The sequence below is a fragment of the Sciurus vulgaris genome (assembly GCF_902686455.1).
Source record: "Sciurus vulgaris genome assembly, chromosome: 9".
NCBI classification, from domain to species: domain Eukaryota; kingdom Metazoa; phylum Chordata; class Mammalia; order Rodentia; family Sciuridae; genus Sciurus; species Sciurus vulgaris.
This window is the reverse complement of record NC_136469.1, coordinates 46574460-47701910: the sequence shown is the minus strand read 5'-3', so window position 1 is coordinate 47701910 and position 1127451 is coordinate 46574460. Positions and strand designations below refer to the sequence as shown.

At 37.1% G+C, this 1127451-nt stretch overlaps 6 protein-coding genes, 2 long non-coding RNA genes and 1 pseudogene across 49 annotated transcripts; 4 read left to right on the top strand and 5 right to left on the bottom strand.

Moving 5' to 3' along the window:
• Positions 1-9653: 9653 nt before the first annotated feature.
• On the top strand, positions 9654-160794 carry ALPK1 (alpha kinase 1). 10 transcript variants are annotated; one of them, XM_079154629.1, is made up of 16 exons: positions 9654-9812; positions 41798-41925; positions 48092-48153; positions 95637-95815; positions 100753-100907; positions 131372-131570; positions 139168-139227; positions 140495-140581; positions 141481-141557; positions 142411-142506; positions 143863-143967; positions 145101-147228; positions 151756-151909; positions 155801-155963; positions 157537-157723; positions 158920-160794. In XM_079154629.1, the coding sequence occupies exons 4-16, from the start codon at positions 95695-95697 to the stop codon at positions 159117-159119; spliced, it is 3732 nt and encodes a 1243-aa protein (XP_079010755.1). In that variant the 5' UTR covers positions 9654-9812; positions 41798-41925; positions 48092-48153; positions 95637-95694; the 3' UTR covers positions 159120-160794. The 10 variants fall into 10 exon arrangements, with proteins under 10 accessions (XP_079010755.1, XP_079010751.1, XP_079010757.1 ...); XM_079154625.1 differs by having other exon boundaries at positions 95585-95815; XM_079154628.1 differs by lacking the exon at positions 9654-9812 and adding an exon at positions 10051-10071 and having other exon boundaries at positions 95585-95815.
• A 45729-nt stretch (positions 160795-206523) lies between these two features.
• On the bottom strand, positions 206524-207342 carry NEUROG2 (neurogenin 2; the record flags this gene model as incomplete). The annotated part of the gene is made up of 1 exon (XM_079152674.1): positions 206524-207342. The coding sequence occupies one exon, from the start codon at positions 207340-207342 to the stop codon at positions 206524-206526; it is 819 nt and encodes a 272-aa protein (XP_079008800.1).
• Positions 207343-228204: 20862 nt separating this feature from the next.
• ZGRF1 (zinc finger GRF-type containing 1) lies at positions 228205-312175 on the bottom strand. Of its 2 annotated transcripts, XM_079154624.1 has the most exons (28): positions 312129-312175; positions 306558-306641; positions 304431-304511; positions 299296-299355; positions 296355-296540; positions 293801-296051; positions 289808-289881; positions 288109-288159; positions 285431-285514; positions 283138-283323; positions 276372-276519; positions 273753-274396; positions 272476-272614; positions 271643-271827; positions 269694-269890; positions 268539-268678; positions 261667-261810; positions 260241-260355; positions 258337-258599; positions 255916-256075; positions 252058-252135; positions 251537-251684; positions 247830-247957; positions 246294-246417; positions 229816-229992; positions 229552-229686; positions 228608-228869; positions 228205-228429 (listed from the first exon to the last, which is right to left on the bottom strand). In XM_079154624.1, exons 2-28 carry the CDS (start codon positions 306576-306578, stop codon positions 228287-228289), a joined length of 6324 nt encoding a protein of 2107 aa, XP_079010750.1. In that variant the 5' UTR covers positions 306579-306641; positions 312129-312175; the 3' UTR covers positions 228205-228286. The 2 variants fall into 2 exon arrangements, with proteins under 2 accessions (XP_079010750.1, XP_079010749.1); XM_079154623.1 differs by lacking the exon at positions 285431-285514 and having other exon boundaries at positions 274344-274396; positions 276399-276519.
• Positions 312176-312363: 188 nt separating this feature from the next.
• LARP7 (La ribonucleoprotein 7, transcriptional regulator) lies at positions 312364-334347 on the top strand. Its single transcript, XM_079154029.1, has 13 exons — positions 312364-312518; positions 320373-320570; positions 320856-320956; positions 321034-321117; positions 321238-321402; positions 321480-321573; positions 321662-322009; positions 322121-322265; positions 323947-324098; positions 324558-324676; positions 327559-327718; positions 327885-327976; positions 333671-334347. Exons 2-13 carry the CDS (start codon positions 320375-320377, stop codon positions 333749-333751), a joined length of 1737 nt encoding a protein of 578 aa, XP_079010155.1. The 5' UTR covers positions 312364-312518; positions 320373-320374; the 3' UTR covers positions 333752-334347.
• Positions 334348-378273: 43926 nt separating this feature from the next.
• Positions 378274-1072461, top strand: ANK2 (ankyrin 2). 31 transcript variants are annotated; one of them, XM_079154617.1, is made up of 51 exons: positions 471176-471440; positions 556250-556310; positions 879719-879820; positions 907420-907518; positions 909623-909721; positions 935451-935549; positions 939667-939852; positions 940290-940313; positions 943440-943538; positions 944949-945047; positions 951631-951729; positions 957014-957211; positions 959290-959388; positions 959551-959649; positions 964540-964638; positions 971142-971339; positions 974333-974431; positions 974939-975037; positions 978001-978198; positions 981438-981536; positions 982256-982354; positions 986376-986474; positions 987405-987503; positions 996663-996735; positions 997985-998038; positions 1003539-1003683; positions 1010255-1010357; positions 1010892-1010995; positions 1015771-1015806; positions 1021808-1022032; positions 1024618-1024772; positions 1026877-1027088; positions 1027390-1027594; positions 1030537-1030633; positions 1034081-1034309; positions 1035182-1035307; positions 1037874-1037996; positions 1040121-1040153; positions 1042438-1042459; positions 1045241-1051477; positions 1053019-1053093; positions 1055214-1055345; positions 1056266-1056409; positions 1058737-1059007; positions 1060603-1060894; positions 1063648-1063740; positions 1064231-1064314; positions 1064426-1064590; positions 1065525-1065707; positions 1067061-1067152; positions 1070181-1072461. In XM_079154617.1, exons 2-51 carry the CDS (start codon positions 556290-556292, stop codon positions 1070362-1070364), a joined length of 12306 nt encoding a protein of 4101 aa, XP_079010743.1. In that variant the 5' UTR covers positions 471176-471440; positions 556250-556289; the 3' UTR covers positions 1070365-1072461. The 31 variants fall into 31 exon arrangements, with proteins under 31 accessions (XP_079010740.1, XP_079010714.1, XP_079010716.1 ...); XM_079154610.1 differs by lacking the exons at positions 471176-471440; positions 556250-556310 and adding exons at positions 850751-851401; positions 1023535-1023633; XM_079154614.1 differs by lacking the exons at positions 471176-471440; positions 556250-556310 and adding an exon at positions 378274-378858.
• Positions 432023-435434, bottom strand: LOC306670129 (ubiquitin-conjugating enzyme E2 E3-like; annotated as a pseudogene). The gene has a single exon. The product of its transcript is annotated as a ubiquitin-conjugating enzyme E2 E3-like (transcript).
• Positions 448663-449629, bottom strand: LOC306670128 (GTP cyclohydrolase 1-like). Its single transcript, XM_079154661.1, is given in 2 exon segments — positions 448663-449480; positions 449482-449629. Coding segments are annotated over 2 exon segments (759 nt in total). The 5' UTR covers positions 449577-449629; the 3' UTR covers positions 448663-448816.
• LOC306670132 lies at positions 517324-934952 on the bottom strand. Its single transcript, XR_013766328.1, has 2 exons — positions 934871-934952; positions 517324-517463 (listed from the first exon to the last, which is right to left on the bottom strand). It is a non-coding gene; the product is annotated as an uncharacterized lncRNA (long non-coding RNA).
• Positions 655371-658914, top strand: LOC306669642. Its single transcript, XR_013766190.1, has 2 exons — positions 655371-656578; positions 656613-658914. It is a non-coding gene; the product is annotated as an uncharacterized lncRNA (long non-coding RNA).
• Positions 1072462-1127451: the final 54990 nt, after the last annotated feature.

Here is a 1127451-nt window from a genome sequence, read left to right as displayed (position 1 = left end):
ACAGTGGGTATGGTCATTCCATCTTGGTTTTTGCAGACTTCTTGAAAACTGAGAAAAGACCTAGAAAGCTCCTAAAAACTGGAATAGGGGCAGAGACAAAAAGAAATGGACCTATTTCTAGAATTTTAATTTACTGAACTTTCTGAAGTTCCCCAGAAGTATTTACAAAAGAAGCCATTCTAAATCATTCATATCTAAATTCATTTGTGTTTCATTGCTATTTGTTTGTGTAAGACCATTAAGAACAGTTATTTTTAAATGAAGAGATCATTTTACAGATTTAGTATATTTTGTCTTATTTTTATTCAATGTTAAAGCTTAAACAGTAAAGCCAGTTTTTAATAGAAAAACCTGAACATCATTCTTTGATAATGAAAAGGTCTTTGCTGTTAAAAGAACACCAGTGGGACTTTATGCAATGAAAAATTACTAAGCAAATGACTGAAATGTGAAGGTCCTCCAGAACTCACATCAGACTGAAGAAATGTAAAGCTCCCAGCAAGTGCTGCCTTTACAAATCTGCTGATGAGAAAACGTCTGCTGGACTGCAGTTCGGAGGCCTTCTTATTTGAAGTTTCCTTTTTTAAAGAGAACAGAAAATTGTTTTCTTGTTTGTTTGGTTGATTTTGTTTGTTTGTTTGTTCGATTCAATTTGGCTGTGTCATTTTAACAAACTTGTCCTGTGGCCTCAAAGAATAAAACTTCCTCTTGTACTCATGGGCTGCTAACACCTTGTAAATTAGAGGTTAAACTCCTTTCCTGTGAATTTAATGAAGACCTTAGCTGACTTTAAAGTTAGTTAACTTCACTGGACACAGGCAAATGCTCTGAGTGGTGATGGGGTCATAGAAAGTGCAGTAAATGCTCTCAGGAAGAGATTAAAAAGAACTCTAGGAAAATGGATACCCCCAAAGTTGAACTTGAACTGTTTACCAAATCAAGACAGAAGAAAATAGACATAAATGTTCTTGATACAAAAAGGAGGGGTTTACTCTTTGAACTATTAGTAACTAATCATTTAATTAGAAAATAACATATAATGTCTACAATCCAACATATTTCTATCCAACTTTGAACATTTTGAAATTTAAAGATTGCATTGATACTAAAAGTAAATTTTTTCCTCAACTCTCCTATTCAACTGAGGTATCCCATAAGCAACCCCCCCCCCACCTCTGCCATCACCCCCATCCCCATGATGTGGGTTCCACATAATATATAATTGGTACTTGGTTGTTTCAGACTACAAAAATATTTTTCCATGGAAAGAAATCTCAGAATTGTTTTTAGATACTATCTCAAAACCCATAATTAAGGCCACTTTATTTCATTTATAATCAGAAATGGAGGAAGTTGATTTCTGGTAATACAATCACATCCTATAGGAAAAATAAGACAGAGTTGCATGTCTGTGCTCCTTGCTGGTAACTGGGTTATATGATACCTGCTCTCTGCTCAGGATGCTCTTTGCAACTAAGGTAAACCCTCATCTGACTCCCTTGTCCAACTCAGACCCTCAGATTCTGTGTAACTCCTGTTCCAGATGCTTTCTGCCAGTGCCAGTGTGTGAAAACATTTGGAATTGTCTGGGATAACCTCACATAACTCCTTTTCCATTAATTCCAAAATGAGTGACAGGAAGAAGCCCCAATTGCATGGGAACTGAGAAGGCGTAATATGGACCACTCTTCCTCCTGCAGTCAAGTAGCTGAAATTAAAATGAATGATTTAGATTTATGTGGAAAGAACTTGAAGATGCACTACTAAAGAAAAAAAACACGTACAGAACAAAAATGCTACCATTTGTGGAAAAACGAATCTTCAATGCATGAACTATCTGCAAAGAAACCCAAGAAATGGAACTGATAATACTGGTTAATCTGACAAAAGCATGGTGGAGAGAGAGGTGGGAGGTGAGAGTGGGGGAGAGATTTCTCATTGTGTGCTTTTTCAGTCTGTTTGAATTTTATGATTACACACACACACACACACACACAAACAACTTTATAAAAAGAGCCAAATAAGAGAATCGTTCAAGAGACAAATCCCAAAGCTTCAGTGCCTCCATATTTTTCATGTGATGAAAGACTGATAAAATTCAGGATCTCATGGGAGTAGAGATAAGGAGAAAATTGGATCCCCTTGAGACAAACAAGGCCTCTGACAGGTATAGGGAGGGGAAGGAGTCAGCCTGTCAGGCCCTCGGTTCTGCCCACCTGTGGGCAGTGTGGGAGAGTTGCTGTGGGAGGCAGAGTTCTAAGGGCCCCCAAGGCTCCTGGCCACTGGTGAATGAGTCTGTATCAGCTCCTCCTCTCTAGTCGGACAGAACCTATAGATATCATGGGAGGCCACCACTGTGATGAGAGTTCTAATCAGTGGTCTTTGTGTTTCCAAAGGAAGGTGATCCAGTTGGGCTGGACCTGAGCAGCTGAGGGTATTTTTAATTGGTGCATTCTGGTATGTAATAGTGGGCTTCCTTCCATGTACATCACATAATTTGGTCCATTTCATCCCCCGGTACTTCCCTTTTCCCTTCCCTCCTCACTACTCTGGTCCTTGTACTCTACTGATCTCCCTTCTATCTTCATTCATTTCCCACGCTGCCATTTTTTGGTCCACTTTTTTCTCTCTAGTTTCCACTTGTTTTCGAGAAGCAGGTAAGTTCTTAAAAGGACTGACCTTTCAATGAAGTCAGAGACACATGCTCCTTCTGACCTGGAAGCAGGCAAACGTTTCACCAGAACTCCCTGCAAAGGCCACATGGCAGGGAACTTTGGATTTCATCTAAGAGAGGAGAGTGGTCCAACCAACAACTAACAAAAAAACAGGGACCTCAGTCCTACACCCACAGATCTGTCGACAACCTGAATGGGCCTGAAAAGGGACCTGGAAACTCAAGTGAGAACTGAGTGCTCTCAGCAGTAATGTGCCCAGATTTCTGACAGAATCTTGAAATAAGAATAGGTACTGTGTTTCTTGTTTGTTTGTTTTGTGTATCATAGAAGCTCTATTGTTCCTCTAAATTCTTAAAAACAATATAAAAGGTCCTTGCTCTAGCTATGGTATCATTTATAGACATTTAAAATGCATCTGCATTTATAAATAGTTTGCAGGTAATTTAATGGTTACAGTTTTAAACTGCAAATTTTATGGTAACTGGTTACACAACAAACAAAACTAACATAGTTGCTTCCGTTACAGGGTCACAGTCTTTTATGAGGTTTGCCGATGGATCCTGGTCCTGGGGGCCCCAGTCACCCACTATCAGAACCAGAGGCAAGGAAAGAAGATTTGAGGGGTACACTATTTTGCCTGTCACATGTCCCCTAAACCAAGTAGCAATTTTCCTTGATGAATCTAAATTTCCTCAAATAGTACTCCTTGTCAGCAAAAAAATGTTTTAGTACAAAAAGAAACTTCCCCTTCTTAAATATTATATTTAAGTATTTACATTTTGTTTGTTAATGCTTCTCTACTAACTTTTAAAATCTATAAATCACTAGCATCCTGATAAATAATGACATTTTGTATTACTAATGAAAGAATCATAAAATAAACATTATTTAATCTGCCACACAATAAGTTCATTTTCTCCTAAAATAAAATAGAAAATACTGGCTTATAGAACTGCCTGACCTGAACTGAGTTTTCCATCTATCATTCATCTCTGTTTCTCTTTCAATTGTTCACTATCATTGTGCTGTTAAATAAGTATATAATTCTGAAAAGAAAGTTCCAGAATGGCATTCTGGCCATTCCCCCTCCCCGCCCCCTGCCACACACATACACACACACACACACACACCACTACCAGAACTAACACTATTCATTGCTATTTCTGTCTTCAAAAATTTATGACATGGCTGTGGGCTTCCAGGATTATCCAAGATGGCTGCTCTGGCTTCCAAATGTGTTGGCCAATGGGGAGCTACAGCTCAGGGGTGGACATGGTCAGCTGGAGGTCCTGGAGACAGGATGCAGTTGGTCCGGCAGTGGACCTGGAGGTCGGGTGTGTTTGGTGTGGTTGTGGGATCCAGGAGGCCGGGTGCAATCAGTTTTTCTGGGGGCCCGGTGATAGGGCACAGTCAGTTGGTGTGGGGGTCCTGGTGGCAGGGAGCAGTCAGTTTATGTGAGGGCCCCAGAGGCAGGGAGTGATCAGTCGGGCTGAGGGATCCTGGAGACGGGACTCAGTCAGTCCGGCCAGGGGTCCTACAGGGGCTGGCTGTTGTCTCAAAATGGCGGCAGCCACTTGTAATCAAAGCTGCAGGTACTGTAACAGTGAACTTCCAGGCAGCAGTAGGCAGCTGGTTCTCCACTGGCCATCTGGGGTCAGTCTGCTGGCAGCTGTTGGACGATCAGGAGGTGAACCTCGAGTGTTGGGTGATGGATGGGGTAAGGCAGGCGATGGACAGGCGAGAGGCAGGCAAATAGTGGATGATAGACGCCTGACAGTGAGCAATCTGCTCTCAAAAAAGGCGTCGATAAGCTGGCAGATTGCAGGTGATCACAGCAGACAAATGGGGTAAAGAGCAGGAGATCGTTAAGCAGCAAAAACTGCCTCACCGAGAAACAGATATCCTCTGCTAGAATCCAGCATTGCGGAGCGACAAGGAACGCAGCTTCCTTCTAGACCGCCATCTTGGATCCTCCTTATTGAGCTTTAAAGAAGAATGAAATTATGGCATTTACAGGCATACTTCCGACAGGGTGTTGCCCTCCAGTACCTCGGACGTCATGCCGATGCCCTGGCAGCCTTCGCATCTGGACTGGCTCAAGACCCCAAGAGTCTCCAGCTTCTGGTGGGGATGGTAGAAGCCGCCATGAAATCTCCCATGAGAGACTCCCTGGAACCCACTTATCAGCAGCTTCAGAAAATGAAACTGGACAAGAGTCCCTTTGTGGTCGTGTCTGTGGTTGGGCAGGAACTCCTGACGGCTGGCCATCATGGGGCCTCTGTGGTTGTCTTAGAAGCTGCTCTGAAGATTGGCACCTGCAGCCTCAAACTGAGGGGCTCTGTTTTCTCTGCCCTGAGCAGTGCTTACTGGTCTCTCGGGAACACAGAGAAGAGCACTGGATACATGCAACAGGACTTGGACGTAGCCAAGACCTTAGGTGACCAGACAGCAGAATGCCGAGCTCATGGGAATCTGGGCTCTGCATTCTTCTCCAAAGGAAACTACCGGGAGGCTCTCACCAACCATCGGCATCAGTTGGTGCTCGCCATGAAGCTCAAGGACCGGGAGGCAGCTTCATCAACCCTGAGCAGCCTGGGCCACGTGTACACCGCCATGGGAGACTATTCCAATGCACTGGCCAGTCACAAACAGTGTGTTCTCCTCGCCAAGCAATCCAAAGACGAGCTTTCCGAAGCCTGAGAACTTGGCAACATGGGAGCTGTGCACATTGCCATGGGTGACTTTGAGAATGCCGTGCAGTGCCACGAGCAGCACCTGAAGATAGCCAAGGAACTGGGGAACAAGTGAGAAGAAGCGCGGGCCTACAGCAACCTGGGCAGCGCCTACCATTACCGGAGGAACTTTGACAAGGCCATGTCTTACCACAACTATGTGCTGGAGCTGGCACAGGAGCTGATGGAGAAAGCCATCGAGATGCGGGCCTACGCCGGCCTGGGCAACGCCGCCAGGTGCATGCAGGATCTGGAAAGAGTAAAACAGTACCATGAGCAGCAGCTGGGCATAGCTGAGGACCTCAAGGATCGGGCTGCGGAGGGGCGTGCGTCCTCTAACCTAGGCCACAGGATCCCTCTGCACTCTGCACATTTATTGTGTCATTAATTCTGCTTGAGAAGCATGGACGGGACCACACAGATTGTCCAAGTCTAATAATGCCCCTGATCTGGGAAGCCAAATCACACACCTCTGATTTTCATCCAAAGCATGGAAAGGAAAAAATGTAAATATAAAAAATTAATATGTTCCAGACCCTAAAACAGATTTTCTAGACATCTGAAAGAATGGAACAAAAATGTCCTTTCCCTGTTAAAAAGGAGATATGAGAAATGGAGAGCGTCCACAGAGCAGGAGATTTTTCTGATCAAGCACCAGAGGACTCACAGAAAATGATTCAGACCCTCATTAAGGTTATGACATGCACATCCTGTGCTGGGCCTCACACCTATCAGTGCCTAATAAATATTAATAATATTTACTCAAAAAAAATTTATGACATAATTAATTATATTATAAAACATGTAAGGTGATCTTGAGGTCATCTTGCTCCAACACTGAAGGACCTTCAGGAAAAGTACAACTCTGTCCCAAAGTATGTTGCCCCTGAATACTTTATTTAGCCTAAGCTTAGGTTGGAATGTTCTCTTCCTGCTCTGCTTATTCATCTTCTTCAGATTTAACCGTAGTCCATCATTGCTTTCTTCTGCCCCTCCACTGACTTGTTCCTGTTAAGTCATCCTTGACCTTCTTCCCACACCCATGAACGCTTTCCTGCCCTCATCCGACTTCACTTCTCCGCATTGTTAGTGCTGTTGGCCACTTCCACTGCATTGAAACTGTGGCCCAAAAACCTGCATCACTCCTGCCTGCTTGGCTTTTGGTTGGGGCTGGCTTCATGGGTGTGCAACCTATCTGCTGGCTCTGCTGCCACCTTCTTGAAATTCTTAATTATTTTTGAATAAGAGGCCCAGCAAATTATGTTACTGGTCCTGTTGACGGGGCGTAATTTTGTTTCTTCTACACCATTCTAGGCATCCTCTCCCCAGCTCTTTTGAGGACTCCTCTTTTTTTCTGCATAACTCCTAATTATTACCGAGGTTTTTTTTCTCAAAGACCTCTTTTCACCATCTGTTCTCCCTCACTAATCTCTAACGAGTTAGTTTTTTTGACTTCCCTAAGTCATTTACCCAAATTCCTCTCTCTCACCTGGGACTGTTAATCTGTCTCCTAAATAGTTCTTACCCATCCCTTTTATTTCCACTATTAGTGTCATTTGTTAATTAAACCCAGTCATCACCCGTCTAGAACATTGCCATCGTCCTGTAACTCTTTTCCCTGACTGGTATCTTCCCTTCTAATTCATCCATCTACCGGTGGAAACCCTGCCTCATAATTCAGTATTCCCACTACAACAAGCGTTCTTTCTTCCTTCCTCCTCTTTTTTTTCTTTTTGCACACTCCATCCCCAGCCCTCACGTGTTCCTTCTAAAAAACTTACATGCTTTGGTAACCATACACCTTTAATGTCTTGTGAACCTAAATGTCCACACTTCCTAAAACCAAACACGTTGCTCTTACATTATGAGCTAACTGCAGCCTATTTTCCTAGCTGATTTCTGGGCCTGTTTCCACTGATCCGTCTATCACTGTGATTGCCTTACGGGTATTGATTATGTGCTCAGTCTGAATCCGTGGCACCAACAGAGCCCTTGGCACAAAGCAGATACTTCAAACGTGTTATTTATATTCAAAATGATAGAACCTAGAACATGAAGATGACTGTGACCCTGCAACCCGCTCTTCTCAGTGCGTCATAATGTATTTCTTCCTCTGTGTCCATGCCAAGCACGTACCGTGGCTGAAGCTCGTGCTATTAAATTTCCACCTCAGGAACCATTCTCTCTGCAAACTTGCTGTTAACTCAACGTTGTGATTACAAATGAGACATTATATGTGTGTTTCTGCAGTTTTGGGGCTTCTACCAGGAAATCTTATTAAAGACAGTCTTGACTTCTCTCTAAGAATCTGGAAGATAGATGACTCATCAGGTCCCTCCTCTTCTGTCCATACCCGTTTCTCTTTTCCAAGTGTCCACTGCCCTCTTCTAGGCTCTCGAATGCCCAGTCCTTCTCCCTAAACATGTACTTTCTAACGCTCTTACTCACTTACCTCACAAACAATTCAGCAAAACCAGGAAGTCCCTCACATGTGTTTAAGCTGATATTCATCTTTTATCATAATTTTAAGTAGTTGTAGAAGATCTAAGTGTGGCCTTTAATAAACAAAACTCTTACTTTAATAAACAATACTCTTTTAAATGTGCTCAATGAAAATTACATATCCTAGTGATGTGAGGCTTCTTATCATCCATTTAAAAACACCTGTGCAAGTTCTTCAACAATTGGAAATTTTACTTTATTCTTTTATCTCCTTAAAATTCTGTTTTCTTTTTTACTTGCTCCATAAAGTTTTCTTCTAATATAAAATAGTTTATTTGCCTCAAAGTTTTGATTGCTTTTTTTTTTTTTTCTTTTTTTTTTAGTACCAGAGATTGAACTGAGGGGGCACTTGATCTCTGAGCCACGTCCCCAACCATATTTTTATTTTATTTAGAGACAGGGTCTCACTGAATTGCTTAGCACCTCGTTTTTGCTGAGGTTGGTTTTGAACTCTAAGTCCTCCTGCCTCAGCCTCCCGAGGCACTGGGATTGCAGGCATGTGCCACCGCACCTGGCTTGATTGACTCTTTATATAATGAAAACATGTATATGTTGAAACTATGTTTACTTCCTTTGACAATACACAATAAATATTAAACTTTTTAAGATTATACAAGTATTATTCATTTGGAATAATTATTCATTCAGAAAGAAATAAAATTATATAGTTTGATTAGTATTAAACAGAATAAAGTTTTATTTAAAATGCACTTCTCAATGAGATTTATGGGACTTTCAAATATTTGTTCAAGGATGAATGTTATTTATACTTAGAATAAAACAGTATACAACAAAAATAGAACCAAGTTTAGAGATAAAAAGAGTTTTGTTATGAAAATGCTATTTAGTTATATGAACTTTTTCTATGGGCATATATTAAGAATTACGTAATCATCTATCATAAAAACTGTTTTGTAAAGTGATCTAGTTTCTGACTACTCAATTCTTTCATTCTGTTTTGTTGGGAGGCAGAGTTGGAAACCATGTAGCTTGCCTGAGGCTTTCTTACCCAGTTATTAGAGTCCTTCACTCAGTTTCTGGGAAGTACATCAAAGGCTTTACCAAAACATTTCAAACTACTATTAAAGAACTCTGTTACTCTTTCACTTGCATAAACTTCTTCAACCCCAAAGACTCAGAAAGAATTTGGAAAGTTAAAATATCATTGCTTTGAAAATTTTTCCTAATAAAATGTATTTTGATAAATATTTTAAAATCTCTCGTGTACTTTTGATTTTTTTGGGGGGAGGGGAGGTCAAAACTTGAACTTCAGGTTGTTTCACTGAAGGAAAGTGCCCACCAAAATATATCTCAGTTAAATCATCCTCACTATCAAACCAGTTGACTAACTTCACCAGATTTTCTATCGGAAAAATTCTAACTTCATTTTTGCTGCAAATAAACCAGGTAATGCATGTGTCTCTGTGACATCCAGCTCACTTCTGCACTCTGATTCTGAGATACAGCACAGAAATGGAGCCTTAATAAGAACTTGTCTTTGCATAATACATTAAAATAGTGTCACATTCATTATTTCTTACTGATCTTCTCTTTTCTTGTATCTCAAAGGACTCTCCATTCTGATTTAGTCCAAATAAGCTTTCTTGCCCTTTGATTAAGAGAAGGAACTTTCTGTAGTAATACAACTCCCAGCATACCTCTCCACAGAGTGATTCCTAAAGGGGTGTGTCTTGTGGCAAAACTGCCGAAAGTCCGGGTGTTGAATTACACAATCATGTTCTGAGATGGTGACAGCATTTGTTTTCTTTCAGATTCCTACTTCCTGAAACCAAGGCTGTTTATGAGAAACAGTATATTTCAGCTAGGTTGTACCGGAATCCATTCTTTCCCCGAGTCAGATTTGCTGGGTCTTAAAGTGTTTTTCCTCTTCTTCGAGATAAAAGTGAGTATCAGCCTTCAAAAGAATAATTATAGTAGATGTGTTTATAAAAGATGGAATTCTGTATATGGAAGTACTTCCTCAAATTGTAAGTTTCAGTATATGTGTTGATCCTTTTATTAAAATATCTTGTCTACATTTAAATTACTCTAAGAACATCTACACTTCTGGAAATTCCTAACACATGGGAAAGTAGAGGGATGGGATGGGGGGAGGGCAACCTACAACGATAAACTTCAGTATTGTGAAGAGGAGAAAATGAGTAAGTTTTTTTAAACAAGGCTTTAATAACAAGGTTCTTAACTCACAGAGCTTGTTAGACCTGCTAACGAACATCTGACCTTCTTGGTTGCTGAATCAAGATGTTTGATTAAAGCTTTAAAGGATTACTTAGTTTAAAAACTGATCTTGCGAATTTTGCTTACGTACATAACAAGCAATCATTGAAAGGACTACTTTTTTGATGAAATCAATAACTTTGCGGGGAAGCAGGTAGATGAACATTACTCTTCACACATGGGAAGAACTGACAGGGATCCTGGGTGTGGGCAAGTACTGGATAGTGAGAAAGTGAAAATTTAAATTCCTTCCTGTGTCTAGTTAGTTAGAAGAGTCCTTTCATTTAAAAATTTTAGCATTTGAACTGAGGGCTCTAGCTTACTCTGGAAAGCCACAAATTAAAAACCTTTAATATTATTGGAGATTTGCAGGTGACTTATGGCACAGGCAGGACCAGAAAAGAGAGGACTTTATGACATAACATATTAGTCTCTCTATTTCTAATATTTGCTTTTATCTCCCTGGTAGTTTTTGTTTTTTTGGGGGGGGGGGTGTTGTTTGTTTGTTTGTTTACTTACTGTCTCTAACATTCTTATATATCCACCTTGGGTTGGGTGACACCTCATCTTTAAGCACATTTTAAATTCCTCCAATGTATTTGCTGTCACTGTCCAAGCAAACACGTGAGCTCTAGCATCTTGCTTCTCCTCTCCCCAAAAATGACTGTGAGTAGTGTAACTGTCCCACAGACTCCGGAAGTCTCCGAGTCCAGTGGTGTGCCGTGGATTCCGTGTCTGTAAGGTGTGTATGATTTCTCATAGGGATGGATGTCAGCAAAATCACCTCTTTGGAAACACTCCAGGAATGAACACAATGCCAAGTCAAGTCTTCATGTCTGCTGAACCAACAATTAACTTCTCCCATCTCCCCGCCAACTCTGTCAACCTCCTGCTTGGAGAGGAGGAAAATACTTGAAATTTTACTAAAAATAACTTCCTCCCCACTTCAAAGATTCTCTGAACCTCAGATGAATCTTTTGAAATTCTTCCCCCTATAAGACACCAAAATCTTACAGCATCCCTACCTGCACAAGAAGGAAATCAATAATAAATTTATACTTTAAAAAATATATTTTAAATTATTTTTTTAAAAACACATGTGAATCAAATGACAGTTATTTAAAAATCTTATATACAACAATACTGAGTGGTGAGCATGGCTGGTCTGTTAACGGAACAGTACTTCCCTCACCCCCCAAATCCCGCCCCAGGAAGTGCCATAGGATCTAGGTTTGGGTTTCAAACCTGGAGTTTTCCTTAAGAATAAATGTGTGTGTGTGTCAAGATATTTCTGAATTCCATGATTTCTACCATTCCAAAGAATTTTATAGATTCCTTTCCCCTGAATACTCACATGTCCTGCCTTTTCTTTCCCTTAAACTTTGTGATGGAATGATGGTTTGGGGAATAAGCTGTTCTTTGTAAATAGTGTTCCTTCTTGAAATTTTAAGCACTAGAGGCTGCATAACTTACAGGAACTTCCATTCACACTTCTGTACAAACACAGTTGTATGTTTGTTATTGCCGTTGAAACCTCTCTGTATGGGGGAGTCTTTGTTTCTTGAAATGAACAGTAACATCTTGGATGTTGTTATTTGCTTTATTTATAGGGTGCTATTGATAAACAAAAGTAAGAATATTAACGGGAGCTATCATTCTGTGTCTGGAAAACAGAAAGATGATTATAGCTTAGGTAGCAGACAGATACAAATACAATTTCTCAAGTATGGTACGCATACTCCTGACTTTAGGTGACATTTTTACCAATAAAAATTTGAGTTACACATTTAGTTTGATGTGAGCTAAAATTATAATTACTCATGAAAACTTTGATTTTATAGATATTATTGTTTAGGAAGACACTAAGTAAAAAGAAATTGAGCTGGCTTACTATGGATTTTAAGAAACAAATCATACTATAGGTAATGTGCAGATATAGCAAAAGTTGTGATGGTAGCACCCAAGAGGTTAAGCTGTGTCTATATGGCACTAATGCATTTGGGACGGGGATGTTTTCTAAACCAGAGCAGTGTCTCTGAATTTCACTGGTCTTGGGTTACAGAAACCCATCAGTGATACCATCTGTTGAATTTTTGAGTTACAAAAATATTTGATGAATAAAGAAGAGCTACACACTTCCTTTTGAATTGTTATAAAACTAAAGGAATGCAGAAAGTGGCCAATATTTTTTGAAATACAATCACAGAAAGAGTGAATTGTCCCATAATGAGAGATATGACTCCCTTCTGTTTATCTTAAGACACACAAAGACCTCTGCATTGAGGGGTGGGGACCTCCAGCATCATCTGGGTCACGCACCATGGATGCCAAAGGTCATTTAGAAAATGTTCATGTCCAGTAATTCCATTTCTGGGAATCCATTCTAGGAAGGAAATAATTCTAAGTAGGGGAAAAAATTCACGCTGATGTTCATCACAAAGGTATTTATAATAACCAAGAAGTTTAAGTATTCTAACAAAGGGGAAAGGTTAAACAAATTATAGTCTACCTATAAAACATGCTAGAAGGAATGGTAGTAGTACCAGCACAGGAAATGCTAAGTGAAAAATAGACTAAGTATCAATTAACTATTATAATCAAAACATTTAAATACATGCATAAAATGGTATAGATAAAAATTCAGAAATTTATTATAAGAGCATTGTTATCTTACACTGACAGATAATTGTTTCTCTTCCTGTCTCTATTTCCCTTAATATAATATGATTTAAAACTTATACTGGTTTTAAAATTTAAAAAAATATATTCGTTTTAAAATATAATGCATTTTATCTTCTATGTTAGACTATTAGGCATATCTAATTTTTAAACATTTTTATTTGTTCTTTTTATTTATACTTGACAGTAGAATGTATTGTGGCACACTATACATACATGGAGTATAACTTCCTCTTCTTGTGGTTGTACATGATGTGGAGTTACACTGGTTTTGTATTCATATACGAACATAGGAAAGTTGCATCCAATTTATTCTACTATCTTTTCTATTCCCATTCCTCTCCCTTCCCTTCATTCCCTGTTGTCTAAGCCAATGAACTAATTCCTTCCCCCACCCCCTTATGTGTATTAGCATCCACATATCAGAGAAAATATTTAGCCTTTGGTTTTTTGGGGATTGGCTAATTTCACCTAGCATGATAGTCTCTAGTTCCATCCATTTGCCAGCAAATACCATAATTTCATTCTTCTTTAAGGCTGAATAATATTCCATTGCATACATGTACCACATTTTCGTTTTTTTAATTTTTAATTTTTTATTTTTTTTATTGTAAACAAGTGGGATACATGTTGTTTCTCGGTTTCTACATGGAGTAAAGGCATACCATTTGTGTAATCATAAATTTATATAGGGTAATGTTGTTTGAGTCATTCTGTTATTTTGTCCCTTCCCCCTCACCCCTCCCACCCCTCTTTTCCCTCTATACAGTCCTTCCTTCCTACATTCTTTCCCCCCTCACTAACCCTAACCCTAACCCTAACACTAACCCCTCCCGCCCCCATTATATGTCATCATCCACTTATCAGCGAGATCATTCGTCCTTTGGTTTTTTGAGATTGGCTTATCTCACTTAGCATGATATTCTTCAATTTCATCCCTTTGCCTGCAAATGCCATAATTTTATCATTCTTTATGGCTGAGTAATATTCCATTGTATATATAAACCACAGTTTCTTTATCCATTCATCAACTGAAGGACATCTAGGTTCGTTCCACAATCTGGCTATTGTGAATTGAGCAGCTATGAACATTGATGTGGCTGCATCTCCATAGTATGCTGATTTTAAGTCCTTTGGGTATAGGCCAAGGAGTGGGATAGCTGGGTCAAATGGTGGTTCCATTCCAAGCTTTCTGAAGAATCTCCATACTGCTTTCCATAGCGGCTGCACTAATTTGCAGCCCCACCAGCAGTGTATGAGTGTACCTTTCTCCCCACATCCTCGCCAACACCTGTTGTTGCTCGTATTCTTGATAATCGCCATTCTAATTGGGGTGAGATGGAACCTTAGGGTGGTTTTGATTTGCATTTCTCTTATTACTAGAGATGTTGAACATTTTTCCATATGTTTGTTGATTGCTTGTAGATCTTCTTCTGTGAAGTGTCTATTCATTTCCTTAGCCCATTTGTTGACTGGACTGTTTGAATTCTTGGAGTAGAGTTTTTTGAGTTCTTTATAGATTCTGGAGATTAGTGCTCTATCTGAAGTATGATTGGCAAAGATATTCTCCCACTCTGTAGGCTCTTTCTTCGCATTGCTGATAGTTTCCTTTGCTGAGAGAAAGCTTTTTAGTTTGAATCTATCCCAGTGGTTGATTCTAGCTTTTATTTCTTGTGCTATGGGAGTCCTGTTAAGGAAGTCTGGTCCTAGACCAACAAGATGAAGATTTGGACCTACTTTTTCTTCTATAATCTGCAGGGTCTCTGGTCTGATTCCGAGGTCCTTAATCCATTTTGAGTTTAGTTTCGTGCATGGTGAGAGATATGGGTTTAGTTTCATTCTGTTGCATATGGATTTCCAATTCTCCCAGCACCATTTGTTGAAGAGGCTATCTTTTCTCCATTGCATATTTTTGGCCCCTTTGTCTAGTATGAGAAAATTGTATTTATTTGGGTTTGTGTCCGTGTCCTCTATTCTGTACCATTGATCTACCTTTCTATTTTGGTACCAATACCATGCCGTTTTTGTTACTATTGCTTTGTAGTAGAGTTGAAGATCTGGTATTGCAATACCCCCTGTTTCACTCTTCCTGCTAAGGATTGCTTTAGCTATTCTGGGTTTCTTATTCTTCCAGATGAATTTCATAATTGCCTACTCTATTTCTGTAAGGTACGTCATTGGGATTTTAATTGGAATTGCATTGAATTTGTATAGCACTTTAGGTAGTATGGCCATTTTGACAATATTAATTCTTCCTATCCAAGAACATGGAAGATCTTTCCATCTTCTAAGGTGTTCTTTAATTTCTTTCTTTAGTGTTGTATAGTTCTCATTGTAGAGGTCTTTCACCTCTTTTGTGAGATTGATTCCCAAGTATTTTATTTTTTTCGAGGCTATTGTGAATGGGGTAGTTTTCCTAATTTCTCTTTCTGAAGATTCATCACTTATGTATAAAAATGCGTTGGATTTATGGGCATTGATCTTGTAACCTGCTACTTTACTGAAATCACTTATGAGTTCTAAGAGTTTTCTGGTGGAATTTCCAGGTTCCTCTAAATATATAATCATGTCATCAGCGAACAGGGATAGTTTGAGTTCTTCTTTTCCAATTCGTATCCCTTTAATTTCTTTGGTTTGTCTAATTGCTCTGGCCAGAGTCTCAAGAACGATGTTGAATAGAAGTGGTGAAAGAGGGCATCCCTGCCTTGTTCCAGTTTTGAGGGGGAATGCTTTCAGTTTTTCACCATTTAGAATGATATTAGCCATGGGCTTAGCATAAATGGCCTTTACAATATTAAGGAATGTTCCCACTATCCCTATTTTTTCTAGTGTTTTGAGCATGAAGGGGTGCTGTATTTAATCAAGTGCTTTTTCTGCATCTATTGAAATAATCATGTGATTCTTGACTTTAAGTCTATTAATATGGTGAATTACGTTTATTGATTTCCTGATGTTGAACCAACCTTGCATCCCTGGGATGAAACCCACTTGATCATGGTGCACTATCTTTTTAATATGTTTTTGTATGCGATTTGCTAAAATTTTGTTGAGAATTTTTGCGTCGATGTTCATTAAGGATATTGGTCTGAAATTTTCTTTCCTTGATGAGTCTCTGTCTGGTTTAGGTATCAGTGTGATATTGGCTTCATAGAATGAGTTTGGGAGGGTTCCCTCCTCTTCTATTTTATGGAATACTTTGAGAAGTATTGGAATGAGCTCTTCCTTAAAGGTTTTGTAGAACTCGGCTGAGAACCCATCTGGTCCCGGACTTTTCTTTGTTGGTAGGCTTTTGATGACTTCTTCTATTTCAGTACTTGAAATTGGTCTATTTAAATTGTTTATGTCCTCCTCATTCACTTTAGGCAATTCATATGTCTCTAGAAACCTGTTGATGTCTTCGAAATTTTCTATTTTGTTGGAGTATAGATTTTCAAAATAGCTTCTAATTATGTTTTGTATTTCCATCCTGTCTGTAGTGATATTTCCTTGTTCATTCCGAATTTTAGTGATTTGGGTTTTCTCTCGTCTTCTCTTTGTTAGTGTGGCTAAAGGTTTATCAATTTTGTTTATTTTTTCGAAGAACCAACTATTTATTTTGTCAATTTTTTGTATTGTTTCTTTTGTTTCAATTTCATTGATTTCAGCTCTGAGTTTAACAATTTCCTGTCTTCTACTACTTTTGGTGCTGTTCTGTTCTTCTTTTTCTAAGGCTTTGAGCTGTAGTGTTAGGTTGTTTATTTGTTGAGTTTTACTTCTTTTATTAAATGCGCTCCATGAAATAAATTTCCCTCTAAGTACTGCTTTCATAGTGTCCCAGAGGTTTTGATATGATGTTTCTTTGTTCTCATTTACCTCTAAGAATTTTTTAATTTCCTTCCTAATATCTTCTGTTATCCATTCATCATATAATAGCATATTGTTTAATCTCCAGATGTTGGAATAGTTTCTGTGTTTTACTCTTTCATTTATTTCCAACTTCAATCCATTATGATCTGATAGAATACATGCTAGTGTCTCTATCTTCTTGTATTTGCTAACATTAGCTTTGTGGCATAATATATGGTCTATTTTCGAGAAGGATCCATGTGCTGCTGAGAAGAAAGTGTATTCACTCTTGGTTGGATGGAATATTCTATAAATGTCCGTTAAGTCTAAATTATTGATTGTGTTGTTGAGATCTATGGTTTCTTTGCTCAATTTTTGTCTGGAAGATCTGTCCAGTGGTGAGAGCGGCGTGTTAAAATCACCTAGTATTATTGTGTTGTGGTCTATTTGGTTTCTGAAATTGAGAAGGATTTGTTTGACATACATAGATGAGCCACTGTTTGGGGCATAGATGTTTATGATTGTTATATCTTGCTGATTTATGCTTCCCTTAAGCAGTATGAAATGACCTTCTTTATCCCTTCTGACTAACTTTGGCTTGAAGTCCACATTATCGGAAATGAGGATGGATACTCCAGCTTTTTTGCTGAGTCCATGTGCATGGTATGTTTTTCCCCATCCTTTCACCTTTAATCTATGGGTATCTTTTTCTATGAGGTGAGTCTCTTGCAGGCAACATATTGTTGGATCTTTCTTTTTAATCCAGTCTGCCAGTCTATGTCTTTTGATTGATGAATTCAGGCCATTAACGTTCAGGGTTATTATAGAGAAATGATTTGGTTTCCCGGTCATTTGGTTCATTTTTAAAATTTTGTTTATTTATTTGTTTGACACAACTTGTTTCCTCCTTTATTTGACAATTCCTTTAGGATAATTCCTCCCTTTGCTGATTTGCTTCTTTGTTTTTCATCTCTTCCTCATGGAATATTTTGTTGAGAATGTTCTGTAATGCTGGCTTTCTTTTTGTAAATTCTTTTAGCTTTTGTTTATCATGGAAGGATTTTATTTCATCGTCAAATTTGAAGGTAAGTTTTGCTGGGTATAAGATTCTTGGTTGGCATCCATTTTCTTTCAGGGCTTGAAAAATGTTGTTCCAGGACCTTCTAGCTTTTAGGGTCTGGATTGAAAAATCTGCTGATATGCGTATTAGGTTTCCCCCTGAATGTAATTTGGTTCTTTTCTCTCACAGCCTTTAAAATTCTGTCTTTATTTTGTATGTTAGGTATTTTCATTATAATGTGCCTTGGTGTGGGTCTGTTGTAATTTTGTGTATTTGGAGTCCTGTAAGCCTCTTGAACTTGATTTTCCATTTCATTCTTCAGATTTGGGAAATTTTCTGATATTATTTCATTGAATAGGTTGTTCATTCCTTTGGCTTGTTTCTCTAGGCCTTCCTCAATCCCAATAATTCTTAAATTTGGCCTTTTCATGATATCCCATAGTTCTTGTAGATTCTGTTCATGATTTCTTACCATCTTCTCTGTTTGTTCAGCTTTGTTTTCAAGGTTAAATATTTTGTCTTCAATGTCTGAGGTTCTGTCTTCCAGGTGTTCTATCCTATTGGATATGCTTTCTATGGAGTTCTTAATTTGGTTTATTGTTTCCTTCATGTCAAGGATTTCTGTTTGGTTTTTTTTCAATATCTCTAACTCTTTATTGAAATGATCTTTTGCTTCCTGTATTTGCTCTTTTAACTGTCGATTGGTGCGATCAATCAATGCTTGCATTTGCTCTTTCATCTCATCATTCAATGCTTGCATTTGCTCTTTCATCTCCTCGTTTGCTTCTCTGATCATTTTAATTATGTACATTCTGAACTCCTTTTCTGTCATTTCTTCTGCCATGCTGTCATTGGGTTTTATTGATGTAACATCTAGATTTGTTTGCAGCATTTTCTTTCCTTGTTTTCTCATGTTGTTCAGATATCAGTGGACCGCTGAGATATTGCAGATTTCCTCTGTTGATTTACAATGACCCTGAAGATTTCTATATATATCCCCTCTTAGCCTTCAGTAGGCTGAAGTCTTGGAGGAGGTTGATAATGCGGTGCTCCACAAGGAAGCTGCCTCTCTAGGAGTGGTGGCCTTCAGGTGGGGTATATTCCCTGCTAGTGGGCAGAGGTGCCTCCACTTGTTGACCAATGGTCATCCAAAGGGGACCTAGGCTGTGGGCTGAGGCAAGGCCTGTTTGGGCCTGAGCCTCTGGTTTTACCGTCCTTGTGGGAAACCTCACCCAGCAGGGAAGACTCACCCGGTGGGGAGGTCTCGCTGGTCAGTTTCCTCCTAGAGGTTCCCCTCAATTTACAGCTACTGCCTGGGCTGGGCTGCCTTCCTCTGCAAAGTTTCCAGGGGCCCGGCCCTACCTCCTGGGCCTGGGAGCCTCACCCTTCGCAGATGAATCTCCTTAGGCTGCCCCTCCTCAGAGAATTTGCCCATAGGCCTGGAACCTTCGCTCCGCCCTAAGCCTGTCTCTGTGCGGCTCTTCCACCCAGAAGCCTCCTAGATCCTGGGACCCTGTTCTGCACCTAATCGCCTGGCTGCGTGGCCCCTCCTCTGAGCAGCCACCTGTGGCCCCGAACAATCGCTCTGAGTCCCAGAGACCCGCCACAGGCCTCTTCCTCCAGACAGCCGCCCAGTATGCCGGTGCGGTCACTAGGAGTCCAAGAAACTCACTTCGTGCCTCCTCCTCCCACCAACCACCCGTAGCTCGGGGCAATCAATCACTCCAAGTCGAAGTGACCCTGCCCGTTCCTCCTCCTTCTCCAGATAACCCCCCGGGTGTTCAGGAGCAGTCCCTCTGAGTGGCTCTGAATCCACGTGACCCGCTGCACGGGTCCTCTGGGCAACCGCCCGGAACTCTGGTGTGGTCCCTCAAGACCAAGCGTCCCACCACGCTTCTCCTCCAGGCAGCCCCCCTGTGTTCAGGAGCTGTCACTTTAAGACCAAACAACTCACCACTCGCCTTCTCCTCTGAGCAGCCGCCTGGAGCGCTAATGCAGTCACTGCGAGTCCAAAGGACCCGCCGCGCTCCTTCTCCTCCTTCTCCTACTCCTCCGGGCAGGCCCCGGGGTTCAGAAGTGGTCAGGGTCCAAACAGCTCGCCACGCAGCCCCTTCTCTGGCAACCGCCTGTAGTTCCCGTATAGTCACCCGAATCCAAGCGGCTGCTCCTCTTCCTCCTTGTCCTCAGGGCAGGCCCCGGTGTTCAGAAGCCTCGTTCTGATTCCAAACAGCTCGCCGCGCGGCTTCTCCTCTGGCAACCGCCTGCAGCTCTGGCGCAGTCTCTCCGAATCCAAGTGGCCACGCTCCTCTCCTCCTCCTCAGGGCAGGCCCCGGTGTCCTGAGTCCACACAGTTCTCCCCGCCACTCCTCCCCCGGGCAGCCGCCGGAGCCCCAGTGGCTGCTCCGAGTCCCAGCGCTGTGCCGAGCGGCCTCCTCTATGGCGCTCCAGCGGGGGGAGGGGCGTCTCGCCGGCAGTTCTACTTCACAAAGTTTCCTGCGTTCCGGGACCCCCGTCCCATCCGGGATGCCCCCCCAGGGGGTGAGAGTCACCCGGCTACTTTGAGTTGGTCCCAAGCGTCTCAATATCTCCTCTCTTGAATCCTGAGTTCTGGAGCAACACGTAATGCAGCCACCCTCTAGGCCGCCATCTTGAAAACCCTCCTTTGTATTCTTGGTGTAGACTTTTTTGAGTTCTTTATATATTCTGGAAATTCGTGCTCTATCTGAAGTATGAGTGGCAAAGATTTTCTCCCCCTCTGTAGGCTCTCTCTTCACATTACTGATAGTTTCCTTTGCTGAAAGCTATTTAGTTTGAATCTATCCCAGTTGTTGATTCTTGCTTTTATTTCTTGTGCTATGGGAGTCCTGTTAAGGAAGTCTGATCCTAAGCCAACATGTTGGAGATTTGGACCTACTTTTTCTTCTATAAGATGCAGGGTCTCTGGTCAGATTCCAAGGTCCTTGATCCATTTTGAGTTGAGTTTTGTGCAGGGTGAGAGATAGGGGTTTAGTTTCATTCTGTTGCATATGGATTTCCAGTTTTCCTAGCACCGTTTGTTGAAAAGGCCATCTTTTCTCCATTGCACATTTTTGGCACCTTTGTCTAATATGAGAAAATTGTATTTATTTGGGTTTGTGTCCATGTCCTCATTCTGTACCATTGATCTACCTGTCTATTTTTGGTACCAATACCATGCCATTTTTGTTACTATTGCTTCGTAGTATAGTTGAAGATCTGGTATTGCGATACCCCCTGCTTCGCTCTTCCTGCTAAGGATTGCTTTAGCTATTCTGGGTTTCTTACTTTTCCAGATGAATTTCATGATTGCTGGCTCAATTTCTGTTAGGTACGTCATTGGGATTTTAATTGGAATTGCATTGAATCTGTATAGCACTTTTGGTAGTATGGCCATTTTGACAATATTAATTCTGCCTATCCAAGAACATGGGAGATCTTTCCATCTTCTAAGATTTTCTTTAATTTCTTTCTTTAGCGTTCTGTAGTTCTCATTCTAGAAGTCTTTCACCTCTTTTGTGAGATTGATTACCAAGTATTTTATTTTATTTTTTGATGCTATTGTGAATGGGGTAGTTTTCCTAACTTATCTTTCTGAAGATTCATCACTTATGTATAAAAATGCATTGGATTTATGAGCATTGATCTTGTAACCTGTTACTTTACTGAATTCACTTACGGGTTCTAAAAGTTTTCTGGTGGAATTTCCCAGTTCCTCTAAATATATAATTATGTCATCAGCAAACAGGGATAGTTTGAGTTCTTCTTTTCCTATTTGTATCCTTTTAATTTCTTTGGTTTGTCTAATTGCTCTGGCTAGAGTTTCAAGAATGATGTTGAATAGAAGTGGTGAAAGAGGGCATCCCTGCCTTGTTCCAGTTTTTAGGGGGAATGCTTTCAGTTTTTCACCATTGAGAATGATATTGGCCATGGGCTTAGAGTAGATGGCCTTTAAAATGTTAAGGAATGTTCCCACTATCCCTATTTTTTCTAGTGTTTTGAGCATGAAGGGATGCTGTATTTTATCGAATGCTTTTTCTGCATCTATTGAAATAATCATGTGATTCTTAACTTTTAGTCTGTTGATATGGTGAATGACATTTATTGATTTCCGGATGTTGAACCAACCTTGCATCCCTGGGATAAAACCCACTTGATCGTGGTGCACTATCTTTTCAATATATTTTTGTATGCGATTTGCTAAAATTTTGTTGAGAATTTTTGCGTCGATATTTATTAAGGATATTGGTCTGAAATTTTCTTTCCTCGATGTGTCTCTGTCTGGTTTAGGTATCAGGGTGATATTGGCTTCATAGAATGAGTTTGGGAGGGTTCCCTCCTCTTCTACTTCATGGAATACTTTGAGGAGTATTGGAATGAGCTCTTCTTTAAAGGTTTTGTAGAACTCGGCTGAGAACCCATCTGGTCCCGAACTTTTCTTTGTTGGTAGGCTCTTCCATTTCATTGCTTGAAATTGATTTATTTAAGTTGCATATGTCCTCCTGGTTCAGTTTAGGTAATTCATATGTCTCTAGAAACTTGTTGATGTCTTCAAGGTTTTCTGTTTTGTTGAAATATAGATTTTCAAAATAGCTTCTAATTATGTTTTGTATTTCACTCGTGTCTGTTGTGATTTTTCCTCATTCACTCTGATTTTTAGTAATTTGAGTTTTCTCCCTCTTTCTCTTTGTTTAGTGTGGCTAAGGGTTTATCAGTTATGTTTATTTTTTCAAAGAACCAACTCTTTATTTTGTTAATTTTTTCAATTGTTTCTTTTGTTTCATTTTCATTGATTTCAGCTCTGATTTTAACTATTTCCTGTCTTCTACTACTTTTGGTGTTGGTCTGCTCTTCTTTTTCTAGGGCTTTGAACTGTAGTTTTAAGTCATTTATTTGTTGATTTTTTCTTCTTTTGTTGAATGCGCTCCATGAAATAAATCTTCCTCTAACTACTGCTTTCATAGTGTCCCAGAGATTTTGATATGATGTGTCTTTGTTCTAGTTTACTTCTAAGAATTTTTTTATTTCCCTCCTGATGTCTTCTGTTATCCATTCATCATATAATAGCATATTATTTAATCTCCAGGTATTGGAGAAGTTTCTGTTTTTTATTCTGCCATTTATTTCTAATTTCAATCCATTATGATCTGATAGAATACAAGGTAGTATCTCTATCTTCTTGTATTCGCTAACAGTAGCTATGTGGCATAAAGTATGGTCTATTTTAGAGAAGGATCCTTGTGCTGCTGAGAAGAAAGTGTATTCGTTCTTTGTTGGATGGTATATTCTATATATGTCTGTTGAGTCTAGATTGTTGATTGCGTTATTGAGATCTGTGGTTTCTTTATTCAATTTTTGTTTGAAAGATCTATCCAGTGGTGAGAGAGGTGTGTTAAAATCGCCTAGTATTATTGTGTTGTGGTCTATTTATTTCTGGAATTGAGAAGGATTTGTTTGATGTACATGGAAGAGCCAATGTTCAGGGCATAGATATTTATGATTGTTATGTCTTGCTGATTTATGCTTCCCTTAAGCAGTATGTAATGTCCTTCTTTATCCCTTCTGACTCGTTTTGGCTTGAAGTCCATATTATCTGAAATGAGGATGGATACTCCAGCTTTTTTGCTGTGTCTGTGTGCATGGTATGTTTTTCCCATCCTTTCACCTTTAGTCTGTGGTTATCTATTTCTATGAGATGAGTCTCTTGCAGGCAGCATATTGTTGGATCTTTCTTTTTAATCCATTCTGCCAGTCTATGTCTTTTGATTGATGAGTTCAGGCCATTAACATTCAGGGTTATTATTGTGATATGATTTGTATTCCCAGTCATTTGACTCATTTTTTTTTTTTTTTGACATGATTTGGTTTCTCCTTTATTTGGCTATTCCTTTAGGCTAGTTCCTCCCATTGCTGATTTGCATCGTTGTTTTTCATCTCTTCCTCATGGAATATTTTGCTGAGAATGTTCTGTAATGCCGGCTTTCTTTTTGTAAATTCCTTCAGCTTTTGTTTATCATGGAAGGATCTTATTTCATTATCAAATCTGAAAGTAAGTTTTGCTCGGTATAAGATTCTTGGTTGGCATCCGTTTTCTTTCAGAGCTTGGTAAATGTTGTCCCAGGCCCTTCTAGCTTTTAGGGTCCAGATTGAAAAATCTGCTGATATTCTTATTGGTTTCCCCCTGAATGTAATTTGATTCTTTTCTCGCGCAGCCTTTAAAATTCTGTCTTTATTTTGTATGTTAGGTATTTTCATTATAATGTGCCTTGGTGTGGATCTGTTGTAATTTTGTATATTTGGAGTCCTATAAGCCTCTTGTACCTGGTTTTCCATTTCATTCTTCAGATTTGGGAAATTTTCTGATATTATTTCATTGAATCGGTTGTTCATTCTTTTGGTTTGTTTCTCTGTGCATTCCTCAATCCCAATAATTCTTAAATTTGGCCTTTTCATGATATCCCATAATTCTTGTATATTCTGTTCATGATTTCTTACCATCTTCTCTGTTTTGTCAATTTTGTTTTCAAGATTAAATATTTTGTCTTCAACGTCTGAGGTTCTGTCTTCCAGGTGTTCTATCCTATTTGTTTTGCTTTCTATGGAGTTTTTAACTTGGTTTATTGTTTGCTTCATTTAAAGGATTTCTGTTTGTTTGTTTGTTTGTTTGTTTGTTTGTTTGTTTTCAGTATCTCTAACTCTTTATTGAAATGATCTTTTGCTTCTCATATTTGCTCTTTTAACTGTTGATTGATGCAATCATTTAATGCCTGCATTTGCTCTTTCATCTCTCCTTCAATGCCTGCATTTGCTCTTTCATCTCATCGTTTGCTTCCCTGATTGTTTTAATTATGTACATTCTGAACTCCATTTCTGACATTTCTTCTGCTGTGCTGTCATTGGGTTTTATTGATATAGTATCTAGGTTTGTTTGGGACATTTTCTTCCCTTGTTTTTTCATATTGGTCAGATATCAGTGGGACTCTGAGATATTGCAGTTTTCCTCTATTAGCTTATAGTGTCCCTGTAGATTTCCAGTATATCACCTCAGCCTTCAGTAGCCTGAAGTCTTGGAGGAACTTGACAATGCAGTGCTTCCAAAGAAAGCTGCCCCTAGCCCACTACTGGGTCCAGGGCTGGGGGCTGGTTCTGTGTGGAAATCCTCTCACTTGGCAGGCCTGCTCCTAGAAACTGGCTGTGGACAGGCCTGCCATGGCCGGAGGGAGCTGGGCTGCTCGGGAAAGCCTCTTGCTGTTCTGCCCTGGTCCAAGAAGCCGACTGCGGGCCAGGGCCCACCTCTGGGTTCAGGGCTTGGAGTTGGCTCTGTGCAGAAAAGTTCTCACTGGGCGGGCCTGCTCCGAGAAGCTGGCTGTGGATCACACCTGCCACCAGAGGGAGCAGGGCTGCTCGCTGCCCTGCCCTGCTCCAAGAAGCTGCCCACTGTCCGGGCCTGCCGCCCGGGCCGAGCTTCACCCGGTGGGAGAGACTCACCCCACGGCTCTATGTTGGTCCAAGTATCTCAATACCTCCCCTTCTTGAATCCTGAGTTCTGGAGTGACGGGAGATGCAGTCATCCTCTAGTCTGCCATCTTGGATCTCCCCCACATTTTCTTTATCCATTAATCTATTGAGGGGCACCTACATTGGTTCCATATCTTAGCTATTGTGAATGGAGCTGTTATAAACATTGATGTGGCCACATCACTGTAGTATGCTGATTTTCAGTCCTTTGGTTTATGCCTAGGAGTGGGATAACTGGTTCAAATGGTGGTTCCATTCCAAGTTTTCTAAGGAATCTCTACTGTTTTCCATAGTGGTTGCACCAATTTGCAGTCCCCACCAACAAAGTGTGAGTGTACCTTTTTCCCTACATCCTTGCCAACTTTTATTGTTAACTTGTATTTTTGATAATTATCATTCTAATTGGAGTGAGGTAAAATCTTTGTGTAATTTATATTTGCATTGCTCAAATTGCTATAGATGTTGAACATTTTTAATATTTTGTTGATTGATTGTATTTCTTCTTCTGTAAGGTATCTATTCTGTTCCTTACCCCATTTATTGATTGGGTGATTTGGGGGTTTGGTGTTAAGTTTTTTAGTTCTTTATATATCCTGGAGATTAAAACTTTACCTAAGGTGCAGGTAGTCAAGATTTTCTCCCATTCTGTAGGCTCTCTGTTCATGTTCTTGATTGTTTCCTTTGCAGTGAAGAAGCTTTTTAATTTGATATCATTCCATTTATTGATTCTTGATTTTACTTCTTGCACTTTAGAAGTCTTTTTGAGGAATTTGGTCCCTAAACTTACAATATGGAGATTTGGTCCTACTTTTTGTTCTAGTAGGCACAGGGTCTCTGATCTAACACCTAGGTCCTTAATACACTTTGAGTTGAGTTTTGTGCAGCTGAGAAATAGGGGTCTGATTTCATTTGGGTACCTATGGATTTCCAGTTTTCCCAACACCATTTGTTGAAGAGAATTTCTTTTCTCCAATGCCACCTTTGTCTACTATGAGATAATTGCAACAATGTGGGTTTGTCTCTGTGTATTCTATTCTGTACCTTTGGTCTTCGTGTCTGCTTTATTGCCAATGCCATGTGGTTTTTGTTACTATAGCTCTGTAGTATAATTTAAGTTCTGATATTGTGATGCTTTCTGCTTCACTTTTCTCACTGAGGATTGCTTTGGCTATTCTGGGTCTCTTATTTTTCCAAATGAATTTTATGATTGCTTTTTCTAGTTCTATAGAGAACATTATTAGAATGTTAATAGAAATTGCATTAAATTTGTATAGCACTTTTGGTAGTATGACCATTTTGACAATATTAATTCTGCCTATCTAAGAACATGGGAGATCTTTTCATCTTCTAAACTCTTCTTCAATTTCTTTCTTTAGTTTTCTGTAGCTTTCATTTTAAAGGGCTTTTACCTCTTTTGTTAGATGGATTCTCAAAATTTTTTTTGAGGCTATTGTGAATGGGATAGTTTTCCTAATTTCCCTTTCAGTTGATTCATCACTGAAGTATAGGAACACTATTGACTTATGGGTTTTTAATTTTATATCCTGCTATTTTACTGAATTCATTTATGAGTTCTAGAAGTTTTCTGGTGAAGTTTTTTGGTCTTCTAAACACAGAATCATGTCATCAGCAAATAGGGATAATTTGAGTTCCTTTCTTCCTATTGGTATTTCTTTAATTTCTTTCATCTGTCAAATTACTCTGGCTAAAGTTTCAAGGATGATGTTGAATAGGAGTGGTGAAAGAGGGCATCCCTATCTTGCTCCAATTTTTAAGGGAATGCTTTCAATTTTTCTCCATTTAGAATGATGTTGGCCTTGAGCATAGATAGTTTTTACAATGTCGAGGTATGTTCCTACTATCCCTAGTTTTTCTAGTGTTTTGAATAGGAAAAGGTGTGTATTTTGTCAAATGCTTTTTCCACATCGATTGAGATAATCATGTGATTCTTGTCTTTTAAGTCTATTAATGTGATTAATTATGTTTATGGATTTCCATATGTTGAACCAACCTTGCATCCGTTGGATGAACCCCACTTGATCATGGTGCATAGGGTTTCTTCCACATCCAGTGCAGGTAAGGGAAATGGTTTCTGTTGGAAAAGTGAGCAGGCTGTAGATTAATCACTAAGAAACTTGCTTAATAAAATAACCACAGGAGACAATTTTCTTTTTAGATCGAAGGGAGTGTGATAGATTGCACATGCTAAGATCTGGCTTCTGACAATGATGGAGGAGCCCACCTTCCCTTTATTTACAGTTATACAGGTAAAGGGGGACCAGGAGGAGCTTCTTATGTGAGGAATAGGATGGGGTGGAGTTAAGGAAGCCATTTGCTTTTGTGGGTCATCACAGTAAAACCAGCAAATTCCCAGGGGAGAGCCACTGCACAGGGACATCACATACTTCAGGCCATCTGGAGCAATTGCTCAATGATTGCCAGTTCCTGAAAACCAGATTTCCATGTCTGACAGCTCACCAAGCTCAGTTTTAATTGCTGGTCATAAATTACTCCCCACAGTGCATTATCTTTTTAATATGTTTTTGTTTGCAATTTGCCAGAATTTTATTGAGAATTTTTGCATCTATATTCATCAGGGATCTTGGTCTGAAGTTTTCTTTCCTTGATTTGTCTTTGTCAGGCTTCGGTATCAATAGTGTGACAATAACTTCAAAGAATGAGTTTGAAAGGGTTCTCTCCTTTTCTATTTCATGGAATAATTTCTGGAGTATTGGGTTAGTTCTTTTTTGAAGGTCTGGTAGAACTCAGCTGAGAATTCATCTGGTCCTGAGATTTTCTTTCTTGGTAGGTTTGTGATGTTGTCTTCTATTTCATTGTTTGAAATTGATCTGTTTAAATTATGTATGTCCTCCTGATTCCATTTGGTCATATGTCTCTAGAAATCTGTTGATATCTTCAAGATTTTCTATTTTATTAAAGTATAAATTTTCAAAATAGTTTCTGATAATTATATGCATTTCAGTAGTGTCCATCATGATATTTCCTTTTTCATTACAAATTTTAATAATTTGCATTTTCTCTTTTCTTCATTAACTTGGCTAAGGGCATATCAATTTTATTGTTTTTTTCAAAAAAAACAACTTTTTTTGTTGATTCTTTGGATTGTTTACTTGTTTCAATTTCATTGATTTCAGCTCTTAATTTAATTATTTCCTATCTTCTTATGCTTTGGGTGTTCATTTGTGCTTCTTTTTCTAGGGCTTTGAGATGTAATGTTAGGTTATTTATTTGGTGACTTTCCATCCTTTTAATAAATGATCTCAATGCAATGAACTTTCCTCCTAGATCTGTCTTCATGGTGTCCCAGAGCTTTTGATACATTGTACCATTGTATCACTATTCTCATTTACCTCTAAGTATTTTTTTATTTCATCCTTGATTTCTTCTGCTATTGGTCATTCAATAGCATATTATTTAATCTCCGGTGTTAGAGTAGCTTCTATTTTTATTTTCTTGTTGATTTCTAATTTCATTTTATTATGATCTGATAGAATGCAAGGTATTATCTCGACTTTTGTATTTGCTATGAGTTGCTTTGTGGCCTAAGATATACTCTATTTTAGAAAAGGATCCATATGCCTCTGAGAAGAAAGTGTATTTATTCTATAAATGTCTGTTAAGTCAAAATTATTAATTGTATTTTTTAGTTCTATAGCTTCTTTAATTTTTGTTTGGAGAATCTCTCCAGTGCTCAGAGAGGTATTGAAGTCACCCAGTATTATTCTGTTGTGGTCTATTTGATTCTCGAAATTAAGAAGGGTTTATTTGATTTACATAGATGCTTCATTTGGGGAGGCATAAATATTTACGATTGTTATGTCTTGTTGATATATAATTTCCTTAAGCTCTATAAAATGTTCTTCTTTGTCCTTTCTGGTTAAGTTTGTCTTGAAGTCCACTTTATCTGATATGAGGATAGAGATTTCTGCTTGTTTATGCACTCCACGTGAATAAGTTTTTTCTAATCTTTTTACCTTCAGTCTGTGGATATTTGCCTATGAGGTGAGTCTCTTGGAGACAGCATATTGTTGGGTCTTGTTTTTTTAGTCTAATCTGCCAGCCTACATCTTTTGATTGATGAGCTTAGGCCATTAACATTCAGGGATATTATTGAGATATGACTTTTTTTCCCTGGCATTTTGATTTATTTCTGGTTTTTAATTTGAATTCGTCTTTTGACTGACTATTCTTCTAGTGTAGTTCCTCCCTTTGCTGGTTTTCACTTTTATTTTTCATTTCTTCTTCATAAAATATCTTATTAAGTATGTTTTGTAGTGGAGGCTTTCTAGTTGTGAATTCTTTTAACTTTTGTTTATTTTGTAAGGTTTTCATTTCATCATCAATTCAGTAGCTTTATTTTGCTATGTATATAGTATTCTTGGATGGCATCTATTTTCTTTCAGAGCTTAGTATTATGTTATTCCAAGACCTCCTAGCTTTGAGGGTCTGGGTTGAGAAATCATCTGGTATCTGAATTGATTTCACTTTCTGACTTGTCCTTTTGCTCTGGCAGTCTTTAAAATTCTGTCTTTATTGTGTATGTTAGGCATCTTCACAATAATGTGACTTGGTGTGGGTCTGTTGTAATTTTGTATGTTTAGGGTCCTGTAAGCCTCATGTATTTGGTTTTTCATTTCATTCTTTAGGTTTGGGAAATTTTCTGATAGTATTTCATTGAAAAGATTGTAAATTCCTTTGGTTTGCATCTCTGAGCCCTCCTCTATCCCAATAAATCTTAAATTTGGTCTTTTCAGGTTATCCTATATTTCTTGGAAGTTCTGTTCATTGTCTCTTAACATCTTTTCTCCACAGTCAACTTTATTTTCAAGGTTATATATTCTGTTTTCATTCATGAAACTCTATCTTCCAAGTGGTCTAGTCCATTGGTGATACTTTTGATTGAACTTTTAATTTGGTTTATTGAGTCCTTCATTTTGAGGATTTCTGCTTGATTTTTTTTCAAAATCTCTATCTCTTTATTGAAGTAATTTTTCATTTCTTGTGTTTTTTCTCTGATTTCACTCCTTACATCATCTTTTACCATGCAGATCAGTTTAACTATGTACATTCTAAACTCCTTCTCTGACATTTCTTCCACTCTTGATGAATTCTGTTATTGACATATCTTGGATTGTTTGTTCTCTCACTTTATCATATTGTTTGTGTGTCTACTCATCTAACAGTATGGACCTGAGGCAGTAGTTTCTATCCTGTAGAATTAGTGTCTGTAAGGTTTCCAGTACCTTACCATTTAGGTGGAGACAAATAATAAGAACAACCAATGCAAAGAATATACAACATTAAACCAAATATTTTCTGCTAATAATGATTACAAAGTTGTCACAATAAACAGAAATTATATGATCAATTATTGCCTATGATAAAAACAGTAAGTTTGCAAAAAAATCTACAATATTCAAATGGTGGTCAGGGAGAGATTAGAAGTGATGTAAGATGCGATGATTATGAGGAAGGAGGAGAGAAGTTGGAAGTAAAAAATTAAAGTGTGAAAGAACAACAGAGATTGTTAGCAAAAGAAAAAAGAGAAAGAAAATAAAGGGAAGCAAATGAGAGATAAAATATCTATACAGTAAAAATTTTAAAAATTAAAAATAAAAGAATGCAAAACAAATCTGAAATATACTAATCAAACATCCTATTCCTCAAAAAACTGATCCATAATATAATAACTGGTTTGAAAATGCTAGGATTGAGATAAAAACCAAATGTGCATATATATATAAAAATGTCCATGAACCATATGAACCATGAAGGTCACAATTAAACAGAAAAAAGAAAAAAGGGGAAAAATATGAATGAAAAGTTAAAGAATTTTTTCTGTTGGATTTCAAAAGATTCTCAGCTTCCTTTCTAGCAGTGTTAGATGGGGTCATTGAGAGTGTGATGCTTGCTCCACCCTCAGGGTAAGGTTGCTGGGGTGAGAGAGGTAATCCTGTAGGCAAAACTCCTGGAGGCAGGTTTATTGTGAGGTAGGCTCCAGGCTCTTTGCTAAATGCCAATTGGCCTGGAGATTTTAAATCAGCACACCTCCAGGGCCCAGCAATTGCCCATTCATGCTGGAAAATTGTTCCCAAGGGATCTCCCCTGGGTTCCACTCATGTGGTGTAGGACTCAATTCTTAGTCTACTATGTCACCTTTGAACCCCAAGTTTCCCAGTCTCTGATTCAATCTCCAAAATCAGTCTCTCCCATCACCACCCTCTTGAATTTCCAGCCTGGCGTGTCTCTTCCAGCTGGTCCTGCCAGCAACTGGGTTAGTGGGGGAGGGGGAGAGCCAGGTGGATCTCCAAGACCACTTGTCCCCATCGTCTCCACATTTGATTTTCTCCTGGTCACTTCTGCGAATTCTATGTTGTGCAGTGTGGGTTTGCCAGGCCTATATTTCAGGTCAAACTCAGGCTTTCCAGGAATTGGCTCCCTCAGCTGCTAGCCTCTGCACTGTGGCTGCAAAATGATTCCTTCCTCTCTCCTCTGTATGCAGTTGGGATAGATGGAGCTTCTTTCCTGCACAAGGATTTTGTGTAGCATGCCTTGCAGTTTAGTCAGGAAGTGTCGTTGATCTCTTAACTCTCTGTACCCAGACATACCTCAGGTCTCCTAAAACTGTGGGTTCCTTTAATTCCCTCATCCTTCCACTTTGCTCATGCAGGGACCACTCTGGCTGGTGCCTCCAACTGTAACAGTGGAGGTGCTGGAGATTTCTTATTTTATTACATCCAACCTCCTGAGTCCCCAATCTGCTTTGAAAGTCCAGTATTAAATTCCAGTAACATCCCCCCACTCCCACACTTCTTTTTTGTTCACCTACCTTGCTGAGAAGCTGCCTGCTTTCTTGGTTTCATGTCATGGAACAGCCAGGAAAGTGACCTTCTCTATTCACCATCTTGAAAATCCTCAGCATATCTCCTTTCATTGGATTTTTATATTTGTATTTAATATACATATATTACTTTTTTGAGAAAGCTAGTAGAATGCCTTAAGTAAAACTATAGTATTAATAGTAGTAAAACTTTTCAGACTTTGGAAGATAAATTTTCTTTATTTGGCATACAACTATGTAGCTATGTGAAAGAGGAGGGAATTCAGTCTCAGTGTTGTGAAGTGTACAGCAGTCAGAACACGCAAGGAAATGCCACCTGAACATTTACCACTTCAGACTGAGTATCCTTCCCTTGAAACTCTTGGAAATAGAGTATTTCTAATTTTGCATTTTTCATGAAATATCTTGGAGAAGAGACCCAGGTCTAAACAGAGAATTCATTTACATTTCATACAGACCTTATACAGACAGCTTAAAGATGATTTTCTGCAATATTTCTGGTACACCTACATTTTGACTGTGACTCACCATGTGAGGTCACCTATGGAATTTTTCCACTGGTGACATCATGTCAACACTCAGAAAGTTTCAAGGTTTGGAGTATTTTGAATTTCAGATTTGAAACACTCAACCTGTAGTTTATTTTACCTGTGTTGATTGCTGCCACAGCTTTTACTGTATAAATTTTATTATAGTCTCTTTATTATTTTTGTTTGAAAAAAAGATAAAAGAGAGGAAGGAGGAATGGAAACTTTACCTGATGTGTGTGCTAATAACTTCCTAACCAGTTTCTTATCCTTATGGATTCACATAACCTGGATTCATTAATTTCTACCAGCACTTGTTGTTCCTATATTTGATTTTGTCATTCCTTTGTCGTTGTTATTGTTGTTATTTGTTCTAATTAGTTATACAGGACAGTAGAATGCACTTTGATACATCATATATAAATGGAGTATAACTTCTCATCTTCTGGTTGTGCATGACTTAGGATCACACCTGTTGTGTAGTCAAATATGCACATAGGGTCATAGTGTCAAATTCATTCTACTATCCTTCCTACCCCTTTACCCCTTAACCTCCCTTCACTCCCTTCTGCCTAATCCAAAGTAACTCTATTCTTCCCTAGCCCCACCCCATTGTGAATTAGCATCTGCATATCAGAGGAAACTTTCAGCCTTTGTTTTTTGGGGATTGGCTTATTTCGCTTAGCATGATATTCTCTAGCTCCATTACTGGCAAATGCCATCATGTCATACCTTTGCGAACACTCCTCTTGTACCTGAGTGTGTCACTGGCTTACCTAGGGAGCACATTCCCTGATGATGCAAAACTCCACTTCCCTGCTGGGCATGAGGAAGTAGGTCTAGGTACCAAGGGCACTGCTTGCAGCTCAACAGCTATTGGAAATACCCTTACCAGGTTAAAATCCTGCTCCATCTGAGCTCCAGCATTTTTATGCAGAGAATGTTAGGCATCCCATCTTTCCAGGTCTCCTTGGAGCCTTCTTGGAGTACATTCTTTAAATGAATTCCCATTCAGTAAAATAAACTCTCATCATATGATGCCCAAGTACAACATGAGATGCAGCTATGTGACATTTTCACAGGAACTTCGTCAAAGAGTTAGCTATTGATTTGCAGATACATATTCACCCCAAGGGCTCCATCATTCATTTTGAGAGTCATTGTGGAGAACATAAACTTCACTTCTTGACCTCTTCAACATCAGTATGCTTCTCCTCTCCCCATCTGCTCCCCGATTCAGTTCAGATTTCTGGAGCTTTTAATCAATGAGACATGTTCTATCTCTTAAATTTTATTCTCCCATATCTACCTTCTAAAACAACCTTGAGTTCTTCACCTCTACTCTTGGGGTCCCATCTGTTAAACCTATATGTACTAGCCAATGTCACAATTATAAGAGCTTAAAAACTGTTGTTAATATTACAAAAACCATCACCACTAATCATCACCACTACTACTGTTTTTTGACTACTGTTTCTATTAATACTACATTTTAAAATATTTATTCCTTGGTTTTCTACCCTTCTCTCCTGCTCTGGATAAATGCAACTACTCCCTTCTCATCTTTCACACCTCGACTTCTAGATGGCTCTGCAGAAAGCCCTACAACTCTAATGCTACTAAATTTCTTGGTGGCACTCAGCCAGACCCTTGGTGTCTCCAGGAGATTCTTCCACGTGTCTGTGGTCTGTTTCCTGGGCAACTCCTCTCAGAGAGACATTTATTATTCCCCCCAGGTTCCAGTTGCCCCTCCTCACTTCTCACTCACAGCAGAACAGCAGGTAACTTCATTAACTTCCTCTGTTCTCTTCCTTCCATGCTCCTGCCCTCTGCTTAAATACCTAGCTATCTATGGAGCATTCTGAACTCTTGCTGTCTGTCTTGATAAAAAGGGTGCCCTGTCTTTCCTAGTCAAAGAGAATGGATCCTCATACCTGGAATCTGTCCCTGTCCTCATTTTCCTCTTTCAGGCAGTCCCTGCTTCCTCAGCCCCTCCTAACTCCTCCACTTATTTTCAGCCAGTAAATGTGCGTAAGTGTGAATATCTTAAACAAGAAAATCCCTCCCCAGGGCTGGATCCCACCCAGCCTTTGCCTGGGTCTACTCCTATTTTCCATTTCTCCTATTTACTTTCTACCCCCTGCAGTCTGGCATTTGTCTGGTGACACTGGTGACAGTGCCCTTCAGAAACTTACAGTCACATACTGGGGACTTCCCAGTCACCAAATCTTTTTAGATTCCCTCTCTTCTCTCCTCATGTCTGTCTGTCTGTTCTATCTGTCTGTTTCTCTCTCCCTCTCTCTCTCTCTCTCTCTCATCTTGACCCTGTTATCTCTGTTTTTCCAGATTTTCTCCTTTGGTTTCCATATCACCTTGTACTTCTGATCGTCCTCCACGTCTTTGGCTGTCCTCCCTTTTTTATTTGCTTTCTCAGCCCACACTTCATATTTGCCAAGTCTGCTCTCGCCACTTTTCTCTCTTGCTGTATGATTACCTCATATATAACCATCGGACCAAAATCCACCCACATGCTCAAACTGAACACACAGAAATCACCCTGGATCTCTTATTTCTTAACCAATACTACCTAATGGATTTTGAAGTCACTTTGATTCAGTTCTCTAGGTATCTTTTGACTCTATTTATACATGTCAATTCTCACTTGCCTCTGATCTCAGCCCCTACTCTGCAGTTCATATCATATTGTGCTATTTAGATGCTTCTTGTTTCTTCTGCACTTCTGTTAGTAGGCTTCATGATCTGCCAGTTGTGTTTTCTCCAGCCACACCAAACCCCAGATGAACCTGAACACCAGGATGCTTATTCTTTTCCAGACACATCATACTCTTTATCACTAGATGGAAGACAATTTCATTCTTGTGTGACCTACTTTTTTTTTTTTTTTTTTTTAAGACCCAGTTGATTACTTCTTTGGGGAAGACTTCATTTACATTACTGCTCTCTACAAAGTAGATGGCCACTTCGTCCTGTTGGGCTACCATTTCTTGGGAACCACAGTTTTCTTTTACCCCAGAACTTAGTGAAGTGATTTGTGATAATTTCTTCTTTGTTCTGTACACATTTAGTTCTCTTTGAAGATCAGATTATATCTTTTATCTCAGAATCCCCAATTCATGACACATTGTAAATGACCAATATGGATTCTTAAATAAAATGTCATCAATCTCTACTGATCTGCCCATTTTTTCTTTAAATGAGAGTTAGCCTTGCTGAAGCTCTCTAGCTCACAAAGACATTTCCACCAAGGATTAAGTAAAGAGAGAAACTCATAAATTCATCACTTAAAGAGCCACATGGAGGTCTAGCAGGGAAAGGTGACTTGCACAAGTTCATAGAACTGATGTGACAGAGTCAAGATTAGAATCCAGGTCACCTAGTACTGTGGTGATCGGAAAGAACCTGGGAGCAAGAGACCCATGTTTGTTTGGGATCCAACAAGAAGTGAATAGTCACAGAACAGAGGGAATTCATGAGCAGGCAGTATCTATCTAATGGTAAAAAGGCAAGGAAGCAGCCCCCCTACTATGACACTCCATCTGTTCACCAGTGCTGAATAATGACAGTTAATATTGCTATCCCACCTTCTTCATAGAGGATATGATAAAATACCCCCAGTGGATACCTGAAATTGTGAATAATACCAAACTCTAAGTATAGAAGCTTTTTCCTATACATATATATATATACCTATGATAAAACTTAATTTAATAAGTTAGACACAATAAGGGATAACAATAATGACAAAAAGTACAGCAATTATAAAACTATTCTTTTTTGTGTGTGGTACTAGGGATGGAATTCAGGGCCTCCTGCATGCTAGGCAAGTACCCTACCACTGAGCTACCTCCCCAGCCCTTTTTATTTTAATTTTAGCCAAGGTCTCACTAAGTTACTCAGGATGGCCTTGAACTTGCAATCCTCTTGTCTCAGCTTCCAGAGTAACTGGAATTATAGGTATGCACCATGATGCCCAGCTTACAATATACTTTTATAAAAGTTATGTAAATGTGATCTCTCTTAAAATGTCTTATCTTATTGTACTCACCCTTCTTCTAACAATGATGTGAGATTGTAGAATGCCTGTGTGGTGAGATGAAGTGAGATGAATGATATAGGCATTGAGATGTAGTATTAGACTACTTCATAAGGGTTATTTAAACACTAGCACTGATGTCCTGACATTTGATCTGATGTCTAGTAAGTGACTAGCAAGTGGGTAGCATATACAGCATGGATATGCTGGACAAAGGGATAATTTGATATCCCAGGCAGTACAGAGTAGAACAGATGAGATTTCATTACACTACTCAAAGTGGCATGCAATTTAAAACTCTGAACTCTTTATTTCTGGAATTTACCATTTAATATTTTTGAACCATAGTTGACTGTGGGTAACTGATGCTGTATAAAGTGAAAACTGTGGATAAGGGGGGACTACTGCAATAGTAAATAGCTTTTATTACTCATTAATAAATGTTAGTTGAGCATGTCCTATGGGTCAGTCTTCCTGCTACAAGTCATACCTATCTCATCTTGCTTAGTACTCACTACTGTTCTATGAGGCAGGTAATACATTGAGTAGCATTTAGTCAATACAGGAAAAACATTATTATTTATTCCTCCTTGCTCTGCTACGCCATTGGTATAGCTCCAGTATTCTTCTTCATGTTGCACACTTTCTCCTTCTCTAATCCCAGCCACTTAGCAGAACTATGTGATTGTCTGTTGGCCTCTCCTTTGAGATGGCCTGCTAGCCAGACCACAATTTCCCTAGTACCTGCAGATTGTCTGCCCTTCAAAGTGCCTTACTGACTTGAGCAGCTAGCTCCAGACCTGGTCCCAGCCGTATCTACTCTCCTCCATCCTGCCATCCCTCACACCCTACTGCACTATACCTAGATATGAGAGATTGTTTCCTGACTTTGATAAAGGCCAGCACTCACTGATGCTGGTTTGCTATTGAAATCTACTTGCTATTTGCTATTTGTGTTAGGTACAAGGTGGGGGACAGGCAGGATGCAGAGCTGTCTCGATCTTTTTTTTCAAATTCAATTTTTTTATTTAATTGTACACAAATGGGGTACAACTTTTCATTTCTCTGGTTGTACACAATGTAGAATCACACTGTTTGTATAATCATACATGTACATAGAGTAATGCTGTTTGTCTCATTCCATTATCTTTCCTTCCCCCCTGCTCCCTTCCCACCCCTCAATTCCCTCTAAATAATCCAATGTTCCTCCATTCTTCCCTTTCCCCATCCCCCCATGTTATGAATCATCATTCACTTACCAGAGAAATCATTTGGCTTTTGGTTTTGGGGGATTGGCTTATTTCACTTAGCATATTCTCTAACTCCATCCATTTACCTAAAAATGCCATAATTTTATTCTTCTTTATGACTGAATAATATCCCATTGTGTATATATACCACAGTTTCTTTATCCATTCATCTGTTGAAGGGTATCTAGGTTTGTTCCACAATCTAGCTATTGTGAATTGAGCAGCTATAAACATTGATGTCGCTGCATTACTGCAGTATGCTGATTTTAGGTCCTTTGGATAGTCCAAGGAGTGGAATAGCTGGATCAAATTGTGGTTCCGTTCCAAGTTTCCTAAGGAAACTCCATACTGCTTTCCAGAATGGCTTCAACAATTTGCAACTTCACCAACAATGTATGAGTACGCCTTTTCCCCCACATCCGCGCCAACACCTATTGTTGCTTGTATTCTTGATAATGGCCATTCTAATTGGAATGAGAAGATTAGGGTGGTTTTGATTTGCATTTCTCTAATTACTAGAGACATTGAACAGTTTTTCATATATTTGTTGATCATTTGTGTATCTTCTGTGAAGTGTCTGCCCAGTTCCTTGGCACATTTATTAATTGGTTTCTTTGTACCTTTGGGGTAAAGTTTTTTAAGTTCTTTATAAATTTTGGAGATTAGTGCTGTATCTGAAGTGTGTGGGAGAAAGATTTTCTCTGTAGGTTCTCTTTTCACATTATTGATTGTTTTCTTTGCTGAGGAAAAGCTTTTTAGTTTTAATCTATCCCATTTATTGATTCTTGCTTTCATTTCTTGCACTCTAGGAGTCTTGTTAAGGAAGTCTGGTCCTAAGCCAAAATGATGAAGATTTGGGCCTACTTTTTCTTCTGTTTGGTGCAGGGTCTCTAGTCTCATTCCTAGGTCCTTGATCCATTTTGAGTTGAGTTTTGTTCAGGGTGAGAGATAGGGGTTTAATTTCATTTTCTTGCTTATGGATTTCCAGTTATCCCAGCACCATTTATTGAAGAGGCCATATTTTCTCCATTGTATGTTTTTGGCCCCTTTATCTAGTATGAGATAACTATATTTATGTGTGTTTTTCTCTGTGTCTTCTATTCTGTACCATTGGTCTACCTATTTTGGTTCCAATACTATGCTGTTTTTGTTACTATTGCTCTGTAGTATAGTTTAAGGTCTGGTATTGTGATACCTCCTGCTTCGCTTTTCTTGCTAAGGATTGTTTTGGCTATTCTGGGTCTCTTATTCTTCTGAATGAATTTCATGATTGCTTTCTCTATTTCTACGAAGTACATCATTGGCTTTTTAATTGGAAATGTGTAGAATCTGTATAGTTCTTTTGGTAATATGGTCATTTTGACAATATTAATTCTGCCTATCTAAGAACATGGAAGACTTTTCCATCTTCTAAAGTTTTCTTTAATTTATTTCTTTAGTGTTCTGTAGTTTTCACTGTTTAGGTCTTTTACCTCTTTTGATAGATTGATTTCCAAGTATTTTTCTTTTTTGAGGCTATTATGAATGGAGTAGTTTCCCCAATTTCTCTTTCAGAGGATTCATCACTTATGAATAGACATACATTTGATTTATGAGTGTTGATTTATGAGTTATATCCTGCTACTTTGCTGAATTTATTTATTAGTTCTAGAGGTTTTCAGGTGGATTTTTTGGATCCTCTAAATATAGAATCATGTCACCAGCAAATAATGATAGCTTGAGTTCTTCCTTTCCTATTTGTATCCCCTTAATTTCTTTGGTCTGTCTAATTACTCTGGCTAATGTTTCAAGGATGATGTTGAATAGAAGTGGTGGAAGAGGGCATCCCTGTCTTCTTCCAGTTTTTAAAAGGAATGCTTTCAGTTTTTCTCCATTTAGGATGATGTTGACCATGAGCTTAGCATAGATAGCCTTTACAATGTTGATATATGTTCCCACTATTCCTTTTTTTTTTTTTTTTTTTTTTTTTTTTTTGGTGTTTTGAGCATGAAGGGGTACTGTAATTTATCAAATGCTTTTTCTGCATCTACTGAAATAATCATATGATTCTCAACTTTAAGTCTGTTGATGTGATGAATTACATTTATTGATTTTCGGATGTTGAACCAACCTTACATTCCTGGGATGAACCCCACTTGATCATGGTACACTACCTTTTTAATATTTTTGTAAGCAGATTGCCAGAATTTTGTTAAGAATTTTTGCATGTATGTTCAACAGGGATATTGGCCTAAAGTTTTCTTTCCTTGATGTGTCTTTGTCTGATTTTGGTATCAAGGTGACATTGGCTTCATAGAATGAGTTTGGAAGGGTTCCCTCCTTTTCTATTTCATGGAATACTTTAAGGAGTATTTGTATTAGTTCTTCTTTGAAGGTCTTGTAGAACTTGACTGAGCATCTGTCTGGTCCCAGACTTTTCTTGGTTGGTAGGCTTTTTATGCCTTCTTCTGTTTCACTGCTTGAAATTGATCTGTGTAAATTGTGTATGTTCTCCTGAGAAATCTGTCAATTTCTTTGAGATTTTTTATTTTGTTGGAGTATAGATTTTCAAAATATCTTCTAATTATGTTTTTTATTTCAATGGTGTCTGTCATGATATTTCCTTTTTCATCACGAATTTTAGTAATTTGAGTTTTCTCTCTCCTCTTCATTAGTGTGGCTAAGGACTTATCAATTTTGTTTACTTTTTCAAAGAACCAACTTTTTGTTTTGTCAATTTTTTGAATTGTTCTTTTGTTTCAATTTCAATGATTTCAGCTCTGATTATAATTATTTCCTGTCTTCTACTACTTTTGGTGTTGATCTGTTCTTTTTCTAGGGCTTTGAGACATAATATTAGGTCATTTATTTGTTGACTTTTTATTTTTTTATTGAATGCACTCCATACAATGAATTTTCCTCTTAGGACTGCTTTCATAGTGTCTCAGAGATTTTGATATGTTCTATCATTGTTCTCGTTTATCTCTAAGAATTTTTTTTTAATCTCCTCCCTGATGTCTTCTGCTATTCATGCATCATTCAATAGCATATTATTTAGTCTCCAGGTGTTGGAGTAGTTTCTGTTTTTTATTTTATCATTGATTTCTAATTCCATTCTATTATGAACTGATAGAATAAAAGGTAGTAGCTCTATTTCTTTGTTTACTAAGAATTGCTTTGTGGTATAACATGATCTATTTTAGAGAAGGATCTATGTGCTGCTGAGAAAAAAAATGTATTTGCTTGTTGATGGATGGAATATTCTCTATATGTCTGTTAAGTCTAAATTATTGATTGTATTATTGAGTTTTCTATGGTTTCTTTGTTCAGTTTTTGTTTGGAAGATCTATCCAGTGGTGAGACAGGTGTGCTAAAGTCACCCAGTATTATTGTGTTGTGGTCTATTTGGTTCCTAGAATTGAGAAGGATTTGTTTGATGTATATGGATGTGCCATTGTTTGGGGCATAAATATTTACAATCATTATGTCTTATTGATTTATGATTCCCTTAAGCAGTATGAGATGTCCTTCCTTATCCCTCATGACTAACTTTGGTTTGAAGTCCTCTTTATCTGATATGAGGATAGAAACCCCTGTTTTTTGACAGAGCCCATGTGCATGATATGTTTTTCCCCATCCTTTCACCTTTAGTCTGTGCATGTCTTTTTCTATGAGATGAGTCTCTTGGAGGCAGCATATTGTTGGGTCTTTTTTTTTTTTTTTTTTTTATCCAATCTGCCAGTCTATGTCTTTTGATTAATGAGTTTAGGCCATTAACATTCAGGGTTATTATTGAGATATGATTTGCATTCCTGGTCATTTTAGTTTATTTTGGGGTTTTAACTTTACTTGGTTTCTCTTTTGATTGGCTTTTTTTTTAGGATCATCCTTCCCTTTGCTGATGAGATGTTCAGTTCTAAAACAAGGCTGAAAGAAAAGCAGAATTAGTATGTGCAGAAGTCATCTTTGAGTCAACCATAGGACACAAGTAAGAGGATGCACCACCAAAGTGAGTTCAATACCACCAGTCTTGCTAAATCATTTTTGGATGTACCTAGGCATCTCAATCTAAGGGCAAAAACCAGACTGCTCAATTATTATCAGACAAAGAATATTTCATTAAGCTTTAAAAACTTTCACTTTTATAAAACTTCATTATGAGCTGGGGTTGTGACTCATTGGCAGAGTGCTTGTCCAGCATGTGTGAGGCACTGGGTTGGATCCTAAGCACCACATAAAAATAAATAAATAAAATAAAGGTATTGTGTCCATCTACAACTAAAAAAATTAGTTTTGGAGAAAAACAAAGATATCAAAAATATTTGTGGTACTTATTTCTTAGTGGACCATAGGTAGTTCTTAGTTTCTTTTTTATATTATTTTTTGTCTCCAAATTTTCTATGATAATATTCTTATGAATATAATAATGTGATGTTTTAAAAATCTAGATTTAAAATATATATGCATGTGCATGTACGTATGTGAGTGTGTGTGTGTGTGTGTGTAAATATATGTGGGTGTGTGTGTGTGCATACACACACCCACATATATTTACACACACACACACAATATATAACTTCATAATTTTTTTTTTTTTGGTACCAAGGATTGAACCCAGGAACACTTAACCACTGAGACATATCCCCAGCCCTTTTTATTTTTTATTTCGGGACAAGGTCTCGCCTAATTGCTAAGTTGCTGAATCTAGCTTTGAACTTTTAATCCTCTTGCCTCAGTCTCTCTAGCCCTGAGAGACTTTTATGATTGAAATTCTTCTTTTCTAACCCTTCTCAGGAGTCTGGCAGCATTCAGTTGGCTAGCAAAGCCTCTCTCTTGCAAACCAGTAGCCAGAGTATATAAAAAAGGAAATTGCATTAATAAAAAAAAAGAAACGTTAGTTATTGTGCAACAGACAGCAGAAGTTCCACAGTTTCTCAACAGAGTCATTCCCCAAGTCATAGTTGACAGAGGAAATGTCTTTCTGGTTCCCAAGGGCATGTGCACAAAGTGAAAGTCAAGTGCATAAGGCACCCCAGGCCACATTCCTTCCACAAAGCACATCCCCTCGGGTCATTCCATCTGCTCATTCTCAGTATATACGCAGCTCATTCATGACTGGCCTTTTATTGCACCATGCAGGTAAAGTGGAGTCATTAACTGAGACCAATCAGTTTTTCAATAAGGGTGTATTGAGAATGTAATACTTATTTGAAGACCCAAGTGCAGATACAAAGTTAGGGTTGAAGCCATGCCTCTGAAGTTCAGGAGACTTTGGGCTGGAAATGGGAATTTGTGATGGTCAATGAATATGTGGTATTTAAAACGATTAATTGAATGAAACCACCCACCAGTGGGTATAGATAGAGTAGGAAAGAGAACTCGAGACTGAGCCTTTGCATATTCTAACAGTAAGGAGTGGAGAAGAGAAGGAAGAGCTAAAAAGGTTAAGAAGGCGTGATCTGTGATAGAGAAACCAAAAGAGTATGGTATCCTGGGATAGAAGAGAGGAGGAAGGGCTATGTCCCTTGCTGTGGGGAGGTCCTCCAGGATGAGCACTGTCTGCTGGGTTTGTAAGGATGGGGTTCCTCTTTGGTAAGGCCAATCTCGGTGGAGAAATGGGGCAAAACTCTGAAGCTTGTTAAGAGAATGAGAAGAGAAAGTTGAAAGTTTAAGTAAGCAGAAACTATTTTCTCAAGGAATTTTGCTTAACAAGAGCAATAACAGCTGATGACAGTGAATTCAAGAGAATTTTCTTCTAAGATGGAAGAAAGAATGTCATGATTATAAATAGGAATGAGCCAAAGGAGAGCAAAAATTTGATGAAGGAAGAGATTCGAGAGAGGAGAGAGAAATGCTGAAGCAATATCCTCACGTAGACAGAGGTGGGATTACTGCATGAACAAAGTGCTTGGTTTTAGATGGCAGTGTGTGAAGTTCAGTTCTGATAGCAGATGAGAAGGCACAGCATGGGGTGCAGCTGCTGTTAGATTGAGAGTAGTGAGAATGTGGGGGAGTCCTCTTCCAATTGCTGAGAATGAGGGTACAGGAGGAAGGGAGAGAAATGCAAATACTTCATCCTAGTGGGAGGTGAATGGACCATCATGGAAGTGAGACATGATTGCCTGGAAGCACTAACGGCACATGAATGTTGAAGGTTCATGTTCAGGAATTTAAAGTGAAGTCCGGGGAGTATGGTTATTTTCCCCCAGTAGTTTCATCTGTGCCGAAGCTAGATTTAACCAGAGTAGTGATTCTGCTAAACAAGTACCACAAATGAAAGAGGGACAGAGAGTCAAAGGTGCATGCACTGACTATGAAACTGGGTAAGGAGAGGAGATGGTCCTCGGGGGGCAGGGGTCTGTGAAACGGGAGTAGGAGCAATAGATTAGAAGTGCCAGTGGGATTTGGGGATTGTTGGCTCTTGGAGATTACAGGAGGATAAGATGAAAGGTAGTAAACAGAGAACAGAACATGTGAACTTGAGAATATGGAGGAGTGAAGATTGTTGATGGTAACACAGCTCAGTGTGTATAACCAAGGGCATGAATGGGGTGCAGTGAAAAATGGCATCTTTGGAAGAAAGAATTTTTAAAGACAGAGTTTTGTATCACTGCATGGTTATTGGAATCTCCAAGCATAGGGTGGGACGTGAATGAGAGAGAGAGAGTTAACAGTTACCTAGGAGTTAAAATGCCCTGGGAGTTGGCACTTGATAATAACCATGAGGGGCAGCAAGTGACATAATCTGGTGATATGAGTTTCAAAGGTGAGGAGGGGTTTGTGGAGTGGCCATGAAGAACCGGAGGCTGCTCACCCAGGGGCTGGAGGAGACTAAGCTGCCTCTTGTAAGGGTCACAGAGTGGCTGTAATATATCCACTGTGAAAATAGTATGATCAAGTAAACTCACTTAGTGAAAATAATTTTTTGTATAAATAGTTCAGGGATTTCCTCTATCTGGTGGGCCCCAAGAAGAATAAATAGATTTTTTTTAATTCAGTGAATATAAGTCATAACATCAAGACTCTTCATTCTCTGCATAACAAAATGATCAAATATTATCACCACTGATACTTTAGATTTCTAGTGGTGAGATTTCTTTCCTACATGATTGAACTGTTTCAAAAGTCTGAAGAGAATTTTGGACCCCCTTCCTACTTAATGGAGGGGTAAGGCCAAAGAGATATTAAGCACTTTGAAGGGGATGTGGTGTCCTTTGATGTGACATTTCTCCTCCTTATATATCCGATATGATGAATAGTGATGATACCAATAGCAACTTCACTCCTATTTGGGCTCAGGAACAGGATCTTTCTGTTCCCTTATCCAGTGTTTAAAAACATCAAGCATGCAACATGCTTATGACCCAATGTGGGAAACAGAGAATAGAAATCATTCCTTGTCCTCTTCATTCTTTTTTTACAAGAAGTCCTCTGTATTTAATGGCTTTTTCTTAACTAGGAACTTCTAAATCAGTTATGAATTGAAATCTAATGGACACAAATTTTGATAAGTTTTCCTATAAGAATTTTGAATTGAGTTTTTTCCTAATTATATAGCAATACATAGTCATTATGAGAAATATGAAAAGAAGGGGAACTATTTTAAATACCTTTTAGAGGAAAACACTGTTAGCATTTCATTGTATTTCCTTCTGGTTCTTCTTGAGTGATATTGTAAAATTATAGAAAGATAATATTTTAGTCAGCTTTTTTGCTGCTGTGGATAAATGATCTGACCAGCACAATTATAGAGGAGGAAAGGTTTATCTGAGGGTCACATTTTCAGAGGTCTTAGTCCATAGAGGGCCGGCTCCATTCCTCAGGGCTTGAGGTGAAGCTGAACATCATGGCAGGAAAGTGTGGCAGAGGGAAGCAGCTCACATCAGGAAGCAGAGCGTCTCCACTCTCTAGATACAAAAAATATACCCAAAACCACACCCCAATTCCAACCTCCTCCAGCCACACCCTACCACTTCAATTACTACTCAGTTAATCCCATCAGGGGATTAAATCACTGATTGAGTTAAGACTCTTACAACACAGTCATTTCTCCTCTGAACCTTCCTGCATTATCTCACACGTGAGATTTTGGGGGACACCTCACATCCAAACCATAACATTCCACCTCCAGCCCACAAAAGCTCACACTCATCTGATAATACAAAATATATTTAGTCCATTTCCAAGAGTCCCTATAGTCTCAATAGTTCTGAGATCACTCAAAGTTCAAGTCCACAGTCTTCTCTGAGGTGCAAGCTATCTTGCATTGCAAGTTTCTGTAAAATTAAAAGCAATTTACAAATATCCAACATATAAAGGTACTGAGTAAACATTTCTATTTACAAAAGTAGGGGCATAGAAAGAAGGGATAGGACTAAAGCAAGACCAAAATCCAGCTGTAGCTCCATGTCCGGCGATTCAGGCGCCTGGCATCATATTCTCTCAAAATGGCAAGTGTAGCTCCGCCCCTGTGGCCTTGTTTGTTGCAGCCCAAGTGGCTCTTCTGTTGACTTGGCTTGGCTCATTTCCTGCAGCTTTCCTAGGACAATTTCCCATGTTACTGGCATTTCTTAATCTCGGGGGTCTCCACTGCAGCTTCGGCTTCCTCCTCACATCTCCACACTTTGCCTTCCCAGGGGCTGCCCACAGGGACTCCAACCCTGCTGCACCTTGCCTGGCCTATAAGGCCTTCCTTTGAAACCTTGGTGGAAGTCCCCATAATCCCCCAACTCCAGCATCCTGCATTCCTGCAGAACCAGCACCACGTGGTTGATGCCGAAGTCTGCTGCCATCTTGAACAGTAGCCAAGCCTGAAGGGGCCCTTGCTGCAGCAGCCTCTGAGGGTTTGGGTGGCTGAGCACATTGAAAAAATTTCCCAGGTCCCCTTGTGCAAGAAGGGTGACTCACTGGTCTCTTCTCAAGAGAATTTTCACCTTTACTCCCTTGAGCTTGAGATGGGTGTGGTCTTGCCAGCTCCTGAGAGGCCCTCAAGCCATCCTTCTCATTGTCTCTAGGCATAGTCTTTCGTATTCCTTTAGTGACTGTAATGTCTTTAACAACTGAAACTTCCTTAGCCCTAGTCTTACTCCTGCCTTTCAAGTCCACCGTTTTAAAATCTTTTTGCTCTGCTTTCTGCTTCTGATTATCACAATAAATTTGGCTAAAAGCCGCCAGCAATTCCTGAATGCTATGCTGCCTAGACATTTCTTCCACCAGATTAGGAAGTCCATTGCTTCTAAAATCAACCTCATAGAAAGTCTCTGGACATGGGCAAAATGCAGACAACTTCTTAGACAGAACATAACACAAATGGCCTCTACTCCAAATTCCAATAGAGTCCTCCTCTTCTGAACCCTCTTCAGTCAGGCCTTCACTGATCATGGCCCTATCACCCTTCTGGTCTTCTGAGCTCCCACCAGAATCAGCCTTTAATCTCCAATTACAACAATCTAAGGCATTTCCAGATTGCACTGCTATACAACTCAAAATTCCTATACCAATTCCAAAATGCTCCAAAATCTTCTGAAACACATGGTCAGGTTAGTCACAGCAATGACCCTGCTTCTCAGTACCAATTTCTGTCTTAGTCTGCTATTTTGCTGCTGTGACTAAATGATCTGACCAGAGCAATTGTGGAGGAGGAAAAGTTTATTTGAGGACTCACCGTTTCAGAGGTCCTAGCTCATAGAAGACCAGTTCCATTCCTCAGGGCTCCAGGTGAGGCTGAACATCGTGGTGGAAGAGTGTGGCAGAGGGAAGCAGCTCACATCATCAGGAAACAGAGTCTCCATTCTCCAGATACAAAATATACACCCCAAAGCCATGCCCCAATTCCCACCTCCCCCAGTTACATCATACCACTTCAATTAATCCCATCTGGGATTACTTCACTGATTGGGTTAAGACTTTTACCACCCAAAATCAGTTCTCCTCTAAATCTTCCTGCATTGTCTCACATGTGAGATTTTGGGGGACATCTCACATCCAAACCATAATAGATAAATATAACATCAAATACATCATCTTAACCATATTCAGTGTACAATTTGGTGGTGTTAAGTACATTCATATTTTTAAACTACTATCACTACCATCTATCCACAGAACTCTTTGTAACTAGCAAAATTGAAACTCTGTACCCATTAAACCATAACTTCCTATTTCTTTCTTCCCAGAGCCCCTGGGAATCACCATTCTACTTTCTGTGCCTATGAATTGACTACTCTGGGTCCCTCATGTAAATAGAATCATATAGTATTTTTCCTCTTGTGACTAGTTTCTTTCACTCACCACAATGTCTCTATATTAATCTATGTTATATAGAATGTGTCAGAATTTACTTCTTTTTCAAGGCTGAATAATAGTTCATTGTATGTATGTACCAATTTTGTTGATCTGTTCATCCATCAATGAACCCTGAGTTACTTCCACCTTTTGGCTATTGCAATTAATACTGCTGTGGACATGGTTATACAAATATCTCTTTGAGACCCTGCTTTCATTTCTTCAGGATATATACTCAGAATTGATGGATGAAATAATAATTTTGTTTTTATTTTTTAAAGGAAATTCTACACTGTTTTCCATAGCAGCTGCACCATTTTATATTCATGCCAATAGCACACAAGTGTTTCAATTTTTCCGTATCCTCTCCAACACTTGTTATTCTCTCTTCATAATGGATGTGAGGTGGTATCTCTTGTTGGTTTTGATTTGTATTCCTGTAATGATTAATGACACAGAGGATCTTTCATGTTCTTTTTAAAAAATTTTTTATTTGTTCTAATTTGTTGTACATAACAGTAGAATGCATTTGTACATTTTGATAGATCATACATAAAAGGAGTGTAATCTCTCATTTTTCTGATTATACTTGTGAACTATTTTTATATCTTCTTTGGAGACATGTCTATTCAAGTCTTTTTTAAACTGGGTTGTTTTTGTGTTGTTGAATAGTAGGTGTTCTTCATGTATTCTGGATATTAACTTCTTATTAGATATGTGATTTTCAATTTCCCCCATTCTACAGGTTTCCTTTTCACTCTGTTGATAGTATAGTTTGATGCACAGAGGGTTTTAATTTTGATGTGGTCTAATTTTTTTCTTTTGTTATGCTTTTGGTGTTGTATCCATGAAATCATTGCCACATGTAGCATCAAAGAGTATTAAAGTTTTAGCTCCTACACTTGGGCCTTTGATCCCTTTGAGTTAGTTTTTGTGTATGATTTGAGGTAAGGGTTCAACTCCATTCTTTTGCATATGGATATCCAGTTTTGCCAATGCCACTTGTTGAAAAACTGTCCTTATTAAATGGTTTTGGAAATCTTGTCGAAAATCATTTGAACATATATTTGCTGGTTTATATCTAGGCTCTCTGTTTTATTTCTTTGCTCTATGCTCTCTTTCTAATAGTGCCACTTTTTTGATTACTGTAGCTTTGTGGTAAGTTTTGAAATTAGGAAGTGAGAGTTCTCCAACTTTGTTCTTCTTTTTAAAAATTGTTTTAGATATTCAGAGTCCCTTGAGACTCCATACGAATCTTGTGATGGATTTTTCTAGTTCTGGAAAAAATGTCAGCGGTTTCCCATTTTTTTTTTAAAATAGTTGCTATTACATTGTATGAATAATTTTATATTCTGCTTTTTCTTACTTAACATTATATATTTACACCATTAAAAATAAACATTATTCCTTTTTATTCAAACACATCATAAACATACTTTACAATGACTCTAGACAGAGAAATGAGCAAATGGAAGTATAACGAAAGGTTTGCAAATATTCTACCTCAAATCACATGATCTTTGAGTACTTTACATGCTATCATTACAAACATGAGAAAAATCTGATTCAAGCCATCTTAGAATATTAGAATACAATATTTATAAGTAGAAAGGAATAACAAACAGTGGGATTATTTTAAAAGTTTTTGTTAAAGTTTATACTAATGTTACTTTTAACTAATTATAACTCTAGAATCTATAGATTAACTGAATCTATAGATTTTGAAGTCCTGGGAATCTATATAAAAATTATATAGGGTCTTCACCTTCAGGGTAAGTGAATAAATATTAACATGTAACAAAAGTCTAAATGTGTCATGAACTTTTACTTTCTTATTTAGTCTTTGCATCAGTCCTATGAGGAAGTGGTGTCAGCCACAGTTAGAGATGAGGAAATTAAAGTTCACTTCAGAAAAGCTGACCAAGTCATTAAAGGTGACACAGATAGTGAGTGGCAGGGCTGGGATATAAATCCAGGTCTGTCTGACTCCAAAGCTCAGGCCATGTTCACTCTTCCAGTTTGTTTTTGTCACTTGCAATCTAACACAAGAGACAGAAGCATATACAGCTCTCTGTAATGCTGTAATGTGAACAAAATACTCTAATAGGTATTGATTCTTCCATATTAGGGGGAAAAAGGCTTTAGACAATGTCTTAGCTTTTTTTGTCACTGTGACCAAAAGACGTGACAGAAACAATTAAAGGAGGAAAAGTTTATTTGGGGCTCATGATTTCAGAGTTCTCAGTCCATTCATGGCCAACTCCATAGCTCTGGACCCACAGTGAGGCAGAACAACATGGCAGAAGGACATGGCAAAGGAAAGTCACTCAGAACATGGCAGCAGGAAACAGGGAGAGCTTTGTTCACCAGGGACAAATATAAACCCCGAAGTCATGCCCCCAATGACCTGCCTCCTCCAGCCCCACCTTGCCTGCAGTTACCACCGTTAATCCATATCAGTGGATCAATCCATTGATTAGTTTAGGTTCTCATCACCCAATCATTTCACCTCTGAAAATTCTTTCTTTGTCTAACACATGAGCTTTTGGGGAAAACCTGTATCTAAACCATAATAGAGAAACAGCATTATAACCTAAGACTTGAAAACTGAGGATTTCATTAGATAAAAATTATAGAGAAGAGCATTCATGCATTCATTCACTGTCCATTCATAAACCTGCATTGAGTTTCTGCAGTGTGCTAGACCCACCCTTAGATGCCAAAATACAGAAAAGAATGTTCAAGACTCTGTGGTCACCAGTAGGAGTCACAGTCTACTTGGATACAGTTAAGTACCTGACTTATGGCAGAAGCTGGTATCAAACTCTGACACAGAGTTGAAAACTACGTGCTGGGAACTCTCTTCCGGGGTGCTAAGAGCAAGTTCACAGTGGCAGAAGCTCCTTGGTGGCAGGTGGTGCTGAGCAGGACTGATTAGACCCTCCATGTTGAGTTCAGGAGTTTGTATTTCAGCCTCTGGACAATCAGCAAGCAGGAGTAAGTAGGGAAGTGACTGTCAGTTCTGGTATCTTAAGAAGCTATCAGGCAGCAAGTGAAGGATAGAGTACGGGACCTGGAAAGAGACAGGTGACAGGAAGTTAACAATCCAAACTGAAGATAGACCTGGGCATTGTGGCACATGCCTGTAATCCCAGCAGTTTAGGAGGCAGAGGCAGGAGGATAGCAAAGTTCCAAGCCAGCCTCAGCAACTTAGTGAGGCCCTAAGCTACTTAGCAAAACCCTTTCTCAAAATATTTTTTTTTTTTTTAAAAAGGCTGGGGATGTGACTCAGGGGTTGAATGCCCCAGGGTTCAATTCCTGGTACTGGAACAAACTAGAGATAGAATATGGAAGAATCAGCAAGAAGAGGGACTGAGAGAGCAAAACCATATTTGCGAGGTAAAGTTGACCAGTTTTGTCATCTGTAGGATATTGCTGAGAACAATAGAAACAAGAGAACAACATGAACAAGGCTTTGGATCTGCCACGTCCAAAAGCACTCCATTATTTTTTTTGCAAGTGAAAGGTCCTGGAGCTTTAAGTAAAGTATGTCTATTTTACTTATCATTATTTGTCTAATATATTAGCTTTACTCTTAACAGTTTAACTGCCCCCCCCCCTCACACAGACACATAAGTTTAAACAGGTCCTGCAATGTCATTGACACTACCCATTTGGTTAACAAGCTCTTTTTCCATAGAAAGTACAGTTATAGCTGGGTATGATGGCACACTCCTATAATTCCAGGGACTTGGGAGGCTGAGTTCAAGGTCATTCTAGAGAGACCTTCGACAATTTGGCAAGACCCTATCTCGAAAAATAAAAAGGACTGGGAATATAGCTCAGTGGTAAAGCACCCCCAGTTCAATTCCCAGTAACAACAACAACATCATTGCTGCATTAAAACATAGGTTTTGAGACAGTGGATTAGTGAATTTTTTCTAAGGTGAAATTCAAAAAGATTACTCTATTTTTATTGAAATAAAGCCCCAAAAAGCTTATTGGTCAGGTGAAAAATATGTATTGCTATTTTAATGCTTCATGAAGATTTCCATTTTCACAAGTCATTACTAAGTCTTGTAAATTATTGGCCTCAATATGGGGCTTTGTAGTGTGCCCCATTTGTTTTCATTAATAAGTAAAAACATACATCTAGTTCAAGAAGGCATTGCTTATATTGGTGCTAATGTGTGCCACCAGAAGAGGGCAGCAGTGAGGTGCCAGGAAGAAGAACTAATTTATTGACTCTGAAATTGCACAACACTTGGAGACCAAGAATGATGTGAGTGACAACTTTTGGTGCTGACATCCTAATTAACATCCAGAATTGACTTATTTTCTGGGTCAGAAACTATGACATAATTCATCCTATATCTGCTTTTATATTTAACATATATATTTACATTTAACAACAATAAATATTTTCCGAGCACTAGTATATGCTAGAACTTATTCCAGGTACTAAGGCTATAGAAAGGAATAAGACAGCTTATTCCCTGCCTTCTTAGAGTTTATATTATAGTGGGGAAGATAGATGTTAAATCAAACTGTGTGAATATTGTACAGGTATAATCAAGAAAAACAAACAAAAAAGGAAAACAACTACCATAGAGACCCAAATCATGGAGTTAGGGATTGAAAATAGGACTCAAATAGTGAAATTGAAAATAGGATTCAAGAAAAACTCAAGTTCCTGCTGGGGATGTAGTTCAGTGTGCATAAGGGTCTGGGTCCATCCCAGCACCATAACACACCCACACCCGCATGCACACTAAACGAAACACACTCAGATATTTTTTTAGTTATATGTGGACACAATACCTTTGTTCTTTTTAAAATTTATTTTTATGGAGTGCTGAGGAACAAACCCAGTGCCTCACACATGTCAGGCAAGTTCTCTACCACTGAGCCACAACCCCAGCCCCACACTTAAGTTCTTAATGCCCATTTGTTGTGTTTATTTCCTCCAGTAATAAATAAAGTGGATAAAGTAAAATGTACAGATTCATAAAAATAGCATTTCCAAAGACTATTCAGATAGTTACTGCACAGCATAAAAACGCTTTGCCACAACTTCAAGTGATATAAAATGCCCCATGCCTCCTGAACTGGACTAAACTGCAAGTCAGACATCGCCCAGCAACAACTTCAACTGAGAAGTTGTCTAAATGCTGATGCCAAACCTGAGAAACACCTGTGTAAATAAAATTCCCTGCCACTTCTTGTTCACCCACCTTCACGGGCATCTTCAGTGGGAACCATCCCTGATTCCCACTCGGCCCATTCTGTGAGATCAGATCCATCCTCAGTTGCCTCCCAAGTCTAGACTCCTTAGCTAAATAGGTTGCCTATAATTTTGATGAGAATTTTAGACTTTTGTTTGTCTCTTTTTCTTCAATCACATGCACTTCCTGGAACTGGGTTGATTGAGCAATCCCAGCCAAAGCTTAGACATTTCCCAGCTGACTATGATCAAATGAACCGTAGTGGAGCCCTCAGGATGTCCATCAATTCTTTTGTTAATGCTCCATTGGTTGTCTTTCCAGTTCTCCTGAGTACCTGTTTCAATCCAGGATCCTTCTTTTTAAACGTCACTCCTGCTGCCCTAACTCCCAGATTTCCATTTATTTGATTTAGGATGCTGGCTTATCTATGGAGAACTCTCAGATTTTCTCGAAATCCCTGGCCATTCTTTTCCCCTTTCTTCCTACCTCCATGTTCTGCCTTATCCAATCCTACCTTTCCTGTTTTCTTAAGCCTACCCTTTTCACCTCTTTTATGACTTTTTTCCATTCTCCATAATTCCTTTCTTCTTTCTTTTTTCTGTCTTCTGACATATCCTTAGTCTACAGAAATTTTCAAATCTAATAATTCTTATGAACTATTCATTTCCCTTGAGATTGTTATGCCATCTTTTTTCTTAGCAACAGAGTTTCTAAAAAATAGTATGTGTATTTATTCTTTTCACTTACTTGTTTAGGGAACAACTTCTTCTGGTCTGTCCTCTCATGACTACATATAAGATCAGCAAGAGCCTTCCAATCCCCTGATCTGGTTGCCTCTTCCTAGTCTTTTCCTTTTGTGTCCTGTAGAACTTGTTGCTGTTCACAGTACAAGTCTCTGCAATGTTAAGATTCTCACATTTCTAGCAGATTTCTTTGGAGATTACTTCCCTATTCTCTGGGCTTTGTGAAGAGGAATTCTCAAAAATTTTCATCTCTTTTTCATATCCCATATTTGCCTCCTTTGATCTCAGATATTGACCCGTGGGGATGAATCCTAACTTCATCTCCAGTTCTACTCTTTCCTGAGCTTAACTCACATTTCCCACCTCTTGCAAAGAGCTCCATTTCTCTACATGGCTGTTCCCATGGGGACCTCCAACAGCCCAACTGAACTCTTCATCTCCAGGTGGGGACTCCAGGTACCCTGGGCTGCAGTCATGATTTGCAAAACCATGCATCTGCTCTTGCTGTGGCCCTACCCATCCCATCTGTCTGAATTACATATCTTTACACAACCATCCCTGTTCCCCAGACCTGGTTTCCCCCAGGTTTACTCTTTCCAAAGAGTGTTTAGCTTCTATCTGGTCTTCTGAACAAGGTCTAACTTTATTAAATCTCCTCTTCCCTGAACAACTAGTCATTCTTTATATATTCTTGTCTTGGAATTCAATTGTTTCTGATCATATTCCATCTTATATTTGAGATACACATGTGTCTGTGATCTCTGTTAAACCTGAGCACTAAACATTCTGGTACTCTCATTCATTCTTATAGCCCTTAGGGGCCTTGTACCCATGGTGCAAGTGCCCTGGAAGATTTGGTTAATTTATATTGTTGGAATAAAATTGCCACAAACCTTAATTTTTAAGAATCTGTAGTTTTGAACAGCCTTGGAATTTATCATATGTAGGCTACAAACTTGGGAGACTATAGAAAGTTAAAAAAAAAAAAAAAAAAAAGAAAGGAAAATAAATTTATGTCAATAAAGTTGACATTTTTATTTTGTCCTATTTCTCTTAAGATGGATATTTGGGGAATTTCTGAAGTTTTTGTTCTGTATGGTACCTATTAAGGGTGATGAAATTCTTGAAAATTAAGGGTAAATTTGTCAGGGTGTGGTGTTTGATTTTTTACTCTCCTTACAAGCTAGCCTTTTACCGTTTCATGAATTCTGGCAGGAGACACAGACTCCTTAGTCAGATAAAGGACTTTACTACTCATAACACAGGAAGCAGCACAGGATACCATGTCATTATTGGCTTTTCTTGTCTTCTTATGCCTACAGGAGTGGCCCAGTGGATGCTGTGCATGCAGTAAGTGGGTTTGTGTTGCAAAAAAGGAACATTTAGCTTTGGGAACCTGCTGCTTTTTTTTTTAGCAAGCTTGTTATTTTCCCAGAGAGGGGTGTTACCTCATCCCAAAATACTGCTGCAAATATAATCCTAATAAACGACTCAGAGACCAGGGCAAGAAACTGGGTCTGGCATTCCTGACACATCCTACAATTTTCAGGGATATTCAGGGTTCATCATGAATTTCCTAGCCCAAAAACTTTCTGTGAGTGTAAGGATCATGGTTTCCTGACACACTGGAAGAACTCAATAAATTAATGAAAAAGGGAACACCCTCCAAATAAGGGCAAATAGAGTGGCTTCCTTAAGGGCAGAATTCCAGACTTCAGACCTGATTAAGAGGAAATATCAGAAGAGCAATAAGAACTACCTGCTTTTATAACAAAGTGTTATAAGTACCTGACTTCATGGCTAATTTGTCTAGATCTTACTACAAGAAGTACTTAGTGATTAAGTCCAAGTAACCTTAGGTAGTGCCTGTATCTCACTAAATTAATACTACAGTTCTTTATATTCTCAGCTATTTGCCACATCATGAATTTCACTGAAAGCTCTTAAAAACCTTAAACACTGTGCCCATTCAGGAACTTTTGTGAATCACATTTTTTCCTCTCAAAAATGGTAGATTGAGCTACAAACCAAAATAGATCACACTAATAAATTGTGGTCAAAATTAAGCACTTCCTTAGAAATTTATAGTTAAATGAAAAATCATACCCTCTCAAGTTTCCCTTGAAAGGAAGGAATTAGCCTGACCTATCTCATCAAAGTTCTAGAAGTGAGATACCTGAGGCACTTTTAGAATCTTCAAGCAGGAAGTCCAAACTTCTGAGTAGAGTTGGCGATTTCATTGACCATTCTAACTCCTGCTTCCCTAGCCCAAATTATTCCTAGTAACTATATGTAATACTTGGGCTACAGGGCTGGGAAGGTAGCTCAGTGGAAGAGCACCTGAAAAACACACTTGGGGTACAGCCACACAGAATGTTCTTACTGCGAACCCTCCTTTTCTGGATGCCTTCCAGTCTTCTTGATCTGCTACTGCAGTGGTACTTTTTCTCCATCGGTTGGTCTCAAAGTTGGAGATTTTGCCTCCACGGTTCAAAAATATTTCAGGCAACCTTAGATAATTGGAGCTTTTAAGCAACTACAAGTTTTTCAGACTCTCGAAGGAAAGCCTTGATTTTAAGATCTAAATGCCCTTCTCTCCCCTCTCCCTCCCAAACCTTCCCTAAGGCTGGGTTAGAGGGCATTTAAGTGAGCAGTGCCATCCTCAGTACCTAGGCCACATATTCCCAAGCCCTTCTCTACTCAAGGCAAGTTTTTTGCCATCCTGAAACTCCTTCTCCTTTATTTTTTTCAAATTTATGGAAACCTTCATCATTCTTTTTCTTTGGAAGCCTTGGCAGCAGAGCTGGCTAGTATTTCTTTCACCAGTCATTTCCTCCTTACCATTATCCCATTTTCACACAATTTACTCTGTGCTTCCTTGATTACCAAGATTGTTCCATGCACCACCACCACCTGCCAGCTCCTTTGTTGCTATACCTGATTGGACCCAGGATGGGCAGATGATGCCAGAATTGATAGGCCATATGGCAAGCTGAGCTTTTATCTCTGAACTGAGAATGCTGCAACTGTGTTAGTTTTTGTTGAGGGCTTGAATGGGAAGGTCATGCAAAGCCACGGCAAGTAGATCAGATCAGAAATATGATTACAGAGAGGAATAAAGCAGAGCTTGCCTGTTTTTTTTTTTACCCTGTATCCTTACTACCTAGCATTGTGCCAGGCACACAGGAGCCACTTGGGTCCTCGCAGAATGAATAAAATAAAATATGGGGAGAGAGAGAGAGAGAGAGAGAGAGAGAGAGAGAGAGAGAGAGAGAGAGAGAGAGAGAGAGAAACGTGAGTTCCAACAGCTTTCCATTTCCCGATCCCTTGATCCCTCACTAAGACTTTATTTCCTTCCCTGTGTCCATGACATATGCCTGTGTCCATCCAATAAATTCCCCTTCATGCTAAAGCTAATTTGAATGTATTCTATTCCTTACAACCAAATTAAACCTAAGAATTTCTTCACTTGGTGGCGCCAATCATCATTCCTTAAAGTCTTCTTGTCCCCAGGGATGGCGGGGTCTTCTTGTAAACCAGAAATCTCAGTGATTTGTCCACAGACTCTGAATTCCAGAAGTGGCATTCCTCTACCATGCTTAAGTGAGTCTTACCCTTTTGGGCCAGGGGAAAGAGTATAAATTGAGATTTAACAAAAAATGAAAGAATTATCCCCCAAAGTAAAATTTGATGGACTTATTTCTGAAGAAAAATATGACAGAACCCCTAATTTAAGGATTCTTTTGCACAAAGAACCTTAACCCTTCTGTGTACATAGATCCAGGCATTGTTGATTGAACACGGCTTCATTTAATGTTCACCTGGAGGACTGGGTCTGATCTGGTGGCATTTGCCAACTTCAGCCCCAGGAAGAGGATAAGTTTCACCTAGGACTTCTGAAATACTGATGGACTAAGGAGGTACAAGAGACTTTTTTGCAGTGTCTGGTTGTATTGTGGGTTATTGAGCAACAGATGGAAGAAAAGGGTTATCTTTCCTGCTTTCAAAAGCAATAGGGAAATAGCCCATGTTTTCACATAAATGTCGAACTGAGGAGGGTGGACAGTGGAAAAAGCCACAGGTAATCATTTTATAGAAAAAATACTTGAAGCCAGTAAAGTGAATTTGCCCAGAGCATAGTTGTGAAGTGAGACCCATCTAGCTTCCAAAACTAACTCTGCAACTTTCTAGCTAGCTCTGTATCCTGGTTAAACTGCCCAACCTCTGGTAGCCTCAGATTTCTCATCTGCAAAATAAGAATACAAATACTTCATAAGTTTGCTGTAAGTACTAAATCAGATAATGTCTGTAAATTTTTAGTTCAGTGGTAGCAAGTTAAGTACTCAGGAAATGGTAGGTATTATCAGGATTGTTAGTGCTTTTGTAATGCAAACATTAATGAAAAGTGGGATTTTTATGTTAATCAGAAGGAAAAGTGATTTTTTTTAAATTTGAGAAACATGACACTAAAATATATATTTCATAATTCTTTACTATTACTATTTAAAAAATATTTTAGTTGTAGATTGACACAATACCTTTATTTATTTATTTATTTATTTATTTATTTATTTATTTATTTATTTATTTATTTATTTATTTTTATGTGGTGTTGAGGCTCGAACCCAGTACCTCACAAGCGCTAGGCACGTGTGAGCTGCAACCCCAGCCCTACTATTACCTTCTTAAAATAACTCCATGAGTGGTAGAAAAATGTGAGTCCAGTAAATATCTAACAAGACAGTAGGTATGCAGTAAACAGCCATCGATCATGGCGTCAATCAGCAGCAGTGTAAACGCTGCAAGCAGGAGGCACACGTGAATGAATCCTCTCACTCAATCTGCAGAGGACCTTAAATACAATTTGTAAGCTGAATGACCTGTAGATGGCGAACTTGGATAGGGAGAATACTAAGCACTGACTACCTAGAGAAGAAAGCGGGTTTTGATTTGTCAAAGAAAGGACGAATACAGACACGTAATAAGACGGTCAAGACACCAACGGTGTGGAGGCGATGCAGGAGGTTCCTTCTCTGATGGGGACAATCTGTCTGTTGAAGTGAGTCCTCCCTCAGTCCTGCACGCTGTCGAGGCAGACAGACAGCACCGGCTTCTAGTCACTGACGCAAGAGAAAGGAGTATGGAGTGTGGATTGTAAACAGCTTTCACCAGAAGTCTCTCGAAAGATACAAAAGCTCTACCTTCTCAAAATGTGCATATGCAGTACCACTTCATCATCTGACCCCAATCTACATGTCCAAAGTATCTACGCCTTTTTATCTACATAAATAATCACATCTCTCCTTGCTCGCTTATTGCCACCATTGCATATTCGTTCTTCACACTCCCCAAGCAACCCTTTAGGGACCAATTACCATCCTTCATTGACATCATTTTATGGCCTGATAGAGATTTCTAGAGTGCCATGTTGGACGTTTGGGAGTCCTAAGGGAGCTCTTTAGTACATTTGTATAATCTATGCGCCCTACTTGAAATATGACGATTATTTTCCCCCTTAAAATTCTACTTTGGTGTACTAGTTTTACCATTCCGGGTCACAACTACATATATGTGGATTTGTAGGAAAATTAGAGCAGCTTTCCAAAACTCTGCCTGCTCATGCAGTGTCTTCAGAGATTTTGTTGGTTCTTTCAGCTGTGAAAGAGCCCATCAACTCACCCAACATGATAAATTAATGACCTTTTGCTGCATTATAAAGGGAGGTCACTGTCCCCAAAGAGCCTCTCAGCTTGTGGGTCAGGTGAAGGGACATCTCTAGCCTTCCACAGTGCCTCTGCCCTGTCATTTATCACTAAGCCGTAATTATTATCCACACATTTGGCTCCCATGAATGTGTGCTTCTAGAATCCAGAACCAGTCACATTCATTTATTTATTTTCAGCATGGTGTCTGACATTTAGAAGGAACTTTAAAAATGCTGAATAAATGAAAAACTAAATACACATGCCAAAGAAGAAAAAGAATGCAGGAATGGGAAAAGCTCAGTTCAGGAACAGAAGAGGGGACTAAGAGCTAACAGCTTATGGGGAACTGTACTTACACAATTTGGGAGATTGCAATGTTTGTGTTCACTTTCAGTTCTGCCCTTGTCCAAATATGAATATTTCATGCCTTCATTTCAAAACAAAAGAAGTTCTTTGCTCTCAGGATAAGGTAATTTGGGTTTTCAGATAGCTTCTGAAAGTCATGAGTTACAGTTAACTGACGATATGACGGACATAGAAGTTATCGGAAAATATGGAAATTATAAGATGTTATCTAAGAGTGAATTTGGATTTAAAGACATCCTTAGTGAAAGGCAATCCCAGGGGATGGGAGAAGAAAACAATTGGAATTCGACTCTGAAGAACAATCCAAATAAAAGCAACAATGTAGACCCTCAAAATGTTTCCCTGGAGTTGACAGTGAGCCATGTGACATGAAATGATCACGATGGTCAAGGACACAGGACATACACAGCGATGGGGCACAGGACTGTCATGTCTGCTGGTGGTAAGCACTCAATAAATGCTGGTTGAACAGACAGGCTATTGTGTGGCCCAGCTGCTAGCAGAGCCATGAACTGCCTCACTAAAGGCAGGGTTTATTTACTTGAGTATTTACTTATGTACTGATAAAAAGATATTGAAGTGACCTTCATTACCAAAATGTCCATAAACCAGTGTAGGAAAAGTTAAAATGAAAAACTGATAGTAAATCATTTAAAAGAAAAGAAAGCAATGTCCTAAACCTGACATGAGTGAATCAATATCACAGGACTCTGAGCTCCCTGACAACCAAGCCAGAAGAGAAATGTGCTAGATTGTACAGTCCAAAATTCATCCATAAATGCACACTTATTCTTGGAACTTAATTTGAGAAAGAATTTACAGCATGGACACTTAAGAGAAAGAAGACATTTGGTAACAGTTTGGTAAAAGGTATCATTTACACATCATTTATGAAATAAACTATAAAGGTGACCAGCACCCATATAAACATAGCCTATATAAAATAATTGGTGATGGGGGGTGAAGAACTGAAATAATATATGAATAATATATGCACTACTGCACAAGTAAGGAAAATATGAACACTGGCAACAGTCCCTGTTTTTGCAGTTGATTATGAGGCTAGATTTATAGTGTGCTAAATCTAGTACTTTCAGTACGGAGCAGGAAGGCAGAGTGAGAGGTTCCATTCCTACTTCCTCCTTGGTTCCTGGACCCATGTGATCTGTTCTTTAGTAAAACAATACCATGTATGGATTACTGATTCAGAACATATACCATTTTCTATAACCAGTACCCTTGCCTCATAAAATGTCCTCCAGCTGGCTCTAAAACTGAATCTTCAGTAGACTATTGGATGGCTCTATAAAGCCAGCTGCTCCTGGATTATGGTAAGACCAATGAATCCTGTGGGAAATGGCCTATAGCATCAGTGGCCAGAAGCAATGCTATATGATTATTGTGGGTGAATTAAACCTTCAATAAGTCCCCAGAAGGTATTGTTAATGGAAGCTTAGCAGGGAAGTCAAATATAGATCCAGAACAAACATCCATTTTAGGGAGAAAAATTGCTAAGTGCACAATTTGAGAAGGGTTCAATAGAATTGGTCAATAGGAGGTTGACCATACTGCCCCATTCCCCAGATTTAGAGCTGGGTGGGAGGTTCAGCATGGATCTCTGCTGCTGTTATCCTAAATGTCCGACAGATATGGTAGCCATACCTGTTTTGGTAAAGGAAGTTTGTGTGGTGGAGTCTATGCATTGTCTCCATCATTGTTACCATGGTTACTTGGTTCTTAAATCCACCGAGGAACTCTAGTGAGACTGAGGAAAGAAGAAAACTCACGTTTGCAGTACTGACTCCTCACCCATCCTCTGAGCCCTTGGTGAATTTGCACATGGGGCACAAATTTCCTCACACCATGGGTCTTTTCTGAGAAGTCCAGGCTTGACTTCTTTGCCATCAATCTTTTTATTTTTTCATTTGTTCTTTTTAGATGTACATGACAATAGAGTATATTTTGACATATTATACATACATGAATTATAACTTATTTAAATTAGGATCCCATTCTTGTGGTTGTACATGATGTGGAGTTTCACTGGTGGTATATTCATATATGAACATAGGAAAGTTATGTCTGATTCAGTCCACTATCTTTCCTATTTCTATTTGCCATCAATCTTTCAGTCTTGTTCCTTCCAGCTACCTCATCATCTTACCAAATCTTTAGGCTCTATATATGAGTCAGAATTATGGGCATCTTTCCTTATAGGCAAAATATACAATTTGATGAACTCAAAGTTCTGCTTATTGTGAAAACATCTTTCACTTCTTCTTCATGGTCAGTAAAAAAGTTCTATCCTATATCTGTTTACTTATGAATGATACTGTGCATCATCAATAAATCAGTTTTGAATCTTTTCTTCCCTGATTAGAGAGAAACCTCCATTAGGCTACAGATAGGTGCCATGAGAATCTGAACTTTTTCTTTTAAAACTATCTTGTGCCTTTAGAACTTGCTCCATCTGATCTTTCATATGCTGCTACAGTGGGATGATGGAGATCTGTTGGCACATCCAAATTTAAAAGCCAGTCAACCAAATATCATCTAATTCAGATGGGCAGCTCAGGTATCAGGTAAAACCAGTTTATTTCCTGTTTGCCAGATACTCATTCTCTACCAGAACCCAATAACAAACCCCAGGAAATTATTCTTCAGAAAACTAGTTATTTTCTAAAGAGATATGGCTTTACTCTCAATTCTAGGCTTTGTACTATGATTATTTTATTAGGGAATTCTATCAGCTCAATACAATATTCCAGTCTGCCACAAACACTGTGTGCACATTAGATTTTCTTGGTCACAAGATCTAAGTGGCAAGAGTGACTTATTCTTTAAACTGAACTGGCTGAAAAATATTCTTTTGTTTGGGACCTTCCTTAAATATAGAATCCTTACGGCTTATTCAATAAGTAGGAAGGAACAATACCTATGTAATATTATTTTACCTGTAATATTTTATTAAAAGTCTACCAAATGTTTGTGCCTCTTTCTACCTGAAACTGGATACAAGGTGCAGCTAGTTTTTTGTTGTTGTTGTTGTTTTTGTTTTTTTCACTCTGGAGAGATATCACAATATATCCCAGATCTCTGGATTCCTGTAAACATCAGTAAATTAATAGACCTCTGAACTTTCATGGAATTCTCCCTTTTCTTTACTCACACATGTCTTACCAAGGCATTCTTTTTTATTTGTTACTTCTTTCTAGCAGATCAATTGACATATTCATCAATAACGTGGCAGTTGGTGTCCCGTGAAATGGCAAAATGATCAAGGTCCCTGAATACTAAATTATGACATAGACCTGTCAGGGAACCAATGAAGAACTCTGCCAGTTGCTGAGTAGGTCTTCCCTAATTCTACACACAGAGACTTGGAAAATAAGCACAGGATGAATGTTGGGATCTAGAATGACCATTTTGAGATGGATTTGGGCGCAAACTCCATTTACCAACCAACTCCCTAAAGTATTTATTGTGATTGTTGGGTTATAATGATGCTGTATGTTCCTAGAGCTAACTATAGCTTAGAGACAACTGAAATAATCTCTAATGTTTAGAGAGGTTTTCCTTAGACTATTATCACAGACAACTTTTGGGGATCCTAGAAGGAAACCTCACTATGATTTTCAGGGAACTTCCTCAAGGGAGTCCAACCTCCCCTTCACTGAGGGGACTCTGGATCTGTGAACCAAGCCAGTTCTTGGAAATGTGAGACAGTGATCCTCACTGTGCTGGTACAAGTTATACTTCTATTTACCAGAACAAGGATTTTCAATTATATAGGTCAAATGAGAATATTATATAGTCAAGTGTTCCTGGAACATAGGAGTGACATGGTTAAGTATAGAGTGAGCAGATTATCCCCCAAATACCATTCCCATATTCTACCTTCAAGTGTCTGTATTTCTTCTTCTACATTATATTAATTTTCTAGCATCTTGACCTCATTTGCTATAGGCTGCCACAGAGTCCAGGCATCAACCAATCAAATGAGCAAATTATCATAACCAATCCCACCTACTAGAACCAGCACAATGAATCCAGAATCTCTGGCAAATGAACCAGTCTGACCAAAAGGAGCAATGTCCCTTTCTTCCTCCTTAGTCTAACACTGTAGAATTCATTTTCACAAATATTTTTAACTGATTTATGCTAACATAAATTAGAAAAAATATTCTACTATTCTTTCACGTGTAAGTACCTTCTCCTCTGGGGGATTGGCCAGACTCTTCTGATATTCAGATAGCCCCACAGTTACAAGAGGGAACCTCTTTGAATCTCATTCTTTCTCTCTCTTTCTTTCTTTTCTTTTTCTCTCTTCTCCTTTCCTTTTCTTTCTTTTTTTTTGGGGGGGGGTGGGTACTGGTAAGCAATATTTAATGGCCTATTTTATTTTTAAACTTAACATGCAGTAAAATTGATCTTTTGTTTAGTCTTTATTTTATAAAATTTATATCTATATAATTTATAGACCTTTGTAACAAACACCCCAATCGGTATACAGAACAAATTTTCCTCCAAGCACTATTTTAGCTGACAAATGTCCTGAAGAGAGAAACAGAGTTGCCTGTTCAAACTGCCAACAGGTGAAACTTTGTGAGGGTCAGGTATTAACTTTGTTAGTCATGATAAGTGTCTAAGCAATACTGATTAGGATAGTATAGACCTTTAGGGTATAAATTCTTAGTTTTGAAAAGTGGTATGCTTGGTTCTCGGTAGGGGATATATATCCCATCATGGAAAGTCATGGAAAGGAGGAATATTTCTTATCTTCACCAGGTTACCCAGAGGTCTTTTATAGACTAAATCCATGTGCTAAAGGCTTCTTTAGAGTATGAAATCTGGATGAAAAAAAAAAAATCCTGGGATAATTTGTTTTAAAAAGTCCCAGTTGCTATTTGAGCCAGGGATAAAGATTGGATGATAAGGATCTCATGTTTGCTTTTGCCACCCTGTCCCCTTCTGGGGTGACTTCACAGTAGTTATACAAAGATTCTTTTTCAGTCAGAGGAGTATAGATATTTGTCTTTGGAGATTTATTCTTGAAATGCTAATCACCGAGATGTAGTCTTGTCTGAAGGAAAAGATAACCCCAAATGATTAAGATTCTTTTCCTTTTGCAAAATGGATAATATTGATGCCTTTGAAGTGAAGTGCTTGAGTCCCTGGGTCCCTGTAACACTGTGTGCTCACAGCAGGAAGTGCAACTTGGAGCCATCTTGAGAAAGAAGAGAACTCAGTGGAATCCTATTTGAGAGAATGGGACAGGGCAGGGATAATGTCAGTGTGCCATGGGGTTCTGAGTCCCAGCTTTGAGAAACCTACATAGTGGATATAATAATTGTCCGGAGGCAAACATATAGCTCTTTTTAGTTTTCAATGGCTTAGTATAATCTCTTGCACAGTATGCCAGTTCACTTAGAAAAAGATAAGTTTGACCTAAGTTTGAGCAAATTCCTGTAATACAGGCTTTTCTCTGTTAATTCTGGGGTTTTATTGGACTTCTTCTAAAGAGGACAGATACGGGGCCTTCTCAGAGGGATCACAGTCCAACATCCCTCCTTCATCTTGGGAGCTCTTGGGATCTTTAATCTGAATGGATAGGGGAAGTACTTATTGCTTATTGCATAAGTTCTCTGCCATAAGTCTTTCACGGAGCTTTGCATCTTGGAAAAATTAGTAAACAAACATAAAACCAAACAACAAATCCATGCCTTTGTGTTGACTTTCACAAAACTATTTAATCTACTTTGCTTAGTGCTATATCCCTAATGCCTGCAATAGCATTTGGCATGTATTAGGTGCGCAGTAAGTATATGTTGAATATCTAAATGAATGTACAAGTAAACAGATGAATAAATCAAAAGTCTGGATTTTCCCTTGTTCTTTTTAGACACAGCAACCCCAAGTAAAAAGCAATCAAATGAGCAACCACACAAAGTGAAAACGAATAAGGAAGTCCTCTGGACAATGGGAAGTCAATTCACTTTAGAATGAATAAAGAAGTGAGATTCACATATGTGTTATTTAGTATTGAATCATGGGAGGGCAGGCAGGCCGAAACTGCATTCGGAGTATGAATTCTAATGCTTTTGTTCTTAAGCTTTAACCATAAGCAAGGTACTCAATCTCCTTGAGTCTCCTTTGCATCTTTTATAATATGGATGAACAAAATTAATGAATGAAACGACTGAATATAATTTTGACAATTTTATTAAAATATAATTTACATACAATGAAACTTACTCATATTAAATATGCAATTAAATCTTTTTCAGTAAATATATGGAGTTGTGTGACTATCACCAAAATCTACTTTTAGAATATTTTTGTCACCCAAATAAGATTGCTTATTCTTTTTAAAAAAATTTGTTCTAATTAGTTATACATGACAGTAAAATGCATTTATGCATTTTGATAAATAATATATAAATGGGAGTATAATTTCTCATTTTTCTGATTGTACATATTGCAGGATCACATCAGTCGTGTCGTCATATATGCACATGAGGTGTTAATGTTTGTTTCACTCTACTATCCTTCCTACCCCCCATACCTCTTCCCCTCCCTTCGCTCCCCCTCTAATTAATCTAAAGTAACTATTCTTCCCTAGTGCCCCCAACTCTTATTGTGAATTAGCATCCAAATATCAGAGAAATTTGGCCTTTGAAGCAGGGCTGGGATGGAAACAAGGATTAATTGTAGGTTAGAATAAGCAATCAAACCCAAGATTCTTTCCACCCCATTCATTTACTTTCTCTATTTCTTTGCCTTTTCCTTTTTTTTTTTTTTTTTTTTTTTTCCGGGGATTGAACCCAGGGGCACTTAACCACAGGGCAACATTCCCAGCCCTTTTAAAATTTTTATGCTTTAAATTTTGAAATAGGATATCACTAAATTGGTTAGGGTCTCTCTAAGTTGCTGAGGCTGGCTTTGAACTCACAATCCTCCTGCCTCAGTTTCCAGAGTCATTGGGATTACAGGCATGTGAACATCCGCAACTCAGGAGGCTGAGGCAGGAGGATTGCAAGTTCAAACCCAACCTCAGTAAAAACGAGGTGCTAATCAACTCAGTGAGACTCTGTCTCTAAATAAAATACAAAATAGGACTGAAATGTAGCTCAGTAGTCAAGTGCCCCTGAGTTCAATACCTGTACCACCTGCCCCCACCCCATCCTCCCCTCCACCCCAAAACAAAAATGAAATCACAAAATACATGGTCTTCTGTGTCTGGCTTCTTTCACTTATCATATTCTTGAGGTTCATCCATTATGTAGAAAGCTCTTTTTGTTGCTGAATAATATTCATTTTATGTTCATATCATGTTTTGTTTATCCATTTGTCAGCTGGTAAACGATTTGAGTTGTTTCTACTTTTTGGCTATTATGTATAATGCTGTTATGAACATTCATGGAGAAGTCTTTGTGTGGATGTATGTATTTATGTCTCTTGGATAAATTCACAGGAATGGAATTTTTATAGTAAATTTACATGTAACTTTTTAAGAAACTGTCAAATTATTCTTCAAAGCGACTGAACTATTTCATATTTCCACCAGCAGAAAATAAGAGCTCTGATTCTCCACATCCTTGCCAACATTTGTCATTTTCTGTCTTTTTTACTTTAGTGAATGTAATTTTATAATTGAAAAAAGCACATATTTATGCCAGTTTTATCAATAATAAAATGATGAAAACTAAGATATGATTGGGTTTATTTAAAATTTCGTAACCAAATTTATAAAACTTTAGTAGGTTCTATTAAGTTTACCAAAGATGTCTCTAATTTTTATGAAGTTCACTAAAGTTTGTTAAAAATAATAGCATCTTTAAAATATTAAGGCTTTAAATCCAAGAATATTATATGGATAGTGGTTCTTCTATGCACCTCAGTGAAGCCATTTTTTATTACAAGTGTAGTTGGCAGTTTATGTTTTGGAGATGGGTGGACTCTGTATTTATTTTTTCACTGTTGGGTCAGATCACATATTAATAGTAGTACTATATTAGCATCATGAAATGAATTATGAGGTCTTTCATATTTTTCTAATCTCTGTAATAATCTAGAAGATTTGGTGGAAATGAACCATGACAGAATCCAAACCTTTCTTGGAATAATGGACAAATTTTTCCATATAGTTTTAATTATATCTTGGTTTTCTTTCTTTAACCTGGTTTAGTAGTCTGTCAAAATTATTCTAGAAAAATATCCTTTCTGCAAGTTTTCACACTTTTCACATGGGGGTTGTACATAATACTCTATTATACTTCAAAATTCTTAACCATAATGGTGTTTATACCTCAGTTCCCATTCCTTTTGTCCATTAGGTTTTTCCCAAACTACCTTACTGGACTTTTAAAACAACTAGCTTTCTAATTTGTCTATTTTATAAATCATTACTTAAAATAATAAGTTTATTCATTCCCCCTCACTTTTTAAGGCTTAGTTTTTTGCTCTTTCTAATTCTTTGAGATGAAAGCACAGTTCATACTTCTTCATTTTTACCATGAAAGATTATAAAGCTATGAATATTCATCTGACCATAGTTTTGGTTGCATCTCTTAAGTTTGGAAATGTATCAGAAAATGACAAAGAGACGATTTCCGAGTGCAAATTGAAATATCCAAGTGACTTGATTACAAAATTTTTATTTTTATTAATAATTCAGGGTTTTGCATGCACTGTGGTCAAATTCTTTTGGGGATTTATAAAGTTTCTTTTGGGCTTGTCATATTATTAATTTGCACAAATGTTCAGTAGTAGCATGCATTTAAATATATGTAAGAGCTGAATGGTGGGCATTTTTAAATCATTTTGATTAATAAGTTATTTAAAATATTTTTATTTTTAATATATTCATATTCAGTGTTTTTTTTCTAGGAAGACCATTTGTTTTAGCAAGATATCTTAAATAATTGTAAATATATTCAACTCCTTACTTCTTTTCCTACCTTGTTTAAATTAGTGTGGAAGGAAGATAGTACCAAGGGAAAAGTGTGAGCGGGAACAGGAAAATCCTACAGAAGAGATGAATAAATCACTTTTAAAGTGGCACAGCCATAGAAAGAGGCATAGCACCTGAGAAAGCTATTTTCTAATGTCTGAACGCCTGCAGTCAAGAGCTCTTTCACAGTACATATATTTTACTTTGGAAGGAAGTAAAATATGAGAGCAAGCAGAGAACTACATTAATTATAAGTGAGACTTCAGCCTAAATTTAGATATTGCCAGCATTAAAGAGGGGATGGCATAAAAACTGACAGTAAAATTTCTGTTTCATTGCTGGAAATGCCAAAGTGGCCCAGAGGAGCAGAAATACAGTCACTTGCTGTATGGTCACCTCAGGAGAGCAGGTGAAAACTGCCTGCCTCATAGCCAGCAAATCTACCTCACTCCCAACCCTGTGAGTTTTCCACTGTGCTATAAACTTTCTCTAGCATATATTCATGAAGAAAATGACCAAATTAAATAAATAGCATTATTGGGAAGTGTACTGCAACTTGCATGCCCTTTCAAAAATATTTGAAATTGCCCACAAAGAGAGGCGCAGATGTGTTTAGAATCATTAAAGGGTAAAGATGTGGACCAAGTAAATAAGGATCGGGATAACAGTTTGTACAATGGCATCTAAATGACAGATACCCTTGGAGCCAAGCACAAAATCTAATTCTGAGTTTCCTGGGAGTAAAGGCAAAAAGGGACAATATGAGATTTAGGTGTTCATAATTGAATAAAAAGAAATACATCCATTTGGCATGAAAATCAAAGAATCTCTTGCTTGGAAATCACAGGAGAATTTACTATGTAGGGCTTTAAGTAAAATAACATAAACCATACAATGGACACCTTTAGTAGCAACTTTTATGCAATAATTATTTTCAAAATTATAAACAAATCATTTATAAACCAATTATTTATTCATAAACTAGTTACCATAAAATAAGAAAAACAAAATCAGTCTTGTTTATAATATAATGCCTATGTTTTGAAAACACTCTCAGCATTATTAAGGGAGTGTTATCAGAATAATAATGGACTTTTATTTTTAACTTAAAAAATTACATAATTTTCTGCAGCATTGTACAACTTCTAGTTCACTTTATTTGGTTGAAATGACATCCTTGTGTTATTTATGTGCCCCTTAGTTGGATGACATCAGCTGAATTTTCTTTGTGGAAAATGAGCTACCTAACAAATTACTGCATCAAATGTTTAATGCAATCTTGTAAAAATGAAGGAATAGGAAAAAAGACCTGTGACATCACTGGGTCTCATTCCCTGGTTACCCCGGCTCAGGTTCCCTAGACAGAAGATGTGGTTAGCACTTGATCCTAATCAAAGGACCAAAAATACTTGGATCTAGTTCATTTTAATCTTAGTTGAAAAGGTTGTGGATAGACACTTAGAAAGAAGTGAAATCAGCATAATATCTCCCCTTCGAGGGCAGCCCAGCCTTCAGCGTGCTCACGTGGACTTCAGCCTCCCGGTAATTCTCCTTGATGCAAACAGAAGGATTTCACAGCACAGAAAGCAGCGGTTTATGAGGCTGGGTCCAGACAGCCGCACAAGAGAACTCTGTTCATCGTCTTCAAAGTGCTCAGCGATGGCACGGCTGCTGCTGTGGCCACATGTAATATAGCCTGTAGCTCTTTAAAGAGGATTAGCTTTAGCGCGCTGGGAGCATTCAACGCTGGATTTCACGTAGAGCGAATATGCTAATGAAATGTTAATGTCTATGGCAAACATTGCGTAATATCGAAACCCCTCAAAACTCAGCTTTGTCTCTTGCACAGTGGGAATCCGAACTTTACCACAGCAGAAGAACAAGTAAAAATGAAACAACCTTACACTTTTTTTTTTTTTGCCTTATGTGTCTACTTTGATAAAAATGAAGTTAAATATGTTTATATACATACATATATACATACACACATTTAAACTCAATTAAATTTCAAAATATTTTTAAAAATACATTTACTAGATCTGTGTCCGGGGTGGATGTGAAATAATACATCTTCGTAGAAAATAATAAACACATAATATGAATTAAAAAAAAAAAAACACTTGTTAGGATTACAAAGGATTGTAGAGTTGGGTTTTCCTCCCATTTCAACCTCAGAGTCTTTATTTGCAACTTGCACTTTTTGCCTGCACAATATTGAAAAATGCTCTATCTTCCTGATAATTTTCCAGATAGTATTTTTACTACCTCACAGGAAAGCCAATATGAGATTTGATCAGTTTCTTAAAACTGCACGAGCACTTGGTTAATATGAAAGTTCTTTTCACTTTAAAACTAGAATTGCATAGCACAGTTGACATTAGGAAGGTGAATTCATTCTGAGTCCTGTGATTTGCAATCCATGTAACGATTTGTAGCATCTTTAAATACACATCTACATATGAGGTTCCCAAAGATTGAAAGCCCCCTAAAGATTTCATCTCAATTGCTGGGAAATAAAGATCCCAGCAAATACACAGAACCCAGTTCCTCTGGCTTGATTTCCAACGCGTGATCTCTCATTAGTTACTAGCATTTCACCACACTCAACTGAGTAGCTTAGGCTCTCTTGGTTTTTGTTGGCCGGTGGTGTGTGTATGTGTGTATGTGTGTTTTATATCTCAGTTTTGAAGGGTTTGTCTCTGTAGACACGGAGGGGTGGTGATACATATTCATGAAAGAGTGCTCTTTCCCGTCCCTGTTAGCAGTGACAAAGCCTTAGCTGTTTCACACAGCAAGCTGACTGAGATTGTGTGTGGGGGCTGCATGGCCAGATTAGTGCAAACAGCAAGCCCACTCCTCTGCTCGTTAGGCCTTGCCTTCCTCACAATTTCCCCAATTGTGGCTTGTGACAAGGCTGTCATTAGGTGATGGCTTCTTTTGGCCATTTTCAGATAAAGATAATTTCCTTAACTTCCATTTTATTTGACAACAAGCAGTTTGGAAGAGAAAGGAAGTGCCTCGGTAGTTTATGGATTAGGGTTTTGTCACTTCAAAGGCATCTTTGATCTAAAAATATGTGCTGTACCAAATTCATTATGTCTTTCCTTAAAGAGCTTTTAAATTTATTGATCTTCTCCTCAATTATTCTCCTTTTACGTCCAATAGTGATGTGTGAGATGGCAGTGTTGGGAAAAGCCTAAGGAGGAGTGTGGGGGAAATGCAGTCAACTGGTCACTTCTAAGGTCATTACAAGAACGAAACAACAGGTGCTTTTGTTTAGCGTAGATTCTCCTCTGAGTCCCAGTGCCACAAAGACCTCTCTGCACTTTATTGCTCAGCAGTGTGATATTGGTACCTACAGAATAAGACAAGGGTATGTTTGGCACTGCAGCTCGATAAAGGGAAAAAGTTCACCATTTGTACAAAAATTGTTCTCACAATTGTTTTCACCCTCACCCTTGTGTCTGAGAGTTTCTGACTTCAGCACGAGTAGAAACCGCAAGGGACTTTTAGTTGACCAACAACGTGGCCTCTCTAGAAGCAAATGTACTTGTTCTTCTAAAAGGATCATTACAAGACCTTAGGGAGCAGAAAACAAGAGGATAAAAATCTATATGAGAAAATTTGTTTTAAAAACCTCAAGATGAACATTTACAACATGGACAGTAGCTTCTCTTAATAGAAGGTCTACTTTGCCCTCCTTTTGTTGGTGGCGTTTTGAACAATGTTTATATGGAATTACTGTGTTCTAAACACCTGGGACAAAGCAAATGGTTTACATTCAAACTATCACAACCAACCACCATCTTCTAAAGCTTCACATATAAATTTAGGACTAAACAACCCACCCACTTCCATCCTGGCAATTAAGAAATGGGTTAAAACAAACAGCTTGATTTTATTTTATTTTATTTTTCTTCATCTGAATGTAATATTTTATTTATTTGTTTATTTATTTATTTGGTGGTGTTGGTGGTAGTACTGGGGATTTAACCCAGAGACTCTTTACCACTGAGTTACACCCTAGCCCTTTTTTATTTCATTTTGAGATAGGTTCTTGCTAAGTTACTGAAGCCATCCTCCTGTCTCAGCCTGTCTCAGTCACTGGGATTGTAGGCATGTGCCACAGTGCCCAGCTTTTACTTGCTTCTTGACAGTCTTAGAATTTAGAAATATCCAGATAATGGATATTTTTTGCTTTGTTCGTCTTAGCAAACCAGAATTTCAAGATCTAATACATTAAAGGAAATATGTCATTTAAAAAAAATTTTGGCAGTGCTGTGGATCAAACACAGGGCCTCACACATGCTAGGCCAGCACTCTACCACTGAACTGCCCCCACAACCCTGTTCAGAAATGTCATTTTTAAAGCATGACCTTAGGCTCCTGAAAACAATGACAAAAAAAAAAAAAAAAAAAAAAAAAAAAAAAAAAAAAGTTTTCTGAATTTCCAAAAACATAGTGTAGGGTAACATTGTGCCTTTCATTTTGCAAAACTAGCTTAGAGCTTCCCAACTCTGCTTCCATACCCATCATCATAAAGTCAGGATAAAAATGCTCTCAAGGTCACGTCGAAAGTGATTTCCATATGTTATGTCAATTGATCCTAAGAGATGCTATCTTTAGCCTAGTTTTACAGATGAGCAAAGTAAGGCACAAAGAACTGAAGCGACTTGCCCATTGTCTCAGTTCAGTAAGTGATAGAGCAAAATTCAGATCAGGGTCCTTTGGAATCAAGGTCTCTTCTTAATATGAGACCCCAGAGAGGAGGAAGGACCTGGAATACCTAAGCAGGCATCTCCTGATTCCTGCAGAACAAACAAATGTTGGTTCCCTATTTCCCCTCCCAGCCCTTCAGTTCCCCATTCCTGGTCCAGGCAAATCGGCTGAGAGCACAGAAAACGAGAGATGGTGAAGAGGAATCCGATCCTCCGCCTCAGTTTCTCTAGTTTCCTTTCTCCTTGCATGTTAAACACAGGGGAATTGACACCCTGAAATCTGGCAAGTACAGACCACAGGTTTTATGATTCACAGTGCTGCATCTTTTAAAGGAACCCTCACCAATCACTCCATTAAAGATAGCTGATATAATTTGAGTTTATTTTAACAAGGAAATCTCGATTTTGATCTTGATTTTAATTTCCTTGTGAAACCAGCACACGCCACTTTGGAGGAGGAAAGAGATGATTTTAAGAAAGAATGTTTTGGGGAAAGATCTGTTTCGTCTTAGAAGTCACCTGCTTTGTGCCATGTGAAAGCACTACAGAAACTGGCAGACAGCAGCACCCTCCGCCTGCCGCGGAGGAGACAAAAGTAAACACTCGTCTCAAAGAGATTGAGCTGAAATATGATATCAGCTGCAAGAGAGGACCATCTCCTCCGGTCAAATGAGAAAAATCATATTATCCTCACTGTGGTATACAAATGGCTTGTAAGCCACATTCCCCATTTGAATGATGACAATAAAGTGGTAACCTCCCGGCTGCAGGCCAGCCTGATCCCATCTCCAAACACAAACACTTCTGCCTGGGTTTTGGCTGGGGGCTGTGCTGTGGCCTCCCAACCCCCACCTTTCCCCCCCTGTTAATTGGCTGAGACCACCAGAATTTGGAGGACACAGATGTCACTGATAGTTTTCCTAGGGAACACATTCATGCCCATCTGTTGCAGCCTAGAAGGCTGTTCATATATCCACAAGGCCTTCATTTAATTCTTGTCAGAAAGTAATGTAAATCCAGTTTACCTCAGAGGTCGCAGCCGAGATTTATGCCAATGAGCCCCCTGCAATTTACACACACTGTAGTTGTATAGGATGAAAAGAAAGCCTTTCATGTTGGTGCATATTAACAAGAAAGCCTGCCTTCCGAGAGAGGCTTTTTGATTGAGCTTTCTCCTGATTTTAATACAGCCCATGCCAGTTGGTATACCCAGCTTTAGAAAAAAAAGAAAAAAAATCTAATCTTTAAACTAAAGTTTCTTCTTTTATAAGAGGTGAAAGAGAAAGAGAGAAATCCTAGCAAGTGGCACTGCCATGTCTTTAATTATCTGTTAGGAGGCAGAACTCCTCTGCACTTGGAGAAGCTAGAGTGCAACAGAGAGAGTGTTCCAGCCTGAATTACTGCTAGCCCAAGTCTAGGGGGAATGCTGTTGAAAGCAATTATCTTTCAGTGTGAAAATAGTAGGATTGACCAGTTGAATTAGTCTTCTGACTTCTCAGCTGTCTCTTTCTAGCATAGTTAGAGGAAACGATGGAATATGATTAATTTTATTAAGACCAGCCTAAGTAGAAATTAATCAGTAAAGTGAAAGAGTATATATAGAATTATTTTATTGAACATCTAAGACCATCAAAAAGGACTTCTGTTGATCCTCCTTTTCTATGCATTGATACATTTTGAAATATTCAGGACCTACCAGTAGACCAGAAGGCAAATAGTTCTGAAAACACCCATGGGGTCCAAATCTTTTTGAGACTCTGAACACACCTTTTTTTAAGTATGTGACCTTGAACAAGTTACTTAACCTCCATGACCTTCAATTTTCTCATCTCTAAAGTGGGGGAAAAGGCTACATCCTAAGATATTGCATCTGAGGTGCCCAGTACAGTACCTAAAATTAGGTGTTTAGCCGGTGACAATTGTCCTTCTTCACCTAGCCTTTTGGTGGTGCCTATGACAGACAACTGAGAGTGAAAAGAATTAACTCAGTTCACATACTCCAAGCATTCCAGTCACCAGACCACTTTTTCCTATTTGAAAAAAAAAAAAAAAAATGTTTTTAAAGAGACTAAGTTAGAGATTCTCTTTCTCATGATTCAGAGTTTTTGTGTTCAGTTGTTTTAGCTTTTTCAGTCTGTCAAAAGTGGGGTAATAGAAGCGAGTACATTTTGGTAAGAGCAGGCCTGGTTGCTTGGCTCATTCACAGTTGCAGCCTCTAATTTCCCAAGACGGTATTAATAGGGGGCGTGCTTCTGGGGGTTTTGTGGACAGAGCTCATTTATCTGTGCTAATGGCTTTGAAGTATATGGTATGATTATTTTTGCACCACATTTAACTTTTTGTTTGTGGTTTGCTTAAGATAATATTAAAATTCAATTGTGATTTCTAAACACATACTAACAGAACAAGGCAGCAGAGTAGCCTAGAAGTGTTATATGATGGGGTGGGACTATAGGCAGAATGGGGCCCTGATTAAAAATACAATGTGTTATTGGTGATGTAGGAAGCAGCTACTCCAAAAGTGCATAGTTTCTGGGCTTAATTACAGAATTGGAGGAAGCTGTAGCTGTGTTTTGCAGAGTGCTAGTCATGTTAGGGAGGCTATGATTTTGTTGGCTACCAAAAGCAGTAGCTGGTAACACAATTTCAGAATGGTCTCTTCCTACTGTCAGAGGTCACCAAAAGCATTCCTTTTTCACTTCCAGTCCTCCAAGTATTTTTTTAAAATTGTATTATCATTATTATATGTACAAAAACAGAGGTAAAATAAGAATCCTCACATATTTTTATTTAGGCTCAACATTTAAAGATCCCTAGCCAATCTGTCTAATTTTTTTATCTTTCTCTCCACCTCTTTATGCCCCAAAAGCAAATCTCAGGCTTTATATAATTCCATCTGTAAATAATTTAGAGTGTAATCCTGAAAGATATGAACTCCTTTTAAACATAGCTGTAGTACTATTACCAATCTTAAAAATCAACACTTATTCTTTTTTTGGTACCGGGAATTGAACTCAGGGGCATTCAACCACTGAGTCACATCCCCAGCCGTATTTTGTATTTTATTTAGAGACAGAATCTCACTGAGTTACTTAGCACCTTGTTGTTTCTGAGGCTGGCTTTGAACTCATGATCCTTCTATCTCAGCCTCCAGAGCCGCTGGGATTACAGGCATGCGTCACTGTCCCTGGCTAACACTTATTCTTAATATAATTTATCATGACTTATTATCATCACAAAACAGGAATTTTTTTTAAAAAAAAGGAATTTACTATTTTACCCTCCTGTTACAAATTAGTTATTTTACTTCCATGACACAGCAGTTTTACAAAGATTCTTTAGTAACCACTTTCATAGTGGATGTATGTGGTTGGCATGTTTTATGATAGATAGTAGTGTCTTATAAAATGAGAATTTATTATCTTATTGAAAAATAAAAGTCACATCATTATTACTCCTTCCCTGACTGCATTGACTCATTTGAATAAGTATCTTATGACTTCTTGGCTTCAAATGAAATTATATTTAGAAGGCCACTGTATAAAGCAGATGGAAATGAGACTGCTCAGGGGACCATGCTGCCCACCACTCATTTAGCTCATCCATTCATTCCCCACATGTGGTATTGCAGGTTTGGGTATGTGAAATGCTTTTTTTAAGTGTACACCATCTTCCTAGTATCATTTTGGGGCAATACAGGTTGCTATATGAAGCATCATAGAGAATTGGACAGAACTGCATACCAAACCAACATGGAAAGAAATAACCATACTATACTTACTCATTAAGCTTCCTGCTAATAAAAAAAAAAAATGTTTCACTTAAAGGTATTAAAGTGTACATTACAATGGGAAAAATCCGCTCTACTCATAAATTATGACCCCATTCCTTCGCTGACTATATTGAGGACTCCTGAGAGTAGTTACATTTGCCTCCTGTCAGGATCAATCTATAAACGCAATCACTACTTAGACCCCATCAGTCATTGATGCCCCTTCATTGGTCCCTCTGGAATCATATTGTAGCTTGAATTAGGTCAAAATTAGGATGTCTTTACCCAAGAAAAATATAGCAGTAGTTATTTCAGTGCTTAAAAATTTGAGATGCTTGAATCTCAAATAATAATTTCAATAATTATTTTTTCAGATAATAGATTAAGTAAAGCTAATGTGTATTTGTCTATTTTTATTTATTTATTTTTTAAATTTCTGTTCTTGAGGAAACTGCTGCTCAATCACAGAGCAAATGTGCCCAGAGTGTCAATCCCTGATTTGGGGAATAATTGTATTGTTTTTGAGCCACTCCACTTATTTTTTTTGGCAGCTCCTCAAGTGGAAGAATTCTCATTTTTCCCTTTCTCTGATAAGGAGTATGGTGATCTGAGACTTAGGATTAATTTTAGTTCTTGTTTTTAGTTGATTAAGGAATAATTGCCAGGAGTAGAATTAGTACCAAGTCTCAGATCACCATCTTCCTTATCAGAGAAGGAACAGAACTCTCAGAGAAAGTATAGAATCCTTCAGTTCTAAAGCTGTACTCTTTTTCCAGATCAAACACAAAGCTAGAGATTATGGAGACAGCAGGATTAGGTCTGGTTTTCCAATCAAGTCTTTAGCTCTTAAGATGAGCTGTTTTCATACTATCATGATATAGGTACCCCAGTACAAGTCACAATAGCCAAGTTATGGAACCAGCCCAAGTGCACATCAACAGATGAATGGATTAAGAAAATGTGACACACACACACACATATGTGCACATACATATATATATGTATATATTCTTATATATCATAAAGTTTTACTCAACCATAAAGAGAATGAAATTTCAGCATTTGCCAGTAAAAAGATGAAACTGGAGAACATCATTTTAAATGAAATAAGCCAGAAAGTCAAAGGTCAAATGTTTTCACTAATGTATGGAAGTTAGAGCAGAATAAAGGGAAAAAAGGAGTGTGGATCTCAGGAAAACAGAGGAAAGATTAATGGAGTAGAAGAGGTAGATTAACGGGGAGGAAGGAGGGATGGGAAAAGGGAGGAAATGCAGGAATTAATTGTACAAAATTAGGCCATATACATATATGAATACACCACAGTGAATTCCACCTTTATGTATATCTATAAAGTGCCAATTTTTAAAAATGGTAAATAAATAGAAAAAAGACCAGTAGAGTAAAGGAAGGAAAATGGGGGCCAGAAAAGCAGCACTGGGGATAGAAATGGAGCAAAATAAATTCAGTTCATGTATGAGTATCTCAAAACGAACTCTACCATTATGTAAAACTATAATGCATTAATAAAAGCATTTTAAAAAAGATGAGCTGTGTTAAGGACTCTACCTTTGTCTACCATGGGATGCTTAGGATTCATAATAAGAGGTATGTTATCTTTTCTTTGTAGACACTTTTTTCTTTAGTTTGTTTTTCATACATCACCCAGGAGTAGTAAAATCCTGCTACAAATTCCTCGTCCAAGAGAGTCCCTTGCCACTGGACTGTACTTGGTTGTCATCAAGTTGAAGTAGTTTGGTGAGTTGACACTGACCCCACAGAAAAGTCCTTGTACCTATGTGACAAAAGGTGTGGAGATGCACATGGTCCTCCACCTCAGTCCACTGCTACTCTGTACATGTAAGTCCATTTTTGTTCCCAAGCCAGTAGGAGGCTTCTTGCCAAGATCCATTCTTTATGGTGGCGTGCACATGCTGTGTGAATCACACAGCCACATGGAGGATTTTGTTATGTCAGCCCGAGTGTGAACTGCCAGTCCCCAGTCCAGAGGCCCATGCCTAGGCGCCTTTGACACTTTAAGTATAAAATAAACAAAGAGCTTTGTGTGTCAGAGAGTAGAAGATGAGGGGTTGGGGAGTTTCTGTCTAATCTGTAATCTATCAGATGTCCTTCTTTCCTCTCGGCCACTTCAGCCCTCATTTTCTGACACCTCAGACAGAGGCCTGATGATCTGCAGGCAAATAGCTGATTAAACCAAGTTAGCTGGACTGGGAGTTTTTTATTTAAGCAAATAAACTTCATATCTCTCTTTTGAAATTATCTAACAGGACATAATATTTCAATTCTCTAACAAAAGTTTCTATTCATTAATTGAATGTGGATATGAAGAATCATTTAGTGGATAATTTTATTATTATCTAGCTTTATACTGGAAAAAGAATCAAGAAGATTTTGCATAGCCAAACAATTTTTTTTCCCTGAAACATTAATGGTAATGAAACCAACAAGGAAACCAAATCCAACTAGGGTAAAGTAAGGAGAAACTGGGTAACCCTTGAAAATAAGTCTTACTCCTTAGAGATTTTATTGATAGCAATAATGAATATTTGGGACGCTCTTATTACATGCTAGGCAATATTTGGTGTTTTACATATATTAATTCAATCAACTTTTATAAAACTCTGTGAGATTGATCCTGTTATGACTCCTTTTTGCAGATGAGGAGACTGACATGATTTGCCTAAAGCTACCAGCTAACAATTTCAGGGCTGAACTTTAAACCTAGGAATCTTCACTGAAAAGGGCAGGTGCTTAACTCAGCTATCTATTGATGATAAAAACAATGAAAGCACAATTTTTCATTTCTACATCTTTATTTTTCTGTTTCTATAATTTCAGAGGCCCCTTGCCCCTTTCCTACTTAGACTACTCCTTTATGGGCTATCTGTAACCTTCAAAAATCTGCGTGGTTCTATGTAACATAGATTAACTGACTGTGAAAAATATAATTATAGGCTTGGAAATCCTCTGTTGCAAAATTAACCTTAATCCTCACATTTGACGGCTTTGTCAAAAATATTTCAGTGCCAGTCAGGTGCAGAGGCACAAGCCTATAATCCCAGTGACTCAGGAGGCTAAGGTAGGAGGATTGCAAGTGCAAGGCCAACCTAGGCAACTTAGCGAGACCCCCAGCAAGTGAAAGAGATCTTATCTCAAAATAAAAAATAGAAGTTCTGGGGATATAGGTAAAGCACCCCTGGGTTTAGTACACAGTACCAAAAAAAAAAAAAAATACAGTGCTTCACAGCTCTGGCAATTTTATATCAGAGTATGCTTCATGCCATTTCCATGTGTGTACTACACCGTCACCAGGCTTTCCTCCTATTCCATCCCTGGAGGTATGCAGGTTTTTACCATTCTGATTCTGTTGATATAGAACATTCCCTTTGCCTCCCCTTTGCAGTAAAGACTAACGAGTCCATTTCTTCCTCTGAAGATGAACTGTTCTTCCAACAAAATTACTCTTGCTGGGTTTTTCTCCAGAACTTTGATACTGTGTAATAGGAAGCAAAGTGGCCACGAGTCTTGAGGATAATTCAGAACCCTTAACTCTTACTGCTTGATGGCTTTGGGAAGTCACTCAACGCCCTCCTCACCTCTTTGCCTCCATAGTTCAATTTCTCTCTCTCTCTCTCTTTCTCTCTCTCTCTCTCCCCCCCCCCCCCACCTTCCTTCCTTCCTTTCTTTATTTCTTTTCTTTTGTTTTCCTTGTGATTCTAGGGATCAGATCCCAGGCCTCACACACGCTAGGCAAGTGCTCCACCACTAAGCCACACCCCCAGCTCATCAAATTCTTCACCTAGAGTTTGGGTGGACAATATCTGCCTCTCAGAGAATATACATCAAATTAAAGGCCCTTCAAAGTTTGCCAAATCTTTTTTTCTTTCTCTATGAATGCCTTCTTAGCATGATAGAAGCTCTGGATGTGGGGACATGTGGAGTGAGTTTATGTGAATGCTCTTCTCTCATGTGGGATGCCAAAATGCAAAGAAAATGCTCCTGGAAATACCATTTTGAAGCCATCAGTGCAGGAGCCTGGAGACAGATCCAGATGGCAGGCTTGGCTTACCTTGACCTGAGATGTCACTCTTCTATCCATGGGGGCCAGGCTAATAGTCCGTCAGATGTCACCATGGCTGATGGAGTGGGTAACTGTAGCCGGAGAACAGCAGCAACTCCCCTGCAACCATGGCCTTTTCTTTTTCCTCTTGTTTCTTCCTGAGGCAAGCAGGTAACCCATTCATGACCCGGAACACTCTTATTGCAGTTTCTGGCACAGTCAAGTTTGGTAAACACACTCAGCTGCAGGGAACTAGAGAAGGTGGGGCACAGGTAAGCAGAGAGAAGGGACAGCTTTGGAATCCAGTTTCTTGTTGTAATAAGGTATGGTCCTCGGGCTGGACATCTCGATTTCAAAGAGAGAGCAAAGAATTATATTTTATTTACAGAATTTCCTAAAATATGTGTGACTGTTTTTTTAGATCAAAACATACTTCTTCATTTTCTATGTAAATGGAATAAAAATATGAATTAAATTTCCTAGTAACCTAGAGTTTGTTAAACTAATGATTCAAACTAGTTCATCAATGATCTCAGTAGCCTATGCTTATTCACACAATCCCCAATACGAGATGAGAATCTCCACCTCAATCTCTGTTCATGTCTTTCCCTGTTTCAGAATTGTTCCTCACTTCTCCCTCCAGCTATTTCAAATCCTACCCCCTCGAGAATTCCCAAAGGAAGTGCTACTCTTTGCTCTGCAAGGCTGTATCTCTTACCGTCTTTCAATGGAGTTGCTGGTTCCAACCCTAAGGGCAGTAATAGATAATCTCTCCAATACTCCTGGCTTGAGTTCCAATCTTATTTCTTTTGATTTTTAAATTAAATGTCAAATAAATATCAAAAATGTATGCTAAAAAATATATGCTAGATGTAATATATGTGGAACATAAAGACCACCCATAAATCAATCAGTTTAAGTAAAAGAATGAAGTTAATGCACATCTCCTTCCCATCTTCTTCCTCCTCCTTTCCAAAAAATCCATGGTTCTGAATTTCTAGTTTATCATTCCTTTACCTTTCTTTCTTAAAAAATTTTTATTATTTTTAGTTATACAAATGTATGTGATAATTCTATACATGCATGCAATGATTCCTTTCCTTTGTTAGTTTACCATATATATTTGGACCCTGTAACAAGGCACTGTTTAACTGTCAGTTTGCGAATTTCATGCATTATAATTCATCTGTGACTTTTTATTATCTCTAAGATCACCCATGCTGTTATGTGTAACTGTAATTCATTCATTCATTTGCTTATGCTATTCCAGTGGACGAATTTTCTAATCCACTCTGTCGCCTGTAGACATTTGAGTTGTTTCCTTTTGTTGCTTGCAATTACAAATGGTGTCCATATGAACATACATATATAAATATTCCCTTGGAAAATATCTGAGAGTTCCTCAAAACTGGAGTATACCCCTAAAACTGGACCCTGGGTCATAGTGTGCATATTTGATTGTACTGAATAATTCCAAAATGTGGGTATCAATAGTGGTGGATGAGAATAAGCAACATCAACTATTCTTTGACAGTTGTTATTATGCAATTAATTTTTTTTCCAATCAAGTAGGTGTAAGTTGATTTTTCACTGTGGTAGTAACTTTTATTTCTGGATTATGAATGAAGTTGGACACTTGTCCTATTCTATTAGTCATTCCTGTTTCCTCTTTTGTTAAGTGTCTATTCAAGTCTTTTGCACATTTTTTTTCCTACCATGTGGTTGGTCTTTTTCTTATTGACTTACAAGAATTCTCTACATATTCTGGACAGAAATTGTCAGTTACCAAAGTTAAAAATACTTTTTTCCATTTTGTGATTTGTCTTTTCAAATGCTTTATGGTATTGTACAAATCAAAAGTTAGTCTATTTTAATTAATTAAATATATCAGTTGTTTCCCTTACAATTTACCCTTTTCTGCTAAAGTTTTAAACAATTATACCAAATTTAAGGAATTCTGACCAAAGAAGATAATAATATTATTTTTTTAGTGATCTCTTTGAGAAGTTGTACCATTTTATCTTTCATCTTTAAGTCTTGAGAACTTATTTTTTAAAACTAACCAATTAGCTCAATGCCATATATTGAGTGCTATTTAAAAAAATCAAGTTTCCATGTACATGTGGGTCTCTTGTTGGACTCATGATCTTATTCATAAGGTTGATCATGTCAGTGCCAATGACTTTTGTATAATTTAATATAATTTATATTAACTATTTTCTCTTAGTGTAACATTCTTGTGTTAGTGAGCTTTTCATCACAGTGACTAAAATACCTAACACAACTTAAAGGAGGAAAGATTTATTTTGGCTTATGGTTTCAGAGGTTTCAGTCCATAGTCTGGCTTACTTCCTTGCTTTGGACCTGAGGTAAGGCAGACTATCATGGCAGAAGGGCATGGCAGAGGAAGCTGCTCAGTTCATGACAGTCAAGAAGCAAAGGGAAATAGGAGAGAGGAAGGGACCAGAGAGAATATTTAGTCCCCAGGGGAATGAACCCAGTTACCTAAATCCTGTAACCATGAACCACCTGTCCATTCAGAAATCAGTGGATTAATCCTCTTATGAGATAAGACCCTCAGAATTCAATTACTTCCCTAAAGCCCCATATCTGAACTTTGCTGCCTTAGGAACCAAGCCTTCAACATACAAGTCTTTGGAGGACATTTCTGATCCAAAACATAACAAATCTCCTTTCCTTCTGTTACTTTTTGTATGATGTGCTTGTATTACTGTTGAACTTTATTTTTCCATATGAATTTTTGAACCAGCTTGCTAGGTTACACATGAACACACACACACACACACATGCACACACACCAATTGAAATTTTGATTAGAGTTGTATTAAAGTTTCAGATTAATTTGGAAAAAATTAATATCATAATAATACTGTGTTTTCAGGCCAAAAACATGAAATATATCCTCATATATTTAGGTTATCTTAAATGTCCTTAAAGCCTGGGAACAGAGCTCAGTGATAGAGCAACATTTACCCACGGTATGTACAAGGCCCAGGGTTCAATTTCCAGCACAGAAAAAATTTTTTTAAAAATTAACATCTTTTAATTGTTTTATAATTTTCTCCCTAAAAGTCTTACACACTTATTATTAAATTTAATTATTAGGTACTCTCTCTCCCTAGGTGTGTGTGTGTGTGTGAATATATGTATATATATATATATATATATAATGATTTTATTATACCTTACATATTTTATGCCATTGCAAATGGTTTATTTTTACTATATTACATTCCTAGCCATTTGCTGCCTAACATTTTGTCTAAAATTAGAGTTTTGGCTTATTGAATGATTGATAAAAATTTGTTGCTCAAGCAAAAAAAAACATATATTTTTTTTCTTTTAAAAAATACTTTTAGTTGTGGATGGACACAATACCTTTATTTTATTTATTTATTTATTTATTTATTTATTTATTTATTTATTTATTTATTTTTATGTGGTGCTGGACATCAAACCCAGTGCTTCACACAGGTTAGGCAAGCATTCTGCCACTGAACTACTACCCCAGCCCTTGATTAAATTTCTTTAAGATTATAGAACCAGATGAGTTTCCTATTTCTTTCTGATTTCTTTTATGTTATATTTTATAGAATTTGCTTATTTTATTGAAGTTTTCAAGTTTATGGATATCCAGTGTTTCTAATATCCTCTCATTGAATTACAAAAAATCTCTGTAATGTCCTGTTCCCAAATTTTCACTCCTATTTATTTGTTCTCTATCTCTAGATCAAGTTTGCCAGCAGTTTACTGAGTTCATTGCTATTTTGAAAGAGTTAATATTTTGTTGATCATCTTATTAAGTATTGGGCTTTTATTTCAGTCATTTCTGCTCTATTTCTTTTCTTCTACTTTGTTTTAGTTTATTCTTCTTTCATTTTCTTACTTTTGTCATGTGAACTTATCTTACCATCATTCTTGATTTCTATTGCTAGAATTTATGCTGTAAACTTCCTACATTTCACTTTAACTGATTCTATACATTTGATGGTAGTCCATATCATTATGATATAATATTTTCTAATTTCCATTGATTACTCCTTGGTCCACAAGTTATTTTGGAATATATTTCTAAATTTCCATGTATATGGAGGGGATTTTTCAGTCGCTTTTTTGTTATTATCAACTTAATGGTTTTTTGGTCATTCAGTGCCACCTGTATGAGACCAATTCTTTGGAATTTGTTGAGATTTGCTTTATATTAAAGAAGACATTAAACTTATAAATCTCCCAGGTATGCTTGAAAATAATGTATATTCTTCAATTGTTGGGAATATTATTTTATAAACACCTATTAGGATCAAGTTTGTTACTTGTGATGATCAAATCAATTAAGTCATTACTGAACTTTTTTTTGGTCTGTTTTGTATATTAGTTTCTAAGAGAAATGTATTTTATCTCCCACTATGATTATATATTTGTGTATTTTTATATGACTGGTTTTTGAGGTGGGATTCTCATTATGTTGTCCAGCTGCCCTGAACTCCTGGGCTCAAGTGACCCTCCCACCTCCGTCTGGCTTGTGTTTTTGTTTTGTTTTTTGCTGTTTTGCAGTACTGTTGATCAGGGCTTTGTGCATGCTAGGCAAACACTCTTAACTGAACCACATACCCAGCTCATGATTTTTCAATTTTTGCCTCCCATAAATTGAAGTTATACTACCAGATGTATACTAGGTTAGAAATGCTGTACCTTCCTGTGAAACTGAATCTTGTATCATGATGATCTTTTTATCTCTAGTAAAACTTTTTGCCTTAAAGCCTATTTTGTCTAATAGTAATATAGCTACATTCTCTTTCTTTTAACTGTTATTTTCTAATGTCTCTTTTATGTATTCTTTCTGAATCCTTTCTATATTCTTATATGCTGGCAAACTTTATGTAGTTTTTTTATCTTTTAAGTGTATAATTTATTTTGTTTAAAATTTATTGGAAATATTGATATATTTAAAGTTAGTCCCACCATTTTATTTTTCTCTTTATATCCTGACTCTTCCTTGTCTATTATTTTTTCTTTTTTATATTGCTCTCTTTTGGAATATTTGTTTCTTTTCATTTTTTTCTTTTACTAGTTTCAAAGTTACATGCTTTATCTCAATTTTAAAGGATGATCTTAAAAATCTAATCATACTGTAAATTAATATCTCCCCTCTACCTGATCAACTTAAAGATCTTTGAGGACACTTTAACTTCAATCACTTTCCTCATGACTTATTTGCACTTTGCGGTTGTATGTGCATTTTTTTGTTTTTTGGTTTATTAGTTATTTTTAAAATTGCAAATAAAAATTGCATATATTTGCAGTGTACAACATGGCTATTTTTGTGGCTTCCAACCCCCCAAGATATATTTATTTGAGATTAATTTTTAAAGATTCATTTATTTATTATTATAAAATTTGAGACTGCAAATTATATTTCCAGTGATATTATGCTCAAATAACAAAATTAAATGTAAACTAAGACATAAAATTAATTAATTTTTCATATGCTATTTATTCAGAAATAATTTCCTGTGGGCTTGGACTCAATTTGCAACATACCCTTAGAAGCACAAATCCAATCTGGCACACAGTTTACATAGCCACCTCTCCTTTCAATCTTGCTCAGTCCTCCAGTCACACAATACATGCATATGGAGAACTCATCCAGGGGACAGAAAAACAATTTGGCCACCATCAATGAATTCTAACCAGAATTTTTTTGCTTGGAGAACAGGTTGTGGACGTTGTCTCCATGACTACTGCTGTGTGTCTTTGGGACTTACTTTGCCTCTGTCCCTACACAGAGAGTCTCACTAGCTCTGGCTTCCAAAAACATTTCTGGGATGAGGTAACATAATGTGTACTGGATCACTCTAACAGGTTGATAGTGTCATTAACATTCATGTTATGATTTTGATTTGCTTCTAGCTTCTAGGGTTCCTGTTCCTTATTCTTGTATTTCACAGTCAAAACACCTTTTATGCCAATACATTAAAACGGAACAGAAAATTCATCCACAGTTTTTCCTTGCTGTTATTCAGTTTTCCCACCATTTTTGTTGTTGTTGATGTTGTTTTGTTTGTTTCTGACCAGAATAACTTAGGGGAAGAAAAGTTTTTTGGGGGATCACAGTTTCAAAAGTCTCAGTCTGTGATCACCAACTCCACTGCTCTGGGCCTGAGGTACAACATGAAGTTTTGAAATATGTATACATTGGCTAAGTCAAGATAATTAACACACACATTACCTTACATACCTATTTTTCTGTGGTGAGAACACTTAAAATTTCCTTAGCAATTTTTGAGTTTAAAACACAATGTTACGAACTATAGTCACCATGTTGTACAGTAGATCTCTTGAGTTCATTCCTTCCACCCAAATAAAATTATGTAACCTTTGGCCAACATCTGCTCAAACTCCGCTCACCCACCAACCCCTGGTACCCACCATTCTTCTCACTGCTTCTATGAGTTCCACATTGATTAGCTTTCACATACAAGGGAAATCACGCACTATTTGTCTCTCTGCATCTGGATAATTTCATTTAATGTAATGTCCTCAAACTTCATCTGTATTGTCATAAATGATGGAATTTCCTTCTTTGTTTCAAAGCTAAATATGATCCCATTGTGTCTGTGTTTTTATATGTAGAAGTGTTTTTTTTTTTTTTTTTTTTTTGGGTACTGGGAATCAAACCCAGGGCCTTGTGCTTACAAGGCAAGCACTCTACCGACTGAGCTATCTCCCCAGCCCCTTATATGTATATACATATACCATATTTTCTTTAGCCATTCATCCGTGGAACTGTAGGTTGATTGCATATTTTGGTTGTTGTGAATGCTACAATGTACATAGTAGTGCAGATATATCTTCAATATATTGCTCTAGTAGCTTTATATACTCTATATTTGTTTAGATTTAACCAATCTACTATTTCTATTGCTTTTTATTTTTCCTTGAATTCCAAGACCTCTATGATCATTTTCCTTCTATCTATCTAAAGTACATATTTTAGAGATTTATTTAATGAGGATCAGTTGATATTTCTTTCAAAGTATTCTTTTGTTTCAGGGTATTTTCCCCCAGTGTTATTGAAGATACTCTTCTACTGTTTTTGTTGGTGTTGATGTTGTTTGTTTGTTTCTGGTTTTTTTGTTTTGTTTTGTTTTGTTTTGTTTTTGGGGTTTTTTTTGTTGATTTGTTTTGTTTTTGTTTTTGTTTTTGTTTTTGCTTCTGCTGCTCCTTTTAGGTCATCAGTTACAAACTCATTGCATTTCTTTGATGCTAATCCTTTTTATCCAGCTGCTTTCAAGGTCTTCTCCATGTCTTGTATTTCCTAGTTTCAATGTATTTCTAGGTAGGGATTTTCATTTATTTATTGTCCTGTTTAAGAGACATACATGGCCTTTTCCATTATTTCATTCTCCGATTGTGAAAGCTCTTTGTCACTATTTATCCAAATATTTCTTATATCTTCCCCTCTTATTCCCATCTGGGACTCTGAGTCCTATGTTAGATCTTTTATAAAAATAATTTCCTGTTTTTTAATCTTCATTTTATATTTTTGGTGCCTTTGTCTTTTTCTGTTAAATTCTATGTGATATGTTCTAATATATCATACAGTTCAAAAAGTCTATCTTTAAAGTGAGAGTTAATATTTTATCAAATCTATCCACTGATTGAATTTAATTTTTCAATTATTGCATTTTCATTTCTATAAATTCTGATTCTCATTCAGTTTACTATGCTTTCTTTATAGTTTGTAACTCTTTGCTCATATTTTCAACACAATTGTTTAGTTCTTTAAGAATATTAAACACACCTGTTTTGTAGTCTGTATCTGCTGATTATCTAAAGTTTTTAAATTTTTTTAAATTTGTTCTTTTTAGTTATACATGATAGTAGAACCGGTAGAATCTATTTTAATATATTTATACAAGCATGGAATATATCTTATTCCAATTAGGATCCCAGTCTTGTGGATGTACACAATGTTGAGATTCACTGTGGTATATTCATATATATATATATATATATATATGTATGCATAGGAAAGTTATGTCAGATTCATTCCACTGTCTTTCCTATTCCTGTCCCCCTCTCCCTTCCCTTCATTCCCTTTTGTCTAATCCACTGAACTTCTATTCTTCTCCCTGCCCCTTGTTGTGGTTTAGCTTCCACATATCAGAGAGAACATTCAACTTTGTTTTGGGGGGAATTGACTTATTTTACTTAGCACAATAGTCTACAAATCCTTTCATTTACCAGCAAATGTCATAAAGTCATTCTTTACAGCTGAGATCATCTGAAGTTTTTGTGGGTCTGATTTTACTATCTATGGTTTCTCCTTTTACTCATCTTTTTTTTTTTTTTTACCATATGTATTTTGTGAGATTTGACCAAGAACTCATATTTCTTGATGTTATTTTATTGGTATTCTTTGAACCTTGGATTATAGTCAGATTCCTTTAGAAATTATGATGTTTAAATCTATAAGTTGCCTGAGAACACTACTAAGCCAGGATCATTTTTAAATAATTTATTTTAAATTAATTGTCATCAAAGGTTTCTGTAAACTTTGTGGCTTTGGAGACCTGAATTTATTTCTTCATAGAAAAAAATTTAATAAGTGATTTTGAATGTAGATGAAAAAGTAGTTTTAAAATACTTATTCATAATACGTATGAATTACATAGGTTCTGTGTACTTACTTGAGAATTTAACCAACATTTAATTGAATTCTAACACAGACAATTTAAATTGAGCCTTTGGAATATAATCATGTGTGATATGCCTTATGTAGTTAATTTTTAAATACATTTGTGTCTTACCCCTCTGCTATAGTTTGGACCCTGAATGTTCCCTAAAGGCCCAGGTGTTAAAGGCTTGGTCCTCAAGGTGGTGTTATTGGAAGGCACTGGAAACTTTAAGGTGGGGTCTAATGGGAGGTTTTTAGGTCATTTGGGGTGTGCTTGTGACAGGGACTGTGGGACTGCCTCCTCTTTCCTCTCTTTCTCTTGCTTCCTGGCAATGAGGTGAGCATTTTTGCTCTGCATGTACCCTGCCATGATGGGCTGCCTGACCACAGGCCCAAAGCACGGGGGTCAACCTGTTATGACCTGGAACCTGAAAAATTGTGAATCCAAATAAATCCTTTCTCTGTACAAGTTAATTAACCAAAACATTTTATTATAGTTATAAAAAAACTAACATACCCTCAAATTATAAACTCCTTGACAGGACAGTCCATATCTTATGCTTCTTTATGCTTGCTTACTACTTTGCTTCTTTTTCATGATGGCTCATTTGTCAGCTATCCTATACTCAGCCACTCAACTAAACTCTAAGTCACCAATGGAACTGAAGAATGCATAGGTCAAAACTAACCACAGAATGTAGGAACACATGAATATTCAGCAATGCATCTGCACATATGCCTTAGAGTGTATGATAACTTTCTTGAGTATTTTGTGTTTTTCTAGAGTTATTGGACTGCTTGATTGCTTTCTCTGGCCCGTTTCTGTGTGACTTTTATGAAAAACATATACAGGGATGTGTTAAAATAGAAAAAAATAATCCATAGTTTACAAAAATTACTGGGAAACTTTGATTTTATTATTTGATTTTAGGAACAATGAACAGCTCACAAAAATGCCACAGTTCAGAGGAGCAAAAATTGTTTTGTGTTGAAATTGAAAATGATTCTTTTATAAATGAAATTGATCAAAATTTCCAGCAGGACCATTGCCTGAAGGAAAGTGTCCTGGGCTCCAGCCTGTTATGCCTAACAATGAACCATACAAGTCTGGACAGATGGTCAGATTCCAAAGTGTTTCTCATGTTACACTATTTTCTTCCTATTAACTCCCCTGAATTCTATGGGGAAAAGGGAGAAAGCTATAATTTTTGAAAAGTATAAGGAATATCTTCAGTACATTTTGGAAAGTCATAAATACTAAACATTATCTTAGTAAGTTCTTCTTCCTTTTTTAGAAATGTATTCTTGGTTAAAATATGTTTGCTTACTGTGGATATTGTGATTTATCTTCCTCACTACCTAAAAATATAGAAATTTAAAATAGAAAATGGATTTCTGTCTTTTACCAGACTATCTCTTCTCTGTTCCCCTCTCTCAACATTAACATTATCCATTTGCTTTTGAACTCCAGTGAGGCAGAAAACCTAAGACTCATTTTTAACGTCTCATGCAGCATCCAACATCGATACTTCCCTTGCTCCCTAAACAGCTATTAGAAAAGTTCATTTTTTCTCCATTTCTAATACTATCAGTCTGGTCCAAAGTCCTCACAGCTCTCACCTGGATTATTATAATAACTACCCATCTGATCTGCCTGCAGTTACCTTCTCCTACTCACCCGTCCACCAATACACACTGCAGCCAAGACAAAGTGATCTTTTCCAAATGCAAATCTGGTCACAGTCTTACCACTACCAGAAATTAACTATCATTCTTAGTGTCAAGACAAAATTCCTTACCTGGTGCACACGTGCCTGCATGCCCCTTACATACCTCTCCAGGCCCAGACTCCAATCAACTTCCTCCTTTTAACTCTAGTCTAACCAACACATTCCTTTTCTATTCCCTCTATTTTGCCTTCTCTGTAAGGGTCATTCCCCACTGTTTTTAACTTCATTAAGCCCTATTCCTCTTTCAGAATGTAACTCAGGCATTACATCCTCAGGGAAGCCTCCCCTGACCTGCCCTAGCTTTATTCAAATAATTAGGTCAAGTCCTGTGGTTTGCCCTATGGAACCACATATCTTTATCCCTCTTTCACAGCACTTGGACAAAAGGAAGAGATTTATGATGCTATGCTTCAAGAGTGGGGGTTTCAAGTGAGGAAACAGGAGCAAAGGAGTATATTTATTTAATAATCAGTCTCTAAAATTCAAGTCAGTGTTTCTAAACCACAGAGAAAAATATACATAAAGATACTGTATTTAAGAGTTCTCAAAAGAACTAGAATGGATTGGGTTGGGGACATAACTCAGTGGTAGAACATTTGCCTAGCACACATAAGGCCCTGGATTCATCCCTTGTATAGCAAATGAATAAATACATAAAGTGAAGTAGAACTCTTCAAAAAAGCTAGGGATTTTCAATAAATAGCTGAAATTCTTCAGCAATCAATAATCTATCTGTATTGTGACTGAGTATATGAAGAGCAAGAAGCATCTTAAAAATTGCTCAAACCATCTCCCCGTGGGAAAAACAGATGAGAAAAGTAAATCTCAGAATTGACTTTCATGGGACTTGCAGTTTAATGGTAGAGTATGAAGTGGAATTACTCAACAAACTGTTGAGCACCATTGTTACCATTGGTTTCCTTTTTCTAGGTCCTCTTTTCATTACTATATACTGTCCCTACTTAAACCATTTATACAAACACAACAATTAAAATGTAATCTGTCCATATAATTATAGTTAATTTTGTTTTTGGACTGATTTTTTTTTTTTCTTTCAGTACTGGGGATTGAACTCAGGGCCTTGTGCTTGCAAGGCAAGCACTCTACCAGCTGAGCTATCTCCCCAGCCCTAATTTTGTTTTTAATTGACAAATTAAAATCATGTTTCCTGTGTTCAACATTATGCTTGTTTGTATATATACACATACATTATTTTTGTGGTCAAAACACTTAAAATATCTTCTTAGTTTTCAAGTATACAATATATTGTCATTAACTATCATCACCATGCTGTATTATATCGATCTTTTGAACTTATTTCTCCTACCTAATGAAAATGTGTATCCTTTGGCCAACATCTCCCCAATCCCACCATCCCTCAACCCTCAGGAGGCCCCTCTCTGTTCCCTGCTTCCGTGGGTCTGACAAAAGACTGCTTTCTACTCTAAGAAAATGATACAGGACGAGTAAAACTTTACTGTAAGCCTTTAGACAAAGGGATGATGTGCTGCTGAAATTATATTATAATGCAGTTTTATTTTTTGATACACAAACCAGCCCTTCATATTCCTTTATTTCATCTCTCTTTGTATATGAAGTCCTAAAAAAGAGTCCTCTTCTTGTTTTAAGACTTGAAGAAAAGTAAGTGCACAACTCACCTGCAGCACATGCCAAGAAAGTTTGTTCTTAACTTTCTCAACCGTATGCAATTCTCAGTCTCCATAGTGACTTCTCATTTAGCCAGTCTCTATCCTCTCCAAGGAATGGTGAGAATGGAACATTATTATTACATGGCCGCTTGCCCACTCTAGACCACTAATAAACTCTCTTCTTGGTAACTGTAGTACTCAGAAGGAATGGACATGATCTCCTGTATTCTTTGCAACAGTAGTAAAAGGATAAAATTCTGACCTGCTCGTTCTGCTTGGTTCTTCTTATAACTAGGCAGGCTAATGACCAGATTACAGCACAAAACATTGTGACTTACAGACATTTAAGTTAAAAGGGTCATTGGAAACCATTCGGTCCAACAACTCAATTCATGCAAGAATACTTTCCAAAACACCCTATACAGAAGAGAGATAAAATTTATACTTATGCTTAAATCCTTTCAGTAACTAGTTCCTCACAACCTTACTTGTGTGAAAGCTCTTTAAGGTAACAAGAATTTTATATTCAAGAACTCTGCTTGTGTTCATCAACAAATACATGATTATTTTTAATAAGGCAAGACTGTGATAACCTAAAGCTTTACTTTAGCAGTAAAGTGTTTATAAATGCTTTAAAACTGAGGCCATTGGGTAATAGAGCACTTTTAACCCCAACTCCAACACAACAATTCAAGGCCTGTATATTTTCAATTTTTACTTCAGTACAAGAGTCAACTCAGAAACAGAGGGACTGAAACCATCCAGGTATCTATGACTGTTTTCTTTTTCAGATTCTCTTACTTTGATAATTCCATTATATGTGCACTATAAGAGTATCTAAACCAGACAGAAGCTCCACTACCAATTCTAGGAAAGTCAGGGAGAGAATCATTTCCTTTGTTCTGTTTACAAGGTACTACTTTAATGAAAATGAAAAAGATTTATTAATCAAATAATTTTTTTCTATTTTTTGCCAAGAATTTTTGTATGTTTGATAAGTTATTTTGGTCTCAAAATTACTGTGACTGCAATAGTGAACTGCACTACACTCGTATTTACATGAGAAATCTCTCAAATGTTAATATGTTACATGACAACATAAGTAGATTCTTCCATCTATATGATAGATCTACTTCTGTATGATAGTTCTAGGAAACTGGGATTTCTGGGATATCACTTTTTTTATTTCACTTGGCAGTGTGCCTGACAGTAAAGAGCTTTAAATTTGACATTTGTCATTGCCTATGTCGGTGCCAATTATATCATGCTAGCTTAAAGAAGGCTGCACAGAGAAAGTAAGTAGTGGGTTATGGGTGGTAAACTTCATATTACCACATGCTTGGGTGTGAATATAAGAACTGTTATCCAGGTGCTTCCTGTAGACTTCCAGAAAGGCAGAAAGTGTAGTGCCACTGGGATCCAGAGGCACTGACACACATGAAGAAAGCAGAAGATACATAAATCATGGCATACATTCATTTCATTTGGCCCCCATGTGATTCCACTGACATCACTGTGGGTAACCGGGGTCTGCACCAGGACTCTCTCCCTTCTGCACTCGATGCCTCTGAGGTGCTGCCAATCTAGACTAGACCCTGCAGTCATTTCACACACTTCCCTAATAACGTCCTCAGGGGCTGCCATGTATTTTCATGCATTTGCCCTATTATCCCTCCCTGCTTGAGTCTTACAGATAATTGATGATACTTCAGTTAATCATCTTTCTCTCTCTTTTGTTCACCAGGTACCTCAGCCTTCAAGGGGCTCCTTTATTGAGAATCGATGTCTTCTCCTAGGTAATTGATCACCATAGACCCAGGGACACTCAATTCATCGTCCAGGAGGGTAATCATCATGAATAATCAAAAAGCTGTAGCTGCACTACTGCAAGAGTGCAAGCAAGTGCTGGACCAGCTCTTGTTGGAGGCGCCAGATGTGTCAGAGGAGGACAAGAGGGAGGACCAGCGGTGCAGAGGTGAGGTTCTGATGGGAGGCACCAGGGGTGAGCCAGCAGGTTCACTCCCCTCTCCCCTGCCTGAATGACACGTTCTCATCTCTGCCCTATTTTTCTTCTCTTGGCAGATGACCACCGAGAGATGAGTGGATTTCTAGGGCATGAATGGGATGTGGGCTACAGGCGGACAGGCAGGGGAGGAAGCCCACTTTGTCCCAGTGAATTGCTGTCAGTTCTAATTTTAGGCTTCAGTAAACACGAGGCTACAAGAAACAGTTTAGTTCAAGAAGAACAAAGGGTCCAAGTTGGCTGGTGCACGTAAATTTCAATTATTAAAAAATTGAAGCAACTTCTGAATGGTGGCACATACTTTTTTTCAAACAAGGATTTTGTGCTTCATCAATTTCCATAGACTTCTGCAGTTTCCATAAATATGTCATCTCACCAGCCCAATCTCTCTTTTCTTGGTCACCAATACATTGTGAAATAAACCCACTCATCTCAAGAAATACCAATTGCATTATATCATGCTCAGGATTTAAGATTTTGACTTTGGGCTCATTTTGTAGTTTGTTTCTTCATCTTTGTAGATAAGTCATCATTTGGGAAGTTTCAATCACGAAGTCTAGAAAGTTAAAACAATTCTTATTTCTTCTTTGACCCACTGTGGAACAGCAACCCTCCGTATTTAGGTTTCTATTTTATCATTTGAATAAATTTCCCTCCATTTCTATAATTATGTTATGATGAACTTTTAATGTTTTTGTGTTTTTTAGTGTTTTGCTATTTCACAGAAAAATAAGATTCCCAAGTGAAATGCAATGCTCCCGGTCTCTTTTGTTGTTCATTACATAATGGAGAAAGGTTCCGAGAGCTTTATTTCATCACTTTCTTGTGTACCACCACATTTTACAGGGACACTTTAAGGAGACTATGGAACAGTTTATGGATTTTCTTTTTTTCTTTCTTTTTTTTTTTTTTTTTTTTTTTTTTTTAATAGCCAGGCGCTCCAACATGTGATCTGCTTGCTGGTTGCCTGTGCTTAGCTTGAGATCACCGATGTTTTTGGATGTCAGCCCCTTGTCAGGAATAGTAGGTTCCCGGGCATCTACTGAACATGCTCTGTCGCTGGTCCTAGTTCTCCCCGAGGGCAGTGCGTTGTGTCCAGGGGCTTCTACTCAGGTTTTCCTCTTGACCGCTTACTACATCTCACTCTGTGTTCTCAACCCAAATTCCTTTAAGCTTTGTGTTTTCCCTAGTAAAGACTGTGAGCCCCCCGATCGGGTAGCATTTTCTTCCCAAGTGTCACAGAATGGGAGAAATAATCAGTTTAGTTCCAGATAAGGCAAATCACGGCTGTAAAATCACTAAATTAGACACGGCCCTTCAGGTAAGCTGCGTGGGGAGGTAAGCGATCGCAGAGGTAGAGGCGGCGATGCTGGCTCTGGAGCTGACAGTCTGGTGATGGCTGGATCCGGTGAAGCGATGGGGAGGAATCCTCCCAGGCAAAGCCACCAAGGATCGCCGCCCGCCCCACCCCATCCCACCCCACCCGGGCGGCAGAGCTGCGCGCTCCACCGCAGAGCAGGCGGTTGATCACACGCGGACAGAAAGCGGCGCCCTTCGCCTGGCAGGTGGTTTCGGAGTATCTCCAGCAGGCGGGTCCTGCCACCACCGATGTCGTCAGCGCCTGTGCCCCCGAGAGAAAGGCATTAGTACAGGGTCACTTATGGCGGCAGGGCGAGCCGCTGGACTATGAAACACAAACAGTGGTTTTTGTGCTTTTCCCTTCCACCTCTCAACCACATCCGTCTCCCTCAGATGGAGCAGAAACTGAAGTCCAAAGAGATATCTTTTTAAAATGTATTTGAGAGGCATCTTTTCTTTCAGTGTGTTCCACTGGGCTGCTCATGGTCTGGCATGACCTGTAGGGAAGAGACGGAGAGAAGGAGGCAAACGTGAGAAAAAGCCTTCTCCATTTTGATGAAGAAATTTGAAAAGATTAAACTACTCAGTCCAGAGTATGATGAAGATTTGTGAACCCAGAACTTGCATTGCTGCTGTTACATGGCAACTTATGTTCATCACAGTGTCTAATATTTAAATATTAACTGGGACACTTTGGAGACCAAACGGGGCACTATTGATAAGTACCCTAGGACCACACAGGACCCTTCTAAGCAAACAAGACTGAACTGTCATCTTAATACCCTTGAAGAAGTTTGCTCTACACATATATTGGAAACATTTTCAGAAGTTGCGCTTCTGTCAGTGTCAGTAAGAGTCAGCTTTGCCAGCAGACTGTAACCACATAGGTCCCAGATCCTAGGGTTCCACTTTCATTATGGGAGTTGCTGTTACACAGTATTGCAGAGTAGATGCTCAGGAGTCCTGGACTGCTGAATTAGGGGTGGTGGGGAGGTTTTAGAGTGATACTTATAAGTCATTCCTGGAAATCAGTGCAGGTCATTCACTGGTGTGGCCTATATGATATTCCTTCAATGCCAAGCAGTCCTTTCCTGACAGGAGACTTCCTTACCTTTGCCTCCATTGCAAGTTCACAAAAAAGGCATCAAGAATGAAGGCAGAGTTAGATTTTCTTCCTTCTCTTCTTTGGGTTTTTGTTCTCTCTGTCATATCTCTTTTGCTCTATTCAGCGTGTCTCATGTAGACACAAGAGTAACCATATCTTTTAACCGTGATGGTCTTTGACCCATCATGGTGTGATTTACAAAAGGGATGAGACATAAGACATGATATCTATTTGCAGGAAGCTCCCAGCCCAGTGAGACAGACAGATGTAGGTACAGAGGAGGAGGAAGTCTGAAAGGAGCAAGCACCTGTGAATCTAAAAGCTCAGAGGTATCCTTTTAAGTTCTCTGTGAGGTCATGCAGGCTGAGAAGTGGCAACTTTTGCATTGAAGACTGAAGGTGGTGGGTTTGAATTTGATCATCAAGACATTGAGTGAGGGGAATACAGTCAGAACAGGATGTACAAAACTCAAGAATTAAAGAATTTTATACAGGACGATGGCCTGATCCATCTTGCTTTTAGGATAAAAAGAGGAAATCAACAATAAAGAAGATGGACCAGAGAGGATGTGGAGAAAAGGGAATATTTTTACACTCTTGGTGGCATTGAAAATTAGTACAACCATTATGGACATCAGTATGCAAGTTCCTCAAAAGACAAGAAATGGAACAACCATATGATCAAGCTATACCACTCCTTGGTATTTATTCTAAAGAATTAAAGTCATTCTACTATAGTGACACATGCATACCCATGCTTATAGCAGCACAATTCACAATAGACAAACTATGAAACCAACCTAGGTGTTCATCAGTGGAAGAATGAATAAGAAAATGTGGTGTATATATACACAGTGGTATTTTAGTCAGACATAAAGAAGAATGAGATTATTTCATTTGCAGGAAAATGGATGGAACTTGGAAACATTATGTTAAGTGAAATAAGTCAAACTCAGAGAAGTTAGGGTCATGTATTTTCTCTTTTATGTGGAAGCTAGAGAGGAAAATGGAAATGAAAAGTAGCAGGTGGGAAGTAATCTCATGAAACTCCAAGGAAGATCAATAGAGAAGAAGAAAATAATCAGTAGGAGGGAAGAGGGGAGAGAAAGGGGAAATACTGGAGAGTGATATTGTTATATCATATGCATATATGAATATGTGGCAACAAATCCCACCATTATGTATAATTATAATGCACCAATAAAAATACAGAAAAATAAGGAATTTGGAATGAAATTAGAAACAGTAATTCAAGCAAAAGTTATTGAAAAGGAAGAGGAGAAAATGAGTTTTAGAAATGACAAGATTTGACAACCAATTAGATTCAGGGAGACAGAGAAAGCAAAATGTCTAGACTGACTCCTGGATTTCAGACTTGGGTGATTCTGTGCATGGTGGTCCCATTCATCAAAAAAGAGAATATTGGGGGAAATAAGTTCAGAAAAGAGCTGATAAGCTCAGTTTAGGATGTTTTCATCTCAGTATGAGATGCCTACAAGACAAATACCAAGAGATTTATAGCTGGCAATCATGTATACAGGACCATAGTCCCTTATCCAGAACCCTGGAGGTCACAGGTACTTCAAAATTCAGACTTTTCCCAGCTGTAGGAGGGTCTTCTGGTACATGCATCATATGTTTCTATTCATGTTAAAACAGAAGGCCGGGTGGCAGCTAAGACAAACATCAACTTTTTCTTTTTCAGCAAAACTTGTAAGTAATCTCACTAAGTAGGATAATTGAGACTATAAATTGACCTAGTCAATTCAAGTCTAGTTTGGGTTGTAAACATAAGGAAAATTTTCTAATTTCCAGAGCTTTTGGGGTTTCTGAATTTTGGAGAGGAGACTGTGAACCAGTAGAAATAGATTTGGTGCCTACTGAGAGATTTAACATAGCCACTAATGTGAAATTCCGGCTGTTTCACATTTAATCGATCTCTTCAAATCTCATTTGTGTTTTTCATATTTATTGTCTGGACTCAGGTATTGTCCATGGTGAAGGAATGAGATGGGGTCTTAGAAAAGCAAAAAGACATTGAACAAATTGTCTACATTACCCAGCTGCCACAAGTTCACAATACCATTCCATTCCAGTCCCTTTCTCATTTTACAGGGAAAATAATATTTCCTCCATTCCTTTCTCTGATTCTTCATGCAGAGATAGTCACTGAAGTGCTTTACTTCCTGCTAAAAACCTTTCTTAATGCCTGACTACCCCAATTTACCTGTAGGGCAAAGTAGAGCAGGGCCACCCCTGACAGATAGCTCCTTGCTATTATTCTTTGAGTCAGAACCAACAGCTTAGACCAGCCACAAGAGGTAGGGAAAAGTGTTTTTGCTACTGAGGTGCTTCATCATAACACGGGGAGTTCAACAGCCTTTTCTTTGACTGCAATTTCCTTACCTGAACTCTGACCTTTGCAGCTTCACTCCCCAGCGAGTTAAGGACCCTGATCCAGGAGGCAAAGGAAATGAAGTGGCCCTTCGTGCCTGAAAAGTGGCAGTACAAACAAGCCATGAGCCCAGAGGACAAAACAAACCTGCAGGATGTGATTGGCGCCGGGTTGCAGCAGTTACTGGTAGGAAGAGCTCCACCACCTGTCCCTCTGACATCCCCAGGTGAGGCATTTAGTCTCTAAGTGGTCTAATAGATTAAATTTCTTTGAAGAAAAAGGCAGTCCCTATCTTTATGGTCAGCTCTGCCAGATTGACTAATGTGGGGGAAATTACTGTTTGAAAAGCATCACTTGCCTGTAAGATCTTATGTTGGAAAGGCATACCTAGTAAAAGTGAACAAGGGTGGTGGGTGGGTCCAATATGAAACCTGTGATCCTGAAATATTTAGGTATCCTTGGTGAACCAGAGTAGTTTTGATCACAATGCCTCATAGCATTCTTATTTTGAAATGCCACTTTCTAAAAGTTGTGTAGCTTAAAAAAATTATCCACTGCTTCATCAATGTGACTTGCCATCTAAACTATTGAAGTTTAATAGAGGGTAATTGAAAACATATAATTCAAGTTATCCTGTTAGGATTATTTTTTCAACACTTCTTCAAGCCTCAGTATATTTCAGAACATCATCTGCTATCTCTGATGGTATTTATGGCTCAACATTCTTTATAGCATGGGGCTGGGGAGATAGTTCTGCTGGTAGAGTGCTTGTCTTGCAAGCACAAGGCCCTGAGTTCGATACCCAGTACCGCCAAAAAAAAAAAAAAAGGAATTTCATGGCTTATATGTAGTTGTTGGCTCTATTTTCATAACACTATTTTTCTTACACCAACTGAATTTTTATTTTTCATCTAATCACCACTTTGGTTTTGAAGTCTCTGCTTGGTATTGACACTTGGTTGATGTAGTATGATTATTCCTATATGTTTTCAACTATTGATGAGGGTCAGATTCTCTTAATGTTAAATGGTACAGTTGACTGAAACTGGATGTTTCAGTAAAATCTGAAAGAGAATAATAAATTTAATAGTAACTGTTGATTAATATTTTATTATCTATTCTCTTTGTCTCTGTCATATTTTGACTCCCACACCTAAATATATATACTGAAAAAAATGGGCCCCTACGAATGTAGATTAGTTTATGTCCTTTCCCTGTATCCGACCTGGGGTTTTGTTTGTTTCCTTAGCTCCTCATGTTGAAAGCTGTTTGGGAAACATCAGGTCAAAGTCATTGGCACACTTATCCTCAACTCATCTATCAGAAATGAACTGAGTTGATGCCTCCATCCCAGATAGGAGAGAGCTGCAGGAACAGCATAGGAACCCAGGAACCCAGTTTAGAGCTAAGGATTCAGACTTAGATTCTGGGAATTTTTTTTTTTTTTTTTTTTTTTTTTTTTTTTAATGGCACTGAGAATCAAGCCCAGGGCCTCACTAATTGTTTTATTTTATTTTTTAACTTTTTTTCCTTTGCAGTACTGTAGATTGAATCCAGGGGCACTTTACCACTGAGCTACATTCCCCAGTCCTTTTGACACAGGGCCTCACGAAGTGGCCCAGACTGGCCGCAAACTTGAGATCCTCCTGCCTCAACCTCCAGAGTAGCTGGGATTATGGGCATGCACCACCACACTCAGCCCATTTTCTTTCATGAGTGCCATTAGTTTTGTACCTACATGCTTTCAGGAGGTTGTCAAGGAAGCCTACTAGCTTATAGGTATTTTTTATCACATAAATTTTTTTTGTTTGGAAATCAGGCATTAGAACCATGACAACATCCTGAAATTTTTACATGGGATTGTGTTTTGGATCATCCCAAAATAAATGTACAGACATTGTCCTTAACTGTAGAAGCAAAAATCTAGAAAAGATTCCTTGATCTATGGACCTTCAACAGCACATTTAGGGACTTAACAGAAATAGTGGAATCTCCACCTCTCTCATAGCCAGCCTCCCACAAAAATAAACAAAATAGGTTAAGCAGACTAGGGGATAGGCCAAGGAAAGTGAGTACTTGGAAAGACTTCAGTGTTGAGCCAGTGTTGAGCCAACAAATGTGGTTGCTTTTAGTAGAGAAGTGGAATGAAATAAGTATAATTTTTATATCACTATGGAGTCTGCAAAGTATTTGCACGTGCATCATCTCATTTAACTTATCAAAATAGCCCTATGGTGGTAATTACCATTATTATCTTCATTTTACAAAGGAGAAAACTAAGGTGCAGAAAGACAAATTTGTCCAAGGGAACATAGGAGTAAAGGGTAGAACTGTGACTTTTAGCCTCCTCCTCTGTCCAACCCCATCAGGAAACCCTGAGACTTGTTCAAGGAGTCTGTCCAAGAGAACTCTCTGCATTACTAGAAGAAGTCTGTCCAACAAGACAGCCACTAGTTGCATGGTGCTCTCAAGTACTTCATGGAGTCAGGCAATATATGATTAAATGGAAAATAAAAAGATTCCCCCTCTTTTTCCCACAGTACAACAGCATTGGAATATAAACGACCAATGAAGAGGAAATAACACTTCAAACCCTACAGGGAAGGGAAATGCAGTGTTCACAAAGTATTTTCCATGTCACAATGAGACATTAGAGTTGATGGTCATCTACCATTTGTAGTTTTATTGACTTTTTATTAATTTCTATGAAAACAGCCACATGTGGCCAGGGCTACCATTCTTTTGGACAGTACATCTCTAATGCGGTGTTCTTTCCAGTGAGACCTCCCAAGCACAATGTCAGAATCACATAGGAACTTAGAAATACTAAATCTTGGGTCCCCATCCAAACTCTTCATTGAATCAAAACTCCTGGGGGTGGGGGCCCAGCACTCAGTATTACTCAGTATTAGACAAGGACTCCAAATGATTCTGATGCAGTCTGAAGTTTGAGAACTGCTGTCCTGAAGAGAACAAAAGGGAGAGTGAGCGAAAGGCAGAGCCTTAATGGAGAGGTGAGGACCAAAAGGGCAAGGTGAAGAGAAAAGGAGAATCCAGAGTGAAAACCGAGACCAGCCAGGAAAGAAATCTTTTCTCCGTCAGTTTTGGGAGCTGTGGCCTAGTAGGGAGCTGCTCTGGAAGAGCCCATCATGGCTTCCCTTGCTCAGGGAGCCCATGTGTGATTAGGCTGGTGGCACAGAGAACACTGCAAGCCTTCCTGGGAAGGTGAGAGCAGAGTGGCTGGAAGCAGCCCCTGCTTTGACGGTTGGGCTAAGAAAGTTTCTCGGACTTTGGAACCTAGGGTGAGACATCATCGGGAGGTAGCACATCACTGTTACCAGACTTTTACTTCTCTGGTTCCATCCTGCAATCACCAGGTTCTCCTTCTTGCATCCAAAGTTTGTAGAAACATCAGTTGAAAACCTAAAGCTGTTTTTAGACGTTCAAGTCTCAGTGCATTTGGGAGTTAATGTGAACTGGGAGACAAGCTGCTCACAGTTATTGGACTGTTCTGAGAGCACATTTATCACTCCTCTCACTATGCCTCTATATAGCGCATGGATTTCACAACTGTGGAAACAGAGGCACAGAGAATTTAAGAAGTCTGTGTCCTGTTCACAAGGTCACTTGGTGGCAGCTCTAAGACTCAGTCCATTAGGCCTCCTTTAGTCCCTGAGTTATTTAATCTGGGAGCTTTTTGAACTCTGAGCATCATTTTCTTTAGCTTACCCAGCAAGCTATAAATTAAGCAACCACACCTCCTAAGACTTTTAGGGCACTTTCCTATTGTGCCAGACCCCAAGTGCACAATTGCTAAACCACTCTGTTTGTAAATACTGAGAACTATAGCGCCCTGTGGGCCAGGCTTCCTCCAACTCTCACTGCTTTTACTATCTTAGCTGGTTAAAAATAGCTTGAATAAATCCCATGGCTTGTTTTTGTTCCAGGACGCCATCAGTTTCAACATCACAGCTTACTGAAGCCACATTTTAATAACGAACACATTGTGAGATTCCATTCTTACATAAGAAATAAAGGGCCCCGAGTTTGTCTCTTCAGTCCTTATCTTTTTCTTACAGTTTGTTTATGACTTTATGGTTTTGTGTTTTGTTTTGTTTTTTTTAAACTTGACACGGAATCTTTCCTATAAAAATTCCCTCCTCCATTTAAAAAATTAACATTACACTTAGAAGATAAAACACGGTGTCATTCAGTTAATTGCACATATAATGGTAACAGGCTAAACATAAAATAGATTAAAAAAAAAAAAGGTAAATCATAACTGTTTTCCACAGTTCCCAAGCTGGTGAAATTCACGGTCATTTCCAATGTTCTCTCTCAGCCTGAACTTTATCAAGAAAAAAATATTATGTGTTGTGTGCTTTGCTTTCTTCTCAACACCCATTTCCAAGCCCTCTCTACCACCCCGCTCGACTCCCTCCCTCCTCCCCCACCCTCCAATCTTTTTCCCTTTGGTGTGTGGCCACAGACAGAAATTTATGGCAGGGGTCAACCTCCTTTACACTGCACACAAAGCTTGCTGACTTGAGAGAGTTTGTCCCCCTCTCCCAGAAAAAACACCTGCAGTACGCTCCCCAAGAAACCTGGAGAGATGGGAGATTAATGTGGCTGTAATAGCCGGGCAGTGTTCTCGGTATTATGCCCTCTCCCCAGGTAGATGGGTCTTTTCCGAGATGATACCAATTATTTATTGCTGAAACATCTGTTGATAACTGCAGCTGCCCTTGTAAAACAAAGCATATCGTGGGGTCACAGGCTACAGGGACCTAAAATCCTGCCTCATGCTAGCTTCAGTCTATTCAGCGACACCCTCGAGTCCATGGGTTACCATCCTCTCTAATGTCTCATCGTGCCATGGAAAATACTTTGTAAACACTGCACTGCCCTTCCCTATAGGCTTTGAAGTATTATTTCATCTTCATCGGTAATTTATATTCCAGTGCCATTGTACTGTGGGAAAAAGAGGGGGAACCTTTTTGTTTTCCATTTAATTGTATATCGCCTGACACTTTGACCTGTATTATTAGTATTAGTCAGAAAAAGGATTTTCTCCCTCTCTTATTTAAAAATAAAATTTCAAGGGAAAGTAAGCACTCCTTCAGCTCTTTTCACTCAAAACAATGTTTACACTCTGAGAGGGAAAGATGAAAAGCGTGAGCAACTTTTTTCAAGTGCTGGAGAAGGGCATTTCAGATTTTGAAAGAGAACAGTAAGGCCCTTATAAATATCATTCAGCAAAACCTTTGATGGATTTTTCAAAAAGTACTGAAGGCAGTTAGCATTGGCTTCTAAGCCGGGCTTTGGGCTGCAGCGGTGCAGGGCTAAGTAGTAAAGCCCATCCTACCTCTGAGGTGCCAGGGAAAGAGGGCACCAGTCTCCAGGTGGATGCCACCTCCAGATTGTTTTTCTGTAACTTTCACTCTTCCCGAAGGACCGGCTCCTTACACAGTCAAAAGGAAATCTGAAAATAAAGCTTTTCAAAGGGCAAGAAAGGGTGCATTTGGGTTTGTATGTTTTTGGCAATTGAGAGCAGAATAGTTTGATAGACCCCAATTTTGAAATTCCTGTGCAGAGTTAGGGGTCCTGGTGTTTCCCTCCAACCTGTTTCTTCCAGGAAGAGGCCTGTTCTGAGGCAGCCCTGATTTTCCTGTGGCGCCTCCTCAAGGAGAAACAGGTTAATATCTATGATCTAACACAAAAGTTCATCTGAGGAGAGAAAGCAGACCCTCAGACTGAGGGTCCTTCTTTCCATTTTCTTTTCTACTTCTGAAAATAAGTAATCTACTAACCTAGGTGCCACAGATACTTTTGAAAAGTTTTTTTTTTTTTTTTTTTCTACCTAAAAGGGATTTGAAGAGAGAATTCCCCACCTCACACACAAATTAAAATGTTTAGTAATTTTCTTATGCTACTTTGGGTGGAAAACCTATGTAGACAAATAAACTTTGATAAGTTCAGCTTTTAGAATATTTTTCTAAGATGCCTCTTCAGATAACCATGGCCCCTCTAACTTGATATTTTTGTTTTTGAATGACTTAAGATCTGAAAGGAGCAAGTATTAAAGCATAAATAAATGTGAATAAATATACAAGTTGGCCATTTCAAGACTGCAGGAAAATGCTTCCAAAATATCTGGTGTGACTAACCTGGGAGCTGAGAAGATGAAGGAAGATCTTTAGCAAAAGAAGCAGAAGTAGGAACTTATTAGAAAATGAAATATCAAACTGAAGAAAGGTGGTTACATGGTTGTGGGGACTAGGTAAGAAGGGGTGCGTGGCCTGTAATCCCAGCAGATCAGGAGGCTGAGGCAGGAGGATGGCGAGTTCAAAGCCAGCCTCAGCCACAGCAACATGCTAAGCAATTCAGCAAGACCCTGCCTCTAAGTAAAATGCACAATAGTGCTGGGAATGTGGCTCAGTGGTCAAGTGCCCATGAGTTCAATCCCTGGTACCAGCCCCCACAAAAAAAGAAAAAAAGAGAGATACTGTCAATGGGAACATTAAAATCTTTTCTATGAATAAACTCTTGGTTAAAAGATGTTCTTAAAACCAATATACCTCATTTATCCCCAGTGCCAGTCTTCAGGCTAGTAATAAAGAGTTCAAAAGCAGTTGTGGGCACCATTTGGGTTATGACTCATTCAGTAACTCATTCTTTCAAATGTGTTTCTCATTTTCAACGGAGTGATTTGGGACCATAATAGCTAAAATTTTTTCACCTATATGTAAAAGAAAACTGATACTAACCACATATTTACTTATTCATTCAGAAGAACTTCATTAAGTGCCACCATGTGCTAGACATTTGATATAGAGTATTAAGATAAATGTAAAATAAATGGAAGATCCCAGTCATGTCATGGAAAAAATTCTACAAAAATGAAGAGAGAGGGCAATCCTTACCATAACCTGCTTATTAAAATAATTATTTCCAGCATTTATTCAACATTGAAACAGAGGGTTAATTATCCCTAAATGCCATTTTAGTTGGGCTGGTGACCACACACCAAGAGATAATATGCCCAGTATCACTTGCAACAAGGTGTAGTCGTGAGACTAAGTTTATCAGAATAAAATGTGAGTGAAAGCGATATGGGCAACTTACAATTTTCTTACTCTATAGGAAATTGCTGACCCTACACTTTAGCTGCATCCCTCTTCCTAAGAATTGGAATAAGACTGTGGAGGTGATACAGTTTCAACCACATAGACAAGACCTAGGGAATGTTAGAGTAGTGGTACAATGAAAGAAACTCAGATTTTAAAAGATCTCATGGGGCAGTACAGTGGCACACACCTGTAATTCCAGCAATTCAGGAGGCTGAGGCAGGAAGATGACAAGTTAAGGGGGCCAGCATCGGCTACTTAATGAAGCCTTAAGCAACTTAATGAGACCCTGCCTCAAAATAGAAAATAAAAAGAGGTGGGGATGTAGTTCAATGAGAAAGTGCCCCAGTACCCCCTCAAATAAAAACTAAAAAAAAAACTATTCCCATTTATTGACTACCTAATATATGAAAAGTACACAATATATGTTCTTCTAATTTTCACAATCCTTAAAGTGTTACTATTCCCTTTATATATAAAAAGCACGAATAAAAAATTCAAAAAAGTATTACTATTCCCTTTTCACAGTTAAGAAAATTAATGTTCAGAAAAGTTAAATAACTTGTTCCAGGTCATGACTTGAACTCTCCATCTCTCTATGGACATCTCTGTTCTTCCCACTAAGGGACACACCCGTAGGGCTATACTGACTTTTAAAGGGTTGAGACACCAGAAGTTGAGATAGAGGATACAGGAGGAGGACCAGGTATATGCCTGCTTGATTTCTCTCTCTATGGGACACATTCAAGCCACGGTATTATCCCTGACCAAGCTGCAATTACATTCACCTGGCCTCCTGTAATTGCTTCCTGAGTAGTCTCCATGTCCACACTACTTAAGTCTTCAACATCCATCTCCAGACATGAAATGGTTTGTGGAAACTAAAAACATAGTCATGTCCCCCCAGTATGCCTAGAAATAGCTGAATGCCAGATTCAGTCCACCCTTCTGCTGTGCCTGCCCTGTCCTCCCTAACCACATCCATCCTTTCAGTCCACATTCTTACTGTGACATTTCCTGGCACATAGCTTTTCTCTGCTCCTAAGACTCTCCTCTCTCCTCTTTGATTAATTTTTCTGTATCTTTCCTATCTCAGCTTAGGTTTCTGATCTTCAGAGACTCCTTTTCTGCCCTGTGTGACTACATTAAGTCACCTATCATATGCCACATTCTGGTGTATCGCCTTTGTAGAACTTTTCAAGTTGCTGTTTACATTTGTGTGTGGTGCTTTATTTATTCCTGTCTCTTTCCCCAATTGACTATAAGATCCATGAAGACAGGGACTTTTTCTGTGCTAACCTTTATGTTCCTCATACCTAAAATAATGAATCTTCAATTAACACTCTTAAATGAAATAATGAACATGGTGTTTGATATGCAGGCATAATGGCATAGAAATGAGGCTGTTCTGTGTGTGGCCCCACAGACAATTGGTTGGGCAGTGGTCAGGGTGATCACGGCCACACAGTTCTCAAAAATAGAAAGCATTTAAATACATGTCTTAAATTTTTCCTTGTAAAAAGAAATAACTGAAGAAAATAACTTTATTCATTGTGCATATTATGAATTAGACTGGGGAGATCCTGAACTTATTAGGAGAGAATGGCCATGTGGGAACACGTATGTCAGGATTGAGAAGAGAGAGGAAGCATATGTGAAAGAAAAACAGCTCGAGGAATATGATTATGAATGGGATGAACTAGGTGGTGTTATTGTTGCCACGTTTTCATTGCTGACATGAGATTTGCATTCCTTCCTCAGAAAGAGATACACCTTCCCATGCTGTTATCAGGCTTAGCCAGATGACCTGTGTCAGCCAATGAAATGTGATTAGAAGTGACATCCACCAGTACCAAGCAGGAGATTTTTAAGCAGTTGTGTGGTTCAGCAATTGGAAATTTTCTTTCATTTAATGAACAAGATAGGGCTGTTCCCTCTGTCTGGATCCTGGAAAGGGCAAGACACATAGAGCAGACTCAGGGTTGTAGCTATACTGCAGCCAAAAAGATATATGGACGACCATCAAAACTATTTGTCATTAGAGCCAATAAAATGTTGGGTTCTCACAATTTTACCAATTGTTTCAGGTCATGATGTGTAACCACCTGTTTACCCAAATCAAGACGTGGAAGTCGTCTTTGACTTATCTTCCCCTACACTCTACCTCATTCAGTTGCCAAGCCCTACTTATTTTCCTCTTAAATATCTCTCAAATGTATTTTCTTTTCCTCAGTCATAACTATACTGGTTCAGACCACATCATGTCTTTCCAAGATTTTATCCAATTCCTGTCTCTCTTTCTGGTCAGATTCCCTGTAAGTATAATAAGGTTGTGCTGCTGAAAAAACAGAAAAATAAAAACTTCAAAACTTAGGGGTTTATAGCAGAGATGCAGACTGATGGAACACATGCCATCCAGAATATCACTGGTTGCTGTCAGAGAGAAGCAGCAGAAATGAGGAACTGCACATCAGATTGTAAGATACTTCCATACAAGTGTGACCACTGATCAAGAGAAGGCACATGATCACACCTTTCTCCCAATGAAATACAATTCTACCGTGTATCCAGAAGAAGAAAACCAGAAAATATGTTGGCAGTGCCCATGAGCATTGTGGCCTGCCAACTTTTCTCCACAATACAATTAATGCATCAAATAGCAATTTGTCATTTTTTCCTGCACCAAATTCCAAAAGAGGTTATCAACTAATTTTTGAAAAGCAAAGTGAAAAACCATATAGATCTTATAAAAGCATCTACTAGTAATTCTGAACAAGAAAACCTTCTAAACAAATTTGGGTGAACATTTTCATTAAGATGATGAGATTACCAGTTACTTAAACTTCTTGGATTCTTCACAATAAACATCTGTTACCATTGTAATAAGGGAAAGGGAGATAAAGAAGAAATGGCAAGGAGACAACTGCCAAACAGTTGTCTGTCAACCTAGACAGGGTCTCACCACTTTTCTAAGTAAAAATACTGAAGTGCACATTATCTTAACCATGGAGATGCTAAAGTCATTAATTGACTCAGGCTATACATCTTTTCCCCAACTAAAGTAAGGATTCTTCTACATGCAATGTTCTTTTTTTCTGATTCTTTATTCTTCCCATTTGGTAACCTACTATAAGTATCATTATATCCCACTAACTTTTCAGAGATCATTTTAGCATGCATGTGAGCACACGCATACCCATGTGTAAATGTATATATAATTGGTGCAGGACACAAATCTTTTCTCTATCAAATAATAGAACATCAAAGCTGGAGGGGAATTTAGAGATTCTCTCCTTCAAGTTCATTGTTGGATACGTGGGGAAACTGAAACCTAGAGAGAATAAGAAGTGGCTCACCTCACCATGAAGCCAGTTGGTAGAAATGACAGGACAATGACACTCAGGTTTCTTAATCCTAAAGTTGGAGTTTCCTCCTCCCTGAATCTGACAATCCCATGATTAAGTGAGTCTTTATGCAGAGCTGTTGTAGATCCGGCAGCCTTTGTTTTGTTGGGCTCCTGTTCTATCTGCTGCCCCATAACCTACCCCTCTGTCCCTTCTGTTAATATAATTTGACTTTATTCAGGGCAGAATTAATTAAAATGGAAGTTTTAGAATTTCTAATCATCAACATTTAAAACTTTCATTTCTTCTACTAAATATTGTAGTTCTTGTTTTGAATAGAAGTCAGATGAAAGGTTCAGCTTTTTCAAAAATAAATTTCATTTAATAAATGAAAAGTAGGTGCCAAGAGAATGGAGCCTTGGGAGGATAAATATTAGCCCCAAGGCTATGTACTTTCAGACTTTAAGATAAGAGTATGATTAAAATCACCACGGATTTAAACCCTGCTCTAAAACTCTGCCAAAAACTGTCCTTTTAATACGGTACTTTCAAGTTTCAATGGAAGATAAATTAAAATGGTGGCTTGTCCTTAAAATTCTACCAACAAAACTCTGGTTGCCCCAGGATCAGGCATGCGAGTTATCCCTTTGATGAGGGCTAACCCTATGGCATGAATTTCATGTCTTCCCATAATGAGGCCTGAAGGCTGAGCCAAGTCCTGGAGGAGTTGATTTGACTAAGACCTGTGGGCAGAGCAACTAACAGAAAATGAACAAGTTGAAGTGTCAGGCAGACAAAAGAAGCATGACCTTCAGAAAATACGTAATCCTAAGGATGTGTTCACTCATGCTTGCCAGCAAGGAAGAATAATGTCACCCTCAAATTTTTATGTATTAACTAAATAAGGAGCTTAAATATATATATCTGATACTGTTTATATTGGGTTGAACCATAGAACGTTTACCTGTGTTTGTCAACAGACATCCAATACTGGCAGCTTCATATGATTTTATCTGACAGATTCTTCACAATATAATCTGAATGACAATACTGCAAAATAGAATGAATTCATTACACCCATTTTGCTAAGGAAGCGATTGGCTCCAAGAACTTGAGAGACATTTCCAAGGCACACCACAAAGTGTAGTTAAGCTGGGATCCAATCTCAGTTCTCCCCTCCGAGACCCCCACCCCTGCCATTTTTTGTCACCCATTTATACCTTTATTCACCTGCCTCATGAAACAGATCGGCCTCACTCACAAGGGTAGAAACCAAATATTTTAAACCCAGGCTGGTTTTGAACTCCTGAGCTCAAGTGAACTTCCCACCTCTACCTCCTGAGTGCTGGGATTATGAACCTGCACTAGCACATCCAGCTTCCATCAGGAATAACTTTTATGCAAACAATACATATAGACATACATACATATGTCTCACTCAGGTCCCGAGTGGGTGAGAGAAAGGGTTCCTGTCGGAGGGGTGTGCAGAATGAAAGCTATGAAATTTCCATATCAGTAATAAGACAAAAGGCAAGAATATTTTAGGAGAACGGGCATGATCAGTTGAGCCATCCAAAAGGGTCTGGCTCTAACAAAGGAAGAACCCCGAGCTTGCTTTATTTATAGCAATACAGATTAAAAGGGACAAGTAGAAGCTTCTTTAAGAAAAGCAAGATAGGGGTGGGGGTAAGCAGGGCATTTGGCTCTAGCAGGCCACTCTCATCTCTGGTGCTTGTACTTGAACCTGAGCAGTGAGCTAACACAGGATACTAAATGACTCAGGCATTCTGGAACAGTGGATATTGGTCTGTGAGTTCCTGAGGCCAGGCATTCCTGGTTAATGGCTAGAACTTCACCCAGTTCTCATACCAGTCATGGATGGCTTCCCACACATATGTATAACACACATGCATTCACATGTATACATATATACACATATTACTCACATATATATAGTTTGCTACTTGCCTATTTTATTATATGCATGTACCGTGCATTGTTATTTAGAATTCTATAGAATCAAAATTTTAAATTAATGACATGAAGATTAAATGAATATTTTTAAAATAATTTTTATGGAAGCACTACTGGCAAGAGAACCTTTTGTTTTCATCAACATTATGATTGAATATGTTTAATTGGTTTATAAAATCTTGGCTTGGTACTCTGTTATGAAGATGTAGCTAGTGCAATTTATTTCAATATGTATTTCTGGGTTTTTTTGTTTTGTTTTGTTTTGTTTTGTTTTGTTTTGTTTTGTTTTTGGTATCAGGAATTGAACCCAGGGGTGCTTAACCACTGAGCCATATCCCCAGTCTTTTTCATATTTTATTTTAAGACAGGGTCTCACTGAGTTGCTTGGCCTTGCTAAGTTGCTGAGGTTGGCTTTGAACTTTGAATCCTCCTATCTCAGCCTCCTGCACAGCTGGGATTACAGGTGTGAGCCACTTTGCCTGTACTTGGTTTTAAAGACTGTTCTCACTGAAAAAAATCATGTGCCAAAAATATGTAGATTCAAATAGAAATGATCAGCTGTTGTTACTCATTTGTCTACTTATATTTCAACCCATTCACTAATTATTAGAAATCATTTGTTGAAATGCAGCTAGCTAGTCTGCACTTTTCACGCCTATTATCTCAGCTACTTGGGAGGCTGAGGCAGGAGGATGGAAAGTTTGAGGTCATCCTGGGCAACTTAAAGAGACCCTGTCTCATAATAAAATTTTTTAAAAGGATTGGGAGTGTGGCTCAGGGGTAGAGTGCTTGTGCAAGGTCCTGGGTTTAATCCCCATCATGGGGGTGGGAGGAAGAAGAAAAAAAAGAAGGAAGGAAAGAAATAAGGAAAGAAAATTTTACCTTCCTTAATGAAACTTGCATGTGCTGCAATAGAGGATATTACTTTTTTAACAAAAAGTATCAAAAATCTGAACTCTTCATTGGAAAGATTTTTAAACAAGTAAAATATTTCCCATTTTCATGTCTTTTTTTTTCTATGCAATACATTATTTTTAGTACCAAAATCACAATGATGTAAGCACATCCAGTCCTCATTATTTGAAAGACATTTTTCAAAATATTTGTTGGGTGACACATTGTTGTTTTTTACTTATCATCACAGAAAAGACAGGCAGATTTGGAGCACTTGTCTTTTTACCAAAGAAAAATGTCTAACTTCCTACATTTGAACATTTTTGAAAGTTCTTGCCTTGATTTTTGTCATCTTTCCTCCTCTCATTATAAATTATACTAAAGTATCTATAATTTGTGGGAATATAATTTTTAAACCTATGTAACCAATTACTACAAACTACAATGAAAACAGTCTAATAAAAGTTCTCAAGGTCAGTGCCTCCAAGATGGGGCCCTCTCTTGTGCTATGGGTAACATCAAACAGCCAGACACTGGTCAATCCACTTTCTAAAATGTTAGCAAAGCTTCATTTCTTTCTCACTGGTAAATTTCAATTGAAACTTTTTGATTTTCTTTCCATTTTGAGACTGATTCCACAATCAGAGACTAATTCCGCAGATTCATCCTCAATCCACTCAAAATATGAGCATTATAATATATTGAGCAGCTAGTAAGTACCAGGCACTTTTTGTGTATTTTTCTTTAATCTTCTCAGTAATTGATGTGATATTTTTAATCTTCCTTTGGTAGATGAGAACACTGTAATCTAAAAGTTGCTAAAAAATCACATAGTGCTTCTATGTAGCTAAAACCCCTTTTCTTTGTACTTTCCCACAATTATGTCTCTGTGCTGATTTGACTGGCTTCCTCATGAAAGTTGTCTCAATGGATTGCTTCTTCTCCATATATATGACCAATCTATCATGTTTTGAAAATACTATCAACTCATTTCTGGACTTTTTATATTTATTCATCATGTGAAGACTAAAAGCAATAGAGGTTCATGACTGTTGAAAACCTCCTATTGCATGAGGCATGAATTACTTTTGGCCTTGAACATGAAATTGAGATCTCTGGGCCTTCTGGAGTCATTGCCAGGTGGAATTGTAAAAGGGCTTCAGGGGTCAGACTCCCAATTTTCTCTCTCAGTAGTTCTCCCATTTTATTACCTAAGAACTGTGACAATTATCCTTCACTCTTTGTATAAAGCCATTCCTTTACCTAATAGGTTTAAAGTGCATATAATTTAGATCTGTTTATGACTAAAATGACTTAACACCAGAGACTCCCAATACTGGCCAAGGGGCTGATTGAACCAGAATTACCCAAGATGAATGTATGTTAGCAGGAGGGTAGAGGAGGCCACTTCTAAAAATATATATTCTCAAGTCTTATTATCTAGAAACTCTGATTTGGTAGACCTTTATCAAGATTGAAGAATCTGTATTAAAGGAATGTCACTGTTGATTCTAATGTATAACTTGTTCGAAGTAGCACTGTTTTATTCTCCCCTTTAATTTCTTGTCATTGAAAATACACAATCAAATCATATTATAAACAAATTATTGATTCTCTTTATTTATGAATCTTATATTGAGTCTCTCCACCAAATGAAACATTTTGGAACATAAATAGCCATTCTATCAAGTGACACTTCCTACTTCAGTAGTTCTAGGATTATTTTTAATTTGAGGTCTTATTAAAGCAAAGTGTTCCCTCATTGATTAAAAATATGTATTTCCTCTGTGCTTATGTGAATGTGACTCTTGGACTATGAGATTCTAAAGTGAGAAGTCAGTTCCATGTGTTTCTCTAAGCATGCTTAACTGTTAAAATGACAAGAGGCACAATTCAGCTTTTGCCATCCTTTCAGTGACAATTATTACTTTAAGAACAAATAAAGATCCTTAGGGACAATAGGGCACAAAGAGTTCTGTTGTATTTTATATCTGCCACTATTCCAGCATATGCTTTTTGCACCAATGACAATCTGGATAAATTTAAGGCAGTATAGATAGAGATTAAGTAAGTCACCTTGGAAATGAGACTGCTAGATTTTAAATCCTAGTGCTGCCCTCCTAGCTGTTGGCTTCCATTTTCCTATCCCTCAAGGAGAGTAATAACAGTATTTACCTTATAGATTGTTTGGAGGATTAAATGAGTGGGGTGGGGAGTAGCAAGGAATACTTTGAATAACACTCTTAACTATTATTACTATATAAGTTAATTGACAAAAGGACATGGTTTAGAGCCAGATAGGATTGTTATAGTCATGAAGTAAGACAGACAGAAGTTAAGATCAAATAGAATAATCAAGCCTCTAACAGAATATAGCTATTAATAGTCAAAAATGACTGATATATTCTCAAAATTATTAACATGTATAGGCAACCTTTCAAAGAATGCAATCAAACATTTCATATAGTATGTCTGTGAATTTGTTCAAATTATGAGTCCCTTCCCTATAAAAGAAAAAAGATGGGAATTACTCATCACTAATGTATATGTAGGAGAACCCCAGACTGCAGGATTCTGATTGTCAGAGTCACTGAGACATTTGGTGGTGATCCAGTGGTCTGGGTTGTTTCCTGGAATGCCTTGGGGGCAAAGACCTAGTCTTGACCCTGACAGCCCCCACTGGTTAGTACAGGAATACTATTTGTGTAGGGTGGACTTAGTTCCCAAAGAAATAGAAAGACCATCATCCCACCATCGGTTGCAAAGTTCTTCTGATTCCATATTAGATTGAAAAAGGATTTTAGCCTTGTGATCTGACTTGGTATTCTTTGAAAGGAAAGTAATCTTCCCAGGAGTCCAGATGCTTGGGGCTATGTGCTACATCATCCTCATCAGAAAACGCTTCCTCTGGGGAGCTATCTTTTCAGAACAATAGCTAACAGCTTAACTCAGATTAAAATCTAAAACCTGAGGTCCAAATATTATCTTCTTTTTTCCAACTCTGACACTAGTTTATTTTGTAATTTCTATACTCCCAATTCATTTAGGCAGGAACTTTCATCTTCAAAATATTTACAGATTAGGTAAAATACCACATGTCTTGATTATTAATTTATATCATGTTTTTCATATGTATCCAGAAGATGCCTAATATTTTGTTGAATGAATGAATTCTCATTAAATTGTATGCCTAGCATCAGTAGCTACATTATGAAGTTTCAAGTGCAAAGTTTTCCACTGTTAATGGTATATATTGCAACAATGAATTTTCCCCTCGTTGAGAGTAGAGCTCATGGCTCCAAATGAGTTAGTTCTGCCCTCAGCAAAGTGTTGCAATGAACCAATACAGACCTTTGATTTTTTTTTTTTTTTTTTTTTTTTTTTTGCATTAGGGATTGAACCCAGGAGTGCTTAACCATTGAACCACATCCTCAGCCCTTTCTTGTATTTTATTTAGAGACGGGGTCTGACTGAGTTGCTTAGGGCCTCACTAAGTTGCTGAGGCTGACTTTGAACTTATGATTCTCCTGCCTCATCCTCCCAAGCTGCTGGGATTACAGGTATGCGCCACAGCACTAGGCTGATTTTGCTTTCTATTTGATAGTTACTTTCAATGAAGAAGCCCTTGAAGATATTATAGTTTTAACAGGCATTTTCATAGGTAGAAGACTTTTTTTTTTTTTTTTTTTGTGGTGCTGGGGATTGAACCCAGGGCCTTCTGCTTGCAAGGCAAGCACTCTACCAACTGAGCTACATCTCCAGCCCCAGAAGACTTCTTTAAATTTTCTTTGTATGATGCATGTAATCATAAAATTGCCATAACTAATAAGTACTTTGAGATTCCCTACTCAATGATAAAGGTCTAAGCTTTTAGAGCAAGCTACCTGGGAAGACAAAATTCTTTCTGTCTTCCTTACTGTTTGCTTTGATCTTCTTTAGCTATTTGGTGTTTTACTCCCAGGATGGGGGAAGTTTGGTCTATCAGTATTTTCATTTATGCTTCATATAATAAATAAATCATGATTTAGAGACTAAAGTATCACTGGGACAGCTATACATACATGTGTGAAAATAAATGAATCAGCAAAAGAACTAGAGAGTCATGAACTAATTCATTTTTTCACAACCACTTGCAACTTAAAACCTTATCTTGAAGGCATAGTGGAGAACAAGCCAGAGTACTCAGGCATTGAAACAATGTAAATGAAAAGCTTTCAGTGGGAAAACAGGAAATGAACAGATGGAACACTCAGTATATTGAATGCATACTGTATATTATATATATTATATATACATATATAATTTTAATAATACATATGACATTAATAATTATATATAATTAAATGTTGGAGAGCAATAAGGGCTATGAAGACAAAAAGAAGCAGAGTCACAGGATAGCAAGTGCTTGTGGGTATTATTTTGGAGGAATGGTTACAGAAGGCTTATTGTAAAGGGTGATTAGACCCCAGATCTGAATGGAGAAGCATGAAGATAGCAATGGAGGAGCATTGCAGATGGAGGAGCAGCACATACCACAGTTCAAGGACACATGTTTGACTTGCTGAAGGCTGAGAAAGGAGGCTGGGGAAGAGTAAGAAATAATGAGAATGGGAAGGAATAAACAGTCAGAGGCAATATCATGTAAGATTTGGTTGGCCATGATAACAGATTTAAATTGCATTTCAAATGGGATGGGAAGCCATGCTCAAGTTGAGAGCAGGGAATCAACAATATTTAACTTACATTTTAAAGGGATCACTCTGGGTGCTGTGTGAGGAATGGACCAGAGGAAGAGGGACACAGGAGGCAAGGGCAGGGATTCTAGTTAGGAGGCTGCTGCTCACACCCATCCATGAAAGATCATAGTGACTTGGACTGAAGTTGCTGCTCTGGAGGAGATGAAAAATGGTCAGCTCTTGGACATATTTTAAATGTTTTGCTATGGTTTGACTGTAGAGGATGAGAGTATAAGAGGCACAAACATGGAGTCAAAAAACTAAGATTTTGTCTTAAATGGGTAGATGGCATGTTATTACTGAGCTGGAGAAGCAAGTATTGGGGAGAAAGTAAAGAATTCTACTTTAAACATGTTAAATTTGACATCCTAGTTAGGATATCATGGGCAATTCCACATACAAATCTGCATTTCAAGGATCTGAGCTGCAGATTTCAAATCTGCATTTCAACCAAGTGTTTCTGGGGTTTGGATAAGTTAAGGATTAATAGTTGGTCATTGGATTTGGAGGTTGTTGGTGACTTTGAAAAGAATGTGTTCAGTGGAGCATGGGGAGGTGTTGAAATTAAGAGAGTGGAGGCAAGGAAGTGAAGACAGGAAGTTTAGATGACTCTTTTGAGCGTGGCTGTAAAGGAAGACAGAGAAATGGGACAGGAGCTAGAGAGAGACATGTGGCCAAGACAGAATTTTTTTAGAGATGCAAGATATCATGTTTATATGCTGATAAGCTTAATCCAGGAGAGCTGAGGAAATCAATGATGCTGAAGAGAGAGGTACCTACAGGCATAATGGAAGGAAGGGATAATACTGGCTGGTATCTTTACCAATAGGAAGATGAGGGACACATGGGTTCTGACACAAAAATGTCAATAAATTTAAGTGGAAGAATAAGGACAATCTCTTCTCACTGACTCTTTTATCTCAGTGAAATAAGAAACAGGGCCATTAATGGATAGTGAGGAAGTGAGAGGGGTTTTGGCAGCTTGAGAGGAGAGCAGAAGATGGAACTGTAACTGAGATGGCCAACCTGTGCTGGTGTCATGATCATAAGTCGACAGTGTCATGCTTGTGTGTTTTTCTCCAGCCAAAATCGCTTGCTTAGGTAGAAGCTCAGGTTATGCAGATATTATGCTATAATATTGGAATTGTAAGTGTCAATGAATAACACTCATCTTACCCTCTTGTATTCAGAACCAATTGAGAAATTGAGGCAAAAGAGTAACCTTTATTATAATAAAATGGATAGCATGTAACTTCTGTTATTCGGCCAACTGAGGTGGAAAAATTTCCACTCTGGACTCTTTCTGACATTGGCAGGCTCCTTCCTTCATGCAGAAGAGAACTGCCTCACTCATCAGAAAACTCATTTTATCTCAGGAAGACTGAAAGTCAGGAGAGTTCAGGGTTCTCACCTCTGGCTACACATTGGAATTATCTGGGAATCATTAAAAGAAACTGATGCCTAGGTACACTGCCAAAGGTTGTGGTATAACTGGTCTGGGGTGCCATCTGAGCATCTGAGTTTTTTTTTTTTTAAAGTCCCACTAGGTGATTCTAATGCGAGGCCAGGGTTTTCTCCAAATAACAAACATGGTTGGAATTTTCCAGATAAATATGACACAGGCAGAAAGGGGCAAAGGAACAAAGGATGCTTTTTCAAAAGCCATTACACTGAGGCATCATGGAATTTAAAGAGACATGAGGAAATGAGAGAATTGGTAGAATAGTAAAAGAAAGTAGGGTGAAGGGATTGGTGGATGTTCTGGAAGCATTCTGGAATTGTGGAGTTGGGCAGAGGAAGGGCATTGGAAGGACAAGTGATAAATACCAGAGAAACAAATGACTGAATTGAAATTCTGAGATTCTGTTAAAATGATGAGTTCTAAGGTATGATGTTACCTTAGTCCATTTCCTGTTGTTATAACTAAATAACACAGACCAAGTAATTTATAAATAACAATGGTTTAGAACCATGTATGGTGATACAACTCCTATAACCCCCAAAAACTCCAAAGGTTGAGGCAGGAGGATCACAAGTTCAAAACCACAAGTTCAAGTCTTAGTAACTTAGAGAGACTCTGAACAACTTAACAAGACATTGTCTCAAAAGAAAACATGATAAAGACTGGGGATATAGCTCAGTGGTAAAGCACCCCTGGGTTCACTCCCCAGTACCAAATAATAAATAAATAAAAAGGTTTCTTCACCTCACATGGTTTTGCAAGTCCAAAATACCACATCTCACAAGTGTCATCTTGCTGGAGGGGACTCTTCAGAGTCCCAAATTGGTGCAAGGCATCACATGGCAAGACAGAAAATCCCAGCTCAGATCTCTCCTCTTATAAAGCCACAAGCCCATTAGATTAGGACCCCACCCTTACACCCTCATGTAACCTCAACTACTGCCAACCTCCAAATACTAGGGTTCACACCTCCAAATACTAGGGTTGAATTGTTTCTACCCTTCTGAGACCTGACAATGGGGATCAAATTTCAAAATAAGGTTTGGTGGGGGACATTCAAGCCATAGCAAATGTAGAATGAGATCACTAGAGATAAAGAAGTCATGGGCAGAGACCAGTGTGCTGGGTAAATCACCAATGTGAATGTTAAAATCACCAAAAGCAATGACGGGAACCAGGATGGCGATAGCACCTACAGTCCAGAGGAGAAAGGTGAGCAGGTCATGGTTTACAGCAGCCTTGAGATTCACCAGCATCCTGGTTAGGTGGTCTATTTTGGTACAGCTTTCTATGTCCTTTAACAAACAACCAATTCCATCAACCATAGATCTGAGAGAGAGAGAGGGAGAGAAAGCAGGGAGAGATGACCCAAAATATTATTTTTAGGTATAAAGAAAAAGCTTACAAGTGTTTTCCAAATGTGCTTGAATTTTCATTTTCCATCGGTCAAATGAAGGAAAGACCAGTGGAATGTTTATAAGTCTTGGGCATAAACCTTAAGAAAGTTCTGTTCCCCCACCCTTTCTTCTCCCATTTGGTGGATGGACAAACATGGAGCATGCCTTTTGTGGTCTTCCTTTGATCTTGAGCATTCCAATTTGGTGGGTTCTATTCTTACTTATTTACTATTGATGCATAACTATGCCGGAGTCAACCACTTTCATTTGTTTATTTTGCTGATTCCTCATCTCAGGACCTGCCCCGCTTCTTCCAACTTTCCCTTCTGCAACCTTCCAATTTGCTATGCAGCAATAATTTCCCTTTTTTACGCTGCTCCTGCCAATTGCAGTGCCAGATGGCTTTGGTTCTGAGCTCCCTCACCCAGCCCCCCTTGAGAACAGCTGCCATTGTCATTGCTGTGAACACATCGTGGCTTTGAACCCATAGCGGGGACCCAAACTTGATGCTCAGCATTGGGAGGGGCTGGCACTAATGCAAGGAATCATGAAAACAGCACACGCTTTTTCTTGCTGCTGTTCAGCAAAAGCCCTTAGAAAAGGCTCTTTAGCATTTTTTCAATCATCTGTGTATCGAAATCTTATTGTGGGTTTTAATTCCTTTATCACCTGACTCAGCTTCCTAGCCATGAAGTTCCCTTTGTGCCTTAAACTCAATTAGAATCCCATATTTCTTCTGAAAACAGATGTGAAAACACAACTGTGGGGTGTGTGTGGTGTGTGTCTGTGTGTGTGGGTGTGTGTGGGGGGAGTGTGTGAGTGTGTGCATGCGCACAGGTGGACGCCTGCCTGGGTGTTGGTGTGTATGCATTTGTGAACCCATCTCTTTAGAAATCCAGCAGATTCTCTTATCCACATCCAAATATTTGTATTTAAAATTGGTCACTCAACAAGAAAAAGAGTTTGGCAACTTTTTGGACAATCTTCCCCTTAAGTCAGCCTCTGAGGAAAGATAAAGGAATAGAAATTCATGTTCATTTTTAATCATGAGATAGACTATGTTCATCCCAACACTAAAATTCTGCTACTATGACACAACTTAAAAAGATCATAATTTTGAGTCCTCTGAAATGGCAGGTCAGTTGTGGGCCTAAAGACCCAAACAAAAAAACTTGAATCGAATTCTGTGTGGACCAATATGCATTTCAAAGACACTGCCCATGTAGTCTGTGGGTTGGGGTTTTTGTGTTGTTTTCTTTTTCTTTCTCTTTTGGGGCTGGGGGAGGGGGAAGAACTCCCTTTCATGTTAATCTAATTGTGCACAACCCAGGCACATTTTGCCATGTAGGGAGACTTTCTTTTTAGTGTCCCTTCCCTACCACACACCCTGGCCTCTTTCATTTCTCCCCTTCTGAGGTCAGAGTGCTCCCCGGGCCTACATTTCGGGGAGATTCCCAGAATGGTGATGTATTCTGCTTTGCTGCCGAGGAATTTACTATCCCCTCACTTGGCAGCAAATGAAAGTGGGTATTAATTTCTCAGAGTGCTGGTGGAAACACGGGCGAGAGGCCGCAAGAATGATGCTCACCTAAATCTGTATGTAGCACACAGCACGCCGCCATTTCAAAAGAGGGAGAGCAAAGAGAATGAAAGGAAAGAAAAGATTCTCCTGAGTTGACTTCTCTGCATTTTGCATCGTTAGGTTTTGGAGAGAGATACGAGAGGTTTGGGCCCTGAACGGAGTTAAATTATGCAGCTGCGGGGATGCCAGGTCCTCCAGAATAGGATGCTTCGTTTAGATTTTCCACAATGCTATTGAAGTGCTTATTTTCCTCCTGAAGAGACACAAACAGATGCAAACTTCTGTAAACACTTTAGAAATGAATTCAGTGAGTTTGGCCTCTCAGCAGTGCTCAATAGCTGACAGAAAAATGTCTAATTAGTGCAAGTGGAAATAATAGGGCCACTTGGATTCCTTCCATCCTCCTCCAAGTCTACTTTTCCAAGGAACTCAAAGGCCCTTTTGTCTGGCGGGTCACCCTCTCTCAGGCTTTTGTGCTCCAATCTATTAAGAGTAGAGGAGGGAAAAATAGATTAGGCAATGTTCTGTGCTCAAATATATGGCGTGTTCGTGCGGGATGCAGAATAGCGTGTTTGCAGCCTCAGTTTACAGGTGCCTGGGGAGGGATTCCTGCGTAGGCAACAGCCAAAAGCAGCGCACACGTGCGCGCCGAGAGGGCTGGTTCCCTTTGAAGAGCCAGCCTCCCGTCACCAAGTGCCATGGAGCATGCTCGCTTCCCTTTTTCTTTCTCAGTTTCCAGGAACATCAATCCTCAGAGTTGGTGAAGGGAAGAAAGAGATTAAAAGAAGTTAGAGGTTCTTCTTATAAGGCTATAAGATAAGCCTTATAGATGTGACACGCATTATTATGTCTGTTTTCCTCAACTGAAAATTCCACTGAGACTTTTTTGGGGGAGACTGGCTTTGCCTATAGATGTTTCTTTTTTTTTTTTTTTTTTTTTTTTTTTCCTGTGATGCTGGGATTGAACCCAGGGCCTTGTGCCTGCGGGGCAAGCACTCTACCAGCTGAGCTATATCCCCAGCCCTATAGATGTTTTTGTCCTACAAGAAAGTGGGAATGAGTGACTGATTTCTTTTTTCTATTTTTTTCCCCTCATCATATTCCATGTCATTTTTTAAACATTGTATCTGCTAAACTCTGTGCTGAGCACTGGACCCAAATTTCCTCTAATCTTGAAACAGCACCACAAATAAATATTAGCCACATTTCACAGATGTGGTCACCAAGACTAGAGAGGTCAAGTGACCTGGCATGGGAAGGAACTAGTGAAGCTAGAAAACAAACCCAGATATCTACAGTGTTACCTCAGACCTTATATATCTTTTCAATCTCTGGAAGTTTTATGTATCTTCCATGTCTATACTTCATATACCTAATTTCTATTTTACCTTGTAGAACATGTACAGTAAAGTTATAGCTGTCATTTGGGATCATTTTCCATAGATTATTTATGTGTACAATATGTACTTCTTTCCTTATTGGGTTTTGGGGGTTGGTGGGATTGTTTGTTTGTTTTTCTTTTTGTTTTGTTTTGTACCAGGGATTGAACCTAGGAGTGCTTCACCACTGTGTCACATTCCCAGCCCTTTTAAAATATTTTATCTACAGACAGGGTTGCTTAGTGCCTCACAGAGGCTGGCTTTGAACTTTCGAGCCTCCTGCCTCATCCTCCTAAGCCCCTGGCATTATAAGCATGCACCACCACACCCAACTCTGACTGGTAGTTTTTGACTCCATGACAGATATTGTAGATTTCGTCTTATTGGATAGTAGATCATTTGTGTGCCTCTGAAGATTCTTGAGTTTTTTCTGGGACTCAGTCAAATTAGGAAATAAGTTGACCTCTTTGAAGCTTCCTTCTAAACTTACAAAGTTGGATGAATCTTACTCTGAGGCTAATTTTGAGTTTCTGCTGAAGCAATTTTTTTCTTAGCACTTGACTGACAAGATTTTCTGTTGTGGCTTGTGGAAACACAAGCTACCTGAGGCCTAAGGACTATTTCCCCTGAACCTTTCAGATGATTCTTTCCCCAGCCTTGTGTGTTTCTTTCCATGCATGGGCTCATCTGTTTTTGGCTAAAGATTCACAGGGGACCCTCTGCAGAGCTCTGAACTTCTTGCTTTGTGCAGATCTTTACCTCTGATACTCTGCTGGGTGAGCTCCACCTTGATCTCTCCATTCCTCAATTTAGGGATACCACTTCACAGAGGGTACCCTGGACTAACAATCCTTCCTTGCAACTCCATGGAGGAAAGACCAACTAGAAGAATCCCCAGATAATCACCAAATCATCATTTGCTCTTATGGCACTAACTTTTACTAGAGAATTTCAAAGCACTGGAATTAAGGCCTTCTCCTGGGAAATTTTCTTTCCTTTCTCTTAGTTTTAAATGTATAACAAAAACATTCTTTTCACTGGAAGTTATTTTTCTATTTCTTCTTTTTATTTCTTAGAATTTTCTCATCATAGTGAAGGATATGGGGTCTTGTTTAGACTCAGTAGTGAATTAAATCCTAGCTCCAATGACCCACTGTGCTCCAATTAGGCACTGCTCCAAATTACCTTGATCAGACCACAGAGGAGAAGCCGAAGATGAAGTGACCCTCAAGAGACTTGTATTCCTTAAAGTTCTGGCAAAGATGTGGAAAAATGGAACTGTTGGTGGGATTGTAAAATGATGCAACCTCTATGGAGAACAGTATGGAGGTCCTCCCAAAATTAAAAGTAAAGTTCACATAACCCAGAAATCCCACTTCTGGGTATATATCCAAAAGAACTGAAAGCATCTCAAAGAGGTATTTTCATCTATTTTCATGGAAGCACATTCACAAGAGCTGATGGACACTCAAGTGTCCTCCAATAGATGAATAGATAAACCACCTGTGGTATACATAAACAACAGACTAATATTCCACCTCGATAGGGAGGGTATTCTATCACCTCCTACAGTATGGATGAACCCTGAAGACCTCATGCTAAATGAAGTAACACAGTCACAAACAGACCAGTGCTATATGATTCCACTTATATGAGGTATCTAAAGTAATTAAACTCATAAGACAGAAAGTAAAATTGTAGTTGTCAGGATTTGGGGTTAGAGGAGCTGTTTAATGGAAATAGTTTTAAATTGGCAAGCTAAAAAGTTCGGGAGGTCTCCTTCACAGCAATGTAAATATATTTAATGCTACTGAGATGTACACTTTAAAATTATTAAGACAATAAATTTTATGTTATTAAGACTTATAAAATTATTAAGACAATAATATATATTTACTTATATGTACATGCATATAAGAGAGAGAAGAACTTTAATGCCTGCCTGATTCTGATCCTTTTAATTTTGTATCTTTGAAAAGTCAGTTAGCCTCTTAGCCTCAGTTTCCTTATTTAGACTTTAGTATTTCAGTAAGATTCAAACAAGTTCATGTGTGTGAATATTTTTCATAAATTAGGTGATGCTACAAAGATGGAAACCATTATAATGAGGTCACTTCTGGAGAATACCCTGCCTCCAAACATCGCATCCTCAAGCGGAAGTGAGGCCTCAGTGAGGAGAACAGGTCAAGCACAGAAGTGCAACATCAAAGAGAAGGTCCTCATTGGCTCGCTGAGTGCCCTCCAAGGTACACAGCCATGAGCAGGGTGACAGGAATGGAGCTTCTCTTTCTAAGCAGAAGAATAAGAGGGGCTGGCAGTGGAAGACACTTCAAGTTCTGTAGATAGTAAGCCTACGTTGCTTACTTCAAGTCCTGTAGATTGTTTGCCTAAGTTGCAAACCAAATAAACATATTTATGTAGTGCCCCAGAGGTAGGACTTTTGCTCAGAGACTGGCCTTATTAGACGGAACGGTGCACATGCAGGACCATCAGTTTGCTTTGCCATTTCTGAGTTCACATTTTGTGAATGTCAAATGACTGACTGATATTCATCATGAGACTGTATTTTTAGATTAATGGTTTATTTGATAAAACTCAATAGAAGTTTGAAGCATTTTAATTTTAGTTAGGCTGTTTGGTTGGTTGGAAGAGAAGTTCAATCAAGTAGACTCATAAAAGGGATGTGCATTATAATGAAAGTAAATATTGGACAGTGCAGAGGACATATGACTCCAAGAATGCACTCAGGAAAGGTGAAGTTGGCTGCAGAGCCATTGTTTTTGTATTTTCCTTCAGGTTTTCCATAAATGTGGCTCAGCTAATCTCCACTTTCTATTTCTTTCTATCTGCAAGAACAGGCAAATTCTTCCTACATGTGTTAGTCAGCTTTTTGTTGTTGAGACCAAAATACCTGACAATAACAACTTAGAGAAGGAAAAGCTTATTTGGACTTACAATTTCAGAAGTTCAGTTCATGGTCAGTCAGATCCATTACTCATGGCAGAAGAGTGTGATGGAGAAAAGCTGCCTGGCTCATGACAGACCAGAAACGGAGAGAGTGGGAGGAGCTGGGGACAAAATATATGATCCCATAGGCTCCCCCACAGGAACCCCCTTCTCCAGCCACGTCCTACCTGCTTGCAGTTACCACACAATAATTCATTCAAATTATCCACAAAATGGATTAAACCATTGATTAAGTTGCATCTCTCATGATAAATCATTTCACCTCCTGAATATTAACACAAAAGCTTTTGGGAGACACCTCATACCCAAACCATAACCACGTCTTAGTTCAGATTGATAGGTTCCTTTTTTTCAGGCCAAGCCACAGTCATGGGACCAGGTATAAGGAGACAAGGGGTGGAGAGGAGGTGTCAAGGTCAAGTGGCAATATACATGGCTGCTTCAAAGACAGGAACTGTGGGTTACTATGTGCAATGGTCTTGGGAGGAGTCCAATGAACAAAACCTCTTTATTTCCTCTATTCTGAGCAGATTGGGAAATAAAACAGATAGGCAGACAAGAGATCAAATATTATCTTTAACTCCGATAAAGAGTAAGTTGGATGATAAACCTTCGTATCAGAACACAGCTGACCCCGGAAGTACACAGACTTCCACATTCAGTTACAGCAATTTCTGGGCCAAACAGAACAACTCATATAAGATAGCTTTCTAGATAAGACTTAAACAGAAGCAGAAAAGAATCCCTGTTTTCTTAACACAGTGTGTTCCCAAAAGAAAAAAGGGAGGAGTGAAGCCATGCGAGATTAGTCACTCCACCTCCTGTACAGCAGAATGAATAGAATAGAGAAGAGTGGGGTGCTACAGTAACCAAGTCCCCTTCAAATGGAAGCGAGCATCAAGATGAGAGAAGGGATATCCTCCTTAATTGGCATTTCTAGCACAATAAGAACAAATATTGGTTTAGAAACATAAGACAGATTCAATGGAAAATTATTATTTTCCATGCCTAATAAACACATTGATGGTTTAAAAGTCTAAAAAAAAGTTAAGAAATCATCTTGTTGAAATGAGAAGGGTTATTGTGCTGGTTGTGGGTAGGCATTACCTGATTAATGAATGCCACAAATATGAATGTTACATTCTACATGCAGTGTGTAGATTACTAGATAGAAAAATAAAAACCAGAAATCAAATTTAGGAACAAATACCATAGGCATAATACCAAAATGGGCCAGATGTGAAAGTTGAGGCCAGTTTTACTTAGCGATAAGCTAATCTTAGTCAGCTTTCTAACACTGTAATGAAATACTGGAGATAATTAGCTTATAAAGAGAAAAAGCTTATTTTGGCTTACAATTTTGAAGGTTCCAGTTCAAAATCAGGCAGGTCCATTGCTTTGGGCCTCTGGTGGATGGCAAAGGTACAGAGCACATGGAGGAGCACAACCGTTCACTTTATGACTGAAGCAAAAAGAGGAAGACAAGTTTCGGGTTCTACAATCCCCTTCAACAGTACTTCCCCAATGACCTGAGTACCTCCCACAAAGTGCCACCTCCTAAAAGTTTCCCCACCTCCCAAATGTACCACCCTGGGGATCAAGCCTTTAACATACATGCCTTTCAGATCATTCAACATCCAAACTAGAGTATGAGTGTTAAATTAAAACTCTGAAAGAACTGTTCCCAGTATATTTCAAGAAGAAGAGACTACTCTCTCCCAATGGGAATGCATCTTTTCTTATTTTAATAAGAGAAATATTCTAAGATGTCCTAAATTTAATTATGAGGGCTAGAGGACAGAAGGGAAGAGAGATGGAGGAGGTTGATCAGTCAACAGCTACAGGCTGAAAAGAACAAAAGACCATCTTGAGGTCCTCAATGAATGTTAAAACCTTAAATCAAATCTCATCACAACCCTCTACATGCCACAGTGGCTTGTTCACAACCCCAACCAACCCAGAACAGCAAATACTTCTCCTTAGAGACAGCATTCCTATCCCGGAACTTTCCCCAGTTTGCTTTGTCCCATCCTTCTTATCAGTGTGGGCTCAGTGGAAACAGCTCATGTCTCTCTTCCTCAGATTTTCATTATAAATGGACTTAGCACTGGTCCAACAAACATTTTCCAACTGCTACCTAGGCTTGCTGCTAGAAGTGGCAGGAGCTTGTCCCAGGACCAGGCCTTTTAGTGCGTATAATGGCTCAGTAAACCCTTCTATTTCAGAGGTTCCCTCCTTCTCAAGAGTTTGTGTACAACTCCAGTTTGTTAATTAAACCATGCTTAGACTAGCAATTGCAACATTGACTGCACTTGCCATATTTACTAACATCACTGAGTGTCAGACAATGGATATCTGACTCCTGCAACTTTCCTAATGCTGAGTGGGAACAGCAAGGCTTGTGAGCATGGCGGATCTGGACCTGTTTGCACCTATCTCCTGTCATACATAGATCATGTGACCTTGGGCATGTTTCCTAACCTCTGAGTCTTTGCAGATGGAGTTAATAATAGATCCTGCCTCAGGAGTGCTATGAGAACTGGGTGAATTAATGAATATAAAGTACTTGCTGTGCTGGGTACCTAGTTCTGTCAGACAGTTCAGTGTCTGTGATTACAGGTGAAGTAAGCAGGGACTAGTGAAGAAGTGCTATAGTAAGAAAACGCTTACAAGGCAGATCAGGCTTCATCTGTGGACAAACACAGCTAGAAAACACTCAGCAGCTTGACTTAGTTTAGCAGATGAAGGAAATCATATTGGATGACAGGCTCATTTATGCAGTTAGTTAGGCATTTAGTAATTATGATAATTCATAATCTATATGCCCACTGAATCAAAGGCTAGAGCCCAAAACCCCAACAGATGATGTTTTTCCCATAGAAGTTTGCCTCAGTTATTCTTATTTCCTATTCACTTATACTTTCATTTCATGCCTGTTTTCTTCTTTTTCTTATTGTATTTATTAACTATATATAATATTAATATAAATCAAAATACAAATGTTACCCAAAGTTCTGTTTCTTCTGAATGAAAATGTATGCAGTAAATTAAGCGGGGTGTTATGAACTGATGTGGAAAGTTCTCCCAAATGTAATGATGACTGAAAGAAGAAAATGCAGAGCAACATGTTGTGATCTCATTTATGAGAGACAGACAGGGAGGAAGAAAGGGAGGGAGAAGTTCAGGGGAAACAAAGACTCAATTAATGCCTAAGAATACATCAAAGGGTATAAGAAATTTGGAAGAATCTCTCACAAACGCTTATCAGGGAAAGTTGAGAACAAGATCAAGGGAAGGATGGGATAAGGTGCAGGGAAATTATGGGCTACTTTTAATTTTTACCCTAGATACATTTGTGTGTGTGTGTGTGTGTGTGTGTGTGTGTGTGTGTGTGTGTGTGGTACTGGGGACTGAACCCAGAGCCTTGTACATGGGAGACAAGCACTCTACCAACTGAGCTAGATCCTCAGCCCTATGCTAGGTATATTTCTATTGTTTGAATTTTTAACAACGGGAAATATGCATTCAGCACTTGGAACAGTTTGAGAAATGAATGGGGGGAAATGGAATGAAGAAAATATTTTAGCTCAAGTAAATTGGATTTTTCCTTATTATTTTTTTCTTCTGCGATTTAGTTATCTAATAGAATGTGCTTCTCCTAGCTATCCGTTTGGTGGTGGTCGTTTTAATGAAAATATCCCAAAGGTCGAGTCGGGGGCTAAGCCTGCCATCTTCCTCCACGTGCTGCTGTTTGATCCCGTCCATTCCGTTCCCTGGCTGTTCCTCAGGCATCCTTGCGAGCCTCCATCGTGGCTCAGGACTGTGCAGCCGCCGCCGCCATCGTCTTCTTGATGGACCGCTTCCTGTACGGGCTCGACGTCTCTGGAAAGCTCCTGCAGGTGGCCAAAGGTCTCCACAAATTGCAGCCAGCCACGCCCATCGCCCCGCAGGTGGTTATTCGTCAAGCCCGGATCTCGGTCAACTCAGGTAGGCTCCCGCCCGCCCGCGGGCCTGGCTGCTGCTCCGGGCGTCGTCTGGTCGTCAGCTCCACTTCGCGGCGACGCTCCGCGAGCCCCGCGGGCAGCCGGCGGGCATCGGGCCCTGCGTGCCACCTCTCCGCGCCGCCCCGCCCCGCGCCTGCCCTTGCCCCCGCCTCTCTGCCAGCACAAAAGCCCTGGCATAAAGGGTTTCAGAGCCAAAAGCAGTAGAGAAAATTGTGAAAGGGTGTGGAAAATACTAATTGGAGCTTTTGTCTTCTAACAAATCTGTCCTGCTGCTTTCAAACAGGGGTATCTGAATTGCTATACTTCTGACCAAGAGCCTTTAAAAAGCAGATTAGAATTCTACTATTTTCTCTTAGCGCTCCTGTCTCCTTTCTGTAGGGCCACTTGACTAAGCTGACAATGGACCTGACAAACCCACTGAAGCAATTTGAGGGTTTTTTTCATCATTCAGAACACCGGTACAGTACCTGATTAGGTCTGAAAGTATCTTTTTTCCCCCTGTCACTTTGAATGAAATGAAAAAATGAGGCTGACAGTCCAACTTAAGATGTAGAGCGGAGGCGGGGAGAGGGGGGTGCGGCCTGCTCTCTGTTACAGCATAGTCCATTTCCACGGAATTCTTGAATTATTTAAATTACTGATAACCATTCCATTTAGGAATGAGTAGCCTGCTATTCTCAGTTACAAGAATGGAAGACTGAAGAATGAAAAGAAGACAGGTTGCCCCTCCCAGAACAGGACTGGCTCCTTTTTTGATTGCTTTTACAATTGCCATTATTTTTAAAAACTCTAGTCTGTTGGAGGTTAAAATCTCCTTAACTACTTCACTTCCTTTGAAAAGGAACTGTAGGACAATCACTGAATGTAGAAGGACAGATAAAAGAACTTGGGAGAAATGGGATTGTAGAGGTTACCTTTTCAAAAGCCCAAATTCACTCACTTTCAGGTTCTTGCAACTGTGCATTAATTGAACTCCCTCCTCCCCATCTTATTACTGACTTTTCTAGAATAGCTGCAGGGATAGAGTTGAACTTGGGAACAAAATGTCTTCTTTTAAATGGCCCTAATAAAATTTTTAATGTTTGGAGCAGGAAGGAAATCTAACAATTAGTGTTCCTTCTGGTTGTGTCAAATGACAGTGACATAAACAGAGCATTCTGTGGGGGACAGAATGATGGGGGCTGACATGTGCCACCAGGCTTCCAAGGTAGGTCCCCTCCAAAAGAACTTGAAACAGAATTATATCACATATTTTGCTATATACAGAGCTGCTATGATGTGGCATGGAAATGTAGAACAAATGGTAAGTAAGTATGTTGACAGTTTTGCTTTCACACAGCTACACTGAGCTGGCAAGTTTTCTTTTGATTGTTTTTTTGTTATTTCTTTCATATCTCTAACCAAGATGGTACAGTGGTTTTCTCCTGATAAGCCTTGATAGCATCATGAACTTTCCACTCACATTATCATGTGATACAATGATATATCTTAGAGATAAAGGTCCTGGATCTTATTCCCCAATAGCTGGAGTTGGCTTTTTCTCAAAGACACTTCCAGAAGTGCCACAAGAAGACAAACTCAGCCTCAGAGTTAAGTTTTCCCTCTGTAAACTTCTTCCCCAAAACATCACTGTAGCTCCACCTCACTGAGTGTATGTGTGTGTGTTGCAGGGAGCTGGAGTAGGGCAGAAGTATTTTAGGTGTAAGGGAGTATATGGGTAAGGGAAGAAGGTAAAGTGAAGGTGGTAGAGGATGTTCAATTCCAGCCTTTGGAAATCCTGGAGTAGATAAGCGAGAAGGATTATATTGCATTACAAACAGTAAGAAGAGCAATAAAGGTGATAGGAAAGGACAGCAGTCTTCCTATGAGTCACTCTGATCCAGCCCTTCCTGATATCACCCAAAACATATTGCAAATAACCAAGATAGCAACATAATGGGAGGTCAGAGGCAAGAGAAGACTCCCTGGACGTGCCTGGGAAGAAGGTAAAGTGAAGGTGGTAGAGGATGTTCAATTCCAGCCTTTGGAAATCCTGGAGTAGATAAGCGAAAAGGATTATATTGCATTACAAGGAGACAACCCTTTTAAACCACAGTGAGAGATACAGGATCAGACTTCTGATTCCATGAACATGGAAAAATGAGCAGTTGCAGAGGCTTCTCCCACTTCAAATACATAAATAAGATGAATTGAAGATACATATCTTTTTGTACCACCCCTAGTCTTTTTAATTTTTTTCAGTTTGAGACAGACCTTGCTAAGTTGCTGAGACTGTCCTCAAATTTGCAATCCTTCTGCCTTGGTCTCCTGAGTCGCTAGGATTACAGACACGCACTACCACACCCCAATGAAGATATCTTTTAAGTGCCTGAAACAAGGTGTTCAAAGTCGGGGCAGTAGATACTGCACATGACGCTTATGGCCAAAGGGGTTTGCAATTGGATATAGTCCTAGGGGAAGAGATTGTCATCGTAATCCCTGTGCAGAGACAAGAGGCAGGGCCTTGGGCCCACATTAGGAGTGAAATATTTGAATAAAGCTGGAATTCCTAAAGGATTGCATAGGCCATGACAGGGGGCCCAGAGAGGAAGCAAAACAAAACAAAAAAGCCTCCTGAAATAAAGAAAAATTCCAAGTCTATGCCAAATGTCAATGTGGAGTCTGAACTTACCCTCAACGCAAGGCAAGGAATCCCCCACCAAGTAATTAAGAAAGAAAAAAAAAAAAAAAAAGGTTTAAGACTAAAATTTCTGGAGCTTACGGGAAAATCAAGTATAAACTATGCTCTGGAGAAACAGCCTCACTCTCAGGTGTGGGAATCCCGCAGGAAAATATGCTTGGCCAAAGATGACTTTATATTAAAATTTAATATTTTAATAAGAAAAAAAGGAAATGAAACATGAGAACAGCATCTTATTCAACACACAAGGAAAGTGGGCTGCAAAATGAAGGAAGGCACATATAGAACAACTTAACAGACTCATGCAGCTTTAAAAAATAGCTTATTTAAAAGACTAGAACACAACAGAAAAAGAAAATGAATCTATTAATGTGAAAAAGAACTTTCAGAATTTTCAGAAATTAAAAATACAATTGAAATCGCAAATTGAATTTATAATTGAAATTACAAATCAATGTGATTGTCAGAAAATAATGGTCATTGACAAGGAATTTGTCCATATAACTGACAAAGCATATGTGTTTATTATTATTTATTATTAGAAGATACAGAATAAAATAATTTATCTATAAAACTATGAATAGAGAGAGCTAGAAAACCCAGCATTCCCATTGGTGCAAAAAGCTTCCAGCATTTCTGGTACTGAGAAAATAAACTGCTTTGTAGGGTGGATATAATAAAATAACTCTTTAGAAAAATGAAGTTAAAAAGATATTTAAAATGCTGCTTTTAAGTATTTATTAGTAGCTTTAAATATTAGTAAATTATCTTGACAAATAATTATAAACATTTCCAAAATGCACACTATCTTTTTCATTTAATCTCATCTCAGGCCAGTAACAAAAAGGCACATGGAAGAGCTCTCTGGAGTGGTGCTTCCCGAACTCCCATGGGTCTGTGAATCCTATGGAGATGTACTGAAAGTCAGATTCTGAATCCTAGGTGTTGGGGAGGGACTGAGATTCTGCATTTCTAGCCAGCTCAAAGAGTCCAGCTATGTGCCTGCCTGCCCACTTGGTACACATGACTGGCAACAACCCTAAGATCAGCACAAGTTTCCTAGGGCCAGACTCACAGGTGTTTCAGACTCCAACTGACCTACCTGAGAAGTTGCTGCAACAGGTTTAATAGCAGGCGAGAATGTCACAGGACTGGAAATTGTATTTAAAGACAATACCGAGGTCAGGTACCATGGTGCCCACCTGTAATCCCAGCTACTCAGGAAGCTGAGGCAGCAGGATGCAAGTTCAAGGCCAGCCTCAGCAACTTAGCAAGACCCTGTCTCAAAATTTAAATATTTTTAAAAGTCCAGGAATGCAGCTCAGTGGCAGAGCACCTCTGGGTTCAATCCCCAATAACACAAAAAGTAAATAAACAAATACCTGAGACTGAAGCCCTGAGTTAAGCAAATGAGTATATAAAAGAGAAGTTAAAAAGCTCAAAGAGAATGAAAAAACTCCTAAGACTTCTAGAAGGACCAACTAGATTCAGGACTGTAGATAAACATAAATCTTTACATTAAGGGGAAAAAACTCACATTTAGAAAAAATCTACCTAAACACTGTGGTAAAACTACAGAAAATCAAACAATAAGAAAATCTTAAAGGAAACAGAAAAAAAATTATTAACATAGGAAATATATTTACACTGACAAAAAGCATTTTGTCAATAACAATCAGAAAGTAATAGAATCTACATAAAATTAAGAGGAAATGACTTTTGATCCAGAATTTTTTTGAGAATCTCTATCTCTTTGTTGAAATGATCTTTTGCTTCCTGCAGGTGCTCTTTCAGCTTATTGGTATTACCATTCATTGCCTGCATTTGCTCTCTTATCTCATCCTTTGCTTCACGAATCATCTTAATCATGTATAATCTGAAGTCCTTTTCTGACATTTCTTCTAACATACTGTCATTGGATTCTATTACTATAGAATCTAGATTTGTTTGGATCATTATCTTACCTTGTTTTTTCATGTTGTTCATGTATCTTCCCCTCTAGCAGTGCAGATCTGGGTATTGCAGATTTCCCCCTATAGGTTTATGGTGGCCCTATAGGTTTCCAAAACCCTTTCTTTAAGGGGAGATCAATATTAGCAGTGCCCAAATCAGACACTATGCAATCCTAGACCAAATATCCCCTATGGGGACAATAACAAAATTGTCATAGTAAACAAAATGAGTTCAAATGTTATCTTCGGTAAAACAAACAGGTTTGAAATAAGGTCTGCAGTTTCTAATGGAGGACAAAGAGGATGCAGAGGGATGTAGAATGTGGCTGTTATGGGATAAGAAAAGAATATACAGAAGTTCTAGAAAATAGAAAAGGTGAGAGTGTAATCAAAAGAAATCGGATGTTAGCATGCCAAAAAGGGAGAAAGAGACTCTGAGGGAACAGGTAAACAAAAGGAAAAGAAAGCAAGAAAAGTAAAGAAATAAAAACTTAATTTTTTTAAAAAAGGAGAAAAAAGAAAATCTACTGTATAACAGTCATATACTAATGAAACCTCCCAGTGTTCAGTAGCCTGATGCATGAGAGGTACCTGACAATGAGCTTCAAGCCTCCAGCAGGCGTCGCAGGATGGGATTTGCCCCACCCAAAGATCGGAGCTCCTGCTTCCAGGATTATCCAAGATGGCCGCTCTGGCTTTGAAATGTGTTGGCAAATGGGGAGCTGCAGCTCAGGGGTGGATGTGGTCAGCTGGAGGTCCTGTAGATGGGGTGCAGTTGGTCCGGCAGGGGTCCTGGAGGTCCGGTGTGTTTGGTGTAGTTGTGGGATCCTGGAGGCCAGGTGTAATCAGTCGGTCTGGGTTCCCAGTGATAGGGTGCAGTCAGTTGGTCTGGGGGTCCTGGCAGCAGGGAGCAGTCAGTTGATGTGAGGGCCCCAGAGGTAGGGAGTGATCCGTCGGGCTGAGGGATCCTGGAGACAGGGCTCAGTCAGTCCGGCCAGGGGTCCTACGGGGCCTGGCTGTTGTCTCAAAATGGTGGCAGCCACGTGTAATCAAACCTGCAGGTATTGTAACAGTGAACTTCCAGGCCACAGCAGGCAGCTGGTTCTTCACTGGCGGTCTGTGGTGAATCTCGAATTTTTTAACATATATATTTTTTGTTGTTGATGGACTTTTACTTTATCTATTTAAATGCGGTGCTGAGAATCGAACCCAGTGCCTCACACATGCTAGGCAAGAGCTCTGCCAGTGAACCACAACCCCAGGCCTCAATGTAGAATTTTATACCCAGCAAAAACATCAATCAAAAGTGAACATAATGGGGCTGGAGATATATCTCAGTTGGTAGAGTGCTTGCCTCACATGCACAAGGCCCTGGGTTTAATCCCCAGCACTGCCGAGAAAAAAAAAAAAAAAAGTGAAGATAAAATAGACTTTTTCATACACATTAGGCATGTTTTAGGTACTCATTACTAATACAGCAAAAAAAAAAAAAAAAAATAGACTTTTTCAGAAAATCACTGAAAATATTTATTACTCTCAGAGACCTTGTGCTCTCTCTTGCTCTCTGACAGACACACACACACACGCACACACACACACAAATAAAGGATGCATTTTCCTAAATTAAACCCAGAAGATGGACCTAAATGCACAGATTAAACAAAACATATGTGTCTCTTCTGCCATATGCATTGATTAAGAAAGGTCACAGGGCCTGTTCATGTTTAAGCACAGAGGAAGTAAAGTCTAGATTCCATTTCTTTTTTTTTTTTTTTTTTTTTTTTGATGTTTACCCAAATTTTTACTTACTCTGACTATAATTCTCCCTCACATGCTATGTAGGTTACAGGACAAAAAGTAAACTCAGCAATTTATTGAATCTAGTTTTCTAGACCTATTTAGATTCCATTTCTTAACAGAGGAATGGCAAGGTCAAGTTGCAAAAGAGCTTGTGGATACAGGCTATTGTTGTGACCTTTGGAAATACAATCTGCTCCAGCCAGGATGTATGTCTGTGTGTGCAACTTGAAGTAGTGTGGTCAGGAACAACCCTAGGAAACAGTGACATTTGTTCAAAGACCTAAAGAAGGAACACCTTGGAAATATTTGGGATAATGGCATTCCAGGCCAAAACAATTTTAAGTATGAAGACGTGATGAGAAGACAAGCCCGGCTGGTTCCAGGGACAGTAAGGAGTAGTACTAAAGTAGAGGGAATGAGAGGCAGGGAAAGAAGCCACAGGGGCCAGATCACGTGGGGTTTAGAGCCACTGGGAAGAAAGGAGGGTTTCCTACCTATGGAAAACAGTTGTTCATAGACAAGGCCCTCTCTATGTGGTGGCAACCAAAATAAGTCAAAAGTTTTTAAAATTCCCAGACCTCCCCACTCCTGCTCCAAAGTCCCTTTGTGATAATTCTGTAAATAATCCTGTTCACAAGCAATTCTATCACATCTCTTCAGACACAGCTTTCACAGAGAGAAGGCACACACTTTTACAAAGGTTTGCTTCTACTACTTAAGCCCTGCTCTATAAGAATGTATATATATGTCTACATATACATATATATGTACATATATATGTATATATATGAACTATTCCATATATGTAACAACATCTCTCTATATGTGTGCATCAATATGTAGTGTATATGAAATGACAGTTAAATTTTTACATATGTATACTCATAACATACGTACATACATAATACATACATTCACTGTATATATATATGATCTAATTACCATTTTACATAGTCTACAATCTCCTATCTTACCAACCTCTGAAAACTTCAGTTTTCTTTTTCAGTTTTATATATGATACAGTCATTATTTTTAAATTTTAAAATATAATATTTTGCAGAAAGGTGATGGTCCCTGTTACAATGTATTTGTAGTATTTAAGTACATGTTCAAAACTAACTATGTGGCATTTGGTTGCTTCTTTTCAGGGAAACTTTTAAAAGCAGAGTACATCCTGAGCAGTCTAATAAGCAACAATGGAGCAACAGGTACGTACTGTCACATTCCACAATGACTCTTACCATCAGACCCTAATAGAGTTCTAGTTTAATAACAACTTAATGATCTTACTGATTGAGTCCAGGGGAGCTTAACCACTGAGCCACATTCCTGATCTTTTTTTGTTTTTTATTTTGAGACAGGGTCTTGCCAAGTTGTTAGGGCCTTGCTAAGTTAGTGAGACTGTCTTTAAACTTGGGATTCTCCGGCCTCAGACTCCCTAGTTGCTGGGATTACAGGCATGCATCATGGTGCCTGGTCTGACTATTTTTGACAATGGACAGCTTTCAGACCCCATCCATCTCCACCCCCTTTTGCCCCAAACTGGAGAAGCTGATTTTTTTTTTTTTAAAGGGCTACTCATCCACATACCATAGTCCAACTTGTCCAAACCTTAGCTGTGTCCCCACACCATGATCACAGTAAAAACCAAAGCCACTACCACTCCCTCTGCTCAAGCCAAATGGACCAGCTTGAGGGCCATCCCTGCGATCCCTTGAAAGTCACATTATATGAGTCATAAATCTTTTTGTATCCTCTCGGTGTGTGTGTGAAGTCTTCAGTCTCAATATCCAACCCAATTTGGGGCTACTAGAATTGGACCCTGCCCTCTGGGAGACAGCCACAAGACTGTGGGTTAATAGTGTGGGTAAATTAACCTGGGGAGTGCTTTGAGGTGATTGCATTGAAGGTTAGACCTGAAGGAGGAGGAGAAGCAGGACTCTTAAGGTGCCAGAGAATAAAGGATCCCAGTCAGGGGTACAGTAAGTGCAGAGGCTGCGAAGCAAGAGACCACCACCATTGTAAGGAGCACAGATGACACCATCAGAGGGAGCACAGTTATTAAGAGGGACAGTTGGAGACCAGACAGAAGCCAGTTCCTGCGAAGCCTTGCAGTTTGGACTTATTCTAGAGACAACACTCTCTCAAATCTGTATCACAAGTGCCCATGAAGGCTTCTGGGAACATATGTTTATTTAGCCAAGCACTATAACGCATGCCTGTAATCCCAGCAATTTGGGAGGCTGAGGTGGGAGGATCATAAATTCAAGACCAGCCTCAACAACTTAGGAAAACTCTAAGCAACTTAGTGAAATCCTGTCTCAAAATAAAAAAATAAAAAGGGCTAGGGATGTGGCTCAATGGCAAAGTGCTCTTGGGTTCAATTCCCAGTACCAAAAAGAAAGAAAATAGGTTTATTTGAGCAGGTCATTTTCTTAACAAACCCAGGAAATTTTTTTCCTTCTTTTATTTTAGGTACCTGGATGTACAGAAATGAAAGTGATAAGATCCTGGTGCAGTCAGTCTGTATACAGATCAGAGGACAAATTCTGCAAAAGCTAGGTACTGGCACTCCTCTCAAGGCTAATTTACAAAATCTGGCTACAAGATTTTTCTGAGGAATTTTCCTATTGGATATGGCTAAAATTGTTGATTCCTACTTCCTAGTGTCTTCACTGAAAAAAGAATGACATTTAAGATCTCCGGAGCTGAGCTGGTTGTGGTGGTGCGTGCCTGTAGTCCCAGTTACTTTAGCTGAGGCCGGAGGGTTGTTTGAACCTAAGAATTCTAGACCAGCCTGGACAGTATAGCAAGACTCCCATCTGAAAAATAAATAAATAAAAACAACAACAACAAAAGAACTCACAAAGATCCTGAAAGTATTAGAAATATTAATAAAATAAAATATTTTTTATTGATTTTGTTAGAGAAATTTACAGTTGTATATTATGGCTGTTAATGACCAACTTCTCAGTGTTATTCCTAGCCTCTGACTCATTTCAGCAGGACTTTGTATGCTGTATGTCATCTCATACCAGCTATAACACCTAATTTGTTTAGTCGTTCGGGTATTCATGAATTTTTTCAAGCAAAGTTTATGGACCCTAATTATATTTTAAAAGTGCAATTTTAAAGTTAAAAATTTGAAAAAAATTTAACAGAAGATAGTAATTATTATTCTTGTAAGTAATGGAAATAACTATATGTAATATATTATGAATATTAATGTTATATTCAAAATATATAATAATTCTTGCTTTTCCTAAGTAAGAAAATGGGAAAAATTTTCTATATTAAACCAACTAGAAAAAACAAATTGTTGTGTCAATCTCATCTAGCCCTGAATTTTCCCAACAGAACCTAAGGAATCTTCTTTCTGTATTGGTTTTCAAAGGTATCTTCTAATACCAGAGCACAGGTATGAACCATTTCTCCCCTGTTCTGCCCTTTTTCTTTTTCAGGCATGTGGTATGAAGCAGCAGAGCTAATTTGGGCCTCCATCGTAGGATATGTGACACTTCCTCAGCCAGATAAGAAGGTCATTTGTCTCATGCTTCTTTTTCTTCCTTCCCTTATTTGTCTTTGGATGATTATCTCCTTGTGATGCAATTAGCATCCATTTAGCAGTTCCATCTGCTATTTGTATATATTCTGTTTGAGCACAGGACCAGAAAATATAGTAACTTCCATCTGTGTCTTGCTCCATCCTTGCTCACAGTGAGCTCTTGGCATATATTTAGTGTCTCTATAATAATTTGTAACTGTCTATTTATTTATTTCTCTCTGCTGGTCCATTCATCTGTTATTGTGTATTTAGCCTTTACCTGATTCCATAGCAAAGTTCACATGCCCAAGTTGCTTATATGTAGAATCATTTTCTTTGAGTTGAGAGGGCACAGACCTCAATGAATTGTTTATATAGCATCTTTAAGAAGTTGAGAAACAATTCTCCTATTTGACCTTTTCATTCTCTGTAATTTTGGGGGAATATTCTCATTATCTGAAGCCTCAGGTTATTTATTGCATTTCTCTGAGCTGGGTCAGTAGTGTTGTTGCCTATGCTTTTACAACACGGCTAGGCTGTGAAGTAAGATCTCTTTCTTGGGCCAATTATTCAGGCCAGCAGTATACAAGTATGAATAATCTAGCGAAACCCAGCTAAAAGTAATTGTATTTACAATCAGTTCCTGTGCCTCAAGAGGTGATGATCTTTCAAACCTGGTGACATTCAGTTCAAAAGTGTCTCCAAGGGCATAGTAATAATAATGATTATTATTAAAATAAATAGACAGAGGTTCATGTGGAGGGATAATCATGGTCTATAGACCTTGAGATAAGAGCAGTAATCCGCCCTGAATTCTTAGCCTGATTTGTTTGTGATTTCCTTACAGGGCATTTCCACATCACTTGGAATACTGGCAGACATCTTTGTTTCCATGAGCAGAAAAGATTATGAAAGGTTTAAAAACAATCCACAGATTAATTTGGTAATTATTAGTTGCCAAAAACATAGTTCAGACTGGCACTGCCTAGGCACTGTCAATGTTATTCTTGATGTTGTTTAGTCAAGCACTTTCTGAGGAGAATGAGGGTCAGGGAGCAGAGAATCTTCTCTTACGTTAGTGGGAGAAGTCCTGGGGACAGGTCTGATGGTGTCCTGCTCAGCTTTATTATCCCAGCACCTAGCACAGAATCAGAAAACACAAGGTACTAAACATGCTTTAGTGAATGAATAGAATGAATATCACCAAGTGATTTTTGAGTCCTATTTATTTCCTTTCAAATTATCACAAAATTCAGTTTCTAAACTTGGGTCATCTTAATGATAAAGGTGTAATAATTTTAAAACCCATCATTATCCGTTCAAATCAGATCACCCACCTGTCATTTATTCCAGGCTCTTATCATTAATAATAATGATTACTAATATTTACATATCACCTTGCAACTCAAAAAAATGTGTATAGCCACATAAACCCTATGAAGTAAATAGAGCACAGTGTATCATTCCCATTTTTAAAGAAAAATACACAGGTTCTGAAAGTCTAAGTAACATCTACAGTTTACACAACCCGTAAGAAAACTGAGAGCAGAGTTCAGGTCTCTGTCATCTGGGGCATTGGTGTTGACATTGAACTTCTCTCTGGGCAGCACTGAAATGAAGATTTTTATAATTCTTATCTATATTGCCATTTGTATTAAACACCCAAAATGACTATTTAAAACTGCAAGTTCCCTTCCCAATCCAGACCTCCGTAACCCCTTCTCTACTTGGTTTTCCTTTAGAACTCTTACCATCGTCTCAGATACTAGGTATTTTATTTGCTTTTTGTGTTGACCAATCCCTCCTCTCAGTAGAAAGTAAACTTACAGCAGGCTCACTGTTCTATGCTTCCCTGAGTCTAGAACAATATCTGGCCCATGCAGTTATTCAATACAAGTTTCTAGAATGAATGAATGAATCCTCATTGCTGAGAGGACTCATTACCAAGAACAATGCAAAAGACCTCAATTAACCTGGTTGCAAAATAGAAAGAGTCCCTGCAAATGAAGAACTGCCACCAATTTAAGGGCATTTGATTCACTTGCATAGACAGGCATTATAACTTTTTTCACATACTAGGCCCTCTCTGGAGTGTGGGTGGAGGATGGAGAGTGTGTGGTCCTGGGGGAAAGGATAATCAACACCCTGGAGTCTTTAAACCCACTTACTCTTTCTTGGCACTGTTCTAAAAGGTTTGTCATGAGAAGCAAGGGGCCCTCAGAATCCTAAAAGAAAAAGGAATTTCATCACCTGCTTTTGCTGATGGATAAAGCTCACTTTGCCTCCTGTGTTCTTGCAGGGCTTGCTCAAGGAGTTTGACCACCATTTGTTGTCAGCTGCAGAAGCCTGCAAACTAGCAGCTGCCTTCAGTGCCTACACACCCTTGTTTGTGCTCACAGCTGTGGTAAATAAGTGCAGTCCCTCCTGGTTCCATTCCCTTGGCTGCTCCCCTCTGCAACCCATGGGAGGGAAAGGGGTAGGCTTAAAGTAGGCAGTCTGCCTCATTGTTGGCAACTGTGATGAGACTTGCCATGGGAAAAAGTGCTCAGGCAGAATGGCCACATCCTGGTGGAGGCTAAATTATTCCAGCCCAAGCATATAATGTTTTCTGTTCTCAATAGCAGTTCCCAAGCATGACAGCACATGAGACTCACCCAAGGAGGCTTTTCTCAAAATACATACTCCTGGGCTCTATCTTAGGTCCATTAAATACAAATCTCTGGGATTGGTGTCCAGAAATCTTTCACTTTGAAGTACAATTGGTCTTCCATGTCTGTAGCTTCCAAATCTGCAGATTCAATCTTGGATCAAAAGTATTTAGCGGGGTAAAAAGTTGAATCCATACTGAACACATACAAACTTTTGTGTTCTTGCCATTATTCCCTAAACAATGCAGCATAGCAACTATTTATGTAGCATTTACCCTATATTAGGAAGTCTAAATGACCTAGAGATGATTTAAAGTATTTGGGAGGATGTACACAGACTATACAAATAGTATGTCATTTTATGTAAGGGACTTGAGAATACACAGATTTTGGTCTCCATATGGGGTCCTGAAACCAATGCCACACTGATACTGAGGGATGACTTTATTGCAAAAGTAATTCTAATGCACAAATGGATTTGAAAACCTCTATTGTTTGGGCTATTATTAAGTGAATGATGTGTTAAAACAATCTTATTGTGTAGAGAAACTGTATATCTATATTCCATGTATAAACTGCTAAAACAACAGCAATGGCCATACTTCTGCCATCTTTAATCAAAAAGTATCAGGGCTACAGTAGGATAGCCTTTAAAGCTAATTTCGTATGCTTTCATACCAGCTAATCCCTTACCCCCCAGTTCCTTCTTCTGATTCACCAAAAAGACCTCAGTCTTTAACTCAAGGTGTGCATTTCCCTTAGAAGATGCATGGCATCTATTTATTGTCCCATAATATTTCAAATTATTTTCTTCTAGGAGAGAAAGTTTGTCCTGATTCTCTTCCAGTTTCTAATTCAATACCTGATTCTGTGTTTGTATTTTCCTCAGAATATCCGTGGCACATGCTTATTGTCATATAGTAGTTCTAATGACTGTCCTCCAGGAATGAAAAGCTTGTATCTGTGTGAAGCCAAAGAGGCCTTTGAGATTGGCCTTCTCACCAAAAGAGATGATCAGGTAGTTACTGGAAAACAGGAACTTCACAGCCTCATCAAAGCTGCTTTCGGTCTCACCACAGTGCACCGAAGACTCCAAGGGGAGACAGACGCAGTCTGTGCAGCGAGTCAGCTCTGTAATGAAGCTATGGAGAAGCTGTACACTTTCAGTACTTCTTCCAGAAGTCAGAACAGAGAATCTCTGTCTCGAGAAATCATGTCTGTTATCACCCAGGTGAAAGATCATTTACAGATTCAGAGCTTCTCTAATTTAGATGACAGATCTTATGTCCCAGAGAGTTTCCAGTACAGATTGGGTAAACCTATCTTGCATGGACAAGTGGATTTCCATAAAGTCCTTGAAACCTATTCACAGCACCATACCTCCGTGTGTGAGGTTTTTGAGAACATTTGTGGAAACAACAAAAATAAGCAAAAAGACATAAAAACGGGAATCTGTATCACTGCTTTAAAAACAGAAACAAAAACCACAGATACTATGACCACTACTCAGGACAAACCATGCTCTCAAAAAGGCAGGGGAATATCTTCCAGTCAATTAGTTAAGAACAGTCAGGGGAAACTCAGAAGGAGAAACTGGACCCATTCCAAGGCATTCCGAGTCTCCCTGGATCAAGATGTGGAGACTGAGACTGAGCCACCTGACCACAGCAATGTGGGGGGAGATGTCTGCAACAAGTCTCTGAGTGACAGCCAGAGCTCCAGTAGTTGGAGCAAGTTCTCAGGGCTTAGTTCTTCCTCAAGCTGGGAGGAAGTGAACTATCCTATTGATGCCAGATCAGCTAGAAAAGAATCTAGCAAAGAACATCTTGTGGACACCCAGTGTTCCACTGCCCTGTCTGAGGAGCTGGAGAACAATAGGGATCACAAAGCTCTGCAATCATTTTCTTCAGAGCTTCACAGTCTCTCTCCCCAGATATCCCAGGACAACAGTTCAGAGCCTTCTCAAAGTCAACCACACAAACACATGCCCTTAACAACCTTCTGTCCTCATAACACAACCAACACTTGCTTGGTCTTTGATGCAGGGCTCTGTGAAGGAGCTCCAGAAGGTATCCAGGAAATACAAAATGTAAGACCTGAAAATACTTCTGCTCACTTCCAACCCTCATGTAGTTCTGCTTCTTGGTCTTCTTGTTCTGGAAGGTTCAAGGACATGACCACATGTCCTTCAATCCAAGAAGAAGATGACTTTGAGATCATTGATGATTTTCCAGAAACCAACTGTGACATCAATGACAGACCGGGGGAAAAGAAGGGAAAAGAACTCAATGAAAACTATGCAGGCCATGTATTTCAAGAGAGCTTCTTCTGGGTGGACCCAGAAGGAGAAACAGAGGAAAGCATGAACGATGTGCCTTTAGACTCTCATGTAGTCACGGGCAGTTCTCAGAGCAACAGTTCCATGTTGGCATGTAACTCTTTCACTCATCAGCCTGTTCAACATCCTGACTCAGGAAAGACCAGCGGTGGCTCAGTCAGAAAGCAGGGCATTGACCCTGATGCCCCTACAGAGGATGAGGAGAGCCACCTCTTTGACAGCACAGATGTCGGTTCATCAAGTGGATGTGGCTCTCCTAGACCGTGGATCCTGGGGCAGCCACCTGGTCAGAGAATGGAGACCCCCAAACCATCTGTTAGCAGTAACATTCCCTTCCCTGTCCTCAGTGAGGATTGTGCCACCACAGAAGAAGGAAATGAACCTGAACACTTGTTAAACTGCAGCCAGAGCTCCAGCTCGTCACTTGCATGGTGGTTGAAGTCACCTGCATTTTCCAGTGGTTCTTCTGAGGGGGAAAACTTACAGTCTTCTCTGAATTCCAGCGGAAGTTTTTCTTCTGTCTCATCACCAGGAAAGATGAGGAAAGAAGTCCTTGAGGCTCGCACACTGCAACCCGATGACTTCGACAAACTCTTGGCAGGAGTGAGGCATGATTGGCTGTTTCAGAGACTGGAGAATACAGGTGTTTTTAAGCCCAGTCAACTCCAACGAGCTCATAGTAAGTGCTGCCCTTTCAGTCTGTACAGATGCCAGAACCATCTACTTCTGGGGTCCTCTGAAAACTTTGCTCATGACAAATGTGTTATTCTTTATTGTATTTTGTGAGTTCACAGAGAAATGTAAATTGCAGTGGCCTCCTTCACCCTTTGTGTGATGGACCTTAATGGTGACCAATAGAGATTCACTCAAGCCTATCTCACATATGGGAGATTTGCTATAAGGACATTCGGGACAGAAAGGGAGACAGACAGGATTTTCAGAGGATTTACATAGCTATCATTCGGGATTTAAAACAGCTCCGGATAACTGATTATTCACTCAGCCTCTATCTGCTCCTTCACTTCTCTTTACCAACCAGCTGATTTCTCTCCAATTTTCCTCATTCAAATTCAAGGAGAAGGAGGCTGAGTCAGAAGTATCAGAAGTTCAAAGCTAGCCTCAGCAACTTAGTGAGGCCCTAAGAAACTTAGCGAGACCCCTTCTCAAAATAAAAAGGACTGGAAATGTGACTTAATGGTTAATCACCCCTGGGTTCAATCCTGATACTAAAAAAAAAAAAAAAAAAACCTAAAAAAATATATCAAGGAGAAGAGTCTGACTTAGTTAAATATCATCTTTCATCTTTCTTATGGACACAGATTTTCACACCTGTCTATCTAAGCATGTTTTTGCCAGCCAAAAGATTAATTAGGTGCCCTTTCTCTCAGTCTGTTTGGGCTGCTATAACAAAATCCGTAAACAAAGGAGCTTATAAACAACAGAATTTTATTTCTCATAATTCTGGATGCTTGGGAATTCACAATGTCCTCACAGGGTAGGAGGGTCAAGGAGCCTCATTTACAAGTTCACAACCCCCTGGCTTAATCACATCCCAAAGCATGAAGTTTCTTCTTTCAAACAAGAGAAATGTACTGTATAATGATGTTCCAATATACAAAAGAATCGTTTGAATGAGGATTTTCCCTACTACTGTGAGATGCTGCAATTTCAGAATCACATTTCTTCAAGTTAGGTAATTGCCTTATTGTTATTTTATTTCCTCATTTCACTTTGCCTTTATATTTTACAATATACTTAATACATGGATTCAATATAGCATATTTCAGATGTACAGAACTGACAGTTATAAAGCAAAATTGTATGTAGCATACACCCAGGCCCTCCCACCCAAATACTAGAATGTTGTTAAGGTCAATTCATTTGACCTTAACCTGCCTGTGTTTCTGTCTGTCCCCATTTATTGATCCTCCTGTGGAAATATATGAGCTGAATTTTGGATTGTCACTGTTACCTTTTTTAACAGTACAGTTTTATATGCCTGCTCAGGCAATATACTCTGGTTTTGCTTACCTTTGAGCTCAATGATATCAGTACCATACTTCAAGTAATGTCATAAAAATTGTTTTTTCCATTAACATTTTGAGATTCATTCTTACTGCAAGGTATAGCTGTAGATTATTCACTTTCGTTACAGAATATCACTTAGAGTAAATATACCTGATTTATGAATCCATTCTCCATAGACAGGTGTTTCACTTTTTCTAATTACAAACTATTAAAATGTTACTATGAATGTTCTTGCACATTCCTGCATACACCAAGGCACAAGACATTGTTGAACATGACAAGGAGTTGAAAGCTAGATCACAAGGTCTGCAAACATTTATGTCAACGAGGTGCAACTGTTTTCTACAAGAGTGGTGACTTGCACAATGTGTGAGTTCCACAGATCTTCTCTAACCCCTCCTATGATCAGGCCCAATTTTTGCAAATCATATGGATATACAATGGAATTAAGACTGTGTTCTTAATTCATACATGCCTAGTCAGTAATGCCAGGAACATCTTCCAATTTGTTTATAATCCCCATGCAAAATGCTTTTTTAAGTTTCTTCTGTGTTTTCAAAATAAAAACTGTATAACTAATCTTTTGGCAGTTATTTGTCTTCTCAAGTTCTGGCCGGTCTCTTCACTTAACTTACTTGCTTAACGTAAGTCCTCAGTTTGGTTGAGTTGATTTAATCATCTTTTAGGATTAGTGCTTTCTGTCTCAAGAGATTTGTTCCTGCTTTATGAGATTTTTCAACTTCTGCTGTCTGTACTTTTTTATTATTTTTGTGTGTCAATTTATGGGCAAAAATCACCATGGAGGAAAGAAGACCCAAAGTTGCAAAAACATAAGTTGTACATGCCCTCCTTTCTTCTTCCCTCAATTGATCACCCTCCACCAGCGTGGACAAGCATGTCACCCTCTGTTTCCATCCCAGCTTCTCACTGGGTCCCAAACCCTGCACACCATCTCCACTAGCCCAGAGGCATGCCCTGCCAGATCTGTTGGTTCATCTTAAATATCTTCTCTCCCAAGTTTTCCATTCTTTTCTGCCCTATCACAACATAGACACACAGGAGATCTTCGTTACTGAATTTTATTTAAAATTTTTTTATTTTTATAGACTGCATTTTGATTCATTATACACAAATGGGGTACATCTTTTCATTTCTATGGTTGTGCATGATGTAGATTCATACCATTCGTGTAATCATACATGTATATAGGGTAATGATGTCTGTCTCAGTTCACCATTTTTCATACCCATGCCCCCTCCTCCCTCTCATTTCCCTCTACATAATCTAAAGTTCCTCCATTCTTCTCTCACCCTCCATCTCCCCACCTCCATTATATATCATCATCCACTTATCAGGGAAATCATTTGGCCTTTTGTTTTTTGGGATTAGCGTGATATTCTCCAATTCCATCCATTTAACTGAAAATGCTATAATGTTAGTATTCTTTATGGCTGAATAATATTCCATTGTGTATATATACTACAGTTTCTTTTTCCATTCATCTGTTGAAGGGCATCTAGGTTGGTTCCACAATCTAGCTATTGTGAATTGAGCTGCTATAAATATTGATGTGACTGTGTTACTGTAGTATGTGAATTTTAAGTCCTTTGGGTATAAACGGAGGAGTGGGATAACTGGGTCAAAAGGTGGTTCCATTCCAAGTTTTCTGAGGAATCTCCACACTGCTTTCCAGAATGGCTATACCAATTTGCAACTCTACCAGCAATGTAGAAGTGGGCCTTTTTCTCCACATTTGTGCCCACATCTATTATTGTCTGTGTTCTTGATAATCGCCATTCTAATTGGAGTAAGATGAAATCTTAGAGTTGTTTTCACTTGCATTTCTCTAATTACTAGAGATGTTGAACACTTTTTCATAGATTTATTAATTGCCTGTATGTCTTCTGTTCATTTGTTACTGAATTTTAACTTGAATACCAAGATGTTGCATTTCTTTCTTAGGGTTCACGTTGGTCTTTACCCTAGAAAAGACACTTTCTTGCCTCGCACTCTTCTTCCTGTCTTTGTTCTTGTCTTGCCTTATTTTTCAGAAGGGTCTTACTAAGTCGCCCAGGCTGGCTTACACTCACCATCCTCCTTCTTCAGTGTCCAAGTAGCTGGGAATACAAACAACCCTGGCTTTTCACTCTGATCTCTTTTTTGGTTGATTTTGCATCTTTGTGTGGTGGCTACAATTTCTCAATTAATTCCTGAACTTTCCTGACTTAAAACAAGAGAAAATTAGGATGCCCTTTATATGTAATCTAGGATCTCTGGAGTTTCTAGGAGCCTATCAGGTAAAATGATTTAGTTATTTCTGTTTGTTCTGACAAAGAAAGTAAGCTCTTTTAAGTGGGATTCCCAGATTGGAAGAAGTTGCAAATATATCTCTTATCCCAGGATGCTCTCTGGGTTCTAGCTGTTTAAAAATCCCCTATATTTTCCATCTTTTCCATACGGAAACTCTGATCTTATCTTAATCCTTTGCTTTCCCAAGCAAGAGATTTTGTGAATCAAAAGCTATCCATTCTGGAATATCCTGATCCCAGCATACGAGAACTGGACCCAACGTGCCATGAGACCAAAGAAAGAGGCAGACAGATCCAGGATTTCCCAGAATCCAAATTATCAGGGGCTTACTTACAAAAGTATGGTTCTGGGCAGCAGGAGAACCAGTGGATCCCCACAATTTGGAAGTAGGTGTGTTTGTAAAGTGGTCAGGACAAGAAAACTTCATCCAACCTGGTTTTTCTCAAGCAAATATCAAAAATTCCTGAGACTGAGGACGCTGAGGCCCTGTCATAAAGCTCCATGCAGCACTGTAATGACAGTTTCACTTATTTATAGTGTGCTGGGAAACCATGCGTGAAAAACCTCCCAGGGTTACTCAGGAGCAGACTTGACAATTACCAACCACAAGTGCCTGCAGCCTGGTCAAGCTGAATGCCTACATAATTCTTTACTGCAAAATGTAAAGTGTTACTCTTTTAGTGCGCTTCACTAACTTTTTAACAGTAAACATAATTTGAAAAAAAAAGGCAAAAATTTGAAAAAAATGTTTAAAAAAATGGAAGATTTCAGATGGGCTGGTGTAGGACCTTTTTCACTACAACTTTATTCATGCTTTGTAACATTCTTTTGAAACTAAGCCCTACTTTCATCTTATCTTTTTTTCCAGATGCTCTTTTGTTAAAATATTCCAAGAAATCTGAACTGTGGACAGCCCAGGAAACTGCTGTGTATTTGGGGGATTACCTAAATGTACAGAAGAAAGGCAAGCAAAGAAATGCCTTCTGGGTTCATCATCTCCATCAAGAAGAAACTCTGGGAAGGTATTACTGAAAAATATCCATGTCAACAAAGTAAAATGGGATCATCTTCCCATGCTGTCAAGTACTCATTCATGAGATTTTTGAAAGAGCTGAAAAAAATGGCCAAAATATATGTTTTCAGATTTCTACCCTATGCCCTCTTCAACATTAGTTAGTTAACAACAGCCACCATGTATTGAAGACCCATATTATATCAGCCATTTGCTGGATGTCCTATCATAATCTCAAACTCATTGGGAAACATCCTTAGCCCCTTGTGTAGATAAGAAATATGGAGTTCCTACTCATATGGTAAGGCCAGAGAGCCTTACTAAAAATGCTGACAAAGAGGTCAAACTATAAAACCACACTTTTAAATAAATGGGTGAGCCTACAGAAAAAAAAAAAATTAAGCAAGAAGATCCTCTGGTCAGGTATGAAGCATGTCCAGGGATCTAAGTGTTCGCTGCACTGTTTAGATGTTCTCCATAGAATCTGGGGCAGGGTGGTGTGGGGTACAGTTAGAGGCATAAGGTGTACACAAAGAATAGTGAGTTCAGAGACCACTCATGGAAAGCAGGGATTCAGTGATGATACATTCTCAATGGGATGATTATATTTTTTTATTTTTTATTTTTCCATTTTCAGTTCTGGGGATTGAACCCAAGGGTACTTCACCATAGGGCTATACCCCTAGTCCTTTTTATTTTTTATTTTGGCACAGGGCCTCACTAAATTATTGAGGCTGACCTCAAACTTGTAATCTTCCTGCCTCAGCTTCCCAAGCTACTGGGATTATAGGCGTGTGCCACCACTAACAACTTTCGGAAAGATCATCTTTTTAAAGCCCCACTCCTGCTGGATGCAGGGGCACACACCTGTAATCCCAGTGACTCCAGAGGCTAACGCACACAAGCTGATGAGAATCACAAGTTCGAGGCCAGCCTCAGCAACTTAGCAAGACCCAAAACAACTTAGTGAGATTTTATCTCAAAATAAAAAATAAAAAGGGCTGTGACCGTGGCTCAGTGGTTAAGTGCCCTTGGATTCAATCCCCAGTACTGGAAAACAAAAAATAAACAAACAAAAAACAACAGCATTAAAAAACAAAGCAAAACAAACAACAAACAAAAAAGACCACCCGACTCCACTGAGGAAAGCATCTATAAAATTTTCTATTTGGCCTTAGTTTTTGATGAAAACTTCAAACAAAATCTCACCTGAAAAATTAGTGATGCCCTCATTGGGTTTAAGACCTAGTTTGATACCATTTGTATATAAACAAAAACTTTTATAGTTAATCTTGTTCTTTATTTATCTAAATCCAAATAATGTAAGAAATAAAAGGGGAAAGAGAAGAGGGAAAGTGAGGGAGAGAAATCAGAAGCTTTTTTTTTTTTTTTTTTTTTTTTGGTACTGGGAATTGAATTGAACTCGGAGGCACTGGACCACTGAATCCCATCCCCAGCCCTATTTTGTATTTTATTTAGAGACAGAGTGCCACTGAGTTGCTTAGCACCTCGTTTTTGCTGAGGCTGGTTTTGAACTCTCTATCCTCCTGCCTCAGTCTCCCAAGCTGCTAGATTATAGGTATGCACCACTGTGCCCAGTCCTGAAGCCTCTTTAAACAATAAAAAGTTGAAAATTCTTAAAAAGTTGACAATAAACATGCAAATGCATTTTCTGGGTGCCAGGGCCTTTTTGAAGTGATTTATGACTGATTCAGTTAATCCTCCTAAATCCTGATGAGGTAGATGTTATTATTGTCCCCATTTTATAGATGAGGTAACTGAGGCACAAAGATATTTTTAAAACGTCGTAAGTCACATGTGTAAGTGGTATATTAAGGCATTTTGAGCTGAATTGTGTCTCCCCCAGCCCCCCAAGATTCAAATGTTGAGGTTCCCAGTATTCAGACTGAAAATTGAGTCATTTCAGAGCCAGTTAAGATGAGGCCATACTAATGGAGGGTGAGCCCAGTGTTAACTGATATCTTTACAAAAGGAAGAAATCTGAAGACAGGGACACACACAGAGAATGCCATGTGAAAATTATAGTTAGGCTGCCACAAGGCAAGGAACTTCCAGAAACTAGGAGAGAGGCCTGGAACGGATCTTTCCTTATTGCCTTCAGAGGGATCATGATCCTACTGGCACTTTGACTTTGGACTCCTAGGCTCTAGAACTGTGAGAAAAATCAATTTCTGTTGTTTAAGCCACTTAGTTTGTGTACTTTGTTGCCTCATTCCTAGGAAACTAATATACTGGGATATATCCTAGGAGGATCTAAGATGAGAAATAAATTGAGACTAAGAGACATGGAGAATGGAATAAGAAGGTTTAATATACATCTGATCCAGAAGGAGATAACAGAGCAAATAGAACAGAAGCAATGTTTGATTAGAAATTTTCTGGTAATTTTCCAGAATTGTAAAAGATACTAATCTTCAAATACAAGAATCACAATAAATCCCAAAGGAGTATGGAAATGGAAACAAGGAAGAAACTGGAAGGCAGGCAATCATAAATCTACTCCTGCATAATAGTCCAACTTCAGAATACCAAGGACAAAAAAAGGCTCTTAAAGGCAGTATGTACTGGGGGCGGGGGGACAGATTACATACAAAGAAATGTCAGACACACATCTGATTTCTCAGCAGCAACAACAGAAGTCATAAACTATGGAAGTCATATACTTGAAATCATCTTTCATGGAAGACAAAATAAAGACATTTGCAAATTAAAAGAAAAATAACTGTAAGAGTCTACCACTAACAAATTCTCACCAAAGAAAAACGATCCCAATACAATGGTGTAGAGTCCAAATGGGAGGAAGGAATGGTTTTTGCTCCCAGACTGATGATCCCACACCTAGAGTTGGAGGTCTTCTGGCAGGATATTCAGGAAATGCTTCCGTACTGGCATCCATAGGCTTTACTCCTTTTGTACATACCTCTGGCTTCAGTCACAAAGCAAAATTCTGAATTTGTCCTAAATTCTGCCCATCTTGAGTTCTGTCTAGAACAGAACTGCCTGAAGTACTGGGCTACTGCTGCTATGACCACTGTTCCTCTATGGGCTGCTCTCTTAGATCATGTAGGCTGCTCCTCTGCAGCCTCCTGTCAAATTTCCTTTCTGATTCCCTGGAATTTGAATGGCCCAAACTGTTGCCTCCATGATTCCATTACATATTGGATTCAGAAATGTCTGGAGAGAGTTGACTCTCATTGAGGTCTATGATTCAGACAGTTTCCTTTGATTTTTTGAGGTCATTGCAGGCATATGTGAAATTACTCATAACTTCATATCAGCTGATATCATATATAAGCCACAGTAGAATGTAGTGCTGACTGTGTTGCTTAATCATTTACTGAATTGTGTCTTTTTTTCTTTGACTGTAAGATAAGCCCTTGAAATCTACAAACCATGTCTCACATTTTCAAAGCACTTAGGACTAGCACATTGTTGTGCATGTAATAGGTGTTGATAACAAGTAAGTGTTCGTAGGGATGAAATTCTCATACAAGGAAGGGACAGAGGAAGGCTTTGGATTGAATAATTGGTGTGTATAAGGCCACACTGCAGCTTGGGAAAGATCTGGCTCCGGAGTCCAGGCACTTCCCAGCACACCATGTTGAACCCCTTGGCTTATGAAAGAGGTCAGAAGAAGTGCCCCATTAAGTAGACACTTCCCTTGATACTTGGTATTATTCTGGGGTCAGCTAACATTGCTCAGGTGGTTCTGACAAAAGCATTTAAATCACAAAGTAAGCCAATTAATTAATGTTGACCAGATAAGGCAGAGAAAATAATATCTTGCAAGCATTTTTGATATCTCCTTTTAATCTTCTTAATTTTATTCTACAGAAAAAGTATCACTTTACTACATTATGTGAATTTTCTCTATTTATAGATATGTAGGGAAAGAATATAAAGAGCAAAAGGGACTCTGGCACCATTTCATTGATGTGGAGCGGCAGATGACTGCACAGTACTACGTGACAGAGTTTAACAAGAGACTCTATGAACAAAAGATCCCAACACAGATATTCTACATACCCTCCACAATATTACTGGTAAGGTTTTTAAGAGCAAGAGTTTTGTTAAGCAGACCTATAAGTATATATTATAGGCACAGCATATATATATCAGTGGCAGAGCATTTGCCTAGCATGTGTGTAAGCCCTGGGTTCAATCTCCGGTAACACAAAAAACAACAACAATAATCATTAAGTTCTGTTTCTATTGCCAACCTATCTACCTCAATCATTGTTCTGGTAAAAATTCAATAAATTCAGATTCTAGGATCCTTCATCTGCTTCATCAACTTTATCTTCTTAGCAGATATGTAAGAAATATGACCCTCCATCCCCATCAATACATCATTTAGATCTTCCAAGTCATATTTGAATATCTGTTGATCCTGGCATCCGATCCCATATGGTCGAGGTAGCATTTTCAGTAGGCTGTCTTGTTGTATTGTCTCTGTACTTTCACAGAAAGAAAGGATGCTAGAGATCATGTCTAATGAGCTATCCCCTCAACACTACTCATAAATTCCATTTTACATCTGTTTGTCCCCACCTCCTGCAATCAACTGACACTAAGCTGTAGCTTAAACAAGCACCTTTATTTAAAAAATAATTATCACCCTTTTTAATATAATTTAAATAATTATAATTGTTAGGAAGTTATTAGTTGGGCCTAAGTCTATCCTCCCTCTGTTTTCTGCCCATGGATCTGCTTTCTGGAGTCATTGAGATGAGTCTCTTTTCACTAAATATTCCTTGAAATAGATAAAGGTGCCCAGTGTGATGGTGCAAGCTTTAACCCCAGCTATTCGGGATGTTGAGGCAGGAAGATCACAAGTTCAAGACCAACCTGGACAGCTTAGCAAGACCCTGTCTCAAAATAAATTTTAAGAAAGCTGGGGATGTAGCTCAGAGGCAGAGCACTTGCCTAGAATGGGCAACGTCCTGTGCTCAATACCCAGCACTGCAAAAATTAATTCATTAATTAATTAGTAAAGGCAAATGTCCCTACTGAGTTTTCTCTTCTTTGAATCCAGAATATCCTGCTTCCCCAAATATCTTAGATCCTCAGTGCATTCATACTTACAGTGATTTTTTTTTCCCATTGGCCAGAGATATTTTTAACCCATCTTTTATTGATATTAATAATAATAGCCATCATCCAGTTTTCGCCTTCTTTATGTCACGTGCTGTACCAGGCATTTTGCAAACATTAACCTTTAAAACAACTCTGCAGAGTAGATCACATCACTCAGAGATGACTGAATTGTTATTCCAACCCAGAATCACAGAGCATGATCTGTTCTTATAACCAGGGCAAGCTAGCCCCAAGGGTAGGTCACTTCATGGCCTAATTTTTAAGTGAGCACTTTACTATATGAACAATAATAACTTTAGGTTCTATTATATGCCACATACAATGCTGAGCACTTAACATGCTTTTTTTTTCCTTTTAACAAAACTAAAAGGTGGTTATTGTTAATATTATACACTTTAGAGGTGAGGAGATTGAAGTCTAGAGAAGGGTCAAAAAATCCAAACTGAGAGCTATCCACCTCTAGAAGCCATGGCCTTATTAACCATCTTACTATATACTGCCTCCATTTCTATCTTTCAGATTTTAGAAGGCAGGACAATAAAGGGATGTATCAGTGTGGAACCTTACATTCTGGGAGAATTTGTGAAATTATCAAATAATGCCAAAGTGGTGAAAACAGAATACAAAGCCACAGAATATGGCTTGGCTTATGGCCATTTTTCTTATGAGTTTTCTAATCATAAAGATGTTGTGGTCGATTTACAAGGTATGTGGAACTGGGACTAATGTTTTATTCCAAATATTACTTATAATATTTATAAGTTAACATAATATCTATTACTTATATGTGAATGTAAGTATTTGAAAGTTTTCCTTAATCATTTTTAATAGATCATTCAGTGTATAGGCCATTATTTGGAATTAATTCATTTTACTATGTGTAGCAAATGATTCTAGAAAGAACATAATGTCTGATACTTCTTTAAGTGTCTACAGGGTCACATAATCAATGAGGAGGTCTGGCTCATATTTAGTGGACTTACTTCCAAAGCAAAATCCAGAACAGTGTTTTTTACTTCACTCAAGCAGATTTGCACAATCTGCTTGATTTCTTATTGATTTTTTTCTACTTGTCAGAATCTTCTTTCCAGTTTTTATTTTCTCCAGCTTTTTACCCTTACTAAGAGGGGAAGGTGGAGATTCATAGTTGGGACCATTATGGACAGAAAACTATGTGTACTTAAATCTGACTCCTTTTAAAATCTGCATTAATATATTTATTTTGTTTCCATCTGTCTGATATTTCACTCATCAGAGGTCTTACTAATGAATATTCTACACTTTGTGTAAATGATAAATGAGATTTATTGTAATTATTTTAGTAATGCCCACATGACCACCCCAAGACCCTTTCTATTCCCCCTCCAAAAGATTTCTTACTCTATTGTATTAGGTGTTTTAATTATTTGTTGCTTATTGATCTCTCCTCCTTCATGAGAATGCTGGCTCAATAAATACAAAGACTGTCAGCTCGTTCTCTGCCATAAAAGCAGTGCCTAAAAACAGTGCTGCACCCAGTGAATATCTGTGGCCTGGACAGATGACTACATGAATAAATGACCAAGGCACTAAAGAAACTTTCAAGTCATCAAAGGAATATGCAATATTGTGATTTTCATAATTATTCTAAGTGTTTTATATTGCTCTCTAATACCTTTAAAATTGGTGATCTTGTGTCAAATTTAACAAAAATAATTATGCAATATTCAATTCTTCTTAAACCAATCATTGGAATATGCAGCCCAGATTTCTTAGCAAAAACTTACTAAATATAAACCATAAGATAACCAAGTTTTAAAAGCACCTCCTCAAGCATTTATGTGTGTATATGTCTTTCCCCTAAAATGCTTGATTGACATTTGTAGGGGACTTAATACTCAGATGCATCTACTTCTCTTTTAGGTTGGGTGACTGGTAATGGAAAAGGACTCATCTACCTTACAGATCCCCAGATTCACTCTGTTGATCGGAAAAATGTCACTACCAATTTTGGAAAGAGAGGAATTTTTTACTTCTTTAATGACCAGCATGTGAAATGTAATGAAATATGCCACCGTCTTTCTTTGACTAGACCTTCAATGGGGAAACTAAACAAGTCATAGACTGTGGATCAGCAAAGAGACAGACCTCTGCGCTCACCAACATCAATTTCTCCTCTCCTTCCAGGCACCAGAACATGGCACAGCCCTGGTCCTTGAAGCTGGTCGTGGCCAGTGGTTTGTGAAAGGAACTGATGAGTATCACTTTCAGGCCTGGATTTAATTGCCAGTACAATATCCTGCAGGGTCTCTTTCCTCTGCCCATTTACCAAGTATGTGTCAGAAGGTAGCTGCCTATGAGCACAGGACTCACAGTGATGGCAATGTGGGAAAAAGCCCAACTAATCTGCAGGGATACAAAGTACTGCTGAGAAATAACTATGGTGTTTAAACCATTGAGATTTTGGAGCTTGCTGTCACTATCTGTTCAGATTGATACTATTGGTGTTTTTTCTATTGATTTAGGCTTGCTTTATAAAAATATGCAGAGCCTTGTGATATGAATTCCAATATTTTCTGTTTGTCTTCTGACATTTGACTTTGCATGAAACATTTATCTATGCAAATTTTTGTTCATAGTTGAATTTATCAACCTTTTCTTTCATGACTTCTTGGCTAAATGTGATACTTAGACCTTTCTTACACTCTGAGCTTCTTTCCTTTAAATTCTCCCATGTCTTCTTCTCTTGTATTTATATCTGTGAAGGTATGACAGAAGAATGGTAGATTTTCATGGCCACCACACAGATCTTGCCCTACACAGATCTGCGTCTTTACTTAGGTCTAGGCTGCAGATCTTCTGTGGTCTCACTGAAAGAAATATACAGAAGGGACACTAGTAGGATAAAGCGATTCCATTGCACTTACTCTGTGGGACCTCGGCTGTTTCTCACTCTCTCCCTCCTCCACTATTCAGTCTAAATTTCCCTCAGCCTTTTTTTTTTTTACTACTATCTCAGGAAGTCTGGATACCTTATCTTATGGTGGGACTCTGCTTCCATAAATGGAGGGGCTGGGTACTTATCTTCTTAGTTTGGGGTTGCTGCCTCTCTTCACAATTGCAGTTGGAACAAGGCAGATCTGATCTACTACTGGAAGCACAGTGACTGGCACTCCCAGCTTCACCATGGGATCCACCATGTTCCTGGGGAAGCTATGTTTTCCCCTCGTGTTCTCAGCCCACAACCACGCACAGCAAGGATCTTAGTCTCAGAATTAGTCTAACAGGTGACTGTGGCACAGAACCTTCCTGTTGATTAATAAAACTTTCTTATTACTGCTGTGGTACAAGATTTCCCTTGCCCTGCCCTCCTTTCTTTGTCCTCTCTTTTCATAAGTATTGAGCTGTGCTCCAGTCTTTCTGCCAACTCTATGCTCTTGATTCTTTGTGATCATTTCCCCCAACAAATCAGGAAAGTCTAATCTTTCCTGGCACATACTTCTTGGGACACCAAAACTAACACAAGTTTATTTTTAAAACGTTTTATAGAGTCCTTGAATATTGGCTAAGTACACAGATCACCTGGTCATCTCCGTGCAGCATGAAAGTTGCTTTCATGCTTGGTTTTTTTTTTCTTTCTTTTTTTGATACTGGCATTTGAATCCAAGGTGCTTTACCACTACTGATCTACATCTCAAACCCTTTTTATTTTTTATTTCGAGAAGTGAACTTTTGGACTCTTCAGGCTCCTAAGTCTGATACCTGGTGCACCAGTGTTGGCAACCTGTTGTCCCTGGGAGGTGCCTGTCATGTCAGCTCTCTGGTGGGATCAGGATAAAGGAGCCACTGTATTCATCTTTCTTAGCATTGGCAGCCTAGAATTAGCACCAACCCAGGATTCAGGATTCAAGAAGAGGAGGTATTGAGAGACTCGGAACCAACTCAGAGCCGCTGGGTGAGACTCTCCCATTGGAGAGGCACCCTGGACGGGGCGGTACTCCTGGAATGCAGGGAACTTTGTAAAGTAGAGATGCCCAATGACACCCCCCTGCTGGAGCAGTGAACTCGACAACTGAGAGCATTGTAGAGGAGGGCTGCCCAGCAAGATGCTTGGGCACAGAGCAAAGGTCCCAGGACCGTGGGGAGCTTTTTGAAGGAGGGGCCGCCCAGTGAATGCTTCAGCACAGGGTGAGGCTCCCTGGCCCAAGAGGTAAGTCTGGGCCCTTGGGAACGTTGCAGAAGAGGGCTGCCCAGCCCAGGCGGTAGTTCTGGGTCAAGAGGAACGTCTAGGAGGGGAGCTGACCAGCAAGACATCCCCACCAAGTGAGTCTTCTCCGCTGGGTGAGGCTTTACCAACAGGGCAATAGAACCAGAGACACATGCCCAAACCAGCCAAGTCTCAGCCCACGGTCTAGTCCCCCTTTGGCTGACCATCAGTCAACAAGTGGACATGCCTCTGCCCACCAGCAGGGAATATACCCCACCTGAAAGCCACCACCCCTAGAGGGACAGCTTTCTTGTGGAGCACTGCATTATCAAGTTCCTCCAAGACTTCAGGATACTGAAGGCTAGGAGTTGATACATTGGAAATCTACAGGGACAATATAAGTCAATAGAGGAAATCTGTAATATCTCAGCGTTCCACTGATACTTGACCAATATGAGAAAACAAGGGAAGAAAATGTCCCAAACAAAGCTAGATGCTACATTAATAAAATCCAATGACAGCACAGCAGAAGAAATGTCAGAAAGGGATTTCAGAATGTACATAATTAAAATGATCAGGGAAGCAAACAATGAGATGAAAGAGCAAATGCAGGCATTGAGTGATGTCACCAATCAACAGTTAAAAGAGCAAATACAAGAAGCAAAAGATCATTTCAATAAAGAGTTAGAGATACTGGGGAAAAAAAAAACAGAAATACTTGAAATGAAGGAAACAATAAGCCAAATTAAAAACTCCATAGAAAGCATAACCAATAGGATAGAACATCTAGAAGACAGAACCTCAGACATTGAAGACAAAATATTTAATCTTGAAAATGAAGTTCAACAAACAGAGAAGATGGTAAGAAATCATGAACAGAATCTACAAGAATTATGCGATATCATGAAAAGGCCAAATTTAAGAATTATTGGGATTGAGGAAGACACAGAGAAACAAACCAAAGGAATGAACAATCTATTCAATGAAATAATATCAGAAAAATTCCCAAATCTGAAGAATGAAATGGAAAATCAAGTACAAGAGGCTTATAGGACTCCAAATATACAAAATTACAACAGACCCACACCAAGGCACATTATAATGAAAATACCTAACACACAAAATAAAGACAGAATTTTAAAGGCTGCGAGAGAAAAAAATCAAATTACATTCAGGGGGAAACCAATACGGATATCAGCAGATTTTTCAGTCCAGACCCTAAAAGCTAGAAGGACCTGGAACAACATTTACCAAGCCCTGAAAGAAAACAATGCCAACCAAGAATCTTATACCCAGCAAAACTTACCTTCAAATTTGATGATGAAATAAAATCCTTCCATGATAAACAAAAGCTAAAAGAATTTACAAAAAGAAAGCCAGCATTACAGAACATTCTCAGCAAAATATTCCATAAGGAAGAGATGAAAAACAATGATGCAAATCAGCAAAGGGGGGAATTATCCTAAAGGAATAGCCAAATAGAGGAGAAAACAAGTTGTATCAAAAAAAAAAAAAAAAAAAAAAAGAGGCAAATGACCAGGAATACAAATCATATCTCAATAATAATCCTGAATGTTAATGGCCTGAACTCATCAATCAAAAGACATAGACTGGTAGATTGGATTAAAAAGAAAGATCCAACAAAATGCTGCCTGCAAGAGACTCATCTCATAGAAAGAGATACCCACAGAATAAGGTGAAATGATGGGAAAAAATATACCATGCACATGGAAAGTTAGAAGAGATAAAGAAAGACATTTCATACTGCTTAAGGGAAGCATAAATCAGCAAGACATAACAATCATAAATACCTATGCCCCAAACATTGGGTCATCCATGTATTTCAAACAAATCCTTCTCAATTCCAGAAATCAAATAGACCACAACACAATAATACTAGGTGATTTTAACACACCTCTCTCACCACTGGACAGATCTTCCAAACAAAAATGGAACAAAGAAACCATAGATCTCAATAACACAATCAATAATTTAGACCTAATGGACATATATATAATATACCATCCAACAAAGAGTGAATACACTTTCTTCTCAGCAGCACATGGATCCTTCTCTAACATAGACCATGTATTATGCCACAAAGCCACTGTTAGCAAACACAAGAAGAAAGAGATACTACCTTGTATTCTATCAGATCATAATGAATGCATTGAAATTGGAAATAAATGACAGAATAAAAAATAGAAACTACTCCAACACCTGGAGATTGAATGATACACTATTGTATGATGAATGGATAACAGAAAATATCAGGAGGGAAATAAAAAAAAATTCTTAGAGGTAAACGAGAACAAAGATACATCATATCGAAATCTCTGGGACACTATGGAAGCAGTACTTAGCGGAAAATTTATTTCATGGAGCGCATTCAATAAAAGAAGAAAAAATCAACAAATAAACAACCTAACACTAGAGCTCAAAGTCCTAGAAAAAGAAGAAGAGAGCAACACCAAAACTAGCAGAAGACAGGAAATAGTTAAACTCAGAGCTGAAATCAATGAAATTGGAACAAAAGAAACAATCAAAATATGACAAAATAAATAGTTGGTTCTTTGAAAAAATAAACAAAATTGATAAACCCTTAGCCACACTAACAAAGAGAAGCAGAGGGAAAACTCAAATTACTGAAATTTGGAATTAATAAGGAAATATCACGACAGACATGAATGAAATACAAAACACAATTAGAAGTTATTTTGAAAATCTATACTCTGACAAAATAGAAAATATCAAAGACATCAACAGGTTTCTAGAGACATATGAATTACCTAAACTGAATCAGGAGGACATACACAATTTAAATAGATTAATTTCAAGTAATGAAATAGAAGAAGTCATCAAAAGCCTACCAACAAAGAAAAGTCCAGGACTAGAGGGGTTCTCAGCCGAGTTCTACAAAACCTTTAAAGAAGAGCTCATTCCAATACTTCTCAAAGTATTCCATGAAATAGAAGAGGAGGGAATCCTCCCAAACTCATTCTATGAAGCCAATATTACCCTGATACCAAACCAGACAAAGACACATCGAGGAAAGAAAATTTCAGACCAATATCCCTAATGAACATCAACGCAAAAATTCTGAACAAAATTTTAGCAAATTGCATACAAAAATATATTAAAAAGATAGTGCACCACAATCAAGTGGGTTTCATCCCAGGGATGCAAGGTTGGTTCAACATCCAGAAATCAATAAATGTCATTCACCATATCAACAGACTAAAAGTTAAGAATCACATGATTATTTCGCTAGATGCAGAACAAGCTTTTGATAAAATACAGCATCCCTTCATGCTCAAAACACTAGAAAAAATAGGGATAGTGGGAACATTCCTTAACATTGTAAAAGCCATCTACCCTAAGCCCTTGGTCAATATCATTCTAAATGGTGAAAAACTGAAAGCATTCCCCCTAAAAACTGGAACAAGGCAGGGATGCCCTCTTTCACCACTTCTATTCAACATCATCCTTGAAACTCTAGCCAGAGCAATTAGACAGACCAAAGAAATTAAAGGAATATGAATAGGAAAAGAAGAACTCAAACTATCCCTATTTGCAGATGACATGATTATATATTTAGAAGAACTGGAAAATTCCACCAGAAAACTTTTAGAACTCATAAGTGAATTCAGCAAAGTAACAGGATATAAGATCAATGCTCATAAATCTAATGCATTTTTATACATAAGTGATGAATCTTCGGAAAGAGAAATTAGGAAAACTACCCCATTCTCAATAGCCTCGAAAAAAATAAAATACTTGGGAATCAATCTCACAAAAGAGGTGAAAGACCTCTACAAAGAGAACTAAAGAATACTAAAGAAAGAAATTTTAAAAAACCCTAGAAGATGGAAAGATCTCCCATGTTCTTGGACAGGTAGAATTAATATTGTCAAAATGGCCATACTACCAAAAGTACTATACAGATTCAATGCAATTCCAATTAACATCCCAATAACGTATCTTACAGAAATAGAGCAAGCAATCATGAAATTCATCTGGAAGAATAAGAAATCCAGAATAGCTAAAGCAATCCTTAGCAGGAAGAGTGAAGCAGGGGATATTGCAATATCAGAACTTCAACTCTACTACAAAGCAATAGTAACAAAAACGGCATGGTATTGGTACCAAAATAGGTAGATCAATGGTACAGAATAGAGGACATGGACGCAAACCCAAATAAATACAATTTTCTCATACTAGACAAAGGGGACAAAAATATGCAATGGAGAAAAGATGGCCTTTTCAACAAACGGTGCTAGGAAAACTGGAAATCCATATGCAACAGAATGAAACTAAACCCCTATCTCTCACCCTGCACAAAACTCAACTCAAAATGGATCAAGGACCTCGGAATCTGACCAGAGACCCTGCATCTTATAGAAGAAAAAGTAGGTCCAAATCTCCAACATGTTGGCTTAGGATCAGACTTCCTTAACAGGACTCCCATAGCACAAGAAATAAAAGCAAGAATCAACAACTGGGATAGATTCAAACTAAATAGCATTCTCTCAGCAAAGAAAACTATCAGTAATGTGAAGAGAGAGCCTACAGAGTGGGAGAATATCTTTGCCACTCATACTTCAGATAGAGCACTAATTTCCAGAACATATAAAGAACTCAAAAAACTACACCAAGAATACAAATAACCCAATCAAAAAATGGGCTAAGGAAATGAACAGACACTTCACAAAAGAAGATCTACAAGCAACCAACAGATATATGAAAAAATGTTCAACGTCTCTAGTAATAAGAGAAATGCGAATCAAAACTACCCTAAGATTCCATCTCACCCCAATTAGAATGGCGATTATCAAGAATACAAGCAACAGTAGGTGTTGGCGAGGATGTGGGGAAAAAGGTACACTCATACATTGCTGGTGGGGTTGCAAATTAGTGCAGCCATTCTGGAAAGCAGTGTGGAGATTCCTTAGAAAACTTGGAATGGATCCACCATTTGACCCAGCTATCCCACTCCTTGGCCTATACCCAAAGGACTTAAAATCAGCATACTATGGAGATGCAGCCACATCAATTTTCATAGCTGCTCAATTCACAATAGCCAGATTGTGGAACCAACCTAGATGACCTTCAGTTGATGAATGGACAAAGAAACTGTGGTGTATATATATATATACAATGGAATATTACTCAGCCATAAAGAATAATAAAATTATGGCATTTGCAGGCAAATGGATGAAATTGGAGAATATCATGCTAAGTGAGATAAGCCAATCTCAAAAAACCAAAGAGCGAATGATCTCGCTGATAAGCAGATAATGACACATAGTGGGTGGTGGAAGGGGGGCAAGATTGGAAGAAGGAGGGAGTATATAGAGGGAAAAGAGGGGTGGGAGGGGTGGGGGGAAGGAAAAAATGACAGAATGAATTAAAAACTATTACCCTATATAAATATATGATTACACAAATGGTATGTCTCTACTTCATGTACAAACAGAATATGTATCCCATTTGTTTACAATAAAAATTTTTAAAAATACTATTTTCATAAAATCACAAAAAAGTTTTATATTTGTGTGTATGTATGAGTATGTATATATAAATATATACATACATATATATAAATATATTCATTTATCCTATTAACAAAAAAAGGGAGGAAATAATAATCCCAGCAGATGCAGAGAAGTTATTTAGTAAAATTCAAGATCAACTCATAGTTTAAAAAAGATAACAGAAAACTAGGCATAAAGGAAAACTTTTTGGATCTGATAAAGGTTTTTTTAAAGCCTTAAAATAAAAATAGCAATATTATATAAATTATAGTGAAGCAATTAAAGCTTTTTATTTGAGAAGGGGAACATAATTTTCCCACTATCCCAACTCTATTCAACATTATAGAGGAATTCCAACTAATAAACATGATAGAAGGAATGATAAAAGTAGAAAATCACTTTAATGAAATAATTGATCTGGGAAAAACACTTAAATAACTGCTAAAACTATTGGGAGAAAGGTTGAAGGGGAACTTTGTAATGGAGGTGTCAAGCTAACACTGCTTACATCTCAGTCAATCTTTTTTTTTTTTTCAAAGAAGGAAAATATCTCTGAACACTATTCTTATATTTATTCTATTTTATTAGAACATGTTTGTGTGTCTTAATGGGGTTTGGTGTGATCATTCCACACCTGCATATATTATGCTCAGATCAAATCCACCCACCCTTTTTCCATTGTCTCACACACATACACACACACACACACACACACACACACACACACCCTTCCTAATCTCTGGTAATCACCAGTCTATTTTCAGATTGACATTCTTTCAGCTTCCACATAGGAGAGAGAATATATGGTACTTGTCTTCCTGTGTCTGCTTTTGCCATTAACATAATGTCCTCTAGTTCCATCCATTTTGCTGCAAATGACAGTATTTCATTCTTCTTTATGGCTAAATAATACTCCATTGTGTATATCATCAGTCTGATCACTAAATGTGGTACAAAGAGTCAGTGATAAATTAACATTGGGGGGGGAAATTATAGATTTTTAATATGGGCTTGGTATTAGATAAAATTAGTAAAACAATATCTTTAAAATACTCAAACCAGAGCTAGGATGTATTTCAATGTGTACCAGCCCTTGCCTGGTACACAAAGTCCTGGGTTTAGTACTCCAAAAACAAAATAAAAGAAAATACTCATGCCAAAGGAAAACAAAAAGTAGGGAAAGAATTCAAAGAATCTTGTGTTCTTTTTATGATGATGTTGAACCAGCGTTATGGTTTGGATGTGAGGGGTCCCCTCAAAGTTCATATGTGAGACAATGAAGAAGGTTCAGAGGAGAAATGATTGGGTTGTGAGATTCTCAACCCAATCAGTGAATGAATCACCTGGTGGGATTACTGAATGGTAATTGAAGGCAGGTGGTGTGTGGCTGGAGGAGGTAGGGCATTGAGAGTGTGACTTTGGGGTATGTATTTGTATCTGGCAAATAGAGACCTCTCTCTGCTTCCCTCTGCCACACTCTTCTTCCATGATTCTCAGGCTCACCCTGAGCCCCAAGGAATGGAGTCGTCTGTCTATGGACTGAGACTCTGAAATGGTGAGCCCCCAAATAAACTTTTCCTCCTCCAGAATTGTTCTGGTTGGATCTTTTAGTCATAGAGGTGAAGAAGCTGACTAAAACAACCAAGAAAGTGCACACTTGAGAATTCATTATACATGTCTTTTTACATCTATACGTATTTCTAAATTTTCATTAATTTTTTTCTTAAATATAAGGTAATAGAAAAAAATAGCAAGTAACTCTGAAGAATGAATAAAGATGATGAAAATCAAGATTAGTATCAAACAAATTTGTCAGGAAAGAATGTAAGGAGAAGGGGTCAACAATGTAAAATTCTATAGAAAAGTTATTTTTCTAACAAGACTCGGAAGACAGTGAAAGGAGATTGCTGGCAGCAGGTAGAGGCCATTAACTGACAGAGTGATGTTTCAGATGCTAAAGAACAGAAGTCAACAAACTTTTTTTTTTCTTTTTATTTATTTACTTATTTGGTACCTACGGAACAGTTGCAACTTCTGTTTTTTCGTGCTTGAAAACTCTACTGAGTCAACACTTCCTTCGAGATATATTTCCTGATAACCTTTACTCTCTTTTTTCCTGCCCTAACCCCCTCTTTAAGTGATTTAGTGAGACCCTGTGTCAAAATTAAAAAACAAAAAGGGCTAGGGATGTGACACAGCGCTCTGGGTCAATCTCCAATACAAAAAAAAAAAAAAAAAAAAATCACTCTCATAGTTTAAATTTGGAATGTCCACCAAAGGCTCATGTGTTAAAGGCTTAGTCCTTAATAGAGCTATATCTAGAGGTGGAGCTTTTAGGAAAAAAATTGGATTATGGGGATTTTAACCTTATCAGTGGATTAATCTACTTAATGGATTAGTAATTTGAATCGACTACAGGAATATAGTGGAAACTGCAAACAGGTGGAACTTGATTGAAGGAAATGGGTCACTGGAGGCATGCCCTTGGGAACTATATCTTGTCCCTGGCCCCCTCCTCTCTCTCTTCTTTCTGGCTGCCATGAGTTGATCTGCTCTTCTCCACCACATCACTGTGCTGTGATTCTCTGCCTAGCATCAGGCTCACAGCAATGGAACCAACCAACCAAAGACTGAAAACCATGAGCCCTCTGAAACCATGAGCCCAAATAAACCTTTCCCCCTTTAAATAATCCCTGTCAGGTATTGTGGACATAGCAACAAAAAGTTGACTACATACTTGTTAATCGTCTTGTAGTTTCTGCAGATCCAAAATTCTTGGAAGGTGATTTAGTTGGGCATTTCTTCTTTTTTTAAATTCCTTTATGGGGGAGGGGGTTCTTTTTAGTTATACATAATATTAGGATTCATTCTGCCATAATTATAAAAGCATGAATTCTAATTTGCTCTAATTCAATCCCTAGTATGTTCCCTTTCCCTCCCTCCCTCACTCCCTATGTTCTCTTCCCTCTACTGATCTTTCTGCTATTTACTTATAGGGTTTTTTTTTTTTTTTTTTTTAATTAGAGTCTTGCAGATGTACATATGGTGAGATTCACTGTGGTATATCCATATATGTACATAGGAAAGTTAGGTCAGATTCATTTCATGGCACAGGGGACTAGCTTCCACATATTAGAGAAAACATTCAACCTTTGACTTTCTGGGTCTGACTTACTTCACTTAGCATGGTGGTCTCCTGTTTCAATCACTTAGCTGGGTATTTCTAACTCAGAATTTCTATTATGGTTGCTGTCAGAATGTCAGCCAGGGTTTTAGTCATCTGAAGGGTTGGCTGGGCCTGGGGGATCTGCTTCTATGCTCTCTTGTGTGGCTGTGGATCAAAGGCCTCGGTTTCTTATCACGTGGCCTGTCCAGAGAACTACATGACAGCTGTCTCCAACCAGAGTGAGAAATCCAAGGGAGAGAGACAGAGGCCACAGTGTCTTTGATGACCTAGCCTCTCAAGCAACATGCCACCACTTTTATATCCTGTTGTTCACACAGCCCACCCTTGGTCCAGTGTGAGAGGAGAACAAAAGGACATGAGGGGCAGCAGGTGGGGGGTTTTGCAGGCCTCTTGGAGATGACTCTGTCTATCTCACCAGCCTGAACTGGGCCTTGTGGTTCTTCATGTCCGTCAAAGCATAGTATATTTTTGTTCAAGTGAATGAATGATTAAATGAATAAGGGAGACACCAGGGATAGTTCTATGCATTTTAGATGTTCAGTAAGTACTTATTAACTCCCTAATTCTTGCTCCATAAGGTGAGAGGCAAGAAGGAAAGAATGCCTGAGCTCCCCAGGCTTCAGAAAACCATCTGCAGCCAGGTGGGATATGGGTAGATCTGTAGATGAACAGAAGGATGGAGAGTTAGAAGGAAAAAAAAAGAATAGAATGGCCTCAGTCCCACCCTGCCTTATAAAGAAATTTATTTTCTTCCTTATGTTTAAACTTTTTAATTTTCTCCCTCCATTCTTTAATAGATATTTCTCACAGCAAAATGAATATTGAGAATTTTTCAGGGAATTGTTAGGAAAACTACATTATCATTTTTCTAATTTGAATGAAATAATCCATTTGTATTTTCATCTTTCACTTTGTGGAGTGTGTAGAGTTGTGAAATGACAACATTTAAAATGCTAAGTTTCAGACGTTGAATTCAAGTGAAGGAGCTTTAATCTGTGTCCCTTCAGAGATCAGAAATGCCAAGCTTTTGTTACTGTCTTTTAGCAATGCTATTGTTTTGAAGATGATGTTTGTTCTATGCAGTTTGGATATACAGATGTCCTCTGTCTCAACAGTTCAGTAGAAACAAGGTGTAAAGTGTAAGAAGAGAGAGTGAGAGGAAAAAGTAAATCTCTTTATTATGGTGCATAAACCTTCAGTGTGAGGGAGCTTTGCAGCTGCACAAGGAGAAAATGCATTCAAAAATATAATGCTACTGTGAATAATCCTTTCTCAAATGCTGCTTGCAGACTGCTCCAGCTTTGTCAGGTGAACTTGAACCGGGCCATCAGATTTGCCCCCATTCCCATTGCACACTCTGTCTATCACCCCGGGGCATTCACCATCTTGACTGTTGTTTAAAGAGAACGAGCAATCCATCATTGAGCCAGGGAGTCACTTTCTCATAGAAAAGTAAAATCAGCATGTGACACTACTCAGCCTAGTGTTTTGCAGATTAAAATGATACATGGCGACTCACGTGTTACTAGGAAGATTAAGTCGGTTATCTTGTTCCGCTGCCCAGACAAAAGAATTCCCCTCAAGCAGTTAAGTGGGAGTTTTACAGAAATTGAAAACGTTGGGCTCAACTACACTGTGGTAAGACAGAGAATTTAACATGAGAAGAGAAAAAGAGTGTGATTTTACATCTAAACATAATTTTTTTTCTCTGCATGAGATGGTACAAAGAAGAATTCATCCCAAAACTGAAGCTATTAAATTTTTACTCAAATCTCTGCCAACTTTATTACCAGAGATGAACACAATTTATTGTCTGACTGCCTCCACAATTGATTTAAATATGGTAAAATAAATGAGCAGCCGTTGGCCCTGGGGCAGTTAGCTTCATCAGAGTAGGTTGCAAATCCTGCAGCTACAGTATCAACTTATTAACACTGTTATTCCACCGTGTGATCTACACAGTAATAAAATTTTAAATAAATCTCATATAGAAATGAGTTCATAAGAAATGGCTAGGTAGGATATACCCTCTCATGAAGCTGAGACAAATATTTATCATTATGGAAAATGTTGTTTTCTGTATAATTGAATGTGTAATTGTGTTGTATTTGTTTTTAAAAGCAATTTCCAAAAGGAAGAAGATAAAAATAAGTATAAAAGTGTTTCAATTTATATTTAAGTACACCAGTTAAAATTAACCTAAGTTCATTTCTCTCTAGTTAATTTTTTAACTCTCTAGGTATTTTTTAATTGAAAAGAATTTTAATTCATGCTTAACTTGTGTTTTGCATTTAAACATTACCAAGAAATAATACAAGTTAAAAGAAAAGGATTCTGTGTTTTCTTAGATTCCCATTCATTTTAAGCAACACTGTTAGAAATTTCTTCTTTATTTATATTTCCATGCCAAGTTCTTCTTAAAAGTACAAACGCAATTTTTCTAGTTAGATGTTTCAAATCAAAGAGTGCTCTATTTTGTTACTTTTGCCTATATTTGAAAATATTCCTTCTCTTAACTAGTTATATGTTCTAAAAGTGTACTATAAGAATAAGGAACGAAAGTGGAATACGTACATTTTCTTTGCTAAGGACAAACACCAGATTTAACTTTTCCTACACAAATCATCAAAAAGGAGATGGAGTGTTTAAACACTTTTGTTAGACATTTGACATGGTCTTTTCCAAATAACAGAAGGACCCACAGCGACTGGCTTTGAAGGGCCATGTTCCCAACATGATTTCAATAGGGAACATTCTCTCTGGACTGAGCACCTGGATCATGTGCCGTGTTCCCTAGGGCTGGACAGCCACCTGCATCAGAGAGGATGGAAGATGAGGGACGGGAGCCTCTGGCCAGCTGTATTCTTCCCCAGCCTCCAGGGCATGTTCATGCAGAGGAGCCAGGCCAGGACAGCACACAGGCATCATCCAAGTGGCCATCCCCTTGCTCCACCATTGACAAGTTAGAGAGATCCTTCAGTGGGTATCAATAAAGGTAAAGAGCAGGGGAATCAAAGACCAAAGTCTGAATGTTCTCTCTGCTATGCGATACTACCACTCAAGGAGGGATGTGGATAGTTCAGTGGGTTAGACAAAGGGGAAGGAAGGGAAGGGAGGGGGACAGGAATAGGAAAAACAGTGCAGTGAATCTGACACAACTTTCCTTTGTTCATATATGAATGTACCACAGTGAATCTCAACATCTACTACAACCACAAGAATGGGATCGAATTAAAATAAGTTATGCTCCACATATGTATAATATGTCAAAATATATTCTGTCATATATATATAAAAAGAAAAAGTAAAATTTTTTTAAAAAGAGCAGGGGAGTCAAGGAGTCCCTGAGACACTCCATGTGCAAAGGCTCTTAAGTTATGAACTGTTTTGACAAAGGCAATTGAAAATGCCTAAGACTTTCAGATGAGCTTGAAAGAAGATAGTCTGAGACTGAACTGGATCTTAGAGAGAGCTCCACAATTCAGCACAACCTCAACAACCTTCTGCAAAATCTACCTGAGTTCTTCCCCTGCTGCCCTTTCTTTTCCCACCATCCTGCCATGCAGCCTCTGCTCTGTCTGAGCTGAGTGGAACACACACTCAATAATCAAAACATTTTTCCTAAGCATCTTTAGACATGATCACATACAAAGGTGAATTATACTTGACTTCTCTAGAACTTTGACTTTCCAAGTATCAGCTTTTATTATAGTCAATTCTTGGTTACCAGAGAGAAGAGGGATATGGAAATAATCAAATAGGAGATTATTGTGTACCCCAGCCTATTGGTCACTAGGTACCTGATAATAACTTTTGTTGTTGTTTAGTGACTGCAAAGCAGCCAATAACTGGGAGACAGCTCCAATTTGCCCTAGATGAATTAAGTATATTAGTCAGTTATATATATGGACTATTTTACTTCCTAGACGGTTTTTGTAGATATTTGAAAATTGCAACCCTTAGAACTTTTTCCAATCAGTATGCATATCAAATGCTAAAAAGATGAACTGAACAATGTACTTGAGGCAAGTTAGCATCTTATAAATGTTAACAATCATTCCAGTTACCAAGAAAAGAATGTTTTCGGCTAGACATGGTGGCACATGCCTATAATCCCAGTGCTTGGGAGGCCAAGGCAGGAGGACCCCCAAGTTCAAAGCCAGCCTCAGCAATTTAGCCAGGCCCTAACCAACTTATTGAGACCCTGTAAAAAGGACTGGGATGTGGCTCAGTGGTTAAGGGCCCCTGGGTTTAATCCCTGGTGCAAAAAGAAAAGAAAAAGACAAAAATGTTTTCAGGAAGCATTTAATAGTTTGGTACAACCAAGACAGGCAATTGCTAGAAGGAGGAGACCTGGATAAGTGTCTATTTGTTTACTATAATGTTTTCTGTTGGAAAGATTACACATATATTCCATTCTGCTGAAAATCACTTCCCTTTTGCCCAAGCAAAATAATTCCACCAGTGATTTTTTTCTTTCAGATCCTAACAAAATTATGTTTCTTATGAAAAGAGTTAAGACTCAGAGAGTTGCAGGCACTTCTGTGTCAATCCAAAGTGTGATATCTGTTGAAAAATACAGGCTGAATGGTTGCTTCTCAGTTGGAAAGGTCACTCTGAGTGCACTGTCCCCAACATTAACTAGAAATGACCCTTGTCATCACTCTCAGCATGTGGGACTGAAGAAACAAATGAAAAGGCACACCCGAAAGATGGTTTCTAGAATAGGCCACTTGGATAATAGATGAGATGCTGTGCTCGGGGATCACACGGGGAGTACTGAGACATTGTTCCCCTGGGGATTGTAGTGTGCTGGGTGGCTTCTAGATTACAAAACCACAGGGAGCTACAGAGTCTTAACTGGACCACCGCCCCAAAGTGATAACGTCTTCTAACTGCAAAGTTTAAGAACACTCCCTTAGTAACGTGTTTCAAATTTTCATCTTGTACTTTCTTTTGTACATGTTCATTCCTTCCGGTGCATATTGGATAGGGGAATTAATTGAGGAAATTCTGCTTTCATTCTTTGATGACCACAGTTTTTTCCCCTGCTATGTAATAGTAGTTGGGAGGAACTTCACAAGCAGAATGTGCTTTGTTCTTGCCACAATAAACAAAGGGTTAAATTAGAGAGCCAGCTGGTTCTTTTGCACTGGAGGGAGCCTGCCCTGCCTTCACTTTTCATCCCAAGTTAGGAAACTGTTTCTTATATTCCAACCCCCATCTTCGGCACCTTGTTCTCTTTTTCCCTTCCCAAAGCCAAACAATAAATACATGCATAAATAAATAAATACATGCATAAATAAATAAATAAATAAAACTGAAAAGCAAGGACTTCCACAACTCTGAATTAATTTTTGGAGCTACATCCACTTTTTGGTCCTTCCTGTTCTGTACAATAGCTGTTCAACTTTAGTTGGGTGGCCCTGTCTAGTTCTTGCAGTCACTCTCAGGGGGTCCTCTTGGAGGGGAACATACAGAATATTAGACAGAAAGGGGCCCTAGTTCTACCTCTGAGTAGCACAATGGCACGGAGCAAATCACCTGGCTTCCTGGAACCTAAGAGTCCCATGTGTAAAAGAGTATATAGAAAGACCCACCTTGGGTTGTTGAGAGGATTTCAGATAACATCTGTGAAGAACTTAAGGGAGCAGCTGGAATATTTGCTGTTCAATAAAAGAGTGATTTGGTTTTGGTGTTGGGGATGGAACCTAGCACGTTGCACATGCTAAGCAAATGTTCTACCACTGAGCCAAACTACCACCCCAAGTTTAGGGTATTATCATCAATATTACCCCAGCTCCTACCCCACCTAGTTTTACTGAATTCACTTTCCCAATCCCACTCTCACTAACTGTAGCAGGCAAGATTGCTTAAGTGAATGTCAACTTAGAATCTGGCCCAGACACAGAGAACAAACTTGGTCCTAGGGAGAAGCCATTTCTGATGGGGTAGGAAGTGGTAAATACAAATAATAGTCACAGTGACCATGACAATAACAACAGATTCTGTGCGTGGAGTGATAATGATGTCCATTCATTATTATCACATCACCTTGACATATTACTTAAATTCCTGTGTTTTTTAAGAAAATAGTCTAATAACAGCAAGTCCATCTGGATCTACTTAAATGATTCTGAGACAAGATTCTTCTTTCCATATTGCTGAAGTCTCATCTCCAGGGAGTTCCACATCTTCCAAGTGACACATGACTACAGTTGCCAAGATCTGGACTATCTTCTGCTCCCTCCCCTGGGAAACTCATATTTGTCCTTCGAGAGTCAACTCATTTGACATCTCCTCAAGGAGACTTTCCCTGGTTCTCCTACTACCAATCCCCTCTACTCAGTCTCTTTCTCTGTCTCTCTGTCTCTGTCTCTTTCTCAGTCTCTCTCTCTCTCTCTCTCTCTCTCTCTCTCTCACACACACACACGCGCACACACACACACACACACACACAACACGCTCCATTACGCCATTGCAGACCTTTATGGTGGGACCTCAATTGCACAATAATTACTTGTTTATGTCTCTGCCTCCCCCCATTAGATTGTGAGCACGTGAAAGCAGAGATTGTGAGTTCATTTTGGCAGCCCCAGTGCCTAGCCTGGCACTTCGTTGTTAATAAGGCCTTGTTGAATGAAAGAATTAAATCATTAAAAATTGCAAGATTAATTAAGAGTGTGGTTTTATGATTGGCCCATTGTGGTATGACTCTTAGTGTAATACAGTATTTAACATTGTGCCTTGAACATAGCACGTGCTCCATAAATGGTTGTGAACTGAATGAATGAAGGATGGCAGGTGAAAAATCTCTTAATTAGATCCAGAGGGTCCTCTGTATTTGTACAATCCAAATAAGAAAGGCGTTCTCAGACCCTGAAAAAAACCATGCCGACTTCTTTGTTTTACAAAAGGCTCATCTGAATGATAATGAGTGTGGAAAATGGATTAGCTCCTGGGTGGACAGGTTTTTTTTGTTTGTTTGTTTGTTATTTGTTTTTGTTTTTTGTCTGGATAAAAATGCAAAAACGCTTGAGTGCTCCATTGCTTAGGAAGATCCTTCCTCCATGATTTTAATTTTAGTTCTTATTTAATTAAAATTTAGTCATTGTGGTACATGAATTAAAATTGTGGTAATAAAGGTTACTATTATTGTAGAATTTTGTCATTCAATCTGCAAGCCAGAGAATTCTGAAGAAATTGATTACCATCTGTTCTTAGACTTTAGTGACATGGCACTATTATCTCTAAAAGATTCTACTATTGTGTGGCCATAGTACACTAAAATCCAATTTTTTGAGATGATTAGTAAACGTTGCCTACATTATATGTATTATTACATGCTGTACTTCAGATAAAGTGTGAATTATTTTTAAATAAATGATAAAGAAGACCTAATTTATTAGTTCTGGCTCAGAAACCAAGTGTTTTAAGTGCATTAAGACAAGTTTAATTCAAATTTCATGAATTAAAGAGTATAGTTCCTCCTTTATATACAACGGTTAGGGATTGAAACTCTTAGATTAAGGGAACATTATAGGGCTGGGGGTAAAGCTCAGTGGTACTGTACTTGCCTAGCATGGGCCCTGGGTTTGATCCCCGCCCCCCAAAAAAGGCACATTATGAAACTAGAATAGGCATATAAGGCACTCGCCACCACACCTGACTTTTTGTAAGGATTAGAAAAAGTATATTCAAAGTTGCTAAAATAGTGCCTGGCGCATAGTAAAAGTTTGAAATTAATAATACAGGCTCTTGGATTCTCAGAAAGTGAAGTTGAACTTTGTGCTTTAGGAGATAATCTATCAGTGCCTGTTTCTATACTAGTAAAGCAGGAAAGAATATCACTTAACACAAATGACTATTTTGAAGCTTAAATAAGATGATCCATAGAAATACTAGGAAGAATGTAACTACAGTCAGCATGTACCACCATGACTGACATGAGCGACTTGGGAGGTTGAGGCAGGAGGATCACAAGTTCAAGGCCAGCCTCAGCAACTTGGTGAGACCCTGTCTCAAAAAATAAAAGGGCTGGGGATGTGACTCAGAGGTTAATTGAAACCTGGGTTCAATTCCCAATACCAAATGAATAAATAAATAAATAAAAAGAGTTGAGGCACTTAAGTGTTCCTGGGTTCAAACCTCAGTACCTAATAATAATAATAATAATAATAATAATGATGTACTGATAAATAATGTAATCATATATCATCATTGAAAATGAAAAACATTTATAAAAGGAACTGTTGCTTCCTATTTTTCTTTTAAAGTTTGTGCTTATTGCTTATTGGACTTTCTTTTTTGTTGTAATTCTAATTTTATAAATTTCAAGGCCTATCTTTGAGAAAATATAAATTTTTAAAACAACCACAGTTAAAAAAAAAAAAGAAAAGAAAAGAAAAGCTTTTCAGACAGGTAAGGAGTAAATGTTCCTTTCCTCACTCTTCAGCAGATACAAAGAGAATGGAAAACACTGTTTAGTTTTGTATATATATTCAAAGAACATGGTTTAATAAACTGCTAAATATTAACAAGAAAAAAAAAGAAATTCCACTATTCATGGTAGTGGCTGTTGTCATCATTATTATTATTTGTCCACCATATTTTCATCCTCTATACCAAAACAGAGCTATAGTTATCAGCCTCAGGTTTGTTATCCACTTGAACTAAGGTAAGTTTCTATATGAATGCAATTTCTCTCTATTATGGTTTGGATATCAGGAGTCCCCCCAGAATCTCCTATGTTAATACAGGAATATTCTGAGGTGAAATGATTAGATTGTGAGAGCTGTAACCTAATAGTCCATCCTAGTTTGAGTGAATTAACTAGGTGGTAACTATAGGCAGGTGCGGAGTGACTGCAGGAGGTGGGTCATTGGAGGCATGCTCAGAGGGTTCATCTTTCCTATGGCCCCCTTCTCTCTCTCTCTCTCTCTCTCTCTCCCTCTCTCTCTCTGCCTCTCTTTCCTGGTCACCATGAATGGAGCAGTGCTACTCTACCACATGTTTCTACCATGTGTTCTACTTCACCTTGGGCCCAAAGCAATGGAGCTGACCCACAATGCACTCTGAAACCATGAACCAAAATAAGCTTTTCCTTTTCTATATTTTCTATGACTCAATCTTTATAATAAGCCCATTCAACATCAAGAATTTCCCATGCTGATTATGAAAACATGGTTTTCCAAAAGCATCTGATTCTGAGTATCATAGGAACACAAAATTATTTACCATCAGGGCTGTAGCACCATATAATTCCAGAAGGTTCCACTTGCTTAGTTATCTATTGCTACATAACAAATTGCCACATATTTAAAAGTTTAAAACAACACCTGTTTGTTATCTCACAGTTCTGTAGGTCAGACATCTGGAATGGTATGGCTGGGACCTCAGCTCAGGGTCCCACAAGGCTAAAATCAACATGGCAGCTAGCCTTGTTCTCATCTAGAACTTGGGGTTCTCTTTCAGTCTCATGAAGGTGCTTGTGGTTATGGAACTGAGATGACCATTTCATTACTGGCTGTTAGCAGGGGTTGATCTCAGCATCTGTGGTTCTTGTCTCAAGCCCCTTCACTTCAAAGACAACAGCAGCATGCTGAATCCTCCTCATGCTTCAACTTTCTGACTTCTCCTGCTTCTAGCAATAGAAAACTTTTGCTTTCAAAGGGATCAACTGTTCAAGTCAGGCCCACCAGATAATATCCAGAACTTAAGGTCAACTGACTTGGGACTTTAATCACATCTTCAAAATTCCTTTAGAGCAATGCCTGTATTACTGTGTGAATAACCAAAAGGTGAGAATTTTGGAGTCATCTTTAGAATTTTGCCTACCATGCAAAGTAAATGCAGTTCTCCTGATTCTGGAACACTAGGTTTCATGCATGTCTTAAGGTTTTTAGTCACAAGAAACACAAGTAAGGAGAGTTAATTAAGATACATGTGAAATAATAAGGGAAGTGGTCACATATGAAAATTCAAGATCAGGAACACACATGGGACCCCATGGTAGGAGTAGTGAAACTTAGCCATGGTGATTTGCCATTAACAAACCTTACCCACTCTCCCTGATTTTATTCATTCTGTCTTCTGTTTTACATTTCTAGAGTTACTTAAAATGTAGAATGTCACTAGAGAAACACGACTCCCACCTTAGCAACCAAAATTGCTAGAAAATCAACCAACTTTCTTGAGCCCATTGGAGAGCTGAGAATACAAGACAACCAAATAAACTAAATTCACAGAAGCACAAGTCCCTTCAAAGAGAGGTAGGACATACAAACTCTCACTATCTGCAGAGCAGAAAAGAGAGGATCAGATAGAGGCCAGTGAGAAGAAGTTAGCTAAAAGAATGGATTCTTAAAGACCCAAGTGTAGGCTAAAGTTGCAGTTTGGAATAGCTGAGAGTCCAAGATACAGAGGAATTTTGCCCTAATTCTCAATCTCTTTTCCACTGGCCTTCCATGGGAACTCATGGAAAGGAAAAACAAGCAAAAACAAAAACAAAAACTAGGGGTAGAATAGGCAGGTGGTCACAGGTACAGGCACAGAGGAAATTGGCAGTTGTCACGGTGGAAGAGAAAATGAAACTCCACTCTCCTATTTGGATTCTCCTCTCATAGAAAGCAAAAAGCCAAACCAACTAGTGGGAAGTCAAATTCTCTAGGTGCTCATCACCTTTTAACTTGTTTTAGAAATGTGCTGTTAATTTACAAGTATTTTATGATTTTCCATAAGTATTTTCAGAAACATCTTTTCTGTTGTTGACTTCTACTATAATTTTGTTGTAGTGAAAGAAAATGCTTTGAATTCTTTCAGTTTTTTTAATTTATTGAGACTTGTTTTAGAAACCAAAATATGACCAATTTTGGTAAATGGATCAAGAATTCTTGAGAAGAATGTGTATTCAGCTTTTATTGGTTGGAATATTCTGCAAATGTTCAGAAAAATTGATTGGTAGTATTTTTCAACTATTTTATATCATTGTTGATTTTATTCTACTTTTTCTATTAATTATTAGAATAAAGGTATAGAAATTTCCAACTTTAGTTGAGGATGTGTCTACTCCTGTCAATTCTATCAGTTATTGCTTTGAAACTCTAAATATGTATATTTATTTATTTATTTATTTATTTATTATATTTAGAATCTTACATAAATATGTTTAGAATGTCAGTGCCTAGAGGTGACAAACACACATTCAAGAGTGTGTTCTGCAAATGAAAAACCATCAGTTTATATCCCCCAACCATTCCCTTTACTGGGCTTCACGTGGAATCTGTTCAGTATCTTTAAGGATTGCTTATGAGCTTTGTTGAGCCAGGTCCAGAGCCGCCTTTAGCTTAGAGTTAATTTGCCCTCTATTTTGGACACTCTACTCAATGTTCTATTTTTAGGATGTTTTCTTACTTTGACAAATGTGAACACAGACTTCTCCCAGCCCTGTGTAAACTCTGGAAAGTTTTCTGGTGGTATTTCCCCTTGTCTGGTAGTTCCCTCATATGTGTGTCTGGACTAGTCCTCAGCTGAAAACTTCAGTGAAGCCCTCTGCAGAGCTCACTCTGCCTGAGCAGCTCCCTCCTCTCCAGCAATGTGCCTCACTAACTTTGATCACCCTGGCTTCCCCAGACTCTATATTCTGTCTCTTCATTTTAGCTAGACCTCCAGGCTCTGCTCATGTTTCTCCCTCTGTGCTGGGACATGCACAGAGTACCTACCTTGGTTTTTCTTCTCCTAGGGATTGCTGTCCTGTGCTGCCTACCACCCAAAGACTGAAAACTGTATACTTTAGATAACTTTCTATCTGCTTATAGTCAGAGGGTAAGTCTGTTCCTGTTTTAGTTAGATTTTCGTTACTGACCAAAAGACCTGACAAAAACAATTTAGAGGAGGAAAGTTTATTTTGGCTTACAGTTTCAGAGGTTCAGTTCGTGGTTGGCTGCCCCTTCCATCATGGTGGAAGAGCACAGCAGAGGAAAGCAGCTCAGGACATGGAAACTGGCCTGCTTTCTCCAGCCATACTCTCCCTGCCTGCAGTTACTATCCAGATAATCTACCAGTGAATTAATCCAATGGTTAGGTTAAGGTTCTCATAATTTAATCATTTCACTACTGAACCTTCTAGCATTATCTCACATATGAGCTTTTGGGGGATACCTCATATTCAAACCATAACAGGTCCCTATTCTTCCATCGAAGCCAGGAGCAGAATGTCTATGCTTTGGCTTTTAAAAGCTTCTTCCTGAAAATGAGACAAGTCCATTTCACACACAATTTTGATCAAAGCAAACCATGTGGCCAAAATAATTTTAAAGGGAAGGAGGTAAACGCTACTGTTTCCCTAAAAGAAGAGAAAAACTGAGGTGTTTGTGAAAAGAACTAACTTCCTCTAGTGTAAGCTTTACTATAGGAGAAAACACCTTCTAGCTCAGCTCTCTGAAATTCAGCCCCATGCACTATCCAGCTATTATTATAGTATTTCTTTTGGAAATCACACTAGCATTTATCACAGTGATTACAGCTAAAACTTAAAAGCATTTCAAGCCAGGGTGCAAATCTCCCCATATTAGTACCTGTCTGTGTGACCTGTGTACCTGTCTATGTCACCTGCAGTGATTCCCTTAAGTTCAGTTTCTTCCTGTGGGAAATGGAAATAAGACATCCCACTTACCCAGTTTTTCCAAGGACAAAATAAGTACCACGGTTAAAGGCCTTAGACTAATGACTTATATAAGGAAAATGCATAATAAATAGCAGTTTGCTGTGGTTGTTTTTGTTGGTATTGTGATTATTGACTATGAGCTGTGAACTGCTGAGCAGACAACATATCATCCATAACTATAGTGGTGGCAGGTTCTCAGCTGCTTCTCCTGCATTTGACAGGACTTCCACTAAGGTCAAGGTATTTGTTACATGGTAAGACCCTAAGAGCTCATAGTTTATAATTAGAAAAAGTTGTTTATCTGGGAATGTGAAGTCTAAATCAAATATGCCCGTGTGCCCATGTGTGCCTGATCCCCACAATTATTTGAAGTTCTCATATGTTTCTACAAAGGTGGAAAAGGAAAGGATGATCCACAATTCTTTTAGGCACTAAGCTAGTTCCTAGTTAGTGGTAAAAATTGGCAAGATCCTTCCAGCTCAAACCTGACAAAAAAATTGACAAAAAAAATTAATAAAAGTTTTGAGAAATATACAATGTATCACAAAGCTAATATGCAATACTGTTCATCTTGAAATTTTGACATGCACACTCAACTCCCATGGACACCACTGCCTGTCTCTGAACCTTGGACAAGTTATTTTACCTTCTTTAGCTCTAGTTTCTTTCTGTGTAAAATAAGAATGGAAATAAAAATAATAATACATCCTAAGACTTTTCCAAGGATTAAATAAGTAGTGCTGGTAAACCATGTCATCTTATCTCAGGTATATTATCAAATGTGCTGCCATTGCCTGAAGAAACTGATGAAAATTTGGCGGAGCTCTTATTGCTCTTGAAAAAAAAAATTAAGAAGCCTTAGAACTGACAAAATACTTTTTGAGTCTCTGGTGCAACTCAGTCAGTCTCACTAGCACAAGCTGGCATTTGTTGGCATTAGAATCCCCTGCCATTCTACAAATGGGAGCTCCTGGTGACAGCTACAAGCAAGTATGAGTTGATGGTTTGTTAAACAGAGAGGAGGAAATGGGGCACCACTGGAAGGAACTGGCTTTTCTGGCTCAAACTTTGCCTCAGTAGAGTTGATTTTGCAGCATCTAAGACATAACAGAGACCTAGCGGGAACAGTAGCCTTTTCCAGGGAAACTTTCAAAGAATAACATGTAGTATGCAAATGTAGTCCTGGTTTCTCTGTTAATAGCTTGGATTTTCCATTTTTAATTTTTTTTTCTTTTAAAGAGGAAATCAGAATAACTGGAGTTCATGGTAAATGAATAAACCCCTAAAGGTATTTCTCACCAATCTTAATTTCTTGGCAACTCAGAATATTCTACTATACCAAATGAGCACATCTGAGAGAAATTTAATCTCACTCTTAACTCACATTATCATTTGAAAGACAACAAATATATTTTTGGAATTTTCCCCAAGTAATGTCACAAAGGTATAGACCCTAAAAAGGTTTAAGAAAAAGTAATATTTTAAAATTCTATTTAAAACCTTATAATGCTAGGAATAATCAGTTTGAAAACTGAGGTTTAAAGGGAATATTAATTTATAAAGTACACTACAAAGAAAAACAGAAAACATCTTAATTTTAAAATATTTTTAAATGTTCATATTTTATTAATAGAACTGAGCAACTGAAAAACCATATCATAGTACCAGATGAGAATATTGTATATGGTAACATGTTATCCTCCTTGTAGGGGACATTTAGTTGGTAGCATCCTTGGAGTTACTCCTCCCTATCCTAACCCAGGTCGATAGTACCTAGAGTCTCCTTTAAGATACCCCTCTTCCAATTTCTACCGCGTGTTGGAGGTAGATGGACTGCCATGTTGGATTGGATTTCCAAGGTACAAATTCTGAAACAAAGAATTGCATGCAGAAGATTTATTGAAGAGTGTTCTCAGGAGATACACCCTTAAGGACTTAAGAGGGGCAGGATTGTGGAGAAACCAACTGATGAAGCAGCAATGCGACTCCACTAGAGGGCTCAGCTGATTCTATGGAGAACTGAGGTGCTGCATGATCCTTCAGAGTCCACTCAACATGGGGCAAAGGAACAGGCCTTTGTGTCCCCACATGTCAGTACTTACTCCAGGCCATCCTCTGCGAGGCAGGTGAAACTTTGGGTTAGTAGTTCTCCTTCACAGGGGGCAATTCTCAGAGATCCCAGCAGTGATCGACCCGCAGCCAACACTCCTAGAAGCTGGGGGATGATAAGCAGCCCTGAAGAGAACGTCAGGAGGGCCCACTACAATATCCACTTTCGTTAGATTTTTGTCCCAATAATCAAAATACCTAACACAAAAAACCTCAAGGAAGAAAAGTTTATTTTGGCTCACAGTTTCAGAAGTTTCAGGCCATGATCAGCTGGCTCCATTACTTTGGGCCTGAAGTGAGGCAAAACATCATAGCTGAAGGGTGTAGCAGAAGGCTGCTCAGATAGTTTATGGTATCCAGGAAACAGAAAGAAAGGAAAAGAAGACAGATATAATCCCCAAGGGCATGCCCCCAGTGACCTATTTCCTACAACCAGGTCCTACCTGCCTACTTAGACCTCCCATGACCTCCCAATAGTCCATTCAGCTGTTAATAGATGATGAGGTCAGAGCTCTCCTGATCTAATCCCTTTCCCAAAGCCTCACCTGTGAACCTTGCTTCAACCCATGGTGAAGTAATAGTTCATTGTGTGTGTGTGTGTGTGTGTGTGTGTGTGTGTGTGTGTGAATCACATTTTCCTTATCCATTCATCTATTGAAGGACACCTATGGTTCCATACTTTAGCTATTGTGACTTGAACTGCTATAAACATTGATGTGGCCACATCACTATAATATGGTGATTTTAAGTCCTTTGGGTATATGCCTAGGAGTGGGATAACTGGGTCAAATATGGCTTCCATTCAAAGTTTTGTTAAGAACAGTTTTAAGGAGCAAAAGTTTATTTGGGGGGCTCAGGGTTTCAGAGATCTCAGTCCATAGACAACTGGCTCCACTTGTTGGCTTGAGGTGAGACAGAACATCTTGGTGGAGGTGTTGTGTGATGAAGGAAACCAGCTCAAGACAGCACAACAGGAAGCAGAGAGAGAGCCAGATACAAAACATATACCCCAAAAGCATGCCGCCAAGACCCACCCCTTCTAGCCACACCCTACCTGCCTTCAGTTACCACTCACCAGAGACAAAATATATGCCTCAAAGGCGCACCCCAGTGACCATCCTTTTCCAATTGCACCCTACCTGCCTCCAGTTACCACCCAGTAAATCCATTTAACTGAATTAATGTAGTGATTAGGTTTAGGCTCTCATAACCCAATCATTTCACCTCTGAACTTTTGTGTATTGTCTAACACATGAATTTGGAGGATACCTAAAATCTAAACCATAACAGTATTTTGTATACTAGGAAAAAAAACTGAAAACAATCTAAATGTCCTGTGATAAGAGATGTAGCTTACAAGTGTAGAATAAAGAGCTCAGAAAGGTTACATGAAGAAAACCAAAACTCAAATTCAACCTTTTCATTGTAGAATTTCTACAATGTTCTTTCTCTGTGTGGTCCTTCTGATTATCAAGTCATTAACTACCAGCATAGTATAGACAAGAGGATCTTCAGTTGGACACTGAGTTTTTTGGGAGATAGAACTTTTTCAACTGGAAGGAATCTAACTCTCCCTTCTACCAGTTATCCCAGCAAAAGACTATCAGTAGCCTGTCACCCCAACACATGTACCTGCTTTACTCTCAAACCATCACATCAGGTCAGGAGACTTATTAACAACAGATGTTTTGAACAAGTGGCGACCCTTTGCTAGGAAACCTTTGATCAAATTATCTTTCATAGGCCTTAAGTTCCCTTACTACTCAAAAAATATATAACAAACTTTTCCCTCTCTTCATAAAAAGATTAAATACCACATTACAACAACAGTCATGCATTCCTTTAATGATAGATATATGTATGGGGAAGGACATCATCAGACAGTTTCACTGTGAGGATATCAGAGTGTACTTACACTAACCAAAGGGTGTAGCCTACTACATACCAAGCCTGGTATGGTAGAGGCTATTGCTCCTAGACAACAAAAATGGATACATCATTGTACTAAACACTGTAGATGACTGTAACTCAAAATGGTAAGTATATGTGTATCTAAACATATCTAAACCTCAAAAAGGTAGAGTAAAAATATAGTATAAAAAACAAAAATCAGTACACCTCTCTAGGGCACTTACCATGAATGGACCTTACAGGAATGGAAGTTACTCTAGGTGAGTCAGGGTTTGAGTGCTGAGCCAATGTGACAGCCTAGGACATAACAGTCCACTATGGAAGACTTTATCAACACTGTATGTGGGGGTTTCTCAGCCACATCCCATGTGGATGAGGAAAGGGTTAACAGCCAGAGGACGAGGTTAGCTATAAATCGATCAATTACCCATGAACGTATCTAATCCATAAACACACAAGCGCCGACACTCTTTTTAAATGAGAGGGGGCGTGACAGGCTGGGCCATACCAGATCTGGCCTCTAAAAACATGGAGTAGCCCAACTCTCTTTTTATTTACAGTCACACAGGTAAAGGGGCCCAGAACAGGAGGGACTTTTTCTGTGATGAACAGGATGAGGTGGAGTTAGGGGAGCCATTTTCTTAGGGAAACTGTAGAACCAGACAGGGAACCACTCCCCCAGTGCCACAAACCCCACCCACCCACCGGCAACCTGGGGCAGACCTCCTGTGTCTGCCAGTTCTGAGAAGTCAGGCCTCTGCGTCATGAAGATCAACTTTGTCAGATTCTACTAGCTTGTTAACTTTTTAACTTTTGACTCTTTTGTAGTAACAGCTTAAAACAACAGCGTTCTACTACTGTACAAAAATGTTGTCTTTCTTTTTATCCATAGTCTATAAGGGTTTTTTTTTTTTTATTTTTAACATTTTTATTTTCGTTTTTTTTTTTTTTACCCTTTAAACTTTGTTGTTGTTGTTATTAAAAATTAAAGCACAAATGCTTACATTAACCTCTGCCTGTAGAGGGTAAGGATCATTGATATCACTGTCTTCCACCTGCACATCTTATCCCTCTGGAAGGTCTCTACAGGTGATAACAGGCATAGAGCTGTCAGCACCTATAATGTCAGGACCTTCTTCTGAAATTCTCCTGAAGAACAAGCCCGAAGTTCTTCTTGAGGTAGTATCACTCTTTTGAGAAATATATCTATGGGTGGCTTGCTGTTCATTTTCTTATCATAGATTTGATTGTAGGCAATATGTCACGAACATATCTGTCTACTAAAGACAATCTTTCGGTCTTGGATCCATTTTTTCCAACTTTTTTAAGAAGCTTTTTGAGGTCCTCACAAGGTTCTGAGAAATGCTTCCTTGTGAATTTTCTTAGAGGCTTCTCTTTTTCTCTTGCATTTTTCTTTACTCTTGGCTCTTTAGCTATGGGTCCTATTCCAGCCTCAACACCTCCTCATTAGTTAATTCCTCAGGAACCACATCTAGGTGCTCCTCAGTGTCATCCTTACCCACACCCAGGTTTAAGTTGTTTGCCATCTCAACCAGTCTTGCTGATCTTTGCAATTTCCTCATCCTTAGCCAACCCTTTGAAGACATGAGTGTCTTCTTCCAAATGTCATTCCATACACTCCTTGATGACATTGTTCCAAGTCCAAGCAAGGTTCTTTGTGTAGCCATAGATGTTATGACCCTGCCAGAGTTGCTCCAGTATCTTCTTAGTATATTCCTCAGTGGCAGTAGTAGACTGGGCAAATGTCCTCCTGAGGTATTAGGTGTTAAAAGTTGCTGTATCTCCTTAATCCATTGGTTGGGTCACAGGGATAATGTTTGGAAGGAACATAGTAGGAGGACAAAAGGGAGCATTTTGAACAACAAGCAAAATCATGGAAAATCATGAAAGCTATTATTCTCCAATCAATACTTCTCCATTTCTCTGACACAGCAGTCCAGAGGGCATCCTGGAAGAAGAGCTGGGTCATCCATGACTTCTTAATGCTCCTGTAGGTCACAGGCTGTGTGTGTTTATTGATATGCTTGAAGGCCCTAGGTTCTCTCACTGCAAGATCACAAATGGTTTCAGTTTGTAGACTACCACACTGCTCCCAAGTCCATTGTCTTCTCCATAAAAGCCTTGAAACTTGACATTCATTGACTTGACTTCCTAATAGATGAAAATCTTTCCAGGCATCTGTTTTCAAAATAGGTAGGTTTCATCCACAGTGAAGATTTACTCTGGCAAGTAAGTTTTCTCCATGATAGTTTATCTAGAATTTTCAAAAATTCTTCAGCTGCCTCATCAGTCATTCCTTTCACATTATATAATGAATAAAGATTCTGGAATCACTGAAACCACCCATGGGCTGGGTTGGTAGTTCAAGGGTAGAGCACTTGTCTAGCATGTCCAAGACCCTGGATTTGATCCCCAGCACTGCAAATTAAATGAATAAATATACAAACCACCACGGCTTGCCATAAATTCAATGTCATACATAGGTTCAGATTTTTCTTTCAGCACCTTCTGCTTTGGCTGTGATCACCATGTTGCCAAGAGGGATATGTTTCTGTGACTGGTCTTCAACATAAGTCATTAGAAGATTTTCCATATCTGACATAGACTCTTCTCAAATGTTCATAAGTTACATGGCCTTCAATGAAGCAGAACCTTTAAGGCTTCCATTACTTTGTTCTTGGTCACCAAGATCATATCCATAGTAGAGTAGGACATGCCTGACTGACCAGCAATAACCATTACTGATTTTCTACCTTCATAGTCCTTAATCATTTTCAATTTCATTTCTAGGTCAATCACTCAACATGGCCTCTTACTGAAAGCATTAGCAATGAATTTTGTATACTTATGGGCCATGATGAACAAAACAACATGAGATTAAAGTATGAAAAATGATGTGATCAAGAGACAATAAACATTCCTCAGAAAACTTGGAATGGAACCACCATTTGACCCAGCTATCCCACTCCTCGGTTTATACCGAAAGGACTTAAAATCAGCATATAGTAAATGCAACCACATCAATGTTTACAGCAGCTCAATTCACAATAACTAAACTATGGAACCAACCTAGGTGCCCTTCAACAGATGAATGGATAAAGAAAATGTGATACACACACACATACACACACACACACACACACACACAATGAAATATTACTCAGCTTTTAAAGAGGAAGGAAATTATGGCATTTGCTGGTAAATGGATGGAGTTGAAGAATATTATACTAAGTCAAATAAGCCAAACCCAAAAAGCCAAAGGCTGAATGTTTTCACTAATATGTGGATGCTTATTCACAATAGAGGGGAGGTGCTAGGGAAGACTATAGTTACTTTAGATTAAGTCGAGGGCCGTGAAGGGAGGGGAAGGGGTAGGGGGGTATGAAGGATAGTAGAATGAAACAGACATTATTATCTCATGTACACATATGAATGCATGACCAATGTGATCCTACAATGTGTATAATCAGAAAAATGAGGAATTATATCCCATTTATATATGATCTATCAAAATGTATAAGTGTATTCATGTACAACTAATTAGAACAAATTTTTAAAAATTAAAAAAGAGACAATAAACATGAGCTGTCTAAGGTGACTGCTGGCATAACATGGTATATTGTTTTATAGTAAATCTTAGAAGTAGCAGGAGTGTGCTTTAAAATAATAATGAAAAGCATAGTAAATTCATAAACAGTAACATGGTCAATTTTATCATTATCAAGTGTTATGTACTGTTCATAATTGTATGTTACACTGTTATATGACTGGCAGAGCAGTCAGTTTGTTTACACCAGCACTACCACAAACATGAACAATGCCTCATACTATGACTTTGTGACAGCTACAAATTCTTTGATCAAAATGTCTATATGGTGTATTCATAAGTGAATACCACCATGATCACAATTCATCATTCTCAGAGAGAAATAAAAATCACAACACAGCAGCAAACGAAATACAAAGCTTACAAAATTATTTTGAGTGATCTTTGTTCAAAACTTATACCAGCTTATTGCTTATTCCACCAAAGAAGAGTTGTGTGCTGGTGATTTAGCTCAGTAATAAAGCTCTTACCTAGCATGTGCGAGGCCCTGGGTTCCATACCCAGCAGCACACACACACACACACACACACACACACACACACACACATATGCACACGCACACACACACCCTTCAACTTGATTCAAAATAGGTAATGAATCTGAAATTGAATGTTATCATTGCCCATTCTATTTGACCAAATGGAAGGAGTGAGGTTGGTTATAGCTCAGCTGTAGAGTCCTTGCCTAATGTGTACAAGGCCTGGGTTTAATCTCCAGAACCACAAAAATAAAACAGAATCTATTTGCCCAAGTGAGAACTTAAAAGTGATTTTGAAGCAGATGTCAGGTTGAGGCAAAATCTCACTAGGGAGTCTGAATTTGTTTAGATGAGTACACAGGGAGAAACTCCCAAGCAAAGGAATGAAGCTGGAGCAAGCTGAAGGTGGACAAGCAGGGAATAAAGAGTAGGCCAGAAAGCTCCTCAGCTAATCTTCAGGTCTCATGATGTCCTGAAGTTTCTACTTCTATTTTGTTAAAGAAAAAAGAAGCTCAGTTTAGAGAAAGGAGTTATCTCTCAATCAGGCAAGTGCCAAATACACACTTTATTGGAAGTGTTTGAAAATCATATAGTATTTAATTTTTTGATGATTCTTATTAATTCCCTGGGTAATGCAGACTTCTAAAATTTCATACTCAGGGTATTGCAATACCAGATCTTCAACTCTACTACAAAGCAATAGTAACAAAAACAGCATGGTATTGGTACCAAAATAGAAAGGTAGATCAATGGTACAGAATAGAGGACACGGACACAAACCCAAATAAATACAATTTTCTCATACTAGACAAAGGGGACAAAAATATGCAATGGAGAAAAGATAGCCTCTTCAACAAATGGTGCTGGGAGAATTGGAAATCCATATGCAACAGAATGAAACTAAACCATGCACGAAACTAAACTCAAAATGAATTAAGGACCTCGGAATCAGACCAGAGACCCTGCAGATTATAGAAGAAAAAGTAGGTCCAGATCTTCAACATGTCGGCTTAGGACCAGACTTCCTTAACAGGACTCCCATAGCACAAGAAATAAAAGCAAGAATCAATAACTGGGATAGATTCAAACTAAAAAGCTTTCTCTCAGCAAAGGAAACTATCACCAATGCGAAGAAAGAGCCTACAGAGTGGGAGAATATCTTTGCCAATCATACTTCAGATAGAGCACTAATCTCCAGAATCTATAAAGAACTCAAAAAACTCTACTCCAAGAATTCAAATAATCCAGTCGACAAATGGGCTAAGGAAATGAATAGACACTTCACAGAAGAAGATCTACAAGCAATCAACAAACACATGGAAAAATGTTCAACATCTCTAGTAATAAGAGAAATGCAAATCAAAACCACCCTAAGATTCCATCTCACCCCAATTAGAATGGCGATTATCAAGAATACGAGCAACAACAGGTGTTGGCGAGGATGTGGGGAGAAAGGTACACTCATACATTGCTGGTGGGGCTGCAAATTAGTGCAGCCACTCTGGAAAGCAGTGTGGAGATTCCTTAGAAAACTTGGAATGGACCCTCCATTTGACCCAGCTATCCCACTCCTTGGTCTATACCCAAAGGACTTAAAATCAGCATACTACAGAGATACAGCCACATCAATGTTCATAGCTGCTCATTTCACAATAGCCAGATTGTGGAACCAACCTAGATGCCCTTCAATTGATGAATGGATAAAGAAACTGTGGTATATATACACAAAGGAATATTACGCAGCCATAAAGAATGATAAAATTATGGTATTTGCAGGCAAATGGATGAAATTGGAGAATATCATGCTAAGTGAGATAAGCCAATCTCAAAAAGCCAAAGGACGAATGATATCGCTAATAAGTGGATGATGACACATAATGGGGGGAGGGAAGGGTTAGTGTTAGGGTTAGAGTTAGGGTTAGGGAGGGGGGCAAGTATGGAGGAAGGAAGCTCTGAATAGAAGGAAAAGAGGGGTGGGAGGGGTGGGGGGAAGGGAAAAAATAACAGAATGAATCAAACAACATTACTCTATGTAAATTTATGATTACACAAATGGAATGCCTTTACGCCATGTACAAACAGAGAAACAACATGTATCCCATTTGTTTACAATAAAATAAAAAATATATATATGGAGAAGAGGTTTATGGGAATTAAGGAAGAGGTTCAGTAGAAGAAAATGAGTGTGTTGACAAAAGTACAACAGCAGATGTAGAAATGTAAGTACCTTGGTTGTGGTACTTTGCTGCAGTTTTGAAAGATGTTCTCTTTAGGGCAAACTGATAAAGGGTAAGGGGCATACTATGTATCATTTCTCATATCTGCATGAGCATCTATAATTATCTGAAAATAAAAAAGGTAAATAGAAACAAAAAAATTTTCATATTCAATCATATTGTTAATAATTTGAAAGAATCAAATCTCTCAAATCAATCTTATTCCCCAGTGGCTACAGTTACCATTTGGTATGTACCTTTTCTTATGTTTTTCTCTATTTGCATGAACATGTAGATATGTTTTTTAAATGGTAATATTCTTTAATAAAATTGGATGGTGCATAATATATAATATTCTACAAGTTGGTATTTTCACTTACTGAAATGTTGTGAACAATTTGCTTCTACCCAATTTTGCTCCAGACAGATTTTTTTCTAGGACTCAAGTAAATAGAAGCATGACCACAACTAATACAAATTGTATATATATATGTATATATGAATATATACACATATATAAAATACATATTTTATATACATATACACATATATATATACTATTTTAAGCAAAGTCAACTGTCAGTAATTCCTCATATTTGTCTTTATCATCTAACCCCAGTTTCTGAATACTGAGCCTAGAGCTGGCACTATGGTGGCAGCATCAGCACCATCTTCATTAGCATCATCTGAACTCATGAGTCAATTGTCTTGAGTTCAAATCCCACTTCTAAGATTGATTAGCTATGTGGTCTGAAGCACCTCGATTTTGCCTTAGTTCCTTATTTATAAATAGAGATAAATAAACTAAAACAGATTCTGGGGCTCTAGCCCCAGAATCCATAGATTTAGGGATGGGTCCAAGAACCTATTAGATCTAACACAGTGATTCAGATGATCCACTGTGTTTGAAGACAACAGAGTTATCATAATGGTCAGTACTACAGTAACAGCAGCAGCTGAGGAGGACGAGTTCATGGCCACCCTAGCGAGTCAGTTCACTTAGCACTGCTCCTTTCTTCTATGACAGGGTATAGTAGTACACATCAATGAGCTATGTATTATTTTAACTTATTTCCTATTGGAGAATATTTAGATTAATAACTCTTTATTTTACAAGGTCATGTGTGTGCACATGTCTGTGTGAGTGCATAAAAACAGAGAAAGACTTTCTGTAGAATAGCTTCCTAAAAACCAAATTTCTTGCTAGGCACCATGGTGCATGCCAGCTACACCAGGCTGAGACAGAAGGATCCCAAGTTCAAGGCCAGTGTGAGCAACTTTGTGAGACTCTGTCTCAAAATAAAAAAATAAAAAAGGGCTGGGGATGTAGCTTGATGGTAGAGTATCCAAGGGTTCAATACCTAGTACCAGAAAAAGAATTTATGGTTTGAAGAATATATATTTTCTTAAATTTTTGAAACATGCCCTCTAACACCTCTCTCACATCATAATATATCATCAAAAACTGAAGTATTTTAGGCTGTGGTTGTAGCTCAGTGGTAGAGTGCTTGCCTAGAATGTGTGAGGCACTAGGTTCAATCCTCAGCACCACATAAAAAAATAAACAAAATAAAATGTATTATGTTCATCTACAAGTAAAAAATATTTTTAAATGAAATATGTTTCACTTCTTCAAGGAATTATATTAATTATAGGTAATTCTACTTTGAAGTCTATAGTAGTAATAAATATTCTAGATTTCCTAATTAACCTAGACTTTTTCTAGGTTACTTCAAGAAAATTGACACTATTTTCAAAATAACTAAAAATCTAAAGACTGTATAATATTTACACTTAAAATTCTATGTAGATATGATACTTATCTATCTCATACAAATTATAACAAAAGCAACCATTTATGAGGGTTTGCTTCACTCAGCTACTTTGTTCTTGTCATAGAAAAAATAGGTCACTGAAAAGTGTCTTTTTTAAAAAAATTTTTATTTTTAGATGGACATAATACCTTTATTTTATTTATTTTTATGTGGTGCTGAGGATCTAACCCAGTGCCTCACATTGCTAGGCAAGCACTTTACAACTGGACTACAACCACAGCCCTGAAAAGTGTCTTAAATGAGTATGCTTGTAAGTAGGATTTTAAAATTGATTGATCTATGTCTAGAAAACATATTTTCACTTATCTACATTTACTCAAACATTTATTGAGCTCCTACCATGTAGGAGTATATTACAGATGCTGGAGTTAGCAGCATTTGACAAAGCCCAGGGACATACTTGTCCTCCTGGAGTTTACATTCTAATGCAGGGAAACCATGTAAACAGAATAAATTAGTAACATAGTATGCTTCTTGGTGACAGTTTGAGAAAAACAAAGATGATTGGGCATCTTCAAAATATTGCACATCATACCTGGAAAAAGAAAGAAAAATTGTGTTAAGTCCAATGTCCTACCAAATTAATATCTTCTTAAAAGGATATAAGCTTAAAAAGGAAAAAAAAAAATCTTTTGTTGACTGAGATTTCTCAAAGTCTACATATCATGGAGAAAATCAAACTTCTTTACAGAGAGATCCATGTGTCTACAACTTTTTATGAAGTTTAGTGACAGAGTAGAACACTTCATTGGGTCTTTAGAGGAAAAACAAAGCAAAATTCTAAGTTGGCATTAAGGGAACACTGGCATAGGAGTGAAGTAAAAAATCCGAAATGCCATGCTTGGTATTGGTCCTTCCATATTTTACTACCTCTCTGCTCTACAACTCTGCTCGGAGGCCACCCTCTTCCCTCTTCAGCACACCAGACCATCATGTTAATAAGAGCTGATTTGTAAATAGCGTCTCCCTCAACCCATCTCCACCCCCCTTTGGCCTAGCTCCTACTTTTCTGCTCAATGGCACAGATGCGGCTTTGAGCTGACTGGAACCAGGCAGCTATTAGCAGCAAATCCAGTGAGGGAAATTAATGAAGGGGACAACTAATAAAAGACAGCTCAGGACAGCCAGACTAACTTGCTCCAAGCAGTAATTAACTTTTTTTTTTTTTTTGGTAGCTCATGAAGGTAAATATGCCATCGGCACTGGTCCAGTCTAACTCTTCTTTATTAAAAAAGAGCAGAGCTATTCATGGGGATCTGAGACTTAATCTATTTTTCCCCCAAGAAGAACAATTTTAAATCACTGTGTGATATGCTTATAGGTCCATGATACCCAAATCCAGAGACACCTTCAAAAATCAGAAAGAAAGGAGGTAGATGAAGAAATATGAGTCTCCGAATAAAAGAAACCATCCTCCCCTTCTTGGAAGCAGAATAAAAGAAAGAAATCAAATTTATTTATTTATTTATTTATTTATTTATTTATTTATCTATTTATTTATTTATTTATTTATTTTTACATTTTTTTTAGAAATCAATTTTAAAGATTTGCATTTCCTTGGCACCTAAAATGATTGACCTCTATTTAGTGTATATGCTGAATAGAAAACAAGACTGAATTCAAAGCACATGGCAGGGTTAAACATTAGCCAAGTTTGAGGAACATTTCAGTTGCCTTCCTCAAGCTTCCAGGTTTTGTTTTTAAAGACATAATTGTAAAGGCAACTTAAAATTGGTTTCTCATGATTTTGTTTTTGTTTTGCTTTGTTTATTGGTACTGGGAACTTGCACATGCTAGGCGAGTGCTCTACTACTGAGCTACCTCCCCAGATCTTTTTATTTCATTTTATCTTGACACAGGGTCTAGCTAAATTGCTCAGGCTTGCCTTAAACTTGCAATCTTCCTGCCTCGGCCTCTCAAGTAGCCAGGATAACAGGCATGAGCCACTGCACCTGGATTCTCCATGTATTTTTGAAAATCAATATGGACCCTTGGAAAATAAAGTTGTTTTGAAAATAGGGTTGGGATGTAGCTTAGTGATGCACCACATGCTTAGCCTGCCAAGGCCCTGGGTTCCATCTCTGATACCACCACCACTACCACCACCAGAAATCTTTCTGAAATAATATCAAGATGAAACTGTTAGACTTTGTCCAAAAGTGTTTCTAGAACCAAAACTATTGTTCTTTATAAAAACATTGAAAATCAGAGAAGAAACTTTGGAAGTATCTGGTCTAACCATGAATATTTGGTCTAACCTTAGGCCCACTGGGCTGAGACTTACTCATGACCATAAAACCACTCAGAACCCAGAAGGATTCTAACAATGAATTTAACCTCTTGACTCAGTCCAGGGGTCTGGTTTCCCCAAAAGGCAAAATCAAAAAACAGACAAACAACAAACAAACCTTGGACTGTAAGTTAATAAGCTAATTATATAGTACTTTGGTTTAATGTGAAGTTTATTCAGAATGTCCCTTTGTGGGCTTGTGTACTAGAGGATTTAAGTAACATTATCACAGTGAATTCTATCCATGCCATCCCAAAACTCGATCTCTTCAAATTGGCCTCCAGACCTATTGTACTACCTCAGACCCATTCTTTCGGCCAAAAACATAATTAGCTGTAGGGCTTTCTCAGGAGGAAGTGGCTTCATTTAGGAGGGGCAGGGAAATAGATTTTGAGTGCCCTCTTGCAAAACTTCCCTAAATGAGTCAATTATACTCTGAAAGAGAATACACTCCATACTGTCAATTATTTCCCAAAGATAGAAGAAGAGCTAGATGTAAGTAGAATTTCATACATGTTTACTTCTGTATTAGTAGTATGGAAAATTGAAGTTTATTAAAATGAAATGGGAGAAAAATGGAAACAGGAACCCTACCATTTGTGGAAAATAAAAATGATTTCTATTACATGAAGTATCTGAAGTAATCAAATTCACAGAAATCAAAGATAGAATAGTCAGGAAGAGCAGGAAGTGGATAGGATACAGAATTGTTGTTAAATAGGTATAGAATTTCAGTTTTGCAAGATAAAAAAGTTCTGGAAATCTATGATATATGGTACATATGAATATAACTTTGCACTACTGAATTGCACTGTACCCTTAGAATAGTTAAGATGATTTTTAACAATAAACAAGTTTTTTTTTCTTATTTTTAAATACAAAATAAAAGCAAAGCATACACATACTTTAAAAAAGATCAGGGGGCTGGGGTTGTAACTCAGTGATAGTATATTTGCCTAGCACATGTGAAGCACTGAGTTTGATCCCCACCACCACATAAAACTAAATAAACCAAATAAGGGTACTGTGTCCATCTGAACTAAATATATATATATATATATGTGTGTGTGTGTGTGTGTGTGTGTGTGTGTGTGTGTGCATAAATATAAATATGTAAATATATATATATACATATATATATATATAAATATCAAGGATAAAAAGAATGCCTACATGGTAAAATGGCTCTTAAAATCACTCTTATTATTGCTACAGATTTCAAGGTATTAAAGGCTTTTTACGTGGTCCAAAATTAAAATAAAAATCTTCAGAGGTAGGCCACCAAGTTTTGGCCAATATAAAAGACCTTCTTTTCTTTTCCTTTTCCTTTTGTTCTTTTCTTTTTTGCTATAAATAAATTATACACTCCTGAAGTAACTATATATTACATTAATCAAGACAAAGTAATTATGCCAATATTCCTGAATCAAATTCTTTTTCTCCCTCACACAACATCCACCGTAAGTTTAGGTGACACATGAAGACAAGACTCTTTATGTGGTCACTCAGTCCAACCAACTTTGCAATTTTGACCTCACTGTCTTAAGACAAGAGGGAGACAGAGGTCAGAAATGGGGCCTCAGCAGTTGTAGGGGGTCTGAGCATGCCCAGAAGGATTAAAAATCAGATATTGGTAAAGACTAAAATATCTTCCACAATATCCAACGGTAGTGTTTTGTCAAAAGGAATGTAACTGATCATCATGGAATGAAGTGAAATGGCAAGCTTGAGAGACAAAAGACACTGCCAAAGGAATTGTGTTGCCTAGAACATGCAAGGACCTCACCAAGTGTGTCTGGGAGAACACTGTTAGGACATTGATATGGTGCTAAAGGACAACTAAGTAAATGGTCTGGTAGCTGTAGATCCTGTAGACACAGACACCATATGGTGTGATCATTGCTACTTAGTTTAGTGTTGTTATGAGACTCCTGACCCCTCAAATTTGCTGAAAACTCTTCTAGAATTTGAAAGTGCATCATGAATACAAAAAGGTTGAGAAGATCCATGTTTATGAATGCTCTCCTCTAACCCCTCATCAAAAAGATCTGGTAATATCAGGGTCAGGAGTCCCCTGGGGCAGGGTTTTAATACTTTTGCCGAGATAAAAAAAGGAAGCTATTAAAGAAAATGGAGCTTTGGTTTCTACCTTATAGAAAGATAAATAAGCGTATTTACCTGGAAAACTATGACCAGTAATCACCACAGAAATTTGCTCCAAACTCCTTTGAAATGTATTATGATCCTTATGCTCCCATACATTTTGTTTTGGAAGTGTCAACAAGATTCAGAGCAATGTAAAAGAGAGGTACCACTGGTCAGTGCCTTTGCCAGGCCAACTTCACTGGCTGTAGTGGGGAACTCTAGAACATCTAGAAAACTCTAGATGTTGGAAAGCAGGACAGTTTAAGATAGCAGAACAGCTCCACTCCAGAAAATCTGAAACCTTTTAATATTATTTGCTCACAAATGATAAAACACATTTTTCACCATACACTTTCTGATACTTCCCAGACTGAAGATGTCAGATGGAGTCACCTAAATATATTGAAAAATGACAGAGGTTAACAAGAGCCTCACTGGAAATGTTTGCCTGTGCATATGCCAATTGTCATGCAGATATGGTCCAAAATCATCCCTTCATAGTTCAAGAGATACTCTGGCTTTAAACCCAGAATCTTCAAGCCATTTTACTGCTGTATCAGCAAAATCATGCTTCTTCCTTATCTGCTTCTGAGTTACTGCCGTGTTAATTTTGAGAGTTAAGAAAAATATTATTAACTTGGTAAGGTTTTATTTTTAAAATATTTTAATCCTTTCTAGGCATTGTGACATGAAAGAAATATGAATGCACTCATATAATACTTATCTAAAGTTTATGGTTAACTATTTTCCCAGTTTGATGTTTCACCTCACTTCTTTTCCAGAATTATCTGAAAAGTAAGGCAAGAAAATAGACACATCCTCACATAGAATCAATCTTCTTGTATTTGCATATGATTTCAGTAGATGTAAAAGGCTGAAAAAACAAAATCGAAATTAAGTTATCCCAGAATTCTTCATTTTTAATTACTTTAATGTATAACAAGATTTATGTATTGCGGGGGAGGGGAGAGGGGAAGCAATGGCAAGCCTGTGGAGTTACTCTTTTGTCATACTGGCACTAGTTTGGCTTCTTTTGGCTATTCTTATGCCAAGGAGGCAATAAACCCCCTTGAGAGTCATAGAGCTGCACGTGGAGCCCTGACAGTGCAAAGAAGCTTTTATGCCAAAATACAACACACAAAGGGATCATAAACACGTTTGAAAAGGAAGATGACCTCTTTGTCACTTGGAATTAGGCTTTATTGCAAGTTGCTGCCATGGAAACCAGCCCCCAGTTCTCTCTCTGTTTTAAAGGTTCCTGTGTCCATTTTTCCATGAACTTTAGCATTTTTATTTGTATCTATACTAAAAAAAAAAAAAAAAAAAAAAAAAAAAAAAAAAAAAAAAAAAAAAAAAAACAAGTGAAAGGGTTGATTCTTTACTCCATTTTTTAATGTCTTCCAGGTATGCCTCCAGCTACAGAGCCAAAGGGAATGAAAGTGTGCAAATGTGGATGCAAATGGACAAAATGAAGAAAAATAAATAGGAGATGATGGAGTTATTAGAAAAGGGGAAATATAGGAAAGCACTCATGATAAAATCTGCTATACAATCTTATCAGAGGATGGATGCACTCCTTATTGCATCTTTTAAAGGCCAGCTACAATGCAAACAGCCTTCTCTTGGAGATGTGTCTTGGGAAATAACTTTTTGCCTCTTGATTTCTTACATCTTTGGAATTCAACGTGAAGTAAGTAGAGTGCCAAGTAACATGAGTCTAAAGAGCTGTTTCCAGAGTCAAACCCTTAAAGTATGCCTACATTGTGAATCCAAGGTCCTTTTATTTCTTAAAACACCTGAAGAATTCCCGCCTCCACCCCCGCCCCCCCCGCCCCGCCCCACACACACATCCCGCTCCGCCAAGTTGGCGAGCCGCCGGCTGCAAAAGGAAAGGAAGGGTTATAGAAGTATTTCGAGGATCTTCCTCCTTTCCTACTTCCAGTTCCTATTCCCGAAAGGCCAAGGGCCGCTCACGTAGGTGACAGCTACCTAGTGTGAAGTGCCTGTGCAGGTGCTCAGGAAGGTCCAACGTTTTCACCGGGTGTCACTAGTCAGTAATCCAAGCTGGCATTTTCCCCCTTCGAGCTCTGAGCAGCTGGAGGAGATGAGAATGCGTGCGAAAGCAGACAGAAACACCCCCATCTCCCCTCTCCCGTCCTTGGCACCAAGGGGTGGGGGCAGTCGTTTGTTGTAGGGCACACGCCATCAGGATCCTTTCCCACTCGGTCCTCGCGACTCACGCCACCTTGCAGAAAAATAATAGCTCCGGCCTCACTGGCTTTGGCGTTCTGCTTTCCGGATGACTGAATTTCTTTGCTAGCTTCTCCTATCGGGGACCCTCTTGAACTGTCCCCAAGCCGCGCTCCCAGAGAACTCCCCACCCTCGGGTTCCACTGTGGGACTAAAGAGCGACTCACTTCAGCGTTCTCTGTAAAAGGAACTCCATCCATCCTAGATGGATAAACCAAACTGGGAAAAGAGAACTGGAAGAGGGAATTGGGGCGCGGAGAATCGCTCCTGCAGACCTCGCCCCTCCTTGGCCTTGGGGGGACCCCTGTCGGTACCCACTCCGAACCACGTGGGCGGACCGAGGGAGGTGCACCCCACCCCCACCTCAAGAGCTTTGGAAAATAAACTGCAGAGAACAATGAACTCTGAAGGACAGGGAGAAGTGGAGGGGGATGAGAACACTTGTCTTTCACCGCCACCCCCTTTTGGACATTCCTTAAGTTTAATCATTAAAGTGGATCCTTTTAAAAGGAGGCAGCGGCTTAACGCTGCCGTTCCTGACAATCTGCCCCACACACTGTCAGCGAAGTGAAAGACCTGGATCTAGCTTTGTTGCTTCGCTACCAATAGCAGACTTGGGGAGACCAAACCTCTGATTTCTGCCACATCAAAGCACTGATTATGCAAATACCCATTTTTTTAAGAATAAAAGAAAATGGAGGGGGAATTATTTATCACACAATGAACCCCCTGCTGGGGCGGGAAACAATAGATCAGACCAGATAGCCCTTGTAGCCCCAGGCTTGGGGAGGGAGTGGGAAGGGGCGGGTGATGGAGCCCTCACGTTTTATTGGTCTAACCTAATTTCACTAATTCTCTTTTCACACATTTCTTTTGCTGATTCGGAGGCCCGGACCTTCACGCTCCCAGCAGCACCCTGCACTGGCGCGATTCAAGGGCTGCCCGCTTTATTTAATTAATACATTCAAAGCTCGTCTGGGAGCCCGAGGGGGTGGGGAGAGACCCTGGCGGAGCGTGAGGAGAAGGCGCTTTTAACCGGTTCCAGGTGTCGGTGCCCAGAAGTCACAACCTGCCCAAGGCGGTGCAATACAGAAGGTGTGTAGTCGCCGCAGTTCCCAATCTTGCCTGCTGGCCTGGTCCGTTAGCAGCCCAGAGACCCTGCAACGCCAACCCGCTAGTGAGCACCGACGAAGCCTGCTTAGGGCCTAGCGCCTTTCCTTGGACACGGGAGTAGACTCTGGGGAGGACTGACTGGGCTCTTGCTACCACGCGTCTGTGTCTTCTGGTGACCTCGCCTCCGCCGGTGCACTCGGGACAGCAGGAGTCTCAGTCATTTTTTTCGCCTCCGATGGGGTCTGGGTCCCGCTCCCAAGGCCGGCCTAGAGGTTGGCAATCGTTCTGTCTACACTCCGCGCCCTTCTTGGCCTGAACTGACTGTATTTAAAATGTGGTGAAGGAAGAACGAGCGGTAACAAAGCCTGGGCACTTAGAACAAACCAATATAACCAACGCCGAACCCCTGGCGACGCTGAATCTACGCTCCAATGAACACAAGACCAGCCCTCGCGCCCCTAGGCGCTTAGCCAAACGCGCCCTAGTGCACCCACTGGCGCTGGAAAGATCTAACAACCCTGGTGGTGTAAACTATCACCAGAAGAAAATCTCTCATCCAAGAGCCACCAGAGACAGAATGGTGTGCTCAGAGGCCGCGTGGTCGAATGGGGAGGGAAATGTATAAAGTAGAAATGTGAACTTGTTCCCTACTGCAGAAGCTGTGGTTTCTATCCTGTAATTGTACTCGTTGCCAAAGGGCTGAAAGGACCACTGGACCTCAGTCCTTAGGTTGTGGAGTTTGCAGTGGGTTGGGGAGAACTCCCAGGGCTAAGTGAGCAGTAGTTTCATTCTTAGCTGCTGAAGATGATTAGACACCATAAAAAATAATTACACTAATTTAGTGTAAAATGAAGTGTTCCTAGATGAACAAGGGAAAACCTGCGTATCAATCTCAGACGTAGACAGAACCTCTGGCATGCATAACATGCTACTGGTGCCTATGGGGACCTGCAAACTCTGGCTTTGAGAAGGTCGACAATTCTCTGGGCCTGGAGAAACTGAGTAGAGATGTCTACCAGATTCTGCTAAGCTAGGGGTTGAGGCATTAGCTGTATTACACTTAGTCAGAGCTAAGATTATTGGGTCATCTACCCATCCCTATCTCTCCAACTAAGTCCTTAGAATCACCTGTTTAAAGGATGGCCTCTCTAACTGGAGAGTATTTCCATGGTTGGAAAACTAACTGTCCCCCAGGTTCTGCCCCCACAGACTTGTGCCACCAACTGTTTCATGAGCAAGTTTCCAAAGGAGGTACAATATTTCATCATAAGTATACAAGTGGGGTGGTGGAGATGGAAAAGTATGGTAGAATGAGACAGACATTATTACTCTATATACATGTACGATTACACTACTGATGTGACTCAGCACCATGTACAGTCAGAGAAATGAGAAATTATGCTCCATTTGGGTACAGTGTGTCGAAATGCATTCTTCTGTCATGTATAACCAATTAGAACAAATAAAAACATTTTAAAAAGAAAAAATTAAGTATACCTATGGAACAGGCATTGCTTGGCATCAAACTATGATGTTTTCAAACTTTCATAAGTCCTTTGCTTGCTTGACTTGGCTGTCAAATACAAAAATGTGAATAACAGAAATATTATTTTCTCCCCATAACAGATGACTTATTGTTAGCTAAGAATAATACGATCTTTAAATTAGGATTTTCTAACAGGTCCCTCTTATGTTCAATAAGAAAGCTAAACAAAAGCCTTGAGTTGTTTCTTCCTTTGATAAAAATGGAATCATTAAAATGTTAAACCCTGAATATTTTCCTGTGGATAGAAAGGAGGAGCAATCCCAGACAGACATCTCAGGAAAAATTACAATTGCTGTATACAAAGGAGTGGAAGATTTAGCTCAAAGCAGTAGACATTCATGGGTGGTTGGGTACCTTGAGCAACCACCATATATATATATACACATATACACCATATATATATATAAATATATATATACACATATACTATATATATATTTAAAACTAACATGATTTTGCTTTGTTTTGTTTTGTTTTTTAAGCTGGTGGTTTCATAGACACCCTCCCCAAGCAGCTTAATCCTAGAATGTGGTCCACTTCATCTTGGGTCATTTTAAAACCAAGGTCAACCAAAGGTCATTCATGTCTGCATTGAAGATTGAAATGCAAGTTACATCATTTTTGCTTCCTCTTTTAAGAAGTTTTAGGTATGTAATTATTTGAACAAATGTTAGAGAGCAGAGCTATTTCTTCCAGGTATATTCTTTTTATTCTAGCTCACTCTGATTCTCTTCCCTCCACCCAGGAGTTTGTTTCTCAAACCAACTAGCTTGTTAAAATAGCTAATACAAAACCAACTTTCAATAATGAATTTATCTGTTACATCATAGGTGTTAGAGCTGGACGTGGGATGCTCAGGGATCATTTTCCAATCCCTACAGTTTACAGATGAAAATTGAAGCCAAAAAGATATGTAAAAAACAAATTTCTACATCCTCCACCAAGAAATTTCAACTTATATTTTAAAGCCAAGGCTTTCAACTGTGGAGCTTATTGCAATTTAATTATCATTCAAGTTCCTCTCTGATCTTTTTTGCTCACTTTGTTCAAAAATTGATTTCTCATTTGTGTTTGTATTGGGAAACACTGTTATTTCAGCTTCTCATAATTTCTTAATGAAACATCACACCAAACATTGCCACCAAATACAAGTGCTATATTCAATTTGACACGGGGGGGGGGGGGCGGATTTTAGAAAAAAAACACAACTTATTCTGTGTCTAAAAGTCACATAAGTCAGAGAAAGTTAGAATACAACACACAAAACTTATGAAAATTAGATACTTTATTTATAGCTTAATCACAAGAACAATGTTCTTGTTCTTAAAGATGTAAATACATACTAGAATAAACTCTCTGGAATATACAAAAAATACATACTTTTCCCATGAAATTTTTCTTTATAATAAATAAAGAGAACACGTGTGTGGCTGATTCAGATAATGCTCCGTGTCTGCTTAGGTTTTCAGACTGTTGATTTATTTTTAATCTCTTGAAAGAATGGAGGAGTTCCTTCTCCCCTAAAAGGTCGAGATAAATAATGCATGAAGCAATCCTCCCTCCCGATTTTTCCCTTTTCCTCCACATTTTTCCTTTTGATAGAGAGTTCAGCCTAAATTTCCACGCTTGCATTCAATCATTACAAAGCCTACAAATTATACAATGACTTCTAACCTGGCCCTCTAACAAAACAAGTTTTTCCCCCCTTATAAATCATAAGAGACAGATGGCAAAATGGGGAAGAAAAAGGAAAGAGAAGGACGGAACAATAGGCATTGTGACGAATCTGGGAAAAAGAACAAAGTGCACATCAGAAAGGGAAAGTTTGGTTTGACAGGTGAAATTCCCACAGCCTGCAGACAGCAATGGGAATAAAGCAGATGCCAGCCATTGCAAATCTGTGGATAATATTATTACCGATAAAATCATTCAGATGCTAAGATCCATTTCTTTCTACTCGACATTAACATCTCTATGTAGAAGCAAAGGTGAAAAGATCACAGGAACCAGTTGCATTCCCCCTGGGAGATTCACACGAACTGCACGGAGTTGCTCCTCTGGGGTTTCCGAGAGAGGGAGGGGAGGAGCGTCATTCCGCTCTGCAAGTTCGGTAAGTATGCCGCCCTCTCTCTTCACAGCGTCCTTTTAGTCTCAAGAAGCGCCCCCCCCACCCCAACGCCACTATCCTTTTTGACTCATCACACCTTCAATAAATCAGACGAACGAAGTTAACCCCAAAGCCTAGGAATGCAACAACAAACCGAAAAACTTACAACGGCTACATCTGCTCTATGAAGTGAAGTGGTTTCCACGGAGTGGAAAGTGGGGGCAGGGGAGAAGTGGGAGGAGAGTTTGATTGGGACCAGGAAAGAGAACCCACTATGGCCCTGGCTTGGGTAGCAGAGATGGCAGCTCTACATACAATCCCTGGCTATGGGGAGGTGAGGTGCATAGCGGTGCTTTTCGGGAGGTGGGGGCTGCCAGTAGTCCATGTCTGACCCTGTGGGGCTGGCGGGAGATAAAGTGCAGCTGTAAGGAGAGGTGGAGTTGGAGGACGAAGAGGAGGACGGCGCGGGGCTGTTGGTGCAACTCCACGTGGAGGCGGGCGATGGGCTGTCTCCGCTGCTGCTCAGCGCGGCGCTAGCGCCTCCCGGACTCAGCAGCACCGCCTCGGAGAAGAGCGCCCCCGACAGGCCCCCGCCCCCTCCCCCGCAGTGGTCCGCCAGACGTAGGGTCTCGGTGAGCGCCCAGATATAGTTGTGAGCGAAGCGCAGCGTCTCAATCTTGGTGAGCTTGGCGTCCTCGGGGAACGTGGGGAGCACCTCGCGCAACGCGTCTAGCGCCGCGTTGAGGTTGTGCATGCGGTTGCGCTCACGGTTGTTGGCCTTCAGTCTGCGGGTCTTCTTGATTCGCTGTACAGTCTCGGCAGTTTTGGCGCCGCGGGAGACTGCCCGCGCTCGGGAGGGGCGCCGCTTGCACTCGTGTACCAAACCCAGAAGCCGTGCGGGCCTGCAGCCCTCGGCACCCGCAGCTGAATTGCCCCGCGCCCCCTGCACGGCCTCGGCCCCACGCTGCAGACGCGCCCCTCCCGATACGCCCAGCTCCTCCTCCTCCTCCTCCTCAGCGCTGGACGACAGCGGGGTCAGGGACGCTGAGGCTGGGGAAGCCGAGCCGAGCAGCACCAGCACGTCCTCCTCCTCCTTCAACTCCAAGGTCTCGGATTTGACGAACATCCTACAGAAGAGAGCAGGAAAGGAGAAAAAGGCAAATGAGATGTACCTACACAAACAGACACTTTCCGTCACTGGTGCGTGCCCCGTGTGTGCACCCGCAGTGACAGGCTCCGAAGGGCACGAAGGAGGAACACAGTTGGGGGAGGAAACCTAGTTAGTAGTCTTCGGCGGCCTTAGCAACAGAAATACTGCGGGGAGTAGAGGGCGTGCAGGCGTGGTTCGACTAAGTGCAGGAAACAGGCTGCGAGGTTGAAAGCCACGGCGTGGATACTTACCTAGTTGGCTCTAAATGTGCGGCAGCCTAACTATTGCTTTGGCGTGTGCCTGGAATCTCCCCGCAGCCGGGAGCAACGCCGTGTCCTTCTCTCCTCTGGAAAGCGCAGCCCTGGCGCTACTGTGGCGCGGCTCTGCAGGGGACCTCTCTGACCGGCGAGTTTGCCAAGAGCCCCGGCGGCGGCCGCAGCCCGCCCGGGTCTCGTGTGTTGTGGTGGTGGTGCGTGTCTGTCTGTCAGTCAGTCCCTGGCCGTGCGGCTCTTGGCACGCGACTTCCAGGCACTCCAGTTAAAGCGAAGCTGCTTGTGGTTCAGTGGCTGCGTGTCTGGCACACGACTCTCCTTAAAACCCCTTATATACCACCAAGAAAACAATCAGATCTGCCCCCGGGCCCCCACCTCACCGCACCCTCCCCCCCTTCGCCGTCTCCTCCTCCCTCCTGTCCTGACCCCCCTTATCCCCCGCTTTTCCCTCCCCGGCTTATTCTTTTCATTGCATTATCATCATTCATTTCTTTCTCTTTCTTTAGCCCCTTCCCCTCCTCCCGCGGACCTGCCATCCATCCTCCTCCTCCCACCACCCCCACCTCTCCTTCCCCCTTTATCTAATCAGCATAAAATGGTTCTAAAGCTCCTGTTGGAGCTCCAGGCTGCATCCCGAGCTGCCCAAGCCGCGGCGGCGGCGGCGGCAGCGGCTCAAGCTGCGGCTGTTGTAGCGGCCGCTGTCCATTGTGATTGGTGGCTCGCGCTCGGCTGGAGCGTGCCGCTAATTTATTAATGAATGGAAGTCGCGAGGCGCAGCTGGCCAATCAGGGCGCCCCGGACTCCGGGAGGCCTTCGAGCCACGCGCACTGGAGCCCGCTCCCTTTCAGCAGCTCATTAGGGGCCCGAGCTCTGGGGGCCGATGGGGGACCCGGGGTACCACCCCCACCCCTGTCCTCGTGGCCGCCACCGCTACCCCCCGCCCCAACGCGCTCACACGCATCCCACCCAGCGCTGCCCGGCCTTCTAGCTCGCGGGCGATGGGAGCCGAGGAATTAGTTAATGGGGGTCAGAATCCCGGTGAAAGCAGTTAGCCTTGTGGTGCTGCCGGGAGTCTCTTGGCAAAGCCTCTTAGGGGCTGTATCAAATGGTCGACGATTTTTAAAACACATTCATTTCGTTAGGGAAGGAAAGGGATATGGGTGGCAAGCTGTGGGCACTTTGTGGGCAATGAGTTTGGGATCCAGGGACACTGGCGTGGGAGGGTGACGGGAGAGGACATTGGGAATTCACAGAGGTGTCTTCTAGATCTAGTTGGAGCAATAGATGAGCGTTTAGAGGATGCGAGAATCAAAAGAACTCATGTTAGAACTGAAAGTGACTTTTTACCTGCGGCTCACTGAGGCTCCTGTCATTGACACAGCTTTTTGGTTTTTTAATTTAATTTTATTTATTTATTTTTTCTTCCTTAAGTGTGGAAAAGGTTAACCTCTGTTTAGAGCGGGGTGGGTCAGTAAGGAGGCTTCCTGCGTGGGTGGCAACCCTCAGAACAGGAGGAGTGGCGGAGCTGCTGCTCCTGCGAGCAAATGGGCTGCGCTGACATTTCTGTGACCTCTGGTCCGCGCTGGGGGACGTTGTAGGGACATGGGGCCCGTCCTCCCAATTCTCCCGCTTTTCAATGAGAAAAAAGAGCTGAAGGGCTTCTGGACTTAGGAGGAAACTTGTTCTGAATTACACTTAGCCCACCCTGTTCCCCCTAGCTCAGGCCCACCCTCTCGTCATCGTGGCTGATTTTTCTTAGAGACAGAACCAGAGGCCCCCTGAGTGTGTGCTGGAGCCGGTTTTACTTAGCAGGTACACGAGTTGGGGGATGAATCTAGACTCCAATAAACTGGAGAGGCCATCCCTTGAGATCCCTTTTGCAAATTGTTTAAGGAGGAGAAGCTGGAGTGTTAGGATTTTAAGAAAGGCAAGAGAAGAATACTATTTTCAGGTATTTATCTCTGTGGGCTTGTGGAGCTTGAAAATAAGTTGTATTTCAGAGATGAAAGTGGGTTGTAAGTGTTTTGATATGGTCTCTTGTTAATGTTTCTGCAAGGAAGTAATGAACAGAATTGGAAGGCACAAAGTACAGAACATGAAAATTAGAATCTTGTGAAAGAGACATAGACTTCCGTCTTGAAATTATTTGAAAACTATTATGATTTTCAATTTGCTCTTGATATTGGTGTTTTCAGTTCCTTCTCTTTTAAAACAAATTCCCTAAATTGAAAAGCATTATTTTCCCAGTCCTTCCTAAATCCTTTCTGAACAGCTTGATTTCATTTGTTACAAGTGCTGAAATGAAAATGAAAAGGAAGACACATTTAGTCTCTTTGGCACACAACATCTGCCTCTCTCTCAGGAACCTACAGAATCAGAACTTCAAAAAGAAATTTGATTAAGCAAAAGATAGGTCAGTAGCGAAATATGCCATCATTGCTCAACTTAGCTGCATGTACACATGAGCATTATATCATAAGCAATGACCACTGGTCCTAAACGAATAAATACTCTTCTCAAAGTCCCCCTAAAAGAAAATTGGCCAAGGGCGTGGTCTTGGTTAGCCAAATAAAAATTGAAGGAACTTGTGGAGTGGAGGCAGGGTTTTTGTTTGTAAAATTGAATGAAATAAAGGATGAGAAAACTAGTTTCTGAGGAAATGATCAAAGACTGCTAAAAATAAATACTGGAATGAAGGGAGAAACCGTGGTATGACAGTCTTTGGATATCTACATCTTTCCACAGGGGCTGCCTACAAGGAAAGACAAGCCAATAGATTAATGTAATAGAAAACAAAGAAGGTTTTCTTTAGTATCAGTAGAAACATATCTCTTTGGACAGGTTGCTTTCAAATTTTGATTTATCTAGGAAGTGCTAGCTTGATTTAATGACAAAATATTAAGAACAGAAAGAGCAGCATTGGAACCCAGTTAAGTAGAGGCTTTAAAGGGAAACCTGGTGAGACTTGTGTAACGCCAAATAACAATCAGATCAAACTGGTTCTAATGCTTAGTGCTAGTGAAACATCCAGTGGATTTCTTTAGTTGATTGTTAACAGTATTTGGGTGTCTGACTCCTCAGTTTATGTATTCTCCTAAGATTTTATGTCTTCATGATTCACTAAAATGGTACATGCTTTCCTTTGACAAAGTTCACCTTCCCTGCCATCTGTGAGAAGTTAATAATGCATACATGAACGTATGTTGTGCATATGTTTAGAAATGGGAAAATAGTATTAAGATAAACGGTACATCCTATTCTGGAAGTTTCCTTTAAAAGGAAACAGCATTCCAACACTGTAAAAAAAAAAAAAAAAAAAAACCTTAGGGCTTTGTATGTATTCAAACACCGATATAAACCAATCTCTAATTCATTTAAATACCAAAATATTATATTTCATACAATTTTTTAAATAATGGCTTCTTTGGATATGTGCACTGGCATATTTTAGATTACTGTGCAAAGTACAGGTGTATAAAAGTCAACTTCTATATCATCTTGGAACTCTTCTGTGTTTGTGCTGCCGCTTTCAAGAGAGTTGCCCCCCCCCTCCCCTTGATACTGGAACACTTAGGGAAATATGTCCCACTATGCAAAATACCCTTTAAGAAAAGAAGCACAAGGACAAGCTAACGTAGTTCATGCAATCCAGAGCCCAACCGTCCATACTCAGTTAGTTGCCTAGATAGCGGAATTCTATTTGTTCAGCATTTTGCTCGGTTTTACTAGGGATGTCGGGGGAGCAATTTCGATTTGTACTCAGCTTTGCGAAGACGTGACCAACGCCAAATATCCTTAGCTGGACTCTTCTAGCACTCTTTTAACTTAAATAAATTCAAGAGGCACTTGTGTGGTCTAAAAGATTGTCCAGATGAAACGAGGCTGAAATGTTATGTGAAGGGGGAGGGGAGAGCGTGAATAGCATCAGCGAGGATGGTGACCGAGGGCCGCTCCTGTCCATTGCGTGAACTGTCCAAAAGGGTCAAACTGTTCATCTTCAGCCCCTCTTTTCAGTATGCAATCCTACTTTAAGAGAACAAAAGCTCAAAGCAGGCGGTTATCAAGAAATGGGAGCACAATGATTTAAACTCATCCTCTTGCCTTAGAAAGAAAGGGGAGGCGAGTTCGTGTATGGAGAGAAAAGTGAAGCAAGAGGAGGGGTGAGGGGTGGAGATCTTTAGAAAGTCTTTGTTGCTTCTAAGAAGCTTGAACTTTGAGACGACCCAAAAGCCCTAAAGTTTAGGGTAGGTGTTACTGTGGGGCCATAGGCTACATCCCATCCACACTTCGACCTCACAAGTCGCAAAAACAGGCCAACTGGTCCCAGGGCCAGACTCTCGTTGTTGCAGGTGAAAATCCCAGAGCATGAAAGAGGGCGCCCTTCCTCTGAAGGACAATAGCAAAGTTTTGGCTGTCTCGTGAGGATACAAGAAAAGGGTATGTCTACGTTCTGTTTAAAGAAAGACTGACTGACGTTCCTGTAAAGTTGGGGTTAGTAACCTAAATCCTTATCCTCCCTGTGATCTTTCAGAAAGGAGGAAATATGGGAGAAAGTAACATCTTTCACATCCACGGTCTCTAGTTCTCCCTTACCCACTAGAAACTCAGTTTCCAGAGCAGGGAAGACTGGGTGGAAACAGCCTCCCCTGCTTTATCCTTAGAGAACTCCTTGCGATATTGGGGTTTCTTATTGGTGGTGGTAGAACTGGAAGCAAACGTGATTTCGGATTTTGGGGAAGTCCCCAAAGAGCCAAGGAAACTAATGTAAACTAATGCCTTGCTTTGGTCTTAGTCCCCAGAGGTCGCTACTGCTTGGAACTCTTCTTATCCTCACCCTCGCTTTTACCCTGGGATCCTGTCCGGGGAGGATTCGACTTGGACTGAATCCTGGAGAGGTCCCGGGTTAGGGTCCTCGGCTAGCCCCTTGCGCTTCTTGATATTTCCAGCTAGGGAATACTGCGGGCAGCCAAGATCATCTCACAGGCCGGAGCCACTTTCTGGAGACAATTGACTCAAGCCGCACACGTTCTGGCGCCCCAAGCCAAACATGCTTGACGCCCAAGGTCAGCTTGATGGCAGTGATCTGCCCCGCAGATGCTGGAAGGCTCCTAGCCTTCTTCATTGACTTACTTTCTCTCAGTGGCTAGGGGAAGACAGAGTCCGGAAGACTTCTCCTTGCCCCTACTACGACCCGCTACGAAAGCGCCCTTCATTCCCTCTAAGGAGAGAAATCACTGTAGATTATGCCAGCCCGGGCTTGATTTCTCATTGTTTTCCTCAGGTGAGGGGAAAAGAACAGCCGGTGGGTGAATGGGAAGCTGGGGGCCCACTAGGGAGGGAACCTCCTCTCCAAGCCTCTGTGCCTGCAAAAAGGGACATTGGCTATCCAGGGGAAAGTGCAAGAAAGAGAGCACTAATCGCTGAACCAGGAGACAAACACGATTACCAGCTCCGAGCCTTGAGTCAGAAAGTCTCATAGACTTTAAGATGTTAATCCCCAGCATAATCCTTCCTTTGGCGTGTAGGAATAGTGCAACCACAAGAGTTGTTTTGTTATTTATATTGGCGTTTAATAAAACTCAGCCAGTGGTGAATGGGCAGCCCACTCTCCAATGGTAATTAATTCCCTATTTCAGTGACCCAATTGTCCTGGGACAGAGCGGTGGGCCCGTCCCGGTGCCCCGATCCCCCTTTGTGCGGATACACTGCCCTCGTGCTTCAACAGCTATGGAAACTCATTCTTTTGATGTCATTCAAGGAGTTTTCCTTGGGCATCTTCTAAACTTCAAGGACCCTTTTCTTTCTCCGTTTCATGAAAAGCAGTGCGGGCTTGACCACCTCTGTAGAATTTAATGATTTGGTGAAAGGGCCCTTTGGGGTTTGTGTAAGGAGTTAGAGAAAGAAAATTTGGCAGCCTGCTCCCTCCCAGGGTCTGTCCCGAACCCGGAAAACACAAACCTTATTCAGAGAAATGGAAAATGATCTTGAAAGTTGATTTTTCCCTCTCCCCACCAAAAACAAAAACAAAAACCCACACAATTCTTTTCTGGAAATAAATGAATTGTTATTTCTTACTGATATGTTAAAGGGCTGAGATTGAGGTAAATTCGAATCTTTTAACGCAGAAACTTTCTTAGTGTATACCTTTCGGGAATGAAATATCAGTTTGTTACTTTAATTTGTTCTTTGACTCATCCCTCCTTCCTGCCCTTAAAGGAGCACCCAGTGCGTGCCAAGCACTGTACCCCCGGAAACATTGCACACAACACAGACAGGATTACTACCCGCATACAGCTTACGTTCAAGTAAGTCAACCGGAAAAAAAAAAAAAAAGTTATGTACGTAAGAAAACGAAGAATTACGTGGGCAATAAAAAGAGTGTAATGCAATACAGTGAGACAGGAGAGAGGGAGGATGCAGTTTATTTTCAGGGATCCAGAGATCCTTTAGAACGCAAAGCATTCAAGTTCGATCCTAGTAGCGGAGTTATTCTTTCTTTAATCCCCCTCCACCCCGCCCAGTGTTTCTCGAGCGCCTACTATGTGCGATGGGCCTTGCCATGCTCGGAGTCCACGCTTGGTGCTGTGCCCTGCTGGGCTGTCCGTCATAACACTGTGATAATGAGATTGCTGATATTACCCTTGGCGGAGGGGCTAGGGCTGGGTCTCCCGGCCGGGAGGGGGCGGCCGCGGCGCGTCGGGCAGCGCTCCCTGCACAAGTAGCTCTTCTATGTCTTTATACGCACTTCCAAAAAAACTTCGCAAGTCACAGAAACAATTCAGAATTCAACTAAGAAAATACAGAGTGAACCATATGGCCTGGGTGGCTCGAGTCGGCTGCATTTTCCTCCAGACAAAGAAGGGATTGAGAGTTGAAGGAAAGGAGAAAAAAAAACCAACTTTCCGGCTGATGAAGCTGTTGTCTGGAGGCAATGATCCCAAATCTGAAGGCTTTATTCCGGCTCCGACGGAGACGTGATATGTCATATGATTAGCATCTTTCATATTTACAAGAGTGGTATGGGCTGCCAGTCTTGAGAGAAAGGCGAGAGAAAGAAGGGGGCATATGCTGAAATGGATTTAGCATTTGAAAGAGAGAAAGGAGATCGGATAAATACACTTAAACGAGGATTTAGTTTTACTCCTGTTGAGTTCTAATGGATTGTTGATTGAGATTTTAGGGGCCTGGAACCGAGGTGTCAGCAGTAATTTAAAGAAGGTATTCAGGCCCCGGGCGCCTCTTTTCTGCATTTCCCCCTCCCGCCCCTCCCACCCCTCACTCATTTACGCCTAGGAACAGTACGAGGGCGGAGAAAGCTTTTAAAACAAAACACAAAACACCGTCTTACGCGAGGGCGCGAGGGCGGTGACCAGGAGAGCCAGAGCGCAAGGGCTTTGGAAGAGACACCCCTCGCAGCCGGGTGCGCCTCTAGGGTCGCGCTCCCTTCCTGCCACACCTGAGCGTTTACTGGACGTGAGGCGGGTGCGGGACAGGGAGCGCCAGAGGGCACCCGCCTTCTGCGGAGGTGAGGTCCTGGCGCCCCCTGGCGGGGTGCGGCGAGACCACGGACCCACCCGGAAACTCCTTGGCCCGCGGTCAGCAAACACCGCGGTGGGCTTGGCTGCGCTTCGCAGACCCTCCCTCCCGGAGCCTTCACCTGTGGCTCCAGTTACAAACGCGCAGTACCCAGCTGCTCTCCCTCACTTGCAGACTCAAAAGCGTCGATTGTGGGCGCCTCCGAGCCGAAATAAACACACAAAACATCTCAAGTGGTTCTGATTGCGGCCAAGTTTGAGAACAACTGGATTCAGTCCTCAAGACTTTTTTTTTTTTTTTTTTTTTTTTTTTTGAGAATTTCGCAGTTCTACTAGAATTGACGCCAGGAACCAATCAGCTGGGAAGAAGATGGGCTCCAGGCCGTGAACAGGGGCTATATAACGTACCTGTATAGTATATGATATGTGTACGTACCCTGAACCTCTTCCAGATTCATCTTCCATACTGCTTGTCCCTCCCCTGGTCCATTTTTATTCTCTTCCGAATTGCATTTGATGTTTATTTCTACCTAAGTGCCACGTGTATAAAATGTTGGGGTCGATGAAGCACACAACTCAATTACTTTAGGCCTCACTTCCTGGATCCAGGCACCCAAATTCCTATTTCTGCTCCCCATTGTCATCTCTTTTCCAAATTTACTTGTCCTTCACTTTGTGAGACAAATTATTGTGCTTTCCCAATGACCAAAGATAGTACAAGGACTTACTTTAGCATTTTACCTGTGAGAATGAATTCAAGTTGTCCACTTTAATCGATAGAGACAAATAAATAATATTTTAGTAAATATTGTAGTCAGTGTACTTCAGTGCCATTGATACACAACAAAATGTCATGACTTTAAAATCACATTTTGACATTTAATTTTTTAAAATTTCTAATGCTTAGTCTGAAATTTGTTAGATAATATTAATGACTGAATGATTACACAGACATATAAGCACATACATCCTGGAGACAAAATTATTTATAATGGTTATCATTTTGGCATTGGAAATTTAAATTTTTAATCAGACATTGTCTTTAAAATGCTGGCCTTAAGTGCTTCTTTTTCTTCTTCCTTTCTTCCTTCCTTCAGATCTTTCTTAAAGATTGGAAGGAAATTACAGATCAAAGGTGTCTGAACTGTGAGTTGTATCTTCAACTCATCCCCTGTTAAAATTAAAGCTCCAGGATTTGGATTATTTATTTTCACAGAGGATACTGTAATTTTTTTTTTTTTTTTTTTTTTTTTTGTAGTACTGGAGATTTGAACACAGAGCCTTAGTGCTTGTGAGGCAAGCACTCTACCAACTGAGCTATATCCCCAGCCCCATATTGTAACTTTAAAACAACTATTTAAAATTTGGCCTTGAACTATCAATGTAAACATTGTTTACAGAAACAATACAGAGTAGAATACAGTGCTGATTTCAGTACTTTATTAAATCAAAATTCATAGGGCTGAACAGAGAAAGGGAAGTTCCTTGATGCTATTATTTTCTGTATTCTGGATAGATCCCATCTCATTTTCAAAGCTGAGCCCACATCACAGGATTTGGGTGGATTTCTGAAGAAAAGATTTTTACCAATATCTCAGAGTAATACATTTTCTTATTTAATAACACTTGCTAACAGGAAATCCCTAGCAATGATTTAAAAAAAAAAAAAAAAAAAAAAAACTTTGTTCTTTTGCTCTTCTTTCATTCTGTGCTTGAAAAGATAGCACTTATAGCTGCTATTTTTTAAATAATCAGGATCCAGAAAAAAAATAATTCTGAGTTTGACTTTCTTATGCTTTCAGACTTTCTCTACAACAGGAGCCATTTTTACCCTAGTGGAGGCCACTGTGGGTTTCTTAGGTGCTTTTTTTTTTTTTTTTGCAGTGCTGGGGATTGAACCCAGGGCCTTCTAAGGTGCATTTTTATAGCACCAATCACCACACTGAAAGTTTGTTGTGTTATTGTCCATGCATGAGACAGCAGGACTGAGAATCAGAGAAAGGAAAAGATTTGCAAGAGGATAAAGGCATTTTTCTCAGTAAATTCTCTTTTTCTCTGTGGTTTTTATCTTTTGAGGATTCAAGGGTTCATTTTCTCTTGAAGGAAGAAAAAACACTAACCTCATAATGCAAGATTGTACTGAAAAATCAAAAAATGTGTTTTAAAGTTTTTCATGATAAAATTCTGCTAAAAGTTTTCTGAAAAAATAATAGGCTAGAAATAAAAATAAATGAAAAAAACTCTGTCAATATTAACCCAACTCCAAACTCCTATTAATGTCCTAACTAGAACACAGCTCTTTCCCACACCCAGGTGGAAAGAATCTAATGTGCCACTAAAAATTGGAGAAAAATGGAGCTTTGTTATTTGTTATTTGCATGAATCTGAATCCTCATAACTCCTCAAATCCTTCAAAGTATTTAAAAATCTTATCTTAGATTTAAGATCAATGAGATTTCTCAGGAAATGAGTGATCCAATTTTAAGGCAGTTGCTTTAGGGTTAAGGACAAGTTTCTTGAGATAAATTGCTGGCTATTCTCAAAGAATCACATGGTATTTTGGTTTCTCCTCTGTATCTTCCTTTGTGTCTCAATGTATCATGAAGCTGGCATCAACAATGCATATTTTTTCCATACTAATTCTTGGAAGAAATTCATTTGTTCATAATATGCTAATTAAAAAGTGTCTCATTGAGATAACAACCTTCACCATCCCTCTCATCCCAAAAGCTCAAAGTGCTTTTTTTCCTCATAGACATGAAATAAAACAAGTCCCATGGAATTTTAAAATAATAAAAACTAAAAACATATGGATGCATTCTCATTAAAGTCAGTAGTGTATTTCTTGGCTTCCTGCATCTAGCCAAGAAAGAATATCTAAATAATGATTTCAATCACAATTTGCTAGCAATTGGGATTTCTCGCTAATTTGATACAGAAGAAATAAATCTGTAACCACAAAACACGGTGACTTGATTTTCTTTTAATCCTCCAAGTAATTTGTTCAGTGGTAAGAACTCAACCAAATTTTAGGACAGTGTGGCATTTATGGAGATGAGAACTGTCACTTTTTTCTTGTCCTCTGCTTCATCAGTGAATATTGATAGGACAGTGCATTGTTTACAGCTGTGCTATGGTTGTGTCACATCAACATCATTGTCCTTTAAAGGGATTATTTGAAATTTTTCTCCATTTAGGCTTTCCCTACATTTGAGATTGCATAGAGTAGCTTATTTTGTCTTCACATAAATCCCAGGGGCCACATTATTGTCATTACCATTTTCACAAATAAGGAAATTTTTCCCCAAGATCACCCCAAGGGCCAAGACAGCAATTGCAGTCTGGGCTTGTCATGCTGTGTACCCAGGATTGACCATTTCAACCTCGTGTCCTTCCCTGGAGTAATGTGTTTACTCATTTGAAAATGGAGACCCTTTGTGACCCCATCAGTGTAGACTGTGGCTATCCTTATGCTGTTATATAAAGATGTATAAACAGATCCTCACAAACTAAACATAAAGACAACAATAAAGGCAATTCCATCCAAATTAGTATCAACTTGATGTGATAGATAATATTGTTTTCTAATGACCTAAAGATACAACATAAGTTTCATACAATTTGTTGCTGTGAAGTTCAATTTTAGGTACCTTTAGTATAACAAGTATTATGTGATATGTCCACCAATTTTCTCTTTTGAATATATCAAGGAATCTTTGTACAGTGTTGGTTGGCTGTCATTGTGTTGACAAATTATGTATACATTGAGTTTCTTTCTTTTTCTTTTTTTTCCTTATTGGTGATTAAGCACTCCTTGAAGCCAACACAATCAGAAACATAAATGTAAGCAGGGTGCTTTACTTCATGTTTCCAGTGACTAAAGAGAACCCCTGTACTACCATTGACAACTGTCCTTAGATCCATAAGCTCCACATTGGAACCTGGGCCCACCCCATTAACTAATGGTTATTCTACACCTTGAATCCTTCAAGACATTCAAGGGGAAATTAATTAAATACATGTATATATAATCTCCATGCAGAATGAATGCAGTTGAATACAGATGTCTGTAAAGTGAACTAGTATGAAAGTGTTTGCCAATGGCCCTTTACTAGGCATTTTCTCCTGCTATGGTAACAGGACCTTTCACTTTTAGCTGGGCACACAGCTGCCTAAGAATAAAGACATTTCTTACTTTCTTTGTAGGGAGGGGAGGTCAGTGCAACTCAATGAGATGCAAATAGAACTTTTGTCCTTCAGTGGAGGGCTATAACGCCCCACTTCCTTTCCCTCCACCCTGCTGCTTGGAACATGGATATGAAATCTCCATCTCCATCTTGGGTCATGAGGAAGAGTAGCACAACCTGGAGATAGTGGAGATGATGGTGTCAGTTCTCCGTTGCTTACTTCCAAACAAGTATGCTCAAAACAAAGAAATGTTACTTGCTTAAGCCACTTCACAATGGAATTGAACACCCACATTCATGAAATATAACAAAGAGAAGGAGATCTCTTTGCCTCTGTCTCAGTCTCATTTTGATTCCTAGTCAAAGGTGGCGATCTTGGTAATAACAGAAGGTAAAGTAAGAACATCTTAAGTAGTCCCTCATAATTATGGGTTGGACATCCAGTATACCTTGCAGACTATATAACCAGAAAGGAGCTAAATCAATTTAATGACCACGAACAACAACCTTTCTACCTTTTCATCATGTGAGATAAAATTTAAATGGTTAGCTGATTGGATATGGTATCAAAAGGAGGCAAAGATAATATTTCCTAGTGGAAACAGAAAATTAGAAGTACAATCTTAGAAATTAATATAATGGAATCTTAGAAGAATAATGATATGGTGAACATTCTGTTTTGTCTTTTTAGCTGAGACATAATTCTTGTAAAATAAAGTACCAATTTTTACAGTTCTGGGATTTTGGGCGATTGCCTGCAGACCTACAACCACTATCACAATCAAGATATAGAACAGTTTTATCACCCCAAAATGCTCCCCCATGCTCCTTTGTCATCAGACCCCCTAGTCCCTGGCCACCACTGATCAGCTTTCTATACTTATATAATTTTGCTTTATTCAAACTGTCATGCAAATACATACAGTATATAACCCTTCATTTTACTGGCATTTTTGTCATGAGTGAACTTTGATAGTTGCGGTTTCCAGAGAATGCGCCAAATCAACTAAATGACTGGACTCAGGTATAATGTTCTGTGTAATATTTTTTTAATTGTTAGTATTGTTGTTTTGTCTCAATCTATCCCCACTCTTCCCCTGCCAACAATTGTCCAGACTCCTTGCTTTGGCTAGTTGGAAATGATGAAGGGAAACAAAGGTAAGAGGTCAGTAGACACCAGGTTTGAGCTTTGGAGCAGTGTTTCTTGTAATGGCTGAATCTTCTTCATTGTTCCAGCTCCAGCTGTACAGCTAATCCACCCTTCTTTCATGCCAGATTGCTTCCAATGGCTCCCACTGAACAAACCCAACACTGGAACTCTGGGTCCTCCTTTTCCTTTGCTTTTATTAATCTCTGTGTTGCTTCATTGTTCTGCTTGGCTTTCCAGTTCTCACAGTATCTTTGTAATTAGTTCCCCTTTAAATTCTTCTATCAAATTTCCTGGTTTGGACTATATGTTTCACACTGAACCTTGACTGATGGATTTGATTTTACTTAAATTTAAAAATTAGAATTTTGCCTGATTGTTTAAATTGCTCACTGAGTTCAACCTTAACAGTACATACTACTTAATAAATTAGAAAGGGCCTCTGACTGTATGAATGAATACAATAATGTGGCATTTCTCATTCAGGCCTGTACTTACAAAATAAAGGCAATTTGCTATTTCCAAAAGATATTCTTTCATTCAAATCATCATGTAGAAGAGTGAGACTTCTAGTCCCACCCTGGGAGTCTCCCCACATACATATTCCTGGACAGCAATAGGACAACTGAGTAGTCCTAGAGGAAGCACCTCCTGATATAGACCTATGAGAGCTCCCAGTGAAGATCTCACTTCAATTGAAGCATGTGGTTGACCAAATCCTCCCCACCAACACTCCCACTCCCCTACAAGAGTGTCAATCAATATTTTAGTATCTTTTCCTCCAGAATATGACTGTAAGGTTGAGAATCATTATACAGTTGGGCATGATGGTGCATGCCTGTAATCCCAGAGACTCAGCAGGTTGAGGAAGGAGGATGACAAGTTAGAGGCCATCCCCAGCAAACCCAGCAACTTATCAAGACACTCAGGAACTTAGCAAGACCCTATCTCAAAAAATAAAAAAATAAAAAAAATAAAAAGGGCCAGGATGTAGCTCAGTGGTAAATTACCTTGGGGTTCAATCCCCGGTACAAAACAAAAAAAAAAAAAAGACAAAAACTAAAAACTAATCCACTATGGTGAGAGTGAATTAGTAACTACCTTAGGAGGAGGGGTTGGTTCCAAAGGAGCACAGTGAACTTTAGGGGGCATGAAAACATTCTATATCTCAATTATAGTGGTGTCTATATAGACGTACATACAATATTCAAAATTCATCAAAATATGCACTTGGCATATTTACTATTGCTACCTCTATAAAAGTAGCTTTTAAAAACAGATAAATTTCTTAGGATAAATGACTTTGAACTTAGTGGTTCTGTTACAGGTGGACCAATGATCACATGTTGAGAAACAATATTATAGATGATGAGGTGCCATCAAATATAAATTCTAGTGTGATCCCATTTGCATGTTGGAAAAAAATCATTTTGGTGGGAAGAATGACTGGAAACAGTAAGTGGAAGAGCTTATTAGAAACATGTAACTTCTGGGCATATGGGACATGTGAGATCAGTTATCGTAAATGTGTTGTGGCACCCATCTGCACATTAGTATAATTTTCTCTATAGCACCCAGCATCCCAGGTGGAAAAAAATGGAAAAAGATATTTAGCCTAATCCATGGTTAGCTTTATCAGCTAGGAAAAAAAAAAAAAAAAAAACTGCAGCAAAGCAGCAATATGCTAACATAGTTGAGAATGGCTAAACAGGGTGGTTATGGTGTCCAGACAGATAGGAAAATTTAAGCAAGCAGATAGACTGGCAGAATAGTAATGAGTCGGAGTATGAGAGATGAAGCCAGAAAACACATGTAGGAGAAATGAGGGAGAGGCTGTGGTCAGTGGCATGTTGAGATATTAATGATGATGACAAATCTTAGATAACTTTACAAAACTAAATCAAGAATCAATAAATGGAATGGACTCAAACTAAAAAGCTTCTTCTCAGCAAAACAATCAATAATGTGAAAAGAGAGCCTACAGATTGGGAGACAATGTTTACCACATGCACCTCAGATAAAGCATTAAACTCTAGGATATATAAAGAACTCAAAAAACTTAACACCAAAAAAACAAATAACCCAATCAATAAATGGGCTAAGGAACTGAACAGACATTTCACAGAATATATACAATTGATCAACAAATATATGAAAAAAATTTTCAACATCTCTGCACAAATCAAATCGTCTCACTCCAATCAGAATGGCAATTATGAAGAATACAAGCAACAATAAATGTTGGCGAGGATGTGGGGGAAAAGGTACAATCATGCATTGCTGGTAGGAATGCATATTGGTGCAACCATTATGGAAAGCAATATGGAGATTCCTCAGAAAACTTGGAATGGAACCACCATTTGACCCAGTCATCCCACTCCTCAGTTTATATCCAAAGACTTAAAATCAACATACTACAGTGACAGCCACATCAATGTTTATAGGAGCTCAATTCACAATAGCTAAACTATGGAACCTAGATGCCCTTCAACAGATGGATTGATAAAGAAAATGTGATATATATATATCACAAGTGTATGTGATATGTATATACATATATATATATACATGTATATATATAATGAATATTACTCAGCTTTAAAGAACAAATATCTGGCATTTGCTGGTAAATGGATGGAGTTAGAGAATATCATGCTAAGTAAAATAAGCCAAACCCAAAGGTCAAATGTTTTCTCTGATATGTGGAAGTTAATTCATAATAAGCAGGGGGAGAGAGAAGAATAGTGTTACTTTATATTAGGTAGAGTGGAGTGAAGGGAAGGAAAGGGGTATGGGGGAAGGAATGATAGTAGAGTGAAACAGACATTATTACCTCTTGTACATGTATGACCGCATGACCGATGTGATCCTGCAATATGTATAATCAGAAAAATGGGAGATTACACCCTATGTATCATCTACCAGAACATATAAATGCATTCTACTGTCATATACAACTAATTAGAACAAGCAAAATAAAAAATTAAAAAAAAAAAAACTGAAGACAACATGACCAGGCACAGTGGTGCACACCTATTATGCCAGCAACGTGAATCTGAGGCCAGCCTCGACAATTTAGTGAGACCCTGTCTCAAAATAAAAAAAACAAAAAGGGCTGGGGATGTACCTCAGTGGTAAAGTGGTCCTGGGTTCTATCCCCAGTATCCCTCCAAGAAAGTAGACAACATTGAAGTGTGTTCTAGGAAATACTGTTTAGTGTAAATACAAGGTACAAAAACTATGCACAATAGGTTACCTTGTTAAAGTTATTTATATGCATTTACCTGTGTTAGTAAAATATTTCTGAAAAAAATTAAGAACTTTATAACATTGGTTGTGTCTGGAAAGAAAACTGGAAGACTGAAGGGTACAAGAGGGCAGGAGAGTTTTACTGTATTCCTTTGTGTCACTTTTGATTATTGAATCATGTGAAAGTTATTACTTATTCAAAAATATATAGATAATATTAAATAAAAATAAGGAAAAATATATGTAATAATAACAATAATGAGGCATTTATGCTTAAAATATATAAATTAGGCATGTATATATGAACAAATATTAGAATAAAAATAGCCCCAGTATGATTTGCTTAAAAATGTCTAGAAGAAAATGTAAGAAAATAGACGATGATTTTAAAAAGGGAAAACAGATCGTCTGGACATTCCAAATTTTTATATCATTCAATGGACAAACACAGCACCTCCTTTGCTGGTTCCAATCTCAAAATATAAATGCAAAACATGATTCTGAAGAACCACTGGCACTAAAGTAATAAATGCAGTTCCTTTTCTAATACATTGTCTTCTTGTGCTTGGTCCCTAATATTTAGTTAGCTTGCCTAGGCAGCATGCATGGCACTTTATAAAAGCAAGTCTCATATGACAATGTCTAGGCTCAACAAATCTCCCTGGACTGCTTGCTGTTCATTAGACTTTGCTCTCTGATCCTGTATGCATGTGATGTTACCTTGTTGTTCAGGGAGATCATCATTATCCATTCCAAATAATGGATGAGTCCGTGATACTTCAAAAGGAGTCACAGACCAGTGGGAGATGTCATCTGTATCTGGTTACACTAACACACACACTGGTGCTGAGAGACCTGGGATCTTTTCACACCTCAGGATTTGCCAATCAAAAGGCTTCCCCACCAGTTACACCCCTCTGTACACATCCACCCTTCTACCTCTCACGCCCTTACCTGGTCTTAAAAAATCTAGCTTTTACTTCATACTCATAACTTGGCATTGATTCTAGAGTTAAGGAACCTGAGGCTATAGAGACAAAATTATCTAAGTTCCTGATGACATTACGGTATGTTAGTTCCGGGTTTATTAGAATTGCAAATTTTAAAAAGAGTAGGCAAAGGAATCCAGTTTTCTTACTTTAAGCATATCCCCAAGTTTCTCCATCACGGAGTGTTCTATCTTGCCCCACGTCAGGGTAGGGTGGTGCACAACTAGCCCTGCTCTCCATACCTAGACAGACACATAAAACAAGCTGCACTTGTTATAGAGGATTGAATCAGGCTGCTCTCTAGCTAACAAAGGACTAGACAGAGAATAGATGCTCAATAAATGCACTGACTTTAAATGCATCAAAGAAAAAAATGGTTCTATTTCAAGAAGTCATAAATTATCATGATTCAGTCAACAAAATGTACTCATTATGTCTTAAAAAAAAGGCTGGGTACTGTTCACTTAGGAGGGCTTCTCTATCTGTTCTTTAGCCTGCAAGCTGACTGCTTCCCGTTCTCTCTCTCTCTCTCTCTCTCTCTCTCTCTCTCTCTCTCTCACACACACACACACACACACACATACACACCCTTGTTTGGATTTGCCTAATTAGAAAGTAAAGTAGTAAGGAAAAGCAATAATTTAGTGACTTAACAGAAAAGTTTTTTAAAACATCAATTAACTAGTGTTTCAGGACAAAAAGAACTCAGGTTTGCAGAGGTATTTGGTCTGTATTTTTCCTCTACTTTATAATCAAGTCATATTAATGTAAACCAAAAGCACAACTCAAACTAAATACACATTTCACTCATAAGTAATTACAAAGCAGGCATTTCAAATCAGTGCTGATCTAATGTTCTTAGAACAATTATTTAATTTTCAAGGTCCAATATCTGCCAAGTAAATCACCAATTTCCAGTTCATTCTTATTTAATATAAAAAATCTTATTAGTATAAAGCTATTTCACAGCTGTCTTTAAACATAGTCAAGGACATGAAGCATTTGGGGTTTGTTTTGGTGTCTCCAAATCAAATATTCCTTTTTGTTCAAGTATAAAAGAGCAAAGCCTAAAGTCATGTTTTATTTTGAAGTTTTAAGCTGAGCTTCATAACCTCAGACTTTATTATTTTCCAAAAGTAACTCTAATTTTGAAATAATGTCCCTAGCACTGTAAAATAAAAAAATTAAAATTAATAATGAAAGTAAAAATAAAATTTTAAAATAATAATTTTTTGCATTAAGTAGCATACCATATCTAGTAGCAAATGTAGATCTTCAAAGGTCTTCAAAGAGCATATTCTTTAATAAAAATATTTGTTATATGCATTTTTCAAACAAATTGTTAATCGATTATTAAATCCTAAATTAAATGAGGTAAATTATCAAAACATGAGTCTAGTTAGGTCAAAGAGGATTGTCAGATTTTTGGTTTCTGTGTCTTTCACCCTTGATAAGTAAAGGGAATTAGAATGCAGGCGGTGAATTGTAGCTTCACCTCCAAGTTGGATTAGCTTGAGTTCCAGCCTTGCCTCATACTGGTTGTGGAAGATCAGGAAGATCACTTCAATTTCTCTGATCTTTTTTATTAATCATTATGAATTGGGGGAAATACCTGTCCCCTCACCAGGCATCAGCGTGATGTTTGTGAACAAATCTTGAAAAAACCCAAAACCCAAAACATATACTATATAAAGGCAACTGAAGAAATTTTATTGTTTCCATATGTGATTCATAAATAGACTTTTTCTACAACAGCTTCAGAACATTCTTATATAATCCTATCATGTATTGAACACAAGATGTAGTGTTTCAAGATTTTTATTTATAGCTATTTAATGGCTATCATTGTAAAACTGGCTTACTACTTTGAGTATTTTGTAAAAATCGTTAGAAACTTTACATTTTGATTGTTTATTGAATAGTATACTTCTTAAAGTTCAATTTGTGTCTATCCAACCTTGAAATTTAGGGTGAAAGACACAAAAAATGTGTTAGTGTGGGTTTGGGGACATTTTTATGTCAAATGTGAAAGTCTTTCTTCTTAAAAAATATAAATAAAGGACATACTAATATTCAGGGCTCAGTATGTTTTCACTCAAAATATATGATAAATTAAAGACCTCTGGAACAGTCAACACTATCCAGTCAGAACAATGTTTTGATTTATTAATCTCTAAGAAGAAAAAGTAGATGAGCCTGTAGATCCTTTGCTTCTTACTGGATGTTTAAAGGATATAAGAAAATGAGCACTCTTATCCTTCACCCCACTTTTGTTGTAACAGTCCCAGGTAAAAGGAATGAGTGAAAGTTTTGGCTCTGATGGACAGGGAATGAGACAACATCACTGTGTATGCTCTGACCCCTACGTATCAACAGGCCTGCTGCTGTAGACCTTACATCTTGGGATAACACTCTGTAACCAAATTCTAATAGTCTCTTTTCCAGGATGGAAGAGAGGAAAACTGGAGACAAAACCACCAATATCATATCCAGAATGAGACAGGTCTACCCAGAGAGGAAGGAAGCCTGAAGATGCAAATCTCCACCATGAGCTAAGGGAATGGAGAAGGCAAAGGAACAGGGCCTAAGCAATTTTCATTTTTCCCTGGTTCCCCTCATATTGCCATTACTTCTTTTTTCTTCTAAAGTGCATGATGCAAAAGAGGGCTTATTACAGTGACTATGCAAAAGTGAACTAGAAAGAATGGAAAGGTTTATCCCAGAAGCAATTCTGAAAGACCTGTTGTAATTATACTACGAATTAGAAAAAGGAAAAAAGAAAAAAGCCGGGCACAGTGGCACATGCCTATAATCCCAGTGGCTCGGGAGGCTGAGGCAGGAGGATCAAGAGTTCAAGATCAATCTCAGAAAAAGCGAGGCAGTAAGCAACTCAGTGAGACTATCTTTAAATAAAATAAAAAATAGTGCTGGAGATGTGGCTCAATGGTCAAGCATCCCTGAGTTCAATCCCTAGGAACCAAAAAAAAAACCAAAGTATAATTGTGAATGTCTTTATTTTTAAAATGGTGGTTGGTGTATTTCTAAATTATAAGGATACAGAATTCAGAAAGGGGGTGTGTTGGTATATTTGATTGTGCAGATGTGTGCAACAAATGAACTTCTGAGATATTTACATATTTCTGAAGTGTGCTGGCATTCCCCAGGAAGGCTTTCCCCCTACTCCTTCCAAAATTCCTTTTTTTTTTTTTTTTTTTTTTGGGTACCAGGGATTAAACACAGGGGTGGCTTAACTACTGAGCCACATCCCCAGCCCTTTGAATATTTTATTTTAAGACAGGGTCTTGCTAAGTTGCTTAGGGCCTCACTAAATTGCTGAGGCTGGCCTTGAACTCATGATCCTCCTGCCTCAACCTCCCAAGGCCCTGGAATTACAGGTATGCATCACCACACCTTGTCAAAATTTATTTCTTTTATAAACAAAACATCTGCCTATTTTAGATATGATAAAATTTTTATATAACAAAAGTTTTGAAAATGAATCTGAATTTACGTAAATACAAAATTCCTAAACTATGTCTTTTTATGAATGAGATTTATCTTTAGATTTTTCTTTTTCAGTCTTCTTCCTCTCTTTTTCTTCTGCTTGTTTTTCAAAATAATCTTTAAGGAGCTGGTTCAGGTGTGGTTCATACTGGCTTGCATGCTGCAATCCATTTTTGCTTCCTTAAAAAGATACAAAACATGAGACAATATTCTTTATCTTATAGTGGTCTCCATATTATGCCAGTCCTCTCCCACAATGACAAATCCAGAGCTATTCCTGCCCACACCACCCCAAGCATTAACCCAAAACAGTCAATTTTAATTCAAAATGCTTAAAAGAAATACACTTCTATTTTACCTTCACAATGTTGGATCACATGCCCCCATAGTCGATTTTTCCTCAAACAGCCTAAATTTCCCACAATCAACAAATGTCTCCTTCCTCTGGTCAATGCAACATTCATTCTTTTTTCTGAATCAATGAATCCTACTTGTTTTGTCCTTACACAGGAAAGAATAATGATCTCCTTTTCGGCTCCCTGAAAAGCATCTACTGTGGACACCTGCACACTTTTAATATTAGGATGGTCAAAGTCCACAGCACTGAGTAAATGACAGAGCTGTGGAGAAAAGAAGACAGAACTCATGTAATGCAGAGACAATAAAAAAGGTAAACCTTCAGACCTACTCACAGCCACCACCTTAATTAAACTAACATTTCTCTTTTGTGACTTACATAGACTTGGCTAGATAGTTTCTAAAATGATAGATAAATGACAATGTTAATAATGAAACAAAAGAGAGAAATGACTTCAATTGTTAGGAAACTCATTTGGATATGCTAATTTAGAGCTCATAAATAAGCAAACAATGAAAAAAAATACGAAAATAAAATTCTCCTTAGAAGTAATTGGCTCGGGTGTACATTAATATCTAGTATCTTCCCTTGATTTACTGATAAATACAGTAATCATGAGAGAACATTTTGGAAAACAGAGATTCAATCCCATCTGTCTCAAAACACAAAGCATACGCCATATTTTCTTCCCTCTAATTTGTTTATTTGCATTTTTGCCCCAACAGCTGTAAACTGAATTTAATTAAACCTTGTTAGGTTTACATTTAATCATGCAGAAAAAATACCAGGCCAGAAAAAAAATCAGAATGTTTCTTTTTAGTACATAAATTACAGTCACAAAAATTTTTTAAGCACCAAACCAAACTACTACAAATGTAATATTAAATACTGTAATATATAACTATAATATTTAACATGTGACAAATAAAATATGTAACACAAACCTTGTGCATCTGGGATTTGTATAATGTTATCACTCCAATCATTGAGCTGGCAATTCCACTTGCTATCAATGATTGAATCAACTTGAGGGTAAAAGCAGCTTCTGCCACATTATGAAAGCTGTTATCTCTTTCAATCTAGAATAAGAAAGAGCCTAAATTATATTTCCCAGAAAGGCTATGGAAAGACCAAGTAAACCTACAAACAACAAAATTAAACCAAAAGACTAAATTGTGTTGACTCTCATCAACACTAATATCATTTACCTGTTCCAGTCCTTTAACATTATAGAAACATAGCGTGGGTAGCCACTCCAATAAAGGGCTCCTCTCTGTTTCTGAAATGCCATTCAAGAGGTTTCCTTCATAAAATAGATCATTGGCAATAGCACTGATTGCAGGATGACAACGGTATTGGGTTCTCAACAGAATTGGCTTGTGACCCTACAAAGTTTAAATGCAGAAAAATAAATCAAAATAGAGCATTTTTTCTCTCAAAACTTCTAATGTTTAAACATTTTTAAGTATCACTATATTATAGTCTTAGAGGATGAATTACAACATGATACAATATACCACAGATAAAAATATTTTTAAAGAAGTTATTAGGAGATCTAGTTTGGTGGTAAAGGGCTTGTCTAGCAATGTGTGTGGCTCAGGTTTAATCCTAGCACTAAAGAAAAATAAAAAATAAATTCATGGTAAACTATTATACCATAAAATTATAAAACATCAAACACATCAAATCTTCAACTTATCTAAAAGTTTGCCATCTAACATGCTGGAATAAACCTAATAGTAAAATTTTAAAAGATCTTTTTAAAAATTAAAAAATGTTATTGATAATTTATTTATTGACTTTCCTCTTTGAATAGAGCCATTTTTTTCATTCAGAATCTTCAAAAATGTTTCAAATTTCATTAATTCATCATAATATTCAAATCTCACCCATTTTAGCAATCTTCTGGATCATGTCCTTTAACTGCAAAAAGTTCTGCAGAGTTGTTAGAATATACTGAACATTTACATGGAACTCTAATAATATTTGTATAATTAAAACAATATTGATGACTGCATGGACAAAATATCTTCCAGGGTGAAAAACACATAAGATATCAATCTTCACTACTCTGTGGGGCATAGATATGTCTACGTTTATAAGTCCAAGTCAGTAGGCATGTGAAACCTGTGACAAAAATCATTACATATAAAAATGCTCAAAGGATCATTATTTGTAATAGGAATAACCAAATGTTCAATGTTAGAGAAGAGACTGAATAATGGTATATCTGCACCATATAATATTTAGTGATCCTATGACAACAGAAATGATTACAAAACTAGTAATGACAAGGGAGAATGATTTAGTATAATAGAAAATTTAAAAAGGCAGAATAGAAATTATATTTATTTTGTATGGTTTCAACTGCGTTAAAATGCATACATTTGATATTCACATATAGCCCTAGGGTAAAAGAGAAAAGAGAAAAATACTAAAATATTACAAAGGTTTTTGTTTTCAAGTGGCAAGGTGCATTATTTTTATCTTTACTTTTTTGTAGTTTAACACTTTCTATAATGAGTAGTAGATATTGCTTATTTCTTTACTTTTAATTAATTCTGAACTAGCTTACATATACAGAAAAGTAAATAAAGTAATATGACATCCATGTGCCCAGCAACCAAATTTGATAATAGCATTTGGTCATGTTTGTTTCACAACTCTCTTTGGTTTAGAAATAAAGTATGACATATACAGCTAAGTCTCCCCCACATTATTTCTTCTACCACTTCCCCAGAAATGATCCCAGTCCTGAATTTATTTTGTAGCATTCCCATGCACTTTTATATGTTGTGTATTACATGTGTCTATAAACAATATATATATGTGTGTGTGTGTGTATATATATATAATCTGATGTGCTTTTGAAATTCACATAAATGGCATTTTCAATAAGTATCCCTTTGCACCTTGCTTCTTTCAACATCCACTATATTTTTGAGAACTATCTATATGGATCTAGTTCATTCATCTTAACCTTTTAATATTATTTTACTTGGTGACTAAATCATTTTTTCAGTCTATATTTTATTTGCCTTTTTAAAATTTCCCCAAATAAAAATATACTTCACATTTAAAAAGGCATTAGTAGATTAGCGGAAAAGCAAACAGAAGAACATGCATAGTATGTTACCTTTTTTTAAAACAAAGGGGAATTCATTTATGTATTTGCTTCTACTGTTATAAAATATCACTGGAAAGCTATAAGGGACAGAAGTGGAAGTTCTCACAATCTCCATACTTTGAGGTTCTTATTGAATACTGAACCATGTGACTAGTGCCTATGCCCAAAATGCTTTTAGAATTTGAAAATTATTTTTAAATTGATTTTTTTTAAAAAAGGTTTTTAGGGCTAGGAAGATAGCTCAGTTGGTAGAGAGCTTGCCTTGCGAGCACAAGGCCCTGGGTTCAATCCCCAGCACCGCAAAAATAAATAAATAAGTAAGTAAATAAAAAATAAAAAAGGTTTTTAAAAGTCTGATTCAAAAGAAGCTGGATACTGACTTATGGAAGGGGCAGAAATCTTATTCAATTATAATTAAAAGCTCAAGACGACTGAAAGCTTGGTTCTTTACAAAACTGATTACAACGCAACTAAAAATTCAATGCAGCCAAGTGTGGTGGCACACATACCAATAGCTTGAGAGGTTGAGGCAGGAGAACAGCAAGTTCAAGGCCAAACTGGGCAATCTGACAAGATCTTGTCTCAAAATAAAAAATAAAAAGGGAAGGGGATATAGCTCAGTGGTAAAGCCCACTCTGGGTTCAATTCCCAGTAACGGGAAAAAAAAATCCTCAATGCAACATAAAACACAAAAATAAAGGAGAATTCTGAATTAAGAAAGTAGAATAAAACTGCCTTGCAGAATCTATTCCCTAATATTTAAAGGAATAATAACCAAAATAGTAATAATAATAATAAAAACAAAACTAATAACAGCAATAAAGAACCAAATTTAGCAGTTATACAACACAAAAAAGGTGTGTGGCTAATCCAATGCCATAAACTTTTTAAAAAGTGCTGTCATCAGGAAATAAACAAGATTCTGGGGTAAAGGGAGAAATGCAGCACCATGAGATTATTAACCTCTCCTGAAGTCATATAATGGAAATGGCTCCTAATAATGATAATAATATAAGGGAAGTGAACTGGGCAGTTTTTAGTGGAAGTGAGGCGCTAAGGATCACACAATGAATTGATGAGCCATTTGGAGCCTGAGTATCCCCCATGTGGGAAAGAGATACCAACATCCAACCACATGGAGTGAATTCTAGTAGTGTATTTAACAAAACTTTAGATATGACAGTGCCCATATAAACTAATAACGACAGATGGGCGCAGTGGTGCACATCTGCAGTGGCTTGGGAGGCTGAGGCTGGAGGATCACAAGTTCAAAGCCAGCCTCAGCAACTTAGTGAGACCCTGTCTCTAAATAAAATATTAAAAAGGGCTCAGGATGTGAATCAGTGATTAAGTGTCCCTGGGTTGATTCAATCCCTGCTACCAAAAAATAATTTAATTAATTAAAAAAAAAAAATTAATAAAGACATCACATACGGCTAGCTGTGGTGATGCATGCCTGTAATCCCAGTGACTGGGAAGGCTGAGATAGGAGGGTCATAAGTTCAAGGTTAGCCTCAGAAAATTAGCGAGAGACTAAGCAACTTAGTGAGACCAAGTCTCAAAATAAAATACATTACTGGTGGGACTGCAAATTGGTGCAGCCACTCTGGAAAGCAGTATGGAGATTCCTCAGAAAAATGAGAATGGAACCACCATTTGACCCAGTTGTCCCACTCCTTGGTATCAAAGGACTTAAAATCAGCATACTACAGTGACGTAGTTAATTGATGTGTATATATTACATTGATATGTAAATGTTTATAGAAGCTCAATTCACAATAGCTAAGCTATGGAACCAACCTAGGTGCCCTTCAGATGAACAGATAAAGAATGTGGTGTATAAAAACAATGGAATATTACTCACCCATAAAAAAGAACGACTTTATGACTTTTGCCAGAAAATGGATGGATCTGGAGATTATTATGCTAAGTGAAATAAGCTAATCTAAAAACTAAAGGTTGAATGTTCTCTCTGATATGCGGATGCTAACACACAACGAGGGGGGTAGGGAGAATTTAAGTTCACTGGATTAGACAAAGGAGAATAAAGAAAAGGGAGGGTGGAATAGGAAAGACAGTAGAACGAATCAGACATAACTTTCCTATGTTCATATATGACTATATCACCAGTGTAACTCCACATCATGTACAACCACAAGAATGAAATCCTAATTAGAATAAGTTATACTCCACATATGTATAATATGTCCAAATATACTCTACTGTCATGTATATATACAAGGAATTTAAAAAATAAAAATTAAAAAGAAGAGGGCTCAGGATGTAGCTCAGTGGAAAATGCCCTGGAGTTAAATTCCTAGTACCAAAAAAAAAAAAAAAAAAGAGATAACACACATTCTTAATCTAGTTCTATTCCAATTCAACTTCTAAACCCTGGGCGGGAAGGGCTTATCCAGGCTAGCTTCTCGGAGCAGACCACCCAGTGAGAGCCTTTCCACACAGAGCCAGCCACAAGTCCCCAAGCCAGCGGTGACCTCCGGCCCGCAAGCAGCCTCTGGGACCAGGACAAGGCAGCCAGAGACCTCTGCAGGTGGACATGCCCCCCCCCCCCCCCCCCCCCCCCCCCCCGCCGCAGGCTTTTTCCACGGGGCTATCCAAGATGGCGGACTAGAGGGTGACTGCATCTCCAGTTGCTCCAGAACCCAGGATTCAAGAAGGGGAGGCACTGAGAGACTCAGACTAAAATAGAGCCTCAGGGTGAGTATCCCCCACCCGGTGAAGCGGTAAAGAGCTGCCCGGGCGGCAGGCCCGGATTCAGTGGCTTATTAGAGTAAGGCAAAGCAGCTAGAGTCCTCCCCAGGCGGCCCTGCGCACTCCGGCAGTGGGCTCCTCCCACAAGGCAAATTCTCCAGCATCTCAGAGCAGGCCCCCCAGTGAGAGCCTTTCTGCACAGAACCAAGCTTCAAGTCCCTGAACCAGGACAGCGAGTTCCTGCCCCCAGGTTGCTTCAGGGACCAGGACAGGGCAGCCAGGGATTTCCCCAAGCAGCCCGCAGCCCGGCCCTCTCGGGCGGGAAGCGCCTTTCCAGGCTAGCTTCTCGGAGCAGACCGCCCAATGAGAGCCTTTCCGCACAGAGCCAGCTCCAATCCTGGAACCAGTAGAGGACTAGGGGCAGCTTTCCTTGGAAGCACTGCATTATCAAGTTACTCCAAGATTTCAGGCTACTGAAGGCAGGAAGGTGATACACTGGAAATCTACAGGGACAATATAAGCCAATGGAAAAATTCTGAAATATCACAAAGACCCACTGACATCTGACCAATATGAGAAAACAAGGGAAGAAAATGTTCCAAACAAAGCTAGATCCTGTATCAATAAAACCCAATGACAGCACAGCAGAAGAAATGTCAGAAAGGGAGTTCAGAATGTACATAATTAAAACAATCAGGGAAGCAAACGAGGAGATGAAAGAGCAAATGTAGGCATTAAATGATCGCGCCAATCAACAGTTAAAGGAGCAAATATGGGAAGCAAGAGATCATTTCAATAAAGAGTTAGAGATACTGAAAAAAAACCAAACAGAAATCCTTGAAATGAAGGAAACAATAAACCAAGTTAAAAACTCCACAGAAAGCATAACCAATAGGATAGAACACCTGGAAGACAGAACCTCAGATACTGAAGACAAAATATTTAATCTTGAAAACAAAGTTGACCAAACAGAAAAGATGGTAAGAAATCATGAACAGAATATACAAGAATTATGGAATATCATTAAAAGGCCAAATTTAAGAATTATTGGGATTGAGGAAGGCTTAGAGAAACAAACCAAAGGAATGAACAATCTATTCAATGAAATAGTATCAGAAAATTTCCCAAATCTGAAGAATGAAATGGAAAACCAAGTACAAGAGGCTTATAGGACTCCAAATATACAAAATTACAACAGACAGACACCAAGGCACATTATAATGAAAATACCTAATATACAAAATAAAGACAGAATTTTAAAGGCTGCGCGAGAAAAGAATCAAATTACATTCAGGGGGAAACCAATAAGAATACCAGCAGATTTTCCAATCCAGACCCAAAAGCAAGAAGGGCCTGGAACAACATTTACCAAGCCATGAAAGAAAATGGATGCCAACCAAGAATCTTATACCCAGCAAAACTTACTTTCAGATTTGACGATGAAATAAGATCCTTACATGATAAACAAAAGCTAAAGGAATTTACAAAAAGAAAGCCGGCATTGGAGAACATTCTCAGCAAAATATTCCATGAAGAAGAGATGAAAAACAATGATGCAAATCAGCAACGGGAGGAACTAGCCTAAAGGAATAGCCAAATAAAGGAGAAACCAAATCATGTCAAAAAACAAAACTGAGTCAAATGACTGGGAATACAAATCATATCACAATAATAACCCTGCATGTCAATGGCCTGAACTCATCAATCAAAAGACATAGACTGGCAGAATGGATTAAAAAGAAAAATCCAACTATTTGCTGCTTGCAAGAGACTCATCTCATAGAAAGAGATACCCATAGACTAAAGGTGAAAGGATGGGAAAAAACATACCATGCACACGGACACAGCAAAAAAGCTGGAGTATCCATCCTCATTTCAGATAATGTGGACTTCAAGCCAAAACTAGTCAGAAGGGATAAAGAAGGACATTACATACTGCTTAAGGGAAGCATAAATCAGCAAGACATAATAATCATAAACATCTATGCCCCGAACACTGGCTCATCCATGTACGTCAAACAAATCCTTCTCAATTCCAGAAATCAAATAGACCACACACAATAATACTAGGCGATTTTAACACACCTCTCTCACCGCTGGATAGATCATCCAAACAAAAATTGAATAAAGAAACCATAGATCTCAATAACACAATCAACAATTTAGACTTAACCGACTTATATAGAATATACCATCCAACAAAGAACGAATATACTTTCTTCTCAGCAGCACATGGATCCTTCTCTAAAATAGACCATGTCTTATACCACAAAGCTACTGTTAGCAAATACAAGAAGATAGAGATGCTACCTTGTATTCTATCAGATCATAATGGATTGAAACGAGAAATAAATGACAGAATAAAAAACAGAAACTTCTCCAATACCTGGAGATTAAATAATACACTATTATATGATGAATGGATAACAGAAGACATCAGGAGGGAAATAAAAAAATTCTTAGAAGTAAATGAGAACATAGACACATCATATCAAAATCTCTGGGACACTATGAAAGCAGTACTTAGAGGAAGATTTATTTCATGGGGTGCACTCAACAAAAGAAGTAGAAATCAACAAATAAATGACTTAACACTACAGCTCAAAGCCCTAGAAAAAGAAGAGCAGACCAACACCAAAAGTAGTAGAAGACAGGAAATAGTTAAAATCAGAGCCAAAATCAACGAAATTGAAACAAAAGAAACAATCGGAAAAATTAACAAAATAAATAGTTGGTTCTTTGAAAAAATAAACAAAGTTGATAGACCCTTAGCCACACTAACAAAGAGAAAGAGGGAGAAAACTCAAATTACTAAAATTTGGAATGAACAAGGAAATATCACAACAGACACAAGTGAAATACAAAACATAATTAGAAGCTATTTTGAAAATCTATACTCCAACAAAACAGAAAACCTCGAAGACATCAACAAGTTTCTAGACACATATGAATTACCTAAACTGAACGAGGAGGACATACACAACTTAAATAAATCAATTTCAAGCAATGAAATAGAAGAGGTCATCAAAAGCCTACCAACAAAGAAAAGTCCGGGACCAGATGGGTTCTCAGCCGAGTTCTACAAAACCTTTAAAGAAGAGCTCATTCCAATACTTCTCAAAGTATTACATAAAATAGAAGAGGAGGGAACCCTCCCAAACTCATTCTATGTAGCCAATATCACACTGATACCTAAACCAGACAGAGATATAGAGGAAAGAAAATTTCAGACCAATATCCTTAATGAACATGGACGCAAAAATTCTCAACAAAATTTTAGCAAATCGCATACAAAAATATATGAAAAAGATAGTGCACCACGATCAAGTGAGTTTTATCCCAGGTATGCAAGGTTGGTTCAACATCCGGAAATCGATAAATGTAATTCACCATATCAACAGACTAAAAGTTAAGAATCACATGATTATTCAATAGATGCAGAAAAAGCATTTGATAAAATACAGCATCCCTTCATGCTCAAAACACTAGAGAAAACTGGGGTAGTGGGATCATTCCTTAACATTGTAAAGGCCATCTACGCTAAGCCCATGGCCAGTATCATTCTAAATGGTGAAAAACTGAAAGCATTCCCCCTAAAAACTGGAACAAGACAGGGATGCCCTCTTTCACCACTTCTATTCAATATCGTTCTTGAGACGCTAGCCAGAGCAATTAGACAAACCAAAGAAATTAAAGGGATACGAATTGGAAAAGAGGAACTCAAACTATCCCTGTTAGCTGATGACATGATTATATATTTAGAGGAACCTGGAAATTCCACCAGAAAACTCTTAGAACTCATAAGTGAATTTAGTAAAGTAACAGGTTACAAGATCAATGCTCATAAATCCAACGCATTTTTATACATAAGTGATGAATCTTCAGAAAGAGAAATTAGGAAAACTACCCCATTCACAATAGCATCGAAAAAAATAAAATACTTGGGAATCAATCTCACAAAAGAGGTGAAAGACCTCTACAATGAGAACTGCAGAACACTAAAGAAAGAAATTAAAGAAAACCTTAGAAGATGGAAATATCTCCCATGTTCTTGGATAGGCAGAATTAATATTGTCCCAAAATGGCCATACTACCAAAAGTGCTATACAGATTCAGTGCAATTCCAATTAAAATCCCAATGATGTACCTTACAGAAATAGAGCAAGCAATTATGAAATTCATCTAGAAGAATAAGAAACCCAGAATAGCTAAAGTAATCATCAGTAGAAAGAGCAAAGCAGGGGGTATCACAATACCAGGTCTTCAACTCTATTACAAAGCAATAGTAACAAAACGGCATGGTATTGGTACCAAAATAGACAGGTAGATCAATGGTACAGAACAGAGGACATGGACACAAACCCAAATAAATACAATTTTCTCATACTAGACAAAGGTGCCAAAAATATGCAATGGAGAAAAGATAGCCTCTTCAACAAATGGTGCTGGGAAAACTGAAAATCCATATGCAACAGAATGAAACTAAACCCCTATCTCTCACCCTGCACAAAACTCAACTCAAAATGGATCAAGGACCTCGGAATCAGACCAGAGACCCTGCAGATTATAGAAGAAAAAGTAGGTACAAACCTTCAACTTGTTGGCTTAGGATCAGACTTCCTTAACAGGACTCCCATAGCACAAGAAATAAAAGCAAGAATCAACCACTGGGATAGATTCAAACTAAAAAGCTTTCTCTCAGCAAAGGAAACTATCAGTAATGTGAGGAGAGAACCTACAGAGTGGGAGAATATCTTTGCCACTCATACTTCAGATAGAGCACTAATTTCCAGAATCTATAAAGAACTCAAAAAACTCTACACCAAGAATACAAATAACCCAGTCAACAAATGGGCTAAGGAAATGAACAGACACTTCACAGAAGAAGATGTACAAGCAATCAACAGATATATGAAAAAATGTTCAACATCTCTAGGTATAAGAGAAATGCAAATCAAAACTACCCTAAGATTTCATCTCACCCCAATTAGAATGGCGATTATCAAGAACACAAGCAACAATAGGTGTTGGCAAGGATGTGGGGAAAAAGGTACACTCATACATTGCTGGTGGGGTTGCAAACTAGTGCAGCCACTCTGGAAAGCAGTATGGAGATTCCTCCAAAAGTTTGGAATGGAATCACCATTTGACACAGCTATCCCACTCCTCGGCCTATACCCAAAGGACTTAAAATCAGCATACTTCAGAGATACAGCCATATCAATGTTCATAGCTGCTCAATTCACTATAGCCAGATTGTGGAACCAACCTAGAAGCCCTTCAATTGATGAATGGATAAAGAAACTGTGGCATATATATACAATGGAATATTACTCCACCATGAAGAATGATAAAATTATGGCATTTGCAGGCAAATGGATGAAATTGGAGGATATCATGCTAAGTGAGATAAGCCAATCTCAAAAAACTAAAGGACGAATGATCTCGCTGATAAGTGGATGAGGACATATAAGGGGGTGTAGGAGGGGTTAAGGTTAGGTTTAGGGTTAGAGATAAGGAGGGTGGTAAGAATGGAGGAAGGAAGGACTGTATAGAGGGAAAAGAGGGGTGGGAGGGGTGGGGGGGAAGGGGAAAAAATAACAGAATGAATCAAACATTTTCCTATGTAAATTTATGATTTTTAATTAAAATAAATTTTAAAAATGTGGTTAAAAAAAAAAAATCTTCTAAACAGAATACAAATCTAAAAAAGCTTCCCAAACAGGAACATCAGGAAATGAAAGAAAATTGACAACTATGTAAACATGACAGCTCCTCCCCCAAAACTAATAAAGTAAAGGAAAATGATGCAAAAAAATAACTGTCTTCATTGGCTTTATGCTGCTATAACAGACTATCTGAGACTGAGTATTTTATAATGAATGGAAATTTATTTCCCATAGTTCTAGTATCCAGTGAGCAACTTCTTTTTTTATTATTCTGGTACCAGGGACTGAACACTAAGCCACATCCCTAGCCCTTTTCATTTTTTATTTTGAGACAGAGTCTGGTTAAGAGACCTCAATAATTAGCTGAGGATGGTTTTGAACTTTGATCCTCCTGCCTCAGCCTCCTGAGCCGCTGGGTTTCCAGTGAGCAACTTCTTGATGCATTTTCCCATGGTAGAAGGCCAGAGACTGAGGGGATCAGGGTGCGAAAGGCAGCCAAATCCCTTATATAAGTAATCCAATCCTGTGGTAATAGCATTAATTCATTAATTCAGACACAGCCCTCATGACCTAACACCTCCACAAGGTCCCACCTCCTAAACACTTCCACATTGCAAATCAAATGTCCAGCACATGAATTTTGGGGTACACATTCGAATCATAGCTGATACATATGGAATTCAGTCTAGATAAAAGTGTAACCAAAGAACAGAAGAAAAATGTCCACAAGAGATTAAACAATAGTATCAAATCAAAATACAATCTAGTAAAACAATCTCAGAAGATAATAAAATTAAAAGGGAAATGGAAATTTCAACTCTAAAGAAATAAATCGATTTTCAAGACAATATCATTAAAGAACTAATTAATGAAAGGAAGCCAAGAACAAAATGGAATTTCTTCACAAAACTCGCTACAACTCAACTCAAAACTCAATGATGAAGTCTCATACTTCTGTGCCTTAGGCATGTAAATTTTATTTTGTTCCTTTTCCTATTAAAAAGGAAAAAAGAAAACTCAATGCAATTTGAAATTCAAATGTAAGGGAAACAGAAATGAAATTCCTGATATAAAAGAGAGATTTCACAGATAATACAGATGAAATTAAATATAAAAGACAGTTAAAGACATCCAATATGACAATAATGAGGTTCCTTTACATGTATACACTGAATGTGTGCTTCCAAATTCATATATTGAAATCTCACCACCAATGTGATAGTTTTGGAGTTGGGCCATTGGGCAGTAATTAGGTTTAAACAAGGCCATGAGGGTAGGGCCCCCATGGGGGGATTAGTGAATTAAGGAAGAGAAACTAGCTCTCTCTCTTTGCCACAGGAGGATATCATAGTAGGTAAAAAGGGGGCTTACTATGGTTCAGAGAATTGTCTTCCAAAGGCACATGTGTTAAAGGTTTGATCCCCAGAGTGGTATTTTGAAAGTTGGTAAGATCTTCAGCAAGTGGGACCTAGGGCAAGGTCTGTGTCATTAGGGGCATGCCCTGGAAGGGGACCCTGAGATCATGGTCTCTTCCTCTTCCTGACTCCCTTGCTTCTTGGCTCAGGTGAGTGGTTTGTTCCATCATGTGCTCCCTCCATGATGTGCTGGTCTTACCAGAGGCCTAAAGCAGTGAGACTGTTTAATCTGGGACTGGAAACTCTATAATCATGAGCCCAAATAAATATTTTCTCTTTATAAGTTAATTGTCTCAGGTATTGAATTATAGTAACAGCCTGTTGCTATAGTATCAAGAAAGGAGCCCTCACCAGAAACCAAATCGGCCTGCACCCAGATCTTGGACAGTGTGGTCCCTAGAACTGTAAGAAATAAACATCTGTTGTTTAAGTCACTCAGTCTGTGGTATTTTGCTAAAGCAGTCTGAGGTGACTAAAACACTCTGATAGAAAATAAATAGAACTAAAAACTTCCCTGAAATGAAGAAATGTCCAATTTGAAAAAAATTGTATCATATCATAGCACTGAATTATACTCCAATAGATTTATAAATTATTAAGGTTACAGAATAAGCTCCTGCATCTAGGTAAAAAAAAAAATCATTACAAGGGGAAAATACTCAGGCTGGCCCTACACATCATAATAATACTCTATGATTAAGAGATATTTAGAAATGGAGCTAGTAGATTGACCTTTCAAGTAATCCAAAAATTGCTCTGAGATCTAATATGCATGTTGAGATATTTAAATATTTATGTTTTTAGACTCTTATTCTACTGTTGTTTGACTTAATTATTAAAAATAAAATCATTATCCCACAAAAAAAGTTTTTAAAAATACAGAAAATATTGTTGGGATATGACACAAGAATATACCACCACGCCAAGATGCCATTCACATTTATAGGCAACAGACATTTTCAAACATAAAGAGAACTCAGGATATTTAATCAGTTTGATTTACTCATTTTAAGATTTTATATATACTATTATCATTTGTTAATTAAAAATTCTAAAGTCAAAAAAGAAAAAAATTCAGAAAAGTAGGCATCTATGAGCCACTTTTGAAAAACATAGAAGGAACTCAGATGAATGAAGCTAAATACTGAGTCTACTTAAATACAATTCTAAATGTACAAGTTAGGATTATAGAACAATAGGTAAAGGTAAATGTAATATGCCCAGAGAACACAAAAATAGTAACTAGCAAAATAGAAACACTGGAGGGAATAGAAAGGTGGAAAAGAAACATTAAGCATCAATATCTCTAAAACTTTTTTGGGTGGTGAAGATACTGGGGTTTGAACTCAGAGGCACTTGACCACTGAGCTACATCCCCAGCTCTATTTTGTATTTTATTTAGCATCAGGATCTCTCTGAGTTGCTTAGCACCTCACTCTTGCTGAGGCTGGCTTTGAATTTGTGATCCTCCTGCCTCAGCCTCCCAAACAACTGGGATTACAGGTATACGCCACAGCACCCAGCTTTTTATTTTTTATTTTTTGGTATTGGGGATTGAACCCAGGATGCTCTACCACTGAGCTACATCCCCAGTCATTTTCCATTTTTCATTTTGAGACAGGGTCTCACTAAATTGGTAAGACTGTCCTCAAATTTGCAATTCTGAAGCCTCAGCTTCCTGCATTGCTGGGATTATAGGGTCTGCATACCACACCCAACTAATATCTCTATCTTTCAAAGCGGAGAAATCAAACTATTCAATTTACAATTTCTTCTTAGAGAAATAATTTAGGAAATAATCTTCTGGGAAGAGATATTATATCTGAAGAATTACTTGTAACCTAACAATTCTTTTCATTTCAATTGGGCTCTTCTTCCGTTAAGTTCAAACAGTAAGATAACGTATTAGATGCAATTTCAACCAGCAAAAAATTTTTAAAAATTCCCTTATCAAAAGTTGTCTTTTGAGGGGCTGGGGGAAGGAAAGATAGTAGAATGAGACAGACAGTATTACTCTATGTATGATTATATGAATGGTGTGAATCTACATTGTGTACAACCATAGAAATGAAAAGTTGTACCCCATTTGTGTACAAAGAATCAAAATGCAATCTGTAAAAATAAAAAAAAAATTAAATAAAAAAAAGTTCTTTTTTTTTTAACAGTTCTTTTGGTTGGAATATTTAAATCTTTTGTTTATAAAAATGGTTTGATTTGGATGTGGTGACAGATGCCTGTAATCCCAGCAACTCAGGAGGCTGAGGTAGAAGGATCTCAAGGTCAAGGCCAGCCTTAAAAAAAAAAAAGAAAGAAAAAAATAGGGGCTGAATATATAGTTCAGTGGTAAAAGGCCCCTAGGTTCAATCCCCAGTACCCCCCAAAAAAAATTGATTTACAGTATTGCATATTAACAATAGCAATTATGGATGAGTAAATTGTGGTATATGTGTATAGCACAGGATATCATTCAGCAATAAATAGGGAAGAAGTCATATAGAGAATGGAGAATTCAGAAATAACCCTCAAGTACATAGTTAATTGATATTTGACAAAGGCGCCAAGAAAATTCAATAGGAAAAGGAGAGACTTTTTAACACATAGGATTAGAAAGACCAGATACCTACCTGTAAAAGAATGAGAATGGATTCTTAATCTACATCATATAAAAAAAATAAATTCACAAGAGAACCAAGAACTACATATAAAAGCTAAAATTACAAAACTCTTAGAAGAAAACATTGGGGAAATCTTAATTAATGATATTGGATTTGGCAACAGTTTTGTGGATATGTCATCAAAAGCACAAGCAACATAAAATACAAATAAATTGGACTTTATCAAAATTAAGAACTGTGTGCATCAAAGGACACTATGAAAAAAGTGAAGGACTGGGAATATAGCTCAGTTGGTAGAGTGCTTGCCTTACAAGCCCAAGGCCCTGAGTTCACTCCCCAGTACTGCAAAAAAAAAGTGAAAAGACTATCGTTAGAATGAGAGAAACTATTTGCAAATCATGTATTTAATGAGGAATTAATATCCAAAATGTAGAAAGAAGTCCTACAATTTGACAAGAAAAACAAAGCCAATTAAAACATGGGCAAAGGACTTGAATAAGCATTTCTTCAAGAAGATAGAAATATGGCCAGTAAATACATGGAAGATGTTAGGATGTTAGTCATTAGGATGGCTACTGTGAAATTGAAAATAAAATAGAAAATAACGAGTGTTGCTGAGGATGTGGAGAAAGTGGAACCTTTGTACATTAGTACTGAGAATGTAAAATGGATGTAGCTGGTATAAAAAACTGTTTGGCAATCCCTCAAAAAGTGAAACATTTGAGGCTAGGGGTGTGGCTCAGTGGTAGAGCACTCCCCTAGCACGTGAGAGGCCCTGGGTTCAATCCTCAGCACCACATAAAAATATAATAATGCCCATCTGTTTAAAAAGTGAAACAGAATTACCATATGACCCAGGAATTACACTTCCAGGCATAGACTGAAGAAACTAAAGCAGGGATTCAAATAGATATTTGTACACCAAGGTTCACAGTGGCATTATTTACAATAGTCAAAGAGTGGAAACCCAACCCAAATATCTATTGGTAGAAATGTAAAATATTCATACAAAGGAATATTATTTAGTTTTAAAAAGGAATGAAATTCTAACATATGCCACAACATGGATGAATCTTGAAAACATTACGTTAAGTAAATAAGACAAAGACAAAAGGACATATATTGTATAGTTCCACTTACTTACAGGAGGCATCTAGATTAAGCAAAGTCAGAGACAGAAAGTACACTAGAGGTTACCAGTTAGAGAGATGGAGAGGAAAGAATAGAGAATTATTACTTAAAAACTACAAAGTTTCTGTTTGAGATGATAATCAAGTTGTGGAAATGGATAGGTGATGCTTATACAAAAACACAAATGTACTGTAGGGGAAAAAAAGTAAGGTAGTACTGATCTGTAGCATGGTAAACCTTGAAGACATCATGCTGAGTCACAAATTACATATTCCATTTATGTGAAAAAATTCAGCATAAATTCATACAGACTGAAAGCAAAATGGTGATCACCACGGGTCAGGAGAGGAGGGTATGGGAAATAACTGCTAAATCTGGGCAAGGAAAAAGTTCTGGAACTAGAAAGAGGTAGTGATTGTACAGCATTGTGTATGAACTAAATGCCACTGGATTATTCACTGTAAAATGGTTAATTTTATATTATTTGAATTTCACTTTCATTTTAAAATATACTAATTATTTTTTAAATGCCTAAAACTGTGAGGTAGAGCTCCACATGGATAACAGAAGCCTTAAAGTTTCTTAGGTTTTGGGGCTGGGGTTGTAGCTCATAGCTCAGTGGTAGAGCGCTTGACTAGCATGTGTGATTGACTGGGTTCAATTCTCAGCACCACATATAAATAAATAAAAATAAAAATAAAGGTCCATGGATAACTAAAAAAGTATTAACAAAAGAAAGACTTTATCATGAATAAAAATCATGCATTTTTTTTTAAAGCTTCTTACATTTTAAAGCAAGAACAATGTACTTATTACACACTACTGAAGTATAGGGATAAGATTCTTTCTATAAAGTCATGCTAAAATCACGGATTCTAGTTATATTTAAGAAGACTACTTCTAAGCAACTCCTATTATAAACTAATAGGAACAAGGACTAGGTCTTCTAATATTTCCATTCTCCTGCATCGTGTATAGTCATGTGTGATAACGCTGAAAGTATCTGGTAATATTTACCATTAAGCAAAGTCGGTCAAAAAGAGTTTGTTCCAATCCATTTTCATGAGCTGCATCAGAACCTTGAATAGTAGGAGGCAGCTGTTTGGGGTCTCCAACAAGAATCAGCTTTTCACATTTAAACCTTAAAAACAGAATTTCAAAAATTAAGCAATTAAAAAGGAGTATATTGACAACATTTATTGGATTTTCCAAGAATTTTTCAAGAATTAAAATCCCAAGATGTGTACTGAGAATTGACAAGGCTAATATTGCTAAAAAGTATATTAAAGGCTTTGAAATGTTATCCATTAAAGAATCTTTTGCATAACTTAATACTTTCCACATAAACCCTATGAAGTATCTCTTGCCTCTGCATGAATTTAGTATTTCAAAGAACACACTTAGAAAACACTGATTTTTAGAATCCCTAAACTCTTGGAATTAGAACCTTCCTTAGAATTGAGTTGGCTTATTTTAGAGGTGAGGTAAATTAGGCTCTCATAAGCTGTTTTTTTAAATAGGAGTTAAGATATAATAGGAAAGAGTCCAAGCTTTGTAGACAAAGCTATTATTCAAATCTCAACTGTATAATATTCTATGAACATAGTGGTTTATTTACTCTCTCCACCTTCAGTATTCTTAACAGTTATCTTATCAGTAATAACATCTTACATGGCTGCTATAAGATTAAATAAAGTAATAATATTTAGTATATAGAAGGTGCTGCATTACTCCTCTGCATTCACCCAGGACCTCACTACTCCTGGTTCCTGGGTAGAGTGATCAACTCATTCTGGTTTGCCAAGGACTATCATGGTTTGAAAACCAAAAACCCCATAATTCAGGAACATCCCAAGTCCTGGGCAAACTCCAACAGCTGGTACCCTACTCCCTCATTGATTGGGGACTGAGCAAGGCCTATTGAGTCCTAGTCTGGTACTCTTTTCACTACCTGTATGACTCCTCAAGAAGGAACACTTGGTTTTATTTTCTTTTTATTTGTGGTTTGAACTATACCATCTGCCCCTAAAGATGCTTTAAAAGCACAATGTTTTCGTTGGCTAGGATAGCTTAGAAAATTTCAAAGTCTTCTAAATTTTAGAAACAAATTTTCATTTTCAACTTGTTCTTCTTTATATACTTTAATACTCTTTCATAATCTAAAAAATTTTTTGAGAATCTAAACACTTTAATTATATCTAAGTAAGGGAACTAAAAGACATTCTTCAGTGGAGTTGGTTTCACACTATGACTAAAGAGGAACTTCTAATCTGGTTGAGAAATCTGTAACATCCTAGGAGAATCCTAGCACTAGGGTTCTCCAGGTTTTAAGGGTTATGTGATTCAAATGTCTAAACTACAAACTAACAAAATTTTGATTTTGATTTGAAGTAAATTTAATTTACTTCAAAAAGTTTGCCTGTCTTTTAAAATATGTCTACCACTTGAACTGCTAGGAATTTTGACAAAATTTTGGTAAGAGTTTGAACTCAGAAAATGTTTGAAATAATTTTGATATGTGAGTATTCTTGGGAAAATAATTTTTTAGGTTACCTTGCAATGGGAAGGAGAGAGGCTGGTTCTGTTATTTGACTACACTCATCCAGCACAACTACAGGAAACTGAAGGTCATTCATGCATGGGAATGGGCAGGCTGCACAGGTAACTCCAACTACTCGAACCTTTATTAAAATAAAAATGTTATTAATTGACAACTGTTAAAATAAAATAAGAGAATATATTACCAAAGAACTTGTAGGCTAAAATCAAAAGTCAAAAATCACATTATTTCTACACTTTTCATTATTTCCCCATACAAAATGAAAATCACAGAATATAGGCTTCTCAACCTAGAAGCCCATTAATACAAACAAATAAAAGGTACAGTTTGATATCCAGAAGGAAGGTATTATAAAATCAATGATTTAAAAAATATCAGGATAACATGTATTTTACCTTCTAGATGAGTTTGAACTAATAAAACATGCATTATGACAAAAGAGGTCAAAGTTTTTCAAAAGAGCAATGAACATGCTAGTGAAATGTCCTCTGCTTAACTTCAAGCACACTAGGTACTTGTAGCCTTTAGTATATTTGAATCTTACAAATCTTAAATATTATGGCAGAATGTCATTATTCTCAAGCAAAAAGCCTGAAATGCTAATATTTAATTTCTATAGCTAAATATAAATAATAGAAAAATTGTTGAATTATTTAAATGATGTTAAATGATGTGGCTATTGGCCTTGTAGTTTATTAGCTATACACATGCACACACACACACACACACAAGTACACAAATTTGTGCGTACATGAATAAATATGTGTATATACACCATAAGCATATTCCCTTCTAATGATCTCAAGTACAATTATACTTCCTCATAGCATCTCTTCTTTCAACAAATGTGATTTACAAAAATATGCTTTATGAATTACACATTGCCTCCACAGAGCCTATGAAACAAGAAAATATTATAAACACTTGATTTTCTTAATAATAAATAATAGTACACATAATAGCCCTGTATCAGTTAGGTTTACCTTCTTTTGTCGAAAACAGAAACAAGGGATGTAGCTTAATGGTAGCGACCTGCCTAACATGTGCAAGACACTGGGACTACAAAAAAACCAAAACCAAAACCAAAACCAAACAAAAAAAACCCAAAACAAAAATCTTAAAGTCATATTCATATAAGAAATTCCTCAGAATTTATTCAGTTCTTTTAAAATGTTCAATCCTTGAAGCTCATACACTGCTTTTGGTGCCACTTTGTTGTCTAACTCTTGGTAACTATATCTAACAAAAACAACTTTAAAATGAAGATCTTAAATTTATAAATCAAGAAGCATGTTTTTAATGCTTTAATTTAAGGAAATATCTATGATTGGGAATGTGCTTAATGGTAGACCCCTTGCATAGCAAGGTCCTGGGTTTAATTCCTGGCACTGGGGGGAAAAAAAAAATATATATATATATATATATTTATATATATATACACATATATGCACATGAAATATACATACAAATATATATTACATTCATAACATACTATATATTACATATATAAATACAAAAGCCTGAAGAACTGATTTATTTTTCTTTAAAAAAAATCATTATTTTTACCTTTTCATTTATTGTTGCACCACTGAGAATCTAACAAGAGATTTTGTTATTGACCCAGGGTTAGTAATTAACTATGAAACATTTTTATAAATTAGTTTTATTATAAAGACATGTCACTTTAGGAACATGTCAGGTCTGACTGCTTTATTAGATTGGAATTTGTTAATAAAAGATTTTTAGGGGCTGGGAGATAGCGCAGTCGGTAGAGTGCTTGCCTTGCAAGCACAAAGCCCTGGGTTCGATCCCCAGCACCGCAAAAAAAAAAAAAAAAAAAAAAGATTTTTAAAAAATATTTCTGCTAAAATAGTTTTCATTGTGCATAAGTAATAGCAATGAGAATGGATTATTATAACTGGACTTTTATTTTGAAAATTATCAAAGAAATCATTAGCAGTTATTGAGTTATTGTTATATATCATTATTATGTTGGATGAGTACAATGGTAAGAAGTTTACATAAATGGCTAATCTGTATTCACAGAACACAGCAAAACTAAGCCCCTTTGGAGTTGGTTGAGAAAGCAGTCCAGAGTCAACCCTAAAATTCACATCATAGAAAGTTAGTCTCAAGTCCTCTGAGAACTTTCAGACCCAAAACTTGTTGTATACTGGTTATGACTTTCAAGATTTCCCTCCCTTCCCATGAGATTAGTCTTATACATCTACACCCTTTGCTATGTGACCTCGAAGTATTTCCCACTAGAGAAGTAGGTATTTCCCTACTTCACTGATGTTGAACTTGATTATATGACCTGGTATAAGAAACAGAATGTTAGCAGACATGATGTGAATACAAGGTTTAAATGTGCTAACCTACCCTCTTTCACTACTGTCATTTGTCAAGAGAACATCTATCATGCTGTAGGGCAAGCCCAGGAAAGCTACAGTTAGGATCCCTTGTGGAGGCTTCCAGTGGGTTGTTTTCAGCATGTAGCCAAGGTTATGAACACCTTGATTCGGGATATGTACTAAAGGTCATAACATCTGCCTATGAGCATGAGCTCACTTATGTAACCTGTTGGCAATGTGCTTTCTTTGTCTGGCTGCACATTTAAAAAGGCCTTGAGGCTAGGGACTGCTGGTGCCTCTGAACAAAGCATGCCATGGGCAGTTTTTCTAAGAATGAGAAACTAAAGCTGAGGTAACACCAGTTGACCTGCAGAGTCTTAAGTTGTTGTCTTAATTTGGCAGGGCACATTGGTATAGTTCTGTAACCCCAGCTACTCAGGAAGCTGTGTGGGAAAATTAGTGAGTCACTGCCTTGAAATTAAAAAAAAAAAAAAAAAAAGGGGTCTGTGGGTAGAGCATCCCTGGGCTCAATCCCTAGTACTACCAAGAAGAAAAGAAAGTATTGGTATTCTATTTATTAAGTAGTATTATTTCAGCAACAACTGTCTAACTGTCTAATAATACAAGGTCTCAAAAGCAGGATGGTTTCACAAATGTCTTGCAGAAAATGACCAATGTCTGTATGGTCCAAGAAACTAGCAGTTTTCTTTTTCTCCAGTTTCCTTTCTTTTCCCCTATGCTCTCCTTTCACAGGAGAAAGCTATTAACCTCTTTCTCTCCTAACAGCTGATGCCCAGGCTACACTGACGAGAACTTAAGAGGATGATGCTCCTTGTTAAAGCTTGGAATTCTATGTGGCCAGTCCTCGTTCCCTATGCCTGGAAGTAAGTGTCTGTGCCTCCTGGATTCTTGGATATAGACAGACCCTGGAAAGCCTTGGTTTTCTAGGAGAGCAAAGACAAATTTCACTTTGATAATTCATCCACAGTTCGAACTTCACCTCTCCTAGAACAACTAATTTCATTGAACATGCCAGAAATCTATTCCAAAACTCTTCTATTTCCTGTTCAAGTTTATAAAAAGATATGCAAATAGGGAGAAGAAGAAAGAATGACTCAGGCATGGTATATAGAATCTGTTCACAAATTTGAAGAATGCTTTGTGGGCAAACATAAAACATGCACTGGTTCAACTGCATCCAAGGATACACATGTACAAATCTAGTTGAATCTAAGTTACCACATCAGTTTGTTTCATTAAAGAAAATATTCTTCCATTAACAGAAAATAGGAGAATCTGAGTAGTATATATAAACTAAGAAGCAAACTGAAGCTATTTCCCCTTACCTGTTTTAGCAGGGTTTTGTTGGTCCCCAGTTTATGCTGCTCAATACTTTTTCTCACATAGATTCTTTCCACAGGGGTCAGATCTTCTTTCATTAGAGCATGCAGTTCTTTTAATTGTTCATTCTCATTTTCTGAACCAGCATGCAAGCTGAAAAAAGAATTACATAAAAAAATATTTTTCACTATTTTTTTTCTTTTTGGAAACAAGTCTCAGTAAGTTGTTGAGGCTGGCTTTGAACTTGCAATCCTGCCTCAGCCTCTAGAGCTGCTGGGATTACAGGCGTGCACAGCACCCAGCAAAAAAGAGTACTTCTCTTTATTTCATTTTTCATATATCACAAAAGAGCAAAATATAGATTCAATGTTCTAAGTTAGATTTTCTAATTAGGCTTTCTAAGTTAACCAAGAAAAAGATAAGTCTTTTTCCATTCTTATTCAACAATCAAATGTAAGGTAAGAACTATTTAAAGTTATCATAAATCTCTAAATATTTTGTTACTTTCAGAATTTAGCCTCCTTACCTATAAGGTAAAATTGGCTTGGCAATCTTCCTTACACTCCCAACTCTGATAAACTTTTCAAATCCAAGACTGAGAAGGCTTTAAAGAAACAAGATAAAATAGACATTATTATTTACAAGATGGACTATAAAGCAAGGTTTCATATAATATTTATATTAAAACTAATTTGTATAATAGTATATTTTAGAGTTATGTAATTTAATGTAAAACTACTAAAGTCAAATCAAGTAAATGCAATATAGTTAAAAGAATTCCAAGAATTCCTTTATAAACACATTTTATAGAGATTTCTGTTCTTTTTTTTTTTTTTTTTTTTTTTCCCCTTCTGCAGTGATTGAGATAAAATCCAGGGCTTTGTGCATGCTGGGAAAGTGCTTTACCACTGAGCTACATCTCTAGTGCCATTTTATAGAGATTTTTAAAATATTCATTATTTTTTGTTGAGGGTTCATTCAATATTTATAAAATACCAATGTTAGTATTTATCACAAATAAAATTACTCCTGAAGATAATAATATGGAAAGTAATGAATATCATATATTTAGCATCAAGATTTAATAAGAAGAGCCTCTTTACATACATTATCTCAGTTAACACTCACTACTGCTCTATACATTATCTCATGATGAGGACAATGGCTGGGCACAGTGGTGCATGCCTGTAATCCTAGTGGCTCCAGAGGCTGAGGTAGGAGGATCATGAGTTTAAACCCAGCCTCAGCAATTTAGCCAGGCCCTCAGCGCCTCAGTGAGACCCTATCTCTAAATAAAATATAAAAAAGGGCGGGGGATGTGGCTCAGTGGTTAAGCGCCTATGGGTTCAATCCCTGTTACCAAAAAAAAAAAAGATAAGGACAATGAAGCTCAAAGGTAAAGTAACTTTAATGAGGCTACATCACTAAAAAGTGAAGTCAGTCATGACTCAAACCAGGCTGGCCTGTGTATGTCCAGCAGCTATGTTCTTCCTCTATATACATTACCCCTGACTAGCACTTTGGGCAGAAGGTGACCTCCTCTACCCTACCCTCTTACATATATTACACCTGTAGCTGTATGCTAAGAACAGAGTTGGAGCTCAGTGAATACCATGTTCTCCAAGACATTTCTACCACCTCAAAGTGGGGATTTAAGGAGCTGGAGAACAAAAGCAACCATAGCCCTCCAAAATAATTATGAAGAAATTTATTTAGTGTCAATACATGAATAGATTTCATTTTTTGCATTTTTCATAGTCCTCATTATAAAGAAGTCAGCTACTTTTCAGTCTGAAATACAAATCTACATTGCTTTCAACATGTTTGTATTCAATCTGAAACAATAAAGGGCACAGTATCCTTAAAGTACTGCTACCATAGGGTAAAATGTATGTATATTTACCCATGCTCCTTCATTTCTTCTTAAGAAACTTTGTCCTATCCTGTCCATTACAATAGGAATACACTGTTCAAATGTACAAAAAAATGTTATTTTACTCTGAAGAAATATGTAGGTCTAGCCTATACATGGTTGAGGCAACAATTCTGATTACATATTCACATTTCTCAGGTCCCTTTAAAAAATTCACACATTAAGGAATCTCTTTTAAATGTTTCCTATTGCTTTTTAGTACTCATTACTTACCCACTACCTTCATTCTAACTTCTTGATTTTTTGTTTTTTTTAACAGTCTACTGTTAATATTTTCATTGCAGGTTTAGCAATCTAAAGTTTTTTCCTGTTTAGTCCCCAGATAACTCCTCAGTATCTTAGACCAAACAATGTCATACTCAACTACTCTTAGATTTCTCATAAGAGTTCACAATGGTAGAACCTTTCTGAAGGGCAATTTTGCAAAATATATTAACAAATTTTAATATGTTCCCATCTTTTATTCTTGGCTTAGGCTTGTTTCCTAAGGAAAGAATCAGAGGTGGGGAAAAGATTTATATTGAAAGATCATTGCCACAATGTAATTTATAATGGTAAAAATTTGGAAAAAACTTACTGATCAAAAATTAATGTACGATACAAGCAAATCGTTGAAAATAACAGAATTATTAAAAATTGTTTTCTAGGATGTAATGCCATAGAGAAACAACCTTTAAGTAAAAAAAAGCAAGACACAGAATAATGCATATTGTTGGATTCCACATTTAGAAAGTAAAGTGAACATGTATAAAAAAAATTTGTGAAGAAATATAATAAAATATAACCTGTAAAATCTGCATATTTTCTACCATAGCATTAATTTATGTTATTATAAAAGCTACATTTTTAGGCCTTAGGATATAGCTCAGTGGAAGAGCACTTGTCTAACAGCATGCTTGAAGCTCTGGGTTCAATCCTAGTACCACAAAAAAAGAGAAAACAAAGTTCATTTTTAAGAAGCCTAGATTTATATAAATAGATTATTAAGAATTTAATATTTATTAAATTATTTAATTTTACTCCTATTAAAATTCTGTCATAAAAAGTGACAAAGTTTTTTGGTGAAAAATTAAAAACTGAGATGTGAAGTATTCTGTATAATTTTCTTTGCATTTTTAATAAAATCTTATGCAATCACAAAAATTTGGTATTTGCAGAATAGACTGCTATTGCCTTCTTTGGATCCCTCTTACTGAAATTAAAAACATAATTTATATAAGCAGTTCAATTTTGTTAATATTATATGTTTATAAGGCAGATAAACAAGAGATTGTTGAATCCCAATTAGTGGTTCTGGGATTTTAGTCTACTGCTAAGGTAACAGACCCAAGATTCCTGGATCAGAAAGGACTTTTACCCATGGCACAGAAAGCAACATGGACCTTGAGAGCTTGTTTGGAGGTTCCAGCAGGGGAGCGCAGCTACTCGTATACCCTTGACCGAAGAACGGTCCTCCTCTATCAGGGAAGGTCGTTCTCTTCCACGGAGCGCACAGCTTCGGGAGGGACGCACATGGAGCGGTGAGGGAGGAAGGGGACACCCACCTAGCCAGCCAGATCAGCCGAATCAACCCTGGCGATCAATGGGGTGACAGATGTCGCAGCCAGATCGCCCTCACATCCGCAACATGGAAACTTGATTCTGAAATTTCACAGGAAGATGCAGAGTATCCCCATGGATACCTGAGCCTACAGTGGATTGACTTAGAGGACAGGAACACTGAGGTGGGAGATTCACTATTTTTAAAAACGAGTAGTAAGGAAGCTCTTAGTCCTGAAGGGAGATTTTTTTTTTTTTTTTTTTAGTTGTCAAGGACCTTTATTTCTAAATTTGTTTATTTATATGTGGTGCTAAGAATCAAACCCAGTGCCTCACACATGCTAGGCAAGTGCTACAAACACAATCCTGAGAAGTGACTTGCAGAGATGCTCAGGGCCTTGGTGGATTACCTCCCTCAGCAATACACTGTAGCACTGCATGTTCTTGACTGAACCTGAATTTTTATATGAATATCCCATCTTTTTAAAAAATTTTTTGCAGTGCTGGGAATTGAACCCAGGGCCTTGTGCATTCAAGGCAAGCACTCTACCAACTGAGCTATATCCCCAGCCCAATACCTTTATTGTATTTATTTTTATGTGATGCTAAGGATGGAACCCAGTGTCTCACACATGGTGGGCAAGTGCTCTACCACTAAGCTACACACCCAGCCCCATGAATATCCCATCTCGATGCCAAAATTATCAGGTTTGGAATTTGATTTTATCCTACTTATTAATTAATAGTTTAACCTGTTACTTAGCACAGATGCTAGCTCCTGGGTCAAAGACAATAGACTTGAGTTCTTGGCATACCCACCAAGAATGCACATGGAAACTCAGGATCCATGGTGGATTGCCTCTCAACAGTAACCTAAAACATCAGCTACTCAAATATACTTGTTATACCTACCCAAGAAGTACTCTGTCAACAGCTACATTAGTGGAAGAAGAAATCAGAAGTTTCCATGGCCTTGCATTTGCAACTGTAAGAGCTTCAGTCTTTTCAAATAGTTGTACAAAGAACAAAATCACCACTGCCAGCAAATAACTCTTCCCTGCTCCAAAAACACCTAATTATTTTAAAGGAAAGAGAAAAAAATTAAGGCAATACAATAAAAAATTTTCCAAAAGTACAAGAAATATTTTGTCTGTCTCATTCATCTTTTTTCTTTCTTTTTTTTTTTTTTTTTTTTTGGGGGGCACTGGGGTTTGAACCCAGGACCTTGTACGTGCAAAGAAAGTACTCTACCAACTGAGCTATATCCTCAGCCCTTCATTCTTCTTTATTTAATTATTCGAAACACAGTGACTGCCCACTATGTGCTAAGCACGGGAATGACAAATTAACAAAATTCTTCTACCTTTAATGAGACCATAGTCAACCTAATAAGATAAGCAAATAAAGGAATATGGTGAGTAACATTGTTATGGGATCAAGAGAAGGAAGAACATCCCTGGTTTGATGGAGATGGGTATACTACAACAAAGTTTGTAGTTGTTAAAAGAATTCTGAAAGAACTTTAAGAATTTCTATGTGTAGCAAATAAGCAAGAGATGAGGCAAGGGACAAATCACAAGAGGATAAAGTATAAGTTTGCTAAGACTAAAAAAAATCTGAATTTTATCTTAAAGATTAGTGGAAGTCACCGAAGGATTTTAAGCAATAGGACTGACTTTTCAAATTGTGTGTATGTGTGTGTTTTGTTTATTTTTCAGTGCTGTGAATCTAACCCAGGGCCTTGCACAAGCTAGCCAAGTGCCCTGCCACTGAGCTATATCCCCAGCCCTTAGATTGTTTTTGAAAAATTACTTGGAGCCAGACCTGATGGTGCATTGCCAGTAATCCCGGCTACTCAGGAAGCTGAGGCGGGAGCATTGCAAGTTCAAGGTTAGCCTTGGCAACTTAGCCAGACCCTGTCTCAATATAAAAACAAAAAGGGTTGTGAATGTAGCTCAGTGGTAGTATTAGAGAAAAAAAAAAAAAAAAAAAAAAAACACAAATACAGAGAAAGGTAAAACTGAAGGTAGATCAATTAGAAAATTGTGTGAGATAATCCCAACAATAATAAATACTAACTTTACTATGTGTCTCCCATTGTGCCAAATACTGTTCTAAACATTTAATTTATATTGAGTTACTTAAACCCCAACCCCTCTGAGGTAGATGCTGTTATCATTTCCATTTTACAGAGCAAGAAATTGAAGCTAAGAGATAAGTAACATGTCCAAGATCAGACAGCTAATTAATGAAAAAGCCAAAGGCAGAATTCTAGCTCTAGAGCCTACACGCCACCCAGTAGGCCACATGAAGATCTAATGATGGACTGGGTTGTATGGATTCAAGTAAAGTGGAAGGAGAAAATCATTATGAAAGATGGATAGCGGGGCTGGGGATATAGCTCAGTTGGTAGAGTGCTTGCCTTGCAAGGACAAGGCCCTGGGTTCAAATCCCTAGCACAAAAAAAAAAAAAAAAAAGATGGATAGCAATCAGATGGGACCCATTTCAGTGATTGTTCTGATATGGGAAGATAAACAGTAAGAAAGTAGAAGGATTAAGAGATGACTAATCATACAAGCAGAGAAACAAGTTGTACCCTATTTGTTTACAATGAATCAAAATAAATAAATTAAAAAAAAAGAGAGGGGCTGGGGAGATAGCTCAGTTGGTAGAGTGCTTGCCTTGCAAGCACAAGGACCTGGGTTCGATCCCCAGCACCACACACACACCAAAAAAAAAAAAAAAAAAAGAGAGAGAGAGAGAGAGAGATGACTAATAGGTGAAGAAATGAGCCACACAGAAGCCAAAATCCAGAGAAAGGTATTAGCTCTGATTAGAAAAAAAAAAAAAAAAAAAGCTCCTTCACTTGGACAGAGTCAAAAATACAAAAGGTAGGAGTGAGTCTAAACTTATGTAAATAAAAGAAGTTCTGTTACAAATTTAATTTCCTATTTTAGAGGCAAGATCCAGGTTTGGAATAGCTGCTGTGGAAGATGAAAGAGAAAACTGACTAGGAATATAAGCTTGCTGATCAGGGTCAAAGTCCTGTCTAACAGAGCAATACACAGACATCTAGACCAAATCTGGACACTTTGGTAATGGCTGTATAATGATACTCATTCATCAGATATGCTGCTGATTTTTCCTTTTAAGGTGGTGAGATCTGCTCTAATCTAATCTAATAATTTATTCAAGTGGGTTCTGGGTTCAAGTTTAAAAGTAATTACTTAACCTCTGAAAACTTGTTTGACTATGATATTACAAAGAAGCAGACTAACTTATATAAGTTTATATAAAAATATATTTAGTAGGACTGTTTTCTTGCTTCTTACCATGTATGACTGTGATAGGGAGGGTATGGGTGTGCAGTTCCTTCCCTGCTTCAACACTGTCATGGGATGCCATCATTTGAGCTATCTGAATTAGAGCTGTAGCTTGGTCCTCGTTTAACTTGTGAGTCTGAATCAATTCACTAGCTAACTGCAATGTTGCTTCCAGGCTAAGTAGTTCAAATTTTGTATTGATATTTGCAAAAGCTGGTGGGATAAATTTTCTCTTATTTTCTCTCTTGTTGCTAACTGTAGTTGACGGAGTCCTAGTGAAAAGGCAACAAATCATAGACTTATTCACAACTGGTCTCATTTCATAAACATCACAGAAAACATTTTCGGAGGAAGGTGGGGAGGACAAATGGATACCAGTCTCAATGTAGAGGAGTGCGCAAGAAGACTAAACTTCGTTCAATATATACTATCTGCAGCATGAGTCTACATATTTTACACATTATTTTATGTACTCTTCAACAACATAATGAAGTCAATTATTTCAAATACAAATATTAAAGTGTGTTCCCAAAACTCAGCACTGGTAAGACTTGGATAGTTAACACTGTTTATTTCAGGTAAAACTGAAAATATATAAATTCTTTTATTCCTTTTTGTTGTTGTTTTTGGGGGGTGGTACAGAGGATTGAACTGAGGGGCACTCGACTACTGAGTCACATCCCCAGTCCTAGTTTGTATTTTATTTAGAAACAGGGTCTCACTGAAGGTCTTGCTTTTGCTGTGGCTGGCTTTGAACACGTGATCCTTCTGCCTCAGCCTCCCAAGCCATTGGAAATCAGGCGTGGGCCACTGTGCCTGGCAGATGCTTTCTCTTTCTATAAGAGAAATATTCCTCACCCGTTTCCCCTTATGTTAACTTTTTACAGTGCCAAGATATATTTGTCAATACCAAAAGACCAACATTTATTCATTAGTATACAGCCTTCATTCACATTTTATGTTTTCTAACTTCAATACATCTCATTCTACTCTAAGATCCAAGTCAGAATATCATACTACGTATAGTAAACCATAAGGATATTTTTTAGCAAGAATTTCATTGGGGCGAGAAAAACAAAACACTCCAAGATGTTTAATAACAATCCAAATTGGAAAAGTGGGCTTTTTCTATTATTTTAATGAATTTAGTATAATATAACTTCCCACTTTTTAAAAAGTATCTTGGTGTTTGAGAAATTAAAAATGAGATACATGTAATGTTAAGAATAAAATCAAGCCATGGGTGGGGTACGCCTATAATCTCAATGGCTGAGGAGGCTGAGGAAGGAGGATTGCAAGTTCAAAGCCAGCATTAGAAACTTAGCAAGGCCCTAGGTAACTCAGTGAGACTCTCTCAAATTAAAAAAATTAAAAGGGTTAACTGCCCCTGAGTTCAATTCCTGGTACCACCCCCCCAAAAAAAAATAGAATAAAATCAGTACTAATACACCCACTAGATTCAAGCTATAATTCTCATAAATGCAAATAATATATAGTACAAAAAATATATGAATTATAAATCATCACTCCAATGATTCTTAAAATATTATCCCTTGATAGAGAAAAAAAAATCATAGCACTTATTTATTAGCCCAAATCACAATAAACAAATAAATAAATAAATGGTAAATTATACATATTTCCTTTTCTTTTTTTATTTTATTTTATTTTATTTGTGAGTCAGGGGGTTATTGGAGATTGAACTCAGGGACCTGAGCATGCTAAGAAAGTGCTCTACCACTGAGCTGTGTCCCCTGCCCCACTCTCTCTTCTAACTAATGACAGATAATAATCTCATACTCTAAAAGATAAACTTTTATTTGTAAAATTTAAATAATGTACTTTTATTGTGTTTTCATAATCACTTTCAGTAAATTTTCATACCAATGACCCAAAGATAAATGATGACTTACATTGTTAACAAGTATGGCATCAGAGGTAGAACAGCTGGATTAAAGTAGTCCTGAATATTTTTCAAAGTTGTTAGTTCTGTGCTGGCATTACAAACCAATAATGCATGGACCACTGCTATCAAGAAGACGCAGAAAATGAACACTCGATGAATATAAAATGACCCATTAAAAACTGGATTAAATGTCTTTATAACTCAGAGTTCAGTTACTAAATTAATCATGACATAAAATAAATCTTTAAGTACATGCAGAGGTCCTTGAACTTCTATCCATTGAATTACTACACTATCTACTCATTCCTTTCTATATGAGTATCCATAAATTGCATAACTTAAATCAAATTTAGAGTTCTGCATATCAGTAAATGAATAAGAACACCTGTTTTGAGTTAGTGCACTGAGGCACGGCTTGACGGCCAGCAGTTATCTTTAATCAGCATACCACTTGTATCCTACAGAAGTATTTGTGTAATTTTAAAACATTCTCTTGCATTTCTTCCCCACTTATTTTATTAAAATATATGGAAAACAGGAAATTAGCATGCTGGTACTGGTAAGGAAACAACTGCAACAAATATGAGAATCTCCATATGAAAAGGGATAAACATTTACTTAATGAGCCTCAGATTCATGCTGGTTGAACTAGGTTTATTCCGTTAAAAAAAGAAAAATCAAAAACTAAAAGCATATATGAAATAATAGGCATGTGTCATTAAATGCCTTGTCTGAATTAGTTATGAACCAAATTCAACTATTAGAAATCATTAGAGATCAAAACGTACAGAGAAGTTTACAGGCTCATAGAACTAAATAGGAATTCAACATACTAAATGCTTCTTTATTACAAGAAAAATTTGATGGGTAGCCAGTTCTATTAATAATGTTTCAAGACCAGATAATAAGATAGTCTCAAAGCAAAAATCATACTATTCTGGCTCAACTCAACCCCAAAACTTCAAGACCTTCCCAAGGTAAAACTAAATTGTTTACTAAATATATATTCAGATAAACCAAGAAGATTAGAACTTGATGCAAGAAATTATTTGAAAAAATTCTCATTTACATGCCTGTTATTTATACTTTTAAAAAGTCAGAAAAAAACTTGTAAAACTCAACTTTAACCTAATGCTTCAGTGAAGATTCAAGATTTCATTATATTGCTTGTCCTTATGGGGACTGAACTGCAGAAATACAGATGTATCAAATTTTCATACACATTTTTCAGGAACACATTGCATAGAATGGGAGAAGACAGAGGTAGCTTTAAACACCATGGTTTTGCTGGCTTTAAGCAAACAATCCCATGCACAGTTAGCATTAGTGCTCACAGTTCATTACATATCTATCATTCTTTTAAAATATAAATCAAGACAGACATGGTAATACTTACTGTTAGTAAGCCAATTAGAAGACATGGTAATACTTACTGTTAGTAAGCCAATTAGAAGGGAAATAACCTTTCAAAGGCAGTAGCTCCACCTCATTGATAGATGATGGTCCAAAGAAAACACTGCATGCAATGAAAGTATCCAGTTCAAAGTCTAGGGTTTTTGAAATCACCCAAAGATCATCTGAAAAAACAAACGTTTTTTCCCTCAGCTTTACTGAAGTATGAGTGACAAATAAAAAACTGTACATAGTTAGGGCATATGACGTGGTATTTTTGAGGTGAGGAGGCTGCTGGGGATGATCCCTGGGCATCACAAATGCCAAGCATGTGCTCTGTCACTGAAATATGACACCAGAAACAACGTGATATTTCCACATAAGTATACCTTGTGAAATGATTTCCACAATCTAGCTAATTAACATATCCATCACCTGACATAGTTACCTTTTTTGTGTATGTATACTGAGAACCCTTAAGAGCTACTCCCTTTGCAAATTTCAAGTACACAATACATTATTATTAACTATAGTTATCATACTGAATATAATAAGATCTCTAGAATTTACTCATAACTAAAGTTAGTACTCTTTGATTATCATCTCCCCATTTTCTATATCCCTCAGTTCTTAGAAACCACCATTTTGCTATTTCTCTAAATTCAACTGTTTTAGATTCACATGTATGTGATAACATTGCCAAACTTGTGTCTGACCTTTTTTACTTAGCATAAAATCCTCCAAGTCTGTACACACTGTTACAGATGATGGAATTTCCTTCTTTTCATGGCTGAATAATATTCCATGACATAGACATATATTTGTTTCCTTACTGAGTTGCTCAAGTTCCTTATATATTTTTGGATATTAATTCCTTATCAGATACATGGTTTGCAAATATTTTATCACATTCTATAGGTTGTCTTTTCATTCTTTTGATTGTTTAATTTGCTATACAGAAGCTTCTAATTTGACGTAATACCATTTGTCTACTTTTTTGGGTGTGGGGGGGATACCAGGGATTGAACTCAGAGGCACTCGACCACTGAGCTACATCCCCAGCCCTATTTTGTATTTTATTTAGAGACAGGATCTCTCTAAGTTGCTTAGCACCTCACTTTTGCTGAGGCTGGCTTTGAACTCATGATCCTCCTGCTTCAGCCTCCTGAGTTGCTGGGATTACAAGTGTGCACCACTATGCATGGCTATTTTTTTTTTTTTAATTTTATGCCCGTGCTTTTGAGTTCTTACCCAAAAATCTTTGCCCATAAGACCATTTGCTCTGTTCGGATAATATAATAAAATACCTTAGCTGATTGCTCTTTGCTTCATAGATATGCTTCTTGCTGGATCCTCATATGGCAGAAGGAGCAAAAGGGACCAAAGAGGCTTTCAACCTCTTTTACAAGGCTACTAATCCCATTCAGGATTTGATGCATTCATGACATAATCACTTTCTAAAGGTGCTGTGTTTTTTGTTTGTTTGTTTGTTCTGTTTGTTTGTTTGTTTAACCTAGGGGGTGGCATATATTAGGCAAGTGCTCTGCCACTGAGCTCTACCCCCAGCCCTAGGCTCTCCTTCTTAATACAGGTTGAGTATTCCTTATCTAAAATACTTTAGACCAGAACGGTTTCAGATATAGGACTTTTTTCAGTCCTATATCTGACTTTTTTATATATGGGGCCCATTTGCATATAACTAATGAGATATCTTAGGGATGGGTCCTAAGTCTAAGCATAAAATTCATTTATATTTCATATATACCTTTACACACAGACAGAAAGCAATTTTATTTATTTTTTTATTTTTATTTTTTTCTGGTGCCGGGGATTGAACACAAGGCCTTGTGCATGCAAGGAAAGTACCAACTGAGCTACATCCTCAGCCCCAGAAGGCAATTTTACATATTTTTAATAATATTTTGCATCAAACAAAGTTTCATGGTGTAGAATTTTCTACTTCTGCACTCAAAAAATTTGGGTCTTTGGAGAACTTTGGATTTGGGTTTTTCAGATTAGGGATGCTCAAATTTTTCATGGGACTTAAGTTCCATTCGGATCATAGAAACCACCTCATATGCTACCAAAAAAAAAAAAGTAGTCCTGGGCTTAATTCAGGCTGACAAAACCATCTGCCAGGGCATCAACAATTGGAACAGTGCCAAAGATCAAATCAGTAAGGTTATTAGCAGTTCCAGGGAGCCTAAAAACAACCACAAAATAGCTTTCAATATCCCATCCCATTTCCACCGATAAGCCTCTTTCAGGACAGCTGAACTTCCTCATCTCCTGCAACTATCTAGCAATCACTAAGTGAATCTTGCCAGGCTCAGGCAAGAACAGGGGCTTAAAGGAGGAGAAAGGTATGGAAGTCTTGAATGGTGTACTTTAAATTGAACAATGACTACATTTTACTTCCAAAACTAGTTTGAAAATTACTGAAAAAAATCTACCAGATTAATTTATTTTAAAATTTCCCTGTTCAACCAGGCACAGTGGTGTATGCCAGTAAACCCAGCAACTCAGGAGGCTGAGAAAGGATGATCAAGGACAGCCTCAGCAACACTGAGACTCTGTTTCAAAATAAAAAACAAAAGGGGCTGAGGATGTAGCTCAATGGTAAAGAGCCCTTGGGTTCAATGCCCAGTACCCCCACCACCACCAAAAAAAAGGTTCCTATTGTAAATAGGAAGGGAGAATTAAAATGAAGAACAGTATAGTATAGTATAGTAAAGAAAAGCTTGAGACTTCATATATCTAAATAGTAATTAATTTATTTAATCACATGCATTTTCAAAGGGAAGAGAAAAAGGCAGGTATTAATTATAGAAAGACTTTTACTTTTAATCATATATATTTCTTTACACCTTGTTTTTTTTTTTTTTTTTCATTGTACAGGTTTATGTACTAGCTTAATATTTTTGGAAAACAATTTCAAATGTTCAGTTTCTAAAAAACCCAACCACTTCATCATGTATAATATACATTTAAAAAATAAAAACATGTTTCTGCACAAAAGTTTCCTAATGTGAACACATTACAAATTCTTTTGCTTATTGAATTAGTAACACAATTCAAAACATGTAAAAAATGTCCAATAAAAAATCTTGAACAAAAACCAAATTTTAAAGACTTAGGGAATTCCTGATTCTGTTTCTAATCAAGAGGCTGAACTAACCACAAAATGGGATCCTAATTAGAATAAGTTATACTCCATGTATGTATGTCAAAATACACTCTACTATCATGTATATCTTAAAAGAACAAAATTTTTTAAATGGGGGAAAAAAGGAGGCTGAACTAGTATGATTGCTGGCTCTCTTCCTGCAGGGAATAGAGACAGAAGTGGAGAAACCCTCTACAGCTGGAATGCTGTTTTGAATTAGAATACCTAGAGTGTATCATTCAGGATTTTGTTCCTCTCCTCTTTCTCTTCTTCTTATCCTTTTTTTGTGGTGCTGAGATAAAACCCAAGGTCTTGTGCATGCTAAGTAGGTAATCTAATCTACCACTGAGTTACATCTTCTGCCTACGATTCTGTTCTTACTTCTCTTGGCCCTCTCCCCAGACCCAACTGCACTGAGAAATAAGACCGAACTATCCATAAATTAATTCACATTTCTGATCCAGAAATTCTCCATGCTACAGTTTGGATACTGAATGTTCTCCAAAGGTCTATGTGTTAAAGGCTTAGTTGCCAGGGTGGTACTATTGGGAGGCAGTGGAAGCTTTGAGAGGCAGGACCTAGGGGAAAGTCTTTACATCATTGGAGGAATGTCCCTAAAGGAGATTTTGACAACAGGGCTCATCTATTCTTTTTGTTCTCTGGTTCATGAGGTCAGTGGTTTATTTTGCTGTGTGCTCCTGCCATGATATGCTGCCTTGTTAGAGGCCCAAAACAATGGAGTCAATTGATCATGAACTGGAACTGCCAAAACAATGAGACAAAATAAATCATTTCTCTTTCTAAGTTAATTATCTCAGGTATTTCATTACAGTGATGGAAAGTTGACTAATATACTCTGGAAAAAATATCAGGACAGCAATAAAAGTCCTGCACTCTAATGAACAGACAAAAAATGGTGGTAAATAACTGATCACAGGGCGGTCTCTATCCCACCTCAATTCTTCCAAATTCTGAGGGCTAAAAATTTTGCAATCTAAAAAAATTATTCTACTTAATGTTGTTTTTCCTTTGAACCAAAAGGTTTAGACTTGACCTCATGGGTTGCTTTACGGGTGATAGTGGTTTTCTGGTGCCTAGGGCTCTCCCCGCTATAGCTCAGCTACACCCCTGATTTCTGGAACTCACTGAAGCTGACAAGACTGGGGTGGGTCTTCCCTCATATGCATTTCCAGAAAGAAGAGCAGTATGAAAAAATAAAATAGCATGAAATAGCTCGTAATGTTTACATTAATTACACATTGAAATGATATAGCTTTGGATATATTTGGGTTAAAGTATATTATTAAATTTTTTTTAAAGAAGGTCTTGTTGAATATTCTTCCGGAAGAAGAAAAAACTAAAACCCAGAATATATAAAAGTTAAGAGAGTTGGAGGATAAATTCAGAAGTGTTAACATCTGAATAAAAGATATACAAAGAAGGAAGATTATGTGAAGAAATAATGAAGATCAATTTTCCAGAATTACAAAATAAAAAGGACTTCAGATTTAAAAGTCTTATAGTGTGGCCAAAAGGGGAAAATATGAAAAATCCACAGTTAAACACAATTATCAGGAAATAAAGACAAAAATCATAGATAAAATTTTAAAGCTTCCAGCCCAAAAGAACAAATAACAGAAAGAGAGTGCCCTCAGAGTTTTTAACAGTAACAATGGATACAAGTATAATTACTAAGTAAAAAGGTATGAAATTGTAGTTTCTGTAGGTCACAAGTATAAAGGGAAAACTCAGAGGCCAAATTTTATTTCATTATTTTATTTTTTGCAGTGCTGGAGTTAAAACTCAGGAATTTGTCAGTGCTAGGCAAGTGCTCTGACACTGAGCTACAATCTCAGTCAAAAATCAGAACTTTATAAAAAGCAGTCACAGAAAGACAGCAAATAAATTCATACTAACCCAAAAGTTACATTAGTACTACTTAAAGTAACCTGACCTGAATGATTTGTAATTGCCAGAAGTAACTTCTGCTAGAATGTAATTCAACAAATCAACATAATGTTCCTTCACTGATAAAGTCTCCAATAAACAAGACAAAATAACTAAACAAGTCTGCCTAATGACATAAGTGATTTAAACTCTGCTGTAACTGTTTCCTTCTTTTGAAAACTAGTAAGTCTGCGGACTGGAACCAGCTGCAAATGATACTCTGAATATCACTAGTCTAAATAATGTCAACTGGGGGAGAAGGAAGATAGACAGTGAAGGAGAGGGTCTAGGGAAGAACCAAGGGTTATGAACGTTTTCTGAGAAGTTGTTTTACTGGAGGTAAGATTTAACTATCACTTTTTAAAAAGGCAAGAAAGGAGTTAAAAGAGCAAAGAAAGAGTGGGATAAACAAATAATTTAAGATTGTAGGAACATATACAAATGTATCATGATTATAATAAATCTAGCTATTTGGGCTTGTTTATAGGTCAAATTTTTATAATTGAGACATGGTGTTTATAAGGAACACACCTATGAGAACACACAAAAGTGGAAAGAAAGGATTCAAAAAAGATTTATCAAATAAATATTAGCAAAAACACACCTGGCATGTCTACATTAAGAAATACATTTTAAGAAAAAAGTATTAAATTTTTGGATAGGATCTCTATGTAATGATAAAAGTTTCAATTTGTCAAGACTATATATAACAGTAACTTAAAACATACATGCACTTAATAAAATAAGCTCAATATATAAAATGCAAAATGAAAGAAAATAGCAAGGAGAAAGCATACCATAGAATATTTCAACTGTCTCCCTGAATTGCTGATACATGACTAACCAAAAATTGGCAAGACTAGAGAAGATCTGGAGAAAGCAATTACTAAACTTGATCTGATTGTTAAAGAGCTCTGCATCTAATAATATGCCATTAAGAACCTAGATGAACTTTAAGGAACAGGATTATGAAAATCATAATCTCTGCTAACTAGTAAGTTTGTAGACTGAAACCAGCCTGCAGATGATACTCTACAGGTTAAGTCAAAAGATAATAATAATAATAATAAATAGAAATTTCCTTAAAGACATGCTTATTAACTTGTAAGCTAAAGATGAAATCATAAAGGAAAATTTAAATGAAATAATTTAAATGAAAAAAGTACTTCAGCAAAAGTAGAATGGTACTTTGAGGGAAATTTACAGTCCTGATTTTATAGAAAATAGAAAAGCCTCAAAATTAACAAGCTACCCATCTGACATAGAATGTGCAAAAAAGATTACACTAAATCCAAACAAAAAAATAAAATAAAGGTATTGTGTCCACCTACAATCAAAATATATACATGCATATATTGTATATGTACATATATATATATTTAAAGGAAAAAAGAAGAAGAATGGAATTCAAAAACAAACCAAAACTAGGTTGGGATATATCTCAGCTGGTAGAGTGCTTACCTTGCATGTACAAGGCCCTGGGTTCAATCCCCAGCACCACAAAACAAAACAAAACAAAAGATACTTGCAATCTTTGATCAACATAGGCAAAAGACTGTTCTTTGAAAAAACTAACCAAATAGGCAAACCACAGGCATATATAATTATATCACAATGAATCCTATTATTATATATAATCATTATGTACCAATATAAACTTTGTAACAAAAATTTTTAGGAAAATAAATAAATAAATAAGCACTTTGAATACAGCTCAGTGGTAGAGGACCTCCAGCCAGGACTGGAAAAAAAAGTTCAGTTATTTGTAAATAAATCATCAACATGAGCAGACCAACTTACCTTTGCTATAAATTGAAGAACTTTCCTTCCGACTCAATTTAAGATAAAGTTTGCTTTTCTGCTCACTATAAAATTCAGGATTTACAGCAGTAAACTTTTTAAGTTTGCCATACTGTTTTCTCTGAAAATCAAACCCTTTCCTGAAAAAAGAATATAAATAAAAATGAATTTGAATATTAATTTTTTTAAAATCTTCATTTTTTTTAATGACTTTCTAAAAATCTTTAAGATAAAACATGAAAAGGACTGGAGTTCTGTGCATTTATATACTTTCATACATGCATACAATATATAAATATTCCATCAAATGAAGAAAATAGTAATCATCACAGAATCATCATCAATTGATTGATTGACTGACTGCAGTGCTAGGGATCAAACCCAGAACCCTGTGCATGCTAGGCAAAGCACCCTATCACTGAACTATATCACCAAACCCTGCCATCAGTTTTAAAAGAGATGAAGGTAGGAAAAGTATCTAAAAGATAAAGAATATCAATTTCTATGACAGTAAAATGAGAATAATACTTGTCTCCACTATCTCCATATCTTATAGGTTACTGTGATAATTAAATAAGACAGAGTGCTTATAAGACAGCCTAGCATCTAAAAGCTCCCAACAGATTATTATTAAATAATCATGCAAATGATCATACTTTTTTAGTAATCACACTTCTATAAAAAACATGTTTCTTAAAAGTACCATTCTATCATCCCGTAGGCTATATAGTTCAGACTTGTGAATGATCACCCACCTATCATACAGAACAGATAAAAATTATTCCTATGGTTTGTTCAACAGTTTCTCTTGAGAATGTGAACGAGAGCCTGGACTACACATAAAAATGGTTAGAAAAATAGTCTCCTTCCAGTTATTCTGATATGAAACTGCTTGATATTTAGACAGAGTTAAAATAACCTTAAAGATTCACTTTCATTTTAAACTTACAGCAACTAAGGTATTCTCTCTGTTAGATACTTTTCCTATCTCAATCTCTTTCTAAGCTGTTGATAATTCTGTGAGGGTTGCTATTTTCTGATTTATATTATATTATTATTTCATTATTATATTAATATATATTTATATATAACATTTTTAATGTATATTATTTTCTGATAGTAATTACAGTAATTATTTAGTAACTTGAAACATACCTCACCAAAAGATGGCATTCCTCATAGAGTGGTATCTTTTGACTTCTTAAATACAAACCAATACTCTTAATATCACTTAAAACCATGCTAGGTTGAGACTCTTCCTGTGTTAACCATACAGGAGTCACTTCCTCAAGCCACTTAAAAAATTTACATTGATCAGCTTTGGGTCTGTCACATGTATAAAACAGACGGCCCTAAGGAAGAAAAAATACATTACAATTTAGGACTTGGGGTGTAACTTAGTGGTAGAGTGCTTGCCTAAATGCATGAGGTCCTAGATTCAAAACCCAACACTAAAAAAAAAAAAAGAAGAAGATATTAATTTGGTAAGAAAAATGTTTTTTTTCTCTTTTTTTTTTTTTAATTATGTTTGTCAACACTTATAAAGATTACTTGGCATTATTAATGTACCCTACAAAGTCACTATACAACTTAATTTTATTATTAATTTAAATGTTACAATAAAACTTAAAAACCACCTATTTTCCATCTGCTTTCTCTTTATCAAAGGGAGAAAAAGAGCTGGGCATGGTGGCACATGCCTGTAATCTCAGTGGCTTGGGAGGCTGAGGCAGGAGGATCATGAGTTCAAAGCCTGCCTCAGCAACTGCAAGGTGCTAAGCAACTTGGTGAGACCCTGTCTCTAAATAAAATACAAAACAGGGCTGGGGATGAGGGTCAGTGGTCAAGTGCCCCTGAGTTCAATCCCCGGCACCAAAAAAAAAAGAAAGATATTATTCTGAGAATAAAATTATTTGAAATCAACAATAAATTAAAATTTATGATTTCTCTGATTGTATTCATCATAAACAACTTGAAATCTATCCAGAAACAATTAGAAGCAATATCTCTACATTTCTTTTCCAGCTGTTTTCCTCATACAAGTATGTATGTGCACACATATACATACATGTACAGTGATCTTTTTGAAAACAAAATTTCAGATGATACATTTTCTCTACTGTAACCTAACCATTACACCCAACAATATAGTATAAGCATGTAACCATGTCATCGAACAATCATAAAAAAAAAAAGATTTTATTAGCTCTACTTCATTCTTCATGGCTATGATATTAGTTATGAATTCTTGCTTTTGGTAACTAAATTTAAAATCAAACTTACATAATTAAAGAAATAGGATATGCAAATAGGTTAAGAAAACTATTAGGAATGAAAGCACAATCTTACAAATGCATACAAGCTATCAACCAATACACATTTTACTAACCTGCCTTCCTCCATGGTATGTTATCAGCAATACAAATTAGCTCAGTCTGATTTTTTATTCCTCTGGTGTTGTTGGGATTACAAAGTAGACTAGTTACAACCTTCATTTCTTTCTTTCTTCCTTTCCTCCTTTCTCTCTTTCTCTTTTTTTAATTTTGAGGGCAGGAATACTGTGAATTGAACCCAGAGGCATCTACCACTGAACTATATGCCCCAGCCCTATTTATTTGGATTTTTTGGTTTGTTTATTTTGAGGCAGAGTTTTGCTAAGTTGAAGAAGCTGGCCATGAACTTTTGATCCTCCAGCCCAGCCTCCTGAGGATTACAGGCATGTACCACTATGCCCATTTCTTTCAGGCTCATTTCTGCATGTTTCTAAATCCTCAGGTGGAACATATTCTCCTCAGTGGTCTCACTATATCTTGGGCATATCTTCCAGTTTATCTATTACAGTAATATATAAAATTTTCTTTCATGTATCTCTCTTTGTTCATTACTGTGCAGTAAGTTCCTAAGCAACTTGAAGGTTGATCTTAACTCATATTTTTGCATCCTAGAACACAGCTCATTCTTTTCATAAAAACAATTTTACTCTATTAGTTCCTAATGCTCAATCAGAAGACTCCGAAATCAAGTCTCATTCTTCAAGCTTTCCATAAAGCAACAGTTACCTAATTATGCATAAGACAAGTATTAGGTGTGTGTGGGAACAATACCTTATTTGGACCTTCCTTTTTAACCATAACAAGTTTTGCAGGTTGATCATGATGACAGGATGGCAAATTATTTTCTACAGTTTTCAGTTTCTCTCCTTTTGATGATGTGTAAAATGATATGTCAACTTTTGAAAGAGCTTTGTGCAACCTTTGTGCCAACTCAAACAGCAATAAATTTAGATGTTCTAGAAAAAAGTAGATATAGCTGAAATTTAAATACAAAGTAATTTTGTGTTTCTATCACACGTGCTCTTTGTTAGCGAAAATTGATAATAGCCTTTAAATAGAATCAAATAAAACATAATACAAATATCCTTTGTTGTGGTAGTGGTAGTGGTAGTAGTAGAAGTACTTGGAACTGAACCAAAAAGGATTCTTCCCCTGAGTTACATCCCCGATCCGTTATGCTTTTTACTTTGAGGCAGGGTCTTGCTAAGTGGCTCAGGCCACTTGTGATCCTCCTGTCTCAGTCAAGTGGCTGGATATATAGACATGAGCCAGTACAGTTTTTTTAAAGGTGGAGTTGCCCTTGTATCTCAAAACATTCAGAACTGATCCTACATCATACTTAAAATTTTCCACTTAATTTAACAAGGTCATGAAACAGTTCTATCTTGAAAATGTAAAGTATAATTTTAAAAAGATAATACTGTCATTTTCTATTTTCCAAACTCTATTTTGATCTTAAGTAGAATAATGGTTACTGTCAAAAACAATTAAACAAATGGAAAATAAATCTCAAGTGGAGAACTATGAAAATTCATAATACACTTTCCCATAGTTCTATTACACTAAGCAGCCATCAAAATGAAATAAAAATATAACAGTCATACCTATGATACAAGATGTAAAGGTCTGCTTATAATGAGCTGGAGACTGAAAAACAGTTGGTATATGAATCTGCCTTTTGGGAAGATAAGCACATTTTACTTTCTGTCCACTTGGGAAGCATAGCTCAGAGTCATTTATCTCCTGAAATGGAATGATTCAAGTAAACTCCAAAACACCAGTTTATCATTGAGTAAACTGTTTTTCATAGATATGTTTAATATACTAAACTTACTTTTGATTTCTTGAGTCCATGAAAATTGTTTTCTAATTTTAAATGAGAATACTGATAGAGCCAGAATAACAATGCATGGCACTTTTAGTTTTAAATAACATTTTTGGCTATCTCTTAATAAGTTTTTGAAATTTTTTTTCCTTTTTTTTGTTATATATAACATTATGGTTCATTCTGACATAACTATAAAGACATAGAATATAATTTGCTATAAGTCAGTCCCTAGTATTTATCTTTCTCTCCCCTGCTCTCGCCCCTTGTTCCCTTCCCTCTACTCTACTGATCTTTCTGCTATTTACTTAGAGTTGTTGTTTTTACTAATTAGTGCCTTGTGTATATACACAATCATGAGATTCACTGTGGTACATTCATATATGTACATAGTAAAGTTAGGTCAGATTCACTCCACTGTTCCTCCTTTCTCTTGTCCCTCTTCCTTTCCCCTCAATCCCCTTCTACTCTAATGATCTTTTCTATTTTGATGAAATCCACCTCCCTCTTATCCCGCCCCCACCCCCTTATTTTTGGGTTAGCTTCCACGTATCAGATAAAACATTCAATTTTTTACTTTCTGGGTCTGGCTCATTAGTTTTTGAATATATTATGCCAGGAAAAAAAATGTAACTGAATGAATCATTATGTATCTCTATTTCTTGTTATGACTATGATAATTATAACCAATGTATAATAAATGTACCTTTATCCTAATAATAATCCATTTGAAAAATTGACTTGATAGTCATAAATAAAAACAAGAACAGTAATATTTATATTGGAAGTACCAAAACAGAAATAAGAGCTATAATTTATCAAATACCTATTATATGGCAGACAGCACCAGATACTTTCAAATATATAATTTCATTTAATGTTCACAACTACTTTAAATCAAAGGAGATGATGTAACTATAGCTAGAGCTCTAGACAAAAAAATCCATATATTCCAAAAGTAAAACTGCACCTATGCAATTTTTTTCATTCTTTTGTTGAAATTCAGGCGGCAACTATTGGAAAAAAAATCACCAAGAGACTGGTGCATTTCCTCACCTGTAAATCCTTTGTACTGTAGTTGTAGCAGACAGACTTTCCTAACACATTTTGAACTTCCTCAGATTTGGAAGTCTGCTTTATACTCAAAGAAAGTGCTTTCTTTCTGGAAACCAAATCTTGACTGCTAAAACCCTGCTGCTGTTGATAGAGCACGCTTTTTATCATTTGCAATCGCACAGAGTCTAAAGAACTTTCATTCATAGCCTCACTCTGTCTTTCACAGGAGTCACTAAAAAGCATCCCAGAAACAGTCTCAGTGAAGAAGCCATCTGTTCCTATATCGACTCTGTTTGAAGGAGTCAGGTTACATTGGGATGTATTTTCATATTTCAGCCACTTGCTTTGAGATTTAGTATTAGGCAATGAAACATCCCTTGGAGATATTTTCATAGCTTCTTCAGAGAAAGTTTCACTTTGGTCCTCAGGCCCAATGCTAAAGGGAAGAGCTGCTGACTCTTCACACAAGTTGAACGCGGGGGAACCAGAAGACTCTGGTATGTCACAGTTGATCACAAATGAATAAGAGTCTAAGTTAGGCAGCCCAGGAGAATGTGGCAAGGCGATAAATGGAACTTGGGCTCTACTTACTAATGGGAGCATCTGAAGGTTCTTATTCTTCAAAGAACTAAATTTTTTCATTCCTGAAAAAAACCAGAATGCTGATGCTGATTAAATAGAAAATGTACTATAAGTCATTACCAAGACTAATGTACCAACTTGTCCTGTAAAAAAAAAAATATATATATATATATGCATATATACACACACACATATATATACACATATGCATATCTATTTTTATTCCCTTTTAAAAATCAATGGTTTTAATCTCAAAAATAAAATTTCAAAGATAATTTACAGATTTTGAAACTTTATTTCAATACTGATAAACTTGAAGTACTCTATCTTTTCCTTCTTATCTAAGGATTTTTCCCTAAAAATTATGATATTATATAGTACTAATGGTTTCAAAGCATTTCAAAGCCAAGAAAGAATCTATCATTCTCAATTTATAGATGAGACCACAGGAGACCAGAAGTAACTTGTCTGCCAAGTGGCAGGGTCAGGGCAAGAACCCAGAACTAAGTTTTAATATTTATTTTGTATTCATTCTCTAAATACTGAATTTCATGGCTCACTTATTACTATGTGACTGTAACTTTCTTCATATACTCATTATATTCACGAATTATTATGTTACTCTTCAGCATAAAGATTTTCACTTTATTTTGATCTACTGGTATATGATAAGAATATAATTCTGTTAAACTCATGGTAGACTTTTGCCTGAATGACTTTTATAATTCCTTCTATCATCAGCTTTAGTATAGAGATACTACTGGAAATGTAAAAAGCAATAAATATTTGTTGAATACCTAGAAATATAAATAATACTGCATGGAAACTTTGCAAGCTAAAGTTTTCGTCTGACAATGCTATAGATTCCTGTCTTATAGTAATGTACCTTTCAGACAACATTTCTATTTTGTGGGAAATAAATTCTGGAGATCATTTGGGAAGTAGTAAAGCAGTAGGTAAGTCAATGAATATTCTTTTATAAACTGCTATGTTTTAATTCTAACAAGTTGGTCAAGCAACGCTGAAAGGAAAGTTAAAAACTCCATTAAGGAAGTAAAAGATTCATGGTATAACTGTAAAAATCTCATTAGTCCCTTGCCACTACATGTGTTGTAAAATACCTACTCCTTCCATTCTGACTCCAAGCCACCTACCCATTCACATAAAACTTTTTTCCTTTTATAGCATCCACTTTTAACCAAAAAATTTAAATACAACATCATCCTCACCCAAAACTTCAAAATTAAGGGAAGATATATTGATGAGATTATAAGAAAAGAGAGAGGAAGCACAGCACAGTGGCACATGCCTATAATCCCAGCTACTCTAAAGGGCTGAAGCAAGAGGATGCAAAGTTTGGGTCACTCTGGGCAACTTACGCCCTGTCTAAAAAAAATAAAAAGGCCTGGGGATTCAGCTAAGTTTTCCACTTAGTCCCTGAGTTCAATTCCCAGTATCATTGAAAAAAAAAAAAAAAAAAAAAAAAAGGATATAAGTTAGTGGAAGGCCTATAGAATAATATTGTACTTATTAAGAAGCAGAGTTCACAAGAATCAAAATGTATAAAAACACCCAGGCCTGAGAATACAATGGTGACAGCAGAAGTTGAAGAGTTTCCTGATACTGCCAGAATCTCAAAGCAAAAACTAAAACTCAGGTTATGCTAAGGTCACCCAGTAGTGCTGAGGAGAGATCCACAATGAGTCATTCCCCTGGAAGAAAAAGCGTCCATAGAGGGGTCACACTGCGGAGTTACAACTGTGAGAAATGTCAGTGGTATGAGACACTTTTCAGTGGCATGTGATAAGAAAGCTGAAGTGAGAAGTAAGAAGAAACTAGAAAACCAGAACGGAGTATTGTACTTGGGACAACTATCTAAAATAGGAAAAATCCAAAGGAAGAAAAGATATGGGAAGGCCTCAAGGGATATGATACCAAATCCAGTTCCAAGGAATTTTGGGGTTATTAACAATCTCCTAAATAAAAAAACTTCACTACATGGACTAAGAGTTATTTGAGTAATATAGTAACAACCACCCTCCAAGAAGAGAAAGTCATGGTCACCAGGTAAAGTTCTTGCTTTCAGGGATTCTTCAGAGAATTCTAGCACATCTTCATTTTTTGAGTTCAAAGAAAAAGTAGAAATAGGACTCAATGTAGAGAACTTTTGTTCTGATGACTTCACCTATAAAGAAAGAAGAAACAAAATCACAGACCAAAATCTTACTGCATTTTTTCCTTATAGTTTGAATAACTTGGTAATCTATATTATAAAAATAATGATATAGAGCTATGGTGAGGACAAAGAACCACAAAACTTCTTTCCAAAAGGACAGGATAATTCATTAAAATCAACAAGAATAACAGAAGTAAAATACAAAACCTAAAGTCTTTGAATTTTGAAATGGGTCTGATTCTCATAAGGACTGAACTGGGTTATGAGAATTTGGTTCTAAAGATCAATTTCCATACTGAGAGACTCAGGTCTCATGTTTGGACTTGTGAAAATTTAAAGTCCTACACACAGTTTTCTCTTATGTCCTCCAATGTGGAGTTTATCTACAGTTGATCTAAACTTCAACATATTGCTCCTCAATGAAGTGACTTTTTAAATATATCTCAGATGCACTATTATTCTCATTAGATTGGCATTTAATTTTGCTGCTGCTGCTGCTGCTTTCAGAAATAAACCATCTTAAAATCTAATATGATATCACCTTTAATATATGCTTGTATAAACAATAAAAAATAAACATTTAGAAACTGTTAAGAGTGGTTTCTGCCTCTGGGAGGGTGGAAAAGAACAGGGCAGGAAAGCAACTGGAGCAGGTAGACACCAGGCGATCCAGGCCACCGCCAGTCCCATAGCACTCTGAGACACAACGTGCACCTCCCAGAGGGTTGTGGGTCCTTTCTTGCAACCAACACCCCGCCCAGCAGGACAGCCACTCGCCCTGCTCACCAAGCTCTACCGCATGCTTGGTGGAGACCCCAGTTCCCTGCTCAGCCAGCCTGGATGAGCTTGCAGGCTGCTGTTCCTTCCAGCCCCTGGGCTGGCCTTCTCTGGAGGATTTTGATTCTTCACAAATTACAGAGCAGAGAAGAAAGAGAGGTGAGGTGGGAGCGCAGGATAGTGGGTCCAACACCCCCTGCCTCTGCCTAAGATGCACCTCTCCTCTCCCACCTAAGGCAGTCTGACTGAAGGGAGATGCCCCAAAGGCCCCCTGCTTGAGGGCCAGGCTTCATGCTGGACCCAGGGAGAGCACGTATCCCCACAGGGAAGCAACAGAGGACCTGGTTCCTCCTCGGGGCCAGTATGCCACTGCACAGGGATGAACCTCGCCTGCTTGCCCTGGTCTGGAGGACTACTCTGTGTGGGTGGGGTGGGCAAGAATCAAAGGAGAAAGCCATGTTCCATAAAAAGGAGGAATTTCAGACTTTTTAAAACTAGGGCATTTTTTATATTTTTTCTTTTCCTGAAAGAAGTGAAAGGGATTAGAGATTCAAGGACTGCGAATCTCTAGGCACTAGGATGCTCTTTGACCAGAACCTAGTCCCGAGGCCCTGCCCCTCAGCTGCTGCCCCGGCACCTGGATGGCCTCTGTCCTTGAGGACTGGCTTGCCGAGTGACTTGTAAGGCCAGCTCCACTCACTGTGGCAAGGAGCCTGAATTCCACATTCAACTCATCCCTGGCCCTGCACTTTGTTCAGATCGATCATGGTGGTGTGTGTGCGTGTGCACAGCCTTGCCCCCTTGCTGCTGGCCCAGGCACAATGGCCTCCACCCACCACCCACGCACCAGCCCAGCCAGTTCCTTTCTCTGTGCCCACCAGGTCGGCAACCCTGCTGGCCCCTTGGCTCACTCTGGACCTGCTCCTGAGCCTCATCCCCTCTGCAGAGGTTGAGCCGATGTAACGCATTCATGGGAACACAAAGAAGAAGCAGTATTTTCAAGTTTTTCTAAGGCACATAAAGCATTTCAAACAGAAAAAAATTTCATACTCTTCTGAATGGTTTGAACTTATAAAACTAAATATGCTTGTGTATGTGTTTTCATTTTGTCATTGTTTTTTAGTAAATGACAATAAAAATTAAGTTTTTATACATTAGGGCTAAAGTGTATTTTAGTGGTAAAGTGTTTGCCTGGCAGGTGCAAAGCCTTGGGTTTAATCCCCAGCATGCCACCACCGCCCAAAAAAACCCCATATACACACACACACAAACACGTATATATATATATATATATATATATATATATATATATATATATATACACATATACCTACATTTTATTTTTTTTTTATTGTAAACAAATGGGATACATGTTGTTTCTCTGTTTGTACATGGCATAAAGGCATACCATTTGTGTAATCATAAATTTACATAGAGTAATGTTGTTTGATTCATTCTGTTATTTTTTCCCTTCCCCCCACCCCGCCCACCCCTCTTTACCCTCTATACAGTACTTCCTTCCTCCATACTTGCCCCCCTCCCTAACCCTAACTCTAACCCTAACACTAACCCTTCCCTCCCCCCCATTATGTGTCATCCTCCACTTTATACCTACATTTTATAAAGAACATTTTCTTGATTGGCTACTGAGTTTGGGGTGTTGTGCTAAGAACTAAGGATGAGAAAATGAATATTCATAGTCTCTCCACTCAAGGAGATTAGTCTAATGAAAGATGTAGACAAATGGGGAATTATAACTTGATCAACATGATAATAATAGTTTTCCTACATTAACAAGTTCTTACGTGCCAAGGATTGTTCTGAGCACTTGGGATTATTAACTTTAATCCTTACCACAGCCATATAAGGAATAAACTCTTATTTTCCTTACTTTGCAACTGATGGAACTGAGGAAAAGAGCATTAAGCAGTAGACTTGTTTAAATTCATCCAGTTTATAAGCTACAGAATTGGAAATTCAAACCTGGGCAGTTTAGACTGCATTTCCAGTTCAATAAAAATTACAGAAAGAGGAAATCCTGAATATTCTACCCTGGTCCCCTACTACCTTCTCCACAAACTTGCCAGAGTTCTTTCTAAAATTTAAGTATTTCACCTCTATGATCAACTCTCCAATGGCTTTCAGTGTCTCTCAAAGTAAAAGGCATCTCTTCAAGTGTCCTACGTGGCCCCATCTGACCAGGTTCCTTCTTTTCTTTGACCTCACTTCTATCATTCTCCCTCCCAGTCACTCCTCACTCACTCCATAGTAGCCTTGCTGTTCTACAAACTGACAAGCCTTCTCCTGCATCAGACCTTTTACATTTGTTATTCCCTCAGCCTGGAATAATTTCCCTTCCTTCACCTAAATCTCTAGTCCAATGTTATCTTATTGAAAAGGCCTCACCTTACCTATATAAATAGAACTCTATCCCCACCTGCACTATCTAACTCCCTTACATAGCTATCTGATTCTCCACAGCATTCAAAACCCTCTGTATATTTTCATTGTCTGTCTCCCTTTACTAAAATATAAATTCTATGAGGACAAAATTTTGTCTGTTTTATTCACATGCTTATCTTGATATGTAACAAAAAATAGTTGCTCAAGAAATATCTGCTGAATGAATGAATGACTAAATATGTCAGTCTTTGTCAGGAGTTTGCCATGGTCTTCATTTCTTACCTCTCATTCAATATTTAATTCTCTCTAAACTATTTTCTAGAAAACCTTCCCATTTAAATGACACTGCTCTTGCTAAGGTCACCAATGACCTCCAAGTTGCTAGATGAAATAGGACATCTTTCTGTCCTTATTTTATTGGATATTTCAACAATAACTTATCATCTCCAATCTGATTCTTGAGAATGGGAGATAACCCAGTCTCCTCACTCTGCACTTTTTAAATGGATCCATCCATTCCTATTGCTTTAAACTTTTCTTTGAGCAAGTGAATGCATAAAAATCTTCTGTGAATCAAATCCATGTAATCCAACATCTCTGCTTGTCTGTTTCATAGGCATTCCTTATCCCTGTCTATATACTCAACAAACTGCTGCTTCCTACTAGAGACTGAATTAGGTGCTCCCCAAATTCACATGTTGAAGCCCTACTTCTCAATGTGATTGTTCTTAGTGACAGGGTCTTTAGGAGAAAACTGAGTTAAATGAGGTCATAAGTATAAGGCTGTGATCTGGTATCAGCAGAGACACCAAAGATCACTTACTTTCTTGCCTATATATGTTTGCACACATGCTCTCTCTCTCTCTCTCTCTCTCTCTCTCTCTCTCTCTCTCTCTCTCTCTCGCTCCCTCCCATTTTCCCTCCCTCTCAACCCTACCCAAGGCACACAAAAAAGGAAAGGACATGTGAGAACATTGCAAGAAGGCAGTCACAAAAAAGGAAAGGCCATGTGAGAACATAGCAAGAAGACAGTCATCTGTAAGCCATGAAGAGGTCCTCACCAGAAACTGAGTCAGTTGGAACCCTGATCTCAATCTCAGGAAAGTTTCTTCAAAAAATGATGCAGAAAAATTGGATATCCATATGAAGAAGAAAAAAACTAGAAACTATGCAACCAGTAGAAGAAAATGGAAAACATTGTGGAACACTGGTCTGGGGAAAATTTTTTTGGATACGTCTCCAAAAACACAGGTAACAAAAACAAAAATAAACTAATGGGGTTACATCAAATTAAAAAGCCTCTACACAGCAAAGGAAACAATCAACAGAGTGAAGAGGCAACCTACAGAATGGAAGAAAATACAAACAGACTATTCATCCAATAAGGGATTAATATCAAGAATATAAGAGGAACTTAAATAATTCAACAGTAAAAAAAAAAATCTGATTTTAAAATGGGTAAATAATCTAAATAGACATTTCTTAAAACAGAATTATCAAAATGGCCAACAAGTATATGAAAACATTCTCAACATTATTAATCATCAGGAAAATGCAAATCAAACCACAATGAGATACCATCTTTACCCCAGTTAGAAGGGCCATTACAGAAAACACAAACACACACAAAATGCTGGGAGGATGCAGACAAAGGGGAACTCGTAAACACTGTTAGTGGGAATGCCAATTAGCAAAAATATTATGGAAAACATTTAGAGTAGAACGAGATGACCCAGAGACCCCACTACTAGGTGTACAGCAAAAGGAACTGAAATCATTTTATGAAAGAAACATTTGTACTCCCATAAGTCCTGCAGCACTATTCACAATAGCCAAGATAGGTACACAGTGATGATGGATAAGGAAACTCTGGTGTACGCACACAATGGGATATTTTTCAGTCACAATAAATGATGAAATTCCATCATTTGCAGTAACAAGGATAGAAGTAGAGGACATTATGTTAAGTGAAATAAGTCGGGTACCGAAAGAAAAACACCACATATCCTCACTTATATATAGAAGCTTAAAAAGTTTTTATCTTACAGAAACAGAGAACACAATAGTGGTTACCAGAGCTTAGGATGGGTATGGGGGAGAAGGGGAGATGGTGAGAAGATGGTTATTGGGTAGAGAAGTACAGCTAGACAAGAGGAATAGTTTTCAATTTTCTATAGCACAGTCAGATAATGATAGAAATCAAATTAATTGACTATTTCAAATAGCTAGTAGAGAGGATTTTGAATGCTTCCAACAAAGAAATGATAAATGTTTGAGGTAATAGACATGCCAGTTACTCTAATCTGATCATTATATAATGTATACATGTAATGAAATATGACACTAAACCCCACATATATGTGCAATTATATGTCAATTATAAATAAAAATGCACTTTTAAAAATGCATTAAAAATAAGTCTGGGGCTGGGGATATAGCTCAGTTGGTAGAGTACTTGCCTTGCAAGCATAAGGCCCTGGGTTCAATCCCCAGCACCGCAAAAAAAAAAAAAGTCTAAGTGAAGATGAAAAAGTTTTAGATATTTAATACAATGCAAGTATGATTAATGCCATTGAACTTTATACTTACAAATGATTAATATGGCCAGATGTAAAGGTATAGGCATGCAATCCCAGTTACTTAGGAGGCTGAGGCAGGAGAATAAGGAGTTTAAAGCCAGCATGGGCAACTCAATGGCACCCTATCTGAAAATAAAAGAAAAAGAGCTAGGGATGTAGCTCAGTGGTAGAGCACTTGCCTACCACACATGAAGGCCCTAGGTTTAATCCTAGTACTACCAGAAAAAATAAAAAGAAGAAGAAAGGCATAGCAAATAATTATGTAAAATGAAACAAAGAAAAAATCTAAAAAAGGAAAAAGATGGTTAGTATGGTAAATTTTATGTTTTGCCACAATAAAAAAATTGTTTAAATGTTCTTAAAAGTCTAAGTAATAAGCCATTGTGTAATGTTTAATTGACTATCTTCTTCTGAGTGCTATACAATGAAACAGTATTTCTTAAATGATAGTATCTTAGAATTTGATGAAATACAGAATATTTTTTAAAGTCCAGAGACTGCTATATGTAAGCAATATGTCACACATATTTTAAAAGGCACTTATCTCTCTTGGATTAGTTATTTTGCTCAAAAAAAATTTTTTGTAGATTTAGAATATATAACATATAACCATAACTGATATATATGAAAGTAGTAAGAAGTAAAACAAATGGGCATAAGTTTCTTTTTCAATGTAGAATACTCTAATTTATTCACCTTTCAAAAAACACAGGGATTGAGAAACAGAAACTCCATCTCTGATAGTATGGTTCCTGTCAATTTACTCCTGTACTTCTTTTGTACAAAGATTTAAAGATAATCTTTTTATAAAATAATATTGACATTAAAAAAAATAATTTGCCAAATGCAACCATAAAAATATCTTTACCTGCAAGAAGTCAGTCTGCATACAAGTGCTAGGCAACTCTGGTGTCAAAAAACAAGTATCTGTCATGAAGTTTTGATATTCCATGCTATCTGGAAACTGACTATATCCTAGCTGCGAGTTGTGTCTTCTGACCATTATACCACTAGTAGCTGATCCTTTCACATGGTGTCCTTGAAACTCAACAGGCTATAGGAAAATTATTAAAAATAAGTATACATCAACATATATAGTCACAATGTATCTACATATAACTCAGATTTTTATTTACTATTACTTAATGCAAATAATTACTAGAGAAGATTAATACTGAAAATTAGGAAATGTTCCTATTATCCTAAAACGAATGTTAAGAACTAATTTAAAGCACACTGATTTAAAACTATATTCCAAAAATTATGGCATTTGCAGGCAAATGGATGAAATTGGAGAATATCATGCTAAGTGAGATAAGCCAATCTCAAAAAACTAAAGGACGAATGATCTCACTGATAAGCAGATGATGACACATAATAGGGGAGTGGGAGGGGGGCAAGAATGGAAGAAGGAAGGACTGTATAGAGGGATAAGAGGGGTGGGAGGAATGGGGGGAAATAACAGAATGAATCAAAAACTATTATCCTAGGTAAATGTATGATTACAAAAATGGTATGCCTCTACTTCATGTACAAACAGAGAAACAAGATGTATCCCATTTGTTTACAATAAAAATAAGAAAAACAACTATATTCAAGTTCAGCATCAATATATATGAATTTTTTATTATTATAAATATGAGTATAATGGTTAAGTAAGCCAGGGAGACTTAGTTGTTTCTTCCTCTATGTTTCACTATACATAACTCTACATTATATATAACACTATGCATTATAGACTTACACTTCATACAATGAAGTTTCTCAGCATCCGTACATTAATGTACTCCATTGAGGGCAAAGATCTTTTTGCTTCATCTAGGTATCACCTGCATTTAATAGAATGCTTGGCATACAGGGAGCAATCAAACATGTAATAATAGGAAGGGAAGAAAGAGGAGTGCAGAAGTATTTTCCTTTGCTTGATGGTTTTGTAGACTATAAGGCTTCACTACAAGATGAAAAGTGTGCACTCTACATTCCAGCAGAAGATCCAGTCTTACTGCTCTCAGAACAAAAGCTTAGAGTATTTGATCCTCAGATTCTTTCTTCTCTTCAGTTGTGTGTATCAAAGCTTCAAATGACTCTCTGCTGCCCTCTTGAGGGTGTTAGCATTTTTACTTCAAACAGTAACAAAACCCACCCGGAATGTAAAGAAAGATTGCTAATGGAGTCAAAAGAATGTCCATGAAGGATTCAGTTATTTCTAACAATGAATTAACAAAAAAACAATAATATATAATCTAAATATACTCTTACTCAAAAATGAATATTCTAATCATATTTAAAAGGAAAATCAAAGCTAAATGCCCTTTTATATAGGAGTTTTGGTGAAAACATTCTTCTGAATTTAAAAACATACGTTTCAATAAAAACAAGTCTCCACTGTTAAAAATCCCAAATATTTCTGCTTTGTTTGATGGGGAATATTCATATCCCACAAGGAAACAGTTGCTTTGTCTTCTATGTCACCATGTAGATCTCTTTCAAGAGGTATACTGGGTTTTAGAAAGTATCACTATTTAGAAACCCAACCATTTACATGCTGTTGTTTCTGCATTTTGTTTTTCCCCACTACTGGGGATTGTACCAAGGACACTTCACCATTGAACTACAGCCCTAACCCTTTTATTTTTTACTTTGAGATAGGGTCTTGCTAAATTGCTGAAGCTGGCCTTGAACTTTCAGTTCTGCCTCCAGTCTCCAGAGTAGCCTAGATTACCAGTGTGTGTCATCATGCCTGGCCTGTTTCTGCCTATTTTTGATGTGGAGATGGTAGCACTACTTTTAGAGTTTGGGCTACATATATCTATATATCCAGTCAGAAGTAGAAGTGGAGGAGTGGACTATATGTTAAAGATTCTTGTTTTATTTGTCAAAGAATATTCCTTAATGTACTGTACGTAGCTTTAATATATATTAAGTATGTATGAGTACTGCATACACTACCTTATTAGCTCATTAATATTACAGAGAAGGTTCAAGACAAAAAAGGCAGTCAAGGGATTATTAGTTTCTTTTATTCTTAAAACCAGGTTAATTTATTATGCTCACTAATCTGCCTATAAAAACTAATACCTGCTTAACACACATACACAACACACACACACAGAGCAGGAAGAGAGAGGGTTACACGGATCAGTGCTCTTCACAAATTTAATCATAGGGTCACAAGTTTTTCTTTCTATTTGTTTAGGAATAACAGCTAGAAATGCAGCCTTTTCTTCACTTCCCAAGGAAAAGAACTAGGATAAAATATCAGTAAGTTATCTAATTATTTATCTAGCTTAGTAGACTAGTTCTGCAGATTGTTCATAATTTTCATGATAAAATACTCACATAAATTAATGTTAAGTTTTTTCTTTGAAAATACAAACTATCCCTGCCCCCCCAAAAAAGTATTCTAACAGATAAGATACTATGCTAATTAATTTTGAAACTCAGCATGTTAGAAAATTCTGATCCTAAATTTTTAATTGAATCTATTAATCCTATAAAGAATTATTGAGCCCAAAGGCACCTATCAAACCTACTACTCTGGTAATATGGATCATTTAATTTCAAAATTAGTATGATCCTGCCAGGCACTGTGGTGCATATCTGTCATCTCAGTTACTCAGAAGTAGCATTGCAAATTCCCGGTCAGCTTGTCTCATACTAAAAATTGAAAAGGCTGGCGATGGTGGTAGAGCACTCCTGGGTTCAATTCCTAGTACCACACAAACAAATAGAGAAAACATTTTGTCAATAGAATAAGTAATGTGTTTTTTTCGAATAATGGTCACTCTCCTTTAATAACACAACAGGTAAGAACAACTGCCAAAAGAGTAGTTCTTAAAAATATTCAATTACATTATAGAATTAGAATTTTCTGACAATGAATTCTATTTTTTTATTTTATTTTTTCCATATTTTTAATTGGTGCATTATAAATATACATGATGGGATTTATTGTAACATATTCATACATGCACACAATGTAACAATATAATTTAGCCAATATCATTCCCTAGTATTTCCCCTTTCCTTCCCTTCCTCTTTCCCCCTGGTTCTTTTCCTCTTCTCTACTGATCTCTCTTCAATTTTCATGAGATTTTCTTTTCTCTTCACCCTCTCCAGGTTCCACATGTAAGAGAAAATATACCACCCTTGATTTTGAGTTTGGTTTATGTGACTTAACATAATGTTCTCAAGTTCCATCCATTTTCCTACAAATGACATAATTTCATTCTTCTTTATGGCTAAATCAACTAACAGTGAATTTTAGAAATTAACATAATATTCTCTGTGCTGAAACAGCTCCTTTGCTATGCGCAGTCAATTATACAGAGATAAAGAGGTGGCAATAAGCATTCAAGGTTTAAAAGTTCTTTCTATACATGAAAAGGTTGTTTTCAGAGAGCTGTAATAAGAGCCACGAAAAAAATACAAATAAAATTCTATTTAGGTTCTAAAAACAGATTAAAAATACATATATATATATATATATATAAGCTGTAAAAGACTATAAGATCTTTTTCATTATTATTAGATTACCACAGATTTTGAAAATGTGATATATTTATTTTAAATGTAAACTCATTCTGGGGGAAAATAGTGATAGTGTTTATGTGATGGGCTGACAGATCTGACTCCATGAGAATGTTATAGGCAAGACTCTAAGGGAAATGACTAAACGGACTCCATTTTGCTCTGAGACTCCATGTTATGTAGGAAATAAGCTTCTCCCATGGGAACACCCCACCTCTGTGCCCATCATCAGTTACTTGGTGTGACATGTTTAATAATATACAATGGCAATTCCTATGTAGTAAAGAATTGCTCTTTTTGATTCCTATTGCTCCTAAACAATGTACCATGTGAACAGTGATTATGTGGATGTCAGTAACCATTCTTTAGTTTGTACCTAATAAGGGTCATTTTGACCCACTTCCCCCTCTGTCGATGATCTCATGATGTTAATGTGTAATTTTGAATCACAGCAACAGACACTTATGATTAATGTGATTTTTGGTATAAGAACCCCTACAACCCTGTAGTCGGGGCTGTTCTCCCAATAGCCATTTTTTGGGGCATTACGTGAGACAGTCAGCCGGCCGGCTTAATAAAGACTCTCAAATTTGGACTTCTCAGTGGTAACCGGTCTGTTATTAAGTTGCGCCCCATAACGTTTATATACAGTTTATACTTCGTTAAACTTAAAAAGATTTAAAATATTTTTTCAGGGGAAAAATACGAATGTTATTGTTGGCTAAATTACTAGTTGCTAGTTGTTCAAGATTTTATACATTTATCTTGTTACGTAAAGGTGAACAACGGCAAGTCACCAAAACACAAATGTTTTTGTTTTATTTTGTTCTGCTTAGGCAACTGGGCTGCAGGTACAATATTAACAAAATTTGCAATGCTTGCAAAATTAACTTTGTGATAAAGGATTTATTATTTAACCAAATATATTGATGATGTGAGACCTTTATAAAAAGGCAGCAGGTTTTATCTAAAAAGTAAAGGGTAATTAACTACAAATGAGTTTGAACACTGAAAACACATAATGCGACTTAAAATTATATGCCATACCTATAATACAAATATAATTTCTGGGGTTGGGGGATGTAGCTCAGTGGCAGAGCACTTGCCTAGCCAACATGAAGTCCTGGATTCAATCCCCAATATCACAGGGGGAAAAATACGCACACTTGTGTGCATGTGTGTGGGAGGCCCTGAGTACAATCCCCAGCACCCACAGAAAAAAAAATAAAAATACATATAAATAAATAAATATATATATATATATACACACATGTGTATAATGTGCTTTACATTACAAAAGATAACTCACCTGCAGAGACCGAAATGGTTCATGTGGTTCAACTTCATCTTCTTTTAGTATCTTAGAAATAGAATATTAATGTAAGACAAATTAAAGGCAATAATAATATACAAAACAAAAATATAATTTTATGAGATATAAGAAATGCAAAATAACATCAACAATAAATAAAAACCAAAATGGTAGCAAACAGTATTTTCACTTAGCAAAAAATTTTAAAGTCCTTCATAGTAAATGAAGTAAAACAAATATTTTAATTATAAAACATTCAAGATTTTCATATCTGATAATATTAAGAACATAAGAAAGGGGCTAGGGATATAGCTCAGTTGGTAGAGTATTTGCCTCCCAAGCACAAGGCCCTGGTTCAATCCCCAGCACTGCAAAAAAAAAAAAAAAAAGAACCTAGGAAAGTTGTTTCCAGCCTTCTAAGTACGTAATTCCATTTCTAGGACTAAATCCAAGGAAAGAACTTAAAGTGCATACCATGATTTATGTACCAGAAATGTTTTGTGAAGTATAATTTATAATAGCGAAATGCTGGAAATAATCTAAAGGTCCAAAACAGTCAACTGTCTGTTTAAAGCATAGGAAATCCATACAGTGGAATGATTAGTAACCTTTAAAAGGTACGTTTAAGAAGATTTGTTAGAAATGTAAGATGTTACAATATGACATCAGGGGAAAGGATATAAAACTATATTCATTAATCTATTTATTAATAGACAAAATCTATTAATGGACACAAAAAAGCTGAAAATGGTAATAATCATCTCTGAGAAGTAGTACAAATTTTGTTTTTTCTCCACAGTTTTCTATATTTAAAAAAGAAAAATATGAAGATTTTTAAATAGGGAAAAAATGGATCAGTAACATGGAAAATAAAGTGAAATACAAAATGAGGGCAAATGAAACATTTCACTTTTCTTCCAAAAATGTCTGCCATATAAAGAAAGAATTGTCCCTCCAAAAATGCCAACAGCATCCCCATTGAGAAACACTTTATTTTATTCTAAAACATTTATTTTACAGTTTTGATTTACACTACCTAGTACTATTATTTCTGGAACTGCTTCCATGGTTCCCAAGCTATGCAACAAGGTATTTTAGAAAACCACAGCGAACTCACAAGAACTCCATGAGATTTTTTTTTTTTTTTTTTCCTGCATGTGCATGGTGCTGAGGATAAAACCCAGGGCCTCAGTGTGCTCAGCAAGCACTCTACCACTGAGCCACATCCATAGGCCATAAGTTGTTTTAAATTTAAGTAAATACAGCATCACTGGACCTCTGTCAGACATGAAAAGAACTATCTCAAGGTAGTTCAATTTCAACATCAGATCTCTGTGATGCTGTTTCAGAAATTGCTATGATAAAAAGCAATTATGAGAAAAAATTCGTCATCTAATCGATTCCAAAGTTTGAGAAACTGTGTAGTGCCCAACAGCAGCAAACATTCCATTTATTTAAAAATAAAATGCTTACTAAATTACTAGAACATAAATACTTAGTTTTTAATGATACTAACTACTTTATATGCACCTGTTAGGTGTTTCTTTTGACTGAGGAATGCAATGAAAAAATTACTGAGATACAAAGTGGATTACAAACCAAGATAGCTTGGTTTGTAACCAAGATACAATTCTATTACAAGTTACAGAATATTCATATCAAAAGAAAATATAGTTAGAAAAAAATACCTGAGTACCTTTTGAGAATCCTGCTTCAAATCAGGAGACTTTGGTATCATGTGTGAAACTACTGTAGTAAATAGTTTCCCAGCTGTAATGGAGAAAATAAAACAATCTTAAGCATGACATGCATTAGTACTGCTCTAAAAATATTTAAACTTATTTCTAAGACTTAAATAAAGAACATAAAAAATTCTAAGATGAAGTAAAGTTTTGATAATTGTTTAATCCAGATTTGTGGATTTCATGTACTGTTTGGGTGTAGTTAGAACATTTTCATGATAAAAATTTAAAAATACTTAGAATGACAGCCTTTTCTGTTGCTAAGTCAATGGTAAGAACGTCTCCTTGTGCTTGTCTTTTTTCAAACTAATTAAAAAATACTAAGCTAAAAGCTAATCACCTACATTAAAAGTGTGAAAAATAAAGAAAGTCAAGAAAACTATCATATGGTTCCTATGTATTATCATAGTGAAGGAACAAAGCACCTAATGCTGTTTCTATCTTAAATCCATTCTACTATGACCTGGAAAAAATAATCTATTCATTCGTTTTTGTTTTTTGGTACTAGGTACTGAATCCAGAGGTGCTTTACCACTGAGCCACATCCCTAGGCCTTTTTATTTTTATTTTGAGACAGGGTCTCACTAAGTTGCTTAGGGCTTCCCTAAGTAGCTGAGGCTGATCTTGAAATCATGATCCTCATGCCTCAGTCTCTGAGTCACTGGGATTACAAGCATGCACCACCATACCTAGATGCTCAATGATTATTTTCCAAGAGCAATGTGCCAACACTGGGGAAACAGCAGTGGATAAGACAGACGAAATCCCTTGAAGCCATGCTAGTGTCATACACCTGTATTCTCAGCTACTTGAGACTAGGGTAGAATTGCAAATTCAAGGCAGCCTGCGCAACTTAGTAAGACTGTCTCAAAATTAAAAATAAAAAGGGCTAGGGATGTAGCTCAATGATAGAACACCTCTGGTTCAATCACCATTACTGGGCGGGGGGGGGGAGTCACAAGAAGCCCAGTGTACCAAATTCACCTACCTCAGGAAGCTGAGGCAAGAGGACCACAAGTTCGAGCTACCTTAGGCAACTTAGTAAGATACTGTCTATAAACTAAAAAAGGGTTGAGATATATTTCAGTGGTAGAGTGCCCTTGGGTTAAATTCACAGTACAAAAAAAAAAAAAAAAATTTTTTTTACATGTACCAAATTAGTGATAAAATTGATTCTTCTCTTCATTTTGTATTAAGTTTCATGATATTGTTAAATTCCAATAGACTTCATTTTCTCAAGTTATCTGAAGAAAACCAACTTAATCCTCATTATTTGTACATAAATATTTTTGTACAAATTTGATAAATATATTTGTACAAAGACACTAATAAAAAAAAAAAGATAAAGGTGGGCGCAGTGGTACACACCTGTAATCCCAGCAGCTCAGAGGCTAAAGTAGGAGGATTTTGCATTCAAAGCCAGCCTCAGCAAAGGAATGCACTAAGCAACTCAGTAAGACCCTGACTCTAAATAAAATACAAAAAAAATAGGGCCAGGGATGTGACTCAGTGGTCGAATGCCCCTGAGTTCAATCCCCAGTATCCATAAAGATAAATAAATAAAAAGATAAATACAGTCAATCCTCATTACTCCTGGATTCTGCCAACTCCCTAAAGTTTACTTGTAATCCTAAAATCAATACTTGTAATGCTTTCCTAGTCATTTAGACAAGTACTGAGTAGCAAAAACTGAGCTGCTTAATGGGCACATTCCCAAAAGGCAACACTGAAGTTTGTCTTAGCTCATACTGAAAACAAGTATCCCTTTGGTAGTCTATTTAGTGCCATATTCTTACATTTTTCTACTTTTTATTGTAACTTAAATAAAATGTCCCCTAAGAAGAGTGCTGACTATAGTTAGAAGGATATGATGGCTGTTATAGAGAAAATAAAAGTGTTGGATTGTTTTGTTCAGACATGAATTAGCGCTACTTGAGAGTTTGGTGTCAATGAATCAACAATATATATTAGATAAGGTGTCTTTAAACAGAAACATGCATAAAATAAGGTTATGTGTTGGTGAGTTCATGAAAATGTTTTGACCAGAGACTTGCATTTCCCATAGGAGCAAAATCACTAATTTGGGATTTGCAGTGACTTCACAAAACAACTACTGCAGACAATGAGAATTAATTAAAATCCTCTTTCAACTTGATGAGATTTTTCACAACTGAATTTTATAATTTCTAAATCTTATTAAAAATGTACATTCTTATATGCATTATATATCTAACGATATTTATTTTTCATTAAAGATTTTTCCTTATTTTTAGAAAATAAACTGTGCTGGATGTGGTAATGTACACCTATAATCCCAGTGACTCAGAGGTTGAAGCAAGAGGATCACAAGTTCAAGGTCAGCCTCAACAACTTAGAGAGGCCGAAAGCAACTTAGTGATACCTTATCTCAAAAAAGAAAAAAAAAAGGAGTGGGGATATGGCTTAGTGGTAAAAGTACCCCTGGAATCAATCAATTCCCAGTACCAAAAATATATAAACTATAACATTATCAAACTTAACTATATTTGAAAGAGTCACTTTAGTGAATACAATAATTTATTTATACTTTTCTCAGGAATCACTTGGGATATTCAAATAAGGGTTCAATTTAACTTTGAGAATATCATAAAATGCATTGCTCATTTACATTCACATGTATACATTATTTACCATTACATTCTTAAAAAGACAAGGCTATTGACAACATATCATAAGCAAAGGTAAAAGACCAATGACATAATGCAAAAAACATTTACAATAAACATCATAAATGGTTAATACATCTAATATACAAAGAACTTTCAGCCAGGCATGGTGGTACACACCTGTAACCCCAACTAATCGGGAAGCTAAGGATTTAAATAAAATTCTTAGAAAGGGCTGGGGATGTAGCTCAGTAGTAGAAAGCATGCCAAAATGTGCAAGTCCCTGGGTTCAACCCCCAATACCACCAAAAAAATAAAATTAAAATAAATTAATTTTAAAAATAAACAAAATAAAATAGATTGTGAAGAGAACAAAATAATGCTTAAATATAAGAAAAGATGCTCAATATCTACATTCAAAAGTGATTCAGAGAGGATTTGTGAACTTTACAGATTTGTAAAGGCTCTTACTAGAAGTGATATAGGTATGCTGATATGGACTATCGGGTGTGTACTGGAAAACTGAGGAAGTAAATATAGATGTCTTGAGAGAGGGTTTTTTTCATAGTATGGGAGTAAAGAAACAAATTACACAATGGAGAAAAAGAAGAACCCTGTGGTATAGAACCAGGAATAAAGATATAAGGATATATTTATGTATTTAAGCACAACATTTTCAAATTAAGAATGCTGGATGCAGTGGCATATACCCATAATCCCAACTACTCAGCAGGCAGGAGGATGGCAACTTTGAAGCCAATCCATGCAACTTAGAAACTCTGTCTCAAAATATTTTAAAAAGGGCTAGGGAGATAGCTCAGTCGGTAGAGTGCTTGCCTTGCAAGCACAAGGCCATGGGATCGATCCCCAGCACCAAAAAAAAAAAAAAAAAAAATTTAAAAAGAGCTAGGGATAAAACTCAGTTGTAGAGCACTTCCCTACCATGTATAACACCCTGGATTCAATCCCAAGTACCCCTCCTCAAAACACAGAAAGCCTAACCTGTATATACATTCATCTACATATGTCAAAATACATATATACCATATATGTATACACACAGAGTATTTCTCCAAGTATAGCCTAAGAGACTGTGGCTAATTCTGAGGAATGAACTGAAGTATGGTGACAGGAAGGAAACTTAATTTCCACTGTATTATTCTCTATTAGAATTGGTTTTATCAAGTACATGTATTATCTATTTAAAGACTATGTAGTTCTTTAAAGTAGCAGTCAGAGCAAATATCTTCTCATCCTTTTAGCTACAAAGAGAAAGATCCAAAACAGATACATCATTCTAACCTTCAGGGCTGCTATCTGGCTCATATGTCTGCTGAATTCCTTGTTGTTGAAAGGCAATATTTCTCTTTTTCAGTATTTCCAAGCTTTCTAAAGCTGTACTGTGTTCAGATAGTGACTTTAAAAGGGAAATGTTATTTATCACTCCAGAAAGTGAAGAATTTCTAGAATTATTCCAGTATTGTTTGCTTTTTCTGGCAGTTGCGACTTCAATATGGTCATGGGGTAACTTTCTAATTCTTCCCGAGTCTTCAGATTTAGGAATGTATACTTCGGAGTCTTTGGAAATAGGATGCTTTTTTCCCAGAGGATAAAAGAAAGAATTGGAATCTTGAGTATCGAACCTATCACATGCAACATATTCCTGATTGGTAGTTAATAGTTGGGTACTCTTGTCACTGCTGGAAATTGGTGGTAAAATCTGTTCATCACTTTTGTCTAAGTCACTTCCCAAAATAAAAGTCTGAGGTTGAACATCTTCTGAGAATAGGGCATCATTTTTAGGACTCTGATTAGTGACTGTGTCTAAAAATTGAGGAAAATGTAAATTCATGTTTATACCTTTTGATTTATACGAAACTGAAGCAAAATCACAGTTAATTTCAAGTTTTTTGATAGAATTATTAGCATCTTCTTTGTTATCTACATATACATCATCATTCCAATCTAAGGATGAGTCAAAATTGCTTAATGTGTTGATATATTCCTCCTCTATTTCTTTTCCAGTGTTTCCATCCTTATAAGGTCCCATGTCAAAACCCACACAAGTTTTATCACAAAACTGTGATATAGACTCTTTAATAGGAAATATGTCTGTAGGTCTGCTATCAATAGATGTTAAGAGTGGCAAACACTCACTGCCAATTTCTTGACAGCTTGTATCCTCACTTCTCTTTTGAACACATAAATTGCCATCATGAGCCAAAATTTCCTTTACCCATCTCTCTGAATCTTGGGAAATTTTATTGTCTTCCTGTGATTCCGTTTCTGTGTCACTAGTCTCAAAATTACTCAGATTAAAATTTATCTCTAAAAATGGTTCTGTTACATTACTTAGAGATCCATGAACACTATTCAGACTTTCACTATCAATGCTATTTTTAGAAAACACATCTGGAACACCATCAGAGATCCTAGACTTGTTACTTAGAAAAGATTCAATCTGAAGATGTTCTGATTCCAGCAGAGATGACACTGGTTGTTTATGCTCCTGTTGTGTTGTACATGCATTTACCACCTGAGCACTTTCTCCAATGCAAACTGACCCTTCCATGCACACTTTGTCATTTTGATTAGAAGGTATTTCATTGTTTCCTTGAATGTTAGATTCTGATAATAAACCATTATTGTCTGCACTGCTGCAACTGCCCAGTAAACTGCTACTTTCACAGAATGAAAGTATTTCCACTTTTTCTTCCTGATTCCAGGATTGGTCAGTATTATCTACTGGCTGGTCTTCATTATCCTTTTCCTTTTCATCACATGTTTCAAAGTCCTGCATCCTTTCTTGTACCAAAAGGTCTTTCAAATTCAAATTTATATCATCTTCCTGGGCTTCAGGTTTCCATTCTATATTGCTCCCTTCTATAGTAGAGGAATGTACAGGAGGACTCTGTGAGGATAAATACATGGCCCATCGGCTTTTATTTCTCATGGTATTTTCTGATTGATGCTGGTCTGTGCTCTTCATCTCAGCACATGCTTCCAGCTGGATTAAGTACTTTGGGTTAGCAGGAATGTTTGAACTTCTTTGTGGCTGTACCTGAGGTAAAAGTCTTGTCATCTCAGAATTTAGGTCCTTATGCATATTTGTTGACTTGGATTTCAGAAGAGCTAATATCTGCGCTTTACTTCTAATGTTTTGTGAAACTCCTGGATAGTGTAATGCCAAATTATCTCTTCTCAAGGGCTCATTGGCCAGTGAAGAGTCTGAATGCTGACTTTCAGTACTGATAGGAGAACAAAAGTAATTTTCTTCAGCTAGCATTTCTGGGTTAATCATGAAGGATGAAGCAGAGACAACTGAAGACGATGTCATGTCATTTCTCTCTCCAATATTGTAAGTGACAATATTTTCAGAGTTTCTTGGTATATTATTTATATCTTTCTTGCCAACAGTAGAAAACAAAGGAGGTATGTTGTAGAATGGAGAAAAAAAAGTAGGACCAGGTTCTTTATACTCAAGTGATGCAGCCGATTCACCATTTTCTCTAAGAACCATTTTCTTTGGAACCTGACGTGGTGCTTGAAAACCCTACAAATATTAAAACAATTGTTAGTTCTACCATTATCTATAAATAAAATGTGAAATAAACTGGTTGAAAAATAAAAAGGAATGTGTGTGCTTTGCCTAAGGTAAAATAATTAATATTTAAAGTGTACTTAATTAAAATACAAACATTCATTTGTTAGTAAGATTTTTCTAAGTAGGATTTATTTCCTTTCTACATAAGTAAATTATGAAGTACCACAGGGTACAATAATTTTAAAATTCATTATTTTTGAAAATGATTTTATAAATATATGTTGACATATTATTTTGCATAAAGAAACTTACAGGAAACTTTCTTTTTAAACCAGCAGGCTGACATCCTAGAGACCGGCCACAGGATATGAACCTTCTTGAATCTGACTGTGGTGTTTCTTTAATGACATTCTGTTTAATAGTTATGCTTCCAGACATTTTAACCTCCTCAACTGTGATTAAGTATCGATCACTTTCTAAGTCATCTCCAGGTTTCACCTAAATATTAAAAAATAAATGTTAATGGGCTGGGGGTATAGCTCAGTGGTAGAGTGCTTGCCTCGCATATGAAAGGCTCTGCACTTGCTCCCAAACACCACAAAAAGAAATAAATGTTAAAATCTCATACATCTAATTATTTGATTCTATATATTTACAGTGAACTCGCTAGCACCGAACAACACAAACATATATTCAATAAATGTTAACTGAATTAATCAGTAACTAAATTCTTCAATTATTTATTATTATGCACTAGTTAACTATCAACAAGCACAAAAGAGGATAATACAATAAAACAATTCCACTAATTTGTTCATTCAACAATACACATTGGAGTCCTATAGAATGTCCTTTGTTACATTCTAGGAATACAAAGACAATAAAAAGAAAAAGCCTCCTCTCAAGGAATTAACTTAGATTCATACAACTAAATATAGTATTTTAATTGGAGCTATTAATTATCAATTATATATTTTTATAAATAAATGTGAATTAGCCTGGCATGGTGGCTCACACCTGTAATACCAGCTACTCAGGAGGGTGAGACAGTATATCACAAGTTTGAGGCCAGCCTGGGCAACACATTGAGACCCTGTCTCAAAATAAAAAATAAAAGGGCTAGGTATGGGGTTCAGTGGTAGAGTGCCCCTGGGTTTAACACCAGTGCTGCAAAAAAGAAGTTTTAATTAAGTTAAAAATTAAATAAATGGTATAATTAAGTACTCAAAATTATCACAAATTAAACACAATTATAAATTATTAGTGGTTTAAATAATCATATTCCAAAAAAGTATTTTTAATCCCTTTAATGAACAAGTGTAGCTCTTGCTACCTCTTCTAACTGAAACATAAGATTATGAATCTAGTTTAAAAATATACAAATCTATATCAGATTAATCTTTTACTAAATGATGTAAAATGATATAATAATGGTAGCTACCAGCAATCAAGCACCTATTAAAATAGTGCTTTTCAGCTCACATGGTGCCACATGCCTACAATTTTAAGTGACTCAGGAGGCTGAGGCAGGAGTATCACAAGTTTGAGGCCTGCCTCAGCAATTTAGTAACACACTCAGGAATTTAGCAAGACCTTGTCTCAAAAACAAACAAAAAATGTTGAAAAGGGGTGGGTTGTAGTGGGATGTAGCTCAGTGGTGAAGTGCCCCTCCTTTCTATCCCCAGTACCACACACACAAAAAAAGAACCTACTCCTCTGCCCTGCCTGGTGGCGCCACCTATAATTTGGTGAGGAGCAATTTGGTGAGCAATTTGGGAGGCTGAGGCAGAAGGACAAGGCCTGCCTGGACAAGTTAGTGAGATCCTGCCTTAAAATTTAAAAAATAATAATCCAAAAGGGGGCTAGGGATGTAATTCAGTGGTAGAGTACCTCTGTGTTCAATTCCCAGTATCACCAAGAAAAAAGTACAACCACTATTAAGGTAATATAAAATCTCAAAACGAATTAAATATCATTGCCAAATATCAATATAATGATAATAAAAATATATATTTTAATATTAGGTACTTTAAGTTATTTCTAATCTTTAAATCAATCCCATAAAGTCTATGATCTAGATTTCACTGTTGAGAAGTTAGACACAGGTTAGGTTAGCTAGAAGGGGTCTGAAAGCAGGCAATGAATCCAGAACAACCAATTCTGATATCCTTACTCTTTATGATAAAATTTGCCTTTAGTTCTTTTCCTTTCCTTTTTCCAATAGGGTAAAAAACAAAATTAATACCCGAGAAAATACTTACGTGGAAATAATCTCAAAATATTTATTATGGTTATAGATGTCCACCAAAAGCTCTTGTGTGAGACAATGCAAGAACATTTAGAGGTGAAATAATTGGGTTATGAGAGCCTTAATCGAGTTGGTGAATTAATTAACCCTAGGCTGGTAAGGTGTGGCTGGAGGAGGTAGACACTGGGGGCATCCCTTTGGGGTATATATTTGGTGAGTTGAGCTTAGTCTCTCTTTGGTTCCTAATCTTCATGTGAGCAGCTCTCCTCTGCCACACTCTTATGCCATGATGTTCCGCCTTACCTTGAGCCCCAAGGAATGGAGCCAGCTGTCTATGAACGAAGACCTCTGAAACCGTGAGCCCCCAAATAAACTTTCCTTCCCTAAAATTGTTCTTGTCAGGTCTTTCAGTCACAACAGTGAAAACACTGACTATAACAATATTTCCCAGTGGAAATCACAGCCTATCAAAAATTCATGTAGCTGGGTGGTGGTGTAGGGTGCCTTATAGTCCCCGCTACTTAGGAGGCTGAGGCAGGAGAATCAATTAAGCCCAGGAGTTCAGAGCCAGCCTGGACAACATAATGAGAACCTATTCTTAGAAAAGTAAAAGAATTAAACTCTAGAGTCATTTCTTGGGTTTGAATCTCAGCCCTCCACCATAATACGAACGTGGGCAACTCATTAAACATTTGTGTTGCATTCTTAGTTGTAATAAATGTTCAAAGAGGTCTGGTGTTGTGGCTCAGTGGTAGCGCACTCACCTGGCGCACATGGGGCTCTGGGTTCGATCCTCAGCACATTAAAAAATAAATAAATAACGGTATTGTGTCCACCTACAACTAAAATATATATGATATATAAAAAATTTTTTTAAAAATGTTCAATGAATACCATCTATCATTATTAGTATTGGTACCATGATTCTACTATTAATAACATTAATAAAGGAAATATTTAAAGAGATTTTTAAATAACGTAAAAATAATATAAACATTCAAATACCTCAAGACATTTAAGAAATAGACTTTCCAAACATGCTCCTTTGTCATCATATAAAATTGCCTGTGTAAAAATAAAATAAGAGTTAAAAAGGAATAGAATATCTGCTTCTCCTAAACATCTTTAATAATAAAAACCATCATAACTCTACATCTTGTACAACCAGAAGAATGAGAAGTTATATTCCATTTTTGTATGATGTGTCAAAATGTATTTTATTGTCATGTATAACTAGTTAGAACAAGTTAAAATATACATATAAACACATAGGCAAAAAATCATTTTCTCATTTATAAGAACAAATTTCAAAAATATATCAAATGGAGAATACTGTGAAAAAATGCTATATAAGTAAACCATGTAATGAAATGATTATATCATTTTATTTTATTTGGATTTGAAATGAATCTATTTAAAATGTTTATTATGCATGTCTGTATAAGCGAATGAAGGTATCCACATAGAAATTCAAAACTTGGGCTAGGGTTGTGATAGAACGCTTGCCTGGATCTTAGTTTAACCCCCATACCACAGGAAAAAAGAGGGAGAGAGACACAGACAGATAGTCAAAGACAGAAAGACTGAAAGAGAATGAAATTCAAGAACTTAATTCCTACCAGTAGGATCTTGGAGTTGAATTGGGAAAGAAAACAAAATTGGAACACCTTAGAGGGAGCAATCGGAAGGCAAGATCAATTACAGGATTATTGTAACAGTATGCTATGAAGAACTGAAAAGATTGGTGCTTAAAATAAGATACTGGCATAGGGGACAGAATTCTTTATGAGGTACAATGAATTAAATCTGCTGACTATGAGGGTTAAGGAAGACAAAAGAAGCTAAGGTGACTGTCATCTTCTAGCTCCCTTTCTGTCCCTAGCCATTTCTCATAGTAATTTCTCTAGTAGCCCTTTTAATATTAGTGGTTCTATCACTTTGAAAACAGTTGTTTGGCAGTTCCTTAAAAGATTAAACATAAAGTTACCATATGACCTAGCAACTCTACTTGTAGGTATATACCCGAAAAGATATAAACACAAAAACTCCCACTCAATGTTCAAAGCAGCATTATTGATAATAGTCAAACAATTGAAATAACCCAAACGTATACCAACTAATAAATGGATAAAGCACAATACAGTATGTATATGCAAGGAATACTATTCAGCAATAAAAAGGAAAAAAGTACATGCTTCGACATAAATTAACCTTGAAAATATTAGGCTAAATGAAAGTCATTCACAAAAGATTATATCATATAATTTCATTCTTGTGAAATGTCCAGAATAGGCAAATTCATAAAGACCATGATTAGATCCATGTATGTTTAGGGGTGCAGGCTCACTACTTAGGTCATGAACAGTAACTGTTCCTGGATATGAGATTTCTTTTAGGGGCAAAAAAAATGTAATAAATTTAGATTGTGCTAATGGTTGCAAAACTGTAAATATACTAAAAATCACAGAATGGGTGAATTTTAAAATATGTGAGTTATATGTCTAAAACTGCTTAAAATTTTGGTATTTCCAATGGCTCTATTCTTCTTCCTCTGTTCTTTTCATTCTACATTTCCTCCCTGAGCAATATATTCCATACAGATTACATATTATATTTCTGCTCAAATCATTTCATGGGGACTGGGGTTGTAACTCAGTGGTTGAGTGCTTGCCTAGTATGTGTGAGGCACTGGGTTCGATTCTTAGTCCATCTGAAACCAAAAAAAAAATTTTATAAATCATTCTAATGTCTCCACAGCTTCCTATGGAAAAGAATGTGTGTCCCTATAATAGCAAATAAGGCTTACACAATCCTTCCTTATCTCCATTCTCGCCCTTGTTCACTCTACTCCAACAGTTATGATCTCCCTATTTGTCTTACTCAGTAGACATACATCAGTAGACATACATATTCATCTGATTTACTAGTCTATCTCCTCCATGTTGTTTCCACAAAGTCAGTGATTTATCTGTTTTGTTCCCTGCTACATCACCCAGAACAGGCATTGAGAAGCCAAATAACCTGCCCAAGATTACAAATCTACTAAATGAAGGGCCAGGATTGAAACTAGGTTGTATTTGATATTTGATGTTAACAGCTCTTCTACTCTGCTTCTATATATCAGTTTTTACTTTTCCCACTGGCTTCAAGAAATATACAATTATTGATTGATGCCTCAATTAATAGAGAAGAAATACCTGACAGAATTTCAATAGGTAGAGAAAAGGCAATATTAGCAAGAAAAAAGTACCAGCAATAGGTTGGAATGGTGCTATTTAGGATACAAGATTAACTTTCCTGGATCACAGAAAATTTCTGGGACTAATTTTAACTAACCTATTTTCCAGTAAACTACCTGTGTGAGGTTTATAATGGGTACTTAACAAATATATGCTACAGTTAAAGTTCAATAATATTAGTAGGGCTGGAGATATAGCTCAGTTGGTAGAGTGCTTGCCTCGCATGCACAAGGCCCTGGGTTTAATCCCCAGTACCACTAAATAAATAAATAAATAAATAAATAAATTTACTAATATGACCATAACATTATGATTTAGAACCAGAAGAAGTTCAGAAGAGCCAGATGCTATGGTGCACATCTTATCTGTAATCCCAGCAACTCAATAGGCTGAAGCAGGAGGATCATAAATTCAAAGGCAGCCTTAGCAACTTAGTGAGGCCCTGTCTCAAAAATAAAAAGGGCTGGGGATATGGCTTACTGGTATAGTACTCCTGGGTTCAATCCCCAGTACCAAAAAAAAAAAAAAAAGAAAAGTTATAAGGATATGCAGAATCCAATCAGATAACTTTTCTTCTTGAGGGATGGGGGACAGGGATTAAACCCAAGGGCACTTCACTAATGAGTCACATCCCCACCCCTACTTATTTATTTTTGAAACAGGGTCTTACTAAATGTTTAAGATCTCACTAAATGACTGAGGCTGGCTTAGAACCAAAGATTCTCCTGCTTCAGCCTCCCAAACCACCGGAATTACAGGCATGTGCCACCACACCTGGCTTCAGTCAGATATCGTTTAAATATCTCTAAGATTTTGAAGGTTTTAACTCTAAACAAATAAAAATATAAGCAAAAAAAAAAAAAAAATTATGCAGAATATTATCAGACAATGATGCTAATAATCTGACAATGAATGATCAGAAGGATTAACTGTGTAAGACAAGTGATTAAAAAAATATAAATTCAGACAGGACCATATACTCATCTATTCAAAGAGGAAAAATTAGATAATGTTATGACTTGAGCACAGAAATTAACCAACTCTGAAATCAAACCACTTTAAAGGGCACAGACTGAAATCCTATTGTTACTGCAACTGAACACAAGGTTCAGTGTGTCCCTTGATGATGGTAGAGTTACCCTGATTATCAATAGCTCAAGGTCTCAAGTTCTAGCCCAAAATGTTAGCAATCTCAGGGTTCTCTGATAATGATAACCCAATTGATTGGGACAGTGACATTTTCTTTATTCAATGGGAAAGTACCTTTAAAATCCTGAAAACTTTGAACTAGATATAGTAATAGTGAAGTAATTCGAACCAAGAATAGGATCATAAATAGTTTCAACAACAAGATAATCTGATATTGGGTATTATAATCTGATATTTAAATATCTGTTGTTTTAATTTTAAAAAGTTTTTATTTTGCAATGGAATTGTCATATCTTAGGCAGTTTACACTTTAAATACATCTAACAGATTAGCTTTATGATTTCAATTTAAAATGTGTAAATGAGAAGTTGATTTTGAATATCTGACTTTTTATTTAGTTTTGTTTTTCTGTTTTTGTTTTTGGTACTGGGGATTGAACTCAAGGGTACTTAACCACTAAGCCATAACCCCAACCCATTTTTTACTTTTTATTTTGAGACAGTGCCTCAAAACAGCCTCTCTAAGTTGCTAAGTCTGGCTCTGAACTTGCAATCCTCCTGCCTCAGCCTCTCTGGAATTACAGACATACATTACTGAGCCCAGCTTATGTAATTATCTATTTACTTATTTTGAAGTGCTGGTGGTTAAACCCAGGGCCTTGAAGATGGTAAGCAACTTTCTCACTGAAAGGAAGAGGTAAGTGAATTTTACCAGGATAACAATATCAAACCACAGTGGTGAGGCACTCCTATAATCCCAGAAACTCACAAGACTGAGATAGGAGTATTGCAAATTCAAGGTCATTCTCAGCAACTTAGCCAGACCCTATCTTAAAATAAAATAAAAATTTAAAAAAGCTCTGGGAGAGAACTATACTATATAGTACCATCAATTCAACTATAACAAAGTTCTTTTATTAAGTTAATAATACTAACAGAGACATGGTTAGGACATGGGCTTTGAGTGAAAAAGCCTAAGTTTATATGACTTCTCCATTCTCAAGCTGTGAGACCCTTGGGCAAGCTGTTTCACCATTCTTTGCCTCAATTTATTGTTGTTGTTTTGTTTTGTTTTTTTAAGTTGTATATGGACACAATGTCTTTATTTTTATGTGGTGCTGAAGATCGAACCCAGTGCCTCACACTTGCTAGGCAAGTGCTCTACTACTGAGCAACAACTCCAGCCCCTTTGCCTCAGTTTTATCATCAGTAAAATAAAGATAAAAATAGTAACTCTTAGGAGAATTAGGCAGACTAAGTGAGTTGATATATTTAAAGCATTGAGTGCCTGACACAGAAGCACTCAATGAATTTTTTAGTCAAAAAAAAAATTAAATACTACTTGTTATTTTTATATATTTATATATTTTATAATGCACAAATTACATACTGCAATATGGAAATTATTTGAAAATTTCTGTTTTCATATTGTTAATATATGCACATACCTAACATTTCATCATCTACGAAGTTTTCCCCTTTTTTTGGAACCGGGGATTGAACTCAGGGGCCCTTAACCACTGAGCCACATCCCCAGACCTTTTTTGTATTTTATTTAGAGATAGGGTCTCACTGAGTTGCTTAGTGCCTTGCTTTTGCTAAGGCTGGCTTTGAACTTGCAATCCTCCTGAATTAGCCTTCTTAGCCACTGGGATAAAGGCATGTGCCACCCATCTACAAAGTTTTCTTAATAGTTAATCAAAAACCATGAACCTAGCTCATTAGACTCTGTAGTCAAATGCTTTGCACTTACTTTGTTTCCTAAGGGAGTGATCTTCAAAATTCCATCTTGCCACACTTTTGATTTCTTCATCTTTTGATGAGTATATAGGACCTATTTCCAAAGTACAAAAGAAACAGGTTCTATTTATATATTCAATGCCAAGTATTTTATATACACATAAAAAGTATTTAAGACATCTTTTCATATTAGCACAGGTATCATAACAACAACATTAATGAAAGAGACTGGGGTGTAACTCAATCGTACAGTATGTGCTTAGCATGTATGAGGCCTTGAGTTTTGGTTTTTGGTTTTTTGAGTTAAAAAAGACAGAGGGATTGGGGGTGTTGTCTGGGTAATATAGTTCAGTGGTAGATTGCTTGCCTCGCATGAGTAAGGCCCTGGTTTCAATCCCCAGTGCCATAATTATTAAAAAAAAAAAAAAAAAAAAAAAAAGTTAGCCAGCTGGAAGGATAATCAAAAGTAGAAGAAAGAACAGGTAAAAATCTAAGGGAGAAGCTGAAAAGTTAACAGCACCAAAAATAATTTTGAGCAAGGAGTGGTGGCGCACTCCTGTAATCCCAGTGGCCCGGGAGGCTGAGACAGGAGGACTTCGAGTTCAAAGCCAGCCTCAGCAATGGTGAGGTGCTAAGCAACTTAGCAACCCTGTCTCTAAAAAACATACAAAATAGGACCGGGGATATGGTTCAGCGGTAAAGTGCCCCTGAGTTGAATACCCAGTACCAAAAAACTAAAAAAATTATTAAAAAATAATAATAATTTTGAGCTTTCAAGTAATCAGTTGGAAGGGAAAAAACTGTTGGGTACTCAAGATTCATGCAGGCAGGCACAAAGGTACATGCCTATAATCCCAGGTGACTTGGAAGGCTGAGATAGAAGAATTGCCAAGTTTGAGATCAGCTTTAGCAACTTAGTGAGACCCTGTCTCAAAATAAAAAATGTTTGAAAAAGGGCCTGGATAATAGCTCAGTGATTTAAAAAAAAACAAAAAACAAAAAACCCTGAGAAAAACAAAACAAAAACAAAAACCTTCATGCAGTTGTTCAAGTGAGGTTCAGAGACTCCTAGGGGTCTCTAGGACTTTTACAAGCATCTGTTAGGTCAAAACTATTGTGATGATTTTTTGTCTTTACATTTTCATCCTGGCAGGGTGCAAAATGGATTTCTCAAGGTTATATATATGCAATGCTGCCAGATTTAAATTGTAAATTTAATGCAGAAAAAGACATGAGAATCCAATTGTTTTCTTCTAAATTAAATGTTAAAAAAATTTGCAAAAATACATAACAATGCTACTCTTCTCAATTTTTTTTCCTATTATTGTTTTTGTTCTGGAAAAATTAACTATTTTTCATTTAAAATGTTATTTATGTTAACATGTAAAGAGTTTACTATTATTACCTTTTAATGAATTTAAAAAAAGCATTTGGTTTACAGTCCATTTGTGTATGATCTATCAAAATGCATTCTACTGTTATATACAACTAATTAGAACAAATACAATTAAAAATTAAAAACAAACAAACAAACAAAAAAAAAAAAACAAAAGTATTTTGTTTCTGTTTTAACTTCTTTCTTCATTTCTCTCTTTTTTTTTCCCCCAATACTGGCACTGAATCTAGGGATGCTTTACCACTGAGCTACAACTGAAATTTTCTTATAGCTGTGACCGGCAGGTGCCCCCATGCCTGGCTTGTTTTAATTTCTAATATTAAAAAAAAAAAAAAAATCGACATACGATAGCTCTACATACAAAAGTTCTTTGGGATCTGAATTATTTTCTTAGAGTATAAAAAGGTTCAAACACCAAACAATGTGAGTGAGAACCACTATCTAGACATAAGAGGCATACCAGGTCATGAAGAGAAACAATTTATTTCCTGGTCCCAAGCTTCCAACAAATTTGTTACAAAGGGCTTTGTATAATCAAATTAGTGCAATATTTTAAACATACTAGAAAACTATTTATTATTTATCTGAATACAAACGTAACTGGGTATCCTGCTTTTTGATTTTTGTTTGCTAAAACTGGCAACTCTATCAAGACATTTAAGAAATGTCAGGAAGGGAGGAGGGAAGAAAGCAAGGGAAGGAGAAGGAAAAAAAGAAAGAAATGTAAAAATTAGTAAGACTTACAATAAATTCTTGGTTTTCCATTTTTCCTCCTGAAGTTATAAACTAGTTAGATCCAGAAAATAAGTACTTATTCATTTATACCACCTAAAATAAAAAATGAAATAGAATATTAAAGCTTGGTGAAAAGAATAAGTAGTAAATAAAACCTTCCCAATATTTCTCCTAAAGTGGTTCCAAAAGGTATGATTCCAGAGACAGGAATTAAAGAGTCCCAAGACTATCTAACTACCAAGGGAAACAGAGGTTCAATCAAATTATCTGTAACTGAGGACACACTGAAACCATGCTGTAAAAAAGAACTTGCCAAAGAGAAAACTAAGTAAAATATATAAACATTAGTTTATATCTTAATTACAAGAGTCTACAGACATTATTCTTGATACCTGATGTGTATCAAGAAATGGATTTTCCTTTCCACATTTGGTTCCTCATAGCCCAATTCCATTTTTGAAGTTTTCTCAATTGCTATAGTCACCACAAGATGGCCCCCTTGTGTTTTAAATTTTTCCTTTTACACTTGCCCTCCGTATCCAGTTGCCACCAATGACTGATTGCAGGACTCCACCCCAGATACCAAAATATGTAAGTGCTTAAATCCCTTATATAAAATGTTATAGATTTTACATATAACCTATACACATCCTCTCAACTCTAGATTACTATAATACTTAAAACAATATAAATGACATGCAAATAGTTGTTAAATTGTATTGCTTAGAAAAACAGTCCATACATGTTCAATACAAATGTTTTTTCTGAATATTTTCTCTGTGATTTAACTTGGTTGAATTCAGAGATAGAACCATGAAAATGGAGGGCTGACTGCACATTTTAAAGTCAATATAACTCAGTATGCTTGGACCAAATATACATTATAACACCTCCACAAGGAAAAATCTTTAATATTGCTGCAGAAGGTACTGTAGCTATTCTCTTTTACTGGAGAAAATAATGTAGGCAAATCTGGAAATCTAAATCACTGATGGAGTTGGATACAGTAGTGCACACTTGTAATTCCAACTACTCCAAGGGCTAAGGCAGGAGAATTAAAAGTTCAAGGCTGGTCTCAGCAATTTAGCAGGATCCTACCTCAAAATAAAATTTTATGAGCTGGGCCTGGTGGTACATGCCTGTAATCCCAGCAGTTTGGGAAACTGAGGCTGGAAGACCACAAGTTCAAAGTCAGCCTCAGCAACTTAGGGAGATTCTATCTCAAAATTTTATAAAAAATAAAATAAAAAGGGCTGGGGATGTGGCTCAGTGGTAAAGCATCCCTGGGTTCAATCCCTACTACTACTACTACTAATAATAATAATAATAACGGAATTTTATGAAAGAGCTGGGACACAGTTAAGTGATAGAGTGCTTGCATAACATGCAAGGCCCTGGGTTCAATCCCCAGTACTGCAAAAATAATAAATAAAATAACTAATAGTGAATTGAAGAAATAGAGATGCCAAAGACATAATATATTTCTCCTAAAGTGGTTCCAAAAGGTACAATCTCTGGACCAATAACATTACCCGGGAATTAGTTAGAAATGAATATTCTCAGTTCTCACTTTTTTTTTTGTACTAAAGTTTGAACTAAGGGATGCTCTATTACTGAGCTACATTCCCAGCCCTTTTTATTTCTCATTTTGAGACAGGGTCTCACTAAATTGCCCAGGCTGGCCTAGAACTTGTGACGCTTCTGTCTCAGCCTAAGAAGCAGCTGGGATTACAGACATGCTCCACTGCATTTGCATTCAGCTCCCACTCTTGACCCATTAAATCAGAAAGTCTAGGGTGCAGAGTCCAACAGTCTGCACTTTAACAAGCCCTCTAAGTGGTGGTAATGCATGCTCAAGTTTGAGAACATGGCCCTAAAAGACACAGAGGGATTCAGTAAAACTAATTTGTGATTCAGTTCTTCCCTTCCACACATAAACATATGCCACCTACGTATTCTTTGTAAATTGGATATATTTATTCAAAGTTTACTAAGCGCCATAGATTATCTAGATCAATATTAATGAATGAAATGCTATCCCTGATCTCCAGAAATTTTCAGTACAAAGCAGGGAGATAAACAACAATTACAATAAAATGTAATAGGAATTAGGACAGAAAGGGTGTGCAACTTGGTTTAAAATATTAAACATTTTCCTGAAGGAAGTAATGTCTAAGCTGTAAGCTGAAATAACCATTAGCCAAGGAAAGATACCAGTGAAGATTTTCCCAACAAGAAACAAGATGCATAAAAGCCTGATCAGAAAACTCTAGATAGTATAAGGGGTGAAGTGCTAGAGTGGTGAAAGAACCGGCTGGATTCAGAGAAACTTTTATATTATGTTAAGGAATTTGGATTTTCACTGAAGACAGCAAAAGACACAGAAGTTTTTAAAGAATAAAACGACATAATCTAACTTATATTTTACAAAGATGACTTTAGTTGCTGTGTAGAGAAAGGATGGCATAAGAGGTAGGCAAATGGGATATGCATACTTGCCTCAGGTCACAGGACAGGACCCACATCTACAAAGTTATTAACTTTCAGAAATGTAATTGTTAAGGGAGAACTTGACTTGGGCAATGCCATTTTGAAGCATATCCTCCCTTAGAACAATGGTCACCCCACAGTAACTCTGACCCAGCCTGATCCAAAATCCAAAGAATACGCCATCATTACACATGAAAGGGAATTGTTATCTGGGACTGAAATCTTTTTTTTTTTTTTTTTTTTGGGGGGGGATGGGGTGATGGGGATTGAACCCAGGGCCTTATGCATGCGAGGTCAAGCACTCTACCAACTGAGATATATCCCCAGCTGGGACTTAATCTTAAGAAACACCTTTCAGACGTGGAACAGGGTCTACCACAAAGAATGAAGGTAATGACCACAAGGACCCTTCCCTGACAACCCCCAAGCAATGGCCTAGCCACAAAACTCCCCTAGGCTATAAGAGAAAGATGGGTTCAGTCCTCTCCTAGGACCCCCTTAGGCAAGTCTGTCCTGAATAAACCCAAGTTAATGTTGAGCTGCCTCTCCTAACACCCTCTTTATTTCCTTTGGTTCTTTCCTTACAGTAACTCCTTTTATATCCCTCTCCTTTAGCCCACAGGAATTGTTAGATGTGTGAGTATGCCAACAAAATGAAAAAGGTCCAGAGAAACATATCCCTGGTGCTATTGGAGCAACCTGCTCCCACCACAATGAGTTGGATATTACATGTATACAAATGATAAAATACACAGTGTAGATACAGTGGTTGGTATATAATAGTTATTAATATTGAATTATTTAATAATAGCTATTATTTATTCAGTATTATTATATGCTAGACTGTTAAAATGCTTTAAATGTCTATAACCTTATGATATAAATACTATTTTTATATCCTTTTAACAAAAGAAATTGAAAGACATAATTGAGTAACTTGCCCAAGGTTATAAAGTAAATAAATGGCAGATGTAGAAATCAAAACCAAATTGTATAAACACTAAATTCATAAATACTAACTTACATGACCATTTAGTAACTATCCACATGTTTAAGGCCAGAATTGGACTAGACTTTACATAAATTTATCAATCTCATAATCCCAAAGGGTAGGTATTAAGGCTAGGGCAATAACTAATTTAGCATTCATGAAATCCTCCATGCAACAAAAAAAGGAAGTATTATCATCAATATTTACAAATTAGGAATCTAGTAGTCACTCATTTAGGATTACTTTTATGCTATTTAGGAACTGCAAGATAAATTCACCACTACTTTCTTAAGATATTACTTTTGGAATCTACCTTCCCTGCACCCCAATACTAGAGACTGAATCCAGGGGTACTCTACCACTGAACTACATTCCCAGTCTTTTTTAATTTTAATTTCTTAATTATTATTATTTTTTTTTGTGTGTGTGTGGTGCTAAGGATTGAACTCAGGGCCTTGTTCTTGCAGGCAAGCACTCTACCAACTGAGCTATATCCCCAGCCCCTTTAATTCTTATTTTGATTTTGCTGAGCTGCTTAGGGCCTCACTAAGTTACTGAGACAGGCCTAGAATATGGGATCCTTCTGCCCCAACCTCCCAAGTCACTGGGATTATAGGTGTGCACCACAAAGCCCAGGTGGAATTTACAATTTAAATTACAATAAGATGTTCTCCATGTTTGCATAAATATGTCAAAATACATCTACTGTCATGTATAACTACAAAGAACAAATTTTTAAAAGAATAAAAAAATTGTAAAGATTCAAACTCTCTGACAAGGTAAATTAGATTATGGGATTAAACCTAAAAGAAAAGCTAACTGGATTTTTTAAAAAATATTTAGAAGAGTCCTTACACTTATATTCAATGAGTTAACAACCTCACCTTGCTCTTTTTTTTTCTTTTTTGCAGTGCTAAAGATATAACTCAGAAACCCTATTATGCTGTATAATTATTATGCACAAATGAAGTTTTGAAAAATGGAAAAAAGAAAAAAAGATATAACCCAGAATCTTGAGCATGCTAGGCAAGTGTTCCACCACTGAACTACATTCTCAGGCCCTCCTTTCTTATCTTACCATCAAACTGGAAAAAAAAAAAAAAAAGGACAAGAACAAAAAAACATGGTTTTAGCCAACAGCATCATATATTCAAGTGAGGTGCAAGGATAAAATATTTTCTAAAAGTGTTAATCTGTCCAAATTTTTCAGACAACTCAAGTGTTGACCATCCTCTAGTAGGTGAAAGATTAGTCTGCAAAGTTTTTAAAGTCCTGGGGAAACTACAGATGTTCTGTGATAATTAAATATGCTTTACACATACATATACATTATTGTGCTTCTATATACACATATTACATATCCATGTTCTCAGTAAAATATGAACCATTCTTCCTATTATGACGAGATGTTTTGGGTTCTTTTGTTTATGAACATGCAGAATTTTCCAAACCTAAATGTGAACCTCTAAGTGGTTCAGGCTTAAAAGTTTCTGAACATGTTTTCTCAACAGAAACAGCTGGGCGCTGTGGTACAGGCCTTGCAATCCCAGAGACTCAGGAAACTGAGGCAGAAGGATCATTCCAAATTCGAGGCCAGTCTGGGTAAGTTGGTGAAACCCTATTACAATATAAAATAAAAATGGATGGGGATGTAGCCCAGGGGTAGATTGCCCCGGTTCAATCCCCCAATACCTAAATAAATAAGGAAGAAAATTAACATTCCAAATAACAACAAAAGTTCCTACATTTCATTAGCCAAGATTGCAATAACAAAGATCCTGTGTCGGCAAATGACAATGGAAACTTGATCACTAGATCTTTTGTCAGTCCTAAAATCAAAGAGCAAAACTCTCTGGTTCTCATACAGAGTACCAGAATTGCAAAACAGGGCCTAGCAAAGAGACGAAGATGAGGCACGAATAATTACAGATAGTTCAAACAAGCTGTGACTGCTATCACCTCAATTTTCGTTTACAAACAACATCCTTCCCGGTCTGCTCCCGTGGAACAGATTTTCTTCCCTTCCCTCCAAATCACTCAAATTTACCTGCCTGTCCACCCTTCCTTTCCCGGAAAACCCAAGAAACACTTCATTTCACCTGTCCCATTGCACAAAATCCACTTTCGAATTTCTCCCGCGAACGAGCGTGACGTCACTAACCTGAGACCGCACCAGATGAGGACCCGGTTCTTAGCCCGCCCACTACCGTCTCAGCCTGAACCGCCGTTTTCAATCCGCCAATCAAGTTCTTCATGGGCTTTGCGCTTCCTCAGCTGGCAGCGCTCCCTGAAGCCCCGCCCCCTCGGAGGCAGCCCTCACCCGTGACGTGTGTGGCGAACGCACGGCCTCAGGGCCTGCTCTCTCACGGCGGGAGGGGAGAGTGGTGTCGCTCGTCATATGACGCGAAATAACCACGACTTTAAGGCTCGGGAGACGGGAAGGACTGAAGGACGCAGTCTCTGACCCTGTATTTTGGGAATTGATCCGAGTAAGTGACAAGTGGCGTTTAAGGCGCTCAGGTTGGGTGAAGTCTAATTTCCTCTCAGTCCTTTTTCATGCAGTCCGTTCTATTATCTGTTGTCCCTCCTACCCCGCCCCCTCCCACAAACCCATCAGTTCTCTTGGCCTAGTGCCCTCTGCGCATGCGCATAAGTCCTCTTGTGGCCCCTGTAGTTCCCGTTTTCGGGCCGTGGGGGCGTGTAGCGACTGGCGTTGGAAGGTTAGGGCACGCCCCACGTTTGGCGGCGTTTCTGCGGAAGTACGGGTGGCTAGAGGAGCAATAGGGAAAAGAGAGTTATTTACATGTGGGAGTTGACTGCCAAGGGATAGCGAACATGAGGACTTGGGAACATGAGATTTGTTTTCGAAAAATCTTTAATCCTTGTCCTCAGGTAGATAAAAGTCCAGCTGTGGAAAAGAGCTAACAAGTAATATGTGATACAGTGGACCGAATGCTTTGATAGAGGCACTTAGGGAAAACAAATGAGGAGGTAGGAAAGACGTGGTGGGCCTGAAGAGTAAGGTGGCATTTAGACTGAGCTTTGGAAATTGACTAGGGATTTATTTATAAAACAACTTAAACGAGAAGCCTCGTTTAAGGCAAAGACACGAGCCACTGAAGTGTTTTTGTAACCATTGCATAGTCAGCTTTGACTGGAACGGTGATTCGGGACCCTTTTTGGCACAAGTGTTGTTTTAAAAACCAGAAAAAAAAAGTTATGGATGAATGAGCTTCCCAGGAAAGTGTGTCTCTGAAAAAACTTTTTGTGAATAATTTCATAAAGAAAAATGTGGCTGAAAATGGCAAAAAGAAAAAAGCGTATCTACTTCACTGGTCCAAGTACTACAACTGTGTAAATTGTAGAGAACCATAAAAATGGAAATTGCGTTTATCCACGGAGATATAATTAGTTATTGCCCGGCTTATATATATTAACATTTGTTTTAATGTACCTAATTATTTGTAAGGCTGTCTGGGTTTTTTTGTTGTTTTGGTGGGTTTTTGTTTTTGTTTTTTGGCGAAGCGGTGTGTTTTTCATAAGCAATAAAAGGTTCTTGTTTCCTCTATATTTTTCATTAGTGCATTATAATTATACATATGGGGAGATTCATCGTTACCGTATTCATACGTGCACACAACATAGCAATTTAATTTAGCCTTTATTGATCACCAGTATATCCCCATTTTCTCCCCTTTTCCCTTCCTCTGGTTCTTTTACTCTTTAATATTCATGAGATAAACACACACACACACACACACACACTTTACCTTTTTCCACTCTAACTTCCACATAGAAGAGAAAACATGATCCTTGACCTTTTGAGTTTGACTAGTTCCACTTAACATAATGTTCTCAAGTTCCATCCATTTTCTGCAAATGACATAATTTCGTTATTATTTATGTCTGAATAAAATGCCAATGTGTATATAAACCACATTTTCTTTATCCAGTCATCCTTTTCTGGACATGTAGGCTGGTTCCATAGTTTGGCTAATGTGAATTGTCCCGTTACAAGTATGCATGTGCATGTCACTATAATATTCTGACTAATTCTTCAGGATAAATATCCATGAATGGTATAGCTGGGTATATGGTGGTTTCATTTCTAGGTTTTTGAGGAATCTCCATACTGATTTCCACAGTGGTGGTCTAATTTACATTCTACCAACAGTTTAAAGTGTTACTTATTCTTCACATCTGTCTAGCATTATTATTGTTTATATTGTTGATGACTGCCATTCTGACTGGAGTGAAATGAAATATCAGAGTAGTTTTTGATTTGCATTTCCCTAATTGTTAAAGTTGTTGAACGTTTTTTCACATATTTCTAGGCCATTCATATTTCTTCTTTTGAGAAGTGTCTGTTTAGTTCATTGCCCACTTGTTAATTGGGTTACTTTTTTTGGTGGAGGGGTGCTTAGTTTTTTGAATTTTCTTATATATTCTGAATATTAACTCCCAGTCAGAGTAGCTAGCAAAATTTTCTCCCATTCTGTAGATTCTCTGTTCACATTCCTAATTGCTTTTTAAATTCTTCATTGAGTTGGTTTGTAGTATATGTTTCCCTCATTTATTTTCTTGGCTTGTAGTATATAAGTTTCCCTCATTAACTATCCAAGTAAAATCTTTACCAGGGGGCTGGGGAGATAGCTCAGTAGGTAAGGCCCTGGGTTCGAGCCCCAGCATTGCAAAAAAAAAAAAAAATCTTTACCAGGTATTCACGTTATATTTGTACAAGTATCATGATTTACTTTTTCTTTTTAAATTTATCTTTTAGCAATTTCATGGATTTTTCAAGAAGTCTTGAAACCCACCTGAAGTTACATAGACTTAAGAATTCGTAGGTCAAAAAATAGTGTGTATGGTGCCAAATTTGAGGTTTTACTAAAAAGTAGGCAATGTGAGAATCAAATATATGAGGATTCATTAACATACCTATCTTTGAAAAGCCAAGTTACTTAACCTTTGAACCCCTGTTAAAAGAAGGTGGAAGAAACTACTTGGTAGGATTGTGAGGATTTAGAACAATATATTTAAAGTAACTGGCATTGTTGCACAGTAACTTATATTCTTTGTTCAAAGTTCATATTTAAAAGCCAGTTAGACATTACTGGTTTACTTAGTAGTTTTTAAATGCACATTATGTTACTGAAAAGTGCTAAGGAATTTCTGAAGTTGCGAGTTTTGACATCAGCATCACAGAACCCTATCTGTGTTTTAGACAAGTTACACATAGTTTTCTATGAAGGATGAATGGTGTCTAGCTGGTTATAAGCTGTTGCCATATTCTAGTGACAGTAGTTGTAGAAAACACTGAAAATAGAGGAATCTTTCAAAGATATATTTGAAAGTGATAGATTGGTAAATAATAATGTGGTTATATATTATTGAGTGTGTATTCTACAGAACCAATTTGGAGTGGTTTATTTTGACTAACCCTTATAGCCTTATTTAGGTCTGTTTTTTTTTGTTTTTTTTTTTTTTTTTAATCCACATTTTGTGGACTGTAGAAAAATAACTTGCTCAAAATCCATAGAACTAGTCAGTGGCTTGCTTGGTTAACTTGGTGGAATATGGCATCCTTAAGTAATATGAAGGTGGTAGAATATACCTGGATAGGAAAGTTAATGAGTTTGATTTGGAATGCAGGAAATGAAAAGACATATCATAGAACCTTGAGAAAGTGCAAATTTCTCAATACTGTAAAAAAAAGTATTACCATGTAGCTTCCTGATTTTCTGCAGTCATTGTGTAGGGAAGCCAAATTATTCTATATCTTACTTTGCTTTCTGTTTAATTCATATCTTCCTTTAAATCAAAGGTATATTTCACCATCTGAACGTAGATCATCCAAGCCACAAAAGTAATCCCTGGAAGAATGGAGAGTCTCTGGTCTATGATACAAGAAACATGAGGAGACTCTGGTTTCTGGGAGAATTGTTACTTTCCGTGCTTTTGCAGTTCTGTTCACTATTCCTTAGATGGTAGGCTCCCATCAGGAAAGGAAATAGAGAACAGGCAGCTAGCCCTTTGTAATGTACAGTCAGCAGTGGAGCTTCCCACAGTGGTAATCATAGTCTTTTGTGTTGTATTTATATACTAGCACCTTACAAAAGAATTTGAAATACTTCACTTTACGAGTACTTTTAAATATATTTATTTATTCAACAAATACTTAGATAGTGATCAAGATAAAGTCCCTGCCCTTATATTGCCTACATTCTAGTGGGGTAGAATATATAGACAATAAAATAATTCCAGATAAGATGAAAGAATATATAGAAAAGAGTGACCGGTAGATAGGGTTCAGGGTGACGGGGAGTTTGTTCTTTTCTTCCACATTTTTTATTGGTGCATTATAGTTGTACATAATGATGAGATTTGTTATATATTCATACATGCACACAATATACAATATGACAATATAATTTGGCCAGTATCACTTCCCAGGATGTCCCTGTCCTTTCCTATCTTCTATCCCTTTGAATTTTTTAGGAGATTCCCCTCTCCTCCCCCACCTTTCTTTTCCTTTTTCCTCTCCACCGACCACATATAAGAGAAAACATATAATGCTTGACCTTCTGAGTTTGACTTGTTTCACTTAATATAATGGTCTTTAGTCCCATCCATTGTCCTTCAGATGACATTATTTCAATTTTCTTTATGACTGAATAAAACTCCATTATGTATATATACCACATTTTCTTTATCCATTCATCCTTTGATGAACACCGCATCTGGTTCCATAGTTTGACTTGTGATTTGTGCTGGAACACAATTTTTAGATTGGATAAAAAAGAAAGTCTCTCTTGAGATAGTGACATTCTGAGACATCTGAATGAAAAAGGAAGTAATCCATACAGATGTGTCAGGGAAGGTAGAGAGCAGACAGAGGAAAGCCCTTTAAGTAGGAATGGCCGTAGTGTGTTTAAGACACGTAGAGGTGGTGTTATAATCAGAGTGATCTTGCTGAAAGGAATTGTGGAAAATAAGTTAGAGATCCTCAGGTGGGATCACACAGGGTCTTATAAACAGTAAGGTCTTTTGAACTTTGAACTTTGAATGCGACAAGCAGATCTTTGGAGGAGTTTGTACAAACTGATCTGATTTGTATTCTTAAATTACTCTTCTCTCTGGAGAATTGGTTATAAGGAAAGAAGAGTAAAAGCAGGAAGACCAGTAAAGAAGATCTTGAGTTCAGACCAGATGGTTGTGAAGGAGGAAATGTTCAGGATATATTTTAAAGGTGGAGCTAACAGAAGTGCTGATGAATTGACTGTGGAGTATAAGATAAAGTGGAATTAAGAATCATTGTCCTGTTTTTGCCCTCAACAATTTCGTAGTTGGTGTTTCTGAGATAGGAAAAACTAGGACAAGAATGAGTTTGTGTAAAATTCTAGATTTTTTTTTTTCTCTTATTAAGTTTGAGATATTCTCTGGATAAGCCATTGGAAATCATAAGTGGATAGTACAAGATTGGAATGTGGAGCTAATTAGAGAATATATAGCTTGTGAAACATAACCCAAAGAGCTTAAAACCTCAAAGAATAATGTGTAGATAATAAGGGAGCCCAAGACTTAGTCCAGTCATAGTAACATATAAAGGTAGAGCACAGTAGGAGGGTCCAGTAAAAGGAAACTTTCTTGGAAGCCATGTGAATAAAGTATCTTCAAAGAAGGAGTTACTAGCTCCAAATGCTGCTGAAAAATCAAATAGACAATGGAACTCACTGATATCTATAGTTTCACCAGGATGGAAGGAAGAAAAGCCTGATAAGAGGGATTGAAGTGAGAATATGAGATGAAGCTTGAGGTTATGCAGTACTAAATGGCAGCTGATATTTTTTCTAATTATTAATTTTGATGTATAGCTGTGTTTTATGTCTTAAACTAGCATCAACTTAAATGTTTCATTACTTGTATCTTTTCAAGATTGATACTTGGTTGGTCAGCTGAAGCCTACTCTGAAAATGCCAAAATTCTCTTATGGTAAGAATGTACCTTTAGTTGGAGATTTGAGGTGAAATGCATCAAGGACTTTGTATCCCCTTACTGAATATCAATTTAAAATACATTATTTCTATTATTGTTGGCAACATCACTGTAGCTGTTACTGATTCTAGAAGGCAGACTCAGGAGACACAAGTCAGCTTTAATCTAATACCTTGTTTACTTAGCTTTAAAGAGGATACATTGCAAAAGATACAGTAGGTACAACAGCTTCATCTCATCTAGGGGCTCAGACCTATCATTTACCCAAATAAAGCAGTTACACAAACCTACTGCATTTTGTTGCCTCTCCCCAACAGGTATGCATGGCTTCCCTAGGTAAGGGTTAAGGAGTACTTAGGCTACCTTCCCAGGTAATAGCTTTAGCCCATTTTGCCCATGTTGCCTAACAATCTTTTATGGCATTCTGTTCACCTAGACCCAAGGCCTGCTTGCTATAGGTTCTCCAACCCAGGTATAACAGAGCAGATGTTTACAACTTTCTGCATTTGTTTTAACTCTGCTGAGACTGAGGTTATTCTCAGGCAGGCCTGCATCTTCCCAGACTTGATTGTTACTCTTTTGCTTATGCACTCACTTTTTTGTATGTACCTCTGGTGATTCAATTCGTTCAACAAATTTTATATACAATTCATTCAATTCATTTTGAGTAAATAGCCAGGGATGGAGATGGCTCAGTAAACAAAACAGTCACAGCTGTGGGTTTGCTCAGTGGTGGAGCTCTTGCCTAGCACAAACAAGGCCCTAGTCAGTCCCCAAAAATCTAAACAAAAAAGACAGAAATCTCTGATTTCATTAATCTTACATTCTAGAAAGGATAAGAAAACTAAAAGCAGGGCACAGTGATACATGCCTGTAATCCCAGTGACTCGGTAGTGGACACTGTGGCAGTAGAACTACAAGTTCCTGGCAGCGTCTGCAATTTAGTGAGACCCTGTCTCACTTTATTTAAAGAAGAGCTTGGGATATAGCTTGGTGGTAGAGTGCCCCCAGGGTTCAATCCCTAATAATAAAGAAAAAAAGTAGGATAAAAAATAAAGAAAAATTACATAGTGATGTTAGAAATTGATAAGGACTAGAGAGAAAAATACAGCAGAGGAAATATCAAAGATCTATCCAGAAACTTGGGTTTTTAAATATGGTTGTCAGAGGAGACCTCAGAGAGGTGACATTTGAATAAAGACAAGGAAGAAAGTAAACTCACTAAGTTATTTCAGAAGATATATTTCACAGAAAACAGCAAGTTCAATAGACCTTCAGTAGAAAGTTTACTGGGTGAGTTTTACATTTCTTTGGGATGGGGGTTTGATACCAGGGATTGAACTGGGGGGGGGGGGGGGGCACTTGACCACTGAGCCACATCCTCAGCAACGCATTGAGTGTTTAGCACCTCACTTTTCCTGAGATGGGCTTTGAACTCAGGATCCTCCTGCCAAGGCCTCCCCGACCCACAGGAATTACAGGCGTGTGCCACCATGCTTGGCTACTGGGTAAGTGTTAGCATAGCTAGAAGCCAGGTGAAATGGTGCACACCTGTAATCCTAGCAGCTGAGGCTGAGTCAGGAGGATCCCAAGTTCAAAGCCAGCCTCAACAATTTAGAAAGACCCTAAGCAACTTAGCAAGACCCCTTCTCTAAATAAAAGGGCTGAGGATGTGACTCAGTGGTTAAAAAAAAACCCTGGGTTTCATCCTCAGAACAATAAGCCGAGGAAAAAAAGGAAAAGAAGCATGTAAAGTAACTTGAGGGAATAGCCTCCCACGAAATAAATACTGGGAAGGCCAATTCCACAGCTTGGCAGTTGAATTCTGCTTCCAGAAAGTAGAAATGAACATGTTAAAAGTCATAATCAGGAATCAAATTTGCAGGGCTGGGGATATAGCTCAAAGTGCTTGCCTTTCAATCACAGGGCCCTGGGTTTGATCCCCAGCACTGCAAAAAAAAAAAAAAAATCAAATTTGCATTTTATCCATTGGAAATTGAATTGTTTTTAAATGTGAATAAAACTTTTTTGAAGTTTCTGAGATGGAGTGTCTTATTGAGGTAGAAGTAAATTTTACATATGCTAATATAACTTGGTTCTGCAGTTTAAAAGGCACAAAAGGCTATGATAACCTGATACAGGAGGTCAATTATGCTTAAAATAAACTCAAGATCAATGAGAAAAGCTAAAAAGGACATGCAAACACACAATTCACTGTTGAAAATGCCTGGAAACTTTCAGGAAAGTTTCTTCCTAGCTGCCAAATGTGAAGTCCATTCTCTTAAGATGACATGTTTTCCTATTTTAACTATACCTGATGTAACTATTTACTTCTTTGTCTAACTCAGGAATGGAAACCGACAGTGGAAAGCAAAAGATAATGGAAGAAAGCACTGAGAAAAAAAAAGATGTAGAGAAAAAGAAACGGTCTCGGGTTAAACAGGTGCTTGCAGATATTGCTAAGCAAGTGGACTTCTGGTTTGGGGATGCTAATCTGCACAAAGACAGATTTCTACGAGAGCAAATAGAAAAATCTAGAGATGGATGTAAGTCTGATCATGTACATTTTCAAAAAGTTTAAGGGTTATTTCGGATATATTACATATAAATAAATCTAGGATTATAAATTCCAGCTCAGGTTGGAATTTAAATAGGGAATATTGACCTCTGATGTTAAGTGGGTACTTCCTACAAAACCATACATAACTTCTAAACACCTCAATGTTACTTAATATTAACATACATTGATTTTGTTATAATTGTGTAGCTGAAGTTTTACTTTATTGAAAATTGTTGTGATTAGTCATTCACCTTATTCCATCTGTAATTAGATGTCGATATTTCACTTCTGGTGTCTTTTAATAAAATGAAGAAGTTGACTACGGATGGCAAGTTAATTGCCAGAGCACTGAAAAGTTCAGCTGTTGTAGAGGTAAACTTTCATTTAAAAAATTTTTATTGAAGTCCCACAGCTATTTTGCGTTTATTAAATGTTCTACTTCTTTAAAGCTGGACTTAGAAGGCACCAGAATCAGGAGAAAAAAGCCTCTGGGTGAAAGACCAAAGGATGAGGATGAGCGTACAGTGTATGTGGTAAGAATTTTATAAAAAGTACACAGAAGTTTTTAATGTTAAAATTTATTAACAGGAATAAGGCATACATTGTGAAAACTTTAGGTTTGCATACTTATTGCTGCCTCTAATTTATCACAGGAGTTACTTCCCAAAAATGTTAATCACAGCTGGATTGAAAGAGTATTTGGGAAATGTGGCAATGTGGTTTACATAAGTATTCCACATTATAAATCTACTGGAGATCCAAAGGGATTTGCCTTTGTGGAATTTGAAACAAAAGAGCAAGCAGCAAAAGCTATTGAGGTAGGTCCAGATCCTAAAGGGGGGGGGGGAGCAAAAAAAAAGATTAATCATTTCATAGAAAATTAATGAAATTTTAGTTTCTTAACAACCCACCGGAAGAAGCACCAAGAAAACCAGGCATATTTCCCAAGACAGTGAAAAATAAGCCTATTCCAGGATTAGGAGCAGCTGGTGAGTAATATTGATACAGATGTAAAATACATAAATTACTTATACATTAAAAATAAAAAATTTTTACATTAAAAATAAAAATTTACAGAGGAAAAGAAAAAGAAAAAGAAGAAGAAAGGCCGGATTAAGAAGGAAGACAATGTGCAAGCAAAAGAATTAAATATGGACACAAGCAACGAGAGCATCTGTAAAATGAAAAGGTCAAGGACAGCATCTGAGGGCTCCGAAACAGAAACAACACCTGAACCTCAAAAGCAGCCCACAAAGAAAAAGAAAAAACGGGAAAGAGAAGTGTCCAGCTTACCTGAAGGAAAAACAGGGAAAAGAAAGCGAAGCAGTTCCGAAGATGCAGAGTGCTTAGCTCCCAGATCTAAAAAGAAAATGGCTCAAAAAGACATTAAAAAGGAAGCATCCGAAGTTTCAAAAGAAAACAGAGGTATAATGTTAAATGTTATGATTGGATATCAAAAATCCTTCTTTGCATTTAGATACCGTTGAAATCTGTTTCAAACTCATTGCAGTTACAAATATCTTTATATTGCTCTAGACTTAGAATTCTCTACAGAAGAGGAAAAGGATGGTGGAGATATAAAAGATGGTTCTCTACTAAAAACAAAGAGAAAGCATAAGAAAAAACATAAAGAGAGACATAAAATGGGAGAAGAAGTTATACCGTTGAGAGTACTGTCTAAGTAAGTAAATGTTCTAGTGCGAGAACAGACCAGCACTCCATCACCATTGCTAAAGTGCAATTCCAATTTATACTCAACAGAGTTGCATGTTAGCAACAGTGACGGCCTGTAGTCCCATACCCTACTCAAGGTGGTTTAAATATGTGCAGATTACATAGGAACCACCACACTCAAACATGGAAGCACTTATTTTACCAGGTCACAGCAAGTGCCTCCATGTTAAAGTAAAGGTGACCCCTGAACAAATCTTGAAATATACTTCAAATATGCTAAAAATGACAGTCAAACATACTCTTAAAACAGATTGCTGAAACGTAAAAGGAAGACTTACCATCACTAAAACATGGAAGCACTTACTTTTCCAGTTCCAAAGCAAGTACATCCACGTTTAAGTGGTGGGAAGCCCAGTCTTGTAATCCTCCTAACCTGTAATAAAAAGTGAAATCAATAGCAGCATTCTAAGATACAAAAAATTACAAGTTGTGCTGTTTTGGAGACACCTCCACTGAAACATGGAAGCACTTACTTTTGTTTCACACAGCAGGTACCCCCATGTTAAAGCAAAGGGGACCCCTGCAAACTTTTAAGGCTAAAAAAGTCCATTCTGGCGAAGTAAGTTGAATTCACTTCTACTAAAACATGGAAGCACTTACTCTGTTTTTTAAAAGGCACAGAAAGCACCTCCATGTTAAAGTTGAAGGGAGTCCACTCATACAAGACTTCTTTGAACCCAAACTGCAGAAAGAAAAAAAATCTGTTAGAAGTTTCTCCCTAAAGCTGGAAAAAAAAAAAAAAGTTTAGAGACTTTTTTTCTTTACCTTCCTACCTTCCTGCACCAGTTTCCAAAGAGTTCTGTCCTCATCTCCAGAAGTAAAGGCAAGGACTTTGGCACTTCTATTTATACTATTCTTACCTCCTGAATTCCTTTTGCTTTTTTATCTGAGAATCATTACAACAGCCTTTTGTTATTTTAATGTGTAAGCTCGAAGGGAAAGTATGATCCTGGGTGGGTCTGGATACTTTTTTTTTTGAAGTATACAGATGTCAATGTTAACAGCTAAAACCATTACCACAAGATATCCTCCTCTTGGAAAAAAAAAATCCCCTATCTGCTTGTTTGATGGCACAGATTAGGGTAACAATGAGTGCTCCCACAGAGTCAGGAGATGCATTGTGTTTTTATCTGGAGGAGCTCTAGTTGTTTGAAGAAACATCTACATGTTAAATGTATGTAAATAAATTGCTTCCATGGGGTGTTTTTTTCTTCTCAGAAATACCTCTTGATTCAAGTAAGTACTGAAAGAATGTTATCTCCCAAATTGGAAGAAGTTTAGCAACCTTTAAATTTTAATCCCTCACAATTGCCCCAAAATAACTGATCTAGTAAATGTTACTAATTAAGGAATTAACTCTAAAATTTGACATTCGTAAATTAAAATGTTCAAAACAGTGATCTAATTTGGAAACTTGAAACATCTAATCTGAATGCTGGGGAAAGATGAACTCACTTGTTTGCTAGATGGATTTAGGAACTAAGAAATAATTTGACACTAGTGCATTTAGACAAAGAGAAAAGTTGGGAGGAGTCATTGTGAATGTACATATTTACGTTAATTTACATGTTTAATGTTTTATTTAGTCACCTGTGGTCACTTTTCCTACTTCATTTTTTGCCTTACAGGAGCGAATGGATGGATTTAAAAAAAGAGTATTTGGCACTACAAAAAGCCAGCATGGCTTCTTTAAAAAAAACTATATCCCAAATAAAATCAGAATCAGGAATGGAGACAGACCAAGGAGTTCCTAATAACTCTGGAATGAGAAATGAAAAAGGTAAAGATCACTATGATTCTGTGGATTATAATATATCTAATTTTGTTGTTTATTTTAACAAATATTTGAGCTGCGAATTTAGCTGAGGTAACAAACAGTACAGTAAATTTTCACATTTAAATATATATGTAAAATATTCTTATGTAATACCTATGTCTATTTATTTGTTAAGTATAGTTATTTTGTTCCTTCAACTCGGGGGAAGAGGGACATGTTTAAAGTTTTTACAATTGCTCTTCTAACCCTTTGCATTAAGAGTAGTGTAACTTATGTGCTTATCTGAAATAAGCAGTATGACACAATATAGCTTCCTTAATTATTTAATTCATTACTTGTTTGAAAATTAAGTGAATTTTAAATCGATTATTGAAATCAACCTAAGAAATCTTGTTCTAAGAGTGGTCTTCCTAAGTGTTAAATTGTTAAGAGTTGAGAGTGTTTTCCTTTTCAAATCAACAGCCTGCAGTCAAGAGAATCACCCTCAGGAGAAGGTTAATGCTCAAGGACCACAGTTTGTGAGTGGAGTGATTGTGAAGATCATTAGCACAGAACCTCTACCTGGCAGAAAACAAGTTCGGGTAATAACTTTTAATTCCCTAGACTATAGTCCCTTTCTCTTTTTATTAACTTGTCTCTGTGAAAATGTTTTTAATATGGAAAACAAAACAAATTCAGTTACCTTATGTAAAGAGTTTTGTTCTCTGCTAACTCTTAAGTATAATTTGAAGCAAAATCTAAAGATAGATTCCTCACTGAATCAGATTTGCAGTGATCACAGTTTAAGCATCTTTCTTTTATAGGAAAATTAAAAGTTGTGCTTACTTTTGTTTGTGTCACTAATGGTTGACTAAATATATGGTTGAAAGAGGACATATAGACATTCTAACTACAGAAGTTTTTTCTGTTTTGTTTTCTGTGAAAACGTGATTTAGACAAATACTTTATTACTTGACACCATAATGTTTGCTTTTGAAGTTAATCAACTTTAGAGTGTCTAAATTTTTCTGAGAATTGTAGTCATCTGATTGGTTTTGAAGCAGGCTAAAGAATTTTTGAATTTGTATTTATTTGTACTCGAAGAATTTCTGACTGTATTTATTTGTATTCGTAGTTCTCAATAGATACCTGAATTATTGTTACCTTTAAAAAAAAAAAAAAAAAAAGCCCAGATGGATGTTATGGAATAGAAAGAAAAATATGAATATTTTTCACTTTGCCTGCATTTACTTTATGTTTTCTTTCTCTTGATGAATCATTCTTAGAAATTGAACTTTTTTCCTGAAAGAAATATAGGAGTTTTGGTGGAAATAGTCTTTTAATTTTTGAAGAAATTTTCAGTAAAGGTATTTTCAATCTGTGTTAATTAGTTTTAAACAATTACATAAAAGTATGACCTGTTTTTGAAGAGCTACAAAATGAACATGTGCAAATCAATCCCATCATTGTATATAATTTATACTATCAATTTGTATGCATGCTGGTGTACAATCTTTTTCCTTCTTACAGTTTATCTTGTACAACTTTTTATACAAAGATAGCATTACTACTTATTAATGAGAGCCTATTCCTTAATGTAGGACTACCTTATTTACCCTTACCCGCCACTCATTTCAATAAGAAGCTTTGTTTTTAACTGTATACAATGTTCTGTGATGCAGCAAATATTTTTGAAATTCTCTCATAATGATTTTCAGTACCATGAGGTATTCTGTTGGGTTTTTCCATTTACTGATGCCAGTCAAGTTTTTTAACTTGAAAAACCCTGTAAGGATCTCTAAGCACTCCTTATCTAAATCTTTATTCTTAAAATCCTGTAGCCAGCACTTAAGATATTGATTTAGTTTCTCTTTCCAATGTTGATGAGGAATTTGGCCAATCCCAAAGGCTTTATTTCCACTTTACATTTAGATTGTAGTAGCAATGTAGAATTTAGACTGATAGGCAAAAAAAGTTGGGGGAATATAAATGAATGCTTAGCATGTAAAAGGGACTGGGTTCAATTCCCATCACCAAAAATAATTTTTTAATTAAGGAACTTTTATTATCAAAATGGTATTTATATTAATTTCAAATTTTTTATTTGCACTCAAAATCATAAGACAACTACATTAATGAAGGTAGGAGTTACTTATGTTTTGCTGGAGCAAAAACTGAGCTATGATGGTAGTTACTGCAGTCTGTGACTTGCCCATGTGATTACCTGGCTAATTTGTCATAATAAGGGTTTTAAATTCTAAGGGTTTTAAATCAGGAGATTAACCTGACATTATAATGGACATTTAATAAATATCTTTTGAAGTTTACTAATATAACCTCTGAAAAATCAAGTATAAAGTGAATACATTCAAATTACATCAACTGAATAATGATTGTATTTCATGCTTTCTGTGTAAATTTAATACCAGTCACTAGATAAAGAAATAGAAAGGATTGTATTTTTGTCTACAGTTATCTTTTTTTTAAATGATTCAGCAAATATTTACTAAGGGGCTTGTTTTGTGATAGTATGCTACGTGCTGGGATGAATGAAGACCCAGTCCTTGGCTTCTAGAGACTCATGAATTTTTACTTATCTATTCTTTATTATTCATTAATAATGTTTGTCTTGTTCTACAATGAAATAATTGCAAAATAGTCTAAATTCTTTATATAATTTAAATATCTAGAAATTCGCCATTTAAAACTAGTCTTAATTTATTTATGTCTTGAAAATTTTGATCAAAACTAAAGGAAAGCAATATAAATAAGACTTGTTTTCCAGTTTCAAATCTCCATTTATTTCCTTAGCTTTATGTAAGGAAGTTGACGAATTAAGAATTAGTGTAACATTCCTGCATAAATGCATTTATATACTCTCTACAACCTGCTGTGAAAAAAACTTGTTTTAAGAATGCAGGAATCTCCTTAATTTGCCCTCACAGCAGGCATTATAGGTAAAACTTTTCTCTTGCTGGTGACCACAACCTTTTTAGTAGAGCTTATTTAGATACTTTTTCAAAAAGTAAGAGCTGGTGAGCTATGTTCCAGTACAACTACTGAAGAACTACCGGATTTTTTTAGTTTCAATAAAACTTTTTTTGTGAATGTTATAAAAAGTTGAACAATTGTTACATGTATTTGAAGTCATGAATGATGTTGTACTGGTGAGTGAAAATAAACTTAACACCAAATACTTTTTCTTTTCCTTTAGTCTAATTTCTCATTCTTTGTAATGACTGTTCCCAGACTGTTGTGGGGGTGGGAAAACCATTTATACATTCTACTCTATAAATATATATTGCTGAATATAAGATGATAAAGTAATGTATTTTATAATAACATCTTTGTTTTAGAAGAAATGTTGGACATAGGATACTTCGTCTGTGTAATGGCATTTTCATACAATACATTCTGATCACCATTGTAATACTTTGATTTACTATGAAACATCTTAAATTATTGATTTTAAATTCCAATGCAGGACACTTTGGCCGCAATCTCAGAAGTTGTTTATGTTGATTTGCTAGAAGGAGATACAGAATGCCATGTCAGATTTAAAACTCCTGAGGATGCTCAAGCAGTAATGAATGCATATACTGAAATTAAAAAAAAGCACTGCTGGAAACTCGAGGTCCTTTCTGGTAAAACTTAATAGAATTTTTAACAATAATTACTATGGGTAATTCTTTTATATTTTCTTAGTTTTTCTAATGGAACTAGTATTTGTTTCCCAACTACTTTAGTTCTGCTCATGTTTTTTCATATATGTTCTTATATTCAGTGCTCAGTCACTGTTTTGTTTTTAAGGTGATCACGAACAGAGGTATTGGCAGAAGATTTTGGTAGATAGACAGGCCAAACTTAATCAGCCTCGGGAAAAGAAAAGAGGCACTGAGAAGGTAATCAATTCTTTTTTTTGTCTTATATGCTAAACTTTTTTGGGAGGCTGAATATCTTTTGAAAGTCACTAATAGATGATCATAAAATAACTTTTGCTTTGCTGTTAAATAGCAAAGATTTTGCCTAGTGTTGTGTCTGAAAGCAATAGGGAAATACTCATTTTTCTTTGAAAATATAGGAAGTTAGAATTGGTTAGCCTACAAGTGTGTATATAACTTAAGAGCTTTCCTTTTTTTGTTGGTATTGAATTTACATAGGCTTGATTCGGGGCTGCTGTGGTTTGTAGCTTGGCGGTAAACGATTGTAAAAAGATTGTCTTAATGGTCAAAACCACAGTGTATTTAGAGTGTAATTTATAAAGACACTTGATTCACAGATAAGATTGAGAGACATTGTATATGCTCTCTAACAATGATAAGTTTTATTCCTTTTTCTCTAGGATAATCAGCAAGTATGCTAGCAAGGTTAAATTTTATTTTATTTTTTTTTTGTGGTGCTGGGGATTGAACCCAGGGCCTTGTGCTTGCAAGGCAAGCACTCTACGGACTGAGCTATCTCCCCAGCCCAAGGTTAAATATTTTAAAGCAAGGTTTTGCTCAGAAATTTTGTTTTGATGACAATTAAACAGATATTGATAATGTATAAAATAATTTGCTCCAGCAGTCTATGAGGCTTATGCTTTGAAAACAAATAATAATAAAATTTTTAGGAAAACCTAAAAAGATGTACATCTTTTAGTTTGGTGAACACTTTAAAAGTCATACTTAACATATTCTCGGCTTGTTGATTTGGTGTCATTTATATATATTATTTGTTTTTACTTAAAAATCAAGTGTTTTTCATCAGCCTTTCCATTGCCTGGCATTTCTTAGAATTTATGATGATTTAGGGGGAGGTTCCCTACTGGGTCTTTCTTTGTTTCCTTGAATGTTGACTGAACTTGCTGAAATGGGGAGGCCTGCTCCTTATCCTAAAGATGCCTTCAGATCTCAGGTGTTAATTTCAAAACCCATTCGCCATTGTTTAAATGTTAAAATCATTTATTCTAGAACCCATACACTTTACTATATTAACTAATACTTACCCTTATAATTGGTGCAAAATATAAAACTAGGAAGTAACACTCATTTCTTCTTAGTTTTAGATACCTAGATTTTTTTTCCCTTTAGGAATTTAGTTTAAGGCAAGGAGATAAATGTTGCCTTCTTGTAACTGGAGTTACAGGTGTGAGTAACAAATTCCCCTACTTTCATGAACCTTACAGATATACAGTATAGGTGGATAATAACCAGATCTATGTAAAATCAAGTAACTTTACATCAAATGGGGTTCCCCAGGTAGTTCTCTCTGCAAAGTTGACTTACATCACAGACCTTAGGAAAGTGGGACAGCAAGTCAGGAACATTTAGCAGTGTATCTTTTGAAGCAGAAATAGTGAGAATTAAGTGTTTAGAAAAAATCAGGTGAATGTCAGTGATTCTGCCAAAAGTATGACAGAAATATACCTTACTAACATGACAGCCCAGTGTTCCCATATAGTATTTGCTCCATCCTTAAGTAATTGGAAAAAAAAAAAAATTCTGGTTCTTAGTTTTTATGCTGTGGTGTAGAACCAATACTGGGAACAATCTCCTGTGCCCTGTTCAGTTTATACACAATTAAAAAGAGAGAAAATAAGTTTTATTTTCTAAATGTAGTTTTACATACAAAAATCAGACACTAGTAAGTTAAATTAATGACCTATCTGAAATCTTTTTTCCTGTTATTCTGGGAATTGAACCCAGAGGCTCTGTCATACTAGACAAGTACTCTACCACTGAGAAACATTCCACCCTTTTTTTCTTTTTGTTTTTTGAGACAGGGTCTTGCTGAGTTGCTGAGTCTGGCCTCAAACTTGCAATCCCCTGCCTCACCCTCTCTAGTAGCTGGGATTACAGTTGCACACCACCACTCCTGGGTCTAGCCTAGATCTTTGTAACATATGATCACTTTTTGACCCCTTCAGATGTTTGGATCAAACCCAGGATTTCATGCATACTAAGCATGCATGTCACTTTGAGCACATTGGTAGAAACACTTAAGTTTCTAGAGACAAAATAAAACTATTCTTATTTTCCTTTAGTTTTGAAAATATTTGAATTCTGTGCAGGGTTGTGGGAGTATAGAGGATTGAACCCACAAGTGCTTAGCCTCTCATCTACTTCCCCAGACCATTTTATTTTGAGACAAGTTATCTTTGAGTTGCTGAGGCTCTCACTAAATTGCCCAGACTGACCTCAGATTTGTGATTCTCCTCCTGAGTTGCTGAGATTACAGTCATATGCCACTGCTCCTAGCTGAATTTTTTGTTTTATCAGTATAGTCTTTCTTTACAAATTACTAATGTCTGAAATTCAGCAAGTGAAAACAGAATTCATAAAATCAGTGAACTGACCATAGATATTATAGCGTTCTGAACATCTGTGATTTTAACTTACCTCGTTTAGGAAGAATCTTAATCAAATAATGACTTTGTGAGTCGTCCATGGTATCAAACTTTACACTATTTTAGCAGGGTTGGGGGGATGCTGGGGTTGTGGCTCAGGGATAGAGTGCTTGCCTAGCATGTGTGAGGCACTGGGATCCATCCTCAGAACCACATAAAAATTAATTAATTAATTAATTAAAGGTTCTGTGTCCATTGACAACTAAAAATATTTTTTAAACATAAACTATGGACTGGGGAGATAGCTCAGTTGGTAGAGTGCAAGGCCCTGGGTTCAATCCCCAGCACCGCAAAAAAATGAATAAATAAATAAACTATTTCAGTGAATATTCATTAGGATTGAATTTTTAGAGAAAAAGATTTTTCATTTACATCAAAATTATTGAGGTATTTTAAATTTACTCCAACATTTTAATCAGTTTTCTTTTGCTTTCCACATAATTTCACTTGCCTTCTTTTTTTGTTGTTTTTTTCTTTTTTTTTTTTTTTTTTTATCATTGCTACTTAAGACCTTTATTTATTAACAGGTTGGTTCCATAGTCTGGCTATTGTGAATTGAGCCGCTATGAACATTGATGTGGCTGTATCTCTGTAGTATGCTGATTTTAAGTCCTTTGGGTATAGGCCGAGGAGTGGGATAGCTGGGTCAAATGGTAGGTCCATTCCAAGTTTTCTAAGGAATCTCCACACTGCTTTCGAGAGTGGCTGCACTAATTTGCAACTGCACCAGCAACGTATGAGTGTACCTTTTTCCCCACATCCTCTCCAACACCTGTTGTTGCTTGTATTCTTGATAATCGCCATTCTAATTGGAGTGAGATGGAATCTTAGTGTAGTTTTGATTTGCATTTCTCTTATTACTAAAGATGGTGAACATTTTTTCATATGTTTGTTGATTGCTTGTAGATCTTCTTCGGTGAAGTGTCTGTTCGTTTCCTTAGCCCATTTGTTGATTGGATTATTTGAATTCTTGGAGTAGAGTTTTTTGAGTTCTTTATAGATTCTGGAGATTAGTGCTCTATCTGAATTATGAGTGGCAAAGATTTTCTCCCACTCTGTAGGCTTTCTCTTCACATTGCTGATAGTTTCCTTTGCTGAGAGAAAACTATTTAGTTTGAATCTATCCCAGTTATTGATTCTTGCTTTTATTTCTTGTGCTATGGGAGTCCTGTTAAGGAAGTCTAATCCTAAGCCAACAAGTTGAAGGTTTGGACCTACTTTTTCTTCTATAAGATGAAGGGTCTCTGGTCTGATTCCGAGTTCCTTGATCCATTGTGAGTTGAGTTTTGTGCAGGGTGAGAGATAGGGGTTTAGTTTCATTCTGTTGCATATGGATTTCCAGTTTTCCCAGCACCATTTGTTGAAGAGGCTATCCCTTCTCCACTTCATATTCCTGGCACCCTCGTCCAGTATGAGAAAATTGTATTTATTTGGGTTTGTGTCTGTGTCCTCCATTCTGTACCATTGATCTACCTGTCTATTTTGGTGCCAATACCATGCTGTTTTTGTTACTATTGCCCTGTAGTACAGTTGAAGTTCTGGTATTGCGATACCCCCTGTTTCATTCTTCCTGCTAAGGATTGCTTTAGCTGTTCTGGGTTTCTTATTCTTCCAGATGAATTTCATGATTGCTTGCTCTATTTCTGTAAGGTACGTCATTGGGATTTTAATTGGAATTGCATTGAATCTGTATAGCACTTTTGGTAGTATGGCCATTTTGACAATATTAATTCTGCCTATCCAAGAACATGGGAGATCTTTCCATCTTCTAAGGTCTTCCTTAATTTCTTTCTTCAATGTTTTGTAGTTTTCATCGTAGGGATCTTTTACCTCTTTGGTTAGATGGATGCCCAAGTATTTTTTTTTTTTTTTTTTTTTTTTTTTGAGGCTATTGCCAAATGGAGTTGTTTTCCTCATTTCCCTTTCAGCTGTTTCGTCGCTTGCATATAAAAATGCTTTAGATTTATGCATGTTGATTTTATAGCCTATTTTGCTGAATTCATTGATGAGGTCTAGAAGTTTTTTGGAGGAGGTTTTTGGATCCTCTAAATATATGCCGCATTGATAATGCAGATAGTTCTAGTTATCTGGTCAGTGGGCAAAAAGTTAGTACTTCAGGTCTTCAGCTCTAATATTTTATTCATTTTTTATTGCTGCTGAAATTTTGGTTTCATTTCTTGTTGGATATCTAAACTGGATTATGGTAGATATGATAAGCCTGCATTTCACTTGCCTTCCTTTTTTTTAATCTTTTTTTTTTTTATTGTGCTGGGAATCAAACCCAGGGCTTCACGCATGCTAATCAAGCAGCAAAGCAAGATGGATCTACACCCCTGGCCTTCTTGTCTTCTTTAAAAAATATGCAAGAATGTAACTTATTGATAGAGCATTTAGGTAGAGTACATTGTTACCTGAAATACAGCAATTGAGTTAAACAATTTCTTCATGTTAGGAAACTGAACTGTTCTAATTCTTTATAAAATATATAATGTTATTATGCTGTAGACTCTCTATTGTGCTGTAATTGAACACTAGAACTTATTCCTCCTATAAGGAGTTTGTAAGAAAACTTGTGTAGCACTTAGCCCAGAAAATCGTGTCTCATTCAGGTAAGCATAGTAAATTAAGGACTATTATTAGGTAGTGTCTTAGTAATTAATATCCAAGTCTAAAGGGATATGAAACAACAATTATAGGTCCTGAATCTTCCTAAGAATGGTTAAAAATTTACTAATGTGTGGGGTGGGGATTTAGCTCAGTGGCAGAACACTTGCCTAGCATTCACAAGGCCCTGAGTTTGGTCCTTGCCCCTGAAAAAAATTACCAGTATGCAGTAGCTGTCCTTTAAAATTGTTTTAGTTATCAATGGACCTTTATTTTATTGATTTATACATGGTGCTGAGAATCAAACCCGGTGCCTCATACATGTTCAGCACGTGCTCTACCACTGAGCTATAATCCCAGCCCCTGGAGTAGCTGTCTTAATTAAAGGATTTTAAGCAATGCATAGCTTTAGTGGGGGGAGGTAGTATTTCAAAGATTTAATAACTGTTATACTTAATAAACCATAATTTCAGCAGTTTTCTAAGCATAATTACCTCATTTTTCTCCCACTCCCCTTTCGTAAAAAAATTGTAAACTTATGGTTGTTAAATTTGTGTTTTGGGGTATCAAATACATCCTGATTTTTTTATTTCTTTCTCCATAGCTAATCACCAAAGCTGAAAAGATCAGACTGGCAAAGACTCAACAAGCAAGTAAACATATTAGATTTTCTGAATATGATTGAAAAAAATCAAAGTTCACCTCTTAATTTCACTGAATTCTTAAACCATTCTTGGAAAATCCATTTTTATTATGGGAATATTACCTAATGAATGTATTTCTAAAATCTACATTTAATTAAAAAGAACCTTTGTTCCTTAACTTGTAAATAAAAGACTTTTTTTCTAGAGAGAAGTGCGTTGTATACCACAATGTATCATTAAATACTTTATTTGTTGAAGTTACATAAGTCAGTCTCAAGTGGATTCTTCAATAATTGTTTTGAACATTATCATTGATTGCTTTTATTTACAAAACAAATACATACTTGCAAAAATAGATGTACCTGAATTTAAAGTTTAGAAAACTGTAGTAGATGCTCACTGTACTTATTTTGAAGTTTCTTTTTTATTTCAAATACCTTGCATGTTTTTTTTATGTTGATGCATGCAGACATGTATGTGTAATATGTGAGTATATTTACTGTTCTTTATCTTTGTGAGCTTCCATTGATCAAAAGGTCATATGAACTGTTTCTAAAAAATTGTTCAAGTATTGAGTTTGTTTTTCATAGATATATGCTAAATTTGATAAGCAAAATAAAATATACCAGGCTTTTCATTTTGATTCAACAAAGTAAAATATACCAGGTGATGTGGGATAAGATCTAGGAATCAACCTTAGACACAACTGAAGTCTGTGGCTTTATTCAGGAAAATCATAGCTCTGACCAGAACCAGTCAGTGGTACAGGTCTGTAACCCCAGCTACTCAGGCTGAGGAAGAAGAATGGCAAGTTCCAGGTCAATTTAGCTTTTTTAAAAAACTACTCAGAGTACAATTTCTGAATTTTTACTTAGTAACATTTCACTTGTCACCTTAAGACCTTACTCTGAGATAACTTGAGGGAAAATTTTTTTTGTTATTTTGGGTTTTTTTGTTTTATTACAGTGCTTGGAACTGAACCCAGGACCTCACATATGCTAGGCAAGTGCTCTACCACTGAGCCATACCTCTACCCCAAGAAATACTGCCTTGTGTATGTGTGTTTGTGTGGTATTGGGAATTGAACTCAGGAGTGTTCTAACACTGAGCTACTTCCCCAGGTTTTTTTTTTTTTTCCGAGATGTAGTTTAGTGGTAGAGTGCCCCTGGGTTCAATCCCACAATCCCCATTATTGCAAAAAGAGAAAGAAATACAACTTTTTTTTTTTTTTTCTTGCAGTGCTGGGCAATGAGCCCAGGGCCAACTGAGCTGTATCCCCAGCCCCACACTTTATTTTCTATAATTCAACTCAGACTATTCCACGAAGTCTCTTAATCTCAGTCAGTTTAGGATTCTCTCATTTTCTCTTCAGGTAGAATCATATTTGGATTGATGAGGTAGCTCAGTGGTAGAGTGCTCACTAACATACAGGAGGCCACTCCAAGTTTGATCCCCAGGACCAAAAAATTTAGTCAAAATTCTGGGGGCTTATGCAATACTAACTCGAGGAATCCATTGGTTTTAAGTCACTGAGAAGCCCACCATTCAAAATGGCCCCGAGGGCTGGGGATACAGCTCAGTTGGTAGAGTATCTGCCTGGAAGGCACAAGGCCCGGGGTTCAATCCCCAGCACCACAAAAAAAAAAAAAAAAAAAAAAAAAAAAGTCTCAAATCATGAGTTCACTTCAGGTGTATACATATCCCTTGTGCTGGGCACAGTGGTGTACACCAGTAATCCCAGCACTTGGAAAGCTGAGGCAGAAGGATTGTTGAGTAATTCAATGAGGCCCCAGGCAACTTATTGAGACCCTGTTCCTAAATAAAATCCTAGGGAATATGGCTAAGTGGTTAAATGCCCCAGGGTTCAATCCCTACTTTTTTTTTTTTTTTTTTTTTTGTATAAAACTGCATCTTTATTTTGCATACTTTAATTTTGGAACAAAATAAAACAACAAAAAACACAATCCCTACTATTTAAAAAAAAAAAAAAAAACTAGATATACCTTGTTCCTGCATAGTTGGCTTTTTTTTTTTTTTTAATTGGGTTTGAGCCCAGGGTGCTTTGTGACTGAGCTACATTCTCAACCCTTTCTTTCTTTCTTTATTTTTGATTTTTTTTTTTTTTTCAATGTTGAGACATGGTCTCACTAAGTTGCTGAGACTGTCCTCAAACCTAAGAATTTCCTGCTGCAGCTTCCTAAATTACTGGATTACAGATGTGAACCATCACACCTGGCTCTCATGCCATCTTTCTTTTTTTATTTTTTTGGTACTGAGGATTGAACTTAGAGGTGCTTCACCAATGAGTTACATCCTCAGTTCTTTTTGTTTTTTGTTTAAGACAGAGTCTTAAGTTTCTGAGAGCCTCACTAAGTTGTAGAAGCTGACTTCGCTATCCTTTCGCCTCAGCCTTTCCATTTGCTGTGATTACAGGCGTTCACCACTACACCTGACCCTCGTACCACTTCTGGGCCATGCTCAGGATGCAAGAATAACTTGGGACCTTTTGTGATGTGTTATTGGGCTCATGGTGCTTATTGGTTCACTTATTTTTACCTGTCATTAAGAGTAGGAATGGCTTTATACAGGACCCAGCAACATATTTAAAGAAAGAAATATGTAAGAGCAAGTGAAAAAAAATTGTATTATGAATCTTTTTGTTGCAAGAAGTAGAAACAAAAAAAAAAAAAGTAGAAACCAAAACTAGATGAAGCAAAGGTAAAAAAAAAAAATTATCCTGAGAATAGAGAGTCTTATAAAATATAAGGAAGAATGAGATCAATAATAAACCTCTATTTCAAACTATTCCATAAAGAGAGCAACCTCTTTTAAGGAGAGCAAAGGTCACCTCAGCATCTACCCTACTAATGCTTTTATATATATAAAGATAAGAAAATAGTTCAGGAGCTTGTGCTGCTCTAGACCTCTGAATAGTAAGAGTTGCTAGAGCGGTCACCTTGAGTTTCTGAGCAGATGAGTTTAAAATTCCTAATTTCCAGACAGGCACGATGGCGCATACCTGTAATCCCAGCAACCTGAGAGGCTGAGGCAGAAGGATTGCAAATTCAAAGCCAGCTTGAGCAAGTTAGCAAGGTCCTAAGCAATTTAGCAAGACCCTGTCTCAAAATAAAAAGGGCTGGGAATGTACCTGTCTGGTTAAGGGCCACTGGGTTCAATCCCCAGTACCAAAAAAAAAAAAAAAAAAAAAAAAAAAAATCCTAAGTCCCAGGGACAGAATCTGAAGGATCAGTCCTGGGGCCAGGAGCATAATTGGTGCAGCAAGAAGAGCAGGCAGGGTCTCTGAGTACCCTCAACAGGACTACAGGTTTATGAGTAATTTTTTAAGGAGATCAAAAGTTAACTCAGCATCTACCCCACTAATACTTTTATACATGTAGAGATAAGAAAATGGCCTGTGTTGAACCCCAGCACTGCAAAAAAAGAAAAGAATGTTAAAGGGGAAAATAGGTCATTTTCAGAACACCACGGAGCATCTTAGCAGCTAAAGAAGGCTTGTTTTAAAAATAAAAGGAGTAGGGAAGATAGCTCATTGGTAAAGAGTACTTGCCTTGCAAGCACAAGGCCCTGGGTTCTATCCCCAGTATGGGGGGGGGGGGGGGGGATTAATTAAAAAGAGTAAAAAAGACAATAGGAGAGATTGAAGAATCTATAGAAACTATCACGTGACACCCAGGAGTTTATCCCTAGGCCATTGAAGACCTTACCCAGGGAACAATATCAGAAAATTTCAGTCTAATAAAACCAACATTAAAATATCAGTATTCAAATCTAAGGAAGAGGGACTGGGGTTGTGGCTCAGTAGTAGAGCACTTACCCAGCATGTGTAAGGCCCTGAGTTCAATCCCCAGCACCACATATAAATAAATAAAATAAAGCTCCATTGACAATTAAAAAAATATTTTAAAAAATAAGTAAAAGGAAGAAATGGGTATCAGTGAAGCAAGATTAGAAAGCCGCTGGTGGTCTGGGGATACAGGTATATGGTAGAACACCTGCTTAGCATGTGTGAGGTCTCTAGCACAGCAAAAAAAAACCCACTTGGATAATTCAGTCATGAAGTAGTTTTCTAGTAAATATACCAATTCATAAGAATTTACCTTAATGAATTATTCTCACTCCAGTGTGTATCTAGATACAACATAGCTCACAAACAGTGAGTCAGTGAGTCTGGGTCCCACTGTTTTTTTCAGAACCCAAAGTAAGAAATAAGGGTTAAAGCTGGCCTTAGTAGGGTACTGTCTGTAGTTCCGGCTACAGGTTGAGACAGGAGGAATCCTTAAACTCAGAAATAGGAGTTCAGTCTAGGCAACATAGTGAGACTGGGTGGAGGCGGGTAAAAGGGGATTGGAGGGTTATATATGTGTGTTCATATGTTTATGTGAGATTTTACATTTATAAAATAAGAATGTACAATGAGACTAGCGATGTAGCTCAGTGGTAGAGTGCTTGCCCAGAATGTGCAAGGTCCTGGGTTAAATCCCCAGCACTGCAAAAATAAATAAAATTATATGCATTATTCCATTGCACCTGAGTTGTATATAAAAGTATGTATTATGTGTTTGTATATGTACAAACATGAGTGTCACAAAACATTGATTTTATATATACCGTGCACTGTGATACTATGATATTTTCCTTTCCTTTTTGTTTTGTTTTTGATTGGGGATTGATGGAACTCGGCCTTGCACACGCTAGCAAGTGTTCAACCACTGAACTGCACCACGACCTTCTGTGATTTTTTTTTTTCTATTCAGTTTTTAAAATATTGATTATAGTCCATGTTTTGGAAAATACTGTCTCATATCAACTTTCACCCCATGCAAATAATGGCATTGCCAGAAATAACAGTCACATTCAACAAATTGATAATTTCCAACAAAAAAGAGAAAAGAAATAAAGTTCCAATGAAAATGAAAAGGATGTTGGGAATGCAAAGACCCGAGTCAGAGGAAGAGTAAGCCTTGATGACTGATCAGATCAAATGCTGATGGAAATGGAAGAGTAGAAGCTGAGATTTTTGGCTAGATGGTAGAAAGTGGCCTTTGATTAAAAAACGGAAGGAAGAAAAATTGCTGGAGGAGTGCTGACTTTCAGGAGGTGAACAGCTGGTGGGCTTGGGGTGTGATGTAAGCTCTTTAATGGGTATAGTTTGGGAAGGGAGTTTTAAGTGAAATTGTTCTACAGGTTATTAGGCCTATAGAGAATTCAATCAGATAATGTTGAGAGGCCAAGTACAAAGACAGGTTTTCCCCAAAAATCTGCATTTTTGAAACAGTTCTCTGGAGAAGGGAGTATATAAGATTATATGTGTCACTTATCTATTTGTAACAGTTTTATATATGTAGTTATGTAAATATGCAAAAGTACAGAACTAAAATTCAAAAGTATCCTTACTGGTCACTCTATATTAAATAAAGTACTTAAAAACTACAAAAAATTAATTGCAGTAGCAACTACATCTTTCATTTTGTTACTGAAATAGAACATATACAGAAAACTACTCATAAAAATTTAGTAACAATCTATCAAACTTTAATTAAGGAGCATACCTGGGTAATTAGCTCTCAAATCAGAGAACAGAACATTGTCTGCAATTCCCCTAGGAAACCCTGCTCTCTCCTGCAAGGAAGGACCATCAAAATAGACTAGTTGCATCTCATTTGGGCTTTATATAAATAGAATTGTACATTTAGATGTTCTTGTGTGTCACTGATTTGCTCATCCCTGGATTGTTTCTAAAAGAAAAAAATCATTTAAAAAAAACCCTAACTACTTATATTATGGTTCATTAATTCAACAGAATTATCTGTAGTGGTTAAGATCCAAGTGAAGAAAAGATGTTATAAGTCAGTGGACATAGTATCAGCACATACGGTAAACATGTTAGAAGGACTACATACAACCACCCTTAGGTCTGGAGGTGTAGCTCAGTGGAATGTGTGTTTAGCATGCACAAGATCCTAGATTCAATCCCGAGCACAGGAAAAAAAAAAAAAAAATCTCCCTTAAAGAATATAAATGTATATGTTCTGGTATATACATTAAATACATTTCAATATAATGTACAGGAAATTGTTAACAGTTTTTTCCCTTTGGCAAAAAAGGACAGAGGCTTTGTATTTTCTCAGTGTCCTGCTTATATGTTTTAAGAAATATGCATTACTATTATTCAATTAAATTTCAAAAATGAAAAAGGTTGGGAAATTCTTCAAGTACAGTCTTTATGTTTAATATGAAAGCTCACATTCATAGCTGTGCAGAAAGACATTGGTCCTTGAACCTAGTGTTGAAAATTGCTTGAAAATTCTGGGAGGAACTGGTGACCCACTAAAATTGTTTTAAGCTTTGAATCGGGCTATTTTCACAGTTTCAAGCTCCTACAATAAAACTGGACTGATAATTAGTATGCATATCTATTACTCAGGAAATCCAAATTGTTTTTTAAAAAAAGAATGAAAAAAACAATGTTTGGGAGCTTTAGCTGCAATTACTAAGGAAACCAATTCTATTTGCCCAGTTACTGGATTTTAGAAAAAGAAAAAAACAAAACAAAACTTTTTTTTTTTTTTTTTTGGGTGCTGGGGATCGAACCCAGAGCCTTGTGCTTACAAGGCAAGCACTCTACCGACTGAGCTATCTCCCCAGCCCCAAACTTTTTTAATAAATACAAAGAAACAAAGATTTAATAAAAGAATAAAGGTGTATGTTAAAGATCTCAAAATCTACAGGGTGAGGTGGCAAACGCCTATAATCCAGTGGCTCCTGAGGCTGAGGCAAGAAGATTGTGAGTTCAAAGCCAGCCTCAGCAAAAGCGAGGTGCTAAGCAACTCAGTGAGAACCTGCTTCTAAATAAAAATAGAAAATAGGGCTGGTGATGTGGCTTAGTGCCCCTGAGTTCAATCCCTGTTACCTGAAAAAAAAAAAAAATTTTTTTTTAATGGTATCTGGGATTGAACCCAGGGGCTCTTAACCATTAAGTCACATGCCCAGCCCTATTTTGTGTTTTTATTTAGAGACAGAGTCTCACTGAGTTGCTTCTGGCCTTGCTAAATTGCTGAGGCTGGCTTTGAACTCTCGATCTTCCTGCCTCAGCCTCCCAAGCCATCAGAGTTACAGGCATGTGCCACCACACCCAGCTAAAATTATCTCAAGTTGTAATAAAAGCATACAGATAAAATAACCCTAAGTTTTAGTTAAAAATTATAGTCGCCCTTATTATATTTCACTTACATAAATAACAAATTCATTGTGGGGGTCTGGGGTTGTGGCTCAGCGGTAGAGCACTTGCCTGGCATGTATGAGGCACTGGGTTCAATTCTCAGCACCACATATAAATAAATGAATAAAATAAAGGTTCAACAACTAGAAAAAATTTTTTAAAACAATTAATTGTGGGGAAAATAATCAGAAAATAAAAGGAACGAAAACAAAGTTAATAAAAATTTTATGCATGCTATTTATTAAACTGTTTTATAACTTCCTTTGTTTTCTGCATAGTATTATACTATAAAGATTTTTCTTTCAGCCTGGGTACAGTGTCACATGCCTATAATCTCAGTGGCTTGGGAGGCTGAGGCTAAAGTTTGAGGCCATCCTCAGGAATTTAGCAAGGCCCTAAGGACTTATTCAGCGAGAACCTGTCAAAATAAAACATAAAAAAAGGGCTGGGGACCTGGGGAGATAGCTCAGCTGGTAGAGTGCTTGCCTCGCAAGCACAAGGCCCTGAGTTGGATCCCCAGTACCGCAAAAGTAAAAAAAAAAAAAGGGGCTGGAATGTAGCTCAGTAGTTATATAGCCCTGGCTTCAATCTGTGGTACCAAAACAAACAGACAAACAACCTGATTTTTCTTTTGAACAGTATTATACCCAAATCAGGTTTTTAATTTATAGAATAGTGATAATAATATCTACCATATTGCACACATTTGGCAGATGGCAATCATTCATCAACTGTTCATCTGTCTCTTTCAAAAATAGCACTGGTATTTTTAATAACCATTTAGTATGCGATCATACTTACTTATTTTTGTGGTGCTGGGGATTGAATCCATGGACTAGAACGTGCTAGGCAAGCACTCTCCCACTAAGCTATACCCCCAGGCCCAGAATTTTTTTTTTTTTTTTTTCTTTTTCTGAGAATTGAACCCAGGGGTTCTTTACCACTGAGTTACATCCCAAGTCCTTTTTATTTTTTTATGTGGAGACAGAGTCTCAACAAGTTGCTGAGGGTAACTTCAGACTTACGATCCTCCTGCCTCAGCCTCCCAAATTGCTGGAATTACAGGCATGCAGCACCATGCCTGGCCAGTCTTATGATTTTTAATTAATCCATTATTGCTTGACATTTTATTTTCTATTTATTATTGTTTTTAATGTGATATTTCACTTCTTTTGTTTTTGTTTTTATTCAGTAATGAGAATTGAAGTGACGTATGCTGTACTACTGAGCTCATCCCCAGTTCTTTTTATTTTTTGTTTTGAGGCAGGGTTTTGCTAAGTTGCCCAGTCTGGACTCCATCTTGCAATCTTCCTGCCTTAGCCTCCTAAGTTTCTGGGATTACAGTTGTGCACTGCTGCACCTGGTTTATTTTATTTTATTTAGGTACTGAGGATTGAACTGAGGAGCACTTTACAACCAAGGTGCATCCCCAGTTTTTTTATTTTTTATTTTGAACTCTTGCCCTGATCTTTCAAGAGGACTGCTTTCCTTGCAGGCTTGACTGAGTGACTAATGAGATGACATCTGTGTTATACAATGAAGTAATCTGATCATGTCTTTCTCCTTCCACTTTAAAAAACTAAATTTCCACCTTCAAAATGAAATTGGAGTAACTGGAAGAAACACCTTATTAGTCATTTCTAAAGGCTCTGTCCTTTTCCCTGGCTTTGAATATGCCCACCACGCTTCTGAGCACCAGCTCAACTGTGCTCTGTATTGACATGGACACTCAGACATGCTATTTCTCCCAATTGTGTGTTCAGTGTTTCAGTGATCTCATTAAAAACACTGCCATTCTAAGAATTAGTAGTATACTTCGGTTCATGTCCTACCATTCAGTTCCATTCCCCATTAATCCTTACCCAGTATTCTAGTCCTCAGATCTGTTTTCTGCTTCTATGGACATCTTTGGATGGACCTGACTTTAGTTTCTATTTTTATCTGTTTGTTTATTACAAACAGTCCCTGTTCTTTCATTGGATACCAATGTACATAAAAATCATGTGGAAAATGAAGGAACAGAGAAAGCATATTTCTATTTCCCAAGTAAGTACTCTTTCTCATACCAAATAAATTATCACACTTCTCTTTCCCTCCATCTCCTTCCTTTTCCTTTTCTTCTCCATCTCTTTTTGAAACGTATAAGTTTTGCTATTTAAAGTAGATTTAACCAGATGTAGTGGCAAAATGCCTGTAATTCCAACAATTCCGGAAGCTGAGACAGGAGGATTGCAAGTTGGAGGCCAGCCTCAGCAACTTGTCAAGACCCCACACAACTTTGTGAGACTGTCACAGAATAAAAAATTAAAAAGGGGTTGGAGATGTGGCTTAGTGGTAAAGTGCCCCTGGGTTCAATCACTGATACCAAAAAAAAAAAAAGTTAAAGTAAATGTGCACATTTTATGGCTCTACCATAGTTGATGAGCCTACAGGACCACAAGAAGAATTGAAATAATTGGACCAGAAAAGAAAATGTAAGACCCACACAGCCCTAGGAAGTTAGCTATCTAGTGACTTTCTTTGGTTTTTATCAAGTATGAAATCTTCACACTTCTTTTATCACCATTCCAATTACTCCCCCAAACCTCAGTCTTCATTTCTCAATACTTAATAGTTTTGGCCCAAAAGTTATTGCTGACCCTTAAACATCCTGAGACAAATCCATGGATTCTGTTTTTCAATACTTCACTCTCCCTAGCTCTTAGAACCTTTGGCAGGTTTGGAAAGGTTTTACTTTGAAATTACTTCCTTGGCTCTCAAACCTTGGAAAAATTCCTGCACTGATTAACTATCCATCAGGTCTGCTCTTGATTTAACTTCACCATAGTATCCCTGAGTTATGTGGACCCAGAATGAATAATATAGCTAATTACAGATGGCTTCGTATGAATGTCAAATACAAAAATTGAAAAGAAAAAACAGAGCTCAGAGTTACTTGTGGATAGTATACTATCACATTTCCTCTTTTATTTGATATCTTTGGCATATTTAAAATCTCAGGATTTTTTTTAGATCTATTTCAGCTTTGTTACTACTTCAGTTAAAGATGATGCAATGTAAATGTAAACATTATCATCTTAATAAAACTGATAGCATCTGTCAAAACACATAACAAGCAAGGATTTCACTAATGTGACTGGGGTTGAGTGATACATGCTTTACAGCCCAGAGCAAGTGGAGTGGGTTTAGAAATGTAGTTCAGAACTTGGCTTTACATGAAGTTAGGATTTGTCTGAGAAAACCTAAACTGTAGTAGTGCACAGTGACGTGCTTGTAATCCCAGCAACTTGGAAGGCCGAGACAGGATAATTGCAAGTACCTGGCCAGCCTCTGCAAATTGGCAAGACCCTGTCTCAAAATAAAAATTAAAAAATAAATAAATAACCTAAACCACTACTTTTGTATGATAGAACTTGGAGTGTCAGGGGCTATTTTCTAGCAAAAATAATTAATTTACACTGGAATTCTTTCACACTATGATGTTGACACAAATAAGTCAGAGTTGTGAAAGCATTTTAAGAATACGAACAGCAGCCCAACGGTAGCACAGGCCTGTAACCCCAGCTACTGCAGAGGCAGTTCAGAGAATGACAAGTTCCAGGCCAGCCTGGGCAACTTAGCAAGACCCTGTCTCAAAATTTTAAGAAAGGATTGGGAGGTAGCTCAGTGGTAAAACACCCCTTTACCAGTAGAGAGGGATTCACAGTAGAGAGGGAGGGAAAAAAAAAAAAAAATATATATATATATATATATGTATATATATACACATATATGTTAAACAATAGAAGAAAGATGTATTAGTGCAAATAATTATTATATATCTTGTTTAAAAAAATATCTGATTTAAGGGAGACTTATAGAGTACAGGAAGGGAGCAGGAGAAGAGAGGAGAGGAGAGAAAGGGGAAGTACTAGTGAATGAAGTTATGTAATGTGCATTTATGAATATGTTGCAACGAATCCCAATAACATGTATAATTATAATTCACTGATAAATATTTTTAAAAATTTGACTTTAAATGCCATATTTTACCATCAAAATAAACTTTTGGGTTTATTCACTGAAGTGTCAACTAGTTTTCTATAGAATACCTATTTTTTATGGCATCACATTTGTGACTATATTAAAATTCCATTTACTGGTTACCATATCTCTCAGGTTAGCAATCCAGCTCACTGTCAACTCTCCAAGCTCATTTTTGGTATTCCCTAACATGACCTTCTTCTTGAGCCAAGTTAGTTGGCAAATAGCACCCAGCACATGACTTGCCAGTTCCTCTTTTTCAGTCCTTGGTGAGGCCATTCTCTTAAACCTGGAATGGCTTGCCCACTCCCTGCCAATTTGTATCCATCCTTTCTTCTCAGTGTTGATCCAAACTTAATTTTCTTTAGGGCTCTACCCACTCTGATCACTTCTTTACTTCACATTCCCTAATCACTTCAGTTTTATAGGGCTTCCTTACCGTGATCCTTGTTAATTTACTTAAATTATTTTCAAGGAATAATGTCTACAGAATAGCAACTAATCATTTGTTTCTTTGTTGTTTGAGCTGAATTTAGTTCAGGGCATCACACAAAGCTGTTCTCAAAAGGAGAGTTAAAAGTTAATACCACTGCTTGTCATTAAAAATCAGAATTTAGCCAGGTACAATGGTACATACCTGTAATTCCAGAGATTTGGGAGGCTGAGCCAGGAGTACTGTAATTTAAGGCCAGCCTCAAATTACTTAGTGAGAGCCTAGCTCAAATTAGCAAGTATAAAGGGCTAGGGATTTAGCTCAGTGGTAGAAACAGCCTTGGGTTTAATCCTCAGTACTGCAAAAACACAAAAACCAAACATAGTTTTAAAAAGAGAACAGGCTGGGCACAGTGGCACATGGCCTGTATCCCAGGGGCTCAAGAGACTGAGGCAACTGAGGAAGGAGGATCACAAGTTTAAAGGCAACCTCAGCAATTTATCAAGGCCCTAAGTAGTGTAGTAAGACCCTGCCTCTAAATAAAATACTAAAAAGGGCTGGGGCTGAGGCTCAGTAGTCCAGAGCCTCTGGGTTCAACCCCTGGTACCAAAAAAAAAAAAAAAAAAAAAAAAAAAAAATTATAATATATATATATATATATAAAAAATTTATATATATATAAAAATTTATATATATATATATTATATATGGCAGCCTGGCAGTGATATGGTTGTGTGGTGTGTGTGTGGTGTGTGTGTGTGTGTGTGTGTGTGTGTTTTAATTTGTGTTGCTGGTTGAGGATGACTTTGAACTCCAGATCCTCCTGCCTCAGACTCCCAAGCCACTGGGATTACAGGCGTGTGCCACTGCACCTGGCTGCTGTTTGTATTCTTAATATGCTTTAACAATCTGACTTATTTGTGCTGGCATCAGAGTGTGAAAGAATTCCAGTTTAAATTATTTTTGCTAGAAAATAACCCTTGACATACCAAGTTCTATCATAAAACAATACTGGTTAGGGTTTGGGGGTTTTTTGGTTTGTTTTTGTTTTTGGATTGAATCCAGAGGTGCTCTCCCACTGAGGTACAGCCTAGTTCTTTTTTGAGACAGAGTATTCACTAAATGGCAGAGACTGGCCTGGTATTTGCAATCTTTCTGCCTCAACCTCCCAAGTTGCTGGGATTTATTTCAGTCCAGTAAAATATCTATTACTTGGTACAATGTAAATGGTTTATTTATTTATTCATTCATCTATTTTTTTGTACCATATATTGAACTCAGGGACACTCAACCATGAATCCACATCTGTAGTCCTTTTTTATATTTTATTAGAGGCAGGGTCTCACTAAATCGGTAGAGCCTTGATAAATTGCTGAGACTGGCTTTGAACTTGTGATCTATGATTATGATTATGTATTCCCATGCCCAGCTGTAAATGATTAATTTAATGATTTATTTTTTCTTTTCTATAAATTTGTTGCACTATAATTAAAGAAAAAATACATTGGAGATGAATGACAAAGGTCTAGTGTTCTGGTTCTTGGGTATATGGTATAGGAATGTGCTTCGCGCAAGTCCACAAGAATTGAAGAAGCACCTACTTAGCACAGGGCAGTGGAGGTGGTACTCCATCACCAGATAATGATTCTAATGTGCATGAGATTTGGAGAACCACTGTACTACAGCACAGGATCCCTTAGTTCCGTGGTTTTCAGTTCTGGTGAGCATCAAATGACCTGGAGGGCTTGTTAAGCTCGCTGGTTTCTACCCGCAGAGTTTTGGATTTAATAGGTCTGGAGTGGACTTGAGAATTTCCCTCTTCTGGTAGCACTGTGAACATGTAACCCCATAACTTAGAAGGCTGAGTCAGCAGAATCACCAATTGGAGGCCAACCTAGGCAACTTGGCAAGACCCTGTCTCAAAAGAAAAAATAAAAAGGGCTGGGGAGGTAGAACTGTGGCAAAGTGCCCCCCAGGTTCAATCCTTAGAACTGAAGAAAAAGAAGAAAAAAAAAAAAAGTAAGAAAAGTTTTTCAATAAATTCCCATGCGATGTTAATGTACTTCAAGTTTCACTGTTTTAGTGTTGCCCTGATGCTGTGTGGAACAAATTATTGCACATTATTTAACCTCTTCTATTTGTGCAAGCCCCACATCATATTCTCTTGTGTGCTAACCTATTGTATCCTTTCAAAGTATACCTCCCATTTGCACTTGATTTTCCTTCCTTTACAGCCTCCATGTTAAAAAAAGAATCTCTATCACTGCTTACTGCCTAACTTACCTACACCAAGAGAGAAAGCTGTAATTAAAAGTTTTCCAGAGCAAGTTTTTGATGCTGATGTTTTACTTGGCTTGCAAAGTTGATGCTTAATCCATTGTGAGACCCTGGACAGGCCTAAAGAAGTATTTGCTTTCAATATGTCTCTGGCCCCCAACTGTATATTATGGACACAAAATCTCTACTGATTCTGTTCTTAACTTTGAAATGGTCTGCAAAAGTAGGAGGAGACTTCAGTTTCTTTAATGTTGTTCTGCTCTCAAAAGGTGTTGGAAAATTGACTTCAAAAAGAGAGCCATAGCAGAGGACTGGGATTCTGGTTTGAGAGTGTGCCTGCTATCAGAAGTGAGAGGTATGCTATTACCACATGACAAATGTTTTTGCAGCAGCTGGGAAGGCATACACAGCTTCCAGCATGATACAGTATATTTTTGTCTGGAGTCACACAGCCTGCCTTTAAATATCCAGGTTGCTCTTTGAAAGGACAGTCCAACACCAGATCAAAATGGAATGGTGTCGCACGTCTGTAGTCCCAGCTACCCAGGAGACTGAAGCAGAAGGATCAAATGAATCCACAAGTTGGAGCCCAGCCTGGGCATCATAGCAACATGCTGTCTCAAAAAAATAATAATAAATAAATAAATAAATAAATAAAAAATTTTGACTTTTACATAAAACAGAGAATTGTGATTGTTAATTCTTAAAACTTTCATATCTCAAGGTTGAAACTTGGAACAATATAATATGTCCATGTTGAGGGATTCTTATTTTAGGCAGACTTACGTCGTCTTTTTTTCTTACAGTAACATGTGGCTATATTTAGCTAGTTGTTCCCTTCTAGGCCCTTGAAGTAATTTCTTTTGGCTCTATTGCCCTTAGAGAAAAGGAGAGATCTATTGACATGAAATGCCATAAAAGGGTTTTAATAAAGCAATGGAATATCTGAGATGGAGTTTAGGTTTTCCTCAATTGCCAGGGTTAATTCAGTGTTGTTGATAACCCACTGAAGAGGGTCAGCCTTCTACAAAATCAAGTAGACAAGTTTGTGTTCAGGACCTCTAAGATGTCCTACAACCTTCACTTCTTTGCATGGTATTCTGTTTCTCATCTTCCCACCCCACATGATTCTTAAAATATTTTCTTAAACCTTCCATCAGAAAATAGGGGCATATATCGTTCATTCATCTAGCAAATATTTAATGTGCAACTATTAAGGGTCAAGCATCAATAACATAAAAATCTATCTACCCTCATTGACCTTAACTGTGGTGTAAAGAGATAGCAACAAGTATATAAATGTTTGCACATATACTATCAGGTGATGATACATTCTATGGAGAAAAGACCGGAAGAACAATAGGGACTCCAAGGATGATATTTAAGCTGATGTTGCAATTTTTTTTCTTTTTTTCTTTTTCTTTTTTTGAGATAAAGTAACCATGTTGCCCAGGTTGGTCTTGAACTCCTCCTGCCTCAGCTTCCTGAGTACCTGGGAATAGAAGTATGTGCCACCATGTCTGGCTCGGATTTTACAATTTTAAATGGGGTGTTCAAGTTTGGGCTCCTTTAATAATTAACATTTCAGCAAAAAACTTTAAGGATGAGACAGCTATCTGGGATGGGGTGGGGGAGGAAGACTTTCAGGCCCAAGGACAGGCAAATATGATGGTCCTGAGGTAGGAGTATTTCTCTGACATTGAAGCACAATAATGAGGCCAGCACAGCAGGTGTGACATGAACAAAGGAGCAAGTGGTGGGAGATGAGACCAAACAGAAAGCTGGAGAGCAAATGATATAGGTACTTGTGGGTCATGGTAAAATTCTCTAATTTTGGTCCTGAGGGAGAGAAAGCCATTGGAAGGTTTAAAACACTATGGAATGGCCCTAAAACACCTTAAAGTCCCTTCAAGGACTACAAAATGATAGAGACGACATAAACAATGAACATGGGACATTTTGTATAATATAATGGAAATTAAAAAGTCATTATGTTAAATTAAAAAGTGAACAATTAATATGTGTATACCCTGTGATAAGACTTTTGTGTGTGTGTGTGATGAGGTTGGAATTCTGGGACTCATGGATGCACAGACATTGCTCTGGCAACTGAGCTACACCCCAAGACCTGGGATAAGCACTTATAAAGAGATTTGAGACAGAATTTCAGGGAGATGAATGACATCTCTAGGGATGGGGGTGTCTTCTTTTCGGAACTTACCTACTTACTAATTCTCCTTCTCATGTCTGCAAACAAGACCAGTCATGCAGTGCCCGGAATTTCGCTGGTGATTCAAGAATGAAACTATTTCATTTAATGACACGTAAAATAAGAATACAGAGAAAAGTTTCAGATTACATTGTTTTCAGAAATATTATCTTACTGTAAACTTCTGCGTAGCTCATAATAAAATGCTGACCAGTTCTTAGTATTCCAAATTCCCGTTCAGTGCTATGTATGTGACTCTCTCTCCTGGATCCTGAGTTCCTTCCAGGGATAATGCAGTATATTTTTCCTCTTCTCTTTCCTGTCTAAGTTCTCTGTTTGCAACCAGATTTATAATGATACTCTCTGCAAGTGGTGGTAATTCCCATACAAGTTGAATATTCCTTACCTAAAATACTTGAGATAAGAAATGTTTCAGGTTTTATAATATTTGCATATATATAATGAACTATCTTAGGGATGGGACCCAAGTTTTTTTGTTTTGTTTTGTTTTTTGTTTTTTGGTCCTGGGAATTGTGCTTAACTCAAGCCACATCCCCAGCCCTTTTTATATTTTATTTTGAGACAGAGTTCGACAATGTTGCTGAAGCTGTCTTTGAACTCAAGATCCTCCTGCCTCAGCTGAGATCACAGGTATGTGCAAGTGTGCCCAGCTTTTTGATTTTTGAGACAGGGTCTCACTAAGTTACCTAAGAGCCCTGATAGTTTCTGAGGCTGACTTTGAATTTGTGATCCTCCTGCTTCAGGCTCCCTAGCAACTGGGATTACAAGCGCGTACCTAGCAGGACTCAAGTCTTAACACGAAATTTATTTGTGTTTTGTATACACCTTATGCACATAGCCTGAATGTAAATTTGTTTGTTTATGGCACTAGATTTTGAACCCAGGAGTATATCCCTAGACCATTTATTAAACTTTTGTTTTGAGACAGAGTCTCTCAAAGTTGCCCAGGCTGGCCTGGAATTTGTGATCCTCCTGCCTCAGCATCCTGAATAGCTGGAATTACAGGCATGTAACATCTTGCCTGGACTGAAGGTACTTTTATATACTATTTTTTAGTGTCCCCGTGTTTTAATTATCACTTCTCACAAGAAGTGAAGTGTGGAATTTTCCACTTGTGGCATCATGTGGGTGCTCAAAAATTTTGGAATATTTTGGACTTCAAATGTTTGGATTAAGAATGCTCAACCTGTATAACTTTGCCATCATTTCCATAGTGCCAGCTCTGAGGCAGCATGCTGGAAATCTCCAGCCTCTGTGTACTAATGGCCATTTAGAATTCTCAGTCCCTGAGCTAGAGATGTAGTTCAGTGGTAGAGAGCTTACCTAGTATCCGTGAAGCTCTGGGTTCCATCCCCAGCACTGGAAAAAATAAAAATAAAAGAATTCTCAGTCTCTTTGACATTCACTGATGTAAACTCCATAACCTGAGATATGTGTTAGTGAATGGCAGTGCTGAGTACACCTTTGCTGCATTGTATCTCTCCCTTGCCAAAATTCTCGGATACCTAAGGTAGCAAAGACTGGACTCGTGTTTAATATGTGCTCATTCCTTTCATTCATTTGCAACAAGTACACAGTAAACATCTTTCTATGTCTGATAAGAAGTACAGATTTTAAGCTGGGTATGGTGGCCAAGGGCTCAGGAGGCTGTGTCAGGAAGATCCCAAATTCAAAGCCAGCCTCAGCAACTTGGTGAGGCCCTGTTTCCAAAATTTAAAAAAATTTAAAAGGCTATGGATGCGGCCCAGTAGATAAGCACCCCTGGGTTCAATTCCAGGTACAAAAAAAGAAAGGTTTTAATGTGGGAAACAAATAAATAAAAATTTAAAAGATTTGACTGGCACTGGGAGGAAAGAGGTTTTTGTTCTCTTTATTTTATTCTTATGGTGCTGGAAATCAAACCCAGGCCTTGCGCATGCTAGCCAAGCTCTCTATCACAGCACCCCTCCCCCTGCACAGTATCATTCTTTGGGATAGATTAAGTCACTTAACACTTACATTTGCCATTACCCCTAAGGAAACTGAAGCTTAGAGAAGTTTTTTTTTAGTGGTTCTGAGGATTGAACCAGAGCCTCATGTTTGCAAGGCAAGCACTCTGCCACCTGAGCTAAATCCCCAACCCTAGAGAAGTTCTTAATGAAGTTCTTAACAACCTGTAAGAGGCAAAATCAGGAATTAAGAGTTCAAGGTTATCTGACAATAAAGTACATGTTTTATCAACCAGAATGGTAACATTTTCTAAAATAGAATATAAATATCAAAAACATAGTCTACACATAGCTTTATTATTCTGCTTAACATTAAATATAAACTATTTACATTGCGTATTCCTGTGGCAAGCGTTGTCTGATCTTTTTTTGAGGTAAGAATGTTGCCCAAGCACAAGGAATCTCCCTGAGGCAATGCTGGCCACTAGAATCCCTAAGAAATTACTCTATACTAGCTGGTATGTCATGGGCACTTGCATTGTAGGGTGAGCATAGAAGGGTGAGAGTTTAGGCTTATGTGTCTTAATTTGTGTCTCAGAGCAGGAAGGAGGAGGAAGGTAAAGGGCAGGCTCTGGGTGTTGGGCAGGAGGCCAGGTGCAAAATGAGAAGCAACAGCAGCTGAGGACCCAGTAAAAAGATCCACAGGGCCTCCCAATCCTGTCCTTCCTCTTTGACCTTGACTCATTTTTTCCACTTTCTTTTACATCCAACCAACCTTTCTCTCTCTGTTTTCTCTTCCCTGATCTGAATAGGTAAGGCCCCCTAAAACCCTGGAAGGAAGAAGTCACAGGATATGGAATATCAGTTCAAGGATGCAACTTTTGGATTTCTTTTTTTTTTTTCCTTAAGAAGAAAAGTTAGGTTTTTCTCCATTGTAGATGATGAACAACATAAACAAATGCAGGTGAAGTTCAAGTTTATTAATTTTAATTTTAATTTTAACTTTAGAGACAGGTCTCATAATGTAGCCCAGGTTGGCCTTGAATTCCTTGGCTTAAGTAGTCCTCCTGCTTCAGCTTCCAAGTGAAGGCACATACCACAGAGCCTAACTCCAAAAAATAATTTAATGCTTAAATTATTTTTATTATTAAAAAATTTACCTATGGGCTAGGGATGTAGCTCAGGCAGTGGTACAGCTTGCCTAGCACATGAAGGGGAAGGCCCTGAGTTCAATTCCTGGTAGTGTGTGAAAAATTTTTTTTTCTTGTATACCTACTATAAATACAATGTAATCATGTATAGTATGCATAGTATATAGTTTGAGTAAACTGTTTTTATAGTTTTATTTTTCTATATTTCTTAGTTTTTTTTAAAAGAATTATATCACTTTTCAAAACGCATTCTACCATCCTGTATAACTAATTAGAACAAATTTAAAAAAATTGTGTCAGTTTTGAAGTAAAATTATGGTAATAAAAAACTAAAGCTGGGCTTGGTGGTACACACCTGTAATGCTAGGGACTCTGGAGGCTGAGGAAGGAAGATCACATGTTCAAAGCCAGTCTCAGCAATTTAGGGAGACCCTCAATTTAGCAAAACTCCTATCTCAAATTAAAAAATAGAGTGGTGGTGCATGCCTGTAATCCCAGTGGCTAGCAAGGCTGAGGCAGAAGAATTGCAAGTTCAAAGTCAGATTCAGCAACTTAGTGAGGCACTTAGTGACCCTCTCTCTAGATAAAATATTTAAAAAGGCTGGGGATGTGGCTCAGTGGTAAACCGCCGCTGGGTTCAATCTCCAGTGTCCCCCCCCAAAAAAAATCTAATAAGTAAGAAATAGAATGGCTGGGGATGTGACTCAGTGATTGAGCACACTAGGTTCAATCTCAGGTACAAAAAAAAAAAAAACCTTAAACAGTTACCTTTTCATATATCAATCAAGTAAATTGAGAAAGAGTGTTCTCACGGATTTTTGATTGATGATTTAAAAGCTTAGACTTCCACAGAACTTTTACGTCCACCAAGTCACAGGTTAATTTTTATCTTAGTTATGCAGACTTTGAATAGAGCTATATAACTAAATTTCAAGATATTAGATTAAAACATTCATTACTTTCAATGCACCGATCCAAACATGACATTTTGACCTAATATTATAATCCAGAAGATGGAACATTTCTTCAGTGTTGTTTATTTATTATAAGCATAAGCTTATCAACTAAGCTATACCCGAGTCCTTATTTATTTATTTTAAAATTTATTTTAGAAATTATTATTTCATTTTTACATTACTATTTATACTAAGAAATAACTGGGAGAAACTGCAAGGGGAATAGTTATTTAAATTGTGATGCATATACTCTGAGCCACTGTAATTATTAATTTTGAGAACCATGTAGACAAAAGGCAAAACTGAATATATAATATGGAAAATAGGCCATTCTCAATACTTCATTATGTAAAACTTTGTATACATCTTGCAAAGTACTAGAAAAGGAATATACAAAACTTAATATTAGGCTTAAGGGGGTAATTATGGATGATTTCCCTCCAGTTTTCTAAACTTCATTAAAAACAGTTTTTATAAGCGTAGGGTTTTGTTTGTTTATTCTGTTTTGTTTTCTGTATGCTGGAAATTGAACCCAGGGCCTTGCACACGCTGAGCAAGAGCTCTACTGCCAAGTTACATCCCCAGCTGTAAACAGGGTCTCACTAAGTTACCCAGGCTGGACTCAAAACTTGCTCTCCTCCTACCTCAGCCTCCAGAGTAACTGGGATTGTATCCCGCAACGTAGTTTGATTTCAAAAGAGAAAAATTATCTAAAATACACCACTCAAAAAATAACCCCAAAGCAAGGAAGGTTACCTTATATGAAAACAAAGTTGGATTTGGGGGGTACAGTAGCAAGTGACAGCACTCAGAGTCCAGTTGCTCCCTGTGCAAATTTGGACAAACCTTTCCCAGCTTCAGTTTCCTCATCTGTACAAATGATGATAGTATGATAAAAGCACATTTAGTTTAGGGGTTAACCATGGAGTGCTTAGCACAGTAACTGACACATACCATGTACAAGCAGAGAGAGACAATTTTTTGGGAGGGGAGGGGGATTGAACTCAGGGCCTTGTGCTTGTAAGTCAAGCACTCTACCAACTGAACTATATCCCCAGTCCTTGCTCCCAAGAGAGACATTTTTATTAATTCTCTTACCAAATTTTTTTTAATTTGGTAATTTATTTGTCAAACTTTCTTTAACCAAGCACTTTTTATTTATTTATTTACTTACTTATTTATTGGTACCAGGAATTGGATTGAACCCAGGGGCACTGAACTACATCCCTTTTTATTTTATATTTTGAGACAGGAATACTTTTCAGTCTAGTGAGTTTTAGATACACATTTTTTTAAGAAAAAAACCTGGTCTTTTGCTAAACCTGGTCTTGAAACCTCTTGCCTTAGCTTCCAAAGTAGCTGGGATTAGAGGCATGCACCCAGCTATTATTATTATTATCATTATCATCATCCACATCATCATTATTTTGGGTACTTTTTACCAGTGAGCTACATCCCCAGCCCTTTTATTTTATATTTTGAGGCAGAATCTTGCTAAATTGCTGAGGCTGACCTCAAACTTGTAATCCTGCCTCAGCCTCCTGAGTCACTGGGCTTATAGCTGGGTGCCACTGTGCCTGGTAATAATTACTATTTTTAAGAAAATAATTTCTTAGCTGGACGTGGTGGCATATGCCTGTAATCTCAATGGCACAGAAGGCTGAGGCAGGAGTATCGAGGGTTCAAAGCCAGCCTCTTGGGGATGTAGTTCAGTGGCAAAGCATCCCTGGGTTCAATTCCCATGCCAAAAAAAAAAAGGAAAGAAGAAAAAGAAAATAATTTCTTGAAGAGCCTTCAATAAATTTCAATTTTGTCCTAGTAACTCAATTTCTAAGATGTTTTTCCCCCAAAAGTAACTAAATCAAATATGTGGGTATATCAAGAAAAGTATAAAATATTTTTACCAAATAAAATATCACATAGCCAATGAAGTTGGTATTTTTAAAAAACTGTAAATGATCTGCTAAGGTAAGTGTGTTGAATGAATAAACATAGTGGATGCAAAACTATATAATATGTTGTAATACATATATATTGTGTTATAATACATATATATTAGAAAAGATATTATAAATTAGAAATAAATTAATAGAAAGAAGACCTGTCAAAGATATTAACAATATGAAGGAGTAATATCTGTTAAAATTTAAAGATTTTAATATCCAGTTTTAATTTTTTTTTTATATTTTATGTTTCCCTTCAAAATATTTTCGGTGAACATAAGTTTTATAATCAAAATTATTATTTTACTGAACTGGAGATGTACCACTGAGCTCTACCACTTAATTACATCTCTGGTTCTTTTCTTATTTTTTATTTTGAGATAGGGTCTTGCTAAGTTGCTGAAGCTTGCCTCAAACTTGCAATCCTCCTCCTTCAGCCTCCCACGTAACTTGGATCATAGGCTTGTGCCACTGTACCTGGAAGAAAAAAATGTTTTTTCTTAAAAAGTATGTATCTAAAACTCACTAGACTGAAAAGTATTCCTGCCTTTGTGTTTCTAGCATCCAGCATATCTGCTGGTATTCCGCCACTATGCAGATACTCCAGAGTGTCAATAAACATACTGAAGGATCTAATGAATGAACAAATGAAATGAGGTAAAGTCATACATATATATATATATTTTTTTTTTTTTTTTTAATTTTTCATTTTTTTGGTACTGGGGATTGAACCACTGAACCACAAACTCAGCCCTTTTTAATATTTAATGTAGAGACAGGGTTTCAATAAATAGCTTAGGGCCTTGCTAGGTTGCTGAAGCTGGCTTTGAACTTGTGATCCTTTTGACTCAGCCTCCCAAGTTTCTGGGATTACAGGCGTGTGCCAAGTACCTGGTTCGTAAAGCTGTATTATTTAGGCTGTGTTCACTGCTACCTTTTCCCCTTGTCTCCTTTCCAATCCATCCTCAGATTTTGTTAGCCTTACAATCATAAATACAACAAATCTGACTTTCTCATGTCACACACAGAAATCATGATTGTTCAAAGCTACCATGCTTGTGCAACTGGACCATTACAACAGCATATTAACTGATCCCTCCTACTTTTGTTCTTGCCCCCTACAACCTATTCTCCATAAAGCAGGCAGAGCATGACTCAGAACTTAATCACTCCTCTTCTTTAAAATTTCCAATGACTCAATGTCGATCAAAATGAAATCTTAAGTCCCTTCAGTAGATTATCTGTCCTTATTCACACACCTCTACCCCACATCCCTCTAACCTCATCTTCTACTCTTGTTCACTCCATTCACACTAGCTTTTTGCTCCTGCCCAAGGTCCTTTGCACCTGCTTGTCCTCTGCCTGGAATGTTCTTCCTCAAAATAACTGCAAACCTGGCCCCATCACTTCTTTTAGGTCGGTGTGCAAATGTCAGCATAGCAGAGAGGGCCTCCTAGATCCTATTATTAAAAATAGCACCATTCCCTTTCACCACTCCCCTGTCATACTCTGTCCTCTTATTACTGTGCCCCCTTTTATTTTAAATAGAAAAAATATATAACTACTAGATTTAATATACATTTATTTGTTCAACATCTATCTCCTCTTCCACCCTGTGACTGGAGTGTAAGCTCCATTAAAGCAAAGGCCTGCCTTTCTTTTTTCCCTCCCTACCTCCCTTCCTGCCATTCTTTGCTTCCTTTCTTTTATTTCAATGACATATGCAAAATTAATTTCTCACTAAAATCAATTTAAAAAAATTAAAACACAAAAATGATAAAACTATTATGAATATATTCTGTCCTCCAAATTATCTCAAATCTTTATAATAAGGATACCCTGAATGTATTTCTTTTTTTTTTTTTTCTCCATACTGGGGATTGAAGCCAGACCTTCACACATGCAAGGCAAGTATTCCACCATTTAGCTACATCTCCTTTTTAACCTCCACTCTGAAAGCTATAAAGCTCTACAGTTTTCAAGTGTTTACAAAATAATGTGTTAAACCGAACTGTACCATAAGGATTACTAGACATCTGGTATACAAGATACCATAACCTACCTTGCAAACCAAATCGTGAATTTTTTGATTAATTGCATTTTGATCAATTGCATTATTAAAATATTTCAATGTGGTGATTTGTATTGATTTATAATGTACATATTCCAAGACTACTTAGTTCCAATCCTATCTCAGACACTAGCAGATTGAACTTAAGCAACTTGTATAAACCAGCTCTATCCCATAGGAACATAAGGTAGGACACATCTGGAGTCTTAACTTTTCTAGTGGCCAGGTTAAGGAAAGTTAAAAGAAACAGGTGAGGGCTGGGGTTGTCACTCGGGTATAGTGCATGCACAGCATGTGCAAAGCCCTGGGTATGATCCCCAGCATGTTCAAAAAAAAGGAAACAGGTGAAATTAATTTTAATGATGTATTTACAAATAGCTACAAAATATATCAACATGTAACTAACATAAAACAATATTAATGAGATAGTTTACATTCTTTTTCTTTGTACCAAGTCTTTGAAATATGTTGTGTGCTTTAGACTTAGATTTCAGTGCAAACAATGCACATTTTAAGCCCTCATTGCCATATGTGCTAGTGACTATTGGATGGTGCATGCTTAGATTCCTGCCTCAGTTTTTTATTTGCAAAATGTGTGTAATAAAGGTATCTGTCTTGTCTAATTAAATTTGTTAGTACAGACTCAAAGCTTAAAGAACAAAATTCACTTAATGGCAACTGGGTGCAATGGTGCATGCCTATAATCCCAGCAACTCTGGAAACTGAGGCAGGAGGATCACAAGTTCAAAGCCAACCTCAGCAACTCATCGAGCGAGATCCTGTATCTAAATAAAATACAAAAAAGGGCCGGGGATGTTGCTCAGAGGTTAAACACCCTCAGGTATATTTATTTATTTATTTATCTATCTATCTTTAATATTTTTTACATGTTGATAGGCCTTTACTTTTTATTCATTTATTTGTATGTGGTGCTCAGAATCAAACCCAGTGCCTCACACATGATAGGCAAGCACTTTATCATTTTGCCACAACTCCAGCCCCACTCCCAGGTTTAATCCCCAGTACCAAAAAAAATTTTTTTTTGGTTAATAGCATTACAAGAAAAGATAGACTGGGGACCACGACTAATGACTTCCTTAGTACATCACAATTACAGCTTTGCTGTGTGCTGGAAGGCAACTCAGGACCCTCTACAAGAGTGGCCTAGTGATCTACACAGAAACAGCAGATCAAACAGAGCAGAAGAGGTAAGATCTCTTGAAAGGAGCATCAGCAAAGCTGAAATCAGTCACTGTTACCTAGTATCTGATAATATACATTTGAAAGAAATCATCAAATTTGCCCAGTAAAACATTAATGGTTTTGTTAAGATGTTAGCATTCATCTTGTAATTAGTCATACCTATGGCCTTATCTTTTTTTGGAGGAGCTCATTTCTGCAATAGAAAATGCCAAATCAGCAACTGCTCTTAATTTATTACCTTAATCTACTTGTAAACAACTCAGTAAGAGGAATGTTTTTATCTTCATTTTTCAGGCTGGGAATTTTATAGATGAAATCAAGGGAGAATAAATAAATTACCCAAAGGTCACCCAGAAGAACAGAGCAAAACTTTCGACCTGGTTCATCTGTTTTGAAACCTCATGTTCTTTTCATTTTATCATCTACTGAACAGTTCAATAGATTGTGCCAGATATTTAAATCAGATAGGTTTGTGTGTGTGTGTGTGTGTGTGTGCGTGGTGATGGGATTGAATTTAGAGCCTTGTGAAGGCTAAGCACATATTCTACCACTAAACTATATCCCCAGGTCACAAATAGATTTTTAAAATGTGTCTTTTTTTTTTTTTTTTTTTTTTTTTCTTTTATCAGGGATTGAGGCCAGGGGCACTTAACCACTGAGCCACATCCCCAACACTCTATTTTTACGGGGTTTTTTTTCTTCTCATTTGAGCGGTCTGGGATTCGAACCGCGGTCCTTCCGCATGCTAGGCGAACACTCTCCAATTGGAGCTATTTCTTCAGCTCCCCAACACTCTATTTTTTAATTTTTTTTTTTTTTTTTTTTTTTTTTTTTTTTTTTTTTTTTTTTTTTTTTTGTGTGGTGGTGCTGGGGATTTGAACCCAGGGCCTTGTGCTTGAGAGGCAAGCACTCTACCAACTGAGCTATATCCCCAACCCTATTTTTTATTTTGAGACAGGGTCTTGCTAAATTATCCAGGCTGTCCTTGAACTCCATCTTTCTGCCTCACTTTCCCCAGTCTCTGGGATTACAGACATTTTTGCACATTGATACCACATTTGTCTGGAGCCCAAAGAATCAGAAAGGAAGGAAAGTGTTCTCAGTAGGAAAAATAGTTGTCCAGTGCCACAGATTCTGTAACTGCTACCAAAAAATAATCTCACCAGGCATGGTAGTGTATGCTTGTAATCCCAGCAACTCAAATGTCTAAGGCAGAAGGATCACAAATTTGAGGCCAGCCTCAGCAATTTAGTGAGGGCCTAAACAACTTAGTGAGAACTTGTATCAAAACAAAAAAATTTAAAAAGGCAGGGGATGTGGCTCAGTGATTAAGTACCCCTGGGTTCAGTCCATGGTGCCAAAAAAAAAAAAAAAAAGAGATGATTTTCAGTACCTCAATTTGAATCTATTTGTATTTTGCACATAATTACAGCTATTTCCATAATATGGCTTCCAAACTTCAAACAGATCAGCATGGCATTAAAGGAAAAACAACTGCTTCAGGTGGCAGATTGAATAAACAAATAAGTGATTTGTTTAACAAATAAAAACAAACGGTAAACAAGGAGTAATTTCCTGAGAAGGAAGGAAACAGGAAAAAAATTTTTTTTTTTTTTTTTTTTTGGTGCTGGGGATCGAACCCAGGGCCTTATGCTTGCAAGGCAAACACTCTACCGACTGAGCTATCTCCCCAGCCCAGGAAAATATTTTTAAAAAAGAAAAATCAAGCACCCGAAGGAATAATAATAAAGAGGAAAGAAGGCTGAGTGTAATTCAGTGACAAAGGGCTTGCTTAGCATGTTCCATCCTCAGTGTGCCAAAAAAAGTAATAGACCTTTAGTAGGATCACATAGTCCTAATCATTTATTTATTTATTCATTTGGGTAGGGATTGAACTTGGGGTCACTTGGCCACTGAGTCTCACTGAGTTGCTTAGCGCCTCGCTTTTGCTGAGACTGGCTTTAAACTTGTGATTCTCTTGCCTCAGCCGCCCAAGCCACTGGGTTTACAGGTGTGTGACACCTGCCCAACTCCTAGTCATTTTTAGAAGGCAGAGAAGTTATAACATCTTAGATGTGTTTCTGCAAATGTTGATTAATAGAAACATATTTTGAGCCAGGGCAGTGGTGCACGCCTATAATCACAGCAGCTAGGAAGGCTGAGGCAGGAAGATCTTAAATCAAAGCCAGCCTCAGCAACTGAGCAAGGCCCTTAGCAACTTAGTTGCTTTGTCTCTAAATAAAATATAAAAAGGGCTGGGGATGTAGCTCAGTGGTTAAGAGCCCCTGGGTTCAATCCCTGGTACCAAAAAGAAAAGAAAAGAAAAAAAAAGTCTACATCCATCCATCTGTACAGCCATTCCTCCATCTATATGTCGATCCATCCAATTACCCACTAGATAATATATTAGAAGTGAGTTCAGTACCTAGGGAGTTTGTGTTCTGATAGGGAGGAGGTACACATAAATCCTCACAGTACAGTGACAGTATAAGACCTGGCATACAATAGGCACTCGATAAACATTTGGTGGGCTGGGATGCTCCTTAGTGGGAGAGTGCTTGCCTAGCATGTTAAAGGCCCTGAGTTTAATCCTCAATACAGAAAACAAACAAAAGGAATGAATGAATGAATGAATGCATAATGAATTACATAGGTAAAATGAGAGTATAAAACACAAAAATGCATTCAGGGTACTGGGGAATGAACTCGGGGCCTCACAAATGCTCAGCTTGTACTTTCCACTGAGCTACATCTCAGACTCTATGAAGAACTTGGGAAAACATGCTGTAATTATTGCTACTCAGGAGGCTGAGGCAGGAGGATCTCGAGGGTAAGGCCAACCTGGATGATTTAGTGAGAACTAATCTCAAAGTAAAATTAAGGGGAAACAGGGGGAGGATGGGATGCTGGGGATGTAGCTAAGTGGTAAAGCATTTACCTAGCATGTGTGAAGTCCTGGGTTCAATTCCAACTATGGCACAAAGAACCTATAAGGGGTGGAAGCAGAGGTGCCACCTGGTCAGATTTGTTTTAGAAAGATCATTGTAGGACCCTTCACAGGATCAGAGTCAGGGAACCAGTCAGGAGGCCCTTTAAGTAAAAGAAGGAGAAAACAGGGAGGAGAGCCTGAAATGAATAACTGACAAAAGAAAGAGACTACCATAAAAGAGTTGGTAAGGGGAGCATTTAATTAGTGAGGTGGGGAGGAAGAGTGGGGAAGCAATAGGAGATTAGCATAATCCCCAAATTTCTGGTTTTGTGAGGATGCAGAGAAACAGCTGAAGTTAGGTTTGGATATGCTGAGTCTGAGATGCTTAGTGGACCCGAAGAACTGACCTACTCATGATGCTTTTTCCTCATTCTGCTTCCTCAGCATTACTGTTTTCCAAATTCTCATTTGTATTGTTTTAAAAAATGATTCAGGACTGGGGATGCACTTAGTGGTCGAACACCTGTCTAGCATGTGGGAGGCCCTGGGTTTGATCCCCACCACCACCACACACACACACACACACACACACACACAGAGAGATAAAATTAAGAAGAGGCAGAGAAGAAATTCAAAACCATAAAACTAAAAGTGTATTTGCATATCAAAGTTAAAAAAAAGGAGTTAATTATCTTAAAAACTAGCTTTTAAGGCATTTTTAGAAAAAAAATAGAACACTAATTGTTTTACTTTTGCAGTCTAGACTTTTTTCTTCCTCATTGCGATAAATTGCTCTCCATTTCTCTCCTGTTCTCTCTGATCTATTTTTGCAAAGTTACATTTATGTACCATCTGCAAACCAATGAAATTTGCTATTCAAATTTTCCTAGTTGCTCCCATTTACAAATTCTTAAATCATATTTTAAGTGATTAAAAAAAAGTGCATCAAGGGTCAATTGTATGTTTTCCCATCTATAAACCTATGTCTAACTTTATTTCTTTTGTATTTTTCCCCCAATCTCACCCAGAATTAACATCTTAAAGGAAAAAAATTCTATCATATGGCAGATTTCATATATATATATATATGTATATTTGTGTAGTTGTTTTAGGTTGTAGTTTCCACTTTTAGAAGAGTGCCTCTTTACAAAATACTATTTCACATTTTCTGGAACATTTTTATATAGCTGTTTCAAGGATTGTGAGGTTCAGTGTGTCCTAAATTGGCAGTATTCCTTAATCTTCCTCCTTTCTTCTTCCAACTTCCTAGCTGCTCTGAATGGACAATATTATCTTAATACACTAGGATAATCTTGTCCTACAAGAGGAAGTTGTCCCCAGCACTAGAGCAAGCTCATAAAAGAATATTTCACCCTTTTGACCTACTCAGGTAACTGGTTTGAACACTGGTCTGCATGTACTAGGCATGCTGCCCAGGAGGAACTGGATGTTATCCCAGTGGAGAAGAAGGTCACCAGACTCTTCTGGGGGATTAATCCTGTCTAAGTTTACTGTTCTTGTCCTTTAAGGTCAAAGTAAATCATGTTGACCGAATGGTTAAGTGTACACATAAGTGCAGTGGTGTTTTCTAACTTTATTCATTTCCTGGGCTTTACCTAGGGGCACATTCAGAAAGTTAGCATTATGCTCCCCAATGCAAAGCTTGGCCTATATTAATTTCAATGTTATCCTTTTTAATATTTTTTTTATTTTTTAATTTGTCCTAATTAGTTCTACATGATAGTAGAATGCATTTTGAAACATTGTACACAAATGGAGCACAACTTCACCTTCCTCTGGCTGAACATGGTGCAGAGTCACACTGGTAGTGTGCTCATACAAGTTTAGAGGGTAATAATGTCTGTCTCCTTCCACTGCTCTTCCCATCTCCCCTTCCCTCTCCTTACTCTACACAATCCAACGTTCCTTCAGTTCCTTCATTTTTCCCTACCACCCTCCTCAGTGTCATCTTTGACTCTCAGAATCACTCATATTTAGTTTCTTAAAATAGATTGTGATAGAAGTTGCTGTGGTGTGTTAGGATTGTAACTTACAGTACTCCACAGTGAAAAGGAATGAGCCATTAATGCATGCAACAACTTGGATGACTCTCGAGGGAATTTCCCTGAGCAAAAAGAGCTAGTCTCAAAAGGCTACATACTCTGATTCTAGTTATGTAACATTTTTGGAATGAAAACATCTTAGAAATAGAGGACAAATTAGTACTTGCCAGAGGTTAAGGAGGGGATATTTATTAAAAGGTAGCACAAGTGATATAAGAACTGTTTATTATCTTGTCTTTGAATACATGAATTTACACAGGTGATAAAACTGTATAGGATTTAACACACACACATACACACACACAAATACAGTCACAAGCAGGAACAAATGAATATAAGTAACACTGGGAATTCTGAATAAAATTGGTGAATTGTATGAATGTCTGTATTATGTTTATGATAGTATACTGTACCTTTTTCTGTTATCATGGGGATACCTGGGCAAAGCATGCAAGGGATTTTGCTGTATTATTTTTTACAACTGCATGTGAATCTGCAATTATTTCAATAAAAATTTTAATAATAAAGTTATATCTAGAACTTGTAGTATCATATTCATATAAGCTTATCATATAATGTCTTAATTATTACATATTTGTTACAAAAGCTTTTTGTAGGTATCAAATGTTATATTTTAAAAAAATGAAACTGGGCATGCATGGTGGTGCACACCTGTAATCCTAGCAACTTGGGAGGCTGAAGCAGGAGGATTACAAATTTGAGGCCAGCCTTGATAACTTAGCAAGACCCTGTCTCAAAATAAAATTTTTGAAAAAGGGCTGGAAGCTGGGGATTCTTCTCAGTGGTAGAGCACTTGTCTAAGATGTAGAAGTCCTTGGTTTGACCCCCAGACTCACACCACACAAAAGATTTATATGTAATGATATGGACACATACACACATGCACATGCACACACACACACAAACACACACAAAACAACTTTATCCAAAAGCATATAAATATTATCCTCCATATATACTTATTTTGTGTGCTAAGTGATCTGGAAGAACAAGTAAGAAAGAGTTCACAGTATTTACTTCTGGGAATGGGTCTAGGGGAATGAGGAACTGAGGTTTCTTATTTTTCATTTTACATAATTCTATAATGTTTCTGTGCTGTTTACCATGAGCATGTACTACCTTTATATATTTTAGATTTTTACCAGATTCCAGATTAAAAATAATTTTAGAATGTTCAGTGAAACAATGAAATGTACTTGTAAATACCAGGTTAGAAAACATCTGGAATAACTTCAAACAATTAGTTATCAAATAGTTGTAAACTAAAGGCCAGTGTGTTCTTCAAAACTTGTCTTCCTACAACTCTATTATTTTGAAGAAGCCAAAAGTGACTGGAAAGGAGAAAAAACAAAAACCATTCTTTAAAAGTGCTTATGTAAGCCAGGTGTGGTGGCACATACTTATAATTTAGTCACACAGGAGGCTGAGGTAGGAGGATTCCAAGGTCAAGACCAGCTTCAGCAACTTAGCAAGACCCTCTCTCAAAGTAAAAAGTAAAAATAAAAAGGGCTGTGTATGTAGCTCAGTGCTAAAACACTCCTGGGTTCAATCCCCAGTATTGCAAAGGAAGGAAGGAAGGGAGGGAGGGAGGAACTAAAGAGATTTTTTCCAATTCTGGTTGAGTTCCTCAAGTTACCAACAATAACCATTCATTTCCTGCCTACTATTGTAGAACATGTTCTGGGGTAGTAAGCAGGCATGTGATATGGTCCCTCACTTCAAAATGCTAATAACATAGGTACTGGAAATAAGGCATGTACACAAAAGATAAGTGACTATCTGTTACAGCATAAATATTACATATATTGTAGAAATAAAAAATAAGATGAGATGTGTTACATGATGTAATGAGACAAGGAAATAGTAGGAATTGATATAGTTGTGTATTATGTAGTAATAATAAGCTGTATTTGGTATTTGCCTGGACTTGTAAAACTAAAATAAAGGCGCCTGGTGACAAACTTGCTGTGTGGCCAGATGACACTCCTGAACAATGCCAATGTGAACCTTTATCTATGATCTGAGTGGTGGCTCCTAGTATAGTCGTGTTCTTGTCTTTATCAATGAAGACCAGAGCATGTCTGGGCTGAAAATCACTACTTAAACCCCTGGACTTTTGGAACAAACTATCAGCAGCACCATGACCAGAGGACTCCACATCGCTCTGTCTCTTGACTGCCCTGGCTGCTGTCCACTCCATCACTGATTGCTGATAGACCGTTGTCACTGAGGCCAGATGACTGACCACCTATCCTGCGGCAACAACTGCCACCCAGCCTTCAGCTTATTGGACACTCGAGGACATCCAAAGACATCCCAGGAGCTGAAAGAGGCGACAGCTGAGAAGAATCCCCTCAGTCTTGCTGATTGACTTCTTGATTAAAAGACGTTGCATTGAGTAAGTCCAAGGGGATTGGACTCTAGGTGAATAAGGGAGTGAACCTTCAATGTATTTGTGACTTGCTATTATTAGGAATGTTAGGTTGAGTGTGCATTGCATGAATAAAATCCACTTGTTGGAACCAAACTTGATTCCTCTCTTACTCACTGCTTACAACATGATTACTGTAGACAGTAAATTCTAATAAATCATCAGAGGATGAGGTAATAGCAAAAGTCCAGGGAAATTCAATAATGCTTTTTCTGGAGACAACATAAATTTGGTGTTTTATTTAAGATTGAGTAGATTGATTCAGGTTTATGTGGAGAAAAGATAGGAAATAAAATTGGAGAGGAGGGCAAGTGTCTTATGTGAAGAGTCTTGAATGTTCATCTTCCGACATTCAGTCTATATTTAATATGAATCGAACTTGGATCAAGAACCCTGTAAACTAGAATATCTGCATTTCAATCTATTGATTTGTTTTGTGTAGCTAAAACTCCTGCCCTTTTAGTTGATTAGATTTAAGATTGTTTTGGACCTTGTATATATATATATATATATATAGGTTTAAGATGGTTATTTGGAAGTAAGCCCAATTGTCTTTAGAGATTTATTACCCCTCTCCATTTTGTCTGGAAGTTGTAGAGAGACTTTTTAAACCTTAGGATATAGGGTAAAAAGCAAGGTTTAAGGCTTTTAGACTACAAATTCCACCTAAAATGTCAAATACATACACACACACACACACACACACACACATACACACATACACACACTTTCTCTCCTCCTCCTCCTCCTCCTCTTCCTCCTCCTCCTCCTCCTCCTCCTCCTCCTCCTCCTCCTCCTTCTTTTTTCTTTTGCAGTGCTACAGATTGAACTCAGGGCCTTACACATACCTCCCAGTTATCTTCTATTGAAACTCTTGTCCTTATAACTAAGGAGAGTCTTTAGCTTCTTTTTGGGTTATATGTGGACACAGAGGAGGAGAAACCCCCTATGAGCTAAGTGCAAATAACTACAGCCAGGTGGTATGCCAGGGATAACGGAGCTTGACATTTGTATGCTATGGCCATTTATCATTTACTGTGTGCCAAGTCACAAATACTAGATACTCTGGAATGCAGTCCTTGATAAACATCAAAAGAGACGGGTAATGGCTTTAGTGGTAGACCCACAGCTTCCTGGGGGGTCTACCTGCCTTTTTTTTTTTTTTTTAACATGATCTAGTATGGTAACAAATTAAAGCATTCATTTCATTTTCTTCATGGTCTTCGGTTGATTTTAGTAATCAGGGGAAGCATGCAGAGAAAAATTAAACCTCAGAGTTTGAAAAAAGAAAGAGGAAAGAAAATGAATGTTTTCTAATCAGAGTCTGAAAATACATGTGAGGTTTTGTGTTGTTTTTGTTTTGTTTTGTTTTGGGGTACAGGGGTACCCTATTGTTGAGCTACATTCCTTTTTATTTTTTATTTTGAGACAGGGTGTTACTAGGTTGCTAAGACTGCCCTCCAATATGTGATCCTCCTGCTTCAGCCTCCCAAGTAGATTTATGAGTTTTAATAAAGCTGCAAAGGGTTAGATAATTCATCAGGACGTGCTTGGCAAGGGCTCAGACTAGCACTTACTAGCTATGTGACTGTGTCATAGATCTAAATTTTTTGGGTCTTATTTTCCTTTTCTATAACATCAGTAACACTGTTCTGCTACTTCATATAGTAGTTGTGAGGCTCAAATGTGAGTGGTAGGTATAGAAGGCTATAAATGAAAAAGTAACTATAAACCAGGTGTGGTGGCACATTCCTGTAATCCCAGTGACTCTGGAAGCTTAGGCAGGAGGATCTTGAGTTCAAAAGTAATTATAAAAGTGGAAATTTAAGATTAAGGAGAAAAATAATATCCAACATGTCTTTGTGTTTTTTTGAGTTCCCAGAGAAAATAATAATCTCATTTATAACTTGTCATATACATAAACACACACAAGAACCATTAAAATTTAGAAAAGTAATTTGCCCAACATCCCAGACTATGAGATATAATCTGAACTCAAAGCCACACTTGTCACACAAAATATGTAACTTGAATGTTTAGACCTCCACAGATAGCTAGAGATTTTAATAATGATGGTAATGAGTCTCTTTAATGAAATAGAGACCAGTAACTAAGTGGAGAAAATAAGGCTCTGCATTTTTTGGGGGGTGGGGGTGGGGGTGTACCAGGGATTGAACTAAGGGGCACTCAATCACTGAGGCACATCCCCAGCCCTGTTTTGTATTTTATTTAGAGGCAGGGTCTCACTGAACTGTTTAGCACCTCACTTTTGCTGAGGCTGGCTTTGCACTCTCAATCCTCCTGCCTCAGCCTCCTGAGCTGCTTGGATTATAGGCATGTGCCACCAAGCTGGGCTAAGTGCATTTTTTTTTAAACATTTTTTTTTTTTTTTTTTTGTATTCTTTTTAGTTGTCAATGGACCTTTATTTTATTTATATGTGGTGCTGAGAATCAAACCCCAGTGCATCAATTTGTTAGGCCAGCACTCTACCACTGAGCTACAACCCCAGCCCAGCATTTTTTAAAGCTTGATTGAAATGCCACTCAATGCATATATTGGAACATATTTATTAACATTGATACAACATGATGTATATTAAATATCCTTTGGAGGACTGGGGTTGTAGGCAGAGGAAAAGCACTTGCCTGGAATGCCTGAGGCCCTTGGTTAGATTTCCAACACCACAAAAATCAAATGAACAAACAATTCTTTAGAAAGTTTATGCCAATTTATATTCCTTTTAACAATGCCATAATATAAACCCCCAAACCTTTTTCTGAACATCTTTGGGAATGTTAATTTTCATATCTTAAAATTTCTTCTCTGAAACTGGAGTTGTGGCTCAGTGGTAGAATGCTTGCCTAGCACTTGTGAGGCCCTGAGTTTGATCCTCAGCACCACATAAAAATAAACAGATAAAATAAAGGTATTGTGTCCATCTACAACTAAAAATATATATATATTTAAAAAAAATTTTCTTCTCTGGAGCTGGATGTAGTTTTGCATGCCTATAATCCTAGCAGCTTAAGAGGCTGAAGCAGGAGGATCACAAGTTCAAGAGCAGTCTCAGCAATTTAGCGAGGCTCCAAGCAACTCATTAAATCCTATCTCAAAATTAAAAAAAAAAAAAAAAAAAGTGAGGGGGCTGCTCAGGATGTGACTCAGTAAATAATTGCCCCTGGGTTCAATCCCCGGTACAAAAAAAAAAAAAAAAAAAAAAAAAAAAATCTCTTCTCTGCCAATTTTATAGGTGAAAATAGTATTCTGTCATTTGAATTTGTATTTTTTTTTTTTTGGGGGGGGGTACCAGGAACTGAACCCAGAAGCACTTAACCATTGAGCCACATCCCTAGGCCTTTTTATGTTTATTTAGAGACGGGGCCTGGTCTTGCTTAGCTGCTTAGGGTCTCACTAAGTTACTGAGGCTGGCTTTGAACTTGCAATCCTCCTACCTCAGCCTCTGAGCCACTGGGATTATGAGCATTTCTTTTATTTCTGATGAAATTGAACAATTTTTCATCTGCTCATTGGAAATCACTATTCAATCTTTCGAGTTCTCTTGATTCCTCCTACCCTTCTTTTATGGTACTTGTTTTATCTCTATATTAGGAATATTAATTTCCTCTGTGCATAAATATTGTAAACACTTTTTCTTTGAGTCACTTATTTTTTCTCCTCATACATGCAAATATATGTGCACATATACATGTATTTTACTTTTTCAGACCCAAATGATGAGTAATTTGTTTGTTTCTTTGGTATTGGGGATTAAACTCAGGGACATTTAACCACTGCGCCACATCCCCAAACCTCTTTTGTATTTTATTTAGAGACAGGATTTCATTTAATTGGTTAGGGTCTTGCTAAGTTGCTGAGGCAGGCCTTGAACAAGAGTAAATTTTTATTTAAAGAAATTTTACATTTTTTTATATAGGATGATCTTTCAATCTTTTCCTTTTAAAATTCTTTCATAGGTATTAATCTTAAGAATATCCTGATACAAAAAGTATATAAATATTTGGAAAGGGGATTTTACTTCAAAGCAAAGGATGGTAGATTTTATCCTCAAGGCCATGAAAAGCCACCAGGGCTTTGTAAATGGAAAGTTTTTTTTTTTTTTTTTGGAAGATATTCTTGCTGAATTATGCAGGATGTTTCAGGTTAGAAAGAGCTCTGCAGGACCATTATTAAGAAACTACAATACAATGTAGCTGAAAGCCTGGACTAAAGCCATGGATATGGAGGACAAAAATGAATCAGGACATTAGAATAGACAAGTTTGGGGGAGTAACTCAGTAGTAGAGTATGCACTTAGCATGCATGAGGCCCTGGGTGTGACCCAGAGCACCCTCGCCCCCACCAAAAAATAAAAAAATAAAACTGATAGGATTTGGTGGGTTATTAGAGTATGAGAGATGATATAGTGTAGAGTGGTCCAGAATGACACTACAGTCACTTGAGTGTCTCAGTTGATGGTGAGAAGCTCCATCCACATCGGGAATGAAGACGATGCAGGAGGTTTGAGCACAGTCACACATTACATAATGACAGTTTGGTCAATGATGGACCACATATATGAAGGTGGTCCCTTAAGATTGTATTGCCTAGTGACATTATAGCTGCCTTAGTTTGGGCTATGTAAACTCCATGAGGTTTCCACAAATATGAAATTGCCTAACAGTGGTTTCTCAGAATGTATTTACCCATGAGTATATTTGGGTATATGTATTGATTGTGGGGATAGATGAGAAAGAAGCGAGGAGGACTGGGGTGAGGCTCGGTGGGCAGCACTTGGCCAGCACGCCCAAGGCCTTGGATTTGAATCCCAGCACCACGCACACTCAAAAAGATGTATTTCATTTTATTTATTTTATTTTTGAGTCTTGATAAATTGCCCAGGCTGGCCTCAAACTTGTGATCCTCCTACCTCAGTGTCTATAGGAGTGTTTACAGGACAATGCACAGTTGCATTGTCTTTTAAATATCTCATATTTTATTTTAATTTATTTTTTTTGGGATACTGAGGATTGAACTCAAGGGCACTAGACCACTGAGCCACATCCCCAGCCCTATTTTGTATTTTATTTAGAAACAGGGTCTCACTGAGTTGATTAGCACCTAGTTTTGCTGAGGCTGGCTTTGAACTCTATCCTCCTGCCTCAGCATCCCAAGCCACTAGGATTGCAGGTGTGTGCCACTGCACCTGGCCAATATCTCATATTTTAGAGACTGAATAATGCCTTTACTTAATCCACTTAGAAGGAGTTAATCTTCTAACCCTCTGAGCACTTACCACGTGCCAGATTGTATTTCAAGTGTTTTGCATATATAAAATCATTTGCTCTTCTCTCAGGCCTATGAGTGGGAGGGAGAGGAGTAAGAAATGAGGTCAGGAAGTCAATAAGGTTGGGGGAGGGGTAAGAGATGGTAGATGCTTCTGGTATTTTGAGTTTTATTTTAAGTGAAATGAAAGATTATTAGAGAGCATTAGGAAGATGAATCGTATGGTTGGATTTACATTTTATTTTATTTTTTGTGGTACTAGGGATTGAACCCAAAGACACTCTACCACTGAGCTACACCTCCAGTCCTTTTTATTTTTTATTTTGAGACAGGGTCTCTCTAAATTGCTGAGGTGACCTTAAACTTGCGATCCTCCTGCCTCAGCCTCCCTGGGACTATCGATGTGTGCCACCACTCCCAGTTTGTGTTTAGATTTTAGAGGTAACATTCAATGCTCTGTTAAGAATAGAGGCTAGGACTATAGGTAGTTATTACAATAATCCAAGAGAAAGGGGACTGGTGGCTTGGACTATTGTGGTAGCAGTGGAGGAATTGGGAAATAGGTTCAGGTTATATTTTAAAATGGGGCCAGTCAAGGATGAATGCAAAGTTTTTTTGCATGAGGTTTTGGAAGGATAGAGTTGCCATTTATTGGGATAGTGAAGGCTGGTGGTGGAGTAGTACATGGTTAATTTTGTGCATGTTTAGTCTGAAACATCTACTAGATATCTAAGGGGACATGGAGAGATAGTCAGTTGGCAAAGTACAGGCTGGAGGACCAGGCATGTGATTTGGGAGTTGTCAGTATATAGATGTATTTAAATAATGGAAATGCATGAGATCAACTATAGACTGAACAGAGGGAGAGAAATGAGGACCCAGGACTGAAGTTATGGATCGAAAAGGAGCATCCCATGAAGAAGAAGGAAAACCAAGACAAATTTTGGAGTCCTGGAAGTCAAGTGAAGAAATAGATGTCAAACGCTGTCAAGAGAGAAATCAGATGACAAGAGACCAAAACTGGCAGAAGTATATGACAACACAGAGGTGACTGGCAACCTTGACACCAGTTTTAAGTGAAAGGGTGAGGAGAAAACGCGAATGGGGTAAATTTAAGGGAGTTTTTAAGGAGAGAGGAAGTGGAGATAGCAAGGACTGGATAGACATTTTTCGGAGGCAGTTTTTTCAGTAGTGGAGGAGAAGAAACAGAGAATCAGTGAGATGGGGAATGACTTAGTAGGTGGGGGAACAAGAACCAGAGTGGGGAACTTGCAAGAAAGACGTCCACAGTGAATTTGAGTGAGAGATCAAAAGCCCGCATGGAGGGCATGATCTTGCATAAGAACATGCATAATTTATCTATGGTAAGAGGATAAAAGATATTGTCAGCACATGGGCAGATTTATAGGAATGGTGGTAGAAATATATTTTGGTTGCTTCTGTTTTCTCTGTGAAATAACAAGGTCATCAGTTGAGAATGAAGAAACTGCAGTGCAAGGAAAAAATTGTTAATGATTTTCTTGGAGAGTAGGAGAATGAATTGATTAGAGAAATATGGTAGGATTGCCACACAGCATCAAGAGTCTGCCTGAAATTAGCAGCCATCCATATTGAGAACTCTCAGCATTTTTCTCCAGCCTGCATAGTTGAAGCTTATAGTAGATGGAAAACTAGATTTAACTAAGATTTATTTTTGCCAGATGAGTATGGCACAGGGAGAGAGGGACAAGTTGAAATTTATATAAGATAGTTGTTATAATAATTAAATATAATGCTTGGAGATGGAATAGGGACAGCAAGAAAGTAGTAGGGTTGATAGGAGGTTTAAGTGGAATTGAAGAGTTATTGGAGATGGGTAATAGATTGAGTCAGTTGGAAAGTCCTAGAACATGGAAGTGGATAGTGGATAAATGAGGCAGAGAGGAAGTGAATTCATTGGAAATTAGCAGACATGTTGTCCATATGAATTTTTTTTTTTTTCTTGTGCTGGAGGTCAAACCCAGGGCCTCACAGATGAATCCAATATGCAGAAATTATGGGTAGTCTAGGGTGATTTTAAAAGGACGTGGGTTGCTTGGCACAGTGGTGCAAGCCTGTAATCCCAGTGACCCAAGAGGCTGAGGCAGGAGGATCAAAAGTATGAGGCCAGTCTTGGCAATTTAGTGATATCTTCAGCAACTTAGTAACACCCTATCTTAATTTTTTAAAAAATGGACAAATAAAAGGACTGGGGAAATAGCTCAGTGGTGAAGCACCTGTAGGTTCAATCCCCAGTACCAAAACAAAACAAAGGACTTGAATTTTCCATGGGAAGGAGAGACAAATATGGGGTGGGGGATAGCAGTTATGAATAAAGGATGACCTGAGACAGGAGGAGGGCTGTTAGAAGATAGATAGTCACCACTCAAGGGGGCTTGAGAGACTTGTAGTAATCTTGATTTTACAGTTTCCTGGTAAATGCAAGGATACCTTTCCTGGAGTACTCTTTATTGTTTTTGCAAGTGACAAGTGATACCAAGATTTATAAAAGTAAGAACAAGAATATTCTTCTACTTACAATATTACCTTATATATAGTTCTATTCATATCTATAAATCTCAACATCTATTTCCATTTAACTACCTGATATTTGCCTATTTAAAATCAGAATGGAATTTATTCATGTCTCTGTTTTTTGTTAATTTGAATTAAGTACCCCAAGCCATTAGAGATTTAAGATGCTGAATTTGGATTTCTATGTGCCCAGTTATGACACAGAGCATCAGTGAGCCATAACAATATTACTTGCCCTATTAAGTTTCCTTTGATTCTCTAGGACCAAACTCAAGGGGTTCTTTTAAAAACACATTTACTGCTGGGTGTGGTAGCACATGTCTGTAATCCCAGGGATGTAGGAGGCTGAAGCAGGAAGAACCAAAGTTTGAGGACAGGCTCTGTAATTTAGCAAGACCCTAAGCAAATTAGCGAGACCATGTCTCAAAACAAAACAAAACAAAACAAAATAAAATAAAAATAAAAAGGTCTTGGGATGTGGCTCAATGGTAAGCACCCCTGAGTTCAGTCCCTGGTAGAAAAAAAATTCCATGTTTGAGCATTGATATAACTCTTATTCTTACTTATGAATATAATTACTCAGGATATTTATTTATTTATTTTAGTGCTAGCAGTTCAAACCTAAGTCCTCATGCATACTTGGCAATTGCTCTACTAATGAGTAATATCCCCAGTCCAAATATGTATGTGTTTTTATGCACATTCAGAAATTAGCAGAGTGGAGTTTGGCTTTCAAGATAAGGGACTAGAGTTCAAATTGTGGCTCTCCAACCTTTTAAATAACTTTGGCAAAGATCATTCAACAAATACTAGATCATTCAACAAATATTTATTGGGATAGGAATGTTCAAGGTGCTGAATGTTCTAGGTATTTGAAATAGTGAACAAACCATACTCCTGTATGGATCTTCCTACTTCATGGATCTTACCTTCAAGTGGTAGGTGGCTTCAATAAACAAACCAGTAAATACAAGTTTTATCAGATGATGAAAAGTATACAGAAGTGATATATAGCAAAGAGGAACAAGTATAGTGGGTATTATTATCTTCTAGAAGGTATTAGTTTTCTAGGGCTGCTGCTATAACAGAGCACCCCAAACAGGTGGCTCATACAACAAACAGAAATCTCTTGTAGAGGCTGGAGGTCCAAGATGGAGGTGTGAACATGGCTGGTTCCTTCTATGGTCTGTGAGGGAGAATCTTTCCTGTCTTTCCTCAACTTCCGGTGGTATGCTGGTGTGCTTTGATGTTCCTTGGCTTCCTGAGATATTACCCTAATTTCCACCTTCATGTTCACATGGCATTCTCCCTGTGTGCATGTCTATGTGTCCAATTTTTTTCTATTGATGAGAATGCCAATCATGTTAGATTAGGGACCCACTCAACTCCTGTGTGCCCTCATCTTAACTAATTTTATATGCAACAGTCCAAGGTCAATTCTGAGTTGTTGGGAATTAAGATTTCAACATATAATTGGAGAAGGGGCTGGACACTAGTCACTCCAAAACACAGGTAATCAAATGTGAGATTGGCATAGAGACCTGAAGGAAGTAAGGGAATGATCCATGCAGCTACCTGGAGGAGGAGTGGTCCAGGTACAAAGGACCTGAGACCAGATTGGGCCTGGAATACTCAGGAAATAGAAACAAGGCTATTGTGGCTACAGAAAGTGAGCTAACGAGATTGCTAGAAATAAGACCAGGTGAGCAGAAATGAAGGATTGATTTTGGACCTTATAAATGACTTGGCTCTTACTCTGAGTGAGAAAAGAAAACACAGGAGTGCTTTGAGTGCTGGCTGGCTGCTCTGTTGCAAGTTGACCGGTGAAGAGCAAGGGTGGAAAAAGGCAGACTTGTTAGAGACTTTAGCTAACAGGCAGGTGAAAGATGACGACTTTGACTGGAGGGATGTAGTGGAAGTACAGAAGTGGCTGGGCTCTGTAGAATGGATAAGATTTACTGATGGATGAAATATGGGGCGTGAGAGCAAGCAAGGAACAAATGTATTTCTGACAATATTAATGTTCCTGAGCAGTCCAAAGATAGAAAAAACTATATTCTAGCAGTTGATTTGGCAGAGGATCATTTGAAGTTGCTCGCCTTTGGACATGGTTGTTTGAACTCTAGCTATCCAGGTGGAGGTAGAGGCAGTTGGCAATAAGAATTAGAACTTAAGGGGATGGAGACATATATTTGGGACTTATCACAATATAAATTCCATTTAAAGCTATGGGACTATATGAGAGTAACAGTGTAGTGAGCAGAGAGAATAAAACAGGGACCAAGACACATTCCAAAGTTTAAAGGTCTTGAAAATGATGAAGAGGCAGTAAAGGAGACTGAGACAAAGAAACCAGTGAGATAAAAAGACCAGTCAGCAAGACTGGTGTCCTAGAAACCAATGAAGACATTTCCAGAAAGGAAGGAGTCATTTTTTTTTTTTTTTCTTTTAAATAATGTTTAAAAGCCAAGATATATGAGGATGGAGAGTTGATATTTAGATTTAGCAACATGGAGGACCTTTTCTGGAGAAAATTTTGTAAAATAGATGAAGGAAAGCCTGAATGGAATGGGTTCAATGGAGAATGTAAGGATAGGATTTGGAGATATTGAAATTCTGCAGAGGATCCTGCTGAAAACAGGTGTAGAGAACCGAACAGTAGCTGGTGGGAAATGGGGGATGTCTATGGTATGTTTTGTTCTGGTTTTGATACAATCTTGCTATGTCCTTCAGGCTGGTCTGTCTCAGCCTCCTGAGTAGCTGGGACTAAAGGCATGAACTACCATCAGGGGTTCTGTTTTTTTCTTTTTCTTTTCTTTCTTTCTTTCTTTTTTTTTTTTTTTTTGCTGGGAGGGCGCAGGGGGCAGGTATTGAACTCAGGTGCACTGGACCACATCCCCTATTTTGTACTTTATTTAGAGACAGGGTCTCACTGAGTTGCTCAGCATCTCACTTTTGCTGAAGCTAGCTTTGAACTTGAGATCCTCCGCCTCAGCCTCCTGAGCCACGGGGATTACAGGCATGCACTACTGCACCAGGCTGTTTGGTTTGTTTCTATGTGTATGTTTGTATGGAGATCCATAGGAAAGAGAAAATTGATGATGTGTAAGACCTCGTGAAGGTCATCTTACTATCCGTAAAAAGTCATAATTCCTATCTCAATGGGGCAGTTGAGTCAATGAAAGGAGATAATGATCAGGTCTTGCACAGTGGTTTGCTCTAAATCAATCATAGTTCCAGCTATATCACTGGGAATCAGTAATAAAATCTAGGTCAACCCCTGTGTGGCCTTCACGGTTCCTGCCATCAGCCCTTGCCCTGAAAGGGGACTACTAAACCTTGTCTTGTCTTTTTAGCACTTCTCAAAGCTACAGAAGAGGAACACTCCACCTTAGTGATGATGGGGCCAAGTCACCACCCTGGATAGTAGCTGGAAGGTGCTTTCTCACAGTGATGAAGGTGGGAATGAGAAGCTGTCTTGGGGTAAAGAGGAAATGCCCAAAGCAAAAAAGGCACATCACTTTATCCACCAGCCCACATCTGACAGGAGTTGAAGTTACAGTGGCATTTCACACCATGTTCTCTCGGTAAAATAATTCCTCTTTACCAATAGGGAGTGGTTGGCAGAACAAAGAATGTGTGAGTGTGGAGGCTAGAGGTGGGTGGGTGCCTAACAGAACGCGAAGGGAGAATGAGTGTGCATAGGGAATGTGTGTATGGTATGAATGGAGAGCTGAGAGTGAGTGTGGAGATGGGCAGGGAGGAGCTGGACGTGCCCCATCAGCCAGGGGCCTCCCGAGGGAACGTCTGCCTGTGATGCGGGAGCGCCCGCCGAGGAGCCTCCTTATCCCCACCCACCTCCCGAACTCCGGCAGTCAGTGGTGCATATAGACATATTTCTGGGAGCTGTCCATGAGCTCATCGCTCTCCTGGCGATAGCGGCAGCAGCGAGGGAAGGAGCCTTCTTTCTCCCTGAGCCGCTGCTAGAATAAGCCCGGCCGTTCGCACATTCAGACACGCGCGGAGCGCGGCGCCTTCGGGAAAGGGCAGCCGCCCGTGCAGCCCCGCGGCCAAGGTCGCACGCGACCCCGGCCCGCCATGGACTCGAATCTCCCGACCGGGAGGTAGGTGGGCACAGGCAGGGGCGCGGGGATCCGGCCAGGACTCCACGCGGGCGAGCAAAGGGGACAGCCGCCCTTTCCACTCCTGCGGCGAAGTAGCCGCGGCGCGTCCTCGGGGCGCGGCGGCTGCTGACGGGCCGCAGGCCCGGCGCTAAGGAGACTAAGGAGACGCGGGAGACCCGGGAGTGACAGGAGGAAGAGACCCGGAGCAGCAGGAAGATGGCTTCTCCCACCTCCCCGGCCCCGGAAGGCGGGGCCTCTACCCCGCTGAACCCGCCGCGGATTCGTCAGGTGGGTGCACAAAGTGCGGGGAGGGGCGCCTGCACCCCATTGTCCTCATGTCCCCCTAAGGACCGGGACCTTGCCCCCAATGCAGAGGATGACCAAGGAGTGGCACTGGCACAGGCATGCTTGGCCACATCGCCTGACCAAGACCATTCTCTAAATTTCTTTTTCTCAGTCTCACTTCACCCACATTCAGACACACTCACGCCCCAGAAAAACACACGTCTTCCAAAACCAAACGTGTAACTTCTGCAGGCACACACTCACACACGCCCCGCAAACTCATCCCCCCCACCGCGCACCGAGGCACACACCCAGCTGTCACATGACCCACTGCAGAGCTATACCGTTAGAAGAAACTGAGGGGACTTTCTGGGGAAATGTACCGTAGACCCAAATCCCCCGAGGACCTCGAGAGAGGTTGCTGGAAGCATTCACTTGCAACCCAAAGGAGAGAACGAGCCTGGTCTAGAGGTTTCTTACCAGATCTCAACTTTGAACAGAGATACGCCCAAAAACTGCAGCCCTGTATTAGACAGAACTAGAAGACATGTGTTCCTGTTCTCCCCATTTCTGTAGACTCAAACAGCTTGCCCCAACCAACACTGCTAAGGGAGAATGCACATTTCTTTGACTGTTTGGATAAACCCTGTTTTCTGTTTGTATGGTAATATTAAAGCAAGGGAGTACTCCATCTGGTTGTGATCTGTGATTTGGTATCTAGGGTTTTTTCTTCTGCTACCATTGCCGGGAACTCCAGCATTAGCATTTTAGGTTGTTACAGTAGTAGCAGTTGACCACTTGCTCTGTTCAGGGTAGTGTATGAGTGTGAGTCATGATTCACTAACTGCAAGTAGGGAACTTCTTTACCAAAGAGAATTGGGTTCCTGTTTAGAAATAGAATGACATTGTTTGATACTATTTGGTAGGAAGTATCTGGCAGTATGAAAAATTTGATGAATACCAAGGACACCAAAATTAATGAAAAAATGCTAGGAAAATTTGGATTCCACTTAACAAGCTTTTGTCCTTGTTACAAAAACACTATGTAGTGTAGTAATGTTACATTAGGGTAAACCTTTGTTTATGGGCATTTTTTAATGCAATGACTAAAAATATACATGTGTACATTTTTTTAAGGCAATCTTCTTCCAAAGAAATTGTTAGGGTTTTAAATCCTTATAAGATCCAGAATTCTAATTTTATGACAATGCATTTTTAATTGCACTCGAAACGATTTTTTCCCCTGAAGAATTGTGATAGCAAGTGATATCAAATCTGTACTTGTGATAGATATGCATCTAGGAATGAAGGTGAGAGTATTGCTATTTACAATATAAGAGAAATCACATCCTAAACAAAAAATCATTTTTATACCTGGCTAAATATATATGTATGTCTCTGTATGTATGTGTGTATATATATGTACATATATGAATATTGAGGAAGTAAAATACATTAACTAGAATATAAGCACTCATAAAATGGCTGGAAATCTCATTCTATATTTAGAACATTTTTATTGACCTAAGAAATACTATGTTTGAAAATAGTTACTAGAAAAATTTGCATTAAAGGTCATTGCTATTTTGCAATTTGCAGAGTAGGCATTCTACTTAGAGGAACTCATAATTAAAAGCTGTGTAAAATGACATAATGCTGCAACAGAAAGTTACTGACTGGTGTCCTCTGTTCAGGCTTTCATTTATTTGACCTTACAGAAATACTCTTTTAGTGATTGGTGCATTAATTTGCATAGGATGTAGAAATAGGTTGCTCGAATTATTGGTCATTCCAGTCTACCTGATTCATCCAGTCAGGTGGGTCACAAGTACTGACAACCTCTGGCTGCAGAATCACCATTAGCTTGCAACTGATTTTGAGCAAATAGAAATAGAAAAACAGAAAGAATAACTGGGCTGTCCTGCTAAGCGGTGAAATATTTTAGGTCCTAGTCATATTGTATTTTTAACTGTGTCACTGTTTCCTGGGCATATTTCTCCATGTGCTTTAACAATTCTTTTTCAAATCAGTTCTGGATTGAACTGAAATTAATTTAAAATCTGAATTGTCTTCCTTTTACCAAACCATCTAGGGAGAAAAAGTATAGTTGAAAAAGTATTTTCCAAAGACTTTAATTAAACATTACTGGATTTTAGCAATAAGTTCATCAATCATAATTTTCATTATATAATAGAAATTCAGAAAAAAAATGGTTTAGGAAGGCTTTTAGTGCATACAGATCCATATTTGGATCTATTTGCTATATTGCTATTCTTGTATAATTATTTAATATACTATTAAAATTACATATCAAACTGTACATTATTTTTATATCTTGATCATTTGGACTAAGTTTTTTTTTTTTTTTTTTTTTTTTTTTTTTTTTTTTTAGAACTTTTGGAAAAATGCTTATGTAGTGTGAAATATTTAAAGTGGTCCAGTATCTTCACTTAGTATAGTTAAAAATCGAAGTTTCCAAAAATGGGAAGGTCAAGGAAAATGACCTTCAACTTCATTCTGTTAAGGAGAGAATAAATTTATCAACAAATTTTCTTCTTGTGAGCCTAAGAAATTAGATATTTCCTTCCTTCTCTCCCTTTTTAAAAAAATGGTATCTTTATTTTATATCTTGGATAATTAAGATGCAGAAGTTTTACCTATTTTTCCCCAAACATGGAAGTTAATTTAGTTACCAAACTAGCAAGATTTGCTGGACATCAAACCATGTTTATTCTTTATTTGTTTTCTGTGTGAAAGAAAAAATTAAGAAATGATAGTTTTGCAATTGAGTTTTTAATGTGCATGTCATATATATTGAGACCCATATAATTTCTGTGCCATTACCAAGTAAATTAATTTATTATGTGAGTATGTACTGAGATCTCCCAATGCAAGACGTTTTTACTGTTTCTGGCCCTTACTGTTACTGTTTCTTGTCTTTCTGATGAACTCTACTGGGAGTTTCCATGACATTGATTATTGTAAGACTTGGAGGAGCTGTAAGACATCCTCTGTCATTATGCCAATAAAATATTAGTGTCTTTCTCTTGTTTCCCTAAAATCTCTGGATAATGTCATTTCATTTATAGCAGAAGAATTTTTTCCTGGTTTGCTATGGAAATTTAGAGATCTCCCATATGATAATAATGAAATATTTACAATGAGGCAGGCATGGTACTGAACTAGGCACAATAATCCTGTGAAGGAGATACTGTAATTCCTATTTTCCAGATGATACAACTGTGGGTTTACAGAAACTAGCTGCATGTTCAAGTTCAGAGCTATTGAATTGCAGTTCACGGATTTCAATATTGGTCTTAATGATGCTCTACTTCACAACCACCATTGTTTACTGTCTTCTTCTTCTAATTTTCAGGCATTGTTGACTATTAAGGGAGCTCCTCTTTGCCCTCCTCTTACTCCCTGCTCTCTATAACTATTCTCATGGAGCTCTCTTTTGGGTTGCCTTGATTTAAATATAGGATTTACATTAAAGTAGATTTTATTATTCAACTCCATCAAATGAAAATAACTAAGTTCCATTTCATGTCTGAGTTCTCCAAGAGAGCATTGCTCCAGTATCATGGTGGCAGAGTGCAGAGACCAAGCCCTCTGTTAGCTTTTGCTTCTCCTGGGAGCTACTCAAAGATTCTGGCTGTTTTCACGATAGTTCTGAAGAAAATCATTCTGAGAATAATCTGGGTTAATGGAGACTCTTGTTGAACAAGCCAAAAAAAAAAAAAAGGCTTACATTTTCAAGCTTTTCACTTTCTTCCATTATTAATCCCATTCTTTGTTTATGCTTGTCAAGATGTTATATTTTGAATTTTCATGTTCTGCAAAGCATTTGAGTTACAAGAGAGGATAATTTAGTTTAGACTGAAGGGTTGGGAGAGAGACAATAAGTGAATATAGTGATGTATGAACATCATCAGATTTTTGAAATTTGTTTTACGTTTAAATATAGCAGAATTCACTTTTTATGTAGTTAAATAAGTTTTGACAAATACGAAGACTTGTATAAGTATCATTGCAATCTTGGTACAGAATAAATAGCTCCGTATACCTATCATGTTCATTTACTGAATTTACTGTAGTCAAATAGTTCTCCCACCTTTAACCCCTAGAAGCCACTGATCTGACCCTACATTTTGCCTTTCCCAGAATGTTACATGAATAGAATTATCCAGAATATAACCATTTGAAATTGACTTTCTTCATTTGTCTTAATACCTATAAGTTCCATCTAAGTTCTTACCTGTATTAACATTGATTCCTTTTCAATATTAAGTAGTATTCCATTGTATGGATGTACCACTGTGAGCCACTCACCAGATGGACATTTGGGTTGTTTACAAGTTAGAACAATTATGAATAAAGTTGCTGTTAAACATGTGTGTGCAAGTTTATTGTGCAAACTTGTTTTTACTTTTCTCGGGTGTACACTAGGAATGAGATTGCTGGATCTTATGGTAAATGTGTTTTAATAAGAAACTACCAGCTGGGCTCAGTGGAGCATACCTATAATCCCAGCAGTTTGGGAGGGTGAAGCAGGAGGAACCCAAGTTCAAACTGAGCTTCATCTTCAACCCTTTTTATTTTTATTTTTGAATTTTTTTGTGGCCCTGGTGATCATACCCAGAGTCACATGCATGCTACATAGGCATTCTACCACTAAACCATATCCCTAGCCCCTTAATCTGCATTCTTGTCAGCTTTTGATATTGTCTTTTTTTGTTTCAGTCATTATAATAGGTGTGTAGTAGTGTTTCATTGTAGTTTTAATTTGCATTTCCCTAATAACTAATGGTGATGAACACTTTACATGTGTTTATTTGCCATTCTTATATTTTCTGTGAAGGATCTGTTCAAATAATTTATCTGTTTTTCTCTTTGTACTGGGAATGGAACCTAGGGGTGCTTTACCACTGAGCTACACCCCCACTCTCTATATTTTTTTTTTATTTTGGGAAATAGGGTCTCTCTAAGTTGCTTAGAGCCTGCCTAAATTTCTAAAACTTGTCTCAAACTTGAGATCCTTCCGCCTCAGCCTCCTAAGTCTCTGGGTTTACAGGTGTAGGTCGATGTGTCCATCCCTTAAATTGTGTTTTTGTTTTCTTATTGTTGAGTTTAGAGAGTTATTTGTATGTTCTGGATACAAGTTCTTTGTCAGATATTTGATTTGAAAATATTTTCTGTCTTTTCATTCTCTGTAGTATCTTTCTGAGAGCAAAAATTTTTAATTTTAAGCCCAATTGTTTTTTTTTAATGGTTTGTGCTTTGCTGTATCTAAGAACTCTTTCCTTAACTCCAAATCACACAGTTTCATATTTTTTTATAACAGATAGATATAAGTTTAATAAGTAGCACTGTATTTTCCCCTTGATCTGTGGATTTAGAACCACACAATGTATATTAGTAGGATTATAAAATCATTCAAATATTTGCTTGTTATTTAGTTGTTCAGTGGGGTTTTTTGTTTTGTTTTGTTTTTGGTACAGGGGATGAAACCTAGGTGTGTTTAACCATGGAGCCACATTCCCAGCCCTTTTATTTTTTATTTTGAAACAGGGTCTTACTAAATTGTTTAGGTCCTCACTAAATAGCTGAGACTGGCTTTGAACTTGGTATCCTCCTGCCTCAGCCTCTGAGCTGCTAAGATTATAGGCATGTGCCACCAAATTCTGCTGAGTTTTTTTAATTAATTCTACTTTTTTTTTTTGTGGTACTGGGGATTGAACTCAGAGGCACTTGACCATTGAGTTCCTATTCTGTATTTTATTTAGAGACAGTGTCTCACTGGGTTACTTAGCACCTCGCTGTTGCTGAGGCTGGGTTTGAACTCTCGATTCTCTTGCCTCAGCCTCCCAAGCGGCTGGGATTACAGGCATGTGCCACTGTGCCTGGCTAATTCCACATTTTTTTATTGATGCATTATAGTTGTACATATGGATGGGGTTTGGTGTTACATGTTCATACATGCACACACACAATATACGATATCACAATATATTTTGGTCAATAAAACTCCCCAGCACTTCCCCTCCCCTCCCTGCTCCCACCCTTTGGTCTCTTTCCACTACTGATCTCCCTTTGATTTTCATGAGATCCACATTCACCTTTCTTTTCCTTTTTCCTCTCTAGCTTCTGCATATGAGAAAAAGCACAGGACCCGATATTTTTCATTTAAAAAGTTTATAACTTTTAACATTTTACATTTAAGTCAGTCATCCATTTTAAGTTGATTTTGTATTTTTGTGACTTATAAATCGAGTTTCCTTTTTATTCTACATGTATGTTGAGTTGTTTCAGAACTATCTGTGGAAAAGATTATGCTTTATCTATTAAACTACTTTTCATCTTCATCCAAAATCGATTGATATATTAGCATGAGTCCACTTCTAGATGCTCTCTTCTGGGTTTTGTATTTTGAGTTTTTTAGATTTTAGGAAAAAGTAGATTATAAAGTAGAAAATCTTAATGGCATTAATATGCTTTCGGCTTTTAAAAAATGTTATTTGCATAATCTAAACATCACATAAAGGTACAAAACAAATACTCATGTCTGGGAGGGAGCTGTTTATGAAGGTGAAATGCAAACAAAAGAACTATATCAAAAAACAAATGGAGCCAGGCATGTTTTTGCACACCTGTAATCCCAGTCACTTGGGAGGCTAAGAGGATCACAAGTTCAAAGCCAGCCTCGGCAACTTAGTGACTCTGTCTCAAAATAAATAAAAAAGGAATGGGGATACAGCCTAGTGGTGAAGTACCCCTGGGTTCAACTCCTAGTACCAAAACCAAAAAAAGCCAAACCAATGGACAAATGGTGGGGCTGAGGATATAGCTCAGTAGCGAAGTGTGCTTCCCATGCTCAAAGTCCTGGGTCTGATGTCCATCACGGGGGTGGAGGGGAGAAAACAAGTAATGTCACATTGCATGTGTTATGTGATGAATACATATTGTTCCCAGAGGCTTTAGGAAAACAATTTCCAAATCAGTTACATGGAATATTAGCAATAAGAAAAAGAAATAGTGCTTTAAGCTTCATTCTCTCCAAATTTTGGAGAAGATTAGCATTCTATGTTTTTATAAAGAGTTACATGGGCATATTATGGTATATTCAGGAGCTAATTACCTATTTCTATTATACATATGGCCTTGAGTTCAAGTGAGCTTTTATTTCAAGGATATATAAACAGAGTTTCCATTTATCTCTTGCTGCATAATAAACCACCTCAAACATAGTGGCTTCAAACAACAATAATCATGGGTTTTACTCATGAGTTTCCACTTTGGGCTCTGCTTGGGCTATGAGAAGTCAGCTGCAGTGACTGGAAGGCTGGGGGTGCCTCAAGGGCTGGGGCAAGAGTCATCTAAGGTTTTATCACTCACTTTCCATATCTGTGGCTGAAGCTCTTGGGGATGTAGGGACACCTTTAGGTGTAGGACTTTTCCATGTGAATGCTTGACTTCTTCAGAGCATGGTGACTAGGTTCCAAGAGTCCTAAGAAATCTTTGCAGAAATGAAAGGCACCTTTATAACCTAGCCTTGGAAATCAACATAAGATTCCTTTCACCATACTCTGCTGGTCAAAGCAATCTCAGAGTTTCATCCAGATTCAAAGAGAGGGGACATAGAGCCCACCACTCAATGGATGGGACAGATATTAACATCACATTGAAAGAAGACACAGGAGATGGGATCTGGGACACCTTTGAAAATGTGATCTACCACAGGGTGAGAAACAAGTTAATATGGAGTAAGCTGGTATCAAACAAGATTCGGCATGTTATTTTTATCATTAGATCATTTTTATCATCACATCATTGCAGATATGATGAGAACGAGTTTAAAAACCATTTCAGGGCCGGCCACGTTGGGCACACCTGTAATCCCAGCTACTCAAGAGGCTGAGGCAGGAAGATCACAAGTTGGAAGTCAGTCTGGGCAATTTAGTAAGACCCCATCTCAAAGTTAAAAAAAAGACTTGGGGGTATAGCTCAGTGGTAAAGCACACCTGAGCTCAATACTCAGTACCACCAGAAAAACAACAACAAAAACAACTTAATTTTATTGTACTTTTACTTAAATTGAAGAAGTTATAGAAGAATGTAGTAATAACTTCACATATTTATAGATGAATAGATGGGAAAAGTAATCTCTCAATAACTAATATCTGTAACAACTCAAAAAGCAGGTAGTACATATTTTAGATTTCAGATTAGTTGAGTAGATAAAGTTTATTAAGTAACTTGCTCAAAATTGCCAAGCAAACAAGTGTCAGTCCAAATAAGGCCCTAATCTGTAATCATTTGCTTTTTAATTTTTTGCTATTGGCTTGAACCCAAGGGCACTTTACCACTGAGAAACATCTCAGCCCCTTATATATATACATATATATATATATATATATATTTTTTTTTTTTTTTTTTTTTTTTTCCTGCTGTGCCGGGGATTTTGGGTGCAGGGCCTTGTGGTTGACAGGCAAGCACTCTATGAACCGGGCTATATCCCCAACCCTATTGTATTGTTTTTGAAACAGGTTCTCACTAAGTTGCTGAGGGTCTCACTACGATTCTGAGGCTGGCCTCTAATTTGTCATCCTCCTGCCTCAGCCTCCTGAGTCACTGAGATTACAGGCATGTATCACCCCCTGTAGTGCCTCCTTCTTTTTAATCTGTAGAACTTTACAGCATTTCAAACAAGATAGCAATCAACAATCACATTTTCAGATTTAGCTATCATTTAATAGAAGACTTGTTAATAATGTAACTCACTCTTACATTTTCATTTTGACACTGCAGAAGGTAGCTAAAGGTAGTTAAAATGAGGAACCAAATTTAAAATTTCAGGTGTTGCCTGGAATATACTCCTTGGAGGTTATTTTGGATGATACATCCCTCAGATTTGTCTCAAGATAAATTGTGCTTATGTATGATGTTATGGTCCTTTTGAAATAACCCAGAATATTTAAAAATTTTTATCAAAAAAGACATTTAGCTTGACTGAGTTGGGTAGCTCAGTGGTAGAGTGCTTGCCTGGTATGTGTGAGGCCCTGTTCAGTCCTGAGCAATACAATAAAAAGAAAAAGAAGGAGAGGAGGAGAAGAAGGAAGAAAAGAAAATTCAGAAAGAAGAAAGGACATTAGCTGTATTCCTGCTGTCAAGGATCTTAAAATTGTATATGAGGTTAAATCAATCATTATACACAGCTTACTAGAGTGCAGATAGAAAGAATTTGGCAGGGCGATCAATAATAGTGTACAAAATACTGTGAGAGGACGGTTTTTTTTTTTTTTTTTTGGTTGGAGGAAATCAAATTAGGTTTAGTGAAGAACTTGAAATTTGAGATGAATGTAGGAGAATGAATTTAATTTTGATAGGCAGAAATCGAATGTAGTACATTTCAGATCCAGGATGAATGCTTTAAAGAGTCAGATGGAGATGGGGAGCATGGGAGGGTAGGTAGAATGGTTAGTAATCAATCCCAGTTGGCTGCAGAGTGGGGGACAATTTTTTTAGCAAAAAATAAAACTGGAAAAATAAACGAATGACATCACAAAGAGCCATCAATTTACTGGAGTTTGGTCTTTGTTCTGTAGAAAGTGAATAGTGCAGCAAGGGCTTGGCTCCATTAGCCATCCTCCTCCCAGGTGCTGATAAAAGCCAAACCGGGCGTGGTGGTGCAGAAGCACTGCAAGTTCAAAGTCAGCCTCAGCAAGTTAGTGAGGCCCTGTCTCAAAATAAAAAAGAAAAAGGGCTGGGGAGGTGGCTCAGTGGTTAAGCACCCCTGTGTTCAGTCCCTGGCATTAAAAAAAAAAGTGCCATACCCAAATAGAATCATCATTATCATCACCACCACCATCTAATCCTGGATATTATATTTTTACAATGTTATTCAAAATTCAAATAACACTTTAGAAAATGTTTCTATTTTCATCAATTCTGTAACATGCAATTCAATAAAAACAATGTTTACTCTGCACAAATAACTTCATTCCATGTCCCCTTAGCATCTCCGTCTTCCAATCAGATTGCTTCCATTAAATCCCTCCTAAGTAGGAATTTGGGAACTGCTACTGAATGTGGAGTTTTTAGTTTTTAGTTTTATTTATTTATTTTTTGGTGCTGGGGATTGAGGGGGCTTCACAGGTGCTGTGCTGGGCAAGCGCTCTACCACTGAGCTATATCCCCAACCCCTGCATGTGGGATTTTTTTGACGGAGGAAGAATCTGCCTCGAAACCTGAGCAATAATAGATCTAAGAGTTTTTGCTAAGATTCTTTTGTGCAAATGTAATTTGTAGAATATGTGGGGAAAAAAAAGAACATTATAATGGCTTTGCTAAACTGGTTTTGGCTCATTTGAGTACCAGAATCTTGACTCGTGTACAGGTTTTGGATTGTATCTCTCTCTCTCTCTCTCTCTCTCTCTCTCTCTCTCTCTCTCTCTCTCTTTCTGGTACTGGGAATTGAAATCAGGAACCCAGAAGTACTTTACCACTAAGCTATACCCCCAGTTCTTTATATTTTTTGTTTTGAGCAAGGTCTCAGTTGCTGAGGCTGGCCTCAAATTTTGATTCTTCAGCCTCAGCCTCCCAAATCACTAGGATTACAGGCATGTACCACCGCTCCTGGAAAGATCAGGTATCCTTTTATAACAATACATGGAAAAGTTCTTCAATCAGGACATGCACTCAAAGATCGCAATAAAGGCTGGGGAGATAGCTCAGTTGATAAATTGCAAGCACAGAGCCCTGGGTTCGATCCCCAGCATGGGGGTGGGAGGGGGGGGGGGAGATTGCAATAATTTAAGTATATATCTGTAATTATTAATAGTATACAATGGAGTTGTTGGTTTTTTTTTGTTGTTGTTGTTGTTGTTTGTTTCTTTCTTTCTTTGTTTTTGTTTCTGCGAGTTGTACCCAGGGGCACTTAACCACTGAGTCACATTCCCAGCCCTTCTTAATTTTTATTTTGAGACAGAGTGGCCAAATTGCTCAGGGCCTTACTAAATTGCTAAAGCTGGCCTTGAACTTGAGATCCTCCTATTTCAGCCTCCCGAATCTCTAGGATTACAGATGTGTGCCACTGCGCCCTAGCTCCAGTGGAGTTTTAATAAAAAATTATCTGTGTTTCCTAGTAATTCTCAGTCCTGTCCTGATTTCCTTTCTTCAGTATACAACCTGGTTACATTCTGAATTTCAAATTGTTCTTTCCTACCAATATTTGTATTGATGTTTGTAACTTTCTTGTTTTAGAGCCATTATGGTTATTTGTACTTTAATCTTATCTGCTATTCATATAACTAAATTTAGTTTAAATTACTAAGATTTATCATCTGATATCTGGGCTATTTTGCTTCTGTCAATTTACTATGCCAAACTTACCTATTAACTTGACAATAATGTCTCTCTGAGCAACATCTTCTATCTTGAAAACATGTACTTGGCCATGACCACTGGTGAGCTGAGGCTGATAAGAGGGATATTTAAGTTAAAACTTCATAAGTCATTTCTGGATTCACATTCAGTCCGAAAACACAACCATTTCAGACAAAACTCACACTGGTGGCACTTCCTGTCAAGCCTAACCAGAGGCAGTTTTTCTGGGGATGTGTTTGAGTTTAGGGGCTGGGATACAGATGAGCAGCCCAGTAAGAAGTCAAAGGAGATTTGGTCATGTTCTGTGAGAGTGGCATCTCTCTGCCTGCAAAAATTAGAGGAAACATCCAGATCTGGGTTATTGTCAATTTTTTTTTACCTAGAAATTATTTTAATTTAAACAGAATTAAGCATTCTTATGTTTTATTTGAGTAGGACTGAAAGCAGTTGATTCTTTTAAATGATTTATTTCACCAGACTGAAGTATTGATGCATCTCCTTGGATCTTCCAATTGTCTTATATACAAGTTATTTATTACAACAGTTTTCCTTTGTAACGGATGCTCTCTTGCCAGGCACCTGGTATTAAGTCCAGACTCTTGGAGATGCAGCTTTTCAAGTTCATTAACCTTTATTCAACTCCTATGGCAATAAATGTAGAAGAATCACGTCATTTTTCTGTAGCGTATGACCTAATATGAATTGAGTTTGTGTGACTGTTGTTTCCTGATTATCTTTAAAGGATGGGCTTGTAAAACTGAAATATTTCTACAGGTTTACGAATACTGAGATTCTCTTCTGCTTGTCTGTTTTTGCTTTAATATAGTGTTATTTCAGTTGGTTGTGGTGGTGCTTGCCTGTAATTCTAGCAGCTCAGGAAGCTGAGGCAGGAGGATCAAAAGTTCAAAGTCAGCTTCAGCAATTTAGCGTGGCCCTAAGCAACTTAGGGAAACTCTGTCTCTAAATAAAACATAAAAAGGGCTAGGATGTAGCTCAGTGATTAAATGTCCCTAGGTTCAATTCCTGGTACCTAATAACAATAATAATAATGATGATGATGATGATGATGATGATAACATTATTTCACCCTACTTCATTTTGGGATTGAGCAAGTTAAACCCTTTCTGGAACTGGGTGTTGGTTGTCTGGTTGAACAAATTTGCTGCCCCATGTCATGGCTGTAATCACAAACATGAACAATGTTAGATGCAGTGTATTATAATATTGCTCAAATTGTGTGAGCTTGTAAATTTTATAATAATATATATATTTAATATCAACCATGTGAACTAGTCACATTAAGAATTCTACTTTATAAAGGAAAATATCTTGTGGGTTTGCACCATTGAGGTAAAATTAATATCCAATAAATCAATATATTTAATGTTTCTACCTATCCAAGATCATTACCAAATATTTGCACAGATTCATTATGGGGTAGGGGATGTGACTCAGTTGTAGAGTACTTGCCTAGCATGTGCAAAACCCTGGGTTCCATCCCAAGCATGGAAAAAAAGAAAAAAAGGTTTTAGATACCAATGAATATTTACTCTGGGAAAACAAATTTATTTATTTATTTATTTTTTGCAGTACTTGGAACTGAACCCAGGGCCTTGTGCTTGCAAGGCAAGCCCTCTACCAACTGAGCAATATCCCCAACAAATTTAACTTAAAAAACTAAAATGTACAAGTATATCAAACCAAAGCTGTTGACTAAATAACACTTCTAATTGGATAAGAGACCTCATATGCCAACTTAGAAAAATCTTATCTTTCTGATAAAACCTTGGATTGTTGTGCAGCAAACTTAATTCTTTCATCTGAGAGTACAAAATATTTTATTCATGAATGCCTTTCTTATCGCCACCTTCTTTGGTTATGAAAGAAAACCAGGAACATAGATCCACTTCTAAATATCCCTAGTTTTACATATTCCTGCCTTCTTTCTTTCTGTTCCAGAAAAATAATTATCCTGATATTGATCCCATCTCCTCCTGCCTATTCTAGGACTTTGCTCTGCCTGGAAGTTGTTTTCTTTTTTTCCCTAATTCTTTTGTCTTCTTTGGTTGTAGAGCCTGGGGCAAGGCTGAACCTGACCATGAGGTTAAAGCAGCTTAATTGTTGGGAAAGAAGGATGCTTAGGATGAGAACTTTGCCAAGGGACAGCCCTTATCCTTCTGGCCTTCTCAGCAGTTTTTGATTCTGTGGATCATTCTTTTCTTCCTGAAGTTCTTCACGCTGGGATGAGAGAGCACTATTCAGACATTCAGCAATTATACTGCACTCCTTCTGAAATTAATATGCTAGACTGGAGTGTGTCAAACTCTAAGTTCTTTATATGCATTATCTCATTTCATTCTCCACCCATTCTGTGAGATAGGCACAGTAGTATCCCAATTTAAAGATAAAAAAATGGACTTAATAGTTTGCTTAAGATCACACAGACAAAAGCAGGGCATGGTGGCACACCCCTGTAATCCCAGAGACTTGAGAGGCTGAAGCAAGGAGGATTGCAAGTTCGAGGCCAGCCTCAGCAATTTAGTGAGGTCTTTAAGCAACTTAGTGAAACCCAGTTGCAAAATAAAAAAAATAAATAAAAAGGGCTGTGAATGTGGCTCAGTGTTAAGCACCCTGTGTTCAATCCCCACCTCCTCCATGAAGGGTTATGGAAAATAATATTCCAATAAGACAGCTCCCGGAGAAAATGGAGGGACAGTGTGGCTCAGAAGGTGGGAGGGGAAACTGGCCAAATATTAAACCTCTCCCAGTGCATTCCTGATAACAATGAGCCCTAAAGGAAAGGGGCAAATGCGGAATACCAAGTCCTAAATCTTGACCTTCCCCCTTTTCAAATTAGTCCTGAATGACATTGGGCAAGATTTGAGTACTCATTCCTGGGGTCTGGTTTTAACCTGTACAAGTAGCCCCTGATGGTCAAAACTGCACGTGCACGGTTTCCAATGATTACATCATCCTCATTGTACCCTATAAAAACCAAAATCCCCTCTATAATCGCCAGATGGCCATTTTTCCCATCTGGAAAATGGGCCTCAACGGCAGTGAGTCCATAAATGAGTAAAGGCTTCTCTGAATCCTTCCAGGTCTGCTTCCCATCTTTTTGTGCTTACACTCCCTGCCCCCACCCCCCCAAAAAATTAAGCCAGGTACAGTGACACATGCCTGTAATCTGAGCAGCTTTGGAGCCTGAGGCAGGATGATCACAAGTTCAAAGCCAACCTCAGCAATGGTGAGATGCTAAGCAACTCAGTGAGACCCTGTCTCTAAATAAAATACAAAATAGGGCTGGGGCTAAGGCTCAGTGGTTAAGTGCCCCTGAACTCAATTCCCAGTACCAAAAAAAAAAAAAAAAGAAAGAAAAGAAAAGAAGAAGAAGAAGAAGAAGAAAGAAAAGATTAAGGTCTCACAGGCAAGTGAATGGCAGAGTAAGAAATTCATACCCAATTGTGTTAGACACAATTGTCTGTATCCTTAAAGTGCATATAAAACTACCATCTATGCCAGGTGTCATGTTGGGACCTGGAAATCCAGAGGTGAAAACACTCAGTAGACATGAAACATAGTGGAAAAACAGACTAGACAGATAGAATGTGATGATTTTTTTTTTTTTATTGGTATGAGTGATTGAACTCAGTGACACTTAATCACTCAGCCACATCCCCAGCACCGCCCCCCACCCCCCACCGCTTTTTTGTATTTTATTTAGAGACAGGTCTCGCTGAATTGCTTAGGGCCTCACTCAATTGCTGAGGCTGGCTTTGAACTCAGGATCCTTCTGCCTTTGCCTCCTGCACTCCTGGGATTAAGGCGTGCACCACTGTGCCCAGCTAAAATCTGTATTTACTATAGTGATTAATTCATGGTTTTCCCTCCAGTGTTTCATACTAGTGTTCTTTATCATTTTCCCCCACCATTTCCTCATCCTTCAGTTTTTAGTTAGATATAAGTATCTTTCAGGGTTGTATTTCATCCCGTATATTTATTTCTTCCCAGTTCAATCATCCATTCCTATAGCTTCCATTATCACTATAAGTTGGTGTGTCCTCAGTATCTTTAGTTCTGACTCCCTTCTCTTTTTCTTTTTTTGAAGTATTGGAAATTGAACCCAGGGCCTTGCACAAGGTAGGTTACTGCCCTCCTATTGAGCTACAGCCCCAGCCTTTTTGTATTGTTTTGAAACAGGGTTTTTCTAAGTTTCCCAGCCTGGACTTGAGTTTATGATCCTATTGCCGCAGTCTCCCGAGTGGCTGGGATTATAGGTGTGTGACACTGTACCTAGAGCCAGCCTTTCTCTTCACTTAATACTTTGATTTGACTTCTGTTAACCTCCTGTTTTGTATCCATGAGCTCTTTCAGACTTACCATGTCTAGAAGGATCTCACTTGTTTGGTCTCCTCCCTAAATGCTGTCCTCTTTGTTCCCTATCTTGGCTGATACCCTCACCACTGGTCTGTCACTGGATCAGGAAAACTTGAACAGTTTTTGGCTCCATTTCCTGTCTTGTTCTTTCCTCTAACTTTCACTGTTCAAGTTCAGAATTATCTTGTGTCTTATCCAGACTCTGTTATGATATTTTTCTAATTGAATTCACTCTTGGTAATCTCTCAGTCTTACAAACTTACTTTTGTACAACCAATATATAAGATCATGACATAATGAATTAGTTGTGTCAAATAGAAAACATCTTGCACACACAGTACCTAATATGTTACTTAATAACTGGTTCTCAAAGAGCGTTGCAGCTGGGCACAGTGGCACATGCCTGTAATCCCAGTGCCTAGGGAAACTGAAGCAGGAGGATTGCAAGTTCAAAGCTAGCCTCAGCAACTTAGTGAGACCCTAAGCAATTTAGGGAAACATTGTCTCTAAATAAAATATATTTTAAAAGGAGGTGGGGTTGGGGGCTGGGGAATGTAGCTCAGTTGGCAGAGTGCTTTCCTTTTATGCAAAAGACCCTGGGTTCAATCCCCAGCATCACAAAAACAAACTGAACAAACAAAAAACTGCTGAACTATGTTGCCAACCCAGAAGTCTAATCTTTTAAAACTAAAATTAGAGTTTCATGTATGCAGATCAGAAAGAAGGAAACAGTAGAGTTTGATTTTATAATGTATTTTTTAAAATATTTTTTCTTGTAGATGAACATGATACCTTTATTTTATTTCTTTTTATGTGGTGCTGAGGATGGAAACCAGTACCATACACATGCTAGGCAAGCATGCTACCACTGAACCATGGCCACAGCCCTGCATTTTTAATAATGAATATATTTCAAAGCACTTTACTATAATGCATAACTCAAGCATTTGATGCCTCAAGATTGAGTTGGCAAATAGAAAAGCCATTCTGCACGGAAGAACTTACCTTTGGCTAAGACTATTAGAGGAGGAGCAAGGATATCATGGTACCATGAATCAACTGGAAGTTTTGCCTAGCTGGATTGCTTTTGTTTTTGTTTTTGTTTGGTATCAGGAATTGAACTCATGAGCACTTAACCACTGAGCCACATCCCCAGTCCTTTTTATTATTATTATTTTTTGAGACAGGGTCTTACTAGGTTGCTTACATCTTACAAAGTTGCTGAGGCTGGCTTGGAGCCTGCTATCCTGCCTCAGCCTCTGGAGCTGCTGGGATTATGGATATGAGTTTATGATCCTATTGCCGCAGTCAATGCCCTGCGTTTTTGTTTTGTTTTGTTTTTTTTTTGTTTTTTCCTTTTGTTTTGTAAGTCCTAAAAATGTTTCTCCTGTTTGGGAAAATCTACCACTCCACTCCACCAGCATCCATTGGCTCCCTTTATTCTTTTCTTGCTGCAAAGCAAATAGAATTCCTGAATCTCATAAAGCCTACTTCAGGCCCCTTTCAGGGTTGTGTACAGGAAAAGTAAGAGGGAGGAAGGATGCTGAGGAAAAGTGGGACAGAGGATCAGAGGATGGAGAATTCCTTCCTACTTCTGCAGGGGGTGGGGGCTGCCATTGTGCTGAAGATAATCAATTCTCTTATTATCCGGGAGCTATCTAGGGTAGTGTCCTCGTAAACATGAAAAAAGGCTGTCAGCTTCCAAATTGGAGTGTGGGAGAAGTGGAAAGCAGGGGAAAGGATTCTAAAGCAGCATTTCTTTTTCAATTTGTGAATCTTGAAATGAAAGTGTCAGGGTTTATTGTGTCTAGCTAGCAACTCATAGGCAGGTGTGTGGTGAGAATTAATAGAAAAGATACCAACAAGCAAGTCATTGTTTGAGCAAGTGAGTCACCTGGGAGCATGCTAATCCAAACTCACGGCATTTAGCATGAACTCTGAAAGCGAGCTTCTCCTAGAAGAGAAATTAAAGTGTCAGAAAGGCAATTTACATATCTTGCTTTTATTATTATTATTATTATTATTATTATTATTATTATTATTATTATGGGGGCTACCAGGGACTGAACTCAGGGCACTCAACCACTGAGCCACATCCCCAGCCCTATTTTGTATTTTATTTGGAGGCAGGGCTTGAACTTGTGATCCTCCTGCTTCAGCCCCTGAGCGGCTGGGATTACAGGTGTGTGCCACCACGCCCAGCTCATGCATTATTATTGAACTTCATCTGTTATCTTTTTCAAATTTAATACAAGAAAAAGTAATCTGATAAAGAATTTTATTTTGTTAAGTTTCTTGGCTCTGCAGCACATTGTTTGAGCCATTTCTAAAGAGCTATAGCACTTGGTATATTCTAAACTGCTTCATAGGGCCAGGTACAGTGGTGTTTGCTTGTAATCCCAGCAGCTCAGGAGGCTGAGGCAGGAGGATTACAAATTGAATTTAGTGAGACCTTAAGCAACTTAGTGAGACCTTGTTTCTAAATAAAATGTAAAAGGGACTAGGGATGTGGCTCAGTGGTTAATCACCCCTGGGTTAAATTCCTGATACCAAAAACATTAAAAATTTAAACTGCTTCATGGCTGCAGGGACAGCTCCAGCAAGATTTTAATATAGCTCAATTTTTCTTATGTTTGTGCTTTCAATTCTCTTTTAATTCGTCCATACTTCCATCCCCCAAAGCAAATGAATTAAGACCACCAATAGTACTTCTTTGTTAATTTCACCTGAAACACAGGCAGACACACAGGCTGAAGCAGAGTAAGCAAGTAGGAGAGTGACAGAATGAAGTTCATAGCAGTGGGGGGTGGACAGATCATGTTCTAGGTTATGACAGTATGTGTGTGTGCATCCTGGTAGGAACAAATTATGGATATTGTATTTCTCTGTAATTGTGGACAATCCTGTCTCTTTGTTTGAAAGCAGGTGCTTATATTCACTCAAGTCACCTATATTTTCAGACTCTACAGCTCTAAGTAATTAATGGGTGAATGTTTGTATGGGACCACACTACTAAAAACATTAAAAAAAGAAAACAAAAAAAAGAAGAGGGAAAAACAAGGAAAAGAATGAATGAATGAAAATGGGCAAAGAATATTGATGGACAATGCAAAAAGTTAAAAAAAGAAAACGTTTAGTGTGAAGAGACCACATTTTATGTTATTTACTAGATGTATAATCTTTGGGAAGTTATAAATCCTTCTGAACCTTGGTTTCATCACTTGAAAATCATATCACATACTATGGTTGCTGTAAGGACTAAGTTCTTGTAAATGTAGCACATAGTATACATTCAATTAATTGTCATGAAGTCATTAAACGGATAAATAACCTAATGTTACATACACCTCAGCAACTAGCAAAAGAACAAATTCAGCCTAAACTAAGTAGAAGGACATAAATATAATGAAAGAACTCAATGAGACTCCAAAAGCAATTGAAAAGATCCATGAAGCTTACAGTTGTCTTTTTGAGAAGATTAGGAAAAAAAGAGAAGACTCAAATGAAAGAGAAGATATCACAACTGATAACAAAGAAATCCAAAGGATCATTAAGAAACTATTATGACAAACAGAGAGACAACATGTATCCCATTTATTTACAATAAAAAAAAAAAAAAAAAAAAAAAGAAACTATTATGAGCTGGGCGTGGTGTTGCACTCCTATAATCCCAGCAGCTTGGGAGACTGAGGCAGCATGATCATTTGGTCAAAGCCAGCCTCAGCAATTTAGCAAGACCCTATTTCTAAATAAAATACAAAAAAAAAAAAAAAAAGGCTGAGAATGTGGCTCAGTGGTTAAAGGCCCCTGAGTTCAATCCCTGGTACCGGAAAAAAAAAAAAAAAAAAAAAAAAAAAAGTTTGAGAACAGCCTCAGCAACTTAGTGAAACTCTGTCTCAAAATAGAAAATAAACAAAAGGGCTGTGAATGTAGCTCAGTGGTAGAGCACCTGTGGTTCAATCCTCCGTACCAAAGAGTGCTATTATGAGCAGTTTTATACCAACTAATTGGAAAGCCTAAAAGAAATGAAAAAATTCCAAGACACATATAACCTACTAAGACAAATCATGAAGAAATAGAAAATCTGAAAAGGTTAACAAGTAAGGAGATTGAGTAACAAATCTCCCACTGAAAAAAAGCATAGGTTATGATGGCCAAATTTTACTAAATGTTTAATTTATTACTATTGTTGTTATTATTATTATTATTATTATTGATTGAACCACTGAACCACATCCCCAGCACTTTTTCTTTTTTATTTTGAGACAGGGTCTTGCTAAGTTATGTAGGGCTCACTAAGTTGCTGAGACTGACTTTGAACTCAAAATACTCTTGCCTCAGGCTCCTGTGTTGCTGGGATTACCCAACTAGTAAACATTTTGAAAAAGAACTAACAGTAATTTTTCTCTAACTCTTCCAAAAAAATGAAGGGGAGGGAATACTTCAAACTCATGAGGTCAGTATTACTCCAATGTTCAAAGCCAAACAAAGACATGCCAAGAAAAGAAAATTACAGGTTAATATCCCTATTGGATATAGATGTAAATATTAGCAAACTGAATTCAACAGAACATTAAAAGGGACATTCACTGTGATCAAGTGGGATTTATCCCTGGGATATAAGGATGAATCAACATATGTAAATCAATAAATGTGACACACCACAGTAACAAAATAAAGGACAAAAACCATATGATGACTTCAATGGATGCAGAAAAAGCATTTGATAAAATTTAGTATCCTTTCATAATAAAAACTGTCTACAAAATAGATATAGAAGGAATGTACCTCCACACAGTAAAGGACATACATGGTTAGCCAACAGCTAACATCATACTCAGTAGTGAAAAGTTAAAAAACGTTTCCTCTAAGATCAGGGACAAAAGAAGGATGCCCACTCTCACCACTTCATTCAATAGAGCACTGGAAGTCCTAGCCAGAGCAATTAGATAAGAGAAAGAGATAAAAGACTCCAAATTGGAAAGGAAGACGTTAAACTATTTGCAGACAATATGATCCTATATGTAGAACTCTAGATACTTCACACACACACATACACACACGTGATGAACACAAAAAAAAAAACAGATTGAACTAATAAATACACTGCAAAATACAAAATCAACATCTGAAAATCAGTAGCAGGGCTGGGGGTGTAATTTAATAGTAGAGCAGAGGCTTAACATGAATAAGGTCCTGGGGTCAATCCAAGCCCCCGTTCACCTGTAGCATTAGTATTTCTATACACTAACAGTGAAGTATTTGAAAAAGAAATTAAGAAATTACAATGGAATTGAGAAGGGTAAAATAGCCAGGCACAGTGGCACATGCCTGTAATCCCAGCAACTCCAGAGAGTGAGGCAGAAGGATCTTGAGTTCAAGACCAACCTCAGCAACTTAGGGAAGCCCTAAGCAACTTGGTGAGACCCTGTCTCAAAATAGAAAATAAAAGGACTGGTGATGTGGCTCAGAGGTAAAGTACCCCCTGGGTTCAATCTCTAGTACCAAAAAATATATATAATAATAACAATAATAATAATAGTTTAAGTTTATCAGTACTTTTCCTCTAGTTACTTCCTGTGTGTACATATTTTTATAGAAATTAGGCAGACTAATAAATTGTCATGATTTTTGCAATTAGACTTTTAACTGTCAGAAAGCCCTTTGTTATTTTCCACTGATACAGATCAAGGATCCAGCTCAAATTAAACATTTTTAAATAAATAAACAAAATTTTTGTCAATTCAACAATTCATCAACATTTCAAATCAATGTAGCAGGGCTGGGGGTGTGGCTCCTTTACAGTGGTGTGATAGGAGGTGAGGTAACATACATACCTGCATGTGTAGCACAGAATATTAAACAGAAGAAACTGGTAACGTTACTTTCCTTTATGGATGTAGAGTATGAATTCAATTTTAAGTCTACTCAGTCTCTCCTAAGAGAAGATGCTGTCTTTAATCTTTGGGGGAAGTTACTAAGCAACCCTAATTGGCTCACTGCTTGGCTTGAGCAGTTAGAACAGCCTCTTTAGCAAAGTGAGTAGTAGAAGCATTCCTGAATTTTTACTTCTAGTAATGTTCAATACCAAAACGCATCCCCAGGATGGCTAGGAGCCATTCCTTCTTCCATTTCAGAGTCATTAATAGTCAAGAGCTACTTACTGAGAAGATATACTGTGAAGAACACAGTGAGGGGCATGTAAAATCAATTAAACACAAGCTCACTGCCACTGCGAAGCTGGAACCCCCACTTTAAAAAACAGAAATAAAAAAGTAATAGAGAAGAAAAACAAAAGGTCTGTCTTGGTTTTACTATTCCCAAATGCTTCACCATTAGACACTGGTTTCCATTTTTACTTTTACAGTACTTTGTTGGTATGTGTAGGAAGTAATCTGGGCATTTTGCCCAGTTTGGTTTAATTTTTGTTTATTTGTGAAGTGCTGTAGATTGCATTACCCTTATTAGATTATTACTGTTATTAGCTGTTACTAATGTTGTAATGTTTTCTTATGAGTCCAAAACAGAAGCAATGAAGAACTCATTCCCCAGGACCATCTCATATGTTGCCTCAATTATGAAGAAATGATGCACAGTGGAAATATAACACTAATTATAGTGAATTTAAAATCCCCTGGATTGTGGTTCTTTAAGCATTTCTTGTCCTTTCATGTCACTTAAGTGTAAAAATCAGGTTGTGTTTCTTCCTATCTCCCAGCATGCTGTCACCTTTTCCATGGTGTACCTTTTCTGCTTCCAGTTAGCTGATTTTTTTCAACTTCCCATCCCTTCCTATCGAAACTCAAGTCATCTTAAAGGTCTGCCACCAATCTTACTTCCTACAGACTTTCCTTGTCACGCTGACCTCATTCACTCCAAAGAGAACTGAACCACTGAAGTCTTACTGTCAACACCATGTATATGGTATTTATGTTCTATTTCTCTCTCTCTCTCTCTCTCTCGCTCTCTCTCTCTCTTTTTAATATGTTACACAACACAACACATATGATAAAATTTGCCAACTTAATTTTTTTTTGGTACTGGGGATTGAACCTAGGGGCACTTAAACACTGAGTCATCCTCCAGCCTGTTTTACTTTTTATTTTGAGATGAAGTCTTAGTGAGTTGCTTAAGGCCTTGCTAAATTGCTCAATCTGGTTTTGAAGTCTCCATCCTCCTGCCTAAGTCTCCCGAGTTACTGGATTACAGGTGTGCACCACCATGCCTGGCCCAACTCCATTAATTTCTAAGTGTGTCGTTTGGTAGTGTTAAGTATAATCACCTTGTTGAGCATCCTTTTCCTGAACTTTTTCATCTTGCAAAACTGAAACTCTACACTCATTAACAATGCTCTATTTTCCCCCTCCCCAGCTCATGGTAGCATATTCTTTCTGTTTCTACGAATTTGACAACTTAGATTCCTCAGATGTGTAATCATATGCCATTTATCTTATTGTGACTGGCTTATTTTATATACTAATTTCCTTTATTATAATTATTCACCTACCTTTTTTTCCCAATTACCTTCAGCTCAGAATAATCAATTTCTTTTGGAATGACATTCTGGTCTCTTACACTTTCCTACTAGATTTTAAGCTACTAGAAACTCATCATGTTCATTTTCTGATCGTTCATACTGCTTACTACAGAAAATTATTTCAATAATCATGATATATAAATTCGAGGTGACTGAGTAATGCCAGATTTTGAAATAGGACCTATACACTGAATTACTTTATCTATATGCAAACCCTCCTTGAGGAGGCCGGGGGAGGGGGGGGTTATGTAATATTTCTTATTCTGTGTTTTATCCCCCCACAGCTACTTTTAACTTTGTTGGCAGATTTAATGTGGGTAATTTGTCTGGATGTTATTTCTACTAAATGTTCCCAGAATCCTATCTTTTCTTTTAGGTTTCAGAAAAGAAACAAAACTCACGTATTACCAGTACCTTTCAGGATATTTAATGAACCTTTACCTGATTTAATGACGTAATAGCTGCTAAATTTATCTTAAACTTAAATAAAAGCTGGAACTATAAAATTATAGAGAGTTTAAAAAAGATCAATTCTCTACTTTCACAGATAAGGAAGTTGGACCAGAAAATCAGGTATACATAAGAATATGACAGATCACTTGTCATTCCCCCACCCTTTGCATGATGGCAAATTTTAGACATCCATCAGTTGGGGAAGAGATTTCTGATTAGAGAGAAATTTCCTTATAATCATACCATCTTAGTAGGTGTTGCAAGTAGGTAAGGCTAACACTCTGAATCTTTTCAGAGGTTATTGGATTATCCTATTGCTAGGTATTGTTTGGGAACTGTCCTGCAGTGAGATTGCTGACTGCAGTAGACCACCAAGTTTGCTGAAACTGGATAGAAAACAAAATAGAGAACAGTGACAGCTATTCTTTTTTTTTTTTTTTTTTTTTTTTTTTTGGCGGGGGGAGGGAGTACCAGGGATTGAACTCAGGGGCACTCAACCACTGAGCCCCATCCCCAACCCTATTTTATATTTTATTTAGGGACAGGGTCTTACTGAGTTGCTTAGCGCCTTGCTGTTGCTGAGGCTGGCTTTGAATTTGTGATCTTCCTATCTCAGCCTCCAGAGCTGCTGGGATTACAGGCATGTGCCACTTACTTTGCAGGCAACTATTCTTTTAAGAAGCACAATTAAATGGTTCTGATGATTACACTAACAGTGGTAGTGGTGGTGGTAGAAAGATTGGTGTTATTAAGATCTCAGGCCCTGAAGCTGGTCATGGTAGTGCATGTATGTAATCCCAGCAACTGGGGAGGCTGAGAGAGGAGGAGGACCAGCTCCAGTAATTTAGCAATACCTGTCTCAACATAAAAATAAAAAGGCCTGGGGATGTGGCATAGTGGTAAAATTCCCCTGGGGTCAATGTCTATTAAACAAAAAACAAAAAACAAAAAAAAAAAAAAAAAAAAGAAAAAAGTGGGGCTCTGAAGATGCATGGTCTGAATTTAAATCCTAGCTCTGAATTTTAATCAATGTGACCTTGGATGGGTTACTTTGTCCCTCTAGCTAGCCCTCAGTCTCTGTATCTGTAAATTGATGAAAATGTGTATTACACCAAGCTGTCATGAGAATTTAATGATGTATACAGAGTACCTTCACATAGTAGGTACATATTAACATGAATTGTTTTTATTTTATTGTTTTTTGGGGGGGTGCTGGAATTGAACCAAGGGCTTTACTAATGATAAGTACATGCCCTACCACTGGGCTACATTCCCAGCCAACACAAGTGATCTTCATGACTAAGAAAAAAGTACTAACACTTCTTGATGCTTGTTTTAATAACACATTAGTGGATGTTCATAGAACATAGGAGTTTTCGCTGTAAATTTGCTGCTTCTTCTTGTGGCAAATTTTCCAGAATACAATTGGCCCTCTGTGTCCATGGGTTCTGAATTAAATCAGCCAAGGATCAAAAATATTTTTGGAGCCTGGCGTGATGGTGCATGTCTGTACTGCCAGCTACTCTGAAGGAAGAGGCAGATCACAAATTCCAGGTCAGCATGGGCAATTTGTCAAGACACTGTCTGAGAATAAAAAAATAAAAAGGGATGGAGTTGTAACTTAGTGGGAAAGTATCCATGGGTTCTATCCCCATTACCTCAAAACAAAACAAAACCCAACAAAACTTTAGGACTGGAGGTATAGATCAGTGATAGGGCATGTGTCTGCACCTTTAAGGCCCTAGGTTCAATTCCCAGCACCAAAAAGGAGAAGTTACTAATTTATTTAATTTATTTATGATTAAATTGGTTGAGGGTACACTTCACTGCTATAGTGCTTGTCTAGTATGGACTGGCTTCCATTCCTAGTAGTGTGAGCATACACCTGCACAGAGAGAGAGAGAGAGAGAGAGAGGAGGCTGAGGCAGGAGGATCACAAGTTCAGAGTCAGCCTCAGCAAAAGTGAGGTGCTAAGCAATCAGTGAGACCCTGTCTCTAAATAAAATACAAAATAGGACTAAGGATATGGCTCAGTGGTTGAGTGCCCCTGAGCTCAATCCCTGATACAGCCCCCCCCCCACCGCCCCCGCAAATGAGCCGTGTGTGGTGGCACATGCCTGCAATTCCAACAATAGGAGAGGCTGAGGGAGGATGATTGCAAATTTGAGGTCAGCCTTGGCAATTTAGCAAGGCCCTAAGCAAATTAGCAAGATCCTGTTTCAAAAAAAAAAAAAAAAAAAATTGGGCAGAGGATGTGGCTCAGTGATTGAGCACCCCTGAGTTCGATCTCTAGTACCAAAAAAAAAAAAAGTGTATTAAATACATACAAACTACTTTTTTGTTCCTAAATAATATTCTGCATTCTACTATATAGTATAATTAATTAATTTATAGAGGATTTGAAGAATATGGGAGAATATGTGTATGTTCTATGCGAAATATTATGCCATTTCTTTTTTCACCCTTGTACTGGGGATTGAACCCAGGGGCACTTACCACTGAGCCACATCCTCAGCTCCTTTTAGTTTTTTATTTTGAGACAGGATCTCACTAAGTTGCTGAGGGCCTTGAAATATGTATTGTTGAGGCTAACTTCAAACTTGTGATCCTCCTGCTTCAATCTCCCAAATCACTGGGATTACAGACATGAGCCACTATACCCAGTGATACTATCACTTAAATAAGCATCCTCAGTTTTGGTGTGATGGGGGGAGATACTGGAACTAATTTCCCAGGGATACCAAAGGACAACTGTATATTCAAAGTGTTGAGGCAGTGAAGACAGCAGATTTTTAAAATTTAAATATCTATTTACTAGTTATCTGTCACAGTTATCAATTGTTGCATAACAAACCATTCTAACATTTAGTGGCTTAAAATATCAATCATGTGCCCTTCTATATATATATATATATATACACACAATGGAATATTACTCAGCCATAAAGAAGAATAAAATTATGGCATTTGCTGGTAAATGGATGAAGTTTGAAAGTATCATACTAAGTGAAATAGACCAAGCCCAAAAAACCAAAGGCCAAATGTTTTCTCTGATAAGTGGATGACGATATATAAAGAGGGGCGGAGTTGGGGGAGAGAAGAATGAAGGAACTTTGGATTATGTAGAGGAAAATGGGGTGGGAGGGGGTGCAGGACAGAAAGATAGTAGAATGAAACAGACATATTACCCTATGTATATATTACATGAATGGTGTGAATCTACATTGTGTACAGCCATAGAAATGAAACGTTGTACCCCATTTGGGTACAATGAATCAAAATGCAGTCTGTAAAACTAAAAAAGATTTTAATAAAAAAAATATTGATCATGTATTGGTCCATGATTCTGCTATGCATACAGAACTTGGTCTCTGTTCCACATGGCATTTGCTGGGGCAGTTTCACTGGGGGTTGGGTGATTTACTTCCAAAATGACCCATTCACATGACTGACAAGTTCATGCTAGTTGCTACCTGAGAGTTTGAGGAAGGGTTTCAGTCCTTGCTCAACTGATTTCCCTAGTTTTTGCTAGTATATGGATTCTCAGTTACCTTCCATGTGGCCTCCCTAGATAACTTGGGCTTCTTTTTAACCTTGTGGTCTCAGAGTTGTTGGATAATGTACATGAGGATAAGCTTCCAACTGTGAAAAAAGAGGAATCTGCAGAGCTTTCTTGAGGCTTAACCCTGGAGCTTCTGCTGCATTCTATTGGTTAAACATGTCACATTCAAGAAGGGGTGTAAATAGCATAAGGTGTGGTTCCTTGGTGTCCACAAATAAAACTGACTGCTACACCATTCATTTAATATAAATATTTAGCTACTGTTGCTATGTAAGAGAATATTCACTTACTAATTCCACAGTTAGTTATCAAGCATCTGTCTTGTGCCATGGCCTGTAGTAGGCACTGGGAAGACACAAAAAGATACAAGATCCTTGCCCAGATGGAGTATACACAGGGCACTTTAGTGATTTCAGTAACGTGTGACTTGATGGGTGTTATGAGAAGGGCTGTATGGGGCAGTACTTAGCAGGATATTCAAGGAAGGATTGTGGGATAAAAACAGTACATTCTAGGCAGGCACTGTGGCACACACCTGTGATCCCAGGGACCTAGGGAGACTGAAGCATGAGGATTGCAAGTTCTAGGCCAGGCTGGCAATTTAGTGAGGATTTGTTTCAAAATAAAAATTAAAAAAGGACTTAGGGAACTAGACACAATGCATGCCTGTAATCCCAGTGACTCCAGGGAGCCTGAGGCAGGAGGATTGGAATTTCCAGGCTAGCCTCAATAATTTAGGGAGGACCTAAGCATCCCAGTAAGACCCTGTCTCGAAATAAAAAGGGAAAAGAACTGGGGATGTAGTTCAGTGGTAGAGTGTCCCCGGGTTCAACCCCTAGCACCTGCCCCAGAAGTGCATTCTATAAGAGGTTAATGAAGGGAGAAAAGTGGAGTGAAAGTAGCCAAGGAAAAATCTGTTTTGTCTGGCTATGAAATGATACGAAGTACTCAAAATGGTAAATTGTAGCGGAGGAAGCCTTGAGGTGAAAGAGCCTGGTATTGAGTGTAGAAGCGCGTGCGGTGAGAGTGAGGTGCTGGGCCTCTGCCGCTTCTTTCCTGCTTTCCAACAGGGCCACTGGCCGGAGCTGTAGATAGCAAAGGAGGCAGCATGCACTTGATACCGAGAAGCTAGGGATTGACCTTCATTCCTGAGGTTATCAGCAAAATATGCAAGAGATTCCAGAGAGCGACAGGCAAATGAGCCCTGCAGGGATACTTTTCAAACCTATCTTTGCTTACCCCGATTGGGCGGAATTACCAAATTCCTGAGGACCCTTGGTGGGCTGGGGAGCAATTTCCTCCCTTTTCCACTCCAGCCACTCTTTCTGATAAATCTGTGTTGTGCTCCCAGCTTTGATAATGAAGAGCTAACTTTAAGTATCTTTTAACTAATTAAGTGGATATTTTGTCAGGGGAAGAAAATAGTAAAAGAACCAGTGATTTCATTCAAATATGTGAAGAAGTTCTCAGAAAAATATTTTGTTGAATATACCCATTATCTCAATTCTTATTCAAAGTAGAAATTTCCGTTTATGGAATGTTTTTGCTGTAAAGAAGTGATAAGCGAAGCTGGGTTTGGTGACACGGAACTGTGATCTCGGCAACTCAGGAGACTGAGGCAGGAGGATCACAAGTTCAAGGCCAGTCTCAGCAACTTGGTGAGACCCTCGGCAATTTAGGGAGATCCTGTTTCAAAATAAAAATGAAAAAGAACTGGGGATGCAGTTCAGTGGTAGAGTGCCCCTGAGTTCGATCTCTAATGCCCAACAATAAATAAACAAATAATTCAAAAATTCACTTTGGCTACTGTGTGGAGATTAGATGGAATGAGAACAAGGTAAGTGAGACTAGGTAAGATAGTACAGTATTCTGTAGAGATAATGGTGACTTGGATTAGTGTCCTACCAAAGGAAGCAGAAAAAAAGTGGGAGTTACACAGTAAGTTTAGGAGATTGGGTGGACAGATTTCCTCATGCCTTGTGGGTGAGGAAGGAAGGAAACTAGAAATCACAAGTTTTGTCATTAATAAGAGTTTGGATGAATATTCTATTTTCCTCTTTATGCTTTCTGCATTTCCCAAAGGTAATTTTGCCTTAATAATGAAATAGAATGGGCTGGGGAGATAGCTTAGTTAGCAGAGTGCTTGCCCTGCAAGCACAAGGTCCTGGGATCAATACCCAGCACCACAAATAAAAAAAAAAAAAAAAAGTAACCAGTGTCATTTAGAATGTCACCGAAGGAATACTGCTCTAAATTGTTTACAAAGGAAAAGAAGTGCTGGGGATATACTTGAATGTAGAAAGCTTGCCTAGCTTGTATTTAAAAAAAAAAAGAAAAGAAAAGAAAACAAGAAAAAACTAGGAGAGACGAGTTTGAAGGTTGCCAACAGATAGAGATGATAAAGATTTACATATTTTTGGAAAAATATGTAAATCTTTTCATCATTTCTCATTACACATTGTATACATGTATCAAATTATCACACCATAACTCAAAATATATACAATAATTGTGTACAAATTTTAAAAAAGCCACAAGTGTCCATTGTGTGATTTCAAAATAAAAAGAAAAACAATACATTTGCCTTTTAGAATCCTATGACATGATATTTTATATTCTGAAAATAAGAGAATGTACTTAAACTTTTATGGTCCAATCATAAATTTCATGAGGGCAGGAATTGTTTCATTTTTTACTGCTTATTTTCTCTGGTTGCTGATTGCAACTAAATAAATATTAGCAAATATACTTATTTTTACACATACATTTTTAAAGTTCACATCTAAAATATTTTATTTACAATGAACAGTTTTGACAGATTTGCTGAATAGTATCTTCTCTAGGAGGACAGTCTTCAGTCCCTTTGACATGAGCTTGTGTTACTACATTTTCTTCTTTCAGAAGGATGTGGGAATTAGGCATGCTCTGAATGGATTATATCACTGTTAATCCTAGGGGATTCTTTCTAGCTCTTAGAAGCCCAGGTGAATGCCAGGTTGATTTTCATAATTAATGGCTTCCGTACTAACTTCTTTCCCCAAAGTTAAAAGTTTGCCCTGGGGGGAGGGAGGGGTTAGTGTTAGGGTTAGGGAGGGGGGCAAGAATGGAGGAAGGAAGGATTGCATAGAGGGAAAAGAGGGGTGGGAGGGGTGGGAGGAAGGGAAAAAATAACAGAATGAATCAAACAACATTACCCTATGTAAATTTATGATTGCACAAATGGTATGCTTTTACGCCAAGTACAAACAGAGAAACAACATGTATCCCATTTGTTTACAATAAAAAATAATAAAATAAAATAAAATTATCCAATCAAAAAAAAAAAAGTTTGCCCTGAGTTAGAAAAATGGTCCACTTTAGATTAAGGTACGTTGTTAGCATGAACGCTCATGCAAGGCTGGGAAACATTAATATGCTTTCTTATGAATTTATCAGCGAAGTATGAATGGAGTTTGGTAGAGCCATAAAATATATCATTTTTACACCAAAGTAATAGATTAAAGTTTAAGCCTTACAGTATTATTTTTTTTCCTCCTCAGTGAGAATCATCATGCACTATCTCTTCTGTGGCCTCTCCTTTTGGATTTCCCCCCTCTTGTCTCTTGCAGGCTGAGAGATCTTTTTCTCCTCTTGTCTCCTGCTGACAGAGATAGATCTTCAGGCACAGGTTTGATCCTGTTGTTTTGTTGCCTGAGACTATCAATGATTCTTCAATATCTTAAAGATAACGTCCATTCTGTTTTGGGTACTAGAAATTGAACCCAGGGGCCCTCCACCACTGGGCCACATCCCTAGCCCTTTTAAATTTTTTATGTTGAGGCAGGGCCTTTCTAAGTTGCTTAGAGCCTTGCTAAGTTTCTGAGGCTGGTTTTGAATTTGTGGTCTTTCTGCCTCAGGCTCCTGAGCCGCTAGGATTGCAGGGGTGCACCAGCGTGCCTGGCATCCCATTTCTATTTCTTTTTCTTTTTCTTTTGAGTTAGGGTCTTGCTAAATTGCTGAGGTTGGCCTCCATCCTGAGATCCTCCTGCCCCAGCCTCCTGAGTTGCTAGGATTATAAGCATACGCCAACAGAGTGGGCAAAATCCCTATTCTTTTTTGGTACTGGAGATTGAACCCAGGGTCATTTAAATACTGAGCCACATCTCCTGCCCTTTTTAAATATTTTATTTAGAGACAGGGTCTTGCTGAGTTGCTCAGGGCCTTGCTAAATTGCTGAGGCTGATTTTGAACTCGAATCTTCCTGCCTTAACCTCCTGAGCCTCTGGGATTATAGGTGTGGGTGCCACCATGCCCAGTTCAAAATTCCCACTCTTAACAAGGCTTCTAAGACTCTCTTCTATCTGGCTGGTCCCTCCAAAGCAAGTTTCCCTTACCCTGTTCCCTTTGTTTAGATTCCAAGCCTTCCTCATCCTTGTCAACTTGGGAGCATCTACTTCTCTTGAGGCTCAAGATCACACTTCTGTGGAGCCTTTCCTGAGTCTCCCAGGCTGCATTGATAGTCTTTTGTGCTGTCTCTACCTGTGCAGAATTTCATTGCTGCCACTGATGACAGTTTAACTCACTTCAGGGCTTTAACATCTGTGCCAGGTTTGGAGGCATGATCAGTGTCTTATTCTTCTTACCCATTGTGTGTAGTATAGTGAATGATGCATAGAAGGCATGCGTTTTCTGAATTGCTAAATGAGTAATTTTTTTGGTGGATAGGGGAACGCTTCTTAACAAATAGCAGTCTTGGTTGCAGGCTGGCTCTTCTTATTTCATTTTCCAAGTTCTCCCCACCAGCCTCTTCTTGTAAATGCGGTTAGCTGTCAGTATCTGTAGTCAAGGCTCTGTTCTGATGGAAAGGGGGTGGGGAATCAAAGCAGAGACAAACAGCTATTATCAAAGAAGAGAAAGCATTATTCTCTTAAGGGTTATTATCACATATGACAACCATTTACTCCCTAGCAACAACCATTTATCCTGTGCTTCTGTATCCAACGATCCAGCTTTGCTTTCTCATGCAGGCACAAACACTCAGGAGAAAGAGATTAACTGTACTCTTATTCAGTGAGCTAACTTTTCCCACTAGGCTTCTCTCTAATCAAGAGGCTTTCTTCTTTCCCACAATTCCAGTGTCCACTCACTTGGTGGCAGTCAGAGAGCTTCCTTTTCCTCACATGGTTGTCTTGACCAAGCAAAGCATGCCCTTCACACTGTCTCTCAGGGCTGGAACTGGGCAGTGTGACCAGTATATACAGGGCCCACTTTAGACCTAGGGTGATGACAGAGCCGTCAGTCTGTCACACACCACGGCTGGTTCTGTTAGGTCTGGACAACTAGTGTAAGCATTCAGTGAGGTGTTGTTTTATAACCTAATAACTATAAGTAATAATAATAACAACAACAACAATAATTATTATTATTGGTACTGGGGATTGAATCCAGGGGCTCTTAACCACTAAAACACATCCCCAGCCTATTTTATTTTTTGAGACAGGGTCTTGTAAATTCTTAGGGGCCTTGATAAATTGAGGAGGCTGGCTATGAACTTGCCATCCTCCTGCCTCATCCTCCTGAGTTGCTGGGATTATAGGCAGGCACACCATGCCCAGCACTATAACTTTTTTTTATTTTCAATTCCACTTGGATTTTTTGTACTTCTTTTGAAATAGGGTTGTCAACCTTTAAAATTGGCATTGGATTCAAAACACTTCTCAGGACATTTTCCTGAGTTATGAATATAAACCATTATGATATAATAATGTTCCAGTTAGTAAATATTAAATACTTAGACATTTTATTCAAATAGGTTGCTGTTTAGTGGAGAAAATAAGCACTTGAAATAAAATGAGATGTGATAAATGGTTTATAAACTTGGGGGAAGCTTCACTGTGGAGATGAAATTCAGTCTGTTGGCATGACATCCTCATCAGACTGGTCCCTGAACTGTGTGTGTGTGTGTGTGTGTGTGAGTGTGTGTGTGTTTGGGTGGGGTATGGAGGTGGGTGAATGAAGGCCCTAGATAAGGCTGTTTAAGTCTGTTGAGGCCAGAATGTTAAGACCCAGTGTTTGCCTTGATAAGGAGGAGCTGAGCATTATTCTTTGACAATGGTTACCACAGCAGTTTTCAATAGAAAGGTAACATTATCAGATCCATGTTGTTTCTTCCTATAACCATGGAAAAAAAGTAAAGTCTCCCAAAATGGAATGTCAGGTGATTCAAAATTCCATTACATCAGTCAGGAGTGATGGTGCACGCTATAATCCCAGCAGCTCAGGAGGCTGAGGCAGCAGGATCACAAGTTCAAAATCAGTCTTGGCAACTTAGGGAGGCCCCAAGCAATTTAGTGAGACCCTGTCTCAAAGTAAAATATAAAAAAGGCTGGGCATGTAGCCCAGTGTTTAAGCACCCTGGGTTCAATCCCCAGAAGTAAAAGAAAAAAGAAATTTCACTGTATCAATCCAGGAATGGTCTTTGGAGAGTTACTTTCCTCATTCCATGTCTCCTCCCGAAAGCGACCAGGGCTACTGAGTCAGGTCCATGCCCAATGTTGACTCTCATAACTTTGCATGAAAAGAATGTGGAATTTAAATCTTCCTCAGGCTGTGAAAGCAAATCTTTACCCTTATCAGCTCACCACATCCCTTGGTTGCTGACACATACTGTTGTTTGAGAATCAGCCTCTTCCCCAGTCTCACCATTTTAATGGTGCTTTATAACCTTTAATTTTCATTTGAGACAGAAATATGAAAATGCAGGCAGTTCCCTTTGGCTGATAGCTGACAAATTCCTTATGGTGGAATCCTGTATGAAATTTTATTCATTAAATTACTATTTATATATTTTCTTTCAGTTCTGCATATTGTTATTTTTATTTGTGTGTGGTGTTGGGGATCAAACCCAGGGCCTCTACTTCTTTTTTTTTTGGCGGGGGGCTCTACTTCTGAGTAACCCCCCACCAACACTTATATATTGATTTTTATTTTAAAATATGCATTTTCTTCATATGTGAGTTCTTGGGTTTAATCCTCACTTCCAGCGCCACCAAAAAAAAAAAAAAGAAGTATTTTCTGAACCCTCCACAGCTAACTTCCTTAGCATAGTCTTCCAGATTTTTTTTTTTTTTTTTGTGGTGCTGGGGTTTGAACCCCAGGCCTTGTGCTTGCAAGGAAATCACTCTACCAACTGAGCTATCTCCCCAGCCCTTTCCTTTTTTAAATGATCTTTTATTAGCCGGGCTTAGTGATCCCAGCTACTCAGGAGGCCATTGTGGGAGGATTATAAATTTGAGGCCTGCCTGGGCAACTTTTAGTGAGACCTTGTCTCAAAATAAAATTTTAAAAGTATTTGGAAGTATAGTTCAGTGGTAGAGCACCCTTAGGATCAGTTCCTAGTAATGGAGGAAAAAAATGTCTATTGCTTAAACTAACAGAAGTAGATGTATGGATAGTATTCTATCTTTGTATGTATGAAACTCTTATCTTATACCACTCACTGAACATCTTTTTTTTTAACTTTTTTTTTTTTCTTACAGTACCAGAGTTTGAACCCAGGCAAGCTGTACTGCTGAGCTACATCCTCAGCCCTTTAAATTTTATTTATTTATTTATTTTTAAATTTTGAGATAAGTTCTCCCGAAATTGCCCAGGCTGGACTTGAACCTGTGATTCTCCTGCCTCAGCCTCCCGGCTGGGATAACAAGTGTGAACCACTGCAACCATCTTGTGTTTTGCTCTCTTAATGACTTGTATGGCTTTTTTTTTTCCTCTTTGTGTCATATGTGATCAAGTAATTTTTTTCCCAACTGAAATCCTTGGGTTCCATTTATCATATTTTTTCATTTGTATATTTGTATGAAGGTAACTAATTCATTAGTCCTTTTCTTTACTATTTACTTCTTTCCTGATTCTTTAGAAATGTATACTATACATTCACTTATTGTACATGTCACAGCATACATAAATCAAATATAAATTCATACTTAGAAGTTCTAATTTTGGGGGAACACGATTATTAATCCTGTCCTCTCATCCATCTTCGTATCTACCCTTCATATCTACCTTAAAGAAATTCACTAGATAGTGGCCCTAAAAGTGATTTTGGAATTTGTAGAATTATACATTCTTGCAATGACAGGTTAGCATCTGTGGCCAACTTTTACTGATCATTAAAATGAACAAGAATTGGCAGTGGCACGCACCTGTAATGCTAGTGATCCTGGAGGCTGAGGCAGGAGCATCGCAAGTTTAAAGCCAGCTTCTGCAATATAGCAGGACCTGTCTCAAAATAAATGTAAAGGGCTGAGGGTGTAGGTCAGTCAGTGATAAAGCACTCTTGAGTTCAATGCCCAATATATTTAAAAAAAGAACAAGAATTTAAACAATTGAAAAATTATATTACACCTAAGAGTAGGGCTGAGGGTGTGGCTCAGTGGTGGAGTGCTTGCTTAGCATGTGTGAGGCCCTGGGTTTGATTCCCCGCACTTAAAGAAAACAGAAAAAGAGAATTAAGTTTCAAAATATATTTAAAGAGACCACTATTTATGTTTACTTTACTTCAATGAATACTGTTTTGTTTTTTTTGAGGGGGGTGCCGGGGTGTTCAGTGGTGGAGAGAGCACTTAACCTAGCATGTACCTAAGCTACTAGATTTGACTCCTAGCACTGGAAAAAAATAAACAAAAAGCTGCCTTTTATTTTATCTTTTTTTGGTACTGCTGAGCTATACCCTATGCTCTATGAAACATGCATTTTGAGCATCATGGATCATCTATTCTCAAAACATATCCAGGACAAAATTAAATTTAGTTTGTGAAAAACATTAGGCTAAGCCTAATCTGCCCAGGAAGGGGAATAAGGTCAAACAGGAATGTGTTATCTGTGCATAATAACGTAATCCTCTAGGTTAACCATAAGATAAAAGATAAAGCAACAACAACAAGAAGAAAAGATTTTAGTAGAGAGGAATTTATCCTCTTCAGGAATTAAGGATGCCAGGTCATATATTCCTGAAAGAAATACTTTGTATTTCAGCTTGATATTAAGGTTTTCTCTACATTTCTTGACAGGCTCAAGTCTAGCAAGTCTGAATTAGATCCACCACTCCTTGGCAGCCTTGAATTTGATTTCTGAGTCTTGCCACATTTACTCTACAAAAAAATCACAATGATATTTGAATTTGCTGTGTAACAACTGTCACAATTATAAGCATGTTTGTCTACATAGGCAAATATGGCATTGTTCCATTTCACAGGAAAACTGGGTTTTACCTAGCGTATCTTGTAAGTTGGAATAGAAACTCAGGAAAAGAACAGACTTCAAGAAGATCTCTTAGGGATACTGGGGATGTTGCTTAGTGGCAGAATATTTGGTTACCATCACAAGGCCTCTGGTTTGAACCCCAACACAGCACCCCTCAACACACGCACACAAAGTCCTTTTTTAAAAAAATGTATATATATATATATATATATATATGTGTGTGTATGTATATATACACACATACATTTTAGTTGTCAGTGGATCTTTTATTTCATTTATGCATTTATATGTGGTGCTGAGGATCCAACCCAGGCCTCACATATGCCAGGCAAGTGCTCTACCACTGAGCCACAGCTCCATCCCACAAAGTTTTTTTTAATTGAAAGTCAGCCCTTGACAAGAGGGCTTGAAAAAATAAAAGGAACTGAAAAAAATAAAGAAGAGTCCTTGTTGTCCTACATCATACAATTTTAATCACATTTTCCCTATGTACTGAAGATATTGAATCAGTTAATGGATGCCTTACAAAAAATAAATGTATGAAAACATTTTTTCCTACATCTCAACAACTAATGAAAACTGGAGACATCTTATCAATAAAAAATGAGTAAGTATCCATAAGATGGCATTTCAGGGAATGCCCTAAGATATAGAACTATTTACCCCTTGGGCCAGGAATATATTGATAACAGCAGCAGGTATCAGGTATTCAGAAATTCTCATCGGCCTCTGTCTTTTATTTCGCCATATTTCTCCTTTCTAACCCTGGGATTCTGGAGGGTTAAAGCCTATGATTTAACCTCTTCTATTTTTTGCCCCTTCACTTCACCTTCAAATTCTCACCAGTAAGAAGACTGCTGGATTCCAGTAAGCAGAACTAGAAATTAGAGAACCACCATTAAAATCAATCACCTCAGATCAGAATCAATTTGCTTAATTGACAGCACTTAGTCTTTAACTTCAATTTGAAAATAAATCCACTCTTAAATTTAATCCTTTGTGTAAAGCGTTGCTTCCTCCCCCAAACCTGAAATATTTCCTAGTAAAACCCCATTCCACCCGAGAATAAGGTATTCAGCTAACCAATTATGTACCTAAACCACTCATTTTCACATGCAAATGCCTTGCCGGTTATCCTTTTGTTTTTGCAATGCTGGGGATCCAACTCAGGGCCTCCCACGTGCTACCCAAGTACTCTGCCACTGAGCTACATCCTCATCCCCACATTGTTCTTTGCACATTTGAATGTGATTTTTACATTTAAAGTCCAGTGGCTTGGCTTTACAGATCCCAGTCAGTGGGGTATGGATTAAGATTTCTGTTCTAATTATCATTTCCTTTTGGTGCTAATGTGTTTGTTCCTTATTAGTGCCACTCACTAGTCCGGACCTAAGCCAGATTAAAAGAAATTCCTTTCATTTGCCTATTTTCAAAGATACAAAAGAATTTCTCACTTTGCAAATCCCCAGAGAGTTTTGGTGAAGAATGGATCACCTCGGGATGTTGATATTCTTCACTATAACTGAGCCTGTTAGGAATTCCTCAATCATAAAAGATTGGTGTTGCTCCCTGGTTTTTAGGCAATGAAAAGTCATATCTGCTGCTGTGAGTCTGATACTATTGTTAATTGTTCTCCATACTTGAAATAATGTAATACAAGTTGAAATTTGTTTTGGGAAATTTGTAAAAGTATAACAACACTTTTATTATAGCCCTTTGGACTGCTGAAAATTAGATATATGAAGCATTTGCAGAAAAAAAAAAAAAAAAAAACAAAGGCACGTCATAGTTTTAGTCACTAGAAAAGCAAATTAATTTTAATTTGTTATTTAAGTTCAAGTAGGGTTGGGGATGTAGATCGGTAGTAGAGTTCTTGCCTAGCAAGCCAGAGGACACAGCATTTGATTCCTAGCAGGCTTCTCCCCCTAAAAAAGTTTAATGGTCTCCTGAAGTAAGGTCACTGAAAACTTTTTCCTTGGAAGACATGTTGAGGCACATACTTGCTTTTTAAATGCTTTATAAGAATCACACATAATTGATTTAGTCAATAGTAGTTAAAGGTAGAGATGGTCTTTTAAAAAGTCATTGGAGGTAGGAGGTTAGTTAACTCAGTGGCAGGGCAGTTGCTTAATATGAAGGTAGGTCCTGGATTCAATTCCAGCACAGTCAAAAAAAAAAAAAAAAAAAAAACTTAAAGAAAATCTTACTCTAGGTAACTTCTAATAGGACTTATTTTATTTGTTCATTTTTTGAGGTGCTGGGGATGAACCAGGGCCTTCTGCATGCTAGACAAGTGCTCTACCACTCAACCACATCCCCACAGTATTCTAATTTACAATTTTCTTTTTTTTCTTTTCTTGCGGTGCTGGGGATCGAACCCAGGGCCTTGTGCTTGCAAGGCAAACACTCTACCGACTAAGCTATCTCCCCAGCCCTAACTTACATATTTTTAAACTTAGAAATTCAGGACAGATGTCTTCAAATTCAGCTTTATTTACTTGTTTTAATTTTTGAGTGGGATCACGCCATGTAGTTCAGGCTGGTATTGAACTTCAGTGATTCTTCTGCTCCTCCGGAATGCTGGGATTACAGTTTTAAAACGCAACTTTCTTAATGACCCTTAGAGAAAGATTCAACTAGATCAGTAGTTAAAAAAGCAGCTATTTGTTTTCTTGAAGTAGAGCTTGGATGTTACTCGGATTTATTTTATCTATAAGAATATTTTCTTTCTGTTAAAGGATGCAGATGTTGAGGGGGTAAATCTCAGGTAAACTGGAGAGTAATTACCAGAGCTGGTCTTTGTCCAAAGGCCCCAGGAAACCCTGCCTCGCTCTATTGTTTTTGTGATTGAGCACATTAAGGAAAGACAAAGAAAATTGGAAAACCATGGACAAAAGCTCTCTAAGTAGGAAATGCCCACTGCTTTGTTTAGGAAAACCACCCTCCAGGCCATTATTTGCCTATATCTGGATGAATTAACATAGCTGTGGGCTGGAATTCTAGCACACACTGCCCTTTAACCAGATTTATTGCTTACTTCTATATGTATGACTTAAGTATACATCTATGTAACTAACTATGTCATCTGCCCAACTCTGATTGGGGTTTTCTCCAAAGCTGTATCTGCACAGTCCTTCAAATGTCAGCAAATGAAGCAAGGCTCACTCTGTGCCTGGGAGAACACCTTGATGAAACTTTGGGAGGGTCTGAGGAGGTGGTCTGAGAGGAGAGGGCCTGAGGCAAGACCTAAGGATATTAAGGGGCCATGCTTACTGTAAGACTGGGTAGAGTAGCACTGGTGTTACATGAAGGGCAGCGAGGGAGAAGAGTTAGCCATAGTGGGATAGGGAGAGAAAGGTCCCATATGTACCCCAGGGCAGGGACTCCAATCAAGAGGCCGTGTTTTTAGTATTTAAGCAAGAGTTCTCACTCATCTTGTCCCATCCACATTCCTGGGTGAGTGTAGCATCCACCTACATCTCTCAAGGAGGATTGGTAGGTTGGACACCGTGGTGAAGGGACAGTGATGTTAGTAAGCTCAAGAGGACAGAAAACGCCAGTGGAAATTCCTGACAGTGTTGCGCATAGAAAAAAAAGAATCTGAAGGGCTGTTGACTGAATAAAGGTTAACTTTCCCTTTGTATTTTGTCTTCTAACAATAACAAAAAATCACAACAACCAAAATCTCTAGTTCTTTGGGAATGGGGATCATATTGTGCCTTATGTATATCAGGTCCTGAGTTCAAAGCCGACCATGGCCGTGTGTAGGGGAGTCCTGGCTAGGGGGGGTCATTTACCTTCAGGCAATAAGTACTAAGAATGTAGCAAAAACACCAGAGCGCCTCGTAAACTACTGTCTCCTACTCTTTGGACTGACATTCAAAACGATTCACTAAAAACTCATTGACTACCCCAGGCAGGCCTCTCAGTCCAGCTGCTACAACTCTAGTTGAGACTCCAGCATATTCTCCACATCTCCGCTAAGGCAAGGTCCCCAAACTTCCCCCACTCCTCAGTCCTTAGCACCTCCTTTGGGAGTCCATATGCAGATGGCCTCACTTCCCACCTTAGGGATAAGATCCTGCCATCCGGTGTGAACTCCCTCCATACCTTAGCATATCTCCTTGGGTGCATTGTTTACTATAAATATTTTGCTTAAGCTGTTTCCTCTTGCCTTTCCCCTCGGACTCCAACCCTTCCCCCATTCCTTAATCCTTCTCATCTTTTAGGGCCTAATCTAATCCCTAGCTCCTCCACAGTTTTTTTCTGACATTTCCTGCACACAATGATATCTTCCTTCTTTGAACTTAAGTAAAATCTGTCATAAAAAGTCCTAGAATCACCAAACTGGCAGAGCCTTATGTCTCCTTCCAGTCTAATCTCGTCTGGTTACATATTTACTTACTCCTTTAACTGGTTAATGGCTGAACCAGGACTATGTCTCAGCTTTTGCTCCCAGTGCTGTTAGCTTTGCCACATGATCTAACAATCAAGGGCCAAGTGTCCTTCCCTTTCATGAAACTGGGATATGGCATTTTAAATACTGGCTGTTTTCTTCTTAATTGCAGCACTGTCATGTTTTACATGGCCACATTTCTTTGAAGGGAAGGGCTGAGGTTGGTTTTAGGAACCAGGAACCAGTATAGTATAGCAGTGGAAATTTGGATTGGAGAAGCAGGAGGCCTGGGTTTGTATGAGAGGCATTAAATGGCTATCAGAGTCAACTACTTCCTTCCTTGTTCTGTTTCTGCACCTATCCAATCCTCTATTATCGGATGGTATGAATAAACTGCCTTCCAACTGTTCTTAAGTTATCTCCTCCACTGGAGGATGAGCAGCTTGAGGACAGGGCCATGCATGACCTCTGCTGACCACAGTATTTTGTTCTCAGCATTAGTATAGCTGCACAAAGCCAAAGCCCCTCTTTAGGTCCCAATTTTCCTTTATAAAATAAAGTATCGGCACATGATGATTTCTAAAATCCTTTCTGGTTGTAACTTTCTACAGTCAATCTAAAGCTTCTTGTAATTCAAAAGCAGAGGCAACTAATTTCTACTCTGTGGGCTGACTTGGGTCCACATTATGGTCTTTGGGGGGTGGATTTTGGAGGGTCTGCTTTCATTTTATTTAAAAGTATGAGTTTCCAGCTTCTGTTAAAAATAAAACTAAACAAAGAAACAAAACTCTCCACCGCACTCTGAGCCTGCTTTCCCTCAGGCAATCATTGCCTGGAGGACTCTGTTTTCTGCCCCTGTGAACGGTTAAATTTACCAGATCCCTGGTCTCCAGACCCGTGTCACCTAGCCACTGTGTTCTGAGTTTGTAATTCCTGCCCTAAAGCTACCCAAGAACACTTGCAAGAAAGGGAAAACGTAGAAATAAGGGTGAAATGGTTGGTGAAGAAAATCCAGGAGTGGTTATTGGGAGGATGAAATCCTGGAATGACAGATTCTAACATGACCAACTGTGGATACTCATGGAAAGAGAGACAAGGAAGGAGGAAGGAAGAAGAAGACTTTTGCTTTTTTACCTTAAACTCTTGTGTTCTGACAATCCGCAAGTGGAGAAAACACAAGATGCAAATAACTTGAAAGTAGCTAATATGTAGACCATTGTACATGCCTGGACTTGAGGCAGAACAACTTCCTGTCCTGGATCTCCCATCTCATTCCTACTTCATGCGCATCATTAATTTCTTAGGAAAATGAAATGAATTGTCTTGTAGAGAGTTGGATGTGTCCAGTGGCTCTGTTAGTTGTTTCATTTAGTTCACGCTCCCATTACGCCAGTTTTTAAGCTGAATTACTTCCCTCGTCTCATACAACTCTGAGGATATCAAAGAGGATGTGATGTGGATACCAAATTTAGGTCAAATTTAGAGGATATCAAATTGGGTGTGAAATGCCTGGCTCTTGGGGATAATGCAAGGTCAAACTATCTCAATGGCTCTATCTTCCAGTCTAGTATGTTTTTGGATTCTATCTACTATGCACTGTGTACTCCCATAATTTATTTGATTTCTTCTCTGTGATGTAGGTGGAAAAGTTTAGCATAGTACTGACTTGCTGTTGAATGTGTAGAATTCTTATATTAACTCCATGTGCCGTAATTAGTTCTTCTTTTTTTCTTTCTTTCTTTTTTTTTTTTTTTAAGGTGCTGGGGATCGAACCCAGGGCCTTGTGCTTGTAAGGCAAGCACTCTACCGACTGAGCTATATCCCCAGCCTTGTAATTAGGTCTAATTGCTTTGTAATTCAACAAGTGGATATTGATGGCTTGCTATCTGCTATTGACATGCACAAAATAGTATTTATTCTTTATTAAGTCCCTTGACAAATATATAATTGAGCAATATTGCATGCCAGGCACTGTGTGAATGTTGGAGTTACTCCTCTTCTCACAGTTTTTCAGACTGAAGCTCTTGACTCGGGGTAGAATAGAAAAGGTGGATTTTTGTGGGAGAATTTGGGTGTCATCACCATAAATAGTTAGTTCATTCCTATTATTGGGGAAATAATGGGAATAAAGTAACTGCTAACTACTACCATTTATGATTACTTTTATATTTTATATTTCTGTATATATGTGACTTTTAATCTCCATAATAATTTTGTAAGTGTAGGGAAGAAAAAGTAACATCTTTTCTTCAATCCAGTGGCTGACACCTGTATAATTAAAAACCAGATTGACAACAGAGAAATATTACAAATTTATTTAACCAAAGTTTTGCATGATGTGGGAGACTTCAGCAATGAAAACTCAAAACCCAGAGAAAACTATTTTTACTAGGAATTGAACCTAGGGGCACTCTACCACTGAGCTCCATCCCCAGCCCTTTTTATTTTTTATTTCAGGACTGGGTCTTGCTAAATTGCCCAAGGTGACCTCAGACTTGCTATACTCCTGCTGCAGCTTCCTTAGTTGCTGGGATTACAGGCAAGCACCACCACGCTTGACTCAGGAGAAAAAGATTTTCATGCTTAGGTTCAGTAAAGAATGGACAGTCCTGTAGAAATATGATTGAACAAAAGGGATATGACTTAATGCAAAATAACAAGACCAGTCCACATTTTCTTGGCCTCCCTGGGTGATATTCCTTACCTATAGGGCAGGATACCTGTGACATGAGTTTTTGAAAGAGTAGGGGCTAAAGAAGATCAGAAAGACCTTTCCGTTCTGTGGCTTTCTCAATTTCCTTTAGCTACCTTCCTAGACTACTCTTTCTTGTACTGAGGGTGGAACTTAGGGTCTTGCACTTGCTAGGCAAGTACTACTTAGCTACACCGCCAACCTCCCCATTTTTTCCCCTAAATTTTAATTTGAGTCAGGATCTCATTAAGTTGCACAGGCTGGCCTCAAACTTCGTGATGTTCCTTCCTTAACCTTCTGGGAAGCTGGGATAAACAGGAGTGTTTCCTCAGCTTGAAAACTCAGAATGCCAAGTGCTGCATTTTGGGGTAATACTTCCTGTACTCCATTACGAGTTAGCAAAAATAGCCAACATTTATTGTTCTATATAACTAGAAGATACTGTGCACACAGTTTAGGTAGATTTCCTAGGCTTTTTTTTTTTTTTTTTTTTTTACTGTTTTTTGGTGCTGGGGTGGCACCAAGGGCCTTGTGCATGGTAGTTAAATGCTCTACTACTGATCTACATATCCCTAGCCAATTTTTTTTTTTTTCATTTAATCCTCAATACAACCCTATGTAAGAGATAGAATTATCTCCATTTCACATATAGGAAAACTGAGGCATAAGGAGGTTAAATAATTTGATGACAGCCATATAGTTAAAAAGATTTAGTGATGTGTATCTGAGCAGTCTGACTCCAAAGCCTGTCCTTTTAACCTGTTAACCCACTTTTTGAGAGGAGACACTGAGGCTTAGGATGAGAACTGACTTATTCACTGTTAGCACTAGTCATTACTGCTGTAGGAGTCACACTAGCCCTTCCCAGTTGTAAAGCCCACTGTTCTTTATTTTTTTCTATCCCAAGCTGAATTTTCTAGATGCCCTTTGTACACATCATAAAGAGTAAGAATTAAACTTTCTCTTTTATTTCACAACTGTAGTGAAATACATTAAATTTAATTTTTGTATTTTCTTGCAATGAAGAAGAGTGTAGTGAATGAAGCCTTCGTGTGGAGGTCAGCCTCAGAACCCTCCTGTGGGATTGACTGTCACCAGATAAGCTTTGGAGATTTATCCTTTCCTTGTTTCTGCTTGACAGAATGTGAAGGATGGGACACCTGGCTGTCTCAGGATGCACATTACAGGGTATAGAGTCTTGCTGCCTAGTTCAGTACTGATTTGGTCCTCATTTCACAAAGAATTAATCAGGCTTTGAAAAAAAAAAAAGATTCTTTAAAATTTCTAAGAAATTGATCAGTAAACCAAAACGCAGTCTGTTTATGGTATGGATTGTGTCTTTCCAGTGCCTAGAATAACGATATTTATCTGGTATCAGTTTGGTTTGGAAAATAAATTAGTCACTCAAATATTACTTGGGAGAACTGATTATGTCTGTGGTGAAATCTGAGGAACTATGAGTGCTCCCTTATTATTAACATTCTAGTCAGAGATTCTTTGAGGTAGGCTGAAAAAATTCTGAAAAGTTAGAATCTGAGCAATTTTCTAGGATTCATGCATGTCACTGTGTTTTTCTTTTTTCTTCCATTTGTGTTTACATCATCTTATAGTCCTCAAATTATCATTCCATTGCTGACAGTTTACATTGGTGCTTTCCTGGGATCTTTTAATGACAGCAGTGACATTTCTTATCAGTAACTAACAGCATTAATGACATCTACATTGATGGAGCACCATGTTCCAGGCACCAGTTTACATATTTTAATTTATTTAATCCTCACAGAGGTACTGTGAGGTAGGAGTATCATCTCTGGTTTTGTAGATGAGGGCATAAACAGTGGGTTTAGGCTAGATTACTCCTGGGCAGGTAATCAATTAATAAATAACCCTTGGCTTATGTGTTATGGATTCTTAGAAAGTGTGGTCATGGAGCCTCTCGCTCTTGAATATCTTACACTTTTCTACACTGTGCCTGCTAGATTTAAGGATGAATCTTATATATATTTATATATACATATATATATATATATATATATATTTTTTTTTTTTTTGTGCTGGGGATTGAACCCAGGGCCTTGTGCTTGCAAGGCAAGCGCTCTACCTACTTAGCTATCTCCCCAGCCCTGAATCTTATTTTTGTGTTTATAACTCTCTCATCATAAAACAGCGGTAAAGTCTGTGGACTGAAAAGTGGCATAAATAAAGGAAAAATGACAAATGTAAAAGGCTTTATATTTTCTGTTGTAATCCTTCCAAAGCTTTATCAAGTGTGTGGTTCTGAGTTACAAGAGTTAACGTTAAATTCGAAACACATGATTTAGTTTTTACTTGTCTATTTTAAAATTTTCTTTTTCATTTTACTTTCATTAAGCACTTCATAATATACTTCAAGCTACATAATAAATTGCATAACCTTCCCGCAGAGTTCATGAGCATAATTGAGTCATTTTTTTCATCCATCAGGAAAACGCTTCCTTAATCAGTGTTCTTAAAATCCTTTGATACTTAATAACAACTCCAGAAGTGTGCCTGTCTCTTTTCATCAAACCCTGCTTGATGGGCATTTATGAAAATGGTCAATCCTTTCCTCTTTGCTCCAGTTGATGAATCTGTGGATCTGTGCAGTGGCCATTCTAGGGGTAAACAAGCAGGCACCCATGAGGGTAAATCCAGGAATCTCTAACCACATGATGGTATAGGGGCCTAAGCTATAAACCTCTCAATCCCCTTAAAGTTGACCAGCTTCTTACAATTTATTTTGGATTTGAAGTACAAGTCTAAATATATTCACTGTCTGATCATATTTTAATGTAATTTCTTCCTAATTAGTCTTTCTGTTTTTAATTTTCAGAAAACAATATTATGGAGAATAGCCTTTACAAGATAGTAAATCTTTGTAATTGCCAAATTTGAATAGCTGTTTTTTTGTTTTTGTTTTTTTGGATAAGGAACTGGACCTTCAGCTTGCTAGGCAAGTGCTCTACCCCAGCCTTTGAGTAGCTAATTTCTTTAGCTTCCTAGGAAATGTTTTCAGACTAAAAGAATGAACATGGAAATTGCATGAAAATAAGAGAATTCACTCTGGTTCCTTCCTCGGTGGTAAATTGCATCTCAATAATCTGTAGAGGTGGGGGGTAGTGAATTAGCATGTGAAAGAAAAGTCCACTTTCTGTCCAACTCTTAGTTTTTCTGGTTTTGGTTTATTTCTGTAACATCATTGGGAACTCTTCTGTTATCCAGACTTTTGTAACTAGATTTGATGGATAATGATTTTCATGACTCCATTCCATACATTGTAGAGGAGTTTGTGCTTTTTCAAAGAGCTTCAACATACATGAATTATTTTTTTCCCTTTCTTCCCTTCATCTTCTGCATATCCAGTTTGCTAGCAAGCTCCTATTGATTCCCTGACGATAATGTCTGTTATATTCAACCACTCCATTTCAGTAGCTGGCACCATAAAAATCACAGCATAAACCAGATGTGTTGGTGCACACCTATAAAATCAGCTACTCTGGAGGATCAGGCAGGAGGATTTCAAGTTTGAGGACTGCCTGGGCAATTTAGTGACACACTATCTCAAAATGAAAAATAGAAAGGGCTGGGATGGGACTCAGTGGTAGAGTTCCAGGGTGGGAGTGGGTGGGGGTGGGGACAGCATAGTGGAGCTGGAGAGATCCTTAGAGACCACTTAACATGAGAATCTCATTTTATAAATGAAGAAACTGAGATTTGATGAGGTTAATAACTGGCAAGATTATAGATTTCCCCCCACGTCCTGTGACTACTGCTTTTAAGGCTATGTATCAATGTCTGAGAGCTTAGTTCCTCACCTCCTCACCCCTATTCTATTCTGTGCAGAATTGAGAGGAAGAAGCTTTTCATATTCCATTTTCTTAAAGCCGGGTTCTCTCCTCTAGACGTAATGGGACTTATTATTTCTTACACATGAAATAAAAAATGCTTTAGGTGGGTTTATCATGGGTTCCTTTTTCTCCCTTTTTTGTAGCACTGGGGATCAAATCTAGACCTTTGTGCACGGTAGGCAAGTATTGTACTACACTGAGCCACATCCCTTGTCCTATGTGTACCTTCTTTATAAACTACATGCATATGTATTTTTAATTACACTCGAATGTAATGTTGCTTTTTTTTTTTTTTTCCTTTTTTAATTTTTGCGGCACTGGGGATTGAACCCAGGCCTTGTGCTTGCAAGGCGAGCACTCTACCGACTGAGCTATCTCCCCAGCTCTGTAATGTTGCTTTTGAAATGTTCCAAAGTAGTGACTGTATGTATACATTTTACTTACCCAGAATGCTCAACTCTGAGTCTAAAACCATGCCATTTACTCCTTTTGTACACCTCCTCATGGTGTCTTTTTTTTCATATAGTTACTGGTGTATTATAATCATACATATTAGTGGAATTTGTTGTTACATATTTGTACGTGCACATGATATAATAATATAATTTGCTCAATCTCATTCCCAGTTTCCCCCCTTTTCCTCCCCTGTTCCCTCCCCCTGGTCCTTTTCCTCTACTCTACTGGTCTCATCAGTTTCCATGGGTCTCCCTCCCCTGCAACAAGCTTTTTCCCATTTATTTTCTCTAGCTTCCCCATACCTCATGGTATCTTATACAGTGTTGTAAGTTGGTTCTCAATAAGTAAAAATGAAATTCTCTTCCAAATTGAGTGAAAAGTAGTGCTTGGAAATATTTCTTTTAATAATAAATGTCATATATTGTTCCTGATCTTCCTCCTCCATACCTTTTCCTTTATTATTCTCCTGTTTTTGCACATAATGCATTAAAAAAATGTTACTCTATTATCTTATCAACTCTTTGAGGGAGGGAACTCAGACTGGTAGGTTTTTAGGCACATAAGATTTTTAAGAAACATTTCCTTTATTTATGTACATTGGGTACACCGAGTGGTAAATTATAGAGAAACCCAGAGGAAAAAATGATTAATTTTTCTGCGTAGGTGATGTGATATTAGAGAGAACTGGACCAACATTTGGTTTGGGTCTTGAATTTGCTGGACTTGAGGGAAAGACATTTCAGGTAAATAACCACAGTAGGGTGTGAATCTACCCAAGGTGCCCCAGTCAATTAGTGCTTTTAAGATTAGAAACATAGACCTCTAGCCTTTTTCTTTGGCATTCAATTCGTTGCTTAAGTAAAAATATTTGACTTTCTTTCTTTTCTTTGTTAGTGGGTATTCAACCCAGTTCTTCATGTATGCAGAGTACCACTGAGATACACCCCCAGAGTAAAAAATATTTTCTTTATGTTTAAATAAATAATTGAAACATAAAATGCATGCTAAGAAATATTTTGCATACTTTCTTAAGAGTTTAAAACATTTAGTTGCAATGTTTAAAAACCAGTTTGAAAATGTTTAGTGGAAAAAATAAAATTAAGCAACATGAATGTTATCCTAAGTATTTTTGACACTGTAACTTGTATATTTAAAAAAAAATAAAAAAAATTTTTTTTTTTAAATTGCTTTGTGAAAAGGCTTTGTGAAAAGTTGTTTTTTTTGGGGGGGGTTTATGCTTCCAAATTTCTAGTGCCCTCTTGTGGCAGGAACTTACTGTTCCAGTAAAGTTTTTAAAAATCCAGTTAGTTGATATTGAATATGCATAGAATTAAATTATTTCTTTAGGAAGAAATTAAATTTTCAAACGACAGGAGGGAAGTGCTCATTGGATTAAAGTAATAACTCCTGCAAGCAATTTTGGAAAGCTTGATGATGAGTCGGACTGGTCAGTTCATTTAAACAGAAAAGAGTTGCTGGGCTCAATGGTAGAGTACACTTTAGGATGTGCCTGGCCTAGAATTGTATTTCCAGCACAAAAAATAAAAATAAAAGTAAGAATTGGACTATAGATCTCAGAAGGTATAGAAGACATTAAGGAACATACTTTGGAGCTGAATTCCTTGAAAATTTTATCTAGAAAGCTGAGTATCAAACAAAATATAAAACTGGAGTGATAATTTACAACGTTTTTTCATCTATAGATTTTATTTTATTTTTATTATTTTGGCACTGGCGATTGAAGCCAGAGATGCTTTACCACTTAGCTACATCCCCACCCCCCACTCCCCTGTTTTTGAGACATGGTTCTTGCTAAATTGCTGAGGGTCTTGCTAAGTTCCTTTACCTGGCCTTAAAACTTCCTCCTTAGCCTCCATAGTTGCTGAGATTACAAGCATGTGCCACCATGCCTTGCTTGGTCTATAGATTTTAGATAATAATATTCAAAAGATAAGTACAGTGGAATTTGCCCTGACCTAGAAATCAGATTATAGAAGTATAAAGTATAAGATAAATGGAAAACTTTTTAGTTTTCTTTTGGAAAACTTTCAGCAGAATCATCCAGTTGAACGTGTTAAGGGACCCAGTTCAAGGTCAGTGTGTCCAGCCGTCACTAGTGGGAGGGAAGTACCTACAAATATTTGAAATGTCCTTGTTAACACTCCAAGAAGGAGGCTGTTTGTTGCTGTATGTCCTTTCTGAGCTTCAGTCTTTTCATCTCTAAACTGGGGATGCTAATTCTTTGCCATTTATTACTTTTATTTTATATATTAAGTGGTGCTTAAGAATTTTATTTTATGTATTGCTGAGGATTGAACCCAGGGCCTCACTCATGCTGGGTGAGTAGCTACCACTGAGACACAACCCCAGTCCACTTGTTAACTTTAATACATCCTTCAAATTAGGTTATTTTGGGGACTCAGGAATATAGCTTAGCACTAGAGCACTTGCCTAGCATGCGTGAGGCCCTGAGTTCAATCCCCAAAATTGGGTTATTATTGTTGCTTACACAGTGCGAAGAGTGTTGAGGGCTATGCCATGCTGACTCGCCAAGATGGCGCCTGGCAGCCAGCCAGAAGTTGTTTTGGTCACATCGGCAGTGAGGAGGTTGATTAACATAAGCACACCCAGGTGATTTATCCTTGGCCTTATTCAATTAAGTTCACCACGCACACAAAGTGTGCACAAGTGTTCCCAAGTGCTCCTGATTGTGCCTGCTCGTTTTTTTTAACCTTTGCCATGATTGGGCAGCTACCTCCTCGCCTAATCTTTGCATAATTGGCGTCAGCCCTACCCTTCACCTCCTGGAGGGGATATAAGCCGGCTCTCCTCCAGGGCCGTGGATTGGAGTTTGAGGTTGAAGGTTCCAAGTTCCAGGTTCCAGAGCCAGGGTTCCTGGGGGTTCCCCGGAATCAAGAGCCTCGCCACCCTGCGCCAAATCCATGCCTCTGGACGGCATCAAGGAGATAGAGAGGCTGAGAGCCATTTGAAATTGCTTTTGGCAATTGCTAAGAGATTTCACAGGTTTTGCCAATCCATGACAATGCAAGTCTGTATTGCAAAAAAAGAGGGTAGGCCTAACAGGTAAATAGAGGCATGTAGTATTCCTATGCTAAAGAAAAGGGGGCTGACCTGTCTGTGAACAGTGGTTATTTTATACTCTTTTATCTTTTCACTATTAGGCCTTCATTTGGGTCTTTATTGGGGGACCACGGGATATTTTTACTCACCTTTGCAAATTGTTCATGAAACTTTACCAAACACATTTTGTATGAATTTTCACTTTATATCATTTTAGATAGGGTCTAGCCATGGAGATTCAAGTTTTGCTTACATGGGTCTGCCTGTGGGAGTTATGGGAGTTAGGACTCAGATCCCGAGGCAGCTTCTAACCTGAGAGTTAAGCTTCAATTAGATTTTCTCAAATTATTCCCTTAACTCAGAAACTTGTCTTTAATTTTTTGTGTATGCATATTTTTTTCCTTGTGGTACTAGGAATTGAACCCAGGGGTGCGCTGCCTCTGAGTGACATTTTCAGCCTTTTTGTTTTTTATTTTGAGACAGGTTCTTGCTAAGTCACCCAGGCTTGCCTAGAACTTGTGATCCTCCTTCCTGTACTTGTAGGCCTGGACCATTCAGCTTTTCTTGAAAGGTTTTCCTGGAATCTTATAAGTAGTTTGACTCTACTCTCAATTTCCTCTAATTTAGCAGTTCCTGTTTCCACTAATGGAAAAACCCATACACAACTGTAGAAGTTAATTTCCGGAGTTCTGTCAGCCATGGAAACTTTACTTGTGTTATATTATTTTTATTTATTGATTTATTTTTTGAGAAAGCATCTATAGTTGCCCAGCTTGGTCTCAGACTCACAGGCTCAAGTGATTCTCCTGTCTCAGTCTCCCTAGTAGCTGGGTGCTACCACCTGCAGCACTTGTGTTACATTATTAAAATGACTTGTCTCATTTACTTAAAACAACAGCAACTGTAAACATTTCCAGGCAGAGCTCTCCTTAGATACTTTGTTGCATTTTCTTTCACTGGAAATTACCTTTCTTCTGCCCCCTTTGCACTGGCTTCTTCCTCTCTGGGCCAGGGTCCCCATTTCAGCTCTAAACTGAAAACATGGTGAACAGGCAGTACTCCCAGGACTGCATCTCTTGAATTGCAGTACAAGCCTTGGTCGCTGAGGCTCTTGTCAGTGATAGACAGTCTCCCTCTAGTGTCAATACTGAGCTGTTTCCACCTGGTCCTGGTGTAAGCGCACCACCTCACCTCCACGCTTTACCCCGCTCCACCACAGTACTAGGAATTGAATCCAGGACACTCTACTTTTTTATTTTTTGGTTCTACTTTTGAGCAATATCCAACCCTTTCTAAAGCTTTATTTTTAAGATAGGATATCACCAAATTTTCCAGTCTGGCCTTGAACTTCTGGGTCCTCCTGCTTCAGCCTTCTGAGTAGCTGGGATTATAGGTGTGGACCCTCTTGTTCTGTATTTACCTATTTTTTTTTTTTTTTTTTTTTTTTGCAGGATTGGACTTGGGAGCACTTTATCACTGAGCCACATCCCAAGTCCTTTATTTATTTATTTTTGAGACAGGGTCTTGCTAAATGGCTCATGCTGGTCTTGAACTTGCTATCTTATTGCCTCAGACTCCAAAATCACTGTGATTACTGGCATGCACCACCACACCCAGCTCATTTATCTGTATTCTTAACCATACATCGTCTCATTTTATCAGACAACATCCTTATGGGATAGGATATGGTGATCCCATTTTACAGCCACAGTCCAGAAACACTTAATTTACTGGCAAATGGGAGAACCCAGTTAAGACTCCACCTCTGTGATCTTCCTCCAGTATTCTCTCCACATAATTACTGTGTTTCTTTTATCTTCTGTGTCTCTTCACTCTTCTTTTCCATATTCCTATTTGCCTACAGAGATTTTCAAGGAAAAAGTGTTTAGTGTTTATATTTTATATGCAGTCCTCTACTTAATCCTCACAACTTTATGAGGAGCGCAGCAGCCATTGTGGCACGTGCTTGTGGTCCCAGCTACTCAGGTAGAAAGTCCTGGAATGGAAGGTCAGCCTGGGCAGCATAGTGACACCCTGTCATCAAGGGGGAAAAAAAAAAGGGGAGGAGGTATCACTATGAGCTTTATGAGCTTTATGAGCTTTGTTGCAGAGAAGGAACTGAATGAAACACAGAGAAAGAAAGAATTTGTTCAAAGACACACACCTGGTATTTGGCAGTGTGCAGATTTCAACCTGAGAGGTGCACCTCTCAGTTCTTGATGTTACCTGCAGTGCCATAGAAGCTTCTTTTGGTCCTGTCAACGTGCACTTCACCTTTCATCACCAACACACACACACTGTATTCACTCTCTACTCCCTTACTGACTACTTACTCTTCCATCCCCTGCATTCTGGTTTTCTATGGAGAAGCTTCTTTTGAAGTTCAGCAACCACTAGTTGTCTAATGCAAGTTCTCCTTCTCTTTCTGCCTTTTAAATTTTTTTTGAGATGCTTGGGGTTGAACTCAGGAACTTTCACGTGCTTGGCAACTGATAGACCTTCAGCTCTCTCCCTTTTTTAAAGCCTTCCTATACCCTTTGTCAGCCTTTGAGTGTTCCCTCTTTTTTTGAAGCTCTTTTCTTTATTTTGTCGACACATCAATCTCTTGATGCACTGCTATCCTCTGATAGTTTCATTTTCCTCTTCCTCCTCCTCCTCTTCCTTCCTTTTCCAGTAGTAGAGATTGAAACTGGGGGTGCTCTACTACTGAGCTACACCCGCAGCCCTTTTTATTTCTTGAGACAAGATCTTGCTAAATGGCCCAGGCTGGATTTGAGTGTGTGATCCTCCTGCCTCTGGAATTGCTGGGATTAGAGTTGGCTGGGATTACAGGTGGGCACCACCACTCTGAAGTGCACTGTCTCCATTTTGAATTTGAAGGATTGAAGCTGTATTTTACCATTATCTTGGTTTAAGTTGCTCCTGACTACAGGTGACTTTAGACTTTTTTTTTTCCTGTTAGTCTTTAATCATTTGCTATCTTGTGACATTTTTTCTACTCACTCAGTCTGCTCTTTTAAGTTCACTGAAACCCATATTTACTTTACTGTTTTAATATTAGGCGCCACTGTTTTACCCTCAGGAACCATCTCCTTGCCTGTCCTTCGCACTCCTATCAGGACTTCTGACGTGAGTTGGGGCTCAGAATATGATGCCTTGGCATGCTGAACACTTTGACCTGAAGGAAAGGGTCTCCAAAGCAGGATCTTTCTGTTCTCCTCCTCTTCTTCTTTCTCCTGCTTCCCCTTGCCCCCCAAGGATGGCCATAGAAACTAGAATTCCTCTTTCCAAGCAAGACCATAGGAACTAGAACCCCACTCCCCTAAGCCAATTATAAAACCTAGAAATATTACTCTAACCTTTCCTCATCTTTCTGTGTAAGAGCTGGCCATAAAAAGATCCTCTGATCTAATTTGTCTGACAGTAAGTCAATCTTAAGACCTGGCTGCAAAAGGGGTCCTGCCCAATACTGAGAAGGAAGGATTCTGAGCAGGGTCCAAGAAGAATCTGAGCACACAGGCCTTGCTGAGCTTCCCAGCTCTTCAGTCTTTTACCATTAGATAGCACCCATTTTTCCAATCACATCTCTATATGGCTGTCTATTCTTCATCCAACCTAAGCATAAAGAAGTAGTTTTCCCTGGGTCCCTGGGTCTTTATTTATGAAGGCCCATGTCACATGAAACATTTTTATTTATACCTGCAGAAGCATGTTTATTATGTTCGAGATGATACATCAGTGCCCTTTGAGCTACAAAAAAAAAAGAATAAAAGGAAGTTCTTTCATCACAAACTGACAAAGGTAAAAGGTAAAGCATTTTCACAACAGTGTGAACCACACACTGGTTCAGAAATAGATCTGGGTTTAATACAAATGACAAAATTCTTAGTCATTTGCAGTTGCTTTTATAACCTCATAGAGATAGTGAATTAGGTGAAAATGCCCTATAATACCTTGATAGACTTAAGGCCCGGTACCCTTAGTACATGACAAAATACATTTTGATATGTCAAGGAAGCAAGACTTGTAAGTAGGCATTTAATTAATTAATTTATTTATGGTACTGAGGATCGAACTCAGGGGCACTTTACCACTGGGCTACATATCCAGCCCTTTTTATTTTGAGAAAGGGTTTTGCTAAGTTGCTGAGGCTGGTCTTGAGCTTGCAATCTTCCCATTTCAGTCTCCCAAAATGCTGGGATCACAGGTGTGCACCACCTGACCCAAGCATTTTAAACATAACTAATCTACAGCTATGAAGTTCTGCTCTTGATGGCATTTACCCTTTTTGCGAAGTCTCCCAGTTTCCAGTGAACAAAAGTAGAGAGTAGAATCAGTATTACATATGCGCAGAAGTCCATATTGTAAAGCCTGTAAAGATTTGTCACACAGGGGAAGGATGGATGCCTTCTGCTCTCTCACACTGCATACAAATCATGTGAATTATGTTGTGCATTTCTTGGTCCACTGTCTGGCTATCCTGTCATGTTCTGCTCTGTTGGTCAAATACTGAGTGACTGTGCTTCCAACCAGAGGATCCACAGGGCTGCAGTCTGTCGAAAGGCAACGAATAGCTAGCAAATCCTTTGAAACAGTCAGAGCAGGACTCCAGTTATCTTTAAAGATGTCTACACAGATAACTCCCAGACTGTTGATGTTGCAATGATAGATTCTGGCATCTGTAACCTTTGGTGGTTTAAACAAATTATCTGATAAAAATTTCTAGAAAAAAAACACACCACCTTCACAGACAGAACCTGTTGCACCAGGTGCTGTGGATTTCCATTCACAAATGTTTTCTCCTTTAGGCCCGGCCGTTAGGAGGGGCAAGGGTTATTTTGGCTGGTTCTGAGCACTAGTGGATGACTTGGCAGTGGTTTTGCTACAGAGTTTGTTGTTTTTCTTCTGCGGGTGTCAGACATTTTTCTTTTTTGTTCTTCAGGCTCTGTAGCAGCTGGGTCTTGCTGGTCCCCATCTGAAATGCCACTGCTGTTGCTGGGCTTCATCATGAAACTTTTTTGCCTGTCATTGGACTTATTGGTGAAGTTCTCTCTTGGAAAATGTTCACAAAATTCCCATTGCCACTAAGGTTCTTCCCTCAAAAAAAAAAAAAATTTTTTTTTTTTTTTTTTTGTACTGGGAATTGAACCTAGAGGCACTTTACCATTAAACTATATTCCCAGTTCTTTTTTATTTTTTATTTGATTTTTTATTTTGAGACAGGGTCTTACTAAGGTGCTTTAGGGCCTTGCAGTTGCTGAGACTGGCCTCAAATTTGTGATCCTCCTGGCTCCGCCTCCCAAGTGACTGGGATTACAGTGTCTGGCCTCCTCATGGACCAACTTTTGTATTTTCATTACTAGGGGTTGAACCTTAGGCCTCTTGCATGCTAGGCAAGTGCATGAACTAACATTTTAGCCAAAAATATAAAGGGGTGGCTGAGAAAAAAACAGAGTCCCGAGATGTGCAAATAATTTTCATGCCAGTGGAGGTGAACCTGTGTTCTGCTTTTCTCTTGTAAACTTTTTTTTTTCTTTCTTTCTTTTAACTATAGGGGTCAGTGTGTGAGGAAAGGTGTCACACTTTTCTGCCCCTACCGTTGTCTTTTAAAGTGACAGTTTTAAAACCTTAGTTTTTGAATGTCACCGTCTAAGACCCCCAACTAAGTGATTCCCAAGCAGGAGTAATATTGCCCCCTAGGGGAACTTGCTGAAATATGTGACCCTTTCAGCCGCCATAGTGACTGGGAATAGTACTGGTATCCAAGTCTTTGAATTTAGACTAGAATTTACACCACTGCCTTTCCTGGGTCTCTACCTTACCGATTGCAAATTTTGGGACTTAATCACTCAAACCGATTTCTCCTAACCTGTGTATGCGCGTGCTCATGCGTGTGGCTGGATAGGTGGATGTATATACTACCGATTCTGTTCCTCTGGATAGCCCTGCATACTACAGTTTTCCTGGATTAGACAATAGTCTTTGCACTAGTATGTTCTTTTCTTTTCCCATCAAATTCTACATCAAATAACAACAAAACCAGTTTCTCTAGGTGCCTGCAGATTCTCATCTGTTGATTTCTCCCTTCTCTGGTGATCCTGACCTTCACCTTCAGAGATGTTTCAGCCCTCCCAGTCCTGTGCCCCTGTCAGGAGTCCAGCGAGTGTGGATGTAGTGTGACTGAACCTTCTGTAGGTTTTCTGTTTGTTCAGCCAGCAATAGGCAGGGCATCCGAAAGCATCCCATGACCCAGGCTCCGTTTTCCATAACTCTAGTTAGGTGGGAGGGGAGCAGTTTTCACTGTAGCCGGTGCTGGGGAGGGTTCCAGTTTCCCTTGGAACAGAGATGTGGAGGCACCAGCATCGGGAGCGAATGTGGAGGGCCGGAACACCGGGGCCACTGGAGGTCATTGGAACACTTGGTTGGGATGGCATTCTCTGTGGTATCTTCTCTTGTGAAAACCTCTGTTGATGCCTCAGAGAGCCTTATAGCTTCACATTTCCTGTAAGAACAAGAGTTTCTAACACCTACATAAAATTTCTAAAAGAAAATCTACAGGGGGCCTCTTTTGAACAAGATGCTGGGTGGGATATTGGCATATTTCCATCTTGATGTTGTGAGACAGGCTTTCGGACCGTCAGAGTGGGAATGAACAAGTCCTCATTCAGCACCAGAGTCTTTTTGTCTATGGTCTGGGTCACAGGAAATGAATGTCAGTGTGGTCTCCGAGACAGGACAGGACAGAATCATCAGGATTCTGGCCTAGAAGAGGGTGAGGTTGGGTGATTTGAGGGGAACTTATTTTTTATTTGTTCTTTTCAGGTATACATGACAGTAGAGTGTATTTGAACATATTATACATAATGGAGTGTAACTCATTCCAATTAGGATCCCATTCTTGCAGTTGTACATGATGGGGAGTTTAACTGGTTGTATATTCATATATGAGGGGAACTTATTGGAGGGAACTGTACTGAAGGCTCTTTGGGGTCTGGGCAGAGACTAACTTATTGGTTTTCTGTCAAAGCAGGACATAAATAGCCACAATGTGCCTGGTACTCAATACTTAATAGATACAGCAAAAATGTTGATTTCCTTTTGTTCTCCTGGATTCAGTTTATATCATTTGAACTATCTCTGAAACACAGATCTGATACATCATTTTTTAAATTTAAACCACTACTCACTACCTTTTAGTCATAGTTTTCAAAATTATGCACTAGACTCACCCTGTTAAAACAAATTTTCTGATTTAGTGGGTTAAGAGTGGGACCAAGCCAGGCACAGTGGCACATGCCTATAATCTCAGTGACTTGGGAGACTGAGGCAGGAGGATCATAAATTCCAGGCCAGCCTTGGCAACTTGGTTTGACCCTAAGCAAATTAGTGGGACCCTTTGTAAAAAATAAAAAATAAATAAATAAAAACCGACAGGGATGTAGGGAATGTAGCTCAGTAGTAGAGCACCCCTGAGTTCAAACCCCACTACCAAAAAAAAAAAAAAAAAAGAGTGAATCCAAAGAATTGCATTACTCATAATTTCCAAGCATGATGCTGATGCTGATGGTCTGGTGACTGCATTTTGAAAGCTCCTTTTTTACAAAATACAGTCTAACCACTTTAGCACAGGAGACAAAGACCTCCAAAATTTGACCTTGGATAGGAAAAACAGGAGATTCTGCCAGGAAGAAGTGGCAGTGCAGGCAGCTCAGAAGGGAATGCAAATATCCTTTTCCCTTCACCTTCTGATTTCTTGGCCAGGACCCTTTTAACAAAAGATAGATTAGCAAGAGAAAAATATACAAATTTATTTAACATAGGTTTTGCACAACATGGGAGCCTTCCTAATGAAATGAAGTCCTGAGGAAGCGATTAAACGTGAGTGTTTTTATGCTAGGTTTGATGAAGAGTGGAAAGTCATGAAGAAGTATGGTAGAACAAAAGTAGTATAAGATAATGGCTATAAACTGGGGGAAGGACGGTGTCTTCAGAGATAAGGAAGATCCTTGGGCATAAAGAAGGCGTCTCATGGTGGGTGCAGTGGTGCATGCCTATAATCCCAGCCTCAGCAATTTAGGAAAGGCCCCAATTTAGAAAGACCCTGTCTCAAAATCAATAGAGGGTTGGGGATGTGACTTAGTGGTTAAGCACCCCGGGTTCAATCTCCAGTACCCAAAAAAAAAAAAAAAAAAAAAAGGGTGCATCTCTTATAGGAGAGCTTTATGACCTGCTTCAGGGGAAGGTCAGAATGTCACGTCTCAGATTTCTTCGTCTTATAATTTTCAATACGCCCACATGCCATAGTTTGTCCTCAATGTCATTAGTTACAAACAGGAGAAAAGTCCTGTTCATGGCACTGAGACCTCGAAGAGCAATTCAGATTGGCTGTTACTAACTCTTCTCTTTTCTTTTTTTTTTCTTTTTTTTTTTTTTTAGTTTTGACATATCACTTACTAAAGTGATAACAAAACATTTATTATGATTTCCATTATCTGTTAGCTGTCCCACATTATTTAGTACCTAGCTTGTGTTACTGAAGGACTAAGTAACACTTCTCTTTTCTATTGGTTGAATTTTTTGTTTGTTTGTTTGTTAAGGTGCTGGGAATAAGATAAGTACTTGATGGCTGAACTATATCTCCAGTCCACATTGCTGGAATTTGATAATACACACATGGAATGGAGGAAAGGTCACGAGATGTGATATTCCACAGCTTGAGGCTCATATTTGCTGCCATCTTGGTATCTTCAGAAAAGTTCCCTATAATATTGGTCAGTCAGGATAACTTTTGTAAGTCAGGATAACTCTTCTAGATCCCTCTCAAGCTTGTGGAAAGAAATCAGCAAAGCATATAATGAAAGTGCTTTCAAAAGGAAAGCACAAATATACATTATCCTATCAATATACATTAAGTGCACTACGAATATACATTATTTAAATTTTGTTAGCATCCAGTTACTGCAGTGACTGGCTAAATCCAAATCCTGAAATGTGCCATCCAGTTAACTGTAATGTGAACAGATATTTGCAGAGGACACAAGATTCATGTATGCTAAGGTACTGGGAGACTGAAATAGAACAAACTGTCCCTCTTCTTCCAGGGTTTGTCATGTCTATTTCTTCTGGAGTAGGTAGGCATTTATGGGTGCCTCACTTGTCTCTTGGAATAACTGTGTGGAACCGGTTTTTGAGAAAGGACACCAGCCTGCAACAGCATCTTTAGCTAGATTATTCTTGGTTTTGTCTGGTGGGGAAGGGGAGTGGCTTGATGCTGGAGTGGCAGTCAGGTAACCACACAGCACAACATTGCCTGGAATGGCATTTGTTTAGTTAACTTTTGGCATAGAGGAAATTGAATGTATAATAACTTCTTGCTTCTCAACACCACCACTACTGGCAGCCCCAGTAGTTACCACTGATTTCTGACCTGCCAACTAGGCTTAAATTACCTGTTCTTTACAGCAATTTGAACCTCTAGGGAAATCTAATTTGTACCAAAGTGGTTAGAAATTGAAGTCAGCCCCTGTGCAAGTTCACTATATCATCATTCAGTGTGGGTGATCTGCAGTCCTCACTTAGCAAAACTGTTTTCAAGGCCCGTGGAGCTACACTCTTGGAAAGATCCTGGTATATTCTCTATAGATATGTTCAGCTTTTGACATAAATGTGGAATAAATAATTTTGGGGATAATTCTGCTTTTTAAAAAATCAGAGACCAATTCTTATTGACAGCCAAGTATAATAGTCTGGAGAGTTTTCATTTTCTTTCATTTTCTTACATAATCATCTCAATTGTGTCACTATATGAGAGTAATCCTCAGGTTATTACTACTGGATTTAGCATTTTCTCCAAATTCTTGGAGTATGGAATATTCTAACTGCCTTATGTTAGACATTTATATTTTAATTTCAGACCTTTTCACAGTTATTTTATCAAACTTATACTAACTCTGGCCTTCACCTGAACATATTCCTCAAGTAGGAGGAAAATAAAAAAAATATGGTAGAGTCTGACATTCTATTTTCCCAGAGCCAGGGGTTTATTGCAAGGCATCTTTCACGGCTTTTTTCTCCCAGGAACTCTGCCAGAAGATGGCATCATGCTCTCAGAGCCCTCTCTGCACGGCCCCAGTCATCAGCCTCAGTGAAAACTGCAGTTGGAAAGCTCCTTAGTTTCCGTGAGGCTGACAGGAAATGAATTTGCTTGTGCATCCCCAGTCAAGGACAATGCCATTAAGTTTTGCTAAACTACAATATTCCAGACTAAAGATTTCAAAATTCTCTTGCTGGTGCACCAAGGATACTCATTTCAATTTAGACCCAAGGCTGGGAGTCTAATTCACAGAGGCACAATAGTTTAGGAAGAAAAGAATTATAATTACAAAAGAAGTGAATTCCAAAGGAATCTACATATTGAGGTAGCTGTACTATAGCTAACTGTATGTAGCATAATCATTGTATTAAAATGTAGTTCATAGAGTAATAATTCATAAGAAATAATAATATGTAATTGTAAAACTGCTATAATTTAGTGGAAGTGAGTTTAATTTTTTAGTTTTCGATAGTATTTCTTTTTTTAAAAATGCCATTTGATGGTAATGCCACAAAAGATTGCATTGGTAAATTTGGTTTGTTCCTTTATTTTTATATTAATCTGTTTATTTCTATATTAGCATATGTAATATGTGCAAATGGTAATAAGGTAAACACCAAAGAGTAAAAAATGAAAAGTAAAAATCTTGCCATCCTTGACTTCCCCTTATGCCTATAGTGGTAACTAATAGTGTTTTTTCAAAAATTCTCCTTCAGTGTTGGGGATTGTGCATGTTAGGCAATTTCTCTACCACTGACCTACATCCCCAGGCCACTAAGAGTGTTTTATTTTTTATTTTTTTTTTCTTTTTTCTTTTGGGTTCTAGGGAAATTTTACCAATGAGCTATATCACCAGTCACTCTATATTTATCTTATTTTAAAATTTTGAAGTAGGATCTCATTAACTTGCTGTTATGGTTTGGACATCGGGTATCCTCCAAAAGCTCACATGTGAGACAATGCAAGAAGGTTTGGAGGAGTAATGATTGGGTCATAGCATTATCCTAATCAGTGAATTAATCCCTGATGGGATTAACTGAGTGGTAACTGGAGGTAGGTGGGGTGTGGCTGGAAGAAGTGCTTCATTAGGGTCGTGGCTATGGGATATATATTTTGTATCTGGACAGTGGAGGCTCTCTCTGCTTACTGATCATCATGTGTGCTGCTTCCCTCTGCCATACTCTTCAGCCATGATGTTCTGCCTCACTTCCAGCCCTGAGGAGTGGAGCCAGTCTTGTATGGACTAAGACCTCTGAAAACATAAACCCTCAACTAAACTTCCTTTTCTACAATTGTTCTGGTCAGATCCTTTAGTCATAGCAGTGAAATAACTGACTAAAATACTTGCTGAGGATGTCTTTGAACTTGGAATCCTCTATATCAGTCTCCTGAGACACTGGGATTACAAGTGTGTGCCACCACACCCAGTTCCACCAATAGTGTTTATATCTTGTTTCATAAAAAAAAAAAAAAAAACCCACCCCTCCCCAACAAAAAAACTCAAAGCCCAAACTGTCCAAAAACCAAAAAATGGACCGATTCTTTATCATTTTGATGTTAATTGTAAAAGTTGTTTTAATGATTACTAGGAAAATGGTTGTTGAGCAATTGTAAAATAAAGCATGATCCTATCTGGATTCTGTTTTTTTTGGTAGTGCTGGGAATAAATACTCAGTACTTCACATATGCTAGGCAAGTACTGTACCACTGAGCTACACCCCAAGCCTTGGATCCCAATGTAAAAAAATTGCCAAAAAAAAAAAAAAAAGCAAAAAAAAAAAAAAAAAAGCCAGGCCTATAATCCCAGTGACTAGAGCAGGTAAAGCAGAAGAATCACAAGTTCAAGTTCAAGGCCAATCTAGGCAATTTAGCAAGATCTTGTCTCAAAAAAAAAAAAAAAAAAAAAAAAAATCGTCACTGTGCCTGTGTGGGATATATATCATTGCTCCCATTTTTTCAGGTAAAAAAACTAGGTCGAATAACTTGTCTAGGGTCAAAGAGCTAAATAGTTGATGAATTCTCATGGGTTCATGTGAATACATGTATATAAATCTCTCGGTTTAATAATAAAACCCAGTAGCTGGGTATAGTGGCACAGGCCTGTAATCCTAGTGACTCTGGAGGCTGAGGTAGGAGGATTGCAAGTTGAAAGCCAGCCTCAGCAATTTAGTGAGGCCCTAGGTAGCTTAGTGAAATCCTGACTCAAAATAAAAAATAAAAGGGGCTAGGATGTGGCTCAGTGGTAAAGCATCCTTGGGTTAAATCCTAGTATAACCCTGTCTTCCGCTCTACCAAAAAAAAAAAAAAAAAAAAAGAATAAAACTTGTTAACATAATTGCAGATGGTTTATATGGTATGTTGAATCATATGAGATTATTGTTTTGTGGGTCAAAAATGATAAAAATGTTGACACAAATGGTATGCCTTTATGCCATGTACAAACAGAGAAACAACATGTATCCCATTTGTTTACAATAAAAAAAAAAAGTTTGGACATTGGTAATGTCACATGGTCTAACCAAGTATTCTCATTCCTATTCCTGGGTAATAACCATATCATTCCTATGCGTCACTTTGTACTTTTACTTCATATGGTGTGTACTTAACAGTAGACAGAGTTGATTCTTGTATTTTTAACTTTCAGAGTAGAATTCTCTTAGCATTTTGGCAATTTGATTTTTGTCTTCAATTTATTTATGAGATCTAGTTATGTTAATTTTTTTTTTTTTTTTTTTTTTTTTGCGGTGCTGGGGATTGAACCCAGGGCTTTGTGCTTGAGAGGCAGGCACTCTACCAACTGAGCTATATCCCTAGCCTCATGTTAATATGTTTTTAAAACATATTGTGATATAATCACACCACATACTATATAATAGTGAAAATACATGAACTTAATTAAGTTAAACTATCTGTATAGTATCCGCTCATTATATAAAAAAAGTAATATATTAATCAGCTTCCTACTGACGGACATTTGGGCTCTTTCCAGTCTTTTGTTATGACAAGCAATTCTCCTGTGAACACATAAAGCATACTCATAAGTAAAAACATGAACTTCTATCAGGATGACAAAATTAGTGGATAAAAAATGTGAAATTAATATCTTATTTTCCTTCTAGGACATATTTGATTGGATTTTATTTGATTCTCCTTGAAAATATTCCAGAAACTAATTCTTATGACAGACTACATTTTATGTGGTTTTACGGAAAAGTATAGCACCCCTTAAGGGCAATTGGAACGGCACATAGATAAAGTAGACAATGCAGATAATGTGGTTGAATTGAAAAATGTTTACTGAGTTTGACTATGTGACTAATAAAATAAAACAAGAGGAGAATAACCAGAAGAGTATGGAAAGAGAGTGAGTCTTATATTTATAATAAATTATCTTATAGCAAATGACTTCTAAGTATCTTTGGTGAAAGAGCTGCTTGCTCTAGGGAGAAATAAATCTGGAAAGTTCTGTAGGTTTTGGATGTGAATGATGCAAGAGTTTGTACATATGGATGGTTTGTAGCAAGTTTATCCTTTCTTACTGCACACTGTCCCATGCTTCTTCAGCTCTCTCTTTTGGATTTTTTTCTTTTTTGAGATGGGGTCTTGCTATGTTGCAGAGGCTGATCTTCCTGCCTCAGCCTCCTGACTACCTGGACTGTAGATACTGCAACATCATGCCTGATTTTTAAAAATTCTTAGCCTGTTTTTATTCAGTTTGGATTACTAACACCTTTTTTCCTGTGATCCTTGGTTGTTGAGGCAGTAGTGACTTTTTTTTTTGGTGGGGTTGTACCTGGGATTGAACTCAGGGGCACTGAGCCACTGAGCCACATCTCCAGCCCTATTTTCTATTTTATTTAGAGACTGAGTTGTTAGCGCCTCACTGTTGCTGAGGCTGGCTTTGAATTTGCCATCCTCCTGCTTCAGCCTCCCGAGGGTAGTGACTTTTTCTTATATAAGCTCCAAAAAGGTAAAATAAAGCCTGATATCTGGGGTGAATAAACGTAGAAGCCACCCATAACACAAATGTCCCCTGCCAAGCCACAGTGGCTCCGGTGCTATTGGTATACACGATTGTAGAACTAGACACTGGGTGCTTTCTTTGGAATAGAAATCATACCAATTAGTATTTTTTTTCCCCCAGTGATTAACATTTCTAAATGATAGGTAGATTGTTAATTGAGACTTTCTTGGAAAACTGAATGTTCATTTCTTTCTTTCTTTTTTTTTTTTTCTTGCTGAATTTAAACTTGTTTTGCAAAAGGTTTCAACTTTAACATATCCCTCTCTTCAGGGAAAGTCTAGGAATATATTTCAGATAAAGACTTTTGGTTTAGAACTTTAAAAAGATATTCTACTAGGCACAGCAAATCATATTTTAGTATCTGATTTCTTCAAATCTTTTTGCTACTTATTTCTTTGTAAATCCTTATAAAGCTGACCCACTTATTCTATGTTACCAGTTGGAACCATAGAGTCTTTAATATTTAAATTCTGCTATAAGAAAGCCAATTTTAGGGGCTGGGGAGATAGCTCAGTCGGTGGAGTGCTTGCTTTGCAAGCACAAGTCCCTGAGTTCTATCCCCAGCACCACAAAAAAAGAAAAAAATAAAAGAAAGAAAGCCAATTTTATTTTGGGATATTCTATAAACTTTTTATAATGTTGATCAAACCATTATGGCTTACAAAATTATTCTTCGTGTGTCTAAAAATAATGGCAATATGATGTGCAGGTGTAGATCCGCCCCCCTTTGTGTGTGATTGTGTGTGTGTGTGTGACACTGGAGACTGATCCTATGCTAGGCAAGTGTATTCTCTACCACTGAACTACACTGAACTATACACACAGCTCTAATTTCCATCTTTTTGGAAATGATTGGTTATTACCCAGGGATTGTGTGAAAAAAAAGATTTAGGAGGCTTCTGTTTGTGTCAGCTTGCCACTAGAATTTGTAATGCTTTTGGTCATCTGTGACAATTAAGTATAAAAGCAAACATTTTTATTCATGTTATTCAAGTCACATGTATCTCTTAAATCTCTTGCAAATCAGTTTAATTTATTTTGGTCTACAAGTGCTCTTTTGAGTTTTTTTAAAAAATGCAATGTCAAAATTAAAGCCAAGTAGATAAAAAAGAAGTAAAAGTATGTAAATGACCTTCTGCTCCTCCCCAAAATAAACTCTCTATTCAGGATAGACTTGTATAAAGATAGCTCACTTTTTAATTTTTGGGTCACAAGTCAAGAGATCTACTCCTATTTTTTTTTTTTTTTTTTTTTACCAACTGAGCTATATCCCCAACCCTCAGAGATCTACTCCTATAATCTTTACGTGGAGGAGTTTACTGTATTAACCAGGACCTGGACTTTGTCTTCTGGTATCTTTCTGGGTGGCTGCTCTCTTCCTCTTCCCTTCCATTCAATCATCCGTATGTTCTCTACGGCAAGTTCTGGAAGGGGACAGACAGTCTGAGTGGACTAATTTTGACCACTCCATTGGTCAAGGCCCATGCTGAGGAGGCACTGCCTTTGGGTTACTCTGTACTATGTAGACTTATATAGTATCTGAATATTCTTTCTAAGCTCCCACATTTTAAAACGGGTTTTGACAAATTGGAACATTTCTAAGGGAGGGCTTGAAGGATATGGGAGGAATAGTTAAGGTACCTGCAATTATTTATTTATTTAACATTTACTTGCATCATTTATTTATTTAACATTTATTTATTTAATGTCTATTTGTTTGTTTGTTTGTTTGACACTGGGGATTGAACCCCGGGGGGATATTCAACCACTGAGCTACATCTTCAGTCCTTTTTATTTTTATTTATTTTGAGACAGGGTCTTGTTAAGTTGCCCAGGCTGGCCTCCTGAAAAGCTGGGATCACAGGCATGCGCCATCATGCCTGGCCATACAACTCTTTATTTGAAGAAATATTTGAGAAGAGGGGTTAAATTTATTCCCTGTGGCTTCAGAAGGTACATTATTAGGTGGAGACTACAGGAAACAGATTTCTGCTTAAAATGAGATTGTTCTCATAGGTGGAGGTGTTTGAGAGTGGTATTAGACAACTTGTGAGGCAGGGAGGACCTATGCTTGGAGCGTTCAAACAGAGGCTGGGTGCCATTTGTCAGGGATGTTGTAGAGGGCACCCTCACTCTAGCAAGGCTTTCCCTTGAATCTGAAGGAACAGGTGAGACTGGATTTCTGAAGATTGACATCTATGAGGGTATACATTCATAAAAATGGTTTGGCATTATTCTGGGAGCTTCTTAGGAAACAAGAACATAAGTGTTCGAAAATCAAGTTCAAGTACAGAAACCCCCTAGAGCTGCCTATACTTGTTTAAATATGAGAATTAAAAATATCTACTTAAGCTGGGCGGGGGTGTATGCCTATAATCCTAGCAGTTCGGGAGGCTGAGGCAGGAGGATGGAGAGGTCAAAGCCAGCCTCAGCAAAAGTGAGGCACTAAGCAACTCAGTGAGACCCTGTCTCTAAAGAAAATGAAAAATAGGGCTGGGGATGTGGCTCAGTGGTCGAGTGCCCCTGAGTTAAATCCACGGTACCAACAAAACAAAACAAAACAAAACAAAACAAACAAAAAACAACTACTTAGGTGGGTTTCCAAATACATTTTATCTTTATAAGTAACAGAAATAAAGGGCATACTTATGTTTGTCATATGGTTATTTCTTTAATAATGTTAAAATATGTTGTGTAATTTTATTTTATTTTATTTTATTTTTTACAAAGTTATAACACTTTAATAATTTAAATAGAACCAATGTCAGGAATATACATACATAAAATTCAAACAATGTAACTGAACAGTATATTTAAATGCATCAAATTCTTAAAGATCCCCCCAAATAGATTCAGTATCATGAATATGAAAAAGTAATTTTGAAGTACTACAGTCCAGAGTAAAACAGACAAGATCATTACTTTGCATTTACCAATGAGACAATTTACCTATGGATACAACACAATTTCTAAGAACACTTCTAGGGAATGTCAGGACAAAGTAACTCCAAAGGAATAAAAATGATCTCCAAAAACGATTATTGATTTATTTATTTGCAGTGTTGGGGATTGAACCCAGGACCTTGCACATGGTAGGCAAGTGCTCTCCCACTGAGCTATATCCCTAGCCCTACAAAGATGAATTTATAGCTAACAATTTCTTTGGTCCTTCAAGTCATACTTGATTTTACTTTAAAATACCAAACATGAGTTGGAATTCTATCCAGGAATATCTAAATATTAAGCAGGTTAATGTTGATTCCAAATTAGATTTAACATGGAACTCAAAAATCAACCGCCATTGTACTCCAAATACAATAAAAGACCAGGGGAAAGTAGTAGAGATTTTTAAAAAAGAAGAAAAAGAAAAGAAAGAAACCTCTTCCATCTTGCTCCATTATAAGCTAAATGGCATCTAAGTGGCAGAGATAGGATGATCACAGTTCAAGTAAGCAACATAGTTAATTTTTTTTTTTCAGGTATGGGATTAATCTGAAGAGCACTATGCTGACCAAATAAGAGACTTCTTTGTAGAGTAACTGTGCTGTTTTTGTGGGGGAGTTTGGAGTTTTTGTTTAAATTTGGCCCACACTGCCCCAGTGGAATAAAATTTAATATAAACGGTAATAAGGCAACAGCTTTCTGGACTGAAAGACCTACACCACCTGAACAGAGTCACACTGAGGACAAGACCCAGACCCACGTGGACTGAAAGGAATACAAGACCAGAGCACTCAGCGCATTTTCACAAACACAGCACAGCTTTGTGAGGATAGTGGCGCAGCTCCCAGGGGCCACGCTCAGTTCATCTGCACTCTTTCGGGCTTGTGGAAGCTAGGGTTCTTCAGACCTGACAAAGATGAGCACTCTGAAAAGTTTCTAGAAATCTTTAGAAAAATATTTCATAAGATCAAAATAAAAATGTTTGGAGGCATCTACATGGAACATACGAAGTAAACTCCCAAGAAACTTCTAAAGAGACAGCTGTGGGACTAGTTATTTGCAGTGTCAGTACTAAGACTTATAAAATAATGGCTTTTAAAAAAAAGGTAAAAGTATCTACACTCTAAACTGGTGTGATATTCTCATCAAGGCACAGAGAGTTAAATGTCTAAATCCCTGTATGTTGACATGAGAATAACTCGTAAACAACTCCAGGAACCGATTCCCTGTACTTGAATTAAGAAAGAAGGTAAAATGTGCCTTTTTAACTCACAGTAAAATTAAAAAACAGATATTCCCTTGGTGACAAATGTTAAAAATGGATAGTTGATAAATACGTAAAAAAAAAAAAAAATGTCACGAGTGAATAAACATGATCAAAATGGAGCTGCTGGACTTTGAATTCACAGAGCAATGCTACACACTGTTCATAAATTATTAGAGCACGTTCAGCATTATACCATTTCTGTGGCAGAGGAAAAAGGAACATATTGGCCATAGGTTTCTCCCATGCCCGATTCTCCCATGCTGATGAGACAGATCACGGTAGGATTTCAACTCCACACACACACTCTCCTCCTCCCCTGCACCCTTGGGTTATCTGAATGGCAGTGGTTTGTGCATGTGACTTAGGCTACTGGCAGTTCACCTCAGACACTGCCCCTCAAAGGTGGCAGGAAGAAAGCGCGGGGCTTGCCCCTGTGTGAATCATCTTTAATTTGACTTTATAAATAATTTTAAATACAATTAGTGACAAGGAATAAAGTTAACATCTGTAACAATTGAAAAGGGGAGGTACAATGAAGACAACGCCACTGATGGCAGAACCTGGGCCGGGCCTTGCTCGCTCAAGTTCAGCTCCGAATGAGAGTGAGAAACTCCTCCCGCGTCTTGGGGTCTTCCCGGAACACACCCAGCATTGTACTGGTCACAGTTTTGCTGTTCATTTTCTGCACCCCTCGCATTACCATACACATGTGTGTTGCTTCAACCACTACCCCAAGTCCTGCAGGTTGCAAGGCCTCTGTGATTGCCACTGCAATTTGTTTTGTGAGACGTTCTTGAACTTGCAGTCTTCTACTATAGATTTCTACAATCCTGGCAAGTTTGCTGAGGCCAAGGACTTGCTTGTTAGGAAGATAAGCGATATGGACCTTTCCAACAAATGGAACTAGATGATGTTCACACATGGAAAACATATCTATGTCCTTCACAATCACCATCTCATCATGATCTTCATCAAATATAGCATCATTCAGGACATCTGAGATGGTCTCTTGGTAGCCCTTGGTGAAGAACTGCATGGCTGTGGCCGCCCTCAAAGGCGTCTTGAGCAGCCCCTGCCGCTGGGGGTCCTCGCCCAGCGAGCGCAGGATGGACGAGTAGGCGGCCGCCAGGTTGGGGAGGTTCAGCTCGTTATCCTCCACGCCGCTAGGTCCTTCGCCCTTCCAGCCGTCCGCGGGCTGGGGGCTTTTGGCCTCGGGCCGCGGGGACTTCTCCGCCGGCAGGCTTGGCCCGGGCCGCGACGGTTCCCGGTTCCCGCTCGGGAAATCCATTGGTGCACCTGGCTCCCCGCGGCTTCTCCGCCGGTGCCCGAACCGGGCCCTTCTCCATGGTCCCGCTGCTACCGCTCGGAGAGACCCCGGGGCGCCTCACGGGACTGCAGCTAAACCTCGCAGGTGGCCGCCGGCAATGACCTGGGGCCCGAGTCACCTGAGGAAGGTAGGCGACCTGGCAGAGTCACGCTCGAGTCCACGGTCGCCGCCCTGTTGTGTAATTTTAGAGAACATAAAACACATTTTATTTTGTTTTTCAAAACATCCTAACATATAGCACTGTTTTCAGTGGGCAATACTATAAATTTTGTATCAGGCACGGTATCAGAATTGGGCATAACAGCAATAAAACATTTGAAGAATGTGAAAGTATCCTCATCCTCAGTAAACAGGTAGGGTTGCTATGGCATTTGAGTTTGTTAATATCAGTAAGGATCCAGCTGGGTGTGGTGGTGCATAGTAATCCCAGCAACTCAGGAGGCAGAGGTAGGAGAATATCAAATTTGAGGTGAGCCTTAGCAATTTAGCTAAATCCTGCCTCAAAATAAAAAACAGAAAGGTCTGGAAATGTGACTCAGTAGTAGAACGCCCTTGGATCCAATCCCAGTACTGCAAAAAACAAAAAGGATCCACAACCTACAATGATCAGCATTGTTGATAACTATAAAATGGCTACTAGCAGAGGCGATTGTCATTTTAGGTGTTTGGTATTTAATTCTGAGTCTCACGAAAGTGAGACTGGATGTGTAGCTCAGTGGTAGAGAGCTCTGGGTTCAATGCCCCGCACCACACACACAACAATAAATTAATACTTTAAGCTAACTATAGCAGAAAAAAATGTTTGTCTGATGATACAAGGTATGTATCAGACACGAATTTGGTCTAATATGTGTACGTTGAAACTAATTTGGTCTGATATGTGTAAGAAACAGAAATGCTACGCTTTATATAACTTTCCACCTTCCAGCTTAGTTGATTTGCAACTATTAGAAACATGGAAAAATGTGGAGCCGAATGAAGTAGAAAAATAGAGAAGTTTTGCCCTGATATAAAGGATGTGAATTTCGTTTGCATAGTTTTCTATTTCTTTTATTGTTGTTCTATTGTAAAACTGATACATGCTTATTATAGAATGTTTTGAAAAGAAGTACATTATTTTTAAGCCTTGCATCTGTTACCCCTTAACTAGATTTCTTTTTTCTTTTTGGAATAATAGGAACTCACAATTTCTTTTGATCCAAAATTTTAGAATAAAAGCATAAGAATGTGGTTCACTTTAAGGATAACTTCAGTTTATGCTGTTAAGAACTTGGATGTGTTAAGGGTCTCGTGTGGTACACATCTGTAATCCAGCTGCTCTGGAGGCTGAGGCAGGAGGTTCTAAAGTTTGAGGCCAACCTGGGCAACTTAGTGAGACCCTGTTTCAAAATAAATAAATAATAATAATTAAAAAATATGACTGGGATGTAGCCCAGGGGTAAAATACTCCTAGATTTGGTCTCCTTTAACCCCTGTTATGGTTTAGATGTGGTGTCCCTGAAAAGCTCACATGTGAGACAATGCAAGGTTTGGAGGAGAAATGATTGGGCTACAGCCTTAACCAAGTCATTGAATTAATCCCTGATGGGGTTAACTGTATGGTAACTGGAGACAGGTGGAGTGTGTCTGGAGGAAGTGGTTAATTGGGGGTGTGGCTATGGGGTATATATTTTGTACCTGGAAAGTGGAGTCTCTCTCTCTCTCTGCTTTCTGATGATCATATGAGCTGTTTCCCTCTGTCACACTCTTCTGCCATGATGTCCTGCCACACCTCATGTCCTGAGGAATGGAGCCTCTGTCTATGGATTGCAACCTCTGAAACCATGAACCCTTAAATAAATCTTTCCTCCTCTACAGTTGATCTGGTCAGGTCTTTCAGTCACAGCAGTGAGAAAGCTGACTAAACCCCCCCCCCCCAAAAAAAAAAAAAAAAAAGAATAAAGAATTTGGTATATTTAATACACTAGTTTGGTAGATAATTCTCCTTGTTGTCTGGAAAAAGAATTAGGTCATTGGCTGGAAGATATTTCATTGATTACATGCTTAATAGAGGCAAAGTATATGGTTATCTTGTTTTTTGCTATCTATTTGTAGCCAATAAAGTAAAATCAATCCCATAACAAGTACTCCTGGAAAAGCACTATAATTACATCTGCTTGTAGGGAAGTATGGTATCCAAGTCTGAATTTATACTTTGTGATTTTCAGGCATCAAGTTTTATTTCTTTAATTTATACACATTGGTAGCTCTGTTCCTCTCTGAGCCAAGGGAAGTGCTGAATGAGAGGTAAGAAGCACTTTCTTTTCCCACTCCCCATCCACATTCTAGCTGGGATCTTAAGTGCTTTCATCAAAGAACAAACTTCTTGCCAGTAGTACCATTTGTCTGCCAACAAGAGAGTTTGGCTATAGATTTTTGATTTTAGGGTAATACAACTCTTTCTAAGGAGGAGGGAGAGAGAGAAATCCACTCTACAGGCAACTGTGAGACATAATGGAACAACAGTTTGAGTCTGGGCTATCAAGTCAGAAAATAAGTAGATTTGAATCCTCGTGCTAGCACTTGCAAGCAATATGAACTTGGCAAACACTAATTGCTCTGAGCCTTAGTTTGGCCATCTATGAAATGAAGATAATAACATGTTTATTATGAGAATCAAATGAGGTCATGAATGTCAAGCACCAATGGCAGTAACAGGTACATTCTGTATAGTTCCTAATTCCCTCTGCCCCCTACAGATCAAAATATTTTTTCGGGAACTAAATTGCATAATAACAGAGGTAGGGCAGAGAGCCTTGGGCGGCTCTGAAGCCATCTGATGTGTGGACATTAGTTTCCAATGAATGAAAGAGAAGAATTGAGATCACATTCTCTACTGTGTCCCTTCCTCACCTCAGCTGTAATTGCTGTTGGGGCTCAGAACATGATACCCCAAGGTATGTTGTTTTGGAATGCTGAGTACTTTAAAGGGCATTGAGAGACTCAGGTGCAAGGCTTCTCTGATCTCTTCCTGCCTGCTTGTCTCCCTGCCATCCTCTCATCTATCCCTTTTTCTCATACAAAGCAAGTTGTAGAAACTACAATCTCTTTCCCCAAACCAAGCCATAAAAGATTGAAAGGTTACTCTCTCTCTTCTCTTCTTTCTTGAAGACCCTCTTTCAGGAGGGTCCTACCCCATATCTAGGAGGAAGGAGCACTTCATAGACAGGCCAAGAGGAATCTTAACAGAGAGAACTTGTTGGGTTCCCCTTCAGTCTATTATCATTAGATTTTTAAAAAATCTAATTTGTCCAATCACATTTTTCCATAGTTGTTCATTCTCCATCAAACCTAAGCATAAATGTAGAGAGAACTGTCTGGGTCTTTGGATCTTCCTTTCTTTCTTTTATTTATTTTTGGTACCAGGGATTGAACTCAGGGGTTAACTACTGAGCCATAACCCCATCTCTTTTTTTGTATTTTATTTTGAGACAGGGTCTCGTTAAGTTGCTTAGGGCCTCATTAAGTTGCTGAGGCTGGCTTTGAACTCGCTATCCTGACTCAGCCCTGTTGAGCCACTAGAATTACAGGTGTGCACCACCATGCCCACCTGGGTCTTCATTTCCTGTGTCATGTAAACTTTGGTTAAATAAATTTGTTAGGCTTCTCTTGTTAACCTGTCTTTTGATAAAGATGGTGAGGAAAGGTTTCACACCTATCTGCCCCAGCATTGCAAACAGTGTGAATCCAATTCCTAGGAGCCTCATCTTTGGGCATATCACTCAGAGCCCTGGCATGATGACAACCAGCTCTGCATTCAGGTAAGGCAACTCAAGAGTGGCCTCAGCTGCTCCTAGAGTCCTGGTTCTCTGGGAGAGTGGGTAAATCTTTTTCTCTGCAAATGTCGAGCAAGACCTACAGACCCTAACGTTAGATCTTACCATTCAGGGACAGGATCAGAAAGAATAACTAGATTGAATTTTAAAATTGTGATAAAATATGCATAACATAAAATTTACCATTTTAGCCATTTTTGAATATACCATTCAGTGGCGACATTCACATTGCTGTTGCAACCATCATGACTCTCCATCACCAAAAGCTTTTCATCTTCCAAGACTGAAATTTTTCTCATTAAACAATGAATCTCTATCTCCCAGTCCTTGGAAACCATCCTTCTCCTCCCTCTGTCCCTCTCTGCCTTTTTCCTTTTTCCTTCCTTGGTGCTGGGGATGAATTCAGGACCTAAAGGAAGTCCAGGCAAGTGCTGTACCACTGAGCGACACCCTCAGCCCTGCTGTTCTAATTTGCAGCTCTGTGAATTTCGCTGCTCTAGTTACTTCACATAAGTGGAACCACGTAGTATTGTCCTTCAGTGACTAGCTTCTTTTGTTTAGCATATATTCTTAAGGTTCATTCATGTTAGAGCATGTGTCAGTATTTCTTTTCTTTTAAAGATTGAGTATATTTTAGTATACATATCTACTCAACCCTTTTAGCTTATCCAAAATTCCTATTTTTCAAGCCACATCATGGTGAATAATAATGCTTTACTGTAGTTTTTTTTTTTTTTTTTTTTTTTTTTTCAGGGATCAAACCTAGGGGTGCTTAACCACTGAGCCATCTCCCCAGCCCTTTTTAACATTTTTTTTATTTATTATTTTTTTACTTTATTTATTTATTTATTTTTTTGTGGTACTGGGGATCGAACTCAGGGCCTTGTGCTTGCAAGGCAAGCACTCTACCAGCTAAGCTATCTCCCCAGCCCTATATGTTTTTAGAGACAGGTTTTGCCAAATTGCTTAGGGCCTCACTAAGTTGCTGAGGCTGGCTTTGAACTTGTGATCTTCCTGCCTTATCCTTCTGAACTGCTAGGATTACGGATGTGCGCCACTGCACTGGCTTTACTATAATTTTGATGCCATGTATTTTCTTTTTCAAATTGCTATATGTAGTGTGTGTGTCTTATAGGAGTTTATTTCATATGAATTAGTCCCTCTGGGTTTCTCAGAGTGAAATAAGCCCTAATGGCCAACTATAAAGCATCCATTGTATGTAGTGAATTAGTTACTCTTTGCTTCTAGAATGGCATTAGTTATTTATTATTCTTGGGAGAATTGAGAAATAGTTACTCTAATAATTTTTTTTACTCTTGTGTTCATATGACGAACTCTTTCATTAAGAAAGTCAGTTCTGAGGACTTTTTACTTTTGCTTTGTTTATTTGTGTGGGTGCTGGGGATTGAACCCAGGGTTTTGTACATGCCAGGCAAACACTCTGCCACTGAGCTACAACTCCAGCCCTACCTTTTCACTTTTAAGTAAATAAAAAGAGTTTTTGATCCTGCAAAGCTGAGGCTATTCATTAGACCTTGATAATGACAGAAACATGTAGGACATCAAATTAATTCTACTGGATCTTCATAGTAACATTATTGCTTGTTTTCTGTGTAAATTTGGAACGAGAACTTACCTGATTTCCTTCTTGCAGAACTAATGGACTTTATTTATTTGTTTATTTTATTTTTTTAAGGATTGATGTGTCTTAAATGAAAGTTACTCCTGAATAGTCAACAAAATGCAGGAAATAGTCATCCTACCATGTTGTTCATTACCCCTAAGGCATATATTGAACTGCCTCCCTGAACATAAATGTATGTATCATGCTGCTGGGGATCTGTCTGCATTAAGTCATACTTACGTAACAATTATCTATCGACATCTTATTGTGTTCCCAGTACTCTCCTGGGTTCAAATAGTAGAAGAACTAACTGATCTTATGGTCTAGTAATTGTGAAGAGGTAATTATAATTGCTAAATACTAATTAATGACAGAGAAAGGACAGGATGCTGTGATAGTACAGAAAAGAAACTCTTTCTTTGGACTTAGAGGATTAGAGGGAAACTGCCTGAAGGAACTGATATCTAAGTAAAGACCTATGAATCAAAGAGGAGTTAACTAAGCAAAGGGAAAACCCTTTCTTGGAAGAAATAGCACATGCCAATCCTGGCATGGGTATTTAGGAAAACGAAAAAGGCCAGTGTAGTCTGAAGCCAGATTGTGAGGGTGGGAGCGTGAGAGAGAGGGAAAGAGCAGGAACTCTCTTAACTAGACCCTCTTCAGGATTCTATGGTGAGAACAATGAGACCCACTAAAGAGAGTGAAGACAGGGTGTATCATAATGAAATCTGCGTTCTGGCAAGATAACTCTAGTTGCCGCCTGGAGAGTGGTTAAGGGGAATCTGGGAGACTATTCACATTTTTTTTTTTTTTTTTCCTGCAATCCAGGAATGGACATAAGTTTATAAATTTGAGTGCTCTTTTTGAGGATTTGGTTACTTTAAAAAAAAATACGGTGTGGGGGTAAAGGGTGGCTTTTGTTTCTGGCTTGGACTATTGGGTAAGATGGAAAAAGAGGAAGATGATGAGATCAGTTTTGGATAATTTCAGATTGAGGTACCTGTGTGACAACCAAGGAGACTTTGGGGGGTGAAAGTTTATGGAAAGATTGGAGGAAGTTGTTGATGTTTTAATTATTGCTCTTATTTCCAATTCTCTTTTAGGATGCCACTATGGAATTAATAATTTATGGATTAGAGATATTTCCTGTGGGATTGGATCCAAAGAGTATAACAGGAAAGGACATATAACTTGCTGCTTCTCGAGAGGATAACAGGCCAAGAGCCTTTCTACTGATAGCTAACCAAATGCTCCTTCCCATTTATTTAAACTTCGTATTTATATATACATTGAAAAAGCCTTAGATATGTCTGCTGATACAATTATCTTTGGGAATTAGGATTACTTAGAGGAGAAAGGAAATATTTATATAATCTTATAAAAATTCTTTTTTTTGCACAAAGTATTTTATTTTATGAAAAATAATTACACCACAATTATTATGTAAGTAATTCAGTAAAAATTTTGAGTAAATTGGGATGATAAATAATTAAAGCACTAGGGAAAATTTTCAGGAAATGTAGATAACACAGAAAAAAAGAAGGGATATTTTCCAAACCTCCTTCTTGCCTCCCCAGGTAGAATATTAGGAATTATCTGTAAATATTTTTTGTTATCCAGTTGCTTTCTCTTACCCTCCTGTAGCTTGTCTCTAACTTTACATTTGTTATGAAGACCAATGCTCAGCTGGATCTGTTTGGTAGGCAGAAATGTTTATTTTTAGCTGGTGTTTGTTCAGATTGGTCTGTTTACTGGTTGTTGCTGTCACTATTGCTTTGACAATTTAAGTTCCCCCACACCACTGATTTGGGTGTCCTTTATTACCATCTGTCTCTTCCTGCATCTCTTATCAAGTTGAACAATCAGCCTCTTTCTCTGTTTCTCCAATATTCCCTAGCAGGTGTCTATCATAGTAGCACTGGAGTGGGCTTAATAATGGCCAATAAAGATAACAGGCCCTAGTTTCTGGAAATCTTAAATGTTACCCGTTGGTAAAACAGTCTTTGCAGATGTGATTGAAGATCTTTCTTTCTTTTTTTTTAATATTTTTTATTTTTACAGACACATTTTGATTCACTGTACACAATTGGGGTACAACTTTTCATTTCTATGGTTGTACACAATGTGTATTCACACCATTCATGTAATCATACGTATATAAAGGGTAATACTGTAGAAAATCTTGAGATAGGGAGATTATATTGGATTACAAAGTTCACCTTACAAGAGACAGACAAGTGTCCTTATAAGAAAAGGCAGAGGGAAATGACCCAGGCACAGAAGAGTGGCAATGTAAATGAGAAACAGATGGAGACTAGAAGATGCTGATCTTGAAGACTGGAGAGATATGGCTACAAGTCAAGGAATGCTGGCTGTGACCAGAAGCTGGAGGAGGTGAGGAACAGATTCTCCCTAGAGCCTCTGGAAGGAACGCAGCCACATTGACACTTTGATTTCAACCCACTGAAACTGATTTTGGACTTTTGACTTGCAGGAATGTGAGAGAATAAAAATCTTGAATATTGCATGGAATATACTTATACTAAAAACATTACTTGTTGTTTCTCTGAAATTCAAATCTAATGGGCGGCCTCCTGTATTTTATTTGGTAACCATAGACAGACATCATGTCTTAATCATCTCTGAATTGTATAGCATAATGCATCTTTATTCAATTTATTTGATTGATGACTAAATACTGAAATTTCCAAATGTATCCACAATAGAGAGAAGAGTATTACAAAGCCCCTTATATTCATCATATAGTTTCTACAATTGTCAACACATGACCAATCTCAAATTTTTTTTTTTCATTGTTGGGATTGATCCCAGGTCCTCCAACATGTTAGACAAGCACTCCACCAATGAGTTACATATCTTTCTTAAAATTTTTATTTTGAGACAGGATCTTACTAAGTTGCCCAGGCTGATCTTAAGCTTGTGATCCTCCTGCCTTAGCCTCCCAAGTAATTGTGATTAAAAATATGTGACTCTATGCCTAGCTCTCACAGTTTTTAAAACAGTACTTTGACCAGGGGCAGTGGCAAACACCTATAACCCCTGGCTCAGGAAGCTGAAGCAGGAGTATCTCAAGTTCAAAGCTAGCTTGAGTAACTTAGGCCCTAAGCAACTCAGGGAGACCTTGTATCCAAATGAATAGTAATAATTTAAAAAAGGGCTGGGGATGTGGCTCAGTGGTTAAGCATCCTAGATTCATTCCCTTTTACCAAAGTACAAACAAGCAAAAAGAAGCAGCTCTGTGGTATTATGAGTGCATATATGAATGCATGGAGGTCAATAGCATTGCATTTGAAGATGCTACATCCTTCCATAAGAATGGAGGAACTGGAGAGTGATGAGCATTTATATATAGGTAACAGGAGAGCAAAACAAAATGTTTAAAATTGAGAGAACTTGTTCTAGACTGCCCAGTGTGATAGAGAACACGGATGATACTTTTCAAATTTGTAGTTTTTCAATATAAATTGCAACAAAGGCACAGAGATTGGTAAATGTAACCTATGATAGTCTTGTTATGTGCAAAGCAAAAAGATTTGATGAACTTTTACTAGGTGGGATGCCAGTGCCGCCTGTGGGAATGATGAAGCTGTAATAAAGAGAGTGACTGTTGCAAAGGTTTCTTTGAGCACCAAGGAGGAACAGTTTGGAGAAGTGGAAGTGACTGTCACTGAAGAGGGTGGTGTGACTGTAACATTTCTGAATGTGAAGTGATCAACGAAGAGGTGTTGGGCCTATTCAGATGACAATTTGTAAGACAAATAGCCTTCCAAAATTCAAAGAAAAAGACGGGTATAATTGTATTATGAGGAGGTTGAATGACAGGTGCCAGAGAAACAGGAAATTCTTTTTTCATTGTTTTGGTCTTGAGGATTGAACTCGAGACCCTGTGTATAGTAAACACATGCTTTGCCATGATTGGAGTCCCAGCTCAGGAAATTCTTTAATATGTTGAATTTTACAATTAAGCTTCCTATATTTTTGTAGGGAAGGAAAAAGCAAGAAGTCCTCTGTAGCAGCTGTAGTTGGTTGTCTATCTTTGTATCAGGTAACATGATCCAATGAAATGGAACAGATCAACTAGTTGGTCTACAGATTCTTTTTGATGCACCAGGCACGGACCTAAGCACTGGAAAGACCTTTGTAAGACTATTATAAAAGAACCTGACAAAGGCTCAGTGCTTCAGGAGCTAATATTCTGGCAAGATAATGGGATTGTAACAAAACAGATTTTTATATTTTTTAAATATGTATTTTTATTTTTTTGGTGTGTTTTAATTTTTAATTGACACTTGGGAATTGTACATATCTATGGGGTACAGTGTAACATTTTAATACCTACATACAGTGCGCAATGATCAGATCAGGGTAATTGACCTTTCACCTGAGATATACATCATTCCTCTGTGTTGAGAATATTCGACAATTGCTAGTTATTTTGAAGTATTCAACTGTTGCCAATCATAGTTGTCTGCTGTGCTACAGAATATTTTTTTTCTTTTTATTTTTTTTAAAATTTTATTGTAAACAAATGGGATACATGTTGCTTCTCTGTTTGTACATGGCGTAAAGGCATACCATCTGCGTAATCATAAATTTACATAGAGGAATGTTGTTTGATTCATTCTGTTATTTTTCCCCTTCCCCCCACCCCTCCCACCCCTCTTTTCCCTCTATACAGTGCTTCCTTCCTCCATACTTGCCCCCCTCCCTAACCCTAACTCTAACCCTAACACTAACCCTTCCCTCCCCCCATTATGTGTCATCATCCACTTATTATGTGCTACAGAATATTTGACAAGACTCCTCCTATCCAACTGCAGCCTATACCATACCCATCCCAGGCTCTGGTGACTATTATTCTATTATCTAATTCTATAAAATAAACTTTTTAGTTTCCACATGTAAGTATAGGTATTTGTCCTTCCATGTCTAAATTATTTCATTTAATATAATGACCTCAAATTTCATCCATGATACTACAAATGATAGAATTTTATTTTTTTGGTGGGATGATATTCTGTTGTGTATATATACTGTTATTTTCTTTATCTTTTTATCTGTTGATGGACATGTAGACTGATTCCATGCATTTGCTATTGTGAATAGTGCTGCAAATAGACTTATACTTACTGACTTCAATTCCTTTGAATATTTAAGTAGCAGTGAGATTGCTGGATCATATGGTAGTTTGTTTTTAGTTTTTTAAGGAAGCTCCATACTGTTTTCAATTATGACTGTGCTAATTTGCCTTCTCACCAACAATGTATTAAGAATTCCCTTTAGCCTGGCATGGTGGCACACTTCTGTAATCCCAGCAGCTCAGTAGATTGAGGCAAGAGGATCACAAATTCAAAGGCAGCCCAAGCAATTTAGCCAGGCCCTGTGTCAAAATAAAACATAAAAAGGGCTGAAGATGTGGCTTAATGGTTAAGTGTCCCGAGGTTCAATCCTCAGTGCCAAAAAAACCCCCCAAAAAACCAAAAAAACAAAACCCCCCAAAACAAAAAAGTTCCCCTTTATCCACATCCTTGCAAGCATTTTTTATTTATTTATTTATCTTTTTGGTAATTTTAACTGGAGTAAGACTATATTTCACTGTGGTTGTGATTACCATTTCCCTGATAACTGTTCATATTGAGCATTTTTTTCATATACTTATTGGTCATATATATTTCCTCTTTTGACAAATGGCTGAGTCATTTGTCAAAAAAACCAGGTCATTTGCTTTCTTGCTTTTGAGCTCTTTAAGTACCTTGTATAGTCTGGATATTAACCTCTTGTTAGATGAATAGTTTGCAAACATTTTCTCACGTTCTGTTGTCTTTTCACTCTATTGATTGTATTTTTTGCTGTGCAGAAGGTTTTTAGTTTGAGGCAATCTCATTTGTCAATTTTTGCTTTTGTTGCCTTTACTTTTGGAGTTATAGCAGCCGCCACCCCCCTAGTAATTTCACAGTTTTGGGTCATGTGTTTAACTCTTTGATCCATTTTAAGTTGATTTTTGTAAGTGGTGAGAGATAGGGTCTAATTTCTTTCTTCTGCATTTGGGTGTCCAGTTTTCTCAGTACCATTTTTTTTTCTGCATTTTTTATTGGTGCATTTTAGTTGTACATACTGGTGGAATTTGTTTGTATATATTCATGTATGTACACAAATGTAACAATATAATTTGATTGATATCATTCCACAGTATTTCCCTTTTCACTTCCCTCCTCCCTTACCCTGACCCCATTCCTCTCTCTCTCTCTCTCTCTCTCTCTCCATATATATATATATATATATATATATATATATATACTTTTTTTTTTTTTTTTACCAGGAATTGAACCCAGAGGTGCTTAACCACTGAGCCACATCCCCAGCCCTTTTTTATAGAGATGGGGTCTCACTAAGTTGCTTAGGGCCTTGCTAAATTGATAAGGCTGGTTTTGAACTTGTGATCCTCCTGCCTCAGCATCCTGAGCCATTGGGATCACAGGTGTGCGCCACTGCGCCCAGTTCCCTTTGATTTTTATGAAATCCCCTCCATTTTCTTTTCCTTTTTCTTCTCTAGCTTCCAGAGAAACTGTTTGATCCTTGATCTGCTGAGTCTGGCTTATTTCACTTAACATAATGTTCCAATGTTCCATTCATTTTTCTGCAAATAATGTAATTTCATTCTTCTTTATGACTGAATAAAATTCCATTGTGTATACATACCACATTTTCTTTTTGCATTCATTCATTGATGGCTCAACACCATTTCTTGGAGGGACTTTCCTGTCTCCAATGTGTGTTCTTGCTGCTTTTGTTGAAAATCAGTTAGCTCTAAATACATGGAATTCTTTCTGGGTTTTCTGTTCTGTTTTCTGTCAGTTTTTATGCTAGTACCATGCTGTTTTGGTGTTTATTGCTTTATACTATTTTGAAGTCAGGGATTGTGGTGTCTCCAACTTAGATCTTTTTGCTCAACATTGCTTTGTCCATTTATAATCTTTTGTGGTTCCATATAAATTGTAGAAGTGGTTTTCCCCACCAACTCGTATTTGAAGAGTGACATTATTGATTAGATTTGCACTGAACCTAGATTTTTATATCTTTGTGTGTGTGTGTGTCCTGGGCAAACAAAATGAGTCTGCGTGAAATCTGGCTCTGAAGTGACCTGTTTGCAATTCTCTCCTAAGAGATAAAGGTGAATTTTGTTAGCAGGACTTCCAGGGCCTCATTGATGAAGCTCTTTTCACGACCTCCATTTTCATTTCCTGCCCAGCAGTGTTGAACTGCATACTCTGTGCTGTGCTGCCCCTCTGCTCCTGTGTTCTCTAGCAGCTTTCCTGTCTCCTATCACCTGACATTCAGTATGTGTTGGTTGAATTGAACAGAATATGATGCACTACTGTCCTTCAAGAACCTAAAATCCAGTGGAGGAGACAAGCATTTCCACAAACCCCTTCACAGAGTGCATTTAGGTTCCACAGTGAGCTCATGGTTCTAGGCTATTAGGAATGATAAACAAGAGCAATGAAAATGCACATATGCAAGTCACAGCCATTCCTCTCTGAGGAGATGGGAGAATGGCAGAGGTTTTGCATGATCATGAGTTTTAGCCCTGTTTTTAGAAAGAAGGTAAACTTTGTATTTTTATTTATAATTGTGCCTGACATTGGTCTTCAACCATATTTGGAATGAATTTAAAAAGAGGTGGTTTAAGGCTTAGGAGGCTGAGGCATGAGGGTCGCAGGTTCAAAGCCAGCCTCAACAATTTAGAGAGACTGTAAGCAACCTAGGGAGACCCTATCTCAAAATAAAAAAATAAAAAGTGCTGGGGATGCAGCTCAGTGGTTAAGGCCCCTGGGTTCAATCCCTGGTACAAAAAAAAAAAAAAAAAAAAAAAAAGGTGGTTTGTGAGCACTCAGTTTGGGGAGAAATAATCATTAGGAATCAGTTTGAGTGTAGAAAGAGCAAGTGAGATCAGATTAACCTTTTTTTTTTTTCTTTTTCAGAAGACTCCTATTTGGTCAGGCAATGATTCATCATCTGGATCTTCAGATCCAGAATTTCAAACTTGTCTTGAGCAGTGCCGCAGAAGACCACATTTGGTTGTTTTGTCACAGGGTTTGTTCCTTTGCTCTTTGTACAACTTTGTACAAAAAAAAAAAAAAAAAAAAAAAAGAAAGAAAAAGGAAAAGAAAAGACATGTTTATTAAATTTGCAGATGACTAAGTTTTAATGCCTTGGAAAGTAGAATGAGGATTTATAGTTAGGCTGAAATGATAGACCAATATTGAAAAGAAAAGATTTCACAGGGATACATATTACCAGATATACATACAAATAGATTCAGCATTCATGTGCTTATGTTCAGGAAAATGAAGGTCTATTTTAAGAACAAGTCAGTGAAAAAGTTCTAGTGATTTTAGTTGACTGCAAGTTCATTATGAGCCAACAGCAAGAGGACTGCCAAGATAAGTGGCTACAAATCTAGACTACATTAGTAACAGCTGAGTGTCCAGAGTCAGGGAAACAATAATTCCACTTCTTTGTGATTCTCAGACCACACACATTTGCAGTCCTAAGTCCTTAGATCCGGGTTCTCCAGAGAGAAAGCACTGTCACGGTGGGGCTCTTCCGGAAGTAGTGAACCCTACAATGAAGACAGTGAAAATCAAGTCAAATAGGAAATGACTGAAGAAACTGGAGCATAATTGCTCTCTTCAATTATGCAGAAGAACTAGCACACAAACTTTATGTCACCCCAGGGAGCAGAAATAAAACCAGTGGGGCTGGAGAACTAGAAGAAAGCAAATTATAACTCAATATAAGGAAGAAATAAAAACTAGGGGGTCACAATTTGAATGAGATTATGCAAGCGGAAGGGACCAGGGACAAGATAAACCCTTTCAGTGCAGTCCCCCATGACCTACTTTCTCCAACTAGGTCTTACCTCCCAATAATCCATAAAAGTATTAATCTATCAAGTGGATTAATCCATTGATAAGGTCAGAGCTCTCCTGGTCCAATCACTTCCTTAAAGCTTCACCTCTGGGTATTGCCGCTCTGGGGAACAAGCCTTGAAGTGTATGAGTCTTTGGGGATATTCTAGATTCAATCATAACAATCAGTAAATGAGAAAATTACCAGATCTACTACAAAGTTTTTTTTTTTTTTTTTTTTTTTTGCGGTGCTGGGGATCGAACCCAGGGCCTTGTGCTTGCAAGGCAAGCACTCTACCTACTGAGTTATCTCCCCAGCCCTACTACAAAGTTATAAAGTAAACATTCTGCATGTTAATTCAGCAGAGGATTAATATCCGGTTCCTTGTCAACCCTATGCTCTGTTTTTAGCATCTCTTGCTGATCCTTGACTGAACCAATTATTCTATTACAAGTTGCAAAATGGTGATTGTTTCCAATTCTGCCAGTCCTGTTGCTTTTATTAACTAAAATTCTCCAGTGGCGTTCCCATCATTAACTGGAGTTATTTGTTACTTTGAAACAGTTCTGTGTGGAGAAGAAAGAATTCATAGTCATCTCTACTAAATGTTTTTTGGATGATACTGGGGATTAAACCCAGGACCTTTCACACTTTAGGCAAGCCCTGAGCTATATCCCTAGCCCTTTTTAAAATTTAATTTTGATACAAGGTCTTGCTATGTTGCCCAGGCTGGCCTGAATTTGTAATCATCCTTTCTCAGCCCCTTGAGTAGCTGGGATTACTGGTATATGCCAGTATGCCTCTTTACCAGTTTTTTTTTTTTTTTTTTTCAGTGCTGGGGCTCGAATTCAGGACCTTATGCTTGCAAGGCAAGCACTCTACCTACTGAGCTATCTCCCCAGCCCTGTTTACCAGTTTTTAAGTAAGGAATTGGTATAATAGTCATGTCAATTAGTGGAAAATGTGTTGTTTTTCTTTTCCGTGTTAAGTGTCTTTCAATTTTTTATTTAAGTATGTCAATCAATTGTAGTATTCTTTATGATGCTGTGACAGATTGTATTTACCAAAGTAGGCTACACCAATATATATGGACCCATATGTTCTTCTTAAAATGTGACGTTGACACTTCTTGATTACTTCTGCCTGGCACACTAGGGACACATGCTTTTAGTGAAATTCACCCACCCTGAATCTATCCCATTGGAGAGAGGATATGGAAGGACAGTATAGAGATATAGAGATATAGAGAGATGGCTATAGATCCATACAGTCTAGACACCAGATGCATGAAGGAATGAATATTCAAAAAATTTAAGGGACTGGGTTTTGAGGCACTTAATTGATGCTGAGCAGATTAGGAGCCAGCTCACCTACTGAGTCTTGCCAAGACTATAGATTTGTGAGAAAAATAAATGTTTCTCTAAGATTCATGTGACTTTTCCTAGTAACTACAACAGATGTTGGATGTAATTGGCCTTTGGGAACCTCTCCTCATTGGTTCTTGGGAGTGTGTGTGTGTGTGTGTGTTTTGTTGCTTGGGACTGAAACCAGACACTGGCATAGGCTAGGTAAATGCTGTACTGCTGGACTACAATCCCAGTCCCACATAGATTCTTGTGTGTTTTTACATAACCCAGTGCTCCTAGATAATTTCCTTACTTTTTGGCATCAATGTTCTAAGCTCACCTTATATATTTTTTGTCTTAGATCTGAAATCTGCCTTTTCTCTAAAGAACCCTGATTCTTTTTAGTGGAGACTGATACTTCAGTTCAAAGTCTGGGCATTATGAGTTCTTTCTTTCTTTTTACTCACCCACCCCTCTTCTCCTCCTCCTTTTCCTTCTTCTGCTTCTGGATTAAACCCAGGGGCATTCTACCACTTAGCTAAATCTCCAGCCCTTTTTATTTTTTATTTTGAGACAGTGTCTTGCTAGATTGCCCAGGCTGGTCTTAAACTTGTGAGCCTCCAGTTTCAGCTTCCTGAGTCTCTGGGATTACAGGTGCGTGCCAATGGGCCTGGCAATGGAATCTCTTAGTGGAACAAATTACAATGGAAATGTTACAAATGATGATAGTAAAGCACGTTTCTTAAGAGTAGAATTGAAAGGCAAACAATGAAGCTCAACAGAAGGATCAAGACAAACATTAAAAATCCAATAAAAATAAAAACATAAACAGTTATCAAAAAGCGGTATACCAGGGCTGGGCTGTCACTCAGCAGTAGTGGGCTTGGGATGGATGCGGCCCTCAGTTCCATCCCCAGCAATGCTGCTCCCCTGCCGCCCCAGAAGCAGCATCCAATGAATGATAATTACTGAATCACATTCAACTTCATCATGATAAAAAAGAGAATGTAACTATTTTCCTTTGCCAAATTAGTAAATTTTCTTTGAAAGGAATAAGCTTCAGTGCTGAAAAGAAAGCAGTAAAAGTAATGTCATATGCACTGGTAGAAATGTCACCTGATTATTGGCTCTACTCCTAGTTATTTGGCAGTATAAATTAGGAGTCAAAAAGTTCAAGGCATTTGTAATAGTTGGGATAGAGCATAAGATACAAAAATAATAAAGAGGTACCAAAATGAAGTGCCTTAAAAAATTTTTACATTTTTCTTATGCAACAGATAGGCGTAAGTGGTTCAAGCCAGAAGGGCAACTCTACTTTCTGTTGTCATGGAGTGGCCCAGTTTTCTTCCATTCATTAGCTCTACCATTCCCTAAGTGTTAAAACTGTGGATAAAACTAGGTTTCAGATAAGTCTGTCTTCCAGCTGGCATGAAGAAAAAGAAAGAAGTTGAGTATAATTTTCCATTCAGCAAAAGACAGAATTCTGTACTCAAGGACACACCTATGTTTAAGGCAGGTTGGGAGCGGCAGCATTAATTACTCAATGAGCCAGGCCTGGTGGTGCACACCTGTAATCTCAGCATCTTGGGAAGCTAAGGCAGGAGAATTGCAAGTTCAAAGCCAGTCTCAGTAAGTTAGCAAGGCCCTAAGCAAATTAGTGAGACCCTAATCAAATTAAAAAAAAAAAAAAAAAAGGCTGGGGGCGGCATGGGGATGTGGCTCAGTGGTTAAGTACTCCTGGGTTCAATCCTGGGTACCAAAAAAAAAAAAAATTTACTCAACGAATAATAATTCAGCCAAGGAGAGTAATGTTAACACCTTGCTTACTGCAAGAGACGTACTTGAAAAACATCCAGACAGTATTATTGAAGGGTTTTAAGAGCCATGTTAAGGAATTAAATGAAACTATGGGAGGGTTTTAGGAAAAAGAGAAATTGAATTTGATTAAGGACCCTCTACTTCCTGCGGAGGACAGGGCAAGCAGTGGCCATCGACCAGGCAGTGCGTGATGGTGGTGGAATGAACCAGCAGGAGCAGTGTGGCTTCAGCAGCAGCAGCAGCAGCAGCAGCAGCAGTGATGGTCTTTGAATGTTAAATTTTTGTTAGCTGTATTGATTTTGGAGGAGCATTTAATCTGTGAGACCTAATTTCCCATTGCTTAGCTCATAAAATAAGGGATAGTATCAAAAGAGCATGGTGTGCATTGTTGGTACACAAGTTGGAAAAGTGTTATTTTTAAATGGTCCAAGTTAATTATATCTATAAAGTCAAACTTCAGTGAGATCTCAAGATATTTAAAGCAAAAAGACACTTTTTTTTTTTTGAGTTGGGGGTCTTATTATGTTGCCCTGCCTGTTCTTGAACTCCTGGGCTCAAGTGATCCTACTGCCTCAGTATTCCAGGTAGCTGGGACTACAGGCATTCACCTGGCTAAAATGACACCTTTTAAGTAGAAAAATGTTATTTTAATTTTGTAATTTTAGCTTCATGATTAGTTCTTTCTGTAGTAGAATCATAAAACATCCAGACTCTTAGTTATTATGTTGTCTTTGTTTCTTACATTTAAAGTGAACTGGGACTGAGCATGATGACTTACACCTGTAATATCAGCGATCTGGGAGGCTGGGGCATGAGGATCACAAGTTTGAGGCCAATCTGGACAAGTTAGCATGACCTTGTCTCAAAATAAAAAGGACTGGATGTAGTTCAGTGGTGAAATTCCCATGGGTTTAATCCCTAGTACCATATACACACACAAAAAAAGTGAATTTGGGGCAAGGGTGTAGCTCAGTTGTAGAGTATTTGCCAGCATGCTCATGGTCCTGGGTTTAAGTCCCAGCACCACAAAAACAAAAAAAAACAGAGTGAATTGTGCTATTTTCTTATGTGTTTAGTAAAGTTACAAGTATTTAAATAGTACTTACCTAACCTCTTAGTTGTGGAGATAATCTAATAATTTATGTAATTATTAATCTAATATTTGATATGTCATTTTGCATGTAATATTTCTCATCAAGCATGTGATATTTTCCCCTGAGAGGAAGATCAGGATACTTTGAACTGTGGAATTTATAATGAGGTTCCATGGGGCACCTAATTGTCTTCTGATTCCTAATGGAAATAAACCACATGAAGAATAAAACTCTTCAAGCCTCTTAGTACTATGACCTATTTCTACCCACAAAGAACCTCTGACACCAAACGTGTGGGTTTTTCACACAAAGATATTCTCCAATTCTCTGTAGACACCAAGTACCCTAAAGTTTAATACAGTTCTGACACTAACTACCCAGAGTTAATCCAGGTCAAGAGGTCATAGGTTAAGAGGTCATTCCCATAAGACTGGCCCCAACTTCAAATTCCAGTTGCAAATAATGGGTCCCCAGACTACCTGTACTTCTATGCAATTTAGCTGCAAATTGAGCCTCTGCCCTAGGTTTGATAATTTGCTCTCAGAGTTCACAGAAATCAGATGAAGGGGTCTGGAAGGCTCCTCATGCAGGAACTTCTGTCCTCATGGAATTTGGGGTGTGCTGCCCTCCTGGAAAGTGAATGCATTCATCAATTTGGAAGCTCTTTGCATCCTGTTTTTATGGAGGTTCTATTACACAGCATGATTAATTATATTATTGGTTTTCCCTGCCCCCCACCGTGGGCAGTACTGGGGATTGAACCCAGGGGTGCTACATTCCCAGCCCTTTTTACTTCATTTTGATATGGGGTCTCACTGAGTTGCTCAAGCTGGCCTTGAACTTGTAATCCTCCTGACTCAGTTTCCTGAGTTGCTGGAATTTCAGGCAACTCTGCTGAGTCTGGCATATTATTGGTTATTGATGATTAACTCAATCTCCGGCCCCTCTTCCCTTCCTGGAGGTGAGAAAATTCCAGACCTCTATCATATCACAATGAGCACCCATCCTAAAGGCATCCAGAGCTGCTCTGTCTTCCCCAACCAAGAATTGCCTCATTAGCATAAACTCAGTTATGCTTGAAAGGGGTTTTTATGAATAGCAAAATATACTTATTTCATCACCCAGGAAATTAGAAAGATCTATGACAGAAACCAGAAATGAAGATCAAAGAAAAGATTTTTTTCTTTTTTTTTTTGAGATGCTGTCTCACTTTGCTGGCTTCAAACTTCTGGACTCAAATGATCCTTTTGCTTCAGCCTCTGCAGTAGCTGGGAAAACAGTGTACACTGCCAACACTGTATTATTTCCTTTTCTTTTTCCCCCTTGGGACTGGGAATTGAATCCAGGGCCTCAAGCATGCTATGCAAAAGCTTTATCACTGAGCTATATCCCCAGACCCCTTATTTCTTTTCTTTTCTTTTTCTTTTTTAAAAATTTTTCCCAGCACCGAAAAAAAAAAAAAATTTTGTAGTTGTAGATGGACAGCATGTCTTTATTTTATTTGTTTATTTTTATGTGGTGCTAAGGATTGAACTCAGTGCCTCACACATGCTAGGCAAGCACTCTACCACTGAGCCACAACCCCAGCACCCCCTTATTTCTTATATCACAATATCAGAGTCAATTCCATTATTTTCACTATGTATTTAACACCTATTATATTTAAGTCACTAAAAATGATACCAAAGTACATAATATTAAATGAGTTTATAGGTTGGTTAGAGATATTCTCTTTTTACACAAATATCTGAAATATAGTTAATACATCAAATTCACAGAAGTAATGCAGTTAAGACGAAGAAAGTGAATTCTCTCCGCTAGGAACGAATGATGTTTTTGGCCATGGCTGTCTAACTTTCTTATGATTTTGCTTCACACAGTTTCGATAGTTTGGTTATTGTTTTAAAGTTTACATTTATTTCCATTTACCATAAAGAAAGTAAGATAAACATGGTTTTGTTAATATCTTTCAAATTCAGCATTAAGCATAGAACATTTTGTAAAAGACTTGATAAAGATATTGCTTTCTTTTCCTATCACAGTAATAGAATTAGAAACCCTGTGACAAATATTCAACCTCTCTTTCCCCCAACCCGCACTTCCATACTCTGATATTCTTTTTTGGTACTGGGTAAATAGTAGGTGATCAATAAATGGTTACTGAATGAATCATTTGAATTTGCACCATTACTGAATTTGAGTGTGATTAGCTGATTCTTTCTTCCTGCTTATCTATCTGTCTGTCTAGGTCTATAAGTCTATGTCTTTTATTTATTTATTTAGCTGTTGATGGACCTTTATTTATTTATTTTTAAATATTTTGTTTTAGTTGTAGGCAGACACAACACCTTTATTTTATTTTTATGTGGTGCTGAGGATCGAACCCAGGGCCTCACACGTGCTAGTTGAGTGCTCTACCACTGAGCCATAACCCTGGTGGTCCCTGTAAGTCTATTTCTGATTGAGTGTATTTGAGTCCCCTCACAATGGAATCATTGTATGTTGTATTGTGTCTAGTGGTTAAGATTGTCCATGAACCAAACTTAATGATGACTAGCTTAACACACACACACACACCCATCTGCCAGTATTTTATGACTTAAACCATACATATATATATATATATATTTTTTTATATATGTGTATATTTATCAACAAACTTAAATATAAAAGGTGACTTATTGAAAGGTGGTGGGGTAGTGGTGGCAGTGATTGGCAGATGAAATCGCTCCCATGGCATTGGCATCCTGGCGGTAGCTTGTTTCTCAGCTTCCTTGAACCAAGCTTGGAACTCTAATTACTTCCCATACATAGGATAAATTCAGGCTGCAAACAAATCCAAGTGCTTTTTGTGCTTATTTTTTCCTTCTGTTCCTAACAGAAGGAACCAAACCAAAAAAATATTTTGTGAGAAAACAACAGTCCTTACTCTGTACCACTTGCTTAGATGCAAGCCCAGGCACCCGATGATGCAACCCGCGAGTGTGGAAGAGGCTGGCGGATGGGCTGTCACGTCTGGCTGATCTGATGTCAGAGCAGATCATGTGGTGCTCTGTGGGCAGCTGGGACTGGCCCGTGGAAAGCACATGGATTACAGTCTGAGGCTGTAATGGGAAAGTCGGTTCCTGGGCTGCTGTCTCATAGACGTCAGCCTGCAGGGAAGCTGGGGGCTCTCCGACTTGCCCTGCTCTGGGGCCCCTCCTGCGGCGTGACTCACAGGCAATTGCAGAGAGAAGCTGCTTGCTGCTCCCAGTAAGTGCTTAAAGACCGTCTTTGTTCAGAGCGTTTTGGAAGCGGGGAGGAAGTGTTGGTGTTGATGAGGGATGTTGGAAGTCCTTTGTAAATCTCCCTCGTAGGAGCTGGGCTGGGCAGCATTGCTTTACATGCCATCCTGGAGTTCAAAGGCAGTGCCTGATGTGCAAATACCCACAGCCCTGGTTTTGGTTTGTTCTCCACGTGATGTGTTTTTCTGCTTTGCGATTTCTATTTTTGTAATTGTAGGGAAGATTTTTTAGGTCTGGTTAGAGTGAAGTGATTTCAGATTCCCACACCCCGAGTGGACGTGGTGTTCTCTGTATGGTAAGCAGTAAGGGTAGAGGGTGGTGTCTCTCAGTTAGAAACACCGCTTTTGTATTAAGACATTTGCTGTGTTTGTGCCAGGCAAATATTTAGTGATAACCACTCTTTCTGTGCTTTGGGTGAGTAGGTGATGAGAGAGAAAGCAGGATGATCAGTGGTAAAGAGATATGACTCCTTTTTGGTAAATAACAGTCCTATTAGTAAATTACCTCTTTTCATGGTTAAAATTTCTATTAGGTAGTGTCAGTTGGCAGAACAGGTGCTGGCAGTAGAAGAATGATGGGGTTCTTACTCCTTTTCCCAGCAAACACATCATCTTGCCTGCCTTAAAAGCCCAATTCAGGAGTGGCGAGAAGTGTGAGATGTACAGCTTTCTATGCACTATTTTTTGGTTTTTGTTTTTTGCATTTTTTGCTGGTATCAAGTATATGCCCATATTCATGCATCAGGAATGATTCTCATCTCTATGGTGTTTTAGGTGTGGCCTTTTTGGAGAGCATGAGAGTAAGTCCAAAAACATATTACTCTTCCTTCTGGGCATGTAACACTAAATCTACTTTTAGAATGAAAATAAATGTGAGTGGATAGAAGATAGAAGAGGAATTTAGAAGAACAGATTGTTTATTTGCCCTGGCACTTCTCTATGAACACCTGACAGAGTTTTAGGTCAAGGCATATGGTGTCCCCTAGAAAGACAATAGGCAAATAGTTTGGCTATGCCTTTAAGCATTGGAAAATCTTTCTTTTGCTTCATCTTCTTTTTTCTTTTCTTTTTAAAGGGATAATCCCTTTTCCTGAATCACTGCACAAACTGTACACTTTGGAGCTAAAGACTGATTCTAGAAATATTTAGGTATTGAAGAAACTTTTGGGTGGGAAAGGTGATGGGATAGAAAAAAGAAGTTATGCTCAGATGAGGTTCCTTCTTTCTTATAGCCTTTTGCAATCAATGGTTTAAGTCACAGAATACTGAACAACAGACAAGAGCTTGCCCCACCCATAGTGTGGTGAACATGATCATTTACTTGCTATTATATTTCACTGAACTGTGTAAGTGCTAGTGCATAATAGGCTCTCTGAGCCCTGTGTGTTACAGGTATGAGCCAAAGAACATGAAGAATCCCTCCATCCACCTTGTTCTCCTTCCATAGCGTTGAGTGAAGCTAGATGTGTCCTGGAAAGGGCCTCTACTGCTGCATGCCTTGTTTTTTTTTTTTTTTTTTTATTAAAAATCACAAATTTACATAGAGCTATGTTGCTTGATTCATTCTGTTATTTTTTTTCCCTTCCCCCCCACCCCTCCCACCCCTCTTTTCCCTCTATACAGTCCTTCCTTCCTCCATTCTTATCACCCTCCTTATCCCTAACCCTAAACCTAACCCTAACCCTAATGCTAACCCCTCCTGCATGCCTTGTTAATCATTGCATTTAGGTGAGCGTGGTATGAGGAATGTTTTCTGACCCAGTTCTCTCTCTGCCTTTTCTGACCAGCCCAAGACCACACCCCCTTTTTTGGCTACAAGCCAAAGACTCTCTGAGTGGGGGAGTCTGATAAAATGCTGCCCATACTTGGACACAGTGATTCCTTGGTCATAAAACTCAGGAGCCCTCGTTTGTCAGTAGACGTATGCCATCTGCTTCTCAGGGGGAAATTCTCATTTATGGGGGTTTTAGATATTCTTTTATTAAATTTAATATATTTCCAGCTGCTCAGGAAGCTGAGGCAGGAGGATAGTAAGTTCTAGGCCAGCCTCAGCAACTTAGACTCTGTCTCTAAAACAAACGAACAAACAAACAAGAATGGGACTTGGGATGTAGCTCAGTGGTAGAGTGTCCTTGGATTCAATCTCCAGTACCCCCCCCCCACAAATTAATATGAGTAGAAATGGAAGCAAGTCATCCATTTTGCTGTCTCACACAAGCTGGTTAACATGTCTGTCTCACTCCTCAAGCTAAGCAGGCTACATTCAATACACATGGGCTGCCTGTACCCACATTTCTGTTTTTCAGGGAAGGCACTGCAGTTAGGGACTTAGAGCTGGAGTAGATTTAAGAACTGACAAACAGTTAATCCATATACTTCATAGGCAGGAGAACTGGCCAGAGCTATCTGTCTAATGAGTGACAAATCAGGACTAGCACTCAGATCACCTGACTCTGGCCCAGTACTACTTCTGCATAATACACCCCAAGGGGCCAACTTGTCCTTGTCCCAAAAAAATTGGCATTTTTTTTCAATTTCAGATCATTTTGCAACTTATTTAAAATTCTGTGGTATTATTAAATTAAGATAGAAAAATCGCTGTAATTTCATATCCCTTCCCCCAAAATGTCTAGGACTATATTGGAAGTCCATTAAGATGAAAAACAAGTTCTGTTTCTTGAGGAGAGAGTTGCAAGAATATATTCTTTGTGGGTCATGTGATCAGAGTTTTCCAATCTTGGCTTAATGGGAATATGACCACCCTAATTAATGAGGAGGATTATTATTTGGCATGGCAAATCACATACCACGAGAGCATTCAGAATTATCCTATTGATATATTTCTTTGAGTCGTGTCCTCCACTACCCCTCACTCTCCTTGAATGCTGATAATTGAATTCAGAGTCTCATGCATTCGAGGCAAGTGATCTATCACTAAGCCACATCCTTAGCTCTTAATTTTTTTTTAATGCAGATCTATTCATGCTGATATATTTAAAATTATCTAAAAGATGTTTAATTTAAAATAAAGTTTCAGATAATGTGTTTCTCTTAAAATTAATGCTAGGCCCATAAGAGATTTTAAATATGTATTTGTTGATTGAATATATCCAAAATATAAAACATTAAACAATACCTGTGGATATTTATTTGTTGGTTTGTTTTCGATGCTGGAGATTGATCTCAGGACTTTGTGCATGATAACTAGACATCTACCACAGAGCTACACCCCTAACCTCTAATGATATTTAAAAGGTAATTCAATGTAAAGTCTGTTCCATAATGTTATTAGAATGTCCATTTGTTAATTATTCAGTCTAATTTTTGTCAGGGTGAAATTCACATATTTGCTTGTAATCAATATAAAAACAAATTAATGTCATATGCAATGCATCTATGTTAATGAGTTTGTAAAAGCAATAAACACAAAATTATATTGGGTGTTGTTTAATTACATTTTTTTAAAAGCCTTAACTACAATATAGAAACCCTCTGATATATCCTTGAAGTGTACTAATCAGTTTCTTCTGGTCCAGTGAGGGCATCTTTTCATTCTAGACATTAAACTATAGTGATATATTGAGAGAAATTAGTTCTAGTAGCTTTGAGAGGTTGCAAAAGGAATAATTATAACAGTGATCTAAACAACCTTCACTCTGTAACTCAGAAACAAATGGCTGCATATGTGACCTTTCTGAATGGTGAAGATCTTCAAGGAAGTCTCCAATTACCTATTTATATTAAGCTTCAGTTATGGAGGGGGAAAAATCAAAGAAAAAGAAATAAGGTGTTAATGTTCTTAATTGGGACAGATAGAAGCTCCCAATAAAGATATCATTTAGTTTAAAAAGATCTAAGTAAGAGGAAATGCAAAAACTAAGGCAAAAACGTTCAGTGGAGGCTCAATACAGTGAATAGCTGCTGTACTCATTGTAAATTTTACTTTTAAGGTCTTGGGTCCTTTAACTGATTGCATTTGGGCAGAAAGCACAAGCAAATATCTCTTGTTGTAAACAAAGAAACAGATTTAAGTTAATGCTAATGTGTTCACAGCCAGAGCCAAAAGCTTTTCAGGGTTATTATAACACACTGGGCTCCTAGCCCATCCATCTAAGTGTCTAAAGTAGACTAAAGTTATGGATCAGCCCATTGTATACACCATTCCACATGAGAGCCAGATGCTACTGTTTACTGTGCTAGTAACTTAGCCAGAATCAATGTGAAATCTGAGCTTACTATTTGGGGTCAATGAAAGTTATATATGAAAAAAAAATTTCCATATATTTCCTATAGTCCAATATGTGTTGATATTGATAGTCCAATATGTGTAGTGCTATTTAAAAATTTTTTTTGCAACAATTTCTTAAACCTAATATACACCCTACTACTGTCTAGACTGCTGAGATGGAGAGCTTCCTTGTAAAACTGTGTGCTTATTGTCTTCTGGACCTTGGGTGAGATGTGTGTCTTTAATATATTTTCGTCCTTTGTCTTGAGCATAGAAAAGAAACTATGAAAATCTATCTGCGTAACAACCACATTTGAATATGTAGATACCACATGCCTTGGAGATGATTTGCTAGAAAACCAGTTCTGTGTCTATTGATTTAGAGAAAGACTATCTTGCTGTCCTCAGTGGGAAAGAAAATTCCACTATTTAGGACCCGGAACTGAGGGCTGGGGATGTAGCTCAGTGGTAGAGCACTGGCTTCCCATGTGCCAGGCCTTGGACTCAATCCCTAGCATGGCAACAAAAAGAAAAAAAGACCTAGTGTTGGGTTTCTTGACATTGTTAGATCCTTTATTCCTTTATTCCTTCACCCTGCCCATTTGACTTGAGCCCTTTTGGAGTAGATTTATTTATTTTAAATTTTGGATTAGATTTAATTATGTTCATCAGTTATGGTGTAAGATGGTTAAAATTATGGGAAATGCTTAAAAATAATATATGCTTGTCACTTCTCCTGTAGGTATCTAGAAGACAGTCCCTGCAGCAAGTTTTTTTTTTTTCCTTTTACCTGCCCCCCCCCACAGCAAGTTTTTTTTTTTTTGCGGTGTTGGGGATTAAACCCAGGGCCCTGTGCTTGCAAGGCAAGCATTTTACCAACTGAGCTATCTCCCCAGCCCCACAAAGTTCTTAATGCAAATATCGGATTTTTCCAAAATTATAGGATCTTATTTATTTATTTTTTCCTCTTTATAGTGCTGAGGATCAAAAGGGTATCCCTTGTGAGCTATATCCTCAGCCTGAGGACCTTCTTCTTCTTTTTTTAGACTTTCCTACATCAATTATATTAAAAACACAAAGAAGTAGTTTTCTTTTTGTAATGGCAAATGGTTCAAATAATGCTGAATGAAAATCATTGACTAATACAGACCTTTAAAAATTATTATTATTATTATTTTTTGGCAGTTTTGAACCCAGGGCCTTGTGCTTGCAAGGCAAGCACTCTAACAACTGAGTTAGTTAGTGAATTTTGTTAGCCCACAAAATTATTAAAAAAAAAAAAAAAAGAATAAAAGTTATATACAAAAGGGACCAGGAATCTATAAGCTGATTCCAAAAATGCAAAGAGTTCATAAAAATCTGTGGTTACTAGTACCACCACTGCTTTGAAGAAGGGCTATCATACAGTATTCAGTCAGCTGAAGATGGATTGGTAGACATTTGTCTGTATATAAATTTCAAGTCACTTTTACTTGTGTGGAATCATCCAGATCTTCCTAAGACTGAATGGGCAGTACTATGACTTTGTTCCTTTTCCATATTCCCAAAAAAACCTCTGGAAAGTTCAGCTCTTTTTTTCCCTCACATTTTTTCATTGGTGCATTATAGTTATACATAATGGTGGGATTCGTTTATGCATATTCGTACATGCACACAATATAACATAATTTGGCCAGTATCACTCCTCAACACGTCCCCCCTCTGAAGTTCAACTCTTGATGAGACACTTACAACAGCAGTTCCTTAGAAGACAACATGAGAGACAGGTGGTTTCAATCTCCTGATGAGAAACACAGCTTGCCATCTATAGCAAAATATCAAAATGGCCAAGTCCTTTTTTCTTCCTCCTTCTGATTAGGCACAATGTGTCTTCTTTTAAGACTGCTATTCCCAGTCACACTTGTTTACAACTCTAAACCTTGAGGTGATCTGAAGGAGACCAACATCAAGAAAAGAAAATTCAATTCAGAAATGAAGAAAACTGAAAGGTATACAGTATACCCTCAGAACATCCTAATGTCTGTGCTACAGCACAATTTAGTTTACTACTGTGATCCACAGTTAAATAGTGGCAGCTTGAATTTGAGCACCAGCTCTGTAACTTTCCCTTGGAGATTAATATTATTGGGTTCTTTAATTAAAAAAAAAAAAAAAAAAAAAAAAACACATTAAGCCAACTCTGACAGAGTTGGAAGCTGAATTGAAAAGAAGGTTGCATCTTTTTATTGTCTCAAAAAACATTTTGTCCAGAAAAGACTATGGTTTCTCCATATTGTATATTCTAGGCTTACTAAAACTTAGTTGATATAGGTAGAATAGATTAATTTGAAGTTACTGATTCTAACAGGAAGGCTTCTTCCTGATATTGTATGATATTCAATTTCAGAATAAACTAAGTCCTGTGAGAACATTTGGCCCAGATGTTACTAAAAATAATTGTTGCTCTAAGATTTCACACAGAGAATAACATTCCATGTGCTTCTACTTGTTATGCACTCTTGCTTCATTTTCCATTTGGGAATGAAAAGAAGAAATTCCCAGAAAAAATATTTTAAAAGGATATGTATTGTTGCTTACAAGCTCCAATATGTTGCTTCAGTTGATTTTAAGTCATTGGGTTAAAGAACCAACTATTAAACATGTGTTCAGGCACTCATCTGTTTAAAATTGTTTGAAGCTTAAGTTGGAAAAAAAGTAAAATCCCTTTAAGGACAGCTGGCAGCTATCTCAGTATATGTTAGTTCTCAACACCTAGGTGGGACAAGCAGGTTGAAAGGACAGAGAATGATCTTTAGTGGCTGTATGGTAAGGGAAGTTTCCTTTGGACATAGGTCATTTTGAAAGGTGATCTGGGTTTCAGTTTGAACCACCAGAGAAATAAACAGAGAGGCTTATGCTGTTGTGACAATGAAGAGGGGTAGCGCAGCAGTAGAACGCCCTTGGGTTCAATCTCAGTACTGAAGAAATATCACTATAGTCCCATTATCATGTCTCAGAAAATTAACAAAAATTTTTAATATAATTCAATATTCAGTCATCTTTAAGTTCCCCTTATTTTTTTAAGAAATGTCTTCTTGCAGTTGTTTTATTTAACTTGAAAGTTGAATTCAGTTTGCATGGGGCATCTATTTTATATATATATTTTTTGTATTAGGGATTGATTCCAGGGGTGCTTAACCGCTGAGCCACATCCCCAGCCCTTTTTTATATTTTATTTAGAGACAGGGTCTCGCTGAGTTGCTAAGGGTCTCACTAAGTTGCTGAAGCTGGCTTTGAACTTGTGATCCTCCTGCCTCGGTCTCCCGAATTGCAGGGTTACAGATGTGTGCCACTAAGCCCAGCTTCTTTATATCTTTAGTAATTCTCTTCCTTTAGTAAACAATTTACCAGTTGGAGAAGTTGGTCATTTGTGGAATGCCCACTTCCTGGACTGGTCTGATTGTTTGCTCTGAGTGCTGTTAACTTTTCCTCTGTCCCTTGTATTCCCAGCTTGACTAGACTCAGGTTCAGCACTTCTGGCAGGAGTCTTCCTGCAGGTGGTAGTTGTGCTTTCTTCCTGCTGTATCACCACAGGGGCCCCTTGGGTGATCCTAAGATTTAGGAGAGGAGTTTGGTGGTTTAGTCTGAGCTGATCATTATAAAGTTCCTCAGCAATAGTTCACCTGATATTTCTGGCAACCAACAATTATTATGGCCTAATTCCATTATACTCATTAAGGGCTGCAAAATTCTTCCATTCTTTCTGCATTTATTACTTGAAATTGTTGCAAAAGGAAGTTCTCTTCATATCAACTAGTTGATAAACCTGGGTACAGTTGACTTATTCTTTTTAAAGGCCACATACTATTCTATAGTACTATAATTAAACAGGTCCCTTATTTAAGGATATGTAGAGTGTCTCTTTTGCTATATATTTTCTTGGTTTATTTAAATATTTTCCCTACTGTATTTACATATAAACAGTACACTATGGAATTTTATTTATTAGTAATTTATTTTGTGGTACTGGGGATTGAATCCCATATCAGAGCACATTATCACTGAGTTACATCTCCAGACATTGTTTTTTATTTTGAGACAGGGTCTTGCTAAATTGATGAGGCTGGCTTTGAACTTGAGATCCTTCTGCCTCAGCCTCCTAAGTCACTGGGATTACAGGTGTACACCATCATGCCCAACTGAACTATGGAATTTAAATAGTAAAATAATTATTGGACTACTTTTTACTCTGTGCATGTTAATATAGTATAAATATAAGTATTAGACAGAGTGTACTTTAACCCTGAATTAATTACCTATTTTAACCATGTGACCATAGGCAAATTATTCATTCTTTGTTTTTTTTTTTCTTTTTCCTTTTTTTAAATTATCCTTCCATTTTCTTTAATCATATACTAGGAATAATATTATCTGATTTCTGGATTATTTTAAGGTTTAAATAAAATAACCTGTCTAAATGTTTGCTTAAGTGCCTAGAACAGAGCTAGCGCTCAGTCAAGTTAGGACTCAGCATTTCTGATGGAAGACTCTTGAATTACTCCTAGGGTTCTGTCTAAACTCATTGTGATCACTAAAACGAAATAGGATCATAACAAATCAATATTTTCATACTTTACTATAGAAAAGTAAATGCTTTAAAGTGGATATGCTTTATTTTTTCTAACAATTCTTGAGAATTTGTGTTTTTTTTTTATGTCTTGATATTTCTTGCTCCTATAGGTTCTTCATCTTTGTAACATCTTTGGCCTTACCTCTATTCCCTCTTATCTAACATGGCTGATTTTCTTCCTTCCCCTATGGACATTATTAGGCTTCTGGTATCTTCTCTTCTTGCTTTCTGCTTTCATCCTATCATCTTTCACTTCTCAGAAGCACCATCTGTCCATGAAGTGGGGAGATGTTTTGCACCTTCCCTGGATAGCACTTTGTCCCTGTGATTGATACAGCCATCCTTTACAGCATTACATCATTGCTTTTCTCTGTGTTCCTAGGTAACATCTGACAAGCACTCTACTTGCATTCATGGATCCCAAGTTTTTAGATATACCAAATTCAGAAAGGTGAGGTGATTGGAAAAGACATGTTGAAGTTAACCTGGAGTTGGCACAGCAGACTGGAAAAGGAAAATTGGCTTCCTGATGCTTAGGATCAGGCTGCTTTTCAATAAAATCTGCAGAAGGAGTGTGCACATATTTCAAGAACAGCCTGGAAAACAGGAGCTACTTTTGGTCATTCGAGTGTATCCCTTCTGTCTATTTTGACATAAGGTTATCTTGAGTGTGTGCTGACTCTTTGAAGAGATGTTAAATATTTTGACAAATTTGAATGGTTGTCCTAAAGGATTAAAGTGTGTCTTGGTTAAGATGAATGCCATTCAGTATTAATTGAAACTTGGAATATTAGACATTCTCACAGAATGGCACTCTTTCTTAAAGAACAAGTAACATATAAATTAAAGGAGAGGGCTGGGGGTGTAGCTCAGTGGTAGATTGCTTGCCCAGCATGCACAAGACCCTGGGTACTATCCCCAGCTCTGCAAAAAACAAAACAAAAACAACACCCATAAATTAATTAATTAAAGGAGAAAGATCTAAGAACAAAGACACAGTTTATTTTTTTAATTATTTTACAATTAATCCATGACAAGCTAACTCAGAGTTCAGGGACTCAGTGTTAAGACCAGAAAGACCGACATGTACTTGTCACCCTAGCTGTATCGATTCTTTGTTTGTTTTGATTGAAGAATGACTTTTAAAAGAATTAGATGTAGCAGTTGAAATTTTACCTTCTACATCCTTTACGCCTGGGACTTTTTCAGGGGACACCTCTTTAAAATGCCTATTTGTGATCTTTCCTTGCCAACATTGTACTTCTCTGTACGTGGAGCAATGGGCTGTTGGTCCCACCTTGGAAGGGCGAGCGTTTCCCCTCCTGCTGTCATTCATTCAACAATAATGTATTAAGAACTGGAAACTATCAGGGTAAGTGAAATAAGCTAATCCCCCCAAACCAAAGGTCCAATGTTCTCTCTGATATGCGAATGCTAACACACAGTAAGGGATTGGGGTAAGAATAGAAGTTCATTGGATTAGACAAAGGGGAATGAAGGGAAGGGAGGGAGGATGGGAATAGGAAAGACAGTGGAATGAATTGGACATAACTTTCCTGTGTTCATATATGAAAACACAACCAGTGAAACTCCACATCATGTACAACCACAAGAATGGGATCCTGATTAGAATATGTGATATTCCATGTAAGTATAATATGTCAAAATATACTCTACTGTCATGTATATCTGAAAAGAACAAACAAACAAATAAATAAAGTATTAAGCAACTACAATTACTAGTTCTGGTGCCTTGGGCTGGAGGTACAGAGATGAGTAGGACATGGTCCTGGTCCCTGTCCTTCCTCCAGCAGCTGGTACTAAGTTCAGCACCTCTGCTTGGATGAGCAGGGTTCCTGGCATGTGGTTTGTAGACCACTCGCAGAGATTCTTCTGGAGTCCTATCTCTGCTACTGAGACAAAATCTGGGTAGGCTTAGGAATCTGCTTCCCCCCATCCGCCGTGACTCCTGTGCATTGAACTAGAGCATGGCAGAAACGAGGTGGATGACGGAAAGAGTGGCGGCTGGGTGGAGGCCATGCAACCCTCAGAGGCAGCTCCCCACCCAGCCTTAATATGTATGGGGTACTCCTTAGGAGGGGTACACTTTGCCTGACTTAAAACTTATCTTGTGAAGAGTGGGTGGGGAGTTTCAGTACTGAAGTGCCTGTGTAAATTCTGGGAAAGTTATTAATTCTGTTCTCTAGAAGGTCATAGTCCTGGATGGAGGGGAAGATTCTGGATTAGGTAGGGAAGCGGTAGGTGGATGAATTAGAGCCAAGGTTTAAGTTCCTAGAATGTCCATAAATATAGCCCAGGGGTATCCAAAGGGGAGAGTATAACTGACAACTAATATCGTTAGGATTCATTTAGGAAGAGAAAAATGCAAAGATAAAACACTAAGAACTAACAAACACATAGGCATTTTCTTGCTATGCCTAGGTGCTGTGCCAAGCACTTTACATATATCCATGTATTCAGACCTAACAACAGTCCTAAGAGGTATGTGCTAGTACTATCATCCTCATATTATACATGAGGAATCAGAGAAGTTAAGTAACTTGCTCTAAGTCACCCAGCAGGGCTAGGAGTCCAAACCAGGTAGTGTGGGCCAGAATGTAAGCTCACTCACTACTCATTCAGCTGCCTCTTAGAAGTATCATCGTTTAAAATGGTCCAAGTGGAAGTTTAGTGGAATTTTAAACTCAATCCTTTTCTACAGTTCTATTTGAGCATTGATTTCTTTTAGCTTTTCACCAAAATAATATTTTCTCTCCCCAAAGAGCTGCATAAAGGACACTCCTGAAAGTACTGACAACTGGCCTCGTAAATGCCTTCAAGGCTGGTTTCTTCTCTTTCAGAGAAGAAATTACATATTCCTGTTTGTTCTTAACCTTATAATCTAGATGCATATGAAAACCCCCTTTATTGCAGATCTGGTCCTTCACTGCCTGAAGTGAAGACTCTATGCACTATTTTTAGAGACCCAGCCACCACATCTTAGTCTTTAAGCAAGTGTGTGATAAAAAGAAAAAACTCACAATGCATATTTACAAAGCTGAACAACTTTTCAGATTATTTTTAAAATTTTACTTTCAGATCGAGGCTTTAAAGGTATTCATGTTGTGTGTCAGTAAATGTGTGTAATTAATAACAAATGAGAAAATGTTAACAAGGCAATTTACATTTGAGCTGAAGCTAAACTTCTGCCATGAAGAATTATTTGACTTGAGAACTTTGTGGGAAACAGTGTAATGTCTTTACTTAGTGCCTCAGATGAAGGATGCCAGGCTTGGGACAGTCTTCAATCAGAAGGAAATTGGTGAACTATGAGATTACTCTTATTTGGTGGAATGAGGAGCAAGAGGCCTGCTGTTTCTTGGAAATATGCTCAGTGGCCTCAAAAAAATTTTTTTTCTGGCTCCTTTTAAGAACTACACCCACAAAACACTCTATTTCCAATCAAATCATTTTTAGGTGTATTATCCCACTCAGTGAATACCCTTGCCTAGCCATCTGTAGCTTTACTGAAGGACTGGTTATTTTGAACTGTGGGAAGATGCATGAATGTTTCACAGGTTGGGAATGATGATAGACCCCACTGAAAATCCAAAATAAATTATTTTGGATTATTATTAATTTAGACTAATTATTTTTTCCATTAAAATAGTAGGTACTTTGTATAAAAAAGTCAATAGAAGAAGACATGTTTGAGTAAGAGGTGAGTGACCATCACTCCAAATTATTATTGTGCATTTATGGATATCAAACCCAGAATATACTAGGCAAGTGCTGTACTACTGGGCTGTCCCCCCAGCTCTCAAAATTTTCAATATCAACAGATGCGTGTTACATCTCTTAAAATACTGTTCAAACTGAAGAAAGTAATAGCCTTTACCTCTGAAAGATAGATTTATGGTTCATAAGAATTATTTCTTAATAGCCAGGTACAGTGGTGATTGTCTGTAATCCCAGAAACTCTGGAGGCTGAGGCAGGAGGTTTTCAAGTTCAAAGCCAGACTGGGCAAATTTAGGGAGATCCTGTCTCAAAAAAAAAAAAAAAAAAAAAAAAAAAAAAAAAGAGCTGGGAATGTAGTTCAGTGTAAATCACTCCTGGTTTCAATTCCCAGTACCAAAAAAGAATTTTTTTTTACCTTTAACTATTGAAAGACTGCAATAACAAATTCAGTGGCTTAAAACAAACACAAATGTTTATCTGACAGCCTGGAGATTGAAGCTCGAAATTAGTTTTCACCGAGCTGAAATCAAGGTGTTTACAGAACTGTGCTCTCTGAAGGTTTCTAGCACAGAATCTGTTTCCTTGCTTTTTCCAAATTCCAGAGTTGCTTCCCTACCTTGGCGCCTGGCTCTTCCTCCATCTTCAAAGCACATCACTCCAGCCTCGGTTGTTACCATGTCTTTAACCTTCCTGCCTCATTCACATAAGGACCCTTATTTTCCTACCTGGATAATGCAGGATAATCTCCCTTCTAGAAAACTTCAATTTAGTCGCATCTGCCAAGTCCCTTTTGCCTTGTAAGGTATAATTCATGGTATTCATTCAAGGTATAATTCCAGGGATTAGGAGGTGGGCATCTTTGGACAGTATTATTCAGATGTTTGGCTCAGATTTGCTAATGGATTTTGTGTGAGCAAAATTCATATTAAATTCACACTTCTTCCTCACCTCTCTTTTCTATTTTCATCCAAATAATTAAGAAGCTTTGTTAAGGTCTTACATTTTATTTATCTGAGAACTCCCAATAGGGGTGTAAAGAGGCCCCAAAAGCAAGGTTTCCAAACTAAGACTCTAGTGGCACATGAAATGTTAAGAGATACTCTGTGTTAGAAAGTGTTAAATACGATAGTCATTTCATAATCCATCCTACCCATCCTTATCTTTAATACACATTATCATATGGGAAAGGTACTGAGAATTTCTCTTTATATAGTCTATGATGCCAAATCAATCAATTCCTTCCTTCCTCCTTCCTTCTTCTTTTTTTTCCTTCAGTACTGGGGATTGTACTCAGGGCCTTGAACATGCTAGTCAAATGCTCTACCACTAAGCCACATCCCCTCCCTTAGAGCTGATGCTAAATGCCTCCTAAATCACAATTTTCCTTTGTATTCTTTCTCTGATATCTAGTGGAACTTAGTTTCTTTAGACTTCTAGAGCAATCATCTTTCCAAATCCTGGATAGTAAGAAAAAGTTATGTTTCTGTAAATATTTAGAATACTGTCCTGCACACACACACACACACACACACATTTACTAAGACAACACAAACAAAATTGTTCTGAAAATAAAGTATCTTGAATACTTTTCAAGAGGTTTGGAAAATTTTCTTTATGACTACTATCTCAGAATCACAAGACTGGAATATATCTTTAAGAGTTGTATTTGAATTGACCAATTATGTCGTGTCCATGTATGCCTATGTAACAACAAATCCCACTATTATGTATAATCATAATGCACCAATTCAAATAAATAAAAATAGAGTACAAAAAAGTATATAAAATATAAAAAATGTTTGCATACATCTTTTCCCTATTTGGGACAGCACTGCCTCTGAAGTGAGACAGAATAGTAATAATAATGTATACTAAGTACCTAATGGCTCCCAACCATGGAGTGAAGTGGGCTTAGCCTTCTCCATTGGGTTCATGGTTGTTAGCATAGGATGGTGCTGTGATCTTTGCCAGATAAGATTTTCATTGCAATCCTTTTATTCCTTTATTATAGCATCAATCACATCTTACCATGTATTATTAGTTATGCTATGGACTATCTACCCAAAAGTTCTTGAGGGCAAGAGCCCCCTCTCTACATCCATGAACAGGATGAACAGGAGCTATACCAGTGTTTGCAAATGAATGTCTAGAATGGAAATCCTCACAGTATCAGTTATGTACTTCAGTCATCTATCAGTAATCCATCCATTTGTATTCTTCCCTGCTTAAAATTTAAGGAAACTCATGAAGAAATTATAGAGCAAGGAAAAGTTTAAATAAAAATAGGTTAAGATAACTAAGGCAAAGGAAAAATAAAGATTAGAAAGTAAAATTGGATTTAGGAGGGAGTCTAGTTATGAAAAATATATGCCACAAAATTTCATTTATTTTCAGGGGAAGGACATTGATTTGGTGCTAAACTTACTAGGAGTCAATGAAGGAAGCCATTGTTATTTGATTTTCAGTATCCATAAAATGACAACATTGGTTCCTTACAAAAAAACATAGCTACTCCTGGAACCTGGATCAACAAGCAGTTCATCTCCAGGAGAGGAATTTACTGTGTAATAAGAGGAATAATGCCTTCAACTCATCTTTATCCTAACCACAGCAATGTATGTCAGAAGGAAATTTCTTATATCACCTAGTTTATGCTAATACCATCATGCCACATATATAAGAAATACTGTTATAGAGAGGGGTAACAGTGATTAATGAAATCCCATTATGCTAACAAAATTGTGAAACAGTTATCAAATACTTTTTGCCAAAATCTTTAAGGTGGGTTTAAAGTTTCATTAGGTTAAAAAAATTGAATAATGCAATGTTACCTAATTAGTAGAATAAATAAATTATAATCAATTAGTATAAACAAATATTTGAAGATGTGGTTCAAATGTGGATGAACATCTTTCAAGTGTCTTTGTCTTGATATATCACTACAGAATTCGGGAAAATAGGACTAGATATTGAAAACGGTGGACAAAGCTAATTAACATAAAATATATTTCTTCCTTAGGTTGCAATTTAAGTTCCTTTTCAGTAGAAGGTACTGACCCTAGTACACTATATGGATACCAATTATCTTGGAAAACGATGACTTAAGAGGGAGGCGAGGAGAATAGAAACCAATTAGAGGAGGGCACACACCTGGAGCCCTGTCTCGGGATGGGAAGTTGGGTGGAAGGTTGGGTGGGAGCATTATGACTGCAGGGATGTGGTGGCTGGAAATAGCATGTCCACTGGGAAATCAACTACCACTCGTGTCCCTTCATTGTGCCTTTGTGGGTTTTTGTATAGTCAATATGTAATGGAGTCACCACAAATATCACTTTGGAAATATCTATTGACATAAAAATTTACTGAAAATAGTATTTAAAAAAGTATAAAAATTTGGATTTCCAAGTTATTTTTATATCTTGGGGATTTTTTTTGGGGGGGGGGAGAGTGTTTTCTTAATATTTGAGGTTCTATGGTTAGGATCCACCTTACCTTGACCTACCTTAAATCTGGTGTTGTTGCAGGAAGTGATGTCCAGCACAATCAGATGGTAAATAAACCCTCTTATTTGGTACCATCCTTCCTGTCCCTTCCTTCCCCTTTTCTTCCTTCCTTCCTAACACCCCTGCACCCTCCCCGCCCCTTCAAATTCCTGAGTATGGGGAGGAAATTGCAAGCACAGAGACTCTTAACACTGAGTTGTATTCCCCAGCAGCACCCTCGTCCTCTTTTTTTTTTTTTTTTTTGGTACAGGGATTGAACTCAGGGGCACTGAAAAACTGAACCCCAATCCCCCAGCCCTATTTTGTATTTTATTTAGAGACAAGGTCTCACTGAGTTGCTTAGCAACCTCACTTTTACTGAGGCTGGCTTTGAATTCCCAATCCTCCTGTCTCAACCTCCTGAGCTGCTGGGATTCCGGCATGTGCCACTATGCTCAGCATTTCTTTCTTTCTTCTTTTTCTTTTTCTTTTTTTTAAGTGGGTCTAAGTTTGCTGGGGCCAGTTTCAAACCTGTCAAGCTCCTGAGTCACTGGATTACAGGTGTGTGCCACCATGCCCAGCTCTTATTTGGTTTCTAATTCCTTTGAGTCATCAGGTTGTTATTTGGCATTATAGTTAGGGTTTGTTAAGCCTCTATCAAAAATCCTATGCTTGATCCTCAAGATGCTTTTCCAGCTCTCTTCTTTTTTTACTTCTTGAAACAGTAGCTTTTCCCAATTGCATCTGCTCCTTTCCTTCCCTTTAAATTTTAATAAACTGTCCGGCCACCCTTCTACTTCACTGACATTGTTCTGGTGAAAGTCACAGGAGTTCATTCGTTTCTTTTTAATCTCCATCTTCATTTCCTTCTGTCCCATTTTGTGTTTCTAAATGGACCTCCTTTCTGAGGCCCTCTTACCTTTCGTGATCTCCTACCCTTCCTGCAGCTGCTTCTTTTTAGTCTCATAAAAAGATCTCCATTCTCCTTTTAAAGGTTGCTGTCCTTATCTTGCTCCCTGTCATGGTTTGGCTATGCAGTGTCCCCCCTCAAAGCTCCTGTGTTGGTGCAGGAATATTCAGAGGTGAAATGACTGGATTGTGGGAGTTGTAACCTGATCAGGCCATCCTAGTTTGAATGGACTGGACTGGGTGGTAACTGTGAGCAGGTAGGATAAAGGTGGTGGAGGTGGGGTCGTTCATCTTCCCTGTGGTGATGCTAACTCTTGCTTCCTGCTGCCTAAGTGGAGCTGCTTCCTTCTGCCATGATGCTCAACCTCACCTCGGGCCTAAAGTGCAATTGGCAAAGCCGATTGGACTGAACTTCTGCAAACTGTGAACCAAAATAAGTTTTCTCCTCCTTAAGTTGTTCTTGTAGGATATTTTGATCACAGTGATGTCAAGCTGATTAATACTGATTAATATACTACCCTAAATTGTATGCGTGTTTTTTTTTTTGGTACTGGGGATTAAATCAAAGGTACCTTACCACTGAGCTTCATCCCTCTTTTATTTTTTAATTTTGATAGAAGGCCTAGGCTGATATTTCGGTCTCAACCTCTCAAGTTACTGGGATTACAGGTATGTGCCACCATGCCCAGCTCCCCTAAATTTTCTTCCTTCCTTTTCTTTTCTTTCCTTTTCTCTCTCTTTCTCAATCCTTTCTTTCATGCTGAGGATTGAGTCCAGGGTCTTGTGCATGCTAGCTCCATCAACAGCCTTCCACTAAGTTCTCTTTCCTTCTTTTTCTGGGTGAGCTCATTCATCCTCATGTTTAAACTAGTAGGTTGATGACCCCTGCATTGGTCAAAGTGAGACTAAACTGCTGCAACCAGAGGTAGATGGGTCTTTAACAGCATCATGATAGTGTTCCAATATCCAGAAAGTGAAGGTCAAGATTTCCCTTCTAAGGAAGTTCTAAAGAAGTTGTACACAATGGTTCTGCCCATATTTGCATTGATAGCATATAGTCAGGTGTAACTTCAAGAGAGACTGGGATAAGAGTGGCCACATCCTCTGCAAAAACTAACTTAATAACTGCAAGGAAGAAGGAAAAAAGGTGTATGGGGTAATATTATTTGTTTCTGCTAAAATACCTTCAGCACCACTTTCTAATGCTCCAGATTTACAGATCTAGCTGTTTTGTCATATTTCCTTCTGTGTGCCCGCAGTTACCTCAAACTTGATGTGTAAAAAAAAAAACCAAAAATGTCAAAATGGCCATACTACCTAAAGTGCTATACAAATTCAATGCAATTCCAATTAAAATCCCAATGACGTACCTTACAGAAATAGAGCAAGCAATTATGAAATTCATCTGGAAGAATAAGAAACCCAGAATAGCTAAAGCAATCCTTAGCAGGAAGAGTGAAACAGGGGGTACTGCAATACCAGATGTTCAACTCTACTACAAAGCAATAGTAACAAAAACGGCATGATATTGGTACCAAAATAGAAAGGTAGATCAATGGTACAGAATAGAGGACATGGACACAAACCGAAATAAATACAATTTTCTCATACTAAACAAAGGTGCCAAAAATATGCAATGGAGAAAAGATAGCCTCTTCAACAAATGGTGCTGGGAGAATTGGAAATCCATATGCAACAGAATGAAACGAAACCCGTATCTCTCACCATGCGCGAAACTAAACTCAAAATGGATTAAGGACCTCGGAATCAGACCAGAGACCCTGCAGATTATAGAAGAAAAAGTAGGTCCAAATCTTCACCTTGTTGGTCTAGGATCAGACTTCCTTAACAGGACTCCCATAGCACAAGAAATAAAAGCTAGAATCAACTACTGGGATAGATTCAAACTAAAAAGCTTTCTCTCAGCAAAGGAAACTATAGCAATGTGAAGAAAGAGCCTACAGAGTGGGAGAATATCTTTGCCTCTCATACTTCAGATAGAGCACTAATCTCCAGAATCTATAAAGAACTCAAAAAACTCTACTCCAAGAATTCAAATAATCCAGTCGACAAATGGGCTAAGGAAATGAATAGACACTTCACAGAAGAAGATCTACAAGCACTCAACAAACATATGGAAAAATGTTCAACATCTCTAGTAATAAGAGAAATGCAAATCAAAACCACCCTAAGATTCCATCTCACCCCAATTAGGAATGGCGATTATCAAGAATACGAGCAACAACAGGTGTTGGCGAGGATGTGGGGAGAAAGGTACACTCATACATTGCTGGTGGGGCTGCAAATTAGTGCAGCCACTCTGGAAAGCAGTGTGGAGATTCCTTAGAAAACTTGGAATGGACCCTCCATTTGACCCAGCTATCCCACTCCTTGGTCTATACCCAAAGGACTTAAAATCAGCATACTACAGAGATGCAGCCACATCAATGTTCATAGCTGCTCAATTCACAATAGCCAGACTGTGGAACCACCTAGATGCCCTTCAATTGATGAGTGGATAAAGAAACTGTGGTATATATATATACAATGGAATATTACTAAGCCATAAAGAATGATAAAATTATGGCATTTGCAGGCAAATGGATGAAATTGGAGAATATCATGCTAAGTGAGATAAGCCAATCTCAAAAAGCCAAAGGATGAATGATATCGCTAATAAGTGGATGATGACACATAATGGGGGGAGGGAAGGGTTAGTGTTAGGGTTAGAGTTAGGGTTAGGGAGGGGGGGCAAGTATGGAGGAAGGAAGGACTGTATAGAGGGAAAAGGGGGGGGGAGGGGTGGGGGGAAGGGAAAAAATAACAGAATGAATCAAACAACATTATGTAAATTTATGATTACACAAATGGTATGCCTTTACGCCATGTACAAACAGAGAAACAACATGTATCCCATTTGTTTACAATAAAAAAAACCAAAAAAACAAAACAAACAAACAAACAAAAAAAACAAAAACAACAACAACAAAAAAAACCAAAGTTGAACCAATTGTTCTCTGGAGTTTACTTCTACCACTTTCTCTAGTTCAGGGGTGTCAGTACTCAGTTGCTTGAACTCATTCATTTTTAAAATTTTTAAAATGTTGATGGACCTTTATTTTATTCATTTATTCACATGAGGTGCTGAGAATCAAACCCAGTGCCTCACACATGCTAGGCAAGTGCTCTACCACTGAGCTACAACCCCAGCCCATTCATTTTTGATTCTTTTACATAATTTACTCCTCAGAGCACATTTATCTTGAAATTCTATTTTACCTTAATTCTTGAATCCATCCTACTATCATTGTCTGCATCTATCTAGACCCCCAAAGGCTCTATCTTGTAATCTTTCAGGACTAGTCTTTAGCTCAAGAGTTGTTTCTTTAGATATCATGTCTTCTACTCATCCGCCATATTAGTCTTTTTGAAAAGTATGTATGGGATGCTTTCATTTTTATTCTTCAGTCTGTGATGACTTTCCATTTGCTCCTGTTGGTTTTTCCTAAACATTATATTTACAAATGGAACCCTTTTTTATTCTTTTTTTTTGTTTGTTTGTTTTTTGGTGCTGGGGATTGAATGCAGGGCCTTGTGCTTGTGAGGCAAGCACTCTACCAACTGAATTATATCCCCAGGTCCCCCCCCTTTCATTCTTGAAATAATCCTACCAAAGCTCCTCCAATATATATGTAAATACTCATGGAACTTCTTGAATGGTTGTGTCTTTCTAGTGAAGTTTGAAAATCACTGTCATACTACATTTTAATTCAGATCACTTGCACTAGTTAGAAGGTCCTTCCCAACCTAGTCCCAGATGACTTTCCCAAACTTACCTTTGGCCAGTGATCTCATCATTGTCCCTGCACTGGTCACCATTGTATTAATTGCTTCTCTCACATGCAGTAGGCAGTGTGGGTCTGTGTTTGCTTCTTTTCCTTAGGCACAAACCATGTCTCCCCATTGTCCATTGGGCTCACTATTACTCATATGAAAGAGCATGAGCTTTGGAGGTAGGAAGACCTGGATTAAGAGCTCACCTGCAGCTTAGTTTACTCATCCAAAAAAGTGAATTGAGTCAGAGAATATGCATGAAGTATCCAGGCCAGAATGCAGCCTCAGAGTGTCAGTTCTTTCCTTCTCAAATGTTACTTCTATTCTGTAATTTTATTTCTGTGTGTACCAAAGGAAGAAGTAATGCTTTCCACTCTTTTTTTTTACATCATTTTATAATGTTTCTATTATACAACTTTTGTTATTATCCTTATGTATGAATGTGGTTGTCTCACCTGCCTGACTTTGAGCTTCTTGAAGGTAGGCATTTTGTCTTACTCACCTTTGGTCCTTGGTGTCTGGCAGTAATAGACATCAAATAAATTTCTGTTAAATTGAGTTGTATTGAATTGAATTGAAATGGATCTAGAGTAGAAAAATGAAGGTCAACTTATTTCTTGGTTCTGATTCACCTTCCATAAAAGGAATGAAATAAGTCTGATGGATGTGCATATGCTATATTGTAATGAAAAGGATCAGTCTTCTGATTTTGAACATGAAATAGCAACTGCTGGACTGTAAAACAATCTGCAAAACTGCATTTATCCTGGGGTGTTTTGTTTTGGCATCAGTGGGATAGAATGTTGTTTCATAGTCCATGTTTATTGAACCATGTAAGGGATTTACAGGAGCATCTGTATGGAAGCCAAAGTTAAAGTGGGGCACTGTCCCAAAAAGTGACATGTAAGACAAATTGATGTATTCAGGCATTTGGAGTTGACAACATAATCTGCTATTTTTATGGAGGACATTTTGGCACTAAGTGTAAAGTGTGTATATATGTGACAAAACCAAGCTCAACATCAACTCCCTTCCATTCTCAACAAATTCCTTTTCTTCTCTACTTCTTTTAATTAATGACATTTTCAGCCTCTGTCTTATGCAAGTCTGAAATCTTGAAATTATCTCTCTTCTCTCTCATCTCCTATAATTAATAGTTGTCTTTGGACTTAAACTGACTGGTCTCCAACTTGTACATGACATAATTATATGAGCCAATTCTCATAATAAATCCCCATTTATGATGGAAATATCTGTTTTTTAATCTGTCTGTCCATCTATCTATCCTCTTAGTTCTGTTTCTTAACTAGTATGAGGTTAGTTGTTTTTTTCTCCACAAAGCCCCCAGTTTCCTGACTTTGCTTATGCTGGACTTTTAGCGTGGGATGCATTAGTATCCTTTAATGACTCTTCTGCCATTCATCTATCTCTCCACCATTGTCTGCTCTTACTTCTTTATACTCCCTCCTAGGGAATGTAGTTTCAGTCTGACTTGCATGTTACTAGTTCTCCAATCAGCATCTCTGTGTGATTTCATGACCTGAAGGACATTACTTAGGTTGTAGGGAACTGATGAATAGTGCTATCCTCCATACCTGAGATCTGAACAGGGAGACCCCAGGAGTAGGACAGATGAAGACCAAAATGCCATCTTTAGTATTAGTAAAGCTGGAAATGGAAAATGTGGCTGTTAGTTGTGGAAAATGGGCTTATTAGTGCTGAGTCTAAAATTAGGCCACTTTGAAACTTATGAAAGATGGGTAGAGCAGAAAGAACTAATTTCTAGGTGTTTCCATCAGAGATGATGATAAGGGGAAGGAGCCATGTTTTCTACATCCAGCTTTTATTTCCTAATTCCCCAATTTACCTTCCATGGGAAGGAGTAAGTGAGGAGATGGGAATGAGACCAAGGAATTCCATTACTGGACCTCCACCCCTATGGAGGAAGAATGGTGGGTGGGAGGACACCTCCTATGCCTCCTATGAGTATCTCCATCCAGATGACCCAATACAGTCACCATCTTCTTTCAAAGCTCTTTCCTTTCCAGATGCTCTGCTACACTAGAACTTTGTGTCAGTTGTTTCAACTTTCCTTATAGGACACCAAGTTGAATATTAAAATATAATTGTTGTTCTTTGACATGTTTCTTTTACTTGTTATTTTCCCGATATTACTACCAGTATTTTCCGTCCAGTATTGGGGATTAAACCCATGGCCTTGGCATGCTAGGCAAATGCTCTACCACTTAGCTATATCCCCACTCCACTACCACTAATTTTTTTTTTTTAAACTAATACATTAAAAATTTTTTTGTTCTAATTTGTATACATGACAGCAAATGTATTTTGACACATTGTATACAACTGGAGCACTTCTCCTTCCTCTGGCTGAACATGGTACAGAGTCACACTGGTAGTGTAATCATACATGTATAGATTGTAATAATGTCCATCTCCTTCCACTTTGCTTTCCATCCCTGCATCCTGTCCCTTCCCCTCACTTCCCTCTGCCCAATCCAAAGTTCCTTCATTCTCCCTTCCCCACTACCACTAATTTTCAATGGACCCTTAGCAACTTTAGATTTGTCAAATCTGTAAGTGTTCTTGGCTTTTGATTTGCTTCCTGAAGAAGGTTTTTATAAATCTGTGGAATTTGGATTAGATTCAAACCTGAACTTAAGTCTCCCTGTGTTGCCCTAATATGCAATATTCTTTTGCAACATTTTCCTGCACAGCAACAGCTTTTAGAAAAAGTAATGCTTTTGAAGCACACCCTGCTTTTATTTGCACCTTTGCCGAAGTGAGCATTTCACCTGAAAAGCAAATCCTTGACCTTTTGTAGTCAGTTTCCAACTCAACCTCCATCTCCCTCTCCCAGATGGTTCTGTATGTTCTAGTCCATATCTCTATGATTGTACCTTAAAATCATTGTTCTCAAACTGTTCTTGTTTTTTTTTTTTATTTTTAATTTTTATTCTTATTTTGCGGTTCTGGGACTGTTCTTGTTTTAAAAAAAACTTCCCAACTAATTTTATTGAATTCAGGAGGAATTCTATACTTCTTATGTCTACTCATCTTCTCCCTACATAATTAGTATAGGCTCTCATAGCAAGTTATCAGTAAGTTTATCAATGGATCAATAAGAAGCATTAGAAGAGCATGAGTTATTTAACATGTGTAAAGTTAAATTTCTAGGCTAAGATGTGAGTCTTATTTTTCTGGTGCTGCTGATGCCCAGGTTCTTGAGCATGCTAGGCAAGTGCTCTACCACTGAGGCATATCCCCAGCCCTCTAAGATGTAAGAAAAGACAACAACAAAAAATGTTTTCTATATTTCCTAGTTTAGAATTTCTGTAAATGAATAGGGTTTATAAAATTCTATTTAAAATTCTTCTGATATGTTTTCATTGGATAATAAGACCCTTTTCTTTGTGAATTGCAAATAAGAGAATTAGAATGGAATGTTGACAGAAAAAAAAAGTGCTCTCATGATAACACATGGCCTTAATCAAGAAAGCATCGGAAGAAATTAGGCAGGAATTTGGATAAAAGACAGATTGTTGACTGGGCTCCTTGATTTTCAAAAGAAAACATTTGTAATGTTTAAAGGCATTTTGTGGACCTACTTCTTAGAAATAAAACAAGTTATTTGTTTAAAATGACTCTAATTTGTCTCTGATACATAGAAAGGAACATTTAACTGATTTTGTACAACAGTATGAAAAACGTATGATGAAAAGTCCAATTAATACTCTGGAAGTATCTACTAGAATTTCTAAAAGAAACTCTTAAACGAGGAAGCTTCTATCTTACCTATAAGAGACATGATTGTTTAATAAATACAGGACAACTTAAGAAAAGTTGATTCCCTAAGCTTTCTTTGTTCTTGAATTTCAGTATTTAAAATTTAGCTATTCCAAGTTGTATAATCAGGAAGATGTATCATCCTTCTTTATGAGTTTTTTGGACAGTTTAGAACAAGGCAAAATCTAGAAAAAACTGGAACTGTTCCTTATTTCATAGGATTTGAGGATTTTTGGAAAAGTGCCATTTCTAGGAATGGCCACAAGATGGTGCAGAAATAAAACGCCTTAAACATACATACATGTCATTCATTCATTCAGCAAATAAGCATTAATAATCTCCCACATGCCAGGAATAATGTTAGGCACTGAAATGAGTTAGATAGAATTCTTGTCTTTAAGAAGTTAGAGTCTAGTAGAGGTATTTGTACCCTTAAGAAAGTAAGGGTAATAGAATGGATAGGGGCCATGTCAGAACCACATATGGTGAAGAATGAGGACTCAAAGGAAGGTATGGTGCTTCCGTAGAAAAGGGATGCAGTGTGGGTTTATAAATGTAAAGGCACCATGGAGGAAATGCCTTTCAAACAGAATCTTGCACACTTAGGTGTTTACTAGGACATAGATTGAATCCATGTTAGCATTCAAGTAAGGAGTATAGGAGACTTCTTTCGGGCAGAGGGAGATTTATGAGTCAAAGACTCAAAACTTAAGAAACAATGTGGCATTTTTAAGGAACTTCAGGTAGTTTGATATCATTAAGGCATAAGGTAGAAGAGGAGACTAATGATAATGCAGGTTAGATAATGAACAGACTAATATGTGTGCAGGATGACATGATGGCTTGTTTTATTTTATTTTAGGGTACCAGGGATTGAACTCAGGGGCATCAACCACTAAGCCACATTCCCAACCATATTTTGTATTTTATTTAGAGACAGGGTCTTACTGAGTTGCTTAGTGCCTCGCTGCTGCTGAGGCTGGCTTTGAACTCATGGTTCTTCTGCCTCTGCCTCCTAAGCTGGTAGGATTATAGGCATACACCACTGCACCCAGCTGATGGCTTGTTTTAGAGAGGTCACTTTGGTATTTGTAAGTGGTGGCAGGAAGGGAGACTTGTAGTCTCCAGGAGAGAAATGATGAAGGTCAGTAATGTGGGAATGAGAGAGCCTTAAATTCACGTGATTCAGTGGCTCAATGACTGTCTAAATAAGAAAGAAGTTGTATAAGAAGGCATAAAGAGTTCTGGCTTAATGAGTGACAGGTGATTGAATGACATTGGAGCTACAGAAGGGAGATTGGTGTTGGGAGCAAAACACTGTAAGGTGTTCTTAGTGGACCTTGAGGGTTTGACTGAGGACTAATAGTCCAGAAGTGGGAACCAGATTGAGAAAAGAGAATGGAAGGGCCACTGAGCCAAAGATGGAGAAGGAATGGGGCAGAATTGGAGGCAGAACGGTGTGATTAAATTTTGAATTTTTGTTATTTGTATTTGTAGTTTTGTATTATTTTTGTCTGTGTTAGAGAATCAGGTTGGAGACATAGAGTCAGTACACACACACACACACACACACACACACACACACACCCCACATACAATTTAGTTCGATATTTTTAAACATTAAGCTCTCAATGATACATTACAAATATTGATTTTGTTTAATTTCTTTTTTCTTGTGGTACGGGGGATTGAGCCCAAGGACTTGTGCATGCAAAGCAAGTGCTCTGTAGAGCTACATCTCCGGTCCTGACTTTGTTTAGTTTCTTAACTCTACAAATACATTGAGCGAAAGACTGTCTACTCTCTGGTTGTGGGCCATGAACTTAGACTATACAGGACTGTATAATGTTGGGTAAATTCATTTTTCTTTCCTCATTTTCCTCATTTTAAAATGTGACAATTTATTTAAGATGAGAGTAATATGTCATATTTCTCTTTCCCCCATAAATTATAAATGAACTGAGACTGACAAAGAGTTCAGGCTGAGGGATAGCAAAATACTAACTTTCGCCTAGTACTGAAAAACGTTGGGTGAAAGAATGTGGTAAAGTGGTAAATTTCCTAATGTTCTTTCACTCAGTGTAGATCTTGTAGAAGATAAATTGTTAGCAGAAGCTCCTTTTTGCTGTGTTTTGTGAATATTTAGTGCATGTGCCTGGACATGGGGCCTCCTTCCCAGAGGACTGCCCTGGCCTTGCTTGGCATAGGATTCCAGGGGAGTTGCATTACCTCCTGGGATTGCCTCAACAGCAGCACCTTTGGCTCAGAGCTGTGTCCACCTGCATTTTTTCACCACCCACCAATGTGCTCATTTCAAACTATTGCTAACATTTCCTTTCTATTGCCTATGCATATTTATACATCTGCTAGATAACTTTTAGCTGCAGTAAGTTGACTGCTTGGATTGTCCAAGCTGTGCTGGCTCTAGTTTTTGGTAGTGCACTAACCATAGGCTGCATAGGTATTGAGAGATGACCCAATTCCTCTTTTCCCCTTTGCCCTATATTTTCAGAGCACAGTTTTGTAAAATAAAAGTTTTTTTTTTTTTTCCAGAATATATATGTCAAGTTATGGCAGAAATAACTGTCATGATAACTATTATTTATCTAATACTCATTATATCCCAGACATTGTCTCAAGCGCATTACACACGTTAACTTCAAAACCCTACGAGGTAAGTACTATTATAGGTGAGAAAATAGAAGCACAGAAAGGTTAAACAACATTCAAAATTCCACATTTGGGGCGTGACAGAGCCAGCTTCAGAATCAGCCAGTCTGGTCCCAGAGTCCATGAGCTTAATCACTGTGTCTCTTATCTTGTCAACTAAACAGCAGATGGTGAATAACAATGGGTGCACTGGGTATGAGTAATGGAGTATTATCAAGGTCCCAGCAGGATTCTGTTCTTCACAGAATCACGGATTGATTGAAAAAAAAGAGAAAGTTAGAAGAGAAGACCAACTTGGCAAAATGATTCTGTCCAGGCCTAGAGTTGTAACATCTTCTAAGACAAAGATCATTTAGAGACTATTTGGCTCTTTTATTTTTGCCTTTGAATGTTTCTCTTTTCTTGACCTCCTCTCCAAGTTGTAGGTAGATACTTTTTTTTTTTTTTCTCATTTCCCTTTTGGGATGCACATACCCCAGAGCTATTTGGTTATTCAACAAGTATCAGATTCTGTTGGAAAAGTATACTTGGTAGCTTCTGATGGCTAATGCCCTGGGGCCCATGGGTCTTTTTCCATAAACTCTTTATGTGACAATGAAATCAAGTCTCAGATCGCATTCTGCCTTATCTTCAAATATTTATTAGCAAGAAGTTCAGAAGCATTCTACAACTTGTTCCTGGGGTTTACCTCAATCTCCATCCTATTAGAATTTCCCTTTTCATGGGATGAGTAAGGTTTTCATACTCACTCTGAGACGGGTACAAAAAAAGATCACATTAGCTGAATGTGGTGACACACCTGTAATCTCAGCAAGTCAGGAGGCTGGGGCAGGAGGATGGCAAGTTTGAAGCCAGTCTCAGCAACTTAGTGAGGTCCTAAGCAACTTACTGAGACCCTGTCTCAAAATAAAAAAATAAAAAGGGCAGGGGATGTAGCTCAGTGATTAAGTGCCCCTGGTTTAGTCCCTGGTACCAGAAAAACAAAAAACAAACAAACAAACAAACAACCCCCCCCCCCCCCCAAAAAAAAAAAAAAAAAAAAAACCACATCCATAATGGTTGAACTAACCTCAGGGTGTAGAATCAGACCTGTGCACAACCATGTCCCTCCTGCTCGTTAATGGTGCCTGAAGTCTTTTCAAATAAATGACAATGTCTATGTTTACAGTCACTTGATGAAATAGTTTCTGGTAAATCGAAAGGAGAACTGCTTTATTCTTGGTTATACTTTCTCAAAGAATTATAGTTTTACATGAGATGATGATTATTAGCTTCAATATTTACATTAAAATGCATGTTTTTTAAACTAGTGGTATTCTTACCTAGGGCCTTGTTCCAACACCTCCTTTGGAATCTGGGAAAAGATGCGTGTGGAGTAGAGCCCAGTTAGACCCATAATTGGGCCTCCAATGGGCTCCTCCTAGCTTCCTAGAAGCCTTTGTCCCTTACAGAACTCTGGAGAATTATCTGAACCTAAGCTTTTTACTCTTCCATAGTCTTGCCAGGGTATAAGGCAACAAATTTGCATTCTGTTGCTTGAAGGTCTCTTTGACTAAGTCTCGACTCATGGAGCAAAGTTTGGGTGCCACTGGTATGCCAGCAGCTGCATTACTGTGTGTCCGTGACCACCCTGTCTAGGCCTCAGCCTCTTTCTAAGGCTCCTTTTCCTGCAGCTAATTTTAAGTTAGATTGTTAAGAGAACTAGGGATTTGTTTCCTGAATTGGTGACCTTAATTACCTGGGGGCGGGGCGGGGGGGGGGGAAGAAAAAAGAAAGATAGAAAGGTAAAATTTTAGTGGCTTACAAATTTGGTTTCCATGGTGTTTTTTTGTACCCGCAGATGCACATTGCTGATTGCTGCTTTGCCAGTAACACAGGGACCATTCTCTACAAAATAAGGGTGTTGTTTCATGGGTTGGATGGTACATACCAGTAAATCTGATTCATCCTATGGAGAAAATAGCTCTAGTGAAAGGAGGATTCATGTCCATGTGTCATGAGTGCAGTGTTCTGTCACTCGGAGAATAAAACATTTATTGGATTAAGTGCCATTTACTGTGCTTCCTTTTCTACTGGCTTTCTTATCCACGCAGTTGTTTGGAGCCCAAATTGTCATTTAGTGCAATCCAAGTTTTCAACAGAGATTCTTCTTTTTTCTTTTTTTATCCTTTTTGTTTAAAATAGTTTTTATTTGAATGCTGAAAATAATTGAAAATATTATTTAGCTGGACCCACCCTGTCACCAACTGGAAAAGACACTTGAACCCTCTGGGCCTTAGTTTAAGTATCTGGAAAAATGAAGCAGATGGAAAAAATGATCACTAATATCTTCAGGTCTAAAATCTTATCACCATTTATTTTACAGAACAAGACACCACTTGCTAAACTGAGGGCCTGCTTAATTAGGTGGGCTGAAGAATACTGGTAACCTATATAAAAAGTTCACATTTCACAGTGGAAGGATTTTAATATTACTATTTTTGGGGACTGTAAGTCTTGCTTTTCAAGGTTGGGTGACTGGGGCTATTGTGATTTGAGGCCCTTAGCCATATGGGCTGCCAAAGGGTACAAAAGAATTGCTTCACTGTTAATTTTGCTGGACTTTTCTAAGGGTAAACAAACTTCCTTTGACATGCTCAAGTTTCCAAAGCTGTGCTTTCCTCAGGGAAGGTAGTTGAAGCTAAAAGGAGCAAGGCTTTTACATTTAATTCAATGGGTGAACATGAAAGCCATGTATAAATCTTAGAAGAACTATGCTATGCTGGGAGGCAAAGAATTGTGGCTACACTCTGATGTGGGGATATGCAGGAGGAGCCCAGGAGGTCCCTGTGAGGGTGCAAACCAATTAAGTAGAAGTCTTGAACTGAAATTGCTTTTTATCTTCTGGGTGAGAAGCCACAGATTTAAAGAAAAGGGCTATTGTTTGACAAAGACCTAATTAGCCCGGCTACTCTCAAGCTCTTGGGTTTGTCTCTTATTATGGAAAGGACAGGGGGAAATTGCCTATGGCCTACTTTTTGGGTTGGAATTCCAAGGAATTTGGCATTTCCAAGGAAGACAGAATTGTCCCCAAAACTGGGTGTATCTGTCTAACTAGGATTTAGATTGAGACTTAAACTAAATATGCAATCACTTTAATTTACTAAGGGTTGTCTTAAATGTCTTCTCTGCAACAGTCTTGTTAGTACAAGTATGTTTTAACCTATTATGGAAAATAGACTCTGAAGTAAATAATATGTGGGTTTCAGACTCAGCGGTATGAAAGCTTAGCCATACACTAAATGACTATTTGCTTTGAGGCAAGTTACTTGAGCTTGTGTATAAAATGGGATATGCACAGGAATATTGAGAGGATTAAATTAAATTTACTGACATTGTTAGTGTCACAAGTCACCTGAAAGGACTTCTAATCCTACCACATTATAATGTTTTAAAATGTGGCTCTTTCAGTGTGGCAATATTTTATCATAAACATGAATTGAGCTACTTCTTTGTTAAACAAACAAAAACTAAAATGTGGTGAGACAGGGTGATGACGGCAGAGGGTTCAGTTACAAGACTAAGAAAAATTGTCTCTGAGAGTGTCAAGAACTGGTACGGACTAAAAGAATAAACAATAGAAGAAAAATAAAAAAGAAAGAAAAGGAACCAGCACTAAGTTCAAATCTTGGCTCATGGTCTCACATCTGGAGCTTGTCACTTACTGAATGATGGGGTAAGTTTCAGTTTCCTCATTTAAAATGATGCAGATAATAGTACTCCAGGTGGTTGTGAAGTTGAAGGGAAAGAAATAAGAATGTTAAAGAAAATATCCAGGCATGAGCTCTGTGCCTAGTAAAAGTCAGGGATCATTATTATCTCCACCACTGTCTTTAAATTTCTGAGCATTCAACTTTAAAAAATAAGATCAAAGAGATTTAGTGCAGTAGTATTTGACAGATTTAAGGAATAATGCCTTTCCTTAAAGTAAATTAATTTTTTTTTTCGTAGTAAATTTATTTATTACTCTTTTGATTTGGTAAAGAAATAGTCATGGCTTGTCCATTGAGAACAGTTCGGAGTTGTACTTTTAAACATGTTCATCTTCCATGGGAAAGCTGGGTTTCGTTATTTCTGGAGAGTCCTTAGCCGAGGCACATCAGAGCTTTGATTTTTGGAATGCTAACAAGGGCAGCTGTATTACAGAATTCTAGTTGTTTTTATGGGATTCACCAAAAAAAAAAAAAAAAAAAAAAAAAAAAACTAGTGGGAAAAATGTTTATGGACTTTGATTTGATTTGAGTCTAAATCCTTTGAGCAGAGTTATTTTTCTTTAATTTAGATGGCCATAAAATTAGTCAAATACTCATGTAGGTTTTATGGCTTACAATTGGATTGTTAGATAACTAGTTTTTCTTTGCAATTACCTTGTATGTTTGATTTAGAGAACATTTTTAAGGTCTGAGATCAATATTTCTCCTGTGAATAAAAAAAAAATTAAATGAAAGACATTTACTCTAGGGGATTCAGAGACCACCAGAGTATGAATTTTCTTAAAAATACAGGTTTTTTTTTTTTTTTTTTTAGTTTTTTTCTTTAAATGTCGTTGGACCTTCATTTTACTATTTATATGTGGGGCTGAGAATCGAGCCCAGTGCCTCACACATGCCAGGCAAGAGCTCTACCACTGAGCCACAACCCCAGCTCCCAAAGATATAGTTCTTATACATAAAATATCACCTTGTGTACCCTTAATGATGAAATAAAGTACATGGAATCTATTAAATCCTTTTTCATGTCATGATTTATTCTTATCTCTGTGTATTTTTTTTTTTTTTTTCCTAGAACAAAGGGTTAGGTAACCACCTAATCCCCCACCCCCCCACAGCATGCTGTATTTCATCTTTAAAAAATGAGTTTTAAGAGATTAATTTCTATATAATCAGTGATTATAAATATGAAAATCTAGAAGTTTTTACCACAAAAGAAAAAGATTGTTGGGAGCAGTGGCTATGCATGGGTAGTAGAAATGATGACAATTTAGTATTTTAACTCTTTCAAGTATTCTTATAAAAAAAAAATAAATAAATAAATACACAACTGCAAAAAAAAAAAGTATTCTTACTTTAAAAATTTAGTGATCATTTTTTCTCCCTTTTTTTTTTTTTTGTGGTGCTGGGGATTAAGCCTAGGATCTTGTGCTTGCGAGGCAAACACTCAACCAACTGAGCTATCTCCCCAGCCCATTCATTTTTGCTCTTAAATTTAAAAGTTGATTTCTAATTTTATGTAAGTTGCAATAAATTCAATAGCCAAAGATTTCAGCATTATCTTAAAAATGACCAAATTTTGTTTTTTTAAAAATTCTTACATAATTTTGGGAAAAGCATCTTAACTTTAGAGTATCTGTTTTGTTGTTTTATTTTATTTTATTTTTTGTGGTGCTGGGGATTAAAACCAAGGCTTCATATGTACTAGCAAGCACTTTATCACTGAACTACACTCTCAGCCCTCTTTATTTTAAGACAGAGTCTCCCTAAATCACCTGTATTGGTCTTGAATTTGTAATCCTCTTGTCCTCAGCCTCCTGAATAGCTAGGATTGCAAACAGGAACCACCTTGCCTAACAGCAAAGTATCCTGATATTTTTGTGATGCAGTGATGGCTATGGTCAATTCCATTTTGTGTTTTGCAAGAAAATTAATGAAATATTTATAACACAAGAGGTAAAAAGTGGGATGACAAAATTCTATCATTAAAAGAATAAAGAATTAATAATAATAAGAGCCTTATTTAAGTGGAATTTATATGCAAATAAAAAATCTGTCCAAATGTAGAGGTGGATGGAAGAAGAAATAGGAATTATGTAGTGTATTATGGAAAAGAGCCAAAAATTATTTGTAGAGGGAAGAAAACAGTTCCAAAATAATGGGGAAGGACTATAAAAAGTTTCTGGTTAATAAATGCATATATTTCATTTATTTAGTGTTCAATGAAGATTTTGCTCCAGATCCAGCTCCAACACTGATTCTCACTGCTGGCTTATCACTATGACATTATGACATTTGGGAAAAGACAAATAACGTTTTCATTAAATGGTTAGGTTTTTTTTTTTTTTTTTTTTATGTCGTACTGGGACTTGAATGCAGGGCTTCCTGCATGCTACGCAAGAGCTCTTTCACCAAGCTCTATCTCCAGCCCAATGGTAAGAATTTTTAAAGATACTTTTAAAAGTATTTGGAAGTTGTTGGTCAGATGTGATTCATCAACTCAAGACTATGTTTCAGAATCATCATGTAATGCAATCAAGGGCCATGCTGATGACACTTTGATTTGAAGTGAATATCAAGAGCAGAAAGCAGGGGTTCATTAGTCTTAGAAATGACACTAGTAAAATATGTGGATTAGGCATACTCTATTCCACCAAGCAGTATGGATAAGTGGTTTGCTGTCAGAGTAGTGGAGGGAACTCTGGCTTGGCATTATAAGTCACAATCTCCTAAAAGCAGCCCAGCGAGTCATAAAACTTAATGTAGAACCAAGCACTGTAGCATATGCCTGTTAATTCCACTCCTTAGGAGGCTAAGGGGGGAGGATCGCAAGTTTGAGGCCAGCCTCAACAATTTAGTGAGACTCTGTCTCAAAATAAAATAAAAAAGGATTGGGGATATAGCTCAGTGGTAGAGTGTCCCTGGGTTAAATCCTCAGCACCATAAAAAACAAACAAACGAATACCTAAAAACTTAATGTGGAGATGAAGAATTTTAAAAATTGCAGTAAAGAAACTAACCTTCTCATCTCTCAGTTTTCTCACAAATTTGGAAACCTCTGTTGCTCTCATTATGGTGAATTTGGTGTATTCCAACCCCACAACTACAGAAGGCCTCAGTGATTATGGCTTTTAATTCAGTAAAAAAATTCTTTTTTAAAAAAGATTTTCTGAGTCTATGAAAAACATTACTATGCCACATAAAAGGGATATGTTTATTTCAGTATTTTATTTGCCTTACTGCCATGCCACCATGAAGAATAGATGAAGAAACTACAAAAACAGGGCAAAACCAAATGTGGTATGCAGATGAGGGGCCAGGGAACACCATGAGCCACATGAACAGGATTTGTTGTATTAAAACTTTAAAAAGGCGTGTGATGATAGAAAAAACACTATAATCCATCATATACCATGATCATGAAATATAAATATTGTCATTCACCTACCATATGTACTAGAAACTTATGAAGGCGTTTCATAAATTTCCTTGCAGTTTTATAATGATCTACTTTTGGCTAGGGATGATCTACTAAATTCTTTCTATTGCTCCAAGTTTGAAATAAATCAGACACCTTATTTTCTGTAGCAATGGAATTTTTAATTTAGTACCATTTTGTAGGATATTAAGATTAATCACACATACAAAACTTGGTATTGTACCAGCTTTTGATGAATAATTTTGCTACCTTTATAAAGCTTTTATTTCTATTTTCTTTCCTATTTTTTTTTTTTTTTTTTTTTCCTTCAGTACTGGGGATTGAACTCAGGGCCTTGCTTATGCTAGGCAAGTGCTCTACCACTGGCTACATCCCCAGCCCTAAAGTGCTCTATTTTTCTTTTCTTTTCTTTTTTGGTCCAGAGATTGAACCCAGGGGCGCTTTAACCCCTGAGCCAAATCCCCAGCCCTTTTTATTTTTTAATTTTGAGGCAGTGTATTTTTAAGTTTCTGAAGCCTGACCTCAAACTGGGATCCTCCTGCCTCAGTGTTCCCAGCTGCTAAGCTTACAGGTGTGCACCACTGCTCATGTCTATACTTCAAATTTTGATTTTTTTTTCCTGGGCTAGAAATATTGTAGAATAATTTCTCATGATGGTGGGTGGTGGAAACACAGTCAAAGTCATCTGTTGATCAGGAGGCAGACAATAGAAACTCTACAGTGTACTGTGTTGTTAGGCTATGGCTTTTGGTAGATTAGGTGTATTAAATATATTTTCAACTTATATTTTCAATTTACAGTGAGTTTATTGGGGTGCAACCTCATTGTAAGTTGAGGAGCATTTGTATTTCATTGAGAATTTTGTATCTCTATTCTTATGGGATATTAGAGAGCAGTATATATTTATGCCCCCTCCCCCCCTTTCTTTGGGTGCTGGGGATCGAACCCGGGCCTTGATGCTTACAAGGCAAGCACTTCTACCGACTCAGCTATTTCCCTGGCCCCTCATTATGCCCCCTTATAGACCATCTTTATTCCCTGAAAGATTGGTAGTAATATTTCCTCTTTTATCCCTGATTTCAGTAATTTGTCTTTATTTTTTTCTTGAGCATTTTAAACTAAAAGTTTATCAATTACTGATTTTTTTCAAAGAACCACTTTTAGATTTGTTGATTTTTAAAATTCTGTATTTTAGGCTGGGTGTGATGGTATATTCCTGTCATCCCAGTGGCTTAGGAGGCTGAGGAAGGAGGATCTCAAATTCAAAGCCAGCCTCAGCAACTTACCAAGGCCCTAAGTGACTTAGTGAGGCCCTATCCCTAAATAAATATAAAAAGGGCTGGGGATGTGGCTTGGTGATTAAGTGCATCTAGGTTCAATTCCTGGTACAAAAAAAAATTCTGAATTTTTAATTTCTGCTCTTTTTTTTTTTTATTATTATTCCTTTCTTCTGTTTGCTTTCAGCTTAGTTGGCCTTCTTTTCCAATTCTCTTAAACTGAAAAGTTTAATTTTAAAAAGTTTAATTATGTGTAAACAGATTTCTATTACCAAATAAAAATGCCTGGGATGATCAATTTAGAAAGAGAAGAGGTTTATTTTGGCTCCCGAATTCAGAGGTCTTGGTGTGGTCTGCTGGCCCTATTGCCTTTGGCCTGTGGTATGTGGTAGAGCAAAGCTGCTCATCTTGTAGTGGCCAGGAAGCAAAAAAGAGGAGACTAGGAGTACACACTTCCCTTTGAGAGTACATCCCCAAAGACCCAAAACCTCCGGATAGGCCCCACCTCTTAAAGCTTCCCACCTCCTTCCAATAGCACCAAGCCAAAGTCCATGGGTCTGAACACATGGGCCTTTGGGGAACATTCCAGATCCAGACTCTGGCAATTATGGACTTGAATTTTTTTTCCACATAAGTGTTACAGCTTTAAATTTCCCCCTGCTTTCATTGTATCTTACACATTTTGACATTGGTATTTTTATTTTGATTCATCTGGAAATATCTAATATTTCTTGTGATTTCTTCTTTGACCCAATGGCTGTTGAATTGTTTCATGTCATTTCCCCATTTAAAAAATTTCCTTCCCTTACTGCTTTCTAATTTCATTCCACTGTGGTAAGGTAATAAACTTATGATTTTATTTCTTTTAAAATTATTAGATTTGTTTTATAGCATAATATGTGGTCTATGCTAGAGAATGTTCCATGCACAAAAATGATTTTAAAATAAGCATTTAAAAAGTTCCCAGTTTTGGGGGCTGGAGGTGGTAGCTCAGTGGTAGAGCGCTTGCCTAGCATGTGTGAGGCACTGGGTTCGATCCTCAGCACCACATAAAAAATAAATAATATAGGTTAAAAAAAAATTCAGTTTTAATTTGGATATGGTGAATATTAGGTATAATTTACATATACAAAAGCTTTTAGAATCCTCAATAATGTTTAAGAATGTGAACAGGTGCTAAGACCAAAATATTTGATGACTGTTACTAAAAGGAATGCTGGGAAATGACTATGGATAAAAATTTGACTCAGACTATGAAAGGGGATGTCTGCCTTGTCTATGATGTGGGCTTTCCTCTGCCAGTAGAGGTCTTAGAGGAAATGAGCATGTACACTAAGTATCTGCTGCATCTCCAGAAGATAGAGCAATGCTTATACTTGGTAACCCAACAAATATTTATTAGTTGAAAGCTGGTTTGAAGTTTTTTTTTTTTTTTTTTTTTTTGGTGTGCTGAGGATTGAACCCAGGGCCTTGTGCTTGAGAGGCAGGCACTCTCCTAACTGAGCTATATGCCCAGCCCTGGTTTGAAGTATTGATTAAGAAATTGAGAGACTTAGAGGCAGAAAAACTAGTTTGTCTTTAGAAATTTTAGGCAAGTGACCTAAGATGAATGAAGGCCATTCTGAGAAATTATGTTTCAGTTTTATATTTCTAATTTCTACTTTTATCCTTAGAGCCAATGTTCAAATATTCCATGGGTATTTGGGATTTTTTTTTTCTTTTTTTTTTTGGAGGACATTCGAAGTAGTTTCAAATAGTTTTTTGAATGAGTAGAATCAACTCTTTTCCAGTAATTTTGTAGTTTGAATAAATAGAAAGGCAATACAAAAACTAAGCACAAAGCTGCTTCAAGGGATTTACTGTGGTGATAATCACAGTAGCTCTTCTTTAGGAATTGGGAATTCTGCTTGGGAAGTTCTATGGCTTTGAATCATGTTCATTAGATCAATGTAATTTTGCATATATTGTGTGCATATTATGAGATTACACAGTGGATCAATCAGGATTTCAACAGAAAGGAGGTGGCACACTCAGTAGGATAAATTAGAAGATTTTATTTATTCACATTTTTTTAAATGGGAGATTGATCCATTTGTATCCATGGGGTAGGTGATTGCATGATTGACGTTTATTTGATGAACCTTTATTTTATTCATTCCTTTATCCGCAGTGCTGAGAATTGAACCCAGTGCCTCACATATGCGAGGCCAAGCACTCTACCCCTGAGCCACAACCCCAGCCCCATTTATTTACATGTTAAAAATATATTTTATTTTTAGTTGATACATAGTATCTATGCAGTGCACTGTGGCATTTTTATTATCTACACACTGTGTAATGATCAGATTAGGGTAAGCACTATCCTCATCTCACACATAAATCCATTTCTTTCTGTTAGGAGTATTCAAATAATTTTTACTTGCCATGTTTGATATGCAGCTAATTGTGTCAACCATGTTACCCTACTGGCTGTAGAACCTTAGGAATTATGCCTTTCATCTGACTGCACTCAGTATCCATTACCCACCCTCCTCTCCTTGGCCTCTCCTCACAGGAGACGGTAACCACCATTCCTCCTTTACCCATACTCTAGTAACCCAGCTGTAGTAACCACTGTTCTACCCTCTATCTCAACCTTTGAGCCTCCACATGTGAGAGCACATGGTCCTTGTCTTTCTACGTCTGACTTATTTCATTTCATACAATGGCAGGAGTTTTTTTTTTTTTTTTTTTTTGTTGTTGTTGTTTGTTTTTTTAAATATGGAATGTATCTACAGAGGAGGGTAAGAAACAATGGGAATGGAAGAGACTGGAAAAGCAAGAAAAGAAGTCAGTAGGGATGGAGGATAGGTGCAGGCTGTCACTGACACAGAATGTACCACTTTCTCTGAGCTTGCAGGAAAGTATTAAAAACCAGGACAAATAAGTTTCCTATGTACATATATGAAAATACCTAAGAGCATTCCACTGTCACAAGAATGGGTCCTAATTAGAATAAGATATATTCCATGCTTGTATAATTTTATCAAATGGGCTTCTACTACTGGCATGGTGGCACATGCCTGGAATCCCAGGGACTCGGGAGGCTGATGAGGATGGCAAGTTTAAACCCAGCCTTAGCACCCTCAGGAGGCCCTGTCTTTAATAAAATATGAATAAAAGGGCTGGGGATGTGGCTCGGTGTTTAAGGCGCCCCTGGGCTCAATCCCTGGTACAAAACAAAACAAAACAAAACAAAACAAAAAAACAAAAACAAAAACAAAAAAGGATTCTACTGTCATGTAGAACCAATGTAAAAAGAACTATTTAAAAAAAAAAAAAAGAAAAGAGAAAACGAATGTAGAAATGGATACATTGGAGCCCAAAGGTGATGGGAAAATATGTGCTGCACATCTGGTACTAGGCTAGAGCACTTTCTCTTGATTCTTACTGCACAGTGCCAATTAGTTACAAAGGGAAGGAGCTTATCCTTATCCTATAGCCAAAGAGGGACTAGAGCAACATGTCAGGTCTACACAGCTAATGCTCATCTCCTAACACCCTCAGGCATCAGAAACCACAGTGCAGTGGCCGGGATCACTCATGTAGCCTGTTCTCATAGCAGAGATAATTTATTGCAGACTGAACAGAGGAGAAGTATGGTATAGTTGTATTGAAAATGATAGAACTGTTTACACAGCCCATAATTTTTAGTAGCTTTATTGAGTTATGTGCATTAAATTCAATTTGTAAAATTTGGTAAGTGTTGACACATGCACAACCATGAGACCATCATGACAATCAAGATGGTGAACATACCGTCTTGCTACTCCTCTTCCCAAGACAACTGCAGATTGGTTTGTTATCATGGAATTATACAATATCAGCTCCTTTTTTCCCCTGACTTCTTTTACTCATCAAAATTATTTCGATATTCTTCTATTTCGTTATTAAAATACCAGTTGAGCACTCAATTTAATATTCAAGCCTTCCATCTTCTTTTCATAGATATTCTTTCCCATTTCCTTCTGATGTTAATCATGCTTTTACTTAACAAATTCTCTGTCAATAACCACCTCTCCTTTGTCTGGGAGATGACATTTTCTCCCTCAGTGAGATAAATTAGGCCTTCAGAACAAAACTCATTCTTTTCTTATTTTCCTTTAGTCTCCGTGGATTAGGTGTCTACCTGGGCTCTGTTCTTATTCCTTCGTTTTATTATTCTTTTGATCTATTCTTCTCTTCCTTCTATACTTGCAACTTCTTTCCCCCAATCCCCATTTTCCTCAGCCTAGAAATTGTTCCCATGCTAATTAAAATGGAAACAATAGCCAGAACACCCCGATGGGGGTAATTAAATGGAAGAATCACGCTGTCTGCATATCATTCCTATTGCTTACTGCCTGATCTCTCTTGTTCAGTCAAGCTTCTTTAAAATATAGAAAGGACAGAATACAGAATTCGCAGAGCCCAGTAGTACTAAATGGACATGCAAGGTAATTTGTTTAGAAATTGTTAAAAATTCAAGATGCCAACTTTCAAGTATTAAAGCACATGTGGGGTCTACAGCCCCTCTGTGATCACGTAGGTTGCATATTCACAAGGCTGACTGCACAAAGCTCACTCCGGGTCTGCACTTCTCACTTCTGCTCACGGAACTTCTATTTCATATCAAACCATTGCAGTCTGACTTTACCTCCTTCTTAATGCCATGAAAGATCTCTACCTAGTTGAAATCATTACATATTTATTTTGGCCCTTTGGCATCAACTTTATATTCCTATCTCCCTTCTGTATTTTGTGGGTGCTTTAAAGTTATTTATTGAGTGAATTTGTGACCATTCTGGGGTTCTTGCTTATTGGATTCTCAGGATCCTATCTTACCACTCTACTCAATACTTTGAACCTATATGGTCTCTATAGGTTTACATAGAAGCTTACAACTTCAAAACCTATCTGTAAATTGGTGACCTCAAAATCTATGTCTATCTCCTCCTCTAATTTTAGGCTTCTATCTAGTCATCTATTTGTATATCAAACTGCTGCCTTTGAGATATATTCAATTGGCTGTCAAATTGATACCTCAACTCGGTTTGTTTAAAACCAAACTCATGCTATTTCCTACTAGAAATTTTCTGTCATTATTTTAATATTTTGTTTTAGTTGTAGGTGGATATGACACTTTTTTTTTTTTTTTTAATGTGGTTCTGAGGATTGAACCCAGGGCCTCACACATGCTAGGCTCTACCCCAGAGCTATAACTCCAGCCTGCTCTGTCATTATTTTTAATGGTACATCTAGGTACAGAATGCTAGGGACTTATTGAGGGAGAGATTGTATTTTCTGTAAGAAGCTCAGGAAAGATACCAACTTCAAAGGTGAGTAAAATTTTGAAAGATAAAAAATGAGATGGTGTTAGTTGGCTTTGCTTTTCTGTGAAAAAAATATCCAACAAGAACAATTCAGAGGAGGAAAAGTTCATTTGCACTCATGATTTCAAAGGTTTAGTTCAAAGTCAGCTAGCTCCATTACTCTGGGCCAGAGATGAGACAGAATATCATGGTGGAATGGTGTGGTGAACGAAAGCTGCTCAACTTATGGCAGCCAGGAAGGAGAGAGAAGGGGGTATCAGTGGGTAGAGTCATTGATTAATTCTCATAATCTAATTGTCTCATCTCTGAACATTCCTGTGTTGTCTGTCATGAGTTTTGGGGACTCACAACACACGATAAATTGTTCTTGTTTTTTCTTCTGGAAAACAAAGATGTATTAGTTATCTGTTGCTGTGTAACAATTTACCCCCAAATGTAATAGTTTAGAACAACAAATATTCATTACTTCATATTTTTATGGTTGGATTGGGTAATCCAGTTCCAAAGTGGTCTCCCGTGATTTCACCTCTGGAACAATATTATGGTTTCCCTTCTGTCCCCTTGGATCACTATCTGTGCAGTGAGCTGCCATGGTTTGGGACCCTCAGTCAGCTCTACAGAGAGCTCTGTGTTTTGAGGAGCTGACAAGAGCCCATGTTAGTGGCCCATGTACCACAGACAAATCTTCAGGTATTTGTAGTCCAGGCCTATATCTTTTTAAAAATTATTATTATTTAAAAATTATTTATTAATTATTTTCCCCATACCCATGGCCCCGTCCCTCCCCTCATTCCCCTCTGCATATTCCTAAATTCCTTTATCTTCCCTACCTACCCCCAACTATGGATCAGCATCTGCTTATCAGAGAAAACATTTGGGTCTTTGGTTCTTTGGGATTGGTTTATTTCACTTAGCGTGATATTCTCTAGTGCCATCCATTACCTGCAAATACCATAATTTAATTCTTCTTTAAGGATGACTAATATGCCATTGTGTATATGCATCCATTCATCTTGAAGGGCATCTAAGTTGGTTCCATAGTTTAGCTATTGTGAATTTGAGCTGCTATAAATAATGATGTGGCTGCATCATGTATTATGCTTATTTTAAGTCCTTTGGAGTATAAAATCAAGGAGTGGGGATAGCTGGGTGAAATGATGGTTCCATTTCAGTTTTCTAAGGAATCTCCATACTGCTTTACAGAGTGGTTGCACCAATCTGCAGCCCCACCAGCAATGTATGAGTGTACTTTTTTCCCCACATCCTCTCCAACACTTATTATGCTTGCATTCTTGATAATTGCCATTGAAATCTTAGAGTAGTTTTGATTTGCATTTCTCTAATTGCAAGAGATGATGAACATTTTTCATGTTTGTTGATTGATTGTATTTCTTCTGTGAAGTGTCTGTTCAGTTCCTTAGCCCATTTATTGATTGGTTTATTTGTTTTTGTGTGTGTGTGTTAAATTTTTTGAGTTCTTTATATATCCTGAAGATTAGTACTCTGTCTGAAGTGTGTGTGGTAAAGATTTTTCTCCCACTCTGTAGGCTTTCTCTTCATAGTATTGATTGTTTCCTTTGCTGAAAAGAAGTTTTTTAGCTTGAATCCATCCTGTTTATTGATTCTTAATTTTACTTCTTGTGCTTTAGGAGTCTTGTTAAGGAAGTCAGGTCCTAAGCCGATATGATGAAGATTTGAGCCTACTTTTTCTTCTACTAGGTGCAGGGTCTCTGTTCTAGTGCCTAAGACTTTGATCTACTTTGAGTTGATTTTTGTGTGCAGGGTGAGAGAGGTGTTTTTTTTTTTTTTAATAACTTTTAAATTTCCCCATAATTCTCTCTCTCTCTCTCTCTCTCTCTCTCTCTCTCTCTCTCTTTATAGATTTTGCAACTTTTTTTTTTATAACTTCATTTTTTTTTTATGTGAGCTGAGGATCGAAATCAGTGCCTCACATGTGCTAGGCAAGCACTCTACCACTGAAGCACAACCCTTGTCCAAGATAGAGGTTTAATTTCATTTTGTTACATATTGATTTCCAGTTTTCCCAGCACCTTTAGGTTACTTTTCTCCAATGGCACCTTTGTCTAGTATGAGATAAGCATACTTATGTGGGTTTGTCCCTGTGTCTTCTTTATGTACCATTGGTCTACATGTTTATTTTGGTGCCAATACCTTGCCATTTTTGTTACTATTGCTCTGTAGTATAGTTTAAGGTCTGGTATTGTGATGCTTCCTGTTTCACTCTTCTTGCTAATGATAGCTTTTGCTATTCTAGGTCTCTTATTTTTCCAAATGAATTTCATGATTGCTTTTTCTAGTTCCATGAAGAATGTTGTTGGGATTTTAATTCGAATTGCATTAAATCTGTATAACACTTTTAATAGTATGGCAATTTTGACAATATTAATTCTGCCTATTTAAGAACAAGGGAGATCTTTCCATCTTCTAAGGTCTTTCTTAATTTCTTTAGCGTTCTGTAGCTATGAATGGGGTAGTTTCCCTAATTTCTTTTGCAGTGAATTCATTGCTCATGTATAGGAATGAATTTGATTTGTGGGTATTGATTTTATATCCTGCTGCTTTGTTGAATTAATTTATTAGTTCTAGAAGTGTTCTGGTAGAATTTTTTTGATCTCCTAAATATAGAGTCATGTCATCGGCAAATAGGAATAGTTTGAGTTCTTTTTTCCTATTTATATCCTTTTAATGTCTTTCATCTGTCTGATTGCTCTAGCTAGAGTTTCAAGGACAATGTTAAACAGAAGTGGTGAAAGAGGGTGTCTCTGTCTTGTTTCAGATTTTAGAAGGAATGCTTTCAATTTTTCTCCATTTAGAATGATGTTGACGTTGTGTTTAGCATAGATAGTTTTTACAATTTTGAGATATCTTCCTACTATCCCTAATTTTTCTGGTGTTTTGAATATGAAGAGGTGCTGTATTTTGTCAGATGCTTTTTCTATGTCTATTGAGATAATCATATGATTCTTGTCTTTAAGTCTATTGATGTGATGTATGTTGAACCAACCTTGCATCCCAGGGATGAACCCTATTTGATCATGATGCATCATCGTTTTAAATATGTTTTTGTATGTGATTTGCTAGAATCTTATTCAGAACTTTTGCATCTATGTTCAATCAAGGATATTGGTCTGAATTTTTCTTTCCTAGATGTGTCTTTGTCTGGTTTTGGTATCAGGGTGATACTAGTCTCATAGAAAGAGCTTGGAAGGGGTCCCTCCTTTTTGATTTCACTGAAGAATTTGAGGAGTATTGGTGTTAATTCTTCTTTGAAGGTCATGCAGAACTTGACTGAGAATCCATCTGGTCCGGGGCTTTTCTTGGTTGGTAGGTTTTTGATGGTGTCTTTTATTTCATTGCTTGAAATTGATTTGTTTAAATTGTGTTTGGGTAGATCATATGTCTCTAGAAATTTATAGATGTCTTTGAGATTTTCCATTTTATTTGAGTGTAAATTTTCAAAATAGTTTCTAATTCTGTATTTCAGTAGTGTTCATTGCAATAATTCCTTTTTCATTATAATTTTAGTAATTTGAGTTTTCTCTTTCTCTTTGTTAATGTGGCTAACAATTTTATTTATTTTTTCAAAGAACAAACTTTTTGTTTTGTCAATTTTTTCACTTGTTTCTTTTATTTCAATTTCATTGATTATAGCTCTGATTTTAATTATTTCCTGTCTTCTGCTGCTTTTGGTGCTGATTTGTTCTTCTTTTTCTAGGCATTGAGATGTAATGTTAGGTCATTTATTTGTTGGCTTTTTATTCTTTTAATGTATGAGCTCAATGCAGTGAACTTTCTTCTTAGCACTGCCTTGATAGCATCCCAGAGATTTTGATATATTGTATCAGTGTTCTCTAAGTATTTTTTCATTTCCTCCCTAATTTCTTCTTTTATCCACTCATCATTCAGTAGCATGCTATTTGGTCTCCAGCTATTGGAGTAGCTTCTGTTTTTTATTTTATTGTTGATTCCTAGTTTCATTCCATTATAGTCTGATAGAATGCTGGGTAGTATTTCTTTGTTTTTGTATTTGCTGAGAGTTGCTTTGTGGCATAACATTTGGTCTATTTTAGAGAATGATCCACATGTTGCTGAGAAGAAAATGTATTCGCTCACTGATGGATGAAATACTCTATGTAGGTCCATTAAGTCTAAATCATTGATTGTATTATTTAATTCTATAGTTTCTTTGTTTAGTTTTTGTGTGGAAGCTCTATCCAGTGGTGAGAGACGTGTGTTAAAATCACATAGTATTATTGTGTTGTGATCTATTTGATTCTTGAAATTGAGAAGGGTTTGTTTGATGTATGTAGATTCTCCATTGTTTTGGGCATATATATTTATAATTGCTACATCTTGTTGAAGTATGATTCCCTTAAGCAGTATGATTTGTCCCTTCTGACTAACTTTGGTTTAAAGTCCACTTTGTCTGATATGAGGGGTTTTCCTGCTTGTTTTTGCAGTTCATGTGAGTGACATGTTTTTCTCCAACCTTTCACATTCAGTCTATTGATGTCTTTTCCTAGGAGGTGAGTCTCTTGAAGACAACATATTGTTGGTATTTTTTGTAAATCCAATATGCCGGTCTATGTCTTTTGATTAATTAGTTTAGTCATTGACATTCAGGGTTATTATTGAGATATGATTTGTATTCCCGGTCATTTTGGTTTATTTTTAACTTGACTTAGTTTCTCCTTTGATTGACCTTCCCTTTAGTGTAGTCCCTCCCTATACTGGTTTTCATTTTATCCTCATGGAATATTTTACTGAGAATGTTTTATAGTGCAGGCTTTCTAGTTGTGAATTCTTTTAACTTTTGTTTATCGTGGAAGCTTTTTATTTTATCTTCAAATCTGAAGCTTAATTTAACTGGATATAAAATTCTTGGTTGGCATCCATTTTCTTTCAGAGCTTGATCTATGTTATTCCAGGATCTCCTAGCGTTGAGGGTCTGGGTTGAGAAATCAGCTGAGATTCAAATTGGTTTCCTCCTATATGTAATTTGATTTTTTTCTTTCACAGCATTTAAAATTCTATCCTTATTGTGTATGTTAGTCATTCTCCTTATAATGTGACTTGGTGTGGGTCTGCTGTAATTTTGTACATTGGGGGTCCTATAAGCCCCTTGTAATTGATTTTCCATTTCATTCTTTAGATTTGGGAAGTTTCTGTTATTATATCATTGAAAAGATTGTGCATTTCTTTGGTTTGCATCTCCATGCCTTCATATATTCTTTAAATTTTTTTTTAGATGTTCAGGGACCTTTATTTTATTCATTTATTTATATGTGGTGCTGAGAATCAAATCCAGTGCCTCACACATGCTAGGCAAGTGCTCTACCACTGAGTCACAGCGCCAGCCCCTGATAAATCTTAAATTTGGTCTTTTCATGTTATCCCATATTTCTTGGAAGTTCTGTTCATGATTTCTTACCATCTTCTTTGTGTGGTCAACTTTATTTTCAAGCGTATATATTTTGTCTTCATTGTCTGAGGCTCTGTCTTCCAAGTGGTCTAGTCTGTTGGTGATACTTTCCATTGAATTTTTAATTTGGTTTATTGTTTCCTTCATTTTGAGTATTTCTGCTTGATTTCTTTTTATAATTTCTGCCTATTTATTGAAGTGATCTTTCACTTCCTGTTTTTTCTCTCTGATACCATCCTTTATTTAGTAAATCAATCTAACTATGTATTTTCTAAACTCCTCTGACATTTCTTCTACTGTGTTGTCTATTGATTCTGTTGTTGAAACATCTTGGTTTGTCTGAGGTGCTTTGTTCCCTTGCTTTTTCATGTTGTTTGTGTGTCTCCTCCCCAACCGTTATGTATCTGAGGCAGTACGGATTCTACCCTGTAGTCTTACGTGTCCCTGAAGGCTTCCAGCAGGGAAGCCACCTTTAAAGGAGAAACCAATATTAACAAACAGTATAACACCTTAAACTAAATGGCTCCTATTAAGGCGTTTACAGTTTTATCATCATAAACAGAAATGAAGTGTTCAATTATCGTCTACAATATAAACAGTAAGTTTGATGAAAGGGTTTACCATTTCAAATAGCAGACAATGAGGGAACAGAAGTAGTGTAAGATATGATGTTTATGAGGGAGAAGGAGTGAAGATAGAGGTAAAAATTTACAGTAAGAGCAAGGGAGGAATTAATAGAGGTTGGCTGTTAGTATGTGGGAAGTGAGAAAAGAGAATTCAGGGAGACAAATTGGTGGGAGAAAAAATATATACAGTTTTTTAAAAATAAAAATATAAGAATATCCAGCAAAATTGTAATATACTATTCAGACATCCCATTCTTCATTAAATTGATGCATGGAAAATATTTGGATTTGAAGGTGGTAAAGGTGTGAGAGAGAGGGTGGAAAAAAAAAAAGGAAAGTCTCAATGGAAGATCGAATGATTGCTTCTGTTGGCTTTCAAATATTTTCTCAGCCTCCCTTCTTTACCGATAGGTGGAGTTGTCTGAAGTTTGATGTTAGCTCCAGTGCAGTGGGTGCCTGACAGGTTGGGTGGGTGAGCCAATAGCAAGATGCCCTCACACCCTCTTCCAGTCTTCTCACCCATTGTAGCTGCAGGCCTAGGTCTTGACTGCAACTTACTGAGAGACTCCTCCCTGAAAACCATTCAGTTAAGCCATTCCTGAATCCCTGATCCATAGTGTTAGGCGTTAAAGGCGCAGTTATGATTCTTCGCTAGCTCCCAGAAACGCTCCACAGATACAGGTCTCACACAAGGAACCTTTATTTTATGCAGACGATTCACATCTGCACGGGGGAAAGGGAAGAAGGGAAAAGAGAACATGGCTCAAGGTTTCTCTCAGACATAGGAATTTCTCGGAGGAGAATTTTTACAGACTGACTGATGGACCAATGACATATTAGAACGTAATGTGGGAGGCAGGAAGATTAGTGCAACATAAGCCGGAAATTCCTGTAACGTGAGAGGCAGGGAGAACGCAGATTGACAGGTGGTGAGGAAAGCCAGATTTCTTACACATAGAAACTGAAATAATGAATGCTGTTCTAAGTTAGTAATTTTTGGGGTAATTTGTTATAAAGCAACAGATAATGAATGCAGGAGCTTTCATTTGTATACATTTTTACATATTGAACTTTGAGGTGTAAGAATTTGTTATTTATATAAACAAACATTACAAAAACAACCACAAGGCTGGGGATATAGCTCAGTTGGTAGAGTGCTTGCCTCACAAGTACAAGGCCCTGGGTTCAATCCCCAACCCCGCAAAAAAAAAAAAAAAAAAAAAAAAAAGCAACCACAAAGGGAGCTCTGAAAATGAAATTGCTGCTTAAATTCTCTAATCATTTCCCATTGCATTCTGATTTAGAATGAAACAGAATTTCTAGCAGTTCCCTATGTGGTCTGGCCCAGACCTCTCTCTTCTGTGTCTCCAATCAGGAGACATTTATTACCAGTTCCTCTCAATTTCCATCAATGTTTTGACATTTCTAGATTACAGAACAAAGAAAATAAGTACTTGCAGTAAAACTCCAGTTGCAAACCCTAAAGCGCTCTTAATAAAAAGTGGTATCTTTTGCATATTCTATGCACAGTGGGACATTTGTGTGCACAAACACACACATACACACACATTTATACAGGTATAATTATTATAAAATACACTACATATTCAAAGTGTACACTTTGATAAGGTTAAATAAATTTTGAAATCATCACTGTATTCAAGATAATGAACGTATCTTTTATGCTTGAAAATTCCCTCTGAGCCCTTTTATTATATCTCCCTTTCTTCCCCACCCCCAACTATTTATCTAGACAGATTATACAATATTTCCATCATTACCGAAAGTTCCACTGGAAAGTGCTTGTGTAATTCTTGGAAAGAATACCCCATTTTGTAGTTAATATACCAGTTGTTTGCAAAGTCAAAGAGTACTGGAACCTAGTAGTACATAAAAACAATTCTATCTATTGCCAGTCACAAATGAAATAGCTTTTGAGTTTTAAAGATCTTTCTGCTAGATCAGCTGAGATACATCAAGTTCATATTCTTGCAGAGGGTGTGAGATGCCAACAGTGAAGCTTCCTCTTTCTCCAGGAAACTAGTTCCTGGCTGTAATTCAGAAGGTTAGCTTTACAGATTGTAAGGGAGATTTATCGTTTCAGATTGAGGGAAGGGGGAACATAAAATGAAAGCTTGCTCCTTTCATTTAATTAGCAGACATAGATTCGGCTGAGTATCTTCTGTCTGTATCCTCCAATTCTGTTTTGTCTGATTATTTAGACCAGGGTTTGCTAACTTCCCTGTAGATCCCTCAGAGATGAATGAAATTAGGTAGAGTCTTGTTCAGTCTGGTTCACCTTCACTTGGAGTCTTAAAGCGAGAAGAAAATTACAGCCATTTCCTAAAGAATGGCTGTAATTGTTTGTTTGTTTGTTTTTGTCACAAAAGTTTACTGTTAAAAATTAGCTGTATAGAACAAAGTAAAAATCATGACTATGCTTATTACACAAAACTTAGTGTCTTAGTAATAACTGAATTTCATGCTTTCTTCTCTATAAAAATGAAAATATAGTACACATTTTAGTAAGACCTAAATGGTTAATCTTGAACAGATTGAGATACTATCAAGTATCTTCTTTGGCAAAATTTAAAATACCTAATGAGATTATTTACTGTCGTTTTATGAATATTTAACTGTGTCAGCTGTTGTGTATAAAGACATTTTTTCCCCTAAGCTTTTGATCCTTAATTTTTTTTTTTTTTTTAATAGTCCACACTTTGAGAGGTGGGGAGAATAGAAGTAATGCCCATCAATGATAGGGACAAGATTTGTCAGTTTACAACAGAAGAAAAATCAAACTGTTTTTTAGGTCCTGAAATATTCATTAGTAATTTAGATTATATTTTATGTTCTGAATTCTGAATGATGTTTACTAATTTGGAGTGGTTGGAAACCTGATCTGGGGGAAAGAATGTGGCAGCTGTACAATGGCCGGGAGCAATAAGAATGTAGATTTAGGATCAGAATCAAAGGATGCCATGTCTAATTGAAATGTTGGGGAAAACTATGTCAGCAAAATGAATTATCCAAATTAGAAATAAACCAGAATGTCAGGTTTAAGGCATTAGTAATTGAAACATTATAAAACCAAGTTAAGGAAAAAACTTAGGTTCTATTGATTTCATCAATTCATACAGGTAGCTAATTTAATATAGTTTTTTATTTTTATTTTTTAAATTTTATTTTTACAGACTGCATTTTGATTCATTGTACACAAATGGGGTGCATCTTTTCATTTTCATGGCTGTACACGATATAAATTCACACCATTTGTGTAATCATACATGTACATAGGGTGATGATGTCTGTCTCATTTCATTATCTTTCCTTCTCCCACCCCCTCCCCACCCCATTTCTCTCTTAATGTAGTTTTAGGAACCCTGAGAATATGAAAAGTATTTGTGGCTACATTCCATTAAAATAATAGTGTCTTGAACAAAGGATAAAAACCTTGATTAGCTTGTAACAAAATATTATGGAAGTGCTCACTATGTCACTAGGCTGGATTGACCTAAGTCCTCCTTTTCCTGGAGAGTTCAATGTTGTTCCAACCAGAAGAGCGGTGCGGCTACTTAGAACCACTGTGTTTTTTCCTCTTATATTTGTTATTAAAATTATGCAATTTAATTAAATATTACATGGGTCAATGAAATGTATTTGGAAAAAAATGGTTATTTCTGTGAAAAGTAGAATGCTTTGTAAAGACTTGACAAAGGTGAATCAGGGTGGGCCAGGAAACTAGAAGATGAGGGAGAAATTCATCAAAGGAGTGAAGAAATCTGTATCCTTGTTGACTCACATTTTTTCAACGCTTCAAAGAAGCTAAAATTTGGAATAAAACGTTGTCTATTGAAGATGTCGTTTCTGCAAGGATGAGGAAGAAAAAGGTCCTTACCCTTTGCTCAATAAAATGGTGAATACATATGCTTTTTAAAGCTAAAATGCTGTCTCTGCCCCACTCCTCTGTGTATTTATACATAAAATAATTTTCAACCTTTCCCATTTGTGAACCAACACTTGGACCCAATTGTTCTATAAGGAGTGTGAGCTTAAACTACATTTTTTTTTTCTTCCAGAGGCTTTGTGAATGCTAGTCAAGTGCTCTAACTAAACCCCCACTACAAACGTTTGTTTTTAATACATGTTTAAAAAATTCAATAAAGGGTCAATCGAATTTGATCCCATTTCACAAATTCCCCTGAATGAAAATGTTAGACCCTTGAAACCTTTGATAAAAAATTAAAAGAAACTCGTGATTCTAATAAAAGGTTTTCAAAAAAGTGATAGGCTTTAAAATAAAGTTGTAGTTTTTGAAATTCTCTGTAGGTTTCTTATCACAAAAATGAAACAAACTGGTCTGCTTTGATTTAAATTATTGAATGTTTTGACTTGGGGTAATAGAATAGATCAGAAGTTTGATTATTTAGGCCAGGAATTGGCAACTCTTTTGGTAAAAGGTCAGATAATAAATATTTTTTGGCTTTTGGATTATATGGTTACTATTCAAGTGTGCTCTTGTAACTATAGTAGCCACAGTCTATAAGTAAATCCACATGGTCATGTTCCAATAGAACTTTATTTTGTGGGCACTAAAATTAGAACTTCACATAATTTTTACATGTCATATAATAGTATTATACTTTGGTTTTCTAGCCATAGGTCTGTATAAAAACATGGCAGAATAGATTTGGCCCATAGACCTTTATTGCCTGCTGCTGATCTAGACCTCATCCTAACTATACAATGCTGCTTTTCTCATGACCTTATAATTAGGTTGCTTTTTAATATCACAGAAGCACATTGTGATTCTATCTATCTATCTATCTATCTATCTATCTATCTATCTATCTATCTATCTATCTATCCATCTATCATCTATCATCTATTGGAACATCTACTTTGTCTCCTAATCCAAAGGCAATTTACTTTCTCTGGCTTCCATCATAATTTTCACAATTTCACTAGACATCAGGTGTGTCCTTCTCTTCCAAATTCTTTTAAGTACCTTTGAGTTCTTTCATATGTTTAGTTTGAATTAGTTCTTTGTCATTTCAGATATGTGAGCTTTGATTCTTCTTTTGGTTACAACTTCTTGGAACAGAAATGATTATCCTTCCTCTCATGCCTCTCAGCATAGCAAGAGGCACATAGAAAAATAAATATTTAAAAGATTGGTATGTTTTGTGGCAAAACAAATCCATCATTATTCTTTTATTAAGTTTCGAAGCATTTTTATTTGGGTCTTTGGTCTCAATATTTGTGCATTTTCCCTCCCTCTGTGTCTTCTTTTAATCTTTCCTATTCATAATCATGCTCAAATCTCCTCTTTATGAAAAACCAATACCAAGAAAATCTTTTATTGACATTGATACTTATTCATTCCTTACTGAGGTAATATTAATTTTTTTCCTTGAGACAATATTTCTTTGAGAGAAACACATGAGATGAGCCTCATCTTCTGATGGGGACACTTTCCTGCTATGAAACATGGGACTGGAGCCCAAACACAGCAGTCTCACAGGCTAAGGAGGCAGGGATCAGAGTTTGAGCATGCTGCTGCAGTGGGAATTTGCAGGGTAGGCACAGAGAAGGGGAAGGGAGGCACAGAATTGTGTTGGGAGCTCACTGTGTATCTTTGGTCAAAAGGTGACTTGCACATGTATGGGACAAGGCTCTGTGAGACCAAAAATCAGTTGTGCACAGCAGGACTGAGACCTGAATGGTGATTCAGAGATTGCACTTGCTGGGAGAAGATCAAGTTCTGGCTCAGCTAGAATAGGAATTCCACATTTGGCACCTTAGTTTTCTCCTGAGATCCCCAAAAGGCCACACTTGTGAGTAAGGGCGATGTCCTAAGTCCAAGTTCAAAACAAACAGACTATTCCTTACAGAAAATGCAAAACTGTTTGTGATGGAACCAAAAGGATTTGCCAGTAACTTAACTGTCTTACGAAAGAAAAGTTCAACACATGTTAAAGATGACACAGTGAAGAATTTCTACAAGGTATTGCCCACAATGTTTACCATGCAATCAAATATTACTAGCCATGTGAATAGCAGAACAATGAGAACTATAATCAAGAAAAAAATGCAGGCAGCAGAAACAGAACCCGAGATGACCTACATGTTACCACCCCAGGGAAAACCTGTTTCCTTTTCCCATTTTAAAATTAATATTTAATTCATCCTTCAAGGTCCTCTTCCAACGATAGATTTTTTTTTGAAGAAATTTTCCTGAATTCTTCTAACCTGAGCTAATTCGTTGACTTCTCACTGCTTTTGTCTCTCTTGTGATACCTAATTGTAGTATAATAGTGTTGTATTATATTAATTACATAATAGTTGGCTTCATATATACTTTATTTCCCGAGGATTTGTATTTTTATGCCTTTTTAACTACCAAAGTTGTATGCTAAACATGCAATAATTATTTTGAATATATGAGTAAAAGGTGTGTGTTCTAGATTTTCCTACTGTTTAAAATTATTTATACTCTGAATTTTTTATATTTATTGATGTACAGGTATGTATGATTGAAAATCCACCCCTGCCCCACTTTTTTCAGTGCTGAAATTGAACCCAGGTCCTTGAGCATGCTGAGTTTGCACTCTACCTCTGAGTTATACCCCCAGCCCTGGAAAATCATCCTTTTTTTTTTTTTTTTTTTTGTGGTGGTGGGGATCAAACCCAGGGCCTTGTGCACGCAAGGCAAGCACTCCACCAACTGAGCTATCTCCCCAGCCCTGGAAAATCATTCATATTGTTAGTTTGGATCCAAAATTTTCACAGTGTTTTCCACAAATAAGTAGACTGAAGAGGTCAATCTTATTTTCCATTCTCAATGAAAATTGAATGAAGTGAAGAAAAAATTGCTTACTATTTTTACCCCAGATATTGAGTATAATCTTATTTGTGTCTATCTTCTTCACTAGAACATGAGCTCCAGAATTTGTTTTCTATCTCTCGTTTTAAATTTGGGGTGTTGGTGATTAAACCGATGACCTCAAGAATTCCTAGAAAATCTGGACCACTGGGCTACACCACCAGCCCATTTTAATTTTATTTTGAAACATGTTTTTACTAAGTTGCCTAGGCTTCCCTGAAATTTGTGATCCTCCTGCCTCAGTCTCCCAAGTCATTGGAATTACAGGCGTGAGTCACTGTGCCTGGCTCTCCAGTATTTTGAACAATTTCCAACACATAGAAAATGCTCTGTAAGTATTTTTAAAATGTCTGACATTGACTGGTATATGGTCACACTTTGATAAATATATTTTTACCACTTTATAGTAATTTGCTTGAAACTATTTTGAGTGTTTCCAGAAAACTTTGCATTTTAAAATACCTTTTCTCAGAAATTATTCTGTAATATAAGGTATACTAACTAAAGTCTATAATTTAACAAAAGCTAGGATAAATAGTCTGCTTTTTGTTTGTTAGTTTCTATAAGATGTGGTTAGCTGCTATTTATATAAATCATACTGGTAGTATTTATATGTTTCTTTTGGTAACAACTCACCAATTTTTAAAAGTCAGTTAGCCAAGTATGATGATACACCTGTAATCCCACTGGCTCAGGAGGCTCAGGCAGGAGGATCACAAGTTCAAGGCCAAACTCATTAATTTAGCAAGATACTCTTTCTCAAAAACCAAATTCAATTGGTGGGAGCTTGTTTACTATATAGAAGATGAAAGTGGTTAATAAAATGTTTAATATCATCATTTATAGCTAGAACAGATCCTAGAGATCATGTATTTATTAACATTGATGAAAAATAAGCTCAGGAAAGTTAAATGGAGTCATTCAGAATCAGAATACACTGATACTTTGCATAATCAACAATAACTTTTGCAAAAATATATATATAAAGAAGCATTTACATAGTAAGAACTTGCATTTTAAAATATAACTAATCAATGTCAAAACCTCTGTTTGGGGGCAAGTTTTAGCAGAGTAAACAGCTTAAGACAGCTCTAAAGTATTATAATTTTGATATATTTTTAAACTTCACAAAGAGGGAAAACTGTTTCCTAACCTCCCCCTCTTTCCATTTCTACCCTCAAAGAGAAAACCTAGCAATGCTCAAAGAGATAAATCCAGCCTTTGTTCCACCAGATTCTTTCAATCTGGCACTGGTACCACCACAGCTTGGTCTGATTATAATTAATCCACTGCTACAACATGACAAATTTTTTGGTTCAAGTTGAATGACAAAGTCTTTTCAAATGGGAAAAGCAGTTGTCAGCTGTAGTTGTTGTGGTACCAACATGTATCATGTCAGGACAGCCAAACAAAGACAGGATGATTCAGAATGCTGACCAAGGACACTGGAACTTATGAACTCTGGTGGGTTTACTGGAAGGCTCGTTAATTGTGATGGGAAAAAGAAATCAGAGCATAAATCCCATGTTATATTTGGATCCTTTTTATAAATTTATTCACTTGATAAAATATATCTATCAAGTGGGGTTTGTCATGAAATAGAATTGCAATTTCTAGCATCCCTGTGACACATTTCTCTTTCCTTTAAAATTCTCAAAATATTTTTTCCTTTATTTTTTAATTGATGCAATATAATTGTATATAATGATGTTTCCCCAGTTTAAAAATGTTGTTTAGTAAAAACTATACTTACAGTTTTTGCATTCTCTGAGTCTCTCATTCCTGAAGATAAACCTTAGATTCACTTGAATGCTTTGTTTATCACACCTCATCATTTCTTTTATGATATATGTTGTCCTCTTTTCTTTTGGGGGTGAGTTATGCATGATTTTGTTTCTGCACTAGACACACTACTGTAGACGATTATGAACATTAGGAGTGGGTGTTCTACATGGCTGGCCTTGATCCTTCTGGTTACAATGAGCCCATACTTCTGCAGAGGTATACTGAGTCCCACAGTAAACACTTACCTCAACTTTATTTTTGGTGATTCAAAGTTTTGTTTTTTGCTATTATATATTTTTATATTTGTCTTTTTTTCTGATTTCTTTGGCTAGTTTTCTGATTTTTTTTCCTTTTTACTTGAAAACTTTATAAGAAATAAAAGCAAAGCATATTTTCCTTATTAGTAAAGCATGTCATGATCCAATAGGTTTATGTTTTAATTTATCCTTTAAAAGAACTGAGTTTATGGTCTTTATTTAATACCCCAGCTGTTTGGGAATTGCTAACTCCTTAGGGAGTTTTGTGAGTTATATAATTGGCATGAATTATTTGAGTTTAAGGAAAAGCAAATGCTGCTGTAAAGTTAGGTAGTGCAGGATGGATTTTGTTCTTCAGGGATTCAGGGTTGCAGAGGTCTGTGAGTCTGTGATGCTTTTATAATTGAGGGAGTTGTAAATTTATTTCTCCTTTTTGCAGCATTAGAATAAAAAATACATATTCTTCAACACCTTGCCTCATTACTGTCTCTATGGGGAGAGATTACAAAAACGAAAGATGAAATAAAGAATTGAACAGGCTAAGGACATTTTAAGCTAATCATGTTCAGAATTTATATACATTCAGATTCCTTCCTTCACTTCTTTTTTATCCTTTAAACACAGTGCAAGAAGGTACGAACACAGTATTCCTTGCCAAATAGTTTTGTTCTTTCACAGTTGAAGAAAGGGAAATAACTTTCTTTATGCTACCTTGTTGCTCTGGGATTTCCTTTCCTGGTTTCTCAAGATGAGTTTTGAAACTTAGCTCCTTCGTCTTTGAATTACCAGATTCTAGAACATAAATAAGTATCCAAAAGTATAGTGTGGTAGGGGGTGTGGTGGCACATTTCTGTAATTCCATAGATTTGGGAGGTTGAGACAGGAGGATCAAAAGTGTGAGGCCATCCTCAGCAAGTTAGCAAGGCCCTAAGCTACTTGGCAAGACCCTGTCTTGAAATGAAAATTAATAAATAAAAAGGACTGGGGAGGTAGCTCAGTGGTAGAGTATCCCTGGGTTCAATTCCACCTCCCCCCCCAAAAAAAATTATAGCATGTTTGCTGCTTCCACCTACACATGAGGCCACCTACAATGATTTGATGTATAGGCTATAGAATATTGCGTGGCCTTCAAAGAAGGTGTTATGAATTAGGTTAATTTTTATAGATAATTTCCAATGCTGTAACTGAAGAATAAGGACAATAGCAGGAATTGATCATATATATTTCTATTGACTCTCTAAGGTTAAGGTGCCTATCCAATGGGTATTTACAGTCTCGAAGAACTCATTTTCATTAATAATAGAAAAATTACATATAGTGTTGGAGAAATTGTGTTCCAAAAAATAACTAAACATCTATCTTTTAGAGAATTTAATAATTTTCCAGGTGCAGTTACTGTTTCAGGTACTTTTCTATGTAATCTTCCATTTGGTTTTCACAACTCTGGATTTTGGCATCTTTAACTCTATTTAATACATAAGGCTAATTGAGACTCAGGTAATGTGGTGACTTACCTCAGAAGCAGTTTCTGGATCAAGGTCTATTTACTCCTGGTCTTTTTTTTTTTTCTTCTTTCCTATACTCCTTTTGGTCCCAGTAAATACACTGTAGAATTAGTTTACCTGGTTACAATAATATCTACAAAATTAATCATCGTGTGCTGTTTTCTGTTCCAACCATGTCCAATGAACAATTGTTCTTTTATAGGAGAATGGGTGACAATATTATTTATTCTTCAAAGTAGAATGTTCTTGAGTGTGAAAAGGATTGCTGTTAATTGTGGAAAATCAGACTTATACCAGAAATATCCCATGCGAATTAGGATGTATATAGACACTAATTATTATTTTAAAAGCCAGAGATGGTAGAGTTTTGTAGGTAGGAGTAGCAACTTTGTAGACTGAGCTAATTTCACGCCCTGATTCCACTATTTTGTAGTCATATAAATTTTGTTAAAATGCTTCAGTGCTGTGCCTCAGTTTCCTCAGATACAAAGCAGGAATAATATTAGTACTTATCTTGTAGCGTTATTGCGGATTTTAGATGAGGTAGTACGTGTATGCCATTTGAAAAGACACAATGATTGATGATGTTATCTATTATTATATATAGAGAAAATGACTTCTGAAAAAAAAGAAAGAAAATGACTTCTGTAGTTGGATTTTGAGTGTCATCCAAAGACTCATCTGAAGATAAACACAGCTTCATTTCTACAATTGTTCCTTAGAATTAAAGTATTATTTTCTCAGAGTATTATATATTAAGTTCTTAATACATATTAAGTCAATCAATGAATAAGCTATCCTAAAGGGACAAAAAAATATACTATCATCTATTGTTACAAGGATAATTTATATTTCCAGGAAACATAAGAATAGAGGTTGATTAAGAAAACTTTGTATGTGTGTGTGTGTGTGTGTTTGTGTGTGTGTGTGTGTGTGGTACTGGGGATTGAATCCTAGGTCATTCTTCCACAGAGATACATCCCCAGTCCTTCCTTTTTTCCTTCTTTCCTTTCTTTCTTCCTTCCTTTGAGATGAGTTCCTCTTGAGTTACCAGTCTGTCCTCAAACTTGCAATACCTTAACCTCCCAAGTCCCTGGGATTGTAGGCATGTGCTACCATGCCCGGTTAGTTAGGAAAGCTTTGATAATGACAATTGGTGGGTGGGAATCTGGGTAGAATAAACATTCAGTATATGGAACTTCAGGAAAGGCAGGCTCAGATGGGGTGTGGGAATTCTAGACAGCTATGGATCAGTGGAATTTTTCTAGATTCTAAGTGCAAGGAAGGAGTGAAAATGGAAGAGAACATTAGACAAATGCTATTTTGCACAAATATTTTATTGACATCTTGTGCTATAAAAGGGAAATAGCTTTGGTAGGGGAGGAAATTTTGATGGTTAATGTTGGATTACTTTATTAATCTTGGGTGAGTCCCTTGAATAAGCAGCCTGAACTGCTTCCTTGGTAAAGTAGGAATGATAATTTATTTTGTAGGGTTTTGAAACTATTAGAATGAAGTATGTGTATATTTGCATGTATATAATGTCTTGCTCAACAAATGGTAACTTTTATAATTATTAAGGATCATAATAACTACCTGACTCAGAACTTTGAAGAATTTTGAAGTCAAGTGTTTGAAAACTCCTTGTGAAAGTAAACTGCTTTAGAAAGATTTAGGCTTGCTCTGAATGCTGATGTCGTCTCAGTTACCAACCCTGGACTTTGAGTGTGCTGCTATTAGGAAGTAGTAATGTTCCATATTCACAATCAGAGCTGCAAAGATTCAGAATCAAGGCTGTGACTGATATGTGTGCTCAGAGGGTGTTGGGGTTAAAGTTAAACGCATAATTGTCCTTTTTCACTCTTGTATTAGTTTAGATCACAGAATACAGGGGTTTAGTAGTTTTATGAATAATAGTGATTTTTGCAAAACCAGTTTGTCTCCATAGTTTGCTAATCTAGCTGCTACTTAAGTGTCCTTTAAGATGGGGAAGAGGGTAGATCTTCATGCACTTACTGTTTTAAAAATATCTTACTATATTTTTATAAGTTCTTTATTAAAATAGCCACTGTATCTAGAAAATAGTTCTTTCAAATGCAGGTTTTTTTTTTTTTTTTTTTTTTAATAATCAACTTTAAAATGTTCCCTAAAGAGCCCATTCTGACATTCTAACTTTAATCTTGTCAACAGTCTTGGGAATGTTAACTTCACTTTTCTCATATATAAGGGAGATAATACGATTTTATATGGTGATTGATTGGATTAATATGATAAAGTTTATAAGGTGCTAAGAAAAACATAGCTACACTAGTGAAATGTTTTTTTATTATTATCACGAATATGAATAACCTTAAATCTTACTTACTATAAGAACCTTATAATAATTGCCATTTATCAAACTCTATTCCATGAATATTGTGTTTGTTACAAATTCTCTATTCTTACAAAGTTCTCTTTTTAGAGGTGGAGGAAACCTCCAAAGAGGTTGAGTTCCCTGCCCAGTGTCACGCAGACAGGAGATGGCAATGACAGGATGCAAACACAGGTCCACTGACCCCAGTCTTGTGTCTTTCCTACCACACATATTGATACCTCCTCTCTAGGCTCTTTCAAGATGTCCTGTTTCAAGTTCTGAGCATATGAGCATATCCTTTTTTATACCTAATTCTTTTATTTCTTGAGCACTTACTATATGCCAGAAATGTACTAGTGGTACAGAAGTGAACATAAGATCAGATATGTCTGAAAAATTCAGTTTAGTGGGGAGGGAGGATTCCACACATTCATGTAGGTGAAAGGCATGTTTTAGTCTTTTCTTCTCAAGGAGGCTAAAATTATTGACTCACATATATTTATGCATGTGTATATATATATATATATATATATCACCAAATATAAAAATATGTTTATATATCACCAAATAAAAAATATGAAAATGTTATATCTGTATATATGCATATATATGTATAGTAAAATTACTTTACAAATGAGTCAATTCATGGCCTTGTACTATGTAAAAATGACTGTAATGGGGAAAGTGTAGATCTGGTACACGTTATTAAAAGGAACTGAACATTGTTGGAGATGTGCTATACAATAAAATTTCCTAAGTGTCGGTTGTAGAAAACAGTATAATGCAAATACTCAAAGGTCCATGGATTCATGCCATTTGTTATGGGAGGCATGATGTTCCCTTGGATGAAGTCATTACTAGAACTCATTATCCTAATTTTTCCACCATCTCTGGCTAGCTAGCTTAATTTCATAAGGGTGGAAATAAAGAGGAGAGTTTATATACTCATATTTTAGCTGTGTTTTCTTTGGATCACATCAGTGAAATATAATGTAGTAGAGCAGAGCCCATGAACACAATGGAGCTAAAAGATCTGAATGTCAAGGTGTTTCTTTTTTCCCCAGTTTTTAACAATGACTAACAAGTGATCAAATTTCCAGTAATTCTCTAAATGCATGCCATGGTTCAGGAACATCCGTCACTGGTGATATCAGGATGCTGGTGTATTTTGTGCAGTAGTTTGTAAAGTGTCTCCCAGGGGAGATACTTAGAAATGAAGTATGTCAGAGCTGGCAAATGGCCTAAGGGTAATTTTGTTATCCTTAATAGTTTTAAATGTATTTTTATAGTGGAAATGTTCATTGTAATAAGCACTGGACCACTTAGCATTGTTGCTCCCGTATAGATGGCACCAAAAACAGGCATATTAGACTAATACCTTCATGGCTGGCATCAGTGTAGTACTTAGAGCTAACTTGATATACTCCCCATAAAGCCTTGTAATTATTCCTTTCATAGACTTGCATAGGGAAGCCTGTGTTCAATTTAAAAGCAAAAAGTTATCCTTCAAAGCTGGATTTTCAAAAGGAATTTGTATTCATTAGTGACAATCATTATTCTCCACTATTCTACAATCTTTTAGGTGCAGAATGCCACCACTTTCTTCAGAGAGTGACAGAAAATGATCATTGTCTCTTTTTTAGGGAATTAAATATTTTCAAGGCTCCTCTGAGGTCACAGTTTTGCTATTAGGCTCATATAACACCAGAGCTCACAGATGCTGGCACTTCTGTGTTTTTTCGGAGGATACAATCACCCCCAAGAACCCAAAGGAACATTGTTAATGCATAAACAAATTCATCCTAGAGTTGGTTACTTTGAAATTCTGCCTAATGCCTCACAGAATCTGTCCCCAAACTAGAATTTGTTTATTTTCCTAAATATTTCTAAATTCCAGCATTAAAATATGAACAAAAACAGCTTAAAAACAATTTTTGTAGTTGACAGTAATTTTAGAAAATTTCCACTCTGAGAGTATATGTCAAAATGAAAGCATTCAAACTGTTCGTGATTCAGTGTTGGCACAGCGTGACCTCTGCATTGCCCCTTAATTGTGTTGGATTTGTGAGTCAAACTCATTTTGTCTCAACAAGTCCCACAATGGAAGCATTTGTTCTCATTCTTTCATCCCCTGTCACCCGACTGCTTCAGTTCCAGGCCACTATGCCCAAAGTCTCTGACTGAAAAGGCAGCTCAGTTTAGAATACTTGGAAGGGTCAGCAGGTTGCTGGACTTGGAGCAAATTTATGTCTGTTGGTTATTTAGAGAGCTTAGTTGTTTATGTGTTGTTTTGCAGCTACAGAAGGAAATTGCTGCCATGTAGTTTCAAAAGCTTTTTGTTTTACCATTTGTGATATAGACTATGGATTGTAAGTTCGGTTTAAAGCCAAGTCATTTATTCACCAGGGGCATACTCTCAAGTGCAGATACGAATTTCTCCTACATTGAGTCTGTTGTCAAGTCCTTTGCTTTGCTTAAGCAAGCAATAATTTCAAGAGATAAAATCTGTGCACTGGAAAAAGTACAAACCATCTTCACCAGAGCAAAATGTAGAGGGGAGTAAAAAGGATTAAAGAATATAGCATAGCTGGGCAAGTGGCCTATGCCTATAATCCCAGCTCCTCCTGAGGCTGAGGCAGGAACACTGAAAGTTTGAGGCCAGCCTAAGCAAACTAGTGAGATGCTGTCTCAAAAATAAAAATAAAATAAAATAATAAATAAATGAAAAGGACTAGGAATGTAGCTCAGTGGTAAAATGCCCCTGGGTTCAATATCCAGTACTGCAAAAAACCTTCAAAAACCAAACTAAACGAACCAAAGAATGTAGTTTAAAAACTTCTCAGTTTATCAAGATCTCTTCTTGCATAATGATAAATAAAAGTCTGAGTGCTGGTAACACGTTTTTCAAAGTAGAGAAAGTTTTCCTTACTAAGACATCTCAGGTGCTGAGAAAAGGGTTTGAGACGACTCTGCTTCTTTGGGACTGGTTTGGATACACCCTATGAATGCTTGTCTCACGCTGCCTGCCTTTTCACTTGTCATTTTTGCTGTCATCATCCTGAGACCTTAAGGGCCTCTCTCTTTATTCAAACTTGGAACCACGGCCATGGCCACTCACCTGCTCCAAGCACAACCTTGTAGTCAAACTGTTCTTTACAGAACACAACAATGAACTCCCGTGTAAGGATGCCCAACTTATGACCTGCATATAGATATGCAGATTAAAGTTGCACTGCAGGTGAATATTATTCCTCAATCGTGAATTCTCTTCTTCAAATTCCCTGGTCCAGCACATGGTCTGGTTCAGCTGTGATCTGAACTCTATTTCTCTTATAGATGAGGCTGGAGTGTTGTCTCCCTGAATTCTCTGAGAAGGGTCCCGGTGGAAGTGGCCAAATCTTTTTTTTTTTAAATTCATTTTTATTGTAAACAAATGGGATACATCTTGTTTCTCTGTTTGTACATGAAGTAGAGGCATAACATTTGTGTAATATCATACATTTACTTAGGGTAATAGTTTTTGATTCATTCTGTTATTTTTTTTTTTTTCTTCTTCCCCCACAGTGGCCAAACCTTTAAATTCTTATTCAGAAAAAAACGACGACTGTGTCTGTCTCCAAAAACCTGAAAGGCTGCATCCTCCAGTCCCCCAGTGCTAGAAGTCATTCCCCTCTTCTGGGCTTTCCGGCGACCACCACGCTCAACGCCCCAGTCTACCCGTTGTCTCTTTGTACAGTGCTTCTTGTTTGTGCCTTCATCCTTGTTACCTTTCTTTTCTTCAGTTTCCCCCCTTTTCTGTAAATAGGAATTAAAAGAGAAAAGATCACCTGTCTCAAGCAAAAAAGTTTTGCATCAATGGTTAGAAACTTCTTAGGATTTTATCATCTTGGAATGAGGCTTTTTATTTTTCACATTTCATAAAACTGGTAAGAGAATTGTTTACCAGAAATGAGTTAGCTATTAAACAGTCCTCATTTGTGAAAATGAAGGGATTAGAACAGATGATCCTTTAAGGATTTTTTTTAGTTCTAATAATTTCCACGAACTGATGATGTTCTGTTTTCTTAGGGGGAGGCCAGATGGATGCACCTCTCTCCATACTGTGCATCTTCTTGGTCAGTGGGTTGAACATCTGTTTGGGATCTCTCCTCGCAAAGGACTGCAATTCCCATTGCTCACGTTTTCAGCAAGGAGAGCAGAATGCCTCTCCAGAAGGTGTCAAAACTCACGTCTCTGGAAGAACTTTTTATTTTCATCATTTCCAAGAATAATATATAAGACCTAATTTCCTTTTTGAGGCTGGAAAATATATTCTAAGGGAACTGGAGAAAATATGTTTATTCCTTCCAAGTTTCTCAAAAGAAAAGATTTAATATCTAATCATCCATTAATTTTTAAAACATAAATCGAAATATAAGTCAAAAAGATGAGGAATTATTTTGACTTATTTTGTTAAGGAGAACCCCAACCATTTTTTCTTTTATTAATAGACTATTTTGTTGAAGAGTTTTATGTTTTTTTTTTGTACCAGGGATTGAGCCCAGGGTTGCTTAACCACCGAGCCCCATCCCCAGCTCTTTTATATATTTTATTAGAACAGGGTCTCACTGAGTTGCCTTAGTGCCTCACTAAGTTGCTGAGGTTGGGTTTGAACTCTGGATCCTCCTGCCTCAACCTCCAAGTTGCTGGAATTACAGGCATGCGCCACTGCTCCTGGCAAGAGTTTTATGTTTGTAGAAAAATTGAGACCTTAGTACAGAGAGTTTTGATATTACTCCTCCCCTCAGTTTCTTCTCCTGTTAACATCTTAAATTAATATGATACCTTTGTTCTAATTAGTGATTAATTATTAGTGAAATTATGAGTTGTAATTAAAGTCCACAGTTTATTGATATTTTTATTGATATTTTTAACCTAATTCCCCTTTTTTGTCTAGGATACCAACATTGTACCTTTTTTTTTTCTTTTTCCTTTTATTTTTAGAAATGTATAATTTTTTTTATTGTAAACAAATGGGATGCATGTTGTTTCTCTTTTTGTACATGGAGTAAGGGCATACCATTTGTGTAATCATAAATTTACATAGGGTAATGTTGTTTGATTCATTCTGTTATTTTTTTCCCTTCCCCCCCACCCCTCTCACCCCTCTTTTCCCTCTATACAGTCCTTCCTTCCTCCATTCTTGCCACCCTCCTTAACCCTAACCCTAAACCTAACCCTAACACTAACCCCTCCCACCCCCCATTATGTGTCATCATCCACTTATCAGCAAGATCATTTGTCCTTTGGTTTTTTTGAAATTGGCTTATCTCACTTAGCATGATATTCTCCAGTTTCATCCATTTGCCTGTAAATGCCATAATTTTATCATTCTTTATGGCTGAGTAATATTCCATTGTATATATATGTCACAGTTTCTTTTTCTTTTTTTTTTTTTTAAGAGCCAAAATGTGCCTACTTATTTTTAGTGTAAATGACAGTATGCTCTGCGTATTGTTCTACAATTTGGGTTTTTTTGCATAATTATCTTGAAGATATTTTCATTTTAATAAGTAACCACCTTGATCTTATTGCTGCACAGTATTTGATAGTGAATGAAATAGTTTTTTTTTTTTTTTGGATCTTTTTTTTTATTGTAAACAAATGGGATACATGTTGTTTCTCTGTTTGTACATGGCGTAAAGGCATACCATTTGTGTAATCATAAATTTACATACAGTAATGTTGTTTGATTCATTCTGTTATTTTTTCCCTTCCCCCCACCCCTCCCACCCCTCTTTACCCTCTATACAGTACTTTCTTCCTCCAAGCTTGCCCCCCTCCCTAACCCTAACTCTAACCCTAACATTAACCCTTCCCTCCCCCCCTTCCATGTGTCATCCTCCACTTATTAGCGATATCATTCGTCCTTTGGCTTTTTGAGATTGGCTTATCTCACTTAGCATGATATTCTCCAATTTCATCCATTTGCCTGCAAATGCCATAATTTTATCATTCTTTATGGCTGAGTAATATTCCATTGTGTATATATACCACAGTTTCTTTATCCATTCATCAATTGAAGGACATCTAGGTTGGTTCCACAATCTGGCTATGGTGAATTGAGCAGCTATGAACATTGATGTGGCTGTATCTCTGTAGTATGCTGATTTTAAGTCCTTTGGGTATAGGCCAAGGAGTGGGATAGCTGGGTCAAATGGTGGTTCCATTCCAAGCTTTCTGAGGAATCTCCATACTGCTTTCCAGAGTGGTTGCACTAATTTGCAACCCCACCAGCAATGTATGAGTGTACCTTTTTCCCCACATCCTCTCCAACGCCTATTGTTGCTTGTGTTCTTGATAATCGCCATTCTAATTGGGGTGAGATGGAATCTTAGAATCTTAGGTTAAGATGGGGTCTTGGTATGTTCCTCAGGCTGGCCTCTAGCCCACAATCCTCCTGCCTCAGCCTCCTGAGTGACTGGGATTATAGGTGTACACCACCATGCCCAGCTCTCTTGTGACGTCGGTCTCCTCTTGGCCATGATAACTTCTCAGGCTTTCCTTGTTTTTTGTGACTTTTACAGTTTTGAGGAGTACTGGTTAGGTATATTGTAGGACACTCCTGTTGAAAAGTTTTCATAATTAGACTGGATTATATGCTGTTAGGAAGATGATCACAGATTGAAGTGCCATTTCCATTACATCATATTAGCCCATTTTGTCCCATTGTTCCAGATGTGGGACATCTATAAAAACTTAAATTGAACAATAAATACATCACCTATGGTAACCTTGAAATAATACTTGAATAGACAGCATGTTTGCAGAATTGAAAACTTGGATGTCATGGGATAAGGGCAACACCGTTAACATAACTTAATCACTTGACTGAAATGGTGTTTGTGAAATTTCTGCTATGAAGCTGATTATTTTTAAACCAAAATTTTTAGATTCCAGATTTGGAAATTAGTTTGGAAGTTAACATGAGAAAATGATCTTGAACAATAAAAACCAATGAAATAATCCATTTCTTTTCTTTTCCTATCTGAAGAACATACATCTAACTTTCCAAGCTCATGACTTGGCTCAGAGCACTCTCCAAAGCAGGTACATTTTTGTGTAAGTAGTTGACACACCAGGAGATAAAAGGGGAAGAAGGCAAATGATGACATTTTTTTCCTCTGGGATGTGTCAGCTCCTGGGAGGATTTGCTGCCCCATGGACACTGACTATTCCTGTCAGCTCAGATATTTCATTCTGTCCTGAGACATTTAAAGAAGTGACCACCAAGGGTATTTTCAGCATTTTTGGACACTTTGCTCAGAGAAAGAAAAGACATTTCCTAACTCTTGTCCAATTTTTTTCTAGCCTGACTCTACCTATTTTGATGGAATTTGAAGCCTTTCCTGTGGGTATATCATTATTTTTGTTTGAAAATGAATGAAAGATATTACCACTTTTTATTTCAGATGTGAGGTTACTTGAATATCTTACCTCATATTTTTGTATTGGTTCAAGTTAGGAAAGTGAATTCCTTAACCGAATGCAGATGTGACCTTAGTAATTAGATACATGCTGTAGCATTTGGATTCCAGATACCACATATTTGAGTTTAGAACAAAGGAGTTCCCTTTAAATTAAACCCATTGTAGAAATTAGTATTTATATATTTTCTTAATGACATTCAAAAAGATTTTAAAATTATTTCTTTATGTACCTTATAAATTTTTTCAATGTTTTGTTAACCAATATTTACATTATTACTAAGATGAGCATGCTAATACAATTTCCTGTGTTTCCCCTCTGGCTCTATATATCAGAAGACCATTTTTTAAAATCCATTAGCATAGACAACAGAATCAAAAACATGATTTTCTTTCTAAAACTGAATACAAAGTAGGTCCCTAATAGAGTTAGCTATTTTATTAACATTAGAAGTAAATTATAAGTAGCCTGAGACTTATATTGCTTCTTGTGTTTTATTTGTTCTAATTAGTCATATATGACAGGAGGCATATTGCTTCTTTAGATTCCTCGTATACACCACATCTTTAGTGTCAGTGTTACTCAATTACGGTCTGCATTTCCTCCACTTACCTTCAATCCTTTAACAATTTTGCAGTCAGAATGAGGTTAAGATAGTAAATTTAATCATGTCCCCACTGTAGTCTGCATGTATCTGAAAACCACAGTGACTCTGGATTGCTCTCCTGCTTCCCCTATATGAGATCTGTCAGCACAGGTGTCTCATTCACCTTTGAATAAACCCCTGCCCTGCACATTGTAGACTCCAAAACCATGAGCTGAATAAACGAATGAGTATAACAGTGTTTGTGCACACATCACTATGCATAGACTAAAATTTGTATCTTGTTTTTGTCTTACTGGCAAAATGTCATGAGAATCTTAAAGAAATCTTTTATGGAAATTTTAAAAGATAGACTTAAGTAAGGAAAATAACATAAGAAATCCCCGTGGATCTACTTGGCCTCAAAAATCATCATCATTCTCTAATTAAAAAAAAAGAGAGAGAAAAAAAAAAAAATCCAATATAAAAAAATCATCATCATTTTGCTAACTTTGTTTTATTTATTTAATTTTAATCAATTAATTAATTAAGTTGGAGTCACATTGTGTTGCCCAGGCTGGCCTTGAGCTCCTGGGCTAAAGAAATTCTCCTTCCTTAGCTTCCTGATTAACTTGGAATATAGGTGCACCACTGTGCCCAGCTCAGTTTGCTAATTTTGTTTCTTCAGTCTGCCATCCCATAATTTTTTGTTTTATTTTGCTATAATATTTTAAAGTGGACATGAGATATCATATCATATCACCTGTAAATGTTTCATTATGTCTAACTAGGAAAGCCATTTTTTTAAAAAGTATATCCACAATGCCATTATTATGCCTCTTTATTTTTTTTTTAAGTAATGAGACTTTTTAAAAATTTTTATTTTTAGTTGTTGATGGACCTTTATTTAATTTATTTATTATATGTGCTGAGAATTGAACCCAGTGCCTCACGCATGCCAAGCGAGTCTTCTACCACAGAGCCACAATCCTAGCCCTATTATGCCTCTATAATTGTGTGTGCGCGTGTGCTCACGCGTGTGTATATACACACACACACGCATGCGTGCACGCTTGCTTTATTGCGGATTGAACCCAGGGTGCTTTACATCCCCAGTCCTTTTTGTATTTTATTTTGAGACAGGGCCTCACTAAATTGCCTTGTCTGGCCTTAAACTTGCAATCCTCTTGCCTCAGTCTCCCAAGTAGCTGAGATTACAGGCATGTGCCGCTGTGCCTGACTTCTTTAATACAGTTTAATAGCAAATATCTAATATCCATATTTCCTTAATTGTCCTAAGCCTTTTGTTTTTTTTTTTAAACAGTTGGTTTGTTCAAATCGATATCCTAATTTGGTCTACATGTTTATGATGAGATGTTGTTTAATCTTCACACACAGGGATGTGATTTATGTCAAAGCAGGGGTCTGCATAAAGAATACATTTCTACTTCTCTTTCCCACCGTTTTACCCAGACATTTAGAAGCCTAGGATTAACTTTTACTTGATGGTTTTGACTCATCTATTCAACAAATATTTATTGAGTGCTTCCTTCCAGCTGGGCACTGTTCTAGGCATGAGATTCAGCAGTTGCAACTATTCCTACCTCATGAAGCTTGCATGCTAGTGGCTGAAATCCCTAATACTAACCTTAACCCTGACCTGGGGAGGGAAAAACGATGTTCACTAATAAGCCCAGAATGTTTAACTGATGCAAGGTTTAGCATTTAGGGGCAAGGATCTACTTCTTAAGCCTTGGGGTGTTCAGCTTGTTAAGTTATTATTGAAATATTAATGCCATTATAGCTATCTTTTTCTTCTGCCTGTTCAGCCCAGCCTACCCACTGGTTAGATGAATCTCCTGAAAAATATCCTTTGGTCTGGGGGCATAACTCAATGGTAGAGTGCTTGCATAACACTGCAAAACAAAACAAAACAAATCCAGAAAAGCCCTTCCCTTCATTCATATCATTTCTTTTCTCAGGAATCTGAGCTATGTCTTACTATTTTCTATAAGTAATGGTGAAACTGCGTAGCTTGACATTTAAGACTTATAAAGTCTAACTCCAACCTATTTTTTCAATATTATCTTTCAGTGATCTGTAGTCTAGCCAGACTGGTTTACTCCTTGTCTCTTGAACGTGCCTTGAGAAGCCTACTTTGTGCCTTTGCTTACACCAACATCAGCCCATTACATTTTCCTTTGGATCTTAAGTTTCATTGCCTCTATTAAGGTCATCTACCACCAAGCTCTTTGATGCCTGATTCATCAACATGCCACTTAGTCTATATTATCATGATTTGTAAAACCAAACTGTGGCTAAAATTTAAACTTTATAAAGCAGAAAACCCTGGATTTGATTTTCATTTCTGCCATTTATTAGCATATGATCTTGGACAAGTTCTTTTATTTCTCGGAGCCTCACTTTTCTTGTCAATAGAATGAAGATAATAGGGTGGTTTTTAAGGTGTAGTTTTGAAAAATAATTAAGATAATGTAGGTAGAGGCAATTTAATTTTTGGTACTTAAGAATATACATAAATTATAGATTTTATTATTATTAATTGTATTTTTTTGTTTATCGTGTCATTTCCAACTGGATTGACTCACACTTAAATAATACCTTATACACTGCCTATACTGTATATCTTTTTGTCAGGAGTAATTGAGGTTCATCTAAATATTCATCTACTTGTGCAAATATGGGTTTTTTAGTTGTGTCTGGGCTACTGTAAGTCACTAATGGGAACATACATTCTAGAAAATGTCTAGAACACAAGGGAAAGCAACTGCACCTAATATTACTACATAAATAGTTGTTAAAATTAGTAGGGAAAATACAAGGTTAAAATTAGTAAATCTTCATCTTCATAGAGAGGTTTTTTTTAAATTAAGTTTAGGGAGGAAAGAGATGTCGAGAAACTGATGCTAAAAGTGGTGAATTTTTTTTTTGTTGTTGTTGCAAATGTTTTTTAGTGTTGTTTCTTTGCCAACCTCAAAGCAAAATCTGTGCCATGAAATAATAAAATTCAAGAGATGTGAAGCACTTTACCATGGAAAACTATTCAGTCAGAGATCAGGAGAACCAAATTGAATGGTGAATCTGAAGGAGGCAAAGAAAGCATTTTAAACACAGCTAAGTGCAAGATTGCATCATTAAAGAGAGAGAGAGAGAGAGAGAGAGAGAGAGAGAGAGAGAGAGAGAGAGAGAGTGTTACAGACACACAGTGAAGAGGAGAGCACTTAAATTGCTCTCAATTCTCTTGGAGAAGAATAAACATGTATGCAAAGGCCCAGGAACTTGTTTTCAGTTGCAAAAGGGAATAATGTGCGTTCTGTCAGAGTATTCAAAGGCCTTACAGAGCAGTCCAAGGGAAGCTGGAAGCAAGGACTTTGAGCAGTAGCTCTGTGTTTTTGGCAATCTCTTGACATTGAGACTACAATTAAAAGTAGTTGAGTGCAACCAGTTCTAAATGTCACAAGGAACACTCTGCTCAGCATGGAGTGTACAGTGTTGATTTTGCTGTTGTGTCCCACATTATTGTGTGAGATGCTGAATCAGGTCCCTGTTGGTGCATTCACTGATTGGAGGCCTGAAAAACAACTTGGTCCACGATTAATATTCTGTGATGTTATAATCTATATGGCTTGAACTTTAATTGGGCAAGGTTTTTGCGAACTTGTTTTATTCTTTTGACACCTGGAAGCTATGTTCTTTCATTTTGATGTTTTTCTCCCCCCGCCCCCTGCCTGTGGAAACTTCTTATGAAATGTTTTAATGTACTTTCTAAATTGGTTTGTTGTTCACCACATATGAAGTGATCTATGGGAAGATTTTTTTTCAAAGAAGTATTTTGTTAGCCATCTGAAATCCATGTTTACATACACTACTCCAGGGAATTTAAAACAGCAATTGCAATTTAAGATTTCAAATACCTGTTTATCATTAATGTGTACATACACCTGTGAAATTGTCATCTTTTAATTTAGACATAAGTGAATCAAACAACATACAGGCCAGAAAGAGAAATGGTGGGCAGTGAACATGGTTTATGCCAGAGGGCTGTTCCTGGGAGTTCAAAGAGCCTTCCTGGAAACTTAAGACCGACACTTTCTTTTTCTTTCTGTTTCTCTCATTCCTTCTTTTTCTTTCTTCTCTCTCTCTCTCTCTCTCTCTCGCTCTCGCTCTTCCTCTTCCTTTTTGGTACTGGGCATTGAACCCAGGGGCACTTAACCACTGAGCAACATCCCCACATCCCCAGACCTTTTTATTTTTTTATTTAGAGACAGAGGCTCCTTAAGTTGCTGAGGCTTGCTTTGAATTTGTGATCCTCAGCCTTGGATCCTTTCGGATTACAGGTGTGCACCACCACACCCAGTTCTCTCTCTCTTTCTTGCCTGCCTGTCTTCCCTCCCTTCCTCCCTCCCTTTCCTTCCTTCCTTCCTTCCTTCCTTCCTTCCTTCCTTCCTTCCTTCCTTCCTTCCTTCCTTCCTTCCTTCCTTCCTTCTTTCCTTCCTTCCTTCCTTCCTTCTTTCCTTCCTTCCTTTCTTCCTTCCTTCCTTCCTTCCTTCCATCTTTCTTGTCTTTTTCTTTTCTTTTCTTCTCTTTCTCTCATTCTAGTTTGCCTGCCTCTCTCCCTTTCTCCCTCTTTTCCTCCCTCCTTCCTTTCTTCCTTTCTTTTGGGGGTGCTGGGGATTGAACCCAGGGCATGTTAGACAAGTGCTCAATCACAGAACTACACTGTCAGCACTAAAGTAACACTTTCTTGACCTCATCATCATTCTAGATAATCCATAAGTGAGAAAATGCAAGGAGGACAAAAGATCAGGACATTGCTTCACGTAATGCAATGATCCTCAAACTTTTGCCTGCATCAGAATTACCTGGAGGAATTGTAAAACACATAACCTTGGTTTCCAATCCCAGAGCTTCTAATTCAAAAAATAGAGGGCGAGGGGTGGGCAAGAATTTGCACCTCTAAAAATAAGTTTCCAGAGACCACTGAAATAAACTATTGATTCTTTTTTTTATTATTTATTTATTTATTTATTTTTTTATTGTAAACAAATGGGATACATGTTGTTTCTCTGTACATGGCGTAAAGGCATACCATTTGTGTAATCATAAATTTACATAGAGTAATGTTGTTTGATTCATTCTGTTATTTTTTCCCTTCCCCCCACCCCTCCCACCCCTCTTTTCCCTCTATACAGTGCTTCCTTCCTCCATACTTGCCCGCTTCCCTAACCCTAACTCTAACCCTAACACTAACCCTCTCCTCCCCCCATTATGAGTCATCATCCACTTATTAGCGATATCGTTTGTCCTTTGGCTTTTTGAGATTGGCTTATCTCACTTAGCATGATATTCTCCAATTTCATCCATTTGCCTGCAAATGCCATAATTTTATCATTCGTTATGGCTGAGTAATATTCCATTGTATATATATATACACCACAGTTTCTTTATCCACTCATCAATTGAAGGGCATCTAGGTTGGTTCCACGGTCTGGCTATTGTGAATTGAGCAGCTATGAACATTGATGTGGCTGTATCTCTGTAGTATGCTGATTTTAAGTCCTTTGGGTATAGGCCAAGGAGTGGGATAGCTGGGTCAAATGGTGGTTCCATTCCAAGTTTTCGAAGGAATCTCCACACTGCTTTCCAGAGTGGCTGCACTAATTTGCAGCCCCACCAGCAATGTATGAGTGTACCTTTCTCCCCACATCCTCGCCAACACCTGTTGCTTGTATTCTTGATATTCACCATTCTAATTGGGGTCAGATGGAATCTTAGGGTGGTTTTGATTTGCATTTCTCTTATTACTAGAGATGTTGAACATTTTTCCATATGTTTGTTGAGTGCTTGTAGATCTTCTTCTGTGAAGTGTCTATTCATTTCCTTAGCCCATTTGTCAACTGGATTATTTGTATTCTTGGAATAGAGTTTTTTGAGTTCTTTACAGATTCTGGAGATTAGTGCTCTATCTGAAGTATGATTGGCAAAGATATTCTCCCACTCTGTAGGCTCTTTCTTCCCATTGCTGATAGTTTCCTTTGCTGAGAGAAAGCTTTTTAGTTTGAATCTATCCCAGTTATTGATTCTTGCTTTTATTTCTTGTGCTATGGGAGTCCTGTTAAGGAAGTCTGGTCCTAAGCCGACATGTTGAAGATCTGGACCTACTTTTTCTTCTATAATCTGCAGGGTCTCTGGTCTGATTCCGAGATCCTTAATCCATTTTGAGTTTAGTTTCATGCATGGTGAGAGATATGGGTTTAGTTTCATTCTGTTGCATATGGATTTCCAATTCTCCCAGCACCATTTGTTGAAGAGGCTATCTTTTCTCCATTGCATATTTTTGGCACCTTTGTCTAGTATGAGGAAATTGTCTTTATTTGGGTTTGTGTCCGTGTCCTCTATTTTGTACCATTGATCTTCCTTTCTATTTTGGTACCAACACCATGCCGTTTTTGTTACTATTGCTTTGTAATAGAGTTGAAGATCTGGTATTGCAATACCCCTTGTTTCACTCTTCCTGCTAAGGATTGCTTTAGCTATTCTGGGTTTCTTATTCTTCCAGATGAATTTCATAATTGCTTGCTCTATTTCTGTAAGGTACGTCATTGGGATTTTAATTGGAATTGCATTGAGTTTGTATAGCACTTTAGGTAGTATGGCCATTTTGACAATATTAATTCTTCCTATCCAAGAACATGGAAGATCTTTCCATCTTCTAAGGTGTTCTTTAATTTCTTTCTTTAGTGTTCTGTAGTTCTCATTGTAGAGGTCTTTCACCTCTTTTGTGAGATTGATTCCCAAGTATTTTATTTTTTTCGAGGCTATTGTGAATGGGGTAGTTTTCCTAATTTCTCTTTCTGAAGATTCATTACTTATGTATAAAAATGCATTGGATTTATGAGCATTGATCTTGTAACCTGCTACTTTACTGAATTCACTTACGAGTTCTAAGAGTTTTCTGGTGGAATTTCCAAGTTCCTCTAAATATATAATCATGTCATCAGCGAACAGGGATAGTTTGAGTTCTTCTTTTGCAATTTGTATCCCTTTAATTTCTTTGGTTCGTCTAATTGCTCTGGCTAGAGTCTCAAGAACGATGTTGAATAGAAGTGGTGAAAGAGGGCATCCCTGCCTTGTTCCAGTTTTTAGGGAGAATGCTTTCAGTTTTTCACCATTTAGAATGATATTAGCCATGGGCTTAGCATAAATGGCCTTTACAATGTTAAGGAATGTTCCCACTATCCCTATTTTTTCTAGTGTTTTGAGCATGAAGGGGTGCTGTATTTTATCAAATGCTTTTTCTGCATCTATTGAATAATCATGTGATTCTTGACTTTAAGTCTATTGATATGGTGAATGACATTTATTGATTTCCGGATGTTGAACCAACCTTGCATCCCTGGGATGAAACCCACTTGATCATGGTGCACTATCTTTTTAATATGTTTTTGTATGCGATTTGCTAAAATTTTGTTGAGAATTTTTGCATCGATGTTCATTAAGGATATTGGTCTGAAATTTTCTTTCCTTGATGAGTCTCTGTCTGGTTTAGGTATCAGTGTGATATTGGCTTCATAGAATGAGTTTGGGAGGGTTCCCTCCTCTTCTATTTTATGGAATACTTTGAGAAGTATTGGAATGAGCTCTTCTTTAAAGGTTTTGTAGAATTCAGCTGAGAACCCATCTGGTCCCGGACTTTTCTTTGTTGGTAGGCTTTTGATGACTTCTATTTCAGTACTTGAAATTGATCTATTTAAATTGTGTATGTCCTCCTCGTTCAGTTTAGGCAATTCATATGTCTCTAGAAACCTGTTGATGTCTTCGAAATTTTCTATTTTGTTGGAGTATAGATTTTCAAAGTAGCTTCTAATTATGTTTTGTATTTCAATCCTGTCTGTTGTGATATTTCCTTGTTCATTCCGAATTTTAGTGATTTGGGTTTTCTCTCATCTTCTCTTTGTTAGTGTGGCTAAAGGTTTATCAATTTTGTTTATTTTTTTGAAGAATCAACTATTTATTTTGTCAATTTTTTGTATTGTTTCTTTTGTTTCAATTTCATTGATTTCAGCTCTGAGTTTAACTATTTCCTGTCTTCTACTACTTTTGGTGCTGATCTGTTCTTCTTTTTCTAGGGCTTTGAGCTGTAGTGTTAGGTCGTTTATTTGTTGAGTTTTACTTCTTTTATTAAATGCGCTCCATGAAATAAATTTCCCTCTAAGTACTGCTTTCATAGTGTCCCAGAGATTTTGATATGATGTTTCTTTGTTCTCATTTACCTCTAAGAATTTTTTAATTTCCTTCCTAATATCTTCTGTTATCCATTCATCATATAATAGCATATTGTTTAATCTCCAGATGTTGGAATAGTTTCTGTGTTTTACTCTTTCATTTATTTCTAACTTCAATCCATTATGATCTGATAGAATACAAGGTAGTGTCTCTATCTTCTTGTATTTGCTAACCTTAGCTTTGTGGCATAATATATGGTCTATTTTAGAGAAGGATCCATGTGCTGCTGAGAAGAAAGTGTATTCGCTCTTGGTTGGATGGTATATTCTATAAATGTCCGTTAAGTCTAAATTATTGATTGTGTTGTTGAGATGTATGATTTCTTTGTTCAATTGTTGTCTGGAAGATCTGTCCAGTGGTGAGAGGCGTGTTAAAATCACCTAATATTATTGTGTTATGGTCTATTTGGTTTCTGAAATTGAGAAGGATTTGTTTGACATACATGGATGAGCCACTGTTTGGGGCATAGATGTTTATGATTGTTATATCTTGCTGATTTATGCTTCCCTTAAGCAGTATGAAATGACCTTCTTTATCCCTTCTGACTAACTTTGGCTTGAAGTCCACATTATCTGAAATGAGGATGGATACTCCAGCTTTTTTGCTGAGTCCATGTGCATGGTATGTTTTTCCCCATCCTTTCACTTTTAGTCTATGGGTATCTTTTTCTATGAGGTGAGTCTCTTGTAGGCAACATATTGTTGGATCTTTCTTTTTAATCCAATCTGCCAGTCTATGTCTTTTGATTGATGAATTCAGGCCATTAACATTCAGGGTTATTATTGAGATATGATTTGGTTTCCTGGTCATTTGGTTCATTTTAAAAATTTTATTTATTTATTTATTTGACACAACTTGGTTCCTCCTTTATTTGACAATTCCTTTAGGATAATTCCTCCCTTTGCTGATTTGCTTCTTTGTTTTTCATCTCTTCCTCATGGACTATTTTGCTGTGAATGTTCTGTAATGCTGGCTTTCTTTTTGTAAATTCTTTTAGCTTTTGTTTTATCATGGAAGGATTTTATTTCATCGTCAAATTTGAAGATAAGTTTTGCTGGGTATAAGATTCTTGGTTGGCATCCATGTTCTTTCAGGGCTTGAAAAATGTCGTTTCAGGCCCTTCTAGCTTTTAGGGTCTGGATTGAAAAATCTGCTGATATCCGTATTGGTTTCCCCCTGAATGTAATTTGGTTCTTTTCTCTCACAGCCTTTAAAATTCTGTCTTTATTTTGTATGTTCGGTATTTTCATTATAATGTGCCTTGGTGTGGGTCTGTTGTAATTTTGTGTATTTGGAGTCCTATAAGCCTCTTGAACTTGATTTTCCATTTCACTCTTCAGATTTGGGAAATTTTCTGATATTATTTCATTGAATAGATTGTTCATTTCTTTGGTTTGTTTCTCTAGGCCTTCCTCAATCCCAATAATTCTTAAATTTGGCCTTTTCATGATATCCCATAGTTCTTGTAGATTCTGTTCATGATTTCTTACCATCTTCTCTGTTTGTTCAACTTTGTTTTCAAGGTTAAATACTTTGTCTTCAATGTCTGAGGTTCTGTCTTCCAGGTGTTCTATCCTACTGGATATGCTTTCTATGGAGTTCTTAATTTGGTTTATTGTTTCCTTCATGTCAAGGATTTCTGTTTGGTTTTTTTTCAATATCTCTAACTCTTCATTGAAATGATCTTTTGCTTCCTGTATTTGCTCTTTTAACTGTCGATTGGTGCGATCATTCAATGCCTCCATTTGCTCTTTCATCTCATCGTTTGCTTCCCTGATCATTTTAATTATGTACATTCTGAACTCCTTTTCTGTCATTTCTTCTGCCATGCTGTCATTGGGTTTTATTGATGTAACATCTAGATTTGTTTGCGGCATTTTCTTTCCTTGTTTTCTCATATTGTTCAGGTATCAGTGGACCGCTGAGATATTGCAGATTTCTTCTATTGACTTACAATGTCCCTGAAGATTTCTATATATATCCCCTCTTAGCCTTCAGTAGCCTGAAGTCTTGGAGGAAGTCGATAATGCGGTGCTCCACAAGGAAGCTGCCTCTCTAGGAGTGGTGGCCTTCAGGTGGGGTATATTCCCTGTTATTGGGCAGAGGTGCCTCCACTTGTTGACCAATGGTCATCCAAAGGGGAACTAGGCTGCGGGCTGAGGCAAGGCCTGTTTGGGCCTGTGTCTCTGGTTTTACCGTCCTTGTGCGGAAACCTCACTCGGCAGGGAAGACTCACCCGTTGGGGAGGTCTCGCTGGTCAGTTCCCCTCCTAGAGGTTCCCCTCAATTTACAGCTACCACCTGGGTTGGGCTGCCTTCCTCTGCAAAGTTCCCAGGTGCCCGGCCCTACCTCCTGGGCCTGGGAGCCTCACCCTTCGCAGATGAATCTCCTTAGGCTGCCCCTCCTCAGAGAAACTGCCCGCAGTCCTGGAACCTTCGCTCTGCCCCTAAGCGTGTCTCTGTACGGCTCTTCCACCAAGAAGCCTCCTAGGTCCTGGACTCTGCTCTGCACCTAATCGCCTGGCTATGCGGCCCCTCCTCTGAGCAGCTGCCTTGGGCCCCGTACAATCGCCCTGAGTCCCCGAGACCCGCTGCACGCCTCTTCCTCCAGACAGCCGCCCAGTGTTCCGGTGTGGTCACTAGGAGTCCAAGCAACTCACTGCGTGCCTCCTCCTCCCACCAACTGCCCGTAGCCCTGGGCAATCATTCCGAGTGGAAGTGACCCGCCCCGTTCCTCCTCCTCCTCCAGGTAAACCCCCGGGTGTTCAGGAGCGGTCACTCTGAGTGGCTCTGAATCCATGACCCGCTGCACACCTCCTCTGGGCAGCCGCCCGGAGCTCTGGTGCGGCCACTCGAGACCAAGCGACCCACCGCGCTTCTCCTCCAGGCAGCCCCCCTGTGTTCAGGAGCGGTTGTTTTAAGTCCAAACAACTCACCAATCGCCTCCTCCTCTGAGCAGCCGCCTGGAGCTCTAATGCAGTCACTGCGAGTCCAAACGACCCGCCACGCTCCTCCTCCTCCTCCTCCTCCTCCTCCGGGCAGGCCCCAGTGTTCAGAAGTGGTCTGAGTCCAAACAGCTCGCCATGCAGCTCCTCCTCTGGCAACCGCCTGCAGCTCCGGTACAGTCACTCCGAATCCAAGCGGCCACACTCCTCCTCCTCCTCCTCAGGGCAGGCCCCGGTGTTCTGAGTCCACACAGCTCTCTTCGCCGCTCCTCCCCTGGGCAGCCTCCGGAGCCCCAGTGGTTGCTCCGAGTCCCAGCGCTGTGCCGAGCGGCCTCCTCTCCGATGCTCCCAGTTGTCCTAGTTCACTTCTCCAGCGGCGGGAGGGGCGTCTCACCGGCAGCTCTACTTCACAAAGTTCCGTGCATTCTGGGACGACTGTCCCATCCGGGACGCCTCCCCAATCGGAGAGACTCACCTGGCTGCTTTGAGTTGGTCCCAAGTGTCTCAATATCTCCTCTTTTGAATCCTGAGTCCTGGAGCAACATGAAATGCAGCCAACCTCTAGTCTGCCATCTTGAAAACCTCTAACTATTGATTCTTATTTTATTTACCTATGCTTTATATACAGAGGGGTCACCCTGAAGAGTCTGTATAAAATGTGAAGCTTCTCTCTATAGATTATGCTGTGTGGAATTTAAGACTGATTTTCTAAAAAAGCACCCTAGAGTGATTCTGCTGTAATTGGTCCAGGGACACTGGTCTAGGGACTGTAAGCCATTGAAGAACTTCTAATCCTTTAGAATTTGAGTCCAACATTTTTATATAATTATTCATGGGCTTAAATATCAGTGAATGATTGGTAAGATTCAATATTGCTCAAGAGCAAGAGAAAATAGGATGGAAACATAATACTTTATTGGCTCAGTGATACCATAGGCTAAACCACTTCTCATGAAAATACAGAATATTGTGATACAATATGATGTGCTATAATGTATATATATAATGAATATAATGAATCTGCTATAGTGTAACCAGACTTTGGCATTAAAATTTTTTCCAAATTCTTGATATCAAGTACTGTATTACTAACCCAACTTTTAGAAAGGAAGCATAAAAATATAATGAAAACAACAAGAAAAAGACTTTAGAGATGGATAGACACTGACTGGCACTTACAATGTCTAGCAACTACTTAACATTTGTGGTGATCAGTCTTCTTATCTGTGAAGGAGACTTAGTAATTCCTGTCTTGCAATATGCTGGGAAGAATAAATACATTTTATATTTAAGATGGCTGGTATAGCTTCCCACATACTGTAGATGTTTACTGAATGGCAATTGTAAAAGGAAGAAGACATGAGAAGCCACACACACCTTAATTTTTGTAGCAGACAAGGTGAGGGGGTTTCTAATTTAATACTTCTTGGTTAGCAATTTCAGTCAAATCTTTTGCATGAATTTAGACTGACTCTGAAAGTACATATCATCCCTCAAGATTCTTATAAGAATCATACTCATAATTCTTAATTATATTAATTAAAATGGAAATGATTTAAAACTAACTGGATATTGTGCAATCTGAAAGATATCTTTTCTTCGACCTATAGGTTGTGGTTTATATATGTTTTCTGTAATGTTAAGGAAATATTTTATTTTTTTAAGCTTTTATAACTTCAGATTTCTTTTTTAGGAAATATTTTAAAAGATAAGTGTGTCTGTACATATTGGCAAGGTCAATGTCCATGAGAATAATAAAAGAAAGTTCCAAAAGAATAATATATAATTTTAAGATGAGATTAAAGAAATTTAAGACAATACCTATGTATGTAAAGAAATTCTGAAATTTCTTATTAAACTTGGTTATTCTAACAGAGTATCTTCTTCTTTATACATTACCTGTTGTTTTTCTTTAATGAGAAGGTATAGAAGGAACACTGAGCTTAAGTTCTTGAAGAAACTTTAATGAAGGCATAATTTAAAAAGAAATAAGTCAAATTAAGGGACTCCATAAGAGGGTGTGCAGTACCAGGGGGCAACACCATCTCTGGGAGGCTGGACCATCCAGGTAGACCTAAGAATAAGGTAAAGCACTAAGGTGAAGGAAGCGGTGTTACAGTAGTACATGAGAGGGGCCATCTGATAGAAGCTGTACCCATGGAGGGATGCAGCCACTGCTAGAACCATGTTAAAACAGAGAGGGAGCAGGAGGAATAAACATCTTAATCTCTCCTCTTCCATTTTGGAATCTGCTGCTGGGTCATACCCCTGACCAAACCCAATGGAAACCCCAGGGCAAGGAGGTCAGTCAACCTCATGGGACAAGAGCAGGACAGAGAAGGAAAGTGCACAGATGGGAAAGGAAATGGAGTGCCTAGAAAACAGCCAGCACATGCATGTATTTCTTTTATTAAAATTTATAAAAGTGATTTGTGTTGCAATCAGTTAAGGAACACGAAAGTGGAATTAGATGTCTGCATGTACATGAAGAGATATACAAGAGGTTTGGTCTGGTTGCAGGGAATGTTTTGTGGGAGATGAAAAAGTTTCAAAATAGTAGTAATTCATGTTGAAAAGGTATTTTGGGTTAGAAAGTTAGTAGATGACTTTCAGTGACACTTTCAAGATTGTAGACATTATACACTAGATGCAAATTTAAAGACACTCTTTTCTACTCATTTCAAATTAAAAAGAAATCCTACTATGAAAGGCTGGATCTTCTTAAAAAATTTTTTTGGTTATTAATGGACCTTTTCACACACATTTATTTATGTGCAGTGCTGAGGATCTAACACAGTGCCTCACGCATGCTAGGCAAGTGCTCTACCACTGAGTCACAACCCCAGCCCCAAAAGGCTGGATCTTGCTGGGGTAAAAGAGTGAAGATAGAAGACAAGATGCTGTAATAGAGAGAATATTGATTTAGCAATGGAGAGACAATGACTAGAATCCCAGATCAGTGTTGATTAGTGTTGTGAACTTGTTCAACATAGACCCTGAACTCATTCCTCAGGAGCTAGATGTGCATAATAACTCACATGGTTATTGTAAAATTAAATGAGATGCTATATGTAAAAAACTTAGAATGAGGTCTAGACTTATCCTGATGTCAAAAAATGATTATACTTGCCAATTTTTGAATGAGAAATGTTTGCCAGGCATATCCTATTTACTATCTCTAATCCCCCAAGCAACTTCATTTCATGGGGACAACTGAGATTTAGAACTGGCAATTTGTGTAAGACCTAAAGTTAGCAAATGGCAGTTCCTAGCCTTGAAGTCAGGCCAATTAGATCCCAAAGCCAAATTCTTCCTGTAAAACCACAGTTCATTATTTTCCTTTTGTCTCAAAAAGCAAACACTCTTAAAATTGCTTTCTGAGAGGAGTCAAAGGATATAATTGTGTAGTAAGTTTTCTTTGAAAAATCTGTTTAGGAGAGGTATTTAGGTTGATAAATACAAGCTCCTAATAAAAGTAGAAAACATTCAAATATTATGTTGCAAGCAGCACAATTTCCAAATTGATGCATACACTAAAATCACAGCCTGCTTTTGTAATGTGATTCTGTAAGTCATCTTAATCTCCTCACAACTCCAGATTGTTCTGCATATCAGAGTCTGTCTGCCTAATTATATTAACTTGCATAATGGGGGTACTCAGGAAGAACGTTTGAATATTCTTATGGTTTTTAAAGTTATGGAATCAGAGAAATGTCAAAAACATTGAAGAGTTTATCAAATTTCTAAAGAAAATAAACCCAAAATAAAAGTGAAGAGATTAGTATTATTAATGTGTGCCAGGGAGAAAATATAAGAAGATTATGTTGTCAATTATAAGAAGAAAGTATTAAATACTTAATAATGAGCTTAGCAAAGGGTGTGTATGGGCTACACAAAGAAAATTGGAATTTTGGGGGGAAGAGCAAGAAGATTTGAAAATGAGATGGATGGAATGACACATAATTGTTAGGATGTCACTTCGTCTCAAGTCTATTTATGGACTGAATGCAATACTAATTAAGTCTGATTGAATTTTAAACCACTGAACTGAACAAATTGGTTCAGTTCAATTGGGAAATACAAATATATTTTTGGGGAGAAAAACAAGCAATGAGGAAGAATGTATTCTTCCAGATATTGGAACACATAAATCAGCAAAAATTAGGATTATGAGCTTCGAGTGGGGGTACACACCTATGATCCCAGCACTTCAGGAGATTGAGGCAGGAGTTTGATCGCAAATTTGAGGCCAACCTAAGCAATTAGTAAGACCCTCAGCAACTGAGCAAGACCCTGTCTCAAAATAAAATATATAAAGGGCTGGAAATAATGATTTTTAAGATAATTGCTAAGTAAATTATGAAACAAGTGCCAAATGTACAGATTTAAAGACATTAAAATGACAGACAAGAACACTAGACAGCAATATAGAACATTGTGGTGTATTCATAGTGTGTTAATATGCTAAGCTTAAGAATGTCTGTATTCATGTTCATGTTAGGCTTATACTCTCAGGTTTAAATGAGCACACATTCATACTTATATATTAAAAGAAGAACATGAATGAATAAAAGCAGTGTTGAATTCACATATTGGAATAAGAATAATTTTCTTATAAAAATCTTTTACTGTTTTTTGAATGTTTGAACAATAAAAATTTTAATATAGGCTATGTGAACACGTATGTGAAAGTATAGAACATGATTGCAGTGTCACTTAAGGTATATTGGCTAACTGTTCCTTGTCATACTATATTTGAGCCAATAAAAACAGTTTTCATTTGTGAACATAAGAACTTTGTCTTGCCGGGAAAGGTGGCGCATGCCTGTGATCTCAGTGGTTCAGGAGGCTGAGACAGGAGCCAGCCTGAGCAACTCAGTGAGACCCTGTCTCTAAATAAAATACAAATTCGGGGTGGGGATGTGGCTCAGTGGTTGAGTGCCCCTGAGTTCAATCCCCAGTACAACCCCCGCCAAAAAAAACAACTTTGTCTTATTTACAATTACACTGACCATCTGAAGTCTGGCAAAGTTGCTTAAAGATCTATATGATTCGATGGAAGTTTCCATATTTTTTCTTTTTATATATTAATATACTTTCTTCTTTTCATGTTATGTTTTGTCTACTTTTATGAAACCTTGAAATATTTAAATAGTTTTGTCTTATTCTTTTACATTTATAACATTGACAATTTTTTTTTTTTTTTTTTGGTTGCAGTGCTGGGGATTGAACCCAGGGCCTTGTGCTTGTAAGGCAAGCACTCTACCAACTGAGCTATCTCCCCAGCCTGACACTGACAATTTTTTAGAAGAACTTGATTAGTGAGCACTATAAACTTTTTATTCATTTATTTTTAAAAAGTTTTATAGACTGCATTTTGATTCATTTTACACAAATGGGGCACAACTTTTTATCTCTATGGTTGTACACGATGTAGATTCACACTTATTTTTAGATGAAATGTAAAAGCTGTTGTTAAGGATAAACTGAAATGACTTAACTTCTAATATTTCGTTTTTCTTCTCTTTTAGGTAAGTAACTGAACAGAGACATGAAGAACTGATATTTCAAATGACAACCATGTTGCAAAAGGTACTTTTGGTATTTTAGTATTACTTTGAAGGAATCTTATCAAAGGATGTAGAGGTTAGATATAAGTACACTTTTGGTAATTAAAAAAGAGTCTCGCAAAAACAGATTTAAAGGCATTATAAAGGTATTAACAATTTTAAAATTTTTGAGGCATGTAATGCTTTCCTCTCTATAGTTTTGGCAATTATTATCAATACCATATGGGTAAGAAAAGATAAATAAATTGACCCTCTTTCCCTCCAGATATTCACAAGTGGGAAAAAGAGGTGGTGTACAGACATTTGAATGTAATAGATGAAATAAATACATTGGGGTTCATTTATCAAAGTCACTGGTGTGTTTTCTCTAAAAGCTTATAGTTTGTTTCCTGTGATCAAAATATTATCTTCAGAATTACTCATAAAATTCATTGTGCTAAGGTTGTCAATAAGATGATTTGCTTCTTGATAATTCAAGTAGATTGAACTCATGAGAATTCTGCAGATTTTTCATATATACACGTATATGCAAAAAGAAATTGAAGGGAAGAGGAAGAAGGGAAGAAGGAAATATTACACTTAAAGAAAAATAGAATGTAAAATTCTCGGTATGGTATATATCACACCATGATTTGTGGATATCTGTGTTTTTTTTTTTTAACTCATCAATCTATCTAGGAGAATCTCTTCTCTAGAAATAATCTTTACAATATTGTGGAAATCATCTCATCTGGTTCCAGAGGAAACAGTCACATCATGACCTATTAGACTATGTATCACCATTAACATTGGATTTCTAATCCAAGAATTTCTCATTTTGCTTAGAAATTTCTTCTTTTACAATTTAGGGCAGGTGCTGTTGAAGAGACCTAACTGGAAGAGAAGTTTGTAAAAAGAGTTGGGGAAATAACTTTATATCAAAAAGTTTGTACTCTTTGGATTAATGTAAATTTTCTATACTTTTAAAAATGAAAATTGGACAATTTTATTAATGATGATAATGAGAGAGCACTAATTGGCCTGGGCTATTTTTAGGAGAGCAGATATTATTCTGTCTTATTATATAATTGATATTATTATATTAATATATTATAAATAGTTTGCTTTACTTAAGGCACCAATGAGACTTCCAAGTATAAAGGCTAAGTTGGCAGCTGGATAGATGAGTCTTAGGAGCTCAGAGAAGAGAAGGTGGATTTGGGAATCATCATTTCACAGTTGGTAATGCAGACTGCAGGAGTAAGACTGATTTTGTGGAGATGACTGTGTGACAGACAAATGATTTTAATTCTTGGGGGGAAAGAATAATGGTTTGACAGGGAATATCAAATATTGCCTATAAGTCAAAGATGAAGGCTTCAGTAACCTACTGGAATTTTTCCACATAAATATCTTAGTGACGTTGGTAAAGGAAAATGTGGTAGAATACTGGGGGCAGAAACCAGATTAGAGTGGGTTGAAGAATAAATGAGAAAGGGCTGGGGATATGGCTAAGTTGGTAGAATACTTGCCTCACAAGCTTAAGGCACTGGGTTCAATTCTCACCACCACCATTAAATAAATAAGAGAAAAGGGGATGGAGATAGCAAAAAAGACAGTTCTTGAAATTTTGTCTGTGAATACAGGTGCGAAGAATCTGAGTAGGACATTGGGATAAGAGTGTCTTGAGCATATTTAAATGTTAATGAGAACAATGGGAATGAAGGCAGAGATTGAAGTTTGGGGTTTCCAAGAAGAAAGGAGGGGTTGGAATAGGCAGACCAGGAAGACGGATTATCCATAGCTGGTGGGAAGGACAACTACTTGAACATAGCTAGGGCAGGAGCTTGCAAACAAATACAGAGGGGTTTGTTAATCTAGTAGAGGTTGAAGTGGTTTCCATATTCTGTATGAAGATGTGACCAGAGTAGCTTAGTTGGGATTTGAGGAAAGAGCTAAGGTTTGAAATAGTGTTGGTGGAAAATGGGGAAGAGAAGGTTGCAAGGAGGACAATGTTAGACTAGGCATGTATCTGTGACTTGGAATTTGTAGTGTCATCAACTCCTTCAACTCATAAGAGTATTATATGCATGGTTATTTCTTCCTAAAACTCAGAAATCAGGAATATTCTGCTTTGAGAGCCAGTATAAGAGATATTTGACATTTTTTCCTTCTGTCCTTAGATTGGGTACTGTTCCCCAGTGGCAACATTTTTGTGGCAAAATTAATAATGCTTTTTGAAGCCAGGCACGGTGCATAGGCCTATAGTCCTGGCTACCCTGGAGGTTGAGGCAGGAGGATCACTTGAACTCCAGGAGTTTAAGAAAGAATATTTTTGATCTTGAAGAAATGATTACATTTTAAATCTAAAACTTAGATCTCATATGCCCTAAATGAAGGAAGCTACTGTCGTCGCTCAAGTGTCAGTAGCTTGGCATGTTCTTTCTGTTTGGAGAGCATCCTTTGGATAGCAGAGTTAGATGGACAGTGTTAAACAGACCCAGAAAATGAAAGACTTTGGTTTCGTTGACTTTGAGCTGTAAGCACATTAATATGCCCATTTATCTAGAAACTCTAAATTTATACTTCCCATATTGAGTTTTATATGTTCACTTAAGAGTATGGAGCTCTTTATAACACCAAAGAAATCTTTGAGTTCAGTGACTTTCAAACCTTTTTTTTAATCCTTAGAAACATTTTGAAAAAATAGAATCTGGCATAAAAAAATGATGGAAGGAGAATCGTTTTGGCTGCATTGGGCAGGAGGGAACTCAACTCACTTGCCCCGTTTTTTCCCCTCTTCTTCTTTTTTTTTTGGAACTGGCAGTCGAACCAAGGGCCTTAGTGAATGTGAGGTAGGTGCTTTGCCACTGAGCTACATCTCAGCCCCTTTTCCTCTCCTTTGTTCTCCTCGTCCCACTTTCAGGAAGGTTCCCTGAGACATCACCACTGAACCTAGTGTCTCCATAGAACCTTGTTTGAAAAAAAATTGTAGGTTACCACAGCAACACTGAATTTCATCAAAAAAAAAAAAGTTCTTAAGTTAAATTAACTGTGGTTTGGAGATTTTTTTCTCTAGAATAAATGAGTCCAGTTAATGTCTACTTTGACCCGAAGTATTTAATTATATCTTAGATTGCCAGTTTTAGTGATTATAGATACTAATTTTATCAAAGAAGCATAAATAAAAACTATTGTTGAGTATGTAATAAATCTGGAGTTTGGAAAGCCAGGTATTCTTTTTAATTTATTGTTCTTGTCAGGAGTACCAAAGCTTATGAATGTGAATCCCGTCACTAGGCTCATGCGTGGAACTGATCTTCATTTTCCTCAAAGAATGGATATGTGATAGTGGCAGGGAAGATTAACTGTTTTGATATTGAGCAAGTATAAATTACCAAGATGTTGCTCTTCCACTAAGAGAGGACTTTGTTTTTTTTTTTTTAGTATATATATATATTTTTTTTATTGTAAACAAATGGGATACATGTTGTTTCTCTGTTTGTACATGGCGTAAAGGCATACCATTTGTGTAATCATAAATTTACATAGAGTAATGTTGTTTGATTCATTCTGTTATTTTTTCCCTTCCCCCCACCCCTCCCACCCCTCTTTACCCTCTATACAGTAGTTCCTTCCTCCATACTTGCCCAGCTCCCTAACCCTAACTCTAACCCTAACATTAACCCTTCCCTCCCCCCCATTATGTGTCATCCTCCACTTATTTATTTTTTTTTGTTTGTTTTGTTTTTTGCCCTGTAGAGATGCCAAATCTCTTTTTTTTTTACTTTTTTTTTTTTTTATTGTAAACAAATGGGATACATGTTGTTTCTCTGTTTGTACATGGCGTAAAGGCATACCATTTGTGTAATCATAAATTTACATAGAGCAATGTTGTTTGATTCATTCTGTTATTTTTTCCCTTCGCCCCACCCCTCCCACCCCTCTTTACCCTCTATACAGTAGTTCCTTCCTCCATACTTGCCCCCCTCCCTAACCCTAACTCTAACCCTTCCCTCCCCCCCATTATGTGTCATCCTCCACTTATCAGCGATATCATTCGTCCTTTGGCTTTTTGAGATCGGCCTATCTCACTTAGCATGATATTCTCCAATTTCATCCATTTGCCTGCAAATGTCATAATTTTATCATTCTTTATGGCTGAGTAATATTCCATTGTATATATATACCACAGTTTCTTTATCCACTCATCAATTGAAGGGCATCTAGGTTGGTTCCACAGTCTGGCTATTGTGAATTGAGCAGCTATGAACATTGATGTGGCTGTATCTCTGTAGTATGCAGATTTTAAGTCCTTTGGGTATAGGCCAAGGAGTGGGATAGCTGGGTCAAATGGTGGTTCCATTCCAAGTTTTCTAAGGAATCTCCACACTGCTTTCATCATCCTCCACTTATTAGCGATATCATTCGTCCTTTGGCTTTTTGAGATTGGCTTATCTCACTTAGCATGATATTCTCCAATTTCATCCATTTGCCTGCAAATGCCATAATTTTATCATTCTTTATGGCTGAGTAATAAGAGAGGACTTTGTTGAGGCCTGAAAATATCCATAGGAATGTAATTGAATGTTTTCAAGGGAATAACAGCTTTCCGTTAAACTTGAGCATAACTAAGGTAGAAGAACTGATACAGGGAATGCTAAATTGGGATATGAAGAACTTACTAGGAGAGTTATAATAACAAAGTAACAGGAGATGGTAGTATTGAACATGAGTATAATAACAAATTTTTTACTTGAATTATTTTATGTTATAAGTATAACAATACAATGGGGGTAGATGTTGGGGCTCAACTTTATATTAGATAAAACTAAGACTCATAGACTTTTAAGTAACTTATCCAGCTTACCAAGTAAATTACCAGCAAATGTAGTAGAGTCAAAATTCGAATTCAGATCTTTTCATTTTAAGTGAATTCAGACCCAACAACTAGCTGGGATGACAAGTAGTTGAGACTAGGATGGCAAGATTCAAAAACATGATAACAAGAAAAGGGCTAGTCCCCCAGGCCAGGGAATGCAACCCAAGAAGTAAAATACCTCCAATGACTCATGGAGAAAATAGGGACTTTGAGAATCCATGTGGGTTGCATTCTTAGAATCTGCTGTTTTCTTAATTGCCTCTATAAAATCCTCTGTAAGTAAGACAGTCTCTGCAGGACTTAGGCCACTTAAGGCTTTAATGCCCCAGAGGTTTTAATATTGAGGTCAGAGGGGAAGATCTCTGGCTGACTGAGGACTCCCTGTAGAAATCTGACCAGTTGACTGGGAAAGTTCTGTCCTTTCATTCCAAGATTCACTTCCTGCTTAAGGTGAACGGAATTCAGTTCTGGCTTGTGTCCTTGAAATCTTCTTTCAGGTGTGCATCCTTGAGTCACACAGCATGATCTCTCTCCTGGTACATGAAATCATAAGTTATGCTGAAGCAGGAGATGAAAGGAAATAAGAATAATTAAAAGGGTTAAGTATGAAACCATGTGGGTCACATGTAAAAGTTAGAGCCATAAGTTTTTAGAAGATTTTTTTCAAAGCTTGTTTAAATACATAAGATGACTGGGAGAAAATAACAAAGGCTAAACTTTCCAGATACTAGGGAATAAAATACCCTACTGTTATGGTTTAGATATGAGGTGTACCCCAAAATCAGTGGATTAATCTGTTTGATGGATTAATAGTATGAATGGACTGACTGGGTGGTTATTGTAGGCAGGTAGGGTGTGACTGGAAGAAGCAGATCACTGGTGGTGTGGCTCTAGTGTTTATACTTTGTCCCTGGTGCCTCCTGTGCTTCCTTTCTGCTTCTGGCCACCAGGAGCTTTCCAGCGCCTTGCACTTCAGCTGTTTTGCCTCACCTTGGACCCAGAACAATGGAGTGAGCTGACCATGGGATGAGATCTCTGAAGGTGGGAACCCCAAACAAACTTCCTTCTCTAAGTTGCTTTTGTCAGATATTTTGGTCATAGTGACAAAAACACACCTGTGTTAACAAGATTATTGATAATGAATATATTTTTGTTTGCATGTGATGAAAATATTTGTATACTTCAATGATGCTAATTCCTGTCTTTTTGTATAAATCGATGTAATCTTTTATTTGCTTCCTGAAGTGATGGAATATTGAAATTTTGTTCTGATCAATAACTATAGTTGGCTTAAAGTTAGATAACTCATGCTTACAAAATCTGTATCTTCTAGAGTATCTTCCCCTGAAGAACATATATAATTGGAAGTAGTGATAGATTCGTTCATCTTAGACTTAGATTTGTTTATCTTAATCCATTTAAGTGTTTTGAGTCATCAAATCAAATGGGAGCTTTCTAGTCTGTCTCTCAGCTAAATTTAATAGATGTATCGTTCTTACATTTCAGTAATTGTATTTTACATATAGTTATTGTGACGGTGGAAAAGAATACTGTTCTAATTCATAACATTTCTTGTTTTGTTTGCTGTTAAAGCCACTTATAATCATTAGCCTTGTTGTATCCTCTTTGTGAAAAAAGAAGAAAATAAATACTCAATAAACCAAAATATTACTGCCTTTTCTAAAGAAAAGGAAAAAAAGAACAGAATTTGGGGTGGGGGAAATATTCATTCTTCGACAAGTTTTTCTTTCCTTTTTTTTTTTTCCTTTTTGGTACTAGGGATTGAACCCAGGAGTGCTTAACCACAGATCCACCTCCCAGCCCTTTTTATTTTTTATTTTGAGTCAGGGTCTCTCTAAGTTGCTTAGAGCCTCGCTAAGTTACTGAGGCTGACTTTGAACTTGTGATTCTCCTCCCTTAGCCTTCTGAGCCACTGGGCTAAGACCTCTGAAACTGTGGTGTTTTAGAGGTGTGCACCACCATGCTCAGTGTTGACAAGTTTTTCTATAACACACCTGGAACCAGTCCCTCGTTGTGTGGTCAGTTTCTATGTTGGAGACGTGGTAGAAAGCACTGGTATCTGGTAAAGTTCTAATGGGCTCATTCATTGCTTACTTTTTTTCAAAGCAAAAATTGATTCTAGGGCTGGGGTCATGGCTCAGCGATAGAGCGCTTGCCTAGCACGTGTGAGGCTCTGGGTTTGATCCTCAGCATCACATGACAAATATATAAATAAATAAAATAAAGGCATTGTGTCCATCTACAGCTTAAAATATTTAAAAAATTGTTTCTATCCCCACAATTCCTTCACATAATTCGCATATATGAATTAATTATAATTCTAAAAGTACTAGTTATTCTTTACTGTATTTAGCATATTGGTCATATAATTAACCAGAAGCACAACAGTAAAATTAGGGTTAATTATTGTTAACAACTGATATCTTTAGTGTTGAAAATGTAGCAAACATGAACACATTGGAAGGACTTTTATTTCCCCCTCAAAAACTTATGTGAGTCACAGCAATCTCCAATGTCTGTGCACACACTTAGGGGTAAAGCATATGAAGAAAGCAGGACCCTAGCTTGATTAGTGAACTAAAGTTGGAAATACTGATCTCACAGGAAAGATCGTGCCCTCCTCAGCATGCATCTGGCCCTCTTCATTTTGCTTTCATCAGCTGGGGCTGTTCAGTGGTGCAAAGAAAATATTGTAAAATGCTTACAGCTTTTAGAAGTGCTTCTGAGCTCTTCAAATAATGGTAAGGGTTGCAAGTCTTATAGGAGGGGCCTATCACAGAAAAGCTTTATTCAGCTCCACGGGGAATGGTGGACTGCAGTTACTGAGAGTTGCTCTAAAGTGAAATACTTACAAGAAGGGGATACTGAAGTATTCATTGTTGTAATGCTTAAAGGGAACAAATGTGTGTTTCATTGCATGTCTAAACCTAATATCTGTAAAGAGGGTCTGTGGTGGCCAGCAGAGGGAGAGTGAAGTCCTGTAAATGGATAAAAAGAAACTTTCAATAACCCAGCTTATTTTTTTGGCAAAGATTCAATGCACTGGGAATTCTCCAGCAAAATAGGTTGAACTTGGCAGATCTGCAAATATGCATATTTCTGCTCAGTACAATCAGGCAAACAGCTTTCTAGAGGAACTAATTATCTTTTGTCTTTTTTACTGTAGAAAGTGGGTAATATTTGGAAGACAATGAACTGCTAAGAGATGTTGGAGGCAACATTTGAAAAATGTTGAAAGAAAAACCTATATTTAGTCTTCTTTAAAAAAAATTTTAATACCCTTTATACCCCTAAAATTATTTATCATAATTGGCAGATGTTGAAGTCAAATGGTTTATAATTTGAAGACTCTTACTAGTTTCCAGTTGCTTTTTAAGTAAAAAACAAAATGCACTCCCACATCATTATAGAATCAATCAGTGCAACCCATTTTTTAAGTATGTGTCTGTTTCAGACAAACTCTGTTGACGAACTCAGATTATTTATGTTACACAAATTACACAGAAGTATAAAATGAGTTTATCTCCAAACATATTTTCTGGAAAGCATTGACATATATGAAAATGTGCTATGTCTGTCAACACTAATGTATCATATGTTTTATATATTTGTTTATATGAATAGATACAAATGAGATGATTCATTCATTCCTTTGGAATGAAGTATTATATCAATTTCAAGCAACGACTGCACAGCAAGTGTGAAAAGCTGGGTTCAATCTCCAGTATTGGGGGAAAAAAGGAAATGTAAAAGGTGGAACACTATACTTGAATATCTTCCTGTCTTGAACAGCTGTGCATATTCAAAGAAAATGGCAGTTTCCTTTGGTAAACAGAATTCTCTACTTTTGGGAAAATTTTTAATGAGTATGTATTCAAATTATTTATTTATGTGTGTGTGTGTGTGTGTATATATATATATATATATATATATTTCTTTTTTAAGGGAAAAACAGTGGAAAAACTTCTAGTCATGACTTTCCTATTGACTAGCTATGTAACCATCAATGAGTAAACTGATCCGTTTATTTATTTTTTATTTTTATTTTTTTGTGGTGCTGGGGCTTGAACCCAGGGCCTTGTGCATGCGAAGCAAGAATTCTACCAACTGAGTTATTTCCCCAGCCCTGATCTGTTTATTTTACATGAATATTATGAAAATCATTTGACCTTATGGATGAGGAAGAGATTAATTTTTGTTGTTGTTGTTGTTTTTGTTAAATAAGAACAAAGGCAACTAGAAAATATAGCAGTTATATTAAGAAAACTGGACCAGGAACTTATTCTGTAGATCTGATTGACTTTGCAGAAAGTACAGCATTAAAGTTTGTCATAAGAGTAGAATTGACAGTTATTTCTGTTTGTAAATGTTACTCTGTAAGGACTGAAATTAGGGAGCCACAAATGCACCCACATTGTTAAAAAGATTGTATGTGAGAGCTACAGAACACATCATTAATCATTGTTACTGAGCAAAAAACATAGCAATTAGGATTTCTTTTCTTAGAACATATGTAGAATTCTGGATTGGGTTCATAAGTTTCACTTACTATAAATCTATTCTAAATTTCATATGGCCTATATCCTGCAGGAACGACTAATTTTAATTTCTTATAGCGTCTGGTATGTGTAACCTCTTAAACTGTCTTTGTGCTTCCTAGAATATCTAAAATGTTTACATGCATATGTGTGTGTGTGTGTGTAGTGCATACAACATATAGGCTGAAAATCCCTTATCCAAAATACTTGGAAACAAAAGTATTTCACATTTTGGATTTTGGAATACTTACATACATATAAAGAAGTATCTTTGGGGTGGGACCCAAGGCTAATCACAAAAATTTATTTGTTTAATGTATACCTAATATATGTAACCTTAAGGTAATGTTATACAATACTTTAAATAACTGTGTGCATGAAATGAAGTTTCATGATATGGAATTTTCTACCTGTGGTATCAAATCAGCATTTCAAAAGCTTCTAATTTTTGGATTTTTGAATCAGAGAAGCTCAACCTGTGTTCCAACTGTAAGTCCTTTGACAAATACACTGAGCCCGCATCCTTTTATACAACCCTGAAGAATAGTGCTTTCAACTGCATTGCTCTTTGGCTTACATTTTATTTTTATTGTCATTATTTTCTGTTTAAAGAAATCTGTAAGAGACAAACTAGAAAAATTATATATCATTAACTGGGAGAAAAGTTGAATGGAAAAAAAAAAAAAAACTTCATTACCAAGAGATAAAAATAAAGAAAAATAAGTACTAGTAAACATAAAATAGTATAGATACACAATACAAAAATTTTTAGTTTTGTATTTATTTATTTTGTAGAAACTAAGGGAGTAGATGTTAGATATGTGAAAAAAAGAGCACGATGAGAATTCTCATTTTAATTCATTTAATCACCTATTAGATTACCTACAGATTAAAATTATATAGATTACATGGGCTAAACTACTCAGGGCTCTTAGAAATATTAAATTTTGTGTGGTTCTAGATCAATTTCTGAATAGATATTTGTATAATTTTTTTGGACATACGTTTTTGGCTAAGCCTTGTGTGTGAGTCCAGATTAGCTGGGAGATTGATTAATTAATCCTGTCAACAGTATAATGATCCTATATTTGTTCTCAAAGTTCAGACACAAATGTTTTGTTAATGACTCAGAAGTGAAAACACCTTTTCAACAGTAAATCTGTTTTCAGTTGATGTTTTTTACAGCATACCTGTACTTAGGGGCTGTGTCTCAGTATTCACCAAGAAGAGCCATTGGATTTCTTTTGTTTTTAATCATCTGACCCTTGGATGGAAATTCAACATACTTTTTTTCCTTGTGTTATAAAGCATATTACATTACTAGTATATATATATATATATATATATATATATATATAGACTTATATAAGTCTATATATATATATATATACTTTTAAACAAAAGCAAATACTGTAATTCAAACAGAGTTCTAACACAACTCTTGGAGTCTTGGGGAAGTTGTCAGTGACACTAGGGAGAAGTTAAAGTTGTTCTATATAATTTGCTTTGTTAGATCATTCAGATTAAAAAGAGAAAAAAAGTGATAAGTAAATCAAATCTTTGGAGAAATATTAGAATTGACTAGAAAAATAGTTTCCAAAGCAAGTTAGCTAAAAGTGTATCTATTTAATTGATTATTGTGCTAATTACTATGTCTTCTTGGTTAAATAACCTGGATGTGCGCACCTTAAGTACTAAAGACGGTGAGTACAAAATCCTGAGGGTTCAATAGATTTTTATTTTTTTGATGATTCTTTTTTGGGAGACGGGGAGAGAAACCAATCATGGGAACCCTATGAACAGATGGCCAAAACCTCCAATACTTTGGCTAGAAAGTATTGCTTTGTAAATGATTTATTTCCATTTCAGAGTTTTCAAGCACATTTCTTGAAATGTGAAATAATATTGAATATATTTGCCTTTTTTTCTTTTACCGTTCCTCTTGTTTCTTCCCATTGAAAGGCATTTATTATTTAAGTGGCGAATCCCGAAGGATGAAGACATGTGTTTCTAGAAAAGTAACATGTAAAATATCATGATAGTAAGAGAGCTGTGTGGTGGGTAGCCTATATTATGGTTCCTAGAAGACCCAATTTGTGAGCAACCTAGTTTATTTTAATATTGTGAAGAGCAAGTCATCTATGTGACAAGAAGTGGAGCAGAGATATGTATTTCTAAATTAAGTAATTTCCATTTTCTAGAAATGGCCACATCTAGGAACACATGTTATAACGGGGTGGGGAATGGCAGAGGGAGGAAGGCCGGAAGGAGAAAGAAAAGTACTGGACTGAAAATCCAATGAAGCTTCTAAGATTTCTTCCAAATCTATAATTTTCTGAAATAATATGTCAATCAATGATTGGAATAAAATGTACTCATAGGCCCAGGATGCCTATGTAACAGTCCAAGAACTGATACTAGCTTGGATGTACTTTACAGAGTTCTTCATATCTTTTGGTGCCGGTGTCAATCCCATTCTAACTATCCAAATTATTTGATAATATTAAGATGGTGCTATATACTGAGCATGGTGGTGCATACCTGTAGTCTCTGCTACTCAGGAGGCTGAGGCAGGAGGATTGCTCCAATTCAGGAGCTCAAGACCAGCCTGGGCAACACAGTAAGACTCTGTTTCAAAACTAACAAAAATAGTGCTATATTAAATAGTGTTAGAATATTAAAGATAATATAAAAATCTAGTAACTGACACTTTAATTCTGTGCCGTAGAGTTTTATGGCAAAATGAATTTTATTGTAAAGAGTTTTGACAATATAATTCTTTTTCCTGTTGAATAGAGAGATTATTATCATTCCCACTTTCCTTTGTTTATGTCTTGTTTTGTGGTGCTGGTTATTGAACTGGGGTGCTGGGTGGATGCTTTACCACTGAGCTATATCCCCAACCCTTTTTAAAGTTTTTAAGACTAAGTTGCCCAGTCTGGCCTTGAACTTGTATTTCTCCTGCCTCAGCCTTCTGAGAGGCTGTGACGTTTTAAGTGTGCGCCACTGCATCCAGTTAATTCACCCCACCTTCTAAGCAAGGTAATTAAGACACTAAGAGAAGAGATTTCTTCAATATAATACATCATTAATAACCACATTTAATAATAAATACAATCACTACCATTTTGAAAATAAAAGAGACAGAAAGAAAAGAAAGAAAGAGAATGTGAGACTTGCTAGAATATTATTTTGGTACTCTATCACATTAGCCCCTTTTAAGAGTATATTTTAATGTTGGAAAAGCAGATTTAGGTACTTTTTACCTTCCGAAATTTTCCTAATACTGTTTTTTTTTTTAACCAAGTGTTAATTTTGAGTAAAATCTTTTGAAAAATATATGTTCTTAATTTTCTCCAGTAAGGCTTTAGAATCTGTATATAAGTAGCATACCTTGAATCCTCTAAATGTTTCAAAACTTTATCTCCTTTATTCCCCTCATCTATATTGATCTCATCTATAAATTTGTTAGACATGTTTCATAGAGCTGTACAGATGGCCTTATTCTTTGTTCGGTAGATTGAAAGTCCTATTTGGAAACCATAAAGTCATAATATACTGCATGGAATACAGTTTGGAAAGATATCCAAATGTTATAAAAATGGGTCAGCTTGCTATAAACCCACTGTTTCCTAAATTTAAAGCTATATGGGAACTTAAAGAGCTAGTCTTGCTGGGTACAGTGGTGCACAGCTGGGAGGCTAAGATAGGAGGCTCACAAATTCAAAGCCAGCCTCAGCAACTTAGTTAGAGAGGCAACAAGAAAGGCACATGTTAGTAATCCCAGGAATTCTGGAGGCCGAGGTAGGAGGATGGCAAGTCAAAGCCAGCCTTAGCCATTAACAAGGTCCTAAGCAACTTAATGAAACCCTGACTCAAGTTAAAAAACAAAAAGTGATGGGGATATGGCTCAGTTGTAAAGTTCCCCTGGGTTAAATGTCCAGCACAAAGGAAAAAAAAAGAGCTCGTATTCCTGATATTTTAGATTCAAATCCCTTATCATAGTTGAAATGAAGAGTCCCTAAAGTAAAAATATGATGTTTCTTCCAAGGGGAAAAATATCTGTTGGGATACATGAAGGAATATATAAATTTAAAGATATGAATTCTATTTTTGGAAAGTTTAAATTACAGTCTAATATTAATGGCAAGTGACTGCTGCTTCCAGGACTGTGTCCTCTTGACTGCTGCTTTCTTTTGACAATGACTGAAAAATACATCTAGACCAAAATTGGGGCTAAATTTAGGGTCTATATTTTCTGCTTTTCTCTAAATATATGACTTCTACAGAATTGAATTTAATTATAGAAATGAGATTTTTATTTCTTCTCTCATCATTATTCTTTATACTTCCTTGTGTGTTTTCTAGAACAGGGACCTTGTCTGTTTTCTCAGCCTCAGAATCTTCAGTGCCTTGAAGCTCCTTATAGGAGCTCAGTAAATGCACTGGGATAAACAGATAAATGGTAAATATGTAAGTCAAACTTGATTTAAAGAAGTTTTGGCCAAGAACATAAGATGAGACAGGAAAATAAGACTCAAAGAGATTTCTTTTTAAATAATAAGTTTCTAAGAAAAATATAGAGCAGGATGTACTTTGAATAATATTTTGTGTTTTAAAAACTGGCGAGAAGATAGTATGAATTATTTTTCAGCTTGTGTTGGATTTCAGTTTTTCCTGTGCTTTTGCATGGAGACTTTGTAATTTTGTTTCTGTGCACATGGATTTGTTGGTATAAGTATTTGACACAGAGGAAATTGATCCCATTAAGAGCTGATGAATATTCAAGGTATAAATAAAATTTCTGTCTTTATTACATATAGAAGTTTTGGGGATAGGGATGTAGCTCAGTAGTAGAGTGCTAGCCTAGTGTGTGAGGCCTTGTGTTCAATCCCCAGCACTACCAATGAATAAATAACACATATTTAAGCACTTCAGTGAAACAGTTGCGGTTTATATGTATTTTGTGCCAATATGGATAATAATGAGACTGAGAGTGAAAGTGTAAAATTTCTACTAAGACCATTATATTGCATGTGTGTGTGTGTTACTAAGGATTGAACCCTCAGGCTCTGTACCACTGAGCAACATTCCTACTCCTTTTTCTTTTTTACTTTGAGAGAGGTTCTAAATTGCCCAGGCTAGCACTGAACTTGAGATTCTCCTACCTCAGCCTTCAGAGTTCCTGGGATTACAGGAGTGAACTACAAAACCTAGTTTAAGACCATAATCTTAAGGTCTTAGACTGAGTTCCATTTTTAGCACAATGTCTGGCATATTATAAAAGTAAAAGCAAACAAAAACCCTGGTACATGTTTGTCAAATGAAATAAAAATGAATATTTATAAGAATATCTTCACCGGTATAATAACATCAGGATTTTCCATTCAATGTATTTTACTGAGTACTTCAATGATCAAATTATCTATCTCCTCATTGTGTATGAAGTACTCTGATATAATCTATCAACAACATTACGATGTCTTAAATAGGAACCTCACTTAAGAAACTAATAGTCATAAAGGAAATACAGAGACAACTTAAATTGCAATGTAATCAGTGCCACGGGAGAAGGGAAGAGGCAAGTCTTGAGTCAAAGCCAGTGGGTGTTCTAGAAAAATGGGAGAGTATACGAGAGTCTGGAAAGAATGTGGAACATGACAAATTCCAGAACAACCAGACCTCACGGTTTGTGCACAGCACAGGTTTCCACACTGGGAATTCAAGAGCCACACAAAAGCTTTAAGTTACCATGTTTCTGTCAAAGCACCGAGAACCACCATGAAATAGAGCTCATAACAGTTTCTTTATTAATAATGCTTCTGGATCTAAACCTATTTCCTTTGTCATAGTATGTTGAGGTGAATCTTCAAACTTCTCATGCTTCCATTATCCAGTGTTGTTCCTTATTCTCCTGTTTTTGCTTTTCATCTTTAGATTTTGTGCTGAAGCAATATCCTTTCCTTCCACTACCAACACTGCTGCCAGTTTAACTGTAGAACTATATTGAAGGTAAAAGAAAAAAGAAAAAAAGGTGGGACTCAGATCACAAGAGACTTTCATTCCATGTGTTATTTGTTGAAGGTCTGGTGAGCCAGAAGTGGCACAGCAATCATCTCCAACTGTCTGGTTGTTAAGACATATGATTAGATGATATACCTTGGGAATTCATCATGGTTCAACACTGAACACCTATTTTGTAGGCTCAAACAGTAAGTTTGTTAGCACACCAAAAATAAAGCCATCACTTAGGGGCAAATTCACATTAAGTGACCTCAAACAAAGAGATGTAAAACAGAGTTTCAAGGTATTATGACAAAATTTGAATAGTGTGCCAGTACGACTGTGATATTCTGACTGTATGGATCAATCAAGTTATGTGGGAACCAAATATTAACTCGAAGGCTTTTACATAAACTTGAGACCAGAAGAAGGGGAGATAGTTATATAATTTGATTATCAGTGGCATCAGCCTGGTATCCCAAAGCATCTGCATAAAAAGGATGACCTGGCCACTTGGATTGGAATGCTGGAGACGTGAGGCCTGAGCATCACTTGCCTTGCTTACTGGCATGACCAACACTGTTATTTTTCTTCTCTGACTCTACTTTGCCTATGAGGCCTTCACTTCGGCTTCTAGTCAGAGCATTCCTCTGATAAGTAGCATATTTAAAGGGTAAATGCGTTTTATTTTATGAACCATCTTAGTCTGGCGGCAGCTGCCTGGAGCAGTCTGCGGAACTCTGAGACTCAGCCAAGCCCAGCTTACCAGCGTGCTCTGAAGGTTTGGGTGAGGTCCGCCTCTGACTCAGGCAGGTAGGATGAAGAGAGTTTGATGCATTTGCCACCCTGCATGAATAATTCAGATTATGTGGAGTACCTGAAAGAGCATGAGCAGGAAAGTGACATCATCCAATTTTCATCTAAGGAGGAAAAAACACAATCAAGTCCCCTGTCCAGATTTGCCACGCCCAGTATACTCTGAATGTCAGCTGTTTGGCAGTGGCTGGGAATGTAGCAGAAATGTTTAACTTATGACACTAGTTTTCTGATTACCTTCACTGTGGCTGTGGATTTTGTTGTCTGAGTGAATATTTTTTTTTTTTTTCTATTTGAAAATTAGAGAGAAACATAGATTGAGAAACCTAGGTATTGTTGAGCAAAATCCAGTCAAGACTCCACCCCAATTATAGGGTAGAAAATGCTAGCTTAGTAGTGACTAACTGAAAGCTGAATGCATCATACTTCATGAGTAAAATCAAATCTTCCTGCGCCTTTTATTCTGAACACTACTATTATTCAGACCATTATTCTAAGTGCTTTTGATGCTTCCCACAGCACTTCCATGTTCACATCAAAAGATTTATCATTTTATTTGTTACTTTTTTCATAACTAAGTGGAATCAGTTTGATAAAGTTTGCTGCTGTTTAATTGATACAGAGTGATTTTCATCAGTTTTACTGAGTGGGATTGAGCATCCTTGGTATAGCATGATTTCAGTGCACACTCAATAACAGGGTTGCGGAGAAGGTTCCCCCACCCCCCCATGCTATCTGGGAATTGAAACCAGGGCCTTGTGCATGCCAAGCACAGGCTCAACCAATGAGCTACATCCACAGTCCCAAGTAAACCTTTCTTGAGCAGCGTTTTTTTCTGGGAGGCAGGGGGGAAAACTTTGCAACTTTGCAATAACTAAAGTCTCATTTACCCATAAAAATTAGATTTTTAAAAAAATTATGTGAGGCACTCTGGTGGGATATCATTTGTGTTGACACCATTAATTTTTCAAAGAACTGAAGAGTAGTAGACTGGGTCCTGTTATGTGTCAGGTGTGCCAAACACCTTATATATGTAATTTTGAATCTATCCTTGAAGGAAGCATTGCTAATAATCACTTTTGAAATGTTAAGGAACATAGAGATCAAATAATTTGTTCAAGTTTAAAAGAGCCGATGCTGTTAACAGAACTTAACCCAGGTCGGACTTCCTGATAAAGCCTATATCATTACACTATACAGGGATGCTACATGAGGAAGTAGAATTTATAAAATACAATAATTTGAATGGTTCTTATTGGTCCCAAATGATTTTGGAGAGTATAAATTGATTGATACTATTTATACATCTCTCTCAAAAATTCTTAGCCCCAAATTGATGCCGCATTCTAACAAAATTTGAAAGCATGGTGTTGGTACTAAGGATGTTATTTGCTGACTTCTTAAGCATTCTGATTTTTTCCTTAAATGTTTTAAATGTCTTTGTCATGTAAACAGAATTAATCATTTGGGATTATAAATGGCTTTTTGTATTTAATTTCTGTGCTGTTTGTGTTCTATTCAAGTTTTTTTTCTCAGCAGTTTGCTTTCCCATATACTCACCTGTTTTTCTTTTTGTGACTGTTTAGTTGGTTACATCTGGAAACCTCAATTAGGGTTTCCATGTCATTATTTCTGCATAATTATTTGAGTTTGTATACTGCCAGTCAGGGATGGAAATGTATACTGCTTTAATTGGCCCCTGCTTAATTATATTTTCTATTGAATTTTTTCTTTCACCCTTTATTTAATAAATGTTTATTGTTTTCACATGCAAATATCCTTTTAGACCTGGCTAAAGTAGAACTCTCTCTTTTTACTTTTTAGTTCCAGAGATCCCAGATTGAACCCAGGGGTGCTTAACCACTGAGCCACATTCCCAGCCCTTTTTATATTTTATTTAGAGACAGGGTCTCACTAAGTTGCATAGGGCCTCACTAATTTGCTGAGGCTGGCTTTGAACTCACAATCCTCCTGCCTCAGCTTCTCAAACTGTTGGGATTACAGGTGTGCACCACTGCATCTGGCTAAAGTAAAACTCTTTAACTTAGAAGAAATTTCTTAGCATATTGGGATATCCATATATATTGTCCTCCATCCTTAGCTTCATACTGCAATTGGCAATAGCGTCTTCTATATTAGATGAGTTTATGGGTAACAGGAATATGAAGAAGACAGTGGCATTAAGCAACCTGTTATTTTTAACATATATTTCCAGTAGCTTTAATCAGGTTTTATATCTTTATCACAGATGTTTTTATTCGTCAGCAATATTTTTAATGTATATAAAAACATGATATTTTAAAGTAAATTAAAAATAACATAAACTCATTCATTAATAGTCATTACTGTGGATTGAAGTACAACTTGTCAGGTAAGTAAATAAAGTAATTAGTATATGTTTTGAAAGTTAATAGAGGATGATTACTACATATGCTAGTTTTAATATTTTTCTAATTATCTTAAATTCAAAGTCATAATCATGTGAGATGCATGAAACTTTTAGTATTTTTTTCTTAAGATGAATGAAAAAGGTTGGGCTCAGTGGTGCACACCTGTAATCCCAGCGACTTTGGAGGCTGAGGCAGGAGGATGGAGAGTTCTGAGTCAGCCTCAGCAAATTAGCCCAATCCTAAGCAACTCAGTGACACCCTGTCTCTAAATAAAATACCAAAAAGGGCTGGGGATGTGGCTCAGTGGTTAAGCCTCCCTGAGTTCAATCCCAGTGCCAAAAAAAAAAAAGAAAGAAAGAAAGAAAAAAATTGCATTTCCAAATCTCATTTACTTAGCAAAAATTAACAAGTATAAATTTTGTACACAAGCATTTTATAAATACTACTGTAATAAAAAATAATCATTTGTCTGGTATAATTGTACTGTTTTCCAATAATGGAAGATGTAGCATAGCATGGCTAAACTGATGTCCCAATTGGGAAATACAAAAGCGAAGTTAAATGCATTGTAACATCTGTCATTAATGAAGACTGAACATTTTAATTATTGACTTTGTCTAGACAAAAATAGGTATCATTTTATTTAACAAATTTGTTAGTCTGCTTATTGTTTTTCCTCTTGCAATGTATTATATTATAGAGTTATTAATAAAATGTATTAATAAAATTATAGAATTTTAGGTTTCCAGGAAAGGGCCTTTATAAATCCTTTGGTCCAATGATATTATTTTAAGTATCATAGAGGTCAAATTCTCCCCATGTATAGTTAATGGCAAAGTTATGTCTACAAGTCATATCGTTACCTCTTAAATTGGACTTTTTTTTTTACCATTCTATACTGCCTTTGATTTATATGGGATGTAATATTTACTAAACCTTTCTTAAGACACAAGTGTGTCTGCGTTTCCAATATCCTTATCATGATGTTTGATGGGAATGTCAGTATGTACATTATAGCTAAACGAAATGTGTTCCCTACCAAAAAGCACTTATTTAAGAAAGTGTCTCCAAAATATTTTATACATATGTAAATGATATAGGACATAAGACTAAGGAGACAAGCTCAATCTTATTTTTATTAAGATCTATGCTTTTAAAATTTGAACAAAGGGTTGGAGTTACAACTCAGTGGTGGACCACATATAAGACCCTGGATTCAGTCCCCAGCACCAAAAGAAAAAAAAAATAAGCCACATAAAATTATCTTTAATACTAACAAATAGACTTTTTGAAGTTTTAAGTAATGTAATATTTTAAATTATCTTGGGTTTCCAAAGAACCTACCATATTAGGTATAGATAGTATGCGATTGGCATACATAAGCCATTCCTTTGCTTATTTTCCTTAAATAGTGGGTATACATTTTTTACTGCATCAAGAATAGAGTGTTCTAGTCTTATTCAGTTGAATTGTCATATTTATTATGAGGATTTGCAATAATTCTTGTTATACCTTACTGCAGGCACACATACTTGAAGATCAAGGATGCCCTTTTCTGCCTAAACCCCTGCTTTCTGTTTAATATTATTACTTCAAATTCCAAGTAAAAACGTTGTTAAATTTTATATTTAAAATTTAACTTTTAATTAAATCTTTGGATTGTATAACCCGGGGATTTCTGGTTAATAAACATGCAGGAAATCATATTTTTACTTAAATATATCCTTTTTCATGGTGATTAATTCAAATGAACAATTCTGTGTATTATTTTCTTAAGAGACAATGGTCTAGATTAAGTTTCTTTTATACTTTACAGTTATAAAATCTGTTATAGAATCTGACACAAAGTCAAGAAGAAGGCATTTTCAGGATTATGAGATAATATTTCTGTAATTTTATAATATTTTAAACAATAAATTTGAAATATGATTCTACTTTTTTGCAATTAATTTGTTCTTGTGTTTAAATGTTTGTTACCCTGGCAGCTAAGAAAAATGTATGACTTGTTCATTGCCAAATGTCAAGTAGCAGGATCTTCTGTATATGGTGCTCAGAATTTATAGCAATTCAGTCCTAGTTCTATTATCCTTGAAAATGTCTCTCTGGGAACCTTCATCTGACAGCAGAGGTAACAGAACTCCAGTCAGGGAGTCAAAGACTGTTGCTGGCACCAACTCCAGGGCTGTTTGGCACTGTGGCCTTGGACTATACACAAGCATCTTTGAATTGTGAAATGAAGAAGTAGGACTGGATGATTTCTTAAGATCAATTAAAATATTATAAGTAGTGAAATTGTAGAGTTACTAAAATTGATCTTGAGAGTACACATATATTCGCCAATCTCTAGGACCCTTGATTCCCTTTAATTGGAGATTTAGAGAGGAAAGTCTGGTTCTTTCTTTGAGAGTTTTGAGGAGAAAAAGCAATTTTTGAGTAGATCTGAATTGGGTTGCACTTGAGTTATTTTTATATGAACCTCTATCATTTTCTTGAGTGGTCATTCAATTCTCTTTTCCATATGACCCAAGGGCTCTAGATCTGCTCGTGATGACCCATTCAGGCTGTGATTGAATTCCTTACTACCCACATGAGCTGTATTTTATATAAAATGATTGTCAAGGACTATTCAACCACAATGAAATACTGATTGTCTGATTTACCCCAACTGGGTTGTATGTGGGAAAACTTTGAATTTCAACAAATTCTCAACACTCTGTAGTAAAGTGGTACAATGAAGTAAAAGAAGACTTGATTTAAACTTATTAGCCTGCTTATTAAAAAAGGTAGTTTTGCTGGGGGAATATTTGAGATAACACAGACTATTCACTGTGGTGTGATGATCAAAGATGGGATAAAACACTTACTTCATACAAAGGTTTCCTAGAGAGCTTACTTGAATATAGAAAGGAGGACCTTGAATTATGATGTATAAATCAATTCAGACAGTTCAATACCAATGTTGTATTTTAAGTTAAGAATGGCCAAAACCAAATTTCTCAAGAGAAGAAACACAAAAAGCCAATAAATACATGAAAAGATGTTGAACATCTCTAGCAATCAGGGAAATGAAATCAAAACTACATTAAGGGGTGGGGATGTAGCTCACTTGGCCGAGTGTTTGCCTCACATGTACAAGGCCCTGGGTTCAGTACCCAGCACCACAAAAACAAAACGACAACAAGGAAAAAAACTACATTAAGATTCCATCTAACTCCAGTCAGAATGACAATGAACAAGAATGCAAACAACAATAAATGCTGGTGAGGTTGTGGGAAAAGGAACACTTATATATTGTCAGTGGGACTGCAGACTAATGCAACTACCCTGGAAAGCAGTTTGTAGATTACTCAAAAAACTAGGGATGGAACCACTATGTGACCCAGCTATCCACTTCTGCATATTTTCCCCAAAGATCTAAAATTGGCATACTACAGTGACATAGCCACCACAATGTTTATAGCAGTATGGTTCACAATAGCTAAATTATGGAAGCAACCCAGGTGCCTGTCAACAGATGGATGAGTTAAGAAATTGTGGTGTACACATACAATGGAGTTCCTCAGCCATTAAAAGAATGAAATTATGGCATTTGCCAGTAAATGAATAGAGATGGAGAATATCATGTTGAGTGAAATTAGCCAAACTCAGAAAATCAAAGGTCGAATGTTTTTCTCATATGCAGAAGCTGGAGTAAAATAAAGGAAAGGGAAGGGAAGGTTAAGATTATTTAAAGAACCAATCCAATACAAATTAATAGATGAGTGAAAGGAAGTCTAGTAGTATAGAGGAAGGTGGAGGGAGGATGGGAGGGAAAAGGGGTGATCATAAACTGCAGTCAACTTCTATGCAGGTTTGAGTATGTTGGGATGAACATTGCTATGTATAAACATAAAGCTCTAAAAAATAAGTAATGAACAAAAGCAAGCAAGAAAAGAATGGCCAAAACCAGAAAAACAGGACTGGTTGTATCTTGGTTGTAGAACATGCACTTAGCATCCACAAGGCCCCGAGTTCAATCATCTCCAGCACCAAATAAACAAAACAAAACAAAACAAAAATCTTCAAAGAAACAAACCCCAGAAAAACAGCCATAATAAAAAATGACTGACACTAACCTAGCAAAACCTAAGATGTAATAGAAAAGGACACAGGGTTCCCATTTTAGATTTTCTCCTCTTTTTCTAGTTTTATAAAAGGTAAGCTGTTTTTACTGGTCCTGAAAAAAAAGAAAATATTTTTTGTAATGTTAAAATTTTTTTGTAAGTATGAGGAAAAATATATCTTGAATTTATTGTTAGAAAGGCATAGATTTAAATGCCACATGATATGCACTTCCGTAAAGGAGCTATGGCACTAGTCAGCTCACTTCGGTAGACATATTATTCCATCTGTAGCATTTTTGTTTTTTGACATTTTGTTGAACTAGAGTCAAAGCCAGTCCCGTTGATACATAGTACTTATCTTAGAGATAGATGAAATTAAATACATTTATATTCTAGTACTTTAATGTCCAAGAGGTTTTTAAAAAATGTCTTGCTGGGTGTGGTGGTGCACACCTGTAATCCTAGCAATTTGGGAAGCTGAAGCAGGAGGATTGCAGTGCAAAGCCAGCCCCAGCAACTAGTGAGGTCCTAAGCAAATAAGCGAGACTCTGTAACAAAAGAGAAAATAAAAAGGGCTGGTGATGTGATTCAGTGTTAGCTGGCCTCTGGGTTCCATATCTGGTACTTAAAAAAAAAAAAAAAAAAAAAAAAAAAGTCTCGCAAGTTCTTGCTTCATTGCTTTTTGAGATAAAATAGTAAAACAATTGCCCTTCTAGCGAGACTGTATGTCTGCTAAAAAATGTTACACTCTATAGAATGCAATTATTTTTCAAATGAGGCTGTTTTATAAAGTTAATTGTTGATACATTGCTTTAAATGAGCATCTGACTAAAGAAATCCCAGAACATAGCAAGCTCAAATAATACATGATGTTGGAAAATAACATGAGATAAATATTTTTGAAAAAAAAAATTGTCTTTCCCAAATATGAATTAAATATTGAGCAAAAAAAGTTCATGACTTGTAGAAGGGGAACTATTGGGATAGGGAGAGGGAACAGGGAAAGGAGGGAGGGTGGACAGGATTAAAGCATAATATGTGTACGTATGGAAACAACATAGTGAAACCCATCGATTTGTACAATTACTATGTGTTAATAATTATAATAAAAATTAGATTTAAGGAAAAGAGTGACTGCTGTAAAATTAGAATGTTCATTTGAAATAGCCCAAAGGGTCAAGTGCTAAAATGTGAATAGTGAAATGAACAAAATGGGAGCTAAAATACTACATTGAGCCATCTCTTATATAATGCTGTAAAAGAAAGTACTGGTCACAATTACTATTTTGTTAAGCTTTAGATATTGGAATGGGAGGAAAGAGGAATTTGGAAAGGAATATAATAAAACGCCCAAATTCTTGGAATTTGATTCAAACCAAAAGGAAATGATCTCTGAAATTCAAGGCAGATTTTAAAATAATGACGCTTCCAGTCACACCTCCATTTTAATGACTCAAAAGATACTTCTTTAAGTTTTGGTGGAAAAATAAAAAGGTGATATGTAAAATGATTTTAAATTAATTAAAAAGATGAGTACATACTGATATTTTAAAACTAAGGATTTATAGATTGCTTGAAACATCTCCAAAAGATTTTAACTTTGTATTCATGGATAACATTTCATCTTAGATAAATAGTGCATGTTCTGGCTATTGCTTGGTAAGAAAACAGTATTTTTTTTTTCTTTGATACTGGGAATTGAACCTAGGGGTGGTTTACCCTTGAGAAACATTCTCAGTCCATTGCCCCCCCCCCCCCCCCCCCGCTTTTTTTTTAACTTTGAGATAGGGTTTCACTAGGTTGCTAGGGCTGGTCTTGAACTTGTGATCCTTGTGACTCAGCCTCCTGGGTCTCTGGGAGTACAGGCAAGCACCACTACAGAGAAAACAGCTTTTAAAGGCTGACTTACCACCAAGCACTGTTGTACACATTTGTAACCCCAGCTACTGGGAAGGCTGAGGCAGAAGGGTGGCAAGTTCAAGGTCAGCCTGGACAATTTAGCAAAACCCTGTCTCAAAATAAAAAATAAAAAGTGAACTATAGTTCAGTGGTACAGTGACCCTGGGTTCAATCCCCAGTACTGGTGGGGAGAAGGAAGCTGACAAATTGAAAACAACCAAAATGTTGAATAATAAGGAAATTGTTGGATTTATTATGAAACATTCATGAAGTGGAATGTTATGCAGCCATTGTAAGTACTTTTTAAAGAAATTTTAATAACATGAAATTAGTAAGTAATAACATACTTACTAATTAAAAATATTAAGAAATTTAGGATGCAAAACTGTACATGTTCTCAATTATGTTAATCATATGTGTAGACAAACTACATTTTTGAAAGCTTACTGGTTTCTAATGTTACAATAATCTACAATGATGACAGTAATCATTACCAATAGTATATGAAAAACTAGATTTTTCTGAAATGTGAGGAGAAAAAAGAACAAAAAATACAGAAATACCTAGTTTACCTTAAAACTGGGGTCAAAGAGTTCAGTTCATCTTTCAAGTACAGCGGTCACTGTCTTAGAAGAACAACATTCATTCATTTTCCACCTATCAGGATAAATAGTATGACAGTTTTAGAAATATATCTGCTTTACTTTTAGCATTAATACAAAAGTGATATCTGTCTAATATGGGCCCCGTTAACTATATGAATTATATTCTGGAAGGAAAATTTCACTTTGGTGAAAGAAAATAATTTTAATCTGGCAGGTCCCTACTAAGACAGAATTGGCATAGTCCTGCAGGGACCAAATGACAGTGATAGTAAGTACCTCAAAGGAATTTTTAATTAATAAAATCAAAAGGTATAAGTAATACTGTAAAAATTTTTGGACAACTTGAGCGGAATAAACTTAAAGAATGTTGACACATTACTCAGAAGAATTAGTTGGTACAGAATATAATAAGTAGTTTAATTGAAGTTATAGACCATGAAATGAGTTTCTTTCCTGGGTTTCTCTGTTAATAAATACATTCTTTCACAGTTAAATGGAACTATGGTTAGTTAAGGGAGAAAGTGTGGTAATTATGAAAATAAAATATAAGGAAAGTTTACTTTAAGTAGAATATTTGCAAGTAAAATCAGGCATTAGTATGTATTTTGGACCACTCACCCACAAACATTTCAGAAATAACGTGCTTGAATCTCTTCAGTCAACAAACAGTGTGTCCTTTCTGACAATGGATCAGAATAATTCTACAAATTTTTTTTTTCAGTACTGAAAATTGAACTCAGGGCCTCACACAGGTCAAGCTGGGGCTCTGTCACTGAGACACATCCCCAGCACCAGAATAATTTTTAAAAATTCAGAGACTTAGATTCTACTCAAAATCAGTTGGTTTTTGGTAGTGTTAGGGTGATCATAACTTAAACAAAGCAAAACATAACCTTTAAAAATAATCTTTGACTTATGTCATCTTATGTATTTGTGTTATAGTTAAAATTTTATCATCTGTTTTAGATAGCCTCCCTTGTCATTTTGATGTGCAGTTCAAATTAAGATGCCTGGACAATATTTACCAGCTATTGAGGATGCAAAGGAGTAGGATAGAGGATAGGTCTTTCCATATGTACTCTCTGAAAGAGCAATTCAAAAGATACTCTTTAAAACTGGTAAAACATTATTTTTTCTAAAAGAAAAGATCTTTTCCTGTCTTCATTTCTTCTCCCACAAGTTGATAGTTTTTTATGTCTATTGTCTGAGGTTGTACCATGTCAAGAACATATGGGCAAAGAACAGGCTGATTGATTTCAGTATGTCAGGACAAATTGTCAAAGATCTGAAATGGACAGAAGCTATTAAGGGATGTCTGTTCAGTAGAGTTCTGCGTGCTGTCTAATAGATCTCTAAGAATTCTTTGATTCTCTTTCTAGACAATTTTTTAATTATGTAGAGTTAGATGTAGCAAACTGATAGTAATGCAAGCGAATTTTTCCATACAAATGCTATTAAGTTTTGTCTCATAGAAATACAATTAAATGTCTTGTGGAAAAGACAATTCCAACATATTTTATTGCCATATGGAATATTAACCAATTTTGCATATATTAGCAAAATTAGTTCAGTATACATGACTGTCCATATGTGAATGTGCTGGGGATCAAACCCAGAACCTTAAGCAGGCTAAGCAAGCACTCCATTACTGAGTTACTCTACAACCCTTCTCTGACAAGGTTTAACATCTTACTGATCTTCTCATAACTAATTAGCTCTATAGAATCTTTGACTTCTGACATCTTATATATTGGTGTTACAGTTATGATTTTTTCATCTTGAAAATGATGCATTAGCAACTATAAGTTCTTGTATGACTTTGATTTGCCTTTGGAGTGGATTTTCTATCAGGAATCTTTCTATACCTGCTGCTCTTTCAAAAAGAGGTGACTTTCTCAGTCATCACTGCATGCTACTGGACCTGAAGGTATGATATGCTGATGCTTCTCAACCTGTGATGGGAATACATCCCAATAAACCATTATAAGATGAAATATTATAAGCCAAACATGCATTTAATAATCTAACCTTTCAAACACTATAGCTTAGCCAATTTGCTTTAAACATGCTCAGAACACTTACATTAGCCTTTAGTTGAGCAAAATCATCTAACAGAAGGAGTATTTTATAATAAAGTGTTGAATAGCTCATGTCATTGATTGATTATAAATCATCTACTCTAACTTTTTCTAAAACTTCTATTCCTGCAGCACGCAGTTGTGCACACCTGTAATCTCAGTGGCTTGGGATGCTGGTGAGGCAGGAGGATCATGAGTTCAAAGCCAGCCTCAGCAATTTAGCGAGGCCCTAAACAACTCAGTGAGACCTTGTCTCTAAATAAAATACCAAAAAGGGCTGAGGATGTGGCTCAGTGGCTAAGCACCCTTGGGTTCAATTCCTGGTCCAAAAAAAAAAAAAAAAAAAAAAAGAAAGAAATCTATTCTTGCAGACTTGTTGACAAATATCAAGTGTTTTGCAGTCAGTGATTGCATCATCATCATTTTCATGTCTTTGCTAAGCTATAGTTATAAACCCCATTGCTTTTACTCCAGAAACTTTTCTTGCTACCATGGCAACTGGCAAAGTAAATCAAAGTCACATGTGATTTGTATGTATTTCTTTGACTTGTACGAGATGTGACTTTGTTCTTGAAATAATTCAGAGATATCCTTTCCTGCTTTCCAAAACAACAAACTTTCTCATGCTAAATTAGCAGAGCAAGTCAAGGCTATTGTAGATACTCTCCATAGTTAAATAGGAGGGGACCCTGCTGGACGGTCTGCCTAGAAAGTTCATAAGCATTTTCTGATTTTCTAATTGTCCATTAGGTTCATTTTTTTTTTTTTTTTAAAGATATTGACATGTACACTTTTGGAAAATATCAGAAAGAGTACTATTTTCCAAAGAGTGGAATTACCTAGTTTATTACATTTTAAAATACTGAATAGATTTCCACTTTAAAATAGTGAAAATATAGAAGATACTTAACATTAAAACAGCAGCTTCTGGCTAGGGATGTACCTCAGGAGAAAAGCCTAGAAAGCACAAGGTCCTGGGTTCAATTCCCAGTATCAGAAAGTAAATAAATGAAACATTTGCTTTTTAAAATTTAGGTTTTTTTTTTTTTTTTTTTTTTTTTTTTTAACATTTTTGCAGTGTTAGGGATCAAATGCAGGACCTTGTAAGTTGCTTCTTTTTAAACTAGGTTTAAATTGCCAGAAGTGCTCTTTTATTTCCCTAAGCTGATACAGTTATTGGATGTTTTAAATAGAAAAATATTCATACATCATTAATATGATTAAGACAAAAGTGGCAAGTGAGACATTTCCACTGTCAACTATAAAACTATACATTTTTCTTAAAAGAGCTAAGATGGAATTTTTTGGCAAAGAGCTGAATTGTGCCCTCCCCCAAGTTAATATGTTGAAGTTCTAGCCCCCAGTACCTCAGAATCTGACTGCATTTGGAGATAGGAACTTTAAAAAAAAATTTTGTCTAAATGAAGTCATTAGGATGGGTCCTAATCCAATAAAATTGATGCCCTTTTAAGAAGTGGAGATCAGGACTCATACATAAAAGACATAATCATACACATGGATGCAGCAAGGGCCACAGGGGGACACAGAAAGATAGCCATCTGTAAGCCAAAGAGAGGGACCTCAGAAGAAACCAACCCTACCAACGCTAGAATTTCAACGATCTTGAAATTCTAGACTCCATGATTGTGAAAAAACAGATTCCTGTTGTTTAAACTACCTCCTCTTAAGTTTTCTCATTGAGTTCAAGATAAAATAGGACAATCATACCGATTTATGTCTGTAAGTAGGTTGAATTTTACTTAATTGGCTCCTTTCTTGAAAATAAACTGGTTTTCAGGAAATCCTTGGTTTATACAATGATACATTCATTATTAGTTTAAAAATGATTGACATGTTATTTATTCCTTAGACATATCTACTCTAACAAAGGTTTGCAATGAAAAAAAATATTGTCTCAAGGATTATGAAAATGTAATGAAAAGAGCTTTGTGGCTGAGAAGTTCCTGAAGTAGTTGGTTCACTCTCACAAACACTCATCCTGTTTTGGGGATTCATTTTGTTATTGTGTTCATGTGTAGCCACTACATTAATCTTTCTTTTTTGTTTCTGTCATAACCAACATAGGCACTAGCCAGCTGGCCATGGTTATTGTTCCCTAAGAACTCTTCTATTTCTTGACCTCAAATGACTGGTCTCTAGGTGAACTCAAAGATAAATGAGGTCCAGATTACAATAAGAGATTGTTCTTGCATCCAGAGTTAGGCTCCTCCGTGGTGGTTCTCACCCTCATGATCTGCCTTGCAGACTCAGCCTTCCTTTTCTCTGAGGACCACAGACCTAATGCTATTTTTCTGTGGGATGTTAACTGTCAGGGTGACTGTTCTCCCTTCTTACAGAATGCAGTGGCCTATTCAGATTTTAGAAGAATTCTCCTACCACCCAGTTTATAGTAAGCCAAAATTGCCCAGTTAGAAGACTGCGTTAGGGTCTCTGAATCAGGGAGTGTGGCCTCTGTGGGATTATCTTCATCACTAACAGAATAATAAACGTTTTTGCTTCTAATCCTATCTAATGGAATTAGTGAACAGGATGTGCTCAAAGGGTAGGGGTATAGAAGCAGGAATGAAACCGGGCACTGTGGCCCAGCGACTCAGGAGGCTGAGACAGGAGGATCCCAACAACTTAGTGAGATTCTGTCTTAAAAAATATAAAAATCAAAAAGGTTGGGGCTGTAGCTCAATGGTACAGTACCCCTAAGTCAATCCTTAGTACCCCCAAAAGGGGGAATGAGATCTGATGGGAAATGAAAGCTCCCTTTTCCACATTTTCCTTCTCACTGGAAATGTTCAGGTGCTGTCTAGGAGTGCTACCTGTGAGTATTGGATGGGAGTGAGAGTTTGAGGGGCTCAGAGGAAGGCTGGATTGGATCATAAGTACTGAGGGTGGGGGGCAACCAAGACATTAAGATCATCTTGGTGATTAAAGGAAAACAGGAATGGCAGCTGGGACTGCCAGACATTTGCAAGCATAAAATATCTTTGGAGTAAAACTAAATTAACCAAGGATGAGAAAAATTTCCAAGATTTGGTTAGAGAACACATGAAAGGGGACATAAAAACCGTGAGGCATCAGAGTTGTGGGTAAACAGGAAGCTCTATGATTTCTAAATGTCCTCTTGAGTCCTTTGCTCTCAGTGATGCCCCGAGTTTTAAACCCAGAGTGGACTCTGCATGGGGGCTAGGGAGAAAAGCTGGGTGCAAATGGTAGGACGGTATGTCTGGCAAAATAGTTGAGCAGAGCAGAACCATGGAGCTGGCCTTCAATGGTTGGAAGTAGGATGCTGGCATTCAGCAAAATTGGTCTGTCCCTCAATCCCTTTTTAACTCAAAGCATATATCTAAAGAATTCATGAAGCCTTGTGTTATGATTTGGGTATGAGGTGCCCCCCAAATCCCCTGTGTTAATTCAAGAATATTCATAGGTGAAATGATTAGGTTGTGAGAGCTGTAAGCTAATCATACCTTCCTAGTTCAAATGAACTAACTGGGTGATAACTGTAGGCAGGTGGGGGTAGCTGGAGAAGGTGCATCACTAGGGGCATGACCTGGACGGATGTAGCTTCCTCCATGCCCTTCTACAATGGTTTGCTGCCTCCCCGTGGCCCAGAACAATGGAGTTGGCCCACTGTGGACTGAACATCTGAAAGTGAACCCCAAATAAACTTTTCCATCTTTAAGTTGTTCTTGTTGGGTATTTTTGTCACAGCAGCAAAAAGATGACTTAACACATCATGTTTTTTTGCTGTAAGCTAATGACAAACTAGACGAGTACTATTTATTTTAGGTGCAAATCTAAGATTTTTTATTCTGCTATAAAAATTCTCTCCACTTGAAGTTATTGCTGGCTGGTCTTGGTCCTTTGACTAGAGGATCATGTGATAATTAGTTAAAATTCATTCTATACCTACTTCATTGTCTTTAATTATCTTCATAAGACTGGCACATTTTTATAGGAAAAATTGATTTTCACTATATTTGAGAATTGCTATAAAAATCAAACAGTGAAACCTCATTTTGTGACTCATAAAAATTGGGAATTTCTGCCTAACATAGGTCTTGGAGATTTAGTTCAATTTCTGTTTAAGGATTTGATATGCATTTTAGAGCGTTTGCCTTCTATGTGCAAGGCCCTGGTTTTGATCTCCAGCCTCGCAAAAGCAAATGAATAAATAAATAATAAAAACAACATAGAACATCACAGCTTTCCTACTACTAAGAACCAGTTATTTATCAATGAGCATTAATTTGTTGTTGAATAAGGACAAGAGAAATCCTCCAGCCTGAAAAGGGTGATAAAATTGTCATTTGGGTGAAGTGTTAGAGAATCTTAAAACAAGCCAGTCTCATTCTGGTATTCTACAGCTGTGGCTTTTTTTCTGCAAAGGATTTAAAGTTTAATTTTAGTTCAAGGTTTAAGTTGTTTGTAATTAGATATAGTCGAAAGAAAACTTATTTTGAGGGGCTGGGGATATAGCTCAGTTGGTAGAGTGCTTACCTCACATGTACAAGGCCCTGGGTTCAATCCCCAGCACCAAAAAAAAAAAAAAAAAAAAAAAAAACAAAAAACTTATTTTGAAAATATTTCTCAGATTTCACTTATAATTTCACTCCTCAAACAATTAGTTTTCAAAATTATTTAATATTTTATAAAGTTGAAATTTCATTAATGTAAAGCAAAGGGAAAATGATGTGTTAATCATAAATATAATTTTCCTTCATTTAAAGGAGTCAGCTTCATGTTACTTTTGAAATCCTCCTATTCCTTCTTGTATTCAAGAAAATGTAAAAGTTAATTGAGCAATCGACAATCAGTTCATCTATGCTTCTGGTTAGCGTACCTTTTTCTATTTGGTATAATTTCCATGGTATAGCAGAAAAAGGAATGGATATGGAGTTAAAAAATATGACTTAAGAACAAATGAACTCTGGAAAAATGTTTTGGATATAGGCAGAAAAGTTTTTATTGGTAAAATATATTTTATTTATTTACTTATTTTTGATGAAAAAACTTCCCCTAAGCAGAGAGTTTGAATGTGGAATAGGAATTGGATGATTTTAAGAAATCGTTGATTTTTGTCAGATGTCAGACTAGTTCATGTTTATGTAAGAAATCGTATTTATATTTTAGAGATTCATCCTGAAGAATTTGTGTTGAAATGTTGGGGTGCCTGGAATTTGCTTTAAAATGCTTTTGTAAAGGATAATAAAATTAGATGATACATTTAAAAAATTTCTTCTTTTGTGTATGTCTGAAATTTTTCCAAAATAAAAATATTAAACAAAAGCAAAACCAGAGATAGGTATTCTCTGCCCCAGACTCTGCAGCTTTGGGTATGTCAACAAATTCTTCTGATTCTCAGTTTTCTGACTTTAAAAACAAAATCAAAAACCAAAACAAACAAACAAAACCCAGCAAAAATCAAACCCCCCATAACTGTCTGTGAAGATCAAATGGTCTAATTCATATGAAAGAACTTTGAAAAAAGTAGAAAGTGATTTCCTAGAATAAGGTGCTTATTATTATATAAACATAACCACCCAACTTTGGCCTGTTATCATGCAAATAATTTCTTATGAAGAAAATTTAAAAATTGTGATAGATCTAAAGGAGATTGACTAAGAGGACAAACATCTGGAAATCATGTCCTATGAGAATGGCCAAAACGCTGGGGAGGTTTAGGCTAGAAGAGGGAAGATTCCTGAAAGGCCTGGGGGATTTGGAGCCTGCTAGTTATTGGAAATATTTGAAGAGTTTTGGAAATAGAATCAGTGTAGTTCTGGAAGACAGAAGTATCACCAATTTATGGGAGATAGAGTGGAAGTTCTGGGTTTGGAATTTTGGAAGAACTTACTGAGAATTTTCTCCAGATAGAATATAAGTGTGTGTGAAATAAGACTTTCTCTGTGGGGGAAGTTTCTGTGGAAGCTCATGCCCAACTGTAGAGCCTTGCAGAGGTGTTTGTTGAGAGTGGGAGATAGATCCACCAGACCTGAGGAAACTTCCAGCTGTCTGGGGTTTCATTGATCCCTGTGGCTCCATATCTTTCTTCTTTTCATTTTATCCAGGACAGTATTCTCTCTCCACATTCTCTTCTTCTCCCCCTGGTCTCCTAATTCCTTTCTTCTTGAAAGTTTTAGTCAACTTCCCTGTTTTGGGGCACCTTAGTTAATTCAGTGGTATTTATTAGATTATACTATTGCATTATCTCTTTTTTCACATTTTGTTAAATACATAGAGAAAATTGTGTGCAATTAATTTATACTAGATAACCACTGAACTGGGGGCTGAACTCAATGGCAGAGCGCTCGCCTACCACGTGCAGGCCTTGGGTTCCATTCTTGGCACCCAACATATGACCATTGAGCATTTTCTGTATGTCAGGCAATATTTTGGGGTACTGGAGATCCAGTCCTGAACAAAATAAGGAAAAGATCCTTGCTCTCGTATTTATATTCCAGTGAAAGGAAACAGAAATTCTACTAGTAATAACATATTTGTTAAATAGTGTTTAAGAGAAAGATATTTGAGAGTAAAGGGAATGGGGTAGAGAGGAGGGGATGTCTCCCTGTTAAGTAGGATACAGAGGAAAACTTTTTGCTTAGATGATGTTTGAGCTAGAGATCTGAAGGAAGTATAAGAATAAACCGTGGATATCAGAGGAAAGAATATTCCATATATAACCCTGGGGCACTTAGCTACTGAGCCACATCCCCAGCCCTTTTTTGTATTATATTAGAGACAGGGTCTCATAGAGTTGCTTAGGGCCTCACTAAATTGCTGAGGCTGGCTTTATGGTCCTCCTGCCTCAGCTTCCCAAGCCACTGGGATTATAGGTGTGTGAGTTTTGCTTGTTGATTAACACCAAGGGGGTCATTGTGGCAGGAACAGGGTTAGCAAAGGGAACTATAGGAACTCCAGTCAGAGGTGTGTGTGTGTGTATGTGGAGGGAGCAACTGGGACTCTGGAATATGAAGAGTCTAATAAGGGCTTCGCTTTACTCCTAGAGATATGGGTGCTCCTGGAAGGCTCTTAGTGAGCTATGACATAATCCAAGTTGCACTTTAAATAGGTTTTCTTTCACTCAGGATTTTCCACTTCTGGAAGCGAAAATTTTAAAAAACAGAGTAAAGCTGTGACGATGAATATGATGTCTTCTTTGGTTTATTTGAATAATTATTTCTTGAGCATCTACTATAGGGCAGGAGTAGTACTCAATCCTGGGAGAAAAATTCCCAGCCAGGTCCCCGCCTGGAGACCACCCATCTCATGTTTGGTCTTCCTGGTGCTGTGATTTGTAAAGCACATAAGAAGCATAACAATGATAACAACAAGTGTCTCTTGAGAGTCTTCCTCAGTCAGTACCATGAAGAATATGAAAATACACAATAACTTTGCTTCAAGGAATCCTTTATAGCAGAAGATAGGAAAAGACATACAGAGATTAGAAATTTAAAATGACGAAGTATTAGCAATTATGTAAAGCAGGGGAAGTCTCTTTCCTGAGACAGGTTAGTCTCAGAAAGACTGTCACTCAATGAATCTCTCATTCTTTCAGGTGATAGGCTGCCAGTGGCCACTGTCAGCAGTGGCACAGCCTCAGTAGCCGTTCCTTCTGGAACTTTGTTTTGTCTGTCTCTGGATTTATGAAAAAAATTTATGAAAGTTTGTAAATGGAGGAGCTTTAGTATTGTATGCTCTATCTAGTTGGTGGGTTTGACACGAAGAGTAAACTTGTGTGATTTGAAAAGTAGAAATAACATTTACTGAGCACTATGTGCTTTTACTATTCTAAACACTTTCTACTTTTTAACTTTTTCTACTCTTGCAAATCTATGAAGTACTGTTATTATCCCTACTTTACAATATGGACATCATAACTTTACAAAGATGTTTAATTGGCAAGTAGAGGAGTCAGGATTCAAATCAAAACAGTCTGTAATCCACAGAAATCGTGTCCCGACCACCACACTAATAAAGTTTGTTTATAATCTAATGACTTTTTGCCCAACAGAACTTGATTCTGAAGGGCTTACAGGAATCTGAGCATGGCTTTGAAGAACGGATAAAATAGTGGTTCATGACAAAAATCTGACCTTTTATTGCTTACCTTTTGAATGTCAAGTTCTATCATGGAACAACTTAAAGTACTCAAGTATAGACTCTTCTTCATATAAAGACATAGTCTTGATTCTTTCAATTTGGGAATTTTTGTATCTGATTAATTTGATTTTCTTGCCTGAAGTAGTCATTTTCATTACTCTGCCATACTTTGAAGAATTCCTGTTCTTTAGTCCTAGCTTACCCCAAAGTTCTGTTTATGATGTTTTAGTTCAGGAGTTCTTCAAATCAGCTCATGTAACTGAGCACAGAGGCTGGTGCCAGTAATCTCAGCTTCTTGGGAGGCTGAGGCACAAGGATCACAGAAGGCCAGCCTAGGCAACTCAGTGAGACCCTGTTTCAAAATGTAAAATAAAAAGGAGTGTAGCTCAGGGGTAGTGTGCGTGCCTTGCTAGAACTACAAAAACAAACAAACCCCCAAACAGCTCATTTAAGCCTCATTTCTATATGGCTTATAGAAATAAGAAGGTCCTTGGGAAAAGATGGACTCTGCCACCGAACAAGTGGCCTTGGACAGGTTACTCCATTTCTTTGTAATTCACTCAGTTATAAATGAGAATAATAATAGCTACTTCACGGTGTTTTATGATTATGAATTAATATTTTAAAGGACACAAAGCAAATACTAAGTTAAAAATAAATTTACAAATACTATTTACTGTGTTCACAATTTCAAAAATCAGGCATTGTCACTTAGGTAAAATATCACAGAACTAGCAGGTGTGGTTGAGAACACTTGTAATCTCAGTGACTCAGGATACTGAGGCAGGAGGATCCCAAGTTTGAGGCCAATCTGGGCAACTTAGTTAGACCCTGTCTCAAAATACAAAATAAAAAGGGAAAAGGGATGGGGGTGTAGCTCAGCATGGTAGAGCACCCCTGGGTTCAATCCCCAGTTAAAAAAATAACATAACTAAATGTGTCCAAAACAGTACCCTCGCAGACTTTAAATCACTTTTTACAAGACTCTCTTAGGTGCGTAAGGATATATTGCCCTTCATGTTTCTCTACTAATATGCTAGGAGTCAATATACTTAAGTGAGATGCTCCTGACAGCTCTTCTGAAGGTCAGTTAAAGGTGAATTCAAACTTGGACTTCAGAACAGAACTTTAGACTGTGTCTCCAGATTTCTCTTTCTAACATTCTGCATTGTGTCTTTTTAGTTCTTCTCACTCATGACTACCACCAGAAGCACAGTAGTATGGTTGCTATCTTGACCCAACTTGTCTGCATCTGTGAAGGTGCGGTGTTCAAGCAAACATGGATCCTTTTATTTTACCTTCTACAATTTTTTTTGTTCTTCCCCAAAATGGTATATTTTAAGCAATATTTTGGTCACTTAAAAATCAAGTTAAAAGTAAAGTCAAAGCAAACACAAAAAATGTGATCTCACGGAAACAAGGGAAGTTACTTTTTATTCTGATCAATGAAACAACGCCACCTACTGGATTTCCTGTAGACAGCAAGGATGAGAAAGAAAAGCAGAGGAAGCATGAAGATACAGATGGAAAATGCTAGATAAATGGAGAATGAAGAAAGGGGCAATATTATACTTGGATCTGTTTACCACTTGAGACTCTGGTATACTTAACAGCTCATCAGTGGGATATTACCCTGGAGGTGATCTCCAGGAAGGCAGAAGTTTTTGTTTACTGCTATATGCCTAGAACCTATAACAATGCTTGCTACACAGGGAGAATTAGTGAATATTTATGAATGAATTTTTAAAGTTGGCTTCTTATTGTTAAAATTAAAAATACCATTCATGTTTTTCTTTTTGCTGGAGAATCTTTCATAGTTCATATATAAAGACAAGGCTTTCAGTTTTTATTTTTTATTTTGTACTTCATACTTTTGTACCCTTGCTCTTATTGTGAAGTTAGTGTGCTAATATTGTGTGGAAATTAAACCAATTTTTAAGAAAGCTACAATTGTTTGTAAAAACATTTTTATGGTCATTTTGTTAAACTTACTTGCCTTCTAATAATGGGAGAACTAACAGGTCTATTAATGAAGTGAAATTCAGAAGAAAATACAAATTTTAAAAAGTATGAGGGAATAATTCATTTATTAAAGTTAACGTTTTATTTTAAAATTGGATAGTCATTAAAAAGGCTCAAAATTCAACAAGTACAAGAAAAACATGCCATGAAACCTTCCCTTCTGTCTGTCTTCTAGCTATCCACTTCCTTTCTCAGAAGTGTTATCACCAGAGCTATCTTCCCACTTGTCCTTCCCAAGACATCTCAGGTGTTTGCCTTATGATAAAACTAAAACTATTATCATAAAGAACAAAATTTGATAGAAAGCATAGTTATCTTACCTGTTATCCTATGCTTTTAAATTATTAATACAAATGGCAGTCTTTTCCAAGTGAAATTCCTTTTGCTATTCCCTTGATTATGTTTCAATGGCAGTTATTATTTGAGCTCTGTCAATTTCTTAAGTTAGTTTTACAGTAAATTTTTATTTGCACATAAATTATTCACACAGATTCCTAGTATGTTGGTTGGCAATTTTATGAGGTTGTAAACTTCTGTAAAGTCATCTCATGTTTATGGGGACTTAATAATTTGCTACAATCATAGCAGCAGACAAGAATAACACAATTATAGTCATTTTACTTTCCTATCAAATGTGTATTTGGAAGTCTAATACTCCTATGATTTAAGGATGTAATCAATTTTGTTGGTTTTGTGTGTGTGTGTGTGTGTGTGTGTGCGTGCGCGCGCACCAGGGATTGAACTCAGGGGTGCTTGACCTCCAAGCCACATACTCAACCCTTTTTATATTTAATTAGAGACAGGGTCTCACTGAGTTGCTTAGGGCCTTAAGGTTGTTGAGTCTGGGTTTGAACTCAAAATCCTCCTGCCTCAGCCTCCAGAGTCACTGGGTTTACAGCGCCTCGCTAAATTTTGTGTTCTTTTTCCCTTTTTTTTTTCAAAAAATGTTTATTTGACTTTTAGGTCAAAGCCTGATTAGGTTTTGGCCTAATTTCTTTATTTTGTGATTGAGAAAATGATGCAGAGAAAAAAGATGCATATTAATTTGACAAGTCATTCTTTAATACTTGTATGAACCTCAAACTATGGTAGAGATTGTAGAAATCACCTAATTACTTAGAATATTTGTGGGGCAGATTCTACCTAAGGATACCAAATAAAAGGAGTAGTGGCATTTACAAATTTGGTTCCATCAGAAATACACAGGGAAGATCTAATTACTTAAGAAACATTACTGATACCAGGTCGATTTCAGTATTTGGTTATAATGAAAAGTGACATTATTAGCATTTTTAAGACTCTCACAAATGCCAGAGGCATTGTATGGAAAATTAGAATGCCCATCAATAATGGCAAAACTTCATGAGCATCAAGGCCTTTGAGTCATAACTACAATGCTTCCTCAGTATTTACATTTCAAATAAAACAACCCAAAATGAAGGACTCTACTGCAAATCTTTGAAGATTTTTTTTTTTTTTTTTTTGCATGGAACGACAGCATTTTCAGTTCAGACAGTTTGAAGCATATTGATTTGTCTCTGAGGCATGGCTTCTGTCTTGGAGAAAGCAGAGCCAAACAGGAATTCTCCTATCAAAGTGTATGATTTATTAATGTATGAAGCACAGCTGCTAATGGGTTTCCATTAAGAACTTAAGATCAATGGGAGAAAGGAACAGGTACTATCAAGCCCCTCAAGTTTTTGTTTTGGCATTTTTTTTTTAAAGTTTGGGAAAACATCCTGAAAAATTGGTATACTGAAAAGTAGTTTGGCTGCTTTGGCATGAAAATTATTAAATGCATCTTTAAGATATTTATATTGTTCATTTATCATATACTAAAACTATATTCCAGAATAGTTAATATCAGAACATGTTTCTGTTACTGTGATGAGAAAAAAAGCATATTAAAAAAAGAACATGTGGCTGGGTGTGGTGGTGCATGCCTGTGATCCCAGGGACTAGAGAGGCTGTGGAAGGAGAATTGCAAGTTCAGAGCCAGCCTCAGCAATTTAGTGAGACTCTGTCTCTAAATAAAAAATGGAAAGGACTGGGGATGTGGCTTAGCGGTAGAGTATCCCCAGGTTTCATTCCTAGTACCATAAAAAAATAAAAACAAAAAAATAAAAAGGAGAGAGAAAGAGAGAGAGAGAGAGAGAGAGAGAGAGAGAGAGAGAGAGAGAGAGAGAGAGAGGGAGCACATGAACTAAGGATCTAATTTGATTAAAAAGAAAAACATATATATGAAAAGGGAAAAAATTTAAAGCTCTACATAAAAATTTTGATGGACATTTTCCCCATGTCAGTTTCTGCATTTTATAGATGAGAATAATGACAGAACTTACTTTGTAGGCATGTTAGCAATTATTATTAGTGTCTTTATTGTTACATAGTTTTTAATATAGTATTTTCTTTCCTTTTTTTATTTTCCTAATTTATTGAAATCAACATTCACTAATTTTGTGATAGGATTATTTTTTAAAATATGGTCTACTTACATTCTTTAGTACTCAAATTCTGTCATCCAGACATTAGAGGGGTAGGTAGGATGCCGTCATTCCCCTGTGCAGCCCATGCTGATGTCAGAATGTCCTGTTGGAGGGTCATCCTCTGCAGTAAGCTCAGCTGGTTGATTTTTGTTTCCTTTGTGCCTGATGCTTTTCTTGTCCCATGTCCGTGCTCCCTAAGTATTTATTGAGTGAAGGGAAGCTAAATAGATGTTCAAAGCAATAATTAGTCGCTTTGTACTTTGGGGTGAGTTTTAAGTGTTAAATCACTTACCGATGTTACCCCCACTTTGTAGATGAGAAAACTGAGATGCACAAGGAGCAAATTGTGGGGTCAGGATCCGAACCCAGTGTATTACTAAAGTGTACTCCTCCAATGCAATAAGTGAGGAAAAATGATCAAAGTCATACTACATAAGGGATTGCACCAACAATGTTGGACCTTTTTGAAATACTGGATTAAAACGTGAAATTGACAGGAATGTGAGAGGATGTGTGGAACATCCAGCTTTACGGAGGGTTGGTGTATGCACATTTCAATGCTCCCCTTATAATTTCCCAGACAATTTTTGTGTTACCAACTTTAATCTTATATTTATTTTATCTCTTTTCATTCCCTCTTCTTCATAAAATAAAATTTAAAGGATTTTTCCATCAATTTCTTACATACTATCTTTTTGGGGGAGGAAAGCTTTTAAACAAGCAGGAATCTAAAGTATTAACAATAAGACAAATAACTAAATTCAGTCGTTTTACCTGTCCAACGTATACCGGGGACCCTTGACAGCCATCGTTTGTCTGCTTTGAGCTCTGTGTGTGAAAAGTGTGGCTAACAAGGTCTTGCTTTCACTCCCACCCCATTTTTCAAGCCTTTAATTCTTCTCCTTTTTTCTCCAGGATTTTGGGAAAAGGAACATGACAAAGTCTGTGTCTCTAACTCTGACAACAAATTTTTTTCCCTGTAACTGGGGATTGAACCCAGGGGTGTTTGACCACTGAGCTACATTCCCAGCCCTTTTTATTTTATTTTGTGACAATTTCTGGCTAAGTTGCCCAGGCTAGTCTTGAACTTGCCAACCTACTGCCTGAACCTCCTGAGTCACTGGGATTACAGGTGTGTGTCACCGTGCCTTGCCCTTGAGAACAGATTTAAGCAATGATCTGGGGCTTTAACAGATGGCTAATTCTTCTAATCCTACATCCTAGGTGCTCAAGTCCCAAATTTAACACTTGAATATGTGTCTCTTCAAGAACTCTCAGTTACAATGAACTGAAAATTATCCCCTTCCTTTCTCCCTCCCTTCCTTCTTTTCTTCCTTTCTTCTTTTTCCTTTCTACTTGAAAATACAGGCAGCCTCAATTAAAAATTTAATGATTGACTATTTGCTGGAAAAAAATTGGAGATGTTAGAAGAACCAGGTTCATGTTACTTTTCTCCTTTCTGTTTATTTTCACTGGGGTTGTCGAGGTAGTGGAGGGAACCCTAGACTAGAAGTCATAGGATCTGGATTACAGCCCTCCATCTGATTCCTATATAAGTGTGTCTCCTCATCTTCAAAACAATGGCTTTATGCATTTAAGTGCCCTCTTAGCTCTGAGTTCTTCTAGTTTCATTGTACATCGTGGGGGTGTGTGTGTATGTATATAAGATGACAATATCAGTATTAATGAAGCTTCACAAAAATAATGGTAATGGAGTCTATAAGTTTTTTCTCTTGTCCCTTCTTTCTCATTTTGACATAAACATTTGGGGGAATGGATAAGGGTGGTAGAAAGACTGTATTACCGTGAGAGAATATAATTTATCTTCCAGCACACTTGGGAAACAATTGTTAATTAAGAATTCGGAGTTGGTACTCAGTAACCAGCTTTATTGTTTCAAACCTAATTTATATGTCAGATGTAATTTAAATGACTTCAGACTATTTATATGAAATGAGGATGGGTTTTGATAGCTTTTGATTAGAGAAGCCTGAGGGTTATTTTCCAGAATTTTCTGGCCTATTGAACTAGTATTTATATCTAGCAAGAACCAGAGGACACATGTCTAAGGGCAATCTATGTAGACATCTGCCGTTAATCCTCTTCCTCTTCCACGGTGGGCAAATCTGCTTGTTCCATGACGACCTGGCATGCATCTGCTTATTATGACCTTTTTTCTGATCGTTAAGAAATAATATGTTACATTAGCTGCTTTATATTGTTTCTCATCTAGATATTTGTTCACTCACAGAATACTGCAAAAGTATTTTTATTTCCAGTTAATAAACTGAGGAAGTGATTTTTGTAGTTGATAGACCTGTCAAAAATAGTATTTTTTTTTTTTTTTTTTTTTTTTTTTTTTAGCCTGGGTAAATCAAACTATCCATTCAGTAAGAAATTAAAAAAATGCAAATAATGAAGACTTTTAATGAATGTTACATATGGGGTATTTTTAACTTTAAGACTCTAGGAGCTTATAAATGCTAATTTTGTCTTTTATGTTCATCTCCTCCTCCACTAATTGAGTCCTCTGAATGGGCAGATCCCTGAATAGGATAGTCGCTTGCACATGGAATTTGGAATGTTCTCAAGTTTATGTTTTAGCATGGGGAGGAGGGGAGATTAGCTTGTTTGTAAGGAAGAGAGTTGAGGACACAAGGATATGCAAGGGGTGGCACAGCCATCACTGGCCTGGGGAGGATGACACCTTACCTTTTAGGAAAATAACATCTAGTACATGTAGCTCTCCCTCTGGCTGATTGAATTTTAGGAAAAAGTACCTCACTGAGAAAGGTGTAGTCTCTGTCAAGAGTGTGATAATTAAGGATTGATATAAGTTATTACACAATATTTAAGCAAATGTGTATCAGTTAGAATGGAATAGGTTATGCTGCAGTAACAAATGGCTCCAGAATTTATTGGTTTAAAACCACAAGGATTTCTGTTTTATCTATACCACATGTGCATCTTGGGTGGCGTGTACACTGTTCTCATTTGGGGTATAGCTTAGTAGAGTTTCTATCATCTAGAACATTGCCGCCCATCATGGCAGTGGGAAGGAACATGGAGAGATGTGTTCTGAGTGTGAAAACTCCCTGGGAATGGTCAAAGCTGCTTCTTTTCACACTTCTTGACCAAAGCAAGTGCAAGAAAAGGTCGTCCCACCTTGTACCCAGGAGGGGGAGAACCAGAAATACTGGTGAATTGTACCAATCATAGAAAAAAAGAGTTAATAATATTTCTGATTACTACTTAGTATCAAACTTTTAAAGTAATAAATTGGCCAGGTGTGGTGGCACACGCCTGTAATCACAGCGACTTGGGAGGCTGAGACAGGAGGATCATGAGTTCAAAGTCAGCCTCAGCCATAGCGAGGCACTAAGCAACTCAGTGAGACCCTGTCTCTAAATAAAATACAAAATAGGGCTGGGGATGTGACTCAGTGGTTAAATGCACCTGAGCTCAATTCTCAGTACCAAAAAAAAAAAAAAAAAAAAAAAAAAAAAAAAGGTTAAGAAAGTAATCAATCACAAAAAAATTATTTGATCAATTGCTGAATGAGGACTATGATTTCTGATAGGTAACAATATAGCAGTCCATTCTAAGAAGTGTACCTAAGAATGATCCATGAGTCAGTTTGAGAAGACCAGAAATTAGAAACTAAAGTTTTCCAAAAAAAAAAAAAAAAAAAGGGTACCTATTAATTGTACATTATGATTACAAAGGAAAAAATTATTTTCTTCGTAAATGGCTGAAACAATTTAACAGGAATATATTCACAGACACAGGACCTCCCATTCCCCAAGAATTCAGGTGGACTCCATTTTGAGAAATATAATCATTTAATCCTCATGAAAAGTGATGACTGTATTATAATACCCATTTTACAGGTGAGGAACTGAGGTTAAGTCACCTTTCTCAGGTCTGTAGGTCAGAAGTGATAGAACCTTGCCTAGAACCCATAGTTTGTCTGAACTCAAAGTGAACATTCTTACTCATATTTTCTGCTACCTTAAAGCAAGACTAGGCATGGTGCCACACCTGAACACTGAGGAGGTCAGGAGACAGTGATTGGGAGGGAGGTAACGCAACTGGTCAGTTGGACTCTGGAGAGGAGTCACTGATCTTATCATTCTGTAGTCATCTTAACAAGAACAAGGAAGTGTTTTAAATTAGCAATTCTCTGGACTTTAGTAACAAAACCCAGTTATTATTGTTTTTCCTGGACTTTGCAAGGGCTTTGTCTGAGGCTGGGAGCCAGGAATATCCCAGAAAACACCAGAGCCCTTCCCGGAAAGGAACCCTTTCTGGGCAGAGCCTGCCTCTAATGCCTGGATGTGAGGGGGCAGAGGGTGGGTTGGCTTTTATGAGCTGGACATGTGAACAGGAGAGTGATAGCCTGCTGCCTGCCAAAGTCTGAACAGGGTGTAGTGGCCGGGGCCATGAGGATTTTTGTAAATTGAAGACTGCCTACAATTAGATTAAGACACAAACAACTAATGGACCTTAAAAGGAATGTTTAAATCAAATCATCAAAGGAGGAAGATGGCACTTGGAGAGAAATAGAAGGCAAACAGAGTGACATTTTCTAATTTATGAATAAACAAGGTCTGTTTAGCAATTTGAGAATGATAGCAAATCAACTAATTTTGGAATTCATAACTAAAAATCTAAATTTCCTTAAAATCAAATCCTAAACACTGCTGATTTCTTTGTCACATAACACAGATTGTGTTATTGAATTCACAGCAGCCTTAGGAGGTAGGTATTATTTTTCCCTTTAGAGCTAGATTGACCGAAACCTACAGAGATTACATAGAAAATTTCTCTGCATTATTAAGCTGCAAAGGAGTGATAGTCTGCTTCAAACATCCACTTTAAAAAAAAAATATTTTTTTATTTTGTTTGTTCTTTTATATCCACTTTCTTTTGAAACCCACTTGCTCAGGAGACTGTGTTCTGTGGATTGATTCTTTTCAGGTTGAAGAATAACAGCTTTCCTTAAAGTGACCTCTTAAACACCCTTTCTAGACAACCTTCCCAGTTAACACTGGTACAAACTCAATGCAGAAATAGCCAAATGGTTAATTCCTTGGCTTGATTCTCTCTTATGAATGGAACTGCATGCTTATTAAGTCTACATTATCTTCACATAATATTTTATGCTCCTTGGGGGTAGGGACCATAACTAAACAGTTATTTAACCCCCATTATTCTTAACATGATGCCTTTCAATTAAGGGTTGATTTTATGAAGTGTAGTTATTTTATGGCTAGGCATTTTATGCAGCTCATTAAGAGATGACATATGTCCAAAATTCTAATGAAAATCTTTGCCTTGTGAGCCTGCCATCACATAGATGCTTACAGTTTGTTATGACTTATGCCACAAAATGACTGGGATCTAAAATCATTTAACACTTTTTTCATATCCTTGAAATGTGGAAAGGAGAAGCCTACAGGCATCTGGAGTGATGCTGCATAGAGGTTTTAATTTTATTGTTTCCAGACAGCAGGAAAGTATATATTTAACATAGATGTTATCCTGATGAAGTCCAAAATGTTATTTTATAAAATGAATATAAGCCAGTGTAATTTATAGAAACTAGTCAGAGCACTGATGGGCGTGTGATAGAAGCTTGCAGGGCCAAGATGGTCAGGTAGACTTGGTTCACATCCAGGCTCTCTCACTGCTAGCCATCCTACCTTCAGCCATTTGCACAATCACCTTGAAACTTTAAAAATGCCATGTCATGGAGCTGGTAATTCCTTCTTGTAGGGGTCTTCTGAGGATCCATGTGTATAAAACATCTAGACCTCCAATGCAGGCATGCAGTAACCAGTGATTATTGTTACTGCCATTGTGGAAACCCAGCCATTTTCATAAGTAACAAATCTAGTGCAGATGACATCTTTTTGTATTTCTGTAGAATGTGTTGTGGCAAATAGGAGAACTTAAAGATATTCATTAGTCTTGGGAAACAAGATGTATCCCATTTGTTTACAATAAAAATAAATTAAAAAAAGTAAAAACCAAAAAAAAAAAAAAAAGATATTCTTTAATCTTATGGCGGGATTAAAATATTTGATTCCACTAAATTCTCTGAATCGCTCTGCCCTCATTGACTCTTGCCTTTGCAATACAAGCATTTGCCAATGGATTTACATAGTCCTACCTTTATCACTTTCTTCTTCACATTTTTCGACCCTAATCAGAAATCAGAATAGAGAAAGTTGGGAGATGGAGAACAACTTGTGTACTCGTAGTTGATGACAGAGGATCAAGTTTGTGTCACCTGTCATGGATAATGGTGTTAGCAATCTACAAGACTGCTTGAGGGGCTGGCAGTTGCCTTTGCTTATTAACAAACAAAAAATCATATGTACATTCGTCAACCATGTACATATGAAATCTCAACTAGGTCAACTTTCTACCTGTGGTCTATTTCCAAAAATGGACATAAAATTTTAGTGGGAACCTGGGCACCATGGCTTACACCTGTAATCCCAGTGACTTGAAAGGCTGAGGTAGGAGGATCACAAGTTCAAGGCCAGCCTTAGCAATTTCGTGTGGCTCTAAGCAACTTATATCCTGTCTCAAAATAAAAAACAAAATGGACTGGGGATGTAACCAAGGAGTGCTTTACCTGAGTTACTGGAGGGTTCTACCTCCAATACCAAAAATAAATAAATAATAAAATTTAAAAAATTAATGGGATGGTACACGTTTTGCATTTGTGTGTTTGAACAATGAAAAGAAAGTTTTTCATAATTACAGCTACATGGGTCCTGATGAAGGGAGAGACAGACAGATCAATGCGCCAGAATAGAATCCAGAAAGAAATCAAATTGTATGATAAATGGGTAACTGCCTTGAGTCAGTGAAGGTATTGCACATAGAAAACAGCTTTATTTTTTCCCAACCTTTCATTCAAACAAGTCTGCCATTATTTTTCCCTAGCCTTGGAGATCATCTCAAGTCTTCCTACAGCTTTCTGTTCACTTCATGTGATTGCATGGTCTCATTTTCAGACATTGAAAGTATAGGCCGCGCATGTCAAACCTTTATTTTCATATTCAACTTAAAGGCATTGCCTCCTTTCAGGTAGACCTGATGCTGACTCTGGCATCAATGGAGTGAGAAGGAATGTGGCCTATTTTCCATACTTCCTTCCCATACTCTGCTAGGGTGGAGAGAAAGAGGATAGTGACTAGAGAAATCGAGGCAACAGCATCTTCACCTGTTGCTGTTTGTGGGACTTTCCTCGCTACCCAACATCCTCTTCATTTCCGGTATTGGTATTTTTTTGGTGAGTCCACTGGAGTTTTTGAAGATCTTCAAATGTACAAATGTACACTTGATTGCTTAACAGTGTTTATTCGTGACAGGAAAATTATTAGCAAGTAAAATGTTCATTAATAAATATGAAATTGATATTTTGTAAAACATTCAATCAGATATTAGTCATGAGAAGTGATCTTATAGATATGTATTTATTGACATAAAAAGGCACTTGTGACACAGAAGGAATAAGAATCAAATTATAAAAACATGTATGGTCTAAATACATTTTTGTGAATACTCTACAACTTGACCATAGTTAACTTTTTTTTTTTTTTTTTTTTTTAACTTTTGTACTGGGGATTTAACCCAGGGACACTTTACCATTGAGCTACATCCCCAGCCCTTTTTTATTTTATTTTGGTTGGGGGGGGGGGGCGATTGAACTCAGGGGCACTCAACCACTGAGCCACATCCCCAGCCCTATTTTGTATTTTATTTAGAGACAGGGTCTCACTGAGTTGCTTAGCGCCTCATCTTTGCTGAGGCTGGCTTTGAACTCAAGAACCTCTTGGCTCAGCCTCCCGAGCTCTTGGGATTATAGGCATGCATCACTGCACCCAGCAAGCCCTTTTTATTTTTATTTTTTATTTTGAGACAGGGTCTCATTAAGTTGCAAAGACTGACCTCAAACTTGCCATCCTTTTGCTTCAACCTCCTGAGTGACTGGGATTACACAGACTTTTGCCACTGTGCCCAACATCACAGTTAAATCTTAAGTCATTTTATGGATCAGTTTGATTTCTATGGTCATGTTCATATTCTGAACATTTTATAATGAGCGTTGGTTATTTTGATAAGGAGATAGTATAAAAGAGCTTTTAAAAAAGGTCAAAATTATTTAGTAAATCAAATTAAAACAGGTGAAATAATTATTTTGTAAATTCTTTTTCCTTCTAGTTTTTAAAAAATTCCTCTTTACTGCCACCTAGTGGTAGAGAGTTTGTTTACTTTTTTACTGTTTGAGATTATGGCTTTTTTTCCCCACTAAAGATAGTTTTTTCTCTAAGCGTTTTTAAAAAAGTCACCAGGGGCATGTTAGTAAGTGTTTAACAACCATGTCTTCAAAAGCAATGTTTATATATGTTCACAAATTTCTTTCTTTCTTCTTTTTTTTTTTTTGTGGTGCTTGGGATTGAGCTCAGGGCTTGTGCTTGTGAGGCAAGCACTCTACCAACTGAGCTATATCCCCAGCCCATGTTCATAAATTTCTGATAAAATTCACTTAAATAAAGAATGCACAGAATTTATAAATAAAGTAGAAATACTCTTTTTATTTAAATTGTATACAGCTTCCAGGTGTGTTGGCTTAGGCCCATAATCTGAGCTGTTCTGTAGACTGAGGCAGGGAGTTCTTAAATTCAAGGTCAAGCTTCGAAAGTTAGCAAGGACCTGTTTCAAAATAAAATAGAAAGGGCTGGGGATGTAGCTCACTGGTAGAGCACTTGCCCAGTATGTGCTAGGCCCTGGGTTGAATCTGCAGTATCATACACACACTCACCCACAAGTTGTGAGTAGCTTATTTATCAGAACAAAATGCTTTCATTGATTTTTGATGAATTCTTGTATCTGTAGTCAAGCTATGATTGCAGTTCAACCATGATTTGACACATGAATTTATATCCCAATCTACTACACTAAACCTTTGCCTCTTGTCATTAAATCTGATATGTGATCTACTCTTTGAGTATTTCTCCCTCTTGTACAAATTATATCCATTAAACCGAAATCTCTCAGCTTTAACACTGAATCAAGCCCTGTGTGTACTCTGTGTGTGTGTGTGTGTCCCCAGTGCCTCAGGCATGCTAGGCAAACATGTTACAATTGAACCGCAGCCCTAGCTCTGTAAATTTCTATTATGCAAATATTCTCACCAGAGCTGATTTCAGCTTATGAATGTGGAAACACAGAAGGTGGGTTTGGGAACAGATGTACAGAAGCACTTCATTATGTGGTATTTTTACTCATGGATGTGATAGATAATAACCTCAAAAGCATGAATCCTAGTAAAATATAGCCAATGTAGTAAAACAAATAGGAAATAAGGAGTTTGAAATTGTATTTATTTTTAATACTGTTTATTTAACTGTAAGGTATATAACTTAAATGACTATTAATGACTGACTGCAAAAATTCTTGAAAATTTAACACTTGGCTTCTCCAGGCTTGTGTGAGCATGCTCCACACACCACTGAACATGGCTGTTATCTTTGCTCTTCATTGTTCTGGGAAAACTGCACAACCATGAAAGAGAACCATTCTTTGAGTTTCTAATTTGTATCTGAGCAGCACATTATGGTGTGTTTTATTGTTATTTACCATTACTACATGTTAAAGAAGAGATTGCTTTTTCATAATGTATGTTTTAAGCCTTTGAACATTTTAATTTTTTAAAAACAAAGTGTAAAATAGATTTGTAATGTTCCTAATTATTGAGAAAATCTTATTGCCATCCAGGTATCTGAATTAAAATATCTCTTGGAAATGCTTTTATAATGTAATCCTTATACTTTTCAATGTGCTTTCTCATGTTACCTCATTGGTTCCTCCTAACAAACCTGTGGACAGTATTGTTTTTCTCATTTTACAGATTAGGAACTGGTTTATAGAGAGGTGGTTTGACCAACCTCCAGGGATATTAGGAAAGCTATATTATTAATGATGACAACAAGAGCCAGGCCTGGTGGTGTACACCTGTAATCCCAGCTACTCAGAAGAATTGAGACCGGAGCTGCACAAGTTCCAGGGCAGCCTGGAGGAAAATAGTGAGTCTCACATAAAATAAATAAATAAATAAATAAAATAAAATTAAAATTAGCAGCAGCAATGGCATATCTACAGAAAATGTCAGCTGAAACCTGGGATATGCACAGCACTATTCTATATGTATTGTGGACATTGTCTCATTTAATCCTATCAACAGCCCTATAAATCTCCTTTTTTCAAGTAAGGAAACCAGACCAGAGAGACAAAACAATTTACTCAAGATGACCGAGGACTTGGGGGATCTGGGGCTCCATGTCAGGTGTGTCTGACTCTATAACCCAGCTCCAAGAGGCACTCTGATCTCCTCCCTACCATTTGTTTTAGTATCAGAATTAAACCCAGGGGCACTTAACCACTGCCCTTTTTTGTATTTTTATTAGAGACAGGATCTTGCTGAGTTGTTTAGGGTCTCAGTAATTAGCTGAGGCTGGCTCTGAACTCACGATCCTCCCGCCTTAGCCTCCTGACTCACTGGGATTACAGGAGTGAAACCCCAAGCCCGGCCTGCCTCCCATTTTTAATGTCATTATTCCCTGCACACACAGATGAAGAACTAGAAAATGCACTGCAATAGTTTATCCATTCCCTAGGAAGCATAATTTATACCTTGTTATTGCAAAAACACTTCCAGGAAAATATCATTAAATAAAAACTTTCTCCTTAAATGAGATTTTGTTTTCTTTTTACTTCTTAAAATTTCAACTTTAAAAGCTTCAGGGCTTTTTTAGTGTTTTTCCTTTAAATATCTAAAAAATCTATGATGTTGATGTTCTCATTTTGTGATAGAAATAATACTGGGTGATACTAATTATACCATTTCTAAAACATCAACACAAGTTGTTGCTGGGTTTCTCACTGTGGCGATACTCTTTTTTTTTTTTTCCCTTGCTCTGACACCTTCTGCCTGCCCTGCTCACCTCTGACTTTGAGAATCTTCACATTTAACATTTTATGTAAGACAGTAAGGTATCATAAGATTTTATGGGGGAAATTCACCATAACTTTTTTTTTCTTTTAGCTGTTCTTTTTTTTTATTGTATATATTTAAAGTGCATAACACTTGGTAAACACTGAGATGATTATTATAGTCAAACAAATGAACCCATTCAGAACGTTTGAGATCATATATTCTGAATTCCAATTTCTCATGCAAATATGAAAACAATTTGTAGTAAGGAAGACTAAAATCTTTTTTTTAAATTTCTTTTACAATCTTTTTTTTATTATAAACAAATGGGCTACAACTTGTTTCTCTGGTTGGACATGAAGTAGAGGCGTACCATTTGTGTAATCATACATTTACATAGGTAATGGCATTTGATTCATTCTGTTATTTTTTTCTCCCCCCACCCCTCCCACCCCTCTTTTCCCTCTATACAGTTCTGCCTTCCTCCATTCTTGCCTCCCTCCCACCCCGCCATTATGTATCATCATTCGCTTATCAGCGAGATCATTCGCCCTCTGGTTTTTTTGAGATTGGCTTATTTCACTTAGCATGATATTCTCCAGTTTCATCTATTTGCCTGTAAATGCCATAATTTTATTATTCTTTATAGCTGAGTAATATTCCATTGTATATAAATACCACAGTTTCTTTATCCATTTATCAATTGAAGGGCATCTAGGTTGGTTCCACAATCTGGCTATTGTGAATTGAGCAGCTATGAACATTGATGTGGCTGCATCCCTGTAGTATGCTGATTTTAAGTCCTTTGGGTATAGGCCAAGGAGGGGGATAGCTGGGTCAAATGGTTGTTCCATTCCAAGTTTTCTAAGGAATCTCCACACTGCTTTCCAGAGTGGCTGCACTAATTGTAACCCCACTAGCAATGTATGAGTGTACCTTTTTCCCCACATCCTCGCCAACACCTATTGTTGCTTGTATTCTTGATAATTGCCATTCAAATTGGGGTGAGATGGAATCTTAGGGTAGTTTTAAGATGAGAATCTTGATCTTTTAATTCTCAGATAAAAAAATTTTAAACCACAAAACATTTTATTGTTGTCAAGTTATTTTTAATGAAAGTGAATTTACTGTTTTCTTGAATACATAAGGAATTATGAGTTTACTCCAGGATATGCATAAAACCTGATTCAATGGGACTCTAATAGTACCATAAATGTTGAAATATGTGGTACCATCTGTGGTACTATGCCAGGCATAAGAAAACATTAAATATAAAATCACCAACATTTATGCACTGGTCTTTTATAATTGGTTAGGTTTGGGGGAGGAAGTAAATGAAGGATTAATATCCTTGTTAGAAAAGTTTGTGTCCATGTCATTGTGTTTTTTTAATAAATTTTCTTTTGGAAAGGGCAGGCATTCATTCATTCATTAACTTAGTAGGTGCTTATCAATTACCTACTTTGTAATTACTGTACTTTTTGCAGAGAAATAATAGTAAAAACATATAAAACAGCTAAATAGTTCCTTTTCTTCTCTTGCCCCTCAAAAGAACCATCACATTGTATAAATATTGGGCATCTGTAAGATTCATTGGGGATGAACCATAAGTCAATTTCATCTTGGGTCCTGATGCTGAAATTGAATAAAATGGGTAAAGACATTAATGCTCTGGGTACTAATTAAATTGAACAGTTAGGATGGTAGGCACTACTTATACTATTGTATAACGTTTATTATTTAAAGAGACCTTTAAAATCATTGTTTTCTACGAATTATATGCAATATTGCCCTTGTCTCAAAAATTAATATGTAATTTTTTATTAATATGGTAATTAAACATTTTTAAATTTTTTTATTTAGTTATACATGGCAGTAGAATGCATTTTGATTCGTTTTACACAAATGAAGTACAACTTTTCTTTTCTCTGGTTGCACATGATGTAGTGTGATAAATTTTTTGATATCCTTTTTGAGTTAGCTCTACCTGAATATTATGTATATATTAAGATGGAGACAAGTGTTTAGCTTTACTAGTAATAATGGTTATCTCATGGGATGGGGGAGGTTGAAAGAAGAGTAGAATCCTAACCTAATCTCCACTGAAATAGTTTTTCTGGGAAAGAACGCTTCACTGTAAGATAGATCATTTTGTTAGTGACACAACGTCCCCCACCCTCCCAATTTCCCTCACCCCATATAAGAGAATGCTCCTTAGGGATTCAAAAATTATTTGAGTCTCTAATACTTTAGACAATATTTTGCCTAATTAAGTTGATGGAAATGTATAAAAGCAAAGGTTTGAGAATCTTGTGAAGATACAGGACATAAACTCATGTGGATAGGTAGAGATTTAGTGGTTTAACTTGAGGTAGTCCTCTGCTGATAGTATAATTTCGCTTATGACCAGAATTCCTATCTCAGCGTTGTGGATATGTAATAATATACATGCATTCGAGTTTTCATTTCATAACTAGTAGTGCTAATAGTAGCATATACAGTCCTACTGAAAACACTTGGAGTTAAGATTAAAAAGAAAAAAAGCATCTGGCTATTAAATCCTGAGACGATTGGAAGAGTTGTCTAATGTAGCTCAGAATACATGTCTGGCTGGTGACAAATACTATGTCATTCCGATTGGACAAACTCCTTCCTTTGAAATCTGCCTTGGAACTGTCCACAATGACAAAAGCTCCTGCAGTCAGGTCAAGGCTTAGCCTAATGTAATGTCAAGCGACTGAAATACCTTGAAACCAGGAAAGTGAAGTACATAAGGGAAGCCCTGATGAGCCTTTCATTGTATTGGTTACCTGTTGTGATATTGTAACAAAAATACATTATTTAGAATGGCCAAGGTGGAGACAAAAGTCTTTGGGAATCCAGACCAAACAACTGAGACAAATAGCATCCCTAAGAAGCTCGCTTCTAAAAACACCTTACTATAATAACATAAAGCCCATCTGTATCAGTAATACTAGGAGGCTCTAACAAGCTGGAGGACCTGTATGTTTTGTCCATACACCTCATTTTGGGGGGAAGTCATTTAGATGGAATGATTGTAGATGCAATATCTGCAGGGTGCATTTTAAATGAGGTGGAATGGTATTAGTATTGCTTTTAAAAAATCTTTTGATATCTCATTTCCAAAGTCACAGAAAATAGAGTTGATTATTATATATGACACAAAAATGTTTCTATTTTTAAATATACTTTTGGTCCCAAATATAATCACTGTTTTTTTTTATTGTTGTTGTAGTTGTTTATTTGTTTGTTTTTTTAAGAACTAGTATCTAAAACTTGCTTTATTTTAAAAGAATCCATTAGTCTCAGCCTTTGGGAATGTCATGAAGCCCCAAATTAGATTGTATTGAGTTGAAAACTAGAATTAAATAAATTTAAAAATAGATGAATACCAGTTCTTTAAAATTTATTCTTGAACATAATATGGTAATGATGACTCTTCTTAATGTTAAAAATCTCCCTCACCATTGTTTTCTTCAACTACAGCGTTTTCATAGTAATAATCTGCTTTTTATTTTGACTTGCCAAGTTTCCTCACATGGCTTTTGCTTTTTAACTTTTACAACATCAATAGGAGGATACTGAAGTGGGAGTCATGGCTCCAATATTATACATAAAACTGAGGTTTGGAAAAGTTTTGTTTTCCTCTTAAGACATGACTTTCAGATTTTTCTGTTTGCTACACTGCCTTATGCAATGCTTATACAGACAACCATGTTTGTAAGGAATTTGCAACACTATATCGACCTTGTATGCCATTGTTATCCTTAAAGGTAGATTTTAAATTATTTTATGTAAATTATTTAGTAACTTATTTTTAATAGTGAGCCTAACAGAGACAAATAGGCTACAGATAAAATTCCATTACAAAAATGTCACTGCAGAGAAGAGTTCTGTACAAAAGGCTATTTCCTTGTTTGGGTAGACAGCCTGCAGAAAGTATTTGTCTGATCTAGTTTCGGTGAATTCTGTATGACAAAAAACAAGTGCTTTCTGTGAATTCTCAAAGACAACAAGAACAGCAAAACTGTGGAGTGCTAATTTCATTGTAGGTAGGAAAAAGACAGCTGAATTGAGGTGTATCTGTTTAGATGTCTGAAGGAATAGCAATTTCTTTTTTCTATCTTAAAAATACTATCAACCAGAACTTTTCTTTACTTCAAAATCACCAAAACTAAGCTACAAACATAAAAATTCCAAATACTGTAAGAGAGAAAAAGGAAAAGCACATTTTTAATTAGTTCCTCACTTCTTTTTTTTTCAGATTTTTTTTATTGGTGCATTATGGTTGTACATATGGTGGTATTTGTTGTTACATATTCTTACATGCATACAATATAACAAATAATTTGGCCAGTATCATTCCCTAGGACAGTCCTTTCCTCCTCCCTCTCCCTGGTCTCTTTCCTCTATTCCAGTGATCTCTCTTTGAATTTTGTGAGATTTTCACACTTCCACCTTTCTTTTCCTTTCTTCTCTCTAGCTTCCACATGTGAAGTAAACAAATGAATCTTGACCTTCTGATTTTGGTTGATTTCACTTATAATGATCTCAAATTCCACTATTTTCCTGCAAATGATACCATTTCACTTTTCTTAATGTCTGAATAAAACTTCATTGTGTATATATACCATATTTTCTTTATCCATTCATCTGTTGATGGACACCTGGACTGGTTCCATAGTTTGGCTATTGTGAACTGTGCAGCTATAAACATGGGTATGTATGTATCACTGTGGTAGATGACTTTAATTCTTTAGGGTAAATACCAAGGTACCACTCATTGATATTTACCCAGGTTCATATGGTGTTTCCATGCCTAGTCTTGAAGTTGGGTCATATGGTGGTTCTATGCCTATTCTTTGTTGGGGGCTGTGCCATGTTGATCACATCGGCAGCAAGGAGGTTAATTGACATAAGCACACTCAGGTGATTTTATCCTCCACGCACACAATGTATGTGCATGTGTTCTCAAGCACTCCTAATTGTGCTTGATCTCTGCGTAAGAGGCGTGGCCCTGCTCTCCGCCTCCTGGAGGTGATATAAGCGTAGGCGGAGTGAGACACACACACAGCAGCCATTAGCAGAAAAGCAGCTAGTAGAAGACACACGGAAGCAGCAAAACACGCGCAGCAGCTAGTAGGGACACACAGCAGCAGAAAGACACGCGGCACAGCTAGTAGGGAAAAGCGGCGAAAGGCAGATCGCAGGACGGAGAACTGAGACGCATCACTAGGGCACCTTAGGTAGACACACCCTTAGTTCACAGGATGCAGGACGCACCAGTAAGCAGCAGACCTTGAGTGAGGTGTAGCAAGTCTCTCTTCCTCTAAGCTCTAAGCAAAGCCTGTCCTTCTCTCAAAGTCTCTCTTAAGCAAAGCCTCTCTCTCTCTCCTCTCAAAGCAAGTAAACCTCATTTCCTCTATCCTCAACAAACAAGCAAGAAAGCAGTGCACTAAAGAGAAAGATAGAAGTGCCTCAGTTTCCACTCCACCACCCATAAGACCCGTGCAAGTTGTTGCTGCAAGCGGTAACAAATATCCACGGATTTTGGAACCACAAAGAGCCAGCGACAATTCTTGAAGTTCTTCACTTCTTTAATAGGTTCCGAATACTTTATTTATCTATTTATTTTTGTGGTATGGGATGTTTGCCAAAGGTGTTTACCACTAAGCTACATCCTCAGTCATTTTTATTTTTATTTTGAGACAGGGTCTCATTAAGATGCCCAGGTTGGCCTAGAACTTGTGATTCTCCTTCCTTAGCTTCTTCAGTAGTTGGGATTATGGGCCTATGCTACCACACCTGTGTGATTCACCTTTTTTGAGCAATCTCACACTGTATCCTTCTCTGAAAGCAATATGAGAATGTTTTTATTTGGTTTTTGATGGTGCTGGGGATTGAACCCAGGACCTTGTGCATGTAAGGCAAGCACTGTACCAACTGAGCTATATCCCCAGTCCCTGAGAATGTTTTAGGCTTAATCTTTCATCTTTCAAAACCAAGTAAATTTCCAAATATATGTTGGTTTTTCTTGGTTGACTCTTTTTTTGTTTTTGGTACCTGTGATTGAACCCAGGGGCGCTTAATCACTGAATCACATCCCCAGACCTTTTTTTATATTTTATTTAGAGACAGGGTCTCGCTGAGTTGCTGAGGCTGACTTTGAAGTTGTGATCCTTCTGTCTCAGTCTCCAGAGCCACTGGGATTACAGGCGTGTGCCACTGCGCCCAGCTCTTGGTTGGTTCTTTTAATTTTTAATGATCTTGATGATGCTAATGCCATTCCCACTTTTATAGCTTATACTGTACAAGGAACAACACTTTTTTCTGGGAAACTCAATCTATTTCATGTGTCTCTTATTGCTTATCAACCTCTAATAGTCAAAATATCATAGCATCAAAGATAATTACAGTTCTTAGGTTGAGTGCTTTTGGGTTAGATTGCTTAGATTTTAGTCATTCTTGAAATTATAGATGTAACTTTTTAGTTCAAAATTTTGATAACTAAAAATAATCCCCAGACTACATAGAGTAGCTCTTGGCTTATGGTAGATGTCCAGAGAAGGCCAGGCTGAATTTCTCTCCCAGTTTAATTACTCTTTCTCTCCATGAGATTTTTCAGTTTTGATGGTGCCTCTATAGAATGGGAATTATAAAGCATTTGTTAAGTTCTTATGTATTTCCTTGGAAGAAAACTACAGTTTAAATAAATCTTTGTGAATGTAGAAGCTGAATTGTGTGATTATTTGCAAGAATTGGATGTGATTCAAAACATCTGATATTATTTTGAAATACAAGGTGAAAACTTAAGAAGTGATACTAACATACAAATACAACTTCATTGCTGGTTTAAAAAAACCCTTTATAGTCTTTATAATTTATGGTAGCCAACTATTTATACTTGCTGATGTCTTATAACCACCTCTATGATTACATACAGTCTCTTTGTATATAGCATTTTAGTGACTACATTGTGTTATTACAAAACCATGTCCTATTGCTGGATTCTTGTGTGTGTGTGTGTGTGTGTGTGTGTGTGTGTGTGTGTATGTGTATGTTTCCAGTACTGGGTATCAGACAGGGGTGCTCTACTACTGAGCCACATCTCCAGCCTTCTTTATTTTAAAATTTTAACTCAAGCTCTTACTGTGTTGTCCAGGTTGGCCTTGAACATGCAATTATTCTGCCTCACCCTCCACAAGTAGCTGGGATTACAGGGGAATGATACTGTGCCCAACTATTCTTGTGTTCTTAAAAATAAAGTATGATATTTTTAATAACTATCCTTTTATCTTTAGCTGATATTTCAAATCACATTCTGAATGGTTAGAATATTTCTATTACAGCAATGTAATGTTATATTTTACATACATTCTATGTATTTTATATTATAATGATTCTTACTGTTGATTGTACAAAACATCAAAAGAAGTTCAATGACATTTTCATTATGAATACACCACCAGTGAGACTCTACATCAGGTAAAACCCCAAGAATGGTATCCTAATTAGAATAATTTATACTCTATGTATGTATAATATGGCACAATACACTTTTACTCTCATATATGTCTAAAAAGAACAAATAAAAAATTAATGACAGTTTCAAGCTTAGAAAAATTCAAATTCAACATGCTTAAGTTGAATTCCACCTTTCACATTAAAACTTTAAAACTTCTAAATCTATAAACATACTCAATTATAATAATAGAATGAGCTGTATCAGTTAGGTTCAAAATACTTTAGGTTGAAACCATGATAGCGGGTTTCCATTGTCTCATGATACTATGAATCCAAAGTATATCATCACCTTTTTATTAACTCAATACCTTCTGCTTCTTCCCCCCAAATTATATGGCTCATTAAAAAAATAAAACATACTAAAATTTTGTTTTTGCTATTTTAGTATAACACTTTTTAATATGTAGTAAGCATTGTAAAAGTAATCTATATTACTAGTGGAACATTTAGGAAATTATTTGCACTATTCATAGTAAAAAGTGTTAATGTTTTGTGTTCATTTCTAGTCCTTTAATATAACACATACACAAACATGTACTTTTGAAAAAAAATATGATCATATTGGAAAGATGAAAAATCTTTCAAGTGGAATGATACCTTCTTTATATTTTTAATTTCATAAAGAATTCTTGTACAGTGTTGATTTTTACAGAATTGAAGAAGTCCATATTGGAATATCATTCACATCCAAACCATATATAAGATCGTGGATATATGATAAGATATTCTACATAGCCTTTTAAAACGTATTATAAAGTTGTCTTATAAACATTAAAAAAATCTTGATCTGTTGCATTTGACCATGCATAAATGCTGTAAAATCCTTATTAAATAAAGTGTTACTCCTGGCTTTCTGCTCTTGGAGTGACCAAATCTGATTTTCAGCCTGAACGATCCTGTGGATAATGTAAGAAAGGTTAATGAGAGCCTGGAGGGTCTCGTGTCAGAGTAAATTGCTTAGTCTTTTGGCATAAGAGTTGTTCTGTAGTGTCCTTAAGATACTTTAAGAAATTTAGTCATAGGAGAGAATATATTCTCCAAAGAGAATTTAGAAACGTTCTCAACTGAAATCCTGATGAAAGAAATACTTTCCCCTCTTTTTCAGTACTAGGGATAAACTGAGTTACACACACAGCCTTTTTTATTTTTTTATTTCGAGACAGGGTCTCACTAAATTGCCCAGGTTGGACTTGAACTTATGATCATCCTGCCTCAATCTTTCCAGTTGCTGGAATTACAGACATGCACCACCAGGCTTAACAGGATTTATTAATTTTTAAATGCTGAAATAGGATGATATTGCACCGAGTTCCAAATAAGAAAGTAAACGCCTTGTGTTTTCATCCATAAGAAAAGTGCTATTTGTGAGCTTTTGTGTATGGCCCTGGCTCCCCCTTGTCAGATACAAAGACTGGATTAACTGGAATGCCTTCCTAGTGTTGAAAGCCAAAAATGAAGACTTGAATAATCCAAATATTTCCTGGCAGAGTGAGCAAAGTGCTGCTAAGGAAATTAGACAACTTTCCTGAGCCACATAATTCTGTGGTGGACTGAAACTTGTGCCTGGTGAGGACACCCTTTTCCCTGGCTGTCATTCAATAGATTCAGAGTCCCTTCCCTTTGTTTCCTACTCAAAATAATAGACTAGATGACAAAAGATGCCTATTATCATCATGGCATATGCCTTTTATTAAAGTGAAAAATGCTACTGACATGATGTATACTTTTGTAAAGGTGTGTAAAAACAAAAATTACCATAGGTGTAAAAAAAATTCATAGTGAGTAAAAGATGTTAAAGGATGTACTGTCTTCTTTTTTTAAAAACCTGTCAAACTTGTATATTTCTAATGTTAAAATTTTTTAACATCAATGTCAATTTTTATTTTAGTTAGAACCTTTATTTTTAGCTCTTTAATCACACTCAGACAAATCTAAAATGCAAAATCCTTGGAGGGGGTGGCAGAAACAGAGAGATAGCAGCTAGCTGATTTTAATATTTAATCATTTCCCCTCTCAGCTTGAAGTGAATAGACAAAGAGGCTTGGGGGTACATCAAGGAAGATTGTGGAATCCATTGTTCCTCACAGAGAAAAGGCTCCCGGTACACCCAGTTCTTGTATCATATAGATATCTTTCCTTGGCAGCAGCCAGTAGATTACTTCTAGAAGGTGAAGTTATAAGATGATTTTTATAATATTTAATTTTTAATCACACACTTTAAAAAAATTCAGAGATATTTTCCTAGTCATCAAATGTATAAATTTCAAAAGCATTTAGTTGTCTTTCAGAAGACAGTTGCTTTAGAGAACTTTCCTATGAAATGTTTAGATTAGTGTAATAATTTTTTTATTTTTGCAGTGCTGTAGATTAGTATAAGTCTTGAACTGAGATCTACATTACTACACAGGGTTCGAAGAGAGAACGATATGGCTGAATAGTGTTCAGAGGCATTGATCCTCGCAGCCACAGATGTTGTTCAGATGTTGGGGCAATCTGGCTGAGTTCTGGCACACCTCACTAAAGACGGGCCTTTTCTGCTTCCCATGTCATCTCTCCTATACTGCACGCTTGGCAGCTGCTTCTGGGTGTACTAGAGTAAAGAGACAGTCTTCTAGTTGAAGAACTGCTCATGAAACCTGGGCCAGATTTTCCTTTGCACTTGTCTCTGGTAAATTTTTCCTGCCACCAAAATTAAGAACAGAAGGGTGGGAATTGAACAAATTTTACAATGACAAATTCCCTATAGAATTATCGCTTTTCGTTTTTTCTCTTTCTCTCTCTTCTTCCCACATGTGACTGCTGTTGCCTATAGCAACCACCATTATAACATGGCAATTTTTACTACAACGTGAGAGAATCCCAAATTAGAAATTATATGTCTTTTCTATGCAGGGACACAATCCTTCATTATTTAATTAGCTTAGTATAAGGTTGAAGCATTAAATGATTTGTTCTAGAAAGTTTAATATTTTTACTTTACTTTTAGTTATCCATTTCTCCACAAACACTGATCTTTATCGATTATTTATGCTATTTTAACCTGGTTATAGGTCCCAGGAGAAACAAGTGTCTTTGTGTGTTTTGGCCTCAGATCTGACTTCACAGACTCAACTCAGGATGGTGGTTTTCTTAATAATAATTCCAGATCAGAAATTATTTATTGAATACTTGGTATAGTCCAGGGACTATGTTGAAGTCTCTGCATACATTTTCAACATCATTTTGCAAGATAGGTGTGATTTCCCATATTCTACAGATAAGGAAACTGAGGTTTGGGGACATGTTTGTCCAAAGCCTGACAGTTAATCATGGTGGTATCCACATTATTTAGACTTCAGACACTGGTGCTCATTCATGAATTCCCACTGATAGAACTATCGCAGTCCCACTTAGCTCTACAGCCCATAGAAATTCCCTGAATACTCTCTGACCTGGACATGTGACATCTATTTCTCCTGAGGAAAGAGGCTGCTGTTTCCTGAGTATCTCTGGTGTCAGCATCTTGTTGGGCTTATCCCTAAATTTTCCTTTCCTTCAGAATCTCTATAGTACTCATCCTTTCTGACTTTTTTTTTTTTTTTTTTTTTTTTTTAAATACTGGGGATTTAATCCATGGGGCAATTTACCATTGATCTACCTCTCCAGCCCTTTTCAATTTTTATTTAGGGACAGGGTCTCAGAAAGTTGCCTAGGGCCTTGTTAAATTGCTGAGACTGGCCTTGAACTTTCCATCCTCCTGTTTCAGCCTCTTTCCTGAAGCTGCTGGGATTACAGGCATGTGTCAACATGCCTGGTCCTTTTCTTGGTTTTTCTCTGGACTTTAATACTGATACCTTATCCTGTTTCTAAGAAATTTAGATTCTATAAGGGGAAGACTTAAAGGAAATGAAGAGTAGGGAGGAAGAGAATTGGAGGGTTAAGGAAAGGAGGAAAGAGGAGGCTGCGTTCTGAGCCTAAAGCCCACTGAATGACATGGAAGAGAAAAACTCAAGCAAACCTTATCTGGTTGGTTTTAAAAAAATATTTTAGGACATCTTGTTTATAGAGTATTTGTTCTTACCCATCTAACCCAGCTGTTGCTTATAGAATGAGCCAATATCCTCTTGTTTTGTTCCAGATAGACATGGACAGCAGTACAGCAGTTATTTTCACCCCCCACCCTATTTTCTTGTGGGAATTGGGGATCAAACCCATGCCTTGTGCATGAGAGGCAAACACTCTACCACTGAGCTACATCCAACCCTATGACCCATTTTTGTATTTAATAGTATTATATTTTCTCATAGCTGAGCCCTCACATAGTACGTCAGTATAGCCTCACTTAGTGATAATTTGAGAGGGCTAATTTCTAATTCTAAATACTGTTTAAAGCAAATCCCTTTCATATTGTTTTATTTAACTATACTATGAAACTCTAAAATGTATAAGAATGACATGTTTGTGTTATGCTTTCACATACATATATGTGTTTTTACTTGTCCACATATGTGTGTATGTGTGTGGGGGTGTGTGTATGTATCTCATCTCATTTTAGTTTTTTCTATGTGACTTCTTTCAACAAATAATTCAGGGCATGTTTCAACAAAATTAATAATAAGGGGAGATTTTGGTAAAAGGGTACAAACTTGGAATAAGTTAAAGAGACACGTCATACAACATGGTGACTATAGTTAATAATGATGTGTTGTATGCTTGAGGATGATTAAGAGACTAGATTTTAAGTGTCCTTTCATGAAAACATACATTAGTCGGGGTGATACATATGTTACTTGATTGAACCATTTCTCAATGTATACATATTTCCAAACATCATGCTCTTCACCATAAACATATACAGTTTTATTTGTTCAACTAAGTATAATTTTAAGATAATATAACAATGAGAAAATATAAATAAGGAATGAAAAATTCACAATTATGCTAAATATCTTAAAGTTTAATTTCAGAAATGAAAAATTCTGATTCATGAACATTTGAAACGAACACATCAGGATTTCATTTGCCTTATTGATAAGGGAACGAGTAAAATGTTTAACAATGGTCCAAAGAGTACTCATTTAATTGACACATAATCATTGTACATAATTATGGTGTCCAGTGTGATATTTTGATATATGTATACAATGAATAATGATTAAATTGGGGTAATTAACATGTCTGTCACCTCTGCACATTTATCATTTCTTTGTGTTAAGAACATTCAGAATCCTTTTTTGTAGCTGTTTTGAAATATGCAATAAATTACTACTAATGACGGTCACCCTACTGTGCCATAGAACACTAGAACTCATTCCTCCTAACTGGAGTTTTGTACTCAATAATGAATCTCTCTCTGTCCTCTCCCACCCTTCACAGTCTCTAGTAATCACTATTTCACTCCCTATTCTTTGGGATCAACTTATCTAATTCCAGGTGTATAAGAACATGCAATATTTGTCTTCCTGTACCTGATTTATTTCACTTAAGATAATGCCCTCCAGGTTGCCATAATTGACATATTTTTGCTTATTATTAGTTTTTTCTTATTTGCTTATTTTCTTATGGCAAAGGTCATTCAATTTTTATTAGATTTATTGCAACTCATTGTTGCTGAATTAGAACAAACTGGCTAATGCTCAACAGTACCATAAACCTTTGGGTTCTGCCAGGCAGTCTTTAGATGAAATCTAGGAGTTTACCTCTGGCCTGACTGAGTTGTAAAGAGCTATTAAATATAAAGTCAAGTCCAGCACAATCCTGAAAGCAAACCTAGTAATCTCATTGGTCTCTTAACAAGTTTCAGATACTTTTTTTTTTCTGAGAAATAATGCAAAAATTGACTTAAAGAAGGTCAAGGTGGAAAATGGAGCATTAGTATGTAGGCTGTAAGGGCCTAACTGCTGTTAGAAATTTGTGTTTTGGTGTGTGTTTTCTGGCAGCCAAAGTGAATAGAAGATATAAAAAAAATTGAAATATTTTATGGAAAAATATAACATCAGTTCCTTCAGGAATTTTTCTTAAGATAAAGACAAGCTTATTTCTAGGAGCTTATAGTTGGAGTTGAAAGGTGTGGACTTGGAATTAACATCATAATCCTTAAAATGCCCCTGTGGTAAATGCAGTAGCAAATGTCATAGGTGACTTTCCTTAGAGGGACCTGTGATGGAAGACTCATACCTAACATTAAAGAAGCAATTCTAGTGAGCAGTGATGAAACAAGAAGAGAGTGGAAACAAGCTAAGTATCTGACTTTAAGGTGGGTCTACTTGACCCATCTCATAATGATTCATTAGCCAAGGGATATGAGAGAATCACTCAAGGGTTCACAGGCCCTGATCACTATCCTGCCAAGATCAGTGTTCAACTGAAGCGGGGAAAGTGTTGGCAGGGCAGGAACAATAAAGCAACATCGGAAATGGGCTTAGCACAGTGCCTGGCACAAAGTCAGTGTTTAATAAACTGTAGCTGCTATTGTGATCATTATAGCTGCTACAATTAATATATTAACTTTCCTATGCTTCTCAAACATGCAAGTGGGATGTCAGTTTAGAGGAGAGAAAGAACCCAATGAGAAGAGTTTGGGAGTTGTCAACCTTCAGGTGTTTTTTTAAACTGTGGGAGAGCTTGGACAGAAGGGTTAATGAGTGGCAGTGGCTGTGGCTGCTGGAGGACAATGCAGGACAGAACAAAGTGTGAATGTGGGGGTGGGGGCTGTGAAACAGCCTTCCACCCTCAGTTCGACTTCCCAGAGAAAATGACCTTAGTCTTCCAATGATGAGGTTATTTTCTCTGGAGTGTGTGCTGTTGATGTTTTTATTTTAAAAAATGAAAGCAGGAGGATGCAGTTTGATTTTCACAAAACTAGCCAATAAATGTGGTGGGGAATTTTGGTTTCTTTTTATAATCAGAAAGTGAAGATATACTAAGATATACAAGCAAAGTGATAGGTTCAATGTAGTAGATGGTTAAGTCTTGACCTCAGATCTTACAAATAGCTTAGTGCTTTTCCATCTTCTCTTCCCTCCCCACTGTATGTCTGTTCTCTTTTTACCAAGTTTTGTGAGGTTGCTTTTGATAAAGGGTTCAACGGAACATGACCACAGTGAGCCATTAGCATTTCCTCCGACGCTCGCCCCTGCCTGCCTCCCCAGCCTGGCTTCCTATGCAAACTTAATGAGCATGTTTTTTGTGCCATCATTTAGGATGTTGATTGAAATATTAAACAGCGCAGGTGCAGGGCCACTTCTGGCCACTGTGCCTTTAGTCTGAATGGTCATAACTTTGGGTGATGGGTTGTGTAATATAGGTAGTTCTCCATTAAGGAACTGAATTAAAACCAGAAACTTATTTCTTACGGGCCACTGCACCATTGTTAGGGGTCAATCATTATCCGTCTGACTGGATAGATAACTGAAAGGAAGAAGTGTTTCATTGCAATCCTTGGAAGCCTCGAACTACTTGCACCACTAGCTATCCTACTCTAAAAATCAACATGTTAAAAGACATAATAGTTAAAGCAGTGCCTCACACTGACCTTGTCACTTGATTCTCTGAAATAAAAATTGTTTGCAGCATCAGTCTGTTTTTGATTTGTATTGTTTTTGAAAAACAATTCGAATCACGTATTGGAAAGAGGCCAGGAGACCCATCTGCTGAGAGTTTGGCTTTCTAAATTGGGTGCAGTGGGTAGTGCTGAGGGAAAATGACACACCTCTCTTATGAATATTTTCATGAACCTCCTCAGTCTCCGGAGAATCCACCCATGTGCTGTTAAATTGTGTCAATTGTGGGAACACAATGACAAGGGCTTAAATTGGAATGCAATACAGATTTAGCAAGAAAATGTTTTCCATTAAAAGGGAGGCTTCCTAATTTCCTGTGTCCAATTTAAAAAGCGATGGACTAACATCAACATCAAGTGCTAATCCAAAAGGCTTACTGTCTTTAAACACTAAATTAACACACTACCTGGCCTTCCATATAGAGCACAGTGTGAAACAGAATCCTAAAGTGCCTGTGAAGAGAGGGAGAAGGAAGTAAGAGGAAGGAGGGAGCACCCCAATGAACCTGGACCAGGGCTTCTCTCCGTCACACACCTCCCTGCAGATTAGCAATAGCAGTGATATCCAGAGCTTCTTACTTGCTTTCTATGTGTCAGGAACTACATGCAGATCATCTTCCTAGTCTTCAGGATAATTTTATCACTTCACTTTGTAGCTGAGGGGAGTGAAATTTAGCAATCATCAGCTATAGTTCAAGTAAATGTATCATTAAAGGGGAAAAAATGCTCATGCTTGTAATCTTGGCGGCTCGGGAGACTGAGGCAGAAAGATGTCGAGTTAAAAGTCAGCCTCAGCAACAGTGAGGCACTAAGAAACTCAGTGAGACCCTGCCTCTAAATAAAATACAAAATTGGGCTGGGGATGTGGCTCAGTGGTTGAGTGCCCTTGAACTCAATCCCTGGTACTACCTCCCCCACCAAAAAAACAAAAAACAAAACAAAACAACAACAACAAAAATTTATTGGGTTCTAAAATTTTTTTTGGAAAACATTATGTAGAACTTTAAATGATTTTGTTTTTCATGGTTTGTTGTATTCAATATAATAGAAAAGTGGGTTTAATTAGACTGGAGATCATAAATCAAAGGACAGGGCCAACAGTTTTATTCAGTGTGATCTATGAATTGAAAGGAAATACCATCAACCATTCTTTTATTTGTTCTATAAATAATATGCAAAAGGATTGGAAGCAAGTAAACTCCTTTTTATAGTTTACTATCTTTCTTCTTTTTTGGCCCAAATTCTTACCTTTAATATTGATAAAAATCAGATATGTGACTCAGAGGCACTTCTCTTATGATTATTAGATTATTAGACATTTAATTTAAAATATCAGATTATTAGATTGGAGTACCAATTATTAACTTCTCAGGAAAGTCTTCAAAAATGGCAGATGATACCATAAATGGTATCATCCCAGTGTACTTAGTATATGACTAATCTGTATCTGGCTAAATTAGTTAAACTTTTAAGGTTTTTTTTTGTTGTTGTTATTCAGAAAACCTCAGCTGTCTAAGTATGTGTTCCCTTTTTATATTTAATTAATGTTTCTCAATTTGAAAATTTAATGTACCAACACAGGGTTATAACATTTCTTCATTTCACAGTACTTTGTTTTCTGCATCCAGATTCGCTATGTCTTCCTTTTATTAGCATGCTGATAAGAAGCAGCTTTAGTAACAAAGCTGTTTAGGGCTCAAGAGTTAATAATAAATAGCCCTGGGATTCACTAATTTCCCAATTGTGACTAGGCACCTTCTCTCTACACCTTCCTCATCTGCCATATAGGAATAATCACAGAGGACTGTAGAGCTGTTATATTCGGTAAATTGGTATGTGAGAAATTTCTTAAAAAATTTAAAAATAAAATGTAAGTTAATACCAGAAATGTAAAATGATGTTAATGCTGGCCTTGGCTTTTATCTAGACATGCATTCCAAACTGGAAAAATCTCAGTTATTCTTCCTTTAACAGAGCCCCAGAAACACCACAAATCATCATTGACTACTTTGTCTCCCTACTGTACATTGAATCTACTTCTATAAAATTAGCCTCTTAGAGCCTTTATCCACAACACTGAAACACATCTAAGAATGTTTCTACCCGCCTGAACTCAGTTCCTTGAAAGCAGGGAGAAAGGGCCTCAATCATTTTTGTATGCCTCACTTCTAGCACTGTGGTTTGTCAATAGCAAGGTCTTGTAAGTTACTGTTGAATTAGATTTAATTCAGAAGACTAGAAAACAGGAAATCTATGTTTTATTCTTTTGCTTGGTTTTCTGAAACAGAGTAGAGTTTGTCTTCTAAAGGAACAGTTTATGCTGGGTCAAATGTTTACTGATTTTTATGAAAAGAGCAAATAGTAGAATTAAATAGTGTTCATTGTGGTTTTCGTCTTTGCACGTGTGTGTGTGTGTGTGTGTGTGTGTGTGTGTGTGTGTGTGTGTGTGTGTGTTGCTGAGGACTGAAGCTTGGGCCTGGTATATGCCTACCCCAGAGATGCATCCCTAGCTCTTTTCATTTTTCTTTGAGACAGGTCTCACTTGCCCAGACTGGCCTGGAACTAGCCCTCTTCCTGCCTCATTGAGCCTCCCGAGTAGCTGGCATGACAGGTGTGGTGTGTCACCACACTGGGCCCCTTTCTTTCATCTTTATTGTAATGTTTGAAGAGTCAAGGAGTTTATGGCAAATTGCTTGGCTTTTTTTCAGCATGGAAAAGTTTACTTTTCAACTCTTTCTTATGAATGATTTCTTTCTTCCTCAGATAACATGATTGAAAATAACAGTAGTAAAGTATACTTTTTATTTTCAACAAGGTACAAACTTGTTAGAAAGTATTTGGGAAATTCAATTTAAGAAATGTTTTATATTAATTTTGAAATATGAAAAATTTGGAAAGTGAATTTGGGGAGGTAGCTCAGTGGTAGAACACTGACAGGCATGCATGAAGCCCTGGGTTTGAGCCACAGCACTGCAAAAAAAAAAAAAAAAAAAAAAAGGGCAGAAAAATTAGTTTGACTCCTAAATATAATATCTTTAAAAATTTTCTACTAAATGTGATTATAAAAGCTCAATAAGCATTAATGCATTGATTTTTTTCCCCATAAGATTCTGATAAAAAAATATTGTTTTAAAGTTTGTTTTCTCTTTGATTTTAAAAATCTACTTACTCTGAGTTGCAATGTAATTTTGTTCCTTTTAAAAAAATCATAGTAAGATATGCTTAATGTAAAATTTAGCCTTTTAACCATTTTTAAATGTACAGTTCAGTGACTCAAATACATTCACATTGCTATGCAACTGTCACCCCCCATCAACCTCCAAAATTTTTTCGTCATCCCAAACTGAAATTCTATATCCATTAAACAACTCTCCATTCCTACCTCCTCCCATCCCCTGGCAACCAGGGTTTCTGTCTCTATAAACTTAACTACACTAAGTACCTCATAGAAGTGTAGTCAGACAAGAATTTCCTTCTTTCTAAAGGCTAAATAGTATCTCATTGTAAGCATGCTCTGTGCTTTGTTTAGCCATTTGTTGGGCAGTGATCATTTAGGTTGTTTCCTTACATACAAAAATGTTCCCAGTAACTTAAATCTTTTAAGACTATAATTCTAGCAAAATGGAAATGCTTCAACAATTATGAATTTCATTTAGTCTTTTGACCCTTTTACATTATAGAGTGTGGTCAGACCAGGTCACCTGGTAGATTCAGCTCTCTAGCCATTTGACTCAGGTTATTTAGACTCTCAAGGAGTAGGTATATTTTTGCAATAGAAATAACAATAGCAAAACAGTAGATGATGTGAGGAAGAGACAGTTTTGCTTATGAGAAGAGTATTGCAGGGGCTGGATTTGTGGCTCAGTGGTAGAGCACTTGCCTAGCATGTGTGAGGCACTGGGTTCCATCCTTAGCACCGTGTATAAATAAAATGAAGGTCTAGCAACAACTTAAAAAATATGTATAGGTATAAATATAAGTATACATATATAGATATATAAAAGAGTATTGCAAACTAAGTGCCCTTTCTAGCCATGCCATTCAAGTGCTGATCGCGCTAACCAAGGGCTCCTGTAATGTGCTCCAGCATGTGCTATCAGCTGGTGTGCTGGAGTACTTTTGGATGCTGAGAACTAGAGTAGGAATGATGGCAGGAATTAATAAGCACGTGAAAGCAGAATAAAATTCATGTCATGAAAGCTGATTATAAACTGCAATTTTTTTTTTTTTTCTAGTTCAGAGTGCTTGACCACATCCACAGTCCTCCCCCACCTTTTAAAAATGTTTGAGTTACAGTCCTGGTAAATTGCCAAGGCTGTCCTCAAACTTGTGATCCTCCTGCCTCAAGCTCCCTAGTAGCTGGGATTTCAGGTGTGCCCTTAGTGCCCAACTAAATAGCAGTTTTGTTGTTTTGTTGTTGTTTTGATACTGTGTGAACCCAGGGGTGTTTAACTTCTGAACAACAACTCCAGTCCTTTTTCATTTTTTATTTTGAGAGTGTCTAGCTAAATTGCTTAGGGACTTGCTAAGTTGCTGAGGCTGACTTGGAACTTGAAATCCTCTTGCCTCAGTCTCCTGAGTTGCTGGGATGAGAGGTGTGAGCCACCACGCCAGGCTAAACTGCAAACTTTTAATCATGAGATATTTTAATTTGGAGAGATCCTTTCAGAATACAGGAAATTTGGAAAGATTTCAGTGATCATGACAGTAATGATTATCACCAGAAACTCTATGTATATGTGTTTTGTTTACTTCTTCTGAAAAATATATGCAGTAACTATCACGGACGCTTTTATACATAAAGGGACCAAAGATTACAGGGGTTGTCCAAGAGTTTACAGCTGCTAAGAAGCAGGCTTGAGTTGTAAACCAAGATCTGTTTGATTACAAAGCTTGTTTAGATCCGTGTCACCATTTTACTACACCATGTCTCAGTCTGGAAGTGTAAATATTTGAGAAGGTTCTGGAAGGATTTGACCTCTGACTCTATAAGAATTAATCCCTGTTGTAAGTTGTGCCCTTTAGATGAGAAAAGGAAAAGGAAAAAAAAAAAAAAAAAGATCTGGTCAAATTTAATTCTAAACCACCAAGAACCCTCCTCTGTTTGTGCCTTTCTGTTAAGAATTTCTAGAAAATCCCATTTTTTATTATACCCTTTGTGGCTCCTCCTGGTTGTTTAAGATAAAAGCAGAGATGAAAAAAGCAGTTTTGGTCTGTGCAGTAGACTCCTTTCTTTCCACCCTTGTTATTGATTGCAGAACCACTTCTGTATTTGAAGAAAGCAGCAGTCTACACCATGGCAACTAGCACATCCGACCCGTACTGCACTCCAGCCACCCCAACGAGACTAATGATAGCAATCCTTTCCATTCCTCTCATTAACTCTGAGCAGTATTTTTAGCCATCTTTAAAGCCAAGATTCTCTTAGATTATCTTGAAGAAAAACTGTCATGCTGAATTTTAAAATAACCTGTGTTTTCCGACATAATGAGTGTATTTTCTCACATTGTTGTATATTAGATTTTATTCAACATATATCGATTTTAAAAAATTTCCTAGTTCATATATACATGTTATAAAATAATTATTCATAAGTGACAAAAATGATGGTTCAATTTGCTTCTGGATATCTGGATTGCATAGGCTTCTAACATTTATTGGGCAAAATGTGTGCTAAAAAAATAATTGAACTTCCTCTAGAAATGTATCTCCTGCAGTTTACTTTTTTCTTCCTTTGTCTTAGTTGGTAACATGGCAGTGAGGTGGAGCTAGGTTCTTGGTGACTCAGCAGCTGACTGTCCCTCCCTTTGCCGTTCTTTATTTGTACTTAGATGATTTGGAGGCTGTCATCAAATAACCCAGTCTTTTACTGTTGATGTAGAGAAGTTAATGAAGTCTGGTTACAGAGTTTATATCTTCAGCATTCTTGATAAAGTAATAATGGTGACAATTTGACGCCTAGTTGCCTAAACGCCATTTAAAAAGTTCTCGACAGAAAGCTTGGAATGGAACCACCATTTGACCCAGCTATCCCACTCCTTGGCCTATACCCAAAGGACTTAAAATGAGCATACTACAGAGATACAGCCACATCAATGTTCATAGCTGCTCAATTCACCATAGCCAGATTGTGGAACCATCCTAGATGTCCTTCAATTGATGAATGGATAAAGAAACTGTGGCATATATATATACGATGGAATATTACTCTGCCATAAAGAATGATAAAATTATGGCATTTGCAGGCAAATGGATGAGATTGGAGAATATCATGCTAAGTGAGATAAGCCAATCTAAAAAAACTAAAGGACGAATGATCTCGCTGATAAGCAGATGAGGACATATAATGGGGGGTAGGAGGGGTTAGCATTAGGGTTAGCGTTAGGTTTAGGGTTAGGGATAAGGAGGGTGGTAAGAATGGAGGAAGGAAGGACTGTATAGAGGGAAAAGAGGGGTGGGAGGGGTAGGGGGAAGGGAAAAAAATAACAGAATGAATGAAACAACATTACCCTATGTAAATTTATGATTACACAAGTGGTATGCCTTGACTCCATGTACAAATAGAGAAACAACATGTATCCCATTTGTTTAAATAATTAAAAAAAAAAAGTTCCCGACAGTCTTTTGCTTGGGAAGAGGCTTAGCCACTATGGAATTCTGATGAAAGTTCGCCTATAATGTGTTCTTATTATGCTTGGAATGATAAAAAAGTACTTATTTAATGGTTATCAACTGCATAAAGTCAAAATTAGTGTCTTTTATGTGTGGGGAGAGGATTAAGAGGCTTGATCAGTGTATAAGCAGTGGAATCAAGATCTGAAGTAGGATTCAAAGCTTGGGTTTTTTCTTTTTCTTTTTATTTTTTTTTTTAACATGCCCAGGACTTTCTATTTATTTATTTAGTTATTTATTTATTTAGCATGCCCAGGACTTTCTATGTAAAGAATAAAGATGATGGACATGGTGGTGCATGCCTGTAATCCCACAGGCTCAGGAGGCTGAGGCAGGAGGATTGCAAGTTTAAGGCAGCCTCAGCAACTTGATGAAGCCCTAAGCAACTTAGCAAAACCCTGTTTCAAAATAAAAATAAAAACAACTGGGATGTGACCCAGTGGTTAAGCACTCCTGGGTTCAGTCCCCAAAACCAAATAAGTAAATAATAAAAATAAAAATAAAAATAAAGATGATTGGGTCTATAGAAATCCATTCAATCCACTGAATTGTAGTAGGTCACTTACTATTTTCATGCTTTGAAAAAAATAATTATTTTAATTGTAGAAATGTATAGGATACCATGTGATAATTCAATAGCTGACCACAGTTTATAATGGTCAAATCAGAATTGTTACATTTCCATCTCCTTCATTGTTCTGTAGAATATTAGAACTTACTACTTCTACCTGTAGTAGAAGTGTGGGTGACTTACTCTTCTCTAAAATGTTTTCCTGCTGAGGTTCATTATAGCAGCCAAGAGTGAGCACTGCACTAACCTGGGGAGATCACTCAGACCATCTTGGAACAAGTGCTGCTCAATTACGTCACCAGCGTCTGTTGTAGCCCTGTGTAGGAATGACAAACTGAGCTCAATGACTAATCTTTCTATGTAGCTTGAATTTCCCTTCACTCCAATTTTATTATGGGAAAATTAAAATATACAGAAAAATTGAAATAACTGTATGGTGGATATTCACATATCCATTACCTAGGTTTCACAATTAAACTTTTTATAGCTTGCTGCTTTTTTTGTGTGTGTGATGCTGGGGATTGAACCCAAGGCCTTGTGCATGTGAGGCAAGTACTCTACCAACTGAGCCTTATCCCCAGCCCTATATCTTGCTTTTAAAAACAGAGCTAGAATGGAACAATCTAGGTGCCCTTCAACAGATGAATAGATAAAGAAAATGTGGTATATATATATACACAATGGAATATTATTCAGCCATAAAAAAGAATGAAATTGTTGTATTTGCTGGTTAATGGATGGAACTGGAGAATATCTTGCTAAGTGAAATAAGCCAATACCAAAAACCAAAGACCCCAAATTCTCTCTGATATACAGATGCAGACTCACAATAGGCGACAGTGGGGGACGAGGAGGGGAGGTTCACTGGTTTGGACAGAGGAGAATGGGGGGAAGGATAGAGGAAAGGGAATGGGAAATACAGTAGAATGAATTGGACACAACTTTCCTATGTTCATATACACACAACCAGTGTAACTCCACATCACGTACAACCCCAAGAGTGGGAAGTTATACTCCATGTATGTATAATATGCCAAAACACATTCTACTGTCATGTATAACCAAAAAGAACAAATAAAAAATTTTTAAAAAAAGTAGAGCAAGAGAAAAAAAGAACAAAAACTAGGGGGGATCTTGTGAAAATAAAAGGGACAACAGTAGAATAGAAGTGGGGAACCAAGAGGGAAGGAGAAGGGAGGGAAGGGCAAGGACTGAGAAGTAAAGTTAATCAAATTATGCTAGGTGCACGGATTCTAATTTCATATATGACTATAGCATTTATTAAAAATAAGTGACTAGAAAAATGACCAACAGAGTAGAGGATGGGAGTCTGGGGAGAGGAGGGAAAGGAAGGGGCTGGTGATGAGAATTGAAATGGAGAAAACTATGTTTTATTCATTTACAAATATTTCAAAATGAACCCCACTATTATATATAACTGTAATGCACTAAAAATAAAATAAAATAAAAATAATGATGATTGTGTCATTCAAAATGAGACTCTGACCCTATATTTGCCAATATGAAGATAGAAATATCAGTATTGCTAATCCATCTACTAAATCACATAAGGACTTTCCTCAAAATATCCACTTGAACAATATTGTCTTATGTCTCACTCGCTCCAGCTGAGGTACTAATCAGTCGACTGTGTTGGCAGACTTGTCGTGCTGGCTTCTGACAGGTGAGAGGTTTGCACTGGGTCGAGCCATCGCACAACACCCACCTGTGCCCACACGTGGGCACACTAGCTCTGCGTGCCTTTTACCTTTCCACTGCCTTCAAGTCATTCTTCTAAGGGTGAAAAGTAGGCAATGCTTTCTAGAGCAGAAAGACTTCGAGGGAAGTCTCTCTCATAATCGCGTGTGTCCCTTCTGCATCTCTTTTGAAGGCTTGTCAGAAAAATAATTCTTCTTAGGTTTTGATTGAGCACAGTCCTTTATTATTTGTTATTGTTATTATTATTTTAATTTTTTATTTGTTCTTTTCAGTCGTACATGACAGAAGAATGTAGTTTGACATATCATACATGCGTGCAGTATAACTTCCCATTCTTGTGGTCGTTCATGACGTGGAGTTACACTGCGTGTATCTATATATGAACACAGGAAAGTTATGTTCAATTCATTCTACTGTCTTTCCTATTCCCGTATCTCCTCCCTTTCCTTCTTTCCTCTTTGTCTAATTCAATGAATTTCTATCCCCCACCCCTTTATTGTGAGTTAGCATCCTCATGTCAGAGAGAACATTTGACCTTTGTTTTTTGGGGCTTGGTTTATTTCACTTTGCATGTTATGCTCCAGTTCCATCCATTCACTGGAAAATGCCATAATTTTGTTCTTCTTTATGACTTAGTGCTATTCCGTTGTGTGTATATACATTTTCTTTATCCATTCATCTGAATAAAGGGCACAGTCCTTTATTCTCTGAATTTATAAAGTATTTTTCACCTAAAGATTTATGAGGGCATTAGTTATACAATAGGGACCTTGATTGATTTGCTGTTATTTCTTTGAAGGTAATAGCTTCAAAGGATAACATCTGTATTTTAATTTAGTAATACAGAAACTCTCCTTTAGTTTCCTTATTCCAGTTGTCCAGACATTCTGATTATGCACCATTGCAGGATGTGGGACTGAAGATGCAGAGGTACTAAGCTCTGTTTAAAGAAACATAGTCTGGTCCAGAGTAATAGAATCAGAGAGGTCAAGATTCAAGAAAGGTTGGGTTAATGCTCCAGTATCTGTTAATACTTGAGCTGTAGAATACATTTAGAAACTTATAGGTTCTGTATATAAAGAGCCAAGTTTTTTTGTAGTTGAATATTTCATGTTTGTATCTATCATTTAAGTACTTTTTAAGTCTTAAAACATAAGATTCATCTATAGAATTAGAAACTTTTTCAGAATTTGAAATGCTTGCACTGCTAGTTTTATGTGAAGGCATGCATTTGTTAACCCACATGCACATAAAATTGGCAAATTATAAAACACAGAAAGATAGTAACAGAGAGTTTTTTTCATCAGTTACTCAAGTCAGGGAACTCGATTGTGGGAGAAGGAATTGGCTTTTGACCCTTGGGAAAAGTCTTCCTATAAACTCTGGAAAATTTTCAATACATCTGAGATGCCCTTCATACTGTGGGACTGCAACGGAGACTCTTTGTGGGAGATGTATATATGGACGAGCAGAGTGTTTACTTTTCAGGAGTACGACTGCTATGCATTACTGGTTTATTAGATATGGGAAACAGTGCTCAAGTAGTAGCCTGATAGGTATTGGAGTGGGTGCAGCAGCTTTGAGTGAACAGGAAATGATTGCGGAAGACACATCTATGCAGTGCCTGCATGTCTATGTTCAAGTTTCGCTTTGCTTGTGCTCTGCAACATTAGACACTGGCACGCGTGGCATGTGTCCCATTTAGTTTTTCACCTGTCCGCTTCTTCACACATTCAAGACACTGCTGCGTCTGGGTACCACTCTCCCATCTGGTTCACCCTAGGCCAGCATTCAGGGCAGGGGCCTGCCTTTCTTTCCTGCCTCCTCTATTTCAGTACTTCTTCTATGGGGGCAGAATGAGAACTGGGGACAATGCAGGGCGGCTCAGTGATGGGCAACAGGTAAGCAGTGACCCTTCATCCTTTCCTTCAGGTGCTACCCAGTTCAGATGGAGGCTGACTTCCTGCCTTGCCTTTTTAGAAGGTGGCAGGTGTTTGGAGAAGGAAAAGCCTGACAAAAATTGTGGCAGGACAAGGAAGTGACCTCTTGATTCCCAGGGAAGCCATACCCCGGTTTCTGTGAGCATTATTACCCACCAGCAGGCTTGCTTGGCCCTGTGGGAGGCCAAAGAAGGAAATTTGATTTAGTAGTTATTTTTTTTAAATACTTGATTTCTTTGTAACAATTAAAATATGCAGTTCTATTGTTCAATTTTAGACACTAAACTTCGTAGCATTTTTCCAGGGATATATTATGTACCAAAATAGGGAATTTCTTAAACATGGTTTCAGACTCTAGGAAGTGTCAGTATTAGTGTGTAGCTGCATGGGTACAGAAATGAGAGGTGACTCAGATGACTGAGCAGACCTAGAGAGGGTTCCAAAGGAGGATCAAGATTTGGCCTGTGCACTGCTTAGGGATCTAAGTGCAAAGGAGTCTATGGTTTACACGAGAACGGCCAGTAATGATAGCTGCACAAACATGGCTGCTGTGTGAATAAATAAATCTTTTAGAAATTGAGGAAACATACTCAAAATGGGTTAATTGATTCACTCAATATGTTTTGAGCATCTAGGGTGTACCAGGCAACAACTGGGATGTAGCTTTAAACAAAACAGAGAAATCCCTTTGCTCTCTTGGCATTAACAGTGAATATCAGTGTCCTCAGTGTCCTCAACAGACTTTGTGCTTGTGACCATGTGTATCTCTCACAGGGTGATGCCGGAAGTATCATGAGTGATCCACTTCTTATTTATATACACTTGTCATTACATGTCCTATGCCACCCTCCACCTAGGTAGGTTCTGAGATGGAAGCAAGCGTCTAGGAAAGCAGTCAAAAAAAGAAAAGTGGAACTGAGAAAACTATTTTATTTATATATGTTTATATACAAAAATTGTTAATATGTATGTAAATAATATATAAATAACATTACATATACACACACCGTATAAATAATTGCTACAGACTGATGTGATCCTGCAATGTGTATAATCAAAAAAAAAAAAATGAGAGATTACACTCTATTTATGTACCAAAATGTATAAATGCATTCTACTGTCATGCACAACTAATTAGAACTAGTAAAATTTAAAAACTTAAAAAATAAATAATTGCTACAGGTCGATCAGATGTTCTCACCTCCAGTTCCCAGGTGTAGGAGGAAATGGGAGAACAGTACTTGAAGATACAGTGTCTAACTTGGGATCTAGTTCAGCACTTTTTCTTTTGTCAAATACTAACACTGAAATATGTATACCGCCTCATGATTTACAGTCTTCTTTTGCTTATCTTTGCTTATTCACCCATCTTACCTCAGTAATAGTCTGTCTTGGCATGTTTTGGGCTGCTACGCCAGAGCACCTGAGTTTGGGTCAAGCTCCAGGGGATGGCATTGTGAGGGCCTCCTTGCTGCATCTTGCCATGATGGAAGGGCACAGAGAAGGTGAGGGGGAGACAGGAAAGTGGCATACTTGTCATTTGCTAGGGAACCTACTCCTGCAATGGTGGCATTAATCCAATCATGAGGGCCGAAGCCTCGCGGCCTGGTCATTCTTAAAGGTCTCCCTTCTTCAAATTGTTGTAATGGCAGTTAAATTTCAACATGAGTTTTGGAAGGGATAAACATTCAAACCATAGCATAATGCTTCAGGTAAATAGAAAAGGTCACGTGAGCCCAACTCTGTGTTTGAGGACAGGTAGACAATCTAGTAGAAGGAGGTGAGAGTCTTTGTTTTGCTCATGGCTTTTTAACCTGAGACCAATGGAAGCTTTTGGTGGGTAACCAAATAGTAAAAAAAATTTCTGATGAGAGCAAACACAGCTTGATCTCAAAATAGTCTGATGAGCAGGAGCTGATTTTCTAGGTGTTTGAGCTCGACAGGCGTGACTCTGCTCACTCTGTGTAGACAATGACTACTTTAATTTATGTGGACACATAATTGCATTTTTCTTAAAATTTCTAAAAACCTACAGTAGGACTAAGAGCCATCCTTGCTGAGACACAACAAAGTTGTCCATTTCCCAAGTTAAAAATTCTTACTTAATTATACAGTAGAAACTCATATAATAAATTTCAATGGGACCATTTAGGATATAATATTGATGAATGTGTCATCTTAGACACAAACATATGATAAAACATGTGGTCTTCCTGAATCATTGACTTCTCTTAGCCATAATATTTATCTAACAAATTTCCTTTTATTGTAGTGGTATTTTCTATTTATTGCAGCTAAGTGATAGTGGGAATAAAAGTAAGCCCAGTGCCTCTGAAAGACTCAGCAGCCGTGTATAGGGTATTCTCGTTCTACTTATGTACAGCAAGGCTCTGGATTAGCAGATGTTAAGAAATAACACAGTGGGGAAATTTTTTAAATTAACAGTTTCAGAAAATATCCTGCAGCCTTATAGTATGGTCTTGCCAACTCTTCCAAATGGTGGATGTTCATGAGAAGGCTTGGAAAGAATACAGTTTAAAAGGGAATGGCAGGAGGTCAGAGAGCTCAAAGGCGTAATGGTAGTATATAATAAGTTAACAGTTGACCTAGATAGCTCTCTAGGAGTAATAAATGCTTTTAAACCAACTGATCATAAGGAATCATGTACACATGTATACACACTTTTTTTTTTTTTTTTTTTTTTTTTTACTTTGGATTGTTTATGACAATATGCTTCCAAGATGAAATTAGGAAAATTAGCATTTAGTTTCACAGCTCAACAGGTATTACTGAAATTATGATATCACAGCAAACCAAATTAATAATTTTCTAAAATATTGCAGGTATGGAGTCAAAGCAATAGCTTTGAAGCCATGAAAAGACTGACATGATGAGAGTCTCTCACCAATAATCAAAATATAAAATTCTCATGTTAGATAACCCCCCATTCTGAATAACTATTCTCTGCTGAAGCTCAGACACGTTTCTTCTCTAACACCTAGCATGTCTGCTGGAGGGATTTTTGAGTTTGCATCTAGGTGTATCTAAGTTACTTATCCGTGTGTGCTTCAGAGACTCCACATTGTCATTTCCAGTGCCCCCAGTTCCATCAGCATTTCATATATCACCTGATAGGCACTTCCAAAATGGAGAAGACAACAATCAGGGGGTCGCAGAGTAGGCGAAGAAGGGGAATGGCACACTGCTTATTTACATTTTCTGCCCTTTCCCAGGATAGAATATGCTTGGAGCACCCTGTTCCTCTTCACAAACCCCTACACCCATGTGCGCGATTGGTTTGTTGGTCGTTTGACGTCTCCCCTTGGCTAAGGCTACAGTGTCCCATTTTTGAATCAAACTTACTAAGTGTTGCTGTGAAAACATTTTGTTGATGTGATTAAAGTCTACAATCTGACTTAAAAGGGGATTATCCTAAACAATCTGGGGAGGCCTGGTTCAGTCAGTTGAAGGGCCTTAATAACAGGGCTGATGTTTCCCTGATGGAAAAGTTCCTCCTGATGCCAGCAGATCTAGCTGCTCTATTCCCTGAGTTTTAGCCTGATTTCCTCCTCCAAGCCCTTTGGATTTCAAATTTGCCTTTCCTGGCCTTGTAGTCACGCAACAAATTCCTTGCAATTAGTCTCAATATGCACCTCTTGGTGATGTGCAATATGTACCTCTGGTTGAATGCTGATGATATAGTTTGCAATGAGTATGAAATTGAAGGGTTCCTTAACCTGGGCCCAGTGGTTGACTCCTGTGTCCTGTCATGCTCCAGTCAGAGGAAAATCAAAAGGTTGTTGTGGGGTCACAGGATATCCAATTTAACAGGAAGGAAATGTCAAGCTACCTAGTCCATTTATGTATTTTTCCTTTAGTATCCTTTCCACTCATTATTATTATTATTATTATTATTTTATTATTATTTTGGTCCATCAGAGGCACCTATTCTTACTACAGTTTATTTTCTTTAGATAATTCACTCCAGATACTTCTTAAAGAAGGAGAGATTTCATTGTTATTGACTTCACTGTTTTATATTGTTTAGGATCACAATAGTGGCTAACCTTAAAATATGCCATTTTTAAAAATTAACAGGACATGTCAACCAGTTTGAGAATGTCCTGAAGGTTTTGTATTTGTTCATTTAGTAGAAATGTTTCAGTAGTAGTTGTTGTAAACCATACATGTTCAGTAACCTTGAACATATCTAGAATGACGCTTATTTCCTTGTTTCTCAATGATGAATGTACAATGTTAACTTAAAATTCTTATATATGCTTATGATATTTTCTTTTTAGGTGAAGTAAACAAGTGAAAGGATCACTTTACGTATCTTCATTTATGCTTTTTAATTGATACCCACTGGTAAATAAAGGATGTTTGCATCAAAATTTTCTAGGTTTTGGTTTTTGGCCATTCTGATGTACTGTGTTGTCTAGAAACTGATGCAATGATAGGCGAGGAGAATCCTCTTGAGCTAGATGTTCCTGTGGTCCAGCTAGTTCTTCACCCCTCTTCCTCACCATCATTACCCCATGGGTAGGTGATGCTTAGAGCCCAGAGGGAAGCACTTGACCTGGGATCTGGAGAGGAAAAGTCCTGCTACTGGTGTATTTGGAGGGTAGGCTTTACTTTGTGCTGGGAGACGTTTCAGTGGTACTACTTCTACCAGGAATGTAGTCCTCTCTTAAACTTCTTCCCATTTTTTGGAATCAGGATTGAGTGGCATTTTTTGTGACTTTCTTCATAAAACTCTTTTACCTGATTTATAAGCCATTAGGATGAATCAATTTATAAGTAGTTTATAATTAAGCAGTTTTTTAATATTTATTTTTTAGTTGTAGATGGACATAATACCTTCATTTTATTTATTTATTTTGATGTGGTGCTAAGGATCGAACCCAGGGTCCCACATGTGCTAGACAAGCGCTCGGCCACTGAGCCACAACCCCAGCCCTAATTAGACAGTTTTTAGGTAATACTTTGTTTATAAAGTTCCTCAGATGAGTATCCAGTTTCTGTGATTTGTAGGTTCCACTTTCCATGAAACACTAGAAAACCATTCATACAAGTTCTTTGCCAGGATATAACAGGGATTACCTTTCCCTCAGTTTCCAGTAATGTATTTCTCACTTCTGTCTGAAACATCACCAGGATGTCACCACGATGTCTCTTAGTTCCCCTGCCCCTCTTGTTCTGGTGGTGTTGGAGGTCAAACCCAGGGCCTTGTACATGTTACACAAGCATTCTACAACTGAACTACACCCCTAGTCCCAAAATGTCTTTTAATGACCATATTTTCATGGATATTCTGGTTAATTGTTATTTATGTATTCTCTAAGAAGGTGGAAGCTTTTTCCCTAGCTGTCCTCTTATCTTTCTGAACCCTCACCCAAATCACCCTTAAAATCTTTACTTTTTAAATTTTTATCAATGACCCAGTCCCAAAGCTACTATTGAATTTTTAGGTATTCCTTGGTGCTGAAATTTGTATTAGTCAGTTTAGGCTCCCAGGACAAAATACAATGGACTCAGTGGCTTAAAAAGCAGACATTAATTTCTCACAATTCTGTAGGTTAAAAGTCCGAGATATAGGTACCAGTATGATTGGGTGCTGGGAAGGACTGTCTTTCTGGCTTACGGATGACGACACTGTGTCCTCTCAAGGCACAGAAAGAGACAGGAAAGTAAGCTCTCTTGATCCTTTCTTATAAGGGAATTAATCCTACCATGAGGGATCTATCCTCATGACCTCAGCTACACCTACTTACCTGTCAAAAGCTTCATCTCCAAATTCGATCACATTATGGGTTAGAGCTTCAACATATGAATTTTGGGGAAAAGTAATTCAGTCCATAGCAAGCAATGATGTTGATACTTATCCTTAAAATTGAGATCTGTTCTTAAAATATTGTATCTATAGCTGCCACCCCCTTTCAAATGCACCATCTCTGAAAATTTTAATCATTTGATCCTTTTCCTTATATCTGTCATTAAATTAAAGCTATTTAAATTATGCTTTCTGTTTTCTAGGCATCGAGAGTGCAGGGAGTGTACAGGTAAGCAAGACAAAGCCCACAGAAGCAAGAAGCTTACATTCTAGTGGAAATTGCTTTCTTTAGCTTATCCATCCACATGAACATGTTTTCCTTTAACAGATAGATGGAACATCTCTTTTATTGACAACAGGTTTAGATGCTGATGCCTGGGCCTGAATGAAATACTCAATACATCAGTAAAAACAGGTATCAATCCAACCAATTTTTTTTTTTACTTGGTATTTATATATATTTTTAATTGACAAAGAAAAATTAGTAAATGTAATGGACTGAGACAGACATTATTACCCTATGTACATGTATGATTACATGAATGGTGTGAATCTACATTTGTGTACAACCATAGAAATGAAAATGTTGTATGCCATTTGTGTACAATGAATCAAAATGCAGACTGTAAAAATTAAAAAAAAAATTAGAGCACAATATCTAGACGATTTTCTTGTAATGATTTTGTCATAGTCTGAGAAATAGCAATATTTTATAGGTTCCTTTTAACACTGAAAAGATTGTGTGTGTGTGCATGTATGCATGTTTTGACTACATATTGCTACAAGTAAACAGAAATAATTTCTTTTACTGATAGTGTTCTGGCAACTTGTAACAAAAAGAAAAATTATGTGATCTTATCCAAAATTTGAATATTTATATCCTACTTAGATCAACAGTTCATAGGAGAATTAGCTAAGAACTACTGTAGATTTATTTTCCTCTGCTAATAAAGTTCTAACAGCACTGAGAATGTTTTTTTTCTTTGTATACTTTTTTTGGGGGGAAAGTACCAGGAGTTGAACTCAGGGGCACTTGATCACTGAGCCACATCCCCAGCCTTATTTTTAATTTTATTTAGAGACAAGGTCTCACTGAATAGTTTAGGGCCTCACTAAGTTGCTGAGGCTGGCTTTAACTCATGATCCTCCTGCCTCAGCTTTTCCAGCCACTGGAATTACAGGTGTGTGCCTGTCTCTCTTTGTATACTTTTGATTTATTTTTTCTTTTTTAGAATCTTTCAGAATGCCCATTTTCATGAACAAGTCTCCTATAGTTTTAAAAATTCTTTGTGGCTGTGGCTCAGTGGTGGACGCTTACTGTACATGTGTGAGGCCCTGGGTTCAATCCTCAGCAGTGCATGAAAAATAATAAACAAAGTTATCGTGTTCATCTACAACTAAAAATATTTAAAAAATTCTTTGTAATTAGGACATTAGAGTTTTTGAAAGTATGATCTGCTCTGTTAGGATCTTGGTAAGGATTTCACATCCTTAGGAACCCTCATACACTGTTGATAGAAATGTAACATGGTATAGTCACTTTGGAGAACAACTTGGCACTTTCTTAAAAAATTAAACATACACTTACACTCACCTATTGGACCACAGAGAACTGAAAGCATAAATCCATACAAAGGTTTGTATGCAAATATTTGTAGCAGCTTTATTTGAAATAGCCCCAAACTGGAAACAACCCACATGTACACCAACTTGGGAATGGGTGAACACACAAAACAATAAACTATTGATACACGCAATCACATAGATTGTCCGGGTCCTCTCTGCTACGTTCTGCATGGAGGAGGAAAGGGTTGACTGCTGAAGGAGGATGTTGGTGGTTTTTCTCTATTACCCAGAAAACTTATCTACTTAAAAAACACACGAGAGCCAATACTCTTTTTATGAGAGAGGGGAGTGACAGGGTCTGGCCATACCAGCTCTTCCAACATTCCACCTGGAGTAGCCCAACTCTCTTTTGTTTACAGAACACAGGTAAAGGGGGCAAGGAGCAGGAGGAGCTTCTGCTGTGATGGACAGAATAGGGTGGAGTTAGGAGAGCCATCCTCTTAGGAGAAAATTTCAGAAGGAGACAGGAAACCACTCCCACACAGCACCACATACTTCCCGGCAGTTCCTAGAAGCCAGACTTCTGCGTCCCATGGCTCAACTTAGTCTGCTAAATAAGGACGACTTCCCACAATAGATGAGTCTCAGAATAATTATTTAAGTGAAAGGAGTCAGACAGAACACATAGTGACAGAAAGCAGATAAATGCTTGGGGACAGACTAGGCAGGGACAGATTGCAAAGGAGCATGAGGAATCTTAGAAGAGAGGAATATGTTCTTTGTCTTCACTGTGGTGATGTCTTACAGGTATATACATGAATTGCAAATCATCAAATTGCATACTTTAAATACATGCAAGTTATACCTCAATAAAACCATTTTAAAAGGAAAACATTTGCTCATTTTGCACATAAAACATGAAGTATGCTTGTTGAATGCAATAGCATACCATTCACTTAACTTGGGTCATGATATGTCATTCATTTTAGTCCATATACATTTTACAGTTCTTCCCTCATGCATTTGCACTCTGTCTAGTGTTTGCCAGTCAAAATCATGATGGAGTTTGTTTTCCTGTAGTAAGAGTATGTAAACCCCTAACCCTAATTGCCATACTTTCCTGTTTTGTGGAATTTCATTCTTTAAGACTTTCAATGTCCCTCTTTTTGCTTTTTTAAATTGATAAATAGCTACTGTATATATTTACTGCATACAACATAGTGTTTAGAAGCATGTATGTTGTGGAATGGCTTAGTAGACATATGCATTCTTTTTTTGTAGTCAAAATTCAAAATCTACTCTCAGCAATTTTCAAGTATGTGTTATACCATTATCTACTATAGTTGCCACATCGTACAAAACATCTCCTGAGTCTATGGAATTTCTGCTTTTTCTCTCCTTATTTTAAGTTTTGCAGTACTGGGGATTGATTGGATTTGGGGGTCTTTCCCTTGCTAGGCAAGTGCTCTACCACTGAACTACGTTTGCAGCCCATGGATCTATGGAATTTCTAATCAAATCTATGAGCCTCCTATCTTCCCTTCATCCTGCCCCTTCTTCCACTTCCCCTTAAAACCATGGATATACAGCATATTTAAGAAATATACTAACCCTCGATTGTTTCAGATGCAGAGGTGGCACCTCCATCAAATCTCTTGGCTTTTTCATTCATGGGAGTTCATTCCTATAATTAAAAAAGCCCCTCCCAAAATCTTAACGACTCTCCTGTTTTTAGAGGATGTAACATTTCTTCTTTTCTCACAGTGTTTGTGCCCATTAATAATATTTATTTGCTTATTAAATCAACAAAGATTGCATACTATGTACAACATAATATTTTGATATATTCTATTCTGTGGAATTTTTGGTTCTGATTTTCAAACTGTGCCATCAGTTTTCACAAAACTTTGATGTCATACTATTGTTTTATAATCATACAAGCGTGTAGGGAATTGCAATTGACACAAAGATCATCCTTCAAGTGTGTAGTCCAAATCAAATGGTCTTAATTCCCCAAGTTTTATTCTCAAATGCCACTGAAATTGCAAAAAAGTCCATTAGTTGGGATTAATTTGTTTTTACAAAGTCTGACATAACTGAGTTTTTCATAAATCTTAGATAATCCAATGCAATAAATAATTGCTATTTTCAAGGTACATTTGGCTCTTTTGCCAAGGGCAAGCTGACTCTTTCACGCAGAAGTCAATTATGGCTGTCCTTGTCACTGCAATTTTTTCCTGCCCCCACTGGACCCTTAGGGTACAATTCAGAAAAGATTTTGTGCCCCAAATGAATGATGGTCTTTAACAACCATAATACTCTGTATCATTTGCCAGAAGCATCCTCTGTCCTTTTTTTTCAATCTTAGTCACATAGTGGATTCTATCCTAATGAATTTAGTTTTCCTGGATGTGTTTTAGGTAGAAATATTAGGGAGTAAGAAAGAAAGTGCTCAGTGAATGTCTTTTAGTTAATGCTGGCATCTTACTTTGTAATGACTTGCATGTTTGTTATGCGAACATTTGAGGTTCTTGAGATATTAGTAGGTGGGTGGCTAATAAAATCAGATTGTCATAGTTAAGTACATTTGGGAAACAGTATATTAAAGTTGAACAGATTTCTTTGCTTCTGTATTTTTCAGAACCTTGCAGATATCACTGGGAATGTGCAGTCTCTAAGATAAACATGCAATATACAGTATTGCCTTAACACCCTTCATCAAAGGTGCCTTGGTTTTTAATTCAAAAATACAATTTTCATCTTTCAGAAAATGAAAACACTTCTAAATTAATTTGGATAAACTTTTCTATATATGCTCTTTTGTGTATATTTTAATGGGAAATCTAAATGGGAAAAATCAGAAAAGTGATTATAAATTTATCAAGAGTAACTCTCCATACTCATATATAGATAAAATATATAAAGCATTACAATATATATATATATATGTTTTATGAGTACATATATATTACACAAAATACCATATATTTATACACTATGCCTTTTTAAATCTTAAAAAAGAGACAGACACAGTGGTGCACGACAGTAATCTCAGCTACTCAGGAGACCAAGGTCAGAAGTTTGCAATTTTGAAGCCAGTGTAGGCAATTTAGAGAGACTTTGTCTCAAAATAAAAAAATTAAAAAGGACTGGAGATGTAGTTCAGTGGTAAAGCACTGCTGAGTTCAGTACCTAGTACCACACACACACACACACACACACACACAATGCCAACAAAACCCCCCAAAATAAATTTTTCAATCAAGTATTGTTTCTCTCCCATTTTCCTCTTCAATGCAGATAAATGCAAAGAGGTCATTTCTTCATGGTTGAAAATATTTCAACAAAAATTTTAAAAGGAAAATAATGATAAGTAATACAGTTTCAAAGGGAAACTGTAATATAGTACTTTATATTTGTGTATTCTCTTACATTTGCCAAGCAATCTCTGATTTAGTATCTTATTTGACTGTCATAGTCACCCTGCAGAATAGGGTCCCACATGACTTCTTTTCATATTGAGGAAATGGAGATCAGAGAGGTTAAATGACTTAGTGGAAATCACAGGCCTGGGGAGATACCTCAGTCGGTAGAGTGCTTGCCTTGCAAGCACAAGGCCCTGGGTTTGATCCCCAGCACGGCAAAAAAGAAAAAAAAAAAAAAAAGAAAGAAAGAAAATCACACAGCTTTGTGGGTCACTGCTTAGCCAGGCCTACCATACTGTCTTGTACCTGACAGAAGAATGGAAGAAGCAAAATCTCTATGCTCTATGTATACTTTTGAAATATTCAGTGCTTTTATAAGCCATTTTGGTTCACTAAAGAACATATAAAATTTTTAAAGAGAAAACCACTAGGATATGTCTAGCAATATACTAAATACTCAGAGAGAGAGAGAAAGAGAGACAGACCCTATCCTCCATGTTCAGAATGACAGCCATGAAGGGCTTTGGGCCTTGGATTTTAGTTTTAATTTTATTTGAACCTCCTGGAATTTTCTCTGGCTTTCTTGGCAAGCATCAGGAAAGTTGATATTGGGAATGTGCTCTGTGGAGGGTCTTCCAAATTACCAAAGTTGAGAGGGAGAAAGAACTTGTTCATTAACATGCAGCTGCATTGGGGTAATTGGGAGTGACTGGGCCGGTACTCTCTGAGGTTCAGTGGCTAGGAGCCTGCCAATTTAACTGGCAAAAGAAGACAGGTGAACAGAAGAAAAGAAATACAACATTTATTTTGTGTGCTTAGGAGTTGACAGAAAATAAGTGCAATCCAAAGAAGTAGTTAGACTCAGGGATTTATTTGCCATTTGAACAAAGAAAAGGGATCTTGATTTTCAGGGGTGACAAATTGAGAAAGTGGCTGTGAAGCCCATGAGGGAAGCCACTGGCAGGCAAGGGTCATTGTAGTAAGGTGCGTTTGGGCAGACTTGTCACGCTGCCAGCTCTCTGTGTCTGCCAATAAGAGTCTCTCTCCTCTTCCTGGTCCAGGAGAGAAGGACACCTTCACAAAGAGAAAGTCCAGCTGCCTTTCGTTCAAAATAATTCTCACGCCAGGGTGGCATATTTTAGAGGGGCATGTCCTGATGCCCTTCAGGAGTGAAGTCTGGGTGCCTTCATTCACTGCTCAGTGTTTTATACCACACTGGAGAACATGTTCATGAAGATAATATAAGTGAATTGCATGTTTTCCAGGGATATAGAATGATAAGAAAAAAATCACAAAAATAGAGAAAAGATGAATGTAGTAGATAGGGTTATAATTTGAGTGCATGAGGAAAACTGGACAAAAGAGTTGAAGGGATTAGATCACCTACCAGCAAAATGACTCAGAACTCTCCCGACCCCTTGTCATGATCTTGAATACTGACATTAGGGTGCTGATTTTATTACCATATCCTCATACTGAAATCATCAACCCTGTAAATAGGAATGTAACCAGGTCATGACTATTTTCCTAGTCATTCACAAAAAATAGCATTATTTTCTGAGTTTGAAATCCTGCCTGAGCTGGTAAAAATACATGTTGAATATGTTCTTTCCACTGCATTTTATTGCTTTCTTTTTCTTTTTCCTTAAAAATAATGTGAACCTTTATGTTAATAAACTCCCTTTATTAGAATAATATAAAGCCAGGCCTCCAAAGAAAAGGCAGCAATCCAAAGATTTATACAATCTTGAATATTCTGAGAATATGTCAACTTAATAAATATTTAACTAAGATTCCCCACCTCACACCAAATTCAAATCATTTCAATGACCCCATGTTTTGGATTCGGTGAAAAATCACTCAAATATTATTTCATCTCTGATTCTAGTGACCACTCATTCTTTATGAATTTGAAACTGTGTTGCATTCTGGAACACAAATGAATAAGTCTTTGACCTTAAAGACAAGTTGAGGCACACCAAGTATGACAACAGTTTATTTGAGTCAATGCAGTAATGGCCACATGGGGAGAAACAGGAATTCTAGATGTCGAGAATTATGGTTCCCCCAGGTAGAATCTGAGAAGAGTCTAGATTTGTATAGATTAAAAAAAGAACAAGAAGGCAGTGACAGCAAACAGATTGTTATAATCGTATTGACTCATAAGAACAGTAGAAGACTTTGGTTGGTGGTTGTTCACTTATGCATTCCAGGTAAGAACTGGGATAACAACTGGGGTTATTTATTATCTTTATGGCACCAGCAAGTCTGCAGAAACCTGATGCATTAGGTCAGAATAACTTAGGAGACTACCTTCTTCTGTAATTTTCCCCAGGCTAAAGAATTTCATGACCTAATTTCTGTGACACTTAAAATTCTTTCTCAGAGTTCCACTCTTTTCTCAGTCAGTCTTAGCGAGAGTTCTCTCCTTTTCACTGGATGTTTTAAGTTGTAGGTTTCCACCAGGGTGTGGTAGTAGACTATAGGAGGATCACAGGTTTGAAGCCAGCCTCAGCAACTTAGTGAGGCCCTAAGCATCTTAGCGAGACCCTGTCTCAAAATTAAAAATAAAAATGGGCTGGGGAGATGGCTCAGTGATTAACCCCTGGGTTCAATCCCTAGTACAAGAAGAAAAAAAAAAAAAAGTTGAAGGTTTTTCAGGTTCTGACCTCAGATTTCTTTCACTCACATTCTGGAGTCAATGGTGATGAGATAACCTATCACAAAATGAGCATCTGCGCTCACAGTGTGTCTCGACTGGCCTCCCTATAGTTCTGTCTTCAGGCCTGACCAAGCACGTGCTGAGGTCCGAAACTGGGACCCTCCCTCTTGCTTTCCACAATTGATTATTAAATAAGTCCTAAAAGTTCTACCTCCTGAACATCTCTAATCCATTCCTTGATCTCCCTCCATACTGCAGGCTATTTTAGTTAATGTTTTTGTTGCTGTGACCAAAAGATCTGACAAAGAATAATTAGAGTATGAAAGGTATATTTGGGGGCTCATTCAGAGGCCTCAGTCCATAGAGGGTCTACTCCATTGCTCTGGGCCCAGGATGAGGCAGAACATCATGGTGGAAGAGTGTGGTGGAGGAAAGGGGCTCAGGACATGGCACCAGGAAGCAGAGAGAGAGCCACTCAACAAGGACAAAATATATATGCCAAAGACACATACCCAGATATCCACCTGCTCTGGCCATACCCCATCTGCCTAGTCACTGTCTTGTTAATCCCTATCAAGGAACTGATGCACTGATTAATTTAAAATTCTCATAACTTGATCATTTCATCTCTAAGGGGACACCTAATATCTAAACCATAACTCAGACCTTTTGTCATTTCTAACCTTGAAAATTGAAATAATCTCCTGTCCTCTTAATTTCCGGGCTTGCTGGTTTCTGAGGCACCTTGGGCTTCCTGTTTATAACCCTTCAATACCTGTAAAGTCCAAACCCTTGATAGCACATAAAGCTCTGTTGTGATTGGGTCCTTGTTCACCGTTTTAGCCTTTCATCTCCTCTAAGAATCTGACAGATGTGCTCTGGGAAACTATTTGTGGTTCAACAAATCACCTGTTTTTCTCAAGTGTCTGTGGCCCTGTGTTTGCTCATCTTCCATGTAAGCACTTCTGCTGCTTGGTCTGCTGGGAGATGCCTCCTCTTCCTTCAGGGACACCCTTCTCTGCAGCCATCCTGGGGTATGCTTTTGTAGTCCTTCTTTATGACACATATTATATTTTAATGGTTTTAGAGACTATTACATTGATGTGGTTCATTAAGAAAGTTTGAACTCTTTAAAATTTTTAAAAATTTATTCTTTGTAGTTATACATGACAGTAAAGAAAGTTTGAACTATTTAATTTTGAAAAGCTTATCTTGTAATTACATTTGTATTTTCAGTTATAACAAAAAAGACAAAATACCTAAGTTTAAACAAAACAAAACAAAGTAAGCTTTCATAAAAAAATTATGTGTACACACACACACACTGCTAAGGTCTCAAAAGAAGACATAAAGAAATAGAAAGGCATACTATGCTCTCACATAGAAAAACTCAATGTCCTATAAGATTTTCTTAAATTGTAATCTAAATTATTCTAAAATATTCCCAAAATAATATAGCTTTTTAAAAAAAATTTTAACCAGAAAAACTGAATAAAACATGTAAATGAAAAAATAGAAACAACAATTTATCAAAAAAAAATGCTGGGCAAGGAGAATAACGCATGTTTTATGATAGTGGACTTTGAGTATGCCAGGCAAGCATTCTACCACTGATCTGCACCCCCAGCTCCCAGCTAGATATTCTTAAGTAATATGAAGCATGGAATACAGTATTGAGCTATGAAAAGAGACAAATCGATGGTACAGAATGAAAGTTCACAAAATAGGCTGGGACACATAATGAGGATTGTGTATGTGATTGAGATGGCATCACAGGTCTGTAGGGACCAATAATTGGTATAGGGTCTACTGATCCCTTGTGAAAAAATAATCTTATGTCACACCACAGTATATGGCTATGAATTAAAGTTTGAATGTGATGGATGAAATAAAAGAAGGAATACTTTAAATTCATTTAAATTTATTTAAAGAAATTTTATTTAATATTTATTTAAATATTTAATAATTATTTCACTCTTAAGAGTAGAAACGTTGAAGCACATTGAGATATCTTTTTCTCTTTTAGAGTAGCAAATATAAAAAAGCATGGGTAATAAATTTTGTTGGAAAATGTGGGAAAACAATTTTTCTTCCTAGATACTTGATAGGAATGTGAATGGGTACAACTTTTATAAGGGATAATTTGGCATTATCTATCAAAATATATATAAATACTTATCTATACTTAGAAATAAATATATCCTTGGTCTAGCAATTTTGTACTTAATGATTTATTTTGCAGATTTATTTGGAACTGTAATCATGTATTTCTTATTTTAGAAAGGCAATGCAATTTTAAATTATAATTCAACAAACTTTTCTTTAACAAACTTTCATTTTTAACATCTTCGGTCCAGTGCTAAGTTTTCCTTCTCCTTTGCCCTACTTCTCTACAGTGCAGTGTTTCTCCCTATTTTTTGTTTTTAATATGTAGAACTTCCTCATGAATCCATTATGATCCTGACTAATATCTTTCTCCTGAAATTCAAAAAATTGCCAAAAAATTAGTGGAAAGTTTAGAACAAGGAAAACAGTTCGTTTTCTCCTAATGTGAAACTGGAACACTAACATTTTTTAAACTAGTCTCACACTAGCGTTTTTTTTTTTTTTTTTTTTTTTTTTTAAAGCCTGAGAAAGTAATTATTCTTAAAAGGTTATCAATATGCCATCCTTTGCTTTTCCAAAAACACCTATATTTTTTAAAAAAATTGGTGTATTATACCTTGATCAAATATTGTTTATTTTAACCTATAAGAAAAATGAACACAATATGTAATAGAGGGAGAGCCCTGATTTGAGTATTTTGTGCAGCAATTAGTATAAATATTTTGACCTTCATTTTGTCCTCTGGGGTCCTGAGTAAGCTCTAAGCTTTTCAAAAGGCAGTTTTCACACATATGGCCACATGATGTGCTGTTCTGGAGAAGCAGGTGGTTAAGTCTGATTCTGGCCACAGAGAGCCCAGAAATTTACCCTTACCTGACAACTATGCACAGAACTATAAATGATCAGTAGTTCCATCACAGGATACCCAAAATACCACATTCCAAGGACACAGAAATACATTTTTTTTCCCATATGCTTTATTAAGTGTATTTTACTCTTTCTACCCCATTTAAAAAAAATTACTCAAAGAAGAGGAAAGAGCTCTTGAAAGACTTTGATGTGAGAAAATATTATTTAGACTTGGGTTACTAAACAGAGAATATATACAGAATTTATTGATGGGGAGGAAGTTTGTACCTTGAAGTATGGCTTTGAGATCTAAAGACAGAATCCAACAAGACAAAAGTGAATAAACTAGGCCATGTTATACAAACACAAGCATACTTAAAATCAAAGCCTGTATTGGAGTGGATTGCAAACTAATTGTGAGATTAATACTACATTAAAATAGTGATGTGGTGGCAAGAAGTGATAACACAGCATGCAAGAATTGCAGAAAGCTGTTCCTGAATGCCATGCAAATCCAAACTAGGGAACTCAAGCATTCCAGTTCAGGTCCTCTGAAATCTTCCAGTTTCAGGAAGAGTGTACATATTCCTCCTTGGAGTCATTGTCATTATCACCATCATTAGAGTGTTAATTCTTACATTTTATAGTAGTTTCCCCTAGGTCATATGGCACCTGCAACATTCACTTACTATGTTTTTCCATTCCTGCCCCCCCTCAGTGGGATTTTCTTATTTTTCCTTTTGAACTAAATTTTTAATGGAAATAATCTCAGTTTGTAATTTCAGGATTTCCTGAGAGCACAGGACTGTAAACACTGTATGGAGAGCCTTGTGTGCTACACTTTATTGGTTTTTAAAGGCACTGGAGAGGGAGCATTTTACATACATTTTGCATGTTTTAGGAGAAACTTCACGTAATTACCATTTGTTGGCTTTTGCAAGTGTTGCCCTAGCATTGAGTTTTGATGTGTCAATGAAAATCTTTTTTTAGTTTTAGTTTAGGCTGGAGTTTTTGGACATTTTCATTCTTACCCCATAAGGAATATTTATGATCTCTACTTGAAAAATACTTCTGGACCAAATTTTGCAATGTACTTATATTAAAAAATTAAAATTGGATAAGTGATATAAGACTTTCAGTTCAAGCCGCAAAGACGAATGAATAATGGCATTTGCCAGCAAATGGATGGAAACGAGGAACAATATGCTTAGAAAATCTTAGCCAGACTCAGAAAATCAAGGGTCGAATGTTTTCTCTCCAATGTGAGAAAAAACATTTTGCTAGAGCAAAATAAGGGAAATAAGACGGTGTGGCAGGGGAGTCAGATATCATAAATATATAGGATTGATCAGTGAAGTAGTAGAACCAGAGGGAGAGAGAAAGAAGGATGGGAGGAAATATGGAATGAATTTAACAAAATCATGTTATATGCATCTATAAATGTACCAAAGGGAATTTCTTCATGTATATGTAGAAAGTATCAATCAAGATAAGGATATAAACGAGCAAAAGGAAAATCAGTAAAGGAGAACAAGGGAGAGAAAAAGCAGGGGGCAGGGAATGGGGATTGAAATCGAATTCCATGCATGTAAGATTTTGTCAAAATGTATTCAACAACTTTATAACTATCATGCTCTAATTAAAAAAAAAAAGAATTTCAATTTAATTCATGTTTGGTGTAAAGTTGGGGTCCTACAGGTAGACATTTGATTTTTGATATTTTTCATGTGAATTTTAAAAAATGCAGTAATTATTTTGCAGAAAGGGAAAGCATATATATCTAAATACTATTTGGGCCAAACAGGGAAAATGATCATTTCCCATTTTGTATCAATAGTGGGGTATTTTAGTATTTAATACAGCGGACAAGGTCAGCACAAATCTTGCTAGCTGTGGGCACATGTGGCTCTGTGACTTGGTCTCTGTGTCTAAGTGGTGACAAGGGGCTGTCCAGTCCAGCTGCTCCACAGAAGCAGCCTGTTCATTAGGGAAAAGGGCTCAGTGACCAGAGCTAACAAAGACAAGCAGGGAGATAAAGCAAAAATCCTTGCAGCTGCTGATGTTCAGCTGCTTCACTTAAGAGGCCTCAGAGAAAGGATTCAATTTGTCCTGAACAGCGTGTTTTAAATGACAATATAACACACCTGCTGCAGAAACAGACTGGGAAGACTGTCAGGAACTGGTTCTTCCATGTTTCCCAAACCAAAGATAGTAAATGTAGTGAAGAAGATAAAGGAGAATACTGTTCTGTTTAGTTGTTTGTTTTTGTTTTATTTTGTTTGTTGAGATGCTTGTTTTCAAGATGCTACTCTGATTAGAGTAAGAACTCAGTGAGAAGGACTTGGTGTCAAGTAAATTGCTCAAAATGTTCGAACTGTGTGCTATTGTTTGGTTTAAGTTTATTCTGGAAATCAGAGCGTCTAAAGCATCTGAAAACTGATTTGGGTTTTTTGTTCTGTTTTATTTTTGTTTTGTACTAGGGATCAAACCCAGGACCTTCCAAAAATCTTTTTCTGCTAGGGAAGCACTCTACCACTGTGAAAAACTGTTTTATGTAGATATGCGTTTTCTTAAAGTTTTGTGTTCACTATGTGTTTCCTTATTCTCCAGATATCCCTTCTGTCAAAATGCCTCTAAATTTGTAGCAATGAATCATACTGTCAATCTGAATAAAAAGCATAATAAGTAGACAACAGAGTATGCAAAGGGGTTCACCTCAGAACATGTCTAGAGGTTGCAGAAAGACATTGAGAACGTTTTGTGTAAATGTAACTAATAGTTTTTAAAGCACGTTTATCCTCTCTTTCCAGATGTCTTGAACATCCTCTAGCTCCATGGGCTATAAATGGTCAGAGGACACAGGGTGCATTCCCTGCCTCAGTGAGAAGTGGCTTGGAAATGGATGTGGATTTTTTGGCACTGGACTGCATGTGTCTTTTATAAAGTAAATCCATAATAATTCTGTGGTGTTGATAAATCAATTTTGGAAATGCTTAATTGTATATTTTGAAATGTTTTAGTTTTATGAAGTAGGTGTGTGCTTCCAATTCTTATCCCATCGTCCAAAATCTAACAAAGTTTTAATTAGATTCTGTTTTCCAGTGACCCCCCTCCCCCGCCACACTGCATATATACACACTGCACACAAACAAACATGCTCATGGTACTCTATGTCAGTGCTTTGGTTTGAGAATTAGGCAGAGGTAGAAAATAACATGATGACCCACACATGGCAAAAGGCAAAAAAATTGAAGGAAACTTGAAATTGCTTCTGGAACTAACTTTTATCTTTTGCTTTTGTTCTGCCTTCTTTCTTTTCTTTCTTTCTTTTTAAGGTGTTGATAGACCTTTATTTTAGTCATTTATTTATATGTAGCGCTGAGAATCAAACCTAGTGCCTCACGCATGCTAGGCAAGCGCTGTACCACGCGTTGTGAGCCACAACCCCAGCCCTGATTTCTCTTTTTTTTTTTATTTTTAATTTTTTTTATTGTAAACAAATGGGATACATGTTGTTTCTCTGTTTGTACATGGCGTAAAGGCATACCATTTGTGTAATCATAAATTTACATAGGGTAATGTTGTTTGATTCATTCTGTTATTTTTTTCCCTTCCCCCCACCCCTCCCACCCCTCTTTTCCCTCTATGCAGTCCTTCCTTCCTCCATTCTTGCCCCCCTCCTTAACCCTAACCCAGACCCTAACACTAATCCCTCCCACCCCCCATTATGGGTCATCATCCGCTTATCAGCGAGATCATTCATCCTTTGGCTTTTTGAGATTGGCTTATCTCACTTAGCATGATATTCTCCAATTTCATCCATTTGCCTGCAAATGCCATAATTTTTTCATTCTTTATGGCTGAGTAATATTCCATCGTATATATATATATATATATATATATATATATATATATATATATATCACAGTTTCTTTATCCATTCATCAATTGGAGGGCATCTAGGTTGGTTCCACAGTCTGGCTATGGTGAATTGAGCAGCTATGAACATTGATGTGGCTGTATCTCTGTAGTATGCTGATTTTAAGTCCTTTGGGTATAGGCCAAGGAGTGGGATAGCTGGGTCAAATGGTGGTTCCATTCCAAGTTTTCTAAGGAATCTCCACACTGCTTTCCAGAGTGGCTGCACTAATTTGCAGCCCCACCAGCAATGTATGAGTGTACTTTTCTCCCCACATCCTCGCCAACACCTGTTGTTGCTCGTATTCTTGATAATCGCCATTCTAATTGGGGTGAGATGAAATCTTAGGGTGGTTTTGATTTGCATTTCTCTTATTACTAGAGATGTGGAACATTTTTCCATATGTTTGTTGATTGCTTGTAGATCTTCTTCTGTGAAGTGTCTATTCATTTCCTTAGCCCATTTGTTGATTGGATTATTTGTATTCTTGGTGTAGAGTGTTTTGAGTTCTTTATAGATTCTGGAGATTAGTGCTCTATCTGAAGTATGATTGGCAAAGATTTTCTCCCACTCTGTAGGCTCTTTCTTCGCATTGCTGATAGTTTCCTTTGCTGAGAGAAAGCTATTTAGTTTGAATCTATCCCAGTTACTGATTCTTGCTTTTATTTCTTGTGCTAAGGGAGTCCTGTTGAGGAAGTCTGGTCCTAGGCCGACATGTTGAAGATCTGGACCTACTTTTTCTTCTGTATTCTGCAGGGTCTCTGGTCTGATTCTGAGGTCCTTAATCCATTTTGAGTTTAGTTTCGTGCATGGTGAGAGATATGGGTTTAGTTTCATTCTGTTGCATATGGATTTCCAATTCTCCCAGCACCATTTGTTGAAGAGGCTATCTTTTCTCCATTGCCTATTTTTGCTGATTTCTCTTTTTGAGGGATCTGCACCATGCGATTGTTTAAAAAAAAAATTATTTGTTCTTTTGAGTTCTACATGACAGTAGAATGTATTTTGACATGTTGTACATACATGGAGTGTAACTTCCATCTTTTATGGTTTGTACTGTGCAAACTTAACTTTAAGAAATTCTTGGGGAACAGTGAAATTGTGTTTTTGTAATAACAAGGGTTCTGAGGGAAGCGTTTGGTATAATACGAATCAAGGTAATAATTTACATATTAACCACTTAAAAATTGTTCTTTCTTGCTACAAAATTAGTGCATTTTCCTCGTAGAATATTTCCACCATAAAGGTAAGCCTGAAAGAAAAAAAAAAGTTACTATACACCCACCACAATTTTAATATTGATTTAAATGTCTATATATTTACTGAAACTCACTGGATTACTCCATTTATTCATTCAGTGAATATATATGGAGCTGAGATGAGGTGCCTGAGAACATTGCAGTGAAGACATAAGGCCCCTGCCCTTCCAGAGCCTACCTCTTAGTTGGGGAAGACAGTTACTAGACATGCAATAAAGAAACAAATGAAGTAAGTCATGGTTGTGATCAGCGCTGTGAGGGAACTAAGAGCCTGCTATGATGAAGTGCCTAAAGGGCCCTCATTAGACATGTCAGGCAACTCCGATTTGTAAAGTCTGGGTGTGAAAGAAGAGAAGGACCAAGCTACATGAAAGCCATGTGAAGGAGGCTTTTTTTTTTGGTTTGTTTGTTTTTGTTTTTTGGTGGTACTGGAGATTGAACCCAGGACCTTGTGCATTAGAGGCAGGCATTCTGCCAACTGAGCTATATACCCAGCCTACACAGTTTTAACCTTTTTTTCACTAAGTATAAATGACCCAATTCTTTATGTAAAACTCTTGTGGTGATAGATTTTTTTTTAAAAAAAGAATTCAGAAAAGTTTGGAAACATAATTTTTGTTACATACATACATACATTAGGTAACTATTTTAGCAGTTTTAGGGAAGCATCCTCTAATTAAACACATTGATATTTCTGTGGTGAAACAAGAATAAACATATTGTGTGAGAGAAGGAGTAAGACTAACTTCTCTTAGGTGAGGTTTTGGTGTCAAATGAGTTCTACTCTAAGTTTTGCTGCCAAATAAGTTACCTATAAAACTTGATTTTTCTGCATTTTTTTGAACTTCAAGGGCACAGATAAAGAGATTGTAGAACAGTATTTCATGCGATGGAACATCATAATTAATCTAGCAAATGCCACATTTTTAATGAACTTAGACTGTTTCTACTTACCTTATTTATTATTTTAGACTGCTGGAATGAGTATTCTTCCAGAATATATATGTGTACATTAGTGATAATTTTCTTAGGACAGTTCTTAGGGGAGGCAAAATTTCATCTCTGCTCCCTTGAGATTTTTGGCTGGGCTTGGAAATTGAATCGACAGAAGACAGATTAACAGGAGAAAAGCATGCAAATTTGTTTAACGCAACTTTTATGTGACATAGGAACCCTCATAAGGAAATGAAGACCCAAAGAAGCATTAGCTGAATGCTTACCTATAGAACTGGACAAAGAGCAGCAAAGTGTGAAAACATGGCAGACCAAGGAGCTCCGTCTTGGGTCTTCCTAGCTAATCATGAAGATAGCTAGGAAGTGAAGGGATAGTTTAACAAGGTTTACACCGATTTTTCTGGGTCTGGATTTACTGTCTCTGGTGATAAGAATGTTACTTTCCATGTGGTGTAGAGAAAACATCTCTCAAATGGGATTTTATCTCCTGCTTTTAGGAAGAAAAAAATGGGAGTTTGGAAAGCCCTTCTTCCGTGTGTGTGTGTGTGTGTGTGTGTGTGTGTGTGTGTGTGTGAGTTATCTCTAATTGTTAAATTTCATGACTAAATGTATATTTTTCCAAAACAGAGTCTTACTATATTGCTCAAGTTGGCTTTGAACTCATGGGCTGAGGTGATCCTTCTCCCTCAGCTTAGGTATAGTTGGGATTACCTGAGTAAGCCACCATCCTGGCTGACCTGCTGTTTTGTGTGTGTGTGTGTGTGTGTGTGTGTGTGTGTGTGTGTATGTGTGTGTGTGTGCCTTTAGCTCAAAATAATCCTTGTGCCAAAGTGGTACATTTTGAGGCAGCGTATTCTGTTACCTTTCACATTCAATTGTCACATAAAGGATGTGCAAACTTTGTGTTTGTGTGTGTGTGTTTACTGAGGATTAATCCAGAGGTGCTCTAACTGAGCTACGTCCCCAGTCATATTATTTTTTTGTTTTGAGACAGGGTCTGGCTAAAATCCTCCTGCCTCAGTCTCCTGAATCTATAGGTCTGTGCTCTCTTGTCTGACTGTATAAACCTTTTTGAAGCAAATTTCTTGAATAGAGTTGATATTTTAAAGTACTTTGTCAAAATTGGAGACCTCTCAAGAGGGTTTCCTAGTTCTTTAGTTTAGCAGAGGGTAATTATTTTCATAGTATCATCCATACCTAAAATTTTATAATTTTTAAAGGCATCCAACAATAAAATCATGTTGTTTGGTCCTGGGTGTTTTTCACATCAGTTTCTTTCTACACCTCTCTTCCAGTTGTAATAGAAACTGCATATATATATATATATATATATAAAGACTGGGTTATTTACCACCAAAATGCAGTCATTCAGGGAGGAGGGGCATGTAATTTGTTTCTCTTCCATATCAAAACAGAATGATTCTGTATCTGGGCTTGTGGAAAACCCTCCTTTATTTAATGACAAAGCTATGGGTGGTGGTGACAGATTTCTGGGTCGTAGATGGCTTTTCTGAGCCTGTATGTACTGACCTTCCTAATTAAGATCTGCCTGGGCACAACTCCAGAATTCAGTCTTCAAAACTTATTCTGTCAAAATGTAATAGATCTTTCCTTTCCAAGCAGGAATTCCATCCTTGGTATCAGCTTTGGCCTAAACTTGTGTCTCAGGCCCATCTCTGTTGTGCACCCTCATAATTAATCACATCCTTGTTATGGATAGTGCCTGTGGTGTTTCAAGGGAGATACCAGTTCTGATGAAAGCTTTAGCATCAAACTGTCAAATCATTGTTGTTTATGGCAATCATGTAATGGTATTGCTTTCTCTGTTGATTCAGTACAAAAATATACAATTTGAGAAGCTTATAAAACTTGAGTTACCACAATATGAAATTTAAAGATTCTGCCATTATTTACCTATACTTCAAAAACCAAATTAAGTCCTTCAAATTTCTAACCATACAGAGTATACTTTTATATGTGTTTATTAAACATGTGTATGATATATTCAAGGTCCAGAAGCAATGTTTATTAATTCACTCTTCCATTGGGCCTCCCAGGCCTCTCATCCATAGATGTCTATCACTGAGATCTGTATATTTTAGAAATTGGAATGTCAACATTCTTCTTCTTGGAATAAATGAAGGGATTCTGTGGGCGTGAGTTGTGGCTGGTTGCTAAGAATATCTAATCAGGTTACATTGCTATAGCAACAGTGTTGCTAGGACTTTAAAGTTTCCCTGCAATCAGTTGGAATTCATAAGTGAAAGACATTGTTTATCTCAATGGTATTTTAAAGTGATCCTAGCTAGCATAAGGCAGGAATCCCATACTTTAGAAAGAAATTGACACCCCAATGAACTTCACTCCAGTTTTCTCTGAACTGAGTGCATGCAATCAACAGTATCAATGTTTTGATTTCGCAGTTTCTACTTCGTTCAAGGTTATATCCATTATAGTCTTCCAAGGTGGTTTGGTTTGCATCTAGATGTGTCCCCAGAAAAGCTCATATATCAGGTAATATAACACTATTTTGAAGTAAGATAATTAGATTATGAGAGCTGTAACTTCGTCAGTGCATTGATTAATAATTTGAATGGACTACTGGGTGGTAACTGACAGCAGGTGGGATGTGACTGGCAGAAGTAGGTCACTGGGGGCATAGCTTTGGACTATATCTTGTCCCTGGCTCCTTGCTCTCACTCTCTGCTTCTTGACTGCCGTGAGCTGAACAGTTTTTCTTTGTTACACCCTTACTCCATGATGTTCTACCTCATCTCACACCCAGAGCAATGAAGTTGGCCGATCACCAACTAAACCATGAGCCCAAAATAAACTTCCTCCTCTAAGTTGTTCTTATCAGGTATTTCAGTGATGAAAAGCTGACACACAAGGTTCACAAAGTTGCCAGATCATCAATCATCACATATTGATTATTTGAAGGAAAAGTATTGTATTTTGGTCATGTAGCAGAACACTTGAGGAATTAAAAAAAAAAAAAGTTGGTATCTATCTCTTCCAAAGTGAGACTTGCTTCCTTTTTCTAATTAGTCATATTTCATACTTGTCTAAAATGCAGGAGTTGAAAAAGTAAAGCAAATAGTTAAAAATTCTCAGAGTAACTACTTTAACATCTTCTTGTAAACATTATGTACATCCATAGTTGCTAAATTAGGTATAAAATACATTTTCTTGGAAGTTTTTTTCAAAGACAACTTCATACTTTTAAATTGCTTTAAAACTTCCTTTATGTGTGCTTATTGTGATTTAAAATACCTTTCAAACATACACTCAAAACATTGACATGGTCAGAGGTCAATCTTGAAGTGGAAAGTCCCTCTATGTTTACTAAATATCTGCTCTGTCTTTTTCCAGGAGGTATTGAAAATATTTGGTTTAAGGATTTTTGTAAATTGCCATCTTAATTTAAAGCCAGCATTTTTTTTTTTTTTTTCTTCTTGTTTTAGGCACTGAACTTTGAAGTGAGGGAAGGCGTTTGTGCTTTCCTCTTGTACTGTGATTCAATTTAAGGAATTAAAATAATTCCATATTTGAAACAGGTTGAGCCCTGAAGTCTCAAATTGGTTTTAGGTCTTGAATGAGTCACGAACTACATGTAGTGGTCCCTGCGAGTTGCATGTTGTTTCATGGAGGCCCCCAAATAAAAAAGAAACAGAAAATCTTTGAAGATCCCACAGGGTGGCTGGGTAATTGACAAGACTAAACTGCTTATGGCCCTAAGACAGAACAATTACCAGCAGTTTTTGAGAATGAAGTATGTGCTTATCACTGTTATGAGAGTTTTATTAACTCACTTAAGCTTCTCAGTAATTGTATGAGGACTCTATTGTCTAGGACAACTCAAAAGAATTTTATTGTTCCCATTCTGCAGGTAAGGACACTGAGACAGGGGGAAGTTGAACAACTTGCCTGAGATTGCATTATTTGGCCCTCTCTGGAATCTGCCAGTTCTTAAAACTGCTGGGCTTCCACTGAGGAACTCCAGATCCTTTGCTGGGTCTAAGGCCTTCTGTAGGGTGTATGCCTGGGCTCCTGGTTTCATCCACAGTTTTGCTGTCAGAGACTTTTTTTTAGTTCACCCCAAATCTCAAAAGTTATTGTGACAATTAAATAAGAAATATATGGTTGCTGAAAATGAATGTAAAACATTTAGTACTCTACCCATCACATAGTACTGTAAATATATGGAAGCTAATACTTTTGTCATAGTGATTGAATTTGGGAGATACTGTTTCTAGAGCTGTGAATCCTATAGTATTTTATTATTCATGGAGCTGGTTTAAGAAAAAAAAAACTGTTCTAAATATCTCTTGCACAAATATTGTGTGTTGTGTGACTTTTGGCAAATCCTTACACTCTCTCTCTCTCTCTCTCTCTCTTTTTGTACTGGGGAATTGAACCAGGTGTGTTTAACCACTGAGTCAGTCACATCCCCAGCCCCTTTTTGTATTTTATTTAGAGACAGGTTCTCACTGAGTTGCTTAGGGCCTTGCTAAGTTGTTGAGGCTTGCATTTGAACTCACAATCCTCCTTCTTCAGCCTCCTGAGCTGCAGGGATTTTAGCTGTTACTGTCTCTTAATCTTAATCTTAATTTTCTCCTATCTGTGAGAAGATAAAATAATACTTGATATTCAAGGTTGTGATAAAGTTTAAAGGAAAGATGAGAATAGGCTTAATTCAGAACCCCAAATAAATAGTATGTACATTATTTTTTTTTTTTTTTTTTAGTTTGACTAGTTGAAATTTCAAAGGGTCTTTCTTTCCTGATCACATACACAAACTTTGAGAACATCTAATTTTCAGCCCTTGATGAGCTGCTTACTGAATTTTAAATTATTGAATTACATGTTCTGATTTAATATGGTCATAAGGGTGGGTCCAAACCTTCAACTTGTTGGCTTAGGATCAGACTTCCTTAACAGGACTCCCATAGCACAAGAAATAAAAACTAGAATCAACCACTGGGATAGATTCAAACTAAAAAGCTTTCTCTCAGCAAAGGAAACTATCAGTAATGTGAAGAGAGAGCCTACAGAGTGGGAGAATATCTTTGCCACTCATACTTCAGATAGAGTGCTAATTTCCAGAATCTATAAAGAACTCAAAAAACTCTACACCAAGAATACAAATAATCCAATCAACAAATGGGCTAAGGAAATTATTAGACACTTCACAGAAGAAGATGTACAAGCAATCAACAGATATATGAAAAAATGTTCCACATCTCTAGTAATAAGAGAAATGCAAATCAAAACTACCCTAAGATTTCATCTCACCCCAATTGAATGGCGATTATCAAGAACACAAGCAACAATAGGTGTTGGCGAGGATACAATCATACATTGCTGGTGCAGCCACTCTGGAAAGCAGTATGGAGATTTCTCAGAAAGCTTAGAATGGAACCACCATTTGACCCAGCTATCCCACTCCTTGGCCTATACCCAAAGGACTTAAAATCAGCATACTACAGAGATACAGCCACATCAATGTTCATAGCTGCTCAATTCACTGTAGCCAGATTGTGGAACCAACCTAGATGTCCTTCAGTTGATGAATGGATAAAGAAACTGTGGTATATATATACAATGGAATATTACTCAGCCATAAAGAATGATAAAATTATGGCATTTGCAGGCAAATGGATGAAATTGGAGGATATCATGCTAAGTGAGATAAGCCAATCTCAAAAAACTAAAGGACGAATGATCTCGCTGATAAGCGGATGAGGACATATAAGGGGGGTAGGAGGGGTTAGTGTTAGGGTTAGGGTTAGGTTTAGGGTTAGGGATAAGGAGGGTGGTAAGAATGGAGGAAGGAAGGACTGTATAGATGGAAAAGAGGGGTGGGAGGGGCGGAGGGGAAGGGAAAACAATAACAGAATGAATCAAACAACATTGCCCTATATAAATTTATGATTTTTAATTAAAATAAATAAATAAAAAAATATATGGTCATAAGGTCATTTAAAATATTAGTATTATTAGTTTCTCTTTTTCCTAACTGCAGTTTTGTTGTTTTTAATTTTATTTAATGGATAATAAAAATACATGGGACTCTGAAGCTTGTGCCATGCTCCATGCAAATTGTGATTTAATCATTGTCAGGTAGAATGCCATTTCACAAAAGAAGTCGTAAAGTATCATAACAATTTTATAGATTTTGAATTCTCAGTTGTATGACCTTTCTTTGTTCCATCATACTTCGTACTTTCATTAATTTTTTCATTAATATTTCCTAGATGTTGAGGAAAATTCAGCTTAAATTTAAGAAGTTTGATGAATAGCATCTGGCACATTTGGGGACACCAGAAAATGTTTAATAAGAAAGATACTGAGGGGCTGGAGAGAGAGCTCAGTTGGTAGAGTGCTTGCCTTGTAAGCATAAGGCCCTGGGTTCGATACCCAGCACCCCCCCCAAAAAAAAATCTACTGGTAGAGTAGTCAATAATGACTCAACAAGAAACAAACTTTCCCGGGGGGGGGGGGGGAAGATGTAAAAGCATTCAAGATAATCATCAGAAAATTCTCACATAGCTTTGTTTTATTCCCCAAATTTCCTAGCAGATAGCAAGTTACCTTTCACTGGGGGCAAATAGGCCGAGAGAAGCTGGGGAGTCCAAGGAGAGCTATGAGCCTCATCTGATGTCTGCAGCATAGATCCTTCTGTGGACACTTTCAACGTCTGGGGCACACAAACTGTTGTAGATTCTTTATTCAACAAATTCTTCTTGGCAACTCATGCCAAATGGAGAGACTAGGTAGTTTTGGTGGAATGCAAACTGTCCCAGTGTTTTGGGCAATTACGCCCTTTCCTCTTTCAGATCTCCTCCCACCTCTTCTCAGTTCCAGGGATGCTCTTGCTGATGTCTCCCATTCTTCCTCTGCCCTGAGCAGGGTCAGAAAGCTCACAGAGACATTAGATGCTGTGGAATACCTTCCTCCACTTCCTGTCCCAAGAGCCTTGACCCATCTCTCCCAACATGGGATTTGTTTCTTCCTAAAAGAGCTGCCTTTAAGGCCCAAAGGAATGAAATTGTGCAGTAGGAAAATGGATCCCAGGCGGGGGCGTGGAAAGGAAGGTGATTCTGGTTTTTGGAGACCACCTCCATGTTCTGCTGGAAAGGTTCCTTGATGGAGAGGCTGTGGAGAGTACTGAAGACAAGAATGCATGGAGAGGCCGATTTGCTGCTGCTGGAACCCCAGCCTTCTGAGTGTGAGGCTGAGGATCTGGGTCGTCCTTGATTGCCCTGCCTCATATTCACGTGGAGTGCTTGGGGACCCTGTCCACACGCGCAGCCTGACTCCACTCCCCAGCAGGTGCAGGGTTTCCCGTGATCATTCTTATCATCGCTTTCACTTCATCTCCCTAAACAAGTTCACCCTCCGAAATGTGATACTACCTCCAAAAATTCGGTGGTTACCTTCAGTGAAAGAACAGTTGTTAATTTAATTTAAAAGTGCCTCAGAAGGTTTTGTTGCCAGTCTTTGACCTCTATGCAAGACTTTCTTTGTGTTTTATTTGGCTTAATATTGAAATTATTTCATAGTCCTTGAGTACACTTTATATCTTAGTTTTCCCAGGCACACATTTCACTTTCAAAAAATATCTTGAGTAAATAGAAACTAACTCACTTTTCATTTTGTGATCTTTACAGTTAATGATGTGAACTGTGCAAAATTTTTTTTGAATTAAAAAGCAAAAGGTGAATCCCAGAGAGCTACATATGTAGTATGATCTTTTTTTTTTTTTTTTTTTTTTTTTTTTTTTTTTTTGCGGTGCTGGGGATTTGAACCCAGGGTCTTGTGCTTGTGAGGCAAGTACTCTACCAACTGAGCTATATCCCCAGACCTGTATTATGATCTTTGATAAGAAAATTCTGCAAAGCTGAAACCTCTAGTTTGGCCTGTGATAAAAGAGAAAAGTTACTCCAATATTGTAGAAATTACAACATAATACACTTTATGCAGACTCTATCTTTAGTTAACCTTTCTCCCATGTATGTATGCTGCAACATAAATCTTTTAATAACCCATGTTATTTGGACTCCATCCAAACCTTGTATTTGCTTCTCCATTAACATGCAGATTTTCATATGGATTTTTAATACACTGATTGTTTCAAGTGCACTTGAGAATGGATTGGAAAAACTTGGCTAGTGAAGGTTGAATTTTAGCTGTAGCATGCAGTTTTATGGAAGTTTCTATTAGCTAGACATTCAGCACCAGTGGTAAGTGATGCTGTGGGTTCATACCAATTGCTCAGAAAAGCTTTTTCTCCCTACCTTTATTTCAGTGTCAAATGACCCATCAAACCTGATCCTCTGATATGGGAAACATTCATTTTCAGAATAATTGGATGTGGTGGATGTGAGAGCAAAGGGTTGTCTAGGCATTCTTCTTATGTGGACTTAACGGGATACAAGAAAGAAAAGTTCAAAGTCATATGTGTGAAAGGAATGGGCATTCATCACAATTCTTGATTATATTCTGCTTGAAAATAGCAAGATGAAATGTTTAGTACATTCCATTTTTAAAGAGTTTTAGTTGTCAGTCAATTTTGATGTCTCTGTGTTTAAACTGACAAGACCAGTGTTCTGTAGCCTGAGGCAACTGGCTGAAATTAATGATATAAAACACCCAGGCCACTTGACAGGAAGTCGTTTTACACAGCTAGTGGTTGTGACTGGGAGAAAATTTGAAATTAAGTCTATCTTGGAGTATGGGCCATGCTTTGAGAGGTATTAGTCATTGACCATCAATCAAAATACCAGTTTACAATTAAAATGCATGGTTTTACTTTGAAGCAAAATCTCTAAGGAACCACTGTGTTAAGAATCAGTGTCACAGGAGTTGGTCACATTCTCTTAAGAGAAGAGCTGATGTGAGTAGAAGATAAATTAAGTCATTCTTTATTATTTGACAGCTTGTCAGTTCGGAAATTTAGTTTAGACGTAGGGTTAGTATCCCTTTGCACTTTTGCTAAACATGGCATCTGGGATGATTTTTCAGGGTCATAGTCATGAACAACCCAAAGCAAAATCTAAGGAATATACCTATGCTGGCATGTGTGTGGCTTCTCTTCTCATTCTGAGAAGCATGGGATCACGAGGCACAGGGGTGTTTCTCCAGTGGTCCTTGACCACATTTCAGCCAGGGGATTCGACTGCATCTCTTTAGATCTTCCTAAAGAACTTATTTGTAGGAGGTGCTGTTCTTTTCACTTTCTTCCTGTTCCTCGGGTTATGACTAAGTAGAATTAATTAATGGATCCTGAAAGATTGCTGATTCTTGCAATAATATGAATTTCTTTTGTTAATTCTAAAATCCTCTGTGATCATCTATTTCCCTTCCATCTAAGTTGACACATACATCTAAAGTGAAGCTGCATCTCTTAAAATATTGGGCCCCTCTTAAATTAACCAGTTAAAGGGAGCAATTATGCAGCTACTTTTTTCTTTAGCATTTATGATAGATTTCAAAATGTTTTATTTAAAGCAGCAATTAAAGAGGTAGGTACACATATTTAAAAATATGTATGTACAGGTTTTGTGTATAAATAGCCTAGTTTAAAATACTGCAATGTGATTTTTATTTTAAGAAAATCATTGAAATAGTTTGTATTTCTCAGTAATAATTAAACGTCTTACCAATTCTCAATTGCTACACATATAGCATGAAATAGATACATGGAGAACTTTTTAAAAAAATTTATTTACTTTGATTCATTGTACATAAATGGGGTACAACTGTTGTCTCTCTGGTTGTACATGAAGTAGAGTTGCACCATTTGTGTAATCATACATATACACAGGGTAATGATGTTTGTCTCATTCTGTTATTTTTCCTTTCTCCCACCCCTCCCCACCCCTCTTTTCCTCTCTACAATCCATTCTTCCTTCATTCTTGCCTCCCTCCCACCCTGAGAACATGTTTTTTAATCACACATGTAAATAAACTTGTGAGCAGACCTTGAGAGCTTGTTTGGAGTTTCCAGCAGGGGACACAGCTACTCCTATGCTCTTGACCAAATAATAGTCCTCTGTATAGGGGATGGTGGTTTCGTAAACTGAGGCACATACACTTGAAGCGGTGAGGGAGAAAGGGTACACTCACCTGGCCAACCAGATCTGCCGAATCAGCCCTAGAGATCAATGGGGTGACAGATGTCACAGCCAGGTCACCCTCACATCCATGTTGTGATACCTTTTGCATTTAAAACATGCTCTGGGACTATAAAGTCTGTTCTTCCAAAAAAGATCCTTTCAGTTCAAGGTTATTTGCTCTTTCGTTTTATGTTGTTATTTTGATAAAAATAAATCGGGTAAAATAACATGCACATAAAATATTCCATATTATACTTGTTTTAACAATTGAATAAGTATAACCATTTTTGTTCATATTAGTTTTAAATTTTTTGAAAGAATAGATTCAATCTTAAAAATAAGAGGTAAGAGGTAAGTGATTTATGAACACACAATAGTAATTATTTTGGACATTTAAAAAATGCCATCTAAAGAGCTAGGGATTGTTATGGAACTCAAGAACAGATCGATCACCACTGAGAAGTCCAAATTTGAGAGTCTTTATTAAGCCGGCCAGCTGACTGTCTCACACAATGTCCCAAAAAATGACTATTGGGAGAACAGCCCCGACCATCAAGTTGTAGGGGTTCTTATACCAAAAATTACATTAATCATAAGTGCCTGTTGCTATGATTCGAAAATACTCATTAACATCATGAGATCATCGACAGAGGGGGAAGTGGGTCAAAATGACCCTTACCTATGTACAAACTAAAGAATGGTTACTAACATCCACACAATCACTGTTCACATGGTACATTGTTTAGGAGCAATAGGAATCAAAAGAGAGCAATTTTTCTTTACATAGGAATTATCATTCTGTATTGTTAATCATGTCACACTAAGTAACTGATGATGGGTACAGAGGCGGGTGTTCCCATTATTATTATTCCTACATAACATATTACATATTCCTACATATTATTTCCTACATAACGTGGAGTCTCAGAGCAAAATGTAGTCTGTTCAGTCATTTCCCTTAGAGTCTGGCCTATAACATTCTCATGGAGTCAGATCTGTCAGCCCATCACAGGGATGTAGCTCAGTGGTAGAGCACTTACTTAGCATGTGTAAGGCTGTAAGTTTGATTCCCAGTATTAAGAAAAAAAAAAAAGAAAGAAAAGAGAAACCATGTATACATGATAAAGTTACAATGGTATGCAATAGAATTTCACTACTTCCTAAAATTTGGTTTTGAATCTTATGTTTTAGGGAGAAATTCTGATTATTTTGTTTGCTAAAAGAGGCACTCATGTAAAATCTTTATTAATCAAATTATTTGTTATGATTATAAAAATCCAATAATACATGTATTTTAAGTATACCGGAATATATGTATGTTGATGGATTTATTCCTAAACTAAGTCTCGACTGAGGAGCCATTCCCTATCATCTAATAAATGCAGTACAACTGTATAGTCAAGGGGTAACTTCAAAGTTTGGAGGTTGTGTATTGCATGAAAGATACATGAGTCTTGCTATGATTCAGAAGCCATGGGTAACTGATTAGTTTTTCATAATTAGATTGATACCAACTGTGCAGAAATTATTGTAAATGTTTATGATATTAAAATTATAATTCTATTTTCATTATCTTGTATTTTTTTTTGTTTATATTTTTTGACCCCCTGAGCCAAAGAAGATCCTACACTTTCGCTTATGAAGTAGTTTTAGTGGTAAAAAAATTTTCTGTTCTATATTCTGTTAAAGCAAGAAAATACTTTGATGAATGTATTTGAAAAAATGGAGGGAATAATGTAGAAGTCAATTTAGAGGGTGTTGCTTTGTGTTAGGGAAATAGAGAAAATAAACAAATTTTCTTCCTTTTTGCTCTTTTAGGCTGATATTCTCTTATTATAAGTCAGGAACCATAGCAATAATTAATAAATAATAAAGACGTGGAGCATGTTCTTTGGAATACAGTTCAGGGCTTCACGCGGGGGACGGCAGGACAGCTGTTTCTGTTGAATTAGTGGAATGTGAGAAGCAGTGATGTAAACCCTTCAAAAGCACAGAGACTGGAGGGGATTATTTTTTTCTCTTAAATCCCAATGAAAAGAACCTTTTATACAACAGAAAGAATTCAGAGTGCCCTATATTCTTTGAACATGGCATTTCTTTCCCTTCCCACATTCCCATCATTCAGCTGGGCCATTAGTGTGAGTTCAAGGGTTTCTGGTAGCACAAGACAATTCTGTTCTCGCACAGATCACCCAGAATCAGAACCCCCTGCAGTGAACCTAGGGCAGACCCCCTGCCTCACAGTCTCTGTGGGGAGAAAAGTAGAGAGCAATGGCAGATGGAGGAAGTTTAGGTGTGGGCCACTGGGGGCAGAGGCTGGCACTTAAGGACCCTGGAATTGCAAGAACCTTAGTGCAAATCCCAATTCTGCCTCTTTTGTAGCTGTGGGTCCTTGATTGAGTTTTGTAACATCTCTGTACCGCAGATTTTATCAATGAGAATAATGAGAGTACCGATCTCATGGGGTCAGTAAGGAATACTAAGGAAAAGATTTATGGAAAGCAAAGTGGTCCCTGGTAAACATTGCATAAATAGTAGCTATTTTTATATTTTATTTTAAAACATTTGACAGTAAGTTTGGTATGCAGAGGGGAATCTTTATGGTAATTGGATGATCTCTGTTTAAAAATGTGCTACAGTGGAAATCAAACCAGATCCTGGTTGTGAACCTAAATACGAGTATTTAGTGACAAAAGTCATTTAATTTTTCTAAACCTCAGTCCACTTATCTGAAAAATGGAGGCAATAATGGTGCACACTGATGCTTACTACATGCCAGATGCTGTGCTAGGTGTTTCACATGCCTCAGCTGCTTGAATCCTCCTAATAACCTTAAGTGAAGTAACTGTTATAACATTTTACAGAGGAAAAAACAAGCACAAAGAAGAATTTGAATCTATTCATTTAGAAAATATTTACTGAAGCCAGTGCAGTGGCACATGCCTGTCATCCAGCATTAAGTGTCCCTGGGTTCAATCCCTGGTAACCCCACCCCCAAAAAAGTTTTACTGAGCACCTATCATGTGCTGGGAACTTTTCCTTAGCTGGATATGTAAGCTGTGGGCAACATAGACAAAACTCCTGCCCTTACTTGGTTTATGTTATGTTAAGGGAGAGGAATGAACAAAAAATTTAAAAAGAAAATATAGTGTATATAACAGTGGTCAGCCCTAGGAAGAAAAGGAACCAAGCAAGCATGGAATGATGGTTGGTAATTTTAGGCAAAGTCACCATGGATGACTTTACAGAAAAAAGGGACATTTTGTGTGGTTAAAATCTGAAAGGTTTAAGGGAGTAAGTATCCCAGGAGAGCAAATAAGACAGTGTTTGCATTTTTAAATACTACCCTATGTTGCTAATGTACACCTGTGCACTTCATGGGTGGCACTTGGGAAGATCAAATGAACTAGTGAGAATAACTTTGTAAACAACAACAGGGAGGCTGAGGCTAGAGAATTGCAAGTTAGAGGCCAACCTCAGCAGCTTAGGGAGATTCTGTTTCAAAATAAAAAATAAAAAGGACTGATTGGGAATGTAAGTTGGTGGCAGAGTGCTCCTGGGTTCAATCCCTAGCACTAGAAAAGAAAAAAGAAGAAAAAGAAAAACACTACAATAAACCACTGGGTAGATATAATAATTGTTATTATCTAAAAGAAGAAGGGAGTTCTTCTTTTCCAATTTGTATCCCTTTAATTTCTTTGGTTTGTCTAATTGTTCTGGCTAGAGTCTCAATTGATGACATGATTATATATTAAGAGGAACCTGGAAATTCCACCAGAAAACTCTTAGAACTCATAAGTGAATTCAGTAAAGTAGCAGGTTACAAGATCAATGCTCATAAATCCAATGCATTTTTATACATAAGTGATGAATCTTCAGAAAGAGAAATTAGGAAAACTACCCCATTCACAATAGCCTCGAAAAAAATAAAATACTTGGGAATCAATCTCACAGAAGAGGTGAAAGACCTCTACAATGAGAACTATACAACACTAAAGAAAGAAATTAAAGAAAACCTTAGAAGATGGAAAGATCCCCCATGTTCTTGGATAGGCAGAATTAATATTGTCAAAATGGCCATACTACCTAAAGTGCTATACAAATTCAATTCAATTCCAATTAAAATCCCAATGGTGAACCTTACAGAAATAGAGCAAGCAATGATGAAATTCATCTGGAAGAATAAGAAACCCAGAATAGCTAAAGCAATCCTTAGCAGGAAGAGTGAAACAGGGGGTATTGCAATACCAGATCTTCAACTCTACTACAAAGCAATAGTAACAAAAACGGCATGGTATTGGTACCAAAATAGAAAGGTAGATCAATGGTACAGAATAGAGGACATGGACACAAACCCAAATAAATACAATTTCCTCATACTAGACAAAGGTGCCAAAAATATGCAATGGAGAAAAGATAGCCTCTTTAACAAATGGTGCTGGGAGAATTGGAAATCCATATGCAACAGAATGAAACTAAACCCATATCTCTCACCATGCACGAATCTAAACTCAAAATGGATTAAGGACCTCAGAATCAGACCAGAGACCCTGCAGATTATAGAAGAAAAAGTAGGTCCAGATCTTCAACATGTCGGCCTAGGACCAGACTTCCTTAACAGGACTCCCATAGCACAAGAAATAAAAGCAAGAATCAATAACTGGGATAGATTCAAACTAAAAAGCTTTCTCTCAGCAAAGGAAACTATCAGCAATGTGAAGAAAGAGCCTACAGAGTGGGAGAATATCTTTGCCAATCATACTTCAGATAGAGCACTAATCTCCAGAATCTATAAAGAACTCAAAAAACTCTACTCCAAGAATTCAAATAATCCAGTCGACAAATGGGCAAAGGAAATGAATAGACACTTCACAGAAGAAGATCTACAAGCAATCAACAAACACATGGAAAAATGTTCAACATCTCTAGTAATAAGAGAAATGCAAATCAAAACCACCCTAAGATTCCATCTCACCCCAATTAGAATGGCGATTATCAAGAATACGAGCAACAACAGGTGTTGGTGAGGATGTGGGGAGAAAGGTACACTCATACATTGCTGGTGGGGCTGCAAATTAGTGCAGCCACTCTGGAAAGCAGTGTGGAGATTCCTTCGAAAACTTGGAATGGACCCTCCATTTGACCCAGCTATCCCACTCCTAGGCCTATACCCAAAGGACTTAAAATCAGCATACTACAGAGATACAGCCACATCAATGTTCATAGCTGCTCAATTCACAATAGCCAGACTGTGGAACCAACCTAGATGCCCTTGAATTGATGAGTGGATAAAGAAACTGTGGTATATATATACAATGGAATATTACTCAGCCATAAAGAATGATAAAATTATGGCATTTGCAGGCAAATGGATGAAATTGGAGAATATCATGCTAAGTGAGATAAGCCAATCTCAAAAAGCCAAAGGACGAATGATATCGCTAATAAGTGGATGATGACACATAATGGGGGGAGGGAAGGGTTAGTGTTAGGGTTATAGTTAGGGTTAGGGAGGGGGTTAGAATGGAGGACAGAAGGACTGTGTAGAGGAAAAAGAGGGGTGGGAGGGGTGGGGGAAGGGAAAAAATAACAGAATGAATCAAACAACATTTCTCTATGTAAATTTATGATTACACAAATGGTATGCCTTTACGCCATGTACAAACAGAGAAACAACATGTATCCCATTTGTTTACAATAAAAATAAATAAATAAAATAAAAGAAGAAGGGAATGTTGCAATAAAATTTAGTATCACACAGGTCTATTGGATTTTTTCCTATGATTTTCCTGTCCTTTTGCTCCTTAAAACTACACTTTCCAAAAATGTTCTAGTAAAGAAGATGTGAACCCACACCCTAAGGCAACTCTCAATAGAAAAGACACATCACTCTGCTGTTCCACCTGATGCAAACGCATCACTGAATTTCAGTAGCTCCTCTGGAAGTTACAGAATCATTCTCTGATTTTAATAGAGACCAAATGTATTTTACAAAATTGTTCTTTCTTTTGCAGGGGTGGGTCCTGGGGATTGAACTCGGGGTACCCAACCACTGAGCCACATCCCCAGCCCTGTTTTGTGTTTTATTTAGACAGGGTCTCACTCATTTGCTTAGTACCTGGCTTTTGCTGAGACTGGTGATCCTCCTGCCTCAGCTGCCTGACCTGCTGGGATTACAGGTGTGCTTCACCTCACCCAGCACAAAACTGTCATTGAAGCCAGGCACAGTGGCGACTGGCACAAGCCTATGATACCAGCCATTTGGGAAGCTGAGGCAGGAGGATCAAGTTTGAGGCCAGTTTCAGCAATTTTGTGAGGTGCTCAGCAATTTAGGGAGTGACTCAAAAGTTTTTTTTTTTTTTTTTTAAAGGACTGGGTATGTAACTCAATAGTAAAGTGCCCCTGGGTTCAATTCCCAGTACCAAAACAAAACAAAAAACATTCTTTATTTCTCAAATTAAGGCCATTTAGAATATCAGATATTTCTTTTTCTTCTTGTGGACATCAGCTTCAAATGACATAGTTCTTTCAAAGTTGCTTTTTTTGTTTCGTTTTTTAAAATGGTTACTACTTATTAGATTATCCATATATTTCAGGCCAACTTGACTTAAAACTAGTACTAGCAAACTGTGTTTAACAACTTCCTGTTTCTCCAGTCACCCAACAGAGACCAAATTCTACAAAATGACTGGTCACTTATTCCACTGACTGAATCTTATATATCCTCACACTCTCACTTCCCAATTTTCTTCTTCTTCTTCTTTTTTTTTTTTTTTTTAAGTGCTGGATATAGAATCCAGGGCTATATGCACCCTAGGAATGTGGTCAGTCACTGAGTTACATACCAAGTCCCTAACATTCTTTTTTCAAGACAATGTAACTTTGAAAAAGAATTCCTACAAAAATAGAATGGAAACCAATAGAATATAGGAAGGGGATAAGTGGGAGAGAGGAGGGAAGGGGTGGGGTGGTAGGAGGAATGAAGCCGACCAAATTATATTGTTCTATTGCACGCATGTAAAAATATGAAGCAATGATTCTCACTATTATGTATAACTATACTGCACCACTAAAACATGAAAAAAAAGAATTTCCCCTCTCTATTTACTAAAGTTGAGAAGTTTGCAAAATAAAGGAATTGACTGGTGAGAAACTCAATCCATGCTTTCTAGCAGAGGTGCAAGACTGGCAGGTTGTGTAGCCCAGAAGCTCAAGGCCTTGCTTTAATTCTGACAATAGTGAGTGCTGACCTCAGCTGAGGAACAGCTGATGGCCCCTGGTCATGCTTCATGCCTCATTTCTTAAAAAAAAAAAAATCTGATCCAAATTGTAGATTCCTGAGGAGCAGAGAGGAAAGTGTTTTGGATGTTTTGTATTTATCCCTTTTGGATTGTATCTCCCATTTTCTATTTTGTGTGTGTGATTTTTTTTTTTTTTTTTTTTTTTTAATTTCAAGAAAGTAGTCTTGGGAAATAACTTGCTATTGTAGGGATTGTGATAACTGTCCTCATCTATCGTAAGGGTCACAGTGGACACTCCTGTAATGGAAGACAGGCTAACAAGAGAAAACATAACTAATGCAAAATTGCATAAGACGTGGGAGTGTTCAGAAATGATGACCAGGGACCCAGGGAAAGCTGTTTTTGTGATTAGGTTCCGTGAGGAGTAGACAGTTGTGTGGGAATGTGATTGAACAAGAGGTGTGATCTAATGGTATAAAAGACTAAAATGAGGAAAGCAGCAAGCCTGGCATGTCTGTTCAGATTCTTCTCAGCCTCTCTGTGTAGAAACCCCCACCCTATGGGACAGAATCCTTCTGGAATGAAGGTCTCCAAGGGAGAAGGAAGAAGGGTGGATGATGGTCTTCAAGGGAAACAATGACATTTTCATGGCTTGCTTTAAAGAAGAGGGTTTCTAGTTTCTAGGATCCTTCTTGGAATGAGGAATTCTGGTTTCCATGAATCTCTGTGGGGGGAGAAAGTGGGATAGAGATAGGAGGATATGAGGTCAGAAGGTTCTGAGGCCCTTCCAGTCTCCTTTCAGTTCTAAGTGTTTGTTTGCCATGCCAAGGCATCGTACTTTAGGGTGTCATGTTCTAAGCCCCAACACTTATCTTTATAAGGACCTGATTGTCTGAAATAAATACAAGTATTTATAGTTCATTCATTATCATGAGGCATTCTATTATTTATTTATAAACACCTCTGTACTTCCCTGTGTGTTATATCTGTTACATATAAATACATTGTAGGTACTTTGATATGAGCCATAGCTTTTGAGGGGCTTCACATATAAAGAGGAAGAAAAGATAAATAGAATTGGTTTAGCAATTGATGTAGCTCAGTGGTAGAGTGCTTGCCCAGCATGAGAGAGATCCTGGGTTAGATCCTGTTTAACCCCAGGGCTGCAAATGCCCAGAGCATACTGTTTAGCAGTCCTAGTGAAAGCACCTGGAGGCCCCAGTGACGAGGTTTTGGACACTTTATTATTCACAGGCTCCTCCGAGTGGCAGGCGGGGATACAGTGGAGGGCCACGCTGTGCCTGCAAGCAGGGACATAGAGAGGATGGATTGTGTGTCCACTGCACAGGTGGATTTCTTCAGATGTTTTCTAGGTTTACAGCCAAGGTCACTCTGCTTTGATCCTCACCTACACATTTGAGAGAGAGAGAAGGGAGTGGCCAGTTTCGCCTCTCCATTTCCTTTGTTGTCCCATTCTTTAAAGTCCTTCTAATCACACTTTCTGGAATCACAAACTTTCCAAGGCACTGACTAGTGTTTACCCCAACTGATCCCCAGAACTACCACTACCAAAAAAAAAAAAAAAAAAAAAAAAAAAAAAAAGAGAGAGAGAGAAAAGCCTTATATTTTAAAATGTCAACAATGATATGAAAATTAAAGCTTAAATAGCATAGCACTAAGCTTCCCACTTTGATGCCGACAGCTCTTGGATGGCTTTTTTCCTCTCTCCTTTTTCTCTCTTCTGTAGACTTTTAGAGCATCTAAATGTCCCCCCTTGCATTTGGATTATTTTATATTAATGTGTAACAACCCTTGACATAAAAAACCTTGGGACTCTTAGATGGTTAGGGAATCCAGCAAAGCTGTTTCGAGAGAGAGAAAAAGAGAGGAGAGGGGGTCGGGGAGTGTTTCCTCAACTGGGAAGAGAAAATAGAAAATTATCAATTTGTCAAAATAGTATTACTAATCACATGCATTTAATAATGCAAATAAATTTATAAACTTTTTTTTTTTTTGGCAAGTTCAACAACACAGTTTCCTTTGTTTCTGAAATGCATGTTTTATCAAATTATAAAGAGGAAAAAACATTATTTGTGCCGGCCACAATGGCACATGCCTATATTCCCAGCAGCTCAGGAGGCTGAGGCAGGAGGATTGCAAGTTCAAAGCCAGCCTCAGTAACTTAACAAGACGCTAAGGAAGTCAGCGAGAATCTGTTTCTAAATAAAATATAAAAAAGGGCTGGGGATGTGGTTTAGTAGTTAAGTGCCCCTGGGTTCAATCCCCAGTACAAACAAAAAAGAAAAGAAAAGAAAAAAACATTATTTCTGTTGAAATCTATTATATTTTCTCATTCTTAATTTGGACATTTCTCATAATATGTGATATTTGGTTACAAGATAAATAGCATTTTCCAACTGGAAGGAGTCTAGTTCAAACCCTTCACATTTCACTATGAGAACACCCACAGAATGGTTCAGAGATTTATCCAGTGCCCTATTTTTTGATGTTTCTGGAATCCTAGTCTCATTTGCAGTCTATTTGCTTTGACCATCACCTGCTACCAGGCACTGGATGTATGTGGAAATTTAGGTTATACTTTATTCATTTGGAGTTAACCATGATATAGAAATTTAAAAACTAAAACTGTAATTGCTACCTCTTCTACAGTCTCGCTGACACTCTCTAGTTCACTTAACCTCGAGGGAATTAGGAGAGTGGATTTGGTGTAATAAGAATCATCACCTATTTTTAGCAAAGACTTCATATCACTTTTCTTTGGCTGGATAATGCAACGATGAGTCCTGAAAAATTAGCCAAATTCCTATCATTGTGTTTTTCCACCCTGGTGGAAGCAGTGTTGTTGAATTCCAAGAGGTTAGTGTAATGGATACAATAAAGCTATGGCAAAGGGAAGATTTCTCCTTCCATTACCTGAATTTTTATGGAAGTAATAAATGTTGGGATTGATTTTTAAAAAAATCTGCACGTAGCTCTAATGGATGACTCATATTAAAAATAAGTTAGAATGTGGATGGGCAAGGAAAAAGGAGTGATCCAGTTCATAAAAGTGGACCAAAGATGATAATGATATCACACATCTTAAAGTTCACTGCTTTTTCTGCACTTAAACATGAAGTCCCCATCTCAGTTCATAAACTCCCCACCCATAATCTAATCTGGCAAAAGCCTGATCCTGCATGGCAGCTCCAGCTGTCATCCTGCATCACTCCCCACCTACCCTCCACTCTTTTCTTCTCTGCCTCCTAGATACCACTCAAGGGTCTAACACATGCTTCTCCACCCTCGGGGCCTCAACACACAGGTGCCCTCTGTCTGCAATGCTCTGCATAAACACAGTCCTGGCTGACTCCCCGACTCCTTTCAGGCTCCCTGTATGTATGTATGTATATATATATCTGAGAGATGTGTCCTAACACTGCAGTCTGAAATGCTACCAATGCTACTGTCACTTCCTTTCTTGTGTTGTCTTGTGTCACTACCAGCCACATTCCTCCATTTTTTTTTTGTTTTTGGTACCAGGGGTGTTAATCACTGAGCCATATCTCCAGCCCTTTTTAATATTTTATTTGGAGACAAGGTCTTGCTGAGTTACTTAGGCTCTTGCTAAGTTGATGAGGCTGGCTTGGACTTGCAATCCTCCTGCCTCCGGAGCCGCTAGGACACCTTCATTTATTTAATTGTGGTTTCTGTTTCCATGTCACTGCATTTCCACATCTGCTCCAGGAGAGAAGGGGGCTTTGTTGTGTTCATAGCTATATCCCCAGTGCCTGGATTAGTTCCTGGCACTTGGTGGATATTTCATAACTGGGAGGAAAATTGGTGAATTTACTTCATGTGAAGGAATTGGAAAGACAACAGTGAAGGAGGCAAAGTCCCTGTCTTTATGGGGCTTACAGCATTCATTCTGTGCGAAGAGCTGGCTTCTCTTTAGACTTCCCATCATCGTAAAATTATACATATTCTGGTTCATTAATATGGAACGTATGTTCATAGTCCTAAAGAGGCCAAGAAATGAGATGAGAAACCAAAAGGGAATATAATGTATTAAGGAATTTAATTTGTTAACAGCATAAAATTATATATTTACCCCAAGAGCATCCTCCTCTGTTGCAGAGATAGGGTTTAATAATAAATAGTATATGTTCATTTGTTTTGCTTTAAAAACTACTAACATACCAGGCATTCAGACATAAGTGAGTTAGCTTGTTGAACTTTAGGATAATAGGTTTCTTTTTTCTTATTAAAATTTTCTCTATTTAGTGAAGCTGCCTCATAGAGGGGGGAAAAAAACCTGTTGAAAGGACACTAAAATTTTCCTTAATCTACAAAAAACAAATGAAACACTAAAAGGAAAATAAAACAAGAACAAAACCCCAAGACACTCAGGGGAATATTCCTCATAACAATCTGTCCCTGCCAGAAGTTTTGTAACTAAGCAATGGCCATGTGGTCTGTGGCGAGTAGGATAATTGTGAGCCTAGTGAAGACAAATCGTTCCCTGGTGTCTTTCTGAGCACTGTATAGCTTATTTCTTAAAGACTGCAATGACATTATGCAAATGTAAATATACCTCTGCTTCCCAGCCTTACAAAGAGCATGCTATGAATTCCATATATAAATTATTGTTTGAGACTAGAATCCAGTACAATTTGGAGTATTTGTTCTAAATATTTATTAGCCACAAAATTTCAGGCCTCATGATGCTAGTGAGAAAGCATGAAGGAAGTTTTTTAAAAATGTTGAAGAATTGTCTTTTCCATCAGCATTTTATTTTAGGTTTTGAACAAATGAAGTCTACTTTTACATTTTATAACTATTTATTTGTGTGAATTTTAAAATATATTTTATTTTATTTGGGCATGTCTTTCTTTGTAACATACAATGGGTTTATTACTCCTGGAATTATATTTTCTGTAATTATACAAAAGCTAAAATTATTTAAGAGATTTTCTTTATCCTTCTAATTTTTACATTCATGATGCTTATAAAAATTACTCAATAGTCCTCTAACTAGTCATTTTGACCTTTCCTGACCCCTTTCCCAGTTTTCCTTAAATGGGAACTTCAGATCCCACTCAAATCTTGTGGCTCTTTTTTTTTTTTTTTTTCCTTTTAACCAAGCCAATGTGTGCAAAGTGATTTTTTTCTATAAATTACCCTGCCCCTCCCCCCCTCACAATGGGACTTGAGAATCTTGACAGAAGGAGAGAAGGGTTGTGTATGTGAACTTTGGAGATCTCCTTTGGTACTTTTATCTGCCTTTTCACTTCTTCTTCTACACACACATTTCTTTCCTGAAAGGTCCATCTCCACTTTTATTCTTCATTTGGTTGGAACAAATGTATATTTCTCTTTTCTTTGTGCTTTATTCTCTAATCTCCTGGCATGTAATGTTTCTTCTATTCAAAACTTGCTGAAAATTAATCTCTGGCACTTTCTAAGGCTTCTCTTTGCTCATATCATCCATACACCAAAGCGAATACAACTCTCTCCTTATGCAATTTTAATTAGCTTTTGCTTCTTGGTTTCTTGTGACTAGCTAATGAGTGCCTGTCTGGTTTTCTCTGTGAAATTCATAAATACTTAGCAATACTGAGTGCCTAGTATATAGTAAGAGCAGAACTGAAGAACATATAGTAGCAACTCATGCATTCCAAGTATCACTAAGGAGATCCAAAGGTTGGGAGAAAAGGGTCTCACTCTGAGATTGGGAATTGTTTGTAAAGGCAGTTTTTGAGAGGTATAGAGAATAGGTACTAAAACTCATATAAGGCATGGGGAGTACTCCTAAATGCTATGTAACTTTAAGTAATGAGGAATGATATATAGGCGGACTTATATAGATTATTTTGCCTTTATATATGTTAAAATTTGAATTTATGAACTTTAAAACAGGGACAGGCAGGTTAAATAAATACATGGAGCTGGCTGGACGTTAGAAGAATTGCTTGGTTTCTTGGTCATTTTTGAATTTTCCTCACATATGATAGACATAGGGTACAAGATAAGTTTTTTTCCTTCTGTATTGTAAAAACAATCACAACAGCACAAGTGCCATGATACATGGCTACTGTCACAACCTGATACATGGAGACCAAGTGCCCCATCTAAAGCAGGCCACTGAGACTTGGCTTCACCTATTATTGCTATGTACAAAGTGAGCACAATGTTGCTGTATCTGAGTTTGTAAAAGATCAAAATTTGGTCATAGAATCTCTTGACCTTTGTTTTTGGTACTGGAAATTCAACCCAGGGGTGGTTAACCACTGAGCAACATCCCCAGCACCTCCCCCACTGTTTTTAAAATTTTGAGACAGGGTCTCACTAAGTTACTGAGGGCTTGCTAAGTTGCTGATGCTGGCCTCGATCTTGCTATCTTCCTCCCTCAGCCTCCTAAGTGACTGCACCATTGCGCCCAGCACAAGCTCCTGACTTTTAAAATGTGAGTTCCAACAAAAGCTAAACCAAAACTGTGTGGGCCAAACTAAGCCCAATGAGACCCACAGTGAGGACATACCTAGCCCACATCCAGCCCAAGGACTGCTACGATGCATGTTCTGAGGATCCAATCACTCTAAGACCCATTAGTGCACAAGAAAGCTAAGAGTTTCAGTTCCTTGAACAAGAATCTTGTCTACTCTTTCTTTATAGTGACAAAGCATTTTACTAAGGAAAAACAATTGATAATCAGAAATATTTTATCATATCAAAATTTTCATTGGATTGATATTTTATAGGGAAATATGACCTCCAGGAATATTTTCAGTGGGTAGAAAGCATGGGTAGTTCTGAGGGAGTCATTTATAAGAAAAGGAACAAATGCTAAAGGGTGGAAAGGAATCAAATCTGGTTAGAAAAGATTTAACAGCATGCAAAGAAAATTGACAGAAATAGCTGGGGAAACAGGACTATGGAAGTGCTGGATGATGAGAAATCAAGGAGAAGGGAGTTACTCATAATGGTGGACTCTGCTGACTGGCTTTTTGGAGGGCAGAAATAAAAATGATTAATACAGGAAAGAAGCCATTTGATTTGGCTGAGAGATGGTTATTGGAAACCTTGGAAAGGGTGGTTCTTTGCAGTAGTTGGGATGGAAGCCAAATTAGAAAAGGTTAAAAGAGTTGGAGGTGAGAAATTGAGAGTTCCAGCGAAAAACCACTTTCCCAGGAGCTGGGATGTAAAGAGACCAGGGCCAGGGTGAGAGTGGAAGGATCCATCTGTTTTGAAGAGGAAGCTGTGTTGGATATGGGGAGCACATGTGCTTGCTTGAAGTTGAGTGGTGACACATACCCTTCATTGTCACTGATACCTTGGAAAGTAAGTGACTCTCTTCTTTTGACTTGCATATCAGGTAACATATGTGAACTAGATGAACAGATGAAGTGTAAAATTTCTTTTTACACTTTTGGCTTTTGGGTGGGATAATTAATAAACTTAATTTGTGTCTTTTTGGAAGTTCAATATCATCACTACCTCAGAGGTTATAGGAAAAACATTACCTCTCTCATGTGTGAAGACCACTCTTGTTTGTGTCTCCACGTTTCTGGAACAAATTCTTAAAGATGGAGTATACTTCAAGTAGTAATGCTGTGGGCACAGTCTGAGCCCAGAGTATTCTGTGGTTATTTTTACTGATTGTGCAGAATGCAATCTGTACCTGTTTACAAGTAGCCCTTCTACTGAACTTCAATCTGTACCTGTTTACATGTTCCCTTCCTGGGGCTACCATCATCAGAGCATCATCAGAGCTGCACAACATGCTCCTATCCCTGGGATTCCAGCATTATATCATGTTACCAAGAACTAAGAAGCAGGTCATCTCCCTAGGGGCCTTACTGCCATTTTCTTTTATCTTTGTCAAATGATATGAACACCTCCACTTTCAAGAATTTAAAAGTTCTGCTCTGATTCCTGGTTACTGTATCCTGAGCTATTTTACTCTGCCATGGCTGTCCGCCATGATGTTCTGCCTTACTTTGGACCCAGAGCTATGGAGTTGGTTGGCCATGGACAACATCCTCTAGGTTGTTCTTGTTGAGTCTTTTGGTCACAGTGATGCAAAGCTGACTAAAACAGAAATCAATACCTAGAATGGGGTGGTTGATCTAATGAGGTTGGGAAATTATGATGAACAGTTCTTTTCTCTTAACTCTATAGGTGTTAATTCCACACTCCACAGTGTCTTAGAACAGAGCATTTCATTAGAGCATCACGGTGTGAACGAAATGTACCATCCTTTTGACACTGATCATTCCAGGTTGAAAGAAAAAGAAATTGAATTCCTTGAGTATGATGGGGTCTTTAAAAGCCAAATGTTATTATAGCTTTTCAGACTGTAAATGAAAAGAGCATTGAAGTATACTTAATTTCTAGACAAGTAAAGGTCAGTCTCCATAACCCACTGAAGCAAAAAATTTCAGGAGTCCTTTCTAATTTTTACTATGAAAGTTGGAAAAGGTCCTGGAGGCCAAAAAGTGAGACGACCATTGAGGGGTATGCCTAGGTGTGACTGGGTCCTTTCTTCTTCTGACTTCACAGGGAGGCATTGAGAGGGAATTTTAAACACCAGCTATAGAAGGCCCCGGCTCTGTCTGGGTCTTTGTCCATAAGTACCAGGAGCTCTTGGTGGTGACCTGCCAGACTCACAGATAGTTAGCTCATTTGGTTTGGTGGTTCTGGTTCTTTTTCTTTTCTTTCTTTTTTTTTTTTTTTTCTCTTTTTTTGTGCTGGGGCACTCAACCTCTGAGCCACATCTCCAGCCCTATTTAGAGACAGCATCTCACTGAGTTGCTTAGCACCACACTTTTGCTGTGGCTGGCTTTGAACTCATGATCTTCCTGTCTCAGCCTCCTGAGCTGCTGGGATTTCAGGGGGTATGCCACTGCACCTGGCACGTTTTTGTTTTTTGATTTTTTTGTTGTTATTTTGTTTTGTTTTGGTTTGTTATAATAATAATAATTATTATTATTTAGTTAGCATCCTTAGTTGGTATTGCTTCTTAGGAGGTGCAGTGAGTGTATTGAGAGTGGTGAAGTGCTGCAGGGGCCCAGCCCCACTCTGAGACTGTCTTCACAGACTTATTAAGTCCCAAGGGACATTGGGCAGTGGGGGAGGGGGAGTGACTCTTGTTCACCATCTCCTCACCAAGACACAGGTGGCTGTAAAAGTCCTGTCAAAAGTGAAGCAGAACTTCCCCCTCATATCCAAACTAGATATAACAAAGACCTTGGAACACCCAAATGTGGTCCAACTGTTTCAAATTGCTGAAACAACTGAAAGTATCTACCTTGTGATGGAGCATGCAGGTGGGGGACAGCTATTACACCACATTCTGGAGGTCAGTGACATGGAGGAAGAGGTCCAGAGACTGTTTAGGCAGATTACATATGCCACGTACTGTTGCCAGGAGAAGGGCATCATGCACAGAGACCTGAAGGCAGAGAACATCCTGGTAGATGCCAAAGGAAATATCAAACTTACTGACTTTGACCTGAGCAGCAGGTTCACAACTAGGCAGAAGCTGGACAGGATTTGGGCTACTATCCCATACTGTGCTCTAGAAATCCTCTTTTGGGAAGAATATGATCCCTCTCACCCCCAACCCCAGTAGATGTCTGGAGTCTGGATGTCATTCTTCATGGTCTTCATGGTACTTCATGGTCAGGAGGTTCTGTCCATTTAATGGAACTACCGCTTGGCAACTGAAGGTACCGATCCTCATGCAAGGTGCCACATTCCCTCTCATGTTTCTGCTCAAGGGCAAAGCCTCATCACTAGGATACTGACTGTGGACCCCGAGCAGTAGACCCAATCATGGGACACCCATGGCTGAGCCACAGCGAGGAATGTTCACCAGAGTGAGGAGCTGCTCCCCAGGCACTCTGACCCTGCAATAAAGACAATCATGTTTGACATGAGTTATGACCCATATAATACCTGGATGTCTATGATAAATAGAAAATTCAATGAGGGCATGGCTAGGAACCTGATACTCCAGCATGAGATAACCCAGGGGGCAGGCTGAATGTTCTAGGTGAAGCTATACATTGGGGTTTTGTGCCTCATTCAGGCCCATGGTCCTTCTGATTTCCCTGCCCAAAGAGGAGTGCCAGTGAGCCTTCCCTTTGCATCTTCCCCTCCTTGCCCTGTGAGCATAAGACATCAAGCTGTCAGGGCAGAGAGGCAGCAGAAGAGCCAGCCTGCTGGCCCTTCCTCTCTGCTGCCTGTCAGGACACCCCGTTCCCAGTACAGCCTTCCCATCGTGTCCCTGTATCCCCCACACCCAGTTCTCAGATGATCATCAGTGCGTAGGTCACCAGAGCTGCAGATCCTTCTAGAGTACATGGTCAGAAGAAAACTCCCTCTCCACAGGGCAACCCCAGGATGGACCCACAGCCTGTACCCATGACAACAGCAGGGGCTGGAAGGGGGTGACTAGGAGGAAGCTACCTGCATTCAACAACTATGCTGCTGCATGCCATGTTTCTGTGGCCTGGCCCAAAAGACGAAAGAAAGTGACTACCATGAAAAGAGGGCAGAAATGAGCTGGATTCAGAAACAAAGGGGTTCCAATGAAAATGTTGAGCAGAGACCAACACAAAACCAATGGGCAGCCAGAGGACCCTGAGCTCTGGATCCTGACATCATGGTGTGAGCATGGGTCAGGCATGGACTCAAACAGCTGCATGAGTGAGGTGTGTATACTGGCTCAGGCTTCACCCGAGTCCACCCAGGAGCACAGCTGGAACCACCTGGGGAGCCTCTGCCCCCACCCACAAGAGGCTGTGTCCCTGGGACAATTTCCCTGCTCTTCTCTATCTTTTCTCCCAGACTTCTGGGATAGCAGAGATGGTACTTAATAAATTCCTGTTTCTCATAAAAAAAAGAATTTAAAAATTTGTTAGTCTATTTGTGGAAAATAGAACATAATTCTCTGTTGGGAGGTATATAGATAATAGAAATAGAATCATTGTGTTGAAATTCCCTAAAACCCACAAAATTATAGCTCATGGGGGAGAAGGAGATGAGAGGGTTTATTTGCAAATAGTGACTTTGGATGCAATGATTGGCTGCTTTGGTTTACAAGGTGACATCGTGTTGTTCTGCAACATGGTATCAATGGTAGTATATAATGTGAATTTCCCTGACGTATTCATTTATTTATTTCAAATATTCTTCTACCCTGGTAAAACTATTAAAATAGGTGACTGATGGTCATTTATCCAACATACATTTTTTTAGCTTCTCCTATGGACTCTGCCTTAGTGTTGATGCACCTTCATTACCCAGCAGGACACATGGGCAATTTTAGGAACTGCAATAGAGTAACAAAAGTGCCAAGGGAGGAGAATGCAAAATACTGTGAGAACACAGACTGGGCAAGTAACCATTCTACAAGGATGCAACCTTTGGCAGAAGGGCTGAAGGAGACCTAAGAGATAGTTGAACAGATGGGTGGAGCTGAACAGAGGGAAAATCATGTAAGACTGTCCAAGGTCAGTCAAGATATAGCAGGTTAGAACACTGAAGAGAACATTAGGTAACTCTCATTCTTCCAACAAGCATAGATATTAAGCACCCATTCTGTGTCAGACGCTGTACTAGGCACCAGGAGTTATAAAAGGCAGAAGTGACTGTTTCAAGATGTTAACTGCATAGTCAGGAAGTTGACACATTAAATAATAACAGAATGGTAAGTAAGGACTGAAACAAACATGTTCAAAGGACATGGAGGAACAAAGGAGAAATAATCTATTATGTTGGAGGTTTGAAGAAAGGTTGTAGATTTATTTTGCAACAACCAAAGTATAAACATTTTGTTAGGGGCTTAATTCAGAATTCATCCTGTGCTATTAAGATAACATCTTTGCTTTGAAGCAGATTTCAGGATAAGAAACCTAGAATAAGGGAGAATAGTACTTGTGGCATGTCTTTTCTATTTGGGGTCAAGTATGTTGTTTCCATGATGAAGAAAATGATTGGCTTGCTGTCGGTTTACAGACATACCTCAAAGAATGACCCCTGCCATTATATTTTGCTGTATTTGGATCCAAATACATAATCCCTTCAGGTTGAAGATTGAACTACTCAGTCAACTCAGTGTATATTAATACAAATTGATATCTTGGAATGGATGTTGCTGTGTGTTCTGAGTTGAACCCAGTTTTCAAAGACTTGATCATATCTGGTGTTATTACAATCAAGTAGATTTAGAAGACTAAAGTAAAAATAAGGATTCTGGTAATGAGAAAAACTCTATAGATATTATTAATATATAAACACTGTGTGTTATATATTGTCATTAATTCCTAAAATCATATTTAAAGAAAGCAAAATTATTGAAAAGTAAGTGTTCTTATATGGTGACTTGGGCATTAAAAAAATACCTACACATGAATATATCTAGAATTTTTTTTAAATGAACTTTACGGGCCTAAGAGACACAGTGTTCAGTAGGTCTGAGACTCATTGAGATCCAGTGACTTGGAGTGACCTGCTCACACCCACAGGGAAAGCCTGACTTATGCACCTCTCCTCATTTTTGCCTAGATTTTTTCCCTCTGATCCTTCATACCTCAGAATTACTTTTTTTTGGCAATCCCAAACAAAACAAAACAAAACAACAACAAAAATAGCCTATTCTCTAAATTGTCCTGGTACATTAAGCAGTTATAGGGATGACTTGTTTTTTTGAGTAGTTCTTAAATTATAAGTGAGAGAATTAATAAAACATTGCTTAATTATTACTTATTACTTGATTAATATCCACACAATTTTATATGGTTTTCTGACTTTTCTATGTAAAATTGAAATGCATAATCCAGTTTACTTTTTTATTTACCTTCTAGTAAGAGACAAGTTTTCACATGAAAAGTTGTATTTATCAGATGAAATAAAAATAAAAATTTAAAGAAATCCAGAGTACCACATTAATTATAAATATCATCAAAGGCAACAACATGATAGTGTATAGAAGGGTAATATTATAAATGAAGTATGTGCTTTAAATTAAAATCTGAAGGAAGTGCAGTTAAAAAAAAAAAAAAAAGATCAGATTAGAGAATCTTAACCACCTAGAGAATGGGAGATCTTGCGTTCAGTTCACATGATATTTTTCTAAACAGCGTGGCTGAACTGCTTAAAGAGGAGGAGCTTGAACCATCAATCTGTTATATAGCTCAGCTCAATTCCCTACTTATGGGTTATAAGGCAATGGGACTGGATAGGTCCAGGATATCAGGATATGTTCATCAGATTTGTACTGAATGCTCCAAATTAGGCAAGTCTCTCAAACTAGAAATAAAATTACTAACAGGGAATAAAAATTCTGTATGAAGAAGTATGTCTTTTGTAATGTAAATACGGATTGGGCTCAGCACAAGAGATGAAGAAACAGAACTGGAAAAACAGTTACGAACAGAATATAAGTTAGCAATTCACTACTATTATTTTTTAGATGCCTGCACCATATTTTCAAATGCCTGCAAATGACTGTGGTGTAATTTTTGTTGTTGTGAACAGTCAAGCATGTTAAGAACTAAAACTGAAGGGTATCATTTGTATTCAAATGATAGAAAAGAAAGAATATGGAGATCATACAGATTTAAGAAATTAGGTTGGTTCAAGCTGGGGGAAAAAAGATGAGATGAAAAATAAGTAGTTCAGGAAGGAATTTCTTAGAAGTGTAGTTCCTTCTTATTTTGGAATGGAGGAAAAATGGGCTCAGTGAAGCCGAGATGTTCCAGTGAACCATCAAGGTGGTACATATTACAAGAGATGAAGAGAATAGGGGGCCAGGGAGATAACTCAGCAGAGTGCTTGCCTTGCAAGCACAAGGCCCTGGGCTCAATCCCCAGCACCGCCAAAAAAAAAAAAAAAGTAGAAAGATTGGCATAGTGGTCACCTTGACTTAATTTTCTCTTAAGATTTGAGATATTTACTTGCTTTAAAAATACTTATCAGATGATGAGCTGTGACTGTAATCTGAAGGTTGCCAAAAAAAATCTTTGAAATAGATTGTAAATTTTAATTGAAAATAAATGCGAAGAGCTGACATTATTATTTATGACTCCTGTACAGCTACATTAGAAGAAAATTAATTTTATAATTTATTTATTGGCTCTAAATTTTTTTTTATTTCATTTTTTGAGATATTTATTTTTCTTTAAGTCATCCATTCATCTTGCCTTAGGTTTATTTATTTAAGGGGAGACTGATGCCTGAGGGACTGTTGCAGAATAACGGGCAGATGGGCTGGTTTCTCCCTTGTTAGTTAGCCGGAATGATTTGACTTTAAACTTCTTCCTAAGGGATAGCAGTCACTTAAAATGAGGTTTGCTCAATCATGGAACTATAATTAAAAATAAAGATATTATTTCATCTCCCCTCTTCCCACACTATTTCTACTTTTTGGCTTTCTTGTTAGATTTGATGACTGTGTGTTATCACTGATGAAACCTTAAGTAGACCAGTGGTTTGTTCTTTTGTTCTTTTGTTATCAGGATGGGACAGATGTAACTGCAGCATTCAGCAGGAGGTAGCTAGGAGAAGCTTCTTATTAAAGAGAATTGGGAAATTCCCTCTGAACACCCCTCCTCCTATTATTTAGTAAATGAAGAAAACATGAGGAATAAAACAGCAAAATACTTGATATCAGATGCAAGGGTATGCAAAACTGCAGTGCACCGGATATGAGCTTTCTTTCCTTCTTTCTTCTCTAAGCAAAACATTTGTATTTACTCTAGTTAAGGCTGGTGTGTTTTGACATAATCACAATTAGATGTAATTACGGTGTGGTCAAGTTGTAGCTTAACTCTTCTATGAGTCCAATAAAGTACTATAGAAACAAAGGATTTCTCAAACCAAAGTGTCCCAAAAATCCATGACAGGAAAGTTAATGCTCTCACAAATGAATCCAAGCATTATTTTGACTCCAATTCACAGTTCTATTTACAATACTAGTTTTAGGCTACAAACACAATTCAAAAAATACCTGCAACTTAGATCATAAGCCTGTGTTTTTGGAGGGAGAAAAACAGAGAATGTTTTGAATTCATTGCTTCTTTTTTTTCCCTATTTTTTGAACTGGTTTCTACATATAGAAAGCCTATTGTAAGGGACTGGGGATAGGGCTCAGTAGTAGAGCACTTGCCTAGCATGAACCAGACCCTGGGTTTGAACCCCAGCGACACACGAAAAGGAAAGGGAAGGGAAGGGAAGTACCTATTATGAGCTGAATTTGTCCCAGACCTTGGGCATGAACTGTGTAGGGAGTCAAGGGCATGAGTCAAACACAGGAAATATGAGACAGTGGATATGGGAGCTGGAGGATCTGGTTGTAGCCCACCTCTTTGCCACTAACTAGGATTTGCCTTGGTTAGTTCTTAACTTCTCAGAGTAATAAGTTCCTTCCCATGCAAAATGAGACAACTAAGGACAGCTTCTTATAAAGGGTTATGGTGTGGACTAAGGACAGCAACCTGTCCAGGTAACGGCACCTCTGAATGTCGAGCAATACAGTACCAATTTGCCTTCTCATGGAGGAGTCGAACTCCACTTTCCCAGTGGGACTTAAGGCAGATTCCAGAATATTAAGGCAGATTCCAGAATAATGAACTATCAATCCTCTTTGTCTCTGAATCCTTAAAGTGACAACTAATCTTCATTCTCACCTTCACCCTTTTTACTGTTATTCCAAAGGGATTCCATGCTGACAATGTAGACCCTCGTATTTCCCAGTCTGGTACTATTGGTGTTGGGGTTCTGGAAATAAAGTCTTTAGGAACATTTATATGGCCCCCCAAATATTTCACTTAAAAGGCTTTCATGAATAAGACTGTAACATGTGTATGAAGTTTTACCCCAAAGCAGTTCCTTCTATTTTCCAAGGTCAATGGTACCAGCACAAGATCTAAGAATGTGTTTTGGGAGAAGGAAAGTGCTCCTTCACAATTAAATGAGTTTTATTTGTTTTATATTATCCAGACAGCTACCGTGTAGGGTTCTCCTTTTGATAGAATAGTGTTTGTAGGCTGAGTTAGAATGCTTACCAAATACCGTCAGACAGATCTATTCTGAAAATATTTATCATTTTGCAGTTGTAGCATTCTACCCAAGAGAGCATAGATTTCCTCCAGAGGCATCAAATTTGAGAGGTTTAGAAGAGGGTCTCAGTTGATACTCACCACACCATTAAACAGCTTCCAGGAAAAGCGTGTGTGAACTCGTAGAATCACAATACTGCTCTATGTGCCCACATTGTGCCATTTAAATTAGGTTATGCTCACGAAGAATTAGTCTCTTTCCAGTATTTAGAAAACTAATTATCTGGTTTTATGGAACTTGATAAGTAGGGATCCAAGGAACACCATGTAACTGTCAGTGTAACATAGGCTCTGCTGCCCAATTTTGTACTCCACGAGGGAAGTCCTCACTGAGTATGGCTGAGTGTGTGCTAGGATTGCTACCTTAGAAACCATAACTATAGTTTAACTTTCTTAGTTTAGAAATGAAGACATTGAGATTAGGGTAAGATGACTTGCTCACAGTCACCGATCCAGTTAGTGGTCCATGCAGGAAAGGGACTCTTTGGTCCTAATTACTCATCCTATAGAGCAGACCCAAAATGCAAGGTCTGTTGTGGCATGATAGGGGGAGAAAGTGTATCTAAGAAACAGAAATCTTTAATGAAGCAAAGCTTCTCACTTGTATACCCAATTCACAATTGGTGTTATTATTATACACCTAGCTATATTTTTGGAGAAGAGAGATTTCTTTCTCTTATAATTTCTGATATTTGAGAAAGAGGTTTATGTGTTTAATTTCTAGTGTCATCAGAGGGAAGTTGTCACTGTTGTTATTTCCCTCATCCAACATAATCAAGAATCCCATCCAGGTATGTAACTCTTAATGATTTAAAAAAAAAAAAAAAAACGGGCATTTTCCACTTTCTATAGGAGTATATGTTCTGAGACAGCAATTTATTATTTTTAAAATTTTTATTTTATTGACTCTTAGTTATACATGATAATAGAATCCATTTCGATAAAATTATACAAGCATAGCATATATCTTATTCTAATTAGGACCCCATTCTTGTGGGTGGGCATGATGGTGGGGTTCACTTAAGTTGTTCACTTATGTGTTCATAGGAAAATCATGTTAATTTCTTTCCTATCTCCTTCTCCCTTTCTTTCATTCCCCTTTGTCTAGTCCATTGAACTTCTATTCTTCCCCTTTCCCATCTTTATTATGGTTTAGCTTCTTCATAACAGTGAAAACATTCAACCTTTGGTTTTTGGGGATTGGCTTATTTCACTTAGCGTGATATTCTCCAGATTCATCCATTTACTGGCAAATGTCATAAAGTCATTCTTCTTTATGACTATAATATTCCATTGTGTATATATACCACATCTTCTTTATCCATTCATCTGTTGGTGGGCATCTAAGTTGGTTCCATAGCTTAGCTATTGTGAATTGAGCTGCTATAAACATTGATGTGGCCATATCAGGTAGTATGCTGATTTAAAATTCTTTGGATATATGCCAAGGAGTGGGATGACTGGGTTAAATGATGGTTCATTCTAAGTTTTCTGAGGAATCTCTATACTGCTTTCTAGTATGGTTGCATCAATTTGCAGTCCCACCAGTAATGTATGCGTGTACCTTTTCCCCACATACTCTCCAACATTTGTTGTTACTTGTATTCTTGATAATTTCCATTGTGATTGGAGTGAGATGGAATCTCAGTGTAGCTTTAATTTGCAGTTCTCTGATTGCTAGAGATGTTGAACATTTGTTAATATATTTGTTGATTCTTCCTTTGAGAAGGTCTTGTTCAGTTCCTTTGCCCATTTATTGATTGGGTTATCTGTTTTTTTTGGCACTAAGCTTTTTGAGTTTCATATATATCTTGGAAATTAATGCCATCTTAGGTACAGGTGGCAAAGATTTTCTCCCATTTTGTAGGTCTGAGACAGCAATTTAAAGAGCCTCCCACTGCCCATTTGTTACTAGCTTTTGGGCCCCTATATTGACAATTTCCGGCCATTACCTGCATTGATCCTGTCTGGTACATTGCTTCGCCCCTACACTTGGGATGGTTGGTCATCCTTGGTCATCTGAATTACAGGGAGGGGTTTTGGGTTTTTTGTTTTGTTTTGTTTTGTTTTTGGTGTTTTGATTTGTTTTGTTGGTACTGGGGCTGCACTGCCAGCCAGATCTCAAGATATAGTGGGTTGATCTGGTGCTGAGCACTGGTCTTTTTTCCTTTTCACTCCATTTATCTGTGAGTGTATTACCATACCTAATTAGCTAACAGAATGGAGTGAATAATTTGCTGGGCATTATTATAAAAGTTTAAGAGGAAGACATCTCCTAGCATGCTCCCATGCTGCCACTCACATATGCCATTTAGAGTGAAGCAATTTTTTCCAGTCAATACCCCCCACTCCAAGGGCCTGATGCCCCATGGACACAAAGGTCTGCATGACAGAGATGGTCTTCCAAGGTCCCTCTGTCTTCTTCCGTCTAGTGGCAATAGTAGAGTGGGCTAACATGGGCCTATAGCAAGGGATGCCTCGCTTGACCTGCTGTGTGTAGAAGCACCTATTTCCTTCCTTGACCCACTTCGCCATCGCAGGTCATAATGCAAGGAGCCCTTACCAAGTTATACCTCGTAAGGATCTGAGCTTTGGTTCTCCGATTCCAAGTGAAGACAGTGTTGACCTCTGCCCGACACCAGCGGGTGAGCTGGGGGCCCTGAGACTAGCTGCAGGCTCTGCGGTGCAGCCGTCTTGAGTCCTTGAGTGTTTGACTGCTGGCAGGTCCATGAGTCTTGGACTGGCAGCATGCATCACCTGATGGTGACCTCCGCCTGTCTGAGCCTGGACCTCAGCGCTGCTAGGTCTCCCCGTCCAACCCTGCCCTGACCCAGGTGAAGTTGCTTTGAGGATGTGGTGTCCTTGAGTGGTGGGAGGTGGCCGCGGAAAGCTCCTGGGGCTGGCAGGGGCTTTGAGCGCACAAGGAGGCAGGTGGCTGCCAGAGACCTCCGCCCCCATTAGACATCGCAGCGGCAGACCAGGTCCCTGCGTGACAGCTCCGTGTGGGCCCAGTGAGACCTCACCTCTCCTGAGAACCACGAACAGGTCCTTAGCCTTCCTGGAAGGTGAGCGAAGTGGGGCGCTGCGGTGGGACAGTCAGTAGCCCTCCAGTGGCTGGTCCTCACTCTACCAAAGAGAGAAACGGTAGAGGAACCCGCCACATCTGGCCTGCTGTAACTACCCACGATCCTTCGGAAAGATTTCCTGGCCGTTTGTAGAAGACCTGTGTATACAATATGAAAAAGCTGCTCTGAACTTCCACCCAACCTTCCATAAGAAAACTTTTGCTACATCTGAACATGCTAGATCTAAAGAGGTTGCCAAACATATGAGTTAGAAGATAACTTATAAATGGCCATTTGGTTTAAAAAATTAGACAAGAAATGTCTTCTGGGGACTAGGGTTGTGGCTCATTGATAGAGTGCTTGCCCCGTGTGTGTGTGTGAGCACTGGGTTCAATTCTCAGCACCACTTATAAATAAATGAATAAAAATAAAGGTCTACCAACATCTAATACACACATGTGTATTTATATGAGAAATGTCTTCTGCAAGTGAATTTTGATTGATTAAGTTGTTACACCACCTCTAGAAACACTTCCAGGAGTGACACTTGTCACATGTATTCAGTGGGTTAGCAGACATGGAGCAGAGAAGGTCATGAGGAAGAAGAGATGGAGGTCCTGTGTTGGACTGGTCATAGACAAAAGACATTTTCATATTATAACAATGTTTTGTGTGAGCATTTTATTCCTCATTACTGTGTATATAATTGACAATGCTAAGTACTTTTTGAGATACCTAGACTTTCCAGATGTTCTGAAGTGTCTGATATGTTATAAGTAGAAACAGAAAAATGTAACACATTTGTAAATTTCCTTGTTAAAAATCTTGTAAAATATTGTTTTGGAGACTAGCCAAAGCCCCTGTTGAGTAGTACATAGTGCACATTGGGTGCTGGTTCTCTGGAGGAGAAGGAAGCGAAGAGTGCCGTGCCAGTGTGCTAACGATGAGGCAGGAGTAACCACTGTTCCTATGTCTACGGATTTGTTTTACTTTGCTGTGTACATAGTGTGTGTGAAGAACAAGAGTCCTAATCCACATGTTGTCTTTCTAGATGTTAAAGAGGTTGCCAGTGTATGTCAAAGTACAATTAGTAAACAAATTTTATGTTTTGTGTTAAAATTCCTAGGAAAGATCGTCTTCCAAATATGTGAGCCTATAATCCACTGGGTTGGTGAAAGGCCAGAATGCTTATATTTTGAAGACATCTTCAAATTAGAACCATTGTTACATAACTTATTCAAGATCGTTGTGTACATGCAAGACAAATTGAGTCCTTACTTGAAACATCTAGTCTGTCTAGAAGTGCCTGATTATATGTCAAATGTAGAGGAAGTAAATAATCACACTGTAAATACCTTTTAGCTAAAATTCATATGAAATATTGTCTTTGGGGAATGGAACTGTTAAACCACCTCATTGAGCAGTATAGTACCATCTGCACTTACTCAGTGATGGGAAGGAGGTGGGAAGGAAGCAACTGCAAAAGCTAATATGTTAGTGTGCTTGTTCGTGAACATTTTCTTCATGTGTTGTGCATTTGGTTTTATTGTGTGTATAGTGTATATAATGGACCAAATGAGACCTAATTTTGCAACATCTAGTCTCTAGATGTTAGAGGTTGCCAGTGTATGACAAAATAGTAAAAATGGCATTTTTTTTGTACATTTTGTGTTGAAATTCATAGGAAAGCTTATTCACTGTAAGTGATTTTTGGATGTGAATTTGTTCAACCAACTCTAAGCACTACATGTGCTTACATTTGTTCACTGAACTGAAAGTTGAAAGAAGGAAGTAAGGAGAAAAAGACCTAAGGGAAAAAAGGTCATGTTACAACATAACTCAATTTTAACCATTGCTACATGTGCAATTCAATTTGTTATTGCTTTGTGCATAGAAGACAAGTTCTTAAATATCTAATCCTTCTAGATATTTAGAAGTGCTTGATAATTTCAAAGTAGAAGTATTAGAATAAAACTTTTTGTAAATAGCTTTAACAAAACAGATTATAACAAGAGGGGAAATCGAGATAAATTTTTATTGTGTCATGAATGTTTCTTAGACCAAAAGGAGGAATCTGCTGTTTGTATTTTTGTTTAGCTTATTACCAGATGGAGCTTTCCAATTAAGCTAATAATAACTGAGTAATCTTCATTTATCTGTCTCTTAAATTGATCAAGAAATATACACTGTCTGCTGGGTGACCAGCAGTGCCAGAAGGAAAATATTGATGAAAAAAGACTACAACCAATGTAAAGAAATCTCCTGGAGGTGGTTTTAACCTTCTTAGGTTAAAGTGAAAAATGGGAACAGAGAGTTCTCAGTATGAAGAGAATACCTTTTAATGCATATGTTTGAGGACAAGAATTATGTGTTAATTGTCTTTGTATCTCTAGAATGGAGAGCAAAACTCAGCACTTGGTGGGTGCACAAGAAATGTTTGCTGAAGAAATACTGACATTCGTTCTGGGCAGATGTAACTGAGTAACCAATTCTTTTCTGCCTAATGAAATTCTTCTCTTCCCCCCTTTGAAGCTTAAGGCTATCGAGATGGGAAAGTGATTTTGGCATCTCCCCTGGAGTCTGAAATTCATTTATTTTCCTGTGGAAAAATGTTTAGAGTGATAGTTTAAACATAATTGAAAACTGTTTGGGGTGGTATGAAGGTTTTTGTGGGTTGTCCAGGGGCTCATCAAGTCATATATAACATGATTTCTAGGACCAAATGTTTTTAAACTTCAGTAACTCAACTCGTTTTCTAAGTTGAGTTGATATCTACTTTTTTTTTTTAATAAACTTTTCTGCTGTTCTAGATGCTGTGAGTCTGTGAAAGAAATAATGACAATGGCTTTTACTCAGAATACAAAGATACTTAGCCAGTCTGAGATGTAGCTCAATGGTAAAGCGCTTGCCTATCTTGTGCCTTGGGGTTTGATACCCTGCACCCCCACACCCCACCACACATAAACACACTCATACACACACACACACACACACACGCACACGTGCGCGTGCATACACAACATACATACATACATACATACATACATACATATATATGTCTGTCTATCTATCTATCTATCTATCTATCTATTGGTGTGTATCTATTTGGGGGAGTGAGATAAATCCTGGATATATCAAGATGGGGAGGAGAGAAAGCAGATACATATTAATCAGTTAACTACCTTGTATGATTAATAAAACCAAGAAGTATATTGTGACCTAGAGAGAAGAAAAGTTTATTTATTTGTTTTAAAAGTTCTTTATTTGCTCTTTTTAGTTATACATGACAGTAGGATGTATTTTGACATAGTATACATACATGGAGTTCAACTTCCCATACGAGAAAAGTTTAATGCTGTTTGTTACTGTTAAGAAAGAGTCTCATTATCAAAATTGAGGAAAAAGAAGAAAATAAGAATAGGTACTTTTTGTTTGGGAATATTTCACTGGTCCATCAAAACAGAATTTGATGCCTTTCCTAGAAACTCTGGTAACTTTTCCATATCAAAAATTTGAGGGCTGGGAAGATAGCTCAGTTGGTAGAGTGTTTACCTTGCAAGCACAAGGCCCTGGGTTTGATTCCCATGACCCTCTATTTTGACTTATCTATCTCTCTTTATAGATCACCTGAGTAAACCACTTGAAAACAGGGATGTACATATGACTTTGAACAATAGTTGCAGATATTTGACTTCATTTTGAGGATAATGAAGACTCAGTTTTTTTATGAAGATTGAAAGTAACTCTCTGGAGGTCAGATTGGAGCAGAAAACTTGAAGGCAAGGAGATAGTAAATCCCATGATTACAACAGTCCAGATATGAAAGAAAAAGGGGTAGAGCAGTAGAGAACAGAAGGACTACATTAAATATATTTTCAAAGTGGAAATAAAGGACTATTTTACTGCATATGAGAGATGGGAAAAGTGACTAAAGGTTCAAGTCTACTAGACTTTTTATTTCTGTCCAAATTGGTGGGTAAAACTCCACAGCATTTGTACAACTGCCAAAATTGTTTTCCAGGTCTAAATAACTTATATCATTACTGTCAGCATTTCTGTGTTACATCATTATTTTCCAACTTTATTTGTTGACCTTGAGAAAAATGAGGTTCTGTAGTCTCATATGTCTTCCAATGTCTGTGTTTTCCAGTGGAAAAAGAAAAGGAAATTGAAAATGAAGACAGCTACATTAGATTCTGACTGATATTGAATTACTGGTCATTTAATCAGCTCAGTAAATTCTGTTTGAGTCATTTTTTTTTTTTCCACTTTAAAAATGTAGGTTCATAGATTCAAGGTCTTTTAACAGTTTTTTTAAAAAAGTAGAAAAATATCTGGCAGAAAAATAAAAGAGCAACCACACATTTCAAAATAAACAAAGACTGGGGCCCAAGTCAGTTACTTGATTTGTGGTGAACCATGTTGTCAGTTAGTGACAGCATGGGAATTAAAACCAATGTGTGCCGACTTTCAAACCATCGCATCTTATTGTATGCCACAGTAATTCGGTAAGACTACAGATAATGTGTGAAATTGTCCAAATGTTCATAAATAAGCTGTTATACATCACTACATAAATATGTATGTATGACTGCAGAGAATTTGACAGCAATCTCATGTATTTTCCATTTAAACTTAGACCATCACAAAGGGCAAGTTAGCATTGCACTCCAGAACTGCAGAACGACCTCTAGTTTTTTGAAACTCTCCATTGAGTAGGTAATTTTCTGTAGGTTCCTTGCATTTCTGTGTATCTTGCAAGCAGATATACCTTCTTTGGTCTTTTCAAGGATGTTGGTACAGCAGCCAGCCTTGGGAGGTAAGAGAAGCAAAGGTCATGTGTGTTTACTTTCTAGTAACAAAGATAATGGCCTCTGGAGCAAAGTACATTCATGATTAATGACCACTGCAAAAGATTCAAGTTCTCTAAAGTAACAATGGCTCTCTAGCATACAATCCACTGAATATGGAGGCATCTGTCTAGGACTGTACCATTACCTCTGGAAGAACTGGGAACAAAGGAGACCGATACTGATAGTAATTCTAATGCTGCTTACAGTTCTGTATGTAATACAGTCCTTTGTCTCACACCCAAGAGTCTCATAATTTCAGTCACCATCTATGAAATTGTAGCAGGCTAAGTTATTAGCTTGAAAATTGCTGTGGTTTGGATTTGTTTTCCCCAAAGGTTCAGGTAATAAAGGCTTAGTCCCTAGGGCAGTGCTATTGGGAGGTAGTAGAACCTGAAGGAGGGGGCCTAATGAAGGACCTGGAAGGAGACTGTGGGACACTGATCTCTCAGTCTTTTTTTGTTTTCTAGATCAAGATGTGTGTGGTTTGCTTCACCACATGTTTCCTTCCAATGACTTCATGAGAGTCCAAAGCAATGGGGCTGCCTGATCTCCAAGTAGAATTTCTAGAACCATGAGTTAAATACGTCATTTTTCTTCATAAGGTATTTCATCTCAGGTATTTCATCTTAGTAATGCAAAACTGACTGAGACATGAGTAGGGTAGGAGCTCAGATCCTTGATACTCTTGATAATTTCTAGGTTAAAAGTGTATGGCCCTGGAAATAATCTGATAATTGGCAAGGCATATATGAAATTTGAAATGTTATATATCATTAGTAATAACTATATTACAACTTAGTTAGATTTCTATAATTTTTAGATAAAACAGCTTAAAATCCCAGTGTGGCATTTATATTCTAGGGTATAACTGCTTGGATTTGTGAAAATAGTACCTATTTGCTCTTACAATTTCAGTCTGTATAGTATTGAATGTATTCTTGTTGTTACATTCTAAATGGTTTTCTAAATTGATAGACTGGCAAAAGTTATATTTTGGACACTTTTACAAGAAAAAGTGGCAAGAAGATATTATGTAGTAATTTATATCATCAATGTGACCAAAATGGATGGGTTGACCATACTATGGTTACTAGATTTTGCATGTATGACTTGATAAACTTCCTTGACAAGGATTCTCCTTCCTACATGAATTTGGATATTCTCTTTCTACATCTGATTATCACTACATTATCAAAACCCAAGTAACAATCTGTTCTTGGTAGTTAAATACATTAAATAATTAAAATATATATTCTGGTCTAGTTTTACTATGAAACTGGAAACATAAAAGAGGCCTAAATAGAAAAGCATACTACAAACATTGAATGACAAAAGGAATCCCTCAGATATACAGTCTTTATTAAGGTCCAGAACAAATAGTACCCAATATTTACATATATTGGCACTAAAGTCTGTATTCTAGACTGTAGCATCAGAGTAGTTAAATTAATAATTAATCTCAGCTCCCATTTTGTTGTGTTTAAACATTTTTCTAATATAAAGTTTGAAATGAACCATGAATATGCTTGCACTACAGGCGTCTCTTTTTAGACACTAGTCCATTAATTCTAACCTATAATAAATATAGTTGTTTCCCTTTTTGAGCTGTTTTCATTATCATGTTTGTGTTTGATAGAGGCTAGTGCTGTTAGGAGGTCATACAGATGTTATTTAAAAAGAGACTGCAGAGAAAGGTGGACTTCAAATATGGAATTATTCCTGTTAATTTATTAGTAATGGTGGCTCCTATTCAGAAATATAACACATGAAATTTGTCTTCAGAAGTCAATGAAGAATTTGCCTTGAGAGGAAATAGAGTTCAACCCAGTAATATGAATTAATTATTCCAGAAATTAATATTGATAACTTTTTTTTAATTTAAAAAAAAATGCAGGATACTATAGTTCTGGCTAGCAGAGTTTGATCATTACAACTTTCTCTTCCTCATGCTTGCTAGCCAAGTGCGGCAGAGGACATTTTCTTTGGCGGCTCCCATTCTATATGCTCTTCTGCAAAGTGACCTTTCTACCACCCCAACCAGAAGCGTAGTCTGTTTCTTCACTGAATCTGAGTGAGCTCTTTGGCTGCTTTGACCAATAAAATATGGCCAAGCCCTTGTTTGGTCTGGCAGCTTCTACTTTCTGCCTCCTGAAAGTCACCTGTCATGGAAGAATACAACTACCTTAAGATATCTAACCAGAGAGAAGCCTGGGCCATGGGGAGCAGCCCTGAAGAATGAAATGACACATGCAAAAAGAGAAGGCGGCCAGCACTAAGAACTAGGTAGTGACTAAGGAGCATGGAAGTGGATCCCCAGCCAACACCATGGTGAATCAAAATGGATCAGTCAGTTGAATGCTACCTGAATCCCTAGCCCACACATTCATTAGCAAAATAAATTTAAGCCAGTAAGTTCGTGAGGTAGTTTGTAACAGCAATAGGTAATTAGAATACCATCAGTCTGGAATGGACAGTAGTTAGAAGTTAGAAAGTACTAATAGATAATAAATTCTTCATTTTGATCATTTTTTTTTTTTCCTAGCTGAGAGGAAGAATACTGGTCAATCATCAATAATTCTTTCATAGGAGTGATTTGATAGCAAACTGACTTCCTTTACCATATATCATCTTTCTGATTCCATCTGTTTGTTTAAAGCTCTTTGAAGCTTTAATTTTTATACAGTCATTGCATTTCCCTCATTCTTGAGATTCTTTGACAAAGGGTAATATTGTGAAAACACAAGCATCTCCAAATTAATCCTCTTTTGTGTTTCCTACTGTGATCCTCTGCATTACAGTGATCCCTGATGTAAACTTGAGGCATTTTGCAGCATTTGGGGGGAACATAAAGATAATTTTGTCTTATTCAGCTCCCTACTCTGAACTTCTAATGTCTGAAACATTTTCAAACCTGGTAGATAATGATTCATATAATTTCTTTTTTATTCACTCTAAAGCCTCTAAGCAATTGTTGGTCTATATGTGCCAAGGAAGGACGCTATTGAACTTCTTTTCTGTAGAAACACAACCCATTAGAAGACATCAACAGTAGATTGGGTATGAGAAAACTTGGAATTTAGTTCACGGTGTCAATAACTGTATGTACTACCTTGAGTAAGTAACATAACCTAGTGGGTTCCAGTTTTCCTTCTTGTTGAAAGGGAGGGACTGGATACTAGGGTGTCTAAATTACCATATAACATTGTGATTGTTTATGTTCTCATGAGTACACATCCTTCAAAACATGACTTACAGATATATAGAACTTAAATATGGAGACTCTGGGCTATTTCTATGTTGGGTTTTTTTTTTTTAATCAATGGATACAAATTTTCTCTTAAGTTAAAGAAAAATTGTCATAACATTTATAAATTGGTTTAAGATTAAAACTGTTTATGGTAATAAATTGAATTTGCACTGGAAAAATATGTCTGTCAAGGACACAACCCGCCCCAATGTGCCATTCATTTGCACCTACAGGGAAACCCAATTATAACAGCTATTTTCAAGAACTAATATCACTAGAGACTGAATGCATAGTAGAACAAGCAGATAACAACGCGTCCTAAAAAACTGACCTAGCCAGAAATGTGTAGGTAGTGAGCTCACCCACATTTTGCTGTCCTTCTATGAAACTCTACATTTGATCTAAAATATTGTTGCTCACATTTGTTGGAAAATAAAACTCATAATTAACCGCTAACGTTAATTTTAGTAATTATGTGTCTCAGGTGAAGTGAGATTCTAAAATGATGTCATAGGTTCCGAGAGCTTTTCTCAGGTTAAATGGGGAAAATTTTGAAACCAAATACCTCTTTAGTAACTTTACGTCAAACTGGCATAAAATGAAAGAAGGTAGATACCTAACTGATTGCTGCGGTTACCTCTCTAAAATCCGTCTTAATGAATCATTTTTTGACCTGCTCCTATTTGGGCAGGACATTCTCAGTATTTATATTGGAAACAAGGGTCTTTCTTCCCTTAATCCTTTTTCAAACTAGATAAAATTTGACACGGCCTTTAAAAATTCACCCATGTGAAGAGTAACATGAAGAGGAATGCTCTGTGAGGTGGCCATAAGTCCTGGATCCTGGTCTTCCCTGTGCTGTATTATCTAGCTGGACTCTTGGGAGTGGTCACTAGTCTTTTTGAGTGTTGTTCTCTCCTTTGTTAAATGAAATGGATTTAAGAATTTTTTTCTTAAAAAAATTATTTTTCTTTGAGGGCTTTTCCTGATAATGTGACCTTTATGAGGATGAAGTCTCTCTCTTCTTGCTCATTAGGCAGGTTGCCTCCCTCTGTCCTCTTTCTGATTCTGAATAGTGGCACTTTTAATGATGACAGACTAACTCATGTACCTGTCCACTCCATCACCATCATCTTGCTCCCCAGATGCTGGCGCACACACACACACACACACACACTTTATCATTTCACTTTTCTCTTAAACTATTAAATAGTTTCACAGGCTTTGATGTCCAAATCTGAGATACTTAGCACAAACTACCATACTCTACTCTGAAGTCCATCTGTATTTCTAGTCTCTTCTCAGGCCACCCTTTGTTTGAGTTTAAATGTGCTGCAATAAGCACAGAGGGTATATTTTACCAGAGGACACCTGGTGATGCCAGGCTGAGGGATGTCACTTGGTGCAACTTCTGTCTCCTCCGTTCTTCATGGGAAATGTGTTTGATCTGGTGCTCTAAGGCAGGACTGGCTTCTGTCCCCAAACTTGGTCCCTGACATTGTAGAATAAGTATGTTATATGGTTTCAAAGTCTGCTTTTTTCTAGTCATATCAACTGGATCTAAAATACTATATATAAGGAAATATTGGGGAAACAGTCTTTAAGCCTAGGGTTATCTTGTTTCACGTTTCACAACTGATATAATAATGATTAGCTATGAAACACAGGTATGGACTTAGTTTGGGCTGTTATAACAAAATAGCTGAATGACTTAAACAGTTTGTTTCTCATAGTTTTGGATCTGGGACATCCAAGAGCCAAGTGCCTGAAGATCTTGTTTGGTGGGAGCTTACTTCCTGATTTGTTTTCTCATTGTGTCCACACATGACTGAGAGAGAAATCACTTCTTCACATTATGACCTGGTTACCTCCTATGACAGTTAAGTTATATTAATTTGACTGACTTAAGGAGTACCCAGGTAGCTGGTAAAACTTTTCTAGGAGTGTCTGGAAAATAACAACAATTGAACCAGAAGATGGAATAAAGAAAATCCTTTCTTACAAATATCATGAGGCACTATTCAATCCATTGAGGGCCCAGTAGAACAAAATGTGAATTTTCTCTCTTTATAAGTTCTCCCCTTTACACTTCAGAACTCCTGGTTCTCAGGCCTTTAACCTTAGACTGAATCACACACTACTTTTCCTGGTTTTCATCTTGCAGACGATATCTTGTGTGGCTTCTTAGCTTCTATAATTGCACCAGCAATTCCTGTAATAAATCTCCCTCTTCTCTGTGTATATATATCCCATAGGTTCTACCTCTTTGGAGAACCCTGACTAATATACCACTCACAAGAATCCACCTCCTCATACTATCATAGTGGGGGTTAGGATTTCAACATATGAATGGGTGGGGTGAGTATAAATGCTCAGTCCATAGCAGATACCTATGTGGGATAATGAATCTATGCACAGTTATACTTGGTGACACTATAAGGCTGGCCACTATTGTAGGCCTGCCCTGGGGCTACCGTCCACCTACACAAGCCTTGTCTCAGTTCTGCAAATGCCACTTTTTTCCACTAGAGGGCACCCACCCCTGCTGTTGCCTCTGCTTAGGTCATTTTCCCCAACTCCCACAAGACCCCTCCTTTCCCATTTAGGTGTCATAGCTCACAAAGCAGGTGTTCTCGATTTGTAAGTCACTTCCTCTTAGAAACATAACCTCTTCCTTCAGACTAGGTTGGGTGCCTCTGTTTCATGCTCCATACACCCTCAATCTTCCCTGCAGATGGTCATTATACTTCTACTGGGAGGTCCATCCCCACCTATTGATTGTGAGTTCTTTTAGGACAACAGCGATCTAATTGATGTCAAAACCTTAACATCTAGTGTGGAGCCTGGCATGTGGCAGCCCATCAACCAATAAATACCTGTTGAACGAATAAAGGAATAAGTGAAGGAGGCAGGGGAATATATAGGTGAAAGGAAGGAAAGGATTATGAGAGGGAGAGGAGCTACTTCTTGCTGACATTGAAAGTGAAACTGCATGAACAGGGAGAAAAAAAAAATGGAGAAGCTTTCCTGCTGGGCTGACGAACCTGACGTTAGCTTCCAGGAGGTGTAATACTGCATAGTCTTTCCAAGTCTTCTGTGGAGGAAGAACAATATAGAATAAGACTAGAGAAAAACAACTGGCAATTCAGGAAGGGCACTGGAGGAGGGCAACCCTGAGGCCTGGAGGTACATCTGAGCCCAGCGCTGTGTGCATCCCACAAACACCAGCGCTTTGTGATTGTGAACTTTGAGAAGATGAGTTTTCCCTTTGTTTGCTATCCTTGTAATTTATATCTTTCCCCCATTGATCAAAAGTAGAAAGAGAAAACAAAAACAAAAATTAAGAATCCATAGACAACTTCAAGACATCTATATATTTTTGCTTGTAAGAGAGGTGAGTGCTCTGTGTTCATATTCTCAGTGGGTCAAGAAGGGAGATCACCAAGGTCAGAGCAGTGACTTCAGGCAACAGGAAAGCAAGCAAAGAATTTATCCAGGAAAAGAAGTGGGAGGAAAGGAGAAGCTGCTGTGGGATGGTGATCCCATAAACCTTTCAGGCATTTGTTTCTCCTTACCTACCTCTGATACACGATATTCCTCTCCTTAACTCTTCTGATCCTCTTTTAGTCCCTTGAGCTCCTTTTCTGATCATACTAAGGTCTTACTCCCAGACATAGGTTCCATTTCCAACAGCTGAGAACTTTGATGCATTGAGTAAATCTTCATACACCAGGCATTCTCAAGTGGAAATGCGATTACAGCCCCTCACTATAATAAGTTAACCACTGTAAGTTAACTGATTTAAAAAATAATACCAAAATCAGCGACTAAAGACTTGTGAGAAAAACATTTCTCCTGCTCTACAAGGTAAACACGAGGGAATAAGGACCTGACTCTACACACTGATACAAAGACTCAGACTTTTTCCAACCTGTTGCGTTTCCACATTCTAAGCTATGTCTGCCTCTGTATTTAGCCAGAAGATGGGTAAAGAGGGAAGGAAATTACTCGTGGGAGGGTTTTATTAACTAGACCCCCAAAGTGGAGAGCACTTCCCCCCACATCCTTCAGGTGAAAACCAAGACACGTGGCTGTAACTGATTGCAAGGGAGGTAGGAAAATACGGTTGTATAGTTTTCTACAGCTTCCAGAACAAAATTTCACAAACTGGATGTGTTAGAACAACAGAACTTTATTCTCGCACAGTTGTGAAGGCTAAAAGTTTGAGATCAAGAGGTTGTCCCTGTTTCTCTCTGAGTTCTGGTGGTTGCTGGCCTGCTTGGCATTCCTTTCTTTGCAGGTGCTTCACTCCAATTTCCATGGCCTTTCCTATGTGTGTCTCCTTTGCCTCTTCTTCTCCCTCTTCTTCAAGGACACCAGTCATTGAGTTAGGGCCCACTCTAATTCATTATGATCTCATCTTAGCATGATGACTTCTGCAAAGGTACTATTTCCAGATAAGGTCACCTTTACTGGCACTGAGGATTAATATTCAAAGACACCCTTTGAGGGACACAGTTTAACCCCTAACAGTGGTCTACCTATGTGCCCAAAAGGAAGAGGGAAATGGTTTGGTGAACCTCTATCCAGTTCTGTTAAGATTGTTAAGATTTTTCTGCCCTAATAGTGATTGGTAAATCATTTTGAATGAACCTTTATAAAATAGTTTCTGTGAAAACTGCATGTCTAACACTAGACAACTCTGACTCATAAGTGAACTTTGGAAGATAATCTATCTGTAAGACATAATTGCTTATACTTCAAGGAATTTTACCCTGCTCAAATAATCTTATGATTAAAAAAAGTAGTACGTGTTAGATTTTGTAATACAATTATCTTTAATGTTTAATAAAATAGAGTAGGCATATTAAAATTAATATAGTCATCTATAAATCTCTATGCCTATAAAATATGCTTGACATAAAACCAATAAAGGCTTCTTCCTCTTTCTTCATGGGTCACTGTCATTTGACTGTGATTTCTGCTTTTGGCATTTTCCATCTCAGATTTTGCCCATCTTACTTCACTTTATTAAATGGCTGCTTTTCATTGAAGCCAGCCATGATTTAATAAAAGAACAAAGGCCTTCAAATTAGAGGAATTTAAGCTCTATGTCTTATTAACTTTGTTACCTTGGGCAAGTTACCAAAACTGCTTTTTACTCCAGTTTTCTCACCTGTACTGTGATTAATATCAGCCTTCTTCCTACGGGGTTGAGAGAATCCCATGAAGTCACTCAATAATCCTTCTGGGTCTGCCATATGCCAGTATTGCTCCAGGTGCTTGGGTATATCCATGAGGACAGGAGTAAAAAAGATTTTATAAATTGTAAAATGTTTTAAAATGTAAGGTATTATCATTATTGCTATTTTATAGACAACAATTCTAATTTCTTAAATATTTTTAAAAATCTTTTTTTACTTGTTCTTTTTAGTATACATGACAGTAGAGTATATTTTGACATTTATACAAACCTGGAGTACAGTTTTTGTATAGCTTCTTGATATCATGAAGTTCACAAAATGAAAGAAAAATCTAAGATTTGGGAAAAAAATCCTATGTAGAAATTTAATAAGTTCAAATTCACATGGTAAAGATTGGAGAAAAAAAAAAAAAAAAAAAAAAAAAAAAGCCGGATGTGCTGGCCCAGCCCTGTAATCATAGCAACTCGGGAGGCTGAGGCAGGAGGATCGTACAAGTTCAAAGCTAGTCTCAGCAACTTAGCGGAGGCACTTAGCAACTTAGACCCTGTCTCTAAGTCAAATATAAAATCTTTCTTTTTTTTTTTTTTTGCGGTGCTGGGGATTGAACCCAGGGCCTTGTGCTTGCAAGGCAAGCGCTCTACCAACTGAGCTATACCCCCAGCCCTAAGTCAAATATAAAAAGGGCTGGGGTTGTGGCTCAGTGGTTAAGCACCCCTGAGTTCAATTCTTAGTACGGAAAAAGAAAAAAAAAACAAACAAACAAAAAAACTTCATTTCATTTAAAAAAGAGCCGAGGCCCTTTTTGCATACCATGCTCTGTTTTAGGCTCTGTGAGGGACATCAAGATAGACATGACGCTTGCCCTCAGGGAGCCTGGAGTCCAGTCAAGGATGTACTTACTAAAACTATAATATTAGGATAGAAATTGAAGAATGGCTGGCAGATAGGTACAAAGAAGTTGATTGAAAATTTTAGAGAGGAAGAATGACTGCCCAAATGCTTATAATAGATCCTTGACATTCCCAACATGTAGAATATTTACCTTCTGGTGTAACCAATAGAAGACCACCAGTACCTATTTATCTTCTGGTTGAGATTTTTATTTTTTATTTTGAGTGTAGATGTTCAGGTATGTTATTTGTGCAGTAAATTCACTCTGTAAAGCCAATGTGTTGTAGAAAATTAAAATAATATTCTAAAACAATACTGGTATGGTTTGAATGTTTGTGCCTTCTTCAAAACTCATGTTGAAACTTAACCCCTACTGTGATGGTTTGGGGAGAGGAGCCTTTAGGAGATCAGTAAGTCATAATGGGATTAGTGATCTTATAAAAGGGAACCAGCTAGGTCTTCTCATTTGCCCTTGTGTCCCTTTACCATGTGAGAACACAGCATTTCCGGTGCCATCTTGGCAGCAGAGACTGAGGCCTCACTAGACACTGAACCTACTGGTGCCTTGATCTTAGACTTCCCACTTTCCCAAAACTGAGAAGTAAATTTCTATTATTTATAAATTTCCTAGTCTCAGATAGTTTGTTTCAGCAGAGGAAGAAAAAAAAAAAAAAAAAAAAAAAGGACTAAGACTGAATAGCCAGTGTTTTTAGCAGGTTGTCAAAATTAGAGGCTGAATCGGAGTGTTTAAATCCATGCACCTGAATGCATTTGGTTGTTGACAAAGGCACTATTACAAGAGGCTGTCCACACATAATAAAAAGTTGCTAATTCATAAGCTGTTGCAATCTGAAGTTCATTTGCTTTCAGTTTTCATCAGTTTCACATCAAGGTGATGTGAAAACAGTAATTTATGCTCTTAACTGCACCATCGAACTCATTGAAAAGCCCATTCTGGCATCCATTGGAAATGAAGGTTCTAGCATGTTTCTCTTATAGGTTCAGTCGCTGTAAAGATCCTTCTTTTTTCTTCTTTTCCAGTTTTGATAGTATTATAGTTTTCTCAATAAGTTTGCCAGGATGTTCTCATCTTAGGACATTTGAATGGCCATTCTCTTTGCCTAGAATATCCTTCTTTCAGATGATTGCTTGACTTGATCCCTTACTTCATTCAGATTTCTAGAAAGCATTTCCTGGCACATTGTATAAAATAACATTTGTCTCCCATTGCTCTATATCCTTTCTTCCCCATAGTACTTAACCACCATATTGTTGTTTACCACCTAGTTCTCCTGTTAGGATATAAGCACCATGATTACAAAAATGTTACCTGTTTTGTTTGCCACTATGTCCCTGGGGGATAGGACAGTGTATCCCTTGTGCTTAGTTCCTGGGCGCATGGTAGATATTCAATAAATATTTATTGAGTAAATGAATCCAGTTTCCAGGCCAAAGTTTCTCCCAAGAAAGATCAAGTAAGGGTAGCCTATTGGGGAGAGGTGAGGGAATTGGTGATGGAATGTGTGAGAGGAAAGTGGAAGGAAATGGGCTATCATGGGGATTTTGGTGAGCACTCTAATGACAGTGGGAGTTGGGTTTCTGGAAGCTTCTATAGCCGTTCTTATTTTTGAAGGAAAAAGAGGCTCAGCGCCTGTTGGGATGGGCTGTGGGATCCAAAGAGTCACTGAGACAATGGAAAGAGGGCAGGTATTCTTGATGGGACAAGTCTGGAAGAAAGGTGGAAGGAGCCAAGGCAACTAGATGGGTTGACTCCAGATGGGACTGTGGCATGGGTCTTAGGAATAAAATGGCAGAGAGAAAGAGCAATGAGGAAAGAGGTGAATTTAGTTGCTCTTTCTAATGGAAAGGCGAGTTCCCAACCTTGCTGTTGTCTTCATGTGTGAAAATGTGTAAGGTACGCTTTTCTGAGTTGAAAACTGTCTATATTTGTAATGATAATGATGGAATTAATAGAAACATGTTTACAGAGACACCTTCAATCTTCAAAATGCATTTATATACATTATCTCCTTGTTCTCATTTTTTATTTCACTTGTACATATTCTGTGTATTGCACTTGGGGCTTGTTTTCTAGGAACAGGGATGAGTGTTCAGTATGTATGTGTGGGTATTTTTGTACATAGCATATTGGGTTTTGGCTGCATCCACAATTAATGTTTAAACATACAAATATGGCCACCTTGTTGCAATAGGTGAAATTGGGTTTCTTGTTATATAAATAAGGTTCCTCTTCTTCTCCTGTCTAAAAGAATTTTGCAACTTTTTATTTCAAGGTCCTTGAGAGTAGGGATTATGTTTTATTCATCAGTCAATAGAATTAGGTTTAGAAAATTTCCAAGGTCAGTTATAAAATTTTCTTATGCTTGTCTTACCTATAGTGTCTTACTCATTTAAGTAACATTGATTAACTGACATTAATGAACGAATGATACATCCTGTTTGATTCAGAGAAACTCGGTGATCTCTTCCCTCCTGAACACACACACACACACACACACACACACACACACACACACACACAACTCCTTGTGCTGTCAGGAAAAGACAGTTGTGCAGTTGTGCACTGGTGTTACAGGTGCTCTGTCAGAGCTTTCCAATGAAAGAGGAGGCTCAGAATGAGGGAGTGGTCTGTGTTGCCTGGATGCTGGGGGAGCTGTTCTCCAGGCTTTATGATAGAAGTCATCCTTGAATGGAGTTTTAAACAATTATAACGTTAAATCAAGTGAATAACATCTTAAACATGTAACTTTCTTATATTCAGTTTATAATATTCATAGCTAATCCAGTTTCTCAACCAGCGTCTTGACCAGCTAAGATGTATCCCTTCAGGTTCAGATTCAGAGACACATTCAAGAATGTCATTGTTTCCTCATCACACGTTGTGTCTGTTCTGTGTTGAAGTACCTGTAGGAAGAAAATTAAGTGCGGGTTTTGTGCATGGGTTAAGAGCTGATCGAAACAAGGGCGTGTCGAAAACCAACCAGCAGAGTCCCCAAATCATCCGAGTCCAGCATTCTTTTTTCCAAGGCTTTCTTCATTGTAGCCCGTCCCTGATGGTAATTGGTTGAATCAGATTTAACAATGCAGTCAGATAAACAGTTGTGGCAGCTGCTGCCATGGCAACGTCACCGTCCTCACCCTCCCAGTGCGCGCCCCTTCCCCACCCCTCCTCCTCCTCCTGCTTTCCTCCAGTAAGTGCATACTTGCTAGTGGTCTGTACAGGAGGCAGGGTTTGATGGCACAGCTATTTTCTTTCCCAACTGTTCAAAATGATGAACGAAGATGCAGCTCAGAGAAGCGACAGTGGAGAGAAGTTCAATGGCAGCAGTCAGAGAAGGAAAAGACCCAAGAAGGTACATTGCCAGGATTAGGAATGTCTGTATATGATGCGTGTGTGCATGTGTGCATGTGAGTGTGTCATATCAGTAAGGCTCTGGAAACCGTGGAGCCTACGAGTAACTATAGCCTGCAGCAGTGCCAAGCCTTGCTTTTTAAAGAGGCAGATGCAAACGGCTGCTTTCTGAGAACAGTAAAGGAACCCTGGTTCATAATGGGTACAGCGACTGGACCCTGGTGAAGTGAACACAGATGAGGTGTGTTCAGCATGTGGGTGATTGAGGCTTGGGGCCACCGATGGTTGCTTCAGGTGTTGACCTGGTACAGAGAGACTCGTTTTATTTTTAGAGTGAGTGAGTTTAAAAGGCAGAGTGTGAAGCAAGGTAGATTGTGAAGCAAAAGGCAGGTTTTTGGCCGGATGCATTTGCTCAGAGATGATCTTGAGATGGCTGGACAGCAAATGCCTTTTGGTTTCATGCTAAGTAAATTCTCCCCACGAAGAAAGACTGTTGTGACAGGAGAAATATGATCCCCAGCATGATATTTCTTTGGTTTGCTTAGCATCTCTGCCGCTTTCCCAGACATTAGTGGGATAGCTCTTTCATGATGAAGACAAACAGCTAAAGATATTATGGGGTGGGGAGGGTTGGGCACACAAAGCAGTCTGTAGGATTTCTTACTCTGGCACACATCCCCATACCCTTGATTTTTAGAGAAGTGATACCAGTGAGAAGCAGCGAGAAAAGATGCAAACTATTCGGCCCCACCCAGTCCAGCACTTCTTTCTTTATGGTCTGACTCCTGGTAAACTGTTGCCACCTCACAGGGCTCCTGAGCCCCACCTCTGAAAGAGATGCTTTGTCAAGAAATTCTCCTAAAATCCGGTTATGTCCTGGAGCAATAATATCCAGGGTGGGGATGTGTGTGAACACGATTGGAATGTAAATGGTTTCTATTGGTTGATGTTTTTGGATTTTTGAATGAGTCGATTACAAAAATAATGATCATAAACAAATGAACATTTTCATTTTGCAAAAGTTGAATTTGCATTATGTTTCAGAATTCTAGATGTGTGTCTCCTAAAAATCTAAATAATTTGAAATCTCTGATATTTAAAAGCTCCTTGTATCAACAGACAAGAGAGTAGTATATTTGTACAGTGTCATATAATTCCATAAAAACAAGCATACCCCCATGTGAAAAATTTTTTAATAACAGCATGAAGGTAGTGATGCAGTCTGATAAAAGGCAAATGGATAATTCAGGGCAGACAGAAACATTGGTAGAATGTCCTTTTGTACCTATGTATTCTGTCTTTCCAGCATTCGAGGATAATTGTGAGGAGTATTACTTAATTAATAAACATTAATAATAATAAAAAGAAAAAGAATGTGTATGTATATATACATATATATATAAAGAAATTTGCTTTAATTCACATTATCATTTTGAAATTCTCTTAATTTCTCTCTGAAGTCCCTGTGCGACCTTAGAAACAATATACTTAGCAGCACTGCTAAAGGAGTAGAAAATGAATCTTAGAGTCACTTTGAGCTCTAAATGATGATTCTAAATTCACGTGCTCAAAACCATCTCAAAGCATTAGAGGGCATAGAGACAACAAAATCATCCTGTGTAATAACTATGATATTTTAAAGCTCTGTTTCCTCAAATTTATTTTATAAGTATATTCTTTTCCAAATTTACAGCTAAAATGATAGCAATTAACAGCAACTTTTGAATGTGTGTGTGTGGTGTGTGTGTGTGTGTGTGCATACATTCACAGATACATGGTTGTTAAAGCACTGTGAGACTGTGAGTTTAAAGTAATTTCACTTACATGAAATTGCTCTTGAAAAACGTGATATAGGACACACACACACACACACACATACACACACACTCAGGTTGTCAAGTCAGATGTGAGTAGGTTCAAATCTCAGTTCTACCCTTTAATATTGTATGTTGGACCACATCATAGTCAGGTACTGATCTGTAAAAAAGGGAATAATTGCACATATCTTTTGGTATTTTTTGAGGATTAGTAATAATGGGTATACAATTCTTCGAACATTACTTAATATATAGTAGATGGCAGTAACTCTTGGGTATTCTTACTGTTTTCTTAAATGGACGTTGTATAATGTAATACATCTTTCAGATGAAAAGTCTATGTTTGAGAGAAGCAGAAATGACAGGATATAATATTGCTGCTTAAAGGTAGTAGTTGCTTTTCAAAATGTGAAAAGTTATATGCTATAATTGGAAACTTTTAATCTCATCCAATTTACTGAGATTTGCATAAATGTATCCAATGGTTTCAGATTATTTTGCATAGCAAGCGACTTAAATTTTTACATTTAAATCTAGACCATTAAATATGCTTTGATGAGGAAATAATAAGAGATAATACTCTTAATGAGCATAAAATCTGAGAAAGGCAGGACTTGGAGCAAAGTCAATGCCACACTGCTTAACTCGGTTGTGTTTTTCTACTAGAGGGTCACAGTGAATTCTTTCGTCTAAGCACAGGGGTTACAGGGCCCTCTGTGGCCTAGGTGTACAGCTGTCATGAAAACACGCTTCTGTCTCTGTCAAGTGTATAGGGATAAACCATAACCACTTGCTTATTCTGCACTTCACAAAAGTATTTCTTCTTAGGGTCTTTTGCCACTTGAGATAACAGGCTCAAAGAGAAGTTGAATTTTGGTGAGTACCTTGAGGATATGAATTATTTCAGCCTTACTTAAAAATGTCTGTTTTGGCTTCAATAATTGAGATAGCAATGCCCACCAGAGACCACCAGGATTATACTTGTGGTTGAACATGTTGGGTTTATGACTCACAATAGCACATGGGAACCCTGGTGCATCTCAGTAATAGGTACCAGAAAGAACTCATGGGCTATGGGCTTTGGTTAAGTGGTTTGAAGCAGGGTCCACCAGAGTGGGGCTTATTCTCTGGATGGGGCACTCTCACAGAGCAGGGATAAGGTTTTATATGACTCTGATAAATCTCAACCATAGGAAGGCAGACTAGAGTGCTACTAAACCTATGATTGGCAAAGAAGCAGAAATCTCTCATTTAGCAAAAGAGAAGGATATTTGGTATTTTGTGGCTTGGACAATGTCCATGATTTGTCTATGCTAAGACATAAGGGAGTTGCGTTATTTCTGTTTTGCTCTATAATGGACCTTGTCTGATGCTCCCTGAAATTGCTCATGTTCAACAAGAGACCACCATGGCCTAGCTCATGCGGCTACTTACCTTTTTCTCAGACTTGATCACAATGATACCTTTGGTGAGAGAGAAATGTGTTTATTATTGGATGCTTTGCAGTGTCCGAGGAAAATAAATTGGAGATAAAACTATGGCTGATATTTTAAAAAACGGTTTCCTTAAAGCTCAGTCATTTCACAGAAATGATATTACCCAAGGTGCAGAATTGGGTTAGACCTTCTAGTGCTGGTTCTGGGGAGAGAGGAAATGGGGGCAACTACAATTATTAACTAGAACCCTAGACTAGAAGAAAGCATCAGGAATCAGGAAAATAGAACAGTATAAGAGAATTTTGAGTTACTCTAAATCCCAGAGAACTCTATAAAAGCTTCTTGTTTTTTTTTTTTTCTGTCTTTCCTATTCCCATCCCCCATCCCTACCTTTCATTCCCCTTGTCTAATCCACTGAACTTCTATCACTTCCACTTATGTGTGTTACCATCTGCATATCAAAGAGAACATTTGGCCTTTGTGTTTTGGAGGGCTGGCTTACTACACTTAGCATGATATTCTCCAGTTCGATTCATTTACCTGCAAATGCCATGATTCATTCTACTTTATGGCTAAGTAATATTCCATTGTGTATATGTACCATATTTTCTTAATCCATTCATGTGTTGAAGGGCACTTATGTTGGTTCCATAGTTTAGCTATTGTGAATTGAGCTGCTATAAATATTGATGTGACCACATCACTGTAGTATGCTGATTTTAAGTCCTTTGGGTATATACCGAAGAGTGGGATAGCTGGGTCAAATGGTGGTTCCATTCCAAGTTTTATAAATTATATAAAGATAAAAAGAAAATAGAAGCATTATTGTTTTTATCAGAATAGTACAATAAAATGGCTTTGTAGTATACCTTGTGTTTGTTTGAAGATACTTTGATCTGGATCATTAAAATATTCATAAGTATTGCAAAATATTTTAGTTCTATATATTTTTTATTGCTGTGCTTTTACAGAGATAAAAGACATCACCAGATGTGTGATTGAAATGTGGCACCATGATATGATTGACAAACATATCAAAAGGTTTATTTTTACAGAAGTCACAGAAAGTATGGTCTTTTTAAGTGGAATTAGGTAGAAGACCCATTTGGATGTTTAAATAGTCTCGTCTTCAAATTCATTTTGAATTTAAAGTTGGTGCCTTATCTAATTCAATTCTAGAAAGGCTTTCATGCATAATTCATCCTGAATAATATCCCCATTTCTTCAGTTTTCCAAATAACTTACAATTTGCCCTTTTTTAAAAACATCAATTTGTAACCCAAAATAGCATGTGTTGCCTGAAGACAGCAATTTTCCCACTGAAGGTGTTCAAAGTGACCATCTGTCAGGGATGATGAAAATTTTATTGGTTGGAGAAATCCCTTTCAACCTGTATTCTGTGATTTTCTCTGTCTCTTTTTTCTTTTCTATCAACTCATCTTTATGATACTGATTTTTTTTTCACTGATAGTTTCATGTGTTAGTAGTTGTTAATTTCCTACAATATCCTGATTTGAACAATGTTTCCCAAAGTGCTTTCTGCTGACCACAACTACCAGAATTATCTGGGCTCTGTTCTTTGGACCCACTTCAGACCCACTGTACCAGAAACTTCCTGGACTTTTAACAGCCTCACAACTCTTTCTTATGCAGCTCAAGTTTAAAACTGTTGACTTTAATGTGGTCAGCAGTGATGGAGCTGAGTTCTTTTAGAAGAATCTCTAATTTCCATTAGATGGGTTACGGTATTCCTTGGATCTCACAGTTAACGTTTGTTTCCTTTAAGTCTAGATAACAGTGTCCATGACACAAGACATAGAAAGCATTTTTTTTTCTTACACTTATGGCTGAATTCTAGAATTGCTTTACATGTGCTGTCTCAATCTTCCAAATTACTCTCATTGAGTAGGATCTCAGTTTCATAGATAAGATTCAGAGACTATGTGGGGTAATGCTGGAGAGGTGATAGACATTTCTACTATTCCTCTAATGACTTATCTTGAGCCTTTTCTTCCATGGAAGTCAGGTAGGTGCCAAAACTACTCTTCTGAGCCTCCTGCAAGCTTGTTATTGTCTTCAATGTTTCCTTCCTCATTCTTTTCTCTCAATGTTGCTTCCCATCTTGTACCAGTCCATTAGATATTCTCCAAAATGTTCACTCTGTTCTATGAGAACAATATATAAAGTCAATTTCCTTCATGCCTATATATAGTATTCTCCCAAGCAATGCTTCTATTTTCCCTCCTTTCATTTTTATATTTTGTGATATTTTGCTGTAGATGTTCCTTCCTATTAGTCTATATAACACACTAGATTTTGAAAACCCACAAAAACAGAAACAACAACAACAACAAAATATCAAATAAGTAGGTAACTTCATGTGGTTTCAGCATGCTCAATTAGTACAGCATAAAAAAAAAAAAAAACAATCCTAGTCTCACAATTTTAGCTCTAATTATTCTCCTGAGAAACTTTGTTACTATGATATTCTCAGTAATCGGTCTACTAATGGTTCTGTTTCATCCGCTGTTCTCTGAAGTACTTGAGGTTTCTTTTTTCCTTTTTGATAAAGTTTGCAAAGAGACATGTGATTTCATATTGAAATAGCCTTAACGTTTCTCATCCATATTTGTTTCTGTCTTGTTATGATTCAGAGCATGCTGAATTATAAATATGCTTACAGCTTGCTTTCTTTCCTGCTTGTATTCCATTCTAATTCCTGTTAGTAGCAGAAACAAAATCCACTGCTTATTTTTATCTTGCTGGTCACTCACAGGATTCATCACAGCAAACAAAGTTACCATCTCAATTTCCTTTTTCTGACAGGATGGAGTTGGGATTGCTACTAAATAAGACAATGTTGTGATAGAAAAAAATTTAAGGATTTTATACACGTGATTTAAGTAAATGTTATAGAGTATTTCTTGTTCTTTGAAATCTATAAATACTTTCCCAACCTTGAAGTAGGGCCAGTTTTTAAAAACGGGAGGGAGATAGTAAAATATGATCTAATTAGCATTCTGCCTAATTCTAGAATGAGATCTTTTGAATCATCCGATCTGGATTTTATTTGTTTTTCTGTTATCTTGAAGACAACTATTATCTTTTTCTACAACACTAATTTGTGTTTATATTCATTAAGACAAAGACCTTGATTTCTGACAGTTGCTTAACAAGCTTCAATTTCTTAAAATCAGCCTGTTTGCCTCAGTTTAAATTTAGTTAATCTCCTACCCAGAGGAAGGCTCCCTCACTGCGACGTTTGATATTGGTCTGCTATGGCATTGCTGGGCTGAATGTTGATGATTGATAACTTCATGGAATTTATAATCTGAGCAGACATTTCTACCGAAGAAAAAACTAATGAGTGATCCAGAGAAATATTATAAGTATTACGTAATCGTCATATGATCAATAATAACAAAAGCATTGTGATGTGCATTGCCCAAAAGTAAACTCTACAGGAGTCTGCGGAAAGATGAGCAATCAGTGTGATTTTCTTAAAATACTAAGCACTACAAATGGTTGAGCAGTAACACTGAGCCCCCGGTTGTGACAAGTACTTGAATTTGAAGAAAGAAGGCAATTCTGATGGGGCAAAGTCAGCCATATAATTCCAAGTCACATTACAGATTAGGAGACTGTTGAGAGCTTTGTTGCAGCTCAGAGTCAAAATCTCTGTGGATGAACTCTACATGGTTTTCCTATACTCTGAGCCTTGGTCAGCTCCAGGGTTATATGTGTAATCCATCTTGTTTTGGGGCTTTATTCTATGTTTTCCTACAGCATTAATCTCTTTTATCCCTCATTTTGTTTATGAGGCTTTGTTGCATATAAATTTGTTTTTGTATATTTATTTCCACAGTCAGTAGAAAATTCCAGTAATCAAGCCTCCAGATCAAGCATCCTAAAAATCTAATAAGGATATGTCTTGAAATCACCCAATAATCAGCCTGTTGCTTTTATCTTATGCAATACAGGTATGGATAATCCAGGTTGCTAATTATCTAAAACAATTGTACAAGAACTCAAAAACCTTGTATATTAGCTGAAAAAAATGTTTCTTTTCATTTTTACTGTATGTGTTATCATAATGTTATCTTATTTTAACATTGCTAAGTTAGCCTACTTTGCGGCATACTACTTACTGAATTTATTCTGGGTCTCCTATTGGATTTTCAGATCCTTGAAATTCATGACTTTTTCCTTCCCACTTCCTGGACTGATGACAGGTCTCTCAGTCTACCCTGTTCATCTTTACTGGTAGCCAGAGTGACTCTTGGTCCACCATTCTATCTCTGGCCACCTTTCACTTTTGTACCCACAAAATAGGACAATTGTAGCCACCGCCTCTTCAGAGAACATTTGAAATTAAAGAAAAAAAAAGTGAGGGATGTTTTAGAAGGAAAACTGTATGATGAGAGCAAAGGGTTAGGTCTGTGTTCATATTGAGAGTTTGAAGACATTAAAAATAAGTTATGGACAATCCTAGAATGTCCTATCAAGAGATAGTAAACAATACCTTCTTATAAGTATTTTAATATAGTAACATGATAATTTACCATAGTGCTGATCTTTACATTTTTAACAATAAACATTTTTTTCTTTCTTTTTCTTTTTTTCCAGGTAGTACTGGGGATTGCTAGGCAAGCACTCTACTACTGAGCTATATCCTCAGCCCTTTTAATTTTGAGACAGGGTCTTGCAAAGTTGCCCAGACTGGCTTAAAATTGCAAATCCCCTGCTTCTGTATCTTGAGTAGCAAGGATTATAGGAATGCACCACGAGGCCTGGCAATATCACATATTTCTATGTAGCAAATGGAGCCAGTGTAAGTGGCAATATTCTAAGTTTAATTTTTTATTTTTATTATTAAATTTATTTTTATCCTACACATAAAAATATGAAAATTGAACATTTTAGTGGGGTGCCACAATACACATGTGCATTGTGTACAACATTCAAATAAGGTCAAACACTTCTGTCTCCTGAAACATTCATCACTTCTTTATGGTGAAAACAATGTGCTATCAGTTCAGCGTCTGCTGAGGGCCCATTCCTGGTTCATTGGTAACAGCTATTTGCTGTGTCCTCACTTAGTGGAAGGGGCAAGGCAGCCCTCTGGGATCTCTTTTTTAAGGTCACTCAAATCCATTTGTGAGACCTCTAAAGGTTCCACCTCCTAATGTCATGGCACTGATTAGGTTGTGGCTATGTTTTTGTTTTTTGTTTTTTTGTATTTTTTTTTTTTTTGATACCAGGAATTAAACCCTGGGGCACTTAATCACTGAGTCACATCCCCAGCCCCTTTTTGTATTTTTATTAGTGACAGGATCTTGCTGAGTTATTTAGGGCTCGCTACATTGCTGAGGATGGCTTTGAACTCATGATCCTCCTGCCTCAGCCTCCTAAATCGCTGGGATTACAGCTGTGGGCCACTAGGGTATGGCTATGTTGACTAGCACTGTTGAGGGGACACAGACATTCAGATTAGAGCAATTTGTTTTAACTTTCTCACATTAAAACATAGAGTATGTTTAACTTGGTATGACTGTATAGTTTTTTTCTGTGTTGTCCAATAGAAAATGATGTGTTTTTTTCCCCTCTTAAATCAGTGAAGTTTAAAACATTCTGTTTCTACTTATGAATTTGGCCTATGTACTTGTTGATGCTGTGAACTATATTTAATAATGTTCTATGTAATTTAGGCTTAGCCTGATCTACCACATTTATCATTTCTGTAGAAAGTTGTTCCAAAGAGTCTGTAAATAGCCTATAAAAGATAGTTCTGGTTGGCATAGAGAGAAGAGAGTTCTCATAATGGTATGTGAAATGTTCTTACAGGTCATTTATCTGTTCAATACTTTGTCCTAAATGCACAGAGACTGTACTTTGGGAATTCAGCAATGGGCAACACTTTGTCCAGCCTGTGATTTAGAGCAGTGACTATAGAAAGCCTTAATGAGAAGTATCCGTTCATTTTCATAGTTTTAGACTATATTAGGTTGTGGCTGTGTTGAATAGCACATTCGAATAGCCTTAATAAAATGCAGCACATCATTATGCTTTGAGATGCCATATAAGTCCACATAGTGAGGTCTGGGATAAGTGGTGACTGGTTTCTGTGTGACTTGCTCAGCTATTGAGGGCTTCATACTAATCTAGTCACCCCTATTCCACATAAGCCAATTATCTTCACTTAACTTCACAGTAGTTGACCAAAGGGAGACAGTACAGAGGGCCACTGCTAGATGAGTTCAGACCCATCTGCATCATCAGGACAAACACCTTTTAAAAACGATTATTCTATTGATACATTTATGTAAGAAGGAATTCTGGTAATTTTTAGAAGGCCCATATGAGGAGCAATAATACCACTAAGAAGAAAGTAAAATGGAGGCCCTCTATAGGTTTGTGACGAAGCTCACTTCGCTTAAGCTTGTTTAAATACATTAGGTTTTGTTCAATAAACTGAAAATTTTAATGATAATTCTTTATTAGGAAAAATAGTTCACATCATGAAACTAGTTACTTTCCCCATAATAATAATAAACAATAACATGCATTGAGAGCTTAGTATATACACTTGCTGGTCATTGTGCTGGGTTCTACATAGATTATTTAATTCTGTGTGCACAGTAATCTGATATATAGGCACTATATTATCATCATATTCAAGATGAGGATACCGATGTCTACAGGGGATAAAAACTTCACTGATTGAATCCTACTAAATGATAAATGGTGGCTGTTATCCCTGGGGAATCTTCATCCCTGGAGAAACCCACCACCCCACAGGTAAATGCAACATATTTTACACAGTTGAAATAGGCTTAAAAATGAGTGAAATAAGGATTTTTTTTTTTTTTTTTTTTTTTTTAACATCCAAAACCCATTTCACTAGTCTTCCTTCACTGATTGGCTAGTGAATATAAAAAGCTATTTTGCTTGTTTTTTCAACTAGAGTCAAAACAGAAGTACAAATCCAACTAGGAAAATATTTTCAACATAGTTGTTGACTGAATTTATTAGATGCTTTCAGAACATTGAAGTCAGATGTGAATTCTCAGACATAGCAGTGGGACACTGATGAATGAAGCTTTATACTTTGGTATTTCATGTGTACTTCAACTATTTTTGTCAAATGGCTGACACTCTTAACATAGCCTCTCCAATGTAAGGGGGAATTTGTTAGTGAGTTCCTGTTGCTTGTCCTAATTCAAAAGGTCACTAATCTATCATGTGCTCCATAATCTCATTACACAGCAGGAACCTCTTTCCAGTTGTTAAAAGAATCAGTAGGAGTGATTGGCCTATTACATGGGGGCAATCAGGCATTTGTCTACTGACCCATGTAGGGACATGCACTTTAAACTATTGTGTGATGGGTAGGGGCTACGGATGACCTTGAGTGGCATCCATGCTTGATTTCCAGAGGTAGTTCTTGAGCACCAACAACAGGTTATGTGTGATTTAGGAATTTACACACTGACAGAATACCTTGATCAGATAACTATTGTTGGAATAATTTTCTGAATGACTGGCTCTCATCCAATGGAAAAGTGAAGTTACTCTGTTCTTGTTTTTGTATGGTAATAATTTAAAGAGATTTTTGTGGAAAGTGGTGGGTGCTGTGGATTGAACCCAGGTGAGTTTTACCACTGAACTACATCCCCAGTCCTCTTTATTTTTCATTTTGAGACAGTTGCTAAGTTGTTGAGAATCTCACTAAATTGTGGAGACTGGCTTTGAATTTGTAATCCTCCTGCCTCAGCCTCCCAAGTTGTTAGAATTAGTTATGTGTCACTGCACCTGACTGGGATGATTTTTTTTGGTAGAATTTTTAATTTGTCCACATGTGAAGACAATCAGCTGAATGGAAGGATTTTTTATCCTTTGCAGAGCAATTATTCTCCTCAAAACTACTACATTTTATATGTCAAGAATTTGTACGTAGGGCTGGGGTTGTAGCTCAGTGGGAGAGTGCTTACCTAGTAAGTGTGAAGCCGTGGGTTCAATTCTCAGCACCACATATAAATAAATAAAATAAAGGTAATGTATTCATCTATAACAACAAAAATAAAAAATATAAAAGAATTTGTACATAAAGAATTTGGAAAATGTACATATACATACACACATTTGTATTATTCTGAGTTTCATATATTATACTATTACAAATGGCTTATAAACTTTTAGGTGTTTTAAAAAATAAAATGTTGGACTGGCATAGTGGGACATGCATGTAACCCCAGCTACTGGGGAGACTGTGGCAGGAAGATCTCAAGTTCGAGGCCATCCTGAGCAGCTTAGTGAAACCCTGTCTCAAAATAAAAAGAGGACTGGTAGAGAGCCCCTGGGTTCAATCCTTGGTACCACATTAAAAATCAATCAATCAATCAATCAATCAGTCAACCAATATGCTGTATTCACACTTCCATTTATATTTGTCCAGAGGTTGATGTGTATTCATTATTATTTTCCCAATAGAAAGTTTCTATAATGAATTACCCTCACTCTAAAAACTTACTGCCATGCCCCATATAGATTTTAGATTTTCTTAAAGAAGAATCATTAATTTGGAACCCTTACATTGAATTTCTGACCATTCAAACAGGCTTCTTTGCCTTGGGAAGATTTTGCTATTTCTCTGTGTCAAGACCTATAAGAACAATCTCATGTCTCAACTCAGGAGTCAGGGGTTATGTGGAGACAATTGTGGTATGGCCTAATCTGTAATTCAAATGGCAAGCATGTATATTTCAGCTTAACACTTTAGAATACAAGTAATATTAGTGTGCATTTTAGAATTTTTACTATTTGAAGTGGTGTCTTAAATTTATTTCAAGATGATCAACAAGCAATGAACTTTAGTCTCAGAGTCTTTGTATTTTCTGGCTGTATAGCTCTTTGAATATTTTTATATGAATACCTAACCCTCTTCCATCATGTATTTATGTATTATTTGTGTAACTTTTCTAACATCCAGAAGAACCATATTTTAGGCAGAAATTATTAGATACTTGATGAATTGCAAAAGTGAACAGTTGTGAAAAATTTGACAAACTGAGAATTTGTGGTCTAATATGGACCTCTTAGAACCCTTTTTTTCCCCCCCTATACTGCAGATTGAACCCAGGGCTTTATACATGCTAGGTAATTAAAACATTTTTGATACAAATGATTATGTCACTGTGGTGATTAATTGTTTAGCAGAGTGGGCTGCTATGTCTTTAATTATACTGAATGTTCAGTGGGTATGAGAATGATTCCTTGTATGTGTTCGATGATAATTGTTTAGTAAACATTCATTTATTATTGTCCAACAATTACAAGACCATGTGACGGTGGTATTTAATAATGGGGTTATATTTTGCCTTTTCTTTCTACATTACTAATTTGATTATTTTTCTGAGTGAGGCCTATTATGATGACACATAATTATGTCTGTTGACCCTCAAATGACCTTGAGGAAGTAACGTGTTCATCCCAATTTAGGTGACAGATGAAAATATCTCTGTTCTACAGTGTAATTTCTACTTGGAATCTAAATTCTAAATTTCACTTTTGGATATTGCCAAAAACATCAAAAGATACCACAAAATTTGTCATATTTTCTAAAGGGTAGCATTTGATTATCATTTACTGAAGACTCACAATTCATACCTGTAGCCAACATTGCAGGTAAGAGAATATTTGATAGTAGTCATTATTTAAATAAAAATTTCTCTTGGAAAGGTTGGAGTTCGGCATTGCTTTCTCAGAAAACACATGGCCATGAAACTTGTTGAGTTCATTTTCTTCCTTGTGTTCAGCCAAAGTTTTGATTTCTTTTTCTTTAGCCAAAGTTTGTGTGTGTGTGTGTGTGTGTGTGTGTGTGTTTGGGCACATGCAGTATTGGGAATTGAATTCAGGGCTTCACATATGCTAGGCAACCATTATACTCCTGAGCTATAACCTCAGCTCCTTTTTCCATTTTGAGGCAGATTCTCACTAAGTTGCCCAGGCTGTCCTCGAACTGGGGGTCCTCCAGCTTCAACTTCTCAAGTAGCTAGGATTTCAAGGATGAACCACACCCAGAAAGTTTGTATTTAACAATGTGAATACATATATATATTCCTTTCTCAAAAAAATTGCTTTCAGCTAGGTACAGTGGCACAGTGCAACTCAGGAGGCTGTGGTAGGAGGATAACAATTATGAGGCCAACCTCAGAAGCTTAGCAAGAACCTGTCTCAAAAATACAAAAGCACCCCTGGGCTCAGTCCTCAGCCAAAAAAAAAAAAAAAAAAAAGAATTGCTTTTAGCCACGCTCAGAAAGCATTCATGTATTTTGGGTGGACACTTTCTCAGTTGGGAAAAGACAGATCAAAAATACCTGGAAAAGAGTAATATATATCTTGATAATAATAACAGATTATTTTCATGGCTGGCAGCTATAGGCATGTTTTTTAAATACCTAATTTAAAGAATGCTTGGAAATTTATAGAAAATGTGGACTTCAAAGAGCTGAATTATGGAAAATGACATTTTGTTTCATACAAGTATATTTTTGAATTCTAAAATAATCAAACAACTCAGTATGAAAATAGAAGTGAAGCTGGAAAGCAAAATTTCAGGGCATTTTTAGTAGACTTTGCATGAAATTCTTGCTGATTTGCAACTAACTACATTTAGATTTATTTAAATTGCAACAGGAAAATGCTTTTCTTCTTTATTTCATTCCATGGCTCAAATGGAACCATATTCATGGAAAACTCAGCACAAAGCTAATTTTATAATAATGTCTTTTTGTTTTGGGGGCGGCCTAAATCATCCAACTGAAATTTGATTTTTTCATAAACATACAAATGCAGTTTCAGTTTAGTTTAGCTATGTACAAACGACTTTGCTCCCTTTGAAAGTCAACTTTGAAAACTTTTGTGATATAGTTCTGTTACATTACTAATTGCTTATAGGCATTAAAGTTCTGTCTCACCTATTTTAGAGTTTTTGCCTCATTAATATTTTGAGGAATAAGATGCCCTCTACAGTTTGCTGTAAGTACCATTTGCCATGAATCTAATAGTAGAGGAAGATCCCTCCACCTACCTCATAATCTCTCTGTGTAGACTAAGCTCCCCCAGGGATACTCTGTATGGTTTATCTTGATGATGGGTTTCTGTGCCTGTTTTAATTGCGTTTCCCATATGCAGGTGCCAGTTGTTCTGTCAGCATACACAAAGCAGCAGGCAGTGCCCTGCGGGATTCAGCCAGGATTAAGGAGGAGGGGCCGTACATGCTGCCCTGCCTAAAGCTCCCTTTTGCTTTCCCCATCACAGAAATGCCCCCCTTCCCACCTGCCAGCCCCTCACGCTAGGAGCTCCATTTGTGGTCATGTGCTTTGCTTCTGAGAATTAACCTCCCCTCGTTTTAAGAAAAATCTAAGATACTGTGTATATTATGCCTCTGGTGGTTCTTTGAGAAGTAAATTTTAACTTTGACTTTAAGATCATAGTCATGAAATAAGAGTTTTCTTGTGTACCCATAGGACCTCTAACGAAAATTTTAGAGTTGATCTGTGGTGCATGCCTGTAATCCCACTGACTTGGGAGGCTGAGGCAGGAAGACACGCAAATTCAAAGCCAACCTCAGCAATTTAGTGGGGCCCTGAGCAATTTAGTGAGTCCCTGTTTATAAATAAAATATAAACAAGGGCTGGGAATGTTGCTCATTGGTTAAGCATCCCTGGGTTCAATCCTCAGTACCATCAACAACAACAACAACAACAAAATTAGAGTTGAAATTTAAATTAATAACGTACTTCTCAAATTCTACGGGAGCACACCAGCATCACCCATTCTATATGTATAATAAAAGTAATGTTATTCAGGTTATGCAATATGTGTGTGTATGCATATGTGTGTATGTGCCTGTGTGTGTGTATGCATGCAAGTGTGTGTATGCATATTTGTTTTCTTTGAGAGCATAACGTTAGAGCTGGATGTAGCTTGAAAATTTGAGATCTGTCCTATTTTATCTGAAGAAACTGAGACCCAGTGTGGTCAAGCACCTTGGCCCAAATAACATACACAGTTAGGGGCAGTCATGAGCCTAGATGACATGTCACCTGACTTCTAGAACAGTTTTCCTTCTGTAGCTTAGAGATCATCTTAAAGAGCAACTGAATCCTAGCAACACCAGAAAAGATCCAAGTGTTGACTTTGAGAGAGTACTACTATAGAAATACTCCTGATCTGCTGCATAAAGGCCACTTAGGTCAGTCTGATAGTGAAGACAGTACTAGTTTCTATGGCAAAATGATGTAGCAAGCTTTCACCTGCAAGGTTGTTACATAAAAGCTAGTTTCCCAGTATGTGTTAATCAGTCACTTCATAAGACCCTGCCTTACTGGTGCTCCCAAACGAATATTTGTTCAGCTGTGATTTGTAGAAGGAGGACTACCTTTCTGGAGTCACTACTTCAGTGTCTCTGGGTCATTAGAAGGCTTTACCTGGTTTCAGGTGTATGTTTTATGGGAACGTAAGACCTTCTTTAATTAGAACTATGAAACAACCTAAAAAGTTAGTTGAAATTAAAAACATGAGGAAATAATACACTATTAATACCCACAAGTCTTATAAAGGTTTGGATTTATTTAATACTGTGATCATATTGTATTCTTTGTCCCTTTCTACCTACATTCAGGTTGCCCTCATACGCACATGCGCTGTGGCCTCCTACAGTTTTTACAAGCTGTCCGCAGGAGCTATTGGACACATTCTCTAAGTGTTTGAAGTTCAGCTCCATGGTATTATTATTAGGACGTACCCTTGGTTATTGGTTGCGTACCCTTTATTCATTAGTTCTTCACCTAACACATTTAGTAAATCTTTTTTTTTTTTTTTTTTTTCTCGTGGAGGTACCAGTGATTGAGCTCAGGGGCCCTAGACTACTAAGCAACATCCCCAACCCTGTTCTGTATTTTATTTATTTAGAGACAGGGTCTCACTGAATTGCTTAGGGACTCACTTTTGCTGAGGCTAGCTTTGAACTCACAATCCTCCTGCCTCAGCCTCCTGAGCCACTAGGATTACTGATGTGTGCCACTGTGCTAGACTTCAAATCATTTTTAATGGCTGGACACAGTGTTGCATCAAATACAAAAACAAGAGAGACATATTCTTGGTTTCAAGAAGTTTATAAGGGGTGGGAGGGGTGGGGGGAAGGGAAAAAAAATAACAGAATGAATCAAACAACATTGCTCTATGTAAATTTATGATTACACAAATGGTATGCCTTTACGCCATGTACAAACAGAGAAACAACATGTATCCCATTTGTTTACAATAAAAAAAAAAAAAAAAAGAAGTTTATAGTTTATGGAGGAAAACCAGCACATGATCATTGTATTAGATAATAACTGCAGTGAGGGAGGCATGCACAGCTTATCACAGGCAAGTGGAAGACACCCCCAGGAGGAAGGGCAAGAACTCCTCAAGCTATAATGACTGAACAAATTGAGCTTTAAGGAATAAGTTGGTGTGAGCCATGCACAACTGCGCAAACTGAAGCATTTCTAACAGAAGGATGAGTATGACCTGTGTCATGGGGAAGTGAAAACCACCCACTCACAGGGAAGAAAGGTATGCCAGAGGGAGCTGGGACACCAGAGTGATCCACCTGTTCTGTTGAGTGCCAAGTATGTAGCTTAGGACAAGTCACTAAGCTTCTCTGTGTCTTGGTTTCCTCACTTTTTTAAGATGAAAAACTTATAGGACCTGTCCAATAAGGTTTCTGTGAGAAATAAATATATGTTAATATGTGTGAAGTACTTAGGGTTTAGCAATAGTGAGTGCTATGTAAATTTTCTGTTGATGGATCATGAAGTGAAAAGTAAGCAGAACACATGAGAAGTGAGTCCTAAGACATAGGCAGGAGTCAGTTTATTGGACCTCATGTGGATGAGCTTGGATTTTATGTTGGATAGTCCAAGAGGGGAACTTGAAAGGCATTAGGAAGTGAAGTGATGTGGCTGGATTTATGTTTCCTGTCACTGGAACCTGTGGAGAATGGAAGAATCTGGAGACAGATTTTATTCAGGGAGCTATAGTGCTGGGAATACATGATAGAGGAATGCACTAGTAGGTGTAGAGAGGAGGAGGAGATAGATAAAGGTGAATTTGTTTGATTAACCTCTGAGTGGACAGGGAAATGAAATGGAGTCAAGGAGAGGCATGACTCAAAGATGACTCCTTCGTGTCCAGCCCTGGTGATTTGGTGACTGGTGATACAAGCAAATGACTGAGCTAATAGTAAAGTAGGAACAGGTACAGAGGGGAAGATACTAGGTTCAGATGTTCACATGTTGGGCTTGAGACTTCCCCAATGTCTGGCAAACACTTGAATTTTGATACTTGGGGGAAAAGATCAGGATGGATATAGTTTTAGAAATCATCAGCCAGGTGCGGTTGAAATCATGGGAAGTAATGAAATCCCCTACAGGTGGAGGGTAGAGTTTTGGAATGACATTTAGAGTTACAGGAAAAATTAAGAAAATGATACTCAGGATGGAGACAGTGAAGACAGAAGAGTTCTGAGGAGAATTAGGAAAGAGACCTGCATTTTTTTTTTCTCCCCCAGATTTGTTTTCCCCATGTGTGAACACCAGTTTTAGATTTTTTTTTTTTTTTTTTTTTTTTTGGTACCTGTGATTTAACCCTAGGGTGCTTAGCCATTGAACCTATTCCTAGTACATTTTTTATTCCTTTTTTTTTTTTTTTTTTTTTTTAATGTCAAGATAAGTTGCTAAGATGTTCAGGGCCTTGCTAAGTTGCTGAGGCTGACTTTGAACTTGAAATCCTCCTGCCTCAGCCTCCCGAGCTATTGGAATTATAGGCATGCATCACCATGCCTGGCTTACCAGGCTTAGATTCTGACAAGTCCACTTAGGTTGCACTTTCTGCTTGTGGCCCCAAGCATGAGTCTGAGGTTTCCTGGTTCTCTAAGACTCTACCTAGGTGGCATGGCCAAGGTGAAATTAAGTGGCCATGTTTCTCTCTGCTGGTGGATCAAGCCTGCTCTCTTGTCTCTCATGGTCACACAAACGGTGACTCTGGAGCCAGTCAGTAATGACATTGTTCCATTCCTACATCTATCTAGTTTCTGGAATCATTTGAACAACTGTTCCCAAGGAAAACCAAAACTTTTTCATCTTTCTGCATGACATTTTTATTTCTTTCTCTTCAAATAGTCTTCCTCTGAGTGTTGGAAGGTTGTGAGGTTGACAACCACGTCTTTGTACCAGATCACTATTGCCTGATGACAAGACAGATCTTTAAACTTCTCCTGCCTTTTTTAGTGAATTTCTCCTACATAATGAAAGATACACAAAAATCAAGGTAATTAATTATGTCTATACTGGATCTTTTGCTTATAAGAGATAATCATATTTATGACAATAATATTTACTTGGCTTTTTAAAAATAGTTTGCACACTAGTAGTCCCTGGAAGATCTTTTAATGTATGTTTTCTTCTACCACTGAATATACTGTGAATGTCATACACATTCTCATCTCATAAGAACTTTGGCAAATCTCAACTTTGTAATGTATGAAGAAAAGCAAACAAAAATATAGAACACCATCTTAGTAATTAATTAGCAAACTCTGAGTTTAAATATATTTTTCAGATTTCAGATACAGAGTTGGATATCACATCAAGATAAAGAAAATAATTAGAAATGACTTATATGATTGTATATTTGTATTACAGGAATAATAGTGACATGGGTGAGAATAAAAAATTGTGGACAATAAAGATAATAAACTACCGCTTTAGGATTAAGGAAACACAAAAGGTAACAAAACCAAGTAAGAGACGTCAGACTGAACAGATGCAGAAACCTGGAGCGGGGATAAAATTCTGGAAGTAATAAGCGATGTAAGCAGATCACAGAAGAGACTGTAAAACTAGGAGTGAAAGACGGCTGCTAGGGCAGGGAAGCCGTGAGGAGAAAACAAGCAAGGTCAGGCAGGAGTGAAGAAAAGAACATTTATGCCCTAATTAGCTGGCAGTTTGTTACAGGACAGCCTTGCCACCTGGAGAGCAGAATTTAAAAATTTATTGGCATGAGCCATCAAATTAGCCAAATTAGAGCAGGCTATCTTCCAGGTCTCTAGTGCGGGCTGCCGTGGACATGTAGCAATTGCGACACTTACCATGCTAGGCAAGAGAGAAGGAAGTGTGCTTTGGGGAAGAGAGGAATAATACAATCATGGAAGATCAGTGTGAGTTCATGAGGATTACATGTTGTAGACAGTCTTTTAAAAGTTAAAATCTACATTTGGGGCAGGAGTATAGCTCAGTGGTAGAGTACTTGCCTATTACGAACAGATGCCTTTGACTTGGCTACGTATCTTAACCTGAGTATTTTGCTACAAAAATGAAACTAAATAGGACAAGGAAAGAGCTTCAAGCTGCTTGGGTCTACATTGCATCATTTATACTTAAGTTTCCATGAAGGGATCCTGTTTCTCTTTAGCCTTGTAGCACATGTGACTCATTGCTCTTTCTGATGCTGAGCATCCAGTGATATGGCCAAGTCATCACTCACACCTTTGCTATAGCTCCTGTTCCGTCCTCTTCTCCATGGCCTACCCCAAGGATAGCATGACTCTATTCAACATATACCCCTGTGGATGAAGGTTTCTCTTCTTTGCGTTTGTTTACCTCCTTCTTTCTTTCATCTTGTTTTTCAGGCATAACTTTATCTCATGTAAATTGCTATCATCTCTCTTATGTTAACACTTGGTCAGATCAGTGTAGCCCATCCACCCCCCAAACCCTGTGGGATGTCCTGTTCAACCTGTCATTTCACCCATGTATAGAGGGTCGGTCCACAGTTCAGTCTGTACACCATTTGTCTATCTTGTTCCTGATCCAGGGTGGACACTGCAGGGAACTGGCATATTAATGTTCTTTCTGCTCACAGACTATATCTTATGTTCCCCCAAATGTAAATGGGGAAGGTAGCTGCTTTTACTTGTTTCTTGTGTTTCTCAGTATGCTTTCTTGTCTTTCTAGACAAAGATGATCATTTTTCCTTTATACTTTGCTGTGATCTATTCCTAGAATGCCAACATTGCAGCTTCATCTTTTAAAAATCTCTTTGTCAACTAAAGACCATCACGCTAAGTGAAATAAGTCAAATTCAGGTTTAGAGTCATTCGTTTCCTCTCCTATACAGGCAGAAGCTAGAGAGGAAAAAGGAAAAGAAAAGTGGAGGCAGATCTCATGAAAATCAAAGGGAGATCAGTAGAGGAAAAAGTCCAAGAGGCAGGAGATAAGGAGGGAGGGGGGAAGTGCTGGGGAATGATACTGGCCAAATTATATTGTTATATTGTATATTGTATGTATGTATCAATATGTGACAACAAAGCCCATCATTATGTACAACTATGATGCACCAATAAAAATGTGGAAAACAGAATCTCTCCATCATTGAAGTTCATGAGACTGAGTTTTCATTAGAAAGATAATGGTGATTCTCTAAGTACATGATTACTTAACATCATTTACAGTAAAAATGCATGGTCCCATCTTTGAATTTTTTTCTTCTAATTTTGATTGAACATGGTGAGTCTGAGTTTTAATCCAAACAGAAATGTACTTACTTTTAGTTGCCGATTTGGGTCAGTCAGGAGTGCAATAAGTTTGGAAGATAGACTATCAAAGTTTGTCCTGCAAGTTTTATCAGTACAGTTTTGAAACCAACCGATGGAACACTGTTTTGCTGGATAGCAACCATTCCTGCTGATCAGACTGTTCAGCACTGTCTTCCAACATAGATCCAGCAACCCCATTCTCTTGTGTGTCTTCCCTTTTGAAAACCTCTGAATGAGAGTTAATTTATGATATATATCATTTACTTCTCCATCTGCCTTGGTCTTTTCTGCCCAAAGGAGTAAACTTCTGAGACCTTTGACATGCTTATGTTGAGTTGCTTTGTAAATCCTTAGTACCCATCATAGCATTGAATTTTGATGACAATAATGGTAATAAATAAAGGAGACTATCACACCCCACAAAAGTTATGAGCCAAGAATGTTTAGTTAGATTTTTTTTTTAAGAATGAAGAAACAGGATAAAGCTCTAAGAATAAGGCTATGTTCATTTTCAATTGAGATGACAACAATCTCAAAGTCCTAAAATAATGACTGCTTCTAATATATTCTATACATGACTTAATTGTCTCACATTGATTTAGAGACAAAGCTTGAATACATAGGAAGTGAAAGAAGTTTAGGCCTGATGCCTTTTCAGTCAGGAAAGGGGTGAGATTGGCAGATTCAACAGCATGGTTTCAAATCCAAGTTGACTGACAAAAGAGTAGGTTAGATAATAATCAGCACTTTGAAAGCACCGCCATGAAGGTTATAGTACCAATAGAGAATGCTAGAAATTCAGAGTGGGGGTTTCCTCCCTGGATCTGGAGATGAAGCAGGGCTTGCAGATATCTTCATGTATTTGCTGCCTTGTGCCTCACCTAGACTGTGACCTATCTTGTTTCTCTTCCTAGATTCAAATCCACCTTCTCCTTAGGTTTCCTCTTCCACTTATTGGTTAACAGGCTTGTTCTTCCCTACTCACCGTCTTCAACTCTGGCAGGATTCCTTGCCTCCTTTTAGTGGCATAATAGTTGTTTAATCTGGTCAAGGCTTAGAGAGTGGTGAGCATTGCTCTTTCTCCATTTGGAATAAAATCAGCACCGTAGGGCCAGCGAGGTTAGACAGAAGGGCGTGAACCTCCAGTAGGCATTTAAAATCCTGCCCATGTCTGTGTTTCTCTCCCTAGCACATTGGCATCGCCTACTGATATGTAAGAAGAATGGACCTCCAGCTTCACGACAGCCAGAGGGTGACCTGAAAGAGGAATGAGCCAATAAAACATGGCTTTTATAACAATCTTTACATGTTCAAGCTAGATCCTCTTTCCAGGATCTTTCAGGAATGATGGGATGAATCAGTCTCAGACGTAAGAAGTCACATAACATGCTATTACAGTTTGGATCTGAAATGTCCCCTCAAAACTCATGTGTTGGAATCTTAGTCCTCAGTACAGCAGTGTTCAGAGGTAGGGAGTTGGGAGGTGATTGGATCATGAGGGCTCTGATCTCATCAATGGATTAATCCATTAGTGGATTTATGGCTCAGTGGACTCTTGGAAGATGTTGAAAACTTCAGAAGGTGGGGCTCGTTGAAGCAAGTAGGTCACCAAGGGGTGCCCTTGAAAGGTATATTTTGTCCCTGGTCCATTTCTCTCTGTCTGCTTCCTGGTTGCCCCGTGGTGAGAAACTTTACCACAGAGAAACAGGCAAATTTAAGCAGCATCTACAGTTGGGAATTCTTGGGGAATACTTTTTTTTTCTAACAATACCAAGTTCAGGTGCCTCTTTACTATCCCCCTGCCAGGTTGTCTGTGGGACGTTCAGATAAAGCCAGCATGAGATATTCTCAAGTTGGAAGGTGTCTGGGACTGTTTTCTTAGGAGTGAGGTTCAGGGTCAGGGTGTCAGCCCTTCAGCTGAGTTGTGTGTGGAGGTCATGGAATTGTTGTACCAATAGAAATGTCTCTGCAATTCTCCGCCAAAGTCTAAGTGGAAGAAATGACCAGGGTGACCTGTCTGGTACTAGCTTTTGTTCTTAAAATAGTTACTTCACAATTTTTTTTTTTTCTGTCTTGCCTTTTCACCATCCAGAGTACCTTTTGACTGCTTTTTGGGTGCTGTAATTAATAGAGACTAGTGTCCCTACTCAAGCAGTCCCCATTACAGAATTTATGACAATTGTGTTGCTGGTAGAACTGCCTATTTTCTCAACTGTGTTACAGGCACTGTGTCTTATAATTCTTGGAATTTTGCACAATGCTTGGCACATGTCAGTTATTTTCTGTTTAATAAGTAAAGGACCGCTTATTGTTGATTGAACATTTATACTTTATATCTCTACTAAACAGTACTGAGGAATATGAGAAGAGATATAGCTGGTTAGTGCAGCCAGGTGAAGCAGTTACCCGGATCCTCTATGTAGTTCAGGTGAGACTCAGACTCAACCTTAATTATGGAAATGATTCCCTGAGCCCTCTGCAGAAGATTACAGGCCAGAGGCAGAACAAAGCAAGGAGAATGTTATTCTTTTCTCCAGTCAGGTTTTGAAACACCCCACTCTCTTGTTTCCATGGCAAGAAAATCTCCTGGGTGCATTGCCAGGAGTTCTCCCCTAGAAATTGAAAAAGAGAAAGAAAAGAAGAGAAAGAAGCAACCGTAGCTGTGCTTTCTGAAAACAGCCTGGCTCTCCTGCTGATCACCGACTGCTGTCATGCCACGGAAACACCTCTTCCAATGGTGCCCAGGCCGCCTGTACTCAGCATGCTGGAAGCCTGTGATTAATTTTGTTTGACAGCAGCAAAAAGTATGCCCTACCTTGGTTGCCAGTTGATTATTTCCAGTATGTTTGCTGCTGAAAATTCCATTAATGATTTGTAATATCTATGCAACTTGAGAGGAGAAAAGTGCTTTTCTGTAAAAGGAAAAGTAAATTGGACCCAGTCTTATGGAAAATCCTCATCTGCAAAGAGCACATTGGATGGTAGAGGAGTTGAAGAAATTATCAGCAGTTTCAAAGTTTTTTGACACAAAGGAGTTGGCACATTATTGACAATATGGCATTACAGAATGTGTTGTGAAGAACAGAAAATTTGGATTGATGTGCTTTGCTTTTCTTCCCAGAGTACAAATATGGAAGACTATAATGTCCAACTTAATGTGAATGTAGTAACAACTTAGTGTGTTCAAGACCCTCGGTGAATTATTTAGTTGAGTTGAGTGTACCATTACGTCCTAGGGGAACATACCATCTAAGAGGGTGACTCTTAACTGTGACTGCACATCAGAATCCCCAGAGGAACTTCATACAACTTCCAACCACCTCCAAATCCTGATTTAATTGGTTTGGAGTGGGTCTTGTGGCTCCAGTGTTTCTTCATGTCTTCTCGTATACATAATATACAATTACATTTGAGAATGAACAATTAATCTAAAAGGAAGTGAAAAGTTCATTCATGACCAGATCCCAGGTCTCTGCAGATATATGAAGAATACTGCTTTTTAATCATTTATTTAAAACATAAGAAGATTTAAAAAGGACAAAAAGTACCCTTCATTGAGGCTACTAGGAACAACTCCACGAAGGAAATAAAATTTCAACAGATTTTAAACATGTAAATTTTTTTTTTTTTCCCCAGTGCTAGGTTAGAGCCCAGGACCTCATGTATGTTAGGCAAGCACACTACTACTGAGCTTCAGTCCTAGCCCTTTTTAATTTTATTTTGAGACAGGGTGTCACTAAGTTGCTCAGGCTGTCCTCCAATTTGCAATCTGCCTGTCTCAGCCTCTTGAGTTGCTGGAATTTCAGGTGTGTGTTTTTGCCTCTGTGCTTGGCAAAAATGTGCAGACTTTTTCTTTTTGCAGTGCTGGGGATTGAACCCAGACCTCATGGATGCTAGATAAGTACCACTAAGCTACACCACTGAGCTATACAATTAAAAATTTACACAGAGATAGAATTCTAAGAAGATGATTAATAGCCAGGATGGGGAAGAAATGGGGTCAGTTATGTGAACACTGGATAACTAACTTATGATTTGGGGAAAAGTAGCACATCACTGATTCACATTATTAAAGCATTGTTATAGATTTGTGATTTCAGCTAGGTCTTAAAATACACGCATGAAGGACTGTGATATTTCCACAATCTTTTTTTTTTTTCGAGTTCCAAATATGAGGGTCAAATAACAGGGTCAAATGTTTCTAATATATGGTGGAGGAGACATAGATTGAATAATGTACCTTGCTATTCAGAGTGTGTGGTCCTCTGATCAGAAGCATTTGTGTCATCTATAGCTTGTTAGAAATGCCACTAGTGAAGGATCTTGCCCTCACCTCATACCTAGGAATCAGAATCTACATTTTAACAAGGTTTTCTTATACACACCAAAGTCTGAGAAGCACAACTTTAGTATCCGAACTATTGTTCCATTGTTAGCTACAATTATTTGAGGAATATAAAGAAGTTCACCTATTTCAGTGTATTAAATTTCTGCTTGGATGTAAATAATGAGTAGTATTAACAGACAATCATCTTCTTTTTAAATCAAGTATCTTCATACTTGTCACTTTGTATATCCCTGTATAATATTTTATTTGGATGTGATTAGTAAAATCATATGACTGGCTAGGGAGCACTCCTGTCTTGTTCTAATCCCCATGTCCAAAAGTATAGCATCTTTTCACTTTAGATCCTGGTGAAGTTTCCTGTGCCTCTCATGAATGTCCTCAGCATCACCTTTGAAAATTCATTAAGAACCACTTTTCTGTGCCTCTGCCATCCTGCTGCACACAGGTTTTGGAGACATATGGCAGATGGGAAGAAAGATGTGAACCTGGGAAACTCAATATATGCCAGAGGAAACCTGAGGCACGTGGAAAACTGGCTTCGTTTGGTGTTTGGGCATTATTTACCTCTTTGAGTGAATTAAACAAATAGTAACTTATGATACAGAAAAATTTTGCTAAATGGCAGAATATTGTGTAGATTTCTATTTTCTAGCCACTTTTTCTTCTTTTGCTGTTTTTTGGATTTGTGGTACTGTGAATTGAACTCAGGGGCACTTTATCATTGAGCTACATCCCCAGTCCTTTTTTATTTTTTATTTTGAAATAGGGTCTTGCTAAATTGCTGAGGGTCTCACTGAACTGCTGAGGCTAGCCTTGAACTTACTATCCTCCTGCCTCAGCCTCCCAAGCACTGAGATTATGACCATGCACTACCGCGCCTGGCTGAAAAGGCAGTTTGTTAGCAAACGATTATTAAAACATTCCTTTTCTCAAATGGTATTATATTTGGTTATACGATTAAATGCACTTAACAGGGCACCTTGGCACATGCCTGTAATCCCAGTGGCTTGGAGACTGAGGCAGGAGGATCACAAGTTCAAAGCTAACTTCAGCAATTTTTAGCGAGGCTCTAAGCAACTCAGTGAGACCCTGTCTCAAAATAAAATACAGAAAGGGCTAGGGATGTGACTCAGTGGTTAAGTGCCCCTGGGTTCAATCCCTGATACAAAAAGGAAAAAAAAAATAAAAAAACCTTTAGGTTGATACTTAGCAACAAAAGCTAAAATGCCTAATTGAAAAGTAATCTGCCTTTCTCAAACTTTAGTGTAATAGTAGAATAACCATGGATGTCATTCATAAATAATATTCCAGACCCAACCAAGATTCTGATTTGAAAACCTTGGGTAAAGCCCAGGAATCTTCAATGAAACAAGCATCCCAGGAGTTTTTGTTCTTGGTGCTAAGAATGCTACCTTTTTTTGGGGGGGGGGTGGGATTTGGGGGATGGAAATGAGGCATTGTTGTTTGACATTCTTTTAGGAATTTATAACTTCCTTGTCATATCATAAAACCCTATGTTCAACTTATTGTTTAACTTGATCTATCCATCTAATCAGCCAAGCTTCATGAAGGAGATACTAGAAAAAATTTTCTATTCACTATAGGATTTCAGATTTTAAGTGTGGATATATATACTATATTAGATTTGATTGATCATGTTATATTTTTGTAGGATTAATTCACTAAGTAGCTATGTAGTTTTTATAAAAAATACCTATAATTATTATCTGATTTTATGGGTGCTAGAAGCTTTTTCCTTAGCTACGTATCATTAAAGAAAGGAAAGAAGGGAAGGAAAGAAAAAAGGAAGGAAGAAAAAAAATCTCAGAAATATTTGGTATTTTTGGATTATCAAAAGTAAAACAAATATAAAACATAATATTCAAAATTAATGAGAATGAAGTGTTACTCTCACACTTTCTTTGTGCTTTCTTGAAAACAATTTATGTTGTTTTAAAAGTCATTAGTCTTAGTACTCCCTTACCCAGTGAGTCCCTGTCAATTTGTCTTAAGTAATCAGAAATGTGAACAGTGAATTATGTAGATGCATGATATTACTGCATTATTTATTAATAGTAAAATGCACCTAACTCTTGAACTGGAAGAACATGGTAAATGCATTTTGACATATCGATAGTCAGTTAAATTAAGTGACTGCTGCTAAATTAATATTTAAAAAATATTGTATACAGAAATATTTTCATCATATTATGTGGAAAGAAAAAAATAGGATATTAGAACATTTTGCCAATGATGAAAACATTAAACAAAAATATTAAAAAGTTAGGTAGAAAACAAAAATTACCTGAGTTCAGGTCATAGCTGATCTCTTGAATTATGGGTGATTTTAATTTGTTCATGATTTTCTAGATAGTTCAAAATCTTTTCAGTGAACTTATGCTACTTTTATAAGGAGCAAAAATTTTAAAGCAGCATAACTTTGATAATCGGGTTGTTTTAAGGTGGTTTTGCTTAAGAACAGGTGGTTGGACAAAATGAATCTTTAATGTTCTTTAAAACTGTCCCAAATAGTTTTAAGGACCATCTGCCCAGTCCTATCAACCAGTAATCACTGAAAGAACTGAGATCCAATTAGTAGAGGCAGAAAGAAACAGTGCCTTTGTGAGTTCTGCCTGCTTCCCTGTGCATGTCTGCCACCTGAAACTAATGGAGCTATTCATTGAGCTCAAACCGTCCCCAAGGAAGCCTGCATTTGGTTTTGCTTTTGTGAAAGTGTTGTTCACTTTTTACAACTGAGTCAAAGCTAGCAGCTGGCCACTCATGCTATTGCACAGAACAATAGTCAAGCCTGGTCTTCTTCTTCAGCAAAAAAAAAAAAAAAAAAAAAAAAGAAGAAGAAGAAGAAGATAGCAGATAGCACCCAGGATGGTTCTGCCTTGCTTCTGCTTCTGCTCCCCTGATGAATACCTAAAATGTGAAGACAAATCCTCATACTGGGTGCCTTTGGGAAACTCAACTGAATAGCAGGTTATCTTTAAAATAGAAATCCTAATGGCTTTCTCCGATTATCTTCTGTAAAGTAGATAAGAATATAGTGAGTAAACAAGTTTGAAATATGAGTTGTATGAGTTGTTAGATAATCACGTTCACAATTCTCATGGGATTTTTCCTTTTCAAGGGTATCATGATGCTAGAGGGACAGTAAAATAGCAGTGGTCCTCCTGCTTTGCTCCAACTTGCCTTGAACTTCATGCCACTTTAATGTGATCTCAAAATGGATTGTAACTGGATGGCCCGTTACTATTTATTATCACCACTTAAAGTGAACCCATATGCCAGTGGCATATTGAGCTAACAAGCTGTGATGTCATTGGCAGGAGCAGCACTTCCAGAAGGCAGAGTTGCTGAGGATTGTTTATGACATTATTTTAGCACCAGCATTTTGGGTGTGGCCGGTCAATAGGAGCAGAGTGGCTGAGAAATAACAGCAAATGAAGCAGGGATTTACTAGTGATTTGGGGCTAAAGTCTGTCAGAGGAATAGGTTGTGACACAGATTTTGGTTTTCCAAAAATGAAGCTTAACTATCATAGTTATTAGTACTTATTTCTTCGCCTTCAAAAAGTCTATTCATTTTGTGGAAGATAGGCTGTCTTTTACTTGTCACTTACAAAAATATACAGGTGGCCAGGCGTGGTGGCACACGCCTGTCATCCCAGCTACTCAGGAAGCTGAGGCAGGAGGATCCAAATTTGAAGTCAGTCTGGGCAAATTAGCAAGATCCTGTCTCAAAATAAAAATTTAAAAAAGAATTGGGAATGTATCTGAATAGTAGAGCATTTGCCTAGCTCGTGTGAGGCCTTGAATTTAGGCCCCAGTAGCACAAAAAGAAAAAAGAAAAAAATCTAGGTATGAGCTTATCCTGCCACTCTTTCTTTCTTTCTCTTTTCTTTTGTTCAAATTTTTGTTCTTTTTAGGTATACCTAACAAGAGAATGCATTTTGACATATTTACCTACATGGAGTATAATTTCCCATTCCTGTGGTTGTACATGAGGTAGAGTTACATTAGCTTCTGCCATGTTTTCTTTAACTGTTTTATTGCTGAATTTATGGATCACTGCTCTTTTGTGAAATAGGAGAGGTGTTATTGATGTATTTTTACAGTACGTAGTACACTGCTCTGATTCGCTTTCTACTCTACTGATAAAATCTTCCCTGATTTCCTTCATGAGACCATTTTTATGGTATTTTTCCCCCTGGGAACCTGGTGAACTAAGGAAAGTGGGTATATGTGATGTTTTAATGCAGCCTTAAAAACCAAGCTACATTGTTTTGTACATAGTAGAATTTTGATCAAAAGAGGAAATAATGGTAATAATTTAAAGCAGAAAAGTCCCATATTAATCCTAACTCAACCTGTAGGCTGGGAGACAAGTGAAGAAGTTGTAATAATTCAGATGCTAGATGGGAATTTCTTCAACCAGGGAGTTGGTAATGAGGGATGGGAGGAGGACTGAAGAAATACTTAGGAGATGAAATCAGTTGATATGGGTTGGATGTGAAGGTGAGTGCCGGGTTTCTAGGCTGGGTGACTGCCTGAGTGATACACGAGAGGATCTCTCACTGCTCTCTGTCCACTTGAAACCTAGTGGAAAAAACAAACACAAAAACATATAAGTGCAATTCACCAAACAGTTCCAATCTGCCAGGCATTATGCTGAATATTCTGTATGCTCCATTGGTTCCTCTCATGGTCCTATGACATGCTTTTTTTTTGGTGGGGGGCGGTTTAAGTACCAGGGATTAAACCCAGAGGAGCTTAACCACACCCCCAGGGTGTTTTTTTTTTTGTTTTGTTTTGTTTTTTTTTTTTGCTTTTTTTTTGTATTTTATTTAGAGACAGGGTCTCACAGAGTTGCTTAGGGCCTTACTAAGTTGCTGAGGCTGGCTTTGATCTTGCAATCCTCCTGCCTCAGCCTCCCGAGCTGCTGGGATTACAGGTGTGTGCCACTGTGCCTGGCTGACATACCATTATTGTTGCCTTTTTAAGGGCCTAGAGACTGAGGGTAGGAAAGATTATGTATCTGAACTTGAGCACATCACTTAAACATTTGAAGTCTTCCAAGTAGGCTGACTACAAAGTGCTCTGTGGCTCACACTTCTTTACTATTTTATGGCTCACCCTTCTTTACTATTTATCCATAAATATTCTGAACAAAGTTAAAAAAATCAGGAAAACTTAACCACTTATCAGAAACTATTATGATAGAACATTTGAGGGTTAGCCATTCACACAAAAATAATACTGATTAGTTGAGTTCTTCGAAATTTTGTGTTTATATACAAATGAAATTTCTACTTTCCAAACTGCGGAATTTTATAGGATTGTTTCAAAGGTGAAAAATTGCAAACTGTTATGTATCCCATGTATTTAAAGCAAAGAGGAAGGGGAGGGGGTAATTGGAATCTAGAGACGCTGACTTGCTCTCCAAATTCTCAGAGTTAAATGTGTAGAAACTGCACTCAGGGGTTCATTCTGCTACCTTTCAGTCCAGTGCCCTTCAAGTCTCCTGGTCCGTATGCTCAGGTAGAGGTGAGAGAGTCAAGTTTGTATCTTTTCAGCCCAGTTCTCCTTGGAATCTGGTAAATCTCTATCCACTTCCATTACAGATATACTGCCAACCTCAATTATTTCCTGGATACAATTGTTGCTTGATTTTGTCCCTGGTGCCTCTTCAAATTCAACTCAAGAGCTAAAGTACTTGAATTATAAGCAATTTTCAGTGCTTTGTGCTTCCTTGTTCTGCTCATGTACTTTAAGGCTGTTGCTAAAGCCACCCTCTCAGGTAGAATTGCTTTCCAATTATTCCTTGAAGTTTTACTTTCAAAAGCATTAAATTGTACTTACTATTCTCTGTCTCTCTCTCTCTCTCTCTCTCTCTCTCTCTCTCTCTCTCTCTCTCTCTCTCTCTCTCTCTCTCTTTTCAGTCCTGGGATTGACTCAGGGATCCTCCATCACTGGCATCCCCAGCCCCACCCCCCTGCCCTTTTTGAGACAAAGTCTCACTAAGTTACTGAGGCTGGCCTCAAACTTGTGTTCCTCCTGCCTCAGTCTCCCAAGCCATTGGGATTACAGACATGTACCACTGCGTCTTTTTGTACTTTTAATGCTTACTTTTCTCCTCTAGAGTTTACACTATTGAGAACAGGAATCGTAACTCATATGTCTTAGTTTTGTTACCATTCAGCATACTACTTATTTGTGTTAATGTTTTTGAGTGGCCTTGAAAATAATTGTAACTTTTTTTAACTTTAATTATGCAACTTTCCTTCTTATTTATCTGAATACTTGTGTCATTATTGCAAGAAATCTGGTCAGGAGAAATAAACATTTCACTTGTACCTGGGTCCTCCTCTTATTCCTCTTATTAGTATTTTCCCTCCCAATCCAATGAAACAAAAATAATCAACCCTAATCAAAGATGAAAATATAAAGCAGTTTATTAATTTAAATGAGGACAGCCAGTTTTCATCCTGACATTCTTAATGTCTTGATTCTGGTGGATGCAATTCTAACTAACCAAGCTATGATCCTTTGATGTAACTTTAGAGACCAATTGACATGCCACTTTAGTTGGGCTCTGAGATGAATTCTATGGCAAAACAGTCCTATTGTCCTTGTGTGTGGTTAATTGAAGTGGAATTTTTTTTTTTAATTTTAATATTTTAAATTTTGATTCATTGTACACAAATGGGAAGAATGGATAAAGAAACTGTGGTATATACACACAATGGAATATTATTCAGCCATAAAGAAGAATAAAAATATGGTATTTGCAGTTGGAGAATATTATGCTAAGTGAAATAAGCCAATCCCCGAAAACCAAAGGCCGAATGATTTCTCCGATAAATGGATAATGATACATAACAGGGAGTCGGGGAGGCAAGAATGGAGGAAGGATGGACTGTATAGTGGAATTGGTTTTGTTTCATAAAGCAACCTGTCATTTCACAGTTGACCTCTAGTGGTGGTATTTTCCAGTATTGTTGTTGTTGTCGTTTTTATTATTTATCACTAGAAGACTTTAAAAATCAGGAATAATAGTATAGAAAAGTCCTGGGAGACTTTTCAATTGATTGGTGGGAAAACAGTTTTCTTTCTCAAGTGCACAATCTGGTAGACCTCATTGTCATATAGCTTCAAGAATATGCTCAGTATAATGGATGTAGACTTTACTATCTATGAGGCTTAAATTCTAATCACATTCATTTCTAAATTGAGTCCAATTTTTATGCAACTGTAAGTTGTAAGTGATTAAGTTTGCAAGAAGATCAGTCTCACAATATTATGAGGGTAAGCCTGGAATTGCAATACACTGCATACACTACAAGGCCATTTGAACCCCTTCAGTGAAATTCTGCTACTTGGGAGGTCTGTTACATTCCCCTCTGCTTGGCCTCCTTACTAGCTTTCCTAAATCTGCATTTTTTTACCTGTCAGTTAGTTGAGGAGTTAAGCATCAGGTTTGTTTTCTTTTCTATGCTTTTCTTTGTCTCTGTAGAATTGGGGTTGGAATCAGGCTCCCCAGGAGAGAAAGCCAATGCTTTGGAGAGCTTTTTTTTCCCCTTGCTTTGGAGAGAACACAGCAGAGATGGGGAGGGAGAGGTTGGGCAGAGGAAAAAAGGCACAGGAAAGCCCGTTAGGGATAGTGTGGAAACCTCCGCCTTAACCCAAGTCACAAATGTATCGAGAGTACAAACTTGTGAAGGAATAAATGTCTAAAAAATAATACAAACTGTTTTCAAGCTCTTCAAAGGTATTACTTAGAAAATGTGTATGATTCTTATCATCCTTCAGAAATTTATCATTTTGCATATTTTATAGAATTTGAATTTCCTTAAAAAACTATGAGAGTTTTTACTAATTCAGACTCTTCTCTTTACTTAATCCTGTTATTAAGATTTGACTACTTCTGTCTAAATACTTACTTGCATTTTAAAACTCTGTATTGACTGCTTAGGGAGGCTCCAATGCACATTAATGACCTTTAATTTTGAAAGGAGTACCCCTCTAAATGGTCATTAGTTATTCAAAAGCATGATTCTATTCAGCCTAATAGCCTTTGATGCCTGGATAGAATGACTGGGCATTTTCTTTCAATTAATAAGGCTGGCTTCTGTTTAAATGAATTAATCACTGATTCAACTATCTTGATCCCTAGCAGTATGACATTGGTACTATTAGGCAATATAGTAATAAGAAGGTGCATATTTAATAGAAAGATCCATTTTGGAATGTGAAAAACTCATTATCATTCACAATTCTTAGGGAAATTTTTGCTGTCATTGGCAACTATCCTCTGCAGAATCTCATTTTGTTCTGCTTTGGAATCAAAGTGTTTGGATGATATGACCATGGATAGATACAGACCTAGTGTGTGTTGGGTTACTATAACAGAATACTACAGACTGGGTAATTTTACAAAGAAAAGAGATTTCTTACATTTCTGGAGACCAGGAAGTCCAGTTTGGAGGGGTGCACATATGGTGAGGGCCTTCTTGCTGCACCATCTCTTGATGGAAGGCCAAAGGGAAAGAGGGTGAGAACAAGAGGGCAAGGTGGGAAGAGAGACACAAACTCATTTCTACAAGCTCACTCTTCCAATAATTAATCCATTCCCACATCAGTGACATTCATCTATAAATAACTTAATCACCTCCCATAAGCCCCAACTCTGAATACTGTTGCACTGGTGATTAAATAATTTTAATCACTTCTTCAACTATCTTGATCCAATACATGAACTTTAGAGTATACATTCAAACTGTATCAGATAGGAATCAACTTCCTTTGAAAAAATTACTTACATGTGATAATATGTAGTAACTGTTGATTTAGGCTTCAAATAGTTTTATGTGATTAGTAAAGGGTGCTCTTAATGATGATGTAAAGTACTCATTATTAACAAGCAAAACTTGTAACACATTTGTCAACCTCTTAGCTTAGAATATTATTTCTTTAGGGATATTTTTCTACTCAAATTAAGTAAACTCAATCATTACATTCTACCCTTTCCATGTTGTTCCTTATAAAGTAACTTAGACCTGCATTTTAGTTATCTTTACTTAACTGCTTTATTCCCCAAAATTAGTGCAGATGCATCCATTCTAAGTGCTCAATAAGTATTTGCTTAATTCATAATACATGTGCATACAGAAAATTTATACTTTGTAGTTTCTTGAACTTGGATTTGGATGGTTTGGATTTGCATATATGTATGCAGTAATATATACAATAATTCAGCATCATTTGGTATAAAATGTGTTACTTCTTAATTCTATAGGATCATTTATCTTCAGATTTAGTGATTCAAATATTCTGACCAATACTTACAATATTGTGGATATCACAAGGCAGAACACTGTTGTAAATTATTTCCACTTCCCTCCTTATGTTTTACATTTTAGTGTTTACTGTTATGTTTCCAGGAAGAAAATATCATGAAAATTCTCATATAAATTTGAGTCATCTTTGCAAGGTGTTCCTGTTTAAAACTACCAATCTGTGTGAAAGTCATTTATGAATTTATGAATGTATCTGGTAGCTTGGTACCAGCAGTCTGAGTTACTACCTGGTATATTTGGCCTTATCTGGAGAGGGCTGTCTATGTCTTCATAATTTCTTATTTCCTTCCCAAGCTACAGAGCAGAATTGACTTGCATCTATTTTTCAATTCCTTGTTTTTTCTGATACAAAAACCAGGTCTATCACCAAGGGGCATAAGAAGTGGGAAAGGATAATTACTATTTATTCCTCACACTATGTAATTCATATCATCTTCTGGGTTAATCAAATCATGTGGGCATAGTAGTTCAAAAATCACATGTAAATGTGTTGATTTATACCAACATTGTTCCCTAGGCAACATGAAATCTCAATCTCCTATTAAAGAAACTAGCCAACTGCAAGAATACATGTATCTGGTATTTTTAATTAATTCATTTGATTTATTTTTCCTGAGAATTTCTCTCTAATGAGTATTAAGTTCATATGCAAAATTTAGATGATATGAGTCATGGCTAATAGCATCTGTTGCATATTTACTTTTTGCCCATGTCAATTGTAGTGGGATGTTGGTGGAATGAAGAGGGAATCTCTCATATCTTTGATATACATTGTTTCAGGGTTCTGGTTCATATAGCTTGTTTAGAGGCTCGGGTGAGGTTTGATAGGGACTCTGCTTCTGACATTTTGCTTCTGAAGTCTTCTGGCAATGGACATCTAGCTGGCTAACTGAGGAGGTGAAAATGTAGAAGACAGTGGTATTGAAAGTAAGGTTGTTGTTGTTTTAAATGGAAACTAAAACACTATTAAATCAATAAATTGAATAAATTGAGAACTATTGCCTTAGAAGTAGAGGAAGTGTTATCATTAAGTGAATCTCATTTTGATGATTAAGGAGATATTCTTAGATTTCTGAAATTTAAAACAGTTGTTTTTCTTCCTTCCCTCTTGTGATGCTTCTCAAGTAAAGAGCTAAAGCTACCTTTTTCTGTGGTTGCTCAAAAAAAATTGATAAAAAGATGATTGTTTTCCTTCAAAATTTTATGCAATATATCATCTACTAGTGATTATGATATATTAAACATTCTATGATGCTAAATTACATTTCTGTTTTTAAGAATAGGTATGTCTTACAGTATTTTACGACAGTACTTCTAAATCCTTATGGCTCTGAGTCCCTCAATGGCCTTTGAAAAGGATAGAACAGATGTTATTAGCTACCTCTTTAGATAAGGAATGTAAAGAATCTCAGTGTTTTAATGACTGGCTTAAAATCCTTTGGATGGTAAGGGTCAGATGAGTGAGAACTAAAATCCTGTAATATTCTGTTTTCATTAACCCACAAGGATGGTATATGTCTGGACCCTGGTAAGGATCATTGGTTTAGATTTTTCAGTTTGTACAATCTATAACAATGATCAGTGCTGCAGGTGATAAGAGAATGACCAAGGTGACTGAAGAAACAGATCAGCAGTGTTGGCTTATTCTTTTTGCTGGTGTAGCCATAATTTGTGTATTGGTTTTTAAATATTTATAGAGTAGAATTCCAAGAGTGGACAGATAGTAAGCTTTTTTCTTCAAATCCACAAGGCACAAGCCATCAGAACTATAGCTTCAATATACTCCTAAATGAACCCAGGGACTTCATAATGTATTTCTAAGTGAACTCAGAGTTTTTTCTACTAAGCTTAAAAATGCTTCATTTAATATAGTTTACTTCTCACCTCTTTATTCATTACCTCTTTGTGAGTTTTCTTGCTAAGAATTTTTTAGTACAAAGTCCTTTTCCTCAAGAGGATCACAGGCCTATGAGGGGAGACCGAGTTAGCAGAAACTTACACAGTCAATAAAGGCATGAGGAAGGATGTGCAGGAGCCCTTGGGCCCTAGGAATAGAGTATAACAGCCTCAGGTGGGGGAGAGGAAAGGGAAGCTATGGATGAAGGATGAGTCAGAGTTCATGTGGACGGGTAGTAGTTTTTAAAACGTAAAATATAAAGTGTAGTTACATTATAAATATTTGACTTAAATTCTGAAGTAATACCAAAATGCAATATTTACATTTGTGCTTCAGAAAAGGAAATTAAAGAATCATTCAGTAGAAAATCATAAAAATGGGGGAGAAAAAACTAAATCAAACATAGTATAAGTTGTTATAGTAGGCATGCAGTATACCTGGATTAACAGTTAACTGGAACTTATTCTGTGCTTCCTTACACATTGTGACCTACTGATAATGCTTGATTCGTAAAGTTTACTCTTCTCTTTACTCTGTCCCTGTTCTAACTCTGGCTATGCCTCATGATATTAGGCCCATACTGTGGTGGCACACTGATTTTGTGTATTTGTTTCCATGGTGATTACATATGTCTAGTCTTCTCACATCAGTCTTCATCCTTCTTAGGTTTCTGTGGCACTCACATTTTTGCAGGGCCTTTTTTTCTTTCTTTACTTTTGTAAACAAATTCTCCTGGCATTATTTATTGTCTGCCTGGAAGGAAGTATGGTTGCTCATTGTGAATTCGCATACCAAGACCATTGACAGGTCAAAGAGTGGTATGGGGAAGGTGTGTCCAACTGTATGATGGCCCTAGCAGAACTGCGCCTGGCTGTGAGGAACCCAGTGAGGAGCAGCCACCAATACATGCCTTGATGGCAGCCTAAGAAATTTAGAGTAAGAAAGACCTCTCCTGCCAAAGTATTAAGATTGTGGTCTTCTACAACAGTTCACTGGAAGTTCTGCATACATGCAGAAGGGAAAGGGAGAGAAGGAAAAAATAGGGGACGTAGGAAATGGCTTTTTAGCTTTGAGTCCCTGCATGCTTTGTTGGTTTACTTGCAAACTATAAAAAATCATAGATTGTTTAAAAGAAAAAAAACTATACAAACTTAAATTTTTTTCCTTTTACATGACCCAAAAGCTGATCTAATGTTATATATTTATTGGTCATTGATGGCAATATTGTACAGCAATAACATAATATGTTAATATAAACATGAAAATTGTCTCAGAACACATTTAAGAACCACTGTGCTCTACTAAGACTTTTCATGAACAAACTTTGCCTACTTTTTAAGTGCAACTGTCTCGGAAGTTGATAAAAACAGCTACAGCTGCAAGACTCTTCATTTTGTTTTTGTTCTCATTTTTTATATAAGACTTTATTTTTTGTAAAATCAACATAATAAGGTTAAGCAAAAATTTGAAAAGATACTTGTTTTATCAATATAATACTTCTGTTCTAGTCTCATAGACATTTCTCTTTAGTTGCCATTCAATTTAATCCATATATCCATCTTTCAATTATTCATCAAAAGCTGATGAAGTGTTTACTCTGTGGCAGGCCCCATTCTAGATGTTGGGGACACCTGGAAAAGAACAAAGTCCTGCACTTACGTCAGTTCTACTTGAAGGAGTTTAGACGGTTAACATGAACCAACAGGTAGATTACGTCAAGTAGCAACCCATTGATTCAATGCTATGAAGAAAAAAACAGCAAAGGATAGGGAGTGGGGGCAGCTGTTTAACCTCGGGTGGTACATCAGGGGGCTCAGTGACTATCAGAGTAAGTCCATACCTGTCAGAGGAGCAGCAAGATTATGGTGCCTGAGAAGGGCACTTGCTTAGCCTGCTGGATGAGGAACCAGAAAATTAGTAGGTCTGGAGTTTAGGGAGTGAGAAGGAGACTGTCAGAGATGAGGTAAGAGGTAAAATGTTGGGTGACAGGATTGCAGAGGTGACTAAGACATCCTTCAACTTCAAGAAATCTGTATTGAAGCAGGCACGTAGATGTTGCAAAAAATTACAACCAATTGTGATTTGGTGATTTTATAAAGAAAGGATCAAAGTGCAGTGCACAGTGAACTACCTGCCTCAGCACAACAATAGTGTTAAAATGGGACTTGAAGGACGAGTAGGAGTTTTCCAGGAAAGAAAAGGAAGAAAGGATATTCCAGAGAGAAAGCAGCACATGGCAAAGTCCAGGAGCTGTGAAACATCCTAGTGTATTTTAAGTTAAGCAAAAATTTTTAATGTGATTAAAAGAATAAAAAAAACTAACAATGGATGTTTGAAAGTCAGAGGAAGTGAGTGGTGGAAAATAAGTTAGAATCAAACTATAAAGGCTTCAAGTTTTAAAATCTTTCAAATGTTACAATAAAGTATTCCAGATGTTTTTTTTTCTATTAGCTATTTATTTATTTTATTTGTTAGCTATTTATTCTGAATCACTGTACTTGATTCATTGGTTTTCTCTGGCTACTTTTTGCTACTCTTTTAAACAAGGAAAATCATTAACAATGGATCATATCTAAAGGAAATTATTTATTTGTTTTCTCAGTGGAGGTGAGTGAATTTCTAGGCTAATTTTTAGTTTTTCAGAATAGAACCCTAAGATCTCCAAGTTAAATCAATATTATTAATAATTATTTACTTTTTTAAGAACCATTAGGCTTTGTAGTTTCCTCACAGTTTTTCACTTTCTACAAGTTTTAGAGTTGTATTTATGTATTTTAATGATCATTTTTTTGTTCATGTAATATAACTTTTCAGATTTTCTATATTTTGAATGATTTATTTTTAAAAATTTATTTACTTCATTTTCTTACATCCTAAGTGGGAATTTTAGAAATGAATTAAAATAAATCCTAGATTCTGAACACAAGTTTTCCCAACATGTTGTTTTAATCTCTGAGCCTCAAAAGATTTCATTTCAAACTGATTTCATTGGCCTTTTATTGAAGATTGAAATGCTTTCATATTCCTAGGAAAGCAACGTAAATTTGCTATGAGAAATCAAAATGCAGTCTGTAAAAATAAAAAATAAATAAATCAATGAAAAAAAAAAAAAAAAGAAATCAGAATCAGCTCATGAATGTTAGCCACCGGATTGGCTTAAGGTTGATAAGTTGCAATGTCAGCGGTCCCTTGATGCTCTTTATTAGAAATAAAGGTACAATGGTGAACCAATGCCATGGGAACCTGGTGCTCTGGGGTCTGCAGAGGAGCAGGTGATGCCCTCGGAGGTACCGTTGGGTCTCTGGGATTTTTCTCAGGTGCCTCTCTGACTACATTAGAGGGCCTTTCATTAGTGGTTGGCAACCTTCACAATTCGTGTAGGAATGGGCAAGGGCACAGCGGGGCAGGTGGTATTAATGTTTTAGAATAGAACATGTTCATGTGAACAACACATTAACATCACCTTTAATATTCACACAAAATTTTCAAGCGGAAGTGATTACCTAAATAAAGTGGAGCTGTGTGAAGTCCTCCATGAACAATAGTTGACTTCACATGTCTGGTAGCTTAATGGCTTCATGTAACAAAACTTGAAAAGTTTGGGTATATTAATCCTCTTGTGATATCATTATTTACAAAAGAAGAGTGAAACAGAAGTCAAATGACCTGAGCTAAGCAGAAACTATAATTTAATCTACATAGGGGCCTTACACATCAGTTCATTTGAATGCCACAATTGTTACAGAGAATAATTAGCACTGTATTTTTCCTGATGAGTAACCTGACCTCACAGAAGCTGGATTTCTAGACTGTGAGCTGGAATCCAGACCTTTCTGGTCCCAGTGTCCCCCTGCTCTCATCTCTTCTCCCTGTCACGAGTTCCAGAACTTATCTTTCTGATCCGTAGTTCTGCTCCAGTTATTGCCAGAGCACAACAACACCCTCAGCACTTAATGGGTTTAAAACAACAGTTTTCATTCTCTCCTTCTCCAGCGGGCTTTATTGGCTTTCTTACATGGCAATCTCAGGGCAACATTCGAAGACCCCAACTCTAGAGACTCCACAGGGCCACCTCACCACATTCCATCAGTGAAAGGAAGTTACACAGCCGGCCCAGATGCGATGAATGGGAATTGGCCCCGACCCCTTGATAGGAAGCTCTGCAAATGTTTTATGACCTATGAAATTAGTCCCTCTTCTTTTCTCTTTTAAGTTTCAATATACAGAATTAGTTTGTACTCTTACCAAAGCACTGGAAAATGTTAGAAAATGAAAATTTAGATTCTTAATCTGTAAAATGTGTCTCCTAATTTTATCCTGCATTACCATTGTAAAGAAGATGATGGTGTGAAATGAGACAATGAACGTGAAGTTGCTTCAAAAACAGAGAGAACTATCATCAAGGTGCTATTGCAATTTATAGAAGATGTTAGAATTTATTATTGAAGGGAGCTACCGAAAATGTGTAAAAGTAGATGAAAGATGAAACAGTCGGTAATTTATAGGACATATTTCTTTTTCCTGGAGTACAGAAGCACTAGTGGTTTTCTGAAAATCAGTAAGATGAGATTTTTTAAAAATTAAATGCTTTGTTGTTGTTGTAATATATGCTTTGTTTGTGTGGTAAAATCCAGCAATGAATAAAAGTTGAGAGAAGTTTAGGTCTCCATCCTGTGGGCCAGATGCTCTCATGCAAAGATCATTCTAACCTCGAATATAGCTTTTTTTTTTTTTTTAATGTTGTTTTTAGATATACATGGCGGGTACAGTGTATTTGACATATTATACATACATGGAGTGCAACTCATTCTGATTATGATCCCATTCTTGTGGTTCATGATGTGGAGCTGCATTGGTCATGTGTTCATATATGAACATAGGAAAGTTATGTCTGATTTATTTTCTTTTCCATTCCCACAACCCCTCCCCTTCATTCCCCTTGTCTAATCCAATGAACTTCTGATCGTCCCCTTCCAACCCTCCCTTGTTATGGATTAGCATCCACATGTCAGAGAGAACATTTGACCTTTGTTTTTTTGGGAATTGGCTTATTTCACTTGGCATGATAGTCTCCAGTTCTATCCATTTACTGGCAAATTCCATCATTTCATTCTTCTTTGTGGCTGAGTAGCTTATACCCAAAGGACTTGAATATAGCTTTTATAAAAATTCCAAATTATTGATAAGCTACTATTGTAGTAATACATCCTTCCTTTTAACTCCTTCCCTTTCTAAAATCTAATTCCTTTTGATATCTCCAGGAATTACTACAGTATTCTAGAATGAGTTTTAAATGGAAAACCTAAATGGGGCTACAAAACAAATATGCTCCTGAGATTTCTTTTTTTAGGGATAGGTGAGACTTTAGGACTTTTCCTAGGAAAAGGTTCTTAAAAATTAACTCTGAGCAATCTGTTCTTAAATCGCTCTAGTCATTGTTGATGTCATAAGAATTTTCTTTGTGGGGTTTGGTTCTAATTTTCCAGTTATTTTATGGATGCATGTCTATTCAAATTGCATCCTCTACCATGAACACAAAGTTTAGAAAATACTTAGCCCAAACCACAGGTGTACTCTGTTTAGCTCACTGAGTTAGTTGCAAATTTACTATCAGCAGATTGATATGAAAGTCTGAAATTCTGGTTTCTCTATAAGAATATGATAATTTTGGACCAGTTTTCCCACTTGCACATGATGGTTTGAAAGCTGAATAGAATTTTCCCTCTTTAGATGGGACATGTTCGACCTAGTCCCCATCACACTCACTTCCCATATTTATGTAACCTGCTTGGCTGTGTTAGGCATTTGAATTTGAGCCAATGACAGAATGGTGGCTGGAAGAATCTAAACACTCCTTTCATGTTTGATAATCAAAGACCATTTGGGGGTGGTTATTGGGCATATCCATGGTACCTCAGTGACAAAAGGATGGAGATTCTCAGGAGGATGGGTGCAGTTCCATCTGCTTCCTAATCAAGCTCTGAATAGCAGTGGTACAGATTCTGCCCATTTTGAACCATATCATAAACCTGATTTTGGCAGCAATACTTTAGCACAGATTGCACCTGCTGCTTTAAAAATACTGCTTATCAGTCAATCTTTAGCATCATATTCACAGTTTGAAATTTTGACTTCCATCAATGCTGTTGTTGAGCTACAAAGAAAAGAGAAAGATAATTGTAATTCCAGATTACTTTGAATTTGGAATTCAAAAACACAGGCAAACTAAGTAAATAGTAGTAAAATTCTTTGATCAAGTTTTGGGTTGGCACAATCTTTATGATCTGTATTTTGTTAAAAATGTGAGTTCTGCAGTGTTTGTCACTATTAAATTTTCCTCAAAATGTACTTACCATTTTTTGTACTAATTGACAATTTTATTTTTGTTGCAGACACATAAACATGTTTGTATATAATGGCATGCATACATATTTCATTTTATTAGTGCATATTAATATGCAGAATAGTGGATTTCATTGTGGAATATTTGTGTACATTTTGATCATTCCCACCTCTGTTACTATCCCTTCCCCTCCCTCCACCCTTCCCCAATCCCCTTCACTTCACTAACAGTGGTGGCAATTCGATGTCAATTAAAAGACAAAATAACCCAAATGATTGTAGTTCCACTTTCTAAAACAAAAAGGAGAGGCTCAATATTACAGAAAATCATTGAAATCAGTTTTTAATATAGTAGTTAATATTATCAAGTATGTATTATGTACCATCCTAATCTGAGATGAGGACATCGAGGCATAGAAAGGGAATGAGACCTGTCTAATTTTCGGAGAACGGTGATTTGTTTTTCTGGCAGTCTTGTTTCCAGGGCTGGTTTTATCACCAGGCTCCTCTGCCTCTCAGTCTGGGATCTCTCAGACACATGTCACAGTTGTCACCAAATTTTCATAGAGGTCTATTTCAGACATTATAAGAATGTGCAGGAGTTACAGTTTAATGGGCTTTTTGGATAGTCTATGTGAAACTTAAGGACTTAAAACCATAGATATTATTGTAAGATAGATAAAAGCAAAATTTATCAATGTGAAATTGGTGGAAACAATTTTCCTTATAAAATAAAATCACGTGTTTCCACTTGAATTTGTTTTTCTCTTCTGAGACTGTTTGAATTGAGTCAGTGTATGCTCTCATTTATTTTTAAAATGTGCAAAGATGGAAATTAGGGTGAGGATATTTGGGTTTGCTTAGAATGACGTCTGGCCACAGAGTTATAATCCACACACTGTACAAAACGGCATACCTAACATCACAGCACTGAGCACCATGTAGACTGTCTTAACTTCGGACTGTGGAGACTGGAGCATGAAAACACAAGGTGGATGAAGTAGTGAGAAATAACTTCACAGATACACAGGCAGGAACAACGGTATAAGTCCTTACTAATTTAGGTGCCTAGGGCTTTATGGACCAATAGATTGGGCATTGCCTGGAAGCTTGCAAGAAATGCAGAGTTTCAGACCCCAGGGTCTATAGAAGCAGAAACTCTATTTACATCAATAGCTGATTTATATCCTTGTTGAAGTCAGTGAGATTGGATTCTGCCAGCATTTAACTGTGCTATCTCAAATAAGTTGCTCATAGTCTGTTTTATTTCCTTCATCCCTTGCCATTTACTGCATGTAGATTCTCAGAAACCTAGTTCTGTAATCTTCATTTAGTTGCTTATGAAATGGGGGAGTAATAATACTCCTATTATTATAAGGTTTAAATAGAACATTATCTATATATATTATACGGTTAATAAATGCTTGCAGTGGTTATTTAGTTATTTTCTCTGTGGTGTAGTATATTATCTTATTGATTACATGGCAAGTGGGATAAGGAATTTCTCACCAACTTCTTATATGGAAATACATATATGCGTTTAAAAATTGGAAAGGAAGTGGTGTTGAATTTTCCCAAAGTTAAACAGTCCAGTGGTAAAACACTGGAGTGGCAATTGGGGAAAAATTGTAATTTTAATTTTCTTTTACCTTAAGTCTGTCATTTAATGCCTTTGAATTTCATGCCTATTATGTGAGAATATAAATGCCTTAAATTGCTTATAGTAGTATTTCATAGATTTATAGAAACTGCTAATAACCAATTCCTGTGCATATATTATCTTTATGAGAATTTGTGCTAGGGCACTCAGGTAACTGTTTTGTGGCACTATGATTGGTTATTTTTAGAAGCTGCAGAAGATCTTTCAGATTATTACTGTTGTAGCACAACCATATGCCCCTCATTGCCCATTTCTAATCTCAAGTTCATTTCTTCCACAAGAAGTAATTTCCTATTTGAAAATCTGTTCATTGTGTAATGGTGCCAATACATTTATTAAAGCACCCAATTCTCCCTTTACGCCACCTTTCTGTCTGGGTCCTATATAGGCACGCCGCCTGATTCCTTGTAGGCAGAACACAGATCTTAGCTGAAGGAAAGAGAGTGACTTCACCCTAATTTCACTGAAATTTGTTTCTGACCATTTTTGGTAGTAGAGTTTATAGCAAAGTATCAACTCTATGATAACCAAGAACTTTGTGTTTGGCCCTCACTGTAATTCTTCTTTGCCTGGAAATCTGTCCCAAATTCCTAATTAACTTGGCCAGTGTTTATGTTGGACTGAAGGGTATTATGAAACTTTTGTACACGAACAAACCTTCTTGGACCCTCTTTGCGCTGCTGCTTTTGTTTCTCTTTCTCAATTGGTGATGATAAATGTTCTCAGTGAACATGCAGCCAACACATTGAATAAATATTTAAAGTGACTTGGTATTGAAGGGGAATGTAAATTAAATTAGGCCCTTTTTTTTTTTTTAACTGCTTGTTTAAGTATGTCTTCAAATCATATCACCAGCAAGGAGGTTTGTGATTAAAAAGAAAAAGGAAGGAAGGGAGGAAGAAGGGAAGGAAGAAACAGTAGTTTCTTCAAAACAAGAGGTTGCTGTTTTGCTTAAGCATCAGATTCATAAATAAATAAAGACCTTTCTAATCAACATATCTCTGAGACAAAGATTCAAGTCATTAAAAAAGAGACAGTCTCAGGGAACTATGTCCATATAATAAGGTTTAAAAGTGTGGACACTTATCTAAAGGGAGAACTTTGATTATAGATTTAAAATAATTACTTCTAGTACTAAGAGGGCCAGAAGGAATTCACTATGATAAAGAGGAGTTTATAGCTCCTATATATACATATAAGCTGTGATGGATTTCAGGTACCTTTTCTTCATAATCATCTTTTATAAGATGTAATTGGCATAGGTATTTAGAATACATAGTTAGTTTAATGTACAATTTGATAAGTTTTAACATATGTATAAACCATAAAGCCATCACTGCAGTCAAGATAAGAAACACACCTAGTTATCTTAGGATTGATAGAGGTGTTTTAACTGAATGTTAGAATCAGATTCCATCTCTTCTCCAGCTTAAAAAAAATGTACTTTTCTGTTGAATTTTGAAAAACATAGTTAGATATGTGTACATTTATTTGTGTTTAGTCAAAAAGTATTGTTTTTGTAAGTACAGTTTCAGGTTTTTGTTTTGTTTTAAAATATAGGGTGTGGCTGAAAAAGCATACTGTAGCATGACTGGCCTCCAGTGGTATCATTGAAGAATAGCATCACTGCTAAATTCACAGCATCGTTAGAAAATTAAAAGAGCAGAGCAGAGCAGTTATACACCAACCACAATCATGTGCCACACTCTTAATCAACAGGGGCTGGTGAAATGGAACATAGGTCTTGGGATCACCCCAATGAGGGAGAAGTGTTTTGATACTGGGCGATACTTTAATGCAGTTATTGCTCCGAAATTTTTCAGAGAAAATATCCAGGTTTACACTGGTTTCATTGTCAAAGAGTAGAAACTTGTTTCTCTCTGGCTATCTTCTCTCTGCTGTGCTGATACTTCAAAACCACCTCTTTATTATGTTACCTTCTTTTTTCTTCTCGTGACTTTTTTTTTATAGCTTTTAATTTTGGTTATATATTCTAAGAACTCTGAAATTATACTCATTTGAGGGAAAGTAAAGGATGTGAATAAAATAGCATCTTCAATTTGAAGCTTTTTTTTTTTTTTTTTTTCAGTACAGACATTTTGAACCCAGGGCCTCACACATGCTAAGTAATTGCTCCATCAGATTGAAGCTGTTTGGGTAACCAAGAGGTCTGCTTGTAATTGCTATCAGACACAAAAGACAGAAAATAATCAAATCTTGAACAGTGATGTTTTGGCATGTTCTTTCTTTTTATTCTTTCAATTAGTCTATTGTCATCCTCAATAGAGAAAACAGGAATCATAAATTAAATGATGGGGACCAGGAAAGAGTCTAGATTAGAATAAATGAAGCAGATATATTTTTGTTTATATGCATGTTAATAATTCTTTCTATAGAAAGTCAAATTTTCAGCATATGAAAAGGAGAATTGCAAATAATTGGGTTGGTCAAGACCAACTTTGAGTTGGACATGAAAATCTGTACCACTAAATTATTTCTCAGACTTTTCTGCCTACCATTCCCCTGACCCCTAACCTGTTTTTTCTTTGCTTTGTAGTCAGTGCCAGGAACTCTGGAAGCTTTATCCCTTGCCTTAGTTTCTTGTACAAATGCATTTATATTCTATATCTCACTGTCTATGCATGCTCATACTTATATTGTCTATGTAGGTTTATATTAGTTAACTGTAATTCAGGCAAAGAAGAATGAAAACCATGTCTTTCTTAGTTCATTTTCTGTGGCTATAACAAAATACCTGAGGGTATTTATAAAGAAAAGAGGTTTGCCTCAACTCACAGTTTTGGAGGTCCAAGAGCAGGTACCAGGTTCTACCCCATCCTGGTGAGGGACATAATTTTGTCCATGCATAGCAAAAAGTGGAAGAGGAAGTGGGAACATGTGGAAAAGCAGATTGTGAGGAAGGAAGGAAAAGAGCTAGTCAAGGAAACCTAACTCACTTTATAACACACCTGCTCTCATGGTAACCATCTAGTCACTTGAGAGTAAGAACTCACTTCCAGGAGAGAGAGGTCTTCATTCCTTTTAAGAAGTAATCACATCTTTAAAGGCTCTAATGCCTCTCCACACTTATATTGCAGACCCAGCCACCAACATGAATATGGGTGGGGACAAATCATATTCAAATCACAGCAACATCCAGAAGTCCAAAATTTCCTCAGGTCTCATCATCCACAAATATAAACAAAGTCAGTTTAACAGGCACTTGCTTTATTGACCCATGTCCCCCATCTTGATCTCCTGAACGGCCCTGCTCTCCAGCCACCCTCACCTTCCTTGTCTCCTATATGTCTGTGACCAAGTCTGATGAGCTGCCTCATCAGCTGCCGCACCCTGTCTGAGCACTCTCTTTCTCTTTCTTCCACTGTCCACTGCTCTATCACAGGCTCTCCTAGGTACTAGTGCCCTTAAGGGGCCAAACATCCATGATATCTGCTCAGAATTCATCTTTCCCAAGGTGCTATATTGAAAGGCTGTGATTTAGGGTCTCTTGTGCCTAAGTCTTACAAAGTTCATCCCAAATCTTTCTACAAAGTTCACCTATGAGGAGAGCTTGGGGTGCTGACCTGGAGGTAAGTGCCTATGATAGCAGCTGGCCTTTCCTGTTTTATGATGATCTGCCACTACCTCAGTGGCCTTATGAACTTGCTTATTTGTCCATTTGCCTGAATTCATTAGAAAAGGACTCCAGCTCTCTTCATCAATTAGCAATCAATTAGGGTTAATTGATTGAGTACATAATTAATTGATCACTAGAATCAATGAAACCCCAAAGTAACAATGGTTTTAAATGAGAGAAATCCAGGTGGAGGTAACCTGGGGTAGGTAAGGCATTCCACAGGGTCAGGAATCCAGGGTCCGTCAGTCCTTGCTGCCCTGCATCATCACGATGAGGCTCTCTTCACAGCCTGAGCTGATGGCTCAAAGTTCCTAGCACCATGCCCAGCAGAACAGAGAGAGGTGGGGAAGGCTATTCAGCTTTGCAGGACACTTCCAAAATGTGCTAATGTTCTTTTTAAAAATTCTACGGGTCATTGCATAATTACAGGACCACATTTGTCCTTAAAATGAGCTGGAAAAAACATAACTGTGTAAGTCCCCAGTGCAGCATGTGCCCGACTATTATTATTGTATTACTATTATTATTATCCAAAGCAAGAAAGGAGAACACCTATTAAAGAGCAATCAGCCAAATTTGTTACAATATCCATGTGAATAAGTTTCTGGAAAGCCTGCCCTACCTGTCCACACCACTTGTCTATATCTGGATCTATATCTATCTAAGACTTCCATTACATCTACCCATTAAATTTTATTTCTTTGTACAATAGCTTGTGCCTTGGGCCAATCCAAGATTATTGGTTTCCAAGGCTATCATGTACTATTTTTATTTTTTCTTTGTTCTTTTTAGTTATACATGACAACAGAATGTATTTGACATATTGCACATATATGGAGCATTTACGTATACATACATGGAGCATATTAACACATACATGAGCTATTTTATTTGGCCTTATCTATGAGTCTTTCAATTTCATTTTATGTCTACATATTGACTATCATTTGTATAATTGTTCATGCCATTATTTCTTATTATCTCATAGTATTGTTTTAAAAGTGAGAGACAGTCTCTCTGTTAACAGAATATTTTATATTGTGACCCTTAGCACCAACTGTGCCAGATAGTATATTTAGATGACAAGTATTACTTTCATAAATGTCTGGCACATGAAGAGTATAAGCCTGTGTTTATTTCTGATGGGGTCTTTCTACTAGAGTTAATACAACTCATGCAGATTGGTTAGGGGTTGACGTTAGGACATTCAAGCAAAGTGTATTTCTTTTTTTATTTAAATATATGTTTTATTTGTTCTTTGTAGGTATACATGATAGAGTGGTAATTTCTTTTTATCTGAGTGAGTCGTAGCTGAAGCTCTGATGTGAAAATCTAGCTCACTTTGAGCTACTGTAGTAAGAATAGATGGATTTTGGTTACAATTATGCCCAATTTATACAGCTTAGGAGTGTGGTTTATAATTAAAGTTTACTCTTGCACCTAATCAAATGGGATAATAATAATCAGAATTGATTAGTGTTAGCTGATTTTCAGAACTGCTTTGGTATACTTTAGTTCAGGAAAACACTATGTAGGTAAAAATCCAAATTTTGTCACAGAATTAACCCTGTTTGGAGAGGTATTGATTTGGATACAATCAAAAGAAAATGTACAAATACATTCAGGGAAATCAGAGCCCTGCGGATATTTGTGCACTGTCAATTATTTTAGTTTCTACAAAGGTAACTTGAAATTAGTGTTACGTCATTAGCCACAACAAAAAACCACATAGCTATAGATGTTTTTGTCTTGTGCAGACATGTAAATACCTATACTTATGTCTGATTTGAGCAAGATGATCAGTAAAGCCTAGTGCATCTTAGGTCAATAAATGCTATTCATGTGATTTTGGTTTTTGAGTTTATATTTCCTTTCTGTATTTCCTCACAGAGGGAAATTTATAGCATATAATGCATTTTTAGAAAGGAAGAAAAATCCAAAATCCAAGAATCCAAGCTTCTATTTTAGGAAATTAGGAAAAGGAGAGCAATATAAGCCTTAAGCTAACATAAAAAAAGAATAAGTAAAACTAGAGCAGACATCAGTGCAACTGAAAACAATAAAGCAACAGAGAGCCATCAAGAAAAACAAATGCTGGTTCTTTCAAAAGATCAATAAAATGGATACATCTTTAGCCAAACTAACCAAGAAAGGAATGCAGAAATTGTTGATTTCAGAAATGAAGGAGTAATCATCACTAATTTCACTACTTAGACGAAATAGACCAGTTCCTTGAAAAACGTAATCTTCGAAGACCCATAGAAGGAGAAACAGATCATGTGTAAGCTTGTGTCTGTGAAAACACTGAAGTCAGTAATAAATCTTCCAATACAGAAAGCTTGGGGCACAGATGATTGTATTGATTAATTGTATCAAACATTTAAGGAAAAAATGATGCAAATTCTCTACAAATTTCACCAAAAAAATGAAAAGGAGAGAACTCGTTCTAACTCATTCTATGAAGCCAATATTATCTGAATATCAAAAACCAGATGAAGACATGACAAGAAAGGAAAGCTAAAAATCAGTACCTGCTCTGAAAAAGATTCAAAAATCCTCAAAAAAATGGAAATTTTTTGAGCAAATGGAATACTGTAATGTATTTAAAAAGGTCTATATTATACTCCATTATCAAGTGAGATTTATTTTGAATACAGAAGATGGTTTAACACTTGAAAGTCAATCCTTACAGAGCAATAGGCTAAAGAAGAAAAAACCATCTGATCATATAAATAGGTATAGGAAAAAAAATTCACAAAAACCCAACACCTTTTCCATCCTTATTTTTTTTGGTGCTTGGGATTGAACTGAAGGCCCCAGGCGTGCTAGGCAAGTGCTCTACCACAAAGCTATACTTCCATCCCCCCAAACTATTCTTTATTTTAAAAAATCACAGAAAACTAGGAATAGAGGCAAATTTCCCTTAACTCAGTAATAATATCTACAGAAAACCGACAGTTAACATCCTGCACAGGGTGAGAAACTAGCTGCTTTTCCCCTAAGAGTGGGAACAAGGCAAGATGTTTTTCTCTCACCACCCCTATTCTACATTCTCCTGGAAACTAGGGTGGTGACACTCTTCAGTATAATTCTGTAATGGAGGCATATTTGTCCAAACCCATGGAATTTCACAAAGGAGTAAACCCTAATGCAAACTGTAGACCTTGCTTATCTAAAAACAAAACCAAATCAACATGAACAAAAGCACTTCCCAAATTCCAGAGATAACTGCTGATAATTTATAGATGTATCTCTTTCCAAATGAGTATGTTTAAATGGATCATAATTATGGTGTTTACCTTTATGAATGAATTTGCTATTTCCATAGTATCAAAAGAAACTCAGACAATGACTCAATTCAAAGATACTATTTCTTCTATTATTATTAAAAAAGAAAGTATACTTAATTTCTCCAGAAATTCAACATGCACCCAAGGGCAATGTCAAATTCTAGGCATTAGTGGTGGTGATGGGAACTCCAGAGGTATACAACTTAAGCATTTCTGATCATCAGCATTTCTCCCACTGTTCTTAACCATCAGCAAATTAATATGTGTATATTTATGCATTCATGCCACCTTATGAGGACAGCATTCCAGGCAGACAGAAGCACACGCCAAAGTCCTAAAGTGGCAAAAGGCCAGGTCAGGGGAGAGACCAAGGAGAAGCCAGATCACAAAGACTCTGGAATTACTACTAAGTTTAGTGGGAACTCATCATTGATTAGGTATTTGCTAAGTAGAATCAAATTTATAAGTTACTTTTGCACTGAGAATAATGCAGAAGGGATGGAGTAGAATTGGTGGAGTTAATGGAAAGCTATTGTTACAGACCTGGTGAGACATTGATGGTTGGTGACTGTGGGGATAAAGAGAAGGTATAGGTGGAAGACATTTTGGTAGAAAAAATTGTAAGATTCACAGACAGATTGAATGTGGAGAACTCCTTCATTTTTGGCTGGAGAAACACAATTGGAGTAAAAGATCCAGAAATATCCATCAAACTTCCAGGTGAATCTGTTAAGGAGGTTGCTCAGAAGAGAGATCAAAGACAGAAACTTTGCATTGTGGGGCATGGTGGTGCATAGCTGTATTACAAGTACTTGGAAGGCTGATGCAGGAGATTGCAAGTTCAAGGCCAGTCTTAGCAACTTAGTGAGACCTTTTCTCAAAATAAAAATATGAAGAGGGCTGGGATGTAGCTCAGTGTAGAGTGCCCCTGAATTCAATTCCCAGTATAGAATGGAAGGAAGGAAAGAAGAGGAAGGAAGGAAGCAAGGAAAAAAAGGAAGAAGGAAGGAAAGGAGGAAGAGAAAAGGAAGGAAAAGAGAATAGAAAGGAAGGGAAGGGAAAGGAAGGAAAAAGAAAAGGAAAGGAATGAAGCTTTGCATATGGCACAGATAGGAAGTTTAAAACCAGGGGAATAGATTCCGCTGCTCAGGGAGAGTGTATAGAGTGAGAAGAAAGGAGCCCCCAGGAAAGTTCTGAGCTTCTGAATTGTGATGAAAAAGGAAACCGAAACGTAGCTGAGAACATGGGAGAATTTTGAATGGCAGAGCTAAGAGAAGAAAGTTTCAAAAGAGGATGGAATATTCAACTTTGAAGTAGTGTTAAAAAGTCAAGTGAGATGAAAACTGACAGATCTCTATTAGATTTGGCACGTGAAGGTCACTAGGAACTTGGTAAGATATTTCCAGGTATCTGGGACTACATATCTAGACTGACTTGAATTTCTAGGACATCCTTCTCTTTATTCTTCTTATCTTTGCACTGTCCACTGAGACTGACTTCAATTTCTGTTTTCTCTCTTCTCTCCATATTTTTATTTTTTTTTTTCCTCCTCCCTACCCATGTAGTTTTTCTCCTTTCTCTGAGCCAAAGAAAAATAAGACAAAGGGGAGACCAGCAGGTGAAAGAAGGAAACAGGACAAAAGAAAAAGGTTAATGCAACAGGGTATTTAATGTTGTAGTATTCCTCCAAGATTCACTTTTTTCCTTATTATATTTATGCAATTTACTTACCTTTATGTACTCAGAGAAATCAATATATTTTTATTTAAAATATATTACATCAGGCTCGCATAAGTATATTCTTGTTTTGTCTGCTTCTGATGTGATTAAATCACTAATAGAGCTTTATTAGCTGTGATCCATAACATAAAATGAAATTGGCCCTAATGTGGAATGCAGATACTGAGATATGGTCATGTCAGGATGACTGGAAACTTTCCCTCCTTTTTCCATTTATTTCTTATAACATTCACATAAGAAGACTTGGCGTTAAATGCTAAGAAACAAATGCTTAGATGATTAGGATCTGAGAATTTGATAGCCTTCATGGCACAAAAACAACAGCTGTCTTAAAAATATTATTATCTAAGACTGAAGATTTATTTTAAGTGGTAAATGCATTTTGAAATAGAGGAAAGAATAATGATGCTTTAATGGCAATTTTTAAAAGTAATCAAAAGTCACTTCAGTATATGTCAGTATGAATTTAATTTAAATGACTAAAATAATTTAGAATCCAGCTTAGCAGTAAGCAAAATCCAGTTAAAATATTGCTTTAGTATCTTTGAAGCACGTAGGATCCCTGGAAATGGCAATACTGAATTCTATTTGTGCCTTTAATGATTCGTCAACATTTAGGAGTGTAAGCTTTGATTTCCAGTATTTTAAAAGTCAGCTATATAAAGTTGATAGCGTATACATATTTGATATATTCATTAGTCATTTTTCAGGAAGTGAAATATGGAAACACACTTGAATGTTTATTTAAATATAAAACAAAAGTAAGCTGGTTAAAGCTATATTTATAATAAGACTAATAGTTTGGGTTTAGAACATAATTTTGGTAGCAAGCATAGTGCCTTGTAAGCCTACTTAATAGTATCTGGTTACAGACAATAAATAACAGAAATGGGAAATTAGCAAACCTAGTATACTAGATGGTTGGGGTAAGAGCAGCTCTAGGAGGTAGGTGACAATTCAGTCAGATTGAGAGGATTGAATGGGCCTCTGGGGGGTTCCCAACAGGTTGGAGATGGAGAGGAGAGGAATTCTGGATATTTAGTAGAAGATTTGGTAGTTGATCATAGGCAAATCTTATCAGGTAGCACTGCTCACAGCCCAGGGATGTTATTAACCTAGATTGGAATTGCATTTTGACATCAAAGCATAAACACAGTTACCTGAATTGAGATGTTCAGTGAGTTGGTCCTGCATTTTGGACAATTGGAAAAAAGTTCCTTAGTCCCTAAATAGAATTTGGAAGTGAATATCAAGACAAGAGTATATTTTTGTCAGTTTTGGTGCATAGTATTGGAGAACCCATGGATTCCAACACTGTGAGGTGTTCGTCCATGAAGCCACAGATGCTGATTATATTGTATTGTGTATTAGAATATAACTTAAGCCTGACTTAAGGCATTTTTTTTTTATTGTAAACAAATGGGATACATGTTGTTTCTCTGTTTGTACATGGCGTAAAGGCATACCATTTGTGTAATCATAAATTTACATAGAGCAATGTTGTTTGATTCAATCTGTTATTTTTTCCCTTTCCCCCACCCCTCCCACCCCTCTTTACCCTCTATACAGTAGTTCCTTCCTCCATACTTGCCCCCCTCCCTAACCCTAACTCTAACCCTTCCCTCCCCCCATTATGTGTCATCCTCCACTTATTAGCGATATCATTCGTCCTTTGGCTTTTTGAGATTGGCTTATCTCACTTAGCATGATATTCTCCAATTTCATCCATTTGCCTGCAAATGTCATAATTTTATCATTCTTTATGGCTGAGTAATATTCCATAGTATATATATACCACAGTTTCTTTATCCACTCATCAATTGAAGGGCATCTAGGTTGGTTCCACAGTCTGGCTATTGTGAATTGAGCAGCTATGAACATTGATGTGGCTGTATTTCTGACTTAAGGCATATTAATATACAGTTTGAAACTGCATAAACAAATATAGTTTTAAATTTGTTGTAAATATTGTATTCTAATGTAAAGTGAGATTAAGAAAAATCCTAGGTAGGGATCTGACAACTGAGAACCTATGAATACCTTGCTTATGCATGAATATTACTTCCTTTGTTTTAATTTCTTTTTTTATCTTTATTTATTTATTTATTTATTTATTTATTTTGTAAACAAGTGGGATATATGTTGTTTCTCTATTTGTACATGGAGTCAAGGTATACCATTTGTGTAATCATAAATTTACATAGGGTAATGTTGTTTGATTCATTCTGTTTTTTTTTTCCCTTTCCCCCACCCCTCCCACCCCTCTTTTCCCACTATACAGTTCTTCCTTCCTCCATTCTTACCACCCTCCTTATCCCTAATCCTAAACCTAACCCTAACCCTAATGCTAACACCTCCCACCCCTCATTATATGTCCTCATCCACTTATCAGCGAGATCATTCGTCCTTTAGTTTTTTGAGATTGGCATATCTCACTTAGCATGATTTCCTCCAATTTCATCCATTTGCCTGCAAATGCCATAATTTTATCATTCTACACGGCAGAGTAATACCATTGTATATATATGCCACAGTTTCTTTATCCATTCATCAACTGAAGGACATCTAGGTTGGTTCCACAATCTGGCTATAGTGAATTGAGCAGCTATGAACATTGATGTGGCTGTATCTCTGTAGTATGCTCATTTTAAGTCCTTTGGGTATAGGCTAAGGAGTGGGATAGCTGGGTCAAATGGTGGTTGCATTCCAAGCTTTCTGAGGAATCTCCACACTGCTTTCCAGAGTGGGTGCACTCATTTGCAACCACACCAGCAATGTATGAGTGTACCTTCCTCCCCACATCCTCGCCAACACCTGTTGTTGCTTGTGTTCTTGATAATCGCCATTCTAATTGGGGTGAGATGGAATCTTAGGGTAGTTTTGATTTGCATTTCTCTTATTACTAGAGATGTTGAACATTTTTTCATATATCTGTTGATTGCTTGTATATCTTCTTCTGTGAAGTGTCTGTTCATTTCCTTAGCCCATTTGTTGATTGAATTATTAGTATTCTTGGTGTAGAGTTTTTTGAGTTCTTTATAGATTCTGGAAATTAGCGCTCTATCTGAAGTATGAGTGGCAAAGATATTCTCCCACTCTGTAGGCTCTCTCTTCACATTACTGATAGTTTCCTTTGCTGAGAGAAAGCTTTTTAGTTTGAATCTGTCCCAGTTGTTGATTCTTGCTTTTATTTCTTGTGCCATCGGAGTCCTGTTAAGGAAGTCTGATTCTAAGCTGACATGTTGAAGGTTTGGACCTACTTTTTCTTCTATAAGATGCAGGGTCTCTGGTCTGATTCCGAGGTCCTTGATCCATTTTGAGTTGAGTTTTGTGCAGGGTGAGAGATAGGGGTTTAGTTTCATTCTGTTTGTTTTAATTTCTACTTTTACTCAGGGAAAGAACCCTGGATACTACCTTAAATTATTATTTGTATTAGATGCTTACAGCTTAATGTTATATTGCATGGTTTGAACAGAGAGGACATTTTTTGCCTCTATTCTGCAAAACAGAAAGATATCAATTAAAGAACAACAAAAGATACATAGCAAGCATTAAAATAGTCCTCCAAGCCTTCTGAACATTTAGTTTCTCAAATAGTACTTTAGAGCAACTGGATTTTAACATCTTTTATCCAGCAGAGGGCTACCTATCTCTATTTCTGTGAAAGCACCTGACAATAAATGTATATAGTTTACTTCAGTAGCTTTCAGATATTTTTTAGCAGATCTTTTCTTTAAGTGGAGTTTTGCAATGTGGAAATGAGATATGCTGAACCTGTTCTAAGAGAAGTTCCCCTACAGCCACCTCTCCAGAAGGCCTGGTGAGGTGTGGAGGGTAATGGAAACCCTCTGCTCTGATTTATCCAAAAATACTCCTCCAAATTTAAAGTCAGCTCTTCGTGTGTAGAGTCATAAATATTTCTCCTCCTGTAAAAGCCATAATGCTAACACTGCAGGAAAAATGAATAAGCAGAATGATTCCTGAGTTATGAAAGTCCCTCTTACAGGATTTTGTCTTCAACTATAATTGCACTCTGACTGTTGTGTGGTTGTACGTGTTGTTTGTTTTTGTTTTGTTTGGGGGAAAGGTGGCATTTTATTCCAGTCTTATGAGTTAAAAAAAAAAAAAAAAAAACGCTTGTGTTGACACATTTTCTTCGCAATATTTCAGAGGTGTGCCCAACCAATGGGCCGGTTGCCTGTGTATTTCTATATTTATCCCTGTAACTGGGCCAGTTTCTGCCCTTTACTAAAACTGGATTTTAGGGATCAATTATGGGAATGAAAAAGCATTCCATCTGCCTGTGCATTACTTTGCCTTGGTGATAAATCTATTTGTGAAAGAACGTATTGGGGAACCTTCCATTTGGAATTATGCCTGCTTGGTAGTCAAATAGTGATTGTTCTTTTGTTTTTCCACTTAAAACAAAGCCTTTGTGAAAGGACCCTTTACTCTGATTGAGGCCTGTCCTAACCTTTTATACTGAAGTCATTTCGATAATGTGACTATAAAGAGCTGTACTTTCATCTGGGCTAGTAATCTTCCTTTCTCATGCACAGTTGTTCACTGATTTTGAGGTTCATTCCACAGTGTAAAGAGTCCACGTTTGTGTTAGATTTCATCCTCTGCACATGGTCTTCCAAAGTAGCAGTCTTCTCCCATTCACACTATTTTAGGGGGTGATTCTGTGGTATTCCCAGTCCATCCTTGTGTTTCTGTCTTATAACTCTTTTTTGTTGTTGTTTTTAAGCTTCTATATTTATGGTTTTTTTCCAGAACAATAATCATAAAAGTTGCTACTTACTGAGCACCGATCACATCTTCTACATGGGCTGTTTACTTAGTTCTATTTGGTAGGCATTGTTAGTATCCCCATTTATGTAACAGGAATTTGAATCCCACAAAGACTAGAAATGCACCTGACATAGAGCCCAAGTTGTGATTTAAAACCCAAACTCAAGATCTTCCACTACACAAAGAAGTCCTATTGCATGACAGAATCAAAATTGCTATTAGACTAATTAATGCAAAAGATGGCTAAAAGATCATAAAATGATTGCTTACACACTTCAATCTTTTTATTTCAACCTACACATATACATAGGAGAATCTTCGACATGTTATTTAATGTAGGATCAAGACTTTTTGTTTAAGTATGTTTTATTTAGGATGTTCTATTTTGTGTTTAGCCTTGGTGTTTTCTCAACAAACAATACCTACTTGTAGCTATTATGTCACCTACATTTTCTGTTTTTTGTTTTTTTAATCTATTAAGTGTAGTCAGAACTTACAGACACTTGCAAATCACTCCGAGTATAAAATGCCCAGATTTTTCCAGAGCTTCCTCCTCAATCTTTTACATTTATTTCAGTCATACCTATAGTTCAGTCACTGTGTTTCTAGAGACCCATATTTACAAAGTCCTTATAAAGCAGATGTATTACTTTTCATAAAGCAACAACTCTTTTATATTCATATTTCATTAGATAATGTAAGATTTGTTTATGTAACTGGAATAACAAATACAATTGGGAAAAGAAAAGCTTTGAGATAAACATACCTGGTTCTTGGTAAACAAATTGCTTTATATATATATAACATATTTACATATATAACAAATTGCTTTATACATATATATAAAAATTTATTTATTTTATTTATTTATGGAGAAGAATGTACACATGGAATAGCTAGAAGGCTAAACACTTTGCATGAATGGTGGACAATAGTTGGCATTCATCGAGGAAATGGGGACGCTTGGTTAAGGTTCGTTGATGGAGCTTCTTTGCTGCTTTTCAGTAAATCAGAGAAAGTACTAACACATTTTCTGTGAAAACATGATATTGAAAGCTAAGTGTATCACTGGACTTGTAACAAAAAAAAAAAAAATTTCTCCGTTTTCACTTTACGGAAGTTGGGTTATATATTTCTCAAAATTTCTACCTAAACCCTCAAGTTTGTATTTCATGTAAAATTACAATTTGTAAAAAAAAAAAAAAAAAAAAAAAATTCTATTTTTTTTTTTTTTTTTTTTTAACCTCTTATTTATTTTAGAGTTTGGTGACATTTTTTAATTCTCAAAGGTTTAAGGTTGCAAATTACCTATTATCATTTACTCTATCATATACATGTGTTGCAATATATACTGTATCTCATGAATATGTACAATTATTATGTTAATTAAAAATGAAAAAAATCAGAGTTACCTTTTTATATGACCATGTGGCTTCTATTTACCTCTGGTCAAATCCTGAATTTCTTAGCATGGTTGGGAAGCTATCTTATAATTTACTTTAAAAAATGGTGATGCAGTAAGATGGTAGATGGATGGCTATTTATAAACAAGGGACAGTTAGTCAATGGTTCAAATTCTCTAATGAGGAGTTCACTCCTGTTAGCTTGCTTGCAAAGATCCTCTGCAGGTGCCCACCCTCCAGAAACTCCTATACCAGAACCTGACTCTCCTATGGGAGGGAGATAAACTTCCTCATTTCGGTGGAGGACAAAGAAAAAAAGTGCCTACTTAATGATGGCCAGACCCTTTAGGGATGAAGCATCCTCAAAACAGAAGGAACCTGAATTCCTGAATCAATATGTGAAGGAAAGCTCTTGCCAACCTGTCACAAAGGCCTGTCACAGCGTAAGACCTAAAACGAAGGCCTGATATTACTTGCTGCTTTGCTGCTTTGACATCTGTTAAATTGTAGGACCTCAAATGGCCTAACTGCAAGTTCTCTCCCTACTCTGCTTTTTAGGATAGGTGCTTGCCCAAGCAACCTTCTTTATCAAAGGGACTAGACAGTGCCTGCTCAGCCCTATTGAATTACTCCAACAAGCCAATCACATCCTCTGCCAGGAATCGAAGAGCACCCTGCCCACTGACACCACAAAACTTGACACCCATAGTCCTACTTGTTCCCCAGTATAGCCCTCAAATAACTTCTCCTGCCTTTTTTAGTGAATTTCTCCTACATAATGAAAGATACACAAAAATCAAGGTAATTAATTATGTCTATACTGGATCTTTTGCTTATAAGAGATAATCATATTTATGACAATAATATTTACTTGGCTTTTTAAAAATAGTTTGCACACTAGTAGTCCCTGGAAGATCTTTTAATGTATGTTTTCTTCTACCACTGAATATACTGTGAATGTCATACACATTCTCATCTCATAAGAACTTTGGCAAATCTCAACTTTGTAATGTATGAAGAAAAGCAAACAAAAATATAGAACACCATCTTAGTAATTAATTAGCAAACTCTGAGTTTAAATATATTTTCAGATTTCAGATACAGAGTTGGATATCACATCAAGATAAAGAAAATAATTAGAAATGACTTATATGATTGTATATTTGTATTACAGGAATAATAGTGACATGGGTGAGAAAAAAATTGTGGACAATAAAGATAATAAACTACCGCTTTAGGATTAAGGAAACACAAAAGGTAACAAAACCAAGTAAGAGACGTCAGACTGAACAGATGCAGAAACCTGGAGCGGGGATAAAATTCTGGAAGTAATAAGCGATGTAAGCAGATCACAGAAGAGACTGTAAAACTAGGAGTGAAAGACGGCTGCTAGGGCAGGGAAGCCGTGAGGAGAAAACAAGCAAGGTCAGGCAGGAGTGAAGAAAAGAACATTTATGCCCTAATTAGCTGGCAGTTTGTTACAGGACAGCCTTGCCACCTGGAGAGCAGAATTTAAAAATTTATTGGCATGAGCCATCAAATTAGCCAAATTAGAGCAGGCTATCTTCCAGGTCTCTAGTGCGGGCTGCCGTGGACATGTAGCAATTGCGACACTTACCATGCTAGGCAAGAGAGAAGGAAGTGTGCTTTGGGGAAGAGAGGAATAATACAATCATGGAAGATCAGTGTGAGTTCATGAGGATTACATGTTGTAGACAGTCTTTTAAAAGTTAAAATCTACATTTGGGGCAGGAGTATAGCTCAGTGGTAGAGTACTTGCCTATTACGAACAGATGCCTTTGACTTGGCTACGTATCTTAACCTGAGTATTTTGCTACAAAAATGAAACTAAATAGGACAAGGAAAGAGCTTCAAGCTGCTTGGGTCTACATTGCATCATTTATACTTAAGTTTCCATGAAGGGATCCTGTTTCTCTTTAGCCTTGTAGCACATGTGACTCATTGCTCTTTCTGATGCTGAGCATCCAGTGATATGGCCAAGTCATCACTCACACCTTTGCTATAGCTCCTGTTCCGTCCTCTTCTCCATGGCCTACCCCAAGGATAGCATGACTCTATTCAACATATACCCCTGTGGATGAAGGTTTCTCTTCTTTGCGTTTGTTTACCTCCTTCTTTCTTTCATCTTGTTTTTCAGGCATAACTTTATCTCATGTAAATTGCTATCATCTCTCTTATGTTAACACTTGGTCAGATCAGTGTAGCCCATCCACCCCCCAAACCCTGTGGGATGTCCTGTTCAACCTGTCATTTCACCCATGTATAGAGGGTCGGTCCACAGTTCAGTCTGTACACCATTTGTCTATCTTGTTCCTGATCCAGGGTGGACACTGCAGGGAACTGGCATATTAATGTTCTTTCTGCTCACAGACTATATCTTATGTTCCCCCAAATGTAAATGGGGAAGGTAGCTGCTTTTACTTGTTTCTTGTGTTTCTCAGTATGCTTTCTTGTCTTTCTAGACAAAGATGATCATTTTTCCTTTATACTTTGCTGTGATCTATTCCTAGAATGCCAACATTGCAGCTTCATCTTTTAAAAATCTCTTTGTCAACTAAAGACCATCACGCTAAGTGAAATAAGTCAAATTCAGGTTTAGAGTCATTCGTTTCCTCTCCTATACAGGCAGAAGCTAGAGAGGAAAAAGGAAAAGAAAAGTGGAGGCAGATCTCATGAAAATCAAAGGGAGATCAGTAGAGGAAAAAGTCCAAGAGGCAGGAGATAAGGAGGGAGGGGGGAAGTGCTGGGGAATGATACTGGCCAAATTAATTGTTATATTGTATATTGTATGTATGTATCAATATGTGACAACAAAGCCCATCATTATGTACAACTATGATGCACCAATAAAAATGTGGAAAACAGAATCTCTCCATCATTGAAGTTCATGAGACTGAGTTTTCATTAGAAAGATAATGGTGATTCTCTAAGTACATGATTACTTAACATCATTTACAGTAAAAATGCATGGTCCCATCTTTGAATTTTTTTCTTCTAATTTTGATTGAACATGGTGAGTCTGAGTTTTAATCCAAACAGAAATGTACTTACTTTTAGTTGCCGATTTGGGTCAGTCAGGAGTGCAATAAGTTTGGAAGATAGACTATCAAAGTTTGTCCTGCAAGTTTTATCAGTACAGTTTTGAAACCAACCGATGGAACACTGTTTTGCTGGATAGCAACCATTCCTGCTGATCAGACTGTTCAGCACTGTCTTCCAACATAGATCCAGCAACCCCATTCTCTTGTGTGTCTTCCCTTTTGAAAACCTCTGAATGAGAGTTAATTTATGATATATATCATTTACTTCTCCATCTGCCTTGGTCTTTTCTGCCCAAAGGAGTAAACTTCTGAGACCTTTGACATGCTTATGTTGAGTTGCTTTGTAAATCCTTAGTACCCATCATAGCATTGAATTTTGATGACAATAATGGTAATAAATAAAGGAGACTATCACACCCCACAAAAGTTATGAGCCAAGAATGTTTAGTTAGATTTTTTTTTTAAGAATGAAGAAACAGGATAAAGCTCTAAGAATAAGGCTATGTTCATTTTCAATTGAGATGACAACAATCTCAAAGTCCTAAAATAATGACTGCTTCTAATATATTCTATACATGACTTAATTGTCTCACATTGATTTAGAGACAAAGCTTGAATACATAGGAAGTGAAAGAAGTTTAGGCCTGATGCCTTTTCAGTCAGGAAAGGGGTGAGATTGGCAGATTCAACAGCATGGTTTCAAATCCAAGTTGACTGACAAAAGAGTAGGTTAGATAATAATCAGCACTTTGAAAGCACCGCCATGAAGGTTATAGTACCAATAGAGAATGCTAGAAATTCAGAGTGGGGGTTTCCTCCCTGGATCTGGAGATGAAGCAGGGCTTGCAGATATCTTCATGTATTTGCTGCCTTGTGCCTCACCTAGACTGTGACCTATCTTGTTTCTCTTCCTAGATTCAAATCCACCTTCTCCTTAGGTTTCCTCTTCCACTTATTGGTTAACAGGCTTGTTCTTCCCTACTCACCGTCTTCAACTCTGGCAGGATTCCTTGCCTCCTTTTAGTGGCATAATAGTTGTTTAATCTGGTCAAGGCTTAGAGAGTGGTGAGCATTGCTCTTTCTCCATTTGGAATAAAATCAGCACCGTAGGGCCAGCGAGGTTAGACAGAAGGGCGTGAACCTCCAGTAGGCATTTAAAATCCTGCCCATGTCTGTGTTTCTCTCCCTAGCACATTGGCATCGCCTACTGATATGTAAGAAGAATGGACCTCCAGCTTCACGACAGCCAGAGGGTGACCTGAAAGAGGAATGAGCCAATAAAACATGGCTTTTATAACAATCTTTACATGTTCAAGCTAGATCCTCTTTCCAGGATCTTTCAGGAATGATGGGATGAATCAGTCTCAGACGTAAGAAGTCACATAACATGCTATTACAGTTTGGATCTGAAATGTCCCCTCAAAACTCATGTGTTGGAATCTTAGTCCTCAGTACAGCAGTGTTCAGAGGTAGGGAGTTGGGAGGTGATTGGATCATGAGGGCTCTGATCTCATCAATGGATTAATCCATTAGTGGATTTATGGCTCAGTGGACTCTTGGAAGATGTTGAAAACTTCAGAAGGTGGGGCTCGTTGAAGCAAGTAGGTCACCAAGGGGTGCCCTTGAAAGGTATATTTTGTCCCTGGTCCATTTCTCTCTGTCTGCTTCCTGGTTGCCCCGTGGTGAGAAACTTTACCACAGAGAAACAGGCAAATTTAAGCAGCATCTACAGTTGGGAATTCTTGGGGAATACTTTTTTTTTCTAACAATACCAAGTTCAGGTGCCTCTTTACTATCCCCCTGCCAGGTTGTCTGTGGGACGTTCAGATAAAGCCAGCATGAGATATTCTCAAGTTGGAAGGTGTCTGGGACTGTTTTCTTAGGAGTGAGGTTCAGGGTCAGGGTGTCAGCCCTTCAGCTGAGTTGTGTGTGGAGGTCATGGAATTGTTGTACCAATAGAAATGTCTCTGCAATTCTCCGCCAAAGTCTAAGTGGAAGAAATGACCAGGGTGACCTGTCTGGTACTAGCTTTTGTTCTTAAAATAGTTACTTCACAATTTTTTTTTTTTCTGTCTTGCCTTTTCACCATCCAGAGTACCTTTTGACTGCTTTTTGGGTGCTGTAATTAATAGAGACTAGTGTCCCTACTCAAGCAGTCCCCATTACAGAATTTATGACAATTGTGTTGCTGGTAGAACTGCCTATTTTCTCAACTGTGTTACAGGCACTGTGTCTTATAATTCTTGGAATTTTGCACAATGCTTGGCACATGTCAGTTATTTTCTGTTTAATAAGTAAAGGACCGCTTATTGTTGATTGAACATTTATACTTTATATCTCTACTAAACAGTACTGAGGAATATGAGAAGAGATATAGCTGGTTAGTGCAGCCAGGTGAAGCAGTTACCCGGATCCTCTATGTAGTTCAGGTGAGACTCAGACTCAACCTTAATTATGGAAATGATTCCCTGAGCCCTCTGCAGAAGATTACAGGCCAGAGGCAGAACAAAGCAAGGAGAATGTTATTCTTTTCTCCAGTCAGGTTTTGAAACACCCCACTCTCTTGTTTCCATGGCAAGAAAATCTCCTGGGTGCATTGCCAGGAGTTCTCCCCTAGAAATTGAAAAAGAGAAAGAAAAGAAGAGAAAGAAGCAACCGTAGCTGTGCTTTCTGAAAACAGCCTGGCTCTCCTGCTGATCACCGACTGCTGTCATGCCACGGAAACACCTCTTCCAATGGTGCCCAGGCCGCCTGTACTCAGCATGCTGGAAGCCTGTGATTAATTTTGTTTGACAGCAGCAAAAAGTATGCCCTACCTTGGTTGCCAGTTGATTATTTCCAGTATGTTTGCTGCTGAAAATTCCATTAATGATTTGTAATATCTATGCAACTTGAGAGGAGAAAAGTGCTTTTCTGTAAAAGGAAAAGTAAATTGGACCCAGTCTTATGGAAAATCCTCATCTGCAAAGAGCACATTGGATGGTAGAGGAGTTGAAGAAATTATCAGCAGTTTCAAAGTTTTTTGACACAAAGGAGTTGGCACATTATTGACAATATGGCATTACAGAATGTGTTGTGAAGAACAGAAAATTTGGATTGATGTGCTTTGCTTTTCTTCCCAGAGTACAAATATGGAAGACTATAATGTCCAACTTAATGTGAATGTAGTAACAACTTAGTGTGTTCAAGACCCTCGGTGAATTATTTAGTTGAGTTGAGTGTACCATTACGTCCTAGGGGAACATACCATCTAAGAGGGTGACTCTTAACTGTGACTGCACATCAGAATCCCCAGAGGAACTTCATACAACTTCCAACCACCTCCAAATCCTGATTTAATTGGTTTGGAGTGGGTCTTGTGGCTCCAGTGTTTCTTCATGTCTTCTCGTATACATAATATACAATTACATTTGAGAATGAACAATTAATCTAAAAGGAAGTGAAAAGTTCATTCATGACCAGATCCCAGGTCTCTGCAGATATATGAAGAATACTGCTTTTTAATCATTTATTTAAAACATAAGAAGATTTAAAAAGGACAAAAAGTACCCTTCATTGAGGCTACTAGGAACAACTCCACGAAGGAAATAAAATTTCAACAGATTTTAAACATGTAAATTTTTTTTTTTTTCCCCAGTGCTAGGTTAGAGCCCAGGACCTCATGTATGTTAGGCAAGCACACTACTACTGAGCTTCAGTCCTAGCCCTTTTTAATTTTATTTTGAGACAGGGTGTCACTAAGTTGCTCAGGCTGTCCTCCAATTTGCAATCTGCCTGTCTCAGCCTCTTGAGTTGCTGGAATTTCAGGTGTGTGTTTTTGCCTCTGTGCTTGGCAAAAATGTGCAGACTTTTTCTTTTTGCAGTGCTGGGGATTGAACCCAGACCTCATGGATGCTAGATAAGTACCACTAAGCTACACCACTGAGCTATACAATTAAAAATTTACACAGAGATAGAATTCTAAGAAGATGATTAATAGCCAGGATGGGGAAGAAATGGGGTCAGTTATGTGAACACTGGATAACTAACTTATGATTTGGGGAAAAGTAGCACATCACTGATTCACATTATTAAAGCATTGTTATAGATTTGTGATTTCAGCTAGGTCTTAAAATACACGCATGAAGGACTGTGATATTTCCACAATCTTTTTTTTTTTTCGAGTTCCAAATATGAGGGTCAAATAACAGGGTCAAATGTTTCTAATATATGGTGGAGGAGACATAGATTGAATAATGTACCTTGCTATTCAGAGTGTGTGGTCCTCTGATCAGAAGCATTTGTGTCATCTATAGCTTGTTAGAAATGCCACTAGTGAAGGATCTTGCCCTCACCTCATACCTAGGAATCAGAATCTACATTTTAACAAGGTTTTCTTATACACACCAAAGTCTGAGAAGCACAACTTTAGTATCCGAACTATTGTTCCATTGTTAGCTACAATTATTTGAGGAATATAAAGAAGTTCACCTATTTCAGTGTATTAAATTTCTGCTTGGATGTAAATAATGAGTAGTATTAACAGACAATCATCTTCTTTTTAAATCAAGTATCTTCATACTTGTCACTTTGTATATCCCTGTATAATTTTTATTTGGATGTGATTAGTAAAATCATATGACTGGCTAGGGAGCACTCCTGTCTTGTTCTAATCCCCATGTCCAAAAGTATAGCATCTTTTCACTTTAGATCCTGGTGAAGTTTCCTGTGCCTCTCATGAATGTCCTCAGCATCACCTTTGAAAATTCATTAAGAACCACTTTTCTGTGCCTCTGCCATCCTGCTGCACACAGGTTTTGGAGACATATGGCAGATGGGAAGAAAGATGTGAACCTGGGAAACTCAATATATGCCAGAGGAAACCTGAGGCACGTGGAAAAATGGCTTCGTTTGGTGTTTGGGCATTATTTACCTCTTTGAGTGAATTAAACAAATAGTAACTTATGATACAGAAAAATTTTGCTAAATGGCAGAATATTGTGTAGATTTCTATTTTCTAGCCACTTTTTCTTCTTTTGCTGTTTTTTGGATTTGTGGTACTGTGAATTGAACTCAGGGGCACTTTATCATTGAGCTACATCCCCAGTCCTTTTTTATTTTTTATTTTGAAATAGGGTCTTGCTAAATTGCTGAGGGTCTCACTGAACTGCTGAGGCTAGCCTTGAACTTACTATCCTCCTGCCTCAGCCTCCCAAGCACTGAGATTATGACCATGCACTACCGCGCCTGGCTGAAAAGGCAGTTTGTTAGCAAACGATTATTAAAACATTCCTTTTCTCAAATGGTATTATATTTGGTTATACGATTAAATGCACTTAACAGGGCACCTTGGCACATGCCTGTAATCCCAGTGGCTTGGAGACTGAGGCAGGAGGATCACAAGTTCAAAGCTAACTTCAGCAATTTTTAGCGAGGCTCTAAGCAACTCAGTGAGACCCTGTCTCAAAATAAAATACAGAAAGGGCTAGGGATGTGACTCAGTGGTTAAGTGCCCCTGGGTTCAATCCCTGATACAAAAAGGAAAAAAAAAATAAAAAAACCTTTAGGTTGATACTTAGCAACAAAAGCTAAAATGCCTAATTGAAAAGTAATCTGCCTTTCTCAAACTTTAGTGTAATAGTAGAATAACCATGGATGTCATTCATAATAATATTCCAGACCCAACCAAGATTCTGATTTGAAAACCTTGGGTAAAGCCCAGGAATCTTCAATGAAACAAGCATCCCAGGAGTTTTTGTTCTTGGTGCTAAGAATGCTACCTTTTTTTTGGGGGGGGGTGGGATTGGGGGATGGAATGAGGCATTGTTGTTTGACATTCTTTAGGAATTTATAACTTCCTTGTCATATCATAAACCCTATGTTCAACTTATTGTTTAACTTGATCTATCCATCTAATCAGCCAAGCTTCATGAAGGAGATACTAGAAAAAAATTTTCTATTCACTATAGGATTTCAGATTTTAAGTGTGGATATATATACTATATTAGATTTGATTGATCATGTTATATTTTTGTAGGATTAATTCACATAAGTAGCTATGTAGTTTTTATAAAAAATACCTATAATTATTATCTGATTTTATGGGTGCTAGAAGCTTTTTCCTTAGCTACGTATCATTAAAGAAAGGAAAGAAGGGAAGGAAAGAAAAAAAGGAAGGAAGAAAAAACATCTCAGAAATATTTGGTATTTTTGGATTATCAAAAGTAAAACAAATATAAAACATATATTCAAAATTAATGAGAATGAAGTGTTACTCTCACACTTTCTTTGTGCTTTCTTGAAAACAATTTATGTTGTTTTAAAAGTCATTAGTCTTAGTACTCCCTTAACCCAGTGAGTCCCTGTCAATTTGTCTTAAGTAATCAGAAATGTGAACAGTGAATTATGTAGATGCATGATATTACTGCATTATTTATTAATAGTAAAATGCACCTAACTCTTGAACTGGAAGAACATGGTAAATGCATTTTGACATATCGATAGTCAGTAAATTAAGTGACTGCTGCTAAATTAATATTTAAAAAATATTGTATACAGAAATATTTTCATCATATTATGTGGAAAGAAAAAAAATAGGATATTAGAACATTTTGCCAATGATGAAACATTAAACAAAAATATTAAAAGTTATGGTAGAAAACAAAAATTACCTGAGTTCAGGTCATAGCTGATCTCTTGAATTATGGGTGATTTTAATTTGTTCATGATTTTCTAGATAGTTCAAAATCTTTTCAGTGAACTTATGCTACTTTTATAAGGAGCAAAAATTTTAAAGCAGCATAACTTTGATAATCGGGGTTGTTTTAAGGTGGTTTTGGCTTAAGAACAGGTGGTTGGACAAAATGAATCTTTATGTTCTTTAAAACTGTCCCAAATAGTTTTAAGGACCATCTGCCCAGTCCTATCAACCAGTAATCACTGAAAGAACTGAGATCCATAGTAGTAGAGCAGAAAGAAACAGTGCCTTTGTGAGTTTGCCTGCTTCCCTGTGCATGTCTGCCACCTGAAACTAATGGAGGCTATCATTGAGCTCAAACCGTCCCCAAGGAAAGCCTGCATTTGTTTTGCTTTTGTGAAAGTGTTGTTCACTTTTTACAACTGAGTCAAAGCTAGCAGCTGGCACTCATGCTATTGCACAGAACCATAGTCAAGCCTGGTCTTCTTCTTCAGCAAAAAAAAAAAAAAAAAAAAAAAGAAGGAGAAGAAGAAGATAGCAGATAGCACCCCAGGATGGTTCTGCCTTGCTTCTGCTTCTGCTCCCCTGATGAATACCTAAATGTGAAGACAAATCCTCATACTGGGTGCCTTTGGGAAACTCAAACTGAATAGCAGGTTATCTTTAAAATAGAAATCCTAATGGCTTTCTCCGATTATCTTCTGTAAAGTAGATAAGAATATAGTGAGTAAACAAGTTTGAAATATGAGTTGTATGAGTTGTTAGATAATCACGTTCACAATTCTCATGGATTTTTCCTTTTCAAGGGTATCATGATGCTAGAGGGACAGTAAAATAGCAGTGGTCCTCCTGCTTTGCTCCAACTTGCCTTGAACTTCATGCCACTTTAATGTGATCTCAAAATGGATTGTAACTGGATGGCCCGTTACTATTTATTATCACCACTTAAAGTGAACCCATATGCCAGTGGCATATTGAGCTAACAAGCTGTGATGTCATTGGCAGGAGCAGCACTTCCAGAAGGCAGAGTTGCTGAGGATTGTTTATGACATTATTTTAGCACCAGCATTTTGGGTGTGGCCGGTCAATAGGAGCAGAGTGGCTGAGAAATAACAGCAAATGAAGCAGGGATTTACTAGTGATTTGGGGCTAAAGTCTGTCAGAGGAATAGGTTGTGACACAGATTTTGGTTTTCCAAAATGAAGCTTAACTATCATAGTTATTAGTACTTATTTCTTCGCCTTCAAAAAGTCTATTCATTTTGTGGAAGATAGGCTGTCTTTTACTTGTCACTTACAAAAATATACAGGTGGCCAGGCGTGGTGGCACACGCCTGTCATCCCAGCTACTCAGGAAGCTGAGGCAGGAGGATCCAAATTTGAAGTCAGTCTGGGCAAATTAGCAAGATCCTGTCTCAAAATAAAAATTTAAAAAAGAATTGGGAATGTATCTGAATAGTAGAGCATTTGCCTAGCTCGTGTGAGGCCTTGAATTTAGGCCCCAGTAGCACAAAAAGAAAAAAGAAAAAAATCTAGGTATGAGCTTATCCTGCCACTCTTTCTTTCTTCTCTTTTCTTTTGTTCAAATTTTTGTTCTTTTTAGGTATACCTAACAAGAGAATGCATTTTGACATATTTACCTACATGGAGTATAACTTTCCCATTCCTGTGGTTTGTACCTGAGGTAGATTTACATTAGCTTCTGCCATGTTTTTCTTTAACTGTTTTATTGCTGAATTTATGGATCACTGCTCTTTTGTGAAATAGGAGAGGTGTTATTGATGTATTTTTACAGTACGTAGTACACTGCTCTGATTCGCTTTCTACTCTACTGATAAAATCTTCCCGATTTCCTTCATGAGGACCATTTTTATGGTATTTTTCCCCCTGGGAACCTGGTGAACTAAGGAAAGTGGGTATATGTGATGTTTTAATGCAGCCTTAAAAACCAAGCTACATTGTTTTGTACATAGTAGAATTTTGATCAAAAGAGGAAATAATGGTAATAATTTAAAGCAGAAAAGTCCCATATTAATCCTAACTCAACCTGTAGGCTGGGAGACAAGTGAAGAAGTTGTAATAATTCAGATGCTAGATGGGAATTTCTTCAACCAGGGAGTGGTAATGAGGGATGGGAGGAGGACTGAAGAAATACTTAGGAGATGAAATCAGTTGATATGGGTTGGATGTGAAGGTGAGTGCCGGGTTTCTAGGCTGGGGTGACTGCCTGAGTGATACACGAGAGGATCTCTCACTGCTCTCTGTCCACTTGAAACCTAGTGGAAAAAACAAACACCAAAAACATATAAGTGCAATTCACCAAACAGTTCCAATCTGCCAGGCATTATGCTGGAATATTCTGTATGCTCCATTGGTTCCTCTCATGGTCCTATGACATGCTTTTTTTTTGGTGGGGGGCGGTTTAAGTACCAGGGATTAAACCCAGAGGAGCTTAACCACACCCCCAGGGTGTTTTTTTTTTTTGTTTTGTTTTGTTTTTTTTTTTTGCTTTTTTTTTTGTATTTTATTTAGAGACAGGGTCTCACAGAGTTGCTTAGGGCCCTTACTAAGTTGCTGAGGCTGGCTTTGATCTTGCAATCCTCCTGCCTCAGCCTCCCGAGCTGCTGGGATTACAGGTGTGTGCCACTGTGCCTGGCTGACATACCATTATTGTTGCCTTTTTAAGGGCCTAGAGACTGAGGGTAGGAAAGATTATGTATCTGAACTTGAGCACATCACTTAAACATTTGAAGTCTTCCAAGTAGGCTGACTACAAAGTGCTCTGTGGCTCACACTTCTTTACTATTTTATGGCTCACCCCTTCTTTACTATTTATCCATAATATTCTGAACAAAGTTAAAAAAAATCAGGAAAACTTAACCACTTATCAGAAACTATTATGATAGAACATTTGAGGGTTAGCCATTCACACAAAAATAATACTGATTAGTTGAGTTCTTCGAAATTTTGTGTTTATATACAAATGAAATTTCTACTTTCCAAACTGCGGAATTTTATAGGATTGTTTCAAAGGTGAAAAATTGCAAACTGTTATGTATCCCATGTATTTAAAGCAAAGAGGAAGGGGAGGGGGTAATTGGAATCTAGAGACGCTGACTTGCTCTCCAAATTCTCAGAGTTAAATGGTAGAAACTGCACTCAGGGGTTCATTCTGCTACCTTTCAGTCCAGTGCCCTTCAAGTCTCCTGGTCCGTATGCTCAGGTAGAGGTGAGAGAGAGTCAAGTTTGTATCCTTTTCAGCCCAGTTCTCCTTGGAATCTGGTAAATCTCTATCCACTTCCATTACAGATATACTGCCAACCTCAATTATTTCCTGGATACAATTGTTGCTTGATTTTGTCCCTGGTGCCTCTTCAAATTCACTCAAGAGCTAAAGTACTTGAATTATAAGCAATTTTCAGTGCTTTGTGCTTCCTTGTTCTGCTCATGTACTTTAAGGCTGTTGCTAAAGCCACCCTCTCAGGTAGAATTGCTTTCCAATTATCCTTGAAGTTTTACTTTCAAAAGCATTAAATTGTACTTACTATTCTCTGTCTCTCTCTCTCTCTCTCCTCTCTCTCTCCTCTCCTCTCTCTCTCCTCTCTCTCTCTCTCTCTCTTTTCAGTCCTGGGATTGACTCAGGGATCCTCCATCACTGGCATCCCCAGCCCCCCCCCCCTGCCCCTTTTTAGACAAAGTCTCACTAAGTTACTGAGGCTGGCCTCAAACTTTTTTTCCTCCTGCCTCAGTCTCCCCAGCCATTGGGATTACAGACATGTACCACTGCGTCTTTTTGTACTTTAATGCTTACTTTTCTCCTCTAGAGTTTACACTATTGAGAACAGGAATCGTAACTCATATGTCTTAGTTTTGTTACCATTCAGCATACTACTTATTTGTGTTAATGTTTTTGAGTGGCCTTGAAAATAATTGTAACTTTTTTTAACTTTAATTATGCAACTTTCCTTCTTATTTATCTGAATACTTGTGTCATTATTGCAAGAAATCTGGTCAGGAGAAATAAACATTTCACTTGTACCTGGGTCCTCCTCTTATTCCTCTTATTAGTATTTTCCCTCCCAATCCAATGAAACAAAAATAATCAACCCTAATCAAAGATGAAAATATAAAGCAGTTTATTAATTTAAATGAGGACAGCCAGTTTTCATCCTGACATTCTTAATGTCTTGATTCTGGTGGATGCAATTCTAACTAACCAAGCTATGATCCTTTGATGTAACTTTAGAGACCAATTGACATGCCACTTTAGTTGGGCTCTGAGATGAATTCTATGGCAAAACAGTCCTATTGTCCTTGTGTGTGGTTAATTGAAGTGGAATTTTTTTTTTTAATTTTAATATTTTAAATTTTGATTCATTGTACACAAATGGGAAGAATGGATAAAGAAACTGTGGTATATACACACAATGGAATATTATTCAGCCATAAAGAAGAATAAAAATATGGTATTTGCAGTTGGAGAATATTATGCTAAGTGAAATAAGCCAATCCCCGAAAACCAAAGGCCGAATGATTTCTCCGATAAATGGATATGATACATAACAGGGAGTCGGGGAGGCAAGAATGGAGGAAGGATGGACTGTATAGTGGAATTGGTTTTGTTTCATAAAGCAACCTGTCATTTCACAGTTGACCTCTAGTGGTGGTATTTTCCAGTATTGTTGTTGTTGTCGTTTTTATTATTTATCACTAGAAGACTTTAAAAATCAGGAATAATAGTATAGAAAAGTCCTGGGAGACTTTTCAATTGATTGGTGGGAAAACAGTTTTCTTTCTCAAGTGCACAATCTGGTAGACCTCATTGTCATATAGCTTCAAGAATATGCTCAGTATAATGGATGTAGACTTTACTATCTATGAGGCTTAAATTCTAATCACATTCATTTTCTAAATTGAGTCCAATTTTTATGCAACTGTAAGTTGTAAGTGATTAAGTTTTGCAAGAAGATCAGTCTCACAATATTATGAGGGTAAGCCTGGAATTGCAATACACTGCATACACTACAAGGCCATTTGAACCCCTTCAGTGAAATTCTGCTACTTGGGAGGTCTGTTACATTCCCCTCTGCTTGGCCTCCTTACTAGCTTTCCTAAATCTGCATTTTTTTACCTGTCAGTTAGTTGAGGAGTTAAGCATCAGGTTTGTTTTCTTTTCTATGCTTTTCTTTGTCTCTGTAGAATTGGGGTTGGAATCAGGCTCCCCAGGAGAGAAAGCCAATGCTTTGGAGAGCTTTTTTTCCCCTTGCTTTGGAGAGAACACAGCAGAGATGGGGAGGGAGAGGTTGGGCAGAGGAAAAAGGCACAGGAAAGCCCGTTAGGGATAGTGTGGAAACCTCCGCCTTAACCCAAGTCACAAATGTATCGAGAGTACAAACTTGTGAAGGAATAAATGTCTAAAAAATAATACAAACTGTTTTCAAGCTCTTCAAAGGTATTACTTAGAAAATGTGTATGATTCTTATCATCCTTCAGAAATTTATCATTTTGCATATTTTATAGAATTTGAATTTCCTTAAAAAACTATGAGAGTTTTTACTAATTCAGACTCTTCTCTTTACTTAATCCTGTTATTAAGATTTGACTACTTCTGTCTAAATACTTACTTGCATTTTAAAACTCTGTATTGACTGCTTAGGGAGGCTCCAATGCACATTAATGACCTTTAATTTTGAAAGGAGTACCCCTCTAAATGGTCATTAGTTATTCAAAAGCATGATTCTATTCCAGCCTAATAGCCTTTGATGCCTGGATAGAATGACTGGGCATTTTCTTTCAATTAATAAGGCTGGCTTCTGTTTAAATGAATTAATCACTGATTCAACTATCTTGATCCCTAGCAGTATGACATTTGGTACTATTAGGCAATATAGTAATAAGAAGGTGCATATTTAATAGAAAGATCCATTTTGGAATGTGAAAAACTCATTATCATTCACAATTCTTAGGGAAATTTTTGCTGTCATTGGCAACTATCCTCTGCAGAATCTCATTTTGTTCTGCTTTGGAATCAAAGTGTTTGGATGATATGACCATGGATAGATACAGACCTAGTGTGTGTTGGGTTACTATAACAGAATACTACAGACTGGGTAATTTACAAAGAAAAGAGATTTCTTACATTTCTGGAGACCAGGAAGTCCAGTTTGGAGGGGTGCACATATGGTGAGGGCCTTCTTGCTGCACCATCTCTTGATGGAAGGCCAAAGGGAAAGAGGGTGAGAACAAGAGGGCAAGGTGGGAAGAGAGACACAAACTCATTTCTACAAGCTCACTCTTCCAATAATTAATCCATTCCCACATCAGTGACATTCATCTATAAATAACTTAATCACCTCCCATAAGCCCCAACTCTGAATACTGTTGCACTGGTGATTAAATAATTTAATCACTTCTTCAACTATCTTGATCCAATACATGAACTTTAGAGTATACATTCAAACTGTATCAGATAGGAATCAACTTCCTTTGAAAAAATTACTTACATGTGATAATATGTAGTAACTGTTGATTTAGGCTTCAAATAGTTTTATGTGATTAGTAAAGGGTGCTCTTAATGATGATGTAAAGTACTCATTATTAACAAGCAAAACTTGTAACACATTTGTCAACCTCTTAGCTTAGATATTATTTCTTTAGGGATATTTTTCTACTCAAATTAAGTAAACTCAATCATTACATTCTACCCTTTTCCATGTTGTTCCTTATAAAGTAACTTAGACCTGCATTTTAGTTATCTTTACTTAACTGCTTTATTCCCCAAAATTAGTGCAGATGCATCCATTCTAAGTGCTCAATAAGTATTTGCTTAATTCATAATACATGTGCATACAGAAAATTTATACTTTGTAGTTTCTTGAACTTGGATTTGGATGGTTTGGATTTTGCATATATGTATGCAGTAAATATATACAATAATTCAGCATCATTTGGTATAAAATGTGTTACTTCTTAATTCTATAGGATCATTTATCTTCAGATTTAGTGATTCAAATATTCTGACCAAATACTTACAATATTGTGGATATCACAAGGCAGAACACTGTTGTAAATTATTTCCACTTCCCTCCTTATGTTTTACATTTTTAGTGTTTACTGTTATGTTTCCAGGAAGAAAATATCATGAAAATTCTCATATAAATTTGAGTCATCTTTGCAAGGTGTTCCTGTTTAAAACTACCAAATCTGTGTGAAAGTCATTTATGAATTTATGAATGTATCTGGTAGCTTGGTACCAGCAGTCTGAGTTACTACCTGGTATATATTTGGCCTTATCTGGAGAGGGCTGTCTATGTCTTCATAATTTCTTATTTCCTTCCCAAGCTACAGAGCAGAATTGACTTGCATCTATTTTTCAATTCCTTGTTTTTTCTGATACAAAAACCAGGTCTATCACCAAGGGGCATAAGAAGTGGGAAAGGATAATTACTATTTATTCCTCACACTATGTAATTCATATCATCTTCTGGGTTAATCAAAATCATGTGGGCATAGTAGTTCAAAATCACATGTAAATGTGTTGATTTATACCAACATTGTTCCCTAGGCAACATGAAATCTCAATCTCCTATTAAAGAAACTAGCCAACTGCAAGAATACATGTATCTGGTATTTTTAATTAATTCATTTGATTTATTTTTTCCTGAGAATTTCTCTCTAATGAGTATTAAGTTCATATGCAAAATTTAGATGATATGAGTCATGGCTAATAGCATCTGTTGCATATTTACTTTTTTGCCCATGTCAATTGTAGTGGGATGTTGGTGGAATGAAGAGGGAATCTCTCATATCTTTGATATACCATTGTTCAGGGGTTCTGGTTCATATAGCTTGTTTAGAGGCTCGGGTGAGGTTTGATAGGGACTCTGCTTCTGACATTTTGCTTCTGAAGTCTTCCTGGCAATGGACATCTAGCTGGCTAACTGAGGAGGTGAAAATGTAGAAGACAGTGGTATTGAAAGTAAGGTTGTTGTTGTTTTTAAATGGAAACTAAACACTATTAAATCAATAAATTGAATAAATTTAGAACTATTGCCTTAGAAGTAGAGGAAGTGTTATCATTAAGTTGAATCTCATTTTGATGATTAAGGAGATATTCTTAGATTTCTGAAATTTAAAACAGTTGTTTTTCTTCCTTCCCTCTTGTGATGCTTCTCAAGTAAAGAGCTAAAGCTACCTTTTTCTGTGGTTGCTCAAAAAAAATTGATAAAAAGATGATTGTTTTCCTTCAAAATTTTATGCAATATATCATCTACTAGTGATTATGATATATAAACATTCTATGATGCTAAATTACATTTCTGTTTTTAAGAATAGGTATGTCTTACAGTATTTTACGAAGTACTTCTAAATCCTTATGGCTCTGAGTCCCTCAATGGCCTTTGAAAAGGATAGAACAGATGTTATTAGCTACCTCTTTAGATAAGGAATGTAAAGAATCTCAGTGTTTTAATGACTGGCTTAAAATCCTTTGGATGGTAAGGGTCAGATGAGTGAGAACTAAAATCCTGTAATATTCTGTTTTCATTAACCCACAAGGATGGTATATGTCTGGACCCTGGTAAGGATCATTGGTTTAGATTTTTCAGTTTGTACAATCTATAACAATGATCAGTGCTGCAGGTGATAAGAGAATGACCAAGGTGACTGAAGAAACAGATCAGCAGTGTTGGCTTATTCTTTTTGCTGGTGTAGCCATAATTTGTGTATTGGTTTTTAAATATTTATAGAGTAGAATTCCAAGAGTGGACAGATAGTAAGCTTTTTTCTTCAAATCCACAAGGCACAAGCCATCAGAACTATAGCTTCAATATACTCCTAAATGAACCCAGGGACTTCATAATGTATTTCTAAGTGAACTCAGAGTTTTTTCTACTAAGCTTAAAAATGCTTTCATTTAATATAGTTTACTTCTCACCTCTTTATTCATTACCTCTTTGTGAGTTTTTCTTGCTAAGAATTTTTTAGTACAAAGTCCTTTTCCTCAAGAGGATCACAGGCCTATGAGGGGAGACCGAGTTAGCAGAAACTTACACAGTCAATAAAGGCATGAGGAAGGATGTGCAGGAGCCCTTGGGCCCTAGGAATAGAGTATAACAGCCTCAGGTGGGGAGAGAAGGGAAGCTATGGATGAAGGATGAGTCAGAGTTCATGTGGACGGGTAGTAGTTTTTAAAACGTAAAATATAAAGTGTAGTTACATTATAAATATTTGACTTAAAATTCTGAAGTAATACCAAAATGCAATATTTACATTTGTGCTTCAGAAAAGGAAATTAAAGAATCATTCAGTAGAAAATCATAAAAATGGGGGAGAAAAAACTAAATCAAACATAGTATAAGTTGTTATAGTAGGCATGCAGTATACCTGGATTAACAGTTAACTGGAACTTATTCTGTGCTTCCTTACACATTGTGACCTACTGATAATGCTTGATTCGTAAAGTTTACTCTTCTCTTTACTCTGTCCCTGTTCTAACTCTGGCTATGCCTCATGATATTAGGCCCATACTGTGGTGGCACACTGATTTTGTGTATTTGTTTCCATGGTGATTACATATGTCTAGTCTTCTCACATCAGTCTTCATCCTTCTTAGGTTTCTGTGGCACTCACATTTTTGCAGGGCCTTTTTTTCTTTCTTTACTTTTGTAAACAAATTCTCCTTGGCATTATTTATTGTCTGCCTGGAAGGAAGTATGGTTGCTCATTGTGAATTCGCATACCAAGACCATTTGACAGGTCAAAGAGTGGTATGGGGAAGGTGTGTCCAACTGTATGATGGCCCTAGCAGAACTGCGCCTGGCTGTGAGGAACCCAGTGAGGAGCAGCCACCAATACATGCCTTGATGGCAGCCTAAGAAATTTAGAGTAAGAAAGACCTCTCCTGCCAAAGTATTAAGATTGTGGTCTTCTACAACAGTTCACTGGAAGTTCTGCATACATGCAGAAGGGAAAGGGAGAGAAGGAAAAAATAGGGGACGTAGGAAATGGCTTTTTAGCTTTGAGTCCCTGCATGCTTTGTTGGTTTACTTGCAAACTATAAAAAATCATAGATTGTTTAAAAGAAAAAAAACTATACAAACTTAAATTTTTTTCCTTTTACATGACCCAAAAGCTGATCTAATGTTATATATTTATTGGTCATTGATGGCAATATTGTACAGCAATAACATAATATGTTAATATAAACATGAAAATTGTCTCAGAACACATTTAAGAACCACTGTGCTCTACTAAGACTTTTCATGAACAAACTTTGCCTACTTTTAAGTGCAACTGTCTCGGAAGTTGATAAAAACAGCTACAGCTGCAAGACTCTTCATTTTGTTTTTGTTCTCATTTTTTATATAAGACTTTATTTTTTGTAAAATCAACATAATAAGGTTAAGCAAAAATTTGAAAAGATACTTGTTTTATCAATATAATACTTCTGTTCTAGTCTCATAGACATTTCTCTTTAGTTGCCATTCAATTTAATCCATATATCCATCTTTCAATTATTCATCAAAAGCTGATGAAGTGTTTACTCTGTGGCAGGCCCCATTCTAGATGTTGGGGACACCTGGAAAAGAAACAAAGTCCTGCACTTACGTCAGTTCTACTTTGAAGGAGTTTAGACGGTTAACATGAACCAACAGGTAGATTACGTCAAGTAGCAACCCATTGATTCAATGCTATGAAGAAAAAACAGCAAAGGATAGGGAGTGGGGGCAGCTGTTTAACCTCGGGTGGTACATCAGGGGGCTCAGTGACTATCAGAGTAAGTCCATACCTGTCAGAGGAGCAGCAAGATTATGGTGCCTGAGAAGGGCACTTGCTTAGCCTGCTGGATGAGGAACCAGAAAATTAGTAGGTCTGGAGTTTAGGGAGTGAGAAGGAGACTGTCAGAGATGAGGTAAGAGGTAAAATGTTGGGTGACAGGATTGCAGAGGTGACTAAGACATCCTTCAACTTCAAGAAATCTGTATTGAAGCAGGCACGTAGATGTTGCAAAAAATTACAACCAATTGTGATTTGGTGATTTTATAAAGAAAGGATCAAAGTGCAGTGCACAGTGAACTACCTGCCTCAGCACAACAATAGTGTTAAAATGGGACTTGAAGGACGAGTAGGAGTTTTCCAGGAAAGAAAAGGAAGAAAGGATATTCCAGAGAGAAAGCAGCACATGGCAAAGTCCAGGAGCTGTGAAACATCCTAGTGTATTTTAAGTTAAGCAAAAATTTTTAATGTGATTAAAAGAATAAAAAAAACTAACAATGGATGTTTGAAAGTCAGAGGAAGTGAGTGTGGAAAATAAGTTAGAATCAAACTATAAAGGCTTCAAGTTTTAAAATCTTTCAAATGTTACAATAAAGTATTCCAGATGTTTTTTTCTATTAGCTATTTATTTATTTTATTTGTTAGCTATTTATTCTGAATCACTGTACTTGATTCATTGGTTTTCTCTGCTACTTTTTGCTACTCTTTTAAACAAGGAAAATCATTAACAATGGATCATATCTAAAGGAAATTATTTATTTGTTTTCTCAGTGGAGGTGAGTGAATTTCTAGGCTAATTTTTAGTTTTTCAGAATAGAACCCTAAGATCTCCAAGTTAAATCAATATTATTTAATAATTATTTACTTTTTAAGAACCATTAGGCTTTTGTAGTTTCCTCACAGTTTTTCACTTTCTACAAGTTTTAGAGTTGTATTTATGTATTTTAATGATCATTTTTTTGTTCATGTAATATAACTTTTCAGATTTTCTATATTTTGAATGATTTATTTTTAAAAATTTATTTACTTCATTTTCTTACATCCTAAGTGGGAATTTTAGAAATGAATTAAAAATAAATCCTAGATTCTGAACACAAGTTTTCCCAACATGTTGTTTTAATCTCTGAGCCTCAAAAGATTTCATTTCAAACTGATTTCATTGGCCTTTTATTGAAGATTGAAATGCTTTCATATTCCTAGGAAAGCAACGTAAATTTGCTATGAGAAATCAAAATGCAGTCTGTAAAAATAAAAAAATAAATAAATCAATGAAAAAAAAAAAAAAAAGAAATCAGAATCAGCTCATGAATGTTAGCCACCGGATTGGCTTAAGGTTGATAAGTTGCAATGTCAGCGGTCCCTTGATGCTCTTTATTAGAAATAAAGGTACAATGGTGAACCAATGCCATGGGAACCTGGTGCTCTGGGGTTCTGCAGAGGAGCAGGTGATGCCCTCGGAGGTACCGTTGGGTCTCTGGGAGTTTTCTCAGGTGCCTCTCTGACTACATTAGAGGGCCTTTCATTAGTGGTTGGCAACCTTCACAATTCGTGTAGGAATGGGCAAGGGCACAGCGGGGCAGGTGGTATTAATGTTTTAGAATAGACATGTTCATGTGAACAACACATTAACATCACCTTTAATATTCACACAAAATTTTCAAGCGGAAGTGATTACCTAAATAAAGTGGAGCTGTGTGAAGTCCTCCATGAACAATAGTTGACTTCACATGTCTGGTAGCTTAATGGGCTTCATGTAACAAAACTTGAAAAGTTTGGTATATTAATCCTCTTGTGATATATTATTTACAAAAGAAGAGTGAAACAGAAGTCAAATGACCTGAGCTAAGCAGAAACTATAATTTATCTACATAGGGGCCTTTACACATCAGTTCATTTGAATGCCACAATTGTTACAGAGAATAATTAGCACTGTATTTTCCTGATGAGTAACCTGACCTCACAGAAGCTGGATTTCTAGACTGTGAGCTGGAATCCAGACCTTTCTGGTCCCAGTGTCCCCTGCTCTCATCTCTTCTCCCTGTCACGAGTTCCAGAACTTATCTTTCTGATCCGTAGTTCTGCTCCAGTTATTGCCAGAGCACAACAAACACCTCAGCACTTAATGGTTTAAAACAACAGTTTTCATTCTCTCCTTCTCCAGCGGGCTTTATTGGCTTTCTTACATGGCAATCTCAGGGCAACATTCGAAGACCCCAACTCTAGAGACTCCACAGGGCCACCTCACCACATTCCATCAGTGAAAGGAAGTTACACAGCCGGCCCAGATGCGATGAATGGGAATTGGCCCCGACCCCTTGATAGGAAGCTCTGCAAATGTTTTATGACCTATGAAATTAGTCCCTCTTCTTTTCTCTTTTTAAGTTTCAATATACAGAATTAGTTTGTACTCTTACCAAAGCACTGAAAAATGTTAGAAAATGAAAATTTAGATTCTTAATCTGTAAAATGTGTCTCCTAATTTTATCCTGCATTACCATTGTAAAGAAGATGATGGTGTGAAATGAGACAATGAACGTGAAGTTGCTTCAAAAAACAGAGAGAACTATCATCCAAGGTGCTATTGCAATTTATAGAAGATGTTAGAATTTATTATTGAAGGGAGCTACCGAAAATGTGTAAAAGTAGATGAAAAGATGAAACAGTCTGTAATTTATAGGACATTATTTCTTTTTCCTGTAGTACAGAAGCACTAGTGGTTTTCTGAAAATCAGTAAGATGAGATTTTTTAAAAAATTAAATGCTTTGTTGTTGTTGTAATTATATGCTTTGTTTGTGTGGTAAAATCCAGCAATGAATAAAAGTTGAGAGAAGTTTAGGTCTCCATCCTGTGGGCCAGATGCTCTCATGCAAAGATCATTCTAACCTCGAATATAGCTTTTTTTTTTTTTTTAATGTTGTTTTTAGATATACATGGCGGTACAGTGTATTTTGACATATTATACATACATGGAGTGCAACTCATTCTGATTATGATCCCATTCTTGTGGTTCATGATGTGGAGCTGCATTGGTCATGTGTTCATATATGAACATAGGAAAGTTATGTCTGATTTATTTTCTTTTCCATTCCCACAACCCCTCCCCTTCATTCCCCTTTGTCTAATCCAATGAACTTCTGATCGTCCCCTTCCAACCCTCCCTTGTTATGGATTAGCATCCACATGTCAGAGAGAACATTTGACCTTTGTTTTTTGGGAATTGGCTTATTTCACTTGGCATGATAGTCTCCAGTTCTATCCATTTACTGGCAAATTCCATCATTTCATTCTTCTTTGTGGCTGAGTAGCTTATACCCAAAGGACTTGAATATAGCTTTTATAAAAATTCCAAATTATTGATAAGCTACTATTTTATGTAATACATCCTTCCTTTTAACTCCTTCCCTTTCTAAAATCTAATTCCTTTTGATATCTCCAGGAATTACTACAGTATTCTAGAATGAGTTTTAAATGGAAAACCTAAATGGGGCTACAAAACAAATATGCTCCTGAGATTTCTTTTTTTAGGGATAGGTGAGACTTTAGGACTTTTCCTAGGAAAAGGTTCTTAAAAATTAACTCTGAGCAATCTGTTCTTAAATCGCTCTAGTCATTGTTGATGTCATAAGAATTTTCTTTGTGGGGTTTGGTTCTAATTTCAAGTTATTTTTATGGATGCATGTCTATTCAAATTGCATCCTCTACCATGAAACACAAAGTTTAGAAAATACTTAGCCCAAACCACAGGTGTACTCTGTTTAGCTCACTGAGTTAGTTGCAAATTTACTATCAGCAGATTTGATATGAAAGTCTGAAATTCTGGTTTCTCTATAAGAATATGATAATTTTGGACCAGTTTTCCCACTTGCACATGATGGTTTGAAGCTGAATAGAATTTTCCCTCTTTAGATGGGACATGTTCGACCTAGTCCCCATCACACTCACTTCCCATATTTATGTAACCTGCTTGGCTGTGTTAGGCATTTGAATTTGAGCCAATGACAGAATGGTGGCTGGAAGAATCTAAACACTCCTTTCATGTTTGATAATCAAAGACCATTTGGGGGTGGTTATTGGGCATATCCATGGTACCTCAGTGACAAAAGGATGGAGATTCTCAGGAGGATGGGTGCAGTTCCATCTGCTTCCTAATCAAGCTCTGAATAGCAGTGGTACAGATTCTGCCCATTTTTGAACCATATCATAAAACCTGATTTTGGCAGCAATACTTTAGCACAGATTGCACCTGCTGCTTTAAAAATACTGCTTATCAGTCATCTTTAGCATCATATTCACAGTTTGAAATTTTGACTTCCATCAATGCTGTTGTTGAGCTACAAAGAAAAGAGAAAGATAATTGTAATTCCAGATTACTTTGAATTTGGAATTCAAAAACACAGGCAAACTAAGTAAATAGTAGTAAAATTCTTTGATCAAGTTTTGGGTTGGCACAATCTTTATGATCTGTATTTTTGTTAAAAATGTGAGTTCTGCAGTGTTTGTCACTATTAAATTTTCCTCAAAATGTACTTACCATTTTTGTACTAATTGACAATTTTATTTTTGTTGCAGACACATAAACATGTTTGTATATAATGGCATGCATACATATTTCATTTTATTAGTGCATATTAATATGCAGAATAGTGGATTTCATTGTGGAATATTTGTGTACATTTTGATCATTCCCACCTCTGTTACTATCCCTTCCCCTCCCTCCACCCTTCCCCAATCCCCTTCATCTTCACTAACAGTGGTGGCAATTTCGATGTCAATTAAAAGACAAAATAACCCAAATGATTGTAGTTCCACTTTCTAAAACAAAAAGGAGAGGCTCAATATTACAGAAAATCATTGAAATCAGTTTTTAATAATAGTAGTTAATATTATCAAGTATGTATTATGTACCATCCTAATCTGAGATGAGGACATCGAGGCATAGAAAGGGAATGAGACCTGTCTAAATTTTCGGAGAACGGTGATTTGTTTTCTGGCAGTCTTGTTTCCAGGGCTGGTTTTATCACCAGGCTCCTCTGCCTCTCAGTCTGGGATCTCTCAGACACATGTCACAGTTGTCACCAAATTTCATAGAGGTCTATTTCAGACATTATAAGAATGTGCAGGAGTTACAGTTTAATGGGCTTTTTGGATAGTCTATGTGAAACTTAAGGACTTAAAACCATAGATATTATTGTAAGATAGATAAAAGCAAAATTTATCAATGTGAAAATTGGTGGAAACAATTTTCCTTATAAAATAAAATCACGTGTTTCCACTTGAATTTGTTTTTCTCTTCTGAGACTGTTTGAATTGAGTCAGTGTATGCTCTCATTTATTTTTAAAATGTGCAAAGATGGAAATTAGGGTGAGGATATTTGGGTTTGCTTAGAATGACGTCTGGCCACAGAGTTATAATCCACACACTGTACAAAACGGCATACCTACATCACAGCACTGAGCACCATGTAGACTGTCTTAACTTCGGACTGTGGAGACTGGAGCATGAAAACACAAGGTGGATGAAGTAGTGAGAAATAACTTCACAGATACACAGGCAGGAACAACGGTATAAGTCCTTACTAATTTAGGTGCCTAGGGCTTTATGGACCAATAGATTGGGCATTGCCTGGAAGCTTGCAAGAAATGCAGAGTTTCAGACCCCAGGGTCTATAGAAGCAGAAACTCTATTTACATCAATAGCTGATTTATATCCTTGTTGAAGTCAGTGAGATTGGATTCTGCCAGCATTTAACTGTGCTATCTCAAATAAGTTGCTCATTAGTCTGTTTTATTTTCCTTCATCCCTTGCCATTTACTGCATGTAGATTCTCAGAAACCTAGTTCTGTAATCTTCATTTAGTTGCTTATGAAATGGGGGAGTAATAATACTCCTATTATTATAAGGTTTAAATAGAACATTATCTATATATATTATACGGTTAATAAATGCTTGCAGTGGTTATTTTAGTTATTTTCTCTGTGGTGTAGTATATTATCTTATTGATTACATGGCAAGTGGGATAAGGAATTTCTCACCAAACTTCTTATATGGAAATACATATATGCGTTTAAAAATTGGAAAGGAAGTGGTGTTGAATTTTCCCAAAGTTAAACAGTCCAGTGGTAAAAACACTGGAGTGGCAATTGGGAAAAATTGTAATTTTAATTTTCTTTTACCTTAAGTCTGTCATTTAATGCCTTTGAATTTCATGCCTATTATGTGAGAATATAAAATGCCTTAAATTGCTTATAGTAGTATTTCATAGATTTATAGAACTGCTAATAACCAATTCCTGTGCATATATTATCTTTATGAGAATTTGTGCTAGGGCACTCAGGTAACTGTTTTGTGGCACTATGATGGTTATTTTTAGAAGCTGCAGAAGATCTTTCAGATTATTACTGTTGTAGCACAACCATATGCCCTCATTGCCCATTTCTAATCTCAAGTTCATTTCTTCCACAAGAAGTAATTTCCTATTTGAAAATCTGTTCATTGTGTAATGGTGCCAATACATTTATTAAAGCACCAATTCTCCCTTTACGCCACCTTTCTGTCTGGGTCCTATATAGGCACGCCGCCTGATTCCTTGTAGGCAGAACACAGATCTTAGCTGAAGGAAAGAGAGTGACTTCACCCTAATTTCACTGAAATTTGTTTCTGACCATTTTTGGTAGTAGAGTTTATAGCAAAGTATCAACTCTATGATAACCAAGAACTTTGTGTTTGGCCCTCACTGTAATTCTTCTTTGCCTGGAAATCTGTCCCAAATTCCTAATTAACTTGGCCAGTGTTTATGTTGGACTGAAGGGTATTATGAAACTTTTGTACACGAACAAACCTTCTTGGACCCTCTTTGCGCTGCTGCTTTTGTTTCTCTTTCTCAATTGGTGATGATAAATGTTCTCAGTGAACATGCAGCCAACACATTGAATAAATATTTAAAGTGACTTGGTATTGAAGGGAATGTAAATTAAATTAGGCCCTTTTTTTTTTTTTAACTGCTTGTTTAAGTATGTCTTCAAATCATATCACCAGCAAGGAGGTTTGTGATTAAAAAGAAAAAGGAAGGAAGGGAGGAAGAAGGGAAGGAAGAAACAGTAGTTTCTTCAAAACAAGAGGTTGCTGTTTTGCTTAAGCATCAGATTCATAAATAAATAAAGACCTTTCTAATCAACATATCTCTGAGACAAAGATTCAAGTCATTAAAAAAGAGACAGTCTCAAGGGAACTATGTCCATATAATAAGGTTTAAAAGTGTGGACACTTATCTAAAGGGAGAACTTTGATTATAGATTTAAAATAATTACTTCTAGTACTAAGAGGGCCAGAAGGAATTCACTATGATAAAGAGGAGTTTATAGCTCCTATATATACATATAAAGCTGTGATGGATTTCAGGTACCTTTTCTTCATAATCATCTTTTATAAGATGTAATTGGCATAGGTATTTAGAATACATAGTTAGTTTAATGTACAATTTGATAAGTTTTAACATATGTATAAACCATAAAGCCATCACTGCAGTCAAGATAAGAAACACACCTAGTTATCTTAGGATTGATAGAGGTGTTTAACTGAATGTTAGAATCAGATTCCATCTCTTCTCCAGCTTAAAAAAAATGTACTTTTCTGTTGAATTTTGAAAAACATAGTTAGATATGTGTACATTTATTTGTGTTTAGTCAAAAAGTATTGTTTTTGTAAGTACAGTTTCAGGTTTTTGTTTTGTTTTAAAATATAGGGTGTGGCTGAAAAAGCATACTGTAGCATGACTGGCCTCCAGTGGTATCATTGAAGAATAGCATCACTGCTAAATTCACAGCATCGTTAGAAAATTAAAAGAGCAGAGCAGAGCAGTTATACACCAACCACAATCATGTGCCACACTCTTAATCAACAGGGGCTGGTGAAATGGAACATAGGTCTTGGGATCACCCCAATGAGGGAGAAGTGTTTTGATACTGGGCGATACTTTAATGCAGTTATTGCTCCGAAATTTTTCAGAGAAAATATCCAGGTTTACACTGGTTTCATTGTCAAAGAGTAGAAACTTGTTTCTCTCTGGCTATCTTCTCTCTGCTGTGCTGATACTTCAAAACCACCTCTTTATTATGTTACCTTCTTTTTTCTTCTCGTGACTTTTTTTTTATAGCTTTTAATTTTGGTTATATATTCTAAGAACTCTGAAATTATACTCATTTGAGGGAAAGTAAAGGATGTGAATAAAATAGCATCTTCAATTTGAAGCTTTTTTTTTTTTTTTTTTTTCAGTACAGACATTTTGAACCCAGGGCCTCACACATGCTAAGTAATTGCTCCATCAGATTGAAGCTGTTTGGGTAACCAAGAGGTCTGCTTGTAATTGCTATCAGACACAAAAGACAGAAAATAATCAAATCTTGAACAGTGATGTTTTGGCATGTTCTTTCTTTTTATTCTTTCAATTAGTCTATTGTCATCCTCAATAGAGAAAACAGGAATCATAAATTAAATGATGGGGACCAGGAAAAGAGTCTAGATTAGAATAAATGAAGCAGATATATTTTTGTTTATATGCATGTTAATAATTCTTTCTATAGAAAGTCAAATTTTCAGCATATGAAAAGGAGAATTGCAAATAATTGGGTTGGTCAAGACCAACTTTGAGTTGGACATGAAAATCTGTACCACTAAATTATTTCTCAGACTTTTCTGCCTACCATTCCCCTGACCCCTAACCTGTTTTTTCTTTGCTTTGTAGTCAGTGCCAGGAACTCTGGAAGCTTTATCCCTTGCCTTAGTTTCTTGTACAAATGCATTTATATTCTATATCTCACTGTCTATGCATGCTCATACTTATATTGTCTATGTAGGTTTATATTAGTTAACTGTAATTCAGGCAAAGAAGAATGAAAACCATGTCTTTCTTAGTTCATTTTCTGTGGCTATAACAAAATACCTGAGGGTATTTATAAAGAAAAGAGGTTTGCCTCAACTCACAGTTTTGGAGGTCCAAGAGCAGGTACCAGGTTCTACCCCATCCTGGTGAGGGACATAATTTTGTCCATGCATAGCAAAAAGTGGAAGAGGAAGTGGGAACATGTGGAAAAGAGCAGATTGTGAGGAAGGAAGGAAAAGAGCTAGTCAAGGAAACCTAACTCACTTTATAACAACCTGCTCTCATGGTAACCATCTAGTCACTTGAGAGTAAGAACTCACTTCCAGGAGAGAGAGGTCTTCATTCCTTTTAAGAAGTAATCACATCTTAAAGGCTCTAATGCCTCTCCACACTTATATTGCAGACCAGCCACCAACATGAATATGGGTGGGGACAAATCATATTCAAATCACAGCAACATCCAGAAGTCCAAATTTCCTCAGGTCTCATCATCCACAAATATAAACAAAGTCAGTTTAACAGGCACTTGCTTTATGACCCATGTCCCCATCTTGATCTCCTGAACGGCCTGCTCTCCAGCCACCCTCACCTTCCTTGTCTCCTATATGTCTGTGACCAAGTCTGATGAGCTGCCTCATCAGCTGCCGCACCCTGTCTGAGCACTCTTTCTCTTTCTTCCACTGTCCACTGCTCTATCACAGGCTCTCCTAGGTACTAGTGCCCTTAAGGGGCCAAACATCCATGATATCTGCTCAGAATTCATCTTTCCCAAGGTGCTATATTGAAAGGCTGTGATTAGGGTCTCTTGTGCCTAAGTCTTACAAAGTTCATCCCAAATCTTTCTACAAAGTTCACCTATGAGGAGAGCTTGGGTGCTGACCTGGAGGTAAGTGCCTATGATAGCAGCTGGCCTTTCCTGTTTTATGATGATCTGCCACTACCTCAGTGGCCTTATGACTTGCTTATTTGTCCATTTGCCTGAATTCATTAGAAAAGGACTCCAGCTCTCTTCATCAATTAGCATCAATTAGGGTTAATTGATTGAGTACATAATTAATTGATCACTAGAATCAATGAAACCCCAAAGTAACAATGGTTTAAATGAGAGAAAATCCAGGTGGAGGTAACCTGGGGTAGGTAAGGCATTCCACAGGGTCAGGAATCCAGGGTCCTTCAGTCTTGCTGCCCTGCATCATCACGATGAGGCTCTCTTCACAGCCTGAGCTGATGGCTCAAGTTCTAAGCACCATGCCCAGCAGAACAGAGAGAGGTGGGGAAGGCTATTCATGCTTTGCAGGACACTTCCAAAATGTGCTAATGTTCTTTTTAAAATTCTACTGGTCATTGCATAATTACAGGACCACATTTGTCTTAAAATGAGGCTGGAAAACATAACTGTTAATGCCCCATGTGCAGCCATGTGCCCGACTATTATTATTGTATTACTATTATTATTATCCAAAGCAAGAAAGGAGAACACCTATTAAAGAGCAATCAGCCAAATTTGTTACAATATCCATGTGAATAAGTTTCTGGAAAGCCTGCCCTACCTGTCCACCCACTTGTCTATATCTGGATCTATATCTATCTAAGACTCCATTACATCTACCCATTAAATTTTATTTCTTTGTACAATAGCTTGTGCCTTGGGCCAATCCAATATTATTGTTTCCAAGGCTATCATGTACTATTTTTATTTTTTCTTTGTTCTTTTTAGTTATACATGACAACAGAATGTATTTTGACATATTGCACATATATGGAGCATTTACGTATACATACATGGAGCATATTACACATACATGAGCTATTTTATTTGGCCTTATCTATGAGTCTTTCAATTTCATTTTATGTCTCATATTGACTATCATTTGTATAATTGTTCAATGCCATTATTTCTTATTATCTCATAGTATTGTTTTAAAAGTGAGAGACAGTCTCTCTGTTAACTAGAATATTTTATATTGTGACCCTTGCACCAACTGTGCCAGATAGTATATTTAGATGACAAGTATTTACTTTCATAAATTCTGCCCATGAAGAGTATAAGCCTGTGTTTATTTCTGATGGGTCTTTCTACTAGAGTTAATACAACTCATGCAGATTGGTTAGGGTTGACTTTAGGACATTCAGCAATGTAATTTCTTTTTTTATTTAAATATATGTTTTATTTGTTCTTTGTAGGTATACATGATAGAGTGGTAATTTCTTTTTATCTGAGTGAGTCTTAGCTGAAGCTCTGATGTGAAAATCTAGTCACTTTGAGCTACTGTAGTAAGAATAATGGATTTTGGTTACAAATTATGCCCAATTTATACAGCTTAGGAGTGTGTTTTATAATTAAAGTTTACTCTTGCCCTAATCAAATGGGATAATAAATCAGGATTGATTAGTGTTAGCTGATTTTCAGAACTGCTTTGGTATACTTTTATTTCAGGAAACACTATGTAGGTAAAAATCCAAATTTTGTCCAGAATTAACCCTGTTTGGAGAGGTATTGATTTTGGATACAATCAAAAGAAAATGTACAAATACATTCAGGGAAATCAGAGCCCTGCGGATATTTGTGCACTGTCAATTATTTTAGTTTCTACAAAGGTAACTTGAAATTAGTGTTAGTCATTAGCCCAAACAAAAAACCAACATAGCTATAGATGTTTTTGTCTTGTGCAGACATGTAAATACCTATACTTATGTCTGATTTGAGCAAGATGATCAGTAAAGCCTAGTGCATCTTAGGTCAATAAATGCTATTCATGTGATTTTGGTTTTTGAGTTTATATTTCCTTTCTGTATTTCCTCACAGAGGGAAATTTATAGCATATAATGCATTTTTAGAAAGGAAGAAAAATCCAAAATCCAAGAATCCAAGCTTCTATTTTAGGAAATTAGGAAAAGGAGAGCAATATAAGCCTTAAGCTAACATAAAAAAAGAATAAGTAAAACTAGAGCAGACATCAGTGCAACTGAAAACAATAAAGCAACAGAGAGCCATCAAGAAAAACAAATGCTGGTTCTTTCAAAAGATCAATAAAATGGATACATCTTTAGCCAAACTAACCAAGAAAGGAATGCAGAAATTGTTGATTTCAGAAATGAAGGAGTAATCATCACTAATTTCACTACTTAGACGAAATAGACCAGTTCCTTGAAAAACGTAATCTTCGAAGACCCATAGAAGGAGAAACAGATCATGTGTAAGCTTGTGTCTGTGAAAACAACTGAGTCAGTAATAAATCTTCCAATACAGAAAGCTTGGGGCACAGATGATTGTATTGATTAATTGTATCAAACATTTAAGGAAAAAATGATGCAAATTCTCTACAATTTCACCAAAAAATTGAAAAGGAGAGAACTCGTTCTAACTCATTCTATGAAGCCAATATTATCTGAATATCAAAACCAGATGAAGACATGACAAGAAAGGAAAGCTAAAAATCAGTACCTGCTCTGAAAAAGATTCAAAAATCCTCAAAAAAATGGAAATTTTTTTGAGCAAATGGAATACTGTAATGTATTTAAAAAAGGTCTATATTATACTCCATTATCAAGTGAGATTTATTTTGAATACAGAAGGATGGTTTAACACTTGAAAGTCAATCCATTACAGCAATAGGCTAAAGAAGAAAAACCATCTGATCATATAAATAGGTATAGGAAAAAAAATTCACAAAAACCCAACACCTTTTCCTCCTTATTTTTTTGGTGCTTGGGATTGAACTGAAGGCCCCAGGCGTGCTAGGCAAGTGCTCTACCACAAAGCTATACTTCCATCCCCCCAAACTATTCTTTATTTTTAAAAAATCACAGAAAACTAGGAATAGAGGCAAATTTCCTTAACTCAGTAATAATATCTACAGAAAACCGACAGTTAACATCCTGCACAGTGGTGAGAAACTAGCTGCTTTTCCCCTAAGAGTGGGAACAAGGCAAGAATGTTTTCTCTCACCACCCCTATTCTACATTCTCCTGGAAACTTAGGGTGGTGACACTCTTCAGTATAATTCTGTAATGGAGCATATTTGTCCAAACCCATGGAATTTCACAAAAGGAGTAAACCCTAATGCAAACTGTAGACCTTGCTTATCTAAAAAACAAAACCAAAATCAACATGAACAAAAGCACTTCCCAAATTCCAGAGATAACTGCTGATAATTTATAGATGTATCTCTTTCCAAATGAGTATGTTTAAATGGATCATAATTATGGTGTTTACCTTTATGAATGAATTTGCTATTTCCATAGTATCAAAAGAAATCAGACAATGACTCAATTCAAAGATACTATTTCTTCTATTATTATTAAAAAAAGAAAGTATCTTTAATTTCTCCAGGAAATTCAACATGCACCCCAAGGGCAATGTCAAATTCTAGGCATTAGTGGTGGTGATGGAACTCCAGAGGTATACAACTTAAGCATTTCTGATCATCAGCATTTCTCCCACTGTTCTTAACCATCAGCAAATTATATGTGTATATTTATGCATTCATCCACCTTATGAGGACAGCATTCCAGGCAGACAGAAGCACACTCCAAGTCCTAAAGTGCAAAAGGCCAGGTCAGGGGAGAGGACCAAGGAGAAGCCAGATCACAAAGACTCTGGAATTACTACTAAGTTTAGTGGGAACTCATCATTGATTAGGTATTTGCTAAGTAGAATCAAATTTATAAGTTACTTTTGCACTGAGAATAATGCAGAAGGGATGGAGTAGAATTGGTGGAGTTAATGGAAAGCTATTGTTACAGACCTGGTGAGACATTGATGGTTGGTGACTGTGGGGATAAAGAGAAGGTATAGGTGGAAGACATTTTGGTAGAAAAAATTGTAAGATTCACAGACAGATTGAATGTGGAGAACTCCTTCATTTTTGGCTGGAGAAACACAATTGGAGTAAAAGATCCAGAAATATCCATCAAACTTCCAGGTGAATCTGTTAAGGAGGTTGCTCAGAAGAGAGATCAAAGACAGAAACTTTGCATTGTGGGGCATGGTGGTGCATAGCTGTATTACAAGTACTTGGAAGGCTGATGCAGGAGATTGCAAGTTCAAGGCCAGTCTTAGCAACTTAGTGAGACCTTTTCTCAAAATAAAAATATGAAGAGGGCTGGGATGTAGCTCAGTGTAGAGTGCCCCTGAATTCAATTCCCAGTATAGAATGGAAGGAAGGAAAGAAGGAAGGAAGGAAGGAAGCAAGGAAGGAAAGAAGGAAGGAAGGAAAGGAGGAAGAGGGAAAGAAGGAAGGAAAAGAGAATAGAAAGGAAGGGAAGGGAAAGGAAGGAAAAAGAAAAGGAAAGGAATGAAGCTTTGCATATGGCACAGATAGGAAGTTTAAAACCAGGGGAATAGATTCCGCTGCTCAGGGAGAGTGTATAGAGTGAGAAGAAAGGAGCCCCCAGGAAAGTTCTGAGCTTCTGAATTGTGATGAAAAAGGAAACCGAAACGTAGCTGAGAACATGGGAGAATTTTGAATGGCAGAGCTAAGAGAAGAAAGTTTCAAAAGAGGATGGAATATTCAACTTTGAAGTAGTGTTAAAAAGTCAAGTGAGATGAAAACTGACAGATCTCTATTAGATTTGGCACGTGAAGGTCACTAGGAACTTGGTAAGATATTTCCAGGTATCTGGGACTACATATCTAGACTGACTTGAATTTCTAGGACATCCTTCTCTTTATTCTTCTTATCTTTGCACTGTCCCTGAGACTGACTTCAATTTCTGTTTCTCTCTTCTCTCCATAGTTTTTATTTTTTTTTTTCCTCCTCCCTACCCATGTAGTTTTTCTCCTTTCTCTGAGCCAAAGAAAAATAAGACAAAGGGAGACAGCAGGTGAAAAGAAGGAAACAGGACAAAAGAAAAAGTTAATGCAACATGGTATTTAATGTTGTATTTTTCCTCCAAGATTCACTTTTTTCCTTATTATATTTATGCAATTTACTTACCTTTATGTACTCAGAGAAATCAATATATTTTTATTTAAAATATATTACATCAGGCTCGCATAAGTATATTCTTGTTTTGTCTGCTTCTGATGTGATTAAATCACTAATAGAGCTTTATTAGCTGTGATCCATAACATAAAATGAAATTGGCCCTAATGTGGAATGCAGATACTGAGATATGGTCATGTCAGGATGACTGGAAACTTTCCCTCCTTTTTCCATTTATTTCTTATAACATTCACATAAGAAGACTTGGCGTTAAATGCTAAGAAACAAATGCTTAGATGATTAGGATCTGAGAATTTGATAGCCTTCATGGCACAAAAACAACAGCTGTCTTAAAAATATTATTATCTAAGACTGAAGATTTATTTTAAGTGGTAAATGCATTTTGAAATAGAGGAAAGAATAATGATGCTTTAATGGCAATTTTTAAAAGTAATCAAAAGTCACTTCAGTATATGTCAGTATGAATTTAATTTAAATGACTAAAATAATTTAGAATCCAGCTTAGCAGTAAGCAAAATCCAGTTAAAATATTGCTTTAGTATCTTTGAAGCACGTAGGATCCCTGGAAATGGCAATACTGAATTCTATTTGTGCCTTTAATGATTCGTCAACATTTAGGAGTGTAAGCTTTGATTTCCAGTATTTTAAAAGTCAGCTATATAAAGTTGATAGCGTATACATATTTGATATATTCATTAGTCATTTTTCAGGAAGTGAAATATGGAAACACACTTGAATGTTTATTTAAATATAAAACAAAAGTAAGCTGGTTAAAGCTATATTTATAATAAGACTAATAGTTTGGGTTTAGAACATAATTTTGGTAGCAAGCATAGTGCCTTGTAAGCCTACTTAATAGTATCTGGTTACAGACAATAAATAACAGAAATGGGAAATTAGCAAACCTAGTATACTAGATGGTTGGGGTAAGAGCAGCTCTAGGAGGTAGGTGACAATTCAGTCAGATTGAGAGGATTGAATGGGCCTCTGGGGGGTTCCCAACAGGTTGGAGATGGAGAGGAGAGGAATTCTGGATATTTAGTAGAAGATTTGGTAGTTGATCATAGGCAAATCTTATCAGGTAGCACTGCTCACAGCCCAGGGATGTTATTAACCTAGATTGGAATTGCATTTTGACATCAAAGCATAAACACAGTTACCTGAATTGAGATGTTCAGTGAGTTGGTCCTGCATTTTGGACAATTGGAAAAAAGTTCCTTAGTCCCTAAATAGAATTTGGAAGTGAATATCAAGACAAGAGTATATTTTTGTCAGTTTTGGTGCATAGTATTGGAGAACCCATGGATTCCAACACTGTGAGGTGTTCGTCCATGAAGCCACAGATGCTGATTATATTGTATTGTGTATTAGAATATAACTTAAGCCTGACTTAAGGCATTTTTTTTTTATTGTAAACAAATGGGATACATGTTGTTTCTCTGTTTGTACATGGCGTAAAGGCATACCATTTGTGTAATCATAAATTTACATAGAGCAATGTTGTTTGATTCAATCTGTTATTTTTTCCCTTTCCCCCACCCCTCCCACCCCTCTTTACCCTCTATACAGTAGTTCCTTCCTCCATACTTGCCCCCCTCCCTAACCCTAACTCTAACCCTTCCCTCCCCCCCATTATGTGTCATCCTCCACTTATTAGCGATATCATTCGTCCTTTGGCTTTTTGAGATTGGCTTATCTCACTTAGCATGATATTCTCCAATTTCATCCATTTGCCTGCAAATGTCATAATTTTATCATTCTTTATGGCTGAGTAATATTCCATAGTATATATATACCACAGTTTCTTTATCCACTCATCAATTGAAGGGCATCTAGGTTGGTTCCACAGTCTGGCTATTGTGAATTGAGCAGCTATGAACATTGATGTGGCTGTATTTCTGACTTAAGGCATATTAATATACAGTTTGAAACTGCATAAACAAATATAGTTTTAAATTTGTTGTAAATATTGTATTCTAATGTAAAGTGAGATTAAGAAAAATCCTAGGTAGGGATCTGACAACTGAGAACCTATGAATACCTTGCTTATGCATGAATATTACTTCCTTTGTTTTAATTTCTTTTTTTATCTTTATTTATTTATTTATTTATTTATTTATTATTGTAAACAAGTGGGATATATGTTGTTTCTCTATTTGTACATGGAGTCAAGGTATACCATTTGTGTAATCATAAATTTACATAGGGTAATGTTGTTTGATTCATTCTGTTATTTTTTTCCCTTTCCCCCACCCCTCCCACCCCTCTTTTCCCACTATACAGTTCTTCCTTCCTCCATTCTTACCACCCTCCTTATCCCTAATCCTAAACCTAACCCTAACCCTAATGCTAACACCTCCCACCCCTCATTATATGTCCTCATCCACTTATCAGCGAGATCATTCGTCCTTTAGTTTTTTGAGATTGGCATATCTCACTTAGCATGATTTCCTCCAATTTCATCCATTTGCCTGCAAATGCCATAATTTTATCATTCTACACGGCAGAGTAATACCATTGTATATATATGCCACAGTTTCTTTATCCATTCATCAACTGAAGGACATCTAGGTTGGTTCCACAATCTGGCTATAGTGAATTGAGCAGCTATGAACATTGATGTGGCTGTATCTCTGTAGTATGCTCATTTTAAGTCCTTTGGGTATAGGCTAAGGAGTGGGATAGCTGGGTCAAATGGTGGTTGCATTCCAAGCTTTCTGAGGAATCTCCACACTGCTTTCCAGAGTGGGTGCACTCATTTGCAACCACACCAGCAATGTATGAGTGTACCTTCCTCCCCACATCCTCGCCAACACCTGTTGTTGCTTGTGTTCTTGATAATCGCCATTCTAATTGGGGTGAGATGGAATCTTAGGGTAGTTTTGATTTGCATTTCTCTTATTACTAGAGATGTTGAACATTTTTTCATATATCTGTTGATTGCTTGTATATCTTCTTCTGTGAAGTGTCTGTTCATTTCCTTAGCCCATTTGTTGATTGAATTATTAGTATTCTTGGTGTAGAGTTTTTTGAGTTCTTTATAGATTCTGGAAATTAGCGCTCTATCTGAAGTATGAGTGGCAAAGATATTCTCCCACTCTGTAGGCTCTCTCTTCACATTACTGATAGTTTCCTTTGCTGAGAGAAAGCTTTTTAGTTTGAATCTGTCCCAGTTGTTGATTCTTGCTTTTATTTCTTGTGCCATCGGAGTCCTGTTAAGGAAGTCTGATTCTAAGCTGACATGTTGAAGGTTTGGACCTACTTTTTCTTCTATAAGATGCAGGGTCTCTGGTCTGATTCCGAGGTCCTTGATCCATTTTGAGTTGAGTTTTGTGCAGGGTGAGAGATAGGGGTTTAGTTTCATTCTGTTTGTTTTAATTTCTACTTTTACTCAGGGAAAGAACCCTGGATACTACCTTAAATTATTATTTGTATTAGATGCTTACAGCTTAATGTTATATTGCATGGTTTGAACAGAGAGGACATTTTTTGCCTCTATTCTGCAAAACAGAAAGATATCAATTAAAGAACAACAAAAGATACATAGCAAGCATTAAAATAGTCCTCCAAGCCTTCTGAACATTTAGTTTCTCAAATAGTACTTTAGAGCAACTGGATTTTAACATCTTTTATCCAGCAGAGGGCTACCTATCTCTATTTCTGTGAAAGCACCTGACAATAAATGTATATAGTTTACTTCAGTAGCTTTCAGATATTTTTTTAGCAGATCTTTTCTTTAAGTGGAGTTTTGCAATGTGGAAATGAGATATGCTGAACCTGTTCTAAGAGAAGTTCCCCTACAGCCACCTCTCCAGAAGGCCTGGTGAGGTGTGGAGGGTAATGGAAACCCTCTGCTCTGATTTATCCAAAAATACTCCTCCAAATTTAAAGTCAGCTCTTCGTGTGTAGAGTCATAAATATTTCTCCTCCTGTAAAAGCCATAATGCTAACACTGCAGGAAAAATGAATAAGCAGAATGATTCCTGAGTTATGAAAGTCCCTCTTACAGGATTTTGTCTTCAACTATAATTGCACTCTGACTGTTGTGTGGTTGTACGTGTTGTTTGTTTTTGTTTTGTTTGGGGGAAAGGTGGCATTTTATTCCAGTCTTATGAGTTAAAAAAAAAAAAAAAAAACGCTTGTGTTGACACATTTTCTTCGCAATATTTCAGAGGTGTGCCCAACCAATGGGCCGGTTGCCTGTGTATTTCTATATTTATCCCTGTAACTGGGCCAGTTTCTGCCCTTTACTAAAACTGGATTTTAGGGATCAATTATGGGAATGAAAAAGCATTCCATCTGCCTGTGCATTACTTTGCCTTGGTGATAAATCTATTTGTGAAAGAACGTATTGGGGAACCTTCCATTTGGAATTATGCCTGCTTGGTAGTCAAATAGTGATTGTTCTTTTGTTTTTCCACTTAAAACAAAGCCTTTGTGAAAGGACCCTTTACTCTGATTGAGGCCTGTCCTAACCTTTTATACTGAAGTCATTTCGATAATGTGACTATAAAGAGCTGTACTTTCATCTGGGCTAGTAATCTTCCTTTCTCATGCACAGTTGTTCACTGATTTTGAGGTTCATTCCACAGTGTAAAGAGTCCACGTTTGTGTTAGATTTCATCCTCTGCACATGGTCTTCCAAAGTAGCAGTCTTCTCCCATTCACACTATTTTAGGGGGTGATTCTGTGGTATTCCCAGTCCATCCTTGTGTTTCTGTCTTATAACTCTTTTTTTGTTGTTGTTTTTAAGCTTCTATATTTATGGTTTTTTTCCAGAACAATAATCATAAAAGTTGCTACTTACTGAGCACCGATCACATCTTCTACATGGGCTGTTTACTTAGTTCTATTTGGTAGGCATTGTTAGTATCCCCATTTATGTAACAGGAATTTGAATCCCACAAAGACTAGAAATGCACCTGACATAGAGCCCAAGTTGTGATTTAAAACCCAAACTCAAGATCTTCCACTACACAAAGAAGTCCTATTGCATGACAGAATCAAAATTGCTATTAGACTAATTAATGCAAAAGATGGCTAAAAGATCATAAAATGATTGCTTACACACTTCAATCTTTTTATTTCAACCTACACATATACATAGGAGAATCTTCGACATGTTATTTAATGTAGGATCAAGACTTTTTGTTTAAGTATGTTTTATTTAGGATGTTCTATTTTGTGTTTAGCCTTGGTGTTTTCTCAACAAACAATACCTACTTGTAGCTATTATGTCACCTACATTTTCTGTTTTTTGTTTTTTTAATCTATTAAGTGTAGTCAGAACTTACAGACACTTGCAAATCACTCCGAGTATAAAATGCCCAGATTTTTCCAGAGCTTCCTCCTCAATCTTTTACATTTATTTCAGTCATACCTATAGTTCAGTCACTGTGTTTCTAGAGACCCATATTTACAAAGTCCTTATAAAGCAGATGTATTACTTTTCATAAAGCAACAACTCTTTTATATTCATATTTCATTAGATAATGTAAGATTTGTTTATGTAACTGGAATAACAAATACAATTGGGAAAAGAAAAGCTTTGAGATAAACATACCTGGTTCTTGGTAAACAAATTGCTTTATATATATATAACATATTTACATATATATAACAAATTGCTTTATACATATATATAAAAATTTATTTATTTTATTTATTTATGGAGAAGAATGTACACATGGAATAGCTAGAAGGCTAAACACTTTGCATGAATGGTGGACAATAGTTGGCATTCATCGAGGAAATGGGGACGCTTGGTTAAGGTTCGTTGATGGAGCTTCTTTGCTGCTTTTCAGTAAATCAGAGAAAGTACTAACACATTTTCTGTGAAAACATGATATTGAAAGCTAAGTGTATCACTGGACTTGTAACAAAAAAAAAAAAAATTTCTCCGTTTTCACTTTACGGAAGTTGGGTTATATATTTCTCAAAATTTCTACCTAAACCCTCAAGTTTGTATTTCATGTAAAATTACAATTTGTAAAAAAAAAAAAAAAAAAAAAAAAATTCTATTTTTTTTTTTTTTTTTTTTTTAACCTCTTATTTATTTTAGAGTTTGGTGACATTTTTTAATTCTCAAAGGTTTAAGGTTGCAAATTACCTATTATCATTTACTCTATCATATACATGTGTTGCAATATTATACTGTATCTCATGAATATGTACAATTATTATGTTAATTAAAAATGAAAAAAATCAGAGTTACCTTTTTATATGACCATGTGGCTTCATATTTACCTCTGGTCAAATCCTGAATTTCTTAGCATGGTTGGGAAGCTATCTTATAATTTACTTTAAAAAATGGTGATGCAGTAAGATGGTAGATGGATGGCTATTTATAAACAAGGGACAGTTAGTCAATGGTTCAAATTCTCTAATGAGGAGTTCACTCCTGTTAGCTTGCTTGCAAAGATCCTCTGCAGGTGCCCACCCTCCAGAAACTCCTATACCAGAACCTGACTCTCCTATGGGAGGGAGATAAACTTCCTCATTTCGGTGGAGGACAAAGAAAAAAAGTGCCTACTTAATGATGGCCAGACCCTTTAGGGGATGAAGCATCCTCAAAACAGAAGGAACCTGAATTCCTGAATCAATATGTGAAGGAAAGCTCTTGCCAACCTGTCACAAAGGCCTGTCACAGCGTAAGACCTAAAACGAAGGCCTGATATTACTTGCTGCTTTGACATCTGTTAAATTGTAGGACCTCAAATGGCCTAACTGCAAGTTCTCTCCCTACTCTGCTTTTTAGGATAAGGTGCTTTGCCCAAGCAACCTTCTTTATCAAAGGGACTAGACAGTGCCTGCTCAGCCCTATTGAATTACTCCAACAAGCCAATCACATCCTCTGCCAGGAATCGAAGAGCACCCTGCCCACTGACACCACAAAACTTGACACCCATAGTCCTACTTGTTCCCCAGTATAGCCCTCAAATGGCTATGAATTGCATGTCCTTTCCTGGGACTATAAGTACATGTGACTAATAAATAGTTGTCAATATAAAACAAGTTTTATTACATCATTATTTAAACTTTAGTTTTGGTTACTGGGGTTTGAACCCAGGGGTACTGCTTTAACTGCTGAACTATACCACCAGTCCTTTTTTATTTTTATTTTATTTTGAGACAAGTTCTCACTAAATTGCTGAGATTAGCCTCCAACTTGAGATCCTCCTGTTTCAGCCTTCCTAGTAGCTGGGATTACAGGCATGTGTTACCATGCCCAGCTTTTAAAAACTTTATTTTTAAGAAAAAAGTATAACTTTCTGCAGTCCTGGAGTATATGTTTTTCTACCATTCACTATAAGCATTCTACCATGTGTATATTGCTTATTTCTTTAAAATCATCTGTTATGCAGTGTGAGTTGGTAGAAGCGTGGAGGAAAAAAAACCCAAGGAATAAGTCTCTGCTCAAAGAGTTCAGATTGTTTTAACTTCCCAAGTGAGTCATACAGCTTTGGGAAACCAGAACCATGTGTTTGACTCTGTCCCTTTTGTGTCTCTCTGCCTTGTTCAGAGCTCAAATATTTGAAGGCTTTATAGATCTGTTTCTCTGTCCTGTTATTTGTGCTGTGGGTCCAGTAGTCTTTGTTTATTGATCATTGTACTCAAAAAATTATTTAAGCAGAAGATTTGGGGCCATAGATGAATGTAACTCCTTCAGAGAAGATATACATTTGCTTTGGTCAGGTTTTGTGGTCCAAGGTGATTTGGAAAACATCATAAACCAAGTTCAAGACTTGAGTTTTGTTTAAAGTCCAGACTGTAAAACCCAGGTTGTTAATCTGCTGGAGGAATGGTTGTTTATTATTCTACCCTAGCTTAAGAGTATTTCTTTTTGGAGTCTCAGATGATTGGGGAGAGCTCTCCCTATTGGATCATGCATCTTGTATAGACTTTGGCCTTTGATTTCTGCCTGGTTACCCAGGAAGTTTACAAAATCAAAGTTCAAATTTGCTGGGGAAATGCACTAGGGAAACAAAAACAATTTCCCTGCTTACTTCTTTCCCAGTAGTTTCATTTCCCCCTCAGTTTTGTTTAGTAATTCTGTATTATCATGTCATCTATTTGTTGCTTTTAAGAAGTTATTTACATTTTATCCAGTATTTCTGGCTCATTTCAGTAACAGCGTTGGTTTGAATGACCTGTCTCCAAATAGCTGGAAACACATTGTAAATTTAGTGTTTTGGTTATTGATCTGATTTAAAAGTGATACATAGACCATGTCACAGGAAAGCTCTACTTTCCTTTTCCCTGAAAATGATTTCTAAATAAGGTTTAATTTAACTTTATTCCTTGGTTTCATATTTATGGAATATGAGTTTGCTTGAATTGGTATAAAATTCAAATGCTGATCTTGCCTAAAATAAGAAGCAGCGAATGGCCAGCAACCAATATGATGTGTGGGTTAACTAAACACAGTAGTGAGAAAAAGAAGATTTCACGTCTGGTGGTGAAGAAATGAAAATGGATCATAGAAGCTCTTTCTGTATGGGTGGGGAGGGAGGAAAGGACTGTCGAATGTGATAGCATCCAGAAAAGTAATGATCCAGATGTTTGTATTTTCATAAAGTTACCAAGTACCCATTGATTTAACAGTATTTACACCAGGTGAAAAATGACCAGATGGTGACACTTCAGTTTTCAGGTAACAACTATGCAGTCATGAGGGGATTGTTCTTAAGTGGTTGTGTTATTGAAACAACGTGTTTTATAAGCCTTTGTATTCATTGAAGTGTCTACTGCACAAAGACTCCACTGGGTATAAAACTGGTTATGGAAGTTGCCTTGTTATGTCCATGTTTTTTTTTTTATTTTTTTTAGCATTTTTTTATGTCCATGTTTTAAAGGTAAGAGTTTTGGATTAGAAAACCAGAGGCCTGAAACATCATAGATTTGGTATTTTAACATCAACATATATGGATATACTGTAAGACCACAATTTGCTGTCTTTCTATTGTTAAATTTGAAAAATGAAATATTTTTTCTAATCTTTACTATGTTAGAGGACTGAAGTTATGCTTTATAAAAATTCAGAATAATGCAGGGACTTTAATCTACAGTTATTGAGTTTAACCTTTACTAATTAATATGCAAGTTCAAATTATTTCAGAAATACTTAAGATATACCTGGCATAAAGAATGATGATTAAAATAGTTTTGCCCCAATAAAGCTGTTAATATTTTCCTTTTGCAAATAATATAATTTAAAAATGTCCCATCCAACTATATATCCAAATAACACTTCTAATTGACATTTTATAAATTTACAACTTTCTAATATTAATCATATTTCTTTCTTTCTTACCAAAAAGTTGTTTTCTTTGAAGGTATTAACACATCATTTCTGAGTAAAAATATAATTTCCAAAGTGAAAAATAATAAATTTCTTTGTGAACAAAGACCAGACATAAGTGCATAAAAACATCCCCAGTGATCTTCAAGCCTAACCAGACCTGAGATTGACTTCTCACATTTTAACCACAAATTCAGTGCTTTTTATTTGACCATAGTAAAAAGACTAAGAAATACACCCTGGAGATTTTACGAAAAGCTGTTACAAACCAAAATGGGGTGTTATGTGTGTTTTAAAACACAACAGTAAATCTTCAACAGGAGTTAAAGTTAACTTCAGTGTCAATCCTTCAATAGACTATGGGGCCATTTTATCCAAAATCAGTACATTTTTGGGGAAAAAAATATTAGTAAGCCATAGAATAAAATGTCATTTATGGGAACAGAGAAGTCCTAAGAAGACATTTGAAGATATTTAGAAGTATATTGAAATTTCAGAGCAAACTTTTAAAGATTTGGAGGTGGTTTTCTATTGAGGATCTGAACACTAGTAGTCATAGTCACTGCAGATTGTAGGAAGCGACTGAGACGTCCCAAGAAGTCAGAACATAATCACTTATGACTGAATTTCCAACTCATTGAGGTCCAGAGCATTGCTGTTTATACTACTGCATCTCCAAATCTTCAGGACCAGTTCATAGTAGGTCTTCTGGGACTAGATTCCATCAAAAGATAGCACCATGGAAAGAAGCTGTACAGTACTGAGATAAAGATAGTGAGAAAGATCTTATTGGGGGCGGGTGTTTTCTGGAGATTCAACTCAGAGACACTTTACCACTGAGCCACCCCAGCACCACTGCCCCCTCCCCCTTTTTAAATTTATTTTGAGATGGTCTCACCAAGTTGCTTAGGGCCTTGCTCAATTTGCTGAGGCTGGTCTTGAACTTGGGATACTCCTGTCTTAGCTTCCTGAGCCTCTGGGATTACAGACCTGTGCCACTACACCCAGCAGAAAACTCTTATTTTAAATAAAAGAATGTTGAAAAGGCAAATTTGAAGATTAATTCCTATGCTTTCCATCTAAGTTTTAAAAAGAGAGAAAGATTGTAGCATTGCGGAACCTTTCTGATTCCTGTGTGAACTGATTTCTTTATTTCTTGCCAAAATAAGCACGGAAAGTAAATATAATTAAGAAGCTCTAGTGAAGGAGTTTTCTGTCAGAAGCGTTTTGCACCACGAGCAAATCCAGCCGTTGGCTTAGGCAGATCCAGTTGATACAGGCAGGGCTTAGTCCCCCTCATCTGGGCTAACACTTGGGGAAGGATTGAGTGGGCTGGCGGTAGAGTTGGGAGGATGCAGGAAGAGACAGGCTGCTGCTAGAAGTCTCTTCCTTCTGAACTGTGGCCTTTGCCTTGGGGGTTCCTTCCCCTTTCTTCTGCTGCCTGTAATCCCCAGACCATCATCCCCATCATAATGGAGGGAGGTCTGTGGTGACAAAACAGCAACTATTTATGACCTACACTTTGTGTGGCTTTTATCTTCTTTATATAAAGGGCCTCCAGAGGGAAGCTTTTCACTCCTTGTCTGCTTCCCATTGTTACCAGCTAGAAAATTTCTGTGAAACTCCAGAAGCTTTAGAGCTTGTTTCTCAGGCAGAAAGATGGGGGTCTTGAGACCACTCCTGCTTCATCCCTCCCTGGAAAACTGCCTGTTTTTGGAGCTAATGTGTCCTTGCTTCCTTTCCTCTAGCAGAAGTAAAGGAAGACAGCTCTTGTGTTTTACCAAATCATCCCCTTACAGAAACATTATTTTCAAAAGATAGCAGGATCGCTTATATTACTAGCTCTGCTTTAGTAATTTTGCACTATCAAATTAGTTTGTTCCTTGGTTTGACTTCAGGAAATACAAATTGAGGGTGGAACGATTGCAGTCATTTAGTTTGCTTTGCCATCCCCATCTCAGAAAACACACAAAAAAATCTCAAATAAGAATTAATACCACGGACTTGATTAGGAGGAACTCTTGGCTCAGAGCTCAAGTGAACACATTTTTTTGTTTGTTTGTTTGTCTGTTTTGTTTTCTTCCCTTGATTAGGTGAGTTTTAACTGCCTTTGTAGTGCATCTGCTTCTTTTCCCACATACCACCCACACTTGGTCTTGGTAGAGTGACAATATATACTGTTCAATTGCATAGCTGCTCCTCCTGGGTGGGGCCAGGGAGAGAGAAGGGGGATTGAGTTGCATATGGCTAGGTCAGTTGTTATTGAACACTACCCTGACTGATGCCTGATGTCTGCAGAGGATTTTCTTTGGATTCTGATCAATGGAGTGCTGAATAGTGAGGACAGCAAATGACCATTTTTGCTCCTGTCTTTAAAATAAAGTGTGTCCTCTCGGAAGGGCAATCTATCTATGCTGGCTCTCAAGTTTAAATGTAAACGACAGCGTGTTCCTTACCTTTGATGGCAGACGCACACTTTGCCCATTGATGGTCAAGATGCTTTGTGGCAGGAATCAGCTCTTGTTACAAATCCAGAACTCAGCCAGTATTATGTCTCTGCTGGAGGCTTGATGGGAAGACCCCCTTTAATGTGGCGCATGCATCATTTAAATGGCTGTGAGCTCCTGGGACTGGAAACTGGTGCCCTGTCTGTGCAGAGGTCATCTGGTGAGTGAGCACTGCTCTCTTTGCTGGAAAACGGATACTGATTTTTTTTTTCTCATTCAAACAGAAATCATAGGAAAGTGTGAGCAACAGAAGTATGCAAGAAGGGATGATTTTAAAAAATCAGTTTCCTGACCGTTCACTATTGAATAAGTTAGTTGTAGACAGAGTTATCACTGTGTGGGAATGTCTACTCAGCCTATCTTTTGAAAAACGATTCTGGGTTGCTAATCATCTCATATGGGAGCAATCTATTCCTTCACTGGGGAAGAGATTAATTAAAATAGCACACTAGGAAAGAACTTGTAGTCAGTTTATTTTATTTTCAAATGTTGATTTTAGTTGTCTGAGATTTCTTGTTCTGTGATTTTAATGGTGTAAGCCACAGTGGGGACTTTCTGAGTGGGTTCCTTTCAAGGTGGGTAGATTTAAGAGTCCTGAACCTCGGTCCTCCTGCCATTGCCAGCTGGCCTAAGAAAAACAATCTGAAACAATTCATTTGCCTTCTAGCATCCTCATCTGTAAAAGCACAGTGACTTTGCTTCTCTGTGCTATATGCAAAGATGATTTGAGAAAATGTAAGCAAAGTTTTTAAAGATTTGGCAAACACAGTGCTTTGTACAATATGTAAGTCAGTCAAGTTAATATCCAGTTAACATCCAATTCATTATCTTTCTTCATGAGATGAAGCTATGCAAAGAGCTCTCCTATTTGTTTGTGAAAAGTTGAAGGGAGTCCTGGAGACTAAGACTGCTATAACCATGTCTAAGCATTTTGTCGTTTTTGTTATCAAATTGAACTTCAAAAATGTGCAATTTTCCTGGCATAGAACAGCATAATTAAAATAACTGCCCAACTTTACGATGGGGTCTCTATGGAGCTCACTAAAGGCTAATGGAATAAGTGATTTTTTCCTCCTCCTCCTCTTCCTCTTCCTCCTCCTCTTCTTCTTCTTCTTCCTCTTTTTCGTGGCACTGCTTGCTTTCTTCTCTAGCTGTGCTTATGATTTTTAACTTTTCTACTGAGAAGGGGAGAGGATACCATGAGATGCTATGAACAGATCCCATAGAGACAGAGGGAAGAACTTGTCTTACAAGAACTCTCCCGGTCACCCACATCAACAGAAAAAACACTGCAGGAGGCTCAGCCCACATTCTGTTGGGACTCTTATTACTAAGCCAAAAAGGACATCCATGAATCGCACGTGACTTGCTCGTTGTAAACATTTTTTTTTTTTTTTAAGTATTTATAAAAAAAGGGACTGGCAGATGGCATCAAGAACGCCCTGTGCTCCAGTCTCAATGCCTCCCTGAACCACCTTTGATTAATGACAGTTCTGGCACCATAATACTCCGTTTTCTTGCAGTGCCTGGGAGAAGAAAACCGGTGCCATGTGTTCAGGGGTAAGCAATGGTTAAGGAGCTTGAAGAATCCTACCAATTCATGTTATCTTACCAAGAAGCCTGAGTGAACAGGTGTGTTTCTGTGTAAACATGTAGGACTTTCTAGAGGAAGGAGTTAGGTAATAATGAGGCCAGTTTGGTTTGTTTTCCTTTTGGAACCTGAATTCTCAGCTGTTTCGATTTGATAGAAATGATGCCCCAAACATAAGAGAACCCGCTTCCCTCTCTCCCTTTCTTTCCTCTTCTTTTTTTTTTTTTAATTTATTTTTATTGTAAACAAATGGGATACATCTTGTTTCTCTGTACATGAAGTAGAGGCATACCATTTGTGTAATCATACATTTACATAGGATAATGGTGTTTGATTCATTCTGTTATTTTTTTCCTCCCCCCACCCCCTTTTCCCTCTTCAGTCCTATACAGTTCCTCCTTTCATTACTCACTGTAAGTTGTGTGACCCGTGACCAATCATGTCCCCGATGCCATGCGGCCCACGTCCTGGTGACTGTTCTTTCCTTTGACCATCTTTTGCATCAGGTGAAGTGCTGGCTTTGCTGTACTGCCATGCATTTTATTTGCTTGTGGGATATTTTATGAATTTACTATTTTCAGCCTAAAAATTTCAAATGATAAAACATCTAGGGCCCACCCACAGTAGAGAAAATTGGAAGAACTCCTCTGTGAAGAGTTTTACTATTTTCATGTGGTACAGAAATGAGACTTGATAATCTTCATTTATCTACAAAAAACATCATTTTCTAAGAGAATACCTTCAATACTTAAAAGTTCTCCCTAATAATAGGATATATGCAGAGTCAGATACAGATAATTTAAATTTAATAATTTAAATTACTATAGCTATCAAAATTTTTCTCCTAAAACGTAAAACTAGGAGTGGTATCCATGATCCACTTTGTATAACACAGTGTGTGACTCTGCCTCCAGCTAAGAGTGAATTATTAAGAAGTGAGTGTCATTCTTGACATCCTATTGGCCCTTGATAAAACTGTGGCAAAATTCTGAAAATGTAGTAGTATATGTATTTGGGTTATGATGGAGAATTTCATTTTCTTGAGTTAACAGGTGTATCCTTGGTCTTCTTTCATTGAAGTTCCCTACCCGGTGTATATACAAAACATCCAGAAATTTCAACCTTGCTTTACTTCATCACGTTGCTTTTCCTGTTAATTTATCTATAACCAACACCTTTGATAATTAATAACCAGTGCCCATATGTCCCTCTGAGAGAGATGCAGAGCGGTTTAGGCGGTGTGTGCCTTCCCCATTCCCTTTCTCTACCCCTGTCTTCCTCTTTTAAGCGCCCCCTGTTTCTCTCAGGATTACCCTGCTGAGCCCAGATTATACCCTGTGCTCACTGACAGCTCCTTTGGATTCCTTGCTTAATGCAGCTCCCTAAAGCAGCCTCGCGTGGGTCTGGAAACCACACAGTGAACACGAGCAACTCCCAGCCCTTCCCTGACCTGTTCATTCCTGTGTTGCCACGGGAATGGCAAGTAACTCTAACTCTGCTCGTCTTCTCCCAAAACGGCAGCATTGAATTCTTTTCTTTAAATGCACCTTGGAGAAGGGAAAGGCTGAGAGATTTAAAAGGCAGGGATTCATGTCATGCGCTACAGCAGAGCAGCCCGTAGCAACGGCAGAAGCAGCAGCAGCACCGCGGCGGCGGCAGCAGCAGCACCAGCAGCAGCGAGTCCTTTAGCGAGACTGCACCATTTTCTTCTCACCCTGCATAGAGGTGTGGTTGGAAGCGGCAGTAAACTCCCCACCCCTAGCAGTTTCACAGAGGTGGCCTCTTCCTGGCTCCAGTCAGAAGACACAGACTGTCTGGAGGAGTCCCCAAAGACTGTTCCAATTGGTGATGTGTGTCTAAGGAAGGCTTTTTCAACTAGTAGGATGCTTGTCTGCTCTTGCGGCCACCCAACTACTGAAGAGCTCCAAGTCTAGTGCTCCGCCTTCCCCTGGGACCATTTCTGAGTGTAGGTGCACACCTATGCCTCTGCGTGCCTGCAGGTGTGTGCTGCTGAGGGACTCCGCTTGGGATCAGGGTACCCTGTAGTGAATTATGGGTGCTGCAGAGGCTGGAGCAAGATTATGACCGAGCTCGGGGGCGGAGTGGATTATTTTGTGAGTGTTCTGGCTGCCAGCCATTGCTCTGGTGGGGAAAATCACATCTCCATATAGCTCTCAAATCACCTGGATTCTTGGGGAGTGGAAACTGATCCTCTGCAACTGCTTCTACTGATTTTCCCTGCAAAATGGCTCACGCTGCTGCTTCTATTAAAAAAGTTCGAGAGGCTGAACTGGATGAAAAGGAAAAAAATCTGGAGAGAGAGAGAAAAAAACAACGGAAAATCCCCAGAGAACGTATGGAAAGGAAAAGAAAGGTATGAGGAGCATCACTTTAACCCTTTCCTGCTTTAGCTTTGTGTGGAACCATCAGCCTCATAACTGGCAACTTCATCCTCCCTTTCTCCATCATTCCCCTGCACCATTTCCAAGCTCAGTTTGCAGTCTAGAGCTCATGCCTACGTTTGCTGCATTGGGAGGAGATGCCTGAGCAGAGTGAATTTCCTTTGCTGTGACCAAGCAAAGCAAAATATGCCTTCATGTCATTTACTCCTCTTTTACCCCCTCAATTAAATTTATTGAGTCTCAGAGCCAGGTGCTTTCTCCCTCCAAGAGACTCAGCACTTGTCATAGAAGGAAGGGGTTGATTTATGGTTGGAGGGTTAAGGTATTTTCCTCTTGTTCCTCATCTCTACTACTAGATCATTAGCACTGTGTCTCCTCAGTGACTATATATTTGATGTAGACCTCTGGTTAAGAATAAACCACAGGTCTTATGTACTCTTTTCCCTTCTGACAATTGACACTGTCAAAATGCACTCAAAATATTGATGCAGTGAGCTGTGTCTCTGCATTTATAAAATTATATATTTTTTGGTTTGGTCACTGTATATATTCTCTTCTGAATATGGCAATTAAATGAAAACACCAAGTTAAACAAAGGAATGAAACATTGATTTCCTTTACATTAAACTATAGACTTGTCTTCTCTTTCTCTCCCTTAAGATGTTTTTTTTTTTTTTCCTTTATAATATAAATAAGTGTATGGAGCTGAATTTACCAGTGGTCTGGATCTATAAAGGAAGAAGTTCTCTGTTAAATGCTTTAATTAACAAAGTAGGTCACTGAATAATTTCAGAAGATGATAAATGGCATATTACATTAGCAGAACATAAAAATAGTGATTTGTATACAAGCTGTTGTTAAGCATAGCTCCGGGATTAGGGATGCACTAGGGATACATATGCTTAGTAATCTATTTGATCAATGGATTTTTCTTTTCTATTCTTTTTCTTTCATAATAGAAGTGTTTACCTTTGCATTTGGGGAATATTATCTTTGCCTCATTTTTCAAAAGATACTCAAGGACCCACTGAGTGGAGATCTTACTGCAGAAGGATTCATCACATTTCAGTTTTACTACTTATTTTACCACTGGTTAGATCAAATTGCTGTTATTGGGCTATAGAAATAAAATTAACAGTAACATAATGATTTCCCTTCTGGGGAAAACTTTAATACTGTTTGACCTTTGAAAGGCCTTGTTTCAAGGGTGCATTAATTTTATTTTATGATATCAAGAGTCTTTTTGGCCATTTTTATGGAGGTTGGTTTCCTTCTTGACAGCTACTGCAGTTCTGTTTCTAATTCTCTAAATGGAACATTACTGCATAAAGTAATTTCCTGTGTTTATATCTTTTTTATCTTTTGTTCTCCAAAACACAGTATATTTATAATTTCTTGGCCAGGAGTGCTTGTTCAGCATTCAGTTGTGATTTAGCAACTTTGATTAGCTGGAGTACCATGAACACACCTGAAAAATGTGGTCTCACTTTGATTTGTTTCTGCTCTAGTTCTATGTTATTACTTTTCTTTGCCTCATTAAAACTGAAAAATTTTATCATTAAAATGGAAAAGTGCCAGTAGTTGTTGGGAATCTCAGTTGCTCGGATGCTGCATTGCCTTATCTTGATTCCCGCACTGTAGGCAAGATCATTGGCTAGTAATGTGGTCATATGACAGGATCATCTGGTCTTCACATTTAGATGTCATTAAACTAGAACCAGAGTAAATGGGGGAATAAAGGCATAGTTACTATTTGCTCTTTTTTCTCTTCTTTTTTCATGCACACCTATTTCTCCTCCTCCCTTTCGTACTGCAGATGCGTGTGGTATCACATAGATTTACAGAACTTGACCAATGCTTACTAAAAGAGTGTGTTTGGGGGCGTTATCACATTTATTTTTTAGATAGACAACCAATCCCCCACCCCGTGCCACATACAAATACTCACCTGACCCAGTTTTCAAATTTGATTTAAAAGAAAAGCCTACCTCATTATTATTCCTTAAGGTGTGTGATGGTGCGTGGAAAAATGCAAACAAGGGTGGTTGCCTATTAGTGGAATTCTGGAGCACCATCTCCAAAAATAATTTTTAAAATTATCATTCTATTTTTTTTTTTGCAAAAGTCTTTTTATAATATAAGAGAGAGGGACTATTGAGTTTATCATGTATCTTTTTCATATCTATCTGAAAAGCTTCCTGCTAATGAACCTGTTTAATCAAAAATTCAGATGAGATCCATCCAAATGAAGGTAAAATCTAATTATGGAGCTTGAAAATATAAATACATAAGCTGATTTTGAAAGAAATTCTTTAAAATCAAGGTACAGATATTGATTATTTAAATAATTCAATTAAGCATCCTTATATTTGAACTTCATTTTTTTTTTTAACCAGAGAGTGAACCGATAGTACTTACCACTGAACCACATCCCCAGCCCTTTTTATTTTGAGACACTGTCTCACTGAATTACCTAGGGTCTCACTTTCATTTCTGAGACTGGCCTCAAACTTGCAATCCTCTTGCCTCAGCCTCCCTAGCTGCTGAGATTACAAGCATGCCTGGCTGGACTTCATTTGGATATTCCTTTGTAAACCTGTTATTAGTCAAAAGAATATTTGTTTTATTATTGTTTACTCCACAAAACATTTAGCATCAATTTTAAATTTTTTAAACTTGAATCACTTTCTATGTTTGACGAAACCTCTATACCAAATTGACAGTGGTGTGATCTTAAAAAATGACTCCTTATATACTAAGGGATCTTATTTCAACCTCATTGTAAGTAGAATTTATCTTAAGGTAAAATGTTCAGGCTTCCTTGGGCTACACTCTGCATAGCTAATATTTAAATATAGTATATACTAAATGCTCGTTGTATCTGTGTCATGCTAGAATGAAACCAAGTATTAAGCAAATGAACTGAGATTATGATTAGTTGAAACAAACTAACTTGTATTTGTTTGCACAAATGGGTATGTTGATCTGGCTTTTTACAGGAATAAGATGATATTCTAAGTAGTAACTTAAAGTAATCTCTTTCTATGTCCAATTTCTAGTTCCTATACTAGAATCTCATAATTTTAGACTTAAGAAGGGTGCCAAAAGGAATGGCTAAGTCAATTATCAGAGTTTTAACAAACTTATAAGATTTAGTGGTTTCAGGTACAAGAGTCTTTTCACAACCAATCATATACTATTTCTAAGCTGTACTTTTTTGTTTTAAATATGGAAAAATGTTTTTTAAGGAATGAGTAAAAAATAATTGCATCCTTGAGAGTAAAGCATATATTTATTTGTTTTGAGTTTTTACTGGTGTATTATCACTATACATAACAGTGAGATTTGTTGTTATTTATCTGTACATGCACATAGCATGAATTGATCTATTTCATTCCTCTGTACCTCCACCTTTCCTTTTCCTCCTCCTTCCCCACAATTCCCTTTCTCTACTGGCCCCCCTTGTATTTCCATGCGGTTCCCCCCACCCCTTTTCTTTTCTCTCTCCTTAGCTTCTCATATGAGAGAAAACATATGACCCCTGACTTCCTGAGTCTGGTTTATCTCACTTAGCATGCTGTTCTCCCCTTCATCCATTTTCCTGCAAATGACATAATTTCATTATTCGTGGCTGAATGAAACTCCATTGTGTGTATATACCACATTTTACTTTTCCATTCATCTGTTGACAGACATCTAGTTTCATTCCATAACTTATTTGTTATGAATTGAGCTGCTATAAACATGGGTATGCACGTACCACTGTAGTATGACTTTAAAATACTGAGGAGTGGAATTACTGGGTCACATGATGATTCTATTCTTAGTTTTTTGTGGAATCTCCATACTAATTTCCACAGTGGTTGTACTAATTTGCAGTCCCACTGACAATGTATACTACTTTACAATCTCGTTGTTTTGATTTGCATTTCCTTGACTGCTAAAAGTGTTGTACATTTTTTCATATATTTGCTGTATATTTTTTCATATATTTCATATATTTTCATATATTTTTTCATATATTTTCATTTGTATTTCTTCTTTTGAGAAATGTTTTTTTATTTCATTTGCCCATTTATTGACTGTGTTTTTTTATGTGTGTGGTTTTGAGTTCTTTATATGTTTTGAATGTTAATCCTCTGTCAGAAGAGTAGCGGGCAGCTGGACATGGTGGCCACTCAGAGGCTGAGGCAGGAGGGTTGCGAGTTCAAAGCCAGCCTCAGTAAAAGCAAGGCGCTAAGCAACTCAGTGAGATCCTGTCTCTAAATAAAATACAATATAGGGCTGGGGATGTGGCTCAGTGGTCGAGTGCACTTGAGTTTAGTAGCTGGCAAATATTTTTTTCCTATTTTCTCTCTTTACACTCAAAATTGTTTCCTTTGCTGTGCAGAATTAAAGTATATATTTAAATAATCATTCTCATTTAAACATGTGATCCTTGTGAATTTTCAAAGAAATAGATATAATCTCCATTCTCTCAGTTTGAACAAACCATTCTCCGATCAATCACAATGTCTCCAACACTTATAAGAACCATAAAAGACAAATGACCTTTTCCTAGTACACTGATGCTCAAGAAATTCTTACTATTATTTTAATTTATACTATTAAAATGTCAGAGTTAGTATTTAGTGAAATAAATATTTATAATAATTTATTAAGTACCTATGGGAGCATGAATCTGACATTTTCATACAGAGTACCATTTAACCTTAATAATAGTCCTATATATTAGGTATTATTCTGCACAAATGAGGAAAACAAGACACAGAAAGTTGTGGAACTTCTTTAATCATACACAATCAGGCAGGTTATGGCAGTGTGAGGATTTAAACTGTGGTCTATCTGGTTCTAGAGTCAATTGGGGGAAAGTAGTATGATTTGTTGGTTTTGTACCAACAGTGAAGACAAGTAAATCTTGTAAGCTACCAATGTTTACATTTCTTTACCTCTAAAATACTTTTCTACTGCTGAAATTAAAGTGTTGTGAGAATAAATTAAATAATGTTTTGAGGGGAACTATGTAAATTTAGGATTATGATTCTATTGTAATTACACCAAAATATTTCAAGAGATTTCCTGGAAAATTATTAGTAGTCAACATTTGCTCCTTAAATTGTTGCCAGTTGCTGGCAATGATAGGTTATCATTCTTTATTACAATTTCACCAGTATTTTAAAAAAATGTAATTGCATACTTAGATTTATTAAAGTGAAATGTGATTTTGCATGGGATTAAGTAGAAAACAAAAGAAATCTTTCTTCTAAGTCCTTTTCATTGACTCTCACAGGAAAAGATTCTGATTGGTTCTTTGTTTACCTGTGTATAGTTATTATTTTGGAGGATCAGGATTAACTATTTCTAAGATAACTTTTGTGGGACGCTCCCACCATATTCTCATGTATTTGGTTATCTAATTGATGGCAATAAGAGTGATTACTGTCTATATATAATGGATGCCTCACCAAGTTGTAAGGAGACATTGAGAGAGTTTTTTAGTGGAAGTTTTTTACTTGCAAGCTGAGAGACTATTTTCTATTACTTTGAATTGTGTTGTAAGAATGAGTTTTAAATTTTGTAGTTGTCCCTTATCTGTGGTGTTGCTTTCCATGGTTTTAGTTGTCTGAGGTCAATTGCTCTCTGAAAATAGTCCAGAAGTAAACAATTCATAAGCTTTAAATTGCACATTATCCTAAGGAGTCAGATGAGATCTTCTGCCATTCCAATCTGTCCCATCCAGAATGAGAATCTTCCTTTTGTCCAGCATGTGTATGCTGGACATATCCCTCGCTTTAGTCGATCAGTAGCCCTCTCAGTTATCAGATGATTGTCATGGTGTCACAGTTTTTGTGTCTAGGTAACCCTTTTTTAACATAATAGTGACCCCAAGGTGCAAGAGAAGTGATGCTAACAAGTCCCATGTAACCATGCTTCCTTGAAGTAAGAAGGGGAAGTACAAGATGCTTCGAGAGAGATCACATTCACATAACTTTTATTACAGTCTCTTACAATTGTGATATTTTATTATTAGTTATTGTTAATCTATTATTGTGTTTATAAATTAAACTTCAACATATGTTTAAATGTACATATAGTGATTGGTACTATTCACAGTTTCAGGCATCCACTGGGGTCTTGAACTCTATCTCTTTCAAACAATGAGAGACTACTAGGAACATGAACTATAGTGACAAACTGGGCCTGGGTTACCCTGTGGTCTGTGGGTGAACACTGCTGTGTAGGAGGAGAATGGGCAGGCTGATCATCCCTCCTGTCCTTGAGCCTTCTGCTTGGGTCTCAGCCACCTGATTCCAAAGGGCAGCGCAGCTCTGGAAGCAGCAACACTAGTCAAGAACCACATGCGTACAAGATTTCTGGGCAACAAACCAAATATGATGTGATTAAAAATGCAAATTATAACTGAGTAATGTGATCCTGTATAACGTATTACATTCTAGAACTCTCCAAACATGGAAAATTCCTAGCAACATGTTTTAGGAACTACATCAAACTGTCTTTATGTGACTAGCTTCCCAGAATCTCTTTATCAATATGTCGATATTTCAGAAACCACACTGACACAGGTAGTTGGGTGATGTCTTAAACTTTATCTGGACAGATGTCCTTCTCATGTCCTAAGTCTATTTGTAAATGAGAAAGTTCTGATCATTAGCTTATCCCACTTCAGTCTAAATAAAAATGTTGAGGTATAGCTATTTAAATGTGAAAACTTCTATAAAATCATCATATTTTAAACCATCTTCTTTAACCTTCCTTCCATTTCCTTTTCTTAGCTCAATTCACAAACCCTTTCTTGGCTAGAAGAATTATTTTTATATAAGTTATTAACACTTCTAATGGCACTCTTTACCCGCACCGTAAATCTGAGTTTTTATTAGTTTTTAATTATAAAGAAACTCTTTCAACTACTGAGTGGGTGACTAACTATCAGCTTGGGGGTACAGCTGTCAAATTTGCATGATTGTGGCAAAAATAGACACAATTATATGCCTTGAGATAAGTGTTTAAGAAGACTTTTGAAAGATAAGGTAGATCTTAATTTAGAAAGCTACTATGAGTGAGTTTGATTTATTTTTGAAATTTAAAGTCTTATACACAACCCAATTAATATTTTCTCTCACTCTGCATTCATCTAAATGTTTGAATCTTTTTAAAAATCAATTAATTTATTAGTTATCTTTATTGTCAAATTTTTAATATAATTAGACATATTATTAATCAATTATATAAAAATAATGACATTTACAGCATATTTTGATACCAAAAAGAATACTGAAAATAGTTTGGAGAATTTTTGCAGTAATCAGTGAAAATACAAAGCCATTGGAGTGTGACCCTTTGCTCCAAGGGTGAGTTGTGATTTTAAATGCTTATTGAGGCAAGTCTCATCAGAATCATCTGGCTCTACCCGATTCATAAGACAGGATCCTGAGGTAGAAGAGCTTAATCTACATATTTTTAAAAACTTCTTGGTGATTTCAGCCAGCACTGGAAACAACTAACGTACAATATGTCTGTTCGTCTGTCAACCCCTAATTTACTTCATCTTGAAATGTGGAGCTGAAAAAGATTTTATGGATGATAACAAACATGACTCTAAATTGCCATGAGAAATTTTTTCCATGTGTAGATAGGAGACATTGGCAACCTTTTGAAACTTTAATAAGAATAATTAGTCTACATAATAACCAATTAATTCTGAGCATGGAGAGAAGGAACAAGTGTATAAGAGATACCTTGGCAGGCTTCACGATTTGCAGGTTGACTCTATTTTCCCTAAAGGAATAATCTTCAGGAAGGACGTTTATTTCTGAGTTGTACACAACTAAATTGAGTTTGAGTAGTCAACTGAACTAAGTTTTTGAAGGAAAGTACTAGATTGTGATTTTAAAGGTATTTCTTAAACATGTTGTGCTGTTTGAAAGAATGCAACTAAATATCCTAGGGAATTAATTGGTAACTTAGCAGCCATGGAGGCCTCAAATCTTTAGAGATGACAGCACTTCTTAAACTCCTAATGCAAGTCAACAGGTATTTTTTGTTTCTTGCACTTGACTTTGGTCAATCTCTTTGATCTATTCACATAAAATGACATTTATGGGAGGAAGAAGGAATAATGAATTATGTCCACTGAATCATCAGATATTCTCTTTTAATATATTTTTTAATTTTTAATTTTTTTGTTTGTTTTAATTAGTTATACATGACAGTAGAATGCATTTTGATACATCATGATGTAGAGTTACACCAGCTGTGTGATCATATATGCACATAGGATAATAATGTCCTATTCATTCTACTATTCTTCCTACCCCAATTACCCCCCTCCTCCTTTCATTCCTTTCTGTTTAATCCAAAGTACTTCTATTCTTCCCTAGCACCTGCCTCCCCTTATTGTGAATTAGCATCCACCTATCAGAGAAAACATTTAGCCTTTGGTTCTCTGGTATTGGCTTATTTTGCTTAGTATAATATTCTCCAATTCCATCCATTTACCTGTAAATGCCATATTTTCATTCTTTTTTTAAGGCTGAGTAATATTCCTTTGTGTATATACCACATTTTCTTTATCCATTCATGTGTTGAAGGGCACCTAGGTTGGTTTCACTGTTTAGCTATTGTGAATTGAGCTGCTATAAACATTGATGTGGCTGCATCATGATAGTATGCTGATTTTAAGTCCTTAAAACTGAGGAGTGGCATAGCCGGGTTAAATGGTGGTTCCATTCCAAGTTTTCTGAGGAATCTCCATACTGCCTTCCATAGTGGTTATACCAACGTGCAGCCACACCCGCAATATATATTATTGTATTTTCCCCCCACCCCCACATTCTTGCCAACATTTATTTTTGCTTGTATTCTTGATAATTGCCATTCTGACTGGAGTGAGATGAAATTTCCGTGTAGTTTTGATTTGCATTTCTCTAACTGCTAGAGATGTTGAACATTTTTTATATGTTTGTTGAACGATTTCTGTGAAGTGTCTGTTCCGTTCCTTAATTCATTTATTGATTGGGTTTTGGGTTTTTTTTTTTTTTTTTAATGTTAAGTTTTGGAGAAAAGATAAACTCTTCAACAAATGGTGCTGGGAAAACTGGAAATCCACATGTAGCAAAATGAAATTAAACCCCTATCTCTTACCCTGAATAAAACTCAACTTAAGTGGATTAAGGACTTAGACACTAGAATAGAGACCCTGTGCTTAATAGAAGAAAAAGTAGGACCAGAGTTTTACCATGTTGTCTTAGGAACTGAATTCCTTAATGAGATCCCTAAAGCACATAAAGTAAAATCAAGAATCAATAAATGGGATGGAATCAAACTAAATGCTTTTTCACAGCAAAAGAAACAATCAAGAATTTGAAGAGAGAGCCTACAGAATGGGAGAAAATCTTTACCCGTATGCACCTCTGATAGAGCACTAATCTTTTAATATTTTTAATTCATCAACTTTGTATAGTACAAAGTTATTTGTTTGGTTGTTATTTTTGCGTGAACATTTTACCAGTTGGGCTTTCACTCTTTTGTTGGCTAACTATAAGCTTCTAGGGCATCAGAAAGGAGTTCTTTACTCAGTTGAATAGAATTCTGGAATGGACTTTTTAGCACATACAGTTAGAACTACTCCTTCAGTTTTCCCTAATTTCATTAGCAGCTTTACTATGGAAAGAAAACCCCTCCACCACACCCCAGAGAGCTTCATTGATATCCAACTTAGACTTTTTCTAGATATATCTTTTCATTGTATATTATTACTATGCTACTTATAATGGGGAATACCTCAATAACACCATCAGTAGTATCAAGGAAGAGAAATATCAGGGGTACAATCATTGTCATAAAGGTATTAATCAATTTATTTAGTTAGGAGTAACAGCATTATTTTACATTTATATGTGTTTCTTGAGTTTATACTTTTTGCATGGTGACCTATTAATTACCAATTTTAACTCACTTATTTCTAATCTACTAAACACATGCTGAATGTTAAGACTGACAATGACCTTTCTTTGTGTATTTACATATCATTAATGATGGTTTTACCAAATGTCTGCTTTTTTAGGGCCCTGTTTAATCTCTGGACTAATTTTTTAAAAAGCAAGTGATATAAAAATGACAAACATGAAAATATAAAGATCAAGCTGGGCACAATGGGGTACGCCTATTATCTTAGTGACTCTGCAGGCTGAAACAACAGGATGGAAAGTTTGAGTCCAGCATGAGCAATTTAAGGAGACCCTGTCTAAAAAGACAATAGAATAAATGCTGGGGATGTAGCTCAGTGGTAGAGTGTTCCTGGATTCAATCTCCAGTAATGCAAAAAAAAAAAAAAAAAAAAAAAAAAAACCCAAAACAATCAAATATTGCTAGTGCATTTCTTTCTTTCTTTCTTTCTTCTTTTTTTTTTTTTTTTGATAATAGAGATTGAACCTAGGGGTGCCTAACCACTGAGCGACATCCCTGGACCTTTTTATTTTTTATTTTGAGACAAGGTCTTACTAAGTTCCTTAGACCCCACTTGTTGCTCAGGCTGACCTGGAATTTGTAATCCTGCCTCAGCCTCCTGAGCTGCTGGGAATACAGGCATGCACCACCATGCCTGGCCTAAATTTCTTAGTAATGGTTACACAAAATTACCACACTACTACAGCTTCATAAAAACAAATTCCAGAGACCTGTGCTTACTTCTGTCTACTAACTGTGACCTTGGGTAAAAATTGATCTGACTTCAGTTTTTACAGCTCCAAAATGATGAGGATCTTAAGAGTTGTTAGAATTATTTCTGTTCTTATATGATGCTATTTTTTTTTAAAGTCATGACTTTATTTGCCTTCATTATGATAACTGAGATAGTTTGGTGGAATTTCCAAGGTTTTCTTTATGCTATATGAATTATTTTGAGCTGACTCTGTCCAAACATAGTGACCTCCCACAGAGCTCACATACCATCTGAGGTGACAGCAACTTTCACAAATAACAAGGATAAAATATCATTTGGGTCACTAAATTGGATTTGAGGTTGTCTATTTTTTAATATATGATGCAAATTTTCTTACCTGGCAGATGAAATAATGGAAGGTAATAGTTCCTGTTGTGGTGCTTGAACTTTTCTGGAAGTTATTAAGGCAGTATATATAGAAAATGAAGTAATCATATGAAGCTGTGCGGTTGTTGTTTCGAATTTCACACACTAAGTCACTGGAAGGAAGATGTTTGTTGTGGTTCCCTTATTTTCTCTTAGGTACTTTGTACACTGATAGTACCAGGAATTAGAAGCCACAGAAAGCATCAGTACGGTGCTGTTAATCATTTTGCAGAGATGCAGGGGCAGTGATGGTGGCCGTCGGAATTATAAGGTGCCATGATGGCAAGTGCCACAGTAAACATTGGAAGAAAACTCAGTAATCCACACACCACTCAACTGCACAGCTTGGCAAAAATAAGAACTCTTATGAGTTCTAGAGGCTGTAGTACAAACTTCTTTCTTATTTATGGCTCTTGCCTAAAACTGGGCCAGAATGCTTAACTAAACCATGTCACATTCTAAAATGCCTGAGACCAATGGAGTGTAAATGGACCAGGTAACCTGAAAGCAGTGACTCCTTTGAGGATAGAGGTCATTTGGAAAGGCAAGGGGCTTTTGTTCAGGGTGGTCGCATACTTAGCCCAGGGCTCAGTGTGGGCTCTGGGACAGGAATCAAAGCCTGGGTGTGGGTGGGAGAAGAAAAAAGCCATCTGTGAGACACAATTTATCGTTAGTGGGGAGAAGGCAGATGACAGAGGACCAAGGAGCAGATGCCAATTCCCTTGCTACAAACCCTTTATTGAATCATATAAGGGGCTTTGTATATAACATCAAGCACACATACCCAGTCATTTAACCTAAGATCTAATATTTCAGAATTTTTAGCTTTCATACTAGAAAGGAGCACTGAATGGTAGAACAAGAATTTGAACCACACCAATGACAGAAATGTTTTGCCTTTAAATGAAACTTGATAATTAAGATGCATGCCTTTTAAATCAATTAATTGGCTTTCACACAGGAGCCTTGTGGGTTGTGTATTCTATATTAAGTTGCATAAGAGCTTATGAAGCAATTTGGTCACTCCAATGATTTTAAAATTCTTTAAAACTCAATTTTTAATCAGGAAACTCAGATAATTATGTTTTTTTTTTGTTTTAATTGCATTTAAAAACTTAGAATCAATGAGAAACTATTTTAAATAGTGCCTATTTCTCTTCCTTCTAGTCTTGGATAAAAATTTGCCATACTTTATTTTCTATTAAGCATATTTCCAATGTGGGTTCAGATGTATGCACTACATAAAACTATGGCTGTTGTTGTCCCTTGGATCAAACAAATATTAACTGAGTAACCATTGTGCACTAAATCTTTTTCCTGTTGAATGAATTTTACTTTAATAGGAAGGCTTATGATCACCAAAGTAAAAACAAAAAGCATAAGAACGAAAACCTGTGATCCTGTGAGTTCTCATCAAACTCAGGACAACCGTATAATTTTAATTATCTAAGACTATATTGAAATATGATGAAATGTGTAGAAAATTTGTGTACTGCATTTTAAATTGAGGTTGGCAAAGGTTCTTGGGTTAAAATATTTTCTCTCAAGTAACTTCTCTTTTAGATAGATATTCGATTAATCTCAGTAGGAAGAATAAAGGATGTACAAGATTAGGTGTAATAGCTGGTTCTTTTAATAGAGGTTGAACTGGGGGTGGAGGGAATATCTCACAGGTTGGATATGGAAGTTGGTGAGCATCATGGTGTGAACAAAGAAGGGAGAAAGGATTTGGAAATAAAGGCAAGGGATCTTCAAAGCAATGAATGAGGAACTGAATTAAATGAAGCAAAAAAAATGAGAAATTATGAAAGGCTTTGTTATGAAGAAAGATCTTGGGGAGGAAGTAAAGCTAACAAGGTCAGCCAGGAGACTGTTATAGTACACCAAGAGAGATAAACAGAGCTCGGACTGAATGGCTGCGCAGGAAAATTAGCAGGGAGAAAAACAGGATGGATTAATGCTCAACTAGAATAGAGAAAAAAGGGGGACTCAAAATGACTTCAAGTTTACACACTTCGAGAATATGAAAAATGAGTCGTTGACAAATTAAATTTCAAGTACATGTCAGGGAAAAATAAAAATACATTGCTTTATTTATGGAGAATTTGCATTGGTGACAGGATGATGCAAAGACTTTTTTTTATATAAAAGACCAACAAATAAAAATGTTCTTTCTCTTTGGGTGTACTAGAAATTATATGAAAGGTAGATTTGGAAGTCCTTGCATTAAGTCTTAGCTCCACCAAATGCTGAATGTCTGATCACTGGCCTCAGCTATCTTATCTGTAAATTTCAGTTAATAATGACATATACACAGATGTGTGCCATTATTTTTATGTTATGTCATTATATATATATATATAAACATAATTCTAAGGACTTAAGATGATACAGTGGTTTTGAAAGCAATATGTGCATAGAAATATTATTTTATCAATAGATTTCTCCCTTTCCATGTGAGAGAAGGAGAAAAGGAAATCCTTTTAGTGCTCAAAGGTTAAAAATGTCTCTGAAGTATTTTGTTCATGATAGGACAATTTTAAAAATATCTGTAGTTTGTCTTTATTAGTCATGTGTTAGAATGGTACTGCACACTTAATTTAGATGATATTGGCACACATGCAATGGCTTTTTTTGCTTTATCATTTTATTCCTGTTCCTTTTTGAGTAAAAGATTTAAAAGATTCTTTTCTTCCTTTTTGGTTAATGGGTAAAAGTGGGTTTTTTCCTTGCCAATGTATTAAATGTATGATACTTAAAATAACAATCACAATATTTGTTGAACAATTTCCATTTTCCTACTGGCTTACAAAATTCTAATTTTATATACTTTGAATTACATAAAGAACTGTCTATTCTTCCACCTCTTTTGTGACTAAGACTTGCCATGAATCTGTGCAATATCTGTATGGGCTGTTTCTGTTTCAGTGGTAATAATAATGTGTACTAGGATCTCCTTTTTCCACTTTGAACTTGGACCATTAAAGTGAATTTTCTCTTATGTACCAGCTTTGCTTCTCTAATAATTCCCATGAGAATGCAGCTACTTTCCATATATAGTCAGTACCCTTATAATTCATGAATTGTGGGTCCCTTGACCCCTCCCAAAACATACTCCATTTCTCATTTTAATTAACTTTGCTACAGCATGATCAAACTCTCTAAAAGTCTTCCTTCTTGTTTCTTTGTTTTTAATATTTCACTTGCCTACCTCAATTTTTCTTGGTAAAATATTCAGATATGTAATGTACATTTACTTTGTAAACCAAATTCTCAGTTATAATTAAATGTGTAAAGATATTGTAAGTTGAACATTCACCCTTAAACAGCTTATAAAGCACTCTAATGCTGATGAGAGAACATGACAGTACCTATATTAGGGTTACATGTGCATTCTTTATTTAAATGACCAAATGGTATAATGGTAACTGAATGTGTTCATTTCAGAGGGCTTCTGGTGTTTTTCTTAAGCCTGTGCACTTTGAAGTTTTAATGTGCAAGAACAGCATCCTGTCTGGAACAGACAAATGCCCTGATCCCACAGGATTTTACCAGCTTGCTGTGCACAGAATGACCACTGATTTTCTTCCTATACCACATCATCATTGCCTAAGACACAATAGCGCTCTACTGATTTTAAACATCCAATTACTGCTTTTGTGTCCTAAATTCAGACTTGTCATAAGTTAGTCTTCTGAATTAAACCTGGAGAGAGAAGTTTTCTTAGGCAATCTATGGGTTGGACCCAGCGTGAACAGTTGTTTCATAAGGAAACAGGATCAGAGCTTTTAAGATTTTGTCAACAGCTCTTCTCTTTCATAAATCAACAAGGAAACTGAAGATGTTATTATGAAGGATGAAACAAAAAATTTTTCTAGAGAAATATTTTTCTTCCTTTGTACCATTAATCTTTAAATATTAATGCATTGTGTTTGTATATTAAAGTTACATTCAGGTTTAAAAACTATAAAAAAAAACTTTAATAGTTTTGCAAGCTATAAATTCTCCTATTTGCAATACACATTTCTTAGTCTGTAGGATTCAAACTTTCCTCTGGGATACATGAAGTATATACTACATTAGGCCAGCAACCCTTTCTCAAAGCTATTTGCACTGTTTTTCTCTCCCATTAACCTTGATTCTTATTCACACTCCACTTGCTCATTCACACTCCACCTGCTCATGGCATGTTTTAACTGTCCTAAAGCATGGGCAGTAACTTTCCTTGTTCTCTCTTTCTTTTTTTTTTTTTTTTTGCAGCAGTGCTGGGGATTGAACCCAGGGCCTTGTGCTTGCAAGGCAAGCACTGTAACAACTGAGCTATATCCCCAGCCCTCTGCTTTACTTCGATGAATGTCACTCCAGCTCCTGTCATGACTTATCTGGATATGCCATGACCCAGCTATTCAGATTGTCTGGGTGGAGGCTGATTACTGCAATCTAGATTTCCTTCCTTGCATGACATTATCAGCGTTCCAGTGATTTGTAAAAATTTGACTCCCTGGTATCTGTAAGTTTCTCTTATTTGAAAAGCAGCACATTATTGGAATACAAGAGTGAAAATAGGGAATAGAAGCGTGAACCTCATTTTAGGCTTAGTGATGGGGCATGTCACTGTGTTCATAACAGATTCCCAAGTGAAGACAAACCTGTAAAACAGAACACCAAGGGCTTGCTTCTGTTGCAACAAGCAGCATATTGTAACAGAATTGAAAACCCCCTGGCATTCCTGCACACTAAAGCATAGTAGGTTTAAATGGGATCTTTGTCATCCCACATATCCTGAAGAAGTTTTTCTCTGTGTGAAACCACATTCATTTTCATAGAAAATTCAGAGATAAAAACACATCTGGCAAGATATTAGAGTGAAATATATAGACAAAAGACTTAGGGTTCAAAGACTTTTTTCTTTCCTTCTTCCCTTTCCTCTTTGAGCTCAATTACCATTTAAAGCCATGGAGTGGCTAGGTCAAGAATTTGACCAGAGAAATAAAGTTGACTAGGAAAATACCATATAAAAGAAAAAAATGAGAGTATTCTGAAATGTCACAACCTATCAGACCATAAGCCCCTATGCAACTTGATTAGAATTTTTGTGTTGGTTTAGTTTAGTTTTTAATTAGCTCATTTTGGAGTAGGTTCTTTGAGAAAACCTGTGCTTATAATTCTGTTCCTATAGTATGATGCTTATGAACATATGTATCTATATTCTATTTTTTTTTTTTTCAGAATGTGCTTCCTTTTTTAGGTATGTTTTAATAAATTTCTTCCTTTGTTTTTTTTTCCCCACTGAGTTTTTAACATATTGAAGTTTTAGTATAGTGTGTACTAATATATTTATGGGCTAGGCACAGTGGTGCATATCTCTAATCCCAGCAATTTAGGAGGCTGAGTCAGGAAGATTGAAAGTTTGTATCCAACCTCAGCTACCTAACCAGATTCTGTCTCAAAAATAAAATAAAAAGACTGAAGGTGTTACTCAGTGATAGAGGGTTTCTGGTTCAATTCCCAGTACTGGAAAAATAAAAGTACTTATGGGAATGATCAATTTTATTTTTTTGAGGCCAATGTTTTATTTCAACAATTCATACCAAATTTCAAAAGTCAAACAAAACTTATTTTTAAATAAAAATATTTCCTTCAATAATATATCCAATATTTTTCTCACAATTCAAAAGTCTAAGTGCCTTGATCATGTGCCCTATTGTCTTTGTCCAGGGAATGATCATTTTAATAAGACCCTTTTAATAAGTGTGTGAAATTGAAAGAACATTTTTGTAAGTTAAAAATTATTGAAATTTAAGTTATAGATTTTTTCCATAGAACTGCTCTATTTCTGAAACTATAGCTTGAGGTCTGATGGTTTTTCATTAGATCAAAACAGTCTATGAATTGGGGGAATTCTGGATGAGGCATTAGAACTATGGATGGGGAAAAAGAACTGATCTAGAGAAGAAAACAGACCTGACAGGGCATGTCAGGCATGTTGTTCCCACACTCATTGTGGGAAATAGTCAACACTGGGGTTTTCATTCACACAGGAGGAATATAGCAAGGGGGAATTGCAGCAACCATTAATATTTGAGGATCAAGTAAGAAGGGGCTTCACATCTGTTCTTGGCCAATTACTACCCATTGATATTAATTAGAGGACAAAAACATCAATTCTGGGAAAGAAAAAAGTAGTGACAAAATATCTTGGAGGCTGTACTCACCATCCTCTTCACAGTAGCCTCCAGCAGTAGTGGGCGGTAGCGTTTTAGTCATACAGGTCAAGTTTAGAAATAGAGGTTGATTTTCAGTGACAACATGAGGAAGAAAATGAAGTTATGTTTCGGGGCATCTTAATTATTGGCTGTCTCTAGACACAGGTGAAGGTACCAAGGGGTTGATGAGTAAGTTGGGGCAGGAGGAACTGTTTCCAGGGCGACTTCACTGTGAGTCACCACCTGGTGGAAGCCTGAGGAAGTTTGACCCTTTTATTTTGAAATTAGGGATGGATGGAGGCAGCAGGTGGGAGGCATCAGAAGATCCAGGCATAAGGAAATGAGGAATAAGAACATGTAGACTTTCAACTTGGCTTCTTGCAGTTGTTTATTAAATCATGTAACTTTCACAATGAGGTAGGTATTTTTAACCTCGATTTTAGGGGAGGAAAATGGGGCTCAAAATGATTCATTTTTCCCCAACTCACTCTCACAGCAAATAAACACAGTAAGTGATAGATCCCAGGTGTGAGATTCCAGGCCTGTGCCTTTTCTCTAAACTGTGCCTGTCTGTATGACACAATATCTGAGTATTTTTAAATTAAATATCACTATTTTTTACTTAAACTGTAGGACAGATAGTAAAACTTGGAACCGAAGTTGAGGGAAAATAATTATGGCAAACTTTCTGAGCAATGCCATGTGCCAAGCACTGTCCTAAGAACTTTGGATGCAACAACTCCTTTAATCTCCTCAGCAACACCAGAGGTAGAAATGATTATAACTCCCTTTTGTGAAATGGAGAAAGTGAAGTTAAAGAAGGAAGGAAAAAAAATAAGACTTTGGACAACTAGTCTCTCCATCAACCATATAATTCTGTAAGGAAAAGTAGCTGTGATGGAGAATACGTATCACTAAAATACAGAAAAAATATTTTTTACCATTTCAAAGAACAGAGCCAACAGAATAGAGGAGAGTCTGTTAGGAGTTGCAATGTAGTTTATACTATAGCAAGGTCTCCAATAACAAGAACAGAGGACAGAGAAGGACCAAATACTCAGAACCACCAAGTGCTCAGTCCATCCATACTGCTAGCATCTGTGGCGACCAAAATGGAGTCAAAGCAGATGTCAGAGTCCTAGATGTCTTCAACAGGAAGCTCTTGTAAAGTTGAAGAGGGTTCAGGTAGGTCCCCCAGATCCAAAGTGTCAAATAGTTGATTAGTTCGAACACAGTTTATCAAACTGCAGATGGAGGTTGCTCCAAATTTTCTCAAGAATTGTTTGTGTTTTGTTTCTCTTTCTTTCTTTTTGACTGAAGCCACAGAGAAAATGAAAGAACAAATAAAACAAACTGTAAAAGGAAGGTCCCTGAGGTGTTACTGAACACAAATACAAAAACCTAGGCAGCCAGCGAAGGTCTTTGAATGTTTTGTCTGCCAAACCACAAGGTCAAGGGTCTGTATGACCCCTCTGTACATAGGAAGTTCAATCTTCCTTTATCGTAATGTGGGATAATAATAAACTGAACTATATCAGGTTTCAGAACAAGAAGAAAACACCTTCTCCAAGTGGGTTTTTAACTTTTGATCTCCTTCTGTTCAGATAAAATTGAATGCTATTAAAATAGAAAGCACATATATCTGTAAAATTGACATTTAGAAAATGTCAATACTTAATGGAAGCTACATTCACTCTTATTGATAATTCTTTTTTAAGAATAATTTAGGATAAAATTAAATCGGTATGACATCCTTCTTGGTCAGCTAAATAGAATATGACCTATTTAGTGAAATCTGACCAGAACTTTGTCATATAGTAAATCAGACCTGGGTGCTGTGGTGCATGCCTGTAATCCCAGCAACTCAGGAGGCTGAGGCAGGAGGATTTTAAGTTTGAGACCAGTCTCAGCAATTTACAGAGGCCCTCAGCAACTTAGTGAGACCCTTTCTTAAAACAAAGAATAAAAAGGACTGGGATTGTAGCTCAGTGGTAAAGCACACCTGAGTTCAATCCCCAGTATCATGATCATCACCCCCAAATCGTGTGTATGTGTGTGTTTGTGTGTGTGTGAAATAAATTTTATAGGCATAGAAATTGGAAATTCTAATTCCCAACATTAGATGCATTTAAAATAATGAAAGTAAAACTTTGGATTCTTGTGGTGCTCATTGTTTCAGAATGCTTAATTATTGCAGATAGACATACCTGCAGTATAAACATCGAATAGTGTCAAGGAAGGAGAGGTCACCTGAGTACTTTAATTGGTTGTTGACCATGAGAATGAGGAGGAATGCACTTCTTTCTCCGAGGACTTATTGAAGGCTCATAACTGAGTTATTCAGGCATTTGCTATATTAATGGTTGCTGTTGTCTGTAAAGGTTAACATGTTGAAAGTTGTTGGAAGTGATGATACATATGAAAAAACAAAATGGTAAATTTAAAAAAATGATGGAAAGGAAGAAAAGGAAGTGGGCATCATAGATTAGAGGCAATGTCTGGTAAGGTGGTGGCATGCAGAAGTTATGGCTGTGTACAGCATTAGGTGTGACAGTAAAGGCACAGTAAGGGAGCTCTTGATGACACAAGAGTGGGTAAAAACAGAGCCAGTAGTGAAAGAGCAGCTCTACAAAGGGGAAGTGGATGAAAAGAAGTTTCTATTACACAGAATACCTTATAGATCCATGATGGCTGAACTGCAGGGCAGTGTGTGTGTGTGTGTGTGTGTGTGTGTTAGCGCCTTCATTGTAAGAATAATCCATCTGTACCTCTAGAGAACAAACACTCTATTTCTGGCATTAGGAATGATTGCTGTATTTGTTTTATAACCATAGACATGAATACCGTGAACCATCCACAGTGTGATCAGTAGTCTTCTCCTTACCTAATAAACCATCCTCTGGTTTTTGGCTCCTATTACTTTGCATTTGCTCTTTTCATTTCTCTTCATATCCAGATAATTGCCAATAGGTTCAGTGCCTGGATCATTTCAAAAGAAAATCAAACATCTGAAAAAATAACCATACATGAACTGACAGAATAGTAATAAGAACAAAACAAAGGAACATTTAATGGTAATTGGATAAATTACTGCAGATTGCAATTTTCAGAGATTCACTGAAGCATTTCTGCATGTACATTGGTAATACTACACGTTTGCCTCTTTTTATTTAAATGATGTGTTTGGGCCTGGGATGTAGTGTTGAATAAATATTTATGGGATAAATTAAATAAATGTTTGTATAAAACAATCATATTTTAAATGTGCAAAGGAAGATTTTTATTGTTCATTTATTCAGTAATCAATTATGAATGCCTAACATATAGAGGCACTGATAGGAGTACTAGAGACAAATAAAAAATAATGTCTGTTTGTCATAAGCCTATAGTCTAGTGAAGCAGCCAAACACATAAAAAGATAGTTACAATACACGGTAACAATCACCATGGTGGCTCTGTATCCAGAGCAGAGCCTAAACCTGTTGCAAAACAGTACTTCAAAGAGGAGTTTTGTAAATATTGAGAGGGAAGGAGGTGATCCAGATAGAGGAGTAGTTTTTAATAAAAGTCCAGAAGAAATTGCAAGAAAGAAAAAGCAAAGATGAGATTATGAAGACCAAGGTGAGGGGGATCAGAGCTATACCATATTAAGAGTTTGATTTTTATCATGAAGATTATAGGGAGTGCTCTAAACATCTCTGAGCTATGGAGAGAGCTCACTGGCTGTAGTATGGAGAATGAATTAGAGGTAGAAGATTGAGCAAAGCTAGAAGTAGAGAACTACTTAGGTGATGGTTAACAGTGATTCCTGCAGGAAATGAATTGCTGACCTAAAATAGTGGCAAAAGGATAGAAAGAATAAATCCCACAGGACTGGGTGCATGAGAAAAGGAATGTTAAAATATTCAAGATTTCCAGCTTAGACAGTAAGGTGAACAGGGAAGCTGGACAGTAAGCCAAAGAAGACTGGGCCAGGAGCAGGTTTGAGGAGGACATTGACTTAGGAAAGAGAGTATTGACCTATGAAAGCACTGAGCTAATTCCAGCAGCTCGGGAGGCTGAGGCAGGAGGATCTCGAGTTCAAAGCCAGCTTTAGCAATGGCGAGGCACTAAGCAACTCCGTGAGACCCTATATAAATAAAATACAAAACAGGGCTGGGGATGTGACTCAGTGGTCAAGTGCTCTGAGCTCAATTACTGGCCCCCCTCTCACACACACAAAAAAAGCACCAAGAATGTTTAAATATTCTGAAACACTAGTAGAAAGGAAAAACATTTTTCTTAGAAAATTCTTTAATGCTCTTAAAAAAAAAAAAAAAAAAACCCTTAAGTTTTAGAGCTAGATCTGCATTTACTACATTTTCCTCCCTTTCTTCCTCCTTCTTTCCTTCTTTCCTTCCTTCCTTCTTTCCTTCCTTCCTTCTTTCCTTCCTTCCTTCTTTCCTTCCTTCCTTCCTTTCTCACTCCCTTATCTTCCCGTAGAGAAGATAAATTATATGCTGACCTTATATCAGGATTTATAAACTTCTGACTCTAAAGATTAAACACACACACACACACACACACACACACACACACACACACGACCAAGAGGCTCTTTATTATAGCTTTATTATACAGATGGGAGTACTAAAGTTCAAAATGAATTCCACAAAGTACATAGCCAATAATATTTTACAAAGGACGTAAGACCACACTAACATATTTTTAGAAGACTAAGTTAATAATATTGATTTTGTAATAATATTGATTTTGTATAATTATGATTATATTCCCAGAGTTTCTGATTGCCTGTGAAGTAATTCTATTTCTGAAAGAAAAGTAGGACATAATAGAAAACTTGAAAATAATTCTCCCATACACCAGGGAGAAAAAAATAATACATAATCATAATATTTACACCAGCATGAATAATATATGAAGTATTATAGACAATTCTTTATACTTTAGGATGTGTGGAATAAATCTGCTCTAGAGAGATCTCAAAATAGTATCCAAATAAATGTTTGGTTGAACAATGAAATTCAGACTCTTTTTGGAAGTTTTCACAGTCTTTGAAGTAAATTGAATTTAGTTTATCATTTCATAATTATGGTGTGACTTGTCTTGATTAAATGCATACTCAACTTGCATTTTTAAAATAAACCATATTTTACAGTCACTCACTGAAGTAATACAATTCAGTTGAGTGAACCTCTTTGAATCATATTTTATCATAGAACTAGGAAATATGTTACTATCCTCATAATAAATCAGGTTTAATTGTTAATCCTAAGGTAAATACTCATATCTTCTCTAGTTTGAACTAGCATTAGATATTTACTTTAATTTGAATTTGGCCAGTGCCTGGCTGCTGCTTGAAAATGTAATTTAAATGTCTATGTCTTTTGCTTATTTCATATATTGTGTGTGTATATTTTGTTAGGAAATTATCATCTTAAAATACTTTGAGACCAATAAATTAAAACAGTTGGGTCTATGATTATTTGGAATTAGGTTCTGTTTTACAGTTAAAGAAATTTTGGGGGAATGACAAATGTATCAAACATTAAATATTCATATTTTGTGTCTAATTGGCCAAAAAGCTTATGAAAAATTCTCACTGGAGAACATCTAGGGTGAATGTACAAACTGAGCATACAAATGTATGTAGCTAAATGCCTGTGGACCTTCAAAGGAAAACATAGGCTAAATACTAAGTGAAATGGGAACTGAAAAGCATAGAAAGGATAAATGGATTTTCATTTGCTGGTCACAGTAATGGACAATTCATCTTAGCGCAGTGGTGAGGTTTGCTATACACCTAATAGTGAGACATCATTTGGGGAGATTAATTATAAATTCTCACTAGTACAATACCTTCATTTATCTTGTCTAGATGCTCAAGCACTGTGTTTACTACTGTGGCATGTGACAGTCCTCTGATAGATCAGTCTAGACAGCCTATGGGGTGGTAGCTGCTCAGCTTTCCCTCCAGCCTCCCACAGTCATTTTCTCTAAGAATGTTGTTCCTTCGAGCCCCAGAATCCCTCCCCAATTCATCAACAGTTGTGCTATGCACTATTAATTTTAAATTTACCTTAACTGAATACTTTTCAGATCATCCTCATTTGCTGCCTCCCTTCGTTCAGAGATGAAAACGTGTAGTAAAGTGGAAAAAAAATTAAAAAAACAAAAATCTATCTTAGTTTCAAAATCAGATTGTAAACAGAGCCCCCTTCTGGCCTTTTAATTTTTATCACTTGCCCCTCTTCATGCAGAGCTTGTGGGGAGCCACTGCTTCAGTAGCTAGCTGTTTTCTAAGTAATATGAATATACAGATTTTTTTTTTCTTTAGAAAAAGTAGAAGTGTACAATGGCTAAATTGTTTTATTCATGTTGCATTTCAAAATCCTGTTCAATATGAGAGAACATAGAATTAGTCAAATGGCTCTTTTGGCTGTGGACACCCTACATTTCTTGAGTCATGGTCTCCTTAATGTCAGTCAATGACATTTATGAGTGCCCTTTTTGTTCTGGGCATTGTGTGGAGTAGCCTTTAGAAAACTTCACAAGTTGTTAACACTGTCTAATAAAGAATGTTGTCCTTGATATGCCAGAAGTCAAGAGGCAGCAGTCTGGAATGAAAATAATTGCTGGAAGGAATGTAAAATTAAATTGGTTAATTGATGTTTGTGGGCCATGAATAGCTTGGCAGTATCCATTTTGGTTAATTTGTTTAAAGCATAAACAGTAAAGGTCATTTATACTGACCTTGATTAGAAAAGTTGTTCCACGTGCTAATTTGGGAATCCAGTGTAGATCCATAAATTTTGCAGTTTTCCTGATTGATCAATTATATAACAAATCCAATTGGCAAAAATCATTATATGCCTAACTTTTAACCAAATAAATTATACTGAATGTACTCAAACATGGAAGAAGATAGCAAGCTGCCTGGGTTATGGCATAGAGTGTCCCAATTTTATCAACATAGGTCAGTGATTCCCAAAGTTAGCAGAACTCATCCTTAGTTTCACGTGATGATGTTGGATTGAGGAGAATTTTGCATGCAGTAGGATAATCACAGTTTAGTTTAATCAGTAAATACATTTGACTGAAGCAGTGAGCATAGAATTGAGACTATCCAGTTGAAAAAGTGGTAAGGGTGTAGGCTGCAACCTATGTGGATTTTTATTTATTTATTTGTTTATTTTATTTTTTAAAATTCTTTTTAGATATACATGAGTGTCTTTTGACATATTATACATACATGGAATGTAACTTATTCTAATTAGGATCCCATTCTTGTGGTTGTACTTGTGGAGTTACACTGGTTGTATATTCATATATGAACATAGGAAAGTTATGTCTGGTTCCTTCTTCTGTCTTTTCTATTTCTATACCCTCCTCCCTTCCCTTCATTCCTCTTCTGTCTACCTGGATTTTTAAATTCAGCAAAGGTCACATAAAACTTACATATTAACCATGAACTGAAAAAGACAAAGTGGTAACTAAACATGGTGTTAGGAGAGTTGTTCTGCACATGATAGTTTAGATTGAAAAAGAATCAACATTTCTTTTTTCATTTGTGTGATGTTCTTGAATAACCTTCTTGCAACTCAAAGAAGAGGAAAACAAATTAAATCCCATGGTTCTGAGTGAAGCTTTCTTTCTAATTTGACACTTTACAGATCTGTGACAAACTATTTCTTCAGTATTTTTAAAGTGATAGAACTCACCCTTTAAAAATATATTAATGAACATACTTGAGGGGAAATTAGAACCCTACTAACTTATGCAGTTTGTTTGCAAAGGTGTCTTACTGAGTTTTTAAAAACTCTCCTGCAAAATCAGTTTTAGAGTAAGATTATTTCCAGGTGGAAGTCATATAATTGTGGGATGTAGAAAGCTGTGGCAGGAGGTGGTTTCCAAAGCATTATGAGTTTGTCAGTGGGGCAAATATTCAGGAAAGAGTAAGAGCACAAGGGTCCTCACCTTGGCAAAGAGCTCCTGGACACCAACAGAGTTTGTCCTATGCCACAATGGGTCCTTTATCTTCCTCCTGAGTCTACCAGAGAAACAAACTGAACAAAGCCAGTTCATAGAGGCAGAAAGCATGATGCAATGAACCAAGTCATTCTTATGCCCTCCCCGCCCCCACAATCTAATTGTCTAAATAGATGACCATCTTGGACTCTCACCTTGCTCTAGGTATGTGTTCAAATTTTAACAACTCCTGTGTCCTAAAAGCAAGAAACTCCAGAGCTGGAAGGGACCTGAAGCCATCATCTAGTTTAACTCCTAAAAGAGAGTGGGTGGGGAGAAAATTGAAGCCTAAATTTGATAAGATTACAAAAGTCCACATAGGCAAATTAGTGGTAGAACCAAATCCTGGTATTAGTAACACCTCGCTAGGAGAGCTTTAGAGAACTCCACTGTAAGAGCTGTGATCTCACTCTGTAGTGTGATCTCTTTTACGTTACCTTTGCTGGATTTAAATTACAGAACTGAGACAGTCATTTCTTCTCCAAGGTGTTAGTTTCCTGATGATTCTGTAATCTTTACTTCTTACTTAAAAAGTGAAATTTAGAACAGCAGTGAATGGATTTCAGATTTTCTGTTTTAAGGACTTACTTGAACAGCAACTTTCAGAAGATTACAGCTGAGAAGCCAGCCTTTGTTCTCAGTCCTTAATCGCTTTTCTCTAGTGATGGATTTGGAACAGCAATACAGATGCAGTACTGACAGTAAATGCCTGGGAATTTAAGAAGATATTGCAAATATGCCACATCATGGGGCGTTTGAATTTCACTTTCTAAGTCATATATCAAGTTCATGTATCCTGCTCTAAGTGTGGTCAAACATGCAAATATTTGCTTTCTGAGTAATTTGCCCTAATGACTTTAAAGCATTTTTGAGGAACAGTGGTGACATTGTTCTGCCCTGGCAGAAAGCATATCCCTTGTCAGATGTCCACAGAGATCCCAACCATGTACAGGCTTATTATTAAGACATGGGTGCTGCACAGCATTTGGTAACCTTGGCTTCAAGTTGACAAAATGTTTTATGGATCTTTTTATTTTTTGGTGGTGCTGGGGATTGAACCCAGGGACTTGTGCTTGTGAGGCAAGCACTCTACCAACTGAGCTATATCCCCAGCCCTACCTGTGTGGATCTTAACTGTTTGTTAACCACTGGGAGGTAGAACAAGAATTGTTTTAACTTTTTTTTTTTTTTTTTTTTGATCTGGGAATTAAACCCAGGGCCTCCACATGCTAGGCAAGTGCTCTACCACTGAGATAAACCCCTCAGTCCTAAAATTATTCTAACTTCTAAAGTAGTGCCCTCTTCCATGGACCCCTCACACTTTTGCTTTTGATTGGGAAGTGTTGGATGATTGGCAAAGTTTGGAGTGATCACAGTTAGGAAGTTGTTCACTAGAAATTCTGTTTTCACAGCTATTGATATCTTCTGAATTTTTCATTTAAATCTGTTCTGTCAAAAAATGGGGAAATTTCAGCCATTACAGGAGTGCCAGGGTTTGTATTTGTCCCCCTTGGCCCAATCTTGTTCAGCACTGAGCAGTAGGGTTTGGGGACCACCACATGATGTATTTTAGACAGCCCCAAAGATGAATATTATATTCAAGGATGAATATTCTATTCAAGTTTCTCTGCTGGAGAAAGAATGAGAAAATTTCCCTGACATGAAGAAAGGAAATATGGGTAGAACAAGAGTAATGTCTAGTTATTTAGAAAATAGTTATCTTCTAGCCGGGCACAATGGCACACATCTGTAATCCCAGTAGCTAGAGAGGCTGAGGCAGAAGGACAGCGAGTTCAAAGCCAGCCTCAGCAATTTAGTGAGGCCCTAAGCAACTCAGTGAGACCCTATCTCTAAATTAAACATAAAGAAGGGCTGGGGATGTGGCTTAGTAGTTAAGCGCCCCTGAGTTCAATCCCTGGTACCCCACTCCAAAATAAAAGTTTCTTCTAAGAGTCACTAGCCTATTACTTTTTTGGTTCATGCTCTGTGGTTTTTTTCTTTCTTAATAAAGCACTACGATTTCTTTCCTAGGAATACTCATCCTGAACAGTGTTAATATTTTTTTCAACACTAAAAGGAGTCTTTGTTTTAAATCAGTAAATGGAATTAAAATTTGTCATGCTTAAAGATGTTTAAAATGATTAAATGTTATAGTTAATGCGTAAGAGAGACAAGTTCAGGCCAGCATAGTCCAGTTAAATAATGACGTTATGAATTGTGCATCCATCTGCAACTGCATTTTTTTTTTCATTTATTTAACAAACATTTAATATTAGCGTGTGTAGTTAGGTCTATGAAGCACTCAGTGAGAGAGACCAGACATTTAATGCAAGAAGAGGAGTTGAGCATAGTCTCAACTTTACCACTAAGATACAGTCCTTTTTATTTTTTATTTTGAGACAGGGTCCGGCTAAATTGGTCCCCCTTAATTGCCAAGGTTGGCTTCAAATTTGTGATCCTCCTGCCTTGGCCTCTAAGTCACTGGGATTATGTGGAGAGTCCCAACCTTCATCAAAAAGACATTAGAATAAATTCAGGGATTGATATGGATGTGATGCAGACTTTCAGAGGAAAGTGAATTTTAAGATGAGCTTTGAAGGATACAATGAACATAGATGGAGGAGGAGGGGAGATGCATGCTTGACTGAAGGAGAAGCAAAATCAAAGGCTTGGCAGTAGAATGGGTAATGTATTAACGAGGCAGAAAGATGCCAGGGAACAATTCATGTTGTTAAAGCATAGCAGAATTATTCACCTAGCACCCAAGGACATTTCTCTAATTTGCTGTGGTTAAATATCTCTCCTATAGGTGTAAGTACTGAGTTTCAGATCTCAGTTCCAGAATGACGTAGGGAATTTGTTTCTAGTGTCTTAAGTTACATAAATTCATATTAAAGATTCTGTCAAATGTTGCATTGTTAGGCTTTAAGGATGGTAAATTAATTCCGAAAGTGTGGGGAAGTGCAGAAAAATGTTAGTTTATATTGTGAATAAAATAGCTTATATACATTCAAGAAGAAGCACCCAGCTGGGCATGGTGTTGCACGCCTGAAATCCCAGTGGCTTGAGAGGCTGAGGCAGTAGGATCTCAAATTCGAAACCAGCCTCAGCAACTTAATGAGGCCCTCCTAAGCAACTCAGTGAGACCCTGTCTCTAAATAAAATACAAAATAGGGCTGGGGATGTGGCTCAGTGGTAGAGCACCTCTGAGTTCAATCCCCAATCCAAAAAAAGAACAAGGAAAAAAAAAAAAAAAGCAGCTCTAAGAATCTTGGAGAAGAGAGGAGAGGTAAAACCACATCCCTCTAGTAGAGTTTGTAAACACATCGTTAAATGTAAGAACTTATGTAATTCCTACAGCACACAGATCAAGGATGTGGAACATTTGATGAGAAATTACCATGCTATGATGAATTGTCAGCTTCTTCAATATAAAACGATCTAGGCAACGTTGAAGGATTTGCTTCGTCCATCTCAGCCAACAGTTTGATCTTACTGCTATTGTCAAAGCACTGTCTTTACGCATACTTTCACTTAATGCTTTAACATCCAAAATGTTTAGATTATGCTCCTTTTTGATATGAAAGGAGAATTTATTCCCTCCATTTTAATAATATTGTTGGCTCAGTCAGTAATTTTTTTTAAGAAAACGGTTTAAAAAGATTCCAGAAAAGTAAAAATAGAAGTAAAAATAATTCCACTAAATACTGGTGATGCCGCTCAGAAACTGGAGGGTGGGCATAGCATCTTTATAGTAAGTCACATACTCTAGGCTCCTAAACTTCACAATAGATAACTCAAAACCAGATTGGTTAAAAAGCAGCCTGAGACCCGATAGAAACCAATGCAAACATGTCATTCTCATTAAAGTTTGTCCAGCTTTATGAACTCAAATCTGAGAATGGAATTTCAGGAATGTTATTTAAATTTTATTTTTAAAAACGACGAATTGTTTTTAGTTTTCTAAAAATAATGACAGGGCCGTGGGGGTGTGTTGTTGACGCTGACTTCACATCTGAAAGGCCTGCAAAGGTGAATTTTAGGTGATCAAACATATTATGATTAATACCTAAGTATCTTCCACATCCTATTTTCTTCAAATGATTGCTTTCAATTCATTTCTCAATCATTCAGTAGTTAATATATAACACGTGGATGAATGATACAAAAATCTAAGTCTGGACCCTAGTAGTTTTAAACTATTTAAAGAGAAGACACACACACACACACACACACACACACACACACACACACACACACACCAAATAACAAATGAGAAAGGACAGGACTAATATTCAAATAATTATATGTAAAATTTTAAAGGACACCCATAACAGTCTGTATAACAAAGCCTGATTCCTAACATAGTTGGCTTCCTTAGTATAGTGTTTATTTGATAGGCTCATCTCAGGGGGAAACAATTCCGTTTAAAATTCTATAATACAAATCCAATTGTATGGTGTTTACAGTCATCTTAATTACTTTTTGTAAGGTTTGGGAAAATGTTTTAAAAATATTAAAATTTTATAGCAAAATGTTCACTGTTTTGTGGCACTCATGAATAATGACAAATTGTGTAAAATTTATAAAGATCCAAATCTCGCTGGTACAGTGGCACATGCTTGTAATTCCAGTGACTCTGGAGGCTGAGGCAGGAGGATTGCAAGTTCAAAACCAGTCTTAGCAACTTAGCAAGATCCTGTCTCAAAATAAAAAAAGGATGAGGCTAGAGTTTAGTAGTAGAGTCTGGACTTCAAGTCCCAATACGGGGCCTGGAAGTAGGGGAGAAAGAAAGAAAAGGAAACCTCAATACCAGGTACAAATGAGCTATATTGACTGATATGTTTCCAGTGAATATTAAATGCTAAATGGATGGCTAATTGTTTTCTGTAAATGGTAATGAAAAACAGTGCATACCAACGATGTGAATGCCACTTGGTTTAAACAATTAAAAATGATTTTTAACTGTAATACTGGAAGGTTACTCACAGATTTAGTATTCTGTGAGAGCAGAGCAGCAGAGAGGAAAATCAAAGGATTCAAAGGAATTTATTGAGTAATGCAAAAATTCTCATATGCAGACACATTTTACACAGCAGGAACTTAAGTCCATGTGTGAGGCAGGCTGCTTGCATAGTAAAAAACAAAACAACACCGCCCCCTCCCCTGCTCTCGGTCTCCCTCACCCCCCTCGCTCCATTGACATGCATAGCTGGCCTGGTAGGTGTAAAAATAGACTGGCAGTGCCTGAACTGGAAATGGTCACTGAAGGCAGCCTGCAGTTGCTGGGGTTTTGAGTTCTCTGACAGGAGCAAGCCCGCCAGCAGATGGGGAAGACGGGTGAGGGGCGTGTAGGGGAACTGAACAGAGGAGCCAAGGATCATCTTGATGAATTGTCCACGTTAGTGTACCCCTGGGAGCCCTGGACAGAGTGCAGAGGGCAAGGACGGGCCCACTGACGGCAGAAGCCCCAGAGCTGAGATGGGGAATGCAGCCCTCTGCTCGTCCTGCCATGCGGATAAGAGTGTGAGAGCCCAAGGAAACATGCAGGAATTGGACAGAACTCCAGACTACTATGGCTGTAACAGTGAGGACGTCAAAGAACCTGGGGTCCGGGTAAGTTGTAGGCCACAAATGAGGGAGCAGGGAGGATGGTGGCATCGGAATCAACAGCAGAACCCATTGGTCAAATCTCTCAACTTCCTGGAAGGAAGTTTTGGAATAAAACCAATGTGATCAACCACCTGACTCCCTCTGATTCAGTGGCACGCTGTTGTTCCCTCTTAACACTACACAGAGCCACATGTTGGTTTCTCCTTAGCTGTCACTCACTATGAACTTGAACTTTGAACTTTGGGGATGAGCAGGGACAGTGTCTCATTAATTTGGAGCTTTGTCCAAAGCTGAACCTGTATGTTATTGTTTTATAGAGTGACTCTGAGCAATATCGCAGAAACTCACTCATATTCAGGCTGCTGAATTCTTTTGCTTATTTATGTATTCATGTACAGTTTGTTTTTCACCAGATCACACAGCAGTTTTCAACATGTGCTTAGAATCCCAGTTTCAGCCTATAAGAACATTTTACTTCTAGTATTTGACTAACTTCAATGAGAAGACCTTTAAATATCTTCTGATTGTGATAAGGCTTTAAAGTTAAGCAATCAAATATTCAAATTATCTTTCAAATTTTTAATAATTCACTGGTATGACATGTTCATAAAAATGAGAACAAAGGCTTATTGTGATTTTTAAAAAAATTTGGCTAGGAATCTGAAATATTTTGATTTTTAGATTTGCTAGATAATAAAGTTTATCTTTGATCTGTCTGATCTACCCTCTTGACCTATTGAAAGTTAATTTATTTCAGACAAAAATCATGACATGATATGTAGAATTTCGGAATTAAAAAAAGCTGAGGGCTTTGTACTTGTCCTGTAATTGCCTGATGTTGTCAGGGCTGAAACTAGAGTCTATGAGGCTTGTGAGGTGTTTCTCTTCCCTAGATGAATTGCATCATTGAACTTGTCAGACCATAGTGACAATGAAACCCAGACTTAGAGTTTGTGAATAAAAGCACATGCAGAGTAATGTGTGCAGATGAGCAGAAAGTACTAGAGTGAAGGACTCCCATTCTGGAAGTCACGCCAGGCAAAACAGATACTGAAAGGTGGGCAGGGAAGCAGTCCCTCCAGGAAAGGAAGCCACCTACCTGCTTTAACAACCTTACAGGCATGTTTGTGGCCAGGAGCCCTGTGTTTCTCTTTCCAGATCGTAATTTAAATTACTACATCCACTAGGACATCCATTGAGGATCTCTCATATCAGAAATGGAACCAAATTGAGGGGGTAAAAAAGGTGAAGTTCTCTACAAACTTGCCTGTTGCAGTGTATAAATATATTCTCTAAAAAATAATCACCTTGCTTGAAAGGTAGTTTCTATGTCAGGAAATTTAAAAAATAATTTAGAATTGAGACCATTCTTTACAATATTAGTTAATAATTCCTTCAGTGCATTTAAGTTTCACACATTACTGTTTCTTCACCTTTTTTTTTTTTTTTTTTTTTTTTCGGTGCTGGGGATTGAACCCAGAGCCTTGTGATTGCAAGGCAAGCACTCTACCAGCTGAGCTATCTCCCCAGCCCTCTTCACCTTTTAAAAATCATTAAGAGAAAAGTGAAAGACACAGTCATGACATGACCTAGGCAAGGAAGAACAGAGACTCTTGAATCTGGAGCATCATGAGAAATGAAGAAGCAGTGAAAATGAAGACAGATATTTGGGGCCAAATAAACTTTGACCTTATAAGTCATGTTTAGAGATTATTTTTAGTGATAGGAGACCACCTGGTTTTGAGCACAGAAGTGCCAGTGTGACTTATGTTTGTTGCTGCTATGTGGATAACAAACTGTGGGAGATCAGGGATGAAAACAGAGACAATTAAGAGATAGTCACAATAACCTAGGGAAGAGAATGTGGTCAAATGGACCAAAGTTGTGGTGATAGAGGTGATGAGAAGAACTTAAATGCAGGATATATAAGATAGAGTATGCAGAATTTATGGCCAGATCATAAGTGAGGTTTAAGAGGAAGTCAAGTTGATTTCAGTGTTTTTGTTTGGACAACTAGAAAAAAGGATTCTCCATTACCAAATGAAGAAAATCCGAAGGGTAGCAGTTGTGTGGGAGAGAACCAAGACTTACCTACATTGGAGATGACTGTCTTTTAAATCAGGAAGAACATAATGGCCTAGAGTTTGTGCTGGGATACAAAACATCGTGAACTCAATCTCATGCCTTCTTCATCTTTCTCTAACTTTCTTTATTTCCTCCATCCTCATATCAGGGTTACTGATATTTAGATACCTAATTACATTAGGTTCTTTTGGGAGCCATTAAACAAGTGTACCCCTTATTTTGTAAGAAAGTCCCTTCCTCAAAAATCAAACAAAGTGAAAAGTCTTTCTTAATCATGCAAAAAAAAAAAAAAAACAAAAAAAAAACTTGGTAGTATAATTGGAGTGACTAGAGTGACATTATTTTAATTAGAGGAGATTCAGAAACAGCTATGTGTAAGAAGAGTGGAATTTCTATTGGAAGAGAGAAATATTGCTACAGAAGATGGGTAACAGATCACACGGAATGCTCTCTAAAAATTAACTCACCCTGAAAGATGCACAGTTTGATATGTTCTGCAGTGCTGTGATGATGTTATATTTCTGGAAAGAAAGCAGAACATTTCATTAGGGAATTTAAGAAGCAGAAGAAAGAATGATAACTAAACTTGATAGTTCTCCAGAGGGAAGCAAAGTGTCTCTGCCATGTCCTAAATAACTGACAGACTTATAAGAAAATATGGGTTAGGATTTGGTTTTTGTGTTTGGACATGTTCCCAGCATCGGAGTTAGGGACCAGCAAGGAAGTTTGAGGGCAAAGAAGGGAAAGGAGGAAGGGAAGGCGTGTTTGGGAGGCTATGTACTGGCTAGGTCATTGTGAACGTAAGCATCACAAGAGGAACTAGTGGACTTATATTGTTCTTTGTTCTAACTCTGTAGGGGAATGAAATGGTGGTCTTCAAGATACCAGGTCTTATTGCCTGGGACTGTTACGTTATGTGGTAAAGTTTTTGCAGATGTAATTAAACTAAGGATCATGAAATCAAATGAAAAAGAAAAAGGAGGTGCATGAAAAGAAATGAGAGATGCTTTAAGAATTAAAGCATCTTTTTCTTTATAATGTAAAGAACAGAGTGGTGATATCTTGATGAGGTGATAGATTCCTTTTGGTAAGAAGAGCAAAAGACAACAGAATCCTGAGACCCAAGGGCTAGAATGAGAAATTTAAAGCTTCAGGATTCAGGAAACTATTTAAAAACTACTTAAAAGAAATATTCGACAGTAGCATCAATGCCTTGTTAAGAATCCTTCTATCCCTGTGAATATATGTATTGGCCCTTATTGGCCAAATAATGAGTTGATTTTTAAAAATATACAGTCTGATTTCTCTGAACTTATAAACATACATTTGTTTTGTCATTGAACAAACCCTTCTACCAAAGGTTTTACAGATGGGAGCATACATAAATATAGGAAAGATGCTAAGATGCTGCAGAGTTAGAAAATGACCCGTTTTCTACTTTGTGATATTATGTCCACAATTTCTCCACTTTGGGCCTGGGGCAAAAAAAAAAAAAAAAAAAGTTGATGTTTAACTTAATATTAGGGGTAATTTAGGTAAAATGGTTTTATGGAGATTGTTTCCCAAACTTAAGAAATCTGCCCTCTTTTCTTTTAAGCATTCTGTAAGATTGAAATTACTCACTCCTTGAATTGTTTAGACATTGCTTAATTTTCACATTTTCCAGCATTCATGCTTGTCACAATTGATGACAAATAATTGTTAAGAGGTTCATAATTTTAATTGTTATATTCTTTAAAAGTAATCTTTATTTTTTATTTTGGTCCTGGGGATTGAATGGACACTCTTCCACTGAGCCACTTCCCCAGCCCTTTTTATTTTTCATTTTGAAAGAGGGTCTCCCTAAGTTGCTTAGAGCCTTTCTAAGTTGCTGATGATGGCCTCAAACTTGTGATCCTCCTGCTTCAGCATCCTGAGATGCTGGGATAATAGGCATGTGCCACTGGACTGAGTCTATAATATTCTTTTCTTGAGGGAAAGAGCAGACAGAGACTTTGACATATCATTTTCCTTTTGGAAATAAACTCAGAACTTGTCTATAGAGTTTATTGAATTCTTGGACCAAAGTCTGAAATGCATTTTCTGCTTTTACTAATAATCACAAAAATTAACAAAATAGAAACCAAAGGTACTAAAACTACTGAACTTTATATAAATTAGTATTTAACTCTTTTGTACATTTTACTTAAAGTTTTGAATATTCTGACTTTATTTGTATAGTTAACTGTAGCAGTAAGAAATAAATCGTAATTGTATTGGAAATAAATGAACAAAAATAATTTCTCCTTGAACAATATTATTGTATATCCACATATGAAAATTCACATGTAAACTTTAAGAAGAAATCAGAGTGGAACAATTCCAGGTACATTATATAACAAAACAGAAATTATACAAAAATACTTACAGAAATGTAACTAGATATTATTCTGACAGCATGATACATTTTAAGTTTAAAACCAATTAAAATATGGAGAAAAAGATGAACAGCAAATTTTACAAACATTTTAAAATTCTATATTGAGTAGTGGTATATAATTTTAATAATGTATGTATACATTAATGTTTAAATCAAGAGCAGAGTTCATCAAACTATGAAGGGTCAAAGTGAATATTCTAGATTTTGTGGAACACTTGGTCTTTGTTGCTGCTATTGGAAAGTAAACATAGCCATAAATTATAGATAAACAAATGGGCCTATATGGGCCTATATATGAACAAATGGGCTATATTCCCATAATTACTAATTTTTTTCTATTACTATTGCTAATTGTTTTAAGTACTAAATTAGAAAATAGTGATTTTCATTATTTTTACTAATTTGTAAAGATATAAATTAAGATGATAAATTACCATTGTATCTATTAATTTAATAAAGATACAAAATATAGCAATTTTCAATCAGATCATGTTGAGACTGATGTACATTCTAGGGCATGTTATAAATTGTTCTAATTATTTGGAAAGCAATTTGAAAGTACATTTCAAAGTTTGGTTGTAATTTCTAGTTTTTCATTTCGCCAATCGAACTCTAGTGGGATGATTTGCATGGAGAAAAAAATAATAGGCAATCCTCTTGGGCAGATACCCTCACCTCCAACTCCAAATAACTGGGTGAGCCTGAACTCTGATTTACTCTTGTGAATATCCCCAACCATCCCTCCTTCACCCAGACCCTCAAGGACACTAGTGAATTCCTACCCCTAGAGATCTTATTCCAAATACACTGGGAAAATGTTGAAAATGTAACTCATGAGCATATGTCAGGGTTTACCTCTGCCATGTGGTTGCCTCTTACATTAATCCTTAAAGCACTCAAAGGTCTGCTGTTATCACAATTGGTTTGGCAGCTCCAAAAAGAGGAAATGTTCAGGACAGGTGAGGGTCAAGAACAAAATTCAGCTGTTTTTAAGTTTTTATTCAGAATATGTCCTGGTAATACTTCTAATTTTTCATATTAATCACAGAGGGGGAAACTGCATCATCTCTCAAACACCTTTCCATTTTCGTTTATGCAGGTGACTGTTGTATATATTTTAATTTCACCTACGAAGAAAGTGGTGCCCTGAATACTAGGGTAGCTCTGCCTGGGACTTACTTGAGTCAGCGAGGTCTTGCAGTATCCATGTAGGTTGCATAGAGAGGGACTTTAACCATGCTCTAGTAAGGTGCAATCTAGAGCAGTATCAGAGAAGCACCTTAATTTTCTTCTCTTGGCTTGGGTTTTTATTATGGCACCATTTGTAAATTTGCTTGTGTTCTAAGTGCACTGTGCATTTTTCTTACATTAGGATCATTTTATTGTAGTATCTTTATCATACCAAAAATTATCATATCATATCTTTATCATATCATGTCCAAAAAGGAAAACAATAAATGTGATGCTTCATCACAAACATTGGTTAAATTATCTATCCTGGCTGATATTCTAATTACCATCCTTCTGTTTTTATCAATTTGCTCTCGGCATTTTTATTTGCTTGCCTCATTTATTTTAATATTTTTTCCCAATGGTGGTAAGTAGAGGATTTTCAGTTCTTCATGTCAGCCTTCCTTTTATTCTATCAATTTGTTGCTTCAGACCACAAGTAATGCATCTTGGTGTTGTGATGAAAAAAATCCAGTACTATTCTGCTAGACTGACTCAAAAGACAGTCAGTCACTTAGCTCCTTATTGAGCCAGGTATAGTCATAGGTGCTGGCCACACAATGACAAGAAGGCCAAGTACCTGTAGTAAAGAGAGACTAATTGTGAACATGTATGGGGAGGCACACTGCCTGGTTGAGGGGCGTGCTGAGTTTGTATAAGGGAAAGATGGTCTGAAAGATGGTCCCTTGTTCAAGGGAAAGTGTGGCAGAAGCATCCTGAGCAAAGAGAAGGATGACAGTGAGGTATGAGAGTGAGAACTGGCTCAACCATGGCAGAAGTTTGGGGTATTTCTCTAAATGTCATTCGTCTTGGGAAAGGAATTTACTTTTCCTTCAAAGTATAGTGGAAAGTCTTGTGGATTCTAGTCCAGGAAATGGTAGGCCCTTGTTTAAGCTTTGAAAAGATATTTTCTCTCTCTCTCTCTCTCTCTCACTTTAGTGGAGGATGGATTGCAACTGCAATAAGAGGGCAAGAGAGATCAATTCAATTGGTCGCAGATTATTACAGGATGTTAACGATGAAAATGAGACGTGACCAGACTGAAATGTATTTTTGTTTCTGTAAAAGGATTGTGTTGGCGTTATAAAAGAAAAAGAAGAGAATGGGTGTTTTGGCTTAAGCAACGATAAAAGATAGTACTATTTACTGAAATGTGTGTGTGTGTGTGTGTGTGTGTGTGTGTGTGTGTGTGTTGTGTGTGTGTAATGTCAAGAGGGTTACATTTTCCTCCCTTTTGTATGCTAAATGATAGAAATACAATACTTTAAATGGGTGCACTCTCTTCTGAGGTTGTTATATAAAAGATAAGGAAATTGTCTCCATATAGTTAGTTTTGATGTGAACGCCAGTGAGAACTAAGAGTGTAATGGAAATCATTCTGCTAAGGCATTTCAAAGAATATGAAATGGCGTAGAGTGTGGTTACATAACTATTGGATGATTTATTTAAAGATAAAGATTGAAAGAAGATATGGCTTCTGGTCCCTAGGAGCTTAGAGTCTAATTTTAGAAACAGAACTTACCCACATGTAATCAATTAAGTATAAAACATGGCAGAATTAAGTGGCACCATGAATGATAAAATGGGCCTCCATAGGACACCCAAGAAGGGGAGGAGCAGAGTGGGCCACGGTACTCAGGGAATGGCTCTGGAACAGGAATATGCAGCCATTTGTGGCAGATGAGCTGCGGCACCTGTTTACAGTTTGAAAAGCTTCCATGCAGGCTAATTAACTAGGTAGCTGCTGCTCTGAGTTCACAAAACTGTCCCTTCTAGTGAGGTTAAGCAGACCTCCATCTCCAGGATTTCCCAGCCTGCCCCTATCTCTCAAATAAACAAACAAGGGCATAATGCCTGAACTTCTGGGACCACCCTGACCCCTGATTGCTACAGCCAGCATCCATTGTTATTGGTTGGCATCTGACCTATTCTAATTGTTGAATATTTTGAATATCCCACTTGCTAATGGGAAGGGGAGCTTGAAGTAGATGCTGGAAGCAGACTATAACCTGGATTCCTATTTGGAAGAAAAATTGCTTGTGCATTCAATAAGGATTTAATGAACCAGGCATTGGGCCTACCAAGATGAATTGAGATATGCAATCTTGGTTTGAAGGAAGTGTAATATAAAGATGGACGAAGCAGGAGTTCCAATATCATGTCACAGAGTTGCAAGAAAGGACTGGGTATTATGGAGCACCTGTGTCTCAAAGAGTTGTAGAAGAGTCGAGTCTTGATGCTGTGTGGGTAGATCACACACTGAATCTTGGAGTCAGGAGTGACGTGCATGTTTGAGAAGCATTGTGTAAATAAGGGTGGCTATAATGCCTACTTTCCATGAGGAATATGAAAATCCATGACATTTGGGTGAAAAGCATGGGATCAGATTATCAAGAACTTCATAAGCTAAGATTTAGAACTTGGACTATTTTCTAGTGACATACCACTAATTAATGCTGTTTTAGGAGAGTAGTTAGGTTGTGGTTTGTGTAACACAAGCTCAATTATCTTTGATATGCTTAACAAGGTGTCTACTATCTACTAGGTGCTTAGTAAAATTTGTGGAAAAGATAAATGAATTAATAACTAAGAAATCACCTAAGGGAGCAAATCTAGTTGTGGGCATTTTCCAGCTGTAGTTGACATGTCCCCAGAGTACTAGAGACTGTGAAAAGTGAAAAGGTGTTGGAGGTACAAACAACATTTCTAAAAACACAAGAAAAACATTGCTGTCTAAGAAGTTTTAATTGTAACCTTTTGCTCCAGAAGGGACTATACTTTTATTACAATGACATATATGACTGCTGTAAAATAGTAATTGTGTAAAACATATTTATAATAGAAACTAATAGATTTTCTTGAACTGTTATTCATTCTGTATACCAAATTTTACATGAAATGCACTTATCACATTTTATGGAAATTTGATAAGATTATATTGTGATTAGAGAAATAATTATGTTAAATAAAATATATTTTTATTACATTTTTCTTACAGTGAGGAATATCCAAATCAAAATTTTTATTTATTCAAACTGTGTAGTGATTTTAAATATTCATTCTGCTGCATCTCACAGGATACATTCCACTGTACCCACAGTGGTGTTTTCAAGGCCACATATGTGACAATGGAGCTAATAAGTCACTGTGGAATCAGTTCCTTTCTCAACTTTATTTTGCTTCCTCCCCACACAGACATCTGCCGTGACTCTTACTCACTCTCAGTTGCTGTTTTGGATTTAATGTCGTTCTAGTTAAATTTATTACACCACAAGAAATATACTTGTTTTCCAATTCCTTCATTTTTACTTAAGCGTTTCTCTTTGAAATTTTAGCCAAATTATGTCACATTTGATTGTCAAAATTTCAGAGGTTCGACTTTCACATCGAATTTGGGAGAGCTTATGAGGCTCTAGTAAAACGTTTTTTGGACCTTTCTTTAATACTTAATTATAAGAAGTAAAAATAATACAATGATTATTTGAAGGGTAATTACTGGTGTTTTGAAATTAGTCAATTGTATCTAAAAGCTATGTGAAAGTTAAGTGTTTAATAATAGAAATTGTACATTGAAAGTGTTTTTGATGAATTATTAATGTTGCTGACATATCGTTTATTTGAAATTGGTCTTTTTCTCCACTCTTTCCTTACCTCAGTCATCACTGAGTTACAAAGAGGAGGATTTGAAGAAAAGCTTCGATTCTACATGATTTTGTAGCAATTTCTATATCCTAACAGCTCTTTTATTAAATAAACACACAATGCACTTCAATTTAGGTCTCCAAGATTGGAGTGTGTCTATTGAAGAATTCTTACTTTATCAAGGAGAAGTACAAGAAATCAGATTTCTTGCAAGGTGTTAGAACCAGAGCTGAAGCTTCTTTGAATTTGCTATTTTAGTATATTTCTAGATTGCTGACCCAGAGGAAATTTTAAAAACACTTACTAAAACATCTAAGGCAAGAGAAAATAGAATTGGTAAAACACTTGCCTTTTTGAAAACCATTGGCTGCTACGTATAGATTACAGAATTACAAACGGAAAACAATATTTTTCAGGAATAAAGGACATTCAATAATTTTCTGTTAATAAGGTGTTATATTTCAAAAAATTGTTCACATGTGTATAATACATGAATTTTTAAAAAGTGGTTTGTGACTTTCAGCTTATTTGTTATAACAGCATTCATTTTATGAATTAGATGATTGGTGGTAATATAGGGATAGAGTATATTTGGGATTACGTGACAAATGCATGGGATAGAAGTTCTAGTCAGTCTTGTATATCAGTACTTCCCAAAGTGTTCTGTGCACCACCCTATCAGAAGAATCATTTGTTTTTTGTTTGTTTGTTTTGTATTTTTAAGAATGATGTAAATTGCAAAGCCTCACTCCAGGCCCCCTTAATCTCAGGGGTGGGAGCCAAGAATATTTATTTAACAAGATGAAACTTGATCTCTAAGTAACCCGTAAGTGCTCTGAAGTGTGATGGCCACTGCTTTATGTCCTAAGAAATTGACTTTACTGAAGAGATGGGTCTGAATGTGTAACAACAGAACATAAGGTCACAAGAGTGAAATTTAAAAAAAAAAAAAAAAAGTCTTTCACATTTTATTAAGTCTTTTCTATTCAGATTAGTTCAACTAGTTGCCAACACTATTTGACTGCAGTTAAAGAAGCAAAGACCACACAGGACATGTGAGAACAGAGGATGTTCTGCCAGGAAACAGGCCCTCCTGTAGTTCCTAGGCATCACCTTAAAACTAAGAAAGTGTGTACACTGTATTGCAGAAGAGTTTTAAACTGCAGCACTTAGAATAAATTTAAGTTCCACTTTTGTAAACTGATTTTCACTGTATCTCTATGCAGAGTCCTTTTATTCATTATTTAGTCTTGTCAACTCCCATCAGAAATCTGGTCACTGAGGGACTATAAGAGGTTGTTAGGCAAGTGTGTTCCCAAATTTTAAAAAGCAGAATTTCATTCCACTGTTGAGCAGCCAGCTTGAGCAGCAAGATTGTTCAGAATGATCTGTTACTCACTTGGAATTGAAGTCCAGTACAATATCTTGGCTAAATTCCATACTTCTGCCTAAAAAGTCATGTAGCACATGAGAGATAATTAACAAAATTCTTCTGGCCTCATTAAAAGTTCTTAGAACATCAACCATTAAAAGAAAAACTTTAGACAAATTAAATTTAGCAGAGTTTATTTATGTAAAGAACAATTCATGAATCAAGCAGCACTCAGAACCAGAGCTCCACTCAGCAACATGGGCAGGCAGAAATGAATAGTCAGAAAGAGGAAATGACCTACTGAAACAGCTTGACTGGTTTCAGCTCTGCATTTATCTTATTTGAACATGGTGTGATGAGACATTTGCTTGATCTGGACGTGATCTGATTAATTGACAGCCTGTGATTGGGTAAAATTGCAATTCATTTGCATAGAGTTAGGTTGCTGTCAGAGTATAAAGTACTGAAACAACTTCCCACCAAATGTTATTTAATTTGACACAACTAATATGCATTACTCCATATATTTTAAAAATCTATATAACCATTTAACTATTTTAATTATTATCTGTGAAGTATTAAATTTCTTTCAAAAATATAAATAATAAATTCTATAAATCTACATGTTTTCTCCCTTTGTTTTTTTTTTTTTCTGTTGTATAACTAGAGGTTGAAGAACCAATCTTTTAGTGAAAATTAATTCTCTGAAGAACTAAGTAGTAATCCAGATAGGCATGCCAACAGCCATTCCTGTTTTAAATATGACCCTTGCTATTACTGCAGTGTGCCACGACCTCGTTGTAGACATTGTCAGTTTAGTTATTGATGGTGGGCTGCCTGCTGATCCACCCTGGACTTAATCACTTTATCTGACTTTGAGATCAGATCTATCCTACTCAGCATCACCAGTGACTTGGAGGTAGAAAATAAGAAAAGGAAAAAAAATGTATGCATGAATAAAATATAAGAAACTGTATGTGGATTTCTTTATTAATTATTAAAAATAATAGTTATCATTTCTTAGCCTCTGTTTTCTACCAATTTGTATAATTGTGCTCTGTATAGCATTTTCAGAACATAATTTTTGTTTACTCTTTATAATAGCTTTGTGAATTAAGCACTAAAATGTATTTTTATATGTATTCTTATGGATTATATTCTTATGGATTTGCATGTATACAAGTAAACTAATGCTTGAATTCACTAATTTTTTCAGTGTCACACGGGTCATGCTAAGTCATAGAACCAGGACTAGAAAGTTAATTCTAAGCCTACTATGTTATGCTGTCTCTTTAAGAAAAGAGAAACTAATTAGAGAAAATTAACAGCATTCTGTAAGATTTTTGACACTTGGAGAACAATTACCCACTTGGAAAATTTCAAGTAAGATTGGCACTCATGCCCCAAAACAAACAAATAATTCAGGAAATTGTAATAGTTAAATGGAAAGGGAGAGAAGAAAAAAAAATTTAAAAATCTAGAAGAAAATAAAGAGAAGTGCATCTTTGCTTTCAGTGTTGGAAAGCATAAAAGTAATGGAATCAAAATCTAAAAGTACTAGCTTATACTTTTTACTTCATATAAGGCACTTGGAAAAATTGGCAAAAAACACAATGTTATCAGATCTATGTGCAGAATTTAAAAACACATTTGAAACTCTCAAAGGATAAAAAAATGTGAATAGATAAATCAAAGAAGAAAAAAATGTAGTGGACAATAACTATATGCCTAAGTTTTTGAAGTCTTCAAGAAATGACAAAGGAAAATCAAAACCACAATGATAAACATGAATTGAGCAAAGCAAATTTGAGTTTATGATTGTGTTGGATGGGTTCTTCTAAATCCAGTTGAAGGACAGTTTGGAAAGTTTTACAGATGTACCAAGAATTTCCATCCTTTGACATGATTATTCTGTGTTCAGGATTTAAACAATGAACAACATCAACAGAGTGATAAAGACATACAAAAATTTTTATAATAACATTTTTAAAATTAATGAAAATGGAAGGAACTATTTCTGTACAAATGATTGGGGAAATCTAAAAACAATGATAGTCCACCTATAAACCATTATGAGATTTAGAATACCTTTCAAAAGTTATCAATGGTAAAGCCAATACTTATTTTGTGATGCTAGTTTTTAAAAGTAAAAGAATATTATCCCAACTTTGTAAAAGCATTATCTACACACACATACATATATTAGTGTGTATGCAGAAAATTCTGGAATAAAACTCACAAAAATATACAGTGTTAAGTTTATGTAATGGGATCATGGTTGGCAGTCATAATTTTTTAAATTCATTTTCAAACATTCTACTATGAGACTGTATATAAATATATGTGTGGATGTGTGTGTACATGCTATGTGTGTGTATGTGTGCATATGCATATAAAATGATCTCCCTTTTTGAGGAGAAGGGAAAGCAAAAATGGAGTGAAAAAACAGAAATATATGCAGTTTTAGGTAAATACTCTAATGGAATATATATATTTCTATGTTTCTTTGGATTTAATAACAAATATACATATCACATATATTTAGACTTCCAGTCAATTTGGAAGAGAGGACTTATTATGGGTACATTTTTAACTAAATTTTTACCAAGAAAAGAAATTTTACTACTATCATTTCTTAAAGGTATAATCAATGTTTAAACAGCAGGTGTGGTGACTGATTAAGAACAGCTGAGAAAGTTTCTGGAAGCATTTTGGAAACAGTCCAAGTTTAAATCCCACTCGGGGAAATATGTCAGTATGCGTGAGTAAAAATCTGCATACTGCTTTAGAAATGGAGGAACAAATGTTGTCTTTGAAACCTACCATTTCTGTGCAGTTTGAAAAATTTTTTTCTTTGCATGTTAATAGTGACAATTGTGATAGAGACATTGCTCTGGTCTTACTTGTTGAGCATAATACACAGTATTACTTTGAAATAACATAGCTGTGTCCTTAAAAGCCACAGCTCGTGTGTTAGAGACATTAAAGAAATCTTCATATTCTGGAGGTGTCAGTGTCATAGGTTCAAACTTCTGGTCCTGTCCCTAACACAAGAAAGGGAGTTAGGCACAAAGGGGAGACCAGAACCTGAGTGCTGAGCCAGGAACATGGCTGCCAGAGGTTCACCCTGGAGCAGGAAGAAGCAGCCACTCTTATAAGTCAATGAACAGTGAAAAAGTATTCAGCACTTTTGGGGGGGGGGGAGTTGGGAAAGTAAAAATGAATGGTGGTAATGAATGATGGTTTCTCCAGCTTAAGACTGATTGAGCACCAGTCTCCACACTACCACTTATTACCCCAAAATCCCTGGACAAAGGGCTTAACTTACTAAACCTGAGTTTGCTCATTTGGGAGGTTTATGAGGATTAAATAAGATTATGAATGTATTTGTCCTGTACTGTTTAGCTACCAGTATTGTGGTCGAAGGTATAAGAAAGAAATATGAAAAGTACAGATATTACTCATCCTGCCAAGGTGCTGAGAGTCTAGTTGAATAGTCAAAAAAAAAAAAAATATATATATATATATACACAAAAGCAAATTGCATCTTTATAGAATCTTATGAGTAGATAGATGATATTCCCTATTCTGTAAGAAAATATTTGATATTTTTAATAAGGAATCACTAAAACTTTAAGAGTATATATAAATCGTGTAAAAAATGTTGGATAGACTTGTTTGCCTGATGTGCTTTTTGGTAAGTGTTTAAATTAAAATAAAATATAGTAGATAAAACCATAGTAAACCCAATCAAAATGCATTATAATTAATCATCTTATTCAAAATCATAACCACCAATGAAAACTTTTGGTCAGGCTAAATCATTGCAATGACTACTTCATACTTAATGCTAAATTAACAGTTGAATCTCTGAGAATATACCATTAGTGGAGGAAACTCAATTTCAAAAATACCCCGTAATCCCCATATGTAAGGAAAATAAGCCAAACGATAGTGGAGCATCCCCATCTGAAGACTTCTTGCAGAGGTCTGCAGGACTGAAGTGTAGACCTGTGTTTCTATCATGCTGTGTTCCCATTTCACAGGTTGTTAAGCAGGAAAGGCAAAATCTGTACACCTTTGCATGTAATTCTCAACATATCTCAGTTTCACAAGTGTTGCCCTTATTTACTGGGAGAAGAGGAATCTGCCACCTTGTTCTTAGGATTAATAAAAAGATATCTGAATATTAAAGAGAAAGTCTGACATTTCAACCAAGTTAAATTTGGTGAATGAATAATGTTTTTTCTGGTTACAGTTAACCCTGCCTTGTGGAAAAAAATTGAATGTTTTTATATGTGTAAAAGTTACCAAATTCTTGCTTTAGCAATTTTCTGTTCAGGTTTTCAACAATTAAAGTATCACTTGTATTTTATATTACCTTTTTCTGGTGTTACCTAAGAATGAAATATATGATACTTTTCTTCCCAAGGTTCTCTTACCATCATAGTTATCTCTATTGGCTGGTGTATTTTAGGCACTGAAGTAGGATATGGTAATTCTGATAATTCTAAGACATGGTTCCTGCTTTCAAGTGAGTTAAAATTTTGTTCTAAAAATGGGTTACATGACTTTAACTCTCTCTCTCTACACACACACACACACACACTCGCATGCACCTTAAAGGGATATATTTGTTAAAAAAAAAAAAAAGGAAAAGGGGAATTAAATATATAGGTTCCCTATGACTGAAGGGAAGTATATTTTATATGCATAATAATTCTTAAAGAAAACAGCCTCCCTCCTCTTTATCTAAGTCAACAACTTAAGGATACCAACAATCTCTTTTACTTAGAAGATTGATCTTAGTGTAACTACTATGAATATTGAAATATTACTTGTTTACAATAGAAAATACTGAGTAGACAGTAATCCCCCCTTCTTTGGATAATTTATATGATTACTTTGTGTCAGATACTGTGTTGAGCAGTGGAGACAGAACGATGTATAAGTTGTAGTCTTTATCTACCCTGCGGGGTCAGGCCAGTCAGGGAGATGGACATACATACAGATAAGCTGGGGACCCTGCTACAGCTATTCACAATAGCCAGCATAGTAACCTGTAACTATGCTGTTATTGTACCTGTAACTAGTAGTGAACAAATACTTGTGAGTAAGTGAATACTCTGGTTGTTAGAGGACTTCAGAATAAAGGAACTTGCTCAAACTCGAGGTAGGTTCATGGACTGTCATAAGAAGCTATCTCTCAAGCCTCCCAACAAACCAAGAATTTGTTTTGAAAGCCATCTCAGAAGTTCGGACATTGTTAGGGGTTTTTCTTGACTGAGTTCCAACAGAAGGATTTTGCAGCCTAAGCTAAAATGTTAAAGAGGGAAAGAGAGGAGGAGGGAAAGAAGGAAGAGGGGAACACAGTGCAGGGTGAAAGCTACGCATACTTGATTGTTAATCTTTTTTCCACTGCCATGTGCTGTGCACTGTAATTCACCAGATACATTCCTTTTTTAAGCCATTTTCCATCCTATCTCTTACATTTCAGTGTAAAATTACACAAACCCTATATCTGGCATAGAGTTTAAATTGAATTGCTCAAACCATTCCTAACAATTGCAATTCATAGCACAAGGGTAAATTTAGAAAGTTGTAGCAGGTCACATCCACTAAGGATAAAGCAACATCCCAATTGTGCCCTGGTCTTACGGGGAAATGTCAACCGCGTGGTATCAAAGGTCTGAGCTTATGAGAAACTTCCTGTACAGGAGTCTGTCCTAGTTTCACTGGTGTGAGCATGCGTGTGTTCTTCCCGCCTCCTCCTCCCGCCCCCCCCCCCCATATATCCTCCCTCCTTCTCTCTCACACACACACACACACACACACACACACACACACACAAAACATCAATTTCTATTTCGTCAGCATTTCCTGCATTTCATGAAAGATGTTGATAGGTTGACAATTTAAAATGCCTTCCAGAGGCATTATAGCAACTGCTTCCATGGTCCTTGGAGTTTCTGGGACAAAGAAAGGGTAAGGAGTGAAAGAAAATCCATTATCTCAGAAACACTGAGTCATTTCCAGATGTCAATCTATGACCTATGTTTTTCGTCCATGAGTCTCTCCTGGACCTTTTAGTCTGTTTTCAACTCCTTGATACTCATTGATAGTTCTTCAGATTTAATTGGTCCAAAACCATATAATTGTCTTCTCCGATTTTAGGGTATTCTATTCCCCAAAATTCCTAATCTTGATTAAAAGTGTCACATGTTATATGCCAAAGCTATAAGTCTCCAGGTTTGCAAGTGATATAGCCTATGACCAGCTTTTCCTTTTTATCACATGTTGTCCCCAATGGAATTGCTTGCCCAAACTATTTCAGTAGTCTCAGTTTTCCTTGTGAACCCCATTTTATTTTTTCCTCCAACTCCAAAGGTTACTGGAGTGACCATTTTAAAATGGCATTCTGATCTTGTCCCTTCCTATCCCTTCACCTGCAGACTAACAATCTTCTTATGGTATACAGAGCATTCCTGGTCTGGGTCCTCCCTGACTTTCAAAATTTTACTTCTTTCCTGTTGCCATGATCATTATAACTCACACTGGATTATAGTTTTCTGCCTTCTGAGTTCTATACATCATGGCATTGAACCTGCTGGTTCCTATGTCAGCTATGTTTTCCACCTGACATTGCCTGAAAACTTTATCAAACACTATGCTACTATTTGTAATCTAAATGTAAACAGGAAAATATGGATCTTTAAAGGAATGTGTCATCTTTTCTTGAGGCCTAACATCTAGCACAATGACTGGCATGAAATAGGTGCTTCAAAAATAATTGACTATTTCTCAACAAAATAATCTGTTTTCAGAGACTGGTTAAGTTACTATAACTATTCGTTATCAATATTATTTGCTTTATTAACATTTGTTCTTTTTAAATTGAAAGCTATGTATATACATACACATTCATATATATTATATATATGTATGTGTGTATATATGTGTGTGTATATATATATATATGTTTAAATAAGTCCAGTTATATATAGATTCTTTTAAGAATTTAATCAAGTTAATTTAGTGAGTCGGACCTGAAAGTAATTTTCTCATACAGTACATGTGCACATATTCTTTTTGTTTGTTTGTTTTAATTTAACATTAAATTTATTGACACTCTTATATACCACTTGGCCAGCATGATGGGGTCAGGAAATGACTGTAAAAAAAAATGTAACATATTGAATTTGCATAATGCTACCTTATTAGAGTTGAGATTTTGCCTTCTTAAGTTCATTGTGGTAAGTTGGGCACAGTGGCACAGGCCTGTAATCCCAGCAGCTCAGGAGGTTGAGGCAGGAGGATCATAAGTTCAAAGCCAGCCTCAGCAACTTAGTAAGGCATTAATCAACTCAGTGAGACCTTGTCTCTAAATAAAATTTAAAAAATGGGCTGGGGATGTGACTCAGTGTTGAGTGCCCCTGGGTTTAATCCTGGCACCAAAAATAAATAAAATAAATTTCATTGTTTATATTCCATGTCCATGTAATTTATCACAAGTGTGCAAAAGAATCTCAGAGCTATGCATGACCCTTTGAGCCCACATATTTTGGAGAATGGGGTAAATGGAACCATTCTCAAAAATATGTACATTAGAAAAATGAACTCCTGACATCTATGGATGACAATGAACTTAACAATTTAATGAAAGGATTAGAGATACGCAAATGATTTCTAATAAACAACATACTTATCATGCTGGCATTCTTGATATTCAGTAATTAGAAAGACTTTTTCAAAAAGAAGTAGATATTCCAAGGGTGGTATAAGCAGAGTTCTTGGGTCTGTTATTCCCCAAAATTAAATTATTGCCTTGGGAAAAGAGATGATATTAGAAAATAATAGATTTTAATTCTTATGTTATTTTGGAATAGATATTAATATTGCAAAACCTATATACTGAAAAAAGTGAAAATAAAAAATGTGAATTGAATTACTGATACATTTACTCTAAACAATGGATAAATGAGTTCAGAATTACATGTAAACAAATAAGACAGTTGTCATTGTGTGTGCTCGTTAAACTGTAATTAAATGATACACCCTAGGAAAAAAACCAATGTGATTCATAATTATAACTGTATACTAGGTTGTAATAAACAAAAGAACTTCTTTTGTTATTTCCATGTGCATCTTGATGGGCCATGAAAATCAACATTAGGAAATGTATCAAAATAGAAAAATATATGCAAGTTCTTTTAAAATAGAGGTCTTATTATAAAACAAACCAATAGGAAGCTTTCATTTGGAGAATTGATTTTTTTGATTCAGTCCTGAATAATTCCATGCTAAAGCACCAATCTACTTTTTAGTGCGTGCGGTCCACGGGGTACGGCCAGCACCTCATCTGTGCTCTGTCACGAAGCTGCTAGCTGCTTCTGATTGAGTGATGTCTGCTTCTTAGCAGATGGTCTCTGAAGCTGAAGAATAAGCAGACCAATGGGAATAAAAATGCAAGGCCTACCTCAAGGGGGCAATAGTAAATTAACATTGTAGGATACCAACCAAATAAAAAATTGATGAGAGATATTTTCACTTGGTTGGGTTTGCTTTTTCAGTTCCTGACAGTTCTAAAAGCCTTAAAGGCAGACTAAAACTTAATTCAGGTTCATTTATCCTGATCCTTAAGTAATGCAATGGAATGAACTTTAATACATCTTTCCCCCGAATTTCCTGTAATATTTTAACACTCTGACTAGTTAGGGAATGAGGAGTTTTGTGCAGAGATTTCTTTCTTTTTTTTTTTCTAATTATTTTTTGTCTCTTTTTTAATTTGTTCTTTTTAGTTATATATGACAGTAAAATGTAATTTGACATATCATACATACATGGAGTATAACTTCCCATTCTTGTGGTTGTACATGATGTGGGGTTACACGCTGACCGTGTATTCGTATAGGAACATAGAAAGTTATGTCTAAGTCATTCTATTGTCTTTCCCTTTCCCATCCCCCTTCACTCCCCGCCCCCCCCATTTCCCCTGTCCAATCTGGTGAACCTCCACTGAACAACCCCCGCCCTCCTGGCCATCAAATTGTGAGTCATGTGCTGAGATTTCTTAAGGAGTGAAATGTACAATTGTTATGAAGTGATTTCAAAGTTCTGTCTTTTTCCTCCTGACCCAAATGTTGGATTTATAGTTGGTTATTATACAACTATGAAACCAACTCTTTTTGTGATCAGTGATGATCCAAAAGGAAATTCCTTTGGAAATTCATGTACACAATATGAAAGTTTGATAAGTTATTCCATGTTTTGGCCTGTGTTCATTTGGGGCATTCTGGTGCAGGTGGAAAATTCTCAAGAAATGTCCAGCTAATTGGATATTAGTAACAAGATTAAGTCTGGGATATGCATTGCATATAAAAATAGTATTGCCCTTATTATCAATATAACTAATACCAATTAGAGACACTAAAGCAACAATTGAGAACTCTTTAGAATTCAGTTGAACACAGACATGTATTATTAAACTTCCAATGTGGATCTCTAACTTTCATTATTTTTATTGTTAATATGTTAATATGTGAGGTACAGATTTCCATGTTCTTTATGTACTGAAAATATCCTATAGAGAATGTTATAGGGAAAACATAATATTCAGCATAGGACTTGTATAATATTTTACTTGCTTTTTCCTACTCACCATTTTGAAGATAAAACGTAGGTAGAACTTTGCAAATATATCAGTTCAAGAGTTACTGTCAGAGGTTGCATCTGGAATGAAATCAGGATGCCACATCTGTACTTCAAGAAAAACCAGTATTAGAAGTAGAGGAATCATGTTCCCTAAATAATATACCATTTTCTTAAAGTGTGATGTATTCTTTGGGAAGGAAAATTAACTATTGCTAAATAGTTCAGTCATTAAAGCAATCACTGAGGTGCTTTACCAATTAGAGACACTAAAGCAACAATTGAGAACTGTTTAGAATTCAATTGAACACAGACATGTATTATTAAACTTCCAATATGGATCTTTAACTTTCATTATTTTTATTGTTAATATGTTAATTAACATATGTACAGATTTCCTTACATTCCATTATTACTAATGAAAGTAATAATGCCTTAAATCTGTTCACTAACTGGGGCCTCCAAAAGAAGCTTATCTCTTGAAAAAATCTGAAGCTTCAAATAGCTGAGATCTTTAACTTAGGTTTAAAGAGGTACTTTAAGTTGTTACTTATTCTGGCATCTGACCTATACCTACAAGCAAAATGTTACTCTGATTTTCTTAGATATTCACAAATGTTATAAAATGAACCACAAATATTTCTATCTGCAAATTTACCATTTTTCCATTCAAAGTCAGAAAATATTGACATGTATTTGGTGATGGACTTTTGGGTTCTGGAGATATTTCAGAATCATAATGCCTAAAATACAAGTAATCAAAATCTATTGATCTTCTGCCTTCCGAGAAGCTGCTCAAATTTTAAATTCTCTGTAAAGTTCAATAGGACAAGGTATGTTTTAAACACTTAAGAAATTTCCGAGCTATCTTTGTAAAAGTTCTTGTTTTAGAGAAAGTTCTGATGTGCCTCATGGTTATAAATATTTAGTAATGAGACTGGTAATAGGTTTTATAAAGCCAAATTAATGTCAGCAAAACAAAATTCCTTTTTGGTCATACTTCTTTTATGTCATGAAATTTCAGCTGAAGAGTTCATATTCCTCCTGTTTCATCATTCTCTAGAAATGAATGTACATGTGTGTATACATGTAATATGTAAGTACCCTCTAAAATTTCAAAATAATACAGGGAATGTAAGTATAAAGTCATCAAATGTACATCACAACTGTCTTTTCTTGTTGGTCAGTTGGTTTCGTTTTTTTTTTTTTTCCTACTAGTTGAAGTCTATAGCTGTGTGCATGTGTGTGTTCCTGTGGTAGTAATTTTCATTCATTCAGGAAAAATATTGTCACACTATTACTATTTTGATCGAATATAGAAAAGTGAGTGCCAAAGAAAAGTGAGTGTCCTGAAATTTTTTAAAATATAAAATTGTCTCTGACAACTGACTTTACTTAAATTTATTCCAGAAGATTTGAACTGAGATCTCTGAACCAGATCTGGTCCTCTTGGATTTGCAATAAATATTTTGAAGACCAGAGATTTATTATTTATACAATATTTGTGAAGTATACTAAAAGTAGAACTTTTAGTTAACTTTTTTTAACTCTTAGTTAACTTTTTTTTAAGTCAGAGAACCAAATTGTGTTGTATTTGGTAATTCTCATTGTCTTTTAGACTGGGTGGTTCCTTTATACGCAGTACATCTTTCATTAAAAGTCTGGCAGAATGTTAATAATCTATATCAGAAAATCGCCTCCAGTGTGAGAAAAAGATACTGATTTTGAATACTGATTCTTAGTAAGTTTACTCTTTGGTGATTTTTGTCACCATTGTATGAATTAGGAATACCTTACTTTTTATAGGGTTACTGTCTTTTTAAAGAAATCTTTCATTTATATACATCATACATACAGAAAAATGCATAAATTTTAAAGTTCATCTCCATATTTCTCAGAACATACACAATGCTTGAGTAACAGAACTAGAGGGTAAGACTAGCAATCAAAACTGTTGTGACTTCTAACACTATAGGTTAGTTTTGTCAGTTTTTTAATTTTAGTAAGTAGATAAAAAGTTATCTTTTTGTGTGTGTCTAACTTTTTTTGATTTGTACTCTCTTTTTGAGATCAATGATGCATGGAGATATGGCTCATGCCTTTTCATTCCTGCTGCTGTATAATATCTTTCAAAGCTTAAGAATTGTATAGGGGATTCTTAAATCTCCATATAATATTGCAAAATAATCTTAATGCATTGAAAGGAATGGAATTGGCATGCTATAGGTGGTTCTTACTTTTTGTGGATGGTATCTTAGGAAAAGCATTGATGAGTAAAATAATTTATCTAGTATGCTAGCGAAGATCAATGTCAACATGTAATACTGAGTTAAGGGAAAAGTCATTCTCTTTACAGAAAAATAAAATTTTAAATCATCTCATAGAACAAAAATACTTTACATATTCAGGCAGAATTTGCCTACTTAACTGAGATATTGTTCTGGTCTGAATTCTCAATTTTCTGTGTTCATAATGATCTCAAATATTACATTTTAAAAGTAAAAATGCAAACATCTATATTTTCTCTGCCTTCTTCCCTTAACTAAAGTGTTTATTGGGTTTACTTTTAGGTTTGATCCAGTTTTCTTAACACATAGGTCACTGGATTAAGAACACTCTTTTGGGTCTTAGTATTAACTCTGAATATTAGAGCCCTTGTCAGTAACCTGGTGGTACAATTAACAGATCTGTTTGTGACACTAGAAATGTAGGGTCATCCATCCATCTTCATGCTTGAGCTGGAAAGTATAAATTTTTTGTTTATAATGTTTTTATTACTGGTAGTAGATGAATAGAAATTGTCAAAGTGTTTCCTGGCACCTATGAGTTCTGACTGCTGGAAGACAACTTGAATTTTTTTCTAAAAACTTCCATGTAGTTTTTGGTTGTTCCCAGATTTTTGATTTTTGACAAAGTAGCAATAACAATTTGAGCTACTAAAAGAGCAGAATTAATCAAACAATCCAGTAGTCCATATACAAACGCATGACTATATACTAAAACCCTCAGATAACATGCTCTACAGATTCCTCAGCATCAGGATAGGCAGGTAAATGACCCTGTTTTTACAAAGGAATAGCTACTTACTTCCTAAGGAAATAAGTGAATTCCTCAGATTCCACAAGGAACATGTGCTTTACTTAAGGTTAATCAGTCAGCAAATATTTTCAGAGGGTATGCATAACCCAGTGTTCTGCTCCCTTCTGTTAAGGCTGCTTGACTCCTGGCAGATCACACTTAGACAAGTGCCTCTCAAGTTTGAATAATGCGTTGATCCCTTTGAAAGCATAAAAGCCTTTTATGACCTCTAGTGCTATTTTTATTACAGTGTTAACTTAAATATTAAAAACACAAACTATGTAAAACTTCTTACACTACTATGGAAAAGTTTTTACTAGTAATTAAATTTTACTAATAGTCTTGAAGTAAATGACACCAATTAATAGAGTGGATTAAAATGTCAAAGACTTGCACAGATATTGAGTGTAATGATAAAAAGATATGACCTCGGAGTTCCACATTTAGCTTAATTTCTGAATTTTCCTTCGGTGAAAACGATATGAAGAATGCCTTTTTTTGTAAACATGTAGAAACCATTGTTAATAGATTTAAAGGATAACAAAACATCAAAGAGATTTACCAACGTCAATTTTAATGGCATGACATTTGATAATCTTTTAAAGCTCTATTTACTTGGAGATGAAATTGGTATTGTGATAAAGATGGTTACTTATTCAGTAAAAGCTAAAATTGAATTAAACTGAATTAAAAGCAATAAGCTAAACCTGAAAAATGTTCACTGTGGATTTTCTCTGACAATGCAAGTAGGATCATGCTATGAGCATCTGAGACATGTTAATTTGACTTTAACTTGCTACTGCCTGCTATTGTTAAGACTCTTGGTTCATCATGCTGATACCATTCCTGCCATGTGTGCAATCAGATTATCTGATTCTTCTTGTCCCTCTGTACTACAGCAAAACTTTTTGCATATCATGCATCTGAATGCTACTTATACTTACTTGTTATGCACTGAATGATAAACATATACATGTACCAAAATCATATGGTCGTTCTCCATTATAGGGTAGCCATCTAGATGAACTGGGATATTCCTTTATTTTCTTCATTATATTACTATTGAAATATAAATATAAGATTTTAAAAAGCTCATAGCAAACTCAGCCAACTGTGAGCATCCCCCTGTAGGATATGTTTCCATGAATGCACGTCCCTCCTTGCCCTTCATGTCCACCCTGCTGGGTGCTAAGAAAGTTGTTCTGTTTTTCTAACATTCAGATTTTTTAAAAAATAAGAAAAAAGAAAGAAAAGAAAAGTGCAGGACTGTGTCAAGACAAATTTAAGAGGAAATTTTTCTTTCTTGGTTTGAGATGTCACAGTAAGTTTGTAAAGGGGCAAGCTTTAATGACATCCATCTGTTGCAAATTAAAATAGGTGGGACTCAGCATTTGAATTCCTTGTCCAGAGTCAGACTTAATAGACAGAAATACAATTGATTTTAGGGTTTGAGGGTCCTAGGGACATAAAGTAGCAAAGCAGAGAGAGGTTAGTCTTACATTTGTCTGAAACTTTCTCCCAAAGGCGTTGCTATTGCCTCCTCTTAAAAGATTTTAAAAGGTTTGTGAAATCTTTTATGTATGAAATTTTCTGGCTGAGCAAATAAAATGATATTTTGAAAATATGCTTCCCCCTTCCTCATTCTTGATTTTAAAACTTTTGCCATAATCGAAGGGGAGTACAAAATGGTAAACACTACTGCCTCTCTCCATCAGTCTCTTTCTTCTCTTTATTGAGTAAAGGTAACCAGACTATCTGTTTATCCAAAGCTCTTTTGTCAAGAGCTTTAATCACAGATTGACCTTATTGTAGGGCAGCCTGAGTGTGTATCTATGTGGAACCAGGAGGAGAATATGGATTTCTATGTAAGAAGACACATTTGACCACAATATTATCAATTTGTGTATACATTTTGAAACCTCATTTTAATTCCATCCATGAAATCCACATTCATGAAACATTTTACAATAACACTTCCATTTAATGCATTTTCTCACTTTGGGAAAACTAAATCCCTTAATGGGGTTCTAGAAGAATTCAATGTGCACCAAAGTATCCTCTGACTCAACTGCTAAAAGGTCCCCTGGCAGAATGGCTCAGATATTACTTTTCCATTGGGTCCAGCCCTCCAGAACACTGGGAACACTGTTTGCTAAAATTCCAGGGATTAACTGTAACTCTGACCTGCATTCACGTTAGAAAAGTTTGATTCAGAAAAGTGAAAAACAGTTAAAAAAAACCCCCAAAACCCACAAACTTCTTGTTACTGTGTATCAGCAAAAGCAATCCTCCATATCTACCCCATCCCTAGGGAAGGTTCAAAGAGGGTGTATTGGGTAATCCTCTATGATGCTGGCAGTTCCCTGCAGACACTGTTGCCCTCTCTAGGGATTGGCAGTGGTGTCTCTAGGCTTTCCCTCTGACTGTATTTGTTCCCAACTTTCTTTTTTGTAGGAATATGAGAGCAATCTGATCATATGCTGAGTTTGAGCATGTTAGGCAAGGAGAGACAGAATATGAATGAGGGAATTGTCTTTTATATATGTTGACTACTTTCCCATTTCTTTCTTAATTCCCAAATGAATAAGTTTCAAAGTAGTTTATCCCAGTCAGCTCAATTTGTTTAGTTGCATGTAGTCAGCTAATAGATTTGAAGGTAGAGATGGCAGCTAAGAATTCCCTCTCCTGCCAAGGCACTTTATGCAGCTAGTGCTGTGATTTGCAGAATGACTATGTAGATGAGGGGCGTAGTGTAGTCATCCCAAATGAAACAGATTTATTGCTCATAAGTCAGGAATCCATGATAACATCTGCTTTGTACTTTGGAAAAGTGGGGAGAGAATAGCAGATAGATTTCTAGCTCCTGGTCTGATCAGCATGAATTAAATCTTGAATCTTCCACGGAATCAGTCTGTGACTTGGAAACATTTTAACCTCTCTGCTCTCCTCACTTAATAAATAGGATAATATTAGTTTTTTTGTGGTATTGATACTTTAACATATGTGGCTCCTTAAACTCTATTCTAGGCTCACAGTAAACAATAAGTAGTACCTATAATTACTTTGTGTACATATTGGAAATACTTTCTGGGAACAACCTTTAATATGATGCACATAGATTTATTTTGGAAATAAACCTGTTCATACAGGAATAATACCTTCATATTTTAGACCTGTGACATAATATTATTTTATTTGTATTGTTTGCAGTACAAAAATAAGATTTCTTGTGAGATGTTGATGTAACATAGCCTTTTCACTTGTAAGGGCTATGGCAAGAAACCTCCTGGAATTTAGCATTTGCTGCAAACGGCAAAATGATTTCATAGACTACACATTTTAAAATGAGTCACAATTTAGTCACTGCAGCATTGCAGATCTACTTAGGGCACCCTTCCAGGGACACAGCTTTCAGGAAGGATGAAGCGTGCGTGAGGTGTCATAGGGAAGCGGGGAGGGGGAAGAACGCTTTTTAGTATTAATCATCCCATGATGCATTTCTAAAGAATCAGAGCATGAATTCTGGATGTATAGATTTCCATCACACCTTTCAACTCTTAATAAATTATCTCTGATTCCTAAGCCTACAAGTCATTGTGGTGTTTGGGTTAAATATGAGGTAATTTAGTCCTAGGGCTTTTCAATCTTCCCATGTGTAAATCATTCTAGCAGTATGCGAGTAATCCCATATTTGAAACTCCCAGAGAAAATACTTCAATTTATCTATCTGTACATCACCACAAATCATAAATAAATAGTTCTGACAGAGTGTGCCAAAAGTTCTTGCCAAGTATGATCTTCCAGGGAGGGAGAGAGGGTAACCCAGCAAGGAGAATGCATTAAGAGTCATCAAAGCTGCATCTCACTTCCGAACGTGTAAATTATATTCCTCTTCATGCTACCATTTTCTCTTTAGTCTGACATTCTATCACAAGAAATATTAAGTAGTTATGCAAGTGACTTGTACCCTAGCAAAAATTTATTGTCATTATTATGTTAAGGGTTAAAAGTCAGGCTTTTTAACCAAGCTGAGGGGCATGGGATTGTAACTCTGTCTCTGGAACAACCCTCCTCAGGACTTTTCAGGAGGAGAATTCAATGGATTCTCCCAGTATCAGATTTTGGAGAGTGTGGGAAGATGAAAAACTTAAAAAGCAATCTCCATGCAGAGCGATCATCTTTACCAAGAGATGGTATTATGTCAGCTGGTTTGAATTTAGTCATGTTTTTCCAAAATCACTGGAATCACAGAATTTGCATCAGCCCAGTCCATACCTGCCAAGGAATGCTATCCCCTTTTTTCAAAGCACCCTTGGAGCCTTCTGTTATTCTCTGATAATGAGGACTGATGACTCTTAAGTGACCTATACTCAGTTCTCTGGCAGACCCATCTGAAAACTGACAGTAAAAAAAAAGAAAGAATGAAAGAAACCCAGTAGCTTTCATGTTTTTTAGTTTCTCTGATTCTTTTTTTGACTTTACACTAGGCTTACTATAAAGTCATTAAAATCCTGACACTAAAATAAATGGGTAATAATGGTTTTTGGAACAGTATAAATTCATTTTTAAATGTAGCTGAAGATTGAATAAAGCAATAATAATTTTCATTTTAATGTCTTTTTATAGTCTTTAATATAGCAGAACATATTTCCCAGTGACTCTAATATTCTTAAACAACTCTCTCGGAATATTGCAAAGTTGTTACCTCGAACTGTGAATGATATTCAATATTTTCAAGTCAGTATTAAAAACTTTTCTGACTTGCAGTGTAAACGTGCTTGCCTTTCTGAATTGGATGATTTCATTTTATCCATCACTCACCACATTTCTTTTCTTCTATCCATAGTCTGACAGCAATGCCAGCTTCCTGCGTGCTGCCAGAGCAGGCAACTTGGACAAAGTCGTGGAGTATCTGAAGGGGGGCATCGACATCAATACCTGCAACCAGGTAAGAGGTGGTGGCCAGCTCTGGACTGTATCAGAGCACTCCAGAAGCAGCCCTTGATGTCCAGAGTTAGACTCAGAGCCCTAGGCTATTTTTGTTTTCATCATTGAATTTCCTGGTACCAGTGACTTGGTCTTATGTAACCTCATTTTTGAATCTTACTAACATTTCAAGCATCTGATATTTGTTTTCTAGAATTAATATTGTTGGCTAATAGACAGATCAAAGATAACAATTGAATATCATTTTTTTCCTATAAAATGATCTGGACCATCCTTAGCTGGAAAATTAACCAAAAAGTTTTATTCCTCATTTATCATCATCTAGTAATCTAGATCTGATTTTTTTTTTTTTTTTTTTTTTTTTGGTTAAATGTACATTTCACTCAGTGGTAACTGGTGGTAAAAATTTGAGGTACAGAAATAAAAGGATAAAATCAAAATTCTTCTTTTTTTCCAAATTAATTTGAAAATAAGAGTTATAATGAGAAGAATTTGAAACTACTATGTTGGTTTAAATAATTTTAATTATTCATTCATCACATCTATTGAATAAATAGAGAATACACTTTCATATATTATTTGCTTCCAACAATATTAATATTTTTGTGCCATTTTGGACTAAGACTTTTATACCATAAAATGTCCACAGAACCCCAGTGTTCTCTACATTTTGATAATGTTGTTTGTGTGTGTTTGACAGAGATTTAACTGAGATGTAAGGAATTTTGGTCAATTTTATGGTAATTGGAGGTAAACTCCATTATTTGATTCTAAATAGAATGCTTGTTTCTATATCCCAGTATATACTCATCCCAGTTATATTTAATTCATAGGTCACCAAATTTATTAAATCTCTCAAATGTAACATTTCAAAATCTGAACCTGATCTTTTCTTATCCTCAGACTTCTTCTCCCTTCTAGTCTATCCTCTAATACATCAATTCCAACACAACTGCTCCCCACCCCTTTTCTCCCCTTTTGTAGCCAGGAGGTTTTCTTCCACATCCAAACCCACATTGACTCTCCTCACCTCAAGTAATTTACCAAGGTGGTCATCGTAGCCTCCTTAATTAGCTCTGTCTTGTCCATTCTGGACATTTGTCCACACTGTCTCGAGTGATCTATCTAAAATGAAAGTATAATTATAGCACTTCCCGTCACCCCAAACTTCCCACAAATGCCCAGAAGAGTGAGGTGGCTGTATCAAGGTCACCTGGATGGAGTCTAATTTTACAAAAAGTACAGGTACTCTTGTGCCTCCTGAGAGTCACTGGCATGGAAAACATTGTCACTAATAGCAATATTTCTCATCCTTTAGGGGAGTGTGTCTCTCTTTATGAAAAAACGTTGAGAGTTATTTGCCCTTGAGAAAGCTAGCCTGCTGTGACCCTGAGCATCCCTGCAGATATTCTTGGAGAAAACAAGAATGAAAGGCCTGGGCCTGGGTTTCATCTGGGCCATTTCTCAGGGTGATACTTCCAGTGAGCAACTTTGAGGGATTAGCAACATCTCCCCCTAGACACAAAGCAGGCTGTGTGAATCTCCCAAGGTCACTGCTGTCCTTTAACACAGCCAGCATGCACAGGCACCCATCATTGGTCCTTTGTGTCAACCCTGTTGGATTTGGTGGAAGAAGGGCATGGGGACTGGTGTAAACCAGTGCTGATGCTCAGCCACTGATATTGCTGTGAATTAAAAGTCCTTTTTCTCTGACCCAGATTTGTGTCTTATACTTGCATTCATGAAATAGTAACCGTTTAACTTTATAACTTGTAGGTCAGATAGTCTCAAACTTTACATAGTTTTTAACACTGAACTATGGAATAAGGTCAAGTTACTTCATTTCAACCTGTAAGATCATCATATGCTGTGTCTGTGTTCTCTGTTATTTCCCATTAGGAATGATTTTATCTGATGTGTCTTCATTGTTCTCTTGAACAAATCATTTGACCTTAAAGTACACTAGTTGTCTTAAGAGAGAAAGAACACCCAAACTCCCATGTGGATATATGTACTCACTCTATAAAATGCCTAAGAGGTTGAAAACGAAATATTTTAGATTCTTGAAATGTTACCTTGGGTTTCTTTAAATAGATTAAATATACTTCTCAAATTTTCATATCATCAATTTTCTAAATCTGAAATATACTACAGAGTAGACAATGAAACTATCAGCTCATTTAGGTAAAAATTTCATAAATAATGCCAAAAAAGAGAACCCAAGAAAAATGAAGCTAACCTCATTTCAAACAAAGTTCACTTCACCTTCAAGTATACCAAATGTGTTAATTTTACAAAAGGTCTTAGGGTTGTTTTTAAGAAACAATTCTCTTTTAGTAGTAAACACTTATTTTTATCAGATATGTAGATCAATCTAACTTTTTAAGTTAGCTCAAGAAGTTGTTACCAGCCTAACAGGCCATTTTTTTTCTTTGGTAGTTGCCACCCATCCTCTAACATGTCACTGTAAATGAGGACATGTATTATTCTGAGAAGTCAACATGATGTCATAAAATCCATGCAAAATTTAGAGCCCACAGGCTCAAATTGAAGCCCCATCACTTTTGTAAAGTAATTTCAATTCAGAAAGTGGAATAGCAATTTGTACAATTTTTACATCCCTGGTTGCATTGCAAGTTTTATTTATTTATTTATTTTTTGGTACTGGGGTTTGAACCCAGGGGCGCTTTAACATGGAGCCACATTCCCAGTCTCTCCTTTTTATTTTTTATTTTGAGACAGGGTCTCACTAAGTTGCTTAGGGCCTTGCTGAGTTGCTGAGGTTGTCCTCAAACTTGTGATCCTCCTGCCTCAGCCACCTGAGTTTACAGATGTGCGCCTGGGATCTGGGATTACAGATGTGCGCCTCTGTACCCAGTTAGTAAAGGACTTTCTAAAGTGTATGCATTCTACTTGCAATTTCTGTGTATCATTCACCAAGAATCAAAAATCAAAATTGACCTCCATATAAACTATGAAATTGATTCTTCTAACCACCTGAATTTACTAGGTATAATCTGTAGGTCTGGTGTTGGGTCTTTATTATTACCATTCAAGAATGTGTATTAATTAAACAGATTGAGGACATAAAGTAAGTAATGTTAAAAAATTAACTTTTGTATATCAGGCTTTGTGCTGGGGTTTTTCATGTGATGTTTTATCCATCAGCTGAGGAAATAAAGGTATGAGTTAAGAGTTAGCACAAGTTTGCAAATGCAGAAACTGAGCCTACAGATGGTTAAGTGTCTATTTCTCCTGTCCAAGTTTTATCTTCTGCAGGTTATCTTCTTGAGGAGATTATCTGATACTCTCCTTTGAATTATATTATGTGCTTTATCTTGAGGCTCAAACTTACTAATAATCTACCATTGTTAATATAAGATCTTTATTTTTCCTTAGATTAATATAAAAGGTAGTTTAAAAAACTTGTGACTCAGAGTACCACAACCAGAATTTCTACTAAATCACCAGTAAAATGTAGAATGAAATAATTTCCAAGTACTCAGGAGGGCAAAAGAGGCAACTGTTCAGCCAAAGTATTGCTATTGCTGATTATGTGTAATATTCAATGAAATGTATCCTCTCTTTTGCTTCTAAGCCTGAGTTTCTAGGGGAGCATTATGACATGTAACATACAAACCAGAACTTTCTGTACCCTGTTGTATTTCTCAATGAAAGCCAATCTGGGCTGCACCAGCTTTCCAAAAATATCACATGTGTTGGCGTGCTAAGATTTTTAAAACTGAATTCGAATCAAAAAATTTTTGTTATAAAATTGGTCTTATAACTATCATGAGAATTTTGAAATTTAATCCAAAACTACCATGTGGCTTGTAATAATTTGAAGGACATGGAAATAATTCATAAATTTGGCACAAGACTCCCCCTTAATCTTCAAGTTTTCATTTTTCTTTTACTAATAATTACAAACATGTTTGTTAACTTTTATTTATAAGATTAGACTAGTAATTTATTTACTTTGTTCTACTTTCAGAAAGGAATAAATCTTAGCTTTTACTTGATTTATTTAACTTAAATACTTTTACTTTCTTACCGAGTTAATAATTGTGCATAATCAAATACTGTTACAAACAAGATTAACATCACGATCATTAAAAATAGACTGTATAACATTTTCATAAAAATTTATTGACGGTTTGAAAGTCAATAAAGTCTCTGGAAGTTTCAGATACTTTTATCACATATAAAATTTATTAGTTTCACTGTAGAGACTTTAAAATGAAGTGCCTTCACTTAGCATTTATTGGCTGTAATCTAAATATGACACCAACCAATGATTAATAGCTCTTGAAATGCCCTGGGTTTTGGTCTTGATCTTTTACCACTAAGTTGTAAAGGTGCATAATTATCAATTGAAGCCTATGGTTCCTTTCTCAAAAACAGAAAACAAGGTAAATGCACCATTTTTAAGACAATACTGATGTTCCTAAAATACCAGTCCTCTTGTTATTAAAATAACAAGGGGATAAATTCAACAATGACTTTAGCATATGCTCACATACTATGACTCAGACCATAAAGCATTTTTGGAAGTCTTGTTAAAATGTGAGTGCTGGAATCCAAATTCTCATTTTCTCCACTCTCCAGCTAAGAGATCCTGGGCAATCAACTTCTCCAGGTCTGTGTATTCTCAATTGTAATAAACCATAGCAACACTGAGGTCATGGGACTGTATTAATGATTGACTGAAATGTGTGCCAAGTGCCTAACAGAACAACCACTCTAAATACTAGTGAAAATGACAATCCACATTATAATAATATAATCTCTTCATATGAATTCTTAACGTAAGCTTTAGCAAAAATAGTACTGATCCTCAGAGGCATGACAGAACATTAAATGGTATTACCATAGCCAGTGTCATCAAATAGGAAAGATTATGTTCAATAGTAGTTTAATAATGGTTACTGTTTATCTGGGTTGCATTAAACTAAAATGTTTTTCTGGAACTAAATTTTTTTTTTCATAAATGCCATTCAGATCCATCTGGTTTGAACCTCTCCTAAAAATGACAAAAACAATTTTATTAGCCTGAGAATAAGATGAGAGAGAGAGAGAGAGAGAAAGAGAGAGAGAGAGAGAATATTGAATTCATGGAATTATTAGAACACAGAATGAACTATATTCAGTGTTCTAACCAACTAAATCAGGCAGAGATATGTACATAAATTATATAGCTAAATAGCCATATGCTTATTATTGACTCCTTATTTAGAAAAAGCAGAGGGTGTTTGTTCTGTTCTGGCTTTGAGTGCTCTTTTGTTTTTGCATTCTGTACTGTCCCGTGATCTTCTTTGGTGCATTAATGCTGGATATTGCTGTATGCTGCATAGTGCTGATTCAGGTTAGGATTGATTAATGCCTGTCTAAATTTTGAGTAGTTAGATTTTGAGTTTCAATATTGATATTTATCCAATGTAAAATGAGTCCACCAATCAATTACTTGTCCAAAGCTTGAAAAAGTTTTGATCATATTTGTAACTACAGAGATTTATGAAGATCTTTGAAATATGACTCTTTTTATTTTAAATCTGCCAGGGGTAGCTTTATGCAAATCATTTCTTTGGTTATCTTCTAAAGTACTCTGCTGCTGTGGTTCAGATTGGAACAGAACACTTTATATTCTGGGAATTCTCTTGAACACTCTCTTCCTACAACTGAAAGGAATGGATCATAATGCCATGACTCCAGGCAGCTACTCAACTCTCCTGAACTTATTTCAGATGCTATTATATGCATTCTTTTCAATCAATCTGATTCTAGGCATAATAGTTTTGCATCTATTTATTTAAATATGTACTACATGCTTCCTCCGTAGCAAGCAGTGTCTTAGTGCTGGGGATGGAGCAGTACAGAGTTAGGCAAAAACTTTGCTCTCATGTAGCTTATGGTCTACAACTTGAGAGAGACATGTACTAAGGGGAAAGGTAAGATATGTGAGAAGAGGCCGGGTGGTGCACACCTGTAATCCCAGCAGTTGGGGAGGCTGAGGCAGGAGGATGAGTTCAAGGCCCCCCTTACCAACTTAGCATGGCCCTAAGCAACTTAACGAGACCCTGTCTCTAAATAAAATGTAAAAAGGACTGGGGATGTAGGTCAGTAGTTAAGCACCTCTGGGTTCAATCCCTGGTACAAAAATAAATAAATAAATAAATAAATAATGTGTGAAAAGAGGAAAGGCAATATATTGAGGAAAGGCAATATATTTATATCAATAAATGATATTGAGAAAAATATAGTAGAGGTAGAGAAAAGGAAAATTCTTTGGCAGGGAGAAATGCAGGAACCTGTAAGTCTGGAGTTTTGGAGAATTTATGTATGTATATGTTGAGAACAAGGACACAAACTAGAAACTAAAATGTTCAAGGAATGAGGATGGGAGCTAGAGGTTACACACTCAGAACAACTGGACGTTTTTGAAGGAGGAAGAGGAATAGTATGAAGATCAGTGAAGAGTAGGGAGCACAAATACAACTCCAGCTGTATTCCTGAGGAATAGGAAGATGCATGGGTGTATACATATCCATCACTTGAGAGAACTTCAGAGAAGCGGTACCTTCAGGTTGCTCTAATTAGAGCAAGAAGGTTAAAAGCGATGTTCAGAGAAGAAATTTAGCAAGACAGATGTTACTAATGACCATGCTCACATGTTCCAAAGGGCTTACTGTAAGAGTTTCAGGAAACAGGAAGTAGGAAGAAACAGAGCAGAAAAGGGGTACTCAGAGACATACAGGGATAATATTTGGAGGGATGAAGTTTCAGTTGATTGGATCAAATATGGATAGAGAGCATGATAACTTTATCCAGATAGGCCCAAGCAAATAGTAATGGGGATGGTATAGGGACTGTCTGGAGAAGAGGTAGGGAGTCTATTCAGGAGCCTGAAAAGTTCTGGGGTCCCACCTTGACTTCTGCTGGTGGAGGTCAATAGAGGGAAGATCTTAATCCAAATGAGTACTCAATACGACTCTTCAGGTGTGTGAGATGAACTCAAGCTGCCATTCCTGCATAGTCATCTTCTCCTTGGTTATTGTCTTCATGTCACTGGAAATCATCCAGCCCTTCTGCAGTGACTGAGATTTTGCCCACTCATATTTTAGCATTCTTTCTTTTGCTGACCATTTATTCTAGAGTCTCTTTCCTGTATAGAAGTTTCCTGGGCTGGGTGTGGTAGGACACTCTTTTTCTTATTTTATTTTTATTTATTTTTTATTGTAAACACATGGGGTACAACTCGTTTCTCTGTTTGTACATGAAGTAGAGGCATACCATTTGTGTAATCATACATTTACATAGGGTAATGGCGTTTGATTCATTCTGTTATTTTTTTCCTTCTCCCCCACCACTCCCACCCCTCTTTTCCCTCTATACAGTCCCTCCTTCCTCCATTCTTGCCTCCCTTCCACCCCCCATTATGTATCATCATCTGCTTATCAGCAAGATAATTCCTCCTTTGGTTTTTTGAGATTGGCTTATCTCACTTAGCATGATATTCTCCAACTGCATCCATTTGCCTGCAAATGCCATAATTTTATTCTTCTTCATGGCTGAGTAACATTCCATGATATATATATACCACAGTTTCTTTATCCATTCATTAATTGAGGGGCATCTAGGTTGGTTCCACAATCTGGCTATTGTGAATTGAGCAGCTATGAACATTGATGTGGCTGTATTTCTGTAGTATCCTGATTTTAAGTCCTTTGGGTATAGACCAAGGAGTGGGATAGCTGGGTCAAATGGTGGATGCCTTCCAAGATTTCTGAGGAATCTCCACACTGCTTTCCAGAGTGGGTACACTAATTTGCAACCCCACCAGCAATGTATGAGTGTACCTTTCTCCCCACAACCTTGCCAACACCTATTGTTGCTTGTGTTCTTGATAATCGCCATTCTAATTGGGGTGAGATGAAATCTTAGGGTAGTTTTGATTTGCATTTCTCTTATTACTAGAGATGTTGAACATTTTTTCATGTATCTGTTGATTGCTTGTAGATCTTCTTCTGTGAAGTGTCTGTTCATTTCCTTAGCCCATTTGTTGATTGGATTATTTGTATTCTTGGTGTAGAGTTTTTTGAGTTCTTTATATATTCTGGAAATTAGTGCTCTATCTGAAGTATGAGTGGCAAAGATTTTCTCCCACTCTGTAGGCTCTCTCTTCATATTGCTGATAGTTTCCTTTGCTGAGAGAAAGCTATTTAGTTTGAATCTGTCCCAGTTATTGATTCTTGCTTTTATTTCTTGTGCTATGGGAGTCCTGTTAAGGAAGTCTGATCCTAAGCCAACAAGTTGAAGATTTGGACCTACTTTTTCTTCTATAAGATGCAGGGTCTCTGGTCTGATTTCAAGATCCTTCATCCATTGTGAATTGATTTTTGTGCAGGATGAGAGATAGAGGTTTAGTTTCATTCTGTTGCATATGGATTTCCAGTTTTCCCAGCACCATTTGTTGAAGAGGCTATCTTTTCTCCATTGCATATTTTTGGCCCCTTTGTCTAGTATGAGAAAATTATATTTACTTTGGTTTGTGTCTATGTCCTCTATTCTGTACCATTGATCTACCTGTCTATTTTGGTGCCAATACCATGCTGTTTTTGTTACTATTGCTGTGTAGTATAGTTGAAGTTCTGGTATTGCGACACCCCCTGCTTCACTCTTCCTGCTAAGGATTGCTTTAGCTATTCTGGGTTTCTTATTCTTCCAGATGAATTTCATGATTGCTTGCTCTTTTTCTGTGAGGTACGTCATTGGGATTTTAATTGGAATTGCATTGACTCTGTATAGCACTTTTGGTAGTATGGCCATTTTGACAATATTACTTCTGCCTATCCAAGAACATGGGAGATCTTTCCATCTTCTAAGGTTTTAATTTCTTTCTTTAGTGTTCTATAGTTCTCATTGTAGAGGTCTTTCACCTCTTTTGTTAGATTGATTGCCAAGTATTTTATTTTATTTTTTGAAGCTATTGTGAATGGGGTAGTTTTTGTAACTTCTCTTTCTGAGGATTCATCACTTAGGAATAAAAATGCATTAGATTTATGAGCATTGATCTTATATCCTGCTACTTTACTGAATTCATTTAGGAGTTCTAAATGTTTTCTGGTGGAATTTTGCAGTTCCTTTAAATATATGATCATGTCATCAGCGAATAGGGATAGTTTGAGTTCTTCTTTTCCTTTTTGTGGTAGGACACTCTTGTAATCCCAGTTGCTAAGGAGGTTGAGGCAGGAACTTTGAGTCTAAGGCCAGTTGTGACAATTTAATGAGACCCTGTCTCAAAAACAAACAAACAAACAAAAAGAAAAACCCAAACCAAGCAAAAAAGAAGGTTCCAGCCCACTATCTAACCCTCTCTACCCTCCTGAATTTCTCACTTCCTCTGCTTCTCTCCCTCCCTCTCTCTGTGTGTGCATTTTGATGACTATAAAGGAGTCTCCAAATTCTATCATCTGCAGTCTTCCCAAGGCCTTTTAAGGAAATAGATGTATAGAAGAGAATTTGGCAATTCTGCATTAAGGAATGCTTTTGGTTTAAAGGAAGCATGATCAGGAACTACAAACACACACACATACACCAATGCATATATATATATATGTATTATATATATGTATGTATGTGTATATATATATATATAAAATATGTGCATAACTAGAAATAGTCAGTTGTTTTTAATTCCATACTCAGTTTTGGGTCTTTTTCCTTCAGAAATAGAAGGTCTTTGGATGGGATGAAAGTGTCTAAAATGCAGATGAGCAAAAGTTTATAAACAAGGACTCACCTTAGAGCATAAAGGTGTGCTTACACTTACACAATAACTTTTATCAGCAAAATAATAAGAGTCTTTTTGTAGTGTGGAGTGGGCAGTGGGTAGTCTAAAATGAAACCCTGCGACTTAGTGGATATGCAGAATCATTGGTGGGGTGAGTGAAAGGTGTTCTTTCCTGCCATTGGAAAAGAGGCTTATAGTGTACTACTTCCTTTGAAGAACAAGGGAAGACAGCAATAGTGCCCAGGGGAGGCAGAAAGGAGAAGTAGGGAAAGAAAGAAGCAAGTTATTAGGGAGTTGAGAACATAGCTTATCATGTAACAGAACGTTCTTTAAAGATTTGTTATGGAAGTTTCCTTAGAGTTACTTGTTAGGGTACCAAACTAATGATAATCATTGAAACCCCTTTTAACAACTCTACTACTCTACTTTTGTTTTCGTTTTTGTTTTGTTTTGGTCTATAAAGAAGAAAATAGGTTCTTATTAACCAATTACATCCACAGCTAAAAATTTATCAATTTGCAGGAAGTAATGCAAGTCCCACACAGTGGGATCTGGGGACTTGGAACATTAGTGACACAGGAAGATTGGGAGACTTAAGAAGAAAAGTTCTGGAGCATATGCTAATATAAGTAGGGTTAAAATTAAACTGGTGGAGACAGAGGCTAGCATTGACTAACATGAACCAACTCAAAAAGAACGATTTATAAAGCAGAATTTATAAACTTGACTTCAGCCCTGTGTAGTGGAAAAGAGTGTACTGTTGGAAAGAATGATAGTAGGTATCCAGTTAATGTTTGATTAATGAGTGTCTGAATGATCACAGCATACTGGGCCAGCCCCTTAAATCATTGAGTATCATATTATACATTTATGTAGTGGGAAGCAATACTACCCATTATATGAAATAGTTGTTATATCAAGTAGTAGTTTCCTTTATTACAGGCTCATCACTGTATTGCACAACACTTATAATCTTCACAATATGCTTCTCTACCTCAAAGGGAGACGACTGGGGCCTGAAATGATACAACAACCCATTTATACTGCATACAGTCTCTTAAGGGACCAAATTATAACACTGGTGATAGAATTTAATTAACAAAATTTATGCTAACTACAAATGATGATTTCACAGAGGCTAGAGTAACTGAGTGGGCAAATTCTGGACAAATACTAACAAGTTTATTTCTCCTGATTTTAGCTAAAAATCTTCTTAGTCAAAATAGTCATTTTTTTTTTTTTTTCTGACCATTGGTAGTCTTAGGGGACCAGCACTGAGGCAGGTTTCAGTTATGCCTCTTAAGCACCCACTCTGCTTCCTAGATGCTGAGACTCAAGTCTCATCATTTTCTGTTTACAAACCACCTCTGAAGGCAGTATTTTTTCTATTTAGAGTGGGAGACTGCTGAGAATACATCTGTGTGTCTCAGCTTGAGAAATGCTGCATTAAAATTCGAATGTTCCCTGTAATTGATTGTTTGAAATCAGCAAAATCACAAACATGACCAAGAAGAAGAAATTACTAGATGGTACCTAATTAAATGTGATTATCCAGATGATCCAGAATACACTTCTATTAGCGTATTTTAGATTGGCACTTAAATGAAAGAGTAAAATTCAAAGATTCTCACAGAACTCTGTTCCTTAAGAAGACATCCAGGGATACCAGGCTGACAAAGACCATTTTAAAACAATGCTTCTCTCAGGTCCATTTTCTACCTACATATGTTAACAGTGCCTCGCTTCATCCCGTGAAAATGAACGTCTCCTGATGATGTTTCCAAAAGCTGGGAATGGATGTATCTGAACCTGACTTTTAAATAAATACTTATTGAATATTTGTTTTCAATAACCTGATTGTCCATAACCTGATTTCATTTACTGACATAGTAGATAAATTAATCAGATTCCTGTTTACTTCCATACTGTACACACTATTCATTAGCTCATCCATGATATAAACATTACTGAAGTACTCTCTTTCTTGTGCCAGGTACTTTGTTAGGTGCAAAGGTTGCTACCATGAATAGATTTATTACCTGTCTGAAGCCTTATAGGGAATATACAAAGAAAATGCACAAATACAATAACTTGATGAACAGAACCAAATTTATTGATTGCTCAGATTATGAAGTGACTAAGGATCTTGTGTCTCGGGCTAACTTGAAATATATACTGAAAGTTACTTACAGGAATTATTTTATAATAATGGAAAATAGATCAATGGTATGTTATTTAGACAACACCTGAAAGCTAACTTAGGTTGTTTAGTGGCATCCTCCTCTCATCCCATATCCTTTTAGAATCCAAACTTGACTTATTTTTTAATCGATATTGTAAAAAATGGGGAGATTATAAGTCATGGTAATTCTTTAATAATATTGCCAGACTTTTGTATGGATACCTTAAATACAGACTTGGTTCCTAGTACAATGTTTGGTATAAAACAAATATTCAATAAGTATTTTAATGTGTAAATTCTTGATAGTTATTTTTAGTTATTGGATTTAAGCTATCACTTACTTATATTAATATTAATATTTTAATCTCAGTTTAATGACTTTGCCCAAAACTTTATTCACTTGTGCCTCATTAGAAATAGAGGTGTAGAGCACATACTAGAAATAGCTGCAGGACTTTTTTTGAGTCTGTTTCTATCTTACTTCCTTTCCTCTGAAATGCTGAGACTCCTTCCTCCTCTCACTCCGATTTTACCCTTGGCCTCTGGAGGCACCTCAGGCTGTCCCACTACGGAATTCTTTTGTTTCATTGGAAAAAAAGTTACTAGTTGATTCTGATACACACTCCTGCCTGTGCTTGCCAGTCTTGATAAATTCTATGTTGGGGCAGGGGGAAATCCAGATTTGTAATGCTCTCTTTGGAAATGGTTTGCTTGGAATATAAAATAATCAATGACAAATATACAGAGATAAAACATCTTAATAATATCTCTAAAACTGAAAATTATACTCTCATTAATGTTTTCTGATTTTAGAATCACAGTAATAAAATTTTATTACTGTAAAAATCTAAGGGATCAACCATTCTAACTCATTCTTTCATTTTTACTTTTTAAAATAAAAACTAGCTAAGCTTGGTATGCATATGACATCACAGCATTTTAGAATTCTAATTTTGACATGTTTGAACATAGGTCTAGAAGGTTCAAAAATAATTTTCAGAGAATGAGATATTTCCTATTCCATGGAATAATACATCAAGCTAAGAAGTTGAGGTCTAAAGAAAGTGAAATAGGATTATAATGCAGAATCCATAGATTTTTATTGTTGTTGTTGTTGTTAAGGAGGGTTAAGAGTGCAGATTCTGAGCTAGAATCACCAGTTAGTTCCTAGTTTTCAATTTTCAATTCAGGACTAAATAACTTAATGCAATTAAATGCTTAAAAGAGGGCCTGACTCCTAAAAATAAGCCATAATAATTTTAGCTATTATTTAAATAATTTGCTGCTTACTTTTTAATATAATGTTTAAATTCCTTTAAAACATGACTATTGTAATAAGTAGTTCAAATAATTTTCTTTCACTGAGATTTATATAACAATTTTCCTTAATTAAATCAACTACTAAAGAAATAATTTATAATTTCTCATAAAAATGAATTTACCCAAAGAAAAAAGACTATGTGAAAATGACACTGAAATTAGGAGAGTGAACTCAGAAGCCAAATAGCAACTCTTTGAATTACTGACAAGGGTGGCTGTTAGTGGGCCAGGATTCTTTTACACACCTGCTTCCTAGATTTCATTGGAATTCAAAATGCTTTTTAAAATAAGTCATTTCTGCATCAATTAATATTTCGCTAGCCCAGGTAAACATTATATCTTGAACTAAAATGCCTAATTCAATTCATCATATTTAACCAACTTTCAGTGATAGAAAATAGCTTTATGGAAGGAGAGAGTTAAAAATCTATTTTATTATCTCTTCAATTTAACTGAAAAATAATAGCTTATAACCAATTACCTTATAGATTCCAGACAATATTAACATGCATTATTGTAGGCTGTCTTCTACGTAGCTGCCTCCGGACTGGAACATTTCCCCTTTGTACTAAGGGAGAAACTTTACATCATGCCTTTAGTGATGGACAGAAAGAACAGGAACTCAGCTTTCTGGTGCTGCATGCTGTGTTCTCTGCTAAGCCCCACTCCCTCTGCAGCACCGAATGTGAATGTGGTTTAATAGTGATTTGGCATATGTCCTCAAAATGAATGCTTCTGCTTCATTGCATTGTCAGTCTTCTTACTTGCATTGCAACACTTGGCTAAAATAGAAATGAGTTCAGAAAATTCAAATAAGCATACAATAAAAACCATTCCTAAACGTTTATCATCTGCTCTTAACATGATCTATGTGAGCACCAACTTTATTTATTGGGTTTGAAAGGACATCTAGTTTCCACAAGACAATTTAATGTCTCAGGTCTTGTCTAAACATTTTAGTACTCTGTGCACATGCACACACACACACACACACACACACACACACACGTGTATGTATATGTGTATGAAATTTCACAAAATTGAACACTTGCCATGTATGGTGCATTCTGTTTTTCTTTATTCTAGTTTATGATTTGGAATATGCTGGTTGACAATATGCTGATTTTATGACCCTTCTATGTACCATGACCTACAGCTTGAAACACTGATTTATGACTTAATTATTTTACCTTAACTAGCATGGGTTTGTGAATCACTCAGACATTCAATCTATGTAAACATTTTTTGTTTGTCCTCTTAGTATTGGTGGGAATCTTTGAAGTAAACTACTTGATTCTGAGAATATTTGTGTCATCACCTATAAAATATAATGTATATTTAAGTTGTACTATGATTTATGAAAAGTATAAAATATGATAATGATTGTTTCTTACTCTTTCATTCATCAACTACTTATTTCTCAACACTCATAGCCTCTCCATCTTTCTTTGTTTTCTGTGTGGTTTTCTTTTTTATCATTTCTTTTTTTTTTTTTTTTTTTTGTTGTTGTTGTTGTTTTTGGTACCAGAGATTGACCCAGGAGTCCTTAGTCACTGAGCCACATCCCTAAACTTTTGAATTTTTTATTTGGAGACAGGGTCTCACTAAGTTGCTTAGGACCTTGATAAATGGCGGAGACTGGCTTTGACTTGCCGTCCTCCTGCTTCAGCCTCCAGAGCTCCTGGGATTATAAGCATGTACCTCTCATTTTTTTTTTTTTTTTAAGTGGGGATTAAACTCAGGGGCACTCGACCACTGAGCCACATCTCCAGCCCTATTTTGTATTTTATTTAGAGACAGGGTCTCACTGAGTTGCTTAGCATATCACTTTTGCTGAGGCTGGCCTTGAACTGGTAATCTTCCTGTCTCAGCCTCCTGAGCCACTGGGATTATCTCTTATTCTTAATAAACTTCTGATGATCAATTTTATAACTAGTTTTTCTCCAAGGCTGACTCAACTGTCATTCTTCAAATTTGAGGATTATGTGATAGGAACATTAGATCGGACTAGATAGGGGGAAAGACTAGTGCCCCAAAGGGAGCTACTGGCCTGGGGCACTGGATGGGATGCCCCAATGGAGAAATGACCTAAAAATGAGCAATGTAGGATGGTGTCATCAAAGCATTCTTGTTCTAAGCCTTTCCTTATGAAATGATCAGCGACTTGCCAGATTTTAAGTCTTGTAAATATTTTTAAAGTGACAAGGTCTTAGCAAATAACTTCTGAAATATTCATTATTTGGGAATTAAAAAGAAAACTTTAAACATTTGAGAATAATGAAAAGTCACCCATAAAACTACTTGATCACCTACGGTTTATACTTTATTAAATCAGAAACCTTGGACACCAGACAAGGACTCAGCTAAATCACATTTGACAAGGATGTCACAGTGTTTGCTCTGCCCTTCCTTATCATCACAACTAAATAAATCCTTAATTCCATCACAGGAAACAAGTCCTCTTAGTTTAAGGAAGCTACTATGAAGAGGTGAGAAAGGTGCACATAAATTACAGATGGGTAAAGAGAGAAAGGATGGAGTTGCTATACATGGGTTATTAAGTTAGTTTTATTTTTTCCTCCATTGTACGGATTATTCTTTTTGTTAAGAAATCATTTGTGCTGGTGGAAGAGTGAAGCTATAAACAGTATTTAATAATTATTTGTATCTGTGTCATCTACAGATGTGGCTTCAATCGGGAGTTCCTGACTTAGGGGTGCTTCTGACACAGGAGCCCCAGCCCTAGTGGTGGTGGGGATTTCTGAGGTGCCAGGTTTCTCTATCACTGCCCTTTAATGTGAACATTTTCTCCCCATCTCTTTCTTCTGAACTCTTTCAGTAACTCATCTATTTCAATTGTCTCCATCCATATATTTACATTTTACTACAATTAAAGAAGTTATAGAAGTTAATTGGACTTTTCTAGTAGTATAAGGCAGACTGGGGGGCCTAATTCAACTGTAAGATTTGCAAAACAGGGTAGCCAGAGATCTGAAAATAAAAATCATTGACAAGTGTATATTATTTTTCAATAGATGAGTATTATTTATTTAATAAGAATATTTACAGGCTGTTTGGGGCCAGAAACTATGCCATGTGACCTTTGCTTCTCCCTTATAACCTGGCAGCTAGAGCTGAGTTTGTATTGATTATGAATTTGTACTATGATACAAAACCATATTTGTTTTGTTTAATTGGTTTTGACACAAAATTTAACCCTTCATGTAAATTTAGTTGCATCTTCATTTTATTCAGCTTTTTTGCTGCAATGACTAAAAGATCTGCCAGAACAATTTTAGGGAAGGAAAAGTTTATTTTGGGGCTCACGGTTTCAGAGTTCCCAGTTCATAGACAGCGGGCTCCATTCTTCGGGGTTCCAGGTGAGGCTGAACATCATGGTGGAGTGTGTGGCAGAGGGAAACAGCTCACATGAAGATCAGAAAGCAGAGAGAGAGAGAGAGACTTCACTCTCCAGATATAAAATTATCACGCCCCCAGTGAACCACTTCCCCCAGCCACACCCCACCTGCCTCCAGTTACCACTAAGTTAATCCCATCAGGAATTAATTCACTGATTAGGTTAAGGTTGTAACCCAATCATCTCTCCTCTGAACCTTGTTGCATTGTCTCACACGTGGGCTTTAGGGGGACACCTTCCATCCAAACCATAACAATCTTCTTGAATCTGGTCTTCAACTTGTTGCAGTGGGCAATCTGTGGCTTTTCTGGATGTGTCAGAAGTATAACTAACACTTAAATGACTGTATAAAAATTTTTATTGACTATCAGCTCCACCTGGGGTTTTCATCCTCTAGTTTTATGTGAGCTTAGAAAAAAGCAGTCAATGGGAAAATATATCATAAAATCAGCAAGGAAAATAAGAGACTAGAGTATCATAAATCTCGTTATAAACAATGTTACAATATTGCTTTATAAAATTTGATTGACATACTAAGCCAAAAAGATAATTGTTTTTTTTAGGATTGATTGATATGCTCATGATTGTTTCAAAGTAGCCTTATGACCTTATTTTTTAACTACTTGGTCTATTTAGTCATTTTAACAATATATAGAAATAGCATTATTCTAAAATTATAGTATCGAAAGTGATATCTTGCCTGGTACTCAAAGATCTACAAAGCCTAATATCTTGCTTACAATAAGAGCTCAGTGGATATTTGTCGACTATTTCAAAAATTCTAGTTTATATTGTTTTACCAATATTAACTTACATAAACCAATATCAAGCCTGATTTGGTTAGTTTCTATTCAACATGTGTGAAACTGACAGATATTTAAATTATTGCTAGAAATTAGTCTATATCTGCATGTAGTGAACCTGATAGATGTGTAGATCATTGAAGTGTATCTATGCCTTGATGCATCATGTCATCATGTTAAAATATTTTCATCAAAAATTCACATTTCAATAGGAGGCTGTAGGTAATACATCTTTGTACTACAAATCTGATCATAAGGAGTATGATCAGTGTCAAGGCTTTTGCCTCTTACCTTGGAGGGAGACCTTATCAGGAACATCAAGATTATCCCTGTTCTGACTCCAGCACCCTAAGATTATCATATTTACTGATTTCAATCCCATAGTCAGGACCAGCCGGAAATAAGAATGGATTGTTACTGTCATTGTGATTTAATGCTACAGTGTAAGAGGAGGTCTATTTAGAAAATCACTTGATCATTCTTGGATAAGTACTCTTAGATACAAATGAATAACTTCTCTAACATATGCAATGATACTATAGTATAAACCATTTCTGTATTCTATTCTAATATAAAAATGAATCTCTGAGATTGTCTACAAAGTAACATTTTATAGAGTGACTTAGGTTTACATGATGTGTACAAGACACATCTAGATGTGTATATTCTAATTTGCATGTGGAAAACCTTTATTCAGTATTTATTAAAATATTTTCTGTGTACAGCAAGTAGGATATGAAAGTTAATAATTGGTACCATATCATCTGCCAAACTCTTGCTTTACATTTATTGTTTTGCTTTTGCTTTACTAGTGTCGGAGAGTTTGTTTTTGCTTTACTAAAGAGTTTTTGCTTTACTAGAGTCCTTTATAGGACTTCAGTCCTTTTCTGAAGACGCAAGGACTAGTATGTACTCAGTGGAGAGATGGCAGGGTTTGGATTAGTACGAAGTTCTAATGCCTCTAAAATCTACACTCTTTCCATCTCATCACTCTGCATTCTAAGACTGTTCCTTTGGGAGCATTCAATGTCAAGTTTGGGGTCTTGTGACTTATCTCACATTTTTAATTCTAGTGATGATTAGAAGAGTGGGTTTCAGGCTCCATGTTGACCTTAACTAGTTACTCACCTCTGACTTCTGTTTTCTCATCTATGTTAGTCTACCAGACCTCTAAGATCCTTTCCAGTTTTAAACTCTTATACAACTTGAATTAATGATTTCTTAAGATTACTTATTGGTAGATACTAATTTTCAACTTTTTTTTTTAAGAGAGTTGTTATGAGAATAAAAAATAGTGTATGTAAAGTAGCTAACACGATGTTGGGTATATAACTGGTGCTCATAAGTGTTTATCTATTAGTCTGTCATATTGCCTCAATGGACATCTCTTTCGATGGTCATCATTTATTATTGTTTATATGACATTGTTAGAGGGCATAGAGGGTTACTCACCCAAAGTTGATTACTAACTGCAGTTAGTAGCAGAGCAAGAACAGATTGCATTTTTTTTAGTTCCCAACACTGTTACTATTCCTGCAGTTGGCCACACTTTCTTAAAAGAGAAGAGAGAAGAAAAGAAAAAAAAAAAGAAAGAAAGAAAGAAAAAGAAAATGAAAGAGAAAGAAAAAAGCACATTCACTCAATTGTATACAAATAAGAATACTCTTTTAGCACCTGGAAGGAAAGATTTCCAATCCTCAATCCTCTCTAATTAACCCGATGGCTTCATGGGCTTTCCATGGTTTTTTTTTTTTTTTTTTTTTTGGTAAACATTTTTAACTTCATATTCTTCATATTCATCTACTTTTCTTCCATTTCTTCAGTAGAGTTATTATATACAAATGATGTTTTTCCCCTCTAGCATATTGAGGATATTAACTCACTGATTAGCCTACTATTTTTCAGTTTTAGTTAATTCTTAGAATTTCATCTTCAATTTTAATTTTTAACCATAATAAGTTTTTTTTCTAAATTGTTGGTCAGTATTGTGAGACACTGAGTAGCTTATCAGAGTCAGTTATCATATTAATCTAAGATATAATTAGGAGGTAGGAGATTACACCAAACTAAGTGTGAATGACACTGAACTTAGTGCTGTTTTGAAATCAAAAGGAATGAAAATTTTTTCAGTAAGTCATTGGTGGCACAGCACATACTCACATGTCCTGTGATGTTGACATTGTCAAAAATGAAACTATACATAGTAAAAAGAATAGAGCTAGAGGATAGAATAAGTTAATTCAGATGGATATTGAATTTATCCCTTGTCTCCTGGGAAACTAGCAAAAAAAAAAAAAGAGTGAATTATGAAATTTTCTAAATTGAAGTTCAGTACAAGGAAGCAAAGAGCCTTTTCTTATGAAACTTTTTCCTGTTACTGACTTCAGCAACAGTTAATCCAGAAAATCAATATACTGCAGCCATAAGGCCATAAATATTGCTCATAGGAATATCTCTTATATCCACCTTATATAAAAACCAAATATGTAGTCATGTTTCATAATTGAGTGAAGCCATTTCTGTAGGAAATAGAAATAACATCTTTCAGACACATTGCTTTCTGAGTATCAACCCTGATATTAATTTAGGGAGTGAAGAGTTAATGTCTCTGTGAAACACAAATAGTTTCAGATACCCTTTAGCCAGAATTCAGTATGCTTATGTTGCATGTTCTAATGAATGCAGAGACTGACAACATTTAATGTTCTGAAATGGAAAGGACTTTGGTTCGTCAAACACCACACGTGCAGAAGGCACCACTTGGAAATTGTTAGAAGATGCCCTGTTTCTCCACCCAAATAAAAAGGCTGTCCAGTTCTGCATGTCTATCTTCTTCCTACTCCCTTACCAGACACAGTAAAAATATTTCGCAACAACAACTTCCTTTGAAATGTGGGCCAGTATTACCAAGTGACTACTCTCTGCTAAAAAACATCCATGACTTCTGTGGGAAGTTTGGATTTTTAAGAAATTGTTATCCGTGGAGCTAGAATGGGCTAACCAAAAACAGTATATATCTTGTTCTCAAGATATTAGCTGAGTTTTATCCTTAAACAGTATTATTTACCACCATCCATTTTCATGATAGTTTATGTCAGCTCATGATCATAAGATAAAACATTTTAAGTCCAATTGATACCAAGTTGCTTTTCTGATAACTATTCATCATATTCCTGTATATGTGTGTGCATGTGTGTTATTGGGAATTGAACCCAGGTTTCATACATGCTAGCCAAATGCTCTACCACAGAGCAATATCCCTGGCCCTTTTATATTATTCTTTATTTTGAGACAGGGTCTTATTAAGTTGCTAAGTCTGATCTAGAACTTGCCATCCTTCTGCCTCAGCCTCCTAAGTAGCTGGGATTACAGGCACGTACTACCACACCTGGCAACATATTCCATTTTCTACTTAAATTTATTTGTGGAAAAAATTCCCAAACCAAGATATTAGGATAAAGAAAGCTGCTACTAGAACTGTGTTTAGAAATATGATTGTAATTCCAAATGTTTACATGTTAAAAGAAGGCAGCGTAAGAATTTTTAGTATTTGTGACTAGAATTTTACCCATCTGTGTCTTGAAAACAACTCTAGTTTCAGTAGTAGTACAGCATTAGTTTTACAAAAATCCTGAACACACATGCATATCTTGAATTTGATTTGCATATCACAGTTTGGTTTTTTAATTTCCTCAAAAGAAAAAATTAATCATATTCTTTTGATTTTTCAATGAAATACGATTATATTGTAGTAATTTATAATGGGTACCTCAAAAGGATACTTTTCCTTAATTTTTTTTTTTTTTAATTTAGAGGGTCAGATTTGATTATCAGAAAGTTAACCATTTATTGAGAAAATACTCTTTGATGTCCTGGAGATTTAAATGACTTCCTTTTGTAAAAATGAGGTAGGCTACATTTGGAATACATCAAGAGAAAACTCCGTGGCAGAGTGAGCTAAGACAAATAATTTGTCACTGGGGTCCTCCTGAGATAACCACTCCTGAAATTCATTAATTAAAAATACATTTGGGTTTCATAAATTTCTAGATTGAAAATCATGTCTTTTTACCTTTGTTAATTTTTAACAAATTTTTTTTCCCACTATGGAGACAAAAATAGGAAGTTGGTACTCTCATAGCCTGGTCTTCAGCAAGTGGAAGTTTTCAGATGTGCTGCTGCTGCAGAGTGCAAGAAGAAATAGATATTTCCATGTCCCCAGGTGTGGTGGAGAAGAGTGTTATGAACGCTTTCGACCTCAATTTGTCATTTGTGGGATTAAAGAGACATTTTACACCTTAAAAAAAAAAAAAAAAAAAAACCTTTTATTCCCTAACCTTCTTTATTTTGAGTGTCTAAAGTGGCATTCAGGGTACTACCAGGGAGGAGATGATTTTCAAGCCAGTTTAGAACAATCACTTTTAAGCAATAAAGGATCAATGAATAATTAATAATGCTTGACTGTATATTAAAAATGTAAACAAGATTCTCTATCGGGATGTCCCACGTGTTGCCTATCTTTTAGAATTTTAGAGATAAGTAAAGGACAGATTGAGGCTCCTTTAGAGAAACTGGCTTTTGGAGAACCATCTTTCCAGGTTATGTTTTTTAAAAAGTGTCCAATCACCTCCAACCTTACCATTTAAACAGTGTTATTGCTGGTAAATGTTTAATCACTGGGTGCAAAAGTCATGATTTTTTATTTTTGTAGCAAAATAATTCCCTATTCCAGGGATATGATAATGGAGAAATACTAAAATTAAGGTACTGGAAGAGAAATTATTGGCAAATATTATGAAGATGCTTCCTTCTTCTCCACCTTCAGATAATAACAGCTCAGAGGCCAGGGGCTTAGCCACAGAGAGTTGAATCTGTTTGGAGTGCTCCAAGAGTTCTAGATGGGAAACATGTCTCCATTTTTCCTCAGCTGGTTGATTTCAATTTACAGGTTAAACTTTCTTTTTCTAGTATCTAGTAAACATTGACATCAGATAAGACCATTTTTAAAAAGTTAAAGTGGTCAATTTGGTATCTAATAAGATATAAGTAATCACCAAAATAGTCCAGTTGTAAACTGAAAGAGAGAGCATTCCAGTAGAGGAAATAAAATAAATTAATCCCTCATTCCTCCTGTCTTGGAAAGGACATTCATAAAATGTGGATCAATAACTTCCAAGATGTAACTCAGTGATAGAGCACTTGCAAAACCCTAGGTTTAGTCCCATGCACAGAGAGAGAGAGAGAGAGAGAGAGAGAGAGGCGCAGAGAGAAGAAAAAGTGGATCATCAGTCAAGTGGTGTGGCACATGCTGTGTAATCTCTGTGACTCAGGAGGCTGAGGCCAACCTGGGCGATTTAGTGAGACTGTTTCAAAATAATTTGGGAGAAAAAAAAAAAGCGGGGGACGGGGGAGTCCAGGGGATGTAGCTCGGTGGTAGAGAGCCCCTGAGTTCAATTCCTGGTACTACCAAAAAATTTTAAAAAGAGTGGATCAATACAGAAAGTCATCCATGTAGATTTTGTCACTTGACTAAGCCTATGTTGGCCTCTCAAGTTAGTAGCTTACTGAATTTTATGACATCAAATTTTAGAGAGAAGATATATTCTGGCAGAATAAATTTGGTGTTTCCATGGGCAGGTCTCAAACACCTGAGAAAAATATCTCCAAATCAAAACTGTCTAATCCCATTTGGACAAACCCCTGATATAAATAAGCTTATAAACTGTAGAGACTTATCTTTTTATATCAAATACATTAAATAGTTTTAATTTCTTATAAAAGTTGTCTTTACCAAAACATTTCCTCCAAGTCATCTTTGGATTCATTCATTCATCCAGCAGTATTTAGCCAGTAGACACTCGGTCTAGGGCCTGGGGCTGAGAGGAAGTAAATCACTGCACTCGATAATCTTAACAGTCCTTTCAGATTCTTGGGTTCTGAAACCTGATGGAGGCATTGGTCAGAACCCAGGTGTTTTAGTCAGCTTTTTCACTGCTGTGACTAAAAGGATCTGACCAGCACAATTGTAGAGGAGAAAAGGTTTATTTGAGGGCTCACAGTTTCAAAGGTCTTGGTCCATAGAAGTCTGGCTCCATTCTTGGGGCTCGAGGTGAGGCAGAATATCAAGGCAGAAGAGGGTGGCAGAGGGAAGCAGCTTGCATCATCTGGAAGCAGAAAGAGTCTCCACTCTCTAGATACAAAATATCTACCCCAAAGTCATGCCCCAATTCCAATATCCTCCAGCCACACCCTACCACTTCAATTAGTCCCATCTGGGATTAATTCACTGATTGGGTTAGGACTTTTACCACACAATCATTTCTACTCTGAAACTTCCTGCATTGTCTCACATGTGAACTTTTGGGGGACACCTCACATAACACCAGGAAAAGGAAAGAAGCTTACTGCTGACCACAGACATCTTCAAATGTAACATTCTTTACCTTTTAGCTTCCTGGGTCATCTAAACACCTCCAAATTGCTGATTTTTACTGAATTAACTGATCCATACTCCAAAACTTTTATATAATTCTCTGTGTACATAGCAAAATATTTCTTTAAACAGTGTGGGAAAGCCAGTGAATGCTATGCAGAAGAATATGTAGAGTGAAAAAATCAGGAAAGATTAAGCTCTTAAATACCATCAGATTTAATCACCTTTGATTTCCTACCCTATCAACGTACTGCTTGTCCCCCAAATAGGTTTATACCTGTTACTATTGCCTATTACCAAAGAGATCAAAAAACAACTTTATAATGCACTGCTTTCCTTGATCCAGTAGTAGGAGTAAAAACTAATTTTCATTTGTGATCACTTGTCTGTATTTAACATAGTTAACATTTGCATACGATTTGAATGCAGGTAATAAAATTCCATCTTTTTAAAGTTTTTATTATCTTGTTGATTCATTTATTAATTTTTCTAGGAATATAATAAAAAACATTAAAAGTCCTTCTCTTTCCACCACTTGGTGTCAGTAAATGTACCAAAACCATACACGCATGTTTTATAGTACAACCTTATTGGCTATTCAAAGTTAAATGTGGATAGGAACTCAGGACTGTTATGCAAAGAAATAAAAGGCAAATATTACCTTTTTTAAAATTGAAACATAAAAGCCTGAATACTTTCCATGTCAAAATCACTAAGTATACATGTACAGTGGCCAATTGTCATATGGCGATTTATCTTTCTTCTTTTTTTTCTTTTTGATAGCAGGAATTCAACCCAAGGGCACTTAACAACTGAGCCACACCCTCAACCCTTTTTTATATTTTTTATTTAGAGATTCGGTCTCACTGAGTTGCTTAGGACCTCACGAAGTTGGTGAGGCTGGCTTTGAACTAGCCATCCTCCTGCCTCAGCCTCCCTAGCCACTGGGATTATAGGTGTGTGCCAACACACCCAGCTATATGTTTCTTCCTAATATGTATGATCAGATCCACTATCAAACTTCATATGTAGATATCATATATAGTGATATTTGAAATGAGTTTTTTTTCTTCTATGGTAGGTGATATAATTTTATTTATTTGTTTTATTTTTAATGGACACATAATGTACATATTTATGGGATACAATGTGATGTTTCAAGACATGTATGAATTGTGTAATGATTAATTGGGATATTCAGCATATCCATCACTTCAAACAGTAATCATTTATCATTATGATGAGAATATTAAAAATATTCTAACTAGTTGCAATAAAATGATACAGTATAATGCATTATTATCAGCTACAGTCACCCCACTGTGCAATAGAATGGTAGAACTTATTTCTCTTACCTAAGTGTAACATCGTACCCATTGACGAACTCTCTATTCTCCTCTCTCCTCTGCCCTCCCCAACCTCTTGCTAACTACTCTGTACCTCTGTGAAGTCAACGTTTTTAGATTCCACCTGAGATCTTGTGGTATTTGTATTTCTGTGCCTAGCTGGTATTTCACTCAACACTTAGGTTCCCCCATATTGTCAAAATGACAGGATTTCCTTCTTTTTTTGTGGGTGAATAATATTCTATTGTGTACATATACCATGTTTTTCTTCTGTTGATGAATACTTAGATTGTTTCTTTCTTAGGGATTGTGAATACTGTTGCAATGAACATGGGAGTATAGGTATCTCCTCCACTTAGGAGATTTCAGTTTCTTTGGTTATGTATCCAGTAGTGGGATTGTTGGATCATTTTGAAATTCTCCTATTAAGTTTTTTCAGAAAACTCCATGCTGTTTCTTTACATTCCCACCAAAGTGCAGAGATAGGGGTCCTTTTTCTTGACCTCCTCTCCAGTGCTTGTAATTGTCTTCTTGATAATAGCCGTTCTTTTTGGAGTAAGGTAATATCTCATTGTGGTTTTGCTTTGCATTTTCCTCTTTATGAATGATATTTACCTGCTGTCCATTTGTATGTCCTTTTTAGAGAAGTATCTACTTAGGCCTTTTACCCATTTTTTAAAATTAGATTTTTAAAATTTTATTTTATTTTTACTATTGAGTTTTTTCAGTTTCTAATATTGAATATTAATTTCTGATCAGATGTATAGTTGCAAATATTTTCTGCCTTTTCCTAATCTTGTCTTTTCACTCTGTTGATTGCTTCCTTTGCTGAGCAGAAGCAGTCTTTTAGTTTAACGTAATCTCGTTTGTCTATTTTTGCTTTAGTTGTCTATGCTTTTGAAGAACTTTCCAAAAAATTTCCTGCTCTGATCGGTGAATGTCATGAAACATTTCCTTTGTATTTTCTTCTAGTAGCTTTATAGTTTATGGTCTTATATTTAAGTTTTTAATCCCATTTTGATTTGATTTTTGTAACTAAGGAGAGATAGAGGTCTAGCTTTATCTTCTGCTCATGGATAGCCAGTTTCCTTTCTTGGAAAGGCAACTCTTCCAAATGTGTGTTCTTGGCACCTTTGTTGAAAATCAGTTGGCTAAAATATGTCAATTTATTTTGGGGCTCTCTGTTCTATAAGTCTGTGTGTCTATTTTTATGCCAGGGTTATGCTATTTTGGTTATTACAACTTTGTAATATATTTTGAAGTCAAATAGTGAGATGTCTTCAGATTTTTTTTTGTTTGTTTAAGATTGCTTTGCTTATTTGGGGGTCTTTTGTGGTATCATGAATTTTAGGAGTGATTTTTGTATTTCTTTGAAGAATATCATTGATGCTTTGACAAGGATTGCATTGAATTTGTAGATCATGCTAGTTAATAATGTGCTAAATGAGTTTTTTCAGTGCTTAGGTAAATAATTTTTTACAGATTTAGATGGATGGGAACCAGGTGTTACAGTTTTAACAGATAGTATACGATACAATTTAATTTTTTGCTCAAAGAAAGGCTATTTAGTGCCAAAGTGTATTTTAAGTAAAGTGTTGTCATTGAATAGTTGTGTTACCTTAAAAATTGTCCTATGGAAGCTAGAGAGAAAAGAGGAGGGGTGGAGAGAGAAAGGATTTTATGAAAATAGAAGGGAGACCAGCAGGGTAGAGGATAGGGATTGGAGGGAAGGAAAGGGGAGGTACAGGGATAAAAATAAGACCAAATTATGCTATGTACAGGTAACAAATATATCACAATAAAGCCTACTATTATGTATGATTGTAACTCACCAATAAAATAAATTGTCCTGTGGTTTTAACTTTATAAAAAGAACGGTTCTCTCCTACTTGTTAAAAAGTAAGATTAATTTAAAGCTCTGTATGTTCTAGAAACTTGGCAAATTTTTATTTTTGACCAACATAATAAAAACGATGTAGAATTGTTTTATTTTCTCATTAGATAAGTAGAGATTCCTTAATTAAAGGAAAAAATGTATTGTTGAAATGAAGTTGCCAAATTCATGCGTCTGATGAATATTTACCTTTTTGCTCCTCTGAATCAGAAACACTGGAAGGCAATCTCTGAACTGAATAGATTCAAGGGACTGTGAAAAAGAGAAAGAAAGACACACACACACACACACACACACACACACACACACACACACGAGTCTGTATCTCCCCTGGGTTCTGTGTTTGAATTAGATGGGCACACTGTGTCCCTCATCATGACTCCTCTTCTGAGGTTTTACTTGTCCTTCTTTCAGAATGGACTCAACGCTCTCCATCTGGCTGCCAAGGAAGGCCACGTGGGGCTGGTTCAGGAGCTGCTGGGACGAGGGTCCTCGGTGGATTCTGCCACTAAGGTAATGTTCATGCCGATAGAACTTATTTTCCTTAGAGAAGAGGACATGCTTTAGAGCTTCTTCTCCAAGTGTGCATTTCAGAGGTTCACTGGCGCATCAAGATTCACAACTACACAACCACAGGTGAAGTCCGCCTGTTTAAACTTTGCAGTTTGAGGGGGTTCTTTGGTTTCTTTTCTAAGAACTTATCAGACATGATACTGAAGAAATTTCTAAATCTAGCATTTGATATATTGTCTTTCCTCATTTGATTCATAAGGAGGACTAGATCAACATATTCCTCCATGAATAATAGCACTTTTCCCTAAGAGTAATTCAGTTTTTAAAAGTAAATTGATGTGCCAAACTTGTGGGTGGAAATGAACAGTTTTCATGCTTTAATTAAATTGACATATCTTGTAATGTATTCATTCAACATGATATGGTGGATATACAGAATCTTTTAATGGAAAAGAGCTTTTGGATTATGGATTGAATTATTAGGGTAAGATTAGTTTTTTTTTTTTTTTTTTTTTTCACTATTAATGTGTGTTTGTAAAGAACCTGGACTCGCTTTTAGAGAAATACACAAGATGCTTGGCATAACTAGAAGCTATGATCCCTTGTGGATGCTGCTTTTGCTAAAATGTATTTGAGCCTGTTGGCATGTCTGTTGTAAACAACAGAGGTTTAAAAAATATCATCAGTAGTGACAAATCTTTGTCTTTTAAAAGGTAAATTTTTTTATTTGGAAAACTATGCTAGCCAACCAGAGTCGACCCTTTTGACCAGGACTGGCGTGTGACAGTACTCTGTGGGAGATGGGGAGAGAGAAATCATGCATCAGGCCTTGGTCAGGATTTAGTGTACAAAGAGTTCGGGAACAAATTGGAAATATGGCCTGTTAACCTATTTCCAACACTTTATACATAACTACCAAGATGTACATTAGTTCTGTTATGGTAAAGAACAATTCCTGTGAAAATTTAAAAACAAAACAACTGTCAGGCAATTCTGAAAAAGTTAAAATATAAGTTCACTTACGTAATAAATTTGTTACTTTGAACATAAAACCTTTCTCTTGACTACATCAAATGAGTGTGGAACAATTACTTAAATAATATTTATTTGAGTGTAAATCCTATTTGCCTCCTGAATTGCCCCTATTAACATAGTTTATTCATTAAACCAACCATTTTTTGGTTGTTGAAGTGTTATTTATTTTTTCTTTCTTAAGAGAAAGGAAGTCTAAAGACTATTGAGATTTTCAAATATAGGTTTTCTTTTAATCCTAGATTAGTGTTCTGGAATTTTCCAGGCTCCTCCCCCCACAAAAAATTTCTTTAATAAGAAGGACACTGAGTCTCCACATAGTAAATGAAGGGTTAGTGGCCTTACAAGGAGCTGGTAACAGAAAGAGAACTATTGTCTGAACTTTAAGACTTGGAATCTATAGGCATTTTTTTTCCCATTGTTACTTATTTTAATTATATCACAAGTATTTTTTAATCTCTTTCCATATATTTTATTTTCACATGAGGTTTGAATTATTTTTCAATGATAATTGGTTTTATAGAGGATAGATTTTTATGTAGCAAATGGTAGAATTCATTGGTAATGTTATGATCCATGTACAATGTACAATTTATTTTTATTTTCAAAATATTTCAAGTAATGTCCACATGCTCTTGTAGCTGGAAAGACAGCTTTACCACTGAGAATCTATAAGTTTCATTGCTAGCTGAAAAATACTCAATGTTTTAGTAAACTTTTTTTAAAGTTATTATTTCCTTGTAGTTGCATTTTTTAGTTGTTGATTAAATTCCATAAGTGTCGTGAGACATTGTCACACACAAACATTCATGCACACATCCCAGTTTTTTTTTTTTTTATTCTCTAACAAGAGTCTTCCTATGTCTTACCACTAGAGTAGTTATTATGAAAAATAGAAAAGAAAGACATTAGAGGAAAGGGCCAATTTTCAATGGTAGAAAAATGCAAGTGGGTGGGGGGACTACTATCTTTGTAAAATGATCAATTTTATTCAGTTGAAAATGCATGTACATTTTGACTTTCACAAAATGGGAGACCCTCTAACATTTTCTACTTTGTTTCTCTAAAACAGAAAGGAAATACTGCTCTTCACATTGCATCTTTGGCTGGACAAGCAGAAGTTGTCAAAGTTCTTGTTAAGGAAGGAGCCAATATTAATGCACAGTCTCAGGTACCACAGATTTTCTCTAATGGAAATAAATTTAAATTAGAATGGTTTTGTGAAGTTGTTTTAATGTGTTTATCTAGCAGCTGTGCAGAGATGTTTATTATAAATTCTCTATCATTTATTTAAGCAAATTATTTTATTAACTCATGCAATTAAATGTCTTACTTTTTGACATATTGCAATCTCCCTTTTAATGTAACTGAACCCTTGACAAATGTAAGTCTATTGTCATCTTTAATTATTTTATAAAAGAACATAGTGTTTGTTTTTTTTTTAAGAATGGCAGTGACATCCATGAGTATGAATTATTTATGCCAGTTCTGTATGGTTCTACAAAAGTATTCTTTCTCCCTAAATTTAAAAAAATTTCTCAAAAGATTGACATTCCACTGGGGAAGTCTGCTGTAAGTGGGAAGCACACTATTTTGGTTATCTCAAACTTGAAATGTGGGTTTTACTAAAACATAAAGGGAAATAGGCAAAATTCATCCCCATAGCCTTGTGATGCACATAGTAGTAAACAGGAAATGCAGGGTCATAATGAATTTAAGAAAACATTTAAACAATACTTAGTTAATCAAAATTATACTATTAAGTTGACTCCTACTCCCCCCCACCCCCGTAAAAAGGGGGAGAAAAATGTTGTTTTATCCAGAGTTTTACTCTTTATCTATAATGTTTTCATATAGGATTTGATTTATTTATCTTACTAATGAAATCCATTCCTTCAGCATACACAAGGCCTTGGGGTTAGTGACCTGCACCCCCCTCAAAATAAACCACAAAACATTCCTCCAATTTTTTCAGGTTTTCTCATTAGCTTTTCTAGGCACGTGGGCTACATCATGGGCAATATTAACAAAATAAGGCAGCTTCTTTTTATCCCTTTCTTTGAGATAACATCACCAGCTTGCCTTTGTGTAGAAACATCTATTTCCTCTGTTATTAATTTATTCATCATATACACATGGCCCTGCTTGTACAGATGACACAAGTTCTAGATCCAGGGATTACTAGAGGCAAAGGTTAGAACCAGCCACATTTTCTTTAATTTTGGTTACAAGTAAAAAAAAGTTCGTTAAAATTGTGATAGGTAGGACCCTTTGCATTTTTATCTCTGTAATATCAGTGTTTTAATTAGTCACAATTCTTTGTCCTTACAACTACATACAACTTTTAGTAAAATACACATCAATATTTTAATGTGAATTAAAAATGTGCCTTAGCCTAAAGTCTTTATTACATAAAATTTTTATTAAAATTTGGTACCATCTATAATGAATACTATTATATCCAATGAGATATAATAGCATCTTAAGCTTGGAGACAAAGAACTGTACAAAATTCACTGCTCCAAAGCAAGGTATAAGTGAGAGGGGGTAATGGGTGTGGGTATGAAAAATTTGGAATGTGACAGACATTATTACCCTATGTACATGTATGATTAGATGAATGGTATGAATCTACATTGTGTACAATCATAGAAATTAAAAGTTGTATCCCATTTGTGTACAATGAATCAAAATGCAGTCTGTAAAGATAAAAAAATTTAAAAAAGTGATACTGAAGAATATGGGTTATTAAACGCACGATTTCACAAAAAGAAAAAAAAAAGAAAGACTATTTTATTGCAAGGGAGCATCTTTTTGATTAGAGCAGAGGTTCTCCAACAACAGCCTTACATCACAGTCACCTGCTGGGCTTGTTGAAACACATTTCTAGGTACCCTCTCCAAGTCTGTGACTCCATTCAGTGGTGGTACCTGAGAATCATCGTCGTTTTTTTTTTTTGTTTGTTTGTTTGTTTTTGTTTTTTCTCCACAAGTTCTCAGATGCCGCCAATGCTGCTGGTCCAGGGAACTATTGCTTTAAAGAATGTGAGAGAAAACTGGGTGTAAGATGTTGCAGTAAATTTAACTTAAGTGTACGTTTAACTGCATGTCTAAATCAATTGCATACTTACAAAGCACAGAAATGAAATCAGGTTAAGTTCAGTTGCTCAGAGGAGGCTTCCCTTACTTTGATGGGAAATTCATGTATACATCAGTGCTCTTAGTATCTATACAAAGAACAAGGTTACATTTCTCAAAATGGAAAAGTTGAACATAGTAATGTCATCAAAGTTGACAGGTGACCAATACTGCAAAAGCTATAATATCCTTTATTCCCCAGTAGCATTGGAAATTCATATGCTTCAGAGCTTTTTCAAGAATTATCAGAAATTTGCTTTCAGAGTCCATGAACCTTTTCTTTATGGCCACAATCATGCCAGATTGTAACATCTTAAAAATAAATGTATATCATCATTAAGAAATCACAATAACCCTTATTTGTCCCATATACTATTAGATCAGTTTAAGACCTAACATTGTAGGGATTTCTGGCAAATTGTGTTCAAACTGATTTTTATATAGTCATAAGGTTTTTGAGTGAGAAAAGTCAATCAAATTTTAGGATGATTTTCTAAATGCCTTAATGATTTGATAAGGTCTATGACATCATTTACTATTATTAAATTTATGTAGCCATCATTATCAGTTGACAAAAATGTATAACTAGGGCTGGGGATATAGCTCAGTTGGTAGAGTGCTTGCCTCACAAGCACAAGGCCCTGGGTTCAATCCCCAGCACTGCAATACTACTTAGAATTTTCAGTAATTCAATGATTTAAATAAAAATACATGAATTTATATTAGCAAGTTGGTTATTTTGTTACTGTGTACAAGCAAATCCCCTAAAAACATGTTTTTAAAGCCATTGAGGGCTGTTTATGAATCCTTGCTCATATTTGATTCATCACAATTCTATCTTATTTAAAATACAAATTTATTTTTTTATATCTATTTCCATGTATTTTTATTAGTACATATGGTAAAAAGTAAAGTTTTTTCATAAAATTTTGAGATTGAAATTATCTTCATCTATAAAGGAAAATATTTTTTAAATTTTTTATTTTTTTACTGTAATACAAATTTCTTTATGTGATATCATGAAGTATTGGGTAGATGGGCAGGGTTATGACCATAGCAAATGGACAGGCACTTCCTCTTGGGAAGCACGAAAAGGACATAGAAGTCTCAAATACCAATATAAATTCTGAATTTTGTATTGAAATGATGCCTTCCTCTCCATCTTTCTAAGAATATATTATATAATTCAAGGCACTGAAATGCAGAGTAGTCTGAAATTATACTTTTCCTAACAAGCATCTGAAAGTAGACTACTAAATTTATTTTTGAAATAAGAATGTAAAATACTCTCTGAAAATTTCCAAGAAATAAATATTCAGTAAAAAGTTTTGAGTCCATAGGTTTTAAGAGAAGCAAACATTAATAGAATTTTTTTTAGCATTCTCTACATAAATTAGGAGATACATGTGACGCTTGCTTCCACGTGTGTTAAAGGAAGAATTATTCAGTGATGCTTGCTAAAGCATGGTAAGGAAGACTTTGATCAGGATCATTGCAACAGATAGAGGGATCACTGCAATGAGGTCCTGCAGGGAAGGAAAGAGATTGGGCTCAACTCTGAATGTAACATGGGCAAGTGAGAATTTATGGCCAAGGAGCAGTGTGGGGCCAGTGAAAGGAAAATTATTCAGAGGAAGCATCAGCGATAAGAGAGATTCTGGTGAAACTGACTCTCAGGATTTTTGCTGAAGACACATCAGGGTGATTAGATATCACCTGGGGAATGGCGTAGGATGAAGAACCTGATCAGATATTGAGGATGACCACGTATGACTAAACTGATTTAGCAGGGTTCTTTTGCCAAAACTGGATTTTACAAGGAAGGGCACAGATGAGTCTACGAGAAGTTTCAGAAGCTTGACTGAAGTTTGGCCAACCAAAGAATCTTCGTCATTTGTCACATGACACAGTGCTAATTTTGGTAAGCAGTGTTTTTAATTCATGAGAGTCCTGAAACACCATCAGAATCAATTTATATACTTTAAATGGATTATGTAACTATTATCATAATGAAGAACAAATGCTCATTTACATTTCTGTATTCAGCAGTGTCAGCAATGTGGTCTTTAAAAATTACCCCTGACCATGTCGCTCTTTGCCTTGGTTCTTTGGTTTGGTTTCCTTGATTTAGTGATATGAGGGTCTCATTTGACTCAGTGAAAGATGACTTGGTGAAATAATGGGATTGAACATCCACTTAGAGTGAATTGAGGAATGTTGTTTGTTTTGAGGATGGCTGTTGCTTTCTAAAAACAAACACACTCAGGAAATCTTTACTACACATATTAACATGCTCCGCACAAGTAGCCAAATGCTTTCCATCTGTCTTCATGGGCATTCGTTGGTTTACTTTTGTAACTTATAAATCTATTAGAGTCAAAGTCATGATTTAAAAAATTGTTCTAATTCTATTTTCTTATAAAAAATTACGCTTTGGAAAAAAATTTTTAAATATTGTGAGTTATGAATTCCTTTAAAAACTTACAATTTTTGTTTGCTTTTTGCCCATTGATGTTTGCTTATCTTTGGCTTATTTTTATAATGTGTACCCACAGTTTCTCCAAGATGATAAATTTCTTGGAAGAAGATTTTTTTGTCACACTTTTTCTAAAAAATAATTTTAGGATTTTACAGATATATGATCAAAAGGTGAACTTATGCACACACACTCTTCATGTGTTAAGAATTAGCTTCGTTGTAATTTCTATCATTCCTAACAGTGGATGTTAATATAATAATAATACAAGTAATAATATTGACTGCCAAGCACCATCTCTGGTCCATTGTGTATATCTTTTGATGTTCATTTACTTTGTCATTGTTGATAACAAGTTGGGACTAAGATGGTCCCTTTGCTTGCCCATAATCTTCATTCCATAACATTCCTTCTCATAGTTCCTATAACAGTTCTATCTTCCCTCCAGATGCAAAGAATGCATGCGTATATGTATATATATATATATATATATATATATATATATATATACACTTTTTTTTTTTTTTGGTACGAGAGATTGAACCCAGGGGCCCTTAACCACTGAGCCACATCCCCAGATTTTATTTAGAGACGGCCTCGCTAAGTCAGTTAGGCTGGTTTTGAGCTTGCAATCCTCCTGCCTTAGCGTCCTGAGCCACTGGGTTTACAGGTGTGCACCACCACTAATTTTTAAAATTACTTTTTGTCCTAGTCATTATCAGGTCATATTCAGGTCCAAATAAGCTGATTCTCCTGAAGTAGAATTTATACAAAGAGTTAAGATGGAAAATTTTCACCTAGTACTTTTTATGAACTATAAATGCTATACCTCTGCAAAATACTCAAAACATGAAAAAGGTTTTGCTGTTGCTTTCAAGAAAATCTGACCTTATCATCCTCCTTGTAAATTTTTTTTCTGCAAAAAATATGAATTTTAGTTCTAATATAAGAGTATTTTTCCTTTGTGGGGTCTATTATACTGAGTAAATATAACATCATTAAAATCATAATGACCCCTGTACTAATGCAAAATTACGTTCAAAGTCTCTATTTGTTCTTTTGTTTTTACAAAGAAAATCTTTTTATGTTACATACATACATTTTTTGACATTTAAAAAAATTGCAAGTTAGGGCTGGAGATGTCATTCATCCCCACTTGCCTACCATGCTTGAGGTGCTAAGTTTGATCCCCAAGGCCACAAAAAATTAAAACAAATAAAGTAAATAGTATTCTAGAATATTATTTTTCAGATAACAAAAGCTAATCTAAATTTTGTAGGATGGATACAGTAAAGTTTCCTACACTTTAGGAGGACAGGAAGAAGGAAAGTGCTAGAAGCTGTCATGAGAATCCTCAAGAAATGTGTGTCCACAGAGCTAAGTCTGCGTTGTAACAGATTTCAGGTGTCATAAAACTACAGCCCAGTGATAAAATCTTGCATTTAGACTCTTCTTATTTTTTAATTTCTTTGGTGGTACCGGGAATTGAATCCAGGCCCTCACACATTCACATATACTAAGCAAGCACTGTCCACTGAGCTACACATACCCCAGTCCTTTTTACTTCATTTTGAAACAGGGTCTGAGTTAGTTACCCAGGCTCACCTTGAATTAGTGATTTCCTGCCTTAGACTCAGTTTTTTCCTCAATAATCCCCAGCAAAGTTTACTGTTTCCCATTAAACTGTTTTTATATCTTCTTGTTTCACAAGAGGAGTCCAAATTCTTATTACATCCAGTAAGAGCCAGGCCCTTGGCCTAGATGCTCTCCATTATCTGCTGGTCTAGGTCCTTGGATGCTGCAATAACTGAAAACATCCCTTAAAACCTGGCAGCTAGTTAGTGAAGGGATCCAGGGGCACTGTCAGTTCTTTTCCATAGGTGGGTTTCATTCAACCACCCATTCTCTGAGAGTCTTCTTTATCAAACACAAGTTTTAATGTACCTAAGACTTAAATTCAATTTGGTTTTTTTGTTTGTTTGTTTGTTTTGTTTTTTTGGTATTCTCTATCATATTTCAGTGAAAATGTGTTTGTTTTTCTTGATTCCATTGCCTGTTTTATGATCAATACTCTTTCTTTCAACCCTGGACGTTTAATTTGAAAGACTTTTCTATTTGGAACTCAAATGTGATTAGGCTTTTGAATTTTCTCTAGTCCATGACTATCAAAGCCAGTTATAAGGTTATAGCACTACTAGTTACACCCCAGAATTTTGAGGCTCTGTACTCACTATATGCAGTGATAAATGTCTTTATTTTCACTTGTAGCTTCCCATAGTTTTCTCTTCATTGGCCCTAACCCATTGTCACACATAATTTGAAATGTGAAGGGGAAGAAAGCCCACACAGTTGGCCAGCACGCCCATTACCCTGAATTGCTTCCATATGGTCACAGGCATCCTTGGATGTTGAAGCAAACACTCATAATGAAACATTCTGTTCCTTTTCTGTCTCTTTTACATACACACACACATACACACACACACACACACACACACACACACAAAATGGGAAGATGTGGTCTGGTTTCGTCTCAGAGTCCAAAAAAAGTTTTGTCTTCAGTTTTTTTTCCTCCAATATGTATATAATATGTATATGGTGCTTTTTTAGTAATAGTCTTACCTTTTTTTTTTTTTTTTAAGTTGAGAGCATCACTATCTGTAGTAGAAATTTCCTGAAGTTCAGATGAAGATAGGAACTCACATGTGCACAGAATAGAAAGAAGTCAGGACGCTCTTGTTATCTCTGACTCTGAATGTCAGTCCGTTGGGTCATTACAAGTTTCCTAGAGGGTCTGTTCCTCAATGCTCCAAGTGAAAGGAAATATGCTTTCTCCAATTCCCCATTTTCTTATGTGCTTGACAATTGAATTGAATGACTTTAGAAAGGCTTTCCCATCCCCTATTCCAGTAAATTCCAACTTGAAATTAGCAGTCGGCTGAACATACACATACACATCTGAAGATACGTGATGTTTTCATTTATAGTAAAATAAAGCTGTTTTTCAACTTTCAAAGTAAAATTAATACCATAACATGTATACTCATTTATCTTAGGAGAGACAGTAGAGAAGACTGAATCCTAGTTGCTATTTTTTCTTGAAAATTGAATATGGCAAAGACATCATCAAATCTAAGATCTTTGGTTGATGTCCTATTTATCATTTCACAAACTTGTCCAAGTACAATATTGCTGTATTCTTAAAGACCCTAAATTTGCGTACAGGTGTAAGACTTGTGGAGAGAAGATTAAATGGCAAAGATGGCTTTAAATTTCAATTAATAGAAATAAGAGGTCCAATTTTGCACTAAAAGTCCTTTCTTTTCTCTTTTTCTCAGTTAAAATAAAAGATAAGGCATTCCAGCAAAAAATGATAAAATAGCCTTATAGCAGCCTACCTCAACCCTCAGATCTCACAGCACCAATGCCAGGTGAAAGAGCCAGGAACAAAAACTACAAAACAAAGAAGGAATGTAAAAAAAAAAAAAAAAAAAAAAGACATTAAAAACAATTTGCCAACACAAAATGGTAAAAATCAATCCTTATTCACTCAGCAAATTTTTGTGTGTGCAATAGGTAAATCAGGATTCTGTTTTGGATTCTGCAAATATCACCCAGTGTGGCTTAGAGAACTTGGAGGGAGGCCAGTGGGGGATGCAAAGCAAACTTTGGAGACCATCACAGTGATGGACTCCAGATGAGAGGTGATGTTAATTTGGAATGGAGAAGTGGTGGTTTGGTGGTGGGAAAAATGGAGTGATTTGAGAGATTAGCAGCTTGTTTTTGAGCACTTGATGGTGGCCTGTGGGAGGAGAGAGGTGGGTGGTGTCCAGGATGACCCTGGGTTTGCTCCCTTGTCTTGTGGTACCGATGGTGATACAATCCAGACAGTTATGGATAAAGACAGGTTGTGTTTTGTTTTGTTTTGGGTGAAAAGGTGGGTAGACATGGAGAATTACATTTTAAAGACTTATTAAAACCTCCTCTTGGAAAGTATAATAGGAATTTCGATCTACAGTTTTGAAGCTTAGAGGAAAATTGGAATGAAGATATTTCTGGGTCATCTGATGTAAATGGTTCTTAAAGCAGTGGACTTGAATGAGAACTCCAAAGCAATGAAGCCAGCAAGAGGTAGAAGAGGGTCCACATATAAGGGACAACACTCACATGGAAGAAAAATAAGATGAGGAAAAAGTTTGAGGCATATGTCAAGAAGTGAAAAAGTTATAGTAATAATTATCCAGAGGATTCTGGTCCTTGGTGTAAATTAGTCTTTCTTTCTTTTTTAGACAGGCTTGAAAGAATGAAAATGAAAGCTAATCAGGTATAAGGAAATAAGCATTTGATTTAAATCTGGACAGGCTATAACTTGGCAGGGGTTAGGAGAAAGGATCCAGAGTCAGATAAACTGGAATTGAATTCTACTTGCATAACCCACATAACCCAATGACCTTGGGTAAGTTACTTATTTTTATGCCTATCTGTAAAGCAGGTAAGGGTTAATTACAGTTCTCTCAATTTAAACTTAAAATTTAGAGTTGTTTTGAGGAACAAAAGAAATAATAACATAATTATCATAATTTTTAGAATTGTTGTGAGGATTAAAAGAAATAATAGTGTAATTATCACAATCTTCAGCACATAGTGAACTCTCTATGTTAGTTCCTGTTGTGATTTTTATTTTTTTAATTGTTGGTTCCTTGGGAAAGGTATTATTCTATCTTTGTGGGAAGCACTAGATCAATGGTTATTGTTTCCTAAGATCCTGAATTACTTCCACTTCCTACTTATTAGATGTATTCATTCTTAGCAATAAGAGAAGAAAATGTAAGTTTGCAATTGCAAGTAAAGAGTATCAAGAAGAAGCAGAAGAGAGCAGTGGAGATAGTGTTACTCTTTTTGGGGGGTTTCTGGGGATTGAACTTGGGGGCACTTGAGCACTGAGCCACATCCTCTGCCCTATTTTGTATTTTATTTAGAGACAGGGTCTCACTGAGTTGCTTAGCACCTCACTGTTGCTGTGGCTGGCTTTGAACTCCTGATCCTCCTGCCTCAGCCTCCTGAGCAGCTGTGATTACAGGTGTGCACAGAGTTGCTTTTGAAAGCTTGTGGAGACTGTGACAGAAACCCAGAATTTAACTCACGAAAAGAAAGAGCTGGAGAGAGTCAAAAACTGTTCAACTCTGGCAATCAGAGATTTGCCACTTCTAGTCGTGTGCTATCATGATTTGTCTGACTAGGAAAAGATTCTTGCATCAGTGTTCCCTTGATGTTAAGCTGGTGATAAACATTCCCAGTCGAGGATCTGATCATTGTTCTTTATAGGCTTGACAGCTGGACCATGGAGGTAGCCTTTCTTTCCTTCTTTCCTCTAATGTGCAAGTGATTAATAACGAAACAGCTTGCATTATAGAGCAAGATTCTGCAAATTACATTATCTTAGATGGATATTTTGGTGTTTTCCTCATTTTATGAAGCTATTTGAAAAGCTTTCAACCTTCTAAATTAGCAATATGCTTTGTGTTTTAACAAAAAAAATTATAGAAGCAATAGGATATAGACAGAGTTTTAACTGTCTTAAAAATGAGTCCTCCACAGATGAACACTCAAACATTTTGTTTTATTTGGGGAGTGCAAGTCCCTTACATTCTCCACATAGTATGCTCTTATTGGAAGCGGATATTAGAGACACTATATCCATACTATTTATTATAGGAGTCTGAAATTCACAGAGTCAAATATCTTGCCCAAAATCATGTAGGTAACTTTTGTCTTTTGATACCTGGTTAAATTTTCCCCATGTTTTAAGGATTTTCTCTTTCTGTCTGCCTGCCTGTTTTTCTGTCTTAATTTCACATATAAGACACAGTAGACTTATTTTAAACAATCAAGACAATGCAAAAATGTGTGAAACACATTCTCACAGCTCCTAACCACTATGACCTTCCTCAGAAATAGTTGTTTATTTCTTTCTGATTCATTTAAATTCTCTTTATTCTGTATGATGTTTTACATTAATTACATCATTATTGTTCCCTAATAGAATTTTCCAGGTAAGGATGTCTAAAACCCTGAAAAGTGTAAATGACTTATTTGCAGTATTTCATTTCTGTTCAATACATAATTTGCATAGAGATCAGGCATTACTTTTTCCATTCTGTTGAGAGTCTTAAGTAACTAACCATGGCTCCAAAGTTATTTTGTTTATATCACAAACATTGATTAGTTGCATATCTCTTGAATAATGACAATTAAAAACTGTATTATGTCTTAATTTTTTCCTAAGGCTTCATATTTGGTGAAATTATTAATAATTTCTTTCCAAGTGTCATTCTAGCTCATGTCTTTAGTGTGTATTTCTTTTCTTAATTGGGAAAATGTACAGTGCCCAATAATTGACTGAATATGTAAATATAAATTTGTATGCAAATATATCATGGTTAACTATAGCTTCTTAGCTATATGTAATAATTGGAAACTCCTCTTTACTTCTTCTCTTTATTTCTACTCTTAAAGACATGAAAGACAAGAGAAGTTTTTTGAGATCATTTTTGATATGTCCCAAGGAAGGCAGCATAGTAAAATGGATAAGAACACAAAATCTGAAGCTTGATTGTCAAATTCTAGCATTCCAATTCCAACTAGTCCTGTAGCTGTGCTTCAGTGTCCACATCTATAATATGGGATTATATTAATAGCACCTCCTGTAAGGGGTTATTGTGAGATATAATACTCAGAATAATGCCTGGCAATTTAAAGAGCTCCATGACTATTAGTAATCATTATTACCAAATTGAGTGAGAGTGCATTCATGCAAGACCAGCCATCCTTCATGACCTCTGCTGCCTATTCTTGGCACAGTGAAGAATATAACAAAGTCAGTTTGTGTAGCTGGCTTCTTGTTTCACAACCTTCTTAAATGTTGTCAGTTTGGGTGCAGAAAATTTCATTAGTCCAAACACAGACACCCATACATTTTTAAGGAATTTGATAGTCAGGACATTTAGACTATAGCCATCCATGTCCCAGAGATGCTTACAGCTTCATCTAATGGGGGGAAAAATGAGCATTCTCATTTCAGATATTCTGGTTGGTGAAAACTGAAGTCTGATTCATAAAATGTAGTTTAACCAAATACTGATTTTTTATTTTAATTTTTAGTTGTTCTAATTAATTACATATGACAACAGAATGCATTTTGATTCATTGTACACGAATGGAGCACAACTGTTCATTTCTCTGGTTGTACATAATGTAGAATCCATGCCATTTGTGCAATCATACAAGAACCTAGGTTAATGGTGTCAATCTCATTCTAACATCTTTCCCACTCCCCTGCCCCCTTCCCTCCCCTCACTCCCCTCTGCCCCATCCAAAGTTCCTCCATTCATTTTCTGCTCCCCCGCATTATGGATCAGCATCCACATATCAGAGAAAACATTTGGTCTTTGGTTTTTGGAAAATAACTTTCAGAGGACAATTCCAAATGTGGAAAGTTCTAAATAGAATATCATAAACTTAAAATGTATTGTTTAGATTTGTTTGTGGTACAGTAATACAATAATTTTTGAAATACATATATATATAAACATAGTGTTAATATATCTTATGTAGAACAAGATATCAATGAGGATAAAGTTGCAAATTTGAAGCTGTGCAGATCAACTTTAAAGTGCTATTTTTAAAATACTCAGGTTTGGGCTGGGGATATATAGCTCAGTTGGCAAAGTGCTGGGTTCAATCCCCAGCACCCCCCAAAAAAAATACTCAGGATTGACCCAACGATATTTTGTTCTTTTCAAATCATTGAGAAATACTTTTTAAACCATTTAAAAGATCACAAAATCATATTATTTTAAGAGGACCTATCTTTTCATTCATAAACAACATCCCTTTAAATCTGGACTTTCAGGAATTAAAATAAATGTAAACCAATAATGTCATCAAAAGATATTCATCCACTATCTGATTATACAGAAAACTCTCCTGTGTGTTGTGAACAGAACTTGGTATCATTCTTACATTTAAAAATTTGCATTTAAATGATACATGGAATTGAAGATGTTAAGAGCAAGAAACATAAGTGATAGAACAAAACCTTGATATCAAAATATAAGACAACAAAGATGTATCTTCTCAGTGAAGAGTCAAATAAAGACATCACTAGTGAAAACAAACAGCAGGACAGAATCCTCTCTACTTTTTGAGTAAGAGAAAAAAGATAAGATAATGTTTAATTACTCCAGGAATACTATAGACAAGAGATGTTGACCATTGTAGTCTTTATGTAGTTGAGAAACCCTATTCTGTCGCTTGCCACTTGAGTGACCTTACGCTTGTTACTTAATGTCTCAATGACTCCATTCCCCCTCTTACTATCCCTATCTATTTAGATCATTGGATACTAGATAATGAGTGATTTGGAGTTGAAGACAACACCATCTGTTATTTTAGTCAATTGTCCATTGTGGCTTTCAGATCATTATTATCTGAGGGTGGGATGGGGAATATTATACAGTAGTTCCGTCTTTAGTGATTAGCAGCATACAACTTTTCCTTGGTATGAAACAGTTATACCATAGTTTGGGAACTGGGGCGTCATGCTGAATGATTATAAAAAGCACTTGCTACAAACAGCCAGAAAGAAAATGAATGTATTCTTTGTACAGGTGCCAGCTGCCAAGTACTAGTCTAAGCTGAAGAAGCAACAGGCAGTTTCAATTTATTAACTTTTGGCAGTTAAAACAAACAAACCCAAAACTCCACCTTAATTGTGTTATTTTATTTAATAATTAATTTTTCTATTTTCTGTCACCTTATAGTTATACATTTTTAATTTTGGTATTTTCTTAATAAATGTACTTAAATATGACTTTATGAGAAACAAAGTTCCTTGCCTCTTCTTACACATGAAATGCACATTTTAAAATCCAAAAACCAAGGACTTCTTATGTAGAAAAATCTTTGTTTTTTTTCCCTCTTTCCACTGTTAATTCCATACCTGACCCTTTCTTAATATATTTCAAGTCTCAAACTCAATACTGTCCCTTACAATGAAGAGCAAGCAATTTCTGGTTAAATTATTCCATCACTAACCTTTTGGTTAATTGAGAAAATGACTTAAACAACATAAATCTCCACGAACAGTTTAGCAGTTTATTGTCATCTTCTGATTTTGGAGTTAGGAACTGCTTGAGTCCATGATACAAGAGCCTGTCAGTAATCTAAGACAATGAGAGGGTTCTCAGACCTGTGCTTAGCCCAGTTTATATCAAGAGGCAGGAAAAGCACTATTCATTGACAGCTGAAATTCAAATTGTAGACTTTTAAAGGTACTTACATCTAAATAATGATTCTAAACTTAGAAGAATTGGTTAATATTCTCTTGCCATAGGCAGAAGAAAGATGAAAATGTTGCTGAATGGCAATGACCATGCCTATGTGCATAATTCACCCTCTTAAGGCATCATCATTTGAAAGGATTATAATACTTATAATAATTATTATAATAATTATCATCCCAGAGGCCATAACGGTTATTGCTTGGGGCAGTCATGTTTCAGAAAATACCTCTACTAGGTCAGTCTAGTATTTGGGGGACCCAGGAGGTTAATACATTTTAGAACAATACATCCAAATAGGCTAGTCTGTCTCTGTAAGGGTACATCTTTTTTAAAAAAATTTATTATTATTATTATTATTTTGATATCAGAAATTGAACCCTGGGGTGCTTAACCTCTGACCCACACCCCCCAGCCCTATTTTGTATTTTATTTTGAGACAGGATCTCCCTGAGTTGCTTAGCGCCTCACTTTTGCTGAGGCTGGCTTTGAACTCAAGATCCTCCTGCCTCAGTCTTCTGAGCTGCTGGGATTACAGGCGTGCACCACTGCACCCTCCTGTAGGGGTAGAATCTTGAATCCACCTTGGCACCTCATATGCTAATCAGAGTTTATTTCCCCAGAGGGAAACTCACTCATTGGTGATTCTTCCCTTGACATGCTCTTCCAAGGAACAGCCTTGAGCAAATTGAGAAACGCAGTTTTTGTGTGTTCTGTCCTTTGCCTGGAATCAACATTCTAGATAACAAATAAAAGGCAAGTTACCTTTTCTTAGAAATATGGGAACTCACATCATCGATCATGTTTCTTTTTTTTTTATGGTTGCCAAGATCCAATGATTTATTTATTGTACCTAATTCAATCTGGATTCTGCTGACCACTACTGGAAGTCAACTAAATATGTTCAGGTCCAATAATACACACACACACACACACACACACACACACCACATATACAACACACATACATACATATATAAACACACATATATAAACATACATATATACTATGTATATATATGCATAGGTAAAATATATTTCTATATATAATACATTTACAAAATTATTTTAAGTATCCTTTAATCCTTTATACATGTGAATGTATTTAAGTTATAAATTACAAGTACATATCCAAAGGACATTAGTCTATGTGACTCCATGAATCCATGAATTATCTATTTGAGTGCTGAATTATTGCATGGAAAATATTTATTCTTTGAAGTTGTATCTTTGGCAAATGGTGAACAAGAGAGTGTTAAGCAGCTGTTACATATTGAGTGTATCACTCGGGTTACCTCTCTTCTTGATCTTGGCACTGCCTGGGAGCAACCACCTGTTCTAACTCCCTAGCAGCTTTTGAGAGGGCTCTGATAAGGGTAAGTCAGCACAGACAAAACCCCACACTTAGAAATGGAAGAGTTTTATATTAAAGCTTTCATTGTGCTTAACTCCTGTGTTGTTCAAAAATTCCTGAACCTATTTATATCCCCAGGTCTTGTCCTAATGTTCTAATCTCTATATACATATAATTCACTCAAAATGATTTGAAATGAACCTTGTTTATATCCAAACTCTGAATTTCAGACATGAGGTAAAAATATCCTTTCATTTCTGCCCACTGTTGAGTGACTGAGACAACTAACAGTAAATATTATGGAATCCATGGAAATGACATTTTTAGTTTGGGAATTTTTTTAAAACTTTGAATCCCATGAACTATGTTGGTGTATTTGTGTCAGCATGCCATAAAACTACATGTCTTTTGATTTGACATGCAAAGTACTCTATCCCCTTAACAGTAATCATTAAATGACAAAAATGATTGACGTTGCTGAAGGAAGCAATAATTCCATCTGGTTAAAGATTTAGACTTTAGGGATGTAGGTCTTAGGCAATAAAAAATGCTATATTATCACCTTTTACATGGATTAACAAATCCTGTGGAAACAGGAGTTATCAAAAATGTGGCTTTGGATGAGTTGGTCTAAATGAATCATATGATATTTTTGTGATAGATGTGTTTTTAGAGACACAGATCAGCATTTCATTTTCTCAAAGACAGTGGGTAGAAATAAGAAAACTATTTGGCAATCATTCATTAAAATATATTTTTGATATAATAAACAAGTAAAAGAATTAGAGCTTATTCTGAGTAGTTTAAGGAAAGTCAAACTTTCATTCTTCTTATATTTAATTTAATCAACCTCAATGTAATAAAACAAATAAAACAAATATTATTGATTATTAATATTATCAATTAAGTTAGTACTGTGGCTTAATTGAAGATAATTATTCAGATTTATGTATTTTACTCTTGGGGAAAAACAACAGAGTAAAACAATAATGGTGTATTACTGACTTGATTTTCTTGGGTTGTGGATCTGTACAGAGTATCAATATTTTTGACTTTAAAAGTAACACGTTTTCTCTTGCTTCTGAGTTATTGGGTTATTTATGAAATTTTTCAATAATATACATTTCTAAAGCACTTCTTAGTACCAAACAAATCATACTACATACTAAAGATCTGAACCTTATAATCTATGGTCTTTAGCAATTTGGAAGTCTAGAAATATATCAGGGAATTAATTTCTACCCAGTTTCAAAATTCAAATAGTCATTAATCTGATAGTTTCATCGCTGATATCAAAACAATTTTATTCCTTCTATAGAAATGTGTTACGGTGTTACATCTGCAAAATTTAATTTTAGTTTGTGTCTTTAAAATTATTTATTATGTGTCCATCAGGAAGCCATGCATACACATTAGTATAAAATTTTGTGACATAATGAGAAATGTTTGTATTGACAATTTAAATAAAAGTTAACATTGTATATGCAGAAATAATGAAAGAAAATCTACTACTGAATACTTCAGTTTGTATTTTCCACTTACACAGAAAAAAAAGTATTCTAAAATCTCAGCACTTGCAGGAACTAATTTACTTCTTTGAAACTGATCCATCTGCTCTTTTGTAGTTTGTCCTAATTCTTTTTTTTTTTTTTTTTTTTAAATTGGCTCCTCTTAGTTAAACATGACAGTAGAATCCATTTTTATAAAACTATACAAGCATGGGATGTATCTTCTTAATAAACCTATTTTAGATTTTTCTCTGCAGATCTTAGGATCATTGAATAATATATTTTAACCAAAATAATAATAAATTAAGCTTTTATACCATTATTTCTAATATGTTTTATAATTACCAAGTTCTTAGAAAGTGGATTTTTTTAAACCAAACTAATGCTAATAATATAAGCTCTAATTTGATTTAAATATTATATCAACTAGGATGCCTTTGGCTGCAAATAAGAAACATTCATACCTCCTACTTGGATAAACAAAAAAGGGAATTCCTTGGCTTTCATAAATATAAAATTTAATAGGTAGGGTGACTTCCAGGATACATTTCTGTGTGCACCCCCACCCCCACTGTGAAGGTTCATTTCTAACCAAGGACTCAAATTCTTTCTCCTTGCTATAATTTATAATGCAAGCTTTATTCTTGTCTGGCTTTCTTTGTGGGCCTAGGAGTGGAGCCACATATTTTTTTTTTCTTACTCTTAGTTAAAAGGTGAGAACAGGTCTGTCCCAGTTTTCTAAAAGACAATCCTGTATTCGATTGATTGGAGCAACTTAATTCTCTTGTGCAAACCTGAACAAGTCAAGGTATTAAAGAGAATGTAATGTGTTGATTGGTTTAAGTCATTTGATGACCCTCTTGCCATTAGAAGATGAGGAGAGTGGTTCTGTTTCATTAACTACCAATCAAGTATATAATTGTGGTTTTTGTTCTTTTCTTCTAAGTATACCCCCAGAATACAGAGAGTAGCCTTTATTTTAGTGACTACAATTAGTTCTTATTGTTTTTTTTTTTTTTAACATCCTTTGCAGCTGTGCCTTCACAATGTATTTAGGGAAATAATTTGAATCATCCTGATCCTAAAGCTTGGTGATAATTTAGGGATGTTTCCCAACCTGATCTCTTATAATGCTAATTTGAAGGAAGAAGATGATGCGTAGTTTCAGGGATGGTAACTGGAGTAGTTATTATCTAGTTCTAAGTGGCATCTTATGAAAAGCTTCCCAGAAGGTCATGGTTAAGGATACTGAAGAATTCTGCTCTGTATAAAAGCCTAAACCATGAAGCCAACCTGCCTGCAAAAGTTAGGAGACATCCTCAGAAGGGGAATTCAGGTTTCCCTAATTGGAAACCCTGAGCTGTCTATAACCATTCCCACTTTCTATTGTCACAGATGGTCATGAAATTTGTTGATGGTGTTTTCCTAGGTGCAGAAAACCGGCAAATAACTCATGGTATTAAGGGTATTATAAACATTTAAAACTGAAATTGTTCAAGCTCTCTTAGGCTACATATTGTTTCATCAAGGCAAATAAACACAAGCTACCCTTTGCATTCAACCCTTCTTATTAATGCAAAGACCTAATCTTTCCTGCTTCCGAAGCACTGTCACGAAAGCTAACACATGGTGACAGCTGCTTTGTCATCGTGCTTTCCCACCCTGCTGACTCTTAAAACAGCATTCTACAAGACGGATCCCTGATGTGCTCCTTGGTATACAACACAGTTTAAAAACAGAAACAAAATGGTCCTGGTAATTTAGGGATAGGGAAGACCTTGCTGAATAGCCATAACTCAGCCAACTTCAAACAGGGAACTCCTATTAATCTTTTATTTTTAGCATGTCCAGGTTAGAGAGCATTTTAAGAGTTATGGGACTGCAAAATTTGAAGTTAACCTAGGATGTAAATTTCTTTCCTAAAGAAAAAGAAAGCAGCATGGGGTGAGAGTGGAAAGAAGTGTGGTTGGCAAAGTGGACAAGGGCCTGATCGTGTAGGACCTCAGTGGAAGTTATGGGATAGCAATTGTCACATAGTAAGTTTTCCCCAAACTTAGCAGCTAAAAACAAAAATCAACATTTATTATCATCACCATTTCTATGGACCAGGAATTCAGTGGTGGCTTAGTTGCGCATTGTGGTTCAGAATCTCTTGGGAGATAGTGAGGATGTTGCTCAGGGCTGTTTTTAAGGCTAAAGGATTTACTCAGAAGGTTGTTCTCCCAGCTAGCAAGTTGGTTCCAGTTATTGGTGGGAGTTCTGAGTTTCTTCTCATGTGATTCTGCATGAAGCCTGCTTGAGTGTCATCTAACACAGCAGCTCATTTCCTCCAAAGAAGATAACCCAAAGCAAGGGATGCTGAAGAGCTATGGATTTAAAATCCTAGCCCTCAAAGTCACATACCAACCATCCCACAATAATCATTACCTTAGAAGCAAACTACTAAGATGTCCTGCATTTAAAAGATGCAGAATTAGGTTTCACTTTTTGAGAGGAGAAGTGTCAAAGAATTTTCAGACCTGTATTGAAACCACCACAGGCATAAAAATGAATTTGTATTGTTCTATTTTATTTGTCCATCCTAAAAATATTTATTGAGCACATACTCTGTGCTAAAAGTTTTTATAAGCCTTAAACAAAGCCTCACAGAGAGAATGACACGTCCAGAAGATGAGAAGGATGGGGTAAAGAGTCTTGAAGCATCTCTGCCTCTGCTGTACCTTCGCTTTCTCCTTTATCTCTGTAACTGGTCAGTCCATTTGGCAGTTAATCAATCTCTAGGTTAGAGATTCCTCAACTGTAAAATGACAACTTCCTTTTCAGCTGGGGCATTTCCATCTAGAATAATAATAATAATAATAATAATAATAATAATAATAATAATAATTGAAATGTACTTAATGAGCCTAGCAACATTGGACTGAAAGTAAGAACAAATAAAATAATAATGAGCAATTTGCAGAGATATTAATTTATAAAACATTTGTAATTTTCATAATTTCCACTCTACTTCAAAGTTGTATATTCAGAGCCTATTATTTAGTTTATGCTTGATCTACAAAATTATCTAAGGAATAACTTTAGCTGGGTGGTAATGTGTTAGGTTGCATTGACAATTTCTATATATCTATCTAAGAGATCTTTGATTTTTCAATAATTTTAAAACCTATAATAATTATTTTCAAATGTATTCTTAAATAGACTTTTACTCATGTTGGGCAATACATATTACTGATTCTGTATGGATCTATTCTGTGAAATATTTTATATTATCTGCCCTTTGGGGCAGTCTCCATATTAGTTACTTTCAAAACACCTAGTCTAGTATCTAGCGGAAAGTTTTTAAAACAAATTTGGTCCTATAAGAATTTTCAAACTGAATGCTAACATTGAATCTAGATAAAAGTAATTTTACATGATCAGTCATTTAAACTCCTCCAACGAATGAATGTTCATTTTTGTAACAGAAGAATAAAGAGAATAAAGTCTTAAGTGCTAGCAAAAATAAGGTAAAGTCATAAGTACTAGCAAAGTTAAACCGGGTGTGTTGGCACATGCCTGTGATCCCAGTGATTCGTGAGACAAACCGATGGCAAGTTCAAAGCCAGCCTTAGCAACTTAATGAGGCCCTAATCAACTTAGTGAGACCCTGTCTCTAAATATAATGTAAAAAAAGGGCTGGGAATGTGGTTCAGTGGTTAAGGACCCTCTGGGTTCAATCCCCAGTGCCCAGGGGGAAAAAAGTTAACATTAAAAAATTAATTAGTATTAATGTTAGTTCTTAGTGCTTTGGTCCTTGTCTAAAATATTCATGTCAAACTATTTATTACTTTGCATATTCACTTTATTTGTCTCTGCAAATGACAGCGTGCAAATGTCAATAGATTTACCTGCTGTCAGTATGTTTCCAAGTTTCAATAAATTTACAATCTGATAAGTAGGTATCTAAATATTAGCTCATGTTCATTCAATTTGCCAAAATAATTCAGTTACCTAAAGAAACGCTCACCAAGAGCTAAAACCTGATTATGGCTCATAGTTACATTATTAATATAAATGGGGGAAAATTAATATTATATGTTTAAATTCTCAAATACAGCAAGATTTCTGAATTTGGAAAAATGTTGTAACTATTTAATATATCTGAGAACTATTATCAATGACTAATAATACAGACTGAAAGAAACCATATCTAATCTTTTCAATCATGACATTTAATATAAATACATGAATACTAAATTACATTTTAAAGTACCAAAATCATATTAATATTTCTAACTCTCACTGCTTCTCAGGATTATGATGAAAATCTTCTTTCCACTCTTCTAGACTAAAGTCTGGACGCTTTCCATGTCATCCCCTCCACTCCTGGCAATGTGATTTCCTTAAAATGCAAATGTGTTCCTGGCGAACTCCTATTTAAAATCCAGTGATTCCCAAGGATTTAAAAATGAAACTCAGACTCCCCAGTAAGGCAGATGGGACTGATGCCTGCCTGTCTCTGCCTCCTTTGCCCCCTAACACTGAATTATTTGCAGGTCCCCATTTGTCCTGTGCATTCTCCTCTCCTGGTGTTCTGTCTGAAACTCCTTTTCTGCTTCTGTGTCTAACTTGGGACTATCCATGACTCAGTTCACACTGAGTCACTACCAGTGCCATACTTCAGATACGATTTCCTTAGATAGTTGAGTTCTGTATCCCTCTCTATTTTTTCCTTATATCCAACATGTAACTTTAAAAAATAAACTAATTATGTATGTGTTCACTGAACTGTAGTTTGCTCACTTGCTCATCTTAGTTCTGGACTGTGAGTCCTTACAGACAGAGATTTTTATCTTTTGCCTCTGAATCACTAAAGCCAAACAACAATGCCTTACAGTGAAGTCACCAAACACTTTTTTTTGTTGAATAAGTATAAGTGAATGACAAATAATTAGTAATTTCCAATGGGAAGGGGAAATGTTCAAAATATTTAATGACTAGTTGCTAGAGGCACCCTTGGGTCATATCAGAATACTCTAAACAACTGGCAATGCTGTACATCTTGCATCCTCAATATCAGCCCCAGCTGTAAGTATCTTTGATTTTTTTAAAAAAAATATTAACATGAGAAACTATATATACTTTCATACCTACATGCATTCAGACTATTTTAGAAAAACATTGAGACATAATATATGGGTGAATGCCCTAATGCACTTACACAGAGACCAATAATACTGTGTAGTTAAGTCATTTATGTGTGAAGATGAATGCTTTCCTATAAAGTTTGTAATGGTGTTAATGTGCTGTTGGCCTCTATCCTAATTACTCAGAGCTGAGTATTTCACATTCTCCAGTGGGCTATTTCTTGTTAAACAGCAGTAAAGTAGAAAGGAACCTTTGCACATCTTTATTTTAGAATCTGCACTAAATCTTTATTGTCTTATTTCATGTGTTTTGTATCAGTAAACAGTTTCCTCATCTCTTAACCAGGGTTGCCTTAGCTCATATTTCCTTCTTTTATGTACTTTGTTGCAAATACTACAAAATCTGATTAACACCATGTTTCCATTCTCATCTTCTACCACCCCAAGCCAAGGTGTTCTTTATTACCAGAGTAAACTTTATACTTACTACCCCAAACCAATCAACCATTCTGCAAAAAATGAGTTTTGTAAAAAGTGTGTGTGTTTGGGTTTTGCACATGGAGACTCCAGTTTGGTAGGAGTAGGGTAGAGTGGTACCTAGGCATTTCTAACAGTTTCTAGGGGAGATTCTATCTCAGCCAACTACGGGATAATGTACCAACTTCATTACAAGAAGGTTATTCATGAACACCAGTCACTTCCAATTCAGTTTTTAGCTATAAGATTTGGCCAAATTGCCTAGGTATTGAACCTTAGCTGCCTCCATTTGAATGGGGGAAATAACACCAATGTTGCAGCACTGTGCTAAGTATTAGAGATGGGGCTGGGTCATTAATCATCCAGACTGAGATACTCCAGGATACTTTGCATAAATGTGGGCTATTCTAGGCAAACTGGGGCATGCATTCACTATAATTTGAGAACATATATTGAAAGCATTTCTCATAGTGGATAACGTAGCAGAAGCCCAATGGATCACTTTTATTTTTATTGTTCTTCATGTTTGCTCTCCTTCTCTGCTGGAAGCTCTGGCACACAAGGTTATGATACACTACACACAAGTGGTATTTATGATGCACTCCCGCCAAGATCTTAAAAGTTTCCTATCATGGTCCTTTCCCCTCTGTTTACTTATTTTGTAAGCCTTGATTGGTTTCTTCTCTCTATCTTTCTTCTTTCTCTTCTTTCTATCACTCTACAAACCTTTAATACTTGCAGGTCCCAGAGCAAGAGAGCAAAAGGGACCCATTTACAACTTTTAAAATTAGAATGTATAGATTGAACTAACAAACTTTTAAATAAGTGTCCTATCTCTTTACAACAACATGGCAAATTCATATATAGGCTTGGAGTCCCCACAGTTCCACACAGGACTATGGTGAGGGAACTGCTGAGCCTGGACTCTGGCCTACAGCCAGCTCCTGTGCTTCATCTGCACCTCAGCCACACCTATTCATTGTCTGTTCATCTCCTACTTCTACTCACCCTAGTCAGCAACTCCTAGGGTGTGTATTTGATTACTGTTGCTGCTATAACAAATTATTACTACAAGATCAATGACTTAAAACAATAACGAATTTATTCTCTCCTAGTTTTGGAAATTAATATTACTAGGTTTAATTCAACCAGTTGGCATTGTTGTTTCCTTCTGGAAACTTAGGTGAGAATCCATTTCCTTGCCAGTTCCACCTTCTAGAGCTGCCTTCCTTGAATCATGGCCCCTCCATCCATCTTTAAGGCCTGCATTGTAGCATCTTCTTTCCCTCTGAACTCTACCTTCCTCTTATGAAGACCCTTTCAAATGCATTGAGCTCATTTGGCTAATCCAGGATAATCTCCCTGTGTTGAGGTCTTTAATTCAATTATGTCTGCAAAGTTCCTTTTACCCTATAAGGTAATTTACAGGTTCCAAAGATTAGGATATTGATATATATGAGGGTCTTATTCAGTTGACCAAAGAACCCTTGGGAGGATGACAGGAAGAAGTCTGAGGAAGCACTGGGACCACACTCAAGAACACTTATGTAGACGTTCTGGGCAGCCAGGTGCCTGAGGAGTAGCCTGGAAGTCAGGGAGCTATGATTTCATGGTGGGCACGTTTCCTTGACCCTCAGCATTTGCTGCCTTGCTCAGTCAGAGGAGGTCCTGCTACATACAGCTCACCACCCAGGGCTGGGGCTATTTCAGAGGCAGAGGCCAAAGGATGGTTCATTTCCTTTCCTCTGTTGATCTGGCAACCAGTGTCTATTTTCCTTTCTCTTGGACTAGCTACGAGATTCTGTTGGAGGAAAAATGTTAGCAAACTGTTGTACTTGATTAAAATTTCTTTTTCTCTTTTCGCATCCCTGCCTTTCACTTGTCATGAAAGACCCCATTCCACACCCACTCGTTGTTATTAACCATCTTCCCTGGCTTTCCCTTCCTTTGAATCTCTAATTCCATCCTTCCGCCACCTCTTCATTGTTCTTAAAATATACAAGATTTCACCTGCTTGCTGTGTTTAAAAAAATATGCTATCTAGCCAGTGAATTATTCCTGAATCCTACAACAGTGTTAATTCATTCCTCGTATATTTCTTTTTTTAGTTTAAATTTTCTTCTTCCATTTGAAACCTGCAGATTTTCTTTTATAATCAAATTAAAAATTACTTATTCTATTTGTACACTCTGTATATATATTTTGCTGTATTTTGGCCCTTTGAATACTGTTTCCACACTAATGCAATATATACAGAAGAATTTTTATGTCAATAAAATAATTTTACAATACTATTTTTCTCCTTTTACTTTTTACAAAAAACTCCAAATACACACCTGTTTTTACATATTCTTGTTAATGCATGGAAAACTTAAGGAAATTATTGATGTTTAAGACTCACATGGTTTTGAGAGAACTGCTAGGTTTTGAGAGTTTATGGGTTATTATGCAAGCTTTCTTTTTAAATAGTTTTTTGGTGTTTTTTTCTTAATGGGGTTCATTATTCCTAAGGATCTAATGAAAAGGAAACCTGCCAATTTAAACTTAGTTTTAGAATCATGTTGTACATTTAAGTGAATTTGTGCCTGTGAGTCCATATTAATGTAATATCCCTGTAATGTGCGCTCCATGAAGGTGTATGTGTTCCTCTCGTTTGTCACTGTTTTTCAGTAATGACTTAGCTCCTAGCAACTGGAGTTTGGTAAATAATTAACTAAATAAATACAAAAATGAATGGTAAAATTTCAGAATGGCTTTAAAATAATAAAATTATGTTCAGTACAGACCATGCTATTTCAATCAGAATGGTAAAATACACTTTTTTTAAAAAGCTTTCAATCAAATTTGCAATTACTTCTAGCCTACTCTGGCATAAACAATAATTTATACCCTTAAGACTGTGGACTAGAGCTGAAGAAATAGCTCCTTTTGGAGAGCGCTTGCCTAGCATGCGCAAGGACCGCGGTTCAAATCCCCGGCCTCTCAAACGAGAAAAAGACTGTGAACTAAATTGTATATATTCAAAACAATAGAGGTCTGTTTAAATAATTTAGGAATTGTTAAATACAGAAGAGAATATATTGTTTTATATAGGTATTACACATAGAATCCTATATGCTCTATAGAATATCTGTATAGTATAGAACTATGTAGATATTAAGATAACTAAGTATCTTTAGGAGTTTTAGGAGATGAAAAATGTGAACCTCTGGTATTGAAATGAAAACAGCAAGTGAGGAGAATGTTTCCACCCTGTCCTTTTCTCATTTCCATAGAAATTTCTTGTGGAAATTGGTCCACTGTGATCTAGTCTTATAGTGGTAACTACACGTATGATTTATTCAGTGTGAGAGTGTGCTCTCTAGCTTCATCGTTTGAAAGTTTTACTTCATAGTGTCTCTTTCCTTGTGCTGTATTCTTCCATGGTTAAGCTTTATAAATTATTGGAGATGTCATCTTTTTTACCATTTGTCCTCAGAATGGCTTCACACCTTTATACATGGCTGCCCAGGAGAATCACATTGATGTTGTAAAATATTTGCTGGAAAATGGAGCTAATCAGAGCACTGCTACAGAGGTAAGACTGCCAGTCCAAGTCTCGGGATCTTCGATCGTAATGTCCACATTCTTTATACCAGTTGCAAAGGATCTCCATTAACTTGTCTAAAACATGATGGGAATGTTCATATTGCAATTACATCTAAAGTGACCATGAAGTAATGTCTCAGGCTTGTGCACACAGTTCCATGAGTTTATGCCTTCACTTCAGATTCATGACCATTTATTCTTACATGAAATCATGCCTCTGTCAATTTGCCGTGTTCTACCTTTGTGATCTTTATACCATTTTTAACGTAGACTACTGTGAATCCTAACCATCTCTTTTCATCAATATTTTATCTGGTTAAATTCAATACAATCCTTGAAGAAATAATTTCTTACCATCAGAAATAATTTATATGTATTTGTCTTAGCATAATTTTCTGAGGAATATGTCACTAAAATGCTATTCATATTGAAGCTGGAATGTGACAGGTATGTGCCAGATTATGGCAATGACTGAACAGGATGTTCAACATCAGTCCAGTTTCAAAGAGTTCAAGGCATCTAGTCATATGAGGACTTAGAGGGGACAGGGACTCTGGAGAACATCACTTTCCTTTCCTATACATGTCCACCTCATAAGAAGAATTTACTTTGTATTTTCCATCTCATCTTAGCCTAAGTGGATTCAGGAGCGAGTCCAGTGATTATCCAGGCGGTAGTTTCTAAGTGATGCTCCTGAAGCCCTTGAGCTTGGAGGAAATGCTTCGGGGCTCCTGTAGGGCTGGGAGTGGGTGACATGGGAGAGGAGAGGAAGAGGGCCCCAATGTGACATGCCTCTCCTCACCTCTTTTTACCACAGTATACAGGCTTTGTTTTTCCTATCTCCTATTTTGAAGCTCCACTGATATAATTTTAAAACTCCAGACCTGGAGTGAAATATGACTGGTAGAAACTTGTAACCCAGAAACCATCTTGATAATTTTTAATGTCAAATATGGTTTCCTTTCCAGACAATTAAATCTTTAGGTTAAAAGAACATGAACTTCTTTCTACACTACAGTGGAGGGAGAGGTCATTAAAATCTATTAAATCCATTTCCAGGCCATTTGGGAGAAAACTTTTTATGGAGGCAATCAAAATCACTTCTGATGGCTTATTCTCATTAAAGAAAAATCCCAATAAATCACTATTAATAAAAACACATTTCCTACTTATCACCAGAAAACACAGTTGCCTAATATGAAATGATTCCATATTCTCTGTTTGGAACAGATTTTGCACTCTTGCCACACGAGTACAATGTGATTATAATTTGGGACCCTTTTTACTGAGAAACTAACTCTGTCCATAAGTAGCATTGCATATTTTCAGGCAAAGCTTGGGTAACAAAGAGATTGAATCTCTGAGAAGTATACCAAAATAAGGAAATCTCTCTGTTTTATTTATTTATTTATTTTTTCACTTTAAAGACAGAATCACTTGCCAGGTGTAATCTTTTACACTGCAGTCCTCTTACTCACCAGATAGACTTAATGTCTCTAGTGGAAGATTTAGGTAAACTCAGCTTGCCGACATTCTCAGCTGACTCAGGCTTCTTTGGTTTAGGCTATTGCAGCATTTCAGTCTGGTTCCAAAAATATCCCTTTAGGTACTCTGCTTTGGTAGAGGCCATGTTACATCGTGATCCTCAGAAACTTAAAACCCTCTCTGATTTCTGCACCAAAATGCAACTTTTGCAAATGAATGCTTGTAGACACAAGCACTCCTTATTTATTCAATTTTAAAAATCACTTTAGTAACTGAATTTAATTTTTACTGATTGAATGTATAAAAGTTTAATTGATTAATACCCAGCACTGACCCTAATGATTTACAGAAAACACATATATGGACTAAACTTTGTACATTCCCTTTTAAATGCATCATTCTGTTAAAAAAAGAAAACGTGTGTAGTAGCGAATGGTTGGTTGTCATTTAGTATTCTACACTGCATTGCTAAATATCTGCTACCGTCTCATGGGCACAGATGTGGTTATGCTTAAAGGAGACATCCTAAAGCTGGTTGTTAGCTCTAAATTGCAAAAAATTAATTACTAATCAAGATATTATGTCCACTTTAAAAATCAGATGATTATGGAATCATTGAACATGGCAGGAAACTGTTGTATGATGAAATATTTAAAGTTGCAACTTTCTCATGATTATAGCAGGTAGCACTGATAAATAGATGATGAAAAGCAAAGCTACTGAACTTTAATCTGGATTTCTTTGAGTTCGTTGAAATACTTCAACATATCATTCCAAATGAGGCATAGATTAGAATAATACCCAATAAAACTTGGGTGGAAATCCAAACTTAAAATTCTCCAAAGAGAGTACTCTGTCCTTCCGGTATCACTTTTATATTTCTCTACTCTTCCTTCTTCCTGAATGTTGCCAAAATTGAAGATTGATATCTCTCTAATAAAGTTCTATTCTGTGAGCAAATGCTTCGTTCTCCAAGAAAAAAAATCATAGTTCACACTTTTTAAAATACAAGCTATCACAGTGTTTCAAGATGTAATACAATTAAATATGTATATGATAATTACACTGTTTTCCCTGTTCATGGAGTGCTTAATCTATGCCCAAGTTCTAAATTTAAGCTAGCTTCTGTTTTTCACCTTCAGACACAACATTCTTTACTTTTCTACTCTAAGTAGTGAGTTATACTTAAAATTCTAATCGTATTAAAAAGAAAAAAGATTACTTTTGGGGGTTACTGTATACATAATGTGTTTCATGTGAGAAAAATATTTTTCCTCAAAAGGCTACAGTTAACATTCTAAAGTTATTATTGAAAAAAAATTAGTAGTTAGATTGAGGTAAATTACCATTGTCTCTGTAATGTAATTTTTAAATGTATACCATCCTTTTTAAAAATTTTTTTTTATTTCTTATTTTTTTGGTACCAGGGATTAAACTCAGGGGTGCTTAACCACTAAGCCACATCTCCAGTCCTTTATTTATTTATTTATTTATTTTAAATTTTGAATTTTTTTAAAATTTTAAATTTTAGCAATTTTGCTAAATTGCTTAGGACCTCACTAAATTGCTAAGACTGGCTTTGAACTAGGAATCCTCTTGCCTCAGCCTCCCTAGCTGCTGGGATTACAGGTATGCACCACTGTTCCTAGCTGAATATATACCCTCTTGACCATCCATACATGTGTATACTCTCTTGACCTGTATATGAATGGAAACTTTTAAGATTTGTTTCCAAATTTGGGGGAATTAAGGAGATTTTTTTTCTACAGAAATGTAGCCTAGAATATGTATTTTTTTCTATTTACCTATCACCTTTCCAGGAACTAAAGACTTTCTAAGTTTTCTAGCACAATTGTCTATTTACCCCTAAGCTCATTCTAACTGCATTATCTGTGCTACTGTTTGCTTAGCTCTCTCTTTAACTTTAGAATTGAAAAGTTTGTTTGTAAATGTTTTCTAGCACATACATTTTATATCTAAATGATCTTATTATAAAATGCAGTTTAGGACAAAATTAATAATTGTCCCAATGTGCCAAAGAGTTTTAGATCATATTATGTTCCAAACTTCCAAAATTGGATTGGTAATGATCCATTCTCTCCACAAGGGTTATCATTTTCCCAGCCAAGGCAGAGACATTGAGCAACGTGCATAGTTGATGCATATATATATGCATGTATACATATGTATATATGTATGTATTTTTTTTTTTTTTTTTGGTGGTGGAGTTTGCCATATATTTGATTCCCAGTCAGATTTAGGTTCCACTCATTCTATCTTCCCACATTTTCCCTCAAATACCAGGCATTCCTTAGCATTTGTTCTAATTTTTATTTTCCCAATACAACCATACAGTTGATCACACTCCTGCCTCAAAACAATCACATCCTGTAGTTATGCTGTGTTAGGATATATCTTTTAAAAATATCTGTGGCATACACCTTAGGAAAGAATCTGATTACACTAGTCCACAGTGTGACAAATGGCTGGTTGTGATCCGCTTCTTATCTTGCTTGTCAGCGTTCATCACTACTTTAAAATTTAGAGACACCACCTCTTGGAGCTGAATCCTAAGAATCTGGACATTAATGGAAGATGTTTTTCTTCCTCAATTTTGCCAGGATGGCTTTACTCCTCTAGCTGTGGCCCTCCAGCAAGGACACAACCAGGCAGTGGCCATTCTCTTGGAGAATGACACCAAAGGCAAAGTAAGGCTGCCAGCTCTGCACATTGCAGCTAGGAAAGACGACACCAAATCTGCCGCACTCCTGCTTCAGAATGACCACAATGCTGACGTCCAATCCAAGGTAAAAGCTGAGTACATCTGTTTAAAGGAACTCTGTGCTGCCAGATTCCTCCTGGGGAATGATAAAGAAGTAGGCCCTGGTGATAATGCAAAATTACTCCTGCTCATCAAAAGAGATAAATTACTTTCAGAGGTATTTCAGAAAAGTGGGGTATATTGGGGACACTAGAAAAAAATTTAAATGCAAGATAATTTTCTTTAAATGACAAGGATCAGCTATTGAGAAATTTGTTTCCTTCTGTTTACAGTCATAAATAATAGAAAAAAAAACTTAGAAAGAACAACTGTATTATGTAGTGTTTGGGGACATCTTTTCTGAGTAGACTGTATTTTGGCATGTCGGACTAGTACACCCCGTTTCAGTAAACAGATTGACTGTTTCCTTCATTTCACACTGTGTAATGTCTTCCCTCTTTTTCCCACACAACACTGCTTCAGATGATGGTGAATAGGACAACCGAGGTACAGTATTGTGATTATACCAAAATTTGCCTTGTTTTTATTTATTTTTAATTTTTATCCAGTTAGAATAAATCCTCACTAATTCATACTAATGATTAAAATTTCCATGAATGGGAAATTATTTGGAAAAAAATTTCTTATAATTAAGGAAAATCGATAGTTCAAATATATTTAATGCAACATCTACTTGAAGCCGTTTTAAAGCAGTCAAACTATTTAAATACAAATTTAAAGTTTATGACAGTAGACTGTGAAATAATATTCTTCCTTAACATATATTTTAATGAGTGAGCTTTACTCTTAACTTTTTGCAAAGAAGAGATGTGATCTTGATTTCTTAATGAGAATTCTCAGAATAAAGTTTAGAGAAGTGAAAAAGAGAGAGATTTTTCTATTATCATGTTTTATATTTTTGCCTAATTGCCTTTTTCCCCCTGTATGCTTTTTTCTTTATCACTTTGTGATCAATAATGATATTAAGCATACCATGGCGCAAAGCATTTGCTTTTTCTTATGTTTTAAAACACTTGCCATAAAATCATTTTCCTCAGAGCAAAATAGATGGCATCAAGTAACAAGAACAGTAAGTTCAGAAGCATCTCAGGGTAGGATCGGGAGTGTCTAGTCTCTCTTTGGCCATTGCTACAGAGATGCAGTAACAGAAACATTATTGAAAGTGTATTATAGATTTTATTCTATACTCAAAGGCAAGTGGCTGTGCATGTAGGTTAACATCTTATTTTATTACTGGATTATGGACTCATGAAGATTGTGAAGTCTTGAACATTCACACTGAGTGTTCAATGAGAGAGAGGTATTTCTAAAACGGTAATTTTCTTTATCAACACATTTGTCTACTGAGATGGCAATAGACTTGAGGTATTTGTGTCACTTCTTTTGTTCCATATCTGTGCATGGAACCTAGGTCAGAGACAAAAGCAAAAACAGAAGGAGTCCCAACTCAACTGCTTGGTGAAATGGTTCAAGAGTGGAATTGTACAAATTGATCTTAATACTGATTACCGATTTTAATGCTTTTGATTTTTTAGGTGCTCTTTGGCGATTATGATACATTTTTGAAAGCAGTGTATTATGATACATTTTTGAAAGCAGTGTTAGTTTTAAATAATGTCTTTGAAAGCAGCAGTTTGGATTGAGTTTTACTTAGTTATAAATATTTCTCTTAAGACAATAGAGTACCAAGAATAGGAATCATTCCATCCTGTAATCCTGTGGAAGGGTGAACTCTGCCTCCCACTTCCCTGTTAATCAGGGCAGAGTCCTCTGAGAGGGCTTCTGTCAGCCTCGTACTGATCCAAGATTCACAATCTGAGGCATTAGCCTGGATGGTCAATGAGGATGTTATCAGACAATAAATTAGTTTGTTTTTGCAAATGAGAAACTAATATTATTATACTTGAATTATTTGAAAATGTTCTACTAGCAATCAGTATGTTTTTCTGAAATTATATTATAACTTGAATCGCAGGATATCCCTGGGTGACAGGAAATACCAAGATAAAAATGAAAACAATCAATTATGTTTTAAAATACAATAATTTGACATTTTATGAAATAATAGCCAGGACATAGACTAACTTTTCTTTTCTTACAGATTCACATTTCGACATAAGTATTTGGCATTAACTAGATGCAAAATAAAAATATCTTGACCACAATTGTGAAATTTTGGATTGATATTTACTACTCCCATTTTGGGTCTTGCTTCTCTACAGTTAAAAATTATCTGTGGTTAATGTTGCTAATAGTGCAGAAAAATTTCTATTAACTAAGTTATCTAAATACTTACTGAGGGTGTTTTAAAAACAAAATCATGAAGCCCACATATCCAATCAATGGAAAAACAATGATTGTGATTTAGAAAATATTTCTTAAAAGTAATATGGTACACATCAAAGTTCATTTCAAATAATAAAGAACAATATAAAATAATCAAAAAACTGTAGGCTATCATAGCCAATTTATACTATTTTAAGTGAAAAATATAGAGTGAAGAAAACGGTCAGATCTTTGTGCACTTTAATAAGAGTTAAGAGATCTATTGTGATAATGTACTGCGAATTTAACCCAGGGGCATTTTGCTCTGAGCCATATCCCCCCTTTTTATTTATTTATTTTTTATATTTTTAGGCAGGGTCTTGCTAAGTTGCTTAGGTCCTCATTGAATAGAGGAGCCTAGCCTCCAATTTACAATCCTCCTGCCTCAGCCTCCTCAGTTGCTGGGATTAAAGGTGTACTCCACTGTGCCTAGTCAAAAGTTTTAAAGCAAATTTTCATCAAAAAAGAAAAGAGAAATAAAAATATACTTCTCTTCATATGAAAAGTTCAGACTTTATTTTTCAAACAATTCCTAATGCTTATATAATTGATCTAACCTGGTTGGCTTATTCATACTTTAATTTATTAATAAAAATTTACTTAATTAGCAGTCAAAATTGGATTATGCTGAACTTTTTATTTCTTATTTTGATTACTACCAAGTATATTGTTTAATTTTTGTTTTTAAATTCTCTTTTCATTATAAAACATAACCTGACTAATCTGTTGTGAAAGAGGACGGAAATATCATGGCAGGGTAAACGATGTGGAATGAATTGTACATCCTTTGTAAGAATTTTCCTCATATTTTCACAGTTCTAAAGATGTAGTGCCAACCAATGCTATTTTAAAAACCAAGAACAAAAACACCGGTTTTGAAACCTTCTCCAAAAAAATCCCCATTTTTTAAATTCACAATATGTTCATTCAATGACTGAGACTTTATGTTGTTTAATCCCATTCTCTTTTTCTCTGCTATGCTAAATCAACTCAAGAAACATGGTTTAGTATAAGCAAGTCTCATAGATAGACATTTTTGATAATTAAAAATAATGGTGCCAGTAAATGTAGGATATTTATTTCTTCACATAACATTTATTGGATATTTACCTCTTTATGTAACTATTTACCACCATATAACACTAAATTTAAGAAGAGTTTTATTTTGTAAATTATGTTGCTCGTATATTAGGTAAACGGTAAAGCATGTGATTTTCTTCATTGGTTTGGGGACTGCAGCAAAGGGAGTGGGAAACTTTCTCCACTGCCGTTTCTTTCCTTCCACAGAGTGGTTTCACTCCTCTGCACATAGCTGCGCACTATGGAAACGTCAATGTGGCAACTCTTCTTCTGAACCGGGGAGCTGCTGTGGACTTCACAGCCAGGGTACGCATTCAAATAGTTTCGTATCTTAGAGAGCAATGGGTATTTTGTGAAAGTAAAGATGAACACCAATTCCTTTCTTAAAGGTTTCATTTTTATTTTCCCCCCTTTCTTGGAACTTCCTAAAGATACAGATTTTCCTTTAAAGTACTTTTTCTTCATATTCCAGAAAGTTCTTGGGACCCAACAAATACAAAACAGGAATGTTCTACATTTCCATGCACACAAATCATTTGCAGTAGTTAAAGAGACTATTAATTTTGACAGCGGTTTGAGCAGTTTTAAGGTCATGCTGAAAATAATGAATAATCAGCTTCAAGTTAATAAACAATGGAACTGTTAAAATATTAAGCACAAAATATGTAGGTAGTGTGTGTTACAATAAGAGGGCATGCAATTTGATAGGGACTTTTTTGTTTAATGAATTGAGAATTCATTCATGTGAAGAGTCTTACTAAAAAATATAAACAGGCACAACATGGAGTATCATATGCTTAATGTTATGGAAATAATTCATTTACATCACAGTTATAAAATTCACATGTTATAGTATTTACTATGAATCAGTTAATGCAATATTTGAATATCCAAAAAATTATGACAAAAATAAGGTACATAGCCTTAATATAATGATGGTACATGATAGTCAATAAATATAATTTGTATTGTGTTTTTCTCCTGTCTTCTGCACTGAACTATGTTGTGCTGCTTTCAAGTTGCTTTTCTTACTGAATTATTCTAAAAATGGTGTTTATAAGAATTATTTTCCATTGGAATTGATATGTATATTTGTATGCTATTTTAAAAAATTTTTAATTTGTTCTTTTGAGTTATACATGACAGAAGAATGTATTTTGACATATTACACATACATGGAATAACTTCCCATTCTTGTGGTTGTACACAACGTGGAGTTAACACTCGTTGTGTATTTATATATGAACGTAGAAAAGTTATATCCAATTCATTCTACTGTTTTTGCTTTTCCCATCAACCTCCTTCCCTTCATTCTCCTTTGTCTAATCTTAAATACTTCTATTTTTAAGCATAGAAAACTTTGAGATCCCAGACTTTTTAAGAGCATGGGTGTTATAGAAAGACTTTATCCTAGGAATCTATCTTAGGTAGAATTTGAGTTTTTGTTTCTATTACACAAAAGTTCTTCCTTTTTCTCTTGAGTATAATGTATACGTTCAATACATATATCACAGCTATTGACTAATTATGCTGTTTTATTCCACGTTTTATTCTCTAACAATAGTGTTTTGTAGTAGTTTGTGTGCTTCTTTGCTCCTTAAAATCAGATATTCGAACAGTAGAAACCATTTGTGCCCTTCATGCCCTTTGACGCCAAGTCACTGCCATTACGCCCTGCCATTCCCAACTTGCTCTGTTTCATCTTCCACGGTGTAGAATGGAATCACTCCTCTGCATGTGGCTTCCAAAAGGGGAAACACAAACATGGTGAAGCTCTTACTGGATCGAGGAGGTCAGATCGATGCCAAAACTAGGGTGAGTGTCTCTGTTCTTCTGATTTACTTCCATTATTATTTCTTTGTATTCTCTTACCAGTCACCTTAAAACACTAGTCGGTAAACACAGGCAGTGTTTTCAAGGAAATTGCTACCTTGGATTTTATTTAAATCTCATACAATATTTAAAGGTTTCATATCATAAAGTAAGATTAATATTTGCTCAGAAACACCTTGGAAACAAAATATTAGCCTCACAATATAATACTTGTACTTTTTTTTTTTTTTTTTTTTTTTTTTTTTAACTGATTCTCTGGGAACAAAGATCAAAGATTGGACTTACACGTTTCCCTTTTGGATAATTATAAATATCAAGAACCGTAATTTGTTAGGAAATATTAGGCTATGAAAAATGTGACTTTTACATAATATATTTTAATACATGCTAAAAATCTTGTTTTTAACCTCAATTCCTAAGTTATTTTTCTTAAGTGACTTCGTTATACTAACCTGAATAGATTGTCTATTTTGCTTAATAAAATAATACAGTTGTCCAATCCCCAGGATCAAAACAAGCAAACAAACAAAAAGGAACAAAAAACAATTGTTATTTTGTACCTTTACTTATATCGTCTTGGTGGATGCACCGCCCTTCTTTCATAAGAAGGAAATATTCTACTGATAAGCAGTAGAGTACAACTGTTAATAGGACAGATTCTGAAGGTAACACTGCCTGATTTCAATCTCTACTTCCATCATTTCCTAATCTGAATAATATTGCAGTTAACTGACCGTTTCTGAATTTAAGCTAATAGTACTATCTACCTCATAAGTTCGGATGAGAATTAACTCTTAGCTATTATTTGCTTTCTTTAAAAATGTGAAGTGGGTAAATGACTTAGCTACTTGTAATTTTTTAATGATATTGCTGACATATGAATTATTGACTTAAATATAATCTAGTGGGTTAATATGAAGTCTATTTGAGTAGATTAGGTTAATTATTTAAACTTTAAACATTCCTGTAATATGATAATGTTGAAATATGTAGTATGAAAAGCCTGTGGAAGTTAATGGATAGAAACTATAACTTGTGCCAGGCATGGTGGCACATGCCTGTAATCCCAGTGGCTCAGGAGGCAGAGGCAGATGTACTGTGAGTTCAAAGCCAGCCTCGGCAACTTAGTGAGGCCTAAGCAATTCAGCAATAACCTGTCTCTATATAAAATACAAAAAAGGGCTGGGACTATGACTCAGTGGTTAAGTGCCCCTGGGTTCAATCCCCAGTACCAAAAACAAAAAGTGTCCCTTGTAGTATTTTCTCTTTATTTTGATTGATTCTGGAACTTCATGTTCTTATAGTCCAAGCAATAAGGATCAAATCTAGTATTATGCATCTTGAGGGAAGTAAATATTTTTAAAAATATTTTTAATAAATCTCACCATCTTTAAGTCTCTAGATTCTACACTAGTCCTAGACTACAAATTCTGGTTTGGGATGGTCTTACAGAATATTGCTTTCTAAATCTCCTTTCTCTAGGACATTTGGTTCAGGTTGGCTGTGGCAAATTACGTGGGAATTCTGGAGTAATTTGTTTTATCTGTCAAGAGCTTTGTTGTGGTGTCCAGTGTCTTTGCCTCAGTGTTTTATGTGGTTCTACCCTTTGCCTTGTACGCATGTCTCTTCCCTTGCTATGCTATGGGTACACACAATTTGGAACAGTATGCACAGAGCTTCATGCTTTGCATACTTCTCTTTATATTTAAAGCAAAGAGTTTCTGAATATTACTCTGTTACTATGGTCATTACTAACATTACTAGCATAATATTATATTACTAAATAACTTATCGACACCGTTTCTCCCTTATTCTGGCTTTTTTTCTATCAAGACACTTAATTGAGATTACTAAGGGGAAGAGCACTTTGTAAATGCAAAAATTTATCTTGGCCAATGTCCTAAAATTCCACATTCCTTTTATCAATGCTTTTCTGCAGTATTCAGTCATTATTCAGGTGGTTGATTTGTTATTATTGATCAAAGATGCTCTAATTTATGTAGCTTGCGTACACGGCATACACAATTAAAAAGTTTAACTCCAAATAGGCAGTTCTTAGTACATAAAAGAGGACTAAGAAACGAAGAGAAATGAATTCTTAGGCTAGTTCTGCCATTTAACAAATTACCCTCATTTCATTCATTTTGCCAGTTAAAAATCAGCTGTGTTAGGAGGTACTGGGAAGGAAATATTTGGACCATTTTTTTTTTTATTCAGCATGGTTAGATATAGCAAATAAATTACTTTCAAGGATATAAAAAGAAAGCTTTTCTGATTGTGTGGATTGTGAGGACGTTCTGTTCTTTCATTCTTTTAAAACATAGTTATTGAACTCCTGGTGCTGTGAACCAAGAATATACAAGTTAACAAAACAGACTAGATCTCTGTATTCATAGAGATTCACAGTTCCCAACACCCAAGAGATTAGACTAGCAGTATGGTGTTAGAAGTTTAATCATAGGTTCTCAGAAAAGCAAAGTAAAACCAAAAATCTTGATTTGCTGGGTTTGCTGATATTTTTAGTTCTACTGCGGTCGATTAGTGACCAACAAGGTAGTCCTAAATGCAGAATTGGAAAGAAATTAGCTCTCTTTGCTCAGTGTGAGTTAGCTGACTCCAGCACATGCCAAGATTGGGTCCAGTATGGAATAGTACCAAAATATTTCTCCCGTAAGTTCCAACACTAACTCGTCGCTAAGTGGTAGAATATTGAAAGCACTGTTGAATTATTTTCTTTCTGGCTAAAGCTAGAAGGTCTATATCCCTGTTACCAAAGACAAATTCAAGTAGGAAGTAAATACTAGAACCAAGGACTATGGTCTTGAATTGAGAGGTCAACTATGGAGATACACTATTTGATTACTAAAATAAGGGCTGGGAGTACAGCTCAGTGGTAGAGTGCTTGCTTAGGGTGCACAAGGCCCAGGGTTTAATTCATAGCACTGCAAAATAAACAAACAAACAAATAAATAAATAAAGGAATGTTTGCTTTTTATTTTGTCCCTTAAAATGTATTTTAAAATAAAAAATAATTGGTTCCTACTTTCATTTTAAGTCATATAATAAAATTTCTATACATGGAATTTAAATGGTAATATTATTCTTTCATTTTTGTCACAGAGTTCTCACTTTCCCCCAGCAATCAAATTGACCATGAATATGCTGAAATTTTGTGTATCACATTTGCATCTTGTCGACATTCTCACCACTGACAAGGTTCTAGTGAGTAATTTGGAGACATTTTAACCAGAGCCCTTTGCTAATGTCTAAAAATCCTCATTTTAATATTGAAACATAAATTTTAGAAATAGTTAAAATAAAATTGTTAATTCAGGCTTTATTAAGAAGCATTATTCTTTTTTGTTGTTTTTAAACTTATTTATTATTTAAATTATTATTATGTGGAGAGGCTCCATGTGAAGATTACATTTAAAATACTGAATTACATAGTTCGATGAAAATAATAAAAGTAGAAAAAATGAGAGAATAATGAACAAAAAGCATCACATCAGAAAGAGGGGTTGCCCTTGCTATGTGTTATTAAATGTAATAATTAAAGTGATAGTAATAATGGCCACCAATTGTCATATGCATATGATGTTCTAGGCACACTGCTGCGCACTCTACAAATATCATCTTATTTCATCTTCCTAACAACTTGTGAAGAATTTTTTCTTGGTAAGAAAATATGCAGACATTAGCAGATCTTTATTTGAAAAATGAGACTACTATAAAAGGGAAAAATGAATTTGAACCTAGTTAAGTAATAGGACTAGGATGCACAGCTTCAATATTAACATTTTATTGTAATAAAAGGATTGTAGGAGCTATTGCTACAGTGACCTAAGCAGAGAGGGAGAACAGGAAAAGATAAGAAATGACTGTAAAAAGCTAGTGCTGAGTTACCAGCTAGATATATGGTGCCCCACCAATGCGGATTGATTGTTCCCTTTCAGAGTTATCTGCATCATGGTGGTAGCACATCCATGTGGAATCAACTGTTTCTAGTTTAAACAAAAAAAAAAAAAAAGGAAAAATAAGGAAGGGGACTTTGGAGAGGGATATAAGAGCATAATTTTCAAATACAGGATTAAAAATTTAAGTAATGATCATAGAATACAAAACCTGGGCAAAATATTTTTTGGCATTAACTCAATACTGTACTTTGTAGAAAAGAGTAATAGATCCAAATTATATTCAGATTGAGCATGTTGGACATCTTGAATTTGGTATCATTCACACATCTTTTATGAGAACAGATGCATTGTATCATTAAATATAAGATTTAGAACTAATCTAATCCATATTGTTCCTTAATGTTCTTATGGGCATATTAATGTTTTCCATGATGTTCCCATTGTTACCCCAGGATAACAATCCCATTGAGGTTTCAATATGATTACACAATGACCATTTCATGTAATTAACAGAAAACAAATTTCTACATTTTCTAAAAGTGATATAAGGCAGCAACCCTGCCCTCATTTTTCATGCAATACTCTAAGTTAAACAGAGCAGGAAAAATCATCCCAGTTTTATATGTCATGAAGCTGAGCCTTAAGGAGAGTGGCCCCAGTCATCTGATCTGAGATTTTCCCAGGGCTCTGTGAATCCAGAGTCCACACACTGACCCATTGAATAGGATGTTCCATTCACTACATGGAATTCCTCAGACTTAAGGTATCAATGCAGCATTCACCCTGAATGTATTTGACCAATCAGGCCATATTGAGTTATTGTATACCTTTTATAGCAACTGTCGCTCTGTAGTTCCACCAGAGTACTGTTATCAAGATACAAAAGCACAATTCATTTTGCCAGCACAATTTCCCTTTTAGACTCCTATCTGGTAAATTCATAAAAAATGTGGTATCCCAACTATGGTAAGTACTTTTTTCTGGAAAAGAAATCTTTTCATACTAGTTCTTACACACTTCCAATTGCAAAATCTGTTTTAGTTATTCAGTATCTTCATACTAGCTAAATATAGTTAAATACCAGTCAAGGTCCTAGCCAACAACAGATGGCACACTCAGATTTGATCATTTGATTAGAGTTTATTAAAGGGTCTATTTATAATATTGTGGGTAGTCTGTAGGAAGGGCACAAAGAATAGTGTAAAATCTAGAAACTAGTAACCACAGACCTGAAAGGAGAGAAGTAGAAGAGACCTCCAAACACCAAAGGAGAGACTTATGTGGAAAGGCTGCTTTGGCAGGAGTGTAAACTTTGGTAAGGGCACACAGCCAGATTTGGGAGATTCTTGGAGAGCCCCTTCCATATCTTGCTGCCTTTCCCATTGGCCAAACCCAGGCAGATGCTGGAGGGCAAGGTAGCCCACTGACACAACCCAGAGTCAATCAGCACACAGCAGAGCATGGATCTGGAGGGGAAAATGAAAAATATCCAGCATGGAAATCCCAGAATGTTGTACCAGAAAGAAACGTAAATCAGATGCTTTTGGAGCCTCTGAAGTGAAACCTTGGAAATGCTCTTACCTGCTGCTGTTCTTGATTGTTTCTGATTGCTCTACCTCTTTCTTTGGGATAATCTCTATTTTTTTTTTTTTTTCCTTACTGAGTTAGTTATACATTCAGCGTTCCATTTTATCTCTTACTTCTTGCTCTTGGTTACTTACAATATTTTGACCTTGTATTTCACGTTGTATTTCCCACATACACTCTGCCTTTTGGTCTTACCGCCCTTCTAGAGAAAAAAAAGAGACAGTGTATTTGGGAAATGTTCTGGAATCAAAACCTACCTCAATAGTTTTCACATCAGAACATTTTATAAATAACTTAATGTATGGTTGTGCCACATCTATTTGACATAGTTGTAATTCTATTATTAATAAATTTTATCTTTGGGAAATAATTGTTAATATTTATGTAATCTTATCAAATATGTTGGAAATCCTTAGAAGAATCTGAAAAAGACAAGCAAAACAAACTATCTCTTCCTTTTTTACAAGCATCAGGGTGCATTTTAGGAAAATTTATTAAAGTGGTAGGACATGTATATAGACAAATTGTAAGAATTATTAGGTTAAAGTGGTGTTAGACAACCAAAATAAAGAGTATAACTTAATGTCATCCTGAGTTCTGGTTTCAGGTGAGCAGGGTTTTCAAGTTCAACAAATGCAAAATGTGTTATTTCTCCATCATTCTGAGAATGCAAATATATGGCCAGAAGTCCGTTTTGTTCCTGTGAAACCCCACACATGGGATTTCTCTTGCCATCCCGTTTTTTTTGTTTTGTTTTGTTTTGTTTTGTTTTGTGTGTGTGTGTGTGTGTGTGTGATTTTGTCTCTGGTTTCCTATTTCTCTTTGTCGAGTACTCTTCCCATCTTGTTCTCTCTTTCACTCATCTCTTTTCCCTCTTTTAACCATTTGCAGTTCTCTTCCTGATCTACAGGATCATTGGGATCCAGTTTAAGAAGCCTTCTCTTGACAGTCACAATACATATATAGTCTTGGTTCAAAAAAAAAAAAAAAAAAAAAGAAAGAAAGAAAGAAAAGAAAAGAAAAAAGTGAATGCAGCCCTAATTCTTCGATTCTTTTGGCAGGATGGATTGACTCCACTTCACTGTGCTGCTCGAAGTGGACATGACCAAGTGGTGGAACTTCTGTTGGAACGGGGTGCTCCCTTGCTGGCGAGGACGAAGGTGAGTCACTATGGGTGAGATGGGATCCAGGGTACCCTTTGTGTCACTTCCTGGAAATTTCTTTTCTTTTCAAAATTAAAGCTTCAGTTAAGCATTTTCTGATTACTCAATATGTGTATACTCAAAATAAGAAATATATCAAACCAGTTTAAAATTATTAAAATGAACAAATACATGCATTTAGTTGTATGAAGTGTTTACCTCCAGGTTCTTCCTATATTTTTACAAATAGCAATAGAAGATGGGTCTTTTAGCACATTCAACTTTTATCTTTCAGACAATACTAATAAAAATAATTACTTAATGATGATGTTAGTTGATTGACTTTGGGATTAGGAGGGGTAATACAGAAAGCATAAATTAAGATTGGCCACCTACCAAGAAGCTTAAACAAGCATGCTATTCTTTATGGCATAATACATCTAGCAGTTTTTTGCCTCATTTCATTAATATGCTTAAACATGAGGAAAATCCTTTTCCATATAAAAGAACCACATGGTGAGTTGGTTTGTTGAAGGTTTTAATTATCAAATACAGTTTAAAAACTTTATTACAGTATAGTTCCCCATTGTCTAGCCTTACTTTGGGTTATCAGAAAATTTCACGAAACAGATTGATGTTAATCACCCAGAATTATATAATGGAATATGCAACAACTTTTGGATCCTTAACTATATCGCCAGTTTAGACAAAGTACATGATGTGTCACTAGGTCTAACTAAAAACTAAGGCAGCTGACACAAGCAAATATTTTTCAATTTATATTACATTTCAATTGACTATTTAATTGAAATCATTTGGAACAAATCAAACTAGTCATTTAAATATATATCTAAATATTTATATAATATTGGAGAAGATGAATTAATTAGGTTGGAGTGAGACGATACCTCTAATTTGGGAGGTACCAGACTGCTCTTTTTCTTCCTTCATAAAAATTCGCAGTCTTGAATCATTCCTCCTTGAAACGATTTTCCCTCTGTCTTTGAAAGTTTTAGCTCCCAGCCAACTGAATCTTTACCACAATTCATTTCAAGTTCTTGGTGATTTTAATGATCTTGATAAGAGAAATAGATTTAAAAAAATCATTTAAAAATTTGAATATATACATATATGTATGTATACATATACATACATATATATTATATATACATATATATATATAGAGAGAGAGAGAGAGAGAGAGAGAGAGACAGATAGAAAGACACACAGAGACAGAGAGAGAAAATTAAGTCTTTACAGATGTGTCCAATCAGCCATGAAATCAGGAATAAAATAAGAGAAATAAATTATCTGAGTTATTTGCATTATCATGTTGATACTGCAAGTGCTATAAAATATGTTTTGAAAATGCAAAATTTTGGGATGGGCAATGCAGAGATAATTATGAAGAGTTTGGTTGAAATTTAAATGGAAATAAAATTTCAGACCAATCGTGTCATAACCAACAAAAACATATGTCAGATTTAGGATAGGCAGATATTTTGTTCTGCAAATCAGACAATCTTGTCTACAGAGTTTGCCCATAACTGTCATATCATTAATGAAAACCCTGTGTTACTAAGAAGGGATTATTTTAACGGCCTGAAAAATCAAGTGACTTTCAGATGTCAGGATCCAACATAAACTGTTCCTGACATGACATGATAGTATCCATTCATTCACGCATGCATTCAACTATCATACTGAGATAATACAATGTGCCAAGTGGTGTTCTGGTCACTATGGGTTGAGCAAGATGAATAATACACAATTTATTTCTTTAAGAAACTCAGAATTTGGTGGAAAAGATAGACAATTACAAAGAGTAATCCTATGTGCAGGATTAGGAACATGGAGAAAATGAAGTCATCAGGTCGGAGTGAGATGATACCTCTAACCTGGGAGATCCTGTACTGCTGTCTACCTTCTTCCATGAAAGTTTTGAATCACCCACGATTCCTCCTTGTAACAACTCACCCTCAGTCTTTGAAAGTTTAAGCTGTCAGCAAACTCTATCTTTACCACAATCCGTTTCAAATTCTTGGTGATTTTAATGATCTTGATAAGAGCAATAGATGATTCTACTACCTGACCTCTTGGTGCTATAACTGTAAACCGTCTATAATTTCTGTTTCTAACCTCCCCAACTCCAAATCACTGTCTTCTATGTTTCAGCTTACTCTCTCCAGAACCCAATTCCAAAAATTCTTTTATTCGGGTGGTTCTTTCAGTCATAGTTTCCCTGTCCCTCTTCATCTTACGCCTTCACCGCTGAATCAGAGTCCACATGGTCTTTGTTCTCTCCTATTGCTATCATCTAACACAACTTCTTATTCCTCCTCAAAACACCTTCTTTATTTGCCTTCTAACATATTATATTCTCCTGGATTTCCTAATGTTTTTCTGGCTTCCACTTCTCAGTCTCTTTTATGAGTTCCTCCTCATCCCTCAGGTCTCTGAATGTTAGAACTTCCAGAGCTCAGTCTTTGTGTCTTCTCTGTTTACGCTCACTCACTATGACCTCTCATATGGTTCCATCTTTAGATAGCATCTGCATGCTGATGAGACACGTGTATTTTTCTAGAATTCCATATGATGATGTCAAGTCACCAGGACTATCTACTGGTTATCTCATATTTAGTAAGTTCAAAACTAAGCTCCTGCTGGGCCCAGGGGCAGCTTGGGAGGCTGAGGCAGGAAGATTGTGCGTTCAAAGCCAGCCTCAGCAATTTAGTGAGGCCCTAAGCAACCCAGTGAGACCCTATATCAAAATAAAATACAAAAAAAGGGGCTGGGGATGTGGATCAGTGATTAAGCACCCCTGGGTTCAATTCCCAGTACCAAAACCAAAAAAACAAAATTCATAGCCATCCCTTTCTTTCAGTTTCTCCAGTCAAATGCCTCATATCATGCTGGTTCTCCCTCTTTCTCACTCTTCATATCCTGTCCCTCAACCCTGTTGCTTTGTCTTTCAAAATGTGTCATTGAACCAGGAGCTTCTCAACAATCTCATTAGCACCAGTCACCATTGCACCTGGATGGTTGCAATAGGCCCCCACTTGACCTCCCTTCTTTTCCCTCTAGTCCAGTCTTTTTTTTTTTTTTTGGTACCGGGGTTGAACTCAGGGGCACCCAACCACTGAGCCACATCCCCAGCCCTATTTTGTATTTTATTTAGAGACAGGGTCTCACTGAGTTGTTAGCACCTTGCTTTTGCTCAGGCTGACTTTGAACTTGCAATCCTCCTGACTCATCCTCCCTAACTACTCAGATTACAGGTGTGCACCACCGACTAACCCAGTCTATTCTTAACGCAATGGTCATGGCAATCTTGTTGTTGCCCTACCCCTTCCAGCAGTATCTCATTCTTCTCTGAATAAAAGTCAAACTTCCTGCTTTGACATGCAAAGTTTCTCACCTCTCTGAATTCCTCACCCTCCTAAATCACGTAAGCAACATTCTCTTTGCTGCCTATTGATCTGTCATGGCAGGTGTGGTCCCAAAACAACATGTTTGACAACCTCTTCTTCTGTCTCATATGCTCTTTCCCCAAATCAAGGCCAACTCTCTTATCTTGTCAAAACTCACCTTCTCAGGAAGGCCATTTATGGCCACCCTATCACATTTCATTCATACTCACAAACTCTTGGCCAGTCTCAGCTTTGGATTTCCCCTTAGCATTGATGATTCAACATGTGGAATAATTTAATTTTAATTCTCATTGTTTTAAAATTATATTTAATTGTCTTCCAACCTAGAAGTCAACCTTGATGAAGAGCAGGTCACTATCTATGTATATCCCCAGTACTTGAATGGGGACTTGAATAGGTTCTCAATAAATAAATGTAAAATAAAGGATTAAATGGTGACTTTTATTTTCTGCATAATTTCAAGTGAAAAAAACAGCACCAAAGAATGATAAAATTTTGGATAAGTATTTGACACTCCAAATATTGTCAAGACTTGAATTTGTTCTTCATTTTGACATTATCTTCCTCTGTAATGCATAGATATCTTCTCATCAGCCTGTTTCTCTTTTCTCCATTCATTTTATGACTTTCTACATATAAAAGCAATGATTTTGAATAAAGATTATTTCAGAAACAATAAGAAACATTATTTTTAACTCACTTGAACTCTACCGCCCATAAACTACTGTAATCAGGACTTTAATGCATTTGTTTTTAGTCAATTCTCACTGTTGAAATCACCCTCCTTACTGAGAATATTGAGCTGTGGGTCTCTTCTGGCATCTTATCCAGATGCAATTTCTACTTTTTTTGAGTGTAATAATTACCAAAGTGGTTACTTGGTCAACAATCATTTTTCTAGCGACTATCTTTGAATTGGTTATTAAGAAAAGATAATAGATAAAAGATAATTCTCTTGAATGGGCAAATATTTCTTTAATTAAGTTTATTTCCTAGTTTTGCATATATTTCATATACACATATATATTACATAGTTTATTTATTTTGTGTTTTCAAAAAAAGAGAGTCTTACTTAGACTGGTAATTAAAAGTGCCTTACACTGCTGTTGACCACCATCTAGAATTAAGTTTAAAGTTGGTTGGGGCAATATCCATGAAGACAAATTTAGATTATCTTCAAATTCAAAATTGTGAAGTCATTACACATGGTCCACATTGGCTTCATGTTCCTCTAGTTCTCCAAACCCAAGGTAAGACTCAGACTATTGTTGGAAATTGGAATCACAGAATTTCAGCATAAAACTAAGAGCTGATCAGTTTCCTTACCTTCATGAAGCACCCACTTGCTCTTCCTTTGCTCACCTCTCTCTCTATAAAGAACGAAGTGCTGGCTGGGCGATGTGGTGCACACCAGTAATCCCAGCAGCCTCCAAGTCAAAGCCAGCCTCAGCAACTTAGTAAGACCTTAAGCAACTCAGCGAGATCCTGTCTCAAATAAAATACACAAAGGGGTTGAGGATGCAGCTCAGTGGTTAAGTCCTCTGGGTTCAATTCTGGATACAAATACTTTAAACATCAGCTATCATTTATGTTTATAGACCTAATTTTGCCCTAATAATTATAAAAATCAGGCTGAATTGTCACGTATATTATACACTCACTCATGAAAAGCATGTTAATATGTGTTTTGCCTAAGATTAGTATAATTACACTTTCCACTGAACATAATCTGTCGCATATTCAGACATGAAATCAAAATTATTTTCTCCCATCACTTGTGTTAGAGATCAAGAATAGACTCTGCTGTGTTTCACAACCCTAAAGTCATTTTTGAAATGGTAAATGTAGTTCTGCTTTGTTTTAATGTGCAGAATGGACTGTCTCCACTTCACATGGCTGCACAGGGGGACCACGTGGAATGTGTGAAGCATCTGCTACAGCACAAAGCACCTGTAGATGACGTCACCCTCGACTACCTGACAGCCCTCCATGTTGCTGCACACTGTGGCCACTACCGTGTAACCAAACTCCTCCTGGACAAGAGAGCCAACCCCAACGCCAGAGCCCTGGTAAACCTGGCCCACTCCACATTCACTGTATACAGATTGAGATGAACAAGTACACACTGATCGACCAGTGGTGCCTACACCACCAGTGCATGGTTACAGATATGTAGTTAGTCCTGCCGAGTTTGTCACCTCCCACAAGTTGCCTTGCCGACCTCATGCCTTCACAGTTTGCTGTTAAATAATGGTGAACAAGGATAGATTTAAGAGGACACCAAGGTAACATTTCTGAAACCAGTGAGTTGCAAGCAGATGGACACGAAGTTCTGGAGTAATGAGTATTAAACGGAAAATAAAAGTTGAAAAATGGAAAGTTCTAGATACCTCTAGATGTTAGTGTCAGAATACAGGTGTGTTGGACTTTATTGATCTCATTTGGGAAAACGTGTTTAAAGTGATGACTGTATTTTACCACATAGGATAGTATAAAATAGAAGTTTGTGAAAGTTCACTTGCAGATTTTCCTTTTTGACCTGTCTACCGAGTCGTAGGTTAAAAAAAAAAAGCGATGGCTTGTGTGTTGTCGCTTTGGGAAGCATTTTATAGAAACCATCCCAAGAATTGCTCAAGAAAAAACTGCAAGAGGCAGTCCCGAGAGCAGCTTCTGTGTCTCCCAAGGTCTAATATCAAATAAATCTTCCTTGCTTCACTTATATTCTAACAGTAATCACTGGAAATTTTAGGCATGTACTAATTTATGCAACTTGTATCCTAATTCTCAAACTAAAAGCAAATTCTTTTTTCTACATGTTTAGATGGTTCACATCAGTGCAAATTCTTCTACGATCAGTATATATGTTGAGAAAAAATTATTTAAATCATCAAATATTAAATATTATTTTTTTGAAAATTCCATTGGAATCAATTTATTAATAATTACCTAGGAAGTGAATATACTCTCAAAGGTACAATTAGATGATCACATTCACTTTTTCATAGGGAAATGAAGTATTAATTTTTAATTGGACAGTGGTCAATAAGCTTATAAACCATCGCAATCTAATGATTGCAGATCTATTTTATTTGCTACTTGTTCATGTGGCTGTTTATATTTGGCTTGTTATATACTTTATAAATAGGCAGAATGACTCAATGAACTAATTATGTTTATCACTCCACTGTGAAGGATAAGAAGTCATTAGCTTAAATAAAACCATATGTTTTCCTGAGAACTGCTAGCATATAAAATTGTTAACTGATGACAATTACCCATTGGGACATGTAAAACTGTTAACTGGAAGAATAGATAATAACTCACTGAAGGGTTGTTGTTCAAATAAAAAGATGACAAATATAACATATAATGATTAACCTTGGGGCTAATTTAAATTTAACATAATTTCTCCAGTTCCTGTACATTCATCTAGTTTGTTACAAAGTACCTCATAATCATCTTCCCACCTTCCTTTGCCTTTCAGAGGTATCTGCTTGCAGTGATCCCAGAAATTCACCATACTTTTCTTGAAAATATTCAGGAACTTAATTATTTCTTTATAAAATGAAATGTGTCTGATTGGCATATATGTGATAAATACTTTCAATAGAAAAACAACTTCTGGATATAAATATTATAAATAACGATTTCTGGTAATTTGAAACACTTCATCTCTAAAGAAAAGAATAGCAGAGTTGAAATATTATTTTAGAGGCAGTCGTGTCCTTAGATTTTCAAAGAAGGCTAGATAAGCAATTCTTATACTCTGAGAAATGGCCCTTCATCATGAAAATACATGCTTATTTTCAAGGCATCTTCAAGTCATTTCATCTAAGAACTTCTAAATTCTAATACTGGCCCCTCTGCTTTTCCTTCTCTGAAGAGTAGACCTATGTATTTTTCTTCTCTTTTGTTTTCTCTGTGCACACACAAACAGAATTACATACAGGCCCAACACAAAGAAGCAAAAGTTAGTGTCCATAGGAAAACAACACCCCTTTTCTCTCCAAATTCAGACACCTACAGAGTTTGAAGTAATGGTGACATTTTGTGACGATGTAACATTATTGCCCGCAATGTGCCAGCATGGAGTTGTGTGAGAATCGTTTCTGCATGTCTTCAACTAACTTGATTGTCTTTTGCACAGAATGGTTTTACTCCACTGCACATTGCCTGCAAGAAAAACCGCATCAAAGTCATGGAACTGCTGGTGAAATATGGGGCTTCAATCCAAGCTATAACAGAGGTAGAAAAATGTTTCAGCTCGTCACGAAACATTCCTTCTCTTACTCCTTACCCTTCCTCTCACCCTCTTCTGTCCTCTTCACCAAGTTGTATTTATCTGAAGAAGCCCCAAAGCCCCACTGGTGCAGAGGAGTAAAACTGCTGCTGTTGCTTTGTTTCGCAGTCTGGCCTCACACCAATACATGTGGCTGCCTTCATGGGCCACTTGAACATTGTCCTCCTTCTGCTGCAGAACGGAGCCTCTCCAGATGTCACTAACATTGTGAGTATGGCTTGGGTCAGAATAACCACAGGGACAAAGAACGAGAGGAGCCGAGTGTGGGTGTGTGTAGGTGTGTTTGCGTGCCTGTCATCAGAACAAGCAACCTAGCCTGGAGAAGAGCCCTCATAATAACATGCTGTGAAATAATTGCTGAAACATCCCTGAAAAAAACCTTGGTAGGTAAGAAATGTGCTGGGTAATGAAATGGGAGCTGTGGAATGAGACAGCTCGAGCTTCCCAGTGCAGATGGATTGAACATGCACCTGACATGCATTTATTCAAACTACATTTTAAAAACTCCTCTGAGAGTGAGTAGATAATTGTTTGAAAAAAAATTTTTCTGGGTTCACCCTAACTGCTTGAGTGAATTATGTTTCAGATAATTTTCAATAAAATATCAAATCAGTTCCATAATCAGTCTTATCAAAAGATTAACCAGAGATGAATTGGGCATTAAACAGGAATTTTTTTACTTGATAAGAAATTCTTTCTGTTTTCAATAACATGGACTTTCCATTTCCATTTCCAAACCTTGCTTTGATTTTACTGGATCGGAGACCTCTATTTCAAGTAAGAAATAATTATACCATCCTGAAATGAATCTTTATCTCCATACAACTTTCCTTCCGCCAGTAAAGACTGGTTATCCCAGGATCTTTCTACCTAACCTAAATTAAGATTTTTTACTTCTAAGTTTCTTATATTTCTCTCACTTTCTTGGGTTCTGCTCCCAAGAGTTCTAGTTATTATATCATGGAAAACCATCTAATGCAAATTTTCCTTGATCGAGGACACTTCCTTGCACCTGTGCCATAATGTATCAGAAGCTCAATAGTGGACGTTGGAGTACTGAAATTTTTAAAAATATTTGCAAAAGAAATAACTATCCCCAAATAAATGTATCATACTATTAAAAATGAGTCATGTTTATGGAAGCAGTTATCAATTTTTGGTGTTTCATTTCATGTAAGTTGTGAAACAAATTTCCAATTTTGCTTTTTTTTTATAATTTCCCCTCACATTATCATTTCTCTGTATTTTAAACATTGCCTCTGTGCTGAAGTTTTTGATGCCTAGGCAAAATCCATTATGTAACTAAATTTATTTGATTTTAAATATTATTTAATACTCTATATTATTTGAGAGTTGATGCATAAAACTATTAAAGAATTTAAAATCTGCATTTATGTTTTCCTAATTATAGCTTTTTGGTTCTAAGGTAATACTATTATATGCTAATCCTTTACTAAGAGGAGATGTAATTTTATAATGTGCCAACTTGAGTTTAATTCCTACTCTCAGAACTCTAAAAGAAAGCATCTTTAATTCTTTTCTAAAATATCATCACCCATTTTTTAAAAATTGAGACCTGAACAGGCTTACATACAGGTCAGTAACTTAAAAAAAAAAAAATACTGTGTGTACCTTCTCCTATCTTTTTTTCCCCCCTTACTTTACTTATTTGCATTCAATACCCAAAAACTTACAGGAGCAATAATGATAATACATTACATTGCTATCATGTTACAATAATAACATATACAGCTATATTCCATGGTGTTGTTTGATTGAAATCCCCTAGGTTATTCTTTTTTAGGGGAGATTTTTGCAAAATCTTCAAAGAATAATCCATACAAAATGGTTGTGGATTCTGTGACCATTCTTGCTTTGCCTCTTAACTGACCAATTCCAAATCTTTGGTGACTATTTCCTTCCAATATGCTCCTCCGGGGGCAGAAGAAGGAAAATTTTGTAGAAGACACGAAGATTTTTTTAATAAAAATGAATAAAACAATAAAAATGTTCATATTTTTCAATTTATTAAAGATTCCCAAATCTGGTAATTGTTATATTAAACATAACTCTCAATTAGTCCTTCTAAAGTTCTTCGTTTTGTTCTGTTCATTTGTCCATTATATTTTCTTCCCCTCCATCCCCTTCAGAACAAATTCTTGAGAAGTACCTACCAATCTAATCCTCTTCTCAACGAGATTCCTAGTCGTTTTTGTTCATTTACTTTTAAAGATGTGTTCTTTAGGGCACACATATCTCTAGTTAGAGTTGCCAGATAAAATACAAGACTCCCTGTTAAATTTAAATTTTAGATAAACAATGATTTTTTTTTTTTTTTTTTTTTTTTTTTTTAGTATAAATGTGTCCCATGCAATAGTTGAGAAACACTAAAATAATTATTCATTGTTTGTCTGGAATTAAAATTTAACCAGTCATCTGTATTTTTATTTGCTAACCCTGGCACTCCTACATTTAGAGGAATTTAACTTTCTCTAGTGGTAGGATGTCTGTGAACATGAGGAGGATATAGCTACTTGATCCAGAACTCTTTGCAAGTTGATTAAGAAGCTGTGTGAACACTGATTGCCTGCTTGCTGTGTTAGAGTTGGTCATTTCCTGACTCCAAAGTACCCCACCCTTGGAGCCTCTGTGTGCTGCCTGAAATCATGTTGCATTTTTGAATGCAATGCTGTCTGTTGTGCTTTGATGCTTTCCAATTTGATGCAGCCAAAGTGGAAGTCCATGTAGCTGTCTGCAGTCAATTTTAACAATTGAGAAGAGGAGCATGAAACTTAGTACTTGCTTTGAACATGAGCATACCCATTCTCTTGCTGGTCTTGTTTTTGTCTGAAAATTCACTCCAAGTGCAAAGTGTACCAGTAACTCAATCACATGCAGATATTTTCCCTGAAAAGCTTCTTTTGTAGGAAGCTTATAAATGCATCTTGAAAACTGCCCTGCCAGTTACAGTACACTCATAATCCAATGTATTCATTGACAACCACGGAAGTAGAAGAGCGAGCACTTTTAGGACTATTGAGAGTACCATAATGCAGGTTATTATGAAATCGTCTCTCTTTCCTATAAGACATGGCAAAGTTCACCCTTTGTATTGTTTAAAATTTTCCCCCAATTCTTAAGGTTAATTAGTTTAAAATAATGCAAACAGGCTAACAATAAAGAAATGGAAATTACTGAGTTAAACAGTATACATTTCCTTTCATTTTCTTATTTATACCTAAATATATATATATAAAATAAATATAAAAGGGTAAGGGCAATTTACAATAAATGCTAGTTACTTCAGAGTCATTAGATAAGAATTGAAGCTCATTGTTAAAAAGTGGAAGGACCAGATGTGGGTATATATGTAACTTTTCTTTAAATATGAAGTTTAATACTTTAGTTTCATATCTAACTCATCAATTTCAGATGTGTAAAAACTATAAAACATCTTATTTTATGTATAAAGCTTTTCAAAATATTAAGACTAGTATTGAAAACATTTTTAAATTTTGAAAACCCTTTGTTGATAAAGCTTGACTTGTAAACACGTAAATTCACCATTGAATAGGAACTCCTGGTGCCTCTTTGACTTAACCTCTTGTCAAGAAATAATTTGTTCTTGCCTTTGTTTCTACCAAAACTAATAAGACTGCTAACCTTTTATCAGACCTAGAAGTGAAGATTTTTTTTTAAGCAGTTAGAAAATCTTAGCCTCATCTTTTTAGAGACAGGTTTTCTATGTTATAGAAAACAAATTATAAATCATGGTTGTCCAAAAAGGAAAAAAAAAATTGCTATATATTTAATCTCCAAAAACAACTATTGCTACTCCAGAGATAATATCATTTTATAAAATAACATATTCCACATAGATTTACTTCACAAAAGTCACAGTTTGCCATCAGATAATTACTAGAGATGACTGAGTCATCAACAAAGAAGAGAAAATTAGAGCAGCCATTGAATTTAATGCATTTACAATTAAGTCATTTGACAGAAATTTCTTGTAACTTCAAAAGGTATGGGTCTTTCAAGAGTGGGGAAAATGAACTGTGAGCCACATACCAAACTAAAATTCACCTGAAACCTTCTAGATTTAAGGGTTTGTAGTGCAAAGAATCAGAAGACATTAATCACAGGTGTTTGTCAGAAATACCCAATTACCACAACCATATTTAAGATCCATTTAGTGTATTTGGAATGGTTTGCTTTACTTGGTTGGAATCAGCCTTATGTTCCTGAAGCATCATGGCAAATCCACATAGAATAATTTTTATTCCACTATCTTGTTCTCACTGTGATATGATTTGATTGAAGGAAATTCTGCCCTCTTCAGTCATAACAGGCTTCCCAGTGAGCAGCTCCTCTTACGTCTAACTCTCATGCTTTCCACCTCCTGATGAGTGTGTCAGATTCTTGAGCACTGACGTGGTGCCCAGTGCTACTGACCTCCCCAGATGACCCTGTGATCAGCTACTCCACTCATCTCTCAGGAGCTCACTCAAATCACTGCCTATATTTAACATTAAGTAGGACACCTCCAGGATAAATCAGATTTCTTCTATGAACGGTTGTTATCTAATCTCATAACACAAAGACAAATCAGATAGCAAATAATAGCATATCATTATTCAAAAGTTAAGTTTGAATTTTGAAAAGAAATAAGTCTGGTACAAGTAATGTGATTTTTTTTTTTTTTTCTGTGTTACTCCATCTTCTGTATTTGAAGATTCTTATTGACACGGGATCCATGACAGATTTTAGATTTGTAGAATGAAAGATAACTTTATCTCCAAAACCAGTATAAGTTATATCAGCTTAATTGTGAAGTTAAACCTTAAGGTATCCTGGATGTGTGGGTAAGTTCATGTTTGTCAAAGAATGAAAAAATTTAATAAAATATTTGCTTTATCCTTATGAAGATGGAGAAGACACAAAACTATATTTTTCCAAACTAAATAACTATACCTCTTCATAGATTTCTTAAATCCTTGGATGTATTGCTGAATTTCATTAAAAGGGACATCTTTATTCTTTACCATCCACAGCAGAGGGTTTATTTATGATCGGACGATTTTTGTTTCCTGGCAGCGTGGGGAGACGGCACTGCACATGGCGGCCCGGGCAGGGCAGGTGGAAGTGGTCCGATGCCTCCTGAGAAATGGTGCCCTTGTCGATGCCAGAGCCAGGGTAGGTGCCGGGGCTCCCAGGTTCTCTCCTTTCGCAGTGCATGGTCTCATCTTTAAGAGAGTGTATATTCTTCAGTTCCTTGTTTTGGAAATGCCATGGGACCTAAGTGAATGCATCAGTTCAATAACAAATTTTCAGGCAAAAAAAAGAAAGCAAAAAGAGACACACATATATAAGTATGTACAATGAAAAATGAACCCCAGTTTCAGAAATATTTGAAAATATGTATAATTTAGCATCTAAGAAATGCAGCATTGACTTAAATCTTAATGATTTTTTAACCCAGAAAAATATTCCCATATATCTATTTTCATGAATTTTGAAATCTTACACCTGAGCTATACAGATGATATACATATTAAAATTAATTTCTTCCACCACCAAAACCAAGTTTTTATAGTCATTCCTTTCAAGTTACTTAAGAACCAAAATATCAGGAAAAAAAGAAAACACAAATTATCTTCAAAGTTTTAATGTTTCCCTTTTATCTGTTTCACTTTCCTCTATTTTTTATTGAGGTCTACTTTCCATTCCACTCTGGTCTTTATACATTTAGATATGCTACATTTTCGCTATTCCAGAATAGAAGAATTTGGGTGCTGCAGATTACTTGATAAGGTGTGTCCTGTTTCTGATGACTTCAATTTCCTCAAGGGCTGATTTTACCTTCTTTATTGTTTTTAAAGTTTTATTTCTCAATTTCTTTTCTCACCTTTCTTTCTACTGATCACACTAGTAATGTCTTTCAAATGTCTTCTATTTCCTTTTCCAGGTTGTTCCATTAACTTTGGCACTACCATCATTGAGATCCTTAGGGACTACTTAACCACTTTCTCTCCTTATCCTATGCTTTAAACCTAAGTTAAGTTAGGACTCACTTTAGCTTGAGTCATACCATTGTGTCCCCATTAGAGAAGTCATTGTATTGGAATAAAAGCATCTAGCTACAGTCATGAGAATTTTCAGGAATGTTAACTAAGTCACTTTATTTCTGTCTTTATCATTAAAATATGAGGACTGGACTCAGAAACCTCAAGTCTCCTTTTTAAACTTCCTCAGCATTCTCTGATTCAGTGACTTAATTAGGCTTTTTCTTATAATACCTCCCATGGATCATCATGCAGAATTCAGTGGTATCCATGCAGCCTTGACATGACTTAAGTTTTTTACTTCTTATCTGACTTTCTATTCATTGTGCAAATAGTGAAATTTATATGTTCATTGGTAATCATCATGGGTATTTTATGTTTTCATATTTTTAGAACTTTTGTGATTCAGTGTTTTCATATTTTTAGAGCTTTTGTTATTCAGTGTTTTCCCCCACGCCACATTTTTCTTGTTTCCTCTTAAGGTTACCTGGCATTCTGCTATTTTAAAAAAATATTTCTGTTGTCAAGTAATACACTCTGAATATCATGAACGTCACTATTTTTTTAACCAAAAATTATGATAATTTCCTGCTGTACTTTTTATAATCCATATTTAATAATAAGTTTCCAATTTTTCTCTTAAAATAAAGCCCCTTAGTATTTTTCTAATATTCAATTTTTTTAAAGAAATTTACTCATTTTTATGTATATAAGTCCATTTTCTACATTGATTTAACCTATCATTGTAGGCTTTTACCCTTTTGGATACCATTTGAAACCCCTTCTTTAAAAATGACACTGCCTACAAACCCTTTCCTTTGAAATATTATAACATTCACTCATTTATGTATTTATTTATTTGACATGCAGATTTCATCAGTTCTATATTTTACTTCTCTTTTGCAACTACATTTAGTCTTGTGGCCTTCATATAAAAACAAATACCTCTTAATTCTTCATTCCTTTTAATTAATTAATTTATTTGTTGTTATTATTTTAGTATAGGGATTAAACTCAGAGGCACTCAACCATTGAGCCTCATCCCTAGCCCTTTTTATTTTTATTTTTATTTTTTGAGATAGGGCTCACTAAGTTGCTTAAGGCTTTGCTTGAAGTTGGCTTTGAACTTGTGATCCTTCTGCCTCAGCCTCCTGAGCCCATGGGATTACTGGCATGTGCCACCATGCCCAGCTATTCCTCCTAATTTAAATATTAAATTTCAAACGTTTTCTTTTCTCTTTACCTCACCACTTACCCTAAAATGCAGCTGAAATCCCTTCAGAATAGGATCCTCCTATTATGAACTGGGAAAACATCATGTCTTATAGAGCAGTTGTCCCCAAAGGTCAATGTGCATAAAAATCACCTGGGCACCCTGTTAATTGAAGATTTGAACTCAGTTCTACATTTCAAACTCACAGGCGATGCCATTTCTCCTGTTCTGAGATTATACTCTGAGCTGCAAGGAACTAGAATTTTCCTTTTCACGTGTTCTAATTTTGGGGGGTGGAGCAGAGTGCTGGGGATTGAACTCAGGAGTGCTTTACCACTGATCTTCCTGTGTTCTATTTTAAGGTGACCTTGTGCCATGAGTTTTTTACTTTGATCCTTTAATGTTTCCCTGGAATGCCTTAATTTTGTTAACATTTGTGCAGTGCTTTATAATTCATGAAGTATTCATAGCAAATTACCTTATTTGGTACACAGAGCAGCCCTGTGCTGCAATGTGCTTTGAGGTCCTCAAATTCAACATTGTACTGACTTGTCGTGGCCACAGTTAGGATAAGAAGAGGATTTCTCTTGTGGTTCTTCATCTTCCTCCTAACTCTGTTAAGAGGCAGTAATTCCCTCACCATAAAGCATCATTGGGAGGCAGCTTGGACAAGGAAGTAGCTGAGCTGTAATCTACTTGATCGCTTTACCTCCGGTTTCAATGTAAAGAGAGGTTTCCTCCATCTCATCCAAGCAAATTGTTGGTTTCTCATTAGTCTCATCCCCTCCCTGAGCCTATGACCGTGACCAGGACATAGAGCAAGCCTGGGCCCATTCTTATGTCACATGTCTATTTATGAGTTGGGGAAAATGCTCAGCAGCCCCTCTAGAGCAACATGTAGTGGAAAGGAGGGAGGGCTATTCTCAGAAAGAAGTGCAGCAGGTACTGGGCAAAAAAAAGTGAAGACATATCTGCTCTGTTTTACTTGTTTTCCCAGTACACATGCGCGCACACACACACACACACACACACACACACACACACACACACACACAACTGATAACTTCTTTTCTTAACTCTAATACCATTGCTTTAGAACTCACCCTTTCCCGAAGAGGAGATATTTACAAAATAGATCTAATAACTGCATTAAACTCAAGGTCAAGATCTCTGGGTTACCTGTAGTTATTCTCAACCAAGTTTTGAAATGAATACTTCATGGTCATATAACTAAGGACTAAATCATAATTTTTTTGTTTACTTCCAATATATAACAAAACTCCAATATAATCACAATAATATTTCTAATTTCAAAACTGAAAGCTGCATACTCTATTCAGTCAGGGGTAAGAGACAAATTTTTGCTGGACCGAGTGGAGAGCAGGGGCTGCAGTGGCATAAGTTCCTTGGTCAGCCAATCTGTGGAACTTATCTGAGGAAGGTTCTTCTTGTCCAGGAGTCACAGAAGAAATGACCAGGAGGACCACCAGGGCCTGTCCATCTGCATGTTCTCTTGCTTTAGGAGTTTGTTCTGTTGGGGCCCAACTTTTGATTTAGGGATTCAGTGATTACATTGTTCCTAGGCTTAACCTCACTTAGAACTTAACTCATTTAAAACTTTAGTTAGCTACCAGTAGACTTGGTTCCTGGAAACCCTGTTAGCTGATAACTAATAGCAGAAATATCATCAATATTTTTTATTTTTTGGTACCAGGGATTGAACTCAGGAGCACTTAGCCACTGAGCACTTTTTATGTTTTATTTTGAGACAGGGTCTTGCTAAGTTCCTTGAGCTTTCACCAAGTTGCTTAGGGACTTGATAAGTTGGTGAGGCTGACTCTGAACTTCTGATGCTTGCCTCCGTCTCCTGAGCAGCTGGGATTACAAGCGTGCACCCACCACGCCTGGCTCATCAAGTTTTTTTTTTTAAACTGTGTACCAGAAACTGTTATTTCTGTCTTTGTAAAAGGACTTGGGGCTCAACAAGTCTCCCTAATTTTGGTTGCCTCTAAGCAAAGTAAAACAGTAGGCTCTGGAGGTAATGCAGGGTTCACCTATTTCTTTGTCCAGGCTGCATCACAGTCAGTGATACTTTATAATAAATCATTGTTGCCTTTCCTATTGGGGAAAGGTCTAGGGCATCAGGCTGCCCCTCCCCCCACCCACATTGCTTTACATCTTCCTAGGAGTCTTCTGCACTTTTCCAACTTTTTTTCTTGGGCTTCATTTAACTTTAGCTTGGGGCAGTTTATTCAGCTTTTGTCATTTCACAGAGAAATAATTGCCCAAACTTGAAAAGGTCTTATATCCTGGTTACAGGTTGCAGGATTTTCTTAGCAAAAGTTTTGTGTCCTTTCCCTCTCCATTTCCTTTCCCATTTTCTTATAGGATTATACTAAGAGTTGAAAAAAAATAGGCAAGACAACTTTTTTTCTTAATTGAAAAAGCAAACAAAACAAAACAACAAAACCTTAATGCTCAGGGGTCTGAGAACCAAAGAGGCAAAGTTGAGCATTTACCAGTGACAGTAGCTACTGCCAGTCAAGGGTCACTTGCCAGCTACTTGCCAGTCAAGGGATTGCCACTTCTTATCTGCAGATGAGAGTTGTCATCAAAAAAACACTTCGGAGAGTGTGTTGCTTTCTATACCTGACTCTGCCGAGTTCTGCAGGGCAGAGGTCTGAGAAGGGAAACCCATCAACAGCAGATGTTCACTGCAACTATTCTCAAGTTGTTTGATTTTTTGGTGGTTGTATGTTTTGCTCACCACTTATTTTTGTAAATGTTCATCTCTTCATTCCTATTGAGCATTCTTTTTTGGTACAGGGGATTGAGTCTGGGGTGCTTAACCACTGAGCCACATTCCCAGCCTTTATTATATTTTTGATTTTGAGACAGGCTCTTGCTAAGTTGCTTAGGGCCTCGCTACGTTACTGAGGCTGGCCTTGAACTTGTGATCCTTCTACCTCAGCCTCCCAGGTCACTTGGGTTACAGGCAGGCACCACCATGTCCTGCTGAGAGTCAGTCTTCATGTATCTTATTTTATCTATTTCTGTAGAATATGTAGCCAAGAAACACTGTCTCGAGAATCCAGTGCCTGAATTCAAGTTCTCTTTTAGTAGTTTAATGACCTTGCACAATTCTTGAGAACTCATTAAATTTCTCTTCATCTGGAAAATGGTCTAATAATACATTTATGCCTTCCTTTTAGGTCTGTTACAAGGATAAGTGACAGGCATTGCACATGAAGGAAATTCATGAATTACAAATTCTCTGAAATTCCAGTTCTAATACTAAACTAATCATATTACTATTATTTATTATTTACTTCTGAATAACCATTACTGTTACTTATTATTTACTTCTGAACATGAAGTAAATAATGCTAATATGATTATTTCAGTATTAGAGGTAATGCAGTTTCATCTCTTCCTGTATTTTCTTTGTTTTTTTCTCATAACTTTCAGGTACTGCATTCCTTTGAACAGATCTATCATATCTTTTCTCCACTCATTCTTAGCCCTGGAAGCTGGCCCAGTTTTTGCTTCCTCAGTTTTATTATGAGAGTCCCTGGACAGATTATAAAGATAGACCCCTTTTCATCACTAAGGTTACACCCAATTTTCTTTTTTACAAGGGACAGTGGTTTGGTCTGATTCTCTTAGCCCTGAAAACTTTATTCCTGACTGCACATTAGAGACAGGCAATTGCATGATCCTCGAATATGTCCTTCCTATCACTTATGCCCAGCTATCTCCTCTCTGTTTTTACAATTAAGCATTTGGCAAATAATTCATTCCATTTGCTTCTTGCAGGAGTTCCATTTCAACTTTGAAGTCCTGGATGTAAGTTCCAGGCCCTTTTGCAACATTTTTCTAACAAAATCTCTTTAAACCGGATTACAATATCTTCTTTATCCACAGTTCCTCCTTGAAGAAAATGACCAGCATTTGTGTCCTTGGCTTTTGAGTGAACTAAGCACAAAGTTTTCCAGCTTCCCTGGGTCTTTTTCTCTTCATACAGTTCCCAGAATAAATTCTGCCTCATAGCGAAAGCTCTTAGAGATGAATTTAGATCTTAGGACTTCTGGACTCAGTTTCTTTCAAAACCATGGTTTTCTATTTAAACATAAGTGAGAGCTAAAGCCATGTTGAATGAAGAAATATTTTGGGGTGCCCAGCAAATTGTGAGCAACTTCATGAAAGTATATACTATTTAAAATCTAAGGGATATATTTTAGATCAAATAGGTCATTTTGACAGTAAAAATACAAATGAAATCATGGTCCTAGTAGTAATGATTTTCTTCCAGGAAGAGGTCACTAGAGAGTCAATAAAACATCATGAAACCTCTGAGTGAAACATAATATCAATGAAGTTTGTTGTGCCTGCACTAACTTTTTGCTTGACTTGAGTTGTAGGAGGAACAGACACCTTTACATATTGCTTCTCGCCTGGGTAAGACAGAAATTGTCCAGCTACTTCTGCAACATATGGCTCATCCAGATGCGGCCACTACTAATGGGTACACACCACTGCACATCTCTGCCCGGGAAGGCCAGGTGGATGTGGCATCTGTCCTCTTGGAGGCAGGAGCAGTGCACTCCTTAGCTACCAAGGTAAGAAGAATGACTTTATGATGCCAGGACCAAAAGGATTCCTAAGTCAAAATCCCTCTGCTCTACTACACACAGAATCAAGAGCCAATCTCTCATAGGCCTCTGACTTATTTCCTCCTCTGACTATTTTAGATTCATTGTCAACATGATCAAGCATGGTAAGATTTTCTATAATATTTTTTAAAAAGAGTGTTGGATTCCATTTTTAAAAAATTGATGCCAGTGTCATTTCTAGTACAGGTATCTAGAACTTTAACTAAGATCATTTCCTTAAAGCAAAATCTACTTTTCCTTCCCTTTTCACTGTAAAACCTGTAGTATTGTATTCTCAAGAGAAAAAAAAAAAAAAAAAAGATAAGATTCCCAAATACTTTGAATTGGTATTACTAATAAGGAAGAAAATGTCAGATTAGATTGACGTACTGTATTTGTGGATTGGAGTACTATGTAGGACCTCACTTGCCTTAATCTTGCATTTTTCCAGTCCTGGTATCAGCCTATTACCTGTTTCTCATCTCATTCCCTTTCGAGTCTCTAGTCTTTTCTCCATCAAGTGCACTTTTGTCTGAATATTTATAGGCTGGAAAATCATACTTTATGATTTGTTGTTGACATTGAGCAAAGAATATACACCAGCCTGAATTTTACTTATGTTCAAAGTTTCGTGATAGAATAGGATAATTTTTCCTTTTCTTTTTTCATTCTATTTGAAATTATTCACTATTTGGAGGTGACTCAGGGTAAAACATGAACACACCCAGTTAATTGGAGCAAAGACTTTGAGTTAGTAGAAGAGCAGGAAAAGGAGGCAAGTGAAAGTCTAGAATAAGTGAATTTGTCCCAGGGTAAAATAATTTCCACAAGCACAATAGTGATTCATATTCATTAAAAAAAAACTCAATTTGCTTATAGTAAAAGAAATAGATATTGCCATCTGGGACGATGAAGGCTTACAAGTATGAACTGAGGGCAGGGAGGTGGCCCTTAGAAGGGGAAACTGCTCACTTGTGCCTTTAGGACTTAACTGGTGGCCCATGGCTGTAAAAAATGTTCCCATAAAATAAATTGATAATTATTTAAATTCTGACATCTAACAATTGAAAGGTCTTAGAAAATTCTTTTTGAAAATGAAAAAAAAAAAACCCAGAAATTCAGAAACTCAGCCAAAAACATATAATAATAGAACAATATCCCAAGGGAGAATAGATGATAATCTTACCAGATGAAGGCACAAATAAATAGAATATGTGAAAATATAGAAACAGAGAAGAGTTCCTTGTCTTTCAAGGTTTTTTTTTTTTTTTTTTTTTTTTTTTAAATTTAAAACTTATGCTAGATTCATACTAAATCAGTATGATAAAATGGAAGGAACTATTAACCAGGGCAGTTTAACAATGCAACTGAGAAAGTTTAAATGTAGGTGACTCATCATCATTAAAGCCTTTCGAGTGTTTATAAATATAAAAGTGTAGATGGAATCCTGATGAAATTGACGTGGGGTGAGAAAGGGCTGGGTGACTAAGAGCTGCTTTCTAACCCGACACTGTTTCTATAGTAATGATTTCATGTAGCTTCATTTAATGAGAGTCTCCAAATTTATAAAGGGATTGGATCACTACTCCAGCAGGATAAGGAGTATAGTTTTTCTTCTTCCCTCGTGGTTTGCCTCAAAGAACTCATCTTCATCTCCAGTGAGAGTCGCCCCAAGCACTGTGTACAGGGGTCCAAGGCCACAGAGCTTTGACCACGAATGTGGATTCAAATGGACGAATGCCAGAAGAAAGAAATACTTCCTACATTTGTCCTACTCTTGGAAAAAAACAGAAGATTCACTCTCTTCCAAGAACTTATTAGTACCAAATGTTAAGGGAAAAAAATGTCAAATGTCATCTTAATTAAAAAAATTAAAAATAATTGGTCTGGTGACACTGTGAAAGGGCAATATTGACTCTGGAGGTGTATTTGGTATTCATGATGAGGGTTTGAATAGTCTGAGAATAAGACATATCTTAGCGCGCCTATTGCAGGCATGTTTGCTGTGTGTGTTTTAGGGTTTCTGGTCAGTGTTAGCATTCTCCCCCTCCCACTGGGGTGCCAGAAGAACATGTGGTTGAAGTGTCTGGCCAAAAGGGTGGATTTGAGATCATAGTGTCGGAGCTGTGCCATCCTCAAGATCTTCGTCCAGGGACTTATCTGTATTTATGAACACTGCCAATTACAGAACATGGCTATTGGTTGAGCACAGAAGACATATGTACATGTATGTGTTAACATGTACATATAAACGTGCAGGGCAGCCATCTCCTAAAAGAGCTTGAAAGCTCCAGTGTGTTTCAAAGCCTGGTGTTAATCAGCCCAACACCATACCAGAAGGAGTATGTGTTTTACAAGACAAATTGGTCTTTTAGACAGTGTGGGGCTTCTGGGACAGGAAACGAAAGTCAGGATGTGAGGAGCTTTTTAATAGTGAGCATTTTTTTTTCCTGCAAACCATTTATCTTGCATTTATATTTCCACAGCAAATACATCAACTGAATCTCAAATAATTATTTTTTTCCACAACCTGAAACTATCCTAAACTTTAAATAAATTTGGAAGTAAGGTGTTATAAAAAAGAATTGTAAGAAATAGAAGGCAGCTGTTCTTTCAATCCTATTAATTTTAGAGGCAAGAGAAAAGGCAGGCCTTGTTTTTCCACTCACAAATCAGAGTCAGTTTCCTGACACTAGTGGCTATTACAAATCCCAAACCTATAAAGTGAAATTTCAGTCTCTAAGCACTTAAAATAAAATTTCTTTTGTTCAGCCTATTAAGCCAAACTTTTGAATGTTAAATTTCATTCTTTTTCCTTGTCCTTGTTTCTGGCTTACCTGATTCCACTCCATTTTTCCCAAATCGAGAATGAGCAAACTTTGTTTAACATGTTATCAAATAAAGATCTTGATAGGCATTAGAAAAATATTAAATTTTGCATTTCTTCTTCACATTTTCAGAAGGGTTTTACTCCCCTGCATGTAGCAGCCAAGTATGGAAGCCTGGATGTGGCAAAACTTCTCTTGCAACGCCGTGCTGCCGCAGATTCTGCAGGGAAGGTAAAGGTTTTTGTACTATGTTTTAGTTAAGAAACTCAGTTGGATTGATAGGTCTGAGGCTTGTGAAGATATTTTTCTCGGTGCTCCAACTGCTGCAACTATGCCAAGTAGACATGGTGGAGATTGTCTGTTCATGATTTTCCACACAGATTCAGAAAACATGTTGAGCTGTGCCTCAAATGTGTGTTCTTGTCACGACAAGGCCCACAACTTCTCTATGTTGAGAAGAACCCCTGTGATGTCAGTGTGGTATTTCTTACATAGCATTTTAGTTCTTCATTTGTTGTGACCATCGAGATGCCCTTTGCTATTTGTAAGCCCATTTTCAATTTTAGTTATATGTCTAATATGAAAATTATTATGTATTTGTTTATTTTTATTCTTTTCTGTTGACTATATTAATTAATTAACACAGACTTAATCAACATCAATTTCCATGCATCCTGGTAGTTTCAGGGCAGCTAACGCTAATTTCTTAATGCTGAAACTTAAACACACCCTTTACAGAATGGCCTTACCCCGCTCCATGTTGCTGCTCACTATGACAACCAGAAGGTGGCGCTGCTGTTACTGGAGAAGGGTGCTTCCCCTCATGCCACTGCCAAGGTGAGGACTACAGGAAAGGATTTACAGACACAGGGCATAACTGTAATCTGAAAGCACATGTGAACTGCTTTTTAAACACATGGTATTGTATCATTGCAACTAGCTAATAATAATAGAGTTTGGTATTGACATTTTTTTTTTCTTCTCTTTCTGCCGGTTGCTTCTACAAAACCTCTTAAGACTTTTAAAGAGTCAGCAAACATTAAAGGGAAGGGCCCATAAACCAGTGGAAGTGAATCTTATTTCCAATAGTCAATTTTGAATAATAACATCTGAATTTTTAGAAACGAAACAGGATAAAGGCATTACACGTTTTTGTTCCCTTCTTTCCTGTAAAACAGAATGCTATGATACAACCATCATTTTATAATTTTATTCCTTCGGAGACCTCATTGTGCTGTATGAAGAACTCTGTTTTCTTGGTCTCTTAAAATGATTCACCCATGTTCACTGTGGTGTGGATTCTTTTAGGTCCCTAGACTAGCGATGGCTTTTTGGTGTACGTCTAGCAACAACTCCCAAAACAACTCCAACTAAGTCTAGTACCTATGGACTAAGCATTTCCCACCACTTGAGATGTCCTTTTGTTATACTGAAAATATACATGAAAGTCACATGATACATAAACTCACCATTATATTTTTCATTTATTCATTTAGCAAACATATTTTGAGAACATATTTAAAAAGAAAAAAATTTATTGAAAATATCCATGCCACATTAGAAGAAATAAGACAATAATTAGCATTTATGTGACACTGTATGTAGTACTTTACATTCAGTATCTCATTAAATTTCATAGTAATCCTAAATTGGTATTATAATAATATCTATTCTACACCTAAAAAAGTGGATGGTTGTTCCAAAGTCACATAAATTGTCAGTGCTAGAGCTAGTGTTTGACCTCAGGCTAACTGACTACTAGATCCATTGTGTCCCGAAACAGTGGAAGAAGATTTCTTCCACTGTCTTTGTACAAATATGCCCATATATACTCTTGTGTCTATTTAAATTGAACATATTATATGTAAATAATAAAATGGGATATTATATATAAAAGTATATTGTACAAAATACCAAAATATTTTGTATATAAATGTTACATATAACAAACCATTATAACTTACATATATTTGTACACACACACACACACACACACACACACATATATCAGTATATCTCTTTCTACAATTTCATTACAATTTTCCCGGTCCCCAACACACAGTCCCTTGATCCTGGAAATTCCTTTCTTCTTTCTGTCAAAATCCAATACCTTCCCTGGAAGTAAAGGTAGGGTAGGGTGAGAGGAGTGTCAGCTACTTAGTTCTCAAAATGTTTACTCTTTGTGGAGTAGGGGATTCTTCAGATCTTGCAGGTTGACTCTCTACCAGGCATACCTCTTACACTGCCAGAATCAACTCCATCTTCAATGATCTCTTGTGTTGTTTTGTTAAAACATCTTTGTCTTCCTTCATATCAGTCTCATTAACAAATTCCCTGGTACTTTCTTACCTTCATAAAGCTTATGCTGCAGGAATGGGGGAAGTTGGGACTCAACAAGCTCATTGTAGCAAAAAGGAGATGCCTTAAGTTTATATGGTCCACAAAAATCTGTGTGGTATTCAGTAGGGGCCCATGACCAAGAGTGATATTCTCAAACAACTGGGGCACCTGGGACCTATGATCAGTGCCTGAAAAGGCTTTCAAGGATAGTGGCTGGATTTCCTTCAGCAGCTAAAACAGAAATATTATTTGTGAAAATGAACAATGCTTATTTTTGCTTGGGGAAATGGGAATAGTGAAGATACCATAGGACTCTTTGCAGATCAAGATTTGATGATGGCACAGAAAAACTTTTAAATTCTCAAAACTGCTTTTCATGTTTCAATACACTTTGCAGTTAGATTTGAGAAAAATACCATGTCCTAAAATACCTCTTAAGGTAGTCTTACAAGGAGCACTCCATCATTATACCACCTGTTCCTTCAGTGTGTCACAGTTAATGACAAAGCCACTGCTTTTCATCTTTATCACATGTTTTTTTTCATGGAAAATTTCACCAGATTTGATAAAGAAAAGGGGAAAAAACAATACATGTTCCAGAAATGCACTTGTTCCAGCGTTTTTGCTTTTTGTTTTCTTTTGACAAAGTATGAGGATTAGTGTTTGGGTCTCGTAAGCAATGCATGGATTATTCTGGTCAATCCACAAATTCCCACATTAAGCCAATTGCCTCATGTTTCTACTTTTGAGGCAGCAGGCTCTGAAGAAGAAAGGGAGATCCCATATTGAAAGTGATCCCAGGATTAATATAAGCCTATTTTGTTGCTCAATATCTTTTTCCATTCGAATGCAACCTCTTAGAGACAGAGGGCATGCCATGTGCACCTCTGTGTCCCTTCATACTGCCTGGCATCTGTTTGGTGCATTTGCTGAATGAGTGAGAGGTGCAATCCAATCAGAAGCATGCTCGTAGGAGTATTGTCATAAGATCATTGAAATAATCCCATGTTATTCTGTATGATTAAAACTACATCTGAAGGGTAGCATTCAGTTCCAGCTAGGACTTTGTGGCTCAAGGGTTAAGTGCCCCTGGGTTCAATCTCCAGTGCTAAAAAGAAAGAAAGGAATCAATCCATCCCAGGTACTTAAAAGACAGTCATGTAGAAAAGGAATTAGCCTATTTTCTCTGCTGTTCAGGAAAGAACCCATATATAAGGGGAGATGTTCAGCTTTAGGGCTTTCAAGTCTCTATCTATGTTATAGTGTAATGTGGTACTTTTTGACTTTGGTTGCAAATATTGGGAGTGGTTTGAATTGGAAATTTGTGATGGCTTAGAGTTTGGATTAACTGTCAGCTTACTTTTAACTTTTTTGTTGATTGCAGATTCTTACTTTCTTCAGAGATACATATTAGGTCAATGGTTAAGCTTACTATATGTATATATATGTTTTTGTTTTAGAATGGCTATACCCCTTTACATATTGCTGCCAAGAAGAATCAGATGCAGATAGCTTCCACACTCCTCAACTATGGAGCAGAGACTAATATTGTCACAAAGCAAGGAGTAACTCCACTTCATCTGGCCTCACAGGAGGGGCACACGGATATGGTCACTTTGCTTTTGGATAAGGGAGCCAATATCCACATGTCAACCAAGGTATTCTGATCTTGTCTCTTCTTGCTTCAGTCAAGAGACTTTTGGATGACTGTAAACAGAAAACAATCAAAGATAGCTTGGAACAAAAAGGGGGGATGTATACAAAGGAAACAGGGATGTATTACAGACCCTAAGAACTGAAGGAAGACAAACTTTATGAGGAACTAGAAAACCATGGGAAATGAGGGAGTTGGTCTCACAGATTCTCTGCTTGTGTGGCTACACTTCTGCATCTTGACTTTTCTCTGAAAGTCAGTTTTATTCACCTCTTTCTGTAGATCTACTTTCTCAACTTCTCTGTGTAGTGCCTGAACAGGCTACGCCGTATCTCCTCAGAGTTCATATTACCGTAGTTCAAAAAGTCAGCCCAGATTATCCTAGTTTATCCTGGTCCTGATTCCAAATTGAGAGAGAGAGAGAGAGAGAGAGAGAGAGAGAGAGAGAGAGAGAGAGAAAGGAGGAGGTTTGAGGGAGGAATGGAGAGAGATGATGGTTCCATCTGGAATTTGGCTTAAACAATTGGTTATCCTTCAGCACAGTCAAATGCCAGTCACCTCTGAGTAGGGGAAAGGAAACTCAGGAAAATATTGAGTTTCGAGCCAACTTCAGCCTAGCCAAAATGGTGGTCATTGTGTTTGATTGGAAAGTCAGTGTTATTTTTAATTTGCAATAATGATAAATATGTGTCAGAAATCAGTTCCCTATGTTTGCCTTGATGATATTCTTTCAAATATATTACTTCCTTTGAAAGAGTTTTAGCAGTCAGTCAGTCAAGAATATGAGTATTTTTGAATTACACTCTTTGCAATGAAAAAATATTCAACTCTGAATCAAAAATAATTATATTAACTTTATAAAAATGATTTCAATATTGTATTTGGGTGGTGTCCTAAGAATAAAGCCATGCTGGGTGTGGTGGTGCACACCTATTATTCAAGCAGCTTGGGAGACTGAGGCAGGAGGATCACAAGTTCAAAGCCAGCCTCAACAACTTAGTGAGGCCCTGAGCAATTCAGTGAGACCCTGTCTCTAAATAAAATATAAAAAAAGGGCTAGGAATGTGGCTCAGTGGTTAGGTACCCCAGGGTTTAACCCCAATACTAAAAATAAGAAAAGAAAGATAAAGCCATGATGTATTTGTCACTAGAGCAAAACTTTCCTACATATGATGTTCCAATATATCTGAATGATAATATAATACATAGACTCTCTGTGTAAGAAGTATAAACTTGCCTTTTGGTTGGTATTATAATAAGAATGCAATTATAAAAATATATTGAATAAGAAGCAAAACCAATAATAAATTTTCCCATTGATTTTGGTACCACCTACAATCAATAATTTCATTCTCTCCAAATTTCTCAGTAAGAACTGTAATATGGAAATGATATTATATTCCTTAACCAATCACCGTGTAACAATAAAATAAAACACTTGTAGTCCACTACTACATTTAGGCAATAGCTGACATTTTTTTTTTTAAAAGAACCCCATCAACATCTTCTGGTTTTTTTTATTTATTAGGAAGGCTTTTATATTTGAATTGTGCATGCAAGTTTATCATAAACTACAGAAGATTTTCATACTGGCTGCTAGTTTTTAATCTTATATTATATAAAATTCATTCTGAAAATAGAGGAGAAAACATCACAGATATTTGACATGCCACTAAAAATGTCTTTGAGATAATTGATGATCACTTTATTTAATGATCATTTCTATGAATTTTTAAACAGACCCACTATCTCTGTAAAAATAAATAATCTCATATTTGCTGTTCTGAGGCAGAGAAATCCATATGAGGAAGAACCCATTGTTTTGTCCTAATATTCAGAGTTCTTATACTTTAGGATTAAATAATATTTGATTAGATGTGATGAAATTTTAGTGCAAAAGGGTGTCTTCTATCTTACCCTGATGTTTTGTGCACCTCAAAGCTGAACTCAGCCAGAGTTCCAAAGATTAAAAATCCCAGATTCTGAAATAAAAGATACCTCCTCTCAACTTGTAGAACACTTTTCTCTCTGTAGGTGTTACTTATATACATTTTTTTAAAGGTAAGAGCACTTAGTGATTTCTAGTTGGCACGTTGGCTGGAGATCGTGGGTTTTGAAGAGTGAGGCTTAGCCTTCTCAGCCTCAGTGCTCATGAAGAGGCCTGCAAAGTGATGGTCAACAGGACTGATCAGCTTCAGCTGGATGTGACTTGGGGGTGAGAGAGTGCACAGGTCGATACTCAGTGTACAGTTGCAGGATATGCAAAAAGAGGATGAATATACAAGGTCTTGGAGCAATAGTTGGAAGAGAGAAGCATTTGGTATGAATGTGCTGTAAGCTTGAATATAAGATCTGTAAAGGCAGGAACTTTTGTTCCTGGCTGTGTTCAAGTGCCTAGAATACTTCCTTGCATATGAAAGGAACTAAAAAAAAAAATGACTGTTAAACACACAAATGACTTCACTTTTAAAGTTATTCTTTCAATCTCAATTTTGCTGGATGGAAGCTGCTTGTACATAACAAGATTACAGACAGTGGCATTGATTGAACAAATCACTTCTTCCCCTCCTTTCTTCATTCCTTTATTTTTGATTAATCTGTAACTGAATTTTAATTGCATCTTCAAATAAAATAGTTCCTTTGATGAATACATGCCCAACATTTTTACATAAAACAGACCCATTTATGGTGCTGTGCAAATTATAGGGTTACATTTTAAAATTTAGTGTCAAGAAGAACTCCAAACACACACACACACACACACAATACTCTCTTTGGGTACTGGAAAAAATTACTCTGAAATGATTTCCTATAACCCCATTTATTTTCTAAACATTGATATGATATTTTATTGATGAAGATATGGATTATTGCTATAGTTATAAAGCAGCAGTAATATTTGGTTGATCAATTAATTAAGTAAATAAATAGACTCAGCAGGAGCAGTTGAGTTTAAAATGAATATTGTTTGGAGACTTTTAAGGTAAGTTATTTTAAAGTCTCTCATCATAAACACCTAGTTAGAAAATAGAAAATGTAATTTGCTGAAGGTTTTGATTAACTTTAAGAATAAGCCTTGGATGAAAAATTTTATTAACTTAAAGAGTTTGTCTTAGATATCAAAAGCTGCAGTTTCTGCGGAGAGGTTATGCATTTTCCAGGGTTTTTTTCAAGATATAGATGTAGATGATACAATACATTTTCCTCTTCAAATATGCTCTTTCCATTCCATTTTCTCCATAGAGTGGACTCACCTCCTTACACCTTGCAGCTCAAGAAGATAAAGTAAATGTTGCTGAAATTCTCACTAAGCATGGGGCCGACCAAGACGCTCATACAAAGGTGAAGTTAATCAGTGTCCATATTATGATGGTGTCTGACTTGAATGATTTCCAATAGTCCTCAATTGGGTCAGCCCGTGTCCAGCCCCCTCCTGTCTCCTCCAGAAATCCATTCTAAAGCATAAAGCTTCAGAACACAGAGCTAGAGTGGTTCCTGGTATTTGAAGGAATCAGATCCAACTGGACCACATGGTATCAGGACCCTTCATGAGAAGACTCCAGTTTTGCAGGCTTAAGTCCATCTTCTGCCTTGTTGCCTTAGCTAGTCCAAATGGCTCATTCTTTTCCTCCTGTGCTTGCTCACCTCCATGCACTGGAAATGCATTTCCCCATTCAAGTCACTGAATTCTTACCCTTTCTTTAAGCTCACCTTAGCTTCACCTTCCCTGAGTTTCCTCCTGAATGTCCTATCAAAGTCACTCTTTCATTTCTGTTTTTAGATGATAATCATTTTGTGCATCTCTCTTTGCTTCTTTTCAAATTAAATCACACAGTCTGATCTGCCTTGCTGATATAAAGTTTCATGTGCTCTGGGGTCTGTTCATATCCATATTTGTACCCATGGGATACATATATAATCTGCTGAATAATATTTATATAATCAAATTGAGTTTCAACCCATCCTATAATAACTGAAATTCTGTCCAATCCCTCTCCCTTTGAATATTAACTACTGGAGCATTAACGTTTCTACTTTATGATTTTATTTATTATTTACAGCTTGGTTATACTCCTTTAATTGTGGCCTGTCACTATGGAAATGTGAAAATGGTCAACTTTCTTCTGAAGCAGGGAGCAAATGTTAATGCAAAAACCAAGGTAAAATATTGTATACATTTTCCTTTTCTATAAGCCAAAAGGTTTGCCATCTGGATACTTGACTAGCTACCATATTCACAATTTTTTTTTTTTCTTTTCCTTTTTAGTTCTCTTAAAGTGATTTTGAGGAGGCAATGTAGTTTTGTAATTGTTTGAGACTTTTCATTCTAATAACCTTTGACAGCCATGTGGGTTAGCTTCAGAACTGCTTCTGTTACAAAGCTAAAGTAGCTGACACTGCTTTAACAATTTACCACAGGACACCACAGATGCCTGCTAGGACACCCTGATGTTCTGGCAGGTTTCCTTTACTTTGTTTCAGGGCCTTGGCCCCCTTACCTCTAACTCCTTGTCCCCTCATGAGGAAGGGCAGACAGGCAGGCTAGACTGCACGCCTTTCATTTTTAACAAACTCTGTCATTTTGGGAACATTGCTGGGTCATGCTCAGTGGGACAATAATGTGTTAAGGCCTGGGTTGGAAGTTCTCAAGGATAATGCAAAGCTGATTTAAACCAACAGCTTTCCCCAGAGGAATCTGAAGGCTTCTATGCAACAAAGCAAGGTCAGAACATCACCCCACAATTCAGTTCACTTAAATTGGTTCAAGTTAAAGAGAAATCCACAATATAATCACTGCTGTTATGTATAATGTAACTCACATCTCCAGGTCCTTTGGTCCAAAGGAATATCTGCATGTTGTTTTGTAAGTTCACATGTCAGAAATTCCTAATTGCAGCTCAAGTAAATTAGTGTGAGCACATTTAGAAATTTTCTAGATGCTACTAAATGGAAATATATAGAAATTTTGTAAGTCAGTATTTCTTTTCATATCCTCTCAGAAACAGAAAAAAAAATCATGTCTATACATAAGCACATTATAGCTAATTTTAAACAAAGTTATTTTGTAAATTATGAAGAATGCTGTCACATTTGAGATTCGAACTTACAGTTTTACTCTAGCAAGAATAGCTGCTGTCTACTTTCCGACCAATTCTTGAGTTTTCATGAAATTTGACTTCGAAACTTGTTTAAAAGCTCTCATGTGAATTTTCAGACATTAACTTCTAGCACCATTTTGCTGAGCTAGTTCACATATAAGCACTTAAGGAAAGACATTTCTGTTGAAATGCAGATATTTTTCTGAAATGCACAAATACAACAATTCAATGAGATGAAGGCAGGGCTTGAAAATGTTTAACGTGCTTTTCGTTATGTGTTTGGTTGTTGAGGTGGTTATAATATTAGAAGCAATCACTATGTTGTCTAGACAATATCACTGGCCTCCCTGGAATTAGATCTACATCAAGTGAACATTAGGTTGAGAGAAATATCTCATTTTAACATTTAATTTTTAAAGGTGGACTATGAAACTTTTACTGTTGCTTTTGGAACCATATTCTTTAGGTGTTTAGATAGATATAAACCTCAAATGAAATCTTTTAATAAACCTTTTAGAATTTTTTCACATAGAATGATATCTCTGAAGAAGAAATTACATTTTCTTTCTGACATTTCATGTGTAACCATAGTCACTAAAGAATTGGTTCTGTGCTTTGAAAGAGAGAAAATATGTATTACTTTTACTTTCTAACTACTTATAACTTGGTATATGACTTGGAAAACTAAACTTGCTTTTATGGAATGATTAATTGCTTAAAATTAGAATTAAAAGCCCTGTCACATTGGTTTGAGGCAAATCAAACTTGGTTAGTTACCTTGTGAAGAAGGTTTAGAACTTTGGCATATTATTAAAGAACATTTTCTTCATTAAATATGTTGCAAAGATTAATATAGTTCTTTAACAAGGAAAAAATGCAAAACAAAACAATGTTTGCTAGCATTTTTATATAATTTGGTAAGCTAAGAAGTACTTCATGGACAACTTATTTGATTCTTCATCTAACTTGATATCTTGGCCATATTTATTTTACAGAAAAGAAAATTGGTATTTGGAGGGGTTTGGAGATTTGCTAATTGGTTGGTATAACTAGGTTTAGAGCTCCTAGCCAGATGGGCCTATGAGCATATATTAAGCTTCAACCTAATATTCTTGTAAAGATTTCTGAGTTGCTCCAACTTTCCTGGCAAATGTCCTCATTCACCAGAGGCTTTAGATAAAGACAAGTTTAAATCAAGCCTGGGAGAAATTTTCCTGGTCACAGTGTCCATTGAGGGCTCCATATACTGTGATTTACTGAGGCGACTGTTACTTCATTATTATTAATATTATTATTAATTATTATTAATATTATTATTAATTATTATTAATCTCAGTTTGGCATTATTTGTATAGATATTCTATATTAATTTATATTATACTAATATGTTAATTCATCATACACAATGTTCATTTATATTCTAAGTTTTTTAGTATATAGTGTTTGGTAAGTAAATGCTTATCTGGGTGATACTGAAGAGACAAACTAAATTTCTTGGGTAGAACATTGTAAACACAATGGAAAGGAAAAATTTTTAGGAAAAGAAATATCACTTGCTTAATGCTCCTGAAATATCTATGGATTACCTTATTTGGGAGCAGAGTCCATGCAATAACTATAGGTTTCTTAGAGTTCCTGTAATTTGTTTGTGTTTCCAGATTTCCTGGGATTATTCCACTGTAAAGTAGGCTCAAGACTTCTATCTAACATGGCAGAGCTGAGAATGTGCTAGACTTAAGATACTCAGCCAGAAAGACCCTCACAGGAACATTCCTATGGACAGAAAGGCCATGTGAATGTATAGAAATAATCATGTGACACCCATGTATATAAATAGGCACTTGGTATTGTTAGGATAAGCAGATATGCATGTTGATCATGAGGTCACAGTGACATTGGATAAATGGGATGTATAAGCTTAGGATGTGAATGGGCCTCTCAGCACTGCTAGCCCAAGTGCATCAGAAGTACATAGATAAAAATTTATCAGTGATGAGGCAAGTAGATTTAAAAAGTAGTTCTGATAACCCCTGGTTGCCATGGTCTGCCACATACAATCTGAACCTGGAATGACTGGAGAAATTACTTAACTGTTATTTTCAGTTTCATCATCTCTGAAATGGGGAAAAACATCCATTTATCCAGTCATTTGTTCATCACTCATTTAATCAACCATTATTTATAAAACACCTATCGTGTACCAAGCATCCTCATTTCAGAGTGATGATGATTAAAAGACAAAACTCTAAGGTCCTGTATCTGGCACAAAATGAATGCTCAATAAATGATGGCTATTATTGTATTTCCTGGGATTCTAGTGCAGCTTTTAAAATTAATGTGAATATGCAACTAACCTGTTTCACTTAACCACCCACTACAGTTCTGAGCAAGACTGACCTCACACCAACCTTAACAGCAATTTCTCACAAATTCTGGATTACAGAGCTTTCATCTATGTGAAAGTTTATACCTGAATATTAAAAACCTAATTTTTAAAGACTATTTTTTTTTTTTTTGGTGCAGGGATGAGGGTGGGCCACTCAGCTTCCTATGAAGTCTTCTTACCTCCAAGTACATGTGTGCTCTTCTGTATCCAAAGCTATTCCCTGAAATGAATATGAGACTTAAATTTACTTTCATTGATTTAGAATCTCAAATGTTAACCCAAAGATTCTGTTAGGGAAGTCATAGGCAAGCAGGGCTTGTGTGATCTGACCCTCTGCCGCCTTCATTTAAAAACAAGCTTACTTTCCCTGTTGCCTAGGGGAGACATCATAGAGATAATGCCCTTTCCTATTTTAAATCTCCTCTCCACCCATTTTTAATGCTAATTGGTTAAAATGTAATAATAGTTATAATTTGGAGTCTGTTTATCTTGTGTTTCATAACCTAGTCTCTTCTCTTTGTTCAGCAGACCATAAGGTGTGAGGGAGTGTTTGTTGCTGAGAAATGGGTTGCTGGGAATATTGGCTCCAAATAAACATCCTTAATAATTTTGTTGTAAATAAGATAAAGAAATTAAAAATGAAGGCTAACCTAGTTTTCTTCTCCCTCTGTAAATGGATGCCATCGTTGTCCACAGAATGGCTATACACCTTTGCACCAGGCTGCCCAGCAGGGCCACACGCACATCATCAATGTCCTGCTCCAGCACGGGGCCAAGCCCAACGCCACTACTGCGGTAAGGCAGGCACCATTGTCCCTCCCCAAGCTTTCTTCTTCCTCCCCTGCTGTCCTCTTGTCTGACCTAAGTTCTGATACATCCTCCCTAAGTAAGCTCCTGGACTGTGGAAAGTCCCAGATTTCTAGAAAACCCTTCCCAGAAATCAGTGTGACTTCCTGGGAGTGCTGATCCTGAGAGGGAAAACAGTTGGCCAGACTCAGTTGGCTCTCTGTAGAGTGGGGCCCTCCTCTTGGGCTGCTGGAAGGACTCTGCTTACAGCTGGCTCTCAGATGTGTATGCAGATCAACCCCTCCCGCCCTCCCTGCCTTCTTAAGGGAGCTCAGTTTGGGGGCTGCTAGCTTAGACAAAGCTCATTGGGATGTGGAGCATTGAAATGTAAACTAAGTGGTGCAGTTAAACAAACTGGGATCCCAGGAGGCTGGGCTCCATGCAGCCTGAATTGCTTGCTCCTGTTAATTTGCTGCAGAGTAAGCTCCTGCACAGCTGTAGCTTGAATATGTTACTGTGTTCCCTATGGTAACATCTTACCTGCAGCAGTTGGCCTGACCTCCGTGAGGAGCAAGTGTACTTGGTGCTCCCCAATAATTCTGGGAGGCATCGTCCTCCATCCAAGAGGTACTTTCCTAGGCCCAGTCCCGTAGCCTATGAGGCATTTGACAATCTCAGGGTTAAAACACCAAGTGCTTCTTATTAAAAAGAGCAGGCAGATGCAAACTTGTTGTGTTACCATGGTGACCTGGTCTATGGTCTAAAGAAGTTACAAAGACAGATTTAGATGTAATGGTAAAAACTAGTGATTTTCCTAAGCTGTGCCTTGTTTTGGAAGGAAATGCTGGCTCATGCAGAGCCACGGGTGATCTCATTGGCTCACATCTCAGTCCTCCCTCTCATTTCTCACTCTCTTCCCCTCTTTCACTCTCTCTTCAGAATGGTAACACTGCCTTGGCGATTGCTAAGCGTCTGGGCTACATCTCCGTGGTCGACACCCTGAAGGTTGTGACCGAGGAGGTCACCACCACCACCACGGTGAGTACAAGTGACAGATGGGCTTCTGCCCTGTCTTCTTGGTTTTCCAGTCACATACTTTTTCATTCATGCTGTTTGGAGCTTTTAGAGTTGAACTTTCGTTGACTGCATTGCAGAACATACACAGAAGCATGCAGGTGCAAATGCTTTACACAAGGGACAAGGGGCTTTGGGCTTCTTCTACTCAACATAATTCCACATAATGTGTGTGAATATAGTTTTGCAATATTTAGTATCTCTTTCTGTAACACCACCCCCCCGCCCTTTCCCTTTACTTGTGTGTGACACGTACTGCTAGCAGAGTGGCAGCACACTCCGAAGCAAACTTCTTGATCTTAGCCAGCAGGTCCGGTTGCCTGTAGACAGACCCTGACTGACCTTCCTGTGCACTGTGCTCCTGACCCTGGAGGGGTCAAATGCACTCCCAATGACAACAATTTTCCCTAACTTTTCTTCTTATTTCTGATTATTTTATTCAAAAAGAAAATTCCATGTGCTTAGTAGATTTTTAAAATTTTTCATCCTTTTATCACGACAACTGATTCTTTAGCAAACAGTGATGATCACTGGCCTTTGCCAGAGAAACTCTGCAAGAGTGAACACCCTGACAATCATGAGTCCCGTTGCTCTCATACAGTTCAGCTGGAGTGAAGCCTAAAGGAGGCCCTCTCAGAGGGGGCTCCTGGCAGAAAGTGGAAATGCTATTATATTTGCATTTATTTGCTTATTCGCTTTTTCACTTCAGCACAAACTCCAAGAACAATAACTTTTCAATTTATGTTTGTAAAGTAGAAAATTAGAACAACAGTAAAACATTAGATGTAAAGCCAGTAATACCATAAATCAACAAATAAGGAATTCTGAAGAGGATTCTAGTAAATGCCCCAAGACAGGAATGATGCAAAAAGAGTTTTGGAACACTTGGTTCTTTTGATAGATAGAGGAAAAAGAAAAGAATTTTGCTTTCCAGGGTGATGGAAAGTCCCTACTGACATCCGTTGAAGTAGATGGAATAAGTTGGTTTAACGTGCAGTTTTAAATAGAGTGGAGTATGATTTATTAATGAACTGCAAGATACAGACTGAATTTAAATGGGAGAGAATAGGACTGCTTGTTTTCTCCAGCAGAATCTTAAAACATTTAGCCAGTACACCACAACAATGTTTTAAAGATTTAAAGTATAGCTTTAATAAATTATATAGGAGAAAAACGGTCTTCTCACTGCCTAGCACCACACTTGTGGGTCATTACATATGGCTGAATCTTTTTTTAATGTTAAAATTCTATTTTTATTTAAAACCATTCTTTAAAATATGCATTAAAAATGTCCATATTTACAGGGTGCCAGATGATGTTTTGATACATGTATCAACCAATCTAGCTCCTCAAATTTGACATTCAAATTTGTGTGGTGAAAACATTCAAAATCCATTTTTATGACTGAATCTTAATTTGAAATTTAATTGCTCTTTCTTACTATATATGATTTATTGTCCCAGGATAATCTTCATGTTAAGGTTTGTTACACTTATGCTACTTTATTCAGCATATTTTGAGCAATGTGTACATTCCAAACAAATGAAGACCTTAGGGACAAGATTTCCAAAGCACATCTGTTGTGAGAAGTAGTGTTTTTGGTCAACTTTACTCCTTTTTCTGTGCTCTGGGAATCATGAATGCACATTTTTATCTTGTTCCACTAGATGGCAAGCTTGCATTTCTTTTGCTGTCTTGGACCTGCTTTTCTTCCATTCATTAACTAATTGATTGCTTCGTTGTTTTTTGTATATAAAATATATACTGGGTTCTGTGCTCTGCGGGAGTCATCTGTGGTTAAAAAACACGAGTGCTCCCTACTCACAGAGTAGCAGGAGTGGAGAAGGATTTATGCTCCACAAAGACATAAGTTCTTTTACGTCAAGAACACTATGCAATTTACAGCTTCAAAGTTTCAAATTCATTACTCTTACTTAGAGCAAATAGCTTTAAACATAAAGATCTGAATTTTAAAAGAGGAGCAATTAACTTTCTTTCATTTGACTCTAAATATTCTAATTACTATCTCCAAACAAGTTTTCAAATACCTACTCAGAAATCAGACTTGTGATGTGTATGGAGAGGTCGTCTCCCTACCACATGAGGTTTATGGAGAGATGACAGCTTCCATCACAACCCTCTATGAGTTGTTGTTGTTTTGTTTATTTTTCCTGATAACTATTATTCTGTACACTATTATTCTCTAGCTGAGCACAGTTCAAAAACCAAAACAGCAACAACAAAACCCACTATACTTAGAATTCAAATTTATAAGTAAAAATCCAATAAACAAATATAAACCATGACAGAATTTCTGATTTCAGGTAGAATAATAAAAAGTCATTGTCCTCACTAACCAAACAAATATCCCCTTTAAACAGGTGTTTTCAGTGAATACATGTTTCTGTAATGTCTTTACTTAATGGTCCTCTGAATTGGTTCCTCATAGAATGGTGAGTTTGTTTTGTGAAATAGAACCTAGGGGTGAGAGTTGAAGATAAGAATTTATTCCTTCCTATAAAATCTTTTATATTACATTTATTTTGGGGAAGAGATTTTCAAACATCCTTTTTCCACATAATTTCTTTTCCATGTAATGTGTTGTTAATGATATTAAAAATAATAATTAATACTTAGGGTTAAGAATATGGCAGGCCTGGAGGGCAGATCTAGGATTCAAGTTTAGGTGGTTGAATTTCAAAGCCCACATATCTAACCATCCTGACATAACTGATCTTGGTTTTGCTGAAAACTAGTTTAACAGGAATTTTGTAAAAGAACTATTTTTACCTAATTTTCAATGTAAAAAAAAAAAAATTACCCATGAAAATAGCATCCTTTCTTGATTTTGGTGGGAGCATCACATTCAGTATCATTTTCTCAAGTCTCCAGATTCACCAAAATTAATTTAGAACTATTAAGTGATGACAGCAAGTAGCACAAGACAGTTTAATAAATAGATAAAAATAAAATCTAATTTGATACTATTACCTCTTAAATATATAGTCGCATCACAGCTACACAACTGACGCACAGATTTCACAGCAGTGGGATTCATATGATGTGCAGCCATGTGAATCCTCTTTGATCAAAGAAATGTTCCTGTGCTTTTCTTCCTTCCAGAGTTCTTTACCCCAAAGTATGAATGAAGTCATTGTGCACAGGGCAAAGTAAGGCAACAGTTTATAAAGGAAACATTACTGCTGCAGAGATTTCTGAGACATTTTGGAATCATGGTTTGTTTCCTTAACCTTTGCTTTTCTAACTTTACTTTGAAAAACACAGCAGGGAAGATGAGACAGTTTAGAATTCTCCTGAGGATGCAGTCACTCTGTGTTTGCCAGAATGGATGTCAGAGTGGTGGGGACACATTTCTGGCAGCAGAGGCTGGCAAACCCAATATTCTAAGGCAGCTTGGAAAATGTATTGGATATGACTCATCCCTCTACTTATTGATCAGCTATCAATTCTTTTTATTTGTATAAAGTCATCATGTTTTGTATTGCATATAATCATTGGCAACTACAGCATAATTACTTAATTACTGAAATAAAAATATCAGATATAAGTGATATTGTATATATTTTCATTTGAACATTGGGGTAGTCTTTTAATAAGCAATAGGGAAATGTAAAGCACCCAAGCACTAAATCTTATACCATGTCCTTTGACAAGGGAGGCATAAAACTGGCAATGCAATAAATAAATGTGATGTCACATGATATCTTTTTATGTGACATCTTTTCTGTGAATAAGTTTCTTGATCCAATGACTGAATTGTCATTCTTGAATAAACAACATCAATAATATACTATATTGTACATGTGTATATACCTTATATCTATATGCATATAATATTTGCAAACCCTATGTATGTTTTAAGAAGACATTATGTTGAGTAGAAAAGCATTTTAAACTTTTGTCATAATTTTTCCAATCTGTTATAATTGTCTCAATCATGCCTAATTGGGTGGCAATTATTTTTGGTGACTCACCTTTGTTGAGACTTTACAGAGTATTTACCTTAGTTTGCATAGAAAAAGTTTACATAGTATTTAATTTAATCACAAATGTTATATCTACATGTGTGATTGGTATAAGTAGGTTTGGAAACAAAACAAGTTTAGCCTATAAACTCATGGAAGCCAGTGGTTGTGGGCATTAGAAGGTGACGAAGTGGCCAAGATCAGTCATTTTGTTGTGGCCTAGCAAGTATGTGACATAAAAGAAGTGGTTTACTGGGGGGGGGGGGGTTAAGTGAAGCTCAGTTAAGCACACTTTTTCTTTTCATAGAACAAACCAGATATTAACCACCATTTATAAAACATCATGTTAAGGGCTCATGTTTTATTTTCTTCATTTTCTGTATATTGTAAGTAAAAAACTTGTCATCTGATTTAATTATATCCCATCAAATTTTTTCAGAGTATAATACTACTCATTTTAACTTTTAAAGTAGCTTCTAATCTTGACCATAGCATCCTCATTTCTATAGCAAAAGAAAAGGCACATGATCATTTAATTATAGCTTTGTTTTGCTTGTACTGTTCAGATGCAATTGCATACAACCATATTTATGTTTTAATAATTGAGTTTTCAGAGGATACTTTGTTTAAAAAGAAAACATATTCATTTCTCATTATATTACTCATGAGTAGGAAGATTCATTTGTCAACCATTCAAACACTTACTGATAGCCTTCTAAAGGTCAAGTGCAACATCAGGTACAAATGGGAATTATCCTTACTGTATTGTATATGGAGGATATTTTGGATATCTTTACAGAAAAATACCCATGGCCAAGGTGATTACTGTGTGCTGCTTTTTATCTTTCCATATACATTTGCTTATAATTACTTTGATAGCATTCAGTGATCAGACTAAATTAACTTAGTTATTTCCATTCTTGTAAGTACAAATAAAATAGAGTCCCATTATCAGCATCTGAAAATAGAAATTGAGGCTGCTAGGAGGCAGTCATTCAAGTAGTATCTCCATCAATTATGTTTGAATGGAGATTCAGCTTCTTGAAGAAATAAATATTTACTCGGAAGGATGAATACTCTAAAACATTTCTGGAAAAAAAAAAGAACTGTGGTATAGTTGAATACAATGCACATAAGTTTGCATTTTTTATTACTCTACCTTTAGATAATTATTTTTAAAGTTTCAAAAATTTTTAACAAAATGTCATGTTATAGCTGTCTCCATCCTATATTTCAAATGAAAATCATTTTTCCGCATACACTTTCTCCAATCCAGGAAAAAGAGTCTCAAATTAAACTGCACAATAGACCCAAATGAAAAGAAAAAAATGCTACCTACATGATAACTGACCATTTTACTTTTCATCAATTTTTCATTAATAGGTGATCATTCCTTTTGCAAATTCATTCATTGGTAGTTTTTTTATGGTCATATTCCTCACAACATCTAAAATACTGCTGTATGAATACAGTACTTAAATTATAGAATGACTTCAGGAATGTGGTGTTAAGTAAGGTGCCTACCTGAGAAACTTTAAAAAAAAATACCCACAGTTGGTCCTATCCTCAGGGATTCTGATTCAATTGGTCTGTAATGGGATCCAACAAACAATATTTTTTAAAGCCCTCTAATAATTCTAATATGCAGCTAGAGTTGAATACCACTAATAGAGAATATAGGTTGTAATTTATCTGTGTTAAATTTATAAACTCAAATTTACAGTATTAAAATAATCAAGTGGCATATTATATCCATCTTTTTAAGTTCATTCATTCAACAAAAATTTATTCAACACCTACTCTTCTCCAGTGTTTGGGATGTATGCTTTTGTCTTTTCAAAACATTTGCTTTCAGTGAATAAGATGCTATGGAATTATGTAAACATCACAAGAAACATTCAGGCATGCTGAATTTATTATTCAGTGCTTCAGCTGTGCCTTCTCTAGATAATCATAAGATTTTCTTTAGTTACTCTACTCAATTTCTTTCTAGTCTCTGATTCCACCCAAAGAAAATCTACTTAATCATTTTTTGGATCTTAACTATATTTTTTGTATAATTTTATATCATCAATTTTTTCAATATCAATTTGGGAGGCACTGATCATGTTCAGGTTCTATGGAAATAATTTCCCTCTTAAATGACTCATGCTGTTATGTGGGAGGCAGATAAATAGATAAGGCGCACACAGTTGTGTGATGTGGTTGCATGATGTTCCAGGAGTACATAGCAACAGATGAACAGAGATAAACAAATGAGTTAATTGGTGAGGGCCAGAAAATGTTTCTCTAAGGAAGGTTCATCTAACATGAACCAAGAAAAGATAGGGAAGGTTTCTGGTAAAGGACAGAGTATATGGAAAAACTGAAGCAGAAGAGAACATGACACTCTACTGTCATGTATATATGAAAAGAACTCATTAAAAAAATAAAAGGTTTTCAATAGGCCTAGTAGCTCAGGGGAAGAGTACGCTTAGCATGCACAAGGCCCTAGTTTTAGTGTGCAGCACTATGAAAAAAAAAAAAAAAAAAAAAAAAGGAAAGGAAAGGAAAACAAACAAGCAAAATTTTCTAAAGTAACACAGCAAAGAACACTTGATAGTAAAACTATTAAAATTCACATCTTGGCCTGGGATTGGCTCAGTGGTAGAGCACTTGCCTAGCATGTATGACATTCTAGGTTCAATCCCCAGCACTACAATAAATACATAAATTTAATGTCTTCCCCCCCCCCCCACTCTAATGGTTTAGAAGACCCTTTTGAGAAAAAAAAATATGGAAAGTTCTCTGTGGAATAGCTCAAGATCTTGCTTGGTCCAAATGTTGCATTACTTGACAGTTATCACTTTAGGTTATAATGCAGACTGTGAATAATAAAAAGCAAGAAAAATGGGGTCATCTAACTTAAGAAAGAGAGAGAGAACTTGACCTATGTGTCAATGACATAGGCCTTCTAGCATGGTCATAGCGTAGAGTGAGATGTGGGGCCTCCCTGCCTGTCCCTCTTGACTACATCACGAGGGGTCTTATGAGCCATTTTATTTAGTTTTGTTCTGATGAAAATGGACACCACAAAAAAACTTATGCAGTATCACATGATGATTTAATCTATCCCTCTTAACACACATATTATATGCGTGTGTGTGTATATATATATATATTCATAATTTCTAAGTTTAATTTGACAATCAATTGAATTTCCTCATAAATATATTTGATGTTCTCTACTGCTTTTGGAAAGGAAAGCATTGGTGATAGGATTATAATAGCCATTCAAATAATTTCTGATACATATATCATGAAACTTGAAAATACAGACAACTGATTATACTTCTGTGCCTTAGTTGAAGATTTTACTCATGTCATAGAATTATCCTTTTAAAGTTCCCATAACTGCCAACTGGTGCAATTAATACATTATAAATGGAGAAACTAGAGATATGGATTTGAGACTCAGGAATATTTAGTGATAGGTGACATTTAGTAATGAGATTTAGATTTTTATTCTATTTTGTACATGTGTTTTATTTATTTATTTATGTAAATTGTCAAAAGAAAAGGTCCCTATTAATGGTGTACAATATGATGTCTTGATGTCTGTATACCTTGTGGAATGGCTAAATCAAGCTAGTTAAAATAACCATCACTCCATATTCTTACACTTTGGTAATGAGAATGCCTAAAATCTGCTCCTTTGGCAGTATTCAAGTATGCAATACATTGTTTCTATTTCTGTAGTCACCATGTAATATGATGCATTTTGAACTTACTATTTCCGTCTAACTAAAATTTTGAATCCTATCAACATTAGCTCCCTAAATCCTCCTCACCTGGCCCACTCAGGCCTTGGTAACCACCATTCTACTTGCCACTTCTATAAGTTAGACTATTTTAGATTTTACATATAAGTGAGATCATGAGGTATTTGTCTTTCTATGCCTGGTTTATTTATTATTATTATTATTTTTAATCACTCTGTTGTCTTAGATGTTTAGCATGATTATCCTGTAGTCTACATTCAGAATGCTTCATGAGTACATGAGTGACTGAAAATTCAGAGTATCAGCAAAGGTGGCGTACACCTAGTGACTAGGGAGGTTGAGGCAGGAGGATGGCAAGTTTGAAGCCAGCCTCAGCAACTTGGTGAGACCCTGCCTCAAAATAAAAAATAAAAAGGGCTGGGGATATAGCTCAGTGCAAATGTGCCCCAGTTCAATCCCTAGTATCAAATAAATAAGTAAATAAATAAGTTCCAAGGCCCTTCATTTTAAGATGAATTTAATTTTGAATTATAATGTTATGCCAGATAGTATTTATTATTTACGGATGCCAACTATGGTTCTTAAAGCTCTTGCATAATTCATTTAGTCTTCATAAGGATTTTATGAAGTATTATTCTTACCCTGTCTCATAGGTAAGGAGATTGAGGCCCAGTGAGACTAGAGGACTTGCTGAGGCTTCATAGCTTGTAAGTAACAAAGCTAGAGTGTGAACCCAGGCAGCACCGTCTAGACTCTGATCTCAACTTTACACTACACATCAGGAGTAAAAGGTAGTACATGTGACCATTCTGGGGTGCTATCTTGGAAGGCAAATAAACAACGTACCAGAATTCTGGTGAATTACTGAAAATGACTGATTCTCTACCATTGATCCTCTAATCCAGAAAGGATGTTTCAAATTATCTGCTTAAGTTAATTTATGTGGTTCACATTGTTTACAGTTTCCTTTCCAAAGACTTTGCTTTTAATAAAATGCAAGTGTTCATTACTTATTTTTAAAGCTTTTCTAGAAATGGCACTTAATTCATTTTAGAGAAGCCTTGAACGCATTAATGTACTTCCTCAGTGTGACTAATTATTAATGTCATCACTAAAGAATTTACTTTTTAAATGGGAACTGAAAATAATAAACCTTCTCCTGTACAACTTCACTGCAAAGATCATTTTTCTTCTGAAAGAACAGATGAGTTTTCACAGGAGAGAGTAGGTTTCCACAGTGACCAAGTGGATAATATCGTACACTTGGGGCCCGATGGCCTGATAATGCTATCGAGTGTGACCTGTTCCGTGGTTCTTTGCATCTTCTTTTTGACTTTGTTTTTAACTTGAAGCCCTAATGATTTTTGTCTTTTCAGACCATCACAGAGAAACACAAGTTAAATGTTCCTGAAACGATGACCGAAGTTCTTGATGTTTCTGATGAAGAGGGTAAGACTTACTTAATCTACTATGACATCTGTCACATTACCACACGAGGGCAAACTATCTTTAGTTTTTCAGAGACCAAGCTGGTGCTGAGGATGGCTGCTTCTTAACACTTCGATTGAACATTCAAAGTCCCTTCTTCACCTTTATTTCAATATGTTTATTTCTGCTATTGTGGGGAAGCAGGGGGGAAAGATTTTGATCAGTCTATTTTCTCATTCCATTGTTTTTTAATGTATATGAAATGACAATTCTGTGAAAGTGGAAAGAAGCAAAAGTGGTTTTGTGGTAAAGAGCTACCTGATAATACAATTATTATTAATATATATTTTAATTATGTCAAATATTTTTTATTCAAGTGCCTTAAAGACTTTAAAGTATTCTTCATTAATGGTACATTAAGAAATCTCTGCTTTGGGATTGGTTCAAATATACAGAATGAATATTAAACCCAGAGGAAAAGAGCCACAGGGAAGGCTTAAAAATAGCACTGCAGCAAATGGTACAAATCCAACATAAATAAGCCGCTCTTTAAGTTAGAAAAGATGTACCCTATAGTTTTAAAATTGATAAAAATAATCTAATGCTGTGGATTTCAAAGTCCTGGGAAGCCCATTTTTCTAAGGGGGACTGCCTGGGATAGGGGTGAGTCATCCTGCCAGAGCTGAAGATCAGGCCCCTCTACTGCAAGCCAGAAAGGTTGACTTTGCTTTATATTTTGAATTTTCATGTACTATTCCACTTCAATAAAAAAAAAAAAAAATGCTACTAAAAAATCATGAAGGCAGTTAATAAAGTATGTAACCTAGTCTCAATGGTGCCACTGTTGGTGAAATGTACATGATTATGCCTATGTTTGAAAAGTATTGCCATAAAAAATGGTACAAGGCTTAATACAAATTATTTTATGAAGAAATACTAAAGATTTTTTTAGGTTCATCAACATAAAATCATAAGATAAAACTTTACATTGAGATATATTTCTTTGGAACCAATTAGTTACATTATCTATTGATGGATAGACATTAAGTTGTCTCAGTTTATAAAAGAATCAGAACAAGAATGAACAAATGTCAGATCAATGCATATTACAAGTAAGTTAGAAAGGATTGTCAAAGTTAGCAGTTGCACATATTTATCATAATTTTGTGTTCTGTCATTATAATTGTGAACTAATTTTCAGCATCCATGTATACATACCATATTTTGTTTTGTGGATCATCTTTCTCATCTTTACTTGTATGTTGAACAGCTCTTAAACAGTTTGGTGACCACTTTGTTGATGAGGAAGCACTTAGTGATTCAGGTACCATTAGAGGAACTTCTAGTGTAAGCTTTTCTTTGCTTTTGTTTTAGTCTGAGCTGGATAGAAACAACTTGCTTAATATTTAAATCCATGTTCCTAATACTAATGTTTCTTTTGAAATAGCATGTGTAATATGAGTGGAATTGTATTTGTGTGCATTTGAGTGTGGGTTTTATTAACTTTAAAGCTTAAAGCTATACATTGTTTATGCTATTAATGATTTTGCAACTATTATTGAGACTAACACAATTACTTTATCCAATGATGATATATAAATATTTTCTCAATATATTTTCTTAGAATATTAATTTAGAGAAGTAATTCATTGCTAAGTTGATACTAAACTAACATGATCATGTTAAAACTATGTCATTAGTTTCTTACTAAGCTATCAGCTAAGACTGTTTATAATGAATGCAGATCATGTCATCCTTCTTGGATGAAGGCATACTTCAAGTTCATTAAAAGAAAATATTAAATTAGAAACTGGATATAGTAGCAAGAGACTATAGTCCCAACTACTATAGGCTGAGGCAGGAGGATTACTAAAGCTGAGGGGTTCAAAGTCAGCCTATGTAACATAGTAAGACCCTGTCATTAAAAAAAAAAAAAAGTATATATAAAATGTATTATTTTTACTATATAAAATTAGTAGTTATATGGTTTTTTTAAAAAAATGTTAAAAATAGAGATAAATTAACCTTTAAAATTATTTAGGGTAAACTGGGCATTTAGGAAAAAAATGAATGATGTAAAATATTCTATATTTTAGCAAGAAATTTTGAAAGTACATGTGGTATCATTTTAATGCAATCATACTAAATTAAAATCTAAATTTATAAAGTAGAAAAATTAATGATTATTTGATTTAAAAGTAACTCTTATTTACAAAATAATTGTTAAAGAATTCCATTAACTAATGTGTTTAAAAACATTTATTATTGGAATTTTAGAAATTCCCTTTATATGAAACAGCTTCTCAGATCTGCACAATGAGCTCTACCTATAACATGTAATTTTTAAAACCCTTATATATTAAAAATTGTTAGTGATAAGAACTGTTGATTTGAGAGGAATATTGGCTAATGATCAAGAAAGTTTCTTGTAGTAAGAAAAACTTTCCAGTTTTAGAAATAGCCAAAAACTTAATAACCTTTTATTCCCGGCAGACAATGCGAGTTGAAAATTTTTTATATGAAGGACATATTAGAGTGGTTTGAAGTAACTTTTCATTCAGAGAAAGTATAAAGAGAGTTGGCATTGACATTGCCAGCTCTTTAATGTTTTGTGCAGTTAAATTGTTTTCATGGAACCTGACGTCATCCATGTGGACATACTGCATCCACAGGTGTTTGGAAGGTACTATCCAATCCCTGTTTTCTTGACAGCATCTATTATTTTAATAGTAGTAACACCCCAATAGAATAATACCCCAAAGAGTAGTCAAGCCAAATACAGATGTCCTCTAAGGCTAACTAGCTATACATTATAGCAATCAGCATTATCCATCTACGAATCTATCAACAATTAGTGAATGTGAAATTGCATGGTGGAAAGCTCTGTAACTCGTTCTGTGGGGGAATCAAAGGTATTCACCCCACAAGAGGCATGCCTTTAAGAAGCATGAATGGACAGATAATGTATGGAAGAAGTATAATTTAAGGCAACATGTCAGTTTTTCATATTTGCTTGGCAGGATGGAGGTAATTAGCAGTTTCATGGTCTTGCTGAGTGATGACAGATGAACAAGAGAGTAACAGGTTTAGTGAGTGAAGAAGGAATGGTGTGAAGGTCCCAAGATGGGAAAAGTGCAAAAGAGACATACAGTGGTAAACTAATGCAGTTGATTGTTTTGGCTGATGTGTAAAAAATATGTGGGGCTAAGTTGTGGAGTGTTTGAATTCTTAACTGAAAAGTCTGGGAAAATTAGGATACCATAAAAATGTCACTTAAAGATTGAAACAATTAAATCTGTTTATATGAAGATTAATCCATCAGGGATCCACAGAAGGCATGTATTGAGAAGAAACTGGAAGAAAACAGATATCAAAGGGAAGAAAAAGAATTTACTAAGAATTTAGGTGTGTTAACTCATTTAGTCTCCACAGCAACTCTGTGACAGAGGCTATAGATGTCCCCCATATACATATTATTTTTTCAGGTGAGAGCAAGCTTATCTGAAGGTGAGGAGAATAAGCCATAGAGACATAAAGTAGTTTGTTCATTGGCATACAGCTATTAAGTGGTATATATAGAATTTCAATCTAGTATGAAAACTGTCGTAACAGCTTGGTCATGATAGAAATAAAGTCTTCGTGGAGGACATGGCAGGAAAATGCAAAAAGAAGACAGCAATGGAAAGGGAATTATGATGTCCAGACTTAATTGAAGCTGTGAATGTAATCCTCACCATCTTATAGGATCATGAGCTGATTCCTGTCTTTGCTGACTCAGCTCCACAGTCATAAGCTGTAAGTGGGGGCTCAGGAGTTATAACGCTCATGTAACTAAAATGCCTGTAGAAATGTAATCTTGCATATAACTTTCTGAAAGATACATGAGTGGATGGTGTATGTGCACTTTTTCACTAGTGCAATAGAAGAAAATGCTCTACCAGTTGAGAACTCCGCATGGTGGAGCATTGTAATGAAATACAGAGGCTCCATCTGTCTTCTGCTTTGACACCCTTCACTTCTATTGTGAACACTTCACATTTAGCACAGCCCCACATCTCAGATTTCAGTCCTTTGTTTTCTACTTCATTCTCTACATTTTGAGGTTTTGTTATGGTGCTTTCTACCTGACAGCTGCTACGTTTAGTGTTATTTAAAGTGAGGCTTCAGCTGGGTGTGTTGTCACACACCTGTAACACCAGCAACTGGGGAGGCTGGGGCAGGAGGATTCAAAGTTTCAAGGTCAGGCTCAGCAATTTAGCCAGGCCGTCAGCAACTTAGTGACACCCTATCTCAAAATAAAAAGATAAATATAAAAATAAAAAGGACTGGGGGATGTAGCTCAGTAGTAAAGCAGCCCTGGATTCAATGTCCAGTATTAAAAAAAAAAAAAAGGCTTCAGAGTTCTTGAGACACCTATGATGACCTTAGGTATATAACATGATGGGGTTTGTTGTTTATTTGTTTTAATCTTTTTTAGTGTTTTTTAAAATTTTGATTTTTTATTTTTCATTTTTCATTAGGGTATTATAGTCATACATAATAGCCGGATTTATTCTGACATATATTAATTGCATATAACACAATTTACTCCATTTCAATCCCCTGTATTTCCTGTTTCACTTCCCCTTTCTCTCCCTAATCATGATGTTTTGATTATGTCTCAGAGAGAAATGACCCAAAGGAGCAAAGTCACAAAGAGGTGACTTTTTTTTTTTCTCTAGAAAATTACTCTTATTTCTCTGACATAAATCTCTCCTGGTTTTCCCTCTACCTCTTTGAGTTTTTCTTCTCAGCTTCTACTTCCCTTAAATGTTGATATTTCCCATCTGATTCTTCTTCTTATGTTATATATTAACATGTATTATTAAGATTATTAAATGGTTCAGGGACCCCTTATATACTGTCTATACACTAATCTGTATCCATCATAGGCCTTGCTTGCAAATTCCATGTCCAAATTTCCATTGTGTCCTAGTCCTATATTTCTGAACTGAATTTCCTGTAAGCATCTCAGACTTAGCATACCCCAAACAGAACTCATCTTCTTTACCTATCCACTTCTTTACCTATATGAGCAACCAAAACAACTACTTTCCTGCCCAAGTTGATCAGGTCTTTGGGTAAGAGTCTGTTTTAAAACAATATCTTGATTTAAAACCTTTAGTTCTTATTTGAGTAGACTTCTATTATACTTGAAAAGATTTTTACATAACTTAGCTTGTGAAAGGATTATTATATACCAACATATTTCCTTTTATCAGCTTACTTACTTAATGTAAAATGGTCAAACAAACCTATTTTATTACATCATATAATAAACCTTAAATAAATATCCTTAGTGTTTCTTATATCTCTCCATCATTACCTATTTACTCAATTAATAGAATGACGACTCCCAGGTTTATGAATTAGCTTTTCTTGGTTGTATTCTCCAATTCTTTACAATGATATTGTGACAACTCTTTCCTATTAACTGTAAAAGCATGAGTGTATCACACACAGCAAAGTTGAAGTTTTGATAGCTGGAAACTACGAGATTCCATAGTGATAGTGGAATTTAACCATCAACAGTGTTATGGTATAGATATGAGATGTCCCCCAAAAACTCATGTGGAGACAATGCAAGATGTTCTGAGGTGAAAAGATTCTGAGATTATAATCTAATCAGTGGATTAATCCTCTGAATTAAGTGGGTGGTAACTATAGGCAGGCAGAGTGTGGCTGGAAGAAGTGAATCTCTGGGGGTGAGACAGTAGGTTGAGGGAAGAGAGAGAAAAAGAGAGTGAGAGTGTATGAGCAGACATTTGTTTTTTTATTTTGTAAAATTTTTTACAGACTGCATTTTGATTCATTGTACACAAACAGGGTATAACTTTTCGTTTCTATGGTTGTTCATGACATAGATTCATACCATACATGTAATCATACATGTGCATAGGGTAATGACGTCTGTCTCATTCCACCATCTTTCATACCTCCGCCCCCTCCTCCCTCTCATTTCTCTCTGCATAATCTAAAGTTCCTCCATTCTTCTCTCACCCCCCCTTCCCCCGACCCCCATTATATATCATCATCCACTTATCAGGGAAAACATTCCACCTTTAGACATTTGGTTTTTAAATAATCTTTTTGACTTTTTGTTCAAGGAATCTACAATGAATAGCCTGTATTATGTGATAGCCTTACACTCTACCATCCCATCACTTTTTCACAAATAAGTGTATGTGTGATCCTTTCAAATATTAGCAAAACTCTCTGAAAATAAGTTAGGCTTATACTCAAGCCAGACTATATATAGTGTGTTTTGTTAGACTTATTCTTCGAATTCATCTTAGATTTTTTTCTCATTTTATTCTAGTAATGTATACATTTTGTTAATCCTATAAAATAATTATTCCTCTTAAAATATCTCATATTTGTTGGTGAGCAATAGACATTTTTAAAGCATATTGCCAAATATATGAAGAGACTATTAAGGCTGGATATTATGTGCAAAATTATTGAAACTACAGATAGATGCCAAGTGGTCTATGCATTGGATTAATTATTAGGTTGAACAATATAAGCTATAAACCAGCTATCATGATAAAGCAAATTGACAGGTTTTAAAAGAATTATAATTCAGGTAATTATTTATTCTTGATATGTTTTAGTATGTTTTAGCCCTTTGCAAGCATCTGCATGAATTCTGTGTTCTCCTAGAGTGCAGTGTTCCATTGATGTCAAGGCTGTTTATGGGATGCATTCTGCAATCCCAATCATAGTTTGTAGTTGAAACTATCTCCAACAAATAAATTCCTCCATCTTCCTCTGCTTGTTTCAAGGAGATGACACCATGACAGGTGATGGGGGAGAATACCTAAGGCCTGAGGATCTCAAAGAACTGGGCGATGACTCCCTACCCAGCAGTCAATTCCTGGACGGCATGAATTACCTGCGATACAGCTTGGAGGGGGGACGATCTGACAGGTATTCATGCAAAACTTGATGTCAGTTGGAAGTGTGTGCAACACATTTTATGATGACAAAAAAATTGATGCAATTATTAAACACTTAATGGGTACCTCACCATTCTCAGCAGTTAGTGTTTCATCTCATTCAACTCTCTAAGAACTTTTAACTTTTTAAGACATGCCCATTTTCAAGAACAGGAAACTAAAGCCATGAGAAATTAAGTAAATTAGTAAAATCAAACAACTACTAAGAAGCAGAACTGGTTAAATAAGAGCCCTTAAAGATGTTTTTGATCATCTGCTACTTTGTTTTGCTAGGTAAATTCAAGAGGCCATTTTGCATATAAACCCTCTGAGTGTCATCTATAGGTATTTCTAATCCTCTATTTTTTTGTTAGTTACAAAGTTTCCGTGAACAAAAATGTTATCAAGAATAATTAAAAGGAAAGAGATTCAAAATAAAACTGTGCTTGAAATTAACTTTTCCACAAAGCAAACAAAGAAACAAACAAAAAAACTGAATAGAACCTTGTAAAAGCCAGAATATAATTAGAAGCCATCTGAGCAAAACTTGGAGGAGCCTCACTTTTATAGAAAAATCTGGGGAGGTTTAAATAATATCTGAAATATGTGATCTATTATTTTTGGTTATTACTAACTGTACAACATATACTTGTTACTTTCTGAGGCAAGCTGATTGAGAACATTCTGGAGTCAGAATGGTACATGCCCATAATCCCAGTGGTTTGGGAAGCTGAGGCAGGAGGATCACAAATTCAAAGCCAACCTCAGCAACTTATCAAGGCTCTAAGTAACTCAGTGAAATCTTGTCTCTAAATAAAATACAAAGAAGGACTGGAGATGTGGCTCAGAGGTTAAGCACCCCTGGGTTCATTCCCAAGTACCAAAAAAAAAAAAAAAAAAAAAAATCTGGAATACCTCATCAAAAGCATGACTACCAATTTAGGTCAAGCATATCATTGTCCATGTAGTGTTTGCTAATCAACTCTCATATTTCTTCCTATCTATCTATGCATCTATCTATCATGGTACTGAGGATTGAAACCAGGAGTACTCTACCACTGAGTACAACCCCCAGTCCTTTTTATTTTATTTTGAGACAAGGTCTCATTAAATTGCTGTGGGTCTTGCTAAGTTGCTGAGGCTAGTCTTGAACTTGCAATCCTCCTTCATCAACCTCCCACGTGGTTGGGATTACAGATGTGTTTCTCCTCACCTGGCTTTGTCTATAACTTTAAAGTTGCCTCTATTCTAAGCTATTTTATGAATATTCCACATATTTACAATTTGAGAAATAATTAAAGACTAGTCAATTTTAAGGAAATAATTGACAAAAACGAGTTTTTCTTAGGTTTCATCTTTGAGTATCAGTGCCCCCCTCCTCTACTTTTCTTTAAAAAAAAAATTCTAATGTTGGTGCAATCAATGCATTTGTGTGGGCCTTATGGTAAGTACTGGAGGTACCAACATGATTAAGATATGCTTGCTAAACTCACAGCCTAAGAGTGGGAGAGAGTAGATTAGTGATAGACAAAGAGGTCCCCTGGAGCCCTGTGGCTGAAGCTGCCTGAAGGAGAGCCCAGCCAGATGAAATGATGAGTAATGGTGTGGAAAGGTGGGCTGGGCATCTGAAGCATTAGCAGGTCACAGGTCACAATGTGTGTGAACAATGTAGCATTGCTGCAGAATAAGTGTAAAAGAGGAATTGTGTTTACATTTTTAGAAGGCTCCTTCTAGTAAAATGGAGGATGAATTTTGGAGGAGAGTTGTTTATCTGAAGGACTAGATCTCTCAGTGGGAACCACCTGAGAGGCTACTGCAGGGTTATTAGCCGTGGTTGTTATGAGAGGGCTTCAACTCTAATCTTGGTGGTAGTCATGGAGGGAATGACAGCAATGAAAAAAATCTAAGACATATCTAAGTGGTGAAACTAGCCAGCTTTCATGATCAATTCCATGGGGTGGTTGAAGTGGTTGGTAAGTTGACTGCTTGGCCTTAGAGGTTTAAACACAGGGTGGCCCTTGGGATCAGGATACAGAAGGAGGAGGTGACAGGGGTCAGTGTACCGTAATTAATTAGAGAATATTTTGAAACATTGATAGATTCAGACCTTGTAACCTGAGATTCTTAGAGTTTCAATAAAAGGAGATGTTTATGGTTATGCACGAATTCATCTTAATCTATGAATAGCCATATTACTGTGAGCCAGAAAAATCCTTATTTTCAGCATAGTATCTTTTATTAAAAATAGCTGTTCGATTCAGTCATTTTTCATTCTTTTAAAAGTGCTTTACCTGAGAAAGAATGTAGAATATATGTTCTATAAAACAGGAGTGGGTGGTTTGCTACCTCTACTTAAACTGAGTTCTTATTAGCATGTAAAGACAGGAGACATGAAACAAACCGAGACATGATCTGCTCTCTGGGTCCACATGTGCCTGTTTAGAGCCCCAGATATGTTCACAGTCTCTTAAATGGAACCATATGCAGCATCTCATTTTCATGGTTTTCTTGTTTGTTTTATTTTTGAATTTTTTCTTTTTAATTTTGGTTAGGCAATTCAATATCAGTCACCTTTTTTTGGTAACCATTTTTCCCTTTCATTGTTTCTTTATTTGGTATGCTCTCAATAGTACCATGCCCAGGTAGGTATTACGCAGCATGAGAACCTGGCCTTCTGGATACATCCACATCTCCCTGCTCACTGCTCAACGTGTGTGTGTGTGTGTGTGTGTATGTGTATGTTAGCAAGAGGTGCTTATATTCTAGAATTATGGCTCTATTCTCAAATTAGGATTTTTTTGTACTAAACTGAAAAACGATTTGAGCTAGAGATGGAATTACTATTACTGATCTATTACTGGAATGAAAGTCAGCTACGTGACCCATGTGACTTTAACTGTCACAGCTCCACCTTGTGGTTGACAAAACATGAGCACGGCTTCCTTAAGACCCAATCAGCCTGTGTATACTTGGAGAGGACAGTGAAAGGATTGTGATGCCTAATGTGAACATAGTTGCATAAGAATAAAAACAGACACAATTTAATGTATGTTGAACAAAAAAACAGCTCAACTTTTGTTAGATTTTGCTTCCACTTTATTTATTAGTGCTTACAAATTTGAAATGCTATCCAAATTCAATAAAAACACCAAATAACAATAAACTGCAGAAGCTTCTCCATTTATTAAAGCAAACACACTGAAATTTTGGAATATTCATTTGTTCAACAGGATTTGAAATTCCATAAATCAAATGTCTAATAAATATTGTAGTTTACTAAGAGGAATTATTACACTTTTCAATGAACTTATACTTTTATACCAGTCTGTAAAGCAATTTTATCAGCATGAAAAAAGTATAAATTTGACCCATAGCAAAATTCTTGGCAACTTGAACTGATAATAAAAATTTACCCTTCTATGGAGATATAATTATATATATTATAATTGAAAAGGATGCTCTCTGACTAAATGGAAAAAATGGCAATCCTATTGTAAAATATTGAAACTTGTCTGTAATGTTTTAAATCAGGGTAGACAGTTTCTGATCCAGGGACTTGACTTATTTCAGAACTTTGTGCTGGTTATTCAGAGAAAATAATTTCTCTGTCATTAGACTATTCCAATCATATAATTTTATTTAAGTAGATTCTATAACAGTATAAAAACAAAACAATTAGAACCTATGAACATTCACTAAATGACCAATTAGCGTATCAGAGGGCAGTAAACAGAGTAAGCTATAATAAAATTCATACAAAGAAATACTTAGAGATATAGTTTCATCTTCCTCATTTTGCCACCCTCTCTGTCCAATTTTTCTCACACTGTCCACATATCCTAACATTTTGCCCTCTCTACCCATGCCATTGTGGATCCTTTATCCTTCCTCCTATCTTTTAAGAAAGGCAAAATAACAATTATAACAACAACAACAATAACAATAGCAATAGCATCACTTTACCCTTCCCAGTTCAAAACCAATTGAGAAAAAGAGACCTGATAACTGGATATCAAAATTCACCTTAATTACTGATTCCAAGTACTGATGTGGCTTTACATTCATAGCACAGTGGGATCTTTCATACAACATCCCTGAAACAGATGAGGTCACCTGGCCATTGCCACTCCTTGAGAATGGCAGTTGAGACCTGTGGCTTTTTTCAGAATTTTGACATGAACAGTGCTTACCACCATGTCACTAGGTTTTACTTAGTGTAGCTTATTTACCACTCAGTTTATTCCCATTCAGATAAATTTCTTTTACCCTTGAGAACAATTTCTGCTATACTAGTGCTGCATTCAAGGGTTGATTTTATCTAGTGACAGTAAAAAGTTACCCTTCTATGGAAAAGTGTAAATTTTTCTCTATGATCAGGCTGTTCTAAGTCATGGACAATGTGCCTCTTGTTTCTTTTGTAATGTTGATTAATACATCTAGCAACTTTAAACGTGTAAAGTCAAAATCTGAATCTTTGAACTCTAAAGCTTTGGAGAAAAATTATGTAATTAATAAATCTCAGCCCAATAGAAACCTCCTGATGGGGGAAGAGAGTTGAACCTGTAGACCACCTGTATCCTTTTTATGGTCCCTCTACTGTTTTCCCTTTCTTGGCCAACTTCAAAACAAAATAAAGAAGAACGGCATTTAGGAACTGCTCATCCAGCACTCTCTGGTACAAAATACATCCAAGTGGATCTTTGCTATCTTTGTGTTTAAAGTAAGCAGGACTCACAAGGGGGATTATTCATTCCACCAACTGAGAAAAGCATTTGCTGGATTAAAGACCCTTTCCTTAATAATTTAATCCCCATTCCAGCTTCAAATTCAAGATCAAGTCAAGACTGATCACACAACCTATAGCCTGTTGATAAAGTATACCATCAAAAGCCAACAGCACAACTGCAAGCCAGATGTAAAATATGCTATCTCTAACTGCTGGGATTCAAATCCTGTTGATGAATTTACCACGGCTCCCAGGCTGCTCTTGCCTTAACTTTGTCAGGAGCCTCAATCTGCTCCAAGAGCCTATTTAAAACAAAACAAAACAAAACAAAAATCCTGCTAATTCCTAAATTATATATAGATTTTATTTTTTTATAAACACAGATTCACATAGGGATACATTCATAGGTTCAGATTATCATTTCCTTTGATTCAAATCACTTGACCTCTTAAGATTTGAGGTTCATAAACCTACTTCAAAATAGGAGAGGGAAGGTTTTAGATTACTGTAAATAACCTCTCAAGGGAGGATTTCCTCAAAGACAACTGAAGTTGAATGTGATGTTCATAAAGAGGATAGTATATGGCTTATAAAATTAGATATATTTTCAAAATTAAAATAGTTCCTACTAATATATTTGCTACCTTGCCATTCAGTCCATAATTCTACTCTGCTTTATTGGTCAAGTGCCAACTAGCTACAAGTAAATGAAAGTTTGCTTCTATTAATATCATGAAAATTATTCACTTTCTCCCCTCACCCCCACTATGGGCTTTGGGCTAATATTTTGAATGCAGGTCTTTAATTTGTGAACTAATCCACATACATAAGATATAATGTGTAAAATATCCAAATTGATATATTTACTATATGCAAATTGAGGAATTAAATTGCATATATGCAAATGTTGTTTTATTCATCACATTTGAGTATATAACTCAGAACTTTGAGGTGCAGATTTATCAAGAATATGTAATTGCACTGATTAGCAAGGCCTAAATCCCACTTTGAAGCCAAACCTCAGTTTTGGTCAGTGTTCATTAGCAATTTGTCTTTATGCTGGCAAGCGTGTCTGTGTTCGGGGCTGGTGCTTAGAAACGGTTTCTTGTGCTCTTGCATCTCATCCCCACGGCAACCAACACTTCATTGGTGCTTCACTTACCACACACAGGACATGCAAAGAGGACAGTGCTCTCCTTTGAAATAATAGCATTGTTGGAGTCACCAGAGACAAACAGGAGGAACTCCACTTCCGCAGGAAGCATGCATTTGACCTCAGTTCATTTCACTCTGTACCTTCCAGGGGAGTGGACCAACATTCAGTCATTCAGTTTAGAGAGGAAGAGAAAGAGGCCTGCTGAGAGAATGGAAAATAATAAGTGAAAACAAAACCTGCGCTTTCATTTTGTTCTCTCTGCTGGCTGTCTACTTTCCCTTTAATATTTTTCTTAGTGGCAAGGAGATTAACATTTAACACAGATTTAAGTAATCTATCCTAGAATTATTTCCTGTGTGAATTTCTTGTACTGGCATCAAGGACACGCCAGTTGCTGGTTTTAGAGATTTCTGGGAAACAAATGAATCAGATTAGGAGTATCAAATTCTAACTTCTGGATTCCCTTGTGCCCTTGCATTGAGCAGTAGAAACCAGTCAAAGGAGGTGTTAGTTTAGCTGCTGGACAGAGAGGTAGGGCAATTCAGAGACCTGTGTCCCCTGGAAGTTGCACGGTTCGCTAATAGCACGCTTTCTTCACTCTCCTGCTCTGCACATCATTTCATCCTCCCAACCCTACTGCTGCTGTTGGTATGTCACCATGGCCTCCTGCCAACCTACCAGCCTTCGATCCTTCAGTTCCGACAGGTCTCACACTCTGAGCCATGCATCCTACCTGAGGGACAGTGCCATGATCGACGACACAGTTGTGATCCCCAGTCACCAGGTACGTGACCTTTCGCTTTTCTATCTTTTCTTTCTGGATAACTTTTAAACATTACCTAATGCTAGAAATGTCCTGAGAAAGCTTTTAATCTTAAAAAAGATAGAAAACCTTAATTCAGTTAGTTTAAGATGCATTTATGGTATGAGTAGTAGAGCTTAAAATATATCTTTCAGTGTTTAAAATTAACTGCTTTGAGAAAAGACTTAAAGTTTATTCTTAAATATTTTTATTTAAAAATATTTTTATTTCAGGTATGATTTAATCACTTTTGGTGGATTGGATAAAAGGAAATAGATGGACACTCACTCCCTTCAGATAATTATACCAACGTGATCTTCTGTCAATAATATAATTTTAAAAGGGAATGCATTATGAAAGATTTCATTGTAAATGCATTGGTCTTATATTCTTAAATGAAATGTTTCCAGGAAGTAACACCTCCCTGTGTTGTCATTTAAAAAAAAAAAAAATTCATCCTATTTTACTTTAATTGAAGCAAAGTATTTTTATTAAATCTAATGTTCTTTGTGTTAGGTGTCAACCCTAGCCAAGGAGGCAGAAAGGAATTCTTATCGTCTAAGCTGGGGCACTGAGAATTTAGACAACGTGGCTCTTTCTTCCAGCCCTATTCATTCAGGGTGAGTAAATCAATATTATGTATCCAGATCAAGAGGTAGAAGAGATGAGAGTGAAAATAACACCTTTGTCACATAGCTGTAGCTGATGGCTCACTCACAGTACAGGTGACCTTCATCAAAACTTGTAAATAACATTGCTTCATCCAACATGGACTTGATCTACACAAATACAATAGCAAAAAGGTTGAATTCAGCATAGAAAACTGACTACTGTTTTAAAATAACAAGCAGGATTGTGTCAAACAGCTTGCTAACTAACCAGAACATCCCAGTGGCCTCCTTTACAGAAGTTTGAATCACACAGATATGCAGATAAGTTCATTACCACTTAAAGTAGGACTATAAATAAAAAGGGGAGTTTGCATGCAACTGGAAGCTTCTCACTTGTCTTTTTAGAGTAATCCAGAATACTTATGACACCACTTAAACAATATTTTCCATTTATATTAACTCATTAAGAAGCAAGGCTTGAGTCACACTTTCAGACATAAAATCATTCTTAAGGTATAAGAATTCAATTAGTTATAATATAAATTACTTAAGGAGTTTTAAACTGTAACATTATTCCAATTATTTTTAGTTGCTTCAGATAATATATCATAATTATATATAAAATCCCCATTTTTTTTATTTAATTACTTTTTTAAAAGCCCTAACCCTATTTTATTTAATTGCCAGTATGGTTTAAATTATTATCCCAAACTTCTTATCCATAATACCCAGGGCTATTTTAGGTAGCAGATCTTTTTTCTTTTACTGTAAAATAATCTCCTTTCAGGAAAGCATTCCATGGTATTGAAGTTAAATATTTTGAACTTCTTAGTCTAACCCTATCAAATAAAGACTATAGAATATAAAATTGATTCTTTGGATATTCAAAACAATCATATTTTCCTTATTAAATAACAAGAGCTAGTTTTTGATGAAAGAATTTTTTCAAGGAATAATAAAAACAAACCTCATCTAAATTTTCTTACATACTTTTAAGTATAAAATGAGGTAACTAAAATCTCACATTTGCATTCTGCAACTAAGTTTTTCAACAGTGATGTGTAGAAAGGAAAAGAGGCATAGATCCAGAGGAGCAAAAGATCATCATATGCAAGAATCCAGAAACCATATTTAAATATATAAAGTCCATACATACAAGCCTTGGTGTGTTAGGCAAGCATTCCACCATAAACAGAAGAATATTTTTTTGTGTGTGTGTGCTACTAGGGGTCTAACTCAGGAGAGCTTTACCACTGGGCAACACCCCCAGTTATTTTTTTATTTAATTGCTGAGGATCTCCCTAAATTGCTGAGGCTGGCCTTGAACTTGCGATCCTCCTGTCTCAGCTTCCTGAGTTGCTGGGATTGCTGGGATTACAGCCGTGTGCCACTGCACCCTGCAAAAGAAGGAATTCTTACAGAAGTTCTTTAATAGCTGAAGAGCAATATAATATTCAGTTTAGGTACATCAATATCCATATCAATTGTACCAGTCTCTAGTAAGCAAATTTTCTATGAATTTCAAACATTTGTCACTGACTAAATTTTCCCAACTTTGGCTCTACATAAGAATCATCTGGGAGCTTTAAAAAGTACTGATGCCTAGGCCTCATCCTGGACCAATTCAGAGTCTTTGTTGTTGGGGTCCTGGCATTGGTATTTTCTGAATCTTGATTATACACATTGTTAGAAAGGGAAAGACTCTGCTTCTTACTAAAGCCTTGATTATTAGGAAAACTGGTTAATTAATGTATACCTAGTTCTCTCAATTGTTCTTTATCTCTTCCATTCCCTTATGTATTAACTCTTCACACATTTTTTAAATTATACAAATCCCAGACATTGTACCAGGGGTTAAGGAAAGTAGATAGATGAGACTTAGTCCCCACCTTTAAGAAATGTGCCTATATGTTATTCTTTGAGTTTGGAAGACAATCTTTGGAAAAGAGAGACATGATGGTTATGAGTGTGCTTTGGGCACTGTGGTGCACGCCTGTAATCCCAGCAGCTTGGGAGGCTGAGGCAGGAGGATAGCAAGTTCAAAACCAGTTTCAGCAAAAGCAAGGTACTAAGCAACTCAATGATACCCTGTCTCTAAATAAAATACAAAAAATAGGGTTGTGGATGTTGCTCAGTGATCATGTGCCCCTGAGTTCAATCCCTGGTACCCCCACACATGCTACAAAAAAAGAGAGTGTGTTTTGATGTCATATCAGTCAGAACTCAGGTCCTGACACTGACACTCATTATGTGATAGTGCATGCAAGTTACGTAACATATCTGAGTTTTTGTTTACTTACCCATAAGATGAGTGTTATGTTATTGATCCCATTTAAATTATAAGGTTTTTTAATAAGCACTTGCCTTTAAAAATAAGTGTGCAAAAGATTATAGTCACTAGTATTTATATAATCTCCATCCCGTGTTTCAAATTTTTCACAAATTGCATCAATTAAGCAAAATGTATTCTGAATCCTCTAAATGACAATACCAACATGGTTCAATTCACAATGGTAATATTTGACTTATTGTTTTCATTAGGTACTTTTCTATTAGTATCTCTGCTATAGTATTTGAACAAACACAAAAGTACAGATGACTCTAAAAGCTTCACTAGTCTTGAAAATTTTAATTCTGAGTATTATTGTATTTGAAAACTACCATGATATGTATATGAATTCAATGTATATGAATAACGTTCCTCATACCATATCATGTAACAATGATTTCTTGTAATTTTATTCATTATATACAAGATTCCTGAGTAGGAGCTTTTTCAAGAAATTGAATTTCCATTTAATTCATTGGGTAAATTCCTAAATGATTTCAGAATCTCCTGAAAATATAAGAAAAAAGAATGTCTTTTTAATAAAGAGAAAGTAAAGTTAGTTTATGTACATGCCACTGATTTGTGTATATAATGGTCTATCAAATTTAATAAAGTTACTTTAGATTAATAAAAGATCCAGCTTCTATCAGTAAGAAGTATTGGTGATTTTGTTTTACCTCTACTCTGTGTTTTCAAAGACTGATGTTCATGACTAGAGGAGAATAGGTACAATCATTTAAACACTTCTCTGTCCAATAGTTACAGTAGCTATCTGGATAAAAACTGACAGTAGTATTTTTTGTTGTTCTTTAATGAGTTGCCTTACTGATTCACAGTGAAGCTAATCAACTCTTATTTCTAGCACTGAGATATGGTCACATACCAACATAAGTTTGTGCAAGAATTTGAATTTTACAAATTCTTCTTCAATTCATTAATGCTTAGCAGATAGGTCACAATTTTATCATCCAAATTTTATTCAAATTTACTTACATATTTTTAAGTGTAAAATAAGGAAATTATAATCTGAAAGTTAAAAATTATTAAAAACCATAGCATTGTATTCTACCACCAGTTTTCTCAGGAATGATGAGTAAGAAGGAAAATACTAAAACCAGAGAAAAAACAGGAAAAACCAGAGGATTGAAGAATTATAGATAAGAATCCATGTCCAAAATTCATTTTAAATATTGTTATTCCCAGAGTTTTACTTTTGTAGTGATTCAGTAGCCAGGAGCCATGAATTAAATGTCAACTCATGATATTTTGCTGCAAGATACTACAATAATATGAGTCCATAAGATGATGATCTTTTAAAAGACCTTCATTAAAACCCTGTGAAGACAGTTTGGCTGTGAAGCTCCCATAACTCTGAGAAATAATGTCTATTTTTAAAAAAAGTTGAAGACACTTAAAATAAAGTCTATTAAAAAAATGTTGAAGACGTTTGTTCAAATAATGAAGTATTTGAAATGCAAGAAATCCAAGTTAGTATTTCAGGTCACAACATGAATGTTTATCCAGGTACTTACGGTGGGTAATTTACTTGTTCATGTGTTTCATCACATCCTAGGATCTCTTTTAGACACATGTAGGCAAATTCTTTTGGATGAACAGGACTTTTTATAACTAGCAAAACAACTGTTTTGTAAGATTGGATTTCTGGGTCCATTAAACATGTATACTTCTGTATGTCATCAAGTGTTGAAAATACAAGTGAACTATTTGAAAGTTTGTGGAAGGTTTCCAGGAAAAGCAGATTCACAGGTAGAAGAGGAGTGAAGGGTGGAACCATAAAGTGAGTTTTAACATTAGGTTCAATACAGAAGACTACAATCCCCAGAGTAGGGAATTAAGTCTTGAAAAAAGCACCAAGACTTCATTTGCATAGTTTTTTGTTACCTACTAGTAGGTAATTAATGTTTTCTATTTTGCTTAGAGTTTATGCTGTTTTGTCATTGAAGCTATATTTTTAAATTATGCATTTTTTGTTTGCATTTCTTTTGTGGTAGCCCAAAATGCATTATCATTGTTCTAAAAGTTTTAGAAGTGTGAATGAAAAAGTTTTGAGTCAAAACTATGTCCATCAAATCAAATGTATATTCTTCATTATAATACTCCTTGACATGTCATAGCATCTTGGATGCTTGGACTTTCAGTAAGTGTTCCCACCAACCAATGTTAAATAATGCTACAAAATCCACATCCAGTGATTTTACAACATCTGTAGTTTCCTTAGCTGGGAGTTGCTACAAAGCCCCCATACCTTGTTCTTCTTTCAGCATTTGCATAGAGCTGTATCTCATTGTACTTCCATCCCTTTTTTTTTTTTTTCCAGTGAATACTGTATTGGCATATAAGTTATATATTTCAGTTGAAAGTCACTTCTGATTTCATTCTTTATATTTCACTTTATCCATTCCTACTCTGTGCTAAAGTATCTATTCTGTTGCAGCCGCACCTCTCCATGTCTTGATCGTGACAACAGCAGGTGAACTTCTGCATAATTCCTTCTCTGAATCTGTTGCCTATTCCTCTCCCATTTTCGACATCTCCTTCTGCATATTCCCCACCTCAGGATGCTTTAGTGTGGAAGATACCTAGCCAGATAGAGAGGTTTATGTTTTCCAAATTATTAGCATTATTCACTTTCCCATTCTCTGCAAAGGGAAAGTTGCTTTGTTTAACATCAGTGGAAATCAGGTGGGGCTGTGCCAAGATTAATATGAGATGGCTGTCTTGGTGGTGGGTCTCCACATCTCAGCTTCTTTTGTGAGGAAAAAGTGCTACACTGAGCTAAAAAATGTTGCTCCCCACAATTATGCAAATTGATTTATTTTAGAGTTTTATTGAAGATGATGATTTTAAGTGGCACTTAGCAGGGTTTTTGTTTTTGTTTTGGCTCTGTTTGGTCTTACCATATTTTAGGTGAGCCAAAGACTGAAAGTTTATTAATAGTGCATTTCCTTGCGAGTACTGCTTTAAGTGTAACCTTTTGATATCTTGGAGATTGTACTCTAGAATGACTCTAGTCAACTTTCTAAAAATAGCAGTTTTTCTATGCTATTACGATAAAGTTATTTTTAAAGGTTGCAGACTGCTGATTAGAGTGTAATTCTATAATCATCCATGATGATACTATAGATCATCAGTCTACAATTTAGACAATATTAGCATTTTTGTAGACATATCTATCCTTATACTTTTTCTCAAACATCCACTAAATATTATCTCCTTATATGTGAACATATAGTGATTGACAAATAATTATTTGATGATTTTAACAAATTGGAAACATTTTCAAAGCCCTTTTTTCATCAACTTTTTAGTTTATGGACTGCAAAGAATTAGGAAGGGATCAAGGGACTTATAGAGGAGAAAAAGCTCATGGTGTGATTTTTCTCACAGTATCTTGGAAATTGAATTGAATTTGAGGCCCTCTTGCTATGTATATATGGATCACTGAAGCACCCTGACTTATTTTTTCCTATTCTTTCACCCAGTAACTAACTCTGAATGCTGCAATCTCCTCTCTGTCCCTACCCCATGGTCCTGGATGAATTAAAAGTAAAATTAAGTATCAGTAACTTTTGGGGTGCAGAATGTAGTCCTCAAAAGACCAGATCATTGTTTTCTGCTGACTCCTCTGAAGCATGTACCCATTTAGCTAATCAAATTGTGTATTTGTAGGCAAGTCATCTGCATAATAATAGTGGATTGCTTCTGCTTTCTTTTAAAATTGTAATAACATTGTATCTCATAATTTAGAAAACTTCAATAAGAATTTCTACTTTGCATGACTGCTGAATTTCATTTGGAGATTAAGATATGCCATTAAAGCTGAATGTTACCTGGTATTTTTTGTCTGTAGTCTGAAGGCAATGTTTAGGGTAGTACATATACACGTTTCAGCAAAGCAGCTATTTTAACTGTAGGGCAAAAAAATACAAAATTCTTATTTTCCACTTAGGAATTCTTCCAGAACATATAAAATGGAAGATTCCAATAGATTTTTTAACCTAGTCAACAGAAAGGTACACACACCATTTTAACCATTGGGATGCAACTCAGGGTTAATTCACTGACAACTCTTATTTTATGGATGAGAAAACTAAAACTTATGAAGATGTTAAGTGAGTGACCTTCCTGTGGTTACAGAAATAATTCAAGACAGAAATAGGTCTACAACCAGTGAAGAGCATAATGTTCACTACATTATCCTGTGCTCAGCAAAAATAGTATTTTTGCATCTTATTTAAATAGTAAATTTCATAAACAACAACTCCATCATCCTATTAAACTACTTAGCACAGATCTAGGTTCACTGTTGGTTCTCAAAAAATTTTAGTTTCTCTATTTTTACATGATTATAATTTATAAGATATTAAAAGTATATGAAGCTCTGTGGCTATAGGGAAAGGAAAATACTGGAAGCAAGCATTTATTGAATTCTGTATGCTTTACCCACATGACTTAATTCTCACCATGAACTTAAGAGGGATAGGATTACCTTTCATTGACAGGGGAGGCTTCAGTTGTAGATCTCATAGCATGTGGAGCTGAGCTTTGATCCATTTATTCTCTCTTTCATACATATTTAATTATATGTTTTTTATTTTCTTTTCATCTCCAAATGTTTACAGGCATTATCTTGTCCCATTTTTAATCTTCTCAACACATAAGAAAATCGTATTTATTCAATCAACTCTAATATGGTGACTCACTCATCTTATGGCTCACACCTTCCAACCTTTCTCTTGTTCTATGGTACATGAAGGTAAAATGTTCTCTTATAATCTGCTTTTTGCACCTATTTTATACATTGGAGAAAAATCATCCACTAATTCTACTACCTATCCAAATAGTGGCACTTTTTGATATTCTACTACCTTTGATGAAAACTCTCAAATGCTTACCCAATTTTGTATTAGGAACTATTGGGCTTAACTGGTTATATACTGACCTTTACTGATAGACATTTCATAAGTAACTAGACATAAACTTGGGTCATTATTTGTCCTATTCCTACTTATTTAAAGAAAAAGCTTCTTGTATTCTGCAACTCCAAAAGTTCAGAATTTTTATTAATCATTTGGCAATTGCCAAATGTGAGACTAATTTATTTAGAATATTTTCTTGCTAGACTTACATTTTTATTCATTTTGACTGTCAATAGTTCTTTCATGTCTTCCAAGTCCTTTTTCTTGTCATCATTCTACTTTAGTTCTTTTCTTTCTTTTCTCTTCCTACAGAAAATTTCCTCACTACATACAGTCTGTCATTTTCTGTTAGTCTGTGCCATTTATTTAGTTACTCGATAAAAACAGAAAGGTTTATTTTCTTTAGAAATTCAAGTAGCCTCCTAAATTATGCATGTTGGCACTTAGTTTTTCCAATTTGCCTTGCATTTGGTATAATACTTAAATATTATTTTCCTGATTTATAATGACACTGAGGTACTTAGAGGTAAATTTATCCACTTGCAACTTCAATCCTTATGTACTTTTACTTTGAACTCCCCATCTTTGGTCTTTCTTCATACAATTTCTACTCCTAATTAAATTATTTATTGTGTTAAATTCATTCTCTTGGTTTTTACTTAATCCCATTTTCTACTAGTCCTCTGCCAAGAGAAATGAATATATTAGATATCTCATTTTAGAGCAGAAATAAGCCTGTGGCAGACGATAATAATTTAGGATTTTCAAACTGTTTTGCTATATCTGAGTTCTGATTGCTTAATTGTCCAGAGACCAAAAAATTAAATTACCACTTATTTCAGCCTTCTTTGTTAGACATAAATATAGAAAATTTCTCATAACTTGACTTTTCACTATTCCATTCATTTATTGATTCAAAAATTACCTGCTATGTGTTGCAGTTCTAGGCACTGACACAGGAAGACATATGGAGAACATATTCACTGCCCTTTATGGCTCTTAGATGGTTCATATGGGGCTGTAGTCCATTGCTCAGAAGTTAGCAGTTCTGTGCGATGGTGAAGCCATCATGAGACATCTGGGCTCAGACCGTGAGCTTCTTGGGCAGCAGCAACTTCCTTGACCTTCTGTTACTAGGGGAGTAACTGAAGCTAACAAAGATCACATGAGGAGTAGCGTGGAAATAGAAATCATGGAGCAAGGAGAATAAAAGGAGGGTTTCAGCTACACAAAATCAGGGAGAGTAATTGAACATGTGGTTATTTAAACATTGTTACAGTCAAGAACACAAGCTACTGTAATTCACTGTTTAGACAAAGGACCCCAAGAAGGTAGATGTTCTCCATGTTCTTTTAGATGGAGAATTGATATTATATAGGCCATATACCACCACTGTGACAAATTCAATGGAAATGTGAGGGCAAATAATATGAGCACTGAAACTTCTTAAATGCCTTCAAAAAGTACAGAAACTATTGAGCTTTCATAACATTAATCAGATGTACTATAACAATCCCTTGACTAGCTTTAGTCCCTTTTCTGTTTGCCTATAGAGATAGTAATAAAAAGATTTTTTAAAACAGAGGAAGTAATATTAATTATCAGTGAGTCAGAGATATTGTAACTATTGTAACTACTACATTTCTAGTTAAAATGTAAGTTTCCCACCTATTTTTTAATGAAAATCAATGCAAATATCATACTTGAATAAGAATAACAAAATGGAAAGGAAACCTTTATAAGTGTTACCAGTTCTTTTTATTCTTTTATATTTAAAAGTTAGATAAAAAAGAAATTTTTAAGAATTCATATTAAAGATTAGTAGCAAGAACCAATATTTTCTCATTGTTTCTTGATAAAGACCAGAAATATCAACACTTCAGTACAGAAATGTTGATTGTATGCCTCAGTTTTCATCCCTTCCTGGGAACTCCAAGGCTAGGGAGGAATGGCAGATCTGGCCTGGCTCGTGCATGTGGGAGGACTGTGTGCCTCTTCCCATGGTCTCATACTGCATGACGTGCTTCAAACAGGCACGCTGGGCTCCTTTGCACCCATTTTTATTACTAGCAACAGGATTTCTGTTTAATAGCATGCCTAATGAGCTCTGTGTTCTGCTATGAAGAGGATGCTAAGATATTATTCTTCACTCATCTAAAAATAACATAAGTGTTTTGTGTTCCTATCCTGTAACTTACTTTGATGAAATACCTTTCAATTGTTTTCAGTGTTGTCTTGGAAGCAATATCTAGGTGTATGTGTCAAAGTTGGTTCTTTGCCGGCTAAGTTATAAGTAGATCCATGAAACACCTATATGTTGCTTTCCTTTTTTTGTCTTAGTGTAAAGATCTTGCAAATGCAATGAAAATAGGGAAGAAATTAATGCAATTGGGTAAGAGCCTACACCCTGTTGGTATGTATCTTGGTACAGGTGTGCATGACAATTAGATTGTCATGTTATATAATTTTTACTCCTTGAGAAAGTGAGTGCCTGAGAGACTTTCCTAAGTGTTAAGCTGGAGCAGGTTCTGTGACCATCCCAAAGGAAACAACTTCAAAGATCAGACCAACACTTTCTCTCCGTACACTTAAGCTGAATCACCTTAGGTTATAAATCTCTTTGCCATAAATGATTGGTTTCTTAGACAAGGAGTAAAAATAATAGCCTTTGTTTTTCTAACTTATGATTTGCCCCCTTCAGTTTATTAAACTTTGGGGAAAATCATGATGCACAAATATCCCTCATGAACAGGGCCCAGAGTTTCCCACTCATGAAATGATGCTTCCGAAACAGAGCAAAGGGGACTCAGTTGTTTCCAGTACTCCCCCTCTTTGTTTCAGTTAGAATGGTATGGCAGAGAGACTCCTACTTAAAAAGTGAAAATGTGCATTTTATCTAGCAAATTGGTTCTGTCCAAAACATTTAGTCATTTTGCTTTTCTCCTCTTTTAGAATGCAGTCATTAAAAATCTGCATCCTGGGTGAGATGATGTGGGAGCAGGATGTGTTGGCATGGATTTGACCTTGGGAGAAAGCCAAAAATACTTTTGTCAAGTCATAAGAGTCTATCAGAAGGAACTGGACGAGACTAAATTTTGAAAAATCATCTTGAATTAATTCAGAAAAACTGTTAATTTGGTCTTTCCTCTCTGATTTACCTTCACATTATTTCAACATGTGGATTATTCAAAATATGAGGACCCAGAGGTTGCATGTATATACCAAAAGGAGACTTCTCAGTGTTCTTTATGTAATTTCATTCCAGTAACTTTAAACATCATTTGGACATATTTTAAATTTACAGTTTGTTTAAAATAAACATTGTCAACAAAATTATAATTCTTCTTTAGTAACAGATGAAAATCATATGAAAATAACAACAATGAAGACATTTGGTATAAGGTAACTTTTGAAAACAGATCATTTACCACCATACACTTAAAAAAGAGAAAATTTGAGGTCAAATTATTATGGGGAAAAATTAACTTCACAAAGCTTGATAGTCAGCTCTAAGATTTCAAAACATATCTAACATTCTACTTTAATTTTTAGTTTCTTGGTTAGTTTTATGGTGGATGCCCGAGGTGGGGCTATGCGAGGATGCAGACACAACGGGCTCCGAATCATTATCCCACCTCGGAAATGTACTGCCCCAACACGAGTCACCTGCCGGCTGGTCAAACGCCACAGACTGGCAACAATGCCTCCAATGGTGGAAGGAGAAGGCCTGGCCAGCCGCCTGATCGAAGTTGGACCTTCTGGTGCTCAGTTCCTTGGGTAAGGGTTTCTGATAAGCCTCCCACTTAGTCACCGATGATCTCGTGTCCTCCACATGAGATCACTAGGATGGAATGAAAACAGGTATGTCAAACCACTTTGAAAGAGGATCAGCTCCTATAAAATTTTTAAGAATTGGAAGTCACACCTGAATGCTTTACTCCACTTCCAAGTCTCTTCTCTTACGGCATAAAGGAGTTAAACATTCAGGCTGATTATTATTCTTTCTCTTTGGACGTCATCAGAGCTGCCATATTCCCTTTGCGAGTAACCATATTTTAGTTGATGGTAGGTATTTTTTTTCTCACCTGAGACGTAGAGTGGAAAATTATAAAGAAAAAAAAAAAAAAAAGTACTGCTCTATTCCAAACAAAAATTTATTTAAAGTCTCATATCATTATGAAGCGGAATCATTATCTTCATTTTGGAGAGTATTATGGAATAGCCAAAAATTGAACACGTGATTTGTTTTTTCTGATATCAAAATTGCTACCTTGAGCCTTTACATTATGCTAAGCTGTCTATTTAATCACAGTGTGTTTTAAGACGCAAGCTTTAAGACTAATTTCCACCAAGGTCATTTTGGCAATTTTGAGCAGAAATTAGCATTTCTCATTTCTTCTGTTTGTCTGTACGGCTGCTATTATTTTAAGTGACATTTCAATGTGTCAAGAAAGGAATAGCTACTTCTGAAAACTGACAAAAGGATGAAGTTGTGGAGGGGGACACGTTTCAAAACATTTTGAAACAAATCAATTGTATTTAAGTCTTGTCATATCAAGTCTTGGTGCTTAAAAAATGGAGAAATGTATTAATCATGAACTCTTTCATGTTGTCAGTGTCATACTGGGGAGAGGATTTCTCGCTTTAGAACTCAGGAAAGGTTCTAAAGCCTGTAATTTGGAGCAAACAGTTAACAGGTTGCTCCAAATTACTTTCACACCTGAAAAAGGGTGTCAGTATTTCCCAATCGTAGAAACCACCTCCCATGTCCTCCTGTCAGACAGATCAAAGCCTTAGAAGGAGCCTGTGAAGTTCTGGGTTGCATCAGAAAATGCCATTATGGTTCAAGTTTTCCCTGATGATTCTTTTCATACTTATCCTCCGCTCAGGTAGTTTTAGGCTTTAAAATAATCTTCAAATCTGTTGGGGAATATTCATGAAAACATCTGACCTCTGTACAGAGCAGAGTTTTTATTATATTCCCAATAGCTTTGTCTTTCCCGCGGAGCATTTTTTTCTTTTTTTGGCTAGTGCCCTGGCGGTGAACGTGATAGGGACAGATCTGACAGCCAAGTGCTGTCCTCGCACAGATGCGCCTCCATTGTACACTCTGGGTCTCAGTTCCTAGCTCATCGTGACCAATGGAGGGGGCAGAACCAAACGCAGAGTGAAACCAAAGTTCACCCTGTGGATCAGCTGGCGACGCTGGGGTTCTGTGGAAGACAATACCTAAAGCTTACTTATGTTCTTTCTTTCACTGCTGCTTTGGATGTACTCAGTAAACTTCACCTGCCAACGGCTCCTCCCCCACTTAATGAGGGAGAAAGTTTGGTCAGCCGCATCCTTCAGCTGGGGCCTCCTGGAACCAAATTCCTTGGGTAGGAGTGACTTAAAACAAATTGATGGCTGCTGGCCCCCATTCTTCTCCTTCTTCTGCAATATGATTTCTCTTTTTGTCATTGTGCCCATGACATGTCCCTCTCTATGATTTAAACTCTGTATAACCTATCTTTAGTGGACCATTTCTGACCCTTGTGGTATGTGACTTTTATTTTTGAGTGATGTTTTTATATCTTTTCCCTTAAAGTGCTGTGACCTTCATTTTCGTTTAAGCATGAGATCTGCCTAGTTGTACTATGTGCTAGTTATGATGTTGTTATGATGAATTTGGAGTCTGTATCAAAGCAACCTGGACTCAAAAATCAAGAGCCTCTATATATTTTGAGGATGAATTTGACCTAAAAATTGCAGGATGCTGCATGTTCTGAATCCTGACTATAATAGGCATTGGACACACTTGGGTTGCCAGCGGAGGGGCTCAATTAGGGCCACGCTGTGTGCACATGCCTATTGTTTCCTTGAATGAAGACAATACAAGCAAAATCCATGAGTGCATGGCTCATTAGCACAAGTAGTCTACCTTTCTGACATCTCCTCATTTACGACACCTGGAATTATGCAATGTATGAGCCATTTTTCCTCTTAAACCATTTTGTCATTTTGCACCTTGTAGAAAATGTTTTAGGAGATTGGCATACATCATAGATATGCATGTACATTTCTTTTGGTTAAATGTGTGATACTTACATTTATCAAAGGAGAAGTTCCAGAATGCCACATGCACTCACAGGGAAACATCATTTGGCTTAAGGTAGCAGCATGTACCTGAGGATTGGTGCCCATGAGGTGGAGTGCCACTGTGCGACCATCTGCTAGCCAGTGGGCTCCAGAGGATGGCCCACTATGTCCCTGTCCCCAGAAGAGCAGAATTCCAGGTCACTTTGCAACAGACAGAGTCGAGGTGCTTGTCTTGCTGTTGGTTGGCTCCTGTCCACACTAAATGTTCTGCATTGCTATGTCAGGCCTGTGATCGTGGAGATCCCCCACTTTGCGGCCCTTCGAGGAAAGGAGAGGGAACTGGTGGTCCTGCGCAGTGAGAACGGGGACAGCTGGAAAGAGCATTTCTGTGAATACACCGAAGATGAACTGAACGAAATCCTTAATGGCATGGATGAAGGTAACTTCAGATTACAGATTTTAAAAGAAAAGAAAAATGGAAGCATGAAAATGATGCATTTCTGTGTGTGTGTGTGTGTGTGTGTGTGTGTGTGTGTGTGTGTGTCCCTTGTGGTGTTTTTCTACAGCAGCTACCTGCTGTATTCCAGTGTGGTGAGGCAGAGTACTCAACACGTTTACCTAATTTTCTTTCTGTGACATTCAGGAAAAGAAAATCCTTCAAGATAGCAAACATACCCTTTTTAAAAGAGATACGGCAAGCTTTCACCTTTAATGCAAACTCTTTTGAATCTAAAACTAGTGGCAGAACAGATATTGTTGCTTCATGACAAAATGAAGTGATATTAAATGGTAAACTATGATTTTTTTAAAAATGCCTAACTTGAAAAATTAGATATTTAAGATACTCTTAAAAAATGCTAAGCTCTTCTGTTGGAAAAATTGCGTTTATCCATAACTAGTACATTGTAGGATAATCTAATTTCTTTTTAACTTTCTATTATTAAACAGTAGGAAAATTAAGTTTATTCAGTCTTCTACCTATAATTCAAACAAGAAGTTAGCCAGGATTGATTTGCATACATACACATACATATCAAGTTGAGGTACTTAGTTCTTTTTTATTAGAATTTTAATCTCTGTGAATCCCAAATCTGTCTTGGGCCATTAATCCATAGGCTGAAATATCTCAGTTTGACTAAAGGGAACCCTAACCCTAACCCACACGTTGCACAGAGAAAATACCCTAGTCCTAAAATGAGGCACAATGCACCTAAAGTAACTAGAAGAAATAGGGCAAGTTTTTACCTAAGTGACTGCAGTATATCTTATGCAAGGGGGGGTGGAAGAAGAAATTATTCCCTCTAGATGTGGAGGTCCATATCTTCTAACAAGGTAAAAAAGATCAGAATTCTTATTGATAAAGCTTATTCCTTGCAATATTCAGCTGTTTCTACTTCTTGGGCCATTTCTTTTGCTAGCATTTAGGTTTAGTATACTTTTGTCTGACATGTTTACTGGACACTGATCCTGCCTTAAACACTGGTATGTTGTCCTGGATGGGAACCCACTCTCATAACTTTCTACGTATGTAAAAAGTGCATTTTAAAACAAAAAATCAGATTTTCGTATGTTTATGTTTGTTTTTAAATATATTCTCTTATAAGCATATGCTAGTATTTGGCAGTGTATTAGTCTTTAATTATGTAAGATTGGATCCTAGGACTTTTCTAGTATCTAGTTGTGATCAATAGTCAAAAAGCATACTCTTTTTGCCTTTTATTATGAATTGTAAATGAGTTCTAAAAGTGAATGGCTCTCCATAATCCCTTAAAATTCAGTGATCCACTTAGCTCAGATTTCTGTTGTAGACCAGTCTGATTTTTTTGTATTGCCCTAAATAGCTACACTAATGCAGTTTATAAAGAGTCCATGATCCCATCCTTGTGATGTTAGAGGACATATTTGGTAAGTTATTGGCATCAAGGAAATATTGAGACCCTGAAATCATAAGCATGGATCTTTTTTTATACCCACAGGAACTATCACAGAGACACCCATCTCACTAGAATAAACACATAAACACAGACCTTACCCTTTCAAGACAGATTTTATTCCTGTATCACTCCCTTGAGTACTCAAAGGGCCATATTATTTCTTAAAACCACAATAACTGGTCATGAGCTAACTTTGAAATCTGCAAACAAAAGGAGTTCATACGCAACTTCCTCTCCATCACACGAACCAAGAATAGAACAGGTTCGTTTTCATTCCAGGTTTGCCCTCACATGCCCTCATTTACAGAGGCAGCCCTGCAGTACTGCAGCTGATGTGAGATGCTTTTCTTTCACAGTGCTCTGAAAAGTCCTTGTTTTCCCAAAGAAAGAAAATGTGCGAGCTGAATGCTAACAGGTCTTAAAAGACTGCAATATTTATTTATTTTTCCTAGTGGCAGAGTAGCCTTGCTTATTAAATTTGTCTATTAAAAAAAAAAAAAAAAAAGCTTTGCTGTCACTTCTGTTCACTATTAACCATGCCAGTGAGTTTGCTAGAATGCTATTAGAAGAAAATCCTTGCTGCATGAAGATGGGTATTTCTTGTCTCAGTGCTGGATAGCCCAGAAGACTTAGAAAAGAAGCGAATCTGCCGCATCATCACCCGCGACTTCCCACAGTACTTTGCAGTAGTGTCTCGCATCAAGCAGGACAGTAACCTGATTGGCCCAGAGGGTGGCGTGCTGAGCAGCACCGTGGTGCCCCAGGTGCAGGCTGTCTTCCCAGAGGGAGCACTAACCAAGCGGATACGTGTAGGCCTACAGGTATGCCCGTTAGGTGCCCTTGATCCTCATGTGGGTTTTATTTCTGTGATTAAAAGTGAGCATTTCAAATGGAAAGTAAAATGTTAAATTACCAAATTATTCCAGGGGGAGTAAAAGGTACCATGGGAGATCATAGGTCTCACAAATTTACAGGAGTGCTTAGTAATAATAGGATATTTGGAATTGCTATATTTAAAGTCTCACAAACTGACTTGTGAAATAAAAAGCCACGCTTTGGATATTTGACATTAAATATAATAACATATAGTTTATTTGAACATTTTTCTTTACTTCGAAAAAGGCTCAACCTATGCACAGTGAGCTGGTTAAGAAGATCCTTGGCAACAAAGCTACCTTCAGCCCTATAGTCACTTTGGAACCTAGAAGAAGAAAATTCCACAAGCCAATAACCATGACCATTCCTGTCCCCAAAGCTTCCAGTGATGTCATGCTGAATGGTTTTGGGGGAGATGCACCAACCTTAAGATTACTATGCAGCATAACAGGTGAGTCATATATGACCATTTTAGTACAGAGTTCTGAAAGAAGCAGCTTAGATAATTTTAAAAATTAAATTACGTTTATCATAAGATGCCTCCTGGGTTATAAGCATTAATTCAGGAAAAGCATTTTTAATTAATTAGGGAAGTGAATGCTGAAAAGAAATAAATTATTATTTACTAAATAAAGTCTATATGTGAGACTTATATGAATTGTCATTTCTACCATAGTAAGCCTATCTGGAAACTTTAACCCCATTTTGGCAAAAAAGAAAGCAAGGTTGAAGGAAGATCTATGACATACCTGAGTTATGCCATAAATATTTGGCAGAGTTGGGATTCAAACCCCAGCCCAAATAACCCCCCAGCTCAGGCTTCAAGTCTTCACTGAACACACCTCCTTACATCTACTGGGGTGGAAAAGAGCATCCTCAATTGTACCCCGTGGTTCAACCTGGCTATTCTGTCTAGGGTGGCTCATGTCTTTATCATTGACTTATTGAACTAGCTTTGGAGAAGTAAAGGTTTTTTTAATGATTAATTGATTTTTGGTCTTTTCAATTCATAGTTATAGTAGCTTTCAGACAATTACCAAGTTCTCCAAAGACATTCTCCCCAAACACTGGTTGTCTATTCATAATAAAACAACCACAAATAGAGGCAAAAGAGTCCACACAAATAATTTGTTTTAAGGCTATGTAATTTGATCATTTCCAAATTTATCAGTAATTACACAGTGTTGGCATTTGGTAAATATCAATATTGTCATCAGAAGGAACAATAGCCATTCATGGTTGTTTTGGTATTATTTGAATTTTTTTTCCATTTCTCCTTCATATTGACAGAAATGTTTCACCCTTATTTATTTCTCCCTATTTCTCCCTTCTTCTTCTTTTTTTAATTTCTCCCTTCTTATTGATGTGTATTCTGTACTTAGGAAGGAGACACCATCAAGATTTTCCCATAAGTTTACTAATGTGACCAAAATTTAACACTCTGTGGACTATAATGAGTGGAGGGGAAATGATCTGCTTCGCCTACCATCTTTTTTTCTAATTGCTTGTTTCTGGTTATCACTGAGCGTTTCTGAGGGTCTTTCCCATATTTTCTGTAGTGTGGGTGTATAATTAGCCCAAATGTGGTAGGTTACATGATGACATGGATGTGACATGGAAGAGACTGAGAATGTCTGCCCTAGAAAGATCACCTGAAGGTATCACATGGGCCTAGATACCATCAAACCTATTTATTCCAGTACTGTGTCTTCAGATGAACTTTTTCTAAACAATTTCTTAATTTAAAATCATTTGAAAAATTAGTAAACAAACTTATGTATTAACTTTAAAATTATGTAGGTGCTTAGATTTTTGTATTTTGCTTTATTACATAATTCTGCTGAGAATATATGTCTTAAAGGCCTAATAGAATAAATATCTGCAGTCTTTCTTTGATAAACCATTTCCTTCTTAAAAAACTTTAGAGTTAAGGTTTGTCTTCAACCCAGACATACATTCCTCCTGCAGCATTGCTCAGTAGAAATAAGATAAGTGGTCATCAGCCCTCCCGATGATCTATCTATGTGCAAAGGTTGACCTTTGCCACTCATTTATTTGTTCATTTGTCCTGCAGTAGATGTTGAGATCTTAATATTTTTCAAGAATTTCTTTTTTTTTTTCTTCTTCATAGGTTAGAGTTTTAATTTGTCCTAAAGTCACTGAAGCAAAACTCAAAAACATTCTGCTTTCCTTTATACCCCCAACGCAAACAAAACAAAAAACTATTTATAGGAAAAAAAAAAACCAGTTTTGTACATGGGATGAAACATTATAAATTCAAAACTTACAGACTAGGGTTAGCACTATCACTCATCTCTTTAAAAAGTTTATGTGAATATCCAGTCAAAACCAATAGGGTTGTGAAAATAGGAAATTTCATTTTTTTTAAAAATGGTTATACAGAATGTGAAGTTCAGGGATAATAGTTAAATATTTAGTATTTATAGACTACTAAACTTATAGAATATTAAAACAATGAACAACCTATGTATTCTCTTATTCCTGAAGCTCTTTAATTAGATCTTTCAAAATAAGCGTATAAGATCTAAAACTATCTTCAGATCCCAGCAATTATGATAAAAGCTTCAGTATGTCTTGTAGATGTTCAGAGATGGGTTTGCTGAGGGTGAGGATGAACAATGCCTACCCTACATACCCAGCGTGCTTACTCAGGCATCAGAGATCGAGTTCTGAAGGCACCGATCTAATTTTATTTAGGGTTGCACAGGACATATATAGGCACATTATCCAATCAGGTTAACATGCTTGTTAAAGTATAACAGTCAGCCTATAGGTGAACTATTCGTCGAGGGTCCAGGTAGTGTAAACAAACCAAGCATGCCTAAGCAATTCTGCCCAGCGACGGGTCTGAGACAAAGGAGTGGGGAATGGCAAGCTCCTGCACACAGCATGAGGCAAGGCAGCGCCGGGGAGCTCATGTCACAGCTTTCTGTGATGCATGACAGCACTAGGCCTCCCCTCAGCTCAAACTCAGCCTCAGCAACTGCAAAGACCTTCATTCCATGGCGAGTCTTTAACATTTTCTCAGTTTCTCTGTTCAGACTGTTTGGCTTACTTAGACCACGGTATCAGTGATTGCTGTCAGGTAAACTTGAGGAATGTTCCCTACAATGTCAGACTGAGAATGAAACACTTAATAAACAGTTATTCAAACAACCTCCCTAAAATTTAGTTTCTCGAATGGTGGTGTCTGCTGTTTGTTTTCTATGTGTCATTTTTTAGCATGTCATTTTGCCGTTTTGTTCTCAATATGTCATTTTGAGGGGTGGGTGGGATTATGTGCGTGAATACAGCCAGAACCACGGAGACTTTATTTCACAACCCAGAGTCTGGAGTTTTGCCTAACTTTATTCCACAATCATGTTATTTCAGGTGGAACCACCCCTGCGCAATGGGAAGACATTACAGGAACCACACCCCTAACATTTGTCAATGAATGTGTTTCCTTTACAACCAATGTGTCTGCCAGGTAAGCTATGCAGGCCAGAAAAGTCCACTCTATTTCCCTTCACCCTCAAATTATTCCTTTTGTTGTTGTTTTATTTGGCTTCTTAATTCTTTAACAGTCATTCTTTTGTTTGATTTTTAAATAAGGTCTACATTTTCTTTCACATTTTAGATTAGACTTAACAGTAAATGTAATAGTGACATGACAATAACAAAGTCCGAAAGTCAGATGGAAATCTAAGGAAAATAAGTGACTCTGCTAGGGCTGCATGATTGACTCTGGCTTTAGTGGCCACTGCTATTTTTCCAGCCCAAAGGTCTTAGGGATGAGACATTTCCTGTTGTCAACAGAATAGCCTAAATTACTTCTTATTTTTTTCTTTTTGGGTGCCAGGTATTGAACACAGGGACACTCAACTACGTAGCCACATCCCCAGCCCTATTTTGCATTTTTTTTAGAGACAGGGTCTCACTGAATTGCTTAGTGCCTTACTTTTGCTGAGGTTGGCTTTGAACTTGAGATCCTCCTGCCTCAGCCTCCTGAGCTGCTGGGATTACAGGTGGGCACAACCATACCTGGTCTAAATTACTTTGTCAACAAAATAACAAAAGCACAAAGCCTACCATGGTTTGCTTAAATGGCTTAGTGGTTTTAGAGTCTCTTTTACATCCTAATACATTTGCATATTACCCATTTTTGTGTTGGACATCTTTAAAAAGCTGAAGCTTTCTTTCTTTTTTCACACATTAACTCAGTTTTTAATATTAGTTCCCATTTGAATAGTCTTTGTTAAGCATCTTCACATTTCTTTAATTTGATATTTTAATAATGCTGTGACTTAAGTAGGACTAGAAGCATTATGATGTTTATTTTAGAAAAACTGAAGTTGAGAGTAGTTAAAACCTAAATTCCCATGGGGACAAGAAAAGATAAAAATGCAAGAATTGTTAAGTAACCATTCAGTCAATAGTCTTATAGTTCCTTCTCCAGTGGACCCTACTATTTAGCTTCCTGCCCGCGCTTCGGTGTGTTTTGTCAGTCTGGCATTTGTACTTGCAGATTACCAGTTCTGAAGGACAGAGACAGACCAGAGGTACTAAAAGAATTCAGAAGAGGGTGTTGCAGTAGTTAGAAAGGATTTCTTAGAGGAGGTGACCTTTGAGGTACGGGTCAGAACCTCACAGCCAGATAAAACTGGACAAGAGAATAACATGAGTAAAAATTCAAAGACAGAATGCAGAGGGTGCTAGGGGATAGAATAATGATGGATGTCATCTGTAATTCAGAAATAATGCAGAATGTGGCTAGCAGCACTCTGCATAGAAGGCTTTATAACATGAAGAAATGAAGAGTCACCACACAATTTGTACTTCTCAGTTTAAAAATAATAAAAAAGAAAGAGAAAACCCCACAGCTGTGTGAAAATGAAAACACTACAACAAAAACAAAAAACTGAAAAATGGTTGCAGAAAAAACTCTTTTGTGAGAACATGGGAGAAATAAATATATAAAATTAAACCAGTTGAAGTACCACAAAAATGACTGTTACAACTTGTACTAATAATTTAACTCCTAGATTATAAGAAACTGTAACTATAGTTAAATTAGTAGAAAGAAGAAGGTAATTTTGTGTGCCTGCCACAAGCAGGGAACTATGCTGAAATTTAAAAATATTATGCTAATTGAAAATCTATAGAGATGGGAAGTTATTTACTGGGGACTAAGTAAGGAGGAAAATGGGGAGTTATGTTTTGGACTACAGAATTTTTGTTTGGGGTGATGAACAAGTTCTGGAAATGGTTCAGCAGCAGTGCTGTCAAAGTATTTAATGCCACTGAATTAAGCATTTAAAAATTGTTGAAGTGTTAAACTTAGTTATGTGCATTTTACCACAGAGAGATTGATCAGGATATTGAAGGAGAAGCTAAGAGGAATAGGAAATCTCAGGAATATTTAAAGATTGTGGGAAATGGAGTCCAGGGAAGGAAAGTAAACATCAGAGAAAGGTTTCCAAACAAGAGAGTAGGCAATGTTCCATATACCACAGTTTCTTTATCCATTCATCAATTGAAGGGCATCTAGGTTGGTTCCACAATCTGGCTATTGTGAATTGAGCCGCTATGAACATTGATGTAGCTGTATCTCTGTAGTGTGCTGATTTTAAGTCCTTTGGGTATAGGCCGAGGAGTGGGATAGCTGGGTCAAATGGTAGGTCCATTCCAAGCTTTCTGAGGAAACTCCATACTGCTTTCTGGAATATTACTCAGCCATTAAGAATAATAAAATTATGGCATTTGCAGGCAAATGGATGAAATTGGAGAATATCATGCTAAGTGAGATAAGCCAATCTCAAAAAGCCAAAGGATAAATGATCTCGCTGATAAGTGGATGATGACACATAATGGGGTGTGGGAGGGAGGCAAGAATGGAGGAAGGAAGGACTGTATAGAGGGAAAAGAGGGTGGGAGGGGTGGAGGGAAGGGAAAAAATAACAAAATGAATCAGACAACATTACCCTATATAAATTTATGATTACACAAATGGTACGCCTTTACTAACAGAGAAACAACATGTATCCCATTTGTTTACAATAAAAAAAAAAAAAAGAGAGAGAGTAGGCAATAAACCTTTGGAAGGGTAGAAATGATACATTGAGAAAATATCCATCCTATAGCCTCTACTTTCTGCTTCAAGTTCTCTCTCTTCACCTTGTGGTAAGGGTGAAGCTCAAGGAGAGTCATAAAGGTTTAGCAACCTCACTGTACTGAGAAAAATTATATCTGAGCAAAAAACTATCAGACATCACAGATTTATAAGGGTCTAGAAATCAAAATCATGGAACCAGTAATTTATTCTATCATCTATTTGAATTCTATCCATCAATAATTAAAGGATCCAGGAGCCAAATTTTAAAGGGTTGCAGTGATCCAATTTTGGTTACTGGAGAGTTCCTTGGAAAGAATAATAAGATGAAGAAGAACAGCAAAATTTTTTTGAAAAGCTTCAGGAAATGAAATGAAGAATAGGAGGGAAAATAGAAACTCATTCAGTGAGATCCCTGTTATATCTGATGCTGGGCTCCCACCACTAGAGAATTCTGAAACACCACAGGTGTATTTCAGAGGATTGAATACACAGAATAGTTTCCAGTGAAGAAAAACACAAAAACAGTATTTAATAGTCGATCTTAGAAGTCTGGTATCACTGGCTTCCCCTTGCTCCCTCTGCCTTCCTGTCTGTCCTGCCATCTTTCCCCCATCCCTGTGTTTCTTTTACTTTCCTTTAGCTTCCTCTCATTATCTCCCTCTCTCACCTCCTTCTTCTTCTAAGAAGTATTTGATGACTACACTGATCATATTACAGGAACTGATTTTTTTTCAAGTGGTATACTTTCAATAATTGTTTTTCTTTCTTTCTTTCTTTCTTTCTTTCTTTCTTTCTTTCTTTCTTTCTTTCTTTCTTTTTTAGGTTCTGGCTGATAGATTGTCGGCAGATACAGGAATCTGTTACCTTTGCATCACAAGTGTACAGAGAAATTATCTGTGTACCTTATATGGCCAAATTTGTAGTGTTTGCCAAATCACATGACCCCATTGAAGCCAGATTGAGATGTTTCTGCATGACTGATGATAAAGTGGATAAGACCCTTGAACAACAAGAAAACTTTGCTGAGGTGGCCAGAAGCAGGGATGTGGAGGTACTGTATTAAAAATACAGATGTTATGTAGTTCTGTCATTAAATTATATTTCAAATATAGTTTAAGGATAGAGTAATTAAAAAAAAAAAACCTAGTTCATATCCTAATCAGTTTGAACATCAAGGTCTAAAATCAACCATTTTCTTGGGCTGGGGGTGTAATTCAGTAGTAGAGTACTTGCCTCGCATGCACAAGGCCCAGGTTCGATTCCCAACACCACAGATACATAAAATTAGCTCTGTTTAGCCAATTAGAACCTGTCCTATAGGGATGATCTCAGTGTATGTGAGAAGATAAAAGGGTTCCTTTGAAGATTATTTGGAGAACAACTATGAGTTATTGATAAACTCAAAATATGTGACTGTCACAATTGAGATTGTTTTAGCTTTCCTGGTTGTTCTTATTATTTTAAATAAATAAATCAAGATATGTTTTAGTAAAGAAACAGTCTGAGAAGTATTTCCTTTTGTGTAAATGTTGACATAGGGTATCAGGGCTTTTCTACATTACTTATGCTTATTTCAGAATTTTTTATCAGTTGGATTTTTGAAGTCTGATAATCTAACTCATTGTGCTGTCAAAAGTTAGCCAATTAGTATTTTAATTTGAGAATTAAATATATGTTGGTTTGTGGTATAGTGATAGAAATGAGAACATTAATACTTCCTTGCATATGAGGATTTCCATTACCAGTAAGAGGAAGAAGTTCTGTACCTTGTCACATATGAGACAAATTGTCATTTGGCAATGTAAAGATTATTATATTTTAAGAATATAAAATTCCAAGTAGTAACATCACTGCTTCTTTGTGTAAATAATAAATTATAATTGCAACTCTTTTATTCTGCTATTTTTCTCCATTTTTACCCAGGTATTAGAAGGAAAACCCATCTATGTTGATTGCTTTGGCAACCTGGTGCCATTAACCAAGAGTGGCCAACACCACATATTCAGTTTTTTTGCCTTTAAAGAAAACAGACTTCCTCTCTTTGTCAAGGTAATATATACATAGAATTTTGTAATGTATTCAAGATCAAGAAAAGATTTGACTTCCTTCATAGTGGAGACTGTTTGCTTTTTGATTATTCCCAGATATTTTTTAGTCCATGTTTGTAAAATGTTATAGTTTGTGAAAACCAAATATTTTTATTTTTGGAGTTCAAAGTCAACTTTAACTTTTAGTTATAGACCATGATTTAAGGAGGATAATAAGAACAAATAATAGCTGACTCATTAACTAGAAACATTGGCTACTCTTCAAAATTGAAGGAAAGTCTATTTAAAAAAAAAAACTATTATGACTTTTAAATATTTAGGCTTAAATTTTAAAAAAGTATGAGTGAATTTCAGAAGTGTGGAGACTCAAAAGCTTCTGACAACTTTTTGTTATAAATCTTTCAAAAGACTCAGGATCTCACTTAGGCTAATAAGAAATTATCCCAGATAGAGGTATAGACTCGATGTATTTTATATATTCATCCAACAAACATTGTAAACATTCATTGCACCATGAATTTATTGTCTATGTTTAGGAATATCAACCCAAGTGATTCCAATTCTAAAAAGGATCACAGCATATGAATGAGATTCATGAAATAAAAGGAAACTCTTCTCTGGTCTGCTTGCCAGCAATCATTTTCTTTCCTGTTTCTTACAACTTATTTCACTATTCTAGCGTTCTTAATGTTTAGTTCTCACAAGACATAGTCTAGTCTCCACCCATTTTCCCCCTAGTCCTACTTCAAGCTATGAATTCGCAAACCATTCAGCAACAATGACTCCTTTTATTAGTTTAACCCTTCATGATTTTTACATCTGCAAACCTGTTTAATAAGTTTCCCCAAGATCTCTAAAGATTATCCATTGTACTACTTTTGCTTCAATATTTTGCTTGATGAATGATAGGCTCTTACAGACTACCACATTATACAGTCCTGTTGAAGGGCAATGGACCCACTTAGTGAAGACAACTATATAATTAGGCTAATATTTGATATTGTTGATGTGCAAAAATCATTCAACAAGAAACCCAATATGAACATGAGAAGACTTTTCTCCAAAGAGGTATAAGAATGGCCAATGAGCACATGAAAAAATGCTCAACAGATTAGGGAAATGCAAATCAAAAGCACAATAAGATATCACTTTATATCCATGAAATGGCTATTATTAAAACAAATCATACCAAATAAAAAATATTGGCAAGGATATGGACCTTACACTGCTGATGGGAATGTAAAGTAATGTAGTCACTGTGTAAAATAGTATATTTTCTCAAAATATCAAGTATAGTATTAACATATGATCCAGCAGCTTAATTTTTAGGTATCCACCCAAAAGAACTAAAAGTATTAAAACACAGCAGTGTTCTTAGCAGCATTATCCAAAATAGCCAAAAAATGGAAACAACCCAAATATTCATAGGTAGATAAATAGGTAAATAGACATATACACAAGAGTATTATTTAGCCTTTTAAAATGAATGAAGTTCCAGTATATGCTACAATATAGATGACACTTGAACAAATGAAATAAATGACACAGAAGAATAAATTTTATGTAGTTCTGCTTTATGAGGTACTTAGGGTAGTCAAATTCACAAAGACAGAAAATGTAAAGGTGACTATCAGGGGCAGGGGGATGGGAGGAATGGGAAATTATCGTTTAATACAGAGTTTCAGTTTGGAAAAGTCAACAAGTTCTGACTGAAGACAGGTGGTGATGTGTGGTTATACAACAATGTGAATGTACTGCATGCCATGGAATTTGAGACCTAAAAATGGCAGAACCCTTAGTCTCATGTTATGATGTATTACCACAGTAAAAAATGAAATTCTGATTCTTAACTTTGAGAACATGCTAAGTGAAATAAAACAGATAGAAAATATTATATGACTCTACTTATAGCAAGGAACTAGACAGGCATATTCATGGAGAAAAGAAGTAGAGTTGAGTTTATCAGGGTGGAAGACTGGGAAGTGCTTGTATAAGGGGAACAGTTTCAGCTTCAGGTATAGAGAGTAGTGATGATTATACAGCTCTAGGAATGTACTTCATGCCATGAACTCATCTGCTTACAAATAGTAGAAATGGCAAATTTTATGTTATGTCTTAGCACAGCTTTTTAAAAAGCTGAATAAGTAATTGAGACCTTGTGTACAATATGGTGCTACAGTTAATGATAATCTGTTGTATTTTGAAACTTCTCAAGAGAGTTGTTAAGTGTTTTCAAAACAAGAGGGAAATTAACCATGTGAGGTGATAGGTATGTTAATTAGCTTAATTGTAATAATCATTTCACAATGTACACATACATCACATCATCACATTTGGGTACTTTAAATATATAAAATTTTTATTTGTAAAAATAAAAGTAAAGCTGAAAATAGCTAATGGTTTTTTTAAAAAAGTTATTCTAAATGATATTGGGAAGAGAGAAGGAAGACCTTTGAATTTTTACTGAGCATTAGCAAGTGAATTTTATTTTGCCTCTTTAAAGGCCCCTAATTGAAATAAATAGTACATATCAAATATAGGTGAACATAATGTCTTTCTTGTTCAAGGTACGTGATACAACTCAGGAACCTTGCGGACGACTATCATTTATGAAGGAGCCCAAATCCACAAGAGGCCTGGTGCATCAAGCTATCTGCAACTTAAACATCACGCTGCCAATTTATACAAAGGTACAGTAATGTCTGCTGCAGTGTGATTCAGGCAGAGTAGAAACTGAATTCAAATCCTTCAAGATGAACAAAAATAAAGACAGTGAATGTAAGCACATATAACAATAACTTTTGGTAACCTGTTGGATTTATGATTCCCCATTCAAGTAAAGAAAAAAGTAGTTCCACCTTATTTTGCATTACATGCACTTTAATGGAAAATTTTTATCAATATATATTGGATATGAGACAGAGAAATACAGTTTAAATTTTAAAATTTTAAACCAATTTTTTACAATAAAATGACTAGCTTTGTTTCTATGTGCTATCCTAAGATCACACTGGTGCAATTTAGCCCTATCAAAATACTGGAGTCCTTTAACTTCTGCTTATTACCAATGCACAGGTAGATAATACGTTGTTAAATTCAGAAGAACCTCATGATATTTTATCTTTTACTCAAAATAATTCTCTATTTTATAATATATCCTATTTTAAGAGTATTAAATTAATTTTTCAATTGTTTTAAAATATCAGTATAAAAATATCTCTATGCTACAAGTAGATCTGAAACATTATTGAAAAGAAAACAATGATTAACTCCTGACAAAGGCTACATATAGACATTACTCAAACTTCCCCAGTTATATAAATCCTTGAGTATTCTGGTTACATCAAAGATAACAACTAAATTAGCTAAATGCTGTAAATAACTTTTTTTTAATTTTTGTTTGTTCTTTAAAGTAAACCAATATCACTTTTGTTAATAGAAAACTCCAATGGTAAACTGTAGGTGATTGCAGCAGGTTGTCAGTGAGCGCATTACAGGTTGGGGAAGGGATGAGTGGTGGCTGCTGTAGGGATATATTTAAAATATATATTAGAGGAAAAGTAGGGATATATTTAAAATCCTAAGTCTTGACTCCATAAAACAGAATTTTCTATACTTTTTTACCCTACCATGGTTGTCAAATTGCATATTTTGCTTAATTAATTATTTTTGTAAATCGATGCCAATCACAAAGAAAAGCTAAGAGTATCATGTTTGACGTTATAAATTATTATTAAATGATTAAAAAGTAAAATAGCTGCATACTTATATGTACATGTTATTCCCAAAATTGGAATGTCACAGCTCTATTGATCCACATGGGCATTATCTAATTGTACTCCAGTGAGGCGGAATGTCCTCTTGAGATTTGTGGTACTGAATATTGGTGAGTCACTGGAAGCAGAATGACAAATAGGAACCATGAAGAAATATGTGCAAGCCACCTGAGTGATAAACAAAGATGAGTTCTATGTGGAAGCTAGGGAGGAAAAGGAAAAGAAGGCGGGGGCAGGGAGCTCATGAAAATCAAAGGGAGATTTGTGGAGGAAACATCCAGAGGGGTGGGGAGAAGTGCTGGGTAGCAACATTGGCCAAATTATATTGTTATATTGTATACATGAACACATATGTAATAACAAATCCAATCACTATGTACAACTGTAATGTACCAACAAAAATGTGGAGAGACCAAAAAAAAAGAAAGATGAACAAACATTGGTTGCAATGAGCTTTCAATAAGCTGTAAAAAAAAAAAAAAAAAAAAAAAAAAAAAAAAAAAAAAAAACATTGACTTTATTTTGCACTTTCTAAGACATATCAGACACAGTATTGCCATGATGTCAAGAACTTTTTTTATGCCAAATGTTGTACATTTAAGATCTACTTTAGAATTTAATAGCATGCTATTATAATAAAACTCCCATATATTGCCTGTGTATTGAAAATGTTTCCCCATCTGCTTGCTCATGGTTTTTAACATTTTCAGTCAATCTCTGTGTTAACTGGGATATCATCATCACTATATCTATAGACAGATGCCTTTGAACCCATTAAATGTCAATCTGAGGTTGCTGGTGACCTAGCATCTGAAATTAGTATATTTATAATTTTGGTTCTTTTGTCTCCCAGACTTGAATCAATCCTCTTTGATTTTCTGTCTGTCTTCTGTTAATTGTTAGTAAGATAAAATAAGAGTATGCTGACTCTAAGCTTGCTTGTTGATGTTTATTGACAGAGTATTTACTCTTCTCTTCTAAACACTCTACTCTTCCTTCTCTCTTTTTCCAATTTGCATGGCATGTTGGGGCGGCAAGGAGTCAGAATCAGACCAAGAGCAGGAGGAAGAGGTAATTTTATGATGGTGTCACTAATTAATGATTGTGTCATTGCTATGACCTCTAATAAGATTGAATGTGTTCTTAGAAGAGATAGACCATTGTTCTTAGAAATCAAGGGGGCAGAATTTCTCTTAACCTCTCTGAGCCTGTTTTCTCATCTTGTGACTTCAGAGGATAGTTAAGTTTCCCTATAAATTTCAGCCCTTTCTCTATGCCATAATATACATTTCTCCGAAAATTACTGAACTCAATGGTTCTCAAGATTGGTCTAAATTTGCCTGAAGGTCAAAACTCATTTTTTAACAGTATTAAAGCATCACTTGCCTTTTTTAATTCTTATATCCTCCCAGACCAGAAAGCAGTACCCAGAGACCATAAATATGTCATATCATTGTAATGGAAAGTATACTTATGTATTCTTGGGTCCCAGCATTTTCTTAGCTGTAATTTGTAATGCAGACATTTATTTATGCATATCACACATAAAGAAAACTTCTTCCAGGACCTTCAGTAATTTTTGAAGTGTAGTTGTCCTAAGATCAAAAAGTTTGAGAATGATTGAAACAGTATAGTCCATTGATCACACTATAACAATGTAATAATGGAGAACTGTGGTAACACTGCACATTTCTCATAAAGTATGATCTTTAGCAAGTGCTCCACATGTGATCTGTCTTCACTACACTGTGAAATGCATGCTGTACCACAGATGAGGAAAACAAGTCTTAAGAAGTTAACATGAATAAATAGTCATTTGATTATATCCATTTCAGTATTTAATGCAAATGTTTGTCTTGCTTATAAAGATGTAAAAATGCCCAAATATTTTAATAGAAATGAAATAAATAATTGGAAAACTCCTTATAGTTGCTTAAAAGTGGGAGTTGATAGAAATGGGGAGTTACTATTTCTAAGACAAATGTAATAATTACTAGTTACGGTTTTTTGGGTATTTTTTTGGGGGGGAACGAGTACCCAGGATTGAATCCTGAAGTGCTTTTCCACCGAGCCACACCCCTGGCCCTTATTTAACTTTTGATTTTGAGACAGGGGTCTTGCTAAGTTGCCTAGGGCCTTGCTAAGTTGCTGAGACTGGCCTCAAACTTGCAATCCTCCTGTGTCAACCTGGGATTATAGGCATGCGTCACCATGCCCAACTACATTTTTAAATATACTTGTTTCTTTTATAAATGTTATTCTAATGCTTTTGAAACAAAAATATAAAGAAAAATATAATTAATACCATGTATTCCTCAGCTTAACCTGTAAGGCCTTGGTTCAGAGGACCCCCCATTTCCTTTTTTCTGGTGTCTTGGCAGTCAAGTAGAACAGAAGAATTATAGACTCACTGTCCTGTCCGGCACAGCCGCATACACATATCAACTGATGACTGGTCTGAGGTCATTCTTTCCCTAACTGCATGTGAACTTTCATGTATTCGATTTTCTTCCTATACTTAGTGACTGTTGTTACCACTGCTGTTAAAAATGGTACCTGCAGGCCCTGCGTGGTGGCAAATGCTTGTAACCCCAGCAGCTCAAGGAGCTTGAGGCAGGAGGATCATGAGTTCAAAGCCAGCCTCAGCAAAAGTGAGGCACTAAGCAACTCAGTGAGAACCAGTCTCTAAATAAAATATAAAATAGTGCTGGGGATGTGGTTCAGTAGTCAAGTGCCCCTAAGTTCAATCCCCAGTACCAAAATAGTACCTGCACACCTTGAAAGAGCAATAAAACCATGAAACCACCTTGGCTACTATGTTCACAAAGGAATTTTGTCCATTAGATGTATGATTTTTCAACTGAGTATTTTCAGAAGTGATTCAGGACAATAGATCCAGTTCTTATTCTTTTTAGGGTTTGGAATGCTGGCTTACTATTAATGACAACCAAACTAGCTCTGTGGGACCTACCACCCTGGCATGCTGTTGGTTATTCTCTTCTTTTTTCCACTAAATTGACACAAGTTGTTTAATACTGATTCTACCCTTTGCCTAGCCTTTTTCCTAATATGTATTTCTCACATTAAACACAACCTGGGTTATATCTCCCCAAGAATAATAATTAGAAAAGGATTTTTTATCCCTAGTATCTAAAAAGAGATTTTTTTTTTTTTCAAAGTTAGGATAAGAATCACTGAGATGCTTAGGAAAAAAACTGTAGCAAGCAACTCCAACGTTTCAGCATGTGGTGTCACTCCATGTACATAATTACGAATAAGAGCTTATTATGCATATTAGGGCCTCTGAGCCAAGATGCTATTTGTAACCATTCCATTTATGTATGTTTTCTTTCAGATCGATATGACATCCGAAAAAAGTAAGATTTTAAATAAAATTGAGTTTGTTTGAAAGCTGGCTACTATAAAAAGAAGCATGAGTTAAAATGGAAGCTAGTTGCTATTACTAACCACTGTAATAATTATATTTGATATTATTAATCATTAAAATATATCTATAAAAGCAGCTTGGCCAGTTAAATTACAAATATACCTAATTTATGAGCTAATTAGCAGTAAAATGCAATGATTATTCATCTAAGCATTCACTTTCTTTTGACATCCCTGTTAACCCTGGTATGCTGTTATGCTTGTTTAGAATGCCACCCGACGTTTTGTTCATTTGTTAGCATAACAATGTCATCTCATTATTTTTTAAGCATTGATATGACAGTATCACTTTTTATATAAAGCATCAGGGACTTCTATATAGAGAGAGGGGTTTTTGTTTTTGCTTTGTTTTGTTTTTTCTTTTGTTTTGTTTGCTTTGTAGGATACACCTGCAAAAGTGATACTGTCTTAACAGTTTTGAGCTGAAGCTAACTCCACTCACCCCATCCCTCCCTTGACCCCTTACTGTGGTGAAGTATAACTAACATCCTCGGGCCAGAGATCTAACTGACTGACTTTTGCGAAAACTTTCGGAAAAAAGAAAAATTAGAAAGCAACTCGTAGTCAAGAATGGAACAATTCAATCTCCTGATGAAATGATTAATCACAATGATGGGTTATTATAGGGCTAATTTTAAATAAGGATGCAAAGTCCCAAACCTGATCTAGAACAGTTAGAACTGATTTTTACAGACCTTAAAAGAGTTATCTTTGAATTTATTTCAGGTTTGTAATATTCAATAGCATTTTAATTTGTTGGCCTACTTCCAGTGACACTCTAGCTTCTAGTGTGGAAACTCAAGCTGAATTTTACTGGTTTCTTCCTTTTTTGCCTCAAATCCTTTTTAAAAAGATACTAATTTTTAGATTACTGATTTTAAAATTTATTTTGAGTTACTTTATTTTGGATGATAGTCCCAAAAGGAGAAAACTCAGAGCTATATTCAGCATGGCCATTTGCTCCTATATAATGGTCCAGGGACTTTTTTTTTTAAACTGCAAGCACAAGATAATATACTACTAAATTCTTGGATGGCTTTAAGTGAAGCTTGCTCTCATGTTAAATCATTATTCACAACTAGAATATTTGAGCTTCTGGATGTGGTTTACATAACTTAACGACTGTATTGATAGAAATTATCCTGATATATTTTACATATACATATTCACATTCCATATCTCAACAAATAGAAATTGCTCCAAGAGAAGGCACTTTTGTTTAAATGACATATTATTGTTGGCTTCATTGATTCCTTTTTTATAAAAAAAAAGTTAATTTTATTTTTTCTCTCTTCTTTGGAACTATTGTGTTTATTTAAGTGACCCTATTCTTTGTTCCTGTGTACATGCTAGTAGGAATTAAAATTTTATCTATCTGGCTCAGTTGTTGAAAAAGAAGAAAAAAAAAATGTAACCTTGCTGTTAGAATGCCATGGGTTTTCCTGAGTGACTCCTAGATATTGTGAATGTTTTACACATCTCAGATATAGATTCAAGGTTCAGTTTTGTTTTAGTTTAAAGACAACCATTAAATAGTCTTCATGTAGGTTCAAAATAATCTTCAAAGAAGAACTCTGTTGAAGGGACACTTTCCTAGGGTCTTTTCAGGAGAAAGTCCTAGACGTTTGACGAGTCTTCCTCCTCACCTTTAATGGTGGTGGACCACTACAACCTGTGCTTGTACAAATGTACTCCGTTTAGCATCTTTTGTACCACTTGTAGGGAAACCGATATCCTTCACCACAGTAACGTTTTACATATTTGTTCTAATTCCTCACCATCTTCCTGCCTGTGCTTTCCCGCAAGGCCGCCTCTCCCAGCAGTTTTACTCCACCTTTGCTTTGCATGGAAATAACTTGGCTTACATAAACTGTGCGTGTGTCCCGTGTGACTGTCTCTGATTTGGGTTGCCATGCATCACATTTTAACTCTGGACTCACATATATGTTTAATCACACATTTTTTTTTTTTCCTGTTGTTTTTCTTTCCTTTATTTCCCTCCTTGGTCTGTCAGTTATGTGTCTAAACAAGGAGGTTGCTCCAAGGAAAGGACCATGCCTCTTAGCACAAGACTGTTTGTTTCATTGTTAGGTGTGAATTTCCTTTAGATGAAATGCCAGTTTGAAGCTAATTCAGATATGTTTTCTATCATCATTGTATATTGGCAGAACTAAACATGCTGAATTCCAGAGTTACATGATTAAAAAATTTATGTACACCATTGGACGTTATTCTGAGTTTGCTACCATTGGCATTCGCCTAGAGGAAATCAACTTTCTGCAATTTCTAATGCTTTTTTTCTTATTTTTTCCACGTTTTTTTTTTCTTTTTTTCCAACATTCATCTGTAACATCTGAACAATCTTGAGATACCTCTGTGTAATTTCACTGCGTTCTTTATTTGTTTTGATTTGTGATGGTTTTTTGTGTGTGTCTTGGTTATTTGTGATAGCTTTGTTGTATGTGTGGATGTGCTACAAGTGAGAAAATTAAGCAAGTTATTTCCTGCTCATTTTTCCTTTTCAGTTTTTTTCCGTTAGCCTTGCTTTGCTCTTGTACCTTGAGACCTTGTGGATCCACCATCCCCAGCCCATTCTGTTGCCCCTCCCACCACGGCAGAAAAAGACGCTGTGTCGTTTCAGTCCTGATTACATTTGCCAATATCTTTTTTGATTTCCACTTTACTTTCAATGTTTTTCATTCACATCAAAGATGATGAGACAGAATCTACAGAAACATCTGTCCTGAAAAGTCACCTGGTTAATGAAGTTCCTGTCCTAGCCAGTCCGGACTTGCTCTCTGAAGTTTCTGAGATGAAACAAGATCTGATCAAAATGACCGCCATCTTGACCACAGATGTGTCTGATAAGGCAGGTTCTATTAAAGTGAAGGAGCTGGTGAAGGCTGCGGAGGAAGAGCCAGGAGAACCTTTTGAAATTGTTGAAAGAGTTAAAGAGGACTTAGAGAAAGTGAATGAAATCCTGAGAAGTGGAACCTGCGTGAGAGATGAAGGCAGTGTGCACAGCGCTCAGTCTGAGAAAGAACTAGTGGAGGAAGGATGGGTTATTGTCAGTGATGAGGAAATAGAAGAGGCCAAACGAAAAGCACCTTTAGAAATTACTGACTATCCATGTGTAGAAGTTAGAATAGATAAAGAAACTAAAGCCAAAGTAGAGAAAGATGCCACTGGGCTAGTGAACTACCTTATTGAGGACCTGAATTCATATGTGTCTCCTCATGGAGAGAAACCACAGACAGGTCAAGATGTGGCCAGGGAGACAAGTGAGGCTCCATCTGTTGGCAAAAGCTCTGAAAAAGATGGAAAGGTGGTACCCCCAGATGAGAAACAGGGCATGCAGAAACAGCACAAACCAACTCTGGGAATTAAGAAGCCTGTGAGAAGGAAATTAAAAGAAAAGCAGAAACAGAAAGAGGAAAGTGTACATGTGAATGAAGAAAAATCAGAAATTAAAAAATGTAGTTCGGAAGAGTCAGTAGATGAAGACCCAGGTCTGGCCCCAGAATCTCTTCCCACTGTGAAGGCCACCTCTCCTCTGATAGAAGAAACTCCCATTGGTTCCATCAAGGATAAAGTAAAGGCCCTTCAGAAACGAGTGGAAGATGAACAGAAAGGTCGAAGCAAGTTGCCTATCAGAGTCAAAGGCAAAGAGGATGTGCCAAAAAAGACCACTCACAGGACGCATCCAGCGGCATCACCTTCTCTGAAGTCAGAGAGGCATGCCCCATCTTCACCCTCCCCTAGAACAGAGAGGCACTCTCCCTTGTCCTCCTCTTCGAAAAACGAAAGGCACACTCCAGTGTCGTCATCCAGCAAAACCGAGAAACACTCACCTGTGTCACCCTCAGCAAAAACTGAAAGACATTCACCTGTGTTCTCATCAGGTAAACCCGAGAAACACTCGCCTGTATCACCCTCGACAAAAGCTGAAAGACACTCACCTGTGTCATCCACAAAGACAGAAAGACACCCACCTGTTTCTCCTTCCACCAAAACAGATAAACGTCCACCTGTATCACCTTCTGGGCGAACAGAGAAACATCCTCCAGTGTCACCTGGGAGAACGGAAAAACGCTTACCTGTGTCACCCTCTGGAAGAACAGAAAAGCACCCACCTGTGTCAACCACTGGGAAAACAGAGAAGCATCTGCCTGTGTCACCTTCTGGGAAAACAGAGAAGCAGCCACCTGTTTCTCCCACCTCAAAAACAGAAAGAATTGAGGAAACAATGTCTGTTCGGGAGTTGATGAAAGCTTTCCAGTCAGGTCAGGACCCATCTAAACATAAAACTGGACTCTTTGAGCATAAATCAGCAAAACAGAAACAATCCCAAGAAAAAGGTAAAGTTCGAGTAGAAAAAGAAAAGGGGCAGACAGCAACCCAGAAAGAAATACAGAGAACAGAGAGTCAGACAATCAAACGAGGTCAGAGATTCCTGGTAACAGGAACTTCCGAATCCAAAAGAGGGGTTCGTGCTTCCTCCATAGGATTTAAGAGGGAGGATGCCGTTGGAGAAAAGGAGAAAACTCCCAGTCCCAAAACACCTGAACCTGTTCAGTCAGCCCCTGAAGGAGAAAGCCATAGAGATAGTGAAGTTCCTAAAGAAAAAATGGCAGATGAGCAGGGAGATTTGGACCTCCAGATCAGCCCAGACAGGAAAACCTCCACTGACTTTTCTGATGTCATTAAGCAAGAGTTAGAAGACAATGACAAATATCAGCAATTTCGGCTGAGTGAAGAGACTGAAAAGGTGCAGCTTCACTTAGACCAAGTCCTCACTAGCCCTTTTAATACAACATTTCCAATAGATTACATGAAAGATGAATTCCTTCCAGCTCTGTCTTTGCAGAGTGGTGCTTTGGATGCCAGTTCTGAAAGCCTAAAGCATGAAGGGATAGCAGGCTCTCCGTGTGGCAGCCTGATGGAGGGGACCCCTCAGATTAGTTCAGAAGAGAGCTATAAGCATGAGGGCCTAGCAGAGACCCCTGAGACCAGCCCAGAGAGCCTTTCTTTCTCACCAAAGAAAAGTGAGGCACAAATTGGGGAAACAAAGGAATCCAACAAGTTAGACACACCCCCAGAAACACATTCAGGAAAAGAACATCACACAACCAAAGACATAACTGATGGTTCTGAAGAACAAGGTGCTGTAGTCACTGAGGACTCAGAGCCCTCTCCTGAGTGCTTGCAGAAGATGACCACCCAAGACCCTTCCAAAGACATATGCCTCAAACAAGAAGGTGATTGTCCTGGCAGCTCTAATGATTTAGCAAAAGAAACACCCAAGACATTGACTGAAGGAGCATCCTGTGATGAAAGTCAGCTTACACTTGATAGTTCAGCTCACAAGACACAAACTGATTGTGAGACTCAGGAATCTACAATCACCTCAGATGAGACAAAGTCCTCACCTTTGACTGATGCATCTGTAAAGACAGACACAGGAATTGCATCAAAGCCCCAGGGAGGCGTTAGAAGTCCCCAAGGATTAGAACTTGCCCTCCCTAGCCGTGATAGTGAAGTCCTCAGTCCAATGGCTGATGAATCATTAGCAGTAAGCCACAAAGACTCTCTGGAAGCCAGCCCTGTTCTGGAAGATAACTCCTCACACAAGACTCCTGATTCTCTGGAGCCAAGTCCTCTGAAAGAATCCCCCTGTCGGGATTCTCTTGAAAGCAGCCCTGTTGAACCAAAGATGAAGGCAGGAATTCTTCCAAGTCACTTTCCTCTTCCTTCAGCTGTTGCCAAAACAGAACTCATTACAGAAGTGGCCTCCATGAGGTCCCGGCTGCTCCGAGACCCTGACGGCAGTGCTGAAGATGACAGTCTTGAGCAGACATCACTCATGGAAAGCTCAGGGAAGAGCCCTCTTTCTCCTGACACCCCCAGCTCTGAAGAAGTTAGCTATGAAGTCACACCCAAAACTACAGATACAAGCATACCAAAACCAGCTGTGATTCATGAATGTGCAGAGGAGGATGACTCAGAAAATGGGGAGAAAAAGAGGTTCACACCTGAAGAGGAAATGTTCAAAATGGTAACCAAAATTAAAATGTTCGATGAACTTGAACAAGAAGCAAAGCAGAAAAGGGACTACAAAAAAGAACCCAAGCAAGAAGAATCTTCCTCATCCTCTGACCCAGATGCAGACTGTTCAGCAGATGTGGATGAACCAAAACAGATGGAGAACATGGCAGGTGAAAGTGATGTCCCTGTGTTGGTGACTTCAGAGAGCAGAAAGGCTTCTTCCTCTTCAGAAAGTGAACCTGAATTGACACAACTGAAGAAAGGTGCTGACTCTGGCCTTTTACCAGAACCAGTTATTCGTGTGCAGCCGCCTTCCCCACTCCCATCCAGCATAGACTCCAATTCCAGTCCAGAAGAGGTACAGTTCCAGCCTATAGTTTCTAAACAATATACTTTCAAGATGAATGAAGATACTCAGGAAGAGCCAGGTAACTCAGAAGAAGAAAAAGATTGTGAATCCCATTTAGCAGAAGACAGTCACACTATTTCTACTGATGGTGCAGATAGGGCTTATGATGATCTAAGCAGAGACACTGATCAACCAAAAGTCTGTGATGGCCATGGGTGTAAGCCTGTGAGTCCTAGCTCCTCAACTGTCCCCATCTCTTCAGGTCTCCAGAGTTCTGGTGATGATGTTGATGAGCAGTTAGTCATCCATAAGGAATCATTAGCTCCCCAAGACACTCATGAAAATGACATAGGAGAAGAGCTTGATGTTCCTGGAGTAGAATCTCCACAGGTAGAATGCCCCAGTGAAAACTCTTCTTTGTCCTCTGTGCCTCATTGTCCAGTATCCGAAGGAAAGGAATTAGATGATAACATATCCCCCACATCCTCCACAACAAAAGTGGAGGTCACAAAAGCTGCTGAAACATTAGAGAATAAACCAAAGGACTGTTCCACTCAAGATTCATCTATTACCACTCAAACTGATGGGTTTTCCATGGACATTCCAGTGTCTGACCTAGCTGAGACTGGTGAAATCTATGATCCACATGTCATAAGCCCTTATGAAAATGTTCCTACCCAATCTTTTTTCTCTAGTGAAGAAAGCAAAACCCAAACAGATGCAAGTCACACCTCAAGTTATCACTCTTCTGAAGTATATTCTGTTACTACATCCTCTGTTGAAGATGTACTAGTAACTAGCTCCTCAAGTACAACTGTTTCAAGCAAAGAATCTGATTTTGAGGGACAGAACTTAGAAATAGTATCTAGAGAAGAAAGTACCTTGTGGGAAATGCAATCAGATAGAGCCTCATCTTCAGAGCCTGGTGTACCAAGTACACCACCAGTCATCAGTGAGCAAATAAGCAAAGTCATCATCACAAAAACTGATGTGGATTCTGACTCCTGGAGTGAAATTCGTGAAGATGATGAAGCCTTTGAAGCTCGAGTGAAAGAGGAAGAACAGAAGATATTTGGCTTGATGGTAGACAGACAATCTCAGGGTACTACCCCTGATACCACTCCTGCTAGGACCCCAACCGAAGAGGGAACCCCAACAAGTGAGCAAAATCCATTTCTTTTTCAGGAAGGAAAACTGTTTGAGATGACTCGAAGTGGTGCCATTGATATGACCAAAAGGTCCTATGCAGATGAAAGTTTTCACTTTTTCCAAATTGGACAAGAATCCAGAGACGAGACTCTTCCTGAAGACATTAAAGAAGGGGTCATTGGAGCTGAGCCCCAACAGCTGGAGTCAACAACTGAGTCACTAGCACCTTCCGAATCAAAAGAAACGTTGGATGATGAAGGAGAATTAGTTCCAGATGACTTGAGTGAGGAAGTAGAGGAAATACCTGCTTCAGATGCTCACTTTAACTCCCAAATGGGAATTTCAGTTGGCACTGAAACATCCACAAAAGAGGCCATCGCTGCAGAGGCTGAGGACCTCCCCACCATGCTAGCGGGCGATACACCTTCTCTGTCCGATGTGAAGCAGGTACCTTGTTCTGACTCCCCAGAACCAGTTGTACAAGTTCAGTTAGATTTTTCCACTGTCACCAGGTCTGTATATTTAGATAGGGATGAGGATTCTCCCGATTCTTCCCCAGAGGAACAGAAATCAGTGATTGAAATCCCAACTGCACCCATGGAGAATGTGCCTTCTACTGAAAGCAAATCCAAAATTCCTGTAAGGACTATTCCCACTTCAACCCCAGTACCTCCATCTGCAGAGGATGAGAGTACATTTTCTGAAGACGTTCTATCTAGCCTGGATGAGGAAAGTAAGGAAGGTGAAGCAAAACCAAAGTCCAAAATCCCCATCAAAGCACCCATCCAAAGAGTCGAGCAGCCGCTCTCACACCTAGACCCATCTCTCCAGCAGACAGTTGCTCCTCAGGGACAGGACATAACAGGCAGAGCACCAGAAAGTAGAAGCAAATCCGAATCTGATGTTAGTCCTGTGGACTCAGTGACCAAATGCCCAGTGAAGGCCAGAAGTGACACTGAGTCAGAAACAGAGAGCAGAGAGGGGACAGAGGAGCTTGAGTTAGACTCAGAAGAAGGGGCCACAAGACCAAAGATATTTGCATCCCGATTGCCAGTTAAGAGCAGAAGTACCACATCTTCCTGCAGGGGGGGTATGAGCCCCACAAAAGAAAGTAAGGAGCATTTCTTTGACCTTTACAGAAACTCCATAGAATTCTTTGAGGAGATTAGCGATGAGGCTTCCAAATTAGTGGATAGACTTACACAGTCAGAAAGGGAGCAGGAATTAGTTTCAGATGATGAAAGTAGTAGTGCCCTGGAAGTTTCAGTTATTGAGAATCTGCCACCTGTTGAGACCGAGCACTCAGTTCCTGAGGACATCTTTGACACAAGGCCCATTTGGGATGAGTCCATTGAGACTCTGATTGAACGCATCCCTGATGAAAATGGCCATGACCATGCTGAAGGTATTTGCCAGCCACTGGGATTCCCTGTGCTACGCATGTCATAAATTTGATAGTTTTTAAAATTTTTTTTTGTACCTTTGTTTTATTTGGTGATTTGTGTCTCATTTTCTTTAAGCTTTCTGTAGTGGTTAATGTGTTTGTGTAAGCCCTTTGTGTTTTGTGCTTTCTCTGTATACTCTTGTCTATGAAAACAATCTCAAGATTGAGTAATGAGAATGCTTATGGAAAACATAAACATAACTAGCCAATGGTGAACTTGCCTTTCTTTATTTGCTGCACGTAAGGCCATGCAAGCTTTGAGTTTTGTTGTTCTGAAGTTCCAAGCTTAGCCTCAAATTAAGCACTTTTGCTATTGCACATATGGATTTTTGTTTCATGATAGGAGGACTCACGACTTTTTTTTTCTTCGAACACTTTGAAATAATTTATACTTACAATTTTATAACGGTTAGGAAGCCATTTACTCAAGATGATCTCACATATCCTGAAATTCCAATTGTTGTGGATCTGTTTTGAATTCAGGAAGGTTGGATTTCAGATACATTGGTAAACACTATAAGCAAACAAATATAAGGTAAAAATATGCTTTTCATTTATGTGGTAGATGAATGGAGAATGTACTCAGAAAAGACGCAGCAAACAACAAAAACTCAAACTTTGCACGATTTAAGTTGACTGCAAGGGAATGATGGCTCTTTGAATTGTTAAAAAGGAAACCACAGAGGACTTTGAGAAGTAACCTCTGGTCTTCCAATATCTCTACAATGAAGACTGTTGTTCTTAAATTTGGGTTATACAAAATTTCATGGTACCATGGTCTAAATGCTGCCCATCAACACATGAAAGTTAAAAATGAATGGGAAAATATAGTTCTTGATATTAAGTAAGATATGAGCTTCCTTGGTAGCAAGAAGGCAGAAATTTTGCTCCAAAGACACATATGCATACCAGTATAATAAACACTAACAAATGCATTTGCTTTTCTTCTCTCTTCTTCCAAGGTCATAGGGACCAAAGTAAATGTTGTTTCTGGCTACACTGGATAAATCAGGATGGTCTGAGCAAGCCACGACCAAGATCTCTTATGAATTTCTGATGTGATTTCTTTCAGACAAGTGGTTTACACCTCCATAGACAATAATGAGTGGTTCTAACCAATTATTCTACTTCTGCATCCCATATATGAGTATTCTGGTGTTTCTTGAGCAAGAGGAGTATCTTCTGGTGGGCAGTATTCATTCAAATAATTTAAAAAGAAATTCCTAAAGTGACTAGAAATCGGCAATTTGTATAATTTTGTCCAATAACTCGTCTTGATTAAAGAGATATGGAAGCAGATGGTTTTCATAAATCATATTAGATTTATTCCCCACTTCATCCCAGAAATCACACAAACACAACTTAATATGATCTAAATTGTAGTAGACAATATATGCTATTAAATATTTGGACAAGTAACTTCCTTTCTTTGGATGATCAGTTTTGTGGTTCCTCCTCTGTCATAGACAATCTTTGGCCATTCTGTTTTTGACCTTCTGTAGATCCACAGGATGAGCAGGAACGGATCGAGGAGAGGCTGGCTTACATTGCTGATCACCTTGGTTTCAGCTGGACAGGTAAAAGGAGTGTGACCCATTTTTCTGCGGAAATCCTGCTTAGTTTACATGATACAGATGCAACAACCAAGTATCATTAAAATGAGAATGGTCTTTTCTTAAGGAAGACTACATGAAATTGTGAAAATAATAATAAACTGTGAATTAGAAAATCCAGCTTCTGTATTAGCAAGGCAGGCTTTTCATCATCTCTGAAATTTAGAATGACTTTAGATTTGAAGATTTTGAGAATAAACTAAACTTCACCACTCCCCTTTGGCAGCTGTAGATAGCTAAACTGGGGGAGATTATTGCACTACAAATGGTTGTTTGGTATGATTTTCATAAAATTTAAATTGAGATTTAACTATGGCTTCTTCTTTTAGATATTTGTATCAGGCATCTTCAGAGTAAAAGCACTAAAATTTGGTTTGGGTGAATGTTGCAACATATATGAAGGAGATGCTTTAATAACTTTTTGAAAAATGGAAGTGTTCAAATATAGAAATCATATGTTAAATAATTTATTAAGGGAGAGTAAATTATAAAATCAGTGTGGTTTATTTACAGATCATGATTTATAGATTTTAAAATGATATGCTTTCATCTACTTGTGACTTACTACATATAAGCAAGATTATATAAACTGTTCCTTATTTCCTTCCTTCCTTCCTTCCTTCCTTCCTTCCTTCCTTCCTTCCTTCCTTCCTTCCTTCCTTCCTTCCTTCCTTCCTTCCTTCCAAGTCTGGTTTGATTTCTTTTAATGTCACTTGTGACTACTTCATTGAAGCAAACAGTATAAAGTTAATATTCTTTCAATTTCTTAAACATTTGCTAATGAATAGGACTCCATTTTACTCATAAAGATAATTGATAATTTAAAATAAATAACTGGAAGTGGGAAATAGCATTGCCTCATTTTTAACAATTTTAAAGTAACTTTAAATACTGATTAGCCTTATTTAATTGGAAAATTTAGAGGAAGGTATATTATCAAAATGTCCCTGGTTGATTTATCAGATAGGTAACATTCAGAATTATTTGTTGTTTAAATAAATATGCATATATTTGGTGAAAATTCAAGCCTTTATATCATCATACAGAAAGATATAAAGTGAAAAGTAAATATGTCTCTCACACTGGCCCCATGCCTCAACAGTAACTGTTAATATTTTCTCATGTTTTCAGAAAAAAATATATAATGCCCATATATGTGCCTACCATTTAGAAGTAGACAAAATTTTGTAAATTTTGCTTACTAATATTCCTTATAAAATTTCCAGAACACATATACACACTGTTGCATTTTTAAAACAGTTTTCTAATTCTACTATAGTTTTATCAATGGTCTTTGTCCATGGAATTTAGGTTGTTTCCTGTTATTGGAATAAATATCCTTGTGCATTAGTATATTTTTGTGAGAATGGTTGTAGGGTATGTCTTAGAGGTAGAATTGCTGGGTCACAGATACTTTTTATTTTAAATGATATTGTCAAAATGACAATATAAGCCATCCGTTTTACACACACCACTACTACCACACTTACACAGTCATGTATAAGTGTCCATATAGGATGAAAATAATAGAATTTAAAGGAAGGCATGTGGTTTTTTCCCTGGGCAAACGAATGCTTCCCATACCTATTATTCATATAACACCAAATTAAAGAAAGGATTTTATCCCTCTCCTATAGTATAGATAAAGCAGGCATTTATATCCAAGTACCTAGAAAGAGGATTTATAGTGCTTTAAATATTACCCATGATGATTAGAAATGAGAGGTAGTCTATTTATCCTGCTTTCCAGCATTTATTTTCTATTATCTTGGTAAGAGCCTGAGCAAGTATTAGTGGTCTCCTCTGCACTTTCGAATCAAATGAACCTGAATTACACACGTTTTATCATCACTGCTTCACATTTGCTATTTCCACTATGGCAATGATCAAATCCATACCCAGTTTTAAGGAAAATACCCATGATCAGTACTAGAAAAATGAAGAAATATGAATCAGTTCTACTGTGTAGAAATAAAAAACCCAAATACAGAAATATAAGAACACATTTATAAAATTACAAAGCAAGGTGTAGAAACTCAACCCATGAAGTTGGTGTGTTTACAAAGTAGTATCTTCTCTTCTAGAACTAGCAAGAGAATTGGATTTCACTGAGGAGCAAATTCATCAAATTCGAATTGAGAACCCCAACTCCCTTCAGGACCAGAGTCATGCACTGTTGAAGTACTGGTTGGAAAGGGACGGGAAACATGCTACAGGTAGGTACAGAATTCTAAGTAAAACGTGTTAGGTTAAAAATGGAAATACCTAGTTCAACAATCCCATTCTTGCAAATTTGGTAAGGCAATTAATTAACGAATACCACCATTTGAAGTATTAACAATGAGTGAGAACAAGCTGTTGCTCTTTCTATAACATGCCTGTGACATAAAATATCTTGCAATTCATGCCTATGAATAATGGGAAATAATACCTGCACTAACTGACAACAGGGATATTATTCAAGTCCTAAAATGACCTAAATTTTGGTATCAAATATAGTTTACTTATCATTATTTTACAGGTAGCATGCTCAGTTCCTGCTCCCTTTACTCCTAAATAACTTAAGTGGGTGGGACATATCAAGTACATCTTCTATATTATAATTCATATGTGATATTCTGACCACATGGAGTAAAATGGGAGTGATATGTGTCAGAGGTATCGCTCATCCTTCAGCTGGTCTAAATTTGTCACTTCCTTTAATGTCTTCCTGCAGATCTACCTTGAGACCTCTATACTTATCATTCCTTCTCTCTACAAGCATTTTAGTAGAATTATCATATTTAGCAAATAAAAAAATTTATTTAAATTTCTGATAATCAGTTAACACTTACTTAGTATAAGTCTATTCCATGCAAAAATTTGGATAGACTTATACCAAAAAAGTTTTTTTTTTTTATCTGCAATTCAGATTGAACTGGGTGTCCCATATGTTATCTTCAGCTCTACTTTTAGGGCTTGTGCTTATGCTGTATCATCTTTTTTTGTGTGCATATCTGCTTTTTACAAAGACCCTTAATTAGGCTTTGGCTATTTCCTATACAAATATCAGAAATTTAGTTTAGAAATGAAATGAAAGAAATTTAAAAAATAGAACTTCTCAGATACAATAATTGTATTTTCTCTACTATCTTAGATACCAATCTCATTGAATGTCTTACCAAGATCAACCGAATGGATATTGTTCACCTCATGGAGACCAGCACAGAACCTCTGCAGGAGCGCATCAGTCATAGTTATGCAGAGATTGAACAGACCATTACACTGGACCATAGTGAAGGTAAAACCATGTGTGCTATGTAGATAGGGGTTGATTAGTGCTGGATCTACATTCTCTCTCTCTCTCTCTCTCTCTTTCTCTTTCTCTTTTTCATTTGTTCTCTTTAGATATAATGACAGCAGAGTGTGTTTTAAATTCATACATACATGGAGTATAACTTATTCTAATTAGGATCCCATTCTTGTGGTTAAACATGATGTGGAATTACTACACCGGTCATATAGTCATATACGAACATAGGAAAATTAGGTCTGGTTCATTCTACTGTCTTTCCTTTTAGAAGATAGACTATGGCCTTTGGTGATTATTCGTTTCCTTGTTACTTCAATTTTCCTGCCTATTTTAAGCCCCCATCCCCCCATTCATTCTTTGTTTTTTCACCACCATGGGTGATTCATCCAATTCACTTTCCTCAGTTTCTTGATGGCTTTTTTTTTTTTTTTGCAGTGCTGGGGATTGAACCCAGGGCCTTGTGCTTGCAAGGCAAGTACTCTACCAACTGAGCTATCTCCCCAGCCCTCCCCAGCCCTCTTGATGGCATTTTTGATACTACTCTTCCTCAGCCACTTATTTGTATTCTCACAACCTAGACTGTATCATGACCTATAACTAACTGTTCTACTTCTGAGGAGTACATTACTTGAACTATCATCCTTCACTTCCTCTTTTACCTCCACACCGACAATTTCTTCATTGGAACCTCTAGGCTTTGGCCCTACCACCTTTTCAGAAATAAAGTTTCTCTAATTTATGGTCATTTATTTGGATGCTCAATATCTCTCTTTCTCACTTACCTCTATTTTATACCTTCTCTTCCTTCTTGGAACCTGCAGTACTGCTCCTTATTTACTCCCAGCTTATACCCACACTTCAGATTCCTTAGAAAAATGTCCATGTTTTTCCAGCACAAAATCTATCAAGAGGAGTGCATCTTACGCATACCATGTCTTCTCTCCTGGTGCAGTGGATCCAATTTCCTTGCTTTTCCAAAACCACTGTTTTCTTTTGTACTGAATCTCATTCCCTTTTACCCAATGAAGGATGTCACTCCTGCAACTACCATTTTGATTTCCTGCAACTGGACCATGCCCAACTGCATTAAACCATGTTTTAACAGTTCTTTCCCTAAAAAACAAAGCAAATGACCCCTTTCCCACTAGACTCCCCTCCATATTTGTTGTTTCTCCATCCATTTTATAGGAAAGTTCTTCAAAAGAACAGTGTATTTTCTGTCTCTCCTTCTCTTCCCACTCTCTCGAGGACTGTTTCTATCTATAATCCACTTCAGTTTGATTGTTTCTTCACTGCAGAATCCAATGGGCAATTCTAAGTGTTCAAATTACTTTATCCTTTATTTAACATTTGCCACAAATAATTCCTCCTTCTTGCTCTCTTTGCTGTTACCTGAGCACCTCCAGCATTCTGCTTCTTCAGGCCCTGGTACTTTCTGTCTCTTCCAACCTGAATCAACAGAACCTTTTTTCCTTTCGCTTTTCTTTGGGTCACTGTTCAAATACCACCTCCTAAGGGGAGCCTTTCCTGCCTAGTCTAAAATAGCAGTCCTGTTTGCTCTATTCTTTACCCTGGTTTGCTTTTTTCCTAACATTTATCATAAATATATACCTGCGGATATAGAAGTTTAGTAAGGGCAGAACCAACTTTTTCTGCCTTGTTTAATACCACAAGATATCCAACCTCTAAACAGCCCCCACTATGTATATGATCTTCAATATACATCTTTTGAGCAAATAAATAAATAGGTAAATGTCATTCACTCCTCCGCTAAAACTCTTTTCAGTGACTCTTCATTGCCTTGGGTATTATGAAATTCCTTAGTCTGGCATAAGACTCTACAAGAAAAGACACCCTACTAACTGCAGGGTGTTGTGGTGAGTTTTAAATAAGTTTATACTTCTAAGCACTGACTTACTATTCAGAAAGTATTAGTAATTTACTATTGTTGATTCTTACTCTTTTTAGCAGCTAGATTCTATGCCTTGACTGTCATGGTGAATATCTACTTATTGTTAGTACTTCAAACATTACATCCTTTGCATTTTCCTTCCAACTTCTCAGATGCTGAGATGAGAATAGTGTTCCCATATTCACTGACTGCCACCTATAGCCCTGTCACTCTGCATTTGAACTGACTCCTCCTCACCTGGGCTCCCTTTATGTGATCTACCTCCTGAAGGCAGACAATGCATCTTATTCATCTTTCTAAACAATGGGCCTATCTCAGGACATGGCACATAGTAGCTACTTAATAAATGCACATTTAATCCAAATGAGCTTTGATGAATTGCTTAAATCATTCTCCTCTTCAGGTTTCTCAGTACTTCAGGAGGAGCTCTGCACTGCCCAGCATAAGCAGAAAGAGGAGCAATCTGTTTCTAAAGAGAACGAGTCCAGTGACCACCCTCCCATTGTCTCCGAGGAAGACATTTCTGTTGGTTATTCCACATTTCAGGATGGTGTCCCCAAAACCGAGGTTGACAGTTCAGAAACAGTACTTTCTTCCCAAACATACAAGGAACAAGTTCAACAAGAATTCTCAGGGAAAATGCAAGACCTGCCCGAAGATAAGCAGGAATACTTGTAAGTTTCTAAAGCAAACCTGCATGCCAATACCACAGGAGTGCCAGGCATATACAGGTTTTAAACTATTGTCAGGCATTTGTTTTAAATAATTTTAAAATATCCCTCACCTATAAGAAATGACAGAGCTACAGAAAAAAACAGAAAACCTGAAACATTTAAATGGTAGTGACAGTGTGTGTGGCACAGACTTGATTGAATGTCCAGTTCTGTGACCTTGGACAGTCCCTAAGTGCTTTGAGTCTCCATTTCCACATCTGTGAGTTATGATCGTGATATATACCCTTTACTCATTTCACGAAGTCAGAGGTCAAAGTCATGCCTGTGAATGCATTGTTTGAACTGTAAATTTTCATGTCAACCGCACAGTCATTCCTTGTACAATTACTGCACCTTGTCTGCTCTGGAATGTGTCCAGTGTGGTACTCATTATGCCTTGACTGGTCTGGAGCATGACAGTGACAGCATGGGTATGGCAGCCTTTATAAAAATAAAAATACACACAAATGATTCACACAGACTTAAAGACCATTAAATTGAGGAGGGATGGGGCGAGAGGGGGAATAAAAAGAGGTTTTCTAGAGAACGTCTGGTGAAGGAGGCTCCAGAGCATGGTGTGGCTCAGAACTTCAGCTCTGCGCTTTATGGAAACAAAGGAGAAACAGAGCTGCCTAAAAGACACTGAAAATGATCATGGGAAAGACAAACGTGTCCCTAACTCTGAAATCTGAGAATAGCGTGTCATGAGACTGCGTCACAGCAATTCCTTTGTCATTACGTGAGTGTTGTTTGGTGGCCCTGGAGTGTGAGAAGAGGGTGAAGTGGGTAATAAAATGATCTCTCGTTCCCTTGTGCCACCCGTCCCATCTGCCGATAGGGAAGAGCATGAAGTAGAGGTTAGAAAAACATGGGAAGCAAAGAAAGTGCCATCAGAGATGCACTGGGCATTTCACATCAATGTCCAGAGGGCATTTCACATCAATGGCAAGACAGAAATTATACTAAAAAAAAAAAAAAAAAGGAGCAAACAATTTTCATATTTTGAAATTAGAGATTATGAAAGGTTGTATTGGAGTAACTCTAAACCATCAGTAGAAAAAAACTTTCAGTGTCAATAGGTCCCTCTATTAATAATAGTTTTTTCAGAGGACCAATAAAAATGTCCTTTTAGTTATAACTAGATTAACATGGGGATTTCCTTAATTATTCTGATGTTTAATTCTTCCTTCAGAAGTATTATTTACAAAGCATTATTATGTGAAACTCCTCAAATTCTCAATATTACTTTGAGTTATAGAAGAAAAACAAAGTTTTAATTTACACACCTTTAGAGGTTAGAAAACTGTCATTCAATTTAGGATAATTTTTATCATTGGAATACATCACTCTCCATCAGTGCCACATCAGTGAGTCATAACTCTGGGCTATATCTTACAATATATTTATTTTTTTGAATTTCTTTCTTGGCCAAAATACAAAACCCATCTTGGCTATCTTGGACTGTGAAGACTAGCTTCATCTTTTCTTCCAGTCTTCTTCCTCAAGCAGGGGGAATACAAATGTCCCATATGTATAATTTGGCTTTTTCATTCCAGTGTGACCACCCCAGGTACAGAGGGGTCAGAGACTCACAAGGCCATGGCAGTGCCTGGCTCTCCCAGCAAGACTCCTGAGGAGATTAGCACCCCTCCTGAGGAGGAGAGGCAGTATCTTCAGACCCCAACATCCAGCGAGCGGGGAGGTTCTCCCATTGTGCAAGAACCCGAAGAGCTCCCAGAACCCCGGGAGGAGAGTTCCCCACGGAAAACCAGCCTAGTGATAGTGGAGTCTGCTGAGGACCAGGCACAGACTTTGGAGAGACTTGATGGAGATGCAGCTTTTGACAAGGCAAGACTTTCCTTCCTCTTCGTTTTCTTGCCCACCCATAACAAAGCTACAGACCTTCCTCCAGTTTCATTTCTCTGATGATTTATTTTTGTCATTTCAAAACAGAAAGTTTTTCCAGATTAATTAACCTGAGCTTTGGGAAACACTCAGTCCTTTTATTTATTTTATTTTTTTGGTACCAGGGATTTAACTCAGGGGCATTCACCCACTGAGCCACATCCCCAGCCCTATTTTGTGTTTTATTTAGAGACAGGGTCTCACCAAGTTGCTGAGGTCCTTGCTAAGTTGCTAAGGCTGGCTTTGAACTCAGGATCGTCCTGCCTTAGCCTCCCAAGCTACTGGGGTGTACAGGTTTGCACCACTGTGCCTGACCCCTCAGTCCTTTTAAAGTCTGAGAAACGATAAATCTAGGAGAATTGGTGCATAGGGCTAGTGAGCTACTGGATCAAAAGTCCTAATTTTACCACTGGAAACCTTTCACTAAAAGAAAAATGAATACAATGGTGAAAGGATAATTTTTGCAAAATTAGTGAAGGCATAGTGGCTAGTGAGAGGAATTATCAGAGTCTCAGGTAAGTTTGCCAACTGTGGGATGTGCTAGGCCAGCAGTCTTATGACATCTGTGTGTACTGTCTGGTGATGAGCAGGCAGACTGTCGATATCTGGTGACTTTAGCTCCCAAAGCCAACTTTCGCCAGTGGAGGAAGGATAATTTCCAAATCAGGTCTACTTAGATTTATTTTAGGACTAATTTAGCCAAAGAACATTTTGTCTAAACTTTTTGCTGCTCTGAATGTCCAAATGCCTGACAGTGGCATGAGATTGCATCATAGCATGTCCTTGGTCATTAAGTGAGGTTTAAAATTGTGAAGGGAGGTGTGCACCATCCTAAGAAATTTATTCTCAAAACATGGCCCATATGGTGCACATATTTTAGAATTAATTGGGGAGTTTTATCTCCCCTTGGACCTCCTAAATCAGAAGGAACCCCAAGGAGTGAAGAAAGCAAATCTGCATTTTAATTTATACAGGTTCTCAGTATGAGATGAGAATCTGTATAAATTAAACTTGGTGTAATATAAATTAAATTAGATACTATTTTTTCCTTTTAGAAAGTAATAGCTTTTAAAAGTATTTTATATTTAAAAGTATTTTAAAACATATACCTAGTAATAAAAGATTTGTTATATGAAAGAGCTGAAATCTTTGGGGGGAAAAAGGAATACAGCATCATTGGATTTAAGATTTACATTTGTTTTAATTCACTATCAGGGTAACATCTGCTACTAGGATTTATCTAAAGTCATAACTAAAATTAGGAACGATCCAGGCAGATGAGAACTGTGTCCTGATTTTGGCAGTTGTTTTAAAGAATGAATTCATCCCATGAATGGATTTTTATTCCAAGTTTGTCTTTGCACAGAATTATTCATCTCAAGTTCTTGGCTTCAATAAAATACTAGTAAAAATGTTTCAAACATGTTCTCTGGGCTTAAAAGCTACCAAACTTAACCTGAGATTCCATAGGCAAAGTAAGATAAAGACTTAACACTATTATTTGGATGACTCATATATTTAATCTATTCTGTGTATGTAAATAAGTTTTTATGTCATTCTGCATTTTAAATACCATATACAGGTCTGTTCCACTTATTCTTGATGAATCTCCAGGTATCTCTTATAAACTTCCTATGTTGACATTTAAATTCTTACGGCCATAACTTTGGCATCCAATTTCAGTTACTTTTCTTGTAGATGGTATTTCTAGGCAGTAAGTTTCTAATTATATTTCCAAGTAAAATTTGACTTGAACTTATATATTTTTCTTTAGCAGAGAAAAATATAGAGCTATAACTTGGATATTTTAAAATATGCTATGCAAAAAAAATTTGGGGGGGTACTGGTAATTGAACCCAGGGTCACTTCACTACTAAGGTACTTCACCAGTGCCCCCTGCCCTTTTTTTATTTTGAGGCAGGGTCTCACTAAGTTGCTTATGGCCTGGCTAAGTTGCTGAGGCTGGCCTTGAATTTATAATTCTCCTTTCTTAGCCTCCCCAATCGCTGGGATTACAGGTGTGAGCCTGAAGAATTTTCTTGTTTTTTAAAACTTCATTCCATTTGGAAAAGTAACTTTATATATGGCTCCTAAGACATATGTTCTTGCCTAAAATTATGCTTTTAGCCTCATCTGTGGCTTTAGGTCAAACTCATTAAATCTGAATGTTCTCTTCATTCTTGATTTCTCTTAAAAATAATTGAGTGTTATTTATAGCTTGCTTTTTTTGATTCCAGGGAGGTATATTACTGACTAGATAACAGCTACAGGAAATTTTGACTTCTACAGAAAGTTCTGCTACAAACACAAGCTGTTCCTACACACGCAGGTTACTTATTCCAAGTTTAAGCATGAATGTCCATGACACAACTTGGATACTATGTTTACACTCAGTTATTTTTTGGGTGCTTAAGTAAAAGAAGTCACAGAAGCAAGATTTAGTTCTTCAGACAGATTTTGAAAGATGGATTCTCTGGAAGTTCTCAGAATTACAGAACTTTTTTCAATCATTGCACAAAAGAATCTATATTTTTTTTGAAGCCTGAGGCTACCACATAGTTGCTTTCACCCTGCTGACTTTTCTACCAAAGCCTCCATAAATAAAACTCTCAGAATACAGTGTGAGCTAAAGAAGAAACCATTAGGGAATTCATTCCTTAGAATGTTAAAAAACAATACTTCCATGCTTCCACCAGGAGCTAACAGAGGAATTAGGTGAGCTGGAGGCCAGCTCTGATGAGGAGGCGATGGTAACTACCAGGGTTGTCCGCCGGCGAGTCATTATTCAGGTACCAGTTGTTGAATTATTGCACGTCAGGGACAGTTCTGTCCTTGTACCCATAGAGAGTGACCCACCCAGAGCAATAAAAACTCGGCATGCTCTGTAGTTAATGCATGGCCACTTGAGAGCAAATCCCTTAATTTCTTATTTTGTTTGTAAAGAAATGCAGTGATAATAACATTTGCAGCCTACCTCCAAGAGCAGGAGCAAGCAAGAGCAAGATCTGGCTTCTTCAGTTCCTTCTACCTCACCTCTCGCTTATTTGTGTTTGTCCTGTTTTAAGTTTTACCTAACTTTGATCAGATTCTCCTAAGCATGTTATTACCCACCTGCTTCTGTTTTTGTTAATCCAACCATTTGACAGGAGTTTGCATCTCAGCAATGCTTCTCCACATTACCTATGGTTTTCTAACATTCCTCATTATATTAACACTTGGAAGTAGATCCTTGGAATTGATGCCGAATGCTGAAATGACCCTTTTCTCCCAACTGTTTAGGGAGATGATATGCCTGACATCCCCCCGGAAACAGTCACAGAAGAAGAATATGTTGATGAGCATGGACACAAAGTGGTGAAGAAGGTACTGTCTAGGGTCTCCCCACAGGGCTGATTTCAAACTTCCTGTTTAAAATCTGTCAGTGTTGCTATTTTTTAACTTAAAAATAAGATACACAAATTAAATATATTTCAGGTTACTAGGAAAATCATTAGGCGGTACGTATCTTCGGATGGCACAGAGAAGGAAGAGATTACGATGCAGGGGATGCCACAGGAACCTGTCACCATCGAGGAAGGGGACGGCTATTCCAAAGTCATAAAGCGTGTTGTATTGAAGAGTGACATCGAGCAGTCAGAGGTGAGGTCACCCCATTCTCCAACACTCATTTTATAGAGAGGAGCAAAGCAGAGCTCAAACAAGATGGAGAGATTGCTCATATTGGTCTCACTTCCTTTTGTATGAAGTCTGCACATTCCTTTTTTAATTTTTTTTTTCATGATTTGTATAATAGCCACCAAGAAGTTTGGCAGCCATTATACTCATTGTCTTGTGTCTGATCCTTCCCATTTCTATTGTCTTTTTAATTCATAGTTGACCACAGCAGAAAGTCAAATTTTAAAAGAATAAATGGTGCTTGCGTGTGATTGGCACACCAACCTTCTAAAGGTCACTTTAGATAAATATTTTAACTTCCAACTTCTGCATTTCAGGGCCACTAAAAGCAGGATCCAGAAACTCCTTAATTCATATTTTTATTTCTTTCTGTTTTACTTCCCCATTTGGGGGTCATGTTTACTCTCTTTGACATATAATTTGTGAAATTCTCACTGTTTTGCAATCCTTCATATCCTCAAAATATTATTATGATAGTTGTGAGGTTATCTGGAAATCTACATGTCAGTTTCTCATGGTGTTTTGAGTTCCTCCTTTGGAGATTAATTTTATCTTCATGGGCCAGATGAAACCATTTGAATGTGAGAAAAGAGAGTTCATTGTCTATAATACACTAAGTAATCAGTTTCTTGCTCACAAAACTGATTGATAAATTTTTATTCAAGTGACATTAAGTAGTTGATTAGGGGCTGTCGAAATTTAGCCGTTAAACAGACACTGCCAATTGATTATAGTTTACTTTTCCCAAACTTCCTCTTCTTTTTCACACACTATTTTCTAACAGGCCAGCATATAATATTGTAGTTACTGTGCTTTGTTTTTTAGAATAGAAAAGTTAATTATTTTTGTTACATCTTAGCAGTCAGAAACTGCATATTGTGTGTCCTTCATTCATTAGGTCACTTTATCTGAACCCAGCATTTTGTCCAGTACCTCACAATTTCAGGCTGAACCAGTAGAAGGCCGTAGAGTCAGCAAAGTTGTTAAAACAACTATGGTACGTGGAGAAAGGATGGAGAAACATCTGGGTGATTCTAGTTTAGCCACTGATCTTCCTTCAGCCAAAGATGACTTTGAAGAGGTATAGAAGCATCTTTTTGTCTTTTTGTTATACTTCTTGTTGTTGTTGTTGTGCATTTTACATTTGCTTTGTGTTTGAAAAGAAAATTGCTTGTCATTGTGTCATTTCATGCACAAATTCAGGGAAGGGAAGAATGCAGCATAATCAAGAAAGCAGACTTCCTGTGTGAATAACTTGTATGGTCAGTGACATTTCCTCAACTTAATGTTCATCCATGTTGCCCCAAGAGCTTTAAAAAATCTAGGTAACCAGGATATACTTCTGCAAAGTCAGAGTCAGAATCTGGAATTGGAGCATGGTCATATACATCTTGTATAAAGGTCTCAGAAATGTTCTGCACTCCCAGAATAAGGGAATAATAAGGGAAAGAAATAAAAATGTTGCCGATTATGTTTGCTAGCTAATGTTATCAACACTGCCAAAGACAGGCATTAAAAAATTTAGATACATTCTATTATTGTGACTTTAAAAAGCATTTAAAGTTACTTATATTCTGGTTCCCACAATGAGGAAACCGGTCCACAGTTGCAGATCCCCAGCAGCAAACTAATTTGACTTTACACAAACCACCTTAGAATTTGATATAACAATAGCCTGAAGCTATTTTGACATGAAATCTACTTTCTTAGAATGAAAATCCATGTTTTCTTCTTGTGAAAATTCATGTTTTTCTATTGAAAACAATTGGGTTTGATTACAGGATGCTATCTGTACCTCCTCTGAGGTATTAGTAATACATAGTTTATATATAATGTTACCTTTCTAAAAGCTAAATTTTGAACACAGATGGTGAAGGAATGGTTGGACATGAGCAAACACCTACAAGATATTTTTACTGTTGAAATACTTTAACGTGAAATGCTGTGGGTGTATCCTCTAATACCCTGCAACACATATTAAAATTACATATGGAGGTATTCATATACTAAAAACAAACCTTACTTAAATACTTTTAGTTCTTCACACTTAACAACGGGAATCCTAAAATGATAATCCTAGGATTACCCAAAGGTAAATTCTCTGAGTTATTTCCTAGTCCTTCTTTCTGTGTTTGTCTCTGGTCATTATATTTATCCTTAGCATCTGTTCAGTAAGAAGGAATGGAGTGAGGGGAGAAAATTAAAAGTTGGCCAATATGGGTACAGATTAGCTGCTTTTGTAAAGTAAAAAAAATCTCCCTCACAAATGAGAGAAACTTTAAGAGACTTATTAAGTAAAACTCATTGCTACTAGGAGTTAATTTTATTTACTCTTTCCATATTTATCTTTTCATACTATGAATTGCAAAGTGGTAGATTGTTTTAAAGTCTCTGGTTTATGCTGAGTTGCATCTTGTTCTTTTTCTTACCTCAGGCTTTGAGTTACACTGGTAGCCACATGAAAGTCCACTTTCCCAGTTTAGTAGAGAATGAAATACTGAAAGAGGATGGATCAATAATTAAAAGGTTTGGGTTAGCATGGGGTGATGCTTTGCCAACTAACACCATAATTTTTTTTTTTCAATTTTAACAAAAGAAGGGCAGAGCCCTGCATAACCCTAAGACCCTCCAGGAAGGGCCAACTTTCCTATATAGTAAGGCTTTTGTTAGGTGGTACCTGGAGAGCATGCTGATTCTTTAAAGGTGATATTGAGGCCTACTGGTGGTAAGGTGAACTGTGTGCTTACACAGTCTGATGCCCTGGGTTTCAGCAAGTCATCAATGTCATTGAAGCCAGCCAGCTGGGATTTCCCATCGTGTTCATAGATTTGGAGAACACAGGAGGGGGAATCTCATCAATGGCTCACAGGTTAATTTTGTATCCAGTTACCTGCTGCTCGATCTTAGTAAATCATTACTTTGAATGTGTTTTGTATTTAACAAAGTGTTCATGACTCTGCATGTGAGTGGTAAGTAACATTAGCATGAGATTGAGGCCCAAGAACCTGAATGCACCTAGTGATGCTGAAATGGGGCTTTTGTAAGTGAAGAAAATGCATGACAGCAGGAAGCATCACTTCCCACTTACATAGAAGGAGGCGGAGTGTGAGGTGCTCTGGGCTGCTGTCTGCCAGGGATCTGATAGATAAACTTGGGTGCATTGCTGTAGCCTACTCTCACTTCTCTGTGGTCCTCTAGCAGCCCAGTAAATATCTGGATTAAAAAAATGTTCTCAGCTTCTCAGTGAAAAAAACACAATGGGAACCCAAGTTACTATTCCACTTTTCACTTCATTGAAAAGAAGGGAAAGATTGTCATTTCTAGTACTCTACAAGGCTATTTTAAGCCTCTGGAACATAATAATTAGAACAGCAAAATTAAAGGTTCTGTCGCAATTCCACTCTCCAACCAAATGTGAAAAACAGCAGCAGCTAGAAATTTAACAGAGTATAATTGTTCTCTTGGAACTTTAAAAATGCTACAAGAATTAAGGACAAAATGCTTTTTATATTCTGAACTTTTAAGGCTTTTGTCCGTGTACTCAGCTGAAACATAACCCCTGCCTTCCCTAGCATCACAGGATCTTTAAATTGGAGTAGATTTGGAAACCAGTTGGTTCAAAGTTCTCCGTAAAAGCTACTGAATTTGAAGTTGAGAATATAGAATTATTCAGTTCCCTCAGCCAGTCACTGATTGAACTCAATTTGTGATATGCAACATTTAATCTTATTCATTGCTGAAGCATTTTATTATACATGTATGTATATTCATGCTCATCTGCATATACCTGCAAAATATACAGGAAATATTCTGTGATAGAGGACCCTCCCTCACACCAATGCTATCAAAGCTTTTCCTAACTCACTCTTTCCTTCCTTCCTTCCTTCCTTCCTTCCTTCCTTCCTTCCTTCCTTCCTTCCTTCCTTCCTTCCTTCCTCCCTTCCTTCCTCCCTTCCTTCCTTCCCAGGGATTGAATCCAGGATGCTTAACCATTGAGCCATATCCCCAGCCCTTTTTGATATTTTACGTAGAGACAGGATCTCTCTGAGTTACTGAGAGCCTCACTAAATTGCTGAGGCTGTCTTTGAACCCACGATTCTCTTTCTCAGCCTCCCCAAGCTGCTGGGATTACAGGCGTGCACCACTACACCCAGCCATAATGGGTTTTCAATCATTTGAATAAAATTTGACCATTTCATCAAGATTAACAAATTTTAGTTTGCCTTCAAATGCAAAGTCAGCCCCATAGGAAAGGAAAGGAGGGAGTAAGAGAACACAAGAGAAGTGAGAAGGAAACAAAGGTGTCTGAAGGAAAGCTGAAGGTGTATTGACTGAAGTAAGTCACTTTCAAAAAAATCAGAATGATCTTAACAAATGCATAGAAGTGTTGGGAGGTGGGCAGATCTCCTAGCTCCAGAACACTGGGGAGAGATGTAAGGAAAATGGTGCGTCAAGCTGTAAGTACTAACCCTTTCTGACTCGGGTTCTAAGAGGAGATGCGTGCACAGGGGTTATGGACTCAGGCTCCAGAATCTCGGGCTCTTGTCTGCACTGCAAATCTCCATTGCATGCTAAAACTGTTATTTTTAAATTTGAGGATATTGCTTAAATTCCCTAAGATTGAGTTCCCTTATTTATTGTAATAATTGTGCCTGGCACACAAAACACATTCATCAAATATTTGTGGCATGAAAAATTGTATTTACAAGTACAGAGTGAAAAGAACAGAGAATGAACAAATTGGGATACAATCACTTTCAAGTAGGGATAGGGAAAAATAATCATAGGAAATATAATAATAAGTGATAGTCTCTGTTCTCAAGTAATGTCCAGTCTGATGTGGGGAGGTGCGCAGGAACGCAACAGACAGTTAGTGGCAATGGAATGCACAAAAGAACAAAGTGTTTGGGGATGCTGTCAGGGCAAAGGAAGTGGCTTTTGTGTCTGTTGTTTCTCTTTTCCTCTCTCCCTCACTGTCCCCAGATGAAGCTTCGGAGAGCCCCATGTTGGTAGTTACTTCTTTTATATATTGATAGAATAACACTTCAGTTTTTAACTATGTCTCATGGCAAAGTTCTCTTAGAGCATAATTTTGGGAAATTTGGATGGTAATCTGACCCTAAGGTTTAAGTTGTCATTTAAGGTGTTTTGAACAAATTAAATGAAAAACTCTTCTTCTTAGCCAGTCAAAAATTGTTTATGGAGTCACTGTTTCAGGATAGACTGGACCTATTAAGACCCATGTAACTTAATAAAAATATGAGTGATTGTACGGTTTTCTTTTGAATCATGATTAAGCCTTGTTCCATTTATTTGAAATATTTCTCTCAGATTTAAAAAATACTCCTTATCCCCCCAGAATATTTTGAAAATCTCATAAATCATTTCATATAGGGTGGCCATATTTAGAAAAGACAAGAAGATACCTGTAGCTGTTACACTAGTGGCTTGGTGTGGAACTATCTAGGAGTAATGTTATGGTTGACTTCAGACCCAGCTATATTTTAGCAGTGAAGAAAGAGTATAATTCTCTCCCTTGTCTGCTTCCCTCCAGGACAACCATGAGTAAAGCCAGCACACAGAAGAGGGCTGTGGTGAAGGACCAGCATGGAAAACGCATAGACTTGGAGCACCTGGAGGATGTACCAGAAGCATTAGACCAGGACGACCTCCAGCGCGACCTCCAGCAACTCCTTCGGCATTTCTGCAAGGAGGACTTGAAGCAAGAGGCCAAATAAGGGGCTGCCCAATTTTCACACCAGAAACCACACATTCACTCAATATGCAACTTCCCATTTCCTTAGAGGAGTGACCTATATGGCCTAATTAATGGGATCCCCTGACATTTCCACTGTTAGCAAATATATAGCCTTTTGTTTAGTTTTTCCCCATCCTCTTTAACTATCAGCTAATTTGTGACCAAAGATAGCATCCTTCATTCTGGATGCTGTATCCACTACTTTGTGTGTCTGTGCTAACCTGGGAACTGGCCGCCTCCATTCTTCTTTGCTTCTGCACAACCTCCATGAAAATCCATTGATCAGAAGAACTTCACCTGTAGACCTCTTCAAGTGACAATGCAGAGGAATCCTTCTAAGGGATATCCGTGTACAATGTATATAGCTGAAATGCTCAGATGAACACCATATTAAAATTAAAACCACTGCCTATCATAACCACACTGGGCATCATGGAATAAAAGGCCTCTAGAAAATGAACAATGGTTAATAGAGATATTGCTAACACAATCGAATGATAATCCAGTTCTATTGCAAAAGAAGCACTTCAGACCTATCATGTCCTTAGAACTTGCAGAATAGCCATTGCTCCTAGTTAAAGATGGGTTAATAATCTTGAAGAACTGTGCTAAGAAGTTATTGCTGGTGCTGGCCAGCCATACTTTATGACTCTCCCAACAGCCATTCTGAGAGAGTGGAAGGAAGGAGCAAAAGGTGAAGAGATTCAAACAAAGAGGTATTCAGTTGCTAGAAGCTACATCCGGTGGCATTCTAGCATCTTCAGGTCTTTTAGATTTTGGACACGTTGGCAGGGTATTTTAAAAGCTATAACTACTGTAGTTTTCCAGTTTTCATTGCTGCTTTAGCAAACCACGCTGTCTTACCGGTGGTACTTTCTTCTGGCCACTGCACTGTAGATACTCCATTGGAAACAAGATTTACCCACTACACAAAAGATTAAAACTCCTTCACCTTGTTGGAGTGGTTTCTTTTTTCCCGTTTTTTCTCCAGGTTTATATCTCTCTAATACCTGCATGTGGCATTGAAAAATCAAAACCACAGTCAAAATCCCTCTTCTAATCACGTTAATGGTTTTCTTTCCTTTTGCCCTGAGTGAGCACTTTTGATTTTCCAGCTCGGTCTGTTTTTCAGCTTGCAGACAAGATTGAGAAATCCTTTGAAAATTTGGTTTTGGTTAAAATTTTTGGTTTATTTATTTGAAATTCAAACTCCCTTGGAAACTCTTAAGTGCATTTGTGCACTTTACTATTTGTTTGTTTCAAAGAAGGGACTGTAACAACCTGAGTGATTTCCATGTCCTATTTCTTATTCCTCTAGTGGTTGAAGCTGTGTAGCATTTTAACATATATATATATTCACAAATATATTCATATAAACAGTATACATTTTGAATCAGTTATTTGTTAAAGAAAAGTATATTCAATGAAGATGAAATTTAAAAAAAAAAAAAAAAAAGAGTCTATCCTCCAGGGATTGAGCTTTCTCCAATTCTATCTGGTCTTTTCCTGTTGTGCAAAAAATGACTCATTGCTCCGAATGTCAAAAACAAATGTGACAAACAATGGCACTTCATCATTTAAAGTAACGTTGCCAATAGAGAAAATTTCCTGGGAGGGAGGTTTCCCATAAGCCAAATCTCCTAAGCCTCAAATGCTAGCACTTTTTGGCAGTTGGATAGGAAATAAAGCATTCTTTGGCAGCCAAAAGGAGAAAGGCCCATGTCGAAACTTTTTGATACACGCCATGGCCTTCTTGTCAAAACCTTCACTGGAGCTCAAGAAAAGCATTTCTGTTGTGTTATTTGCAGTGCAGATGGTGTCTGTGTAACAACATAATGGTTAATCACCTTCTTTTGATTTTGATTTTGCTGTGTTATCAAAAAACTTGAATACTGTGAGAAGAAGTGAATTTTCAGTTGATGAATCAGCATCTTGTTCCCATGGTGATAACACTAATTGAATATATCTATGAGGGCATGTATTAGTTAATGGAAAAAAATACAACACTAACAATACATAGCTGCAATGTTGTACAATGGCTGATTTAATTAAATAAAATGTACAAGTGTTAAATGTGGCAACAGTGATTTGTTCTTCTTTATCATAGACCTGTAATCTCAGGAGAATAAGAGATTATTAAAGAGATGAGATAGGTTTGAGGACAACAGAAAGATGCAAATTCCCTTTCCTTAGTTGTATTTAGGAACTGAGTGTGTTGTGTGCCTTCAGTGTATCAAGCAATGGGATAAATAGAAAGAGTCTGTCTCCGCCCTCCAGGAAATTTTATTGCCATTGCTATGCAACAGAAAGAAGCAAGGGTGTATGTTTAGTTTAGGGATCACTAGTAAATGAAAAACAGGAATCTAGGGACTTGGAGGAGATGGGAATGTGATTACTAGGGGTTGGCAGCACAGCAAGGTCATAGGGCAGGACTGTCTCTTTTGCATAAGATCAAGGTTGTCACAAAACACCTTGCCTTTGGGAACAGCATTTACCTCTGGACTTTTAGTTCTCTTTTGTAGCCAAAGAATTGAAAATTAAATGAATATATTAATATAAGTAAAGACAAGGCAGGAATTGGCAAAACCAAAATCAGTTGCTTTTGGAGTGTTTGGTTTTGTTATGTTTTATTTGTAGATCTCTTTAACAGCACCATAATATTTTTTGCAGTAAAAACCAAAGAGACATAGTTTAGGAACTGAGTAGGTTTTGTTTAAATCTTATCTAATATGAGATATGAAGCTCACTGAATCTGTTTTATCAATGTGGTTGACTAATAAGTTCTTCTGAAATTAAAATATCCATTATACTTGATATATTTCAAAGAAAACAAAGTTCAAAAGTTTTTCAAAGTAGGGGTTGCTGTTCTCCTTATTTTCTTCAAATTTTGTACTTTCTACTTAGAGGAACTCTGGACTTGTATTGCCTTGGGTTTGAAGAAGACAATCAAAAAATCAGAGAATAAACAATGTCTTCGCATGTCGAATTGCTTGCTGTGCAAACCCCATTTCTTTAAATGAACCTCAGTGACTCAGATGCCCTTTTAGAGAAATATATTTAAAAGTAGGATGGGGCAAATGCTCCAGGCTGGGGAAAGATCATACACAACTCATAAATGAGTTGCATTAGTCATAAAGAGGTGCAAATTACATACAAGCACATGGATACAGGCTTGAATTTAAAATTAGGCTGCTTGTGAAGTCGTTCATTTTTTGTCAGGGTGGAGGATCTGGGTGTGGGTTAAGTGGGCAGGCACAAGAATAAACCAGATAAAGAGAAGCTAAATATATATTTAATGAGAACCAAAATCACCACACATTTTTCTTGAATCATGGAATAAAGATGATCTTCTTGCTTTCATTACACTTAAAGGAAAAGAAATTGAAAGTCTTTGTGTTCAGTCACCACTTCCACTTAAAACCTACACACTCCTTCCCTCGGTTAAGAAATGATTTGTTTCTTATCTAATTGAAACTAGAAATACAAGCTTAGAATAAACCATGCAAATAAATAGGTAATACCACTCCATCTCACCATGATACTAGAACATTTAAGAATATCTTTTCAATATCTGAGAAAGAAAACAAAACTTCATTTCCACCCCCTGCACACAAATTAAAATATTCCTGTTTAGTTATACTCAGACTTTCTGGGAGAAACAAAAATACTCCTGTTTTAAATTAGCTCCACAATATGGAATCAATGGTGCATGAGAACACATTTGGATGGAGCTGTTAGATATGGCGGACAGACATGTTTGACTTGGTATTTGTTATAATTCAATAGATTGAGTAGATTCAATCTTGAAGACAGATAAGTCCTTATACTATTTCAGGGAGGTAAATATGTGATTTGAGAGCAAGGCCTAGGTGGGAATCAGTCTAGCTATGTTGATACTTATTGGGTGACTTTATAAGAGTCACCCCTGATAGATGATTTCCTCATCAGGAAAGATGGTGATCATTGCTTCAGATGGATACCCCTGTGCCAAATGCAGGTGAGGGTAGCAAGCCCTGATCTGTGTGTCACCCTTTCAAGTAGAAATGCCATGGCAGCCAATGTGTCCTTGGTGTTCATTTGTTATGGACCCATATTTGTGATCTTCCACTTCTCAGGGAAGGAGTAAGTTCAGGCAAAGTGTTGGAGGCCCTAAGTTAGTGCTCTGGGTTAGAAGACTTAGTTAAGTGCTTCCTGTTAGGGAACAGCAGGGATAGGGTCAATTAAGCCCTTTTGTCCTCTTCCCATTCCGAGGAAGGGTGCCTCAGGTGCTCTTTGTCAATAGGTCCTTAGAACTCAGTTCGGGTTTCCGGGTTTCCATTCCTTTTTCAAGCTTCCCCTCCCCTGCCACACTCTATTTGGGGGTTTTGTTTTTTCTTCTTTCTCAAAACTGACTGCCAAATTGGATGAAGCCACCAGACTCCCTTACTGAATGACTGTTCCCCACAAGGAACAGGTCCAGCAGAGAGGCAGCCGAGAAGAACTGGCAGGACCTGGGCTTGGCTGAAGGTGGGTGTGAACACAACAGCTGTCTTTGTAGACGTGCAGGGACAACTGAACAAATGTTAGCATGGAATACACATCGTGCCTGTTTCTCCCAGGTATTGATCAGATAGAGAATTTACATAGTGCTTGTATAGCCACAACTTCTGGACAAGAAAGTCTTTGCATGGATTTTCAAGTGATTCCAATATAGCAAACCTTAGGGAACCCACCACCAACAACCATACTTTCTCAACCTAATAAGTCAGAAGGATCATTTGGAGGTCTGTGCTTCCCATAGTTCAGTTAATGTTTAGGATGATATATCAGTCTCCCAGGGCTGCCATCATAAAATGTCATAGTCTGTGTGGCCTGACATAAATTTCTATTCTCACAGTTCTGGAAAAGAAACATCTAAGGTCAAGATGTTGGCAGGGTTGGTTTCTTCTGAGCTGCTCTCTGACTGGCAGATGGCTGCCTTCCCACTGTGGACTCACATGGTCTATGCACACACATCCTCTGGCCTCTGTGTGTCCAAATTTCCTCTTCTTATGAGGTTGCCAGAGAAATTGGATTAGGGCCCTTCCTTGTGGCCTCATTTAACAATCACCTCTTTAAAGATCCTCTTTCTAAACACAGTTACCTTCTGAGGTAGTGGGTGTTATATGAAACTGGAAGCAGGAGTCCAATTCGGCTCATAACATTTAGGTTTTGTCCAAAAACAAAGGCATTTCTGCAGGAAGGGATTTAATGCAAAGAATCAGAAACTTACACAAATGCTGGAAGGACTAAAAGAACGAAGGCAGGCAGGGCACTGCTGCTTTGAAGAAATCCATAGTATAGGAACCAAGAATCCAAGCTGCCTTCAGTGGGCTCACCTTTGCAACAAACCGTGGCGAGATAGAGATAGAGAGACAGAGACAGGAATTGACTCACATGATTAGGGAAGGTGAAAAGTCCCATGATTTGCAGTTGGCAAGAGAGACACTGAGGAGCACCATGGTGTTACCCACTCCAAAGGCTTCATGAGACCTAAGGAGAGCTAATGCTTTAGTTTGAGTCTGAAGGTAGGAAAAACCCATATCCCAACTCAAAGCAGGAGTTTCCTCTTACTTGCAAGACAGTCATTTTATTCTATTTAGGTCCTCAACTGATTGGATGAGGCTCACCCATACTGGGCAGGGAGATCTGTATGACTTAGTCTACCCATTCCAATGTGAATCTCATCCAGGAACACCCTCACAGACACACCCAGAATAGTGTGTGACCAGTATTCAGACACCCCATGGCCCAGTCAAGAAGACACATAAAATCAACCAGCATGAATGCTTTTACTCTCCCTACTTCTAACATTGCTTGTATTCAATATAATACTTATTTTTCCCACAGAGTGCTCCCTTGTTTCCTGGATATGTGGTCCCTGTCCTTACTGTGGTCTGAATGTTTGTGTCCCTACCCCCGAAATTCCCATGTTGAAACCCCTCCATCCCATGCATTAGGAGGAGGGGCATTTGGGAAGAGATTAAATAACCTAAGCAGATCCCTCATGTGATGAGTACCTTTATACAAAGTCCCCACAGAGCTAGCTGTGGTCTTTCAGCCATACCAGGCCACAGTGAGGAGATACCATCTGTGAACCAGAGGCACGTCCCTGCCAGACATTGAATCACCAGCATCTTGATCTTGGATTTTCTCGCCTTCAGAACTGAGAGATAAACGTCTGTCGTTTACAAGCTGCCCAGCCCGCGCTGTCATGCAGTCCTGTGAGCCACACTGCCTGCTCTCACCTCCTGGTCCTCTGTGACCTTGTTCTACAAGTGACACCCTCACTGTTAATGTCCTCCACTGGCTTCTCCCAGCCTGGTTTCTCAGCTTATCACTTCTCAATCTTCCCACAGTTTGGTTTCCAAAAAACCTAAACATTAACATATTAGAAGCTATGGGACATGGCTAAGTAGGGGCCAGAGACAACTAATGCCTTAAAACCAGGTGATAGCTTACCTGCCTAGAGGGGCCAGACAGGAAAACAGTGTATGAATTGTCATAGAAAATAAGGAGCAGGGCCAGGGGCAAAGTGAAAAGTGCATGTGACATGCTGTGGATTTCCAGGTGCATAGAAGCCTTCAAGAATTAACTCATTAATTAAGGAGGAAAAAATGTAAAAACACAAAACACAGCCAAAAATTCTCTCTTGAAATACTAATATAATCCCCACCAAAAAAAATCAAGAAATTAAAAAAAAAAAAAAACAAGGCAATGTCAGAAAGAGAATGGGAGAGAGAAACAGGAAGAAAATAATTATAAGAAAATGTAAAAAACAAACAAAGGAGAAGATTTTTTTAAAAAACTGAATTTACTCTAATTTGTCCTACAGGACAGTAAACTCCAATAACCATGGAAGAAACTGAGAATATAACCAAAGATTTAGAGTGCCAGATCCTGTAGCAAGGTCCTAAGCATCATAGTGAGACCCTGTCTCAAAAAAAAAAAAAAAAAAAAAAAAAAAAAAAGCGAGGATAGGGGCATGGGTCTGGGAACATGGCTCAGTGGTTAGGTACCTCGGGGTTCAACCCCTGGTACCAATAAATAAATAAATAAATAAATAAATAGTGCCAGATCGTGGTCTGTTGCAATGGATTCTATTAAGCTTTCAATTCACAAATCTCAAAAATGTATAACTTTCCTTAACACGTGCATACACGTGCACACACACATCCAAATTAAAAATAAATTATTTAATCTCTTCCCAAAGGCACATAATTATAGCAATACTTTACAATGGCCCTGGGAGAAAAGTTCCTAGTTTTTTTTTTTTTTTTTTTAAACAAAGCAAATTTATCATTGGTACTGAAACTGGACAAAATACACAAAATAACCATCCAGAAACTGAAAAAGAGATCAATTTCTTTAAGGAATACCTATGCAAAAATTACAAATAAAATATTAAACATATTTTAACACACTTTAAAAAATAATAAACCATGACCATGTGGCTTCATTCCAAGATATAAATATAGCTTGTTAAAAACAGCAATTAATACAATTTCTCACATTAGAAAGTTAAAAGGGAGAAAATAATATGCCATTACTTCCTTTGAGGGTCAGCAGGCAGTTGGTAAACTCCAGCATTCACTCTTAATTTTTGTATTTTTTTAAGAAAATAAAAAGAGATCTATTTCTTCTCCAAATGATGAAATTAGGTACACATAAAGGAGGAAGTGATATATACAATTAACAACAGAGATTTCATTGCTTGTTATAAACTCACACAAATGTTCAAATGAACTCAGGTTATGATACCTTAAGTTATGTACGTTTTAGCATAGCTTTTGCAACCATTTGCAATAATAGAGAAAAACTTACCTCTGACTTCACCCTCCACACAGCCACCTACCTCTTCCTCACCTGCCTTGTGCTAGCCCCAGGTGTCACCAATGACACTGGGTTCATTGTGCTTCTTGCTAAGATGTTGACTCAGCTCTTTGTAAAGAGATATCAGTTATGGGATATTTATGAACCTTTTCTGTAAAAGTATCAAAATGTACACATTCAGAAAGCATAAAGAAAAATATGCTACAAATAGAGGATTCTTTTGTTTGTCACATAGAACAATTAGAAAGAATTTATCTTTAGGATGGAATTTCCAAGTGATTTTAATTTTAACTAAAATTTGTGCACCATAGGATTTATTTATTCTCTCTCTCTCTCTCTCTCTCTCTCTCTCTCTCTCTCTGTACTGGGGATTGAATCCAGGGCTTCACGTATGCTAGGCAAACACTCTACCAACTGGCTGCACCTCCAGCCCTTTTAAAAAATTTCACTTTGAGACAGGGTCTCATTAAGCTACAGAAGCTTGTCTAGAGCTTGAAATCCTCCTGCCTCAGCCTCCCAAGTCACTGGGATTACAGGTGTGCGCCACTGCACCCAGCTAGAAAGTACCTTTTATATCATGCCTTTTGCTCTGTAATCTGGATTTTTTTAAAAGTGAGCTAAGAGCTCTAAGGAGGGGACATGTGCCTTGTACACAAAAGTTCATCTTGCTTAATAACAAACATTGGGAGCCATCCTATTTAAGACAGTGTCCACTATTTCAATTGCTATCTGGCATTGTTAAAGAAGCACTGGTCAATGCAATTTGAGAAGACAAAGAAAGAGTATGAATGTTGAAAAAGAAGAATCAAATATTATTAATAGACAAGTGATATGTTTGTGAACTCAGGAAAAAACAAAGAAAAATACTGTCAACAATGGGGCACTCTTTTTAAACCAATCTCAAAAATGTATAACTTTCCTTAACACATGCATGTGCATGCACACACAAACATCCAAATTAAAAATAAAAAGGAGGAAGTGATACATACAATTTACAACAGAGATTTCATTGCTTTTCATAAATAAAACAAGAAAAATGCAAGAGTCCATTTAAAACTGGTTGAAGGTTTTATCAAAACAAATGAATGAACATACACTATCTTGTATAGAACAATACTTCAATGACATCAATTCTTTATTTTTAAATTAAATTGATCACAAGAAAGTTGCTTGCAGGATTTTTAACTTGAGTTCACTTTTTTTTTTTAAAGGAGGTGAATTTATCAAAACGTTCTACACATTAAAAAAAAGAAATGTGGTTACTTGACCTGTAGTTTTACCAGATATTAAAATGTACTTCAAGCTACTATTTGTAAAAGCACTTTAGTACTAGTGCAGCAATAGATAGAGCAAAGAAATAGAATGGGAATACAGAAAGAGAAATTAATCCAAAACAATTGTAAATTTGGCATAAGATAAATGTAGCATTTAAACTCAGTCAGAAAAGAGCAGACCACTACATACAGTGTTAGGTCAAATGGCTAATAATTTGGAACATGAGATAAATCTAACTCTCTATTTATTCTCCCTTATCAAAATAAAGTCTAGCTCAATTACTTAAATTTTAGTTTTCTTTAAAAAAAAACTGTAAAAGTAATAAAAAGGAAACTGAAACAAACTATTACCTTCAGTGAGGAAGATGTTTATAGACAAGAAGAAACCTAGAAGCCTGGATGGAAAAAAATCATACATTTGACTATATAAATATTTTAAATTTACATATAGAAAAATATAAGCCAAATTTAAAAATAAATGGAAAAGTATGAATTTATTGACTATACAAAAAGATCTCAAATGATATAAAAACAGGAAAGGATACAAACAGGATACATTTGGTCACACAAAAAAGTTCAAATGACATGTTTACCTGGCAATATATTCCAGTCTCACCTATAATAAGATAAACAATAAATAAAACAATAACATGTGACTTTCAATCTATCAATTTGGAAATAATTCAAATTTTCAAATTTTCACAAGACCAAGTGTTAGTACAAGCATGGAAAAATGAAATATACCTGTGGAAACAATATATAAAAACAATGTCTTTCAGATTTAAATGTTTAAAATCCTTTGATTCAGCAGTTATACCTTAAGGAATTTATTGAGAGTCTCCATGTGAAAGGAAAACATTGTATCTTTTAAATTGTTAGTTAGGTTGGGTGCTATGGTGCATTCCTATAAACCCAGGGACTTGAGAGGCTGAAGTAGGAGGGTTGCAAATTCAAGATTAGACAGACTGGGTAAGTTAGCATGACCCTGTTTAACCCTTAAAATAAATAAATAAATAAATAAATAAATAAATAAATAAATAAATAAATAAATAAATAAATAAGGGCTAGAGAGCAGCTCAGTGGTAGGGTACTCCTGGGTTCAGTCCTCTGTGCTGCAACAATAAATTAATAATCAAAAATAATAGTTTAAAAAACCTTTAAGACATTTCATATCTGTAATAGGCTGCATAATATTATGTAACTTATCTTCAAACCATGTCTTAATATGAATAAATAAGAGCCAAGGAGGGGGTGAAGCATGCTTACATCTGTGTAAAATGTCATTTATATGTATCAGTGTAAATGGTAAATTTTTTGTCTGTTGCTGGTTGTTCCCAGAATGTGTGTAAAAATGGTGATTCACCACTTACTCTGTAACCTTTAGCTGTGTTTAATTTCTTCCCTCTGGGCTTCTTTCCTTCCTTCCTTCCAAAACACATACTATTTGAAGAGGGAAGTATGATCTAATTATTTTTTTTAATAATGTATTTTTTTTATTGTAAACAAACGGGATACATGTTGTTTCTCTGTTTGTACATGGCATAAAGGCATACCATTTGTGTAATCATAAATTTACATACAGTAATGTTGTTTGATTCATTCTGTTATTTTTTCCCTTTCCCCCACCCCACCCACCCCTCTTTTCCCTCTATACAGTCCTTCCTTCCTCCATACTTGCCCCCCTCCCTAACTCTAACTCTAACCCTAACACTAACCCTCCCCTCCCCCCCATTATATGTCATCATCCACTTATTAGTGATATCATTCGTCCTTTGGCTTTTTGACATTGGCTTATCTCACTTAGCATGATATTCTCCAATTTCATCCATTTGCCTGCAAATGCCATAATTTTATCATTCTTTATGGCTGAGTGATATTCCATTATATATAAATACCACAGTTTCTTTATCCATTCATCAATTGAAGGACATCTAGGTTGGTTCCACAATCTGGCTGTTGTGAATTGAGCAGCTATGAATATTGATGTGGCTGTATCTCTGTAGTATGCTGATTTTAAGTCCTTTGGGTATAGGCCAAGGAGTGGGATAGCTGGGTCAAATGGAGGGTCCATTCCAAGTTTTCTAAGGAATCTCCACACTGCTTTCCAGAGTGGCTGCACTAATTTGCAGCCCCACCAGCAATGTATGAGTGTACCTTTCTCCCCACATCCTCACCAACACCTGTTGTTGCTCGTATTCTTGATAATCGCCATTCTAATTGGGGTGAGATGGAATCTTAGGGTGGTTTTGATTTGCATTTCTCTTATTACTAGAGATGTTGAACATTTTTCCATATGTTTGTTGATTGCTTGTAGATCTTCTTCTGTGAAGTGTCTATTCATTTCCTTAGCCCATTTGTCAACTGGATTATTTGTATTCTTAGAGTAGAGTTTTTTGAGTTCTTTATAGATTCTGGAGATTAGCGCTCTATCTGAAGTATGATTGGCAAAGATATTCTCCCACTCTGTAGGCTCTTTCTTCGCATTGCTGATAGTTTCCTTTGCTGAGAAAAAGCTTTTTAGTTTGAATCTATCCCAGTTATTGATTCTTACTTTTATTTCTTGTGCTATGGAAGTCCTGTTAAGGAAGTCTGATCCTAAGCCGACATGTTGAAGATCTGGACCTACTTTTTCTTCTATAATCTGCAGGGTCTCTGGTCTGATTCCGAGGTCCTTAATCCATTTTGAGTTTAGTTTCGTGCATGGTGAGGGATATGGGTTTAGTTTCATTCTGTTGCATATGGATTTCCAATTCTCCCAGCACCATTTGTTGAAGAGGCTATCTTTTCTCCATTGCATATTTTTGGCACCTTTGTCTAGTATGAGAAAATTGTATTTATTTGGGTTTGTGTCCGTGTCCTCTATTCTGTACCATTGATCTACCTTTCTATTTTGGTACCAATACCATGCCGTTTTTGTTACTATTGCTTTGTAGTAGAGTTGAAGATCTGGTATTGCAATACCCTCTGTTTCACTCTTCCTGCTAAGGATTGCTTTAGCTATTCTGGGTTTCTTATTCTTCCAGATGAATTTCATAATTGCTTGCTCTATTTCTGTAAGGTACGTCATTAGGATTTTAATTGGAATTGCTTTGAATTTGCATAGCACTTTAGGTAGTATGGCCATTTTGACAATATTAATTCTTCCTATCCAAGAACATGGAAGGTGTTCTTTAAGTTCTTCTAAGGTGTTTTTTAATTTGTTTCTTTAGTGTTCTGTAGTTCTCATTGTAGAGGTCTTTCACCTCTTTTGTGAGATTGATTCCCAAGTATTTTATTTTTTTCCGAGGCTATTGTGAATGGGATAGTTTTCCTAATTTCTCTTTCTGAAGATTCGTCACTTATGTATAAAAATGCGTTGGATTTATGAGCATTGATCTTGTAACCTGATACTTTACTGAATTCACTTATGAGTTCTAAGAGTTTTCTGGTGGAATTTCCAGGTTCCTCTAAATATATAATCATGTTATCAGCGAACAGGGATAGTTTGAGTTCTTCTTTTCCAATTCGTATCCCTTTAATTTCTTTGGTTTGTCTAACCAAACAAATTGTTGTTCTGGCTAGAGTCTCAAGAACGATATTGAATAGAAGTGGTGAAAGAGGGCATCCCTGCCTTGTTCCAGTTTTTAGGGGGAATGCTTTCAGTTTTTCACCATTTAGAATGATATTAGCCATGGGCTTAGCATAAATGGCGTTTACAATGTTAAGGAATGTTCCCACTATCCCTATTTTTTCTAGTGTTTTGAGCATGAAGGGGTGCTGTATTTTATCAAATGCTTTTTCTGCATCTATTGAAATAATCATGTGATTCTTGACTTTAAGTCTATTGATATGGTGAATGACATTTATTGATTTCCTGATGTTGAACCAACCTTGCATCCCTGGGATGAAACCCACTTGATCATGGTGCACTATCTTTTTAATATGTTTTTGTATGCGATTTGCTAAAATTTTGTTGAGAATTTTTGTGTCGATGTTCATTAAGGATATTGGTCTCAAATTTTCTTTCCTTGATGAGTCTCTGTCTGGTTTAGGTATCAGTGTGATATTGGCTTCATAGAATGAGTTTGGGAGGGTTCCCTCCTCTTCTATTTTATGGAATACTTTGAGAAGTATTGGAATGAGCTCTTCTTTAAAGGTTTTGTAGAACTCGGCTGAGAACCCATCTGGTCCCAGACTTTTCTTTGTTGGTAGGCTTTTGATGACTTCTTCTATTTCAGTACTTGAAATTGGTCTATTTAAATTGTGTATGTCCTCCTCATTCAGTTTAGGCAATTCATATGTCTCTAGAAACCTGTTGATGTCTTCGAAATTTTCTATTTTGTTGGAGTATAGATTTTCAAAATAGCTTCTAATTATGTTTTGTATTTTAATCCTGTCTGTTGTGATATTTCCTTGTTCATTCCGAATTTTAGTGATTTGGGTTTTCTCTCGTCTTCTCTTTGTTAGTGTGGCTAAAGGTTTATCAATTTTGTTTATTTTTTCGAAGAACCAACTATTTATTTTGTCAATTTTTTGTATTGTTTCTTTTGTTTCAATTTCATTGATTTCAGCTCTGAGTTTAACTATTTCCTGTCTTCTACTACTTTTGGTGCTAGTCTGTTCTTCTTTTTCTAGGGCTTTGAGCTGTAGTGTTAGGTCATTTATTTGTTGAGTTTTACTTCTTTTATTAAATGTGCTCCATGAAATAAATTTCCCTCTAAGTACTGCTTTCATAGTGTCCCAGAGATTTTGATATGATGTTTCTTTGTTCTCATTTACCTCTAAGAATTTTTTAATTTCCTTCCTAATATCGTCTGTTATCCATTCATCATATAATAGCATATTGTTTAATCTCCAGATGTTGGAATAGTTTCTGTGTTTTACTCTTTCATTTATTTCTAACTTAAATCCATTATGATCTGATAGAATACAAGGTAGTGTCTCTAACTTCTTGTATTTGCTAACATTAGCTTTGTGGCATAATAAATGGTCTATTTTAGAGAAGGATCCATGTGCTGCTGAGAAGAAAGTGTATTCGCTCTTGGTTGGATGGTATATTCTATAAATGTCCATTAAGTCTAAATTATTGATTGTGTTATTGAGGTCTATGGTTTCTTTGTTCAATTTTTGTCTGGAAGATCTGTCCAGTGGTGAGAGAGGTGTGTTAAAATCATCTAGTATTATTGTGTTATGGTCTATTTGGTTTCTGAAATTGAGAAGGATTTGTTTGACATACACGGATAAGCCACTGTTTGGGGCATAGATGTTTATGATTGTTATGTCTTGCTGATTTATGCTTCCCTTAAGCAGTATGAAATGACCTTCTTTATCCCTTCTGACTAGTTTTGGCTTGAAGTTCACATTATCTGAAATGAGGATGGATACTCTAGCTTTTTTGCTGAGTCCATGTGCATGGTATGTTTTTCCCCATCCTTTCACCTTTAGTCTATGGGTATCTTTTTCTATGAGGTGAGTCTCTTGTAGGCAACATATTGTTGGATCCTTCTTTTTAATCTAATCTGCCAGTCTATGTCTTTTTATTGATGAATTCAGGCCATTAACATTCAGGGTTATTATTGAGATATGATTTGGTTTCCCGGTCATATGGTTCATTTTTTAAATTTTATTTATTTATTTATTTGACACTACTTGGTTCCTCCTTTATTTGACAATTCCTTTAGGATAATTCCTCCCTTTGCTGATTTGCTTCTTTGTTTTTCATCTCTTCCTCATGGAATATTTTGCTGAGAATGTTCTGTAATGCTGGCTTTCTTTTTGTAAATTCTTTTAGCTTTTGTTTATCATGGAAGGATTTTATTTCATCGTCAAATTTGAAGGTAAGTTTTGCTGGGTATAAGATTCTTGGTTGGCATCCATTTTCTTTAAGGGCTTGAAAAATGTTGTTCTAGGCCCTTCTAGCTTTTAGGGTCTGGACTGAAAAATCTGCTGATATCTGTATTGGTTTCCACCTGAATGTAATTTGGTTCTTTTCTCTCGCAGCCTTTAAAATTCTGTCTTTATTTTGTATGTTAGGTATTTTCATTATAATGTGCCTTGGTGTAGGTCTGTTGTAATTTTGTGTACTTGGAGTCCTATAAGCCTCTTGAACTTGATTTTCCATTTCATTTTTAAGATTTGGGAAATTTTCTGATATTATTTCATTGAATAGATTGTTCATTCCTTTGGTTTGTTTCTCTAGGCCTTCCTCAATCCCAATAATTCTTAAATTTGGCCTTTTCATGATATCCCATAGTTCTTGTAGATTCTGTTCATGATTTCTTACCATCTTCTCTGTTTGTTCAACTTTGTTTTCAAGGTTAAATATTTTGTCTGAGGTTCTGTCTTCCAGGTGTTCTATCCTACTGAATATGCTTTCTATGGAGTTCTTAATTTGGTTTATTGTTTCCTTAATTTCAAGGATTTCTGTTTGTTTTTTTTTTTTTTCAATATCTCTAACTCTTTATTGAAATGATCTTTGGCTTCCTGTATTTGCTCTTTTAACTGTCGATTGGTGTGATCATTCAATGCCTGCATTTGCTCTTTCATCTCATCATTCAGTGCGTGCATTTGCTCTTTCATCTCATCGTTTGCTTCCCTGATCATTTTAATTATGTACATTCTGAACTCCTTTTCTGTCATTTCTTCTGCCATGCTGTCATTGGGTTTTATTGATGTAACATCTAGATTTGTTTGCAGCATTTTCTTTCCTTGTTTTCTCATATTGTTCAGGTATCAGTGGACCGCTAAGATATTGCAGATTTCCTCTATTAACTTACAGTGTCCTTGAAGATTTCTATATATATCCCCTCTTAGCCTTCAGTAGGCTGAAGTCTTGGAGGAAGTTGATAATGTGGTGCGCCACAAGGAAGCTGCCTCTCTAGGAGTGGTGGCCTTCATGTGGGGTATATTCCCTGCTAATGGGCAGAGGTGCCTCTACTTGTTAACCAATGGTCATCCAAAGGGGAACTAGGCTGCGGGCTGAGGCAAGGCCTGTTTGGGCCTGTGTCTCTGGTTTTACTGTCCTTGTGGGGAAACCTCACCCGCTAGGGAAGACTCACCCGGTGGGGAGGTCTCGCTGCTCAGTTCCCCTCCTAGAGGTTCCCCTCAATTTACAGCTACCGCCTGGGCTGGGCTGCCTTCCTCTGTAAAGTTCCCAGGGGCCCGGCCCTACCTCCTGGGCCTGGGAGCCTCACCCTTCACAGGTGAATCTCCTTAGGCTGTCCCTCTTCAGAGAATCTGCCCACAGTCCTAGAACCTTCGCTCCGCCCTAAGCGTGTCTCTGTGCGGCTCTTCCACCAAGAAGCCTCCTAGATCCTGGGACCCTGCTCTGCACCTAATCGCCTGGCTATGCGGCCCCTCCTCTGAGCAGCCACCTGGGGCCCCGTACAATCGCTCTGAGTCCCAGAGACCCGCCGCATGCCTCTTCCTCCAGACAGCCGCCCAGTATTCCGGTGCGGTCACTAGGAGTCCAAGCAACTCACTGTGTTGCCTCCTCCTCCCACCAACCGCCCATAGCCCTGGGCAATCACTCTGAGTCGAAGTGACCCTCCCCGTTCCTCCTCCTCCTCCAGGTAACCCCCCAGGTGTTCAGGAGCGGTCACTCTGAGTGGCTCTGAATCCACGTGACCCGCTGCACGCCTCCTCTGGGCAACTGCCCGGAGCTCTGGTGCGGCCACTTGAGACCAAGCGACCCACCTCGCTCCTCCTGCAGGCAGCCCCCCTGTGTTCAGGAGCGGTCACTTTAAGTCCAAACAACTCACCACTCGCCTCCTCCTCTTAGCAGCCACCTGGAGCTCTAATGCAGTCACTGCAAGTCCAAACGACCCGCCGCACTCCTCCTCCTCCTCCTCCTCCTCCTCCTCAGGGCAGGCCCCGGTGTTCAGAAGCGGTCTGAGTTCAAACAGCTCGCCACGCAGCTCCTCCTCTGGCAACCACCTGTAGCTCTGGTGCAGTCACTTCGAATCCAAGCGGCTGCGCTCCTCCTCCTCCTACTCCTCTGGGCAGGCTCCGGTGTTCAGGTGTTCAGAAGTGGTCTGAGTCCAAACAGCTCGCCGCGCCGCTTCTCCTCTGGCAACTGCCTGTAGCTCTGGTGTAGTCACTCCAAATCCAAGCGGCTGCGCTCCTCCTCCTCCTCCTCCTCAGGGCAGGCCCCGGTGTTCAGAAGTGGTCTGAGTCCAAACAGCTCACCGTGCGGCTTCTCCTCTGGCAACCGCCTGTAGCTCTGGTATAGTCACTCCAAATCCAAGCGGCCACGCTCTTCCTCCTCCTCCTCAGGACAGGAGTGTTCAGAAGTGGTCGCTCTGAGTCCAAACAGCTCTCCTTGCCGCTCCTCCCCTGGGCAGCCGCCGGAGCCCCAGTGGTTGCTCCGAGTCCCAGCGCTGTGCTGAGCGGCCTCCTCTACGATGCTCCCAGTTGTCTGAGTTCACTGCTCCAGCCGGGAGAGGGGCGTCTCGCCGGCAGCTCTACTTCACAAAGTTCCCCGCGTTCCGGGACTACCGCCCCATCCGGTACGCCTCCCCAACTGGAGAGACTCACCCGGCTGCTTTGAGTTGGTCCCAATTCTCTCAATATCTCCTCTTTTGAATCCTGAGTCCTGGAGCAACATGAAATGCAGCCACCCTCTAGGCCGCCATCTTGAAAACTGATCTAATTATTATATAGATGATTAAACTCAAGTTGAAATATATGCTGGTAATGAGATATTTTAACACATAACCAATACTCTAGTTTTAAACAAGTGGAGAGGTGAGTTAAACATAAGGAAGCTGTTAAATACACTGTTCCCCCAAAGAGACAAATCCATTATATGATTTGCATGAAAATAATTTTAGATACATGTGAATATAAATAATAAAAAATAAAATCACCTAGGAGTTTTAAGTTTGCCTAATAGAGACAGTATATGGAGCCTGAAGCATGATTGGTGAGTCCTCTGCAAGTATTAATGGTTTTTGTGATTATCACTTTCATTATTTTCCATACAAAATTTTCCCTAATTTAACACTAGAGGGCAGCAGTTGACCAGGCATTTGCCCCGGTGGCTGCTGCCACGCTTGAGTGGAATAACCCACCGGCACTAGGATTTTAGTACTGGAAAAGCAGCTAAACTTTTTCTAGACAGCAGTTTTACCTACAGAATGTGAAAGGGGCAGAGGGGTATGAAAAATGGTGGAATGAGACAGGCATCATTACCTTATGTACATGTATGTTTACACGAATGGTATGAATCTACATCGTGCACAACTATAGGAAGGAAATGATGTACTCCTTTTATGTACAATGAATCAAAATGCAGTCTGCAAAAAATAAAAAAATAAAAAATAAAAATAAAAATAAAAAGAATGTGAAAGGGGTTGGGACCGGATGACTCTAAGTCCTTTGCCAGCTCTAACAGGTCATGATTTTAAGACCAAGTTGCATTCCCGTGGTGACCGTTTTGTTAAAGTTTAACCATTAAACTAACAAAAGCAATTTAAGCCCAAGTCAGTTTAGCTATACTAATCTTTTAAATTTTTCCAGCAGTTGAGAACTTACTTTAAGCCAGATACTGATTTAAGCACGTTGTGTTGTTATTTACACAATTTACTTATTGACATTAGTAATGAGAGAGGTGAGGTACAGAGGTAAAGTAACTTGCCCCAGATCTCACGGCTGGAATAATATGGTCATAACAGTGGGGCCACTTTTGTCATTGCTCCACTCTACTGGAAGCTATCGGTGCAATGGAAGGCAACCCACATTAACAAAATGATAACGGTTGCATCTGCCTGGCAATTCATAGTTTTACAGAAAATGTTTTCTTAGGAGCCTTTCAAGAGCACACAATTATCCTATATATTGCATCCTATGCTTAGTTATTAATACTTTCTTACATAAAACACTGCAGTGTATCCATTACGGCGACCTTTGATGACTATCCTAATCTCCACACTCCCCTCCACATGCGCATGCGCGTGCACACCACACGCAGGCGAGGCAGCGTTCCTGCTGCAGGCTCACCTGTCCTTTCTGCCTCTTACCCCCCTGGAATTCATACCAGATTCTCCCTGCTCTGTCTTTTCCCCTTCCCTGTGGGAGACTCTTTTGAGAAAGACAGGTATGGTTTCCCCCAGAAGTTTTTTGCCACCTTAGTAGGCATTGGAAGGTCCTATTTTATTTTATTTGTTTTTTGGCACATTTTTACTTTAGCAACAATCTCATTAAGTATATTTATTTTGTTCTTTTCCCAGCCAGATTTAAACTCTTTTAGATTAGATACTTAATTCTCATCTCTGTACCCTAGGGTGCAGTATAGTACTTCGAGTATAGTGGGCAATATTTGTAGAGAGAAAGAGGAGGGAAGGAAGGAGGGAAGGAGAGAAGGACGAAGAAATAAGGGAAAGAGGTGGGGAAAGAGAGAAGGAAAGAGGGAAAGACCTAGAGAGGGAGGGAGAACAGAAGATTTTTCAAACATTTGCTTTGGGAAACTTTAACCAAACTGCCTTTTACATAGATTTATTTATTTTTCCTGCAAATGACCTTGATGGTTTTGATTAACTTCAATTAATTCTCTGACTGGGTTCATTTAATCGTTTGCAATGACAGATCTTTTGTTTATCTTTTAAATCATTCTTCCCAGGTATTGTTAGACGTTAGACGCTGAAATCCTTTAAACAGTCTCTCAGTGCAAGCAATCAGATCTGAGAATCAGAATTAGCTTTTAATTGAAGAGACGCAAAAACAGAAGCCACATGGGAGCGTTCCAGAGTCCCTAAAGGAAGGTGACAACTGATGCAATGGTAGACAAGTAGTGAATAGACTGTTGAAGTGGAGCCACTTGTCCACAGCTTGTCTACTTGAAGCGTCCTGCTGATTCTTAAACTGAATCTTTCCTCCCCTCAGCTGGGCAGGAGTGAGGCTGCTATGATACCTGGCTGTTAGTCATACATGGCCTCTTTGGGGTCAGCTTGTCACCAGTGGAGATCCGAGGGGTTGAAATGAGACTTGGGACAAATGTGGCTTGTGACAAACATTGCAGAAATGAATCTAAGGACATGTCAGAGGCACAGAGATTTGTTTAGGAAAGTGGAGACACGTTCAAGGGAGAATGCAGACCTTCTAGAGAGTGAGAGGCACTTATGGGGGTCTCAGCTCTCTTTCTGTAAAGGAAACAAGGGTGGACATGAGATGATATGTGGGCATGACATCAGTTCACAAGACAGTTTATGGTGGTCTGGCGATTCTCAGGATCCTTAGGCTGAAGTGGCCTCCCTTATCTGATCAGTAGATAACATTATATTAGAGGTTTCTTAAAATACTGTCTCTCTCTTTGCTTAATCTATTTATTACACAGGCTCATTAACAATGCACACAGTAATTGTCATGAGTGTATTTATGGTAACTTTAAGATTGTAAGTGAAGATTTTCCAGAAATCTGTGAGTGATGGGCTTAATAGAACTAGCTTAGAGAGGAAAAGTGTGTGAAATTTTTATCACAAGCCTTTCAGATTAAAGTTATCTTTCCTCGTCCTTCCTCTTGCCTCCTTTCAACCTATATTTCTTTTCTATCCTACTCAAACTCTTCTAGCCTACTTTTGATTTTAAACCAACCTTTGGCATTTTTCTATAAAATGTCTTTCAACAACAGAATCCCTTCTGTTTCAGTCAAAATTTTTTGCAGCTGTGACTAAAAGACCTGACAAGAACAATTTTAGAGGAGGTCATTTATTTCATGGCTCAGAGTTTCAGAGGTCTCAGTCCATAGACAGCCGGCTCCATTCCTTGTGGCTTGAAGTAAGGCAGGACACCATGGCGGAAGAGTGTGGCAGAGGGAAGCATCTCACATGATGATCAGTAAGCAGGGAGACTTCACTTGCCAGATACCAAATATATATATGGCAAAGACACACCCCAATGACCCACCTCCTCCAGCCACACCCTACCCATCTTCAGTTACCACTCAGTTAATCCTCATGGGATTAATTCACTGATTGGTTAAGACTCTTATAACCCAATCATTTCTCCTCCAAACCTTCTTGTACTGTCTCACACATGAAACCATTCTTCACAATGAAACCATAACACCTTCTGTGTACAAAGATATATGAATACAATGCATATAATGGTTTAACCCCTCACAATTTTCTACACCTAGAAATCTTTCCTTGCTTGTTTTTGACAGCATCCTATCCCAAATCCCCTTAGTCCTTTTGTCTCTCTGTTACATGAATTTCTCCTTCTTCGGCTAATAAATATGTTTAAACTTTTTTGAGACTAAATGGAAACAACCTTCACCAGAATCTACTGTTTCCCCACCCCCCACCCCTTTCGTGCCAGAATTTTCAACTAACATTCCTAGCTAGACAGGAAAGGCCTGGAGCAACGGGAAACATATGAGCAAAACCAGGGAGGAGGATGGGCAGAGGCACGATCAGGGAATTGACCAGCATCCCTCATGGAGGAAGTGAGTTTGGGGGAGTGATAAGAAATACTTTGAAAAGAGTTTTTCAAACTAAGTTCTGGGAATTCTTGAAGGGCAAGCTATGGAGTTTGGATATTGTATGATTGGCCATGTGTAACAATAGGAGAAATTTGCTCAGCAGAGTGCAGGGTAAAATGGATTTAAGGGCTCCAGGCAGAGAGGAAAACCTGTAGTGTGGTCTCAGAATAAGGTCCTAGCAAACACTGACAAGGAAAAAAAAAAAAAAAAAAAAAAAGTTTGGTGATGCTCTCAAGATCAAACTTCTTAAAAATAAGATTGTTGGAAAACAGAATGCAATTTACGAAAAACAAGTATATTTCTTAGTCTAATATTTTAAAATGGGATTATACCTAGACATCATACACAGTTGAAATTTTTAAATGAGTGTTCCTAGTATGTGAGGGAATATTACTTTGAAATGGAGAAAAACATGTGCAAACAGATACTTAGCTAAGGTTTTGGAAAAAATGAAGTAGAGCAGATTAAGAGGGATAGATCTGTCTTCCCTAGTGTGTGTATGCATGTGCATGTGTCTATGTGTGCATGTACATGCATGTATGCATATGTTCATGTGTGTTCATATGTGCACACACGTGTGAAATTTGATCTGGGTCCTACCTATCTTCTCCCTTCCACTGCTGCTCCCCCAATTTGGAGCCCTTCAACTGGCAGCTTGCTGTTTGCACACCCCTGAGTTCCAATCCTCTCCCACTGCCATGTCCTCGTGGTGAATCCTCTGGCTAACTCAAGGCCAGACATTTTCTTGTCCACTTGGCTCCTATGCATTTTGCCCTACTAATATCTGGAAGTTCACTTCACACTGAAGTAGACCTGTTTCTTGTTGCTTTGCCCACCACAGACCACTCTGGAATATTTAGCCCAAATCAGGTGAACTCCATTTCCCTAACCCCAGGAAACATATTTCTAACTCTGCTTCCTTGAAGCAACATGTGTTTAGCTAAGGGGCCCAAAAGGGAAATACACAGGAGATCTGCAGAAGTGTCGGCGAAGTACTCCATACCACCAGACCCACTGTTCCCTACCTGCTCCTCTAGATTAGCTTCTTCCAAAGTAGGTGATTGCTTAGGATTGTCAAACTTGCTTCTCAAACTTTTAGCCTGTTGTGTTAGTCAACTTTGCATCACTGTTACCAAAATATCCAACCAGACTAACTTAGAGTAGGAAAAGTTTATTTTGGACTCACGATTTCAGTTCAGTCCATGGTCAGCTAACTCCATTACTCAGGACCCAAGTTGAGGCAGCACATCATGTCAAAAGGGAGACAGAATAAAGCTGTTTTCTTCGTGGTGGCCATGAAGGAAAACAGAAAGAGACAGGTGGAGGGGGCAACAGGGAAGATGCAGCCTTCCAGAGCATGCCCCCAGTGACCCACCTCCTACAGCAACACCCCATCTGCCTGCAGTTAGCAACCAGTTAGTCTATTCAAACTAGGATGGACTGATTGAGTCACAGCTCTCATTATCTAATCATGTCACTACTGAATATTCCTGCATTAACACAGGAGTTTTTGGGGGTCACCTCATATCCAAACCATAACACCTGTCTTGAGTGGAGGGATGATTTAGCTCCTATAGTTCTTGTTCTTTAAGAGTCCGCAAAGGCTCCCAGCTCTAAGACAGCAGTAAAGTGTCATTTAGCATCTAATACACAAACAGACAGAAGCATGTGCAAACAACAGGGGTGGGCGGGGCTGGATGGGCAGTAGTCATCTTTGAATACAAGAATTAGTTCTTAGTCTTTTCTTTATGTGTTTCTCTGTTTTCTGAGTTGTCTCTCTTTAAAATATATCATTTTTACAAGGAACAAAATAGTTAAATGTTGTAAAATAAAAGAAAATATAAGCAAAATAAATCTTATATAATACACCTCATGGACCCCATTTAATAAAACTTCTTAGAGACAGAATAATTTCTCTTAAATGCCCAATAGATTAATTTCTATTCATGACACTCAATAATTTTGTTCTTTACCTAGCAGAAGTACTTAGTAATTTATGTATCAAACTCAGTGAAATATTTATATATTTTAATTTGGCATATCTTTAAAAGGAGACTGAAAGAATGCTGATTTCCATTTGCTTGAAGTTCAGTTTGGGGCATTATATTGCTTTAGAAATTGTTCAGGTTCATAAATATTTATTTAGAGATCTGAGTAATGCATGAATATTCTTCCTTTCCTCTAGATAATTACAAAATAAGCCCCAAATCACATATCAGCAAAATATGAGAATTATATATCAACAAAAGTTCTTCCCCTTTATAAAAGTAGGGTTCTAAAATTTCTCCTAATTTTGCCCTGATACATCAGTCATCCACTGTGCTACTGCTTGCAAAATTCACAGGTGATCTTAAATCTCACCAACAAAATGAACAGATAATTCTAAAAAGATACTGCAATTTCCACATTCAAAATAATTTTTTGAAAATAATTTTCATAACCAAATCTGCACATGAGTACCTGCTTCTGATCCAAAGGGGGAAAAGTTTCAGCGTGAGGTTTCAGATTTATTTCGGTCAATTAAGATGAAACTGGGGTTAGGCATGGATTTGGAACTGAAATTGGACTCCCTACTCCATCCCCACTTCATTAAACTCATTTCTACTCATTCCCAAAGCTCCCCTGTTGGGCAATAGGAAGAATGAGGTAATAGGTATCATGTTTGCTGTTAAACATGTCCAAAATCTACTCTCCAGATGAAATGAGATGATGGGTGGGTGGCCACTCTCAGTGCTCATGGTGGTTCTTTTAAAGTGGTTTACTAAGGAATTAATATGTTTTCATCTTTTGGGTTGAATGAGTGGAATTAATAACTATAAAAGTGAAAAGTAGATCATAAGCATTTTTAAAATAAGAACTCAGTTTCAAGAAGGCAACAGAACAGTGCTTATTGATCTTCCTGTTTGGCTCAGGAATGAATGGAGTAAACAGATCCTTATGGCATCATCCTTTTCCTATCAGAGGAAGATCTGGTAACTGAGCTATCCTGAAACAACTGGAGTCCTGCAGCAGATGGAAACTGATGAATAGAAGTCTTGTTTGTTTCTGGACTGGATTCCCCAATAATGGTCCAAGATTCTGTACAGAGCCCAAGATTTGGTGCTGAGCCAGGGTTTCTTATTAGAAGCAAATCAAGAGCAAAGTGCTGTGGAGAGGTCAATAGCCTCTCGTTGATGGGTGAAGAATGAGAAGAGTAAAAGACGTCTCTATTTTACCTCTCTGCGGCAGCTCATATTGTCCTTTAGCTTCAGCTACTGTAGTAATGAAGGTTAGCCCCATCATTCTGAACTTAAATCCCTCAGAATGTAGGCAATACAGATTGAGAATGTGGAGGTAAAATTCGTCATCTTAAAAGGAGATGAGTGAAATACATACCCTGGGAAATACCTAATGCCCTGCACACAGTAGGTATAGTGTAACTGCTGCCTTATGAAATTGAAGTAATTTAAAACGACTTTTTGGGTCTGAGAAAGAAGTCATATGACATTAGAGTGAGCCAAATGAATCTAATAGGTCAAAGATCCTCTGAGAAAGACACAATTACAAAATGTATCGGTCATCACTTCCTTCAGCAGGATCCTCCCGTCACCGTGACCCCAAGCTTGAGTACCAGATGTGATCTTTATCTTACTCCATGGGAAGCCCAGCTATGAGCATTGGCGGTCTGTTGACCTCTGGAAGGGAAAGGACATTGTGTTCCTTAGCTAGCACCTGGTGCGTGCTCAACCCATAAAGTGGACCTCCCTTACCCAGGCCCCAGAGAACAGCAAACACTCATGTGATTCATGCCCACAGTTAGGTTGAGAGAGAGTCCAGTACATCTGTCCATGTAAACATGGAGAGGCCAGGATTTGTTCTTATTAGCTTCATCATGATACTTAGAACTGGTTTATGCAAAACTGTGAAGCACAAAAGGTCATTCTCATCTTGTCTTTCAGAATCCTGGTTATTTCTTCTCTCTTATATATTTCTACTACAGCATATGTCCTTTCCTCCATGACCCATGCCGTAATGATTTCCATAAATTTCTGATGGAATCATCTCACTAATGACAAGTTACTAAGAAAGTTTTACATTCTATATAACCCAGATATATTTGTCTTGGTGGGGGAATATATAAAGGGAAAAGGCTGTAATCCAATGAGTACATTTCCAAAAGTGAAATTTAAGGCAATATGTTAGAATAGGCTAAACCTCCTTACCAATGGTACCAAATCAACAGAGCTTTATTCCTCATCCATACAACAGCCCAGCATGGAGGTGAGGTTCTTGGACAGCTTTCTTCCAGATGGTGATTCAGACACCCACAAGCAGGGCCACGAGTTATCTTCAGCCAGCATTGGAAGGGAAGTCATGTGGAGCCTCCACAACTCTTGGAGAAGCTGATTCTGGAAAGTGTCGTAATCACATCACTAACACTTCATTGGAGAAAACTTGGTCACATGGCCACACTTGTTGGGCATTTACAGTTGTTCTACCTGGAAGAAAAGGAGGACAAAGTACCAGTCAGAATGACTTTCTCAGATGGAGAAAGGGAGTGTGCAGAAGCCCATCTTCTTTCTACTACTCATCAAACTACATGCTTTTAACCAGGTCCACCTAAGCAGAAACCTGTTGCTGATGATGAAACTAGTTTCCAGCAAATTTCAAACAGACCCACTAACATCACTTTAACTAGCTTTGTAACAGTACAAAAGTACAACGTGGCCCTGTGTGAGGGTCATTCAGCAGCTCATGGGCTGCTCCAAGTAAATGTCAAATTGAAAGAATAAATCACCCATGCTGCTGGACTGGGTGGTGCCTTGCTCTTGCTCACTGGACCAAAGTCTTGGTTTTGCTGGGGTTCAGCCAGGTTTCTGGCTTCTCCTTTCCCAGTTTCTTCCTTTTTCCCTTCACCGTTGCACTGCTGATTAGCACCTGAAACAGGTGATGAAAAGAAGGAGCTAGAGATGGAGAAATAAACACAAACCTGTTAATTGCTTCTTAAAATTGGTGAGAATAGGGTCGACTGGTTGCAGCTGAAATGGAGTTAGGATTAGAGATAAGCATCCTTTATTCTTTCCTGAATGCATAGTCACTGATAACTTGAGTAGTGTCTAGGATGCTAGGTAACACTAAATTTCATTACCTATTTATGTTACGAAAAGCTTAATGCATTTTTTTCTCAGCATAATGTGTAATAAGAAATAATTACAAGAGTAAATGTTTGCTGAAAGATTTTGCATCGGATGTGGTCTTCATGTACATGATTGTGTTTAGTTCTCATTACAACCCTGGGTGGTAGGTACATTCATCACCTCTATTTCATAGTCAGGCACATTGGGACATAGAGAATTTACTAACTCACCCATGCACATTCACCTCAGGGGCCAATGCAGTGATTCCAGAGCCCCAGAGGTGAACATTTACATTATTCACACTTCCTTTGTGAGTAGTAAACTGTGGCATGCTTATTTTTAAAGAAATCAGGACAAACATTTGTCTTTTGAGAAAGTGAATTAATCTGTGAAACTCTTCTTATCCCCATAGGATTTAAATGGAACAAATCATCCAAATGAGAATTAAGGAGTCCTGTGCTATGTTGGTAACTCGTGTCATTAAAGCTTCACTCCCAATCTTCATCAAATGACTGAGCAATAAATTGTCTTAGAATTTAGACCTCCCACATCCCACAACCTACTATAGGGGGAGAAGAAAGCTAGCAGCAAATGACAATGCAAGCTGAGGGAGGGAACCATACTGTGTCCCCCAGGGCTGCACACAGAGGGCGGAATAGATGCTGTTTGTACTGTTCCTGTTGACTTAGTTTGTGAAAGAGACTTCCTGTGAGATTACACAGCAGCTGCAGGCTGCCATGATATATTGTACTAAATCCTTTTCTGCCCTTTCTGTTCTGTACACCACAAGTTGTACACATTCCTCTAACAAGTGCCAAAGAAGGCAGCCACAAGTACCAAGCAGGCAGCTGGGTTCACCCAGGGACACACCAATAGCTGTGCCTAATGATGGTATTGGAAAGCCTAATTAGGCTCCAGAAAGTTCCCTTGAGCAATCTCTGATATGGAGCTGACTTTTGTGAGGCCCCAGCAATGCAGAGCACCTGCAGAAGGGCTCGTTAGTTACAGGAAGCATCTTTTACTGTTCAACAGCATCACCAGCTCAGAAACAGGAAAACCTTGGCAGATTTATTGGCAGCTTGGGGGAATCTTTCCTTTGGTTTCAGTTCACAAGGCTTGGCAACCTCTTCCATCACCTGTGAAGGAACTAAAACTCCACAGTAAGACACAACCACTCACCCATTCATAATAGTTACAGACATGAACACTATTTATTGTTGTGGCGTTCCAAGCATTGTAAAGCACTTTTGAGAACATGCTACTCAAATGTAGACGTCTGTGGTGTTTTTACTTCCTCAGAGATTGCCCCTTTCCAGTGTTTTGTTTCATAACACCCCCCAAAAAAATCACATTTAATATTACTATTTGTTTTAGCACATTTGATTTGCTCTGCAGAGATCTTTTATGATATATCTTCTTAGATATATACATTAATTCCATTCATAGCAAAGTGGCTTCAGAGATGGCTGCAAAGAAATTTTCAAGTGCCCAAGTCTGTGTTCCTTCAATCAGTCTTTATATACCATCTGCTACATGCCAGGCACTCTCTTAGTTCTTTTGTATCAACAAAGAGGCAAAGGTTCCTTTGCTTATGGAACATGGAGACCTTCATAAATATAATAAATAATTGAAACATATAAACTAGTCATATGGTGAAGTTCTATTGAGAGGAATAAATCAGGGAAGCTCAATGGGAACTAGGGTCTAGGGGTAACCTTTCAGTTTTGCTTAGAGTGGGCAGAGAAGGGGTCAAAGTGACACCTGAGCAAAGACTTCAAGAAGGTGAGGAGTAAGTCTTGCAGCCAGATAGCTCTTTGAGAAGATTGGTTGAACAGAGGGAAGAGTGAATGTGATGATTTATAGGCAGACAGTTTTTGGTTTTTTTTTGTATGAAGAATTGAACCCAGGGCACTTATAAGCACCAAGCCACATACTCAGCCCTTTTTATTAACTTACTTATTTATTTATTTTGAGACAGTGTCCTCACTACGTTGCATAGGACCTTGCTAATTTTCTAAGACTGGTCTCAAACTTATGATCCTCCTGTCAGCCTTCTGAGCTACTGGGATTATAGGCAAGTGCCACTGTGCCCAGATAGCAGTTGTGTAGTGACTGGTTATGTTTATGACTAAAACTTACACAATTGATTACAGTAATTGTTTTTGAAGGATAAAATGCTGTGAAGAAGTCTCAAAAGATTTAGTCTAAAATAACTATGTATGCACAAACGATTCTGTTTTACTGTAAAGCAACACTGCATTCAAGACAAAATAAAATGTGTATTTTAACAAGTATCTAATTTAATTATATTTCACTTGGGAGTCATTGTTTTTATGGTAAAAATAACAGAGAAATAGTGAAGAAGGTATGAGGCACTGATCAGTAAATTCAGTTAATTTTTTTTCTTCTATGGCAAATAAATATGACTTGCTTTTCCACCTTTTGTTTATCAAATGAATCTAAATTTAAGAGCATCTCATTTTGCAAAGTTCAAATGATGCACACCTCTGACTCCTCCATTAATGACTGAAAATATTCCTTAAAAACTTTTTGTGTGTAAAAGCAAAAATTCTGGCCATCCACTCCATATCTGGATAAACCCCCTGGGAAATCTGGCAGAGACTGTACAGTTATTATTCCATCCTCAGATATGAGAAACTGTGGGTGATGGACGGGTCAGGTAAGCTAGGAGACTGCAACCCATTAGCTGTTTTTGCTCAGTGGTGTTACTGCTAAAGGCCCAGAAGGAGAAGATGAGCATTTTTTGGGAGGTCTATCTTACCTTTTCAGAAAGGGGTCTCCACTCTGTTCTGGGCTTGTAGTGGGCACATCATACCCTCATTCTTTGAAGATTAGCACAGGTTTTTCATGCAGCAAGAATTCAGGAAACTTTTCCACATAGTGATTAATTAATTCAGAATTCAAAGGCTGTTTCTGTGATTTTGAGTGATAGAACAAAGAAAACCAAAGGAATGAACTCAGGGCATTCTGGCACTGAACAGCAAGTTCCAGATAGGGTCTGGTCCTCAGAGAAGGACTGACCTTGGAGGCTGTACACCTGCAGAAGGAAGCAGCTGTGCATTTAAAACCACAAATGTTGAGAGACAACAGACATTTTAAACCTCTCATTTAAATATTGCCAAGTTCCAGCTAAGAATTTGTCTTCTTTTTGTTTCCCTAGCTCCTTTTAAACACACTTAGCATTTGTGACTAGTTTGGGACAATAACATTGAAACGATCTCCTTTTTTCTGAAGACTTCAGGAATCTGCCAGCATTCTCAGGGACTTCATACTCTCCAGCAGTGGTTTTGAATTTTTGTGCTGTTTTTTTTTTTTCTTTTGTGTGTTTGTTTACTTTTAATCTAAACTGCATTGTGTGGTTTGTCAGCTAAGTGGGTTATCTCTATCAAGTGGGTTCTTAATGATTCTCTGTGGTATACTTTCCATTGCTCACTCCCTGATCACCAGAAGTTAATAACAGTAGAACTCTAAACAAATGAGCCACTAGTTCCAAGGGACCATTCCTGCCAACATTAGATTATTTTTGTATTGTGTGAGATTGTTGCCTAGGAGGTTTTTATTTTTCTGTAAGCACATTTTTTTTTACAGTTCCTTGATTTCATAGATAGTAAAAAAAGAAAGTAGTTTGGGATTATATGTAGAAAAATTATCTTTTAAATTCCCAGGTGCATAGCATATAATTTTACTCTTACTGTGAAAGACAGAAGAAGAGTATTTTAATGGGATTAATCACAGGTGCTTTAATATAAAGCTTACACTAAAGATCCTTTTAGAAAAAATAAACTAAATACCATATCCTAGGGCCCATTTAAGCTCAGTAGGTGAGCATAATGGTTGCATAATGATATGATTTCAGGCTTCTGAAAATAATTTTCCCAGCCTGTTTACTTTCTTGAAAAAAAAATCTCTAAAATGGAGAAATATTTGGTTAGACACTTCAAAATAATGTTTTGCCAGTTAAAAATGATCAAATATCAGCAACTTCATAGAGTTTGACTTTAAATGGAAGACTGAAAATGGAAGGAAAAAAAATGAAAGGAAAAAAACGTAATGACCTTGTTAGTTATTTGGCCCAGTTGTGCCATGGCAGTGGTTGCTGAGAGACCAAAGAAAACACCTAGAGATGGACACAGGACTTTATTGAGAAATGTTTACAGGGAGGGTCCAGTTATGATAGGCTGAATATGCATAGCACCTCTGCCCCTCATAGCATTTTGTCCAGTGGTGGCCAGCTGGATGAGTGACTTGTATTATTTCCACAATGCCCTCAGTTTTGCACCAGTTGCCACTGAAAGAGAGGTTTTATGAGTTAGGCTGCAGAAGCAGTGACATCATCAGCATCGCTTGCTTTGTTAGTATGACCAGTTACCTAAGGAGCAACTGTCCTAGTGTATGTGCAAAAAGCAACTTTCTACAGATAACATTAGCTTGCCCTAGTCCCCAGGGTGCATGAGAGAAAGTTGGAGTCCTTCAAGATAACATTTACTAGTCATTCTGGCCTGGGAACTCTTTATTCCCTGGGCTTGACTACGTTCTTGGGAACTGAAAGGTGCATCTTGGGATGATGGTGTTTAATTATCTTCCTTTTCTTTAAGGATGACACAGATCTGAATTCATACAAAGACCTGGGGAAGTGAAAAACACATTCTATAATAATAAAATGGCAACCAGAGACCAGTTCTCCATTCTGGGTTCTCTTGTATTTGTTCAAAACTTAATGGTGTCTCCTTTTGCAGAACATTTAAAATGAGCATTGTAGTAACTGAACTCTGTATGGCCTATGTTTGATATCTAGAGAAACATTATTTATACTTTGATAATCTCTGAGGTATTTTCACCTTTATTTTCCTGAGTAAGGGAATTGAGGTTGTCAGAATTGAAGTAAATTTCCCAAGGCAGGAGAATACCCACATTGAGTTTCGTCTTATTCTCAGCTTCTGCTTTGAAACATCAGGCTATTTCATTTTGTGTGCAGAAAGCAGGAGGAAGCCTAGGTGTTGTAGAGTTTTGTGAATGTTCCATTTCATGTTAATATCAAGATAAAAAAAAATCCTACACTATTCCTCCTTTTCCAGCTTCTTCAAGGATTTGTCTGAGTTTTTTCTTAGATAACAGAGATTCAAACCACCAGGTGTCAGTCATCAGACTAAAAGAATCATTCCATTTCCTACTACACTTCTGAGATCAGACTCTGTTTTATTTGTAGTCAGCCTCTCAATTATAAATGTCATTCTTTATTTTTTATTTATTTTTAGCAAATATGTATCAAAAGTAGAAAAATCTCTCAGCTACAAGAGCCACGGATGACTAAGAAGGGGATATGAAGATGCTGTGGTGACAAAAGGGGTTTCTTTCCCTTTCTTGGTGGGGTGAAGAAATGTCTTAATGTTTCTTTAGTATGTATTGAGCACATTTTAGCAGATGGTCCATGATAAACCACTCACCAGATTTCCTTTTCTAATTTTTATCTGATGGATATTTTAGAAAATAAATAGAGCAAGAGGGGGGAATGCCCTTCAAAGATTTTTATGGTTTTGAACAATTCTATACAGTATGTAGTTTCACAAAAGTAGCATCTGTATAAGGTGTGAGAATATCATTGACCCCACTATGCCACACACACACTCACTCTTGAATTCTAAGTTTGCCCTTTACCATAGACATTAAATATTTGCAAGCTTAAAGTAGATTTAAAAAAAAAAATCTCTTTCCAACCATTCCCTTTAGAACAAATCTGGTGAAGCAAATGCAGTGCAGGGTAGAGCCATGATGGGGGTACTTGCCTGGGCTGCCAGGATGAGTTCTCACTAGAGAGATTAGGAATACTCCTAGAAGCTTGTAGGAGAAACTAGCTCTGCTTTTCCAGAAGGTTAGTTTATTGATTCATTTATTAGACTATTGTTTTTTCATTGTCTACTTTAGGTCAGGCATTTTGCCAAGAGCAGTGGATGCACAGATGGTTTCAACATAATTCCTATCCTCAAGGAGAGATGAGAATGGGATTCTGACAAGTAAACTGTCAATAATACAGTACTCTACAAGGCCTACAATAGGGGTAATAATAGGTCTGTAATAGGGATAAAAGGAGGCTAGTGAGCTATGCTACATTGAAGGCAATCAGTAAGGGTGTCGGCTGAAAATTCTGAGATTAGGGGGTCTGTTCACACGGGAAACTAAGACCTAGAGTCCTGGTATTCTTATTTCCCCTACCCATTTGGTGAAAATTTACTTAGTGTGGATACAGTATGCTATGATTTGGATATGAAGTGTTCCCCCAAAAGCTCCTGTGTTAAAGCAAGAATGTTTGGATGTAAATTGATTGTATTGTGAGAGCTGTAACCTAATCAGCCCATCCTAGTTTGAATGGACTGACTGGATGGTAACTATAGGTGGCGGGACATAACTGGTAAAGGTGGTCATTGGGGGCATGCTTTGTAGAGACACGTTTAAGCAGCTCTAAGATGGCGGCTGGCATTGGGCCAAGAGGTGGCACATAATTAGTGTTAACACGGCGTGATCTACTTTTGCCTGATTAGTTAACGTTTCCTCTTTGCTAATGGTCAACAGATGTTCCTCATTCTTTCTTGATTGGTACCATGGCGCATGCTCCAACCATGCTACTTAATCCTAAGCTGATTGGCTGCCTTAGGGTATATAAGACATTCTCTTTGCCTGGGAGGCGATCGCAGATCACAGAACGTGGAACAAAAGCCACACCTCTAGATCCCAGAACAGAGAACTAAGAACTAGGTCGTAGGTCGCAGATTGCAGAATGAAGGACGCAGGATGCAGGACGGACCTCTAAGAAGAATCAAAAGAACTCTAAGAAATAGATCTCTGAAAGTGTAGCACCTCTAAAATGAAGCAAAGCCTCTCTTCCTCTCAAAGCCTCTCTTCCTCTAAGCAAAGTCTCTCTTCCTCTAAGCAAAGCCTCTATTCCTCTCAAAGCCTCTCTTCCTCTAAGCAAAGCCTCTCTTCCTCTATAAACTAGCGAACTAGCAAGGAAGCAAGGAAGTAGCCCAGATAAAGATAATAAAAGTAGTTCCTTCCCAGTCCACCTCCGATAAATTTCCGCGGGATTGTTGCTGCAGGCGGCAACAATGCTCTAGTTGGGTACATCTTTCCTGAGGATCCTTCACCCTCTCTCTCCTTCCTGGCTGCTGTGAATGGCAACACTTTTCAACCATGACCTTCCACCATAATGTTCTGCTTCACCTTAGGCCCAGAACAACAGGGTCACCCAACCATGGACTGCACCTCTGATACCATAAGCCAAAATAAACTTTTCCTCCTTTAAGTTGTTCTTGGGGCACTTTTGCCACAGTGACACAAAGCTGACTAGTGTTGCTGGCCCTAATGGAGTACTTCCCAAACATGCAGTATTGCTATGACTGATAAAATAAATGCATCTTCTTCAACTGACATTAGGCAAATGAGAAGAGAGATGATGGACAACAGAGAGGAAGAAGTGAGTACATCTCTACATATATAAATAGTTTTTCATTCATACAGTGTCAACCACAGAGGAAATAGCCTTTCCATAAGACCTGTTATAGTCAATGGGATTGTGTGCATCCAAGAAAAGAGGGAGCTTTAGTAGCTTGTTAAGACTTGATGCTCATCTCCACTACTCAGGGAACATATTCATCAGCCCTTATTCTGTTTTTCAGTGCCTAATGAACTACATAAAATTCAATTTCTGTACAGCAAGTTGGCCATAAGGAGTACTTAGTTGGCAATTATCAACAGCAACAACTAATAGCCACTGGCATGGGGTGATCTCCACAAATGATATAAATCATCTTAAAGGAATTAGTCTCCACTCTCAGTTTATAGTTCTTAAAGTCAAGGATGAGCTGCAGCAGAACCTTAGAGGGTATTTTTTACAAATAGAGTTTCTGGGGTCTCTTCAGAATCTATCAGTTCAGAATCTCTTTGGATAGAGCCTCCATGCATGCATTTTTTAAAAATAAATTTCTCAGGGCTGGGGATATAGTTCAATTGGTAAAGTGCTTGCCTAGCATGCTCAAGTCCCTGGGTTCAATCCCTAGCACCAATAAATAAATAAATAAATAAATTTCTCAATGATCTCTGCACATGGCACATTTTGGGATGTTTACAGATTATAGAAAGCAATTTGAAATATACATATGTAAGACCATATGTAGAGAGATACAGAGTACATTTAATCCACAGCAATAAACTAATACTATAGTCTTGGAAACCAGTGAAACAATCAGAATCTTTCTTGCTGAAAAGCACTAACTTCACAGATATTAAATGCTGACAAGTCACAGATCCAGAAAGATGAGGTAAATTTTTGCAGTACTCTTTTTCTATGTATATCAGGCTAGAGGTAAGTTCAGGTGGTATTTCAGAAGCACCAAAGGCACCTGGGAATAATTACATTCTTCCAACCATGGCCAATTTTACTCTATGATAGTAAACATAATCTGGTATATAGGGGTATCCTGTCTCTTGAAAAAAGTATACATATTTTATCAGAAGCTTTACAAGTCATTTTCTCAATTATCCAAACCTGCCTTAATAGTCTTACAGTTTCAGAATTCCATCTTTCCTTTGGACACTGTTCATCTCATTATGGATGCTGATTTCCCTCTCCTTCAGTGAGTACCTGCACTCTTTCCTAGGATTAAGGGCCATACATTCCTAGGAATCATTGCTAAATGGGCAAGTCCAGAATATGATCCACACTGGCTACAACTAAATTGATTAATGAGATATTTAGAAGAAAACAAAATGCTCAAAAGTCAGCATTAAGTTCTTAGATTTTTCACATCGTATAGAAAGAAAATAAGAAAGAAAAATTCATCTTGGAAGTAATTGGATTATGAGGGCTCTGACCTCATCAATGGATTAACTCATTAATGGATTAAAATTTGATGGCACTATTGGGAGATGGGGGAAAGTGTAAGAGATGGGCCTTGCTGGAGGAAGTAGGTGGCAGGGGTTGTGGCCTGGAAGGGTTAATCTTTTCCCTCCCTTCCCGTCCTGTCTTCTATGAGGTAAGCAACTTTCTTTCATCATGCCCTTTCTGCCATGAGGTTCTGCCTTGCATCAGGCCTAAAGCAAAGGAGCCAGCCAACCCTGGACCTAGACCTCCAAAACTGTGAGCCAAAATCTTTCCTCCTTTAAGTTGTTTTACTCAGGTATTTTGTCACAGTGGGAAATAAAAACAACAACAACAACAACAAAAAAAAACAAAAACAGGCATGTGTTTTTATTTTTTTTTTATTTGTTTGTTGTTAGGAAATTTTTTTTATTAAACAAATTTATTTATATCTTTTTTAATTCATTTTTATTGTAAACAAATGGGATACATCTTGTTTCTCTGTACATGAAGTAGAGGCATACCATTTGTGTAATCATACATTTACCTAGGGTAATAGTTTTTGATTCATTGTTATTTTGTTTTCTTCTCCCCCACCCCTCCCACCCCTCTTATCCTTCTGTACAGTCTCTCTTTCCTCCATTCTTGCCCCCCTCCCACCCCTATTATGTGTCATCATCTGCTTATCAGCGAGATCATTCATCCTTTGGTTTTTTTGAGATTGGCTTATCTCACTTAGCATGATATTCTCCAATTCAGGCATGTGTTTAATAGGGACAAAATATAAAAGCCCTGTGGGTCTTCAATCTTTATACTCATAGAACTGAGGGGACTCTTACAAACTAGAACAACCTCTTCTTTTTCAGTTGGTAAAACTGAGAAACAGAGAAGTTAAACTACTTGGCCATTCTTAGTCATAAAATTATTACATTGAATATATGAACAGAAGCTTGGGTTTGATCCCAGCACACATATAAAATAAAATAAGAAAAATAACCAAATCCAAGGTCATAAAGAGTTTCTCCTCTTCCAAGTTTTATAGTTTTCTTCTTAAAGTGCTATCTAGCTTTTAATTTTATAGTTGTTTCTTTTTTTGTATGTGAATGTTTAATTATTTTACCATTTATTGGAAAAATTACCCATTTTCCACTGAGTTGCTTTTGCTCTTTTGTCAAAGATTAGTGAACCATATTTGTCTGGGTCCATTTCTTTGCTTTGAAATATGTTCCAATGATCTGTATGTCTGTTCTTTCACCAATACAATGCTGATATTGACTACTTGACTAATGAAACTTATGTAAGTGTAGCAATTGGTAGTGTTAATCCTACAACCTCATTCTTCTTCATTATTGAGTTGGTATTCCAGGCCTTTTGCTTTACCATGCAAACTGGTGAATCATTTTGATGATACCTATGAGATAGCCTCCCACGGATATGATTTCAATTGCATTGAGGCCATAGAACAAGTTGGGTAGAAATGACATTTTAACAGTATTGATTCTTCAAATTTATGAACACAAAATCTGTTAATTTATAAATGTCTTCCTTGATTTTTTTCATCAGAATTTGTATTTTTTGCTTATAGATTCTCATATATTTTGTCAGATTTGTGCTTAAACACTTCATTTTGTTGGGGGGCTATTGAATTTTTTTTTTTTTTTTTATATTTCAGATTCCAGTTACTGCTAATATATTTACAAGAAGTTGAATTTCTTATATTAACCTTGTATTCTGCAAATTTGCTGCACTAATTCATTCTAGGAGTTTTCTATTGATTATTTGGAGTTTTAGACACAGGCCATCTTGTCATCTGTGACACAGACAGTTTTATTTCTTCCTTTCCAATCTGTATACCTCTCATTTCCTTTCTCATCTTATTGCACTAGGTTGCACTTCTAGTATGATGTTGAAAGGAGTTGTGAGAAAGGACATCTTGACTTGTTCTTTATCTTATGGAGTAAGTGCCCATTTTTCACTATTAAATATCTTAGTTGTGATTATTTTGTAGATTAAATAAAGAGAGGTCACTGTGTTCCTACACTGCTGAGAGTTACTATAATGTCTGGGTGTTGAATTTTGTTATATGTTTTCTCTGCACAATGGGATCATATAATTTTTTAAAAGTTTTTGCATACCAATGTGATGAATTTCATTTTTTATGATTGTTGGATTTAGTTTTCTAATTTTTGTTGAGGAGTTTTGCATTTATGTGCATGAGGGCTGTTGGCCCCTTGTTTCTCTTTCTTTTAGTGTATTTAGTTTTGATGTTAGGTTGATGCTGACCTCTTAGAATATGTTAGAATACATACACTCTGATTCTATTTTCTGGGAGGAATTATACTATTTCTTCATTAAATATTTGGTAGAAGTCACTGATGAAAATATTTGGGCCTGGTATTCCCTCCCTCCTTTTCTTGGGAAGGTTATTAATTATTAATTCAATTTCTTTAATAAATATAGAGCTATTCATATTATTTGCTTTTCCTTACGTGAGTTTTGGTATTTTATATCTTTGAGTAATTGGCCCCTTTCAGTGCAGTTCTCAATTTTGCAGGCCTAAAGTTGTTCAGGATCTTCCTTTATTAGGGTTTTGATATCCAGAGAATTAGTAATGATAACCACTCTTTATGATGTTGGTAATCTATGTGTTTCCTCTTTTTTCTTGGTGACAATAACAGCATGAGTTTTCAAAATTTTTTACCTTTTTCCAAGAATTTTTAGTTAATTACCTTTTTGTCAAAATGTTCTTTTATTTTTAAAATAAATCTTTTTGGAGTATACATTGGAATGCCTTCCTTCAGATGAGATTCAAGGTTCCTCAGACAACTAGTTTGCTCCCAACAAGGGAGTCCACCAGAGATGGATTCCAAACTTATATTTTCTAATCTATGACAGGTGAAAAGCCTCCTACGTGAAGGCTTGTGAGTAAAGTGACCAGGACAATTTTTGAGGCTGTATCACATGAAGTCATTTGTTTGTAACCTTATTTTCTGACATAAGATCATGGTGTGTGGAATGTTTTCATTCCATGCCTCAAGAAGTCTGCAATTGTCTATGAAAACTGTCCAAAGAACACTAATCTCCAGGTTTGGGAAAATCCAATATTGCACATATTTTACTATCACCCTATTCTGAGGATCTTTGTTTCTTCTACAGTTTGTCATACCAACATGCAAAGAAAATGTAGTATCTTGCAGTAGCACACACTCGGTACTACTGCCTGGTTATCATCAGATTTCTCCAGATGCCAGTAGGTAGTGATTTTACTTGGGAAGGATTGTTAATCTGCTCCTCCAAGTAGAGAAATAGATTAAAACTTGATTGTCCAAATCAAAGCAAAATGAGTTATTAGGAGATATGATTTAAACTCTCAGACTTCATAGAGAATAGGGCACAAAAATTCTAAAATCATCCTGTTATCATACAGGAATACTTTCAGAAAGCATTACTAACACACAAATGTTTTATTTCTAAAACATAGATAATAAAATCACTAAGCAAGTCTGGAATCATAAAAGAAATTGAATCATATTCCTGACATTAATAATTCTGTAGTTGTAGGCAAATTATTCAGTTCTAGGATTCAATGCTGTCATATATACAATGGAACTAATAATGGTCGTTATAGAATGAGGTAACTAACATAAAGTACTTTAAATGAGTGCCTGGTACAAGTGCCTTATAAATATTTATGATCATGATAATGTTAACAATGACAATGATGATAAGCTGAACATATTCAGAGGAGAGTAGAAGTACATTTTCCTACCTCACTTTAGTGCTGACTTTAAAGCTTTTATTGAGATCTATTTCACATACCATAAAATTTACCCACTTGAAGCCAGCAATTCAATGATTATAGTCTATTTAGAGTTGTGTACCACTAAGTTTCATAGCCCTAAAAGACTCCTTGTATTCAGCTTCCATGCTCCCCCGCCCCAAGTCCTAGGAATCCACTAATCTATTTTCTTGCTCTATACGCTTATCATTTATATAAGTGGAATCATATGGTAAGTGGGCTGTTATGACTTTTTTCATTAGCATCATTCTTTCAAGATTCATTCATATTGTGACATCTAGCAGTATTTTATTCCTTTTTATTGCCAAATATTACTCTAGCACATGGATTTACCATATTCTATTTATCCATTTATCATTTAATAGACATTTGGGCTGTCCCCACTTTTTTCCTATTAACACTGTTTTAAACATTCATGTACAAGTTTTTGTGTAGATCATTTTCAGAAGGAAATTTAAAAATTTTGTTTAATAAACATGAAAAAGCACTGCCCAGATCCCTTCAAAGGCTCATTTTGTGGTAAGTGTGATCTTCAAGCAACCTCCACCTTCTACTCTCCAGACTCACTTTGCTCAAGGTCATGTCCTCCTGGAGCAGCCCACATTGAATGACTGACTAGGAGAGGAGTATCCAGACTAGCTGCTTCAATTTGTTGTGGAACAATGATGGACTGGACTCTGTGGGCCTCTTCCAGTCAGGTTGGCCAAGGTTTGTTCGTACTTATTGGTATTCAGTTTTTCCCTGTGACCAGTTCTGCTTCCTCCCCTTGTCTTCACAGGTATTTATCTCTGATAAATATCTTATACTCCCAACTCCATCTCATCATTTCTTCCTGGAAATCCTGTCTGGAGCTCTCCTGAATGGGAATGGTGTTGGAGAATTAATGATGGTGATCACTTCCTGTTTAGTCCATTGATTCTAGGGTTATTTTGGAATCATAAAACAGGGACATCCTTTGAGACCCTTGTTGAAAAGTCAAAATGAGATATTTCAGAGAAATACGCCCTTGCATATCTAATAGCAGTGTGACAAATGTGGTTAATAAAAGAACATGGAAAATTCAAAAATCAGTCTGAGAATGGAATGACTTTTACTCAAACAATTGCTAGCGTGTGGAACAATCTTTGACAAACCAGTAATTCAGTACTATTTAACTCTACACAACTTTAAATTCTGGTTTTATGGATGTCCACATCCTAATAATATATTGGGAAAAGGGGAAAATATAATAAAGATTATCTAATCTTTCCTCAGATTCTCAGTCCTGTTCCACTTGGGACTTACACTAGTTCAGTTTGTAAAGAGGTAAAATGAAAATCCTAGGTAATTGACTAATTATTAATCTAATATCTGAATATATCTCATGGATGGAAAGATTTTCCCCTTCATCTTTAAACATGCTTTTTTACTAAGGTGGAATATGGAGCAATCTCAACATCCACAATTTAATCATTACCTCAGTTTTCTGAAGCCCTTATTTAAGGTAATGAACTTTAAGAGACAGACTGAAAGAGGAGAGCAGAGAGAGACAGATAACTGCTGAGAAATTACCTGTCTGAATTTCCTAGAAGGGTAGATGTCACAGAGAAACCAGAATAAGGTTAGCCAATATCCCTTACCATGCATATGAACACTGGGCTATTAGTAGATCTTAAGTATCATAGATTTTTAAAGAGAAATTTATAACTTCCACAGGTATTTTGCCATTGATCATGCCTTGTTATTATGCATTCTGTTACTGACAGTTGCCATGCTCATTTAGGTGGAAAATCATGTATCCCTCCAACCTAAGCAAAATCAAACTGCTTTAGGGAATGTGAAATGCAATTGACTAGCACATTTCAGACTAAATGTGGTCAGTAGTTCTTTATTTCCTACACTTGTTTACTTTACAATTCACATTTGGGCATTTTCTCCTTAGTAACCCTATTTTGTTAGAGGTCTCTGGAGCCTGAATCTATTTTGTTGACTTTATTGGATTTCTCCCAATGCTTTGTTCTAAGAAATCAAAATAGCTTTTGCTCAGAGCTACCAAGAATTCACTTGCTGTAATCCATCTTCAGCACACCTTGAACTTAAGGATACCTCTGACTTGCCCTCTAATTAATTGTACATGGAGCTGTGTTTTTCATCTTTCAGTCTATCTTGGATGAATCTCTTTCCCTCAGTTTTGCTATCTTATTATCAAACTGCTCTACATTGTAATTTTTTTTTACAATGCAATCATGCACTTAGGCACTCTAAAGGCACTCTTTTATCTTCCTCTTATGACAAATTATTAGCCTTTCTTTCCATACCACTGAAGAACCATGATGCTGTCATTTCATGCCATTCCAAGATGCTCTCTTTAGAACTAGAATCTTCAGCACAAGTTTTCATGTAAGCATATTGACAGAGTTGCTATATTAAAAATTGTGAAGTTTTAGAGTGGTCTTTTTAAAAATATTGCTTCAATTAGCTGTTTGCTGAAGTCCGCCTGTACACAAGACAGGGAAGAAAAAGAGAAAAAATGTGGAGATTGCTGACTGTGTTTTTTAATGCAGTGTGTGTGTGTGTGTGTGTGTGTGTGTGTGTGTGTGTGTGTGTGTGAAAGGTTGACCATGAATCCTTTCTTTGTTGGTCAGATTTGAATTGAATAGTTGCATTTTTCTTCTTGTGGTCCAGCTTAATCTCTCTCATGTTTTTTCTGTCAGCAAAATATGCCGATGATTTCAAAAGCCACGTTATTGCTTCAGAATATTCCCAACTGCCTGATTGGCTCCTCTCCATACTGGGCCTTCTGTTTCTGTCCATCCAGTCCTGTCTCAGTAGCTTCCTTTCCTCTGTCTTCAGTTCTCCTCCGAAGAGGCCATATTCAGGCAAGAACTTTTCATCCAAACAAACTTGTTTGCTCTTCGGGACTAGGTGGAAGACTGTTTAGACTTTCTGTGTACTGTACTTTGACTTTAACACTTTTTCTCTAATAGCCAGACTGGTTCTGGGTCTTGGAAAAACACACACATTTAAAGGGTTAATGTAGTTTCCTATAGCTTGTTTTATTTTGCTTTGTTTTCTTTTTTTAGTTCACCTTTTCTTCCAAAGCAAAGCTGGGATTTGGAATTGCTTGCTGGAATTCACGTTGCTTGGCTGCATGATTTTAATCATCGGGTAAATGGTTTTGTTAGCAGACAGAAGGGCCATACCTCTTAATGAGGTCAAAAGCAATGACTCATCCTCTGTCTGGAAGTGCGGATTTTACCCTTATTGGGACTGAGAGAAGAAACCTGTTTAATCAAGATGACCAGTGTTGCTGCCATGGTGACAGAAAGTGTGTTTTCACAGGTAGTCAGAACTAGATGGCACTTCAGCATGTCTCTGGGGAGAGAGATACCACTGACGGCAGCTCCACTGGGATCCCAGGTGACTTCAGGAACCAATTTCTTACCCTAATTATGGTTCTTAATTGTGAATCACACTATTAGGTCAGTCATGTCTGGGAAGCTGACGTTTCAATATACACTTCTTAAATGGCCTTAGAAAGTTTATAATGGTGGTACTTACTGGACATTATCACTTTTAAGAATTGACTTTTAATAAAGTTGATGTTTTTGAAAAAAGAGCATCTTCAAACCTAAACCTGAGGAAACAGAGCCTACAAGAGCCCTCCTCTGTGACATCATTTAATCCTGAAAACCAATGGCTGTTGTATGTTATCATAATTATTAAATAGGTATTTCTTGAGGCCCTATTATGTATAAGACTCATGAATTATGATTTCTGTCTTAATGACACTCATATCTGGCATGAAAAGCTAGATCTTTTAAATAATTCTTCATTTTCCTTATATCAAAAATAATTCATTTTAATTATAGAGCATTTGGAAAATTCAGGAAAGTATAAAGAATAAGATGAAAATGATCAATAAGCCCAATGTTCAAACATTTTATTATTAAAAATGTAATGGTTATTCCTACATATTTCTTCTTTTTATGTAGATGCTATTTTCGTTTTTGCAAAATGATATAATTCTATAAATATGTCTTTGTACTGCATTTTAGTTAATATGTCAACTGTCAGTCTATGAACTTATATATGTGTACATTCCATGTTTTATGATAATCCACATCATAAGTTAAGATAATGCTACCTACTGTTATAAATAAACTGCCAAATCTCTGTAACTTAACCCAATAGAAGTGTACTTAACAAAATGCTGTAGGTAGGTCTGTTTTGTGGACAAACTTTCACATGTGGAAACCCATGTACTCAGGCTCCATCCATTTGTGGTTTTGCCTCCACCTACAGTTCCAAAATGATCTGGCTTCAGTGCCAAATGGAGGAAGAGAATTCACATCTGTTTTACAGATTTTAGGTTTTGAAGTGACCCACATCATTTCCATTCACAGTCTATTCACTCTGCTGGGAACTAGTCACATGGCTCTACCTGATTACATAAGAAGCTGGGAAATATGTTCTCTAGCTGGGCAGATAATTCCCAGTGATAGTCCTATACGTTGCAAGGGAAGTGGACAATTTTGGTAATTAGTTGTTTTCCACATTGTCCATGCAGTTAGACAGTCAATATCCATGTACAAACTTCTTTAAATACAGAACACACCTACCTTCTCCTCCAAAGAACCAAAGCCCCTTTGATCCCAGCTCTCCAAAGGATGAGCAGTCCTTTCCACCAGACTTGGATATGGTTCCTCATGGTTTGGCAATATTTGAATTAGAATGCACCTCTGACACCCATATCATGGTGTCCAGAAGGAACCTGGACAGGATAACTCAAATAGTAAGAATTCAGACCATATGTGTTGATACAAGGTAGAGAATATTGTGGACCACAAACTTGTTGCTTTTTCAGCAAAAATTTGACCAGGAAAGACAAAGCCATAAATCAAGAAACAATTTAATGGTTCGCCTCAGGAAATTTCCACAGATCATTTTTTCTCCCAGACACAACAGTCTGTTCACCTGGGTAAATAGCTCACTTATCAACAGCAATTTACTTAAAAAGGCTTTGCTTCATGACATTTCTTTCACTTGCATGAAACAATACTAAACTCTTAACATCACATATTTCTGCCCTCTCTCAGTTTCTCACCTTGAATGACTTGCCTCAAACCAATTGATCCCCGACTCTGAAACTCTACAAATATTCCACTTCTCACTTTTTTCTTCTGAGCACTGCTGAGCCTCCATCAAAGTAGTGTTCTTTCTTATTGTAGTGAGTTCCAAAAAATTTAGTTCTGTTTTATTAATTGTTTATTTAGTGTCGTTTATTTATTTAGTTTATTTAGTGTCGTTTGGGGCATTCAACAGTCAAAAAGGAGAATAGGAATCATACAATAGTCACTGTATGGTCATACCAGTCACAGCTGGTAGAAATTCCATAGCCTGTTGGTCCCTGTGATACCAACTCCATACCTACAGGCTCTTTGTTGTCTGATGGCCATATCTGGAATGAGTATTGAGGCATGTTCATTGATTTCATAGTGCTTCCTGTTTGTACAAGTTTTATGGTTTGAGGATGATGTTGATTCATCAACATTTTTGCTCAGGATTGTGAATTATTTGGCAACAAAGCTTCTTCAAGAACTTAGTGGGTTCCTGTTCTATTTGCCTCCAGGTAGTTCCTTATGCCAGAATATTGTAACTAAGGTTTTATCCCACACATTGTTTTTATTTCTTCAATTTTTTGCCCTACATCTTTCTTTCAACTTGATTGATGCCTATCCTAAAGCTGCTTGAAACAATGGTGTTCAGATGGGAAGAAATACCTTTAATCTGATGATTGTTCTAGGACTGAGTCACTTAACTGAGAAAAGTTAAAGGGTCTTTGTTGTTCAAACTTTCTAAATCTTATCCATTAATGTTTGAGTTCTAGAATGATACAGATTTCCTGACTCTGCAAAATCCCTAATACCAGGATATTCCTGTCCCTTTCATTTTTGCTTGCATGCAGGTCAATGCATAACTGAGCTCATCTTTCTTTTAATAACTTGCTAAATATTGTCACTAACAGGCTAATCCAACCAACCTTCTAAGTTAGAGCTATAAGTTCATAGGTGCTTTATTATTGTCAGCCAAGTTTTTCAAGTCTATTGCCAATGTATACCATGAATCTCGATCTTTCAAAACTCCTATATCAATTTCTGCCATTCATTTACTGATGGTATAAATTTTAAGACTTTGTTAAAACAGTTGTATTCTAATTTTTAGAATGAAAATACATAAATACCCAGACCAAATGTCTCAAAAAAAAAAAAAAAAAAAAAGTTCTAATCTTGCTTAACCCATGTGGGTATTTCTGCCCAACAGATGATCTTCCATATGGAGATTTTGGGACCTCCCTTGATACTGTGACTTTCAACCCATTAGCTGCTCTGCTTCCTAGAAAGCCTCAGAATCCTACTTTAAGACAGTAAAAGAAGAATGAGGGGGTATAGATGTACACTTACTGTTTAAGGCCTTTGACTTCAGAAGTGGCACACAGCATTTCTGTTCCCACTCTGTTGGTAAGAACTAGGCATAGGACCATTAGTTGCAGGCAGATTGAGAAATGTAGTCCCTTCACAACAGTAAGTTTCTGTCAATATATTTGTATTTTAGAAGGAGAAGAATGATTTGTGGTGGTTCATTAGTCATCTGCCACATCCCTCTTTCAGAATAAATTTCCTTTTGATCTGGGCACCCGAACACTACGGTCACATCTCTAATAAGACCCATAAGCTCATCCTCACTGTTCCCAATCATTGCTCAGGAATCACCATCATTCACCTGGATCACTGCAATAAACTCCTAGTTGAAATCCCATTGCTGCCACAACAGACTACCACATCTTAATGGCCTAAAACAACTCCTGTTGATTTTCTTATAGGTCTGAAAATCAGAAATCTCACTGGGTTAAAATGATGGTGCTGGAAGGACTGTGTGCCTTCTAGAGGCTCTTGAGGGTTGCGAGGGATCTGCTTCCTGTTTCCTTGTCTTTTGCAGATTCTGGAGACCATCTGTACTTCCTGTTTTGTTTTGTTTTGTTTTCCATTGTAAAATCAGCAGTATAGCGTCTTCAAATCTCTCCTTCCTCATGTCTGCTTCTGTGTTCACATCTCTTCCTCTAATTTTCCCTTTTCCCCCATAAGAATCCTTGTGATATCCTAGGCCCACACAGATAATCCATTTATCTCAAGATTATTAATTGCCTATACAAAATCCCACATGCCATGTAAGGCAACAGGCTACTAGGTTTGTGGGACTGTGAGCTATTTGTAGGGCTATTACTTTGCCCACCACAGAATCCACATCTCTACTATTGACCCTTTTCGCTATAGGCTCCACACTATGGTCAAGGAAATCTCTTCTGAATACAAAACCAACCAAATTACTTTTTTCATTAAAACACTACAGTGGCTTTCTATCTGTTGCCTACAAATAAATTCTTGCCATATGACATTGCATACTTTCCAACAACAGCAACAATGGAATACTAAGCCACCAATCTTTCCTGAATTGTCTCCTGATACCCACATTGTACTACAGGTACACTAAGCTACAAGTAGTTTTCTAGATTTGCTATGATACTTATATTGCTTCACACACATATCTGAATCTCTTTTCTAATCCTCCTGGCAAACGTTAATGTTTCAGAATTTAGTGTATTTATCTACTCCATTGAATTCTAACATAATTGTCTTGAACTCTAACTAAACCCAACTACTGACTTGCTCAGAAATAGCCCTCAAGTGGATGAATGTGGCAGGAGAAAAATATTCCACTGTGTTGATTTGTCTTCTTTTAAAAATGTGTGACCACAAATTCTAGCAAGCTCTCAGAACTTCCTATCAACCCAACCACTTTCCCCTAGTCCCCTCACTCTTACTTTGCTCCCTCATCTGACAATATTTCCCACCTTCTCCATTCTCCTCAAATGCCCAAGTCCTTCCTTCATCCCCACACTAAGCTGAAAACTTGACTTCCTATTCTGCATTGTCCATCCAATATCCACTTCCTGTCTGAGTGAGGTACTCTTCGCCTTTCTCTGAGGCTTACGGAAGACCTTACGGAAGGTCTTCTAAGGCAGCTCTTCCTCTGGGGCACTGGATCCCACCTCCTCTTAAAGACTTTGCTCCCACCATCCTCCCCTCCCACTCTTGTGTCACCACTTCCGGATGTTCTTAAGGATCATTTCTATCAGTCTAAAAACATACTGCCTGCTCTCCTATCCTAAAACAAACTGCAAACAAAACATACCGTGCTTGGCACTATTCAGTCGCCGTATCATTTCTTTGCTCCCTGTTATAGAAAACCTATTAAAGATAAAATACAGAATCCAATAGTAATTGGAGAGTCTGGATCTGGGCCTGGCCTCCAGGTTTGTCAATACTTGTGTGACCTTGGTTATGTCACTGTGTGCTCAGTCACTCCATATGTATTAGTGTTCCATCATCTCTCATATGGGCGGGACGATACAACTACTTCATAGGATTGCTGTGAGGATTATATGAATATATACCCAGAGAAATACATTTTGTATTATTTTTTATCTGTTTTTATTTATTTATTTTTGAAGTACTGGGGACTGAACCCGGGGATGCTCTACCACTCAGTGACATCCCCAGCCCTTTCAATTTTTTATTTTGAGACAGGGTCTCACTAAATTGCCCAGGCTAGCCTTAAATCCTCCTGCCTCAGTTTCCCAAGTAGTTGGGATTATAGGTATGAGCCTCCTTGCCAGACTCCTTTGCCTATTTTTAAACAAAAGAAATAAAATATTACAGAAAAGTTAGGTTCTATTTGATCTCCTTACCATGAATCCGAGGTGTACCCTACTCATTGGACTTTTATATTTCCACTTAAATACAGATTTATCAGTGAACAATGTATCAATTGATAATTTCTTTCCATTTCCAGAATTGATGTGCTCTATGTTTGTTTTGCAACTTGCTTTTTTGTGATTATGCAATTTCCCCCCGTATCCTCACTGTCATTCTGGAGCTCATGTTTGACCCAAATTCCTTTTCTCACTTACAGAATGCTCTTAAGCAATCTTCCCTTTGAACACATTAGGTGAAACTTTATAATCTTCAGATATGTGCTGTAAAATTAATACCTAGAAAAGGTTCTTACAGGAGTAATGTGATGGTCTACATCTCAAGTTAAAGAGGACATTCCTAGAATAGTTAACATACAATTCTATTTATAAAAAGCATAATTTCCCAGCAAGATTTCTATTATTTAAGGTGAAAATCCTGAGTTTTCAGATGGTACAGCAGCATCATAGATTTTTTAAAACTTTAAAAATTAAGATTAAATTCAAATAACATAAAATTCATCATTTTAACCACTTTAAAATGTACAAGTCAGTGATTTTAGTGTATTGATATTGTGCAATAATCACACTATCTCATTCTAACACATTTATAGCCAAAAAAGAAAGAAATCCTGTATCTTCCAATTTCCCTTTCCTGCTGTCCCCTAGAGCCCACTTAAGTATGCTGTCTTTTTTATTGATTTACTTACTCTAGACATTTCATATAAATGATCTCACATAAAGTGTGGCTTTCTATATCTGGCTTATTTCATTTAGCATAGAATTTCAAGTTTCATCCACATTTCAGAATGTATTCATTCCTTTTTAGGGCTCAAAAATAGTCCATTAATTGAACATGCCTTATTTTGTTGATCCATTAATTGATTTGTGAATATGTTGATTCTTTCTACACTTTGGCTATTATAAAAATGCTGCTGTGAAAAATTATGTACAAGTTCTTATGTGCATATGCATTTTCATTCTAGTTATGGAATTGCTGGGTGATATAGAATCATAAAACTCTATGTTTAGCTTTTGATCAATTGCTAAACTTTCTTCCTTAGAGGCTGGACCATTTTATATTCTCATCAGCCATTTTTGAGGAATTTAATTTATCCACATCCTTGAAAATTCTTACTATTTTCTGTTTTCCTTTTTAGTACAGTAGGTGTATAGTGGTATTTCATAGTTTTGGAATGTGTTTTCATAAAAGTATCTTTTTCAGGTGGTTATTGGCCATTCATTTGGAGAAATATCCATTCAGACAACTTGCCCAATTTTGAATTGGGTCATTTGTCTTTTCATGATTAGATTGTATGTACACATACCTTCTGTATCCTAAACCCTCATCAGGTATATCATTTGCAAATTATTTGCTTCCATTTTGTTTTTTTTTCTTGATAGTGTCCTTTGACAAACAAAAATTTTAATTAGTTTTGATAAAATCCAATTTACCTACTTTTGTTTGTTGTTGTGTTTGGTTCTGGTCATATGCAAGCCACATTGACTTTTACTCTGCTTTAATGCTTCCACCAAAATAAATTAATAAATACATGTATCCATACAATAACCAGATATTGCCACTAGGCTGGCATAACCTAACACACAGAAAAGCATCTATCATGAAATTACAGAAAGTTTATCCCCAGAAGCCAAAAATTAAGGGGACAAACCTTTTTCTAGTTATTGACCCCTGTGGCGTGTTCATCAGGAGCAAGGAAGTATAGGGAAATAAGCGCACATAAGATGGGCCAGAAAATGGAAGAGCCCAAATCTTCTTATAGCTCTTTTCCACTCTGGCTGGTGAAAGCACAAACTATTCCTGGGCTTAGGTGAACCCTGGGGATATATCACTATAATCCCTCCATGTGTTTTTTTCCCCAGTCTCACTGATCAGTACTCAGCTAAGGCTTAAGGAGTATCTTCAAATCTCCATGGCATCCTGTGGGTAGTGCTCTTCTTTTAGGCACATTGTCCTGTGAACTCTTGCTGCCTGGTCCCCTCTGTTCTCCCACTTCCATGTCCTCAACTCAGGACACTACTGAGCAATGCTGGGATTCACCATCCTGTGCTGTGGGCTGGAAACTCTCTGGACAGAACCCTGGGATGAGTACAGGGCTTGCTCACCTGGTTACTTTCTACCTCTCAGAGATCAATGCCCTATGATGCCTGATAGTTGATTTCTGAAAAACATTATTTCATATATTTTGTCTACATTTAAAACTATTGCAGGCTGGGTACAGTGGCACATGCCTGTCATCCCAGCAAATCTGGAGGCTGAGGCAGGAGGATGACCAATTCAAAGTCAGTCTAGGCAACTTTGTAAGGTCCTAAAAAACCTAGCAAGACCCTGCCTCAAAATGAAGAGCAAAAAGGACTGGGGATGTAGCTCAGTAGTAAAGCACCTGTGAATTCTATCACCAGTACCAAAAAACCCCCCAAACCAAAAACCAAAGAAAACCCTACCTCAGGCAGTCCCTGGTAATCTGTCTTGGCCAACTCAAATTATTTTTGGATACTTGGTTCTTCTCTGCTCTCCCCTCACCCTCCAAATGCCATATTTGTATGGTCAATTACTATGTTTGGCTGTGTTTTTCCTTCCTGTTCCTGTCTAAACCTGTTTTTCATTCTATCTTATTAATCAGTGATGGACTGTACTCACTGTTTTCTTATGTTTATCTATTTAATAATCTGATCATTATTTGTAGTCAATCATCATAAATGCCTTAGAGGAGAGTGGATTTCAAATGGTCTCCAGGTTGTTTAGCTTTCAGGAGCTTTACTATATTTCTGATTAATTAATTACTCCACACTTCTTCCTCACATTATCTAGGCCAGAAGTCTGACCCAAGAATATCCTAAGGGTCCCTAAGACATTTTCAAAGACTCATAGGGCAAAAACTATTTTCACAATAATACTTGTGCTAGTTAGCTTTTCATCATGAACAAAATATCTGAGATAATTAACATATAAAAAGGGGAGGCTTATTTTGTTTCACAGTTTTGGAGGCTCCAATCCATGATCTTTTGGCTTCAGACTTTGGGCATGTGGAGAGGCAGCACATCATGGCAAGAATATATAGTACAGCAAAACTAGGGATCTAATCAGCCAGGAAACAAAGAGAAAGAAGAAAGGGCTGGGGTTTCATAATTACCTTTAAAACCACACCTCCAATCACCTAAAGACCTCCCACAAAGCTCCACCCCATAAGCACCTCCCATTAGCACCACCCCTGGAACCAAGTGCTTGACACATGGCCCTTTGGGGGATTTGCAACATCCAAACTATAGCAACACCAAAACCTTAACAGCCTGTTTATTTCTATTAGCTCATGTGTGTACAGTAGAGTTTTCTAGAGACTTCATAATGTTCTAAGGGCAAATTTTGTGTTTTAAGACTTTATCAGTTTTAATCTTAGTATGACAAAAATCAGTGATTATAATTTACAAAAACAAAAAAGCGATGAGTTTATCTATTTTTTTTTTTCAGAGTATAAAGTGGTCCTGTAACTAAATTGTTGGGGAAACATTTTTCAAGGTTTCATAAATCCATCCTGTTTCCATTCTAGTTTTGTGGGGTTTGTTTGTTTCAGACAGGGTCTCACTAAGTTGTTCAGGCTGGCCTTAATCCCCTGATTTTCCAGCCACAGCCTTCTGTGTAGCTGGGATTACAGGTACACAGCATTACACCCAGCTCCATTCCACTTTTAAAGTGACAATGGCTATTCTAGTTCTTGGAATTTCTTGCTCACAAGGTGACCTATTAGACTGGAAAACATCTACAAGCTGTTTATTTGCCTGGCATCCCTGCAAATGAGGTGTATCCCATTATTTATTTTTTCTTTTTTGTATTACTGCTTATACCAGTATAACAAAAATAACAGCTAAGTGGGTTGGTTTGTAAAGAATAAAGGATCCTTTTGGATTCTCATTCTTCCTAATCATTCTTCCTAATCTACTGTTCTAAAATGGATACTCCAGGAAGAGGAATTCCATCAGGACTTCCTATGCTTGTGTAGGTCACTACCCAGTTAGAGTAATAAGCACAACATAATTGATATCTAGGAAAAACTAGTGTCAAATTTCTTTGTGGGGTGGTACAGGGGATTGAACTCAGAGGCACTCGACCACTGAGCCCCATCCCCAGCCCCATTTTGTATTTTATTTAGAGACAGGGTCTCACTGAATTGCTTAGCGCCTTGCTTTTGCTGAAGCTGCTTTTGAACTCATGATCCTCCTGCCTCAGCCTCCTGAGCCGCTGGGATTATAGGCATGTGCCACTGTACCTGCGCTGGAGGCCAGTCTAGCTGTGTCAATCTTAAAGGGCAGAATGAAAGGAAGGGAAAAAACCAAAAACAATTAAAAAAAAAAAAAAAACAAAAAAAAACCATTCAAACCAAACCAAGCCTTAACAGCAAGATCCATGGATAGAAAGAAAGTAAAACAAATAGGAAGAAAAGGCCGAGAACAGCACTTCAAAACTGTGAAGAGTAGCATTACTCTGAAAGCTCTTCCCTGTAAGGTACCTTGTACTTGTTGCCTGAGAAAAGTCTGGAGCTCAAAGGTGCAGATGACTGGACAGGGCAAAGTATACTAGGCACGAACCAGGATTTGAGATGAAAATCACCACTGCGTGAGTAAGAGTATGCAACTTAATCTCTTGGGTAATTTCTTCTATAAATCACAACTGTTTTTGTGAGGTTAAAATTGACTGGATGATTCAGTATTTTCTCCTTTGGCAATTTCCCTAAGGATGTAATCAAGAGCCTGTACAAAAAATTAGCTATGAGAATGTTCCTTACTTATTGTTGATGGCATAAAAATAAGAAAAAAAAAATGCATGTTCAACAATACATGGCTAATTATAATAAATCATTTATCATTTAGGTGAATAGATTAGTATGGAGCCACTAAAAATAATGTTAAAGGAGCAATTTTTTTTTCAGATGAACTCAATGATATGCCAGTAAATGAAAAAATCAAGTTACCTAAGAGAATATGATCTTGTTTTTGTTATGCTTATGTAACTGCAAGAACAGAGCACCCACTTTTCCTTTCCACTAATTAGGAATTCTAGCATTTCCAAATCTCTCTTGTGCTAGATAATAAAATTAATGATCTATAGTTTTCCTGGTAAGTGTGAGGGGAAATAGAAAAGAAAGCAGGTCAACTAAGAGTGAGAGAGGGCATTGGTGATCTTGAGGCAGCCAGGAAAGCATTTTCTTTCTGTGAGCTGTGTTTCCATGGCTGTGACCAAAGGCCCTGACAAGAACAATTTTCAAGGAAGAAAAGTTTATTCGGCCCTCACCAGTTTCAGAGATTTGAGTTCATAGACAGCTGGCTCCATTCCTTGGGACTCCAGGTGAGGCAGAATGTCATGGTAGAAGGGTGTGAAAGAGGAAAGCAGCTCAGGATGTCAAAATAGGAAGCAGAAAGACCCCTCGCCACAAACAAAATACATAACTCAAAGGCGTACCCTCAATAACCCACATCCTCCAGCCACACCCTATTTGAGGACCACAGTGATTAGATTAAACCAGAAGAGACATAAACTTGAGGTTCCATGCTGCTGAGACCTGTGGCTTCAGACTCCCTCTTCCTGGTGCCCTGCTTCTCTCATTTCCTTTTCATCCTCTCTGCTGAGGGAATCACAATGCAGAGATCACATTGAGTAAGGCCCGGATGCTTCTCCAGCTCCAGTGCATCAACCCCCAGTGTGGCTCTTGGGGAATGAGTAATGAATTAAGTGATAAAAGCCATCTCATAGCTCACTGTGACTTCTCCTACAAGTCAAGCTTGTTTACTTGGATAAGTACTAATTTTTTATTTTATTTTATTTTATTTCATTTTTTTGCATAAGTGTCAATCTCTCAGGGCAGAGGAGTCACGTTAGGAAGGAAGCATAAAGCCACAGTTAAAATCTACTGGGAAGGGGCCCTGTCCTTCTGAGAGCATTTTCATCACAGTGCCTATTGCACAGCAGGCAAGTGGTCAGTATTTCCCTTCTATTCTTGTTCCCTGTTTGTAAGGACATTTTGTTTACTTTTACCTTTCCTGTTCATCATCTGTCGGCCAAATGCCTGTTCACCGTTCTAAAGCCCTCATTTTCTTTTCATAGTACCCATGTTTATAGGTGTGCACATATTCAGTCTTTCAGTAGAGTGGACTGGCTAATTTTCTTAGGAGACTGAATATCCCTTTTAAAATCATTTCTCTTAGCTCTGTGCCTGACGGGGAGTTCTTTCCTCCCAGTTTAAATATTGGAGCTTGTCCCTTGATTCGGTGGTGAAAGGATATTAATGATATGATTACAAGAGCAAGTGGGAGAGAAAGGTGAACTCTGAGAATGAAGCCTTCCGTCAAACTCTGAGCCCTCTTCAGCCTTTTAGTCGTCAATGAGGATCAGTGACAACACCGACAAAAGCAGCTTTGTACACATAATAACACCTAATCACAAGTCACTTAGCTAAACACTTCTTCCCACACAACAGCAAACTGCTTCTTCAGACCATGGGGAACAGGTTCTGCACATGAGCTAACTGCTTAGTCTTTTGTTCCCTTTGCTGTGGCAGAATCAAGTGGGTGGATGTGAATAAAATCCTTGGTGTTTACTTGGTTTCTAAACCCCCACCTCCCACTTTCGTTTTTTTTTTTTTTTTCTTTTTAAGTAATAAAAAAGAAAAGTAGAACTGAAGAAAAATGATCACTAAATGTGGTTTCAGGCACCAAGTGCTGTCTATTTGTTTGTTTGTTTGTTTGTTTTTAATGTGTTCACTGAAGTTAGGGCAGAGGAAAGAGGATTTTCAGAGTGGGCATAAAACAATTCTGGTTTAATGAACCTTTCTTGGGGCTGGAGTTCCTACAACAACTTGAAATTGAGAAAAATGTCTGAACTTTCCAATTTTAAAGAGTTTATGTGGTAAGAGAATTTCCAGCATTGGCAGGGCATGTCAGAAACACACAGCAAGAGGAAAGTCCGCAGTGGCTAAGACTCGGACTTGAGAGAAAATAATAATTCACCCCCCTTCACATTTTTTTTTTCACAACTAATAGGGACAATAAAAACAATAACTTTTCTGACTTCCTCTATGCACTTACACAAGACCAGTTCCCAAACTCATTCTCAAAAGAAAAAAAAAAGGGAAAAAAAAAAAATTATCCAAAAAAAAAAAAAAAAAAGCAGCACAATCCACCCTACAAGCCATACTCCCCTCAGCACCGCGGCCCAGGGAGGGGGCCCATTCCTAGCTCAAGGTAGATCCCTATCTGTGGAAGCCATAGGCTATGGCATGTGTTCCAACTCCCTGGTGGGAAATCTTTCCTCACTGGAGGCTGGAAAGCAATTTTGGAGTGGAGGAAGAGCTCCTCTTTCTGTGGATGTGTCCCTTATGGAGGTGACACTCAGAACCAAGCCCTGCATTTTGGCACTAGAAGGCCTCTTCACCTGCAGAATTCTTTGCCCTCACTGAAGGGCAGAGTTGAATAATGAAAAAGGCTTGGGTCTGATTTTACATTGTTGAGTCACTGAAGTAAGGATACCTAGGCCTGATTCATCTCTTTCTTGTTCTGTGAAGTAATTTATTTTCCATATCATTTGAGCTATTTGGGACTTAGGTTTCTGTTCTTTGCAGCCTTAAAAAGTTCTATATATGTACAACTATGCAATAGTTTCTTTCTTCAGCTACAATAGTTTCTTTCTCTTTTCTCCCAATTCCTTTTTTTAAGTCATTATGATGTAAGCAATTTATAACCTTGAGATTACTCTGAGGCAACTCACGTAAGTGCTGGAAGCTTCAGCTTTCCAACTGTAAAACAGGAGAGCAGTTAATTCATTTATCCACAAATATTTATTAAGCACCTACTATGTCCCAGATACTCCTAGGAGCTGGCAACATATCAGTGAACAAGAGACAAAATTTCCTGCCCTAACAGTGTTACATACATTTTACTATAAAAGAAAATGAATAAATAATGTAAAATTAGGAAAGCAATATGTTAAATAGTATGTGCTAAGGAGAAAAACTCAAGAGAGCATGAAATGACCAGTGGGGAAGGGAGTTTGAAATCTCATGATCAATCATCAGGAAAAGGTTTTCCAAGAAGGTGATTTTGGTTTGTAAAGAAATAAGAAGGTGAAGGGACCGGTCACTTGGATTTCTGACAAAGAGTATTTTAGGTTCAGTAAATTGCACAAGAAAGACCCTGAGACAGGAGCATTCCTGTGCTATTCACAGGAGAGTGGACAAGAAAGGCGATAAGGAGGCATGTCAGGCAGGGCTGCACAGGCCAAAGGACCTACTTTTGACTTTAACTCTGATCGACAGTGGAAACCGCTGGATGGTTTTGAACAGAGACATTACATACTTTGACTTAATATTTTAACAAGTTCCTTTTGGCTGCTGCCTCGAGAATAGAAGAGAAACTAAAGCAGAGACCGGTAAGGGGAACATTCTGGTAATACAGAAAATATGATGGTGATTTGGTCCAAAGGAGAGGTGCTCATATTCTGGTTATATTTTGAAGGTGATGGGATTTCAAGTAGAAAAAGAAAAATCAAGAATGATATCAGGCTGCACATGGTGGCTGTTGGGACTAATGACACGTTAACTAACTCAGGCTGACTCCTTACTTCCTGGTGAGTGAGCAAAATCAAGGCCTCAAAGGCGGTTTCAATAGTTAATGACGATGAACTGGACCACAGTCAGGGATTGGTTAACAATAGTTCCGCGCGTGATCAGCTCGTGCTTGCCGTATAGTCTTATGGGACTCTTGCCTGTGTGAACACCCCATGCCTTGCTGACCTTTAAGCTGATTGGTTCCGGCCTAGCCCCCACCCTACATAAAAGCTGTGTGATTTCCTCAATAAACGAGTTCCTGCTCTGACGGGTCTCCCTGAGGCGTCTGAT

What these genes read in the sequence shown, in the direction of transcription:
- ALPK1 (XM_079154631.1), top strand. Translation starts at nt 95,695, where the DNA reads ATGAATAATCAAAAAGCTGTAGCTGCACTACTGCAAGAGTGCAAGCAA. An exon ending in AAGCAACAATGGAGCAACAG is followed by an intron (nt 139,228 to 140,494) that starts GTACGTACTGTC and finishes CTTTTATTTTAG; the next exon opens with GTACCTGGATGTACAGAAAT. An exon ending in ACAAATTCTGCAAAAGCTAG is followed by an intron (nt 140,582 to 141,480) that starts GTACTGGCACTC and finishes TTTCTTTTTCAG; the next exon opens with GCATGTGGTATGAAGCAGCA.
- ZGRF1 (XM_079154624.1), bottom strand. Translation starts at nt 306,578, where the DNA reads ATGGAAAACCAAGAATTTATT. An exon ending in TATTTCTTAAATGTCTTGAG is followed by an intron (nt 296,541 to 299,295) that starts GTATTTGAATGT and finishes TTTAATATTTAG; the next exon opens with GTGAAACCTGGAGATGACTT. An exon ending in GTTGACAGAGTACTTCTTGG is followed by an intron (nt 252,136 to 255,915) that starts GTAGGTATAACA and finishes GTTTCTTTAAAG; the next exon opens with CCTTCTCAGTCTTGGATTTG.
- LARP7 (XM_079154029.1), top strand. Translation starts at nt 320,375, where the DNA reads ATGGAAACCGACAGTGGAAAGCAAAAGATAATGGAAGAAAGCACTGAG. An exon ending in CCGTTGAGAGTACTGTCTAA is followed by an intron (nt 322,266 to 323,946) that starts GTAAGTAAATGT and finishes TTTGCCTTACAG; the next exon opens with GAGCGAATGGATGGATTTAA. An exon ending in TGGAATGAGAAATGAAAAAG is followed by an intron (nt 324,099 to 324,557) that starts GTAAAGATCACT and finishes TCAAATCAACAG; the next exon opens with CCTGCAGTCAAGAGAATCAC.
- ANK2 (XM_079154610.1), top strand. Translation starts at nt 851,267, where the DNA reads ATGGGGAATGCAGCCCTCTGCTCGTCCTGCCATGCGGATAAGAGTGTG. An exon ending in CGGTGGATTCTGCCACTAAG is followed by an intron (nt 907,519 to 909,622) that starts GTAATGTTCATG and finishes TCTCTAAAACAG; the next exon opens with AAAGGAAATACTGCTCTTCA. An exon ending in CTCCAGATGTCACTAACATT is followed by an intron (nt 959,650 to 964,539) that starts GTGAGTATGGCT and finishes GTTTCCTGGCAG; the next exon opens with CGTGGGGAGACGGCACTGCA.